Below are 1,153,433 nucleotides of genomic sequence, written 5' to 3' on the forward strand. Positions count from 1 at the left end.
TAGTAAAATAACCCTGAAGTTATAGTATTTACTTAGGGCACCTTTTACCAAGCTGCGGCAAAAGGGGGCCTGCACTGGTGTTGGCATGTGTTTTTGACACGCGAAGAGGCCCCCTTTTACCACAGCAGGTAAAAGGGTAATCTTTCTTTTCTGCAGGAAATGGCCGTGCAGCAAGGTAAGCACTTGCCACATGGCCATTTTGGGCAGATGCCCTTACCGCCACCCATTGAGGTGACGGTAAGGGTTCCCGTGCTAACCCGGCAGTAACTGGGAAGCACACGGCACTGCCTGATTACCGCTGCATACAACCCGGCACTACAAAAATAAATATATTTTAGTACCACTGAATATGATGGTTCACTGGGGGTGGGAAGTACCGCCGGGATGCTGCAGTAGCCCGGTGGTACTTCCTGTTTAGTGAGCATAAGCTTGCGTTGGGGTTACTGCCACTTTGTAAAAGGGGCCCTTAGTAATGAGCCATTTTACTTGCATCTGTGCACCACTGGCTAACCTAAATAATGCTGCATTACATACTGCAACCTGCATTAGTGCTCTGTAACACCCGTTAAAGGGCGTTAAGTTTATTTATTTATTTTTAGAATTTATAACCTGTACATTTGAGAAACCATCATGGTGAGGAACATTATTGAACTAAGCAGGCTTGTAACACACTAACCAACAACAACAAATTAAAGTATTAACAAAAAGAGGAGGGGACAAGGATATGAAACAAAAGAAATAGGACAATAACAAATATTCAAAGACAAATTTAGCGGAACACATAAGGGAATAGTCCATCCAAGGTTTATATCCTATAGATGGAAAATGGGGGGAAAAAAACCCCTTTAGAAAATCTGGCCTTAGGACGGCATACTCAGTAAATAATATAGCTGATATACAGACTGCCTTTACGTGGAAAATATTTCTACAGTGAAATGTTGCAATTAATGTTGATTGAATTAAAGACATGTATTGTACAGAGCCAGTACATGAATGCAAGAAGGGGCAGGTTTCCCCAAGAGACACAGCAGACATCTGCAGCTGCCCCCAACCCCCCCCCTACCAAAAGTCTACCCATGAGGGGAAGTAGTGATTCTGCACGTCCAATGCAGCATTGAGGGGGCCACCCTAGGTCTGTCACAGCTCGTAGTTTTGAAGGGGACCCTCTCCCCTGGCTGAAAAAGGCAGCTGGCTATCCTAATGTTGCCACCGGCAACAAGAAATATTGTAAACGGGTGAAGATGTTCTTGGAGAGTTATAAAAAAACTGATTGCTGTTACAGGGTAGACTCTTACAGCCACCACAAGAGATTGAGCATAGCAGGTTTATTGAAAACAACGCACAGAACACATACACTGATCAACTGTGTGCCATTGGATATTAAGAAAGATTTATGGTGATGATGTTTGCTCATGTATTAAAAGAAAAAAAAAAGGCCAGCCTCTCTACTTAGCTCAGTCTGCAAACTGCAAGGCTTTTAAATTCCAATGAAAATATATCACTTGCCTTACAGAGTACAATAGGGTGAAATCTAGTGAACTGCTTGGTCACATCTTTCTTAAAGAGCATGTCCAGGATTTATTTTCTCAGTTTCATCCTTTAATTAACTTAATGTAAGCTTGCTCTTATTGATTCCCGTTGATGGAGTAATGTTTCAACTTAACCCAGTCTTTGTTTGTTCAGGTTTTGTTAAATCCTATTGCAACCACAATTTAGGACTGATGTTTTCCTTTTCAATAAGAACATTCCAGAAAAATAGAATCTAAGAAGGATATTGACAGAAAGGTCTGCTTGGTTCACACAGTCTGCCTGTTTCTGCTTGCTTATGGTGCAATCACAGACCTTAATCTGTGGTCTTCTGCCTCCCCTCTCTTGTTACTAAGGTCCATTTGTATCTCTCTCATGTATGCTTAATTCTTCTACTGTTTTGACTCCTATCACTTTTGCTGGAAATTTGGTTAAGGTGTCTACCCTGGGAGTGAGCTAGATGGAATGGATCTACTCTTTGTGATCCTACCAGGTGCCTGTGACTGGGATCAATGGACCTTTGGTCTGGTCCAGTATGTTGTTATGTTTTCTGAGTGAAAGGGGATATTTTTTCATATTCCCCCCCCCCTTCCTCATAGGTTCATATGATGACCTTTGTCCCTGAATTTTAAATTCCATAGAAAATACTACTTTTTCTGCCATTTTATTAAAGCTTGTTAGATGTTTAATAAATATTTGTATCATAATGCTCCTGTCTTCATTCTAGATGGTTTGTCTATGTGTGGCTTTTACTTAAGGCTTCTTAGGTGTTTATAAATTGTTTAAATACGTATTATAAATTGTACACTTAGGTGTTCATTTTTCAAGCTAATTATAGGTTTTGTTTGGGGGGGGGGGGCGTAATTCTCTGTATTTATGTTTACTGTATGTGTCCCACCCTGAGTCCATATCCTTTGCCCAGTGCCCATCATTATCCCTCTCACCTGTGTCCAGCATCATCCCTCTGTGTTCCTATTCTCTCTGTATCCAGCATCAGCCCTATGTCACTATCACTCCTATGTCTAGCATAATCCCCATCTGTCCTAACCTACCTCCTGTGTACCCATTCCTCCTGTGTCCAGCATCACCCCTCTGTGTTCCTATCCCAGCTACTCTATATTCAGCATCAACTCTGTGCCCCATCCTTATACTCCTGCCATGTTCAGCATAATCTCTCTCTGTGTCTACATCCCCCATGTACAGCATTGTTCATCTATCTCTATATGCTTCCCCTGTCGAGCATTGCTCTTCTGTCCCTATCCCCTCCCCATCCAGTATCACCCACTCAGAGTTGCAGTCATTTACTGCCCCCCTGATACAAGTCCCCCTCTTCCTTCCTTACTGACTTCGATGCCTGGCTCTCTGTTTTTCTTGAACCCTCATCTCCGTCCCTCATTCTTGGAGACTTTAATATACATGCTGACGACCCATCCGACTCTTACGCTTCTCAGTTCCTCACTCTAACATCCTCCTTCAACCTCCAGCTGAGCTCCACCACCCTTACTCACCAAACTGGCCATTGTCTTGATCTCATCCTCTCCTCTACCTGCTCACCCTCCAATTTCTGCGCCTCTGCTCTTCCTCTCTCATATCATCACCTGATCACCTTCACACTTCATCACCCTCCCCCTCAGTCCCGCCCAACACTAACCACTACTTCCAGGAATCTCCAGGCTGTTGACCCTCCCACCTTATCCTCTAGTATCTCTAATCTCCTCCCGTCCATCATGTCCTCTGAGTCTGTCGACAAGGCTGTCTCTACTTACAATGCCACTCTCTCCTCTGCTCTGGACACCCTTGCACCATCCATCTCCTGTCCCACAAGGCGTACTAATCCCCAGCCCTGGCTGATCCCTTGCATCCGATACCTTCGCTCCTGCACCCGATCTGCTGAACGCCTCTGGAGGAAATCTCGCACCCATAGCGACTTCATTCATTACAAATTCATGCTATCCTTCTTCCAGTCCTCCCTATTCCTTGCCAAACAGGACTATTACACTCAATTGACTAATTCTCTCGGCTCCAACCCTTGTTGTCTCTTCGCCACCCTTAACTCCCTCCTCAAAGTGCCCTCTGCTCCCACCCCCCCCCACTCTCTCCTCAATCACTGGCTGACTACTTCCGCGACAAGGTGCAGAAGATCAACTTCAAATTCACTACCAAGCCACCTCTTACTACTACTACTACTTGACATTTATAGAGCGCTACTAGTGTTACGCAGTGCTGTACATAATAACGAAGAAGGACGGTCCCTGTTCAAAGGAGCTTACAATCTAAAGAACAAATGTCAAGCTGGGGCAGTCTAGATTTCCTGTGTAGAGGTTAGGTGCCGAAGGCGACATTGAAGAGGTGGGCTTTAAGCAGAGATTTGAAGATGGGCAGGGAGGGGGCTTGGCATATGTGCACGGGGAGTTTGTTCCACACGTGGGGTGAGGCAAGGCAGAAAGGGCGGAGCCTGGAATTGGCGGTGGTGGAGAAGGGTTCTGAAAGGAGGGATTTGTCTTGAGAGTGGAGGTTACGGGTAGGAACGTAAGGGGAGATGAGGGTTGAGAGGTAAGGAGGGGCTGCAGATCGAGTACATTTGTAGGTGAGTAGCAGAAGCTTGAATTGAATGTGGTATCTGATCGGAAGCCACTGAAGCGACCTGAGGAGAGGGGTGACATGAGTGTATCAGTTCAGGCGGAAGATAAAATGTGCAGCAGAGTTCTGAACGGATTGAAGGGGGGATAGGTGGCTAAGTGGGAGACCAGTGAGGAGTAGGTTGCAGTAGTCAAGGCGAGAGGTAACGAGAGAGTGGATGAGAGTACGGGTGGTGTGCTCAGAGAGGAAAGGGCGGATTTTGCTAATGTTATAGATGAAGAAGCGACAGGTCTTGGCTATCTGCTGGATATGCGCAGAGAAGGAGAGGGAGGAGTCGAAGATGACTCCAAGGTTGCGGGCAGATGAGACGGGGACGATGAGGGTGTTATCAACCGAAATAGAGAGTGGAGGTAGAGGAGAAGTGGGTTTGGGTGGGAAGACAAGAAGTTCGGTCTTGGCCATGTTCAGTTTCAGGTGGCGGTTGGACATCCAGGCAGCAATGTCGGATAAGCAGGCCGATACTTTGGCCTGGGTTTCCGCAGTGATGTCAGGTGTGGAGAGATAGAGCTGGGTGTCGTCAGCATAAAGATGATACTGGAAGCCATGAGACAAGATCAGGGAGCCCAGGGAAGAGGTGTAAATAGAGAAAAGAAGGGGTCCAAGGACGGAACCCTGAGGGACTCCAACAGAGAGCGGGATAGGGGTGGAGGAAGAACCATGAGAGGACAGAGCCCTGGAACCCAAAAGAGGACAGTGTGTCAAGAAGTAAGTTGTGATTGACAGTGTCAAAAGCGGCGGATAGGTCAAGGAGAATGAGGATGGAGTAATGACCTTTGGATTTGGCGAGGAACAGGTCATTACAGACTTTGGATAGTGCCGTTTCTGTCGAGTGAAGTGGGCGAAAGCCAGATTGAAGCGGTTCGAGGATGGTATGAGAGGCGAGAAAATCAATGCAACGGCTGTGAATGGCGCGTTCAAGTATTTTGGAGAGGAAGGGTAGGAGGGAGATGGGGCGGTAGTTGGAGGGACTGGTAGGGTCAAGTGAGGGTTTTTTTGAGGAGAGGTGTGACAACAGCATGCTTGAAGGTGTCAGGGACAGTTGCGGTGGAGAGAGAGAGGTTGAGGATATGACAGATGGGAGGGGGTGATAGTAGGAGAGATGGTGATAAGTAGGTTGGTGGGGATGGGGTCTGAGAATCAGGTGGTGGATTTCGAGGAGGAGAGAAGATGGGCGGTTTCCTCTTCGGTGATATCAGGAAAAGAGGAGAAGGAGGCCTGGGTTGATTGGTTGAGGGTGTGGGTGATAGGATGAGGAGGAGGAGAAGGTTTAGTGGTGAATTCGAGGTTGATCTTCTGGAGCTTGTAGTGGAAGTAGTCAGCCAGTGATTGAGGAGAGAGTGAGGGGGGTGGGTGGGAGCGGAGGGCACTTTGAGGAGGGAGTTGAGGGTGGCGAAGAGACGACGAGGGTTAGAGCTGAGGGAATTAGTCAAATGAGTGTAGTAATCCTGTTTGGCGAGGAATAGGGAGGACTGGAAGGAGGATAGCATGAATTTGTAGTGAATGAAGTCAGTATGGGTGCGAGATTTCCTCCATAGGCGTTCAGCCAATCGGGAGCAGGAGCGAAGGTAACGGGTGCAGGGGTTAAGCCAGGGCTGGGGATTAGTGCGCCTTGTGGGACGGGAAACAGATGGTGCAAGGGTGTCTAGGGCGGAGGAGAGAGTGGCATTGTAATTGGAAACAGCCTTGTCAACAGACTCAGAAGACGTGATGGATGGGAGGAGAGCAGAGATTGTAGCGGATAAGGTGGGGGGGGGGGGGGGGGTTAACAGCCTGGAGATTCCTGGAGGTAGTGGTTAGTGATGGGCGGGACTGAGGAGGAGGGTGATGAAGTGTGAATGTGATCAGGTGATGGTCAGAGATGGGAAGAGCAGAGACGCAGTGATTAGAGGGCGAGCAGGTAGAAGAGAGGACGAGATCAAGACAGTGACCAGATTTGTGAGTAGGGGTGGTGGAGCTCAGTTGGAGGTTGAAGGAGGAGGTTAGGGTGAGGAATTGAGAAGTGTATGAGTCGGATGGGTTATCAGTGTGTATGTTGAAGTCACCAAGAATGAGGGATGGGGAAGAGGGCTCAAGAAAAACGGAGAGCCAGGCATCGAAGTCAGTCAGGAAGGAAGGGAGGGACTTATCAGGGGGGCGGTAGATGACTGCAACTCGGAGTGGTAGCGGGTAGAATAGACGGATGGAATGGACTTCAAAGGATGAGAAGCAGTGAGACTGTGGTAAGATGAGGGGTTGAAAACTACAGGAGGGCGAAAGTAGTAGGCCAACGCCGCCACCGCGGCTGGCTGTGCGGGGCGAATGGGAGAGAAGGTAGCCTCCGTGGCAGAGGGCTGCGACTGAGGCAGAGTCGTCGGGGGTGAGCCAGGTTTCGGTTAGGGCGAGAAGATGGAGGGAATGGGAGATGAAGAGATCATGGGTGAAGGTAAGTTTGTTGCAGATTGAGTGGGCATTCCACAGGGCACACGAGAAGGGGAGGGAGGAAGGGGGGAGGAGGGGAATGGAGATGAGATTGGAGATATCGCGGGAACGTTTGCATAGATGAGACGAGGACGAGGATGAGGACATGTGTGGTGGACCTGGGTTGGGATTGATGTCTCCCGCAGAAAGCAGGAGAAGGAGCAAGAGTGAGCGGAGAAGGGTGGGGAAGGTAGGGCGACGAAGGCGCCGAAGGCGGGATGCGCTGAGGAGGAATGGGGAAGGGTTCATGGCAGGAAGGAGGTGTTGGAGGTTGAGAGCTAAGAAGGAGGAGGAGGACAGAAGGGATGGTGAGGTGGTGGGGGATGGGGGTAGGTAGGGTATTGCAGTAGTGAGCAGGACGGGGGATGGGTAGTGGGTTTGTGTGGAATACAGCGGAGGGAGGGGGAAGAGATTAGGGAGGGATAGGGCGAGGAATAGAATGTGAATGGGGGCCATAGGTAGTGAGAGAGGTAGGGAGTGAGTGAGCAGGCAGGCTGAATCAGGTGGGCTGGGATAAATTCAATCAAACGGGCTGGAACAGCTGAGGCAGGCAGCAGGCAGGGAGAAGCTGATCAGGCGGGCTGGAACAAGCTGGTGTAGATGGACTGGAACGAGCAAGATAAGCTGGATCAGGTGGGGTGGAGCAAGCTGGTGCAGATGGACTGGAAGCTGGATCAGGCGGGCTGGAACAAGCTGGTGCAGATGGACTGGAATGAGCAAGGGGAAGCTGGAGAAGCTGGATCAGGCTGACTGGAGTGAGCAGGATTAGGCGGACTGGAACAGCAGGAGCAGATGGCTGGAGAGCTGGATCAGGCTAACTGGAGCAAGCTGGATTAGGTGGGCTGGAACGGCAGGAGCAGGAAGAGCTGGATCCGACGGAGGCTGGAGGAGATGAACTGGGACGAGCAGGAAGAGCTGGATCCGACGGAGGCTGGAGCAGATGAACTGGGACGAGCAGGAAGAGCTGGATCCGACGGAGGCTGGAGCAGATGGACTGGGACGAGCAGGGGGAGCTGGATCAGGCGGGCTGGAGCAAGCTGGATTAGGCGGGCTGGAACAGCTGGAGAAGCTGGAACGAGCAGGGAGAAGCTGGATCAGGCTGGATCAGAAAGCAAGGAGGCTGGAGCGGGCGGACTGGAACAAGCTGGAACAAGCAGAAGACAGTGGAGCAGTAGGGTTTGGACACGCTGGAACAGACGGACTGGAACAAGCTGGAACAGATGGACTGGAACAAGCTGGGACAAACCGGAACAGACTGGGACTGGCTGGACAGAGGGTCAGGAACAAGCTGGAACAGATAAGCTGGACGAGTTGGAGCAGAAGACAGCGGAGCAGCAGGACCAGAGCAAGCCGGAACAGACAGATTGAGAGAAGCAGGAGCAGAAGCAGAGGAGCAGAAGAAGAGGAGAGCAGAGCAGTGGACTGGAACAGGCCAGAGCCGAAGGACCAGAGCAAGCTGGCGGCAGGGCAAGGCAAGGATTAGAGCCGGCAGGGATCACGAAGGCAGGAGAACGGGTCTGAGGAGGAGAGGATCAACACCAGGGCCTAGGGATTGGTTGCCTAGGTCGCCTGGCTCCCCAAGTTCCTCTCAGAAGGATCACCATCAGGGCCTGTGGGTCAGTTGCCCCAGGTCGCCTGGCTCCTCACGCCAAAGGGACAGAGCTGCAATCGAGTAGCAGCACTCCAGGCGCCGATCACTCGCTGCCTCGCCCCCACCTCGCCGATCATCCGCCGCCTCGCTCGACCTTGGTCTCCTGGCCCACGCTGCTCCGGTTAGCAGGTAGCAGAGGCGAGGGACGAGCAGCTGCCACGTGGATGCGCGGTCTCGCGGCGCACAGCCTCACATCGATCGCCTCGCCTCCGCTGCTCGCGACCTCACGCCACCTCTTCCTCTTCACCCTTTAACCCACTCCCTCAATCAACCAACCCAGGCCTCCTTCTCCTCTTTTCCTGATATCACCGAGGAGGAAACCGCCCACCTTCTTTCCTCCTCGAAATGCACCACCTGTTCCTCTGATCCCATCCCCACTAACTTACTAAACACCATCCCTCCTACTGTCACCCCCTCATCTGTCATATCCTCAACCTCTCTCGCTCCACTGCAACTGCCCCTGACTCCTTCAAACATGCTGTAGTCACACAACTCCTCAAAAAACCATCACTAGACCCTACCTGCCCTTCCAACTACCGCCCCATCTCCCTCCTACCCTTCCTCTCCAAGATATTTGAACGCGCCGTTCACAGCCGCTGCCTGGATTTTCTCTCCTCTCATGCCATCCTCGATCCGCTTCAATCCGGTTTTCGCCCTCTACACTTGACAGAAACGGCACTCACTAAAGTCTGTAATGGCCTGTTCCTTGCCAAATCCAAAGGTCACTACTCCATCCTCATCCTCCTCGACCTATCCGCCGCTTTTGACACTGTCAATCATAATTTACTTCTTGCTACACTATCCTCATTTGGGTTCCAGGGCCCTGTCCTCTCCTGGTTCTCCTCTTATCTCTCCCACCGTACCTTCAGAGTACATTCTCATTGATCTTCCTCCACCCCCATCCCACTCTCTGTTGGAGTTCCTCAGGGATCTATCCTTGGACCCCTTCTTTTTTCAATCTACACCTCTTCCCTGGGCTCCCTGATCTCATCTCATGGTTTCCAATATCATCTTTATGCTGACGACACCCAGCTTTATCTCTCCACACCAGACATCACTGTGGAAACCCAGGCCAAAGTATCGGCCTGCTTATCCGACATTGCTGCCTGGATGTCCAACCGCCACCTGAAACTGAACATGGCCAAGACCGAGCTCATTGTCTTTCCACTCGAACCCACTTCTCCTCTCCCTCCACTCTCTATTTCAGTCGATAACACCCTCATCCTCCCCGTCTCATCTGCCCGCAACCTCGGAGTCATCTTCGACTCCTCCCTCTCCTTCTCTGCCCATATCCAGCAGACAGCCAAGACCTGTCGCTTCTTTCTCTATAACATCAGCAAAATTCGCCCTTTCCTCTCTGAGCACACCACCCAAACTCTCATCCACTCTCTCATTACCTCTCGCCTTGACTACTACAACCTACTCCACACTGGCCTCCCACTTAACCATCTAGCCCCCTTCAATCCATTCAGAACTCTGCTGTGCGTCTTATCTTCCGCCTAGACCGATATGCTCATATCACCCCTCTCCTCAAGTCACTTCACTGGCTTCCGATCAGGTACCGCATACAGTTCAAGCTTCTCCTACTAACCTACAAATGCACTCAATCTGCAGCCCCTCACTACCTCTCTACCCTCATCTCCCCTTACGCTCCTCCCTGTAACCTCCGCTCACAGGACAAATCCCTCTTTTCAGTACCCTTCTCCACCACCGACAATTCCAGACTCCGCCCTTTCTGCCTCGCCTCACCCTATGCTTGGAATAAATTCCCTGAGCCCATACGCCAAGCCCCGTCCCTACCCATCTTCAAATCCTTGCTCAAAGCCCACCTCTTCAATGTCACTTTCGGCACCTAACCATTGTACCTCTATCCAGGAAATCTAGACTGCCTCAATCTTGATTGACTGCACTTTTTGTCCTTTAGATTGTAAGCTCCTTTGAGCAGGGACTGTCCTTCTTTGTTAATTGTACAGCGCTGCGCAACCCTGTTAGCACTTTAGAAATATTAAATAGTAGTAGTAGTAGTCCATGTACCTAGACACTATGCTCCACCCATGCCAGCGTTTCCCCTCTGTGACTCTATTCCTTCCTGTATCCAACTTCTTCCCTCTCAACCCAATATAATCTGTTCTATCATTTCCCCCATCCCCAATGTAGTCCAGCATCTCTCGCTCTCTCTTCCCTTCCTCCTGCACCACATGGGGCAATCACCTTTCTTTATTTTCCTTCCTTCTTGTTCCCCCTGGGAATATCACCACAGATTGCCCCTGTACTGTCTGGTAAGTGTAAGGGTGGTCTGTGGGCGAAGCTTGGGTGGAGTGCAGGAGGAACCAGGACCTAACCAGTTAGATGTGACAGACTAAAGCTATGACAACAACATTTCAAACATTACTGGGATCTTTGTATGATGTGAGAACTCTTAAACCAAAATAATTCAGGATGTAGCTTTTTGCTTCATACCGAGGTTTGGAAAAGTCATGTTTCACAACAACTTTGGATTATTCTCCGAATCACCAAACAAAAGGTGTCACAGCAAACAAATCTATTTTTTGCAGGACCAGTAGAACTCCACACTGTATAATAGTAAAGTGAAATGATCAATGCAAGTCAATGAAATTAATGAGAAAGAGATACCTTAATATCTCTTTCTCAAAGGTAAACTTCTTTATGTCTGATCCCATAATGATGTGCATAAAATATCTCTACTAGGCTCCAGCTTTGTTACTGTCAGCTTTGGTAACCAGCAACCACACAGCATTTTCCCCTAAAAGTGTCAGTTACTGTATGAATGACCATGCATCCTTTAGCAGCTTGCACACTGCATAGAGGACTAGAAGGAGTAAAGAGAAACGCTATGAATGCTGCCGATTATTATCCAAATAGAATTGCATCTGCTGAAGCACAGAGAGATAAAAGGATTTGCCAGAATAGGGGCAGAGGCAGGATTAGATTTCTCGGTGACTCCGCTTCTTGCATCCCATTTTCCCTCTTCTTTTTTAGGCTTTCAGATCCAGACTAGAAATAAAAATAAATACACAAGAGAAGGGTTGTCAGTACCAGTGCCTTCATGACCCGAAAGGCTCAGAATTAGGAAAAAGAAAATAAGAGGCTTCTGAAAGGTATGACTGAGAAGCACTTTAGGCCTATGAACATTCACCACAGAACAGCATTCATTTTAACTGAGTGTAGGTCAAATAATGCCTTTTTGTTCTGTTTATACAGATTAAAATTCTTAGACTTACATTAGAAAGGCAGGTGATTAGACAGGTATTTTAATGTCATGAAGCTAGCCATGCTCAAATTCCTCTAAAACCTTTCAAAATACCAAAACTAGATTTGATGTTCAGAGAATATTACTTTTATACTTCATTGACTCCTCTCCCATAGCTCTCAAGTTAATTTGTCCCTGAGAACAATGGCTGCTTTGTTTGTTGTATGGCATCCATTAATGCAGTTCATTGAAATGAAAATGTCTAGGTTTTACAGTTGTCAGGTTTCGAAGCCCCAAAATGAATAACTGAGGAAGTCTGAGGATCAGCTGGATACAGTATTTCAGGTACACAACATTTCAGAGCAAGAGGGAAATGCCTTGGGGGGGTGGGGGGGAGGGACACAATGAACAAAAGTCCAGAGAAAAAATTGTAAAACGGGGCAAAATTAATAAATATTTCCATACATTTTCAGCCAGAGTGCTGCAGCAAAAGAGGATGATGAGTCCAAACTTCCAAAATAAGAAACAGAAACATGACATTATTTTACTGCCCTTTTGGAGGGTAATTTATAACAGGTTATCTAGGCTGAAAGGAAAAGAGAACACTTATTGCTAGCCTGCTTTTTGAAAGACATGTCATATTTTCAAAGCGCTTAGATTTACAAAATTCCATAGGTTACTATCAGGCTCATTTTCAAAAGAGAAAAATGTCCAAAAAGTGACGTAAGTCTGCATTTGGACATTTAACTCACAAAAACGTCCAAATCAGTATTTTCAAAACCTATTTTTAGATGTCTTTCTCTGAAGTCCTAATAACCAATCAAATGCAGGGAATCCCAGACACTGAATCCCATCTACTACTACTACTACTTATTTCTATAGCGCTACTAGACGTAAGCAGCGCTGTACACTTGAACATGAAGAGACAGTCCCTGCTCGACAGAGCTTACAATCTAATTAGGACAGACAAACAGGACAAACAAGGGATAAGGGAATATTAAAGTGAGGATGATAAAATAAGGGTTCTGAACAAGTGAATAAGGGTTAGGAGTTAAAAGCAGCATCAAAAAGGTGGGCTTTTAGCTTAGATTTGAAGACAGCCAGAGATGGAGCTTGACGTACCAGCTCAGGAGGTCTATTCCAGGCATAAGGTGCAGTAAGATAAAAGGAACGGATTCTGGAGTTAGCAGTGGAGGAGAAGGGTGCAGATAAGAGAGATTTACCCAGAGAACGGAGTTCCTGGGGAGGAATGTAGGGAGAGATGAGAGTGGAGAGGTACTGAGGAGCTGTAGAATGAATGCACTTATAGGTCAACAAGAGGAGCTTGAACTGTATGCGGAAATGAATAGGAAGCCAATGAAGTGACTTTAGGAGAGGGCTAATATGAGCATAACGACACTGGCGGAATATTAGTTGTGCAGCAGAATTTTGAACAGATTAAAGAGGAGAGAGATGGCTAAGTGGGAGACCTGTGAGAAGCAAGTTGCAATAGTCTAAGCGAGAGGTGATAAGAGTGTGGATGAGGGTTCTGGTAGTGTGCTCAGAAAGGAAAGGGCAAATTTTGGTGATATTATAGAGAAAGAAACGACAGGTTTTAGCAGTCTGTTGAATATGTGCAGAGAAGGAGAGGAAGGAGTCAAAGATGACCCCAAGGTTACGAGCTGATGAGACAGGAAGGATGGGAGTGTTATCCACAGAAATAGAGAATGGGTGAGGAGGAGAGGTTGGTTTAGGGGGAAACATAAGAAGCTCAGTCTTGGTCATGTTAAATCAGGACTACCACTGGCACAACATGGCCGCCGGGAATAGTTCCGCCCCGAACACACCCCATTTCTGGGGGAGAAAGAAACCCCCCGAAATAGGTTACATGGTGGTAACCTGACGGTAATCGGGCATCATCACAAATTACCACTGGGTTACTGCAGGAGCCCTTATCGCCACCTCAGTGGGTGGCAGTAAAGGCTTCCCACCGCATGACCATGCGGTAAAGAGTTCTCTTACCACATGGCCATGTTTGTTTGGGGGATTTTTACCCGTTGTGGTAAAAAGGGCCCTGAAGCATGGAAAAAACGGCCTCTGCTGCTAGCGTAGGGCCCCTTTTCCCGCAGCTCGGTAAAAGGACCCACAAGAGTGTAGTTTTATGAACTTTTCTTGTTCTATAAACCTGTTATATGCACACATAAAGGCTTTAATAAAATTAACCCAAAAAAGTGCACGTAGAGGCCCTATTACTAAAGGGCATTAAGCATTTAACATGCAGCTTAGCGTGTTAACAGCTTTCCACAAGTGCACCAATTTTTATTGTGGTGGGCTTGCAGTTTGTGTGCCAGTAGTTGTCAAATAACAGACTGCAGAAAATATTTAAAAATCACTGTGCTAAATAGTTCCAGCCTCAGTGCAGCAAACCATGGATAAAATATACTTTATAGCAACCCCCCCTAAAAAAAAAACAAAAAAATCTACCTCAAAATAAAAGTGCTGCTCAGAGAAACTGTCCATAAAGGATCAAAAAGCCAAAGTCCCCCTCATAGAAGCCTTCAGAAGGCTAAAAACCCAAAATAGAAAAAACTACACCACTTCCACAACCACCAGAAACAGTTTAAAATAAAGTGAAAGTAAAAATGTCATTGAAAACCTTTAAAATGCTGTATCCCACTTGGGGAGATTTATTTATTTGTTGCATTTGTATCTCACATTTTCCCACCTATTTGCAGGCTCAATGTGATTGACAGCTGACCCCATCATTTGGGGACACACTGCTGTAACCTTCACAAATACATAAAAAAACACATAAAGGACTATACAGTATATGGCACCTGAAAAATTGGCACCAAAAATATTTCTGCCTAGGTGTATTCTGTAAAACCACACCTAGATTTAGGCACAGTTTATAGAATATGACTAGCGGGTTTATAGAATATGCCTAGCGGCAATGCCTTCACCAAACTCTAGGTGCATCCATTTATGCCAAGTAAAACTTGTGGTAATACTGGCACCTAAGTTAGGCATAGAGCAAGTGTATTCTATAACCTTGCATTTAGATTTTTGGAATACTCATGGCCTGCTCACTCCAAGCCCATGGTCACGCCCCTTTTTGGCAGCACACATTAAAATGTATGTGCACTCCTGCGGGAATCCTGTGGCAACTTCTTCCATATCTGCAGGTTCTGCAGGATTCCCACAATCCCCTTTCCTTTGCAGCTCACTAAGGACTAGTCCTTGTTCCGTTCAGGCCAGTTATGATGAAAACTAATTTATGTAGATGCTTCTTCAGATAAAAGGACCAAAAAATCATAAAGGGATAATACAAAATCATGTCTCAAAACCCTTAGAGATGGCCTATCTTTAACTCTTCTCTAACTTCATGGACTGGGGGTATCAATCAGTTTTACCTCTGGAGTTGTTCCTTAGTTCCACAGGTTTCTAGAACTTTTACTTGTTCTCTTCACCATCATTGTCTTTTGGTTCTTTCATCAATTCTGTTCTTTTTGAGTTCGTAAGACACAAACAATCCTATCCCTTCTTTTCACTTGTAACTTTCACTCAGAATGGTCTTGGAATTCACCCATCTAACCCCAACTAAGAAATTATTTCTTTACGGTGGATTTGGGAACATTCACCTCCAATCCCCACAACAGTGAGCCTAGCAAATAACACCTCCAGCCCTCACTTGGATGCAGGGACCTTCTTTGATTCTTCTCCCTGGAAACTGTAGCACAAACCAGCTGCAAAAGCTCTCTTCAAGCTTGCCTAACACCTGAGTGGTAGGGCAAGAAGAACACTTAACTCCTCTAGCTAAGGCTTTTTATACTACATCCTTACACCACTCTGTGGCTATTTCCCCCATGGACATGTCACCACTTACCTCCTAGCATGCAGATCCTGTTGGAGATCAGATGCAACTCAAACAGTTCACTTTAAAACAACAAACAACCAGCCTTCCAGACAACAACTGCATAAGAACGTAAGCCTTGCAATACTGGGACAGACCAGAGGTCCATCAAGCCCAGTATTCTGTTTCCAACAGTGGCCAATCCAAGTCACAAGTGCCTGACAATATACCAGAAGATTAAAACAGATTTTATGCTGCTTATTCCAGAAAAAAGTAGTAGATTTTCCCAAGTTCATCTTAATAATGGCTTATGGACTTTTCCTTTTTAAAACCCTGCTAAGCTAACTGCTTTTACCATAGTCTCAGGCAACGAATTGCAGAGTGTAATTACACATTGAGTGAAGAAATATTTTCTCTGATTTGATCTAAATTTACTATCCAGTTTATAATCGAAAGAGAAAAACGCCTATATTTCGACCCAAATCGGGAGATGGGCGTTTTTCTGCCAAAGGCGCCCAAATCGGTATAATCAAAAACGGATTTTGGGCGTTTCCAACTGCACTACGAATCTGGCCCCTCCCACGACCAAATGGCTCGGATTAGGACGTTTTTGAGCTGGGCGTTTTTTGGTTTCCATTATCGCTAAAAAAAACAAACGCCTAGCTCAAAAACGTCCATTTTTTCAAAAATACGGTTCGGCCCGCCCCTTCACGGACCTGTTCTTGGAGATAAACGCCCATGGAGATAGGTGTTTCTGTTCGATTATGCCCCTCTATGTGATCTCCTAGGGAAAGATGCCTAAAATTTGCTTTGATAAAAATGGGACCATCATACATTAGGATAGTCATTAAGAGCTCCTTTTACTAAGGTGTGATAATGGATTTAGTACACACTAAATGCTAAGAAGCCCATAGGAATAAAATGAACTTCTTAGCATTTAGCATGCGCTAATAGTTAGCATGTGCTAAATCTATTAGCGTACCTTAGTAATAGGAGCCCTAAGACTTTTCTTCATATTAGTTTTTCTTTAAAAAGTAATCATTAGTCAAGACCAATGTGTTTGTCATATTCCAATCAAATCAAATCAAATCAATTCGTTGCCTGAGACTATGGTAAAAGCAGTTAGCTTAGCAGGGTTTTAAAAAGGAAAAGTCCATAAGCCATTATTAAGATGAACTTGGGAAAATCTACTACTTTTTTCTGGAATAAGCAGCATAAAATCTGTTTTAATCAATATATATTTTGCTATTTTTGCATATGCACATAACATTAAAACTAATCTTTGCTGGTAGTTGAAAGGAATCATATACATAAAAATGTACCAACACTGACAGTGTTTCATGCAACCATGTGCTTCAGGGGAACACTTATTCTGAGAGATATTTCTGAGAAGTTCTGAGAGAAGAGGGTATTCCTTTGGGTAAGTGAGCATTGGTTTGCTCTGTGCTTTGGTAACTTAAAGATTGGGGTTTAAAAGAAGAATTGTAGGCTATCGATAAAGATAGAATTTAAAAAAATAATTAACTAGTCTCTATGCCCTTTTCCCCTCAGTTTTAAAACTTGAACTTTCTGCCATAGCCTTAACAGATAGCCTCTAGAAGGCAGAACAAGGCCTAGTTCAGTCTTCATTTGTTGGCATTACCACACTGGGAGCCGCTAGTGCGGCTTGATAAAAGAGGCCTTATATTTCTACATGATTCTTGGTGCACAGTTTTCCTCACTCTATGCATTATCTGCACAACAGCATTGTGAATAAGTGACAGAGCTATCCATCTCATCACTAAGACGACACTAAGCTATAGGCCATCTCTCATTAGGATTGTGCAACATCTGCCCATTGTGCTGATCCCTGGCCCTACACTGAATTTTTGTGGCCTACTGTGCGGTGTCAGGAAGAGGTTTGTGTTCAATGCACTATATTAACCTCCTCAGTGTTACAGTTCTGAGAATCCGCAGCTTGCTTATCTCTTCTCGCAGGACATGCCCATTATTGAAACAACACTACCACAGTAAGATCTCTCTTTCAGTTATGAACTTGCTCACGGGTACTGGAATGGCTATGGATAAGATGTTCCTTTTCAAAGGCCTTATTTAATTTCCTCTTGCTTCCTCAGATAATGTTGGTTTACTTTTCAGGCTGTCATTCACTTTGATACTCTCTTTTCTTGTGCAATTGCCGGCCAAGCTACCTCCACATTATGGTGCTAACTTGATGTTTAAGTCTAGCAGCCCATTTTCTTTTAGTAGCTAATAAGTACCACTGCTGCCAGTTGCACTTTCTGCTCTTTTGTTCTTAAATTGTCTACTGTATGATGATAATGGCTCCCATGTTTGCCTTCAGTGCTTAACATGTTGTTCTTTGTTACTGGAACCAGCTGGTGTGAAATGGCACTGAATAAACTTTGCTAACCATCTTTTGATTCTTGTGCCTTCCTTATATTTATTTGCTGCACTCACTGACATTTCTTTATACTAGATGCCAGATTCCTTCTTAGGGCTGCATTTTTATTAACATTTAATTGTGATTAATCATTAATTATTTCCCCCACTGCAGCTCATTGTAACTCTGGGCAAGTTACTTAACCCTCCATTGCCCAGAGTCACAAGGAGCTGCAGTCGGGGAAAAATTAACCCCCCTGTTTACAAAGCCGTGCGGCAGTGCTGGCACAGCCCATTCACTTTGAATGGACTGTGTCGGCATTGCCGCGCGGCCTTTTAACAGGGGGCAGGTGTGTGTGTGTAAATAAATAACATATCTTTAATTGTGCAATTAATCACGATTACAAATTTTAATCAACATGCAGCCCTGAAAAATTAACTAATGAAAAGGTCCTGTTGTGTCTGGATTTTTACAAGATTGTGTTGTAGGAAAATACAAATATAGATATATAAAAAAAGAAATACAAAATTCAAATTGAAAAATTACAAATTAAAGAATCTAAAACAGCATGCAGAATAGCTATAAGCAGCCTTACAGTTTTCACAGCCTACTTCAGAAAAGTAAGCCTAGTATAACTAAATAATTTAATTAGTAATCCATAAATACAAGAGTATATGGAACCAATGAATAAATATAAATAAATTGGATAAGCAGCACTTTTGCTCATTTTCATCTCTCTTGGTGTCAGGTAAAGCTCTGTCTAGTTCAGGGGTGGGCATCCTAGGCTTTTGAGAGCCACAACCTGGTCAGGTTTTCAGGATTTCCCCAATGAATATGCATGAGATCTATTTGTATACAATGGAGGCTCTCTTGAATTCAGATACTGTTCTCATCCTCACGAATTCACCACCCTTTCCGTGAAGAACTATTTCCTCAGGTTACTTCTGAGTCTATCCCCTTTCACCTTCATGCCTTGCCCCCTTGTTCCAGAGATGCCTTTTAATTGAAAGAGACTCGCCTCTTGTGCATCTATGCCACATAGGTATTTAAATGTCTTTATCATATCTCCCCTTTCCTGCCTTTCTTCCAAAGTATACATATCGAGTTCTTTAAGTCTGTCCCCATACGCTTTATGATGAAGATCACTGACCATTTTAGTAGCTGCCCTCTGGACTGGCTCCATCCTGTTTATATCTTTTTGAAGGAGAGGTCTCCAAAATTGTACTCAATATTGTAAGGGCTCCTTTTACTAAGCCGTAGTAGTGATTCCCGGTGCAGCAAATGCGATGAAGCCCATTCAGTTCCTATGGGCTTTGTTGCATTTGCCACTTGGGAATTACTGCTGCTGCTTAGGAGTCCTAAATGAGCTCTCACCAGAGCCTTATAGAGGGGCATCATCACCTCCTTTTTCCTACTGGCCATTCCTCTCCCTATGCACCCAAGTATCCTTCTAGCTTTCACCATCACCTTTTCTATCTGTTTGGTCACCTCAGTGGCGTTCCTAGGGGGGCTGACACCCGGGGTGAATTGCCGATGCGCCCCACCCTCCGCCCCCCAGGTGCAGCACCCCCCAGATGCAGCACAACCCCCCCCCCCGGCGAAAGGACACCCCCCGTGAAAGAACGCCCCCCCGGGTGCACGTCGCTGGGGGGGGGGGGTGCCACGCGCGCCTGTCCATCGTTCGTTCCATGCTCCCTCTGCCCCGGAACAGGTTAACCTGTTCCAGGGCAGAGGGAGCATGGAACGAACGAAGGACAGGCGCGTGCAGCACCCCCCAGCGGTGTGCACCTGGGGCGGACTGCACCCACCGCCCCCCCTAGGAACGCCACTGGGTCACCTTAAGATCATCACATAGGATCACATCCAAGTCTCGTTCCTTTTTCGTGCACAAAAGTTCTTCACCTCCCAAACTATACCATTTTCTCAGGTTTTGCAGCCCAAATACTCAACCCTGCATTTTTTAGCATTAAATCCAGGATGCCAAATTCCAGACCATTCCTATAGCTTTGCTAAGTCCTTCCTTATGTTACCAATACCATCAGAGGTGTCTACCCTATTGCAGGTTTTGGTATCATCTGCAAAGAGGCAAACCATACCAGACTTCTCTTCAGCAATATCACTGACAAAAATGTTTAAGAATGGCTACTGAGCTTAAATTGAGACAAATTGTCTGTGGCTCATGATACTATGATGGTCCATTATTAATATAATTATTTAAATTACCCTCTGGTGTACTAGTAATATTGAGTGGGTGTTTTTGATTTTTGTCCTGTCTGTTTTTGCGTCATTGTTTTTTTCTGGTAATGAATATTGATTTGCACACCACATTAACCTATTAGTGCCCAATGTTCCCATATAGGCACTTATTATGGGAACATTGGGCACTAATGGGTTAATGCTATTGTGATAATGTGGTCTGTCAAACACTCATAAATAAATAAATAAACTGAAGGGCCAGGGCCAGATTGCTGTGTATTATGACTCCTAAATGATAAGATTTAAGAGGCCCCCCCCCCCCGATTAATAGTTTTACATGCTAGTGAAATGTGAAGCTCCTTGTAATATGAGGCCCTTATACTTAAATCTGACCCTGTATAGGGTATAGGGGGGGGGCTCCCTTTTGAGGGGCATGGAGTCATTTATTTGTCAACCAGACATGATGTCCCAGGAGATATGCTGTCTGTTGGATACCAAGATTTCAGATTTTACAGAGAAATTGGCAAGAATTATCATGTCTATCATCTATTATCTGATGTTGTTCAACCATGTTAGAACAAATGATACTTCTAGATTTCCTCCTGGGACACATCAAATGTGACTTCATGGTTCTTGGAGGAAAGGTGAAGCATTCATTAGTGATCTCACAACTTGATTATTGTAATTCACTATATCGAGGACTTCGGTCCATGAGCTTAAATGTGTTCAAATCATTCAAAATACTGCAATCCACTTGATAACTAATATAAGGAAATATGATCATATCACATCACACCTTAAAAATGTTCTCTAGCTACTGATTAATCATCATATAACTTACAAAATTTTACTTTTAACTCAAGATATTAGCCATCAGAGATCCATTGTCTCTCCAGTGACTTAACTCTCCGGTCTGCTCAGCCAAACCATCTTATAATTCCTACATATTGTATTATAGTTCATGAACATATTAGGTACTCTATTTTTTCTGTCCAAGGACCTCAACTTTGGAATGCTCTTTCAGGCTTTTTAAGATTACAACCACCCTTAACTAAGTTTAAGAGTGATCTTAAGACCTATCTTTTTGATGATGCTTTTTTTCTGACATTTGCTGTTTAGTTTATATCCAGGTTATATACTGAATTTACAGAGCTTCCCCTTCCTTTTGTGTCTTCATGATTCTTTTCTATCATTATTGTAGTTCTTCCCTCTCCCTTAAATTTCTGTTTGTTTATTTGTATTGTACTATTTTATTTTATGTCTTTCTGTACTAGATTGTAAACTGACCTGAAGGCTGCCAATGGGTAGGGTAGTAATTTCTAAATAAACTTGGAAACTTGGCTATTCTCCTCAATCCTTTCAACCAAGGGTAAAGGCCAAGGCAGAGAAATTTGTATTCTGGCGATGAATGTATGATTGAGTATATGTTGGCATTTGACTTCTAGTCTAACTGTTTGGAAGGCATGTGACGTCCATTTTCAAAGGTCCTTTTTCAAGATCAGCTTACCTGATTCATTTTGAAATGTTTCATTTCTGAAGATCTTTTGACATCAATTATTTACAAAACTCCTGCGGCAGGCCTTTCAGGCCGAAACACAGCATTGTATTAAGTCTTTGAACAATAAATTCATTCAAGTATATGATTGTCCTTGTCTCTGGAGTCTGTGGTGTTTGTCCCACTTTCTTCTTCTTCTTCATTGTGATTGAGTATATGGTCTCGAGAAGAGAGCTTCACCTAACTGGACCTTACAATGATATTCTGGGAGCTAATAAGCAGAGATTAGCTCAAGGCTCTAAGTTTTGGTTGAGCTACAACTTTATGGGGTAGGCGTGTGTTTTTATAGGTTATATGATAATGTAGGATTTTAATAGACCCACAAAATAGAGTTCTTATTTGTGCTAGCTGCTGTATTCTACTTTTGAATGACATATTATATAAGTGAGTATGACAGATAAATGTTAGTGTTTAATGATGCAATTATTGTAGCTGCTGTTTATGCATGGGCACATAACTGAGTATCTGAGAACTGACTGTACCAGGAATTAAAGATTTTCTGCTAGTTTAGATGAGGAGAAAACATTTTCTACAATGACTACATCTAGAAAGGTCTCTTTTTAGATGGCTATTCATTGAATATGCTCTTGTCGTATATTTATAATTAATAAGAACAGATGGTATGAGTTGGATTTTAATAGCATAGCAAGTCAGGGGAGTTTCTGAAAACAAAGAGCTCAAATCCTGCACTTTCATTGAACTACTAGGTGAAGTAGAACAAGGTTATTGTATATGGTGTACTTCAGTTTAATTACACTGACTAAAAGTAAAAACAGTAATATTCATTCTTTCTCAGTTCCCTTTGGATGCTATGAGACAGATCAGGCAGCAAAACTGGAATACTTTTCACCTCAGTGGTGGCTCTGTGTAAGTTTTTGAAGTATTAAAATTATTTGGACACTGCCCGCATGCAAAATTCATTACTTAATGGTTCTATTTAAATATTCTCCAAAAAATTCCTTCCAATACCTTGTTCATATATTATCGTTCACATATAGTCCTGCTATTTTATACAAGGGGTTTCTGTTCAATTTCTCAGCTTGGTTGCCACAATTTAATCATAGGTCCCATCTCACCATACCTTTTTTTTTTTTTTTTTTTTTGGTTTTCATATGGGCAATTTAAAAGCATCACTTATCAAAATTGTGATGTATTATCCAAATCACAAGAAGAAGTTGTCACATATCTTAAAATATCCCAGCGCACTTTACCAGATTACCATATTACGTACCCTCCACCTTTCATCCTGTATAAATGATGACATTTGACAGAATTAGTAACTCTTGACTTAGAATCCTGTGGCCTCAAGAATCAGAGGCTTTCCCAGTGAACAGTCCACTTGGTGTTTGACATTTTCCACCATAGTTTATGGTAGATTCAGTCATGTTGCTATAAACAGCATCAGGGACTACAATGCCACACTGTCCAGAATTAGGACTACTTAGAAGTCTCCCCTCTGGAACTAAGTTGGCAGCTCTGAATGAACTTTGAACCCCACACAATATTAGCAACTAAAGAGCCTGGGGGGTGAGCAGCAGAGGATTGGTTATTAACTTATTCTCCTTTTCGTTGCCAACCAGATGTGTGTTCTGGTGCCCCTGTATGTACTCTATGATTAGCAATTCAGGAGTTGACCCTGACTGGTAGGACAGTTTTATAATTTTCAGGTTGGCACTGTAGGCCTGATCTTGTTTCAGCGTTTCCTGATGAACTTATTTCTCTTCTACGTCTATGTTTCGGTTTGTTCTCTGTTCTTAATAGAAAACAAACAAAATAAAACATGGAAAAGAAAATAAGATGATACCTTTTTTATTGGACATAACTTAATACATTTCTCGATTAGCTTTCGAAGGTTGCCCTTCTTCGTCAGATCGGAAATAAGCAAATGTGCTAGCTGACATTTGCTTATTTCCGATCTGACGAAGAAGGGCAACCTTCGAAAGCTAATCGAGAAATGTATTAAGTTATGTCCAATAAAAAAGGTATCATCTTATTTTCTTTTCCATGTTTTATTTTGTTTGATTTCTATTGATAACCTTAAGAGTGGACTAACACGGCTACCACACTTCTCTGTTCTTGTACTTTGCCTTCTAGTTTTTTTTTTTTTCCCCCTTGTTTCTTTGGACTAACTTTCTGATTGCACTTGCTTACCAAAATCTCTTTGGCTGCTTCTCAGGCATCATTCTTTGTTTGCTGGACTATTCTATTCAGTACTGTAGCCTGAACTCATTTTAGGATTCTCTTGCCCATGGCCTTATTTCCCTGGAATGTGCTTCCTATATGTTTGAATTGGATTTACTCACCTTTCCAAATCTGAGCTTAATGGCCTTGATGTAGTAACTCTGCACAAAGCTTCAGCAGTAATAGTGTTTTAATGCAAGTGCTTTGCTGAAAACATTGTTTAGTTCTGCTGCAGTAAACTAATGAAATGCAAATTACATGTGTTGCCAGAAAAAAAAAAAACAGCTCGTGTTGCCCTGGTAATATGCAGCCATTTGCTGCAGTGAGAGGAAAATATCTCCCTTTGTGAGTGGGGATTGGTTCCCGCACTAATATGAATGAAAACATTAAAAATAATAAGCCTGCTATATACTTTGTGGTCCTTGCTCCTCTGCCCCCTACTTTCACCCTGCAAAAGTTTTCTTAGTGGCCCAGTGGACCTCAAATGCCCTGACACCTCTGACTCCCTACCTGTAGCCCGCATCACCCTTCCCAATTCAGAAAAAATAGTCGCTGGTGGCCAAGTGGGAGTCTCCCCACCCAACACCTCAATTAGTCTGACCCCCCATTCTCCCCAAGCCCACACAAATACTTTCTGGTGGTCAAAGTGGTCTCCCCAAGAAATTCCAGAATCCCCCACCCACCTCTAACATTGGAAAGTAGGAGTGATGTCAACCTTCTCCTACCAGTGCTGTAAATTCTCCCCCAAGCAGCCCCCACAGTGCGAGGGGCAGAGGCAAGAAGGTGGCCTACATGGCCCAGTTACCTCACACTGTGGCAAAGGAGACAGAGTGCAGCAAACATAATTTACTTTAAAATAAGCTTGCTGTGCTGCATCACTCTCTTAAAGTGTTTGGGTCGATATTCAAAGCGATTTAACAAGCCAGAAATGGCTCCTGGCCCATTAAATCGCTTGTTTGGGTCAAAAATAGTAAACAACAAAAGGGAATAAATCATAAAAGTGCATCATGCAAAAAATGGCATATATTTCAATTACTTTTATACACTCGAGCCATTTGGCTATATCTACTTTTTTCATATACACTTTTATCAATATGCATGTTTTAATTAATAATTCTACTTTTTTATTGTTAAGATTCATTTACGATTTTATTGGCTTCTTATATTTGTCCTTTTGTAGTTCCAATGTTCTTCTTTAATTTGTGATTATACACCAGTTTCTTTTTCTATTGTTGATTCAGGTTTTATCATTACAAGGTATTATCACTCTGCACCCATACTTTGTGATCTCCAATTGCAAGGTGAGTCCTGTCATTATTTTTTACATGCCCTATTGATTTCTTTGATTGTCTCTGATGATGTTTTGTCTTCCTTCTGGTTTATTTTGACTATTAATATGCCGCTCATGTCCTTTTTATGGTTTTTATGCATGTATATTTATTGATGTATTTTGATTTTAATGCTTTTTATATTTTTATTTGTAGTGTTTGACCCCTTGAAGCAGATGGTTGTTCCGTCGAAACATGGTCCCATGTCAGGTCATATACAGGTGTGGTGCTGAATAAAGTTGCTTCTACTAACTTTTGGCTGATGAGATTTCTTCGTCCACCCTTACTTTCTTGGACTTTCATTCAAGCCATATTGTAGAAAATCTCTAGCATCATACCTTTGTTAGCTGAATGTTCTAATGTATGCTTATAAGGTGTATCATTAGTATTATGCTAATATTGTATTATTTCTCTGGTATTCGAATCCAAGTGCTGTTAAATGTGTATATTTTTTACACTGTTTCACAGTAGTTCTATTATTAGGTTTCAATTTACTGTTTTCAAGTTAACCTCATTTATTGTATTTAGTTTATTCTTGGTTATTCTACTATGTTCCAGTCCGCTTGATCCAGCTTCTCACTGCTTGTTCCACTCCATCGGCCCCAGCCTGTTCCAGTCCGCCAGTTCCAGCTTTTCCCTGCTTCTTCCACTCCATCTGATCCAGCGTGTTCCTGTCCGCCTGATCCAGCTTCTCCCTGCTTGTTCCAGTCCATCTGCTCCAGCTTGTTCCAGTCTGCCTGCTCCACCTTGTTCCAGTCCACCTAAGCGCATCCCGTCTTCGTCGCCACACCACCCCCACCCTCCTCCGCTCTCTCTTGCTCCTCCTCCTGCTTTCCGCAAGAGACATCAATTCCAATCCTGGTCCCCCACACCTGTCCTCGTCTCATCCATGCAAACGTTTCCGCGATGTCTCCAATCTCATCTCTATCCCCCTCCTCCCCCCTCCCCTTCTCGTGCGCCCTGTGGTACGCTCGCTCGGTCTGCAACAAACTTCCATTCACCCATGATCTCTTCATCTCCCATTCCCTTCAACTACTCACCCTAACTGAAACCTGGCTCACCCCCGATGACTCTGCCTCAGTCGCGGCCCTTAGTCATGGAGGTTACCTTTTCTCCCATTCTCCCCGCCCAGCTGGCCGCGGTGGCGTCGTCGGGTTACTACTTTCGCCCTCCTGCAGCTTTCAACCTCTCCCCCTACCGCAGTCTCACTGCTTCTCATCCTTTGAAGTTCACGCCATCCGTCTATTCTACCCACTGCCACTCAGAGTTGCAGTCATTTACCGCCCCCCTGATAAGTCCCTCTCTTCCTTCCTCTCCGACTTCGATGCCCGGCTCTCCATTTTTCTCGAGCCCTCATCCCCATCCCTCATTCTTGGAGACTTCAACATACACACTGATAACCCATCCGACTCCCCAGTTCCTCACCTTAACCTCCTCCTTCAACCTCCAACTGAACTCCACCACCCCTACTCACCAATCTGGCCACTGCCTTGACCTCGTCCTCTCCTCTACCTGCTCACTCTCCAATTTCTGCACCTCAGCTCTTCCCCTCTCTGACCATCACCTGATCACCTTCACACTTCATCACCCTCCCCCTCAGTCCCGCCCAACACTAACCACTACTTCCAGGAATCTCCAGGCTGTCGACCCTCCGACCTTATCCTCTAGTATCTCTAATGTCCTCCCTTCCATCATGTCCTCTGAGTCTGTAGACAAGGCTGTCTCCACTTACAATGACACCCTCTCCTCTGCTCTGGACACCCTTGCACCATCCATCTCCCGTCCCAGAAGGCGCACTAATCCCCAGCCCTGGCTGATCCGTTGCACCCGTTACCTTCGCTCCTGCACCCGATTGGCTGAACGCCTCTGGAGAAAATCTCACACCCATACTGATTTCATTCATTACAAATTCATGCTATCCTCCTTCCAGTCCTCCCTATTCCTCGCCAAACGGGACTATTACACCCAATTGACTAATTCCCTCAGTTCTAACCCTCACCCTCGTCGTCTCTTCGCCACCCTTAACTCCCTCCTCAAAGTGCCCTCCGCTCCCCCCCCCCCTCACTCTCTCCTCAATCACTGGCTGGCTACTTCCGTGACAAGGTGCAGAAAATCAACCTCGAATTCACCACCAAACCTTCTCCTCCTCTTCACCCTATAACCCACTCCCTCAACCAACCAACCCAGGCCTCCTTCTCCTGGTTTCCTGATATCACCGAAGAGGAAACCACCCATCTTCTTTCCTCCTCAAAATGCACCACCTGTTCCTCTGACCCCCATCCCCACCAACTAACTTAACACTATCTCTCCTACTGTCACCCCCCCCCCCCATCTGTCATATCCTCAACCTCTCTCTCTCCACTGCAACTGTCCCTGACTCCTTCAAGCATGCTGTAGTCACACCACTCCTCAAAAAACCATCACTTGACCCTACCTGCCCCTCCAACTACCGCCCCATTTCCCTTCTACCCTTCCTCTCCAAGTTACTTGAATGCGCCGTTCACAGCCGTTGCCTTGATTTTCTCTCCTCTCATGCTATCCTTGATCCGCTTCAATCCGGCTTTCGCCCCTTACACTCTACAGAAACGGCGCTATCTAAAGTCTGCAATGATCTCTTCCTTGCCAAATCCAAAGGCCACTATTCCATCCTCATCCTCCTTGACCTATCTGCCGCTTTTGACACTGTCAATCACAATTTACTTCTTGACACACTGTCCTCATTTGGGTTCCAGGGCTCTGTCCTCTCCTGGTTCTCCTCTTATCTCTCCCACCGTACCTTCCAAGTACATTCTCATGGTTCTTCCTCCACCCCCATCCTGCTCTCTGTTGGAGTTCCTCAGGGATCTGTTCTTGGTCCCCTTCTTTTTTCAATCTACACCTCTTCCTTGGGCTCCCTGATCTCATCCCATGGCTTCCAATATCATCTTTATGCTGACGACACCCAGCTTTATCTCTCCACACCAGACATCACTGCGGAAACCCAGGACAAAGTATCGGCCTGCCTATCCGATATTGCTGCCTGGATGTCCAACCGCCACCTGAAACTGAACATGGCCAAGACCGAGCTTCTTGTCTTCCCACCCAAACCCACTTCTCCTCTCCCTCCACTCTCTATCTCAGTTGACAACACCCTCATCCTCCCCGTCTCATCTGCCCGCAACCTCGGAGTCATCTTCGACTCCTCCCTCTCCTTCTCTGCACATATCCAGCAGATAGCCAAGACATGTCGCTTCTTCCTCTATAACATCAGAAAAATTTGCCCTTTCCTCTCTGAGCACACCACCCGAACTCTCATCCACTCTCTCATTACCTCTCCCCTTGACCACTGCAACCTACTCCTCACTGGCCTCCCACTTAGCCATCTATCTCCCCTTCAATCCGTTCAGAACTCTGCTGCACGTCTTATCTTCCGCCTGGACCGATATACTCATATCACCCCTCTCCTCAAGTCACTTCACTGGCTTCCGATCAGGTACCGCATACAGTTCAAGCTTCTCCTGCTAACCTACAAATGCACCCAATCTGCAGCCCCTCCTTACCTCTCTACCCTCATCTCCCCTTACGTTCCTACCCATAACCTCCGCTCTCAAGACAAATTACTCCTTTCAGTACCCTTCTCCACCACCGCCAACTCCAGGCTCCGCTCCTTCTGCCTCGCCTCACCCTATGCTTGGAATAAACTCCCTGAGCCCATAAGCAAGGCCCCCTCCCTGCCCATCTTCAAATCCTTGCTCAAAGCCCACCTCTTCAATGTTGTCTTTGGCACCTAGCCACTATACCACTATTCAAGAAATCTAGACTGCCCCAACTTGACATTTCGTCCTTTAGATTGTAAGCTCCTTTGAGCAGGGACTGTCCTTTCTTTGTTAAACTGTACAGCGCTGCGTAACCCTAGTAGCGCTCTAGAAATGTTAAGTAGTAGTAGTAGTATTGTTACATTGTTAAAAATATTGTAAATTTTATGTTAAACTGTGCCTGCTGTACACCGCCTTGGGTGAATCTCTTCATATAGGCGGTTAGTAAATCCCAATAAATAAATAAATGAGGCAGTGCATCAAAATCACTTTAAAATAAGTTATATTTGCTGGTTCTTTCATGTTCTTTATTTCACTTTTGAGGGAGGGGAGAGGAAGGGGGGGTCTGTTTTTCATCCTGCTAAATGGGGCCCTTACTAAAATTGTGTTTGGGAGCTCCTCATGTGAATTTATACCACTGCTTCCCATATCTGGTGCCTACATCTTCCAAAACAACATTGCCTGACCCCTAGTGGTACATCAGGATGCAGTGCTAGGAGCCAGTTATCTCTGTTTTGGAAGATGGCAATGCCAGAGGCAGGAGCAAGGGGATACCACCTGTTTGTGTCTTTCGTGCCGCACCTCCAGAGTCTCTAATCACGGTCAGCACTACTTACACAATACAATCCTCTCAACCGATATCTTAAGAGCTGGACAGCGGATAAAACTTATTTAGACTGAAACAAAGAAAAAAGGACCAGAGAAGCGCTTCTCGGGGTTAACACTGGTTTATTTAATTATCCAAAGATTAGGATAAAAAATAAGAAATAGTCATAGAAATAATCTAGAATATGACAGAAATGAGAACATATATAGAAATGGAAATTACAATGGGAAGTGGGAGCAGGACATTCTTTCAAACTCCCTGGCTTGGGAGCCAAAAGAGATGTACACTGCCCACTCTCCTATCTGGCAGAGAGATATTATATAGGATTTCTTTTCCCTTTCAATACCAGAGGAGCACAAGAAGGGGGGAGGGTTTCTTCTTACCCCCTTAATTAGCATCTTACAGTCAGGCAGGATCTCCTGATAATAAAGAAATATATAGCATCTGTTTATATTTCCTTTTGAAGATGCATTTGGTCTATTGTCCAAATGTTTTGGACCTCTTCTATTCATCTTTACAGCCTGCTTCCTTATAGAGTTGTTATAGAGGTGTTAGGTTTCTCTTGTCAATAGAACTATTGCTATTGACTCCAGGGATCAGGGAGATAGTGTTTGAATTGTTCTAGGCAGAGAAGAAAATAAGGTGTTACCTGGTCTTCTGCAAGTGTTATTTCCCTCACTGTTACAAGATAAAGTCAGTCTCATTTGCTTTGAAATAGCCTTATACAAAAGACCTGAGAAAGACTTCTGTCTGTAGTATTCCCTGAGGCCTGATCTTGTTCAATGAGAGAGATATTGTGGGCAATCAGGTTTAATTACCTCACTTGGCAAGAGGGGGAGGTAGAGAGTGAAGTGACTTGCTATTCCAGCAAGCTTTCCCCTGTTTTTGGAAAGAGAAAAACCTCCATTTCTCCTTGTCCAATATGAGGAATTTATTCTGTATATTAAATAATTGGAGGCCTTCCACCTCCTACAACACACCCCTACCATCCAATGTTTAGAGGCTGGTGAAGGAGTTTGAGAGTCCATTTGTAACACCAAGAAGTATTTTTGTTGGGTCCACTTGGGGAGGGGGGTCGGGGCGGTCCAAGGGTTCACATGGGCCTTTTGTTGTCTTTGGTCAACTGAGGTGAAGTGTGACACTTCACCTCAGATGATTCTTTAGCTCATGGCAGTGCTAGAAAAAGAGTAGCATGCTAGATTTTACTGCGGTTTTCTTCATTGGGAGCAATTTCTCTATTTAGTGCAATGGTTTTATGCTGATTTTCCCATGCTAATATTTCTTACTGCATCAGAAGTATGATTTGTACAGATAACTCAAGAATAACCTGCTGCTCTAAAGGGTAGTGGAGCTTACTGCATTTTCTCCAAGGTGAGTTATAATCAATTACATTAGGTAGTGAAGGAGTAGCCTAGTGGTTAGTGCAGTGGACTTTGATCCCATCATCAGCAAAGAAGCAGCTTATCTCTGCTCTGCCTGGCCTCTGCATGTTTCTTCTGCTCTGTGACCCGCCTGTGTGGACACAGGAAGTTGTGTCAGAGAAGGTGGGACAAAGCAGAGGGAACATGACTGAGGCCAGCTGGAGGTAGGTTGCTTTCTTTTTTGATGCTGCCAGTAGCTCAAAGGAGCACTGCCGAGGGGAGGACTATTATGGCTGGGCACCCCTTGGAGGTTGGGCCCGGAAGAATTTTGCCCCCCCCCCCCCCGCCCCCTCCTCTCGGAAGCCTTGCTAAGCCTACACTCATGCCAGCAACCTCACCTAAATGATGTCACTATCACCTAGCAATTATCATCATGATACGCTTAGACGACATTTTGCTTTAAACATAAACAGTTACTATGGTTTTCAGTCAGGAGGATCTGATACTCATTAATTTGTATCTGGAGAAAGGTTATGGTTCTCATAGACTGGTGCAAGAATTTCCAGAAAAGAGGTGGAAGATGGTAAGTTTAGAATTTGTTTTGAAGACATTGTGAGAAACGGGCTCAACTGATTGCCAGTAAGGAAACGTCAGGGCCTGCTCAATTCGCACTGAAGAAAACATCATGAAGAACCAAGTAGTGAAGTGATGTCATTTAGGTGAGGTGGCTGGCGTCAATGTAGGCTTACTGCATGTTTAGTCAGGGTGATACATCTCAAATTGTATTGAAATTGGTGACGTTTTGACAATTTTGCAAAAAACAAGCTTTACATAGTTTTTTTTTTTAAACACAGTGTTCATACACTTCTCATTTCCCGCTGTCTAGGTGGTTACAAACAAAATATCAAAATTATACAATTTAACTCTTAAATTGCTGAAGATACATGTCTATGGACACCACAGGCCTGATATTTAGCCAGATTCCAGCTTTATTCCTGGATATTTGATGCTGGACTGTGACTGGGCACCAGAACTAACTATCCAGGCACATGTGGCCAGATAAAATATAACTGGTTAAGTGCAATATTCAGCACTTAACCCGCTACAATGAATGGCATAAAGATAGGACTGTGTTTTATATGGTCTTATTTATGCAGTTATCCTAGCCGGTTATTTGCTGAATATCTGTACTTAACTGGCTAAGCACGGTTTTGGCATAGGCACTAATCCCCAAATTCTATATAGTGCGACTTGAATTGCATGTGCAAATCTGAGTTCTGATTTGCACGCGCAACTCAATTGGTTAACAAGCCAAATCAGCACTGACAATTGGATGGTAAGCAATTATTGGCACTAATGGGCATTGTATTCAGTAGTCCGCATAAATTCTATCGCACAGATCTCAAAAGGGAGCGTTGCAATGGCAGGAGCATGGTCTGGTCATGGGCATTCCTAAAATTTAGGTGCAGTATTATAGAATAAGCCATTCCATGCCTAAAGTTAGGCATGCAAATAACAAGCTTATATATACATTTGTTCTTTTGATTTTTGCAGACCTTGGTGGAGTTACTGATGGAATGTATTAACATAAGTACATAAGTACATAAGTAGTGCCATACTGGGAAAGACCAAAGGTCCATCTAGCCCAGCATCCTGTCACCGACAGTGGCCAATCCAGGTCAAGGGCACCTGGCACGCTCCCTAAACGTAAAAACATTCCAGACAAGTTATACCTAAAAATGCGGAATTTTTCCAAGTCCATTTAATAGCGGTCTATGGACTTGTCCTTTAGGAATCTATCTAACCCCTTTTTAAACTCCGTCAAGCTAACCGCCCGTACCACGTTCTCCGGCAACGAATTCCAGAGTCTAATTACACGTTGGGTGAAGAAAAGTTTTCTCCGATTCGTTTTAAATTTACCACACTGTAGCTTCAACTCATGCCCTCTAGTCCTAGTATTTTTGGATAGCGTGAACAGTCGCTTCACATCCATCAGACCAAGTTTCTCTAATATCATCATTGGTCCAATTTTTTTTTATTTTTCAAGTATAATGTTTCTAGTTCAAAATCACTATATAAATCTTCAAATTGCATTCAACAATGTAAATTGCTAATAAATTCTAAAGCGATAAACTTAGCTCACAGTGTTGGCTCCGGGGGTTCTTATGGTCCAACATATTTCACCTACTGGCTGTATCAAGGATCAACCCCCTAATCTTTTTACCAAAACCTAAAAGTCTAATGTCGTCAATAGCAAGAAATACTATACTTGAAAAATACAAAAACTGGACCAGTGGCAATATTGGAGAAACTTGGTCTGATGGGTTAAGATACATTCCATCAATAACTCTCCACTGAAGTCTGCCCAAAAAAAGCAAATATATATATATATACAAATATGTATATGTACAAAATGACATATAGTCCCAGACAGTTTTATAGAAAGCCATTTCTGTGCATAAACCACTTTCTCTGAACTCTGTGTATTGCTATTAACCAGTATATAGAATGTACTTATAATCTAAGTTCATATTCATGAGATCTTTGAGCTAGGTTAATTTCTATCAAATATTTTAAGAACATTTTAAAGCTGGATTTAATTTTTACAAAGTTAGTTGTTAGAAATTAAGGTGCCTTTTTGCTAAGTTATGCTAGGCACTAATGCTGGACATGTTGAAGCGCTCTGCATTAGTTTTGCCATCTGTGTGCACCAGTTGTGAGCTGTAGTTTTTTAAATTTATGTTTGTATTTTTTTTTTTGGGGGGGGGGGGGGGGATGTAGGAGGTGGAGAACGGGCATGGATGTGCTGTCACTGACATTACTGTCGTGCTAAGGAAAAGGGGATGGGATTTGATATACTGCCTTTCAGTGGGTACAGCCAAAGCGGTTTATATATTACATATGGGTGCTTGTTTTGTACCTGAAGCAGTGGAAGGTTAAATGACTTGCCCAGAGTCACAAAGAGCTGCAGTGGGAATCGAACACGGTTCCCTGGTTCTTAGACTGCTGCACAAACGATTAGGCTATTCCTCCACTAATTAGTTCATTCATAATGCAGGAGTTCTTAGGGGGAGCTGGTAGGGCTGGTGGTTGGGAGGCGGGGATAGTGCTAGGCAGACTTACACGGTCTGTGCCCTGAAGAGGACAGGTACAAAGCAAGGTAGGGTATACATGAAAAGTAGCACATATGAGTTGATCTTGTTGGGCAGACTAGATGGACCGTGCAGGTCTTTTTCTGCCATCATCTACTATGTTATGTTACTATGTACAGTGGTGGAAATAAGTATTTGATCCCTTGCTGATTTTGTAAGTTTGCCCACTGACAAAGACATGAGCAGCCCATAATTGAAGGGTAGGTTATTGGTAACAGTGAGAGATAGCACATCACAAATTAAATCCGGAAAATCACATTGTGGAAAGTATATGAATTTATTTGCATTCTGCAGAGGGAAATAAGTATTTGATCCCCCACCAACCAGTAAGAGATCTGGCCCCTACAGACCAGGTAGATGCTCCAAATCAACTCGTTACCTGCATGACAGACAGCTGTCGGCAATGGTCACCTGTATGAAAGACACCTGTCCACAGACTCAGTGAATCAGTCAGACTCTAACCTCTACAAAATGGCCAAGAGCAAGGAGCTGTCTAAGGATGTCAGGGACAAGATCATACACCTGCACAAGGCTGGAATGGGCTACAAAACCATCAGTAAGACGCTGGGCGAGAAGGAGACAACTGTTGGTGCCATAGTAAGAAATGGAAGAAGTACAAAATGACTGTCAATCGACAAAGATCTGGGGCTCCACGCAAAATCTCACCTCGTGGGGTATCCTTGATCATGAGGAAGGTTAGAAATCAGCCTACAACTACAAGGGGGGAACTTGTCAATGATCTCAAGGCAGCTGGGACCACTGTCACCACGAAAACCATTGGTAACACATTACGACATAACGGATTGCAATCCTGCAGTGCCCGCAAGGTCCCCCTGCTCCGGAAGGCACATGTGACGGCCCGTCTGAAGTTTGCCAGTGAACACCTGGATGATGCCGAGAGTGATTGGGAGAAGGTGCTGTGGTCAGATGAGACAAAAATTGAGCTCTTTGGCATGAACTCAACTCGCCGTGTTTGGAGGAAGAGAAATGCTGCCTATGACCCAAAGAACACCGTCCCCACTGTCAAGCATGGAGGTGGAAATGTTATGTTTTGGGGGTGTTTCTCTGCTAAGGGCACAGGACTACTTCACCGCATCAATGGGAGAATGGATGGGGCCATGTACCGTACAATTCTGAGTGACAACCTCCTTCCCTCCGCCAGGGCCTTAAAAATGGGTCGTGGCTGGGTCTTCCAGCACGACAATGACCCAAAACATACAGCCAAGGCAACAAAGGAGTGGCTCAGGAAGAAGCACATTAGGGTCATGGAGTGGCCTAGCCAGTCACCAGACCTTAATCCCATTGAAAACTTATGGAGGGAGCTGAAGCTGCGAGTTGCCAAGCGACAGCCCAGAACTCTTAATGATTTAGAGATGATCTGCAAAGAGGAGTGGACCAAAATTTCCTCCTGACATGTGTGCAAACCTCATCATCAACTACAGAAGACGTCTGACCGCTGTGCTTGCCAACAAGGGTTTTGCCACCAAGTATTAGGTCTTGTTTGCCAGAGGGATTAAATACTTATTTCCCTCTGCAGAATGCAAATAAATTCATATACTTTCCACAATGTGATTTTCCGGATTTAATTTGTGATGTGCTATCTCTCACTGTTACCAATAACCTACCCTTCAATTATGGGCTGCTCATGTCTTTGTCAGTGGGCAAACTTACAAAATCAGCAAGGGATCAAATACTTATTTCCACCACTGTATATATATATATTGTCAGCATGCACCTCTCCGTGCTGTCTGCTCTCGACTTGACACCTCTCCGTGCTGTCCGCCTTCACCCACACAATTGGGGCTAATCCACCTCCTAAGAGGAACTGCTTCTGCTCACTTGCAAAAAGTAATTATTCACAGTACTATATTTATTCTGCAGAGTACTTTATTCCACAGCGGTATCAGCGGGAAAACAGTATGCCCACTGTACTACAGCTGCTGGTCTCTGTGCACCTTGCTTCACTTCTCAAACACACAACAATCTACAACAGTTCAGAACAGTTCAGTCTTAGAATTCGCTAACGACTTGGGATAAACATGTGGTTCAGTCTATTCCTCCTCTCCTTTCTTCTACTGCCTAGGAGTTGGAGGCATTTCCACCACCCTCGCTTGTCAGCCACCAGCACTCTGACAACCTCCCACAAAATGTTCAGACTGACCTCCTTCAGGTACTTAATCCTGCTAGTTCCATGAAGTCAGATCTCCACTAGGCATTGTCACTTAGCGGCCCCAAACCTCTGGCTTCTCTCTCTGCAGTCTCACCCATTTCCACCTTCCTTTGTCCAGAGCAAAAGAACTCCATCTGCTCCTCCCCACTCTCCTTCATTACATTTTCACTTTCCTCCCCTAGTTCAATCTCCTCCCACTCCATGGAGTCTTCCCCCACCCTCTCTCCCAGGTGCTGCTCCTCCCCCCTGATTATCCTCCATCTCCCAATCACCCCCTGACTCTACTACCTGCTGGGAGTTGTGATACTGTTTCTCTAGTTCCTTCCTCCCTTGCAAGTGTTGCTGGGCTCTGTAGTTCTCTTCCCTTCTCACCCGTCTCCTACTCCCTTTTCCCCTCTGAGGGTGCTTCTCCTTTCCTCGCTTACTGTCACTATCAGCTCTTCTCTGCCTTCCTTCTACCTCCTCCTTACAATAGATAAAAGCTTGTTATTTGCACTTTGATTATGATGTTAGACATGAGCTTATGAAATATAATTTGATTAGAATTAAGCCTTTTTACTAGTTTATTTAATGTGCAACATGGCACAAAATATAATAAAGTAAGCCTGTGGGCATTTACACCAGCTTTTCATTGGTGTAATTATCGGTGTAATTGCCTTTGCCTAAATTCTAGGTGTGTGGATGGGCTTAGGTGTATTCTTTAAACAGTGCCTAACTGTAGGTGTATTCTATAAACCTAATTTTAGGCATTTATTTATTTAGATTTTGCTCACACCTTTTTCAGTAGGGAAGAAGGTGGTGCTGCATGTTGGAGCTACCTGTAGGATAATGAGCTACTGGATGTAGAATAGGCAGGTTTTCAGAAGTGCTGTGAGAGTGAGTCTTAATTATTGGCAATGATGGATGAGATTTCTTGCTAATGAGCATGGGAGGTAAATTCTTGTTAATTTCATTGGATCTCGCAGCAGCTTTTGATACTGGCTGGGTATTGGTGAAAGTGTATTGCAATGGTTACCATCATTTATGGAGGACAGAAAATGTAAAGTTAGAGTTAACAGTGAATAGCCAGGGTACATACTACAGATTGGTTTGGGGGAGGGTACTACAAGGCTTGCCACTCTCTTCATTGTTAATATTTATATGTGGCCCTTGGGCAGGATTTACAAAATCATGTGTTTTATTTTTATGCATAAGTGATGATGCTCAATTACTATTACCTCTGGATGAGGATGGTAATTGCAGTAGGGGCTGTTCCATAAATGTATGGTGGGGGTTAGAAACTAGTTACTCTGTAATAGGTTGGTGTGCATTGGAAACAAGAACAGCTGCTTTATGTTTTGGAGATACATTATGAGAGGGATTGTGATTAAGGCTAGAGGCTGGGAGAACCCTTTCCTCCGGATGGAGGTGGTGAAAGCTTTTGGAGGGACTGACCAGAAACAAGTAGTGTAAGTCTTAATTGTTTTTTTTTTTTTTTAAAAGCATTTAGCTCAGACTTTTTCCAAGGCGAGTTACATTCCGGTACAACAGGTATTTCCCTGTCCCTAGAGGGCTCACAATCTGTTTGAACCTGAGGCAATGGAGGATTGACTTGCCCAAGGTCAAAGGGGCCACAGTGGCAGGTATATGCAAAATTGAGAATAATACATAGGCTAAGACCTTATTTGGATGTAGGGCCACTGTGGATTGTGACTCAGGCTTCGGTGGGTGGCTTATTGGATTATCACAACACCCTATATGTGGTTCCGCTGGGTAAATAAACCCAGATGGCACAAATGCTGCAAAATAAGGCCACCAGGTTGGTTACTAAGGGGTGGGGGGGGGGGGGGTCGGAGAACGGACCATGCTAGACCACTTTTGAATAGGCTCCACTGGCTTCTGATTTGAAAGCGTTGTCTTTTGAAATTATTGGTGGTGATGATATTTAGGGTGTTAACAAATGATACTCTGAAACAGTTGAGGGAACATCTGGAGGAGTGTGTCCCACTATGACTGTTGCTGTCTTCCCAGAAAAATCTTTTAGTCATGCCCGGGTAGAAAAGTGATGTGTAAAGTGAAATGGAGAAAGAGTATATCAGGTGACTGGGGCAGAAGGGGAATAGGGTCCCTAATGAACACCATGCCAATTTAAGTGCTTACACCCATCTGGTATAGGTGAGTGGTGGACAGCCTGGGTAAATATGGTCTGAAACATTTTTTAAAAGTTTTATTTACCTTTCTTTTTATCTTTTTACACCATCTCAAATGGAATTTTCCAAGGAGAGAGTATAAAACTTTGTATAAACCATCAAATAAAAAGTGGGATCTGGGAGTACAGTGGAGTCTTTAATTTCTGCTCTAAATAAAAGGATTTCTCTGTGGATTTGGAAGCCAATTTAGAACTCTCATTAAATTGCCAGCACCTTAGTTTTAAGGAATCAGGAGAGAGAAAATATCTATTCAGTAAGAAGAGAAACACTGACTCTACACAAACTCTGTTTTTCTATTTATTACAAATAGTTGCAGTAATTATACCTGAAAAATAAATGCAAACAATTGAAATTATTCCCCCCCTACCCCGACCACCCCATCAGCATGTGGCATGTCTTTTTATAGCATTATAATTCTGCTGTCAAGGGTCTACTTTAAGACTCTGAGCAGGACTTATAACCCTCTCTGTTCCTGTAATTAGGACTGTGGGTGGTGACATACTGAAAGGCTAACTGTAATTTGTTTAGTCCCTGGTTTGCAATTCCCAACTATTCCACTCGAAGGAAGAGAAATTCAAGGCCTTCTTCAATAAAGATTAGTCTGTGAGCACAGTTTGTGAGAAATGTTTTCAGAATAAGGCCCTCATTGTTATCATCACCAAAGCAAAGAACATTTTCCAGTTTCTCCCTATTTGAAACTCTTTTATAAAGCATTTTAGTGGAAGATTAAGATATATCCGTTTTATGGCTTTTGGATATTGATAAGTGTGATACTGAGGTATATGTTTGTGTATGATTAATGGTCTGAAAATGAGGAGTTAGTGACAGGAGACGGAGGATGAATGAATCTAAATTGCACCTAACAATTTTGTAGTTGGTAGATATCATATCTCTATCTGTGACTTGCTTTCTGTATGCTTCAGTAAGGTTATATTTTATCATGGGCATATGGCAGACTGCTAAAAAGCTGCAGAGGTCTTACAAGCGATTTGGATGCCTGGAGGGAACTTCTCTGCTTTTTTATTTATTTGTTCCAGTTTAATGACATGGCCCTTCAAGAGCTTGAGGCAAGTCACAAACTCAATCAAATACCAAACATTAGAGTTTTATCAAATAAAGCAATAAAATACAGATACGATTAAAAATTGATTTCCAATCTTCTAATTCAATAACTAACCCCTACTCAGTCACTAAAGGCCTCAGAAAATAATCCAGCCTGAGCTGCTTTTCAAAAGGTCAATTTAGTTTGTTCCTGATGAAGAACCAGAGAGAAAAGAAAATCCAAATTTTGAGGTATTAAAGGCGATAGCCCAGTCTCAGGTACTTTGTGGTCTAACTCAGTGGTTCCCAAATCTGATCCTGGAGGTACCCCAGCCAGTCAGGTTTTCAGGATATCCACAATGAATATTCATGAGAGAGCTTTGCATGCACTGCCTCCACTGCATGCATATCTCTCTCATGAATGTTCATTGTGGATATCCTGAAAACCTGACTGGCTGGGGTGCCCCCAGGACCAGGTTTGGGAACTACTGGTCTAACCCCATCATGGAGCCATTAATGGCTCATCTGCATTTTCTGCTGAAATCTGCCACTGTTTAGTACTCTGCATTGTGAGGGACGATCAAATACAAGAATGTAAAATGAGGGCTTTCCTGGGAGAAAACCAAATCTGATTCTTAATGTTCGTGACAAGAAGTCATCCAATAGCTTTATTGATAAGAGCGTTGAGATTATAAGGGTATACTGCCGGATTCTATATATCATGGCTAGCATTCCGTACCTAAATCTAAGCATATTCCATAACAATCTGTGTAACTTAATTGGCTTAATAAGCCAATCAGTGATGCTAACAGCACATAACAAGAAATAATAATCACTAATTGGCAAAAATTAGAATTTACACGCATAACTCGCTAAGCATATGCTGCAGGGGCGTAGCTAGGTGGGTCCACGGGGGCATGGGCCCCCATAGATTTAGCCCTGGCCCCCTCTACTTTTGACCCCCCCCCCACTGCTGACCCTCCCCCACCACTTTCGATCCCCCCTCCCTCCGCCGACCCTCCCCTGCCGCCGCCAGGTACCTTTGCTGGCTAGGGTCCCCAACTCCCGCCAGCCGAAGTCTTCTTCAGCGCTGGTCTCCAGCGCCTTTGCTTATCTGTTTCTGTCAGTCCTGACACCTGATGTCCTGCATGCACGTCCTGCACAGGGCTACATACAGGATGTGCATGGCAGGACGTCTGGAGTCAGGACTGACAGAAACAGATCAGCAAAGGTGCTGGAGACCGGCGCTGAAGACGACTTCGACTGGTGAGAGTTGGGGACCCCCGCCAGCAAAGGTACCTGGTGGCGGCGACGGGGAAGGGTTGGTGGTGGGGGGGGGGAGGGGGTTGAACGTGGCAGGGGTGTCAGCGGCTGGGGGAGGTGGGCTAAACTGTGCCCTCTCATCTCAGGCTCTGGACCCCCTTCCCACTGAGGTCTGGCTACGCCGCGGTATGCTGTAACTCACTGTGCCTAAATTCTGATGCACACATCCAAAAAGGATACAAACAAAGCAGATCAGTCAGTGGCTCAAATAAAACTGTATTAAAAGGTAAGTGTCTGACACAGGCTGTGTTTCACCCAAAAGGGCTGCGTCAGGGGCTCTAAGATAAGGTCTTCGTACACAACAAATGCACTAGTTGTCACCAAAAGTGGTAACTAGGATAAGCACTGAGGCAAAACAGCAGGAAAAAAACATCATAAAGGCTTCCTCAGAGACAAAGTTGCACTCCAGAGAGTAACAGTGTGTAGACACACTCTTTTTAATCTCGCTGCTGAGGAAGCCTGTATGAATAACTTTGTGTCATCGGCAAATTTAATTACCTCACTAGTTATTCCCATAACTTTTCTTTTAGGAAGTTAGCCAAACCTTTTTTTAAACCCTGCTAACTGCTTTCACCACATTCTCTGGCAGCAAATTCCAAAGTTTGATTACATGAAGAAATATTTTCTCTGATTGGTTTAAATTTACTACTCTGTAGCTTCATTGCATACCCCCTAGTCCTAGTATTTTTGGAAAGAGTAAACAAGCAATTCATGTCTACCTGTTCCACTCTACTCATTATTTCATAGACCTGTATCATATCTTCCCTCAGTCGTCTGTTCTCCAAGCTGAAGAGCCTTAGCTGCTTTAGCCTTTCCTCATAGGGAAGTCATCCCATCCTCTTTATTTTTTATTTTATTATTTTAATTTTTGTTACATTTGTACCCCACGCTTTCCCACTCATGACAGGCTCTATGTGGCAGGCAATAGAGGGTTAAGTGACTTGCCCAGAGTCACAAGGAGCTGCCTGTGCCGGGAATCGAACTCAGTTCCTTAGTTCCCCAGGCCCAAAGTCCACCATTTTCATTGTCGTCCTTCTCTGCACCTTTTCTAATATCTGTTTTGAGATGCAGTGACCAGAATAGTGTATCAAAAAGATCACAGCCACTGCTGAATGGGAAGACGAAGCGCAGTTGATATTTTGTGTCAACTGGCAGTAAATTTAAAAGAGGCACTGCAGTATTTGCCACTTGAAGCTTTGAGGCCCTTTTACTAAGGAGCGTTATAGGTGCGCTAGCGATTTTAGCGCAAATCCTAATAAACATAAACATGGTAATGCTAGAGACACCCATAGGAATAAATGGATGTCTCTAGCATTAGTGCATGCTAATTTTTAGCACATGCTAAAATCGCTAGCACAACTTAGTAAACAGGACCTTGGAAAATATCTACAGCCCAGTATGTGCACTAATTATTTATGTTGTTTCTTTGTTGTTTTTTTTTCTTAAAGAGAAATTTTGGGTATGACTTACTGAACCTCTGAAGTTAAAAGCATTTTATAATTATTAGCATTAGAAAACATTCCAAATTATTTAACCAAATGGTTAATGCTTTTTCACACACAGTTTTACATGTATACATTCTTTTCAGTATTTTTAATTAAAAACCATAACCTACTGATCAGTAATTATGTTAAACTGGTTAGAATGGCAAGGATGGAGCCTCCAGACTGGGGCCCCCAATGCACAAGACTTACTGGGGCAACATGCTTTTTTGACTGGTTGCAGCCCATTTAGCATGCATGATATTCAGCGGGAGATGAACAAAGGGTCTCTGTGGGCTTTTTAACCCTCACAGCAGCAATGAGAATAGCATGGTAATTTATTTAAATGAGCTGATCATTATTCAAAAGTGTTGATGAGGGATGCACAGCCATTTAGGAGCAATGCACAGAAAGGCCCACCTACCATTACCAGGGAAATTTTACAGGAGGTCTGGAGCTGCCGTAGCATGGAACGGCGGTAAAATGTTTGGCTTTTTCCCATCTCTTCCATGGCTTTGGAAATGTGTAATGTGGTGCCAGAGATGAGTTTTAAGAAGTGAAAACATGCCCTTGACTAGTGGGTATACTAGACTAGGAAGCAGTTTAGCAAGCACAACTACTGGATGCATGTTTGTCACTGGCCACCTGAACTTCGGCAGCATTACCTACTGACTCTAGCCTCTCCTGTGTAACGGGGATGAATTGGAGTGGAGGAGTGGCCTAGTGGTTAGAGCACCAGTCTTGTAATCCAGAGGTGGCCGGTTCAAATCCCGCTGCTGTTCCTTGTGATCTTGGGCAAGTCACATAACCTTCCATTGCCTCAGGTACAAACTTAGATTGTGAGCCCTCCTGGGACAGAGAAATATCCAGTGTACCTGAATGTAACTCACCTTGAGCTACTACTGAAAAAGGTGTGAGAAAATCTAAATAAATAAAATATGGAAAGCTGTATGTGTACACGAGAGAAGGGACTGGTCTTTCCAGCTTTGATGTAACAGGGGAGGAAGAAGGATATGGGAAAGGAAAATTCATGCAAACATTCTCTAATGGGAAAGGAAAATGAATTCATGCAAACTCTAACAGGGCCGTTGTGTAATGATCACTCTGCCTGACTTATAGTTGGCATTCTTGGGGCATTGCAGCCTTGGCAATGAGCAGTGGCAGTCCTATTGGGCAGCACAGCTATAGCTTATTTCTGGGTTGTGACAGAGGGCCCTATGCCAGCAAGAAGACGGGATTCCAATAAACCTTCCTTCCTTCCCTTGGAAGCAGAGAATGTCCAAAGCTCAGACCAGAAGAGCACTTTCAAAAACTACTCACCCCCATACCTCCTCTACCCACGGCTTTCATACATGCTGCTTATATGCGTATATGAAAGCTGTGGGTAGCACACGCTGTTCTGAGCATGTGCAGAGCGGTCACACTTAGCAATTGACTGTTCTGCCCATGTGCAGCTGGCTTTCCCCTACTCAAGCTGTTTGAAGTTTTTGTGAACAGCTCATTTGCATGCGATTTCCTTTGCTCAATATTAGAGGAGCTCAAACTCAAGCTCTCACAGAGCTGGATCCTATGGGGATATTAAATAAACCTTCCAACAGTTATAGAAATAGTTAACTGCAGTAGCATTACCCTTAACTCTAGCCATCTCCTTCGGTGGACCACCTAGGGAAGAAGTAATATTGGGTTCATGGACTCATCTCTGATGAAATAAATTCTTTTAGAAAGAAATTTAAAGATAGTGAACATGTACTTTTTTTTAGCTCCCTCGAGTGAGCCTTCCCTCACTGTGTCCTGCCCTCCTCTGATGTAACTTCCTATTTCCGCAAGGGCGGGACACAGTGAGGGAAGGCTCACCCGAGGCGATTTGTTGCTTTAACACAGAATGCGCTGCCGGTTTCAAGATTTTTGTTGTTGTTTTTTTAAATGAAGGCGGTTGGATGGCAGACAGAAAGGAGCTGAGGGTAGGTAGGTGGAGACTGGGGACTATGGCGCTGGCAGCCTGGCAGCAGGAGAGGGAGGCTACAGCAGTAGCGACTGGGGGGAGACGGAGGCAGAGGAGGGGTGAGGAAGGGGCTCGGCTCAGGCTCTCGGCGGCCCTGCAGGAAAGCCAGTGTTGCCTCTTTCAACACACTTTGTCTGACTACTAGGATGGTCTTTGGGGCAAGTCAACTTGTTCCTTTCCAACAAGGTAGCTATGAACACTGCCAATTCAGTATTCTCAAGTCATATTCTGAACTATATTCCATCAAATTGTAAGATCAGCTTCTTAACATTTATCTCCAATTTACTAAAAGACATGAAATGAAACTGCAAGAGGATATGCTGAAAAGCAACATTAGGAAATATGTTTTAACTGAAAGGGTGGTGGATGACTGGAACATCCTCCAGGTACAGGCAGATGGGACAAAAACAGTGACGGAATTCAAAATGACGTGGGATAAACACAGAAGAACACTATTTAGCAAGAGGATGGGATCAAAGTGAAACAAATGACAGAGAGGGGTAGAACTTTCATGGAGTGGCAGGTATAATTACTACTACTACTACTACTACTATTTAGCATTTCTATAGCGCTACAAGGCATACGCAGCGCTGCACAAACATAGAAGAAAGACAGTCCCTGCTCAAAGAGCTTACAATCTAATAGACAAAAAATAAATAAAGTAAGCAAATCAAATCAATTAATGTGAACGGGAAGGAAGAGAGGAGGGTAGGTGGAGGCGAATGGTTACAAGTGGTTACGAGTCAAAAGCAATGTTAAAGAGGTGGGCTTTCAGTCTAGATTTAAAGGTGGCCAAGGATGGGGCAAGACGTAGGGGCTTAGGAAGTTTATTCCAGGCGTAGGGTGCAGCGAGACAGAAGGCGCGAAGTCTGGAGTTGGCAGTAGTGGAGAAGGGAACAGATAAGAAGGATTTATCCATGGAGCGGAGTGCACGGGAAGGGGTGTAGGGAAGGACGAGTGTGGAGAGATACTGGGGAGCAGCAGAGTGAATACATTTATAGGTCAGTAGAAGAAGTTTGAACAGGATGCGAAACGGATAGGGAGCCAGTGAAGGGTCTTGAGGAGAGGGGTAGTATGAGTAAAGCGACCCTGGCGGAAGATGAGACGGGCAGCAGAGTTTTGAACCGACTGGAGAGGGAGAGGTGACTAAGTGGGAGGTCAGCGAGAAGCAGATTGCAGTAGTCTAAACGAGAGGTGACAAGGGTGTGGACGAGGGTTTTGGTAGAGTGCTTGGAAAGAAAGGGGCGGATTTTACGGATGTTGTAAAGAAAGAAACGACAGGTCTTGGCAATCTGCTGGATATGAGCAGAGAAGGAGAGAGAAGAGTCAAAGATGACCCCAAGGTTTCGAGCTGAGGAGACAGGGAGAATGAGAGAGCCATCAACAGAAATAGGAAATGTGGGGAGCGGGGAGGTGGGTTTGGGGGGAAAAATGAGAAGCTCGGTTTTGGTCATATTTAATTTCAGGTGGCGTTGAGACATCCAGACAGCAAGGATAATTGTAAACAAAGGCATATGAACAGATTCTATAAAGAGCACTTTGGGATGAGCATGCCTTATTAAATCATTGGGGTTCTTTTACTAAGGGGTCCTTTTACTAAGGTGTGTTGAAAAATGGGCTGCGCTAGTGTAGGCACATGGTTTGGGCGCATGCAGATCCATTTTTCAGCATGCCTTTAAAAAAGGCCTTTTTATTATTTTTGCCAAAAATGAACATGCGGCAAAATAAAAATTGGCGTGTCCATTTTGGGACTGAGACCTTACCGCCACCCACTGACTTAACAGTAAGGTCTCACGCAGTAATCATCTATCCGTGTAGAATTACGATTACCGGCCAGTTTCTGCCATGCGCCAGAAAATAAAAATTATTTTCCAGTGTGTAAAAAAGAAAATTACCACTTGGCCACACGGTAGCCGGGCAGTAACTCCAAATTGACTCGTGTTGGGCGCTTGTAGGTGCCTACGCGGCTTAGTAAAAGGGCCCCTAATTATTTTGGGCACCAGTCTGGAATCTGTGCCCAATTTTGGGTGACCTTTATAGAATCCAGGGGATAGAGGAGGCAACCTGCATGTTCTGCACAGAGTAGAAGTTATGACTCTAGCCATCTTGCGAGGCAGATTAGACAGACCTTGCTGGTCTTTATCTGCTGTCTGTTACTACAGGTGGCTAAAGATTAAATGTTATTCTGGTCCTTGGAAAACTTGTGGCTAAAGATTAAATGTTATTCTGGTCCTTGGAAATCAGAACAAGGGAACTAGTTTTTACAATCTGATATATTACAAGCAGAGCTTTAAAGTGATACAATTTACCCTATATCTTTAGCTGGTAAACATTAGGAAAAATCCATTTAATCAATTAGGTTGCAGTGACGAATCTGACAGTGGAACTATGGTATAAATATTAACATGAGAAATAAATAAAGGACTGCCAAAAATTCAAGGAAGAGTTTAGCACCTTATTCATTAATGTTTTGACATATGCACAGCAGATGAAAAGGACAAGTCCTAGAGCTTATTAAATCGTGAGGTTCCTAGCAATCCAGGTTGTCATATGAGAGCAGTTAATACATTTAAAGGAAGAGTGGGTTATTTTTCTTGAACTGTGAAACATAACCCTTGCTGAGCTCTGCTCTCACTCTGAGCTAAAAACAAAAGTGCGGGAGAAAAATGGCAGCAAGGGTGAGCAAAGGTCTCCGAGTCACAGGCAGAGACTATGGAAACGTCAGTTTTGCCTCCTGAATGTAGGAATGCTAGCTCTCCTTTTCTTAGAAGGCTTGTCAAAGTTTAGTCCTTAAATGCTGCGAGCAGACCAGGTTTTCAGATTTCCCTAATTTCCATGTATTAGGTCTTATATCCCACATTTTCCAAATCAAGTTTGGTTCAATGTGGCTTATATTGTAGCAAAGAAAAATCAACATACAGTTGCAGTGTAACAGGCAACAGCAGTCAACAGGCTTACACTGTATCAAAGAACAGTTGACATGGTTTGTGGTAGGCGATTAATAGTTTGTTTACATTGGGGCACAGTGATAAGTGTAGCTGTGAGTCTTTTTGGAAGAGCAAGAAGTTCGAAGTCTAACTTAAGGGGAACTATCATTGTCGATTCAGTGGAAAAGTGATGAGGAACAGTATCATGGTGTGTGAGCAGTCATCAGTGGAGATTAACCTGCGTCAGTAAAATTTTTGAAAAGAGATGCAATTTTAGAATATTGCGAAATATAAGGTAGTAAATTATCCTTCTAATGTTTAAGGCTATACATGACAGAGATCTGCATACAACAGATACAGGGGCATGCAAATCTTTCTCATGCATATGCATTAAGGACATCCTGAAAGCCTGGCGTGTTTGCAGCTCTTGAGGGTTGAACTTGGACAAGCCTTTGAAAAATCAGAACAGCAAATGCATGCATGCAACAGAGCAAAACCAAGGCTGGTACAGCCAGTCTCTGGTGATGTGGAACCATCTGGCAATCCTCTTTATTTGGTCCTCAGTGTATCCTCTCTTTTTCCCCCAAACTGATGTGACTTAACCAAAATGAATGTACAAGGGGTACACTTACATAGGTCAAAGTGGTTCTCAAATGTATCTCATGCCTACTTTTTTTTTTGTAACGGTTTCCTCCTGCTCCTTCCAGCACAGTTTGGAAGCAGGCTTGGGACCTGCCATTTGGCCCATGAGCCTTCATTGTCCCCCCCCCCCTCCACTATTTTATACTCATAAGCCCCCCCCCCCACCTCACCATATTTAGTTTGATCGCTGCAGCAATGGTCCTGAGTCACAGGCCATGCCTCAGGGCTCTCAATCCAGCCATCATCCTTCTCATTCTAGAAAGTCGCATGTCTGAATTTGCGACTAGCATGCAAATTTGCTCATGCAAGTGATAGAATAAGGTCAGTTGCATGCATAAATACATTTAAATAATGAACTAATTGATGTTAATGACCAATAAGATTATAATTGGCCTTAATTGGCACCAATTAACAGTTATGTGTGTAACTGCCCTTTGTCACTATTTTATAATTTGTTTCCTCAAATTCCAGAGGATGCAACTTCAAGGGGGCACGTCAGGCAGTTAGGCACACGGGTTGTAGAATACTAGCATTTATGCACCCAACTGCCTACAGTTAGGTATGTAAATGCTAATATTTCTCAACTGCTGTTACAGAATTTGTATTTAGTATGCATCATCCAGGCACCTAAATTTTGGCGACCTTTTGAGAATTTACCCTTGTATGTTCACCATAAACAATAACCATAAATTTCTACCCTCAGGAACTGGTGAACGCTGCTTCTTCAGTAACCTCAGCTCCAGCCAACTCAAGAAGAGGAAGATGTGACAAAGAGATGCAGCACTGGCAGTGAGCCACAAAGCAGGCCCCTCATGCGTACTTCTGAAAGCCCAAAGCAACAGAGGGAAGATGGGAGGTTCCCGCTCCCTGCCCTGGACCAACATTTGTTCAACAGACAAAATGAAAAGGCACATATTGTTCTGAATCATTTCATAATTAGCATGAAAAAGAGATACATTTGTTACAGTGTAATCTGTAAAGAATTTCAAAAATCCAGGCATGGCTGGAGCAGAGGTACAACTGTTTTCACACACAAACTTAAAATCGAAGTTTACAAAACACAGTTATGCCTAATACATAGAAAGCCAGAATCCATGTTAGTTAATGTTAGCAAAGCAAGCAAATTCATCGACTGCAGCTTCTGCTTTCCATTACGAGCAGATTTTAAAGTGCCACAGAAACAAAACGAATACTACAAATCTGCATATTTTTCTCAAAATGAAGCCAAGAGCTGTGTTTGCTCTGAGAAAAAAAAAAGTGTAAACTTAAGACTGGCTTTCACTTCTTGTTGGGGCAAATGTGTCTCTCAAAAACCTGAGTGGAACCCAAGGTGAGGAGAAATGCAATGGAAAGACATGAGTGAACCAGAGTACTGCTCACTTCAAGAGGATAACAATAGCTTCTATTTCATTATTAGCAAATTGTTCCAGTCAAAAACAATTATTTTTAGTTGTATAATATATGGCTTTGAATCAATTTTCATTTTCTTCAGGCACCTGGGGAAATATTTGACAAGGTTTTTGATTCTCTCCAATTTGTGTCTCAAATACATTTTCAAGCCTCTCTCCAACACGGCCTAATAAGTTTGGCTCGTGTGCCTGCATGATGCTCGCATTGCTTGATATTACATTTGCACTGCTCATGCCAGCGTATTCAGATGAGATTTGCCTGGCGTGCATTCAGGCTTCAGTTCATATTTTCCTAATCCGAGGTCTGCGCCATGTGCATTTTCCTCGCCTGCAGCCTGGGAGGGACCTGTGCTGCTCTGCACTAAGGAAGGATGGGAAGCCGATGCCGTCTCTTCATAAGCAATAGTCAGTTCGTCATTGCACACAATACAGTCTGTGTCATCGTCTTTCAGTTGCTCCTGTTTATTTTTGGCAAAAAAAAAAAAAAAGGAAAGAGAAACAATTAAGGTCATTGAAACTACTGCAGGATGCCTCCAAATGGCAGGAAATGTTAGAAATCATAGAAACTAGATTTTAGTCTTAGTTAAGTGGCATTGTTAATGATCAAATAAACACAGAAAAGGCTAAAGGGGGAAATAAATCTAATTTCAATAAGCGTAATGACTTTTTCCAATAGATTTTTCACTGGCGTGGACCACAGCTGATACTCTCTCAATTAATGTTTGTAACATATTTTTTTTGTGCTGAAATGTACTAGTCTGAGTCTAAAATTATGACATAAATACATCCATTGCATTCACAATTGGTTCCAGATACAATATAACCGAGAACATGGCATTCTTTTCTTTATTGGAAGCCAAATAAGCAAAATTACCAGTTGATCTGAAATTTTAAAAGCCTTCACATCGCTTCTCTTTTCGGATGCATCCACTCCTTCTGATACCACCTGCTGTATTATTTTAGTCCCTGCTGACATCATGAAATATTGTTTGTCGAACTTTGTATAATGGAAAGACTTACCTCATACGCCCTAGGGCTAGTGAGCAGTCTGGCAACAGGACTGCACCAGTTGGGCAGTGTTGTTGTTAAGGGTGGTCCAGCATGGGTTAAAATGGGCTTTAGATATCTGATGTCTGTTAAGGCATAAATTACATAGCATAGTCATAAGATACGAGTGTATTAGGGCAGAACTAAAAAAAAACAACTGTGTACAAAGAAGATGCTGTGGTATCACCCATCCATGTGTTGTATCTTCCTGCCATGCAGCTCCTGTGCCATCTTGACTTTGGTGCTTACATTCATTTCCTTGTAAACACAGCTTTTTACAAGATTAGATACTGTGCAATCCAAGCACTGCATACAAAGATGAACAAAGGCTGACTCTAAAGGAGGTTCACTACAGTTTTATCCATTTCTTTGAACAACTATGTAAAATATGCGTAAGAAAACATTCAAAGTCATTTATTTAGGTAAATAGCAATTTACTTGCATAAATTGGTTGTCTGAAAACTGTTCTCTCAATACAGCTAAGGGTATGTGTGTTCCAAACTACACATCCTTTTAGCCACATTCAGGAGACATGCTTTGAGTGGGATTGGAAAAAAATATGTGTAAATTGTATGCTCAAATTTAGCTATGATTATCTTCCTTATAAAAAATACCCCCCCACCACAAAAAAATCCCAAAACAAATAACCCCCCTACCAAAACAGGTGCAATTGTCAGTGGATACACTGTACCCATGACAGGTTTCAAAGGGAAAATATGAGTGTAAAATGGCCTTGCAGGCTTTGTCCTGAAGTGCACATCTTGAAACTTTCCCCCCTCAAGTTATTCTGCTAGCAGACCCAAGAACTGTTTGAGTTTAGGGTTATTTTTTTTTGTTTAGGTAATCAATAGAAATAGAATAAAATAAAACATGGAAAAGAAAATAAGATGATATCTTTTTTTATTGGACTGACTTAATACATTTTTTTATTAGCTTTCGAAGGTAGCACTTCGTCAGATCAGAAATAAGCGAATGTTGATAAATGACAGTATATATAAGTGAAACAGTCTAACAGGATGAGGGTGGGTAAGGTGAGGGATAGGGAGGGCCGGGTGGATGAGGGGCAGGGAGACATGCATAGTGATGAAAGGATGACAAAGCTGTAGAATTTTATGGTTTATAATGGGCTAGAAAACCCAGATCTTTGTTAAGTCCTGTCTTGTGGGTGTCAAAATATTTAATCATTCTGACTTCAAAGGTCTTATGTTCCTGTATTGTTTAAAAGTTCCCTTTTAGTATTCTCACCATAAAATCATTGGTACAGGTGTTCTGGTTTTGTACAGAAATTGGTATTAATCTGAAATAAGCATGTTCATGAAAAATTAGTTGTCTCTGCAAAGAAAGCTATTTTCTACTGCACCATTTAATTTTGCTTATTTTGTTTCTCGTTATGTAGTATTATCACTGAATCAACATCATACATAATCTTGCCATTATGCTTTGCCACATATACTTCTTCCCAGTATTCTTTTGTTTTTATTTGAATAAATAGAAGCTAACATATCTATTATCACATCCCTCAAAGCCCTAAATTTATCGTATCATCTTGGCTGACAGCATAATTTTCAGCACGGTATGGGAAACCAATCACAATCTGTCTGCTTTGATGGTTCACTTCATTAAATGAAACATTTCATCTGATACAGAACATGATGCAGATAAGAGCTATAAGGCCCATTTAGTAAACTCTATTTAATTCCTGTTGTGTCGTCTTCTCTTTATTCCTTGCATGCAGGGAGATCCTCTGTGTTTATTTCTTGCCTTCTTGAATTCTCTGTCTGTTTGCCCCCATCACTTCTCCTGGGAATCAGTTCCAAGCACCCACAGCCAAGGCATGAAGAAATAGAGAGATCTAGCCAACTAAAGACTTAAAGAACTAGATTCTATATATCACGCCTAAAATATTGGCACCGAAATGAAATATGCCTAGGCATATTCTATACTAGTACTACTACTAATAACATTTGTATAGCGCTACCAGGCGTACGCAGCGCTGAACATGAGACACACAGAGACAGTCCCTGCTCAAAGAGCTTACAATCTAGGTAAAAACAGACAGACAAGACATTTACGGGCAAGGGAATTACTGGTGAAGAGGAACAGGAGAGAAGGAGGGCAAATGAGTAGGGTTAGGAGCCAAAGGCAGTAGTGAAAAGGTGGGTTTTCAGCATAGATTTAAAAACAGGTAGAGATGGAGCTAGACGTATGGGCTCAGGAAGTCGGTTCCAGGCATAAGGTGCCGCAAGACAAAAGGGACGAAGTCTGGAGTTAGCGGTGGAGGAGAAGGGGGATGATAAGAGAGATTTGTTCAGAGAGCGGAGTTCACGGGGAGGAATGTAGGGAGCAATGAGAGATGAGAGGTAGTGAGGGGTCATAGAGTGGATGCATTTAAAGGTCAGCAAGAGGAGTTTGAACTGAATACGGAAGCGGACAGGAAGCCAGTGAAGTGACTTGAGGAGTGGGCTAGTGTGGGCATAACGATTCTGGCGGAAAATAAGTAGTTTATAGAATAAGCTGAGCGCCCATCCGCATGACATTTCACGGGCAGTTATGCCAAATAAAACTTGGTGCAAATGCCGATGCCTAACTTAAGTGCGGACTGGGTGTATTCTATAACCACGCACATAGATTTTAGAAATGCCCATGACCTGCCCATTCCACGCCCCCTTTTCAATTATGTGACTTAGAATTTAAGTGCATCACATTATAGAATATGCTTAATTCTGGGCAAAAATTCTAATGCAAATTAGTGTCAATAATTGATTGTTAAGAGGCAATTATTGGCGCTGAGTGGCTTATTAATTAAGTTGTGACTAGATTTACGCACACAATTTATGTCATGCTATGTAGAATCCGGGGAAAAGTGCCTAAATCAAAACCTTTGAAAACTGACTGATGTTAACAGGCTAAATTTAGCCTCCTGAATTTCACCACATCAGGACAAGAAAGCTAAGTGGTTAGTGCTGACTTTCCATTCCAGCCACTTGGCTGGCCAAATTTAGATGCTGCACTAGCAGACTTAAATTTGAAGGGATACCCTTCCTCCCCTCTTTAAAATGAAAAAAAAATAAATCAAAATATGCTTTCATAGCACTCCTTGCCCACTCTAAAATAATGATATAGCAACCCTGGATCCCTTTTTCTTCCTTCCTTCCCTCCCTCTTGACTCCTGAAATTTAAAAATATGGTCCCCTTGGAAGCAGGACCCCTTCTTACAAATGACAAATAAAATACAACTCTTGCAGTACCCTCTTGAGTCTTTATTTCCTCATGGGAGCCAACATTTCAAAATGATTGAGGATACTACAATACAAATTACCCCTCCCTTGACCAGATGAAGAAAACTGCTCAATATCAGGAGTGCTCAGCACCCACTGACACTTTCACAGGGTTGGCAACTATATCCGCCCCCTCCTGACTTATCTTTAAAAATATATATATCTTCCCCTCCTTCCCTCTCTGCTGAACAAAAATGGAGAATGCCATCTTGGGATACCCTCTTTTTCCACTTCTGGCAAAAAAAAGAAGAATCATAATTTTTTTCTACTGGTTTGTCGCTCCCTGTGTATGCTTTCATTCTTTTGGCTCTGTGGTAAATTGTCACACTGGTTTGTGGATTTACATCAGGTTTCAGTTGGTGTAAATCCTTGCACCAGAAAGTTCTGCATGGATCCCAGCACTGCACTCTATTTTATAAAAGAGCAGCCAACTTGGAACCCCGTTTATAGAATGGCGCTTAGCTCTCACTCTTGTTTCTTTTAACACTATCAGACTTATTTTCGAAAGAGAAGGGCGACCATCTTCTGACACAAAACGGGAGATGGGCGTCTTTCTCTCAGGGTCGCCCAAATCAGCATAATCAAAAGTCGATTTTGGGCATCCTCAACTGCTTTCTGTCGCAGGGATGACCAAAGTTCACAGGGGCGTGTCGGCACCGTAGCGAAGGCGGGACTGGGGGCGTGATTAAGAGATGGGCGTCCTCGGCTGATAATGGAAAAAAGAAGTGCGTCCCTGACGAGCACTTGGCCGACTTTACTTGGTCCGTTTTTTCTTACGACCAAGCCTCAAAAGGTGCCCAAACAGACCAGATGACCACTGGAGGGAATCGGGGATGACCTCCCCTTACTCCCCCAGTGGTCACTAACCCCCTCCCACCCTAAAAAATAAAAACTTTAAAAATATTTTTTGCCAGCCTCTATGCCAGCTTCAAATGTCATACCCAACTCCATGACAGCAGTATGCAGGTCCCTGGAGCAGTTTTTAGTGGGTGCAGTGCACTTCAGCCAGGCGGACCCAGGCCCATCCCTCCCTACCTGTTCCACTTGTGGTGATAAATGTGAGCCCTCCAAAACCCAACCGAAATCCACTGTACCTACATGTAGGTGCCCCCCTTCACCCCTTAGGGTTATGGTAGTGGTGTACAGTTGTAGGGAGTGAGTTGGGAGGGGGTTGGGGGGCTCAGCACCCAAGGTAAGGGAGCTGTGCACCTGGGAGCAATCTGTGAAGTCCACTACAGTGCCCCCTAGGGTACCCAGTTGGTGACCTGGCATGTGAGGGGGACCAGTGCACTATGAATTCTGGCTCCTCCCATGACCAAAGGGCTTTGGCTTTGGTCGTTTTTGAGATGGGGGTCCTCGGTTTCCATTATGGCCGAAAACCGGGGATGACTATCTCTAAGGTTGACCATCTCAACACTTAGGTCGACCATCTCTAAGGTTGACCTAAATGTTGAGATTTGGGCATCCCTGACCGTATTAACGAAATGAAAGATGGACGCCCATCTTGTTTCGATTATACGGGTTTCCCCGCCCCTTCACAGGGCCGTCCTGCGAGGACGCCCTCATGAAAACTTGGGTGCCCCATTTGTAAAAGGACCCCATAGAGGGGCATAATCAAAGGTGAGCTGAAAAGTGGCTTGTGGTAGTGTAGGCGTGGCTTTTGGGTGTGCACAGAATCATTTTTCAGCATGCCTGTAAAAAAGGCCTCTTTTTATTGTCCCAAAAATGGACTTGCAGCAAAATCAAAATTGCCGCGCGTCCATTTTGGGTCTCTGACCTTACCGCCATTCATAGACCTAGTGGCAAGGACTTGCGCACGTCCGCTGTGCACGTCCAAAAATAAGAATTATTTTTCAGATGTGCATAGTGGGCGCGCGCCAAAAATGAAATTACTGCAGGACCAATGCGGTAAGTCCATTTTGGCACACGTTAGGCATGCGTACACACCTACGTGGCTTAGCAAAAGGGGCCCTCAGTATAGAATGTGGCCGATTGCGTCTCTTGGGACGACTGCTACTGGCATCACATCATTCCTATTGTGTGGCACTGGATGGAGAAAAACCAAAAGAAGAGGCTCAGAAGAGGAGATGACTGGACAGGGAGAACGCCAGTAAGGATGTAGGAAGGGGATGAAGGAAAAAGGAATCTAAATGCAAAAGGGGATTAGAGAGCAACCTGAAGGAATAAGAGGACAAGAAACTAGAAAGAAAGAAATGCAGAATGGAGAGCAAAGGGGGGCAGATGTGACAAGAGAGAAGGGAGCATTGTGGGAGAAAAAAGAATGATGAAGGAAAAGAAAGAAAAAGGGAGAGGGAGACAATGGAGGAGAATTATACAAGTGTTGGAGAAAAATAAAGAAATGAAAGCTAAAGATATGGGAGGTCAGGGGCAGCAGAACATTTTTGGTTAAAGGGGGCAAACCGGTTTTTAGCTTTACCCCAAAGTTCTTGAGTTGCTGATGCTGTGTTGGCCAAAATATTAGTTGGTCTACAAGAGCAAGTTGATTAATTTTTGGGGATTTCCATTTATCTGTTTGAATGTATGTAAAATTTGAGCATCAGTTTCTGGCTCAAGTACACACCAAGAACTGCGAAGTGTGCACAGATAATTGAGACTTCAATTTAATAAGCGTTTTAACATACCATTCCATACACACAGTGGGAAATGGATAGTGCACAAATCTAAAAACATACTGTGCCCTGCTGGTTGAACGGATTTGCAAAAGCATATTCAAAAAGCAATGCTGATATTCATATGTTCCTGACAGTTCCACACCCAGTATGCATATCCATGTTTAATTTGACATGTCCCTTTGAAGCTGCTATATACCCTTATATCCTCAGTGATGCCAATTTTTAAAAAGGGTTCCAGGGATGATCAAGGAAATTACAGACTGGTAAACCTAACTTCAGTGCCATGGAAAATAGTGGAAACTATTATTATTATTTTTTGTTACATTTGTACCCCGCGCTTTCCCACTCAGGGCAGGCTCAATGCGGCTTACATGGGGCAATGGAGGGTTAAGTGACTTGCCCAGAGTCACAAGGAGCTGCCTGTGCCTGAAGTGGGAATTGAACTCAGTTCCTCAGGACCAGAGTCCACCACCCTAACCACTAGGCCACTCCTCCACTCTTATTTATAAAGAATAAAATTACGGAACACATAGACGAACATGGTTTAATAGGACAGAGTCAGCATGGGTTCAGCCAAGGGAAGTCTTGCCTCACCAATCTGCTTCATTTCTTTGAAGGCGTGAATAAACATGTGGATAAAGGTGAGCCGGTTGATGTAGTGTAGCTACATTTCAGAGAGCTTTTAACAAAGTTCCTCATGAGAGGCTCCTGAGAAAAGTATAAAGTCATGGGATAGGAGGCAATGTCCTTCTGAGGGTTAGGAATTGATTATTGGACAGAAAAGAGAGGGTAGGGTTAAATGGCCATTTTTCTCAGCGGAGGATGGTGAATAGTGGAATGCTGCAAGGATCTGTACTGGGACTGGTGCTATTTAACATGTTTATAAATGATCTAGAAATTGGAACAACAAGTGAGGTGATTAAATTTGCAGATGACACAAAACTATTCAAAGTTGTCAAAACACATGCAGATTGAGAAAAATTGCAGGAAGGCCTTAGGAGTCTGGAAGACTGGACATCCAAATGGCAGATTAAATTTAATGTGGACAAATGCAAAGTGATGCACATTTATTTATTTATTTCACATTTTAAATTTCTATTCTGCACATTGGGAAGAATAATTTGAATCATAGTTACCTGATGCTAGGGTCCATCTTAGGAGTCAGCACTGAAGAAAAAGATCTAGGTGTCACTGTACACTGAAATCTTCTACCCAGTGCGTAGCGGAAGCCAAAAAAGCAAAAAGGATGCTAGGAATTATTAGGAAAGGGATGCAAAATAAGACCAAGAATATTATAATGCCTCTGTATCACTCCATGGTGCAACATCATCTTGAGTATTGCATTCAGTTCTGGTCGCCGTATCTCAAAAAAAGATATAACGGAATTAGAAAAGGTTCAAAGAAGAGCAACCAAAATGATCAAGGGGATGGAACTCCTCCCATATAGGGAAAGGCTAAAGAGGTTAGGGGCTCTTTAGCTTGGAAAAGAAATGGCTGAAGGAAATGTCTACAAAATTCTAAGTGGTATAGAACGGGTAAAAGCGAATTGATTTTTCACTCTTTCAAAAAGTACAAAGATCAGGGGACACTGAATAAAATTACATGGAAATACTTTTAAAACAAATAGGAGGAAATATTTTTTTCACTCAAAAAATAGTTCAGCTTTGGAACTTGTTGCCAGAGGATGTGGTAACAGGAGTTAGCGTATGTCAGTTTAAAAAACGTTTGAACAAGTTCCTGGAGGAAAAGTCCTTAGTCTGCTATCGAGATATTGAGGGAAGTAACTGCTTGACCTCGGATTGGTAGAATGGAATGTTGCTACTAATTGGGATTCTGCCAGGTACTTGTAACCTGGATTGGCCACTGCTGGAAGCCGGATACTGGGCTAGATGGACAGTTGGTCTGACCCAATATGGCTATTCTTATTTTCTTAAAAATAGTAATAGTTTTGAAGCTACTCACATGCCAAGAGGAAAACAAAGTAGGATTATACTTTTAATACAGTTCTTTATATTTAAATCTTTTTATTGAGCGTGCTCCAAATCATATAAACAAACAATATAGGAGCAAACAACAGAGCATATCCATATTTTTTGACACTAGACCCTTCTCCCCTGTTCCCACACCCCCCTTGCCCCTCCCCAGGGGACAGGCCAACCTAAAAAATCTGCTCTACCACTTCAAGGGCAGAGCCAGGAAAGTGGCTTAACAGTTCAGGATCCTGCTTCGGGCAAGTGGTGTCAAAGTGGACCAAAAAGGTTCTCATGTAGCCTGAAATTGACGGCCTTCTGGAGAGGTCAAAGAGGTGATATGACGCCTCTCCATTGAAAAGGTGTGAATCATTGCTGCATGCCAGTGTTGCACTGTGGGTACCTCTCTTGCAAGCCAATCACACAAAATGACTTCTAGAATCATCAAAACTGTCCATTTAATAAAGTGAGACGCACCCCAGCGTCAAGGAGTAACCCTGGGCTGCAGGTCAAAGAGCAGGTCAGGTGTTACTGTTATCAATATGCTCCAAAGGTGGGATATAAAGGCCAAGACTCACTGCCAAAAGTTCTGAATCCACGGGCAGGTCCATAACATGTGCCCTAGAGAGGCCTCTGCATGTCCACATCTAAGACAAGAAGCATTCACACAAATTTTCATTGCACATGCCTGTTTTGGGGAATAATAGAGTTTCATGTTGACTTTACATTGAAGCTCCCAACATAGTAAATGAATGGTCAGGGAGCAGAGGCCCTTGATTTCAGCCTACAGCCTACCCTCAGACATTGCTGTGTCTAAATCCGCAGACCACGCCTGCTTTGCAAAGTTTGGGGGTGCTGCATGATCCTTGAGATGGCAGTGATGAAAGGTCAATGGGACCTTCCACTGTGATTCCAACATCAGAGCCATGTCCAATAATGCAGTTCTTTATTATTTTTTGTATAATTTTATAAATAATTTTCAAGAAAAATGTGGACAAAGATGTCAAAAATCATTTGTGGATTGTACTATTTCAGAAGAGTATTTATTCTTAAAGTTTGACAGTCAGATTAGTGTTCTAATGTTTAGAAACCACCAGCTGTTGACTTGGATACCCTTAATCTATTCCCCAAATTTATTGCAAATATATTCCTGAAGTTTCATCAGCTTTTAATTGCATATTGACTGCCAGAACTGTGTTTTGGCTCAAATTTTTATTTTTGCATGATAATGATTTGATACAACGATTGATGTACCTATTCACACTCTGCTATACTTTAGATTTAGTGTTTGGGACAAGCTGTATGATTAAACTATGATTTGAAATCTGAGGGCACATGTAAGATTTCCTGGTCTGAGCATTCTGTCATTCTTTTTTTTTTTTTTAGATAGGATTAATCTAGAGTTATCTATACGCAGTCAGGCCTTGGGGAAAAAGAACTGGTGATAAGATTGATAGGAGGCATTTTGGGTCACCAATGCCGAGTTGTCGATTGAGTTGTGGGTGGAATCATGACATCCGAGAATTACAACTGTAAAGGATGAGGATTGTCCTTTTTTAACAATGGCTTAATTGAACTATAGCTGGGTTTCCTTGGTTTGCTACCCTTTACTTATTTAAAATATTTAGATCCTGCAACCTCCACCATTCTGAATGCATTATATAAAACCAAACATTTAAAACATTCTAAAATTAACATAAAAACAATAATCATACATCACAATGGACAGACAAGGAACAACAGGAGTCTACAGTATATGATATCCTCTCTCTCTCTATATATATATACACTATATAAATGCCTGTTTCTTCCTTTGGGAGCAAAAGGAAAGACAGAAGATTAGAAAGAATCTGGAGTAGGGCCCCCTACCGCGAGGATCCAAAATGGCATCTGACTAAGGTGTGTGCTCAGAACGCTGTTAGTTTTTCTTTCCAATTTTCCTTCGTTTTCTTTACCTTTAGTATAGCGATGCCAAAATGGAAGGGCAAACTGAAGGGGTCTGTCCACCCATGATCTAGTCCTCATCTGAAGCAGCAGACTACCATCAAAGCATATGCCTCTCCCTCAACCGAACTGGGTGTTTCTATGTTGCTCAGGGCTAGGAAAAGCCCCAATTCAGAGGGTGATTTCTCACAGCTCACAAGGTCCTGTGACTCCTCTGGACCTGCAGAAAGTGTTTGATACTGTGCAGACTTCAGAATTGGGTAATCCCAAAGCTTGGCCTGCAGTGGAGAGGCAGACCTTGACATCTACTGAGAGGGAAGAGATCTCTGCATTGGGTGCAACTCAGATGCTAGTTCTGGAGGCTAACCAAAATCTCCAAGCTAGAACAGAAGCAGTTATAATGGAATCTGAGGAGGAGAGTCCTGAGGAAGAAACTGTATTATGTGCAGACTTTAATTCAACCATCAGAGATAACTCTGGATTCTATTTGGACAGCCCTGGAAGCCCTGCACATTTTGCTACTGTTTTTCTGAACAATGCTGCTCAAGGGAAAGAAGCAGCTTGAGGTTTATAATACTACCCAGCTTGAGGATCAATCAATCTCAGTTTGCTTAGATTACCCTTACATCGAAAGACTGAAAATTTAGAAAATTCCGCAAGAAACTTGAATTTAAGAATATTACATTTTCCATTTACTAAGCATATTTCTTCAAAGGAAATATTTAATAGACTTTTGAAAGAAGTCTTTAAATATTCAGAGAATGGATTACCACCCCATGCAGAGACTTTATTACATTCCATCAATAGTGAAACAATTTCAAATTGAACAACCTGTTACAGAAGTTACATCAGACAGTTTGGATGTCTCAGCTCTTTTGGATCAGACCCAGGAAGAAATTAAGACTAGAACCTCGCATGTCGTAGCTATAATTCGGGTTCCTCTTTCCCACAAGAGCCATGTGGTAGTTGGGCGGTAACTCCATTTTGGAAAGCATTGGGCGCGCGTAGACGCTTACGCGGCTTAGTAAAAGGGGCCCTAAGATCCTCCCAAGGAGTATCCCCTAACCACACCCTTTCTAAAGGAAATCACCACTGACCTCAGACAATGAGCTTTTTCCAGAGCAGCCCCCACATTCTGGTTGCACTCCCTGAAAAACTTTGCTGATGCAAGACTCTCTCTATTCCAAAAAGCAGGTGAAAGCCTGGCTCTTCTCCCATGCCTTTAATCGAAGAAACAACTAATCACCTGGGCTGGCTCAAGGGATAGTGGTGCTCTGAGCCAACTTGCTTTGGTGGCACCCCCCCCCCCCCCTCCCAATCACATCACATCACATCACATCTCTTCTAGCACCCCTCCCTCCCTGCAGGTTTACCAACGCTCCCTCCTCCTTCCCTCGGGCTGGCATCTCTATCCCCCTCCCCGGTCCTCCTCTGTCCCTCTCCCGATGGGTCTGGAACTACTCCCTCACCTCTCTTACTCCATGCAGTTCTGTAAAGTTTGTCAGTCGACAGCAGCAGCATGACAGTTTTCCTTTGGCCAACCCTTGGTTCTTCCCTCTGCCATGTCCAGTCCACAGGAAATTGCATCAGATAGGACACGGCAGATGGAAGACCTAAGGGCTGGTCGTCAAAGGCAGACTTTCATACTGCTACTGCTGCTACTCCCACCAGTGACTGACATAATGGAGGGGAGGAGGAGGAGGAGAGGGAGCAGTGCTGGAGCTATGGAGAGGAAAGGAGAAAGAAAGGAAGAGACCAGACTGGGCAGGGGGGGGGGGGGGGGAATGCTTAACTTGTATGGTGGAGTGGCGGGGGGGGGGGGGGGGATAAAAGGCTTAACCTGTAGACTAGATGAGGTCAGAGGATGGGTATTTTGGCACCCTTAATTGCTGGTGCTCTGGGCCACAGCTTCACCTGGTCCAATGGTTAAGCCGGCCCTGCTAGTCACACACACAAGACTTACACCAGCTGAACATATTGTAGCAGGACTTGCTTAGCACACACACTCTAGTTGATATCATTTTGAAAAAAAATTTCTTACCCCATCTGCTAGTTTTCCTTAAGTTAATCATCCATATCTTCTAACTCCTGTTACTCTTCCTTTCCTATCTGTATGATCCACCTCTGCTACCCCTTATGCTGCTTGTTAAGATATTTTAATGTATATTGTGTTCACATTGTGAATAGCATACTATACTAGGAAGAGGTACTGTTATTTTAATAATTTTTCAGCTATAATTGTTTATTGCCTATGTTCAGATTATACTTGCTGTACACCACTTTGGGCAAATGTTTCAAAACATTCAAAAATTTCTTCTTTAAAATATGCTGAGACAAAGAGAGGGAACCAAGTACAGAAAAAGAAGACCAAGCAAAAAAACAGCACAAAGGGCCTTTAAAAACAAAAGGGAACACAGTTTTTTCATTAAAAAAAATCCTTTAATAGTGAACTTTGATTGAAGAAAGACCCGACACGGGCTGTGTTTCGGTGCTACCGCACCTGCGTCAGGGGTCACACCAATGACAAAGGAGGCTTCAATAGACTAATTTCAGAAGGCTGATGCTTTCCAAAATTTTGTGTGATATATTCCTCCGAATGAAATGTAGTATGAAGCTCACACACAGCAGCCTTCTGAAATTAGTCTATTGAAGCCTCCTTTGTCATTGGTGTGACCCCTGACGCAGGTGCGGTAGCACCGAAACACAGCCCGTGTCGGGTCTTTCTTCAATCAAAGTTCACTATTAAAGGATTTTTTAAATGAAAAAACTGTGTTCCCTTTTGTTTTTAAAGGCCCTTTGTGCTGTTTTTTTGCTTGGTCTTCTTTAAAATATGCGTAACTGTTTACCGCATCATATATGGTTTAGCATCCTCTTACATGCAACAACTAATTGATTTGCCTTCGCGTAATACAGTAAAAACATCTAGAGAATACCTCATGCTCCATTACCCAAACTGCAAAGGTCTTTCTTACAAATCAATCCTTGTCGCAGGCTTCAGATATCAGAGTACCAAACTTTGTAATTCTCTTCCCAAGCAATTAAGGTACTTAGAAGATTATCTGCGATTCCGTAAATTACTAAAGGCTTTTCTATTAAATACATTTCAAAAGATAATAAACTAATGTTGCCGTCTCTTTTATATGTTTCAACATAACCAGTACTCTTGCCTAGCTTCATGACAAACACAATTATTCCTAATATGTTAAAATGTTATAATTTAATTATCTGATTGTATCATATTTTTGATGTTTTTCTTGACTGTAAGCCACATTGAACCTGAGCTTATTCGGGATAATGCGGGATACAAATGTCATAAATAAGTAAATATATATATATACTAGCCGTTAAGCCTGTAACAACAGGCTAGTTTTTTGTTTTCCTATGGCCTTCCCCCGTCCACCAACCCTGCTCTCTCCCCTGCCCTCCCCCCAGCGTCTGTTTCCCTCAGTTCCGCCCCCTCCTTCCCTCCCTGCTCCCTCCTCCTCTGAATTCCATGCCCATGTCCAAGCCCTCCTCCCTATTGGGCTGTACTGCTGGTGGAGGCGGGGCTTGGACTACACTCTCAGCGTTCGGACTCTACTGCGCATTTGCAGGTGAGTCGGTCACTTGCCGTTTATATGTTTGAGATATATATATATATATATATATATATATATATATATACTATAATAAAACTCACCCTCAACGTTCTGAAGACAACATTCTGAAGTCACTCAGTCACTCACTGAACGGTTCATGGATTCATGGTGGTGAAGCCACAACACTGACCATGTCTCTCTGCCCCGCCCTCGCATGACAGACCAATCAGAAAAAACACCCTCAACATTCTGAAACACAAAGGACCATCACAACACCGTTTCCCAGGCAACACTAGGCAACGTAAGACGGACCAATCAGAGGAAACTACGTGACAATAAGGGAGGAGCATTCCCCAGCAGAATGGCTCATTATCTGTGCAGCACGGAGAGCACAGAACTACCGCTGGAACGAGAGAATATTCCTGCTGTGGGTATGTGCAAAAATAAACCGGGGGAGGGGGGGGGAGAAATTTGTAAATGCCTAATGCCAGTACTGAAGAGTGCCAGAGGGCCAATAGCACAGACTATATTTGGGATCGCTTGACATGGAGTCAGAGGAGCCGGAAAACAACGTGCCCGTCACCATCTGGGATGTGGGCGAACAGGACAAGCTGCGGCCCAGCTGGAAGGATTATCCGCGACCCAGCCACATGCTAGCGCCCATTTCATTGGTTTCGGAAATGGGCCTTTTTTACTAGTGTGTATATATATATATATATATATATATATACATATACATATACATACATACAAATTATGAACTCTAAATAGTAAAGCCAGTATGCACGTATTCTCTGAAACCTGTCTAAATGCTCTTGCTAGAAAAATGGATGCTTGTAGTGTGACTTAATTGCATTCCTTCAGCGATATATGTTCTCTGGACCACAAGTGAGGTTATGTTTCACAGCAATTATTTGCCAGTGTGACATTATACAGTGATGCTAAGATCGTAAAATGTAATATATTTCCTAGATCAAATGTTTTCATTTGAATAATAATCAGCAGGTTGCTAGTCATCTTTGAAGGTAAGAATGGTAAACTGCACCATTTTATGCTTCCAAACCAGCCCTTACATCTGTCAGTGTTGTTTATACTGAGTCATCATGTGGCACACAGTATAACAATACGCACTCGTTCTCAAAGGTGATGTAAATGTCACATTGAAGTCTCAGGATGTAATTTTCTTTCCTAACATTAGTTACAAAGTTGAATGTATATTCTGTTAATGCTCAATTAACTGAGAACAGTTCCTTCTTAGCCTTCTGGCTGAGAGTGCGAATTAGTACAAATATGGGAGGGTTAATGCTGTGCTAAAAAATATGTAGAACCAAGTTCTTTTATTCTCTTTGGGGTCCTTTTACTAAGCTGCAACAAAAAGTGGCCTTATAAGTACATAAGTATTGCCATACTGGGAAAGACCAAAGGTCCATCAAGCCCAGCATCCTGTTTCCAACAGTGGTCAATCCAGGACACAAATACCTGGCAAGATCCCAAAAAAGTAAAAAACATTTTATACTGCTTATCCCAGAAATAGTGGATTTTCCCCAAGTCCATTTAATAACGGTCTATGGACTTTTCCTTTAGGAAGTCGTCCAAACCTTCTTTAAACTCCACTAAGCTAACCGCCTTTACCACATTCTCTGGCAACGAATTCCATAGTTTAATTACACGTTGAGTGAAGACAACACAAATAGAGAGGGTATAACAGCATACACAACAAGCATACAGAAAAAAAAAAGCAACACTGGGCCTTTAAGACTGGGACAATTGAAGTTCTTTATTGGTGACCTGACACGGGCCGTGTTTCGGCGTTAAACAACGCCTGCCTCAGGGGTCAAAGAAAAACTCTGTGAACATACACGTGATATAACTTCAATGCCCCAACGTAAGGTAAAAATGTTCACTATTCGCCGCACAGGCGAAAAGTAGAGCTCAATAAAGAGTCGTCTCAATTGCACAGAAAAATCTACTTCTACTATCACCCGCCTAATCACTTCCTCTTTCTTCCCTACTTAATCCCTACACACTACTAACTGTATCTGATATTCTGGAATGACAATGTCATAACAAAACTATGTAAGCCACATTGAGCCTGCAAATAGGTGGGATGATGTGGGATACAAATGCAATAAATAAATATTCTATAACTACACATGTAAATTTCAGTACGCCCATCTCCCTAACCATGCCCCTTTTGCCTGCACACATTAGAATTTAGGCACAGTGCGTTATAGAATACACTTAGGGAGTTGTGCATGTAAATTCTAAGTATTGACAATTAGTGCTATGCTCACTAAGCTCACATTAGCCCTCTCCTTAAGTCACTTCACTGTCTCCCTATCCGTTTCCGCATTCAATTCAAACTTCTCTTATTGACCTACAAGTGCATTCACTCTGCTGCTCCCCAGTACCTCTCCACTCTTGTCTCTCCCTACGCACCCCCTTGGGTACTCCGTTCTGTTGATAAATCTCTCTTATCTGTCCCCTTTTCCTCTACTGCTAATTCCAGACTCCATTCCTTTTATCTTGCTGCACCTCATGCCTGGAATAGACTTCCTGAGCCTGTACATCTAGCCCCCTCTTTTGGCCGTTTTCAAGTCCAAACTTCAAGCCCACCTCTTTACCACTGCTTTTGACTCCTAACCCTCACTTGCCCTGTCCTTTTATCCTCACCTAATTGTTCTGTCTGTCTGCCTGTCTTATCTAGATTGTAAGCTCTTTGAGCAGGGACTGTCTTTTTTGTGTATGGTGTACAGCGCTGTGTATGCCCTGTAGCGCTATAGAAATGAGTAGTAGTAGTAGTGCTCATTATTGCTTGTTAAGTGCTGTTAACAACGCTGATTGGCTTGTTAAGCCAATTGACTTATGCACACTGTTACAGAATACGCTTGGATTCCAGCGCAGATCTCTAGGCGCACTATACAGAATTGTTAAGGCACTGAGTTAATTGTTAGCACGAACATGGTCAGGATCCGGTATATTTGTTATCTCTGCTTGAGTTACTTGGTAAGAATTATGTCTCTAATTTGAGACAGTATTTGAGATTGCAATTTCCTTCTCCCCATAGGGTAGTTTATAAAACTGAATTAGAATTGTCTTTTACCTACCATGTAGCCAAATGGTGGAATAAACTACCGAAATGTATAAGCCATCAATTCAATCATATGATGTTTCGGAAAGCTTTACAAACTTGGTTATTTGAGAAGTTGGTATCATCTTAACTGTAGTATGTGGTGACTTCTATTCCACTGATCTTTTAAGTGGTTGTTATTGTGTAGGGTTAATCTTTTATAATGTTATAATTCTAGAGTTATGTCCTACTTCCTTTTCTGATAGTAAGCCGCATTGATCCATATATTGATACATGTGATATATAAGCATTAAATGTAATGTAATGTACACTTTTAGAATGCAGTAATTTCCATGAATCATGGTTCATCCCTTTAGACTCCTTGTGCAGTCTCACTTCACGGGCTGAGACCTTCCACACAGGCCCACCCTGCCACAATTTAGCATGGCTCAAGTCCCTCTTTCCAGTAGCTTAAACAGCACTGCTAAAAGATGGCCATTGATTCTTCCCTGTAGAAAGTTCTAGCAACATTTGGAGCTTTGTGTAGGGCAGTGATGGGCAACCTTTTGAGCTTGATGTGTCAAAATTCGCCAAAAAACCGAGCATAACTCGGGTGGTGTGTCACTTCGAGAAAAATCACTGCTACTAGGACCGCCCCCGGGCCCCCCCTACCCGAGATTGCTGCCCCCTACCCGAGATCGCTGCCCACCCGAGGTCACTGGGCCCTCCCCTCCACCCGGCCCAGAACTAACCTTAAAGTCTACTTTCACGTCGCAGCAAGCAGCAGCAGGGCAGACCTCTCCTCCTTCCTTCTGTGCTCCGCCCTCGCGGACGTTACGTCAGGCGAGGGCGGGACACGGAAGGAAGGAGTGGCCTGCCCTGCTGCTGCTTGCTGCGACGTGAAAGGAGGCTTTAAGGTTAGTTTCCGGGAGCGAGGAGGGAGGGCGGACCCAGTGCATTTTTTGTAGAAAAAAAGGTGCCGGTACTCATTATGGGTGGGGTCACCACATATGGCTCCACCCCTATGATAGCCACACCCACATTAGCCACACCCCTTATATCAGCCATGGCGCATATAAACAGACATCATTGAAAATATACTAGTATAGGAGAAAAACAATAACTTGTGATTTTTTTTCATTATAAATCATTTCTGTAAGATGTTACAGCTCCAGTATACCCAGTGCAAAATAAGACAACAGATGTAAATTCTGAAATTGGACAAATTCCAAACACTAAAATGAAAATAAAATAATTTTTTTCTACCTTTGTTGTCTGGTGACTGTTTTCTATCCATACTGGTCCAAGTGTCTGATTCTGCTGCTCTCTATCTGTTCTCTTAACTCCGTTTCCAGGGCTTTCTTTCCATTTATTTCTTTACTTTCCTCCTTTCTTCTCCCATGTCCAGCATTTCTCCTCTCTCCCCGCCAACCCCTCCATCCATCCATGTCCAGCAATTCTCCTCTATCTCCTGCTCTCCTCTCCATCCATTTCCAGCATTTCTCCTTCCTCTCCTGCCATCCCATCCATGTGCATCTCCTTCCTATCTTCCCTCCCCTCCATCCATGTCCAGCATGTCTCCTCTCCCCTCCCCTCCCATGTCCAGTGATTCTCCTCTCTCCCCTGCCCTCCTCTCCTATCCAAGTCCAGCAATTCTCTCTTCCCTGCCTTCCCCTTCCATCCATGTCCAGCAATTCTCCATTCTCCTCTCTCCCCTGCCCTACTATCCCATCCCCTCCATGTCCAGCGATTCTCTTTTGCCCCCTATCCTCCCCCTCCCTTCAATGTCCAGTGACTCGCCCCAGCCTCCACCTGCCCCTGAGATCATTCAAACCCCAGCCCCACTTGCCCAGCCCCCCAGCCCCACTTGCCCATACACACATACCCCCAGCCCTACTTGCCCACACACACACCCCAGCCCCACTTGCCCACACACACCCCCAGCTCCACTTGCCCCCACACACACACCCCCAGCCCCACTTGCCCACACACACACACACACACACCCTCAGCCCTATTTGCCCACACACACCCCCAGCCCCACTTGCCCACACACACACACCCCCAGCCCCAATTGGCCACACAGACCCCCAGCCCCAATTGGCCACACAACCCCCTCCCAGCCCCACTTGCTCACCCTCCCCTGCTCGCTCCATGCTGTTTGCACCGATCCCTGCCTCGTAAAACTTATTTTTTTCGCGAACCGGCAGACTGAAGAAATAAAACAAACAGCTGACAGGCTTGCCTCCTTCGATCGCGTCGGCTGCTTCCTTTCCCTGCATTCTGAGCGCGTCCCGCCCTCCTCTGATGTCATTTCCTTTCCTCGAGGGCGGGCCGCGGGACACGCTGAGAATGCAGGGAAAGGAAGCGGCCGATGCGATCGAAGGAGGCAAGCCTGTCAGCTGTTTGTTTTATTTCTTCAGTCTGCCGGTTCGCAAAAAAATAAGTTTTATGAGGCAGGGATCAGTGCAAACAGCAGGGAGCGAGCAGGGGAGCACTGGGCGGACCACACTGCGGCGGCGCCGCGTGTCATCGAAAATGACTACGCGTGTCAGTGCTGACACGCGTGTCATAGGTTCGCCATCAGGGGTGTAGGGGAAGAAGAGGCTGCTGGTGACACAAGAGATTTTACATAGAGAAAAGGATGGGATGGAGGGGGAGGGATGGCTTTACCTAATTGCAGAAAAATATTACTTGGCAGCCCAATTAAAACATTTGCTAGACTTGAAATTAGGAGAAGGTAAGCAGGCAGTTCAAATACAGCAACACTGGTTTTGGAGAGCTCGGGTTGAAACAGCCAATCTGGCTAACAGAAGGGGTACCATTAAAATAGAAACTAAGAAATCCTTTCAGTGACAGTCTTGGTGAGAGTGTGGGAAGAGGTGAAGAAGCAGTCGAGGAAGGAGAAAGAGGCATTATCATTTGGTCTGATACAATAAATCAACATATGTGATAGGAGGAGATAAGGGAGTGTTCAAGAGTTGGGCGGAAAAAAGGACTATTATTTTTAGCAACCTAAGGGAAGATGGTAGAATGCTAACATTCGAGAAGCTCAAATAGAAGCATGGGCTGCCAAGGGGAGATTTTCTACCAGTAATACTGTTATGGTATCAATACAAGTGCAGTATTTTTTGAGAGAGATGGTAATAGGAGGGGGGGATGGATAAAAAGGAAACATTTGAGAACTTATTGGTCTCTCTGTGGAAATTGAAGGGAGCAATCACAGTATATTATAGTTTTTTTTTTGCAAGGGGATAGATTTAAAAGATATTAATTCATGTAAAAGTAGAAAAAAGACTTGAGGGAGTTAAATAAAAAGCAATAGAGGGAAATATTTGGGGACATAGGGAAAACATCCATAAATTTCACAATTAAGGAAAATGGCTACAAGCTATTATATCTGCGATACCACACCCCAACAAGACCTCAGAGTATGTACCCTAATTTGTCAGATCTTTGTTGGAAAGGATGTCAGGAAGTGGGATCATTTATGAATATATGGTGAAAATGCCCAAATATTAAAATATGTTGGGAGGGGGTATTGAGGGTAATAAGGAAACCTGGGGGAGTGCTAAAAGGGAAGACCTAGAGACAGTTTGTTTGGGATGGGGTAGTCAAACAAAAGAAAAAAGTGAGAAAATTGGTGGGGATAACACTGGCAGCAGCCAGATGTTAGATAGCCATGTGCTGGAAGAGGATAGAGTAGTCCACAATACAGGAGTGGGGTAGTAGGCTGGGACAAATTGGAAAAAAGTACCAACAAAGACATGATAGATATGAGGAGGGGGAGGAATGGGGGAAATGTGAAAAGATATTAAAGGAAAGATGTTGGGGGACCACACTTTAGGGCAATATGGGAGAGAGATAAATTGGGAAGGGGGAAGGAAGGGAATATGGGAAGGTTAGGTTTACCAAATGCTATAAAGCCAATATGTGGAAGGAAATATAGTAAGCCAACAAGGGGTAATACTGTAAGAAGTACAAATGGGGGGGGGGGGGGGTAGATATTTCTGCCTGTTGGTTAAAGTGTTAAGTCAGAGACAAACATTGTAGCCTATTTTGTTAAGAGTTTTATTGTTAGCAGAGAGTTACAATTGCTGGTGGTGGTGCATTGTGTTATTCAAAATCAATAAACATTTAAAAAAAGAAAATGAAAAGGACATTCAGATCTATTTCTCACTGTTGAATCAAAAAGAAGTGCAAACTATGGCTCTGATCAAAGAAAACACAGCAGGTAATATTCCAACAGCCCATGCAGTGGGTGGTTTCAGTGCAGGGGTTTTAGACAGATTTTCAAGGATAAACAGTTTGCATTGTTTCTCTATGAAATTAGCTAGTTCAAAATTTCCATGTTCTTAGCACCAGTTATTTGTACTGATGGTGGTGGCGATTGGGGTTGGGAAGGGGGAAAGAGACTAAAATAGTGAATGTACATTTGAAAATGAAATGTATGTACTGTCTTCTACCCCTGACCTTTTTCCTCCTGCTAAAAATGATATAAGGGATGGAAAGGCTTCTTTACGAAGCTGCGTGCTTTTAACCACGTTTGAGGGTAAGTTTCAGTCAGGTCATTAGAACACATGAAAGCCATGCTGAGTCAAGACTGAAGTCCATCGAGCCCAGTATCTTGTCCAGGGCAGTAGCTTTTAAATATACACAGATGACTTAAGGATGTATCACATCAACTGTGGGCAAAGAACCTCAGACTCATTGAAGGGCCCTTTTACAAAGCAGCGGGAAAGCCCAATGCTGGTTTACTGCTCGCTAAAAGGGAAGTACTGCAGGGCTACCGCAGCAGCCTAGCAGTAGTTCCCACCCCCAGGGTGCGCCATTGGTATCATCTTAACCATTTCCAGCGCTACAAAAATATTTTAAATTTTGTAGTGCCAGTGTGTACCCAGCGGTAATCGGGCAGTGCCGTGCACTATCTGGTTACTGCCAGGTTAGCGCGGGAGCCCTTACCGCCACCTCAATGGGTAGTGGTGAGTGCTCCCACCCATAATGGGCACATGACAAGTGCTTCACTTGTCGCATGTCTATTGCTTAAAAAAAACCCTGCGTTTTACTCGCTGTGGTAAAAGGGGGCTTCATCGCTCATCAAAAACATGCAACAATGCCAGAACAGGCCCCCTTTTGCTGCAACTTCGTAAAGTACCCCAAGTGTCACATGTATGATTATCTCCCAGTTGGCAAGAAGTTATGTGTGTGTGCTTAATGCAAAGAGCTCCTAGCTCTCAGAGAATGAGTCCGTTCTCTTGAGGCTAGAGTAGGAGATTTGGAGGAACCAAGGGAGATAGAAAGGTACTTAGAGGAGGCTTATAAGGACATTGAAGAGAAGTCTCACCTCCAGTATGGGAGCTCATGTGCTGCCTTGGAGGAAAGAGGACTCCTAAAAGGAGAGCATAACCCTGTTGAAGTAGGAAGTAATCCAGTAACCAGCACCTATCCACCAGGGGATGCAATATCCTCTCACAGTGAGGATGTGTCTCCAGAAGCTTCTGTCCAGGAGGGAAAGGTTAAGGCAGCTGTTCCAGTCGGTGATTTTATCAGTAGGCATGTAGATAGCTGGGTGGCTGGTGGGCGTGAGGATCGCCTGGTCACTTGCCTGCCTGGTGCGAAGGTGGTGGATCTCATGCGTCACCTAGATAGGATTTTAGATAGTGTTGGGAGGAGCCAGCTGCCTTGGTACATGTGGGTACCAATGACATAGGAAAATGTGGGAAGGAAGTTCTGGAAGCCAAATTTAGGCTCTTAGGTAGAAAGCTGAAATCCAGATCTTCCAGGGTAGCGGTTTTGGAAATTCCATGTTCAGGACCCAAGAGGAAGGCAGAGCTCCAACGTCTCAATGTGTGGTTGAGATGATGGTGCAGGGATGAGGGATTTAGATTTGTTAGGAAATGGGCAACATTCTAGGAAAGGGGGAACCTGTTCCAAAACGATGGACTCCACCTTAACCGGGATGGAACCAGGAAGTGGCGCTAACATTTAAAAAGGAGACAGAGCAGCTTTTAAACTAAAATGAGGTGGAAAGCTGATGGTCACCCAGGAGCGCATGGTTCAGTGTTGAGTATCCCAATAGAGAGGTTTCAATAGTGACGAAAAAAAGTCAGAAGTGTTAAATGGGAGAACAGAGTAAAGGATGCAAACGATCCCCATCAACTTCAAAGCAGCTTGTAGATGCAAGGAAAAAAGACAATTTGAAGTGTCTATATACAAATTCTAGAAGGCTACAAAATAAGAAGGGAGAATTAGAGTATATAGCACAAAACAAAGAGGCAGATATAACAGGTATCTCAGAGACCTGGTGGAAGGAGGATAATCAATAGGACACTGTGTTATCAGGGTACATATTATATGGCAATGATAATGGATCAAATTGAAGGGTTGCGTTAACTCGCGACAGGATTGTGAAAAATTACAGAAGGACCTTACGAGACTGGGAGACTGGGCAGCTAGATGGCAGATGACATTTAATGTGAGCAAATGCAAGGTGATGAATGTGGAAAAAAAGAACCCGAATTATAGCTACGTCATGCAAGGTTCCACGTTAGGAGTTACAGACCAAGAAAGGGATCTGGGTGTCCAGGGCCGTGCCTAGGGTCTCTGGCGCCCCCCTGCAGACTATCAGTTGGCGCCCCCCTGCAGACTATCAGTTGGTGGCGGTGGCGCGCCCCCCCCCCCCCCCGTGAAAATGATCGCTCACCACACTGACAGGAATTGTCAGCAATATTCTTAGAAACAAACTGCTATACATTGCAAAATAAGATAGCAGATGTAAATTCTCAAAGTGGACATATTCCAAACACTAAAATGAAAATAAAATGATTTTTTTCTACCTTTGGTGACTTTCTTTTTCTGATCATGCTGGCCCAGTATCTGATTCTGCTGCTATCTGTCCTCTTAACTCCATTTCCAGGGCTTCCTTTCCATTTATTTCTTTCCTTTCCTCCTTTCGTCTTCATGTCTGGTCCTCAGCTTCTGCCTATTTTCTTCATCCATGTGCAGTTTTTTCTCCTCTCTTCCTTTTCCCTCATTTCATCTCCTTCATCTCTCTTCCCTCCCCTCTATGTCCAGCAATTTCTCCTCTCTCCCTGAGCCCTGCCCTCCCAATCCATGCCCATCCATGCTCCTCTGTCCCCTGCCCCCTCCATTCATCCCTATCCAGCAATTCCCCTCTCTCCCTGAGCCCTGCCCTCCCAATCCATGCCCATCCATGCTCCTCTGTCACCTGCCCCCTCCATTCATCCCTATCCAGCAATTCCCCTCTCTCCCTGAGCCCTGCCCTGCAATCCATATCCATCCATGCCCATCTGTCCCCTCCATTCATCCCTATCCAGCAATTCCCCTCTCTCCCTGAGCCCTGTCCCGCAATCCATATCCATCCATGCCCATCTGTCCCCTCCATTCATCCCTATCCAGCAATTCCCCTCTCTCCCTGAGCTCTGCCCTCCCAATCCATGCCCATCCATGCTCCTCTGTCCCCTGCCCCCTCCATTCATCCCTTTCCAGCAATTCCCCTCTCTCCCTGAGCCCTGCCCTCCCATCCATGCTCCTCTGTCACCCTCCATTAATCCCTATCCAGCAATTCCCCTCTCTCCCTTCCATGACCCCCCCACCTTGCATCCATGCTCCTCTCTCCTCTGTCCTCCCGCTCCCATCATGTCCCAGTTGGCCTGGCCCACCCTCTTCTCCCCTCCCCCTTCGCATCCATGCTCGTCTCTCCCCTGCCCTCCCGCTCCCATTGTTCAACTACTGCCCGCCCTCTTCTCTCCCACCAACATCCCTTTTCTTGTTTTTTCTTTTTAAATTTACCTCCGTGGCGGTCCAGCAGTGCAGCGTCAGTGAAGGAGGCGGCGCTCGCCTCCTGACGTCTCTAGCCTTCCCTTCACTGTGTTCCGCGGAACACAGCGAAGGGAAGGCTAGAGATGTCGGGAGCGCCGCCTCCTTCACTGACGCTGCACTGCTGGACCGCCACGGAGGTAAATTTAAAAAGAAGAAAAAGAAAAGGGATGTTGGGGGGGAGAGAAGAGGGCGGGCAGTAGTTGAACAATGGGAGCGGGAGGGCGAGCAAGGTGAGCATGGTGCGGCGGCGCCCCCCAGAGGGGGGCGCCCCCCTGCCATGCTTAGCTCGCTTACCATGTTGGCACGGCCCTGTGGGTGTCGTCGTCGATAATACACTGAAACCTTCTGCTCAGTGTGCTGCTGCGGCTCGGAAAGCGAATAGAATGTTGGGTATTATTAGGAAAGGTATGGAAAACAGGTGTGAGGATGTTATAATGCTGTTATATCGCTCCGTGGTGCGACCGCACCTTGAGTATTGTGTTCAATTCTGGTCGCCGCATCTCAAGAAAGATATAGTGGAATTGGAAAAGGTGCAGCGAAGGGCGACTAAAATGATAGCGGGGATGGGACGACTTCCCTATGAAGAAAGACTAAGGAGGCTAGGGCTTTTCAGCTTGGAGAAAAGACGGCTGAGGGGAGACATGATAGAGGTATATAAAATAATGAGTGGAGTGGAACAGGTGGATGTGAAGCGTCTGTTCACGCTTTCCAAAAATACTAGGACTAGGGGGCATGCGATGAAACTACAGCGTAGTAAATTTAAAACAAATCGGAGAAAACTTTTCTTCACCCAACGCGTAATTAAACTCTGGAATTCGTTGCCGGAGAACGTGGTGAAGGCGGTTAGCTTGGTAGAGTTTAAAAAGGGGTTAGACAGTTTCCTAAAGTACAAGTCCATAAACCGCTACTAAATGGACTTGGGAAAAATCCACAATTCCAGGAATAACATGTATAGAATGTTTGTACGTTTGGGAAGCTTGCCAGGTGCCCTTGGCCTGGATTGGCTGCTGTCGTGGACAGGATGCTGGGCTCGATGGACCCTTGGTCTTTTCCCAGTGTGGCATTACTTATGTACGTATATATATAGTGAGTTTTACTTACTATCATTTTAGTTGAGTCGCCTTATTTATCAATTCTATATTGAAATTGTCAACTTAGTTCCTTTTATTATTCTATCAATTTTCAATATAGAACTGTGTATTTCAGGATTATTGTTACTGTTGAAATTGCTCATTTTAAATTTCAACCTAGTATTATATGATGTATTATAAGAGTTGATATTTTTAAAAATGTGTACCATTCTACTGATGTTTGTAATGTAAGCCACATTGAACCTGAGCTCTTCCTGGGATAATGTGGGATAAAAATGTAATAAATAGATAAAATAAATAAATAAATATGTTAGAGGGAATTAAGGCAAACAAAATACATGAAACAGAGAGCAGCGTGGAATTCTTGTGGATAGAAATTCCATATATTAAGGGAAAAAATATACCGGTACGCCTGCACTACCATCAAACCAGGACAGGACAGAACAGACAGACAGATGAAGAAATGTTTACAGAAATTAGGAAAGCTGGCAAATTGGGCAACATTATAATAATGGGTGATTTCAACTACCCCAATACTAACTGGATAAATGTTAGATCAGGGAGTGCTAGAGAGGTAAAATTCTTAAATATAATAAATGCCTGCTTCTTGGAGCAACTAGTCCAAGAACCAAAACAAGGCGGAGCTATTTTAGATCTAGTTCTTAGCGGAATTCATGGCATGGTATGAGAGGTAATGGTGTTGGATCCGCTGGGAAACACTGATCACAAGAAGATCAAATGTGAGCTGACATCTGGAGTAAAGTCAACAAGGGGGCCTTTTACTAAGCCACGGTAGCGTTTTTAACTCCTGGTGGAAATCAGCTGGTAGCAAACACTGAGATGCCTATTGAAATATAAAGGGCATCTTGACATTTACCGCCAGCTGATTTTTACCGCAAGCTAAAAATGCTACCACTGCTTAGTAAAAGACCCCCCCCCAAAGAAATCTACTGTTGAAGCATTTAATTTTCGAAAGGGTGACTATGACACAATGAGGAAAATGGTTAAAAAGAAGCTAAAAGGGTTGGCTGCAAAGGTTAGGCCTTTGAAGCAGGCATGAACATTGTTTAAAAATACCATCGTGGAAGTCCAGACCAGATGTATTCTACATATTAACAAAGGTGGAAAGAAGAGCAAATGACAGCTAACATGATTAGAAGGTGAAGTGAAATAGGCTATTACAGCCAAAACAGCATCCCTTCAAAGAATGGAAAAAAAGTATCCAAATGAAAATAAGAAGCAAAACACGTAAGATGCAAAGCATTGATAAAGAAAGTTGAAAGAAAATATGAAGAAAAACTTGCTGCGGAGACAAAAACTCATAGTAACACCTTTTTCAGGTACATCAGAAACAGAAAGCCTGTCAGAGAATCCATGAGACTTGTTAGATTATGAAGGAGCAAAAGGGCACTCAGTGAGATCAAGCCCATAGTGGAGAGATTGAATGAATTCTTTGCTTCGGTCTGGAAGATGTAAGAGCTCTAACTGTACCAGAAATGGTTTTCAAGGGTGATGATGTGGAGGAACTGAAAGAAATCTCTCTGAACCTGGAAGATGTACTGAGACAAATAGAGAAGTTAAAGAGTAATAAATCACCTGGACCGGATGGTATACACCCCAAGTTGGTGCCCTATGAGAAACATGTCTTTGGTATTGGATTTGTTTTACACAAGTCCTAGCGTAGTGGTTGAAGGAGATGCAGGGAAAAGGGGAGCATGGTAGAGAAGGGAAGGCTGGCTTTGAAAATCTGGCTATAGACCAGGAGAAAAGCAATTGATCCCAGGGCCGTGCCGATGCGGTAAGAGGGGTAAGCGCCGCAGGGGGGTGCCCACCTCTGGAGGGCACCGCCGCGGTGCTTACCTTCGGCCCGCGCCGCCGAGGCCTTTAAATCTTTACCTGGTTGCAGCAGCGTCAGTGAAAGCGCTGCCGACGTCTCCCTTCCCTTGCACTCATTGGTTCCCTCAGTGTCCCGCCTTCTTCTGATGTTAGAAGAAGGCGGACACTGAGGGAACCAAGAGCGCGAAGGGAAGGGAGACGTCGGCAGCGCTCCACTTTCACTGACGCTGCTGCGATCGGAAGTAAAAGATTTAAAGGCCCCAGGGCGCGGAGGAAAGAGCAGAGAGGCATGGATGGGAGGGCAGACAGGCATGGATGGGAGGGCAGCAGCAGGGCCCAGGGAGAGGACAAATTGCTGGAAGGGGAGGGGAGAGAGGAGGATTGCTAGCTATGGATGCAGCAGGGAAGGGCAGAGAGGGACAAGGATGGACATGGGGGCCCAGGGAGAGGACAATTTGCTGGAAATGGAGGGGAGGGGAGAGAGGAGGATTGCTGGCTATGGATGGAGGAGGGAAGGACAGAGAGGGACAAGGATGGACATGGGGGCCCAGGGAGAGGACAATTTGCTGGAAATGGAGGGGAGGGGAGAGAGGAGGATTGCTGACTATGGATGGAGGAGGGAAGGGCAGAGTGGGACAAGGATGGACATGGGGGCCCAGGGAGAGGACAAATTGCTGGAAATGGAGGGGAGGGGAGGAGGATTGCTGGCTATGGATGAAGGAGGGAAGGGCAGAGAGGGACAAGGATGGACATGGGGGCCCAGGGAGAGGACAATTTGCTGGAAATGGAGGGGAGGGGAGAGAGGAGGATTGCTGGCTATGGATGAAGGAGGGAAGGGCAGAGAGGGACAAGGATGGACATGGGGCCCAGGGAGAGGACAAATTGCTGGAAATGGAGGGGAGGGGAGAGAGGAGGATTGCTGGCTATGGATGGAGGAGGGAAGGGCAGAGAGGGACAAGGATGGACGTGGATGGGAAGACAGGACCCAGGGAGAGAGAAGAAATTGCTGGAAATGGATATAGAGCAAGAAATGAAGAAGAAAGGAGGAAAGTAAAGAAATAAATGGAAAGGAAGCCCTGGAAATGGAGTTAAGAGGACAGATAGCAGCAGACTCAGATACTGGGCCAGCATGATCGGAAAAAGAAAGTCACCAGACAAGAAAGGTAGAAAAAAATAATTTTATTTTCATTTTAGCGTTTGGAATATGTCCACTTTGCAAAATAAGGTAGCAGATGTAAATTCTCAATGTATAGCAATTTGTTTCTAAGAATATTGCTGACAATTCCTGTCAGTGTAGCAAGTAGTGAGCGATCATTTTCACCGGGGGGGGGGGGGGCCTGATCATTTTCACCGGGGGGGGGGAATGATCATTTTCCACGGGGGGGGGGGGGGGGGGGGAGGCGGGCGCCAACTGATAGTCTGCAGGGGGGCGCCAGAGACCCTAGGCACGGCCCTGATTGATCCTATAGAAGGCTTGAGGCTGACTGCAACTGGTTACTAATAAGTAGGTGCTTCCACAGAAAGAAGAACAACCAAGGGATCCCAGGATTCTTTGATTTTCCACTTCTGAGGTTTGGAGTCTGGGCTCAGTTTGGAAGTCATATACTGAACTGTATGTGGGCAATTCTATATCAACAGCCTATTCTATAAGGGAACTTAGGCATCTATTAACCTTTATAGAATACTAGCTTAACAGTGCCAATGTGTGGTCCATATTGGAAGATTGACTTTTACAATTAAAGGAACTGTGTCTCATTTTTGAAGGCTCTTGGTGCGTTTTATTGTATTTTGTATTCTGTAAGTTGCACACATAAGTAGAAGTCTCACCCATGTCCCATCTATGCTCCGCCCATGTATACAGTCCCTTGCATTTATGCATTATTTAAGTTACGTGAGGCATTAATGAATAGTGTGCAGGTGCCCTGCTGGCATTTTTGTGGGTAAGTGTACACTTACATGTAACTGTTAGCATTCTAAGCATTTATGTGTATAAGGAATGCATACACGCGGGTGTCTAATCTATAGAATTGCCTCTACTTGCCGTTGGACTTGAGATAAAAAAAAATTCATCAGCAAAATCCAACTTTATTTTGATCAGCCAAACCTGACAGGACATTTTGCTTTCTCAGAGTACTTGTAATTGCACATCGAAATGGTGGTGTGAGTTTCAGAAAGCAACATCCTGGAAGAAACCTTCTCCCTTACCCAACACAATCCCAAGGGTATGGGATATGTGATGTCTGCCTCTGCCCCCTCACAGACCATATGTTGAGAGAATAAGGTACCCTAGGGTTACATACATTGGAAGAGAGGATTGTATTGATCATGGCAGATGGCAGGCTGACAACACTGAAAACAAGATTCATTAGAAACTTAACAAGGGAAGCATGCAGAGAAGAACGCTTTCCAGCATATGTCTGTAGACAGGATGTGGGTGTAATGTGGAAGTAGTGCATTTGAAGGGAGGGGGGTATGGGAGTGTAGAAGTATAGATTTATGCGGTGGGGGTGTGAGTACAGAGGAGCACAGGACTGGGGTATGTGGGGGTTGGAGAATGTAGTGAGGATTGAAGGGTGGATGTGTGTGGGTGCTGAATGTGTTGCTGAACTGTATGGAAGACAGTTGTGAAGTAAAGGTAGTTTTGAAGGTGCTTTCGGGCAGCCCTTATTGCCAGCTGCTTCAATTATTTTAATTATTTATTCCACTTATTTTCTCTGCCTGTGTTGCTATGCTTTTACCTGTTATTTTACATTACAAGGACAATAGTTTGTGGACTCCTGATGAAGGCACTTATGCCGAAGTACGGTCCGTGTCGAGTCCGATGTAGATTTTAAACGTCTGCTCCTTGTACATTGTTTGCCAATAAAGAACATATAATACTGGATCACCCAATTTGCTTGTTTGGTCATTCCCACTGTTGTTGCTTTCTATCCTGCTATGGGATAAACCAGGAAAGACTTGAGGGAGATACAAAGGGATGGGGGGCATGTGCACAGGCTCATTCCAGGGCTTCATCTGCATAAGTCAGTAAGGGCTAAAAAGTGGGGCTATATTGCTCAGTGGAAGGACTGGCCCTGGGCTACACTGCTGGAAAGGAGTGAGTGCTTTTGGAATGACTAGTGGTCAATATTCTACACCTCTAACAGTTTCCCATAGAAAGCAAATTTATTTATTAGGTTTTATTAGCCATTGTTTCTGGTTTTCAAATTCCTCCGAGATAGCCACATTTTCTTTCGGTATGCCAAATTTGGTGAATTTCTGCACTCTTTTTAGGAATTTATTGTATTGATAAACAGATATAAATCCCTGTCCAACACTCCAACTGCTTACTTCTTTATGCATACAGAGACAAAACTGAGGCGTAAAATACTGTAGAATTTTTAGAAGGAAAATAATTTGCACCACAATGACAGCATTTAAATGCTAACGTCAACCTGCTAGGGCTTTAAAGGTTATAAATTCTTAAACTGAATATACAAAGGAAACAGTGATCTATATGAACCACTCTAACCCAGTATGAGTTGTATTGTAAAGTTCCACTAAATTAGCACAAATTAGTGTGTAGAAATATACAATCAGTATGGTTTATGGTTTATTAGCTGATATACCGCTTATACCTAAGTATAATAGCTGTGAACCATATACTTCCTGCAGTATTTTCCATTAGTCCTCCTTGTACAGGGAACAAAACCTACTTATCATTTGATTTATTGCTGTCAGTGTCACACGGAGCGCAAATAAAGGCTCTTCTAGAGACAGATAATAATGCACAAGTATGGCATCACAATAAATATCACCACAAAGAGATTACAGGGGCACATGAATTTGGCAGGTTTGGCAAAGAACCTATTAGGGAAGTAAATCACATTTTAAAAAGCAATTTATAAAAAATAAATGCAGTTAGAAATTTATCACTAGCAAGGATTCTTAAAGATAAAGTCACAATACATCTTCCAGCCTCCTACCTAATAAAAGTTGCTTTAAATTCATTGTGCTACAGATCTGTAATATGAGAAAGCAACACTCCACTTGCTTCTTCCTGTTCTCCCCTGATCAACACAATGCATTAAATAAACACTCCCTTCAATAGGAAATTTAGGTCACAGCTTTATTAACAAAGTTAACTTTTCTTAATCCCACCTGAGCCAAGTGCCTATAGATGTGATGTATCGCCCACATTGTTGTAATTATTCCTATAAAAAAAAGGAAACATTAGTTTTAGCCAAATCCCAAGTCTTTAATATATGTGATGACTGACTATCTATCCACTCTGCCCTTAGGCTAGCTTACTGCATACCCTGCAACTTAGTCTAGTTCCTCATATTTTATTCTGCACATATAATTTGCCTTCAGTTTGTACTGTTTATATATACAGTATCTCAGCTGCACTTACCCTCCCATGGCTACCTATTAAGATGCTTCATTGTATTGCATTGAACAAACAGCACTGGCATCATATTTATGTTATCTGAATGTTCTAATGTATGCCTATTAAGATTTTTATTTTATTTTCCCACTCATGGCAGGCTCAATGTGGCTTACATATTATATACAGGTACTTATTTGTACCTGGGGCAATGGAGGGTTAAGTGACTTGCCCAGAGTCACAAGGAGCTGCCTTTGCCTGCAGTGGGAATCGAACCCAATTCCCCAGGACCAAAGTCCACCACTCTAACCACTAGGCCAAAGATGTTTCATTTGTATTGTGCCGACATCGTGAGTACCATATCTGTGTTATAGGAATGTCCTTCCATGATGCCTATTATGGTATCATTCATATTCTGACGACATTTATCACATTTCTGTTATGGGATTGTTTTACTGTGCTGTTAAGTGTATATATTTCTGATACTTTATCAAGCTAGTCCTATGATTAATATTCAATTTGCCATCTCCAGGTTTACTTCATTGATTGTACTTATGCTTATATTTGATCACTTTACTTTGGTTTAAACTGTCGACAAAATTTCAAGCTGTACCTGCTATATACAGCCTTGGGTGAATCTCTTCATAAAATGGTTTAATAATTCCAACACATAAATAAATAAAAGTACTGAATACACCTGCCTCCTACATGTGAGACCCAAAGTCTAGTTTCCCTATTTACTTTCCTGAGATTTCAATTCCGCAATTTCAACTTTTCCCACGTGGTGATGAGGATTAATCTTAGACTATCAGGGGGAATATTTGATGAAGAGGGGATTGATCCCCGTTTGACATTTTAAACTGGGGACTGCCAGTCTGTCAGTACAATTTTTTCTTTTTTAAATGAGTGAGAAAAAGGAGAGATGTTTGTGTTTGATGATGCTGTTGGTGGGGTATTGACTCCTTGTCTTTGCTTATACATGGCCAATGGGAAGAAGGAAGAGCATGTGGCTGGGTGTGTGAATGAGTGCGTTTTAGGTAGCCAGTTTTAGTCAAGGCTGAAATCTAGCTAGGCAAAATTTGGCCGGCTAAATTAGACGCTGATCCTGGCTAAAAATCAGTAGACATGTTGCTGTAATATCAACAATAGCTTGCTTGTTCCGAAATGAAACATAGCTAGCAGTATTTTTGTTGGACTAAAAAGGTAACAAATAATATTCTTGATGAGCCCATGCAGATCTTGCACAATCCAGATATGCCAAGGTAGCAATGTTTCAAAACAGACTAAGCGCCCCGTTTATTAAGCCGCGCTAAACTGTGGGCGCCTAAACAGTTAGCACGCGTAATTTTGTGCAGCGCTAAAAAATGCTAGCGCACCTTAGTAAACAGGGCCCTAAATTTTTTAAAATTAGCTCATTTGGGATTTCTTGTTTCATCGTTCTAGTCTCCTGAAGTGCTCTTGTATGTGAAAGAGACTTCCCCTCCCATACATGAGGGAAAAGTTGACCAGTACCTGAATATAATGAGCTTTACAAATAACATTATTTCTATCTGTAAATTGAGATACACAGAAAAAACAGTTGATCTTTACTTTTAACTTTTATATCTGATTTTGCAAATTGGGATAATGGCAGTGTAATATATAGAGGCGTCCTTGCTTTTGGGGGTACAGGCTGACAGCTTCTGTTCAAAGTTGTACCAGACATAGCTCTTTTGCAGACCTACAGATGGAGACTCCAGGATTCACATAGAAGCTGCTGTGTCCTTTCCCCTCCTTTCTGAGGTGAATCTGCACATTTTGAGAGATGTGCTCTAGATGAAAGGCAAAATAAGAAGGTATCCTAGGCAACGGGATGTGTTCTAGTCAATGGCGAGAGAGAAAACATGGGGAAGAGGAAACTGAGTGGTAAGGAAAATGTACACTGAGTGTATGAGAGCTCACAAAAAATATAACAAATTCAAAAATTTAATGACAAGGTACACTTATATGCACTCACAAGATGTGAGACAACTATTTGATGATCCCTGTGCGGGTGATTGAAGTTATTTTTTTGGTTAAATTTTTTGCTGCAGGTTATTTATAGATGTATTAGAATAATCTGTTATTGTAAAATGTATTGGGGTTATATTCAGCCAGCAGTGGTCAGTGTTTTTCCGTTGCCAAAATTATGCCTGAATATTCAATGTTGGACTATGTATAGGTACCAGCATTAAATAACTGAGTATGTGTGGATGACTGGCATGTAACTGGATAAGTGCCAGTATTCGGCTCGTAACTGGATAAGTTAAACCGGACAAATACAGGATTGCTATTTATTGTATATACTCAACTAAAATTTGAGCCATGGATAAGTCGAGGGCAGTTTTGCAGCTAAAAATAAACAAAAATGCTGTGACCCTAGCATAAGTCAAGGTTCCCCTCCCTCACCTGGGCCAGCATCTCTCTCTCTCTCCCTCCCTCCCTCCTTCTTTTGGGGTCTCAAATTGCTGCCTCCCTGTCCGTATCAGCATTTCAACTCCCCCCTCCCCATGTACCTTCTACAGTATCTTCTTTAGAACAAAGTTGTGCAGCGATCCTCCTAGGCTGCTGGCTTCCTGCCCTGGAGCACTCTCTCTGGTCCATCCTGCCCCCTCTGACTCAACTTCCTGTTTGGTGGGACAAATCAGAGAGTGCTCCAGGGCTGAAAGCAGGCATCAGGCAGCTTAGGAGGATCACTGTACTGCCGATGCTCAAAAGAAAACACTTTAGAAGGTACAAGGTGAGAGGAGGTGGAGGTTTGAAACGCTGAACCCCTGGGCTGGCGGGAACGAGATTGTGCTGCCTTTGGGGTTGGGGGTGTTTAATATTTTTGGCTTCATAGATAAGATGTCCCTGGATCTATATGGAAATATAACAGCTTTCTAAAGTAGCTATTTACAAATACTGGTCATTTACACATGTAAATATTGCTATTTATATGCTACAGAAGCTTTCATAATGGTCTCCAGTATGTTCTGACTGAAATATTTGTGAGAATGACGTGTTTCATTGATGATGGTTCATTAACTATGGGTGGACAACTGGAAAATTATAATTTTGATTAACTGCTTATGTCGTTTATGAGAATTTGTTTTATTTGTGTTTTCATGGCCATTTTGTCATTATAGGAGAAATGTTGTTACAAGCACCCTTTTTGCACACAGTGGACCAGATTCAGTAAATGGCACTCAAATGTAGACACTGGGAATAATCTGCTCTGAGTGGTCTATGTAGAATAGTGCTTACAGCGGATTCCCGTGCCCAACCTTGGGCACAAGGACTTATACCAATTAAATCTGGTGTAACTCTTGGCGCAAATGTTGGGTATATAACTCCGGTATTCTTTAACACTGTGTCTAAATATTTGGAATGCCCCCCAACTCATTCATGCACCTCCAATGGATACGCCTTCTTTCGGGTTGCATGTGAGACACTTTGGGCATAGTGCATAGGCAGAAGCATGCATAAATCCAAATTAGTGCCAATTAATGTCAATAATTAGTTGTTAGCACCCAATTGAATAATTACTTTGTGTATGGATCAGGACTTTGCACCTAACTTTGATCTATATAGAATCCAGAAGAGTGTGTGTGTTCTCTTTGCAAATAGAGCTCATTATTATTGGCAAATGAAAAACTACAAAATGTTTTTTTTCTGCTTGTTTTTGTTTGTTAATGACATGCGACGAAATGGTATATGTCGTTGACATTTCTCACATTGTTACAAATGATAGCCTATCCCTGTCACTGCAAAGAACTCTGAAAAGAAGCTCCTAACTCAACAAAAAAATCTCATCAACTGTCTGATTGGCCTCTGTACTAGGATTCCTGTTAATGGAACATCTCTTGTATTTTCCCCAACAATATCTTTTTTTCTTAGGTGTACAGCCTCACATGGATTTAATTCATCCTTATTTTATGCTTTGCTACCAGTTGCTAATTTATAATAAAATAAAACCAAGCTATATCCCGAAAGGACTAGCAATTTGTCTCCTGAACTATCTCCCATGACTGATAAAATATCTGATCACTGTTATAGGTTAAACAGAGAAAACAAAAATTAACAAAATGCCCAGCTAGAAGGCAATCGTGTGATAGAATTGTGTCGAGAGATGAAAAATCCTAGTGGAGCGATGCTCGAGTCTGAATGAATTACATCGCTTAATTAGGAGCCTATCAATAAACATTTTAACTTCCAAGGTTCCGACACACAAAGGCAGCAGATCAATAAGTGCAATAGTAAGTGGATGAAAGTTCAGTTCCTTGCTGAAATAGTCTGCTAAAAAATATATCAAGAGGATTCAAAGCACTTTCTACCTTTACAAATGAAAGACAGGCAGTTTCTGTAACAGAACATTTGATACTGCTTCACTGAACCTGGGAGGCACATTTTGTTTTAAACTTCATCTGTGAAGAAAGGTAATACGCTTTTAATCATGCAGATTTATCGGAGTGATAATAGACACAAAGATACAACTATACGCCTTTAATTAAGAAACATAAGCAGTATGGTTTTGTGCTCCTAGAAGACAGCATTTGAAATCTTATTATTTAAAATGCATACTTATCACAAGAGCCTGGAGTGCTGAAAAGAATCTGATTTCTTTTCCAGAGGGTTCCTACATTTAACTCATTAGGACACAAAATTCCTATGAGGGACCCAGCATGACTATGTACTCCTCCCTTTTCAGTATTGTCTTCTGATGAATGCTAAGATCAGAGACCAAAACAAAAATGAGAAAAGAGCTTGGAGGATTGTGGAAACTTTCAAAATGAGGAACTAAGAAAAGTTCTTAAGGGTGCCAAATGCTTAAAAGGGTAATTCTATAAACTAGTGCCTCAGTCTAAGTACCCCAATGCTTTGTGCTTAGTGCCAGGATTCTGTTATAGAATGCTAAGATAAGATCAGCATTGGTATACCCATGTGCGGACGTGCCCCCTTATGCCATGTCATAAATATGTATAGCCTAGAGGAAAGAAAGGACAGGGGAGATATGATACGGGCATTTAAATACTTGAAAGGTATTAATATAGAAACAAATCTCTTCCAGAGAAGGGAAAATGGTAAAACTAGAGGACATGAGCTGAGGTTGCAGAGTGGTAGACTTAGGAGTAATGTCAGGAAATTCTTTTTCATGGAGAGGGTGGTTGATGCCTGGAATGCCCTCCTGAGGGAGGTGGTAGAGACAAAACAGTGATGGAATTCAAAAAGGTGTGGGATGAACACAGAGGAACCTTCTTCAGAAAATAGACAGTAGAAAACAGAAATTAAAAAAACAAACAAACCCTTAAATGGCTAAAGGGGGTGTATGTGTGAGTGACACTTGGATGGCTACTCTAGCTGTGAAGAACTAAGGCCGGTGCCAGGCAGACCTTGTAGGTCTGTGTCTATATATGGCAATCCAGTTTAGGATAGGCTGGAAAGGGCTTCAAGGGCAACATCAATAGCTGGAACCAAGGACAGTGCTGGGCAGACTTTTACGGTCTGGGTGCCGCAAATGACACAACGGATTTGGATAGGCTGGAGTGAGCTTTAATGGCAATGCCAGTAGGTGGAACATAAGGACAGAGCCGGACAGACTTCGGTGGTTTATGTCCCAGAAATGCCAAAGAAAGACTCATTTATTGTTGATTTAAACATGAATTGATAATCAGTGTGACTGCTGGGCAGACTGGATGGACCATTCAGGCCTTTATCTGCTGTCATTTACTATGTTACTATGTCAACGGTGGGCATAAGTTGGCAGGCCTAGGTGTGCCAAGTGATATGTAGTTTATAGTATTCTAGAAACTATGGGCGTAACATGGTTCACCCATCAATGGAGTAACTAGAAGGCAATTTTTGGGTGGGCCAACAAGTTGGATGAGTGGGCACTAGAAAACTATATGCCACCTGATGCACCCATGCCCTGCCCCTATCTCTACCGCAGACTGACCCCACTCCCAATAATTTCAACGGGGGTAGCAGTGCTGGCTTAAGTGGCTGCAGGCCACATTGAGAGCTAGGGGAAATACAAGAGGGTGCACTCTTCATCCTCCACTGAACCAGGGTCCTCTAGCACACATAGGCTTCCCCTAAATATTACAGTAGGGCCCTAAAATATCAATACATATATCAAGAAAACTGAACAAGCCAAATTACTAAAGAATTCTACATAGAAAATTCATGCTAACAGAATACTTTGGTCACACACACAGAACACAAATGCCAAATACAGAAAAAGTGACCACAAACCATAAACAAATTAAAATGAAATCCCAAGAGGCTAGAACTTGCATGAAGCACAGCACCACAGAAATACAAAGAGATGCATTTCTCCTACACTGTGCAAAATATAATGATAACACAAGCCAAAGATGGTGTTGGGGGGGGGGGGTACAACTAGGGCAACTGCCCTTGGACCCCTAGCTAGGGAGAACCTAGAAAGATCAACCGGAAACTGGTGCCTGCTAGTAAGCCTGTTAGTAAGCTTTGAAGTCCCCACCAAGATTTCTGCCTTGGGCCCCAGTCATATCTATCACCAGCACTGGCAGGATGTACATTTCAAATCTGACATATTCTAATCACAAAATAAAAAAATTAATTAATTTTTTCTGTATTTTGTTGTCTGGTCACTTTATTTTTCAAATTATGTTGGCCACAGGCTCTGATGTCTACTTCTCTCTGTCTTCTCTTAACTCACTCACCAAGGTCTCCTGTCCATTTGACATTTCAACTCTCTCCATGTCCATTATCCATCTTCTTCCATTTCTGTACCTCTATCTTCCTCCATGTTCAGTATCTCCATTTCTCTGTGTCCCTATATTTCTCTGTCCAACTTCTCCTCTTTCTTCCTCCCCATGCCAATATATCTCTCTCCTCTCTGACCCTACCCCATCTAGCTTCTCTCCCTCTCACTCCTCCCCCTGTCTAGCATCTGGTTTGCTTGCTTAATTGACTGCCCGCCCACCCTCTGTAGGTTCAGTATTTGATCCCCTTTTCCTTCATCTCCTTGGCCTGGCATCTGTTTCCCTTCCCTCCCCCCTTGTGCTGCTCCTCCCTCATCCTCTTCCTCCACAAGTACAGCAGCTCTCTCCCTTCCATCCAGATCCCCTCCTCCTCTTCCTTCCACGCCGAGCAGCTCTATCCCTTCCCTCCAGCCCCCTCCTCCTCTCCCTTCCCTCTAGCCCCCTTCCTCCTACAAGTCCAGCAGTACTGTTCCTTCCCTCCAGTCCCCCTCTCCCTTCCAGCCCCCTCCTCCCCCCAACAAATCCAGCACCTCTTTGCCTTCCCCTGATCCAGCCACCCCCAATTTAACATCCCTTGCTGCCTTTCCTCCTGCAGTTCCAGGTCTGGGTCCAGCCATCCAGGATTGTTGTCTCTTTCTACTTCTCCCCGCCGCTGCCGCAGTGCCTTGCAGCTTTCATTTTCAGGCCGTTGCTGGTGACGATTCACACAGGCGTTTCCCTCTGCTGCATTTCTGACAATCACATAAACAGGAAGTTGCATGAGAGATGGCCGGATGCCACAAAGGGAAATGCCTGTGTGTATCACTGCCAGTGACGGCCCGAAAATTAAAGCTGCAGCAGGCATTGCAGCAGCAGTGGGGTGGAGCTGGAAGAGGCAACAATCCCAAACGGCTGGACCCCGGACCTGCCGGAGAGAAGCCAGCGAGGGATGTTAGATTGGGGGTAGTTAGGGCGGGCCTCGGGCAAACGTGGATGGGCCTGGGCCCACCTATGACTATGCCTCTGCCACCCATGCTCCATCTACATGAATGCCCTTTGCAGTCAGGTGCTATGACACTTAAGCACTACTTTATAGAACAGTGCCTAGTGCACATAGGTGCCTATCAATTTCAAGGCAACTTTGATGCCACTTTATAGAATTGCTCTCATGGAGGGGCATAATCGAACGGGGATGACTATCTCTAAGGACGCCCATCTCTGAGGACGTCCCTGCAAATGGGCGGGGCATCCTGTATTATCAAAACAAGATGGGCGTTCATCTTTCATTTCGATAATACGGCAGGGACGCCCAAATCTCAACATTTAGGTTGACCTTTGAGATGGTCGACCTTAGAGATGGGTGACCTTGTTTTTTCGCCGATAATGGAAACCGAGAATGCCCATCTCAAAAACGACCAAATCCAAGACATTTGGGCATGGGAGGAGCCAGCATTCATAATGCACTGGTCCCCCTCACATGCCAGGACACCAACCGGGCACCCTAGGGGGCACTGCAGTGGACTTCACAAATTGCTCCCAGGTGCATAGCTCCTTTACCTTCGGTGCTGAGCCCCCCCCAAAACCCACTCCCCACAACTGTACACCACTACCATAGCCCTTAGGGATGAAGGGGGGCACCTACATGTGGGTACAGTGGGTTTCGGGTGGGTTTTGGAGGGCTCACATTTGATACCACAAGTGTAACAGGTGGGGGGATGGGCCTGGGTCCACCTGCCCTAAGTGCACTGCACTCACTAAAAACTGCTCCAGGGACCTGCATACTGCTGTGATGGAGCTGGGTATGACATTTGAGGCTGGCAAAAAATGTTTTAAAATTTTTTTGGGGTGGAAGGAGGTTGGTGACCACTGGGGGAGTAAGGGGAGGTCGTCCCCGATTCCCTCTGGTGGTCATCTGCTCAATTCGGGCACCTTTTCAAGGCTTGGTCATGAAAAAAAAAGGGACCAAGTAAAGTCAGCCAAATGCTTGTCAGGGACGCCCTTCTTTTTTCCATTATTGGCCGAGGATGCCCATCTCTTAACCATGCTCCCGTCCCACCTTCGCTATGCTGCCGACACACCCCCATGAACTTTGGTCGTCCCCGCGATGGAAAGCAGTTGAGGACATCCAAAATCAGCCTTCGGTTATGCCGATTTGGGCGACCCTGAGAGAAGGACGCCCATCTCCCGATTTGTGTCGAAAGATGGGCGCCCTTCTCTTTCGAATATGCCCCTGATAGTCTTAAAAAACATGGCAAACCTGGACTCCTGCAGCCTGTAAAATGTTTTATTAGATCGGGTCCAAGCCGAAATGGAAAGGAACACTAGCACGGTGTTTGGACCTAACCTCTGACTGTGTTCACCTGAAGTGCTATTTGCCTCTCTTGTCTTTCTCTGCCATACATTTTATTAGATCCATTCATTATTATTTTTATTGGTATGACACTATCATGAAAGTGAAGAAGAAATATGTTGTATGTGTGCTTTCAGGATCTTTCATGTCCCTTCATCAGATAACTGCAACATATATTTGAACTTCTCATGTTGGTCTGATATAAGATAGAACAGACTATGATGATTCCTGTTTTCTCCAGGACCAGTACAGATGTTGGAACTCTGCTACATTACAGAGCTGAAATGGTGGTTTCTTTTTCTGTTCTATTAATCCCTAAAATAAATCTTGCTAAATCCTTTTATATTGAACTATATCTGGGGTATATTAGACCTCATTGTAAAGGATAGTGGCACTGGAATGAATCCATAATCTTACCTAAGCACACAAAAAAACACATCTAAGTAATTATAGAAAAACTACTACTTACACATGTATCGTTTTGAAGGTGGTGTGTCTTGGACATAGCTTGGGCAAGCCTGACAGTATGCAGATGTAGCAGGCTGCCAAAATGGGTCTTTTTATGCAGCTGCAGGAAGAACATTCTTGGCTCCTGCTCCAGAAAGGTCCAATCAAATCTGAACAGGAGTGTATTCCAGGAACATTACCCAACAGCACTGAGGTGTTAACTTCTGGAGGGAAGTACTGAGTTCATGGAGGAGCCTTGTTTAATCAGCAACAAAGTAGAAGGGGAGACTACGCAAAAAGCTATAAAGATGATGAGGGAATCAATAAAATGTAGCTGGAAAGCAATAAGAACAAATGTTCACAGTCTAAGCAAGCCCTGATGTTAAGAGGCAGACTTAGATATTGTTGCTACCAGACCAGGCTACCTATAATCTTTTTAGGAAGGATAGAAATGACAAAAGGTATTTCTGAATGTGAAAAACAATATTAAAGCAGCTGAAATGCAGGGGGTCTGGGGGAAAGAAGGAAGTGATATAACATTGGAAAGTGAAGATGGAACCTCTATCCATAGGAGGGTCATCTACAGATCTCCAACACAATTGGAGAAGATGAACAAAGATCTGGTCATTCATATTCAAAAGTTGGGAAAGAAAGGGGAGGTCCTGTTACTGGGGGATTTCAACCTGCCAGATGGATTAGAAGTCCCATCTGCAAAATCATACAGAAGGAGAGAGATTGTGGATGCTTTTCAAAGTGCTCTGTTCAGACAAATGGTGACAGAACCCATGAGGGAAGGGGCAATGCTAGATCTAGTACTCACAAATGAAGAAAGTGCATCTAAGATCTGGGTGGGTGCCCACCTGGAGAGTAGTAAGTATTACACAATATGGTTTGATATAAGAGCTAGAGCAGAGTGCAGAAACACACAACTCAAAGGCCTGGATGTCAAGCATGCTGACTTTAATAAAATGGGGGAGTACCTGAAGGGAAAGCTGATGGGAAGCGAGGACATAAGAGAAGTGGAAAGACAGTGGACAAAACTGAATGGAGCTATAAAAATGACCTCCGATCTTTATGAAAGGAAAACAAATGAAAGCAAGAAGAAAAGGAAACTTATATAGTTCTCCAAACAAGTGACTGAATAAATAAAGGCAGAAAAGTGGTGTTTGTGAAATATAGAAGAACGCAAGAAGAGAAACACAGAAAAGAATATGGGATAAAACTCAAAGAAGCAAAGAGAGAAATATGGCTAGCAAAAGCACAGGCAGAAGAAAAACTGACTAGAGATGTACAGAGAGGTGACAAGAGTTTTTTCAGGTATATTGGAAAAAGGAGGAAAGCTGAAAATGGAATTGTAAGATTAAAAGATGCCAAGAACCACTATGTAGAAAATAATGAGGAAAAAGCATATATGCTAAATAAATACTTCTGTTCTGCATTTCCCCAAGAAAATTCTGGAGAAGTACCTTGGTTGGCTGACAAAGGTATTGCAATCCCCCCTGGTGGTGGAGAAATGTAATTATACCTAATACAATATCATTAAAAATGTTACAGTGTGAGTGGTGTTAATGTTTCCCCATTAAAACCCAACACCAGCCCCAGGGAAATGTTACATTAAAAATATTGTTATAATATTAATGATTAGATTTTAAGGGGTCCTTTTACTAAGGTGCACCAAAAAATGGGCTGCGCTAGTGTAGGTGCATGTTTTGGGAACGCACAGATACATTTCTCAGCGTGCCTGTAAAAAGGCCTTTTAAAATTTTTGCCAAAAATGGACATGCGGCAAAATTAAAACTGCGTGCGTCTATTTTGGGCTTGAAACCTTACCGCCAGCCATTGACTCAGTGGTAAGATCTCACGCGCTGACTGTGCGGTAATCATCTACATGCATAAAATGATGATTACCGTCTGGTTTCTGCTGCGCACCATAAAATACAAATTATTTTCCGGCGCACGTAGTGGACGTGTGTAAAAAATGAAATTACTGCAAGGGCCACATGGTAGATGGGCAGTAACTCAAAATTGACGCATGTTGGGCACACGTAGGCACCTATGCGGCTTAGTAAAAGGGCCCCTAAAGTTGTTATTAAGTTTCTGGAATCAATAGTATGTCAACACTATACAATTTTATAATTTAATATCAACTTACATATTACAAAACTGGTCATTTTAATAAAAAAAAACCACAGCTTCGTGCATCCCTTCACAGAACTTTGCACTTAGTTCTACACAACACCAAGACCTTGGATTCACCTTGGAAAGATCAATACTCAGAAAATTTTCTGTGTTAGTAGCAGAGAAACTTTATACTCAGATTTACTTGTATTAATTTAGTCAATTGTTAGAAACTTTCGGTCTGATATTCAAAGTGATTTAGGCAGGCAGGAGAGGATCCAGAGACTGCTTAAAGTTCCTGACTGCCCAACTTTTGATATTCAGCAACACTAAAATGGGCAGGTCAGAGGCTGTACAGGGGTAGCATTGGTCATAGTAGTCATTTTCTTCATGCAGCTGCAAGAGGCAGGAGAAAGTGGGCTTTGCTCCTGCCCTCACTGGACCACCAGGGAACTGAGGTAGGCCTGGGGGGGGGGGGGGCTATCTAGACTGGGTGTTAGGGGGGCCTTCCAGGGGGAGGGGGTTCTGACTGTTATGGGCTGGGGAAGAGAAGGAGGAGGATCAGATAGCTCCAAGAAACTTTTAAATAGTTATGTGGGCCCCAGTCAATACTCAGCTGGTGCCTACATAACTGTCTTATTTGGACCTCGGCTGAATGTTGGCTGAGACATGCATAAGCTCTGGTAACTGGCAGCAGGACAATAAGCCTCAGATATTTAGTGCAAAGGCCCAGGCATGGCCTGACACTGAATATCTGAGGCAAATTTAGCCAGCTACTGTCAGCATTTATAAAAATGCTGACTGCCACTGGCTTAATATTACACCCGTTAAATTTTCTTTTACCCTATTGTTTTACAAATTTCTTAGATTCTATAGGTACAAAGTCCTTAACCAGGTATTACTTTTTTTTCACCTCTATCCTCTCTTTTTCTATTCTCTTTATTTCTCTATTTTCCTCTCTATATGTCTGTCTTTGTCTCTGTCTTTATCTGTACCTTCTCTGTTTCAATATACACACTTAAATTTCTTCAAGAACAGTCTCTTTCTTTACATTTTTCTTCCCAGGTCTCTTCCTTTTAGTGCAACCTCTTTCTTCAAGTTTCTATTTGTCTATGTATCCAAAGTGAAAAAAAAAGATAGTTGTTTTCCCCTTACTATTCCACCCTTCTTTTTTAAGAGGCTATTTTAATAATTGGCTCTTATTCTAGCTGCTAATTTTCTTTTGACACCACTAAAGACAGACACACTGAATGTACTTTCTATAACAATTTCAAGGGCTGCAGACTCTATTTCCAAACTTCTAATTCCACAGCTGACTCAGAACACCTCTCTAATGAGTCCTTTTACTAAAATGCAAAAAAATCTGGGCTTATTATGCTTTAATGTGGGACTTTCCACGTGTTAAACACGGATTTTCCATGGCAGTACTTACGGCTTTTTAAACAATTGCTTTTTTTTTTTTTAGGCCCTGCACAAATATTTTCCATTAATGAGTCATGAATATATGGAACTTGGAAATGCTCCTGCCTTAAGTCCATGTTATCTAGTTAGTGTGCACTAATCAGAATGCGCTAGCTGAATTAGGTTTTTATACCCATTTGCCACTCATGGTATGTTCCCTTCTGAAAAAATTTACAAACAAAAAAAATCCCACATGATTAGCGTGTATTAACAGGGAAATTACCACAAAATACTTTAATATGTTTGTGGTAAGCCGTTTATAGTGCACTGTATGTTAGGGCTTAATGCCCTTTAGTAAAAGGGCTCCAAAACAAAACTCTTGGTCTTACAGGTTTAATTATATTGATATTAGAATCTCTAAGACAAGCGTATGCTTTCACCTTCAACATTGCTTTAAAATGTTACTGTCTTTAAGGCTAAACTGCTCTACTGCTATTCTAAACTGTTATAAATTACAATGGCTCATAAAGGAATTCAAATGACTCTTATTAAAGATACACATTCAATTCCTGCCAAGGTAATACTTTTGTTAAGCTGCAATACTAATCTTCTGGCACGCTTTGCTTTATTCGCAACTCAATTCCACCAAAACAATTCTGATATTTTTTAAAATATCAGCCACAGTTTAAAATCTGTTCAGCATTTTTCTGCACTGCACGAGCACTCTGGAATGCCCTTCTCGTTTTGCTACACTCTGAGCACTGCTATTTAAAAGTTAGAGCTATTTTGAAGACTTATCTTTTCCATAAAGCTTTTGAAATTATTCTTTAGACATAGAAAGTCTCCTTTTTTGTCTTTGACTGCGAGAGTCTTCCCAGATGTTGCAAAAACAACTCAGAATCAATTTTAATGTTCCCCTGAGTTTTAGCTCTGGGGGTATTATTTCTATTAAAATTTCTTTTTAAATGTAATGTAAAATACCAAAATGCTACATATATATTTTTTACAGGGCTGCCGGGAGACAAACCTAGGCCTGGGGCAAACAATCTTTTAAGGACCCTCCCCCCCACACCATCAGTCAAAAGTAAAGTTTGATCATTTTTATAACCTAATATATTGTAATAATTATATAGAACCAACTGACCACACTAGGGTTGCTATCTCAGAAGAATAATCTACCACATATACGTACCCTCTATGATTATTTCACAAACTTTACATAGTAGAAATAGGTGAAATTAGGGTGGCAGGAAAATACATGCTGTTAAGCAAATTTCCATGCAGGCTGACTATATAATTCCAGTCAGAAGCCCTACCCCTGTGCGAAATGCGAGGGATACTTTTCTACCAAATCTAACTGTGAATGCCACCTCTTGCATAAACATGGAGTTACCCCTGTCTAAATGGATCTCATGATAGCACACAGGTAGCTCTTTCAGCTCTTTTATTCAGTGCGGTTTTTCTAGCAAAAAAGGTGCTGGGACTCAAATGCTAGGCCATCATTAAGGGGCGGGTTGATCACTGAGGGACCCACCCCACAATAGCCAGGCCCCCTGCAACCAGTCACAGAAAAGGCGGCTGAGGGGTGATATGATAGAAGTCTACAAGATAATGAGCGGAATAGAGCGGACAGATGTGAAGCGTTTTGTTTACACTTTCAAACAACAACAAAACCAGGGGACACAAGATGAAGCTAGAATATGGTAGATTTAAAACAAATAGGAGAAAGTTTTTCTTTACTCAGCGTGTAGTCAGACTCTGGAACTCGTTGCCGGAAAATGTAGTGACAGCAGCTGGCCTTACAGAATTTAAAGGGCGTTTGGACAGATTCCTGAGGGAAAAGTCCATTGAAAATTATTAAGAATTAAGTTTTTTTTGGAGGGGGGGGGGGGGGTTTGCTGGGTTCTTGAAGCCTGGATTGGCCACTGTCGGAGACAGGATGCTGGGCTTGATGGACCCTTGGTCTTTTCCCCGTATGGCAGTGCTTATGTACTTAATCTATGGCAAGGCAGAATTGGCGTATAGAGCCTGAGCTTTTTCATTAAAACTTGAGTCCATGGGTCAATTTTAGCAGATAATGGAAAAGGTGCCAGTACTCAGTACCCCCAAGTACCCCCTCAAAAAAAGGCCTGATTTTATTCAGTATAAAAGACCAGGAAAAAATACCAAAGTGAAACACCAAAACACATCAGAATTAAAACCATGGTTGTATTGCTGGTGATAGCAGATGGTATTGTAATAGCTGATTTCACAAGGCATAAGATTAGTTCACCCAGGTGGGTGATAACAGTAAAATGAGCATTCAGTGGCAAGTCACATAAAAATAAGAGTCTGTATTGCTAACATAAGGTTCTCATATGACTTATAGACTATGTTCAGTAGTTATTAAAATTCACTTTCTGCTGAACATTCAGTTATTACATTGGTAGACATATACCTGATGTGGAATTATTCTTTCTGAATCCAAGTTTGCTGGATACTGTGGACAGCAATCATCTGGCTGTAGCCAGTTGACATTGGCTCCTGAAATAACTGTCCAGAACTTTATAACCCGTTAAAAAGTAATTTTTTTGCATAAAAAGAAGGATCATTCTGACATAGAGATAAGCAGCTTTGCCACATGTGAGCCCGCTTTGGCAGCAGCCCCAGAAAGGCAGAAGGTCGGTTCAGTCTCTAGCTCCTGTGTGGCTCCCAGCTGCTTCCCTGGGTGTGAACGGAGGCTTTGGTGGCAGGCAGAAGGCTGCTTTGGTTTTTCTGCTCCTGTGCCAGGTCTTCTGCTTCACATTATTGCATTAATTCTACAGCCCTAAATAATTATAATAATTTCATGCCCTGGCAGTGCCTGAGCCTCGAACGATTGAGACTGCTCTGCTGGTCATGAGGCCTTCTTCCTGCCACATTCCACCTATGCAGAAACAGGAGGTTACTTCACAGTAGGTGCATAGGCGTCCCGTATAAGAGGCATGGGGAGGCTAAGCCTCCCCAGCCCAGCTGTGACTTTCCCCGCCTTTCTCCTCCGGCTCCAAATTGTTAATTGTATCTCCGGCCTCCCGCCCCTGGCTAAGTCCGCCCTTAACTCCCCGACATACCTTCCATGCCATTCTGGACACAGCCGCCCTGCATTTAAAGGTCAGTTAGCTGGTATTTTAAGTTGCAGCGGCTGCGGCAGCTCGAGTCCAGTCTTTCCCTTCAGTGTCCCGCCTTCCTCTGATGAGGTATTTCCTGTTTCCGCGAGGGCGGGACATTGAAGGGAAAGGCTGAAGTCGAGCCGCCGCTAGATAGTGAGAGAGCAAGCATGCGCAGGCCCGGACTTCTGCATTTGCCGCTGCTCCGATTTTTTCTCCTGGCGCGTGAGGACCGGGTCCACTCCAGGATAACTTCTGCGCGGGCCTAGCCCCCGTGCATAGGTGCTGTTGGTGGCATGATGTGTCCCTCTTGGGGCTCGGGCAGGCACCTCATGTTCTGTCTGACGGTCGCTCTCCTGCTGGTGCGGGGTGAAGCTTTTATGGGAGGAGAAACTGCGGCTCAGGTAAGTTTTGAAGCGTCAGTATGGGGACGGTGCCTGGTTCCGAGTGGGATTTTATAGTCACTCCGCAGCTGGGTTCCTTTTCTTTGAAAGCCCTCAATAGCACACTGTTCAGTACCTTTTGATGTTTGGCATATGTTTGTGATTTTATTCAAATAGTTCTTGTATTAAACCAAAATTTAATTTGATGTGATCATTCTTATAGAATACTATTCTAGCATTAGTAGACTTCATGTCCAAAACCAAGCAGCACTGATTTATTTTATTTAGAGCACTTGATATACGGGTCAAGCACATGGTGGCACAAGGAGGTCTACAATGTTGGAATGTAATTGTATTTTACATGCATTGCCTGTCACCTATTATTTCTCTGTGATTACTCTGTGACCTCTGATGTGAATTACTTAGAGAGGTCACACTGCTATGCAACTTCCTGTGGGGATTAGATACAGTAGACATAGCAGATGCAGCAGATGCAGCACATGGAGCACATGGAGCTCATGTTCTCTCCTAACCTGAGAGGATCCATGGTGGTGTGAGCATCCATTACCATCTAAGCACATGGAAGGAGCTGATAATACAAATGTATAGTAATATGTATATATAAGCCTGTCTGATTATAATCTAACTACAAACTGTGAGTAAACAGATGTTTTGTTACTTCAACTTTAAAGTGACTCAGCAGTGAATTATTCAGGGGTGAATGAGAGAGAGATGAAGAAAGAAATTAACATTTCTAAAGCTGAAGCTGTGTGTACTAAGATCTGCTGATTATTTACTACAAATAATCCAACAAAAGGGTTATGGGCCCAGGGTCCAGGAATTGAAAAAGAAGAGAAATATTACCAGGCAAAAAAAAAAAAAAAGGCCACATTTTTCTCTTAAGTTTTAAAGGAAAGATTCAGTCTGTCTCTCTCTCTCCCCCCACACAGCAGACAGAAGGCTAAGAAAATGGCTGAGGGAAGAAATTCACCATTTTTCTATTCTCTCAAGGTGCCTAAATTAACTGAGTTTAATTATCAGCAGTGGGAACTAAGATTCATATGTCTCCTTCGAGCAAAAGGATTATATATATGCTTAGATCAAGACAGAACAGCTGAAAATATGGCTGAATGGGACAATGCAAACTATTATGTGAAGTGCATGCTTTTGGAAGCTCTCTCAGAGAAACAAGCCATATTAGTGGAGGGAAAAGATACACCAAAGGACATTTTATATAAACTGAGAACTATGTATGCAACTACATATGCAAAGCAGCAACCAATTTGGTTAGCAGAGTTGAATGAAACCAAATTAAGGGATAAAAGTAAATGTAATGATCACATTATGCATCTTATGTCTTCATTTCAAAAGCTAGAACTTTCTGGAATTCCCATGTGTGATGCATTGAAAAGAGCATTTCTTTTTACCTCACTATCAAAGAAGTTTGATGTTTTTAGGTCTGTAAATGAGGCCATTGAAGGGCAATCTTTTGAACAGGCAACATCAAAACTAAGGCAGGAATGCATAATAAATGATTCTGAGGAGATGTGTTCTCAAAGTCAGTCAGAGAGAAATGAAACAAATTTCTTGGCAAAGAACAGAGGAAGGCGGAGCTATGGGAAAACTCCACCCAAGGGCAAGCTGATTTGCTACTCATGTGGAAAGGAGGGACATGTATCTAAATGGTGTAAGGAAACACAAAACACTCCCTCTAGCTCACCTAAGCCAATGGAACTAAAGAATTTTCAAACCAGGAAATGTATGAAGGACAAAGATAAACACAAGGGCTTTCTAATGGCAGAAAAATCTTTGACTATGGTAAATAATAATTCAAATGAAAGTACTTGGATTTTGGATTCAGGGAGCACATGCCATTTAACCAATTGTAAAGATTTCTTTCAGGAAATGTGTCCAGAGGAAGGTATTCTTAAAACTGCAAACGCAGGGACTGCTAAGATCCAAGCAAAAGGGATTGGATTCTTAAAATGCAAAGTGTCTAATGAAGTTAAAGAAATTCCTGTAAGTGATGTCTTGTATATTCCCCAAGCAGTTTGCAATATGCTTAGTGTATCTACATTAGATAAGAAGGGATTTGCGATTCATTTTGAAAATAGTAAGTGCACAATCTCTAAAAATGATGAAGTGTATGCTGAAGCTTTTATGCATAATGATGTTTATAAGCTGAACATTTCAGGTGAAGCCTCACATATGGCGCAAGTAAGGAAGAATGATGGTAAATGTAGTCTGGAAATCTGGCACAGCCGCCTGGGACATCGTGATTCTAAGGTGATCCAGGATCTTTACAGTAAGCAACTGGCCACTGGCATTCAGATAAGTGCAGATGCTGGTAAAATGGAGAAATGCATAGACTGTGTTACTCAAAAAGGTGTGAGACCCTCATTTCCTGCATACACAGGAAATAGGAGTAATAAAGTGCTGGACTTAATACACAGTGACTTATGTGGACCGTTTAATATCCCATCATTGGGAAATAACAGATTTGTGCTAATATTCTTGGATGATTTCTCTAGATATTGTGTGGCCTATTTGCTGAAAGAGAAAAATCAAGTCACAGACATGCTGAAGAAATACGTAGCCATGGTGAGCAATAAATTTGAAAGAAAACCAAAGGTTCTTCAGACCGACAATGGTGGTGAGTTCACTTCACAAAGCATGCGCACATTTCTAGAACAAGAAGGCATTCAACATATCACAACAGTAGCTTACACACCAGAGCAAAATTCTGTTGCAGAGAGAAAATTTAGGTCACTTGTGGAAATGACCAGATGTATGCTGTCAGATAGCAATCTCCCTAAAAGACTATGGGGGGAAGCCATTCTCACAGCAGTGTACCTACAAAACAGAATGCCAACTAAAGGCGCTCAGCGCACACCACATGAGACATGGCATGGTAGGAAGCCAAACCTGTCACACATAAGAACATTTGGAAGTACAGCATATGCTCATGTACCAAAGCAAAGAAGGCATAAGCTGGATTCCACAACACAAAGGGGCATTTTAGTTGGCTATGCTCCAGGACACAAAGGATATAGAATTTTGAATCTGAAAACTGGCATTGTTGGCATAAGACATGTTACATATTTTGATGAAAACAAAAGGGTTGATAAAGGCTGGATTATCCCAGATGAGCCTTATCATCCAGAATATGAAACTAGAACCATAATAGACATGCCAGTGTATATAAATGCCATACCAAGGCAGATGTCTGAAAGCAACTCACCTGTATCTAACGAGGAACAGGCAGAGGAAACAGACACAGAAAGGATCATTGAAGAAGACAGTACAGTTGGAGAAGGGGAATCAATTGGAGAAGAACTCTCAGATTTAGAGGATGCGGAAAGGTCAGACCAACCTGTTGTCAGACGCTCATCCAGGGAAAACAAAGGTGTTCCACCCCCAAGACTGTCTTACCTAACAAAGTCAGCAGAAGCTCAAGAGCCCTTAACATGGGATGAGATTGAGAAAATGCCAGCAGAAGAAGCTGCTGAATGGCATAAAGCTGCACAAGAAGAAATTGATGCATTGGATAAAAATAATACTTGGATTCTTACAAAATTACCTCCTGGCAAGAAAGCTATAGGATGCAAATGGGTATTCAAGTTAAAAAGGAATGCACAAGGAAAAGTGGAAAGGTATAAAGCCAGATTAGTGGCAAAGGGATATCTTCAAAAATATGGAGAAGATTTTGATGAAGTGTTTGCACCTGTAGTGAAACACACGACAATAAGAACACTTCTGAGCATTGCAGTCTCAAAAGGCATGCAAGTCAACCACATTGATGTGAAAACAGCGTTTCTTCACGGAGATATAACTGAAGACTTGTACATGGAACAGCCAACAGGTTTCATAAATACAAAACAAAGACAGCTAGTGTGTAAATTAAACAAAGGTCTTTATGGATTAAAGCAAAGTGCAAAATGTTGGAATGAAAAATTGCATGAAATATTGACCAATTTAGGTTTTAAGCAAGGTGAAGCAGATAAATGCTTGTACACTAGGTGCACAAATGGACAATATGCATACATTTTAGCTTTTGTTGATGATCTGCTCATTGCAAGCAAAAGTGAGCAAGAGTACAAGGACATTGTAAAGTGTTTAAACCTCAATGTTGAGATAAAAGAACTGGGTAATGTGTCATACTATCTTGGTATAGAAATTGAGAAACAAAATGATGGTTCTTATCTTCTAAGCCAGAAGCAGAAAATAAATGAGCTTATTGAAAGTTTAGGTATGCAAGATGCCCAAGTTGTAAGCACTCCCATGATCACTGATTTTCTGAAGGATGAAACAGTAAGAGAACCTTTACCAGATAACATCCAATATAGATCAGCCATAGGTAAGCTTTTATATCTAGCTACCACATACAGGGCTGATATAGCAAATGCAGTAGGAATTTTGAGCAGAAGGGTCAGCTCACCTACCAAATCAGATTGGACTGCAGTTAAAAGGATGGTAAGGTATTTAAAGGGTACCATTGATTGTAAATTAAAGGTTTCAGCCAATAGTAATCCAAAACTAATATGTTACTGTGATTCAGATTGGGCAGGGGATCATTCTGATTATAAATCCACAAGTGGATATGTGTTTATGTATGGAAATGTACAAATTTCATGGGCCAGTCATAAACAAAGTATTGTGAGTTTGTCTTCTACAGAAGCTGAATATGTGGCTGTATCGGAAGCGTGCAGAGAACTGATGTGGATTGAAAAACTTTTACTGGATTTTGGAATAGCTGAAAAGAGACCAATCCAGATAATGGAAGATAATCAGAGCTGCATCCGACTGTCACAGAATGACAAGGTTCAGTCACGCACCAAGCACATCGCAACGAAATACCACAACGTGCGAGAGTTGGCAAAAGAAGGGGTCATCAGTCTACACTATTGTCACACCAGTGAGATGACAGCTGACATCATGACCAAACCGTTACCCAGAGAACATTTTGTGAATCTGCGTATAAAGCTTGGACTTTGTATGAATAAATAATTGCATGACAGTTATGCATGAGAAGGGGTTTGTTGGAATGTAATTGTATTTTACATGCATTGCCTGTCACCTATTATTTCTCTGTGATTACTCTGTGACCTCTGATGTGAATTACTTAGAGAGGTCACACTGCTATGCAACTTCCTGTGGGGATTAGATACAGTAGACATAGCAGATGCAGCAGATGCAGCACATGGAGCACATGGAGCTCATGTTCTCTCCTAACCTGAGAGGATCCATGGTGGTGTGAGCATCCATTACCATCTAAGCACATGGAAGGAGCTGATAATACAAATGTATAGTAATATGTATATATAAGCCTGTCTGATTATAATCTAACTACAAACTGTGAGTAAACAGATGTTTTGTTACTTCAACTTTAAAGTGACTCAGCAGTGAATTATTCAGGGGTGAATGAGAGAGAGATGAAGAAAGAAATTAACATTTCTAAAGCTGAAGCTGTGTGTACTAAGATCTGCTGATTATTTACTACAAATAATCCAACATACAATACAAACAAATAAATGAGAGACAAAATAACAAAGTTATCATTTCTAAAATTTTGCATAGAGAAATGAAAGATAAAGAAGGCATTATTACATCTTCAAAAGAAACAAACAAAAGAGTGTAGGAGAAGGAAGGGAAAAAGCAAAAGCAAGCATATGCCAGCTTTTGGAAATGTGCATCTGTGATATTTTGCATGTAAGTTTCAATTTTTCTAGTATTGCTGCATGCTGAGTCTGACTTCTTGAGGTAACTTTCCAGTTCAGTATTTTGCCTTCATATCTGTTGTGTCATGTGTTTTTCATGTGTGATCTGGGTGCAGTATTCTGCTAGCGTGTAGTGTTTGCAGCCCTTTTTGTTTTTTTTTTCACTAGGTTGTGTACTGGTATTTTAGAGCCCGGTGTAATTACAGTGCTGCCTTTCCACACATAAGGTTGTAGCTCATCCTGTCCTTGGAATTAGTGCTGTTATGGTTTGATAAGGTTATGAGTGTGTTTTTGCACACGTTTGTGTATAGTGTTTTGCAGTTGAGCGATTGTGGTTAGTATATGCTTTGAGCAACCACTTATTCTTTGTCATATGATACATATCTAATATCTAAATTTAATAAATTTAATAAATGGTATTGTGACTTTTATTTTTACTTATTTTTTTCCTGCGTGTTAGACAATTATGGATGTAAGCTCCACCCCTAACCCCGTCCCCTTTAGCCTCCCCAAACAGTTGGGCCACCGACCGCCTATGAGTAGGTGGTAGAGCAGTCTCTCTTGATCGCTGGTGCCTGCCAGTCAATGATTCTCAGGCAAGTAGAAGATCGGGGGGGGGGGGGGGGGGTTGCCCACCAAAGAGAGGACTGAATTACATGGCACTCCCTATGCCTAGAAGATAGAATATAACTGTGAAGGACTGATAAAGAAGATATAGGTTGGTAATCAGCTGGAACTAACCAACTGGAAAGAGACAAAAGCCACTTACAGTGGAATGAGGGGTGCAACATTCATTCTAGCTATCAAGAGGTATGAAAGATGTAATAGAGAAGAGAACACTGAGCAAGGGAGACCACGAGTCAATTATTTTACGTTGCTCCTAAGGACTATTTGTCTAATTGTTTTTGTATGTCTCCTTTTTTATATTTTTGGAGAACCCAATAAATTAGAATTTTACTATATTTGATAATAGCCTCCTTGTTACAAGTTGAGCGCTATTTATAGACTAGTGCGATGCATGCCCAACTTTGAAGCATGAGGATTTACACCTACTGAACGCTGGTGTAAATCCTCTTTCCTACATTAGTTGCAGAACTCCCAAATTCTATAATAGTGCAAGCTTTAATGAATGCCCCTGAACTGCCCATGCCCCTCCCATGGCCACACCCCCTTTTCAGTTGCATGTTAAAAGATATGCAACTGAAAAACTTTATAGAATAGCGCTTAGCAAGATGCATGCACAAATTCACATTGTTGCCAATTAACACCAATAATTGATTGTTAGCACCGAATAGGCTCATTACTTCTTTACATTGTATGCACTCCCAAATTCCTGCACGCAATTTTGAGCACCGTTTACAGAATTCCCCTGTTAGTTTCTATTTTTGCAACATCAGTATATGCATACTTTAAAAAACTTGCACAACGGCATTTATACCTACTCTGTGCCACACTTAAGTGTCTGCTACTACAACTGTTCGTTTGGAATGAGGCTTCAGAGGAGTGATTGAGAGGGGACAATTGTGGTTATTTACTTGGTGTTTGAAACCACCTCGAAAGGTCAACAACTAGAGTTTATTTATTAGGATTTATTTACCGCCTTTTTGAAGGAATTCACTCAAGGTGTTGGCTCTTTAACTGGGTCTCCTTGGACATCCAGTTTTGTAAAATTGTGTACTTACATGCCTAGGTTGCAAAAACAGCTACTCACTACTTACTAATTCAAAGCACTGAGTGATACCACTTTCTTTTGGACATGTTCCTTTGTAAAATGGTGGTTCCTACTATACCTGCTGCCAACTATGAGCTAGATTCTATATAAGAGACCTGAAAAACCAACACGGAATAAATTTCCACCTAAGTGTATTTAGGCGCGATCCATAGAACACGCTTAGTTGCCATCCTAGTGTCTAGAACTATGTGCATCCATTTACATCACGCAAAACATGGCATAAATGCTGGAGTGTAGATTTAAGCACAGAAGGGCGTATCCTATAACAGTGACATAAATTTTGGAACGCCCATGAAATGCCTATTTCCCGCCCATAACCATGCCCCTTTTATGCTCCGTGCATTAGAACTTAGGCGCATGCATTACAGAATATGCTTAGCGAGTTATGGGTGTAAATTCTAATTATTCCCAATTAGTGCTAATTGCTTGTTAAGAGCTGTTATGTTGATTAGCTTGTTAAGCCAATTAAGTTACGTGCATTATTATATAGTACACTTAGATTTTGGCGCTGAATGCTAGGCGCGATATATAGAATTCGGTGTTATATGTGTACATCCCACTGCCTTATATGTATTTTACATAAAGCTCCACCTATAGCAAGCCTTTTGTAAAATATTCTGCAAACTGCAAATATCCAAAGTTGGATGCCTTCTGCTTAGGGAACTTATTTCACTGTTTAACATTTATTTGATATGCCACAAATTTTAGTAAATCTAAGTGGTTTACAATAATCATTAAAATACTATTTATAAAAATAATTTGGGGAGAAGACCAGACAAGGGAAAACTACATTAAGAGGCCTAGATTACAAGCTGTGGATATAAAAGTAATAAACAAAAGAGACAAGAGGAGGAAAGATGATACAAACAGAAGCTATATTACAAAATAAACCCATGAACCCAATGCTGCCAATGATGATAAGAAGGTTACAAGCTTAATCAGGGGGATATGCCTGACCCAAACAATAGATCTTTAGGAATGATTTACATTTCTTATGTGAACTTTCTATGCACATATCTAGAGACAAAACCATTTCAAAGGGAAGGAGCCTGTACATGAAAGGAGAAATGCCTCATATAGTCAAAGAGAATATGAAGGTGAGATGGGACAACAAGAAAGTTGGGGTCCTTTTACTAAAAGGCGGAAGAGGTAGCAGGGGCTCGCCCAGGAGCCCAGCAGTAGTCCCTTCTTTGCCATGCACCACTTCTGGTGCTAGAAAATATATTTTAAATTTCTACCGCTGGAGCCCTTACCGCCTCCTAAATAGGAGGCGGTAAGGACTCCAGCTGTAAATGTTAATGCGGCAATATTTTGCTTACTGCATGACCATTTACCAGTCCTACTGAAAAAAGGCCCTTTTACCGATGGCGGGAAAAGGTGGCTTCTACAGATCGACGCCACCGCAGGCCACCTTTTACTGTCATTTGGTGAAAAGAGAAGTGACTGTGTAAGTGTATAGCTTATAACCAGATTACATAAGAAAGGAGGTAGACCTGAATAGAGGACTTTTTTTTCACTATATCAATCATTTCTGATCTAAAGAAGAAGAGTTACCTTTGAAAGCTAATCAAAAATGTATTAAGTTAGTCCAATTAAAAAAAAAAGGCATCATTGTATTTTTTTTCTATGTTTTGTTTTATTTCTATTTATTTCCTTTAAAACTGGACTAACATGGCTACCACACCACTTTACTCACAAATTTTCATGGAAACAAAGCTCCCAATAGAGACTGAGAAAGAGAATGGCACACACATCCCTGCAATATATCAAGCTGCAAACTATGCCAACACATATCACAGGACTGTTCAGAAGGAATGGATCCTTAGGAGCTTAACCGAGATTGGATAGCAGAGCCGGTAGTGAGAGGCGGGGCTGGAGGTTGGGAGGCGGGGATTGTGCAGGGCAGACTTATACGGTCTGTGCCAGAGCCAGTGGTGGGAGGCGGGACTGGAGGTTGGGAGGCAGGGATAGTGCTGGGCAGACTTATACGGTCTGTGCCAGAGCCGGTGGTGGGAGGCGGGGATAGTGCTGGGCAAACCTCTACGGTCTGTGCCAGAGCCGGTGGTTGGGAGGCGGGGCTGGTGGTTGGGAGGCGGGGATAGTGCTGGGCAGACTTATACGGTCTGTGCCCTGAAGAGCATAGGTACAAATCAAAGTAGGGTATACACAAAAAGTAGCACACATGAGTTGTCTTGTTGGGCAGACTGGATGGACCATGCAGGTCTTTTTCTGCCGTCATCTACTATGTTACTATGACCCCACAGTCACTCACATAGGAAAAACGTTCAGCATACAGGGATCCTACACATACTCATCTTCAAATGTAGTGTATATTATTCAGTGCAAAAAATGTGAAGAAGGATGCTATATTGAAGAGACAGGCCAAATGCTTAAGACCAGGCTCAATTTACATTGGTACCACAATAAACACTACAGTCCTAACCAGGGTGACACCTCTGTAGGACAGCATTTTGCCAGATCAGAGAACTGCATGAATGACTTTATAGTGAGAATACTAAAAGGAAATTTGAAAACCATCCAGCATTCACAACCATTTTGAATTTCAGATCAGAAAAAGGGGGGTTACCTTCGAAAGCTCATCAAAAAATGTATTTAGTCCAATAAAAAAGGTATCATCTTATTTTCTTTGAAGTTAAAATGATCAAATATTTTGACACCCACCAGACAGGACTTAAAGATCTGGGTTTCCTATCAAATTAGACTGCTTTGTCACTCTCTGCTCACCCATCAATCTCTCCGTTTCTCCCCCCCCCCCCTGCTTGTCCCATCCCCCCACACACTCTTACCTTTCCCCATGAGATTGTCATTGGAATGACATACATTCTGATATGTCATCATTTGCTCATTTCTGATCTGAAGAAAGATTACCTTCAAAAGCTAGTAAAAAATGTATTACATTACAAATAAAGGTATCAGCTTGCCTTCTTTTCTTTGTTTTATTTATATTTATTACCTTAAAAAGTGGATTAACATGGCTACCCTACCAGTTTACCCTGCCTTAACTCAAAACCTCTTGTTTCTTGTACGTCTTGACTAGACTGTAAGGTCCGAGGAGTAGGGACAATTATATCTGTTTGTAAAGTGCTGTGCACATTTGATAGCACTACACAAATGATTTTAATGGTATGCACTATTTGCCTGTTGTCTTGACTCCACCTCCTCCCTCCAAACAAAGACATTTGCCCCGGTATCTCTTAAGTATCTCATTAGTTCTGCCTTTTGCCCAGTTGACAAGATGAATTTGGGGATGTACAGGTGATTTAATTATCCAATTGACTTACCTTGCTGCTATAATCATGTAAGACTTTGGTGCTCATTTTCAAAGCACAGAGACTTACAAAGTTAGATAGTATGAAACTTGGTAAGTCTATGTGCTTTAAAAATGAGCCTCTTTACAACCAAAGGTTATACATTGGATAAATGGCAAACTGCAGCAATGGGGGTGGGGGAAGGCACAGTTCTGGCTGACTGCATTAGAAGCTGATAAACTAGGAAGGCAGAAAGATAAAAAGAAAAGTGAAGTATGCCACTGTAACGAGTGGCTGAAAATCTGGAAAACAGACCCACCTATCTCCTAACCTATCTGAATGATTTTGTGCCATATAAGAAAATGTTCAAAGGGGGTTTGGTATTTTAAGCTTTAAAAGTCAGCAATCACCTTGGCTATGGTAAAGGAGATAGCAATCTTGTTGAGAAGCAGTTTTTTTTTTACTCTTCTACTCTGTTAAACTACCTTAGCAATGCTTGTTACAGACAGTTTGATAGAAAAGGAAGTCAGCAGAAATTGTATACCCTCAAGGTATTAGAATGAGATGAAAATACTCTTTCTTTAGGTATAAAGGACTGGGCAGACCTGGCATCAAACTGGGAAACTTATCCCTGCTAAGCCATAATGTTACCACTGGGAGCACTTTCCAGTTAAAGAAAATCTTCAAAGAGTCTCCTTGTATTACCTTACTAAAAAATTTCAGTAAGCCACTTAAAAGCAAAGAACAGTTACCCAGAAACCATGTACAGCTCTAATTGTTGGTGGGATTCAAATTGCTGTATTCTGATTCGCTACCAACTTGTAGGACAATACAGCAGCCAGACTCATCACAAACTATACAGCAGTTTCTGCAACAGCACAATATACAAATCCTTATATTTTCTCCACTCATGTCCTCAGCACTAATCTTCCTAATCCTATATAATAAAACGCACCTCCAACATTCTGAAGCTGACTGCATGGCTGAGGAATTCCTGCTCTCTGTATCCATCTCCTGAATTGACATCACGTACTTCCGGGTTTGTCACAAGCAGAAGTGACCAACCACACAAGGTTTCTCGGCTTCAGAATGTTGGAGGTGCATTCTATTAAATAGGATTGGTCAGTTCCTTGAAGCACAGCCAGAGCTCAGCGTCCTGCACAGTAACGCTCAGACACCAGAGAGAGGGGGGGGGGGGGGTGACACCTGAGAGGGGGGGGAGTTATCTCTGTCACACACACAGACTCTCTCTCACAATGTCTTTCTCTCTCTCACTCTCACACACTCTATGTCTCACACTGTATCACATTCACTCTCTATGTGTCACACAGTCACACACACTCTCTTGGTCTCATACTCAGTCTCACAGAGAGTCTGTGTCTCACACACACTCTCTCGCACACACTGTGTGTGAAACACACTCTGTCTCACACTGTGAGAGACAGAGTGTGTGTGTGAGAATGAGAGTGTGTGCAAGTACGTGTGAGACACAGACGCACTCGCACCGACTCTCTCTCTCTCTCACACACACTCGCACATTCACTCTCTCTCTCACACACAGTCACTCTCACATACACTCTCTCAAACATACACACTCCGAGGAAAACCTTGCTAGCGCCCGTTTCATTTGTGTCAGAAACGGACCTTTTTTACTAGTGTCATCTATAGACATGGCTTCTTCTGCCTCAAGAAACAGTACCCCAAACACCATCACCATTTCCGCTATAAGCAATCTGAAAACATACTAGCCAACAACCAAAAAGACTCGTAGATGTGAAGGATAATTCTATAAACAGGGCTCTAATATTTATGCATCTATTGTGGGCTAGATTCTATATAAAATCCATGTGGAAAAAAATACGCCTAGGCGTATTCTATAAAATATGCCTAGATTTAGGCATACTTTATAGAATGTACCTAAATTTAAGCGCAGTTTATAGAATACACCCAGCAGCCATCCATGTGACTAAATTTAGTTGTGGGCATTTATGGCAAGTAAAACTTGGTGTAAATTAGGCTCAGACTGGGTGTATTCTATAACAATGCGCATAGATTTTAGAAACACCAATGACCCACCCATTCCATGCCCCCTTTTCACCTATGTACATTAGAATTTACACACATCATTTTACAAAATACAGACAGCTGTGCATGTAAATTCTAATTAATGCCATTTAGTGTCAATAATTGTTTGTTAATTGGCAATTATCGGCGCTGACTGGCTTGTTAACCAATTATGTTGCACGTGCAAATCCAGAATACGACTACATTTATTTATTTATAGCATTTATATCCCACATTTTCCCACCCATGGGCAGGCTCAATGTGGCCTACATCAGTCTGCAAACACATACATCAATTCAGCAAACAATCAAAATCAATGAAGTAAAGAGATTAGCAAGTAACAGCAAAGGAGAGGAAAAGGAGAAAGAGTAATAGAGTTCAATATGTCGTAGCGACTGCAGTTCAGAAGTTAGAGATGCTAGGCGGGTCTGTAGCTTAAGCTTTCCCAAATAATAGGGTCTTTAGAGATTTTCTGAAGGCCAAATGATCTTGAATAGATTTTACATACACAACTTAAGTAATGCTATATAGAATCTGGGGGTGTGCATGTAAATGTTCAGAATACTAGTATTTACACACATAAGTGTGCACTTAGTTGTGTTAAGTGCTAGCATGGCACCTAAGTGCTATTCTGCAAATACCCACTTAATTTACATATTGGTTATTTGTAAGGGGGGTATACATTGGAGTGGAGCAAGGATGGGATATCAATATGGCTCCTATTTACCCCTATATCCCCCAAAATGGATCCAATGTGGTATACAAAAATATATACAATACATAATAAGTTTGCATCAAATTAGCAATAACATCTCAAATGACAATTTAATTTTGGTAGTGATTTAGTTTTGATTTGACTCCATCCAATCAACAATAAAAAAATACCTAAAAATCACAATTTATCAAACAAAAATTTTAAATATCTAACAAAAGATTATAAAATGATTTTATTCAGAAATCATCAAATCAACAGTATATAAATAACTAAAAAAATCAAGATCTGTTAAACAAAAACGTTTTTCATTTCTTATGAAACATTAGATAATTCAACTCAGTTCTAACAGAAACAGGAAGAGAATTCCAATAAGATACTGCAGAGAAGGAATATATACCATCTGATATTCAAACGAAAATGGCTGCTAAAATTACACTTAAGCAGCTGTCTGGCACTGAATATCACCGCTTAGCAGCTTAAAGATAGCTGGTTATATTGGGTGATATAACCGGCTATCTGCCAATTTTTAAAGTGAGAGCGGCCAAGTTTGGTAGCCATATTTGGCTGCCACAATAGGTAGAATAACTTTGACTGATCTTACTTTATGCGGCCAGTGCTGAATTTCAGCATGGTCAGTTAAAATCAAACTAGCCAAAGTTAAACTGGATATTCAATGCCGGTCACTGGAAACGGACCGATATTGAATATCCGGATTTAATGCTGACTGTGGGTGACAGCCCAGCTATCTCCCACTGTCTAAATATCAGGGCCCTAGTATTTACCCTTCTAAAAAAAAAGTACACCTTTAAACAAAGCTAATCTAAGCACCAATTGATTATGCAACTGAGATGAAAATCCAGACACTGGAGCACTTACTAAATTTATCACTAACTCCAAAGTTATTGAAATATTAAGCATGCCGAATTAAACAAAATTCTTTCACATATTGAAAGCCAATGTAATTTTGCTGAATAAGATGAAATACTACTAAATTTATCAAGACTGTAAATTAACCACACCGAGGTATTCCGGATTAACTGAAGCTTTTTCAACAATTTTGAGGGCAGACTCAAATAAAGACCATTGCAGTAATCAAGATGATACAGGTGGGGCTCCTACTTATGAGCATAGCTTACAGCATACTGTAAGTTACATATGTGTCTGCTGCATTTAGGTGCTCACACTTACACCACCTTTAGGGCTGATGTAACTGCGGGTACCTAAATATCAGATATGCCAATGCCGGGTTATGCTAGTCTCCTATAACAGAACCTAGGCATCTAGGTTTCATTATAGAATAGGCTCCGAATCCGACCACATAGCTTCGGGTCACCCAGATTGAGGTGCACACTTACAGAACTGACTCCTTTGTGCCTGCTGCTGAACGTATGTTCCCTATCTGTGGAATTTTCAGCTGCACTACTCAGATAATGCGGCTGAAAATCCAGCTTACCACAGCAAGACTAGCCCCCGGATTCTATATAGAGGGCCAGATTCTACATATGGTGCTTAAAATATCCGCACAGAACACATTTCGGCCTAAACATATAAGATTAAGGCACGGTATACAGAATATGCTTAGTTGATATCAAAGTATCTAAAACTACATGCCCTCATTTACATCAACGAAAACATGGCGTAAATCCTGGTGAGTAGATTTAGGTGCAGAGGGCTACAGTCTATAACAGTGCATGTAAATTTTGGAATGGCCATGAAACGGCCATTTCCCCACCCATAACCATGCCCCTTTTTGCTTGTGCGCATTAAAATTTAGGCACAGTGCACTGAAAAATACATTTAGTGAGATGTGTGTGTAAATTTTAATTATTGCCAATTAGTGCTCATTATTGCTTGTTAAGTGCTGTTAACAATGCTGATTAGCTTGTAATGCCAATTAAGTTACGTACATTATTGTAGAACATGCTTGGATTTCAGCGTGGAATGCTAGGTGCGCTATATAGAATACAGAGAATAGTGCCCAATTTGAGTAATGAGCCGATAACTAGCAATAATTGGGTGCTAACAACCAATTATTGCAGTTAATTGGCTCCAATTAGGATTTGGGCATGCATCTTCTTGCTAAGTGCTATTCTATAAAGATGCACACACAAATCTTTTAGGGCCTCTTTTTCAAAGCCACGTACCGATTTCCAGTGCGGCAAATGAGAGGAAGCCCATTTAATTCCTATGGGCTTCCTTTTATTTGCTGCGTGGGAATCGGTAGTGCGGCTTTGTAAAAGAAGCTCTTAGTGCACAACTTAATAGGGAGCATGGTCATGGGGGGGGGGGGGGGGGTCAGGGGCATTCACTAAAGATGTGCACAGTATTATATAAGTTGGGGGATCCATGACTAATGTATGCATGATTTACACTAGTTGGTGTAAATCTTTGGGCATGGATCCTGGCGCTATGCGCTAGTCTATAAATGGTGACTAACTCGGAGCGCTGTTTCTAGAATAGTGATCTGCATGCATCTGTTTGGCACCCAAATTTGGGTACCATTTATTGAATCTAGTCCTACCCATCTCAGGGGGTGGTACAGCGAGGGGTGCAGTGCCACCCAGGACTGGAGGTTGGCACCACCCAAAGAGATCAGGGGGAGGTGTAAAAAGAATAGGGCCATGGGCTGGCTCTAGACAGAAGTGCCAACTATGGCCTTGGCTTGGCTGGGTCTGGACAGTGGGTAATCAAGTAAGAGTCTGCAGTTAAACAGTATCAGAGACTATTGGTGTTTAACTTGTGATCCATTTTGTACATTATACACAGAGTCAACAGGAACCTACACCACTTATCTCAGTAATAGACTACTCTGTTAGATTCTGCAGTCTCATGTTATTGTTTCAATGATACAAGTAAATTCCAAAAGTCCAGATAGTAACATAGTAGATGGTTCATCCAGTCTGGCCAACAAGATAAACTCATTACATATAGTATGAAGTGATACATCACATGTATACCTGATCTTTTAGAAGTGCAGATTTATTGTAACAAAAAGGGGAACTTAAATATTTCACCTCTTTTAGCTATTTGATTTACTCTGACCGACTTCACAGAGGTCCCACATGTGTTTTGATCTGGTTTGCACCTCTTTCAATTAATAGGACTAAAATGTGCACCTTACCACCTGCACTAACACTGAAAGAAAGGGGAGAAAATTTATTTATTTATTTATTGCATTAGTGTCCTGCATTTTCCCACCTGTTGGTAGGCTCAATGTGGCTGACATGATTTGAGAGTAAAATCGTTACATTTGTTGTCGAACATGGTTACAATTTGAACAAAACAGTGAGAAACTGTGTAGGATTCATAGAGGTTTGAGAACAGCAGGGAAGAATTTGGGTAGGTTTATGAGCAGAGCATGTGTTTTGATAATGACTGGGTAATGGAATTTAATTTTGTTTCCGTTAGGTGTGTTGTGTGTACAGGATAAGTCACTAGCCTTAAATCACTTACAGAAAACCATAGCGACCAGACCTACTGTTGGAAACAAACCCCCCAATGGTCATTATTAACAAATTGACATTAAAGGAGCCATTTCATAACAGGATGATTATACAAAATTTCCCCCCAAAAAGCACCTGCTTTATAACGGCCTATGGGCTGTAAGATCTCACAGCTTTCCCAAATAGCACACAAATACACACCTACTCCGAAGATGGAGTACATAAGTACATAAGTAATGCCACACTGGGAAAAGACCAAGGGTCCATCGAGCCCAGCATCCTGTCCACGACAGCGGCCAATCCAGGTCAAGGGCACCTGGCAAGCTTCCCAAACGTACAAACATTCTATACATGTTATTCCTGGAATTTTGGATTTTTCCCAACTCCATTTAGTAGTGGTTTATGGACTTGTCCTTTAGGAAACCGTCTAACTCCTTTTTAAACTCTGCCAAGCTAACCGCCTTCACCATGTTCTCCGGCAATGAATTCCAGAGTTTAATTATGCGTTGGGTGAAGAAACATTTTCTCCTATTTGTTTTAAATTTACTACACTGTAGTTTCATCGCATGCCCCCTCGTCCTAGTATTTTTGGAAAGTGTGAACAGACGCTTCACATCCACCTGTTCCACTCCACTCATTATTTTATATACCTCTATCGTCTCCCCTCAGCGGTGTCTTCTCCAAGCTGAAAAGTCCTAGCCTCCTTAGTCTTTCTTCATAGGGAAGTCGTCCCATCCCCGCTATCATTTTAGTCGCCCTTCGCTGCACCTTTTCCAATTCCACTATATCTTTCTTGAGATGCGGCGACCAGAATTGAACACAATACTCAAGGTGCGGTCGCACCATGGAGCGATAGAACGGCATTATAACATTCTCACACCTGTTTTCCATACCTTTCCTAATAATACCCAACATTCTATTCGCTTTCCGAGCCGCAGCAGCACACTGAGCAGAAGGTTTCAGTGTATTATTGACGATGACACCCAGATTCCTTTCTTGGTCCGTAGCTCCTAACGTGGAATCTTGCATGACATAGCTACAATTCGGGTTCTTTTTTCCCACATGCATCACCTTGCAACTTGCTCACATTAAACGTCATCTGCCATTTAGCCGCCCAGTCTCCCAGTTTCGTAAGGTCCTTCTGTAATTTTTCACAATCCTGTCGCGAGTTAACGACTTTGAATAACTTTGTGTCATCAGCAAATTTAATTACCTCGCTAGTTACTCCCATCTCTAAATCATTTATAAATATATTAAAAAGCAGCAGTCCTTCCACAGACCACTGAGGAACCCCACTAACTACCCTTCTCCATTGTGAATACTGCCCATTTAACACCACTCTGTTTCCTATCCGTCAACCAGTTTTTAATCCACAATAGGACTTTTCCTCCTATCCCATGACCCTCCAATTTCCTCTGTAGCCTTTCATGAGGTACCTTGTGAAACACCTTTTGAAAATCCAGATACACAATATCAACCGTCTCCCCTTTGTCCACATGTTTGTTTACTCCTTCAAAGAATTGAAGCAAATTGGTCAGGCAAGATTTCCCCACACAAAAGCCATGCTGACTCGGTCTCAGTAATCCATGTCCTTGGATGTGCTCTGAAATTTTGTTTTTAATAATAGCCTCTACCATTTTCCCCGGCACCGACGTCAGACTCACCGGTCTATAATTTCCCGGATCTCCCCTGGAACCTTTTTTAAAAATGGGCGTTACATTGGCCACCCTCCAATCTTCCGGTACACGCTCGATTTTAAGGATAAATTGCATATCACTAGCAGTAGCTCCGCAAGCTCATTTTTCAGTTCTATCAGTACTGTAGGATGAATACCATCTGGTCCAGATTTGCTACTCTTCAGTTTGCTGAACTGCCCCATTACGTCCTCCAGGTTTACCATGAAGTCAGTAAGTTTCTCCGACTCGTCTGCTTGAAATATAATTTCCGGCACCGGTATCCCACCCAAATCTTCCTCGGTGAAGACCGAAGCAAAGAATTCATTCAATCTCTCCGCTCCGTCTTTGTCTTCCTTGATCGCCCCTTTTACCCCTCGGTCATCCAGCGACCCAACCGATTCTTTTGCCAGCTTCCTGCTTTTAATATACCGAAACATTTTTTTACTATGTTTTTTTTGCCTCTAATACTATTTTTTTTTCGTAATCCCTCTTGGCCTTCTTTATCTGTGCCTTGCATTTGCTTTGACACTCCTTATGCTGCTTCTTATTTTCAGATGGTTCCTTCTTCCATTTTCAGAAGGTATTTCTTTTAGCCTTAATAGTGTGTGCGTGTGCTCCAAAAAGATAATTTTATGAAGTATTTTCTGCATATACACCCTAATTCTAAAAAGGTTGCTAAAAAATGTGTCTGTTCAAGTAAATTCAATGAGCTAATTTGCGCCAATAATTGGCTTAACAAGCAATAATTGGCCCTAATTAGATTTAATTGGCATTTACGCACACACATTTAGGTGTGGTATCCGCATCTAAAATTTATATGTGATCTGAAAAAGTGGGCGTGGAAATTGGAGAGTCAGGGACGTAATGGGTGAATTCCTAAAATTAACATCCATTGTGATAGAATAACAGGGATAGGTACCTAACGTAGGTGCAAATGGCCACAACTAAAGTTAGGCGCAATTCCTGGGCATATGTAGTATTATATAAACCATGCCTAACTTTACGCGCGGCTTATAGAACAGCAATTTTTTAGCACCATATATAGAATCTAGCCTACTTTTAAGCAATCATATAATTATCAAACTCCCAATGCAAAATTTGCTCTAAACATATTTTTATGTGTAAATATAAGTTGGACTTTCAGAGAGCATTTGTCCCACTATTTATTAGTCATAATGGAAGGAACTCTTGCCTTGTCATTAGTCCAGTATTCTTCACTGGTCTAATGCGTTGGGAGTTTGATAATTATATGCAAGGATGAGTCCTCAGCATATAAGTATTAGTTTGTCCTGATTTAAAGAGTGAGTTTACTTTTATGCAATCTGCATGTAGGCATTTCCGGGGACATGTCCCTGCCGCATTTACATACTTGAGGTTACATTAGGTCTATGGCATGGTGTGGCAGAGGGAAGACACCAGAGCTGGTACAGGTAGCATTAGGTAGAATGGTGCCAGTGCCTGGGAAGGGACAACCACATTTAAAGGTAGACCAGGGGGAGGGCAGTCTGGGGGGGGGTTACCAGACCCAGGGATGGAGATTTTGGTCTCTGCAGCGGAGCAGAAGAGGCAGGTTTTTGGCACCTTTGAAGCCCCTAAATCCAGTGCTTCACCTGGTCCATGCCTTGAGCCGGTCCTGGGCTGTTCTTACTCTGCATCATTGGGATGCCTGTCTGGAGGCACCCAGTTGTAGAATTACCCTCATAAAGTACAGACATGTATTTACACCTTCTCTGGAGCAGGTACAAATTTGTGTATTGGCATTTGTGGGCAGCTGGGCCTAGATTTGGGAGTTTATTTTATAAAGGCACATAGGCGGTTATGTTGCTTTCATAGAATAGTCTTTAAAAAGCTGCTTCTCTCAAACAGATATCCTATTATCAGCTCCTATGTGTGTACAACTGTATTTTACAAAATACATGCATACTGCATCTCTGCCTCAGCTCCACCCAAATCACACCCCAGAGAACACCAAAGTGCATTGCATGTATCAGTGTATGTGATTTTGTTGGCACATATACTTGTAGATGAGTATTTGGCTATGCAATTTTATAAGAGCCATTTTCTTTGAATGCTTTATTTTAAAAAATCTCATAAGAGGGCAGTGTCTTTCTGTGTAATCAATACCATACCCAAACAGTATAACTCTGCTTGTGGGCTATCTGTATGTGGCTGTGTGGTGGAAAATTTCAGAGCAGTGTATTGTTCCTCTCTTAGAGCTCCTTAATCTGATGGAAATGAGCCACTTGACCTGTTACTGGTGGAGTACTGTGCACTAGTCTGGGCCCAATTTGCATATGTGCATAAGGTGGACATACATCTAAATTTCACAAAGCAGATTATTAGTGGTACACTGAGACCTACCAACATCCTGTGGCTATTGTCCCACTAGACCTTCATTGCTGGACCACCACACCAAGTTTTCTTGTTTGAAACTAAGAAATCCCAGAGTTTCCACTTCACTGTGACATCTATGACCATACTCCAAAACAAAACACCTGTTGAAAAATCTACTCTGGCCTCACTTTCCAAATCCAGACCTGACTGTAGACATTCTGTGGTGCAAGAGATAGCCAGTTATGATCACATGTAACTTTGGACTTGTATAAGCCTTGGCAAGTCAACAACCTGGTTTTGACCTTCCATGTCGATTATGGTCATGAGTCATGACCCATGGGTAAAACTGAATTTGGTGAGGCTGTGGCCAGTGTGCATTTGATGAATAGTACTGGGGCTTAAGAGGTAATCATAGTGCTTCTGCTGGGTCAACCAGACGATGAGCAGATTCTTAACATATGTCCAGACACACATCTATCTGCTGGTCTTGAGGTTTTGTACACTGTATCTGACTGCTATCAATTCGCTTAGTCAAGTGACAAGAACATGCTAAGGAGTAGGACTGTGCATTGTGTTTCTAACATGTTACCCAAATCAATTAAGAAATTGAAGGACTCTGATCATAAACCCATTGCTTTTGTGAACATTTATATGTCCTACTGAAATGCCCTACCTCACATTTCATGTACTGGTGTCTCAGATCTATTATAGTACATATAGAAGTATAGAAACATGATGGTCAATAAAGGCCATATGGCGTAACCAGTATTCCCATCCAAATTATCTACTATCTCTTCCTCACCCTAAGAGATCTCATCTGCTTGCCCCACGCTTTATTGAATTCAGATACAATCTTTGCCTCTACCAGAGACCATTCCATGCATCAACCACACTTTCAGTAAAAAAGTAATGTTCTTAGATTACTCCTTTTAACTTCATCCTATGCATTCTCTTTCCAGAGTTTCCTTTTCAAGTGGAAGAGTCCACCTCCTGTGTATTTATGCCACGTAGATATTTAAATGTCTCTATCATATCTTCCCTCTCCCATCTTTCTTCCAGAGTATACATATTGAGGTCTATAAGCCTGTCCCCACATGCTTTATGACAAAGAATTGTATGAACTGCCACAGATAATGTTATTTGACCTTAAACAAGAGTGAGGGCAGATCATGAACTCTTAAAATTGCTAACGACTGTTATCAAAGTCTTTAGCCAAAAAATTCTCTCTAATGTGATTCATCATGACCTAGTTATAGAATTGATATTCCGCTAATTTTGGAGCAATTCAAAATGAAGGACACTTTTACCAGACCTGATAAATAAATTTGTCAGTTTTACCATTTTCCTTAAGACCCCTCTTGCTTGTTCTTCACATATAAGTGGAATACAATTTAACTGATTCAAATACGTTTTTGAAAACCTTAAATGCACTGAATTTAAAGTTGTGTTAATCAGACATTAATTCCAGCAGATTGTGATATTTTATTCATTTAAGCTTTTGAGAGCTTAGAAGAAAGGTACTTTGATTGCCTGCATTATGTTTCATTATGCTGTAATTCTATGTTAGATATTCCATTTATGTGCATTCCAAAAAAAAAAAGTTTCCACTTTAGCAATGCAAATACAGGAAAATAAACCACAAAGAATTCTAAAGCTTAATGTTTGTGACAAATCTTTGTATAACTAATTAACCTACCCACTCAAGGTAATTCTGTATTTGTTTGAAGGAGAGGTTTCTCAAACCAAAAAGCAGATAATATACCGATTGGTTGTAGATTTCTAAGGTATTATAATAATTTTCTGATATCTCACATGCCAAAAAAAAGTAATTAAAATGCAATGAACGAGAGGTAGGAAAGTGGTCATGTCAATTTCCAAGTTCTTCAAATGCCAAGTAATGATATTACTGGAAAGAGCTGGAAGGAAAAAAAATCCAATTAACATAGGTGGATTTCATTCTGGTTTGATTTCAACACCTATTATTTATTTTTACAATTTATAGACCACCTATCACTACTGGTCCTAAGAAGTTTACGATAAAAATCAGAAATAATATGATTGAAGCATAACAATATAAAACTAGACAGTAAAAAAAACCCCATATGAATGACAATGTTTCATTTTTAAATAACATCCTCTGGATTCTATAAATGGTGCCCAAAGTTGCGCATGCAAATTTGGGCACATGCCCAATTTGCGTATACAATTCAATTGAGTAATGAGCCAAATTATTGGCGCTAATTGGCAACAATTGTGAATGCATTTTGCTAAGTGCTATTCTATAAAGATGCATGCACAAATCTTTTTGTGCATAACTGAAAAGGGTGTGTGGCCAAGAGGGGAATGAGCGGGCCGGGGCATTTACTAAAGATGCACACAGTATTACAGAATTCGGGGGATCTGTACCAGAAACGCCACAAGAACATCCCGCAAATTTCTCAATTTGCACTTCCCCAGTTGTAAAGGACTAAAATACAAGATGATGCATGCCACTACCTTCTCTTACACAAGCACGCAGATATGGAATGCTCTACCCACAGACCTGAAATCAATTGTCGAAACAAATAACTTTCGAAAATCTCTGAAGACATACTTCTTCAAAAAGGCCTACAACGAGAACCAATAGCTTCACTAATCCACTTTCCAAACCCAACCAGCTATGAAAATCCGTTTCTACAATCACCCGCCTAATCACTTCCTCTTTCTTCCCTACTTAATCTCTTTACACTACTAACTGTATCTGATATTCTGGAATGACAATGTCATAACAAAACTATGTAAGCCACATTGAGCCTGCAAATAGGTGGGATAATGTGGGATACAAATGCAATAAATAATAATAATTTATGTGTGAGGATTTTCCCCAAGGTTCAGTAGGTATAAATCCTCATGCCCATAGCTGGGTGCAGATCCCAGCACTATGTGCTATTCTATAAACGGTGCCCAACTCAGACTGCTATTTACACATATTTTTTTGGTGATCAAATTTGGGCACCATTTACTGAATGTAGTCCAATATAATAACCTTGATATCTAACAACCCATCACAATGTGATATTTCCTGAGACTTCTTGAGAAAATTCATCCGATTAGAAAAATGAGAACTTAAGTTGTATATTGCTTAGATCAATAGTTTTCAAACCAACTCTTGAGACACATTCAACCAGTCAAATTTTCAGGATTTCCACAATGAATATGCATGAGCTAGATCTGTGAACTATGGAGGCAGTGCATTGAAATCTCTCTCATGTATATTCATTGTGGATATCCTGAAAGCCAAAGTGGCTGGACATGTGCCATGGACTTGGTTGAGAACCTCTGGATTAGGCTAATAAGTTAGATTCAAACGTTGCTTTAGCCATTGACTGTCAGTATGATCTTTAACAGGTCACCTTCCATTGCAACAGGTACCCATGGAGGGCTAGATTTACTGAAATAAACTACTGTGTTAGCAAGCACTAATGCCATTAATGCTTTCTATTAGTAAATTAGTCCACTGCGTAAAACGGGACCTGGAGTAAATAATGTGCAGGAACATGGTAGAACCTTTTAGTAAATCGAGGGGCCCTTTTATTAAGCCACGTAGGCGCCTAAGCATGTCCTACCCACGTCAATTTTGAACTACTGTCCGGCTACCGCATGGCCCGGGCGCTAATTTCATTTTTTATGCTCATCCGCTACGCGCAACAGAAATTTTCCGGCGCTAACCAGGCAGTAATTGGCATTTTATATGCGTAGACCATTACTGCCCGGTTAATGTGTGAGACCTTACCGCTAGGTCAATGAGTGGCTCTGTTGACAATAATGAGGCTTGCTAATCAGTTAATGTGCATTACTGTGAATATGTACGTTTCTGCTTACTAAAATTTGATATATAGCCCTCCCTGAACAGGTAGGTAGGGGCGGTTCACAAAAAAAATAAAAATAGACATAAAATATAAGACGCAAAGGAGTATGATAGGAAAGCTACAACCATAACAAGAACAGGCATACAATATAAAAAAAAAACCCATAGCCTTGATGATCCTTTCTGGTGCTGGAGTCCGAAAGCTTGATTAAAATAAAAGGTTTTAAGTAATGACTTAAATACTGTAAATGAGAATTCTGTTCTGATAGGAGGGGGAATATCATTCCACAGTTTTGGGCTGAGAAAATAAAATGCAGATTCCAGATAAGCCATTGGGGGGTGGGGGTGTGGGTAGATAGATCTCTCGACTCCGCCTGTCTAGTTCTAAGTAGTCTGGATGGTGTGTACAGGATAGTGAGAGAGGAAAGAAAAGAGGGAAAAACCTGTGTGGTAAGCTCTGTGGACCAGACGGAGGACACAGGAATAAAGGAGTAACATGATCAAAATGGTTAGCAGAGCAAAGGAAGCGGGCTGCAGAATTTTGCAATGTCTAATCTTTTAATCTGAACATTTGAGATACCTGCAAAAAGAAAAGTGCAACAACCTAATTTAGAAATTAAATAAGCATGTATCAACGTATGTAATGAGGCAAATAGTACAGAGTTTGTGCAAGACATAAAAACCTGACTTCACAATATTAGAAATATGTTGAGAAAAGGATAACCTAGGGGCGTGGCAGGATGGCAGTGTGACCCAGGCGGTGTGTGAGACGCTGATCTCTGGATGGTTTTTTTCCTGTTAATTTACCTTCGAAAATGCCTCATACAAAGAGAAAAGGGACAGTGAGGTTTGTTCCCCCGCCTACATCAGCATTGTCCCCAATCCAGCAGAGATTGGATCGCTTCCTCGCCGGAGTCTCTCCAAGTGAGATGAGGGTGGTAAGTCCTGCTGTGGAGGAAATCGGAGGAGTGGAACCTCTGCTGGGACATGAAACATCACTTTCTCCCCCCTCTGCTTCTAACATTCCTCTGTGTCTGGTGTTGGCTGCTTTGCTCGGAGATAGCCTACACGTTTCCGGAAGTGTGGCATGTGAGGTTTCTGGCAAGGGCCCCGCGTTGCAGCATAAGAACCTGGAAAATGAGGCTCAGGGTTTGACCGGAGTCTCAGATACATCAACAGAGGTAAATCTTAGAAAGATTTGGTTAATGCTCAATAAGATGGACTCAACTCTTCAGAAATCCTCAGCTGAGGTAACTGCTTTGTATCTTAAATTTGAAGATTTGGTAAAGGCAATTGAGTCAGTGAAAGAAGATCTCTCCACTCGGGTCAAACAGATCCAAAATGACATGGAACAGCTTCAAGATTTTAAGTCTACAGTGGTTAAAGATAAACTGGCTCTCCATAAAAAGATTGAGCAGATAGAGAACTTTAATAGGCATTTGAATCTTCGCCTCTTGAATTTCCCTAAAGTCCCAGGCACTCTGCTTATGGATTTATTTAGAAGATACTTGGTTGAGAACTTGAAAATACCACAGGACACTATTTCCCCTAGTCACAAGATTTTTTATTTGCCTAAGAGTTCCAAGAAGAAAGAAGGAGAAGGAGGAGGCGGAGAAAATATAAATATTGATGTGAACAATATATCTGCTATCTTGGAACAATCGATAGAAAATGTTACGGAGAGAGCCATCCTCATAGTTTCCTTTGTGTTTGAACAAGATCTTAATGCCGTTTTAAGACTTTACTTTAAATATTCAAACATGTTTTTCGGAGGAGGGAAAAGTTGGATTTATCTGGATGTTACCAAATTGACTCAAGAACGGAGAAAAAGTTTCCTGGTTATGAAACAGGAAACATTGAAACTGGGGGAAACTTTTTTCCTCGCTTACCCATGTAACTGCTTGGTTCAATTTGGAGAGATGAAGTATATTTTCTATTCCCCTGAGCAATTAAAGGCTTTTCTTGATTTAAAAAAGTTAAAATAATGTTGGAAATAGTAATATAGGTGAGGTAATCACACGTAGCCTTTATGTTTTTATTTGAAGTTGCTTACGATAAATCTTCTATGATCCAGCCACATTCCCCAAATAATGGTGGTCTAAGAAAGCTGACTTTATTTTGCGCTATGATGTTTTCCTTTGTCTGCTTATTGTACGCTGTGTTTCTGTTTAACAAGTGTATGGCTTGTAAAAAGTTTGTAAAATTATAATAAATAAATAAATAAAAAAAAGAGAAAAGGACAACCTAGAATCAACTATGACTCCAAAGTATCTAAATGAATCCACAGGAAGAAGGGAACAGTCAAACAGAACAGGAGGGATGGAAGGTTGAGGCAAGGAACCAGTAATCCAACAGGCTGTAGTCTTATGAGAATTAAGGACAAGTCTGTAAACTGTGAGCCAATTTTGAATAGAGTGAAAACAATGTCATGCACAGAACAAGTCAATCTGATAGGATGAAAATGGAAATACCAACAAGATATCATCAGCATTGAAAAAGAAATTAACATTAAGATTCTGAATTAGGGAAGGCAAAAGATTAAAAAAATGTTGAATAGGAGTGGAGACAAAATGGAACCCTGGGGAACTCTGCAGCAAAGAGACATGCTGGTTGGAAAAAAAAAAATCCGCATTGTACTTTCTTGGATCTAATGTGGATTTTACCATGAATTCAGCTTTTTCATTGAAATAAGTTTATCAAGGTGACTCAACCCCAGAGATTTTTAAGGGTCTACAGCACCAGATGGTAAACCTCTTTTTAAAAGATTTTGACATTCTCTAGCTACAGATGCACAATTGTCAACCAGGCTATAGGCAATGCCATATGACTGTTGTGACTTTATAGCCCAGTAGCTATCCAAAAAGGCATAAGAAATGAGTCAATGAATTTGGTCTTACAAAATGCATTTCAGTTCACAGAGCTAATTATTCCTCAGGTCAATCTATTTTTTAGAAAGAGATACACAGGTGGTAGGATATTATGTTTTCCTAACTGGCTTACTTAAATAAAGTTACATTTCATATAGATATGTGCTTCCCTATCTTTCTAAGCTCCTTGTGCTGAACTGCTTGGTATTTTGTTCTTTAGACCTATTAGTAGCTGAAGATGAAATTTCATAGGTGTATGTAGAATGCAGAGATTTATTTGTGATGGGAATGGTCTTCCTTGATGTGTGGTAATGCTCCTAACAGAGTGACTTCAAAGGAAAGAGTGCAGTAGTGATTTGATAGGACTTTTTTACCTTTTGCATTTTTGTAGAATATTTCCCATCACATCATAAACTTATTATCAAGCTTTCCACTTTTCCTTTCCTTCTCCCTCACTGATTATTACAGAGCTGGGCCAAAGAAGTGCTTTCAGCATATTCAAATGATGCAGTATTTAGTGATTAAACCATGATAAACTATTTTTGACTTCTTGCCATTAGCGTGAGTCAAAATAATAGTGGAAACATGTTAATTATAATTTCTCCACACAATCTCATAAGAACTTAAGAATTGCCATACTGGGATAGAGTGAAGGTCCATCAAGCCCAGTATCCTGTTTCCAATAGTGGACAATCAAGGTTACAAGTTACCTAGCAAGATCCCAAAACAGTACAATACATTTTATGCTGCTTAGCTAGAAATAAGAAGTAGATTTTCCACAAGTCTATCTTAAAATTGGCTTAAGGACTTTTCTTTTAGGAAGCTATTCAAACCATTTTTAAAACACATTCTCTGGCAATGAATTCCAGAGTTTTGAGTGAAGAAATGTTTTCTCCAATTTCTTTTAAATTTACTACTTTGTAGATTCATTGCATGCCCCATAGTCCTAGTATTTTTGGAAAGAGTAAACAAGCGATTCACGTCTACCCATTCTACTCCACTCATTAACATTATAGATCTCTATCATATCTTCCCTCAGCTGTCTTTTCTCCAAGCTGAAGAGCCCTAGCTACTTTAGCCTTTCCTCATAGGGAAGTCGTCCCATCCTCTTTATCATTTTTGTCGCCCTTCTCTGTACCTTTTCTAATTCCACTATCCCTTTTTTGAGATGCGGTGACCAGAATTGCACACAGTATTTGAGATGCTGTTGCACAATGTTGCGATACAAAGGCATTATAACGTCCTAATTTTTGTTTTCCATTCCTTTTCTAATAATATCTAACATTCTATTTGCTTTCTTAGTCGCCGCTGCACACTGAGCAGAGGGTTTCAACATTTCATCAACGATGACACCTAGATTTCTTTCCTGGTTGGTGACTCCTAATGTGGAACCTTGTATCATGTAACTATAGTTCGGGTTCCTCTTTCCCACATGCATCACTTTGCACTTGCTCACATTAAACGTCATCTGCCATTTGAATGCCACATCTCCCAGTCTCGTAAGGTCCTCTTGTAATTTTTCACAATCCTCTTGCAATTTAATAACTTTGTGTCGTCATCAAATTTAGGGGCTTATTTACTAAAATATGCAAGGAATTTAATATAGGTAATGTGGATAAGTCGTTGATATGCATTAAAATGATTAAAATGCAGTAATTTCAATTAACATGCATTGAAATTCTATATGAACCACAAAGATCCATTCTACATTGATCATTGAGATTGGCTTTGAGATGTTCAGGTCAGGACTTGCTGAATTCTGGCTATATTTACAAAAAATGTGTTTATTGCCAGTATGCCTAGCACACCTCTGAAGTTATTCATCCTAAAACTGGCAAAGTGTTTCATCTCAAGAGCTGTACGGATTGTAATTCCTCCCGCATTGTCTGTGGCATTGTGTGTCCTTGTACCAAGTGGTACATAGGACACACAAATAGACATATCAAGCAAAGAATTGTGGCGCATTTAAGCAACTTGAGAATTAATAAACATGAAGCACCACTTGTAGAACATTGGCTGGAGATGCAACACAAGATTACAGATTTGAAATTTGTGGTGCTTTTTTAGATTAATTTGCCTCTCGGGGGTGATGCCCCACGACTTCTACTTAGGAAAGAACAGGAATTCATTTTTCGCTGGCAAACAGTGACCCCATAGGGACTTAAATCGAGAAATTGAATGCCAGGTTTTTGTATAGCTGGCGCTTCCCGCACTTGCTAATCAGCTGTTTTCTGATATATATAATGCGCATGTGTGAGCGTTCTTTCACAGGATACAGATCGATTTGGAATGGATTCCTTCCAAAGCTGCTGCACTTTGAGTAATGAAAATTTTGGATTTAAATTAAGACATGACGTGAAATTTTGCAGTATTTAAATGATTTTTACATAAGAAATATGAATGCTGTAGTTTTACTAAGACTCCCCTGAAGACGCTGCTTTGCTGACGAAACATGGCCCATGTAGGGAACTTGGGATTTTGTTTTTTTTTGTTTTGTTTGACGTTTGAATGGAGAGAAGTTTTGCACTTTAAAAGTATTACATTGACCAGGAATTTACACCGAGTGATCTATGTACGTCAAGCTATTGGATTAGATTCTCTGCTCAAGCTAAGTAACAGCTCTACATATATATATATATATATATATAATTTTACATTTTGGAAAAGATTTTTTGAGCAGTATCTTTATTAGGAGGAGACAGGGCGTGCTATGATGTCTGTGAAGGTGTTATTGCATCTCAATCCCTGAGTCTTTGTATATACACCACAAAAACTGAGCACACACTATTTAAATAGTTTATATTTTTGTGGATTTTTCTGTTTTGATTTTATTTTGATTTAATGTGGTTTCTGGTATATTTATATTTACAAAAAGCCAGAAGCCTTCTGTAAAATATGTATAAGAATGTACAGAAGTTTGCCGGCATACACAGCGGGAGCAGCCTTTTTACAAATATACTTGTGGACAAAACGAGCAGCACTAATCCAGCATTTCCACATAGAAACAGTGATTTTGCCACTTCCATGTTTAAGTAGTGCCACTTCCACATGTAGCTGTCCCATTTTACAAATGTGTGAGCATCACCAATTTCGTGAGGCTGGAATCTTTATAAACGTTTTCATTTTGTAAGTGGGTTATATATAGGTACAGTATGTATTTCTGTTTCTGGAGGGCTCACAATAAAAAAAATAATAAAAAAAATAATAGTTAAAATAGGATTTGAACCTGGGTCCCTTGGCTTAAAGTCCACTGCATTAACCACTAGGTAACTCCTCAGGCTTGCTTCCTCCTTTGCTAAGAAGGCTCATAATACCTGACGCTGTTAGAGCCTGGTATCCCCTTTCAGTTTCATTTTCAAGGGAGAGGGAGGTGGACAGCAACCACTGGGGCATTAAGGAGATGTCATGCCTTAATCCCTCCAGTGGTCAGATGCTCAGAGTACCTTTTTGTACCCTGGATATGAGTGAAACAGGCAGAGGCGTAGCCAGACACCCAATTTTGGGTGGGCCTGGGCCCAAGATGGGTGGGCAGAAGAACTCCGCCTTGTCCCACAAGTAATTTGGTCTTTCGCCTGCATGCCATATGGTCTCTCAAACATTCCCCTCCCCCGCATATCTTTTAAATAGCAGATTTTCACTGGCAACGAGCAGTAACTAATACACAGTGCTCATGTTGGCCCCACAGCCTTCCCTCTGATGCAACTTCCTGTTTCTACATAAGCAGGAATACATCAGAGGGAAGGCTGCAGGGCCAGTGCAAACAGTATGTATCAGTCGCTGCTTGTAGCAGGCAAAGATCTGCTATTTAAAAGGTATGCAGGAGGGACATTTGGGAGTTTTTGCCTGCTGGGGCTTGGGAATCCCTGCCAGCCACATTAGAGATGTGCTGCTATTGGGTGGGCCTGAACCCAAAGTGGATGGGCCTGGGCCCACCCCTGGCTACACCACTGGAAACAGGTCTAACTTAGGACATCTTTCTTTTTAGGCTTGGACATTTTCATCCTGTTTGGTAATCCCTTTGGACATCCTGATTTTTCTCTCACAAAGACGTCCAAACCAGTATTTTCAAAACCTATTTTTAGATGTCTTTCTTTGAAGTCCGTCAGAAGGACGTCTAAATCTCAAGGTGGCGTGCCAGAGGTGTGTTCAAGGCGGGACTTGGGCGTTTCTAAGACTTAGACATCCTTCAGTCATAATGGAACAAAACAAAAACATCCAAGACTAAAACTTAGACGTTTTTATAACAAACAGCTGCACTGGGAATTGAACCCACTCCCCCAGGATCAAAGTCTGCTGCACTAACCACTAGGCTACTCCTCTACTTCATACAAGAGGTGCCCCAAATGACCAGATGACCACTGGAAGGAATCGGGGATCACCTCCCCTTATTCCCCAAATCACAAAACATTTTTCCAAACAGCATTTTCAAAAGGAAAAGACAGACATTTCTTTTGGTAGAAAATGACCTTTCCTGTTCTGATTTTGGATGTTTTATATAAAAAAGTCCAAATTCAGACTTAGATGTCATATCCAAAAATGCCCCTTGTGCATTTGACTTACCCAAAGTCACAAGGAGCAGCAGTGGGAATTGAACCCATGTTCCCAGGATCAAAGCCCGCTGCACTAACCATTAAGCCACTCCTCCTCTGTTTTAGATGTCTTGCATTTGGACATCTTTTGTTCAAAAATGGACCAAAAAAAAAAAGGATGTCCAAATCACAAGACGTCCATAGCACACAAAAGATAGACGTCTATCTTTTTCGAAAATGACCTTCTTTCCCGTTCAGAATATTTTTACTGCTGTAATTGTCTATTTCTTATGTTTGATTTATTCTTACTGTACACCACCTTGACTGAATTCCTTCAAAAGGCAGTAAATAAATCCAATATTTGCAGTTGTAACCTGTTCCTGGCTCTATTTGGAGTTCTGGATAATATCGAAATAAATAAATACAGGGGTGGGCAATGTTTACACAGAGGGCCACACGGTGGGCAATGTTTACACAGAGGGTCACATGAATATCAATGTGTCCCTTGAGGGCTGCAACATTACATAATGTTGGAACTCAAAATGCACAGAGCCCCACAGACCTTCTATGATAAATAACAAGTAAAAATTTAACTAAATAAAGATGGAAAACTGCTAGAACGGCTATTCTGAAAATATTTGCAAAATACAGTATTTCAAATTGCCAAAACTGATGTTTTCTGTGCATACTTCCCATAGTCTCATGGGCCACATAAAATTCAATGGTGGGCTGCATTTGGGTCCATGTGCTGCAGGTTGCCCACCCCTGATCTACTATGTATATGGTGACATTGCAAAATCCATTACACAATCCAACAAATGCAATTCATGTAAGGACTAGTTGATCTATGGAGGAGAATGCACATATCTCATTTTTGGGAGGAGGTTAATTAAGTAGGATTGACCAATGCAAATAACTTTTTTTTGTGGTTGCTGTTCACAGCTGGCATGTTTTTGAGATGTAGAAAACATCCTGTAACCTGAAAACAAAATTCCTGTCATCATGGTCTCACAGGTCACACTGCTTTGCGTAATCATGTACCATGTCAGTTCCAGTGAAGTTTTTGGGCATATGCTTGGTTAACTGACAACTTCTGTATTAACTAAAATGATTGCTCAAAGATTGTTTAATTGCTTGGCTAAGAATTTAATTAAACAACTTACTGTTAAAGGCAATAAAAAGCCTAAAAACCCATCAAAAAAGAGAAAGATTGCTACGCTGCAAAGCTAATCATAAAATGGGATGGACGTCAGGAGACAGTTTTAACATTTTTAGCCTCTTGTCTATCTATGATTGACTATCTTCCAAACCTCATAACTTCGCTGAATATTGCTTGATTTTGTAAATATTTCTTAATTTTCTTTAACATGTCAAAAAATGTCATTTATTTCACACTATCAGTGTTACTAAACTCATACTGTCCTTTATGTTTGTTAATAAATGTATTATTTTATTGCTCTTGAGTTAATTATAATGGGATTGGCAGTGTAACTACTTTTGGTGAGTCAGTCTACAAAAGGTATTGGTTGATTTATACCTTCCCTTCCAGCTGCTCTCTGTAGAATTCCAAGACTTGGTCATATGTACTACAATTTCTCTCTTCCTATTCTGAAATTTTGTATTACTATATATCAGGTTTATAAAAGCCTTATCTCTTACATGGCCCAAATATGCTTTAACCCTGCATTTACTCACATATATCACATACATGTGTAAAACCTGATGTTAGAAAGCCAGCATTTACATGTGTATATTTGCACTATGTGATAATTACAAAGGGGTGTGGTTTGGGTGGAATTAAAATCTACACATATGTTCCCCATTTCAGAAAGAGAGTGCATATGTATGTTGCAATATATCATGGCTGGGATTTACAGCTGCTCCCCGCATGTGTAAGTGTGTAAAAAGTGCTGGTTTGTGCTGGCATTTAACATGAGGGATTAAATGAGATCCCCCCCCCCAATACTTGTTTCCTCCTACAATCTGAAAATAAAATAAGGATTGAGGCCCTGTTGATAATAGCAGACTGCAAAAGTATAGTTTTGCTACATGGCAGGCATACATGCATAAGGAGAGGAGTAGCCTAATGATTAGAATGGTAGGCTGAGAACCAGGGGAGGGAAGTTCAAATCCCACTGTGGCTCCTTGTGATAAGTCACTTGGGGGTCCTTTTACTAAGCCGCGTAAGCGTCTACGCGTGCCCAAAGCGTGCCAAAATGGAGTTACTGCGTGGCTCTTGCGCTAATTTCATTTTTGGCATGCATCCGATATGCACATCTGAAAAATATTTTTTATTTTCAGACGCACGTAATGGATGCGCACCAAGTGGCATTTGACACGCATAGCTCATTACCGCCTGGATTCTTTACCGCTAGGTCAATGGCTGGTGGTAAGGTCTCAAACCCAAAATGGATATGCGGCAATTTTGATTTTGCCGCACGTCCATTTTTGGCAAAAAAAGGCCTTTTCACAGGCGCGCTGAAAAATGGATGGGCGCACGCCCAAAACACGTGCTTACACTACTGCAAGCCTTTTTTCAGCGTGCCTTTGTAAAAGGACCCCTTAACTCTCCATTGCCTCAAGTACAAAACTTAGGGGCCAATTTACTAAGCTGACCCTCATTTTGTAGGCAGTAGAGGATCTCGTGCTAATCCTGCGCTAATAAGAGCATGGTAATGTAGATGTGCTTACTGATTAGCGCAGAAACGTGCACTCTTTGCCCCCGACATGCCCTCATCATGGAAAAAAAATTCTTCTGCATGCGGTTTGTGTGTGCCTGAGCATAAGACCTTTTAAGCTGCGTCAGGCGCTCATTCATGCCTAACGCAGCTTGTAGAAGGGCCCCTTAGATTGTAAGATCTCTGGGGACCGAAAATACCTATGGTAACTGAATACAACAATAAAAACTGTGTAGACACCTGTAGATTGTGGAATACCAACTTGCACAAGTAAATTGCTGTGCTTTCTCTATTCAGATTTTCAAAATACCTGTGCATTTCTGCATGTGTTTTAGAAAAAAACTCTATGTTGGCACATCCTTTTCTAATTGAGGTTGCAGGAGGGCTAACTCAGGAATAATGTCAGGAAGTACTTTCATCAGGTGGAGATGAAAACAGTAATGGAATTCAAAAATGCACGGGTAAACACAAAGGAATCCTGTATAGAAGACATGGAATAGACAAACTTAGAGGTAATTAGTTGGCAACACCAGTAACTGGGAAGCAAAGCCATTGCTGGGCAGATTTCTACAGTTTGTGCCCTGAAAATGGCAAGGACAAATCAAGATCAAGTATACATATGTATGTAGTATCACATCATACCTTATACTGAGTTTATCTTTTTGGGCAGACTGGATGGGCTGTACAGGTCTTTATCTACCATCAAGTACTATGTTACTATGTAAAATAATACAGTAATTGTACACACCCTGGCCTGGACATATCAAGTCTGATTTCTGATTTCAGAAGGAATGGATCCTAAGGAGCTTAGCCGAGAGTGGGTGGCAGAGCCGGTGGCGGGAGGCGGGGATAGTGCTGGGCAGACTTATACGGTCTGTGCCAGAGCCGGTGGTGGGAGACGGGGCTGGTGGTTGGGAGGCGGGGATAGTGCTGGGCAGACTTACACGGTCTGTGCCCTGAAAAGGACAGGTACAAATCAAGGTAAGGTATACACAAAAAGTAGCACATATGAGTTTATCTTGTTGGGCAGACTGAATGGACCATGCAGGTCTTTTTCTGCCGTCATTTACTATGTATCCACAATGGCGATGTTTGTATCATTCTGTTAATTTCTTGAAATTTGCGTCCACTCACCAAGAAATAACAGATGCTGTATAATTGCATAATCTGCAAGTGATGCTATATAGAGAAAGTAAGCACATACTGATTAAAGCACTTCAAATTATGGCTAAGAACACGTAGAGTAGAAAAAAAACACTAAGCGAGGATAAACAAAATGAAGTATTCTTTTACACCGATAGATTATAAATGAAACTAGTGGCTTGGAAGAAGTTCCTCAGGCATGGCTGATTAAGCCCCTGTTTCAATACTGATGTACCATATCTAAGTCTCGTGGGTGCTGTTAAGGACTGTCAGCCAAGAAACTGTAATTTTGTGCTTGAGTGGATTAATATAAACCATAGTCATCTGCTTCTTTGAATGTACAAACCAATATACCACAACAATATAGTGTAACAATAAAATTACTGGAAAGAAGAAATTTGTTTCTTTTAAATAAAATTAAGAAAACTGCTCCTGGAAGTATGGGAGAAGCTCTAAAACGCGTACTTGGCATTGTCTCTCTCCTTCAAGGCAAAAAGAGGAGGAGGAGGAGGAGGAGGACTTGAAAGATTGATAAGTACATAAGTACATAAGTAATGCCATACTGGGAAAAGACCAAGGGTCCATCGAGCCCAGCATCCTGTCCACGACAGCGGCCAATCCAGGCCAAGGGCACCTGGCAAGCTTCCCAAACGTACAAACATACATGTTATTCCTGGAATTTTGGATTTTTCCAAGTCCGTTTAGTAGCGGTTTATGGACTTGTCCTTTAGGAAACCGTCCAACCCCTTTTTAAACTCTGCTAAGCTAACCGCCTTCACCACTTTCTCCGGCAACGAATTCCAGAGTTTAATTACACGTTGGGTGAAGAAAAATTTTCTCCGATTTGTTTTAAATTTACTACACTGTAGTTTCATCGCATGCCCCCTAGTCCTAGTATTTTTGGAAAGCGTGAACAGAAGCTTCACATCCACCTGTTCCACTCCACTCATTATTTTATATACCTCTATCATGTCTCCCCTCAGCCGTCTCTTCTCCAAGCTGTATAGCCCTAGCCTCCTTAGTCTTTCTTCATAGGGAAGTCGTCCCATCCCCGCTATCATTTTAGTCGCCCTTCGCTGCACCTTTTCCAATTCTACTATATCTTTCTTGAGATGCGGCGACCAGAATTGAACACAATACTCAAGGTGCGGTCGCACCATGGAGCGATACAACGGCATTATAACATCCTCACACCTGTTTTCCATACCTTTCCTAATAATACCCAACATTCTATTCACTTTCTTAGCCGCAGCAGCACACTGAGCAGAAGGTTTCAGTGTGTTATCGACGACGACACCCAGATCCCTTTCTTGGTCCGTAACTCCTAACGTGGAACCTTGCATGACGTAGCTATAATTCGGGTTCTTTTTTTCCCACATGCATCACCTTGCACTTGCTCACATTAAACATCATCTGCCATTTAGCCGCCCAGTCTCCCAGTCTCGTAAGGTCCTCTTGTAATTTTTCACAATCCTGTCGCGATTTAACGACTTTGAATAACTTTGTGTCATCAGCAAATTTAATTACCTCGCTAGTTACTCCCATCTCTAAATCATTTATAAATATATTAAAAAGCAGCGGTCCTAGCACAGACCCCTGAGGAACCCCACTAACTACCCTTCTCCATTGTGAATACTGCCCATTTAACCCCACTCTCTGTTTCCTATCCTTCAACCAGTTTTTAATCCACAATAGGACATTTCCTCCTATCCCATGACCCTCCAATTTCCTCTGTAGCCTTTCATGAGGTACCTTGTCAAACGCCTTTTGAAAATCCAGATACACAATATCAACCGACTCCCCTTTGTCCACATGTTTGTTCACTCCTTCAAAGAATTGAAGTAAATTGGTCAGGCAAGATTTCCCCACACAAAAGCCATGCTGACTCGGTCTCAGTAATCCATGTCCTCGGATGTGCTCTGTAATTTTGTTTTTAATAGCCTCTACCATTTTCCCAGGCACTGACGTCAGACTCACCGGTCAATAATTTCCCGGATCTCCCCTGGAGCCTTTTTTAAAAATGGGCGTTACATTGGCCACCCTCCAATCTTCCGGTACCACGCTCGATTTTAAGGATAAGTTGCATATCACTAGCAGTAGCTCCGCAAGCTCGTTTTTCAGTTCTATCAGTACTCTAGGATGAATACCATCCGGTCCAGGAGATTTGCTACTCTTCAGTTTGCCGAACTGCCCCATTACGTCCTCCAGGTTTACCGTGAAGTCAGTAAGTTTCTCCGACTCGTCCGCTTGAAATACCATTTCCGACACCGGTATCCCACCCAAATCTTCCTCGGTGAAGACCGAAGCAAAGAATTCATTCAGTCTCTCCGCTACGTCTTTGTCTTCCTTGATCGCCCCTTTTACCCCTCGGTCATCCAGCGGCCCAACCGATTCTTTTGCCGGCTTCCTGCTTTTAATATACCGAAAAATTTTTTTACTATGTTTTTTTGCCTCTAATGCTATCTTTTTTTCATACTCCCTCTTGGCCTTCTTAATCTGCGCTTTGCATTTGCTTTGACACTCCTTATGCTGTTTCTTGTTATTTTCAGATGGATTATGAAAATCTGAGGGTTTGGTCTCTGTATTTTTTTACAGAATATAACGAGAGGAAAAGGTTAACTATTAGTATGGCTATACTGAAATAATCAATACATATGAGTACATGATTAGAATGTTAAAATGCCATGTGTGAAAGAGTGAACCCCAGTCCTCCTTTAAAACATTCCCATGCCAGGCCACCTTCCTTCCACTACCTGTGTTTGAGAAGCCTTTTGTTGCTCAGCTCTTACCTTTGCCTGGAAGGTAGGACAGATTCTCTGTTTTGTGTTTTACATTACTGTCCTGTATAAAGGTATCACGAAATGCCTAGCCACCCGCCTGGGGTTGCTCCATGGCCACTTAGAGGGTCTATCTCATAATGCTGAGGGCCGCCTGCACCTACTGCTTGTGCTCTACACTAACACCCTACTCCCACCGACTGTCTAACAACCGCCTCTGGGTGAGTCTCCCACTCAAATTATCCCCAGTGATTATCCCTAGGTTACTAGGGCCACACTTCCAGTGGTTCCACAGTTCCCAGAAAGAACTCACAGACCCAACACACAAACCACCAGAATTCTTTATCAGTCCAGACAGAGAGGTAATAAACTAAACAGGTTTATTGTCACACTGGAACAATGAACAAAACAAAATGTGCAAACAGCAAACAATAACAGGTAACTAAATTATGGATCAATTATAACGCTAACTAAACATTTGCATGCTTCCTAGAAAGTACCTGGGGAGATCAGGACATATATCTGTTCGCAGAGCCTTAGCAAAGAGATCTGCCTCTCTCTTTTCCTGGGCTAAGACCGAAGCAACAGCCAGTAATAATGGATAATTTTTCAAACTCCAGGCCAATCAGAGCCCAGTCAACAAGTTTTAAAAGTATACTGCTGCTTGCTTCCTGCTTGTGTTAAAGAACATTCAGAAACACCACCTGCTGGCCAAATAGGAGAAATTCACTTCAGGACATAACTAAGGGGGTCTTTTACTAAAGATTAGCTTGCGTTATCTGCAGCAGGGCCCATAGGAATAAAACGGGCCCTGCTATAGATAACTCAAGCTAATCTTTAGCAAAAGACCCCCTAAAACAAGAAAATATCTAATACATTTTACAGGCCTAAAACACACTATTTCTTCACAAAAGGTTTTTTAAATTGTTTCTTTACAAGCCTCCCAGAGGCCCAGCCTCACACACCCATTCTCAGTTTCACACCATGATATAGTTTTCTACAGTTGGGAGACAAACTTTGGTTCAGATGATGATGTAGGGATGAGGGAATTAGATTTTTTTAGGAACTGGGCACCATTTTGGGAAAGAGGGAACCTTTCTGAAAGGATGGGTCCACCTTAACCGGAATGGAACCGAGCTGCTGGTGCTAAATATAAAAAGAAAACTAAAATGGGGGGAGGGAGGGGGGAAAAGCTGACAGATGCCCAGGAGCACATGGTTCAGTGAAGAGTATTCTCGAAGGATACTATTGACATAGGATCATTAGGGAATCCCAATAGAGATGTTTCAATAATGGTGAAAGAGAGCCAGGAGTGTTTAATGGGAGAACAGAGTAAAGAATGCAAACTATCACCATCAATTTCAAAGCAGCTTGTAGATGCAAAGGAAAAACACAATTTGAAGTGTCTATATACAAATGCTAGAAGCCTAAAAAATAAGATGGGAGAGTTGGAGTATATAAGCACTAAATGAAGAGGTAGATATAATAGGCATCTCAGAGACCTGGTGGAAGGAAGACAATCAATATAGGACACTATATTACAGTTATCAGGGTACAAATTATATGGCAATGGTAGTGGATCAAATTGAAGGAGGGGTTGCGCTCTATATTTTTACAGCTCCTCCTGTCCATACCCATCCCTTCTGGGTGAAACAATCTAAGGCTGTGCCTGCAGCACTGGTGCAACAAGCAGATCTTCCTTTGGATCAGACTTCCCTGACTGTCCACTCCTCTCCTCGAAAGAAGCACCTCTCCGGGCTACCACTTTTGGCTCTAAACAGCTCTTCGCTGTTCCTGCTCCCACTCCCAGGCTTGGATCTCCTGTTTCCCACCTGGAGCACTCTTCCTTCTCCATGGTTAATGCTGTAATTAGCAGAAACCACCTCTTTGGTCAGCCTTATTTTCTTGAACCCATCCAGGACTCTTCCTCTCCTCCAAGGGTCGTGGCGGAGATATAGGCAACCAAAGACCTCGTGAACTCCCATCAACTTCATTTTTTAACTCACTGTCACTCAATAACAAGAAACATCTCCCTCTGCAACTTACCTAGAAACCCACTCCCTTGGGTTGGATCTTTTACCACTCACAATCTCAGGACCCTCCCCTCAGAGATTCTGGAGAGTTCTCTCATGGTCTTTGGTAACCCCCATTATAATGGGAGATTACACATGGATCCAAGATCTACATACAAAGTAACTATAAGCGAAGATGCAACTTTTTGTGATGACATTTTTTGATGTGTTGATATGACAATGCCCTGTTGTTCTGAGTAGTTATTTATTGAAGAGTGGTGTTAACGTTTATTTGTATTTTGTTTTAAATATGTTTTTGCTATATATGTTCATATAGAAACCACCTAGGTTGTAGGTGGTATATAAAGATTTAAAATAAATAAATAATTTGCTTAACTAGTGATAATCAATAATTGGCATTAACAAGGGCAATTGGCAGCCATTAGGAGTTACATATGGCTCTGCCTTACACCCAATTCTATAACACATGTGCCTAATTTTCATAGCACACAACTCCATTGGGGACATGGCCATGAGGGGGGGGGGGGGGGGACATGGGCAGGTAAGAGGCATTTCCAGAATTTAGGCATGGTGTTATAGAAGACCTTCATTTCAACACACTTTGAATGGGCTGTCGGCAATGCTGTGTGGCTTTGTGAACAGGGGAGTTAGTTGCTAATAACTAGGTTTAACATTGAAATAACACATCTTAGGTGCAGCCCACACTGATAACTTTTTTTTTGTTACATTTGTACCCCGCGCTTTCCCACTCAAGGTAGCTTACATGGGACAATGGAGGGTTAAGTGACTTGCCCAGAGTCACAAGGAGCTGCCTGTGCCTGAAGTGGGAATCAAACTCAGTTCCTCAGGACCAAAGTCCACCACCCTAACCACTAGGGCACTCCTCCACTTCCCTCTTTATATTGCTAAACAGCCAGATATTATTTGAAGATTGCGGGCCATGATAGGGGAAGAGTGAGGCAAGACAGAAAAGTATTAAGCATTATGTGTATTTTTATGTTTTTATAATTTTTGTATTTTTAATTTTGATTTTTATGATTAATTTATATGATGCATTTGTAGTCATACCCCTGAAGCAGCCCAATAGTGGACAAAATGTGGACCCCATCAAGTATTTTCATCAGTAAAGGACTTTTAAACTGCATATTGGGATCTGCTCTGTCTTCATCTGCACAGTCTGCGGATATGTAAAGCTTTTATTGTTCTGCTGTAAGCCAGAAAATTATCCTGAGATCAGCAACACACAGTCTCTTTCTGGATAACATATGTTTAAACCTACTAATTAGTAAGCCTAAACTAAAGGGACAATGTGGTGACTGGGGAGGAACTATCCATACATTCAGAACTATGTCTGCTACAGATAGAGGTGCAGAACCTACAGATTAAGTTAAATAGCAGTGCTGGCATTTAACATTGGCTCCTGTTTGTATGGCTCATACCACAAGACTGGTACCAAGACAGGGCTGAAGAAGTTAGTTCAAGGTGCCACAACACTGAGCTGGCCCTGTTTCTAATGGTCCACCACTCAAAGAAAAACACGGAGGATAGTGACCACATGACATTTCATCAAGGACCACTGCAGTATTAAGTTGTGCAAAGACAGTCCCAATTCTGCTTATTACAGAGAAGAATAGGGAAATGCTACCTAAATGATTACATAGCCACATATTTGACTTAAAAAAATTTGTACGTTTCTCTTTTTAATTTATAGCTTTGTGCTTGAGGCATATTTTAAACAGCACATATATCATTTGATAATTACCATGAACTAGCTTAAGGGCCCATCAGAAACGACAGAAATAAAGACAGGCACTGTATAATTGTAGATTCACTCCCCTGCTCTTTCTACCTGCCGCCTGGGAATGCTCCTTTCACAGTGTCTGGGAAAGCATGCACATTGTGCACTTTCACTGGTGGATAGACTAGGGGTATCCATATGTATATGGGCTGCACAAATATTTCAGGGGTAGTGACGGGTATCAGCTACTCAAAGATATGGATCTGTAGCTGTAATTCAAAAGCTGTTAGTCTTGCTCCACAAACTGTTCTCCTCTGCTCTCAACCCATCACCAGACACTCCCCTCCTGCCTCCACCCTCCCCCTCTTTGTACTCCAACTTTTGCCCTTAGGCTCTGTATTTTGATCCCTTTGACCTCTGCCCCATTTCTCTGCTATTGTTCCTTACATATTCCCCTCTTGGCTCCAAATTAACATATCTCCACTCCAGCCCCTTACCACACTCTCTAGTCTTTTCTCTCCCTGTCCCACCTTCTACCTATGTCCCAGCACCAGATTGCTCATCTGACCTACTCTGTCTTTCTCTCCTTCCAAGGTGTAACAACAGCTAAACCCAAGACAAAGCCTCAGGGAATTTTCTCATTGTACCATAGTTCTGTACATATTTAACCTGTGTATGGAGTGGTTAATGGAGATTAAACTTCCTTTAGGCTAAGGGGGCCAATCCCTTGCTGTTGCCCATACCCTGGCCTGTTCCCCCTCACATGTTCTAAAAGACAGCACAAATATGGCATTTGGAGCATGGCTGATTCATGATCAACACATGCACACACAACATTAAAAAAGCCATACTGAGTCAGACCAAGGTCCATTGAGTCCAGCATCCTGTCCCCAAAGTGACCAGTCTGGATCATAAATATTCAGCAGATCCCAATAAGTAGATCTATTTCCCATAGATCTTTTTCCAGGGATGAGCAATGGCTCTCTCAAGTCTACCTGCCTAATAGTTTTCTTATGGACCTTTCCTCCACAAACCTGTCTAATCTTCTTTTGAAACCCACTATGTTGGTCATCTTGACCACATCCGCTGGCAACAGATTCCACAACTTTAATTATGCACTGTGTTAAAAAAAAGAACTTTCTGTGATTTGTTTTCAATCTGGTGGTCATTAATTTCATGGAGTATCCTCTTGTTTTTGTGTTGTTTAACAGGACTATTCCTTATTTCATATCAACAGGAACAGCAGTAAACAAACTGTGTGGAAGTTAGGCAATCACCAAAGTAATACCAAGTTACCTGTTTTTGGCTTCTATCTATCTATCTATCTATCTATCTATCTATCTATCTATCTATCTATCTATCTATCTATCTATCTATCTATACACACATACATATATATACATACATACATACGTATATACATACATTATATATATACATATGTACATATTATATATATACGTACGTATATATATATATATATATATATATATATATATATATATATATACACACACACACACACACAAGCATTGTAGTACTATGTTATTAGTGCAGTAGCCTATTTTAACAGTTGCCTAGGCATATATTCCTGTGCATTATATTATTTTAGTTAACATTAGTATAATAGTATGAAGTTAATTTCCTTTTTACATTGCATATTTTTTTAAAAACCTGAACAGCATTCTGAGTCAGATCAGAGTAAAACCCAAATTCCTCACATTCTTTCTCAACTGATAAGGAGAGAGAGAGGCCCCAGTGCTTAAAGTGCTATGTGCCTGAAAACAGGCTTTCACTTGTTCCCCTAAGGGACATGGATATCCCTACCCTTAAGATGAAAGCAGTTTTTTTCTCTCTTTTCCATAAATGGGCACGGATTTCCCTATTGGCTGATAGCCAATATGGGCTGTCAGAATGGTATATCCTTCAGTGCTTTTGTCATTTTTGTCACTTCAGCTCCTATTTTCTAGATTTCTGCCTTTCTATGTTATTGCACTTTATGTCTTTTACCTCCTTTTCCCCTGGTTTTCTGCTTTATTGCACTTTAAAGTACTCTGCACTAAGCAGAGCTCCAACAACAGAAAGGAGTTTGGAGTTTGCTGGTCATGTATGACGTACCCCTGAATCCTGGCAGCTGAGGTTACAAGAAACCTGTATGCAGAGCTACAATGATCTCTAGTAAAGCTAAGTGGTACTATTTACCTATGATAAGTGTTTGAGTGTTGTCTGCACATATCTTTGGGAAACCAAGAGAACTATAATAGCCATGACTAGCAGTATAGACTGCAAGCTAACAGTGAAGAGCTTACAGTGGGTTGCCTAATAACCTGGATGGGCAGGCAGGATAGGCTGTAGGCCAGTGGCAAAGAGCTTATAGTAAAGGTGGTCTATAGTGACCTGGCCGACTACAGGGGCTGCAAGTTAGTTTCACACAGTGCTCATAGTATAGGTGGCTGCCTGGCAGTTCATATCACATAAAATTCTATCATATTCCTTCTCAGTTGTCTTTTCTCCAAGCTGAAAAATCCTAAACTGTTTAGCCTCTCTTCATATGGGACATTTTCCATTCCCTTTATCATTTTGTTTTCAATGTTATATTTATTCAAATTTCATCTAATATGCAATAAAAAATAAAGTATACACTCATACTGAGTTGACAACCAAGTCACAGAAGTAGCTGTCAGCCACATCAAAACATAAGTAATTTTAAAGAAACAATTACTCGACCAATTCCCTCAAAAGAATAAATATGAAAGTTACAAATATGAAATGAAAAACAAAAACCAAGTGTCTGTACACAAAAATCCTGTTATAACTAATATGCATCATATATTTTCAGCTACCAGAAGGCACAGACCTAAACTTCTCATTACCTTGAGCTTTCACCCTCTCTTCCTATGCTAAAATAAATTCCTTCAAGTGCAATGGATTAAATACACATAATGTTTCCGTAGATATTATATCAACTATTTATGAGGAATGTTTAAAAAAAAAAAAAAGAGAGACATCCCTAGAAACATGACCGCCCATAAGGGAAAGGGAAATGGGACTTCATATACCACCTTTCTGTGGTATTTTGCAACTACATTCAAAGCGGTTTATATATATACAGGTAATTATTTTGTACCTGGGGCAATGGAGGGTTAAGTGACTTGCCCACAGTCACAAGGCGCTGCAGTGGGAATCGAACTCAGTTCCCCAGGATCAAAGTCTGCTGCACTAACCACTAGGCTACTCCGCCAAATGGCCATCCAGTCTGCCCTTCCTCAGTAACCACTAAGTTTTCCTTTTCCTAAGGGATCCCATATGCCTGTCCCACACTTCCTTAAATTCTGACACAGTCTTTGTCTCCCCAACCTCCACCGGGAGGCCTTTCCACACATTCACTACCCTTTCTGTGAAAGAGTATTTTCTTAGATTCCTCCTATGCCTATTTCCTCTTAGCTTCATCCTATGCCCAGAGTTTTCCTTCATTTGAAAAATGCCCATGCCCCTTCCATGGTTGCACCCCCCTTTCAGGTCTGCATCTTAGAATTTATGTATATCTATAGAATATGCTTAGACAGTTATGTGCATAAATTTAATTAAAGCCAATTTATTTTAGCCACCACTCTTCATATTTCTAAATTAGTTACCTTCCTAGGGGAAATCATTGGGTAATGGACTTTCCAGACCCACAGAACCTGGAAAAACCACCAGACGTAAAGATGATTTTGGGGAAGATGTAATGATCTCTTCACTATCCAAATCCAAAGGGGTTTAGCTCCAAAGACAGCTACTGACAAATTCACAGAGGGTAGTCTCAAGCCTATATATAGCTAGTGGAAGAGATGGTGAGCAAGAGTCTGGATTTAAAGGAGGATCTTCAGGACTACACCCAAGCACTCCAGATGATTTAATTTGCCCAGAATCATTAGAGAGATCCTTATGAAAAACAACACAAGTATCCATAAATGCCTGTGCTACTCATGATAATGTGGGTTTAGTAACTTGAGTCTGTTTCCCTTTTACCCATACCAGCAGTGGGGCAACAAACAACATACGGTAACTTGTATAACTCATCAAGACTGTATAATTGCTGGGAAAGTATTCAGAAATCCTCCAATGTATCTTCAATCAACTCCTCAGTTGGCTCTGAAGGGGATCCAAAGGGGCATATCATAGCTCCTCAGGCATGCAACTGTGGGCCACATACCACAGTGTAGGTGTTCCTAAATAGGTCTACCTGATGTTCCAGTTATGTTACTCCTGGCAACCAGGCAGTAAAGTTGTGTTCCCAAGCAATGAGCATACTAGTGTCTCCTCCTCCACAACTCTCCCCACTCAAATAGTACCAAAACTTCTCCGCTCTAAAGTTCTATTACAGTATAGGAGTTCTTAAATAGGTCTCACCAGTGCTTCAATGATGTCTGTGCTGACAACCAGGTAGTGAAGCTCTGCCCCTCACAGTGATGACCAAACTGGTGGCTCCTCTTCCAAAACTTCTCCATGCTCCTTCTTTATCATTTATGCCACCCTCCTCTGAACCTTTTCTAGTTGGAATATATCTTTTTTAAGATGGGGTTACCAGAACAGTATGCAGTACTCAAGGTGTGGATGTACGAGGGCCCTATGGAGAGGTGTTCCCTATCCCTTTTCAGACAAATGCAAACAGAATGTACATGGATTTTAGCAGACTCTATACTCTGGGTGGAAAATAACAGTGTATTATCTAGAGACTTGTGATTGCCATGTTAGTCCACTTGGATACATGGAAATGAGGGACAATGACTAAGTTGTAGGTGATGCTATTACGTTAGTCCAATAAAAATGTTATCTGACAAGTTTTTGAGAGTTATCCTCTTATCAAATCAGTCAGAAATGACCTGATGAAGAGAGGATACCTCATGAAAACTTGTCAAAGGTAATTTAACTTGGTTGTTGACCCTTATTTCAATGTATTACCTACAACTAGTAAAAAAGGCCCGTTTCTGACACAAATGAAACGGGCGCTAGCAAGGTTTTCCTCGGCTCCCCTGCGCCCACCCATGTCCAGTGAACCTCCTTCTCTCCCCTGCCCCCCTCCTGCCACCCATGTCCAACAACCCTCCTCTCTCCCCTGCCCCCCCTGCAGCCACCCATGTCCAGTGACCCCCTGCCCCCTCTGCAGCCACCCGTGTCCAGCGACCCTCCTCTCTCTCCTGCCCCTCCCCACAGCCACCCATGTCCAGCGACCCTCCTCTGGACATGGATCAGCTGTGAGGCATGTTTCCCCACCCCCCCGGGTTCTGAAGTTGACATCATAATGGCTACTGTGATGTCAGCCTAATCTATGGAGCCTAGCAGACCAACTCGGAATGAGCCACGAACCCAGGCAGCAAGTCAGAACGTTTGAGGTGAGAATTATTATATAGGATGACTCCAAGATCAATTTCTTGGGTAATGACTCCTGAACTCAGAACCCCACGTTTTGTACCTGTAGTTGGGATTATTTTTCACTAGGTGCATCACTTTGCACTTGTCCACATTAAATTTCAAGTGCCATTTAGATACCTAGTCTCGCATCATTCTTCAACAATTACTCACAATGCTCAGCTGCAGCAAATTACACAGAGATTTTTCAATGTTTATTGTCAGCACAATTATTCATAGGTTATAATATTGAAAGGATACTTGTGGTCAAAACCATACCATATCCTGAAGAGCCAGGCACTTTCATTCTTTGTAGTGCTTTTATTTAGCTGATCTGTTCTCTATAAATAAACAAACAAACAAACAAATTAGAGAGAGATTGTTTTCCATGAAATGTATTGTCTAACAGGGTAAATAAAATATATTTTTGTATATTACTCTTAAGATCATTAACATTGTTAATCCAAGAGAAATAGTTGTTTCCTACACTCATGCAGTTGGGACCTGTTGAGTAAGAGCAGAGGAAGCCAGCTCTGGTCCTCAAAAGCCACAAATTAATTGTTTTTTTTCAGGATCTCTCCAATGAATAAGTATCGCCAATAATATTCAATGGGATTAAATGCTAAATAACACACTGAAAAAAAAAATTCCAGGATAATAAAAGTACTGATACACAAACTCAACTTCCCAGGTAAACAGAAAACAACATAAAAATGTTTTGTGAAAGTGCTCAGAAAACCACTGTGACTGAAAGTGAAAATTCACACAGTCACCATTATCTATCAGTTCCTCATTATTTTAAGGCAGTAGATCATTAAATTTTTCAAGTAGCGATTGTTTGCAGTGGCACAGTCCTAAAGAATTCCAGTTCAAAAGTATAAATTTCACCACTAATAATATCAAAAATAAAGCCACTTATCTTGCTGATTCATCAAACAACCATTCCAACATTCAATTTACAGCACATTATGATGTCAAGTCCATTGCTTTTTTAGATTAATTTTAGAAATGGGTATTTTGAGACTAAAAGTTTTTGCAAGCCACCAGATTGTAATTCTTTGCTACATTTATTTATTTAGATTTTGCTCACACCTTTTTCAGTCAGGTACTCTGGATATTTCTCTGTCCCAGGAGGGCTCACAATCTAAGTTTGTACCTGAGGCAATGGAGGGTTGAGTGATTTGCCCAAGATCACAAGGAGCAGCAGTGGGATTTGAACCAACCACCTCTGGATTGCAAGACCGGTGCTCTAACCACTGGGCCACTTATCACAGTTATCATCCACGCCATTTACGTGATAATGTTCCGGTGGGAGAATTTTTGAGGCTAAGAAGATGATGTTCTTCTGTGATGGAATATAAAAACCAAGCAGTTTTGTTGTCTAAGAAGTTTATGTACCAGGGTTATCCTGCTAATGTCGTAAGAGAACCTATAAGACAGCGATTTATGCACAACGTCAGTGGGCATTGTGCGATAATCAGGAATCAGATCTATCACATGTTACATGTGCTTTACCATATTCAACAAAAGTACAGAAACACTGGGGGATGTTACAATATTTTCCTATTTTACAGAGACCAATTTATTTATTGCAGGAATAAGAATTTAGCAGATATTCTAATGAGGTCTCATTTGATAAAGGATGAACAGTGTTTATTGAAAGATGCATGTGGACGTTATATATATTACGCTTATGTATGACAAATTACTTCAGTTCCTATACCTAATAGTGCTAAAATATACTATTTAAAATATAGAACTACCTGTGAGACAGCTCAAGTGGTATACTGTGTTAAACGCCCATGTCAGAAGTACTATATAGGACAAACTAAGAGGAAGATTACATTTCGGATTTCTCAGCATCTCAGCAATATTCATGTAGATAAAATAGACACTCCTCTAGTGCAACATCGGATTGCTATGGGACACATGAGAATGGATTTTAAATGTGTTATATTGCAACAAATACTGCAGCAAAGTGGCAATGTTTCTTATATTTTGATCTAAAAAGAGAGCAGTTTATTTACAAATGGGAAACAGTTCAGCCCAATGGTCTGAATAAGGAAGTTGACTGAACATTGATCATGTGACTATTAATCTCTCCAGACACCAATTTGAGGCATTCATTCCTACTTCCTATTTTTGAGCTTGATCAGTTTGTTAGCTTGTAAGTTTATTTTGTTTTTTGAATTTTGAATTGTTGTGAAGTTATTTATTTAATATTTTATTTGTTATGGAGGTACCCCCTGATGAAGCTTGTGAAAGCAAAATCTGGATCCAAGAAGGGGTGAATTGTCTACACCACATCTATCATCATTGGCTGTTTTCCTGTAGCAGTATTGAGAAGATGGTTGTTTGATGGATCAACAAGATATGCGGCTTTATTTTTAATATTATTAATGGTGAATTATGTACTTATGAACTGGAATTCTTAAGGATTGTGCCACTGCAAACAATCGCTACTTGAAAACTTTTACAATCTACGGTCTTAAAATAATGAAGAAGTGCGATGATAGATAACAGTGATATTTGTGTGAATTTTCAGTTTCAGTCACAGTGGTTTTCAGAGCACCTTCAGAAAATTTTTTTATGTTATTTTCTATTTACCTGGGAAGTTGAGTTTTTGTATCAGTGAATAAGTATGAGATAGATATACATGCACTGGCTCTAATAAATGCAAATTTCTCTCTTGCATATTCTTTAAGATTGTCCTGAAAACCTAATGAATATGTATGAGATAGTGTCACGGTTGTGCCCAGGTTCCTTGCTCTCAGTCACCTCGCCCCCCGGTGGTTAGACCTGGTGGCTGCTGTGAACTGATGACTTTCCGTTTTCCATATTCCAAAAGATATGCTGGTCTGGTCCGGATCTTCCAGCCTTCCAGATTGTTTTGGGACTTTTTTGGAACTAAGCAGTACCCGTACCTGGTGAACTCCCTGGTATGCTGCCTTTATTAATCACCTGGGAAGTTCTCTAGTTTGCCTTCCAACAGAGGTCCTCAGAGGAGTTTCCTTTGGTGAGAGTTGTTACAGTGCTGCTGTGCTCTTTGCTGTTTGTGGCTTTGACCCTACTTTTCCCCTGGTTTATTCTTCTGTCTGCTGCCTGCCCAGACCCGGCTTGTTTTCTGGTTTTTTCTGCTGCTTGCTGACTGCCTGGAACCCCGGTGTGTTTCTGGACGTGTCCTGCAGTTCTGGCTTCCTGCCCTGTCCAGTAAGTCCTGTCGGCCGCCTGCATCCAGGGGCTCAACTCCTGAGGAATGGCGGTCAAGGGCTGATTTCCTGTCCTGCTTGCTCCAGCTTGAGTTGCTTTGGCTGCAGTCTTCGCCTGGTAGTTCCGGTCCTGGGTTTGCTGGTACGTCTGTTCTGCCTTGTCTGTGTTTGGGTGATTCTCCTGCCACTGCCGCCCCTCGGCAGTGGCCCAAGGGCTCACTACCCCTGAGATTCCAGGCGATACATGAAAGATAGGTATGCCTGCACTGGTTCTAATCTATGCAAATTTCTCTCATCTATATTCTTTAAGATCTATCCTGAAAACCTGACTAGTTTGTGGCCCTGGAGGACCAAAGTTGCCCACTACCAAGTAGGAGGTCTTTTGTACTATGGTAGCCTGTGAATGCATAGAAAGGATGTCACTTGGCATGTCTTCCAAGATTGATCAGTTTAATGGGACATTATGGGGATAATTTTATAACAGGGCACCTGGTTTATGAGGTCAAGTGGGTGCATATGTAAATGCTATTTTAGAAAGACACATAAGTGCCTAAGTGCCCTTATAAAATACTAGTATAAGCAGGAGAAATCACACCATCTTGCAGGCCTGGACAGTTACATCTGCTTTTGAGCAAGTGCAAATGTCCATACCTAGATTATTCACTTACACACAATCTTTGCCTACTTGAGTGCAATTTGCATGTAGGCATTCGCGCAGGCCTAGTTTGGGTGGAGCAGAATTGGAGGTGCAATATACACAGATATTTTCTAAATTACACATACACACATTTAGAGTATTTGTACTCATTTACACCAACTTCAAAACAGGCATACATGTTGTGTGTCGGTATTTGTGCTCTACAGTGGCTGGATCTGGAGACCTATTTTATGAAGGCACATAAGCGCCTATATTGTCTTCATAACGGATGACTTTTTGGACTTCTCACTTAAGTGTCTTGCTATAAAATCATGTCCTAAGAGCCTTAAGGCAACATGAGGATAATTTGTTCTCAACATTTGATCATATTTTTAGTGAGACTTACAAGAGACTGTATTCTGTACTTCCTGAATCTGAATGCAATCATCTTTCTATTTCTCTGTTCATGTTTCCTGCCCCTCACTGAAAAATGACTTAGTGATAGCCCAGACTCTTAGGGGATCAGTTCACTAGAGTGTGTTAAGACTACATCAGCATTACTACTACTACTATTTGACATTTCTATAGCGCTACTAGGGTTACGCAGCACTGTACAATTTAACATAGAAGGACAGTCCCTGCTCAAAGAGCTTACAATCTAAAGGACAAATGTACAAACAGTCAAGTAGGGGTCATCAGATTGGGGCAGTCTAGATTTCCTGAAAGGTATAAAGGTTAGGTGCCGAAAGCAACATTGAAGAGGTGGGCTTTGAGTAAGGATTTGAAGATGGGTAGGGAGGGGGCTTGGCGTAAGGGCTCGGGAAGTTTATTCCAAGCATAAGGTGAGGCGAGGCAGAATGGGCGGAGCCTGGAGTTGGCGGTGGTGGAGAAGGGTACTGAGAGGAGGGATTTGTCCTGTGAGCAGAGGTTTCGGGCGGATTAGCATGTGTTTATGCCACTATAGCCTTAACACACTTGTTAGTAGACATTAATATTAATTTTGATTTATGTGGACTAACATGATACAAATATTAATGAACAGATACATGCAACACCCATATATTCTATCCAAACAGCCTCTGCAGTGCAGGTGGGCCCGTGAAGGAAAAGTCTCATTTACAGACACTCACAAATCTTTGGGTAGACCTCCGTGCTCTGGAGTTCCTTTCCATTATTTTGCTTGGGGGCCCTTAATACAAAATTCTGCCACTATGCCCATTACTACATCAGCCATTTTAAAAAGAGATTCGTGGATAACACTGTTAAAATCACATGCTAATGTGGCTTAATATGTTGGCCTCTTAATTAGACATTTCATAAACCGAAAAAGGCAATAGAAAAATTATATTTCACTTAAACAAGAGGGCTGGGATTACTTCTGAACTCTTCTTTCAAGCTTAGAGAGCAAAGTACATGTTTATGACTGACACAAATGTTAAAGCTCCCTGAGGATGCATATTAATCCAGTAATATGCTAATATTAGTTTCCCTGAAAAACATTTCTTCAGGAAAAATATATTAAAGAAATATGGATAGTGTTTATGTTTTCATGTGTACCTGCTTCACACTTGACTTGGTATGATAAATGAGTGATAGTTTTGCAAAAGAAATAAAGATGGTGGAAGAGGCAAGGGGAAGCTCACAAGATTTAAGAACAGGACAGAGCCTGTAGTATTGACTAGAAAAGAGTGTATTAGAACAGTGTTTCCCAAGTCCTAGGGTACCCCTTGCCATTCAGGTTTCCAGGATATCCACAATGAATATGCATGAAAGAGATTTGCATATAATGGAGGCAGTGTATGCAAATCAAACTCATGCATATTCATTGTGGATATCCTGAAAGCCTGACTGGCAAGGGGTACCCCAGGACTGGACTTGGGAAACACTGTATTAGAAGGGCATGTTTTAAAATAGGAATGCTTTAATGGCTTTTCATTTGAACTTTTAAATACAAAATAAATGTCAAGACCTGGCAAAAAAAAAAAAAATCACCGAATCAAATTCAAATCTATTCAATGTGTTTCAAGAAAGAGAAACGCTTCCTTGATCTAAAGACAGAATCTTGTATATGGTGTCACAGAGGAATCCGAACAAACTTCACCAAGGATACATTGTCACAGGAGTATTGGTTATGCTCTGCCAAGAAGACTGAGAGTAGAGATTTTTAGATTGCAGAATGACTCACAAAGAGGCTGTCCTGCAGCATACAGAAGAAGACCTAAGCAGATGGGCATCCCTGTGCTTTTCTCTGGAGCTGGCATGAAAGAAACCTTGAAAGAGGGACATGGATTTTGTGAAATTGGTACAACTGCAGTGCTAGTCAATTCTACCATGGCAGCCAATTAAACCAATGATTAAAACTAATACTGAAGGCAATCTCCTTCCAATACTTCTATCTGAAAAACCATATATAATGAAGGAGATAGGTGGAGACTCAACTGGCTTTCACTCTGATAATAAATTCATTAAATAAAGAGGTGAAGCCTCAAGAAGCCCCCGGCTCAATGATTAAAGAGCTCTCGGGAGGCTGGACTGCTTCATCATCGGCAAACACCCCAATGATCTGCTGCAAATATTTTGTCTCTATTTTTACTTAATTTTTCTTTTAAATCTCTTTTCTTTACTCTTAGAAGTCAAATATATAAATTACTTAGCTTGTATCCCATCCAGGCTCTCGAGACGCTAAATGCGACCATGACCAACGGTGGCCAACGTTTCGTCACCTGCCTCAGGGTCAAATGGTCTGCGTCAATCTTAGCCTAAAGAATACTCATTGAGCCGGGGGCTTCTTGAGGCTTCACCTCTTTATTTAATGAATTTATTATCAGAGTGAAAGCCAGTTGAGTCTCCACCTATCTCCTTCATTATATATGGTTTTTCAGCCAATTAAACCAGCCATATCAGCTTGTGGTATTGCTAGCAATGTAATATTTTATATTAATCTCTTTGCCAATCAATTCGACAACTTCCACAATTTACTACAGAAGTCACTTCAGGACTTCCATGGTAATTTTTTTTTCTTGCAGTTATAGTTGGCCTCACTATCTTTTAAAAGCCTGGTATTCCTAAATCCTCCTGAACAGGCACCCCCAGACAGACCCACTCCCCAAGCTGACATCTTCCTGACTCCCCCACCTCACAATTTCCTTATTCGGTAGCTTGACTCCCTAGCAGTAGAACTGCAAGACCACTGCTAGAAGTTGAAAGGCATCATTTTAAAGCTGACAGCCTATGAGGCCAGAGAAATTAAGGACCCTGTTTAATAAGGTGTGCTAGTGTTTTTAGCGTGTGCTAAAAATTAGCACGTGCTAATGTTAGAGACACCCTTATATTCCTATGGGAGTCTCTAGTGTTAGTGCATGCTAATATTTATCACATGCTAAAAACGTTTACAGCAAGGCTTAGAAAACAGGGTCCTAAGAATCACAGCTGCTCCATCTTCCCCCTCCCTGACACCAGAGAGATCCTTGGTAATTTCTGGGGTGTGTGTGTGTGTGGGGGGGGGGGGGGGGGGACAGGTCAAAATTGATGATAAACAGGTTTTTTTTTACTAGACCCCCCCTAACCTATTTAAGAGGTCCCAAGTACTGGGGAGTGCTGAACAGTAGGTTAGGATCCTTGATGTCCCAAGGAGGAAAGATAATGAAAGCTGGCATTCTTTTTACAAATTATGCAGCTTGCAAAGTTGATAATAATGAGGTGCTTTGAATACTGTTCATCTCATCATTATTTAGCTCACTTTGTTCTATTAAGACATGCTTTAAAGGCAAATAATACATGTCAAATGGCAATATCATAATGTTATTTGGACAAAATTGTGTGCTATTTTCTTAATACATATTAGCATGAATTTACACCAACACCTTGCAATTAATGTTTTGGCACTATTTAGGGTGCATGGACTGATACAAGTGTTCAGCAAATTGACCCAACAGCAACAAAATACAAATCTAACTAGGCATTAGGACACGCAACAAAGCTTGACGCAATATTGACTGAAAGGCTGCTCTGTTCTATGCACTGATGTAAGGTAGTTAAGGTCAACTGGCTAAACCCAAATAATTATGCTTTTAGTTGCTTAAATCCATATGCACTGACAGCGTGGGAAGGAAGACTTATTGAATGGTGATATGGGAACATTCTACCATGACACTGTCAGATTACATTTACAACAGTACAACCTCTGTGAAGATTTTCCTTGCTTACTTGCATGCTTTCTGGACTTGCCTGATTTGAAGTTACTGCTTTCAGGTCCTCATCTGGATCTACGCCTACCCTGTCAATAAAAACAAAGAACAGTAAATTGTCTAGCACAGGCCATTATGTACTCTTTTAACCAGGAATCTATGTGAGATTATGCAAGAGAGGTGGGAAATGAGGAGATAGAATTAGAAAGAAAATACGCACTTAGAATGGAGGAGGTTTTTTTTTTTGGTCAAAATTCTAACTGTTTCCAGCTTCCCAAACAAAAACAGTTATTGCTCACACCTATTTCTAATCCCACAGTTCTATCAGATCTCTCCCCATCTTTCACGGTTTGTACTGGAATCAGGCCAGCAATTTAGGCAAAAGTTAAGAACTGAATAATGACAGCTGACATGCCTATCATGTATTGTAATACAGGAATGAACTGCATACCTAAAAATGCTGTAATGAAATCTAAAAATAAAAGAATGGTGTTGACTTCTTATTTGACTGACAAATGAAACCAATCAAATCCTTTATTAAGGATGCCTTGCTATCTGTGGAACATCAAATGAACCCTCTTTACACTGCCTTTTAGACTAGACTTACTTTGAATCCCGTGTAACAGTAATAGCCTGGCCTCATTATAATATGCACGGCCTCATTATTCCATTCTCCATATGCAGGGTGGCCCTTCTGGTATCACCAACATTGAAAAATGAGAAGTTCAAGTACACAGTGTGTTCTGACTAGGATATGAGCTTGAAAGAAGGCAAGTGGTTAAAAACACATATGGGTGCAGACAAGATGGAGTATACTTACACATGTGCCATGTGTAGGCATTCCCAAAAGCGTAGTTGCAATATACACATGTATGTTATCAAACATGCATGTAAATGCATAGAATATTTGCACATGTCCACACCTTCAAAGAAGTGTAAAATTGTGTGCTATTGGGGGGGGGGGGGGGGGGAAGACATCTTTTTAGATGTTATGTTATGCAAAGGATTTGTATCCCACCAAATCCCTAATCAATCAGGTTCAAAGCGGGTAACAACATCATCAAATGTACTATATTAGTGACAGAAGGAAGTGCAAAAGTGGCATTCTGAGGCTCAAGGATGAAGGGGAGGAATTGAAGGAACTTAAGGATGTTCTGCTGGTTCTGCTGTCTAACCTTTTCAATGCTTCTTTAGATTTTGAAGTGGTCCAGGAGAACTGGAGAAGGGCAGATGTGGTTCCTCTCCACAAAAGCCGAAGTAAGGAGGAGGTTGGGAACTACAAGCCAATTAGTCTCACCTCTGTGGTAAGTATATTATTGGAAATGTTTCTCTGGCTAGAGAGGTTTCTGAATTCAATGAACCTGCGGATTTACTAGAGTTAGGTCTTGTCATATAAATTAATTTCTTTGGGTGATCAGACAGTTAGATCAAGAGAAGGCACTAGATATGGTGTACTTAGATTTTAGCAAACTCTTTGACACAGTTCCACATAGGCAACTTAAAAATGGTGTGTCCTCAGTATGGACCCTAGGGTGACTGACTGAGTTAGAAACCGGTTGAGTGGAAGGTGACATAGTGGTAAATGGAGTTTATTCTGAGGAAAGGGGTGTTGACAATAATGTGCCACAGGGAGCGATTCATGGTCCAATTTCTTTTTAATGTTTTTGTAAGCGCTATTGTGGAAGGGCTATCTGGTAAGGGTTGCCTCTTAGAGGATTATACCAAAATCATCAATGGGCTAGACACCCTTGATGGTGTGGGTAACATGAGGAGGGATCTAGTGAAGCTTGAAGAATTGTGTAGAATTTGGCAGCTAAGATTTAGGGCTAAAAAAATGCAAGGTTATGCATTTGGGCTACAAAAACCCAAGGGAGAAGTGCAGTATAGTGTATGAAGTACTTCTGTGCATAAAAGAAGAGGTGGGACACAAGGGTGATTATATCTGATCATCTTAAGGTAACCAAACAAGTAGAGAAAGTGACAGTAAAAACCAGAATGATGCTTAGGGAGAAGAATGGCCAACAGGAAAAAGTCTCTGGTGAGCCCCCATTTAGAGTACTGTGTACAATTGTGGAGACCACACCTTCAAAAAGATATAAACAGGATGGAGGGAAGCTACTAAAATGGTAAGTGGTTTCTGTCATAAAGCATATGGGTGAACAAAACAGAAGAGAGGTAATATCTAATTGCAGTACTGGATACTTGAAACAGAAGAGCAGCGGGGAATCCAGCTGGCTCAACAAAATATCTAGTAAAAATACATTTATAAAAAGTTTACTAGTATGTCTAGACTTCTTTTAGCACTTGTCCACTCACCCTGACATGTTTCAGCATGAAACTGTGTGCATAAATCTTTCTTACTATGTCAGACCAGATATGAATAGAGGCAAACTGCAGGAAGCAGAAGTCACCAGAAAAGAGCAGTGAGTCCACAAAGAATAAAGTCCAGGAGACAAATTAAGGGGCCCTTTTACTAAGCTGTGTCAAAAGGGGCCTTGCACTACGATTAGCGCTTGGGTTTTCCTGCGCACTGAGGCCACTTTCAGTGTGGCTGGCTGCAAAAAGGATGCATTTTCCATTTTTTCTATTAATGACCAGGTGCTAAAATACCTACATGATAGACTTCAAAAGCAAAAATAAAAAAAATAATTAAAAATTGTACACGTAGGGGTGCGCTCAGGCCACTTTTTACCACAACTTAGTAAAAGGACCCTTAAATAAAATGCGTATTACCTTCATTAATATTAGCACGGTTAACATGTTTCAGGAAATTGGTTTCTTAATAACCTAAGATCTTTGTGGAATGCAGGACATATGCATATGCTCGTAGCTTTTTTTGACATATACATTTTTAAAATTCATGTTTTTTTTTAATTTTTCAAAATTATACAAAACAATTACAAGAAACATCTTGTTTTGGAAAAGACAGAGGTAATCCAAAAAAGAACTATTTAGGAAATTTACATTACAACAAAGAAAAGAAAAACTGTATTATTACCTCCCCCGTCTATAGTCCACAGAAAGGAGGAGGGGGACAACAAGGCACAATTCCCAGAATTTACTATCATGAGCATAAAGAAAAAAAGGAAGAAAAGATGTTATGATCTATAAATTGTGTATGTGAAGGGGAGGAATATGTATACGCTGATTAGGATAAAGTGGAATTGTTTAACAAATACTTCTGCTTTGTGTGCACAGGTGAAGGGCCAGGAATAGGGCAGTTTAGAAAAACAAAACAAATAGCAATGAAATTGTGATAGACCTTGGATGATTTTCAGAAGACTGTGTTCATGAGGAGCTAGCTAAACTAAACTAAAGGGTAATGAAGGAACTTAAGGATGTTCGGCTGGTTCTGCTGTCTAACCTTTTCAATGGTTCTTTAGATTTTGAAGTGGTCCAGGAGAACTGGAGAAGGGCAGATGTGGTTCCTCTCCACAAAAGCCGAAGTAAGGAGGAGGTTGGGAACTACAAGCCAGTTAGTCTCACCTCTGTGGTAAGTATATTATTGGAAATGTTTCTCTGGCTAGAGAGGTTTCTGAATTCAATGAACCTGCGGATTTACTAGAGTTAGGTCTTGTCATATAAATTAATTTCTTTGGGTGATCAGACAGTTAGATCAAGAGAAGGCACTAGATATGGTGTACTTAGATTTTAGCAAACTCTTTGACACAGTTCCACATAGGCAACTTAAAAATGGTGTGCCCTCAGTATGGACCCTAGGGTGACTGACTGAGTTAGAAACCGGTTGAGTGGAAGGTGACATAGTGGTAAATGGAGTTTATTCTGAGGAAAGGGGTGTTGACAATAGTGTGCCACAGGGAGCAATTCATGGTCCAATTTCTTTTTAATGTTTTTGTAAGCGCTATTGTGGAAGGGCTATCTGGTAAGGGTTGCCTCTTAGAGGATTATACCAAAATCATCAATGGGCTAGACACCCTTGATGGTGTGGGTAACATGAGGAGGGATCTAGTGAAGCTTGAAGAATTGTGTAGAATTTGGCAGCTAAGATTTAATGCTAAAAAATGCAAGGTTATGCATTTGGCCTACAAAAGCCTAGGGAGAAGTGCAGTATAGTGGATGAAGTACTTCTGTGCATAAAAGAAGAGGTGGGACACAAGGGTGATTATATCTGATGATCTTAAGGTAACCAAACAAGTAGAAAAGACCTCACGAATCATATAAACCACAGGCTTCAAAATGGTCTCTTTCCCATGGAGAAAGGAAACATCTTACTTACTCTGCTGCCAAAAGATACTAAGAAAAGCACAATGGATCTAACCAACTATCGCCCAGTAGCATCTATCCCACTCATTACCAAACTCATGGAGGGAATAGTGATGAAACAAACTCTCTGAATACCTAAATAAACACTCAATCCTGCATGAGTCCCAATCAGGATTTCGGTCAAATCACAGCACCGAAACGGTACTAGTATCTGCAATGAACTCATTCAAACAAGCAATTGCAACTGGTAACAAAATACTCCTCCTACAATTCGACATGTCCAGCGCCTTTGACATGGTTAATCATGAAATACTACTACATATACTAGAATACTTCGGAGTAGGAGGTACAGTTCTCAAATGGTTCAAAGGATTCCTGACCACAAGATCGTAGCAAGTAACAACGAATGCGGACATATCACCCCCATGGATACCTGAATGTGGAGTTCCCCAAGGATCCCCACTATCACCAACTCTCTTCAACCTAATGATGATACCTTTAGCCAAACTTCTAGCCAATCAAAACCTTAATCCCTATATATATATATATATGCAGACGACGTCACGATTTACATCCCATGCAAACATGATCTAAACGAAATCACCAACGAGATCAACCATAGCCTCCAAATCATGCACTCCTGGGTGGATGCATTTCAGCTGAAACTTAACGCAGAGAAAACACAATGTCTCATACTCACCTCACAAAAAAACCAACTACTCCACAATAACCACACCATACTGTTCTCTCCTCGTCGCACAAAATCTAAAAATTCTTGGAGTCACCATCGACCGAAATCTTACACTCGATACTCCCGTGAAGAACACAACGGAAAAGATGTTCCATGCCATGCGGAAACTCAAAAGAGTAAAACCTTTCTTCCCGAGATATATCTTCCGTACCTTGGTACAGTCAATGGTAATAAGTTATCTGGACTACTGTAATGCACTGTACGCTGGCTGCAAAGAACAGACTATCAAAAAACTCCAAACAGCCCAGAATACCGCAGCTAGACTCATATTTGGAAAAACCAAATATGAAAATGCAAAACCCCTAAGAGAGAAACTTCACTGGCTCCCAACTCAAGGAACGAGTTGCATTCAAGATCTGCACGATTGTACACAAAATCATTTACGCAGATGCCCCAATCTACATGCTAAACCTTGTGGACCTGCCTCCCAGAAACGCCATAAGATCATCCCGCAAATTTCTCAATCTGCACTTCCCCAGCTGTAAAGGATTAAAACACAAGCTGATACATGCCACCAACTTCTCTTACATGAGCACGTAATTGTGGAATGCATTACCTACAGCCCTGAAAGCTATTGATGAAATAACTAACTTCTGTAAATCTCTGAAGACACATCTATTCAACAAGGCCTACAAACAGAACCCATAGCCTTACAAAATTACCTCACCAACTCACCCAATTATTACAGTCCACCTTATATCTTGCCTAACACCAGTGGTGTGCTGGTAAATGTTTAAAAACAGGCTCTCTTCCCGGTCCACCTCTGCGCCCCCCCCCCCCCAAATTGCAGAGCTGGCTATAGCCGGGGAGAGAGCCTGGGGGGGGGGGCAATCTAATTCATGTTTAATGTGGGATAAAATGCCATAAATAAGTAAATAAAAATAAACTTTTAATGTTGAGCACCTGATTCTTAAAGTGGACATATTCCAAACACTATAATGAAAATAAAATGATTTTTTCTACCTTTGTTGTCTGGTGACTTTGTTTTTCTGATCATGCCGGCCCAGTATCCGATTCTGCTGCTATCTGTCCTCTTAACTCCATTTCCTGGGCTTCCTTTCCATTTATTTCTTTACTTTCTGCCTTTCTTCTTCATTTCTTGCCCTATATCTGTAAGTAAAAGCTGGGTCCTCCGCAGACTTGACTGTCCAGTGGATCCAGCTTCTGCCTATTTTCTCCATCCATGTGCAATTATTCTACTCTCTTCTTTTTCCCTCTTCTCATCTCCTTCCTCACTCTTCCCTCCCCTCCATCCATGTCCAGCATTTCTTCTCTCTCCCTTCCCTCTCCTCCATCCATGTCCAGCAACCCTCCTCTCCCCCCTGCCCTCCATGCACCCATGTCCAGCAGCAACCCTCCTCTCCCCTGCCCTCCATGCACCCATGTCCAGCAACCCTCCTCTCCCCTCCATCCACCAATGTCCAGCGACCCTCCTCTCCCGCCCTGCCCTGCATCCACCCATGTCCAGGAATCCTCCTCTCCCCTCCTTCCATCCATGTCCAGCAACCCTCCTCTCCCCCTGCCCTCCATCCACCCATGTCCAACGACCCTCCTCTCCCCTCCCCTCTATCCACCCATGTCCAGCAACCCTCCTCTCCCCCTGCCATCCACCCATGTCCAGCAACCCTCCTCTCCCCCCTGCCCTCCATCCACCCATGTCCAGCAACCCTCCTCTCCCCCCTGCCCTTCATCCACCCATGTACAGCAACCCTCCTCTCCCCTGCCCTCCATCCACCCATGTCCAGTGACCCTCCTCTCCCCTGCCCTCCATCCACCCATGTCCAGCGACCCTCCTCTCCCCCCTGCCCTCCATCCAACCATGTCCAGCGACCCTCCTCTCCCCCCTGCCCTGCATCCACCCATGTCCAGCAACCCTCCCTTCTCCTGCCCTCCATCCACCCACCCATGTCCAGCAACCCTCCTCTCCCCTGCCCTCCATCCATCCACCCATGTCCAGCAACCCTGGTCTCCCCCCTGCCCTGCTCCTCACCTCCATCTGCCTTCTTCCAGCCCTCCCCGCTCCCCCGGTCGTCCATCATCCGTCTGCCCTCTGCAGTTCTGCTCCCCGATAGCCCTGGTTTCCTTCCTGTGCTGCCGCCTTGCCTTTAAAAATTTATTTTCCCTCGAGGCGCGCCAGCGTTGAAGCGAAGGCTGCAGGCTCAGCTCGGTTCCAGCCTTCGTTCCGTTCCTTCGCATCATGGCTCCGCCCTCGCGTAAACAGGAAATACGTCAGGCGAGGGCGGAGCCATGATGCGAAGGAACGGAACGAAGGCTGGAACCGAGCTGAGCCTGCTGCCTTCGCTTCAACGCTGGCGCGCCTCAAGGGAAAATAAAATTTTTAAAGGCAGGGCTGCGGCGCAAGAAGGAAACCAGGGCTATCGGGGACTCGCAGAGCTGCAGAAGGCAGACGGAAGATGGACAAGCGGGGGAGCAGAGGAAAGCCAGCTCGCATGCGCCAACAACTGGCTCGCAAGATGCCAATAAATTTAACAACCGGCTCTTGTGAGCCGGTGCGAGCCGGCTCCAGCACACCACTGCCTAACACTTTCCTTCTCTCTTCCCTCACCTAATCTTTGTACATTACTAATTGTATCTGATATCATGGAATGATTATGTCACAACCAAACTCTGTAAGCTACATTGAGCCTGCAAATAGGTGGGAAAATGTGGGATACAAATGCAATAAATAAATAAATAGTAAAAGCCAGAAGGATGCTTAGGGAGAAGAATGGCCAATGGGAAAAAGTCTCTGGTGAGCCCCCATTTAGAGTACTGTGTACAATTGTGGAGACCACACCTTCAAAAAGATATAAACAGAATGGAGGGAAGCTACTAAAATGGTAAGTGGTTTCTGTCATAAAGCATATGGGTGAACAAAACAGAAGAGAGGTAATATCTAATTGCAGTACTGGATACAAGAAACAGAAGAGCAGCGGGGAATTTAGCTGGCTCAACGAAACATCTAGTAAAAATACGTTTATAAAACATTTACGAGTATATCTAGACTTCTTTCAACACTTGTCCATTCACCCTGACATGTTTCAGCATGAAACTATGTGCATAAATCTTTCTTACTACAACAGACCAGATATGAATAGAGGCAAACTCAATTGCAGGAAGCACAAATTACCAGTAAAGAGCAGCGAGTCCACAAAGAGTACAGTCCAGGAGACAAATTAAGGGGCCCTTTTACTAAGCTGTGTCAAAAGGGGCCTTGCACTATGATAAGCGCTTGGGTTTCCCTGCGCACTGAGGCCACTTTCAATGTGGCTGGCTGTAAAAAGGATGCATTTCCATTTTTTCTATTAATGACCAGGTGCTAAAATACCTACATGATAGACTTCAAAAGCAAAAATAAAAAAAATAATTAAAAATTGTACACGTAGGGGTGTGCTCAGGCCACTTTTACCACAACTTAGTAAAAGGACCCTTAATCAAATGCGTATTACCTTCATTAATATTAGCATGGTTACCATGTTTCAGGAAATTGGTTTCTTAATAACCTAAGATCTTTGTGGGATTCAGGACATATGCATATGCTCATCACTTTTTTTTGACATATACATTTTTAAAATTCATGTTTTTTTTTTTAATTTTTAAAGACTATACAAAACAATTACATCTTGTTTTGGAAAAGACAGAGGTAATCCAAAAAAAGAACTATTAGGAAATTTACAACAAAGAAAAGAAAAACTATATTATTACCCCGTCTATAGTCCACAGAAAGGAGGAGCGGGACAACAAGGCACAATTCCCAGAATTTACTATCACGAGCATAAAGAAAAAAGGAAGAAAAGATGTTATGACCTATAAATTCCAATTCAAAATTCACGGGGTCGATGGGGAAGAAGTAGGAGCAACTATCTTCTTTGAATCCAAGAAAGAAATCAGGGGCCCTGTTTACTTAGCCGCAGTAGAGGCGCATTAGCGTTTTTAGCGCGCGCTGTGTAGGTGCCCACAATATTGCTATGGACGCCTACACAGCGCACGCTAATTTTGTGTATGTGCTAAAAATGTTAGCGCACCTTAGTAAATAGGGCCCCAGGTGTTCAGGTTCAAAGAAAACCTTTTTTTTTCTTGGATTTTAAAATTCATGTTTCATACACATACCAGATCTGTGCTTTTGGCAGTGGCTTAATCGAGAAAGTTCCAGCACTTAATATAAAATCCATGATACCTTAATGTCTGTGACTGTAACAGAACTAGTAATAACAGTGTATGATTTTTTTTATATAACTTGGAAGGGCAGAGAATAAGAAATGTATGCCTGCTATAACTCTGAGCTTCACAAATCTGTGTCACCTTAGGCACACATATTCCTATATTTTTATTAAAACTCTGATCTTTGCAGTAGCTCAGGGAAATGAAAGAATAACTATTAATGGAACAGTCATACTTTTCCCCCCCTTTAACTGGAAGAAAGTTCTGAAGATATTAACTTGTTGATTAGTTTAGAGCTGCACCGTCTTCACCATTTCATGAGAGATATGGGTAGTTATGACTGTGATTGAAGTTTCACCCTCAGGCTTCTAAAAGTATTCATTTGTCTGCCAGAAGAGACAAACAGTGGTTAAAGAACCTTGAAATGTTAGAAGAGAATTCTGTGTAGTCCAGTAGCTCATTAGAAACAGGGCAAGAGGCTGCAGCACAAACATTTGTATACCTTTCTGCTAATGGACACACAAAACAGACCTCGAGGGATTGCCTCCTGGTGCAGAAACAATTTAGTTTTCAGACAGCTGGGACCATATCTGTACTGTAGGATAGTTACTTGGGACTTGTGAGTTGGGTTTGTAGTATATTTATCAGAAATGTAACTTGAAGAAAGTCCAATTTCTAGTGATACTTTTAAGACATGTACTAGAAATTGTGAAAATCTAGAGGCAAAAGTGCTTTGTACTTCACAATGTGAAAAGAAATAATCATGTGTGAAAATTTCATGTGTGAATTTTGCACGTTATTTGCAGGTTTTCATTTATTATTAAGGTGTTACCAACTGAAACACATTCACCATATGGATAGTGTCAGGCTAGTTAGAGGGACTTTTGGCTGAACACTATCCCCCACATTCTATTGCACGTGCAATTTGAGTAGCTAGCCAATTATCACTGATAATTGGTCACTAACAATCTGTTATTGGTGTTAATTGGCAACAATTTGGATTTGCATGCACACCTTGCTATGCACTAATCTATATAGACGCTTATGCAAATCTTTTAGTGTGTAACTGAAAAGGGGGTGTGGCCATGGGAGGGGCATAGGCGTGTCAAAGGCATTCACTAAAGATGTGCATAGTATTATAGAATTCAGAGGATCCACACCTAATTTACATGCAAGGATTTACACCAGGTTTCAGATGGTGTAAATTCTCATGCCCAACTTTTGGGTGCGGATCCCAGCACTCAGTGGTATTCTATAACTGGCATCCAACTCTTGGGTCTTTTTACAAATTGGTGGTAAGCCCAATGTGGGCTTACCGCTTGCTAAAAGGGAAGTACTACCGGGCTACTGCAGCCCGGCAGTAGTTCCCAACCCCAGTGAACATCCTATCTAGTGTTACAAAAGTATTTTTATATTTGTAGCGCTTGTGTGTACCTGGCGGTAATTGGGCAGTGCCGCATGCTGTCCGGTCACCGTCGGGTTAGCATGGGAGCCCTTACTGCCACCTCAATGAGTAGCGGTAAGGGCTCCCCCCTGAAATAGCCACACGGCAAGTGCTACATGGTCATTTCCTGAACCCCCCCCCCCCCCAGAGACCTGCCTTTTACTCACTGCGGTAAAAGGGGGACCTCGGCACTCATCAAAAACATGTGCTGACACCAGTGCAGGCCCCCTTTTGCCGCAGCTTTGTAAAAGGGGCTCTCAGAGCGCTGTTTATAGAATAGTGTCAGTGTGCATTTTTTTCAGCACCCAAATTTGGGTGCCATTTATACAATCTAGTCTTATCTGTATAGTGTTTAAAAGTCTTAAAAAAATACCGTTCCTAGTATATTTATCTGTCTATGCTCAACATTAATAAATAGGTCCAAAAGCAATGGAGGTCGCCAACTGCCAGTTCCTACATCACACAGCTTTTAAGATTTCTAAGCCTGTCTAAGACAGAAATATGAGTCTCTGCCTCAAAGCGAGAAATCAGCCATTATATAATTTTTCTCTCTAATGATTTATATCCTGGTTTTTAAAGATGATTCCAGACCATAGCCTGTAAGTGGATTTGTGAATGTGTTTGCATGAGTGAATCTGTAGCTTGTGGCTATCCATCACCACCTTAGTGCAGTCAGCACAAAATTATGAACAGGAACTACCAAAATCAGAAACAAAATAAACTGTGGAGATCACTTCATATACACCTTATGATTCATTATAATTGAAATTTAACACTCCCCCGCAAATCCTGAACAAATCATAGATACGATACCTATTATTTTTCTGCACAATTTAATCTATGGTCTGTTATCTTAATGAGATTATAAATTGCCCTGCATGCCTCTAATCCCTGATATCAATCTGTGAGATATTTTTAAGAAATAATAATCTTTCTTCAGCATTATGTTTTTAGTTTGTAAACTGAGGAGGTAGTTATTAAGGTGCACAAAGGACATAAAGCTTATTTGCCATTTAGCATGCATTAAGGGGTAAATAACATGGATCAAAGTAGCTTAACACGCTAATTTAAGTTACCGTGGGACATACAGTGATGTTCCTCATTACTATGTAAATCAAATAACACATCTTGCAGTGAACACTGCAATTTTCCTAGTCTGGGTTGCTAAGCCATAGCCCAAAGCTCTCAGGATGCCCACCCAGCAAAAACACTCCCCTCCTGAAGCCCACCATCAAAACTTCCCTAAAAGATATCACATATCCTCCCTCCCAAGGGCCCCCCTTTCCCCAAATCATCCCCCACCAGGCCTACCTGGTAAAATTCCTTGGGATCTAGTGCGAAGAGCACAGGAGCAATCCCCAGTCTACCAGTGCCAGGTTTAAAATGGGCCAATGGTATTACCACTAGGGTAAAGCTGTCTTATACTGCTAGTGGTCCCTGGTGCCATTTTGAATCTGGCTCCAGCAGGGGCAGGAGCAAAATGGGGATCACTCAGGCCCTGTACCTACTAGATCCCAGGGAATTTCACTAGGCAGGCCCATAGAAGGGCCAGTAAAAACACTTGATCTAAATCTGTAGTCACCCAATCAAAGTAATCAGATTTGTTTAACATGATCTGCCTCAGGAAGCCTTGCTAGCTTGGGTCCTGCATCACCTAGACTGTATAAATCATGATCCTTCTCTTTAGTAGTCTCCATTAATTTTCCCACCAATGAAGTAAAACTAACCACTCTGTATTTTCCAGCTTTCTATTTGTTAATGATTTAATGAAGGGAGGACATATCTGTTCTCCAGTTCTGTGGAATTATTCACATATCGAAACCTCTATTGAACAGATCCTCTAGCGAGCCATCCAGAATCCTTGAGCTCCTTTAGCATTATGGGATGCATCATATCTGATCTACTGGTTTTGTCCACTTTCAGTTTAGCTACACTCCCATATTAACTCTTGCCAAAAGTCAATGGTCCTTCTCTAAACATGTATTATTTTCTTTGCCATCCTGATGACTTTTCTCTTTCAACTTTAACAGATATTGTTCCCTAAGTTGTTTCAAGATCCCTTGAATCGCAAGAATCATAGAGGAAGATAACAAGACTTGAAGAAACAGGTGATGGGGTGCTTGGGACAGATATGGAGGGCAATGATGGGGGAAAGTGTTAAAAGGTCAGATTAAGGACAAGGTGGGTGGGTGGAGTTGGCATTGGGCTGCATCTACCCTAGTAGAAGATTCTCAACTGGATCAACTGGATTGTTCATAAGTACATAAGTATTGCCATACTGGGAAAGACCAAAGGTCCATCAAGCCCAGCATCCTGTTTCCAACAGTGGCCAATCCAGGTCACAAAGGCAAGATCCCAAAAAAGTACAAAACATTCTATACTGCGAATCCCAGAAATAGTGGATTCTCCCCAAGTCCATTTAATAATGGTTTGTGGACTTTTTCTTTAGGAAGCCATCCAAACCTTTTAAAAACTCCGCTAAGCTAACCGCTGCCTTCACCACATTCTCTGGCAACGAATTCCAGGGTTTAATTACACGTTGAGTGAAGAAATATTTCTCCGATTCGTTTAAATTTACTACATGTAGCTTCATCGCATGCCCCCTAGTCCTAGTATTTCTGGAAAGTGTAAACAGACAGCGTCACATCTGCCCGTTCCACTCCACTCATTATTTATAGACCTCTATCATATCTCCCCTCAGCTGCCTTTTCTCCAAGCTGAAGAGCCCTAGTCGCTTTAGCGTTTCCTCATAGGTAAGTCGTACCATTCCACACTATCATTTTCGTCGACCTTCTCTGCACCTTTTCAAATTCCACTATATCTTTTTTGAGATATGGCGACCAGAATTGAACACAATATTCGAGATGCGGTCGCACCATGGTGTGATACAAAGGCATTATAACATCCTCATTTTTGTTTTCCATTCCTTTCCTAATAATACCTAACATTCTATTTGCTTTCTTAGCCGCAGCAGCACACTGAGCAGACGGTTTCAACATATCATCAACACCACCACCTGGATCCCTTTCTTGGTCCGTGACTCCTAACGCGGAACCTTGCATGATGTAGCTATAATTCGGGTTCCTCTTTCCCACATGCATCACTTTGCACTTGCTCACATTAAATGTCACCTGCCATTTAGACACCCAGTCTCCCAGTCTCGTAAGGTCCTCTTGTAATTTTTCACAACCCTCCCGTGATTTAACGACTTTGAATAACTTTGTGTCATCAGCAAATTTAATTATCTCACTAGTTACTCCCATCTCTAGATCATTTATAAATATGTTAAAAAGCAGCGGTCCCAGCACAGACCCCTGGGGAACCCCACTAACTACCCTTCTCCATTGAGAATACTGACCATTTAACCCTACTCTCTGTTTTCTATCCCATGACTCTCCAATTTCCTCTGGAGTCTTTCATGAAGCACTTTGTCAAACGCCTTCTGAAAAATCCAGATACACAATAACAATCGTCTCACCTTATCCACATGTTTATTCACCCCCTTGAAGAAATGTAGTAGACTGGTGAGGCAAGATTTCCCTTTACTAAATCCATGTTAACTTGTCTCATTAATCCATGCTTTTAAATAGGCTCTGTAATTTTGTTCTTTATAATAGTCTCTACCATTTTGCCCAGCACCGACGTCAGACTCACCGGTCTATATTTCCCGGATCTCCTCTGGAACCTTTTTAAAAAATCGGCGTTACATTGGCCACTCTCCAATCTACTGGTAGATAAATTACATATTACTAACAATAAATCCGCAAGTTCATTTTCAGATCTATCAGTACTCTGGGATGAATACCATCCGGCCTAGGAGGTTTGCTACTCTTCAGTTTGTAGAACTGCCACCATTACATCCTCCAGGGTGTACAGAGAATCATTGTCTCTCCGACTTGTCAGCTTCTAATACCATTTCTGGCACCGGTATCCCACCCCAAATCTTCCTTGGTGAAAGACCGAAGTGAAGAATTCATTTAATCTCCTCCGCTATGGCTTTGTCTTCCTTGATCGCCCCTTTTACACCTCGGTCATCTAGTGGTCCAACTGATTCTTTTGCCGGCTTCCTGATTTAATATACCTAAAAAAATTTTTTTACTATGTGTTTTGGCCTCCAACGCAATCTTTTTTCGAAGTCCCTCTTAACCTTCCTCATCAGCGCTTTGCATTTAACTTGACATTCCTTATGCTGTTTCTTATTATTTTCACTCGGTTCCTTCTTCCATTTTCTGAAGGATTTTCTTTTAGCTCTAATAGCCTCCTTCACCTCACTTTTTAACCATGCTGGCTGTCGTTTGGGGCCTTCCGTCCTCCTTTTTTATACACGAATGTATTTGGCCTGGGCTTCCAGGATGGTGTTTTTGAACACCATCCACGCCTGATGTAAATTTTGAACCCTCGTAGCCGCTCCTCTAAGTTTTTTTTACCGTTCTTCTCATTTTATCATAGTCTCCTTTTTTAAAGTTAAACACTAAGGTATTTTATTTCCTATGTATACTTACTTCAAAGCTAATATCAAATCCGATCATATTATGATCACTGTTACAAGCGGTCCCAGCACCATTACCTCTCGCACCAGATCATGCGCTCCCACTAAGGACTAGGTCTAGAAGTTTTCCTTCTTTCGTCGGCTCCTGTACCAGCTGCTCCGTAAAGCAGTTCTTGATTTCAATCGAGGAATTTTACCTCCCTAGCGTGCCCCGATGTTACATTCTGTTCATATCTGGCCTTTGCCTGCTGTCATTTAGTATATCACGCAACTTAAATGAAAGAGTGGTCCTTGAAAAACTTATGCCTCAGTAAACTGATTAGTCTATATGATGCCATTATTGTTACAGCAGACTAAAATGGCTACCCTTTTTAATACTTTTAAAAGAAAGAGCATGTAACTCACATCAAATGAAGTTAGTTTACAACTGAATTAATCTGTATAGTGCTCATAGATAGCTGCTTAATTTCACTACCCTATAAATATGTAGCTGAAATTCAAATTATTAATGCAGAGTCTGGAAACTCACATACTTATTGGAATGAGGGAAGAAAACATTTCAGAAGCTCAGTCAGATTTTTCAATTTTTAAAAATAGAAATCTTACTGCTGAGCAGTTTTGTCATAAGTCAGAAAAAACCTCTCTACCTTTATTTATATTAGTGATAACTTTATCAATGTTCGAGTTATAAACACATAGGGGTCCTTTACAATGGCGCAGCCCCTTAGTAAAAGGCACCCATAATTTCCCCATGCCTGGTTTTTAGTTTGGGGGGATTTTGCACCTGTCATGCATAGCAGAATACTTTCCCCCACTCGTGTTTTATTTTGGATGGGGTTGTACTTGCCATGTAGTGCAGGATATTTATACCTGATATGTTGGGGGAGAGGGGTTGTACCTGCTGCACAGTGCAGGGTTACTTTAGCCATGGTTTCTGAGGATAAGCAGCAGGACATACAAGAAAGCAGAATTGCCACCAGTATCTAAACAGACAAAAAAAATCAGGGCCCCTTTTAAAAAGGAACGCCAGCATTTAGTGTGCACTAAAAATTAGAATGTGCTAATCGTGTAGATGCCCATGAATATTCCTATGGGCGTCTACATGGTTAACGTAACACTATTTTTAGCACACGCTAAAATATGCTAGCGTGCCTTTATAAACATGGCCATCAGTTTGTTGGTCTGTTGAAGAATATGGCTGCTTATGGTTTTCTTTTCAAGTAATAATTTTGAATTATGTTTGTCAAATCTTATTTATCAATGATAGATCTCTTTTATTTTGGAGTAATCTTAGACAGGGACTTTTGCTATTGATCCTAGTGCTTGGTTCCACATGGGAGCTATCAAATTAGATTTCTATAGCTAAGTCTTAGAGAGTAATCTTACTGTGCTTTTTTAGGTTGTCATGGCTGAGAAAATGTGTGATCTTTACAGCTTAGCAGTCTTCGTTTTTTTTCCACTACATGTGGGTTTAAATCACTAGCAGATCTAATCCAGATATTATTGTCAGCCCATGACAGTTCCTTTATTGATGTTATTATTAGTCAGTTGCAAACCATATTTTTAATAGTATGCTCAGAACTTATCACTTGATTATTAATTCCCTTCCAGGACAGGTGCCAGACAGAAACTTGATGAGTTTTCATTTCTGCTTTTTTTTGTGTGTGCAAAGTCGATTAACCAGTGTGCATAGCAACTCATTTAGAGAGAAAAAAAAAAAGCATTTGCAAAATTGCTATTGTAAGGTCTGTCTGCATTGCAGCATCTATGGACAATTACAGGAAATCCCATTATTTCACAGTTAACTAACAGTGCTGCAAAAACAATCAGAGACTTGAAGATAATTACAAAAACACCACCTAAAATCAATGGTTTCCCAACCTGACCTGGGGACCACCCCAAAGCTTGTCAGGTTTTAAGGATAGCCAAAATGAATATTCATGACAGAAAATCTGCATACACTGCATACACATTTCTCTTATGTATAATTGAGGATATCCTTAAATTAAAAAAAAAACCAAACCTGGTTAGGGGTTCCTCAGGACCGGTTGGAGGACCCCACAGTCTTACACCTTTCTCACAACATTTACATAGCTTGCCAGTAGAATAGTTAAGTTTACACAGAATATTCAATACCTCCAATGTATTTTGCTAACAATTACTCTGAATTGTAAAGCAGCTGTTCTCAAACCTGTCTTGGGGTTCATGCCTGGCTAGTTGGGTTTTCAGATATTCTCAATAAAATAGCATAAGATAGACTTGCATACAATGAGGCAGTGCATGCAAGTCTCTCATGCATATTGATTGTGAACATCCTCAGACCCAAAACTGGCCAGCAGTCCCTAAAACATGGCTTGAGTACCTTGGTTTTAATGCCAATATGTATTTCACCAACACAAAATTTTATAACAATTTGATTTAACTTGATTTTAATGGAAAAATCCAGCAAGGTCCTATTACAAATTGTTCCACTGTCTGAGCCTTGGATATGTATACCATAATTAAGAAAACATTTTTCCAATGTTTAAATCTTGTTGTTACTATACCAAGATTTACCGGTGAGGAATTGTGCTTTCAATTATTAAAATTATTTGCAGAAAGATTTTCCATGTTGCTTAAGGAGGACTTTTGTCCCCTTGAAAGCTCACATTGCTAAGTAACTGTGAGCTTTGGCAAGTCAACCCATGCAACATGACATGACTTGGAGCCACAGATCAGCACAGGTTTTATAAAAACAAGGACTTTGTTTCAGTAACTCAATATCCTGCAGCACATTCTGCAGTTCAGATATTATATGAATGATCATCCAACACCACAAGCCACATGCAGCTTGCTCAAGGTGAAAATGTAACTCTCTGAACCAGTCCTTGAAGGCAGCATCATAAGACCACATGGGCCAGAGGCATTATTGGACCAAAGGGAAATGGTGACTGTGTCATCAAATTATGTGGGTTGAAAGCAGCATTGGAGAGCTGAGTGTCAGCAAGTTTGGGAAGGAAGGGAAGGGCAAAGAGAATGAGCCAGAGGAGTTGAGGGTGGGGGGGAGAGAGAGAGACTGATTATAGCCTGGTCTGCAGTTTGCTACCAGGTAAATAATAGAGGAAGCAGATAAAGGGAACATGGGGAGTTTTGTTGGATTTACTCATTTTTCCTCATGCTCATAGGGGCCCTTTTACTAAGCCGCATAGACGGGTACGCCAATTTGGAACTGCTGCCCAGCTACTGTGTGGCCCGGGTGGTAATCTCATTTTTTACGCACATCCACTACACGTGCCGGAAAATATAATTTATTTTCCAGCACGTGGTGCTAACCAGGCGGTAATCAGCACTGTACATGCGCTGACGATTACCGCCTGGTTAACGTGCAAGACCTTACTGCTAAATGAATGGGTTGTGGTAAGGTCTCAGGCCTAAAATGGAAGCGCCAATTTTCATTTTGCCGCACGTCCATTTTCGTCCCCCCCCAAAAAAGGTCTTTTTTACAGGCGCGCTGAAAATTGGATCTGTGCACGTCCAAAACACATGCCTACATTACTTAAGGCCATTTTTCAGTGCACCTTAGTAAAAGGACCCCAGAGTAAGTTGCATTCATATAGTTTGATTTAAGATAGACCCAAACATACCTGCAATGCTCCCTCATTCATGCTGTGCTCTTTCACTTCAGCATGTTCTTTGGGAAGAAAATGCCAAGTCTGACCTACTTTTCTCAAGAAGCACAAAAGCTTACAGAATTTTTAACTGCAAAGAATAAAAACTGTCACGAGTCTCAATAAGGCCACATCCTGCCTGTGGTAAGAAGGCAAGGAAGCACCACTATTATAACTATGCTTATTACGGAGTCACATTTAAACTAAGTATTACAAAATGTGTGACTATTTTTTTTCTTTCCTTTTGGTCTATGAAAGGGTTACAAAAGGCAGGATTGGCCAACCTTATTACTGACAACCTTCAAGTCCCCCTTCTGAAAACACAACACTCTTAAAAGGGGATTTTTACAGGGGTGACTTTCAACTAAATAGTAAAAGGTACCAGGTAAAGGTGGGGGTGAGAGTTGGAGGTGGAGAAAAGAGGTGCACTTTGCTCTGACCTTCTCCTCCAGAAGGGGGGGGGGGTGTTGGAGGTGGAGAAAAGAGGTGCACTTTGCTCTGACCTTCTCCTCCGAAGGGGGAGGGGGTGTTGGAGGTGGAGAAAAGAGGTGCACTTTGCTCTGACCTTCTCCTCCAGACCTTATTTCTTCTCTCTCTAACCTGCTCTCAAGTAGTGATTGGGCACTCGTTTGCAGCTGGAAGATGAGCACTGCTGGCCATCATCACTATAAGTCTCCTTTTCAGCAGCTGAAAGATGAGCCCAAGCAACTGCTGTCGTACATTGCCAGTTTTTTTTTCAGTAGTTGGCAGAATGAGCTTTGTCAGCCACCACAGACCACCTCTTCATTCTTTTAGTGGCTAAGGGGAAGCGCTTACAGCCTGTCAGCTGTTGCCTCAACCCTTCATCTGTATTTTTGGTTGAAATTTCTTTATTAGGAAACAACTCATGCTAGTACAAATATCCTTAATATAAACCAGCACAAAAATATGACTTTCATTAGATTCAGAATTTTAACCTTTTAAATTCCTCCACCCTCCCTTCCCTTTAACCCCCTTTAGTTTACCAAGGAGAAATCTACTATCAAAGAAACCTGTATTATAATGAACCAAGACTTCCAACATCTTTTTTAAAAATTATTTTATTTTAAATTTACAAATAACTTCAAGATACTACTTGAAATCAGTAAAGATGATTTACAAAAAAATGGCTCAAATATTTTACATCCTATATTGCTTATCAATAAGTCTATACTTTAACAAAAGAAAAATCAAAAAATATATTCAATTTTACAATAGAATATAAGCATTTTAAATTTGTACATCTATAGTCCACAACAGTGAAGGCATATCTCAACCCGTTATTTATATTTGAAAACCTTTAGGAATTTTAGGGACAGGGGAGGAAGTTCCAGGAATTCCTAATATTACGGAGTAGATGTTACTATTGTCTTGGCTGACTTGAGGGTAGCAAGGCTATTGAGTCCAAAAAGAATTCAGTTTGGGGTCAAAGAAAACATATCTAATGGAATTCAATTTAACACCATTTTACATGGGAAGTTTAACCAAAAAGTGCCCCAAGTTGAAAGGCCTTAGGTCGTAACTTAAGAAATTCTTTACGCCTTCTCTGGGTTGCCTTAGAAATGTCTGGAAACATTCTTATCTTAAAGTTCATAAAAAGTTGGTCTCTATGAAGAAAAATTGCTTTAGAATCCAATCTCTATCTGGCTGCAGCACAAAGGAGACTATTAAAGTCATTGGCACCAAACCTAGTTGTCATCTTCTAGTGTCTGTGTTAGATTCAAATCCAAAACATCAAAAGACGTTTCGGGTCTTTGACCCTCCACTTGTTCTTGTTCCCTTCTTTATATGGTAATAAGTAGTAGATTTTGATATAGGAGGAAATGCAGTCTCAGGAATTTCCAGAACTTCACACATGTATTTTTTAAAAGTTAATGCAGGTGCTACCATAAGTTGTTTTGGAAAATTTATCAATCTTAATGTATTAGCTCGCTGAGCATTTTCCAAATTTTCTATCTTGTTCTGGAGATATGAATTTTCTTTTATCAAATTAACTTGTAATTGTTGAATAGTTTGTATCTCTTTTGAATTATTCTCCATTAGTGTTTCCAGATTTTGCAACTTTGTCTCCATTACAGGTATTTTATTTAGGAAAATTTGAGATTGTTCACATATAGAGGAAATTTTTTAGATAAAGAGTTTTCCAAACTCTTCAAAGCTTCCCAGATAGCTTCCAAGGTGATATTATCTGGCTTTTCCCCTAAAGCAGACTTACTTGGTAACTCCCTTTGTGAGATTTCCACTATCAAACCTGCTTCCCTCATCGATGATCCTCAGTCAAGGCTTCTCCTCCACTCGATTCCCGCACTGCCTGTGCGGTTAAATCGGCAGGCTAACTTCCGGGTTGGGTCCCGTTCTGGGAGACCCCGCCACCACTTGGGAACTTGGGGCTTCCGGTCCCTCCTCGCATGTCTGCCGGCATGGGAGGAGCCGACCTCTGCTCGGGGCTCAACGTTGTCTCCATCTCTGGACGGAATGCGGCTCTCCTCTCCCCGCAGTCACCGTCTGCAGAGCTCCCACTCCGACATCGTTCCCGGAACCAAGAAGCGCTCAATCAAACCAGGTACCGGCGAAGCAGAGACCGCAGGTCCGGTTCTCTGTCTTCCCCTCCTCTTAGGCATATTGGCGTAAAAGGGATAAACTGTTTTCAGGAAATTAGAGGTGCGTGATTCGGAGCGCTTCTCAACACTTCCTTCCCGTCGCCATCTTGCCTCCCAAAGAGGATTTCCAACATCTTATATGTTTAACAATTACTTTTCACCCTATGGGAAAGAACTTCTATTTTATAAGTTAAGCTTCACCCTCAATACCTTCCTAGGCAGTCCGCTCAGATCTACTAATATCAAAACAGTACCATCTGTGAAAGTGAGACATTTAATTTGCTGCTGCTCCACCTCAACATCCCTTATTCAGTTGGTTTGCAAGCAACCATACAATAGAGTTCCAGAAATAATGCAATAGTCTCATAAGCTGCTTTGGGTTGAATATACAGTACCCAAATACTATTTAGAAAGGGGACCTCTAAGCACACTTCCTCAACACTGCAAATAAAATAGCCAATCCATATGATCAAATGCTTTGTCTGCATCAAGGCTGACCAGCATAGTGGCCTATATTGTACCATCTAGAGCACTTTAGGCCATATGTTCTGGACGTGTATGCCAGTTCAATACTTGGAAGCAATAAGAGATTTTCTTACCAACGTACACAATTTGATCTTGCTTGTAAGCTGGCATGTGTTGTTTCAGGGAGGGACACTCTTGCGACTCTGTCAGAGGGGTAAGGTATATTTTTACAGAAGGCATGATGATGGGAAAGAAATCTACTTTGTTTCATTGGAAGGATCTCCACTGTCTACATTCTGATCATTGGCAGTACCTCCTTTTTGATATGGCTTTGATGGAAAGAAGGGGTGCAGGGCTATGGGGATGATGATTAGGTGGCGTAAATCTGAGCGATATGGGAGCCATTTTGGCTCTTCCCTATCTCACAGGGCCTGCAGCTTATTGCTTAATAAAAGTGCTATATTTATGTCCATTAATGTATATTTTAGCTCTCTTTCTCTGTGAGCTGTAGCAGCACATGGCATTGCTTTGTACGATTATGCCTCATCTTTTTTGGGATGTTCTTGTTACTTGATTGCAATATATCATTACTACTTCATACTGCCTGGTTGTCAGGGGAAGGGAAGGAAGGGATGGGTTATTTATTTAATGCAATTACCGGGGTCCCAACACACAGGAGCAAGAGAGAGACAGTCCGAGGGAGCAGATCCTTCTGCCTGCCTCCAGAAGCCTTGTCAGCACCGGGCTCCCCTTGGAGGGCAGGCCTGGAAATCTTACCCCCTGCCCCCCCCCCCTCTGGCGGCCCTGTACAGAACTATCGCCGGCATAATGTGGATGCTGGTGGTAGTTTTGCCTTCAGTGCGCACCATTTCTGGTGGGCCCAGAAGTTTTCTCATTTTTTTTTACCCCGGGGGTTACCCGGTGGTAATTGGGCAGCACCACACACACTGCCCAGTTACTGCCAAGTTAGCATGGGAACCCTTACTGCCACCTGAATGGGTGCAGTAAGTTTCCACTAAACAGTCATTTCTTTTTTTTTTTTTGCCCTTTTACGCGCTGCGGTGAAACAGCCTCGGTGTGCAGCAAAAATGGGCACCGATGCTAGCGCAGGGCCCTCTTTACCACAGCTTAGTAGTAGAGGCCCTAAATATCCAGGGCACAGTCAACGAATCATAAACAACCTACATTTCAGACTACACTGTGCTATTACAGCTTTAATAGAATAAAAAAAGTGCTGGGAAATTGGCTGCTCACGGACATCTTGCTTAAATACTAAAGCATATCATCAGCAAGAAAGAAAAAAAAAAAAGGCCTGACTTTACAAAAAATTTACATGAGACTGAGAAACTGTGGTCAGATAGTTTGAAGATCTGGGTGTACCATGGGAATCCAAGACTAACGCCTGCATTTTTTACCCACCTCATCCTTCTTGTATTGGTTCTTAAACTCACAGAAAATCACAACTGCAATAATAATGTTCTTTGTCTTGCCCTCAGATACAATAAACACCTTTTGCTGTAATTGACAAACACCAAATGTTCTCTGCATTCAGACAAAAACACTTGTTTTCTCACTCACTCACACAAAGCAGCTAGATTCCCTCTCTCTCTCATTTACACATGAACCAATGAAGAAACACACATAGAAACCAAGAGATCCACATGCACAGCATAAGGAAAATAAAATACACAGGCCATACCATGGACCTCTGTGTACAGGGGTGGCTTTTACCAGGTACAACCAAACCGTAAGACAATCAATCTATTTTATTGCAGTAAGGAAACTGTACAATCCATCTCAACTATTTTTATTATTTATTTATTAGGATTTATTTACCGCCTTTTTGAAGGAATTCACTCAAGGTGGTGTACAGTAAGAATAGATCAAACATCAGGAGACAATTAGAGCAGTAAAATATTCGAACAACAATACAAAGTATGTCCCTACCAACCGACCTGTTCCCATTTCAATTTAGAGTGGATTTTGAAAATTTTTAAGAGCATACAGTTGAAATTATTCTTCCATAATAGTCAAGATTCTAAGGGATCATATTCAGATTGTTTGGCAAGAAGTACTTGGATCCCTCCTGGTCCACTGAATTCTGCCTTGGTGATATTTAAACAATTGGTTCTGCAGGATATACAAAGACTTGAGGATACTCAGTCTATGGTAGAGGTAATATGTCACCGTCAAGAATTTTGTGCTTTGCACAAACTGAAGACGTGAACAATCAATTGTGATACGTTAAGCAGACAAAGGGGTGCGATTAGTAGTTCAAGATAATGATGGACTATTTGGTAGAAATTCAGCAACAACTATCAGATGGCAATATTTACAATAAGCTTATGGAGGACCCCTACTTATGGTTAATAAAGAACATACAGACAATAACTAAGGAAGCTGTACAACAAGGTTTCCTTACCTAAGAGAGAAAGTCTATTTTTGTGTCCTGTTCATCCGGTTATTCCTATTTTCTACACAGTTCCAAAGATCCACAAAAGGTTGCAAGCTCCTCTGGAAGACCTATTGTATCCTCTAGAAATTCTTTACTTGAACGTGCCTGCAAGTATGTGGACTACTTTTTGCGGCCTCTTGTGCAAAATATACCGGCATATATCAGAGATACCTATCATTTTCTACAAGTGGTGAGTGGATTGAACATCAATCATGATAGTCTGTTGGTGACTCTTGATGTTTGCTCTTTGTATACTTCTATACCGCAAAGGGAAGCCCTGGAGGCAGTAAGGAAAGCACTTGAAGAATGCTCTCGTCCGCATGTGGTTCCCACGGATTTTCTGATCCATCTCACTCAACTGGCTCTTTACAATAATCATTTTATTTTTGAAAATGAGTTGTATCTACAAACATCCGGGATAGCCATGGGAGCGTCGTTTGCCCCCTCTGTTGCTAACATCTTTATGGGGCAGTAGTTTGAAGATCAGTATATATATTTCCAATCCAGGGTTTGCTCTGGTACAATATTGGGGGCGATATATTGATGATGTGTGTTTAATATGGCAGGGCTCTGAACAACAATTGCAAAATTTTGTTACTAATCTTAATACATGCCATGCTACCATCAAGTTTGAAAGTAATTTTCATGTTAAAAGTATTAACTTCTTGGATGTTCTAGTCAAGAAAGATGGTGGCATGTTGAAGACAGATGTCTTTGTAAAACCAACAGACAGGAACTCTCTATTAAGATTTGACAGTATGCACCCCTACCATTTAAAACGCAGTTTACCTTATTCGCAGTTTTTGCGGTATCGCAGAATTTGCGACACTACACCAAACATTTAGAGAATCAGCAGAGAAACTTCGTGGCAGGTTTCAGGAGAGAGGATACCCAAGTAAACTTGTTAAACAATCATATAAAAGAGCCTTATGTCAGCACAGGGATCTCTTAATTCAAGATGACCGGCCAGGTGGATCTAAGAACAATGACAAGATCATGTCGTGTGTTTTGAAATTCACAGACAGATCTTCTCAAATTTCAGCCATACTTAGAAAACATTGGAATGTTATGCTTACCAGGAAGCGTTGCAGGATCATCATCTTAGACTCACTTACGCTCGCAATCAAAATCTACAAGACCAACTGAGTTTTGCAGATGTATGGTCTGATACCAGACAAATGGAGGGTCAACATAAAAAATGTGGGCATTGTTCTATCTGCTCCATTACATTTGAATGTTCAGAATTTAAATCTACAAATGGAAAGTCTTTTAAGTTAAGACATACAACTTCGTGTGAATCTAAAAAATGTGGTGTATCTCTTAGATGCCCATGTAACCTGCTGTATGTGGGACATACTACTCGTCAATTTAAAACCAGGGTTATTGAACATAGACATTGCATCACCAACTTTAAAATGGAAGCTCCCATGACCAGACACTGTGAGCAGGCTCAACATCAGTTCAATCAGCTTCAATGCATGATCATTGATCAAATATATATGGGTAAGAGAGGGGGGGATTTAAAAACAATTCTGTGGCGTAGAGAACAACACTGGATCTATACACTTGATACAGTAGCCCCTTGTGGGTTAATAGAATATTGAATGGAATGCCTTTTATTGATATCGAGTGTATTTTTACGGGGGGTGTGGATTCTCTTCGTTATTTGAGCATTATGATTGGTTACGTCGTGACGTCATGACGTATCCTATGTATGTACGCTGTGACGTCATTACGTTTAGATACGTCACGTTGTGACGTCACCCCGTTTTTACTCGCGGGGTGTATTAAAAGCATCATTCCTCTCAGAGTTCTCGTTCCTGCACCATCTTTGAGGTTCCATACAGCTGACGATTTAGTTTTCAGTGTTAATTTGGTTTATCCAGATGGTTTTGTAGCGCTCTTCCTGAGGCAGCCACGAGGTTGGCGAAACAGGCGCTTTTGTCGAGGGGCTGGCGTTTTTTTCGCCGCTGCAGCAACTTTATAGGACTCCGGAGTCCCTTAGTGTGGGATATTGGGTCACAGTCTTTTTTCTGAGGGTGTTTCACCTGGTTTAAGCTAAGTATTTCACACTTGTTATATCTGGGGTTAAGCCTGAGTGGGTTTCTGATTGTTGCAAAATGTATAAACAAAGTTTCATGAAGGTTTAAAACGTTAAAGAGTGTGCAACAGATAGTACCTCAGTATATTCCAGGGTGTATCCTTGTTTTGAGGGTTCTCCTTAGATAGTCCTTTTACTGGCTATTGTCAGTCTTTTAGGGTGGTTTGATGATGGGTGTCCATTTGTAAGATTGATATAGAATTTTTGAGAGAGGAATTGAGTTTTTCATCCCATCGGTTTTCTCATGTTTTGTGAGTTTTTACGTTGGGATTTTTCTCTCTTGACTCTCTTAAATAGAACCCATGATAGTACTCTACTCCTATTGAAGCAGAGGTTTAGCAATAACTTTGTATGATTCCCTGCTAGGAGGTTTGAGGTTCATTTTGTTAACACTATTTATCAATCCAAAGGACACCTCCACACCATCTCTATATATTACTTTATAAGTAAACTCCTTTTGATAGGTTGATATGGTATACTACTTGCAATGACAACACAATATGTACTACTAGCAAGATCCTTCCTACCAGTAGGAAAAGAACAGCATTTCTAACCTATGTCTACCTTCTCCTCCACTGGTTTCACTCTGAAGTTTGAACTGCATGGGATCTGTGGGTCCTGGGAGACTATGAGGGCCATTTTCGATATGACGTCTAAGTCCAACTTTGGACACTTCGCACAAGGTCATTTTCGAAAAAAAAAGGAAAACGTCTATCTTTTTCCCCCCGAAAATACCAATTCGAACAAGGTTTTGTGCTAATGTTTACATTAGTGCACAGCCTGTTTAGGATGCATTAAGGGCTCCAGTATGATGGATGCACTGACCTGTCAGTATATTGCTAATGTCAGCGCACTACCTGAATAGAGCTTCAATTCTTTGCCCCTGACACACTACCGCCCCCCAAATAAATAAACATAGCACACTTAGAATGTGCAAATGACAAAAACACAGAATGCTTTAGTGCACCCTAGATTGGATAGTTTTTCTGTGTTCAACGCACATTAGCATGTAACACAGCTTAGTAAAAGTGCCCCTAGAGTCCTTAATCCAAGCCCTATTGTTTTTCTTCTTTTCCAGGCAGCATGAAGGGAAGAGGAAAGAAGGGGGCAGCCCCCTCCAGATTTTCCAGGTGTATGCATGCATACCTTCTCATGAGTATTAAAAAAAAATCAATCATTGGGGATGCTGATGCCTGGGAGACAAAAGTTTGGTATTATGGTAGTAGACAAGGCATATCCATCCCCTCCCATCCTAGGTATGCAGATGAAGTTACATAATTCTTCACTTTGGAATGTATGTTTTCCCCTTCCCTTCACTCAAATAAATTATGGCAGGAGTCATAGAACAGCAAGGTATTTGTTCATGGAATGACTTCAGGGCTCTATTGCTTTATATTTCTAGAACAGTCCTGGAAGGAATTCCAATAAACTCCTTGAAGATATATTGGCAATACGGCTAATTTGTTCAAGAAATGTTTACTGTAATTATTACATGCTTATGATATATTAACGTAGGAAATAAAATTATTCATCTAGACTTTGTAGTCTCTACTGGGCAAAGAAAACATAATTATATGACCATTTTATGAGCAAATAGAACTTGATAAACATCTTCACATAAGACAATGTAAGAAATTTAAGCATATAATAATACAATCAAGTAGGCATAATGTCTCATGCAAGAATGCTAGCAAATAAGAAAATGTTAAATATATAAGGTAAAGACAGGCTTTGTTGAGCACTGCCTGAATGCCAATTCATCCTACATATAATATACTAAAATTTAATTCAGTCCCTGCACAATCTCTTTGTACACAGCTGATTGGAATGTGCTGCTTATGGTTAATTTAGAATGAGATGGTTGTAGTGGTAAGAATGAGCTGTACAAAAAAAAGAAACGGGGCCTGGAAGTCATAGCAAATAGAAGCAACATCACTAAAATAAAGTTTGTGGAAGTAAAAGTGCCCCACAACAGTAAATTGAGGGACCCTTTTACTAAGCCGCACAAGCATCTACGTGTGTCTAAAATGGAGTTACTGCACGGCTACCATGTGGCTCTTGCGGTAAATTAATTTTTGACGTGCATCCAATACAAGCGGTTGAAAAAGAATTTATATTTTCTGCTGCGCGTATCGGACATGCACCAAGTGGCATTTGGCGCACATAGGTCATTACTGCCTGGTTACCGAGTGAGACTTTACTGCTAGGTCAATGGCTGGCGGTAAGGTCTCAGACCCAAAATGATGTGCGGCAATTTTCATTTTGCCACACGTCCATTTTGGGCAAAAATTTTAAAAGGCCTTTTTTACAGGTGCGCTGAAAAATGATTCTATGCGCACCCAAAACCCGTGCCTACACTACTGCAAGCCATTTTTCAGCGCACCTTAGTAAAAGGACCCCTGAAATGTGAGGTCACAGTAAGGGTGCTGCTTAGTTCCAAAAATCCCAAGCAAGTCTGGAAGGCTGGAAGATCCGAACCGGAATGGAATGACTTCTGCCCCTCCGAAGGGACACCACCTTGTAAGTGGTGGAGGGGCTTCCGTGTTTCAATGACTCAGAGGGCTATGCTGAAGGGTTACCCATATCAGACAGGCCTCTGAGGAGAAACCAGACAAAGAGTGTCCCAAATTAGGGAGAGGGGAAAGATGGTGACCTGAAGCTCGTACACTCAACGGCCCAGCTGTCCTCTGAAGTTCAGTTTTTGTTCACTTGAAATTTCCTCTCTGCATTGCAGTTGCCTTAACAGAGGAAGGGGACAATGGGGGGTCAGCCGCCGATGACCAGTGTTTTGTCCCCTGTGCAGCAAGTGTGGGACCGCTGTATGACGAGCTGCCCATAGATGACTGGGTTGATGAGTCCTTTGATTAGCGCCGACGAAGGAGCGTCGATGCTCTTGGACCTGGAAACAACTTCATCGCTCAAAATCATTTAACCACCATGCCCAAAGGGGTGGAGGAGTGAGTCAGGAGTGTATGCTGAAACGGAAGTCGTTTACAGCTGAACCCGTGTCGGCGGTGCTACTCCTAAACCCTTAAGAGTTATCAGCTTGGAGTTTTTGGCTCCCGTGGAGGTTGCATTGAATGTCATCTGGAGGGTGCTCCAGGACCTGACGGTGGTAGAGAATGACTTTGCTTCAGATATAGTCTTGTTAATGAGCCACATGGATAATCTAATCGAATCATTTGAGAATATACAGCAAATGAAGTTCTACTGAAGTAGGAAACGGTTAAGATTTGAAAATGATAATAAGACCAGAAAAAATTTGAACAAAATGAATATTGTTGTAGATGATTAATATCGAGATTGTTGTTTTCCCAGAGTTCCAGGTATGACTCCTAATGTTTTTTTTCCTCTGAAATGATTCCTCTTAATATATTAATTCAAAAGGAGTGAAGCCTGTGAAACTGGGATTACTTTAATCAGCGGGAATTGGATTGAAGATTCAAGGGTTTGTATTGTTAAACAATTTCTGGTTTTAAAAGGGAAAAAAAATGAAATCAGGTGTATTACTTTCACTAATATTGGACAATAAGTATGTTTCCAATGAAATTGATGGACTATGCACCGTTATGGTCTTGAAGAAACCAACCAGATGATCAATGTGGAAAAATGATTTAGATAAATAATAACTGGGGATAATCGGGTTAATACCACGTTTTCTTTGTTTGCTGTTGCTTAAATTGATCTCCTTGTCTTGTTTCACTCTCCCTATTTATTTTGTGGTCTAAGAAAGAGAAAGATTGTACAAAATCCATTTATCTTGTTGAGATTGTTTTCTTCAAATATTGTTTTAATGTACAATCATCTCTGTTTTACTGTTTTGCAAGTGATCCTTGTAAAATGAAAAAATTATAAATAAATGATTAAAAAAAAAAAAAAAAAAAAAAGGAATGACTTCTGGAACATGCTTGAGAAACAGGAACAAGACAGTCCATAGCAACCACAGGGTCTGGCCACCAGAGGGCAAAGTGAGCACAAACATGGAAAATAGTCACAATCGTGACACTTTCCAAACCTGTTCTGGGTAATCTGCAGCCAGTCATGTTATCAGGATATCCACCATGAATTTGAATGAGGTATATTTCCATACACTGGAAACCATCATACAGGCATAGTCATGGTGGATACCCAAAAAAATCCAACCAGCTATGGAGCCCCCAGGGCAAGTTTCTTGATTGATTGAAAATTCTACTGACCCCTGGACCCCCCTGCCGCTACCCTCTTGACCTCCCCCTTTCCGCCGAAAACCCTTCCCTGCCGCTGTCGTATACCTGTGTTGACGGGGGACCCCAACCCCCGACCGCTGAAGTCCTCTTCTCATCTGCGCCGGCGTTGCTTGCTGAAAGGTCTGATCAAGTTTCTGTGCATGCATCTGATGTCAGACGCACGCACAGAAACTTGATCAGATCATTCAGCAAGCAACGCCGCGGCAGCCGAGAAGAGGACTTTGGCTGTCGGGGGTTGGGGTCCCCTGTCAGCACAGGTATGTGACGGAGTTGGCTCGCGCTGCTATGTTGTGATTGGGCACTGTCGCTGCTGACGCACCCGGAAGTGGGAGACGTCATCATTTCAGGAGATGGATACAGAAGCATGAATGCCTCAAGGCTTATGTCCACGCAGTCAGCTTCAGAATGTTGGAGGTGCGTTTTATTATATAGGATTTTTTATCTGCTGCAAATACCATGTGCTATAACACAGTATAGATACTCTAGTTGGGATTCCAAGAAATCTTGAAAGAGAAAACTGCTCTCTGATCTGGAAAAGCTAAACCATATTTCTCTTTAGGTTGTGATATCTTTCACTGACATACCAAAAAACACAACTACTGAATTACTACCTATGTCCAGTGCACAAGAACTGAAAAGCAAAAGTACATTCTAGAAGAATAACTGAGCTCATGATGACAGGGCACAGAGATACAAGGTACTATTGTTTTCATGCTGCAGCCACCTTTTAGTACGAGCCTGTAATATCCTTTCAAAGATGTCAAGCACAATTACAGTACTTAGAGTAGCTATATTCCCTTATTCTCCCCAGTCACTTTTTCTAGATAGGTATGTAACATCATTATTTTACAAGCTACAAACCTGAAAGGGTGACAGCCCCACCAGACTGACACAACCAGTGATATTAGATCAGGAGACCGTATTTATTTTAAATCATGCTGTATCTAGTATCTAAGGGTCCATTTCTACTAAAGTTGAGTGCGCGCTCACGGACATTAGTGCATGCGAACCCCCAGAGTCTATAAAGGCTGGCCAATAAAAATTTATAGAATTGAGTTGAGCATCAAATTTTCGGAGCCATTTATAGAATCTGACCCTAAATGCTGTGCATCTTATTTTATACCTATGGACCACGTTGCAATTAGCACACACTAATGTCTGTTAGCATGCGAAAAGCTTTAGCAAAAAGGGCCCTAAATACATTCAAAAATTACAGTTTAGTTTCCATGATAAGTACTGGAAGGTTGCTGTGCTTCTTCATTCTAGGGTAAACTTACTCTTCAGCATCCACAGGTTGAACAATAACAGGGCTACAGAGGACCACTGTAGATTAGAAGATTGAGGGTCCCTTTTACATAGGCACAGGAGGGCCTACATGCATACAGCTCACGTCTAATTGAAACTACTGCCTGGCTAGCGCATGAGCCAGGCGGTAATTCTGAATTTGGCACGTACCAAATCCTGCGGCGGTAAACAGCAGCTGGCGTGAGCTGCATGCTTACCACGTGGGTAGCACTTGAGACCTTACCACTATGTCAATGGGTGGTGGTAAGGTCTCAGGCCGAAGATGGATGCATGCTGGTTTCAATTTTAGCGCACGTCCATTTTCTGGCCCCTTAAAAAAAGGCCCTTTATTCCTAGATGCAGTAAAAAATGGCTCAATGCGAGCTCACAAGACGAACTCGTAGGCCACGTTTTCCAGTGGCTTAGTAAAAGGACCCCTGAACTTGCTCATTAGACCATATTTATTTAATGTTCTGATTAAAAGGAAGTCTAAAGACTTTTGTCAGAGCTGTTTGTTTTCCTATCCCATGCTGAGCCATCCTTAAGGAACCTCACTCAGATGAGATACTGAATTCTCTGCCAGGCATTTTTAAAAGCTGTAGTCTGTATCATTTGTTTAAACCCCATCATCAGTAATTAAAATTGGTTTCCTTTCATTACCCTGAATTACTTTCCCAATACCCTAAACTGACAGGAATGACAGATGAGCCGTTGACAAAGGCTGCTCTGCCCTCTGTTCTGACAGTTTTAAAACATGAGTTTAAAATGAGAGAGAACTGAATGGGGATCTTTTAAAAGTGGAAAGATCTAGCACCAGCTCAGACTGTAACTTAAACCCAGGGTCATTTTTCACCTTTAGTGGATGCACTTCCATTTCTATATTCCAATTTCTATTAGGAAGTGCCAAGCTTTTGTGAAAAGATGAAGAATTTAAGATGCATGCTGTTGAGATACCATTTATAATAGTGACATAATGGTGTCAAGTCTTTAAAAGAGGGAGAAAAGAAAAGCAACAGTTTGGTCACATGTTGCAGACGGTATTATGTTTTCCCATGTACTGAAATCAATTACATTTTCATGGAGAGAAGAGAATTTTTTAGGCTTAAATATCATGCCCGATACTGTTTCTTTGTTGCACCTGTGGCAGTGGGGAAATTCTATATATGGCACGGAAATCAATGTCAACTAAGCGTATTCTATAAGTGGTACCTAGATTTAGGTGCGATATATAGAATACACTTAGTTGATACCTCAGTGCCTAAAGCACTGCAAAACCACTTCTAGAAATTCTGCACTGGCTCCCCATTAAAGAACGAGTAGCCTTTAAAATATATACACTAATCCACAGGATAATCTTCGGTGAAGTCCCAGAAGATATGCTTGAATTGATTGACTTACCACCCAGAAACAGATTCAGTACCTCACGATCATACCTGAACTTGCACTACCCAGACTGTAATGGCCTTAAATACAAGTCAATTTATGCCTCCAACTTTGCATACATAGGCACTCAACTGTGGAATGCTCTACCCAAATCAGTAAAATCTACCCAGAACTACCTAAACTTCAGAAAATTATTGAAATCAGTATTGTTTAAGAAGGCTTATTCCCCAGGTTCAACTTAATTTGAATTAACTCTTACCATTAATAAGATCCAAGGACACTAATTACCTGTTATTATCTCTTGTCTATTGCGGTTTAATTATTATATCTTATTCTCAATTTGTATAATTGTTTTTTCTTGCAATGTAGCCTTACTACAGATCTATGTAAGCCACTTTGAGTCTGCAATCAGTGGGAAAATAATAATAATAAAGCTACATGCCTCCATTTACACCAACTACAACATGGCGTAAATCCTGGCGCACAGATTTAGGTGCACTGGGCCATATTCTATACAAGTATACATTTCGGTAAGCCCACGAAACACCCATTTTTACACCCATAACCACGCCCATTTTTGCCTGCACACATTAGAAGTTGGGCACACGGCATTACAGAATGCGCTTAGCGAGCTGTGCATGTAATTCCTAATTATTGCCAATTTGTGCTCATTATTGCTTGTTAAGAGCTGTTATCAGTGCTGATTAGCTTGTTAAGCCATTTAAGTTATGCATGTTGTTATAGAATACGCTTTGATTTCAGCTCGGATCGCTAGATGCACTCTATAGAATCCATGGGGAGTATGTCTAATTGATCTAGCTCCAGTGAATGATATTAGGCTAGACAAGCTTTTTCTAGTTTCAAGTTTAGTAAAAGCTTGATATACCACCTATGAGTAAAACTTTCAAAGTAGTGTACAATATTAATTCTCAATAGGCTAAAAATGAAAGGAGGAAAGAAGGACAACAAAATTTAAGTAATAACAAAATTGGGGATAAAACCATAGCATAAGGCTAGATTAATAAAATGATATCAAATCAAAACAAAATTACATAAAAATAAAACAAAGCAAAAGCCAGAGCTGGCATTGTCATCATCCAGTTTGTTCTATGTGGGCTAACTGGGGGAAAAGCATTGATAAATAGAAAGGTTTTTAGGTTTGCCTTAAAATTTACTAGGGATTGTTCCATTCTAAGGTGGATGGGAAGGGCATTCCATAGAGCTGGACCAATAACATTAAATATCCTTGCATGGATACAATAACAGAGTTGTTGGAATGAGATGACAACTAGTATTTGCTCGGGAGGACAGCAGAGTTCTAGACGGACAATACAGAAGGAGAACTAGGAAGAGATAGAGTGGTGATTCTGTGTGATGAACTTTGTGTACTTTATGGGCCCTGTTTACTAAGCCATGCTAAGGGCGTGCTAGCATTTTTAGTGTGTGCTAAACACTGTCACCCATAGGAACATATGGGCGACTCTAGCATTTAGCGTGTGCTAAAAACGCTAGCACGCCTTAGTAAACAGGGCCCTATGTTTGTTAACATTATCATTATTTATATATTTTTTTATTTTTTGAGATTTGTAATATTTTATTTAATATGCATGCTTTATTATGGATTGTTTTGGGCAGTTTTCTCAGGAAGGCGGTTTAGAAATTGAATGAACACCAATATACGTCCTATAGGTGCATTGGTGTTTATATGCTATTTTTTTAGCTGGACATAGTGGTAAAAAAGAAAAGCACCAGAATAGCATTGATCATAGAGGTGTCAGTCCCAAGCAATTATTCTGTGAATTGTGTGGGGAGAGAGAAGATCCTCAATTACCAACAAATGCAGTCTGAGGCCAAGAAAATATGGCAGAAAGAAATATTTTCCATCATCTTGGGTGCTACAGGCTTTACTGAAAAGAATTTCCAAGCACACCTGGATAGGTTGCCTATACATGTAAACTGCTTAGAACTAGAGAGAAGCTGTCTTTAACACACTGCAAGTACCACAATGAGCAGCAGCAGTAAATTTGAGGTTCCTTACTCTGATGGTATGTGTAAAAGTAACCCATTTGAAGAAATTGCCCCCAGGGAAAACAGAATAAGTCAGACTGTTACAGACCCCTACTCAAACTATACAGCAGAATACCTCACCTCAGTTACACACATAGCATACAGAGAGACCCTAACCCAATAAAGAATAAAGGGCTACAAATTACAAAATGGGTCATTTTTGAGCTTTCCCTTAGCTCTGTGGGGAAGATTCACCAGCTTTCCATACTTCCCTTCATGGTGAAATGGGATTTTGTTGGGATGGAAGCTAGTGAGTCTGGGGTTCATAACTCTTTAGCTCAGTGGCGTAGCCAGACAGCCAATTTTGGGTGGGCCTGAGCCTAAAGTGGGTGGGCACAAAATTATCTCTGCCCCGCCAAATCTCCACCTCAAAATATAAATACTTTAGCTAATGAGGATCCTCAAGCTCTGTTAGCTGAAGACTTTCTCCGAAGGCAATTAATACCAATCGGTCCACCATTTTTCTCTCTTCCCCGCCTCCAGTCCCCCGGTCTGGCACCTCTCCCTAGCTCCACCCCATTGACAATTAATACCTTTAATTAAATTTAGATATTAGATATGTATCAAATGTCAAAGAATTTTAGATATTAGATACAGTGGGGGAAATAAGTATTTGATCCCTTGCTGATTTTGTAAGTTTGCCCACTGACAAAGACATGAGCAGCCCATAATTGAAGGGTAGGTTATTGGTAACAGTGAGAGATAGCACATCACAAATTAAATCCGGAAAATCACATTGTGGAAAGTATATGAATTTATTTGCATTCTGCAGAGGGAAATAAGTATTTAATCCCTCTGGCAAACAAGACCTAATACTTGGTGGCAAAACCCTTGTTGGCAAGCACAGCGGTCAGACGTCTTCTGTAGTTGATGATGAGGTTTGCACACATGTCAGGAGGAATTTTGGTCCACTCCTCTTTGCAGATCATCTCTAAATCATTAAGAGTTCTGGGCTGTCGCTTGGCAACTCGCAGCTTCAGCTCCCTCCATAAGTTTTCAATGGGATTAAGGTCTGGTGACTGGCTAGGCCACTCCATGACCCTAATGTGCTTCTTCCTGAGCCACTCCTTTGTTGCCTTGGCTGTATGTTTTGGGTCATTGTCGTGCTGGAAGACCCAGCCATGACCCATTTTTAAGGCCCTGGCGGAGGGAAGGAGGTTGTCACTCAGAATTGTACGGTACATGGCCACATCCATTCTCCCATTGATGCGGTGAAGTAGTCCTGTGCCCTTAGCAGAGAAACACCCCCAAAACATAACATTTCCACCTCCATGCTTGACAGTGGGGACGGTGTTCTTTGGGTCATAGGCAGCATTTCTCTTCCTCCAAACACGGCGAGTTGAGTTCATGCCAAAGAGCTCAATTTTTGTCTCATCTGACCACAGCACCTTCTCCCAATCACTCTCGGCATCATCCAGGTGTTCACTGGCAAACTTCAGACGGGCCGTCACATGTGCCTTCCGGAGCAGGGGGACCTTGCGGGCACTGCAGGATTGCAATCCGTTATGTCGTAATGTGTTACCAATGGTTTTCGTGGTGACAGTGGTCCCAGCTGCCTTGAGATCATTGACAAGTTCCCCCCTTGTAGTTGTAGGCTGATTTCTAACCTTCCTCATGATCAAGGATACCCCACGAGGTGAGATTTTGCGTGGAGCCCCAGATCTTTGTCGATTGACAGTCATTTTGTACTTCTTCCATTTTCTTACTATGGCACCAACAGTTGTCTCCTTCTCGCCCAGCGTCTTACTGATGGTTTTGTAGCCCATTCCAGCCTTGTGCAGGTGTATGATCTTGTCCCTGACATCCTTAGACAGCTCCTTGCTCTTGGCCATTTTGTAGAGGTTAGAGTCTGACTGATTCACTGAGTCTGTGGACAGGTGTCTTTCATACAGGTGACCATTGCCGACAGCTGTCTGTCATGCAGGTAACGAGTTGATTTGGAGCATCTACCTGGTCTGTAGGGGCCAGATCTCTTACTGGTTGGTGGGGGATCAAATACTTATTTCCCTCTGCAGAATGCAAATAAATTCATATACTTTCCACAATGTGATTTTCCGGATTTAATTTGTGATGTGCTATCTCTCACTGTTACCAATAACCTACCCTTCAATTATGGGCTGCTCATGTCTTTGTCAGTGGGCAAACTTACAAAATCAGCAAGGGATCAAATACTTATTTCCCCCACTGTATGTGTCATATGTCAAAGAATAAAGTGGTTGCTCAAAGCATATACTAACCACAATCGCTCAACGCAAAACACTATGCACAATTTGTGCAAAAACACACTCTGAACCTTACTGTATCATAAATATTACACTGGGCAAACCCTAATACACCAATATACCGATACGGAAAATGCAGACCGTCAACAATATGAAACAAGGGATCATATCACAATTCTCATGTCGAGCCACTAAACACCTTTTTAGGGTGGATAGTGTTCACAATGAGCTCCTTTTATTAACGACCATAATGTTTTGGTGCCACCTCAGTAAGGCCAACACACAATCTCTCCACTGCAAAACACTATACACAATCTTGTGCAAAAACACACTCATAACCTTACCAAACCATAACAGCACTAATTCCAAGGGCAGGACGAGCTACAACCTTATGCGTGGAAAGGCAGCACTATAATTACACCGGGCTCTAAAACACCAGTACACAACCTAGTGAAACAAAAAACAAAACAAAACAAAAAAGGCTGCAAATACTACACGCTAGCAGAATACTGCACCTTGATCACACATGAAAAACACATGACACAACAGTGTAGCGCTCTAGAAATGTTAAATAGTAGTAGTAGTAGTAATATGAAGGCAAATTTCTGAACTGGAAAGTTACCTCAAGAAGTCAGACTCAGCATGCAGCAATACTAGAAAAATTGAAACTTACATGCAAAATATCACAGATGCACATTTCCAAAAGCTGACATATTCCAATTAATAAATTCTGAATTAAAAAAATGTTTTCTACCTTTGCTGTCTGATCATTTAGTTTTTCTATTCGCTTTGGTCCCAGTGTCTTCTGTTTTATGGAGTGTCTTCTTTCTATTTGATATTTTTTCACTCACCATGTCCACCATCCTCCTGTGTCCTTATGTTCTCTCCCCCTGCCCTCCCCTCTCCTCATCCATGTCCAGCAATTTCCTCTCTCCCCTCCATCCATCCATCCATGTCCTGATGTCCAGCAATTTCCTGTTTCCCCTCCAGCGATCCGTTCTCTCCCCACCCCCGCCCTCCTCTTCATGTCCAGCGATCTGTTCTCTCCCTCTTCCTCCCCCTGCCATGATGGCCAGCGATTCTCCCTGCCCTCCCATCCATGGCCAGTGATTCTCCCTCCCATCCCATCCATGACCAGCCATTCTCCCTGCCCTCCCTCAGCCCCCCAACAGCCCTCCAAGTCCTCTCCATTCCCCCTCCCCTCCCATCCATGGCCAGCGATTCTCCCTGTCCTCCCTCAGCACCCCAACAGCCCTCCGAGTCCTCTCCGTTCCCCCCTCCCCTCCCATCCATGGCCAGTGATTCTCCCTGCCCTCCCTCAGCTCCCCAACAGCCCTCCGAGTCCTTTCCGTTCCCCCCTCCCCTCCCATCCATGGCCAGTGATTCTCCCTGCCCTCCCTCGGCTCCCCAACAGCCCTCCGAGTCCTCTCCATTCCCTCCTCCCCTCCCATCCATGGCCAGTGATTCTCCCTGCCCTCCCTCAGCTCCCCAACAGCCCTCCGAGTCCTCTCCGTTCCCCCCTCCCCTCCCATCCATGGCCAGTGATTCTTCCTGCCCTCCCTCAGCTCCCCAACAGCCCTCCGAGTCCTCTCCGTTCCCCCCTCCCCTCCCATCCATGGCCAGTGATTCTCCCTGCCCTCCCTCAGCTCCCCAACAGCCCTCCGAGTCCTCTCCGTTCCCCCCTCCCCTCCCATCCATGGCCAGTGATTCTCCCTGCCCTCCCTCAGCTCCCCAACAGCCCGAATCCTCTCCATCCACCCCCCCCCCGCGTGCACATGAGTGTGTTGAACCTGTCCTTTTTCTTTCAGTAGCAGCGAGCGACGTGAAGGAACTGCAAGTTCACCAGCTTCAAGTTCTCCCTTCCCTGTCTTCACACACTGTCGGACCCGCCTTCGCGGAAACAGGAAATACGTCATCATAAAGGCGGGACCGACACTGTGTGAAGAGGAAAGGGAGAACTTGAAGCAGTGTCTTGACGTCGCTCGCTGCTACTGAAAAGAAAAAGGACAGGTTCAATGCTCTTGCGTGGGGGGGGGGATGGAATGGAGGAGGGCTGCCGGTCGGGCTGAGGGAGGGAAGGAGGTGCACCACGCAGGGCCTCTTAGAGTGCGAGGCCCTGTCACCCGCACTGCCCTAAGACCGGCTCGACTCGGGGTGCACCATTCCTGGGTAGGCCCTGGGCTTAAGTGGGTGGGCCTGGGCCCACCCAGGCCCACCCGTGGTTACGCCCCTGCTTTAGCTACTACTCCTGCTTCTCCACCAGCTCCTCCCAAGGTGATGCAACAGCTTTCTCCTGTGTGGCTTCCTGTTGGCTTTTCACATTGAGAGGGGGAGTGTTTCTGGTGACAAAAGGCATTTTTGGTCTAAGGCTGTTAGTCTATGATGTGACGTTTCATTTTTCTGTGAATGAAGTTGAGTCAGATAGGTAGGTCATCAATTGATTCTGTCTGCAGACTAGTGTAGAAGGGGCAGGGTGAAAATATTTTATTTTATTTATTTCAGCATATTTGATATACCACTATGGCCTATAAAAAGGCATGAAGTGGTTAACAATGCATAAAAACAAAGATACAGGTAAAGGGAAGAAATAATCCAGAGATCAGGGAGAAAAAGGGCAACAGAAACAGTTGAGGCATAGCCTAATGGTTAGTACAGCAGCCTGGGGGACAGGGTTCGATCCCCCTGCAGCTCCTTATGACTCTGGACAAGTCACTTAACCCTCCAAGAAACATGAAATCAAGAAGAGGCAGGAAATGAGGACTGATTACTTACAGTGAGTGGGAGGTTGTTCCATAGTTTGGGGACTAGATACCTGAAAGCTGAACTATGGGTGATGGCAAAACGGATCTACGAGGGAGTGGGACGGGTCAGAAGGTTGTGGTCTGCAGAGCGAAGGGAATGTAAGGGCGTGTAAGGCATGAGAAGGTTGTGAGATTCTGAGTATTCAAAGGAGCACTGAGCCCATGTAGTGTTAAGAAGCAAAGCAGAAGACATTCTCCTAAAATAGGGAATTGTTTGAATAATATGTCTTGTATTTTTAATTCAATGGCACTCAGGAGGAAGGACAGACCTTCAGCCTGTCCCAGAATGGCAATGCCGAAACTTCTGAGGTTAGTTTAATGGCATGGATAAATAAAGTGTTCAGTATTAGACCTCTATGGGTAGATTCTGAGTTTCAGTTGATCAGAATGATGAACCTGTTGTTGCGACTGAACTGGACTTGGGAAAAAATTGTTATTGATGTGGATGGATCTGACTCAGAGGGTTCTTGAACTGAAGTGATATTGCAAACGTGAGCAATTTTAGAAAAAGTAGTGCTTGCTAAAATTGAATTGCAACATAATGTTGTCGTAAAGTTTTAACATCATGTACAAAACTTGAAAACAAAGTGGATAAATGTGTGGAAACTATTCTAATATGGATATTAAACTTGAAGTTCAGGGTATCAATGAATCTTGTGAAGACTAACACTAGTCTTCACAAGAGCGGAGGAGTAACCTGGTGGTTAGTACAATGGGCTGAGAACCTAGGGAACTAGGTTTGATTCTCCCTGCAGCTCCTTGTGACCTTGGGCAAGTCCATTAACCCTTAACTTAGGGGCCCTTTTACTGAGCCAAGTAAGCGTCTATGCACACCCAACGTGAGCCAAAATGGAGTTACTGCATGGCTACCCCGTGGCTCTTGCGGTAATTTCATTTTTGGCATGTCCCTGATATGTGCGGCCGAAAAATAATTTTTACTTTCTGCCGCGTGTATCGGACATGTGCCAAGTGGCATTTGGTGTGTGTAGGTCATTACCGCCAAGACAGGTCAGGATGGACTGGAATGGATTTCAATGGCAACTTCAGTAACTGGGAAGTGGGGCCAGTACAAGGCAGACCTTTTTTATGGTCTGAGCCCTGGAAATGGCAAGGATGGGTCAGGATCAAGTATGTGTATTTTATACCAAATTCATATTGTATGCTATGAGTGTGGGTGCTGTATATTCTAGTGGGAGGAAGAAAGGAGAAGACATCGTAAGGTGGAACTTAGCAAATCAAATGTTCTAATAATACTATTGGATGTTGGTTCAATAATGATTTGATAATGAATGTGACTGTTTGGAAGATTGGATGGACCATGCAGTTCTTTATCTGCCTTCATTTACTATGTACTACAATTCTCCTCTAAGGAGTACAGAGGCATCCATCTGCTGACCAGACAAGATGTTCTAGGAGGTGTGTGTCTGCCTGGTGCCAAGATTTGAGACACTAGACAGCGTTTGCCAAGACTCATCAAGCCTATTGACCATTGTTCAATGCTGCTCATCCATACTGGAATAAATGATATTAATAGTTATCTCAGCGGATGTATCCAAAGTGACTTCATGGCTCTGGGTGAGGATGAAGCAGATAGGTGTGCAGGAGGTGTTCTCATAAATCCTCCCTGTCGAGGGTACAGGCCAAAGTAGAGAAGCTGAAATCCTGGACATGAATGCATGGCTGCACAGATGGTGCCGAGAGTGTTATAGCTTTCTGGATTATGGAATGATTTTCCAAATGCTACTGAGCAGAGATGGTGTCCATCTATCAAAGAAGAGATGAAGGGCCCTGTTTACTAAGGTGCGCTAGCATTATTAGCGTGCACTAAACGCTAAAGATACCCATATATTCCTATGGGCATCTCTAGCATTAGTGCATGATAACTTTTAGAACGCGCTAAAGACACGTGCCTCTAGCGCGGCTTAGTAAACAGGGCTCGAAGTGTTTCAGCAGCAGAATGGTTAACCTACTGGAGGGCTTTAGACCAGAGTCACTGGGGATGTGTGAACAAAGCCTCAGGTAAATAAAAGCCCTCAGGAAAGTAAAACATTAAATGCCTCTACAGAAATGAGGAAAAAGGGCAATATGTAGAAAGCTATATACTAATTCCTGCAATATAGGAAATAACGTTATAGATCTACAGGCTGTGATGGAAGAGGCTGACTTGGATTTATAGTGGTGGTCATGGAGATGAGTTCACAGTAATCCTGACTGGGATATAATTATACCTGGCTAAAATCTATTGAGAAAGGACAGGTTAGGAAAAAAAAAAGGAGTAGGAGTGGTATGATTACAGGATTTAGAGGGTAAGGAAGAGGCAATGTGGGTTACTCTGGAAAGAGGGAATGGAAAATTGTACCCTGCTTAAGACTGAGGACATACAAGCTATCGATGATTTAAAATAAATAAATCTATTTACATTGGTGTCCAGACATCCTCTTTCAGTACAGCATCTTCCCCTTTGCTGGAAATCCCTCCAACCAATACCAAAACATTTCCATCTAGTCCAAATCAACTAGTTGGGGAATGAGTCTCTATAGCAAAATTTTGGAAGATGGGGTAGGCGGAAGGGAACTACCAGCACTTTACTCTTTGTTCAGCTTATCTCCCTTCAGCAGATCCCCACACTCACAGTAAAGGGAAGAAATAGGCATGAATGAAAACTCAGTGTGTGTGTGTTGGGGGACCTGATCCCAAATTGGGTGGGTCCTATTTGAGACAACTCATGGCTATAGCACTGCTGTGGATGGACTAGATTTGCTGCTGTTAATGTGTATAATTAGTAAATATATCCCATTGCATAAAATGGGACCTGCAGTAAATAGTACATGGGTAGTGCATTTTAGTAAATCAAACTAAAAATGTTTGAAGCCCTTTTTATTCTACTTTCCAAAGGAAGGTGGCTTATGATATTGCCATATCTGTGTATCCTAATAAACTTTCTCAGCCACAGCAAAGCTTCAAGATGATCCTTATGGGGTATTATTTTTTGGGATACACTTATGTGGATATATAGAGGTAGGCATTTCAGAAAGTAGGTAGGATCTGTTAGTTCTGCTCGGAATTTCTTGTTAAACAGTAATATTGCTATGGACATAGCATATGAGATGCCATTTTGGAGAAGTTGCCTCCAGTGATTACTGAGAAACTCTACAGAATTTCAAATCATACAGACAGGATTTTAAAAACTTTCAGTCTATCTGCTAGAAAGTTTGTTTTCAACTGAGTGCATTCTAGGTGAAAGGGAACTCTATAGGTAAGGTCAGAATGTCTGAGATTGGATTCCCAGCAGGAAAGCTAAACCTTAATATATAAGACTTCAGGGCTCTACGTGTGAAAGTTAGACACAGTTCTGTTACCCTCAATTCATAACTAACTAGATTCTTTACAAAAAAAATGCAGCTATGAGAATGATGAATTACCAAAATGTTATAAATAACCAAAATGAAGTTGCACAAGAAAATGATGCTATTTAACAGCCTAGGTTTGTTTTGAATAGCCATCAGAAACACCGAAGTCTCTCATAGCAGTATTAATCAGAACATCTCTCATTTTTTTAAACACTGTTTTTCTGCCTCTTGAGAAAAATTTGACATGGTTAAACATTAATGTAAGAATAGAATAGATAGTCGCGGACAGAACAAAACATTTTATTAAATTCTTGTCTTAAACTGATGTATACACTTATTGGAGAATACCAATTACCTAAAGGCTCCTACTCAAGATGAGGATTTTGCCATGCATGCAAAAAGTACAGAAGCACTGTGATGCCCTGCCTAATGATTTTCTGAATCGACCTGAATCAGTGGGGTCAATATGCAAGATAAGCAGATGATCTATATTACTAAGTAGCACTTTTAAAACAAATCAGAGAAATTTTTGTAACCCGGGTCTCATTTTTGCTCACCAGCATCCTGGGCACAGACTAACTCTCAGGGTCAGACACTCTGAACCTGGGTCACAAAACAAAATACACAACAGTTTCTTTCTCCAAGCTTTATCACTCCATATACTGAGCTGGATGCAGGCCATAGCTGGATAAAAATCCAGAAGGCTGTAGGGTTTGAGCTAGTTTTTTTTTTTTACTCTGGTTTATCTTTTTTAAATAAAGAGTCAATCACTCTTTCTCACACTTATAAAACAACCCCAGTCCAGGTCTTTATGCAATCAACAAGAACTTAACCAAACTTCTGCAACAGCAATCCAAAGTTCAAATGGAACAGTTAATTTGTAATCCAACTTGATATCTTGTAACAATAAATCTAGAGCCAAGCTCAGGGATATGGTGTAAACCTCTAGTTCAAGTTGTAATTCTCACAAAATGTACATATTTACAACTCTTTTTGTCCTTTACCCATCCCTTCTGGTTGGAAGAATTTCAGGCTGTGCTTGCAGCGCTGATGTAACAAGCGATCTTTCTGGACCAGTCTCCTTTGTCCATCTGCTACTTCCCCCAGGGTGTACCTCTCTGGGCTACTACCTTGAGCTCCAATAGAATCTTCCCTGCTCCTGCTCCCAGACTAGGATCCCCTACTTCCCACCTGGAGCACTCCTCCACTTCACGGTTAATGCTTTGACTGGCAGAAGCCTCTCCTTTTTGGTCAGCCTTACTTTCTTGAACCCATCTTTGATTCCCCCTCTCCTCAAGGATCCCAGTGGGGGTAGAGGCAACCAAAGGTCTCATTCATTCCCCAACATAATTACTTATAACCTACAAACCCCATCCCTACTGTCATTAAACAACCAGGAACATTTCCCTCAACAGTTTCCCATAAACACTCCCCTTGGGGCTGGGCTTCTCATTCTTCCATTACCAACCAATTTCCCCTCCTCTACGGAAAAAGGTTACTACCACTTAGTAATCACCATTATAATGGGGGAATACATGGGCATAGTTTGACTGTTTCATTTGGGGGGGGGGCAAATAATGGGTCGGGGCATATTAGCATATTCATTTGTGTATATATGCAAATGAATATGCTAATATGGAGGAAGGAAGGAAGGAAGGAAGGAAGGGAGAAAGAGCTGTTTTTTGGGGGGAATAACCCAGCTTTCTCCCTTCCTTCTTTCTTTCCTTCTTTCCTCCTTACCCAGCACTCCCTCTTCCTCTCCAGTGGTGTTTCCCCACCCCCCTTTCCCATACCATGCCAGTGTAGACCTTAGAGATGCATAAGCTCTATATGTAGATTCTTCAAGAGGTAGTGTGCCTTGATTTAGGCTCTAAACCCCTTTCTGATGTTTTGGTGCCACCTCAGTAAGACCAACACACAATCTCTCCACTGCAAAACACTATACACAAACTTGTGCAAAAACACACATATAACCTTACCAAACCATAACAGCACTAATTCCAAGGACAGGGCGAGCTACAACCTTATGCATGGAAAGGCAGCACCGTAATTACACCGGGCTCTAAAACACCAGTACAGTACCTAATAAAAAAACAAAACAAAAAGGACTGCAAATACTACACACTAGCAGAATACTGCACCTTGATCACATGTGAAAAACACATGACAACAGATATGACATAAGGAACTAGAAATAAAAAAAATATGAAGGCAAAATACCGAACTGGAAAGTTAGCTCAAGAAGTTAGACTCGGCATGCAGCAATACTAGAAAAATTGAAACTTACATGCAAAATATCACAGATGCACATTTCCAAAAGCTGACATATTCGAATTAATGAATTCTGAATAAAATACTTTTTTTCTAACTTTGTTGTCTGATCATTTAGTTTTTCTCTTCGCTTTGGTCCCAGTGTCTTCTGTTTTATGCAGTGTCTTCTTTCCATTTGATATTTTTTCACTCACCATGTCCATCCTCCTCCTGTGTCCTTATGCGTCCTGTCTACCATCTATAGCCCTGTTCCTATCCTTCCTCGAGTTACAGTATCTTGCCCGCTTGCTGTTCTGTTTTCTTCACTGTCATCACTGCTGAAAATAAAAGGTTTAAACGCACGGGGGTGGGGGGGGGGGGAGCTGAGGGCAGGAAGGAGGGACCAAAAGCGCGTTGTACTGGTCCTGCATTTGGTGGGGGCAATGCCCCCCTCACCCCCCCAAACTGCACCCATGGGGGGAATACACTTTATTTCTACTCAACTCACAATTAGGTTCTGGAATTTGTTGCTAGAGGATGTGGTAAAAAAAACCAGTTAGCATAGCTGGATTTAAACATGGTTTTGGCAAATTCTTGGAGGAAGAAAAAGTCCATAAACAGTTATTAAGGTAGACTTTGGAAAGTCACTGGTTATCCCTGGAAGGGATCCTACTGAGTACTTATGACCTGGATTGGCCACTGTTGGAAACAAGGCACTGGGCTTGATGGACTCTTTGTTCTGGACATGGTAACTTGCTGTAGAGCTCTTCAGAGGCTTGACCCTCTATGTGCAGATCCCAGGGATATCTGCTGTGTCCTCTCCTTTGCTAGGATCAGTATCTCTTGTTTCTTTCCTCTGTTCCAAACTGCTTAACTCTTCTCTCCTTGTGCTTAGAAGCTGCAGTGTGCTGGTATTCAGCTCCAGATCACATATTTGACTTCAGATCACACCTTTGACAAAATGCAGAAGCCCTAAGCAACTCCTGTCACCTCTCAGTACTTCTTTACTTCTCCTGGCACAATGGCTGACCTAGGGAACAGCAAAATGGGAAAAACCTCTATGGGAATCCAAAATGAACCAGGAGAGAGTAGAGATTGACCAATGATGAACCAATGAGGAGATGTTGCTTGAAAACGTTTTCTGGTGCTTCTATTAAAGGCGTTTTCAAGCAACATCTCCATGTTGGGTCATCATTTGGTCAACCTCTACTCTCTCCTGGTTCGTTCACAATGGTTGAGATAGCCAAAGATCTTGATCCCCTCACTGAACTGGTGCTGTGGCTGGAAAATCAGAGCCAAAGACATAAAAACATTCTAATGGGCTGGGGTTTTATATCAGTCCCAGTTTACCTCCAAAAGGGGTATTCTCATATTAGCTGACTAGTCAGGAGAACTCACCTTTTCTTCTGGAAACTGGGAGAGTATTCATAGTTTATACTACAATGTTTCCGTAAAGCTACTAGAGGTCTCCATCATTCACCTAGAGCTGAACCTTAAAGATCTCTACTTTAGCATTCATTATTATGCTTGAATGCTTATCAGATATATTTTGTAGAACAGGCATAATGACCAGTATATGTTCTGCATCCAAAACATTTTAAGTGTTTTTCTGATAATACATTAAGTAAAAAGCCATGTGGCAAAGAAGCCAGACAAGGACGGGGGAAGGGAGACAAAAGTATGTAGCGGTAGAATGTCACACCCTTATGAATATTTATTTATGCCACTTGCCAGCTTATAATCGAAAGAGAAAAACGCCTATATTGTGACCCAAATCGGGAGATAGACGTTTATCTCCCAAAAACGAATAAAGCGGTATAATCAAAAGCCGAATTTGGACGTTTTCAACTGCACTCCATCGCGGATGCGGACAACGTTGATGGGGGCGTGTCGAAGGCGTGGTGAAGGCGGAACTGGGGCGTGGTTATATGCCGATCAGAGATGGGCGCCTTTCGCCGATAATGGAAAAAAAATATGCGTTTTTAGCGAGAATTTAGGGCACTTTTCCTGGACCCTGTTTTTCCACGAATAAGGCCCCAAAAAGTGCCCTAAATGACCAGATGACCACTGGAGGGAATCGGGGATGACCTCCCCTGACTCCCCCAGTGGTCACGAACCCCCTCCCACCACAAAATATGCCGTTTCACAACTTTTTATTTTCACCCTCAAATGTCATACCCACCTCCCTGGCAGCAGTATGCAGGTCACTGGAGCAGTGGACTTCAGGCAGGTGGACCCAGGCTCATCCCCCCCCCCACCTGTTACACTTGTGCTGGTAAATGGGAGCCCTCCAAACCGCCCCCCAAACCCACTGTACCCACGTGTAGGTGCCCCCCTTCACCCCTTAGGGCTATAGTAATGGTGTAGACTTGTGGGTAGTGGGTTTTGAGGGGGATTTTGGGGGCTCAACACCCAAGGGAAGGGTGCTATGCACCTGGGAGCTGTTTTACCTTTTTTTTTTTTTTTGTAAAAGTGCCCCCTAGGGTGCCCGGTTGGTGTCCTGGCATGTGAGGTGGACCGGTGCAGTACGAATCCTGGCCCCTCCCACGAATATATGTCTTGGAGTTATTCGTTTTTGAGCTGGGCGTTTTCGGTTTCCATTATCGCTGAAAAACAAAAACGCCCAGCTCAAAAAAAGATAAACGTCCATGTTTTTTCGAAAATACGATTCGGTCCGCCCCTTCACGGACCCGTTCTCGGAGATAAATGCCCATGGAGATAGACGTTTCTGTTCGATTATGCCCCTCTTGATGTACCACATGTTGACCTCAGGTGTAAAAAAAAAAAAGGAGTTAAGAGAAAAGCAAATACTAGACTGAATATAGTCGAGCAGAGACCTAGGTAATGGAGAAGGGGAAGGACTCTAGGAAAAGGTAGGTCTTAAGTAGTTTCGTAAAACAGGTAAGGATTGGTATCATAGAAAACCAAGTACATCTCTGTTAAGAAAGAACACACCTTTTCTTAAGCATGGTCAAGTCTCCATTGATAACTCTAGAAATTTAGTTAAATCTAGCAAATTTAGCAAATATAGTGTTTCTCAACCCTGTCCTTGAAGCACATCTAGCCCATTGAGTTTTCAGGATTGCCAAAAAGAATGTGTACAAGATAGATTTCATACAGTGAGTTTCCAATATATGTAACTCTTTCTCATGAATATTCAGAAGGGGCAACCTGAAAGCCAAATTGGTTAGATGTACCTCCATGACAGGGCTGGAAAACACTGGAATATTATAACAGGTGTGAGAGTCTGCACCAGCCACATCACATTCTTCCAGTTTCTTTATTATTCATTGCAAACTGGAACACTTTCATAGTACTTCCACAGGTTTCAGAAACTCAGATATGGAAATCTCTTTAGAGGACACAGAGGGGCATTTTCGAAAGGGATGTCCAAGTTGCGATTTGGACGTCCTTGCAAAATGGCGAAATCCAGGGACGAGGAAACCCGTATTTTCGAAACAAGATGGATGTCCATCTTTCGTTTCGAAAATACCGTCAGAGATGTCCAAATCCTTAAATTTGGACGCCCCTAGATTTGCTCGTCCCTAGACATAGACGTTTCTGACTTTTGGCGATTTTCGAAACCAAAGACGTCCATGTCAAAAATGGCCAAATGAAAGCCCTTTGGTCATGGGAGGAGCCAGCATTTGTAGTGCACTGGTCCCCCTGACATGCCAGGACACCAACCGGGCACTCTAGGGGGCACTGCACTGGACTTCATAAATTGTTCCCTGGAACATAGCTCCCTTACCTTGTGTGCTGAGCCCCCCAACCCCCCCAAAACCCACTACCCACAACTGTACACCACTACCATAGTCCTTACGGGTGAAGGGGGGCACCTATATATGGGTACAGTGGGTTTGTGGTGGGTTTTGGAGAGCTCACTGTTCCCTCCAAAAATGTAACAGGTAGGGGGGTATGGGCCTGGGTCTGCCTGTCTGAAGTGCACTGCAGTACCTACTAAAACTGCTCCTGGGACCTGCATGCGCTGTCACAGACCTGAGTATGACATCTGAGCCTGGCACGACATATTTTGAAAGATGTTTTTTGAGGGTGGGAGGGGGTTAGTGACCACTGGGGGAGTAACTGGAGGTCATCCCCGATTCTCTCTGGTGGTCATCTGGTCATTTCGGGCACCTTTTTGTGCCTTAGTCATAAGAAAAACAGGTCCGGGTGAAAACATCCAAGGATTCGTCAGGGATGTCCTTGATTTTTTCGATTATGGGTCAAGGACGTCCAAGTGTTAGGCACGCCCGACTTCTCTACACCTCCTACACACCTCCTTGAACTTTGGCCGTCCTTGCGACGGAGTGCAGTTGGAGACGTCCTAAGTCAGGTTTCGATTATACCGATTTGGGCGTCCCTGGGAGAAGGATGTCCATCTTCCAATTTATGTCGAAAGATGGATGTCCTTCTCTTTTGAAAATGTGCCCAACAGAGAACACTTCTCAGGAAGTCATGGACCCAGACGGGATATATTGTGCTGCACCTCCTTGTGGGTGTGTGTTTTTGTGGCCTCCTCCATCCCCTACAGCCACTCCCACTCCCAAGCCTCCAGATCTTACCAATCCACCCTCACCTCCCCCCTAGGTACCCTTTACCTTGGGGGGTAGGTGAGCAAAGTGCTTTTGCTAGTGTTGGCCCCCTTGACGGGCTTCTGGAACACGGCCTCTGGAACCTCCAAGGACACCTCCATCTCTTCAGTGGGGATACACCGACTGCCTGGATCTACACCCATCCTCAGCTCTCCCTTGGCTTCACCTTCCACCAGTAATCTTCCACTGCCAAGGGTAGTAGGGATCCTCTGACATCCTTATCATCCGGTGGTTGTTCAACAGTCAAGTCCCATCTGGGAAAGTGCCATTTGTGATATCTCCCAGCTCTCTGCTTCAACTGCTAGCTCTCCTCTCTCCCTCCCACTCAGGTGGGGTATTAAGTGGTTAATGGCTAAACAGGACCCAGCCCATAACCTGCTGCACCTGTTTCCTCCTCCAGGACTCTCCTCGGTCCTAGCGACCTCCTGCTATACATCCCCTTACTGGCTCCCTTTAGTGACTCACCCAGCCCTTCTCCATGGACATTTTAGGGGAACAGAGCCCTCTAGGGGCCTAACCAGGGTAGGACAGCCTCATAATTATCACAATATGTCATTGGCATTTGGAGCTTCTCATAACCATTTTGAAGATTTCTGTGCCAGCCTCCCCTGATGATGCCATTTAGTGAAACAGGGATCGCCTATTGGGATGTTTATTCTACTCAGCTTTAAGATAAGTACTATGGAAGTGTTCCAATTTGTAATGTGTAACCTTTGATGCTGCGATTTGAAGTTGACTGCTGAGCAAATATTTATAATAACTGGATTTTATTGCCTACTTTTGCAGAAGTCATGACTATGTTTTGCTTATAGTGGAGTTTTTATATTATCGATGATTGAGTGCAAGCTCTGACTTTGATTAGCTTTGTGCTGTTGTTTGATGCTCTGAGGTCTTTTTTTCTCCACTTTTTATCATTGTCGGGACTTCTCCTAAGTAGAAGAGATGTTTTTTTGATTATTTTTGATTTCAATTAGCCCACTATTGACTGGACAAATTTAACATCAAGGCATGCTAGGGAAGTGAAGTTCCTAGATAGAATCAAGGACTGCTTCGTGGATCAGCTTATCAAGGAACCAAGAAGAGGGGGGAAAATTCTAGATCTAGACCTTAGTGGACCGCATGATCTGGTGCAAGAGATAACGGTACTGGGGTCATTTGACAACAATGATTATAACATGATCAGATTTGATTTAATATCTGGCTTAAGTACACACAGGAGATCTAATAAGTTGGTATTTAACTTTCAAAAAGTGGATTATGGTAAAATATGGAAAATGGTAAAAAAAAAAAACAAAAAACTTAGAGAAGCAGCTGTAAAGGTCAAAAATTTACATCAGGCATGGATGTTGTTCAAAAATACCCTCCTGGAAACCCAGACCAGATATTTTCCACATATTAAAAAAGGTGGAAGGAAGGCCAAATGATGGCCAGTATGGTTAAAAAGTGAGGTAAAGGAGGTTATTAGAGCTAAAGAACATCCTTCAGAAAATGGAAGAAGAATCTGTCTGAAGATGATAGGAAACAGTATAAGGAATAGCAAGTCAAATGCAAAGGGCTGATATGGAAGGCAAAGAGAGACCTTTCAAAAAAAGATTGCCTTGGAGGCAAAAGCACACAAAAAGAACTTTTTCAGCTATACTAGAAGCAAGAAACCAGTAAAAGAATCAGTTGGCTCGCTGGATGACTGAGGGGGTAACAGGAGCACTCAGGGAGGACAAGGCCATAGTAAAGAGAGTAAATGAATTCTTTGTTTGTCTTTACTGAGGAAGATGAGGAGGAGATACCCATGCCAGAAAAGGAATTTAATACCGATGAGTCGGGAGAACAAACAAATCTTTGTAAACCTGGAAGATGTAAAGGGACAATATGACAAAGTAAAGAGTAGCACAATGCAACTGTGCTACAGTTGAATTAATTTGGAGCTTAACCTGGCTTGATGTTTTGTAGATGCCAATCGCTGCGGCGACCACCTGGGTGGTAAAGCTAAGTGGAAATTTTTTTTTTCTCTGTGCACATGTAGTAGTGTATACATTTTTCAGTATAGGATTTGACATTAACCCTGTAGATTATTGTTAAGTATTTTCCACTGTTTGGCTGCAGAGGTTTTTTTTTCTCTGTATAAGAGTTGTTTTCCATTGCAGTTTGTTTCAGAGGATAATGGAAACCTATGGTAAGGGCCATTTAAAGTGGAAGACCATCTCTGTATGTGCCCCCTTTCTTTAAGATTTATATTATAGATAATCTCTTGGGTTAAAGTCATAATTTAGAGCAAACTATTTAGTATTTGGTTTCATGTTATTTTTGCTCTCCAGTACATTTTTTTAAAAATTTTTGAGTATTCAAACTAAAGAGTAGCAAATCACGTAGACTGGATGGTATATATACTAGAGTACTGACAGAACTGAAAAATGAACTTGCAGAGCGATTATTAGTAACAGCTATCTTTAAAAACTAGCATGGTTCTGGAAAATTGGAGGGTGGCCAATATAATGCCAATTTTTATAAAGGGTTCCAGAGGTGACCTGGGAAATTATAGACTGGTGAGACTAATGTCGGGTGCAGAGGATAATGTTGGAGACTGCTATAAAGGACACAATTACTGAACTTATACATAGGCATGGATTAATGGGACAAAGCTAACATGGATTTAGCCAAAGGAGTGAATAAATTTGTGAACACAGGTGAACGGGCTGATACTGTGATTTATATTTTGAAAAGGCATTTGACAAAATAGCTCATGAATGACTCCTGAGGAAATTAGAAAGTCATGGGATTTATTTATTTATTACATTTGTACCCCGCGCTTTCCCACACAATGCAGGGATAGGAGATAGTGTCCAATTGTGGATTAAGAACTGGTTAAAAGATAGAAAACAGAGAGAAGGGTTGAATGGTCGATATTCTGATGAAGAAGGGTAAATAGTGGGGTTCCCCAGGAATCTGTGTTGGGAGTGCTGCTTTTTAACATATTTATAAATGGGAATAACAAGTGAAATGATTAAATTTGCTGATGACACAAAGCTTTTCAAAGTTGTTAAACACAAGAAGATTGTGAAAAATTACAAGAGGACCTTACGCGATTAGAAGACTGGGTATCCAGATTACAATTAATGTAAGCTAGTGCAAAGTGATGCATGTAAGGAAAAGGAACCCAAACTATAGCTACGTGATAATAGGCTCTGTATTAGGAGTCACCACCTAGAAAAAGGATTTAGGTATTGCCATTGATGATACGTTGAAACCCTCTGCTCAGTGTGCAGAGGTGGCTATGAAAGCAAATAGAATGTTAGGAATTATTTAGAAAGGAATGGAGAACAAAACTGAGTTTATTATAATGCCTTTGTATCACTCTATTATGTGCAATTTTGGTCACCACATCTAAAAAAAAAAAAAAAAAGATATACTGAAGTTAGAAAAGGTATAGAGGGGAGATATGCTAGAAGTCTATAAAAAACTGAGTGGAATGGGTAGACATGAATCAATTGTGTACTCTTTCCAAAAATACAAGTGCTAGGGGGCATGGAATGAAGTTACTAAGTAGTAAATTTAAAACAAATCTTGACATTGTAGGAATAAGTGAAACCTGGCTAGATGAAAGTGGATATTTTTTCCCTCAACACATAATTAAACTCTGGAATGCGTTCCAGAGAATGAGATAAAAGCAGTTAGCTTAACAGGGTTTAAAAAAGGTTTTGACAAGTTCCTACAAGAAAAGTCCATAAGCCATTATTAAAATGGACTTGGGAAAATCCACGCCTTATTCCTGGGATAAGCAGCATAAAATCTGTTTTTACTCTTTTAGGATCTTGCTGTTACTTGTTTCCTGGATTGGTCACTTGGAAACAGGATACTGGGCTTGATGGACTTTTAAGTCTGATCAAGAATTGCAATGTTTATATTCTTATGTTCAGGAATGACCCACTAATGGCAGTGCTTATGTACAGGAATAAGCAATGGCTTTCCCCAGGTGTACCATAACATCGATTTATGGACTTTAGTTCAAGGAATTTGTCTAATCCTTTTTAAAACCCAGCATCATTAACTGCTTTTACAATTTACTCAGCAATGATCTCCAGGACTATATAAAGTATTTTCTCCTATTGTTTTAAATTGCTACTGAGTAACTTCATGGAGTATCCCCTGGTCTTTGTACTTCATCAATGTCTTCTCTTCATCCATGAACCAATTTAGAAAGGGTTACTTGCGCACTTATGGGGTTTTTATTCACCTCTCAGACCACTGAAATTCAATGATTAAATAATACACTGTTTGCTTATTTACAACCTAAACCTTTACTGACTTCTGCTCAGTCTGTGTTGAGGCACCAGTCCTCAATTTTACTTTGAACTTCTTTAATTTATTTTGGCTGGAGAAAGAAAACTTATCTTCTCTTCATATTACAAAACTCTCCTCATGCCCTGTGACCAGAGCTTTATCTATATGTACATCTAACCCTCCTCATGGACAACAAACAGAAAAAGCCTACTGCAACCTGCATCAGTTGGACCATCCAAGGATATCAGAACCCAAAACTACAATGTGCATACCTACAATCAGTGAATTAAAGTTTTAACTACATAAATATTTCTAAAATTCTTTAAAGATCACCTCATTGCCACACCAAAGCTACCCAAGACCACCCTTGAGAATTATAGGACTGGTGAATACCACATGAACCACAAAGAAATCCTCAGTGATCCATGATGTCACACATGAACAGCATCTTGACATCGCTGGAATAGGTGAAACCTGGCTAGATGAAAGTGGGGGTTTACCACAGGCTGAACTATGCCCAACAGATTTCAACATGCAACTTCAACCAAGACCAGGAAGATGGGGTGGAGGGGTAGCAGTCTTGAGTCGGGGTACAATCAAACTTTGCAGAATCTCCATCCCCCAGAACCATCATCTATACTTCATCAATGTCTTCTTTGGAGTAGCCCCCCCCCCCCCCCCCCCCCGCACTTTGGAATGCTAGGGTAAGAGTGGATAAACATGTCCTGCTGCAGTATGTGCGGCCTGTGTCACTCCTTGTGTGTGTGAGTGAGACTAACAAGTTAGTTACTTCTTCCATTAAAGACTTGGTTGAACAGCCAAGATTTCATCTGTTTCCTGAAGCTTTGCTCTTCAACCAAGACTTTAAGGGAAGAAGTAACTAACTTGTTTGTCTCACTCACACACACAAGGAGTGACACAGGCTGCACATACTGCAGCAAGACATGTTTATCCACTCCTACCCTAGCTGAGATAATATTTAACCATCTCTGACCTTTTTTTTTTAATTAGTCACCTTATTTTCTAACTCCTCTTACTCTCTTACCTATCTCTATGTTCCATCTTTGCTTATACCGTACACTGCCAATTAAAATGTTCTATTAGGTATTGTGTTGACATTGTAAGTAAATACTATGTCATACTTTGTATTGTTATTTGAATATTTTTACTGCTGCTATTGCTCATGTTTGATTTATTCTTACTGTACACCACCTTAAGTGAATTCTTTCAAAAAGGCAGTAAATAAATCCTAATAAATAAAAATAAAGAAATGTAGTTGCCCTTGCTTGAAACTGAAATATCTCAGAAAGATCCCTCACTGCAGCAGTGCTGCTTTTTTCAGTGTCTTTGTAAGAAATTGCTTTACTTCTCTTCCTCTCATGATAAAAACAGGAAACCATAAAAAATGACTGACAATAAAAACATAGACTACGATGGCAGATAAGGACAGTAAGGCCCATCTAGTCTGCACTAAATTACTTCCTGTTGCAGTAGCCACAAACACCAGTTGATGTCTGGCTTTCCCATCATTTCTTTGTAGCTAGGGATCATTTATGTCTAGCCTACACTTGCTTGAATTTTGTTACTGTTTTTGCCTTCACAACCTTTTTCTGGAAGACTGTTTCATGCATCTCCCATTCTTTCTGTGAAGAAATAGTTTTTTTTAATGTTCCTTTTGAATCTACCCCCATGGAGCCCTAAAATCATGACCTCTTGTAACTAAACTTCCTTTCCACTGGAAAATGTTTGCTTTCTGTGAGTTAGTTATAACTTTCAGGTGTCTGAATGTCTCTTTTATTCTGCTTTCTCTTCTCCTATACGGTATTCATATTTAGATCTTTTAGTCTGACTGTAGCACGAACCATTTTGGCAGCTCGTTTCTGGACTGCTTCCGTTTTGTCTACATACCAAGCCAGTGGCTCAGATATTTTCTTTTAATTTATTTCTTCCCTAAGAGGGCAGAAACGTTTTTAAGAACCAGACCACAACTTCAGGTTAGGAGGCTCAAGTCAACGCTACATTGGGTAACAAGAAAGCAGGGCTATTTCAGGAAGTGTTTGAAGCTTTGTGCTATATTGAAGAAGGCACTTGAGGTATTGTTGGTGGCCGAAGGAGCTCTGGTACAGTTCAATGAAGAGACACAGAGCTCCCGAGCTTCCCAGTTGCAGGAGTGAGATTTCAAGCCCATCTTGATACATTATTGGATCTACAGCACTGTTTTCAGTGGGTAGAATTAGGGATTACAAAAATGCTAGAATGCTTTGGGATGTTAGTTCAAATCTAGGACTGGCCAACAAGTCTCAAGGTTTGAAATAGGTGAACTGATATCTCTGGAGACAAACCTTGCGAGTTAGCAGCAGTAGAGGCTTCAATATTAGCGGATTAATAACGAAGTCCGTGCCACTGTGAAAGGTACTCGCTTAGTGAGTTGTGCACGTAAATTCTAATTAGTGCTCATTATTGCTTAAGTGTTGTTATCAGCACTCATTAGTTTGTTAAGCTTGTTAAGTTACATGCATTGTTATAGAATCCGATTGAATTTCGGTGCAATTCTCTAGGCACACCAGGGGCGTAGCCAGACATCCAATTTTGGGTGGGCCTGGGCACAGGATGGGTGGGCAGAACTCTGCCCTGCCCCACAAGTGATTTGGTCTTTCTGTCTCTCGCCTGCATGCCATATGGTCACTCAAACATCCCCCCTCCTCCGCATACCTTTTAAATAGATTTTCACTGGCAGCGAGAAGCAACTAATACACACTGCTCATGTTGGCCCCACAGCCTTCCCTGATGCAACTTCTTGTTTCCACATAGGTGGGAATACATCAGAGAGAAAGCTGTGGGGCCGGTGCAAGCAGTATGTATCAGTTGCTTCTCGCTGCTGTTTACAAGGTACGCAGGAGGGACAGCTGTTGGGAGTTTTTAGCTGGTGGGGCTTGGGGATCCCTGCCAACCACATCATAGGTGTGCTGCAACTGGGTGGGCCTGAGCCCAAAGTGGGTGGGCCTGGGCCCACCCAGGCCCAACCTTGGCTACGCCACTGAGGCACACTATATAGAATCTGGGGGGGGGGGGGGGGGTTTAATGCTTTCTGACTTGGCCTTCCCTATTATTTTGCCTGCCTCACTATCCCTTACTCTCCCCCTCTCGACTTCTTCATTCCTCAAATGACCATAGTTTGGTCCTTCCTAATCCCAAAACAGCACATTATGAAACCTACTAGACAAAGTGCATTTTTCTTTCTCGCCCCTCACATTTGGAATAACCTTCCCCTCTCTCTCTTCTCTCAATCCTCCTTTAAAAATTGTAAGCCTTCTTTAAAGACTTGGCTTTTTAAACAAGCATTCAAGGGACCAGACCGATCAGCTGTTTTGGATTCCTCAGTCGGAGGCTTCCCCACCATAGAAGCCAACTTTTCAAAATGATTGGGGGTGCACAACTCGGCATAAATTACCTAGTCCATATAAAGAAAATGAAAGCATTGTGGGTTGTGAACACAACTGGTCAGGCTGTCTTTAAATGAATAGCACAGCAGCAGTGGCGTAGCCATAGGTGGGCTTGGGTGGGCCAGGGCCCACCCATTTATGGCTCAAGCCCACCCAACAGTAGCACATGTTTAGTGGTAACTGGTGGGAATCCCAAGCTCCACCAGCTGAAGATTTCCCCCTGATGGTAACGAAAATGCTACTCTCCACAACACCGGCACCTGCGCATGCTCAGTTTTCAGTGCATTCCTGCTGCCAAGGTGGAAAGAAGCGTTTTCCCACCAGCTGAGATTTTTTTTTTTTTGGGGGGGGGGGGGGGGAGAACACTTGGTGCCCACCCAATTCTTGCCTAGGCCCACCCAAAATCTGTTGTCTGGCTACGCCCCTGCACAGCAGGTAGTGCAAACAGGGAGAACTTGTGTGTAAAAGAAAGGGGTAGCACAGCAAGTCTCACTAGTTTCTCTTCCTCCTCAACCTCAACTTATAGCTACAGTTTACCATTCTACTGCAAACCCATCTCCATCACACACACACACACACACACACACACACGCAATGCCTTCCAGTCTACCCTGGCTCTTAAACAACTCATATTCTCCTGCTTCCAGTCAGTCCTCAATGGTTCCTCTTCCCTACCTAACCTGTGCACACCATACAATTTCTTTTCTCTCAAACCATGCTCACTTACTTTTTCAGTCCCTCCCCATAATGTCTACTTCCTCCTCTCATCATCTTAATTTTGTTTTTCCCTCATTTCCTTCTCCCAGTGCAGTTTGACTTTTGCTTTGGGGTAGGATGTTTAACATCCCCTTCCTTCGATAACTACACCACTCCCCCATCCTATACTTCTCTGTTCTTTACTTCTGGCCTGCAGGGGTTTGTGTAATTTTTCAAAGTGTCTAGACTGTTAAACATACTCAGGACTAGCGGAGTGGTTGCCACTCCTGGTAAAGCAGTGCTGAGCACACCAAGTCACTTGGGTTTTCAGGATATCCACAATGCAGATGCCTAAGAGAGATTCTCATACGATGCCCCATTGGTATACACACGTGCATCTTAACTGTACATATCCTGAAAACAGACATTATAAGATTGCTAATGTAAAAGTGGAGGGGGGGGAGGGGGTTATTATGGCAATTTTAGTATGTATTTGTGGTTCACGGTTAGCTAATCTTTTTGTCTTTATGTTTACCACAGTTTATTTACTGATTGTGTGCTACTAGCCATCTGGAAAGTGGGCACTGTAGGGTAAAAAGTACTGCAAGACAGTGGCGTAGCCACAGGTGGGCTGGGGTGGGCCAGGGCCCACCCACATAGGGCTCAGGCCCACCCAACAGTAATACACATTTAGCAGTAGCTGGTGGGGGATCCCAATCTCTGCTAGCTGAAGACTTCCCCCTGATAGTTATGAAAATGCTACTTTCCACGATACCGGCACCTGCACATTCTCAGTTTTCAGCGCCTGCCTGCTGCAGACTGCCAAGGTGGAGAGAAACATTTTTCCTCCAGCTATTTTTTTGGTGGGGTGGAGAACACTTGGTGCCCACCCACTTCTTGCCTAGGCCCACCCAAAATCTGCTGTCTGGCTACGCCCCTGCTGCAAGAACTGGGAAAAAGAGGCGGGCTTAAGGGACTGGAAATGGAGTGTGCCTGGTGACGATACAAAAGTTTTGCAAGGCTGAGATCCATGCACATCATGCTGATTTGGTTAGCCATGCTATTACAGCCAAACATAAGAGGAGTGACGCACCTTTTTCAAGTGCTCGAACTTTATTTGATGCAGCTGTCATTCAAGGACCATTGGCAACTCTGTCAAGTCAGCAGAACTGAAGTTGGCAGCACATGTTGCATTTATTTAACCTTCGGGGTAAATATTACCTAATAGAGTACAAATATTCTTACCCAACTCACAAAGTACTCACTATTTGCTTTTATAATAATACCATTACTTATAACCTTTATTCAGTTATAATCAGTGGATACATACAAACTTCACATATAACACAAAGCAACCCCATTCGCACATAGCCTTCACCTAAAGCAGTATGTTCTTGATTGCTACATACCCAAAAACATCATTTCATGACATGCCGTATAACCTTTACTATACATTAAAGATAAATTTCAACATGTTGCATGCCATTCCAGTATTGCAACGATTGATCACCTAGGCGAGGTCGTCAAGGACATTTCAGGGAAAGATATAGCTATATACCAGAGGAAATGTTCTGCAGTGATCACGAATATCCTTGGCACTGCAGTCCATGAAAAACTAATCTCAGACCTGTTTGAAAAGGAGATGTTGTACTCATTGATTATTGATGAAAGCACAGATATAGGCCCAGAGAAGCAACTCTGTGTGATAGTGCGCTACTAGAGTCGTTCCTTGAAGTGTATTACCACCACATTCCTAGGAATATTAGCGCTTGAGTCTGGTACAGCTGAAGGAATATTCAGTGCCATTACCAATTTTCTTGAAGCAAATCGTCTTCCAATAGACAAATGTTTAGGCTTAGCAACCGATGGCTATAGTACCATGCGTGGCTGAAATAATTCAGTAATATCAAGGTTTTGCGAATTGCACCTAACATCGTACAGATAACATTTGTCATTCAATTCAACTGAGTTCTTCACATTCGCTGATGGTGATGACAAGGAACTTTTAATTCATGGTTGCAGAGACCTATAACTGGTTCTGCCACAGTACTGTTTTCCAGCAGAAATACAAACAATTAAATGAATGCATTAATGTTGGTAAAGAATCAGTAAAGATCCTGAAGTTATCAGACACTCGCTGGCTGTCCATAGCTGCTTGTGCTTCAACAATATGATGAACTAAAGCTTTACTTCCAGATAGTAAGGGATGAGGCAAACAGCTACACTGCTAATACCAGAAAATAAGCTGTACTTGGTATTTTTGAGGCCCATACTACAAGAACTCAACCGAATAAACAAGCTATTTAAGTTTGATAAAGTGAGCGCTGTCCATCTGCTCACCGAACTGATAACATTGTATCACAACATGCTGCAGTGAATGGTGAGATCAACCACATTCACATCATGGGAGCAACTCTGGTATATGATTTGGAAGACCATACCGTACTATAGCATACCTACCATACTTGTATTTATATCCCGCCTGTATCTACATAAGGATCAAAGCAGGTCACAAATAATTAATAAAACAAATCTAAAATATGACAAAAATCATTCTAAATATTTGTTAAACAAATAAGTTTTCAATGATTTTCGAAACAACAAATAAGTAGTCCGTATAGATACTGGGATAGTGTTCCATAAACTACTAGCTTGGTAACTGAAAGACCCATCATGAAATTTTTTAAGTAGCACATTCTGAACTGTAGGAAAACCTAAACTTAATGTTGAACAAAATCGAGAAAAGGATCTGAAAGAAGGTATGGATAATAATTGTATATGAGAACTTGAGCATAATCCATAAATAATCTTAAAAACCATGTGTGCAACTTTGAATTCAATACGTGTGACAAACGGCAGCCAATGCAAATCAATCAACAATGGTGTAACATGATCATACCTTTTTACACCATAAATCAGTTCTGCAGCTGTGCTTCGCATTAACTGCAATGTATTCCGTAATTTACTTTGTATTCTTGAATACAGTACACTACAAAAATCCAGATGGGACAAAATAATCGCCTGAACTAAAACTCGATAATTTTTAGGAAAGAACAGTTTTCTAATAGCTCTTAACTGACAAAGTTTAAAGTAAATCTTTTTACTCAAACTTTTCACTTGGTTTTCCATTGTTAACTGAGAATCCAATATAATTCCCAAGACCCTACTGGAGGTCTCAAAATTTAATTTTTCCCCAGTTGATAAAACAATGCTATTAGGAGCTTCCAATGGATTTGTAGTAAAATATAACAATTTTGTTTTGGTTGTATTTAATTTCAATAAATTCGTGGTAGTCCAATTGTGAGTCTTTACTATACAATCTGAAATCAACTTACAACTATCCTCAAAGCCTGATACTAATGGTATTAAAATAAAAATATCATCTACATAAGATGAAACATAAAATTCAGGATTTGAAAAACAAGCCCAAAGTACTCAAAAAAATGTTAAACAGTATTGGGGACAATGGTGACCCCTGAGGAACTCCAAAACAAGAAGACCAACGTTTACTTTATACCTTCTCTTTTGTAGAAAACCTTTAGAACTACCCCCATAAAACCTAGATCACGTAATTGATCCAATAATAATACACGATCAGCAGTATTGAACGCCCCTGAAATGTCAAATTGTAAAAAGGACAGATGGAATGTTTTGATTCAATAATTGTTTTTACTTTTGTAACCAAAGTTAAAAGTAGCGATTCAGTACTGTGCATTAGTCAATAACCATATTGACTACTATTTAATCCTTGAAAATTATCCAGAAAATCCATTGTTTGAAAGACCTCTAAGGATTCAATTATTTTAGTCATCTATGGTATACTTGCCACTGGGCAGAAATTAGATGGTAACAACAAGTCAACTCCTGCAGATTTGGGTATAGGTCTAAGCATCTACCATTGGTGGCTATTAACTTTGGGATTGAATCCAGGTGTTGTTGCATGAGTCTCAAATCGAACACGTCTACTGAACACATAAAACAGCACTGTAGGGATTACCTAAATGAACTTCTGAAGGAAATGCGTCAGAGGCTATTATTAAAAATAAAATTACAGAGCACATCCGAGGACATGGATTACTGAGACTGAGTCAGCACGGCTTTTGTGTGGGGAAATCTTGCCTGACCAATTTACTTCAATTCTTTGAAGGAGTAAACAAACATGTGGACAAAGGGGAGCCGGTTGATATTGTGTATCTGGATTTTCAAAAGGCATTTGACAAGGTACCTCATGAAAGGCTACAGAGGAAATTGGAGGGTCATGGGATAGGAGGAAATGTCCTATTGTGGATTAAAAACTGGTTGAAGGATAGGAAACAGAGAGTGGGGTTAAATGGGAAGTATTCACAATGGAGAAGGGTAGTTAGTGGGGTTCCTCAGGGGTCTGTGCTAGGACCGCTGCTTTTTAATATATTTATAAATGATTTAGAGATGGGAGTAACTAGCGAGGTAATTAAATTTGCTGATGACACAAAGTTATTCAAAGTCGTTAACTCGCGACAGGATTGTGAAAAATTACAGAAGGACCTTACGAGACTGGGAGACTGGGCAGCTAAATGGCAGATGACGTTTAATGTGAGCAAGTGCAAGGTGATGCATGTGGGAAAAAAGAACCTGAATTATAGCTACGTTATGCAAGGTTCTACGTTAGGAGTTACGGACCAAGAAAGGGATCTGGGTGTCGTCGTCGATAACACACTGAAACCTTCTGCTCAGTGTGCTGCTGCGGCTAGGAAAGCGAATAGAATGTTGGGTATTATTAGGAAAGGTATGGAAAACAGGTGTGAGGATATTATAATGCCGTTGTATCGCTCCATGGTGCGACCGCACCTTGAGTATTGTGTTCAATTCTGGTCGCCGCATCTCAAGAAAGATATAGTAGAATTGGAAAAGGTGCAGCGAAGGGCGACTAAAATGATAGCGGGGATGGGACGACTTCCCTATGAAGAAAGACTAAGGAGGCTAGGGTTATTCAGCTTGGAGAAGAGACGGCTGAGGGGAGACATGATAGAGGTATATAAAATAATGAGTGGAGTGGAACAGGTGGATGTGAAGCGTCTGTTCACGCTTTCCAAAAATACTAGGACTAGGGGCATGCGATTAAACTACAGTGTAGTAAATTTAAAACAAATCGGAGAAACTTTTTCTTCACCCAACGTGTAATTAAACTCTGGAATTCATTGCCGGAAAATGTGGTGAAGGCGGTTAGCTTAGCAGAGTTTAAAAAGGGGTTGGACGGTTTCCTAAAGGACAAGTCCATAAACCGCTACTAAACGGACTTGGAAAAATCCAAAATTCCAGGAATAACATGTATAGAATGTTTGTACATTTGGGAAGCTTGCCAGGTGCCCTTGGCCTGGATTGGCCGCTGTCGTGGACAAGATGCTGGGCTTGATGGACCCTTGGTCTTTTCCCAGTATGGCATTACTTATGTACTTATGTACTTAAATGTACAGCAGCTAGAGTCTCTGGCAGATCTTTCTCCATCTGTTGTCCTTGGAGCCCAGAAATCTCTATTTTTACCTCTGTATAAGGGTATCTTGGAGATCTGGAGCAACTGTGGATGCAGATCAGCACATTGCTGTGGCCAACCTTCAGTGACAACGAAATCACATAGATGCTACAACATTTTGCCCTATGTATGTAGGCTTTACCTTTCAGCCATGTGATGTGGAAAGAACCTTTGCTCAGATGAACCTTATCAAGACAAAACTGAGAAAGAGGATGCAACAAGGCACTCTGGAAGCCTTGTTGGGTATTCACAGCTACATGAGGTGCAAAGGCATATGATGCAGTTTATTCTAACATTTGCGATGCTGAGTAGATTCAACTCAGATATTTATGCGAGCATAAGCAATGAGGACGACTTGATACCTGAGAAGTATTTTGCACTGTCCTGAAACAGACGTTGGAATTCTATTGCGTTCTGAAAAGTGACAATATAATGCGTTACTGTTTGCACACTGACTCGGCGTCAGCATTACTGTTTGCACACTGACTCAGTGTTCCTGTGCTATAATACCTAAAGCTGTCATAGCCTGGTGAGTACTTTTTTCTTCACATTTTTGGGGAGTGGGACTGGGAGGGGAGTGTCATCCCTGATTCCCTTCTGTTCCTGCCTCAGCATTCCTATGCCTGCCTGTGTCAGAGAGTCTAGCGTTTCTGCATCAGAGAATCCAGCATTCCTGCATCTGAGAGTCCAGTGTTCTTGCAGTATAATGTCCAAGGCTGTCATAGCCTGGTGAGTACTATCACATTTTTGGGGGGTGGGGGGTGGGTCTGGGGAATCAGTGTGACTACTGGGGGAGTAAGGGAGAGTAATCCCCGATTCCCTCCTGTTCCCGCCTCAGAGTTCCTGTGTCTGGCTGCGTCAAAGAGTCAGAGTTCATGTGCCTGGCTGTGCCAAAGAGTCAGAGGGTTCCTGTCACTAAGCCAGGTTGCATCAAACAGTCAGAGAGTTCCTATCAATGTGTTTGGCTGTGTTTCAAAGAGTCAGAGGGTTCCTGTGCTTGACTGCGCCTCAAAGAATGTTCCTGTGCTATAACATCTAAGGCTGTTATAGGCTGGTGAGTACTATTTTTTTTTCACATTTTTGGGCAATGGAAGGGGGGTCTTTGATTGCTGTGAGGAGGGGGGGTCACCCCCCGATTCCCTCCTGTTTCTGTCTCAGCATTCCTGTGCCTGCCTGCATCGGAGAGTCCAATGTCCCTGCGCTTTAACACCTGAGGCTGTCATCCAGGCTGGTGAGTACTATCTTCTTCACTTTTTGGGGTGGGGGAGTGGGGGGGGGGGGGGGGGGGTGAGAGGGGGATTTAATGGACAGTAAACTCAGATTCCTTCCTCAGAGTCAGTGTGTTCCTGTGCCTGGCTGCAAATCAGAGTCAGTGTGTTCCTGTGCCTGGCTGGCTGCACCTTAGAGTCAGTGTGTTTTTTGTGCCTGGCATCCTCAGTGTTCTTGTGTTATAACATCTAAGGCTGTAATAGAGGCTGGTCAGTACTATTTTTCTTCACATTTATGGGCATGGGGGGGGGGGGGGGGGGTTCAGTGACCAATGGGAGTAAGGGAGGGGAGTCATCCCTGATTCCATCCTGCTCCTGCCTCAACGTTCATGTGCCTGCCTCTGCCTTGGAGTTCAGATTCTTGTGTCTGCCTGCCTCGGAGTTCATCCTGCCTCTGAGATCAGCGTTCCTGTGCCCGTTCCATTCTGATCTATTTCTGTTTCAGCGTTCCTGTGCCTGCTCCATCCTCATCTGTTTCATTGTTCCTGTGCCTGTTCCTGCCTTGGTGATGGCGTTCTTGTTCCTGTCCCTGGGCCTGCCTTGGCATTCCTGTTCCTATTCCTGGGCAGGAACAGGAATGCTGTGGTAGGCCTCAGTGTGTGCCTGTTCCTGCCTTAGTCAGCGTTCCTGTTTCAGTGTTCCTGTTCCTTGGCCTGCCTCAATCAGTGTTTCTGTTTCTCTTTCAGGCATTCTGTTCCTGAACCTGCCTCAGTCAGCATTTTCTGTTCCTGAGCCTGATTCAGTCAGTGTCAGTGTGTTTTTTCTAGCAAAAAAGGTCCAGTACTCAAATGCCAGGCCACCCTTGAGGGGTGGGGTGATCACTGAGGGACACACCCCACAATAGCCAAGCCCCCTTCAACCAGTCACAGAATCTATGACAAGTCAGAATTGGTGTGTAGAGCCTGAGCTCTTTCATGAAAACTTGGGGTCCATGGGTCAATTTTAGCAGACAGTGGAAAAGGTGCCGGTACTCAGTACCCCCAAGTACCCCCTCCATAAAAGCCCTGGTGTTTCCTATCGGGATCTTGACACTTAAGCTGAGTGTTTGCTTACACAAATTAAGTTTAAATCTACTTATTATGAAAAAGAAAAATGAAGATAGTTTGAAAATATATTAATAATATAAATATCAACCTTATTAATGTTCTTATTGATCTTATTAATATTAATCATCTTAATATTGGGCTATTTTTTGGGCTACATTTGGCGACAAATTGGGCTGGAAAAGTTTTTGCCAGATGGCAACACTTTTTGTGTAGCTCTGCATAGTATAGAGCTTGCTGCCCCAGATCTACAGACTTACAGGGAAAAATATTGGGGGTGCTCAGGCAACAGCACTCACAGAGCTGGAGCCTATTCTGTTCCCCCCCCCCCCCCCCCCCCTCTTTTATCTATCTTGGTCTGACTGTTAAACTTTCCTGTCTGAAATGGAGTTCTTTTTCCTTTTAGATTTTAGTCTGTACACCGCTCTGTACTGTCTTACAAGTCATAATAAACTATAAACTTAGTAGAATAGGCTCCGAATAGGTGCACTCTCTGTGACAAAAAGTAGGTACCCTCTTATAGAGCTTCCCTCGTGGTGCCAGATCCCAGTCCCACTTTAAAAGGGTATTGTTACTAAGCTGCACTAACAGATTTAGTGTGTGCTAATGAATTAGTGTATTGCCATGCAGCCTACAGGTATACAATGGGTTTCATGGCATTTAGCATGCACTAAATCTGTTAGTACATCTTAGTAAAAGGACCCCTAAATAAGCTGCAAGCCAAACGAAACAGGAAGGAATTTCCCCACCAAAAAGCTGAAAGTCAGAACACCAAAAAGACCTCAATTTTTTTCTTGAAAGGAAAAAGCAGCAGGATTTGAAAATTGGATACTTCGCTTCCTTTTTCATTGTGGAGGTTTTGTTTGTATAGACAATTCTGAAAAACTGAAACCACTGTAATCCTTGTACACATTTTGACCTTCTGAAAGATAATTTTCAGAACAAGTTGTGCTGAGCTGTAGCTCCACAAGGAATCTGACAAACAATGCTACAGAATTATCCACTCAACAACAAACTTCTTCAATTAGGGAAAGATCAGCAGGAAAGAGGACTGGGAGAGGAAAATGTCAGAGACATTTTATTCAGTATCCGCCACTGAGGCCAACCCAGTTTTGCACAGCTTAGCACATATGCTATTTGCAGAATAGCATGTACTATTTTTCTACTGTAACTTATAGGCAAGAAAGCCCAGTAGAGAAACAGTGGACATTGTTTTGCTATGGGAAATTTTGCAACAAAAAATAACTTTATTGGCCACAAACTGGGGGCTCCTTTTACAATGCAATGTTACCGATTAGCAGTGCACTGTATGTGTTGAAGTTTATTCAATTCCCACTGTCTTCTTCACATTCAGTGCACTCTAATCGGCAACAACACTTTGTAAAAAGGAGCCCCCAGTTTGTGAAGCAAATTTCATATGTCATTTTACTATGCTCAGTAGCTAATGCTCTGCTTTCTATAATCTTATCATCACCGTCACACATTAACCGTTAATTTTTGCAAACATAAAATTATTTGCAAAGGTGAGTCATTTTGCAAAGTCTGCTTCTCATGCAAAATGGCAAATAGTGTATGCTATCAAAAATAAACTGTACTATTTGCCATTTCTGTGCAGGAAGTGGGAAATTACATTTCAACAGTTTCTAAAATCAGCCTCCTCACTGTATGAACAGAGAATACACAGCACATAAAGAGACCTAACTACTAAAATGCATTAAGGTCCCAATGATCAGAACCCCCGCACTGTTCCGAAAAGTGCAGTAAAAATACTGTCAGAACAGAACGAGGAATGAACTCCCTACTGATCAGTGCTAATGACATGCAAATTTAAGTGCAGTCATAGGGAGATTTTGGAGCATTAAGAGGAGGATTGTGCCTGGGCATGCGCTCAAGAGAATGCCCAGGCACAATCTTCCCGCAGAAGAGGTTTGACAGGTCTGGGCTTTTCTCCTGCAGCCCGGACCTGTGGTCACGAAACGCCTAGTTACCCGCCTGGGTTTACCCTGTTGCCACTTAGAGGGTCTATCCCTAGCACAGCTCAGGTCCGCCTGCACTGCCGCTTGTGCTCTACACCAGCACCCTCCTCCTACCGACTGGGTCACAACCGCCTCTGGGTGAGTCTCTCGCTCTCCAATTATCCCCAGTGATTTATAGGTTACTGGAGCCACACTTCCAGTGGTCCTACAGTTCCCAGAAAGCAATCACAGACCCAACACACAAACCACCAGGATTCTTTATCAGTCCAGACAGGCAGAGTAAACAAACTAAACAGGTTTATTGTCACATTGGAACAATGAACAAAAAAATGTGCAATCAGCAAACAATAACAGGTAACTAAAATATGGATCAATTGTAACACTAACTAAACATCTATATACAGTCTAAACAGTACCTGGGAAGGTAAGGACATATAATTCACCGAGCCTCAGCAAAAAGATCTGTCTCTTTCCTCCTGGGCTAAGACTGAAGCAACAGCCAGCATCTGCTGGGTAATTTCAAATTCCAGGCCAATCAGAGCCCAGAACAGTCAAGTTTCAAATAAAAACTAGTTACATCACTACAGGCACTTCCTATTATCTATGTGCTGACTAAAAGAAAGAGAAGTCAGTCCTCTGTAACAGCTTTAAGCATAAACATGCACCATCTGCAGGTCAAACTAGAGAAATACTATTCAAAATTAATTTTGGCAGGAAAATATCCAATACAATTTACCGGCTTAAAACACACTCCTTCCCTCCTCCTGCTGGGTGCTTCCTCAAAATGGCAGTGCCCTGGAATGGACTGGGTAGGGCTTAACTACCATATAAGGGAGTGCCACTTTGCAGACCCACTTTATAAGAGAAACTTTCTTATATGGAAGTTAAGCTCTGCCCAGCACTTCCCGGGATGCACTTGGCAGGATGCCACCATTTTGAAGAGGAGCCCGGTAGGAGGAGTGAGGGAGTCCTAATCCCTTCTCCTTTATTTGAGATAGGGGAGGTCACTGCTAGACCACTAGGGCCAGCCTTTGGTGGTGGTGGTGGTGGGTGGGGGCTGGGTCCTGGTTAAGTTTCTCACTGGAGTACCAGGGTTTTTATTTTGGGGGGGGGAGGTTATGTGTTTGGGGGGCTAGGGGTCTGGGATTCCACTGGGCCTCCAGACCCTTACGTGTTTCAGGGGGTGAGGGGTCTGGGGATCCACCGGACTTTCAGGCCCTTAAATGTTTGGGGGTGGGGGGGGGTCCACCAGACCTCCTGGGCTGTGACATCTGGTCTCCCCTATTCCTTCCCTGCTTGGCATAACTAACGGCAGCTCTGAGCTGGCATAGGGTTTGCTGCAAGAGGAGCACTCTTGTTTGGCAAGCTGCCCACTGAGCAATGGGGAGGAATGCGGGAGACACTATTATGCATGTATTTGCATGCTTGTTGTATTCAGAGCTGGCAAGGTCATCATTTCATGCGCTCGCTAGCTCTGAACATTCAGCGGTAGCAAATGCAGTCATGGCCTCTAGTACCCACATTTGCTTCTGAGCATCGAGGTCTAAGGTTTTACACTTTGCATGCATTAATTGCAGAAGTTAACTTGTGAGTGTGTTCCTAAACACTTTAGATAGAGTTAACTATTCCATATAATCTGCCATGTTAGTACTTATTCAAGTTAACAATACTCCCCACCCCTTCTCCATCCCCTAATATAAATTTCAATGTTTCATGCAGCAAAGCGCACTGTTAATGTGATATATTAACAACTTCTTGAGCATTACATTAATAGTTGACATGCATTAAAATCTGCATTAAACAACTAGCAAGCTAATTGTAGAAATTCCATAAATAAATAATAATAATAATAATAAATAGCTCCTAAAATGCATTACATGTCCTTTCCATGGCCTATATTGTAGGCTTATGGAGCACCTGTACTTAATCTGGTGAAATATATATATCTTAAAAAACATATGGTACATTTTAGTGTGTTAAATATTAACATTGGAAGTTAAATAAGCATTTGCACTACACTTAAAATAATGAAAATGATAAAATATTTGTCTAGCTAATAGAAGCAATTTTGTAGAGCAGCCTTTGTGAGTGAAATATACTGTAAACACTATAAAATGAAACAGGATTGCAGGTTTCCAAGTGAAAAAATCCTATGCTTGGGAGAAAAGAATCAGTAAAAACTTTATATCGAGCACATGAAGCTTTTATAGAACATGGTAACCAGGACCATTTCTTTATTTCTCCCTTTCCCAGGAAAACTCCATTAACCATTCCTGTCTAGACTTATTGTAAAATGTAAATAGCATGCCATACTGTGTGTGCTGTCTGCTTCTAATTAGTTACAGGGGAAAAAAAAGCTGGCTGCTAGTTATAAATACAGAACTTAGGATGGATTCATTATGAGTAGTTTCAGTTTGGCTGTAAACCACTATGAACAACTGTCAGAAACTAAAACTGATAATGTTCATAGCTATTTATCTTTGGCTGATGTCACTGCATTATTATCCATTAAAATCTACGCCACACCAAAGTGCAAGCCATAACATAATTAAATTCAGCAAAAAAGGAAAGAAAAGTACTTTTCTCTCCTAGTCTAGTCTTCATAGGGTTAAATTTCTTAAACTTCCTGCCCCTCCCCTTTCGAGATTCTTTTGGATACTAGCTTCCTGCTAGATACTGAATTTGATTTCAGTGCTTCAAACCTGGGCTGTGTGGTCAGCAGTTCTTGAATAAACCCCAAATGAGGCACATATGCCTAGTTCAATCATTAATTTTCATCGTTATTGAACTCATTTTCACCAAGGATGACTGAACACTCAGTTATTTTAATCTAAAAATGAAAATGTGTTGCATGCCAATGCATTTTACTTGGGCTATTTACTGGGCACTGGGCTATTATTTATTATACAAAACAGTTATTTTTTTATCCTGCTGCTTCAGCACACTAATCTCCTGTGTAGAACACTTGGCTTATTTTCAATTGCCCTGATGACAGAACTTTTGAGCATTTCATTAAAATGTTTTATGGATAAAATGTTAAACCTGAGACTATAAAAATGCAACTAAATGGTATGAACAGAGAGGATTTAAGTGCAGCATCTCATCCTATAGCAAGTTTATCCAGATCCTTAATTGAGACACTCCCCAGTGGCTGAACACTCAATGAAAGATCTAATGCCTAGATGTCCAAAAGCAAATGCCGGTGCTAGTGGCTGTTAGCGCCATACTAGCGCCGGCGTTTGCTATCGCTTCATGATTAGAGCCCTCGAGCGCATGAAACAACGCGCTCGAGGGCTCTTTGTGCAAGTAGCATGCAAATGCATGCTAAACAGGGCATTAGGTATTCCTCCCCAATGATCAGTGGCCAGTGCGCCAAAATTTGGGTCGCTGGCCGCGGCAAACCCTACACCAGTTCCGAGCTGGCGTTAGGGTTTGCCAATCATTGGGGAGGAATGATGAGCCCTGTCCAGCATGCAGTTGCATGCTGGCAGGCCCCCGTTCCCCCCCAAGGCAAACGCCAACAGGTGGCTGGAGGTCCGGTGGACCTCCGGTCCCCCCGATGATCCCACCCCCCCAAGGTTCACGGAGGCCTGGAGATCCGGTGGGTCTCCAGCCCCCCCAACCCCCAGAAAATGTCAAGTGGCAGCTGGCCAAAGCCCTCTCCCACCCTCCCAGCCAGCGAGCGATGGGGTGGGGGGGCTGGAGGTTCAGTGGACCTCCAGCCCCCCCCATCGCTCGCTGGCTGGGAGAGGGTTTGGCCGGCGGCCACTTGACATTTTCTGGGGGTTTGGGGGGCTGGAGACTCACCGGATCTCCTGGCCTCCCTGAACCTGGGGGGGTGGGGGGGGATCGTCGGGGGGACCGGAGGTCCACTGGACCTCCAGCCCCCGTTGCTCAGGGCAGGGGTAGACAGGGCCTGGTGGTCCCATGGACCTCCAGCCCTGTTGATCATGAGGGTTTGACAGGTTTGGGCTTTTGACAGCCCCGACCTGTCAAACAAGTCTCAGAAGCTTAGCTGAAATTGGGTGGCGGAGCAGGTGGGGGGAAGAGGGGGTGGTGTTTGGGAGGCAAGGATAGGGGAGGGCAGACTTATAAGGTCTGTACCAGAGCCGGTGATGGGAGGCGGGACTGGTGGTTGGGAGGCAGGAAATACTGCTGGGCAGACTTATATGGTCTGTGCCCTGAAAAGGACAGGTACAAATTCAAGGTAAGGTATACACATTTGAGTTTGTCTTGGGCAGACTGGATGGACCATGCAGGTCTTTTTCTGCCGTCATCTACTATGTTACTATGTAAGTGCGGGAGGATTGTGTTGAGCGCCCGCACTTCTACCCCATGATCAGAGATAATTGTTCTGCTTAAATTTGCATTCATTATCTCTGATCATCGGTGCGGTAAAGCCCCGCGCTGTTCCACCGCTATTTTCAGAGCGCTGTTTGGAACAGCGCGGGGCTTTTGATCATGACCACCTAAGAGTGTAGAGACCAGACACATGGATACAACAAACTCCTGCTAGGATAGCTTTGCTGTCACATTAAGGGGAGGGGGGGGGGGGAAGGGATTTTTGGATTCAGCTCATGCCTGTCTCAGTTGTAGCTCAAGGCAAGTTACATTTGGGCAAAGTAGACCTTTTTCTATCACCAGAGGAGCAGCATAAATGTTAATGCAGTGGGCTGAGAACTAGGTGAAGTGGGTTCAGTTCCCACTGCAGCTCCCACTGCATTTCACTTAGGGTTTTTTTTTACTAAAGCTTAGCTCAAGTTATCTGCAGCGGGGCCCATAGGAATAAAACGGGCCCTACTGCAGATAACTCCAGCTAAGCTTTAGTAAAAGACTCCCTTAACCATCCACTGCCCCAGATCAGTGGTGTAGCTAGGTGGGACTACAGGGGCCTGGGCCGCCCAAATTTGCTCTGGGTCCCTGGTTGGCTGGCAGGGGTCCCCAACCACCGCCAGCTGAAGACTTTGTCTAGCGCTGATCTGCGGCGGTGCCGCCGCCGCATTGCCTGCCCTGCTCTCTCTTCCCCTTATGTTGGGCACGCTCCTTTTAGTGAAATTGAGCACACAAGACTACCTCTATTTCAGGAAGCAGGTGAAAAGGAACAGAAGGGCACACTTCCCTGTAATTTATCTAGTTGCAAACTATGCCAAAATATTTCACAGGACCCCAAAGTCATCCACAAAGGAAAGATATTCAACATAAAGGGATCTTTCACTTGCTCATCTTCCAATGTGGTATATATCATTCAGTGTAAAGAATGTAACGAAGGATGCTATATTGGAGAAACAGGCCAGATGCTTAAGACAAGATTCAATTTACATAGACATCATATGAACAATACTGGTGCCAGCAGGGTTCCCACGCCTGTTGGTCAACATTTTACAGGACCAGGACACTGTACCAGTGACTTCACAGTGAGAATCCTCAAAGGTAACTTTAAAACCATACAAGAACGTAAGACCTTTGAAGTCAGAATGATTGAATATTTTAACACCCAACAGCAAGGACTTAACAAGGATCTGGGGTTCCTAGCCCATTATAAACCATAAAGCTGTATGTCTCTGTTGATCACCCTCCCCTCACCTATCCACACCCACCCTGTTAGAATATCAATGATATGCTTTGATGTCCCCATGCATACTTCCTACCCACCCCCCTCCTCCCACCCTGTCAGACTGTCATAGTAATGCTTGAATGTTTTCACTTATATACACTGTCAGCTAGCACATTTGCTTATTTCCGATCTGAGGAAGAAGGGCAACCTTCGAAAGCTAATCAAGGAAGCAGGTGAAAGCTTGGCTCTTCAACCAAGCCTTTAATGGAAGAAGTAACTAACTTGTTAGTCTCACTAACACACACAAGGATTGACTCGGGCTGCACACACTGCAGCGGGACATGTTTACCCACTTCTACCCTAGCTGAGATAATATTTAACCATCTCTCTGTCCTGATGTGCAACTTTTTTCATATCAATCACCTTACTTTCTTATTCTTCCAAAGCATCACCTGCTCCTGCACCATCTTTGGGATCCATACGATTGAGTTCTAGTTTCCAGCGTTGTTTTGGCTTTACATTACCAGATGGATTTTAAGCGCCCTTCCTGAAGCAGCCACGAGGTTGGCGAAACAAGGCGCTCTTGTTGAAGGGTCGGCGTATTTTTCGCCGGTTGCAGAATTTTTACAAGGCTCCGGAGTCTTTGGGGGGAGTTTTTGATTGAAACTGTCCTGAAGCTGTTCCGCCTGAATTAAGCTAAGTAAACCTTTAGCCATCGTTTTTGGCATTCCTGTTGTATACTTTAGTAGGGCAGAGTGGATATATAAGTGTTTGCCTTGGCTATTTTAGGCTTTATGTTATCCTTCATTAAACTTCAGGTTCTTTCCTCCCAGGGGGGCTCTTTTAGGTAGTCTTTTTTTGGGCTGGGGTTAGTTTTGGGTAGTTTGGTTTTTGGTGTCCGTTTAATTTCTATCTATAAGAGGGTAAGAGAGTTTTTCATCCCATACGTTTTTCTCATGTAGTATGAGTTTTTGCGTTTGGGTTTTTTTCTCTTTTTCCTTCTTAATAGGAACCTATGATATTAACCTACTCCTGTTTACACAAGACATTGTGAATACTTTGGTATTGTTCCTTGTTAGGAGGTTTGAGGTTCCATTTGTGAGATATATATTTCATACACGGGTTGGAAATTTTTTCCATCAGTTTAAAGGGACACCTCCAAACTAACTTTACATATATAAATCAAACTCCTTTTACCAGGTTGGAATATTTTCTATAGAGTTTGTATTCTCCTGTAGTTGAAGCAGTATACCATGCCATACTTTGTATTGTTGTTCAAATATTTTACTGCTCTAATTGTCTCCTGCTCATGTTTGATCTATTCTTACTGTACACCGCCTTGAGTGAATTCCTTCAAAAAAGGTGGTAAATAAATCCTAATAAATAAATAAATAAATAATAAATAAAAAGTTACAGTGGCAGCAGTGGGTGTCGGTGAGGCGGCGGAGGAGGAGGGGGGTTGGCAGTGGGGCGGTGACTGAAATGCCCCCCCCCCCCATTTTGGGCTCTGGCCCATTCCTACCTCGAGGTCTGGCTACGCCCCTGCCCCAGATACAAAGCAAACTGCTTTGGTTGTACTACAGAAAGCTGGTATATCAATGCATTAGCCTATTAGGCTAGTCCTCCAGAAATATATGTACTGCCAATTTATATATGAGAAAGGATAGCTGGAAGGTTTTTCTCTCAGTTTATGCACTTCCAGAAACCGGTTTTCTGAAGAGGTTATTTGAATCAGTCAATTTATGTAAACACAGCTGCCCTGGATGGTGAGAAAAGAAGAAATGGTAACTGAAATATTACTACTACTACTACTTATCATTTCTATAGTGCTACCGGATGTACGCAGCGCTTCACACTTGAACATGGAGAGACAGTCTCTGCTCAATAGAGCTTACAATCTAATTATGACACACAGACAGGACAAGTAAGGGATAAGGGTTAGGACAGACAGGACATATGAGGGATAGGGGACAGTCGAAGGTTTAGGTTTAGGAGTTAAAAGCAGCATCGAAGAGGTGGGTTTTTAGCCTAGATTTGCAGATGGCCAGAGATGAGGCTTGGCGTACCGGCTCAGGAAGTTTATTCCAGGCATACGGTGCAGCAAGATAGAAGGAACGGAGTCTGGAGTTAGCGGTGGAGGAGAAGGGTGCAGATAAGAGAGATCTGCCCAGTGAGCGGAGTTCCCGGGGAGGAGTGTAGGGAGAGATGAGAGTGGAGAGGTATTGAGGAGCTACAGAGTGAATGCATTTGTAAGTCAGTAAGAGGAGTTTGAACTGAATGCGGAAACGAATAGGGAGCCAATGAAGTGACTTGAGGAGAGGGCTAATATTGGACATATTGACCATAAGGGAAAGGAGGATAAATATCAGCAGGAGGGATAGATTCCCTTCAAACATTCAACATTTTCACTTCTTATTTTAAGAAAAGGGAGGCCAATAAAAAGGGACTGTTGATGCAGAATTCTAACAGCCATTTTGGACTTAGAAAAATGTCGTATTCTTTGCAGATTATGAGAACTTTTATTTAATGAACTAGGACTGAGAAGTGAGGATAATGTAATCTTTAACCTTCACTTGTCTATGATAGAGAAGGTCCAAAACATCTACAATTTGTATATACAGTAGCAAGAATTCAAAATGCTAAGCTTGCTGTCTGAGTTGGTCTTTGCCTGTGAGCTGAGGAATAGAAGGAGCTATCCTTTTGTGACTCTGCTGTCCACTGGAAAATCCTTGTTAAACCAAACATTCTTAAGCCTTTGGGACCTTACTGTTTTCAATGTCAGTTATCCGGTATCAATAAGCATTACAATCAACGTTCCTTCAGAAAAATAAGATTCAGATATTATTTGATATTCGTCCTTCTACCTAAAGAAATCTTGGACTAAACAAGTTTGTAGAAAGATCCCATTTTCAAAATGTAGTTGGTAGGGACTAGGATAACTATCAAGCATTTCTCTCTTAGCTATCTCTCTTAGCTACATTTTAAAACTGCCCATTTGCATAATCACAATAACAAAAAGTCAGCAAAATTATATGATCCCAAGGACAAATTTCAAAGGTTCCATGACTCAGGGGCGTAGCCAGACCTCGAAGGGAGGGGGAGCTAGAGCCCAAGGTGGGGGGGGGGCACATTTTGGCCCGCCTCCCTGCTGTCGCTCTCCCGCCGCCACTTCCGCCCCCTCCGGCCACTACTGCCTCCCCACTGCCGCCCTCCTGCCGCTGCTTCTGCCCCCTCACCACCGCTCCCCCTCACCGCCACTGCAAAGGTGCCTTGGCTGGTGGGTGTCTGTCAAGTCTGTGGCCGTGACCACCCTCGGCCTTGCCTTCTTTCTGGGGGTCGGCAGCTCTGCTGGCTTCTGTCTGTGTTTGTGTTTGTCTTGACTCTAGTCTCTGGGCTGATTGCTTCACTAGACGTCACCTGTATGGGCTATGCCTCTCTAGGGAGCCAGCATCTAAGATGGCTGCCACCGGCTCTGTGCCAGCTTCCAAGATGGCTCCTGCTTGTCTTTCCTGTGGGCTCACTTCCTATGTGTGTCAAGCCTCTCTTTTGGGTCTGTGTACTTCCTGCTTCTGCCTTACTGCTAGTGACTCATCAATGAGAGCCTTCATAAGGAAGTGCTGTGCTTGAAGTCAGGGCCTTTGCATAAGTGTTATGCTCTTAGGCCAGGTCAGGTTAGTAAGTGTCTGCTGCTCTACTGCTTAGCCACTCTCTGGGTTCCAGCCCAGCTTCTTTCTGTGTCTGTGTCTCTGTTGTCCTTCCATGGGGGGTCTTCCCTGCCACTGTCTGTCTGTGGACTGTGGGTCCTTCCTGGCTTACCCTGTGTTTGGGGTGAAGCCTCTGCTCCTGGCTTACCCTGTGTTTGGGGTGAAGCCTCTGCTCCAGGCTTATCCTGTGTTGGGGTGAAGCCTCTGCTCCAGGCTTATCCTGTGTTGGGGTGAAGCCTCTGTTCCTGGCTTACCCTGGGTTGGGGTGAAGCCTTTGTCCGGGTTTATTCTCTGTCTGTATGCGAAGCCTCAGCCTTTGTGAGTTCCCCAGTCAGTGTGTGGAATGGCTGTGGCTTCAGACCCTTGGCCTGTTCTTCCAGGTTACTCTGTTTGCTGTGCTGCCTGCCCAAGACCCTTGGCCTGTTATTCCTGGTTTGCTCTCTTTACCCTGAACCCTGCCTTGCCTAGCCTGTGTGCCTACCCTGCTTGTATATCCTGAGGGTATATCCTGTATCCTGTATCTGTCTGGCTAGTGTATTTTCCTGGGTGATTATTCCTGTATCCTGTCTCCACCTAGCTAGAGGGTTTACCCTGTGGGTATTCCCAGATCCCCGTTCTGCCTAGTGTGTTGCTGCCCTAGTCCTTGCTCCTGCTAGCTTCTGTACGCCTTGTGTTCCTTGGTCTGTCTTCTGGGTCTTGCTAGTGGCTGTGCAGCAGTACACTGTCTGAGTCTAGTTCCGTGCCCTGTCACCCTCGTGTATCCCAGACCCAGGGTGGGTCCTCTAGATCTTCATTTCCTGCCTTATCCTGCAAGTCCTGCCGGCCGCCTGCACTTCGGAGCTCAACTCCTGAGGAACGGTGGCTAGGTGCAGGTGAAGCTGTTCCTGTCTCATCTGTTCTAGTTGCCTGCCTTGTACTACTCCAGTCCAGAGTTCCAGTACTACTCTTCTGTGTTTCCAGTCCCGAGGTGGTCTTGCCTGCCGCTGCCGCTCCTCGGCAGTGGCCCAAGTGCTCACGAACTCCAGTCCTGCCTCGAGGACCTGACAGAATACCTAGGCCCTCAAGAACGCAACAGTGTCCCCAACCCCCACCAGCTAAAACATTTGTCCCACGTTGGTCTCACATTGCCTGCCGCTCTGTTCTGTTCTCAGTCACTGTGCATGCTTATTTTAATGAAACTGAGCATGCTCATGTGAAACTGCCCGGTTACCGCCGGGTTAGAGTGGGAGCCTTAATCGCCACCTCAATGGATGGCAGTAAGGGCTCCCAATCGCATGGCCATGCGGTAAGAGTTCTCTTACCGCATGATCATGTGTGCTGTGGGCTTTTTTACCCACTGCGGTAAAAAGGGCCCTGGCACATGGGAAAAATGGCTCCCGCCGCAAGGCCATTTTTCCTGCAGTTTGGTAAAAGGGACCCTAGATTCTATATATCATGCCTAAAAAAAATCAGTGCTGAAAAAAAATACACCTAGGCATATATTCTATAAAGTACAACTAAATTTAGGCGCCGCTTATAGAATATGCCTTGCGCCCATCTACGTGACTAAATTTAGTCACGAGCAGTTATGCCAAGCAAAACTTGGTGTGGATGCTGACGCTTAACTAGGTGCAAACCAAGTATATTCTATATCAACGCACATTGTTTTCAGAAATGCCCATGACCTGTCCATTTCACGCCCATGGAAACGCCCCGTTTTCAACTATGCACCTTAGAATTTACGTGCATTGCCTTACAGAATACGCTTAGACAGTTCTGCATGTAAATTTTATTTAATGCCAATTTGTGTCAATAATTGCTAAATTTGCAATTATCAGCACTGATTGGCTTGTTAGCTAATTAAGGTGTATTTGCAAATACACATACCAACCTCTTCAAAAAGGCCTACCCCAACGACCCCACGTAACCCTCTTCACCTACCAACACAGCATGACTATGATCACACAGGACAACATGCAATCTTCATCCATTTTGACCCTCCACTTCTACCTCATACGATCACTATACAACTTTGTATTTGTTATCCACCGACTTGGCAAACGCCTTTGATGGTACTATGTAAGCCACATTGAGCCTGCAAATAGGTGGGAAAATGTGGGGTACAAATGCAATAAATAAATAAATCCAGAATAAGACCAGATTTAGGGGGTACTATCCAAACAGTGCCAGTGAATATCATTCAGTAGTGGAAGCTAAAACATTTATCTGGATGATAGATATGTTATCCAATTAAATCCATTTAAATGTGGGGTCCTCTGTTTAAGAAGAAAGCTGTCTGTCTTCTGATTTAACTATTCTACAATACATTTCATGCACTGTATCACCCATTATTAGTTCCTGTGAACCAAAGTCCTGAATAGTTGAAACTTTCTTTTACTGGCTCTTATCTCGGATTTCTGCCTTTGAGAGATCTTAAATTACCAAAGTAGTCAGTCGGCAAAATCAAAAGAGCGCAATGGAAGGGCTTACCTTATTTCTGGTGGCTGGCAACTGTGGGGGGAGGAAGGTGGTGGGGTATTGGCTGTCTGCTGGCATCAGACATTGTGATAACAAATCTTCAAAATGTTTTACTTTTCTTTTACTTTTTAATTGGATGGTGTCCAGATTGTCCTTGTTTCTTGGTACATTGCCCACAACAGGAGCTATTAGTGGGTGATTTTAGAAAGTATTCATCACACAAGCATTAACTGGTTTCACAATGCATTGCTTTTCCACTTGTGTCCCTTGGCACCGAGTTTGCCATTTGGAAAATCCCAGCAATGCAACTGATCTGCCTTTGTCAGGTAGGAAGTAGAAAATTAGCTTCCAATTACTCTCAAGGTCTACTAAAGGCTGAGAAAAAGCTGCATAAATTGTTTTTGCCTCTCACTAGCCCTAGTCCTTAAGGTTCCTGAGAAGGTTAGCAGACAAGAGCTGTACACTGTCAGTACATTTCAAAAAGGTATATGCCAGAATAAATGAGGTCTCAGAGGAAAAACATCTCTGTACAATAGAACTCTTCACTGTCAAAGCTAGAAGGTAGGTGACTGGGCTCAACAAGAAGTTTTCAGTCTGAAACTTGATCCCTGAATTAGCTCTCTATGTCTTACTTCGTACTACCAAATGAAGTACAGAGGGAGAGAAGAGGAAGCAGGGTACACTAGATGTAGCTCTGTCCTAACATTGTGATCCTCAATATATGATCTTCAAGGCCCTTAAAGGAAATGGACCAAAGTACTTGACGAACAGGATCTCTCTCTACACACCTCCAAGGTCACTAAGGTCCTCCCAAGGAGTATCCTTAACCATACCCTCTCCAAAGGGCATCAGATGATGTAATACTCGCTAGTGAGCCTTCTCCGTAGTAGCTCCCATACTCTGGAATGCACTCCTTGAAAGGCTTCAATTAATACAAGACTATCGCTACTTCAGAATCAGGTGACAGCTTGGCTCTTCATCCAGGCCTTTAATGAAAGAAAGAACTAACTAACTAACTAACTAACTAACTAACTAACTAACTAACTAACTAACGTGCTAGTCATTCACAAGGAGTAACACTGGCTGCATTATACTGTAGCAGGACTTGCTTATCCACTCCTTCCCTAGCTGAGATTTTATTCAAGTACCTTTCTGACTTTGTGTGCAACTTTCTTTAGTGTAACACCCCTTTGCCTGGCAGCTTCTGGGTCCAGGGTTCGAGAGGGCTGGAGCCCCCATGAAGGGCAGACTCAGTCAGACCCTCATTCAGCACGCGGTGCCTCCACCTGGAGAAAGAAGTGTTAACAGGTGGGATTACCCTCTTCTTCCCCTGGAACTAGAAATTCAAGTTTCAACTCTCCCTGGGAAACAAGGCTGGCAGTTAAGATAGGCTGTCTATGGGAAGACAACTGTTCACCTTTTAATCCAAACGACCACTCTGCATTCAGCAGCAGCTTAAAATTCAAATCACAGGAACATCCAACTCTTCATCAAACAGTACAGTCCTTAAATAGATCTGCCTCTGGTATTCCCCAAGCAGAACTCCTGTATTCTTCTCCCTTATGGGTACATTTTACAAGCAGGAGCGTAGCCAGACTTCGGCGGGAGGGGGGTCCAGAGCCCGAGGTGAGGTGGCACATTTTAGCATCCCCTGGTGCCGCTGACCCCCCGCCACGTTTGACCCCCTCCCGGCGCTGCCGCCCCTCCCCCATCCCTTTCGACTCCCCTACCGCCGCCACGTACCTTTGCTGGTGGGGGTCCCCAACCCCCGCCAACCAAAGTCCCCTTCAACGCCGGTCTCAGAGTCCGGCGTGTTCGCTGATCTGGATTCTGTTTCTGTGAGTCCTGACGTCCTGCACGTTCCTAAGTGCAGGACGTCAGGACTCATGTCAGAAACAGAATCCAGATCAGCAACACGCCAGAGACCAGCGCTGAAGAGGACTTCAGCTGGTGGGGGTTGGGGACCCGCGCCAGCAAAGGTACCTGACCGCGGCGGCGGCGGGGGAGGTTTGGCAGCAGCGGGAGGGGGGTTGAATGTGGCAGGGGGTGAAAGCATGGGGGCCAGGGCTAAATCTGCGAGGGCCCATGCCCCCGTGGCCCCACCTAGCTACACCCCTGCTTACAAGGCACTCTCAAATGGGGCTATTTACACTTTGTACAGCTCTAGTCCGTGCCTATCCCCAAAGATAATGTTCTAAAGGCTGTGCTCCTCTCTCTGTTTCAGGTTCAGACCCTCCTGATCTCAGCTCCACCCAGGGTGACCTTTTGCGTTGGCTCACCCTGGCTACGGGATAGGCAATCCTTGGCTCCTATCCTGCACTCCTGAGCTGGGTATCTCCCACTGCCCACTCAGAGCTCTCCTTCACAGTTACTGTTTGTCTTAGCAGCAACTCTCCTTGTACCTAAGACAATGGATTCACTCCTTTTAAATGGGGTCTCCCTTCTCCTCCGTTGGGTCACTTGGCAGGTGCTTGTAGGCAACCAAAGATCCACAGCACAAACAGAAAACCAAATAGAAAGGGCCCTTAAAAGAACCCCCCTAAAAGGGCAACTCTTTTATTAACAGCTAAATCAACCTCCTCGTCACTCTTTCAGTGCACTTTCTCTCTTTAGTTTATTCCAAAGCTCCTCCCCTTGGGCTGGGCTTCCTCCTACCCAGGGACCTCCCAATCACTCCCTCCAGTGACTCTCTACAGGGATTTACTCTTCTAGTAATCCCCAATTTAACATGGGATTACAGTTTCTAACTCCTGTTACTCTATCATATCTATCTATAAGTTCTATCTTTGCTTACACCCTATGCTGTCTATTAAAATGTTTTATTGCGTATTGTGTTGATATTGTAATGTACCAGTCATAATAGGTCCAATTAATTGTCTCAAACAGGGGATCAAAGCATTATAACAAACTTATGTATATATCTCTTATAAACTTTAACCAAACACAATATGGATTTTAAAAAAAATAATATTTTTTATTTTCGGACGCACGTATCAGACACGCGCCAAGTGGCATTTGACGCACGTAGGTCATTACCGCCTGGTTACCACATGAGTCTTTACCGCTAGGTCAATGGCTGGCAGTAAGGTCTCAGACCCCAAATGGATGCGTGGCAATTTTCATTTTGCCGTATGTCTATTTTTGCCAAAAAATTTGAAAGAGGCATTTTTTACAGGTGCACTGAAAAATGATTCTGTGCATGCCCAAAATACGTGTCTACACTACCGCAGGCCATTTTTCAGCACGCCTTTGTAAAAGAACCCCTAAATCTTTATAGAGAAACAGCACTTATATTTTAGAAATGTAGCATGGTAGGAGGTTAGCTATGTTTTGTCACCTGCATCAGGGCTTATCATCTCCACCAGCTCATACTTCACTTCCCCCATTAAAGGGTGAAGTGAAGTATGAGCTGGTTGAGCGGAGATGATATACTCTGATGCAGTTGACGAAATGTAGCTATGTCAGCAGCTATTCTCCTACAAAGTTACATTTTAAAAGATAAGTGGTGTTTTTCTAAAAAGATTTAAAGTTTTTATATGCAAAGTTATGGTGAAAAAAAATGGACCGATGAAGAATTTACGTGGAAATTGTTACCCTTTGAACAATTTATGTAAGGATATATCCACTGCTGATTGGTCCATAAATATTATTTCAATAAAATCCAGACTGTGTTTGATTAAAGATTATAAAAGATATATATAAGTTTATAATGCTGGGACATTTTTTGTGTGGATATTGTAATGTAGAATATTATGCCATACCTTGTATTATTATTTGAATTCTTTTACTGCTGTAACTGTCTATTGCCTATGTTTGACTTATTCTTGCTGTACACCACTTTGAATGAGAAAAAAATAAACAAAAACACTATATTATAAGTAAGATATACATTGTGCCTTTAACGTCCCAAGGCTTCATCAGTGGCAATTGTGGAGTATACATTGTAAAAATTGCAGTATGATAAGAAATTCTAAAGTGGAGCCTTTACCAAGAGTGTTCTCAGAAAGAGGTCTCTAGTACTGGCGAGGGGATGGACTGTTTTCTGTAGCGTGTCATATCTCAAGAGATCTACTATGGAGCCTGTAGTTTTGGATTTGGTATATGCACTTTACTTTTTAAAACTTTGGCCTTGGAAATAAATTAGCAATTTTTGCAACTACCACCAATCTGTTGGACCAAACTCATTCTTTCTTGGGTTTCCAGCGAGATGAAGGTTGCTAGAAGAGGATCCTGGTCCCTGCCTGGGAGCTAGCAACTAAGATTTCTTCCCATACAATAGAAAATTACCTTGGGCCTGGTCCACTACTAGAACTATTCGACTACTTTCCTAAGAACCTTGTAATCAAAGAGAACTATAGGGCCTACTAACCAGACACCAGTTTCACATAACTACTGTGTATTAAACTGTACATACCTGATATGGAGCCTGGCCAGCATTGGAGTGGTGCCCCCACCAAGAACCCAGACTGTAAAGAACACAATGAGTAGTGTTGAAGTAAACATCATCTGCTTGGGTTCAGAATCTGTGTCTCGTATTGCCAATGCAAATGCTATTGCACCACGTAAACCTTAGAGAAAATAAGGCATATGGAAATAAGGCAATAGCACACTACCAGACAGACATATAACACTACAGCACACTTTCTATGGGGTCATCCTAAAGTGTGAAGCCACTTCACAGGCATTTGCACCTTTTCTTCCATTAAGCAAAACTACCAAAAATACGTAAGAGCCCCTCAAATATTGGCATCTGATGCTTTATTGGTGTAAAGCAGCTTTGCAAAAAAAGTGCACTTTGCATGAAAGTTTATAAAAAATCCACGTTAATGAGTAGTACAGCAATTGAATGAATGAATGAAATCAAATCAATTTGACCAGCCCAAGATTTTAAATATCAGGGACAATATTTAAAGTGTGGTGACTTGAATCTTTGGTGGCTTAGTGGCTCTTACCCTCCCCCTGCCCATGTTAAAGGGTCTATTTGGAGGAGGTACAATACTTTGGTGGTCCAGTGGTTTTTTCCCCCGAGACTCTTCCTTCCAATTCTCCTCCTCCCAGAAGGCCACTGGGCTCATTTTCAAAAGAGAAGGACGTCCATCTTTCGACATAAATTGGAACATGGACGTCCATCTCCCAGAGACATCCAAATCGGTATAATCGAAACCCGATTTAGGATGTCTCCAACTGCACTCCATCGCAAGGACGGCCAAAGTTCAAGGGGGCGTGTCAGAGGCGTAGTGAAGGTGGGACTTGGGCGTGCCTAACACTTGGATGTCCTTGACCCATAATCAAAAAAACCCAGGACGCCCCTGACGAATACTTGGATGTTTTCACCTGGACCTCTTTTTCTTACAACTAAGGCACAAACAGTTGCCAGAAATGACCAGATGACCACCGAAGAGAATCGGGGATGACCTCCAGTTACTCCCCCAGTGGTCACTAACCCCCTCTCACCCTCAAAAAACATATTTAAAAATATGTCATGCCAGCCTCAGATGTCATACTCAGGTCCATGACAGCGCATGCAGGTACCAGGAGCAATTTTAGTGGGTACTGCAGTGCACTTCAGACAGGTGGACCCAGGCCCATACCCCCCCCCCCCCCACCTGTTACATTTGTGGAGGAAACAGCGAGCTCTCCAAAACCCACCACAAACCCACTGTACCCAACATCTAGGTGCCCCCCTTCACCCGTAAGGGCTATGGTAGTGGTGTACTGTTGTGGGTATTGAGTTTGGGGGGGGGGGGGTTGGGGGGCTCAGCACAGAAGGTAAGGGAGCTATGTACCTGGGAGCAATTTATGAAGTCAACTGCAGTGCCCCCTAGGGTGCCCGGTTGGTGTCCTGGCATGTCAGGGGGACCAGGGCACTACAAATGCTGGCTCCTCCCATGCCCAAATGGTTTGCATTAGGACGTTTTTGACATGGACGTCCTTGGTTTTGAAAATCGCCGAAAGTCAGAAATGTCCATGTCTAGGGATGACCAAATCTAGGGACGTCCAAATTTAAGGATTTGGACATCTCGGACGGAATTTTCTAAACGAAAGATGGACGTCCATCTTGTTTTAAAAAAAAGGGTTTCCCTGCCCCTGGATTTCACCGTTTTGCAAGGACGTCCAAATCACAACTTGGACGTCCCTTTCGAAAATGCCCCTTCACGTAAGCCCTGGTGAACAACTGATTCTAGCACCTTCCTTCTCCTCAACTGTAGTACAGGGCTTAAAACGTTCAAAGGGTGGTACTCTCTATACTCTAAAGGAAAAGTGGAGTTGATCCAACACCTTTGCTGGTCACCTCCACTGTTCCTTTTTGCTCAATACTTATGGGGGTTATGTTTTTTCTGCTATTCTCTATACTCTCTACCCTATCAAAAAAGTTCTACTACAGACTGCTGTGAGACCTACTTAAATTTACTAGAACATTATGATACCTTTGTCTGTTTACTGATCACATAAATAAAATATATGGAGATTTGGGATGGTATATTTCAACACTGTTCCATGAAACTCAATTAAAATCCTAAAACACTTTAGTAAAGTAAACTACTTTAAACCACAATTTAGCAAACTTACCTGAGAACATCATCATATGTTGAAAATTCCAAGGAATCCTCTGTTTTCGACCCAGATTTAAGATGAAGGACAGAGGATATATATTGCAAGCTCTTGCTATAAATATTGCTATCTATAATTTTACAGAAGTCAAGGAAGATGGCTAATGGTGATGCAACTGATTTGCCTTTAACATTTGCAGCTCAAAAGAAAAGTGAAAATTCTGCAATAAATCTATTAGTATAATCCACTTTTAACTTTAGTACGTATCGATTTGTTGGATCAACATGAGAATACAAAATATCCCAGGCTAGTTCAGTGGCTCAGTTTCAGTGCGGCATACTGACATGTTTAAGGTCCTTGATTTAATCTCCCTGATGGTTCTTCTTCTCTGTGTTGGTTGGGGTTGAAATGAGGCAGAAGCACTGTTCATAGCTTTCACTGAGGGGAGCTGTGGTTACTGCTTAAATGTGACATTGATTGGTCAGATTCAGGGACCATGATTGCATGACTTTGGAAGGATTACACTATCCCCCAAATTCTACAAAAGTCACTAAAAATTACGCATGCAAATTTAGGCATACGCCCAATTTGTGCTCAATTATTGGTGCTAACTGGATTTAATTAAAATTTATGTGATCCAAGCATAAATTTTAAGTGCAGGTCTAAAAAGGAGGCATAGACATGGGAGGGACATGGGTGGATCAGGGCATTCCCACAATGTATACTCGCTGTTAAAGAATAATGGGGATCAAGGGTTTTACACCATTCAATGGTACAAATGGTTGCACCTATAAGTAGCCACGGTTCCCAGCGTTAAGCACTATTCTATAAACGGTGCCCGACTTTGGGTGTCTTTTAGTAAGATGCGCTAGCAGTTTTAGCTCACGTTAAAAATCAGCTGGTGCTAAACGCTGAGATGTCCGTTATATTATTGCAGGCTATAAATGCTAACGCACCTTAGTAAAAGATGCCTTTTAAGTGCTGTTTATAGAACAGCGTGAAGCTTTATTTTCAGTGCCAATTTTTTAGGCACCATTTATAGAATTTAGTTTTATATATCTAGGTATCTAGGGGATAGGGAAATACAAAACAGAGGTGACAAAATCTCCAGATAGTTGTAAAGAAAGGTCAATTGTGCCAGATCCCAAGCCCTGCTTCTGACTGAACTGGAAATAGAAAGAAATTGAAGAAAACTGCAGAGTCACGAAACCCCATTATTTAACTGGTAACAGAACTGGTGACTCACTAGCAATATTTTTTTCTTAAATAGTTATAACCTGTCCATTTCTAAAGTTTTAGGTGGTTACTTTTTGCTGCAGTTTACTTTTGGACCCTAATCCAAGAAGGTTTACTTTAAGAAAATTATTTTAATCATTTGGGAACTTGAATAAAATGAAAATGGTGTCATTCTGTGGATTTACATTGTCCAGACTAGAAAGAGGGGGGGGGGGGGGGGGGGGGGGGGAGGTAGAACAAATGTTCTGTTTCAAAAGATTTTTATTTTTTGCTTTCTGTCCCGAATAGAGTTAAATGTGGGCAAAGCTGACTTAGATGAATTGAGGGGGTCTTTTACTAAGGCGCGCTCACGTTTTTAACATGCGCTAAAAACAGGCATGCGCTAAATGTTAGAGACACCCATAGAAATACACTGGCATTTCTAATGTTTAGCCTGCGCCTATTTTTAGCGCGTGCTAAAACATGAATGCGCCTTAGTAAAAGACCCCTTGAATCTCTAAAGGAAAATTATTCTTCTAATTTTCTAACACTTTTCTTAAACCAAAAATTAACTCAAAGCGGTTTACAGAGTAAATACACATATGATATATAATAATCTAAAAATTTAGCAATTTGGTGAAACATTATCTAAAAGTCACTCATAATTCATTCATACTATGTATTTGTTCAGACCGGAATCGGCTAACACCATTAACGGTTATATATAAGCCAAATTGAGCCTGCAAAAAGGTGGGAAAATGTGGGATACAAATGTAACAAATACTACTACTACTACTACTAATAATAATTCAATACAAAAATACAAACATGATAAATACCCTAATTCCTAATACTTCTTACTGTATATACTTGACAAGTTGATCCCATGTATAAGTTGAAGGCAGTTTTAGAACTAAAAATGGTAAAAAAAAGTCTGTCACCCGTGTATAAGTCAAGGCACCCCTCCAGCCCTCACCTGAGCCAGTACCTCTCTCTCCCTCTCTTCCACCTCTGGGGTCCAAAATTGCTGTCTTTCTCCCTCCACTGCTTCTGTAAACCTTGGGGTTCAGCGTGTCAATCCCCACCGCCATGACTGTGTCTCTTTAAAAGTAGCTGCTATAGAGCTGTGGCAGAGCAGCGATCCTCCAGGCTGCTTACTTGCTGCCCTGGAGCACTCTCTGATTCATCACGCCGCCTCTGACTCAACTTCCTGTTTGGCAGGATGAATCAGAAAGAGTGCTCTGGGGCAGGAAGCAGGCAGCCTAGGAGGAACGTTGCACTGCCACAGCTCCTTTTGAAAGTACATAGCTGGGGCAGTAGGGATTGACATGGTAATCCCCTGGGTTGGAAGAAGGAGGGGAGGGAGCGAGAGAGAGAGAGAGAGAGAGAGGTGCTGCTCAGGATCATGTTGCTGACAGGATATGGGATGGGGGTGCTAAATTGACAGCCTCATAGAGAAATGATCCTGTTTAAGTGATTTTTTTAGTCAAAATTTCTCAACTTATAGCCAAGTATATATAGTACTTCTTACTGTCACTAAGGAATGGACTGAGGTGAATTCATCAAGAAGATAAAGTATAATAGACAAATATAAAACAACACGGAGGTAATTTACTAACAGGACATACAATCTGTCGAAGGCCCACAGGAATAAAATGGGCTTTGTGGCAGACAGCACGTTTCAACTATTAGTAAATTACCTCCCAAAAGTGCTAAACATATCTGAGGAGAAAAACTGAATCTCTTCAATATATTTCCATTCTCCGCCTAGCAGGCTTTTAATCATACAATGAGGTATTATGTTGGAGAGGCCTTAAACAAAGGTTACATCTAATTTGCCCTATTAGAAATGTATACTTCCGTGTATGTCGGAAATTTATACTTCTATGTATGCTGGATTTCTAAGGAATCAATATTGTCAAAGGACCTCTACAGACTTCATACATCAAAGAAATCATATAGTACACATAGCAATAACCTAGATACTTTACTGTGCAAGTACCATTCGTCAAACCTTTATAATGTGGTAGCAGGCACCATACAAAGAAAGATAATGTCCTTTTTAGTGATGGTAAAAATAATGATTCTTTTAGTGGACTGAGATGCCTCTCTTGGTGCATGATGGAATGCATGGTTAACAAAAGCCTTAATGGAAGGATACAAATGCCCCAAATATGAAGAGAACATTAAAGATATGATTCTGGAATGTAAACATTGCAAGCCCCATGTAGCAGAAGATAAAATTCTCTGCCAAAAAATTCATGAACTCGAACAACTGAAATAAAGCAGAAACAAATAAATTTTTCAGTATGTTTGGAATCAGTTTGCAGAAATGTTTCAAATCATACCTTGCAAACAATTGACCGTGCTTTGACTATTGTAATAGTCTATTGATTGGAATATCTAAATCACAATTAAAGGCTTTACAAATTGCACAAAACTCGATAGCTAGAGTTTTAGTGGGTGCCAATAGATATGAACATATTTCACCACTACTGAAAGTTTTGCATTGGCTACACACTGAATTGTTTAAAATCTTATATCTTGTATTCAAGATTAAGTAGTCCAATATCGGAAGCGTTATCAGCAAATCTGCATGTATACCAACCTTCAAGACTTTTGAGGTCTGCAGAACAATTATGCTTAGGCATACCATCACATCGAGTTATAAAGCTGAATGAGTACTGATCAACTATTTTCTATGTAGCAGGTCCCACCAAATGAAACAGTTTGCCTTTAAGGTTTAAAAAATGTAAGGTGGTAAAACAGTTTAAACCTCTCTCTTTATACAAGCGTATGGGGCAGTAGAACAACATGAGTAAATTAGCAGAAGCAATTATATTGGAATTATTGGACTGAAGTCTTGGATCTGATAATAATCTTTGTTTTGTGTATGCTTTAGTATAATTGATGTTTTACGTTTCAAAGTACTGCTTTTACATATGTATATTTTGTTAACTGCTGAGAAATTTTGGACTATGTGGTATAAAAATGTTTAAATAAACAGACTCCTGGATTTTCAGCTGAAAATGAAGGATCCTAAATTTGGTTGCAAACAGGTGACAAATTTAGGGGCCCTTTTATAAGTTGTGGCAAAAAGTGGCCTTACCTTGCAACTGCAGCCATAAAAATAGCCTTTTTCTATTTTTTGTATTAATGGTCATCCCCTGGATTCTATATATGGTGCCACCGATCCAAGATCAGAACCTAACTAAAGTGGCTAACAAGCTAATTAGTGCCAATAATTGGGTGCTAAGTGGTATCACGACACCAATTTGAATTTGCGTGCACATCTTGCTATGCGCTATTCTATAACACTATGCATCCAAATCCCGTAGGTCCCTTTTACAAAGGCATAGCAAAAAGTGGCCTGTGGTAGTGTGGGTATGTGTTTTGGACACGCGCTGGACCATTTCTCCACTATGCCTGGAAAAAAGGTAGGTTTTTGGGGCCGGGAAATGGATGTGTGGCAAAATTAAACCAGCGCACATCTATTTATGGCCTAAGCCCTTAATGCCACCCATTGACCGCGGTAAAGGCTCATGCATTACCGTCCAGTGCGCGCCAAGTGCCAATTACCGCCGGAAACGCCCCTGCGGTAGAAAATTATTTTCTACCATGAGTTTTTGTCACATGCCAAACTCTGAATTACCATCAGGCACACACTCTAGAAAGACGGTACTACTGATTTGACATGTACTGCATGCATGTAGGCCTGTATGTGCCTTTGTAAAGGACCCTTTAGTGCAGAATTCAAAAGGGGCTGTGGCCATGGAGATCCAGAGGCAGGTCAGAGGCATTCCTAAAATTTGCACATAGTGTTATAGAATACCTGGGATGTGCACTGGGAATTACATAAGTCTGGTGCCCAAATTGGCACTCAATCCTATTCTATAATGGACGTTCAACTTTGAGCACCCATTTTATAAGTCTCTGGTGAGGCCTTATTTGGAGTACTGCATGCAGTTCTGGAGAATGCACCTACGGAAAGATAAACAGGATGGAGTCGGTCCAGAGGGCGGCTATGAAATTAGTAAGCGGTCTTGAATGCAAAAATTACAGGGACAGGCTTAGGAACCTCAACATGTATAAGCTGGAAGAGAGGAGGGAGAGAGGAGACATGATAGCAATGTTTAAATATCTCAAGGGCATTTATGTACAGGAAGAGAGCCTTTTTCAAATGAAGGAGAGCTCTGGAATGAGGGGGCATATGACAAAGTTAAGAGGGAATAGGCTTAGGAGTAACCTAAGGAAGTATTATTTCACAGAAAGGGTGGTGGAGGCGTGGAATGGCCTCCCGGTGGAGGTGGTGGAGTTGAGGACTGTTCCAGAATTTAAAAAGGCATGGGATAAGCATGTGGGATCACTTAGGAACAGGAAGAATTAGGGGTTACAGAGGATGGGCAGACTGGATGGGTCATATGGCCTTTATCTGCTGTCATGTTTCTATGTTTCTAATTAAGAATGCCACTAAGAGCCGACTTTTTTCGGAACTGATTTTTGAGCGCCATTTACTGAATCTAGCCCTTGCGCTAATATTACCATTAGTGCATGGCCATTAATAAAAAAATTAGCATGTATGAACTTCCACCCATTTTGGAGATAGTAAAGGCTCATGCGCCATATCTGCACTAACCAGCTAGCACACGGTAATGTAGCTACACTAACTGATTACAGCAGGAATGCCCAATCTCTTCCCTCAGAAATACTTCCTCAAAAAAATGTAAACATGTTTTAGCGTGTGCATATTTGCCCCAGATTCTGTATAGTGCGCCTAGCGTTCCATACTGAAATCCAAGCGTATTCTGTAACAACACGTGTAACCTAATTGACCTAACAAGCCAATCAGCATTGTGAACAGCACTTAACAAGCAATAATTGGCAACGATTAGAATTTATGCACACAACTCGCTAAGGAGGAATTCTATATATGGCGCCTAAAAAAAATCACTCGGAACACATTTCTGCCTAAGTGTATTCTGTAAGCAGTGCCTAGATTTAGGAACAGTATATAGAATACGTTTACTTGATATCCCAGTGCCTAAAACTATGTGTGTCCATTTACAACAAAACATGGTGTAAATATTGGCATGTAGATTTAGACGCACTGGGCTATATTCTATAACTATACGCATAAATTTCAGAACACCCATGGAATGCCAATTTCCTGGCCCATAACCAGGCCCTTTTTGCCTGCGCACGTTAGAACTTAGGTGCACTACATTACAGAATACGCTTAGCGAGTTGTGTATGTAAATTCTAATTATTGCCCAGTAGTGCTCATTATTGCTTGTTACGTGCTGTTAACAATGCTGATTGGCTTGTTAGGTCAATTAAGTTACGCTTGTTGTTATAGAATACGCTTGGATCTCAGCAAGGATCTCTAGGTGCACTATATAGAATCTGGGGATAAGTGCATTCTGTAATGCACAGCGCCTAAATTCTAATGTGTGGAGCAAAAAAAGGAGCATGGTTATGTGCAGGGAAATGGGTGTTTCATGGATGTTCCAAATTTTACGTGCGCTGTTATAGAACGTGGCTCTCTGTACCTAAATCTATGCGCAGGGATTTATGCCACATTCTCGGTGTTGTAAATGGAGGTGCGTAGTTCAAGGCGTTAGAATATCCACTAAGCGTATTCTATTTACTGCGCCTAAATATAGACGCCGCTTATAGAATAGGCTTAGGTGGAAATGTTTTCCGCGGAATCCGCATGGATTTTCTAGGCTTCATATAGAGAATCTGGCCCTCGACACTTACTGCAAGATGCCCAAGCTCATCCCACAGTACACCATTTTAAGCTGTGTTAGGTGAATACGAACACCTAACACAGTTTAGTAAAAGGGCCCCTGAGGCTCCTAACTTAGGTGTCCAAATTTAGGAGATGAGCTTCTTTGAATATCAGACCTTTGTATATTCATTTATTTAGTTATAAGACAGAATGAAAACTTGACTTGGTTTGCTGCAGTTGAAGACTACAGTTTGGTTGTACAACATGAGCTTGCAAACCACTCTGTTGCCACACATGGTCAATCACAAGCAATGACTGGCTATTAATTTCCAGTTCTGAAGCTTATTAATCCCATCTGATGATGCACATTGTAAAATCACAATATTAGTAAACAGCAACATTTCTATAGAGCTAGTTCTGATGATTTCTCTTAAAAGTTGGAGTTCTGTAATATATTAATGGTTTAAGCATATTTGCATAGACAAATGCACCAACAGACTCTCTGAAAAATAGTTTACTTGGACTGAAATTCGATCTGCAAGGGATTAACGATATATTAAGTCAAAGAAGTTGTGCAGTAATATCTTAGTTCAAGAGGTGGTAGTCTTAGAAAGAGGTTACCAAGCCAGGGCTATTTAGGAGGTGGTAAATGCAGCCATACTATGCTCAATAATAAGAATGCATGACAAATGACCAGATGCTAATGGCAATGTGAAGTTCATGCCCATTCCCTGCCCTGTAACAGGCTATGCAGTTAGTAGGGGCTGAATTCATGATATGGTGCCGAACAAAATCTGAGCTCAACGGTATTCTATAAAGGGTTCTCCGGGATGGGTGCCCTTCATAGAATAGCGCGTAGCACCAAAATCCACGCCCAACTATGGGTGCAAGCATTTACACCAACTGAAACCAGATGTAAATCCCGGTGCAGAAGTTGGGTGCGGATTCCCCTGAATTCTATAACACTGTGAGCATTGCGTCCCTGACCCACCCATATCCCTCCTATCATTACGCCCCCTTTTCAGATCCACGCAGAAGCACTTAAATGCTATTCTATAGCGGGCCACGTAAGTGCCGTTCTGCACCAATGTGCCATTTTTGGGCCACTTCGGAGCCTTGCATCAATAACGCTAGGCGCCATATACAGAATTATCTAGTATATGAATTAAAACGTGCTGTGATGCCAGTGTGGTAATAGTTACCACAGTTGTGTACCAACATTTGCTATGTGCTAATCCACATGTTAACTGCTTAGCACACTTTAGTATAAGAGCCCCTTAGTTTATACATTCCTATAAAGACTTTCAACTGCAAGTATTTTTAATAATATCCTTTGTTAAAATAGCTTAGAGAACAGATACTTGGCAATTCCATCATTCTGTAGCATTTGATAGTGTCTGATCCATGCCAGTGTGGACAGTCTAAATGGATATCCTTTTCCCGCCATCTACATGCACAGCAAAGACCACAATTATGGCAGAACTTCCTCAAAACCAAGAAAAGCTAACGTTCTTGGAATGGAACTTTAACCAACCAACTACAAGCAACAGGGAATCAATGACCATGGCTGCTTCTGCTGTCAGATATGCCAGATCACAGGCCACACACAATTTAAGGATATCCCAAGATCTCAGGCAGAGAGCTTCCTTTCACACATCTTGGAGTCAAGCAGAGAGAGTGAAGCACATGGAGAGAGATGACTCATGGTTACAGAGATGCAGCAACTAACTAATAAAAGAGAAGAAGAAAGATTCACTGAAAAGCAGCAGAGAGGAGAAAGTATTGTCATTGCTGGAATTTGATCTTACCAAACTGAGGAAAAGAGTAGTAGAGGGCTGTGGCTGCCCAGCACTGCATCATCAGGGGTGTTGGGGAAAGATGTGTGTGTGTGTTTGTTTATGTACACATGCACACACACACTTACAGATGTTTCTTTAATTCTTTCCTTAGGCCTTGACACAGAAAGCTGTGTTAGAACACGGCATTATTCTCCAGCATACAGCATTTAAAAAATATATATTTTTAATACCAATGCAGTAAACTAATGGTATGCAAATTACTGCTGCATCATAAAGTGTATGCTGTTAGAATAAGTAATCAACTATTTATTAATGCTACTACAACACTAGGAACAATTAAAAACCAATGCCTAACATGGCCATGTTTTGCTTCAGGGGTAAAAGAACTGTTTGAACAAATGACCAATTGTTAGTAAAATCATAACAAAACACGAATGAATCAATCAATAAATAAAATTACCTTACGACATACATATTAGTTGGGAGGCTATTCTATAAAGGTTGTTTAGCACTAAACGAGCTTCATAGAATTGGTGGTTAGTAAAAATCCTAACGATGCCTAACGAGTGCCATTTACTGAATCTGGCCCTAAATGACATTCTTTTAACAATGATTAAAAGGAAACTTTAAGACAATCCAGGAACATAAGACCTTTGAAGTTAAAATGATTAAATACTTTGACACTAACCAAATAGGACTTAAAGATCTGGGTTTTCTTGCCCATTATAAACAATAAAATTCTACTGCTTTGTTACCCTCTTATCTACCACACATCTCTTCCTGTCTCTCATCCACCCAGCTCCCCGCTTCTCACCTTACCCACCCCAGCCTCTTCCTTTGAAACTGTCATTTGAATGCTTTGGTGTTTCACTTATATATACTGTTATTTATCAACATTTGATTATTTCTGATCTGAAGAAGGGGTTACCTTCGAAAGCTAATCAAAAAATGTATTGTTAGTCCAATAAAAAAAAGGTATCATTATTTTCTTTTCTCTGTTTTGTTTTATTTCTATTTATTACCTAACAATGATTAAAAAAGAGCATGAAAATTGTTTGGGGTGTACATATGCAAAAAATGCAGCACTGACTTTAATGTGATATGTACTTACGATGTCCCTGATGGGGAGGAGGGGGAGGAGCAGGGGAGGGGAAGAATAGTGGTGCAGGGGTGTGATTGGCACTTATATGTATTTTATAAAACCCAGGATATGTCTCTCTTCTTACTCGCACCTACATGTGCTCTGGAGCAGGTGAAAATGTGTGTACCTACTTTCCATGGCATAAGGCATAGAGGTGACTATGAATGACAATTATAGAGAACAGGGCCGGTCTTAGGCCGAGGCGACCGAGGCAGCCGCATAGGGCATCACGCTTAAGGGGGCCCAGTGCGGTGCGCCTCAACTCTGCCTCCTCTGCTCCATCCCACTCCCGCACCGGCACTCACAGTCCACTGCCAACCATGGGCATAGATTGGGGGGCGAGGAGGGCATTGCCCCCTCCCCAAACGACTTAGTCTTCTTACCCGAAGTTGCAGTGGTGAACTGGCGGGCGGGGCACCAGTAGTAAAAGTAGCAAGCAGGCAGGCTCGACTCCGTCCTTCGCTTCCCTGCCCTCTCTGCGTCCCGCCTTCCTCTGATGTCATTTCCTTTCGGGCAGGGGGGATGCTGAGAGGGCAGGGAAGTGAAGGACGGAGTCGAGCCTGCCTGCTTGCTGCTTTTTACTATGGCCACCCGCCAGTTCGCCGCTACAACTTTGGTCAGAGTGGAGTGGAAGTGAGCCAGCCTATCTAGTCCACTGTAAGGAAGGATGCCATTTGGTAAATCTCTGTTTCCACTCCCCCGTGCAGCCGTTGCCGTTCACTCAAAACATAGCAAGGAAACCTGTGAGCTGCTGCATCCACATTGTCATTCTTTATTGGAGAGAGAGATGGGAGATGCTGTGAAGGGGGAGGGGGGGGAGACGCTGGATAGAATGGGGAAGGGGATGGAAAGAAACAGGATGGGCAGGGGAGTGAGGAGAATTGCTGGACAACAGGGATTGATGGAGGAGACAGGGGAGAGAGGAAATTTGCTGGAGATGGATGGAGGAGAAGGCAGGGGAGAAAGGAGAGTTGCTGGACATGGATGGATGGAGAGGAGGGTAGGGGAGAGAATAGAAATTGCTGGACATGGAGTGGAGGACAGGGGAAGAAGGAGAATTGCTGGACATGGATGTATGAAGGGGAAGAGGAGAGAGGAAATTTGCTGGATATGGATGGATGGTGGAGAGGGCAGGGGAGAGAGGAGAATTGCTGAACATGGATGGATGAATGGAGGGGGCAGGGGACAGAGGACATTTGCTGGATATGGGTGGATGCAGGAGAGGGAAGGGGAGAATGGAGAATTGCTGGACGGATGGATGGAGGGGAGAGAAGTCAGGAAGGAGATGCACATGGATGGAGGGGAGGGAAGAGAGGAGAAATGCTGGACATGGATGGAGTGGAGGGCAGGGAAGAGAGGAGAAATGTTGGACAACGATGGAGGGAAGGAAAGACAAAGGAAGGAGATGCACCTGGATGGAGGGGAAGGGAGATAGGAGAAATGATGGACATGTATGGAGGGCAGGAAAGACAGGAAGTAGATGAACATGGATGGAGGGGAGTGAGGAGAAATGCTGGATATGGATGGAGGGCAAACTGCTGAGTTTAAGGGCTGGTTTGGAAAACGTTGAGGGCAGATACTGAAACTCGAGGAAGGATAGGGACAGGGCTACAGATGGTAGGACACATAAGGACACAGGAGGATGGTGGACATGGTGAGAGAAAAAATATCAAATGGAAAGAAGACACTGCATAAAACAGAAGACACTGGGACCAAAGCGAATAGAAAAACTAAATGATCAGACAACAAAGGTAGAAAAATTTATTTTATTCAGAATTTATTAATTGGAATATGTCCGCTTTTTGAAATGTGCCTCTGTGATATTTTGCACTATTTTTGCTTATCAATGGGATGGAGCTAGGGTGGGGGTGGGGCTATGGCAGGCCAGGGGCTGGGGCAGAGCTAGGATGGGGCCCCACCAAATTGGTCTGCACAGGGCCTCGCACTTGCTAAGACCGACCCTGATAGAGAACAATTCTGGATACATTCTCTACAAATGGTGCACCCTAATGGTTTGAATGCTGAATAGAATGGTTTTCCTTAATTTGAAATGATTGGACGTTTCATTTTCAATGTGTTGTTGCTATTGGCTGCTGTTGATTTATAAACCTCCTTAACCGGTCTGAAGTGTCAGCAAAGATAACTTTAATTGTAAGAAATCGTCAACCCAGCTGTATTGTCATTAATGGTAGTTTTGCTCCTCTTTAAATTCAAATGCCAACTTCAATTAATTCTTGACCAACTTCTTGAGTTTTTCATTATTGACACAATATGGCAGGCATCGATGCAGTACGAGATAGTTTCTCTGTGTTTAAGTTGAACGAACCATACCCTGAGAGGTAGCAGCTTACGAAACATGCCACATATAGGTGAAGGTGTCCGTGCACTACTAATTAAGATACACATATATAGCAAAAGATGTGAAAGGATTGCACTGAATTTGAAGGATTTTAAAGCAATATTGTAGACATTTGTGATAAGGACAATTATTAAATGATAAATGCCATGAGTGGGAAAGCGCAAATGTAACAAAAAAAAAAATAAAGAAGATTTTCTAATGAAACAACTCAAGAAGATGAAGTTGGCATTTGAATTGAAAGAGGAGCAAAACTACCATTAATGACAGTACAGCTGGGTTGATGATTTCTTATAATTAAAGTTGACTTATAAACAACAGGTGTGGGAATCTGCTGTTAGTGCTACTTTATGAAGGTTGCTTAACATTAAGCAACATTGGTACCCCCGGATTCTATATAGAATGCCTTGAGATCTGTGCTGAAATGCAAGCATATTCTATAATACCTGTTCGTAACTTAATTGGCATAACAAGCTAATTAGCATTGATAATAGTACTTAAGCAATGAGCACCAATTGGCAATAATTAGAATTTACACGCACAACTCAGTGTGTATTCTGTAACGCACTGTTCCTAACTTCTAATGCATGAAGGCAAAAAGGGGCATGGCTATAGGTGGGGAAATGGGCGTTTTGTGGGCATTTCTGAAATTTATGCATGTAGTTATAGAATATGGCCTTCTGAGCCTAAATCTACACGCTGGGATTTACGCCATGTTTTCGTTGGTGTAAATGGAGGCATGTAGTTTTAGGAGGTGGAATATCAACTGTTTTCTATATAGCGCATCTAAATCTAGGCGCCGCTTACAGAATACGCTTAGGTGGAAATGTTTTCTGTGCAGATTTTTTTTTAGGTGCCATATATAGAATCTGCCCCTTAGTGCGGATCTTAATGTTGCCTAACTTGGGTACCATTTACTGAATCTGGGCCTTGGTGCCTATTTTTAGGTACCAGTTTATTAAACTGCCAGAGCTTTGGTTGTTTTCTTGTAAAACAGCTGAAATAATATGCACTATACACAGAGGGTTGGGATTCAGTAAATGGCACTCAAAATTCGGCACGCAATTCTATAAAGGATGTGCACCCTTTATAGAATTGCACTTAATGCCAATTCCCACATCTAACTTTAGGTGCCAGACTTACACCTGATATAAATGTTGGCGCCCAAATTAGGCATCCTGAGGCTATCTATAATTTTGTGTGCAACTTTTCAGAACGCCCCTCACAAGCCCATGGCCACACCCCCTTTTGAATTATGCACTAGTACAGTCAGGCACCATGAGTTATACAATAGTGTGCAACCAGATGTGCATGCAAACTCTACTGAGTGCCAATTAACATCAATAACGGTTTGCTAACTGGCTTGTTATTTAACTTGCATGCACATCTTGGGCGCATTTACAAATCTGGGTGTGCAATTGTGCCATATATAGAATTTGGGAGAGAATGGCTCCAATTTTATTACGCACTTATATAGCAGCTGATGCTGATGCCAAAATGCATAAGTGCTTTTGAATATTGTCCTGCTGCAACTAGGGTAAATTATGTGAGATAGCAAATAACTACTTTAAAAACGATGCTACTATTACTTTACTAGTATTTCATTATTTTGCATCACTAAGTACTGATCTGTTATTAATTTAAAAACAGTTAAAAGTGAGTTGCAAAGCCATGGACAATATAGGCATTCCAGATTTTTATTATTTATTTATATTCAAACTTGATATTCTGTTTAACAAAAATGTTCTAGGCAGATTACATAGTTCACACAATAAGAACAAAGTAAAGCATAAATGTACATAATTTATTCAGGGGATTACCCAAATTACTTTGAAATATGGCCATTTACTCCACTACAGCTTTCACTTGAGGACCTCCATCTTCTCTTTGTGTCCCTAAAAGTGCTTTAAAGGCGTTCTTTAATAAACCTGTTTACTATTGTGTTGTAATTTGTCTCAGTTCCTACTATGAAGTAACAGTATAACTTGGAAAAAGGAGGGGGATGTGAACAATATGGAGTTATTTCCTGTTATTTCTATACAATTTTAGCCTCCGCTTGCTCCCCTAGGGCCAAATATCCTTCCACCAGTGGGTTATAAACAAACCTGTTGCCAAAAGCCATGACAAACTTTAAAAAAATGGGAAAAAAATAAACCTTTTTCTTTGCAATAAGTTGGTCATTAGATCTTTGCATAGAGAATGACACGGGGACAAAGTTTGTTCCCATCCCTGTGGCTCTGTCCCCATCTGTGCATGCCTCGAACACTTATGATTTTATATTTAAATCTTTTTATTAAAGTATAAAAAGGAACAATATTATGTACAACTATTCATAAATCACAAACAGAAAACAATAATGAGCAACTGAAATAACACCCCCCCGCCGCCCTCTACCCTTCCAACCCCAATAATATCTGACTTCTACTACCCTAAGAAACCCTAATCCACCCTGTTAAAATGTCCAGAGGGACAAAATACAACCTACTCTGTATGCCCTAGCAGGGGAGCAATATGCCCTATGAAGCACTGTTATGATTTTTTAATCTGTGTATAAATAATACTTAACATCTCAGGATTTAGTCTAGCTCTCCTGTCTTCCACAGTCCTTCCCACAATAGAAAATGTCCCTTCAGAAGATGTGCTGGAGGCAGGAATGCACAGGATCCCCTATGCAAGTTTTGTCAGTTTGGGCCAGCACTTTTGCTTGTTTTTTCAAAACAAAATCAAAGCATCATTGTCTGCATCACTCAAACTTAAATAACTGTCCAATTCATTAACAGCAGCCTTCAAAGGAGGTATTATCTCATAAAAGTTACTCATTTTATTTTAGTTACATTTGTACCCCGCGCTTTCCCACTTATGGCAGGCTCAATGCGGCAGGCAATGGAGGGTTAAGTGACTTGCCCAGAGTCACAAGGAGCTGCCTGTGCCGGGAATCGAACTCAGTTCCTCAGTTCCCCAGGACCAAAGTCCACCACCCTAACCACTAGGCCACTCCTCCTCAACATAAAATTGCTAACATCTATTTTCAATCTTTTGGAGGGAGGCTCTTCCACAGATGTGATGCTTTTTTAGAACGTGGATTGTGGAGGATCCTAAGTTGTTGATGCGGTGGATTCTAGCCTTCCATTTTGATCTGGTTTTGGTACACCCTTCTCAAAGATTCAGTTGCCTGTGTTTTTACATCATCTGGAAAGATAATTGAATTGTCTTTCAGATGTGTAGAAGAGAACCTACACTGTGTAAGTGTTGGAAATGCTCCTTGATGCCAGCAACAATGGATGAATCTGTTGCAGTAACAGGTGCTTGAACGACTGGGCACATAATGGAAGAACACTGCAGATGGCAGGAGTCTGATAAGCAGACAAGACTCTTGCTGCCACATCAAAGGCAGACAAGACACAAATGATGTCATTTAACAGTGTTTCATTTAAATCCAAAAGCACCTTCTGTAAGTTTTTATCACTGAATTCAGTTTCCAGTTGTCTAAGATGCGTTGTTTTCACATATTGATACTAGAATTTTATAGATGGTATTCCATCTAAGTGGAACAGCCTGTTTAAGGCTAGTCTCAAGCTTGTCCCCATCTCCATGGGCTCTGTCCCTGCCCTGGTGATTGATCACATGGCTCCATCCATGTGTCATTCTCTACCTCTGGAAGAGGATGCAGCCATGACCACTCTCCCAGTTTCCTAAGTTTTTCGAGTTGATAGCAACTGGATGTTTAAATCATAGATATATCACACAGAGGAACTTTTTATGGGACACAAAGGACCAGATTCTATATATGGTGCCTAAAATATCCATGCAGTATACATTTCCACCTATTCTATAAGCAGCACCTAGATTTACGCACAGTATATAGAATATGCTTAGTTGATATTCCAGCGCCTAAAACTCTGAGCATCCATTTACACCAATGAAAACATGGTGTAAATCACTGTGTGTAGATTTACACTCACTGGGCCATATTCTGTAACTACGCAGGTAAATTTTGGAATGTCCACAAAATGCCCATTTCCCCCTCCCATAGTCGCACCCTTTTTGAACTGTGTGCAAGAGAAGTTAGGTGCAGTTCATTACAGAATACGCTTAGTGAGTTGTGCACGTAAATTCTAATTATTGCCAATTAGTGCTCATTATTGCTTAAGTGCTGTTAAAAATGCTGATTAGCGTGTTATGCCAATTAAGTTATACACATAGTTATAGAATATACCTGGATTTTGGTGCGGATCTCTAGGTATGCTATATAGAATCCGGCAGAATGTTTGGAGTTTCTGCAAATGTTTCCAGAGTTACCCAATGGGGGAACAAAAGTTTGTTTTGTTGTTTTACTGTTGCCCTTGGTGTGCAATTTACTCTTAGTCTCTATATAAATGTTTCAGCATGATCAAGATGTTAGATACAGTGGTGGAAATAAGTATTTGATCCCTTGCTGATTTTGTAAGTTTGCCCACTGACAAAGACATGAGCAGCCCATAATTGAAGGGTAGGTTATTGGTAACAGTGAGAGATAGCACATCACAAATTAAATCCGGAAAATCACATTGTGGAAAGTATATGAATTTATTTGCATTCTGCAGAGGGAAATAAGTATTTGATCCCCCACCAACCAGTAAGAGATCTGGCCCCTACAGACCAGGTAGATGCTCCAAATCAACTCGTTACCTGCATGACAGACAGCTGTCGGCAATGGTCACCTGTATGAAAGACACCTGTCCACAGACTCAGTGAATCAGTCAGACTCTAACCTCTACAAAATGGCCAAGAGCAAGGAGCTGTCTAAGGATGTCAGGGACAAGATCATACACCTGCACAAGGCTGGAATGGGCTACAAAACCATCAGTAAGACGCTGGGCGAGAAGGAGACAACTGTTGGTGCCATAGTAAGAAAATGGAAGAAGTACAAAATGACTGTCAATCGACAAAGATCTGGGGCTCCACGCAAAATCTCACCTCGTGGGGTATCCTTGATCATGAGGAAGGTTAGAAATCAGCCTACAACTACAAGGGGGGAACTTGTCAATGATCTCAAGGCAGCTGGGACCACTGTCACCACGAAAACCATTGGTAACACATTACGACATAACGGATTGCAATCCTGCAGTGCCCGCAAGGTCCCCCTGCTCCGGAAGGCACATGTGACGGCCCGTCTGAAGTTTGCCAGTGAACACCTGGATGATGCCGAGAGTGATTGGGAGAAGGTGCTGTGGTCAGATGAGACAAAAATTGAGCTCTTTGGCATGAACTCAACTCGCCGTGTTTGGAGGAAGAGAAATGCTGCCTATGACCCAAAGAACACCATCCCCACTGTCAAGCATGGAGGTGGAAATGTTATGTTTTGGGGGTGTTTCTCTGCTAAGGGCACAGGACTACTTCACCGCATCAATGGGAGAATGGATGGGGCCATGTACCGTACAATTCTGAGTGACAACCTCCTTCCCTCCGCCAGGGCCTTAAAAATGGGTCGTGGCTGGGTCTTCCAGCAGGACAATGACCCAAAACATACAGCCAAGGCAACAAAGGAGTGGCTCAGGAAGAAGCACATTAGGGTCATGGAGTGGCCTAGCCAGTCACCAGACCTTAATCCCATTGAAAACTTATGGAGGGAGCTGAAGCTGCGAGTTGCCAAGCGACAGCCCAGAACTCTTAATGATTTAGAGATGATCTGCAAAGAGGAGTGGACCAAAATTCCTCCTGACATGTGTGCAAACCTCATCATCAACTACAGAAGACGTCTGACCGCTGTGCTTGCCAACAAGGGTTTTGCCACCAAGTATTAGGTCTTGTTTGCCAGAGGGATTAAATACTTATTTCCCTCTGCAGAATGCAAATAAATTCATATACTTTCCACAATGTGATTTTCCGGATTTAATTTGTGATGTGCTATCTCTCACTGTTACTAATAACCTACCCTTCAATTATGGGCTGCTCATGTCTTTGTCAGTGGGCAAACTTACAAAATCAGCAAGGGATCAAATACTTATTTCCACCACTGTATGTATTTTATGATCCCTCTCATATACCAGGCACAGCAAATAGAAGGAACCTCTACGTATACAGTACAAGGATAAAGAAGTAGAGGTTGACTGAAGGACAATCCAACATAGAAAATGGTGCTTAAAAAGATGCTTTATTTGCTACTTGGACACAAAGGACCCAACACGGTCTCAGTGGCTTAGCGAGGGCGGCTGACACCCGGGGCAGGTCGCCGCTGCGCACCCCCCCCCCCGGGTGCAGCATGGTGCACCCCCCCTCAGCGCGCGCACCTCCCCCAGAGTGCATTATTACCACTGGCGTTCCGCCCCGCCGAGTGCACATCGTCGCTGGGAGCTGCGTCGGCTCCGTTGGTTCCCTGCTCTCTCTGCCCCGGAACAGGAAGTAACCTGTTCCGGGGCAGAGAGAGCAGATAACCAGCGGCGCCGACACCCCCCAGCGGCGTGCACCCGGGGTTGACCGCCCCACCGCCCCCCTTCCTACACCACTGCACGGTCTGTGTTCTGGCGTTGAGAAACGCCTGCCTCAGGGGTCACAATATGATTCAAAAAAGAAAAACGGGAAAAACAAAGCAATCAGCTTGGATAAAATGCTAAAAACCAGCATTGCTCAGGAGAGTTCACATATATCTCCTGAGAAATAAGGCTGCAGCCTCCTTAGCAGCATCTTTTACTCTTAATCTTTCTCTCTTTGAGTCTTAGTATTTGTTGGTTGGATTTGTAACTTTCACATTGTCCTACTTAGAATGACACCAAGAATCACCTGCTTATCAAGAGTATACATTCTCTTAGATTTGTAAGTTAATTTAGTAAACAGCTAAAGTCGAAGTCAGTGGTTCCCAAACCTGGTCCTGGAGGCACCCCAGCTAGTCAGGTTTTCTGGATATCCACAATAAATTATTCATGAGAAAGATCTGCATGCAGTGGAGGTAGTGCATGCAAATCTATCTCGTGAATATTCATTGCGGATATACTGAAAACCTGACTGGCTGGGGTAAATCCAGGACCAGGTGTGGGAACCACCAGTCTAAGCAACTTGTACAAAATCCTAAGGGCCCTGTTTACAAATGCACACTAGAGTTCTTTAGCGAACGCTAACAATTAGTGTGTTCTGTGTAGACACCACAATATTCCTATAAGCGCCTACATAGAGTGCACTAAAAATTAGCACATACTGTGTAGGCACTCATAGGAATATTGTGGGCACCTACATAGCACGTGTTAAAGAAAGCTAGCGCACCTTTGTAAACAGGGCCCTAAAACTCCAGTGGTACATTATTTATCCTTCTATTTATAGGGTGTAAGTATCTATAAAGTTAATAAATGTTATTAAGCATAAATACCAAAGCGCTTAAAAACGCAGGTATATATTTTGATAAAAGGCACAAATACTGGTTACAATAATTTTTCTAATTTTGTCCTCTGTAATTCTTTTCCGTAATAGTGTCCAGAAAATGACATCTTTTGTACCTGCCATTTTCTCCTGTTCATTTGAGGGCCCTTTTACTAACCTACGCTAGCATCAGTGTGTGTTTTTGACATGCTCTGAGGCCCCCTGTTACTGCACTGGATAAAAGGATCTTTTTTTATTAAAAAGAAATGGCCATGTGGTAAATAAACCACTTATCGCATGGCCATTTCAGAGGGGAGCCCTCACCACCTCCCATTGAGGTGGCGGTAAGGGCTCCTGCGCTAACCCGACAGTAACTGAAAATGGCGCACACTGGGGGTGCGAACTTTCGCCGGGGAGCTGTGGTAGCCTGGCAGTAGTTCCTGTTTGGTGTGTTTAGTAAAAAGGCTCCTCAGTTTTCACTTCAATGGTAACTAGTCTTTCATTCATAACTAGCAGGTTATTTTAGAAGCAATGCCTGCAAATGGGTTGATTTTGTGCACACTATGACAGTGATGAACCTCAATTCTAAACCAAGGTATCTAGAGTGTGATCCCAGTCCCTCGAATTTACTGCTAACAGTCGCCTCAGTACTTGCATTATGCCAAAGAGAGCTTCCTTGTGGTGTTCACAAGATGTTATGGGATGGGTTCAATAAATGGCACCTAAAAAATCGGCACCAAAAAAAAGATTGCTTAAGTGCTATTCAATATTATAGAATAGCGCTTAGGTGTAAGGGTCACACATAAGTGTAGGCACCGCCATTTGTGCCAACGCAAACATGGTGCAAGCGCCCATGCCTAAATTTACACATGGGGCCTGATTTTCGAAAGAGATCGCCAGCCATATCGGTATAATCGAAAGCCGATTTTGGCCGGCTTCAACTGTGTTCCGTCGCGGGGCCAGCAAAAAGTTCAAGGGGGCGTGTCGGCATGGTAGCGAAGGCGGGACGAGGGCGTGCGTTGAGATGGCCAGCTTCGCCCGATAATGGAAAAAAGAAAGCCGGCCTTCATGAGAATTTGGTCTGCTTTATTTGGACCCTTTTTTTTTCAGGTCCAAGTCCCAAAAAAGTGCCCGAACTGACCAGATGACCACCGGAGGGAATCAGGGATCACCTCCCCTGACTCCCCCAGTGGTCACTAACCCCCTCCCACCCTCAAAAAAACAACTTTCAAAATTTTTTTTGCCAGCCTCTATGCCAGCCTAAAATGTCATACTCAGGTCCATCGCAGCAGTATATGGGTCCCTGGAGCAATTTTAGTGGGTGCAGTGGACTTCAGGCAGGCGGACCCAGGCCCATCCCCCCCTACCTTTTACACTTGTGGTGGTAAATGGGTGCCCTCCAACCCCCCCCCCCCTAAAACCCACTGTACCCACATGTAGTTGCCCCCCTTCACCCCTTAGGGCTATGGTAGTGGTGTATAGTTGTGAGGGGCTCAGCATCCAAGGTAAGGGAGCTATGCACCTGGGAGCTATTTTTATTTTTTTACTTTTTAGAAGTGCCCCCTAGGGTGCCCGGTTGGTGTCCTGGCATGTGAGGGGGACCAGTGCACTACGAATCCTGGCCCCTTCCATGACCAAATGCCTTGGATTGGTCGGGTTTGAGATCGCTGGCTTCGGTTTCCATTATGGGCAAAAACAGAGGCCGACCATCTAAAACTCGGCCATCTCTGACATTTGGGCGGCCCCAACTGTATTATCGAAAAAAAAGATGGCCGGTCATCTTTTTTGAAAATACGGTTGGCTCTGCCCCTTCGCGGTGCCGTCCTCGGAGATGGCCGGCACCGTTCAATTATCCCCCTCATGGTGCCCAATTTATGCATATAACTCAAAATCATGTCTACGTTCTGCTTCAAAATGCCCATGGCTCTCCCATTTCCTTGCCCTCTTTTTGAACTGCATATAAATTGTTGGCGCCAACACTGCGCCTAACTTTACATACGTTAGTCCCATTAGTGCCAATAATTGCTTGTTAAAAAGCCAATTACTGGCACTAATTGGCTCAAAATTCTATTAACTTGTGTGTGCAAATCAGAACCGCATCAAAAACTGCATGCACAATTTTCAGTGACCTATATAGAATCAGGGAGTATATGCATAGGCAGCTCATCAAGGTGTGCTTGGAAATTGCTTTTAATCAAACCAGTGGCACCTAGCATGATAGGAAATACCTCTGTATCTTCTGCCACATTTTCTTGGTCTCTGACTATATTTCCAGGTATTTGAGGATCTTCTCTTTCTCCACACAATGCACAGAATAATCACTTGGCAATGATACTTCTATTATCAATGTTGTTCTCATGTTTTTTCTCCTTTACTACTTATCATCAGATGGAATGAGAATGTACCAGTTCTTCACGACATCTTCATTCTCTACAGTTCTTCTAGGGTCATGATCTCAGTGCTTTTCCAGTACAGCTATAATGTTATAACATTCTACTAAGTTTCCAATGAATGAGGAATGCATCTTAGTGTATTTTTCTGTATACAATATTCCTCCCATCAGAACTTTGCATCTAGTTATGAGATGAGTAATCATTTCTAGCTTTACCCTAGAGAATCTACATTTGGCAGTTTCTTTCTATACTTGATGTGAACCTTCTTATCTAATTTAGTGTCCTGGGATACAAACCGTCAGTCTTTCATGCTTAGGCTTCAGTTCACCTCTCCTTAACCATTCATGTGTCAGATTCTGATTGATATATAGTTTCTGGAGTAGAGTTTAGCATTTCTCACTGTATTTGTGCATTTACCACTTGCTTTCCTCAGTTACTGATTTAATTCTTTATATAGCTTTTCTCTTGTTTTGCCAATTCTGTTGCCTCCTTCCTGTTCTTAAGTGTGAATTATGAAATGGCTTAGACCTGGATTTAAAGCTTTGTTTCCTCTCAACACTGTAGAATATATTCTGTCCTCCATTTATTTGTCCTGACTCACTATGAAAATATGTTTTATATTTTAATAGTTATTTATATCTTTTGAGTTAAATTATACTGTATTTATTCATATTGTTTTTTATGTATAGTTTTATCAGTATTGTATTTATTCAAATTAGTATTTTGCCATGTCATTTTATTTATTTATTTATTTATATTTATATCTATTTTAAACACGACTTGTGTTGAGTCTTGTGTTTCAATAACTTTTGCTTCTGGGAACCGTCTAATCTTCAGTCTTTTGTCACCTTTGTATTTGAGTGGTGTGGCTTCCTTACATATTCATGACCGTGGATTCTTACTCGTTGCTTCTATTTGTCAAAGTGCTTGTCTAAGTTTAAGGATGGAGGACTGATACTTCAGCACTTTTTGCATGTTTGAGTCTGCTGAAACTATTAAGTAAGCCTGGAGGCTTATGATAATAGCTCTGTATTAATAATATATTTCTGTAAGGCCCATTCCTCTTTAGGCTCTAAGAATGTACAGTCTCAACATACATTGATTCTTATAAATTACTTCATGGGCAGAGAGGGGTTTTCTTGTTCATATATCCAATTTTTCAAGATCTTTAGGAGGCCAGTCTGCAGTTCCAAAGCTGTATGGGAATTGCAGTCTGATTAATGGCTTGTAGCTTATTCCATGCTGTTAAAGCACTGTTCAATATCAATTTTAATCTCCTGTAACATTCTTTATTGATCTTTTCTCTCAATAATTTATTATATTGTTCCTTCCTCTACTCCTAGATATTTATATACACCTGCATGTTCAAGTTCATTTATATTATAGTCGGAGATATGTTTTCAGTTTTGTTCAATTTTTTTTTAAAAGAAGGGTGTCTTAGCATATTTGTCCAGGCTAAAAGTCATCCTGACGTCATTTTGAAAGCTTACTACATTGAGGTGTTCCACTAAGTGTTCATCACTGAATTATAAATTTTCAAGTTAATTACAAACAATAATTGTGATATTACCTGTGGATCATCAAATGACAAAGAAGCAAACAGAGCAAAGACCTCTACGGAAAAGTCAGTCAGAACAAAGTAAATTATGGCCGATACAAAACTGAGGTTGAGTTTCTGTTCAGCGTTCCTTTGGCATCCATTGTTCTGATTATTTTGCTGTGTTTAAACATCTTTTTTGTATCAGCCATAAGGGCAATCTTGGCTTACAAAGAACTTTGGTGACCCCTGAGGTAGACAGTTTGGGTTCGCCGAAACATGGCCCACGTTGGGTCAAGTGTCTGGTGCCTTTAATAAAGTTTCCTAAGCAACATTTCCTACAATGGTTTGTCATTGGGTCAACCTCTACTTTACCTGTAGATCACCAGCATCTTTCAGATCAAGGCTAAATCTGTTGGAATGGGAATTAATAGAACATTCAGTCAATGGGGTGCCATAAAAAACAAGTGGTGACAGAAGTCTCCCTGAAATATTCCTCAATGGAACTTGATATTAGGAATGACAAACTGTTCATCTTTATATAGCAGTTGGGGTTTGCCACATTTTCATGGTGAACTTAATGTACTTGACCAATCCAGGGTTTATTTTGAACATTTCAAGGCAATGTATTATCCAAGAGTGTGGGATGCTATCAAGGATTTTCATATAGTCAATCTATGCTATGCTGAGATTTCTGCCTTTCTTACCTAATGACTGCAATTGTTTTATTCAGAATTAACTAGCCTTTGATTCTATTTTCTTCCCTCATACTGCCCTTCTGCTCTATTGCCATGTTATTACTGGAATTTTATGATTATATGTCCTGTCAGCATCTATTGCTGTGGACAGCTTAAAAATTGTAGAAAGACAAATTACTGGTATGTAATTTTTTAGAAATTACTTGGATCTCCCTTTTGAAGCAGTTAAAAAAAATAATAAAAAAAATATATACTTGATTTGCCAGGTCTTGGTGGAGAGATGCTGTTTGAGGCCAAAATTGGGGACTCCATCTGCACCAGGGCTCTTCCCGTTTAGGGCTCCTTTTCATCCTGATTTCCAATTTTTTTAAATTGATATTTTGTGCCATTCCAGCAGATAAAGACCAGCCTAGTGAATCTAGTCTGCCCAGGAGATGGCTAGAGTCGTATTTCCTGCTCTGAACCGAACATGCAGGTTACCTGCGCTAGACTTTTGTTTAGGATTGTACCTCCCTCTCCATGCAGGTTACACCCCTCTATGCTATTTATTTTTCCATTGTTCACATCCTCTTTCTAAATAGGGATACTTTTTGATATTTTGATATCTGCATTTTCCAAATTCTCCTGCATGCTGGGTAGCCATTCTGTTTCTGGTTGTGCTCTACAGGATCCTTGCATGTATTTCTTCAGTGGGGGTTCTCTATCAGCTTCACTTGGGGTATTTTCACTGTACTAATGTTCTTTCCCAGTTGCCTATAAAACCTATATTTTATTTTGATATCTCCTTTCTGTGTTCTATTTCTATTACTGCAGCATATGAATTGAAGGTCTTCTTCTGTTAGTGCAACACATTTCAGTCTGATATCTTGGATCTTTCTCATTATCTTTGGTTATCAGAATTCCTTAGGGTTCCCATCTATCAGTGACACTTCTGCATACAGCGATTTAATTTGTATTTTTCCAAGGAGGAACTGCTATCTTTCTCCTTTTATTCTGGCCCTGTGTCCTTGTCGGTAGAATTCTCTCAGTAATAATTTGTGCTGCATAGAACTGCATCTAATTTATCTCTGTAATATCAATAGATGATCCTCTTTTGCAAATTATGGCCTTGTTGATTTTACTTATCATGCTTCTTACTTTAGGTGAGAGAGATTTAACATAGGCAGTACTTTCCTTTTTGGAACCCCCAACACACATATCAAACTCCATGTTGGAGGCCAGAAGATCGTCTCTCCTGACTTATTCGAAATTATTTGAATTCTCTTGCATCACTTCCCCTTCACTTACTAGCTGATCCCACATTTTTTTCTCACTCTGCTGCCTACTCTGTTGCTTATCACTCACTCTTTCCTTCTCCATATCCTCATCTATCACAGACAGCTCTATTGTTACCCTATCCAAGTGTTCTAGTTATTGTGGTACCTCTCTTTTCACTTCTCGAAATCCTTTTTTTCTCTCTCTTTCTTTTCATTTATTATTCTTTGTTTTAGTTGCTTTTGCAATTTCCCCTTCAATATCTTTCCTCTTTTTTCCATTTTTTGGTGAGCTCTCTTAGCATACACTGTGTAATCAAATACAAGGTTTTTAGTAGAGCTGTACCGAATAGCATATTTTACTATTTGACCAAATATGAATAATGGGCATTGAATTTTAACATAACAAATAATAAAAAAAGCAACATGAAATCAGAGATCAAGAGGGGCATAATCGAACAGGGCGGCCATCTTTCATTTTGATAATACGGTCGGGGATGCCCAAATCTCAACATTTAGGTCGACCTTAGAGATGGTCGTTCCCGGTTTTCTGCGATAATGGAAACCGAGGATGCCCATCTCAAAAACGACCAAATCCAACTCATTTGGTCGTGGGAGGAGCCAGCATTCGTAGTGCACTGGTCCCCCTGACATGCCAGGACACAACCGGGCACCCTTGGGGGCACTGCAGTGGACTGATGCACTAACTGAACGGAAAAAGCCCTTCCCTTACCGATCCCATAGCGATTCGGAAAGGAACGTGCATGCATGAAGGAAATCGCATGCAAATGAGCTGCTCGCTGTTAGCTCATTTGCACATGATTTCCTTCCTAAGGAGGGGAAGCCAGTGCAGAGCAGCCAGGCATTATGCGTGGCTGCTCTGCGCATGCCAAATACGGCTTCATAGATGCAGACAAGCTGCGTGTATAATAGCCGTCTACAACCTTAAAAAAACACAAATCCAGGTGAAAATGTCCAAGGGCTCCTCAGGAACGTCTTATTTTTTTTTTTTTGAGTATGGGTGAAGGACGTCCAAGTGTTAGGCGCATTCGCTATGCCTCCGTCCCTGCGATGGGCAGTTGAGGACGTTCAAAATGTGGATGTTTCTGTGAGAAGGATGTCCATGCCTTTGCTATGCCTCCGACATGCCCTTTATTTATTTATTTGGATTTTGGATTACAAGTAGCAGCAGTGGGATTTGAACCAGCCACCTCTGGATTGCAAGACCAGTGCTCTAACCACTAGGCCACTCCTCCACTAAACTCCCTTGAAATTTGGCTGCCCCTGGGGGGGGGGGGGCTGTTCAGGATGTCCAAAATGTTTGAAAGGACGTCCACGCCTTCGCTATGCCTCCGCTGACACACACACATCTCCTCCCTCCCCCCCCAGGGACCTGCATACTGCTGCGATGGACCCGAGTATGATATTTGAGGCTGGCAAAAAAAGTTTAAAAATTGTTTTCTTCAGGGTGGGAGGGGGTTAGTCACCACTGAGGGAGTCAGGGGAGGTCATCCCCGATTCCCTCCGGTGGTCATCTGGTCAGTTCGGGCACCATTTTGAGGCTTGGTCGTAAGAAAAAATGGACCAAGTCGGCCAATTGCTCGTCAGGGACGCCCTTCTTTTTTCCATCATCGCTCGAGGACGTCCATCTGTTAGGCACGCCCCACTCCCGCCTTTGCTACACCTCTGACACGCCCCTGGGAACTTTGGTCATTCCCGCAACAGGAAGCAGTTGGGGATGCCCAAAATCTGCTTTCGATTATGCTGATTTGGGCGACCCTGAGAGAAGGACGCCCAGCTCCCGATTTGTGTCGAAAGATGGGCGTCCTTCTCTTTCGAAAATAAGCCTGCAAGTGTTTATTTCAGTAGGATTTAGCAGAGTAGAGCCCCAGATTATTTGTATTTGAATTTAATGAATAATGAATTTGAGGCTGAATCAAATTTAAAATGAATAGTCGATACAGCCCAAGTTTGTAGCATAATAGCAGCAATGTTTATCTTCAGGAGTTCTCCTAACAGTTTAGTCCTATTAACTTTCTCATTAGTCCCTGTGGTTTATCTCCTCCTGCAGTGGATCCATGATCAAGTTCACCATGGCCATACCAGGGATGCAATCTTCTTTGGAAGGTTTTGCACCATGGCCTCAACCATCTTTAACCCTAGTGTGTAAGCTAAAGGTGGGCTCTTTTTATTTATTTCAGGTATTTGGTATACCACCATTCACTAATAAAACAGACATCAAAGCAGTTTGGTCAATCACAAAGAATACATATCAACCTATCTGGACAATTATATTATTAAACTCATAAAAGTACAATGAGGCTGCCGCTAGAGGTCACAGCAGCCATTTTAAGGAGCCAGCCACCATGGGCAGGAGCAAGTGGGCATCACTCCTGCCCTTTGGAGCCCACTGGATCACCAGGAAATGTCCAGGGAGGACTACAGGGGTGGACCCAGTCGGCTCTTCTATCCCTTGTGGGAGAGAAAGAGAGGGGGTAAGGAGGGGGGTTTCTTTTGAGGGGCTGCTGCTCTGCTTCTGGGGGATGGGAGGGAAGAAGGGAAGGGGAATCAAAATGGGGGCTGTGATTCTCTGCTTCTAGGAGGGTGGAAGTGGGAATCGGAATGGAGGCTAATTCTCTGCTTCCAGGAGAGCAGAAGGAAGGAGGAAATCAGGGATGAAGAGAGTACTTGCATTCTTTATGCGAGTCCAGGGTCGATATTCAGTCATGGCCCACCTAAGCCCCAGTGGAGCCCCAGTGGTCAGCACCTGAGGGATTAGCCCCAGATATTTGACTTTGGTGCCCGGCCATGGCTCAGCTAATTTAGCCAGTGACAGACAATATTTTTAAAAAAGATGACCACTGGTGGATTCCAAGATGGCCGCATGCTAACACGACTAGCTGCTGCATTATCGATCACTGCTTACCGCATTGATGCCAAAGCGGCAGGGAAAGACGTCTGCTCGAGTTCCCCAGACCTCTCCCCAGATTCCTGGGCCGATAGAACGGTTCCTCATGCAGCGGGGGGATGGTGTTGAACCCGGGACCATTGCGAGGCAGGACGCTGGTGGGAATGAGGAATTATCAGCGTCTCTTGCATTTGAAACATCTTTGAGCCCCGAGCAGTGGATTCCACCCCCGCAGCTGATGGCGGTGAGTTCCCCACTTCCTGGTTCATCAGCGTCCGCCCAGAGAGGTGAGGTAGCGACGGCGAAGGGGACTCAGATACAATCTTTAGTAGTGGGAGAAGGGAGGTTATTACCTCCAGTAGTGACTCACCAGCCTATAGAATCGGCGGGGGATTTACAAGCAGTTGAGGAGAGGACAGCTGATGTAGAATTGATATTTCCTGCTGAACTTACTATCAAGCCTAAGGAGGTGACACTGGATTCATTGTGGGATCTTATGTCTCGATTGGGACAAATGTTTCTAACTGCTACAACTAAGCATTCTGTATTAATAAATGAGTTGGATCAAAAGTCTGAAAAACAAAAAAATGAGGTTGAAAAAATGACTTCTAGAGTGGATACAATTGAACAATCTGTAAAGAAATTGGAGAATATTCAATTCTCCCTTATAAAAGATGTATCCAGTCTAAGACTTAAATCTGAAAACTTTGAAAATTATACCAGGAATCAAAATCTACGTTTTATTAATTTTCCCTATATAGCTATGATAAAACCTGGAGATATGCTGAAGAGATACTTAATGGAGAATTTATGCATACCTGAGAACAATTTACCACCATTTTCAAAGGTCTTTTATCTTCCTCAAAAAATTTCAGAAAAAAATGTACAACAGACTTTGGATATCTCAGCCTTTCTTGAGACTTCGGATACTCAGCAGGCCACACCAGCAACTTTGGTCGCGACTGTGGCCTTAATTCCTGATAAGCAATGGCTTTTTCAGATGTTTTTTAAGCATCGAGAGAAACCATTACTTGGTCTGAAGATTTCCTTTTCCAGACTTCCCAAGAGAGACACAAAAGAAAGGAAACAATTTCTCATAATGAAATCGGCTGTTGTTCAAGCAGGGGGATCCTTTTTTCTGAGGTACCGCTGCAAGTGTATTGTTAAATATTCCTTCACCGATCCACCTCAGCTGTCCAAACTAATTGCTTCTAAGTCAACAGCTGGACCAACATAATATATTTCACCAGAATCCTTCGCGATTAGCAATTTTCCTTTGATTTTTTGCCTTAAATAGATTCCTCTAGTTTAAGTTTTGGAATCCCAATGAGGACTTGAGTGAATTTCCTATTTTGATGATAGAATCATGATTTTTCCTTTTTCTTTTAAGATATATGTATATCACTTTCTTTCAAGATTGTATGCTTGAAAAATTATTGTAAAATTATTAAAAAAAAAAAAAAAAAAAAAAAAAAAAGATAACCACTACCGGCTGTCTACCCATTTATTTTTAAAAGGGCCAATCTTAGACACACCTTTCCCCACCTAGACAGGATGCAAAACTGTTTATATGGTGCTCCAATATCTAATTAAAGCTTTGTATATGTATTCCCTGCCTCTTTATTTGCCATTGTTTTGGCTCATAACAATATTGAAAATGCTTAGGAGATTATTTTTACCCTAAAGTAACATATGCTAGTTGAAAACCAATATTGCTGTTCCTAAATTTGCCCTCAGGCAAAATTATTTCATGCTGTGCTACACTGGACAGCGAAGATTGCATGATAGATTTGTCCTGAAGGGACACTTGTGCCTTAATTATGTGTTAGACATCTGCATCCAACTAAGTAATTCTGTTTAAACTCAGCAGTTGTGCTCTTCAGCCTTTATTTTCCTCCTCGTATGTTTATATCAAGAAGGCAAAATGATGGATGGTCTTATCAGTTGTCTTTATAAGGCTCTGTGCCTGATTCAGCAGCACAGCATTATTTAACACGGCCATGAAGCCATTATTTTAAAAAACACATTTAAAATAGGATTTCAAGACCACCTTGAGGGAAATAAACATACAAGAAAAATACAATTAATCATTAGAAAAGGACAAAAGTAGGAAATAATTTACTTTAGGGGCCCTTTTACCAAGCTGTTTTTCCCCGCGCACCAGGGTCCTTTTTACTGCAGCGGGTAGAAAAGCCCCCAGCACACATGGTCATGCGGTAAGAGAACTCTTGCTGCTTGGCCAGGAGACAGGGAGCCCTCACCCATTGAGGTAGCAATAAGGGCATCCACTCTAACCCCGCAGTAACCGGGGAGCGCGTGGTGATGTCCGATAACCACCAGGATACCGCTATGCAAGCCGTTTCTGGGGGCCTTCCCCTGGAAATGGCGTGCGCTCAGGGCTGGACTACTGCCATGGCCGCGTTGGGCCAGCGGCAGTCCCGAAAGAGCGAGCGGTAAGCCCGCGTTGGGCTTACTGCTGCTCTGTAAAAGGGCCCCATACTTTTGAACTAGCCTTCAAATAAAGGGGGAAAATCTTGTTCAGTATAATGGAGCTAAATGGAAACACATGGAAGGTAATTTTAAAAAGCAGATTATGCTAAATTTTCCCCCATGCGGATATGTAAAAGTATACACGGGGAGTAATCCTACATATGCTTTTAGAAATGTGTAAATTAGGGGAAGGAGTGGGTTTCCACACAGAGGGAGGAATTCAGTAAACAGCACGTCTATCTCAATATGGCTATGACGTCTGCAGTGTATCCTCTTTCTAAACATTTTTTTGTGTATTTAAAGTTTATTTATTTCTTCCATTATAGACTTACATTTTTAAACAATTTCTGGTAAATGGGTTTTTTTTTCACCATTTGAACGTCATATCAAAAATGCCCCCCTAAACCACTTAGCTGTATGAGCAGTGGCTGAATATCACCTTCACCTGTTTACATGAGTCTTTTGCCTTAGCTCCAACCCAGCATTATCTGTATAGTGCTGCAGTGGTTGGACGGATTTTTAGTTGCACTATCTGGATATAGCCACAGCTCCCAGTCTGTCATACTTTCGCAGCTGCTCAATCTGTCACTTACTATGGCATCATGGCAACTGTCTCTATCAACCACTATGACTCAACCGTTATCTGCTATTGCCACACTGATTTGCTGTACCCCACTTCTTCATATTCATCCGATTCCCTCAGGCAGATACAGTGCTGGATTTATCCCCACCACATGCATGGGTTTGAATTGCTTTCGTTTGATAAATCAATTTTTAAAACAACATGGAATGGGGTAAAACCAGAACTGGACCAGCCTGTCTTGACAGAATAGAGTCAATGTACAAATATACTCATAACTCCATACTTTCCTTATAGCTGCCAAGTTACCCTGTTCTAGGAGTAAGACTCTTTGTCTGTCCTGATTTTGGTTCTGTCTCAAATCGGTGTACCTCAAAATGACTTGGACCGAACTACTGAGAAAAACATAAGATGAATCTAGTCCCAAACTGCACCCATTAAAATTAAAGTTACATGTCCATAACATCAGGAGTGAGGTTGCCAGAAATCCAACAGTGGCTCAAAATCTCACTCCTGTAGTTGGGTAACCTGGCAGCTCTGGTTCTCAAGTGATGACAAAAATAATTTGGCATTTTAAAGCATTTTAGTCTGATTTCTGTTTCTATCAAATGGCTGTTTCTTTCAGATTTCAAATGCACATGCCTGCTTGGTATGAGATAAATAAAAGGATGAAAGATATCTAAATTCACTTCTCTTGTATGTTACTTTGAAAACTAAGGCCCTTAATTTTTTATGTAGCAATTATCTTAGACTGAAGGAAACAGATGGCCCCCAGTCTTAATTGCAAAGAAATAATTAATTCTATTTCTAATGCTCCCTTGCACAAATTTCCCTGTGGTTTGTCAATGGAGCTGAGATCTGCAAAATGTTGATATAAGCGGAAAAACTACCAAAAACATATTTCAGCAAAAAAAGCATTACAAACTGTAAACTCAAAACAAATTGTCATAACAGCATAAAAACTAATTCATCTGCATTCAATAGAAGCAGATGAAGGCAATTTTCAAGAAGCAGTTTTTAGAAATTCTTGCTGCTGTAGCAAAGAAAGTGAATAGGAGCAGAATACTGGATTCTCCTACAAAATGGAGGCTATTTTAAAAGCATTCCCATCAGTGAATAGCAGCATTTACATGTGAGAATGGCCTATAACTGTACATCATATACCAACAATATCAAATTGTGCTTAATATGGCAGCTAAGGGGACATCATGCCTAATCCATGCACAAAATATATTAAAAAAGAAAGAAACCTCAATCGCCCAGGGACAAATCGCAGAATTTAACAAACCCTTCAATGGGCTAAACTATGGCAGGTATCAATTTGAAACAAGAAAAAAGAGCAATGGAAAACAACTCCCCTCATGTGGGACAAAAACATTACTCTAAAACACTGGAATCTATATAAATGAATAAAATAATCTCAGCATGATGTGTCCTTAAGCTGGTGACTAAAAATAGGCACTTCACAATATATGTTCCAAAAAAAAACTGTACACAGAAAAAGTAAAAAAAAAAAAAAAGCTTACCACCACTTATCTGAATAGCAAGACAAAAACAGATTCCAAGATGTAGATAGTTCTCATGAATTCCAAGCCTGTTGAAGGGTTTGTTAGAAAGTTTGTGACGTGTCGCTGGGTGATTGAAAATTCTTTCTTTTTTAAATATATTTCATGCATAGATTTGGTATTATGTCCCCTTAGTTTCCATATTAAGCAAAATTTGATAGTTATTGACTTCTAAAAATTACTTCTTGAATGTGTAATTTACACAGGTGCCTAACCCTTCTAAAAAGACCTTTTGTCACTTTGTACTGGGTCAACATTTTAAGTAACTGTGTCTATGTTTTATAATAACCCCCTATCATACAGCAATATAGAAACCATTGAAATCCTTCTGTCAACTGAGTACAGAGGGGAGAACCTGTTATTAATAGAGATGCAGTATCCCCACAAATTAGCCATGATGCAAGGGTGAAGGTAGCAGTTATGAAGATGCAGATAATTCTCATGAATTCCAAGCCTGTTGAAGGGTTTGTTAAAAAGTCTGCAACTTGTCCCTGGGCGATTGAGGTTTCTTTCCTTTTTAACATATTTTGTGCACAGAATTGGCATGATGTCCCCTTAGCTGCCGTATTAAGCAAAATTTAATATTGTTGGTATATGATTTGATTTTTTGCTCTCCATATTATAATAGTTCCTATAACTGTAAATGTCTAAACATAGGGATGCTAAGCATGTTTAGATTTCCAGGAGGGTAGTGGTTGGGGCAGGCTGACAACATCAATGTGGATTTATGGGGTCCGATTTGTTCAGTTACCTTATCCAGTTCAGGGCAGAATATTGGCCCTTAACTGCATAAGTACCAACTCTGCCCATATCTGCCCTGGACCATCCACAATATAGCTGGCTTCAGCTTAGGTGGTTAGAGGGGCTATTCAGCGGCACCATCTGATTTAGTGCTGCTGAATATCCCTGGATAGCCCCACATAGACAATTTAACTGGGAAGGAATCTCTCCTGCCCAGTTAAATTGCTTTGAATATCGACCCCATAATTTTTAAGACCAGAGAGGTAAGCATAATGGCAGCCTCAATCACTCCTCCAAAACCCAGGTCCAGATGGGCACTTCACTTAGGTGCAGTTATGAAGTAAAACAGAAATTAAACTGCTTTACTTTTCTTCTTCAACTTATTGTGCAATCATACACGATTAAAGAAAGATTTCTTAATAATGAGAGGCAAATAGCAAACTGTTAAGAAACACTGAATACAGAATATAAGCATTGCCATACCAGTGGCGTAGCCAGACCTGACATTTTGGGTGGGCCTGGAGCTATTATGGGTGGGCACTGTGTATATAGGTATGATGGATTTCTAAGTAGTCTGCCCAACAGCTGCCCTGCATCAGTATAAACCACATATATACTTAATAGAAAAACAGATATTTGTAATACAGTTACATTATCCCATATCTTAAACTTGACCAGACATAAGTCTGCAATAATGGCAAACATCTCAATACACATGACAAGATCCTGCAATATAATTACAGCAATAGCATAGATCCTTCAAACTTTGCTTTCTAACAAATGCCTGATTAAGAAAACGTTGAAGTCTTTTTCACTTCCTCTAGCTCTACTCTATCTCCCTTCTGATGCTGACAAAATAAAATGACCACGGTTTGGTACATATCCTTTAACTTTACATTATAATAAATATATATGCCTTATTAAGCTGTATTAATCAAACATTTAAAATTTGGTAAATATACCTTTTGAAGACTTCTTCCTTTTCTACCTACTATGGAATTTGTCACATATAGAGGACATAGCTAGAATGTTTCCTCTTATAGCTTTCCATAGGAAAAATGTATTTAAATTCGGGTAGCACCTCAATAATCGCAGCACAAAATCCCTTCACCTCCAGGTACTTTGTGAAGTAAAAGAAAATCTTGCAAAGAAACTTCTTAGAGTCTATGCTGCAAACCTTAACCAATTCTGAATATAAATGCCAATAACAGTACCTTTAAAAAGGCAGCAGTGAATACACACAACAGCAATACGCATCTCATTGGAAAGGCCAGACAAGTCAGACTCCTAGATCCCCCACACAAACTACATGCCAGCAAAATCTCTCACCTGCTGGATCACATGCAGAACACAGACCAACCCTCATCAATTATAGAATTAAGGACCAAAAATCAGAAATTGTCTTGTAGCCTGGCATCGGCCTTTCCCTTCCCTTCCCTATCCCACCAACTGAACCCTGGTGTAAATCCTATCGCCTAAATTAGGCATGTATCCCCTTTATTTATAACAGTGCGTGTAAATTGCAGGAACGCCCCTGATCGGTCTATGCCCCTCCTATGGCTACGCCCCCTTTTTAGAGCCATGCGTAAAATTTCTGGTGCCTAAATATATGTGCGTAAATTTAAATTAATCCCAATTAGCACCAATAATTATTAGGATCCGCCTAGCAGCACTAATTGGCTCATTATTCAATTAAATTGCAAGAACTTCTGAGGACTATATATAGAATTCGGTGGTAAGTGCCTAACACAGACCCTTTAGTCTGTCCAATTTCTATTCCTATTAAAAATGTACAGTGCCTTGTTAAAGGCTTCACGGCTTTGTATATTTGTCATATTCTATCTAAAAAACAGAATTTAAAATGGATATGCAACAGGAATTTGTTTCACTGATCTACATGATGTTCAATGTGAAAGAACAAGTCCATAAGTCTTTCCACCCTTTCGCTCAGCACTTAGTAAAAGGCCGTTTTGCAGGAATAACAGCCATGAGTCTTTAGGATAAGCACTGTATCTATCAGCTTTGCATACCAAATAGGGCAGGTTTTGCTCATTCTTCTTTACAGGATAGCTTAAATTCTTTTAAGCTGGTTGAGGATCATATGTGGACAGCAGTCGTCAAGTCTTATCACATATTTTCTATTGGATACAAAGCCTGGGCCATGCAAGGGCATTTCATTTTCTTCTTGCTGAGCCTCTGTCTTTGTTTCATGCCACAGATCACTATCCAGCTAAAAGGTGAATATTCTCTATGTCCCAGGTCTACAGCAAAACAGGTTTTCCTCTAGAATCTGCCTGTACTTTGTATCATCCATCTTTCCCTTGATCTGTACATTAGCCTCCTTGTCCCCACTGCTATAAAGCATCTTCACAACATAATGCTGTTACCACCCTATTTTATCGTAGGGATGGTGACATGCTGTATTTGCTTTATGCCACATTGGTGGGGGGGGGGGGGGGGGTAATTCTATAAAGAAGACACTAACATTTATACATCAAATATGTGTATAACAGGCTAGAATATGGACATCTATGTTAATACCAAAATCCAGCTATGTGCTCTTCTGTAAATATGCACATATCTTTGATGGTATGTGTTTTACAGGTGGGCATTCACATGGGCAGAGTCTGGATAGAATGTGGGTGTAACCTACAAATCTAACTTACTGAATATTATAAGCTACACATATATCTCCTGAGTCCAGGCATCAGCATATGCACCAGTCCTAGAATATACCTAGTTACACTAGTATTATAGATGCCTACTTTCCATTATAGAATTGCTCTTGTATTGCTTAACATTGAGATGATTGGCACTTGATGCTTTCTCCTGAGGAAGAAGGATCCTAACAGATGGTATTTCTCTCCCTTCCCTCCAAGAAAAAATCCCAAACCAGTGTGACTGAACAAGGCTGGCTAAAAATACAAGTTTAATCAATTTATACAAATAAATATTGAAAATATCAGTTCTATGAAACATACCTGTTATAAAGACAGACAAGCATCTCTTGTGCAAGTCGGTCCTGTAACACATCAGTTAATCATAGAGATAAGTTGAGGGTACTAATTCCACATTGCATCACTAAATGTCCTTTCCATTTCTCCTTCCCCACTATGTCCCAAGTCTCATTCATTGGTTGGAGTACAGCTGGAACACTGGCTGCTGAAAGTCCCAGGAGGACCCGTGTTACCTGACCTGCTCTCTCTCTCTCTCTTCTGTTGGCTAACCCCAGAGCTCCACCTCCAATGTCTCATCAGTTGCCGGTCCTCCTTCCTGCCTGGAGGGGGTTTTGTTCCACCATACCAGTGTCAAGCCTCCCTCCCACTTGGAGAGGACACTTCGCTAATGCCTCTCCTGCTGGACCCCACAGATTCACCCGAGCCGCCTGGGGCTATCCCCTGACACTTGAAACTCCACCTCTGCCCACACTGCCAGGAGCCTTTCAGTGCCTCTGCCACTGCAATAACTTTCGTACATTTTTTTGTTTTCCAATAGTATACTTCAGTAGAGCTAAGAATAAGAGCTAATGAAAACTACAAATGCTTTTGAGTGGTTGAAGGAACCTCTGCCCTGATGCAGCTAAGTGAAACGTGATCATGTCAAGAGGTTGTCTCAACACCACATATTTCTTTAGATAAGTGTTTGTTACTAACTGCTGAAGTATATTATTGGAAAACAAAAAAAAATATGAACTTTATTGCGAAGAACAAGAAAAAAATATATGAAAAAAGACCTATAAAGAGTGTGGTGTATATTCAGTATTGAAGCTGATTACTGGGATCACCATCTGATGGTCCATTTATGCCTGGCCCTGAGCTGCTGTAAATGGCTGCGGCGTCAATCTAGCCATGATTTTTACCATTTCACCCTGGTATTTTATAAACATCTTGTAAAATAGGCAGGAAATTGGTATCGAGTTTGCCTTCACACACATGTGACCCATTATAAAACTACCCTCAACTTATAAAAAGTATGTTTTCATGCAGTGCATGATTAAGTTGTGGAATCTGTTGCCAGAGGACATGATCAAAGCCCCTCCAAAGAGGGGTTCAAAAGAGGTTTGGACAAATTCCTGGAAATAAAGTTCATTAAAAAATTATCAGCCAGGTAGACTTGGAAAAGCCATTGCCCACCTTTTGAAATGAGCTATGAGAAATTTGGGGATCTACCTGGTACTTGTGTCCCATACTGACACTCTTGGAGATAGACCCCAGATTCTATACAGTGTGCTTAGAGATCCGTGCCAAAATCCAAGCAGATTCTATAACAATGTGCATAACTTAAAAATCTTAACAAGCTAATAAGCTCCAATAACAGCATTTAACAAGTAATAATGAATAATTGGCACTAATTAGAATTTTACATACACAACTTGTTATGCATATTCTGTACGAAAGTGTGCCAAACTTTTAATGAGTGCAGGCACAAAGAGGCATGGTTATGGGTGGGGAAATGGGTGTTTTTCATGTGCATTACAAAATTTACATACATAGTTATAGAATATGGCCCAGCGCATGAAAATCTGTGCTGGGATTTACACCATATTTTCATTGGTGTAAATGAATGCGCATAGTTTTAGGCACCGAGGTATCAACTAAGCATATTCTATAATACCTAAATTTAGGCGCTTAGTCGGCACTGATTTCAGCGCCAATTTTTTAGGCGCCATATATAGAATCTCCCCCAGGGGATAGAGACACAGAGACTCACATCGGGAGGTGGAGCACTCTTGTCATCTGCTCCCTTCTGATTGGTGCTGAGGTTCCTGGCATCTGACATCATCTTTGAGGCGCTGGTTTGTCTCTGCCTTTAAAAGAACTGTTGTTGCTGTGGCATGGCACAGTCGCAGGGCATGGCCAAAGTGGCATGGCCAAAGGGGCACGCCAGGCTCTTTGGGAGCCCCTTGGAGCCCTAAGAAGCCTTGAGAGGGGTAACAGACAGACCAATCATGGACACTGCTGAGGTGAGCCTCTTCTTTTTTTTTGGTTTTTTGAGGTTACCATTATTTGCTTAATAATGGGTGAAAAGAAGAAGATTGTTGGGACTTCAGCTCCAGATCTTAAGGGACCCCAAGGATAAGCATGTTGATCCAGGAATTAGAGCCGAGTAACCATCTGAAACATCTCCACTTGAAGAACTCCTCCTTCACAGCCGGGTCGGACATCTTCCCCATCTAGCCACAAAGATCAAACCCTGGAGGTTAAAAGATCTGAAGTGTCTTGCGCGTCTTTTCCCAAGGAGGTATCTTATCCATCTGATTTGGACTCGGTTGCTCCTGTTGCCTCAAAAGATGCAATGTTAAAAGATATTTGGGCGGTAGTTACTTGTACTGAGACACTGCTGAAAAATGTAGTGCCTGTTATGTGAGTTTAATTCTCTAAATCTACTGCTAAAACTATAGAAATGGATGCTAAATTAGAAATTGCTACTTCTCAGGTTAAAAGTTTGGAGGGGAAGGTTTCTTCCTTGCAAAATACTAGTATCTCTGCTATTAAAGATAACCTCTTATTGCATCAGAAGATAGAATTAATGAAAAATTTTGCAAGGAATAGGAACCTGCGGTTCCTTAATTTCCCAGTAACTCATTACCTCTAAGCAGAGATACTTGCAAGGAAATATTTTTTTTTCCAAATCCTTTTTATTTCAAGGCAATTCAACATATTCAAACAGCTCAAAAGAAAGTTATAACACGTTTGGCTTCCCTGAAAATTTTTAACATTTTCCGAACTCAACCCTTCCCCCCCTTTCCCCCTTCTATCCTCTAACCCTATCCCCCCCCCCCCCCAAAAAAAAAAACCCAAAACCAACTTCAAAAGTTCAATATCTTGCTTCTTGCCATTGGAGTGAAAGTGTCCCAGAATGGAGACCAGGTGTGCAAGGAAATATTTTAAAGAAATACTGGAATTACCATATGCAGATTCCTTGGTTCTGGTTAAATGTTATTATATACCTACTAAGAAGATAGCCTTGGAAGATCAGCAGGGTGAATTACTACTACTACTACTACTTAGCATTTCTATAGCGCTGCTAGGGTTACGCAGCGCTGTACAAGTTTAGCATGGGGAAGGACAGTCCCTGCTCAAGAGAGCTTACAATCTAAAGGTTACAAACTATGTAGTCAGTGTAGGTAACTTACAACTTAGGTAGTCAATGTAGGTAGCTTACAATCTAAAGGTTATAAACTATGTAGTCAGTGGAGGGGACATGGATGGGGAAGGTGGTTAGGCGCCAAAAGCAAGGGAGAAGAGATGGGCTTTGAGTAAGGACTTGAAGATGGGCAGGGAGGGCGCATGGCGTATGGGCTCGGGAAGTCTGTTCCAGGCATAAGGTGATGCGAGGCAGAAGGGGCGGAGTCTGGAGTTAGAGGTGGTAGAGAAGGGTACAGATAGTAGTGATTTGTCCTGAGAGCGGAGGTTACGGGTGGGAACATACGGGGAGAGGAGGGTAGAGAGGTAAAGAGTAGGGTCCAGTAAAGAGGGCAGATTTAACTGCTTTTCTGGAGGATTCCACTGATTTAATCACTGCAAGATCTACCATTCTGATTACAATCTTACAAGAAGGGGATAAAGTTTGTATTCTAAAAACTTATTTTAAGAAGAAATCTATGTTGTTCTGCAGTAAAACTATTCAGCTATTCCCACTCAACTTCAGAGAAAGGCTTTTTTAGCCCTAAAAAGTCAGGTTTTGGCCCTAGACGCTTCTTTTTTCTTGTGATTTCCATGTAGGTGGTTGTATCACTCACAGGGGAGTCCAGTATGTATTTTTTGATACGTCACATCTTGAGAAGTTCTTGCAGGAATGTAGTTCTAAATAATTAATCAGATATGGAGGTATGAAGAGTTTATATAGTTTACTAGTCTCATTGGTTAAAAGTGTATTCTTGATTTTCCTATTCTTGCACCCATATCTTTAATCTAATTTGCTCTTTATCCCCTCCCCCCCTTTTGATGTGGGCTAAAATTATTTCTTTGTATTCTTATTGCCTACCTCAATTAGAGGATTTTCTTTGTTTTTTCTTTGTAATTGCTTAATGCTTGTAATTTGAACATGTATATTTTAAAACTTCAATTAAAAAAAAAAAGAAAAAAAAAGAATCTCCCCCAGAATGTTTAATTCGATGGACCTTGGTCTGACTCAGCATGCTTTTCTCTGAGCAAAGGGAATTTTTATTAAATGAATCATACTGCATAGTCTGTTTATGTGTCTGCATATATTTTTGTGTATGAAACTTGCTTTGTTTCAATAAGCAACATTCATTTGCAGTTTCCTTTGAAAACCTCCATTTATCTGCACGGACTAGTCCAGACTTTGGGCCAAATTCTATACACGGCACCTTAAAAATCAGTGCTCAAAAAACCATGCAATTAGTGCGATTCTATATACTACGCCTAAAGTTAGGCATAGTTTATAGAATATGCTTAGAGGCCGCTCTTGTGACTAAAATTTAGGTGCACCCATTTAAGCCACCTAAAACCAGGCCTAAATACCTGTGCCTAACTTAGGCGCAGATCAGGTGTATTCCACAACAGTGCGCAAAGTTTTTTGTGAAACGCCCACAACCTGCCCATTCCATGCTCATGGCGATGCCCCCTTTTCAGCCGCACACATTAGAATTTACATTCACCACATTATAGAATACACCTAGAAAGTTGTGCATGAAAATTCTAATTAAAGCCAATTAGTGCTGCTAATTGGTTAAGTACCAATCGGTGCTGACTGGCTTGTTAATAGAGTTGTGAACACAATTTGACCATGAGGCCAAATTAGCAAGCACAACTTAGGGTGACATTTATAGAATTTGGGGGTTTGGGAATTAACACATTCCATCTATAGCAATCACAGTCTCACAGCTACATTCCAGACTGCATTTTGTTAGTTAGTCAAAACACATTAGCACCAAGGTTCTTGGTTTGCTATTACAGCAAACTTCAACAGCTATCAATTCCATTTCAAAGACAGACTGTGTGCAATTTATTCTATTTCATTTTGCTGAGCGGCCAATCTCCATCCTCTAATATTATCTTTGAAACAGGTTCAGAAACAAATGTTTCATTCCAGGCTGGACATCTGCAGGATCAGAAAGATATTCATTGGAACCATCCTCCGCAATATTTGGCTTGGCATCCGATGTAACAATTGTGATGCTATTCAAAGAAGTATTCATGGCATTTTTTTGTCTTTTCTTTCATGCGTGCTCATATTTTGTTACGGACTTCACAAAAATACTTTAATCTATTTTCCTTTTAGTGCCACTAACTCGTTTGGGAGGGTATTATTGCAGTATTGTACAGCGCTTTAATATCTGCTGCTTGCTGAATTTTCATTTTGGTTTTCAGAAAAGGAAGTGAAATTGTTAACTTGCTGTGAAATGCACTTTTTTCAATAAAGTAGTCTGTCTGTGCCAGGCTCCTTTGCAATGCAGCACTGTTTTCCAGAGTACAACTGTATTCATGAGAAGGAAAATGAGCACTGGAGGAAAAAGCTTATTGTATAATTGTTGATAGAAGTGTCACCTGCATCTAAAGTAGCCTTGCTGGTTCTCCCCTTAAGTTAATTTCAACTGGAGTGTGAAGGGACACCTGCATATTTCTGAAATATTTACATTTTTGTTAAATTAACATTTTACTCTTTAATTGGTTATATAAAATGTTTAAGCCTCTGCCTCTCAGTTGGAGAGTAGTGTGATGCAAGATAGATTGAAGAACTCGGGCATCGGCACACACTCAGACCATCTCATATCCCATGGACCATGCTACAACAGATATTCTGAAAGTTGGATTTATTTTGGCCGCAGCCAGGAACATCAAACATTACAATTTCAACAATAGCATAATCAACAGAGTACAATAACCCTTATGCTACTATTTAAACTTGGATACACAGCTTCCAACATAGTGTGATATCTCCTCTTGTAAGGAGAGGCTCCAACCTCTAGATCCCACGTCTCTCTTTCACTCAGGGTGAGCTGGATTTTAGTATGCAGATTATATGCAAATTAGTCTCATACCCCTTTCGGCTCGGGGTGACCTGCTTCTCAAAAGGCAAACACAGTCAGGTCTCACCAACAGAATATTATTCATACACAACTTTATTTCAGCCCCTACGGCACACTTCCTTTAGCTCCACTATACTTTGGGGACTTCTATCCCCAGGTTTTGCAGCCTGCTTCTCTCAGTACAGCAATACTTTGGGGACCTCCAACCCCAGGCTTTGCAGCCTGCCTCTCTCTGTACTTGGACATACAGTTCTTATACTTAAAGCTCAAGGGCCTTCTTACCCCAGCCAGTTTCCTTTCTTTATACACACAGTTCACCACCAGTCCATAGGGCTCCACCAGTACTTTCCATGGGGATCTTTCTGCCTCAGCTCCCAGCTCTCTGCTTCAGCTGCTAGCTCTCCTCTCTCCCTCCCCCTCAGGTGGGGTATAAGTGGTTAATATAACAAAACAGTTAATGGCTAAACAGGACCCAGCCCATAACCTGCTGCACCTGTTTCCTCCTCCAGGACTCTCCTCGGTCCTAGCGACCTCCTGCTATACATCCCCTTACTGGCTCCCTTTAGTGACTCACCCAGCCCTTCTCCCTGGACATTTTAGGGGAACCGCGCCCTCTAGGGGCCTAACCAGGGTAGGACAGCCTCATACTTATCACAGTAGATGCCCAATCCGCGCCACAGGTGGTGCCGTTCCAAGCCCCTGTGGCTCCACTGTGCTCATAGCACCCGTTGAAGGAGGCACTTACCATCATTTACAAACCGACATTCTAGGCCTCCCGGCCGTCGAAACCAGGAGACAAGCTGTGTAATTATAAGGCTAACTTTGCATAAACTTGTGACTTGTTATATTTCAACAATGTTATTGATGGAACATTTCACAGTACATAGTCAGTATCCATAATATACAGGACAATAAATGTGATATCTTACATACATGTATATAGTTACTACGTGCCATCAAGCGTTTTTATAATTCCCCCCCCCCCCCCCCAGGCCCCTTTCCCCAAACCCTCTCCAACCTAACTCACCCCCCGAATCCTAACCCCCCCTTCCCCACCATAAGAATCCCATCTCCTCAACAAAGGGAGTCAACCGTCACCTGCATTTGGTAAGCGCCTCTCTCGCACATGCAGAAGGGGGTCACCCAATTGATTAAGAATGGCACTACGGGCCCGCGCTGCAAGGGCATGTAAGTAGCATTGCCAGGTTAAGTAAAACTCTCTCTGTCGCTTAAATTTCAGACGAACATCTCTTAATTCCAATAGTAAGAACGCATGTAGCTTGTTACGCCATTGCCAGTATGTAGGAGCCTCTTGTTTTACCCAGTTAATTAAGATGCATTTTTTACCTATTAGAAGCGCTTTATAGAGCAGCGTGTTATAATGGACAGCACCAGACTTGTTAAACAACTGCTTTTGCACACGCAATTACCCCAGCACTTGTAAGTGTTAGGTGCTAAGCTGCTGTGTACCCATTGCTGTCCCTGCATAAAATAGTAGCCTGACGCCACTGCCCACGGTAACGACACCTCGTTTGCCGTGGGCCCCCATTAATCCTGGCTGCGGCCTTGCCCTAACATTAAGGCCTCTATGAAGTCCTGAAGGTCAGAATTAAATATGTCCAATCCAATATCCAACAGGTGTACCCCATCAGCTCGGTACAGGCCTGCACAGGATTCGGTTAGCAAAGCATGTGTAATAGTATACCCTTTTAAAGTGGTCATGAACCTGGTCATCCACCTATTAATTTTCTTTCGCGTGTTATCCACTGCCCTATGTGATCTCTCCCCTCTCCATACTCGCCTTGGAATGATGTTGGACCACACCAAACACTCCCGTGACAGTAAACAAGCCATCTTTAGGAGGTTGTGCTGCATATTCTTGACCAATAGAACGCTGTTAACTGAAGCCAAATCATTCCCGCCCAAATGCACAACTATCGCGTGTGGCGCCGGGTTGGACTGTAATGTCCACAGCACCGTCAGCATAAGCTGTGCCCAATTCATCTCTCTCTTACCCAACCATGTTATGGCCACCTTATCGGGTCGAAAACCCAGGTTCTCCCCTGCCGGTCTTGCGGATGCCCTTCTTTGTGCCCAGTGTACGTAAGAGTGACCACATATCCAAATCCGCAGTTGCTCAGTGTGGATACTTGAAATATATGTAGGAAGCGAGAAGTTAGAATAGGGTGCACACCACAATGAAATTGAACATACCGTTATAAATGGCTGTCCGACATGCCAGCTGCCGATGAGGATCTGATGTACCGCTTGTACACATCAGATCCCCATCAACCCAGGTATTTTATGTCTTCTGCGCGTACTCCTTGTGCTGCAGCCACTGTAGCTGCACCGATCCTAAATGAATGGGTGCTGTACCCCTTGGACGTCATGCCCGCTCTGTGTAGACAACGTTGGAGCACCCTTGTGAATTGGTAACGAGTAAGTGGGGTGCTATCCGCATGAATCAACAGCCATCCAGCATATTGAGGTCTATGTTTTAAATATGATTGTAGGTTCAGGACCAGGCATGTCTGGTCCTGGTCCAGTCGGTTAAGCTGTAGGTGTGTGCCTTTTGCCAGTTGATCCGTTTTAGATTTACGAATGAGCACGTTAATAGTGGAACCGCACATGGTTTCGTCCCGCAGTAAGAAACCCATGTCAGGGTGGGCCAATTTGGATTGAGAAACTAATTCACTGACACGTAGCGCACCGTGAAAGGCTAGGGAAAACGAGCATTTGAATAGGCGGACCTCGAACTCACTGAGACACACTTCCCCTAATGCGGCAAATAGGCTGATGAGCTCCCTATGCATAATTTTACTATATAATGGGTCGTCTTCTGTCTGCATGGGGCACCAACACCCTGCTCCACCCTTTCATAATTCTTTTTACCACGAATGACTTAACTGGGTTCTCGACCCCTACTGCTTTGGCGAAAAAGCTTATGCTAGCTAGCGTGCCTGCTACTTGTGTTCTGCTATGTCCCTCCCTCCATGCCGCTATAATGAAGTGCACTAGGGCCGGGGCAGTAAATATGTCGACTTGTCCCTGTTCTTCCATATGATGTATGTAAAACTGAAGTGCAGCCATGTATCTTCTCCAAGTGGCTTCTGACAGTGATTGTAGCATCAGGTCCCAAACTTCGGCGGGCCAAATCTCCATACGCTGGCTGGTACTGTGGTCTGCACCTCTTCTGCCATTGGGGCCCGGGATCTGAAGTCTGCGAACTTGAAACGAGAGAGAGCATCTGCAATGATATTGTCCTTTCCTGGAATGTGCTGTGCCTTAATCGCTATATTATATAAAAGACATCTCAATACTATCTCTCTGAGCAGGTTAATCGTGGAGAATGTATGGGCGGATAATCGGTTCAGGGATTCTACTACTGCCATGTTGTCTGAGTGAAATACTATTGCTTTGTTAGCTAAACCGGGGCCCCATATATGTAACGCTGCCATGATAGGGAACAGCTCTAAGAATGTTATATCCCGCTTGATCCCAGCTGTATGCCATGCTGGCGGCCATCTAGCTGTGCACCAGGCCCCTTGAAAATAAATGCCAAATCCCTCACTCCCCGCCACATCTGTAAATAGCTGGAGGGCGTCTGAAGGAGTAGGTGACCTGTGCCAGAATGATATGCCATTGAATTGTGTTAAGAAAGTGCGCCATACCTCTAGATCTAGCTTTATGGCTTTTGTAATTCTGATATGATAATGCGTCTTCGCCACCCCGGATGTTGCTAACACTAGCTTCCTGGCAAAGACGTGACCCATGGGAATCACCCTAGTGGCAAAGCATAACAACCCTAACAGTTCCTGAACTTGCTTGAGTGTAGCTTTTTTAACCTGCATATTTGCATTGACCGCCATGGTCAGCTTCTGAATTTTGTCGTCTGGCAATCTAGAACATTGGTTTATAACATCTAGTTCAATACCCAAAAATGTAATGATCGGCTTAGGCCCTACCGTTTTATCACCTGCTAATGGTATGCCAAATGCTTCTGCAACTTGGATAAACACCTGTAGCATGGCTTCGCACTCATGTGCGTCGTGTCCTATGAACAGGAAATCATCCAAATAATGCACTATGGCTCCTGAAGGGGCAATTTGCTCGACTACCCAACGCACAAAAGAGCTAACTGCTCAAAATACGCGCATGAGATAGCACAGCCCATAGGTACGCATTTGTCAAAATAGAACTGATCCTGAAACCTAAAACCCAGTAGAGGAAATGAGTCTGGGTGCACAGGCAGCAGGCGAAACGCTGACTCTACATCTGCCTTTGCCAAATGTGCCCGACTACCATGCCGCCTGATTACTTGAATGGCACAGTCAACCGAAGCATATTGTACCGAGCATCTACTTGGGTCAATATAATCATTCACTGACTTTCCTGTAGGGTATGACAAGTTATGAATGAGCCTGAACTTCCCCGGCTCCTTCTTTGGTATAACGCTTATGGGGGACACTATCATTGCAGAGAACGGCGGATTCCAAAATGGCCCTGCTATTCTACCTAGCTGTAGTTCCTTGGTTATCTTATCCTTTGCTACTTGGTGATGCTTGTGAATGGAGGTTGCATTCCTGGGGTATTGAAGCGACCTGGGCAACGGACCTGTATATGGTATCACGCAACCTGATTGGAAACCTGTGGTTATGGCCTCCGCACCCTTTCTGTCCGGGTACCGGGCTAACCAGAAATGCATGGCCTCAAGCTTGATTGGGGTGGGAGCTATTCCCCTCAGGACCGTGTCCCGCTTGGGTTGTTTGCTGCCTCCTATCTCTGGGGAGCCAGCACTGTACGGCACTATGTCCGCCCCCACACGCTAAGCATGCGTGCCGGTACTTCCACGGGTGCCAAGTGCAATGTCCGTTGTTATATTGCCTGCAAATCCTCTTTCCTGCCTGTACTCCGTACTGCCTCTGCCCTGACTGTGCTGCCTGAAAAGGCTGCCAGTGTCATTGTACCATGCTATCTGGCTGGTTAAAGCCTCTGTCCTGCAGAAAAGGTCTATGCGCAGACATTTCATCCAACCATAAGTCTATGACTCTATGATTCCATGAAATTGAGGGGTTATCTGCCATGCTTTTCCGGAATTTGATGTCATAGTTAAGCCAAGCCAAGCCCATCCCCCGTATCTCCTGTGCGCTCTAATAATAGAGTCCATATACCTAACCATGTAAGGGTCCATATCTTGCTCTTTCTCCATGACAACCGTCATGAAAATGTGAAAAGCTGATATCCAGTTCGTGAGGGACCTAAATATCTTGGGCTTCCTATCCCGTTCTAATGGGGAATTTACTCTGTCTGTGACCGTGCTACCCTCCTCATCCAACTCCCGTATAAGGAGGGAGAATAAGTCAATGTACTCCTTCTTCCAAATTTTTCCTTCATCGCCTTGGAGACGCATGTGGACAGGGTGAAAACGCCGCACAGTGCATCACTCCTGGGGTGAAATACTCCTTCCTGCCCAATCTGAATGGAACCCCTGCTAGGTACCAACACCGTGCAGTCTGGGGGGCTAACTGCTGTCTCCGCCACCGGCTGTCCTGTGGCAATGGGGCCTAGTCGCATAGCCTCATATTCCTGCACGGCAGTTGCAATGACCTTGCTAGTGAAGTTGCACCACCTTGTGCTGGTGTGAGAGAGGTGTCATCTGTGGATTTACCACATGCGGGCACTGGTGTTGTGGCTGTTACTGCGCGGGTCTGCGTCTGTGATGCTGCTGCACCCGCCGTGGATGGCCCCCCTCCCATCGACTGCAGCTGGTGCGTGACCGAGGAAACACCGTGCTGATCTGCTTCCTCAGCTGTACCATCAGAGCGTCGCGATCAGACGCTGGCTGACCCTGGGCCGTCACGAGTCGCGGCTCCCCTGGTGCTTCTGCATACTGGGGCTGCCTTAGTCGTCTGCTTGCCTGTCTTTGCTGCCGCCGGCCGCTTTGCCGCCGTGGCTGAGGCTGTAGTCTTCTTGGTGCGCTGTGACGGCATTGCTGTAACAGAGAGACTAAAATAATAGACCATTAAGACACACATATGTTGCATACGTCATACTGCCATGCCCTTCTAAAATGCAACTTCCTGTTCCCAGAAAATAACAGAATTTTTTTTTTTTTTAAGTGAGAAATGAACCTGTGGTCCGCAAAATGTTCAACATGAGTGAAACTATTTCTTCAGAAAAGGAAGAAAAAACGTTGGGAGAAGCCATGTAGCATAGGTGTGGCCAGTTTTAAAATGGCTGGCTCTCGTGTTATGCATGGTAAAATGGCCACTGGTCAACGGTTTTTACATTTATTGTATTCTCTGGGATGGCCAGCCATGTTAGCCATCCATCGAAATACAGTAATCTAGTGTGCCACCCGGACGCAGAAGTTAGCCGTCCTCACACACTTCGCAAAGGATGGCCGACCATTTCTTAATATCTCCGCTCACTAGTGTGTATACACCCTTGTGCTAATACCGCACGTACAAGGAAAATCGCCGTAAACCGCCGGGTTACAAATGTCAAGCGGTCTGCCCCGGCATGTAGCAAGAGGACGCCCAACTGCTGGACCGCCTCGAAGCGCACCACAAACGGGCAAAACATGCTGCCATGCCCCGCTGCTCCCTAACGTGAGTACATGCGCTTAGGAGCTAAACTATAGATGCTCTTGCTCATGGCCGGCCACACCGCGAACATGCGGATCCGGAGTTGGGCGGCCATTACTGCGTTGTTTCTTAAATCCCTAGGAGAGAGACATTATGGACGGGAATATATATAGGTATATAGGCGCCCCTACTGAAAGACGGCCAGAATCATGGACGGCCACTTGGAGTTAGGCGCCCACCATCGCCTTTCACCGCGTAAACACGTTCAGACAGAAAGTGCTCTGAGGATGGCAGGAGAAAGCCAAACGGGGTTAAAAATTCCCCACGCCTTACAGGCACACCAAGGTTTAACAAATCCACGTACCATAAGACGATTTTCTAAATCTCTGGAGTATCGTGCTCTGTTAGCTGGCTTCGTTGCCTGTATTGTAACAGCGCTCTGCCGAAATCAATCAAGGTTACCCGAGCGTATATAAAACACGCTAGCCTGTAAAATTCCGGAGCTGCTGCCCAGCGTTGCTCTTCTCCTGCCTCCTAATTCGAAAATTATTTCCCTGTGTCCTTCCTATCTTTTGCTCCTCCTCCCTCCCCCTCCCTTCCTATTCCTCCCATACCTTGTTAACCCTTTGCTGCCTTCCCTTCTCTCTCCTCCTCTCCCTAGCTGGCCCAGCCCCCACCCCCCCCAGGCATCCTCCTTTTCTGCCCAGTCTTCCCCGGCCTTCAGCCCGGTTGTGTGCGGGCCCCCCTTACCGGGTGTGCCTATTTCTTAACTTCTACAAAAGCCTTTCTACTTGCTGCCAGATCATTCCCTATGTTTCTGGGGCTGTTCTCCCACTCACTCTGTTTCCTGTTGTTCTAATATGGATTGGTTTGTGGCTCAAAAATTCTATTCTTACAGTTTTACCCAATTAGATAACATGGTCCCTGTTTTCTATTAAACTGGAGCTATTAATCCACCTTTGAGACTTCAAGTCTACAAACAGTTAATGTGTTGACTCCCTATCTATATGCTTTATTTCTCCTTCCATATTGTGCAATTTCTGCTGCCTGAGCTTATTCTTTCCAGCACTCTCCTAAAAGTGGCTTTAAAAGTAACTCAGTCCTTTTATTAAAGGGAATCAAGCCCTAACACAAGCTTAGCACCTGAAAAAGGCTACTATTAAAACGTGTCTAAGCTTGATAGGAGTTACAAATACAGGTACAGTAGGTGTTTCCCTGTACCCAGAAGACATATAATCTAAATTAATGTGCATTAATACGATTTAACACAAGCCATATTACTGCCAAGGGGGACTATCAAACATTTAAATGGCAAGTGACTGACTCACCTGCAAATGCGCAGTAGAGACTTCCCTCTCTGTCCCACCCTTGCGTCAAGACGCGATGACATCAGAGGGCGGAACAGAGAGGGAAACTGAGTCGGACTGTCGGACGCTGCCACTGGAGCCTGGAAACGAACATCGAGCGCACCAACCTCCACCCTCCCCCCATCCCTGCCGCCGCTCCCGCCCCCTCCATATCGGGCCCCCTGCACTGACCTGACAGCGTATCTCACCTCCGTGTGGAAGCGCTGCAGGCAGCAGCAGAGCGATCTGCTGCTGCCTGCAGCGCTTTCATATGGAGGTGAGAGGCACTGTCAGGTCAGTGCAGGAGGCCCGGCAAGGAGGAGGGAGGGAGCGGCGGCGAGGAGGGTAGCTGGATATGGGGGGAGGGCAGGGGGGTGAGGGCGAGGCCAAGGGAAAGAGGAGGGTTGCTGGGAGGGGGGGGGGGAGGCTAGAAAATACAGGGTTGCTGGACATGGATCGGGGGAGGGCAGGAGAGAGAGGAGGTTTGCTGCACACAAATGGATGGAGGTGAGAATTATTACATTTTGCAAAACACAAATCTTGCCCGTTTTAATGGGCTTAACGGCTAGTTTATTAATAACTCACAGCTATGGCATGCTCTCCCTCCTACCATTCATATGGTATGTGACCTTTTGGATTTTTGGAGAGAAATTAAGAATACATTTCTGTAAGGTACCTTTCCAGAAGGGCCGTTGCTTGAACTTTCTGTTCATTGCATTTGATTATTATTGTAAAGATAGATGGGTTACAAATGCATAAATGAAATTCAGGGCCCTGTTTACAAAGGCGCACTAGCGTTTTTAGCGTTTTTTTTTTGCCGAAAATGGACATGTGGCAAAATCAAAATTGCAGCGCGTCCATTTTGGGTCTGAGACCTTACCACCAGCCATAGACCTAGCGGTAAAGAATCTGGGTGGTAATAACCTACTTGCGTCAAATAGAACACAATGTTGAAGAGCCTAGTAATACTATAAAGACATATATTACTTCTTTTTCTTAAAACGAGGAAAAGACCGTTAAGCACCAGAAAATAAAAATATATTTTCGGATGCACGCCAAAATTGAAATTACCGCAAGGGCCACGTGGTAAGCGGGCAGTAACTTCAATTTGGCGCACATTTGGTACGCATAGGCGCCCATACGGCTTAGTAAAAGGGGCCCTTAGCTTTCTTCCACTTCATAAAATAATGCTCTGTATCATTAAAAAAAAAAAAAGTATAATTGACACTGCTATTATATAAAAGCAGAAGGTACTACCAGTTTTCACAGTTTATTTTTTGACATGTATATATAGTATTATCATGTTCTTATTTTTCTTAATAATTTAGTAAAAAGTGCAGGTGTAAATTAATTTGCTAGTAACGCATGGCTGGTATCACCAATGGGGGAAAAAATTAACATTTTTTCATGCTGATTAAATTCAAAGATCTTTAATGCCTGCTCAAATACTGCTGCTTCTTTCTCTGACCACTAGACATTTTGAAAGAAAGATTGTTATCCTACTAAAGTGCACATTCTCTGCTTCAAAGTGTCACAGAATGGTTACAGTGATAACAGCTCTTAAACTGCCATCAGAACATTCGCCAAATCATTAACACAATGAGGGCTGTTAAATTAAATGCCATTATCTCCATTAGCACTTTGAATTTCGTTTTAGAGTATTTGAAGCCCTGTTCACCCATCACTCACTCTTGTGATGATGAGCAGAAGATTGCTCTTCTCATTTCAAAGCTTCTTTTTGGCCAAGATCCAAGGACAAGGTCTGAAGCAGGAGCTGAGGATGGTCTTTTCTTGGCCTTTGGGCTAGCAACCTGCACACTACAGGGGATTTAGAGCCCTGTCACCTGACCCTGATGGGGATAGAATGATACTAAGATCATCCTCAAAGCAAAAGGATTAAACTTCCTGATTTTAATGAAAACAAATAGCCTGCCATCAGGTAGTACAAGCGGGCTGCACACAATCTCTAGCACTGAAATATCTTGGTGCTCACGGTACTGCTCTTGTGATTACAAAAGACTTTCTAAACAAGTTCTGGGATGTGTGCCCATGTTGTCCACAGTTCATACATTTGCATAAATAAAAAAAAAATCATATCCCATCAGAATCCTCACGTTCCTCCCAACATGTCCTGAAAATTGTGTTATTAGAGTTATTAGCGCAGCATTTGAGTTATGACTTGGAATAAGTACAGAAGTATTGCCACACTGGGACAGACCAAAGGTTCATCAAGCCCAGCATCCTGTTTCCAACAGTGGCCAATCCAGGTCACAAATACCTGGCAAGATCCCGAAAAAATTCAATATATTTTATGCTGCTAATCCTAGAAATAAGCAGTGAATTTTCCCCAAGTCCATTTTAATAATTGTCTATGGACTTTTCCTTTAGGAAGCCGTCCAAACCTTTTTAAAATCCCGCTAAGCTAACCGCCTTTACCACGTTCTCTGGCAACGAATTCCAGAGCTTAATTACACATTCAGTGAAGAAAAAATGTTTCAGATTCGTTTTAAATTTACTTCTTTGTAGCTTTGTTGCATGCCCCATAGTCCTAGTATTTTTGGAAAGAGTAAACAACCGATTCACGTCTACCCGTTCCACTCCACTCATTATTTTACAGACCTCTATCATATCTTCCCTCAGCCGTCTTTTCTCCAAGCTGAAGAGCCCTAGATGCTTCAGCCTTTCCTCATAGGGAAGTTGTCCCATCCCCTCTATCATTTTTGTCGCCCTTCTCTGTACCTTTTCTAATGCCACTATATTTTTTTTGAGATGTGCTGACCAGAATTGGACACAATACTCGAGGTGCAGTCGCGACGAAAATGATAAAGGGAATGGAACGACTTCCCTAGGAGGAATGGCTGAGAAGGTTAGGGCTCTTCAGCTTGGAGAAAAGGCGGCTGAGGGGTGATATGATAGAAGTCTACAAGATAATGAGCGGAGTAGAGCGGACAGATGTGAAGCGTTTGCTTACACTTTCAAACAACAACAAAACCAGGGGACACAAGATGAAGCTAGAATATGGTAGATTTAAAACAAATAGGAGAAAGTTTTTCTTTACTCAGCGTGTAGTTAGACTCTGGAACTCGTTGCTGGAGAATGTAGTGACAGCAGCTGGCCTTACGGATTTTAAAGGGGGTTTGGACAGATTCCTGAGGGAAAAGTCCATTGAACATTATTAATTTTTTTTTTTTTTTTTGGGGGGGGGGGGGGGGGGGGTTTGCCGGGTTCTTGAAGCCTGGATTGGCCACTGTCGGAGACAGGATGCTGGGCTTGATGGACCCTTGGTCTTTTCCCAGTATGGTGGTACTTATGTATTTATGTACCCTGTTAGTACCCTACTGCATAAAATGGTCCTGCAGTTAATAATACATATTAAAGCATGTTAGCACGCAGTAGGAATTTTTAGTAAATCTAACTCTACGTAAGAATAAATGACAGCCTTAATGAGTAGAAAAAGTATTACCCAAAGGCATAAATACACCTTAGGGGTCCTTTTACTAACCTTTGGTAAAAACAGGTCTTAGCATGACCTTACACGGGCCTTTCCCACAAGCTAAGGCCATTTTACTGCAGCCATAAAAATGCTTTTTTTTTTGTATTTTTTGCATTCATGACCATGTGCTAATGTTGCCATATGTGTTTTTAATTATTGCAGGGATACTTACTGCCTCCTATTTTGTAGGTGGAAAGGGCTCCTGCATTACCCATGTGCTAACTAGTTAGCATGCGGTAATGTAGACACGCTAATGGGTTAGCACAGGAATACCCACTCTCCCTCAACAAAAAAACAAGGGTAATTTTTAAGCGCATTGTTAGTATATGCACATTTCAACGCCACTGTAAGTTGCTGTAGTGTGTCCTGCGTTGTTGTTGTTGTTTTGTTTTTGCTGCATTAGGCACACGTTAGCATTCTCTGATCCTACTCTATCCCCACCTCTATCTCCCTCTACCTCTGAAGTCCAAATTCAGCACTCTCTAATGCCCTATCTTGATCACTATACTCTCTCCTTCCTCCTCAGTCTGACCCCCACAACTGCTAGGTGTAGAGCCCTCTAAGGTTCTGCCTTGCTTAAATGACAGAGACCTCTAATGGTTCTATTAAAGTATTGCAGTGTGACTTGTTAATCCCTTGCAGTTTCCAGAACAGGGGAGGGCTCTTCTGACCAGTGAGGACATGGGAGGAGGCATCTGTCGGAGGGAATTTAGAACTGATATAAATGCCTGTCTTTGGCTGTCAAGACATTGTACCACAAAGGAGCATAGATTTATAAGAATATACAAATTGTTGTACTGGGTCAGACCAAAGGTCCATCTATCCCAGTATCCTCTTTCCAACAGTGGCCACAAACAAACAAACAAACAAACAAAAAAAAAAAACAGCCACTGTGAGGGTCCCCACACTTGCAGGAGCTATATATACTTGTTACAGTGTATGTCATGTGGGATCTGAGTGTATTCTGGCCGTTTCTATATGTGCTGGCATTTCCTTGTCACTTACTGGCTGTGTGACAGGTATTTCGGGGGGGGGGGGGGGGGGGGGGGGGGGGGGTCAGTTGCACACGTAGCCAGCAATTCAGGGAAGGAGACCAGAGAAAGGAGAGACATTCGAGGAGTACACTGAGGTTTGAGGAGAGTTTCATCAGAGCTCTAGTTCATATGAACTTAATTCCCCACTGGAGAGCCTGCAAAGGGGGAGGGGTTTGTTTGTTTTTTTTGCTGCAATTTAAATGTTTGGTTCAAAATAGCTATTGGAATACTGTGATGTGAGGTGAGGGAAGAGAGAAGAGCCACCAGAAATTTTCAGGTGAGTTTTTAAGCATGACTGATGGATTGAAAGGAAAACCAATAGTAAATTATATATTTAGGAAAATAGCACTGTACATGATGACAAAATTTATGTAAAGGTAAATCATGCCGATTCATTATAGATATCCTGAAAACTAGCGGGTCCTTTTACAGAACCGTGGTAAAAAGTGGCCTGTGGTAGTGTTGGCGCATGGGATTTCGGCACAACAAGGTAACTTTTTACCGCAGTCAAATAAATCCCTTTTTGAATTGGATTATTTTTAATCTGCCCTTGTCCAGAGCGGCTTACAAAAATACATATATAAAATAACATAATTCAAATTCTTCACAATACAGATCAAGAAAAAGGAACAACAAATTATCTCCATGGTTTTTAAATAGACAAAGAAGCAACATTGGCAGGTATGTAATATGCCAGGCATAAGCATGCTTTGAACTGATGCTTAAATGCTTGTACCAGTCGCTCATTTTTAAAATGGTTAGGCAATTTAGTCCACATCAGTGGTCCCGCTATAGAAACAGTTCCTCTTTTAGTCTGCTCCAAGTGCACTCGATTTAAAGCAGGCCTCCTAAATGGCCATGTGCTAATTTCACAATTAGCGTGTGACCATCACTGTTTCAGCCCTTACCACCACCTATTTACTTAGCGTAAGGCCTTATGCACTAATCTCGTGGTAACTGGACAGCGCATGGCAATGGCTGTGTGATGTCTGATTACCTCGGGCACGCCTACTCCCTGCCCCCACGCTAGAAAATAATTTCTATTTTTTAGTGTGGGAAACGGTGCACGGCAAGAGCAGAAATACCGCAGGGGGCCTGCGAATGTCTGGCAGTAGTAGTGTTTTGCCTCACGCTACCCGCACGGTAACCCTACCACCCTTTAGGAAAAGGGCCCCTAGATCCGTTAGGGATTCATGAAGCACTGAAGTGACTGGCAATTTAGGAATGATGATCTGATAAACCAATCAGGAGTCAATTAGGATTTAGTTTATGAATAAAAACTGGATTTTCCTCAAATTTAGGGCCTGAATTACATGAATAGGGTTCAACCTTAAGCAGAAAATTGACTTTTATAGATCAGGTGCTGTTCACAAAATTTGAGCAATGAATGCGAAAGCTGAACGTATACTGTGCTTTTTCACTTTTCCTCTCTCTTTCTATTGCAAATGCAGAGTCCCTAACAAATCTTGGCAGCAGCTGTTAGAGTGCTTAGAATGGGATCTCAAATCTCATTTCAACTGTATTAATTTTCACAAAGAGGATGCAAATTTCAATATAAACCAATGTTTCAAAGAGTTTCATGAAAGCATTACTGGATGGAGCCCAATTAGATAAGGATTCTGAAGGAAAGCAATTTTGACAAAGGAGTGAATAAAAGCTGCCTTCCAGTGAAAGAGAGCTATGGAATGAAGGGGAAGTGTAAGAGCTTAAATAATTATGTGCTGAAAATGTAAACGGGAGGCATTTTCAGTATAGAAGCACAAACTAGACTCTTATTACCAACAGCTCTATTTCTACAATCAGAGTAACTAACTTCAAGTCTGGATCTGTACTCTGGGTCTGGAAAGAGCCTTTACTTTTTTTTTAAAAACTTGTGATCTAAAGGTCTTCTGATCGATATTATGATTGCTTCAAAATATTGATTCTTCTTCATTTTCTACAGCAAATACTTCCAACAGTTTATCAGAATAATAAAGAAATGTTATCCCTCTGTGAAAAATATCAAGCTTTAATCTGCATATTGCAAGAGGTGTGTAGGGCAAAAATGTTTTGTTTAGTTTCGCACGACAAAAAAACAGAGAGGGTTCAAAGCACAAGACGCAGTCCAAACAGCAAAAGAAGTACCAGAAGCCTTCACAAGTCTTTAACTGTACGTCATATATCATTGACCCGACACGGGCCGTGTTTTGGCGCAAAGCGCCTGCGCCAGGGGTCATTTGCTCTTAATCCTCTAAGATGGAGAGAATGGCTGAAAGCTGAGTTGACATCAATCGTGATGCACCAAATACAAATGTAAGATGCCTGTGTCACGTACTCAAGGCAGGAATTAGGAATTGTGAGCCCTTGGGCCACTGCCGAGGAGCAGCAGCGGCAGGCAAATCACCCAAGCAGAAAGCAGTGCTGAACACAACAGGCAGGAACCACAGAATATAACTAGAAGAGGCTTTAATAGTAGACAGTAAACATTATCCAGTAGCACAGCAAGGTCAAAGGGCAGGCAGCAAACACGGGTAATCCATAAACTAACCAGAGTCTTTAGGCAGGCAGACATCAAAGCCAAAGTCCAGATCCAGGAACAGGCAGGGTCAAACACACAAGAAACTTTCAGAACAGGAACTCCAACAAACCAACAGGAACTCATGGATGACCTTTGATACCAAGGCAAGGCAAGCAAGGCTCACAGAAGCTAATAAGCCCATCAGCAGCTGACCCACAGCTGCAATCATCACCAGCCATGTAAGGTTGCTGTTCAAGGACAAACCAGCAGAGCAAGTCTGGCAACCCGGAAAATCCGGACCGGACTCACTGAAGTCTGGAACATGGAAGACAGCCGAAAACAGTCCATAGCAGCCACCAGTTCTGGCCACCAGAAGGCAAGGAGAGCACCCACATGGAAAGCAGTCACAAAACGTGGTAGCCTGCTTGCCCTGCATGGGATCGCAGCTTTCCTCTTGCTTCAGGTTTTGATTGTTTCTGAAGCAAGAGGAACGCTGCAATCCCATGAGGAGCAAGTAACGATCTTACTTTTGTATTTGGTGTTGTCACGTTGATGTCAACTCAGCTTTCAGCCATTCTCTCCATCTTAGAGGATTAAGAGCAAACGACCCCTGATGCAGGCGCTTTGTGCTGAAACACGGCCCATGTCGGGTCAATGATATATGATGTACAATTAAAGATTCTGCCCCACTTGTTTAGCTTCCCATGTCATTTCTAAGATTGTTTATTTTCATTTTAGCATTGTTTTTCTTTTGTGGTAATGTCATCGCTTCACAACGAGCACTGTAGTATCGCGAAATAGTGTGTCCTTTTGCGCAAATAGGGCCAAATTCAATATATGGTGCTGCGAGTTACACATGTTAAGAACATAAGAGTAGCCATACTGGGTCAGACCAATGGTCCATCTAGCCCAGTATCCTGTTTTCCAAACAGTGGCCAAGCCAGGTCACAAGTGCCTGGCAGAAACCCAAATCATGGCAACACTCCATACTACAAATCCCAGCGCAAGCAGTTGCTTCCCATGTCTGTCTCAATAGCAGACAATGGACTTTTCCTCCAGGAATTTGTCCAAACCTTTTTTAAACCCAGATATGCTAACCACTGTTAACACATCCTCCAGCAAAGAGTCCCAGAGCTTAACTATTCGTTGAGTAAAAAAATATTTCCTTCTATTTGTTTTAAAAGTATTTCCAATGTAACTTCCTCGAGTGTCCCCTAGTCTTTGTGCAGCGCTGCTTATGCCTTGTAGCGCTATAGAAATGCTAAATAGTAGTAGTAGTAGTAGTAGTAGTCTTTGTATTTTTGGAACGAGTAAAAAATCGATTTACTTCTATTCGTTCTACATCACTCAGGATTTTGTAGACCTCAATCATATCTCCCCTCATCTGTCTCTTTTCCAAGGAGAAGAGCCCTTACCACTTTAGCCTTTCCTCATACGAGAGGAGTTCCATCCCCTTTATAATTTTGGTTGCTCTTCTTTGAACCTTTTCTAATTCCGCTACATCTTTTTTGAGATACTGCGACTAGAACTGAACGCAATACTCAAGGTGTGGATGCACCATGGAGCAATACAAAGGCATTATAGTTTTTTCAGTCATATTCATCGTCCCTTTTCTAATAATTCCTAGCATCCTGTTTTCTTTTTTGGCCGCCGCTGCACACTGAGCAGAAGATTTCAGCGTATTATCTACAACACCCAGATCTTTTTCTTGAGTAAGTGCCCAATTTAACATGTGTAACTTAATTGAGTAATGAGCCAATAACTGTTGATAATTAGGTGATAATCACTAATTGGCAATAATTAGGATTTACATGCCTACCGTATTCTATAGCAATGTGCACGTAAATCCTAATCTGCTTACATATTCGAGGCATGGATAGTGCGCCTAACTGTAGGTGCCAGCATTTAAAAATCTGCTCATAGAAGGCCTAATTACAGGTGCCTACAGTTAGGTGCAGTTTATGCCTAAGCGTGATTCCATAAAAGGATGCATACTCTTTATAGAATCGCGTTAAGGGGGTCTTTTACAAAGGCGCGTTAGTGTTTTTAGCGCACGCTAATGATTAGCACTCACTAAACGCTAGAGACACCCACAGGAATATATGGGCGTCTCTAACATTTAGTGCATGCTAACTTTTAGCATGTGCTAAAAACACTAGCCCACCTTTGCAAAAGGACCCCCAAGTGCATTAAATTTTTGGCGCCGATTTTTAGGCTCTACTTATAGATTATTCCCCATAGTGCACATCATTACAAAATAATGTGCAATATTGACAACAGAAAAGTTTGTGTCCCCCTCCCCATTGTTTCAGGTTAAAAATAACATGAAATGCCATTGTTCCAAACAAATACCCTACACATTGGTATGCTGGATGCATATAATGAGAGGAGGTTCTGTTATGATCCTATGTACCCACATTCTGCTAAAGCATATTTTATCTGGAAAATTGTAATAAGGAAATGTGTTGGGCATCAGCTTTAAGAAGCCAAGGGAATTTCTTTTCAAAGGAACCAAACACCAGCACCAGGTCCATATATAGCATTAGTGAAACTTTTGTCTTCAATGGTGAATGCAGCAGAAGCTACATCATAATTCAGGATAAAAAGATGAGAAAAGGCAGGATAAGCTTACAATCTAGTCAAGGGAGACAAAAACAAATGAGGTGGTTTGGGTTTAACGAGCGAGGCCATGATTGAAAGAATTAAATTAGATGGGCTGTAGATGGAGTTAGTTGAAGGTAAAGCATTATTTGAGCCAAACTACTATTCAAGAATTGCTAGTAAGACAAGTAGGAGGTTTGAGTAACACTATACTGAGAGAATCTAACCAGACTGCTTGCTTGATTAAAAATGTAGAGTTTAATACAGTTCTCAGTAAATCTTCTAGTGAGAACTAAGGATACAATGTACAAGCTTTTGAGTAAATGGGGTTTGAAAGGCAGTGAATATTTCAATTGATTGGGCAAACCTGGAATAATTTTGGTTATACATAAAGAAACCTGGATTCAGAAGATACCTTAGCCATTGCACAACCATCTGGTACTAAGAAGGGACATATGCTAGTCTGATTCAAGATGACACCGGCACCCGGTCAGACTCTCTTTACAAGCACAGTCTAGTGTTGGGACATGAAAAGTATGGTGGCAGCTGATGGTGCTGAAGCCCGAGAATGCCTATAGATTGAGGGACAGGATTGACTACCACCATAGCCAACAAAGCAAGTTCAGGGGAACTGCATCATCACTCTTTGTGCCAGTGTTCAGATAATGTACAACAGCACTGAAACCATGCTCACCTCTTGTGTGACATCCATTCTACATCAAGCATAAAGGGTGATTTAAAAGGACTATAGACCAGAAGTGGAAAGGATGAGGAGGGGCATCTAACCATAGTTGGGAAGAACATCAGCCATGCTGACTTAGATGAAGATCCAAAGAACCCAGTAACCTGATAGTGGCCAGTCCAGGTTACACGTACCCATGAATATCTTTCCTAGTTCCTATACGATACCTTCCATGAGGTACACACAGTTCAAGTGCTTCAGTCTTCTTTCCTTTGTTTTTGTTTTTTTAAACTTTTCTTTATTGAATTTTTAAATAATATATCCCAACAAAGAACATACTTGAGATAAACCAGAAATATACAAATATACAAATCATACTTTCAAATCAAGGGAAGTAATTATAAATCCAATCATCCACCATATAAATAGAAAAAGGACCCAAAATATAAGAAATAAAATATTAATAAAAAGAAGAAAAAGGTATTCTAATAGGCTATCGCCAGTGGTGTGCTGGAGCCGGTTCGCACCGGCTCTGCAGAGCTGCTTGTTAAATGTAGAACAATTTTGCGAGCCGGTTGTTGTGCTGTGAGCCGGGACTTTTTTTTTTCTTTTTCATAAATTGCAGCTGGGACACCTGGGAGGCATGCATGCCCAAAGAACACAATAACAGGTGACTTCTGATATTCATGCGTGCATGCGTGGCGTCTGGCAAACTTACCCTGCCTCGTGCTGCACGTGCACTGCAGGCAGGAGGTTCAGTGTGCTTCACCTCCTCAGCTTAGCTGCCCAGCTGCTGTCCTGATACTGCTGTGCTGATAGATTTCAGCTGCCTGCAATCCTCCTCACGATCTGAGAGGTTGAGAGGAGAGCCCTGGGCTGGCACAAGCCAGAGACCTTGCTGAAGAAGAGGTGCACTACCGGTAAGACTAAAAGAAGCAGTTAATAAAAGGCTTTGGGGCTGGGCCCGAGGGGAAGGACGAGTGAATGGTTTGGAGGGTGAAGGGGAGCATTGCCTCCCCAAACACTGCAGCACGGAGTGCCTGATTCTCTCTCCCCTGCCGTTCCAGTATCATTCTGATCTCTCTGTCTCCTCCTTCTTCCCTGTTGAACTTTGTCGTTGCTTGTCCTCCCTGCATCTGTTCCCTCCCCCTCCCCCAGACTTTGGGCGTCAGGGCAAGGAGGTTTAATAGACAGGAATGGAAGTGAGCCTATCTCGTCCACACACACTGTAAACCAGGAAGCCAGTTAGGTTAATCTCTGTTTGTACTCCGTGCAGTCGTCATCCAGTATACTCAAAACAAGGCAAGCAAACCTTTGACCTGCTGTGAGGAGGTTTAATAGACAGGAGTGAAAGGGAGCCTATGTAGTCCACTGTAAGCAAGGAAGCCAATTTGCTTAATCTCTGTTTCCACTCCCCCGCGCAGCCATCATTGCCATTCACTCAAAACTAAGCAATCAAACCTATGAGCTGCTGCAAGGAGGTTTAATAGGACAGCAAGTGAGCCTATCCAGTCCACTGTAAGCAAGGAAGCCAATTTGCTTAATATGTTTCCACTCCCCTGCGCAGCCGTCATTGCCATTCACTCAAAACAAAGAAAGTAAACCTATGAGCTGCTACAAGGAGGTTTAATAGACAGGAGCGGAAGTGATCCTATCTAGTCCACTGTAAGCAAGGAAGTCAATTTGCTCAATCTCTGTTTCCACACCCCCGTGCAGCCATCATCCAGTACACTTAAAACAAACCAAGCAAATCTGTTGTCGTTTTTTCATTGTTGGTCCATCTGTAACAAGTCTAAAGCTGTTTTAGTTGGATAGACAGTGCCTTAAAAGGTGGAGGACAAAAGATTTTTTTTAACTTATTGGACAGCTTTTTAATTTTATTTGAAAACTTCCCATATGTAGATATAATAAATATCATTCTAAACCTGAGGGATCAAACCCAGAAAAACTAAAGCAAAAAAGCTGGGTTTGAAGAATTATTTTGTACATAATATACAGTTTTTTGTTTTTGCCAAGTCCCGCCACCCAAATAAATAGACTTCTGCTACTCCCTGCTGCTTGTTTCCTTCTCAGAGAAGCATGCCGGGACTTCTTGTGCACGCTCTGAGAATGCGCAAAAAGTCCTGGCATGCTGCATAGAGCCAGAAACAAGCAGTGGGGAGCAGCGGCAGTCCATTTATCAGTTTGCAGGGTTCAGCATCCCTGCCAGCAAATGAATGCCTAGCGTGCTTGCACGGGGGAGGGGGGAGAGAAGTGTGTTGGTCTCCCCACACTCAAACTGCAGGGCTGGCTATGCCCGGAGAGAGAGCCTGTTAAAAATTTACCAGCACACCACTGGCTATCGCTCACATATGATGCTCACCCCTGCCCTTCACCACAGCGTACACATGAGACTATACAATAACATTTAACACTTCCTTAGCTAAAAGGAATTCCTCCAGCTGCAAAAAATTGAAATTGTTTGCCCTGGAACATTACAACACACAAACAAGGAAATTTAAGCACAAAGTTGATGCCTAAAGCTTGAACCCTCTGCCTTAAGGCCAGGAAAGGTTTGTGCCTCGTCTGTGTCACTCTTAAAAGATCTAGAAACACATAAACTTTGGAACCCAAAAACTGAGTGTCCAAATGTCTGAAGGAAAGTTTCAAAACTGCATTGCGGTCAGGCTCCAAAACAAAAGAAACCAAAGTAGCTCTTTGAGTAATTACTTCCAAAGAGGGCTCCAGGAAGGATGTAAGATTCATAATATCCCCTTCAGTCTTATCTTAATTGTAAGACTTATCTTGTAGGGATGTGCACTGATTGCTTTTTTTCCACATTGGTTTTCATATAGGTTTTCAACAAGGAAGAGGTAACTGTGTGTGACCAATGTGATTGCTGTCATGGCCTCAAGCTATTTAAACCACAAACAAAACCATAACAGGAAAAAGAACAAACCCTATGAAAATGTAAGCAAAAATCACAGAGTAGGGATTATTTATTTATTTAGGGGTCCTTTTACTAAGATGCGCTGAAAAATGGCGGGCAGTAACTCCATTTCGGCACGCATTGGGCGTGCGTAGATGCTTATGCGGCTTAGTAAAAGGGCCCCTTATTCTAAACTTTCTATACTGCTTGAACTGTCAAGCAGGTCTAAGTGGTTAACAAAACTAGGGAAAGGGAAATGGGACTTGATAAACCACCTTTCTGAGGTTTTTGCAACTACATTCAAAGCGGCTTACATATATTCAGGTACTTATTTTGTACCAGGGGCAATGGAGGGTTAAGTGACTTGCCCAGAGTCACAAAGAGCTGCAGTGGGAATTGAACTCAGTTCCGCAGGATCAAAGTCCACTGCACTAACCACTAGGCTACTCCTCCAGCAACTAGTAATACATAAAAGGAAAAGTACAAAAAAAAAATTGGAAAGAAACACAGCATTCAAAGGTACAACTTAATCAGAGTAAAAATAAACCCTCCAGGTAATTGGTGCCAGACCAGCGCTGCCAATACTGAGACAAAGGGGGGTAGAACTGCTCAAAAAGCCAAATCTTTAGCAAGGATTTACATTTTTTCAAGGAAATTTCACTGCACAGAGATAATGGCATAGAGTTCCACAGAGATGGGGGCCACAAAAAAGAAAGGACTATTATTTATTTAGATTTTGCTCACACCTTTTCAGTAGTAGCTCAAGGTGTATGTCGTGTGCTCTCCATCTGGGATAACTGTGGACCAGGCAGGCTAATACGATGGTAATTTAAGGATCTTAAGACTCGTGCTGGTGAATAGGGAATGCTCAAGGTAGACAGATAACATGGGGTACCTTGGCGAAAAGCTCAAAAAGGCCAGTAAGATGATTTTAAACTGAATACGGAATTGGATCGGCAACCAATGATGTGTCTATAACGTAAGTGTGACAGTATTTAAGATTATGTAATGACTGCATCATAACATTCTGTAAGCCACATTGAGCCTGCAAAAAGGTGGGATAACGTGGGGTACAAATGCAATAAATAATAATAAATAATAATATCCAACTTATGAACATGGCCAAGGAGATGAATAGCCAGATTCTGTAGTGTCTGAAGCCGTTTAAGCAAAGTTTTAGACACAACTAAGTAAACACAATTGCAATAGTCAATAAACAGTACTAAGATCAAGGCATGAAAGGTGTTATGATCAAAGAACGAGCGAACAGTACGTAACTGTCGCATAAGTAATAAGCTGGTTTTACATAATGAAGAATCTGAGGCTCAAACGTAAGACTAGTCAACGGTCATCCAAAAAAAAAAAAGACTAGTGTCAGCGAAATGTAGCAGTCTCTGTAATTACTGAAGAGGAGTTCAGTAATTTGACTGATGACCACCTGCCTCAGGAGTCAGAAGCTGTGGCAAAAGGGTACCTGCGCTGGCATCGGCAAGTGTTTTTGATGCGCACCGAGGTCCCCTTTTACTGCAGCATATAAAAGGCAGGTCTTCATTTTTTTTTTCAAGAAATGGCCATGCGGCAAATGAAGCACTTGCCGAATGGCCATTTCCATATCATCAAGCTGATCAATCCATAGACTGGTGGGTTGTGTCCATCTACCAGCAGGTGGAGATAGAGAGCAAACTTTTGCCTCCCTATATGTGGTCATGTGCTGCCGGAAACTCCTCAGTATGTTCTCTATCTCAGCAGGTGGTGGTCACACACAGCAGCAGCTCTGGCTAGGCCTCCAAGCCTAATCCTTAGGTTTTGTTGAGGCCTGGGGTTGAGGGCTCTTTTGAGCAAGTGCAAACCTGGTGGTGCCAGGTCCCTCCTTTTCTCCCCCCTCCCGCTGGCTCCGTTTAAAAAAAAAAAAAAATTTTAAACGTCCTTAAAGGCGTTTATTTCGACGTTTATTTAAACGTTCATTGCAGCTACTCACTGGGACACCAGTTCGTTACAGCTCGGAGCGGCAAGCAGGTAATTTTTACCTTTTTATAGCGGGCAGGGGGTTCCCCGATTCTTCTCCTCGTGGCATATGGCGTCGGAGGGCGAGGGCGCAAAGGGTCGCTCCCCGGATCGCTTGAGCGCTTCTAGAGGGGATGCGGGGGTCTTACAGCCTGATTCGCCCTTGTTGGGTGACAGTTTCGTGACCGATGAATGTCCCGGTCCTTCCTCCGGCGTGGCGGTTTTTCCCGCCATAAACGCCCATCCCCCGCTCCTCGCCTCCGCCATCTTGGCCGGCCACACGGCTCGGACGGCTTCTTCGGGGCCGCCCTTGAGGTTGGAGACATTAATGCCATGAACGCCCTTAATTTGGGCGAGGGCACAAAGCGGCTAAAGTAAGCGCCGCTCTTCCCGCGCGGCTCCTTCGCGGAGTGTCGCGCCGGACGCCATTTTGGATGCGCAGCATGTTTCTCCCCCGCTCTTGCGAGCGCCGGTTGAGGGTGCGTCTAGGGCTGTTGCCCAGGCTGCAGAAGTGCACAGTCTGGGGGGTTTCTCCCCCGAGTTTGTTTTGCTGCTGCATCAGGCTTTCCTCATGCACAACGCTGCCCCTGCTCCCTCTTCTGATAAAGAGGTTGAGGTTCCCAGAGGTAAACGCCCGCGGGTTGATTTCCAGGCCTTGGAGGACTGTGTCTCCTCCGATGTAGATGAGGGCAGCGTGTCTGAGGTCTCCCAACGGTCCTTTGCGGATTCCTTGGAGGAGACGGATCCCCGCTCGGATGGAGCGGATGACCCCTCTGCAGCGCGTTTAGCCCAGAGGATTTGCCCAACCTGTTAGTGCAGGCCATGGGCATTTTGAAGATTTCCTCTCCGGAGGACGTCTCTCCCTCAGCCCCTGTTGGCTCTGCCATTATGCTGGGGACGAAGCGCCCGCCTAGAACCTTCCACGTGCATGATGCCATGCACACCTTAATTTCGGCTCAATGGGATGTCCCGAAAGCGAGCCTCAAGGTGGCTAGGGCTATGTCCCGCCTCTATCCTTTACCTGAAAGTGAACGTGAGGCCTATCTGTGGCCTACTGTGGATTCTTTAATCACTGCGGTGACTAAGAAAACGGCTTTGCCGGTGGAAGGTGGCACGGCCCTAAAGGACGCCCAAGACAGAAGATTGGAGGCGGCCTTAAGGTCGTCCTTTGAGGCAACTGCTTTAAGTTTGCAGGCCTCGGTTTGCGGTTCCTATGTGGCCAGGGCGTGCCTGACTATGGTGCAGCGGGCTTCCCCCTCGGATCATTCCTTGAGGGTTGATTGGCCGGCCCTGGAATCGGGCCTAGCCTATTTGGCAGACTTGCTGTATGATGTCTTGAGAGCCTCAGCTAAAGGCATGGCTCAGACAGTCTCTGCGCGGCGGTGGCTTTGGCTGAAACATTGGTCTGCTGACCACGCCTCTAAATCCCGCCTGGCTAGATTGCCTTTTAAAGGCAAGCTGCTCTTTGGGGTCGAGCTGGACAAAATCGTGACCGATCTCGGCACGTCTAAGGGCAGAAGTTACCAGAGGTCAGGGCTCGGGCTAGTACTCGTCCCGGTACCTCCAGAGGACGGTTTCAGGAAGCCCGTCGGTACCGCCCGGGCAGGTCGGGCTCCTCTGCCCCCTCTTCCTTCAAGAGGTTTTTCTCCCCCAAGCAGCATTCATTTCGCAGAGACCGCCGTCCCGGAGGTGCTCCCTCCGGTCCTCCCCAAGGGTCTCGTACCCAGTGACGGGGCCTTGGTCCACGCCCCAGTGCAGATTGGAGGACGGCTGTCCTCGTTTCTGGGTGAGCGGACCACAGTAACTTCACAAGCTTGGGTGCTGGAAGTCATCAGAGACGGCTACAAGCTAGAGTTCTGCCGACCCTTAAGAGACGGGTTTGTACTCTCTCCCTGCAAGTCTCCGGTCAAAGCTGTGGCAGTGCAGCAGACCTTGGACAACCTGATCCGCCTGGGTGCGGTCGTTCCGGTGCCAAAAAATCAGATTGGCAAGGGACGTTACTCCATTTACTTTGTGGTACCAAAGAAAGGAGATTCTGTCCGGCCTATCCTCGACCTCAAAGGGGTCAATCGGGCCTTGAAAGTGGAGACTCTCCGCTCTGTTATAGCGGCAGTGAAGGCAGGAGAGTTCTTGGCTTCCTTGGGCACCTAGGAAGCGTACCTGCATATTCCCATCTGGCCTCCTCTCCAACGCTTTCTGCGTTTTACAGTCCTGAGACGACACTTCCAGTTCAGAGCCCTCCCTTTCGGGTTGGCTACTGCTCCGCGGACCTTTTCCAAAGTAATGGGGGTCATAGCGGCCTTCCTGCTAAAGGAAGAAGTACAAGTCCATCCTTATCTGGACGACTGGTTGATCCGAGCCCCCTCTTATGCAGAGTGCGGCAAGCTATGGACCGGGTAGTTGCTCTTTTGAGCTCCCTAGGATGGATCATCAACTGGAAGAAGAGCCAGCTGCGCCCGACTCAGTCCCTGGAGTATCTGGGAGTTCGATTCGACACCCAAGTGGGCAGAGTGTTCCTGCCAGACAATCGGATTGTCAAGCTTCAGGCTCAGGTGGACTAGTTCCTAGTAGCCTCTCCTATTCGGGCTTCGGACTACGTGCAGCTGTTGGGCTCTATGACGGCCACGATGGAAGTAGTGCCCTGAGCCAGGGCTCATATGAGACCACTACAGCTATCTCTGCTGTTGCGCTGGACTCCGATGTCGGAGGATTATGCTGTGCGCCTTCCCTTGGACCCAGCAGTGCGCAAGGCGCTGAGCTGGTGGACGCAGACAGTCAAGTTGTCTGCAGGAATGCCTCTGGTGACCCCGGAGTGGATTGTCGTCACGACAGACGCCTCTTTGATGGGCTGGGGAGCCCAATGCTTGGGAAGGACAGCGCAGGGGCTCTGGTCTCCTGCAGAGGCAAGTGGTCTATCAACCTCCTGGAACTCAGAGCCAGTCGGTTGGTGTTTTTGGAGTTCATCCCGGTACTGGTGTTGAAGCCTGTACGGGTCCTGTCGGACAATGCCACGGCTGTGGCTTATATCAACCGCCAGGGAGGTACCAAGAGCGCCCCTCTAGCCAAGGAGGCTATGAGTCTATGCCAGTGGGCGGAAGCGAACCTGGAGCAGCTTTCAGCGGCCCACATTGCCGGAGTCATGAATGTCAAGGCGGACTTTCTCAGTCGCCATACCTTGGAGCCCGGAGAGTGGCAACTATCTGCTCAGGCGTTCTTGGACATCACGAAGCGCTGGGGCCAGCCGAGCCTAGATCTGTTGGCGTCATCGGCCAATTGCCAAGTGCCGCGCTTTTTCAGCAGAGGACGGGACCCTCGATCCCTGGGAGTAGATGCTCTTCTCCAACAGTGGCCGACACAAGAGCTTCTCTATGTGTTCCCGCCCTGGCCCATGTTGGGCAGGGTGCTAGACCAGGTGGCAAAGCATCCCGGCAGGGTAATCCTGGTGGGTCCGGATTGGCCCAGACGTCCCTGGTATGCGGACTTGATCAGGCTCTCAGTCGACGATCCTCTGCGGCTCTCAGTGGAGCAGGGCCTGTTACATCAGGGTCCCGTGGTGATGGAGGATCCCTCCCCCTTTGGTCTTACGGCCTGGCTATTGAGCGGCAGCGTCTGAGGAAGAAGGGCTTCTCAGACAAGGTCATTGCCACTATGCTAAGAGCGAGGAAGCGCTCTACTTCTACTGCTTACGCCAGGGTTTGGCGTATCTTTGCAGCGTGGTGTGAAGCAGGCTCACTTTCTCCCTTCACTGCTCCAATTTCTTCAGTGTTGGCGTTCCTGCAAGAAGGTCTGGAGAAAGGCCTGTCGCTCAGTTCCCTTAAAGTCCAGGTAGCGGCTCTGGCTTGCTTCAGGGGCCGCCTGAAGGGTGCTTCCCTGGCTTCGCAGCCAGATGTGGTGCGCTTTCTCAAGGGAGTTAATCACCTGCGCCCTCCTCTGCACTCAGTGGTGCCTGCGTGGAATCTGAACCTGGTGTTAAGAGCCTTGCAGAAGCCGCCTTTTGAACCCTTGTCGAGGGCATCTCTGAAAGACCTGACGTTGAAAGCAGTCTTTTTGGTGGCTATCACTTCAGCCAGAAGAGTTTCCGAGCTCCAGGCGCTCTCATGTCGAGAGCCTTTTCTGCAGTTCACTGAGCAGGAGTGACTATTCGCACAGTGCCTTCCTTCCTGCCCAAGATTGTTTCTCGCTTCCATGTGAATCAGCAGCTCTGTCTCCCTTCCTTTCGGAGGGAGGACTACCCAGAGGAGTACTCTGCTCTTAAATATCTGGATGTGAGACGAGTCATCATCAGATACTTGGAAGTGACCAATGATTTCCGGAAATCGGATCATCTGTTTGTCCTGTTTACAGGTCCTCGTAAGGGTCTGCAGGCTGCTAAGCCTACAGTGGCAAGATGGGTCAAGGAAGCCATTGCAGCGGCTTATGTGGCCGCAGGGAAGGTGCCGCCTATCCAGCTGAAGGCTCACTCCACGAGAGCTCAGGCGACCTCGATGGCAGAGGCCGGGTCCGTCTCCTTGGAAGAGATATGCAAGGCGGCAACTTGGGCTTCGGCTCATACATTCTCCAAGCATTACCGTTTGACTGTGGCTGCACGGGCGGAGGCCCGGTTTGGAGCTTCAGTGTTGAGGTCAGGGATTTCAATGTCCCGCCCTGGGTGAGTACTGCTTCGGTACATCCCACCAGTCTATGGATTGATCAGCTTGATGATATGGAAGGTAAAATTATGTATAATCATACCTGATAATTTTCTTTCCATTAATCATAGCTGATCAATCCATAGCCCCTCCCAGATATCTGTACTGTTTTTATTCTGGTTGCATTTCAGGTTCAAGTTTAGTCTTCAGTTTCTTCAGAAAGACTTCGTGTTCAAGTTTTTTCACTTGGATTCTTCAAGAGTTGAGACGAGTTTGTGTTACAGTGAGCTGCTGCATTCCTCTCCCCTCCGTTTTACGGGGCTGGATTGAGACATAAATTCTGCCGGCACTCCCTCCCGCTTCGTGCGGCTGTAGGGCAGCTTTGTACCCTTCCCGCTTCGGCGGTGTTAGGGTCAGTCAGCTCCTCCCGCGGTTGCGGTTGCAGGATAAGCCAGATCCCCCCGCATCGGCGGGTGTGGTGTCCCTCCCCCGCTCCGCGGGGATGAGCTGGACGGATTCCCCTCCCCCACTTGTGTGGGGATGAGCTGGGTTAATTCCCCTCCCCCGTTTCGGCGGTGGTGAGCTGGGCAGAGTGTCCCTTCGTGGGTGTAATTCTCTAAGTGCTGAGTCCTGCGGATGGAGCTTTGATATCGACATACTGAGGAGTTTCCGGCAGCACATGACCACATATAGGGAGGCAAAAGTTTGCTCTCTATCTCCACCTGCTGGTAGATGGACACAACCCACCAGTCTATGGATTGATCAGCTATGATTAATGGAAAGAAAATTATCAGGTATGATTATACATAATTTTACCTTCAGGGGAGGGAGCACTTACCATCACCCATTGAGGTGGCGGTAAGGGCTCCGGTGGTAACCCGGCGGTAACTGGGCAGAGCGTTGCACTGCCTGATTACCGCTGGGTAGACACTGGCGCTACAAAAATTGAAATATTTTTGCAGTGCTGGAAATGGGGCGTACTGGGGGAGGGAACTACCGCTGGGCTGCTGTGGTAGCCTGGCAGTACTTCCCTTTTAGCAAGCGGTATGCCCATTTTGGTGAGAAAAACATCCAATTGCTGCTTTATGCAATTTAGACCTTTTTCTCTTTCGAAAATGAACCCCAAAGCCTACTGGAATTGCCCACTTTCAGGGCCAGATTTATTTTGGCGGTCGTAGGCAACACCAGACAGCAGATCACGGGGAGGTGGGGGGGGGGGGGGGGGGGTTCAGAGATTCAAAAGACTGGACAGCTGGGTAGAGAGCAGAGGAAGGCCCAAGTGGTGCCCCTTTGAAGCTCCTCTGTGGCCTTAAAAATATTGAACCCTAGGCAGCTGGCACCCATGCAGCCTAAATTTGTACGTTGTCAACGAGTTCTTTCAGTGCTGAATTAAAAATAAAAACTGATTTGTCTATTTTAGGTTGGGGAAGCTACTGATGAGTTTTCCTGTCTAACCATAATGTTATTGGCATTTAATAAATCATTTTTAATGAAAAAATTTATTTTACATATTTAATAAGACAGTGTTTTTAAAGCCATGATTTGTTAAGTAAGGAGAAAAAGAACACAGCTGCTCTCATGCTGTAGTGAATCAATATTCCGCTCCTGTATGCAACATCAGGCAATGCTTATGTTCTACATCAAAGCTAAAAGTAAATTTAAGTAAAAGAGTTATCACCCTGAATCAAGTATACTACCATTGATGCATATAAAATTATCATCAATACAAACTAATTAAAATCTTATCTACAGAACAAAATATCTTGGCAGGAATTGAATTCTCAGATACACACACTTATTCTCTATTTCTCCTTGCCAAATACAGCTAATATGTCTACAGGAAAATGTTCTAAATTTCTGTTTGGATAAATTAAGTTCTTGTTGATTAGCAAATATGGGCCAGTCCCTTCACCACCCTCCCCTAATCTACAATCATGATTTGCAATCCTAATCACCTTCTGATTGCTGAAAACAATGATATGGGACATTGTATATATTTCCCCCCTCTTTTTGCTATTGCTTTGATCTGAGATCATCTGATGAATCAATTTGTGCCCGTCTCCTACCTGGCAGGCACCCAAAACTATTTGGGTTGTATTTTTGTCAACTAAAATAAAATCATTTTAAGCTAAACAGCTGATCCTGAGAAAGAGTCTGTATGATTCACATGTACTGTCAATTGCTGGCACTGGGGATTTGGGCTTTTATGATCACAGCTGTAACTAAGCATTTTGGCACCCAGATCAGGCTGCTCTCTCTCTTCCCTCCACCCTTTTCCCCCAATTTTCCCCCTTTCTTCCCCAATCTGAATGCTAAGAGGAGAGCATCACACTTCCTGGCTGACACATGACGAAAATGATAGTGGGGATGGGACGACTTTCCTATGAAGAGAGGCTGAGAAGGCTAGGGCTTTTCAGCTTGGAGAAGAGACGGCTGAGGAGAGATATGATAGAAGTGTATAAAATAATGAGTGGAATGGATCGGGTGGATGTGAAGCGACTGTTCACGCTATCCAAAAATACTAGGACTAGAGGGCATGAGTTGAAGCTACAGTGTGGTAAATTTAAAACGAATCGGAGAAAATTTTTCTTCACCCAACGTGTAATTAGACTCTGGAATTCGTTGCCGGAGAACGTGGTACGGGCGGTTAGCTTGACGGAGTTTAAAAAGGGGTTAGATAGATTCCTAAAGGACAAGTCCATAGACCGCTATTAAATGGACTTGGAAAAATTCCGCATTTTTAGGTATAACTTGTCTGGAATGTTTTTACGTTTGGGGAGCGTGCCAGGTGCCCTTGACCTGGATTGGCCACTGTCGGTGACAGGATGCTGGGCTAGATGGACCTTTGGTCTTTCCCAGTATGGCACTACTTATGTACTTATGTACTTATGATGCATTTCAGTCCCATGATCACTGCCCCTCTAGTTCACCCCAGTTATGGTTCTGAATATGGTAGGTAGATTCAGATACATCATATAAATAAGATGTGAAACTGTACACAGTGTTCTGTCTGGAGTGTAGCCTTTGTTTAATCAGATGATCTACTAAATATTGAAACACAAAAGGTTAAGTTCACACACAGCCCTGCATGCCCAAGATTAAAGTTCTGGGATGTAGGGATCAATACTTCCATTAGTGAGCAGAAATGAATTCCAGTACAGTGCACATTCTCTATCTCTGTTCTAAAATTCAGGTCAAGGAAGATTTTATCTGAGAAGCACCTCAGGCTACAAACTCTGACTTTCTTGCCCATACTACACTGTTTACCATCAAGGTCCAGCTTGAGTGCTTTATCAGATTTCTAGCAGGCATTACTTTAGTGCAGTGGTTCCCAAACCTGGTCCTGGAGGCACCTCAGCCAGTCAGGTTTTCAGTATATCCACAGTTAATATTCATGAGAGAGACTGGTATGCAGTGGAGGCAGTGCATGCAGATCTCTCTCACGAATATTCATTGTGGATATCCTGAAAACCTGACTGGCTGGGGCACCTCCAGGACCAGGTTTGAGAAACAATGCTTTAGTGTGCGTGCCGTTTCGCTGTGCTCAAATACATGGCTAATTGCAGTGGCGTTCCTAGGGGGGCTGACACCCGGGGCGGATCGCCGATGTGCCCCACCCCCCGGGTGTAGCGCCCCCCCGGCGAAAGAACCCACCCCCGGTGCACGCCGCTGGGGGGGGGTGCCGCGCGCCTGTCCGCTTAGTTCGTTTCCATGCACCCTCTGCCCCGGAATAGGAAGTAACCTGTTCTGGGGCAGAGGGAGCACAGAACGAATGTAGCAGACAGGCGCGCGGCACCCCCCCAGCGGCGTGCACCCGGGGCGGACCGCACCCACCGCCCCCCCCTTGGTACGCCACTGGCTAATTGTCTGGCTGTAAAACTACAAGGCCAGATTAAAGCTTGGGCAAAAGCTGTACAACATAATTTGAGTGTTTCATCTCAACTTTTGCCTTGTGTCAAATCTAATTCTTGGGCAAAGGAAGCACTATTTAAAAGTTGGGAAGGTTATATGAACCACAGCTTGTTTACAACACAATACACTAATGCATATTCATTTTAAGAAAGATCTTGTGATAGATCAGTGTTCTTTTCTGGCTCAGTTTATAGGGCAGAAAGTGGAAAAACATGGATTTTCCCAGCTTTCAGCATTTTACGAGAAGAAAGGATGGTGCAATCTGACAGCTCAATGGGTAAATCAATAAATATTTCACTTAGATAAGAACTGGTTAGATACGTTTTCACCATGACAACATCCCAGCCAGTGACAGCATGGCACAGATATGTGCAAACTTACTTTTTTTAAAAGACAGAAATAAAGGTCAATAGGCAAAATAATATTGCTGCTACTTTTTCTTCTTCTTTTGTTATCATTATTTATTACGGAGGTAATTTTCAGCAGCAGTCATCATTTTAATTTAGAAAGCCGCCTTCACTTTCCATTTACTCAAATTTTTGCCTGTTACTCAGCAGGCTAGCAACATAAAAGCTTATGTGAGTTGTGGCTTAATGTCTGCTCTATACCCTGGATTCTATATAGCACGCCTACAGATCCATGCCAAAATGTATTCAGTAACAATGTGCACAACTTAATTGGCTTAACAATCTAATCAGCATTGATAACAGCTCTTAACAAGCAATAATGAACACTAATTGGTAATTAGAATTTAGGCGCAAAACTTGCTAAGCATATTTTATACATCATCTCCCAAGTTGGTTTAGACTATGGTCAGCATCTACTCCCTTTGCATTGTGCGATTCGTTGTAGAGGTTTTTCCTGTTCCTGATTTTTTTTTTAGGCGCCATATATATAGAATATCCCCTATATGGATAGTCCAATTGTGGCCTTGGCTTTGCCCCTTTACAGATGGAATCGAGGTGGCCAGACATATATTCAGCTTAATACTATCCACATTGAAGGCAATTTTATAAGGGGGTGTCTAGTTTAAGAGGGAAAAGATGCTTATTTCATTTAAAAAAGTGCCTATGTGTCTTTATAAAATACTAACTAAGCAGCAGAAATCACACCTACCCTGCAGGATTGGCAATTTATACCTGCACAAGAGTAGGTATATAGCAATTTTATAACTTAGACACTAACATTTATCTGCATATTAATAGGGGTAAAATTATATATATAGCACTGAAAATAAGCGCTATTCTATAAGCTGCACTTAAAGTTAGGCACGGTTTAAAGAATAGCGCTTATAAGGGCCCTTTTACTAAGCTGCGTAGGCATGTACGTGAATCCTACATGCACCAATTTTGAACTACCACCCAGCTACCACGTGGCCTGGGCGGTAATTTTATTTTTTATGAGAGTTCACTAAGTGCGCCAGAAATTTTCTGGCGCACGTTCTAACTGGGCGGTAATTGGCTTTGTACACGTGTAGACCATTACTGCCCGGTTAACGCATGAGACTTTACCGCTAGGTCAGTAGGTGGTGGTAAGGTCTCAGCCCCAAATGGACGTGTGCAAATTATTATTTTGCTGCACATCCATTTTTGGCCATGCTGAAAAATTGACCTGTGCACGTCCAGTACAAGTGTCTACACCAGTACAGGACATTTTTCGGCGCACCTTAGAAAAGGACCCCTCACTTGGGAATTTCACCTAAGTTTACGTGTGGCCATTTGCACCAAGTGAAATGTGATGCAAATGTACGCGCCTACATTAGACAAGTATCCCCCTCATTCTATACAAAACACACACAGATGTTAGGAATGCTCCCGTTCTGCCCTTGACCCTCCAATTTCCCTGTATGAACTCACACCTGAATTTATGAGCATATATTCCAATTAAATCTAATTAGTGCCTATAACTTCTTGTTTAAAAACCAATTCCCTCATTACTCAATTAAATTGCATGCACAAATTCGGTACTTGCCTAAATTTGTGCATGCAATTTTTAGTGACTTTTATAGAATTTTCAGGTACGTATGAAAATGGTGAAAATACTAGCATATATGCACTTAAATGATAGCAGATTGCCTATGCGCTCTTCTGCAAATACATACTTAAATTCCAAAGCATATATTTGCAAATGGGGGGGGGGGGGGCATACAGAGGAAGCGGGGCATGGGTGGGACATAAGCATGGCTCCCACTTACAGTACAATACAATCGATGCATATATGCTGAACGTACTAGAATATGGATCAGTACGGTTCACAATCACTAAGGAAAGACAGTGGTAATTTCTCATGAATTACAGCTTAATACTATTAAAACTAACAGCAATTAATTAAAAAAAAATTGTGAAAAAGTCCTGTTGGATTGATAATGAACATTTAAGGGAAGCATATTCCACCATTTGGTTCTAATTCAGATTTGTAGACCACTTTATAAGGGGAGGGCAACTGAAACATCAGGAAATGTCTAAAATCAACTGCATAATATTTTCATGAATAATAATTAATGAGATCATATATTGTGGGGCCATACCATAAAGAATTAAATAGGCTAAGCAACATAGTTGAAAGATGGAAAGGGCCAGTTAGGCCCTTACAGTATTCTGTAAGGGTCTAACGGTCCTTACAGAATACTGTAAGTTATGCACACTTAACTTAGGTGCTTGCACCTGCAGCAGATCTATGGCCGGCATAAGGGCAAGAGCCCAAATGTTAAGCAGGTTGATTCTAAGTTAAACTAGTTCTAGAACAGAACCCAAGAGTCTAGGTTTACATATATATAGTAGATGACTGAAGATAAAGACTTCTACAGTCCATCCAGTCTGCCCAACAAGATAAACTCATTACACATGGTATATGATACTTCATATGTATACCTGACCTTGATTTGTCCTTGTCATTTTCAGGGAACAGGCTGTAGAAGTCTGTTTAGCACTGGCTTTGCTTCCCAATTACGGGTGTTGCCACCCAATCTCCACTAAGCTTCTGTGGATCTATTCCTTCTAAACAGGATTCGTTTGTGTTTATCCCATGCATTTTTGAATTCCATTACTGTTTTTATTTCCACCACCTTCCGCGAGAGGGCATTCCAAGTATCTACCACCCTCTCTGTGAAAAAATACTTCCTGATATTATTCCTGAGTCTGCCCCCCCTTTAACCTCAATTCATGTCCTCTACTTCTACCACCTTTCCGTCTCTGGAAAAGGTTTGTTTGTGGATTAATACCTTTCAAATATCTGAATGTCTGTATCATATCACCCCTGTTTCTCCTTTCCTTCAGGGTATACATGTTCATGTCAGCAAGTCTCTCCTCGTTCATCTTATAATGCAAATCCCATACCATTTTTGTAGATTTTCTTTGCACCACTTCGTCTTTTTACATCCTTAACAAGATATGGCCTCCCAAACTGAACACAATACTTCAAGTGGGGGCCTTACTAATGACTTGTAGAGGGGCATCAACACCTCCTTTCTTCTGCTGCTTATGCCCCTCTCTATGCAGCCTAACATCCTTCTGGCCATGGCCTTGTCGCATTGTTTCTTCACGTTCAGGTCCTAGGACACCATCACCCAAGGTCCCTTAGTCGAGCTTAACAATCTTTCCCCTCCTATCAGGTATCTTTCTTTTGGGTTTCTGCACCCCGGGAGGGGCAATTTCAAAAAGGATGTCCTCGTTTTGATTTGGACGCCCAGATCCAGGGGTGGGGAAACCTGTATTTTTGAAACAAGATGGACGTCCATCTTTCATTTCGATAATACGGTCAGGGACGTCCAAATCCTGAAATTTGGTCGTCCTTAGACATGGTCGTTTCTTATTTTCAACGATTTTTGAAAACAAGGACGTCCAACTCAGAAACAACCAAATGCAAGCCATTTGGTCATGGGAGGAGCTAGCATTTGTAGTGCACTGGTCCCCCTGACATGCCAGGATACCAACCGGGCACCCTAGGGGGCACTGCAGTGGACTTCATAAATTGCTCCCAGGTACATAGCCCCCTTACCTTGTGTGCTGAGCCCCCCAACCCCGCCCCCCCCTAAAACCCACTACTCACAGCTGTACACCACTACCATAGCCTTACCGGTGAAGAGGGGCACCTAGATGTGGGTACAGTGGGTTTGTGGTGGGTTTTGGAGGGCTCGCTGTTTCCTCCACAAATGTAACAGGTGGGGGGTATGGGCTTGGGTCTGACTGCCTGAAGTGCACTGCACCCACTAAAACTGCTCCAGGGACCTGCATGTGATGGACCTGAGAATGACATCTGAGGATGGCATAAAGGCTGGCAATCAATATTTTGAAAGATGGTTTTTGAGGGTGGGGGTTAGTGACCACTGGGTGAGTAAGGAGAGGTCATCCCCAATTCTCTCTGGTGGTCATCTGGTCATTTCGGGCACCTTTTTGTAACTCGGTCGTAAGAAAAACATGACCAGGTAAAGTTGTCCAAGTGTTCATCAGGGACGTCCTTGTTTCTTTCGATTATTGGTCAAGAACGTCTAAGTGTTAGGCACGCCCAAGTCCCGCCTTTGCTGCGCCTCCGATATGCCCCCTTGAACTTTGTCCGTCCCTGCGACGGAAAGCAGCTGGGGACGTCCAAACTCGGCTTTCGATTATACCGATTTGGAAGACCCTGTGAGAAGGATGCCCATCTTCCAATTTAAATCGAAAGATGGGCGTCCTTCTCTTTCGAAAATGAGCCCACAAGTGCATCACTCTGCACTTCTTGGCATTAAATTTTAACTAGTATAATATCTTTTTTAATTTTTTGGTGCTCAGAGTGATAGTGTTAATTATGACTCACACTGAAGCATTCACTTGCTTACATAAATCAGAACAACTAAGCTTGGCATCATCGTACCAATCCCTCTCTTCCTACCTAACTGGTAGTCCTCTATACAGACCATCCAATCACAAAGTTAATTTAAACATTTGAGTTTTGATACAGAAGAAAAACACTTATCTTGATGGAATAACTGATGCTTGAACTGATTGAAAAGATAAACACTGGCTAGTGGCGAATGACTTCAGTGGAGCGTGCTGCGTCAAAGTGAATCCAGGAGAACAGATCTAGAATAACAATAGTTCAACTGTTCACTACAAAACATTGTCTTCAATAATAATTATAAGTTCAAACATTACATATATAAACAATTAACACTATCACTCTGAGCACAAAAAAAATTAAAAAGATATTATACTAGGAAATAAAGACGGCTTTTTTCTATATATGTAGAACTTGAAGTGATTTATACCCTGGTTAGAAATATATTAAATTTTAACTGCCAGACCCTTAACCTTCTTCTAACATTTGGAGATCCCTTCTCATGGTTTCTACTCTCTCTAGGGTATTCATTGTATTGGCTATCTTTGTATCATCTGCAAAAAAAGTAAACCTTTCCTTCTAACCCTTCAGCAATATCTCTCACAAATATATTAAACAAAATTGGCCCCAGCACCAACCCCTGAGGCACTCCACTATTCACCTTCCTTTCCTTCGAGTGGATTCCATTTACCACCACTACCCCCTGTTGCCAGTCGGTCAACCAGTTCACCACTTTGGGTCCTAAGTTCAGCCCTCTCAGCTTATTCACGAGTCTTCTATGAGGGACCATGAAAAGGCTTTGCTGAAATCCAAGTAGATTACATCTAGCACACATCCTTCATCCAGTTCTTTGGTCAGCCAGTCAAAGAAGTCAATAAGATTCATTTCGCAGGGTTTTCCTTTGGTAAAGCCATATTGCCATGGATCCTGTAACCCGTTGGTATCTAGAAAGTTAACTATCCTTTCTTTCAGCAGTGACTCCATTATTTTTCCCACCACCGACGTGAGACATACCAGCCTGTAGTTTCCCACTTCTTCCCTGTCCCTGCTTTTGTGAAGAGGGACTACATCCACTTGTCTCCAATCCCACGGGACTTCTCCCGTCTCTAAAGATCTATGAAAAAAATCTTTAAGAGGTTCCGCCAGGACTCCTCTGAACTCCCTCAGTGTCCCTGGATGTATCCCATCCAGCCCCATAGCTTTGTCCACCTTCAAATTCTCAAGCTGTTTATAAGCACTATTTTCCATGAATGGCGCAGTATCCAATCCATTCCCAGATATTCCCTCGGCAGCCGACTGCGGTCCTTCTCCAGGATTTTCTTCTGTGAACACTGAAGAGAAATAATTGCTTAGAAAATTCGCTTTATCCTTATCACTCTCCACATAGCCATTCTCAGTATCCTTCAGTCTTGCAATTCCATTCCTATCTATTCTCCTTTCCCCAATATATCTGAAAAAGGTTTTGTCACCTCTCTTAATATCTTTAGCCATTTTTCTTCCACCTGTGCTTTTGCTAGCCATATTTCCCTCTTCACTTCTTTGAGTTTAATCCGATAATCTTTTCCTTGATCATCTTGTTGCGTTCTTCTGTATTTCTAGAACAAAGTCTCTTTTGCCCTTATTTTTTTCAGCCACTTGTTTGGAGAATCATATAGGCTTCATGTTTCTCTTATTTTTGTTTAGTTTCCTTGCATAAATATCAGTTTCCATATTTATAACAGCTTTCCACTTGGACCACTGATTTTCCACTTCACATATGCCATCAGTTCCTTCTTTAGGTATTTTACCACAGTCAGTATCTCTGAAATCTAGTACTTTAAGTTTTGTGCATCCGCACTCTGCCTTTGCTCTAATATCAAACCATATTGTGTGATGATTACTATTACATAGGTGGGCACCCACCTGAATATTGGAAACACTGCCTCCATTAATGAGCACTAGATCTAGCGTTGACCCTTCCCTAGTGGGTTTCATCACCATTTGTCTGAGCAAGGCACATTGATAGGTAACCTTGACTTCCTTACTTCTTTCCAATTGTGCTGACGGGACGTTCCAATCCACATCAGGCAAGTTGAAATTTCCCTACAGTAGCACCTCCCCTTTCATACCAAACTTTTGAATGTCTTACATCACATCCTTGTCCAGCTTCTCCATTTGTGCTGGAGGTCTGTAGATAACACTCATATGGATACAGATTCCATCTTCTATTTCCAGGATGATCTATAAAGCTTCTTGCTTTCTCCAGGTACCCACATTTCAGCCGCTCTGATAATATTTCTCACATACAACTCCATTCCTCCACTTCTTTGGTCCTCCCTATCCTTCCTAAAAAGACTATAGCCCAGTATGCTCACATCCCATTCATGGGAATCATTGAACCAAGTCTCTATAATAACAACAATATCCAAGTTTTCTTCAAACATGTTTTGTAAATCTTGAACTTTTTTTTACTTAGACTACGAGCATTTGTACTCATTGCTTTCCAAGTGCTGTGAGTTTGGGTGGGTTTCTATATTTAGATGACCTTTCCCTCTGCCATCATATTTATTTTGTGGGTGACTTTCTGAATTCCCTTGTTTCCTTTTGTCACCCCCACCCTCTAGTTTAAATGTTTAGAAACATACCCTCTGAATTTGACACTAAGGATCCTTTTTCCTTCACAGAAAGATATAGTCCATTACAATACAGCCTGTTATTTTTCCATGTATTAACCCCATCCTCCTATGTATCTAAAACCCTTTTCTTTACACCAAGATTTAAGTCACTTATTGAATTCCACTGTTTTACGTAGTCTTTCTTCTCCCTTCCCACATGTAGGAATAACTTCAGAAAAAAAGCTGTGATCTAAACCAAAGACTTCAGTCCCACCACAAGCTTCTGTAACGCTCTCTGTGCTGTAAACTTGCTATTGTTGGCCAGCCCAGGTCATTTGTCCCCAGGTGGATTACAACACCAGTATTAGATTCCTTGCTCTCTTCTCAGATCACGTTCAGTATTTGGTCTGGTAGCTGAGGATCCTGGAAGGCATTTCACTAGGTTAGAACCCTTGAACTGTGTTCCTAGGTTAATGCCTCTGATAATGGAGTCTCCTAGCAGTAAGAAATTTCTGCTTTGCACCAATCTATCATTGTTTGGAGGATATTTCTTGGATTCTGCTACCTTCCTTGCCCCTGGTTCCACTTGAGTACTTGTTTTCTTTGCATCATGATGACGTAATGCAGCAAAGGATGTATACAGGGGCAAAGGTTGGAAGGGTGAATGCTTCTCTGTAACCGGAGTGGCTTGTCCAGATCACAAGTATCTTAAAAGTAGCAAGGTTCCATGCTGCTTAACCTCAGAAATCAGCAGTGGCATTTTCCAGGTCTACCTTCCTAGTGGTTTATGGACTTTTCCTCTAGGAATTTGTTCAAACCTTTTTTAAACCCTAGTACATTAGCTACTTTTACCACTCGCTCCAGCAATGATTTCCAAAGCTCAATTGATACCCGGATAGGGTTTGGCATGAAATATCCAAGCCTAACTTATCCACAGTGGTTAGAACTGTCAAAAACGCTGATTGATACAGGCTGAATATTGAAGAATGGTTGCCTAGATTTGCCATAACAAAAAAATAAATCACCTGCCATGGAGTCTTTGAATGTAGGAACCTAAATTTACAAGGTATTAAAGTGGGCTATGAAAACAGAGTGTTATGTTAGAAATAGCTCTTTTCCAGTTATACATGTGAAATCTTTCTACCAGTATCTCGTAAATATGCTTTAAAGATTGGGCTATTGATCTCCTACTGTCTGAGATACCCACTTAGATTTTAAGCGCCTGAGGCAAGGACTCATTTTACCAGTGTGCAACTTATTATAGAAGTACACGGGTTTAGGGCAAGGCTGCATTAACCACCTAAGGGGTCCTACCTAGGGTTACCATATGGCTCCAGAAAAAGGAGGACGGATTGAGCCAGCTGGGTTTTACTTCCATTGCTTTCCATTGAAAGCAATGGAAGTAAAACCCGGCTGGCGCAATTGCTTTCCATTGAAAGCAATGGAAGTAAAACCCGGCTGGCTCAATCCGTCCTCCTTTTTCTGGAGCCATATGGTAACCCTAGCCCTACCACACCTTTGTGGATGTCCCCCCAGTCCAGTGCAGTTTACCTCCCTACCATCCAAGTCACTACTCAGGTAAAAAGAGCAGCAAATGGCAAAGAGCCATTGTGAGTCCGTGTTGCTGATGGCTCTGTCAGTCCTAACGCTTCTGATGTGACTTCCTGTTTCTGAGGGGCGAGAGCAGCAGAGCTATCAGTGGAGCAAAGCAACAGTGGCTCCGTACTTTTATGCTGCATAAATCAGGAAATAGATAACTGTGCTCTCATTTGTCTAGTACAGATCCAATGCATAATTCATCAGTATAGCATTATGTTCCAGGGTAGCACAGTGAGATTCTATCATGAAGATAACTGTATCCTGCATAAATTTTATCCAAGCTAATGGTCACAGTGTAATGGCTGAGTGGGAGCAGAGTTGTAAAACACTTATTATGTGCTTCTCAAAATTAATACACGCCTGTTGGCAAAGGACAAATTTGTATGAGCTCTCTAATCCTAAATTTATATGGTACCTTGCATTTTTGATATAACAGTTAAACTAAGGCTGCTTATACAACATGTGAAGGAAGGGAACCTGGGCATTGTCAATCAGAATCCACACCTACTCAAACAGCATTGTCTTCATCATAGGTAGGGGCAAAAGCGAGTGTCGACATCTTGTGTGGAGAGGGTCTATAGGTGGATATATAAGGAAAGCCCATGCCCCTGCTGAAACCCTTTACAGAGAAGTGGGTGGGTCCATGCACATGAGAATCAGAGACTATTTCCAGAGGTAAAACTTCTATCCACTCTTATCTGAAAAGGCACAGGCTCATCAGAGGAGTGGCGCTGAGCTGGGGGGGGAGGGGGAGAGCACTGGTGGCTTGCCAAACTTGGGCCGCATCTGCTCTCTGCCGCGTCTCCGTCTGGCTGTTCGGCGCTGCCAGTTGTTGGCAGTGGTGTGATTTTCTGGTGCTCCTGATTGGCAGTGTAGAAGGCTCTCTGGGTGGCTGTTGGGCTTCTGTGTAGGCGGGCCTGCCCTTTCCCGGCTGACACTTGGACCTCCCGTGACGTCAGACACCTTCACTGCAGTGGGGCGGATCTTTCCTGCTACCAGCTGATTACTAGACTCCTGGAGGCGGGGCTTCCATTTCCAGCTTCCCGTGATGTCAGACGCCTTCACTTCAAAAGCAGAGCTGGGTCTTGTCTCCAGTGCCTCAGCTACAACTCCGGCTGTACTTCTGGCGCGTTTGTGTGAACCTGACTTTGGATAGCCGTCTGCCCGAACCTGATGTTGCCTTCTTCCAGCCTCCTGCCTGAATCTGACGTTGCCTTCTGCCAGCCGCCTGCCTGAACCAGTAAGCCTGAACCCGACGTTGCCTTCTGCCAGCCGCCTGCCTAATCCAGTAAACTTGAACCTGATGTTGCCTTCTGCCATCAGCCTGCCTCTGACTCCTGTCCTTGCTGCAGTCAAGTCTGGTCCGGGTTCCTGTTCCCACCCAAGTCTGTTCCGACTCCTGTTCCAGCTACGACCAAGTCTGTTTCTGACTCCTGTTCCTGATACTGCCAAGTCCCTTCTTGACTTGGGCCCCAGCTACGCTAAGTCCTGATGGCCTCCAGCACCCAGGGGTTCAACTGCTGGGGAACGGCGGTCCTCCCAGGTGAAGAACCGGGTTTTTCAAAAGCTTCTCCTGGAACAGAGGCCACGCCTGTTGGCCTAGACTTCTGCTCTCGGAACAGCACGAGGGCTCACCTTACCTGAAATCACGACAACTGGTGTATGGCGCTATATTATACAGAGGGTATATGGATGAGAGGAAGGCAATAATCAAACTACCCATATCAATGCAAACTCTGTGGATAACTCCTGCTTTGATTACTGGCTCCATAAAAATTACCCACAGAAATGTGTTTTTACTGTTTCTGAAGGTATGTCTTATGTACATTTGATGGTATAAAGCTGCACATGCTATTGCTTAAATTTAATCATTTTACCAGTAACTGGCCAAAAATCAAAGCTCCTATTTTTCTGGGTAAAACAGTACCTTATCCATGGAAATGGGAGCTTTGATTATTGCCATTTCTGAAGAAGTAATGTTGATATTTACCGTACGAGGGTTCTTAAAAAAGATGTACCTGTAAGTCAATATTTCCATTTAAAACTATGTTCTACTGTTCAAGAATAAATCATGCAGTCAAAAATAATGTGAAAAAGACATGACTAGCCCTAAAAATGTGTCAAGTCAGCTTTTAAGAGGCTTTTGACAGATGCAAATGACTTTGGAAACATATTTCACACGGAGAAATATTGCACATTAGTTTTCTTCTTCTATACAACTGAGACATATTATTCATAAACATTGAATGGTTTGCAGATAAAGTTATTTATTAACATTCAAAGACAGTGTTCACTAGAGGACATATTATATTAAATCAGTTGCCTTCAGGCATGTCACAAATAAAATATTCTAGGAAGTGGCCTAGTGGTTAGAGCACTGAAGCAAAGAAGATAGAATTCAAATTCCCTGACTTCTTGTGACCTTGGACAAGTAACTCTATCCCGTTTCCTTAGGTATCCTTATGATCTTTGGGGAAGGGGATTTATAAGCACATTAGTACACAAGCATCGTCATACTGGGGCAGATCGAAGGTCCATAGAGCCCAGTATCTTGTTTCCAACATTGGCCATTTCAGGTCACAAGAATCTGCCAAGATCCCAAGAGTAAAATAGATTTATTGCTGCTTATCCCAGGAACAAGTGGATTTTCCCAAGTCCAGCTTAATCGTTTATGGACTTTTCTTTTAGGAATATTTCCAACTCTTTTTTAAACCCTGCTACACTAACCACTTTTACCATGTTCTCTGGCAACAAATTCCAGAGCTTAATTATATGTTGAGTAAAGAAATATTTTCTACAATTTGTTTACTACTTAATTGTACTTTTGTAAAGAGTAAACAAGTGATTCACATCCACCCATTCCATGTCACTCATTATTTTACAGAGCTCTATCATATCTCCCCTTAGCAATCTCTTCTCCAAGTTGAAGAGCCCTGGCCTCTTTAGCCTTTCATAATAGGGAAGAAGTCCCATCCTCTGTATCATTTTGGTTACCCTTCTCCATTCCTCTTCTAATTCTGCTATATCATGACTTACTACCACTGTACAATATTAAATATATCCAATAATGTTATAAAATTAAGTAGTATCAAATGCACAAATTTCAAAAATATACAAGCCAAACTGACTGATCATTATGTCTATATTAGTCTAGTTTTCAAAACAGAAAAACGTCTAAAAAGTGGCACAAAGCGGCAGAAAAACATTTTTTTTTTGCCAAAATGTTCAAATCGCTATTTTCGAAACCCATTTTAAGACTGTTTTCTATGCAGTTCATATGCAGTATGTCCAAATCACAAGGAGTTGTGTTGGGGGCAGGATTTGGGCATTACCAAACTTGTACATTTTTCTGCCATAATGGAACAAAGCAAAAATGTTCGGGGCTAAAATTCAGATGGTTTGATCTAGACATGTTTCAATCATAGCTAAGTCACAAAAAGGTGCCCTAAATGACCACTGGAGGGATTAAGGCATGACCCCCCCCCCCCATTATTCCTCCAAAGATATGAAAGAACCAGTACATACCAGCCTCTATGACCGCTTCAGATGTTATGGCCAGTCCTATTAGAGCAGCCTGGAGTAGCCTAGTGGTCGGTGTAGGCCCATATCCCACTCTAACTAGTACACTTGCGGTGGAAGTGTGAACCTTCCAAAACTCACAAACACCTACACAGAGGTGACACCTGCAGGCTAGTGTAGTGGTGTACAGTAAGTTTTTGGTGGGTTTTGGAGGGTTCACCATACAATATAAAGGGTTAATGGTGAGATGTGTGCCTAGAACCTTTTATGTGTAGTCCACTGCAGTGCCCTACTGCACTGCTAGGATGTCTGTGTGGCCATTCTACTAAGAATGCTGCCCCCCTTACACCTAATACATCCCAATGGCTTGTTTTTGTGAGTGTTTCTTGTGTGTGTGTGGTTTTTTTTTCTGAAAATGGTTCAAAAAAGTTAGACACACTAAGCACAAAGCATCTAGCAAATGGCCGTTTTGAAAACAAATCGGGGTTTTTTTTGGTTTGAAAATGCCCATGAAAATGTCACTACTAGATTTTTGGATGTTTTCCACGACACGTCCAAAACTGGATTTAGTCGTCATATCAAAAATGCCCCTCTGTGCGTTATCAAAATGTTAAAAGTGTCAAATCTCTTGTCCCCTCCCTGCAAAAATCCTTATTAATTCTGGTCAGAACCTCTGAAAAAAAAATCTTCTCCCACTGCTGGGTTTCTGTGCAGAAGACAGACCCTGTGAATGCAGGCTAGAGTATAGGTCCAGGGAAGGAAGCAAGGGATGAGAAAGAACAGCTTGATGTTTTGGGATGTGGGGGCATCATGGCACCTGCACTGTCAGCAAGTAGGGATGATGTCAACTGAAATCTGTCACTGATGCTCGGTGTCTTATGATAAAAGAATTTCAATAACTGTAGAATGGTGGTATATTTTGAAGATAACACACATTATTCCACATGTAATATTGAATATGTTATTCGAACTACCATTTGTTCATGGAGATCACTGTGTTAAGGTAAAATCAAAGGGCTGTTGAAATGAGGATGACTGAACATCATCATTGCCTTTGGACATGCAAACTAGAAACCCCACTGGAGGAACATTATCATAGGGACAGATGAAAATGTGAAGCTCTAAGGTTTCTTATTTTGGATGCTATTGAACGTAGTGATGGAGGGAGAGATCAAGATAAGGAATTATCATGCTGGACACGGCATTGACTTTTCTGATTAAAGATAATGGCAGAAGCTTTGAACATGGATATTAATGATATTTTTATCTCTATATGATACATTAGTGATTCTTTTCCCAGCATGATTTGTGAACTCCTGATCATTAATATTTATTTCAGCTCTTGCTCATATTTTCATGATGATATAACTGTCCGATGAGGTGATTTTGAGACATGAACTGCCAGTATGGGTGGAAATGTGTTTTTGACAGACAGCTGCCCTTCGAACCATGTTTACGTCTCTGTGAGGTTTGTGAAGTGAAGGCACATTAATCCCAGCTGCGGCATGGATTTCAGCACTGATATGTAATCAGGGACTGTGAAACTGACTTGCCCAGTGAGTAAGTGCTAGATACAGTGCTCGACAGACAGCCGTTCCCTAATTTCTGCTGACTTGAAATGATTTTTTTACTATTGCCCAGTTTATTGAAGATTTGTTCAACATTCAGCTTATACCTGAGCTTCACAAGGTCACTGATGTTATGCACGCTCTGTGACCTGACTGAGGATTAACTCTAAGATTCTTTATAAGTTGTGACAAATAGCGTACATTAAATTGGGCACATGCCCAGTTTATGCATGCATCTTAATTAATGAGCCAATCAGTGATGTTAACTTGGCAATAACAACCAGTTATCACTAACTGGCAATAATTGGAATTTACACATACTTCTTCTTCAAAAACGAGGCGCAAGTAAATTCCTGAATGCATAGCTGAAAGGGGGGCACGGCCATGGGAGGAATGTGGGCATGTCAGGGGGGTAAGGAATCTACATTTAGGTGCAGGTATTTACACCAGGTTTTCAGAGGCATAAATGACCACTCCTAAACGTAGGTGCATTCCCCGATCCTATGCGCTATTCTATAAATTTAGGCACAGCTTCAAGAAAACTGCTAAGCGCTTTTTTGGACATGTCTAGATTTTAGATGCCATTTTGGTAAGTGGGCAATTTTAGAACAGGGCACTTAATTTGTGTGGTAAGTATGTACATAAGCTACACAAATTACCTGAAGAAAAACATGCATATACTTCACAGAGAGTACATGCATGCATATCACCTGTTATTTAGCATACACAAATTTCCCAAATAATTTTATATGGGCATTTCATAAAGTAGTGTGTAAATGCTGACCAGAGTGGAGGAGTAGCCCAATGGTTCGAGCAATGGGCTGAGAATCAGATAAGCTTACTGTAAGTAGTAAAAACAATGAGCTTAACTGTGTATGAAAAGGTTTTGGACATGATTCTACAAGAAAAGCCCACTAAGCAGCTTGAGGATGGGACCCAAGGTGGTAAACTAGATCAGAAATTGATGAACTAACAGGAAATAGAAGTTGGTGACAAATGGAATTCACTCAGAAAAAGGAAAGATGAATAGTGGACTGCTTCAGAGATCTATCCTGGGGCCAATTCTGTTCAATACCTTTATGAGCAATATTGCCTAAGAGGTAGAAAGAAAAGTATGCCTTTTTGTTTATGATGTGAAGATTAGCAATAGTGTGGACACCCAGAGAGAGTGGAAGGCATGAGAATTAAGAGCTTGGTCTAATGCTTGGCAGTTAAGCTTTAATATGATGAAATGTAGACATAGGCGTAGACTGGGGGGGGGGGGCAAGGGGGGCAATGCCCCCCCAAACGACGCGAGGTGCCGCCGCGCCATTAGTTAAAAAAAAACAAACCACATGCAGGCACGCGCTCCTCTCCGTCCGCTTGGCTTCCCTGCCCTCTCTATCTGCGTCCCGCCTTCCTCTGACGTCATTGCCTTTCGGGCGGGACGCAGACAGAGAGGGCAGGGAAGCCAAGCGGACAGAGAGGAGCGTGTCCGTCTACCCCTCTCTCTTCCTCCCTCCCTCCCTCCGGCGCAGGCAGCAGTCTTTTCCAGCATTCCTGGCAGCGGTAGCGTTGTACACGCTGCCTTTGGCTCTGCCCCGAAGCCTTCTCTTCAAGTTCCTGTTCCCGCATAGGTGGGAACAGGAACTTGAAGAGAAGGCTTCCGGGGCAGACCGAAGGCAGCATGTACATCGCTACCGCTGCCAGGAACGCTGGAAAAGACTGCTGCCTGCGCCGGAGGGAGGGAGGGAGGGAGGAAGAGAGGGGGTAAACGGAGTCACCATCTTGGACCTCGCGGGGGGGGGGAGCAAAGGGAAGATGGATGGGACGAAGGGATGGTGAGCAGAGGGAAGGAACAGAAGATGGATGGGACTGGGAGGGGTGGGGAGCAGAGGGAAGGAGCAAGAGATGGTTGGGACTGGGAGGGGTGGGGAGCAGAGGGAAGGAACAGAAGATGGATGGGACTGGGAGGGGTGGGGAGCAGAGGGAAGGAGCAAGAGATGGTTGGGACTGGGAGGGGTGGGGAGCAGAGGGAAGGAGCAAGAGATGGATGGGACTGCGAGGGGTGGGGAGCAGAGGGATGGACCAGGAGATGGATGGGATTGGGAGAGGTCAGGCACAGCAGAGGGAAGGAGCAGAAGATGGATGGGACGGAAGGATGGTGAGCAGAGGGAAGGAACAGAAGATGGATGGGACTGGGAGGGGTGGGGAGCAGAGGGAAGGAGCAAGAGATGGATGGGACTGGGAGGGTGGGGAGCAGAGGGAAGCCTACTGGAAAGAAGACACTGCATAAAACAGAAGAGACTGGGACCAAAGCGAATAGAAAAACTAAATGATCAGACAACAAAGGTAGATAAAAGTATTTTATTCATAATTTATTAATTGAAATGTGTCAGCTTTTTGAAATGTGCATCTGTGATATTTTGCCTGTAAATTTCAATTCCTTCCTCCATATTAGCATATTCATTTGCATATGTATATATGCAAATGATATGCTAATATGCTCCGCCCATTCTTTGCCCCCCCAAATGAAACAGTCAAACTACGCCTATGAATGTAGAGCAATGCATTTGGGGTGCAGAAATCCAAAGGAAATGTATGCAATACAAGGTGAGAGAATCATGTGTATGGCTGGGATAGAGACCTCACAGTGGTAGTGTCTGAGGATCTCACAGTGGAGAAACGTGGCAAAGCAGTGGCCAAGGCAGAGGCGTATGTAAATTCCTATGTGTGTAGCTAAGTGGGCGTGGTCATGGGAGGAGTGTGGGCGTGTCAGGGGTGTAAGGAGTCTACATTTAGGTTCGGGTATTTACACTAGGTTTTCAGTGGCATAAATGGCCACTCCTAAATGTAGGTGTATTTCCCGGTCCAGCGGAGAGATTAAATGAATTCTTTGCTTCGGTTTTCACCGAGGAAGATTTGGGAGATATACCAGTACCAGAAAAGATATTCAAAGCTGACGAGTCAGAGAAACAGAATGAAATCTCCATAAACCTGAAGATGTAATGGCGCAATTTGACAAACTGAAGTGTAGCAAATTTCCTGGACCAGATGGAATTCATCCTGAGTACTTATAGAATTGAAAAATGAACTCGCGGAACTATTGTTAGTAATATGTAATTTACCTTGAAAATCAAGCGCATTCATGACTTTCCAATATGTTCCAGAATTTATAAATAATCACCAACTAAGGGCCCTGTTTACTAAGTCATGCTGTAGGTGTGCTAACATTTTAGCACATGCTAACGCTAAAGACACCCAGTGGGTGTCTCTACCATTAGCACGCACTAACATTTAGCGTGTGCTAAAATGTTAGTGAGCCTATAGCGCGGCTTAGTAGGTCAGACAGGGCAAGTCCAGCCATTGTTTGTACATCAAGATATTCACATTTAGGGCCCTGTTTACTGTTTCCGGTCACTGATTTTAACCTTATGATAGCCCTCATATATAAATTTGTTCAGATTGCCTCTACTAGTGCATTTTGATGTCATCAAAGATGCCTGTCTATCAAAATCATCATAATTACTACAAAGTCTGCATAATCTTAGAAAATGGCATAAAGGAAGATTCTTTTTAAGATTCTTATCATGAAAAATAGTGTAGTGAAAGTATGTGTTCCTGTCTGTGGGGATTTTTTTTAATGGATGTATTAAAAAAAAATTACTATCTTTTTTGATCAAAATGTCAAGAAAATTAATCTCTTCATGATGGAAATGCATGTTAAATTTGAGATTGACATCCTGTGTTAAGCCATGAGTAAAATTGAAAAAGCTGATCTGAAGTACCTCTCCACAGCACAAAAATGTCAATGATGTGACGTTTATATAAACTATTTCCTCTTTAAAGGGATGATCTTGTAAAAAGGTGTTTTCAAAAGAGGCAACATATAAATTTTCAATATTTGGTGCCATAGTCACATTTTCCCATTACAATCATCAGTAGACGCAAAGGCTCTTATTTACCTTTGAAAGTACAATAAAATCTAAGTGGATGCCAACCCATTTTAAAAATATTTAAGTAGTGCCAGCCAAATGACCACTGATGGTGTTACTTTCTATCTTGCAAGAGAGCTCAATTTAGTCATCAGGGATTACGATAGCTGATGGGAAAATTAATTATTGTCTATCAAAAGGCCCATCACAATCCCCAAAGGAATTTCGGCCTTGCCTTCTCATTCACATGAAGGCATAGTTATATATATATATATATATATATATATATATATATGATGATTTATTTATGTGTACTTACGTGATTATAAATTATACTTGAGGGATGCTGTGTAACTGTACAAATGATTTATTAATTTAATAAAATGAAATAGTGTTGACTGAGAGAGTGCATTTAGGCATAGTAAGAAAAGTGCCATACTATAAAGTTAGCTCTGTTGTGCTGTTTCTGCGCCGATTTTTCAGGCGGAAAGGCGCTTTAATTAAAGCAAGGCACCGAAATGGCCCAAAAATGGAAGATTCACGTGAACTACACTTATGCACCCTGTTATAGAATGAGGGGGACCCGACATGACTCGTGTTTCGGTCTTGATGGTCTGCATCAGGATTCTAGGAATGATATATTTTGATTATTTACTCAACATGTATTTTGAACAATAAGTATCTTAGTGTGAAAAAGCATGTGAATTCATCATGCCATAACTGGTGGCACTTTCTTGAGCAGCAATAACTTCACCTAAATGTTTTCTGAAACTGTTAATCAGTCTCCACATCACCCTTGAGAAATTTTAGCTCACTCTTCCATGCAGAATTGTTTCAACTCTGTAATATTGAGGACTTCCTTGAAAAATAGCTCATTTTAGGTTTTCCTGCAAACATTTCAGTGGGCTTTAAATTAGGCCTTTGATTTGGCCAATTCAAAATATCTTTTTCAGTTATCCTGTACATTAATCGTCATTGTCTTGCCATATGACCTAGAATTTTCTGATATAAAGTAGAATCTATGCTTCCATCAATCAGTTGCGTAGCCAGACCTTCAATTTTTTTGGGGGGGAGGGGGAATTTGCCCTACTCCCCCATTCTGAACCCATCCTGGTGGGGATCCTCAAGCCTTTCCAGTGGAACAGATCCTCCACCGACAGCCTGGAAGTAGACAGCTCTTTCCATGGGCCACCACTGTGTTGGTCTCCCTACTCACAAGTTGAGTTTTCACACATCTGGAAAACCAAAGCATGCATGGGGGGGGGGGGGCATCATGACAGTGGTCCATGGAAAGCGCTGCCATCTGCCAGGCCACCAATGGAGCACCTGTTCCGCTGGTGGAGCTTGGGGATCACCACCAGACATAGCAGCAGACTGTGTCTCAATTTGGGGGGGGGGGGGAGTTGGGGTGCCTATTGGTAATGGCAAACGTCCACACTGTGATGCAGCAAGGCAGCCCCACTCCATGCTTGACTGTCAGGCTAAGGTATTTACTTTCAATAGCAACAAATATATTACTAAGTGATTACTGGGCTGCTTTTGGATTCCTGCAAACTTCCTTTTGAGTGAAATTGTTCAAGCGTGCAGCACGAGGTGATAAAGATAGCTGGGTTTTTGACATTTAAGAACTCCGTTTATGTCAAATGTTTTGATTTAGCAAGCGAAAAAGATAATATATATGTTAGGGGTAAGTTGTGTCCGGTAAGCCACAAACCTGAGAGTGATGAAGTGGTGTCAATGCCAGCAAAGAAAATCTTGTTCAATCAACTGTTGATTTTAACCATCAAAAAAAAGAAGGCTCTGCCTGGTGCTGCCACACTGAGGACTGATCAATATTTATTTATTTAGATTTTGCTCACACCTTTTTCAGTAGTAGCTCAAGGTGAGTTACATTCAGGTACCCTGGATATTTCTCTGTCCCAGGAGGGCTCACAATCTAAGTTTGTACCTGAGGCAATGGAGGGTTGAGTGATTTGCCCAAGATCACAAGGAGCAGCAGTGGGATTTGAACCAGCCACCTCTGGATTGCAAGACTGGTGCTCTAACAACTAGGCCACTCCTCCTCCATATAGATAATGATTGATTGATTTCTGAACTGCTCATATGCTAGCTATTGTCATGTTTTTTTCCCCGTATCTCTCTAATTGAATTGGATCCCTATATTTGAGGACTTGAGCATTTTCTGTTTAGATGTTTTCTTTGATAATAGATAGATTTCCAATTGCTAGAATTAATTTTATATAATTTCAAAACAACTGTTTATTATTAAGAATTAAGTTACTGTGAAAATAATATGTGACTTTTAGTTACTTTTTAACATATTACTTTCATTAAACAAGTAACTAGTAACTGTAATATAGTACTTTTCCCTTAGTAACTTTAATATATTATTTGTACAATGTAATTGCCCAACACTGGTTCTGGATATAAATTGTTTTTAAATACAGACCCCCCCCCCCCCCCCCCCCCCCCCCTTAAGGTCTCAGCATTATAAGTGAATCATGAAATGCATTTCAATGGGAATGGGAAGGAGGGTGATTGATGAATTAGGATAAACAGAGACCTGAAAATTTCTTCCACTTGGGTCTGTGTTGCCCTGGAGAAATTAGGGAAAATGTGAACCGTTCAACCTGGAAAGACAGCACTGTAATAAGGAATAAATAGTTTAAAGGGCCCCTTTACCATACAGCAGTAAAAAGTGGCCTTAGTGTGCCCTTACGCGGGTCTTTCCCATGCACTAAGGCCATTTTTACCGCCGAGGTAAAATGGCCATGGGGCTAATTTTCCCCATTACCATGTGACTATTAGTGTGTGATCTCCTATCACTACTTATTTTGTACATGGTAGAGATTCATGTGCTACACCTTCACTAATCAGTTAGCATGCAGCAATGCCCACGTACTAACAGAATGCAGTACATGCCCACTTTCCACTCCCAGACCCGCCCTCAGCTCTAAAATACAAATTTCACTTTTAGCTCATAGTTAGTACACGTACATCCCCAAATTACCACATGACCCCTGAGTACACCCCAGGGTAAGACATTTTTTGCTGCGGTAAACACAAGTTCGTGCTTACCGCAGCTTGGTAAAAGGGCCCCTAAGACTTTTTCATATATGAGAGCAAAGCAAAGGCACTATGACAGTTGCCTTCAGAACCCGATCAGCCTGGGACTGCACACAAATTCAAACAATGTCCAGACTCTCTGTATCCAGTTCCCCAACTAATGAGACCATCATCCTCAAAATGCCAAGAAATATGTAACAGAGACTACTATCAATTTCATGGAAATATCCTGTCAACATGTCCAGAGATACAGCATGAAGATTAGCCTGGCTAGGGAAATTAATAAATTAATGTTGCTCATAGTTTTCATTAAAAAATTCAATTGCATCATGCAGCGTCAATATATATTTAAGAAATGAATAATTGTTGGTTCTAGGTTTCAAACATTTGGTTTATCCCCATTAAAGGCTTTGAACTCAGTTTCTTTAGTAACCTGCAGAAGCTGTGAAATTTGACACAACAATGACAGTGACAAATTGGCTAATATCTTCAAAACAACCTCTGACATAGAAGACATGTTTCACTGCACATGGAGACACCTTGTAGGCCTGGCCTACTGCAGTGGCTGGTTGACAGGTCTCTGTTTTGTAGCAGCCACCCCAGGCTCCAACTCCAGTTAAAACAGAGAAGCCCAAGAATGTGAAGGCCAGTCTTATAATAAAGGAGCCTGCATTTACATGCCCCTTGCATGTGTAAATTCTGCAGTGCTTATGCAGATGTGTGTGCATTTACTCGCAAAGTGCTATTCTGGAAATACACACGCAACTTACCTAGCATGTATTTGCAAGGGGAGGTACTCATGTGTGGGGCTTCCACTGATTGTGGGTGTCTAAATGTCAGGTGTGCCAATACTATGATTTTATCAGGGCCGTGCCAACGCGGTAAGCGAGGTAAGCATGGCAGGGGGGTGCCCCACCGCGCCATGTTTGCCTCGCCCTTCCATGTCCCAACTGCCCACCCTCTTCTCCCCCCAACAAAATCTCTTTTAAATTTACCTCCGTCCGGCTGGCAGGGCAGCGAACGGCGCAGCGTCAGTGAAGGAGGTGGCGCTCTCGACGTCTCTACTAGTCTTCCCTTCGCTCAATGTCCCGCCTTCTTCTGACATCATCCTTGATGTCAGAAGAAGGCGGGACATTGAGCAAAGGGAAGACTAGTAGAGAAGTCGGGAGCGCCGTCTCCTTCACTGACGCTGCGCCGTTCGCTGCCCTGCCAGCCGGACGGAGGTAAATTTAAAAGAGATTTTGTTGGGGGGAGAAGAGGGCGGGCAGTTGGGACATGGGAGCGGGAGGGCAGGGGAGAGAGGACAGCGATCATCTTCATGGGGGGGGGGGGCGGTACAGACCCTTGGCACGGCCCTGGATTTTATAATGGAACCTGGACATCCAGTTTCTATTATAGAATAGGCTTTTACTGCTTCTGGGTATCTAAATGGAGATGTCCAGTCACAGAATTGGTTTCATAGTTCTCAATGTTAAACTGATAAAACTAGTTCAACAAGCAACTTCAGCTGCGGCTCTTGCTACATTTTACCGTCAGTGCTGCTACGATAGCTTCACACTGTTCTTCTGTGATGCCGGTTTAGGAGACGCTAAGCTCAGTTGACCTATGAGAAAACACCAAACTCCCTATTACATTATATTACCTGCCACTTGCATCCCACATTAACCACAAAAGTTCAATGTGGTTTACAACTTATAAATAAGAACTAACTATAGATGAAAAAACTTTATAAAAAAAAAACAAAAAAAATCCAACAACATCTCAATATCACATTATGAATCCAAAAGTTTTCCAAATTAAATTTGAATGCTTTTCAAAACAAGCCATAAGATCCCAAGGACCTAATTTCTAATGGTAGAACATTCCACCATTGGGATGCTAAATAAGAAAAGCTAGCTAAGTGTGATAATTAATAAATAATACTCCTACAACTAGGAAAAGGGAGAGTAAAAAAAAAAATCCTACACCGGGAATTAATATTGCTTTCTGACAAATAGATAAGTCCTTGCATGTAACTCACTGCAATTCCATATATAACTTGAAAAATTAAACTTTCACAGCTTAAAATGTGAGCGAGCCTCCACAGGTAACCAATGCAACCTCACCAGTAACAGAAATGCCCTTTCAAACTTTGGTACTCTGCAAATCAAGCGGGCAGCGGTATTCTGCACCATCTGAAGTTTAGTTAAGAACGTTTTTTTTTTACAGCTAATATATACCATGTTGCAGTAATCCAAATTAGTAAGTACAAAGATTATCGCTTGACAGACTTCTGAGGAAAAGCAATTTCGTACACGCTGCAACTTCCAAAGCATTCTAAATGCTTTGGATACCACCACAGATATATGTGTTTCAAGTGTCAGACAACACCCAGAACTTTCAAACTATTCTCCAAGTTATAAGTCACATCATCCAGTGTAAAGTTAGTTTCTGTGACAGGTTGAAATGGACTGCTATCAAAAATTTTGTCTTACCCTTTTTTCAATTTGGGTTTTAACAACAGAGCCCATGATTCCAGTGCATCTAAACTACATGCTATATTGGTTAAAATCTCCTTAATAGAATGTTGAAATGGAATATAAATGGTAACATCAGCAGCATATATGAAAGGATGTAATCCAAAAGAAGCCAGCTTTCTTCCAGAGGAGCCATAATGATATTAAACAAAACTGGGGAGATAGGTGAGCCCAGTGGTACACCACATTCTGATCTCCACTCAGGAGACAAAGACCCAGACATCTTCACTGTATAGGATCTACAGCCCAAAAAACCATGGAACCATTTATAGACCTTTCCTGTGATACCAATATACTCAAGAAAATGCAGTAATATGTTATAATCCACTATATCAAAAGCACTTGACATATCAAGCTCACTAGTCCCCCTCAATTCCAAAATTAAAGTAGCTAGAATAGTCTCCGTACTATATTTTAGTCTAAAACCAGAAAGTAATTCATGAGCATATTGCAATCATCCCAAAACTTCATTAATTGTTGAATAACCAAAACCTCCATTATCATATTTAAAAGGGAGATGGAGGCAACTGGTTGATAATTAGACACCTCATTGCGCTTCAAGTTTAAATTCTTTGGTATTGGTGTTAATAAGATCGCCCCTTTCTCACCTGGATATAAGCCTTGGGCCAACATAAAATTCAAATACTGTGTTAAAAGGCCAATAAATTCTAGCAGAGCAGCTCTTAGCAAGTAACTAGGCCAAATGCCCAACAGATAAGGTGAAGATGAATATTTCAGCAAGTATAGTTTAGCCAGATGACAAGAGCAGGTGAAAAGTACTAAATATTTATGTGGGACAACTTGCTTCAATTTAATTTTGGCACTTGTATTTTATATTGTTTTTCATTCAGAACAAAATATTGATCAGACATATACAGACATGACTTTTTTTTTGTTACATTTGTACCCTGTGCTTTCCCACTCATGGCAGGCTCAATGCGGCTTACATTGGGCAATGGAGGGTTAAGTGACTTGCCCAGGGTCACAAGGAGCTGCCTGTGCCTGAAGTGGGAATCGAACTCAGTTCCTCAGGTCCCCAGGACCAAAGTCCACCACCCTAACCACTAGGCCACTCCTCTACTCATTGGTGAACCACTGCATTTTTATATACTTGTTCAAACATAGGGAACCCTCATCATTTTGTGCAAGGCTCCAACTGTGTAAGTTTAAAGAACAGCTTTCAAAAGAATAAGCAAGCGTTAAAAAAAAAAACACTTCTACATGCTAACACAAGAAATGTAGCATGCCTGCATTGCACTAATTATTTATTTAAAAATATTTCTTGAACATCTATAATCCTATGAAACACATAAGAGAAAGGACCTGTTGGTCATGTACAATTGCATCCCGTGAACCCCAACTCTATCCTCACTCCCAATGAAGCTTCAATCTTTGCACTAAATAAGGCCTAAGTTCTTATTAAGGAAATCTCCTCACACCGTGGGTGTTGCCTTGATGGGTGTATGGCTCATCAATGCAATGTCCATTAACATCAAGATAGCTCATCCCCCAATATCCAGACCCCTACTACCCACTACATCTGGAAACCTTCCTGCACCATCCACCTTTATCCTACCTTCAACAATATCCAGACTCCCAATATATATACCTCCTTATCATAACAGCAAACACTAGATCCCTCTGGAATGCAACCCTTCTGTTCTGGAAGGTCAAGATCTTCATCCTTCTGGCAGTGAAAAGTGGAACCCCAGGAACAGGAAGAATGCATTGCTATGGCTCAGAGAAGGACCTCTGGTATAGGTCATTAAGTAACTGACTGGATTTGAAACCGGTTGAGTGAGAACAAAAAAAAAAGAATATTAGAGTATACTCTGAGAAAAGGAACATTATCTGTAGTGGGCTGCAAGGATCTCAGTCCAACCAGTTCTTTTCAATATTAGTCTGAGGGTTGTGGGAAGGCTATTGGAAGAAGCCTGCCTTTTTGCAGAAACTATAACAATTGTAAACAGGAGAGACAGCCTAGAAGATATGGAAAACCTGAGGATCGATCTAGCAAAGCTTGAGGAAAGGTCTAGATTTTGGCAGCTAAGATTTGGGGTGCGAAAAAACCAGAGCTGGAGTGGTGATCATATCTGATGATCTTAAAGTGGCCAAAAAGGTGACAGGAAAAGCCAGAAAGATGTTTAGACACAAAGGGAGAGGAATGTCCATTAGGAAAAATGAACAGCAAGTTCACATAATGAGTTTTCTAATTCAAAAATAATTCAACTAATGGGAGTCTTTAAAGATAATAAATCATATAAAGCCTACCAATTTTTAGGTAATGATAAAGCAGTAGGATTTGGAGATTATGATTTTTTTTCAGGATAAGAGCTTCCAGTTAAGGGATCTTGAAATAAAGAATTTCTACTGTAGTATTGCCGACGTAGCTGTAAAATATCAATTTTATTCTTTCTTCATTTTCTTGCCTCCTTTATTGTCCTTTTATAATTTGCTCCTGTATAATTTGTTCCCAGTTGATCAAGTTAGTATAATAACCAAAAAACATAAGACACTCCTTTATGAATTATGCAATTAATTTCTTCTACTTTTACCTTTTTAAGGGGGGAAAAAAACATGTACCTTGGTTGGTCAAGCGTCCTGATTTTAAAAAGATCTTCCTAAATTCACTCTTCAGATCTTAATGCTGTAGCGATTCTTTACAGAGAATAGAGTGAGGTGTTCAGGGGATTTTCATAAGGATCAGCAAAGCAGAACCCTGAGGGGTCCTTTTACTAAGCTGTAGCAAAAAGTGGTCTTGGTGTGCCCTTATGCGGGTCTTTCCCGTGCACTAAGGCCATTTTACCACAGCCATAAAATGGCAGATTTTCTATTTTTTTGTGTCTCCACTTAGGCACCCCAAAGCCATGCAATAGAAGTCCATTCTCTAACAGAACCTGGACACCCAAGTTCTATTATAGAATACTAGTATAATCTGGTATCGGGGTGCCTAACAAATTAGACACCAGGAGTTACATCAGCCATAGAGCCGTCGGTCATGCGGGTATCTAAATGTGGCATGGATACATGTAACTTACAGTATTCTGCCCATGTGTCCACTCCCCTTTTTCCCAGTACAGGGAGGTTTGAGTGGATTGACTGAACAATTGAGTAGCTGTATGAGGGTTGTTAAAAGATGGATGTGCTCAGACAGGTTAGTTTTAAATTTTTGTAAAACTGAATTGACGTTTGTTGGGAAGGATAAAGATTTACCTCAATGTGGGTCTGTGAATTTGGGCAATTCTGTGTTTCCCATGCAGGAGAAAATGCATATATTGGGTGTAAGTTTGGATCCTTTATCTAATATAATAATTTGCTCCTTCAACGTTCCAATGTGTCTCACTGGGTTTGTAACCATCTCCTGACGTCACTCTCCTGCAGTAGAAGCCTGCGTGCCTGATGTCAGGAGATGTTGCTGTCTTCGGACTCTGCATCGCTGTCGCTCTCCTCCGCAACCCCACGTCCCTCTCGCTTCCCGCTCAGGTATCGGTGCCGGTCGTTCCATCTTCACTTACCAAGTCAGGGTTACGGCGGCCGCCAGCAACTGTAAAAGGCGTGTAGCCTAGACCCTTTTCTCTCTCTCAGCTGTGGTCCTGCCCTCATTTCCTGTTTCCACAAGGGCGGGACCACAGCTGAGAGAGAGAAAAGGGACGAGCCTGCACGCCTTTTACCGCTGCTGGCGGCCGCCGTAACCCCAACAAGGTAAGTCAAGATGACTCTCAAACTTCGTAGGGATGGGGCCTGGAACTGGAAGGGAGGGGGAGGGACGGTGGATGGAGGGAGGTGATGACCCTGGAACTCGAAGGGAGGGAGGGAGGGGGTGGCACACACTCTCAATCTCACACACACACACTCTCTTTCTCACAGACACACTCGCACCCAGTCTCACTCTCTCTCTGTCACACACACACACTCGCACATTCACTCCGTCGATCTCTCACACAGTCACTCTCTCAAACATACACACTCCGAGGAAAACCTTGCTAGCGCCCGTTTCATTTCTTTCAGAAACAGGCCTTTTTTTACTAGTTGTCTATAAAAGACCAAGTATTGCATGTTGTTAAGACAGCTTTTTACCACCTACCTCTATTGGCAAAGTTAAGACCTATGTTGCTACAATGTGAATTTTGGTCTGTAGTACAAAGTTCAGTGATTTCTCATATTGATTTCTGCAATTCCTTGCACTTGGGTTTGCCAACATCTAAGATAAATGCATTGCAGGAGATACAGAATGCTTCTGCCCAAATGTTGACAGGTGTGTCTTGATCTGAACATGTATCCCCGATTCTTTGTTTGCTGCACTGGTTGCCAGTCCACTCTCGAGTGCAGTACAAAGTGATACGTTTAAACCATCAAGCATTGTACTCTGATTGTGTTCCTTGGTACCTTAGAGGCCCTTTTACTAAGGTGAACCTAAAAGTGGCCTGAGCTGGTGTAGGTGCATATTTTGGACTGCAGAGGTCAATTTTTCAGCGCGCCTGGAAAAAAGCATTTTTTTTGTGTGTGGCCGAAATTGGATGTGCGGCAAAATTAAAACCGGCGCGTGTCCATTTTCGGCCTGAGACCTTACTGCCACCCACTGACTTAGTGGTAAGGTCTCATGTGCTAACTGGGCGTAAGCAGCTAGCATGCATAAGCTGCCAATTACCACCAGGTAAGCGCCACGCGGTAGAAAACAGAAAATATTACCGCCCAGGGCGCACAGTAGCCGGGTGGTAGTTTCAATTTGGCGCATGTTGGACGTGCGTAGGCACTCACACGCCTTAGTGAAAGGGACCCTCAAAGAGGTGATTCAAGAGTATCAGCCAGTAAGATCTTTACGATCAGAGAATTTGAAGTTATTGACAAATGTTAAGATGCAATCTGTACCATTTGCCAACACTCGGAATTCGGCTTTTTAAATAGTGGGTCCACAAATTTGGAACAAACCACCAGGTTATTTGAGATTGTGCAGCAGTAGGGTTCAATTTGGTAAATTATTGAAGACCTATTTGTTCGAACATGCTTGGAGCTGATGCCTCTGTTTTTAATTTGAGTAATATATTGTTTTTTTTTTCTGATAATGTGTTTGTTAGTAGCTGTTATTGTGTATGTTGACTTGTTGATCTGCCTAGTTGTAGACGGAATAAAAATTGTTAAATAAATAAATAAATAATACATGCTAAGCTAGATGGGTGTTTGTCAAATGACACTCAGGTGCCCTGCTACCATTTAGGTGGTAAGTGCACATATATCTGCATAACTGCTAGTATTCTAGACATATACCCGTGCAAGGAGCACATAAATGCAGGTGCCTAGATTACAGAATTGTCCTTTACATGATTAACCTGAACCCTGCAACACTATGAAACCAAAGCACGTAATGGACATAATGCAAGTCTTCCTCTATACGATTCCCAAATATATTTGTTCCATATGAACCTTATTCTACCACAACATCACTGTGTAACTGTTTATACCGGAATTGGCGAACGCCTTTACGGTACTATGTAAGCCACCTTGAGCCTGCAAATAGGTGGGAAAATGTGGGATACAAACGTAACAAAATAAATAAATAAATAAAATAAACCTTCAAAAAATTTGCTGAAGAGGAATTTTGATAGGACTGTAACTGTACATAGGGGTCTTTTTACTAACCTGCCTACAAAATGGGTGACAGTAAAATGGCTGCACACTAATGGCAACATTAGTGCATGGCCATTAAATTAGAACACGGAAAATAGGCCATTTTCTGGCCACGGCACAAAGTGGCCTTAGTACGCCCTTAGATGGGTTTTTTCTGTGTGCTAAGGGCTAAGGCCACTTTGTGCCGTGGCCAGAAAATGGCCTATTTTCCGTGTTCTGATTTAATGGCCATGCAGTAATGTTGCCATTAGCGAGCAGCCATTTTACTGTCACCCATTTTGTAGGCAGTAAGTGCTCATGTGCTAATCCTGTGCTAATCGGTCAGCGTGCGGTAACGTAGCTGCGTTGATTAGCTCAGACACGCCCACTCTCTGTCCCAAGATATGCCCCTGCAGTAAAAAAAAAAAATAACCACCACATGTCCAAAGTACTACAGGACACCTCAGCGCGCCTCACAGGGCGCCATTTTAAGCTGCAGTAAGCACGTTTTAGTGCTGACCGCAGCTTGGTAAAAAGACTCCATAGGTTGGTACGACGTTCAGAGAACTAATGAGAAAATAAAAATGCATATTCCTAATAAAATCTTGTTTTCTCATCTACATCTTACGTGGGTAGTAAAACATACCCCCATGGCCTATTGCTGAGGCTTGTTCCCAATGATGTCAAACCATTGGGAGGCATGAATAGGAAAACATGACATTACCATCTTTCCAAGAGGCCCATCTGTTCTCCCAATTCTCTCTTTGGTTCTTGGTTTTCACAAATGTTTTGATGCTTTCAGATGACAGCTCAGTCATTACCAGCTGCAGCGCTTTCATCTTTCTTACTGCTACTGCATGGTTCTCTGTGTTTCAAGTTTCTCAAAATAGAGAGAACAAGTATTTATAGATATATATATATTTTTTTTGCTTACCAGGAGAATTGTTATTGTTTTCTTTCAAATGATGCCAGGTAACATGCTTCTCTTAATGAAGAGACTGGTTCCATACAGCTGTGGTTACAATGTGTTTAATCATAATGCCAGACATGTCATATGTCAGTTACCCTCTGGTCCTACCTGTTTAGTTCTCATCTTTGAATCTGGTGACAGGTTGTTATAGGTATAATGGGCTTGTGTGACTGCACAGAACAGAACAGCAACAATTCCTGGAATTTAAAGAAACAATTAACGTCATATTTTGCATGCCATCTTTCAATCAAAAGCTGTAGCACTTAAAGAAGGATGAGCTTTGCATTGTGTGTTCTGCTCTAACAACAACAAAAAAACATGTTTCATCTTCCCACATCTATTCCTAAATGTATAATAAAGAGAACGTTAAAAACATCAAAAGGCACTTAGAAAATGTGTGGAATTTTATGGCAATGTGGGTAAGGGGCAGGGAGTGCTCACTGCAGTTAACTGCCAAACTGTCAGATAAGATACAACCAAATTAACTATACCCTGAAAGGTGTATTTAACTGCACCCACTTTATCTCGCGTGACATTAATTTGATTTGATTATATTTCATATTCCACCTTCAGTAAATCAAACAAAACACACCACAAATCAAAGCAGATTACACTACAAAATTCATAATAAAATACCAATAAAATAAATCATAAATTGCAGTAAAGAACATAGCTTTCAATTTTTTCCAAAAGCAATGATAGTTTGATTCTTCCTGAATCTTCCATGAGATGGAATTCCAAAAGGAAGGAACAATGTATCCAAAAGCAAGGCATCTGGCCAATGCTAGACTGATCTCAGACAAAGATTGAAATTGCAACAGATCCATTAGGGAAGAACTCGACACCTGTATAAAGTTAGTATGAAACTGTGAACCCCCCCCCCCCCCCATGAAAATGCCTATGCATAGTGGGTGAAAGGAAGGATTTCAGGGAGGTCACTAGATTGTGAGAGAGCTGAAATTAATAGCTAAGGGAGAAAAATCAGAGTAAAGCCCAGCCCTAGGGCCTGGACTAGAGAAACAACATTAGTGTTTGCTTAGAGAAAATTCTAGTCTTTGGTAGCCCACCCCGCCAAGACCTGTAGCTCTGAGGGGGAAGTCCTGGGTACCAAGTGTTTGGAAGCCTCTGCACAAGGTAGAAGGTATCTGCAGCAGTGCTCCCAATGAGGGAGCAAAGTAGGCATGCCTGAGGGAAAAACCCCTGGTAGAAATTGGAGCGGGTGTGCCTGAGTTTTGGCAGGACTTGCATTGCACTTGGTAAACTGATCTAGTTCCAGGATGGGATGGAGGACTGTAGAAATCTTGTGAGTGAAATACAGACTGCAAGAGATTAGTGCGGCTCACTCATGTGCTATTCTCTATGCTGTAAGCCATAGCTGTAATGTGTTGAAGCTGAATGACTGACAAGACTTAGAGTGGCTGGTTACCCCGTGCTACTTACCTGACAGTGGACCAGAGGAGTTTGAGATAAAATTAAAAAGACTTCAACCAGTTATGCATGTGGAGATTACCATAGACTATAAATGTAATCATGAAGAGAATATCAAGTACCTTGTTCTGGTGGCAGATAGAAGAGATTTTGAAATAGAACCGAACTATGATTTTATGTGCTCCGACTGTATGGGAGAACCTGTTTGAGCTGTGCTGATCACCCTGAATGACCCTGCATTCCATTGTTCAGACCAACTTATCAAGTTTATCAATTGCTTTTCAAGTTGTGTTAGTAAAGCAAGTTGAAGTTTATTGCAACTGAAATTACTAATTACTGAGTAAATGCCAGAGTGAATGCCCAGAGAAAGAGTATCCTTGGCTTACTGGAGTATGTCTGGCCCAAGCCGGAGCCCAACTCATGTGAACCTGCCAGTGAGAGCTCTGTGTGTGGCACAGAAGAGAAATATCTGTTTGTGGCCCAGTAAGGAGTGAAGCTACTCCGAAGTGAGGAGCTGAGCCAAAGGAGCATGACTAGGGTTACAAAACCATATACTTTGTCATTTACTGTAACAACTGTAATGCCAACTCAGGCATAGGAGCCAACGTTTCAAAATGATTGGGGGTGCTGAAAATTTTTTTTTTGTTTACAGGTGGTGCATTCCCCCTCCCCCTCCCCCCGTCCCCTTCCCTCCCTCTCCCAAATTCCAGGCCCCCTCCCTCTCCTCTGAGTTCCAGGTCCACCTCTCTCCCTCCTTCCGAGTTTCAGGCCCCCCTCCCTCCGAGTGCCAGTCTCAACCCCAGCCCGACCTCTTCTCCCACAACAGTCCTCTCCACTGGTCCACCCTCACCTTCCCTTCTCTCTCAGCTCTGGTCAGAGCGAGAAGGGAAGGTTGAAGCGCCGAGCCTGCTCGCCTTTCACTGCTGCCGCCAGGACCCCGAGGTAAGATGACTTTTAAAATTCTGGGTGGCACACAGGAAGGCAAGGGCGGACCAGCGGAGGGTTGTTGAGGGAGAAGAGGGCGGGCACCGGGCACGTTGGGCTGGCGAAGGGAACTTCCGGTTCCAACTTCCGGCTGGTGAAAATATTGGGGGTGCTCGAGCACCCACAGCACCCATGGAGTCAGCGCCTATGGCCTCAGAAGCAACCCTGGGTTTGGGGCCTGACCTGGCCGGAGCCGGCTCCTTCAGTCCCGTGTATGTGTGGTGTCTGGTTCCTCCACCTGAGGTAGAAGGGTTTTAGTGAGGGAGATTTCCCTCCCTTCACCCCAGGATAATTCCAACACTTCTGTGAATTTAACTCTTATGACTTTTTTCAGTTTTCTTATCTGTGACCTACACTACTCTCATTTTTCCACAGCAGAAAAATCACTACAGCACTGAAGGAAACCTCTCCCCCTCCCCTCAAGTACAGATTTCCCTTCTATTTTAGCTCCTTTAGAATCCCAGTCCTCTATGGGCTAAACTCTGCTACTGCAGCCTTTCAGCAAACCCTTTATCCTATACAATTCAATTTACATTCTACTTTCATGGTTTTTATCTCCCACACCCTATCCTTGACACTCACAAAGCTTTCCTAAGGCCACTTTTGCTTGACTATCAAATACACTTATACTGCACAGTTTGTGCCTTTAAACATAATCTATATTTACTTTTAGCAGTTGCATTCATTTTACATGATTTGATCACAGCTAATGATCCCTTTTCACACAGTAAGTTCAGTAATTTGCATAAGTCTGTGACCCTTCCCCTACAGCACATACCGAGATCAGAGTGAGGTCGCTAGGGACAACGACAAAAGATATATTTCAACTGACAGCTTGTCTCTAGCACACAAATAAGTCTCATTAAAACTGCTTTAAAGAGTGGTCATACAAACCAAATGGCAATCCGTTCTCCAACACAAAAACCATGTCCCACTGAAAACCTCTCTATCAAGGGCCTTTCACAGCAAATATTTGGAACCATATTCTGTCTTCAGAAGGAGTCCAGTGAAGTTGCTTCCACAGCGGTTACATGATCTGACTGCTGCTTCCTCATTAACAGCTTAGCAGCAACATTTTTAAGCTTGTCGAGCAACTGTCACATTTTTAAACTTGTCAAAGCTAAACCATGATCAGTGGCGTACACCAAGGGGGGGGGGCGGTGGGGGCGGTCCACCCTGGGTGCACACCGCTGGGGGGTGCCGCGGCACGCGCCTGCTCCGAGTTCGCTAAACTTCTTTGCTCGTTCGCTGCAGCTCCCTCTGCCCCGGAACAGGTTACTTCCTGTTCCGGGGTAGAGGGAGCTGCAGTGAACGAGTAAAGAAGTTTAGCGAAGTCGGAGCAGGCGCGCGCTGCGGCATGCCCCCAGCGGCGTGCACCCGGGGGGGGGTGTAATTTAGTGGGGGGGGGCGCTGCACCCGGGGGGGGGGGCACATCGGCACTCTGCCACGGGTGCCATCCAGGCAAGGTACGCCACTGACCATGATATAACAAAATTACAGTAATTAATTCTCAGGGCCAATCTGACCACCAGATAGACTCGGTTTCAACCTAGGGAGGCACAACTTGGAGTGCCAGTCAGTTTTCTAAACACAAAGGAATCCTGTATAGAAAACATGGAACCAAACAAGATTAGTGGTGATTAGATGGCAACACCAATAATTGGGAAGCAAAGCCAATGCTGGACAGACATCTACGGTCTGTGCTCTGATCATGGCTGGACAGATTCAGCTTCAGCAGCTGGAAAACAAGGCCAGTGCCTGCCAGACAGACAGACTTCTACTGTCTGTGCCCTGGTTGTGGCTGGACAGATTTGGATGGGCTTGAGTGGGGCTTTGATGACAACTTCAGGTGTTGGAAAGCAAGACCAGTGCAAGGCAAACTTCTATGGTCTGTGTCCTAAAAATAGCAAGGACAAATCATATCACACTTTATAATATGGGTTTATCTTGTTGGGCAGACTGGAAGGACCGTACAGGTCTTTATCTGCCATCCTCTACTATGTTACTACATTACAAACATTACTGCAGAGGCTAATGCATGTTAAGTGCAAAACCTTACTGCACATTTTAGTTTATAGACCCCCAAAGTGTCACAAGTTGGTATCATTTTCACTGTCTGTACTGGTTGCATATACTTACATGAAGATATATATATATATATATATATATATATATATATATATATATACAGAAACTGGCTCTAAATGGTATTTTATAAATGGAGTATAATAGTTTTTTTGACACTATTTTTTTGGATGCCACTCATAGAATTTAGTCCTTAGCATGTGTATGTGTGTGGGGGGGAGGGGTGTAAATATGGGTCCTGGGCATGTCTCTGAGATACACACACTTCAGGGCACAATTATAGAATTGTCACCACAATGTTTTGATGTTCAAAGACGTTATTTATTTCAATTTAGCTCGCACCCAGGGGCGGCCCAAGACAATATGCTGCCTGAAGTGAGGAATAAGCTGCCGCCCCAGCTCCTCTTTTGCTGCCCCCAATCATGACCTGAGATCTCTCCCCTTCTGTTCCTTCCCCAACCCCCTTCCTTGAACTTAACTTTTTTTTTTTGTTTATTTTTTCAAAAGGAGGCAGCGACAATGGCAGCAGCGATTCCCATGGGCTGCCCTGCCGCTGGTCCCTTCTCTCTATTGCAGCCCACCTCTCTGAAGTAACTTCCTGTTTCCTCGGACGCAGGCCGTAGTAGAGAGAAGGGTCCAGGACCGGCAGCAGGGCAGCCTATAGGAATCGCTGCGGCCACTGTAGCCACTGCCATAAAGAAAAAAAAGGTAAAATTCAAGGAAGAATGTGGGGGAAGGAATGAAAGGGATGAGATGCCTCCTCAGAAGAGTGCCACCTGAGGCTCCTGCCTCAGGTAGCCTAATGGTAGGGCCACCACTGCTCACACCCTACAACATATTGCTTCTTTAGCCACAAATCTTTGCCTTCTACCTGCATCAACATTGTGCTAAACAGTCCACATCATCAGCAGGGACATTTTCTGGAGTTAGAAGAATAAATCTGGTCTCTATAGATGTGTGAGAAATGGGAGGTAGAGCTTGAGCCAGGTGCATTTCAGACCATTTTGACTTTGCCAAAAAATTTTGGATTTCTTTCAGATTGGTTGTCCAAGCTGCATTCTTCTTTAAGTGTATCCATGAGATGAAGGCATAGGATTTGGATGCCATAACATATTTAGATTTACAATGGAAAAGGCTGATAGGTGAAAAGCTTCCAGGTACTTTAAGAGGAATTTTCAGAGGCCATTTATTTGCATAAGTGGAAAGTTGCTCATGTAAGCTGGTCACCTAAAATCAAAAAGGTCCAAAGGAGGAGAATTCTTGCACAATGGGCAGGATTCTATATAAGGCACCTAAAAAATCCACATGGTGAACATTTCAACCTAAGCATATTCTATAAGTGGTGCCTAGATTTAGGTGCAGTATATAAGAACTTGAATGAATATTCTGTAGGACTTTCTTGATTTTACAGGTATGTTTTGAGTTTATGTAACCCGCTTAAATTCAGTATAAATATTAGCAGGATATAAATATCTTGTATATAATATAATAGAATAGAATAGTTGATGTCCCAGCGCCTAAAACTATGTGCATCCATTTACACCAACAAAAACGTGGCGTAAATCCCTGTGTGTAGATTTACGTGCACTGGGCCATATTCTATAAGAATGTAAATTTGAGCTTTGTTCGGTTTTCTTTTTAAGCCACTTTTGAAAAAAAAAAAGAAAAAACATACAAGTTAAAAATGCGCAAAATCAAGCCACTGGGATGTAGGAGGGGTCAGCATTTTTAGCAGACTGGTCCCCCAGACATCCCAAGAGAGCAATGGGGCACTGCTGTGGACTTCATATAAATGCTCCCAGGAACACATCTTACCATTGCTCCCTTATCTTGTCTTCTGAGCCCTCTAATACCCATCCAATGACCATTGTCCCTAACTGTACACAACTACAATAGCCCTTACTGGTGAAGGGGGCATCTATATGTGGGTACAGTGGTTTCTGGAGAGTTTTGGAGGGCTCACAGTTTCCACCACAAGTGTAACAGGTAGGGAGAGGTATGGGCATTTCTAATACGCTGCTTCTGAATACTATCTTAGCACTGTTGGAGAACAGAATATTAGGCCATATAGACCAATGGTGTAACTCAGTTTTGCTATTCTTATGTTTTCACTATTCATTATTCTTTGAAGCCCAGATGTTTACACACAAAGCACCACTGAGTCAACTTAATTAGATGTAGTAGTCTGCTCTAGATAGTATGATTTCCTAGTATTATGAAAATTAAAAAAGAAAAGAAAAGAAATCCAAGAGACGCTACCTGTAAAACAAGGAATTACTATGGAGTTTAAAGAGTGGGATCTGAACAGTGACAGAGAGTGAAAGCGTTCCTTTACAGTACCTTCAGAAACTGGATTCCCTAGATTGGAAAACCCACTTTCAGTACAACCACCTCCAGGCTAAGTCCTATTTATATCTCTTAGGCCTAGATGCACAAAACTCTAACGACCCTTTAATGACCCTCTAACGACAAAATTTGCGGCCGTTGCATGCATTATAGGCCTTTTTCTGAAGCCACTAGCAGATAACGAAAACGGAATGCAAACCAGAAACTACCATTGAAATATGGACAATTCGCTATGCACTAACCATACCGACGATTCTAACGAATCATTTAACGTGACAAATTTAGCGAGCTCTCAGACCTGTCATTCAGGCCTGAGCTGTCATCTCCCCGCTCCCTCCTGCACCTTAAAAATGCAAGCTGGCATGTAAAAAAAAAAAACGTAGGTAACTTACGTCAATGGAGGGCGGGCCCAGGAACAACGTCGGAGAAGGGAGAAGCAATTGGCGATCAGATGTTCTATCCCATGCAGCACCTTCGCATATAGGTGAGAGGCGCTGCACGGGACGGTAATGTGGAGGGGGGGGGTCCGGTGGAGGGTGGGAGCGGCGGCGATGATCCCAGGGGGCGGGGCCCTGGAGCAAGGGACAGGAAACACAGGAAGGGAGGGGGACCGGGGATGAGAAAATTTGGAGATTTGTTTTTATTAAAACCGGCTGAAGCGGGGAACAGCGGCGATCTTGGGGGGGGGGGGCAAGGGTGCCCATACAGGACGCTCCTGATGAGCGCCTTTGCCCCCTCCCGATCTATTTGGATTTTTTTAATGTTTTGGTTAGTGCAGGGGGAAATGGGGAGCCACATGTTTGTGTTGTGGTTTTTTTTGGACGTTTGTGGCATGCGCAGAGCAGCCAGCATAACGCTTGGCTGCTCTGCGCATGATTTAGGGGCTGATTACGACGGGGATTACGATTCAGTGATACATTGTTTGACCTGTTTTTTTGGTGCATGCTTCGGTTTTTCAAAATCGTTAAGGACTTTAACGATTTAGATTTTGTTACGTTTGTTTGATGCATCTGGGCCTTAGTGACAACCAAGTAAGCTGAAGTCCCACCTCCATCTTCTGTAGCCCATTAACTGTGTTTTCTTATAACCACATAACACTTACCTGTGAGGCCAGCAGCCTCCGCTGACAGGAAAGCACTCCAAGACAAGAGGAAAAAGAGCCCCGTCTCCAGCATAGGGAACTCGCATAGCTTTGTAAATTTTGTCAAGTGATAAAAGAATGTTAAGGAAAAATATTACAATTCCATCCAAGATATGCTCCCGGCTGAGTGCCTGGTACTCAGCAGTAGCAGGACAATGTCCTTACATGTAATCAGTAAGGCGCAATCCTGTAAGTTGACACCTCAGTCTAGACGCCTCAATGCTGTGTGCTTAGTGCCAATTCTACAACAGCATCTTGGTGCCAAGATTCCATTATAGAATACTAGTGTAAAGTTGGCATTGGTGCACCCATGTGTAGGTGTACCCTAATATCAATGGTGGGTGTAGGTTGGTGTGCCTAGGCATGCCAAGTGATGCATGTACCTGAAAGACACACCCATAGCCTACCCCGCTCCACCCATGCAGTTAGGCACCATGGCACTTAGGCACTTCCTTATAGAATAAAGCCTAGTGCATATGTGCCTGTCAATTAGTGGCACCTTTGATGTATCTACCTTTAGGTACTACTTTAAAGAATTGCCTCCTAACGGGCCCTTTTATTAAGCAGCGGTAAGCCCACTGCGGGCTTACCGTGTGCCAATCCAGAACTACCGCTGCGCTACCGCAGGAGCACAGCAGTAGTCTCCACCCCTAGCACGCACCATTTTCAGTGCTACAAAAACCGGTAATTGGGCAATGGTGACCATTGGGTTAGTGTGGGAGCTGCCATCTCAATGGGTGGCGGTAAGGGCTCCCTACTGAAATATCAATGCGATAAGTGCTTCACTTACCACATGGCCATTTCTTTTTTCCTGCTGCGGTAAAAGGGGGCCTCAGTGCACATCATAAACATGCGCTAACGCTAGCGCAGACCCCCTTTTAGCGTAAGCTTGTAATGGTATGAGTTTAATTATCAGAATTAAATGTGTAGCAGAATTATTGATTGTGCTGGATCAGATACAAATATATACCAATATAAAAATACAGCTTGGAAACTGGTCTGGATCTCAAGTCCCTCTTTCCCCCTCCCCCTGGGAAACTTCTGATAACAAAGACTATTCAAATACAAACAAGAGACTGCTTCAAAGAGTTTTAAACTTCCTCTGTTCAAAAGCCTGCCTGAGTGTAAATATCAACACATCTCCAAAGAGCCAAGAGACAGAAAGGTGGGAGAGGTGTGACCCTAGCTAGTAAAGACAAAAGGACTCAGAGGAAATTATAAACAAGAGGCCATTTGCTTGCTAAACCATCTGCTGGCTACCTCAGACAGCAGAACCCAGCACATCTACAGAATAAAGACTTATAACATGTGATCATGCTACAACTATATTTCCCAGTGCACCTAGGACCATAATGCTTTGCAATTTACCCAGGAGTCAGTGCATATAGACCATAATGCTTTGCAAATTACCCACAAATTAATGCAACCAGGAAGCAAATGCCCACAGGACATGTGATCATGCTTCTCTGCTAACTAACAATATAAAAAGCCAGAGCTGCTTCCGTAAAAGACAGGCTCTCTTCTCTCCTGCTGCACTTCTCTTCCATCACTGACTGCAGAATGCCTGGGCTCCTCTTACCTCATGCTGCTCATCAATCAGCTGGACCACAACATGCTTTGTAACAAAAGGATTTGTAAGTTAACTTGATTTAAACCTGTTACCTTGTTTTTAAAGCACAAATTCTCTGTTCTAAGATTCTTAAGACTACCTCTTGTTTGCAACATTATTTACATTACCTGTACTGTAAATAAACCCTTTTCTGCAGCTAAATATATATGGTCTTTTTGTGTTCTGAGTACATGCTTTTAAATCTTGCAGTACAGGCTAGTGCAATTCAACAGAGATAACATTTAATTCTTCTTATTCTTGCAATTGTGAATCTTATTACCTTAATAGGTAATTGGTGGAGAATTAATTAAAATATATATATATATATATCTTAAAACTTAGAAATACAGCAAATGCCTGAGCAATTCCCCTGTTTTAAATCTTTCTTGTAACAAGCTTAATAAAAAGACCCCTAAGTGCATTATCCAATACAGAATAGCTCATCTTTATTTATTCCTAGGTAGTAAATTATATTTAAAAAAAATCACAACTGATTAATCTGCTTCAGTAGATGTAATCTTACAGACAAAATCACTATTCCTTTCAAAATTATACATTAGATCAGAGATGAATGATATAGTACTTTGGAGTCCCTAGTGACCTCTTGAAAAACTGTCAGAAGCAGAAGGAAGTTTAAAACTAGGCCATACACCAGTATCATCCATGTTCAGTCCTTGTGAGCCACAGACAGGTCAGATTTTCAGGCTATTCCTAAGAAATATGGATGAGATAGATTAGCATGCCAACTACCTCCACTGTAGGCAAATCTTTCTCATGCACATTCATTAGGAATAGCGTGAAAAATCTGGTCTGTTGTGGCCTTCAATGACTGAACCAGGACAAACCTGCTACATACAATAGAAAACCAGAAAGGATCTTGCATAGGCAAAAGTAATATAAATCTTAATAAAATGTCTCTATCTATTTGAATGCTTTGTCAGAACTCTACAGAAAGGAAGAACATTCTCTTTAGAAACAGCACGTGCCTGCTTTTTTTCTACTCTGAAGAATCATTTTCCATTCTATCCCTCCAAGGATATGATGACCCAAGATCTCACAGGTGCAAAGTAGAAAACTTAACCTGGCAGAAGGGTAGGGAGTATGAAGCAAGAGATGTTCACATGCCTCATATAACTTCATGAACCAAGGCAGTTATATTTGAGAAGCATCATATAAAAAACATTGACGTTTTCTGGGCTACATTTCTGTCACTTCCTTTCAATGCAGCAGTTTGAAATTATATCTGTAGTCAAGTGAAGAAGAAAATTTGAGAAATGCCTGAGGACCTATATTGTCTCTCACCAACAGAAGCCACTGTGGACCCCCAGGACTAGCTACTACCGTAGTCCTAAGCTCTGTGATCTGCATTTCCTACTGGTGGCCATCTTGCTTCCTGGTAAGGAGATATGTCCACAGCTCCTCAGTCTATTTATTAATTGTCAGAACTTGGTCACTGTCTGTATCCTAAATGAAAAGCTTCTGCTTGTTGATCACTTCAGTTGATTCCAGTTCCTACATTCATTTGTTCTATGAAAATATCCTGCTGGAATCCTTGCACCTTTGTCTTTCCAAGTTAGTTTGCTATGAAGTCCTTCTGGTCACCAGCATCTGAAGTCCAAAACCTGAGAGGAAAGCAGCCTGCACAGGCTGAAGACCTGCACAGTTCTTACAGTGCAGGGGTTCACTCTCTACTGGCTGAATACCAGTATTAGGAGTAAGATCAGAAAAGAATCAGTAATAAAGCTGTAAAAAAAAACACTAAAGATGCTTGGGAGATAGGGGAGAAGAGAAATAGTTAAAAATTAGGGCCCACTGAGCTCCTAAATTTTTAGCCAAATTTAGGAGCATAACTTTTCAGCTGAAGATAAAATTTATGAGCTTAAAATGTATGCTCATAAATTTAGGTGCATCATTCATTTGCCTAGATTTGTGAGCCTAATTTATGAGCCTACTGCTGAACATCAGCGTTAAGCCCTAGCTTCTTTTCCCTATCCTAAATCTGCCCGTTACCACCCACTTTTTATGATCCTAAATTTAAGAGTTTGGTAAAATTTTGAGTAAAAACTTATGCACTCAGCCCTAGTAAATTTTGAAAGAGGCCAATTTGTGAGCATAACTCTCAAAGTTGGGAGCATAAATATTTTGAATATCAGGCTCTTAGAGAAGAATCCAAGAAATGCAGTGGCTTGAATGAATAATGTTGAAATACTGACCTACTTTACAGAGCAAACATAATGAAGGAAATGCAGATTATTTTATTTTACTAAAGGCATTTCAAAGAGTTTCTGCTATTTTGTTTTCTTATGTTAGCCTGTGGCGATATAAAATGTCTTTTGACCCACCGACCTAGATGATGATGTAATACCATTTGCCAACAATACAGATTTCAAAACAGCAGAATTTTCCGTATGTGGAGAAGCAGCATGAGTAGATCACTCTGAGGTTGTTCTTTCAGGCTTTAACAAAAATCTAGCCAGTTCCATAGAATACTCATTGATACATATGTATTAAACCAACATTAAGATTTTCTACTTTAGAACCAAACTGAGATAATGGTCGTTATGTGGGGGGATTACAAGAGAACTCCATGTGACCTTTCAGTACATAAGCCAAATACTGATCATATGCCTTGAGACACCTACTTGCACTAGCGCTGTAAATTCAATGTGAGTCATGCAAATCTATCTAAGGTCTTTGCAGTTAAAACAAGGTAACTGCTTTGTCAATACATATGACCTCATTTTTCTCCTTACTTTAAAATACGTTGTGTAATTCATCAACATTTTCTGATAATGTCATCAAGGTTTTCTCCGCAGTTCATCTAAATCACAAGGGGGCATGCTATGGGGGGGGGGGGTGTTTTGAGTGGGATTTGGGTGGTCCCAGAATTTAGACATTTTTCAGGAATAATGGAACAAGATAAAATGGTCAAGGGCAAAAATTGGGACATTTTTATTTGGACCTGTTTCAATCAAGACTAAGTCACAAAAATGTGTCCTAACTGACCAGCTGACCATTGGAGAGATTAAGGCATGACTCCCCCCACCTTAATCCCCCAGTGGTTACTGACCCACCTGCCGATAGTAATAGTACAAACCAAGTTCTGTGACGGCTTCAGATATTATGGCCATTCCTATTAAAGCAGCAAGCTGGTCTCAGGAGAGACTTGTGGCTGTTCTCAGGAGAGACTTGTGGCTGGTCTCAGGAGAGACTTGTGGTGAGTGCAGTGGATTAAAGAGAAAGGGACCCTGGTCCATATCCCACTCTAACTAGTACATTTGTGGTAGAAACTGTGAGACTTCCAAAACCCACAAAATACCAACTGTATCTATAGATAGGAGACACCTGTAGACCTGAGGGCATTTGTAGAGGTGTACAGTTAGGTTTTTAGATGTTCCTAAAGGGCTCACAACACAAAATAAGGCTCATGAGGTGGGATTTGTACTTGGGTCCCTTTATGTGAAGTCTCACTCACCACTAGGCTGCTCCTCTGCTCTGCTGAGATGTCTGTGGGCCAGTTTACTAGGTATGGTGCCACAAAGCCATCCTTATGGATTCTTTTTGTGCATTTTTCTCTAGGATTTTTTTTTTTTTTTAGAACAGTACCTTAAGAAATATGTACCGCGCACAAAAATGTCTGGAAAATAGCAATTTTTGAAACAGATGTATTTCTGGTTCAAAAATTGATATGTTCTGGATGAGAATTATAGATGTTTTCAGCAAAATGTCTATAATTGGACTTGGATGTCATAATGAAAATGCCCCTCTCTAAGTCCAATGCAACTAATATAGACTCAGTGGGCTTTGGAAATAAGCCCTTCAGTTCTTATTAATTACACTCAAGAAAATACTTGAATGAATCAAAGTATCAAATCAAATGAAGAAACCACAGGAAATACCATGAACAAAACTTTAGCCCACAATATTCCAGGACCAGGAAAAGGAAATATACCCCAGGTGATTAACAAAAATCACAAGGAAATATGAGGATTCTCTAGCAGTTGGTGAAATCAATCCCTTGGAGTTACCTGTATTTTTCTGTAGTATTACTTCTTTTGTTCAGTTTAAAAAAGAACTTAAAACATGGCTGTTTCAACAGGCATTATGGTATTGAGATCCATTAGTTAGTGTATCTAACCAGATCATTATGAGATTTTAAATACTGCTTTTTTATTTGTCTATTATGTTATCGTATGTGGTTCTTGTGTTAACTATTATGAATGTTTTTTGTAACCCGCCCAGAACTTTGGATGGAGCGGCATATAAAAATTTGTTAAATAAATAAATACATAAATATACTCCCAGTACTTCTGGTTATTCCCTTGCTCTATGAAAATCAATGACCGTCTTAGATCAAAGAAAAGAACATTTTTCCCATCTAACTCATAAAACTCATGGCTAAAATGCTGAGGAGCAGGTGTAAATGTATGTGACTGAAGTATGCAGGTAGTTATAAATTTTATAATATGTGGGCTCGATATTTACAAGTGTTTAACAGGGCAGGAGAGTCTCCTACCCCATTAAATCCCACTGAGCTGGCCATCCAGCAATATTCTGTGGCACTTGAGTGGTTAATGTCATAGAATATTGTCTGTGACCGCCCAGGACCTGTCTGGTTAATGCCAGGTTGGTCCAGGGCGCTGTTCCTTCTAAGTTGAGTGACAGTCTTCCATCTACTTACTTTACTTTATTAGATTTATATCCCACATTCGTCCGAGTTGAGGACTCCATTCTGTGCGGCTTACATCAAAATTAATGTGGTTTACATCGAAATTAATCAGAGGATGAGGTTACAGTTAGTGATTTCTTGTATTGTTAGATTACACAGATATACATGATCAGAATAGGGATGTGCGAGTTAAAATATTCTAGGGAGGATATGTCATAACATGGGCTGGTTGTGTCTTGTCGTTGTCTGTCATTTGATACTAGGTTGCATCGATCAGTAGGAATTTCTTGTACAGATATGTTTTTATTTTTTGCGAAAGCCTTCATAAGTGATGCCGTGCTGCGTATTTTTGCTTGAGGGCTGGTTGCAGTATTTCTACTAGTGACATACAATCTGGTATACAAAAGTGCAGATTTTGAAGATTATTCTTGTTCTTATCCGTAGCCAGTGTAGGGATTGTTACAGTGATGTTGCGCCTTCGTATTTGGATGCCCTGCAGATTACTCTTGCAGAGGTGTTTTGTACTGTTTGTAATTACAGTTCTACCAGTGGGGGGTGCTGTTTCACTATCACATATTCAATATTGAGGGAGCAGGCAAGCTCTGCAGGATTCCAGAGAACCTGCCTGTCCCTAGCAATTGAAAATACAATATTGAAGCACCCCTCCCCCTGCTAATAGCAATGCAGTTGGAGGACACCCACTCAGCTTAGAGGGAACAGAGCTCCAAGCTAAGTAAGTAGATAAAGCAAGGACAGCAAAAAGGCTGGCCTAACATTATCTGTGAAGCTACCAGGCACCAGTCTGAATATCAGCCAGTGTCCAGTCAACTTCCAGGTGACCACACTTACCCAGATATTCAATGCCACACCCCAGACACAGCCTGACATTGAATATCTGGGTTTAATTCAGCACACAGCCATAAGCAGCTTAAAAGCCACGGACTGCCACAGGCTGAATATCTACCCTGTGTGTTTAACGTGTGACTCCACCTAACTCTGTTCGAGTCAGGGGCGTAGCCAGACAACAGATTTTGGGTGGGCCTAAGCAAGAAGTGGGTGGGCACCAAGTGTTCTCCCCCTCCCAATCACCACCACCAAAATAATATCTCAACTGATGGGAAAATGCTTCTTTCCACCTTGGCTGGCTGCAGCAGGCATGTGCTGAAAAATTAGCATGCTCAGGTGCCGGTATCGTGGAGAGTAGCACTTTTGTTACCATCAGGGGGTAAGTCTTCAGCTGGCCAAGCTTGGGATCTCCACCAGCTACCGCTAAACATGTGCTACTGCTGGGTGGGCCTGAGCCCTAATGGGTGGGCCACGGCCCACCTGTGGCTACGCCACTGGTTCGAGCTATGCCCCTGATCACACCTACAAATAAGTTGTGCAAAATGTGTTTGGCTTCTTGTAAATTAAGTATTTTTATGCACATAGCTAGCTCATGGGGATAATTTTACAAGAGAGCTTTTACATGTGACAAATCCTTTATAAATGACCTCCTAAGCATGCAATTAAATGGATTAACATGGCTTTACACAACCTAAAAATATGACCCTACCATTTGTAGCAATGAAAAAGTGGCGTTTCTTGTAATTTTAGGAGCACCAAAGCATGCATACCACAGCAAAAAATGGAGTACCATGGGGCACGCTAAGACATCCCGTGGCAATCTCATGTGCACATGTTACCCACGTGCTAAAAAATAAAGGGGGTCTTTTACTAAAGCTTAGCTCGAGTTATCTGCAGCAGGACCCATTTTATTCCTATGGGCCCTGCTGCAGATAACTCGAGCTAAGCTTTAGTAAAAGACCCCCCCAAATATGTTGATTGACACAGGGAGGTGTATTTTGTGCTAACTGGTTAGAGCAGCTGCATTGCTGTGTATCAACCAATCAGCATGTACTTAGCACACGCTAATCTGTTTTAATGGCCACCATTAATACAAAAATAGGACATTCGGCCATTTTACTAAAGCAGTAAAAATGGCCTTAACGTGTGGGAAAGAGCCATGCAAGGGCACGCTGAGACCACTTTTACTGTTTGATAAAAAGTCCTTTAATATCTTTGTAAATGAGAAGATGATGATTAAACTAACACAACCCAGAAACTGTTACCTTATTATGAATCTTCCCACCATAATCAAATCACTGTATAAAAAATGCTTTACTGTTTTATCTTTTCCCAAAAGCACCATTATTTTGATAATTCCCTTATGTGTTTACAAAAGCAAAAGTAATAATATGCTTTCCTATAGGCCTGATAACTCAATTAAGATATGCAAGTTCTCCCTTGGAATTCTAGTCACACTTCTCCAGGTTTACCGAGTTTATGATAAGCCATAAAACATGATACTGTCTGCATATACCAAATAAAAAATGATAACAATTGAATATACTTGAAGGCCTGAAACTCAAGAAAGCTATTATCTTCACAGTATAATGGCCAGTTATGGTGGGTTTTACTGCAATTATAAAACTCTCTTGGGGTTTTTTTCTTACTGTTGTAATGTTAAGAAAAGAAAAATATCATCTTTTGATGTGCAAACACTTGCATTGCAAAAACATAAAGCCAAGATATCATGGACAGGTACAGCCCCCTCCCTGCCCATCTTCAAATCTCTGCTTAAAGCCCACCTCTTCGATGTCGCTTTCGGCAACTAACCTCTACACCTCTACCCAGGAAAGCTAGACTGCCCCAACTTGACATTTCGTTCTTAGATTGTAAGCTCCTTTGAGCAGGGACCGTCCTTCTTTGTTTATTTTGTACAGCGCTGCGTAACCCTAGTAGCGCTCTAGAAATGTTAAGTAGTAGTATTCAGTGCTGCTACCCTGCCCTCAATCATGCCTCTCACTAGTTGACAACTGGTCCTCTCCACCATGTATTGCTGATCGTAGCTAAAAAGCTAAGTACTCTTTTGAATTAAAGAGATATTATGTCATTTCTTTATAAATGCAAAATACAAAGAAAGACAAGGATGTTTTCGAAAAATACTACTACAATTTTTTTTTAGAATAAAACAAGGACTAATATTAAATGGGTTTAAAATTGGATTGATGAGGATTGCGGTACTGCCCCTAATTGTATGCTTGGCTCATTGAATTATTCAGCCAAAGAGGCGGCGAGTACGCTTATCTGGTAGATCCTATTATGACGCCCTTATTCTACTGACCTTTGTAATATAAGGTTGAGAATTATCTGAGAAGCAGAGCATATTGTGGTTGAGGTCTCACTAGTTAGTGGCATTTTTATCCTCCTCATTTGTTTTATCATTTTATTGTGATGATTTTATCAGCATAGTCAGTAGCCAGGCAGCTCATATTTTCAGAACCGTAGGATTGCAATAGGTACAACCACTTAGAAAGTAGAAAACAAAGTCTTGCTTCCAGCAATATCCTAAGAGCACATGATCCATGCAAAGCTTTTCCATGTCAAATAAAGCATAAAGGATATTAAAGCTGTGACAACAGCATACGCAGACCCCATGGCAAATGATCCAGCAAAGATCCACAGGAAATTCCCAACGGACTGGAAGAAAGCAGCAGCATCAAACGCATTGGGATTCTCCTTAGGACTGTAAATTGATATTGAACTGGAAGGAAAACAAAGAAGAGAAAACAATGAAAGCAAATCACACTCTTGTAATACTCTTGTCCAAAGTATAAAAACCCTTTTGCTCAGATGGATAGTACCAAAAGATGCTCCTCTGAGCTTTAAGCAAAATTAAAAAGAAAAAAAAAACGTTTTAAATAAAACAAGGGAAAGACAGTAGGAAAACACTGTTGTACTAGAAATATTGTAAGAGTATTGTTTCCACATGAACCTGAAAGTAAAACATGGGAAATGTAATAGAAATATGTAGTGAAGAAAGATCACATTGAATTATTTATTGGACAGATGTTGCCTCTGCTCGTCTGCATTCACAAGTGCTTTTGACAAAGTGTTGCACTTCTATGACTGTGATTTGTATAAGGAATTTCTCTGCAGCAGTCTGTACAGAGTCATCACCAATGGCCTTGTTGAAAACTACTGAGCAAATCCCATCCCACAATGTAACCTTTTCATTAACAGTGTTCAGAATATCAACAGCAGCAAATTAGTAGTCATTTGGGGGGGGGGGGGGGGGGGGGGGGGGGAAGCACAATGAATTGGTTCTGCATAGCAATAAGAAAGACCAGCAATTTTCCTTTCTATCCAGTGCTAAAAGCAACCAGAAATATGTATTTCCAAACAGGAAATGGTGGCAGGCACCAGTGGGAAATCCATATAATCTTGATCTTTAAAGGTCAAGTAGACTGGTTGTAGGCTGTAATGTAATAGCAGATATATAATGATATAGTAGGTTACAGCAAATAGAGACCAATTGGCCTGTCTGTCTGCCTACTTATTGTCCACTCTGCTAAGGATGTATTCCCCATCCCACTTGTAGACGATAGACCAGTGGTTCCCAAACCTGGTCCTGGAGACACCCCAGCTAGTCAGGTTTTCAGGATACCCACAATGAATATTCATGAGAGAGATCTGCATGCACTGCCTCCACTGCATGCAAATCTCTCTCTTGACTATTCATCGTGGATTATCATGAAAACCTAACTGGCAGGGGGTGCCTTCAGGACCAGGTTTGGGAACCACTGCCCTAGACCATTTCGAAGACATCAGTCTCTATTTAATTCAATTTTTGGCTCTCTCCTATCCTGAGTAGATAAACTTACAAGTTCCCATATCCTATGTAATAAAACACACCTCCAACATTCTGAAGCCGAGAAAGTGAAGCCTTCAAGCTTTGAAGCATTCCTGCAACGTTCCAGAACTACGTGTCTTCAATTGAGGAGATGGAGCCTTACAGAGCGCACTAATGCTTCAAGGCTTGTCGGCTTCACTTTCTCACACACACACACACACACTCACTCTCTATTTCTCACATATACTCTCTCTCACACACAGACTCACACACACACTCTGTCTCTCACACACACTCTCTCTCTCTGACACAAACACACACTCTGTCTGTCTCTCTCTCACTCATTCTCTCTCACATACACACTCCATCTCTCACCCACACACTCTCTCTCAAACATACACACTGGGGAAGAGAGGGAGGGGGCATGGAACTTGGAGGGAAGGGGGGCCAAGAACTTGGAGGAGAGGAGAGGGAGGGAGAGAGGGAGGGGGGCCTGCACCTCAGATGGAAGGAGGGCCTGGAACTCGGAGGGGAGGAGAGAGAGGGAGGGAGGGGGGGTTCATGGAACACACACTCACTCTCTCTCACACACACACACACACACACTCTCTCTCTCTCTCTCTCTCTCTCACACACACACTCAATCTCACACACACATACACTCTGTCTCACACACTCTCTCTCTCTGACACAAACACACACACACTCTGTTTCTCTCTCACTCATTCTCTCTCTCTCACTCACACACACACTCCATCTCTCACACACACTTTCTCTCTCACACACACACTCCGAGGAAAACCTTGCTAGCACTCGTTTCATTTGTGTCAGAAACGGGCCTGTTTTACTAGTTTTATATAAAACCTAGCCTCTCCTCAACCTCATGTCTTACAAAGTTTTAACATATCTTTTATTGGTACAATATAATAATCAAAATATGATGTAATGCATGAGCTTTTGGGACTACACAGGTCCCTTCCTTATTCTGTAGTCTATTGTCGTTTTTGTGTTACAACATCTTTTGATTATTTATATGTTGGCCCTAAAGAAAGTATCACTTTGTAAAAAGATCCCAGTGTTTGTAGGCCCAGTATGTCTGTAAGAATTCCACCTTATGGAAGACAATTAGCAACTAGTTCCTGAATCCTTTGAATGCTTATATCATAGATTGTACATTATTACAAAGTTAGTTGCATAGGGATTTTGGACTTTGAAACAAAAATGTGTAAGGTTTTGTAGTGACCTGTGTGGCTGGGGGGCTTCACGCCAGGTGTACAGTGCAGGGATAAAAACCCCTGTATGTCATTTGGAGGGGGAAGGATAAAACCCCAATAGCCATTTGGGGGGGGGGGGGGGGGGGGAGGGCAAACCATCAAGGGAGCTGCCTCTCTCTTGTGCTACACTGATCCTCACTGCTGACATTCCATGAAGTCTACTGTGCCAGTCAATCAACGAATAACACAATTTAATAAAGCATATTCTTCTGTGATTGATTACTTGATTTGTTCTTACCAGTGATAGTGGAGTTTAAAAAAAGGTTTGGACGGCTTCCTAAAGGAAAAGTCCATTGACCATTATTAAATGGACTTGCGGAAAATCCACTATTTCTGGGATAAGCAGTATAAAATGATTTGTACTTTTTTGGGGATCTTGCCAGGTATTTGTGATCTGGATTGGCCACTGTTGGAAACATAATGCTGGATTTGATGGACCTTTGGTCTTTCCCAGTATGGCAATACTTATGTACTAAGTGATAGCCACACATAACACTCTACCACTGCACGAAGTGGTAGCCACACATAACACTCTACTTCTGCATGGTCAAGGCGTTCCTTCTTGAGTGCTGGCTGCTTGCCCATCTGAGTCTGCTCCTGAAACTCAATTCAGCCCTTGTGGCATACAACTCTACTTCAATGATAGCCAAATAAAGAAAAGGCCCCAGCTGCCTACCAACCAAACTGTGGCAACAGAAAGATGCTAAACCCTTCCCTTCAACCTATCTACATACCGTAACAGGATACACAACAGGGAAATCTGGGGGGGGGGGGGGGGGGGGGGGGGAGGAGCATGGCAGCCAGCGTTACACTTGTTTTTCCCACTCCAGTTTGAAGCAGAATGAGACATACATCCTCAGTAATAGGAATATGGCAGCTCTTTATATCTTCCAGGGATGCCAAGGGTGACCCATCCCAAAGCTGGAGATCTACCACTGTTGTGCTAAATACTGAAGGTCAACCAGTGAGGTTTATCTCACAGGCCCAGCCATATCTAACACCAGTCCTGCAGACAATGCAGACACACAGAACTAGCAACAAAAAAAATGTGGTATCTTAATTAAGGGAGGGCCTCATCTGTTTTCTTGATTTCTCACTGTAAATACAAAGACCCCAATAGTCACAGAGGGTTCCTGAAATGATTAACCTAAATTGCATGCTGCCGCTAGTATTCCTTCTACAGAATGGGTGCACTTTCATCACCTTATTTATCCATGCATTGTTATCTTCAGTAAACAACAACCTGGACCTAAATGTTGTCACTATTTTATACCTGCCCAACGTTTATTTTTCAAAAAGTTATTGGAAGAGCTTTACTTTTTTTTCTGCATTACCACACAGGAACCATATTCATGTGCACTCAGTTTTCATTTATTATTGGAAATTGATGTGTAGAATTACTAGTGGGCTTTCAATCTCTCTAGGAGATGCTCGGATTGAGACAGAGAAGCAGGCAGGCACATCTCTACCTCAGACCACTACTGTGCGTTAGCCTTTGTTTTAAGATGGTACAGCATCTGAGATGAAGGGGTAATTCAGTCCCTGAAATAAGTTTACTCAAGAATTTCTTGAGCAGGGATTGCCAATTGGGGAAGATTGAAATAAACAGCACAGTAGGCAGCTATGTGATCCACTTATCCAGCGACACACTGAACTGAAACCATCAAATCGATTTAACCCCGTACAATCAATTCTATTCACATGTGGTCCCACAGGCAAAAGACTGAACCTTGTTGGAGCACCTAATCTTTTAGCTGGCTTGAGCTGATCCTCTGAGTAAATGTATTTTGATGGACTCCAGAATTCTTTTATTTTATTATTATTATTATTTTTTAAACTAGAGGGCATTTGTGAAATGCAATGAATTTGTTACAAACAGTGCCAGCTTCAATGAATCTTTCTTTTATCAAACCCAAGGCAAATGCAGTGATGCAGCCAATAAAAGAGTTCATTTGTTCCAGGGCTTTGTTGTCAGTTTGTTGGCCTGTCATTTTTCTGTAACCCATATGGAGCAATGTTTTAAAACAGTGGTTCCCAAACTTTTTTGGCTCACGGCACCCTTAGTGTCTGAGCAAATTTTTGGCACCCCCCCTAACCTGTCACACAGCACCCTTAGAGGGGCATAATCAAACGGGGCGCCCAAGTTTTCCTGAGGGCGTCCCTGCAGGACGGCCCCGTGAAGGGGTGTGGAAACTGCTATTATCGAAACAAGATGGGCGTTCATCTTTCGTTTCGGTAATACAGTCGGGGATGCCCAAATCTCAACATTTAGGTCGACCGTAGAGATGGTCATCCTAAATGTTGAGATGGTTGATCTTAGAGATGGTCGTCCCTGGTTTTCGGTGATAATGGAAACCGAGGACGCCCATCTCAAAAACAACCAAATCCAAGGCTTTTGGTCATGGGAGGAGCCAGCATTCATAGTGCACTAGTCCCCCTCACATGCCAGGACACCAAGCGGTCACCCTAGGGGGCACTGCAGTGGATTTCACAAATTGCTCCCTTACCTTCAGTGCTGAGCCCCCCAACCCCCCCCAACCCCACTCCCTACAACTGTACACCACTACCATAGCCCTAAGGGGTGAAGGAGGGCACCTACATGTAGGTACAGTCGGTTTCGGGTGGGTTTGGAAGGGCTCACATTTACCTCCACAAGTGTAACAGGTAGGTGAGGATGGGCCTGGGTCCACCTGCCTGAAGTGCACTGCACCCACTAAAACTGCTCCAGGGACCTGCATACTGCTGTGATGGAGCTGGGTATGACATTTGAGGCTGGCATAGCGGCTGGCAAAAAATTGTTTACATTTTTTTAGGGTGGGAGGGGGTTGGTGACCACTGGGGGAGTAAGGGGAGGTCATCCCCGATTCCCTCCGGTGGTCATCTGGTCAGTTTAGGCACCTTTTTGAGGCTTGGTCATGAAAAAAATGGACCAAGTAAAGTCAACCAAATGCTCGTCAGGGACGCCCTTCTTTTTTCCATTATCGGCCGAGGACGCACATCTCTTAAGCATGCCCCAGTTCCACCTTTGCTACACCTCCAACACGCCCCCGTGAACTTTGGTCGTCCCCGCAATGGAAAGCAGTTGAGGACGCCCAAAATCGGCTTTCGATTATGCCAATTTGGGCGACCCTGAGAGAAGGATGCCCATCTCCCGATTTGTGTCGGAAGATGGGCGCCCTTCTCTTTCAAAAATGCCCATTAGTGTCTGAGCAATTTTTTGCACCACGTCGCCCCCTGGCCACACAGGTCTCCACCCCGCCACACATCATGTCCAATATTTCTCCCTCTCTCCCCCATGCACCATCTCCCCCCTCCAACCCATGCCCCCTTTTAATCCATTTTTTACCTGAGGAGAAGATGAAGAAGAGCCTGAAGCTAAGTACAAGAGGGAGGCAACATAGCCCTAGCCTCCCTCCCCCATTGCTGAGTTATGAGCATCCAGGATCCCAGGGCGGGAGCAGGCCTCCAAATTTCCAGGCTGTCGGCATCAGCAGCGATCTGTAAGTGCTGCCTTCAGCCTGCCCCGGAAGCTTTCTTTGTACAAGCACTTCCTGTTCCCATGTAGGCGGAATGCTGTACAAAGGCGGCTTCGGGGGCAGGCCAAAGGCAGCGCTTACATCGCTGCTGGCAGCCTGCAGTGGGCGGACGGGCAGTGGAGAGAGGAAGGTGAACAACACTGCAGCAATCTTTGTTCCGGTGCTTGGCGTGAGAACTCCCATCTGTACCGCGGCACCCCTGTGAGTTCGCCACAGCACACTGGGGTGCCATGGTGCAGTTTGGGAAATACTGTTTTAAACCATTTTAGGGGTCCCTTTACTAAACTACATTAGGTGCTAATGTATGCCTAATGCAGTTTAAAATGGTATACCATGGGATGTGCTCAGGCATCCTGATTACACCAGTGGCATAGCTACGTGGGGCCAGGGGGGGCCTGGGCCAGCATAGATTTGGCCCTGGACCCCCCTGACGGCCAGCATAGATTTGGCCCTGGACCCCCTGACCCCCCCTCCTGCCGCCAACCCGCCGTCGCCTGCCTTTGCTGGCGGAGGACCCCAACCCCCACCAGCCGAGGTCCTCTTCTTCTCGCAAAAGGCTTCCGTCTGTTTCTGACATCCTGCATGCTGATCTGCAAGGCTTCGTTCTGTGAATCTGATGTCCTGCACTTACAACGTGCAGGACATCAGAAACAGAAGAAGAGGACCTCTGCTGGCGGGGGTTGGGGTCCCCCGCCAACAAAGGTAGGCGACGGCAGATTGGTGGCGGCAGGGGGGGGCAAAGTCAGCAATGGTAATGGGGGGAGCAATGGCAGGGGGGCGGCGGCACCAGGGAGGGTAGGCTAAAATTTGCCCCCTCACGCTGTAGTCTGGCTATGCCCCTGATTAGCATACACTAATTCGGGCACTAAAAAAATATTTTTTGGGGGAGCAGAGAGTGGACATTGCAGCATTAAACAGTTAACATGCGCTAATGTAGATGCACTAAGTGGTTAGTGCAGGATTACCACATGAGCCCTTTCAAAATGTGTGGCAGTAAATGCTCCACTGGTATTTTTTTTAAAAGGTAACATTAGCATGTGGTCATTAATACAAAAAACAGAAAACTGGCCATTTTAAGGTTGCAATAAAAATGGCCTTAGCATGCGGTAAAGACCCATGCGAAGGGTGTGTGAAGGCCACTTTTTTCCACAGCTTAGTAAAGGGACACCTTAAAGACAACAGGCTATTATTGCAATACCTGAAGCTGAATACATAGGCAGAATAAATCTAGTGGAAAGTATCTGCAATGAAAAAAGGTTTACATTTCTTGGAATGAAGAAGAGTCTGCTTTTGTCACTGTACATATAAAACAGAATTATAGATATGGCATTAAAACTACTATATCAAATAATTAAGGAACATCAACAAACAGTGGTGTTCCTTGGAGGGGCATAATCGAAAGAGGCTCCCAAGGACGTCCTCACAGGACGTCCCGGCAAAGGGGCGGGGAAACCCGTATTATTGAAACAAGATGGGCATCTATCTTTTGTTTCGATAATACGGGTAGAAACTTGGGAGACGGGCCCCAAATCCTACCAGCAGTCTGTGCTACCTTCAGTTTTGGGCAGGCTTGGGGGGTCCCTTGTAGAGGCCCAGAGCAATTGCCTTGCTTACTCCCTTTCTCCACTACCCCTCCCATCCCCCATAAGATCTTACAGCATGAGGCTTAGTAGAGGAGAGTAGAAGCACTGTGGGTTCGTCAAAACAGGAGGAACAGCTCTAGCACCTACCACTCACTATAGAGGAACTCACAGACACCTAATTTACAAAAGTACCAATCCTGAAGCTATAGAGCAGATCAATAGGATTCATGGACCTCTGAGACTGGTATTCAGAGGTACTACGCCTCCTTCAATCTCCAAAGAAAATTTGCAATCCTCATTCTGCTTGTGGGAGAGGAGAGGGGAACACTGCACAAATTTTCATTTGCCTAAAGTCAGGTAAAACTTTGTGCCAGTACAGTACACACTTTTTCTGTGATGAAATATGTTCTAAGAGATTTAGAGGCTCATTTTCAAAGCACGTTGACTTACAAAGTTAATATGGAGTTCATTTTTGAAAGAGAAAAATGTCCAAAAAGTGTCAAAGCACCATTTGGATGGATTTCTTCTCAAAATGTCCAAATTGGTAATTTCAAAACCTGTTTGCAGATGTCTATCTATGCATTGAATCTGCAGTGCATCCAAAATCACAAGGGGGTGTGTTGAGGGTGTTTTAAAAGTGGGATTAGAGCATGCCTAACACTTGGATATTTTACAGCCATAATGGAACAAAACCAAAATGACTAGGGCAAAAACTTCAATGTTTTGATCTAGATCTGTTTTTCTAACAAATAAGACACAAAAAAGTGCAACAAATGATCAGGTGACCACTGGAGGGATTCAGGGATGATCCCCCTTTACTCTCCCAGAGGTCACCGACCCCCTCCCATCCCCCAAAAATGTGAATAAAAACAGTACTCACCAGCCTCTGATAGCCTCAGATGTTATAGTCAGGTCACTGGAGTAGTGTTGGGGTGGGTGCAGTGCACTGTAGACAGGTGGACCCAGGCCCATACCTCCTCCTACCTGTTTCACTATAGTGGTGTAGCCAAGGGTGGGCCCGGATGGGCCCAGGCCCAACCATTTTGAGCTCAGGCCCACCCAGTAGCAGCACACCTATGATGTGACTGGTAGGGATCCCCAAGCCCCACCAGTCGAAAACTCCCAGCAACTGTCCCTCCTGCATACCTTGTAAATAGTAGATCTTTGCCTGCTGTGAGCAGCAACTGATACATACTGCTCGCACCAGCCCCACAGGCTTCCCTCTGATGTATTCCTGCCTATGCGGAAACATGAAGTTGCATCAGAGGGAAGGCTGTGGGACCAACATGAGCAGTGTGTATTAGTTGCTGCTCGCTGCTGGTGAAAATCTGCTATTTAAAAGGTATGCGGGGAAGGGGAGGTGTTTGAGAGACTATATGGCATGCAGACGAGAAAGGGCAAGACCATATCACTTGTGGAACAAGGCGGAATTCTTCTGCCCACCCATCTTGGGCCCAGGCCCACCCAAAACTGGGTGTCTGGCTACGCCCCTGTTTCACTTGTGGTGGAAAATGAGAGCCCCCCCCCCCCCCCCAAAACTCACAAACAAAAAAAGCAACACTGGGCCTTCAAGACTGAGACAACAGGAGTATTTTATTATCAAATGACCCGACATGGGCCGTGTTTCGGTGTAAAACAACGCCTGCCTCAGAGGTCTAACAACAAAACACATAAAAACATATAAATAATCATAATGAATGATTAAACAATTTAAAAAAAATTTAAAATCGAAAAAAACAATGTAATATTAATAGAAAACATTTATAAAATATAAAATATAATAAAAAGTGTAATAAGACATCACTTTGAATTGTGTATACATAAAGGTATTGTTGTGACTTAATCTTAATAATTGATGATTAAAAGTAAGCTTTTGTATATAAAAGTCCATATGGCAAAAATGCTACCAGAATAATAAAATCAACATTTAAGACAAAGAACATGAACAGATGCATGTATATCAAAGATGTTCAATAATTAACATTCATATGTGAATTTTAAAAAATAATAGTAATGATAAAAACACATATATATTTTCATATTTTATATTTTATGTACGTATTCAAAGTTCTCAATCAGAATTAGATTACTTACAAATATAACATCCAGATGTGTATATGTGTCACATTTAGGAGCCCCCCAAAACTCACCAGAAACCCACTGTACCCACATATAGGTGCCCCCTTCATTCATAAGGGCTATTGTAGTGGTGAACAGTTGAGGGTAGTGGGTTTTCGAAGCCTCCGCAAACAAGATAATGGAGCAATGGTGAGATGTGTACCTGGAAGCATTTATATGAAGTCCACATCAGTGCCCCCTAGGGTGCCCCACTGCTCTCCTGGGATGCCTGTGGGTCCAGTCTACTAAAAGTGCTGGCCCCACCAACATCCCAATGGCTTGATTTTGTGCATTTTTAACTTGTGCATTTTTTCCCCCAAAAATGGGATGGATAAATGCACAAAGCACAAATGCACAAAGCTCAAAAATCTTGGTTGATACAATATTTTCAAATAAAAACATAGATGTTTATCTTTTTTCAAAATTTGGCATATTTCCTATTTGGATGGGGTACGTTTGGCACAAAATGTCCAAAGTCCAGACACACTATTGAAAATGCCCCTCCACGTAGCTTTGAGAAGATAAAATTAAAAGAATTCACTTAAGATATTCAAAATGTAAGTAACTACAATTTTATTGTTAATTTACCTCCATTTTAACTTTTGATGTTTCATTTACTTTGAAAATGAGGAGCTATATCTGCTCTAAACTATTTTAACAAGCTCCCTTGCTACCCTCAGGGAAATATTGAGTGGAGGAGTGGCCTAGTGGTTAGGGTGGTGGACTTTGGTCCTAGGGAACTGAGGAACTGAGTTCGATTCCCGGCATAGGCAGCTCCTTGTGATTCTGGGCAAGTCACTTAACCCTCCATTGCCTGCCGCATTGAGCCTGCCATGAGTGGGAAAGCGCGGGGTACAAATGTAACAAAAATAAAATATTTAAAAGCAGATGTGAAAGGAATTCAGGTGCTTCAAGATAAACTGCATTTGTTTATTCAAAATTGCCAACCAGTTCAAAATACTATTCTAGTACCAGCACTAAACAGTCTGAAAGTAGCACAGAATCTAGTCTGAACCGAGTTCTTGTCCCAAAATATGCCTTTAAAAAAGGTAATGCTTATACCAGGGGCATAGCCAGCCCTCCAATTTGCTCTCCCCCCCCCACCCCCACATGATAAACACATCTTTGCCGGCAGGGATGCCAAAGCCCACCAGCCAAAGAAATCTGGTGCCTGAGCTGCTCCTTGCCTCCTTGTGCTGCTGCTGCAATGCCGCAGACACTGGGACTCCACAAGCAGGATCAGTTCTTGTGCAAAATGAGCACGTACGAGAAGTCCTGTCATTGGCAGCTGGAGGCATGCTGACAACTTCTGCATTACAGCAGCAGTACAAAGAGAAGGGGAGCAACTTTGGCACTTCTTTGGCTTCTGGGGCTTCAGCATCCCTGCCAGTCATTTAACAGGGTGCTGCGAGTTTGGAGAGGGCCTGGGTCTAAAGTGGGAGCCACTGCTGCTACCCCTTGCTCCCCCACTCTCAGCCGCCACTGCCTCTTGCCCCCCCGAAACTCGGGGCGCCACTGCACATCGCCCCCCTTACCTTCCTACATTTGCTCCTCCCTCGGTCTGTCTCTCTCCTGGTCTCGTGTACCAAGGCCCAGGTGATTGCTTTAATGCAATCACCCGGGTCTTGGCACACAAAAGCAGGAAAGAGACAGACCGAGGGAGCAGAACCTTCCATGGATGTCAGGCCCAGGGAATCTTGCCCCCCCCACCCCCTTTCTTGGTGGCCCTGTTCTCTCGTTTAGGGAATCCCTGTGCCAGGGACCCACAGTTGGGGGTGCTCTGTCTCAGGAGGCCTTTATGCATAGGGTCCCTGTCTTGGACAGGGTTTGAGGAGAAAGGTCCCTGGATTACAGATGCTCTGTGGTTAAAAATGAGGAGATAATTTTAAAAGAATTCACTTAACATATTTAAGATGGAAGTAACTACAATTTTATTGTTAATTTACCTCCATTTTAACTTTTGTTGTTTTATTAGCTGCCTTTTGCAAATAATTAGCACAGAAGTAAGAAACCGTTAAAAATCCAATGTTGTTTTTTCATGTAGTTTTATTACATGTTGCATTGGAAATCATAATGAAGAACACTTTATCTTGCTCTCTTGCCTGGAGGAAGCTGCTGTGCTATTGAGGTTATTACATATAGGAAGGGATGTGAGAAAGCATAAATAGAGAAGACCTTGCATAACGGCTGTCAGCTGACAGCCGGATGCAAAGCAATAAGGAGAAGCCCTGCAGAGATAAATTTTAAAAAAACATTTATGGCCTTTGAGGAGATGAAGTCAGAATATAATGGATCTAGAATATTAAACTTGGAAAACAAAAGCATCATTCAAGTTAGAGTAACAACTTGCTTCCCAAACGGACAATATGGAGTTAAGTAAACCAAAGAATTCCATAAATCAGCCTGCTTGCCCCTTTGGGTGATGATGAGAGGGTGCTGGCATACACTGCATGGCAGGTTCAGATGTTTAATACACGTGACTATTTCTGTTATCTGAAGCCAAAGGCAGACTTTCTTGAACCCTACAGTGAAAAGCACAGGATTAGCAGACATGTTGAAACCAAGTTCTGAGTGAAAGGAACAGCTAGTCCTTCAGCTGCACAGTACTAGGGTAGTTGTATGATTTACACATAATTGGCAGTTGTCCCAGTAAGCTATGTTTTTTTTACTGTGTTTTGTTAGTTCTATGAAAACCCATTTTTCTGTGAACAGACATGTATCTGTAATCACATAGGTCACCAAATGCAATATATAATTCTAGCTCACTGCCAATGCAGTTCAATAGGTGATGTTCAATTATTTCTTCCTGGACCCCAAGATTGCATCTGTGTCTTATTCACCTGAAGTGCTTTTCTTTATTGGATTTTTTTCTTCTTAGATGTCTAAATGCAAGAGTCAGCTGAAGATTCCTGCTGCCCCCTAAAGTGGGGACCCCTTTGTTGTTGGACCACATAACCCTGGATCCTCATGTATAGCAGTTACCCCACAGTGCTTGTGTGATGTTCATTCGGGTACTTGGATATGGCTCAGGCAGTGAGACTTCATTAAGCCCACTGGGTCCTAATACGCCCCCTGCAGACTGCTGCACATGCTGGAGGTTAGTTACCAGGATCCCCTAAGGAGACATGAGAGGAGGTACCTGCAGGTGGAGAGAGTGCTCCCGAGTTGGGCATGGCTTAGTCCCTGAAGGTAATAGATGACATTGAGGGGAATAATCGAACGGCGCCGGCGAAATACATGGCCGGCGATGTATTTTGGTGGCGCCGCAAACAGCTGGCCAGACCCGTATTTTCGAAAAAGATGGCCGGCCATCTTTTGTTTTGATAATACGGTTCCGGCCAGCCAAATGCATTGGATTTGGCCGGGGTTTGAGATGGCCGGCTTCGTTTTTTAGCGATAATGGAAAGTTATGTCGGCCATCTCAAACCCCGGCCAAATTCAAGGCATTTGGCCGTGGGAGGAGCCAGCATTTTTAGTGCACTGGCCCCCCTGACATGCCAGGACACCAACCGGGCTCCCCAGGGGTCACTGCGGTGGACTTCAGAAAAGCTCCCACGTGCATAGCTCCTTTACTTTGGGAGCTGAGCCCCCCAACCCCCCCCCCCAAAACCCACTACCCACAAATGTACTGCACCCACTAAAACTGCTCCAGGGACCTGCATACAGCCTCTAGGACTTATTGCTGCTGTATAACTTTGGCACACCAGTTCACACCTGAAGACTAATCTCTCTGAAAAAGTCCTTTCTTGAAATAACCACGTTTACTCACAGTTAACTGCAGATGAGGTTGTGCCTCACTGGCAAAGAGTCCCCTGGTACTAAGATTACCAGTAGGTCAGAGCTGGCACAATGGTGTACAATGCCCTCTTTCAGCACCATTCAAGGTAAGAACTACGTTCTCTGACGTGGGTAACACAGGAAAGGGATCTAAAACTGTCTTACAAAAATGGCCACTACCATATGGACTACAATAGGAAACAAAACAGGGCACACTGACCCAGTAAGCAGGTGGAAAAGCAGAGCCTACCAACTACCAATACCTATACCCACCACAATGCATTGCTGATGTGACTCTGCAGTGCAAATAACAGAAAAGGTGCCACACTCACCCCAGAGCCACATCACAAGCAGGCAAAGGCTGTCGGAGGACAGAACACCTTCTGCTGTCATGGAGGTGAGTACGGCACTTGAGGCTGGCAAAGAAGTATTTGTAACCTATTTTTTATGCTGGGAGGGGGTTGGTGACCACTGGGGGAGTACGGGGAGGTCATCCCCGATTCCTTCCGGTGGTCATGTGGTCAGTTCGGCCACCTTTTTAAAGCTTGCACCTGAAAAAAAAGGGGCCAAGTAAAAGCGGCCAAATGCTCTTCATTGCCGGGTTTTTTTTCCATTATGGGCTAAAGCCGGCCATTTCATAACCCCGCCCATGCCCCGTCTTCGTGTCACTGCCAACACGCCCCCTTGAACTTTCGCCGGCTCTACGACGGGAAAGCGGCGATGGTGTCAAAATAGCGGCTTTCGATTATACCGATTTGTCAGAAGATGGCTGGCGATCACTTTCAAAAATGAGCTGGATTGTAAGCCCCTGGGGTCTAGATTTACAGGAGTATCAAAGAAAGAAGGATAAGGCAAATGGAGTGGAGGGCTCTGGAGGAAGGGAGCATGAGGCAACGTCTCTACTGGCTGCTCTCTCAGTTCTTGTGAAAATGGCAGTGGGAACACTGGATTCAATACGGAGCTTCCTGACATCTGCAAATCAGTCTTACCATTCTTTTGTAATAACTTTGTTTCAGAATATGGATAAAATACTATAAAATACAATATTGTGAGAGACTGAGAATCCAAACGGGAGTTACAGCAGTTCAGACCTCTTTGATTCAGGATCAGATGTTGGTTTTCAGGAAACTTGACAATTTTGCAAATGTGATGATGCATTCTAATTTAAGGCTGTTGAATTTTCCTCAAAGTAGGCACTCGCCCCCCCCCCCCCCCCTCCAACCAGGGATATATTTCAGCAATTTCTGAAGAAGAATTTGGGTAAAGTGGTGTAGTAGCCATGTTAGTCCAATTTTAAGGTTAAGAAATAGAAATAAAAAAAAGACAAAAAAAGAAAATAAGATACCTTTTTTGAAAATGGACTAACAATACATTTTTGGATGACTTTTTCTTCTTCGGATCAGAAATGAGCAAATGATGACATATATCAGAATATATCTGTGAAACATAAAAGCAGTCTCATGCAGAAGGTAGGGGTGGGGTGGGGCGGGGGTGAGAAACAGGGAGCGATGGATGGGTGATCAGAGGGTGACAGCAGTATAATTTTGTGATTTATAATGTGACTAGCTGTTAAGCCTGTTAAAACGGGCGAGATTTCCATCTACCCTCCTCGCTGCTGCTCCCTCCCCCCTCCGTGCCAGGCCCCCTGCAGTGACCTGACAGCGCCTCTCACCTCCGTGTGAAAGCGCTGCAGGCAGCAGCAGATCGCTCTGCTGCTGCCTGCAGCGCTTCCACATGGAGGTGAGAGGCGCTGTCAGGTCAGTGCAGGGGGCCCGATACGGAGGGGGGCGGGAATAGGGGGGAGGGTGGAGGTTGGTGTGTGCGATGTTCGTTTCCAGGCTCCAGCGGCAGCAGCAGCAGGGTCCGACTCCGTTTCCCTCTCTGTTCCGCCCTCTGACGTCATCACGTCTTGACGCGAGGGCGAGACAGAGAGGGAAGTCTCTACTGCGCGTCTTGACGCGAGGGCGGGACAGAGAGGGAAGTCTCTACTGCGCATTTGCAGGTGAGTCGGTCACTTGCCATTTATATGTTTGATAGGAAACCCAGATCTTTAAGTCAAGTCCTGTCTGGTGGGTGCCAAAATATATCATCATGTTAACTTCAAATGTTTTATATTCCTGGATGTTTTTGAAATTTCCTTTTAGCATTCTTACCATGAAGTCATTTAGTGCAGTGCTCTAGTCTGGCAAAATGCTGTCCTACATATATACATATAACATAGAATTAGGAAAGGTACAGAGAAGAGCAACCAAAATGATAAATGGGACAAAACAACTTCCCTATGAAGAAAGACTAAAGAGACTAGGGCCCCTCAGCATGGAGAAGCAATAGCTGAGGGGAGAGGTGCTAGAGGTTTTTAATATCATGAGTAGAAGGGTAATGGGTGGATATAAATCAATAGTTTACTCTTTCCAAAAGTACAAGGACTAGAGGGTATGAAATGAAGTTACTGAGTAGTGTATTTAGAAGAAGTCAGAGAAAATATTTCTTCACTTAATGTGCAATTAAGCTCCAGAACTCATTTATTTATTTATTAGGATTTATTTACCGCCTTTTTGAAGGAAATCACTCAAGGCGGTGTACAATAAGAATAGATCAAACTTGAGCAATAAGCAATTACAGCAGTAAAAATATACAAATAACAATACAAAGTATGGCTTGGTATACTACTTGCAATGTTAACACAATACATAATAGAACATTATAATTGGTAGTGAAGGGTAAGGCAAAGTTGTAACATATAGACAGGTAAGAAAGCAGGAAAAATTAGAAAGTAAGGTGACTGATTTGAAGAAAGTTGAACATGAGGTCAGAGAGATGGTTAAATATTATCTCAGCTAGGGTAGGAGTAGATAAACATGTACCGCTGCAGTGTGTGCAGCCCGAGTCAATCCTTGTGTGTGTGAGTGAGACTAACAAGTTAGTTACTTCTTCCATTAAAGGCTTGGTTGAACAGCCAAGCTTTCATCTGCTTCCTGAAGTAGAGATAGTCTTGTGTTAACTGGAGCCTTTCAGGCAATGCATTCCAGAGTGTAGGGGCTACTCCGGAGAAGGCTCGCTTGCGGGTATCACATCGTTTAATGTCTTTTGGAGAGGATGCAGTTAGTGAAAGTCCTTGGGAGGACCTTAGTGTCCTTGGCGGTGTGTGGAGGATCATCCTGTTCTTCAGATACTCAGATCCATTTCCTTTCAGGGCCTTGAAGATCAACAGTGTTTTAAATTTAGCCCTGTATTCTACTGATAGCCAATGAAGTTTTTGCAGAAATGGTGTGATGTGGTCACGTCGCTTGCAACCTTCTATGAGTCTTGCTGCAGCATTCTGAATCAACTGGAGCTGGTGCAGGCCCTTTGTAGTCAGACCATTGTATAGTGCATTGCCAGAGCATGTTGTAAAAACAGTTAGCGTAACAAGGTTTTTAAAAAGGTTCGGATAAGTTCCTAGAAGAAAAGTCCATAAACCCTTAAGTGGTGGATCTTCCCAAGGCCATCTTAAGATCTACTTACTCCTTTGGGATCACCAGGTACTTGTGACCTGGAATGCCAACTGCTGGAAAACAGGATGTTGGGCTTCATAGACCTTTGGTCTGTCCCAACAGAGTGATGCTTATGTACATAAGGTTCTCTGCCCACTGCTCTAACCATTAGGCTACTCCTCAACTCCAATTGAGATTTCTAATGGTGTGCTGGGCCATCATATTTGTATTCCAAGCAATTTGACAGCATGGAGATCAACCCCTTATGGTCCTGATCAAGACCCATGCATTAAGCCCGTTTTCTAAATGTTGAAAAATGAGAAGTATTAACACTGTAACCAGTGCTATATTTAAGTACTCTGCAAGCATGTGCTGCATATTTATGAATAAATCAGAATTACTGTGCACTAGGGGGTCTTTTACTAAGTGGTGCTTATCACTCGCTAAACAGGAAGTACCACCGGACTAACGCAGCAGCCCAGCGGTAGTTCCCACCCGCAGTGTGCGCCATTTACGACGCTACAAAAATATTTTTTATTTTTGTAGTGCCGATGTGCTGTGCACTCAGCTGGTGGTGGTTAAGTGCTCCCACCCCTGAAATGGCCAAGCAGTAAGGGCTTCACTTGCCACAAGGCTCATTTCTTTAAAAAACAAAACAGCCTTTTACCTTCAGTCTGTCCTAGTATGGCAAAGCTTATGCTCTTATGGTCATAAGAGGTCAGGGGTGTGCCTATGAGTTAAGTGCACATATTATAGAACTCTAGGAGCTACACACCTAACCACCAAGTGCAAAGTGTGAGCAAGTGCAAAGTGATACATGTGGGAAAGAGGAACCCGAATTATAGCTACGTCATGCAAGGTTCCACGTTAGGAGTCATGGACCAAGAAAGGGATCTGGGTGTCGTCATTGATGATACGTTGAAACCTTCTGCTCAGTGTGCTGCTGCGGCTAAAAAAGCAAATAGAATTTAGGTATTATTAGGAAAGGAATGGAAAACAAAAATGAGGATGTTATATAATGCCTTTGTATCGCTCCATGGTGCAACCGCATCTAGAATATTGTGTTCAATTCTGGTTGCCGGAGCTCAAAAAAGATATAGTGGAATTAGAAAAGGTGCAGAGAAGGGCGATGAAAATGATAAAGGGGATGGGACAACTTCCCTATGAGGAAAGGCTAAAGCGGCTAGGGCTCTTCAGCTTGGAGAAAAGGCGGCTGAGGGGAGATATGATAGAGGTCTATAAAATAATGAGTTGAACGGGTAGATGTGAAGCGTCTGTTCATGCTTCCCAAAAATGCTAGGACTAGGGGGCATGCGATGAAGCTACAATGTAGTAAATTTAAAACAAATCGGAGAAAATTTTTCTTCACTCAACGTGTAATTAAACTCTGGAATTTGTAGCCAGGGAATGTGGTAAAGGCGATTAGCTTAGCGGAGTTTTAAAAAGGTTTGGACGGCTTCCTAAAGGAAAAGTCCATAGGCCGTTATTAAATGGACTTGGGGAAAATCCACTATTTCTGGGATAAGCAGTATAAAACGTTTTGTACTTTTTGGGGATCTTGCCAGGTATTTGTGACCTGGATTGGCCACTGTTGGAAACAGGATGCTGGGCTTGATGGACCTTTGGTCTTTCCCAGTATGGCAATACTTATGTACTTATGTAACAATAGGTATGAGCACTTACACCAGCCTTTGACATGGCACATGTGTTCACATCTGCAGTTAGGCACAAAACTGTAGATTTACACTAGTATTCTGTAACGGAAGTTCTACAAGGTACTGCCATTATAGAATTCGCAATTAGCATGCAATATTCCAGTGCCTAAATTCTGGTGCTCTTTCTTGAATCTACCCCCAAGTGCTTGTAATGGAAATCAGAACTGTATATTCTACATGCCTGCAGTGTGTAAGTTAGGTCTTCTGCTCTTGCTTGTATATAAATAACTTATGGAAACTATGCTCTAAATAATTCTTTGTATTACTTGTGTATATAGAAAAGGTTACTTCTTATATATATATCTAAATAAAGGCCTCACAAGCCAAGGGTACCAACTCAGTGGACACACCTATAATGGCTTTCATCACAGGCCACCAACCACCTCCGAAAAACCTGCAGAGTGAAACAACTCTAAAACAGAGAAAAAAAACCAATCTGCAGTAAAAAAACAGAGAGTGGTATAGTAACAAATCAATTATCACAATGCACAAGCAATACTGTTGAACTAAATCAACATCTTGTGTATATTTTCAGAAGAATGATTATCAAACAAAAAGACTATATTAAGGGGAGACCATGTAGAACAGTATCAAAACTACAAAAGGAAAAAAAGAACTTAGCTTCAGCCATAGAAAAAACGATGTTTTCCATGAAGCACATCCTGTGTTCATATAGTATCAAAGAGATCAAAAAGGTCCCACAAATTATAGTTATACTCAGTCTCTCTCGATAGTCATAGAATTCTCACTGCTTCGTTGCTTCATCAGGAGAGGATATGCAAAAAGCTCATCTTCCACGTTGCATACCATTATAGCCATTATAGGTGTGTCCACTGAGTTGGTACCCTTGGCTTGTGAGGCCTTTATTTAGATATGCATAAGTAGCCTTTTCTATATGCACAAGTAATACAAAGAATTATTTAGAGCATAGTTTCCATAAGTTTCTTAGTTTATTGCTCTAAGCAGATTTGTTAATTTTTGTATATAAATAAACCATTGAGCTACTACTATGACTTATCACTACATGAGCATCCAACCTGACAAGTGCGTACTCCCACAAACTCTGCTTTCTAATGTGACTCAGCATGCTGGAGCGATAATATCCAAAAGAGAGCAGTTATCATTCCTAGTCAATTATTTTGGCTTCATTTCTTTTCCAAAATGGTAACCTGAAGAATATTTGATTTGTTTGTGCACCCACTAAGAAACCCAGTGCCCTGCTGGTTAGAATAATGGAGAGAGAACCATGAGACGGTTTCAGATCCTGCTTCTATCACTGAATCTCTTTAAAAGCTCGAGCAAGAAACTAATTTCTTAAGGTGTCCACCGACTGTAAGCTCTTTTGGGAAGAGCGTCATTGTGTCTACATGTAATTTGCCTTAAAGTGCACTATATTTAGGGGTACCACCAATGATGGAATAGAGATTCTTTTTTTGAGATTGCCATGTCCCGTAGCATCAAATTCTACCAACTGATACTCAATTCAACTGGATAAGGTGGAGATTAGGGGTGAACAGCAAAGAGAAAAGTGTTGATCGAAACTGAATCTGTAGCTGGGAAAACAGACCATGGTAGTGTGGCAGTTCATCAATTACTGACATGTTTCTATTAAAAGAAAAATCCTTCAAGGTCCTTTTAAACACCGCTCTCCGTGTCTGTTCCAGGGTTGTTTGTTTTCCATTTTCACTGTAATTAGTACATCAGGGGCTTCCAAATTATAGCTCTTAAAATGTTATAGTCAGCACAAACTGTCTTTCGAAATACATTTTGAAACATGCAGGAAAATATGACGGCTGGCTTGGCAATCTCTACATGATAGGCTATCTAGGACCAGTATAGCAGATCAGGGGAAGAAGCATTAACATAGTAACATAGTAACATAGTAGATGATGGCAGAAAAGGACCTGCATGGTCCATCTAGTCTGCCCAACAAGATAAACTCATATGTGCTAATTCTTGTGTATACCTTACCTTGATTTGTATCTGCCATTTTCAGGACACAGACCGTAGAAGTCTTGCCCAGAGCTAGTCCCACCACCCAAACACCAGCCCCGCCTCCCAATCTCGGCTAAGCTTCTGAGGATCCATTCCTTCTGCACAGGATTCCTTTATGTTTATCCCATGCATGCTTGAATTCCGCTACCGTTTTCATCTCCACCACCTCCCACGGGAGGGCATTCCAAGTATCTACCACTCTCTCCGTGAAAAAATACTTCCTGACATTTTTCTTGAGTCTGCCCCCCTTCACTCTCATATCATGTCCTCTCGTTCTACCGCCCTCCCATCTCCGGAAAAGGTTCATTTGCGGATTAATACCTTTCAAATATTTGAAAGTCTGTATCATATCACCCCTGTTTCTCCTTTCCTCCAGGGTATACATGTTCAGGTCCGCAAGTCTCTCCTCATACGTCTTGTAACGCAAATCCCATACCATTCTCATAGCTTTTCTTTGCACTGCTTCCATTTTTTTTACATCCTTAGCAAGGTACGGCCTCCAGAACAGAACACAATACTCCAGGTGGGGACTCACCAATGACTTATACAGGGGCATCAACACCTCTTTTCTTCTGCTGGTCACATCTCTCTCTATACAGCCTAGCAACCTTCTGGCTATGGCCACCGCCTTGTCACACTGTTTCGTCGCCTTCAGATCCTCCGATACTATCACCCCAAGATCCCTCTCCCCATCCGTAACTATCAGACTCTCCCTGCCTAACACATACTTCTCCCGTGGATTTCTACTCCATGAGTATGTTTGCATCTAGAAGCTCCGAAAGATGCAATGCAGCCAAGCTTTAGAGGAGACACTTTGATCAGTCCTTGGATGTTTTGGAGCCCTTTCACTAAAGAGCATTAAGCTTAACACGTGACAGACAGGCTACTGCAAAATGTGTTAAAGCATTTTGTGGTATGTTGCCTGTCTGTGCACACTGAATGCATGTTAACTTTTTTAAAAATTTTATTATTTCTTGAACATAAATTGATCAAACAAGCAAACGAGTAGCATGAGGAAAATAACACTAAATAAGCCTCAACAAAAATCATCTTTCTGTATCAGATAACAACATAAGAACCCAACCCACTCACCCCTCCCCAAGGATAACAGCCCTTATTAACAGCCTCAAAAGAGAAAGCCTAACAGTGCAGTTTCAAGGAGAAGAACCTCTACTGTTCATAACTTCCCCCAAACTTGTAACTTTGTTTTTGCTCAGAGCAGTAAGTTTATCCATCCGATAAACATAATAGATCTTAACCAGAAAAAGGTCCCACTCGTAGGGCCGCTGAGAGGGGGGCAAAATTCCCCGGGCCCAGGCTTCCAAGGGGGGCCTGGTGCTTGGGTCTCTCTTTTTCTCCTGACGGGACCTGAGTGATCATGTCCTGACAGGAGCAGGAGAGAGAACTCGGGCACCGCGGTCGGGCCCCCTTTGGAGGCTGGGGAGGACCCAGAGGAACACCTTCAGCGCTGCTCTTCTACCAAGCTGAGAGGCTGCTTTTCCTCTCAGGCGTGTATGTTCGGTTTTGAAACCGAGCACGCCCCAAGAGAAAAAGCAGCCGCAGGGGCAGGCAATCGGCAGAAGAGCAGCGCTGGAGGAAGACGTCTTCTGCTGGCGGGGCCACGTGACCCCCGCCAGCCAAAAAGGTATTTCAATTGCAGCAGCAATCTGGAGGAAGTGGTGGCTGCGATTCGGGGTGGGGGGAGCGGCCCTCTGCTCAGTTTCTCGGGGGCCATGCCCACTTGAGTGTCATATTTTGTTTTCCTTGCAGCTGCAGCCACTAGATGAGGAAACTGATTGTGACATTTAAGAAAATCCAGGGAGGGCCCATCAAGAAGCCAAAGCACTATGTTATATTTAAGTGAAATCTTCAAGCCCTGACCCACCCATCTGAAGACCTTTCTCCAGAACTTTTACACTTTGGTACAGGTCCACCACATGTGCTTAAAAGTCCCCTCAATAGCACACCCCCTCCAACAACCATCATCCACAACCTTGCTCATCTTCAACTGTTTATTTGGAGTATAATACCAGTGATAACAGCATTTTGTACCCATTTTCAATCATTGAACTAGCTAGAGAGCCTTTCAGCAAAGCCAGGTATATCAGTCTCCAATCAAATTGACCCTCTCCCCCAAATCTTGCTCACAAGGATCTATAAATCTCAGAGGAGGTCCCGTGTTAACAGGCAGAGCTCTAGATATTTGAGAAAGTGCTCCCTTAAGCAGTCCAATAGCAACAATGTTTTCGATGGGAAACTGTACTTTGGTTAAATCTGGTAGTTTCTGTTTTTTCAGATAATTAACCACTTGCAGATAGGTATAACAATCCCAATCCTCCAAGTCATATCTTGCAACGTAGTAAAGGGCATAATTCTACCCAATTCAACAAGCTGACCTAGGGTACACAGAACCATACAGTCCCACTGCTGAAACTAGGAGTGTAATAAAAATATCCCTTCTGTACCGGAAAAGTGCACCTAACTTGAGTTCAGATTTTTAAAGTGTGAGAAATACACAGAGTCCCTCTCATTCTTCCCAACAGGAGAACCCGGGAGCCAGGGCAACAAATCTAGGGCATCTCCTACAAAATGCTGTTCAATAGCTACTCAAGGCTTTACATGAGAAGAGCCCCAATCTAATATAAGCCCTCAGTTGAACCGCTACATAGTAGTAGTAGAAATTTGGGACTCCCATGCCCACTTCTGCTCTAGAGTGAAACATAATTATACTCGAAGGGGTTTCCCTTTCCAAATATATCGAAAAATCTTACGATGTATCATTCGAAAAGCAGCAGCCGGCATAGCAATGGGTAAAGCCATAAATAAAATAAACATAAGAGTTTAGGCAACACAATCATTTTGACAGCATTGACCTGATCAAGCCAGAAGGGGCTGTGCCAGTTGTTGATTTCTAGTGTGCAAAATATATCATGCAATAGTCTAATCAAAATTCTTACTATACAACCGCATTCTCTGAGGGGTAAGGTGAATTCCCAGATATTTAACACTCTTAACCGCCCAACGAAAAGGGAAAGTTGCTTGTAAAGCTTGGAAAGCCCCACTCACAGATGCCCTACAGCTATGAGTTAGGAGAAGGGAATGGAAAGCGAAACTGCAGTCATGTGTGCTTCCCCCCCCCCCCCCCCCCCCCGCGAAACCTGGTAGCAGCTTCCATATACTGGAGGCATGGCATAATAGTTTGGGGTGTGCTATGGGATCCTGGAGGGGCAGGTTCGAATTCCACTGGGCCTTCTTGTGATACAGGGCACATTAGATCCCTCTCCATTGGACAGCCCTCTGGTAGAGCCCTTGACATTAAGGAGGAGCTGCTCTGAATGTGTCCACTGAGGACCCTTTGGTCATCTCCCTCCTCCACCCCTCGTTCTTCAGTCTGCCCTTCCCAGGGCTTGCCTAGGAGTGTGTAAACCACAGCAGTTGTCAGCCTTGCAGATCAGGGAATGTACACATATTTGAGAAAGTGGAGGCAGAGATCTTTGCATGTAAGTAACTGAACATTGTATTTATAAAAAAAATTAAAATGCAAACAATATTAACAAAAATTCGTCTATGGCCTTCATTCAGGCTGCTTCCGCTCTTCATGGATCATCCTCAGCTCGGTGAGGATTTGCCCTGTATGTTTTGTAGGGCTCCCAGCTCTGCTGCACATCTCTGTGCAGACCTGTGTCCTGCAGCAAGAGTTGGCCTAGGGTGGCTGTGAGGGTGGATTTGGCCACAGGTGTGGCGGCTGTTTCTGAGTGGGGGGGAGCTAAGCTGCAGTAAGGTACTGCATTGCTGCCTGGGGAGGAGAACTCTTCCTCTGCTCATTCTTCCCCCTCCAGTGGGGGGCATCTCCCTCTAGGGGTCCTCCTCCTCCTCAACATCCCCCTGCTGAGTATGGCCCTGTTGTGGGGTGAGGGGCACCTCCTAGGAGCCGGGGTCTATGACCACTTTCTCCAGGCCCTCTCAGCTGCAAGCTGGTAGCTGGAATGTGATCTGTGTGTTTAAAAGATTTGCAATTGAGATCAACACGTCCTACATAGCTTCCATAGTTGTGCAGCTGGCTCTTGGTAGGCAGGGGCAGGAACAGAGACAGCTGGGGTTGCCCAGGGTATATCTATGATCTGTGGCACCAATGCAATAAAATAGTAGGGAACCCCAGAGCAACGGAGCTGTTTGTCCCCTGAGAGGGTTGTCTCCCTACAGGCATGCAAGATAGCTCTTGGCCCTGCTGGAGGACCATGGGTGACCAGGCACTGACAGAGTTAGTATGGTATTGTGCTGTTGCACAGTTGGGGTCATTGTTACAGCTCTTGTCAGGGATATGGATGTAGCCAGGAGATGGCAGGGGACCCAGTTTGATGCTCCCATCCTTCTGGCCACCTCTGCCTCTGAGAAAGGCAGTTTACATACTGCAAGGTGGGAAACCTAGGTTTGGGGGAGTCTATCAGTGATCTAATCAGGATAGCTGGCTTAGGGCCCTAACAGATGGCGGGAACTACACATCACCCCATGACTCATGGGCATGCTCCTGGGGTGAGTGGGGAGGGGTACACATGAGTGATGGTTTCCCTAAGGAGAGGTTTGTGTGCCACTATCATGTAGAGGTTTGAAGGGCCCCAGCTTGGGCCTTGAGGGAGTTTCACAGGGTAGCATACCTCACGAGACCTCACAATGTTATATACAAAGTATCAACGGTCTGGGTCATGAGAGGCCATCCATTTGGGTGGCAACTTGTGCTCTCACAGCTCTGTGTGTCAGTGTATTGTCCTCCTTGCACACTCCTTTGTCAGGTACTTATGAGGTGTAGGGGTTAGGGTTGTGGCCCCTCAATGCAGGGGACGTGGGCTTGATTCCTACTGTAGGTCTTTGTGGTCACTGTCGTGTGTGTGTGTGTATTTACACAATGTATAGCCCGCACATCCAATGTGCTGGGTAGGTGTGTGTGACATGCTGGCCATTTTTGTTTGGGTCACAGGAGGGTGCTGTCCAACATCGCTTCCCCCTCCCCCTTCCTTTCCATGTCATCTCATAGGTTTGAGTTTCACTGCAATAGTGGCTATGGGGGTTGTGGTCACACTGCATCCTCTTTCTAAATGTTTTCATTGTGTATTTTGCGAATATCGCAACAAGTTTATTTCTTCCATTATAGTCTCACGTTTTTAGAAGTTTTCTGGAAAAAGTTTATTTCACCATTTGGGCTTCATATCGAAAATGCCCCTGAGATAATTTTATGAAAGGCATATAAATGTGAAAAATCCTTTACAAAATTACCCCAAGATGTACTCCCTCTCCCCCAAGAAAATGACATTTGCGACTGTGATACTTGGAGAAAAGTTAGCAGAGGTCAATGAGATGTGCTACTCGGATGCATCTCATTCTTTTTAAACAAATTTTTCCCTTTCCAAATGAAAATCACAAATAAGGGACTTTTATTTTATATGAATGGCATATTACTCTGACAGTGAACTTCCCTCATGGAGATCACTTACATTTCCATTGCTCTGTAATAAATAGCAGCAGTTTCCATAGCGATTTTTTTTACTTGCAATGTGTCTATGAAGACTTGAAATGCAGCTGCTAGCCTGAGACAATGCAAGATAACACCAGATGTTACTTGGCTGAATTTGGCAACGTTAGAGGATTAATGTGCATTCACAAGTACGTACTCTAAATTGGTCTCCAATGCTTCAGATTATTTTAGAAACTATTCTTGTTTATTTTAAGAGCTAGGAAATATAATGAGGAAACAAATCACATACCAAAGAGTCTTAGAGGAAATTTTGCAAGAGCTAGTTTTTGAATGCAGTTTTTGTCATGTTGCCCAGTTATCTAACTGCCTTTTGAAACCTCCTACCAGACCTCATATTCTGTTCTACAAACAAATAAGAACACTCTGAAACAGGAGTGGACACATGGACAGGGCCAATGAAAGCATCATTGTTGCCATGGGCAGCTTCAAAATCGGATTCCCCCAGCCAATACCCTCCACTGCCCTGGAAATTTTGCAAGAGCTAGTTTTTGAATGCGGTTTTGTCATGTTGCCCAGTTATCTAACTGCCTTTTGAAACCTCCTACCATACCTCATATTCTGTTCTACAAACAAATAAGAACACCCTGAAACAGGAGTGGACACATGGACAGGGCCAATGAAAGCATTATTGTTGCCATGGGCAGCTTCAAAATCGGATTCCCCCAGCCAATACACTCCACTGCCCAGGTACAAATAAGTACCTATATATAATATGTAAACTGTTTTGATTGTAACCACAGAAATGCGGCATTTCAAATCCCATCCCCTTTCATGTTGATGAAGGTATCCAGCATACCTACTCTACCTTCCCAGGTACTGGTGCCTCCCATCAGGCCTACAGCACTGGCAACACATCTGCTCAGTGCCTCACTGGCACAGTGAGTAGTCAAACAGGTGCCTGAATGCAGGCGAACTAAGCTGCTCCATGACAATAGCCCCTATAGCAATATGGCCTTGTCTCTTCTCCTAACTTTGGGAACATATCAAGGAGGAAGAGTAGGCATGGGGTGGTGGCATTACAGAGATTGTGAGGATGCTGTAGCCACAGCCCACTCCATGGCTGCTCAGGATGGCAGTGAGGAATAAGGGAGTGGATTGGAATGGGTAGATGTGAATCATTTGTTTACTTTTCACAAAACTACTAGGACTAGGGGGCATGCAATGAAGCTATAAAGTAGTAAATTTAATACAAATCGGAGAAAATGTTTCTTCACTCAATGTGTAATTAAACTCTGGAATTCATTGCCAGGGAATGTGGTAAAGGCGGTTAGCTTAGAGGGGTTTTAAAAAGGTCTGGATGGCTTCCTAAAGGAAAAGTCCATACACCATTATTAAATTGACTTGGGGAAAATCCACTGCTTATTTCTGGGATGAGCAGCATAAAATGTATTGAACTTTTTCTGGATCTTGCCAGGTATTTGTGAGTGTGGCAATACTTTTGTACTTCTGATGGCAACCCTGAGAAGCTTAGGGGATCTCACAGAACATATGCAGGAATGAGAAAAGGGTGGCTACAGAAGGTGTACCTTGATCTCCGAATCGTATCTGCCCTGAGAAGACACTATATAAGGAGAATTCGACAGCCCAAGACTTGGGGAAGATGCAAGTACACACTTCACATCACCCCCCAGCTAAAATTATAGGACATAGCACTAGCTAGAAGAGACCATCTCAAATGTCTGATACCAAGTTCTTGCAGCTAGAATTTTAAAACTACATTTAATTAAAATCATCCTGAAGTCACACAATCAGATATTTATACTGAAAACAAACCATTTCTATCTTTTGCCTTCCTCCTTTCCTCTTCTGGCTTCTGAGTCTTTCACTACTTTTTTCTTCATATATACTTTTCTTTATATATATATAACTCTGCTTCTTTCTCTAGTTCTCTTTCTACAGTGCCAACATTTCAAAATGATTGGGGGGTGTGAAACGATACAAACTATCCCCCCTTGGACACAATGAATAATTTTGGGGATGCTCAGCACACAAGAACTGGATGCTATGACTGCTCTTCTTCTCCTCTTAGTTTTTCTCCTCCCTCGTTCATCACTTCTTGATCTCCCACCCAGAGTGAATTACAAAAATTGAATTAACCCCCCCCCCCCCAAACAATGCAAAACAAGTTTCAAAAATTTTAACACAATGTATCATTTTACTAACTAGTTTTCACACCTTTCATTCTTTTGTCTCTCCTCTTTAAACAGGGTCGCGGGGGGGGGGGGGCACCAGAAATTGTTGATGCTTATCCGTTACTCTGACCCTGGATCATGGCACTCCATTGGCTTTAGGCCTCCCCAGCTGCCCTGCCTTTGGAGTCCTTAGTAGAGCGATGGGAACGTCTCGTTCACTGCTGCTGATCTGCCTCTAGACAAATGGTCCTGGTGTGCTGGCATCATGTGCTCCCCCCCCCCCCCCACCCGAGTCACAGCTTAACTACTTCCGGGAAGGTAAAAAGGGAAATGGGAGCGTGAATGTGGGAGTAAGACGCAAAGGGGCTGAAGCTGTAGAGGGAATGAGTGACAGGGAAGTAATGGATTGGTAAGGGGATGAGAGGCAGACCCAGATAAGCTGGGGAGACAATAATAATGTTTTGCTTATTGATGTGACTCAGTAAAAACTAAAATCCTGGTGGTGTTCATTAGTGTTTCTTTTTAATGTATCTACAAGGTCAGTGACAAAGAACCCCCCCCCCCCCCTCCCAAAATCACATTAGTTCACAGCCCAAAGCACAGCAGAAATAGTCATAGGTAGTTTGGACTATTTTGGTCTTTCTCCCCTTTGCCCTTCATGCTCTGTCTTCTCTTCTCCTTTCTACAATTGTGCCTGGCCTGCCAAGAACTTTTTTGCTAGCTCTTGTGTTTGAGAGCTACCTGTTCTTCAGTAGCAGCAATTATCTTCCTCCTTGAGCACATAACTGCAGCGTTCCTGGGGATCTGAACTCAAAGCCCTTCTGAACTATGAGGCTGGTACACCAGAGGCAGGTTATTTGTTTTTCTTTGATTTGGCTTAGCTTGTTCCTCTGGGGTTCCAACTCACTGAGAACTATCTACTAAAAAGTTGTGGTGTCATTAGCCTTTGCATGACATATCTAAACTTTCCCCTGTACTCATTAGATCTACACTAATCAAGTCACCATCAGTGACTGAGTAGAAACTGCAAATGAAAAAGAAAAAAACCTCCTCAGTCCATCCCTGTTATATACATCTTCAGCTAGGATTTGAGCATTGAAAGTATACAGTGCAACATGTACACAGGTGCTGCACTGTCTGAAATTTGTTATGTTACAACACCTCTTTTAGCCCGCCAGATACCTTAGCAGTTCAAGGCAGATTACAGAAACAAAAAGAAGCCAGAAACATCCATTCTGGGAATTACAGAAAACAATCAATTAGAAAGCCATAGGTTAAAATGTTAAAATAAATTAAAAATTTAAAAGCACAGAAACAAAAAAGTTTTCAGATTTTTCCTAAATAAAAAATAGTTGAAACAACTCCATAGAGCTAAGGAGAGAGAATTCCATCATGCAGCTATTTGGTTATTGGACATTGTAAAAAGAATTGATTTTGTATCTGAGATTTATGTAAAAAAAAAAGTCACTAAATCTAGCATATACCGTGGAGCCAGGTCCGATATGATCTTATACGTCATTATACAGCCTTTAAAGTGGAAGCATTCTTTAATAGGTAACCAGTGTAATTTTCAGATAATATTCCTTCACCGAGTCATGATGTGTCAGGCCATAAATTAATCTGCCATGTTCTGCATGACTTGCATTTCGTCCAGCAGCTCATAGCCAAATTACAGTAGTTGAATCTGGCCATTACGAGTGCCCGAACAGTCTGAAGGTGTCTCTTATAAGTATCTCTTAAAAACTAAGCTTCCTTAAGGTAAGAGAGATTTTCCTAAGAGTCATAGAAACATAAGGTTGCATTGTTAATTAGGGCCCTGTTTACTAAGGCGTGTTAGTATTTTTAACGCGTCTACAATTAGCGTGCATGCTAACCATTTAGGTGCCTATAGAAATATCATAGGTGCGTACATGGTTAACACGCATTAAAAACATTAACACGCCTATAACGCAGCTTAGTAAACAGAGCCCTATGTTATCTAATTCAACCCCTAGAATTTTGGATTGAAGATCTAATAAAAACTGAATTCCATCGATACAAACTTAGGGGGTCTTTTACTCAGGCGCGCTAACATTTTTAGCACACGCTAATGATTAGGATGCGCTAAACGCTACATATGCCCATATGGGCATCTCTATCATTTAGCTCATCCTAATTATTAGCTTGCGCTGAAAATGCTAGCGCGCGCCTTAGTAAAAGACCTCCCCCCCCCTTAGGTGTAAATCTTTCATCATTTATTTTTTTAGATTTACATAAGCTGTTGATCTGGAAATATATTGTTTTTTACTGAAAGCGGGCCCAATTTGAAAGGATTTATTTGTTGCTTATAACACATGTAAACAGAATGAGTTGAGTCACAGTTACAATGCTAATACAAAACATGCCCAGTTGCCATTTGTGCATGCAGTAGTTTTTTTTTCCATCAGTGGTGTATACCTGGTTGCCTGCCACCTTTCCGGCAGACTGCACTCTTGACTTGATTAGGAATCAGATTGAAAGAAACAAGCTCACTTAACAAGATTAGAAGAATCTGTTTGTTGCACAGTGTCAGTACTTTTGTGCTACTGCCTAGCTCCAGGTTAAAAAGTGGCAAACAGCCTTGGGACTATCTTTTTAGCAGAGTAAATGATGGCAGGTAAAGACCCGCACAGTCCCTCTGCTCTGAACAACAAGGTGCCCAGAGCAGCACCCACCATTCCATGCAGGTTTTTTTTAATTACATTTGTACCCCGCGCTTTCCCACTCATAGCAGGTTCAATGCGGCTTACATATTATATGCAGGTACTTATTTGTACCTGGGGCAATGGAGGGTTAAGTGACTTGCCCAGAGTTACAGTCCTTCATGATTAAATACTGGTATGGCATACAAGGCAGTCGGCAATTTTCCACCAGGCCAACCACATATACTGTAGGCAGTTATATATAATGCTATCTTTGGAACACAATGCCACAACAGCATGCCAATAGCCTGAAGAGTGCTTTTGCATTGTATGCATTGTGCAGAGTCTTTTCAAGGTTTGATCTGCTTTCTCTCTGCAATCACTTTCTTTTACTTCACATCTAGAAGATATAACATCCTAGGAGCCTACTGTATGTACTTGAACGGTAGAGTGTTCAAAACCATTTATCTAGGTAATGGCCACCATTATCCAGCTAAGTGGCTTAGTCAGGCCTATCCAAAGATGTTAAGTAGCACTATCAGGGTAGAGACGGATGTTATCCAGTTAGCAGTGATTTTCAGTCCACTACTACTATTACTACTACTACTCATTTCTATAGCACCACTATACGTATGCAGCGCTGTACACATTATATGCAGGTACTTCCTCCGTCCCTAGAGGGCTTAATATCACATGAATAGCTTATTTACTCTTTCCAAAAATACTAGGCCTTGGTGTCACACAATAAAGCTACTAAGTAAATTCAAAACAAACTGGAGAAAATATTTCTTCATTCAAAGTGTACTTAAACTGTGGTGTATTAGTTTCAAAATTATTACATTGGTTCACAAGGCCTTTAATAATGAAGCACCTGCATCTGCATTGTTGAAGGTTTACCATTCACCATGAAAATGTAAGATCAGAAGATCAGCATCGATTAGATGTTCTCTCGCATCACTATGTTCAGTTGCCTGAGACTCAGGTAAGGTATTTTTGGTTGCTGTATCATTTTATGGAATTCTTTGTTGAGTCTTATAACAAACTAGTAAAAAAGGCCCGTTTCTGACAGAAATGAAATGGGCGCTAGCAAGATTTTCCTCGGAGTGTGTGTGTGAGAGAAAGAATGAGAGAGAGAGAGAGAGAGAGAGAGAGAGAGACAGAGATAGAGTGTGTGTGTGTTAGACAGAGTGTCTGTGTGTGTGAGACTGTGTGTGTGTGACAGAGAGAGTGTGAAAGTCAGAGAGTGTGTCAGAGAGAGTGTATGTGAGAAACGGTGAGTGAGTGAGTGTGTGCCCCCCTCTCGCAGGTCCTCCACCCCCTCTCGCAGGGCCCCCTCCCCACCCCCACCTCTCTGGTCTCAGGACCCCCTCCCCACCTCCCTCTCCCCTGCCCCCCCTGCAGTCATCCATGTCCAGCGACCCTCCTCTCCCCCTGCCCCCCCTGCAGCCATCCATGTCCAGCGACCCTCCTCTCCCCCTGCCCCCCCTGCAGCCACCCATGTCCAGCGACCCTCCCCTCCTCCTTCCCCCCTGCCCCCCCTCCAGCCACCCATGTCCAGCGACCCTCCCCTCCCTCCCCGCGCATCAAACCCCCTCACCACCCGCAGCTGCTATTGGTAACGCTGTCCGGCCGCTGCTGCTTCTCCTGTTGAGCAGCAGCGGCCACTACAAAAATAGAAAAAGCAATAAATGTTTTTAAACATGAAGCACGGCACCGCAGCCAGCCATCAGGCATTGGCTGTCGGTTCTGCAGCTGCTCCTCCTCTCGCCTCTCATGTCGCTGTACTCCTCTGGGGTCTTACTCCAGGGGCAGTGATGTGGAGGTGAGAAGAGGAGCAGCTGCAGAGCTGACAGCCAATGCCTGATGGCTGTCTGCGGTGCCGTGCTTGATGTTTAAAAACATTTATGGCTTTTTTTCTTTTTGTAGCGGCTGCTGCTGCTCAACAGGAGAAGCAGCAGCGGCCGGACAGCGTTACCAGTGGCAGCTGCGGGTGGTGAGGGGGTTGATGTGCTTCGGGGGGGGGGGGGTGTTTGATATGCTGGGGGGACTTGGGTGATGCGCCGAGGGGGGGGGGTTGATGCACCGAGGGGGGGGGGGGGTTGTCTGATGGCTGTCTGCGGTGCCACGCTTGTCATTTTTTGATAGCGGTGCACTCACAGCTGATTCCCAGGCAGGGGGAGGAGTAGGGAAACACACGGAGCAAGTTGCTCCATGTTTCCCTATTCCTCCCCCTGCCTAGGAATCAGCTGTGAATGACATCAGCCTGGCTACGGAGCCTAGCTCAGCAACTCCAGGAGCCACGAACACAGGCAGTCACACATTAGAAAGTTGGTAGTGAGAATTATTATATAGGATAGCCTTACCTCCAAAAGCAAATTAGACAGGCTTTTCCATTCATCTCTTGACTGCAAACAGGGGCGTAGCTATGGGTGGGCCGGGGTGGGCCTGGGCCCACCCAATTTTGCCTCGGGCCCACCCAGAAACACACATCCATTTCTCATCCTCTCCCACCCCTGCCGTGGCGCTTACTATTGGCGCTGCCTGGCAGCAACTCACAGACGTGGCGTCCTGCTCCAGGGCCTTCTCTCTGCCATGTCCCTGTGTAAACAGAAGTTGCATCAGTGCGGCGGAGGGCGGGCTCCGGAGTGGGATGCCATGTCTACAAAGTGCAAGGCAGGGGTGGGAGAGAGGATCGCTGCCAAAACGCCGCCGCCGCCGGTATCCATGTAGCGGTAATGATGAAGTAACGACGGTAGGGCTCGCAGCAATGATGTAGTCTGTGGAAGGCGGCACGGGACCTCTCAGCCACGTCACACTGATGACTCTGCGGTGTCTCACCCCTAAGACACGGACTTCCTGTTTCTGAGAGGGCAGGAGGGGCGGGACTCCCGCCCCTCCCGCCCTCACAGAAACAGGAAATCTGTGTCTTAGGGGTGAGACACCGCAGAGTCATCAGTGTGATGTGGCTGGGAGGTCCCGCGCTGCCTTCCAAGGACTGCATCGTTGGGTTTAGTGGTGAGGAGCTGTTGGTGGTTGAAGGGGAGAGAGCTGCTGTAGGGGCAGGAAGATTTGAGAGTGCCAGAGAACAAGAAGGGGAAAATTGGGATAAGGAAGGACACTGAGGAGGACTGAAAAATAGAAGACATGCTGGATTGGGGGTGAGGAAAAAGGACACAGAGGAGGACAGAAAATAGAGGAGATGCAGAATTGGGGGTCGGGGATATAGGGAAGGAATGCTACTCATAAGAGAAGGAATGGGGGGGGGGGGGACACAGGGAGAAACAGGACATAGAGAGGGCATGCTGGTTATGAAGGAAGAATGGTGGACGATTTTGGATACCCAGAATGAATGCTCACAAGGGTTGCTGGATAAGTGAAGGAATGAGGGAAGGAACGGCGGAGGGGGGAAGAATGGATGCCGGGAAGGACTGGACACAGAGAGGGGTTGATGGACATGAGTCAAAGAATGGGAGAAGAATCTGAACACAAGGAAGGACAGGATACAGGACATGTTGGACATGAGATAAGGAATAGGGGGAGATTATGGCTACAGGGAAATATAAGAGCAGGGTCACAAAGGTGAGGTGCTTGACTAGGGGGAGGATAAAAGCAAAAACACAGAGGGAGGATAAAGACATGGACACAGAAGGGAGATGGATGGTGGACATGGAGAGAGAAGAAAGGTCAAATGGACTGAGGCTATTGGAAAAAAGTTAAGAGAAGAGAAGACAGAGGAATGCAGAAACCAGAGACTGGGACAACATGATTAGAAAAATAACATGACCAGACAACAAAGGTAGAAAAAAAATGTTATTTTCTGTTTAATGATTGGAATATGTCATGCATGAGAACTGAGCATGCCTATGGTGCCGAAGCCAGTGTCACATGGAGCAGTGCCTTTGACTGCAGTGCTTTTCTAAACAGGGGTCTGTGGGCTAGAGATCTTCACCAGCTAAAGTATTTCATTTTTGTAAGTTCATGGTTGGGGGGGGGGGGGGGGGGGGGAAGGGAAGAGGAAAAGCATGCCCACCCAACCTGCTCACTGGTCCACCCAAAAACTGCCTTCTGGCTACGCCACTGACTGCAAATAATGGGTCAATTTTAGTAGCACTTTTAATCTGCACTGTTTGACTTACATAGAGGTTCTGGGGAAACAAATGTTATTTTTTCTATATTGTTTTATATTTTTATTTTTTTGTTTTATATTTATTTTATGAGTTTTAATATTTAAGTTTGATTTTCGGTTTTGGATTTTAAGTTTGGTTGTAACTGCTAGAAATTTTTAGAATATATAAACATTTTGTATAGACAGATTTACCATATATCATGGGATAAAAGAGAAAAATGTGCTTAAGATCTGTTTTCAAACAGACTTCTCCCATCCTCCTGTTATGGTATAACCCTTGAAAGTAGGGCCCTTTATCCTTCAATATCCTTTCATAGGCCTCTCTGTTCTATTGAACCATGGTTAAAAATGACATTTTCAAGCCAAATTGAAGATGTTCAAGCATTACCAGCCAACGTGAGCTTGTAACATACAGTCTATGACCCATGGGTGCAGCTTTTTCTTCTGAAATATTGAGACTAACAAGCATTCTTACTGTATTTGATCCAGTGAGGCATTTGCCATTTTCACTTTGTAATAACTCTATACAGAAAGAGACACCTGTATCAAGATTGCTTCTTTTTTTTTTTTTTTGTCTAAGGATCATTACTGCCAGTGGGAGGTCTTACGTTTCCAGCATCTTGGAAAATGACTGAACCTAGTGGCATGTGTAGCTGTTCTAAAAAGTGCATCAAACCAATTCAAGAAAAGTGTTAAAAACTGAAGGAGATCAGGAAAAAAAACAATTTGTTTTATCGGACACTAATTTCATCCCAAAGTGCTTTTTGGATAATATTCTAGAATAATTAAAAGCATTCATTTACAACAGTGGTTCTCAACACTGTACTCAGGACACACCTTGGCAGTCAGGATTTCAGGATACCCACAATGAATATACATGAGATAGATTTGCATACAATAGAAGTAATGCATGCAAATCTAACTCATGCATATTCATTGTGGATATCTAGAAAACCGACTGGCTGGGCGTATCCTGAGGGCTGGGTTGAGAACTTCTGATCTACAACATTTTCCTATAAAAACATTTTGTTATGTGATCAGTACAGTCCACATGATTTCTAATTGTTTAAGCCATTTAGTTACTGTACCATTTACAAAATACTGTGCTCTGGCTGTTTGCTAAACTTGAAGCCGGCTATTTTCTGGGCAGTCCGGGGTTGGAGCCAGCACTTAATTGCCTGAGTTGGTTTGACAAATTACTATGTGGCCCTTTTACTTAGTTGTGCTAAAAAGTGGCCTGTCCTATTACTAATGCGTGGGTTTCCCACACACTGAGGCCACTTTTAGCATGGCTGTTAAATGGCCGCATTTTCTACTACAACTAATCATTTCTGTAGTGCTACTAGACATACGCAGCACTGTACCCTAGAGGGCTCACAATCTGAGTTTTTGCACCTGGGGCAATGGAGGGTTAAGTGACTTGCCCAAGGTCACAAGAGCTGAAGGGAATTGAACCCAGTTCACCAGGATCAAAGCCCGCTACACTAACTATTACCATTTGTTCAATTAATAACCACGCCCTGATTTCTTAATTAACACTTGGCCATCAGCATGGAAACCCTTACCAACACCTATTTACTAGGTGGTAAGGGCTCCTGCCCTAACCATGCGCTAATTGGTTAGCGTGAAACGATGCAGCTGCACTAGCCAGATAGCAATGGGTATGCCTACTCTCTGTCCCCAGTACTAAAACATATTTTCAATTTTTAGCACACCAATTTCCAACCTACTACAGGATGCTTCAGGTGCCCTGGAGTAGGCATTTTAACCTGTGGTAAACACAAAATAGTGCTTACCGTAGCTTAGTAAAAGGACCCCTATGTATTCAACCAAAGAATAAATTTTAAAAGGTCCAAGCAGAACTCTGTTTAAAGATTAATGGGTTACTAATTACTAGTTCACTTTGCGAAACAGCTGAATGGTAAGAGCTTTAAAACCTGGCAACCATCAGTTCAAATACTGCCTCCACTACCTATGACCTGATTTATCAATATCATTTCCCATAGACAGAATGGGAGAAAAGCTCTACTCAACTAGGTCCTTAATTTCCAGTAGTCAGTCACAAGATTGAATAGTCACCTTCACGGGTGCTGAGACCATGAGATATTTTTTGTACAGTTCTTATCTATGCTGGTTGTGTTGGAGAAATAATCAGTCTTATTGATATTGGCCAATATTGATATGCCTTATATCACACTTTTTAAATATTTTAAGTTTATGTTTATGTCTCAATGCAAAAATCTTATGCTCTATTGATATCTTCGTACTGCTGGTACTTTTCCATTCTTGCATCTAGTATTACTATACAAGTACGGAAAGCATGTGAAGCATTGATCATAAAATTCCTTCCAGTCTCTCTGCGTACATTTACCTTTATGTGCCTGCCCTTGAGGAAGTGAGGTGGTCCAGACCTTCCACTGTTTTGGGGGCTGATGTGGAAAGCTTTACTACTACTACTACTACTTATAATTTCTGTAGCGCTACCAGACGTACGCAGCGCTGTACACTTGAACATGAAGAGACAGTCCCTGCTCAACAGAGCTTACATTCTAATTAGGACAAACAGGACAAATAAGAAATAAGGGAATTACTAAGGTGGGGATGATAAAATAAGGGTACTGAACAAGTGAGTAAGGGTTAGGAGTTAAAAGAAGAATCAAAAAGGTGGGCTTTTAGCTTAGATTTGAAGACGGCCAGAGATGGAGCTTGACGTACCAGCTCAGGAAGTCTATTCCAGGCATATGGTAAAAGGAATGGAGTCTGGAGTTAGAGGTGGAGGAGAAGGGTGCAGATAAGAGAGGCTTACCCAATGAACGGAGTTCCCGGGGAGGAGTGTAGGGAGAAAGAGTGGAGAGGTACTGAGGAGCTGCATAGTGAATGCACTTGTAAGTCAATAAAAGGAGTTTGAACTGTATGCAGAAATGGATAGGGAGCCAATGAAGTGACTTGAGGAGAGGGCTAATTTGAGCATGACACTGGCAGAATATAAGTTGTGCAGGAGAATTTTGAACAGATTGAAGAGGAGAGAGATGGCTAAGTGGGAGACTTTTCCATTAAAGCTGTGTGCTGATGGCTTGGGACACAGCTTCTAATGCAAGCTAAACACATAGTTATTGCTCCTCAATTCAATAACTAATGGCATGCAAATTACCACCATGTTAAAAAGTATGTGCTGTCACAATAAAACCGTGCACACTGCTGCATAGTAAGCAGTCATTTGCTGCACTGAACAACAAAATGTCTCCCTTCTGGTGAATGCTTCACACAGACAGGAAAAGAGACATTTAATAAAAATTTAAAAAAGCCTGCTGCCTCTCTCCAGGTCACCACCCCCCTAAAACAAAGCTCATTCTGTCACAGAGCTGGATGGTGAGCCCTTGGGCTGTTGTTGGGTTCCCAACCAGGAGATGCTGTTATTGGGTTCCCAACCAGGAGATCAGGAGGATTCTGATAGACAGCAGACAAGTCACTCAGGAGTAGAGGAATTGAACGGATGCTGGAACTGAAGACTGGAAGAGTGGAGCTGGGAATGGGAACACTGGAACTGGATCGGGACACAGAAGCTGGAGACAGGATACTGGAACCAGAGGCAGGAACTGCAGAGCTGAAGACTGGATGCTGGAACTGGTGACAGAACAGAGCTGGAAGCAGGAGATGAGGTGGGTCTAGGGTCAGAGACAGGGCAGAGCTGGAAGCTGGAGACGAGGCAGGACTAGGAGCTGGAGGCCAGACTGGGCACAAGAGTAGCAGCTGTGAAGTTGCCAGGAAAAGGGACAGACCGCCCTAAATGGCCTGGAAAGCCTGACATCATCAGAGGGCAATCCACTGCCCTCCCCAAAGGGGGGCCTCAAAAGTGCTTCTGGCGTGCACCCTAGAAAACCAGCATTTACCAGCACTGTGAGCTGGAAGGAAGCACCCCCTGCAGTGGAGCACTGGAATGCCACCAGACCGATGCTTTGACCAAGAGCTCACCCTGACATCCTGCATGTCCACAGGTGGATCAGGGAGAGGAGCGTCATGACCCTGGGTCGTGACACATGGTGGTCTAGTGCAATGCTCCTCAAACCATTCCTGGGCTCCACCAGGTGTTCAGGATTACCACTGTTATAGATACTTTGAGCGAAACAAGGACTGTGTTGGGTTATTTACAAATGGAGACTATGTGGCGTTAACAGACATTAAAAAAGTGACTGGAAACTGAATTTGAAGAGGAATTTATGCAATATGATGATTGATCGTATGGAAGATTTGAATTGCACAGAGAGTGATGTGAAACAATGCACCTATACCAGCGGTACTTTTTAGATGATATTGGATTGGTTCACATGGAAGAAGAGTGGATGATACAGTATTATTCTGGTGGATTTGGACTGATATACAAGTTGGAAGAACTGTGAATGTTGTAAGAAGGAAGAAGCTGTCCTACCCTGGTTAGGCCCCTAGAGGGCGTAGTTCCCCTAAAATGTCCAGGGAAAAGGGCTGGGTGAGTTGCTGAAGGGAGCCAGAAAGGGAGGTATAGCTGGAGGTCGCTAGGACCGGGGCGAGTCCTGGAGGATAGCTGGAGGTCGCTAGGACCGGGGCGAGTCCTGGAGGATAGCTGGAGGTCGTTAGGACCGGGGAGAGTCCTGGGGATAGAAACAGGTGCAGCAGGTTATGGGCTGGGTCCTGTTTGGCTATTAACTACTTATACTCCTCCTGAGTTGTGAAGGGAGGAAGGAGAGCTGGCAGCTGAAGAAGGGGCTGGTAATTGAAGCAGAGGAATCCCCATGAGAAGTACTGGCTGTGCCCTGTGGACTGGTGGTAGAACTGGGTGTTCCCAAGAAGGAAGCTGGCTGGGGTAAGAAGGACCTAGAGTGTCTAGAACAGTGAAGAGGTACTGTGTGTCCCAGCTGCAAAGACTGTGTGTCTAGGGCAGTGAAGAGGTACTGTGTGTCCCAGAGGAAAAGGCTGTGTGTCTAGAACAGTGAAGAGGGACTGTGGGTCCAAGATGAAAAGACTGTGTCTAGAGCTGTGTGCTACAAGGAGGGACTGTGTGTCCAGGGACTGAGTTAGTACTGAGCCCAAAGGCCTATGTGAGAGGGCTCAGAGTAGGAAGAAATGAAATGGTTAAGCTGGAAGAACTGTTGAAGCTTGTAGCTTGTGAAAGTGTTTTAAGCTAAAAGAAGTGTGCCCCAGAGGCTGGAATAAAGTTGTGTATGAAAATAGCCTGATTGGTGAAACCTGACTGTGTTTGCTTTTTGAGAAGCAGGTCACCCTGAGCAGAAAAGGGTGGTAGATTAATTTGCATAAATCTGCATACTGAGAACCAGCTCACCCTGAGTGAAAGAGGGACCTGGGATCCTGAGGTGGGAGCTTCACCATCTGCACATTAGCCTCATCGTTTTCACAATGTACATATTATTTGGTGGCGTTAGAAGGTTTAATATATGGTATTAAAGTAGGAGTAACACATGTTTTCAAGATGGAAAGAAAAAAAATGCATGTAACCTTTTATAGATAAAGTACATACAGTGGTGGAAATAAGTATTTGATCCCTTGCTGATTTTGTAAGTTTGCCCACTGACAAAGACATGAGCAGCCCATAATTGAAGGGTAGGTTATTGGTAACAGTGAGAGATAGCACATCACAAATTAAATCCGGAAAATCACATTGTGGAAAGTATATGAATTTATTTGCATTCTGCAGAGGGAAATAAGTATTTGATCCCCCACCAACCAGTAAGAGATCTGGCTCCTACAGACCAGGTAGATGCTCCAAATCAACTCGTTACCTGCATGACAGACAGCTGTCGGCAATGGTCACCTGTATGAAAGACACCTGTCCACAGACTCAGTGAATCAGTCAGACTCTAACCTCTACAAAATGGCCAAGAGCAAGGAGCTGTCTAAGGATGTCAGGGACAAGATCATACACCTGCACAAGGCTGGAATGGGCTACAAAACCATCAGTAAGACGCTGGGCGAGAAGGAGACAACTGTTGGTGCCATAGTAAGAAAATGGAAGAAGTACAAAATGACTGTCAATCGACAAAGATCTGGGGCTCCACGCAAAATCTCACCTCGTGGGGTATCCTTGATCATGAGGAAGGTTAGAAATCAGCCTACAACTACAAGGGGGGAACTTGTCAATGATCTCAAGGCAGCTGGGACCACTGTCACCACGAAAACCATTGGTAACACATTACGACATAACGGATTGCAATCCTGCAGTGCCCGCAAGGTCCCCCTGCTCCGGAAGGCACATGTGACGGCCCGTCTGAAGTTTGCCAGTGAACACCTGGATGATGCCGAGAGTGATTGGGAGAAGGTGCTGTGGTCAGATGAGACAAAAATTGAGCTCTTTGGCATGAACTCAACTCGCCGTGTTTGGAGGAAGAGAAATGCTGCCTATGACCCAAAGAACACCGTCCCCACTGTCAAGCATGGAGGTGGAAATGTTATGTTTTGGGGGTGTTTCTCTGCTAAGGGCACAGGACTACTTCACCGCATCAATGGGAGAATGGATGGGGCCATGTACCGTACAATTCTGAGTGACAACCTCCTTCCCTCCGCCAGGGCCTTAAAAATGGGTCGTGGCTGGGTCTTCCAGCACGACAATGACCCAAAACATACAGCCAAGGCAACAAAGGAGTGGCTCAGGAAGAAGCACATTAGGGTCATGGAGTGGCCTAGCCAGTCACCAGACCTTAATCCCATTGAAAACTTATGGAGGGAGCTGAAGCTGCGAGTTGCCAAGCGACAGCCCAGAACTCTTAATGATTTAGAGATGATCTGCAAAGAGGAGTGGACCAAAATTCCTCCTGACATGTGTGCAAACCTCATCATCAACTACAGAAGACGTCTGACCGCTGTGCTTGCCAACAAGGGTTTTGCCACCAAGTATTAGGTCTTGTTTGCCAGAGGGATTAAATACTTATTTCCCTCTTCAGAATGCAAATAAATTCATATACTTTCCACAATGTGATTTTCCGGATTTAATTTGTGATGTGCTATCTCTCACTGTTACCAATAACCTACCCTTCAATTATGGGCTGCTCATGTCTTTGTCAGTGGGCAAACTTACAAAATCAGCAAGGGATCAAATACTTATTTCCACCACTGTAGCTTTGTGGAAATATTGTGAATATGTATAGAGAGAATGATAGATGGAATGAGTGGTTTAGATAGGAAAAATGTACGATTGTGTAAGTGTTGAGAAAAGGATTTAAGTGATTATTTAAGAAATTGGTAAGAATAAAGATTATTATATTGAGGAACAATTATTTATGGTTTGTATATGAAGGTGAGTATAATTATTTTGAAATTTAGGAACCCATTTTAGAAATATTGTATGCATATTCATTACAGATATCCTGAACTGGTGGTCACCCTAAAGAAGGTTTGAGAACCACTGAATCATGGACCCTGACCCCTATTATGGCACCTGCCCCCCAAATCCCCCCAAAACAAAAGGCAAAAACAGTGACTTTCCTGCCTCTGCACCACCATCTTCCAAAATGTTAGGCATGTAAGCCTGTGTGGTTCACCTTGAGATGCACCATGTTAGGTCAGCCTGCTAAATAGGATCATTTCCCCCTTATTTTGTTGTCTGCACCCAGACTATCAAATAATGGAGAAATTCCCTTATTTGGAAGGCTGATCCTCAGAGATGTGTTGCATGATGCACCGCACAGATTCAGGCGCTGCCATTTTGGAAGATGGTGGTTTGAAGGCAGGAGCAAGAGGCATCACTCGCACCTGCTATTGAAGCTATAAGGGAGGGAGGGGTCTGTGCCTGCTAGACTATGAGCAATTTTTTGGAACATCGATATGTCAGCAGGAGAAGGGGATTCACTAGATCACCATACATTTTTTGGGTGATGTTGGGTAGGGAATGGGGTTCCAGCTGGGGGCTGAAATTGCAGCAGTAAAAAAATAATTAGCATTAAAAGAAACCTTACAGACACTGCTGCAAAAAAAAAAAAAAAAAACAAGAACTAATCCTTCTATATCTCCTCAGACCTGGCATTCAAGTTCCCACTTTGGATTCACCTGAAAGTCTACAGCAGTTCTCTGCATTGGGGCAGAATAGCTAATAGCCTCATTACCATCAGTTTTCATATGTTGTATGCTAATAACTAACACAAAGTTTTGCTTCTACGCAAAACCCTTTTCTGCAGTGTGCCCAAAAAAACTGAGCATAGATGACATACTAACCACACTTTTTCATCTGCACTAGCTTTCTGCATCAGCCCCTTGGAAATAATAAAACAAAAAAAGTGTCATAACATACAAAACCATTAGATGTCACTGTCAACCCATTTCAAACAAGAGATTTTTATATCTGTCTGCAGATGTCACCCATGGTGACTCCATTCACGTACATCCCCCCCCCCTTTTTTTTTTTTTTACTCTTCACTACCTTTACTGTCATGTACCCATAATTTATTGTCGTAAACCATTTTGATAGTCCTGTATGGTTGAGAAGAGAGGTCTAGCAAGGTTCTGTAAATATAAAACATGCTTAGTTACCACTACTTGAAATTAGTAATAGCAACTGGGAGCAAATTACACTGTTCAGACAAGAAGTTGCCATACATGGCAACCACTAAGAGCGATATACAGCTGAGTCACTAGGTGTCAGGTTCTCAGGTTCAGAACCCGCGGGGCCGGGCTCTGGAGCAAACGTGAGCAACAGCAGCAGGCAAAACCCACCAACCAATGTTGGGCAAGCACACCGGCACCGGCAGGGACTGCAGGCCCCGCCCAGCGAGCCAGAACACACGGACTGGAATCCCCTAGACTGGAGGACACAGGACTGGAACACACACCGGACCAGAACACACTGGACTGGTCCGTACAGCTTCACCTGCGCTTGGCCACTACCCCCCCAAGGGTTGAGCCCTTGGGTTTGAGTGGCCGGCAGGACTTACCGGATACCGGTTGCACAGGGACCAGGACTGGAAACAGAAGTACTCCTAACCTAAACTGATCTAAGTGTTCCCAAGCCCTAAACCAGCAGGAGTGTTCCTAACAGTAAACTGACAAAAGGACTTCCTAAGCCCTATACTAAACAGGAGCTCCTAAGCCCTGCTCAACAAAGGGACTTCCTAAGCCCTAAACTAACAGAGCAGGGAACTAAATACACAAGCTAGCAAAGGAGCTTCCTAAGCCCCCACGCTACAGCAGAGCACCACCGCACTAACCTAACCCAGGTGCCACTAAGCACCAAGCTCCAGGAGTACTTCTCACAGCGAACTGAAGTGCCTCTAACAGCACCAAACCCAGAAGTACTTCTAACAGCAAACTGAAGTGCTTTCTACAGCACCCAAAACCAGAAGTACTTCTAACAGCAAACTAGCAGTGCTTCTAACCACACCCAAAGGGAAAGCAGGGGAGCTACAAGGGAAAGGCAGGGAAGCTAAACACTTAAACACAGGACAAATGTGCACACTGCACCTACACTAACCTGGACCTTAGCAAAAGCAAGCAGGGAAACTAGACACAAAGTCAGAAGTGCACACTGCACCACCCTACCTAAAGCAAACACAACCGTTGCAAAGGCTCTGAAGGAAAGAACACCACTTCCTTATCAAGGCCCTCCATGATGATGTCACACTCCCTAGACCCAGGCAGCACACTGAAACACAGAGAGCACACTGAAACCCATAGAGGCCCAACCCACACCAATGCAGCACCGTGAAGCATTTGAAGCCAGTACACCCAAAGAGAGGTAGAGCTAACTCAGTCCACACACACAGCTGTAGTAAAGTGAAACAATTAGAGTCATGCTGCTGGAAGCTGCCAGCACAGAGAGAGAGAGAGCCAGCTCAGAAAGGACAGACAAAAGAAACAGAAGCCAGCTAAGCTGACCACCAGGAAAAAAGGTAAGTTTGAGAGGGGTTATGACCACAATCATAACACTAGGTTTCACAATAAATTTTACAACTGAGAAAATACAACACATATCTGACTCATTAAGGACTCCTTTTACCAAGCTGCAAGAAAAGGGCATGTTTTTCACATGCGTCAAGGCCACCTTTACTGCAGTGGGTAAAAAGGGAAGTCTGTCTTTTCTGCAGGAAATGGCCATGTGGCAAGTAAAGTACTTGCCGCACGGCCAATTCGGGAGGGAGCCCTTACCGGCACCCATCGGGCAGCGTGCGGCACTGACCAATTACCACTGGGTACACCCCAGTGCTACAAAAATAAATATATTTTTTAGCACCAGATATGATGGTGCGCTAGGGGTGGGAAGTACCGCCCGCCTGCTGCGGTAGCCCCGCGGTACTTCCTGTTTAGCGAGCAGAAAATTCCGTGTTGGTCTTACTGCCACTTAGTAAAAGGGGCCCTGAGACAGCCTAACACACAGAGGGGTGTGGCAAGTGGGGGGGGGGGGGGGGGGGGGCGGAGGGGGAGGGAGAAGGGGAGAGTGAGTGGGTATGAGTGAGAGTGGACAGAACAGAATATGAGGAGAGGTGGTATGAAAGGATGAATTCCCTAACTGACCTCTTTCTCCCACAAAAATTCACTGGGCCATTTTTAGGGACTATTTCTCTGACACCTCAGTCCAATTTGGTCCTGTTTTTTTCACCATTCCAATTTTGGTCCAGTTCCACTACATTTTCAAAAGAATTATTTTGCCTCCAGACATATAGAGAGAGACAAGTCAGACCTTCTCACTTCCTTATGTGCAATTTCTTTTCAACACTATAAGGGGTAGGAAAAAATTAAAAAAGAAAAAAAAAAGCTGTTGAATAGACACAGGACTAAAATCAGTGAATCAGTCAGCCTGCTGATACAATCCCTTCATGGATACTAATTGTAGCAGGTACACAGTTCTGCATCAATGTGCTGCCTATGGTCTGCATCAGAACTGATAAAATCTAACCCACAGCTTCCATGACATTTCAGCTGAAACTACCATGGCTCGTACTGTACATCCTCCCAATTAAATTCATGTGGTAATACACTTTCATACTACAAAAGGAAACATTTGTTCACATGCACAGAATAAATATTCAATACTGGACTGCTCGAGACAGTTATTTTCATTCCTCCACTGAAAACAAGGGTCACAGCTGCAAACACAATACTTTCCTAATGAACTCTCAAATATTTCCCCACAGAAAGACGACATTACTGCTCTCGATAATGAAAACCTTTAAAATCAGTTTGGTCATGTTAACGCATTATTTAACACAGATTGGAGCTGCTCCTATAAACAGAACAAGACAATATGTAATTAGCTATTCTGTCTGGCTCATTCACTGGAATTCTGTGCTGAGAAAGTTATTTTGTCAACTAAGATGAATAAGAATAAGCATATCCTAAGAAGCACAGTTGAGAGGCTCTGGGCATTGGAATGGAGGCGTAACCTAATGGTTAGTGTAGCGGGCTTTGATCCTGGCAACCTGGGTTTGATTCCCACTGCAGCTCCCTGTGACCTTGAGCAAGTCACTTAACCCTCCATTGCCTCAGGTACAAAAACTTAGATTGTGAGTCCTCTAGGGACAGAGACAGTACCTGCATATAAAGTGTACAGCGCTGCATACATCTAGTAGTGCTATAGAAATGATTATTAGTAGTATCTCAAGAACAAACTACCAAAATCCACTCAATGAAAAATAAGTGTTGTATCATAAGGAAGGAAAAAAACCTCAAAGAGCTCAAATCTAAGCAGACTGACAAAGCTGCAAGGATCTAAATGATCTCTTTCATCATTAGCAAAAGACCTTCCAATTTCTGATTTATGGCTATTATGTATATACTCTTTACATATGCAATTTTTTCTCTTTGTTTTATTTTTATATACTTTTTTTTACATCTGTAGATACGTTGACTCCTCAGGCAGGCATACCATCTGCCAAAACACGGAACCGCGTCGAGCCTTTTATATCTGGTCATTGGCAATAAAGAATTTATCTACTCAGCTTTTGGTGTCCCTTCCATACTCCTTGGACAGCATCTTCCTTCATAGGGAACACTTCTTGATGTGTTTGGCATTTCTTATATATATTTTATGCAGGCATGTGCTTTAATGTTTTTTTCTGTATAATGGAAGCTCATTTTCCCATTGTTGCCCATTATAAACCTGAAGATGAATCCCTATGAAGAAACAAGCAGTAATAAAAACAAATACATTTATATTTATTTTACAAATGTATCTTGTCCTAATCTGGGATCATCATCTTCCCTCTTCTGTCTCATCCTTGAGATCAATTAATCATCAGCCTGTAGATCGTCATATTTTCTTAGTTCTTTTCCTGCACATATAAAACACTCTGTCATGCTGGCCTTCTTATTATATCCAAATGACAGGAAAATTTGGTTTTGCACAGTCTTTTATGGTCTGTGGATTTTCAGACTGGTACACCCAACATGAGCTTCCACTTAAAATCACTGGTAACATTACCTCCCAGGAGACATGTCAAACAAACCATGGCACCTTTAAAACATGGTGCACACTTTTCTTTATTAGCAATAAAGGTCTTGCCCAGTGGAGTGGAGGAGTGGCCTAGTGGTTAGGGTGGTGGACTTTGGTCTTGGGGAACTGAGGAACTGAGTTCGATTCCCACTTCAGGCACAGGCAGCTCCTTGTGACTCTGGGCAAGTCACTTAACCCTCCATTGTCCCATGTAAGCCGCATTGAGCCTGCCATGAGTGGGAAAGCGTGGGGTACAAATGTAACAAAAATAAAAATAAATTTGTGTCCAGAAAAGGTCTGTTTTACCAATGCAGAAAAAGCTTTTCTTCAGATGCTCAGGATACTCATGGACAGCATCTACATCAGCTCCGGTTCCAGGGCTGTCAGACAGGGCAGTGGAGATGGGAAAACCATTCAATATGCCACCTGAGTGAAGTCCAGCCCTCCACCAGGTGGACTTGGTATGTGCGCAGGAGAGCAGAACCTGGGGGGGGGGGGGGGGGCTGTGATATAGAATGAGAACAACATCTTAATGATGCTTTCTGCATGGCTGAGGGCCTGTAAGCATAGGCCCAAGTTCAAGCCCTTCCACTTCCCACCAAAGCTTCACCTCCGTACCAGCCCTAATTTAGCTGGTTAGCGGTGATAATCATTGGCACTAGCTGGTTAAGGACTGCTGCATATCGGTGGCCGGCCAGCTCAGTGAGGTTTAGTCAAGTAGGAGCCTCTCCTGCCCAGTTAAACCTTTTTGAATACTAACCCCCCCCCCAAGTTTCTATATAACAAATAGCTATAATTAGGAAAGGTTTAAACATGTGTTATATGGCAACAACATAAGCAATAGAAGGGAAACAGAGGCTCCCCTGGACAGCCTCATCGGCCAGAAGAAAAAAATGTATTAGAGTTTAAAGGCTGTTAAACAGAAATGTAAGGCAAGACCACATTTGGATGACCAGGTTAAGAACATAATAGCCATACTGGGTCAGACCAATGGTCCATCTAGTCCAGTATTCTGCTTCCAGCAGTGGCCAATCCAGGTCACAAGTAACTGACAATCTCAAATAGCAGCAAGATTCATGCTACTGATTCCAGGGACAAGAAGTGGCTTCCTCCATGTCTATATCAATAGCAGACTATGGATTTTTCCTCCAGGAACTTGTCCAAATCTATTTTAAACCCAGATATTCTAACCGCTGATACAACATCCTTTGGGAATGAGCTCCAGAGCTAACTATTCGTTGAGTGAAAAAATATTTTCTCCAGTTCATTTAAAAGTAGTACCATGTAACTTCCTTAAGTGTCCCCTAGTTTTTGTACTTTTTGAAAGAGTAAAAAAATGAATTTATATTTACCATTTTGGGTGCACTTCATGGACACATGAAGATAGAATGGAAAGAAGTAATGGTTCATCCATAAAGGCTCCCTTTTCCATGTGGTCCAAATATATTTTTTTTCAGGCTGTGACCAAAATTCTCCCTTTTGCTTAATATCTGCTTTATACAGCAGCTATTAAGTTTTTCTGTAATTCGCATTCCTCTAGTGTGAATAAAGAAGATTCTGTCAATGAAGTGCTAAAATGCTTATTTGGAGAAATAAACCATCTGGTACGATGCAAAACATGCTGATGCATGACAGCTTATGCTCCTATTTCAACCTACTCCCAGCAAAAATCTCAGAGCTGAAGAAGCTTTAATGCCAATACTGTCACTTGTAGGGAAAACGCAGCTTTATAACTGTCTTTTATAAATGATTAGATAACATCTCAACTGAAAATGCCCAATTCCTTGACCCGTGGTTCATTCATATCATTTTCTTTGTGGTTAAGTGGAGAGAATCCTCTGCAACAGGTTCTATTTGAAATGACAAGTACAGATATTCCCAAATGATTGCCCCAAGCCACACTTCGGTAGATCTCTGAAAGTAAACCTTGTGCTACAGCCATTTACCGGAACCCATCTCAACTCAACCCAAATAATGGAATCCAAGGATCACTGCTTCAAACAAGCTACCCAGAACCACATCATCATGCTGATTGTTACTACCATATTTATGAAATGATTGCTCAAAATCAAATCCAGGAACACAATAAAAAATATGCCATCCTGTAACTAACATTTTAATAACCAGATAGCACTGATATTTTTCAGGCTATGGAGTCCTTTCACTAAAGCTTAGCATGTGCTGAATGCTGCACATCCTTTTTTATACCTATGGGCCATTTGCTAGGCTAGGTGAGGTAATAAAGCTTCAACAGCCACCTAAACCATTCCCAAGTCAAAACTTTACCAGTAGACTCTCAGTTCTTAATCCAACTCTTCTTTAATGTACCAATCATAGCAAATAAAGAAAATCAACTTACAATTCAGTTGCTTGAACATAATTGTTGGCTTCTGCACACAGAGTCAGTATCTAGCCACCCCAGAGGCAAGGAGATGGCTAGAGAGAAGTAAAGCTGTAATACTCAAAGGAGAAAATGCCCTGAGAAATGTAGACTTGGGCAAATGGAGAAGAATTTTGATGAAATCACAGTAGATTCAGGAGGGATCAGCCCCTAGAGCAGCTGCTGGTCACAAAGGCATGCTAGGAAGACTGGGACTTTCTCACATAGCCCCCAGATACAGAGGGGGGAGAGCTGGCTCTAGCTCAGAGCTATCAGCCAATAGGAAAGGCTCACAAGGAGTCAATCACAGAATACTGCAAACTATAGGGGGGGGGGGGCAGAACATAGTGCTATCCATCATACAGACAATGCAATTGAATACAAATAATACTCATACAAAATATACATAACAATGCACTTGTGCCTCCATGAATATGGGGGCAGTCCAGGCCATGTGGCACTTAATGCATGTTAACGTCCAATAGTGTATGCTAAGCTTTAGTAAAAGGGCCCCAATGTCATTATTTGCAGTACTTGCAGATAATACAACCTGAAAATTGTGGCACGCTGCTTACCTTCTCACCAGGGGCATAGCCAGACACTCAATTTTGGGTGGGCCTGAGCGTAAAGTGGGTTGGCATGAGAACCCCGCCCCCACCCAACATCTCTCCCTCCCCTCCCACTGTTCCTTTTAAAGCCTTCATTTCCTATCTGGCAGCGAGCAGCAACTCATACCTCTTTCCACTGATACATGGTGGCTGCTTGGACACTTTGCATTTTACAGGCATCTTTTATCCTGCTGATACTACTGTTCCTACCAGCACCTTTGCACCAGCCACACAACTAGTTGCTCCAGCTCACAGAAAGTATTGGTGTCACACCTGCGGCGCTACAGCCACCAAAGCACGGCCCACATAGGGTCTTGTCCTGGTAGCGCCCAATAATTCAGGAATACAAGGAACAGACCTTTGACTTTATAAGTCAGCTAGTAAAGAGGAAAGTACCTATGTAGCATGATACGAGTTTAATTGTCAGAATTATTGAAATATGTAGCATGATATTACTACTTAACATCAGTTTATTTTGCTGGATAAGATACCAATATAAAGATACAGCTTTAAAGATTTATTGAGACAGAAGCAAATCAACTGGTCTGGCTTTCCCCCTCCCCCTGGAAAACTACCGAGACCCTTAACAAAAAGACTATTCAGAAACAAATAAGTTAAAACTGCTTCAAAGAAATCCCAAGTTTCTCTCCCCCTCCCACCTGAAAGACTGATCAAAAGATCCTGGCTGAGTGAATATCAACACAACAAAAAATCAAAGACACCAGAAGACACAGTCTGGAGATGTGTGAAACTTCCACCTATTAAAGACAAAAGACTCAATAAACAGGAAGGCAAATCCAGACCTAGGATTTGCTACAGTAAATCATTTGTCAGCAGACCATGATTCTTTGCAAATTACCCAGGATTCAGTGCACCCTAAGAACATGATTCTTTGCAATTACCCAGGATTCAGTACATCCAGGACAATGATTCTTTGCAAACCACTCAAGACGGAGTGCTCCTAGAGACATGATAAAAGCAGGAGCTGCTCCCCTCTTAGACAGGCAGACTCTCCTCTTCTGCTGCTCTCCTCTTCCCCCTCCCCCACTGCTGACTGCTGTAAGAATTCTTGGGCTCCTATTACTACATGTTGCTCATCACTCAACTGGATGACAAACAAAGACTTGTAAGTTAATTCATGATTCAAACCTGTTATCTTGTTTAAGCAAATTTCTCCTGTACCAAGATCCTTTTAAAACTACCTCTCGCTTACAACATTATTACATTACCTGTATTGTAAATAAACCTTTTTAAAGTTTAATATATGGTCTTTTCTATTCTGAGCACATGCTTTTAAGTCTGGCAGTGCAGGTTAATGTAATTTAACAAATATGATATTTAATTCCCCCTTTATTCTTGCAATTGTAAATCTTATTACCTTATAGGTAATTGGTGGAGAATAAATTATATATATATATATATATATATATATATATATATATATATATATATATATATATATATATATAAACTTATAAATACAGCACATGCTGCGACCACATGCTCTGGGTAATTTCCCCTATTCTTAAATATCATATTAGAATTGTAACATTAATTGTAACACCTAGGAGAATGGAAGTGGCATTATTGAATTTGAAGACACTGTGCATCAAGGAACTTACAAGATAAGTTAATGGTTTAGGGCATGAGAGCAGCATGGATGGTGCTCACGGAAAACTGCAATCAACTGAAGGCCCCGACATTCCAAGTTTAATATAACTTGATATATCGCACCTGCGAATCCTTCTGAGAGGTTTACAATAATAATAATAATCAAAGGAAAAATGAAAAGATCTACAAAATCAATAGGAAAGGCAGAAGAAAAGTTAGAATAGGAATGAAAAATAACAAGACAAAGACATACACAACCGAGAATCATATACATACACATATATAACAGAGTGCTGGCGAGGTCTCAGCCTCAATATAGTAAGCAGTTAATCAATCTCGATAAAGCTGTGGTGAATAAATGAGTTTTTAATCTTGCTTTAAACTTATCCAGTGATGATTCCAAATGGAGGGATAATGGTAGCTCATTCCAGAGTCGCGGTCCCACTACTACTCCAAAAAAACATGGCTGCAAGAAAGTTAGGGGGTCCTTTTACTAAGCTACATTAGGTGCTAATGCAGGAAAAAGATGTGAGTGCAATAGGACACGCTCAGACATCTTGCAGTAACTTTACAATCTACACATGCTAACCGTGAACTAATTTTCTTTTTGAGGATGCATGTCACGGGTGGAGAGTAGGCATTTCTGCACTAATCAGTTAGCGCATCTACATTACTGTACGCTAACTGGTTAGCACACAGATAATGCAGGAGGCCTTTACCATCTACAAAACTGGAGATGGCAAGTGCTCCCATGGCAATTTTTTATAATGGCCATGTGCCAATGGCAACATTAGCACATGGCCACTAATGCAAAAAAAATTAGAAAATCAGGATTTTTATGGCTGCGGTAAAAGTAGCCTTAGAATACAGGAAAGAACTGAGTAAGGGCGCGTTAAGGGCCTATTTTTACTGCTGCTTAGTACAAATACAAGCAATTTGAGGAGCTGTGGTCATATTTTCTGGAGTGGGCCAAGCTATACACTGCTTTGATCTGCATAGTCAGAAATGGCAGTATATCAAGACTAAATAAGCACGAACACAAGATGGTGAAGGGGGGGGGGGGGGGGGTTAAAAGCTGGGGGAGGAAGTGGATATGAGATGCGACAAGGGAGTTGATGTTGTCAAGATGATGTATCCACAACATTGGATGCAATTTGTCATGCTTAGCTAGATGCGGGAAGTAGTTACTGAGTGGATGAGTGATGAGGGAAGAGGTCGCAGTCAGCCATTTTTTCACAGGAAAGTCTTCTGCATGAAGGAGATTATGCTGATAGATGCAACATGTTGATACAGAGGTGGCAGAATGGATGGGGACAAGGCTGACACAGACAGTTATTCAGCTGGGAAATACATGAATATAAAATTGCTTTGAGCTTCCACAAAAATGTATAAGCTACATTCAAATAAATAGAGGCCTCATTTTACAAGCCCTATTCGCATCTGATATGTGCAGAAACCAATTTTGCAAAGCTGGGATATGCAAATATTAATCCCAAGTGCAAGCAAATGGCAAGGGAGCATGGTCTGGGCACATCTTGAGTGGGACAAGGGCTTGGGAAGTTCATAGACATTTTTTCCCCATTTAAGAAGGGGATTAAACATCTCTGTCTTAAAAGACCAACATTGGGCATTACACCTGCTACCAAGCACGTTTAGGATTTGGTAAACAGTTGCTATTGAGCAGTTCTCCACTGGAGGGATGGGGGTGTTGCCTCATTAATCCCCCAGTGGTTTTTATTCCCCTCCCCCAAATGTCAAAGTGGCAAGAGAAACCAATAACTGTGACAGTGTTGGGATAGTACCTAGTTGTTTCTCAGGTTGCAAAGATAACCAGTTACGTGCTGGCTATGAACCCCTCAATATTCTGCTTGCAGTCGGTGCATAAACGTCTATTTCTCCATGCTCTATGTTGGCAGATTCACGTGTCTCAATTCCTGCTTCTATGGCCAGTTTAAAATGGAGCTAAAGTAACATATATGCTCATTTTCAAAGCACTTAGCCTTCCAAAGTTCCATAGAAACCTATGGAACTTTGGAAGGCTAAGTGCTTTGAAAATATGCACGATAGTTAACAGCAGGAGTAGACTGATAGGGATCTGAGCCCCTGGGCAATAAGGGAGTCCTGGGTCCCATATCCCTCCCCTTCCCCAGAACCAACATCTTTCTCCCCCTCCCCCCCAGATGCAACATCTGTCCCTCTCATTTTTCTCCCTCCCCTTGATGCACCATCTCTGCCCCCTCTTTCCCTTGTTCCCCAGGTCCAACATCCAAATTATACATATATGTAGATGATATCATGGTGCTTATGAGTACATAAGTAATGCCACACTGGGAAAAGACCAAGGGTCCATCGAGCCCAGCATCCTGTCCACGACAGCGGCCAATCCAGGCCAAGGGCACCTGGCAAGCTTCCCAAACGTACAAACATTCTATACATGTTATTCCTGGAATTGTGGATTTTTCCCAAGTCCATTTAGTAGTGGTTTATGGACTTGTCCTTTAGGAAACCGTCTAACCCCTTTTTAAACTCTACCAAGCTAACCGCCTTCACCACGTTCTCTGGCAACGAATTCCAGAGTTTAATTATGCGTTGGGTGAAGAAATATTTTCTCAGATTTGCTTTAAAATTACTACCCTGTAATTTCATCGCATGCCCCCTAGTCCTAGTATTTTTGGAAAGCATGAGCAGACGCTTCACATTCACCTGTTCCACTCCACTCATTATTTTATAAACCTCTATCATGTCTCCCCTCAGCCGTCTCTTCTCCAAGCTGAAAAGCCCTAGCCTCATTAGTCTTTCTTCATAGGGAAGTCGTTCCATCCCTGCTATCATTTAGTCGCCCTTCGCTGCACCTTTTCCAATTCTACTGTTCCAAGCTGTTCATAAGAAACAGATATTTCAAATAAGATTGCACAATGTATCTGTCTTTTGGAGGAATGGATTTCTTCTCATCTTCTAAAATTGAACAAAGATAAAACTAAATTTATTTTAATTGGTCAAACTTCAGAAATATGGAATGATGGTATTTTAAGAGTAACTAATCCCCAATTCAAATTTGAACCTAGTTTGAAAATATTAGGAGTGATCCTGACCACCACCTTAAGTCCAGATTTATAGGTTCAAGCATTGGTTTAAAAAAACTTTTTATATGAAGAAAAGTTAAGAGTAACGGGGCCGGTCTTAGGCAGGGGCAAAAGGGGTGGTCACACAGGGCCTCGTGCTCCCAGGGGCTCCGCGGTGGCATTGGCATCTCCCTCCCACTCCCTGCTATTGCCGTCTCCTCTCCTGTTTAGAAAGCTGCACAGGAGCGGCGGGAAAGCACGGCAATCTAAGCTTTGCCTCTCCTCCCCCGACCCGCAGTGTGTCCTCCCGGCACATACCTCAAGCCACCCTGGTGGTCTAGTGGATTCTTTGGGGCAGGAAAGATCCCCAGTATTTCTTGCCCACTGCTGCAGATTCTCTTGCTGCTGCATCGCTTTTTAAAAATGGCGGTTGAAATTTCCATTGAAGTCTTGCAAGGCCGCTGTTGGAAGTCTCAGCAGCCATTTTAAAGTAGATGTGGGGGCCCCACCGAACTGGTCTGCACAGGGCCCTGCAATTGCTAAGACTGGCCCTGAGAATAAGAAATTACTTTGATTTGGATGCTTTTAATCTAATTGCGCCAAGTTTTATAATAGGTCAGATAGACTACTGTAATAGCGTCTATCTAGGATGTTTTAGGTCTTTGTTGAAAAGGATTCAGATGATCCAGAATACAGCTGCTCGCCTTATATTCTTGGCTCATAAATTTGATACAAAACAAAAAACTTAAATGACAACATGTGTGTACATGAATCAAGTGATGGACAGACGTCAGAGGGAGTGCTGTGTTCAGTTTTGGGGGTTGGAAATTCAAGCTGGAAAGTCAAGCGATACTTACATGGTGACTCTGACTGTGATGATCTAAGTGCCGGGCAGACTTGAACGGTCTGTGTCCTATATATGGCAATCCGGTTTAAGATAGGCTATAAAAGGCTTCAGCAATTCCTAGTAGCTGGAACCTGAGAACAGTGCTGGGCAAACGTTTACGGTCTGTGTCCCACAAATGACAAGACTGATTCGGACAGACTGGACTGGGCTTCGATGGCAATTCCAAGAGTTGGAAAGTAAGGACAGGGCCGGGTGGACTTCTATGGTCTATGTCCCAGAAACACCAAAGATAGACCATGATCAAGTATCATGTTCATTGTTGATTTAATTATGAATTGATAATGAGTTTGAGTATTGGGCAACTGGATGAACTGTTCAGGTCTTTATCATTTACTATGTTACTAGGAGGCTCATTTTCAAAGCACTTAGAGGCGTATGATAGGGCTTCACCATTGCTGATTAGGCTTCACTAGTTGCCAGTGGAAGCTCGATTTTAAACTGTGTACCTTTGTTTTTAAAAATACTTTATGGTAAGGCTCCCCTATATATATATCAGCCTTTGGTCGCACTCAAGGAATACCACTACCTTATTTGTTGCAATTCCTAGTCCCAAAAGGATTGCGCTCAAAGCATGTTTTTTTTCAACTACTTTTCATGTCACATGGTGTTTGCTGATCGGTTGGCTGTTCTTTTGTTCTCTCTGTGTTAGGATCCAAAATGGTGCTGGTGACCCCTAATGGTACTACTGGTAGATGTCATGTTTTATATAAGGTGTTGCCAGCGCCATTTTGGATCCTAACACCAGTGAGGGCAAGCAGCAACTGGGTTTCTCTCCTACTCAGTCCCCCTAGACCCCAGGGAATCTTAAAGGTAGGCCCAGGGAGACCTATGGGTGGGGTGGGGGATACATCTTTATGGTAGATTCTGGGGCGAAAGGGGCATGTGCCTGCCATTGGGAGAGAATTCTCCTGGGGGTCGGGCATGTCAAGAGAGGGCTTAACTTGTGAGGTGGGGGGGGGGGGGGATGAGGCCCTCGGAGGAACCTTTGGGGAACTGAGGCTGGTTCTTTTATGAGGTATCTGGTGCACCAGGCTTCGGTTTTGTGGCCCAGTGCGACTGAATAGTGGAATAACACTGCTTGCAAGTTGGCTCCCAAGCATGTTCATTTTACACAGGAATCAGCAACATGTAATACTGAGATACAGCAGGGTTGGTGATTTCCATGGTAAAAACCTGCCTTTCACCAGACCATGATAACTACCCCCATAGAAAGCTTATTTACCTGGAGAAAATGACCTAGATGAAACTGCCATCCTTGGCCCCAGTAAAAAAAGTGTGTGTATGTTTCCATCTCTGCATACTTTGAGCTGAGCTGCAAGGACATGTTCTTATAAGCATATTTAGGTCACAGAGAAGAATGTCCTGTTATGTGCAAGATTATCACAAGTATACAGATGACTTTACTCTTCTAGGCTACCTGCACAAAGCAGCAGGTGCAAAGGACACAGGTGCTTTTCATGTGCATGGAGTGGAGGAGCAGAGGAGTGGAAGAGTTGCTTAGTGGTTAGAGCATCAGTCTTGACATCCAGAGGTGGCTGACTCAAATCCCACTGCTGCTCCTTGTAATCTTGGGCAAGTCTCTAAACCCTCTATTGCCTCGGGTACAAACTTAGATTGTGAGCTCTCCAGGGACAGGGAAATACCCACTGTAACTCACTTTGATTTACTACTGAAAAGGTATGAACAAAAATCCAAAGAAATAAAAAAAAATTCTGTACAGTAATTTTTTAAAATCAGACCAGCTCTGTTGCCTCTACTTGCAAATTAGTGTAAAAATATATGTGCCAAAAAAGCACCTGTGTACTTTACAACCCTACAAGTGATAATTGTCCTCTTGGAAAAAAGGGACAGAGACTAACCCACACCACACACCCACTGGCACAGACACATTAGAAGACTTCAACAAGACTAAAGACATCAAGCACCTATCTGCACTTTTTAAGCAAACCCTCCACCTCTCTTCATACGGACCCAGTGGTGTGCTGGAGCAGGCTCTCACAGGCTTGCAAGAGCCGGTTGTTAAGTTTTTAAGAATTTTGGGAGCCGGTTGTTAGAGCCCTCCATGGCTACTTTAACAACTGGCTCCCAAAATGTGGGCTTGGGCCCCCTGCTGAATTCTCTTTTACTTTGCTGGTGGGGATGCTGAGCCCTGCCAGCCAAGTAAATAGACTACTGCTGCTCCCCGCTCCTTGTTTCCAGCTCTTAGCAGCAGGCTGGGACTTCTCCAGCATGTGTGAGAAGTTTCAGCATGCTGCTCAGAGCAAGACCTTGGGAGTGGTGGCAGTCCATTTATTGGCTGCAAGCAAAGGTATGCCTAGTGTGCCCGCATGAAGGGAGGGAGGAGAGAGAGGCAAGTGTTGCTCCCCCCCCTCACCGGCCATCCCTGGCCCTTCCAACTGCAGAGCTGGCTACGTCCGAAGAAAGAGCCTGTTGTTAAAAATTTACCAGCACACCCCTGTACGGACCCAAAGGGTACCTGTAAAACTGCAAAGTATTAGAATGCTGAGGCCCTAGATGGAAATTTGGGAGAGGGCCCCAAAGCCCACTAGGTGGCCTGGGGGCTAGGGCAATTGCCATGGTTGCACCCATTCTAACTCTGGCTCTGCTCCCAAAGATGGGAGTTGATGGTACTCAAAGCTATGTACACATGTCTGCGAGGATCAGATTTAAGATTCTTACCCTTACTTTCAGCATTTATTACACTGGTTTGTTTGTTTTTTTATCTGGCCGCAGTAGTGGAGCCTTATCAACTGCCACAAGCACCGAGCTCTTTGCAGATACCTAGGAAAGCATATTTTCCTTATATGGCTCCAAAATTAAGGAATTCCTTACTGCTAGATCTGAGAAAGAAAAATTACTTTCAGAGGTTTAAGAAAGGCCTCAAAACATGGCTGTTTGCACAATCCTTTGACTGATTTTAACTTTGGCCAAGTGATTGATACTGCTCCTGTTATTTATTTATTATTTTTTGTTTCCCCTCCTTGGTGTGTCTTTTGTTGTCTTTGGAAATTATATAATTCCCTCACTTTGAGTGGTATTTATGTCTCTTATAGTGGTCTATGTTTACTTCTAGTTTTAATCTCTCTATTGTCTTTTTGTGCATTACTCTGATAATGATTGCATTGAAGGTGGTCTTTTAAATGCTTTTAAAGAAAAAAAAAAGTCCCTCTTGAACCCGACTCTGTAGATTCACATTTGCTCGGATGCGCACAGTTTTAGTGAAATGTGCATATACATGCAGTTTTACACCCATGTACGTCTCTTGCATCATCATCCTATATAATAAAAAGCACCTCCAACATTCTGAAGTCAGCAGCCTTGCAGTGAAGCCTGAGGTGTTCGTAGGCATCATAATAGCTCCGCCCACATTCTCAGCTGATTCCATAAAAAGCACCTCCAACGTTCTGAAGCCAGCAGCCTTGCAGTGAAGCCTGAAGCCTGAGGTGTTCATAGGCATCATAATAGCTCCGCCCACATTCTCAGCTGATTCCAAGGCAAGGGGAGGAGTAGGGAAACACGCTCCACTCCTCCCCCTGCCTGGGAAACAGCTGTCACTGTGCTGCTCCCTGCCACTTTCAGAGCAAGTGGCAGGGAGTGGCACAACAACCTCCCCCCCCCTTGCTCGGCGCATCAACAAAGCCGTTGCATACCTCTGCTGAGCTGACGGATTGGAAGTTCTTGGCTGCGGGGCGTGGCTTCATGATTGAGCATAAGTGGAAGTTTATGTGCGTGTGTCTGATGTCAGACGCACGCACATAGACTTCAGCAGATGCACAATCATGAAGCCACGCCCCGCAGCTGAGAAAGAACAGAACTTGATCCGCCAGCTCAGCAGAGGTACGCGACGGCTTCGGGGAGGTATTTCACAGGAAAGGGTGGTGTACAAAGGGTCGTGGTAGGGGGGTGCAGGGGACATTAAAGCAGAGGGGGGGTTTGAATATGAGGGGGGTAGTCTGGAACGCGGTGGGAGGGGCTTGATGGCCCTTGAACTGGGAGGGAGGGACATATGTGTGGGTGGGTGTGTGGATGTGCTTCGGGTGGGGCCCTTGAACTGGGAGGGAGTGGGGTCTGCAACTCGGGAGGGAAGGAGTTCTGCAACTCAGCAAGGAAGGAAGGAAGGGAGGGAGGGAGAGGGGTATGGAACTCGGGAGGGAAGGAAGGGAGGATGGGTGGGAATTCACCTTGCTAGTGCCCATTTCATAGCGTTTCGAAACGGGCCTTTTTTACTAGTAATAATAATTAAAAAAAACATTTTGCACAGACTCCTGTAGATTTAGTAAATTTGCTGTAAAGCAGCAGCAGAACACTTCCACATTATTGCTCAACAAATAGAAGAAGGGCTTTCTAAATCACATATCTATAAATCACTTCTTACAAGACAAAAGTCAATGGCCTTGCTGAGCACAAGACAGAGTCAGGAAGATAGACTGAAACAGGGACAGTAAATTTAGCAACCCAACATGGCTTAGTTTTGAAAGCAATAATGTTTTATTAAGCGAGTAATGAAAAGCAAGTGGTTGCCCAGTAAATTTTGACATGTGGGACTAATCTGGGGCCCGAGTGTCTCTGCTGCTACCACTCTGTAAGAATAAACTTTAATATTACCATCAAGACACAATCTTGCCAATGAATAGCTGCAAGAAATACAGCATGTGGAGTTAGCTATTTCAATGCCTTTTGGAGACAAACTGATCTAATGTGTTTGTTTCAACAGAAGTGGGTCAGGTCTTGGTAACAGCATTCCTCAAATACAAAAGCAGACTTTTATCTGGTAGGATAACAGTGGAAACAAACAAGCACAGATATCTGTCTGCAGGACAACTTGCACACAGATGTTGGCTTTAGAAAGAAGGTGGGATAAGTACACAGAAATCTGGAGGCCTCATAATACCTGATGTTTGCAATCAGCAAATGTTAGAAGTTAGTATCACAAGGTCTAAGTCTAGCCCCGAAAAATGAAGTGGGCTCTGCTCAGTCACCTAAATATTCACAGCTCTATAATTTAGCAACATGTTTTAGGCACACAGTTGGCTACAGTCACTGGCCTACTGCCTTATCAATTCATTAGTAGACCTTAAGTATAGACACCTGTCAGTCTCTGGATTCAAAATGTGAATGTGATCCAGGTGTCACTTTTGGTGGAGATTCTCTTTATGCCTTTGCCAGGGTAGAGCTGCCCTGTAAGCAGCATAGAGGGATAGACACCTAGGATTTTTCTAGATGGGTCCTAATTGAGATTTATCTAGGGGAGGAGTTAGATGGGTCCTTATTGTATTTACAGCTCCAGTTTTGCAGGGAAGGTTTCTTTTTCTGCATTTCTTTTCTGCCTCCCAGTAGCAAGTGCCCCACCTGCACTAAGTAGGCCAAAGCTTTGTATGGCTGGGTGCTGAGGAAACAGTCAGGTCACGAGTCAATAAGAAGGGAGGTCAGCTCCCGAATTCCTGTTGCCAAAAGAGACTGAGCTGTGACTAGGGAAGAGAACTTCAGATCCTGTGAGGGATGGTACCCATAGAACTGCAGAGATAGATGGCCATGGAAACAACAGGAATAAACCATACGTCATGAACAAAGTGCTAGAGAGATTCACGTCCAGAGGAAATCACTGGGGACAAAGAAAAGCTTTATTAAAGGAGTGAGCCTAAGTACTCTTGTCTGTTTTACCTAGATTGTAAGCTCTTTGAGCAGGGACTGTCTCTCTATGTCAATTGTTCAGCGCTGCGTGCGTCTGGTAGCGCTATATAAATGCTAATAGTAGTAGTACCCTGCAGAGAAACCAGAGAGAAGGTGGTATGGAGCTGTGTGTTTAACCTACAATTGACGGAACCATAAATGCATTTGAGGAGTCTTCCAAGAAGGCACTTACCAAGCTGAGCTGCTTTACCATATGTTGTGGATTAATTTCCAAACTACCCCCTCACTGAGGAGGAGAAAACAGGAAAAAAGGCAGGTGGGCCTAGGAGGAGAAGAATCTCAACCCCACATTTCAAGACACCCAAAATACAAAAGTTTGTTCTGTAAACTTGATGTTTAATACATAAGAATTAGATTTTCCTCATACCATGCTTAATTTCTAACCTGTGAATGCAGGCTACAAGCAGCACAACATTTGAAGAAAGGTATGTTAAACTAGATTGGATTGGGTTGTGAAAACTAAAGGCACATTCTACAAAACTAATCCTAATGCATTTCATATAGAATATTATCAACTTGAATGTGATCAGTATTTGCATATCTGCCAAAATACCCAGTTCCGAGAAGAATATTTTAGACCAGTCAGGTTCTGCTATTTTTAGTCTTTTTACCACCACCCCAAATTATTATGTACCAGCCACCCACAATTAGTTTGAATTTATCTGATTGTTATGTTTGCTCCTCCTCACGCCCCGAGCCCTTAGCTGCTCCTTTTCCTTTGAACTTTGTAAATGATTATAAGGGAACCATGTGTATGCTAAAATTGCTCCAAAGAAAAGAAATGATGCAATTTGTATTTCCCTCAGTTTACTGTTTCCTGACCTGCCTAAAGGTGCGAAGGTGCCACCGGTATTTAGGACCCCTACTCAGGGAACGGTATTTGAGACATGCTTGACCAGAGAAAAGATTAAGAATCCCTATGTTGTAGGACAACTATCCTTATGTAAATCAGTGGCGTTCCTAGGGGGGGGCGGTGGGTGCGGTCCGCCCCGGGTGCACGCTGCTGGGGGGGTCCCCGCGCGCGCCTGTCCTCCGTTCGTTCCATGTTTCTTCTCTGCCCTGGAACAGGTCCTGTTCCGGGGCAGAGAAGAAGCATGGAACGAACGGAGGACAGGCGCGCACGGCACCCCCCCAGCGGCATGAACCCGGGGGGGGGGGGGGTGTCGCGCTGCACCCAGGGGGCGTGGCGCATCGGCGATCCGCCCCGGGTGTCAGCCCCCCTAGGAACGCCACTGATGTAAATCAAATATGTCCTACATCGACTCCCTTGATTTTTCAGACTTCTCTCGTCCACGAGCGGATGTGTGGTGGTACTGTGGGACTAGAACTCTGTATCCGACCTTGCCCTCTAACTGGCAGGGACAATGTGCTCTTGTTCAGTTAGTAATTCCAATCACCATAGCTTCCCAACACCATGATAAATCAGTTTCAGATTTATTAAAATATGATATACCGCCCTAGAGAAAAATTCTATCAGAGTGGTTCACATAGCATAAAAACAGTCCTGGATTTTAGGTAACCTCTATCCTGATGCATTATGGGATTTGCAGAATTGATTTCAGTGGGTAGAACCAGGGAGTACAACTACTACAATCCTTTTGGGATGTAAGTTCAAAACCAAGAATAGCCCAAGAGTCTCCTCCCTCCTGGAACTGGGTAACTTGGCAGCTCTGTATATGAAAATCTTGACAATTGAGCATTAGTACCTAATTAGCATTTAGGGGGTAATTTTATAACAGTGCCCCTGGGTTTATTAGGTAGGAAGGTACCTAGGGGGCTCATTTTCAAAGCACTTAGGAGGGGCTTTTACTAAGGCGCGCGCACGTTTTTGGCGCACATTAAAATTGTGAGTGCGCTAAACATTAGAGATGCCAATGCATTCCTATGGGCGTCTCTAACATTTAGCACACCCACAATTTTAGCGCGCCTTAGTAAAAGACGCTCTTAGACTTACAATGTTCCATAGGTTACTATCAGGCTTATTTTCGAAAGAGAAAGACACCCATATTTCGACCCAAATCAGGAGATGGGCGCCTTTCTCCCCCGGTATAATCAAAAGCCGATTTTGGTGCCTCCAACTGCAGTCTGTCGCGGGAACGACCAAAGTTAACGGAGGCGTATCGGAGGCGTGGTGAAGGTGGGACTGGGGCGTGTTTATCGGCCGAGGAGAGATGGGTGCCCTCGGCCGATAATGGAAAAAAGAAGGACGGCAGTAACGAGAATTTGGGCTGGTTTTTTTTTACCCTTTTGTTTCACGAACAAGTCCCCAAAAAGTGCCCCAACTGCCCAGATGACCACCCGAGGGAATCGGGGATGACCTCCCCTGACTCCCCCAGTTGTCACTAACCCCCTCCCAATAAAAAAAAAAGAACTTTAAAAACTTTTTTTTTCCAGCCTGTATGCCAGCCAAAAATGTCATACCAAGCTCCATGACAGCAGTATGCAGGTCCTTGGAGCAGTTGTAGTGGGTGCAGTGCACTTCAGGCAGGCAGACCCAGACCCACCCCCCCTACCTGTTAACACTTGTGGTGGTAAATGAGTGCCCTCCAACCCCCCCCCCAAAACAAAACCCCCTGTACCCACATGTAGGTGCCCCCCTTCAGCCATAAGTGCTATGGTACTGGTGTAGAGTTGTGGGGAGTGGGTTTGGGGGGGGATTTGGGGGGGGGGCTCAGCACCCAAGGGAAGGGAGCTATGGAGTTGGGAGGTATTTTACTGTTTTGTTTTTTTTAACTTTTTACAAGTGCCCCCTAGGGTGCCCGGTTGGTGTCCTGGCATGTGAGGGGGAAAAGTGCACTACAAATCCTGGCTCCTCCCATGACCAAATGCCTTGGATGTGTTCGTTTTTGAGCTGGGCAGCTTCGGTTTCCATTATCGCTGAAAACCGATACCGCCCATCTCAAATCCACCTAAATCCGAAGCATTTGCCCGGCACCAACCGTATTATCGAAACAAAAGATGGACACCCATCTTTTTCGAAAATACGGTCTGTCCCGCCCCTTTGCGTACCCGTCCTCAGAGATAGTCGCCCATGGAGATGGGCGTCCGCGTTCGATTATGCCCCATTATGGAATTTTGTAAGTTTAAGTGCTTTGAAAATATACCTCACCACGTGTATTTATAAAACAGCAGAACAAATCCTGAAGAAATCATGGTTAGACTGAAGGTATGGATATTGTGTCTACTCAATAGCAGGTGTAAAACACAGAGTATGTGCAATAATGCATATTTTATAAAGTATGTGCATAAATTGCGACTCTACTCATACTCTGCCCCTGAACATGTGTACTGTACTAGTACATGCTGATTTGCACTGCCCATACTTTTAGGAGTGACCTAATTTTATAAACAGCCTATTAGCATATATAAATCAGCGTTTTTCTCATGAAAATGGTTTTATAAAATTACCCTCCACATGCTCATTTTGGAGCCTAAAATCCTGCTACCAAGCACATTTGGGATTTCAGAAACAGCTCCTATTGAGCAGCTCTGCCCTGGAGGGATTGGGAGAGAGGGGAGTAGCCCCCTTAATCCCCCCAGTGGTTTTTCCCTCAAAAGCCAAAAGAAACCAGTCACTGTGATAATGTTGAGATAACAACTGGTTATGGGGTCCATGGCCTGCGTTGTTGTAGGCACATGTATTGAACATGCGCAGGTCCATTTTTCAGTGCGCCTGCAAAAATGGCCTTTTTTTGGCCAAAAATGGACTTGTTGCAAAATAAAAATCAGTGTGCGTCCATTTTGGGCCTGAGACCTTACTGCCACCCGGTAAGGTCTCACGTGTTAACTGGGCGATAATCTTCAGCGTGCGTACACTGCCAATTACCACCTGGTTAGTGCCATGCGGTAGAAAATAAAAAATATTTTCTGTCACACGTATTGGACGGGCATAAAAAAAATGGAATTACCATCCGGGCATGCGGTAGCCGGTCGACAGTTCCAAATTGACGCACGCTGGGCGCGCGTAGTTTCCTACGCGCCTTAGTAAAAGGGCCCCTATGCTTCCAAGGTTGCAAAGATAACCAGGCTTTAAACCCATCAATTTTTTATACATTTATTTTTGTAAAATGGATGTTTACGCTGCATAGACCTGGAGTAGAAATATCCTTTTCTCCTGTATTTTAGAACATGTTCTATGTTAGAGGATTCTGTTCTAAAACACTGATGAAACCTGACCTGCAAGTCTCAATAACTACTTCCTACTTTCTTACTCATCTATATGCTATAACTTTGCCTTACCCTTCACTACCAATTATAATGTTGTAATATGTATTGTGTTGTCATAGCAAGTAGTATACCATGCCATATTTTGTATTGTTACTTGAATATTTTTACTGCTGTAATTGCCTATTGTTTGATCTATTCTTACTGTACACCGCAGGGGCGTAGCTACGTGGGGCCACAGGGGCATGGGCCCCCACAGATTACACCCTGGCCCCCTCTACATTTCACGCTGCCTGCCCCGCCACCGCATCAGGTACCTTGTTTGCTGGCGGGGGTCCCCAATCCCCACCAGCCGAAGAGTCTTCTTCAGCGCTGGTCAACTCCGGCGCCTTCATGGTGTGATCATCTGTTTCTGATGCTTTAGGTCCTGCACGGGGCTGCATGCACGGTGCAGGATGTAAGGCATCAGAAACAGATGATCACACCACGAAGGCGCCGGAGTTGACCGGCGCTGAAGACTCTTCGGCTGGCGGGGATTGGGGACCCCCTCCAGCAAACAAGATACCTGATGCGGCGGCGGTTGCGGCGGGGGGGAGGTCCAAAGTGGCGGGGGCTGGGGTCGGCGGCTAAACAGTGCCCCCCACCCCACCGAGTTCTGGCTACGCCTCTGGTACACCGCCTTGAGTGAATTCCTTCAAAAAGGCGGTAAATAAATCCTAATAAATAAATAAATTCTAAAATGGGGCTGTTAATGAGTACTTCAGTCTTAACAGTTTGGTGAGCTGGTGACACTTAATGCCTCCCTAACAATTTTTACTTTTGCTTTAAATGTCTACAGTAACAGTCAATGCATCAACACATTTATCATTCCAGCTCTGAAACAGCCCACAGTACTTACTATGTGAGGACTATAGCCACAGCATCATTTAGGACACTCTCTCCAAAAAGCAATGCATAAAGGTCTGTGTCAACATGCAGCTCATGGAAGATAGCCAGGACTGTCACTGGAAAGAAATAGAGTAATTGTGTAAATAGGTAATGTAGCACGCTCATTATTGTCATCTTATTGCAATAATTCATAAGATAATACAAAAGAAAAAATATGCATCTGATAACATATATGCCTGAAAAGACATTGTAACTGGATTCAACTAAGTGATATATATATAAAAAAAAGGATTTTCTCATTGGTTGCACTGTATTGTGGAGCACTTTATTACAATAAGGGCAGCTACTTGAATTCTTATCAGAGACCCTGGGCACATGAAATTAAAAAAGCTGAGAAAATGTTTTAAAAATATCACACAGAGAGAAAGTCTGTCTGAAGGGTTTCTGCAGTATCGCCTGCAAAACTCTCAAGACATGTTAATGGCCAAAGAGCTAAAAACTAGAACATTCTTTGATGCTTACAGTTTACCCTTGTCCACGGATCAATGTCATGGATAAATGTAAGAGATGGGGAGTAATAATCTCTCTTCTGTTTGTAGCCTGACATAAGATTTCTTTCTACTATTGAAGCATATTTATGTATTATTGACACATCTAGAATTCAGGGCTGTCAATAATGAAAGTCTGTTGTTTTAAAGATTTGATTCTACCAGTCTACGCTGGATGCCATCAATCCAGTCTATTTTGTAATCTCAACCTGACAGCTTACTTAAAGTTAACCATTTTATTTTGTGTGCATTCAATCACAGACCCAGCATATACATGTATAAATCTCACTTATAGTATACGTGTTTCAAATAGCTACTCCCACCACCAATTTATATTGCATTTAGAGGTAAATCTCAATATAGCCTGAATACTTAAAAAAATGTTTTCGGGAAGTTGGCTTGGAGTTATTAATATGGTGCCACCAGTCCTTCTCACCCCAAGAGTCTCTCCTCTTTGCCCTGAACCCTATGCCACTGAGTGGCAAAGGGTCTGGCAGGTAAAAACTTCAAGTGGAATTTAAAGTGGAATGGAGGAGTAGCTCAATGGTTAGTGCAGCAGTCCAAGAACCAGGGGAACTGGGTTCAATTCCCACTGCAGTTCCTTGCGCTTCTGGGTAGCTCACCTAACCCTCCAGTCCCAGGTACAAAATAAGTACCTGTATATAATGAGGCTCATTTTCAACAAGTCAGATCCCATCCACAGGCAAAAATGGAATGAGAAGACCCTGCAACTATGGCTTAACAAGAAATCCCAGGTATGCCTGTAAAAAGCTTTCTAGGTTTTTCACAGCTACCTTGGAAAATTTCCACATTGACATGGTTGGATATCACCCACTTACGAGGCTGATTCATCCTACACTCCTCCCCCTTTTTTCAGCTGCATAAACAGAGGCATACAGAGCTCAATTCAGCAAAGGGTGCTGTGGCGAAATGGTAAATTTTCCAGTATATGAACTAAAAGAACATTTCATGAAGTGTAGTTCCCTAGTTTGGCCAGCAGGTGGTGCATGTTTTATATTTAAAGCTGTTACAAAGAAATGACTGTTCCCTCTTTAGTTTAACACAAAGAGAAAGTAACCTGCAGTGATGTGACCAGCTACTTAAAAAAAAAATATGTTGTTCTGGGCTCCGATTGGCCCAGGAGCTCAAATTCAATCTGGGAATACTGGATTTTTCTCCAGTCTTGGTTTGGAAGTAGAGTGAGAAAGACCTCTTTACCGAGACCCTGTGAGTAGTTATATTTAGTTATCTGTGACCAGCTATATTTCCTGTACTTCCCAGGCACTATCCAGGTAGTGATAAAACGTTTAGATAGTTTTATAATTGATTCATATTCAGTTACCTGTTACTGTTTGCCGATTGCATCTTTTCTGTTTCACTGTTCTAATTTTTTATGACAATAAACCTTCTTTAGTTTATTGCCTCTGCTTGTCTAGACTGACTAAGAATCTTGGTGGTTTGTGTTTTGGGGTCTGTGGATGCTTTCTAGGAAATGTGGGACCATTGGGAGTGTGGCCCCAGTGTCCTAGAAATCACTGGGGAATACTTTGAGAGCGGAAGATTCACCCAGAGGCGATTGGGACCCAGTCATTGGGAGGAGGGTGCTAGTGTAGAGCACATGCCCAGGTGCAGTTGGATCTGAGCTGTGCTGGGGATAGACCCTCTAAGTGGCCGCAGAGTTAGCCCCAGGCAGGTGGCTAGGTGTTTCGTTACAGGCGCTAACACTTAGGTGCCAATATTTAGACGCTATGCGCCAATTCTATAATGTCAATATTGTGCATAGTTGCACTTACAAAATAGCAAATGTCTGCATTTTGGCACCTAAATCTAGGCTTAAGCACTTATGCCATGTCAAAATATTTGCACCTAAACACTCAAATCTTGGCACTTACACGCATAACTGACAGTATTCTATAACTTACTGCCTAATTGGTTGGCACATCCCTGACCTGACCATGACCATCCAATATCCATGCCCCTCCCCCCTTGAAGTTGCACGCCACAGAAATTAGGCACTAAGGACCAGATTCTATTTAAGGCGCCTGAAAAATCAGCACTAAAAAAATTTCCACTTAAGCATATTCTATAAATTGCACCTAGATTTAGATGCACGGTCTGATATGGAGGGCAGTGGGAGGAAAACATTCAAACGTTAAGCTAAAAGGTGCTGGTGTTGAACTGAGTATTAGACTCTGCTTCTCCAAGTGGAAGAACTGTAACTGAACAGACTGACAGGACCAATTTAACCTTTTTCTGCCACTGTGTACTATGTTGCTATGAAAATTACTTTGAAAATAGCTGTCTCCAAATTTCTGTTGCTTAGAATTTTCATCAAACTATCATTGAAAACAAGCAGACTTACAATCTATAGCTAGGAACTCAGTGAAGATTAGAAGCAATTAAATTCAGCATTGAGAAAATGACTTGTATGAGCAAAAAGCCTATACAATTGAACAAGTTATTGGATTGTCTAACACTGGATACATGTATGCATTTTCAGCAAGAGCATTCTATCCTTACACCTGCATAAAGCCGTTACCCATCTGTATGCAATTGTAAACCTTAGAAGTATTTTATGAGCTATTTCTAGTACGTTGGTGTAACTCCTTTAACATCTTCACCTGGTGCAGCTGAAAATGCGACAGCTGTGCCATTTCATTCTTCTTGTAAAGAAATAATCAAATGAAAAAGATCCATTTAACCTGTTTTTCACCAGGCACTAAGAGTCTGTGTGATGACAAGCAAGGCAAACATATGAAGGAAATGGAACTGCTATCTTCCCAGCAAAGAAATCCTAACAATCGGAAAAAGATCAAATTAAGGGCTCTCATGTGACAATGTTGGAAATGGTCCCAAGAGCAGCGCCATCCACCTCAGAACTGGGACCAACTGCAAGTGCACGGCCTTCTTTTTTGCCTTCCTCCCCACGCCCCCTTACACAAGAAGGAGTCTGAGTGGAATTTTTGCCACCAAGGCTGCTTTTACCAGTGGGTAAAAGGGGTACCTATCCCAGGCACTGCATAACAGGGTGACTCTTTTCCCCCTTACCAAAAAAAAAAGCCTTGCAACCCTTTTGGATTAAGCCCTCGGTAACCCAGAAACCTACTTAATCTGAACTAGTAAATTACAGTGCAGCTTACTGTATCCTCCCTCCTCCAGAGCGGACATCAGAAGCCATGCTTAACTGCACACCATCCCTGCTGCTGTGGAGCCAGTCTTGCAATCTGTGAAATTTGGGGCACATCCCATGAAACTGACTCCATGGCAGCAGATGATGTGTAATGAAGCAAGTCTCCTGCTGTCAGCTGGATGGAGTTTGTGACAAGGCCAGCGCCTCTGAGTGGATGGTAGATCTTGGGGTGGCAAATAGCATCTGGAAGGAGGAAGAGGGTGAGAAGGGCTCAGAGTGGCGAGAGGGGAAGAAAAGGGGGAAAGAGATTGAGAATGAATCAGAGTAGAAGGAAGGATAGAGACAAGTGATAAGGAGTCAGAGAAGTGGGAGGGAAGGGATGAAAAGGGGGTCATAGAGAGAGAGTGAAGTGGGAAGAGTGGAGGGAGAGAGGGAAGAAGTGTAAAGAGAGGAAAGAAGTGACAAGGATAAAGAGTGTCTGGAGGGAGAGAGAAGGGAAGAAAGAGGGGGTAAGAAGTGAAGGGAAGTGTATATAGAGGGAGGAAGAGATAAGAAGAGGAAAGATTAGAAAGGGGAAGAGAATCAAAAGGAGAAAAAAAAGTGTCTGGAGGGAGAGGTGGAGAGATGGTGTGAAGAATCTGGATGGGCTGGAAAAGGGCTGAAAGACAGTGTAAAGGAAGAGACAAAAAGCAAAGGTAGTCCCATGCACTCAAGTACCAAGTCATAAATGACTTATAGGAGCTGCCACTTGAATGACAGTTTGACTATTAGCAGGATGATTTTTCATTGCTTTTCCCAGTCATCTTTACCTCAGGCTAAGGTCAAGTGTTCACTTAACAAATGAAAGTGGATGGATTCTGGATTTGGCCAGAGGCTGGTTACCTGACAGAAATCTCAGCATGGGATTCAAACTCAGATATTAGGTGCAGTAGGCAAGCGACCTACTAACGGTACAATGAGACCTCAATATCTGTGAACTCCTAGTCAGTTGTTCAGTATCCATGTCTGTTTTATCATTTCCACCATAAGTAATTCCCTAATCCCTTATTTGTCCTATTTGTCTGTCTTGATTAGATTGTAATCTCTGTCGAGCAGGGACTGTCTTACACGTTTAGTGTACAGTGCTGAGTACATCTAGTAGCACTATAGAAATAGGTTGTAGTAGTAGTAATGAAGGAGTTAGATAGGGAAGTGGTAAACTGAGGTAGTAAAAGTTGGAAGAGGGTTGGATGCCAGGTAAGCTGAGTGACACAAAGAGCTGGGGCTGGTGAGAGAGTGAGACTTGGCAGAGTTGGCATGGGAGTGTGTATTGCAAACAGGACAATAACTTGGGCCTCCAGGCCACAGGGGGCCCCCCTAAGTCTGCTCACAACTGAAGATACAGCCTGCTAGTGTGCTTTGAGGCCCCCTCCCAAATTTCTGCCCTGGGTCCCATTATGTATAACACTGGTCTTGAGACTTGGAGAAAGATAAATGATTGGGGAAGACGTGAGAGTGGCAGATAGATGAAATGTGAAAAGAGGGAGACTGAGAACTGGACAGTAAGAGAAGGGAAGAATAAAGGGTAAAATCTAGCTGCGAGGGGAGATGCAGCGAAAAGGGAAATGGAGAAAAAATGAAGGGGAATAATCGATGAAGGCGAAGGATGAAGCGAGGAAAACAAGTTAGGAGAAGAAGAAATCAAATCAAGACCCTGAAAAAGAACTTAGATGAAGATCAATACAAGGAAAGTGTAAAGGAGAGAATGCAATCAACCCCATTAGTAAAATGAAATGCCTAGATATGGGGAGAAAAGAGTAAAAATGAAATATCAGTTTTAAGAGATTGGAATGTGTCGGGTTTGGGAAATCTGCATCTCTCACTCTCTTTCAGTCTCTCTCTCTTATTTTGCATTTTGTGACGTAGTGAAGGAAATGTATGTCTATTTCTCTTTTTCCAGTACATGGCTCCTAATCCAACCTCATGTGATTACCATTTCAGTTTTGACTGAATGTTTTCATTTCAAATTTGTCGTCCCTTATTTATTATATGAGGGGTTGTCCTTATTTAGCATGTGACCAAGTGAAAGGGATCTGCTAAATTTTGAAAAGGACCTGCAGCAGTCTAGCTTTTTCTAATGGCAGGTATGCCTATGTTCTGGTACCTGTCATAGGTTAGTTTGTTGCAGTCGGAGTCCTGCCAAACAGTGCTGTTTTGGTATAGAAGGTTTGCTATATAAGTTCTGAATGTCTTAGCTTGTGTTGCTGTTGCTAAGATGGCATCAGAAATAGAACTGTTTTTTCCGGCATGCTAAGTAGTTAAGGGGAAACAAGGACTGTGGGACACCCTTTGGCTAGAGGGACAAAACAAACTCCATCCTTGATCCCCCAAGCTCCCTAGTTGCCCACCCCATTCCGCTGCCTATAAAGGGAAATATTCTAGTTCTGCTCTGCACCCACTACTGGGGAATTTCTATAAATGCAAAATGTGTTTACAGCAGTGGCATAGCCATGGGTGGGCTTGGGTGGGCCCATGCCCACCCACTTTGGGTTCAGGCCCACCCAGTAGCAGCATACCTATGATGTGGCTGGCAGGGATCCCCAAGCCCCACCAGCCAAAAACTCCCAACAAGTGTTCCTCCTGCATACCTTGTAAGTAGCCGATCTTCGCCTGCAGTGAGCAGTGACATACATACTGCTTGCACCGGCCCCACAGCCTTCCATCTGATGTATTTCTGCCTAGGCGGAAACAGGAATCTGCATCAGAGGGAAGGGTGTGGGGCCAACATGAGCAGTGTGTATTAGTTGCTGCTAGCTGCTGGTGAAAATCTGCTATTTAAAAGGTATGCGGGGAGGGGGGATGTTTGAGAAACCATATGGCATGCAGATGAGAGAGGGAGAGACCAAGTCACCTGTGGGATGGGGCGAGGTTCTTCTGCCCACCCATCTTGGGCCCAGGCCCACCCAAAATTGGGTGTCTGGCTACGCCCCTGGTTTACAGAGCTAGATCTGCAGGGTTTATACCAAGGTTGTGTCCCAATCTACATAGACCCCAGACCACACTTCTGTAGATAGGAAGGTGAAATATTTAAAAGCTCTATGGTATGTCTTAGCTGCTTGATACCATTAGATAGAGTTCCTCTGTATCTCAAGATGTTTGATATGTTAAAAGCAAAATGTTTAACAATGATTGTGCCTTGGGAGGTGATTCAGCCTTTACTGGATGCATTTTTTTTTCCAGAAGGGAGCAATCTGAAAAATAAATAAACAAAAGCAGAGTCCCTTATATGGTTAAAGTGGGCCTGTTTGCTACTAAATGGGGTGGTTACAGAGAAAACAGGACAAAGTTGTCTTTTTTTCTTCATTTTTTGATGGGGAACCTGTCCCTGATGTCAGCTGAATCATTCCTTCATGGAGTGCCTGAAACTTTGTTTACTGTTTCAGGAGCCTATCATCTCACTAAACAAAGTTCTCTCTCTCTCCTCTTTGCAGTCTGAATCTTGGAGACAAAATCATTTATCATTTCAGGAGAGCTTGCGACTGGCACAAGGGTTCCTGTGGGGAAATGAAACTCATATCTGTAGCCTGTGGATGTTAAAAAAAATATTGAAGATACAGGCATTTAAAGCAGAACTAAAAGATTTCATACTGGGGCCAGTTCAACAGCCCAGTGTTAGTGTATGCAAAGGGGCCTGGGTCCAATTTCCAGTTCAAGTATGTCTCTCCTTAGATCGCCTGTGAATGCTGAGGAGGAAGCCATAGATAATAAATGTGGAGGAAACCTAACTGGAATCAAGCTCCATGACTGTAGACTGTGGAAGCAGCCCTAGTGCAGGAACCCCTACCAAGGGCTGTCACTGAAATAAACTGAAGTAAGCAGGAAGGGCAGAGGGAGAAATTCCCTACTCCAATTCTGGTTCCCACTGATGTGGAAGCAAAAAGGAGAACAAAAAACGATTGTCGTCTCTCATGTCTCAATTCATATCTATGCTATTCTGTGCAATCAAGATACCCCTCAGTCCTTACAGCTGCATTATTTAATGGGATCCAATCAGTAGACTAAACTTTAAACATCACTTCAAAATGGCATCAACCAAATTCAGTTTTTAATATTACATCCAATATATAAGACTGGGGATAACTGGTAGAGAAGTTCATGATTTAATGTACCTTATACTATAACTAGTAAAAATATTAATTAATTAGGAATTTAGCAACATAAATAACCCACCAATAGAATATTAATGCATTTTCTTTCCAAGGATCTCTTAGTATAAAAGAAGTTTAAACACGTAAAGTTCACAGATGTAACTGCACCAGCACTAAGTCCAGATGTGTGAAGTTGTGCCATTGTTTCCATAAGCAAGATGGAGTGATTCCACATGTAAGGTGAGGAAAGGTAGCTATGAACTGCTACCTTCTATGATTAGTAAGAATGGTCTTTGTATTAAGGTCAAACAGACATGAAAATAGGATGTCAATTGACAAAAGAAAGAAGGCTTGAGAGTCATTCATACTGCTCAAGGATAACAGTGACAGTCAGAATGAAAACATCTCAGTGTGGAAAAGGATTAGGGGCTTTCCTGTTACTTTATTTACTCACATAAAAGATTTCTAGCCTATTTTCAATGTTCAAAGCAGATAACCGACTCTTCACAACTTTTGTCCCTCAGCTACAAAATTCAACATCTTTCTGGAAACAACAAAGAAGGAGGTGGAGTAGCCATTATATATAAATCCTTCTTTAATGTCAATCCAATCGAGAGACTGCAATCGTCCAATCTAGAAGCAATCTCACGTAACATTTCATTCAAATTATTATCCAAGCATATCAATCTACTACTACTACTATATCCTCTACCAGGAAACTGGAATAAAGCGGAAGAGGAGATCACTGAATTTATATCCAACACTTGTGTAAATTCAGACAATACCATATTAGTGGGTGGCATTAACTTATATCTGGACAAACGGAATGATCCCAAAACCAGAAGCTTCTTAAATTTCCTTAATACCTGGAATTTCTACATTCCTTACGTACCAACTCCCAATCACATAACGAAGGCCATCAACTTGATATTCTAGCTCACAAATAGACCTACCAACTAGAAACAACAGGATCAACATTAACATACCTAAATCTCCACTACCTAAGCTGCAAAGGACTCAAATACAAATCAACTTATGCATCCAGCTTTTCCTATATAAGCACACAACTATGGAACGCATTACCAAACGCTGTGAAAACAACGTATGGCCACCTAAACTTCCGGAAATCACTAAAAACTAACCTGTTCAAAAAGGCATACCCTACCGATCCAACTTATACGCCTGAACCCTGCAACACAATGAAACCAAACCTCATAATGGACATAACTTAACGCTTCCTCCCTACGATCTCCTAATGTGTCTGTTACACTTGATCTTCATTCTACCACAACATCACTTTGTATTTGTTCATACCGGAATTGGCGAACGCCTTTACGGTACTAATGAAGCCACATTGAGCCTGCAAATAGGTGGGAAAATGTTGTAACAAAATAAACAAATAAATAAATAAACAACAAATAACATAACGTAATAAACATACAAATACTTAAATCATAAATCATACAGCACTTCAGAAATTATAAAACCAACACAGAGCCAAACAGTTATTCTCTATGTCATAACTGTTTAATACTTCAATAATACACTAGATTTACGGAAATGCTTGATGAAAACTAAGCTGCTGCGTAAATATTTAATCAGATCAATTATAGTTCAGCAGGCCCTTATGAGATCATCTTCAAACAACATATGACACATAAGCAACTGTGTTTTTGTTCATTCTTCTCTTTTCAATTCTGCACTGACATATGCAAATAAGGTCCCCATCCCCCAAAGGCAACTCCTGATCCAAAGTATAGAGGTATATTTACTGTGTGTATTTTAGAACATAAGAATAGCCATACTGGGTCAGACCAATGGTCCATCCAGCCCAGTATCCTGTTTCCAAACAGTGGTCAAGCTAAGTCACAGTACCTGGCAGAAGCCCAATTAGTAGCAACATTCCATGCTACCAATCAATCCTAGGGCAAGCAGTGCTTCCCTATGTCTGTCTCAATAGGAAACTATGGCCTTATGCTCCAGGAACTTGTCCAAATCTTTTTTAAACCCAGATACGCTAACCACTGTTACCACATCCTCCGGCAAAGAGTTCCAGAGCTTAACTATTCTTTGAGTGAAAAAATATTTCCTCCTATTTGTTTTAAAAGTTTTTCCATGCAATTTCCTTGAGTGTCCCCTAGTCTTTGTACATTTGGAATGAGTAAAAATTGATCTACTTCTACTCGTTCTACACCACTCTGGATTTTGTAGACTTCAATCATATCTCCCCTCATCTGTCTCTTTTCCAAGCAGAAGAGCCCTTACCACTTTAGCCTTTCCTTATACAAGAGGAGTTCCATCCCCTTTATCATTTTGGTTTATCTTCTTTGAACCTTTTCTAATTCCGCTATATCTTTTTTGAGATACAGCAACCAGAACTGAACGCAATACTCAAGGTGCGGTTGCACCATGGAGTGATACACAGGCATTATAGTATTTTCGGTCTTATTCACCATCCCTTTCCTAATAATTCCTAGCATCCTGTTTGCTTTTTTGGCTGCTGCTGCACACTGAGCAAAAGATTTCAGCATATTATCTATAATGACATCAGATCTTTTTCTTGAGTGCTGACTCCCAAGGTGGGCCCTAGCATCAGGAAACTATGATTTGGATTATTCTTTCCAATGTGCATCACCTTGCATTTGTCCACATTAAATTTCACCTGCTATGTGGATGCCCAGTCTTCCAATTTCCTAAGGTCTTCCTGCAATATTTCACAGTCTGTACGTGTTTTAACAACCTTAGTTTTGTGTCGTCTGTAAAATTTAATTACCTCTTCATTCCGATTTCCATATCATTTATAAATATGTTCAATAGCACCGGTCCCAGTACTGATCCCTGCGGCACTCCACTGTTCACCCTCCTCTAATGAGAGAAATAACCATTTAATCGTACCCTCTGTTTTCTGTCCAATAACCAATTCCTAATCCACACCAGAACCTTTCCTCCTATCCTATGACTCGTTAATTTTCTCAAGAGTCTCTCATAAGGAACTTTATCAAAAGTTTTCTGAAAATCTAGATACACTAAATCAACGGGCTCACCTTTATCCACATGTTTATTCATCCCTTCAAAGAAATGAAGCAAATTGGTGAGGCAAGACTTCCTTTGGCTAACTCTGTCCCATTAAACCATATTTGTAACATAGTAACATAGTAGATGACGGCAGAAAAAAAGACCTACACGGTCCATCCAGTCTGCCCAAAAAGACAACTCATGTGTGCTACTTTTTGTGTATACCCTACTTTGATTTGTACCTGTGCTCTTCAGGGCACAGACCGTATAAGTCTGCCCAGCACTGTCCCCGCCTCCCAACCACCAGCCCCGCCTCCCAACCACCAGCTCTGGCACAGACCGTATAAGTCTGCCCAGCACTATCCCATATTTGTGTATGTGTATGTGTTCTGTAATTTTATTCTTTATAATAGCTTCCATTATTTTGCCCAGCACGGACATCAGGCTTACTGTTCTGTAATTTTCCGGATCACCCCTAAAACCCTTTTTAAACAGCGGCGTCACACTGTAACTGCCCAGGTAGATTCTCTTTAAAAATGAGCTGCCATAATACAGTGCATGTACTAAAAGCACCTGCTACTCATGCAGACAGCAAAGGGGAATACAATAACACATATACTTTTCAAAATCTCATATACGAGTGCTATGCTCCTCCTCCAACTTAAGCATCCCCTGGAATGCCTCTATCCCTGTTACAGCTGCACAGATGGAAGCCCATGAAGTCTTTAGCTGAACTAAATAAGGGCAATTTTCAGAAGGCCAAATTACCTTGGTAACAACTTTGAAAATTATCCGTTCAGTTTTTATTTACGCCGTGTCTTGATTGAGTTGCAGTCACCCAGACACAGGGCTTTCATTTCATTCTCAAGGACAAATTTTAAAGACAACCAAGACATGACAGCTAATAGTCATTGTTACCAACACAGCAGTAAAACAGTCTTCTCTGTAAGAGTAGCCATGTCAGCTCCAAATCTCTATACCTGACCTGGTATGCTTCCATAAACTAACAATTAACTTTTTGCTCTTGTGCTTTTAAAAGTAGACCAAAAATATACTCCAGAGTGGAAAGGGGTTCCATACTGAACCAGCTGTATGCTACTTCTTACCAAGAAACTGGCTGTCATAAAATTTATTTATTTATTGCATTTGTATCCCACCTATTTGCAGGCTCAAAGTGGCTTACATAGTATTGATAACAATAATACAAGAAGCCTTCCTGCACATCACAGTTTTTTTTTTAATTACAGTTACTACATCATTTATGATTTATCCAACAACTCTTCCATGCCAAACACAAACACTCAAAATCTAAACTTTGTTTTTTTCTGCTCATTATTGTGATCAGCCTAGCTAGAATACACTTTTTAAAGTGAATGGTAGCCAAAATGTAGGTCAACCTGAGGGCATTTATGAGAATAGGACCCCCAACCCCCAATCCAGAGAGGAGAATCAGGGGTTAAAAATATGAGTACGAAAATAGAAAAGAGTGAATTAAGCTGTTTTGCAGTTTCCAGTATGTGGCAAGTGTTTCTTGTGCAGATGTTGGAAATTTTCTGAAATCTGTAAATATCTGTTGTGCAAATAGAACAGGAACAAGGAACAAAGTTGAACTTATATTTTTAGCTTTGCTCATCCTTAAACTACTAGAACATTTAATAGATAATCAAAATTCAACGTATATATGTAATCACTATGGGGCCCTTTTACTGAGCCACTTAAGCGTCTGTGCGCGCCCAATGCACACCAAAATGGAGTTACTGCCTGGCTACCACGTGGATCTTGTGGTAATTTCATTTTTGGTGCTCGTCCAAAAATTATTTTTATTTTCGGACACACGTATTGGGCACATGCCAAGTGGCATTTAATGCGCGTAGGTCATCACCGTTTCCGCGTGAGACTTTACTGCTAGGTCAGTGGCTGGTGTTAGGGTCTCAGACCCAAAATGAATGCGTGTCAATTTTTATTTTGCCGCACGTCCATTTTCATCTGTTTACTGATTACAATACTGGGACTTTGCCACTTAACTGCTCACTCTTATGGCTTTATTGTTTACAATAACTGAAGAAGCTCCTCAATAAAAGGGGCAGGAGTAACAAGGTGGGTTCAGCCAGTTAGGTATCAATTCACTGCTGTTAAGTGGACGCTGAGACTGTTGCTCCCTGAAGCTTTTGCCAATTAACCAACAGTTGTCTCTGTGTGATATTCTCTCTTGGCCTCTCCCAAGGACGAGAGATGAGGGCCGAGCTAGTGTTCTGCCCGAGCAGATATCCAGACAAACAGCCCCACATGGAATCTGATTATATTCTGTGATGACTGACCCATGAGAAGTTGCAGGTCCAGTGACAGATATGTATTAAAAGGTGGGTTATTCACAGTTTAAATGTAATCGTCATCACCTTTTAGGGGTAGCCGGAAAATAAAAATTGCACAGGTGTAGTGAGAGAGGAAAGAACCCTACAAAATTGCAAATTTACAAGGCCCACTATACCATCAATAGTCTGAACAAGTGTTTTAAACATTATATGATTCTATATAGTTAGAACTGACAGCCTTGAATGATAGACCAGTTTTAACCATGTAAGAAAATAAATAAGCCACCATGTCGTATTTGGGAAAAAGGGGCGATCAAGGAAGACAAAGATGTAGCGGAGAGACTGAATGAATTATTTTCTTCGGTCTTCACCGAGGAAGATTTGGGTGGGATACTGGTGTCGGAAATAGTATTTCAAGCGGACGAGTCGGAGAAACTTACTGACTTCACGGTAAACCTGGAGGACGTAATGGGGCAGTTCGGCAAACTGAAGAGTAGCAAATCTCCTGGACCAGATGGTATTCACCCTAGAGTACTGATAGAACTGAAAAATGAGCTTGCGGAGCTACTGCTACTAGTGATATGCAACTTATCCTTAAAATCGAGCGTGGTACCGGAAGATTGGAGGGTGGCCAATGTAACGCCCATTTTTTAAAAAGGCTCCAGGGGAGATCCGGGAAATTATAGACCAGTGAGTCTGACGTCGGTGCCGGGGAAAATGGTAGAGGCTATTATTAAAAACAAAATTACAGAGCACATCCGAGGACATGGATTACTGAGACCGAGTCAGCACGGCTTTGGTGTGGGGAAATCTTGCCTGACCAATTTACTTCAATTCTTTGAAGGAGTAAACAAACATGTGGACAAAGGGGAGCCGGTTGATATTGTGTATCTGGATTTTCAAAAGGCGTTTGACAAGGTACCTCATGAAAGGCTACAGAGGAAATTGGAGGGTCATGGGATAGGAGGAAATGTCCTATTGTGGATTAAAAACTGGTTAAAGGATAGGAAACAGAGAGTGGGGTTAAATGGGCAGTATTCACAATGGAGAAGGGTAGTTAGTGGGGTTCCTCAGGGGTCTGTGCTAGGACCGCGGCTTTTTAATATATTTATAAATGATTTAGAGATGGGAGTAACTAGCGAAGTAATTAAATTTGCTGATGACACAAAGTTATTCAAAGTCGTTAACTCGCGACAGGATTGTGAAAAATTACAAGAGGACCTTACGAGACTGGGCGGCTAAATGGCAGATGAGGTTTAATGTGAGCAAGTGCAAGGTGATGCATGTGGGAAAAAAGAACCCGAATTATAGCTACGTCATGCAAGGTTCCACGTTAGGAGTTACGGACCAAGAAAGGGATCTGGGTGTCGTCGATAACACACTGAAACCTTCTGCTCAGTGTGCTGCTGCGGCTAGGAAAGCGAATAGAATGTTGGGTATTATTAGGAAAGGTATGGAAAACAGGTGTGAGGATGTTATAATGCCGTTGTATTGCTCCATGGTGCGACCGCACCTTGAGTATTGTGTTCAATTCTGGTCGCCGCATCTCAAGAAAGATATAGTAGAATTGGAAAAGGTGCAGCGAAGGGCGACTAAAATGATAGCGGGGATGGGACGACTTCCCTATGAAGAAAGACTAAGGAGGCTAGGGCTATTCAGCTTGGAGAAGAGACGGCTGAGGGGAGACATGATAGAGGTATATAAAATAATGAGTGGAGTGGAACAGGTGGATGTGAAGCGTCTGTTCATGCTTTCCAAAAATACTAGGACTAGGGGGCATGCGATTAAACTACAGTGTAGTAAATTTAAAACAAATCGGAGAAAATTTTTCTTCACCCAACGTGTAATTAAACTCTGGAATTCATTGCCGGAAAATGTGGTGAAGGCGGCTAGCTTAGCAGAGTTTAAAAAGGGGTTGGACGGTTTCCTAAAGGACACGTCCATAAACCGCTACTAAACGGACTTGGAAAAATCCAAAATTCCAGGAATAACATGTATAGAATGTTTGTACGTTTGGGAAGCTTGCCAGGTGCCCTTGGCCTGGATTGGCCGCTGTCGTGGACAAGATGCTGGGCTTGATGGACCTTTGGTCTTTTCCCAGTATGGCATTACTTATGTACTTATGTACTTATTATCTTCTGAGGTTATATGTACATTAGACTGGAATGTCACAGATTGGCTGTTCTATATTTCTTTGTTTACTTCTTTTTTTCCTTGCTGATTTAATATGTATTAACTGCCTTACAAGATTTAGCCAAGGTAGTATACAATATAGTTTTAAAAACAATTTATAATGTATTAACAGTCTTACAATAGCAAAAATGACCAAATGTCAGTGTAATAAACGATTCGAACAAGGCAATCTTGGAGGTAGTAATAATATGATACACTGTCATTAATGTACACACTACAAACAGCACAGTACAACATTCAAATCAACAAAAAATGATTAATGTAATCAGAATACAAATGATACACAATTACAGGCAGCATGGTACAACATTATGATGCTTACAATGTCAACACAATGCAATGAAACATAATAGGCAGCAAAGGTAACAAGTGCAGTTGGGACAAACAGAGAAGGTACTAAGTTGCAAGATCCGAGACAACATGGTTTTACCAAAGGGAAATCGTGCCAAACGAACCTCATTGAATTCTTTGATTGGGTGACAGGAGAATTGAATCAGGTACGAGCTATGGACGTAATCTACTTAGATTTCAGCAAAGCTTTTGACATGGTTCCCCACAGGAGGCTCTTAAATAAACTGGATGGGCTGAAGATAGGACTCGAAGTGGTGAACTGGATTAGGAACTGGTTGACGGACAGACGCCAGAGGGGGGTGGTGAATGGAATTTGCTAGGAGGAGCTAAAGGTGAGTAGTGGAGTGCCTCAAGGATCGGTGCTGGGGCCGATTCTGTTCAATATATTTGTGAGTGACATTGCCGAAGAGTTAGAAGGTAAAGTTTGCCTATTTGCGGATGATACTAAGAACTGTAACAGAGTGGACACCCCGGAGGGAGTGGAAAACATGAAAAAGGACCTACGGAAGCTAGAAGAATGGTCTAAGGTTTGGCAATTAAAATTCAATGCGAAGAAATGCAAAGTGATGCACTTAGGGAGTAGAAATCCACAGGAGACGTATGTGTTAGGCGGAGAGAGTCTGATAGGTACGGATGGGGAAAGGGATCTTGGGGTGATAGTATCTGAGGATTTGAAGGCGACGAAACAGTGTGACAAGGCGGTGGCCCTAGCTAGAAGGTTGTTAGGCTGTATAGAGAGAGGTGTGACCAGCAGAAGAAAGGGGTGTTGATGCCCCTGTATAAGTCGTTGGTGAGGCCCCACCTGGAGTACTGTGTTCAGTTCTGGAGGCCGTATCTTGTTAAGGATGTAAAAAGAATTGAAGCGGTGCAAAGAAAAGCTACGAGAATGGTATGGGATTTGCGTTACAAGACGTATGAGGAGAGACTTGCGGACCTGAACATGTACACTCTGGAGGAAAGGAGAAACAGGGGTGATATGATACAGACGTTCAAATATTTGAAAGGTATTAATCTGCAAACGAACCTTTTCCGGAGATGTGAAGGCAGTAGAACGAGAGGACATGAAATGAGATTGAAGGGGGGCAGACTCAAGAAAAATGTCAGGAAGTATTTTTTCACGGAGAGAGTAGTGGATGCTTGGAATGCCCTCCCGCGGGAGGTGGTGGAAACGAAAATGGTAACGGAATTCAAACATGCGTGGGTAAACATAAAGGAATCCTGCTCAGAAGGAATGGATCCTAAGGAGCTTAGACGAGATTGGGTGGCAAAGCCGGTGGCGGGAGACGGAGATGGTGCTGGGCAGACTTATATGATCTGTGCCAGAACCGGTGGTGGGAGGCGGGGCTGGTGGTTGGGAGGCGGGGATAGTGCTGGGCAGACTTATACGGTCTGTGCCCGGAAAAGGACAGGTACAAATCAAGGTAAGGTATACACAAAAAGTAGCACATGTGAGTTTATCTTGTTGGGCAGACTGGATGGACCGCGCAGGTCTTTTTCTGCCGTCATCTACTATGTTACTATGTTACTCAACAAAATAAAAATAAAATAAGGATAAGTTAAGTGGGTGGGTAGATTGAGAGCAAGTTATACATGTACAGTTGAGTAAGGTATGTGAAACTGGTCTCAGCAGTCACAGAGTGTGCAGATGTGAGCAGATGGTCAATTGAGCCTGCAAAAAGGTGGGATAATGTGGGGTACAAATGCAATAAATAAATAAATAAATTGCCACTACCGTTATAGGCTTGGGAGAAGAGCCAGGCTTTCACTTGCTTCCTGAAGTAGCCCCTATGGGATTGACTGGCAAAAATTGGTGACGAGTGGTTCCTTTCACTCTCTGTCTGCATTTTTCCAGACTTAGCCAAACAGATTAACTTTGTATAAGCTGCATTTTAACAAAACAAGAGGGGAAAGCATGCAGAGCATGGGTCATGGAATTTTTCTGACTATTCCACATGCACATGTGTGTAGCAGTGTTATCTGTGTGTCTTTCACTTATAGGAAGGAAGAAAAGAGGCGAGTCGAAGACTGTTCATGGGGGTAGGGTGCTGAGGGGAGCCATTGTGGCGAGTGCTATATTTCATTGTAACTAAGCTTCTATGCGGCAGAAGCTGGATTTTTCAAATTCAATGTCTTTCAACTGTTTCCCCCTCCCCCACCCTCATGCTGAATTTCATCCCATTCCATGAAGTCTTTGGTGAGTTATTCTGCCTCCCCACAGATAGACACCCATTATGTATAATTCTTTCTAACTTCCATTGGGTTGGGAAGATTACAAAACAGCAAACCAACATCTAAGGCACTACAATACATCTGGTGAGTAATTACAAAAGACAGTTTTATGAGGGATTTGAAGAGAGTGACTATCTATAAAATTACAGTCAAAAATAAAATGCACTAAAGTGAATCATGGAAAATAGAAAGAAAATGAAAGAGGACAGCAGCATTCCCCGTTCCCAAAGATGAAACTCAGTTAATAAAAAAGCGAAACAGAAGCTCTGAATTAGTTCTTTATTATTATTATTATTATTATTATTAAATTCTTGATATAACACTTTTCGGTGGTACAACCAAAGAAGTTTACATATTACATACAAGTACTTAGATTGTGAGTCCTCTAGGTACAAAGAAAGTACTTCCTTTGTACCTAGAGGACTCACGATCTAAATTTTGTATCTGGGGCACTGGAGGGTTAAGTGACTTTGCACCAGGGCAGCCGAGAGGGGGGGACAGGGGGGACAAAAGTCCCCAGGGACGGGCCTCCGGGGGGGGGGGGGCCCGGCGCCGCTGCAGTCCGGTCCGCCCGCCGTCGCTCCTGGAACTAACCTGAAGCGCTTTCACCTTCGGAGCAACCAGCAGCAGCAGGGCAGAGACCTTTCCTTCCTTCCGTGTCCCGCCCTTGCCTGACGTAACGTCCGCGAGGGCGGGGCACGGAAGGAAGGAGAGGTCTGCGCTGCTGCTGGTTGCTCCGAAGGTGAAAGCGCTTCAGGTTAGTTCAGAGAGGGCCCGGAAGCTGGTGGAGGGGGGGCGCGACGCAATCTCGGGTGGGGGGGCCCGGGGGCGGTCTTGTCCTGGCCCCTGCTCTCGGCGGCCCTGCTTTGCACAGGGTGACTGCACTGTGAATCAAGCCAAAAGATCCCCAGATTCTCAGCCCACTGAACTAACCATTAGGCTACTCCGAATGCTGGAAGGTTGGTGGGATATATGGGAACGTCCAAAGGCCATTAGTTCTAACTAGGAACCACACACTGGAGCTCATTTTCAAAGCACTTAGGCTTACAAAGTTCCACAGTTTACAAGGTTACTATGCAACTTTATAAGTCTAAGTGCTTTGAAAATATGCCTCGCTGTAATGTAATCTTCCTAGTATTATGTCAACTGCATAATTTAACAGAGGGCTCTTCTAAGAGGGCTACCTGAGATAAGTGGTATAGAGGCTCTGGAATATAAGAGGGCTAGCTGGTTTCCAAGCCAAAGCCTTATTGTAGTACTAGTACAGTTTAAGAAGTTTATTCATTAAAATGTGACAAGGTTTTGTAATTAATTAATCAACAGCCATAAACCATAAAGTATAGTTTATGAATGTTAAGGGGAAAAAACCTTTGTGGTAATTGTAGGGAGAATTCCTGGCACTTAGGAAAAGCAGCTATCACTCTTATCATTAGGCAACGACCACTAAAATTCAGTAATGGAATTATTGCTAAAACAGAAAGTAGTTAATTACATCTCTGTTATTTATCACACTAGCAGTTAATGCATATTAATGGCCAAGTACATTCCCCACCCCATCATCATTCCTTCTCTGACCTCTAACATTATATAGAGAAAGCAGTGTATCTACCTGATGTGCAATACGTAAACCGCTTTTGGTTGGACCACAGAAAGGCAGTATATCAAGAACTTAATAAACATATTCCGCACTAAATATTTAACACAGCTTTAATATGCATTATGCTGGTAATTCTATAATACAGAAGCTTACATTAAATGTGCCAGTTATATATAGAAATGTTTGGAATAATGACATTTATGCATATACTAGTAAAAAAGGCCTGTTTCTGTTTTAAAGGAAACGGGCGCTAGCAAGTTTTTCCTCGGAGTGTGTATGTTTGAGAGAGTGTGTGTGAGAGTGACTGTGTGAGAGAGAGAGTGAATGTGCGAGTGTGTGTGACAGAGAGAGAGTGAGACTGGGTGTGAATGTGTGTGTGAGAATGAGAGTATGTGCCAGGGTCCCCCCTCCCTGTATCCACCCAGCGATGCTTTTCTCTCCCCCTGCCCCCCTCCCGCCACCCAGCGATGCTTTTCTCTCCCCCTGCCCCCCTCCAGCCACCCAGCGATTCCCCTCTCTCCCCATCCCCCCCCCCCTCCAGGCACCGAGCGATTCCCCTTTCTCTACGCCCCCCCCCCCCCCCTTTTCGGTACTGTCTATCTAGTTAAAACATCTTTTGCAGCAGCTCCTAGGTTTGCTTGCATTGTTTTGAGTGTATGGCAATGATGGCTGCGTGGGGGAGTGGAAACAGAGATTAACCAACGGGCTTCCTTGCTCACAGTGGACTTGATTGGTTCACTTCCACTCCTATCTCACACGTCTGCCTGCACGGCTGGGGGCGGCGACCTGGGGGGCGTGGCATTGCGGCGAGGGCTCCTCCACCTCTTAAGGCACTGTCTATGCGGCGGTTCGAAAATGAACTCCTTCCCCGCTGAGGTAAAAAAAAAAAAGGCTTAAGTGCACTGGCGGAGGCCGCCCGACCGCCCGCTCTCCCTCCCTACTGCTAGCGCCGGTTTGACGATCCCATCAGGAGAGGAGAGGGAGAGAGGAGAGGGAGGGAGGGAGGGAGGGGGGTGCTGAAGGCAGTTATTGTGCGCGGGTGTTTCAGGAGGTTGGCAGGCAGTCTGGAGCGATTCCTAGGCAGGGGGAGGAGTAGGGAACCTAGGTCGCTGTTTGTTGCTGTGCGTCGGGCTGGTGACCTCACCGGAGGCGCAGCCAATCAGTGGGATGATCTACAGCAGGAATCAGGCCACCTCCGACTCTGAGAGCCATGGTTCCAGGCCACTGTAGAACGTTGGAGGTGAGAATTATTATATAGGATGTCTTAACTGCCAAACTTCCGCCAGTACTATTCTATAAATACCCACTTAGGAGGAGATTCTATATATGGCGGCTAAAAAATGTCAGTGCTGAAATCAGTGCTAAGTGTATTCTATAATCGGCACCTAGATTTAGGTGCACTGGGCCATAATCTATAACTAGGCGCCTAAATTTCGGAACATCTATGAAACGTCCATTTCTCCACCTATAACCACGCCCCTTTTGCCTCCACGCACTAGAAGTTCAGCACACATCGTTACAGAATATGCTTAGCAAGTTATGCACCTACATTCTAATCAATGCCAATTAGTGCTCATTATTGCTTGTTAAGTGCTGTTATCAGCGCTCATTAGCGTGTTAAGCCAATTAAGTTACATGCGAGGTTACAGAATCCGTGCCGATTTCTGTGCCTAAATCCAAGGTCAAAGAACAGTGACCAAAATGATAAAGGGGATGGAACTCCTCCCATATGAGCAAAGGCTAAAGAAGTTAGGGCTCTTCAATGTGGAAAATAAACCAGTGATACTCAGACGGTGATAGCCAGTTATCCCCCACCAATATTCAGTGGGGGATAACTGGCTATCACCTGCTGAATATCGCTGGTTAGCAGCTAGACAGTTATACTGCCCAATATAACCTACTATCTGCTGATTTTTAAAGCCAGTTTAGCAGGCCATATTTGGCCGTGTGAAAATGTGGTATATCTTTTGCCAGTTTAAAGATAGCCAGTTAAGTTTGAATATTGACTTAGCCGTTTATCTTTAAACCGGTCAAAAATAAACCGGATATTCAATGCCGGTCACCAGAAATGGCCTAGCACTGAATATCCGGTTTTAGCACCGACCTCGAGATTCAGCCGGTCTGACTCTTGCAGCGTGAATATCAGCCTCCGAGTGTCTGGTGGATTCAAGACGAGAACAGTGAAAGGGTGGAATAGATAATTAGTTAGAATAGGCAGAGCGGAGTAACCGAGCTGGGGTATAGGGAGTAATAACAGAAGAGAGATAGGTCAGGGTACCTGAATAAATGACCTTATGCGCCATGGTTAAAATTTTGTGCAGAATCCCAAACTGAATAGGCAGCCAGTGAAACTAAGCAAGAAGAGGGGATGGTTGATCAAAATGGTGGGCACATACTAAAAGTCCGATAGTAGTATTTTGAACTGTCTAATTAGTGCTAATTAGCACCAATTATAATCAACCGGTAGTTAATACCAATTAGCAGCTAATTATATTAAGTTGCACACAACTTTGCATGTGAATTGTAAAACTGTGTGTGCAAGTTTATTGAATTAAAACTGTCTTTGTATCTTTGAGCTTCTTGGATTCCAGTGTTCCTCCACTTTGGTGGACTTCTTTTTTTTAATCCTTGTTAAACACACAACGTTCCATCACAGGTGTATATCTAACATATAGCTTTATTTTTATAGCAAGAAACAGTAACATATTGATCATAGCTGCATTTAAATTTTTCTAAAATAGTATTTATTATTCATGATTTAGCATAACAATCTTATAAGTGAGCAATCCTAAATATCTCATGTAATCTAGTCCAGACTCCTTTCCAATAGGACTGAAGATTGCATTATATGTTCTACTATTGTCCCAAAGCAACAATATCACCGACACAGGATCAACAAATGAATTTTGCAACCTTAACTGGGGTCCAAAGAGCATGGTGTGCTAACCAAAAACGTCAGCTGATTGCTGAATGCAGAACATGATGCTCTGACCAGAATTTATCCCATTCTTTTGTAGTAAGGGTAACTTCTGCTTAATGCTCGCAGACTTTTGACATCTTGAAACTGGGTCTTTTCTATCTATTTACTTATCATTTCTATAGCGCTACAAGGCATACGCAGCACTGTACACCATACACGAAAAGACAGTCCCTACTCAAAGAGCTTACAATCTAAATAAGACAGGTAAACAGACAGAACAACTAAGAGGCAAGGGAATAAAGAAGTGGGGATAAAAGGACCAGGTCTTTTACCTGTATAAAAAAAAGCTGCCTTAGGTAAAGCAGATATGCATCACCAGAGTCCATTACTCATTTAAGACAGCTAGGTCTAGTTGTGTGGACCTACTGTTGGAGTTTTTTTTTCTTATACTATAAACCGCTATGAATCCTTTTGGAAAACTAGCAGTATATAAAACTCCGATAGTATAGTATTAGTATAGTATATATCTGCATCCAGGCAAAATGCTGATACTATGGGAGGTCAAATTCATACTGTAATTCTGGAAATGATTTGACATTCACCCCACTAAGAAATTGACCTAGGGTGGAAGGTCAAATTCATGCTGCAATTCTGGAAATGATTTTGACGTTCACCCCACTAAGAAACTGACCTAGGGTGGAAGGCCAAATTCATGCTGTTATTCTGGAAATGATTTGACGTTCACCCCACTAAGAAACTGATTTTTCTTCACTCAACATGTAATTAAACTCTGGAATTCATTGCCAGAGAATGTGGTAAAGGCAGTTAGCTTAGTAGAGTTTAAAAAAGGTTTGGATGGCTTCCTTAAGGAAAAGTCCATAGACCATTATTAAATGGACTTGGGGAAAATCCACTATTTCTGGGATAAGCAGTATAAAATGTTTTGTAGGGATCTTGCCAGGTATTTGTGACTTGGATTGGCCACTGTTGGAAACAGGATACTGGGCTTGATGGACCTTTGGTCTTTCCCAGTATGGCAATACTTATGTACTTATGACCTAGGGTGGAAGGTCAAATTCATGCTGTAATTCTGGCAATGATTTGACGTTCACCCCACTAAGAAATTGACCTAGGGATCGATGCAGCACAGTTGCCAGGTTCTCCATTTTACTTGTTTACTACATCTCATATCTTGGGGTTATACCAAATGAGTACAAACCAACACATCTGTGTCCAATAGCTCTGCAAATGTTTTAATCACTTGGATGATCCATAAAATAAAATATATTATTTATTTTATCCAAATAAGAAAGAATAAAAAAATTGTTGGTGTATCTTTATATTTGAGAAAAATCGGGAGCCTTAAAAATCGGGACACAGTTTCTTTATTTGTACACCTTGAATACCAATTCCTTCCTAAATGACCAGACACAGTCAAAGTTCAAGGGGACAGCTCTGACTTCAGTCTTACCGGACAATCCAGCGTACTAGTTTTGTAAGAAGTGGGACAATCATCTAATTTGTCAGGATCACAGAAGAAAGCTTTAGCTTTTTTCTAGACATCACCACTTCACTGATAGACCCCTGACACAGGCGCTGTGTGCCGAAACACGGCCCATGGGTCGTTTAGGAAGGAATTGGTGTTCAAGGTGTACAAATAAAGAAATTGTGTCCCGATTTTGAAAGCTCCTGGTGCTTTTCTTTGATATTTAGACTTGTTCTGTACTACAGACCCTCTCTGTATTTGTATTTATATTTATAAATTTCATAAATAACCGTAATCAGGATTAGTTGGGAGCATATCATAGGCATGTTTTAAATGCAGCCTGCGCCCCTTTCTTCTAGATTTTAATAAGGGGAGTAGCGTGTCCTGAGAACTGGGTTGAGAACCACTGCTCTATGCATTCCAAAAGTAAATAAAACTGAAATAGGCAAAATGCATTTCAAATAGTTACCTGGGTCAGTAGCAGACATCAAAGAGCCAAAAAACAAACAGTCTGTGAAGTGAAAGTCACCACTTTTTATCTGGCCGAACTGCATCATGACTTTTACAAAGCCGTACATTATCAACCTGCCAAAGAAAAGTCAAGATAGTCAAACATATTACCCCTCATCTCTTTTGTTTCACAACAGTTTTTCTGGCTGCTCTTTGTTAACTAGACCTTCTTAAAGTCATCCCACATGTATTTGCTCTACAATGATGAGGAAAGACTGGTGCTCTCTCAAAATGTTATTTTGGCCTCAGCTACATTATAACCTGTTACTGTATGGTAATTTCCACATTAAACAGCAACACAGAAAACATCATTTGAGTGATAATGGGCTTCATGGTTAATGCGGGGTCACAACCCACAAATTAACTGTTGATGTTGCAGGTAATGCAAAACAGCCTCAAGAAATGTGGCTAATTGTATCTTGTGTTATCTGCTGTGCAGCTAACCTTTGGTGGCAATATCTTCTCTCTGTTAACCGCACAACAGCCCTCTCAAAAAATACTACCAATGCATATCCAACAGTCAAAGCAGAGGTTCTGCATTTACCACATGTTATGTTTGCCGATTACTGCACAGTTACCACAGTTTAATAAATAAGGGTCCCTTTCACTAACGTGCACCAAGCTGCGCTAGTGTAGGCGCATGTTTTGGGTGTGCGGAGATCCATTTTTCAGTGCGCCTGTAAAAAAGGCCTTTTAAATTTTTTTCCAAAAATGGACGTGCGGCAAAATAAAAATTGGTGCGCGTACATTTTAGGTCCGAGACCTTTCCACCAGCCATTGACTTAGCGGTAAGGTATGAGGTAATCGTCTACATGCGTAGAATGACGATTACTGCCTGGTTTCTGCCACGCGCCAGAAAATAAAAATTACTTTCCGGCGCGTGTAGCAGACACATGTCAAAAATGAAATTACCGCAAGGGCCACGTGATATCCAGGTGGTAACTCCAAACTGATGCATGTTGGGTGCGCATAGACGCCTACGCAGCTTAGTAAAAGGGCCTCTAAGAGCCTTGGTGACAGCAACAGTGTTGACATTGGGCATGTTTATAATGAATAGGCAAAAACTGACAAAGCAAGATATAACAATTTCTTCTAGACAGGTTCGAATGTGTAACGATTAAGGTGTTTTATTTTGTATTTATATAATATGAATGTTCTTTCTATGGTATCATTTGTACTCTACAGACATTTAATATATTTTTATTATATGACTGTTCCACTATGCTGTTTAATTTGTATATTTCTGATACTGTATCGTTACTCATATTTCTAAGATTCAAATTACCATATCCAAGTTTATGATTATGTTTGATCATTTCACAATTGTTCTGCTGTTAACAAATTATAAGTTTTACATCAACTGATTCCTGTTGGACACCACCTTGGGTGAATCACCTCATAAATCCAAATCCTACATAATAATTATCACCTCCAATGTTCTGACGCTGCCTGGAACCGTGGGTCACTCGGAGGTGGTCTGCTAAGTGCGGTAGATAACACTGACGTCATACATCCCACACTGGTGATCGAATCCAATGAAGTGGCACGCGCTGGGTTCGTAACAGGCCCCGTCCTCGCGTCAAAACGTCATTACGTCAGAGGGCGGGGCCTGTAACGAACCCTCTCTCTCTCTCACACTAAGCCTAACGAAAGACACTTCCCCTGAGGTCGCTGCCCCCGCAACCCCCCCTCTCGGTCGCAGCCTGCAGGCGCTCAGTCAAACAGTCGGTTGTCAGTCCTGAGCAACGTGGGGGTCGACGGCGCTGGGGAGCGCACAAGCTGGCTGGCAGGCAGAGCTTGCATACATCGCATTGGTGAATAGGGAAAGAGTGTGGGCTCCCGTTAGGATGAGGTACGCGGAGGACAGCTGGGAGATGCAGGGGCAGCAGCGGGGAGGGTGCTGCGAAGTTGAAGCGCAAACCTCTCTCTTACACACGCACACACAAACTCACTCTCTCTCTCTGACACACACAATCTCTCTCTCTCTCAGCCCCCCACCCCCCACAGCATGTTAGCAGCAAATACACATCGGAGCATCGCTCAGCCCCATACAGAGGAAACCCACAAACCTCTGTCATTCACTCCCCCCCCCCCCCCCACTCTCTCAACCAAACACTCCCACAAACAGCATATTAGCAGCAAAGAGACATCAGAGCATCACTCAGCCCCATACAGAGGAAACCCACAAACCTCTCTCATTCTCATTCTCACACACACACACACACACACACACACACACACACACACACACTCTCTCTCTCTCTCTCTCTCTCTCTCTCTATCAACCAACCCCCCCCCCCCCACCCACACACACACACACACAGAGCATATTAGCAGCAAAGAGACATCAGAGCATCACTCAGCCCCATACAGAGGAAACCCACAAACCTCTCTCATTCACACACACACACTCTCTCTCAACCAAACAACTCCCCTCCCCCCACCACACACAATATTAGCAGCAAAGAAGAGGCGTCGGAGCATCACTCAGCCCCATACAGAGGACACCTGCAAACCTCTCTCTTTCACACACACACACACTCTCTCTCTCTCTCTGTGACATACACACACACTCTCTCTCTATTACGCAACCTCTCCCCCACCTCAACAGCACATTAGCAGTAAAGCAGAGGCATTGGAGCATCGCTCAGCCCCATACAGAGGACACCCACAAACCTTTCACAGAAACACACTCTTTCTGTCTCTCTCTCAAACACACACACTCTCTCTCTCTCTCTCTCTCTCTCTCTCTCTCTCTCTCTCTCTCTCAGCCAACCCCCCCCCCCTTCTCATTATACACTCTTCCCAATTATTCCTTAACATCACAGCACACTTCTCCTAACAATTCCCTTAAAAACATACTCGCCATTAGATGATAACCTTGCTAGCACCCGTTTCATTTGTTTGTTTGACAGAGTGTGGCTGGGGGGGGGGGCAGGGGAGAGAGGAGAATTGCTGGGTGGCTACGGGGGGGGGGGGGCAGAGGACAGAGGAGAATCACTGGGTGCCTGGAGGGGGAGCAAGGGAGAGAGAAGAATCGCTGAGTGGCTGGAGGGGAGGCAGGGGACAGAGGAGACAGTATCACTCTCTCTCTGTCACACACACACACACTCGCACATTCACTCTCTCTCTCACACACACAGTCATTGTCAAACACACTCTGTCAAACATACACACTCAGAGGAAAACCTTGCTAGCGCCCGTTTCCTGTCAGAAATGGGCCTTTTTTACTAGAAAATAAATAAATCTGTGCTCTACTGTTCTGAAGACAAGGATGCATACTTCTGTCATGCTTAAGAAACTGACAAAGCTTTAGCAGGGTGCCATTTATGCTAATTTATATGCATATTAGCCACAAACATACTGTACATGAAGATTCAGCCACGGTGGTGTATGTTTAAATTGAGTGGCTGAATATTCACATATAACTTTATATGTACAACTTATCTGTTATTTACCCGTTCATGTTAAAATGAATGAGTTATACAGAGAGAGGCCAGCTTTCACTGTTCCCCTATAAAAACATTAGGCCCTACCCCTGGAAAGCCTCCTAATCACATTTACACCTAGATATATATATGTAAACCGTTCTGTTTTGCAGATGCAATAAGACACGGTATATAAATTAACAAATAAATAAAAATAAAAATAGATGTAGAAACGTTAGCCATATACTCATACAGGCAGTTTCTCCATTCCATGGCAGGAAATATTTTTTTTAGAAAAGAACTTAGGTTAGTGGTTCCCAAACCTGGTCCTGGAGGTAACCCTGCCAGTCAGATTTTCAGGATATCCACAATGAATATTCACAAGAGAGATTTGCTGCATGCTGTGGAGACATTTCAAACTTGTGTGTGTTATTTTTTTAACAGAAAGCATTCCCATAGAGTAAATAAGTATACTTTTTCCAAAATAAAGTATTTTCCTTGAAGAATTGTTGCAAAGTCCACAAGTAAAAAGTATTAGTAGATTTTGCACCTGCCTGCAGAGGTTTAAAAATCATCTAAAATATTTAGTTCATAGTATCATGGCCTTCCTAGTTGAACAGTTCCCCTTATTCCCTACAATGCTTTCTTTCCAACAACAACGCATCAAGTATCTTTGCTTTATCTTTGGTTATACAAAAGGAAGGATACCATTAGTTAACCGTACACTAGAGAAAACACACACACACAAATTATCCCCCTACATGATAGTACAGCAAATCAAAGAAAAATGTCTATCAAGCATCACATCCGTCTTGTGAGTAAAAGTAAACTTAATCTCTGCTATTCAGGTCAAGTCCCTGCTCTTGTTCAATTATTGACAGCGTCATACTGTCTTCCACTCAATTATTCACCAAGTACATCCATGAACCTTTATGGAATATCAGACAGATGTAGTTGATTAGCTATATTGACCATGTAACAATACATAACTCTTCTTAATGTACACAAAGGGGATGAAATAGCACAAACTCCATGTTTTGTGAACAGCAATATCTGTCTTTTTGATTTCTTTAATTTTTATTGAATTTTAAACCTTGATCATACATTTCTCAAATAAGTCAACAAACCACTTTTCTCAAAGCAACAAATAACCATTTCCCTTGCTTCCATACAGATATACTTAACCCTCTTTCCCCTCCCCTCAACACCCCCTTTATGTCCCCATCTTGCTCTCTATTCATCAGCTTGCTGCCAATTTTTTAAAATTTTTTATTTATTTAGATTTTGCTCACACCTTTTTAGTAGTAGATCAAGGTGAGTTACATTCAGGTACACTGGGTATTTCCCTGTCACTCACAATCCAAGTTTGTACCTGAGGCAATGGAGGGTTAAGTGACTTGCCCAAGATCACAAGCAGCAGCAGTGGGATTTGAATCGGCCACCTCTGGATGTCAAAACCAGTGCTCTAACTACTAGGCTACTCCTCCACTCCAACTGTTCTTTCTGGCTGCCAACTCAAGCAACTTCTTGTTCCCCCACCTCCTTCTCTCTCCTTTCCATCCCCCACCCACCACACTGTTTTCTCCCTCGGATCCTACTAGAAATTGTCACTCCTCTCCCTCCTTCCCCTGCCCCACTGACCATAATCCCCAACAACCTTCACAGGCTAACCCACTACTCTCCCTCATTATCTATTTCTCTAATCATGCACTGTGGGGCTCTCTTTACTCTTCCATTTTGTTGCAATGCCACACTTAGCACCAGTCGTTATGCATAATGTGGTGGCACAATGGTTATAAGCAAGGACTGCACTAACAGTCTTCAAATAATGGGCTCATCATTTAGTGCTTCTGATTCAATTTCTTTCAACTTTATGAGAAAGTGACTGCCATTCCAGTCTGTGGGGTAAATGGGTATGCAAGAACACTGGGGGAAAATGGAAACAACACCTCAACAAATTGTTTTAAAGACATTAGTTAAAAAACAATGTAAAGGTTCCCAAACCTGTTCTACAGAACCCTCAACCATTATATTTACTGGATATCCATAATGGATATTTGTGAGATGGCAGTGCATGTGCTGCCTCTATTGCATGCAAATTTTCTCTCATGCATATTCATTGCAGACATCCTAAAACCCCACTGATCAAGGGTCCTACCCAGGACAGGTTTGAGAACCACTGCCTCTAAAATTTCATGCCAAGCCACAGAATTCTCCACAACAAGAACAGCAATTGTTGACACTGGCCAGGAGTTTATCTTGTTGGGCAGATTGGATTGCCAGTACAGGCCTTTATCTGCCGCCATCCATTATATCGCTGAAAAATAGCCTTGGAATCACCAGGAATAATTTATGGAGAGTTTATTCACATTCAGGGTTTAGATGAAAAATTTTGCTAAACCCTGTTCTATTGTTTCGAACAATGGTGTACCATAGGTTGCTTAAGTCTCCTCCTGAGGGAACCCTAGAACAGCTAAGAAATAAGCTGAATCAAACAGCGAATAATCACCAATGATGTATCAAATATCAATATCAAATAGTGCCACTCAAATGAGCCATATAACAATATTCTACTGAAATACATCATAATTGGATTATTTCCATTAAAGAATGCCTGACACAGCCTGGGAGTGATATGTGGCTAAGTCAGAATTTTATCATGCAATAAACCTCGAGTTTTATCTCATTGGCCTAAGCTCATTTTCTGCTTTGTCTGACCTCTCTGTGTGCTCTCATACTTTGTGCTTTATACAATAAAATATATTCACAGCTGTGAAACCGAATTACTGTCGGTCATTAATTTCTTAAAAAGGCTAGAGGGCCTCTTTCCTTCCAAATGCTCAACAGTTGTTTTAATGTATATTAGTTAAGGATCATATGCATTAAACTTAGACAACTCCACGACTCCTTTTGTTAACCTCTCCTGACCGTAGGGTCTCGACAAATTTCATGATCCGGGGCAGCACAGTTCCTTGAGATCGAGATGAGTTTTGGAGTTTTTAATTCATAAATGAATTGCTTATACACATGAAATATTTATAAGCTTAAGCTAGCTAAAGCAAAATGAAATGCTAAGGAAGCCAATGTTTACATTTGTGCCTCTCCCCCTCCCAAAAAATACCATTCACAAAGACCTCATGTTCTGACCTTCCACCTCCCCATCCAGCACTCCCTTCAGGCTGGTGCCTGGGGCTATGACCCCTCCCAACTCCTTTGTTGGTACACCACTGGTTACTACTATTACTATTATTAAACATTTCTATAGCGCTACTAGACTTACACAGCGCTGTACAAATTAACATGAAAAGACAGTCCCTGCTCAACAGAGCTTACAATCTAAATTGGACAGACGAACAGACAGCTAGGGGTGGGGAAATTGCAGTGGTAGGGGTGATAAGTGAGGGTGTTGAGTAAGAGAGTCATGGTTAGGAGTCGAAAGCAGTAGCAAAGAGGTGGGCTTTAAGCCTAGACTTGAAGACAGCCAGAGACTGAGCCTGACGTACTGGCTCAGGGAGTCTATTCCAGGCATAGGGAGCAGCGAGATAGAAGGAACGGAGCCGTGAGTTAGCAGTGGGGGAGAAGGGGGATGACAGGAGACATTTACCCAGCGAACGGAGTTCAAGGAGAGGAGTGTAGGGAGAGATGAGAGCGGAAAGGTACTGAGGAACTGCGGAGTGGATGCACTTGTAGGTCAAAAGGAGAAGTTTGAACTGTATGCGGAAGCGGATAGGGAGCCAGTGAAGCGACTTGAGGAACTCTGGCGGAATATAAGATGCGCAGCAGAGTTTTGGACAGATTGAAGAGGAGATAGATGGCTGATCGGGAGACCAGCAAGAAGCAAATTGCAGTAGTCTAGGCGAGAGGTGATAAGGGTGTGGGTAAGGGTTTTGGTAGCGTCCTCGGAGAGGAAAGGGCGAATTTTGTTAATATTATAGAGAAAGAAATGACAGGTTTTGGCAATCTGCTGAATATAAGCAGAGAAGGAGAGAGCGGAGTCAAAGATGACTCCAAGGTTGCGCGCAGACGGGACACTGGTTACTAATGAATTACCAAATACATGATGGGCAAAGGGAATAAACAGTGCCTCTCTCCAGTGTAGGGCCTCATTTTTCTTTACATTTTTTATGGAAAAAGAGGGCCCCGTAATTAGAGTTGCCACCGGACTTCATACATGTGTCAAAGGTGCCTATGTACAATAGGTGCTATTCTATAAGGTGGTGCCTAAGTATTATAGCGATTAACTGCAAGGGGGGGTGTATGTGTGGTCAGAGAATGGGTGGGCCACAGGCATGTCTCTCAGTTACATGCCTATTTTATAGAATAAGTATGTCACTCAGGCCCAGCTTCCAAGGGGGTCCTAGCAAGGCTGATTGGTCTCCTGCTCCTGTGTGCTGCAGTACCAGGTTATCATGTTATCATGTTAACTCTGCTTTGCCATCCACAGGTCTTTCTTCCTGCCTCATCCCACCTCCTGTGTGAAGTACTTCCTGTTTTCACATAGACAAGAGGGAACACGGCAGGAAGGAGGACCTTTGGTGGCAGAGCGGGCCCCGGGAAATAGGAGCAGGAGACAAGTATTAAGAAGGCCAGGAGGTGTTTGCCCCGGGCCCGGCTTTGTCTCTCAGCTGTCCTGATGTCACTTGGCATACTTAGGTGAGCCAGCTTTCGCCTTCTGTTGACATGGTTTAAGAGTGCATGCCTAAACATAGCTGCACTAATGCAGAAATACGCCAGAATTCTATAACAGAATCTTTGTGCCAAGATACCGTTATAGAATTGGTGCTAAACACACGGAATGGGGGCACCTAAACTGGGGCACCAATTTACAGAATTGCCCCTTTAGTGTTTTGTTTTTTTGTGAGGGTGGGGGGGATATCAAAACTATAAGTCCATGCATGCCATAAGGTAAAAAGCAGTACTGAATTAGCCTATTCCTTATGACATGGAGTCTGATAACAACTCAACTTATACTGATGAGAGCCATTTATCCGCAGAGAATCCCTTTGAAAATCTGACCTTTCAAACATGACTACCAAAGGATTTTCATAGAGAAATTTAATGGCCAATTTACCTTAGAAACTCAGCTTGCATATTGTGTGGGTACTTAGCACCAGCGGGCCCAAGAGCTCCACAGAAAGATTAAAAATTGGTATCATATTGTTTTGTGCCTTTGATATCACCTTTGGAAGAAGGAAATAAGTTATCGTGAGCCTGTCTCTAGAAAAAAAAAGTACTTACTAATCAGATACCGAACAGTGAATGCCACAAAAATGCTTCAGGAAACAATAACCTCTTTAATTGAAACATGCACTTTAGCTATGATAACTTAAACCTTTGAGACTTGTGTCTCATTTATAAGAAGTCAGCCTAAATCTAACAGGAAGAAAACAAAATAAATACTGCAATAGACTTTTTGTCAGCTGGCCTAGTGACTCAGATAGTAAATGATGTGCACCTCCATGTGAAACGTTTCCTGGTTCAGACCAAGTGAAAGGATGTCCGCTCTGAGTTGGCCAGGGCTGGAGTTAATGTAAAGGCAGCATTCACAGCCCCAGAGGATGGAGGGCAGAACTGACAAAGGTAGGGCTATAACTGTCGAGTTAGTAATATTTAGGTGGATTTGCTGATGGAACTAAGAGGAGTCTCACAAATGTTCCCCCCACCACCACCATCAAAAAATGCTGATATCACATTTTCAGCACAAGTAGCAGCTTTCTGGTGAACAACTGGAAAAAAAATCCTTGAAGTGCGTAAATTTTTATGAAAATGTTCTTACAATCAAAATGCCATCACACTAAGGACCCTGTTTACTAAGGTGCGCCAGCGTGAGATGCCTATATATTCCCATAGGCGTCTCTAGCATTAGCGCACACTAAAAACACTACCGTACCTATAGCACAACTTAGTAAATGGGGCCCTAAGAATCCTCCAACCGAATTGCAAAACAAATATTTTGCAATTCAGTAAAAAAGGGCAATCATCTTGCCCTTTGTATGTATCCTCACCCTGTCAAAGAGCTTTCTTTTCTCTCTATATTTACCTCAAATGATGCATTGAAATACTTAGAACACTTGACTTTTACATTCAAAATTAAAATAAATAAATGAGGATAATTTCAAAATGGAATTTGCATATGTTCGTATGGAGTCACTCAGGTAAATTCCACAGGCTTCATGATGTGTATAATTTTTTTTTTATTTAATTTTTTTTTAAATACACTTCAAGCAATAACACTTGAGAATAAACTAGGAATTGCAGAGAAAAAAAATACATCCACCAAATTAACTCACATATTCCCAATGTAGTCCTCAGTATAAGGTGGTATCAAGTACAAAAACTCAAGGAAAAACAGGCAGACATGCCTAAACAAAAAAGGTAAATAACCACATGGGAGACAAAATAAAATCCTAGAGTGGGCACATTTCAGGGACCCTTTCCAACAGAGTCCACTTTCTGACCTTCTTGGACAATCATAAATGTCAGCGAAAAGGAAACACAGAAAATGTGTGTTCCTGCTTCTGATTTTAGTATTGCTAAAGTTAGTTCTCAAACTCACTTTCAAACGGGTCTAGGCTGTCAATTAGGTGGACTAGGCACCTGCATAGGGCAGCACAATTTAAGCACAGCATGAATGTGGCAGTTATGACATCTGTAGAAGATTCATCATGGCCAACGTGAGGCCCTGGGAATATATGCTTACTTAAGGACTGTTCAGTCCTGTCTCCTCTGAACTTCCCATTTCAGAGAGGGGCAGGACCCAAGAGACACAGATGCACACATAAGTTCAAAGCCAGATGCCAACCATGATGAATCTTCTATAAATGTCATAACTGCAACATTGGCGCTGCGCCCAAATTGTGCTGCCCTAAGCAGCTGCCTAGGCCACCTAATACATGACCAGGTCCTGTTTGGAAATGAGTTTGAGAACCAACTTTAGCAATATTAAACTCAGAATAAGAAGGGGCACAAATAACCTTGGGCAAAAAGGCTCATCTACTGTGCACATGTTCATTTACTACAGTAATACTGGAAACCCTACTTATTCAAATCTTCAGTATTACCCTTTCTTTCCCACAAGAGAGGACATCTTGTGCTTAGCCCATGCCTTCACCATGTGTTCAAACATGCCACTGTCTGAAGGAATACTTCCCTCATTTGCTAACAATGGCTAGACCTTTAGAACTGGCAAATAAACTTCCAAAATCATAAAATATTAAGAAGGCAGTTCGATATAATGGAGATCCTAACAGTATAAAAGAGGTCAGAGACAAAAGGTTCTGTATGGCCTATATTGTCTGTCAGTTTCCATGAATAAATCACCAACATTTATGGGCCATTTTACTAAGCTGCGTATGCGCATCCTAAACGCATCAATTTTGAACTACCGCCCGGCCCAGGTGGTAATTTCATTTTCTACGTGTGTCCACTAGGCGCGCCAGAAAATATTTTTTATTTTCCAGCGTGTCGCATTAATTGGGCAGTAATTGGCATTCTACGCGCATAGACCATTACAGCCTGTATAACGCAAGAGACCTTAACACTAGGTCAATGGGTGGCAATAAGGTCTCATGCCCAAAATGGATGTGTGTCAATTTTCATTTAGCTGCACGTCCATTTTTGCCCCCCCCCCCCCAAAAAAAAAAAGCGTGCTGAAAATGGACCTGCATGTGCCCAATACACATGTCTACACCAGTGCAGGCCATTTTTTGGCACACCTTAGTAAAAGGTCCCCCCCCTATGTGGGGAATTCTATAGATGGCATCCAAAGTTTAGCATGGATTTGCCCAGTGACTAACTAGAATTCTGTAAAGGGCACTCTGTGCAAAGCACCCTTTGCAGAATACTAGCTGAGGGGACCTTTCACAAAGCGGCAGAAGGGCTACCACACGTGTAGCGTGCGCCAAATTGACACTACCGCCCAGTTAGCCTGCCCACCTGGTGGTAATGTCTAAGTTGGCGTGCGCCGTTTCCCATGGTAGAAAATATTTTTCTATTTTCTACCACGGGGTGCATTCCCAGCAGTAAATCGTCAGCATGACCACATTGGGGCACACTGCATAAGTACTGCGCGTGAGCCCTTACCGCTAGGTCAACTGGTGGCAGTAAGGGATCAGGTAGTAAATAGACATGCACTACTTTTAATTCTAATGCATGGCCGTTTACTGCCCCCACTGAAAAAAGCTTTTTTTCCCCAGCTGCAGTAAAAAATGGCCCAGATCCCATCCTACCTCAGGACACTTTTTACCACAGCTTAGTACAACTACCCTTAGTGCATATCTTGCACCTAACTTTGGGTGCGAGCACTTACACCTGCTGACACCCGATATAAATGCTGGCACACAATATCAGTTGGGCACATCCATTATTCTATAACATCGCACCTAAATTCTAGAAATGCTCCTGATCCGCCCATGCCCCTCCAATGTCCACGCCTCCTTTAGAGTTGCGCACCATAAAAATTTAAGCATGCATGTTATATGGCAGGGCCTCTTGGGGGGGGGGGGGCAGGAGGATCAAAATTCCCCAGCCTAGCTTCCAAGGAGGGGGGGCCTGGTACCAGCAAGCTCCTTCCTGCCTGCCTGCGTCCAGGTCTGTCTCTCTCCTGCTCTTGTGCGCTGGGTCCTGGATGATTGTATTAATAACCCAGGAGATGACAGACCGAGGGAGAAGCAGTCAGACACAGGAAGGTAAGAGGGTGGAAGCAGCCCAAGTGTGGGGGGTGGCCCGAGTGTGGGGATGGTTGTGGCACAGTGGCCCAGGTGGCCCCGGGCCCAGCTGTGTCTTTCAACGGTCTTATGTTATAGAATAGCATGAAGGGGAGATCAGCATGTAACTCCAAATGAGTGCCTTAACTAATTAGTTTGTGCGCAGACCTGGGATCCACACCCAACTTCAGGTGACCTACATAGAATCCAGGGGTTAATTCCTCCTGCTCTTGATGTCTGTGCTTGCAGTTCTTGGAAAAAATGTTTTTTTCTTGGTTTGTATCAGCGGTTAAAGATTTTGTCACCCTTCTAAATAAATCTCCACTTTTTTCTATAGTGTAGTGGTGGGGCCATAGGAGCTAACTTTTCAAAATGATTGGGGGTGCTGAATTTTTTTTTTTTTAACAGGTGGTGCATTACTCCCTCCCCCTCATCCCTCGTCCCCCCCCCTCCAAGTTCCAGAGTCTTCCCCCCCTCCCAGTTCCACAGGATCCCCCCTCCCTCTGAGTTCCAGGGTTGTCATCGTCCCTCCCTTCGAGTTCCAGGCTCCCTCCCTCCGAATTTTAAAAGTCATCTTTACTTACCTCGTCGGGGTTATGGCAGCCGGCAGCAGCGGTAAAAAGCGTGCAGTTTTCCCTTCTCTCTCTCTCAGCTCTGGTCCCGCCCTTGTGGAAACAGGAAATAAGGGTGGGACCAGAGCTGAGAGAGAGAAGGGAAAACTGCACGCTTTTTACTGCTGCTGCCGGCCACCATAACTCCGACGAGGTAAGTAAAGATGACTTTTAAAATTCGGAGGGAGGGGGCCTGGAACTCGAAGGGAGAGAGGGAGGGAGGGACGACGACGACCCTGGAACTCGGAGGGAGGGACGATGACCCTGGAACTCGGAGGGAGGGAGGGAACCAACTTCCGGTGGGTGAAATATTGGGGGTGCTCGAGCACCCACCGCATCCATGGAGTCGGCGCCTATGGGTGGGGCAGTTTTCTGCATGTACCCCGAAGCCTGTTGCTGGTATCTGTGTACTCACTTTGACATTTTCCATGATCTAAGCAAAGGTACCATTGAATCAAAAAGCACAGGCATTAGACAAACTTAATAAGGTAGGTATTTCAATACTGGAATTATATGTCCCACTTCAGAAATATGGGGCTATGCTATATTTATGGTTTTGTACTCAGTGCCTCACAGACAACCCACTGAATGATTCTGAGCCTGCAAATGACTTCAGTATTTTGGTGCTAGACTTGTCCATCAGAGAACAAAGGGTTTAAACAGAAAGACATCAACAATTTTAATCTCTCACTGGAAAAACTTTTTAAATACATTTCATGTCAGGTGCAGTTTGGAGATAAATGGTAATGTACTAGGAAATTGAAACAGAACAGTATTTTATACAATGCTTTACCAGAACAAAGTGAAATTCATTTCTAATAATCTGCTAGGATTTTTGGCAGAGGAAATAAGAGAAGCTTCTCACTTTGCCCTTGCTTCGTGACAAATTACTCACATATTTCAAGGGATAGAGACCTAACTCTCTCATATCTTGAGCACATTACTTAGATGGACTTTGGACAACTGCAGATACATTTCAGTTACTGTATTTTAAAAGTAGACATTAACTCTTCAGCGCCTTAAAAAAAATCTCTATGCATTTCATGGACAAGAGAAAACCAGCAGATCGTTTTACACTGTCCAGCAATTTGTACCTTTCTGCCTTTGCCTAGATTAAAACAAACAAAACAGTCATGCAATCATACAACACTAACTGATGTTCACAGTAAAGGTTTTTAAAAAAATGTTTTGCTGCTAATATATGCAATTTTATTTTATTTGTTTTGCACAGATTTATTCTTAATAGCCACCGTTTTTGTCCGTGTGTCTACCTTAACTAGATTGCAAGCTCCAAGGAGATTAAATTAGGTTATATATTACTTGTTATTGTACTGTTTACAAATCTAGGGAAAGAGATTCAAGAGGATGGACAGAAGATGAGAACAGAAAGCAAAAGTACACTCATAGCAACTGATGTAAGAAGACAGCAGTGTGTGTCTATTACGGGGTCAACTTTAGTACAGGACACCTATGAGGAATGCCAAAAAGAAGCATCTGTTTCAACATCCAACATCAACCAAGACCAGGAAGGCGGGGTGGAAGGGAAGCAGTCCTGCGAAATCGCCATTTCCCAGCTAAATGAATCAGACTCTTCCCCCCCCCCCCTTTTTAAATTAATTTCCAATATGATTTAACAAAGAAAAACTTGGAGAAGAGACGGCTGAGGGGAGACATGATAGAGGTATATAAAATAATGAGTGGAGTGGAACAGGTGGATGTGAAGCATCTGTTCACGCTTTCCAAAAATACTAGGACTAGGGGGCATGCGATGAAACTACAGTGTAGCAAATTTAAAACAAATCAGAGAAACTTTTTCTTCACCCAACGCATAATTAAACTCTGGAATTCGTTGCCGGAGAACGTGGTGAAGGCGGTTAGCTTGGCAGAGTTTAAAAAGGGGTTAGACAGTTTCCTAAAGGACAAGTCCATAAACCACTACTAAATGGACTTGGGAAAAATCCACAATTCCAGGAATAACATGTATAGAATGTTTGTACGTTTGGGAAGCTTACCAGGTGCCCTTGGCCTGGATTCGCCGCTGTCGTGGACAGGATGCTGGGCTCGATGGACCCTTGGTCTTTTCCCAGTGTGGCATTACTTATGTACTTATTGTTAATATGGATTAGAGCTTGAGTATCCACTGGAATGGTGGTAAGCCAGGTTACAGGACTTTGGTCAGCAGAGAAGCCTTGACCAGGCCTGATAACCCACTAATGGCATAACAGTTGAGAACCTGCAAACGCTGGACTATATGATAAAGTCTTAATAAAACCTGAAACTAATTACAAATTGAATATAGCATATATGATGATAGAATAATAGATAAAAATGGTTTGTAAAATCTGGCTTGTATTTCTATAACATGGCACACAGGTCATAAGATTATATAAAAATAGATTGTGAAACTGGTATACTAGTATTAAGACAGTTTGGAAACAATAAAAAAATAAAAATAAGATGTTCAGGGTAGCGGAAATGGTACAAGGTTTTGAAATAGCAAGAGCAAGAGATGTTTACCGGAAAAGACAGTTGGGTGCAGATGGACACCTGGGCGGAAAAGAAATGTTTCAAAATAACTAGAACAGGAAAGAGTTGGTACAAGATGATACAAAGAGTACAAATCAACATCTGCCGGAAAAGGGAAAAAAATTGGTACAGAGATATTGGCCAATAAGACGAAAAAAATAGGTACTGCCATAAGCATCTATTGAGATCTATGCCTATAAAAGAGCAAACATTCAGACAGAAAAGTTAGAAGCTTCTTCAACACTTGACCGGCAGCATAGCTCTGTGCATTTGAACCCAGATGTATGTATTAAACTGAAGACTTTATCTTGGTAAGAATAAACAAGATCTTATTCCTGAAAACTATCTTTGTCTTTATTCCTACATACTGTATTATATGTGCTCTTTCCTTATTATCTGCTTTACGCAAATAAGACACACTCACTGAATCACAAAGAGTAGATTAAAAATATATATATATGTGGGAACATAAATGGCCCAGGATACACCTAGATCCAGAAAGGCAGAAAGCAGTGGTTATGGGAATTAGTTTCGAACTGCGGCTACTAATGCCTCCCCAGAATAGACCCCCCTGGGATTGGAGGGAGACTGTAAAGAACCTTTTGGATGAACTTAAGATGTTTCCTCCCCCATGCGGAAAAGTCCAGAAAGGGGCTAAAAGAGGGGCATTTAAACAGTGGTGACCACCGATCTCTGACTGTTCTCGCTGCCCTTCTTGTCCGCCTTTTGAACGCAAGAGGGGATAGATTAATCTGTGCGTTCAATGCTTTCTTTCTGCCACTCTATTTTCCTTTCTCTTTTTCTTTCATCCCTTCCCCCCCCCAATCTCCCTGCCGCCACTTCTCTGTCCTTCTGCCTTATACGGACATTGTCCACTTGAGGGGTATTGGGCACTATTATTCTGTCCGTTCTTTTTTTCACCCCTACCTTAAATACTCTCCTATTTTTCTGCCTTCTTACTTTGTTCCCTGAAAGTCTTATTGTCCTGCGCTGGACTAACACATCTGTTTCTTTGTCCTTTTCTAATTCTGTCCATCTGATACCTGTCCTTATATCTCTTCACCTATATACTATCCCTTTTGAGTGCTTGCTGTATGAAAGAGAATGAATGCCATCTCGATTCTAGGCTCTGGGAGACCACGCTTAGCAGATGGTGACTGTTTTTTCTTATTTCATCACGATTGTCATTAGCGGTCTTATGCTGGCTATTCTTAGCCTAACGCCTTGACATTTCGTGCCTTAAGTCTCTGTCTTTCTAGCCTATCTAGTATATGTTGAAGTTTCTGTTCCTTTAATTCTTTGCCATCCCTATTTGTCAATCATTTGTCCTTAATTTTGCCTGGACCCTTGTGCACTGCACTTCCCTGTAACCTTATATGTCTCCCTACAAATCATCCTGTTCTTTGAGTCCTCAGAACTATGCTTGTGTTCTAACAGCCCACTGCCCCCCTTCTTCCTGTTCACACATTTCAGTTTCTCTGTTTTTTTTTTTTTCTTCTCTCTGGCCCTTCCCTAATCGCTAAATATACTTCGGCTCCTTTTCTTAGCGCTGTACTGAAACCTCGGATTTGGGTTTCTCCTCATGCCTGTTTGAAACTGTATTGCTGTGCTTCTATGACAGATTTATAGTTTCAATCTTATGATTCTTTGCAATCTTTGCAGCTGTTACACATATTTCCTGGTCTGAAAAAAAAAAAAAAAACTGCGTAGCAACTCATAATTCCCCTTTTCACTTCAGGGACAGTATATGGCCGTCTTGTTGTCCGTAGGCGTGTCCGCTCCCTAGTGCATCTGTTTATATGTCTCTTGCCTCCGTCTTTAGTGAGACAACTGTTCCACCTCTGCTTTTCTTAGTTCTCATCTTAGCTCTCCATAACTGTAGGAAACACCTGCTTCCTCTCATACAGATGCTGCCAGTATTACTGTGATTTCTCATTTTCTATATTCTATGCAGAGACTAAAATAATACCCCATTTGCCTTGCCGTAGCAATGCTTTCTGAATTTCTAAGGGCTTACTTTTTTCTCCTCTCCGGTGCCATAGTTATATTATGACGTTGTCTCTCACTCCCCTATTTTCAGCTCGTACTGCTTTGACTTTTAGGCGCTGCCCTCTATTTCATTTCATTTCCCCAAAACAGTAGACCGTCTGATATTTTAATGCTTTCTCACTTTGTTTCCGAGGCAAGCTTTAAACCCCGAGACAGGTTTTTCTTTATTTCTACGCTGCCACTGACAGCTTGATAGACCTTATCGTGTTCCACAATGTGGTTACAAAGTTTTAGAAGTGTATTTTCCCTTCAAACATAAATTACTGTACTTTCCCTTCAGGAACCGGCTTTTTCCTTCTTTCCTCTGCCTTGGTTTCCTGCGATTACATTCACCCCTCATATGCCCGATGATGTTTCTTTAATTTATTTTTGGTATAATGGATACAGTTTATTTGCATGGCCTCCTCATACCTCACTATTTTAATATTTTGATTTAATACTTCATGATTTCAGTTTTGAACTATAATGGTATGAGTCTATTTTTGGATGTGCAACATTTCTTTTGCCCTGTACAGATATTTGTCTTAATAATTCACAATCATGTCACATTTACCTTGGTATGATTGATACGCATTCATTTCCTGCTGAACGATTAATTAGTAGTATTTCAGGAAGGCCGGTGCATATTAAACCACAGAATTTTGCCGTAAAAAAAAAAAGCAGGTGTTTTTGTCCCTTTTAACTATTATCGTATTATGCCACTGTTTTATGAAACAGCATCGTTCCCAAAGCATGCGTTCACATAACTTTGTAGAACCTTGTTTCCTGCTTTTGCTATATTTCTTTATATGCATTGTGTTCTTCGTTTTTGTATAGATATAGATTCTTTCTTGCAAAAATATTTGTGCTCGAACCCTCTTAAGTTATACTTTCATGATGACAGTGCTGGTTCGCTGCTCATCTATAATCTTTACACTTTTTTATCACTAATCCACAACTCGTTTGGCTGTAATAAAATCAGTCTATACATTTATCCTTTATTTTTCTCCTCCGATATAAAGAATATATTATGCTGCTTGTTTAATGTTCTACAATGTCAAGTATTTCTCATACCTTTTCTGCTTAGCTCGTTTTGGATGATTGATTTCGTACTGCTTGCCCTATCTCCCTTCCTGTCAGCTGTTCCGCTCTATTACTTTTGAGTTTCCCTTTCATTATTTGTTGTGTGGCAATCTTATTATATACTGTATAGTGAATGTACCTTACCCGAAGAGCTTACATGTATTTTTTTTTATTTTACTTTTTTCTAAGTTTGCTTGCTACCTCTGGATTAGGTTTCAGGGATTCTTTCTAGGTACATGCCATATGTTTTTTTTATTTTACTTCTTTCTGTTTCCCTTTCCTTAAAGAAAAAAAAAATTAATTAAAATTATTTCTTCTACTAGTGTCATGCTATAACTATTGGGTTTGATACCGATGCCTGGGGCTCACACCCTTTGAGGGTCACAACACACCCTTCAATGGATGACGGTATCTCAATTATTAGATTTTGAGCAGAATTCCATTCCATTTTCGGAGTGGTCTGCGCATTCGGCATTATTGCCCACATAGGGGTTACCTGTATAGATGATCGCCGTGACAATAAAGGGACGCCTAAGGCATTGGTTGAGATTGTGTACAAGGTGACTCGGGCGTATCTAAAATCTTGAATGTATTTTGGTTGTTTGAATAGAGTAGAATCTTCAGTTGAATTGAGCAGAATCTTCATTCTAAATTTTTAGTTGTATATTAAAAATATCCTGTGGAGGTTAGTTGAATTGAGCGCAATCTTCATTTGAATAGAGCAGAATCTTCCTAACCAGCGGAAATCCATAGGATATCTGTTTTCCGAGTTCAGGGAACTAGTTTTGCAGCTTCCTGAACACTTTCAGGGGTAGTAGTCTCCCCTCCTTTGAGGGTTCTACCATTGGAGTGAATCATGGCCAATGGAGCTGAATCTTGGCAGCTAATAGAGCAGAATCCTAGTTGTAGAAGCCTACCCTGGGAAACAGTTTTCTTGATTATATAGTAAGATACATACACAAGCAGACACTAGGTTTTTATTCATTTATACACTGACTCTCTAGGTACGTTTCTGGAACATACCCTGGGGAAACAGTTTTCTTTTATTAGGATAGAATATACACATGATAGCTAACACCACTCGCTCATGCCAAATTTTCTTACATACTCCTTTCACCTTTGCTACTATTGTTTGTCTGTGATTCTAATATGCGGCAAAAGCATTGGGCTTTCCGCCAATTAGTAATTTATGTTTTAGGTTCCGCCAATGGAACGCTCTTGAAGACGCGTGAGTATAAAGGTGTTTTGTGTACGCATGCTGCATGTTTTTGTTTAAATAATATCCCTTTGCACGTTTATTCTACATATATTTTATAGGTGCCCTTGCTATAAAAATTTGAGTTAGGATCCAGATTGAGATTTATTTTTGCATCACCTGTGAATCTTAAATACCGCTTTACATTGCACACATACACATATCCCTATGAGGATTGTTTTCCCTTTATTCCTGATCCCACTATGTCCACTCCCTCATCCCCTACTCCCTTGGAAAGAGTCCTTAACTTTTTCCCTGCAGATAGAAAAGAACTTACCCGCTTATGTCAAACTTGGCATACCGTTTGGTCTGCTAGAGACCCAGGACTGGAATGGCCAACAAAGGGCTCATTTGAACAGGGTAAGCTCCAAGCCTTGGTCTGCTACAATGAATCCAACAAAACAGGAAAATCTAGGGATAAACATTTAGCTGCTATTAATAAGTTCATACTTATTGCACGAAACCAGCATGATAGGAGTTTAGGTAAGTCCGATACCGATCAAGCCCCTTACCAAGATCCAGTGACACCTACTGCCCCACCACCTTATGATGCTGCTACCGCTGCAGGCACTACTAAGCTGCTACCATGTGCAGTGGGATATACTCCAATACCCCCAGGATATTGTGATAAACCTGTCGCAAATCCTCACCTACAGAATTCTCAGGGATCCCAGACAGAGACCTCTTCATCACAGACGGTGAAACCCCCCCTGCCTGTAGTATCTCCTGCCCCTATGATATTTGACCCACCCACCACCGTGCACATCGCCGGTGTTGTTGATATATCTCCCGCTTCATCTCAAAAGAACCCTATTCCTATGTCCCAGGGGTCGGCACTAACTCAGCCGTCCATAACCCCTTCAATACCTGTGGCACAGACTATCGCTCAGTCGCCCACTGTCACAGCTGCTCCAACGATGCAAGCAACTACCCAGACCCAGACTCTTACTCCACAGACACGTCATGTGTATCGTACTATCGACGGTTATGAGATTGAAATAACCCCTCCCATTATTGAGCAATATCCTTGTGTCCCGGATCCATTGGTTCCGGTCACCATTCACCACCCGGCTACCAGTCAGATTGATGCGGCTGCCCAGACCTCCACCTGTCCTGTGCCAGGATCAGGATTGACCTCACACATGACCACCCAAACGACTACTTACCCATATATGGGACATTCAACTCAGACATCACCTCCACCGCCACATTTGGACTCCTCTGTCCAAACTGGTTCCTTGCCTCCCGCATCCCTACATTACCCTATCCTGTCTCAGTTACGACAGATGGGCTTCATTCCATGTAGTCCCGCTACACAGACACGGGCTATTTGTCAGGAACTCTATGATCGGGGTTTCATTAAAGCACCCCCTGTTCAAGTGAACCCTTCCATGCCCACTCTAGAATCCGAGTGTTCTACTCCTCCTAGATGGGATCAATTGGGTGCGCGACCAAAGGTTAGACCCTCCCCATTAGAAGAAGCATGGGAAGTTTTAAAACAACAACTCCCAACCAAAACTGACTTGGAGGATATTCGAAACGAACCTCCCCCAGTGCTAAGTTTCTCCTCCTCGATGGAAGGAGATTCATCCCACCTTGACCTACCTAAGACCCTCCCCCTTGACACTCTGACTCCTTCAGGGGCATGCCGTCTACCGCTACAGGGCCTCACATTGGCCAGTATGGGAGATGACCTCGCATTCGTTTCAGAAGGACTTCGTTCTTTACGTAAGTCCATTTCAGCACTCCCGGACACTATTGCATCGGCTGCATCAAAATCCGAAAGACCCCTACCCCAACAACATGATGTTATTTCTCATCATACCAGACAGCGCCACCCTCAAAGTTATCTTACTGATGAGGGATCTAGCCGCTGCCTTGCAGTTATTGACAGTCCCCGTCACCCTACAGGTCTGGATATCAGTACAGAACCTACCTTATCTGGTCCGCCTAGTACACCTGCCCAATATGTGGCATTACATGAGAATTCATGGCACTATGTTCAACCATGGATTGATAACCTTGCAGGATGGTCTGAGGCGCTCCAGCCCCAGTCCGCCCTCTTCCCACGTGAAGGATCCTTGCGGTCTGACAAACTCTCACTAGTGAGAGATCTTATTTATGACCACCCTGACCCCCATTGGGATCAGAAAACAACCCTCTACCTAATCCAAGGTCTCCAGGTTTGGAAAAAGTATGAGAATCTATTTCCCCCAACTGCCGCGATCGATCTTCTTACTTCTTCATTGGTTAAACCCTTTGAGAAAGTAAAACTCTTTCCCCTGCTGAATAAAATGTCAGGTGGGGTCCCTCATACGGAGTACACCCCACTTTCAGCTGTTTACAAAGAATAAATACAGAATAAACACATCCTTACTAAGAAAAACTGTCAGTTATGGTCTATTGTCCCCAGAAGTCAGATGTCAGCTTCGGCTCTCTTCTGGGTTAGGGTTCCTTGCTCTGGTGCTGAATCCACTTCTTAGGGGAAGAGGGTTTTGTAACACAATATTACAACACACAGGTGTGGCTTGAAAAAATGTATTTATGTACAGTGGTGGAAATAAGTATTTGATCCCTTGCTGATTTTGTAAGTTTGCCCACTGACAAAGACATGAGCAGCCCATAATTGAAGGGTAGGTTATTGGTAACAGTGAGAGATAGCACATCACAAATTAAATCCGGAAAATCACATTGTGGAACGTATATGAATTTATTTGCATTCTGCAGAGGGAAATAAGTATTTAATCCCTCTGGCAAACAAGACCTAATACTTGGTGGCAAAACCCTTGTTGGCAAGCACAGCGGTCAGACGTCTTCTGTAGTTGATGATGAGGTTTGCACACATGTCAGGAGGAATTTTGGTCCACTCCTCTTTGCAGATCATCTCTAAATCATTAAGAGTTCTGGGCTGTCGCTTGGCAACTCGCAGCTTCAGCTCCCTCCATAAGTTTTCAATGGGATTAAGGTCTGGTGACTGGCTAGGCCACTCCATGACCCTAATGTGCTTCTTCCTGAGCCACTCCTTTGTTGCCTTGGCTGTATGTTTTGGGTCATTGTCGTGCTGGAAGACCCAGCCACGACCCATTTTTAAGGCCCTGGCGGAGGGAAGGAGGTTGTCACTCAGAATTGTACGGTACATGGCCCCATCCATTCTCCCATTGATGCGGTGAAGTAGTCCTGTGCCCTTAGCAGAGAAACACCCCCAAAACATAACATTTCCACCTCCATGCTTGACAGTGGGGACGGTGTTCTTTGGGTCATAGGCAGCATTGCTCTTCCTCCAAACACGGCGAGTTGAGTTCATGCCAAAGAGCTCAATTTTTGTCTCATCTGACCACAGCACCTTCTCCCAATCACTCTCGGCATCATCCAGGTGTTCACTGGCAAACTTCAGACGGGCCATCACATGTGCCTTCCGGAGCAGGGGGACCTTGCGGGCACTGCAGGATTGCAATCCGTTATGTCGTAATGTGTTACCAATGGTTTTCGTGGTGACAGTGGTCCCAGCTGCCTTGAGATCATTGACAAGTTCCCCCTTGTAGTTGTAGGCTGATTTCTAACCTTCCTCATGATCAAGGATACCCCACGAGGTGAGATTTTGCGTGGAGCCCCAGATCTTTGTCGATTGACAGTCATTTTGTACTTCTTCCATTTTCTTACTATGGCACCAACAGTTGTCTCCTTCTCGCCCAGCGTCTTACTGATGGTTTTGTAGCCCATTCCAGCCTTGTGCAGGTGTATGATCTTGTCCCTGACATCCTTAGACAGCTCCTTGCTCTTGGCCATTTTGTAGAGGTTAGAGTCTGACTGATTCACTGAGTCTGTGGACAGGTGTCTTTCATACAGGTGACCATTGCCGACAGCTGTCTGTCATGCAGGTAACGAGTTGATTTGGAGCATCTACCTGGTCTGTAGGGGCCAGATCTCTTACTGGTTGGTGGGGGATCAAATACTTATTTCCCTCTGCAGAATGCAAATAAATTCATATACTTTCCACAATGTGATTTTCCGGATTTAATTTGTGATGTGCTATCTCTCACTGTTACCAATAACCTACCCTTCAATTATGGGCTGCTCATGTCTTTGTCAGTGGGCAAACTTACAAAATCAGCAAGGGATCAAATACTTATTTCCACCACTGTAGGTTTACAGCACTTAGGGCAGGAAGGTATTACAGTTCTGCTTCTGTGTGTCTGAGTCTGCCTGTTTCTCTGATTCTGTCTGTCTGTGAGTGAATGAGAGTCTCTCCTTCTGTTGAGGTCTGAAGGAAGGAGGATGTGTGTATGGAATGACTTTCTCAGAAAGAAGATCTGCAGGAATGAGTGTATGTGTGTGTGCTTTTGTCCTGGATATGAATGTGACTTTTTATATCCCTGAGCTCCCTTTTTCTAGCATATTCCTGTGTAATAATTTAGTTAGTTTGAGCTGATGCCTCTTGATTACCAAGAGGTGTGGATTCCTTTGAAGGTCCACTAGCTCATCTGGCCTCCTTTTGTTGTGCTGAGCATTAGTTTTGCTATCTTTTGTTGCTCTAAAGAACCGGTGTTTAAGACATATAAACTACCGGTATACCCAAAGGGGTAGGAGACATCCTGTCTACCTTTATTCATATCACCAGAGATCAGACTAGTGAGGGGGTGGGGGAGAGGTCAGGGTAGGGTTACCATATGTCCGGTTTTACCCGGACATGTCCTCTTTTTGAGGACATGGCCGGGCAACCGGGCGGGTTTTGCCAGCCTGCCCGTTTGTCCGGATTTCCAGACAAACGGGCAGGCTGGCGGGCCTAATGGTGTCCTCTCCTAGCCTCCCCTTACTTACTCTACTGCCCTGGTGATCTAGTGATCTCTTCGAGGCAGGAAAGAGCCCCCTCTTTCCTGCCCGGAGCGCTGCCCTGCATCCTGCTCCCCTTGTAATGCTGAGTGCTGACGGTCCCGGCGCAGATTCTCCTTAGGTGTAGCTGTTAATATCGGAGGAAAACTCAACAATCTCACGTTCAAACTTCCTATATAATAATTCTCACCACCAATGTTCTAAAGTAGCTGCCTGTGTCCGTGGCTCCTGGAGTTGCTGAGCTAGGCTCTGTAGCCAGGCTGACGTCACTCACAGCTGATTCCCAGGCGGGGGGAGGAGTAGGGAAACACGCGGAGCAACTTGCTCCACGTGTTTCCCTACTCCTCCCCCTGCCTGGGAATCAACTGAGTGCGCCGCTCAAACACCCCCTCGGCGCATCACCCAAGCCCCCCCCCCCCCGGCACATCAAACACCCCCTCCCCCCCGAAGCACATCAACCCCCCCCCCCCAAGCACATCAACCCCCTCGCCACCCATAGCTGCCACTGATAACTTCGCCTGTTGAGCAGCAGCGGCCGCTACAAAAAGAAAAAAAAAAGCCATAAATATTTTACCCCCTCGGCGCATCACCCAAGCCCCTCCCAAGCACATCAACCCCCTCGCCACCTGTAGCTGCCACTGGTAACGCTGTCCGGCCGCTGTTGCTTCTCCTGTTGAGCAGCAGCGGCTGCTACAAAAAGAAAAAAAAGCCATAAATGTTTTTAAACATCAAGCACGGCACCGCACACAGCCATCAGACATTGGCTGTCGGCTCTGCAGCCGCTCCTCCTCTCGCCTTCACGTCACTGCCCCTGGAGTAAGACCCCAGAGGAGTGCAGCGATGTGAGAGGCGAGAGTAGGAGCGGCTGCAGAGCCGACAGCCAATGCCTGATGGCTGTGTGTGGTGCAGCGCTTGATGTTTTAAAACATTTATTGCTTTTTTTCTTTTTGTAGCGGCCGCTGCTGCTCAACAGGAGAAGCAGCAGCAGCAGCCGGACTGCGTTACCAGTGGCGAGGGGGTTTGATGTGTGTGTGTGGGGGGGGGGGGGAGGGGAGGGTCGCTGGACATGGGTAGCTGGAGGAGGGCAGGGGGGCCCTGCAAGAGGGGGGGGGGGCACACACTCACTGTCTCTCACATACACTCTATCTGACACACTCTCTGTCACACACACACACACACACACACAGTCTCACACACACTCTCTCTCACACAAATACACACTATCTCTCTCTCATTCTCTCTCTGACACACACACTCCATCTCTCACACACTCTCTCTCTCTCAAACATACACACTCCGAGGAAAACCTTGCTAGCGCCCATTTCATTTCTGTCAGAAACGGGCCTTTTTTTTACTAGTTTATTATAATTTTCAAAATTCTTTGCCCTTCTATATAATATAATTTTATCCTGTAATAACAAACTTTGTGTGAATTTCACCTGTTGAATTTGAGTCTCCAAGAACTCTACCTTCCTTTCAGTTCCGCATCACTCTTTTCCAAAGCCTACTACTACTAATATTTAACATTTCTAAAGCGCTACCAGGGTTACGCAGCGCTGTGCAATCTAACAAAGAAGGACAGTCCTGCTTTGTTAGATTGTACAGTGCTGCGTAACCCTGGTAGTGCTTTAGAAATGTTAAATAGTAGTAGAACCTGAATTCAGATTGGGACACTACAGGCAGGGTTTTAGAAGCCAAAGAATATGCCAAATGGCCTCAAAGGTGATGTGGTGACAGGATCAACTCCAACCCCATCACCGGTTTTTCCAGACGGTCTCCCACCGGCATCTCACCTGAAGGTGCAGCCCAAGATGACACAATCAGGAGAAGCTTCGGTGATCTCTGCTTGGCAAAGAGAAGGAAACACCACCGTCAAGTGGGTTGGGCAGGCTTCCTACTGTGTTTCGGCATATTAAGTTCGCGAAACACAGAGAGACCTCACTCACATGCTCAAATCAAGATAGCCATCTTGGACCGAATCAGAATCTCTTTTAATCCAGATCGCAGAGGAGAAACCAATGTGGCTGCTTATGGTATACTGAGCACCTTGTAATAACATCATCTGTACAAGAACTCCTTGATCTGATTACACAAGTGACCCTGAATTACCCTAGGATGGCTATCATGGGAGATTTCAATTTATACACTGAAACCCCACATACCACCAGCTGTCTGGACATGACGACAGCATTATGATTCTCACAAGTGGTCAAATCTCCAACCCATGAAAAGGGTTACATACTAGACTTGGTATTCTACAAAGGGGTTGACATCCCAGTATAGCAGTATTGAAATACCACCCCTATCGTGGGCAGACCATTTTCTAATTACGTTTTCCCTAAGTGATCACCTGAAACGAATGGCACCTCCCAGAGTTTGGAAGGATATCAGAGACAAGAAAAGGCTGACTTCTGAGAATTTTCTAGTGGCCTTGGACTATCCACATGTGAATGAAAAGACAACTACAGTGTCAGAACAGGATGAAATTTGGAATACACACACTTAGCTAAGACCTAAGAGAAACTACTCACAAATATTCAGCTTGGTTTTCTGCAGAACTTTAGACCCTGAGGCGTAAAGGACAGAAACTGGAAAGGAGACGGCACAAATCTTGCCTCGATAAGGACAGGCTAAACTGTACGAAACAGATGACAAAGTACCGCCAAGGCTTAACAGCAACCAAAAAAACCCCAACATTTCTCTCAATGTATTGAACAGGCTGCCAATTCAAATAAGCACCTGTTCAGCATAGTAAACAGCCTACTGCAACCCCCACAACAGAACCAGCCTGTCTAGTCAAAACTGAACTGCAATTGCATAATTTGCCAAAAAAAATTAAAAGTCTCCACCAGGATTTACAGGCAGTCCCACCCAATCTCCAATCAGCTAACCAAGAGCACACAAACTCCCCCCCCCCCCCCCCCACCAGACATAAAGGACTCTTTACCCAATAACATAACAGAGGAGGGCATTGACAAAATCCTAAGATCTTCAACCAACTACCTGCTCCCTCAACCCCTGCCCATCAAAGATCTTGCCTGCTGTACCCGGGGCCTCATAAAAGGTGCCACAAAAGTCATTAACTCTCCTCTCTTTCTAATGGGCAACTACGAACAACATTAAAAAGGGCAGCAGTGTGTCCTTTGTTAAAGGAGAGCAACCTTGACTAAGACAAACTTGAATGTTATCGGCCAGTATCTAACATCCCATTTCTAGGAAAACTTATAGAACAAGCTGTCTGTGTTCAACTCAAGTGATTGGCTAGAAGAGAGAAGCTGGCTAGATCCATGTCAATCTGGATTCAGACCCGGTTATGGAACAGAAATGGTCTTTATATCCCTAGTAGATGATCTTCACAGAAACTGAGACATGGGCTTTGCATCTGTGTTAATATTGCTTGGATTTCTCAGCAGGTTTTGACACAGTGGTCACAATATCATACTAGCATGACAGGCAGAAACACGTATCAATGGAACAGTACTTGTTCAGTTCCTATCTATCAGACAAGCAACAGTCCATACTTTTGGCAATACCTCATCACCACCACAGGCACAGACCTATGGGGTACCACAAGGTTCGATACTGTCACCTATTCTGTTCAATATCTACCTTAAGCTACTAGCCAAGCTGATTCGGTTGATGGGAACTCAGTTCTACATCTACACAGATGATGTGCAGGTACTCATACCCACTGAACCTGATTTACCCACAGCCCTGAATAAACTAACTACCTCTAACATCAGTTCAAGAATGGGCTAAAAACAACAAGTTTTGCCTAAACCCATTCTCAGGAAGCTTCTGCTAGAGACGTCGGGACTCGGGGTGGGGGGGGGGGGAGTGCTTTCAGTGACGCTGCTGCCCATGCGGTCGGACTTGGTCAGGTAAATTTAAAATAAAAGAAAAAGGATCCTTGGGGGGAGAAGAGGGTGCCAGGGCGGGCAGGCAGGCAGTTGGACATGGGAGCGGGAGGGCAAGGGAGAGAGGACCATCTGGACATGGATGGCAGGGCTCAGGGAGAGAGGAGAATTGCTGGATATGGATGAATGGAGGGGGCAGGGGACAGAGGAGCATGGATGGGAGGGGAGGGCAGGGCTCAGGGACAGAGGGGAATTGCTGGATAGGAATGAATGGAGGGGGCAGGGGACAGAGGAGCATGGATGGGAGGGCAGGGCTCAGGGAGAGAGGAGAAATTGCTGGACCTAGAGGGGAGGGAAGAGAGATGAAGGAGATGAAATGAGGGAAAAGGAAGAGAGGAGAAAAACTGCACATGGATGGAGAAAATAGGCAGAAGCTGGATCCAATGGACAGTCAAGTCTGCGGAGGACCCAGCTTTTACTTATGGATATAGGGCAAGAAATGAAGAAGAAAGGGAACGTAAAGAAAAGGAAAGTAAAGAAATAAATGGAAAGGAAGCCCTGGAAACGGAGTTAAGAGGACAGATAGCAGCAGCAGACTTAGATACTCAGCCAGCATGATCAGAAAAGTCACCAGATAATAAAGGTAGAAAAAAAATCATTTTATTTTCATTTTAGTGTTTGAAATATGTCCAATTTGAGAACTTACATCTGTTGTCTTATTTTGCACTGGGTATACTGGAGCTGTAACAGCTTACAGAAATTATTTATGATGAAAAACAATCACGTTATTTTGTTCTCCTATACTAGTATAATATTTTCAATGATGTCTGTTGATATGCGCCATAGCTGGTATAAGGGGTGTGGTTAATGTGGATTTGGCTATCATAGGGGTGGGGCCATATGTGGTGACCCCGCCCATAATGAGTACCGGACCTTTTTTTCTACAAAAAAAGCACTGATCCTATTCTACATAAAGATTAAAGTGGTAGTGCTTGTTCATTAATGGCAAAGAGGTTAATCAGTTCAGTGAAATATTTCAGTTATGTCTAGGTCGTGTAAAGTCTTATTATTTAGTATTTAAGAAAGCTTTGCTGGAATTTTGAGGCTTTTTCTTTTAATTTCAGTGTTTTCTCATGGTAACTAGTGGAGTTAATATTTTTTTTTAGATTTAGAGCCCTGTTTACTAAGCCACGTTATAGGCACATTAGCGTCTTTAATGCACATTAATCGTGTGTGCGCCTACAATACCCCTATAGGCGTCTACAAGGTTAGCGTGAACGCTAATTGTAGGCACATTAAAAACACTAATGTGCCTTAGTAAACAGGGCCCTTAGTTTTCTAAGGTGACTGATAAGCGCTACACAAATGATAACTAAAAAAATACATTTAGGCCATTTACAATACAAATTGCTTAAAAAAAAATCATATAACAAATAATCATTAAATCAGTTGTCATCCGATAGAAAAAAGTAAATGGAAACACTCACATTTTCAAGGAACGAAGGAATACCTTCACGGACCACCAGCTTACAACTACATGGTTGTTCCTGCTAAACCGGAAGTATTTATATTACTTCCCGTGCATACTACTTCCCAATCAGTAGGGCAAAGATTTAAAGGGCAGTACTCTCGCTGTGATCATATGAGCCTTAAAGAAACGCTTTCCACTCTACTCTGTTATTTAAACCTTCTGGTATTAAGGATTTTAATCTATAGATCCAACGTTGTTCTCTTTGTATTAGCTGGCGATTACGATCCCCTCCTCTAATGTTTATTGGAATGTGATCCAATATTAAACATTTCAGATCTTCAAATTTATGAGCATGCTGTTTACAGTGTTGAACTAGGGGGGCGTCCAAGCGTGAATGTTTCAGATTATGTTTGTGATCACTTAATCTAATCTTCAAGGATCGTGTCGTCTTACCCACATATATTTTACGACATGGGCATATCACTATATATACCACATGATTAGACTCGCAGTCTGTAGCATGCTGTAGGTGATACTCTCGTCCATCGACTGGATTTTGGAACGTTCGTGTCCTTATCATCAGAGGACAAAATATACATTTCATACATGGTTGATGCCCTGAGTTCCTTTCACTCAGAACTCGTGGTCTATCTTGTAACATTTCTTTCAAATTTAATCCTCTAGAATATGCCACTCTGAGTTCTTTTTTCTTAAATACAGGATGCAGTTGTAAAATCTTCCAATGTTTTTTCATAATTCGAACTGTATTTACTGTACCTTGCATAAATTTTAATACACAAGTTAGTAAATGACTAGTGTCTTCTTTGTCTCGTTTATGAAATAAATGTTCCCTATGATTATATTTTGCCCTAGAATAAGCCCGTTTAACTAACTGATGAGGATAGTCTCTGGCTGCAAATTTCTGTTTCATTTGTTTGGCATGAATTTTAAATTCAGACAAATCGGAACAAATTCTGCGTGCTCTTAAAAATTGTGCAAACGGAAGACTTTCCCTGGTGCTCTGTGGATGATGACTTGTAAAATGTAACAACGTGTTACGATCTGTAGATTTCACATATAAAGAAGTACTTAATATGCCTTGCTGTTGTTTAACCAAAACATCCAAAAAATTAATTTGAGTGGCCGATTGTTGTTTAGTAAAGCTGATATTTTGATCTCTAGTATTCAACCAATTGTGAAATTGATCTAACTCATCTTGATTTCCACTCCATGCAACAAAAATATCATCAATATATCTATGCCAGCTGATGACATGATTTGCCCAAGGATTACGATGTAGCCATTGATCTTCAAAATCCATCATGTATAAACATGCTGTGGAAGGGGCACAAGTAGCTCCCATCGCAACTCCTTTCTTTTGCAGATAAAATTGATCTTTAAACAGGAAGAAATTTTTTGTTAAAGCGATTTTTGCTAGACTCATCAAGAATGAAGTTGGAACTTGATGGGGGCGCTGCCTACTCGCTAAACGTTCTTCTAAAATCTTTAAACATTTTAATAGTGGTAATGATGTATAAAGAGATACAATATCAAATGTCACCAGTGTTATTGTATGATTCTTTATCTCAATGGTTTCTAGAATCTTCAAAAAGTGTGTACTGTCTCTAATATATGTTTTACCTTGTTGTACTAGAGGCTGTAGATGCCAATCTATAAATTGTGATAATGGTTCTAGTATCGAATCTACTGACGCCACAATGGGTCTGCCCGGTGGAGTTATAAGGTTTTTATGTATCTTCGGGACAGTATAAAAATAAGGAACTAATGGATATTTTTTATTCAAAAACGCAAACTCGTGCTGAGTCAAAAATCCTCTCTCTACACCTATTTTACTGGTGTTGAAGATTAACTCTTGTAAGGCTATTGTTGGATCTTGAGGTAACAACTCATAAGTGGATACATCTGCTAATTGAGTTAATATTTCAGTTTCATAGTATATTCTATCTAACACTACCACCGCTCCACCTTTGTCTGCTCTTCTGATGATAATATTATCATCTAATTGTAGTGCTTGAAGCGCAAACTTTTGACACTTCGTTAGATTATGAGGAGATCTATGCAAATTTGTATATTTTAATACATCCTCTAAAACTAATTGTTTATAAGCAGCTAGCAAAGGGTCTAATGATCCCGGTGGGGACCACATGGACTTATTCTTCAGAATAGATCTATCTACTTGTGATTCTTTATCGCTGAAAAACAACTTCAAATTCAACGTTCTTATAAATCTTTCTATATCAATCCGAAATTGGAAGAAATCAAAGTTTTTTGTTGGAACAAATGTCAATCCTTTGCTTAATACCTCTTTTTCCATATCTGTTAAACATCTAGACGATAAGTTGAAAATTATATTATCCATTGATCTTGAGAACGTGTTTGAGGTCTGTACTGTTGAAATCCCCTGCGTGTCCTCCCTCTTTGACGCCTCCTTTGGCTTCGTCCTCGCTCTAAAAAATCTTGGCGTGCTCTGGATTCTTCAGTTGATCCTATAGAGGAGGAAGAGCACGACTCTGACTGTGCCATTCTTGTCTCTATCGATCTTCCCGATGTATCTATATCTTTTATAAACATCCATCTATAAACTGTATTGTTTTTATAGTCTTTTTCATCCCGTGAGAATTTTTTTACTTTCACTTTTAATAATTGCTGTTTAAATTTTTCAATATTATCTTTGAGTTCAGAGTGCTGCTGTTCAAAAAGGTCTTCTCCTAATTTTGTTTTTACAGCTCTTATCGCTTCTTCAATTTTTATTTTCTGTTCTTGTAGTTCTCGTTTGCTTCGTTCGATAATAAGTAGCATTAGGTCTAAAGAACATCTATTTAAGATTTTATTCCATTTCTCAACAAATTCTACATCGGTTTTGAAGATCTGTGGACCCACGTTCATTCTTAAACCTCGTGGAATCCACTCCTGTTGGCAATAGTCAATTAAAGTTGCTCCATTAACCTCCAATTTGATAATCTCTTTATGTATTGAGTCTAGCAAAAATCGCTTTAACAAAAAATTTCTTCCTGTTTAAAGATCAATTTTATCTGCAAAAGAAAGGAGTTGCGATGGGAGCTACTTGTGCCCCTTCCACAGCATGTTTATACATGATGGATTTTGAAGATCAATGGCTACATCGTAATCCTTGGGCAAATCATGTCATCAGCTGGCATAGATATATTGATGATATTTTTGTTGCATGGAGTGGAAATCAAGATGAGTTAGATCAATTTCACAATTGGTTGAATACTAGAGATCAAAATATCAGCTTTACTAAACAACAATCGGCCACTCAAATTAATTTTTTGGATGTTTTGGTTAAACAACAGCAAGGCATATTAAGTACTTCTTTATATGTGAAATCTACAGATCGTAACACGTTGTTACATTTTACAAGTCATCATCCACAGAGCACCAGGGAAAGTCTTCCGTTTGCACAATTTTTAAGAGCACGCAGAATTTGTTCCGATTTGTCTGAATTTAAAATTCATGCCAAACAAATGAAACAGAAATTTGCAGCCAGAGACTATCCTCATCAGTTAGTTAAACGGGCTTATTCTAGGGCAAAATATAATCATAGGGAACATTTATTTCATAAACGAGACAAAGAAGACACTAGTCATTTACTAACTTGTGTATTAAAATTTATGCAAGGTACAGTAAATACAGTTCGAATTATGAAAAAACATTGGAAGATTTTACAACTGCATCCTGTATTTAAGAAAAAAGAACTCAGAGTGGCATATTCTAGAGGATTAAATTTGAAAGAAATGTTACAAGATAGACCACGAGTTCTGAGTGAAAGGAACTCAGGGCATCAACCATGTATGAAATGTATATTTTGTCCTCTGATGATAAGGACACGAACGTTCCAAAATCCAGTCGATGGACGAGAGTATCACCTACAGCATGCTACAGACTGCGAGTCTAATCATGTGGTATATATAGTGATATGCCCATGTCGTAAAATATATGTGGGTAAGACGACACGATCCTTGAAGATTAGATTAAGTGATCACAAACATAATCTGAAACATTCACGCTTGGACGCCCCCCTAGTTCAACACTGTAAACAGCATGCTCATAAATTTGAAGATCTGAAATGTTTAATATTGGATCACATTCCAATAAACATTAGAGGAGGGGATCGTAATCGCCAGCTAATACAAAGAGAACAACGTTGGATCTATAGATTAAGATCCTTAATACCAGAAGGTTTAAATAACAGAGTAGAGTGGAAAGCGTTTCTTTAAGGCTCATATGATCACAGCGAGAGTACTGCCCTTTAAATCTTTGCCCTACTGATTGGGAAGTAGTATGCACGGGAAGTAATATAAATACTTCCGGTTTAGCAGGAACAACCATGTAGTTGTAAGCTGGTGGTCCGTGAAGTTATTCCTTCGTTCCTTGAAAATGTGAGTTTTTCCATTTACTTTTTTCTATCGGATGACAACTGATTTAATGATTATTTGTTATATGGTTGTAGGTGCGGAGAAGGGCCAGTTTGTCCGGCTCCTTAAGAAGCTACGAGCTAAGCGGGAGCTCGCCGTTGGGCTTGGACTAGTTGAATTTGCCCTAGCACAAACCACAGCTAAGTACTATTTGAGCAATAGTTGCATAACAAATGAATGTATTAAAATGAGCTAGAGGTTTTTATGACTGATGAGGATTCTCGCCAGCGTGTACTGAACGCCAGACACGCAGAGCAGAGCGGTCAGCTAGTTTAATATTGAATGTAAACAGCTGTGACCGGGAGTCTGAAGTCTTTTCCTCTATTACTGATTGCAGTTGCCATACTGGAGTAAACACTTGTTCCCATTCGTATATTGTAGCAGTGCATCGTAAGAACAAGTACCAAAGAGATTGTTAAAAAAAAATCACCAATTTTAACAAGCACCTGAATGAAACAGCAATGCTTTATACAGTCACTTCAAGATGGCTCGCATAAAACTGGAATTTAGCAGTGTTTATGGTTATGTATCAAACAATATACGGGGGCGGGGGGGGGGGGCATGTGTGCATGCTCCAGCATTACAGTTAATACAAATTTCTTTCCTAATTGAAGAAAAAACATTAACTATCCCATATGTATACTACAGAGCTCTGCAAACTTGTTAATCATCTAGTCAACTATTATACAAACTGAGCAGTACAAAGACACTTCAGTGCACTGTATTTGCTCCCCTCGAGACAGCTGCTTTCAATAGCAACCCATCCCATATTCTGAGATCCAATTATTTACTATCCAGCTTTGCAGCAATTCCTCTCCCAGCAGGCAGCCCACAGAACTAGGCTTCAGTTCTCCACTTTCTTTTTAACATGAGCAAATGCTTAAAAATAATGCAATCCTTTTCCTCCCCCCCCAACAAAATCGGTCCTTGGTTGTTATTCCAGTTAGTTTCGTATACCATCATTTCTCAAATTAAAGAGATGCAGTGTGTTTTTTCCAAGTGCTTCAGTGTGAATGAAAAATATATTTAAAGCTTCCAGTCCAACGTATCAAGCAACACTAAATTTAATTGGATAAAAGATAACGCTCCCAAAACAGCACAGTTTTAGAGCTTGATTCAATCACATATTGTTTTAAAAAAAATTCTCAGCAGTGGAGGATAGAAAATCCACTCTTGTGGCTGATGACTGCATCTCATAATTACTTAGGCAAATGAGATAGAAAGAGCGTCAAATATGTAGTGTGAAATAGATGGTGTGGTGGCACTGAATACGTTATTTTTTGAGCCAATCTGCTATTACAGGATAAACATTAAATCAAGCACTACCATCTGCAGGAATTATTCCTGGAGAATGTGCTGCACAGAGACCTCAAAGCCAATCAAGAAACTATTCATGGAAACGGCAAACAATCTTAACCTTTACAAAAATAAGAGCTTATACAATCTTCAAGCTTGAGAAAGCAAAGAAAGACACAATCCAGTAGAGATGGATTGAGAACAAGGTCTATGGAGGGTCTCTGCTGCAATCCACAGGGTCATTACCCAAGTGATATACAGTCAGCACCTTTTGAAAGGCTGCCACTGCTTTTCTTAGATCCAGCAGCCTATGCAAGGCTGCCCCTGCTCCTTCCTCTCAGATTAGCACACAGGACTCTTATTCCAGATACCACTAGGCCTTGAACCTAGAAGAGTCTAGAACAACTCTGGGCACGTGCAAGTGCTCCCTTCCTCTGTGACAATTGCTCCTCCCCCTCAGTTCATACCATAGCTTAGTTAACGTTAACCGTAAATGGAGGTGGGAGGGACTATGTGGATGATTTATTCTCTCAGATCTGCTATTATGCTAAGTCATGCACAAAATTTCACAGGCCAGATCTATATGCTTCATTGATGCTCTGACCTTAAGAAGTTTAAAAATCTTTTCAAAACAAAACTGTTTGTTTATGCATTTTGGTAATTATACATGAATCTGCTGTTTGGTGCTGATTAATGTTTTTGTATTGTGGTTGATTATGAATGTTTTTATGTGGTATATAAGTTATAGTTATAGGTGCTATATAAGTTTTTAAAATAAATAACTAATAAATAAATAACAATGTGCAAAAGCCAAAAACACTGGCATTTTTGTGCATTTTTGGCTATTCTGCATGTTTTTACACATGTGGGCCCCCATCATAGGCACCTGTATAGGAGGTTTGTGAAAGAACCCAGAATGGCAGACAGGAGTAGGAGCTATCAATATAGATAATAAGGCTAATATTGGTAGGCACTAGGATGGTAACCAAGGCAGGAAGCTGTAGAGAGCTCTCCGTTTGCTACAGTTGGTAATTCCCTACCCACTGTCTTTGATAAGTTGAAACAATAATCAAACCAAGGTTTTTTTCAAATCAAGAAGGGCATGGAGAAGGGCCAACCACACAAAATAACAGGAAAATAAATTTAAAAAAAATTTTGTGAGTAGGAGAAATTCTCAGAGTAATAACTCACCCAAGCAGAGTGTCACTGTGAGGTCAAAGACACTTTCTAGAGGGTGGATACATTTTCTCAATCACTGAAAATCTCCAAATGTGCTTACAAGCACACCCTGTGCTCCCAATATAATACCAAAACCTGGTGTGAATAACCAGATCTCACTTGTATCCTAATGCAAAACTAAACAAAATAATCAGACCAAATACATTTCCTTCTTGATAAAAAAAACATACTCACTCTCAAACCACCCAATAACCATTACACTCTATCATGCTATTACCTCTAAACAATTATAGATCTATAACAAGGATATAAAAATATATATCACTTTCATTCAGAATCATGCTAGAACTTAAGCATTAAAATGTGTCTCTAAATTAAACTAAGAAAGGAGAGGAGTAAACTGCTCTCATAAGTACATAAATAATGCCACACTGGGAAAAGACCAAGGGTCCATCGAGCCCAGCATCCTGTCCACGACAGAAGCCAATCCAATAAAGTTCACTCAATGTTCAATGCGCAATATTCAATGTTGAATACTAATCCTGCATTAGAGGTAATAGCATGATAGAGTGTAAGTTTGATCATGTGACACCCCCCCCCCCCTCATGATAGCAGCACACTGGCTCCCTCTACCTCACTACATTGTCTACAAATCCACTCCTGGTATTCAAAACCCAACTGTCTGGGGACCCCCATATCTCTTTTATTAACCCCTTACTCTACATCAAGAGTTCTTAAGTCCTCATTTCAAAACCAGTTAAGAGTGCCCACATTCCTAAAGATTGTTCATGAACACACTAGATAAACAATCTTTTTAATTCAAAGTCCAGAACAATGGAGCCACCTACCATAGTATCTTTGCCAATTGATGCCCCTACAAAACTAAGTCTGATCTTAAAACCTTCCTATTCACAAATGCTTATGCTTAAATTCTCTATTCAACCTGGAATGAGCCTGAATAACTTAGCTCCCTTCCCTTTTTGTACTGTCCATTTATTGGAATTGTAGTTTGACCCTCCTTGCCTGCCATTTGTGTCCTGTCCTTCTCTTAGTGGTGTAGGGTGGGGTGGGGGAGAGACTAGCAAATAAGATCTGAATACTCCTAATGTGTAACATAAAACCTCAACCAAAGGTTCTCAAGACGGCCATGGTCTGCCTAAAAAAAAAAAAAAAGTCTAATCTGATCCTGAGGATCTACTATCTGAAAAATCATCATCTTCGTCTTCAAAAGGGGTATGAATGTTGGACTACTCTTTAATGAGCAATGGATAAATTGTCCCACTGGCATAATCCTTTTCATCACATTGGAATTTCTTAACCTTAGATTCCTGCAAAGTTTGTCGAAACTGGTCAAATTGTTTGTTACATTTGTACCCCGCATTTTCCCACTCATGGTAGGCTCAATGCAGCTTACATATTGTCTATAGGTACTTATTTGTACCTGGGGCAATGGAGGGTTAACTGACTTGCCCAGAGTCACAAGGAGCTGCCTGTGCCTGAAGTGGGAATTGAACTCAGTTCCTCAGTTCCCCAGGACCAAAGTCCACCACCCTAACCACTAGGCCACTCCTCCACTCCATCAATTTCCATCAATTTCTCCATCAGTGAAGAACTGTCTCATCAGGTAACAGTGAATGTCATGAAAAATGAGTTTAATAAAATCTTGGAAACTCTACATCAACAGGAGACAGTGGATCTGTTCAGTAAACAACAAGAGGAATTGAAGAAGAAAATTGACCAGTTTCAACAAGCTTTACAGGAATCTAAGATTAAGAAATTCGAATGTGATGAAAAGGATTATGCCAGTGGGACAATTTATTTATGGCTTTTTATTTGTCCCCCTTTTGAAGAGTCATCTGGATTAATGCAATGCACTGTACGCCAGGTGTAAAGAACAGACAATCAAAAAACTCCAAACTGCCCAGAATACAGCCGCCAGACTCATATTTAGAAAACCTAAATATGAAAGTTCAAAACCACTAAGAGAGAAACTTCACTGGCTTCCACTGAAGGAACGCATTGCGTTCAAGATCTGCACAATTGTACACAAAATCATTCAGGCAGATGCCCCAATCTACATGCTAAACCTCGTGGACCTACCGCCCAGAAACGCCACAAGATCATCTCGCAAATTTCTTAACCTGCACTACCCCAGCTGCAAAGGACTGAAGTACAAACTGATGCATGCCACTACCTTCTTGTACATGATCACACAGTTATGGAATGCATTACCCACAGACTTGAAAGCAATCAACGAAACAATATCTTTCGAAAATTGCTGAAAACATTCCTCTTCAACAAGGCCTACAATGAGCACCCACAACCTCATTAACACACCTCACCAACCCTCTCAACTATGAAAGCTTACCTTATACAGCTATCCAATTCACTCCCTCTCTTCTTCCCTCTTCCCTTCTTGATCGCTACACACTACTAACTGTATCTGATATCCTGATATGACAATGTCAACAAATCTATGTAAGCCACATTGAGCCTGCAAATAGGTGGGGGAATGTGGGATACAAATGTAAAAAAAAAAAAAAAAAAAAATTAAATAAATAAATAAATAAATAAGATAATGATTTTTCAGATAGTTCCTCAGGATCAGATGGGCCTTGAAATCAGAAATTGCTCATGGCTAGAGTGAGGCTTCTCCACAATATGTTTTCTCCAAATGACGACCATAATTTATCAATAGTGGTCTGCATAGCACTGAAAAACTGAGCTATACATCCGCTTTAAGACTGCTTTTCATTTTTCTGGCCATTTCTTATGGCGAAGGTCTCTTAGAATTCATTGCAGGGTCTGATGTGATCATTTATATAAACTATTTTAAGCCATAGCCGAATGCTCTATTTGGTTCCATCTTCAAAATCTAAAATACTTTTCTTGAGCAAAAAATAATTATGTAGAAAATTGCCTTAAGTGTTTCCTGGTTAAAAGTAATAAATAATTATTAAAGTTGCTTGAATTAATTTTCAACATGCAGTTCCCTTTCCACATAAGTGTTTACCAAGCAAATCAATGAAAATATATTTAATAAAGGCAGAAATTACATGATGCTTGCACATACAAATGCAGAGCTAAAGCTTCACAGTGGGTTACACTGAAAATTTTGTCACCATTTGGTATGGGTGGCAAGATGATTTGACTACACTGCTTGGCTATAGCAAAGTGACCTCAGGAAGAAAGTCAAACTGTTGGGCAATCTCCTTTAGTCCAAAGTGTGGTGATAGGAGCTAGCAAGAGTGAATACCAGAACTAGAGTACTATTGACAGAGTCAACAAAATAGACAAGCCAGGCCAAATGGTTCATACTTACCAATGCCAATACTGCAGGGAACCAAAGTTTTTCTAATTATATCTAGGCATCCATGTCCGATTCTCCTTCCATCCATGTCCAGCGAATCACTCTTTGCTGACCTCCCCTCTCATCCATGTCCAGTATGTCTCCTCTCTCCCCTACCCTCCCCTCTCATCCATGTCCAGCGATTCTCCTCTGCCCCCTGTCCTCCCCTGCCCTCCTCTCCCATCCATGTCCAACAATTCTCTCTTCACTGCCCTCCCTTCCCATCTATGTCCAGCATGTCTCCTCTCTTCTCTGCCCTCCCCTCCCATCCATGTCCAGCGATTCTCCTCTCTCCCCCTGTCCTCCCCTCCCCTCCATGTCCAGTGATTCTCTTTTGGCCCCTATCCTCCCCCTCCCTTCCATGTCCACTGACTCACCCCAGCCTCCACCTGCCCCCGAGATTGTTCAAATCCCAGCCCCACCTGCCCGCTCTCAGCTCCCTGACTTTCTGTTCGTGCACCCGTGCTCCCCTTAACTCTCTACTGCCTCAGGTACAACTTAGGGGCCCTTTTACTAAAATGTGTCAAATAATGGGGTTAGCACATTTCAATTCAAGACTGTCTTGCACGCTAAACCCATAATTAATACATCAGTAAAATAAGGCTTTCATTTTTTATTTGCAGGTTATGCACTAATGATGTCATTAGTGAGTGGTACCTGCAAATAATTAATATGGAAGCTAAGTACTACCGCATTATGTCTGCATTATTCAGGTAGTATGCGCTAATAATAATGCACTGATTTACTACTACTACTACTTAACATTTCTATTTATTTATGTATATACTGCCTAGACCTAAGCGGTTTACAAGTTTCTGTTTCAGGTACTGGTACTGTCCCCCTAATGGAAGACTGGGGTAATGGAAGGCTAAGTGACTTGACCAGGGTCACACAGAGCTGCAGAGGGAATTGAACCCGGTTCCCCAGGATCTCAATCCACTGCTGACCTTTAGGCAGCAGCAGGAACTGAACCCAATTCCCCAGGTCCGCAACCCGTCGCAGTAACCATTAGGCCACTCCTCCACTCCATAATTTAATGCTTCTATGTCCATTCCCTGCCCATGGAACACCCCCTCTGAAAAAATACTTAAATCAAAAATAATGTGCACTTAGCACACGGGAAATGGCAAGTTACTACAAAATGTTTTCAGGCTTAATGCCCTTAAAGGGCCCCATAGATTGTAAGCCCTCTAGGGACAGGGAAATATCTATTGTACCAGAATGTAATTCACCTTGAGCTACTCCTCAAGACATGAACTAAATGTAAAATTCCTTCCCTTTAATTTGTTTAAGGAAAGCCAGCAAAGTACTTGAACAGAAAAGAGACCATATTTTAAAGCTGGAAACTGCTCTCTGTGCTCCAGGAAATACAACACCATCTTAAAAGGGACGCTAATGGCCATCAAAACTTGCATTTTAAAATATTTATTAGCCCAGTGAAAATTATCATCTCTTCTTGTCTTGTTGATTTTCTTTTATCAAATGATTTTTTTTTTTTGGGGGGGGGGGGGGGTCAGCTAACATAATATTCTCTGTTTTCTAGATATTAAAAATTTCAAATACTCTATCGATTCTGCTAAAAGTTAGATTGCTGCTCGATTGTCTCATTAAAATCACCAGCTACAGCAAGAACACAAACTGAATATATCACGTTCCATTTGTTTTGTATAGTATCTATATAAAATAGGTAATTTAACAAATGAGCAGAACAATTCATGCCTGTAAGTCTGAAATTAGCCTCAAGGAGGCAATCCAAAGATCTGTTTTTCACAGCGAGTTAACACGAGGGATATTCTGTTTCTCTTGTTATATCTTTTGATGTCTGCAATACATTCCCTTTTGTCTCAGGCTTTGCAACAGGATACTTATTCATCCGAATTCACAGTTCAGTCAGACAATTATCTTACAACAAAATTCTCAACCACAAACACTGCCATTACTTAAATATTAGCCTGCATTCCTTCTGAAGACAAAGACAGAGGTTAGAAAGGAATAGAGTTGCAGCTATTGAGAAATTTCATCTGAATTTGTGGTCTTAAGCGACTACAGACTGTGAGCACCACCTAGTGGAAATCTCCAGATAATCATCATTTTTCCCCAAGAGGACTGGGGGAAGGACTAGAGGAGAAGCTTTAAAAAAAATACAATACAAATATCAATTAAAAAGGAAAGAAAATCAACAAAATGTTTCAGGAACCCAGTTTTCATCATAACTGTGTGAATTATCCGACGATTTTGATCTATTCTCAGACTGCACTACATTTTCTAGGAACAGCGTCAGATACAACCAATCACGGTGACAGACTGACAAGACCACTAAGAGAATTACAGTACTTCCCCCCACCCCCCTTACAGCCTTTCCTTGTTGGAAGGAAGGGATGGGAAACTTTCCTTTTGGTTTATTCACCAAAACCCTGAATCCCTCTAGTCCTTTAATGTATGGATAGACTTAGCTCTAAAGCTCATTTCAGAATTGCTTAAGGTTATAAGTAGGGACCCTGACTACTGTGACACAATTCACTAGTAAAGGACATTTTGTTCTTCTCATTCACTGCCACCGATGAATAAAAATAAATGTCTTCCCTCTGACTGCTCTTTCAAACACATCATCAGCACAGCAGGTCATTAGAATGACCTAAAGTTGAAGCATGCATCCATCACTAGCCTACTGACCAAAAATAAAAATATCTATAAAAATTGTTTAAAAAAAAGAAAATTTTTTCCTGTAAATCAGAATTCTAGCCACCTTCATAATTAAACATGCATGTTATTGCCTCCCCCCCCCCCCCCCCCGAAACACACCTTGTTCTCTATTTACAGTAATTTTAAGCCGAGGTGTTCCTGTATTTCAGTGTTGTGCATGTTCAGGGTTTATGTACAGTGGGGGAAATAAGTATTTGATCCCTTGCTGATTTTGTAAGTGTGCCCACTGACAAAGACATGAGCAGCCCATAATTGAAGGGTAGGTTATTGGTAACAGTGAGAGATAGCACATCACAAATTAAATCCGGAAAATCACATTGTGGAAAGTATATGAATTTATTTGCATTCTGCAGAGGGAAATAAGTATTTGATCCCTCTGGCAAACAAGACCTAATACTTGGTGGCAAAACCCTTGTTGGCAAGCACAGCGGTCAGACGTCTTCTGTAGTTGATGATGAGGTTTGCACACATGTCAGGAGGAATTTTGGTCCACTCCTCTTTGCAGATCATCTCTAAATCATTAAGAGTTCTGGGCTGTCGCTTGGCAACTCGTAGCTTCAGCTCCCTCCATAAGTTTTCAATGGGATTAAGGTCTGGTGACTGGCTAGGCCACTCCATGACCCTAATGTGCTTCTTCCTGAGCCACTCCTTTGTTGCCTTGGCTGTATGTTTTGGGTCATTGTCGTGCTGGAAGACCCAGCCACGACCCATTTTTAAGGCCCTGGCGGAGGGAAGGAGGTTGTCACTCAGAATTGTACGGTACATGGCCCCATCCATTCTCCCATTGATGCGGTGAAGTAGTCCTGTGCCCTTAGCAGAGAAACACCCCCAAAACATAACATTTCCACCTCCATGCTTGACAGTGGGGACGGTGTTCTTTGGGTCATAGGCAGCATTTCTCTTCCTCCAAACACGGCGAGTTGAGTTCATGCCAAAGAGCTCAATTTTTGTCTCATCTGACCACAGCACCTTCTGCCAATCACTCTCGGCATCATCCAGGTGTTCACTGGCAAACTTCAGACGGGCCGTCACATGTGCCTTCCGGAGCAGGGGGACCTTGCGGGCACTGCAGGATTGCAATCCGTTATGTCGTAATGTGTTACCAATGGTTTTCGTGGTGACAGTGGTCCCAGCTGCCTTGAGATCATTGACAAGTTCCCCCCTTGTAGTTGTAGGCTGATTTCTAACCTTCCTCATGATCAAGGATACCCCACGAGGTGAGATTTTGCGTGGAGCCCCAGATCTTTGTCGATTGACAGTCATTTTGTACTTCTTCCATTTTCTTACTATGGCACCAACAGTTGTCTCCTTCTCGCCCAGCGTCTTACTGATGGTTTTGTAGCCCATTCCAGCCTTGTGCAGGTGTATGATCTTGTCCCTGACATCCTTAGACAGCTCCTTGCTCTTGGCCATTTTGTAGAGGTTAGAGTCTGACTGATTCACTGAGTCTGTGGACAGGTGTCTTTCATACAGGTGACCATTGCCGACAGCTGTCTGTCATGCAGGTAACGAGTTGATTTGGAGCATCTACCTGGTCTGTAGGGGCCAGATCTCTTACTGGTTGGTGGGGGATCAAATACTTATTTCCCTCTGCAGAATGCAAATAAATTCATATACTTTCCACAATGTGATTTTCCGGATTTAATTTGTGATGTGCTATCTCTCACTGTTACCAATAACCTACCCTTCAATTATGGGCTGCTCATGTCTTTGTCAGTGGGCACACTTACAAAATCAGCAAGGGATCAAATACTTATTTCCCCCACTGTATTATACTGGTCCCTCCCCTTCGTGGGCGTAGAGGTAAATTGCATTAACATATATTATGAAGGCGATATTCAGAGCTCTTTCTGCAGTTAAAACAAGCAATTTACTCATGAAAGCTGAGCTTTAAGCTCTGCTTTCTGCATGACAGAGTACCCACAATTCTCAACAATGGGTACACACCCACCCAAGCACACTGTGGAGGCATTGCTTAGAGTGGAAAACGATGGGTGTTTGAGATTATCAAAACAAGTGTTGTTTCAGATGGAAAAGCTACACACAGAGATAGCACCCCACCAAAAGAGAGGCCAACCCACCACAATATAAAGAGAAATGCACCCGTGAGTGGGTATAGGAGCCAAGACTAATGCAATTTATGTCTAACATACAAATAATTTAATTCAAATTAAATCAGAACAATGGCAGTGTCAATACAGGGGTCTGTAAATCAATTTGCCAAACCAGTATGCTTGAAACAGCTTCCCAGAGGGATAAGACTGCCAGTCCCTCTGGGAAGCTGTTTCAAGTATATTGTGCTGTGACATTTTTGAAGATGTTGATTGATGGCTGAATTGCTACTGAAGAGTCTTTTCATCTCTAAGTATGTTTCTTTTCATTTGGATTTGTGATCTAGTTTTGGCAAATTGATTTACAGACTCCTGATGCAAGCCATATCACTGAAACATGTCAGTTTGTTTGTAAACTTAATTTCGCTGGATCCTCTTGTGGACATCGGTACTTACAGGGCCAGTCTTAGGCAGTGGCAACAGGGGCAGATGCACAGGGCCCTGCACTCCTAGGGGCCCTACAGCCCCAGCACACCCCCCTCTCAGAATCCCCCCCACCCCATACCTTAACACAGGTCCATGTTTCTGCATATTAAGCAGCAGGTAGCAGCAGCAGCAGCGATTTGCATAGCCTGCCAGTCACCGAGCCCAGAGCCTGCTCTCTGCTGCACTCCATCCTTGTGGAAACAGGAAGTGACATCAAGTTGACAGCCTATGCAAATTGCTACTGCTGCCTGCTGCTTTCTATGTGGAAATACGGATGCATATTAAGATATGGGGAGGGGTGGTGTTTCTGAGACAGGAAGGACATGCCGGGGTGATGGAGGCGGGGACAACTGCTAAGGCCAACCCTGGGTACTTACATTGCCATTGTTCTAATTTTAATTTTTTAAACTATTGAAATAAATTGCATTTATCTTCACTCCTGCGAGTATTCTTTGCATCCACTCTGGTATGTCACACATAGATAACAAGTTTAACATGTGCCCTTTCGGCCAGATTAGGGAGGCTTTGTTACATCCCGATGATCAGTTCCCCCGCGCTGTTCTGAACAGTGGCGTAAAAATGCTGCTGGAACAGCGCAGGGAATTATCTCCATAATGATCAACACTAATACATGCAAATATAGGCGCATTATCAATGTTGACCTTAGGGGGAAAGTGCGGGCGGAAGTACCTGGGCATATGCTTATGGCAAAATCCTCCCGCAAAGAGGTTTTGACAGATCCGGGCTAAAGCCTGGACCTCTCAAACCTAAAGCCCTGGTAGTCCGGTGGACCTTCAGACCCCCATCCCCTCCCTCCACAAGGACCTGGAGGTCGAGTGGACCCCTAGACCCCTCCCCTTCTCACACACATAACCCCCACCCCACCAAATACATAGAAACATGGTGGTCCACTGAGACCCTTACCAGGACCCCCACCCATGGGCTAGCCTTTTGGTCTAGCAGTAGGCTCGTTCTCCCCACAAAAACCCCTCATACCTTAAAGCAGGCGGGATTAGCACGCCCTCCCCACCTCCTCCTGAGGGTGCCTCCTCAAAATGGTGGAGCCCTGCCCTGCCCGGTGCATCCTCGGATGTGCTGGTGGCCCAGCCCAACGCATCCTAGGATGCACTAGGCAGGGCGCCGTCATTTTGAGGAGGTACCCTTAGGAGGAGGGAGGGAGTGTTAGTCCCTCCTCCTGCTTTAAGCTAAGAGGGGGTTTGGGGGCAGCAGACCCACCGCTAGACCATCAGGCAAGCCTATGGGTGGGGGGAGGTCCTGGTAAGCATCCCACTGGACCACCAGGTTTCTATGTATTCAGTGGGGGGGAGGGGTTATGTGTTTGGGGTCCACCGGACCTCCAGGCCTTTGTGTTTGAGGGGGGTCAGGAGGTCCAACGGACCTCATGTTTGGGGGTGTGGGACGCCTGGAGGTACTGCAAAGCATGCTAAACAGGGTCTCCCCATTCCTCCCCAGCGCCCAGCTCTGAGCTGGTGTAGATTTTGCCTCAGGAACAGCACCTTTATTTGGTGAGCTGCCCGCTGAGCATTGAGAAGGAATACTGATGACCCTGTTTAGCATGCATTTGCATGCTCATTGTGTTCAGAGTTGACGACCTCATTATTTCACGCACTCACCAGCTCTGAACATTCGGCAATAGCAAATGCGGGCGCCAGTGCGGAGTTATGGCGCCCGCATCTGCTTCTGAGTTCAGGCAGTAAAACAGAATGTGTCCATTTGATTTTCAAAATTTACCCAGGGCATTTAGTCAACACATGGCTACCTGTATTTACTGGGTGCAATATTCACACACACACTTTGCAGATTTTTAAAGGAAACAACCTGGGTAGGTTCCCTTTTAACATGGATCATAACATACATGAGCCAAAGGCGCCCAAATATATTGCTAACAAGATGAGCTATTCAAAACTGCCCCATATGAGTCAATTTTCAAAAGGAATCTAGCAAGGTAAATAGTTATTTTCTCAGAAAAGCCAGAGGTACACATATGTTTTCACAGTATGTGCATTTTTAGCACATAGGAGACTCTAGGGCCAGCCCAGTAGTAAATGCTTTGCTGCCTTATTTGAATCTTCTGCTTTACACAAGTCAGCTAGGGCTATACATTCTACAGAGGCAGTGCTAACTGGCCTGGAGAAGGGAAAGAGTCAGTCAATGCCCAAGAGACAGATGTTTTGTATACAGTATTTGATCTTGTGCTGCAAGCTTGCACGATAAGTACTGCATTATACTTAACCAGCCTTACTGTATTTGGATATATGCCAACTTTAATAGTCATGTAATGATTATAAACAGAAACAGTAAGTGATTAGCCGATGTGAGAACAGGAGCGACGTTAATACAGTCTAGCACTGAGCATGTCCTACACTTCACGTTATTCTATTATAAGCATCTATTCTTCTGAACAAGAGATGTTACTTCTGAGTTATAGAAGATCTTGTTGCATTTTGAGCTCCATTTGGACTGAGGCATTAGACTCTGGTTCAAACACTGCTCAACAGTGCCACCTTGTGGTTGGATTCAGGTCTATAATTGCACTACTCCAGAAGGCGCTCCCCCAGCTGAGGGTTGTTATTAGGTTTCCAATGAGCAGATTACCGGGTCAATATATTAACTCTTGGAATTTCCTACAAGTTAGTGGCCTCTTCAGGGTAAGGTTTGCTACATGTGCCAATTAGCTCTATTTTTTTATTGGGATTAACTACCTTTATGAAGAGATTTACCAAAGGCAGTGTACAGAAGGTACAGTTTATCATTTATCTTTTATGTATTTATTTAGATTTATTTACTGAGTTTTTGATGAAATTTCACCCAAGGCATTGTAAGTAGACATAGGTAGCAAACGATTTCAGCAGCAAAGAGACATTTATATACCAGTACATGCTATGACATAGTATGCTACTTCCAACATCAACACAAAACATTTGTAGACAGCACAGGGGGTAAGAGTTGAAATATGTAAGAGCACAGGTACAAATCAAAGTAGGATATACACAAAAAGTAGCACATATGAGTTGTTTTGTTGGGCAGACTGGATGGACAGTGCAGGTCTTTTTCTGCCATCATCTATTATGTTACTATGTAATAACAGTGTAAACAGATAAGCTTGACTAATTTAAGGAAAATTGTGCATTGGATCATAAGACAGTCCTGCTGCAATAAGTGCAGCTGATGTTACTCCTTGTGTGTGTGATTAGCTAGTTAGTTGCTTCTTCCATTGAAGACTTAAAAGAAGAAACAGGCTCTCACCTGCTTCATAAAATAGAAGTATGCTTGTGCCTAATGCAAGCCTTTCTGGGACTGGGTGCTATTTCAGAGAAGGCTCATTGGCAGGTGTCACATTGCATGATTTCCTTTGGAGATAGCATGGTTAGTGATACTGCTTGGGAGGACTTCAGCAATCTCGGAGGTGCATAGGGGTAGATCCTGGTCTTCAAATACTCTAGCCTTTAAGTCCCTTTAAGATCAGAGATCGTTTTTTTTTTTTTTTAATTTAGCCCTATATTATACTGGTAGCCAGTGGGGTTTTTGTATAAGTAGTGTGATGTGATTACATCACGACTTTCTATCAGTCACGCTGCAGTATGCTGAATCTGTTGGAACAGGTGCAAGTCCTTCATAGTCACACCGATGCAGGGCAGATTACAGTAGTCATGATAGCCTACATGTGTATGGTACAATTAGTTCCCCAGATGATCCATGAAGCAGCCATTTACGGCATCTAGAAGTTTTATCTTTGCAGCATGTCACAATGAGATATTTAGCCAAACAATTACGGAGTAACTGAAATCTCCCATTATCGGTATGCTAACGAATTTGTTAAATGTTAACAGCAATTAGGAAGGCTGTGTCCTTTCACCCTTTCCAGACGGATGTAGTATACCTCCCTCCACCACCACCAAACAATGCTCCTTCCACTTCACACATACAATTTCTATCCATATTGATTCCACATCATATGTTGTTTCCTGAAAAACTTTTATCCTGTTGGAATCTATGCTATCCTTAAAATGTAAACCCATCCACCTATCAATTTGATCCACACAGACAATTTGATATAATCTGTACCATGTTGTCCCATTGGTTGTCCTTCTAGAATGTTTGGCAGTAACTGAAGAGTTAAGAGTTAGACATACTATAACTCTCTCATATTATTTTTTTAAACTTCTAGCAATGCAGTTGATGGAGGCAATTTATTGTCATTTCTCTCTGTTAGTCATTTGAACACGCCTGAGCTATATAGAACCTTTTGATTTATGACCTCACAGGTTGCCACTTTGAACCTCCAGTTTGCTTCCCAAACATTATTATACTTGGAGCTATCTGTCCTTAGGGCTTGGTACACATTTGACAGTATACTATAATGTACACAGCTATGGCCGATGCAAGAGTGAGAGCCTTAGGTAAACTTTCAGCCATATGTTCCCCCCCCCCCCCCCCCCCACCGCCCACATTCTTCAGTTTAGAAACAGAGAAAAATGAAGGCAGATTAAAACCATATGGCCTATCCAGTCTGCTCATGCATACCATCCACTATCCTTTCTTCTTCCTTAGAGATCCTATATACGTGTCTCAAGCTTTCTTGAATTCAGATACAGTCTGTGTCTCAACCGCTTTCACCAGGAGGCTGTTTCACATATTCAACACCCTTTCCATGAAGAACTATTTCTTTATGTTACTTCCGCCTCTTTCACCTTTATCCTTATGTCCCCTCATTTCAGAGCTTCCTTTTAACTGAAAGTATCTTGCCAACTGGCATTTATGACACAGAGGTATTTAAATGTCTCTATATTTCCCTTCTCTTGCCTTTCTTCCAAAGTATACATATTGAGATCTTTGAGGCCCCTAACCTTCCCCTCCCCCAAATACATCAACTTTGATATATATATATATGTGTGTGTGTGTGGTGGTGTGGGGGGGGGAGTATATATAATCACACACGCACACACATGTAATAAGGACAATTTCCAACAGTCATTTGCCCAGGTAAATGGGATGTTGGAAAATTATTCCCCCTTTTTGCAGGTAACAGTACACTTTAATAATTCTTTGAGTTTGTGAGGCTGTCAGGGTCTGTTTTATTCTGAATACATCTGCTCTTTGCTGCCCCCTGGAGCAACTGCCCTAGGTGGCTGCCTAGTCTTGCCGAATGGTGAGCCAGCCCTGTATACATCACCAGTCCCTTAGATATAGCCTTTGTTGTCCTGTTGCACATTACACAGCAAATTCCCAAGTGCAACGTCATTATTGTTAGTACTCTGACCCAAGTCAAACTGACTATACTAAAGCCCAAGGAGTTAAAGTGAACTTGGGAGATCTCCAGTAACTACTGACTGACACCTCCTCTCTGGAACACATGGCAAAAAGTACACCAATTGTTTTCCCAGAAATATCAGGAACTTGGATCAGTTTCTTCTATTTGGAAGCAAGAGTTTTTTTAATGCTCATGCAAATACATGATCTATTTTGTTTGGCAAGCTGAAATGTTAAAATTCTTTGTACTAATATGTTAGGCTTTCTTATTTGGCAATTAGAAGACAGTCCAAACAAAATGTTAATTCTTGGTTTTAAATTAATTCTGGCCTTTATGCAGCACAGACGTTGAACACATCTTTACAATGTAACACAGTAAATGATGGCAAATAAAAGACCCACACGGTTCATTCTGTATGCTCACAAGGCGGCCAGAGCTGCACCCACCACTCCATACAGGTTATAGTCATTAATGCTTAAAACACTGCTTGGCAAGTTTCCATCAAGCCAACCACATATAGGCAATTATACAATGTAGTCTTGGTTAAAACCATATATTAATCCCAAGTATTGTGAATAGTATTTAACCTGCTAAGATGTCTTCCTCTCCCCCTTGAATTCACAGCACCCTCACTCGTTGCATGTGATAATAAGTGATACACAATATTGGAGTTGCCCAATCTTCATCTGTCTTTTGCCATTTGCGGGACACAGATCTCAAAATAGTCTGTCCAGCATCGGCCTTAGTTCCCCCTAGTCTTGCCCAATTAACACCTCAACAGCCATGTTGAGGTGTTTTGCTGGGCAAAAGTAATGGGAATAACATCCTCTTTCTATTTAGGCATCCTACATGCTACTGTCACTTTGCATCTGGACTATTGCAACGTAGTTTATGCAGGCCTTCCACAATCATCCCTAAAACATCATCAGTCAGTCCAGAATATGGCTATTAGGCTCCTCTGTAGGGCCAGGAAGTATGACCAAAGTGTCACCTCTATTATATCAACATCATTGGCTTCCAATTCAATATCATTTCAAGTATGAGATTCTTACACTTGTCTATAATGCACTTCACATTGGTTCCCTACCATACTTGGCCTCACTTTTGGTTCCGTACCATCCTGCTTATTATCTCTGTTCTTCATCTGAACTACTACCTACTGCCTTTGTCCAAGGTGTATCTAGACTTTACTAGTTTCATGGCTTTCTTCTGCTTCTCCTTCTCTCTCTCTCTCCTTTTCTCTAGTATATACATATTCAAGTCCTCCAGTCTCTTTTCATGTGATTTTAGCACAAACCTTGTACCTTTTTCGACGTCTTCCTCTGAACTGCATCAAGTCATTTTATGTCTTTGAAGAGCCTCAGTGCATACTGCTCTTTTGGATTTCTATACCCTAAGTGCATCACCTTGCACTTCTTTGCATTAAATTTTAACTGCCAAACATTTGATCAGTCTTCTCATTTTTTAGATCACTTATCATGTTGTCTATTCCCTCTGGGGTGTCCACTCTATTGCAAATCTTGGTGTTATCCACAAAAAGGCAAACTTTTTCTAACCTTCAGCAATATTGCGTCAAATATGTTGAACAGAGTCAGTCCCAGTACCAATCCATGAGGAACGCCATTACTTTTTTTTTGTTACATTTGTACCCCGCGCTTTCCCACCCATGGCAGGCTCAATGCGGCTTACATGAGGCAATGGAGGGTTAAGTGACTTGCCCAGAGTCACAAGGAGCTGCCTGTGCCTTGAGTGGGAATCGAACTTACCTTTATATCCTCTGATTAAACTCCATCTACCATCACCCTCTGCTGTCTGTCAGACAAACAGTTTTCAATCCAAATCACCACTGTTTTCTAACTTTAGCCCACTGAGTTTATTTATGAGCCTCTTAATACAAAATGTGTCAAAGACCTTATTGAAATCCAAGCAGACTACATCCAGCATGTGTCCACTTTCCAATTCTCTGGTCACCAAAGAAAAATCAGACTAGTTTGGCGTGCTTTTCTTTTGGTGAAACCATGCTTCCTCAGATCTTGTAGCCCACTAGATTCCAGGAAACTCACTATCCTTTCCTTGCGCAGGTCCTCCATTACTTTTCCAATTATACAAGTAAGACATCTTCTCTGTCTCTGCTTTTGTGAAGAGGGACCACATCCACTCTTCTCCAATTACACGGAACCTCCCCATCTCTACGGATTTATTAAACAAATCTTTTAGAAAAGCTGCCATAACTTTTCTGAACTCCCTCAAGATTCTGGGATGGATCCCATCCAGCTCCATGGCTTTGTCTACTTTCAGTTTTTCAAGTTGATTATAAATGCTTTCTTTTGTAACCGGTATAATATCAACTTCATTTTCATATGTACCTTTATCAGCTGACTGAGGATTTTCTTCAATGAAGGCAGAACAAAAGTTAAGCACATCTGCTTTATCCTCATGATTCTCCCCACATAGCGCTTCATAGCATTTTTCAGTCTTACAATTCCATTTTTACCCTTCCTCCATTCACTAATATACCTGAAAAAGTCTAGTCACCAATCCTTATGTTTATTATAATCATGTTTCATCAAACTCCTTCTTCATAACTATTAATTATTCTCAAATGCCTGAGTCAATAAAAAGGTTTTTAAATTTGTTTTGAATTTTCATGGGTCTGCTTCACCTCACCCCAAATTATTTTAAGGTAAGCTATTCTACAGACAGTGCATTAATCTGTAAAGTGGGTGCTAATGTAATTGACCACATAACTGACCAGAATATCGGGATGTATGAGTGCACATATACATGTGAATGCACAGAAATGATCCTTTTCGAGTCCAATCTCCAGAGGCCCTACTTACGTGTGGCATCAACATCCTATGGTTGTCAAAGGACCTTAAAGCTCTATTTGGTGTACAAGGTGAATAAGAATGTATTATAAACTATCTTCAGGAGCTTAAAATTTATCCTGGAGGAAACTGGGGGCCAGTGGTAGTACTTATATAAAAGGTATGATATCACCATATTTGTGAGCATTGTCTAATATTCCAATTGACACATTTTGTAATGTTTGTAATTGCTTTATATTTAACACCTGCATAACATTACCATAATCTGACATCAACAATGCATATATTAATGTGGCATATATTAATGCGTATAAGGAAGCATCATCAAAGCAATGTTTCACTGACCTTAACTGTAGCAGAGTTTAAGCTTGGTTTAAAAAAAAAAGTTTGGACAAGTTCCTGGAGGAAAAGTCCATAATCTGCTACTGAGATAGACATGGGGAAGCCACTGCTTGCCCTGGGATTGGTAGCATGGAATGCTGCTACTATTTGAGTTTCTGCCAGGTACTCGTGACCTGGATTGACCACTGTTGGAAACAGGATACTGGGCTAGATGGGCCACTGGTCTGACATAGTATGGCTATTCTTATGTCCTTATGTAGAAACCTTTTTTTTTTTAAATTAAATTTGAAACTCATTTTGATTCTTTTAGTTTTATCCAGTGCCCCTTCTATGTTTCTCTTCCTGCATCCTTTCTTATTTTATGACTGCCACATATTTTGCATTTATTTTGTTGGCCACTCATTGGTGAACCATCCTGGTTTCCTTTTTGTTCCCTCTTGTTCTTGTTTACCTTCCTTACATAAAGATTTGATGACAGTGTCTAAATAGAAAACTGTTCTGCAAAATGATGACATAGTTCATACTCTTTTTTTATTCCTACTTATTCTCCACCTGGAATGCAGCCAAAGGAACAATGTTACATTTTGACTGCACATATCAACAGCTGGATACCAGCTCAGCCTTCCTAAAGTTTACAAGCTACAGTTCATCTCCAAGTTGTGGTTCAGTCTAAAAAACTACTTCCACTTTCACCTGAACTCAACAAAAAGGGTGCCAAATTAAATTAAAATAGACAGACATGACTAAAAATCACCAGGTCCAGGAGTGATGTTCTCCCAACTGCTTTTATAGGAAGTGCCAAACTGATTCATCCACCTGTAGTACACCAGAGTTGCATTTTTCACTTTTTACTACTTTTTCAAGAAAAAATAAAATAAAATGAAGCACATACATAAATTATACTATCATATAATTTACATAGAAAACTGTGTGCCCTGCCTATACTTAGACTCCATCCAGGGGGACTAATCCACTCCTACTGGAATTGAAATCCTTTTCATGCACCTCTCTGACTCCACTTACAAGTTATTCCCCTTATCCTGTAACTTCTGTTACTCTACATTATCTATCTATATGCTCTCGCTTTCACCCTATGCCGTCTATTAAGATGTTTTCTTGTGTATTATGTCAATGTTGTAAGTAGTATACTGTGCCATAATGAGCTACATTCTATATATGGTGCCAAAAAAAGCACTATTTTATAAACCACGCTTGAAGTTAGGCATGGTTTATAGAACAGTGCTTATGACTGGGAGTCACCTAACTTTAGGCATGGCCATTTGCACCAACTGAAAAATGTGCATGCCTAAGGGGTCCTTTTACTAAGCTGTGGTAAAAAGTGGCCTGCAGTAGTGTAGGAGCATGTATTGGGCATGCGCCGGGCCAGTTTTGACCATATCTCCAAACATTTTTTTTTAATGGGAAGGGAAAAGGGCCTGCAGTAAAAATGAAACCAGCGCGTGCCCAAAACCGGCCTGAGCCCTTAATGCTACTCATTGATCTAGCAGTAGAGGCTCACATGCTACACGTGCGGTGACCGGTTGGTGTGCCCCAAGTATCGATTACTGCCAGAACCAGTGTGCATAGGAGGAAATAAATAATTAATCCAGGTGTTATAGGTGTGTGCCAAATCTGAAATTACCACCAGAAGGGTGTACTGGCCTGGCAGTAGTCTCATTTTGGCACGGGCGTAGAGCCCACCGTGCCTTAGTAAAAGGGCCCCTAAATTAGGTTCATATCCCCCCCTTCTTTTAGAACACGCTTAAATGCTAGGATCACCCCTGTTCCATCCAGGACCTTCCCATTTCCACATCCCTTTTTTCAGATCACCTGTAAAATTTAGACACAGATCCCACGCTTAAATTTACGTGCGTAAAGTCCAATTAAATTTAATTAGTGCCAATAATTGCCCAGTTAAATTTCCCAATTTTTGGTAACTTTTATGGAATTAGAGGGAATATGTACTGTTATTTGAATATATTTTTCTGTTGATATTGTCTATTGCCTATGTCCAGATTGATCTTGATGTACATCGCATTGGGTGAATTTCTTCGAAAAGGTGGTAAATAAATCCTAATAGATGAAAATAAAATAACTGTGCTATTGCATTTAGGTACCTTTTTATAGAATAGTGTGTTGCCAGAATATTGGTATTTACATGTATATGTGCACTCACACATCCTAATATTCTGGCCATTTATGTGCTCAATTACATTAGCGCCCACTTTACAGATTTACCCCCTATCTCCTAGATTCTATATAGCATGCCTAGAGATCTGCATTGTAATCTAAGCGGATTCAACAACACGTGTAACTTAATTGGCTTAAGCTAATTAGCACTGATAACAGCACTTAAGCAATAATTGGCAATAATTAGAATTTACTTGCAAAATTCGCTAAGCGTGTTTTGCAACGTACTGCGCCTAACTTCTACCACACGCAGACAAAAAGGGGCATGGATATGGGTGGGAAAATGGGAATTCCATAGGCATTCTGAAATTTACGTGCATAGTTATAGAATATGGCCTTCTGCACCGAAATCTAAGTGCTAGAATTAACACCATGTTTTCATTGGTATAAATGGATGCGCATAATTTTAGGCACTGGGATATCAACTAAGCATATTCTATATACTATGCCTAAATCTAGGCGCCGCTTATAGAATACACGCATGCGGAAATGTTTTCTGCGTGGAATTTTTAGACGCCAAATATAAAATCCCCCCCCCCCCCCCCCAATATGCCTAGCCCACACCAGTCAATCCAGAGTGGAAAACATAGGTCATTTTACGGCTGCAAAAACTCTTATCCTTTAAGTAAGCAAGTATGAGAGCTATAAATTGCTTTCCAAACTATTCTCCAGGGACCTAATCTTATGAAAGATTATATAGTCCAATTTGCTTCCCAAGAATAATGCATATGTATCACAGCAAGTGAGAGAGAGACTGTAGAAACCAGGGGTCTGAGAACAGTCTCACCATAAACAGCTTTGGTTAATTTGTAGGAGGAATTTAATTAGTTCCACATTGTTATTCTTCAGCCACAAATTAGTAACCCAGCATAAGGTAAAAACCTCACTGTGATGTAAATGGGTGAACAAGATAAAAATAAAATAACTAGAGTTAAAAAGAGAGAGAGAGAGAGAGAGAGAGAGAGAGAGAGAGAGAGAGAGAGAGAGAGAGAGAGAGAGAGAGAGAGAGAGAGAGAGGTGTATTTTCAAAGCACAAAGCTATATAGTAATCTATGGAACCTTGTAATTCTAAGTGCTTTGAAACTAAGCCCTATAGTGACTGAGAAGAGGAAATAAGTTTTCACAGTGGTATCACTGTAAAAATCAGGTTATTCAGAGCAGGTTGAAAGCAGCATTCTAGCAGTTTCCTTTACTCTCTACCTGTTGGAATTACCTGGTTCCAAGAACTCTGACACAGAATTTATCATTGCAGCATAGTTATAATTCTCCTTGTAGTTGTAGGATTAAGTCCACATACAAGCATGAACAGCCGGAACTAGAAGTTGAGGACAGCACCCTGATGCAGCCAAAGGCGAAGCATGGCCCATGTTGCCAGCGGGTCCATTATAAAATTAAGATAAATGGCGTTGAGCTTATATATGAAATGTATAAGAAAATTTTTTAAAGAGGATTTGACACCCCCCCCCCCCCCCGCCCCAACTACTGAACTTAAGTTGAACTGGTGTATTTGATTTTAAGAAGAGCAGAATATCTATCCTGCATCACATTTACGTGACATCACACAGGAAGCAACCAAGCCCCAGTGTATCCTTCTATGCGTTCAATTGCCCAGGGCAAGAAAATTAAATGTTCAGCTTCATTTTATTGACAGTTTTATGTTTTTATTTGTACAGTTTTGAGTTACACACTATAGACTTGACCTAATGCAACACTTTACATTTTCCAATACCACTTTATCCCCATTAGAATTTGGCTTAAATTAATTTTGATAATATAGCTCATTCTAATTGTTAAATGTGCTAACATCATGTCAGTTACATTATAGCTATTAAAACTGAATATGAAGCCTCAAAAAAATAATAAAATCAAACAGCTAAACAAGCTAATATGCTAACAGTTCATTATCATGCATTTCTAAAAGTAAAATAAGTCATTTAATTAGAACAGGTCCCTTTAGTAGGAAAAGAAAATAATATAAACCTATTTGAGGGTTTTTTGTTTTTTTTAATATAAGGACTCAAACAGCTGTGTTTTTTTATAAAAGTGCTCCACAAAAGCTGCAGAAAATCACAGCTAAAATGAAGCTACTTGGGAGCAGGTATAAAATGTCCATGCATCAAGTACATATGAAAAATTATATCGCTGTCTGTGCTGAACCCCAAATTTACCCTAGAACATACCTACACCTGAGTTGGGTTTATGCATGAAGAACACCTGGGCTTTGGTTTTTTTATTTTTTATTTTGAGGGTGGGGGAGCTCCACCCCAACTCTACTTCCAGCATCTCTCCTTTTCTTCCCTTCTCTACCATTCCATAGTCCAGCATCCCCCCCCCCTCCCCCCCATATCCTTCCATGGCATCCAGCATCACTCTATTCCTTATTCCTCAATCCCCTTTCTGTGATGTCCAGCATCTCTTTCTTTCTCTACTTCTCAACCCTTACTCCCACCCTGTGGTCTCCAGCATCTCTCCCCTTCTTTTTAACAAAGTGTTCAGCATCTTACCTCCCTTTCCCCAGGGCAACAATGCTACAATCAGCATTATACAAGACATATTGAAACTGGCTGGCACAGAGACTTGAGCATCCACACATGTTCAAGGCCTGCTGGTCCACTCTCCCTAGGTTTAACATTAGAATCTAAGAAAAACCATACAGAGTCAAATCAAGCCCTATTGAGCTCAGCATCCTCTCTCTCTCTGACAGTGGCCAGTTCAGGTCGAAAGTACCTAGCAGATTCTAAAAACTAGATCTATTTTTTCATAACTAATTTCCAATTAAAAATGGCTTTCCCAAGTCTACCTGGCTAATAATTAATTATGAACTTTTCCTCCAAGCCTCTTGATCCCCACTATGTTGGTCACCTAAGTTTATTTATTTATTTACTCACCCAATGACAAAGCAAGAGATGGCCGTTCCCAAGAAGGCATACATTAAGATCGACCCCAAGTTGCGAAAAAAATGTCGCTGAGGAATAAAATGAGTTATAGATTTCAAAATCATAAATCTTACATTTAAACTATCAAATTTATGTCATTAGCAAGCAAATAAGGCTGCCGTATTTTGAGATGTTGCACACTTTTCAGAAGTTTTTCATCATATCCCACATAGAGCACATTGCAAAAGTCAAAACACTCTTAATATAACTAAGTAACCTCATTTTCTAAAATAATTACTTACTAATGCTGCAACCTGTTTTTCCATGGAGTCCAACAGGACTCCTAATACCTTGAAATAAGATTCCACTACAAATTCTCTTCCCTGCATAAACAATTTACCATTAAATTTTCAGGCACAGGGGTGCCAAGCCAGAGAATTTTACTCTTTTCCTTGTTCAATCTGAAATGATATAATGAGGCTCAAGTCTCAACATTAATAAGATGTTAAAACAATCAGCAAAAAAGGGATTCTCCATATACCACCTTTCTGTACACTTTGCATGCAGGGTACTGGATTCTTTGAGTACAATCTGAAACCAATGTCCTGCGCATATGTGTGGCTACCACTTCTGCTGCCTTCATGTTTTTGTTAAGAGTGGAGAATTGATAAGAGAAGGGAGAGGAATGGGGATCTGCCATTTCCTTATCTGGTCACATGAATTTCTAACACTTTTTAACCCATTGTACTTAGAGTTATTCTCAGGGCCGGCCCAAAGGTATCCAATGCCCTAGGTAAACTTTCCGTTGTATACCCATACCCTCCCATCTCTACCAAGGTTTGGTTCATAGCTCAAGCCTCCCAGCCCCTGTGGTCCAGCATTTTTTTCTTTACTTCTCTCCCCCTTGGCCCCTATCATCTGTCTCTTCCACCCCCAACACCCCCTCCACCATGATCCCTCCACCCTGAAGTATTCAGGCCTCACCTTCCTTCCTCTGAGGACGTGACACAGCAGTTGGGAGTTACAGAAGATGTAAAAGTGGCCAGTGTGGGGCTTTGAGCATCTGAACATGCTCGTTCCTGCCACCTCCTATCTTCCTGTCTCAGAGAGGAGGTGGGAGTTAGCAGGCTTTCAGCAAGAATGGAAGCTCAATGCTCAAGATGTATAGGGTTGTACACTATACATCTTCTATAGCTGCCAATTGCTGCATCACTGCCCCCAAGGAAGAGAGGCGAGGCCTGAACACCTTGGGATAAAGGATAAAGAGTAAAGGGTCACATATTTGATATATCGCCTTTCCGTGGGACAGTAGAGGAAGGGAGGGTGGGCGGGAAAGAAAGAGAGAGAACCTGGAAACTAAGTTAAGATGCTGTATAAAAGTTTGGGAAGCACTGAGCTAGAGGCTAGCGGGGACAGGCCTAGAGACAAGAAAATGGAGGGTGTGTGTGTTTTGAGGAATGTTTGAGGACAGGAAGAGAAAACTGTTAGCCCATGTCCTGCTTTGCTTCCCCCTCAACCCTCCCAGCTAATCCACAACAATCTCAATGGGATCAGAACTCAAACTTTCCAGATAAGTACACTGGGTCCTATAGGAGTATGTGACATAACTGGAAGGTCCTCCCACCCCCTTTATTTATTTATTTTATATGTAGATTTAAATCCGGCATTTTTTTTTAAAGGAGCAATACATCAGTCTCGGATTATCCTAATTAATCAGCATAAAGGCAATAAAATTCTTTCATAGGTTTTCCTTTACAGGAACATTATCTTACCTTTTTTAAGCTATACCCAGCATGAAATATGACGGGAGGCAGTAATACATTGAAGAAGACTTCAGAGTCAAATGTCATCTGTCAGGAAAAATAGAGATGGTAAAAATCAAGAACTGGTATTTCATTTATTAATAGGATTTATTTACCACTTCTTTGAAGAAGTTCATTCAAGGTGATGTACAGCAAGAAGAAATCAAACACAGGCAATAGACAATTACAACTACAACAGCACAATTATTCAAACAACAATACAAGGTATAGCATAGTATGTCACATTACAACATCAACACAGTACACAATAAAACATTATAACAGACAGCATATCATATAAGCAAAGTTAGATAAGACAGACTAAAAGGAGTTAGAAAAATAAGTGGACAAATGATGCAATACACTATTCTACAGTGGAAAGGGGTTATGCATTCACAATTGGACCATCCTAGAGAGCAGTAAAAGCAACCCAGAAAAAGAGAAAAATACTTAAATAACAATTTTTTTAAAAACCCACATTGTAATCTTGTACAGTTTGTACTTCTAGAGCTGGTTATCTCTGAAGGTACTAAAATTAAAGCAAACTAGAGCTCATCTACCCACAAACATCAGAACTTATGCATGAAGAACATGTACATGAGATAACGCTGTAAAAATTTACCCATAGGCCTTTCAGCTGAAACATTTCTTCCCACACTTCTCTATGGAAAAGACATTAATACTTATATGCCCTAATTCTCCACTGTATGCAAATATCTCATGCATATTCATTGTGGGAATCATGAAATCCTGACTGGCTATGTGTGTCCCGAGGACTGGGTTGAGAACCTCTGCTCTGTAACAAGGCTTGTTTTACCCAAATTACCAAAATGAGGCTTGGCTTCTTTGCAATGTGAAAACAAGGTTTTGCTTCTCCGTCACACTTTGCACGTGCAGCATTTCAGCTGTTCCTGCGTTTTCACTAGAGACAGTTTTCATTACGTATGCAGACTAAATGATTTTCTCCCGGTAAGTTTATCTTTACTTCTATTTTCACTTTTCAGATAAGGTCTTCAGTATACATTTCCCAATGTGGCCTTTAGTGTTCTGCCTTCATATGTGGTTAAGAACAACAATACGATTTCTTACAGTTCAGGCACGGTCAGATCCTGAGCTTTTGTCTTTTTGTGTTTTGTTTTTTTTTAGCACTACAGAATACCATTTATCACTGAGGGCCCCTTTTACAAAATGGTGGTACCCGTACCACCACTTTGCTATACATCATTTTGGCACTACCACTGGGCTACCTCAGGAGCCTGGTGGTAGTGCCTGCCCCCAGCGCGCATTTCTGGCACTTAAAAAATATTTTTTTTATTTTTAGCACCAAGGGCTTACCCGACGGTAATCAAGCATCCTCATGCACTGCCTGGTTACTGCCAGAATAGCACTGGAGCCCTTACTGCCTCCTAAATAGGTGGGGGTAAGGGCTCCCCCAGGAAATGGCCAAGCAGCAAGACCATTTTTAAATCCTTGTCTGCACATTTCTCATTCATGACTTGAGTTCTCTTCATCACGTCACTTGATGATCATATTTTATCATCGTCATTAGCCACAAGACTCCTGATGTAGGCCATCCGGCCAAAACACAACGTTGTGTCGAGTCATTTTTAATGTGGAATTGTGTTATTATTATTTGTTTGAATATTATTAAATTTTATTTTAAACTTAACTTCAGGTCCAATTATTGGATAGCCTGGCTCATATTCCCACCTTTTTGTTACACAAGCAGCAAGTGGTTCATTTACCGCACGGCTGTTTCCTTTTTTTTTTTTAAATAAAAAGCCTTTTACCCGCTGTAAAAATATGGTACAAGCTGAGGCCTACAACCAAGCCAAGGGGTTGCTGGAAAAGCTTGGCCCGGCCTAACTGGTAAAAGGAGGCCTCTGTGCACGACAAATCAAAGCGCTGATGCTACCACAGGGCCCCTCTTACCGCAGCTTTGTAAAAAGGGGCCCTTAGTATTCCCCTCATTAATTTAGGCTTAGAAATCACACAGTCATCTTTTCCAGTGTGCACTTTGTTTTGCAGCCACAATTACTAGCTTTTATTTTTTACGACAATCGATTTTTATTTTACGCCGTTGATATTTTAGGTGGATACTTCCCCCCACCCCACCCCATTTTTTTTTTTTTGCTCAACATTCTAACTCAAAACTTTCTTTTCATCAGTGCTCAAATTTAAGGTCTATTGCAAATGTCGATTTTCCAATGGTTTGTTTGTTTTATGACTACTGCATTCATTAATACGCATTGTTGATGTCTTTACTAAGAACCAACCATGAATTCATTAGCTCCCCTTTGATAACATCAACAAGCAGAATCATATTTATGTGGCTTTAAACAGCATTTCATATGTTCCATCGGATGGCTGTCCTAACAACAAGTAAAGTATTTCTTGTTGATGCATTGTATCTCGGGATTGCTAAAACGTAGTGCAAAGCATTGCAGGTTGTACAGAATTCTGCAGTAGAGATGATTTTGGGGATTACACCGGTTGCTAGTGGAGTACAGGATTGCTCACAACATTTTGACATTGGTGTATAAGGCAATTTTTGATGTACCATTATATTTGAAGCAGGTTATTCGGTTGTATAAACCATCGAGAATGTTAAGATCTGATGGAGTGATACAGCTGGTTGCGCCATCTTTGAAGGGTATTCACTATGCAGATACAAAGTGGGGGGCTGCTTTTTTTCAGTACAAGGGCCCATGTTATTGAACAAAATTGCCAGGCTTTCTGCATCTGAATTCGTCAATGCAGGAGTTCAAAAGGGCGCCATTTCCTGAGTGATATTTTATGTAGTATGATGTCCTTGGTTTTACTGAGCAGATTAAGAAACCAGAGAAGTATTTTACTGCAGTAGTTTAAAATTGTGTTGTATGTTATATTTGTTGATAATTATGTATGTCTTTAAATTGTTGAACTGCTTAGGTTGAAGTGGGTTTAAACGGAGATAAACACCTACCGGCAGAATTATATTTACAGAATCCTGCTGGTAGAATTTATTTTTTTTCTGACTAGTAATCAATTTTTTCTTCCCTTAAGATGCCTGTTTGGTGGAACTATTATCTTTATTTTGATATGGTCACACAGCAGTTAAGGCCACACTAATGCATATACACTTTTCATGTTATATTTGCATTTCTGTATAAATGCCAAAAATATACAGTTATTTTTGCTTTTGATTTCTGTACCATTGCTAAAAATATGCAGTTCCCTGCTTTTTAACAATAGTTTTCAAGTTGTATTTAAAATCACAATTGTTATTTTATTGCTTATTGTAGAATGTTTCCTGTTTTTATTTTGAAGAATGCTCTTTAGATCTTGTCAGCAAGAAGGTCAGCTATGTGGGATTATTTATATATATATATATTCATTTATTTGTTTGTTACATTTGTATCCCACATTTTCCCACCTATTTGCAGGCTCAATGTGGCTTACATAATACCGTAGAGGCAATTGCCATTTCCGGTACTGAAACAAATACAGAGAGTTGTAGTAGACGAATAAGGTTCATGTGTTATAGGCACATTGGGGAATCGTAGATTGGAAGAATTGCATAGAATCTATTATGAGCTTTGGTTTCGCTGTATTGCGAGGTTAGGCACTTGGGTTGGGTCGGATGGGTATGCCTTTTTGAACAGGTTGGTTTTTAGTGCTTTCCAGAAGGTCAGGTGGTCATACATGGTTTTCATAGCTTTTGGTAGTGTGCTCCACAGTTGTGTGCTTATGTAGGAGAAGCTGGATGCATAGGTTGATTTGTATTTGAGTTCTTTACAGCTTGGGTAGTGGAGGTTTAGGCATGTTCGTGTTGATCTGATTGTATTTCTTATTGGTAGGTCTATGAGGTCTGTCATGTATCCCGGGGTTGCACCGTAGATGATTTTATGGACCAAGGTGCAGATTTTGAAAGCGATACATTCTTTGATTGGTAGCCAGTGTAGTTTTTCTCTGAGTGGTTTGGCGCTTTCATATCGTGCTTTGCCAAATATAAGCCTGTCTGCTGTATTTTGAGCGGTCTGAAGTTTCTTTATGAGTTGTTCTTTGCATATATATATATATATATAGATAGATATAGATAGATATAAATAGATAGATATACACATACACACTCATATTTTCTGTGCATGTGCAGTCTATTTATTCCTGTGGATTCCTTAGCTTCAAACACCAGTATGAAACATATATTTTTACTCATTATCCATCCCTCCATTCATGTGAACAGATGAACACATGTGCACATGAATGTATACGTTCAAATGTGGTGTTATGTGCACACAAATTGACACATATATATTTTTCGTATGCTGTTTTGGCTTACTTTGTTTTTTTTAGCCATATAACTGTTATATTCAAGAGAAAGATGTGTAAAGCAAATCACAGGCAATTGTGAATAGTCTTTTTAATTAATATATTTTAATTATCCATAATGGGGGGATTCTATATATGGTGCCTAAAAAAAATCTGTGCAGAAAACATTTCCACCTAAGTGTATTCTATAAGCGGCACCTAGATTTAGATGCTTTGAAGAAACAGTGTGTTTTAAGAATGTAAAATGTATTGGATATTTTCCTGCATTGTTCTGAAGTGTATTTATATTTATTTATTGCATTTGTATCCCACATTCCCCCCACCTATTTGCAGGCTCAATGTGGCTTACACAGATTTGTTAACATTGTCATTTCAGGATATCAGATACAGTTAGTAACGTGTAGCGATCCTGTTTGGCCAGCAGATGGTGCATGTTTATGCTTAAAGCTGTTACAGAGGACTGTCTTCTCTTTCTTTTTTTGGCACACAGATACTAGGAAGTGTCTGTAGTGATGTAACCAGTTTTATTTGAATCTTGATTGTTCTAGGCACGGATTGGCCTGGAGTTTGAAATTACCCAGTAGTGCTGACTGCTGCTTCAGTCTTAGCCTGGAAGAAAAGGGAGACCGATCTCTTTGCTAGGGATCTGTGAACAATTATATGTCCTGATCTTCCCAGGTACTGTTTAGCCAGTATACAAATGTCTGGTTAGTGTTATAATTGATCCATATTTCAGTTACCCATTACTGTATCCTAATTGCACATTTATTTTGTTCATTGCTCCAGTGTGAGAATAAACACATTTGTTTGTTCGTTCTGCCTGGACTGATAAAGAATCCTGGTGGTTTGTGTGTTGGGTCTATGAGTGCTTTCTGGGAAATGTGGGGCCACTAGGAATGTGGCTCCAGTAACCTATAAGTCACTGGGGATAATTTGAGAGTGTGAGACTCACGCAGAGGCGATTGTGACCCAGTCAGTGGGAGGAAGGTACTAGTGTAGAGCACAAGCAGCACATGCAGGCTGACCTGAGCTGTGCTGTGGATAGACCCTCTAAGTGGCCACAGGGTAACCCCAGGTGGGTGATTTAGGCGTTTTGTGACAGGCGTGGTATATAGAATATGCTTAACTGATATCCCAGCACCTAAAACTACGTGTGTCCATTTACACCAACAAAACATGACGTAAATTCCGGTGCACTGGGCCATAATCTATAACTACATGCATAAATTTTGGAACACCCATGAAAATCCCATTTCCCCGTCCATAACCATACCCCTTTTTGCTTGTGCATGTTAGAAGTTAGGCGCACTACATTACAGAATACGCTTAGTGAGCTGTGTGCATAAATTCTATTTCTTGCCAAATACTGCTCATTATTGCTTGTTAAATGCTATTAACGCTGATTGGCTTGTTAAGCCAATTAAGTCATGCGCTTTGTTATAAAATACGCTTGGATTTCATTGCGGAACGCTAGGTGCACTGTATAGAATCCGAGGGAATGTTTTTCATATTTATGTATTTCATGTACAATTTTAATTTTTTTTTATATATATATATTTTGTTTGTTTGACTTGGCATATTTATGCACTTTTTACAGACCCGAGACAGGCTTTTTCAGGCCAAAATATAGTCCCGTGTCGGGTTTACTTTGCTCTTCAATAAACTATATATCCCTGAGAATGCTCCCGTTGTATATGTGATTGAATGTTGGAAGACTCATCCATTTGCTTTACTGTGTGACTGTTCCTATGGGTCATGGGCAGGTTATACACTTACACGTTAAACTTACAGAATACTGCAAGTAGTGAATGTGGTAAAAGCTTTACTGAGAAGAATACACTGACCAAGCATCAGAAAATCCACACAGGAGAAAAGCCATTTAAATGTAGTTAGTTAAATCTAGATTGAAAGCCCACCTGTTTAACATTGCTTTTGACTTGTAACCACTCGCCTCCACCTACCCTCCTCTCCTCTTTCCTCTACACATTAATTGATTTGCTTGCTTTATTTTTGTCTATTAGATTGTAAGCTCTTTGAGCAGGGACTGTCTGTCTTCTATGTTTGTGCAGCGCTGCGTACGCTTTGTAGCGCTATAAAAATGCTAAATAGTAGTAGTAGTAGTAGTAGTAGTAGTAGTAATACTCAGGTACATCTCCTGATTAGATCTTAACTGGCAAATAGGCTGGTACTAAGACATTCTCTCCCCTGTTTATTAAGCTGTGAGGCAATGCCGACACAGCCCATTCAAAGTGAATGGGCTGTGTTGGCATTAGTGCATGTCAGCCACTAACATGGCTTAGTAAACTGGGGGGGGGGGGGGGGTCTGTCTTTTAATGTATTCAGCCTTTTGAAAGACCACCCTTCAGGCCTAAAAGAGAAGCAAAACAATTTACAAATGCATTACCTCTCATAACTATAGAAGTCAAAAAGTTTAACCTTACTCTTTGTATACAAACTACAAAATTTCTTGTTAATTTGTCTGCTAAGCAGGTATAAAATACATTGTAGTAGTCTAAATGTTCTAAAGTATGTGTTTAATTTCAAAGCTCATCCCAATTCCGCCACTGGTAATGCCTTTTCAAATGTATGCCTCTACAGGCTGTGCGCATAACCTTTCGTACATATAACAATTTTGCAGAGACCATTTCTGCAGAAATGCTTTAGCCAATTATCTTACCCATATGAAGGCATGGAACTACATCTAGGGATGTGCATTTCATTTTTTTAAATGAAAACAGGAAAAAAAAATCTGACCATTTCTTTTATTTCCTTGCAAAACAGCAAAAGTAGAGGCTGACAAATGCACAAACCAATAGGGAGATAATATCAAAAACCAGTTTATTCAGAATATTCATATCAAGGACCCGATTAACTTGCATACATAAAGGAATTATTCAAGCCTATCAGCTTCTTCTCAGAGAAAGTTGATTGTGACCCCTGAGGCAGGCGCTTTGGCGCCGAAACACGGACCGTGTCGGGTCCTTGATATGAGATATTATCTCCCTATTGGTTTGCGCATTTGTCAGCCCCTACTTTTGCTGTTTTGCTTTGACTTTCCGTGGAGGCTCCTCCTGTCTTCTTTTATTTCCTTGCATCATCAATAGTACAAGCTATTGTTGACATCGCCCCCAAAATGACAATTTTTTTAAAACCCCCAAATGAATGGTCAAATCTCATGACCTGCTCACTCCTAATACAGGGGTTCTTTTTCGAAGCTGTGGCAAAAGGGGGCCTGCGCTGGCGTCGGTGCACGTTTTTGATGCGCACCGAGACCCTTTTTACCGTAACGGGTAAAAGGGAGGTCTTTATTTTTTTTAAAGAAATGGTCGTGTGGCAAGTGAAGCACTTGCCGCGCTGCTATTTCGGGAGGAAGCACTTTTGGGGGGGGGGCATTTCGGTGGGGAGCACTCATTGAGGTAGCGGTAAGGGCTCTCACGCTAACCTAGAGGTAACTGGATTACTGCTGTGTACACACCGGCGCTACAAAAATATTTTTGTAGCCCCGTGAAATGGCACACTCTCAACCGCTTTGTAAAAGGACCCCATAGATAATTAACGGATGTACATTTAATTAAAGTTGCAGAATTTACTGTGAGAGGCAGTACTCAAAGACATAGAATAACTGTGTTCAAAATTTTAAAAAAGAAAAAGATTGGATATTTCAGAAAGAACTTGTCTATTAATAACTATTAGCTAAGTAGGCATGGGAATGCCACCCCTTGCTGCAAGGACCTGGGTGTGAATAACAGATGATGATAGACCTACATAGAGGGACCTGGTGGGTATTTCTTCCAAACAACCTGGACTGGCAGAGCCAGGAGTGGCCTGTTCCAGTATGGCATTTCTCATATTCTTATGATCAGGCACAAATGATAGATAAATGCAGATAAGAAATAGGATGCTTTGAGTACTTTTACCTTTTGCAACATCACATCACTGTGGTGACTGTTGACATTTTGCTGGCTGATCTCCCTCTGGTACTGGTACTCGTAGACATGGTCTGTGATATTCACAAGTAGTGTTGATGGGTTGCTTTGTAGTCTCTCACAGCTATAGGCAGTCCCATTGTCAAGATCCAACGGTATTGTAGCATATCGTATAATTAACCCCATTACAAGACCTGGAGATTTCAGAATATGGAAGAAGAGAGACAAGTACATGGAATACAAATCTCTATAATGATCTGGTATACAGAATTCATTTGACTCAAATGATATGTGTAGAGTTCTGTCCATTACCACCAACTTCTATACAGCTGGACAACCAACTTTTTCCACTTAGGTGAAAGTCTATATATGGCGCTGAAAAAAAATTGCACTTAGTACTATTCTTTGATCCTTGCCTAGAGTTAGGGAAGGAGCAAAAACAGGGCTTTGGGGTCTCTGGTTTGGCTGGTGGGGCCACGGGGATCCCCAAGCCCTGCCAGCAGAAACCTTCCTCCGGCACTGTTCTCTGCTGCATTGCCTGACTTGTGGCTGCTTTGCCCCTCACTTTGCGCGTGCTCACCAGGCAATGCGGTGAACAGCCCTGGAGGAAGGCTTTTGCTGGTGGGACTTGGGGACCCCTGCCAGCCAAGGTATGTGGAGTTGTAGCAGGAGGCAGGGAAGTGGGGCAAAATGTGCCCAGTTTTTGTGGTCTAGCTATGCGGCGGTCTGGGGGAGGCGGCGGCAGCAGTGGTCCTGGGGGAGGGGCCTGGCAGCAGCAGCCCTGCCCCGGCTCAGTCTCTCGGCCAGGGGCATAGCCAGACACCCAATTTTGGGTGGGCCTGGGCCCAAGATGGGTAGGCAGAAGAACTTCACCCTGTCCCACAAGTGATCTGGCCTCTCCCTCTCTCGCCTGCATGCCATATGGTCTCTCAAACATCCCCCTCCCCTATACCTTTTAAATAGCAGATTTTCACTGTCAGCAAGCAGCAAATAATACACACTGCTCATGTTGGCTCCACAGCCTTCCCTCTGATGCAACTTTCTGCTTTCGCATAGGCGGGAATACATCAAAGGGAAGGCTGGTATGCAGGAAGGACAGGAATTTTTGGCTGGTGGGGCTTGGGAATCCCTACCAGACACTTCATAGATGTGCTGCTACTGGGTGGGCCTGAGCCCAAAGTAGGTGGGTCTGGGCCCATCCGGGCCCACCCTTGGCTATGCCACTGCTCTCAGCAGCCCTGGGTAGGTCAGAGGCATGCCCAGGACTTGCATGCACATGTTATAGATACATGTAGTTATGCACCTAACTGCTACAGTTAGGCACAAACACTTACAACAGCCTTTGAGCTGACCTAAGTGCTTGAGCCTAAAGCTAGGCATATCAACGCGGACTTACACTAGTACTTTGTAATGGAAATTCCATGTGGAACTTCCATTACAGAACCAACGCTTAGCACTCAAATGTTTGGTGCCTAGCTTTTGGTGACTTTTCTTGAATCTACCCCATGTGCCTCTGGTACGAGCTATAGGAATGATGCTAAGAAAAACAATTCTAGCTGGTCCTGAACACATTTTCTTATGGATTCCACGTCAGATGTGCTAAATTGCAGCGGTCTCAGCCAGTTGGGTTTTCAGGATATCCACAACGAATATGCAAGATATAGATTTGAACATGGTGGAGGTAGCACACGCAAATATCATGCATATTTGCTGCGAATACAAGAAAACAAACAAATAAAAAGGCAGGTGATCCACAAGACCTAAGATAGGTAACAAAACAGCAGATCAATGAGAATTGTCCAAATTCCTAATTTATTTACCACACCAAAGCATAAAACACATGAATAATTAAAAGCCCAACATGGCCATGTTTCGCCCTCTCAAGGGCTTCATCAGGGGCTATTAAAAACTGTTAATAAATACATTTAAAAATGCTGGTATAAATCATAAGAATATTTAAAAACAAATAAACCACAAGACTTGTCTGAACTAAAACAGGCAACTATGAGACATCGGTATAATACACAAAAGCATAATATAAATAACTAATAAATAACATGGTCATGTTGAGCTTTTACTTATGTGTTTTATGCTTTGGTGTGGTGAATAAATTTGAAATTTGGACAATTCTCATCGATCTGCTCTTTTGTTGCCTATTCACTGTGGATATCCTGAAACTTGACCATGGGCTCCCCAGGACAGGTTTGGGCCTCCAGCTATACTGAATTATACATGCAATAAGGATGTAAAGAATAACTGACATGTTATGACACATTATAATTCTGTAATTCCATCAAAAACATCTGTAAATAGCATTGTAAATCTTTTGTAATGCCATCAGAAAAACACTACATCATATGCAATCTGTTTACTTGTTTCTTTTTTTCTATTCAAGTCTCATTCAGTACACAGCTGTGCTGATATAATGTCAGAATAATATGGAAGCAATATTCAAAGTATTTTACAAGAGAAAACATGTTTACTCATATAAAATAATGTTCTATTTACTGCCCCCTACCTGCAAGTAAAAGAAGGTTAAATCAGGTCAGAGAGGCAAAATATATGGACAGACTGCATTTTTCAGTCTCCTGACTTTTTCTAGTGCATATCATCAGCCTCATTCAATGCAGGAGCAAAGTAGGCTAGTACTTGGTTCATGGCACATGGCCTGTGTGTTCAGTTGGGATTTTCAAAAAAAGGGAAACTCTAAGGAATTTCCCTTTGAAAATAAGTGTGTAAACGTACCCCAGGGTTATAAGTTTCTACAGAGAGACTCATTATATTGTCTTCTATATGACTTTAAGATGTTATATTGGTAGTTTATCAGAACTGGAGAATTTGAGTAGCCAGAAGTTAAAAATCATTATGAAAAAGCTTTATAGAACTGAATCTTTTTTCCTGGATACAAATTTTCATGGGTACTTTAAGGACCTGATGTACAAAGTAATTTTTTTTTCCAATTTCATCTATGAAAATTATGACCCGTTTTCTGGTTTAAACTTACTATACACTGTCTTTGGCAGAAAGATCGTTAATAAATCAAAATAAGTCAGTCAGGCCCTATAAGTGATCATTTTTTAAAAATATTAAAAAACTGTACAGAAAAGTAGCAAATGTTATCTAGTTAGAATGTAAAATGTGCTTTATTGTGCAAATTTTATGAAGAATAATTTTTTTTTTAAGGATAGGCTTTCAGTGGTAGAATTGTAATGTGTTTTGAGACAAGGGGCAGTTAAAGTGTCATTTCCCCGTGTGTTCTGTCATTGCTTCCCTTCTATCAGATAAAATGAAAAGAATTCTCAATGATCTGCAAGATGTTGCCTATTGGAGAACTTCTCACTACCCTTGGGAAGCATTAAGAGTTGTTTCCAGTTAAGGCTGCCTAGAGACACAGAGCCAGGCCTGCCCCCTCCACCCTCCCCCCCCCCCCCACCCATTGGCCACCAACACCCTTCCACCCCTTACCTTCCTGCGTCTGCTCATCATTCAGTCTGTCACTCTCCTGTTCCTTGTGCCGGGACCCGGGTTATCGCATTAACGCAATCACCTGGGTCCCAACATACAATAGCAGGAGAGAGACAAATCGAGGGAGCAGAACCTTCTGCCTGCCTCCGGAAGCCTTGCCAGCGCCTGGCCCGGGGAATCTTGCCCCTTCCCCCGCTCAGTGGCCCTGTTTCCAGATCTGCCTTGTGGTTTGACTGCTAACAGGCTTCTAGCTAGGTCTTACAGAACTCCAGCTTTCACTTTTGAGGAAATTTGTATGCAAAGACACTTCTGTGCACCAGCATTATGGCCATCTGAGCTGGCTGTGCATTTGTACTGCCTTGTAATCCTGAATAACCTTCTCTATTCATCACTTGTCTGGTAACAACTGCTAGACCAAGGCCACTTCCTGGAGCTATACAGTATATCTATCAAATCAGAGGCCAGGGTCAAAGAAAAGGCAACAAACAGATTTCCTGCAAAATCTTGAGAAGAAAGCAAAAATCAGGAATGCAAGACACATTTGGTTTGCATAATTTTCACTCTTCTTTCTGTGCTCCAGATGTGAAAGATTTCTAATAAGCACACAGAGATCTCAATTTTGAGCATATACTAAAAACATTACATGTTATTTTTATAGCATATTAATCCCCCTGGCAATATCCTGGCATATTGTTCCACTGGGGCATTGATGCTCCTTGGTGATACTTGGAAAAAAGTTTCAGCAAAATAGTATGTTGTCAAAAATCTTCATGTTATCAGAAAGAAATAAAGCAGAAAGCGGTGCTAGATTAAAGTATGTTTTGAATGCATTTATGTTGCTCCTGCTGCACACTTGAGTATATTTTGTTCAGCCAGAAATTCAGTGGATGTTTCATGTCAGGAGGCACCACTGAACCAGGATAGTTCTCACAGAGATGAAAACAAGCTCTGGTTAAACATTCTTGAGGAATTTAGGGCAATTATAAGGCAAAACAACTGACCTAATGGTTATCCCAATGGTTTTCAACCCAGTCCTCAAGACACACCCAGAGCATCATCAGGTTTTTAGGATACATACAATGAATTTGCATACATGTTGTTGTTTTAATCCTACTTACCCCACTTTAAAAGTGAGATTGTAAACCGCTAAGATGCTTTATAATGATACTGCAGTAAATCAAATAAACTTGATGACCTGAAAACCTGAGTACTGGGTTGTGAACCCCTGGGGTAGAGTACTGGACTGGGAAGGTGATCCTGTTGCTAAGACTGCCACTCACTGTGACCCAAGACAAACTGTCGGCCTCCCACAGCCACAGAGAGCATTTAGGGTAAGGGTATGGGTAATGGGATTTGTTGTACCACAGTTCTGTGTACAATCAAGGTGGTTTACTTTTACTATACACAGGTACTTCCTTTGTCCCTGGTGGGCTCAGAAGCTAAGTATCGTACCTAGGGCAATGGAGGGTTACGTGACTTGCCCAGAGTCACATGGAGGGCTACTAGGCTCATAGGAGCCAACTTTTCAAAATGATTGGGGATGCTGAAATTTATTTTATTTACAGTTGGTGCATACCCTCCTCCTCCATCCCCCTCCCTCTCCTCTGAGTTCCAGGCCCCCCTCCCTCCGAGTTCCAGGCCCCCTCCCTCTCCTCATATATCCTTGCAATATATCCAGCTGCAAACTATGCCAAAACATTTCACAGGAATCTTTCACGTGCTCATCTTCCAATGTGGTATACAGGGGCGTATCTGCGTGGGGCCACAGGGGCCTGGGCCCCCGCAGATTTCGCCCTGGACCCCCCTACCACAGACCCTCTCCACCTCCCCCTCCCGCCCGCCCGCCACCAACCCGTCGCCGATCTTTGCTGGCGGGGGACCCCAAGCCCCTGCCAGCCGAAGTCCTCTCTTCCGTGCAGGATGCAAGTTTCAACGCTTCCTGTTCTTCTGAGTCTGACGTCCTGCACGTACAACGTGCAGAACGTCAGACTCAGAATTTGGAATTCAGTCTGACGTCCTGCGCGTTGTACGTGCAGGACGTCAGACTCAGAAGAACAGGAAGCGTTGAAACTTGCAGCGGCGCAGCCTGCATGGAAGAGAGGACCTCGGCTGGCGGGGGGTTGGGGTCCCCCGCCAGCAAAGGTAAGTGACAGCAGCGGGGGAGGGTGTCATTGGTGGCGAGGGGGGGTTAAAATGTGCCCCCTCCCTCTGGCTCTGGCCCCCCCTACCGCCCGAGTCCAGATACGCCCCTGGTGGTATATATCATGCAGTGTAAAAAATGCAACGAAGGCTGCAACATTGGAGAAACAAGTCAGATGCTAAAGAAGAGATTTAATTTACATAGACACCATATGAAAAATGCTAGTACCAATAAAGATGTCTCGCCTGTGGGGCAGCACTTTTCAAAACCAGAACACTGTACCAGTGATTTCATGATAAGAATCCTTAAAGGGAACTTTAAAACAATACAGGAATGTAAGACCTTTGAAGTCAGAATGATTAAATATTTTGACACCCACCAGGCAGGACTTAAAGATCTGGGTTTTCTAGCCCATTATAAACCATAAAATTGTACTGCTTTGAAAATCGTACTGCTTTGTCACCCTCCTGTCTCCATGCATATCTCACAAGCAACCACACGAAGAGCGGAAGAAACCAAAAGGACCAGACTGGAGACCGCAAATAGTAAGAGCACCAAAATAGTTTTATTTTGGGTACTAATAAAACTATTTTGGTGCTCTTACTATTTGCGGTCTCCAGTCTGGTCCTTTTGGTTTCTTCCACTCTTCTTGTGGTTGCTTGTGTGCTTTGCGGAGGATTTGGACCCTCTTTTGGTTTGTCCATGCATATCTCACCTGTCCCTCTTCCTGTCTCTCATCTATCCACCCCCATCCTGTTAGACTGTCACTGGAATGCTTTGATATTTCACTTATATATACTGTCATCTACCAACATTTGCTTATTTCCGATCTGACAAAGAAATGTATCAATCAATAAAAAAGGTATCATCTTATTTTCTTTTCCATGTTTTATTTTGTTTTATTTCTATTGCTATTCAGAGCAATTCACAGCTCACTAGTAATGCCAGCTACCGAGAGTGTTCATTCCGGGTCCTACGATGAGCTTATTGCTCTAAGTTCATGTGCGTGTGTGTGTGTGGGGGGGGGGGGGGGGGGGTTGCCATTGCCTATCTGTCCTAAGTGTAAGGTGTTGGAAAATACCTTATATCACGCTTTTTGGGACTGTGTGGCAGGAAAACGTTTTTGGGTCACTTTTTTTGGACCCTTTATTTCACGAACAAGTCCCAAAAAAGTGCCCTAAATGACTAGATGACCACCGGAGGGAATCGGGGATGACCACCCCTGACTCCCCCAGTGGTCGCTAACCCCCTCCCACCAAAACCCCCCCAACTTTAACAACTTTTTTTTCTAGCCTGTATGCCAGCCTCAAATGCCATACCCAGCTCCATGACAGCAGTATGCAGGTCCCTGGAGCAGTTGTTAGTGGGTGCAGTGGACTTCAGCCAGGTGGCCCAGGCCCATCCCCCCCTACCTGTTACACTTGTGGTAGTAAATGGGAACGCTCCAAACTGCCCCAAATCCCACTGTACCCACATCTAGGTGCCCCCCTTCAGCCATAAGGGCTATGGTAATGGTGTAGAGTTGTGGGCAGTGGGTTTTGGGGGGGGGGGGGTTTGGGGGGCTCAGCACCCAAGGGAAGGGAGCTATAGACTTGGGAGGTATTTAATTTTTTTTTTTTACTTGTTACATGTGCTCCCTAGGGTGCCTGGTTGGTGTCCTGGCATGTGAGGGGGACCAGTGCACTATGAATCCTGGCCCCTCCCATGACCAAATGCCTTGGATTTGTTCGTCTTTGAGCTGGGCGCCTTCGCTTTCCATTATCGCTGAAAAATGAAACCGCCCAGCTCAAATCCGCACAAATCTGATGCATTTGCCCGGCACAAACCTTATTATAAAAAAAAAAAAAAAAGCCCATTTTTTTCGAAAATACGGTCTGTCCCGCCCCTTCATGTACCCGTTCTTGGAGATAGACTCCTGGTTTGTTTTGTTTGCATTTTTGTGGAAGGTGTGGATCTCCTTTTCTCTCAGTTCCACAAGCTGATGGAAACACCATCAGGGGAGGCACATGCTCCCTACCCTCAGCAGTCACTACATGTTTATCCATAGAGCCACTCATAGGCATACTCATAATTACAGAGCTTTAAACTGAGTTTTCCTTTTCATTCCCATCATCATCAAAGATCTTGCTGCTCCTCCTTGCTCCTTGGAGCTCAAAGGGGCTCCCAAGGGGCCTTGCATGCCCCTTAAGGCATGCCCCTTTGACCACGCCATGTGGCCACCACAAGCACTGCTGGCATTTTAAGATGTTCTAGGACTCTTTCTGATGACCTGGCTTGGCCACTGTTGGAAACAGGATACTGGACTAGATGTACCATTGGTCTGACCCAGTATGGCTACTCTTCTGTTCTTATGTACTCTGATGTTCTTATGTACATCAGTCCCAAGCACTGCCTCTCCAGAATCAGCTTTAATCCTTTGGGAGGAAATCCCTAGCACACTCCAGCTCTTCAGCACAGCCACCTGCTCCTCTTGTGAGTACATAGCCCCCCAGGGCTTTTCAAACAAAAGGAAAATTACGTCTACGTTGGAGATAAGTAAGACGTGGCAGGACCTTTGAAAATGATAGGTACAGAAACTAATCTCCAAACTCACCTATGCCTTGAGGCTACAAAAAGCTGTAAAAGCTTGTCTCATAAAAAGAGCTTGATAAACATAAATTCTGTTATAGTTTGTCGCTTCACCCTAATTCTATGAACTTGCCGTCCAATTTTACACTTAGGACTAAATTCAATAAATGGTACCTAAACAATTGGTGCCAAAAAATAGCGCTTAACTCTATTCTATAGATGGCGCTCAAAGTTAGGCGACGTTTATAAAATAGCGCATAGTGCTGGAAACTGCAAGTACTTCTAGGCACAACCATGTATACCAACAAAACCCTGGTGCAAATCCTTGTGTCTAAATTAGGTGTGGATTCCCCTTTATTCTATAACAGCGTTCATAAATTGTGGAATGCCCCCGATCTGCTCATGGCCCTTCCATGGCCATGCCCCCTCTTTGGATCTGCGCATAAAATTTACATGCACAAATTTAAAATGCCAACACACACCGATGACTAGTAGGGTCCAATTATTGGCACTAATTGGTTCATTATTTAATTCAATTGCGCACGCCCAAATTTGGATGTGCAATTTTTAGAACCATTTATAGAATGAGAGTTTCTGTGCGAATTTGTGCACACAAGTTTCAGAATACTGTCAGTTCTGCACATAACAATAATAGTTAGCTACTAATTGACGATCAGTTATTGGCTATAATTGGTGCTAAGTGGCACTAATTAGTAGTTATATACATAACTGCTCTTAGGAGTCTGCAAATTGCGCACTGAGCAACTGCTGTTATATGAGTGCACATCATCCCAGCACCTAACTTTAGGTGATCTATAGAGGATCACCCCCTACATGTGCTGCCTTACCAGCAATTTGGATGCGTGAGCTCATCTCATCAGGATATGGGATTTTAAGATGTTTGGCATTTGAAGTCACTACTCTTTTTGGAATCAAAGACCTGATCCACAAGTGTTGCTTTAATACCTAGGTAATTCTACTGCTGATTCTACATGTTGGGTTGAAAAAAAAAAGTGTTGCGTGCTCAATGCCACTAGAAGAGACTCTTGTATCTTTAATCTGAGTCTGCATAGACCATTTTCACTCTTTCCCCCCCTGATTTATTATAAATGTTTTCACCATTAAACAACCATAAAATGTTAACAGTAAGTAGCAGCACTGTGAGGACTCGTGTCAAGAATTTTATGACTTTTCATGTGACATCATGTGTGCCCCAAGGCTTCATTTTACAGTTCCGATTGTTTTATTTGTGTACTGTAAACCATTTTGGTTTGATTACAAGAGAAATGAACTGGCATTCAAGTGAAATAAAACAATAAATGAAACTTTCATTCTTTAGGGCCTCTTATCAAGTCATACTAGCGGTTCCTCTGCAGCAATGCTGACAAAGTCCATTCAATGAAGTTCTGAAAAGAGCCAGGAAACAAAAGGCTTGCTCTCTGATACCCCCTAGACACAGAAGTCTCAAACTTGGACCTTTACAAGAAGAAATTATTTCAGAACACTGCTTACTGCCTGCTAAGCATTTACAAACAAACCTTTTCCAGAAGAGGAACGCTGGTAGAACTAGAGGACATGAATTTAGTTTGCAGGGGGCCGACACATAAATAACATCAGGAAGTACTTTTTCACGGAGAGGGTCGCAGATGCCTAGAATGCCCTCCCGCGAGAGGTGGTGGAGATGAAATCAGGAACAGAATTCAAAAATGTGTGAGATAAGCATAAAAGAATCCTATATGGAGATAATGCTCTCCAATTTGTCCAGTGTGCTGCGGCAGCCAAAAAAGTAAACTGGATGATAGGAATTATTAGGAAAGGGATGGTTAAGACAAAGAATACTATAATGCCTCTGTATCGCTCCATGATGCGACCTCACCTTGAGTGTTCTGTTCAGTGCTGGTCACCGTATCTCAAAAAAGATATAGCGGAGTTAAAAAAGCTTCAAAGAAGAGGAGTGACCAAAATGATTAAAAAAAAAAAAAAAAGAGATGGAACTTCTCTCATATGAGGAAAGGCTAAAGAGGTTTGGGCTCTCCAGCTTAGAAAAGAGATGGCTGAGGGGAGATATGACCGAGGTTTACAAAATCCTGTGTGGTATAGAATGAGTAGAAGTGAATTGATTTTTTTACTTGTTCCAAAAGGACAAAGACTAGGGGACACTCAAAGAAGTTACATGGAAATACTTTAAAAACAAATAGGAGGAAATATTTTTTTACTCAACGAATAGTTAAGCTGTGGAAGTTTTTGTCAGAGGATGTAGTAACAGTGGTTAGCTTATCTGGGTTTAAAAAAAGGTTTGGACAAGTTCCTGGAGGAAAAGTCCATAGTCTGCTGTTGAGACAGACATGGGGGAAGCTACTACTTGCCCTGGAATTGGCAGCATGGAATGTTACCACCATCTGGGTTTCTGCCAGGTACTTGTGACCTGGCTTGGCCACTGTTGGAAACAGGATACTGGGTAGATAGACCATTGGTCTGACCCAGTATAGCTATTCTTATGATCTTATGTTCTTAACACCAGTAATTGAGAAGCAAAGCCAGTGCTGGACAGACTTCTATAGTCTGTGCCCTTTAAAATGGCTGGACAGATTCAGCTTCAGTAGTTGGAGAACAAGGCCAGTGCCCCTATCATGGCTGGAAAGATTTGAATGGGCTAAAGTGGGCTTTGATGACAGCTTCATTAGTTGGAGAATAAGGCTAGTGTCAGGCATACTTCTACGATCTTTCCATTTTCAGGGCAAAGGACAAATGAAGATCAAGTATGCATATGTAGTATCACATCATACCTTATGCTATGAGTTTTATTTTGCTGTGCAGACTAGATGGAACATACAGGTCTCTCTATCTGTCATCATCTACTATGTTATTATATTTACATTAAAATACCTGGCAGCAACTCTAGCAGGAGAAAATCAGACATGCAGAGTTGTTAACTTTATTGCCAGTTTAAACATGTACATGGCAGGGGCGTAGCTACGGGTGGGCCTGGGTGGGCCCAGGCCCACCCAATCTTAGCTCAGGCCCGCCCAAGCAACGACGACTGGAACGGCGACTTTTACCTGAAGTCGCAACGACGAACGGGCAGGCAGCGCTGCGGTAGTAAAAGCAACAAGGAGACTGGTTTGACTCTCCGTCATTCACTTCCCTCTCTCTGCGTCCCGCCCGAAAGGAAATGACGTCAGAGGAAGGCGGGACGCAGAGGGAGGGAAGTGAAGGACGGAGAGTCGAACCAGTCTCCTTGTTGCTTTTACTACCGCAGCGCTGCATGCCTGTTCGTCGCTGCGACTTCGGGAGTAGACTGAAACGGAAGTTGGCTTGGAGATGCTGTGAAGGGGGAGGGGGGACACGCTGGATGGAGGGGATGGACAGAAACAGGATGGGCAGGGGAGAGAGGTGAATTGCTGGACAACAGGGATGGATGGAGGGGAAAGGGGAGAGGAAATTTGCTGGAGATGGATGGCTAGAGGAGAGGGCAGGGGAGAATGGAGAGTTGCTGGACATGGAGCGGAGGGCAGGGGAAAGAAGAAAATTGCTGGACATGAATGGATGGTAAGGGGAGAGTGGAAATTTGCTGGAGCTGGATGGCTGGAGGAGAGGGCAGGGGAGAATGGAGAGTTGCTGGACATGGAGCGGAGGGCAGGGGAAAGAAGAAAATTGCTGGACATGAATGGATGGAGCGGAAAGGGGAGAGAGGAAATTTGCTGGAGATGGATGGCTGGAGGAGAGGGCAGGGGAGAATGGAGAGTTGCTGGACATGGAGCGGAGGGCAGGGGAAAGAAGAAAATTGCTGGACATGAATGGATGGAGTGGAAAGGGGAGAGTGGAAATTTGCTGGAGCTGGATGGCTGGAGGAGAGGGCAGGGGAGAATGGAGAGTTGCTGGACAAGGAGCGGAGGGCAGGGGAAAGAAGAAAATTGCTAGACATGAATGGATGGAGCGGAAAGGGGAGAGAGGAAATTTGCTGGAGATGGATGGCTGGAGGAGAGGGCAGGGGAGAATGGAGAGTTGCTGGACATGGAGCGGAGGGCAGGGGAAAGAAGAAAATTGCTGGACATGAATGGATGGAGCGGAAAGGGGAGAGAGGAAATTTGCTGGAGGAGAGGGCAGGGGAGAATGGAGAGTTGCTGGACATGGAGCGGAGGGCAGGGGAAAGAAGAAAATTGCTGGACATGAATGGATGGAGCGGAAAGGGGAGAGTGGAAATTTGCTGGAGATGCATGGCTGGAGGAGAGGGCAGGGGAGAATGGAGAGTTGCTGGACATGGAGCGGAGGGCAGGGGAAAGAAGAAAATTGCTGGACATGAATGGATGGAGCGGAAAGGGGAGAGAGGAAATTTGCTGAAGATGGATGGCTGGAGGAGAGGGCAGGGGAGAATGGAGAGTTGCTGGACATGGAGCGGAGGGCAGGGGAAAGAAGAAAATTGCTGGACATGAATGGATGGAGCGGAAAGGGGAGAGAGGAAATTTGCTGGAGATGGATGGCTGGAGGAGAGGGCAGGGGAGAATGGAGAGTTGCTGGACGAATGGATGGAGGGAGGGGAGAGAAGTCAGGAAGGAGGTGCACATGGATAGAGGGGATGGAAGAGAGGAGAAATGCTGGACATGGATGGAGTGGAGGGCAGGGAAGAGAGGAGAAATGTTGGACAAGGATGGAGGTAAGGAAAGACAAAGGAAGGAGATGCACATGGATGGAGGGGAAGGGAGAGAGGAGAAATGCTGGACATGGATGGAGGGAAGGGAAGACAGTGGAAGTAGATGCACATGGATGGAGGGGAGTGAGGAGAAATGCTGGATATGGATGGAGGGAAAACTGCTGAGTTTAAGGGCTGGTTTGGAACACGTTGAGGGCAGATACTGAAACTCGAGGAAGGATAGGGGCAGGGCTACAGATGGTAGACAGGACGCATAAGGACACAGGAGTATGGTGGACAAGGTGAGTGAAAAAATATCAAATGGAAAGAAGACACTGCGTAAAACAGAAGACACTGGGACCAAAGTGAATAGATCAGACAACAAAGGTAGAAAAAAGTATTTTATTCAAAATTTATTAATTTGAATATGTCATCTTTTGGAAATGTGCATCTGTGATATTTTGCATGTAAGTTTCAATTTTTCTGGTATTGCTGCATGCTGAGTCTGACTTCTTGAGTTAACTTTCCAGTTCAGTATTTTGCCTTCATATTTTTTGATCCTTAGTTCCTTGTGTCATGTCTGTTGTGTCATGTGTTTTTCAAGTGTGATCAAAGTGCAGTATTCTGCTAGCATGTAGTATTCGCAGCCCTTTTTGTTTTGCTTTTTTTCACGAGGTAGTGTATTGGTGTTTTAGAGCCTAGTGTAATTACAGTTCTGCCTTTTCAAGCATAATGTTGTAGCTCATCCTGTCCTTGGAATTAGTGCTGTTATGGTTTTAAAGATATGAGTGTGTTTTTGCACAAGTTTGTGTATAGCATTTTGCAGTGGAGAGATTGTGGGATAATGTAATTATATTTAAAAATATCAATTTTTCCATTAAGTATGTATGTGGTTATACTGATGCAGGGCAGCTGTTGGGCAGACTACTTAGAAATCCATCATCAAGTGAATTCTTAGGCATTATTTTGTAGGATCCCAAGAGACACTACTCATACTTATATAGACAGTGCGTGCCCACCCATATTAGCTCTGGGCCCACCCAAAATCTCAGGTCTGGCTACGCCACTGGTACATGGGTAGGCTAATGCACATCCTTTATACCAGGGTTGTCTAACCTTGGTCCTTGAGGGCTGCAATCCAGTCAGGTTTTTAGGATTTCCTAAAGATCTATTTGCATCCACGACTTCCATTGTATGCAAACAGGTCTCATGCATATTCATTGGGGAAATCTCGAGAACCCGACCTGGCAAGGGCCAAAGTTGGACACCCCTGTTTTATACCATCATTTTAGATGTATGTACATGTTTTTTAAAATCCTGTCTTGCCCCCATACTCTGCATTCAGGCCACATGCACATACCCTGTCCTTGCCATTCAAATTTTTTCATCTATGTTAGCCTATTGACCTGTCAAGTCTTCATGGTCAAATACATGTATTCCATCCTGAAGAAGTTAAAAGTGTCCATAGAATGTTCTTTCATCACTCAACCTATCCTTTTTAGAAAGTATCAAGAACCTCTACAATGAAACTAAACACCTGCAGGCTCGCTTGTTTGCAGGCCTTGGGTCTTGCGGACATGTGACGCTGGAGAGGATCATCTGAGGATCAAGTCAAAATAGTGGTAGATCATTATTCAATGCTGAACACATGCTCTGGTGCCACCTCTAAGGTACCCGCTATCACAAGAATGGACTTTTAAGAAAATAAGTTTCCTAAAAAGAGATGATATTTTTGTCTACCTCCCTGTCAAACTCATGTGACAGAGTAGCTAAAACTTCATATAGCAACCTAGTCAACCCCAATATTTGACTGAATTCAGGACACACAACCAGTATCCCAGTCTCCAGATAGTATACTGTAGAGCTGCCCTCCCTATCCTTCCTAAAACAAAGGCAAAGGAAATCAGAGAGCACGTAACTCGAGAAAAGTATCATGAACCTATAACAAAAATGAAAGGATGGATAATGAAATCAATATGAGTGAAAGGAAATCTGGTATTAAAAGAGCTGACATCCTTGCTTCAATATATAAATACGAGGTCAAAAGTGAAACCCATATTTATACCAATATTATGTTATCAGTACCAAACGTGGACTAACATCAATGCATGATATTAGGAGTGCAACCCAAAGGAAGGGTGTCTAAAATGAAGAGATACAGTACAGAACAGGTTTGCATTGCAATCTACAGTATCTTGGACCACATCAGCTTACACAGGGCTCCTTTTACTAAGCTACGTAGGCGCCTATGCATGCCCAACGTGCTCCAAAATGGATTTACCGCCCGACTACCGCGTGGCTGTTGCGGTAATTTCATTTTTGGTGCAAGTCCACTACACGTGTCTGAAAAATAATTTTTATTTACGGACGCATAGGTCCTTACTGCCCAAATTCTTTAGGTCTATGGCTGGCGGTAAGGTCAGAGACCCAAAATGGACGTGCGGCAATTTTGATTTTGTCGCACGTCCATTTTTTTTGGTTGGGGGGGGGGAAGCCTTTTTTACAGGTGCGCTGAAAAATTATTCAGCAAGCCCAAAACCCGCTGAAAAATTATTCAGCAAGCCCAAAACCCGCGCCACCACCACCGCAGGCCATTTTTCAGCACGACTTTGTAAAAGGACCCCCCAGTTTGGCATCCCATAAGAGTGCCTTGGAATAAATATCCTTTGAGATTTTAAATGCAGTGTCAGAATGATAAGAAAGCCAGGAAGATTGATATCTTTTACATAAATGTATATATTTTTATTTTAAGATTTATTTACCACCTTAAAATCTAGGTAGTTTCCAAAATTACACACATAATAAAAAAAAAAAAAAAAAAGACACAGAAGATACAAAATAATCCAATTATTACCCACCAAATTAATATCAGATATTGTGGAATCAACATCTAGATCATATAACCATTCCTTGAAACCTACTAGGAAGTGGGTGGGAAAAGAAGTGACTTGTAATAAAGATGTATTATCTTTTGTTTTGGCTAGAATGTGCAAAGACTGCACCTACTGTCTGAAGTATATTGATCATCTGCTTTAAGCTATCAGTAAAGAAATGAAAGACTCTGTGGGGACTGGTCTTCAGATTAGCAGAATAGAATTGCCCTGTTCCCCACCAATAAACTCTTCAAACGTGTGCTCCTCCCTACAGATAAGAACACTCTAGCCTGTCTCAAGACCTTGTACAATAAAACTGCCATTAGGTTCTGAAAATGTGCCACAGATTTTCAGAAACTTTGCCACAGGATCTCTCCCTCTGTTAAACTGTGTGCTGCATAAAATTATTCCCCTAAAGGCAAAGACATTTTTACAAGTACATGACAATATACGTGTGTAAAATGACTCATAAATTACTCCATGTGATAAATTCTGCACAATGATAAGAACATGCACACTTTTGTACAACATTGGTGTAGGTGTGTTCAGGACAAAGTCTGGGCGTAGCACAGGCAACACCTGCCATTTATGCCCACATTTAACATGAAGAAAAGAAAGACCCTGCTCAAAAGAGCTTAGAATCTAAATCAGGACAGACAGACAGGACAAATAAGGGATAAGGGTAGGACAGACAGATAGGACACATAGGGAAGGGACTATTGAAGAGAGGAAGACAAGATAAAGGTTACGAGCAGGTGACAAGTTAGGAATTAAAAGCAGCATCAAACAGGTAGGCCTTTAGCCCGGATTTGAAGGCGGCTCAGGGAGTCTATTCCAGGCATAAGGTGCGGAAAGATAAAGAGAACGGAGTCTGGAGTTAGCGATGGAGGAGAAGGGTACAATTAGGAGAGATTTGCCTAGTGAACGGAGTTCCTGGGAAGGAGTGTAGGGAGAGATGAAGGTGGAGAGGTAGTGAGGGGCAGCAGAGTGCATACACGTATAGGTTAATAAGAGGAGCTTGAACTGTATAGGGAAACGGATAGGGAGCCAGTGAAATGACTTCAGAAGAGGGCTGATTTAAAACAGGAACATTTACGCCTGCTCTTAAACAGGGGGCGATGTCTGTAGCTTCATTTTAGCTGTGACTTCAGATGTTTTTTTTTTTGTTTTTTTGGGAGGGGGCATAGGCGCCTGTGCCTTTTTACAAAATAGGTGCCTCCTTGACTTCCAAACCAAGGCAAACTGTTATAAAACTACCTTCACAGTATAGCACTAGCCGAGTATAGCAGGCTAACAAGTATCTAGGTCGGTGCTTGACAATCTTTCTGCAGCTGTGACCCCTATGATTGTGGCCAAATAAAATTAAGGGCAGAATAGTGATGCACCAATGGTAAGCCCAACAGGTGGTGACCCCAAATACAGGTTTTGTGAACCTTTTGGGGCCCCAACCCACAGTATGGGAAGCTCTGGTCTAAGTCATTTCCAATTCTTACCAACCATAAAAGAATGGAAAGCTCAGATCTACACTATGGGCCCTGTTTACTAAGCTCACTAAGGAGCTCATTTTCAAAAAGATAAAAAAAAAGTCCAAAAAGTGTCATAAATCTGCATTTGGATGTTTTTCTCACAAAATGTCCAAACTGGTATTTTTAAAACCAATTTTAGATGCTTTTCTATGAAGTCCATCAGAAGTGCGTTCAAATCACAAGGGGGCATGTCAGGGGTGTGTTAAAGGCGGGATCTGGGCTTTCCAAACACTTGGACGTTTTTCAGCCATAATGGAACAAAACAAAACCGTCCAGGACTAAAACTAAGATGTTCTGAGCTACACCTGTTTTTATAACAAATAAGGCACAAAAGGGTGCCCTAAATGACCAGATGACCACTGGAGGCAATCAGGGGGTGACCTCCCCAATACCCCACCCCCAGTGGTCACTAACCCCATCTCACCCTACAAAAACGAGAATACAAATATGATTTAGCAAACTCTATGACAGCCTCAGATGTTAGAGCCAGGTCCATTAGAGCAGCATGCAGGCCCTGGAGTATGTAGTGGTCAGTGCAGTGTAGGGCACCATGGCATGGGGGACTCTGGTCCCCATCTCCCTGTACCTGTCACATTTGTGGTGGAAACTGTGAACCCTCCAAAACTCACCAGAACCCCCACTGTACCCACATATAGATGCCCCCTTCAACCATAAGGGGTGTGGGCAGTGGGTTTTGGGGGGCTCAGAAGGCAAGATAAGTAACAACGAGATGTGTACCTGGGAGCATGTTTTTGAAGCCCACTGCAGTGCCCCCTAGAGTGCTTCATTTATCCCCTAGAATATCTGGGAGACCAGTCTACTAAAAATGCTGGCCCCTCCTACATCCCAATGGCTTGATTTTCTACCTTTTTCACTTGGACTTTTTTTTTTTTTTTTTTTAATGGACCAAAAAACAAAACATCCAAAGCACAAAACCAGTATTTTCAAAAACAAAAAAGATAGATGTTTTTCTTTTTGGAAAATGAATTTCTCTCTCTTATTCAGATTTTGGATGTTTTTGGGTTTTTTTTTCAAAACTTCTAAAGTCGGGCTTATTGAAAATGCCCCTCCACGTCACTTGAAGCTTGTTAGATGAACTGGCAGTGCTTTGGCAGTGACTGCATTCCTTTTCTATTGTAAACGATTGTAAAAAAAAAACCAAAAACCTTTATTGATGGCATAGTTAGGGCTTCTGTTGTTTTCTTTGAGCATTTCAGGTAGCACAAAATGCTGCTACTCGTCTACTCACAGGTTTTTCAAGTTTTTGCATATATTTCATCCAATTCTAATTAAACTTCTTTGTCTTCTATTTTCTGGTAGGTGCAATATAAAATCATAACCTCTCATAAGGCTTTGCATGGTGGCATTCCATTAACACTAGTGACTTCATTATATGTTTATTATCTGAGACCATTACGTTCAAAATTGAAGTTTCATCGTTCAGATATCTTTTTCTTTAGAATTACAGTTGACATCCAGTCATGCCTCTAACATTTTTGAAGGCCTTTTTAGGCAGGCCTTTAGCCAGTTAAAATAGTAACAAAAGTAAGATAGTCTGATAAATGATCCATACTTGCCAGTATGTTATAGATGGATTGCTGCATAGTGGTATGTATTTATCCTCGAGCATATCTAAATCTCTTTACTTAATTGTACATATATTTTAATCATATGTTTTTAATTGTAACCTGCATAGGACTGTAAGATAGTGCGGAATATAAATTCTTCCCGGATTTGATAAATAGTCTGCAACATATTAACAACAACATCAGAATACCACATTCTATTCTCCACACTGCCCTTCACTTTTAAATACTGTTGAAAAATAAAATAAGAAGCTACAATTTCATGTTGGCTCCCTGTAGCTTGATACATTGCTGGTGATAAGGATGAAAGCACTACAATGTGTTCAGCCTCTCAGTTCTCTCCTTGGCAAAAAAAAAAAAAAAAAAGGAAATAGAGTCTACATACACAACAACCACATTCAGTATTTTCTGTCAGCTAAAGATAAAGTTGTTATTCTGTTCTGTGCTAGATTATGGGACCTTCAACAGCAGCCACATAAAGCTCACCTATAGCGGCTTTCTGTTCTAAACTAGATAATATTCAGAAACTGGGCACTTCCAGAGTTTCCTTTCAATATTTGAACACAGTGGCATCAATTAAGACGAGCAGGCTCTGAAAAATTAATCCTTCCTACACCGGCTCAGTAACAACGTGGCACACTGCCACGCAGAACACTGGTGGTCAATTCTCAGGCTCAGTTTCTATTCTTTAGTTTGGCCGGGACCAGGGATATTGTGAAGGCAGCATTCCTGGCTCCAGGGGGTAAGAAAGTCTCTGCCATGGAAGACCCCTACAGGCTGGAACTAGGATGCATTTGTACCAGATCCTGGATGAAATCGTAGTCTGCAGGGCCTGGCCAAGGACCATCATTGCAATAGCTGAGCTAGGTGTGGGTTATAAAGAGGGGAGCCAGTCAGTCCTGTGGTTCAGTAGTAGTACTATGGAAAGTCCCTAGTTCGGTTCCAAGGTTGGCCGGGGCTGGGGGTTTGTAGAGACGGCATTCAGAACCCTGGAAAAGGGAAGTCATAGTTATCACTCGGCTGTGACAGCGGTTGGATTCAGGGCCCATGATTGCAGGTTTTCAGAAGGAATCTTGGTACATGGTCCCCAGCCTAGGACTGTCATTGCAAAGACCAGACTAATGCATTGTTTGAGGGAAAGAGTATTAAGGAACTAGTAAAAAAAGCCCCGTTTCTGATGCAAATGAAACGGGGGCTAGCAAGGTTTTCTTCAGAGTGTGCATGTGGGAGTGTGTGTCCCTGCCCTCTGCCCTCTCTCCCTCCCTCTCCCCCCTTGGAGTCCAGTCCTTCAGTGTTAAGTTTCCTGCTGTTCTGTGTTACAGAGAGAGTGAGGGCATCTCTCTCCCCTCCCCCTCTGAGTCCTTCACTGTTACAGAGAGAGGGATTTCGTGCTGTGCTGTTTTCCTTCACTCATGGGAAAACCGGATATCTCTGGCGCTTCACACTTCCGGCTGGAGGCTTCATAGAACGTTGGTCTTGCCTTTTATATATATAGATATGAACTGGGGGGGGGGGGGAATCCTCCGATAGCTGTGAATGAAGGTTCATCACATCCCAGCCACAGTTCTAACTGAGGTGGAAATACAGAGCAGCAGGAAAAAGAGCAAATTAAAGAGAAATATGGTGAAAACCTGGGCAGTTGCAAATGGAAGCTTACAGCACTATAATCCAAGAGATAACTCAATAAGGGGCAGAATAAGCTTTCCAGGTCAAATGAAAAAAAAAAAAACAACCCAAAACAATTCTTCCTGAATTAGTCCTAAAAGAAATATTTTTAAATTGTTTTTTATTCTTTAGGGTTTATTCTTTGGAGCATTCTATTGTATTACAGTCCACTACATGACAGTCAAAATTCTTCATCACGCATGATTGTTTCTTCCATCATTAAGACAAAAATTAAAAAAAAAACTTCAGAATGGATCATGGTGCGTCTCCTCCAATTTTTTAAAACTAATTTACTAATCTGCCACAGAAGTATGCATTTTCAGTCTTAATGGGATCAATGATAATGTTAAAATACAAGACGTACATACAGTTTTGTGTGTGTGAGCCCACCAGATACTGACAATCAATATTTCCAGGGCAGTAGTGGAGCATTGAAACATTGAGAATCTCAGAGAATGTTAAGATGTCCACTAGCCTAATGATTTAGAAAACAGAAGGATGATTTTATAGGTCTCTAAAGACAAAAACTCTTCTAGTGTTAGAGCACGCTTCTAAAAATATTTATGGGCCAGTCATGCTAATGAACCATTGTGACAGAAGGAGAAGAAAAATGATAAACAAATAAAATGGTTGAATTGTAAACTACGATGGCTTCCATTCTTACCATTTTTGCTTGGACTGTTTGTTACAGGTATGCATCAATTTTTTATTTTGTTTTTATTTGAAGGGGGTGGGGGAAGAGCCAAAAAGTTTTAAAATAAACAAAAGTAACAAAACATATCAGGTATCAGCTGGTCCTTGTTGAGCACTCCCCAAAAACTTCTAAATTTAACCCTCCACCCCAAGCTTGTGGCCATCTTCCTATCCTTATCCCATCTGAGGGCCTTCAAGAAGCAGGAGCGATCACCAATCACTGTTGCCCCAAATAATTTCTGGTTTTTAAAAGAGAGAGAATGTAATCAGATGTATTATTTCTAACTAAAATCTGGACAATAAGTATGTTCTCAATGAAATGAATTGACTATACACCGTATTTGGTCTTGATAAAGCCAACCAGATGATCAATGAGGAATAATGAATTAGATGAGTAATATCTGGGAATAATCAGGTTAATACCATGTTTTCTTTTTTGTTTACTGTTTAATTGATCTCCTTGTCTTATCTCACTCTCCCTATTGTTCTTCACTTTGTGGTCTAAGAGAGAGAAAGATTGTTTATAATCTATATATCTAGTTGGGATTGTTTTCTTCTTATCTTGTATTAATGTGCAGTCATCTCTGTATTACTGTTTGCAAGTGACCCTTGTAAAATGAAAAATTATAAATAAATGATTTAAAAAAAAAATTAAAAACAAAAAACCAATCACTGTTGCCCTGCCGGTGCTCTCTCTATAATGGTGTGATCCTCAATATATCCTTAAAACAGATCTTTGCTACTTTTAGGGAATTCATGAATAGCAGCAAAATTGTAAAAATGTGCAATACATTTGTCCAACGGGCTAGATTTACTAAACATTTTTCTCACAGATGCTTAGTGCCTAATTCAAGGTCTTTGCTATACACATAAAATAGGAAAATCTTTATTTCATCTCAGAGTTCCACACTTCCCCTTCCCTAAGCCATTTTACTTATTGCAATATCCCTACACACACCCATACCTGTACATATTCTCCTACATACTTTTCTATCCATAACCTTTAGAGAACCTTAATTCAGTGGTTCCCAAACTTTTTCGGGTCAAGGCACCCCCTAGGTGCCACATTTCCTCGATGCTGTTGGGGGTGGGGAGGTCTCCCCTCTCCACCCTCAACAGCATCGAGTCCTACCTTTGTTCACAGGGATGCTCGAACTCCGCCAGCTGAAGAAGTCTACTGCCCGAGGCCTGAGCTCCATGCTGCTTGCACAGCAAGCAAATCAATGGCATGCTTCAGCCACCAACATCAGAATTCCCACACACATGCCCTCCTCTTCCCCCTTTTCCCCGCCCATTTCTAACATCTCCCCTCTCTTCTCTTTCCATCAATGCCAGGCATCTCTCCCGTCTTCCCTTCCTTCTTGCCTAGCATGTCTCCCAGGTTTTCCCTTCACTTTCCTTCCTCTCCAGCATCTCCCCCAATCTCTCATTCCACCTTCCCTCCTCTCCAGCATCTCCCCCAATCTCTCATTCCACCTTCCCTCCTCTCCAGCATCTCCCCCTGCTTTCCTTTCACCTTCACTTCTCTGTGCCCAGCATGTAACCCCAATCTTTTTACACCCTCCTCCATGCCCAGCATGACCCACCATTTTCCCTCCATGCCCAGCATGTCCCCAATCTCCCCTTCCACCATATCCAGAATGTTGCCCTCAATCTCCCCTTCCCACCTTCCTTTGTGCCCAGCATGTTTCCTCAATCTCCTCTCCCACATTCCTCCATGTCCATAATGACACCCTGATCTCCCTTCCCACCTTCCTCCATGCCCTGCATGTCCTCTAATCTCCCCTTGTATGTGCCTCATGCCCAGTATGCCCCTCCTATCTCCCTTTCCCACCTTCCTCTGTGCTCAGTGTGATCCCCCCTCCCCCAATCTCCCTATGCATCTTGATCTTTTGTGCAGCATGTCCCCCCAGTCTTCCCTTGTCTGATTGAAAATGACAGTATGGGGCCTCAGAGCTCCGGTGCATGCTAGGCCTCTTTCAGTCCTGCCCCCTCTGACACAGCTTCGGAAGTCAGAGGGAGGTGGGACTGACAGACACTGAGTAAGCATATGAATGAGTTCCAACTCATTGACTCTGATTGCCTCGGGCTGCACATACTGTAGCGGGACATGTTTATCCACTCCTACCCTAGCTGAGATATTTAACCATCTCTCTGACCTCAACTTTATTCAAATCAATCACCTTACTTTCTAATGCTTCCTACTTTCTTACTCATCTATATGTTACAACTTTGCCTTACCCTTCACTATAAATTATAATGTTCTAGTACATATTGTGTTGTCATTGCAAGTAGTATACCATGCGATACTTTGTATTGTTGTTCGAATATTTTTACTGCTCTAATTGCCTCCTGCTCATGTTTGATCTATTCTAACTGTACATCGCCTTGAGTGAATTCCTTCAAAAAGGCAGTAAATAAATCCTAATAAATAAATAAAACTAGACTGTGTGATGCTATTTTCTTTGCGCAACTTCCATCCCGGTCTCTGGGGGTGGGGTTGGGGATGAGGATGGTGTTCTTTTCCTAAGCTGGGGGGGGGGGGAATATGCCGCAGCACCCCTGAGAGTTTTCAGAGGCACACTGGGGGGCCGCGGCACACAGTTTGGAAACCACTGCCTTAATTCATTCTTCTTTAGTTTTACTTACTGTATAAAATGACTACTGATAGACAATCCAAGTTTGCAATGATGTTTTCAGCGAAAGAGTAAGGATGGTACTGTAGCAAGCAGCTTCCCTCTCTCTTCCCCCCAATCCCGTCTCCTCAAATAAAAAATGCCAAAATTTGCATGTGGTGCATTTAAGTTGTAAAATACCAAATAGAGAAGCTAACAAGGGTAAAACAGCACAGCAGCACTTGTCAATTCTTAAGAAATGATGCATAATATTGCAAAGAAAGTCACATACTCCAATAGAACACTGAATAAAAGTTTTTCTACTTTTTGCACTCTGCGCTTTTATTTCTCAGTCATGCATATTTTAGCCTCTTCTTTTAATCTGTTCTTCTGTTTTCATACCATCTTCTTCCTCATGTGCATCCCCCTCTCTTATCTACTATCTTCTCTGCCTTGGTATCTCACCCTCCAACAGGTCTTCACTTATCTCCTCCTTTCTCCTCTTTTCAATTCCACACCTCTTCTTGTCTCTTGCTTTTCAACATCTCCCCACCCCTCATTTTCTGACTCCTCCTTTCTCACTATCCAAACTCTCTCTCACCAATACTCCCCCCAGCTCTCCATCTTCCCATTCACTAGATTTACCAAGTCTTCTCTCAGTCCCATTTCTTGGCTTCCCCAACCTGCCACTGTTGCAATAACACTTACTTCTGGCAACGAAATGAGGACAGTAAAAGTGCTCTGCTCACTGCCACCCCTATTCCCTCCAACCCCTCCCTGACATGTGTTTCTTATCTTAAGGAAACAAGTGACTTTTAAGGGAGGAATCTGGACAATGAACACTACTATCTCACTGTCCCCTTGCTCTGCCGGTTCTGCTCTCGCGCTCATCCTGCTGTCGATATCACTTCCACGAACTAGAAGCTGGGAGGGAAAGCAAGGGGCCAGGGATCGGCGCTGTCTGTTCAAATATTCAGTTCCACAGGAACCTAAACTTAATTTTAGTACTATAGTTTCTGCCACCCTAGATCATAAAACTGTACAGTGATCTTTATCAGAATAATGATATACTACTACTACTACTATTTAGCATTTCTATAGCGCTACAAGGGATACGCAGCGCTGCACAAACATAGACGAAAGACAGTCCCTGCTCAAAGAGCTTACAATCTAATAGACAAAAAATAAAGTAAGCAAATCAAATCAATTAATGTGTACAGGAAGGAGGAGAGGAGGGTAGGTGGAGGCGAGTGGTTACAAGTGGTTACGAGTCAAAAGCAATGTTAAAGAGGTGGGCTTTCAGTCTAGATTTAAAGGTGGCCAAGGATGGGGCAAGACGTAGGGGCTCAGGAAGTTTATTCCAGGCGTAGGGTGCAGCGAGACAGAAGGCGCGAAGTCTGGAGTTGGCAGCAGTGGAGAAGGGAACAGATAAGAAGGGTTTATCCATGGAGCGGAGTGCACGGGAAGGAGTGTAGGGAAGGACGAGTGTGGAGAGATACTGGGGAGCAGCAGAGTGAGTACATTTATAGGTTAGTAGAAGAAGTTTGACAGGATGCGAAAACGGATAGGGAGCCAGTGAAGCGACTTGAGGAGAGGGGTAGTATGAGTAAAGCGACCCTTGCGGAAGACGAGACGGGCAGCAGAGTTTTGAACCGACTGGAGAGGGGAGAGGTGACTAAGTGGGAGGCCAGCAAGAAGCAGATTGCAGTAGTCTAAACGAGAGGTGACAAGGGTGTGGATGAGGGTTTTGAATTCTAACATATCATTGGCAGCGATCATGGAGAGCAGTGGCAGGAAAGGGGTTCAAAGTTCAGGTGAAATACATGGACTATGGGAATCTATATGCTCATCTACCTAAATCTGTAAAAATCACAAATGGGCAGACTGGAAGGCCATTATGGCCTTTTTCTGCCATTATTTACTACTAGAGCTGCATTTCTGAAGTAGGCTATGAAAACTGGAAGGCTGTTTATAGCTGTTCTTCATGCTGTTTTAAATGCTTTAATTTGTAATTTTTCCAAAGAAACCTGTTTATTGTCCTTGCCTCTAGTAGGTCATCTCTCCTTTGCCCAGGGGTTCTCAACCCAGTGCTCTGGACACACCCAGTCTGGTTTTCAAGATATCCACACTGAATATTATGTAAGTATTGCCATACTGTGAAAGACCAAAGGTCCATCAAGCCCAGTATCCTGTTTCCAACAGTGGCCAATCCAGGTCACAAATACCTGGCAAGATCCCAAAAGAGTACAAAACATTTTATACTGCTTATCCCAGAAATAGTGGATTTTCCCCAAGTCCATTTAATAATGGTCTATGGACTTTTCCTTTTTTAAACCTTTTTAAAACTCTGCTAAGCTAACCGCCTTTACCACATTCTCTGGCAACGAATTCCAGAGTTTAATTACACATTGAATGAAGAACGAATTTCTCAGATTCGTTTTAAATTTACTACATTGTAGCTTCATCGCATGCCCCCTAGTCCTAGTATTTTTGGAAAGCATAAACAGATGCTTCACATCTACCCATTCAACTCCACTCATTATTTTATAGACCTCTATCACATCTCCCCTCAGCCGCCTTTTCTCCAAGCTGAAGAGCCCTAACCGCTTTGGCCTTTCCTCATAGGGAAGTCGTCCCATCCCCTTTACCATTTTCGTCGCCTTTCTCTGCACCTTTTCTAATTCCACTATATCTTTTTTGAGATGCGGTGACCAGAATTCAACGTAATATTTGAGGTGCGGTTGCACCATGGAGTGATACAAAGGCATTATAACATCCTCATTTTTGTTTTCCATTCTTTCCTAATAATACCTAACATTCTATTTGCTTTCTTAGCCGCAGCAGCACACTGAGCAGAAGGTTTCAACGTGACGACACCTAGATCCCTTTCTTGGTCCGTGACTCCTAACATGGAACCTTGCATGATGTAACTATAATTCGGGTTCCTCTTTCCCACATGCCTCACTTTGCACTTGCTCATATTAAACGTCATCTGCCATTTAGACACCCAGTCTCCCAGTCTTGTAAGGTCCTCTTGTAATTTTTCACAATCCTCCCGCAATTTAACGACTTTGAATAACTTTGTGTCATCTGCAAATTAAATTACCTCACTAGTTACTCCCATCTCTAGGTCATTTATAAATATGTTAAAAAGCAACGGTCTCAGCACAGACCCCTGGGGAACCCCACTAACTACCCTTCTCCATTGAGAATACTAATCATTTAACCCTACTCTCTGTTTTCTATCTTTTAACCAGTTTTTAATCCACAATAGAACACTACCTCCTATTCCATGACTCTCCAATTTCCTCTTGAGTCTTTCATGAGGTACTTTGTCAAACGCCTTCTGAAAATCCAGATACACAATATCAACCGGCTCCTCTTTATCCACGTTTGTTCACCCCTTCAAAAAAATGTAGTAGATTGGTGAGGCAAGATTTCCCTTCACTAAATCCATGTTGACTTTGTCTCATTAATTCATGCTTTTGAATATGCATAATTTTGTCTATAATTTCCTGGATCTCCTCTGGAACCTTTTTAAAAATTGGCATTACATTGGCCACCCTCCAATCTTCCGGTACCACGCTCAATTTTAAGGATAAATTACATATTACTAACAATAGCTCCGCAAGCTCATTTTTCAGTTCTATCAGTACTCTGGGATGAATACCATCCGGTCCAGGAGATTTGCTACTCTTCAGTTTGTAGAACTGCCCCATTACATCCTCCAGGTTTACAGAGAATTCATTATGCACTGCATCCATTGTATGCAAGTTTACCTCATGTACATTCACTGTGGGTATCCTGAAAACCTGATTGGACTGGGTTGAGAATCCCTGTCCTAGTCTAACCTCATCACCTCTGTTTTTGACGCCCCACCACACTATCTCAGACTCAGCTTTAGTTTCATCATTCTCCCTTTCAATTCCCCGTCCTTACCCCGAAGGCACACTGGGCCAGATTCAACAAATAGCACTCAAATTTAGACACTGGGAAAAATCCACGCTAAGTGCTATTCTATAAAAAGTGCTCCAGGTTGAGCACCCTTAACAGAATAATGCTCCGAACGGATTCCTGCACCCAACTTTAGGCATGAGGGCTTATGCCAGCTGCATCCTGGCATATATTCTTGACATGTCCAAGTTGGGCGCATAACCCCAGTATTCTATAACTTTGCACCTAAATATTTGGAATGCTCTTGACCCACCCATGCCCCTCTTATGGCCACACCCCCTTTCATATTGCAAAAAAGACTTCCAGCACACAGCATTATAGAATAGCACATAGGCAGATGACAGTGTAAATCCAAGTTAGTGCCAATTAACATCAACTGGTTGTTAGTACCCAATTGACTAATTAATTTACGCACACATCTGGGCTCTGTGCCCAAATTTGGGCAACCTATATGAATTCCAGAGATCTGTCTGTCAACCACCAAAGCACCATCCTCTCTTACTCTCTCTCCTAATATCTAGCAAGCAGCAACTCTCATACCCATGGGGCTTCAAGCATCCATTACTGGCTCCTCTTGCCACTGTAGTATGTCATTTATGGCCATAATGGACCCAAGTACATTATATAAATAGATCAGAAGCGTGAACTACTAACTCCCATTGCCTTTGTTCTGTCAATTGCTGTTTGGTGACAGTCTTGTCTATATTGCGCATCTTACAGGGACTCATTTCTTTCCTCTGACTTGTGTTTTAATGACTGTCTAGTAACTTGCACACAACCCAATCATATTAGCACACCGAGAGGGGCATTTTCACTATGACATCTAAGTCAGACTTTGGACGTTTTGCGCTAAACATCCCAAAATCTGAATAGGAAATATAGCCATTTTCAAAAGAGCAAAAACATCTATTTTTTTTTCAATAATGGCCACATGATTTTTCAGCCTTCCCTCCACCCCAGGTCCATTCTCTTTCTCCCTCTCTACTGCCCTCCCTCCATCCTTCTCTCCCTATTTCCCCTTCCTCTCTGCACCCACCAACTCTTCCTTCACTTTTAGCCCCAACTGTGGTTCTCTCTCAACCCCCTCCCCAAGGTTTCTCCCTTCCCCTCCCCCATAGCGCTCTCAAGCCCCTTGCAACTCTCTGAAGGCCCCCCCTCCCTTGTGGCTCTCTCAAGGCCCCATCCCCCCACTGTGGCTCTCTCAGACCCCCTCCTCCCCCTGCAGCACTCTCGGGCCCCCCATGGCTCTCCCAAGCCCCCTCCCCATTGTACACCCCTGTGGCTCACACTCCTCCCGCACACCCGCATCAACATCTTCTGCTTTTCTTCCCTCCCCTCCCTGACCTCATTGCGGGTCCCCTTCCTCCCCCCCTCTTGGACCTGACCACAGGTCTCCCTCCTCCTTCCCCCACCACACCACACCTGCACCCTCCCCAGTACCTTTTGAAAATGCAAGCCTTTGACCCTGCAGGCCAGTGGCAGCCATACTGAAAGGCTGCCTGAGGCCTACACGGGCCTCTCTCTCTGACCTGGCCCGCCCCTTCCGCGAACAAGAAGTTTGCAGAAGGGGCGTAAACACGATTAATATACAGCCCTAATATATATAATCATATATTTAGCGTTGCTGAATATCTGTATTTAGTGCACTGCCAGCTATACATATACAGGGTAATTCTATGTGGAGGGACATTTTTGATATGCCAACTAAGTCCGAATTGAGACATTTTGCCAAAAATGTTTCAAATAAACGTACAGCTCACAGACATAATCAAACCAGAAAAATGTCTACATTTCTGGTTCAATTATGGCATTGAGCTAGATGTTTTTATGTCCAACATGTCCATCTGTAAGTACCATTGTCAAAAAAATGTTCCAGGGAAAAATGTTGAAAAAAACAAGCTATAGGGATGCTTGTCTGGCAGCACTCCTAGTAAACTGGCCAGACAGATATCCCAGCAGTGCAGAGGAGCAGCCTAATGGTCAGTGCAGTAATTTCACATAAAGGGACCCAGGTTCAAATCCCACCTAAACCCTTTGTATTTTATGGTGAGCCCTCCAGGAACAGAGAAAGCCTACTGTACCTAAAGGTCCACCACTACAATAGCTCTCCATCTTGAAGGTCACATATATTTAGGAACAGGAGGTATTTCTATGTTCTAGGAGGGCTCACATGTCCACTGCACTGACCACAAGTTCACTCTTCACTTTCTTGCTGCTTTTTTTTAGAAATGGTCATAATATATGGAGCTGTCATAGCCTAGTATCTACTGTTGCAGCTTGGGGGGGGGGGGGGGGGGGGGGGAAGGTGTCATTGACCACTGGCCAGCTAGTCAGGGTACCTTTTGTGACTTAGTCATTGACTGAAATAGATCTAGGTTTAGATTTTAAAAAATGTATTTTTCTTTTTTTTTTTTTGCACTGGACCTTTTTTTCTGTTCCATTATCACTGAAAAATGCCTAACAGGCTTATTTTCGAAATCGGAAAATGGGCATTCTTCTCCTAAGGTCACCCAAATCGGCATAATCGAAAGCCGATTTTGGGCATCCCCAACTGCTTTCTGTCGTGGGGACGACCAAAGTTCCCGGAGGCATAGCGAAGGCGGGACTTGGGCGTGCCTAACACACGGGCGTCCTCGACCCATAATCGAAAAAAGAAGGGCGTCCCTGACAAGCACTTGGATGACTTTACTTGGCCCTTTTTTTGTTACAACCAAGCCACGAAAAGGTGCCTGAACTGACCAGATGACCACCGGAGGGAAAAGGGGATGACCTCCCCTTACTCCCCCAGTGGTCACTAACCCCCTCCCACCCTCAAAAAAACTTTTTAAAATATTTTTTGCCAGTTTCTATACCAGCCTCAAATGTCATACTCAGGTCCATCGCAGCAGTATGCAGGTCCCTGGAGCAGTTTTAGTGGGTGCAGTGCACTTCAGACAGGCTGACCCAGGCCCATCCCCCCCTACCTTTACACTTGTGGTGGTAAATGCGAGCCCTCCAAAACCCACTGTACCCACATCTAGGTGCCCCCTTCACCCATAAGGGATATGGTAGTGGTGTACAGTTGTGGGTAGTGGGTTGGGGGGGTTGGGGGGCTCAGCACACACGGTAAGGGAACTATGCACCTGGGAGCAATTTATGAAGTCCACTGCAGTGCCCCCTAGGGTGCCCGGTTGGTGTCCTGGCATGTCAGGGGGACCAGTGCACTATGAATGCTGGCTCCTCCCACGACCAAAGGGCTTGGATTTGGTCATTTCCGAGATGGGCATCCTGTCCTCAGCTTCCATTATTGCCAAAAATCAGAAACGACCATCTCTAAGGTCGACCTAAATTTCCAGATTTGGGCGTCCCCGACCGTATTATCGAAATGAAAGATGAACGCCCATCTTGTTTCCCTGCCCCTTCACGGGGATATCCTGTGAGGCGTCCTCAGAAAAACTTGGGTGTTCCTTTTGATTATGCCCCTCTAAGTGTTCTAGTGTGTAAAAGCAAAGGGCCATTCAAACGGGTGGGTCATGCCCATTCCGACTATTTCAGTGTGCACTTCATTGAATACCTTAAGATGCTCACATTTACACCTGCCATACATCCAACGTAAACGGTGATGCCTAAATTTAGGTGCCTAATTGCCGACTTATGCTACTATTCTATGACACATTGGGCACACAGATTTGCTGGTACAGAATAATAGCTTGGCACCTAGATTTGGGGTGCCTTTTACTGCCCTTTATAAAATTGCCATGATAGTTTGCATCTCCAGCCACTATACATATAGTCAGTGGCGTACCAAGGGGGGGGGGGGGCGGTGGGGCGGTCCGCCCCGGGTGCCAGTGGGTGGGGGGTGCTCCGCTCCCGCCGCCTCCCGTGGCCGTTCCCGCGGCGCCGCACATTTAAAAAACCGGCGAAGCAGCGTCGCAGGCAGCGCCTCGTGCCCTGCTTGTAAAAAAAAATCAAATCTCCTTCCTCCTTCTCCTCCTCCTCGTCTTGACGTCTTGACATCGACTCGGGCTTTCCAATCAATTTGGAAGGCCCGAGTCGACGTCAAGACGAGGAGAAGGAAGGAGATTTGATTTTTTTTTACAAGCAGGGCACGAGGCACTGCCTGCGACGCTGCTTCGCCGATTTTAATGGGACTGAGGTGGGGAAGGAGAGGGGTGAAAGGGACTCGGATGGGGGTGTTCAGAGGGGAGAATGGGACTGGGGTGGGGGTCTCAGACAGGGGATCTCAGAGGGGAGAAGGGAAGGGGAGGGGAGAAGGGGACTGGGGTGGGGGTCTCAGAGGGGAAAAACGGAAGGGGAGAAGGGGACAAGGGAAGGGGAGGGGAGAAGGGAACTGGGGTGGGGGTCTCAGAGGGGAAATGAGGAGGGGAGAAGGGGACTGGGGTGGGGATCTCAGACAGGGGAGGGGAGAAGGGGACAAGGGGACTGGGGTGGGGATCTCAGAGGGGAGAAGGGGACTGGGGTGGGGTCTCAGACAGAAGGGGAGGGGAGAAGGGGGCTGGAACTGGGGACTGAAAAAAGGGGCAGAGAGAGGGGACAGATCCTAGATGGAAGGGGGAGCGAGAGGGAGGGCAGACCCTGGATGGATGGGAGAGGGAGGGCAAATGGTGGATTGAAGGGGCAGAGAGAAAGGGCAGGCAGTGGATGGAAGGGACGGCAGAGAGGGCAGACACTGGATGGCAGAGAGAGAGAGAGAGAGAGAGAGAGAGAGAGAGAGAGAGAGAGAATGAAGACAGATGCTGGATGGAAGGAAGATGGTGAAAAGAAGATGAGGAAAGCAGAAACCAGAGACAACAAACTGTAAATAAAATATTTTTTTTTATTTTTTTTTGCTTTAGGATAAAGTATTGTAGATGTGTTAAATGTTTATAATAGAACATGTAAATAAGGTAATCTTTTTATTGGACTAATTTTAATACATTTTGACTAACTTTCGGAGAACAAAACCCCCTTCCTCAGGTCAGGATAGGATACTGTAACAGCACTATACTGTACTGACCCGAGGACGGAGGTTTTGGCCTCTGAAAGCTAAATGTATTAGTCCAATAAAATGGTATTATTTTACTTTCTATATTTGTTTTATTTCTATTTGTTAATTTGTAAAGTGGTGATTGGTACTTGTTAGGTTTTTTTTTCAAATTTACATCTGCTGTCTTTATATTTTGCACAGTACTAGGGGACAGTTTTTGTTTCTGTGGTGTTGCATTGTATGCAGAGTCTGGCATTGGGGGTTCAGTTTAATTTTTGTCTAAATAGAAAGTTTATGATTACTTATTCTATAGTGGATTAGGGTGTATTGGTGTTTGTGAAAAAGACATGGCTTTCAGTTGGCATTGACTGTGCAGGATCTACGATCTGTACTATTCTGTCTGGTTTCGTTTTACAATAGGTGAATTGATGTTCTAGTGCTCACTGTAGTGTTTAAGATGCTTTCCTTTTCCTTGTGTGACTCGTAGAAATGACTGCTTATGGTATGGTAGAATTGCTCTATAGGTCCTGAGTGTTTTGTATTCTCGGCATGCCTAGTACTGGATTTGGGGGGGGGGGGGTGTTAAAAAATGACCGGCCCCGGATGTCAACTACCCTAGGTACGCCACTGCATATAGTCTATGCCAGTGGTTCCCAAACCTGGTCCTGGAGGCACCCCAGCTACTCAGGTTTTCAAGATATCCGCAATGAATATTCATGAGAGAGATTTGCATGCAGTGGAGGCAGTACATGCAAATCGCTCTCATGAATATTCATTGTGCTTATCTTGAAAACCTGACTGGCTGGGGTGCCTCCAGTACCAGGTCTGGGAACCACTGGTCTAGATAATTACTCTAGGACTGCTAGTTACAGTGATTTTCACTGGCACTATCTGTATAGTGCCTCTTAAACAAATTAGTGGTTTAAGGAGTTATATATATCTATCAGCTGCTGGTAAATGTACAACTTATTTTAAGCACGGACCCAGATATTTCCTCTACTGAGTTATGTCTTGTAACAGGCCTCAGCTATCATTTTATTTGTGTGGGTTTGCTTTATTTTGATCTCTTAGAGCACATAAAAATTCTAAATTGATTTTAAACAAGTGTGACTGTAGCATTTGCTTTCTCTGCAGGTATAGTCACACATCTCCTCTAGTTTAATGAACACCACCATTACGCAAGAAAAAAAACAGTTAATGTGACTGGACTGTGTACAACAGGGATGGACTGACCATTCGGGCAACCGGGCAGTGTCCGAGGGCCCAGAGGCTCTGCCCGGATACCCGCCGCATACTACATCCCTCCCTGATCCTACCTTTAAAGGCACGCCGCTGATGATCTAGTGGTCTCTGCCGGGGGGGGGGGGGGGGGGGGACATCTTCTTTCCTGCCCGGCATCGCTGTACTCTAAAAATGGCAGCCGAGATTCCCTGTGGAAATTTCACGAGACTGTCGAGACCACGGGAAGTCTTGGTCGCCATTTTGAAAACACGGAAGCGTCGCAGGCAGGGGACTAGCGGCAACGCAGCGGGCAGGAAAGAACCTGCTCCCCCCCTGCAGAGACCACTAGACCACCAGGGCCCTTCAGGTAGGACTGGGGCAGCAGGCCCATCGGCTGCAGCGGTAGGGGGGTAGTAGCGCAGTGGTGGGGGGGGGGGGTGTCAAGGCAGTGGGCCCAGACCATCCTCAGTCTGCCCCTGGTGTACAAGTTCCTGGAAAAAGTCATCAAGACTCATGTCAGAGGAAGGAAATGAGTCCCTATAAGAGGCTTAATAGAGACAAGACCATAGGCATAGTTTGACTGTTTCATTTGGGGGGGCAAAGAATGGGCGGAGCATATTAGCATATCATTTGCATATATACATATGCAAATGAATATGCTAATATGGAGGAAGGAAATGAAATTTACAGGCAAAATATCACAGATGCACATTTCAAAAAGCTGACACATTTCAATTAATAAATTATGAATAAAATACTTTTATTTACCTTTGTTGTCTGATCATTTAGTTTTTCTATTCACTTTGATCCCAGTGTCTTCTGTTTTATGCAGTGTCTTCTTTCCAGTAGGCTTCCCTCTGCTCCCCACCCTCCCAGTCCCATCCATCTTCTGTTCCTTCCCTCTGCTCCCCACCCCTCCCAGTCCAATCCATCTCCTGGTCCTTCCCTCTGCTCCCAACGCTCCCAGTCCCATCCATTTTCTGTTCCTTCCCTCTGCTCCCCACCCCTCCCAGTCCAATCCATCTCCTGGTCCTTCCCTCTGCTCCCAACGCTCCCAGTCCCATCCATCTTCTGTTCCTTCCCTCTGCTCCCCACCCCTCCCAGTCCAATCCATCTCCTGGTCCTTCCCTCTGCTCCCAACGCTCCCAGTCCCATCCATCTTCTGTTCCTTCCCTCTGCTCACCATCCCTCCGTCCCATCCATCTTCCCTCTGCTCCCCCCCCCCCCCCGCGAGGTCCAAGATGGTGACTCCGTCTACCCCTCTCTCTTCCTCCCTCCCTCCGGCGCAGGCAGCAGTTTTTTCCAGCGTTCCTGGCAGCGGTAGCGATGTACACGCTGCCTTCGGTCTGCCCCGGAAACCTTCTCTTAAAGTTCCTGTTCCCACCTATGCGGGAACAGGAACTTGAAGAGAAGGCTTCGGGGCAGAGCCAGAGGCAGCGTGTACAACGCTACCGCTGCCAGGAACGCTGGAAAAAACTGCTGCCTGCGCCGGAGGGAGGAAGAGAGAGGGGTAGACGGACACGCTCCTCTCCGTCCGCTTGGCTTCCCTGCCCTCTCTGTCTGCGTCCCGCCCGAAAGGAAATGACGTCAGAGGAAGGCGGGACCCAGACAGAGAGGGCAGGGAAGCCAAGCAGATGGAGAGGAGCGCGTGCCTGCATGTGTTTTTTTTTTTTTTTTAACTAATGGCGCGGCGGCGCCTCGCATCGTTTGGGGGGGCATTGCCCCCCCTCGCCCCCCCCCCAGTCTACGCCTAGACTGTTACCAAACAGCTCCCTAGGCAGTTGATGAGGTAATGTGAGCAAGACCCCATCAAAAATTGTGGTTGGCTTGGGAGCACAGGTCCCCCTCAATGACACAAATGCAAAAGATCTTACATTTTGCCACTATACTGACAGTTGTTAAACCCCCACCAGTCTAGCACTCCAGGAAAGTGCGGTGTTCCCCATTCCTTTCAACTTTCCTGACAGCAGATGAATGAGTGTTGTGATATATTGATGGTCTTCACTATTTTTGTTCTGAACTGCAACACAGCAGGTCTAATACTTGGATTACAGTTTTTTCTCAATACAAGTTTTACAGACTATAGAATATAAATTATACAAGGCCGTGTTTGAAGCCTGAACACAACTGTCTTCAGTTAAATTATAGACAGTGTGAGCTGCCTAGTCTGAAAGCACAGGAAATGCATGGTAACCCCACCCTCAGCAAGGGCATCCAACCCAAAAAGGACCCAAGGACCACTGAGACTGAGCTGCCCTACAAACGTCTAACCACTCAAAACATATTACAACAGCATGCTGCTGTTTTGAGTCTGGCCTGCCAATGTGTGTTCTTCTCATCATCTCAGGCTCCTATATGAGCTAATAAATTATTCAGTGATTATCCTTACCAAGAATTGATCTATGTAAGTGCAAGTCTAGTACATTTTCAAATCTCATATACTGTAAAATGCCAAGTTCATATTTCCAAATGCTGGGAAAGGTCATTTTAAATTATTTTCATGTGTTTATTATACACATAAGACCTTAATCCTGGTCATAGAGAACAACTGTGGGGCTAATTCATTAAGTCCATTTATAGCGTGCATGCTAAACCATTCAACATGGTACAATTTTAAGTAGCCCACAGAGACTTTCCCCACACATCACTTTTAGCTAATTTTCAAAGGACAACTGTACTGGCAGTTTCCTTTGAAAAACAACTAATGGTAAAATGTGTGTTTGAGTGTCTCTAGACACCTGGAAATTGCTATTTCGTGCATGTGGCTTGGGGAGGGGGAGAGTGGAGGGGGAGGAGGAAGAGGGTCAGAAGGGAGCAGGGACAAGGAAAGATATGCTAAACAGTGACTGTGCTAATGCAGTAGTTCCCAAATCTGGTCCTGGAGGCACCTCAGCAAGTCAGGTTTTCAGGATATCAGCAAAGAATATTCATGAGTGAGATTTGCATGCAGTGGAAGCAGTGTATGCAAATCTCTCTCATGAATATTCATTGTGGATATCCTGAAAACCTGACCTGGCTGGGGTGCCTCTAGGACCAGGTTTGGGAACCATTGTGCTAATGAAAATGTCAAGTACATGCATAGCTCTATTTTTCTGACCCAACACACACCCAAAGAAACACTCTTTCAATGTAACTTTCAGACAGGCCTATTAACCTATATAGTGCAAATTTCAAAGCCATTTTCAAAGACAAAGTGAGCAAATACATGTAAAATGTGCAATCAGGATGATCATAGACTGATTAGCTATTATGATCTTATTCAGGAAGAGTTACTAATTTACAAGGGCAATTGGATCTCAGTAAATTTATCATCCATTTGAGAGGTAGTAGGGCCTACCAAGGAGGTATGATAACAGGAGATGGCATGAGCCTATCTGGCCCATTATGTGAGCTGAAGCCAGTAGGCGGAGCTTGTCATCCTATCAATTTCATTGTTTGGGGTGTACCCAAGATGACAGCAGCTGCATGAGGGAGAATTAAAATTTCCTTGGGTGGCGTGGCTGGAGACCAGCTTCAGCCATGTGAAATCATGCCGTCTCCTGTTTTCAAATCTCCTTGGTGTCTACACACTAAGCTTAACTGCTACTTTCTCCTCAACAGCAGCAATTGCTGGCTTCTTGTTCCTGTTGCTTTACCACCATTCCCACTACTGCATCCTTAATATAAAAATTTTAGGCACAAAATGGTCAAGCCAGAGGCTTTTAAACCAAAGAAGTCTCTCTCAAACAAGTTGCTTTTCTTGCCCCTTTCTGTTCTCTAGTAATTAAAGCATGCAGCCACATTCTTGAAGATGGCCCCTAGATGAACTAGCTGCCTAGTGCCAACTATTATCAAAATTATATAAATTCAACATTTACCAAAACCACAATCTCCAGCAAACTGTCTAATGTGTTTTGAGTCGAAGGAGCTAAAAGTCTGCCAAAAAGATATCATTTTGTCAGACTTTTAGCTCCTTCAACTCAAAACACATTAGACAATTTGCTGGATAGATAGATAGATATAGATATATTTGCACATCTCCAGTTGTAAAGGGGAGAGAGCAAGCAAGCCATGTGAGGCGGAGGGGATGAGGAGCTAGTGGAATACTAAAAGAAATGCAGGAAGAATGAAAGTTTTGAGCTCAACGTTTTATGTAAGTATGGTCCCTTGAATTTTGGTAAGCACATGATCACGTTTAGATGAAGACTGCAGCCATATCCTTGCATAAAAATAACAAAAACATCAGACAACTGATTCAAGCTATTATAAGCTCACGGTACTATAGGACCTCAAGGAAGTAACCGAGATCCAGCCTCCTCCCACAAAACAAATTATGAGTTGTTGTTTAAAACGTTGAGCAAGTTCCGGACAGCAGTTTGTATAATATAAATTAGCTCCCTTTGAGCCACACTGCTAAGTCTCCCCCCCCCCCCCCCCCCGAAAATGGAAAACATAATTTAGTACATCTGGCCTTTTGTCATCATACAGTAGATATGTGCTTCCTTTCCCTCAGTGTACTTTATTAATGCTGACATCGGCAGATCTGTCAATACCCTGAGTCTGCGTAAGAGCAGACTTAAACCATTTCCGCCTGCCCTACTTCACATTACAAAGGATGCACTATGTTTACTGCTTCTTTTAAATGACTGCATCACTTGCTCACCAAGGGCTCCTCCAGCCCTGGCACTGCGTTTGCAGAGGCTGCAACGTGCTAGAAGCACTTGCCGTTTCCAAACTCACCGTAGACCATTGCTCCGCCAGTTTCGTGCAGGAACCGAAACCGATGATTTTTGAACAGCCAAATTGTTAGAATCGTAAGAATGAGCAAAAAGTTGAAAACAAGCAGTTCCAGAGCCCCCTGGTGATAAAACTGCTTCGCATCTTTCACACTCCTGTGCTTCATGGGGCCAAATCCAGTTCAAAACTCCCTTTAAAATGACCAGCAAAACTCGTCCTGCAAGAAGAGATTGGAGTTTAATATTTATCTGGCATCGGATACCGACTCCCTAAATCCCATACAGTGGATCTACACACGCATGGTGAAACGCCCACTCTCCCTTCAGCCCCACCTTACCATAGCCGCTCGGAACTCTGGGAGCTGTAGTCCAACCGGAGAAAGCTCGTGGCTGACTCCCACAGCGTTCTTCAGCCCTGGGAACTACAGTAACCGCAACAGCTTCATTAGCTCAGGTGACAGGTAAAGCGTATTGTCAGGGAGACCAGGTAGAGCAAGAGAAGCTGTAGGGGGAAATAATAAAAGCCGGATTCTTCGGATCCTCCCGGTTTTGGGCAATATCTCAGAAATACTATCTTAAAATAGCATGTAGGACCATCCATGTAGACCTAGTGCCTACAGGCTCTCAGCCAACAGCGACTATGTTCCAATTACTAAGGAAAGAGGAGAAAAAAACAAACAAACAAAAGCGCTGCAATAGTTGGAGCTTGCTTTAAAGTACAGGGCAGCAGAGCCTTTCCCAGCCCGAGCCAGAAAAAAGGGTCCGATTTCAAAGGAAAATAAAACAAAAACAAAAGTACTGCAGCAACTAGAGCTCTTAACTCTGAAGAATACAGGGCAGCAGAGTCTTTCCCAGCCCGAGTTGGATAGTAAAAATATGCACTAATCATTCTGGAACAACAATACACAACACAACCTCCAACTGTAATGCTTGTTTTTCATTTTAAAGAAATAAACTAAGACATATCCAAGAAACTCAATGACTATTCCAGTTAACTTGCCAACCACTGTAAAACACAGTATCATACAACCTTGTAAATGTAATAGAATCAAAGTAATCTCTAACCACTGTTAAATGTAAGGCACCTTGAACGAAACTCGTTTTTGGATAATTGTGGAATACAAGTATGAATAAACAAACAAAAACAAATAAAATACAACCCAGAAAAAACAAATCTCAATTTCAAATGAAAGGGGGAGGGAGAGTGCAGCAACTGGAGCTCCTTGTTTTGAACAGTAGAGGGCAGTAGAGCCTTCCCCAGCCCTAGCAAGGGAAGAGGGTCAGATAAATTGATTTCCTGTGAGCATTGTTCTCCAATACAAGGCAGGGGGGGCAATGGCAGCCCCTGGAGACCTCTAGGATGCCCCCCCCCCCATTGTCATTCAAGGGTTTGTTTATTTTTTTGCTACTTTCAGCCTTCTACCCAAGTTGGGGGGGGGGGAGGTGGCTGAATGTCTCTTGCTGGGATGGGGCTGGGGGGGGGGAGGTGGCTGAATGTCAGAAATGGGGAAGTGGATTGGGGATGATAAGGCATTTTTCAATAGAAGACAAGAATGAATTTAGAAATGCCCATCTCCTGGAGTATACCCCCAATGAAAAAGTTCAAAAGTGGGCAGAAGTGATAGGTATCATCCGTACATGCTGGTAAGCAGTGTCATGGACTGGGTGACAAAAGAACTGGATGAAGGACGTGCGCTAGATGTAATCTACTTGGACTTCAGCAAAGCCTTTGATACGGTCCCCCACAGAAGACTCGTGAATAAGCTGAAAGGGTTGAACTTAGGACCGAAAGTGGTGAACTGGATAAGAAACTGGTTGACCGACAGGTGGCAGAGGGCGGTGGTAAATGGAATCCACTTGGAGGAAAAAAAGGTGAGCAGTGGAGTTCCTCAGGGGTTGGTGCTGGGGCCTATTCTGTTCAATATATTTGTGGGAGATATTGCTGAAGGGTTGGAAGGAAAGGTATGCCTTTTTGCGGATGACACGAAAATAGCCAATAGAGTGGATACCCTGGAGGCAGTAGGAACAATGAGAAGGGATCTCTGAACCTTAGAAGAATGGTCGAGGGTCTGGCAGTTAAAATTTAATCTTCACACCAGTATATAATGCCACACCTTCTAGTATTATCCAAATGTTCTTTAGATCTGATGTTGTTGACAGTTGATAAATTAAATGGACTAATTAAAGAACAACAAGAAGAGTTATCAGCAGCACAGACATCTCTAAAATCCTCATTATCAACACAGGAATTCGACCAACAATTCCAACAGCATGAGAACCAAATTTAAAAATATGCACAAGAGATCCGGGCTCAAAAAGTGGCCAAGTTCAAGCGTGACAAAATGGACTATACAAAGGGATATGTGTTCCCATGGATGGATATGGGAAGAAAACCAAGATGCCCCAGAAGAAATAAAAAGGTAGCTTTCAACACCTCTAGTGGGTCATCGAGTGAAGACAATGGATCCTCGGGACCAGATGAGTTAGTACCAACTGAAACGAATGCCCCACAGCAACCTTTTTTTTACCGTCCAATCATCCTCCCATTCAGTCACTACCCGAGCAAGTCCCTTTCAAGCAACTCAGAGCCAGACGTCAAAAGACCAACAGACAGTAGGTTTTAACCTGTCTTCGAAACAACTCACGCGTGCTTAACAACAAGTATTAAGTTTGGGTTTATCTTTTGTACCTACCCATCGATACGATTGATATCAGACCAGGCGACACTTACATCGCTTCTTCAGAACTTTAAAATTACGCCTTTATTTTGATGACTTTCAACACAACGAGGAACTACAGAGCGGTGGTGACACATCATTCATGAGTAAACACCAATTACCTTCAATATGGTTACCCCTGGGACCCTCGGATCACACAATAGAGATGTTTTCCCAATTAGTATTGAGAGATGTAGCAGCCTTAGAACATGTCAGGCATAACCCTGTAGACAACTTGACAAAAGAACAGTGGCGAGCTTTAGTGGATCTCCAACAGGATCCTTCAATAGTAATTCTAAGAGCTGATAAGGGGGGTGCAATAGTGGTACAGGACAAGCAGCAATATACACGGGAAGCCCAGTGCCAACTTTCAGACACCCTTTACTATAGGCCCTTATCAACTAACCCGACTAAGCGGTTTCAATTAGAACTACGTAGCCTACTTCTATCCGCCAATCAAAAAGAGGTCATTACTTTGAGGGAATTCAAATATCTCTATAAATCTTTCCCAGTAGTACCACAGATATATTTTATACCTAAAATCCACAGATCGTTGAAGGACCCCCCCCCCAGGGAGACCTGTGGTGTCTGTCAGGCAATCTTTATATGAACCATTATCGCAATATTTAGATCATTTTTGGCAACCAAGTCTTCAGGAAATACCTCATATTTAAGGGATTCCACACATTTACTTCAAGTTTTGAACAAACCCAGTACCAACTCGGAACAAATTACATCTTGGTAACACTGGATATTCAAGCCCTATACTCTAACATCCCCCAACAAGGAGCTTTAGATACTTTAGAATTCTACATTCATAGGCTGGAAATATCTGCAGATAAAAAGTGATTTTTGATGGAAATAGGACAGTTGGTTCGACAAAGAAATTATTTTTGTTTTGAAGAATCTTTCTACCTGCAGACAAAAGGGGTTGCCATGGGGGCCACGGTGGCCCCCACGGTGGCATGCCTATATATCGTAGAGTTTGAAAAGGCATATGTATACCCCACGAGATACAATTCACACATCAAAATATGATGCCGCTTTATAGATAAGATATTACTGGTCTGGAGTGGTACCATTATAGAAATGGAAGAGTTTTTGCAGTTTCACAACATTTGCGACCCCAATATAAAATTTACGTCGCACATTGGGCATCATAGCATGGACTTCCTAGATGTACATATAACATTACAAAGAGCAATTATCAACTAACCTGACTAAGCGGTTTCAATTAGAACTACGTAGCCTACTTCTATCCGCCAATCAAAAAGGGGTCATTACTTTGAGGGAATTCAAATATCTCTATAAATCTTTCCCAGTAGTACCACGGATATGTTTTATACATAAAATCCACAAATCATTGAAGATGTACATATAACATTCCAAAGAGCAGTTCAGCCAAGTACCGTACCACCCTACTATTGTCTTGCAAGTACCTTCCCCTGATTAAGAGCAACCTCCCCCCTCTGGGCCAACCTACCAACAATCAAAGACAGCCAGTTGCATATGCGACACCTCCCTGTTAACTACCTTGAAAGTGCGCCGAAATTCCCCCTCCCTCTACCTCCCCTCTGTCTCTAGCCAAAACCAGAAAAAGGAGCCTGATGATATTTTGGGCAAGGAGGGTGAGAAGCAATTAGTTGCTATGAGACAGATTAAAGGAGGATCCTGATTCATCTCCTCTGCTCTCTAACTTATCATCGAAACCGGACCCAATACTGATCTCAACAGCTGAAAGGCAAGCTAAATTAACACAAAAGACTAGAACACCAGATTTCACACCAAGGAACAAAGTCCTATCACACATCCAATCATCAGAACACGGTCTTATTAGTAGCCACAGGGAATATATACCATAATGAATACCTTCAAACTACTCCTAATAATCTACTCATTAACACTGATCCACTTAACACTAACCACCCCACTTGCAGAAAGCAACATCATACCCATACTACACAATCATCATAGATTGATCAAATACACCACACCTAATCAAACTGACAACAACGTAAACAAAGGAAGAACACTAACATGCGAACAACCACAACAGAAGGGAAAGAAGGGCCCAAACAAACTCACCTTAACATAGAAATGACAACTAATAAAAGTCCACACACCACCAAATATAGAAGACCCATTCCAAACAATCTAAGTGGGCTACGTCAACGCCAGATCCGCTGTAAATAAAACAGCAATACTAACAGACTGGATCATGTCAGAAAACCTTGACCTACTCTTCATCAATGAAACCATTACCAAAAGGACCCTATAATCCTAGATCTGTGCCCTCCAGGATACAAAATCACACACTGGACCAGAAAAGAAAAGAGAGGCAGAGGCATAGCACTAATCTATTGATCCCACTTTACCACCGAAACCACTGCCGAGTCCATAACACCTCAACTTGAAATTGCCTCAATCAGAATCCACAATAAAAGCCTATGCGATCATTTGAATTGTGTCTTGTTTTACAGACCTCCAGGTAATTGGAATGAAGGCCAGGCTAACTTCATGGACTTCATTTCAAACACATGTGTAACCAACTCCAATATACTAGTATCAGGAGATATCAACCTTCACTTAGAAGACCCGAACTCTATCAACGCACGAGAATGCAAGGAATTCCTCTGTTTATGGGATCTCAAATGGCCACAAATGCAAGCAACCCACGTCAAAGGGCACACATTCGATCTCATCTCACACAAGCTTTCAACAGACCAGGACCTAACAATAAAAGATACTAAATGGACAGAAACACCCTGGACCGACCACTACAAACTAAACGTATCCCTACATTGGTGGAAGAAGGGCTTACAATGAATACAAGAACACACATCCTACAGCACAAGAGGTCAAGTAGACACGAAAACATTCTGGCAACTGATATACAATAACGAATGGACAGCACAAACAGACTCCATATACTACCTCATAGAATGGGATAAAAGATGCAAAAGCATACTAGATGAAATTGCACCCTTATGAACAAGAACCTCACGCAAGCATAACTCGACACCATGGTTCAACAATGAACTGAAAAAGCTAAAAACACAATCCAGGAAACTCGAACTAGCACAGAGTAAAACAAAAGATGAACATACACTCAACACATGGAAACAAATACAAAGAAAATACAAATACAAAATAAGACAGACCAAAAGATCATACTATAAAACTAAAATAGGGACAGATTACAAAGACACGAAGAAATTATACCAACTCGTGAACAAACTCCTAGACACCAATTTGGTCACTACCATGAACACAGACATCCCATCTGCAGATAAACTTGCAAAGTATTTCAATGAAAAAATTGTAAATCTATGCAACACGCTACCTCAGAACAACAGCGACATTGAAAACTTCCTTAATGAGTTGGACCGAACCATTGGAGAATATCCGGCAGACCAGACCTGGTTAAACTTCGCCCTCCTTACCGTCAAAACAGTTACCCAGGCGATTAGTAGGTTCTCCAACACTCACTGTAAACTAGACACCTGTCCCAGCTACCTAATGAAATCCACCCCTGACCGTTTCATAGCAGACCTCACATCCCACCTAAATTACATGCTTCAGCAAGGCCTCTTCCCTAAGTAAAATGGCAATATCCTACTCACCCTGATACCAAAAGATACCAAGAAAAAAACAAATGAAATCACTAACTACCGTCCAGTAGCATCTATCCCGTTGGTGGTCAAACTGATGGAAAGCATAGTAACCAAACAACATACAGATGATATAAACAAATTCTCAATATTACACGAATAACAGTCAGGTTTTCACCCCTCCACAGCACTGAAACAGTATTACTCACTCTTCTAGCCAAATTCAAGCAGGAAATAGCAATAGGCAAAAATATCCTTCTCCTCCAATTCGACATGTCTAGTGCATTCAACATGGTAAACCATAATATATTAATAAGATTACTAGATAAATTCGGGATTGGTGGAAACATACTTAGCTGGATCAAGGGATTCCTAACCACAAGAACATATCAAGTAAAATCAAATTCAAACATATCATCACCGTGGAAAGCAGACTGTGGAGTACCACAAGGATCACCGTTATCACCGATCCTATTCAACCTAATGATGACCCAACTTGCCAAGTCCTTATCCAACCAAGGCCTTAACCCTTTCATATATGCAGACGATGTCCCAATATACATTCCTTACAAAACCAAACTGACAGAAATCACCAATGAAATCAAGCTCAGCTTGAACATCATGGATTCATGGGCAAATGCATTTCAACTAAAACTCAAAAAGAAAAAACACACTGAGGGGCATAATCGAACGGCGCCGGCCAAATAGATGGCCGGCCATCTATTTGGCCAGCACTGCAAAGAGCAGTACCGAACCGTATTATCGAAAAAGATGGCCGGCCATCTTTCGTTTCGATAATACGGTTGGGGCCAGCCAAATGTCAGAGATGGCCGGGTTTGAGATGGCCGGCATCGGTTTTCGCCGATAATGGAAACTGAGGCCGGCGATTTCAACCCCGGCCAAATCCAAGGCATTTGGTCATGGGAGGGGCCAGCATTTGTAGTGCACTGGTCCCCCTGACATGCCAGGACACCAACCGGGCACCCTAGGGGGCACTGCATTGGACTTCAAAAATTGCTCCCAGATGCATACCTCCCTTACCTTAGGTGCTGAGCCCCCCAAATCCCCCCCAAAACCCACTCCCTACAATTGTACACCACTACCATACCCCTTATGGGTGAAGGGGGGCACCTAGATGTGGGTACAGTGGGTTTTGGGGGGGGAGGTTTGGAGGGCTCACATTTACCACCACAAGTGGAACAGGTAGGGGGGGGATGGGCCTGGGTCCACCTGCCTGAAGTGCACTGCACCCACAAAACAACTGCTCCAGGGACCTGCATACTGCTGTCACAGAGATGGGTATGACATTTGAGGCTGGCATAGAGGCTGGCAAAAATATATATATTTTTTGGGGTGGGAAGGGGTTGGTGAACATTGGGGGAGTAAGGGGAGGTCATCCCCGATTCCCTCCGGTGGTCATTTGGGGTACCTTTTTGCAGCTTGGTCCTGAAAAAAAAGGGACCAAGTGAAGCCGGCGAAATGCTCGTCAAGGCCGGCTTTCTTTTTTCCATTATCGGGCGAAGCTGGCCATCTCAAAGCACGCCCCCATCCCACCCCTGTCCTGCCTTCGCTGCCCTACTGAAACGCCCCCTTGAAGTTTGGCCGGCTCCGCGACAGAAAGCAGTTGGCGCCGGCCAAAATCGGCTTTCGATTATATCGATTTGGCCGGCTTTAGGAGATTGCCGGCCATCTCCCGATTTGTGTCGGAAGATGGCCGGTGATCTCCTTCGAAAATAAGCTGGATTGTCTCATCCTCTCATCCCAACACAGCGCGGACAACCCCACAAGTATCAACACCCCAGACCACACCCTCCCTATCTCAGAGAGCCTGAAAATCCTCGGCGTTACAATGGACTGTAACTTAACACTAGAGAGCCAAGTGGCATCCACAACAAAGAAAATGTTCCACGCAATGTGGAAACTCAAACGCGTGACACAATTCTTCCCGAGGGAAACATTTTGCAACCTGATACAATCAATGGTACTAAGCCACGTAGACTACTGCAATGGAATTTATGCAGGATGCAAAGAACAAACCTTAAAGAAACTTCAGACTGCTCAAAACACGGAAGCTAGGATTATATTTGGAAAAACGCGATTTGAAAGTGCAAAACCCCTCCGCGAAAAACTATACTGGCTCCCAATCAAAGAATATATCGCCTTCAAAATCTGCACCCTGGTTCACATAATCATCTATGGTGAAGCCCCGAGATACATGACATACTTGATCGACTTACCAATTAGAAACACATCAGAATCAACACGAACATACCTAAATCTGCACTACCCAAGCTGCAGTTAAATACAAATCAACTTACGCATCCAGTTTTTCCCATATAAAGCACACAACTGTGGAACGCATTACCAAAAGCCTTGAAAATGACATACAACCAACTAAACTTCTGGAAATCACTAAAAACTAACCTGTTTAAAAAGGCATACCCTATCGATCCAACTTAAATGCCTGATCTCTGCAACACAACCAAACTAAAGCACGTAATAGACATAACACAACTCTTCCGCTCTACGATTCCCTAATGTGGCTGTGCCACATGAACGTTATCTTACCACAACATCACTTTGTATTTGTTCTCACCGGAGTCTGCAAACACCTCTCCGGTACTACGTAAGCCACATTGAGCCTACAAATAGGTGGGAAAATGTGGGATACAAATGTAACAAATAAATAAAATAAATAAATAAAGACAAGATAGCTACATCCCTATTCAGAAAACCCACGGATTGGAATACCATATTACACTACTCCAGTTGTCACCCTCTACCGTTGAAGAATGGGATCCCAATGGGGCAATTTCTTCGTATTAAACGTTTGTGCAGTGAAGAGGATTCTTTCAAACAACATGCCCATCAGATGGTCAACAAATTTAAACAATGTGGCTACCTTCATAGAGTGATCAAGAATTCCCACAAAAGAGCACAGAATTCCCACAGGCAATGGTTATTGGCGCCTCGACCCACTGATGCGAGCACAAACCATAGTGCATTACAGTGCATCTTACCCTATTCCTCCAAAGATACTAAAATCACGAAAATCATCCACAAATACTGGCCAATATTACAGCTTCATCCCCAGTTTAGGGATAGACCGCAGGTCGCATATAGAAGGGCTAGGAACATGGGGGAGGTACTGTCTATTTTTAGGTATATTAGTTCCAAGTTTGATCAAGAGGAATGGGGGCATAAGCGCTGTCTAAACTGTATTTACTGCACACATGCTATGGAAGTAAATTTTGTCATCAGTCCTGCCAATGGAAAATGATTTTATTTAAGAACAAAAACTGATTGTAACACGGCACAAGTAGTGTATGCCATCCAATGCCCTTACCAGAAATTGTACATAGGGCAAACCAAATGTAAAGTCAAACAACGTATGGGAGAACATCTTAGTAACTTACGTTTGAAAAAAATGGAAGCACCATTAGTAGCACACTGGACTTCCCAAGGTCTTCTATAATCAGACGTAAAATATGTCATTTTGGCCCAAGTGCAGATGTGATGGGGTGGGGGGAGAGATATAACTGCATCATTAATCCAGCTAGAACAAAAATTCATTCATCGATGGGACACGGTACAACCAAAAGGACTCAACAAGGTAATAGAGTGGTTAACACCCTGACAAAAGCAACACAATTGATGTAATTAAAAGGACTATTGTCAGCTGAGTTTCTATATATAAATAGCTGTCTTCAGAGCATGCGCTAGGCTCCTGAAAGCAGGGAGGAACTTGATATGGTTTCGCTCCTGGTAAGACCGTAAAAGACATAATTCAAAAAAATATAATTCAAGAAAAGTTTGGACACATTGTAGTTTAGAATGTATTTAGGACTGAGCAAGCTGTACTAGGAGAAAAGAGAGCAATTATGTGCCATTTTTCTGTGTTCTGCAGTTTTGTAGATACGTTCCCTTGAAGACGCCGCCACGGTGAAATGTGGCCCTACGTCGGGAATAACAATGGGAAATTGATTTTAAACACTTTGAGCACCAACACGTGGGTGTGTATTGATCAGCAACAGCACAACAAGACCCTGCTCCGGACAGAATACACCTAAGAGGTAAGTGCTACTCCTACTTATAATATTCTAAGGACTGTGATTTCCAGCTATACGTTCTTTTAAAAGAGGTAGGCAGGCAGGCTGGAACAGTGCTGTGATGGTTTAGGGTTGTTGTGCTGCATGCTGTTACCATATACCACGGTAATTTAGCACAATAGCAAACACTGAGCACTGCATATTAAAAAATCTTGGATTAACCAATCCCTATTAGCATACTTTGCTCGTTTGTATGCCTTACTGATCACTTTTCTAGGATAATGTCTCGCGCAAATCACTGCATCATTGTTTTAGCATGTTGCTGAAAGTTTTGGTGTTCCGAACAGAGTCTCTTCACCCTGAGGAACTGCCCTGTGGGAATACTTTCTCATAATTTTTTAGGATGATAACTTGCAAAGTGTAATAAGGAATTTCTGTCTGTATCCTTCCTATATAGAGATGTTTTGAATTCACCATCCTGTATATATATGGAAATATCTAAAAATGTATTGTCTGTGAATCACTCTCCATATGAAATATAATATTTTCATCACAATTATTGATATATTGTAGAAATTCCCTTAACTGTAATTCAGTGCCTGTCCAAATGAGATGGAGATCATCAATGAATCGCTTCCAGCTTACAATGTATTGTGCATACCAGGAACAGAATATGAACTTGGTCTCATATTGAGCCATGTACAAGCAGGCTATAGTAGGGGCTACCGTGGCCCCCATTGCCATAGGCACCGACTCCGTGGGTGCTGTGGGTGCTCAAGCACCCCCAATAATTTGGCAGTGGCACGTGACGACAGTGACATGACCGCTCCCTCCCTGCACTGTCCGTTCCGACTCCTGACTCCTTGCCCTGCTGGCTGCACCATTGTCTGTGCTGTCCGTCCACCCACTCGCTCCGCCTCCTACCTGGCTCCTTCCTTCAATGCTCCGGACTGACTCTCCGTGTGCAGACACTGCCTTCGTTCGCCATCGGAAGCTTTCCCTCTGGCTCTGCATAGGCGGGATGATCAATCAATCATCACCATGCTGCAACAGAGAGGCAGAGCACAGAGGAGCTTCCGGTCCCGAAGCGGAGCCACCATCGCGAAGCCGAAGAAGCCCGAACTTAGGCAGTGATGGGGTGGGCCGGTGGCACCACGCGTGACGGCGTGATAATGTCCTCGGTCCTCCTGTCCTGTCTCTCCCGAGTCCCGGGCCAGCTCCCGCTCCAGTCCCTGATGCTCCCTGCCATGGCCCACCCTGCACAGATTCATTGTTCAACTTCCTGTCCCGCATAGGCGGGAATCGTGGGATGCTGCAGCCTGCAGACAGCAGAGGGAGAGCTCGGGAGCATGAAGGCAGCTGCTGTGTGGTCAGTGGTGTGCTTACTAGCGGTCCGGATTGAAGGGCAGAGACTGAGAGTGAGCCAGAGAGGACGAGGTACAGGGAAAGGTGCCAGCCCAGCCCCAGATGACGTAGGTAAGGTTATTTATTTAGGTGTGTAGACATATAAATCTGCATTACAGTGTGTTAAGCCTAAAGCTTAATGTAGTTCAGTAGAAGGGCCCCCTAGTCTAAATAGCTTGTACGAAGGTGGTTATTGGTGAATTTATTATAAAAGAATAATAGTATGTTTGCTGATTCATAATCCAGTGTGAGCATTTGAACCCAATAATTTCACAGAACCCATATCCCTGTGGTGCTGGTGAGGCTGGAAATCGCAGTGCTTTCTCAGGAGGGAGCCTGGAACTGGGAGGGATGGAGGGGGGGCTGGAATGTGGGGGGAGGGGGGAGAAGAGGGTGCGGGGGTGCGGTGGGGAATGCACCACCTGTAAAAAAAAAAATTTCAGCACCCCCAATCATTTTGAAAAGTTGGCTCCTATGCCCATTGCTACTCCTTTCACTTGTAAATAATGCGATTTGTTATATTTAAAGAAATTGTTTTTAATAATCAGAGTAGTCATGTCCATTATCAATTGTTTATGGGACGTGGTTAATGATATACATTCTATATATTTTGCTACCACGCTTATAGCTCTCTGTTGGAGTATGCTGGTGTTTCTTTGGGAACTTTAATTTGATTTAATATACGTATTAGGTGTGTAATGAATCATTGATTATAAAACTGTGTGCAGTAACAGATGTTTAATACAGTGTACCATACTTTTACAAAAATATTAATACCTACACAGGTCTCACTACAGTAACTTGAAGGTTTCTTGCAAGTGTAGTGCAGTGATTTCAAACCTTTTCATCTCTTGGCACATTTAGAAGACAAAAAAATTGTCAAGGCACACCACTGGAATTTAACCCATCCCTACCCATCCCCGCTAAGATCCATTCCATCCCCACCCATCCCCGCAAGTAATCTCCTCCATCCTAACCCGTACATGTAACATTCAGAAGTAGCTATTTCATTTAATTATGCTAATGAAATAAATTATAGCACCAATATACCTGCTACTAGGAAACTGGGACATGATGAACTGTTACAGATTCCTACACAGACACCACATGCCAGCAGAATCCTTCATCTCAGTTGCAGATGCTGAACATGATTCGCACCTGAAACAAAATAGGGAACCACAAAAAACATGCAGACAAAAACTGAAAGCAGAGATATTAGACTCTGCATATTGTGCAACACCAGAGAAATAGAAAGAAATGCATGTCCTCCTATACAGTGCAAAATAAAGCCGCCAGATGTAAATTCTTAACACCGATATAATTCAGTCACTAAACTGAAAATACAATCATTTTTCCTACCTTTGAAGTCTGGTGATTTTATTATTCCAATCTGGTGATTTTATTATTCAAATCATCTTGTTCCCAATCTTTAGTTTTGCTTTCCACTGTCTCTGCTCTTAACTCTGTTTCAAGGGCCTATTTTCCATTTGCTATTTCTTTTCTCACCTCCTGCCCTATGTCTGGCATTGATCTTTTATGTTCAGCTTTCTTCAATTTCTCTGCCTCCTTCTCAAACCCATCTTGTTTTCCCTCTCTCTTCTGTATAGCATAAAGGCCTTGAAAAGGTGCAAACCATACATATTTCTAGTTTTTATTATAAGCTGTTTTGCCCTCCTTGAGCTGAGAACAGACTTAAGAGAGTTATAAATGTGATTTTTCTGGTAAATACCTTTCTGAGGCTGTAGAAATTTGTGGTTTGACATTTTGGCCTGTGCTAACTTGCAATAAGTTGCTGGTCAGAAGCTAAGAGCCAGAGACTCCTATGACTAAGGACACCTGCTGTATCCAGATAAACAATCAGAGGGAGAAGTAAGGGGTGTGGGTAACACTGTAGGTTAAACTAAAGGGTGGAGGGGGCTGGTATGATGACTGGGCATACCAAGGACATTAGGGGGCTCATTTTCAAAACAGTTGCCTTCCAAAGTTCCATAGAAAAGTTAGCCTTCCAAAGTTCAATAGAAACCTATGGAACTTTGGAAGGCTAAGTGCTTTGAAAATATGCCTCTAGGTCAACTCATATTGTGACAAAGTCACGTCCAGGATAGTTGGGTTAAGGCAGTTTCAGTCTGAACTACAAGTCCCAGAAGGCATTGCAGGCAAGGAGCCAGGGGGTGAGATGAGGAACCCGGACTGGACTTCTAGCTGCAATAGGGGAAGACAAGGGAATAAGCTGACAGGATGTGTAGATTGGCTGCCCCTAGGGGGAAAGAGAGCTAGGAAACCCTGTGTGCAGGAGCTCCTCATTAGGCTAATGCTCAACTCAGCTGGTATGGGGGAAAGAGAGCTAGGAAACCCTGTGTGCAGGAGCTCCTCATTAGGCTCATGCTCAACTCAGCTGGTATGGGGGTGTAGAGAAGCTAATGAGTGGAGAATGATGGGTTGTGAAGGCAGAAGCCAGGGATTGATTAGGCAGGTGGGAAGGAGTCTCAGCAGTTCAGTTCAGGGAGAGCAGCAAGGAAGGCGAGAGGCAGTTGCAGGCTGAAAACCCTTGGGCAGGGAGGTCCCTAAAGTGCTGAAGTCTGAGAAGTATTTGCAGGCTGAAAACCCTTGGGCAGGGAGGTCCCTAAAGTACTGAACTCTTGGAAGTATTTGCAGGCTGAAAATCCTTGGGTAAGAAGGGGTCCCTAAAGTATTGACCTTACTAGTGAAGCTGTTGCAGGGGGAATCCCTTGGGTGTGAGAAGTCCCTAAAATATGGAACTCATTATGAGGGTGAAGAGAATAGAAAGTATAACTGCTGCTTGGTGATTTACTTATGATGATGAATTGAAGGGGCTGCTGCTGGCTGGAATTGAACTAATGTTTATGGTGCACTGGATAAAGAGCCTAGACTGAAGCTGACTGTAGCCTATATTGAATCCTGACATGTGCTAAGAGCCTTTGGCTTAAAGGGGACTACTGGCCACACACTTTCAGGTGGCTTATGTGTGTTTAAGAGTGACGGTGAATGCTGCTGTTGGGCTGTGTACTAGAAACCTGCATGGAATAAAGTCCTTGAGTTTGAAGTTACTGGTGGATATCTGTTTCTTCATTGTACCGGGAGCCGGGTGGTTAGAGGAGATTGTTCTATCCCTGGCTGCACAAGAGAGGCGCCTGGTTACAATATCAAATAAAAACGTATGCTTATATGCATGAGAGGCCCTAACTGCCAAATATAATAAGGGAATAAATGATATAATTTGATACATGTTGGAACATGATATGTCATAACAGGAAACAGAATATTCTGTGAAGGTGCATATTCATTAGGTAGGAAGGGAAGAAAGGAAGAAAAAAGTATTTAACAGGAAACAGAATGGAGGATGACGAGCCTCAATGTGCCTACACTAGCAGGTGGACATATTGACAGCTCCCAGGGAAAACTCTGTTTTTATTTGCTACATATTATACTGTATTGGGAGTTTATTTGTTACTATTCAATAATTACTGATTGGCTTCTTTGACAATTTGAATAAACATTTACTATGTCTAATAGTTATTTAGTAGCCAGAATTTTTCTTGCCTGGAGTTCTGCCTGGGGGAGTAATGATTTACTTGAGGATCCAACCCCCCCCCCACCCAGGAGACCTTCAGAAGGTTACTTCTGTCCCAGAGGCAAGTCAGAAGTATACACTTCCCTTCATGTGCAGCCTGTTTCCCCTCTTCCCTTCCCTTTATGTGCAGCATTTCACACATTTTCCACTGTGGTATTGTCTCTCCACCTCCACACCCTCATTCCCTCCCACGGATTCAATACCTTTTCCTACTTTCCTCCTCCCACTCCCGTTCCCTCCCACAGGTCCAATATCTTTTGCTACCTTCTTCCTATCACCCCTCAGGCCTCTCTCTCCTCTCTGCCATGATTCTACGAACTTCGTGGTTGCCAGCAGCTATTGGAACAGGCCTTCCTCTGGCTGTCCTGAGGCTTTCCTTCTGCCGTGTCCCTCTCATGCAGCAAAAGGAAGTCACATCAGAAGGAAGGAACCTGGGGCTGGCCAGAGGAAAGCTTGTTCTAATAGCCCGCCAGCAACTGTGAAGTTTGTAGAATTGCAGCGGAGAGTGGGGTGAGAGGAGGAAGATAGTGAGGTGACGCCGATGATCTGGAAAGGATTCCTGCGGGATCCCCGCAGACCTGGAAGGGATTCTTGCGGCCTCCACAACACCCCTGTGGAGCAGCCACCGCACACTGGTTGAAAAACGCTAGTGTAGTGTGTGAGATATTCAGTCCTACTTTGCTTTCTTATTTGAAAGATTGTCCACTAGGGGGCTCTATTGACCCATCAAAAATATATCTCCTGTATTGTGTTAATTTTATTTTCCATTTCTTATTTGAACATTTTGACCAAAATAAAGGAAACTGACCACAGAGTCAGCAGCAGATAGAAATATGTGTTGTCACATACCCAAGAATTTTAAGAGAGAGGCAAAACAAGTCTTATCTGTCTTATGATAAGAAAGGATCTTGCAGTAAACAAAAAAGGAAAATGAGGATTAACAATTATATCAAGTAATTTCCTATATTTTAATTAGAACAGAATTCTTCTACAGTACAGTAAAGACTTCTACAATATGATTTTTTAAGAAATATCTAACTGGTGAGTTGGAATGTACCCCTAATAATAGAATAGCACGCAGCAAGATGTGCGCAAATTCTAATTGTTGTCAATTAATGCCAATACTTGATTGTTAGGGCCCAATTGGCATTAATCATCTTGATACTCAATTAAATTATGTAAACAAATTGAATGCATGCCCAAATTTGTGCATGAAACTGTGGGCGCCATATATAGAATCTGGGGGAGTAACTGCAGAACGAACATTAACTGCCAAACGCTTTCCATGCCCACTCTCTGCCCATGCAATGTCCCTGACATTCAAAGCACTTATCACCCAGTTTACTGCGCATTAACTGTGAAAATACCACAACTCCTCTTCATATGGCTCTGCGCTAACAGTTAATACTGCGTAAACTGGGCTCTAACCCCCGGATTCTATAAAGCGTGCCTAGAGATTCGTGCTGAAATCCAGGTGGATTCTATAACAATACACATAACTTAATTGGCTTAACAAGCTAATTAGCATTGATAACAAGCAATAATGAGCACTAATTGGTAATAGTTAGAATTTATATGCACAACTCCTTAAGTGTATTCTGTAATGCACCACGCCTAACTTCTAACGCGTGTAGACAAAAAGGGGGCATGGTTATGGGCAGGGAGATGGACGTTTTATGGGTGTTCTGAAATTTACACATGTATTTATAGAATATGGCCCTCTGTGCCTAAATCTACGTGCTGGGATTTGCGCCATGTTTTTGTTGGTGTAAATGGATGTGCATAGTTTTAGGTGCTGGGATATTAACTAAGCATATTCTATATACCGTGCCTAAATCTAGGTGCCACTTATAGAACACACTTAGGAGAAAATGTTTTCCATGTGGATTTTTTTAGATGCCATATATAGAATCCTCCTCTAAGGGCTCAATTAAAGTGTCAGACTTGTGAGTTCTTGTACCAAGTAGAGCGCTGCTTAACCCGGTACTCGGACTAAGTTCTGCTTGGCAGCTGGACAACCCGGGGATTCACCTGTGCTGACCGCCGTTCCCCAGAGGTTGAGCCCTTAGGTGCGGGTGGCCTGCAGGACTTACGGGACAGAGCTGGAAACGGGGTGATGAATGTATCGACCAGGCAGGCAGCAGGTCAAGAGAGTAATCCAGGTACAAGCGGCAGTCAGTAGGCAGGCGGCAGGTCAAGAGAGTAATCCAGGTACTAGCGGCAGTCAGTAGGCAGGCGGCAGGCAAGAGAGTAATCCAGGTACAGGTGAAAGTCAGTAGGCAGGTGGCAGGCAAGAGAGTAATCCAGATGCAGGCAAAAGTCAGTAGGCAGGCGGCAGGCAGAAGGGTAATCCAGGTACAGGTGAAAGTCAGTAGGCAGGCGGCAGGCAAGAGAGTAATCCAGATGCAGGCAAAAGTCAGTAGGCAGGCGGCAGGCAGAAGGGTAATCCAGGTACAGGCAAAAGTCAACAGGCAGGCGGCAGGCAAGAGAGTAAGCCAGATGCAGGCGAAAGTCAGTAGGCAGGCAGCAGGCAGAAGGGTAATCCAGGTACAGGCAAAGTCAGCAACGAGGGACCAGTAGATAAGAAGCAGACTACAGAGTTAGAAACACCTACCAAAGTAGAAGCTGAAGCATGGAGTCCAGGGAGAGCTCAGCTGATAAAGTGCTGGCATCTGACATCAGCAGGGAGAAGGGGCACATCCATAGGACAAGAGCAGGGGAAGGAGGAACCAGAAGACCAATAGGAGAGAAGCAAGGGAAGCCAGGCAGAGGAAGAGCAGACCCAGGTGGGTGGAAACAAAGCAATTAAGGAGACTGCAGCCACCGCTCTCTGAACAAACCCAGAGAGGACTACACATACATGGCTTAGGCAGTGCCAGTCACGTGTGCATGTCGACGGGACCCCGCGCAGCCTGAGGACTCCGCTTGCATTGAGGTAGGGGACATGACATAAAGATCACTAAAAGTTAGGCAGCAAAACACTGAGCTCTAAGAACGTATTCCATAATGGCACATTTGCACGCCAAATCTGTTCTACAAATACTAGTGTAAGTCCACAGTAATGCACCCAACTCTAGCTGCGACCATTTATGCCATGTCTAAGGTTGGTGTAAATGGTGGTCCTAAGGGGCCCTTTTACTAAGACACGAAGGTCCTACATGTGTTCAATGTGCATCAAATTAGAACTACTGCCCGGCTACCGCATGCCCCGGGCAGCAATTCTAATTTTAACGTGTATCCAAAACATGCGGCAGAAAATAATTTCTATTTTCTACTGCATGGCGCTAACCGGGTGGTAATCCCACGCTGACAATTACCGCCCGGTTAACGTGTGAGACCTTACCGCTAAGTCAACGGGTGGCGGTACGGTCTCAGACCCAAATTGGACGTGCGTTGATTTTTATTTTGTCGCATGTCCATTTTTGGCCAAAAAATGCCTTTTTTGCAGGCACACTGAAAATGGATCTGCACGCATCCAATACACATGCCTACACCAGTGCAGGCCATTTTTTGGTGTGCCAAAGTAAAAAGGCCCCTAAATATGGCAGCTGAATACTTGAACGGTATTAATATAGAAACAAATATTTTCCAGAGAAGGGATAATGGTAAAACTAAAGGACATGAATCGAGGTTGTGGGGTGGTAGACTTAGGAGTATTGTCAGAAAATTCTTTTTCATGGAGAGGGTGGTTGATGCCTGGAATACCCTCCCGAGGGAAGTGGTGGGAAAAAAAAGCTGTGGTGAAATTCAAAAAGGCGTGGGATGAACACAGAGGATCTCTAATTAGAAAATGAATGATATAAAAAACAAAACTTAAAGGGTTGCATATGTGTTTGTATGTCAAGTAGTGCTTAGATGGTGACTCTGGCTGTATCAACTAAGGCCGGTGGTGGGCTGGCTTGTACGGTCTGCGTCCTGCATATAGCAATCCAATTTAGGATATGCTGGAGAAAGCTTCAGAGGAAACTCCAGTAATTTGGAATGTGAGGGCCGTGCTGGGCAGATTTTTACAGTCTATGTCCCACAAATGACATGACCAGGGGGACTTCTATGGTCTAAGTCCCAGAAACACCAAAGAAAGACCACGATCAAGTATATAATATCACATTCATTGTTGATTTAATCTTGAATTGAGAACGAATGTGACTGTTGGGCAGACTGGATGGACCATTCAGGTCTTTATCTGCCGACACTTACTATGTTACTATGATACATAAAAGCAAGTGCTCTACAAAACACATGCAAGGTTAGTCGGAACACCCATGATGCGCCCATTCCCCTCCCACATTAATGCCCCCTTTGCGGTTGTGCATGAGAGACATTAGCCATTCAGTTTACAGAATCGGGATGAAAGTCAGTTATGCACACAACTGCTAATTAGTGCATATTAGCACTAAGTATTGGTAATGTCCAATTAAGTGCCAATTTAGCACTAATTAGCTAATTATGTTACACGCGTAACTGACCCTAGTCTATAGTGCCCAAGTTGAAATAGAGTGTCAGTGGGGAAAGGGAGATCTGAATCTTGGTTTTCCTGGTTTTCAGTGTTGACAACTCTTTTTCAACATGGGCACCTCACTTTGGGGCCCGTTTCCTAAAGCACATTAAGTACTTACCCCCAAATTCTAGCTACATCTGACTGAACATAAGAGCACCATTAATACCAAGAAGAAATTGTCGCCATTAGCAATGCATTGTGATTTGGGACAATATGTATTTGATTCTTTGTGCTGTGTTGTATTGCAGAGAGTAGAACCGATACAGAGGGGAGGAGATAGAAGACGTATCTTACTATAATTAGAGCAAAAGTGGATTTTCCATTTGAAGACACTAGAACCTGAAGGTTTAAATTCAAAGATAGAATGGTGTCATTTTTATTAAGAATTTCTCTGATGTAGCTGTGCGCGGAGCTTTCTGTGAAAGGCTGCCCGGCATTAAAAGCGTCTGACGTCATTTGATATATCTGGGCGCTATTTTTTGACACTGAGAAGAGCCAAGTTTAACAGCCATGGAGTGGAGTAAGGTATATGATTACGGTGATTATGGAAGTATTACTAGCGGAATGATGTTCTGATCCCTTCTTTCTTTTTATATGTTTAAAACAGCCTGTGTTCCACGAACCCTGACGAAGCTATCAAAACTTTGGCCACTGTTGGCCATGGAATGGTGATAGGAGTCTGTTCATCTTTAAAGCTAAGTAAAAAGTTTATTTGGACTATATTTAAAGAAAACTTTTTGAGAGGTTTTTTAGCCTATGATGACAGTGAGAACTCCTAATCAATCAGCTTTTTTTGCCAAGAAGGAGTCTGTTGAGGCTTTTCCTCTCTATTTTTAGAACAACTGAAAAAAAAAAATTAAATAGTACTCAGTTGAAGAGGATTACCTCTAAGTTGCCTGTGATATAAGCTATCCTCGGAGGTTCCCTAAATACTTTTTGTAGAGGCCACTTGCTAATGGTGCCATTAGCGCACAGCCATTAAAACAAATTAGTGTGTGAGCACTTACCAACACCTATTTTGTAGGCGGTAAAGGCTCATGTGCTAATCACATGTTAATCACTGCACGGTGCGCTAATTAATCAGTGCTGGCACTCCCGCTCTCTGCCCCCAACATGCCCCCTGTGCAATAAATTGGAAATATAAACCACACGCTAAAATCAGACTTACCACAGGGCCTCCCGTGATAAGCCCTTTTAAGCTGCAGTAAGCACACACTAGTATTTACCAAAGCTTAGTAAACTATTTTATCTGTAGATAAGTTACACCTTTGCTTATAACAAAGTCAGACAAAAAAAGAGGACAAAGTCCTCCCGTAAAACAATACAGAGAAAAGAAGAAACGGGAGGAGCCAAGCCCACAACTTAGGATGGTACAAAATGGCTCAATTTATTTGACTGAAGGTAAGAACAATAAGCACTAAACAATAAACAGTCTTCTAGGAACAATATCCGATATGAGTGTGCAATAAAAGTGGTGTACAGAAAGTACTTCATAATTAAAAAAAAAACATTGCAGTATTTCAGCAAAAATTGTCTTTGTTAAGGATCGTAATATGAAGAACTCTAACAACATGTACTCTACCACACGACACTGCGGATTTATCACTAGAGAGCTGAAAAATGATGAGAAAAACTACTAAGCATTGATGGCATCTGTAGACTGTTTATTGCTTATTGCTTTTACCTTCAGTCAAATAAATTGAGCCATTTCGCATCATCCTGACTTATGGGCTTGACTCCTTCAGTTCCTTTTTTTCTTCTGCCTTTGCTTATAGCCTATGTTGTGTATTAAAATGCTTTAATGAATATTTATTTATTTACTAGTAAAAAAGGCCAGTTTCTGACACAAATGAAATGGGCGCTAGCAAGGTTTTCCTCGGAGTGTGTGTGTTTGAGAGAGTGTATGTGAGAGTGACTGTGTGTGTGAGAGAGAGTGACTGTGTGAGTGTGTATATGTGTGAGAGAGAGAGAGAGTGAGTCTGGGTGCGAGTGTGTCTGTGAGAGAGAGTGTGTGTGTGTGAGAATGAGAGTGTGTGCAAGTGCGTATGTGAGACACAGTGTGAGAGAGAGTGTGTTTCACACAGATACAGTGTGTGCGAGAGAGAGAGAGTGTGTGTGAGACACAGACTCTCTGTGAGACTCAGTGTATGAGACCAAGAGAGTGTGTGAGTGACTGTGTGACACATAGAGAGTGAATGTGATACAGTGTGAGACATAGAGTGTGTGAGAGACAGTGTGTGAGAGTGAGAGAGAGAAAGAAAGACATTGACTGTGAGAGAGAGAGAGTGTGTGTGTGACAGAGATACCTCCACCCCCCTCTCTGGTGTCAGGCCCCCCTCCCTCCCTCTCTCTGGTGTCTGAGCATTACTGTGCTGGACGCTGAGCTCTGGCTGTGCTTCAAGGAACTGAATCCTATTTAATAGAATGCACCTCCAACATTCTGAAGCCGAGAAACTTCGTGTGGTTGGTCACTTCTGCTTGTGACGAACCCGGAAGTACGTGATGTCAATTCAGGAGATGGATACAGAGAGCAGGAATGCCTCAGCCATGCAGTCAGCTTCAGAATGTTGGAGGTGCGTTTTATTATATAGGATTTGTTTAACATATATCTAAGCATCTGGGCAGAATACAATAAAACATGCAGAACAAAAACATCACAAACAATAAAACAGTCCCCCACAATACCTTACAAGCATAGGCGTAGACTGGAGGGAGCGAGGGGGGGCAATGCCCCCCCCAAACGATGACAAGGCGCCACCGCGCCATTAGTTAAAAAAAAAAACACATGCAGGCACGCGCTCCTCTCCATCCGCTTGGCTTCCCTGCCCTCTCTGTCTGCGTCCCGCCTTCCTCTGACGTCAGAGGAAGGCAGGACGCAGACAGAGAGGGCAGGGAAGCCAAGCGGACGGAGAGGAGCGTCTCCGTCTACCCCTCTCTCTTCCTCCCTCCCTCCGGCGCAGGCAGCAGTCTTTTTCAGCGTTCCTGGCAGCGGTAGCGATGTACACGCTGCCTTCGGCTCTGCCCCAAAGCCTTCTCTTCAAGTTCCTGTTCCCGCATAGGTGGGAACAGGAACTTGAAGAGAAGGCTTCCGGGGCAGAGCCGAAGGCAGCGTGTACATCGCTACCGCTGCCAGGAATGCTGAAAAAGCTGAAGACTGTTGCCTGCGCCAGAGGGAGGGAGGAAGAGAGGGGGTAAACGGAGTCACGATCTTGGACCTCGCTGGGGGGGGGGGCAGTAGAAGGAAGATGGATGGAACTGGGAGGGGTGGGGAGCAGAGGGAAGATGGATGGTACTGGGAGGGGTGGGGAGCAGAGGGAAGGAGCAAGAGATGGATGGGACTGGGAGGGGTGGGGAGCAGAGGGATGGACCAGGAGATGGATGGGATTGGGAGAGGTCAGGCACAGCAGAGGGAAGGAGCAGAAGATGGATGGGACGGAGGGATGGTGAGCAGAGGGAAGGAACAGAAGATGGATGGGACTGGGAGGGGTGGGGAGCAGAGGGAAGGAGCAAGAGATGGTTGGGACTGGGAGGGGTGGGGAGCAGAGGGAAGGAGCAAGAGATGGATGGGACTGGGAGGGGTGGGGAGCAGAGGGATGGACCAGGAGATGGATGGGATTGGGAGAGGTCAGGCACAGCAGAGGGAAGGAGCAGAAGATGGATGGGACGGAGGAATGGTGAGCATAAGGAAGGAACAGAAGATGGATGGGACTGGGAGGGGTGGGGAGCAGAGGGAAGGAGCAAGAGATGGATGGGACTGGGAGGGTGGGGAGCAGAGGGAAGGAGCAAGAGATGGATGGGACTGGGAGGGGTGGGGAGCAGAGGGAAGGAGCAAGAGATGGATGGGACTGGGAGGGTGGGGAGCAGAGGGAAGGAGCAAGAGATGGATGGGACTGGGAGGGGTGGGGAGCAGAGGGAAGGAGCAAGAGATGGATGGGACTGGGAGGGTGGGGAGCAGAGGGAAGCCTACTGGAAAGAAGACACTGCATAAAACAGAAGACACTGGGACCAAAGCGAATAGAAAAACTAAATGATCAGACAACAAAGGTAGATAAAAGTATTTTATTCATAATTTATTAATTGAAATGTGTCAGCTTTTTGAAATGTGCATCTGTGATATTTTGCCTGTAAATTTCAATTCCTTCCTCCATATTAGCATATTCATTTGCATATGTATATATGCAAATGATATGCTAATATGCTCCGCCCATTCTTTGCCCCCCCCAAATGAAACAGTCAAACTACGCCTATGCTTACAAGCATTCAAAAGCACCCCAAACATCTTCAAGTAAAGGCCTTGCAAAATAGAAAAGTTTTCAACTGCTTTTTAAACAAAGATGATGAGATCTGATACAAAGCAAAAGGAAGAGCATTCCACAAACAAGGTCCAACAACAAAAACACGCATGAGCGGACCTGAAGAAGCAACCCCTGACCCTGAGATCTCAAAACCCTGTTGGGAAAATACACCTGCAAACCTTGGACCAAAGCCAAGGGAACACAAACATGAAGCACTTTAAAGACCAACAAAAGGATCTTAAATTCAATATGTTGCACACTGGGCAGCCAATGTAACATCTCTAACTGAGGTGTAATGTGCTCCACCTTGCTAACATCTATGAGCAACCATGCTGCAGAACTTTGTGCAACTTGTAAAGCCCGCAAAGTTGTATGTGGAAGACTACACAAAAGGGCATTACAGTAATCAAAATGGGACAATACATAACTGTACAGCTTAGAAAGCACAGCCTTAACCACTGCCTAAAAGATAAATGTTGCCTAAATATGGTATTAACAATGGAAGTAGCATATTGAGTCTTATTTTCAAAGCACTTAGCCTCCCAAAGTTCCATAGAAACCTATGGAACTTAGCCTCCCAAAGTGCTTTGAAAATATGCCTCATTATGTTATACTAGTAAAAAAGGCCCGTTTCTGACACAAATGAAACAGGTGCTAGCAAGGTTTTCCTCGGAGTGTGTATGTTTGAGAGAGCGTATGTGAGAGTGACTGTGTGAGAGAGAGAGAGTGAATGTGCGAGTGTGTGTGTGTGAGAGAGAGAGAGAGTGAGTCTGGGTGTGAGTGTGTCTCTTAGAGAGAGAGAGTGTGTGTGTGAGAATGAGAGTGTGTGCAAGTGCGTATGTGTCACGTCTGTGGCCGTGACCACCCACAGACTTACCTTGTTCCTGGGGGTCAGCTTCCTAGCTGGCTCCTGTTTCTTCTGTCTGTCCTTTCTGAGCTAGCTCTGGCTCTCTGTGCTGGCTGCATCCAGCAGCATCACACTAATTGCCTCACTATACTGCACCTGTGGGTGATGCCTGGGTTAGCTCTCTCTCTCTCTCTCTGTGTGCTGGCTGCTTCCAGCATGACGCTAATTGCTTCACTACTCTACACCTGGGTGTGGGAAGCCTCTCTGTGTTTCACTGTGCTTTCTGCCTGCTCTGTGGTTTGTGCCTGAACAGCCTCCGTAGTTACTTAGAGATTGCTGCAGCTGTGTCTCTGGTGTTGAAGGGCTTTATTAATCACTTAGAGACTGCAGCCTCTGCCTTTGCATCGTATATGGTCCCTGGTATGCTAGAGTGCTCTGTGCACTGCTACATTGTCCAGTTCTGTGTGATTGCCTAGTGTTTGACTAGTTAGCTTGGGCACAGCCTTGCTTGGTAGCCTGTGTACAGCTTACTAGTTCTGTGTTTGCTCTGTGTGAGTTCCTAGTGTTTGCCTAGTTAGCTTGGGCACTGCTCTGCTTGTTAGCTTGTGTACAGCTTCTAGGTCTCCTGAGTTTAGCCTCTGGTTTTCCCCGGTGGGGTTTCCTTGGTTTCTGGAGCTCCAGCCCTAGTCTTGCTATTGGTTCTGACTCTTGCCTGTACCTATCTACTGCTCTGCTAGCCGCCTGCCCAGAGAATCCTGCTTTGAACCTGACCACGCCTGTCTCTGCCTATTGCCTAAAATCAGATATTCTCTGCCAGCCACCTGTCTCTGCCTATTGCCTGTACTCAGATCTTCTCTGCCAGCCACCTGTCTCGGACTATTGCCTGAACCCGGACATTCCCTGCCTGCCTGTCTCACGTTAGCCTAGGTACCTGGGAGCACGGCTGGATCCTGACTCCGGTTGTTCCTGTTGCTGGTTCCAGTTCTGGTTTTCCTGCAAGCCCTACCGGCTGCTTGAACCTGAGGGCTCAACCCTTGGGGAAAGGCAGCTAAGCGTAGGTGAAGCCTACTCCAGTGTGTTCCGGTCTGGTGCGTTCCAGTCCCAAGTGTTCCAGTGTAGGACTCCAGTCCGGGGTTCCAGTCCAGCCTTGTCTCTTCTTTGCTCCGAAGGTGATCTTGCCTGCCACTGCCGCTCCTCGGCCGTGGTCCAAGGACTCAGGTACCCAGGGTTCCCGGGGAAGAAGCCTGACAGAATGCCAAGGTCCTCGAGAACACGACAGAATGTGAGACACAGTGAGAGAGAGAGAGTGTGTTTCACACAGATACAGTGTGTGCGAGAGAGAGAGAGTGTGTGTGAGACTCAGACTCTCTGTGAGACTAAGTGTATGAGACCAAGAGAGTGTGTGACACATAGAGAGTAAATGTGATACAGTGTGAGACATAGAGTGTGTGAGAGACAGTGTGTGAGAGTGAGAGAGAGAGAGAGAAAGACATTGACTGTGTGAGAGAGAGAGTGTGTGTGTGTGAGAGAGAGAGTGTGTGTATGTGTGTGTAACAGAGATACCCCCCTCTCTCTCTGGTGTCTGAGCGTTACTGTGGAGGACGCTGAGCTCTGGCTGTGCTTCAAGGAACTGATCAATCCTATTTAATAGAATGCACCTCCAACATTCTGAAGCCGAGAAACCTCGTGTGGTTGGTCACGAACCCGGAAGAACGTGATGTCAATTCAGGAGATGGATACAGAGAGCAGGAATGCCTCAGCCATACAGTCAGCTTCAGAATGTTGGAGGTGCGTTTTATTATATAGGATGAATTTTTTATTGTTATTTAAATATGTTTACTGCTGTAATTGTCTATTATTTATGTACTTATTTATTGGGATTTATTAACTGCCTTTATAAAGATATTCACTATGCCCACCTTAATTAGGGGGAATGTGTACTTTTAGTTATATTGAGGAAGGGCAGTTTTCAGACGGCAAATTTATGTACATATAGGGGTGAATTCTATAAGTGGTGCCTAATAAAATCAGCGCCAAAAAACCCTGCGTAAGTGCTATTCGATAAGCAACGCCTAAAGTTAGACATGGTTTATAGAACAGCGCTTAAGTGCAGGGGTCACACGTAAATTTAGGTGCATCCATTTGCGTCAACAAAAATGTGGAGCAAATGCCTGCACCTAAATTTACATGTGGAACCCCCTTATTCTATAATTACACGGGTAACTGGAATCCACGCTCATGCTCTGCCCCGAAACACCCATGACGCTCCCATTTTCATGCCCTCTTTTCCTGAACTTGCATAAAATTTAGGCATGAATCATGCACTTAAATTTACATGCATACATGTTAATTGAGTTCAATTAGTGCCAATAATTGCTTTGCTAAAAAGCCATTGGCTTATTATTCAATTAAATTGCACACACAATTTTGGTATGTGCCCAAATTTGCACGCTCAATTGTTAGCGCTTTTTATAGAATTAGGGTGATAATACTATTTGCCCATCTAAACAGCTCTTAAGCTTGGTTTCCTCATAATCTTGAACACCTTCACATTTCTCACAATAGATGCCACAGTGATGACACCAAAGCTCTTGAAATGTTAAGTCTTAAAAAGCCACTCTTTCCAGGAGGTTAAACCTAAAGTATGCTTCACCTCTGTTGTCTAGATCTATGTGCTCATTAAAATGTTTCTGTCAAAGCCTGAGAAAGCTTAATTACTATTGTTGAGGGTACTTATATCCACCAGTTTATTCAGTTTCTTGTACTAGTGAACAGTCTACTGAACACTAATGATAGCTTTGCTGTCCTTCAGCTTTGTATTTAAATTCTGCAGAAGACTAAGGTTAGCTTTCACAATCACAAGCTCTCAGTAGTGATCAAAGGGATAACATTTTCATGTCTAAAGAATAACTTTGATGGGTTGAATATCCATCTTCTAATGGTTTGAAAGAATTTTTTTCAGTGCTTTTGGATATGATGTTCATTAGGCAGATAGTCACAGTGGAACCTTTATCATATATAATAAAATATTTGCAGACCTCTTTATACTAATGTAACAATAAGAAAGCAAAGATGGAAAATATTACTATTACTACTACTACTTAGCATTTCTATAGCGCTGCCAGGGTTACGCAGCGCTGTTGTTTTAAGGGATATTTATTAGGGATGAACGCCCAGAAAATTTTGTTTTTGTGTTCATTTTTTTAAAACACTTTTAAGCAAATATTGTTAAGAAAGCACATTATGAGCATATACTGTACCACCCGATAATAAAAGTGATTTAAATCACTTTGGGGGCTGCTCAAATACCGATAGTCATCATCAATTAACCAGGCAGTGCCGCTGAATATCAGCTCTGACTGACCATATTTGAAGTGGTCAAATCAAGAACGGTACTGGGGGAGGCCCAGTTAGCTATGTGTGTCCTGGCTGAATATCAGCCAAGACCATCATAAGTTTTGAAATTGTGTTCAGCCCCTCTGATCCCACAAAGTACCATGAGGCTGCCACTAGAAGTCATGGCAACTATTTTGCTGTGGCAGCTGCTAGGGGCAGGAGTGAGTGGGATTCACTCCTGTCCCCACTGGACCACCAGGGATCTTAGGTAGGCTCGGGGGAACCTATCATGACTGAAGAATGGGAGGGGGGTTTCTATCCTTGCTGGGGAGAGGGGAATTGGAGACACTGAACACAATTTCAAAAGTTAGATGGGTCCCAGACCAGAAGCGTAAGCAGACCATGATTTTTTTTTTTTGGGGGGGGGGGCCTGGGCACATTTTGTCCCACCTCCCCACCGGTCTCCGCTCTCTGCCCTCACTACAACCCCACATACCTGGGCTGCTGGAGGTCCCCAAGACATGCCAGCAGAAGCTTTCCTGTGGCAATACTTGGCACCGCGCTGCCTGCTCTGCTTTCCTGGTCTGGTGCACATGCTTAGTTTTAGTGAAGGTTTAGAGGGAAGCAGGGCAGGCTTCATGGTGGTGAATATTTTCACAGGAAATCTTTGGGGGCCCAAATCCAAATTGGGGGGGGGGGGGCCAGGCCCACAAGGCCCCCTATGGCTACACCATTGTCACAGACGATATTCAACTGGGGTCTGCAAAACTGTCTGCTGACCGCCACTGGCTAAATATTGGCGAGATAGCACACAATTTTCTTAGAGTGTGCACTATCCATTGGATTCTGTACAGATCATCCAAAGTTGGGTAAACAAGTTTGGGTGCAGATCCGCGTGTAAACTAATTAGCCAATTAGGCAATAATTATCAATTACTGGTGTTGAGCACTTAATTGGCAGTAATTAGGACCTATGTGTGGATCTACCCTCCACCCTATTTTATAACATGCATGCCTAAATTTTATAGTGCACAACTCCAAAGGGGGCATGGCCGTGGGAGGGGCATGGATGGATCAGGGGTGTTCCCAGAAATTAGACGCGATGTTATAGAATAGCTGCATTTGCGTGCCTAAGTGCCATCAGTTAGATGAAAGCATTTAGACCAGATTTTGGCAGATGTAAATGCTCGCAATCAAAGTTAGGTGTGAAATGTGAACTATGCTAATATTTTGTAAAGGTCATTCAGCGCAGAACATTCTTTACAGAATACGGGTTTACAGTGGATCATCCTGGAGCCTAACTTTGGGTGTCATTTATTGAATTTTCCCCTATATGACATAGTGCACACTCTTTCCTAATAAGCATACATGTGCAAACCAGTCTGTATATGCACATCTTTGAACATTGCAAAACAATATGCATATCCACACCTTTGCACATGTGCAAACCAGTTTGCCTATTGTGGTAAGCACAGTACATGCTCTGCCCTGAGAAGGCCACCAGAGCGAGCTCTCCTAGTAAAAGGCTGGTGTAATGACCAGAAAGGGCCACTAGAGGGAGCTCCATCTTACAGGTGCCAGCCAAAGACCAGAAAGTTTGCGGGGAATGATCTGCCCTTTTTTAGGATTAAGGACAGGAGGGCCCATTACAGAGGTGAAAGAGGCATTTCCATTTTAACTGGTGGACCTAGTTAAGAAGATTCTAGGCCCTTTTAGAAGTAGGAGGAGGGTCCCAGAAATAAGTGGACAAGCTATTAAAAGCCCCATAAAAAGGCACTTTTCAGGTGGAGGAGGTGAGAAGGGAAGGGGACCTTGAAGAAGAAGGAAACCTGCTGAATGACTGGTGAGCAGAGACCAGCAGGATAGACCAAACCAGGCTGGAAATCCTGGGACATGGATTCCAAAGAAAAGCATCCATAAAGACCTAAGGAACAAGGTACTTACCTAAATGCCAAGAAGATAGGAAGGATAAAGGACTATGATATGGACCACAGTGTGGAGATAACACTGTATCCTTTGAACTAAGACTGGGATATTAACAGCTGAAGGTGGAGGACAGAACTGTAAAGTTATGGAGAATGTTAAAATCCTGTCTAGGGGTGGAGGCTGTTTAACTGAGACTACTACTACTACTACTACTACTATTTAGCATTTCTATAGCGCTACAAGGCATACGCAGCGCTGCACAAACATCTTCCCAAGGAGGGCTCATTTGGAAGAGTGTTTTATGACTTATCTGTGTAAAGAAGTCCCCCCCACAGAGTGGTAAGAAAAGCTAAAGGAAGCTAACTTGAATAATGGAATCTGAAAGCCGCCTAATTTGCATATTATCCTCAGCCTGATAACCAGTGTGTTGAACTGTATGAAATGAGCCAGATGACTGAGGAGAAGTACCAGAACTGTTGTATAACCTTTGAAAGACCTTCCCACATGTGTTAGGAGTGAATAACTGGGGGTATACAGAAGTCACCTTAAGGTTAAAGAGGAGCCCTAACCTTGACACTTATTGTATTAGCTGCTACAGAGATAAGTTGTCTTTGAATAATTTCATAGAAGAAAACTCTAGTTAGCACTGGAGAAGTTGGTGGAGTGAGCCAGTGGTTGCAGAGGTGTTATCACAGTATGCACACTTTTGCACATGTGCAAAACAATATGCATATGCACATGTTTGCACATGTGTGTACTATGGGGCCCTTTTGTTAAAGGGCAGTAGGGCTACCATGTGGGTAGTATATGCTAAAACAGCACAACTGTGGGTTGCGCTGAGGAAACTTGTGGTATTGCTGTGATCAGCACATGCTGATCCCCATGGTAGAAAATAGAAATTATTTTCTTGAACAGGGGGCGGGGAGTAGGCATGCCCTGTGCTAATTGGGTAGCATAAGCACATTACCACGTGCTACCCGATTTGTGCAGGAGTACTAGCATGGGAGCCCTTACTGCTTCCTAAATAGGTGACTGTAAGGGCTCCGGGCAGTAATGGCCACACCCCAATGTGGCTAATCGCAGAGCTGGACTCTTTCTAATGCAGCTTAGTAAAAGGACCCCTATGTACAAAAGGCAGTCCATCCCTAATATTTTTCAACATCTACTAGGTAGATATAGAAGTTTCATATGTAACTTGATTGCATTAGATGAATTTTGAAATATGTATTACATTCTTAGTATAAGCTAATAGTTAGAAAAGGCCTAGGGTAACTGAATGGACAGGTTATATTTGACTTATCTCATAGATTGTGATATACTCTAGGACAGGGGTAGGCAACTCCGGTCCTCGAGAGCTACAGGCAGGTCAGGTTTTCAGGATATCTACAATGAATATGCAGGAGATAGATTTGCAAGCACTGCCTCCATGGTATGCAAATCTATCTCCTGCATATTCATTGTGGATATCCTGAAAACCTGACCTGCCTGCGGCTCTCGAGGACCGGAGTTGCCTACCCCTGCTCTAGGAGGAACTGTGTGGCTTTCTAGGAAAACAAATCATTAGGGCCTCTGTTGGCTTGATATGATGCATCTGGGTTCTGATTTACCTCACTGGGGCCAGCTCAGAGGGCTTAGAGTGTAACTGCCTTGTATCTGGACTGGTTCTTTGCTAGATCAATGTTTAGTGTCTTGTGTCTTATATTCCTGAGCCTTGTTCCTGATTCAAGATTCCTTGTCATAATGTTCCTGGATTCCAGTCCTGTTCTGATTTAACTTGTTTGATTGCCCTCCATAGACTATTGCAAGGTATAGTACCATTTAACTTGGTACATTAAAGCTGAAGTGTCATTAACCTTACTTTTGAGTTACTGTAGGCTTTGTACTCTTTTGCTTATCCCTTGAAGCCGCATATATCACATCTGGGGCCCTGACATATACGTAGTTCTGGTTAGCTCAGCTCAACTCAGACTGATTCAGACGTTTCCATGTTTCTCATATGTTTATTGTAAGCCTATTTTTGTAGCGTTGTGCTGTTGTCCTTTGCCTGAATTGTCTTAGGGGCAGATAAAATATCAGTTATTAGGCATCAAGCAAATACCTTGATAAAATTGCAGAACGAACTAGGCTCTCAGCTGTGAATTTGAATGTGCCACTTCTCTAGGCGTTACTCCACGTCTGGCAACTGCTAAGGTGTAAAATATAGGGCTTCCTATTACAAGCATGTAATTTAATCACAAAATTAAAAAGAGAAACAGTAAACTTTCATCCCATCTCCTGAGAACATTTTTGCCTGTATAGAAATTAATGCTTTGTGCTTAGACATAATTTAAAAGATATGCATATGTGTCATTTGGTTTTCCTGTCCCTTTATAGGCAAGCATAGGAAAGGAACTCAAAATATACATGTGGAGGCTAATTCTGTATAGGCTTGGTAGTTTATTTTTCTCTTACATTTTACCCTGCACTTTCCCACTCATAGCAGGTTCAATGTGGCTTACATATTATATACAGGTACTTATTTGTACCTGGGGCAATGGAGGGTTAAGTGACTTGCCCAGAGTCACAAGGAGCTGCCTGTGCCTGCAGTGGGAATTGAACCCAGTTCCCCAGGACCAAAGTCCACCACTCTAACCACTAGGCCACACCTCCTTTGGGTCTGAAAACCTGACTGATTAAATTTATTTACTACATTTATATCCCGCCTTTATCTAAGGCAAGTAACAATATTCACATACATAGTCTTGAACATGTAACAGTTGCTAAGTATGTTAAGCTAACACATGATCTCTAGGCTGGTCCTAACCAAGAAAAAAAAACAAAGAAAGAGAGAGGGGTCAATCAGCTAATTCTTCATGTAGCCAAAAGGGCTTTCACAAACAGATGTGTTTTTAGCAGCCGAATGTCTTCATATGATCTCAGGTATCCGGGTAGAGCATTCCACGTGGATGAAGCAGCAATAGAGAAGGCCCGCAGTTTTGTCTCAATGTAATTATATAGTTTAGCGGGAGGTAAACAGGCTTATGGGATGTCTTGGATCTTAGTGTTCATTTTGGTTTATATGATTGCAGGGTATTTCAAAAATAGGCTGGAACGTTCCCAAATAAGCGTTGATGAGGCAATACAAGAGTCTTGAATTGAACTCTGTATGCTACCGGAAGCCAGTGTAATTTTTTTTAATGTTGGAGTAATGTGTTCGGACCTTGAGATTCCAGTGATCAGTCGTTCAGCTGCATTTTGGATGACTTGCAAAGCTTGGATTCGGGATGATGATATTCCCAGAAATACAGAGTTACAGTAATCAATCTTTGTCAGTACCAAGCTCTGTACAATCGTCGGAAAATCAGATGGTGTTACCATACCTTTCAGCTGAAAGGGAAAAAAGGAGGCTGAAATCACATGGTCTGTGTTTGTGCATTGTCAGATTGGTATCCAGGAAGACTCCCAAACTATAGACAAAGGGCTTCATAATTACTTTTTTGCCCTGATATTCAAACATTGCTGGTGGTGATGAGTCCAGAGTCCTACGTACATACATTATTTCTGTCTTTGCAACATTTAAAGACATCTTAGCCTGTCTCATCCAATCCACAATTTCGTCAAACACATTCTTCAGTTGTACAGTTAGATCCTGATCATGTTTGTTAACAGGGATAATGAATTGTACATCATCTGCATATATTCTATACGATATGTGTTGATCTTGGAAGACAGCCCCTAAAGACACCATAAATAAGTTAAACAGTACTGCCAAGAAGGTTGAACCTTGCGGTACACCAGGCATGATTCAGAACCTAGTGGAAACTATGTCCTGTACTTTGACATGAAATCTTCTTCTCTGCAAGTACGAGAGAAACCAGGATAGGACCTGTCCACCAATACCAAAATCTGACAACTTGTTGAGTAGGAGCTGATGGTCAATAGTGTCAAATGCTGATGCAATATCGAGTGTGACAATGCAGAAATTAATCTTCCGGTCCATTCCAATCCTTAATTCATCCAGCATTGATAGTAGCAAAAGTTTCATACTATGGTTTGGTCGAAAGCCATATTGAGAGTCGTTTAATAAGTGATTTTCATCTACAAACTTCATTAGTTGGTGCAACACAGATTTCTCAATAATTTTTGCTAAGAACAGTATGACTGAAATTGGTCTGTAGTTGTTCATTATGCTTACATCAAGTGATGATTTTTTTTAGTAATGGTTTAACAGTCGCCTCTTTAAGCGAGTCCACCAGTATACCTTCTTGCAATGATTTATTCTCTAGATTTTTCAAAAGGGAACAATTATCTCCGGCATTGATCTAAATATTATCAAAGAGCAGGGATGTATATGAGCTCTGGTGGTCGATAGGCTCTTCACCAGTTTCTCTATCATGTTGTCATCCACCATGTGGAACGAATTCCAAGTATTCTCCATTACTTATTCATAACTAGATGGTAATGTGCCTCTGTATTTTATAAACTATGAGGAAAGGGCTGCACAGCTTATTAAATATGTATATCTTCATCCCCAAGGTACAAGTGTACCGGCCAAAAGTATGTAGGTTTGAGTGCATCCACTTTATATGATGTGGGCGTTGATGGGCAGGCATGGTGATACAACAAAATAGCATGCAGGGCAGATAACTTCAGCTGAACCAGCTGATGGTGAACTAATGTTTCTGCATCCAGCCCAGGGAAGGGATGAGCTGTCCATGTGCCAGGCTTGAGCCCTGCTCCAAAATTGTCACAAATCAATGGGTTTCTTTCCTGAAAGATGGAAGAGTCTACCAGGGACTGCATGCAGAAGCTACAGGAAAGTGATGAGGTAGGAGGGGGAAGGGATAGTGGAAAAGGATAAAAGCTACATCTGATTTGAGACCCTGGGATGCTGAACTATTGAGGTCCTACACAAAACTATAGTAACATAGTAAGGCCCTGCTTACTAAGCCGTGTTATAGGCACGCTAATATTTTTAACATGCGTTAACTATGTATGTGTATTAACCATGTACGTGCCTACAATATCCCTATAGGTGCCTACATGATTAGCCTGCGCGCTAAGTGTAGGTGTGCTAAAAAAAATAACACACCTTAGTAAACAGGGCCCTAAGTGACGGCAAACAAAGATCTGAATGGTCCATCTAGTCTGCCCAACAGTCACATTCATTCTCAATTCACGGTTAAATCAACAATGAACATGATATTATATACTAAACCAAGGTCTTTCTTTGTTGTTTCTGGGACATAGACAGTAGAAGTCCACCCAGCTTTGTACTTATATTCCAACTACTGGAGTTGCCATCAAAACCCACTCCAGTCTATCCGAATCCATCTTGTCATTTGCGGGACACAGACCATAAAAATCTGCCTAGCATGGTCCTCGCATTCCAAATTACTGGAATTTCAGTCAAAGCTCTCTATAACCCATCCTAAACTGGATTGCTACATGCAGGACACAGACTGTATAAGCCAGCCCAGCACTGGCCTTAGTTGATACAGTATGTGTATCTGAAGATGAGCCTGCCCGTCACAGGAACCTGGACTGGATTCTAATATAAATAAAATACATTATTTTTTTTCTCTGTCTGAGTTCCTGACTTATTCTAATAACTTTTTAGTTCCTAACCCTAACTATGAGAGAGAGCAGTTCCTCTTCCAGGAATTGGCTGAATTTGAGGATCACAGCTGGTCAAACCACTCACACACACAATCACACTGGATTCACACAGTCCTATGAGGTTTTGTTTAAATTAAATCTTTACTTTACTTTTCTAATGTCAGATAATTTATTTATCTGTCTAGGTCAGAATTTAAATATTAAACTATTTGATTTCAATAAATTATTTCTAAAATATCTTTATAACTCAGAAGATATCCTTTAGAAACAATATCATATCAGTTCCTACTTCAGTTACTTCAACTCACCAAAGGGTTATTAAAATTAAATGCTTTCCAGCACTTTTCAGAATAAAATATTTCTTTTCAAATAATATTCTAATTATTATTTACCTTAACTACTATCAATAAATTCAACATAAACTTGTGGAGCATAGCTTTTCTTTCTCAGGAGCAAAATCAGAACCTCTTAAATACAGAACAAACCTCTTTATAAACTTAGTATTCTCAGTTAAAGTATTGTCAATCACTCTTTCATTATTTCACTCAAGCTTTATCAATTATTCCTTCCTTTCAGACCTCACAAACAGACACATTAGGATGCAGGTCTTCTCTTATCAAGATCTTCCGTTGCTCTCTCCCTAACTGTCACTAGTTAGGTCCCTAACTTTAGTAGTGCAGCCAATCAGAAAGCTGCATTTGAGAACAGATTTCCATATTGTCATTCCATTGTACATTTTAGGTTAAAAACAGTATATAAAACCTTCGTTTTTGGATTTAAATTACACAACACAGATCAGAGCAATGCACTAACATTTGTTCTATAAAAAATTCCATTCAAATTGACCCCAAATAGCCAAACTAGAATATCATAAAATTGGACTAATTTGCATAAAATGTAAGCATATCTAACCACATAGCAAGCAAGTATAAGCTCCCAGGACCTGAATTCCAGCATTAAAATGCATGCAAACACTTTTAAAATGTATTTTTATTACTTTTAAAACTTTCAGGTGTCAGCGCAGGTCTCCTTTAATGGTACTGTGCTGCGTGCGTCTGGTAGCACTATACAAATGCTAATAATAATAATGTGCCAGAATTTGCGCTGTTTCAATGTTACCTTGGCAACCAGGACACTTCCAAACACCCCCTGTACTTCCCATCAAACTATGGGGCAAAATTAATTATAAATGCGCCATAGGCACGTGCCTCGCGCATGCGCAATTGCGCATAACCCCTGATTTCGCCAACATCTTTATTTTTATAATTTGACCCTTCCATGGGTCACAACAAGTCCCCTTTTAATATTTTTAATATTTAATTGGTGGCACAGTGTTCCCCTATGCTCTGTTTCAATAACAGAGTCATCGGATTGGAACGGAGCGTCGCTGATGACGTCAGCGCATTTTCTAATGTTGCACCCCCATCTACAGCGTTCCCCGGTCTCCTATAGGCCACAGGGAGCCCGGGGCTTTTCCTGCTAGGTCCGCCCTGCCTCCTTTCATCCTGCGGCGGTCCAGAAACAACGTGGATCAAGGCGGACCTGCCCCCTGGCACCAAATGCATCCTGGAGACTCCCCACAGCTCCCAGGGGTCAGGTAAATAACAAAAATATAATTTTATATACTGGTTACATTATGTATATAGAGGATGACGGGCAGAGGAAGTGTGGTTTGTGTGTATATATATCAGTGGTATGTTGAAAACATGATTATTAAAACATGGGCATCTTATGATTCCAAATCACTTTAAACTTTGGTTATCTGGACCTCAGGAAGCATAGATAAAATTTCAGTGTTGAGCTTAAGGAGCAGTTTATAAACACTGTATCTCCAATTATCTTGCTTTTAAGCTATCTCTTTCTTACTCTGAATATCATTTCCCAGTTTGTGAAAATAGTTATTTACTCTGTCATGAAATGCTTGCAACCTTTGGCCAACCCCAAATAAAATGTTAGCAATCACTTCAATTATTTTGTGTTTTAGAGCAGTTATTGACCCTGCCATGAGACATTGCTTGTAGCCAACCTCAAACAAAGTGGCAGTAATCGCTTCCATTTAGTTATTAACTCTGACATGAGATGCAGTTTGTGGCCAATTCCAAACACTTGTGGAATTGCCACAAAAACAAAAATAACCTGATCAAGCACTTTCAGCTTTATTTTCTTTTCAACGTCTATTTTTTCACAACCACAGCACTGTTTCATACCTGAGTCACTTCAGGTAAGAACATAAGAATTGCCATACTGGGTCACACTAAAGCACTGTAGAAACTACAGTAGCAATCTCTTCATACGGAAATTTAATATACATGAACCAAATAATAGACTCAGAGAAGACAATAATTCTGGGATGCTAAGGACAAATTGCTGCAGTGAACTTAAACACTGTTCCATGTTTCAGCCTGAAAATGAAAGAATGCAGACCTTCTTGGTTCAGTGACTCTGAAAAAATATGTCATATCAGATAAGAGGGGCCCAGCCCGGTTAGATATAACCCTTACATGTCCTTGCCCTGCCATCTGCTGACTGTTTCTATATGAAGGATTGGTCACCAAAAGGACATATTCTGATTTGTCAGTATGTGACAGGGAACTTTGACAAAGCCAATCACTGTGAGACGTTACAATCCTTTGCTTTGCATACTGAGTTATCAGGCGCCAACAGTGACTTGAAAAAGATGAGACAAGACAAAGGAGCAGTGCTGTCCTGAAGGTTCCTGAAATTCATGTTGCTACCTGACTCCCCACCTTTGATTTCTCTCCTTGTTCACTGTTAAGAAAGTTTTCTCTCTGCGTGCTCATTGATGTCAGCTCTATGAGTAAAGGGGGCATGGAGCACCTCTAATATTGAAGAAGCTCCTTCATTATATCCAGGGAGGGTTAATTTATGTTGTGTTTAGTTCCCCCAATCGTGTTGAAAAGTTGTCTATGGCTGACACATAATATTCCCTGCACACATTCCTAAAGGCTGGTGTGTCTCTCAGAGGAGAAAACGCTAGACCCATGCCCTGGGCAATTCTCCAGTGATGCTGTGCCAGGAACATATGAGATGGGTTTAATCCATGTAAAAGGGAATGGTTAGAGAGAGAGCATATTTTCTTTTAAGTTTCAATTTCAAATAATATCTTTGTGCTGCCTCCATTTGTAATATGAATAGAGTATATTGTCTGTATATATATTAAGTGCTGTCATGCAGTGGACAACAAGTTCCTATAGTTTTGTAGTTCTCCTGTAATTGGACCTTCCTGAGCACATGTGCTCTGTTCCCAGTGCCTTGTGGTCTTTCTCTATTGACTTGCCCCAAGGAGGTTTAATTGACAGGAGTGGAAGTGAACCTATCTAGTCTACTGTAAGCAAGGAAGCCAATTAGGTTAATCTTTGTTTCCACTCCCCCCCCCCCTTCACGCAGCCATCATCTCTAGTACATTCAAAACAAAGCAAGCAAACCTAGGAGCTGCTGCATCTATGCTGTCGATCTTTATTGTTGGTCCATCTGTAACAAGTCAAGCTGTTTCAGTTGGATAGGCAATGCCTTAAAAGGTGGAGGACAATAGATTTCTTTCTTTCTTTCTTTCGTTCTTTCTTTTTACTTATTGGACAGCTTTTTAATTTGTTTGAAAGCTTCCCATATGTAGATATAGATATCATGAAATAACAATTGAATATCACTAAAATAGTTTAAAAAATTATTATAGCTAGTAGAAACAGCTATTTTAAACTCTGTATTTTGTGCTCATTTTTCTATGCAAAAAAATAAATACACTGCATACAATACAGATGGCCAAATTTCAGTGAGGATATCCTGTTTCCTGATGGGTTCGTATTAACTGTTGTTGTAATCTGCCTTGGGAAGCCTGGTGTTATAAAAATGATGGAATATATTGAAATTAAATGGAAGTAGAATTAAACTCTCCTTTCATTGGGGCATATAGAATCACATCTTCATCTGTTTTGTAGAAGTTTATCTTTTAGATACACAAATGGATTATTCTGTTTTGAACATGTTTCAGAGGCAAGTGGTTTTAGAAGTCAAAATAAAAAGAAATATTTTGTTTTATGCAGATCTCTTTTGTTTAAACATAAATGGGCTATAAGCCCCTAATGCAGCCCATTGGTTTTCTTATATTTTGTTCTTGTGATAACCTATACTGTGCCAAAACTGAAAACTCCTATCTCTAGCTGGTCGATAATAAAAGGAACACTATCCACCCTAAAAAGTTGTTTTGTGGCTGTACACGAGGAATTGTGATATTGAATAAATAAGTGTATGTTTGTGTCCCTAGTCATGCATCCTAAATTTATATAATCCTTTCAAGAAATCCAGTTAATCTTTTAACTTATTAGTGGAGCATAACCACAGAGGCATGGAATAGTCGCATTTTCAATATGGTAATACGAGGGCCCAGCTAAGGAACAGATTATTTTGAGTTAGTCTTCACTGGACCAAACTTGCTTTCCTTGCACCATCACTATCCAGCAGGTAGGCAGTGTCTTAAAAGGTGGAGGATAAAGGATTTTTTTACATTTATATTACACATTATCCCAAGCAAAGTCAGGTTCAATGTGGCTTACATTTGAAAATACAGTGAGACAGAATAATAGAATTCAGTTATATCATAGGAACAAATGGATGGATATGTCTGAAACATTTAACAAAGTTGAGACTAGCATATATACCCAACCGGGCATTTAAAATTTTGTTCTTTTATGATACCACTTGTTCAGAAATCCAGAACCATTAGTATAGGCTCACATTCACACGCCAGAACAGGCATCCATCACATTGCAAAAGTAGACAACTTCTACAGAGTACAGCCAAAATTTAAATTTTATTTCATTTCTATCTTCCATTTCTATCTACTGTTATTTACCAATATTTGCTTATTTCTGATATGACGAAGAAGGGCTACCTTCGAAAGCTAATCCAAAAATGTATTATTAGTCCAATAATAAAGGTATCATCTTATTTTCTTTTCTATGTTTTATTTTAATCTATTTCTATTGATTACCTTTAAAAGTGGACTAACACAGATACCACATTTCTATCTTCCAAAATTCCAGACACTAGATGTATAGATCCATATGCTGCACAAGCTGGCATGTTTGAAAATATAGTGAGATTAATAAAAATGCTACCAGCAATAAATAATGACAACTTGGATGCAGCAGCTCATAGGTTTACTTGTTTTATTTTGAGTGTACAGGGATGACAACTGCGTGGAGCAGGGGAAACTTAAATTGACCTAATTGGCTTCAACGTTCTGACGTCACTTGGAGGGGCATAATGGAACAGAAACGCCTATCTCCATGGGCGTTAATCTCCGAGAACGGGTCCGTGAAGGGGCGGACCGAACCGTATTATCGATAAAAAATAGACGCCCATGTTTTATTCGCCAATGTGTGAGCTGGGCGTTTTTGCTTTTCAGCGATAATGGAAAGGGAAAGTGCCCAGCTCAAAAACGAATAAATCCAAGGCATTTGTTCGTGGGAGGGGCCAGGATTCGTAGTGCACTGGTCCCCCTCACATGCCAGGACACCAACCGGGCACCCTAGGGGGCACTTTTACAAAAACAAATAAACAGGTAAAAGAGCTCCCAGGTGCATAGCACCCTTCCATTGTGTGTTGAGCTCCCCAAATCCCCCTCAAAACCCACTGCCCACAAGTCTACACCATTACTATAGCCCTAAGGGGTGAAGAGGGGCACCTACATGTGGGTACAGTGGGTTTGGGGGGGTTGGACGACTAATAAGCATTAAGCAGCACAATTGTAACAGGTAGGGGGGATGGGCCTGGGTCCACCTGCCTGACGTCCACTGCACCCCCTAACAACTGCTCCAGGGACCTGCATACTGCTGCCTGGGAGGAGGGTATGACATTTGAGGGTGAAAATAAAAAGTTGTGAAACATCATTTTTTTGTGGTGGGAGGGGGTTAGTGACCACTGGGGGAGTCAGGGGAGGTCATCCCCGATTCCCTCTGGGGGTAATCTGGTCATTTAGGGCACTTTTGGGGGGCCTTATTCGTGAAAAAACAGGGTCCAGGAAAAGTGCCCTAAATTCTAGAAACAAACGCATCCATTATCGGCGAAGGGCGCCCATCTCTGTTCGGGTGATAACCACGCCCCAGTTCCGCCTTCGACACGCCTTCGACACGCCCCCGTCCACTTTGTCCGCATCCGCGACGGAGTGCAGTTGAAAGCGTCCCAAATTTGGCTTTTGATTATACCGCGTTATTCGTTTTTGTGAGATAAACGCCCATCTCCCGATTTAGGTCGGAACTTGGGCGTTTTTCTCGTTCGATTATAAGCTGGTTGGTCTCCTGTCTATTAAACCTCTTTGGCTTGTCCTGTCTCCAAGTATGCTGGGTAAGGAGCCTACTTTCGCCTCCCTCATCATGTCTGAGAAAAAGCAGAATGTTGATTTAAGTAGGAGCTGCCTTTGCTGTGATCTGACTGCCCAGCTTTTCAAGTTCCATGTAAATTCATTGTGTTTTTACAAAAAAAACATATTTACAACATTACCAGTCAGCTGTGTAGTTGAATCCCCAGCTTCTCTTGCCTGGGAAGACTGGTTAAGAATGGACTCAGGGGCCCTTTTACTAAGCTGCATAGGTGCCTATGCATGCCCAATGCATGCCAAATTGGAGTTACCGCATGACCCTTGTGGTAATTTCAATTTTGGCACGCGTCCACTACACAAGTCTGAGAAATATATTTTTATCTACATGCGTCAAGTGGCATTTGATGTGTTTAGACCATTATCGCCCAGTTACTGCATGAGACCTTACTGCTAGGTCAATGACTTGCGGTAAGATCTTAGACCCAAAATGGACGCGCGGCAATTTCCATTTTGCCGCATGTCTGTTTTCAGCAAAAAAATTTTTTAAGGCATTTTTTTTGTAGGTGCGCTAAAAAAATCATTCTGTACGTGCCCAAAACATGCGTCTACACTACCGCAGGCCATTTTTCAGCGCACCTTAGTATAAGGACCCCTCAGTTTGCAGAAGGCAACAACTCTTATTCGACTACATCTTGATAGTAAGTCTTGTTTTTCATTGTCCTTTGATTAATTGCATTAAAGAATAATTAGATCAAGAGTTTGAGTCTACCTGGTGATGTTCAAAACTGGTTTAACTGCTCTGTTGATGACAGAGACATAACAAGTATCAAACTTGTTTAAAAAATACCATTCAAAGACTGGAAAAATAACAACTCAATAATGGAAAAAAATGAAAAAGAAAAAAACATCTAATTGTCCTTCCAAGGATGCATGAGACCACAATATTTAGGTAAATGAGAGGAAAGGAAACAAGTGAAGTTATACACAAAATGACAGGGGTGGATGGGGGTGGAGAAGAAATACAATGGCAATAGCGTAAGTCCAGGCTATTATATTAATGCATTATTGCAGTCTGATTGTTTCCTATAAAGAGTGGTGCCCATTCCCTCCAAGGTCTTGCAAACTGCCATCAAGAAAATCGATCCTCTTTTATTATAGGTCATCACAAACTGTAAATTATTGTCCAAGTTATTCAATCAAGTTATGAAACTTGGTAGAGCTTCCTCTGCGCTCTTCCAGATGAAAAAGAAATCCTTCAAAAATCGTTTCCAATGAGAATATATTGAACCATATAGATGGATATAACTTTTCTTCCTCCAACAAAGCTACATAGAGGGTTGCGCTTCTATAGTAGACTTCAAATATCAAGCCTTATTACTGAAACAGAGACTTTTTTTTGACATTCAAAGCAGGACATCCCAATTCTGACTTGGATGTTCTTCGAAAATGCCCTCCACTCTCCCCTGAATAATGTGTATTATTTTGAAACATCTAAGTTGAATCAAGAGAAGCAAACCATCCTGTAGAATCAACTTTAGGTGTTACTGTATTTTTAGAAACATCTGGAAACAGGAGTATTGCTTGTTTTTCGCTCAAGTTTAGGACTCCATCATGGGTTTATATTTCTGATATCAAAACTCTGAATTTTGATACTAAAGTTAGAATAATTCCTGACGTTTGTAAGATAATTCCAAACCATAGGAAATTGCTTCTTGCTTTGAACCAAGAAGCCTTGGTGGCTAGGATGTGAAAGTTTTTCTTAGATTTCCATGTAAATGCATAATTCAGTTGCGAGAAGCCTCCTTTATATTTTATGAGTATCTAATTTTTGAACATTCATTCAGAGTAGAAATCAAACATGACAACTCCTACCTCTACAGATTGAGTTTAGGAAATTTAAATACATGGTCTAGTGATAGTATGTAGTTTTCTTTTTTTTTTTGTTTTGTGTTCTTATGGAATATTTCTGATTTTATTTTTTTTTCTTGAATCTTGGATCCTTCTTGTTATGGCTTACAATTTTCATTTTCTGATGTAAGAGCTTATGTTACTTGCTATACACTTTATATCTCCTGTTTATAATATTATTAAATTTGGAAAATTGCTCTCTCAAGATTGTATTGTCTTGATGTAATTGAAAATTTAACAACGATAAAGTAAAAATAAAAAATGACAATATTTCAGAATGAATTCAAATTATAATCAATTTATGTTTTAATATGATAATAACCAACTATTTCATATTTGAAGGAGAAATGTATACTTCTGCTATGATTACTGATATATTAATTTTAATATACATTACAGCAACAGGTGGAAATGGGAAAAAATGAAATGGCTGTGTGGTAAGTGCTCCTTCCGAAATGGTCATGTGGCAAGTTTGCCACATGACCATTTCGGAGGGAGCACTTACCACCACCCATTGAGGTGGTGGTAATGGTTCCCGATCTAACCCAGCAGTAACTGGCCAGCATGTGGCACTTCCCAATTTACTGCTGGATAACCTTGAATTATCTAATTACCGCTGGCACAGAAAATGGCGCACGCTGGGGGCAGAACTACTGTCGACATCCACGTTGGGCTGCCGTGTGCTAACCCTTTAGTAAAAGGGCCCCAAAGTGAATGGGCTGTGTCAGCATTAGCACACAGCAGTCTCTAGCGCAAGCTTAGCAAACAGGGGGTAAACTAATAGAGACACTGCTAGTCATATAAATTGCATCAGTCACTGTTTTTAGGGCAGGCATGTTATAATTTATCCTTTAACTATTGAACGATACAACACAAAACTTGCAGTTACTTTTGGAGGCCCATTCATCTATATTATCATCAATTCATGCTTCTGAAAATTAAATTGAGTTGTGCCATTTTATTTATAGATATAATTAGGATAATGAATCAACTGATGTACTGGTGAAGGTTTTTTAAGCTCAATTATTTTTTTCAAATTCATCTAGAGCAGGGAAACTCTGAAGCTTTACAAGTTAAGATGGTGAATCAATTTATTAGAACATATATTTATAACAATTTGATTTCAATGTATTATATATATCTTTCAGACATGGTGAATTATTGTTATTTCAGTCATGAAACCACACACAGCACTTAGCTGTCAGTTAAGAAAAAACATGGGAAAGATTTCTTTAAAATGGCTGCGACGCTTGCTAACAGCTTTGGCTGATCACAGCAAGCTTAGCATTGCAATTCTCCTGATTAACATACATCAGTAAGCACAAATAATGCTTGCTACATTCTAAAGCTATTAACAAGAGAAACTAAGTACTGATGGCATGTCTATCAGATTAAATGCGTTTGTTGATTCCATGTATAATATGGCTTTAGAATCCTGACAGTGCCTACAAGAAGAGTGCTGGGCAGACTTCTACAGTCTGTGCCCTGAGAATGGCAAGGACAATTCAAACTCGGGTACACATATGAAGTATCACATACCATGTAAAATGAGTTTGTTTTGTTGGGCAGACTGGATGGACCATACAGGTCTTTATCTACCGTCATTTACTATAGTAACAAAAGCCCACACAATGATATTTTCTTTAATTAAAGCAAATGTCAGTGGCATATTTATTTCTGAGAAAAGAGGACATTTCTCTGGAAAACGTGAACATTATTTTGCTTGTGCTTTGGTGATTTAAAGCTTGGGATAAAAGAGAAATTGTATGTTCATTGATATAAGACAGTTTACATTTAAAAAAGAGCCGGAATTAAGGTGAGCGGTTGAGTAGTGTATTCCCAAACTTTTCAGAAAGCTTTTAACCTACAGTGGTGGAAATAAGTATTTGATCCCCTGCTGAATTTGTAACGTTTGCCCACTGACAAGACATGAGCAGCCCATAATTGAAGGGTAGGTTATTGGTAACAGTGAGCAGATAAGCACATCACAAATTAAATCCGGAAATACATTGTGGAAGTATATGAATTTATTTTGCATTCTGCAGAGGAAATAAGTATTTTGAATTCCCCCCACCAACCCAGTAAGAGATCTGGCCCCTACAGACAGCGTAGATGCTCCAAATCACATCTCGTTACCTGCATGACAGACAGCTGTCGGCAATGGTCACCTGTATGAAAGACACCTGTCCACCAGGACTCAGTGAATCAGTCCAGACTCTAACCTCTACAAATGGCCAAGAGCAAGGAGCTGTCTAAGGATGTCAGGGACAAGATTCACACCTGCACAAGGCTGGAATGGGCTACAAAACCATCAGTAAGACGCTGGGCGAGAAGGAGACAACTGTTGGTGCCATAGTAAGAAAATGGAAGAAGTACAAAATGACTGTCAATCGACAAAGATCTTGGGCTCCACGCAAAAATCTCACCTCGTGGGGTATCCTTGATCATGAGGAAGGTTAGAAATCAGCCTACAACTACAAGGGGGAACTTGTCAATGATCTCAAGGCAGCTGGGACCACTGTCACCACGAAAACCATTGGTAACACATACGACATAACGGATTGCATACCTGCAGTGCCCGCAAGGTCCCCCTGCTCCGGAAGGCAACATGTGACGGCCCGTCTGAAGTTTGCAGTGAACACTGGATGATGCCGAGAGTGATTGGGAGAAGGTGCTGTGGTCAGATGAGACAAAAATTGAGCTCTTTGCATGAACTCAACTCGCCGTGTTTGGAGGAAGAGAAATGCTGCCTATGACCCAAAGAACACCGTCCCCACTGTCAAGCATGGAGGTGGAAATGTTATGTTTTGGGGGTGTTTCTCTGCTAAGGGCACAGGACTACTTCACCGCATCAATGGGAGAATGGATGGTCCATGTACCGTACAATTCTGAGTGACAACCTCCTTCCCTCCGCCAGGGCCTTAAAAATGGGTCGTGGCTGGGTCTTCCAGCACGACAATGACCCAAAACATACAGCCAAGGCAACAAAGGAGTGGCTCAGGAAGAAGCACATTAGGGTCATGGACTGGCCTAGCCAGTCACCAGACCTTAATCCCATTGAAAACTTATGGAGGGAGCTGAAGCTGCGAGTTGCCAAGCGACAGCCCAGAACTCTTAATGATTTAGAGATGATCTGCAAAGAGGAGTGGACCAAAATTCCTCCTGACATGTGTGCAAACCTCATCATCAACTACAGAAGACGTCTGACCGCTGTGCTTGCCAACAAGGGTTTCTGCCACAAGATTAGGTCTTGTTTGGCCAGAGGGATTAAATACTTATTTCCATATCATCAAGCTGATCAATCCATAGACTGGTGGGTTGGTCCATTACCAGCAGGTGGAGATAGAGAGCAAACTTTTGCCTCCCTATATGTGGTCATGTGCTGCCGGAAACTCCTCAGTATGTTCTCTAGCGCAGCAGGTGGTGGTCACACACAGCAGCAGCTCTGGCTAGGCCTCCAAGCCTAATTTTTAGGTTTTGTTGAGTGCCTGGGGTTGAGGGCTCTTTTGAGCAAGTGCAAACCTGGTGGTGCCAGGTCCCTCCTTTTCTCCCCCCTCCCGCTGGCTCCGTTTAAAAAAAAAAAAAAAAAAAATTTTGAACGTCCTTAAAGGCGTTTATTTTTGACGTTATTTAAGCGTCTATTGCAGCTACTCACTGGGAACCAGGTCGTTACAACTCGGAGCGGACAGCAGGTAATTTTTACTTTCTATATGCGGGCAGGGGGTTCCCCGATTCTTCTCTCCGTGGCATATGGCGTCGGAGGGCGATGGGCGCAAAGGGTCGCTCCCCGGGCGCTTGAGCGCTTCTAGAGGGGATGCGGGGGTCTTCAAGCCTGATTCGCCCTTGTTGGGTGACAGTTTCGTGAACGATGAATATGTTACCGGTCCTTCCTCCGGGTTGCTGGCGGTTTTTCCCGCCATAAACGCCCATCCCCCGCTACCTCGCCCTCCGCCTCTTGGCCGGCCACGCGGCTCGGACGGCTTCTTCTTGGGCCGCCCTTGAGGTTGGAGACATTGCATGCCTATGAACGCCCTTAATTTGGGCGACGGCACAGAAGCGGCTAAGTTAAGAGCCGTTCTTCCCGCGCGGCTCCTTCGCGGAGTTTCGCGCCGGACGCCATTTGGATGCGCAGCATGTCTCTCCCCACGCTATTGCGAGCGCCGGTTGAGGGTCGTCTAGGGCTGTTGCCCAGACTGCGGAAGTGCACAGTTCTGGGGGTATTCCCCCGAGTTGTGTTTTGCTGCTGCATCAGGCCTTCCTCATGCACAACGCTGCCCCTGCTCCCTCGTCTGGCTAAGAGGTTGAGGTTCCCAGAGCGTAAACAGCCTCGGGTTGATTCCCAGGGCCTTGGAGGAATTTGTCTCCTCCGATGTAGATGAGGGCAGCGTGTCTGAGTCTTCCCAACGGTCCTTTGCGGATTCCTTGGAGGAGAGGACTCCGCTTCGGATGGAGCGGATGACCCCTCTGCAGCGCGGCTTTTTAGCCCAGAGGATTTGCCCAACCTGTTGTTACAGGCCATGGACACTTTGAAGATTTCCTCTCCGGAGGACGTCTCTCCCTCAGCCCCTGTTGGCTCTGCCATTATGCTGGGGACGAAGCGCCCGCCTAGAACCTTCCACGTGCATGATGCCATGCACACCTTAATTTCGGCTCAATGGGATGTCCCAGAAGCGAGCCTTAAAGTGGCTAGGGCTATGTCCCGCCTCTATCCTTTGGCTGTGAGTGAACGTGAGGCCTATCTGTGGCCTACCGTGGATTCTTTAATCACTGCGGTGACTAAGAAAACGGCGTTGCCGGTGGAAGGTGGCACGGCCCTAAAGGACGCCCAAGACAGAAGATTGGAGGCGGCCTTAAGGTCGTCCTTTGAGGCGGCTGCTTTAAGTTTGCAGGCCTCAGTTTGCGGCTCCTATGTGGCCAGGGCGTGCCTGACTATGGTGCAGCGGGCTTCCCCCTCGGATCATTCCTTGAGGGCTGATTGGCCGGCCCTGGAATCGGGCTTAGCCTATATGGCAGACTTGCTGTATGATGTCTTGAGGGCCTCAGCGAAAGGCATGGCTCAGACAATCTCTGCGCGGCGGTGGCTTTGGCTGAAACATTGGTCTGCTGACCACGCCTCTAAATCCCGCCTGGCTAGATTGCCTTTTAAAGGCAAGCTGCTCTTTGGGGTCGAGCTGGACAAAATCGTGACCGATCTCGGCACGTCTAAGGGCAAGAAATTACCAGAGGTCAGGGCTCGGGCTAGTACTCGTCCCGGTACCTCCAGAGGACGGTTGCAGGAAGCCCGTCGGTACCGCCCGGGCAAGTCGGGCTCTGCCCCCTCTTCCTTCAAGAGGAATTTCTCCCCCAAGCAGCATTCCTTTCGCAGAGACCGCCGTCCCGGAGGTGCTCCCTCTGGTCCTCCCCCAGGGTCTCGTACCCAATGACGGGGTCTTGGTCCACGCCCCAGTGCAGATTGGAGGACGGCTGTCCTCGTTTCTGGGCGAGTGGACCACAATAACTTCAGACGCGTGGGTGCTGGAAGTCATCAGAGACGGCTACAAACTAGAGTTCTGCCGACCCTTAAAAGACGGGTTTGTACTCTCTCCCTGCAAGTCTCCGGTCAAAGCTGTGGCAGTGCAGCAGACCTTGGACAATCTGATCCGCCTGGGCGCGGTCGTTCCGGTGCCAGAAAGTCAGCTTGGCAAGGGACGTTACTCCATTTACTTTGTGGTACCAAAGAAAGGAGGTTCTGTCCGGCCTATCCTCGACCTCAAAGGGGTCAATCGGGCCTTGAAAGTGCGGCACTTTCGCATGGAGACTCTCCGCTCTGTTATAGCGGCAGTGAAGGCAGGAGAGTTCCTGGCATCCTTGGACATCAAGGAAGCGTACCTGCATATTCCCATCTGGCCTCCTCATCAACGCTTTCTGCGTTTTGCAGTCCTGGGACGACACTTCCAGTTCTGAGCCCTCCCTTTCGGGTTGGCTACTGCTCCGCGGACCTTTTCCAAAGTAATGGTGGTCATCGCGGCCTTCCTACGAAAGGAAGGGGTACAAGTCCATCCTTATCTGGACGACTGGTTGATCCGAGCCCCCTCTTATGCAGAGTGCGGCAAAGCTGTGGACCGGGTAGTTACTCTTTTGAGCTCCCTGGGATGGATCATCAACTGGGAGAAGAGCCAGCTGCGCCCGACTCAGTCCCTGGAGTACCTGGGAGTTCGATTCGACACCCAAGTGGGCAGAGTGTTCCTGCCAGACAATCGGATTGTCAAACTTCAGGCTCAGGTGGACCAGTTCCTAGTAGCCTCTCCCCTTCGGGCTTGGGACTATGTGCAGCTGTTGGGCTCTATGACGGCCACGATGGAAGTTGTGCCCTGGGCCAGGGCTCATATGAGACCGCTTCAACTCTCTTTGCTGCAGCGCTGGACTCCGATGTCGGAGGATTATGCTGTGCGCCTTCCCTTGGACCCAGCAGTGCGCAAGGCGCTGAGCTGGTGGATGCAGACGGACAAGTTGTCTGCGGGAATGCCTCTGGTGACCCCAGAGTGGATTGTCGTCACGACGGACGCCTCGTTGTCGGGCTGGGGAGCCCACTGCTTGGGAAGGACAGCGCAGGGGCTCTGGTCTCCTGCAGAGGCAAAGTGGTCTATCAACCTCCTGGAACTCAGAGCCATTCGGTTGGCGCTTTTGGAGTTCATCCCGGTACTGGTGTTGAAGCCTGTACGGGTCCTGTCGGACAATGCCACGGCTGTGGCCTATGTCAACCGCCAGGGAGGTACCAAGAGCACCCCTCTAGCCAAGGAGGCTATGAATCTTTGCCAGTGGGCGGAAGTGAACCTGGAGCAGCTTTCAGCAGCCCACATTGCCGGAGTCATGAATGTCAAGGCGGACTTTCTCAGTCGCCATACCTTGGAGCCCGGAGAGTGGCAGCTATCTGCTCAGGCGTTCTTGGACATCACGAAGCGCTGGGGCCAGCCGAGCCTAGATCTGATGGCGTCATCGGCCAATTGCCAAGTGCCGCGCTTTTTCAGCAGAGGACGGGACCCTCGATCCCTGGGAGTAGATGCTCTTCTCCAACAGTGGCCGACACAAGAGCTTCTCTATGTGTTCCCGCCCTGGCCCATGTTGGGCAGGGTGCTAGACCGGGTGGCAAAGCATCCCGGCAGGGTAATCCTGGTGGGTCCGGATTGGCCCCAGGCGTCCCTGGTATGCGGATTTGATCAGGCTCTCAGTCGACGATCCTCTGCGGCTGTCAGTGGAGCAGGGCCTGTTACATCAGGGTCCCGTGGTGATGGAGGATCCCTCCCCCTTTGGTCTTACGGCCTGGCTATTGAGCGGCAGCGTCTGAGGAAGAAGGGCTTCTCAGACAAGGTCATCGCCACTATGCTGAGAGCGAGGAAGCGCTCTACTTCTACTGCTTACGCCAGGGTTTGGCGTATCTTTGCAGCGTGGTGTGAAGCAGGCTCACTTTCTCCCTTCACTGCTCCAATTTCTTCAGTGTTGGCGTTCCTGCAAGAAGGTCTGGAGAAAGGCCTGTCGCTCAGTTCCCTTAAAGTCCAGGTAGCGGCTCTAGCTTGCTTCAGGGGCCGCCTGAAGGGTGCTTCCCTGGCTTCGCAGCCAGATGTGGTGCGCTTTCTCAAGGGAGTTAATCACCTGCGCCCTCCTCTGCACTCAGTGGTGCCTGCGTGGAATCTCAACCTGGTACTAAGAGCATTGCAGAAGCCGCCTTTTGAACCCTTGTCGAGGGCATCTCTGAAAGACCTGACGTTGAAAGCAGTCTTTTTGGTGGCTATCACTTCAGCCAGAAGAGTTTCCGAGCTCCAGGCGCTCTCATGTCGAGAGCCTTTTCTGCAGTTCACTGAGGCAGGAGTGACTATTCGCACAGTGCCTTCCTTCCTGCCCAAGATTGTTTCTCGCTTCCATGTGAATCAGCAGCTCTGTCTCCCTTCCTTTCGTAGGGAGGACTACCCAGAGGAGTACTCTGCTCTTAAATATCTGGATGTGAGACGAGTCATCATCAGATACTTGGAAGTGACCAATGATTTCCGGAAATCGGATCATCTGTTTGTCCTGTTTGCAGGTCCTCGTAAGGGTCTGCAGGCTGCTAAGCCTACAGTGGCAAGATGAGTCAAGGAAGCCATTGCAGCGGCTTATGTGGCCGCGGGGAAGGTGCCGCCTATCCAGCTGAAGGCTCACTCCACGAGAGCTCAGGCGGCCTCGATGGCAGAGGCCGGATCCGTCTCCTTGGAAGAGATATGCAAGGCGGCAACTTGGGCTTCGGCTCATACATTCTCCAAGCATTACCGTTTGACTGTGGCTGCACGGGCGGAGGCCCGGTTTTGGAGCTTCAGTGTTGAGGTCAGGGATTTCAATGTCCCGCCCTGGGTGAGTACTGCTTCGGTACATCCCACCAGTCTATGGATTGATCAGCTTGATGATATGGAAGGTAAAATTATGTATAATCATACCTGATAATTTTCTTTCCATTAATCATAGCTGATCAATCCATAGCCCCTCCCAGATATCTGTACTGTTTTTATTCTGGTTGCATTTCAGGTTCAAGTTTAGTCTTCAGTTACTTCAGAAAGACTTCGTGTTCAAGTTTTTTCACTGGATTCTTCAAGAGTTAAGACGAGTTTGTGTTACAGTGAGCTGCTGCATTCCTCTCCCCTCCGTTTTACGGGGCTGGATTGAGACTTAAAATTCTGCCGGCACTCCCTCCCGCTTCGTGCGGCTGTAGGGCAGCTTTGTACCCCTCCCGCTTCGGCGGTGTTAGGGTCAGTCAGCTCCTCCCGCGGTTGCGGTTGCAGGATAAGCCAGATCCCCCCGCATCGGCGGGTGTGGTGTCCCTCCCCCGCTCCGCGGGGATGAGCTGGACGGATTCCCCTCCCCCACTTGTGTGGGGATGAGCTGGGTTAATTCCCCTCCCCCGTTTCGGCGGGTGGTGAGCTGGGCAGAGTGTCCCTTCGTGGGTGTAATTCTCTAAGTGCTGAGTCCTGCGGATGGAGCTTTGATATCGACATACTGAGGAGTTTCCGGCAGCACATGACCACATATAGGGAGGCAAAAGTTTGCTCTCTATCTCCACCTGCTGGTAGATGGACACAACCCACCAGTCTATGGATTGATCAGCTATGATTAATGGAAAGAAAATTATCAGGTATGATTATACATAATTTTACCTTCCCTCTGCAGAATGCAAATAAATTCATATACTTTCCACAATGTGATTTTCCGGATTTAATTTGTGATGTGCTATCTCTCACTGTTACCAATAACCTACCCTTCAATTATGGGCTGCTCATGTCTTTGTCAGTGGGCAAACTTACAAAATCAGCAAGGGATCAAATACTTATTTCCACCACTGTAGTTCCTCATGAGAGATTCCTGAGAAAATGAAAAAGTAATGAAATAGGAGGCAATGAGGGGCATAATCGAACGAAAACGTCTATCTCCATGGGCGTTTATCTCCGAGAACGGGTCCGTGAAGGGGCGGACCGAACCGTATTTTCGAAAAAAATAGACGTCCATGTTTTATTCGACAATTTGTGAGCTGGGCGTTTTTTGTTTTTCAGCGATAATGGAAAATGAAAGCGCCCAGCTCAAAAACGAATAAATCCAAGGCATTTGTTTGTGGGAGGGGCCAGGATTCGTAGTGCACTGGTCCCCCTCACATGCCAGGACACCAACCGGGCACCCTAGGGGGCACTTTTACAAAAACAAAAAAAAAAGGTAAAAGAGCTCCCAGGTGCATAGCACCCTTCCCTTGTGTGTTGAGCCCCCAAATCCCCCTCAAAACCCACTGCCCACAAGTCTACACCATTACTATAGCCCTAAGGGGTGAAGGGGGGCACCTACATGTGGGTACAGTGGGTTTGGGGGGGTTGGATGACTAAGCATTAAGCAGCACAATTGTAACAGGTAGGGGGGGATGGGCCTGGGTCCACCTGCCTGAAGTCCACTGCACCCCCTAACAACTGCTCCAGGGACCTGCATACTGCTGCCAGGGAGGTGGATATGACATTTGAGGGTGAAAATAAAAAGTTGTGAAACATCATTTTTTGTGGTGGAAAGGGGTTAGTGACCACTGGGGGAGTCAGGGGAGGTCATCCCCAATTCCCTCTGGTGTAATCTGGTCATTTAGGGCACTTTTTGGGGCCTTATTTGTGAAAAAAACAGGGTCCAGGAAAAGTGCCCTAAATTCTAGCTACAAACGCATACTTTTTTTCCATTATCGGCGAAAGGCGCCCATCTCTGTTTGGGTGATAACCATGCCACAGTCCCGCCTTCACCATGCCTCCGACATGCTCCCGTCAACTTTGTACGCTTCCGCGATGGAGTGCAGTTGAAAAACGTCCAAGTTCGGCTTTCGATTATACCGCGTTATTCGTTTTTGTGAGATAAACGTCCATCTCCCGATTAGGTCGGAACTTGGGCGTTTTTCTCGTTCGATTATAAGCAGGAATGTTCTGCTGTGGATTAGTAATTGATTATTGGACAGAAAACAGAGGGTAGAGTTAAATGGCCATTTTTCTCAATGGAGGAGGGTGAATAGTGGAGTGCCACAGGGAACAGTATTCTCAATGGAGAAGGGTAGATAGTGGGGTTCCCTAGGGGCCTTTGCTGGGACTGCTACTTTTTAACAAATTTATAAATGATCTAGAGATGGAAGTAGTAACTAGTGAGGTTATTAAATTTGCTGACGAGAGATCCAAGATGGCGCCTAAAACAAGATGTTCTGAGCTCCTGAGAAATTCAGAAGAAGCCAAACACTAAAGAGCATTCCCCATATGGTATGATGGGAAAACAAAAAGGGAAAGCCAGGGGTCTTACCTCCTCCAACCTGGCTTTGACTCCCTGTGGGCACCAGGCAACTTTAGAAAATTTGGGGGTGACAGCGCTTGAAGAGCGGAGGCTTGCCTCGATGGGGTCCGCGTCAGAAGATGCGGACCATAGCATAGAGGGAGTCTCATTGAGCCCTCCCTCGAACATAGCTCCCCTGCGACCTGGAAGAGAACTGGCACCGTCGGAGATACAGCAAGCGGAGATGAATGTTGTATCATGCTTGCTGAAGGAGGACCTCACGACGCCTTGACCCTGAGTGGATTGACAATGGAGACGATGCAGGGAACGCTGCTCTCCTCTTCTTCTGCTCAAGGCTTAACTTCTAGTGGGAATGGAGGTTCGTTAAGGCCAGCTGTGGTAACAATGGAGTCGTTGTGGGACGCTATACAAGCTTTGAGGTTCACTTTTACATCAATTTCTAACTCCTATAAAGGAGAAATTATGGAACTGAAACAGACTAGCCAAATCTGTCCAAAAATATTCAAGATCAAGTTAATCAAATAATAGCTTTAAGGTAGAAGTGTTCAATTACATAATGTTACCTCAACACTTATAAAAGAGAAGGATATTCAAGCTCGAAAACTTGAATTCCTGGAAAATCAAGGTGCAGGAATAATTTGAGGTTTATAAACTTCCCAAAAATCACTCTTAATACCAGCCTTGGATATGTTAAAAATATTTTGGAGAAATATTAGGAATACATATCTAATATCTAAATTTAATAAAAGGTATTGTGACCAGGGGCGTATCTGCGTGGGGCCACAGGGGCCTGGGCCCCCCCCCGCATATTTTGCCCCGGACCCCCCTACCGCCGTCACCTACCCCCGAGGTCCGCTTCCTCCTGCCGGCTTTTTAAAATATTGCTTCAGCTGGCGGGGGACCCCCAACCCCCCCGCCAGCCCAGCCGCGGTCTTCTTTAACTTCTTCATCCTTGTCGTGCTGAAAGCTGCATGCATCCTTAGTTCTAGTTGGACCACCCCACACCTATTGGTTTTGGCACAGTATAACGCATCACAAGAATAAATATAAGAAACTAAAGGATTGCATTAGGGGCTTATAGCCCATTAGTTATATTTAAACAGGGCCGTGCTGACACGGTAAGCGAGGTAAGCAATGCAGGGGGGCGCCGACCTCTAGAGGGCGCCACTCACTTGCAAAACCTTTTACCTGAAGTTGTGATTCTCCTCTCTCCCCTGCACTGAAGTGAAGGTAGCCCAGCAATGCTGAGAGAGACACGCTGCTCTGCTAAAGCTGCTTCAAAGAGTACAACCAGCAGCTATTTATGGCTTTGGTGTGTGAACAACTTTCATTCAGGGTGAGCTGGAACAACATTCATATTAAAGAGAACAGGTTTGGAGGCAGGTGTGCAAGTGAGACTGGGGAGAAATAAAAAATAAATAGTGTAATTGTTATCTGTAAGTGGTTCAAAGTTTTTGTTTTTTGAGCATGTACACTGAAAGGAGGGCATGACTGCAATGATGTGTACATAATTATCATAGCTACAGCTAAAATCCATTTAATTGGCTGAGGAAGTTTAGCTGACGTATAGTGTAGAATAGCTGGTAAGTAAAAATCTGATTGCTTTTTTTGTGTGTTTGTTTTTATATAAAACATTCTGCTTGGATAGGGAGAGTTTGTGATATTTGAAAATACATTTTGCTTTAATGAAATTGCTAAACTTTAGAGTCAGAGACTTATCAATGAGGGATACATACAGTGGAAAGGAAGCCCTGGAAACACAGTTAAGAGGACAGATACCAACTGATAGTCTGCAGGGGGGCACCAGAGACCCTTGGCACGGCCCTGTATTTAAACAAAAGAGATCTACGTGAAACAAAATATTTATTTTTATTTTGACTTCTAAACCACTTGCCCCTGAAACATGTTCAAAAACAGAATCCATTTGTGCATCTAAAAGGTAAACTTCTACAGAACAGAAGAAGATGTGATTCCATGTGCTCCAATGAGACTTTAATTTTACTTCCAATCTTTATAACACCAGGCTTCCCAATTACAACGGTTAAAATGAACCCATCAGGAAACAGGGCATTTGAAATTTCACGATCTGTATTGTATTGAACAGTGTAGAAAAATGGCACAAAGTGCAGAGTTTATAACTGCTGTTTCTACCAGCTACAATAATTTTTGAAGCTCTTTTAGTGATATATGAGAAGATTTCATGTAAATAAGTAAAAAAAAAAAAAATATATATATATATAGTTTTTTGTCCGCCACCTTTAAGGCATTGCCTGTCTAAATGGAACCACTTTAGATTTTTTTACAGATGGACCAGGCATATGCAGTCTGTCTTTATTTCTAATTATCTTTTGCTACCATTTACTTTTATTTTTGTGTACTAAACCCGCGCCGCGACAAGCTCTGCCTACTGGCTTCAATTCATACAATAGACTGGATAGGCTCAATCACGTCGTCTGTCTCCTGTTTTATCCAACCTCCTTTGCAGAAAGCACTCATTATAACATATCAGCCTTCTTTTCATTGGTTGTTAAGGGCGGTCCGCTCTTTAAACCCTTCCCCATCAATCTCGTACATTCTCTCAATGGGCGAAGACAGGGATTTGGGGTTTACCAATCACAATGTGGCAAAAAGGTGGAGTTTGACATAGAATGCCATCAACGCGGGCATGCGCTTCTGAGATGCGTTGATGCCGTTTCCATGGGCTGACGTCATCAAAAGGCGACTAAAAGCACTGGGCGACCTGCTTTTCGGTTGACTTGTTAGCGGTATATTGGGGGAATAATAGAAAATCGTATGGCCGCGTCTAATGGGTGCAACGTGCCGGCGCTGGTAAGCCAAAAGGAGAACTGAACCGCTGTAATTACTACTTTGTTTAATCAAACATGGCGGAAAGCTTGGCTACAATGGCGCCCAGCCGCGAGTTCTTTTGTCACGTTACCCACTTGCTCCGCCCCGTTGCCCCTCCCCCAAATCCCCTGCAAGTTCTTCCCCTCTGCTGCCAAATAATAGCCGCTGAACTCTGCTGGAGAGAATTAGAACGAAGCGAGTCCTTTTCATTCCTTCACAAGTATTGGTTGGCTGTTTGGACTTCGTGTGGTTGCGTCGCGCGCCAGCACTTACCCGGTTTATCTCATGTCTCAGAATCTCGAGCGAAGCCTGCACGTTTGCGGCGAAAGCGTGGGGGATTCCCAGCGAAGCGGGAGAGCATGTTGGCTTAACTGGGCCAGAGGACTTTCAGCCTAGAAGTGGCCCCCGTAGTGGCTTCAGTGGCCTCTGGCCACCAGGTCACTCGTTGCTGTATGAGGAAAAGGAGGCGGCCCCCAGCCAACACCTGAAGAGAAACTGCGCGTCGTTGTTAAGCCCCCCCCCCCCCCCTTCACCCAGAGAAGACGAAAGTGGTGGAGACCATGCTGCGGTTTGTTTCTTTGAAGTTAGGTCGTTTGTACCGCTACGTAAAGTTGGTCTTTCTGGTTAGCCTGCTGGTAGTTATGCTCATCAACACCCATTCCCTGTTCGCCTCCTTCCAGAAGAACGAGCTGCTGGACCGTCGCTTCATTAGCCTCAATAAGTGCCCGGCTTGCTTCGGGACCAGTTGGTGTCGGAAGTTCATGAACGGGCAGCTGTCTTTCGAGACCTGGGGCCGGCTGCGCGTCCTGGACTTCTTTAATGTGAAGAACGTGTATTTCGCGCAATATGGCGAGCCCAGGGAAGGCAGCCGGCGCGTTGTCCTGAAACGCCTGGGCTCGAACCAGGAGTTGGCGGACATAGACCAGAAGATCTGCAAGCGGGCGACGGGGAGGCCACGCTGCGATCTCATTCAGGCGATGTACAAGACTGAATTTGCCCGCTTGAACGGGGACGTGCGGCTGCTCACGCCGGAGGTGGTGGAGGGGTGGTCGGACTTGGTACACTGCCCTTCACAAAGGCTGCTGGACAGGGTGGTCCGTAGGTATGCGGAGACCAAGGACTCGGGTAGCTTCCTTCTTAAAAACCTGAAGGACACGGAGCGTATGCAGCTCTTAATGACACTGGCTTTTAACCCAGAGCCCTTAGTCTTACAGGTATGTACAGAGTAATAAAAAGTATACCCGTTCGTAGATTGTATTTCTTGTTTGGATTGAAAAAGGGCGCTCTTGAAATGAAGTAGCTTGTACTCCTCTTTTAAGCTGCAGGTTCTTCGTCAGTTTTTCTTTTAACATTTTCTTAGTAGAAGGAGAAAAAAAGGCTTTTTTTTTTTAAAGTTCGGATACTTGAAACTGCTATATAGAAACCTGTTAGAGCACAATACTGAAGTCGTACATAAAGGGCTATTCCGATTGTTCTATACACAGTTTTGATGCAGCTATATATGTGTTCTGTACCTAGCAATACTTGATTTTACATAAGAACCAGATGTATAAAATGTAAGGCCAGGCTTTGTATACTTATTTCCAAAAAGTAAGTGTTTGTTCATCCAGGAATAGGATCAAATTCCTTTTTTTTTCTTTGTCATTTTCTTGAACTCTATTGTTTGAAAGCTTTTGCTGTTTGTCTTCGTTCCTAAAATATTAATGCTTTCTCTGTCATATATTTAACATGCTGGAATTTAAGTTGAAATACAAATAGTCAAATAGTAATTGATGTCTAAAATACTGTTCAGTGTAACTTTTCAAATTCTCCAATCTAATCTATGGCTTTTATTAATGACCTGAATGCTTATTATAACAGCTGACCAGAGAACTGAATGGTACAAAAGTCAAAGAATTGGTGGGTGAATTTATTTGCAGTGGAGGCTAGGACTTCTTTTCAAAGCCTGTCTGCTTGATCTTTAACTTTGTACCTTGTTTGAACTTTTTTTTTTTTAGCTGGTAGAATAAGCTATAATGCAGAACAAATTGAGTTTATGGCAGGTTAACCCAGGTTTCTAGATTGAAGATAAATCTTAGAGCAAAGCATCAAAGTTTTGAATTGATGGTCGTAAGTATTTTTGTCTCAGCCGAAAAGCTTTTTCCAACTGAAAGACAGAAGGGATTGTATACTTCTATGCCTGCATGCTCCCATGCTTTGGTTGCTTTTGACTGTAGCTGGTGTATATCTTGTTGCCTCTGTATCATGCATTTTCCCTGTGTGCCTGTTCTTCACTTTATAAGGATTAAGTCCAAGTTTCATAATGTGTTTCTGGTTTTCACTTTATGACGCTTGGACTTAATCTTTATAATGTCATGTATGTCTGAACTACCAACAATCAGCTGAGGTTTATAGGCTTTTAAATCTTTTTCTAAAGCTTTCTTTTGTCTCAGATTTGTTTTAAAATTTTCACTAGTACCTTTATTTTATGATGTGTTTTTATAGTTTTGTTTCCACCATTTTGTGTCTTTGCACTCCTTGAAAGATGAGGCTAAATGACGATCTCTTGACACTATAGTAGAATCATAAGTCTTATCTTCACTTGAAAATGCTATGACACATTTATTGGAAACTACTATACTTATTTTAAAGTTGTTTTTTTTTTGTTTTTTTAAACATAGCTACATTTGACATCTACTTGGCAGGTGTCTAAAAGCCCTTTCATAACAATTTCAATAACTTTTATTGCTGTATTTTCAAATGATAAGGACATTTTAACCAACTGCCTATTTTAGCCAGCCTTACTAGTATATATTTTTTAAATAAACTAGTTATATTTATGTTGTAACAGGAATGAGCCACCAGTATGTAGTATATACTGTGGCACTTGACCTGACACTCTACATTTATCATCACTGTACTTAAGACATATGAAAGCCACCTGCATTTGGAGGGCTTCCAAGAAATCATATTAGGGCTCTTTCACAAGTCTGTTCTGCAAAAATGCCCAGAGGTGAATAAACACTTTTAGTACTGGAAGATATTTGGGCCAACTTATGGGAGGTTTTTGTTTGCCAGATTTTAGTCCTGTGTGGGCTTTTGCATATGAGTGGGGAGTATAAGCCATAGGCTCCCAAATTGAGTCCTGATTTTGAGGTACATCAGGGCTTGACAAATTCCAGGCACCAGGTTTATTTATATGAAACCTAAATAGTGAATACTAGTATGTGGGGATTTTATGTTGCTGCTGTCGCCATCACAAAAGAGAGAGGCTATATCTAACTTTCATCCATTGCTGCTCTCACTGGGTCTAAGCCTCATGGTGCAGATCTTAAATCTCATGAGATAGCTTCATATGTTCTACCTCACACACACAGCTTAAACCTAACGAGCAGTGATGGATGAAAGCTAGATGCAGTATGTCTTTGGTGGCATAGTGATAAGCTGAGTTGGGATAGACTTGTGGGGACCTGACCATGGTGATACATGAAACAAAACCATATTCATCTCAAGCACTGCTATCAGGTGACATCAGCATTGGAGCTGGAGAGATGCCATTGGCTTTGCTAACCTGATGCATTGTAATATTGAAGGTCTGGGAAAGCAGTAACTCAGACTCTAAAAGAGCTAAGTTAGACCATGGTAGGTCGAGGTACTGTGAAAGATGTCTTGGCATTTAGAATGGCTTCTAAATTCAAAGAAAATTTGTCAAGGCCTAACCTAAGCTGTTATGGATTATAGCCATTTTGGTGGATGCCATATCAAAATATGCTTTGCAGGTCACCTATCCACCCCCATCCTGTTACAGTCACTGAAATGCTTTGATGTTTCACTTATATATACTGTCATCTACCAACATTTGTTTATTTCCGATCTGACAAAGAAAGACAACCTTCGAAAGCTAATCAAGAAATGTATTGTGTCCAATAAAAAAGGTATCTTATTTTCTTTTCCATGTTTTGTTTTTGTTTTATTTCTATTGATTACAGGTCTAATAAGAAATTTAATATGCTTTTTTAATTTGACAAAATATAAGGTGGGTTACAATAAGAAATGTAAAAACATACACACAATTGTGTTTTGTTTATGCTTGTAAATCTTTTACATTTTGTTGTTTACTGTTTTTATTGAATGTCTCTAGTGGAGAGTCATCTGGGGACCATCCTGAAAGTTCAGTTATGACTTAAGCAACTTTCTAAACATTATAGTGAGTACTGTGTTGGAGAATCAAACTGAGATCTTCAGGGTTTCCCAGCTCAGTGCTTCAGACACTGTGTATTCTTCCAGAGGGCTGAAATTTGCACACTGACTAACATCTTTTGCAGGTGTGAAGGTGAAACATTCAGTTCTAGTTGAATAAATTGTAGCATAACACCAAAAGTTTCTTCAATTAATTTGACTGTTTTAATGAAAATAACTATTACACACGCTATGTTACTGTTGGTCATCCTGTTACTGTTGCTTTTATGTGCTTTGTATGTACTCCAGTGCATGGCAAAATAGTACAGCATATTAAACAGAATAGTATTTGCAGTATTCTGGAAGTGTAAGTAAGAACTTTAACACTTGGCTCAGGCACTCCTAGCTCTCTAGTCCAGCATCTTCCTGCTTGGCCATGTGAACAATGGTGATTAGCACTGTAATAGAAATCATGAGATTACTAGCAAATATAAAATAATTTGCTAGCCATGTTTTAGTAGGTTGTTAAATGGCCACCAGGCTTCAGCTCTGCTGTTGAGATACCAAATACTAGATACAGCTGATAGAGAGATAATATACATTATCTCTAGGCTGAAAGAGAAAGTGGATAGACTCAGAAGTAACCTGAGGAAATACAGTACTTTTTCATAGAAAAGGTGGTGAAATTGTAGAATTTGTGGAAGTGGTAGAGACAAAAATAGTGTCAAACAGTATCTGAATTCAAGAGTACTTGGGACAAGTACATAGGATCTCTAAGGGAGTGATAGGGAGAATAGATGGTATGGATGGGTGGATAGGCCATATGGTCTTTATCTGCTACATTTTTCCTGTTTCTCTAATGGTTAGAACAGCAAGTTGAGAATCAGGGAAACCAGGATTCAAATCCCACTGCCACTCCTTGAGATTTTAAAAATGTCATTTAGTCTCCACAGCCTCAGGTACAAAACTTAAATTGTAAGCCTTCCAAGTACAAGGAAATACCTAGTGTAGCTGAATGTAACTTGCCTTGAGCTAGAGCTAATCAAAAATCCAGTGTTGGGCATACAGAACACTATAAATGTCACTCAGGACCTTGTAGAATAGTAGGAGACGTCCCTATTATGTGAACTATAGGATAGGATGAACCTCTTTTCTGTAGGATAAGGTACTTGGGCTGGCAGAAAATTACTAAATAGCAATTACTCTGGAGACATTTTTAGGGGATGAGTTTCTGCCAGACTGACTACCAATGAGAGGAAAAATACCACAAATGGGAATAAATTTTCTATCTATAGATCTATATTTTTGTAACATGGCAGTCTGCCATGTGTTGCGGGTATGTGGAGAGAGCTGTTACAGTTGCTGGAATCCAGGATGGCATTCCTGGCTAATGTTCTTTATGATCTACAGTCTAGTGTGCGTTACATCATGTTCTGGGTTCCATGGTGGTTTTCTGGAGGCAGCTCTGGCAGGCTGGATGGGCCATATAGTCTTTATCTTCCTTTATTTTTCTGTGTTTCTAGCTCATGAGCACATGACTGGATATTCTCCTTAAAAATGTTCTAGTTTATTTATTCCAGTGGCTTGATATACCGCACGGGGTCCAAACAGTCTACTTCGCAGTTTACAGTATGTAATAAAGTTTGGTGTAGAAATTATGGTTCCTTCAGTAATGGCAAGTTTTCCAGGTCCTGAGGCAGCAAAGCATTCCCATACCATAACACTGCCACCACTGTTTGACTGTGGAATGCTGTATTTGCTTTATACCAGACAGAATGGGACCCATGGGCCCCATCCCATATTTGGCACTTGACCGGTTATGATGAACCGTATAAAGATAGAACTGCATTTTATATGGCTATCTTAACTGGTTAAGTGCCCATTCACCCTCAGAATGTCCCCAAAATAGTTGGTTATGACTAGAACACTAACTGGGCATTTTCAGCGGCAGTATCCGGTTAACTGCTGAAAATGCTCATTTAGCCCCAGACAAGCAATTTTAAACGGCCAGGAGCCTCCCCTCTACCTTTCTTACAGTTTATACTTCATTATCAAACATTTACTCAGTTGTGAATGTGCCTCTGGGAGTGAGAAGATTTTATAATTTCATACCAAAAAGTACAAATATTCTATATTCTGCTACATGCCATAAAGTTCAGGGTGGATAATGTACAAAGAAGCCAGACATCTCTGGGAATCAAAAATTAAAACCTAAAATAATTTCCCTAAATATTTCTTAAAAAGGAATACTCTTAAAGCTTTTTGTAACCCTTTAGGGTCCAGAAAGCATAGCAACATAAAATTCCTCGTCAGACTACTTCCCTTTAAGAGCAGAATCAAATCCTTCAAATATATTTGTGTATTTCCATGAAATGTATTGTAAATCATGGTGCCCATATTAAACTGTAATCTAGCCTCAGTTGGTAGCCAATGTAATTGTACAAATAACTATAACAGAGTTAACTCCGTTATGTGGAGAGTAAATTAAGTGGGTTGCTGTATTTTGAATGGTCAAGAGTTTTTTTTTAAGCAAATATTTATGGCAGTTGTACATATAGAACATTACAATAATCAAGCTGGGACAGAAGCAAACTTTGCACCACCAGTTGGAAAGCTGTAAAATCCAGAAAGCCATTAAAATAGTGGTTTGCTAGAATTTAGATTAATATTGAGAATACATTTTTCCTATATATGAATGTGGACTCTTTAAGGGGTATAGACTGGTGAAAAGTTCTGTGTCAATAAATACATGGGTGGTATTTGAGCCACAAGAAAAGGCAGCAGAAGACCAGCCAAATCGGTCAGTGAGTTTTGTTTCTTGCTGTAAACTAAATGGGAGTATTCAGAGCTTGTCAAGTACTCTGGAGAAAAATCGGATGGTAGAGCTATTGCATAAGGCCTTTAATAGATAGAATGTTATTGCGGAAAGAATATAGGTTTTTACTAAGCTGCATTAGCTGTTAGTAGGACAGTTGGTGCGCTTTAATGTGTAATAGGGGGCAGAGAATGTCGAGGACTGCACCTTTTAGTTTACTCCTATTTAGGTGAAGGAAGCTACACTGTTAACTGAATCACATTTTCTTCATTAACTGTATGGGAAGATGCTGGGAATCTCTCCCAACAGTCAACATTCAGCTTTGCAGTTAGCACATAGTAATCTGGATTTGAGGTTTGACTTTCCTTTCCGAGTCTGAGCTCAATGGGAGTTGCAGGTACTCAAGTTGTCTCCCTAAGTGGACTTATAACTTTTATATCAGAAACAGTGGAAGGTAACATAACTTCCTCAAGGTTACAAGGAATATTGAAATAAATAAGATTTGAAACTTATATTTCTTGGTTATCAGCCCATAGCTCTAAGCACTAGGCAGCTAGGTAGTTCCTGCAAATTGTTAGTGAACTTTTAGTAAATAAGTCCTATAATGTGTTAAAGTAGGTATTAAGGTGCGGCCATTGTATCCTGTGGGCAAGGCATGCAAATACTTTTTTTGGTTTAAGGAGAATCAAAGAAAAAAATGTGGAGAAACCCACAAGCCACAAAACTAGTCCTCCAGTACCAACTCTCCTCTCATGTGGACCCCTGTACAAAAACATAGATGAAATGGATGTCTTCTTTCCCTTAGAGATCCTATGTGCTTGTCCCAAGCTTTTGTGAATTCGTTCCTCGATGTCGAGACAGGCTCGGGTTCGGGCTGCTCTTGGAGAACTTTTGTCCGATTACCGATGATGAGTGCTCATGGGAGGAAGAGGAACATGCCAGATACTTTTCTGAAGAAGAGTCCTATGGGGTCCCCTCTGATCCTACTCCGCTGATTGAAAGAATGTCTCCCCCTGAGAGTCTTTCTTTTTCCTCCTTCGGGAAATGTCTAAGGATATTCCCTTCCCTATGGAGGTTGTGAATGAGCCCAGGGCCAAGATGCTCGAGGTCTTGAACTATCCTTCTTCACCCACAGAGGTTGCAACAGCCCCTTGCATAACACACTCAGGGAAGTTCTTATGTGAAACTGGTCATTCCCTTTATCTAATCCAGTGGTCCCCAAAAAAGCTGAGTCCCAGTACAGAGTCCATGGAGAGCCAGTAATAGTGAAGGCCCAACTACCTCATGATTCCATGGTGGTGGACTCTGCTCTCAGAAGAGCCAATACTAGATACTATGCCTCGGTGCCCCCAGACAGAGAGTCTAGGACCTTGAATTCTTTTGGGAGAAAGACGTATTAGGCTGCTATGCTCGCAGCCAAGATCCAAACATACCAGCTCTACACGAGCATCCACTTGCGGAACCTTTTCACCAGGTGGTCAGGCAGCAGAAGGCGTGTCGCAAATTCCTGGCCAGGGGTACTTATTACACTTGATGTGGCATCCTGAGTAGCTGTTCAAGGTATAGTGATGCGCAGACTTTCATGGCTGCATGTCTCTGACCTGGATCATAAGACCCAGCAGCGAATGGCGGGTGTTCCTTGCCGGGGGGATAATCTTTTTGGCGAAAAAATAGAGGATATGGTCGATCAGATCAAGAAGCACCATGATGCTATGGATTCTCTCTCCCACCGGGCGTCTTCTGGTACCGCTTCCTCATCTAGGGGATTTTTTGGAGGGAAGAAGAGTGCTCCCTATTCCTATAATAGTCATAGGTACACTCCTGCTTCTCGGCAGCCTGTCCAGGCTCAGTCCCAGCACGCTCGTTCCTGTCAACGGCGTGCGATTAAGGCCCCTGCGGCTCCCCAGCAAAAGCAAGGGACAGGCTTTTGAGTGGCTCCAGTGCAGCATAGCCTCAGAAAAAGTGTCCGTGCCGGATGACTTGCCGGTCGGAGGGAGGTTGATATTTTTTCACCAAAGGTGGCCTCTTATAACCTCCAACAGGTGGGTTCTTCCAAATAGTCTGGTTAGGATACACTCTCAATCTGGAATCCATGCCCCAAATTGTCCACCGGGAGCTCAGTCCTTCAGCTCCCAGCACAAGCAGGCACTTGCAGAGGAACTCTCCGCCCTTCTAAAGGCCAATGCGGTCGAACCCGTTCCACCAGGGGAAGAAGGGCTGGGATTCTATTCCAGGTACTTCCTTGTTTAAAAGAAAACAGGGGGGATGCGTCCCATCCTAGACCTAAGGGCCCTGAACAAATTCCTAATCCGAGAAAAGTTCAGGATGGTTTCCCTGGGCACCCTTCTTCCCATGATTCAAGAAAACGATTGGCTATGCTCTCTGGACTTGAAGGATGCCTATACACACATCTCTACTCCCAGCTCACAGGAAGTATCTTCGATTTTGGTTGGGAACTCGGCACTTTCAGTACTGTGTCCTGCTCTTTGGCCTCGCGTCTGCGCCCAGGGTCTTCACAAAGTGCTTGGCAGTTGTCGCAGCATCGCTACGCAGACTGGGAGTGCACGTCTTCCCTTATCTCAACGATTGGCTGGTGAAGAGCACCTCGGAAGCAGGCGCTCTACAGTCCATGTGGATGACTATTCGAGTTCTAGAGCTACTGGGGTTCGTGATCAATTATCCCAAGTCCCACCTTGTCTCGGTTCAGAAATTGGAGTTCATTGGAGCTCTGTTGGACACACGGATGCTTCAAGCTTATCTTCCCCAGGCAAGGGCAGACAATCTCCTGGCCCTAATGTCCTTCACTCGAGCGTCTCAACAGATCGCAGCTTGGCAGATGTTGAGACTCTTTAGGGCACATGGCTTCCACAGTTCATGTAACTCCCATGGCACGCCTACATATGAGATCAGCTCAATGGACCCTAGCTTCCCAGTGGTGCCAGGCCACAGGGGATCTAGAGGATGTGATCCATCTCTCCACCGACTTTTGCAGTTCCCTTCAGAGGTGGGCCATTTGATCCAATTTGACCTTGGGACGTCCATTCCAAATTCCTCAGCCACAAAAGTGCTGATGACGGCTGCATCCTTCCTGGGGTGGGGAGCTCATGTAGATGGACTTCACACTCAAGGAGCTTGGCCCTTTCAGGAAAAGGATCTTCAGATCAACCTCCTGGAATTATGATAGATCTGGAATGCTCTCAAGGCTTTCAGAGATCGGCTGTCCAACCAAATCATTCTAATTCAGACAGACAATCAGTTTGCTATGTATTACACCAGCAAGCAGGGGGGCACCGGATCTCGCCCTCTGTGTCAGGAAGCCGTTCGGATGTGGCTTTGGGTGCACCATCACGGCATGTAACAAAAATAAAATGTTTCTCCAGGCCACGTATCTGGCAGGCGTAAACAACAGTTTGGCCGACAGGTTGAGCAGGATCATGCAACCTCACGAGTGGTCGCTAAACATGGCCGTTGTCTACAAGATCTTCTGAGAGTGGGGCACCCCCTCGGTGAATCTTTTTGCCACTCAGATCAATCACAGTCCCTCAATTCTGTTCCAGATTTCAGGCCCACGACAGACTAGTGTCAGATGCCTTTTTTCTACATTGGGGGACAGGCCTTCTGTATGCGTATCCTCCCATACCTCTAGTAGGGAAGACTTTGCTGAAACTCAAGCAAGACCATGGAACCATGATTTTGGCCCCGTCAGATCTGGTTCCTCTTCTTCTGGAGTTATCCTCCGAAGAACCGTGGAGATTGGAGTGTTTTCTGAACATCACCCAGAACAAGGGGTCGCTTCTACATCCCAATCTCCAGTCTCTGACTCTCACGGCCTGGATGTTGAGAGCTTAGAAATTGCCTCCTTCGATCTTTCAGAGGGTGTCTCCAGAGTCTTGCTTCCAGGAATGATTCCACGAAAAAGTGTTGTTCTTTCAAATGGAGGAGTTTTGCTGTCTGGTGTGACAGCAAGGCCCTAGATCCTTTTTGCTTGTCCTACACGGACCCTGCTTGAATACCTTCTACACTTACCAGAGTCTGGTCTCAAGACCAACTCCGTAAGAGTTCACCTTAGTGCAATTAGTGCTTATCAACGTGTAGAGGGTAAGCCTATCTCTGGATAGCCTTTAGTAGTTCGCTTTATGAGAGGTTTGCTTTTGTTAAAGCCCCCTGTCAAACCTCCACCAGTGTCATGGGATCTCAACGTCGTTCTCACCCAGCTGATGAAAGCTTCATTTGAGCCACTGAATTCCTGCCATCTGAAGTACTTGACCTGGAAGGTCATTTTCTTGGTGGCTGTTCTTCAGCTCGTAGAGTCAGTGAGCTCCAAGCCCTGGTAGTGCATGCACCTTTATATCAAGTTTCATCATAGGGTGAGTGCGGAGGACTAAGAGTAGTTCTTGCCAAAGGTGGTGTCGGAGTTTCATCTGAACCAGTCAATTGTCTTGCCAACATTCTTTCCCCATCTTCATACCTGCCCTGGTGAGGACAAGTTGCACACTTTGGACTGTAAGAGAGCATTGGCCTTTTATGTGGCGCGGACAAAGCCCTATAGACAGTCCGCCCAGTTTTTTTTTTTTTTTTTATCCCAACAGGAGGGGGAGTCTCCATCGGAAAACGCACAATCTCTAATTGGCTAGCGGATTGCATATCTTTTACTTATGCCCAAGCTGGGCTGACTCTGGAGCGCCATGTCACGGTTCATAATGTCAGAGCCATGGCTGCGTCAGTGGCTCACTTAGCTTCTGTTGAAGAGATTTGCAAGGCTGCAACGTGGTCATCAGTCCACACATTCACATCTCACTACTGTCTTCAGCAGGATACCTGACGCGACAGTCTGTTTGGGCAGTCGGTGCTGCAGAATCTGTTTGGGGTTTAGAATCCAGCTCCATCCTCCTAGGCCCATTTCTGTTCTGTTCCAGGCTGCACTCTCACTTAGTTCTGTTTCTTTTCAGGTCAATCTTTATTATGTTCTCGCCGTTGTGAGGCCCAATTGACCAATGTTTCTTGTTTTGAGTGAGCCTGGGGGCTAGAAATACCACAATCGTGAGAACAAGCAGCCTGCTTGTCCTCGGAGAAAGTGTAGATACATACCTGTAGCAGGTATTCTCTGAGGACAGCAGGCTGATTGTTCTCACAAACCCACCCTCCTCCCCTTTGAAGTTGTTCTAATTATCTTTTGCTTTTTATTAAACTGAGGAGGGCACACTCGCGCCGTGGGCGGGAAGCCATTTGCACATGCGCAGTTCGCTCTGCCCGCGCACTGGTGCATTTTAGAAATTTTTTTTCTTAGGGACTTACCAGTCTCCTGGTTTGTCGCGGACGATGATCCAATCGTGAGAACAATCAGCCTGCTGTCCTGAGAATACCTGCTACAGGTATGTATCTACACTTTTTCCACTCTATTGCTTCTACTCAACCAGTTCCTAAAGCAGTCTGTCATTTTAAGACCCATTCTGAGGGTACTCAGATTTTAGCAAAGTCTTTGACCCAGGTCCACACAAACAACTTATAAACTAAGTATGCCACATCTAGCACTCTCCCTCGATCCAACTTTTGGTCACCCAGTCAAATTAATTATGCTGTCTCTGGAGTTCATTGGATTCCATAAACCTCACTGTTTTCTGTTTTTAGAAGCATTTCCATTACTTTACTTACCATAGACATCAGACTAAGCAGCCTCTTCTGCTTTTCTCTAGATGGACATGATCCCCCGCTCTAGTAAACTATTAAAAAGATCAGCTGACAGAGCTGCCAGAACTTTCTTTAGTCTTGGATGCATACCATCAGGCCCCTTAACTTTATCCATCTTCTAGCTAGCTCCTCATGAACAGTCCTCTGAAAATTGTTCAGGGTCTACCACACTTCCTATTTGTGTTTCTTTTGCCATTCTACTCCCAGCCCTTCTTCATCTGTGAAAACGAAACATATTTAAGCAATTCTGTAATATCCTTATCAGCTTCTACATATTCCTCCCTTTGAACCTTGAGTCTCACAGTGCCACTTCTGCACTTCTGTTGCTAATGTTTCTTTAAACAAGAAGTCTTGTCCCCTCATTTTGTCATTGTCCCTCCTTAGTGTTTTTGGAGAGAAATGTGAGAGACTATTTTTGGCAGCCATCATTGACAGTTTAAAGACAGGCAGGCCCTATCTGTTTTACCTCGCATTGCAGGTAGGGAAAGATTGGGTGTCCTGTCACAATTATTGTTGATCTGTGTATGTTAGTCGGGCGCCCTTATGTAGCTTAGGTTTGCAGAACACTGCCTTTTTTTTTTTTTTTTTTTTTTAAATCAATGTTGTTTTATTGCATTGTTTCTTGGGAAATTGATTCCTGTAGTCATTTGACTTGTTTTTGTTTCGCTCTTTTTTTTTTTTTCTATATATACATTGTTCCCCTGTTAATATGCGTGTGAGACTTCAAAAATTGTCCACATTCCTGTTTTGGATAGTATTCATGAGGGCTTGCCATTATCTGAAATGAACGGTTCATCTGGCATTTGTAGTTTTAGATAAACAGTCATCATTTTGTATTCTGTAGTTGCGGAGCTTAGCTGGTGTATGAGGTCCTTTGTCTTTTTATGTGTCAGCTTGGTTCATTTATGCTAAGTTTTGAACACTTGGAATTTTTAAGGTTGCTGCTCTAGTATTGGCTTTGTTTTTTAGATCCCACTTTAATGAAACACATCTGATTTTGAAAATGACCTTTTCAATCTCTCATTCATCCCACTGCATTATGGGCTTATAGGATTTCATTACTAAAAACATTAATCGCTATCTAAACATTTACAGTAATATTAACTTCAAGCCTGAACTTAGAGGTATAATGGAAAAAGTGACTATTCCATTGGATAGACCTAGTAACCACTGGCTTATTGACAAGTGAAAGCTTAAACTCCCACTTCTGTGTTTTAGTGTAAGCATGTGTCCTTTTTCAAAGTCCTAATGAATTTTCAGCCTTTTCTTCTGCTGTATTCGGAATTGTTCTGGTCTAGCTCATTTTACATGCAATTCTGCTGCATTTATTTCATGACTGGCAGCATCACAATGCCTGTTACAGCCTTGGCACTAGACTGCTTCATATTTAAGACCATATTTCTAACTGAAGTACCTTGAACTATTCATTTAGGAACTGTAATATGAATACATTCTTTGGTTTTCCACTAACTCATAGGTTAGATTCACTGGGATCTGTTTATATCATTATAGGAAGTTTATTATCTTTTCTAGCTCCTCTTTCATTGCCTGTTATTGCCTGTGTTTAAACACTTTGAGGAGATTTGCATGGTTTGCAAATGTTCAGCATTAAATAAATCTACAGTATGTAGCAGAATGGTGTACATCTTGGAATGTTTCATAAGCTGTGTTGAAGATTTTGATTGAACTGTTTGTTCCCAGGTTAGAATCGTAGATCTATTGTATGAAAAATGGGTATATGTAACATTCTACATCTTGAATAGAAAGTTATTTTTAAAAACTGGACCAAAAAAGTATTGTAGGAAACTTTTTTTTTAATTATTTTTTATTGTAGAAGCATACTTTCCTTTACAGTCTTTGATTTTTGGAAGGCACTACTTATTTAGGCAGCAGCAAGGATAAAGGTATTGCTTTTGATTTTTGACCTGTTTTAATTCTCACAGCTAGATGTAGCATTAAATGGAATTTAAACAATTGCTTTCTGAGCCAGTCAAGTATTTGGCCTATACCCTTCTATGGTCATCGGAGTGCAAGGTAACCTTCATAGGAAACGCTAGACTTGCTGAAGAGGTTCCATACCATAATGAAAATATATTAGCCTTGAAGCTGATGGGGCTTAACCTGTCAGATAATGAAAAAAGTAGCTTACAATATGATAAATTTGATTTTTACTGTGCAGCTATATTTTTAAGAATCATAATTTAAAGTACATCAGAGATGTAATAAAACAAAGTGTTAACTTGAAAAACGTTTAAAACCCATATCCATAATTAAAACTGAAAAAAATGGGTATTTGCTAAGCTGCTGTAGCTGTTATTGCAGCAGTTATGCTAATGGAGAAACTGGGCTTGGAATGGACAGGAAATGCTGGGAGCCGTGCCTCATGGTGAATACAGAAGTGCTGATGCAGAAAATTTCCCATGAGCTAAACTGCGGGATTTACATGAAAGTTAATGGCCAAAGCAATGACGAAAGTGTGTGTTAACTTACATGGTTAAACGTCCACACACTGCATTAAAATGAATGCAAATGCAGTTCTTATCCCATTCTGAAAGAAAAAATAGATTTTGAGAATGCAAGAAGGTGCATATCTTTTATTTATTGTGTGTGTGAGGTCAGGGGCAGCATAAAAGAGTTGGTTGAGAGGAATGGATGTCTAGCAGCAACCTCTTTCTCTTCCCCCAACCCAATCCTAATGTCCTCAATAGCTTTCTGTATTAGTTCCCGGTAGTCTAGATGCCCCCTGCCTTCCAAAAAGAATGTCTTGGCATCTAGTGGCTTCCCTTCCCTGACTTAAAAAAAAAAGTGAAGCCCTTCTTTCTCCTCCCCCCCCCCCCCCCCCCCCCCAACAAGGTGTAACTTAGCAGAAGACAGGCGCATTTGCTTCTGCCTCTGGTGCCACCAACCCCATGCAGAGACTACCAAATAAGGGAAAATTCCCCTTGTATGGTAGACTGGCCCCACCCAACGCATTCTAGGATGCACTGCACGAGATTGGGTGCCACCATTTTTCAAGATATTAGCATCAGGGGCAGGAGCAAATGGGTATTGTTCCTGTCTTCTATTAAGACTTGCTTTGAGAGGTGGAAGGGTAAGTTAGACACCAGGTATTTGATTTAAAATGTCTGGAAGGGGAGGTTGGGTTTCGCACTAGACACTATAGAATACTATTTATCTAGTTGGAGGGGGTCATCTTGGGGTGGGAGGGCATCAGCATGGGGTGTCAAATGGGGTCGGGGGGTTGGATACATTGCCAGTGCAGAAAACGGGGTCAAGTTAAGGTACTCCCAATTTTGCCGGTGGCTTATTTACATTTTTTTTAAATATCTGATTTTAATGCTGCAGTAATTTGCATGCTCATTACTTACAGCATGCCAGTCCTCCATCAGCTCCCACAAATAGTTATTGTGCACTGGTGACAGTGTTATCAGACACTTAAGAGGTAGTGAGGGTAGTGGTTGATTCTTCGAAAAGACTTAAAAATTCTGGTCTACACCATATATACATAGGTTTAAGGATCTTCATTTTCCATTTATTTTCCTTGGGAATTCATTAGTGCTGGAGCAAAAATGCACCCCCCCCCCCCCCCCATATCAGTTTGTTACACAAGAGCTAGGACTTTAGAAATATGTATTAAGCAGATTAGAATTCCTATAACATGAATCTTTCAGACTTTAAAAGCCATCTAACTTCCAAAATTATTGGCAGGGCTAGATGGAAATCACAAATCTGCCCCAAGCCCCTGGCCTTTTCTTTCTGTTCTCTCCTTCCACTCTTAAGCAGTGGCTTACATCATCAATACATGGCTCCAAGCGCTGCTGAAAGAAGCGTAAAGCATAAACCTCCTGCTGTGATGCGGGCATGAAGTCAAGGCTACAGCATGAATATGTTTTTGCTACATATCTGACTTCGCTTGTGGATGCCCCAGTGTTGTTGGTGTTATGGTGGCAATGCTTATTCACAGATTTGCAGGATGAAAATATTTTTGGGGGGTGAAAAACTAATGATGATATATTAAGCCAGAGCATTGAGGAGAGGATTACAACCACTGCCTGTGCTCAGTCCCAGGTGGAGACATGACTGTGGGCCCTGGAAAGAAAACAAAGCATCAGTAGTAGTCCTGCCAGCTGAGGCTCATCCCTGCCACTGCACAACCTAGAAAGAGAAAAACCAGATGAGGGTAAGTATCAAGAGGCTGGGAAGGAGGTGGAATGTGAGCTGTGGGGAAGCAAAGTAGGAGATGGAAGTGCTGGGAAGGATGCAGAAAACAGAAGTGGGGAGCAAAATGTTAAAAAGGGGAGGAAACAATTTAAAATAAAACTTAGGAAAAATGTCCTTGAATCGTACCATTTTGGCTGAAATCCAGATTCCCAAGGTGCGTTATCCTTAGTGTGAAAAAGGAAAAAAAAAAAAAACAGGCAAACCTCACACAGCTTGGTATTTCTTGTCATTCTTTATTGTACATTATGAACTGTTTGCTTGTAACAAGTTTATAAAAGCAACAGTGAAATATAAACTTTGAAATTTAAAAGCCGTTTTCATTCAAAGTGAGTTTGTCCAGAATATAAATTTGTTGCAACTACTCAGTTTTAGACAACAAATGTATATTTCGGCCTTTAACAGTTAAAAATACTAGGCAAAAAATGTCATGTAAGTGGTGGTGGAAAATCTATAGAAACTTTGGGCAAAACCAAAGTTTTTGGTAGAGGGCCTGTTTTTCTACATTTTTAATGGTATTTTTTTCTTGTCATTTTTGTGTTTATGGATTATTTTAAATAATTCCTAGTTAGTATTATTGGCAACCCCTCCCAACAGGCACGGGCTAGTTGCAGTGACGAGTCCAAGTAGTAGGTTTGGTGTACCAGTTCCACAGCTCTAACTTTCTATTTTTCTACTGTTCAACTTCTATTACTTTGAGTAAGTATAAGAGAAATTTGATTAATTACAGAAACAGGATATTTTCTTTTTGTAGAAAATTAAGACAACCCCCTTTCCCCGTTTACTAAGCCGTGCTAGCAGCTGCCGTTTACTAATGTAGACAAGCCCATTCGCTAGCGTGGCTTAGTAAATTGGGAGGTAATAGACTACAGAATAATTTGTAAGTTTTAACTTTGTTTTTTTATTAAAACTTGATATACCGCTCTTATAGCAGCCATCAGAGTGGTTTACAATGTATATAATTGTAAATCTTAAATAGAGAAGAACTACAAATCTCATTGGATAGAAGAGAAGGAAGGGAAATGGGACTTGATATACCGCCTTTCTGAGGGTTTTGCAACTACATTCAAAGCGGTTTACATATATTCAGATACCAGGGAGGGGAGCTCAAGACTAGGATGCTTGCCCTCTGATCTGGCAACCAGGGGACTGATCCACATTTAATCATGACCTAAATGCATCAGTAAATGTGTTTTAAGGTCCTGTTTAAATTTACCAAAGTATCTTTCCAAATAAAGAGATGTGGGTAGGGCGTTCCAAAAGGAGGAGCCAATCACACTGAATATGCAGGAGTGGATGATAACGGCATTTTGAAGTTGGAGTTGGTATGTTTTTTTTCGGATTCTGACTCTACCCAAAACCTTTTCCAGTTCCACGCCTTCAACTCCACATCTCTGGTGACAGTAACTATTTTTAGGCAACTGGAGCATGGGAATCTTCTATTCCTAATACCATGAAATAGCTTCTTGTAACAGGCATGTTTCAAGAGTGTTAGGTTATGGTGGCAGTCATACATACACCAGTGTTTATCAGTCTTTGTGGCTGTGATCCCTAAATATACCAGAGGTATGGAATAATGTTGCGCTTATAGAAAGTCCACCCAAATCATGAACTCAAACATGGATTTTCTGACCCCATTTGGATACTCGACTTAGTGTGGAAAGCTCAACCATATGTTTTTTTTTTGTGTGTGTGTTTTTTAAATGTATGTATAAACAATTTGGCAAACATATCTGTGTCTGAGAAAATTAGTGATAATATATATGAGAATTGACTCAACAGTGGTCTTTATAATTTCTGCAAAAGTTTAGTATTAACCCATAAGGATGAGGGAAAGGTCTTCCAAAAGGAAGACTGGGGAGAAAATTTAGCTGCATTTTGTGAAAGTGAGACCACCAATTCACATCTATCTGTATTTGAATGTGTACATATCACTGCAATATTTTAACATGCTAGGCTGAAGCAATTCCTGAGAACATTGCTGCAATCCAAATCTCAGCCAGCCCACTTATGTAGAGTGGGCAGTAGGTTGTGGATAGCCCTATATTTCCTGAACACTTTTTTTTTTTTTTTTTTTTTTTTTTTGCTTTTGCTCATAGCTGATTGTGGAAGGGGGGATAAGGCAGTTGGCATAGCTCAAAAGGGCCACTAGTAGCTGAGTTTGTGAAGTGTGTGCACTTGGGCAGTTTTGGAGGTGGGGAGACGGGGACAGATGAGAGATGCCTGTTGCACACACTTTTTTGAACCAGTTTTCTATAATGTGGGTCTCTTGGTTTAAACCAGGGGTTCTCGGCCCAGTCTGAGACACACCCAGCCACTCAGGTTTTCAGGATATCAACAATGAATATGCAAGAGAGAGGTTTTGCATCACTACTTCCATTGTATGAAAACCTATCTGATGCATGCGCATTATGGATATTCTGTTTGGCTGGGTGTGTCTCAAGAATTGGGATGAGAACTCCTGGTTTGAACTGAAAAAATGGTTGCTGATGTGCTTTGTCTTATTTATTTAGATTTTTGCTCACACATTTTTCAGTAGTAGCTCAAGGTGAGTTACATTCAGGTACTCTGGATATTTCTCTGCCCCAGGAGGGCTCACAATCTAAGTTTGTACCTGAGGCAATGGAGGGTTAAGTGACTTGCCCAAGATCACAAGGAGTAGCAGTGGGATTTGAACCAGCCACCTCTGGATTGCAAGACCGGTGCTCTAACCACTAGGCCACTCCTCCACTCCACAAGGCTTGTTCTTCCTGTCACCAATTTGTGCCTGGAGTATCAGATCTTGCAGATCATTTACTCTATTCTTCCATATATAATTTAAACTAAAACCAGATTGATTTTACTACAAAATATAGAAAAGCCATAACACTGCTGTTTTAAGTCCATTTGCATATCTAGAAGTCTTTGTAATTTGTGTCTTTGAGGAACAGATTTTTATTTTATTCAAATCACTAAGTTTTTAGTCATGAAGCCTAATTTCTTGTGTGCAGAAAAAGCAGCCCTATATATATATATATATATATATATATATATATATCTCGAAGTATAGAAAATAAATTTAGCAGGTTAGGTGGTGGGTTTTTTTTTTAATAAAAACATTTTTGCCATAATATACCATGGAGCTTATTGATCACTCAGCTCTTTTGCTTGTAGCATGGAAAAGAGTGATCCTGCCATTATTGCTAATTCTCAGATATTTCACATTTGCTATTTGAGAAACTATGAGGCATATTTTCAAAGCACTTTGGGAGGCTAAGTTCCATAGGTTTCTATGGAACTTTGGGAGGCTAAGTGCTTTGAAAATGAGCCTCTATGTATTTTGGAGAGATTTGTTTTAGGTATAAGTATTTTATTTTCAGGGTGACTGACAAATTATTACAAAGCTTGCAATTATCTCTGGAAACTTGGGCCATATTTCTATATTGATGAGGCATAGTTGGGAGACAGTTTTTTTTTTTTTGTTAACACTAAGGCCCCAATGATTAAAATTAGTACAGAGATTTACACTTATATTCCTGTGCTAATCTTAATCGATAAGAACAAATCTAGCATTTGAAAACTGGCAGTAAAATTGCCCTTTTTTAAAATGTAAAAATCTAGTGTGTGTTTTATTCTTCTAGTGCTGAATCTTTTTATACCAGCTCAGAGTTGCAGTGTTGGTGCAAAAGTGTGATCTGAAATGAGGTGCAGCACTTCAGGGATCCTAGGTAATCTGAACAGGCTCAGTTGAACCCCAGGACTCTTTTTAAAAAAAAAAAAAAAAAAAAAAAAAAGGCCTCTAAATATTGGGAGGCAGGTGGGGGTTGGTGGTCCTCCCTGCTGGAGGGCTTCCCTTGATTGGGGTGCCCTAGAAGGGAGAATCTAGGGCCAGCATATCTTTTAGGTTGGGAGTGGCAGGGGTTAGTCTGGTATGCCGGCTTTTTAATATCCTTTCAGTGCACAAGACAATCCTCTCTTGTCACTGACAGAAAAGGAAGCATTTACTTGTGATGCAGCAGATGGCTGCATGTTACTGAGGCAGTTTTTGCTGTTTCTGAGAGCACACACTTAAATGCCATGCTGATTTGCATGCAATTAGTTTACTGTATATGCTAAACTTTTTTTTTAACTCAATGTGCTAAAGCTTAATACAGTTTTCCAGTGCACCACTTGTACCATAAACTCAGACCTTGATGCCATATAGGTGAAGAGGAGAGAGAACAATACATTAAATACCATCGCCATGTCCCTCCACCCCCCCCCCCCCCCCACCAATGCTAGTAAAGGTCTACCACATGTGGTCTGGAGAGTACCCAAAGCAGCGTTATCACTTAATGTCATTTAATTCCTGTGAACTAATTTGGAGAGGATTACCGGTTTTAAATAATATTTCCATGCTGGGTTATCTTTGCAGCTGCAATAAACTACACAAGTGGTGGGCTGAAAATGCATAAAACATAACATGTCTGGGGAACAAAAGCTTTCTGCAGGATGAAAAGCAAGAAATGTGGAGAGAGATTGTTTGTAGTTATGGAAACCATTTTTAGTATTTTTTGGCTTGGCAGTTGCCACTTCTGCTGCCTACTTTTCCTTTGGTGTCCTAGTTTAATTGCAAACAGCCCCTATAGTGGCAGCAGCTATAAGGACCTTTTTCACAGATCTCCAGGACTTTTACTAGTTTTAATCTACCCTTCTATTTTCTTTTTTAAAAACTTTTTCTACCTCTTCCATCTAGGCCAGTCATTCCCATGATAGTCCTTAACCATGGTCCAAACATTGCAGTTCCCTGCAGAACCTGGTAAGTGTGCATCATAAATCTACTAGCAATTATAACATGATAGAGGAGACCCCCCCTCCCCCGGCCCCCTTTGTGGAGCTATGAGCACTGCCTTTGTAATATCCTGAGCCAAAGTCAGTCTTTGGTGCACAAATTGTATTTGAGGGCTGAAATGATTTATAGTAGTAGTAAGCCTAGGTTTCTTGCCATGTGCACTGCCACAGACCTGCCCTCACTGAGTGATATGAAGAGTAGTGACAGAGGAGACTCATCTGTGGTGGGACAGGGTTGAGGATCCATTAACTTTTCTTGTTTTCAAGGGCTGCTTAATAGATGGTCCCTCACAAGCATTCCAGTGGCCACTGCCCATTCAAATTAGTTTTGCTAATGCTTAGGAGGCATGTCCTGTAAAAAGGCACTTAAAACACCGAATGCAAACAATTGTTTGCTTTCTAAAGTTGGCTAGTGCTGAAGTGTTTTTACTAATTATTTTAAGGGTAGTATACACCAGAAAGTTTCCTCCTTGCTCCTTTATAATTGCAAAGCTTGTTAAAGCAGCTAAAAGCATCTGGAAAGGCTGTTAGACGACAGCCAGGTGCATTATGTTGGTTATACTGCCTTTCCTGAACAAAGGAACAATATAAAGTGGTTTACAGCAAGAAAATACAATAAATCAAATACATCATAAGCAAAAAGCCCATGGCAGCTAGTGTCAGCTTAGTTCTGTCATCTTTTTGAGGATTTGCAGCTCTCTAATATTGTATATCCTCTAGGAGCATTTCAATCTAGCAGATTTTTTTTTTCTATTTTTTTTTTGTCAGCTGGGTTGAAATGTTTCTTTAATGACTAGTAATGAAGTCTTATTGTTGATTCAATAGCATTATATTGTCTATCTTGTATTTCTTGGTAGGGCTGCAGCAAGGTCTCATTCACGTAACATCTAAGGCCAAACTGACTCTCCCCCTCCTCAAAAAAAAAAAAAAAAAAAAATTCAGTGGCATTAGGTTTCTGTGGATATATAGTATTACCCAATTGTCTAGCCAGCATTGTGAAAGCTTGTCGGTACAGTTCTTTAGCCAAGTCTTCCAAAGCTATCTGAATTGTATTTTGAGGATTACTTAAATCTGTTTGTCCTTTTTCTAATGGTCTTTAGACAAAAAGTGTTTTGTTACTAAGTTTCTTTACAGAGGTGAGATTTAAATACAACTGCCAGATATATTTTAAAGAATGCTTTTTTTTTTTCCTTTGTGAAGTCTGCAAATGAAAACCCCTCTCCGATAACATCAGAAGGCATTCTCACAGTTTTGCATGGAAAATTGTTTTAGGATGAATAATTAGCATATCTGTTTACACGCCTCTCTTAATCTTTCATGTGGTTAGGTTTGTTACATAGGGAATGACAATGACATGCGGTTAATGATGGGGGACAAACTTTTTGTCCCCGTGTCATTCTATAAAAAGACTAGCTATAAACAGGTTGTTCCAACTAGATAGAACAGCATCTATAAAATGCTTGTGTTAATAAATAAAAACTTTAACGCATCTTACACAACTGACAACTGAATTCAGTGATTAAAAAAACAGCTGAAGCTGCTTCTGGATTTAAATGAAGCACTATTAAATGACATCATTTGTGTCTTGTGGCAACAAGAGTTTTGTCTGCTGATCGGATTCCTAGCATCTGCAATAATGTCCTTCTATCATGTTGCTCAAGCATCTGTTGCTTTAAACAGATTCATCCATTGTTGCTGACGTCAAGGAGCATTTCCAATACTAATTGACACTTATGTCAACAGTGTTGGCTCTCTTCTACAACAATGTCTGAAAGACAATCCAGTCATCTTTCCAGACGTAAAAACACAGGCAACTGATTCTTTGAAAAGGTTGTACCAAAACCAGATAGAAATGGAAGGCTGGAGTCCATCCCGAACAGAACTCCACACGTCACACCAGAATGCAAGAAACAATGGAGGCAACAGGAAATCTGGTGCACTTGTGTCCTTTTTAATAAAATTCTTCAAAGCGATATGAAAGACTACTACTACTTACCATTTCCCCCGTGTCGTTATCTATTGTTACTTTCTTTGACTTCAGGGCAGTTACTGTAGTTCCAACTTTTTCATGTCCTAGCAATCCTCCATTTGTTTAACTTTTTGTAGCACAAAATCATCGCTCCTTCTTCCCTTAGGACTGCCTCTGGCCAGCAGGAGAAGTTAGATGAGCAGTGTTTTTAATCTCCTATTTTTAGCTGCTGCCGCCTCTGGCTTTCCTGTGAAGTTGGTTGTATTGCTGGCCTCATACAGTTTTAGCTTCATTGGGACCTTGGCAGAGCAGGGGCAGCAGTAGACGACAGCTCCTATTGGTGGATGGGGGAGACGTGGGGGTGAGGGGTATGTAAAAAGAGGAGTATTTTGCTGCATGTTGTAGCTGCTGCTCTGAGCATTTCTGAAGCTCCATGATACTGGGACCCATGAGATCTGAATTGGCATATTGGTTGAGAACCTCTGATTCTAGAGGCCATTTTTCAGTCTCCCTATACTTCTACCTGTAAAGCTGTAAACTCATTGTCAAAAGGGGAGCTCCTGCAGAAACAGCATGCACATGCATCTCTGCACTGTGCAAGTGCATTCAGTATTTCACTTTCCCTGAGCCACCCTGACCCTTTCTCCACAGGTAAAAGTTTACAAATTTATAAGTGTGCATATTTTTGCCTGCCCTGGAAAAGAGGTGGGGGCACTTTTCAGAGGGCTTGTTTGTGCAGGTAAACCTAAATGTACCTGTGTAAAAGGTTTTGGGGGGTCAATATTCAAAAGGGTTTAACCAGGCAGGAGAAACTTCTGCCTGGTTAAACCCTGCTGAGCTTGGTTATGCCTGGCTAGTCAATGGCATTTAACCAGCTGGTATTGCTGATTGTGTCCTCTGCGAAAGCACTAACTGGCTAGGTTAGGGGTGGTCTGGGGGCGGAGAATGAGTGGAGCCAGCATTTAACCAGTTAGTGGCAATATTTAGTCCAACCATTCTTGTCCCATTGCCTCAATTGCATGCAAATCTAACTCATGAATATTCATTGTGTATATCCTGAAAACCTGATGGGACTAGGTGTGCGCCCTGAGGACTGGGTTGGGAATGGCTAATTTAGTTTAACTGGTTAAATGAGCCAATAATGATAGGACAGCTAAAAAAAAATCTGTCAGCTTTATCTGTCAAGTTAACTATGCACTGGTCCCAATATTGGCCGGTGCCTGGTTAACTTCCAGGTTGCCACACTAATACAGATATTCAGAGTTAGATCTCCATGTCCTGGCATTGAATATCTGGGGTTAACTCAGCCCATTACTGTGAGCAACTTACCAGCTGCCTACTGCTATGAACTGAATATTGACTTCTTTGGAAAATCATTTTTTTTATATACTTCAGTTATTTCTGGGATGTATGAACTGATAGCAGAGGTCTTACAGATGTTTTGCTGAACACAGACATTGGGCAGTTTAATAATCTCATTTATTTCATACCCTGCCTCCTAAAATATTGGCAAAACTGAAAGATCTTTCATGAAAACAGGAACGTTTCCAATGCTTTTCCATATCTGTGAAACATTTCATGCCTAGGGTTTTTTTTTTTAATTCAATAATGCTAAGGTCTTGGTGTAAATGAGGATATAAATGAAAATGTGAGATTTTCTTGTCATATATGTGGCAGTATTTTTAATTTTAATTTATTTGTTAGGATTTATTTAGACTTTTACCTACATTCAACTTATTCTTGCTCTACATCACCTTGGATGAAAGAGACACAACAGAAAAATAATCAAATAATGGAATAGTATGGTATTTCACCTGCCAACACGATGTGCAATAAAACATCTACAGCATAATGTGTATGCAAAGGTGGAACACATAGTAACATAGTAGGTGATGGCAGAAAAAGACCTGTACGGTCCATCTAGTTTCCCCAACAAGATAAACTCATATTTGCTACTTTATATGTATTCCTGACCTTGATTTGTATCTGCCATTTTCAGGGCAGAGACCGTAGAAGTCTGCCCAGCACTAGCCCTGCCTTCCAATCACTGGTGCTGCCACCCAATCTCAGCTACGGTTCTGAGGATCCATTCCTTCTGAACAGGGTTCCTTTATGTTTATCCCATGCATTTTTGAATTCCGTTACCGTTTTCATTTCCACCATCTCCTGCGGGAAGGCATTCCAAGTATCCACCACTTGCTCTGTGAAAAAATACTTCCTGACATTTTTCTTGTCTGCCCCCCCCCCCCCTCAACCTCATTTCATATCCTCTAGTTCTACTGCCTTCTCATCTCCAGAAAAGGTTCGTTTGCGGATTAATACCACATAGAGTAATAGGCAGGGGCATAGATATCAGTGAGCAAGCCCAGCAAAACACTTGAAGCCTAATAGGGGTTGCTTGAATTTGGAGCCCCTTCCTCTGCGCCAGGTCTGGCATCTTTCCCCCATCCCATACACTCGTGTGGGTCCAGCATCTGCCTACCTCTATTCCTTCTCCTCTGGTCCTCCAAACGGCAGGCCATCAGAGGCAGCCCTGCCGGACAGAGAACAGCCTTTAGTGCTGTGACCAGCCACAGCCCGGAGAGTGACCGGGTTGGGGGGGAGAGCCTGGATCAAAGGAGAAAGGGAAGAGGGAGAGAAATGCTGCACTAGGGTGGAGGGGGCTGAGGAAAGAGAGAGAGAGACCTGGAGAGAGGGGACAGATGCTGGACTACGGGGAGGGAGCAGAGAGAAGATAGAGAGGCAGAGACTGGATTGTGAGAGAGACACTGGCCCAACTGGATTGAGTGGGAGAGAGATGCCAGACTACAGAAGGTGGGTTGTGGGTCAGGGAGGTAAACGGGTGCAGGAGGAAAGGGAGAGAGAAGCCAGACATGAAGGAGGGTCAGGGACATGAGAGATGCTAGCTATAGAGGGAGCATAGGGACACAGATACAGAGGGGAGACAGTGGACAGGACCAATAGACACATAAAGTTAAATGGTGGACATAGAGAAGAAATGTCAAAAGGACAGGAGACACTGGAGAGAGTTACATTAAAAAAAAAAAAAAAAAAAAAAAAAAAAAAAAGTCAGGAGATACACTAGGACCAAACCAATGCTCAGACAACAAAGGTAGAAAGTATTTTTTTTCTGAATTGTGTAATATGTCAGCTTTAGGAAATGGGCATCCTCCCCCTTCCTCTCCTGGTCCCCCACTACCTTGGGAGCAAAGTGCTGTTTTGGAATGTCTTGAAATGTTACTTTTACAAATCTGTTATGAGTAGACAAATATTTCAGAGTAAATGAAAATAACCTTAAACTGAAGAGAAGTGGAATGAAGTGTTAAATATTTCAATCCTTTTAGTCCTTTGGCTTCTGTTTGCTTCCAAACTCCTGTTCTTCCGACACCCCTCCTCCCCTCTCTAGTTTTGATCTGGCTGTGTACAGCTGCAGCTAAGCAATTAAAGATTCAGACTGTTATCTTTTGAGGGGCAGAAGACAGCCTGGACCTAGAGGAACTCTCTTCAGAAAAGAATGTTTTGTGCTCACATGTTTCTGGGTTGACATGAATATCACTTATATATGTAAGGTGTTGTGTCTCTTAAAAAGCAAATTGACTATAACTCCAAAAAAATGTGGGAATATCTGAGAACTGCTGACTTTTGGGGAAAGTGGTTGCTTCACACAGTCCTACTTCTGGCAGATGATGTAAAGTATACTCAGGAGTGCTCAAATGTATTTTTCTACTCTAGCATTTTTAAGGATGTAATATATTGACTATAATATGTTTATGATTACTCAACACAACTCTTGCTAAAGCATTAATAGGCAGTGCAGCTTTCTCATTCTGTTCAAGAATCTGTTAGAGAAGTAATTTTAAAGTCTGTACATGCCTAGTCATTTTTTCCTAAACATAAAATGTTTGCTTTTTAAAAGATAACGAATACCTTTTTATAGACTAGATCAGTACACACGTTTGAAGTGTAGGTTGGTGGAATACACGAACACAGGTAACCACCTCACAATAGACATATCAGTTTTTAGTATTCCCTCTTCAAGCTTTCTGCTGTGACTTAAGTAAACTGGAAATTCATCCGAGCTTCGGGTGATTTCTCCAATCAGAAGTCAGGACCTCCCCTTGGCAGGACTGTAGATTTTTATTTTTTTAATTAATAATTTGAAATATCACACTATCACAATAGTATCAAGGTGGTGTATGGACCGGAAATCTTAATTACTGAAACAGCCAAACAAAATAGCATGAATGAGTGTGTGTGTGTGTGTTTTGGGGTGGGGGGGGGGGGGGGAATCTTAATGTCTGCCAGGGTTAACAATCACAGAACACAAGAAGAGCAGGAAAAGACAGAGGTTTGGGTAGACAGTGTACAAAGATAAGTAGTCAATAAAATGTGTTATTTGGGAAAACAGTCATTAAAATTTATGAATTGGGTCTGTTGATATTACAAAATTAGTGACAAATTAGTAGCATGAGAATTTTATAAGGGGCTTTAAATATAAATCAATTTTTCACATTAACATGAATTGATAAGTTTGTTGTATGTTTTTAAGTTATATTATGGAGTTGGAACAGCTTCAAAATAATTCAAATTTCTTGCTGCTGAACTGAATTTCATTTGAAAACTGCAATCTGAGATATAATTTAGAATTAAATTTTAATACTGGATAAAGTTAAATATGTGCCTTATATAGTGGTTTGATATAAGAAAAAATAAATTGTGATATATTAATTTGAATAGTCTGTTGAAAAATGAGCGACATTTAAAAAAACATTTGTGGAGATTCATTTAGATTAATGTATTAAAGGTGATATTATAGTTGACTTTTTAAATGAATAGATTAATTCAGTACTGTGATATATGAATTGCTCAAGTTTAATTGTATGTAAAAACCTTAAAGAATGAATCCCTTTGATTCTTAAATTGATTCGCAGTAACTGTACTTATGAATTTTAATTTAATAGATATGACTTTTCAGTTTTAATGATACTGTATTTAAAATTGTTTAGTAAGTATAATGGTATTCCAGTCAGATGTATAGACACAAATATAGCTGTATATTTTTGTTGTACCCCTGATGCAGCTTCAGGGTAAAAACCTGGACATATTCAAGTGACTGACATATTCAACTTTGTGTTAATGCTAGTGATATTTTGCTCATGATATCTGTATTACCTAACCTCCAGTGGTGTTTGACAAAAAACAACCAGGGGTGAGTTAAGCTAATCAAGACCCAAACGAATGAGTCCAATCATAAAGCCATCTAACCACTAGGCTGTTTCAGCTGTGCTGTTTCTTCCCTCATTTACCTCTGGAAGCTGTTGGTGTTGTGCTATTATCCATTCCTTGACTGCCGCTCATGTCATCGAGAACACCTATCCAAATGATCCAGATTAATCTTATGAACCATCTACCTAACACATACACCCATGATAACGACATTGACCCAGACTTAATCTCCCACCTTACTCCCCTCTCCATTGTCTTTTTCTACCTACTCATCTCGTGTATTATTCTGGTATAATTAATTTTTACCCTCTAACAATATTCTGTATTCCTTTTACTATGTAAGCCGCATTGAACCTGCTTTGAGTGGGAAAGCGCGGAATACAAATGTAATAATAAATGAAATGTCTTTGAAGCAGATTTAAATCTCATAAGGGAGGAGTCCAAACACACATTCTCTGGCAGTTGATTGCACAAAGTTGGGCTTAGGCCGCTAAGTGTCACTTCTCAATAAGTATGAGACAGAACCCTTAAAAGAAGGGGTTACTAAGATATTGTTCCTCTTTGGCTAAAGGGATGAAATGACTAGGCTTAAGCAGGATAGTGCAGGAACTAGGTGCAAGCCCAGTAGGGTAGAATTTTCTACTAGGCAGTAAAGAGGAGATGAGTAGTAGTAAATGCAAGGCAAGCCCACCAAGGACTGTTGTACCATCAAGTTTGTCTGCCTGGCTCTCTTTGTTCAATACATATACTTTGAAAGAAAGGCAGGCAAGAGGAGATATACCTATGTTGCATAAATGCACAGGAAGTAAGTCTTTTTCAATTGAAAGGAAACTCTGGAATGAGGGGGCATATGAAGGTGAAAGGGTAACCTGAGGAAATACTACTTTGTGGAAAGGGTGGTTCATTCTTGGAACACTACCATTATCTGAATTCAAGAAAACTTGAGACAAGTACAGTGGATCTCTAAGGGAGTGATTGGAAGAGTAGATGAGATGGATGGGCAGACTGGATAGTCCATATGGTCTTTTATCTGCCTTCCTTTTTTTTTTAATGTTTGTTTGTTAGATGCATCTTTTGCCAGTTTGGTGGGCTCCTCCAGGAGGCAGGCATTTTTCTGTCTCTGGAGTTTGGGTTTCTTTGAACTTGAACTGCAGCTAAGCGTGTGGCCCCTGTGGCACAGCTGCAAGTCTCTGGTACGTATGTTTTGAATCCCAGAAAACCTCACAGGAGGCTTGAAAATTACCATTAATAACATTCTTAATCTACTTGTGTGACACACTTATCTGGAAGTTAACTTTACAATATCACAATTCAGCTGGTACCCAGTCAGTCTTTGTCAAGCAGAAACCTATGCATATCCAAGACTTATAGGAATCCTTGGTTAATATAAGTGCAATATACTTCTAAGCATAGCTGTGGGTTTGATGGTAAGTTCTTTAACCCACAACACTGTGCATTCTAGTCTTGTTAAAATTATAGTATGATGTTGGCAGAAATGGAGGAATAACCTGTAATCAGGGGTTTGGGATTTAGTTCTGAAACTATGGGGACTCTGAAAAGAATGTTTGTGCTAACATGTAAATGGGTTGTAATGAAAATCATTTGTATATGTTGGGTAGTAGATTTCTCTTAAAAAGCAGGACTGTTCAGTGTATTTAACACATTATTTTAAAGCAAAAACTGGAGATGCACAGTTGTCCTTTCTCATTCTGTTGATGCGTAGGAAGTCATTTTGGTTTTATTTCATGTGTAACCCACATGGACAGAACTAGTGTTTTTATAAAAGTTGTAGATAGTATGTTGCCTTCTTACTCGTTTGTCCTGTCTTCTCTTCCTCTCAATACCCAGTTCATTTTTCTCTCTTAGATACCTCTTCTTAAATTCCTTTCCTTTGTAGTTCCTTTGCACCCCCTCTCTTCCCCCCCCCCCCCCAACACACACACACAACAGGACCCTTCTCTCTTCCTGGACTTATTTTCTCTTGATCACTTCCTTTCCCTTTCCTTTGTGGTGTTCAGTTCCTTAGTGCATGGGTAGAGGAGTACGGTCAGCCTTGTATAGGTAGTGATATTTTAGAGCCAGATGCACTAAACCTAACGAGCTAGCAACGTGGTTTTTAAACTAGTTCTAGCTGGCTTAGCGAGCAAGTAGTCAAACGAGACATGCACAAAAGGGTTCTCCGAGCCATTTTTCTGTCACGGTAGCAGCTAACGAAAACAGAATGCAAAGCTATTATAATGAGCTAATTACTATTATGTGCATGCAAGGCCACATCTGTTTTCGACCCCATGCACAAAAGCAATCCCTACCTTTACATCTGCATGTATGAGAGCCGTCTGTAGCATGTGCAGACCAGCCACGCATAGTGATTGACCGCATGCTCAGCTCACCGACTGGCTTCCCTTATATCGCATGCAAATGAGCTGGGTCGCAAAAGCAACGAGCAGCTCATTTGCATGCGATTCTCTTTGTGAATCCCTCTGTGTTTCCGAATCGGTAAATTACCGATTTGGAAGTACAGACGGATTTTTAACAGGACCTTTTGTGCATCTGGGCCTTAGTGTGGCTTTAATGAGGGAGATGCCTTTATTCTGATGAAGTTTGTTGTATACTGTTTTTTTTTTTTTTGCTTTAATTGTGTCTAGAGATGGACATCAGTGGGCCACTTTTATGTATCTGTCAAACTCATTTAACAATTTACATTTAACATTTCTTTCTAAATAGTCACTTTTATTGTACCATACCAAGGGCAATCGTATTTAGGTTCTTAAACTATTTTTAAGAATTTTTGGAACTATAAAATATTGCAAAGAATAATACTGAGGACCCGTTTGAAATCTGAAGTTATCTTGTTCATTTTATGTTGTATTTGTCCCCAAGTGTTTCAAGTCAGTAAGTTAAAAGTGCAAAATGAGGGGATTAGTTGAAAGGTAGTGACACATTGATGTAAACAAGCTACAGCTCTATTTGTAAAGTGGTTTCATTTTTTTAAATGCCTGTGGGAAACTTAATAGTAAATAGATGTACATAAATTGAGAAAGATGTTATAGTACTTTCAAAATGTTTGTGCTTTTTAAACTGTCAGCGGGACTACCCAAACAAACCCAAAATTGACAAACCATTGGCTGTTCTTGCTGTTTAATACTTAACGTGTTAAATATCCACCTATAATTTTAACGTAATAAACATTAAAATGTTAACATAAACCTTTTAAACATCTTTTTACGTACTCAATATTTTTAACGCAGTGACATGGGATGCGCCCTGATCCCAATGTGGGTGGGCATGAGAACCTTGCCCCCCCCCCATCTGATCCTTCTCTTACCCCTTCCCCACTGCCCCCATACTTTTTCAAACATTTTAGTTCTTTGCTGGCGGCAAGCAGCAACTCTCACTGCTTGTGACTGACCCAAGCTTGCCTTCTGTCCTGGTCCTGCCTATTTGAAAATAAGAAGTTGCCTTAGAGGGAAGGTTCGGGGCTGGTGTGAGTAGTGGACATGAATGTCTGCTCACTGCCAGTGAAGAACTAAAAGGTTTGGAAAAGTATGGAGGGGAGGGAGAGTTGAGCTCCTGATCGCTCGGGGAGGGGGGGGGGGGAGTAGAAGGAGAGATGCTGGATGGGGGGGGGGGATGCTGTTAGTATTCAGCTGGTGGGGCTTGGGAAGCCCTGCCAGCCACATCAAAGCTACTCCACTGCTGGGTGGACCTGAGCCCAGAGCGGGTAGGGTTGTCTCCTCCCAGGCCCACCTGTGGTTGTCATTGCTTTATTATCACATGGTTTTAGTTATATTTTTTTTTGTTTTATCTGTGTCATTATATTCATTTTAAGTTTGAATTCTATTTTATTATGGATGGAGTCGGAAAAGTATTTCATGGACAATATCTGTTGACAGCATGGCTGTCTACTGTAAGAGAATTAAAATATTACAGCCTCATGACATTTCAATACCATCTAAAGTCAAAGCACACAGTATCAAGTAAAACTAGTGAAAATGCTTTGTCATGATCCTCTTCACAGCCAACTCTTATCAGCTTGTATAAATAAGCTGATCAGCAAAGCTCAAAACAATGCGATTATGGATGCTATAGGTGCTGGATTGCAAAAGACTGCAGGCCATACAGTGTGGTCACTAATGTGGGACTGAGACATACTGAAGGTAGCAACATTGGATATCTACGAATGTCTTTCAGGAAGAACAACTTCAAGAAAAACATTATCATCGTTGGAAAAAAATTAAAGCTCAAAGTAATGATTTTAGCAGATGCTGTTCACATTGCCATTTATTTATTTATTTTGGATTTTGCTCACACCTTTTTCAGTAGTAGCTCAAGGTGAGTTACATTCAGTACACTGGGAATTTCCCTGTCCCAGGAGTGCTCACAATCTAAGTTTGTACCTGAGGCAATAGAGGGTTAAGTGATTTGTCCAAGATCAGAAGGAAAAGTAGTGGGATTTTACTGGGCACCTCTGATGTCACGAGAAGTGCTCTAACCACTAGGCCACTCCTCCACTCCTTACTCTAGGTTACTGAAGCTCCATCGCAGATGAGTTACTTAGTTTACTCCATTGTATTGTTAAGAATTACTTCAACCTTTGTGGTGCTAGGAATTTTTTAGTTTGTGAGTGACAAGCATTTTTGTGCACATTATCTCTGTGCTAGATTGGAACCTGTGAAACAAAATAACATCATTTGGAACAGGCAATGACCGAAATATGACACAGGCTGCACCTATGTTGCCGTACCAGCTTGTTCTGTGTATGGCACATTCGCTTCAGCTTTCCATAAATGCTGCAATTAAAGCAGGGGAAGTACTGGACCTTCAGGAGGGGAAGTAGGGAGCAATGCGCTGCGGCACCCCTGAGATTTTGCTGCGGTGCACAGCTTGGGAACCACTGGGTTAGTATGTCCCAACGGTGTGTTGGAGGCGGAGAATGGGTTTGGATGTGCTAACTGTTTAGCGTGTCCATAACATGAGGGCCTTTAGCACCTTTTACTTATAGGAGAACTTACCGTCTCTGTTTAACTTCGTTGAATGGCCACACGCTAAGATTAGCATCCAGACAGTAATAAAATAGGAAAAAGCCCCTTTTGATGGTCATGCTAGAAATTGACTTAGCATGCAGGAAAAACCTGCGTAAGGATGCACTAAGCCCATTTACTAGCACAGCTTAGTAAAAGAGCCCTAAAGTGGCTTCCACCAGCTTACTGGTGTAGCTTTCTGTGCCCACCTCATCAGCATGCATTTTGTTTTTATTAAATGTGACATAATTAATCTTTAAATGTATTATGTTGGTATTAAGGAAGATACTGGATGCCCAGTCATTTTGCCATCTTTTCTTTAGTAGGTGTTTGACTCTGGTACTGAGCACTAAGAAAATTGGTAAAGTAAGCTGGAGATGATACTTGTTCCATTTGTTACTAGGCCATTCCCTGTTTCTCTCTTTCGAGGTCTCATTCAGTTCCTTCCAAATGTCAATAACATCAAATTTTAAAATAGCAGTTTTTCTGCATTTTATTCAAGGATACACAAACAGGCTTTTAGTATTGTCGGCGCGTGTTCAACATTTCTTTTAGCTCAGTGTTGAGAGACATTTTGACACTGACAATTCCATTGATTTCTTTACAACTTCAGAAATTGCTATCAAATTATGCCAACTATTGCTAGAACATCTTATATCCTTTGATTCCTTTCATTTTTTCAGAGCAGCTTTTGCAAAATGTTATAAATATTTTGCCATTTCAGCATTGACCTTTATTTCTTGATCATGCCATTTAGGACCAAATTCTGTATATGGTGATTTGGGGGGGGGGGGGGGGGGGTGATATATAATTAACTCTAACCACTATTCTACAAACAGTGCTGAGCTGGGCTCAGTTTGTAGAATAATATTTGGTGCGAGGATTTACACCAAGTAGAACCTAGTGTAAATTCTCAAACCTAAATTAGGTATGGATCTCTCTTCTATAAACCTGTATGTAAGTTCCAAGAACGCCTAGATCCTCCCTTTCCCCTCTAGCCATGTCCCCGCTTTGGTTCCACACATAATTTACGCACGGATCCTGGGGCCTAAAAATGACTATTAGTGTGCAATTGGCACTAATTGGTGTAATTGTATGTGCATATTGGGCACAAGCCTACATTTGTACATTGTTATTGGCACTGTATATAGAATTAGGGCATTAGTGTATGACTTCATTCCAGCCTGAAGTGACTACGTTCAAGGACTTGACACACATTCCAAGTGTCTGTCTAATGTGCTTGGATACAGACAGCAACCAAAGCAAATGCAGGCATTGTCTCTTTGACCTTGCCAGGATGGTCTTAATTACCTTTGCAACCGCCACAAAGTTGCAAAAAGGTGGTTGCAGGTTCTGAAGGATCCAAGTGGTTCTCTGTGTGGGTGTCAGTTGGCTTGCACATATCAGATGAATCTCTTCCATGAAATAACTGTTGACGAAAGGGATAGTTCATGTCCGGTATCAAAATGAATTGAGGGACCACCTTTATGATTAAACAGCAACAAGAGGTAAAGATTTATGTGTGAGGCTATCTCACTTTGTTCTTTGATTAACTCATCTTCCTTGAGCTTGCTACCACTTCCCTGCACAGTGGCTTCCAAGGTCCAGCCACACAGGAGTAAAATTTTAGTACCATTTCAGTAGTGGCCTAACTTCTTGAAGTTTCCAGACCTGAATTGCTTTCATTGTCTTGATTGCTGTAGCCTGAGACTGAGGCATCTTAGATTAAGAAACTGGTAGCTCAGAATACACAGAATACATTTATGGCAGAGACAGTCAATGCTGAACACATTGGTGTGAACAGATTCCTGTGTAAAGTGCATTCAAATCATGTGTAGACCATTCTTGATCTTTGTAGCAACTTTCATCTGATTCAGAGTGGTCAGAAGCTACTCAAACCTTTCTTGCTTGTGTCTTTTAAAGCATGATAGAGCACTTTGGTAAAGGTGGGCTTAGGTAATAATAGCATCTTCAGGACATTCCTTCTTAAACTAGTTATACCTCTTCATAATACATCCATAGGGGTAAAAAAAAGGAATCCTGACCTAGTTTTATTGTATAGAACGGGGGGGGGGGGGGGGGGGGGGGGGGGGAGGGGAGCATTTCAGGGTAAGGAATCAATACCTGGGCTCCATAGGATTTATTCTAGGCCTCGATTAGGTAGTGAATTTTGCTCAGAATCAGCTGGTCCTCTTGGAGGTATGGAGTACCTTGGGATTCGGTTCAATACTGGGAAGGGGATGGTTTTCCTGCCAGAGGACTAGATACACAACTTCAGTCCCAGTTGAGGGCTTTTTGCTTGCAGCCCACCCTGAGAGCATGGGATTTCCTATGGCTCCTGGAGTTGGTGGCAATGACCCTTAAGGTGGTGCTATGGACGAGGGCGCACGGATTGTTGCAGAAAGCACCACTGTCAGTTGGGCTCCCTGCTCACAGGACTGAAATTCAGCTCCCACTTCATCAGTGATCCCTCCTGAGGGAACTGGTTTGGGATCCAACCACTGCATTTGCTGTGGTGGTGGTGGTGGGGCAGTTTGGACCTTCCTAATTTGGATAGTGGTGACCATGAATACCAGTATCAGTATCAGTTGGGGGGGTGCTTTCTGTGTGGATGGTCTGGTACAGGGTGGTGGTTCAGCTCTGAAGGTATCCTGGTCCATCAACTGGTTTAAAATGAGGGCCATCTTGCTGGCTCTTCAGCATTTCTGTCCCTGGCTGATAGGAAATGCATTTTGAGTGATGTCGGACAGTGCCACAGCAGATGCGACACTCCCGTCAAGAACCATGAAACATCTGGTTGTGTAGCCAGAGAAAGGCTATCTGTTTTCCCTCTGAAACATGCGAGTGCAGCCACCTGAACCTTTAGGAAACCGAGAGCCAACCCTTGCTTAAACCCCCTCCTGCAAGAAACTTGAGTGCCCTCAGTATGGGCCCTAAAGTGACTCACTGGGTTAGGAACTGGTTGAGTGGAAGGTGACTGAGGATAATGGTAAATGGAGCTCACTCTGAGGAAAGGGATATTACCAGTGGTATGCCACAATGTTTGGCTCTTGGGCTGGTTCTTAACATTTTTATAAGCAATATTGCTGAAGTGCTGTCTGGTAAGGTTTACCAAACGCTGTAATAGGGTAGATACCCCTGTGGTGTAGATAACATGAGGAGGGACCTAGCTAAGCTTGAAGAATGGTCTAGAATTTGGCAGATAAAACAATGCTAAAAAATGCAGGGTCATGCATTTGGGCTGCAAAAACTGAAGGGAATGGTATATTTTAAGTGGCAAAGAAAAAGGAGCCAGACTTGAGTGTGACATTACTATGTGATCAAAGTGGCCAAACAGGTAGAAAAGGCGAAGATGAAAGCTAGAAGGATGCTTGGGGGCATAGTGAGAAGAGTGGCCAGTAGGAAAAAAGTGATGATGATGATGCCCCTGTTTAGACTCTGAGGAGACCTCACTTAAAATATTGTGTACAATTCTGGAGACCGCACCTCCAACAGGATAGAGTCAGTCCAGAGGGCGGCTACTAAAATGGTCAGTGGTCTTCATCATAAAGCATATGGGGACAGACCTAAAGATCTCAATATGTACACTTTAGAATAAAGGCAGAGAGGGGAGATATGATAAGAGACAGACATTTTAATATCTGTGTGGTATAAATGCACAGGAGGGGAGTCTCAATTGAAAGGAAGCTCTAGAATGAGGGGGCATAGGATGAAGGTGAAAGGGGATAAACTCAGAAGAAACCTGAGGAAATACTTCACTGAAAGGGTGGTAGATTTGTGGAACAGCCTCCCAGTTGAGGTGGTGGAGGTGAAAACTGTATCTGAATTCAAGAAAATTTGGGATTGGTAGCATAGAATATTGCTACTAATTGGGTTTCTACCAGGTACTTGTGAGCTGGATTGGCCACTGTTGGAAGCAGGATATTGGGTTGGTCTGACCCAGTATGGGTAGTTTTGTGCTAAGTATATAGTATCTCTAAGGGAGTGAAAGAAAGAGTAGATGGTATGATGGACAGACTGGATAGGCCATATGTCTGTCCATTCTTCATTTTTCTATGTTTCTGTTGTCTGCATATCGAGGAAAGAGGAAACATGCCATTATATACCACACTAAATATATACTTTTCATCTCTTTTAAAGTCATCCTATTGACCTTATCCACAAGCAGGGATATTTTTCCCTTCTTGCCCTTGTACAATTTCACTTACAAGGAGACTTAACAGAATTGGGCTTAGGACTGATACCTGTTGATTACATTTCCTTCAGAATAGACTCTGTGAACCCAGAGTTCTGTTGCTTAACCAGCTTCTTACTCACTTCATACCTTTTTACCGTTCAGACAGCCTAACTTGCTCACCGGTTTTATCAAATGTGTAACCAAAGGCCCCACTATTTACTAGATGATATAGTTTAAAAAAAAGGGGGGGGGGTAGAGACGGCTTTTCTTGATATTTAGTATGATATCCAGTGGATGCAATGGTGGAAGCACAATGCAATTGTCTATCTAGCCTGTTGAAATATTCTTATGTTAATCTTTCAAATGTCTATTCCAGTTTTAGTATTTAGCATAAAACAGAATTGAGCATTATAAGCAACAATAAAATACCTCTCTCCTGTATTTAAACATACATCCAAAATATTTGTATATTAGAGTCATAAAACACATATGGCACAATTCAATTTTCAGCATTTGCTCTGATTTCTCTCTAGTCAAATCTCACTCAATCTTGCCCTGTTCTCAAAATGTTCAGTCTTCGCCACCATTGTGTTACTTAGTACTTTAGTTGGTCTGGGAGATTTTTCTTCTATTTTGATGATTAGATTATCAAAAAAAAAAAAAACTTTTGAAGCACTTCATGCTTTTTTTTTTTTTTTTAACCCAAGGAGAATAACCTTTAGACTTTAAGTTAAACTAACTTCATTCACCTTTCAGGAATGGAAATCTGTTCCTTGAAATATGCTGCTCCTGCTTTTTTTACCCAAGTACAAAAAAAATTAGCCATGACATACACAGCAAAATACTTGAAATATGCTCCTTAAATTTGAATGAATTAAAATCCGTAGTGGATCTCATTGTTGCCCTTTGGCTAACAAAACTTGCCAAATTGTTCAGAACATACGATACTGTCATTCCTTTTTAATAATTCATATAAGTAAGAACTTTTAGAAATTCAGTTTGCTTGCTACCAAATCAGTTTTAACAGCTCATTTTCTTCTTGATCCCACAATGTCTCATAAAACATAAGCCACAACATGCCACTGGTTGTGTGCGCTTACAGAAAGAATGGAATGTTTTTGAATGTGTTTCTTTGAGTTTGGGACCACACAGTCTGTGTGGTTTACATCATGTCACTCAACTTCCAAATGGCAGTGTCTACTTTCTTCTCTCGTTTTCCATCTATGTGTTCAAATATATTTACAATTACTTTAAATTGGTAGCAGTTGGTGAATAAAATTGATTTTTAAAAATAAAATCTTTTTTAAAAATTAGGCTGTAAATGTTTTGGAAGAAATGAACCTTGCTCAAAAGAGATCAGGAATAGCAATCACAGCTTCTTAATTATATTCTGTAATGATGAGACATTTGTGAATCCCCTAGGATGGTCTGTATTTTAGCATAAATTATATTCACACATGATTTTATCCTGATTGGGGGGGGGGGGGGGCAGGAACTTCAATTTCTTGTGACTAATATTAGCATCTTTTCTGTTCTATATTTGTATTGCCTTATGATCCCCAAGTAAAAGTATGGCCCAGACAGATGTTTCATAGAAAGTGAAAGTCAGGATGTTAGATAACCAGGCTGTTAAAGGGGAAAGGTGTTGCCCCTTACACTATTTCTCAAAAAGCTTCCACACCATCATGTATGCCAGGGATATGAACTTCTGTTAGACCTGAAGTAAGGTGGAGATGACCCAAGGAGAATAACCTTTAGGCTTCAAGTGGTGCTTCCTTGTCATCAAGCAGATGAAGCCATTACATATGGGTTGTGTCCATCAACCAGCAGGGGGAGATAGCACTCAACTTTTCTCGGTGCCTCATGACCAGCTAGCTCCACTGCCTCTTCAGTATTCTCTATCTCCCCAAGCAGGGTGGCTGCAGTTTCTTCGAGCTCCATCAAAATCTGCCTGTGGGTGGCTCCTGGCTTGCCAGTTGTTAGCCAGGGTGTTAGAGGCTATAGCAGCTTCGCTTTGAAGGCACATAGGTCAGCCCTTTCCCTGCCTTACCCATGCCCCCATGGATGTGGACATATTAGCTTGCTTTTCCCTGTCCTTTCCCACTCAGTGGATGCAGGCACATTGGTTCGCCTTTCCCTACCTTTCCCACTTATCTGAGCCTCCGGAGTGTTTTTATTTACCTCTTTTGCCTCTGTTTTCCTCACAGCGTTAAAAATAAATGAATAGATAAATAAAGTCTCGTCGCGCTTTAGCGCAGCGATCTTGGAAAAGAGGTTTTTTTCTTGAGATTCTTCTGCAGGACCGGAGCTGTGATACTTGGTCCAGTGAGGTAAGTGTTTTCTGACTCCGGGGTGGGCCCGCGATTGGGACGTTTTTTGGCACGAACTGCCATTTTTTAATTTTTCCGCCGTTTTCGGCGATGGCTGTGGAGACTGTAAAGCGCTGTCCTAAATGTGGCAAGCGCAAATCAGCAGCGGGGCTCTGTAATTTGTGCTGTACAGACGGTAGAGCCGAGCCAAGCATGGCGAGCGGCGATCTTTCGCGCTCTGAGCTGGCAGCAGACGCCATTTTGGATTTTCCACATGGCGCGGCCTCCGTTGCAACGGAGAGCCCTGAATCCGGGGGGGGGGGGGGGGTCCTCTGAGTGAGGCTAGTAATAGAGCTGATAGCCCTGGGCAGAATCCGGGCGGTCAGGGAGCGGTTTTCTCCCCTGATTTTGTTTTAATGCTGCATAGGGCATACATGCTTAAAAGAGCTCTTCCACAGGGATCTTCGGACCCTCTGCCTGCCCCCCCCCCCCCCCCCCCCCCCCGGTGGATCATGGCCTTTTGGAGTTGGCTTTGCCTGTTTCTTATCCTCCTGATAAACGCAGAAGGGCTATGAGGATTCTGAGGGGTCTGGCAGAACTTCTTGGGCTGAGGAGCCAGAGTCGGGTGCAGAATTGCCACAGGAGCTTGATGATCCGTCTGCGGTGAGGATTTTCTACCGCGAGGAGCTGCCAGCGCTTATTTCAGATGCCTTACAAGCCCTCTCAATTGAAGATCCTGGGAGTGGCACAGCCTCCTTGGTTAATCCAAGGATAGCTAGTACCAGAGAGCCTGCTCGAGCCTTTCCTTTGCATGACTCCATCCAAGAGCTTATTTCGGCTCAATGGGCTGACCCCAAGGGACCTTTGAAGGTTGCCAGGGCTATGGGGCAATTATACCCTCTGAGTGAGGAACATTTAGCTCGCTTTGCACTGCCTAAAGTGGATGCCCTGGTCACGGCTGTGACAGAGTCTGCATGCAGTTGTTATGCTGCTAGAGCCTGCCTGGCTTGGTTACAGGAGGCAGTGGAACAGCCCGGTGATGGAGCAGAGACCTTATCTGAAGTGGCTCCACGGATGGAGTCGGCCTTGTCCTTTTTGGCTGACGCCCTTTATGATATGGTCAGAGCTTCGGCTAAGCAAATGGCTGTAGCAGTGGCGGCTCGCCGCACTCTTTGGCTACGACATTGGGCGGCGGACATGGCTTCTAAGCAAAGGTTGGTAAAGTTGCCCTTTCAAGGCCTTTTCCTGTTTGGTGAGGAGCTGGAAAACATTGTTAAAGGCCTGGGGGATTCCAAACCTCAGCGCTTGCCCGAAGATAGGCCGAAGCCTTCCTCTAAGGGTCAGGCGGTCCGCTCCTCTTACAGACCTCGCTTCCATGAAGCTAGAAGGTACCGCCCGGGGCGTGCTGCTGGGTTCACTTCGTGTGCCCGCTTTCAGCAGAGAAACTCCTTTCGCTCGGACAAACGTTCCGCAGCTGCCGGTTCAAGGCCTGGAGTTCAGGGGCGACCCTCTCAATGATGGTGCGCCGGCCCTCTCCTCATTTCCTGTCATCGGAGGAAGACTTCCCTCTTTTTCGAGGAGTGGGCCAAAATCTCCGCAGATCAGTGGGTCTTGGACCTGATCAGAGACGGATACCGAATAGAATTCGATGCCCCGGTGAGAGACTTGTTTGTGGCGTCCCGATGCGGTTCTGCCGCCAAACGGGTGGCGGTAGAGGAGACTCTGCACAGTCTGTGCCAGATAGAGGCTGTGACCCCGGTGCCTTCCGCCGAACAAGGTCTGGCAGCTATATAGGTGGGGCTTAGTGGACCTGACTCAGAAGCACCTGGATGGGAGCCCAGGTAGACAGCAGGAGGAAGAGCCAGAGCAGCAGTCAGGTACAGTATACTGTACTTGCACATATAGTCTTACTATACTTACTACAGGGAATTAGGGAGGGAAGGGGATGCAGAGGGCTGCACAGGGAGGGGGGAGGGGAGGGGATGCAGAGGGCTGCACAGGGAGGGGGGAGGGATTGGGAGTGCAGAGGACTGCACAGGGAGGGGGCAGGGGAGGGATTGGGAATGCAGAGGGCTGCATAGGGAGGAGGCAGGGGAGCGGAATGCAGAGGGAGGGCAGGAGGAAGTACCAAGTACTGTAATACTATATATGCAAACCAAATGTTTTCTATTTCCAGCAGTGAGAAACCTGGAGGAACAGCACGGAGAGGAAGCCAGGAACACTACAGAGAATCCAGGAGCTGCAGCCAGGATGTCCTAACAGCTGGCAGACTTATCAAGGAGGAAACCACTTACCTGCGAGGAAAAATACAAAGTAAAAACATTATTATACCTCATCCTTGGAACCTGTGTTTTATTTGTCATACTTGTGACATAACATTAAAGAATGTCTATTTCTAAGTTGGGGGGGGGGGGGGGGGCGGGGTTGAGCATGCCTTTGCTTAGCGCAGTAATGGCCCAGCTCTGCACCCTCCGCTCGCACCACCGTGTTCTCCTTCTGGCTGTTGCCCTTTACTATTCTGGCTCTGAGCCGGAGAGCCATTCCAGCAGCACGAAAAGGATCAAGGAGGACCAGGCGGCACAGAGCCCAAGCCTTAAACAAAAGGCCACACACTGATCAAAATGCAAACCACCTCCAGTGAGTTTTAATTTTTTTCTGAAGACGAAGCAATTTGTGCTGTGAATTCCGGTTGTTTCAATAATGCTTAAATTCAGCATCTTGTTTTCCTTTTGAAGAAAAAATATTTCAGCATATTCAGATTTGTTCTGTAAGCTAAAAATATTTCTTCCTTATCCTTCTACTTTAGCCCAGATGGGTTAATGTCACCCTGCTAGCAGATGGAAACTGGATTGTAATTTTTATGACATACTTAACCAACATCTCTGGCGCCAGCAGACAGACCTCAAAAGTAGGATATCAAAGGAAACATAGTTTATTTCAAGGAAAACTAATTTGTGTAGGAAGACTAGTATACTTTTCCTCTTGTTAATAAGGGAAAGTCAGCTGCCATATTATCCTTCTATATGCCTTTCACCCAGCCAATCTCAATCTATTTGTTAAGTTCACGAGGCCCTGTCATTCATTTAATAAAGATGCAGACTTCCTTTGGTTCAGAGAGAACCGTTCTCCAGAAAATATTTGTAAGGTAGCCACTGTATTCTCCTTATCATCCTTTGCTAAGCACCACAGATTACAGGTGCAGGCCAGGGAGGAGGCTGCCATCAGGGTAGTTCTTATGTTTGATGTTCTGTTAATATCAGTTTTGGAGACATGTCTTCAGGTTAGATTCTGCACTCAAAAGCTTTACAGCGTACCAGTGACGGGGGGGCTCCGCAATTTGGATTTACCTCCCCAATGTCTGCTGAGTTGGCTAGCAGCTATCCCCAAGCCCCACCGGCAGAAGCTGTGACAATATTCACCACCATGCTGCCTACCCTGCTTCCCCCTCCTTCGTGCACATGCTCAATTTCACTAAAACCGCGAATGCACACCGGGGCAGGAAAGCAGGGCACTGAATATCTCTACAAGAAGGCTTCTGGCGGGATTGGGAGACCCCCCACTGGCCCAGGTATGTGGGGTTGTTGCGGGGGTGGGGGGAGGAGGGACTATGGCAGGGAAGCATTTTAATAGGAAAAAAAGGTGCTAACAGTCTGCATGGGTTCCAATCTTCCCCCCTCCCCAGTTTTAAAAAGAAAAATTTCCCATGGCTGTGAAGTAGCTCTTCTCCCATGACTAGCTTCCACCAGACTTTTTCCCTTATGTGGATGTACTGCATCGGAGGCCACAGCAAGTGAGTATCACTCTTGCCTTTTCAGGTATAGGGGAAGGTGGCCCAGTAGAAACAAAGGCGGTGCAAGCTTCAGAATCAGGTCCGCCTGCTCCTGAGGATGCCCCGCCTGAGAGCTTGGGACATTGTCCAGCTGCTTGGATCGATGACTGCCACCTTGGAAGTGGTGCCATGGGCGAGAGCGCACCGGAGACCAGTATTCTCTACTTCAACGATGGTCTCCAGTATCTCAGGATTATCAGTGCAGACTTTCTTGGCTCCCTGCGGCCTGCCTCAGTATGGAGTGGTGGCTCTCGGACAGCATGTTGCGGCGGGGAATGCCACTGGCACTCCCCGATTGGTGTCTAGTGGTGACAGATGCCAGCCTGAAGGACTGGGGCGCACATTGCCAGGGGAAGCATGCCCAGGGTCTGTGGACGCCCGACGAGTCGGAGTGGTCTATCAACCGCCTGGAGTTGAAAGCGGTGTTTCTGGCTCTTCTGGCCTTTCAAGTGACCCTGGAAGGATTGGCTGTCTGAGTGATGTCGGACAACACGACAGCAGTGGCCTACATAAATCGACAAGGTGGCACTCAGTGCAGAGCTCTAGCCGCGCAGGCTGAACTAATTTGCTACTGGGCCGAGCTGCATCTCTATAGTCCCTGTCAGCAGCTCACATTGCAGGTCAGAGCAATGTGCAAGCCGACTATCTAAGCAGGCATCAGATCGATCCAGCGGAGTGGGAACTAGCAGACGATGTATTCCTGCAGATATGTGCCAAATGGGGCAAGCCAGGGATGGATCTTATGGAGACCAGTTACAATGCCAAAGTCCCGTGCTTCTTCAGCAGACGGAAGGATCCTCGCGCTGCCGGGTTGGATGCCTTGGCTCAACCCTGGCCCCTGGGCTTGCTGTATGTCTTCCCTCCGTGACCCTTGATAGGGCGAGTGCTCCTGCGGATTCAGCTGCATCCAGGAGAAGTGGTGCTCATCGCCCTGGATTGGCCCAGGAGGCCTTGGTATGCGGACCTCCGACAGATGCTGTTGGAGGCTCCCTTTCTGTTACCTCTGGTTCCGCACCTGTTGTCACAGGGTCCGGTGGCCATGGAGGATGCCTGCCGCTTTGGTCTTATGGTATGGCGATTGAGAGGGCACAATTGAGAGATAAAGGCTACTCAAATAAGGTAATTTCCACTCTCCTGCAGGCCCGTAAGTGCTCCACTTCCGTGGCTTATGCCAGGATTTGGCGCCAGTTTGAAGTCTGGTGTGTTTCAAGAGCGCTTTCTCCGTTGCGGGCTCCTGTCTCGCCGATTCTGGACTTTTTGCAGGATGGTGTACACAAAGGCTTGGCTTATAATTCCCTGTGGGTGCAAGTGGCAGCATTGGCCTCCTACGTGGCAAGGTTGAAGGCATGTCCTTAGCTGCTCATCCAGATGTGGCACGGTTTCTTAGGGGGTGCTTCGGCTCCGTCCTCCCCTGCGGGCACCTTGTCCAGCTTGGAACCTGGGGTTAGTATTGAAGGCCCTTCAGGTGGCTCCCTTTGAACCACTTCGGCGTGCTTCAGAGAGAGATTTGACACTGAAGGCCGTCTTTTTAGTGGCCATTACCTCGGCGAGACGGGTGTCAGGGCTCCAGGCGCTGTCCTGTAGAGACCCTTTTCTGCAATTCTCAGAGTCAGGGGTCACAGTTCGGACCGTGCCTTCCTTCATGCCTAAGGTGGTTTCAGCGTTTCACCTAAACCAGCCTGTTTTTCTTCCCTCCTTTGTTGAGGAGGAGTTTCCAGGTTCATTTGGGCAGTTGCACCTTTTGGATGTGCGCCGGACTCTGTTGCAGTATCTGCGAATTACAAATTCTTTCAGGACCTCTGATCATCTCTTTGTGCTGTTTGCAGGTCCTCGCAGAGGGTCTTCAACGTCTAAAGCCACTATTGCCCGTTGGCTCAAAGAAGCTATCTTTTCAGCATGTCTGCTGTCTGGCCGGGCTCCACCTGAAGCCTTTAAGGCACATTCCACAAGAGCGATTTCCTCTTCCTGGGCGGAAACTGGAGCACTCTCTCGTCAAGAGATATGCAGTGCAGCAACATGGGCTTCTAAGCTCTCTTTTGCCTGACATTACAGGTTGGATGTGGCTGCTAGGAGGGATGCGCGTTTTGGAGTACAGGTGCTAGCGCGTGGTGTGGCTTGTTCCCACCCTATTTAGGGATTGCTTTGTTACAGCCCATACATAATGGCTTCATCTGCTTGATGACAAGGAAGAGAAAATTAGGTTCTTACCATGATAATTTTCTTTCCTTTAGTCATAGCAGATGAAGCCATGAGCCCTCCCTGTATGATTGTCTGTATTGCAGTGATTCTGATTTTAGGTGCTGTTCTTGTTTCCTGAAGTTAAATTCCTTCCTTGGGGAGTCTGAAAACAGTCTTCAGGATTCTTGTTACAGTTATAGGAGGATGAGTTCATTCCCTCCAGTTCATGTTTTGGGAGGATGAGTTTATACCCTCCAGGAGGATGCAAGTATTCCCTCCGTTTATACAAAGTGGAGGACGAGTTTATTCCCTCAGGAGGATGAGTTCATTTTTGAGTTCATGCCCTTGTTAAGGGGCCATTGTTCGCTGTGAGGAAAGTTCATGTTATTCCCATTGCGGTTTGCCATACTGCTTTGGAAGCTTCAAATACTGAAGAGGCAGTGGAGCTAGCTGGCCATGAGGCACTGAGCAAAGTTGAGTGCTCTCTATCTCCCCCTGCTGGTTGATGGACACAACCCATACGTAATGGCTTCATCTGCTATGACTAAAGGAAAGAAAATTGTCATGGTAAGAACCTAATTTTCCCTTTTCAAGGGTTGGGCAATAAGCCAGAATGGATCCAGATCTTCCATTAGGACTAGGCCGTGTTGAACAACCTTGCAGAACAAAGTGGTTGGTCTTCCTGGAGGTGTAATGTGCCAGTATATGGGAGGCAAGGTCAATCTAGTGCCACCAGGATAATTTAGAAATGGATTGCTGGATAGTTGTCTGAGGACTCTGCTGAGCAACGGCCAAGAAGGCAACACATGCTGTCCTTGTATGGACCAAAGCTGCCCAGTGCAATGCTGTCTAAGCTGGGTTTTCTGTACTGGATTAGAAATGGGCAAAGTTTGCATTTTGCATTGAGGCCATTAGTTTGAAGTAGGGGAGACCCCAGTGATCATCACTTTCTAAAACATCTCCAGACTCTGCTCTTGTTACCCATAGAATTCCTGCTCAAGAAGTCTGCCTGAATGTTGTTGGTCCCAGCCTAAGAGAGCTGCCAGGAGGCACATCACCCACCTTCTGCCTCCTGTGCCACCGCTACACTCCTGGTTCTTTCTTGATTGTGCATGTACACTGTTACGGTTGACAAAACCAGATTAAACATAGGTAAACTTTTATTTTTGTTCCCTGTTTTGTGTGTGGAGGAGGGGAAGGAAGGGCTGCAACATCAGGACTCTGGTTAGGATTGCCAGCAGTCTCAGAATTTTCATTGCATACTTATCTTTCCACCTTCCAGAAGTTATGTGGACATTTGTCTTGAGTTGAAAATTTTTATCTGCTGATCTATAGTCGTTTCTTCCCCCCCCACAATGTGAGTGAACCTGCCCTGCCTGCATCCATTGTAACTAGTAGCAGAGACGGTAGGTAGGATCCAGTCAGTGGGAGCGGAGGACTGGAAGGCAGCTCTAGTCACCCAAAGGGAGGAGGTGATCTGGAGAGAAGCAGCTCCAATAGCTACAGTACACATACACTGACTGCAATTAAAGAATTACACCTTACAAACTGCCGCCTTCCCTCCTAATCAAACACATACAAACACGTTACCCCTCACCCCCCCAACATACACACTCATGCAGAGGAGTTGGAAAGGATTCCATGAGCCATGCTATGTATGCTTTCCCCATTTGTTTCTCTACAGGATAAGATCTTTGACTTATTTATTTATGGTTCATTTCTACCCCACATTTTCCCACAAATGCAGGCGCAATGTGGCTTACACGAATTATAAAAGAAGAAAAGTACAATACATGAATGCTATTGAAGAATAAGGATGTAACGCTAACAACTATGATGCTATTAAAAAAAATTGTAAGAACTTTGTTTCATGAATGTTTTATCTAAGAATTCGTAATTCTTTTACCCTTGCATTTATCGGTTATGATCCTAAACACTCTGTTAATTCTTAGATGTATGTTCTAGTTCTCTGACTGTAATCTGTTTCAAACGTTATGGACTTAGCAGAATATAAGAGAGGGGAATGTAAAAGAGGAATGTAAATGCATATACTAGTGATATATCTTTTTATATCGGTATATAGGTCTGTGTAACGAAATGCCATCTTTACTGTGATCAGTTCTGGAGATTCTGAGCGAAAGGAGAGACATGCCTCTGTATTGCTCTGTAATGCATCTTGAGCACTGCATTCAGTTCTGGTTGCTGTATCTCAAAGATATAGCGGAATTAGAAAAGGTTCAAAGAAGAGCAACCAAAATGATAAAGGAGATGGAACTCCTCTCGTATAAGGAAAGGCTAAAGAGGTTAGGGCTCTTCAGCTTGGAAAAAGAGACTGATGAGGGGAAATATGATTGAGGTCTACGAAATCCTGAATGGTGTAGAACAAGTAGAAGTGAATCGATTTTACCTGTTCCAGAAGTACAAAGGTTAGGGGGACACTCAAGGAAGTTGCATGGAAATACTTTTAAAACAAATTGGATAAAATATTTTTCGCTCAACGAATAGTTAAGCTCTGAAACTCTTTGCCGGACTATATAAACACATGCCTAGACTATATAAACAGTAAGTTACACACTTACAGGGATAACTCTCTACTTGATAGAAGAAGGGAAAGAAAGGTAACTAAAGTTAGTAGAAAAACTAAAGTACAGTGCTCTTCCTTTGAAACCAAAGGATCACCATATGAAGCTGGAGAATGGAAGGATTACAATACCTTGTCCACTGAAGGTAGTGGCCATATGGAGCAGAATAGAAACCAAACAGAATACATTGAACCACCAAGAGAATCATAGCAGCAGAGGAAAGGAGGACCAGATAGGCAGAGTGGGTGGTCCAAGTTGTCTTTATTTTTCAATGTTTCTACAATATTGAATGCTCATTACTTTTGATGCCCTGTTTTATTTGATGCTAATACATTTCTTTACCTTGAGCTTAAATCCTTGTTGTATGAAAAAGAAATTCAAATGTTTCTATGTTCTGTGTAAGAATCATTTCATTATAAAGTGTTCTGTTCATTACATTGGCTCTTTAGTTTTCTGTGCACTTTATTTTCGTTGCTCTGTTGCCATAAGGCGCAGCAAATTCTTTGTATGTTTGTGAATATGTAGGAGCATGTGAGTGATGGATGCATAGCTTTGGAGGGACACGTCTTGAGTATGTTAGCTTTTGAGCTGGCGATTGTGGTGTTTATCATTTGTAAAGATGGTAATCTTGACAATCTCATACCTGACTTTCTCTTAAGTATTCAATATCAACTCATAATGAAAATAAAAGAAAATAAAGCAGTACAGCCTAGCTGCCATGATTTTCTGTAGTAGAAAAAGAAAATTATAACGTGACAAAAGAAATTGAGAGCTGCACTTGTTCTGAACAAGAGTAAGTTTATGGTTAGAGTGAAGGACTTCAGAAGACTAATAAATGCCAGATAGGTTTGACAAACTGGCCTGTTATGGCTTTCGCATCACAAACCCTCTGTGTTGGAAGTCAAAGGCGAATACTTCCTTCTCTTCAAGCTGACCTCCGACTGATGCCAATGACCTCTGTTGATTTTCTCAGTTTCAAGGGTGAACAGTGCACTCTTGATACCAGTGGCGATCCAGGATCCATGAAGATTGATGCTTCTGATGCTGAAGTCAATGCACCAGACTTCAGTTGCCAAGTCTATTTGCAGTGCTTGTCACGACCATGAAGATCTCTTGGCCATCTGTGAACAGTTTGCAAAAGAAATCATGATTAGGCCACAGGTATCACTTATTAGTATCCATGATTTTATTTATTCATTCAAGACTTAGTATACTGCTTTAGCTGACTAGCAGGACAAAACAGTATAGAGACTAATAAATATAATGAAAGGAATTACAAATGGGGGGGGGGGGGACTTTTTTGTGGGATATTCTGGAAAATATTAGCTGCAGCATCAAAACAACTCCATTTTGACCAGATGCGCCTTGATTGAGAGCCTGAGGTCCTCAACTGAAGCCTACACAGGACTGAGTGTGTGGTTGGGGAAGGAGGGAAAATTGAAAAATGGCTGCTTACGGAGCTATTTCAGCATATCGAGCATCATGGGTTCAATTCCCACTGCAGCTTCTTGTGACCCTGGGCAAGTCACCTAACCTGCCATTGCCTCAGGTACAAAATACCAAGATTGTGAGCTCTCTAGGGATAGAGATAGTATCTGCTTATAGTTGGATTGTAAGCCACATTGAACCTGAACTCTGGGATAATGCCAGATACAAATGTCATAATATTACCCATAATGAACCCAAGATTCTTTTTCTGGTGACACTGGCATTGTATACTTATAGTTGGGATGATTCTGATCTCCATCACTTTTACACTGCCATTTAGACACCAGTTCTAATTATCATCTTGCTGTTCCCCACAATTGAGTCATGATAAAATAACTATGAATAAATTAGTCTCATCTGCAGATTTGAACACTTCACTTGCTGCTCCTTGTTTGACATCAGCTATGAATATATTTTAAAAAAGCAATGGTCTGAGAATAACACTTGACTTTCTGTTCTGGAAGATAAGACTTCTTGTCTTCTTGCAAGTTGCAGATTCACAAAGACATTGCACCCAAAAAAGACTTTTTTTTTCTTTCTGCATAATTATTCATCTTATCAAAATAACTTATAAATAAACCCTTTTATAAGGGGCGATAGGAAAACCTGCACTAACTAATCAAGTGGCATCCAAAAGCAATGGGGTGTTGAGTACATTGTGTACAAATTCCATGGAGTTCATTTGTTTGTAGTCCTAAAGGGCAGTTTTTAAAGCCATTTTTACCCATATAAATGGTGGTTTAGTCAAACTGGTATGTTTTGTCAGGTTTCCTCGGTCTAGTATAAAGTTACCCATTGTTCCACGACACAGTATTTTAAGAATACATTTTTTTTTTTTTTTGTAATCTGGTGAGATCACTAATGATCAGACTAGATATGTTTAAAGAAGTCATTCCTGGGAAATGAAGTTTAGGTCTGTGACTTTATTTATGCATAGCAAGTATCAAAGCAAGAGAGTGCATTTGATAATTTGATGTAAGGTCCACAACTAAAAATAAACATTGCCTGTGCACTTTGTCACCTATCAGTATTGAGAAACTCTAACAATGTATGTGAATTTGTTTAATATAAATCAAATGTGTGCACCTATATTTTTGTGCTCTTATTTAAGAGTCTAAGGGGTCCTTTTACTAAGGCACACTAGTGTTTGGGTTTTTTTTTAGCGCATGCTAAAAACTAGCACACACTAGAGACGCCGATAGGAATATATGGGTATCTCTAGTGTTTAGCGCACGCTAAAAATGCTAGTGCGCCTTTGTAAAAGACCCCCTAAATGAATATGTTTAAAAGAAAAGATCTTGCCATTAAACACAACTTTGAAATGGTATGCCTCTGCATGAAGTACTACTCAGTTTCTCTCAGTCACTAATAATTTAACTGTTACATTAGAAAATGGAATTACTTAACAGTTTTACAGGGTTGCATCTGTTATACTGACACAGCTTTGATAGGTTGCTTCAATTGTATAATTATCTGCAGAGTAAGGGTTTTTGTTTTTCTTTTAACAAGAAAAATATTTAAACCAAATAGGAGGAAATATTTTTTCACTCAGCGAATTGTAAAGTTCTTGAACTCTTTTCCGGAGGGTGTGGTAATTGCGGTTAGTGTATCTGGGTTAAAATTTTTTTGGACGAATTACTGGAGAAAAAGTCAATAGTCTGGTATTGAGACAGACATGGGCAGCAACTGCTTGCCCTGGGATTTGTAGCATGGAGTGTTTCTCCAATTTGGATTTCTGCCAGGTACTTGTGGCCTGGCTTGGCTACTTTGTGGAAAACAGGATACTGGACTAGATGGACCATTGGTCTGACCCAGTAACATAGTAACATAGTAACATAGTAGATGACGGCAGATAAAGACCTGCATGGTCCATCCAGTCTGCCCATGACAAACTCATATGTGTATACCTTATCTTGAATTTGTACCTGTCCTTTTCAGGGCACAGACCATATAAGTCTGCCCAGCAGTATTTCCCGCCTCCCAACCACCAGTCCCGCCTCCCATCACCGGCTCTGGTACAGACCGTATAAGTCTGCCCTCCCCTATCCTCGCCTCCCAACCACCACCCCCTCTTCCCCCCAACTGCTCCGCCACCCAATTTCAGCTAAGCTTCTGAGGATCCATTCCCTCTGCACAGGATTCCTCTATGCATATCCCACGCATGTTTGAACTCCGTTACCGTTTTCATCTCCACCACCTCCCGCGGGAGGGCATTCCAAGCGTCCACCACCCTCTCCGTGAAAAAATACTTCCTGACATCTTTCCTGAGTCTGCCCCCCTTCAATCTCATTTCATGTCCTCTCGTTCTACCGCCTTCCCATCTCCGGAAAAGGTGCGTTTGCGGATTAATACCTTTCAAATATTTGAACGTCTGTATCATATCACCCCTGTTCCTCCTTTCCTCCAGGGTGTACATGTTCAGGTCAGCAAGCCTTTCTTTATACGTCTTGGAACGTAATTCCCATACCATCCTCGTAGCTTTTCTTTGCACCGCTTCCATTTTTTTTACATCCTTCGCAAGATACGGCCTCCAAAACTGAACACAATACTCCAGGTGGGGCCTCACCAACGTCTTATACAGGGGCATTAAAACCTCCTTTCTTCTGCTGGTCACTCCTCTCTCTATACAGCCTAGCAATCTTCTAGCTACTGCCACTGCCTTGTCGCACTGTTTCGTCGCCTTCAGGTCCTCGGATACTATCACCCCAAGATCCCTCTCCCCGTCCGTGCCTATCAGACTCTCCCCGCCTAACACATACGTCTCCCTTGGATTTCTACTCCCCAAGTGCATCACTTTGCATTTCTTCGCATTGAATTTTAATTGCCAAACGTTAGACCATTCTTCTAGCTTCTTCAGATCTTTTTTCATGGTTTCCACACCCTCCGGGGTGTCCACTCTGTTGGAAATCTTGGTGTCATCCGCAAAAAGGCAAACCTTACCTTGTAACCCCTCGGCAATGTCACTCACAAATATATTGAACAGAATGGGCCCCAGCACCGATCCCTGAGGCACTCCACTACTCACCTTTCCCTCCTCCGAGCGAACTCCATTCACCACCACCCTCTGGCGTCTGTCCGTCAACCAGTTCCTAATCCAGTTCACCACTTCGGGTCCTATCTTCAGGCCGTCTAGTTTATTTAAGAGCCTCCTGTGGGGAACCGTGTCAAAAGCCTTGCTGAAATCTAAGTATATGACGTCCATAGCACGTCCATAGCAGTATGGCTACTCTTATGTTCTTATATAGGTTATATTTAAGTGGAAACTCATTATTGTATTCCTTTTGCTAATATGTCTTTCCTTGTCATCAAGCAGATGCAGCCATTACAGATGGGTTGTGTCCATCAACCAGCAGAGGGAGATAGAGAGCACACTTTTTTCAGTGCCTCATACCAGCTTGCTCCACTGCCTCTCTTCAGTATTCTCTATCTCCCCTAGCAGAGTGGCTGCAGCTTCTTCGAGCTCCATCTAAAATCTGCCTGGAGGTTGCTCCTGTGCTTTTGCCAGTTGTTAGCAGGGGTGTTGGAGGCTATAGCAGCTTCACTTTAAAGGCACATAGGTTCGCCCTTTCCCTGCCTTACCCATACCTCCGTGGATGTGGACACATTGCTTAGCTTTCCCTGTCCTTCCCCACCAACAGTGGATGCAGGCACATAGGTTCGCCCTTTCCCTGCCTTTCCCACTCACCTGAGCCTCCGGAATTCTAGTTACCTCTGCTTTCCTCACAGCGTTAAAAAAAAAAAAAAGTTGTCGCGCTTTGGCGTTTAGACGCTGGAACAGAGGTTTTTCCTTGCCTTTTTTTTGTGGGACCGGAGCTGTGATACTCTGTCCAGTGAGGTAAGAGTGTTTTCTGACTCCTCCGGGGTGGGCCCGTGATCGGGGCGATTTTGGCGCGAACCGCCATTTTTAATTTTACCTCCGTTTTCGGCAATGGCTGCGGAGACAGTAAAGCGCTGTTCCAAGTGTGGCAAGCGCAGATCAGCAGCGGGGCTCTGTAAATCGTGCTGTACAGACGTTAGAGCCGACCCGACCATGGCGAGCAACGATTCTTCGCGCTCTGAGCTGGCAGCGGGCGCCATTTTGAATTTACCACATGGAGTGACCTCCGCTGAGTCGGAGAGTCCTGAGCCTGGGGGGAGGCCTCGGAGCGAGGCTGATATGGGAGATACTAGCCCCGACAGAGATCCGGGTGCCCAGGGTGAGTTTTTCTCCCCTGATTTTGTCTTATTAATGCATAAAGCATACATGCTTAAAAGAGCTCTCCCACAAAACCCGGCACGGGCCTCTTCTAATGCCCCCCCCCCCCCCCGGTGGATTCTAGCCTGGGTATGCCCTCTGAGGCGTTATTCCCTGATAATTGGCAGAATATGAAGCGCAGAAGGGCTCATTCCCCTTCAGAGAGTGCTGCACCTCCATTCCCCCCCCCCCCCCCCCCCGTGGTCGGGCTGAGAGGATTCGGAGGACTCTGGCAGGCCTTCATGGTCTGAGGAGCCAGAGTCCGGTGCAGAAGTGACTCAGGATCTGGACGATCCCTCCACGTTGAGGATTTTCCACCGCGATGAGCTGCCAGCGCTTATTTCTGATGCCCTGCAGGCTCTCTCTATTGAGGACCTTTGCTAGTGGCATAGCCTCCTCTGTGAATCCTAGGATGGCTAGTACCAAAAAGCCTAATCGAGCCTTTCCTTTGCATGACTCCATCCAAGAGCTTATTTCGGCTCAATGGGCTGACCCCGAGGGACCTTTGAAAGTTTCCAGGGCTATGGGGCAATTATACTCTCTGAGTGAGGAGCATATGGCTCGCTTTTTGCTATGCCTAAAGTGGATGCCCTAGTCACAGCTGTGACAGAGAACTACCCTCCCTGTTGAAGGAGGTGTTGCCCTGAAGGATATTCAAGACCGTAGACTCAAATCAGCACTTAAACGGTCATTTGAAATTGCAGATCTCACTATTCGAGCGTCTGCATGCAGTTGTTATGCTGCTAGAGCCTGCCTGGCATGGTTGCAACAGGCAGTGGAATAGCCCGGTGATGGAGCGGAGCCCTTTTCAGATGTGGCTCCGCGGATGGAGTCGGCCTTGTCCTTTCTTGCTGACGCCCTTTATGATATTGTCAGAGCTTCGGCTAAACACATGGCAGTAGCAGTGGCGGCTCGCCATTTCTTTGGCTACGGCATTGGGCGGCGGACATGGCCTCTATGCAAAGGTTGGTGAAGTTGCCCTTTCAAGGCCTTCTCCTGTTTGGTGAGGAGTTGGAGAAAATTGTGAAGGGCCTGGGTGAGGCTAAACCCCAGCACTTGCCCGAAGATAGGCCTCAGCCTTCCTCTAAGGGTGCAGCGGTCCACTCCTCTTACAGACCTCGCTTCCGTGACGCTCGAAGGTACCGCCCGGGGCGTTCTGCTGGGTTCACTTCTCGTGCCCGTTTTCAGCAGAGGAACTCTTTTCGCTCGGACAAACGTTCCACAGCCACTGGCTCAAGGCCTGGAGTTCAGGGGCGACCCTCTCAATGATGGTGCGCCGGCCCTCTCCTCGAGTCCTGTCATCGGAGGACGTCTTTCCCTCTTTGCTGAGGAGTGGGCCAACATTTCCTCAGATCAGTGGGTCTTGGACCTGATCAGAGACGGTTACAGAATAGAATTCAACGCCCCTGTAAGAGAAGTGTTTGTGGAATCCCGATGCGATTCTGCTGCCAAACGGGCGGCAGTAGAGGAGTCTTTACAAGGTCTGATTCAGATAGGGGCCGTGTCCCCGGTACCTCCCGCCGAACACGGCTGCGGCCGCTACTCCATCTACTTTGTGGTGCCGTGAAAAGGAGGGTCTTTTCGTCCTATTCTGGACTTAAAAGAATTAAACAAGTCCCCGAGAGTGCGGCATTTTCACATGGAAACCCTGTGCTCCGTCATTGCGGCGGTACAGCCAGGAGAGTTTCTCACGTTTCTGGACCTGAAAGAAGCTTACTTGCACATACCATTTTGGCCCCCGCACCAGAAGTTTCTGAGGTTTGCGGTGATGGGAAAGCATTTCCAGTTCCGGGCCTTGCCTTTTGGCCTCGCCACAGCTCCCCGCACCTTTTCGAAGGTTATGGTGGTAGTAGCTGCCTTTCTAAGGCAAGAGGGTATTCGGGTTCACCCATACCTGGACGACTGGCTCATTCGAGCAAACTCTGCTGCAGAGAGTCAGCATGTAACAGCCAGAGTGGTCTCAGTACTTCAGTCTCTGGGCTGGGTCGTCAATTTGGCCAAAAGTCACCTGACCCCCTCGCAGTCTCTAGAATATTTGGGGGCCAGGTTTGACACAGCCTCGGGGTATGTGTACCTACCCGAGCAAAGGCGGTGCAAGCTTCAGAATCAGGTCCGTCTGCTCCTGAGGATGCCCCGCCCGCGAGCTTGGGACATTATCCAGCTGCTTGGATCGATGACGGCCGCCATGGAACTGGTGCCCTGGGCGAGAGCGCACCTGAGACCTCTATAGTATGCTGTACTCCAAAGATGGTCTCCAGTATCTCAGGATTACCAATGCAGACTCTCTTGGCTCCCTGCGGCCTGACTCAGCATGGAGTGGTGGATCTCAGACAGCATGCTGTGGCGCGGAATGCCGCTGGTGCTCCCCGATTGGTGCCTAGTGGTGACAGATGCCAGTCTGAAAGGCTGGGGCGCACATTGCAAGGGGAAGCATGCCCAGGGTCTATGGACACCCGAGGAGTCGGAGTGGTCCATCAACCGCCTAGAGTTGAAAGCGGTGTTTCAGGCCTTCTGGCCTTTCAAGTGACCCTGGAAGGATTGGCTGTCAGAGTGATGTCGGACAACACGACAGCAATGGCCTACATAAATCGACAAGGCGGCACTCAGTGCAGAGCTCTAGCCGCGCAGGCCGAACAAATTTGTCACTGGGCCGAGCTGCATCTACAGTTTCTGTCGGCAGCTCACATTGCAGGTCAGAGCAACGTGCAAGCCGATTATCTAAGCAGGCATCAGATCGATCCAGCGGAGTGGGAACTTGCAGACTAAGTGTTCCTGCAGATATGTGCCAAGTGGGGCAAGCCCGTGATGGATCTTATGGCGACAAGCTCCAATGCCAAAGTCCCGTGCTTCTTCAGCAGACTGAGAGATCCTTGCGCGGCGGGGTTGGATGCCTTGGCTCAACCCTGGCCTCCGGGCCTACTGTATGTGTTCTCTCCGTGGCCCTTGATAGGGCGAGTGCTCCTGCGGATTCGTCTGCATTCAGGAGAAGTGGTTCTCGTCGCCCCGGATTGGCCCAGGAGGCCTTGGTATGCGGACCTCCGACAGATGCTCGTAGAGGATCCCCTTCAGTTACCTCTGGTTCCCAACCTGTTGTCACAGGGTCCGGTGACCATGGAGGACGCCGGCTGATTTGGTCTTATGGCCTGGCAATTGAGAGGCAGAGGCTATTCCAATAAAGTAATTACCACTCTCCTACAAGCCCGCAAGCGTTCCACTTCCGTGGCTTATGCCAGGATTTGGCACCAATTTGAAGTCGGTGTGCTTCCAGAGAGATTACACCCCTGCGGGCTCCTGTCTCGCCGATTCTGGACTTTTTGCAGGATGGTGTACAAAAAGGCTTGGCCTATAATTCCCTGCGGGTGCAAGTGGCAGCATTGGCCTCCCTGCGTGGCAAGGTTGAAGGTGTGTCTTTAGCTGCTCATCCGGATGTGGCACGGTTTCTTAGAGGGGTGCTTCGGCTCCGGCCTCCCGTGTGGGCACCTTGTCCAGCTTGGAACCTGGGGCTAGTGCTGAAGGCCCTTCAGGGTGCTCCCTTTGAACCGCTTCGGCGTGCTTCAGAGAAAGATTTGACACTGAAGGCCGTCTTGTTAGTGGCCATTACTTCGGCGAGACGGGTGTCAGAGCTCCAGGCGCTGTCCTGTAGAGACCCTTTTCTGCAGTTTTCAGAGTCCGGGGTCACGGTTCGGAACGTGCCTTCCTTCTTGCCTAAGGTGGTTTCAGCGTTTCACCTAAACCAACCTATTTTCTTGCCCTTATTTGTCGAGGAGGAGTTTCCAGAATCTTTTGGGCAATTGCACCTGTTGGACGTGCGCAGGACTGTGCTGCAGTATCTGCGAGTTACTAACTCTTTCAGGACCTCTGATCATCTTTTTGTTTTGCTATCAGGTCCTCGCAGAGGGTCTCCAGCGTCTAAAGCCACTATTGCCTGCTGGCTTAAAGAATCTATCTTTTCAGCTTATTTGCTTGCCGGCCGGCCTCCGCCTGATGCCTTTAAGGCGCATTCCACTAGAGGAATTTCCTCTTCTTGGGCTGAAACTGGAGCACTCTCTCTTCAAGAGATTTGTAGTGCAGCAACATGGGCCTCTCAGCTCTCTTTTGCCCGACATTACAGGCTGGATGTGGCTGCCAGGAGGGACGCACATTTTGGAGTGCAAGTGCTGGCATGTGGTGTGGCTTGTTCCCACCCTATCTAGGGATTGCTTTGATACATCCCATCTGTAATGGCTGCATCTGCTTGATGACAAGGAAGGGAAAATTAGGTTCTTACCGTGATAATTTTCTTTCCTTTAGTCATAGCAGATGCAGCCATGATCCCTCCCTGTCTGATGCTATCTGCTGTAAATCTATTTCAGGTTCTGTTCGTGTTTCCTGGCGATTCCGTCCTTGGGAGAAAGTCGGAAAACAGTCTTCAGGATTCTTTTTCAATTAAAGGAGGATGACTTAATTCCCTCCAGTTTCATGTTTTGGAGGATGAGTTTATTCCCTCCGGGAGGATGTTTATTCCATCCATTCTGAGTTAATGCCCTTTGTTGTAGGGCCATCGTTTGCTGTGAGGAAAGCTCATGTTATTCCCATTGCGGTTTGCCATACTGCTTTGGAAGCTTCAAATACTGGAGAGGCAGTGGAGCAAGCTGGTATGAGGCACTGAAAAAAGTGTGCTCTCTATCTCCCTCTGCTGGTTGATGGACACAACCCATCTGTAATGGCTGCATCTGCTATGACTAAAGGAATAGAAAATTATCACGGTAAGAACCTAATTTTCCCTTTAAATCTGATTCATGGCACTCCCACACTTCACAGCATGGATCACTTAACTTTTCTTTCCCCCCTAAAACCCAAAAGGATAACTCTATGCAGAATCAGCCCAAAATCCATTAAGTCCAGCATCCTGTCTCAAACAATGATCAGTTTGGATTACAAGGACCCAAGAGATTCTAAAAAGTAGATTAATTCTCATAGCTGATTTCCAGGGATAAGCAGTGACTCTCCCAAGTCTACCTGGCTAATAACTTTTATTTGCACTTCCCTCTAGAAACTTGCCCAAACTTCTTATGCTAAATACCTTGACTGTGTCCTCCTTCAGTGGATTCCACAGCTTTAATTTGCTGGTTTGAAAAATATTCTTTTAATTTGTCTCCAGTCTGTTGGTCATTAAAACAAGAGAACACTCCATGTAACTAGTTTGACAGATTAAACAACTATTCCAGCCCAGTCTGTGATTTTATACATTTTTACCATATCCAATCCCCCCAACCCCCGGGACAGGTTTGGGAATCACTTTCATAGATGAGTCCTTATTGGAAGCTAAGCAAGAAATGAAGTTAACTGGTGACATTATACATTAACTAATGGTAAAGCAACTTTGAAACTGTTCAGTAAACATTAGCAGAGGGGAGTAGCAGCCAACATCTAGAAGATTAGCAGCACAATACATAACCAGAGCATGCACTCTGTCACCAGTGGTTGTAACCTTCTGCACTTGGGGTGTGAATGGGAAAGAACCCTGGAGAGCCTGTGCTGTGTGTTTACACTGCTAGCATGCTGAATCTTCCTGCCACTGTTTTGGAAGAGATGGAAATGAAGTAGAGAATGCAGAGGGAAAGTAGAAACCTTGGTGAGGGCAACATATTGAGATAAAGAAACATAGGATGTGTTCTGCCTACATAGTTAGGCATGTTTATATTTGTTGCTCTGAGCTGTGCTGTGCAGAGCAAAGCAGTTAATTTGCCAGGTTTATGTAGCTTTCAGTCTGCCCAGTAGGGTTGCCAGGGGAGGAGTATTGCATGGTTCAGGTTCTTCCCCATTGTTTTTGTGTGTGTGTGTGTGTTTGGTGGAGGAGTCTCAGCTGTTTGAGTTGAGGTGCCATATTTTCCACTCCTTTGGAATTCCCGCACCCTTTTTTGTCTACTGCCTCCTTCAGGAGGGCATTCCAAGCATCCATCCATCACTTTCTATGAAGAAATATTTCCTAAGGTTGCTTTTGATTCCACCTTGTAGCCTCACTTTGTCCTGCAGCTACAGAGTACTCCTTCATTTGAAAAAAGGCTTGTTTTTATTTCTGTAATACAGACCTTTAAATGCTTGAGATCACATCCCTAGTATGCATGTATTGTCAGGGGGACACGGACATGATGGCAGTCAATCCCCGGACTCCCCGCCTCAGACTTGCACGCATGTCTTTTCTCCACCCAGCCCAAGCTCAGTCACCTGCCTGAACAGAATAAGCCTCTGTGAACTACATAAGTACATAAGTACATAAGTAGTGCCATACTGGGAAAGACCAAAGGTCCATCTAGCCCAGCATCCTGTCACCGACAGTGGCCAATCCAGGTCAAGGGCACCTGGCACGCTCCCCAAACGTAAAAACATTCCAGACAAGTTATACCTAAAAATGCGGAATTTTTCCAAGTCCATTTAATAGCGGTCTATGGACTTGTCCTTTAGGAATCTATCTAACCCCTTTTTAAACTCCGTCAAGCTAACCGCCCGTACCACGTTCTCCGGCAACGAATTCCAGAGTCTAATTACACGTTGGGTGAAGAAAAATTTTCTCCGATTCGTTTTAAATTTACCACACTGTAGCTTCAACTCATGCCCTCTAGTCCTAGTATTTTTGGATAGCGTGAACAGTCGCTTCACATCCACCCGATCCATTCCACTCATTATTTTATACACTTCTATCATATCTCCCCTCAGCCGTCTCTTCTCCAAGCTGAAAAGCCCTAGCCTTCTCAGCCTCTCTTCATAGGAAAGTCGTCCCATCCCCACTATCATTTTCGTCGCCCTTCGCTGTACCTTTTCCAATTCTACTATATCTTTTTTGAGATACGGAGACCAGTACTGAACACAATACTCCAGGTGCGGTCGCACCATGGAGCGATACAACGGCATTATAACATCCGCACACCTGGACTCCATACCCTTCCTAATAACACCCAACATTCTATTCGCTTTCCTAGCCGCAGCAGCACACTGAGCAGAAGGTTTCAGCGTATCATCGACGACGACACCCAGATCCCTTTCTTGATCCGTAACTCCTAACGCGGAACCTTGCAAGACGTAGCTATAATTCGGGTTCCTCTTACCCACATGCATCACTTTGCACTTGTCAACATTGAACTTCATCTGCCACTTGCACGCCCATTCTCCCAGTCTCGCAAGGTCCTCCTGTAATCGTTCACATTCCTCCTGCGACTTGACGACCCTGAATAATTTTGTGTCATCGGCGAATTTAATTACCTCACTAGTTATTCCCATCTCTAGGTCATTTATAAATACATTAAAAAGCAACGGACCCAGCACAGACCCCTGCGGGACCCCACTAACTACCCTCCTCCACTGAGAATACTGGCCACGCAATCCTACTCTCTGCTTCCTATCTTTCAACCAGTTCTTAATCCATAATAATACCCTACCTCCGATTCCATGACTCAGCAATTTCTTCAGGAGTCTTTCGTGCGGCACTTTGTCAAACGCCTTCTGAAAATCCAGATATACAATATCAACCGGCTCCCCATTGTCCACATGTTTGCTTACCCCCTCAAAAAAATGCATTAGATTGGTGAGGCAAGACTTCCCTTCACTAAATCCGTGCTGACTTTGTCTCATCAGTCCATGTTTTTGTATATGCTCTGCAATTTTATTCTTAATAATAGCCTCCACCATCTTGCCCGGCACCGACGTCAGACTCACCGGTCTATAATTTCCCGGATCTCCTCTGGAACCCTTCTTAAAAATCGGAGTAACATTGGCTACCCTCCAGTCTTCCGGTACTACACTCGATTTTAGGGACAGATTGCATATTTCTAACAGTAGCTCCGCAAGTTCATTTTTTAGTTCTATTAATACTCTGGGATGAATACCATCAGGTCCCGGTGATTTACTACTCTTCAGCTTGCTGAACTGACCCATTACATCCTCCAAGGTTACAGAGAATTTGTTTAGTTTCTCCGACTCCCCCGCTTCAAATATTCTTTCCGGCACCGGTGTCCCCCCCAAATCCTCCTTTTGGCAATAGTATGACTTATAAAGAGGGTGCTCTGTCTACCTGGCCCTCTTTCTCCCAAGTAACAGGCCTCCCCACCCCCTCTTCAGCACAAGCCACCAAGCCTACTAGGGGCTACTTCCCTATTTACCAAGCACCAGACTCCGGACTACACGCGTGCTGTAAATCCATTTATTGAATGCTCCAAACTGCCTCCTTTTCACCCAGGATGCTGATTACAATATCTAAGGTTTTTACTTTTACTACTCCAACCATAAACAGGCTAACCCTGGCACTTTATCCATAGCTTCCATGCTCCTCTCACAGCCTTCATTCCCCTGGGGTCTCAGCAATGTAGAAATAGAGCAGACCTTACTAAGCAGCAGTTGCTAAAGTGCACCTTCCTATGGCTTCCTTTTACTTCAGCCTAATACCAAATTCCTAGAGGGTGGCGAACATCCCTTCCCATCTTCCTTCACAGTCTCGGGGGCTGATGCACAAAACTGACTGGGTCAGCAATATGCAATTTTGACAGGAGCGCTCTGGCAACAATTGTAAAAGATTTTTTTTACGTACTCTGTGTAGCAAGGATTAAATGGATTGGATGACTAGACCCCTTCCAGGAAAGGTTTTTCATAGTTCCAAGAAGCCAGCAGATGGTTCGGTTTGTCACAAGAGTGGAGATTTTTGGTGAATTTGCAGCTGGGAAAAAGATCATAATGGTGGAAAACACCAATAGAGCATCAGCTTAAGATAAGCAGTATATATATTTTCATAGGAAAAATGTTTGGCTTTACTGGTGCGGTGATTTTCATCTGAGACTTTAATTTCCCAGCAGGGCAATATGGCAATATACTGAGCACCATAATATAAAATTTAAAATGAATGCTTTAGATAAAAGCAATAGGATTAAGAAATAGAATCAACAGAATCATTTGTATATTGAAATGTATTTGTTAAAGTATACAATTGTGAATTAGCCTAGTTAGAGAGATTACATTGAATTCAATGGGGATATCCTGAAAACCCTAACTGGCTAAGTGTGCTCAGGGGACTGGGTTGAAAACCCCTGCCTTACTTAGCAAGACCTGACCTCTAAAACTGTTTTGTAAAGCGGCATTATCCTTCTGATCTTTTCTGCTAGTTATTCTCTTCTATGCAGCCTAACATCGTTCTGGCTTTGGCAACTACCTTGTTTCACCACCTTGATTGTTAGACACTAACACCTTCAAGGTCTGTCTCTCCTGGTCTGTGCATATCAACGTATTCTCTTCTGCACCCCAGATGTATCACTTGGCAATTAACTGTGAGGTGCAAGTCTTTAAATTTTTGTAGCTCAGGTCTTAGATTGTCTGCTCCTCCTGGGGTGCCAGTCTGGTGCAGATATTCGTGTCCTCTGCAAAAAGGCAATTTTTTTTCCTCTCTGGCAATATCACTCGCAAAGATATAGAAGAATTTGCCCTGGGACTGAGCCCTTAGGTATCCCATTGCTCTGAGTACCATTTACTACTACCGTCTGTCTCAGTCAATTTGTAATCTGGTTGATAACCCTGGAACCTACCCTCGGCCACTTTTGTAATCCTCCTATGAGGAGCTGTTTCAGACTTTTCCGAAATCAAAATATACCATATCGGCGCATGTTCTCTATTTCTGTAGTCACACAGTTGAAGAAATTAATCAGCTTCATTTGGCATGATCTGTCTCGGGTAAAGTCCTGTTGCTTTGGATCTTGCACTGGACTGTAAAATGCTTGCTGTTCTTTCCTTCAGCAGCATCTCCATTTAAGGCTTCAGATAAAGGGTTTTCTGGCCTTGACGGGGGTGGGGGGGGGGGGGGGGGGGCAATTATTAGAAACAGTATGGTATATCTGTGTTATGAGTATGGTTGTCCTGAGCATGTGTTTGTGGGAGGTAGTTGGAGGTGGTTGTTGGATGGCAATTTTGAGGGGGAGGGGTAATTTGGACTTTATGGATTTAGTTGTAAGGAACTAGTTTAGGATGGGGGCAGTTTGTGGGGTGGAGGGATAGATTTGGGAATAGGGCAGTTTGCAGAAGGTAGTGTTAGGGGTGAGGCAGTTAAGAGATAGTATAGCAGTTGCCCCCACATCCAAGAAAAATGCCCCCTGCAATTGCAAGGAGCTAGTTTTCGGAGAGAACAGTTTTCAGGGTGTTGTGGTTAGGTGCGTGTGTGTGTTGGGGGGGGGGGGGGTTTGGGGGAAGGGGTACTTTTTGAGCTGTGGGGGCAGTTTGGGAGTTTGGAAGAGTGAGAATTCTATCTTTTAAACTGTCCTGTTCTCTACTGCTGCATTTCACTGTTATAAAAGTTTCTATGCTACTAAAGCTGGAACTTCTTTTCCCATAGAAATGCATTTGGGGTTTGTTTGTTTTTTTTTTGTGTGGGAGAGCATTGTTTCTCTGGAATCCCCAGTCTGATTTGATCCATTTTCAAATTCACTCCTCCTGATATTCAAAGTGGCTCCTGCCCGCTTAAATCTTGGTGAGCCACCTAACCCCTAATATTCAGCGGCGCTAAACTGGGGAGTACTGCTGAATATCATCTCTGACCACCCATGTTGAAAGTAGGCAGGTCAGGAGCAACACTGTGGAGGAGCCAGCAGTAACTCAGGTCCTTGTACTGAATATTGGCTGATACCTTTTAATTCCCTGAGCTCTGCTCAGCGCCCCCCCCCCCCCCCCCCCCTGCTTTGTATCTCTGGTGTTCCAAGTGGCGATGATGGAGGCAGGAGCGAAGCCCACTTGCTCTTTTCTCTTGCATCTGTTTAAGAAAATGGTTACCATGAGAGGTCCTGCCCCTATTGCCTCCATTTGACCACTGGAGATAGAGTGGTTTGTGAGTTTTGTAGGCTAGAGAGGTGAATAGGAAGGAGAGGGGCTGCTTCAAGGGTGGGAAGAACCTTGGAAATTGTCCTGCATAAGCTATGACAGCTAGTGCAGCTCCATTTAGCCCTAGATTTTCAGTGCTAGGGCCTGCACATGGTCTGGCCCTGAATATCTAGAGCTAATTTAGCTGGTCACAATCAGAACCCGCACCCCCCCCCCCCCCCCAAAAAAAAAAAAAAACCCCTATGATCAGCCATTGGCTGAATATCAACCAGAATGTGTCCTACCAGTCTTTCCCATTCCATTACATTTTTGGAGAGTTATTTTGATGATACTTTTTCTATCCCTTTTTGTATGCAGCTTCCATTGGGTTAGAAAGAATAAAAAGTGTATTTTTGATGTTTAAATATTTTGTTATCAACCTTTTCTATATATTCTTCATTCCTCCTTCATGGAGTTCTGTTTTTAAACTATTCCAGTTTTGTAAGAGTATGCAAGTTTTATTTTGATAAATAGGATTTCAAAAATCCACACACCCATTCATATAGGGTACCTGGTGGCATGCCTGGGAGGTGATGTTACTGCGCTAGTAGAGAAAAGCATCTTTTTGGTCCAGAAAGGTAAAGCAGTGCTATGGGAAGGGCTGCAGAATCAATGAGGGGTGAGGGAAGATTGTGTTGCAGCAAGTCCCTAGTGCAGGGATTCCCAAACTTTTTTTTTTTTTTGGTTCGCGGCCCACACCTCTGCCTCCCTGTAGCCCCCTCCTCTGACACCAGCACACCTCTGCCTCCCTGTAGCCCCCTCTGCCTTCCCTAAATCCAGCATTGCTCACTACTTTCCTTCCTGCAGGTCCAGGATCGCTGCCGCTTCCTTATCCTTCCATCACCGCCGCTGCAGTACTTGCAGCTTACATTTTCAGGCCGTCCACAATTCACACAACCACTCCGGGGCCATCCCAGTCTGCTACCTCCGGCCCTCTCTGATGCAACTTCCTGTTGCAAGGGCCGGATGTGACAGAGGAAAGTTCTCGCAGTGCCTGTGTGAATTGCGAATGGCCCGAAAATGTAAGCTGGAAGCGGCAGATGCTGGACCTGCGGGAGGGGAAGGTAGGGAGCGATGCGCTGCGGTGCACAGTTTGGGACCCGCTGCCCTAGTGTCTTTGAGGAGGGGATTGGTGGTGGTAAAACTGTACTGTAGTGGGATAATGGAAGGGGGCATCGTACATTCACAGCTGAAGAAAAACATTTGCTGAGTATTCCCCTTCCAGTCATTAAGAGGAAATGGGATAGATTACAGGGCAAGAAAATTTTGTCCCTGGAAGTCCTGTAGGAATTGTTGAAGCATATATATATATATATATATATATATATATATATATATATATATATAATATATATTTTTTTTCTTATAACAGTTGTAAAGCATTGCTTATAATGACATGATCTGAATCTTAACTATGCTGTCAGAATTATATGAATATAAAATTGTTGAATGTGACACTTGTTTTTCCCTCCTCCTCCGTACTGGAGACTTGGGTAATGAAATGTAGATGTGACTTTTGTATGCCATTTGGAAGGAAGCCAAAGATGAGGAGATGTTTGTACATGTGCAGATGTTGGCAGAATTCCCTTAACTCTTGTAATCAAAGACCTTTTTATTACCACAAAGACTTTTTTGTATCTGTTAGTGTATATACGACAATACATTATAACTTCATATTATTTAATTAAGAATTTTAACACTTCAGTTGACCAGTTCTAACCATGGAGGCAGAACATTTTACAGCTTCTTTCAAAACATCTTGTGTGCAGTAAATATTTTTTCGCTACCCTTTAACTTCCAAGAAATACGTTCTTGCAGGCAAGACATTTTTCTAGTAAAATTGTCCCATACTGAACTGTGAAGTTTTGACACTGTTCTGTTTTTAAATAAGAAATTAACAGACCATGGATCATTCCAGAAATCCCCAAATTTTCTGAATTCTGATCCATTAAAAGTTTCCTTAATAGGTTTGCTAAACCCAGTATCCAAAATGAATTGGGGTGGCCTGGATGGGTTCATGAAGATGATCAGTGTTGGATGTCTTTAGTTTTATGTTCCTTTGGGAAAACCAATTTACAGAAATGGCATTATTTTAAACTTGGTCAGATGAGTGAGAGATGCAAGAACTTTGTCTCCTATTCACCATATCTACAGTTCCATCCGGCGCTCTATTGTTCTTTAAAATACAGGCCTCTTGCCTCTGAAATCAACTACTGTTTGCCCTCAAACTCATTTCCTCTTTGTCTCAATTTTAAGGCCGACCTCAAGACCTTTTTTTGTGGGCACTTATGGTTGACTGCTGGGTATGGGTTGTGCACTGGACTGCATTGTGATTACCTTACTATGTTTTCCTTCCTTCCCTCCCCCCCCCCCCTTTTTTTAATGTAGTTCTTCCCCAATTTCATTGCCAGTCTTGTATGTCTGATCTTTTTCACTCTGTCCTTTTTTTTCTTTTTAGATTGTAAGCCGCTCAGACATTCGTTTGATGGGTGGGATAGTAAATTTTCTTAAACTTGAAACTTCTTGCACAATAGGCTAGTTCTTTGAACGTTCTCTAAATATTTTTGTAACCAAAGGTGAAAGACTGGTTATCACATCAGATGTTCAGCTGTTGATCCAAAATCAACCTTACCACCACCAGTGGATCCCCAAGCAAAAAGGCTTTGCTTCTGAATCAGAGCAGACACTGAAAAGGATTACCAGGAACTTTGAGAACAGAGCAGATTTGCCCTTTGAGGTTGGCCATATAACAGCCACAGTTCACATGACTCCAGAGGAAGCTAAAGAAGTTAATAGGTTGTATATACTGCTGTCCAGAGACACAAAGTACAGGCACTACTTACAGGAGCTTAGTCTAGGCAAGACACAAGGCCTTTAGTAATAAAATAGACATTGGGTAAGATATCAAGGCCATAAATGAGAACACTTATGCAAATCAGCTTAAATTAAGTGGTGTCACCTAGTGCCTCATTGGATATGGATATGGCATTTTGGATCTGAAAATGTTTTATGGCAGGTGCTGGTTCTTTAATTTGCTATTAACTAACCTTTTTTTTATTTTTGTAAAGTGGGACATGACTTTGGCTTGTCTGAGTCCCAGCTTAGTGTGAGAAACCGAAGCGTTTGAAGTACGAAAGACCCAGTTGTGTCTAAGGAACAGACAGTATAACATAAGGAGTGCCTATCATTCTAGTTTTCTTTAGAATGAAGATGCACACCCCAATATAGTCCAGTTTGGGAACATCTGAATCTTATGTGACAAAAACGGCTCTAGTGGTAGGATTTTATGTTGCATTTTTGTATGTTACTGGTGTATACATAGTATGATTCAAGAAATACTTTCCAACCTCTCTGCGAGTAAATTGTGTGTGGGAGGAAGGGGAATGTGCATGTTTGTTTTTCTGTGTGTGCATCAGGGGATGAGATGAGGAGAAGGCAGTTTTGAAATGTGTAGTTCCTTATTTCAGCTGTTGGAGCGCTTCTCCCCTAGAAATATATTGTCATTTATTGGAGTTCATTAATCTTTAGCCTCCCACCTGATGAAGAAACTTCACTTGTATAGCATAGATACTTTCCCCATATCATCTCCTTCTCTGTGACTACAGGTACTTTCTAGTCCTCTGCTCCCACTTCCTTCCCTATGGCTATACACTACCTATGCAGACAGGGTTGGCTCACGTCTACAGAGAAAGAAAGCTGCAGATTATATTTTTAATATTGGGTAATATGTCTGAATGTTTTCTATCATTCTGCCTTCTGGACACCAATGCAAAATTCAGCTGAATTCTGAAAACAGCCAGACTGTTGGCATTCCTGACCATCTGAGTCCTGAGCACATCCTGGGCCCCTCTAAACGTGTGAATGCAAAGTATGTGCAAAGCTTGCCAACCGCATAATCTGACCTTTCCCACAGAAACAGATGTTACTTGGCAATATACATGGCAACCAATAAGAAAAGTAATTCCCTGTATGTGCTTTTGTGGGGTTTGTATGTGTTTGTGTGTCAGGATGACATCCAAAATTGAAGTTTCAGATACCATACATAGTACACCTCCATTTTATTATCCTGCATCTCATGACCAACGATGACATTTTATGAAAATCAGACAATACTTAGAGGTCGCTAATGACACCTGTACTTCCTAGAAATACTAGTGATAAAGCAGTCAGTGATCTAGTAGTAGTACTTCCCCTTTCACAGTTATATTTTTAATGTTTTCAATTAAATCTGTGTCCACTTTTTCTGACTGTAAAGTAGGCATGTATTTCACACACACGTATCTGGATTTTCAAAGAGCTTTGGACAAAGTATCTCATGAAAGACTCTAGAGAAAATTGGAGAGTCATGTGATAGGAGGTAGTGTTCTATTGTGGATTAAAAACTGGTTAAAAGATAGGAGAGTAGGGTTAAATGGCCAGTATTCTCGATAACATATTTATAAATGATCTAGAGATGGGAGTAACCAGTGAGGTAATTAAATTTGCTGACAACAGTTATTCAAAGTTGTTAAATCGCAAGAGGATTGTGAAACATTACAAGAGGACCTTACGAGACCGGGAGACTAGGCATCCAAATGACAGATGACGTTTAATGTGAGCAAGTGCAAAGTGTGATGCATGTGGGAAAGAGGAACCTAAACTTATAGTTATGTGATGCTAGGTTCCCCATTATTTATTTTTTTTATTACATTTGTACCCCACACTGTTCCCACTCATAGCAGGTTCAATGCGGCTTACATATTATATACAGGTACTTATTTGTACCTGGGGCAATGGAGGGTTAAGTGACTTGCCCAGAGTCACAAGGAGCTGCCTGTGCCTGCAGTGGGAATCAAACCCAGTTCCCCAGGACCAAAGTCCACCACTCTAACCACAAGGCCACTCCTCCACAACATTAGGAGTCACTGACCAGGAACGGGATCTAGGTGTCATCGTTGATACGTTGAAACCCTTTGCTCAGTGTGCGGCAGCAGCTAAACAAATAGAATATTGGGCATTATTAGAAAAGAAATGGAAAACAAAAATGAGAAAGTTATGCCTTTGTATTTCTCCATGGTGCGACTGCACGTCGAATACAGTGTGCAGTTCTGGTCACTGCATCTCAAAAAAGATATAGTGGAATTAGAAAAGGTACAGAGAAGGGTGACGAAAATGATAAATTATTAAAGTAGGTGCTTTCCATATGTCAACAATTGCCAAAGGATTAATATTTTATGTAACAATAACCTTTTGTGCAACTAGCTACAAGTCACAAAAGTTATGTGATTTTGTTTATAAGCATTAGACACACTGGTAGGCACAACTCCAATTTTTAATGAACTGTTGTATTAGAATACAAATAGTAATAAAATTGCTAGGTAACTTTACTGACCTTAATATCTAATTTTACTCCTACTTGGCACCAACAGTTAACCACATATAACAAATTGAAGGGGTACTACATTGAAGAAATGAAGTTGAATTTTTTTTCAGTACATTTGGAGACCACCTTTTTGTATGTGTGTGTCTATACATTTGTCTGTCTAACCAGCCTCTGCCACTGGGCATGGGTTGTCTGGAGAGGTGGCTAGAGTTTTTGAACATTTGTGGGGCAGCAAGGTGGGGTAGTTAGGACAATATAAGGGATTAGTTTTGCTGGTGGGGCAGTTATAGAGGATAATTTTTGGAGGTTGAGGCAGATGTGGGTGGGGAGGGGTGGGTGTGGTTGGAACTGTGGGGACAGTTTGGAAGAGTAGAGAATTCTATCTTTTAAACTGCTTTGCCCTATTGAATAACCGCTACATTTTCACTCTGTCCAAAGTGTGTGTTGCTGAAGTGGGAACTCCTTGTCCCATAGAAATGCAGAGAGAGGAGAATCGTTGGACATGGATGGCAGGGGAGGACAAATTCCACTGCAGAGCCATACAGGTTGTGCAAAACTGCTGTCCCCATACAAGAGTGTTGCACAACCTGTGGTCCTCCAGCAGATCTCCGCCACACTTTTTGCTTCAAAATTTTTTTTTCCTATTTTCCTCCTTTAAAACCTAGGTGCATCTTATGGTCCGGTGCATCTTATGGTCCAAAAAATACGGTAATTCCCATATCATATCAGATTTACTACCTAATGGCTTATTAATCACATCTGCCATATAAAGCGGAGCATATTAAAAAAACATAATACCTAATTTAAATTTCACCCGTGCTTCAATCGGGAGCCACTGCAGTTCTAACATATAAGGAATTATAGAAATAAACTTACCCAGAGAAAAGATTAATCTTATCACTGTGGTTTGCACAAACTTCCATTGTCTCAAGGAAGCCTTGGAGCAACCTGAAAGGACTAAGTTGCAATACTCATGTCTCAACAAAATCAGGGACCAGACCACTAAATACAGTAAGGTCAAAAAATGCCTTTACTAAACAGTGTTTTTTAGAAGAAAGAAGGCGGACCTCATGCGTTACCTAGATAAGATTTTAGATAGTGCTGGGGAGGAGCCTGCTGTCTTGGTACACATGGGTACCAATCACAGGAAAATGTGGGAGGGAGGTTCTTGAAGCCAAATTTAGGCTCTTGGGTAGAGGAGTGTGGTAGCCATGTTAGTCCACTCTTAAGGTTATCAATAGAAATCAAACAAAATAAAACATGGAAAAGAAAATAAGATGATACCTTTTTTTATTGGACATAACTTAATACATTTCTTGATTAGCTTTCGAAGGTTGCCCTTCGTCAGATCGGAAATAAGTAAATGTGCTAGCTGACAGTGTATATAAGTGAAAACATTCAAGCATTACTATGACAGTCTGACAGGGTGGGAGGATGGGGGTGGGTAGGAGGTATGCATGGGGACATCCAGATCCTCCAGGGTAGCATTTTCAGAAATGCTCCCCGATCCACGTGCTGGACCCAAGAGGCAAAAAATGCTTCATTGTCTCATATGTTTAGCTGCCATTCTTAAATATATTATACTTTTTACAGAGTACCCTCAGATTTACCCACTCTCTTAAGCAGACAAAAAACAAAAAACCTTAAAAGAGTAACCCAATGAAAGAAGTGCTATACCACCAGTTAGCAGTACTATTGTTTCCAAAACCACAAAGTGTTATTAGTATAGTGCATTCACGATACTTAGTAGTGTTTCAACCTGCACCAAGAATCATTAAATATAACAAGAATGGCATAGTTATTCCAATTGCAATACACTTATCTTTCTTTGTGTTGGCTCGCTGAAATAAAGGGCAGAATTATAAATGTCCAACCGCTTTCCCCTGAAACCGTGCAGTTATTCATTTATACAATCAAAGAGCGAGAACGGCCTTAACCCTAGTTCCTGAAGAAAGCACTTGAAACCTGCGGAGTCGCGCGGTTTCAGGGGAAGGCGGTTGGACATTTATAATTCTGGAAGGAGGACAATTGATGGGACACTGTTATCAGGGTACAAATTATATTGCAATGATAGTGGATGAAATTGGAGGAGGGGTTGTGCTATACGTTAGAGGGAATTGAGGCAAACAAAATAAATATTCTAAATGAAACAGCAATGTGGAATCCTTGTGGATAGAAATTCCATGTATGAAGGGAAAGAGTATACTGGTTGAGCTGTACTACCATCCACCAGGACAGAATGAACAGAGAGATGAACAAATGTTTACAGAAATTAGGAAAGCTGACAAATTGGGCAACCTTATAATAGGTGATTTCAATTACCCCAATATTGACAGAATAAATGCTACATCAGGGAGCGCTAGGGAGGTAAAATTCTTAGATGTAATAAATGACTGCTTCTTGGATCAATTGAATTCCAATGCTACTTAGCATATATAACAGTATCTCATAGTCAACCAAGTAGAATTCACAGGAAAGATCGAATTCTATTAAAGTAGCACAATTTCTGTGACTCAGCTCTTCCCCCATCCATTTGGAACACTATTAACCATCTGTGATATAAAAGCGGGGGCCTTGTTTTGGTTGGCCTCTAATTTAGTTGATATTTAGTAATGATTTATTAGAATAAAAATACAATCCATCACAGGCATTAAAGTATGTGACTTGTTACTAACTTTGATCAGACAACTGTTGGTTACGTGATGAGTAGCACTGCTCAAAATCTCAAGGGAGATAAGAGAATGATCAATGTTGCTATCAAATGTTTTGTTTGTGCCACTTCTTTTGTTTGCAAATCATTTAAAGCTTAGTACTGAAAATGGGTTTTGAGGTCGGGCAAAACATTCACAAATGGAGACTTGCAGGGAACAAAGACATCGGTGTAATACAAACCAACAATGCAAAATAAAAAATAAAAATCTAGTGGTTTCATAGCCAATATTTTGTTTCTTCTTAAATACACAAGAAATACACATTCCAAGGCTATGGTGGCATGTTTGAATGAGGTATATATGGTATGGTATATATGACTCATTTTAAGAAATTCAGACTAATTTTCTAAATCACCTATACATTGAAGGCCAGCATGTTATGCATCTGTTCACCTTATCTACACTGAAATGAATATGCTTTTTTGATGCCTCAGAATTCTTTGAGAAGAATAGCACTGCAGGAACAAAAACATGCTACTTGGCAACAGTCTTGCTTGAAATTACAATCAGTACAGGAAAAAAAATTATATATATAGGTCTGCAGCTAGTTCAGTGATTAAATGCACAAGGACACTGATCAAAAAATGAAGGCCATCTTTTGAGTTTTCTCTTTGGAAAGATTCTGGATTTTTCAAAGCACATCTGAGTCAGACAATATGGTCTAATCAATAGGAGCCCCTTGTCCTCAGGACGGATTTCAGTACCACTGTTTTTAAAGTTATTTTGATTCCGAATTTCATAATACAGTTCTTACTATCCATATAGTGTACTTTTGCTTAAAAGTAATTCTCATGATGCTTTGGGAATTCATACTACTAGATGTTATTGCTCAGTGTCTCAGCCTGCATAATTATCACCAATCTTACATATTGTAAAGCAATGTTCCAGCAATAGGATTATATATATATATATATATATATATAGCATCCAGTAAACTGCAATTGCTCTAACTGCTGATCTTTAAAAGAAGGTTATCTCTGTGCCAGAAATAGGATTTCAAAAATACTTACCTCATCTTCATGTATGAAACGTACAAAGTATAAACTGCTTCAGGTTTGATCTTCTGACTGTGGCCTTGGCACTGGGTAGTAGTAGTTCTGGCCTCCAAATCTTGGTTGAGCAAGCTTCTCTTGTGGCGGCTTGGAGAAGATCATTAAAGGTGCAAAAAAAATCTTATTTTAAAATAAATCCCTTATGACATATCTTCATTTTTTCCCACTGGACCCCTGTTACCTCAGTCTGTGGGTATGAGTGGATGATTCTCAGTTGCTGCCGCCCACCAGGGCTCTATTCTCATGAGACTGCTGATTTAGGTCTGGGCAGTGTGGCAGAAGCAATGGGAATTGCTAAGTCTCATGAGACTGCTGATTTAGGTCTGGGCAGTGTGGCAGAAGCAATGGGAAAATACAATGGTGTGTGTTTTGGCCCTCTGAATGTTAAAATATAAAAAGTGGCCCCTGAGAGCAAAAGGTTAGACAAGCCTGGTCTATACTTCCCTACTATTTAATCTTTATTCACAGCTGGTAAGAAAATCTTCAGCATCTGATAATTTGCCTCATCAATTCTAAGATGATTTGCAAATCTACTTAAATTTAGGAAAAGACAGACTGATCAAGTATAGTTTGTTGCTAGTCTTTAAGGACACTTAAGTATATGTGTCCTTACTGAACAGACTCACTACCCTTAGTAATATGGCCTCTGTGGCACCCTGTTACAGAATTGCTTCCTGAGGGGTCCCTTTACTAAACTGCAGCAAAAAGTGGTTGATTTTTCATTTTCTGATGTAATGGCTATGCAACCACACCCCTCTGGCAAGGCCCTACAGGACCGAGCCATTGCATCACACTAAGGCCCAGATGATCAAAAGCCCTGCGCTGTTCCAAACAGCGCCCTAAAAATAGCGCCGGGACAGCGCAGGGCTTTTCTGCATCGATGATCAAAGATAATGTATGCAAATCTAAGCAGCGCTATTATCTTTGATCATCATGTTTAAAGTGCGGGAGAATTGTGCCGAGCATGCGCTCAGCACAATCCTCCCGCACTTGGACAGGTCTGGGCTGTCAAAAGCCCAAACCTGTCAAACAGCCTGCCCCGAGGCCCGAACGAGGCCCCCCCCCCCCCCAAACCCCCAGAAAATGTCGTGGCCGCCGCCGGCCAAACCCTCTCCCACCCTCCCACCCAGCGACGGGGGTGGGGGCTGGAGGATCTGTGGGTCTCCAGCCCCCGAAACCCCCAGAAATAGTTGCTCCATCGACCGGGTGGGGGGGCGGGGGCTGGAGGTCCGGTGGACCTCCAGCCCACCCCAAATCCTCTCCCCAGCGTTGTCCCTAGATTCCCTGGTGGTCTGTGGTGTCGTGACACCCCTGTCCCGGCCCCCCTACCTTGTGTTGGAGGAGGGACACAGCCTGCCTGCCTCCCTCCTCTTCCAGTCAGTCGACGCCCAAAATGGCGGCGCCCAGTGCATCCCAGGATGCAGTGGGCGGTACTGGGCGCCGCCATTTTGGGCGTCGACTGACTGGAAGAGGAGGGATGCAGGCTGCGTCCCTCCTCCAACACAAAGTAGGGGGGCCGGGACGGGGCCAAGGGGGTGTCACGACACCACAGACCACCTGGGAATCTAGGGACAACGCTTTTACCTATCCTCTTTGCTGATTCCTTACCAGCTGTCTTGAACCCTATGTTAATCTAATACTGTTCATCTGGTTATTCACCCTGTCAAAAAAAAAAAAAAAAAAAAAGCTTGGATTCATCCCAAGCCACGACACTGGCTGCTTGACCTACTTACAGATCTTCACTGTAAACTCTCTGTGCAAAAGATCAAATCTTCTTTCAAAGCCTGGATCTTTCACTGTACCTACTGTGATTTAAAACTGACAAAACGTTCCTTCTCTGAATGTTCTCCACACTCAGCACCCCCTTTTCCTTAATGTTGTATCAGGATGATGATATGCTATGCCACTGTTCCCTTCAACCTTTTGTTGCCAGATATCCTTTTTTGGTATGTTATATGTTATATATTGCAGTTTATTGTAATACTAGTAAAAAAAAGGCCCGTTTCTGGAACAAATGAAACGGGCGCTAGCAAGGTTTTCCTGGGAGTGTGTATGTTTGAGAGAGAGAGCCACAGTGAATGTGCGGGTGTGTGACAGAGTGAGACTGTCTGTGTGACAGGGCCCCCTCCCCTGTTCCTAATGCCCCTCACCCCGTTCCCTCCCCTCCTTTTCCTCCTCCTTCCCACACTTTGGGTTCCTTAAGGCTTTCAAAAGTGTATGTACCCCCGTGGCCCTAATGCCCAGTATCCGGATACCCCACCGCTTTCCTCCTCACCCCTCCCCCAAGATGTAATACTTTCACGTCCTTCATTTTTTTTTTAAAGTGTTCTATCTACCCTGTGTACAAATGCCCGGCATTCAGATTGTGTTCCTCTCGTAAATTTTCATTTCTTTCATTCATTCAGAACTTGCCCCCCCCCCCCCCCCCCCTTTTGGTTCCTTCAGTCTTTTAAAACTGTCCTATGTACCCTGTGTGCTAATGGCCAGCATTGAGATTGTACCTGTGTGCTAATGGCCAGCATTGAGATTGTTTTCCTGTCCCAAATTTGCATGTCTTTCAGTCCCAAATTTGCATGTCTTTGTCATTCAGAACTCCCCCCTCCCCCCCATTTAACACTTTCGGTTCCTTCAGTCTTTTAAAACTCTCCTATCAACCCTGTGTCCTAATGGCCAGCACTCAGATTGTTTTGCTTTGCCAAATTGTCACTGAGGTCAGTGCGTGGCTGCCTAGCAGACCACTTCCGGCAGGCACGGTCCCAAGCACATCCTGTTGGAGGTGAGAATTATTATATAGGAGGGTATATGCTTAACTGATTGTGTGGGTTGCTAAATACTTGAATATAATTTACATATATATATATATAATATATATATATATATAAACTGAAAAATATAGAATACAATATATATATAATAGCAAGCTGCACATAAAAGCAAAATGCAGTCAACAAAAGCAGAAAAATATCAAATTTAAATATAGGGGAGTATATATAAAGAATAGGGGAAATGATGAGTTTATCTTGTTGGGCAGACTGGATGGACCGTGCAGGTCTTTTTCTGCCATCATCTACTATGTTACTATGTATGATGGTTCTGTGCACAGATCTAAGCAGAAAACAAATCTGTGCACAAACCAACATTGCAAAAACTTTGCACAGAAATTGTGATGCCTAAGTTTGTCCTTGGTGCATAACTTTGTGCACATGTCCAGTGTGATCTCCCTGATTAGTAAACAAGTTCTGTATGCATCAGATTTGCATATAATTAGCTTACTGCATCATTGAGCAAAAATTGGTTGTTAATGTTTGTGTTAAAAAGTATGCATTCAACCATCAGCACCTCTGACACAACCTTTCAGTATTGGCCTACTTGAGATCATCTCTCAGACTTTTTATATTAAGAGAAGGATCTTAAATTTTGTCCTTGCATGAACAGGTAACCAAATCAGGCCTTGTAAGACAGGACAAATACGATCAATTCATTTAAGGCCTAAAACAGTCCATGTTGCTGTGTTCTGTACTAATCTTTTCAACTGAGTCTTAGAAACTCCTCATGACAGGGAGTTGAAGTAATACAATCTCCTGTAATTAAAGCATGAACCACTGCTAAGTGATCTTGATCTAAGTATAGGTGCAAATTCTGGATAATCTTCAGTTTCCCAAAACAACCTCACACTGAATTCTCAATCTGTGCCTGTGTACTCAAAACTGAATATTTACTCACAATGTTTACTTGAGGCTGTACCAGGAGCAGCTGATCTCCCAACTCAGTAGTAAATTCATATGGTATGTACAGACCTAAAAAATCTTTCTTTTGTGGGTTCACCGTAAAAGTAAAGATCTCTTCTAAAGGTGTTTTTAATGTATGCAACTATACTTGATCAGTCTGTCTTTTCCTAAATTTAAGTAGGTTTGCAAATCATCTTAGAATTGATGAGGCAAATTATCAGATGCTGAAGATTTTCTTACCAGCTGTGAATAAAGATTAAATAGTAGGGAAAGTATAGACCAGGCTTGTCTAACCTTTTGCTCTCAGGGGCCACTTTTTATATTTTAACATTCAGAGGGCCAAAACACACACCATTGTATTTTGCCGCATGTTTTGTCAAATAGTGGCAAAATGACAGTGCATCATCCTGTCCTCAGCTTTCACCCAGTCTCACTCGTGTAACCTCCCCATCCTTCACCCAGTTTCTTTTCCCATGCCTGGTTTCAGGTGCAGAAGAAACAGTGGGATTCCTGGTTCCCCACCACAACTTGGCTCTCTGCAAGCAGTGCCAAGTTCAATTGTTGCGAGATTGAAACTGCAAGATCAACTGAAACCTCCGACACTGCATAACTCATGTTTAAAGAGAGCCGAGTTGCATTGGGGAAGCAGAATCCCGCTGTAAGGACCACAATAATTGCTAAGCTACTTAGGGCCAGAAAAAAGCACTTGGGTCAGATTCTGGCTATAGGTTGGACAAACCTGGTATAGACTAGTTGCATTTTGGGCTGCTGAACTTCAGGGCCCAAAGGCATCAAAATGCAGTTCTGCTTCCTGTAGCAAGAAGGGAATCTCCTTGATTGTGTGCTGAACAAATCTCAGGTAGATGATGATGCTCTTAAAAAGTGATTTTGTGTAAGAGGAGGAAATGGTTTGAAGGGAAATCTTGCAGAGTACTCCTGCCTCTAAAGAGGATTCTTTAGGAAGAAAATCCAGATCTGAGTAGTCTTTAGGGCACATGAGAGAGCTCCAAGCAAGGTTAGGAGGGGTGTGCAGCATGGCCCCCTTTGTTGGTAGGAGACTGATGGATCTTTCAATGAATATGTCTGTGCAGGAATAATGCCCCATCAATTTGAGGTAGTGTTGCGCTAGACTATTGATATTCCTTACAAAGAACATTTTTTTTCTTTGAATGAACAAATGAGGCAGCAAGATAGGTGGAAAAGACTTGGCTACTTTAACTAGGACCAGAATTGATGCCATATGAAACTCTATGGCCAATTATTACACAGGGACCAACTGTGTCTCAGGACATCTGTGCTTGATCTGCTCTATTGGTAAGAAATTAAAATTGTACTAAGACAATCCATTCACTTGTTCTCCAGTTCATGCATCGTGCAGGAGAGTAGTGTGAAGGCCTTTGCTAATGAGAAGCACTTTGATGTTTGTGTTGAGGGTCACTTCTCCGATGCTATGAAAAGAACCTTCAAACATGTGTTTTCCTCGGATCTGTATGAATGTTCAGAAGACTGTGTTTTGAGCCTGTAAGCCTCCAAGGAGTTTGATGCCAATTTGAAGGATACCCGGCTGTATTCCTTTGCAAGAGGACTTGCTGCACAGTGGCTTCAAGAGGTAGAAGTATCTACTGCTGAAGAGGATCTACTAGGGTGTGCAGTTTGTGTCAGTCTCTGCAGATAATGGCCTCCTTTCATTGTACTTGCCATTGCCCTTTGATAGTGATTCTGCAGCCATTTCAGGTGGTCCTTCAGGGTGTGCAGAAAAATCCTTCCCTAATATCTGGTTGCAGTTGGCCTGATCACAAATTTGAACCCAAACAAATTAGGCCTTTTGGAGCGAGTCAGATTTTTGGATCTTTCTCCCACACTGCAGGTAAAGGGCAAACTGTCTGGGGCATTTTCACAGAAGAAAATTAAAAACCACTAAAGTTAAGCTGAGCCTTTTCCCTTTTTTTTTTTTTTTTTTTTTTTTTAAGGAAAAAAGAAACATGGTAAGACTTTGTTGACTATGGGATTTGTATTTTCTCATTTGTTTTGCAAAGAAAATAAAATTGAAGGATGGAAGAGACCACTGCATATGGGAAGGGCCCATGAGTCCTCAGAACTTTACACTTAATTCTGAGCTCTGTGAGAGCTATTCTGTTAGCTGTGTGCCTGAGTCTGTTCTGCTTGCCAGTGTAAAGTAAGGAATCTGTGTGACAGAACAGTAGGTGTTTGTTAATATCCTATTAAGCCAGTAAGATGTTACAATATGAAATTTGCAGCCAGTTAACTTAGGTGCCAAATATCATCTGTAATTGATTCAAAGACAAACTTAACTGAGCTGTTAAAACACTACAGTACATAATGTCTGTATCCTCTGAGTAACATGTAGAATTTCTCTCTGGCAGAGTAGCTTTTAAAATAGCCTTTTTAATTGAACCAACTTTCTTTTGCTGATCCAACAAGCTATGTGCATACATAATTAACTTTTTTTTTTTCATTTACCATATGGAAATTCTTCTGATCACTTTTTTAGGCATGCTTTTCAAACTCCTTCTCTTTGAATTGTTCCTGATGTTTCCAGAGAAACTCAAAGGAAAAAGAAACAATTTGTGCTGCTGTAATCAGGAGTTTTGAAGCTTGAGGGGGTGGGGGTCTTTCTTTCTTAAATATCCCTGTAAGTGCATGGTCAGTCTAGATTCATATAGGTATTTTCCCCCCTTTTGGAATATAGGGAAGTCTGAGACTTGGACTTCTCAGTTACTTTTTATTGATGTATTTTCAGCTGTTTCTGTTATACTTGAATGCTATGTAAAAAAAAAGAAATCATGAATTAGAAAAAACAAAAACTTACTTTTGCAACAGGCTAGGGTCCCCTAAAGCAGTCCCACTGGCAGCTTTCAGCTGTGCATTGCAACAGCCAGCAAGTGGCAGCTTGATCCTCTCACATCATGTGAATGTGTCCCCAGGATGATCACAGTTGCCACTGGCATAGAAATCTAAGCACCCCAGTGACCATCGCCACTACCGAGACCTCTTGCCCCACTGCTGAAGTAATAAAGCATGCCCGCTGTACAGAGGCACCAGAACCAGCCATGAACACTGTGTACCAGCTCTAGTTCGCTGGCTTCTGCACACAGTGCTTGCTCTCATCTGTAGGAATCCCTTCCTGGGGGTGGGGATGGAGAGTTATCCAGTTTTTCCTTGCTTTATTAGTTCCCCCATTCTGGGCCTCAACAGTCCACATGAGTATTACTTTGTCTCTCTTTATCCCCTTTTTAATGAAACTGACAGCAGCCCAGTTAAACTCCTAAGCAGGCTGATGCACATCTCTGTGGTTACAAAGACTAGCGGGAAGGGGGAGAGAAGAATTAGGCACCCCAACCCTAGTAGAAGAGGCCCTGTGGGAACACTGCCAGATCAGACACACAAAACCAGATCCCATAGATTCAGGCTCAGGGCTTTAGAAGGGGCATGACCCCTCTTCCTCCCCCCCCTCCCCGGTCAGAGGAATATCTATGGAGCCAGATTGGTTTACTGCAGTTTAGTTACCCTTGCTGTGGTGGCCCAGAGGAACCATGCCAGCCAGTCGTCTGGTCTGTACCAGAGAAAGGACCATGGCCTTATTCCTGGGATATTTCCGTAGTACAGACTCAGCCACAGGACCACAAGCTTCCATGTCAAATCTTGTTATACCAGTCCATCCTTCACAATCTGCTAGAGGCAGAGAAATACTGGCAAGTTCTAGGGCTGCACCAAGCCTTATACTGTTGATGAGGTCACTGACTTGTCTGTTCTTTGCCTCCATCTACTGGTTGGAGGGGGAGGTTATAAGCCACTTGTCTGGTTTGGTCTAGCAGGATTGTAAGGAAACCTGTTTTACAAAAGGCTACACTTTTCAGCATTCCTTATTTTAAAGTATGTTGCAAATCTGAGCGTCCTGACTTGGACATTCTTTTTCCAACTTAGATACTCTATGTAAAATTGGCTTCTAGGTTGTATATTTAACTCTACTCCTATTTTTCATTGAAAATCTAATATCACAAAAAGCAAGAGCAAAGGGTCTATGGATATATTGTACCCACTGGTAAGTTTCAAGGGGGTTGTTCTCTTTATAAATTGATGCCAAGTCCAGGTAAAAAGTACTTGTGGACTTTGTCCCAAAAAGTAAGTGATTTTGAAATTTTCCTCCATACTGCTAAAATGTTGTTCAGAAACCCATGTTCTCATTAGTTATATAAATCTTCATAAACTGGTCATCTTAAGAACAAATTTTAAATCAGTTTAGAAAAATCATATTGACTGGTTTTAAGGGAGTATTTTCTACAATGGAAAATATCAGCCCATTATGTTTTCAGCTTCCTTGCCTGATGAGGTACCCTGCTTTTGTTGGGAGCATCCGTTTGTATGGCACACTATGTGTTGTACTCTTCCTAAGTGAAGTAAGGTGTACTTCATTCATTCATTCATTCATCTTATGTTGTTCAGTATACTGCATTTAACTTGGTTATCAAATGTATTGTCCCAGGTAAGGGTATTTTCTCTTGGGATGAACTTGCATTATGAAAGTTCTCTAGCTGCAGTGCCTAAAGGCTGCACAGTATCCTTTTTTGGCACCATCAAGTCTATTCAAATTTACTGTGTTTTTAGTATCCATCTTCAAAATGAAACTTTGTATAATGGTTTGGTATTTGATACATTGGTTTTGATTTGTGCTTACCTTGTGCTTGTGGTATAAATTAAAAAAAAACTATTTTATTATAATTATTCTTGATAGTATATTGTCGTTTTTTGTTTTTTCAAATGTTGGCTTTTAATTAAAACTGAGTATATAACCCACACATGTTCATCTGCAGAGCTTCCCATCGGATGAGGGCTGGCCTTTTGCAAAGTACCTGGGAGCATGTGGAAGAATGGTGGCTGTAAATTATGTTGGAGAAGAGCTATGGAGTTATTTCAGTGCACCATGGGAAAAAAGAATGGACCTGGCTTGGCAGCTAATGGAAATAGCAGAGCAACTTACTAACAATGACTTTGAATTTGCACTCTACCTCCTGGATGTCAGCTTTGATAACTTTGCTGTTGGTCCTCGAGATGGAAAAGTTATCATCGTGGATGCTGAAAATGTACTAGTGGCAGATAAAAAGCTAATCAAGCAAAGTAAGTTTATTTTTATGTGTCTGACTTTTTGCTGCATATATGTAGAGCAGGGGTTCTTAACCCATTTTGGATCATGGACCCCTTTGAGAGTCTGATAAGATATGGTGTGCCTCACAGATGCACATAAACATACTCGGGCCTGTTGGCAGATAAGAGCCCATACAAATCTGCCCCTTCTCCAACATGGTCTTCCGTTACTAAGATAATTGGCACAAGTTGTGGAAATGTGCTGCAAGGCTTGTTGAGCTTGGTGATTTCTAAAAGGGCCCATTTTGATTTCTCTTTTTTTGTGTCTATTTATGCTGCATTGCAGCTAGCAGTCACATACCAGATTAGATTTTTTTTAAATATTAATAAATACATGCTATACTCTTGACCCAACTAATATCAAGTATCCAAGTATAAAACAATTGTTAGTATGGAACGAAAAAAAAAGTAAACAATTCAAGAGACTAAAATTCACCTTAATCCAACAAAACTGACATGTTGATGATCATAATGACAGGATACATTTGCTTTAAATTCCTAAACAAACTGGAAACTAGTTTCAGACTTTGAGGGGGATAATCGAACGGGGGCGCCAGTCTCTAAGGACAGCCCTGTAAAGGGGCGGGGCAACCCGTATTATCGAAACAAGATGGACGTCCATCTTTAGTTTCGATAATAAGGTCAGGGGCGCCCAAATCATGAAATTTAGGTCGACATTAGAGATGATCGTCCCCAGTTTTCGGCGATAATGGAAAGCAAGGACACCCATCTCAGAAATAACCAATTCCAAGCCATTTGGTCGTGGGAGGAGCCAGCATTCATAGTGCACTGGTCCCACTAACTGAATGGAAAAAGCCCGTCCTGATCCGGAAAGGAACGGGCATGCATGAAGAAAATTGCATGCAAATGAGCTGCTTGCTATTAGCTCATTTGCACACTATTTCCTTCCTAAGGAGGGGAGGCGACGGCAGTTGAGGACGTCCTTCCCTGTGACGGCAGTTGAGGACGTCCAAAATGTGGATGTTTCTGTGAGAAGGACGTCCATGCCTTTGCTGTGCCTCTGACACTCTATTTGGATTTTGGATCCAAATAGCAGCAGTGGGATTTGAACTGGCCTCCTCTAGATTGCAAGACCAGTGCTCTAACCACTAGGCCACTCTGCCATTCCTCCATTCTACTCCACTCCCTTGAAACTTGACCGCCCCTGTGGGGGGCAGTTGAGGACGTCCAAAATGTTTGAAAGGAGGACGTCCACGCCTTCGTTATGCCTCCGCTGACACACACATACCCCCCTCCCCCCAGGGACCTGCATACTGCCCCCCCTAGGGATGGCCAAATTTCAAGGGAGTGGAGAGGAGTGGCGGACTGGCCTAGTGGTTAGAGCACTGGTCTTGCAATCCAGAGGTGACCAGTTCAATTCCCACTGCTGCTACTTGTGATCCAAAATACAAATAAATAAAGAGGGTGTCAGAGGCATAGCAAAGGCATGGATGTCTTTCTCACAGAAACATCCACATTTTGGACGTCCTCAACTGCCGTTGCAGGGAAGGAGGCATAGCAATACTCTTTTTAAAGTTGTTGTTTTTTTTTTTTTGGGGTGGGAGGTGGGTAGTGACCACTGGGGAAGTCAGGGGAGGTCATCCCCGATTCCCTCCGGTGGTCATCTGGTCAGTTTGTGCACTTTTTTGATGCTTGGTCGTGAACAAAAATGGACAAAGTAAAGTCGGCCAAATGCTCGTTAGGGACGCCCTTCTTTTTTCTATTATCGGCAGAGGACGCCCATCTGTTAACCACACCCCCATCCCGCCTTCGGTACACTGCCGACATGCTCCCTTAAACTTTGGTCGTTCCCGTGACGGAAAGCAGTTCAGGACGCTCAAAATCGGCTTTCGATTATGCCGATTTGGGTGCCCTTCTCCTTCAAAAATAAGCAGGTTTGTGTACTGGTCTTGCCTCTATACTGTTGTGCAGCTTCCAGTAGTCTTTTTTTTTTTTTTTTTTTTTTTTTTGTGTGGTGGTGGTGTTTCCTGTAGTGCTTTCTGGAAAGTAGTGACTGCACCATGACAGTTCTTGCATATTGCATCCCTGTCTGTTCACAGACAAGCATAGAATGTATTTTATTTAACCATTTTGAATCCAGTAGCAACCAACTTTACCACAAAGCTATGGTAATAGTCTAGTTTATTAGACCTTTGCATTTCAGTAAACGCAACCCTTTGTGCCTCTTATTTTTTTTAAATGCAGGCTAGAAACTTTTTTTTAATAAAATATATAAATAAGAAAAAATTAGTTAAATCTCTGAAGAATTATGAGAACTGGATTAAAAAGGTAAACATCAATCCATACATTTTTTTTTAAATATAATACATGTAATACATTGATTGTGGACAGTGAACATATCTTTGATTCATGTGTAATGGCTTCAAAATGCAGCTATGTTCTTTGAGAACTTGTAGTACATCAGAAGACTTCTTAAATTACTGTAACCTGGTACAATTACTCATTCATTTTGTGTAAAGTTTTGTTGCCATGTTAGTCCACTTGAACAGATAGGGTTATGAAGGTTGTAGCATAGCTCTTGAAAGCTAGTCACAGACGTATTATGCCATTAGAAAAGTATCACAAATTGCCAGTTTTGTAGTATTCAATTAAATATGATGCTGCATTAAAGATTTATTTTATGTATTTTTTTTTTACCTTGTTCATGGGAGATAAAAAATTGTGGAGTAAAATCAAGCTTTGGATATGAGCAATGTATTGTGTGCATTGTACATTTTTTTTTGTCAAAAGTGTAGGCTAGTTTTGTTTAAAGTGTAGTAATTTTTCATTTGCTTCATTTTTTTGCCTTTAATGGTTGATTTTTACTATTACTAAACTTTTTTGTCAAGTAGACATATGCATTTGATATACATATAAAAATGTTTCTTTCCAGTGTCACAAACAAAAAGAAGGGAGTAGACCAATGTGATTCCAACACGTGTTATTAACTGTTAATAACTATATCAATGACTTAAAACAAGCGCCTTCTTCAGGAGCCTGTATTCACAGTCGATAAATTACGAACTGATGGATGACAACTGATGAATATAAATGTTCAGAACAGCATCATCAAACTGCAATTGGGAAGAAAAACATTAGAAACAATGTGAAATTGCAAGTTACACAGGCGCTTGTCGCCTAAACGCAGGACTGGGTCAAGTCATTGATATAGTTATAGAAAAATAATTAACTATAACCGTGTTGGAACCACATTGGTCTACCATCTTTTCCTTTTTGTTTGTGCTGCTGTATTTTATTATTAGGGGGATACTTTTGACTTCTTTTATTTTTTTTGTTTATCTTTCCAGTGTGCCAGTCCTGCAGCTTTCTTAGGATGGTGACTGGGATATTGGTGTAATACCTATTAGCTATGTAAAAATTTGTTTTGGTGGTCAAACATCGCCGTCTTCCCCCCCCCCCCCCCCCCCCCCCAACCTCCAACTTCTTAGTTTTTACATATCGATCTGAGCAGAATTATTTGCACAAATTTTGTTTGTGGCTTATTTACGGTAATACAGAGAGAAATTCACTAATTTCTATTTTTTTTTCTTTTGTTCTGTAGATAAACCTGAAAATTGGGATGCTTGGTATGAAAGCAAATTTGATGACTGTGATAAGGAAGCATGCCTTTCCTTTTCAAAAGAAATTCTCTGTTCACGTACAACTGTGGACCACAATTACTATGCTATCTGTCAGAATCTGTTATCGAAACATGCCACCTGGCGTGGCACATCTGGAGGACTTCTGCATGACCCTCCAGCAGAAATTGCCAAAGATGGCCGACTCGAGGCCTTGCTGGATGAATGTGCCAACCCAAAGAAACGATATGGCCGATTCCAGGCTGCTAAAGAGCTGCGTGAATATCTTGCACAATTGAATAATAATAATGTGAGGTAGTCTGCACAACATTTTTTATAATGCACCTGATGACAAATTATCACAAGTGCAAAGGAGCTGTTTTTTTTGTAACTTGCTGTAAAGTAGTACATCGGTTCTATTGATCTCTATTAAAACTGAGGTTCAAGATGTTGTACAGAAAGTGACCTACCTTGTAGGTTTACAGAGAAGGTTACATGTACGTATCTAAAATTTGAGCTGCTGTTGACAGTTTTCCTTGATTGCCTGAAGGGTAGATCTTCAGGTTACTGAAGATGAGACTGACAGCTTAACTGAGGCTCTGGTGTCAAAATACATGACACAGTGCCACTTTAGATCACAGTTTGTGAAGCTGATGCCTTTACTTGGAATGTCAAGTTTGACTAATGGCCTGTTTTCAAAGGCTTTTTTTCTGTTATGCTTTTCATTTCTTGTTAAAACACTTTACTAAAGTGAGGTCTGTGTACATCAAGAAACTTGAATGTTTCTCCATTTGGTTTGAAACATTTTAATGTCTGTACTGTATTTTTTATTGTAAGGGCAGGATTTCCCAATTTACCGTCTCTAATCTGAATTTATCATCTACTTTCCTTCATATATTCTTGATGGCCGTTTTATTCACTTATGTAAAACAATGCACATGACTTTTCTCTTTCCATTGTGAAATTTTACCATTCCATGATGTAAGTTTTTCTAAAAGTCTAACTCCTGTATGCCAATAAATACGTCTGTTGAGCAGAAAGTCACTAAATGTTGTTACAAGCTATCATTTAGCAAATATAATTGGAAGCTTTTGAGGGAGTGTGCAGGGACATGAAATGAGAATTTTTTTAAGGGTAGGTGCCTGATTAAAATGAAAAGTCCATTGTAGTATGGCATGTACCAAAGATGATGATTGTGTATATTGGTCCTTAGGTTCAAAAGGAAAACTCAGTAGCCTTGCACTGTAGCAACATTATATCCATAATTCTTTTTTTTTTTTTTTTTTTGCTGCTTATAAGTAGCTATCAATGAAAATACTAAACAAAGACATTATTAATACATGCACACAGTATAGCAGCTGGCTACCAGAAAATGAATTGCAGTAATAAACATATCCCCTAGATTATTAGGAAGAACAATATTTTGTCCACTTCTGATAGATGATGGCTAGTCCTGGAGTGTAAGCTGTTTGATATAGCTCACAATACCCAGTATCTCAGTTCTGAACTAAGATCTTATATAGAATTCTCATGCAGGTGTTTAACAGGTAACCTGAAGGAAAGTGTGGGGATACTTTTGTTTACTGAAAATTATTTTCTGTTTTGTTTTTGCAGATATAGAACCTTTTAAATATTAAGATTTAGCTTTTTGAAGTAAAATTTGCATAACAGTTCAAAATAGTTTTTTATGAACCTTACCAAGGGAACTATAAGAATATTTTCTCCATAGGTACAAAATGAGAGAGAAACTTTGTTATATAGGTCCCTTAGTCTTTTGCACATATAAAGTACTGTATGAAAACAACCAGGAAATTAGATTCAGGGAACTCACCACCTATTTCTGCTTGCTGACTGCAAAAATTCAAGTGATTTATCATTGACTTTAGGCCATGATTATTGGGGGAGAGGTTACGTTTTCAGCAGAAGTCCATCATATTTTAAAGTAATGCTTTTTCTCGAGTACTGAAAGTTAAGATTATGGTTGGTTACATCAAATAACCACCCATTGCATAGAATAAAATCTCTTTTAGAGCTAGTTCATCTCCCATTCAGGAAGCCTCAAAAAAACTCCCTTAGGGAAGGGTGTTCAGTTCTAGCATCTAGCACAATAATAAGTAACTTGTGAATGTGTAATGGCTTGCTTTTTGTTTTTTTACGAGTTCTGTTTTGGCACAACTAGCTGCAATTCAAGTGTCCATGCTTGCTGCATCTCTATGATCACCTTAGTAAGAGGTTAAAGGTAATTTGGATACAAGCCCCAGAGTCAAAAAACATAATTTAGGGCCTCTTTTTCCAAACCATTCTAGCGATTCCTGTGTGGCAATGCCAATGAAGCCCATTCAAAATGAATGAGCTTTGTCGGCATTGCTGTTCTGGGAATCGCTAATGCGGTTTGGTAAAGACCACAGAGCAGATCACAAAATAAAAAAAAAAAATAACAAAACACAAACTAAAAACAAATACACTTGGATCCATTTTATCTTTGAGTGGATTCTATTTTTTTTTTTTTTTTTTGGGGGGGGGGGGGTTAATATTTTAGTGTGCCCCAAAGAAATGTTTTGAGTACATGCTTACTGAGATTTTAATGTTGCAAATTGATGTTTAGTCTGTGTTTTTCAACTTGATTAGTCATTTCATGTAGCTGTGTTCCTACGTGATTGAAAATGTAAAAAATATGACCATGAGAAATGGGGTTTTTTTTTTTTTAAATCATGACCACCATATCTCTTTAGTTCTGTGTATTTGTGCCAGCTTTATTAACTTTTCCTACAAGAAATTAAAATGCTCTTATAAAAGCATTTTGATAGTGTATTTACTGCATAGTCTTTAGTCTCTCTCCTCCAGGACTACCTAAGGGGCCCTTTTATGAAGTGGTGGTTAAGCCCAATGTGGGCTAACCACACACTATTCCAGGACTACCACTGGCCAGACATGGTGCCGGTGGTAGTTCCTGGTCGAGCGTGTGCCATTTCCAGGGAAAAAGTAAGAACCTCAAGTGGTTAGCACGGCGGTAATCAGGCGGTTACTGCCACCTCAGTGGGTGGTGGTAAGTGCTCCCTGCCGCATGGCCACATGGTAAGACTTACCTTACAGTGTGGCCATTTTTTTTGGGTGTTTGGGGGGGGGGGGTGCTTTTTACCCTCTATGGTAACTTTCCTGCAGCTTGGTAAAAGGACCCCTAAGTCTCTGCCTCACGGCCCCCTCTCCAAATGCTCATTTCTAGGAGGCCCAGTGCCTTTTGGTGACCCCAGGCTTAGTGGGGTGCTTTCTCCAGGGTAAACTCTGCTTCTGTGTGGCCACCACTGTAGGAGCAGCCATCTTTATTTTATTCCTTGTACCTGTTATTCTCTTAGGCATACTGAGTTCCTCCTGGCTTTGTCAGTCAGGTTGATTTCCCTGTATTACAGCCTGAACCATTGTATGAGCCTGGAAGGTCTTGTTATGTTGAATTTTCTTTAAAATTTAAGTGTACACATTCCTTTGTGAATGAGATAATAGTGTTGCATGATTCCTGAACTGTAGAGAGAGAACATTGCAAGCTCCAATTACTATATTAAGGTAGTTTTGTAATTGCCAAATGTTCCCTTGCTAGGTTTGATATAGATTTTGTATTTCCCTTTTGAAATGTGCTGATCAAGCTGATCCTGAAAGCAATTTGGAATAATGATGAAAAACTGCAAGATAGGGAGAAAAAAACGCATTTAGGTAACAAGCAATAAGTCCTTTGCTCAGTTTTCACTGCTCTAATATTTGTTGTACAATGAAAGTTTATATTTTTAGTCTTTGCCCATTAATATTGACAGACTTGGTGAAATATTTTTGGATGAGACATTTGGGATTTGTATGTGCATTAAGATAGTCTTTTGTACTGTAAAGTTACTGTTTAATTTTAACACTTTATCAAATTCGTTTCCTTGTGCCTTTATACTATAAAAGTTGTTTATACAGCTTTTAATTATATTGATTAATAAAGAATACTTTGAGTTGCTTCTTTTTCAGAACTGTTCAGTTTTGTAAACAATTCTGATATGCTCTGTGAATGCAATTTTAAAGTTTTGTATTGTCCAAAGATCAGATAATGAAGCTCAAGGCTCATTAGGGCCTAGCATCCTGTACTCTGCATGTGTGTGCCTTGCTGCAAGAGCTGGCTTAACTATTACAAAATCAGATGGTTACCTAGGGTGGCAACATCTTGGAGGTAGCAAAGAGCAGCTGCCATCAAGGCAAAATAAAGATCTGTACACTTTCACCCTCTGGGAGGGTGATTTTCAAATTATTTATCCAGGTAAATGGTTTTTAGAAATTATCTTCATTATATATAAGCAAATGTTAATATTTTAAAGTGTGATGCCCATATAATATTTTTACAGGATTATTTCAAGATCTCTGATATTGGAGTAATCATGGTTGTTTAATTTCAAAATATAAGCATTGGGGGGCAGCAAGGCTGAAGACTCGGCTAGGGCATGAAATAACCTTACACCAGCCCTGCTGCTTGCTGGTCTTAAGGTGCCATTTTTAGGGATGGAAGGGTAATTATCATTTATGTCCATTTGATCTTTGTTCCCTCTGCTATAGGTACTCCTGGGGGAGGTCTGTGCAAACGTTTTGAGAATTCTGCACACAAAATGTAATTTTCCCTATAGCCCTGCGGTTTACCTAAACAGCCAGGTCTAAGCTGGCAGGGGAGGAGAAAGTGGCCCGGTGTGAAGTGATTCCCCCTCCCTGGCAGAGATCACACAGCAGGAGGAGGAAGTGAGAGACTGAGGACAGACCCAATGGCAGTTTCTTCACAGAATTCTGTGGGGTGGGGAATTCTACACTGCATGGAATTCTTTTGGGCGTATATAGGACACCAGTTGTGCTGATTTTTCAGTAGGGCTTTATGAAATAACCACTGTAGCTATGCTGCTGAGTAGCAATTAGCTCAGTATTTAACAAAATGCTGAATAGTGCAATATCTGCTAGCTCTTTAAAATTTGGTAAATCAGCTATAAAAGAGGGTGAAAAGGCCTGGGTAAAACAAGATTGTAGTTATGTTAATATAGCAATGGAAAGCTACAGAATTGGAATGGACTTTCTTTTCTTATACTAGACTCCTACACCCACCACCTTCAATTCTAGTTAACTTTAAAATCACTTAGGACCCTGTTTACTAAGCCGCATTATAGGTGCGTTAACATCTTTAACTCGCGTTAACCACGTACATGCCTACATTATCCCTATAGGCATCTACACAGCATGCTCGCTAATTGTAGGCACTTTAAAAATGCTAACACACCTTAGTAAACAGGGGCCCTTACTGTTTAACACATACCTCAGAATTTTCATAATATGGTATGACTAAAAGTTCTTGTTCATTTTGTTAAATAATGTAAACTGAAGAACAATTGACTCAGCCAATTGGAAGTAAACTTTATTAGCTTTTATTTACTAGTAGAAGTAGGGTACAGCTTAAAGCCAGTTAAGTGAAGAAGGTAGGAACAGGTATGCAAATAATGGGCAGAAGGTGCTAGGAGAAAAAAATCTCTCACCCATTGTTTTGGTAGATAAAAGAAGCATTGCTATAGAATGTCAAATGATCATCGGTATTAGTTCACTATTATTTCATTACTTTGGGTAAATTTTGGTGTTACTGTAACTTTAAAAATGAAAAAAACCCTGTATTCATTAAATACTCTGTTTTGCAGTTCAGGTTTATCGTCTTGCCCTTTTTAAAAGCAATGTTTAGCATATAATCTAATTCCTTAGATTCCTTGTCTTGTCACTGTGAATATTGAGCTCCCAACATTGGGGCATTAATTTATTTGAAACACTTGACAAAAAAAAAAGTTAGTGGTGAATACTTCAAAGGAAAGCAAATGCAACAGGAAACTTATAAAGTGCCCCCAGTATGGGCCCTAAAGTGACTGGGTTAGAAACTGGTTGAGTGCAAGGCGACAAAGGGTGTAGTGGTAAATGGGAGTTCATTCTGAGGAAAGGGATGTTTCCAGTGAGGTGCAGAAAGGATCAGTTCTTAGTCGGTTCTTTTTAACATTTTTGTGAGCAGTATTATGGAAGGACCGTCTGAGGCTTCCATCTGTGCAGATGATACCAAAATCTTCAATAGGGTACTCACTCCTGATGTGGATAACAGGAGGAGGGATCTAACAAAGCTTGAAGAATTATCCAGAATTTGGCATCTAAGATTAGTGCTAAAAAAAAATGCAGCTATGCATTTGGGCTGTAGAAACCTGAGGGAGCGGTACAGTTTAGGAGGTAAAATTAGTTCTGTGTATGAAAGAAGAGCGAAGCTTGGGCATGATATCTGATAATCTTTAAATGGCCAAACAAGTATAAGAGACAATGGAAAACACCAGCGGAATGCTTGAGTTCATACAGCGAGGAATGGCCAACAGGGAAAAAGAGGGATAGTATATCTGTATGTCTTTGATACACCATTTAAAGTACTGGGTACAAGTCTGGAGACCACATCTTCAAGAAGATATAAGCAGGAATGGAGTCTGTTCAGACGGTAGCTACCAAAATGGTCATTGGTGGTTAAATCTGTCCCCGTATGCTTTACAACAAAAATTTCAATATGTTTACTTTGCAAGAAAGGCAGGAGAGGGTAAGATATGAAAGAAATATTTAAATACTTTCATGGCATAAATACAAAGAAGGCAAGTCTTTCAATTGAAAGGAAACTCTGGAATGAGGGGATGAAGGTGAAAGGGGAAGTGGCAGTGAATGCAGGAAAAATGGCCTCCTGGTGGCAGTGGCGTAGCTAGGTTAGTTGACACCCAAGGCTGGTCATTTTTTAAACCCCCCCCCCCCCCCCCCCCCCCCCCGAAATCCAGTACTAGGCATACTGAGAATACAAAACACTCAGGACCTGTTGAGCAATTCTACCATACCATAAGCAGTAATTTGTACGAGTCACACAAGGAAAAGGAAAGCATCTTAAACACTACAGTGAGCACTAGAACATCAATTCACCTATTGTAAAACGAAAAACAGACAGATTAGTACAGATCGTCGATCCTGCACAGTCAATGCCAACCGAAAGCCATGTCTTTTTCACAAATACAGATACACCCTAATCCACTATAGAATAAGTAATCATAAACTTTCTATTTAGACAAAAATTAAACTGAACCCCCGATGCCAGACTCTGCATACAATGCAACACCACAGAAACAGAAAATGTCCTCTAGTACTGTGCAAAATATAAAGACAGCAGATGTAAATTTGAAAAAACTAACAAATACCAATCACCACTTTACAAATTAACAAATAGAAATAAAACAATATCATTTTATTGGACTAATACATTTCGCTTTCAGAGGCCAAAACCTCCTTCCTCAGGTCAATTCAGTATAGTACTGTTACAGTGTCCTATCCTGACCTGAGGAAGGGGGTTTTGTTCTCCGAAAGTAAAATGTATTAAAATTAGTCCAACTAAAAGATTACCTTATTTACATGTTCTATTATAAACATTTATTAACACAGCTACAATACTACTTTATCCTAAAGCAAAAAAATAAAAATATATATTTACAGTTCGTTGTCTCTGGTTTCTGCTTTCCTCATCTTTTCACTGCCTTCTATCCAGCATCTGCCTTCACTCTCTCTCTGCCATCCAGTGTCTGCCCTCTCTCCCTTCCATCCACTTCTGCCCCTTCCATGCACCATCTGCCCCAGTCTGCCATCTCTCTCCCCTTCCATCAACATGTGCCCTCTATCTCTGCCCCTTCCATCCACCATTTGCTCCAGTCTGCCCTCTTTCTCTCTCCCCTTCCACCCACCATCTGCCCCTTCAATCCGTCTGCCCTCCCTCTACCATCCATCCAGGATCTGCCCTCCCTCATGCTCCCCCCTTCTATCCCCTCTCTGCCCCCTCTTTTCAGCCCCCAGTTCCAGCCTCCTTATTCCACCTGCCCCTAGTTCCAGCCCCCGCCCACATCTCCTACCTGCCCCCCTTTTCAGCCCCACTATCCCACCAGTCCCCAGCCCTTTTCTCCCATCAGTCCCGAGCTTCGGCCCCCAGCCACTTCTCCCTGTCCTCTTTTCAGCACCTAGTTTCAACCCCAGCCCTTTTCTCTCACCAGTCCCGTGCTTCAGCCCCACCCAGTTCTCCCTGTCCCCTTTAAAGCCCCTAGTCCCCACAGTTTCAGCCCCCTTCATCCACCACATGCCTTGCATCCCCCCTTTTCAGCCCCAGACCCACTCTCCCACCTGCCCCAGGCATGGACCCATTTTCCCTCCTGCCCCCTTGTCAGACCCCAGTTCCAGCTTCAGACCCCTTCTTCCCATCTGAGCACCCCCACCCTCCCCAACCCCCTTCTCACTTCCTTGATGCTCTCCCACCCTCCCTAATCCCCTTAAGCACCCCTCTGAGTTCCCCACCCCTCCCCAATCCCCTTCCTCCCCTCTCTGCGCTCCCCCACCTTTCCCCAATCCCCTTCTCCCCTCTCTGAGCTCCCCCACCCCTCCCCAATCCCCTTCTTCCCTCTGAGTCCCCTGACCCGACAGCTGAAATCCGTTCTGCTGCTCCTACCCTGTCCTGCCTTTAAAAAAATTTTTTCGAAGCGCCGGAGAGTGGCAGGCAGCGCACCTCGCGTCTGCCCTGCTAGTAAAGAAGATCACGTCGTCGTCCTTCCCACACTGAGTCCCGCCCGCCCTCGCGGTAATAGGAGGTTGCCTCAGAGGGGGGCGGGACTCAATGTGGGAAGGGCGACTATGTCAGTGAGATCTTCTTTACTAGCAAGGCAGACGCGAGGCGTGCTGCCTGCCACTCTCCGGCGCTTTGGAAAAAAAAAATTTAAAGGCGGAGCAGCGGGAGTGGAGCACCCCCCACCCGATGACACCCAGGGCGGACCGCCCCCACCACCCCACCCTTGCTACGGCACTGCCTGGTGGAGGTAGCGGTAACAAATTAAAGAGAGCATAGGACAAGCACATAGGATCTGTATGGGAGAGGAAGGGATAGTGGATGGAATGAGGGTTGAATTCAGTATATGGTGCTGAAAAATAGGCACCAGGTCTATAAAGGGCACCCCAGGATGAGTGGGGATTCCTGTACCCAGCTTTGAGCGTGAGCACTTATGCCAGCTGAAACCTGGTGTAAGTTGTGGCATACAAGTTGGGTGTGGATTCCTGGACTTGCATCTTTTGAGAACACCCTTGACTTGTCCATGCCCTTCCTATGGCCACACCCCCTTTTGGGTTGCATCTTATATGATTTAGGTGCCTGGGCTTAGACTAGCACTCAGCCAGATGTGCGCAACCACTAATTGGTGCCAATTAATGTCAAATGATAGCATCCAATTATTGATGCCAATTGGCTTGTTAATCATGTTGCACACATTTGTCTGGATCATACCCAAATTTCGGCTTGTATTTAGGCACCCTTCATAGAATCTGAGGGAGACTGGATAGGCCATATGGTCTATATTTGCCATTACTTTCTATGATTCTATGTAAATGTGTGTTTTCTCACATCTGCCCTAAATTACTCAACTTTCAGAATATAGAAATAAGTTGACAGCTTTGTTTTCTTTCCACTGGAATAATTTGGCACAATTTTTGACAAGCTTTTGAGAGCAAAAGAGGCTCATTTTCAAAGAACATAAAAATTACGTCGTTTATTGTATAACTTTGTAAGTCTATGCTTTGAAAATGACCACCGCAATTTCCTTCCTCAGGGAATTATATTTGTAGAAAAGAAGCTGCTTAACTTTTTGGGTAAGTAGAGTGTTCCTGTGAATAACTTAAACTTTTTTTTCTCTGTATTCCTTGGAAAGTTCTGCACAAAAATAAAATTGAGAATTCTGCACACAGTATCCCTAGTATTGGCGACAGATGAATCCAGAAACCTGTGGGTTATGTCCGTCTACCAGCAGGTGGAGCTAGAGTACAAACTTATACAGTGAATAGTAGGATGTCATGCTCACTGGCCAGTCAGTATTCTCTATCTCCAGCAGGTGGACGGATGTGCTCCACAGGCTCCTGGTTTCTTTGGCTGCTCCTGTTCTGGCTTGGCTAGTTCAGTGGAGCTGGGGGTGACTGTATGGCGCCAGCTTTGGGGGGCACACCTGATCACCCCAGGTCCCTACCCCGCCCCTTGTCCCCCTCCTTTCTGCCTATCACCGTTCTTTTTCTCACAGATTGCCTGCCTTCTCATTTGAAAAAAACCCCAAAATAATAAAAACTAAGACAAATGAGCAGGGACGAGCAGTGCATCTTTTTTTGAAAAAGAAAAAAAAAAAGACTGAAGAGTTTAAGAAGAATGGGACATTTGCTCACAGGCTCCATTGGTGGACGCTGGCAATCTTTGTTTGTGGGCAGTGAGAGGTGAGCCTTACTGTGTAGCATTCTTTCTCTGGAGCTGTGACGCTTGTTTCCCTCTGGGTGAGCGGGCACAGGAACTGTTTCGTTCTTCAAGCTGACGGGACTTGGCCTTCAGAGTTTTTTTCTGCCAGCCTCCGTGGTTTTCATTGTTTTATGCTGCGGCTATTTCCACTTGCAACGGGAAGCTCTGGGGACATGTTTGGAGTGTCCTCTGTGTGTGTGTGTGTGGGGGGGGGGGGGGGTGTGGATGGATTTGTTCCCTGAATTTATTCTTTTGCTGCATAGGACTCACCTGCTAGGGCTGGTATTGGTCCTGAGACCTCTGGGGTTTTACAGGGCCCTGTAGTAGACCATGTGGTCCCTGATCCCAAACAAGGACGCTGGAGATCCAGGTTGGGAGATGAATTGTAGGTGCCTGCTTCTCCTGGGCCTTCTGAGTTGGGCCAGGCTTCCACGTTACTGGCTGCAACAGGACTAGCAGATTTAGAGGATGTGGAGCCACAGCTTGAGGCAGATGACCCCATGGCTCTGCTGGTTTTTCATAAGGAAGAGCTATTTTTATTACCTGGGTGCTCCAAGCTGTGCATATTGATTTCTTCGGATGTGCATTCTGTGGCTGCAGTGAACCCCAAGATGGCGAGCACCAGGAAGCCGCTTAAGGCTTTTCTGGTCCAAGAGGCCATACAAGAGCTAATTTCTAGTCAGTGGGTTACTCCTGATGCGTGTCTCAGAATGGCTAAGGCAATGTCTTGACTCTACCCTTTAGCGCAGGATGAGCTTCATCTGTATTGCCTCGGGGCAGATGCTTTTGTGGCAGTGGTGACAAGACAACTTTACCCATCGAGGATGGTGGTGTGCTTAAGGATGTACAGGACTGTAAGTTGGAGGCAGTGCGGAAGATATATTTTGAGGTTTCTACACTGGCATTACAGACTGCTATTTGCAGTTCTTATGCTGTGTGTGCGTGTGTGTTTCTTCGGTACAGCATGCTGCTGATTCCTTTTCTTCTTCCTTGGTGCCTTCCCCTTCAGAGTTTCCAGATGTGGAGTGTGGCCTGCCTTATTTGGCAGATGCCCTGTATGATTTGGTTTGGGCATCTGCTAAGCAGGCTGCCTTGGCCATGACAGGTCAGCACCTGTTGTGGTTGCAGCATTGGGCCGCAGATGCATCCAAGCAACATTTGTTAAACTTCCCTTTAAGGATAAGCTCTTTGGTGAGGATTTGGAGAATTTGGTTAAGGACTTGGGGACTCCAAGACCCCAACGCTTACCAGAGGACAAGCCGCCTGTCCACTAAACCTAGATAACAAGGCACGCTTTTGCGATATTAAACTGTATTATCTGGGTCGCCCCTCTTTTCTGGCTAAGTCCCAGTATCAGCAGAGACAGTCCTTTTGGGCGGATAAGCGTACCTCTGGAACCTCGGGCAGGTCTTCTTGATAGGACTTTAGTCCATTCCTCAGTGTCTGTAGGGGGACATTTTGTTTCAGTATTATGAGATGTGGGCCACATTGACTTCAGATCAGTATGCCTCTTCTGAGTCGTTATTAGAACCGTCTGCAGATATGCTGTAGCTTGTTATCGTGGCCTTGTTGCCCGTGTTCCTCTAGCGTTGCATCTGGGTGTGGCTCAATTTCTTAAGAGGGTGATGAGGCTTCATCCTCCTTCTTCTTGCCTGTTTAGATACTGCTTTTCTACATTCCACAGGTTTCTGGATTCATCTGCTGCCATTCTAAGGAATATAAAATTGTCTTACCCAATAATTTTCTTTCCTTCAGTCTCAGCAGATGAATCCAGATTCCCATCCTTATCTCTGTGGGGTTTGTTTGTTTCTGTGAAGTTTGCTGCATGGTTCTAGGGGGGTTTCAGAGTTTGTCTATTGTGAGTTTGTTTCCTTTTCAGGTTGATGTTGTTACCCATTACACATGCTATAGTTCTGTGAGAAAGGGAGTTGGTTTGTTCTTTCTTTCTGCTTTGTTATGAGATATACTGACTGGTCAGTGAGCATTATGTCCTACTACTCACTGTAAAAGTTTGTACTCTCTATTGCCACCTGCTGGTAGATGGACATAACCCACAGATTTCTGGATTCATCTCCTGCAACTAAAGGAAAGAAAATTATCGGGTAAGACATAATTTTACATTCTGTGTATTTATTATTTTGAAAATCTTTTGAGTAATAACTTAAAATGCAATACAGGAAATATTATTTGGAGATTAGAATTTTGTTTTGTATAGAATTTACTGCAGTACTGTCAAAGGACAAGTCCTGGCCTCCCTCCCCACTAGGCTTATAGTGCCCCAAACTATCCTTCAGCTCCCTAGGTATGACTCCTCCCCCCTTCAATTTGCCACTGCTCATGCTGTTTGTTATAATTGCTCTGTCTCCACACCTCTCTTGTTCCTCTTGTCTTGCACCCCCCCCCCCCCCAATTGTTCATCAGGGCACAACCCCCTTTTCTTTCAGCTCTTCCCTTTTCTCCCTACTCGGTGCTTTTTAGTCCTAGGTTCACTTCCCAACTCTTCTCCCATCTTTGGCCATCCAGGCTGGTTTCACCACTTAAAATACAGGCAGAAATTATATAGTGTATTAATGTCAAAAAATTAACCAATTTTTACTTTTTTTTTCTCATGAGAGCGGATATTTTGGCGGAGTTTTATGTTTGTTTCCTTCAAATACTAATGTGCTGAGTCTTCCTTTCCCTTCCTTCTTACATATGTAAGTTTACTATTAGCTCATAAAACAAAACAATTCCTTTCAGAAAGGCAACCTTGTTGGGGTTCTCTGTGTCTTCATTATTTTTGAAAAAATCTTGCCAGTGTAAACACTCAAGCTCTTTTATTAATACCCAAATCCAAAAATTGTTGTGATTTATTAACCGCCTTTATGAAGATTCACCCAACTTGCTGGTACAAAAATTTAAATGGTGGCAACTGTCCTGGGGATCTCACTTGTCCTACATTGGGGAGAGTGCAGGGGACCGTAAGGGCTTCCTATTTTACATTTTAAAAAAAGAGGTTTGGAAACTACAGGAACTTCAGATCCAGGTTTCAAGCTAAGTATTTTGGTTTTTTTCCCTCATTTATGTGGTGCACCCATATTTTGCTAAGAATTGAGGTTTCCCAGGTTAGATTTGTAGATTCTTTAGCTAGGAATTTTCCATTGTATAAAATATCCTCCGTTTTTTGCCGCAGTGTTTTTTTCTCCGTACAGGAGTTTTTCACACTGTGGTTGTTTTCGGAGGTTGGTAGGGGTACCTTTGATGAGTCCAATAAGGGTTAGACCATCATTGTAGGTCACCTTGACTTGTGATGTTCCATTTATTAAAATTGATTTTGATATTGGAAATTTTCCTATTTGAACTACATGAGAGCTTTTCTACATTTAGTTTCTATTGTATGGGCTCTGATGCTTATTATTTTTATATATTTTGAATTAACATACATCAAGAAATATAGGGGTTAATATTCAAAAACAGGAGAGGCTCCTCCCTGATTAAACCCCACTGAGCTGGCCAGCTGTCAATACTCAGCGGCACTTAACTAGTTAAATACCAATATTTCTGGTGATGGGCTGTTCCTTAACTGGATAGGATAGGGGTAGAGCCAGTACTTAAATATGGTTAGCAGGGATATTCAGTCTACTAATTGGCTAAGTGAGTGCATAAAACTAGGACAGAAAAGGCTGTGTTCTGTGCCAAGCTAATCAAGTTCCGATCTGAATATCGGCCAGTACCTGGTTAACTCCAGTTTAGTGTAGGTACCCGGATATTCAATAGTGGGAGCTCTGCATGCCCAGCATTGAATGTCGGGGGTTAATTCAGCCTACAACTGGAAGTGACTCATAGGCAACTTACTGCCATGGGCTGAATTTTAACCCTGTGGTTAGCCTAAACTGCTGCACAGAGCTAAGTGGTTTACATTAAAAATATTAAATATCAGAGGATGAGAAAAGAACGCCAATAAAAGATAAAGAGGGGAAAATAGACAACACTCAAGCATTCAAAAAACAAGACAGGCAAAAAACAATAGGGTAATCAGGGAAGAGAGGTAAAAGGAGAAAAGAGTCCTGCTGCCCTTTTTCCTATCACCCCACCATCACAGTCCAAACGCCTGCCTGAACAACCAGCTCTTCATTGCAGTCTTAAATTTGTGAAGAGAAAGTTCACTACGGATATCTAATGGAACATTATTCCAAGATGCAGGGGCCAAAAAGTAAAAAGCACTATGACATGTTTGTTTATATTTAGCAGCTTTAGGTTCTGGGAGTACCATATGATTAATTGAGCATAGCAAATGTATAGGGGTAAAAGGGATAGTAAGAGGAAAGGTAAGGTGGTGAACCCATTCTAAAAGCTTTAAATGCCAGAAGTATTTTATATTGAATTTGATAAGAAACGGGAAGCCAGTGAGGCTTCTGAAAAGAGGTGAAACTGAATCATCTTTACTGGCACAGCAGATAAGACGAGCAGCAATGTTCTATAAAGTTTGAAGCTTCTTCAAGCAAAAGTTAGGTGATTCTGCAAAGACAGTATCTATTTTTGTAACCAGTATGGATGGGGCTAGGGAATGAAAGGAATCATGCTCCAGAAATCTCCTTATACAATGTAGTTGTCTAAGCACAAAGAAGCCAGACCAAAGCAGAGCCATGGGGAGCAAAACAATGTTGTGAGTCTAGGGTTACTCCTAGCTTGTGAAATGATTGTACCGATGTGGTAGAAGTGCTTAAAAGAGAGTTTTTGAACCGGACCAAGAAAATGTCTGGTAATTCAGCAGGTAACTTTTTTTTAGCATGAAGAACCATTTTGTGTGACAGTAACCAATGGGCTACTTCACTGAGTGAGGCAGGATTGGCATTAGGAAATACTAGAGGTAACAGAATCTGCATAGAATAAGAGGAGGATGTCATCAGCATGTATATAAGCAGAGATTGAGAAATTCTGAATGAGAATCACTAATCGACTGAGGAACAAATTGAACAGGAAGGAGGAAGGCAGTGAGAGAAATGAGGAAAACTATTTTAACACTGTTTCAGAGAGGACTATGGATTGAAGATGAGCCAAAAGAAAGGAGTGGTCAATTAAGTCGAAGGCCACCAAAAGGTCTAAGGAAATGACTAATGCACAACGGTTATTGTCATGATGAGTGAATTTCACTAATGGTATTAGCCAGAACTGTCTCTGTACTATAAAAATTATGGTAGCCTGATTGATGGGGATGAAGCGCTAGTTTTCTCCACAAAATCAGAAAGTCAATGGAACACAGCTCTCCTGAACTTTTGACAGAAAGCAAAGATAAATGAGGCGATAATTAGTAGAGTTAGCTGGATCTAGGGTAGGTTGTTTCAAAATGGGACGTACAATGGTTTTTTAAAAAAAAGACTTGGAAAACCAGTAGAGAGACTAAGATTAAATATAGGCAGAACTAAAGGGAGAAGACCAAGAGTAGGACAGGAAAGCCAGGAGGAATGTAGTGGATCCAACTTGCAAGCAGATAGCTTCAGATGCTTAACTAATTGGGTAATGGAAGATATAGAGTAAGTGGTTCAAATGAATCCCACCTGGCTGAACCTGTGAGCACAGTTGGCGAAGAAAAGGGTAATGGGGAATGTTGAGAATGTAAAGAGTCCTGCCAGGTGATTTTGGAAACAAATCCAGCATATCTGCAGATGGTTGTAATAATGACTCAGAGGAATGAGGCATACTGGTAAGAGAATACTAAACAGTTTTTGGAAGGATAGGGAGCCGTCATAATGCGATGGTGGTAATAGTGATTTAGCTTTGTTCAAATGGAAATTGAATTCTCGGCGACAAAGATAACATTTCTGAAGTTTCTGTAGTTTCCAAACCTCTTTTTTTTTTTTTTTTTTAAATGTAAAATAGGAAGCCCTTAAGTTCCCCTGCACTCTCTCCTATGTAGGACAAGTGAGATCCCCAGGACAGTTGCCACCATTTACATTTTTTGTACCAGCAAGCTGGGTACAATCAGGTATCACTCCTTCTGAATGGCAACGTTACCCTGGGATAAAGTGGGATCAAGAGTCTCGTGGGGCTTGAATTTAATTAGCTGGTAAAATGAGTTTGGGACTGGAATAATGGGGCTTAGAAATTACTCTTTGAAAAGGTATGGTCACAAGTTTAGTAAATCCAGTGGGATCTAATTTTACAGTGAAACTGCAGAAAAGTGCCATTCTGTCATGTCTTTAGTAATTAGGCCTCTAACTGTATATGATAATTGTTATGACACTTCAAAAGAGGTTTATTTCTACCAGTTGCTCAACATTGCTCTCACTCCCCCCCCCCCCAAACCAGGCCTCTAAATGTCATGTTAATCTAACATCTGTGTCCTCTCATGTCCAGTTTATAGTTAATCCTTGCTAGCTGGTAGCGGAACATAAGGGAGGTGCTATGCCTGCATGCCACTTCTGCTGCTACACCACTCTTGTTGCTAGAAAAGATGAAGTCTGAGGTCTACTGTTTTCTTTGGGGGAAGACTGAAGAGCCTATGCTTCTACTATGCAAATGTGAATTTAGGGCCAGTGTCCATGGGTAACGCAAGGGTTACTTTGTGAAAAATAGCCTCTATCCTAAAGCTAAAAGTAATAGCCTACAAGGCCACTGAATCTATTAAATGAAAAGAATAGTCTGTCAGTGTTTCCCAAGTCGGTCCTGGAATAGCCTCTTGCCAGTCAGGTTTTCAGGATATCTACACTAAGTACATATGAAAGAGATTGATTTGCACAGACTGCTTCCATTGTTTCATGCATATTCATTGTGGATATCTTACTGGTAAGGGGGGTACTCCAGGACCAACTTGGGAAACAGTGGTCAGTGTGACAAAGGTGCTTTGAAGAGAACGAACTTGATAAGAGTAACATTTCTTCTTTAGTTAAAATTCAGATGTTCCTTTGTAAACCATATTAATATGCAGAGAGCCTGATGGAATGTTGAAGACAGAATTGCAGTGCCATGCTGTGTGCTGTATGTACTGTATTGGCTGCTTTTTGCTGGTCTAAATGAAAACTTACAACTGACAACAGTGTGTTTTAAATTTATTTCTTAATGGCTGCTAGAAAAAAAATGGAGTTGGAATGCTACTACTACTACTACTACTTAACATTTCTAGAGCGCTACTAGGGTTACGCAGCGCTGTACAATTTAACAAAGAGAGACAGTCCCTGCTCAAAGAGCTTACAATCTAATAGACAAGTGAACGGTCGGTCCGATCGGGGCAGTCAAATTGGGGCAGTCTGGATTCACTGAACGGTAAGGGTTAGGTGCCGAACGCAGCATTGAAGAGGTGGGCTTTAAGCAAAGACTTGAAGATGGGCAGGGAGGGGGCTTGGCGTAAGGGTTCAGGAAGGTTGTTCCAAGCATAGGGTGAGGCGAGGCAGAATGAGCGGAGCCTGGAGTTGGCGGTGGTGGAGAAGGGTACTGAGAGGAGGGATTTCTCCTGTGAACGGAGGTTACGGGCGGGAACGTAAGGGGAGATGAGGGTAGAGAGGTAGTGAGGGGCAGCAGACTGAGTGCATTTGTAGGTAAGAAGGAGAAGCTTGAATTGAATGCGGTATCTGATCGGAAGCCAGTGAAGTGACCTGAGGAGAGGGGTGATATGAGTATATCGGTTCTGGCGGAATATGAGACGTGCAGCAGAGTTCTGAACAGACTGAAGGGGGGATAGATGGCTAAGTGGGAGGCCGGTGAGGAGTAAGTTGCAGTAGTCCAGGCGAGAGGTAATGAGAGCGTGGACGAGAGTTCGGGTGGTGTGTTCAGAGAGGAAAGGGCGAATTTTGCTGATGTTAAAGAGGAAGAAGCGACAGGTCTTGGCTATCTGCTGGATATGCGCAGAGAAGGAAAGAGAGGAGTCAAAGATGACTCCGAGGTTGCGGGCAGATGAGACGGGGAGGATGAGGGTGTTATCAACTGAGATAGAAGTGGAGGAAGAGGAGAAGTGGGTTTTGGTGGAAAGACGATAAGCTCGGTCTTGGACATGTTCAGTTTCAGGTGGCGGTTGGACATCCAGGCAGCAATGTCGGATAAGCAGGCCGATACCTTTGCCTGGGTCTCCGCGGTGATGTCTGGTGTGGAGAGATACAGTTGGGTGTCATCAGCATAGAGATGATACTGGAAACCATGAGATGAGATCAGGGAGCCCAGGGAAGAGGTGTAGATTGAGAAGAGAAGGGGTCCAAGGACCGATCCCTGGGGAACACCAACAGATAAGGGGATGGGGGTGGAGGAAGATCCATGAGAGTGAACTTTGAAGGTGCGGTGGGAGAGATAGGAGGAGAACCAGGAGAGGACAGAGCCCTGGAACCCAAATGAGGACAGTGTGGCAAGAAGTAAGTCATGATTGACAGTGTCAAAAGCAGCGGATAGATCCAGGAGGATGAGGATGGAGTAGTGGCCTCTGGATTTGGCAAGGAACAGGTCATTACAGACTTTAGAAAGTGCTGTTTCTGTCGAGTGAAGAGGGCGAAAACCGGATTGAAGCGGATCAAGGATGGCATGAGAGGAGAGAAAATCAAGGCAGCGGCTGTGGACTGCGCGCTCAAGTGTCTTGGAGAGGAAGGGTAGGAGGGAGATGGGGCGGTAGTTGGAGGGACAGGTAGGGTCTAGTGATGGTTTTTTGAGGAGTGGCGTGACTACAGCATGCTTGAAGGTGTCGGGGACAGTTGCAGTGGAGAGAGAGAGGTTGAGGATATGACAGATGGAGGGGGGTGATAGTAGGAGATATGGTGTTAAGTAAGTTGGTGGGGATGGGATCAGAGGAACAAGTGGTGCATTTTGAGGAGGAAAGAAGGCGGGCGGTTTCCTCCTCGGAGATATCAGGAAAGGAGGAGAAAGAGGTCTGGGTTGGTTGGTTGAGGGAGAGGGTTGAAGGGTGAAGAGGAGGAGGTGGCTTGGTAGTGAACTCAAGGTTGATCTTTTGCACCTTGTCGCGGAAGTAGTCAGCCAGTGATTGAGGAGAGAGTGACGGGGGGGTGGGAGCGGAGGGCACTTTGAGGAGGGAGTTAAGGGTGGCGAAGAGACGACGAGGGTTAGAGCTGAGAGAATTAGTCAATTGGGTGTAATAGTCCTGTTTGGCAAGGAATAGTGAGGACTGGAAGGAGGATAGCATGAATTTGTAGTGAAGGAAATCTGAATGGGTGCGAGATTTCCTCCAGAGGCGTTCAGCAGATCGGGCGCAGGAGCGAAGGTAACGGATGCAAGGGGTCAGCCAGGGCTGGGGATTAGTACGCCTTGTGGGACGGGAGGTGGATGGTGCAAGGGTGTCCAGAGCAGAGGAGAGAGTGGCATTGTAAGCGGAGACAGCCTCGTCAACAGACTCGGAGGACATGATGGAGGGGAGGAGATTAGAAATACTAGATGAATGCTCCCCCCCCCCCCCCCCCCCCCCCCAATACTGTTACCTGGATGGAGAATGAGCAACCTTTACTGGGTCCCTCCTACCACATTGCAGTAAAAGCTGCTCATTCTCCCTCCAGGAGACCAAGAGGATGGCAGTGCTTTCCCCCTTTCTCTATAACTGTGGATGTGGAGAGGTGGGTTTAGGGTAGGGGTTCTCAACCCAGTCCTCAGGACACACCCAGACAGGGTTTCAGGTTACCGACAAAGAATATTCATTGTGCGTAATTGGATAATCACAAAAACAGATCAGATGCAGCCACGTTTGGCAATCTTGCGTTGGGGGTTTAATTTCATAAAATGAAATACCATATACGCTCGGCTATAAGTCAAGAAATTTGAGCAAAAAATGCTTTCCAAAAAACTGGTGTTATGTTATCTACAGGTAACACCATGAGTGCTTAAAAAAAATACTGGCAATCCCCCACCCCCCTCCCTAATTACCGGTACAAGAAACTCTCTAGCAGCTCAATCCTACTCCCCATCCCCACACCACACATCCACACGCTGCTGTGTAGCTATCTCTTGACCAGGGGTCACAAACTCATGTTAAAACTTTGTATTGTGAACATCCTGACCCAGGCTAGCAACTACAAGTCTTGTATAATGGTTAGGACTTAATCTTCAGGGACTGTGAATGCTATTTTACTGTGAAATATTTTTTTTATATATTTTGGATCCAAGCAATGATGTACTGGGATATTACTATAAGTTAAACTTGACAGCCAGTCATACAGCAGGAGTCTTTTGCCCTATATTTTATAATATTTTTTAAGGTTAACACAATTATCACCTGATATCTGCTTGTGTGAATCTGAAAGCAAAATGTTCATGTGCATGCTGGTGGAAAATCAAGGCCCCATACAAAGAGTTAACATATTTAAGCACAGGCACTCCTAGGGCTGCCATCTGTCTGGTTTCAGTGTGAAAGTACCTACTTTTAATTATGGGAAGCTCTTGTTTTTCATCCCTCTGACTGTGTCTATCTAGAACAATTTCCAGGAGTCGGAGAACTGCCAAAGCCAGTAATTTAAAAATAGCTTATAACCTTCTGGGTAGATTTCAAATACTTTTTTTTTTTCCATTTGAAAGACTTTCTGCCTTTTGTCTGTTGAGAATCAAAATGTAGGATATTTTCTAAAGTATTGCTGCTCTCTGGGTTGGGTTGGGGGGGGGGGGGGGGAATGATGATCTTTCCTATTTGATATTGTACTGCTTTTCAGTTTTCTTTGATTTTTGTCTAAGTTGTTACCACCTAATCAGAGAACTCTATAGGTGATTATGTCGAACCAGAAATAAACTAGAAACATTAATGTGGTAGCTTCTCTTGAAACAGCGTCCTAACTTGACATCACACTGCTTTGGGTTCTTGATCTGCATAGCGTTTGTACACTATTCCCTTTAACCTATTTTACAAGTGTGTGACAGGAACAACTACTATGATGAAAAGCTGGGACTTAATCATAAACCATCTGTCAAGGGGGGGGTGTTTTAATATACCTGTCAGTTAATGCAGCAAGGTGATGTACAAGTCAACTCAGGAGAACTAGAAAGGAATGATACAGAGCTGCCAAGGGGTCCCAATTTTTGAGAGGGAGATTGTAGTACACGCCCCCTGGCACACCTCAAACCCATGGCCATTTCAGAAAATATTTTATTTAATAGCCTAATACCCTTTTCAATTAGCTTTCATAGGCCAAAACCTCCTACCTCAGGTCAGTATAATGCTGTTATGGTATCCTCTCCTGACCTGAGGAGGGAAGTGTTGGCCTCTGAAAGCTAATCAAAAATGTTTTAAAATCAGTGAAGGTATCATTTTCTATTTTGTGTTTTATTTGCATTTATTAAACTCTATTAACACAGCTACCACATTACTTTATCCTAAATTAAAGATAAAATTATTTTCTTTACCTTTGTTGTCTGGCCATTTACTTTTTCTAATTGTGTTGCTCCTAGTCTTTTTCATTCTGTTTTTCTTTGTCTTCTCTTAATTCTTTTGCCAGGGTTTCCTGTCCATTTGTCATTTTCTCTCCTTTTTCTTTGTTTTCTTCAATATTTTTCTGCCTCTCTGTCCAGATTTAATTCATTCTTACTATCCATTCTTTAATTTCCTTCTTTTTCCTTCATCTACCTATGGCTTTTCATCTTTTCCTCACCCTTGTTCTCCCCATGCTCCCCTTCCTCTTATTCTCCAGTCTTTCACTACTCTGTCCTCTCCCCTTTTCCATCCCGCGTCTTCCCTCTTTCTCTCCCCATCCTTCCACCCATCTACCCTCTCTCCTGATCCTTCCATCTAGTGTCTCTCTACCCTTTTCTGTTCAGTGTCCCCTCTCTCTCCACATCCTTCCAGTCTCTCCCCTTTCTCTCTGAATCCTTTCATCCATTTCCCCTCATTCTCTCCCTATCCTTCCATCCAGCGGCTTCCTCTCACCATACCTTCATCCATCTTCCCTCTTTCTTTCCCCATCCTTCCTTCCGTCTACCCCCTCTCCAGATCCTTCCATCCAGTGTCTCTCTGTATATCCCCTTCTTTCCATCCAGCGACTCTCTACCCTTTTACATTCATCATGTCCCCCCTCTTTCTCCCCATCCTTCAATGTATCTCCTATTTCCCTGCCCTTCCTTCCAGCATCTTCCCGCTTTCTGCTCTCAGCCAGGATCCCCCCTTTCTCCCCATCCTTATCTCCAGCCCTTCTCCATCTCCCCTCCTTCTCTCCCCATCTCACTCTCTCTATTTTACCTCCTGCTCCTCCTTCCACCCGATATTCGCTTCCTGGCCACTGCTGCTTCTCCTGTTGAGCTGCAGTGGCTGTGACAAAAAAAAAAAAAAAAGAGCTAACAAAAAAAATGTTAAAAGCAAGCACGGCGCCGCAGGCAGCCTTTAGACATTGGCTGTTGGCTCTACAGCTGCTCCACTCTCTGTCCCCGGAGGAGCGTAGGAGGAAGTCAATCTCAACTTCCTGCTCCAGGGACAGAGAGAGGAGCAGCTGCAGAGCCAACAGCCAATGCCTGAAGGCTGCTGTGGCCTCGCACTTGCTTTAAAAAAAAAAATTTTTTTTGGTTGCGGCCGCTGCTCCTCAACAGGAGAAGCATAATACCAGGTGGAAGAGGGAGTTACCGCCGCGTGTCTCGGCGGGATACTTTCCCACTTTGACGGGCGTGCGGGAGATAACCCGCCAAAGTGGTAGTCTCCCGCTACATTTGTCTCTTAGATTGTAAGGTCCTTGAGCAGGGACTGTCCTTCCATGTTAAATTGTACAGCGCTGCGTAACCCTAGTAGCGCTTTAGAAATGTTAAATAGTAGTAAATGCCGGAGACTTGGCAGGTCTGAATGATATAATCGTAATAAAAGAGAGACAATCAAGAGATAGATAGAGAAGAGTAGAATTGCAGGAATATGTTAGTTGTAGGTGTTCTGCTTAGAAGGCCTCTCCATATGCCTTGGAGAATAGAAAAGTCTTTAGAACTTGAGTTGGAGCTGGATGTGAAAAAAATTCCACGTAATGGGCTGATGAAAAAAAAAAATGTTCCATCTCTAGTAGATTCGATCTGTGCTGAACTGGGGGGAGAGATTACAAGATGGAATCAAAGTGAAGAAAGAAGGAAGTGAGAAGAGAAAAAAAGGACTTATTAGAGCTACTGAGTGAGGTGGGCTTCCTGATTAGAGAGCTATAAATGGAAAACATATAGTTTAAATTGAATCCTATGGATTGTGAGCCTGTGCTGACATAAGATCTGGATGGTTGTATCTGAATTGATTGTAAGCCGGGACAGTTGAAGGATTGTGGTGCTCTGAGCCAGCTTGCGTTGGCAGTGTGCCTCACCCCCTCCCTGCATCATTTCTGCTCCTTCCCCTGCTGGACCAGCATTTCTCCTCTCAATATGCCTGTGCCTTCTCTCTACTCCCCCCCCCCCTTGTAAACTGTGTATGAGTTGTCGGTGGCAGCAGCAGTCTGCAAACTGACTGCCTTCACCCAGGCCCTGTGTCTCCCTTCTGCTGCATCCCACTTCCTTTGGTGGGCCTGCCTTAGGCTACTGCTGCTGGCACTTTGCACATAGTTTACAGGACCACAGATGGTGGGGGAGGAGAAAAGGCGTTATGCTGGACCTGTGGGAGGGAGTGAGGAATGGGAGGGAGAGAAGGGATGAAGTGCTGGACTGAAGGAGGTGGAGGGAGAGATACTGGACCTGTGGTGAAGTGAGAACTTAACTATGAGACCAGGTGACATCAAAGACTGGGGCTTTTGGCACCCTCAGCCAGTGCCTCACCTGGTCCAGTGGTTAAGCCAGCCATGATTGTAAGTGTTGGATGGGATAGATAAGCAGGCCTGTATAACCCATATTGGAGGAGTCAAAACAAATAGTAACAGTTGTATATAAAAAAGAGACGGTAGTGAGTTAATCTGAACTTCCACAATACCCCAAAACACTGACTAGTAGGATGTGCAAGCTGTGAAAGACATTTGTAGATCAAGCAGAACCCCCAGGATCAATGAGCCTGAGACTTAGGGCTCACAGAAATCTTATCTTGGCCAGTGATTCAGCATGCACTATGGTAGCTTTTGAGGAATTGAGCACTAGTTGATTAAGAGGAGGACATAGCACCAAGACACAGTTGAAATTTGAAGAGATCAAGTGCCTCAAAAGGAGATGGAGTAACCATCAAGATGTCCTGGGTATGGAGTGGTCCATCAACAGAATCATACTTCAGAGCCCCACCAAATGTTGTTTCTCCTAGTTCTCTCCCATCTTCACGCGATGCATGTGCAGTCTTCTTCAAGGGAGAATGTTCTTTGGAGGGGGGGGGGGGGTGGTTGGAAGAGATTTCCTTTCAATATCCTGGCATAGAAATTCGTCCAACAATCACTGGGGGGTAGATATAGGGTGCTCCAACTTACTGTTTTGAGGTAGTCTTTCAGTTCTAAGATTGTACAGCATTAAATAACCATTGTAATGTTCTACCATCTTCTTTTATCTGTATCTGTGATCCTCTTCGTTAATAGTTGGTCTTTTGGGGGTAAAGGGTTTCTTCTTGCCAGGGCAAGCCTACTTCCTTCTATCTCCATGCAGTCTATCCTTTTTGGGATCCACTTCCACCCAGATTCTTCCCAATTATGGAGAGGTATCTTAGAAAACAGTTTACTCTTATATAGTCTCACATTTCATGTGCTACCCAGCAGGGGTGCCAAGAGGGGGGGGGCGGGCAGGGGGTGGCAAAATTACCCAGGCCCGGCCTCCAAGGGAGGCCTGGTGCCAGGCTCTCTCTCTCCTGCTTCTGACTTGACCCAAGTGATCGTGTCCCAACAGGAACAGGAGAGAGAAAACTCCGGCACCGGGCCCCCCTTGGAGGCTGGGGAGGACCCAGAGCTTCCTCCAATGTTGCTGTTCTGCCCAATTGCTGGGGCAGGAAGTCAGTGCTGGAGGATGGTTTCTTCTGCTGGCAGGGCCTTGGGATCCCCACCAGGCAAGGTATATATAGGCAGCGGCAGTGATGGGGGGGGGGGGGGGGTGGTGAGCGGCAGCAGCCATGCCCTGGGCCCAGTGATGGTGGTCCTGCCCCAGGCCTGGTTCAGTCTCGTGGCAGCCCTGCTACCCAGTGGGGATGCATAGGTATCTAGCAAGGGAAATAAGGATCTACTTATACCCACAAATAATTATGGGAGGTTGGTATTGAAAATGACTGATTAATGTTGTGAGTTAGTGTAAATTAATCATTTTGAAATTTGGGGTCTTTTGGTCAGACAGCTTGATGCCTGACCAAAAGTGACTGGCTGAAAAGAGAGATGGGCTGGGGTGTGTGTTTTCCACTGGATAGTGCCAATTTTCAACTAAAATGACTATTTTTATTTTGAAGGTAAAATGTTTTATGCGAAGCTTGAGAGCAATATTCAGTAAAGATTTTGCTGCTAACAAAAAATAGGACACACCCATTATGGATCATGACCCTGGTGGTAAAAACTAAGCAAGCTTTGCATTTTCTACCATTCTTTGCTCTTTGTTTTACTTTGCTCCGATGATTTGTGATAGTTACACCAGCAATGTACTTCTTCCTCTAGCAAGTCATCAAAAATATGCCAAAATTGAATTGAACTGATGGGGAATGTAGGCTGTGAAGAAAAATAGAGGATCTGAGGAGGGTGGGGCAAGGAGATAGAAAATGTGACTCTGGAGTGGGTTGAAAGGAGTAAATGAGGTTTCCATGGTAGGAACCCACAGAATTATTTTGGGCCCAATACTATTAATCCAGTGTTGATGCCCAGAATTTGAGTGACTAAATCTATCTTGTGAAACTATGCAGCTAAAATGTAGTCAATTGGCAGAGGTAAATTTTCACAAGGGCAAAATTTACCTCTGCCAGTTGGCTACATTTTAGCTGCATAGTTTCACAAGATGGTTAGATTTCTAGCTTTACCTGTGCCAAAGTTAGATGAGTAGATTTTCATTACTGGTTCTAAAGTGGCTTGTCGAGAGTCACACAAGGCTAGTAACAGCAGAGCCTTTAACTCATAAAACAGGAGTTTTAATGAATCACAGGCTAATTCTCTAACACAAGGCCTTTCCTTTGGAGTTATACTGGCAAACTCAACGTGCATCAACGATCTTGCTCAACAGCTGTGGATTTTCTAAACAGAGTGTTTATATCATAGTACTGGCAAATTAACAGATTGCATGTCCTCTTTGAATTGTGTATTTAAGAAGTGTGGGCTGTGCAAGAAGATCATGCAGCATATATGCATATATTACTAAGTCCACTTGTGGATGATGCCAGTTGGCGCTTGCTTACTCTTGTTGCAAGTTGAGAGCAGGCAATAAAATCTTCCTTGAATATAATTCAATGTCATTGAATAGAAAGTGTAGAGAATGAGAAGCAGTTAAGTCATTTTGAGTGGGCAGCAAGTCATGTTACTGATAGTTCATGTAAAGCTGCAAAGCAAATCCTGGCTTAAGAAAATGGAATAATACTTATTAAAAAAAAAAAAATAGGAAATATGAGTAAATACAGAATTGCAAATCTGATATATATTCCTGTCTATAATAAAATATAGATAGAAAAACAATCTACAATGTACATTTGCTGTGTATTGTGATGTTTTCAGTTTCACATGTACATACAGGCATTTGCTTTCGGTAATTAGCTGGTTTGAGAGGGAGATGTCCAGAGAAATAACAAGAGTGGTACCATCCAGCACCTAGTGTGCTGAAAGATGTGACTAAGCACAGAAATTTACCTTGAAAATTACTGATGCTCACATTGAAGAATTCAATGCATTTCGTCCATTTTGGCTGATGCACCTTGACTATGAATATGCAGTCCTGAGATGGCGTATATATTATATTGTAACCTGTTTTTCAATAACTCCTGATTAGAAGACAAAGGAATAAATAAATAAAAAATTCAGAACTTTTTCATGGTGGGGTATGCATGTGTGTGTCTGCACTTTCAGGACTTTTCCTTGTCTTTTTAATTCCTTCCCCATCCCCAGTGCTGATCAAGATTAACCCATTCCCGCTATGAAATGCCTTCTGTATATCTGTTCAGACTATTATCAATTCATAAGCCCATGCAATAGAATTTTCTCTTTGGCAAATGTGTGCCACCGCTGTTTCTCTCATGGAGTTTAAATCCCTATTCAAAGGCCTAGCTATTTAATATTGCATAGGGCAGGTGGTTTAGATTCTGTGTGAGAACCTGCTACTCTCACATCACTTTGATAAACTCACATGAAAGGGTCTACATCAGCTGAGCTGTTACATTTATACTGAGAGAGCTTTAATTTATTCTTTCTGCCAAGTGAAAATTAATCTTCGTTTCCTAGCTGGACATCATTTGCCAAGAGGCTATAGAGAACGTGCTGATGGTCCTGACATTGGTATTTTAGGTTTTTAGGTATAGTTCAGAGCCCTAGCTTATGGGTTCTGTTAACATAACTCCTGCTGTTTTTCCAATTAGCTTAAAATTGCAGAGATGGTTTTCAATGTATTATGTGGAAGTATATGAAATAATTTGCCAGAGCTATATATATATATATATATATATATATATATATATATTTGGGGGAAGGGGGGAGAAATTACCAATTTTTACAAATTAAAAAAAAATAACCATTTCTACTATAAAATTTTGTAAGTTCAGCTTGCTTCACTGCTGCCTTTTATTCCCCATGGACTAAAGTCAGTCAGTGAGAAAAAAAAAATGCCGAAAACACTTGAGCCTTAAAAAGAGAGGTGTTAACCAAGGCAGATTCATATGCCACATTTTTGCATAATCCCCATACTTCAGCATTTCACCTATAGGGGCTATTCAAGTTTAACAAATGTGATATACTGCCCTTAGAGCACTCTTAAGTACATAAGTATTGCCATACTGGGACAGACCAAAGGTCCATCAAGCCCAGCTTCCTGTCCAGATCACAAATACCTGGCAAGATCCCAAAATAGTAAAAAAACATTTTATGCTGCTTATCCCAGAAATAGTGGATTTTCCCCCAAGTCCAATTTAATAATGGTCTATGGATTTTTCCTTTAGGAAGCTGTCCAAACCTTTTTTAAACTCTGCTATGCTAACTGCATTTACCACATTCTCTGGCAACAAATTCCAGAGTTTAATTACATGTTGAATGAAGAAAACGTTTCTCCGATATGTTTTAAATTTACTACTTTCGTAGCATCATCGCATGCCCCCTAGTCCTAGTATTTTTGGAAAGCGTAAACAGATGCTTCACATCTACCCGTTCCACTCCACTCATTATTTTATAGACCTCTATCATATCTCCCTCAGCCATCTTTTCTCCAATCTGAATAGCCCTAGCCGCTTTACCCTTTCCTCATAGGGAAGTCGTCCCATCCCCTCTTCAGAGTGGTTTACAATTTTAAAGACATAGTAGGAATAGAAATACATCAAAATATAGGAAAGATAAAAGATAGCACTGGCCATGCCCCTTCAATGCTCCACCCATATGAATGCCTCCTTGTATTTACACGCTATTCTCCAAATTCTGTATATGGTGCCCAAACTTGGGCGTACTGGTGAGATGTGTGTGACAATTAATTGATGTTAACTGGCACTCATTAAAATGTGTGCACTATTTTATAAGGCATGGTGCCTAACTACTAGGTGTAACTCAAAAGGGGGTGTGGTCATGGGTGTGTCGGGGGGGGGGATTTCTGAAAAGTTGCATGCATAGTTATAGAATGCTGCCTCAACACACTTAACTTTGGGCGCCAGCCTTTACACCAGGTGTCAGCAGGCATAAGTCTGGCACCTAAGGTTAGATGCGAGAACCAGCACTATGCATTTTTCTATAAAGGGTATATGGCCTTTATAGAATAGTGCTTAATTCATATTTTTGAATGCTATTTATAGAATTCCCCCTGTGCCATGTATGCACACCCTTACAGAACAGTGCTTAGTCACTTTGCTGCTGTGTACATTACATAAGTACATAAGTAGTGCCATACTGGGAAAGACCAAAGGTCCATCTAGCCCAGCATCCTGTCACCGACAGTGGCCAATCCAGGTCAAGGGCACCTGGCACGCTCCCCAAACGTAAAAACATTCCAGACAAGTTATACCTAAAAATGCGGAATTTTTCCAAGTCCATTTAATAGCGGTCTATGGACTTGTCCTTTAGGAATCTATCTAACCCCTTTTTAAACTCCGTCAAGCTAACCGCCCGTACCACGTTCTCCGGCAACGAATTCCAGAGTCTAATTACACGTTGGGTGAAGAAAAATTTTCTCCGATTCGTTTTAAATTTACCACACTGTAGCTTCAACTCATGCCCTCTAGTCCTAGTATTTTTGGATAGCGTGAACAGTCGCTTCACATCCACCCGATCCATTCCACTCATTATTTTATACACTTCTATCATATCTCCCCTCAGCCGTCTCTTCTCCAAGCTGAAAAGCCCTAGCCTTCTCAGCCTCTCTTCATAGGAAAGTCGTCCCATCCCCACTATCATTTTCGTCGCCCTTCGCTGTACCTTTTCCAATTCTACTATATCTTTTTTGAGATACGGAGACCAGTACTGAACACAATACTCCAGGTGCGGTCGCACCATGGAGCGATACAACGGCATTATAACATCCGCACACCTGGACTCCATACCCTTCCTAATAACACCCAACATTCTATTCGCTTTCCTAGCCGCAGCAGCACACTGAGCAGAAGGTTTCAGCGTATCATCGACGACGACACCCAGATCCCTTTCTTGATCCGTAACTCCTAACGCGGAACCTTGCAAGACGTAGCTATAATTCGGGTTCCTCTTACCCACATGCATCACTTTGCACTTGTCAACATTGAACTTCATCTGCCACTTGCACGCCCATTCTCCCAGTCTCGCAAGGTCCTCCTGTAATCGTTCACATTCCTCCTGCGACTTGACGACCCTGAATAATTTTGTGTCATCGGCGAATTTAATTACCTCACTAGTTATTCCCATCTCTAGGTCATTTATAAATACATTAAAAAGCAACGGACCCAGCACAGACCCCTGCGGGACCCCACTAACTACCCTCCTCCACTGAGAATACTGGCCACGCAATCCTACTCTCTGCTTCCTATCTTTCAACCAGTTCTTAATCCATAATAATACCCTACCTCCGATTCCATGACTCTGCAATTTCTTCAGGAGTCTTTCGTGCGGCACTTTGTCAAACGCCTTCTGAAAATCCAGATATACAATATCAACCGGCTCCCCATTGTCCACATGTTTGCTTACCCCCTCAAAAAAATGCATTAGATTGGTGAGGCAAGACTTCCCTTCACTAAATCCGTGCTGACTTTGTCTCATCAGTCCATGTTTTTGTATATGCTCTGCAATTTTATTCTTAATAATAGCCTCCACCATCTTGCCCGGCACCGACGTCAGACTCACCGGTCTATAATTTCCCGGATCTCCTCTGGAACCCTTCTTAAAATCGGAGTAACATTGGCTACCCTCCAGTCTTCCGGTACTACACTCGATTTTAGGGACAGATTGCATATTTCTAACAGTAGCTCCGCAAGTTCATTTTTTAGTTCTATTAATACTCTGGGATGAATACCATCAGGTCCCGGTGATTTACTACTCTTCAGCTTGCTGAACTGACCCATTACATCCTCCAAGGTTACAGAGAATTTGTTTAGTTTCTCCGACTCCCCCGCTTCAAATATTCTTTCCGGCACCGGTGTCCCCCCCAAATCCTCCTCGGTGAAGACCGAAGCAAAGAATTCATTTAATTTCTCCGCTACGGCTTTGTCCTCCTTGATCGCCCCTTTAACACCATTTTCGTCCAGCGGCCCAACCGACTCTTTGGCCGGTTTCCTGCTTTTAATGTATCTAAAAAAATTTTTACTATGTATTTTTGCTTCCAACGCTAATTTCTTCTCAAAGTCCTTTTTTGCCCTCCTTATCTCCGCTTTGCATTTGGCTTGGCATTCCTTATGATCTATCCTGTTACTTTCAGTTGGTTCTCTTCTCCACTTTCTGAAGGATTGTTTTTTGGCTCTAATGATTTCCTTTATCTTACTGTTTAGCCACGCCGGCTGACGTTTAGTCTTTTTTCCCTTTTTTCTAATACGTGGAATATATTTGTCCTGAACCTCCAGGATGGTGTTTTTAAACAGCATCCACGCCTGATGCAAGTTTTTTACTCTGCGAGCTGCTCCTTTCAGTCTTTTTTTCACCATTTTTCTCATTTTGTCGTAATCACCTTTTCTATAGTTAAACGCTAGCGTACTTGATTTCCTAGTTTCACTTCCTTCAATGCCAATATCAAAACCGATCATATTATGATCACTGTTATCAAGCGGCCCTAGTATCGTTACCCCATGCACTAGATCATGAGCACCACTAAGGACTAAGTCTAGTATTTTTCCTTCTCTTGTCGGCTCCTGAACTAGCTGTTCCATGAAGCTGTCCTTGATTTCATCAAGAAATCTTATGTCCCTTGCGTGTACAGATGTTACATTAACCCAGTCTATATGCGGGTAATTGAAATCCCCCATTATTATTGTGTTGCCCAGTTTGTTTGCGTCCCTGATTTCCTTTAACATTTCCGCATCCGTCTGTTCGTCCTGGCCAGGCGGACGGTAGTACACTCCTATCACTATCCTTTTCCCCTTTGCACATGGAATTTCTGTACATTTACATGCCTAGGCGGTGTAAGTCATTATTAAACAAATATAAACATTCATTTAAAAATAAATGCTAATGTCCTGCTGCATAAGATGTGTAGGCAACTGGCCACAACAGTCTTGATCTTTTCCATACATGGAATAATATATTAAAGTCCTCTTCCTCCAGCTCAGGGGATAGTGTGTGGCTTGTATCTAGCTTATTTTGCTGTATATCCTCTTTTTAGTATTTCATAGTCTCAAGAGAGTTAGAACTCAGGAACATTTAAGAGAGGCTGTAGATTATCTAATGTTTGTTTTGCCAGATATTACTTATTCACGAGCCTGCTGCTTCCAGTACTCTAGAAGTCAGAGATTGCTAACGAATTCCATACTCCTCATGCTTAAAGAAAATCGAGTTATGCATCAGTTCATTCAGAAACGATCTTCATGCTTAAGCATATTAGAGCAGGCAGAAAAATGTGTATGTGCTTTTGAATGGCTTCTTGAACAGCCCTGACATCAGAAACATTAGCATCGTCTACTGAGAGTCTAGTAGACTTTCTGCCGAGATCTTTGCTGTGAATTATTACACCATGACTGATTCGAGGTGAGTTCGTTCAAAGAATAGCAAATCCTAAATGTCAAATCGGTATTTACAGTACAGCAACTCGGGGTAAATCGAGACTTCAGCTGCACTTGAGCCATCTATCACAGGGTTGTTTTTGGTGTCTTTACAAACGTTATTCATAGCCTCATAAAAGGGTACTTTTGCCAAGCTACGCTAAGCACTAACGTGCTTACTACAGATTAAAACAGCATATCACGGGGCATGCTGAGGTGTCCTATGGTACTTTTTACATGTGTCTGTGCTACTGTGCTAAAAAATAAAATGTGGTTTTTTTCTCCTTGGGGTGTGTCTACAGTAATCAGCACAGCTACATTACTGCATGCTGATTATTTTCAGTGCTTGATATACCACAAGTGATCCCTCAGGCAACTATGTGGTTTACAATTTCTATTACAATCTAAGGGCCCTGTTTACTAAGCCATGGTGCAGGCACGCTAGCATTTTTAGCATGTGCTAACGCTAGAGACACCCATATATTCCTATGGTTGTCTCTAGTATTAGCACACGCTAAAAACGCTAGCGCACCTTAGTAAACAGGGCCTTAAGTTATATTTTGTGTCTGGGGCAATATATAGACAGCGTGCACTCTTTACACAGGATTAGCGTGTGAGCACTTAACCACCTACAAAATAGGTGGTTATAAGGGGTCACACACCATTTTTTCTTAATGGCAATGCACTAAAGGCAGCATTAGCACATGTCAAAAACTTTAATGATGAAAAAGATCACTAACAATTAGTTTCCACTCAAAATAGAAGAACAGTGATCAAAAGAAACCTGCTAGCGTGTTCAGGAAATAAGAATCAACATGAAATATCTTTTGAGGCAGATGAAAAAGAGCCTCAGTTAATGCCGAAACCAAGACAGTGTTCCAAACGAACTATACACAGTAAACTTCCTTGGATCTGCTAAGTGAGATCATCAGCTCACCCAAAAATCCTTCAAATCCCAACTGTTTAGTTGTATAAGTCTTCTTTTGTAATTTCTTCTTCTTATTTTTTATTTTCACTTTTTCTCCTGTCAACCTGAGCAAAACTAGCAGGTATGGTTAGCATCTGCACAATTAAGAATGGGTTTTTTAGACTGAGTCAACTCCAGTGTATTTGATGAGTAAAATTCATTTTCAGGTGCTCTTTCAGGAAATGGTGTTGTCTCAGCTTGACTATTGTAAAGTACTTTATTCTGGATGTTCCCAGAAATGAGTACAGATATTACAGAATGCTACATTGATTAGCCCGGGGTGTAAGTTTGATCATGTTTCTCCCATCTTGCGATCTCTGCATTGGCTTCCTATTGAAGCAAGATGTAAATTTAAACTTTGTGTTCTTATTCACAAATTGTTTTATGGTTATCTCCCAGATTACATAATAGAACTATTTGCTGCAGAAATAGCTTGTTCTCTTAGTTCTAAAGGTCGCTGATTATTAAAGTTACCCTCTTTAAGAAATTTGTGGTACAAGACTTATCATAGCTCTAGGTTTGTATATTGCTCAGTACATTGCTAGAACTCTTACTGTGGAGCTAAGAGTGATAAAAGCTTATTTAAGGTTTCGCAGATTGTTGAAGGCTCACTTATTCTCGATCTATTTAAAATAGGGCCCCTTTTACTAAGTGGCAGTAAGCCCAATACGGGCTTACTGCTCGCTAAACAGGACGTACCGCCAGGCTACCACAGCAGCCTGGCGGTACTTCCCACCGCTGGTGCACTGCCATATCCAGCGCTACAAAAATATATTTATTTTTGTAGTGCCAGGGTATACCTGGCGGTAATCACTGCCTAGTTACCGCTGGGTTAGTGCGGGAGCCCTTACCACCACCTCAATGGGTGGTGGTAAAGCCCCCCCCCCCCCCCCGAAATGGCTGTGTGACCATTTCCTGCAGAAAAGAGAGATTTACCTTATACTCACTGCAGTAAAAGGAGACCTCGGCTGACGCCAGCACAGGCCCCCTTTTTCCGCAGCTTGGTAAAAGGGGCCCATAGGTTTTTTATGTATGGATATAGGGTCCTGTTTACTAAGGTGTGTTAGCATTTTCAATACACCTACAATTAGCATGCACGCTAACTGTGTAGGCACCTATATGGATATTGTAGGCGTGTACATGGTTAACGTGCGTTAAAAATGCTAATGCACCTATAACATAGCTTAGTAAACAGGACCCATAGTCTGGTAGCTTATATTTGACTGTGTAATTATTGTAATTTTATCTAGTGATGTTCTAGTTTTATCAGATTGTAATCCGTATTGATCCTTTTTAGATAAATAGTATAAATTTTATTTATTGGTCTCATTTTTATCAGCATTAATATAAGGTAATTGCACAAGACAATAGGTGTTCTTTGATCAGTGTTATTTGCTTCACCTGTATTTGGAATATTATTTTATATTTATTGTAAATAAAGCAAAAGAGAATTCAAACCTATCAACAGATGTTTGAAATGATCAAAGCAAAATATCTTGCTTCTTTATTGAACAATGTGTTATTCGCATCTTACAATATGGCATTCCTGTTTGACTTAGCATGTGCTTCTTCAGGAATCTGTTTCATAAATGCTATTAAAAGCACGGATAATACACATAAAACCCCACTCTTTAGTACTGTAATGCAAACCCTATTGACTATGGCCTTTATTTTAGAAGCACTGTTCATGTTTTGGATGCTGAAAACCTGCATTTATACATCCATATTTTATGGATGTCCAAATACCAATTTTATAAATCCAGAATATGAATGTCTAAAACTGCTGTACTGTATATCGATATGCCAAATGGGGCATTGTATGGGTGTGTTTTGGGTGGGACTAAGAAGGGTTCAAAATGTGAACCTCCGATTGCAGAAGGGAAGGTATTTTCAAACAGATGAATGTCCATATTTAGGCTTGGTACTTGTCACGTGCAGTTTACAGAAAGGTACTTTGAGCAGGTCTCCACCGAATGGAACAGGCGAAGTCACAGTAGCTATTTTCCTATTCCCGGAGGGAGTTCACAAACACACAAAAAAGCTGCAGCAGGTCTTAAACCAGCAACCTTTGGAACTCTGCCCTGGTTCTTAGCAGACTGCACTAACCATTAGGGGATCCTTTTACTAAGGTGCGCTGAAAATGGCTTGCGGTTGTAACGTTCAGTGTTCAAAGTTTGCACCCTGGTTCATAAAATCATCCATGGAAATGCTCCAGCTTACATGTCAGACCTTATCGACTTGCCACCCAAGAACGCTAAAAGATCAGCACGCACATTCTTGGGACTTCACTTTCCTAGCTGTAAAGGTTTAAAATACAAACTATTGCATGCGTTCTACTTTTCCTATATTGGCACGCAGATGTGGAATGCACTACCACTTGATTTGAAAAATATTCACGACCTTATTAACTTTCAAAACTCACCAAAGACCTTCCTTTTTAACAAGACTTACCATAATAATCAATAATAGGAACTTCAACACATCACTTCTTACTTGATAATCTGTCTGTTTTCTGATTTATTGACTTGATAATATCCATTGTTACACTTGTTCTTTTTTGTAACCAATTGTCTATCTACTTCTGAATGGCGCTTGCCATGTTGAAATATTGTAAGCCACGTTGAGTCTGCAAACAGGTGGAAAAAATGTGGGATACAAATACAACAAATAGGCACGGGTTTTGGGTGTGTGCCAATCCATTTTTCAGTGCACCTGTAAAAAAGCCCTTTTTTTAAAAATTTATGCTGAAAATGGACATGTGGCAGAATCAAAATTGCTGTTCGTTCATTTTAGGCCTGAGACCTCATCGCCACTCATTGACCTAGTGGTAAAGTCTCACGCGGTAACTGGGCGGTAATGACCTACATGTGCCAAATGCCACTTGGCCTGTGTAGCTGATGCACGCCAGAAAATAAAATATATTTTCAGGTGCGCATAGTGGGCACGCGCCAAAAATGAAAGTACTGCAAGGGCCACGTGGTAAATCCATTTTGGTGCATGTTGGGCATGTGTAGACACTTACGTGGCTTAGTAAAAGGGCCCCTAGGCTACTCCTTCATCTGGATGTCTGTGTTTCCATTTCATCATATGGACATTCCTCTGCTACCACACCTATGTCCATATTCCTTGTTTTGCCCTGTTCATAGTTTGGATGTTTCAGTTTGTAAAATGGAGGTTCATGCTAGATGTAGCTAGAACTTGGATGCCCATTTTCTTGTGTTTTAGAACAGGCTGTATGTCGGCAGATCCTGTTCTAAAATGCGTGAGACATGGACATTTCTATCTGACGTACAGCTTTGGACGTCCATGTTCTGAGTTGAATGTCCTTTCTAAAATTCTGCCTAATTTATCTAGACATGTACTTAATGCCATTGCTAACATGAACACTTATCACTCATTTGGGCAGTATTGTGGCTCACAATACATTTAAATGCATAAAGTAGTCTAATATTCTACATTAATTTGCCAATTCAAATTTTAAATGCAAAATCCCTGGGTTAATGGGAGAACATCCCTGTTATTAAAGTAAATAAGTTAACACTCAATTCATATTAATACCAGTTTATAAATAGGCCTCATAGTGATGTTTTCCTTGTGTTAAATTGTTTTATGGTTTATATTCAGTGATAAAAACATTTTCAAAAATTTTTTTTTTATAACAGTGTCTTCAGACTCAGTTCACCTCTTGCTGCCTGATCCAATTCTCACTTATCTCGGGGCTCTGCTTGAGCAGCATAATTGAGAAGTTAAAATAAAATAGTGTGACGTAGTGATACTATTGTTCCCTCTGGTGACCGAGAATTGGAAATCATTCAAGTTTCCAGGATAGCCAAGATGCTGAAAATGATACCAGCTACTGCTTAGGGGCCATGAAGTGCCTGACTTTTCATCTAAATAATGTAAAATGTTCTCACTACACAGGAAGCAGGAGCCTTGGTGCAAGACTGAAGAATTCAGAGTAAGAGCCCAGAAAGAGAGAGCATTGCATCTGGCTGACCACTGTATAACTGGAACACTTTTATTGTAATCAGTTGAGAGATTAGCAATCTCACCAGAAGAGAGGAAATTGAACATGGACAAAGGCATTCTGGACTGAATGGGTTAGGACTGGTGCCCCTTTAAAAAGTTCCATCCGCTAGAAGTACATACAGTAAGTATGTAAGTAAATACATAGAGAAGAGTACTTTTAAATCACGTAGACTTACAAAGTTACGTGGAGGGGCATTTTTAATATGACGTCTGAGACCGACTTTAGACGTCTTGCAAAAAAACATCCAAAATCTGAATAGGAAAGAAGTTCATTTTCATAAAAGAAAAACGCCTATCTTTTGTTTTTGAAAATACTGTTTCTAACAAGGTCTTGTGCTTTGGACATTTTGGTTTTTTTTGGTCCATTAAAAAAAAAATGTCCAAGTGAAAAACGTAGAAAATCAAGCCATTGGGATGTAGGAGGGGGCCAGCAGTTTTAGTAGACTGATCTCCTAGCCATCCCAGGAGATAAATGGGGCATCTTAGGGACACTGCAGTGGATTTCAAAAAACATATTCCCAGATACCCATTTCAGTGTTGCTCCCTTATTTTTTCTGCTGAGCCTCCTAAAACCCACCCAAAACCCATTACTCATAACTGTACACCACTACAATAGCCCTTATGGGTGAATGGGGGCACCTATACGTGGGTATAGTGGGTTTCTGGTGAGTTTTGTAGGGTTCACAGTTTCCCCCACAAATGTGACAGGTAGAGGGAGATAGGGACCAGAGTCCCGCACTGCACTGACCACTACACTACTCCAGAGATCTGCATGCTTCTCTAATAGACCTGGCTGTAACATCTGAGGCTGTCCTAGAGGCTGCTAAATCATATTTGTATTCACATTTGTGTGTGTGTGTGGGGGGGGGGGGGGTCACCTCTGATTCCCTTCAGTGGTCATCTGGTCATTTAGGGCACCCTTTTGTGCCTTATTCGTTATAAAAATAGGTCTAGCTCTAAACGTCTATGTTTTAAAACATCTAAGTGTTAGGAACGCCCGGCTCACACCCTTAACATGCCCCTGACATGCCTCCTTGTGATTTGAATACACTTCTGATGGACTTCATGGGAAAATTGTCTAAAATTGGTTTTGAAAATGGATGTTTTTGTGAGAAAAATGTCCAAATGCAGATTTATGCCACTTTTTTGACATTTTTCTCTTTTGAAAATGAGCTCCATAGTACCCTATGAAACTTAGAAGTTGGCAGATCTGTGCCTGATTTAGGCAGATGGATTTACATCAGGATTCATTGGTGTAAATGCTCGCGCCCATAATTGGATGTGGATCCTGGCACTAAGCGCTATTCTATGAATGGCGCCCAACTGGAAATGCCTTTTATTGAATATCATTTGCCACCAATTTTTTTCAGCGCCATATACTGAATCTAGCCATATTTATGCAAATATTTACAGTATTTTGATCTGTCACAGTATCGTTGTACTGTGACAGACCGAATATCTATCAAGTCTAGTAGCCTGTTTCCAGCAGTGGCCAATCCAGGTCACAAGAACCTGACAGATCCCAAAGAATAACATAGATTTCTTGCTGCTTACCCCAGGAATAAGCAGAGGATTTTTCCAAATCCTCCTCAATAATGGTTTATGGACTTTTCTTTTTGGAACTTGTCCAAACTTTTTTTTTTTTAAACCTTGCTACAGTAACTGTCTGTACCACATTTTCAGCAGTGAATTCCACAACTTAATTATGCATTGAATGAAGAAATATTTCCCTGATTTGTGTCAAATGTACTATATCGTAGCTTTATGGCATGCCCCCTAGTCCTTGTACTTTATGAAAAAGTAAACAAGTGATTCATGTCTACCCATTCCATGCCACTCATGATTTTATAGATCTTTATCATATCTCCTCTCAGCCTTTTTAGCCTTCCATATAGGAGATTTGTCCCATTGCCTTTATCATTTTAGTCACCCTTCTCTGTGCTTTTTCTAAATTTGCTATATCTTTTTTGAGATACAGCAAACAGAATTGCGCACAGTATTTGAGGTGCAGTGGCATCATGGAGTGATACAAATGTATTATAATATTTTCTGTTTATTCTCTACTCCATTCCTAATAATTCCTAACACACTATTTGCTTTTTTAGCTGTCATTACACACTGTGAAAAGCTATTGGTTGGTGTCAGGACCTCATGTACCCCATCATCTTCGACTAAGTCTCATATCGGTCAGTAAGTACAAACTGCAAATAATCCAGGTTTTCAAAGTTTGTTGTCTAGAATTTTTAAAACGTATACAAAGCCATTATCTTATAGTTATTACATATTATTCAGTACTCTGCTCTGTTTATAAAAAAATTACTATACCCAGCATGTCTATAAACACAGGGCTTTATATGCCTGAACTTATAGAAACATTTACTATGTGTTATACAAATGAACATCAAATAATAGACTTTCCAGTCTTTTATAATATAAGGGCAGTGTTATTGGAATATTGATCTGTTTCCAGTCCTTTATAGCAGTGTTTCCTAAGTCAGTCCTGGAATACCCCTTTGCCAATCAGGTTTTTAGGATATGCAGAATGAATATGCATGAAAGAGATGTGCATATAATGGATATGTCCTGCCAGCTATCTGATAGCATCCATTTTAAACATCAGAGAAGATCAAATGGATGCTATCAGATAGCTGGCAGTTTTCTATTAGGGGACATATCCTTGATACAGCACTTAGCAAAACATGTCAGATGGTTAAGTCCCCGACCCAACACTTTCTATTATTCAAATGAGTATATACTGGAAATGCTTTAAGGACATTACCTAAATACTTAAAAAGTTTAAATATTTGAACGTTACTGTGAGTGAACTTATGAAAATAGAACTTTTGGATCTTTTGGTCACTGAAGAGTGAAGTGCTGTAAGTCTTTCGGTATGAATACACGATACTGAAAGCCGCACTACTGAGACCATCTTGATCTAAATTTATTTTATGCTGATGAACACCGGTTTTTCCATGATTGTCGATTTAAGTTCTCAGTAAAATATATATTAAGCCGGTAGTTAGGGTATACCTTTATGAAATAGACACTTTTTTTTGTAAATTTTACTTTGATGCTGTGTTTTACGTAGGCACCCCCTCCCCCTTCCCCAGGTCTAGGCGGTCAGTAACACAGTACCATAGCAGTGTATAAATCTCCTCCATGTTATTTGAATTCATGTCTCAGCTCATCTCCTGCAGCTCATAAGAAAGATGAGATGATCCAGTTACTCATGTGATGAGATAAAGGAGACACTTCACACAGGATGCTTCTTTCATCAGAAAGGCAGGGATGAAGGCCTCGGAGCAAAGTACTTTGTTTCACTTCCTTCATGAAAAGTCTTCTGCCTCCTCCCTCGTGTACACTAACAAATGAAAAGCACAAAAACAAAAAATAAAAAGGGGAAAAAGACAGAAACCACTGTAAATATCATCATCTCTATCCACTAGATGCCCCTCCTAACATCACCATTCTATAAAGATACGGTGGACTTATTCACAGCTTGCTGCTTACCAAAGTAACTAATAACCAGAATACGTAGAATTTCAGAATCAGATATTGGGACCAAGGTCATATCTAATTAATAATATGAAGCACATTTTAGTTCATTTAAAGAGTCACATTTATTAAACAAATATGAATAAAAGAATGACACCTTTCCAATATAAATTGCACAATGTTGTTTACCAAGACAAATAAAACTGTAATCCTGAGCCTGTATTTGACAGGGTTTCGGCAATTATAATCTAGTATTGCTAAAAAGGCTGTGTAATAAGTTAACTTTTAGGGGTATTCTCTGTTTTAACCCCTTTTAGGTATGTATCCATGGCAATTCATTAAGCAGTATGTTTCTGCTGAAGCACTGTGCACCAGAAACACATTTTTGTATTCACCATATGTTTCAGTGGTTATCTTTTATTAGTGTTGAAATGCAGGGAACACTGATTCACTTACTGGTTCTATAGGTTCAGTATTCTATTTTCCAACACCGCATTGTCACATGGCATATACATGTCCTTTGTATGTATTGATTTTGATTTTAAGTTAATTTGGTCTGGTTTTTTTTTTTAGTTATTATGTTTTAATGATTATGTTTGTAAGAATTTTTATGCATGTTTTTATTTTTAACGTGGCCATGTCAGGTAACTGTTTTTTTAATTTTATTTATAACAACTTAATTTTACAAGCACTAAAATAACTTGCCAGAAATACAGAGAAAATAACACACAAGAATTATTTCAATCAGGTAATTCTATACTTTTCCTTAGACCACAAAATAGGGAGAGTGAAACAAGACAAGGAGATCAATTAAACAACAGTAAACAAAGAAAACGTGGTATTAACCTGATTATCCCCAGTTATCATTTATCTGAATCATTATTCCACATTGATCATCTGGTTGGCTTCTTCAAACCCAAAATGGTGTATAGTCAATTTATTTCATTGGAAACATACTTATTGTCCAATATTAGTGGAAATAATACACCTGATTTCATTTTTTTCTCTTTTAAAACCAGAAATTATTTAACAATACAAACACTTGAATTAATATACTAAGAGGAATCATTTCAGAGGAATAAACTTTAGGAGTCATACCCGGAACTCTGGGAAAACAACAATCTCAATATTAATCATCTGTAATAATCATTTTGCTCAAAGTTTTCTGGTCTATTATCATTTTCAAAATCTTAACCATTTCCTACTCCTGTAGAACTTCATTTGCTGTATCAATTTTTCATGCTCAAAGGATTCGATTAGATTATCCATGTGGCTCACTAATAAGATTATATCTGAAACAAAATTATTTACTACCACCGTTAGGTCCTGGAGCGCCTTCCAAATGATATTCAATGTAACCTCCACTGGAGCCAAAAACTCCAAGCTGATAGCTCTTACGGGTTTAGGAGTGGCACCGCCAAAACGGGTTCAGCTGTAAATGACTTCCATTTCAGTACACACTCCTAACTCACTCCTCAACTCCTTTGGACATGGTGGTTAAATGATTCGGGAGCGATGAAGTTGTTTCCAGGTCCAAGAGCATCGACGCTCCTTCGCCGGCGCTAATCAAGGGACTTACCAACCTAGTCATCTGTGGTCAGCTCGTCACACAGCGGTCCCACACTTGCTGCACAGGGGACAAAACCCTGGCCATCGGCGGTTGACCCCCCATTGTCCCCTTCCTCTCAGTTAAGGTATGTGCAAATGCAGAGAGGAAATTTCAAGTAAACAAAGACAGAACTTCAGAGGACTGCTGGGCCGTTGAGCGTACGAGCTTCAGGTCGCCATCTTTCCACTCTCCTTAGTTTGGTCAGGTAACTGTTTTAATAAATCACTTCTCATTTTTTTATTCTGATCTGCCTTGTTGTTTTAGATATAGTTCTCAGGCAGATCTGTGCTCTAACCTGGCCAGATGTTAAGACAGCCATTCAAAGGTCACATGGTTATTTCCACTTGACATCAATTTGCTTTCTGTCTTTGTTGCTTTAGTGAAAAATGTTCCATGTCTTTATTTGGGGTTTTGGCAGGTAGGCTACATTATCTTTGATATCTGAAGTCACTATAGGGCCCTTTTACAAAAGTGAAGTAAAATCTGGGCTTAGCACATTTTAACGCGGGACTGTCTTGTGCGTTAAGCCCAGATTTAACACAATATTTTTTAGGGCTTTTTAAAAATATAGAGGTCATGCGCTAATGTTGCTATTAGCTTGTGAGACCCGCAAAAATGAACTTGGGGAACCCTTACTGCCTCCAATTTAGAAAGTACTAAGTGCTCCCACATTAAATCTGTATTATCTTGTTAGCCTACGCTAATCAGAATGCACTAGCTGAATAGCACAGGAATACCCACTCTCCACTCTTAACACACTTTCTATACGTACATAAACATTTTTTAAAAATAGTTAACACACGTTTAGAGCATGAAAACAGGCAAAATACCTCAAAACGCTTTAATGTGTTTTGCGGTAGCCTGTTTTCCTGTGGTAATGGAATGTTATGGTCTTCACACTTTTTAGTAAAAGGGCCCTTATATTTTCTGTTTGTTCAGAACAGTTCTCTAATAACAGCTCTTGTTGGTCTCTGGCTAGAGACATATTACCTTTTGCATAGAGCAGCTGGTAATCTAGCAGTTTGGGTGCCTGCTTAGATTCTCAGTGTCACATAGCTTTGAGGTTCGAAGAAGCTGACTTTCCAATTATTTGTGCTTCACAGACAGCATCACTGAATATTGCTTCATATTATGTCCATACACTGCGTTTCATAGTGGTATAACCTACTCAAACTCCTGAAGCAGTTGCAACCAGCACCGAAACACGGCACCATGTCGGATCTACAAGTTGAGTGAACAGGTTGAATAAGTTGTGTGTATGACATCTTCGACTACCTCATGTCCTTGGAAGTGTCATTTGTCTCCACTACTCCTTTGACTGTTCTTTCTAGAGGCATATTGCCTCTTACTTAGGGCAGCTGGTAATCTAGCAGTTTGAGTGCTTGCTTAGTGTCACTATTTTAACCAATATGATTTGACCTCTCATCTGACCTCACTGATAGCCAGACCGAGAAAAATCTGACCACTGCACATTCTGGCTTCTTCCAGAAAGAGGGAGAAACTTGAAGGGAAGTGTTATAATCAGAGGGAGGGAGCAGATTTGGAAGGAAATTCCCCTGCCTATAAAACCCTGATTCATCTTTGTAGTATTGTCTTGGGTTCTGTATCCTCCCCAGCCTTTGACCTTAACTCTAGGGGGGTTAAGTCTAAGCCTTAACCATTTAGACCCTGAAGCATACAACTAGAGGGCCATAATCGGGGCGCCCAAGTTTTCATGAGGGTGTCCTCGCAGGACGGCCTCGCAAAGGGGCGGGGAAACTTATATTATTGAAACAAGATGGGCGTCCATCTTTCAATTCGATAATATGGCCGGGGGACATCCAAATCTCAACATTTAGGTTGACCTTAGAGATGGTCGACCTAAATGTTGAGATGGTCGACCTTAGAGATGGTCATCCCCGGTTTTCAACTGTAATGGAAACCGAGGACGCCCATCTCAAAAATGACCAATTCCAAGCCCTTTGGTCGTGGGAGGAGCCAGAATTTGTAGTGCACTGGTCCCCCTGACATGCCAGGACACCAACTGGGCACCCTAGGGAGCACTGCAGTGGACTTCACAAATTGTTCCAAGGTGCATAGCTCCCTTACCTTGGGTGCTGAGCCCCCCCAAACCTCCCCAAAACCCACTACCCAGAACTGTACACCACTACCATAGCCCTTATGGGTGAAGGGGGCACCTACATGTGGATACAGTGGATTTCTGGTGGGTTTTGGAGGGCTCACATTTACCACCACAAGTGTAACAGGTAGGGGAGGGGATGGGCCTGGGTCTGCCTGGCTGAAGTGCACTACACCCACTAAAAGTGCTCCAGGGACCTGCATACTGCTGTGATGGAGCTGGGTATGACATTTGAGGCTGGCATAGAGGCTGGCAAAAAATATTTTTAAAGTTTATGTTTTAGGGTGGGAGGGGGTTGGTGACCACTGGGGGCGTAAGGGGAGGTCATCTGGTCAGTTCTGGCACCTTTTCACGGCTTGGTCGCAAGAAAAAATGGACCAAGTAAAGTCAGCCAAGTGCTCATCAGGGACACCCTTCTTTTTTCCATTATTGGCCGAAGACGCCCATCTCTTAATCACGCCCCAGTCCTGCCTTTGGTACGGTGCCGGCATGCCCCATGAACATTGGTCGTCCCCGCGATGGGAAGCAGTTGAGGATGCCCAAAATCGGCTTTCAATTATGCTGATTTGGGCTACCCTGAGAGAAAGACGCCCATCTCCCGATTTGTGTCAGAAGATGGGCGCCCTTCTCTTTTGAAAATAAGCCTGCTAGTGTACTATGCTACTCTTGCTGGTTTATTAAGGGTAAGGGGAAGGAGTGAACCAGGAGCAGGTAGGTGACAGAGAGCCACTTAAGCATGTACCCTATTAGATGCTAGGAGGAAGAAGGAACCCTCTTTATCCCTCCTGCTAAGTTGAGGAGGAAGGAGAGACTGGTGCTATGTGGGTATTTACAATAAGGGGACCTGGATTGGCTGGAGATCTAGGAAAATCTATTGGGCTGAAGAAAATATATATCATCCACTTTAACTACAGGGCTCCTAGGCATCCAAGACAAGACCACCTCAGCTGATCCCAATTGCAAAGAACCTGTTTCTGGAATCTCATGGTCTCTGGGCCTCATTGCAACAGTAATTAAGAAATGTAAGTGGAACATATTGAACTACACTGTTACCCACAATAGTAGTCATTTGGTTAAAGGAACTGTGTTGTGAACCTATTACCTTCAGCAGTACTAAGGATATAAAGGGAGTTGGACTTCCTCTGAGATTGGGGTACGGAGTGAGTAGCTTCAGAGCCATTGAAAATAATTATTGTTGCCTTTTGCATTACTGTTGTCTCTGCCACTTTGTATCTTGATTGTTCCAAGAAATGACTTTAGTATACAGTTAGATCAGAACACAGCCTTGCACTCGCCTGACTTATTGTGAGAGTGGTGAAAGAGAGTTGGAAAGCTATTTATACTGAGAAATAGTGCAGGCAGACAAGATCTCAAACAGTCATACACAAACAAAAACCAAGTCATGCACTAATCTCATGCACACACACATATATAACCCCACCAGTTCATCACGGTCTTACCTGAATCTCCACTACCCAAATTGCAAAGAACTAAAATACAAGACAACCCATGTGTCCAATTTCACTTACATAAGCACGCGCCTGTGGAAAGCATTGCCACAAGTGGTGAAAACAACTTATGATCACCTAAAATTCAGAAAATTCAGAAAGGCTTATCCAAATGACCCAACCTAAGTGACTCAACCCTGCAACACTTCACTATCATAGATCATATTGGACATTGACAAACCCTTTTACCTCACCCCAACTTGATTGAATCTTATCTTCCATATCCCAATACAACATTTTGTACTTATCCCGTACCAGAATGGTGAATGCCTTCACAGTAAAATGTAAGCCACATTGAGCCTGCAAATATGTGGGAAAATGTGGGATACAAATGTAACAAATAAAAAACTAAAGACTAAGCCTGAAATAATACCAGAACACCAGACCCCACATCAAAGAAAAAAAGTCTTATCACGCATCCAGTCATCAGAACTCGGTCTTATTAGTAGTCCAAAGCAAAAAGAAACCAAAATGAATACCTTCAAACTACTCCTAATAATCTACTCCTTAACACTGATCCACTTAACACTAACCACCCCTCTTGCAGAAAGTAACATTATACGCATACTATACAATCATCAAAGATTGATCAGATGCACCACACCTCATCAAATTGACAACAACTTAAACAAAGGAAGAACACCAACATGCCGACAACTACTACAGAATGCAAAGAAGGGTCTAAACAAACTCACCTCAACAAAGAAACGACAACTAATAAAAGTCCACACAACACCAGATGCAGAAGACCCATTCCAAACAATCCAAGTGGGCTACATCAATGCCAGATCCGCGGTAAACAAAACAGCAATACTAACAAACTGGATCATGGCAAAAGACCTTGACCTACTCTTCATCAATGAAACCTAGATGCACGACCAAAAGGACCCTATAATCCTAGACCTGTGCCCTCCAGGATACAAAATCACACAATGGACCAGAAAGGAAAAGAGGCGGAGGCATAGCACTAATCTATTGATCCCACTTTACCACCAAAACCACTGCCAAGTCCATGACACCTCAACTTGAAATTGCCGCAATCAGAATCCACAACAAAACCCTACATGATCATTTGAATTGTGTCTTGTTTTAAAGACCTCCAGGTAATTGGAACAAAGGCCAGACTAACTTCATGGACTTAATTTCAAACACATGTGTAACCAACTCCAATGTACTAGTATTAGGAGACATCATTTTTCACTTAGAAAACCCAAACTCAATCAATGCACAAGAATGTAAGGAATTCCTCCACCTATGGGATCTCAAATGGCCACAAATGTAAGCAGCCCATGTCAAAGGGCACACACTTGATCTTATCTCACATAAACTTTCAACAGACCAGAACCTAATAATAACAGATATTAAATGGACAGAAACACCCTGGACTGATCACTACAAATTAAATTTATCCCTACACTGGCGGAAGAAGGGATTACACCAAATACAAGAACACACATCCTACAGCACAAGTAGACACAAAAACATTCTGGCAACAGATATACAACAATGAATGGGCAGCACAGACTCCATATATTACCTCGTGGAATGGGGTAAAAGATGCAAATGCATACTAGATGAAATAGCACCCTTACGAACAAGAACTTCACGTAAGCATAACTCGATACCATGGTTCAATGATGAACTGAAAAAGCTAAAATCACAATCCAGGAAACTCGAACGAGCATGGAGAAAAACAAAAGACAAACATACACTCAACACATGGAAACAATCACAAAGAAAATACAAATATGCAATAAAACAGACCAAAAGATCATACTATAAAACTAAAATAGGGACAGATTACAAAGACACAAAGAAATTATACCAACTCCTGAACAAACTCCTAGACACCAACTTGGTCACTACATCGAATACAGACATCCCATCTGCAGACAAACTTGCTAAGTATTTCAATAAAAAAATTGCAAACCTACGCAACACGCTACCTCAGGACAACACTGACATTGAAATCTTCCTTAATGAGTTGGACCCAACCACTGGAGAATACCCGGCTGACCGAACCTGGTTAAACTTTGCCCTCCTTACCGTCGATGCAGTTGCACAGGCGATCAGCAGGTTCTCCAACACTCACTGTAAACTAGATACCTGTCCCAACTACCTAATGAAATCCGCCCCTGACCGCTTCATAGCAGACCTCACATCCCACCTAAACTACCGTATTTTTCGGACTATAAGACGCACCGGACCATAAGACGCACCTAGGTTTTGGAGGAGGGAAATAGGAAAAAAAATTTTCCTCCTCTAAAACCTAGGTGCTCCGGTGCGTCTTGTCCGAGTTCAGGATCGCCCTCCCCTACTCACATCAGCGATGTTCCCTGGTGGTCTAGCGACATCGGGGCAGGAAAGAGCCCCCTCTTTCCTGCCCAGCGCGCTGCTCTCCGTCCTCCTCCGTCCTCCTGTATCCTGCCTGACGGCGGCCATTTTGAATCTCGCCGAGACCGTCAGGCAGGATACAGGAGGACGGAGGAGGACGGAGGAGGACGGAGAGCAGCGCGCTGGGCAGGAAAGAGGGGGCTCTTTCCTGCCCCGACGTCGCTAGACCACCAGGGAACATCGCTGATGTGAGGGGGGGAGGGCGATTCGGGGGGAGGGCGATCCGGAATCGCTACCTTCGGACTATAAGACGCACCCCCCATTTTCCTCCCAAATTTTGGGGGAAAAAAGTGCGTCTTATAGTCCGAAAAATACAAGGTCTCTTCCCTAAGGAAAATGGCAATAACCTACTCACTCCGAAACCAAAAGACACCAAGAAAAAAACAAATGAAATAACTAAATACCGTCCAGTAGCATCCATTCCGTTGTCAGTCAAACTGATGGAAAGCATGGTAGCCAAACAACTTACAGATTATATAAACAAATTCTCAATATTACACAAATCACAGTCAGGTTTTCGCCCCCTCCACAGCACAGAAACAGTACTACTCACTCTCCTAGTGGAGGAGGAGTGGCCTAGTGGTTAGGGTGGTGGACTCTGGTCCTGGGGAACTGAGTTCAATTCCCACTTCAGGCACAGGCAGCTCCTTGTGACTCTGGGCAAGTCACTTAACCCTCCATTGCCCCAGGTACAAATAAGTACCTGTATATAATATGTAAGCCGCATTGAGCCTGCCATGAGTGGGAAAGCGCGGGGTACAAATGTAACAAAAATAAAAAAAAATAAAAAATTCAAGCAGGAAATTGCAATAGGCAAAAACATCCTCCTCCTCCAATTCGACATGTCTAGTGCATTCGACATGGTAAACCATAATATATTAATAAGATTACTAGGTAAGTTCAGGATTGGTGGAAACATACTTAGCTGGAGCAAGGGTTTCCTAACCACAAGAACATATCAAGTAAAATCAAACTCAAACATATCATCACCGTGGAAAGCAGACTGTGGAGTACCACAAGGATCACCGCTATCACTGATCCTCTTCAACCTAATGATGACCCCACTAGCCAAGTCCTTATCCAACCAAGGCCTTAACCCTTTCATCTATGCAGACAATGTCACAATATTCATTCCTTACAAATCTAAACTGACAGAAATCACCAACGAAATCAAGATCAGCTTGTCATGGACTCTTGGGCAAATGCATTTCAACTAAAACTAAACAAAGAAAAAACACACTGTCTCATCCTCTCATCCCTACACAGCGCGGATAACCCCATAATTATCAACACCCCAGATTACACCCTCCCTATCTCAGACAGCCTGAAACTCCTCGGCGTTACAATGGACTACAACTTAACACTAGAGCGCCAAGTGACATCCACAACAAAGAAAATGTTCCACTCAATGTGGAAACTCAATCGCGTGAAACAATTCTTCCCGAGGGAAACATTTCGCAACCTGATACAATCAATGGTACTAAGCCATGTAGACTACTGCAATGGAATTTATGTAAGATGCAAAGAACAAACATTAAAGAAACTTCAGACTGCTGAAAACACCGCAGCTAGGCTTGTCTTTGGAAAAACGCAATTTGAAAGTGCAAAACCCCTTTGCGAAAAACTACACTGGGCTCCCAATCCAAGAACACATTGCTTTCAAAATCTGCACTCTGGTTCACAAAATTATGTACGGTGAAGCTCTGGAATACATGGCAGACTTGATCGACCTACCAACTAGAAACACATCCGAATCAACACGAACATACCTAAATCTGCACTACCCAAGCTGCAAAAGACTCAAATACAAATCAACTTACGCATCCAGTTTTTCCTACATAAGCACACAACTGTGGAACGCATTACCAAAGCCTTGAAAACTACGAACGACCACCTAAACTTCTTGAAAACACTAAAAACTAACCTGTTTAAAAAGGCATACCCTACCGATCCAACATTAATGCCTGATCTCTGCAACACAACAGAACTAAAGAACGTAATGGACATAACACAACTCTTGTACAATTCCCTAGTGTGGCTTTGCCACATGAACTTTAGCTTACCACAACATCACTTTGTATTTGTTTACACCGGAGTCTGTAACGCCTCTCCGGTACTATGTAAGCCACATTGAGCCTACAAATAGGTGGGAAAATGTGGGATATAAATGTAACAAATAAATAAAATAAATAAATTTATCAGCCTGCTGGAGTATTCCAGTCTCGGCCTTGATCCCAGCTAATAAATACTGCTTATGTTGCTCACATTCCGTGTGCATACTAGGCAGCCACCTAGGTGAACACCAACCCCAGGTTACAGATGTATAAGAGAGTTTCTGTCCTTAACACCAGACCTGTTCCCATTGGGTATAAGGTATGGATTTGAAAGACTACTGGAGAGGATGTAATGAGAGGGGGCAAAAAGGAGTTTTATAGACCTGCAGCCTTCTGTTTTGGTACTTATTTATTTACAGCATTTCTATCCCACATTTTCCAACTAGCATTGTTTCAATGTGGCTTACATGGAACTAATTAATACAATAAGATAGGGGATACATAGAATCGAAGTAGGATAGGGGTAGAAGTGAGGCAGGAGGAAATATGCAGGGGGAAGGGCAGCAGGGTAGTGAAGTGAATATATTAGCGGAAGCTAATGTGGGGTTGTGACCAGGCAAGGGATGGAGGGGACATTGCTGAGTAAGAGTGATGACTATTCATAGCTGATACACAGTGGAGCTTCGTGGAAGGATTTTTTGAAGAAGTGGGTCTTGAGTTGTTTACGAAAGATCAGGTAAGTATCTAGGTTCCTCAATGGTTTAGGGGTGTGCTTTCCAGCTCTTAGTGCATAGGTAAGTGAAGCCTGATGATTACACTGTCTTGTATCATACACCTTTGCATTTGGGGAAGTGGAGTGTGAGATAGCTTTGTGCTTCCATGCATATATTGCATTTTCTAATTTATCATCAGAGTGTGGGGGAGGGGAACATAACCTTGATGCACTGGGACAGATATGTTCTGTGTATGTAAAGCATAATGTTGCAGCTTTGTTTTAGCAAATTTTTACCAGGTGTGAAAAGTGCCTGGGTGGAAGCCAGGGGGACAGATACCACAATGCAGGCCTGACTGGTTTGATTCCAAGCGTGATTACCACAAATGAAGGATAAATGGAACTGACACCAGCACTTGAGGCATAATTTAAGCTTTATGCTTACAAATATATCATGGGTGAGGGGAAGAATGATAATTATAGTCTTCATGAAGGCTGCTATGTAAAATTGCAGCTCAAGCAACTGATGGCAAAAAGATTTCATCCCGACAGTACTCATGTGTACACTAGAAGTATCCTCTCCAGTTTTCATTATCACTTCCTTTCAGGCCAGAAGGCCAAAGAGGGGACTTGGGAACAAGTCTGCCTTCATCAGAGCTAAAGGTCATTTTGAAAAGAGCAGCAGATAGCCTGTTTTAGATAATTATGTCAGGGAACATTTCGCTGGTGGTGACTTTAGCAGAATAAGAATTCTTCATTTGAAATTACTCTCTCCTCAAACAGCAGACTGTTTTGAACCTAGCTTAGAGTAATGTCTTGGAGGGGAAAGCCTTAGTTAAAATATTTCAAAGTACTACAACTTTGTGTATTGTGTGTAAGAGAACACTCTTGACTTAGAAGAGTTTACTGCTGTAGGGGTGTAGCTATCACTGTGGGCTGACATGCTAGTTTACCACTAACTACTAAGGGCCCGATATTCAACCAGCAGCAATCAGCTTTTTGCTGACCACTGTCACTGTTATACCCAGAAATTCATTGCTGGGCCATGTCCAGGATCTTGCACTGAATTTATGGGTATACAGAGCCAGTGAAAATATAGCTGGTTAAGTGTGATAGTCGACACTTAACCGGCTATGAAGAACTGCGGTTATCTTAGCCAGTTAAGTGCTAAAAATCGACACTTAACGGAGTAAGGGGCCCTTTCTATAAGGTTCGCTGAAAAATGGCCTGCACTGGTGTAGACATGTGTATTGGACGTGCGCAGGTCCATTTTTCAGTGCACCTGCAAAAAGGCCCTTTTTTGGGGCCGAAAATGAACGTGCAGCAAAATAAAAATCGGCGCATGTCCATTTTGGGCCTGGGACCTTGCTGCCACCCATTTACTTATGGTAAGGTCTCACGCGTTAACCGGGCGATAATTGTCAGCGTGTGTACACTGCTGATTACCGCCGGGTTAGCACCACATGGTACAAAATGGAAATTATTTTGTGCTGTGCATTTTGGACGCACATAGAAATTCGAATTACTGGTGTACGTTCATAGGTGTCTACGTGTCTTAGTAAAGGGGCCCCTATATGTCAACTCTGCCCAAGAACGCCCCCCCCCCCCCCCCCAAGTAGCTGGCTTTTGCTTGGGCGCTAACTAGGCATTTTCAGCTGCATTATCTGGTTAAGTGCCACTGTAAATGCCCGGTTAACCCCAGACAGGTGATTTAAATGGCCAGAAGCCTCTCTTGGATGTTTAAATCACTTTGAATATCAGGCTCTACTATTTTAGCACAGGTCCCATTTTATGCAGCGAGACCTAGTTACTAATAACTGGATTGACAGTAAAATAACACATCTTAAACAGTAGCCCATATTGATAACTTTCCCCCTTAATATGAAAAACTAAAAATTGGCTTTCGATTTTGGGTGTCCCCAACTGCTTTCTATCGCAGGGATGACCAAAGTTCACAGGGGAGTGTTGGAGGCGTAGCAAAGGCGGGACTTGGGTGTGCCTAACACATGGACGTCCTCGACCCATAATGGAAAAAAAAGGGCGTCCCTGACAAGCACTTGGATGACTTTATCTGGTCCTGTTTTTCTTATAAACGCGGGGTACAAATGTAACAAAAATAAAAATAAATAAAATTATGACCAAGGCACAAAAAGGTGCCCGAACTGACCAGATGACCACCGGAGAGAATCAGGGATGATCTCCCCTTACTCCCCCAGTAGTCACTAACCCCATCCCACCCTCAAAAAAAATCTTTAAAAATATTTTGTGCCAGCCTCTATGCGAGCCTCAAATGTCATACTCAGGTCCATGACAGCAGTATGCAGGTCCCTGGAGCAGATTTAGAGCAGTGCACTTCAGGCAGGCAGACCCAGGCCCACCCCCTCCCCACCTGTTACACTTGTAGTGGTAAATGTGAGCCCTCCAAAACCCACCAGAAACCCTGTGAACCCACATCTAGTTGCCCCCCTTCACCCATAAGGGCTATGGTAGTGGTGTACAGTTGTGGGTAGTGGGTTTTGGAGGGGCTCAGCAAACAAGGTAAGGGAGCTATGTACCTGGGAGCAATTTATGAAGTCCACTGCCGTGCCCCCTAGGGTGCCCAGTTGGTGTCCTGGCATGTCAAGGGGACCAGTGCACTACGAATGCTGGCTCCTTCCATGACCAAAGGGCTTGCATTTGGTTGTTTCTGACATGGGCGTCCTTGGTTTCCTTTATCGCTGAAAATCAGAAACGACCAAGTCTAGGGACGACCATCTCTAAGGACGATCTACATTTCAAGATTTGGGCGTCCCCGACCGTACTATCGAAACGAAAGATGGACGTCCATCTTGTTTCGATAATACAGGTTTTCCCGCCCCTCCATCGGAACATTTTGCGAGTACGTCATCAACAAAACTTGGGCGTCCCTTTCGATTGTGCCCCTCTAATTGTCTAAAATATTTTCTGCTGTCTATTAATGCAAACCAAATTATGAGTATTATCACTTTTCATCATTTCATTTCCTCATTACCACCTTGTACTTAGTCATGCCTGCTGTGTCAATTGTCAGAATGCTCTACATATTCATGTTTGTGTGTACTTGTGGTTTGCAGGAGAAGTCACTGGAGTAGGGTAAAGGGAATGTCACCTCCAAGAACAGAGGGGAACAGAATGATTTGCAGACACAGTGTTTATTTCAAAGAATACACCTTGTAGACTCAACACAAAGCCAAGTTTCGGTACAGAGCACCTGCCTCAGGAGTCTGGAATGAGATGTATTATGAATATGAATAGTTGTGTGGAAAAAAATCTTCGGTTGTGAAGTATAACTCGCAGTCAAATTTCAACAAAGTTCTTCATGAAAAATAGCTTGAGTTATACTCAGTGCTTTTTTTGTAGAAAAAAAGGTGCCGGTACTCATTATGGACGGGGTCACCACATATGGCTCCACCCCTATGATAGCCACACCCACATTAACCACACCCCCTATACCAGCCATGGCGCATATAAACAGACATCACTGAAAATATTATAGTACTATAGGAGAAAAAAATAATGTGATTTTTTTTCATTATAAATAATCTCTGTAAGCTCTTACAGCTCCAGTATACCCAGTGCAAAATAAGACAGCCAATGTAAATTCTCAAATTGGACATATTACAAACACTAAAATGAAAATAAAATGATTTTTGTCTACCTTTGTTGTCTGGTGACTGTTTTTCTTTCCATATTGGTCCCAGTCTGTGATTCTGCTTTCCTTTGTTTTCGCTTAACTCTTCTGTGCCATTTGTCATTTTTGTCTCCTTTTTCTTTGCTTTCTTCAATATTTTTCAGGCTCTCTCTGTCCAGATTTAATTCATTCTTACTATCCATTCTTTAATTTCCTTCATCTACCTGTGGCTTTTCATCTTTTCCTCACCCTTGTTCTCCCCATGCCCCTTCCTCTTATTCTCCAGTCTTTCTCTATTCCCCTTTTCCATCCAGCAGCTCTGCTTTCTCTCCCCATCCTTCCAGTGTCTCCCCTATTTCTTTCTGCATTCTTCCATCCAGCGTCTTCCCTCTTTCTCTCCCTATCCTTCCGTTTTCCCTCTCTCTCTCCCCATCCTTCCATCTGCGTACCGGCACAAAAAAAGCACTGGTTATACTGCACAACCGAAGATTTTTCCCATACAGCTGTTCATATTCATAATGCATCTCATTCCAAACTCCTGAGGTAGGTGTTTTGCACCGAAACATGGTTCCGTGTCAAGTCTACAAGGTGTATTCTTCAACCTGTTTTTGGAAGTGCCAGTCCCATTACCCTACTCCATTGACTTCTCCTGCTGCGTTTGTAGAGGCTGGGGTTTCTCCTCTTTCTGTGGTTGTTTCCTCCTTGTGGTTTCCTCCAGTGCATTGTTCCAGAACAAAGGTGCCAATAGTCACATGGATGATGTAGGGTGCAGCCTTGCCTTTAGAGGAAGCCTCCCCCTAGAGCACAATCCACCTCTTATTGGAAAAATAAGCTACAGCACCCTGTGCGAAATTTCACACTAGCAAGAAATCCTTTACTTCAGTCACACATGCAGAAGACAGACTGATTCATCAAATGCATAATAGGAGACCACAAACTTGAAATAGAAGTGTGCTGACAAAAACTGAACTGAAAACCTCAGGAGGCCAGACTCTTCACATGCAGTGCGTCATCAGAGAATTAGAAGCAGAACTATGTTTCCTCTTGTATCATACAAAATATAAAGATATCAAATATGCACATTTACATTCCAAAGCTGATATATTCAAATAAAAAAAAATTTTTTTTTTCTATGTTATCATTTGGACATTTTGGGTACTACATAAGACTCTTCTACAACAATGGTGCTCCCAAAATAAGGCCTTCCCCACATCAGCAGTTTTTGTAGCATCCTCCCCCCCCCCACACCCCCACCAAATGCTCCAGATGCTGATCTTGAATTAGTCCCCTCCTCCCCCATATAATCGCCCTACCCTTTCTCCCCATAAACAAAGCAGAGATATTACTACTACTACTACTTACTACCACTTAACATTTCTAAAGCGCTACCAGGGTTACGCAGCGCTGTACAATTTAACTCGCCCTGCCCCCACACAAAAGAGCAGTGATAGGAGCTCAGCATTGGTTCCCCCAGCATAACAGCTTTCCCTCATCCCACAAAAATAGCAATGACAAGGACTTGCCAGCCTTAATTTAATACCATTCATTCCTTCCCACTAATTTGCCCAGGGCTGCTGTTAGACATTCAGGGGCCCAGGGCAGGAAACTAGGGAGTTGGCCCAAAAGCTGGTCTTCAGCCTTGTTTGAGGCAGGTTTGGAGCCTCCTATGATATTGGGGGGAGGGGGGCAGGGCAACTGCCCTGTTTGCCACCCCCTAATGCTGGTCCTGAATTTGTCCCATCTATTTTCCCCTACATTCTGCACAGTAGCAGTATTCCCCCTGACCACAACTTGCCTTTCTCAGAGCTCATCACTATCCCTTTGCTTCCCCTTTCTGCTGCTTAGCCAGCAGCATCTCATTCTCTGTATCTCCTGTTTTTCAAAGAGAAGTAATGCTAGGGTTTTAGAGAAAAGAGTGGATTCAGCTTGTCTTGAGCCTGGTTGAATCCCCTGTTTCCTTGGGCTCAGCAATACCTCTTTTTTTCTCACCCACTTCTCTGTCTGGGCAGCAGTCTCTTCTCCAAGACCACCCCCTTAGTGCAGTAGGATTATTTTTCTCTCTGCTGGACCACTCCCACTCTTGCAGCATTGCCTACACCAATGTTTTCCAAGTCGGTCCTGGAGTACTCCCTTACCTGCACATAATGGAGACAGTGTATGCAAATCAATTTCATGCATGTTGATTTTAATGTTTGTATATTTGATCAACAGTGTATTGAAAACCCCTGACGCAGTCTTTTGAAGCGAAATATGGCCATGTCGGGTAACTGAAAATAAACCCATACAGCTATTCATTCTTTAGTCTCATTTTTTTTTTGTTTTACATTATATTTGTACGCAGATTACTGCCTCTCCTGTTTGTTTATTCTGAAAACCTGACTGGAAAGGGGGCACTCCAGGACTGACTTGGGAAATACTGGCCTACACAGACTACAGTCCTAATTTCTCAACTGTAAGAGGAGGGGAAAGGTGGTAGTGATAGGGATGGAAGAACAGTATTCCCATGTTTTTCTGTAGCTAAGTGGACACATCCTTGTTCTCTTGTTGGACAGTATTAATTCCCTGCAGATGAGGGGATGCGGTGGGAAGGGAGGTGGTGGGGGAAGGGTCATACAAGTTACAGCAAAAACGAGAGAAGCACAGATTTCCTCCCTATGCCTTAACACAGTGTGGGCAACCTTTATACACAAAAGGTGGCATGAATGTCAGTAAAATGAGCTTAGTGTGCGGAAAAAGAAAACACGTGTAAGGGCATGCTTTTTACCACAGCTTAGTAAAAAGAGCCTTAAATAAGCCCAGTATATAGGCAACATTTTGTTTCCATGGAATGCCAAAGTCATTTTTCCCTAGAATGTTTACATCCTTTTACTTTCCTTAAACTTAAAATCATGCCATAATTTTAATAAATGTTATGTTGTGAATGGGAAAGGAATGGGCTTCTGTGGTTTATTCAGATATATTTGCATTTCTGGGGGATAGAAGACAAATTCACAGATGTCATATACACAATCATAAGTTTGTTTGGCAGTTCCCACTGCCTCCCGGTTGTATTTACAAGCTATTTATGTGGGGAAGGAGAGCAGAAGGCCTCTCAGATTTTATGTGTTACAGTGCCTGATAACTTGCCTCTAAATCCTTGACTATAATTGGGCACATTGTCTACAAAGCGTAGTGTAGTTGATACTCTGTATTTTCACAGGAGATGAACTAGCAGCTCACTTTTGTGAAAGAAAACATCAAGATTTATTTACAGTAAGGCTCTATGTCTTGGCTAGAAAGGAATGTGTGGCTCTGCCCAGAAGACTCTTGGAATCGAACGCTGGTCTGGCTGCTAATGAAGTGTGGCTGGCTTCATTCCCATAGGGAGAATGGCTAGCAGTATAATGGAAGTACAGTTTGATCACGATCTTGTTAACTGTCCCTAAGTCTGCTGTCAAAAAATAATATTCTGCTTTTCCAACCAAAAGTTTGTTTTTACATTTTAATTCACACAGTGGGAGGTAACTGGTATGCTCTGCATTAATGATTGCTTGCCAAGGTATTTTTATGTTTTGCGTTTGGATCCTAAATTAAAATGCTCCTGAGAACAACTGATCTGGGCACCAGGATGCATATTCTGAGTTTCTCATGGGTCCCGGTCCAGTTCGGCGGTGTCACTGATGTTCTCTGTAGCTCTGTATGCATCATATGAGCAGATGCACATCTCAGGTAGCATAAGGTGCTAACATTTCAAAATGACTGAGAGTGCCAAACATAATACAAATTACCCCTCCTTGGGGACAATGAAGGAGCTTGCTCAATATTGGAGGTCGTCAGTACTCACTGGCACTCACAGATCTGGCTCCTATGTCAACAGCACCTTATCACGCACTGTGGGACCCCTTTACTAAGCAGCGGCAAGCCCACCAATCTGAGCTACTGCCGACCCAATACGGGCGCCGGCAGTTCCACCCCCCAGCGCACAGCATTTCCCGCAGCTTGGTAAAAGGACCCTTTAATACATAGGAGCCAACGTTTCAAAATTATTGGGGGGGGGGGGGGGGGTGCTAAGCCCAGTGGAAATAACCCTTCCTTGGACACATACAAGGAAATTTCTCAATATTGGGGGTGCTCAAGCACCCACAGCACCCACAGAGTCTGCTCCTATGCTTTAATAGAGCTGAAGAAAATTTCAAAACGTTTAGGGGTCCTTTTAGTAAGCCATGAGTAGCACGCACCAAATCGATCCTACCGCCGTATTTCTGAAGTTGGCGTGTGCAGTTTCCCATGGTAGAAAATAATTTTCTATTGTCTACCACAGGGGGCGTTCCCAGCAGTAATTGGCAGTTTGGCCTGATTACCGCATGGATAACACGTGAGCCCTTACCGCTTTCTAAATAGGTGGCAGTAAGGGCTCAGGCAATAAATAGCCATGCGCTAATTTTAATATTAGCGCATAGCCATTTACCGCCCCATTAAAAAAAGGCCTTTATCCCGCCACGGTACAAAAAAAACGGGCCCATGGATCTTCCCTCCCTCACTTCCTTCTCCCACAAAAACACCACCAGAAGAGCTGGAATTAGATAGTCTGGTGCTTGGTGCTCTGCATCAAAGTTGTAATGGCAGCAACACAGGCAGCATCTTCTCCTTATCCTTCTCCCAGTGGTGTTCCTAGGGGGGCTGACACCCGGGGCGGATTGCCGATGTGCCCCGCCCCCGTGTGCAGTGCCCCCCCTTGATGCAGCGTGACCCCCCCCCAGTGAAAGGACCCCCCCCCCCCGTGAACGAACCCCCCCCCGGGTGCACGCGCCTGTCCTTCCTTTGTTCCATGCTCCCTCTGCCCCGGAACAACCTGTTCCGGGGCAGAGAGAGCATGGAACGAAGGAAGGACAGGCGCGTGTGGCACCCCCCCCAGTGGCGTGCACCCGGGGCGGACCGCACCCCCCCCTAGGAACACCACTGCCTTCTCCTCTTCCACCTGGGCCAATGCTATCTGTTTTGCTGCCCTGTGCAAACAAATATTGTGCTGCCTCTATCCCTTTCAACCTTTAGTGCCTCTGGCTTGGTTTTCTCATTCAATGTATCTTTTTCCTAATTCCCTCTGCTCCTTTTTCATTTTCTTTCTGGTGTCCTTTCCATTTGTTTTAATTCTCTCTCTCTCTCTCTCTTTGTTTCTTTATTTCAAAATGGATGTGATCAATATTTAAACCCTGCATATCAACCATGTTTTAAACACCAGCTGCGGCGTTTAAATATTATACATACATTTAGTGCTGCTCAGAGGTGTAGCCCCCACAGATTTAGCCCAGGCCCCCTCTACTTTCGACCTCCCCCCACCCGTAGCTTTCTACCCCCTCCCGCCACCGCCCCTCCCCCATCAGATACCTTTGCTGGTGGGGGTCCCAAATCCCCACCAGCGTCAGTCTTCTTCAGCGCCGGTCTCTGGCGTGTTTGCTGATTTGTGCTGTGAGTCCTGACTGACGTCCTGCAGGACGTCAGTCAAGACTCACAGCACAGATCAGTGAACATGCCAGAGACCGGCGCTGAAGAAGACTAAGGCTGGCGGGGGTTGGGGTTCCCCACCAGCAAAGGTACCTGGCAGTGGCGGCGGCGGCAGCAAGCAGGGGGTTGAAAGTGGCAGGGGAGGGACGACGGCAGTGGCGTCGTCGTCCGAAAATGGCGGGTGAGGGGTGGGGGGGTCAGCGGCTGAGGGAGGCAGGCTAAAATGTGCCCCCCCCCACCTTGGGCTCTGGAACCCCCTCCTGCTGAGGTCTGGCTATACTGGAACAGGCTGAAGGTCCATCAAGCCCAGCATCCTATTTCCAACAGTGGCCAATCCAGGTTACAAGTACTTGACAAGATCCCAAAACAGTACAATACATTTTATGCTGCTTATTCTAGAAATAAGCAGTGAATTTTCCCCAAGTCCATCTTAATAATGGCTTATGGACTTTTCAGAAGCTATCCAAACCTTTTTTAAAACCCACTAAGCTACTTGTAACTGCTTTTGCCACATTCTCTGGCAACAGATTCCAGTGCTCCTGAATAGCGGTTCTAACCTCCATAGCAGTCTGGTAAGTGCTGGGGTGGCCTATGAGTGGAGCTTGGATGGAGCTGGTACTTAACTGGTTAGAGGTGATATCCAGTCCACTAACCAGTTCCATAAGTGGATAAAGTTAGGACAGTAAAAAGGTTGTCCTAACTTTATCTGCCAAGCTAACAGCTCACTGGTCCAAATATTGACTATGTGGTTACCTTCCAAGTGATCAATGTAACCCAGATATTCAATGCTGATGCTTGGACCATGGCCCAGCAGTGACTATCTGGGCTTAGTTCGGCAGCTTAAATATCACTGACCACTGCGGGCTGTCTTAGACAGTGGAGGGTTAAATGACTTGCCCAAGATCATAAGGAGGAGCAGCATCAGGATTTGAATCGGTCTTCCCTTGTTGTCAACCTGGTGCTCTGACCACTAGGCTGCTTCTTCATTCTATGCCCAAGAAACAACAACTGTTTTTAAAATGGAAAAGCCATTTTAGGACTTGAAGTAGCAACATGAGGCTCAAAGGAGTCAACTCAGGATTAACACAAGGAAATATTTCTTCACAGAAAGGATACATGATATGTTGAAAGGTTACCAATGCCTATAGTAGAGGCCAAAACAGTAATAACTGAAGAAAGCATGGCATAAGGACAGACAGCCTTAGATATGAGGATGTAGGGATAAAGCCTGAGCTCTGTGGGACTGCATCAAAGATGGGCCTTGTGTTTCTTATCTGTCATCACTTTCTCTGCTCTTATATTTCTGTTTCTATGGAGTGATAATAAATAGTAGTATTATCTAATAACATCTCAGTGTTAACAATATGCAATTGCCATGTGAGCAAAATGAATTTCCCCTCTGATGCTTCGGATGTGTGATTCTGAGGAAAGAGCAGCTAGTTGCACAGTTCAGCCTTTCAACATTCAATAAGGAATCAATTTTCTCATTTACAGTAAATAGGAAACATACTATAAATAGTTTCACAAAGGTGATGTTTATGGCTTACTTCATTTTGTAAGGACTACCAACAAATCCAATATTTCTCAGAGATTAAATATTAAGGAAGAGCTGCTGTTTGAAATCAATTCTATCCACAGATAATAGTGTACCCTCTTCTTAAAGAGTGCACACGGCACTTAATTTCTAAGCATATGAACATCTCAAAGGGTCAAAATAGACGTCCTTGTGCTTGAAACATCCAAGTACTGAGTTTTCAGAGGTAGAAAAGAGAGGTCCAACAGATTAGATTAGAAGAGTATAGATCCTCTATGTTGTTGGATCTAAACTTTGGGATAATCTCCTGGTTACATTGAAGTGTACATAATCTTGCTCACAATTTAAGTGTGATCTGAAAACTTTGTTATTCCAGCTAGTGGTTAGTATATATGGAGATGCTTTCAAGCTAGTATCTGTGATTTCACTGATTTTTTTTTTTCATATTTCTGTTCATTTTTTAGTTATATTTTATATATTTTCATTTGAAAAGTTTTTATTGTTATTTTGCTTTGTATGTTTATTTGTACACTGCCAAGTACTGTAGAATTGTGCGGTCTATAAATATTTTAAATAAATAAATAAACTCTAGTATGTCCAAATAGCAAGGGAACAAGCATGTTGTGGACATGATTGGGGAGGGTCTGAAATCTGGACATCCAAGAGCGATTACTGAAGTAGAAAAAATGTCCATATCTAAAAAGAAGGACGTCCTTATTGAGACATGTTTCAGGCACATAGTCCACTGCCCTGTGCTTCAATTATCATACTCAATCATCTTTAGGTTCAAATTCTCTTCTCCTTAACCGTTCCTGTGCCAGTTTCTGACCTGTTTGTGATTTCTGAAGTACCTCTCTGCATTTCTGCTTTAGCCAGCTGATTTCCTTGGCTTCCTTTGCTTCATTTCTTTGAAGATGTGAATAAACATGTGGATAAAGGTGAGCCTGTTGATGAGTGTATCTAGATTTTCAGAAAGCTTTTGACAAAGTTCCTCATGAGAGACTCCTGAGAAAATTAAAGAGTCATGGGATAGGAGGCAATGTTCTGTTGTGGATTAGGAATTGGTTATTGGACAGAAAACAGAGGATAGGATTAAATGGCCACTTCTCTCATTGGAGAAGGGTGAAAAGTGGAGTGCCGATAGGATCTGCAATTGGCCCCAGTGCTATTTAACATATTTATAAATGATCTGGAAATGGGAATGACAAGTGAGGTGATTACATTTGCAGATGACATAACGCTATTCAAGGTTGTTAAAACACATGTGGACTGTGAAAAGTTGCAAGACGTCCTTAGGAAATTGGAAGACTGTGCATCCATATGGCAGATAACGTGAAGGGGCATAATCGAACGGAAACGTCTAGCTCCATGGGCGTTTATCTCTGAGAACGGGTCCGTGAAGGGGCGTACCGAAGGGTATTTTCGAAAAACATGGACGTTTACCTTTTTTTGAGCTGGGCGTTTTTGTGTTTCAGCGATAATGGAAACCGAAAGCGCCCAGCTCAAAAACGAATAACTCCAAGACATTTATTCATAGGAGGGGCCAGGATTCGTAGTGCACTGGTCCCCCTCACATGCCAGGACACCAACCGGGCACCCTAGGGGGCACTTTTACAAAAAAAAAAAAACAAGGTAAAACAGCTCCCAGGTGCATAGCACCCTTCCCTTGGGTGTTGAGCCCCCCAAATCCCCCTCAAAACCCACTGCCCACAAGTCTACACCATTACTATAGCCCTAAGGGGTGAAGGGGGGCACCTACATGTGGGTACAGTGGGTTTGGGGGGCGATTTGGAGGGCTCCCATTTACCAGCACAAGTGTAACAGGTGGGGGGGGGGATGGGCCTGGGTCCACCTGCCTGAAGTCCACTGCACCCCCTAATAACTGCTCCAGTGACCTGCATAATGCTGCCAGGGAGGTGGGTATGACATTTGAGGGTGAAAATAAAAAGTTGTGAAACGGCATATTTTGTGGAAGGGAGGGGGTTTGTGACCACTGGGGGAGTCAGGGGAGGTCATCCCCGATTCCCTCCAGTGGTCATCTGGTCATTTAGGGCACTTTTTGGGGCCTTATTCGTGGAAAAACAGGGTCCAGGAAAAGTGCCCTAAATTCTCGCTAAAAATGCATATTTTTTTTCCATTATCGGCGAAAGGCGCCCATCTCTGATTGGCCGATAACCACGCCCCAGTTCCGCCTTCACCACGCCTTCAACACGCCCCCATCAACTTTGTCTGCATCCGCGAAGGAGTGCAGTTGAAAACGTCCAAATTCGGCTTTCGATTATACCGCTTTATTCGTTTTTGTGAGATAAACGTCTATCTCCCGATTTGGGTCACAATATAGGTGTTTTTCTATTTCGATTATAAGCAGGATAGTAACATAGTAGACGACGGCAGCAAAAGACCTGCAAGGTCCATCCAGTCTGCTCAACAAGATAAACTCATATGTGCTACTTTTTGTGTATACCCTACCTTGATTTGTACCTGTCCTCTTCTGGGCACAGACCGTATAAGTCTGCCCAGCACTATCCCCGCCTCCCAACCACCAGCCCCGCCTCCCACCACCAGCTCTGGCACAGACCGTATAAGTCTGCCCAGTATTATTCCGCCTCCCAACCACCAGCCCCGCCTCCCACCACTGGCTCTGCCACCCAATCTCGGCTAAGCTCCTAAGGATCCATTCCTTCTGAACAGGATTCCTTTATGTTTATCCCACGCATGTTTGAATTCTGTTACCATTTTCATTTCCACCACCTCCCGTGGGAGGGCATTCCAAGCATCCACCACTCTCTCCGTGAAGAAATACTTCCTGAAATTTTCCTTGAGTCTGCCCCCCTTCAATCTCATTTCATGCCCTCTCGTTCTACCGCCTTCCCCTCTCTGGAAAAGGTTCGTTTGCCAATTAATACCTTTCAAATATTTGAACGTTTGTATCATATCACCCCTGTTTCTACTTTTCTTCAAGGTTATACATGTTCAGGTCAACAAGTCTCTCCTCATACGTCTTGTAACACAAATCCCATACCATTCTCGTAGCTTTTCTTTGCACCGCTTCCATTTTTTTAACATCCTTCACAAGATACGGCCTCCAAAACTGAACACAATACTCCAGGTGGGGCCTCACCAACGTCTTATACAGGGATATTAAAACCTCTTTTCTTCTGCTGGTCACACCTCTCTCTATACAGCCTAGCAATCTTCTAGCTACGGCCACCACTTTGTCACACTGTTTCATCGCCTTCAGGTCCTCAGATACTATCACCCCAAGATCCCTCTCCTCGTCCGTACCTATCAGACTCTCCCCGCCTAACACATATGTCTCCCTTGGATTTCTACTCCCGAAATGCATCACTTTGCATTTCTTCGCATTGAATTTTAATTGCCAAACGTTAGACGTTAGATGAAATTTAATATAGACAAATGCAAAGTGATTCACATTTGAAAGAATATATCGAATCATAGTTACCTAATGCAAGGTCTACCTTGGGGGTCAGCACCCAAGAAAAGGTCTAGGTGTCATGGACAAAAGAGCAAACAGGATGCTAGGAATTATTATGAAAGGGATGGTAAATAAGACCAAGGATATCATAATGTCTCTGAATTGCTCCATGGTGTGATCTCACCTTGAGTATTGCGTTCAGTTCAGGTTACCATATCTGAAAAAGATATAACGGAATTAGAAAAGGTCCAAAGAAGAGCGACCAAAATGTAAAGGGGATGGAACTCCTCTCATATGAGGAAAGGCTAAAGAGGTTAGGGCTCATCAGTTTGGAAAAGAGATGGCGGAGGGAAGATATGATTGAGGTCTACAAAATCCTGAATGATGTAGAACGAGTAGAAGTGAATCAATTTTTTACTCTTTCAAAAAGTACATGAACTAGGGGACACTCAATTAAGTTACAAGGAAATACTTTAAAAACAAATAGGAAGAAATATTTTTTTTTCACTCAGTGAATAGTTAAGCTCTGGAACTTGTTGCTGCAGGATGTGGTAACAGCAGTTAGTGTATCTGGGTTTAAATGAGATTTGGACAAGTTCCTGGAGAAAAAGTCCATAGTCTGCTATTGAGACAGACATGGGAAAGTCACTGCTTGCCCTGGGATTGGTAGCATGGAATGTTGCTACTATTTGGGGTTTTAGCCAGTTACTTGTGACCCAGATTGGCCACTACTGGAAGCAGGATACTGGGCTAGATGGACCATTGGTCTGATCCATTATGGCTATTCTTACGTTCTATACTGCATATACAGGTAAAAATATTCATTCAAAGATATATTCTCTCATTTTTTTTCTCTCTCAGCTCACATCAATATCTCACCCACACCATTTTCTGCTCCCTCTGCACCCAAATACATGGACTACAGTTTTTTTTTCCATTGAATCTTACTTGCCGAACCCTTATCCACTCCTCAGAGGAGTCTACTCTTGCAGATCTCATCATCTACAAAAAAGCAAACTTTTCCTTCTAACACTTTTGCAATATCGCTCAGAAAGATATTGAATAGAACTGTCCCCAGGGTAGATCCCTGAAGCACTCCCATAACCACCCTTTTTTCTGCCATTGATTAGCACTCAGTGACCTTCCAATCTAGGCCACCTCCTTGGGGCTCATTACCACACTGCTTAGTTTCAAAATCTTTGCTGAAATCCAAGTATATCTCATCCAAGAAGTAGAAGGACTGATAAAGGAGAAAGCCTGGGTTCAAATCCCAATTTTTCCACCGACTCTGCATATGACAATCGGTTTGAGTAACAATTTAGATGTTCATATTAACGCATGGTACCTGCAAGAACTTAACATGGGAGCACTTGCTACCTCCTATTTAGGAAGCGATAAGTGTTCCCATATTAAGCTTGCATCATCCAGCTAATGCGTGCTAATCCTAATGCAATAGCTGGATAATGAGGGAATGCCCATTTTCTACTCATGACACACCCCCTCCTAAAAATATATTTAAAAAAAATAGGTAATATGCGGTTTACCATGCACAAACAGGCAAAATACTACAAAACACATTCTGTGATAGCATGTTAGGGTGTGCTAACTGCCCATTAACAGCTTAAGGCTCATTAGCTAAAGGGCCCCTTAGATTGTAAACATACTGAAAAAACTGTGAACTAAATCCAAAAAGATCATTCAAGTATACACTGGTGATTCTTTGCAACTGCTTTTTTGCTGCTTTCTAGAAGCTGCTGCCCTAGGTGACTGCCTAGTCTACCTAATAGTTTATTAATATTTGCTAGACTGCTGTAACTGATTTGGCAGGGCAGAGGGATGTACAATCTACAATAAGTTCTGTAGAAAAGGAAAGGAAACACAATTAAGATAGTACAGGAATGCAAACACACAGAAAGGTAAAGTGAGTCAGGCAAGGTAGTAGAACAGGAGGGTGAGGTAAAAGGAATAAAGCCCCCTCTGGCGCTCCTGGTCAGTCTGCCCCTCCATAGGCCTGTTTAAAAAGCCACTCTTTAGCTCAGCCTAAAAGCTTTTAAACAGGGGGATTGCTGTGGATAGGGAGGGGAAGGTTATTCCAAGTGTGAGGTGAAAGAAAGAAGGTGACACAATGCCTAGCTGATTCCAGATGTGCGTATTTAGGGCTGAATAGAACAAGACGGTGGTCATTAAGAGTTAAAAGCCGTAGCAGGCAAATAGGGAATTGTGAGAGCAGAAAGATAATCGGGTGAACCTAATCTAAAGGCTTTAAATGTTAATGTCACTATTTTGTTGTTCTATGGGTAACCAGTAACAGAATTATATGATCAGTACAATGAGCATGACAAAGCAACCAGATGGCTGTGTTCTGGAGGGTTTGCAATTTCTTCAGTGAAGAACGTGGTAAGCCAGCATAAACAATGCTACAATAATCGAGTCACACCGACCCTGCTTACTGGTATCCTTTTACTCTTATTTTTCTTATATAATTGTAGTCCTTTTATAGCTTCTTTTAGTTTCACTGATTCTTTTTTTTCCACTACACAAAGATATTTTGTACCCTGCCAGTATCTTCTTAAAATATATCCCATTTTAACAAAGTCAGCACTCTCAAAGTCCAAGATCATGACTTTTTGTGTTCCCTTTCTGTAGCTGCTCTTACACGAATCATAACTGTCCAGTGATCCCTGCAGTTCAGGAGGCCACCTACTGGAACTGTAAAAACACTCCTCCTATTTGTAAATACCAGGTCCAATATTTCCCTGTTTCTCAAGAGTTCTAATACTATTTATCTGAGCAGCACCTCTGGAATGAATTCCAGGATCTCTTTATTTCATTAACTAATTCTGCAGATAAGATGCCCTAATTCAGCGATCAAAATCTCCTACCAATAACATCTCTCCTTTCACTCCAATGTGTCATTGATTATATCTATATACAGCTTTTCTGCTGATGCCAGAAGGCTGTAGATCATATCAGTGTCTGTAAACATACCATTGCTCAGAACCCGCCCCCCCCCCCCTGTCCTTTGAATTTCAGTTGCTTTAACACTATTTATTTATACACAAGTGCTATCCCTCCCTCTCTTCTGCCTTCTCTATCTTTCCTGAACAGATTACAGCCCTGTGTGGTTTTCTCCCAGTCATGGAACAAAATAAACTAGATCTCTGAGATAGCAACAATATCTAAATCTGCCTCAGTCCTCAGAGCCTATGTCTGGAATTTTGTTTCTTAGATTGAGCATCTGTGCTCATTGCCTTCCATTCATCTTCCATTGCCTTGTTCCTCTTTATAGAAGCATACATGCTCCCCTTGCTTCTTCACTGTTATGTACCGGTAGTCTTGGGAGATTTTTGCTTTTTTGTTTTTCTTCACAGGGGTGAAAGCCTGATGTAATTGATTTGGGTCCTGTAGTGGTGCTTGTTTAATAAAGATTGTTTGAACATCAAGTTTGCCCACTGGAAGTCATTGTGTCATCCCCTACTTTCTCCTTGGTTCCTTGGACACGTTGTAGGGTTTCTTTTCCTCCCTTCTGTTGTGCATCTGATTGACTTCCATCTGCCATCACTCAGTCTAAATGTCTGTCTATACATGATGCGATTTTATTTAACAGTCTGCTTAACTAGCAAGCCAGTCCAAGGTGGATTATAAACCAAAGCAAAAAATAACACAATAAATAATTTTAACCAAGATAAAAAATATTGTACATACAATAAAAATACTATAATCGTGATAAAAATGTAGAAACAAAAAACATAATAGAGAACACAGGTAATCCATACATAGCTAATATCTTCAAAGCTAAATACTGTTTAAAGCCATAATATACCTCTGAATTAAGGGGGATTAAACAAAATCACTCTTCCCCAACACTATTTAATAATTGCCTTAAAAAAACAGGACTTTAAGGGCCCCGTTTACTAAGCCGTGCTGTAGGTGCGCTAACTTTGTAGCACACACTAACGATAGAGACACCCACTATATTCCTATGGGTGTCTCTAGTGTTAGCACATGCTAAAAAGTTTGTGCGCCTACAGCACGGTTTAGTAAACAGGGCCCTAAGTTTCCTCCGAAAAGTCAGGTAATTTGCTTCCACTTTAGGGATTTTACCACAGGTTAGTTTACCATGGAAATCATTAACCTGTAGCAACTTAGTACCACAGGTTAGTAACTTATAGGGTATCACAACTTGATATCAGCATTTTAAGCTGTGTTATCATGGTCCCCAAAGAGCAGGGGTGTGCTGGTAAATTTTTAACAACAGGCTCTTTCTCCGGAAGTAGCCAGCTCTGCAGTTGGAAGGGCCAAGGGTGGCCGGGGGTGGGGAGGAACACTTGCCTCTCTCTCCTTCCTCCATTCGTGCAGGCACACTAGGCATACCTTTGCTGGCAGCCAATAAACGGACTGCCCGACTCCCAACGTCTTGCTCTGAGCAGCATGCTGAAACTTCTCACACATGCTGGAGAAGTCCCAGCCTGCTGCTCAGAGCTGGAAACAAGGAGCTGGGAACAGCAGCAGTCTATTTACTTGGCTGGCAGGGCTCAACATCCCCACCAGCAAAGTAAAAGAGAATTCAGCAGGGGGCCCAAGCCCACATTTTGGGAGCCAGTTGTTAAAGTAGCCATGGAGGGCCCTACTTTAACAACCGGCTCCCAAAATTCTTAAAAACTTAACAACCGGCTCTTGCGAGCCTGTGAGAGCCTGCTCCAGCACACCACTGCCAAAGAGCCATCATAAAGGGGATGAAGTATTATTCAAATTCAGCAGGAACCAATTACCCTCTTTCAACAGACCTCCCATACCCCCCAATTATTGACCTCTCCAGGAGACCCCCAAACCTGTAGGGGGGATAGGACTTGATATTCCTGTGCTTACAATCAAAGTGGTTTACACATTATATACAAGTACTTATTTGTACCTGGGGCAATGGAGGGTTAAGTGACTTGCCCAGAGTTACAAGGAGCTGTAGTGGGAATCAAGCCCAGTTCACCAGGATCAAAGTCTGCTGCACTAACCACTAGGCTACTCTTCCACTCCCCTTGGGCCTACCTTTCCAATTCCTGGTGGTCTAGAGGGTATGAGGCAGATGTGATCCCCACTCTTGGTTCCTTTTTCTGATAGACACAGACCAGCAGTGCACTATAGCCTTGAATTGTTCAACAAGCTCAGACACCAACATATTAAACAGTTCTTGTGGGAAAAATATAAACAGAGATTAGGGAAGTACAGGGGGTTGTCTCCATTTCATTTTGATATTGTTTATTGATGGGAGTTTTCATTTTGCTTTTAGTTTAGTACGTGGTATTTGTTGAAGCATTCTGCATTACAATAAAACAAGCTTAGCTGTACCTGGACTTCTCTTCACGGTATTTTTGAGAAGCAGACATCTCAGTGTTTGTCATCCCTAATGAACCTGTGATCAAGCTCCAATAGGAAGGGAGTGAAAAGGGAGTGACAAATGCTGATTTGGGATGATGATCAGACATTACTTTACATTACATTTTGGCTTAAATCCCACTAACACCGTTTCAGTTCTAAGTGGGTTCCAATCATCAAAAAAATACCAAGAACATACTTCTGGGACACTATAAATGTAAACAAGAAGAAGCCAACTAAATTACAGACTTTTTGAATAAATAAGTTTTTATGTCCTTCCTAGATGAAAGGTATGACTGTGAGAATATTCTAGCAACATTTTTCCATAATCATGTTCCTTGAACAGCCAAAGATTTGCCAAAGAAAGTTAATCTTTTTTTCCCCTTAGCTGATGGAAATGTAAAATAATTATCAGCATCACATTTCCTACCTCTTTGAAAAGACACAAAACAAAAATGAGCAAGCATATAACTAGAAATCTGCCCTTGTGGCACTTTAAAAAGAAAGCAAGCTAACTTGAAAAGAACGTGAGCTTCAATGGGCAACCAATGAAGCTTAATATAAAAAGAAGAGACACTGTCAAATTTTGATAAACCAAAAATCAGTCTTACTGCTGTGTTTTGTACTGTTTGAAGCTTTTTCAGTGGCCCCTTTGAATAGTCCAAATAAATCAGGTTACAGTAATCTAAAGATAATAATAATGAATGTACCAATTGCTCACATTGGTTAAGTTCAAAGAATTTATGAAAAATACAAAGCTTCTTCATCAAGAAGAAACACTTAACTAGGGAATTTACTTGTGGTTCCAATGAGATAGCACTATCAATATGAACCCCCAAAATTTTAATAGTTGGAGAAAGTATGAAATCAGCCTTGTTAATAGTAATCGTCTGTTGAATTTGTTCAGGTCTTGAATTAAAGATAACAATTTAGTTTTCTCCGTATTGAGTTTTATCTTGTGATCATACATCCATTTTTCTAATAATTCTATACAAAGCTAAACTCTCATAACATAAATGTTAAAAATAGATTGAATAGGAATTAATACTGAAATGTCATCTGTGTAAATGAAGAAAACCATTCTTTCCAACAATAAACTTTAGGGATCGCAAAAAAAAAAAAACACATTAAACAGTACTGGAGAAAGAGGAGAACCTTGCAATAATCCATAAGGATTAGTCCAACTAAAAGATAAATCTGTATGTAGTTTAACCCTGTATGATCTACTGCCCAAGAAACCTCCAAACCACTTCAAAATATTACCTATAATTCCCAGTTCTTCCAGACTCTGCAGTAACAAGATATGATCCACCAAATCAAAATCAAAGGCAGGTGACGGATCAAATTGAAGTAGTAAAGCACTTTTTCCTTCACTCAATAATGTCCTAGCAAAGAACACAATACCGTCTCTGTGCTAAAAGATGCATGGAACCCAGATTGAGATTCAGAAAGAATATCATGCAGATCCAGATATTGATTAAGATGTGTAGTAACTAACCCCTCCATTAATTTCACAAAAGAAAGGAATTGAGGCCACAGGTCTATAATTAGAGGTCAGTTGCTTAGATTGATTTAAATCTTTAGGTATAGGTGTAATTATAATTTCTGCCAAGCTATTAGGAAAAAATTCCTTGGCATAGTTGACAGTTAATCCAAGAGTATACATTAGCACAAAATAATGGTGGGGCTGCTTCCATCAAATAAGGAGGACAACTGTTCAATATACAAAAGAAGAAACTTATTTTTAAAAAATAATTTGGAAAAAAACTGGCCACTGAACAACATCAAACTCCTTGCACATTCTATCCTGAAAATATAAAGCTGATTCACAGAAGGGTATTCTTTCTTATCAAAGCTTACAGAATCTTCAGGTTTAGAGAGTGAATTAGCAATAGAAAACAGTTGTTTTATGTTATAACTATTTTTTTGAATCAACTCAGAATAATATTTTTTTCCTAGCTAAAGTTCATGCATTTTTGTAGCTATGAACCACAACCCTCCAATTATTCCTTGCTAAATTAGATTTTTCTTTAATCCATTTGCGCTCAAGTTTCCTACATTCACGTTTTAATTTTAACAAATCTGGGGAAAACCACTTATCACTTTTCCATAGTTGTTTAATTTTAGAGTGAAGAGGAGCTACCTTATTTAAAACCTCACCTCCAATCTTTGTCCAGTCATTTTCCAAATCCAAATTATTTTCTTCTGACATTTCTAGCAATATGGCTTCCCGAAAAACATTGGATTTTATTTTCCCTCTTGTCATAAAATATTGTAGGTGTATATTTTCCACTTTCTGAAGCTCATACAAATTCAATATGAAAGAACATCAATAATGGTCAGACCATTGAGATTCTTCCCATAAAACATCATTTCAAGTAATGCTAGGAATAGACAATCCACTATCATTATATACTGTTATTTATCAACATTTGCTTATTTTGGATCTGATGAAGAAGGGTTACCTTCGAAAGCTAATCAAATAATGTACTAAGTTAGTCCAACAAAAGGGTATCAACTTCTTTTTTATGTTTTATTTTAAGTACATAAGTACATAAGTAGTGCCATACTGGGAAAGACCAAAGGTCCATCTAGCCCAGCATCCTGTCACCGACAGTGGCCAATCCAGGTCAAGGGCACCTGGCACGCTCCCCAAACGTAAAAACATTCCAGACAAGTTATACCTAAAAATGCGGAATTTTTCCAAGTCCATTTAATAGCGGTCTATGGACTTGTCCTTTAGGAATCTATCTAACCCCTTTTTAAACTCCGTCAAGCTAACCGCCCGTACCACGTTCTCCGGCAACGAATTCCAGAGTCTAATTACACGTTGGGTGAAGAAAAATTTTCTCCGATTCGTTTTAAATTTACCACACTGTAGCTTCAACTCATGCCCTCTAGTCCTAGTATTTTTGGATAGCGTGAACAGTCGCTTCACATCCACCCGATCCATTCCACTCATTATTTTATACACTTCTATCATATCTCCCCTCAGCCGTCTCTTCTCCAAGCTAAAAAGCCCTAGCCTTCTCAGCCTCTCTTCATAGGAAAGTCGTCCCATCCCCACTATCATTTTCGTCGCCCTTCGCTGTACCTTTTCCAATTCTACTATATCTTTTTTGAGATACGGAGACCAGTACTGAACACAATACTCCAGGTGCGGTCGCACCATGGAGCAATACAACGGCTTTATAACATCCGCACACCTGGACTCCATACCCTTCCTAATAACACCCAACATTCTATTCGCTTTCCTAGCCGCAGCAGCACACTGAGCAGAAGGTTTCAGCGTATCATCGACGACGACACCCAGATCCCTTTCTTGATCCGTAACTCCTAACGCGGAACCTTGCAAGACGTAGCTATAATTCGGGTTCCTCTTACCCACATGCATCACTTTGCACTTGTCAACATTGAACTTCATCTGCCACTTGCACGCCCAATCTCCCAGTCTCGCAAGGTCCTCCTGTAATCGTTCACATTCCTCCTGCGACTTGACGACCCTGAATAATTTTGTGTCATCGGCGAATTTAATTACCTCACTAGTTATTCCCATCTCTAGGTCATTTATAAATACATTAAAAAGCAACGGACCCAGCACAGACCCCTGCGGGACCCCACTAACTACCCTCCTCCACTGAGAATACTGGCCACGCAATCCTACTCTCTGCTTCCTATCTTTCAACCAGTTCTTAATCCATAATAATACCCTACCTCCGATTCCATGACTCTGCAATTTCTTCAGGAGTCTTTCGTGCGGCACTTTGTCAAACGCCTTCTGAAAATCCAGATATACAATATCAACCGGCTCCCCATTGTCCACATGTTTGCTTACCCCCTCAAAAAAATGCATTAGATTGGTGAGGCAAGACTTCCCTTCACTAAATCCGTGCTGACTTTGTCTCATCAGTCCATGTTTTTGTATATGCTCTGCAATTTTATTCTTAATAATAGCCTCCACCATCTTGCCCGGCACCGACGTCAGACTCACCGGTCTATAATTTCCCGGATCTCCTCTGGAACCCTTCTTAAAAATCGGAGTAACATTGGCTACCCTCCAGTCTTCCGGTACTACACTCGATTTTAGGGACAGATTGCATATTTCTAACAGTAGCTCCGCAAGTTCATTTTTTAGTTCTATTAATACTCTGGGATGAATACCATCAGGTCCCGGTGATTTACTACTCTTCAGCTTGCTGAACTGACCCATTACATCCTCCAAGGTTACAGAGAATTCGTTTAGTTTCTCCGACTCCCCCGCTTCAAATATTCTTTCCGGCACCGGTGTCCCCCCCAAATCCTCCTCGGTGAAGACCGAAGCAAAGAATTCATTTAATTTCTCCGCTACGGCTTTGTCCTCCCTGATCGCCCCTTTAACACCATTTTCGTCCAGCGGCCCAACCGACTCTTTGGCCGGTTTCCTGCTTTTAATGTATCTAAAAAAATTTTTACTATGTATTTTTGCTTCCAACGCTAATTTCTTCTCAAAGTCCTTTTTTGCCCTCCTTATCTCCGCTTTGCATTTGGCTTGGCATTCCTTATGATCTATCCTGTTACTTTCAGTTTATTTCTATTGATCACAACTAAAAGTAACCATATCCAGTTGGTGACCCTTACTATGAGTTGTAGAAGAAGGAGGTATCACATAATTTAAAGAAGACAAAAAAGAACAAAGAAGGATGAGGGCAGGAGCCTCTCCTGCCTTCTTAAATAGCTTCCCGGCGCCTAACCGGGGATAGTCAGTGGCATTTAACCGGAAACTGACGATGAATGTCCCCTGAGAGAGACCACCCAAACAAAAATTGGACAGGTTAGGGGCTGCGCTGGGGGTGGCACTGGGGAGGAGCCCATGGTTATGCGAGTGCCGGCAATATTCAGTGCCAGCACCTGCATAGCTAAGTGGCTTCATTTAGGATAGCTTAAGAGCTGTCCTAAATAAGGCCACTTAGCTATGTGGGTGCCGGTTCTGAATATCAGGCTGGCATCTGCAAAACTTTTGTTTTGTGTTGAAAAATAAAGCCCCCAAACTCCCTCCTGCTAATGTCCCCTCTTTCCCTCCTTCCCTCCCCCCAGCTTGCATTAAGAACCCCCCTGCAAGACCCCCTTACCCCTCGCCTCCCCCTAACCATGAAGGTAAGTCCCCTGGGTTTACCTACATTCCTGGTGGTCCAGTGTGGTTGTTGGGGGCAGGAGTGCAGCTCCCTCGCTTCTGTCCCTTGCGGCGCCTCGGTAAAATAGCTGCCGTGACCTCTCGTGGCAGCTTGCGGTAAGTACTGTGCTCCTGTCCCCAATGATGGTTGGGGGGAGGCGGGGGTGAAGGTCTTGGGAGGTCTTAATGCATGCTGGGGGAAGGGAAAGAGGAGACATTGGTAGGAGGGAGCTCAAGGGCTTGTTTAAAAAAAAAGAAAAAGAAATGCAGGGCCGGAAAGGTCCAATACTCAGCTGGGGCCGCATAACTCTTATGCAGCCCTTGTTGAATATCAGCTAGACCCGCATAACCTCCGGCAGCCTGCCCACCCCAATTTATCCACTAATATTCAGTACCGATGCCTGGCTATGGCACTGCACTAAATATTGGGGGATAATTTAGCCAGTGACGATCAGCATTTTAAAAAAACACTGACCTCCACCGGCTAAATATTGGTGGGAAAGTTCTGTCCTCCTGATACCTTGTAAATCATCCAAATGTACATTATTTGTCCCTCAATATCAAACTATAAGGGCTTTCAATGGAATTCTTAAGAACAAATTCACAAAATTGAGAATAAGCTTTGGGCTGCTCATTAGGAGGACAATAACATAATATACATGTTAAATGATCTTGGAGAGTAGAATCTTTAAACTGACAGGCAAAAACCTCTAAATCTGAGGATGTAAAATAGTCAACAAGTGAAACATCAAATATAGCCTTATATATAAGGGCAACCCTCCCTCCTCTTTTATCGTTCTGGGACAAAGAAATAACCCTATAACCTAAGTAATGCCACACTGGGAAAAGACCAAAGGTCCATCGAGCCCAGCATCCTGTCCATGACAGCGGCCAATCCAGGCCAAGGGCACCTGGCGAGCTTCCCAAACGTACAAACATTCTATATATGTTATTCCTGAAATTGTGTATTTTTCCCAAGTCCATTTAGTAGTGGTTTATGGACTTGTCCTTTAGGAAACCGTCTAACCCCTTTTTAAACTCTGCTAAGCTAACTGCCTTCACCATGTTCTCCGGCAACAAATTCCAGAGTTTAATTACGCGTTGGGTGAAGAAACATTTTTTCCGATTTGTATTAAATTTACTACACTGTAATTTCATCGCATGCCCCCTAGTCCTAGTATTTTTGTAAAGCGTGAACAGATGCTTCACATCCACCTGTTCCACTCCACTCATTATTTTATAAACCTCTATCATGTCTCCCCTCGGCCATCTCTTCTCCAAGCCGAAAAGCCCTAGCCTCCTTAGTCTTTCTTCATAGGGAAGTCGTCCCATCCCCGCTATCAAAGTTCTTTAATACGAGGATCATTCTCTGAAAATAACCAAGTTTCTGTAAAATAAAAGGCAATCTGGCTGATTATCCATAAGCCAATCCTTAACTAATGTTATTTTGTTGCCTTCTGAACATATATTTATTTAGATTTTGCTCACACCTTTTTCAGTAGTAGCTCAAGGTGAGTTACATTCATGGGATATTTCTCTGTCCCAGGAGGGCTCACAATGTAAGTTTGTACCTGAGGCAATGGAGGGTTAAGTGACTTGCCCAAGATTACAAGGAGCAACAGTGGGATTTGAACCGGCCACCTCTGGATTATATGACCAGTGCTCTAACCACTAGGCCACTCTTCCATATATTAATGTAATAACATGGAATAGGAATATATCATGAATTATAACTCCTTTGACACTATTTAGGTCTAAGTAAAAGCCATTTTCGAGCCTTTTCATCCCAAGGAAGACTTTTTCTTGTACCATTTAGAATGTTTACAAGAGAAAGTAATGGGTTGTAACACCTCAATTGGGTGTATTACAGTTTGAGATAGCAAACCTGCATTAGCTGGATGTGGATATACTGGGTAAGCAACATAATTATATGCTAAATAAGTAGTTTGTGTAAAACACAAATAGCAACTTAAAACAATACAAAGGTAAAAGCATAATACTGGCGCCATTTTGAATATCAATAATAAAGATAAAAATCAACAGTAATAACCACACTTAACTCTGCTTCAGGCGCTGTGCAAAGGCACACTATTGGCCTCCGTGCTTAAATTCCCCGCAGTGTCTGACATAGCTGCTAGTAGGCGGAGCTTGCTCCCTTGCCCTAAATTAAGATGACACCAAGTGAGTGCAGAGCATGCTCCCACGCCACGAGATGGAACAGCAGGGATTTTTGTCACAAAAACAGTCTCTCAGAAACAGTAGAATAAAATCAATCAGCCTTTCTGACCAACCAGGACCTCTATATCTAACCATATGGGCTGAACGATACTAGAATTGATTTAGTACAATTCATGTACTTGTTAAGAAGGTTCTTGGGAGCATTGGTGCTCATGTGGACTCCATTTTGTAACAAACAATGCTATGTTCCTCCCTCCCTCAACACACTGAAGGTCTGATTCTCCATCTTTTTGACCTACCAGAAAAAAAAGAAAAGAAGGAAAACATGTCCCTGTTTTAAGGCGTAACTTTAATCAATGCCTACATAAACATACCCAGTAGTCTTTCTGGTATCTGTATTATTAAACTGGAGCAAGAAAGGATGGATTGAAAAAGTTGCCAGAAAAGCCATGCATAGTGTGAGAAAATAAAAAGATGAAAAAGCAAATAAAATTAACTGAGATTTTTCTCTATAGTTTTTTTTTTAAGCCATTTTGGTTAATGGATAAAGTTTGGTAGGAAAGACAGTCATGGATGTAAATTTATTCATAATGTGCTCTGTAAAACCTTTTTATAAATTATTGCACAGGATAGAAGTAATAGTCCTTGGAAGCTTGATCAACAAGGGAAAATGGTAATTATAGGGCTGATGTTATGGTACAATGCACAGATGTATTCAGCCAAAAGAGCCTTTCATATCTCAAGGGTCCTTGAGTTTCTGTGGGTGTAAACATTAATCAGGAAAAGCAGGGCAGCTTTTTTATTACTAGAGAATGAACTTGGTCACTTCTTTCATCTAAAATTTCATGGGATAAATTTAATAGGTTTTTTTTGTTTGGTAGAAATTACTTAATAAGCTAATCAAGATTAAGAAACTTGATGATCATTATACTACAGAATAATTGTGATGCATTTTGCTGTATCCAAATTTTTGATTCAGGCTTTTAAGTATATGCAAAGTGACAAAATGATAAATAATTATATTCATTATTTTGTGGTAATGAAGGGCTTCAGAAGAAACAGCAATGCTTAAATGGCTGAGCTGAATTAATGTATTTTTAATGCATATTTCATTTTCCTACATAGTTAATGCAGCAATATAAGCTAAATTTATCAAAATGCCAAATGTGCCTGCTTCTTGGCACTCTGGTTTCCTTGTTCGTTCATCTTTCTGGCCTTTCTTTGTTATTCTAAGATGTTGTTAGGGTCCAGGTAGCAGTAGGGCTGTGCTCTGAACCACTCATCCTCAGGTACCTGCCTCTTTTCAAATCACAGGGGCTCTTTAATTTAACAGCATTAGGCACTTACCCCTGGATTCTATATAAGGCGCGGTGAGTAGTGTTCATTAAATTGTGCGTGCTATTTAATTAGCATAAAGTTTGCATACTCAAAATCATCTGGGTACTTTGCAACTATGTGGTCTATCTGAAAATTGTGCCCAGAATGTATAATGCAACATTTAATCCAGGCCTGGCTCTTAAGCAGTGTGCTTTTCCTAGCGAAAAAGGTGCCAGTACTCAAATGCCAGGCCTCCCTTCAGGGTTGGGGTGATCACTGACAGACCCTCAATAGCCAGGCCCCCTGCAACCAGTCACAGAATCTATGACAAGGCAGAATTGGTATGTAGTTCCTGAAATCTTTCATTACAATTTAGGGACCATGGGTCAATTTCAGTAGACAATGGAAAAGGTGCCGGTACTCAGTACCCCCAAGTACCCCCTCAAAAAAAGCCCTGCTCTTAAGACTATAATGAGTTCATTTTCAGCTGGCAGTGATCAGTGTTTTAGCCCCAAATATTCAGTGCCAGGTCATGACTGGGCACTGGCACTAAAAATTCAATGCTAAGTGAAACTGCACAGCCGCCACAACCTTTGTGGGTCCTAATCAATATTCAGCTAGGACCCACATAAGACACTTATGCAGGCCCCTGCTGAATATTGGCTGGGACCTGCATAAGTACAAAGTACTTCACTCCCCCTGATCCCAATCTCCATCCTTCCTTCCTCCCTCCCCAAAGGCAATATACCTCCGACCAGGCTCCTTCACCTCCCTCCCATCCATAAACCTGCCCCCCAGGCCTACCCTTTAATCATTGGTGGTGTAATGAGGCCTTATGGCAGGAGCGATACCCACTCATTCCTGTCTACTGTGGCTCCTTGCACAAAATAGCTGTTGTGACCTCTAGTGGTACTGTCTTGGTACTGCAAGGTTGCATTTTAAGGAGGCAGCCACATGAGGCAGGAGTGAGTGGGCATTGTCCCTGCCCATAGGATCTCACTATACCACCAGTGATAAAAAAAAAGGCAGGCCTGGGGAGGTCTATGGGGATGGGAGAGGGTGGGGGGGACATGGTCAGGGGTGTACTGCCTTTAGGGGGAGGGGGAGGGGGACTTGATGTGCTTCAGAGGAGTGGGAGGGGGCTTGATTGCTTGGGGGGGGGGCTTGATCTGCTTCAAGGGATGGGTGGGAGGGATGGGGCTTGATGTGCTTTGAGGGGGTGGGGGGCTTAATTTGCTTTGGAGGGTGAGAGGGAGGCAAGGGCTTGATGTTCTTTGATGGGGTGGGAGGGAGGTAGGGGGCTTGAGGTGCTTCAGGGTGGAGGAAGGGAGGAAAGGGGGATTGGCACACTTAGTCTTGGACCCAGCAGTTATATAGATGCTGGCCAATATTCAGTAACAGGAACCGTATAGCTAAGCAGGCACATTTTAGGAATGCTTAAAAACTTGATTTGTTTGCTACAGAAAACAGGACAACATAAAGATGAAATATATCTGTATGCATAACATGGGAATGTGACAGTGTTTGCTGTAAGAACACTCAGGCACTAGGTTTACAAAACTGGCCTTTATGACTCAGTTCTTTTTATGATATGCATGTTTGTACGTTTTTATGTTACTTATTTGGCAGCTTAACCCCTAGCAGTAGTATCTGTGTACTGATGGAGGAGAGTAACCAAGGATCACTCCTGTTCTTCCCAGCAGCCACTGAAGCAAACCCCAGGAGGGAGGTGAAGTGGATGGAAGGGTTCAAATGAGGGGGGGGGGGGGGCTATTTGTTTGGGGAGAAATGGGAGTTGGGTTGGCAATGTGATCAAGGGGATTTAGGGGGGGGGGTTTGAATGGGGATCAGATTGTTAACAATCATCAGGGGTTGGAAGTGCAAGTCTTCCAACACTGGCCTCTTAAGAAGTTGCCCAGGGGGCATCAGATCATATATTATTGGCCTGATATTCTCAAGGAGGAAAGATAATGCCAGCTAAAATGAGCTCAAATATAAGTTATTTTGGGGCCATTTTCAAAGCACTTAGACTTATTAAGTTCCATAGGTTACTATGAGGCCCTTTTACTAAGCTGCGTGTCTACGCGCGCCCAACGTGTGCCAAAATGGAGTTACTGCCTGACTACCAAGTGGCTTTTGCGGTAATTTCACTTTTGCCGTGCGTCCGATATGTGCATCTGAAAAATATTTTTTTATTTTCAGGCTCGCGTGATGGATGCGCACCAAGTGCCATTTGTTGCGGTAGGTCATTACTGCCCGGTTCCCGCTTGAGTCTTTACTGCTAAGCCAATGGCTGGTGGTAAGGTCTCAGACCCAAAATGGACACACGGCAATTTTCATTTTGCCACATGTCCATTTTCTGCAAAAATTTTAAAAAAGGTCTCTTTTAGAGGTCTGCTAAAAAATGGATTGGCATGCACCCAAAATCCCACGCCTACACTACCGCAAGCCATTTTTCAGCACACCTTTGTAAAACGACCCCTATATAACTTAGTAAGTCTAAGTGCTTTGAAAATATGCCTCATAAATAATAACAAATGTTTTGCATGCATTTGCATAGTTGGTCTCTCACAATTTCTTGATCTGTGCTGTGCTACAAAAAGTGTATTAAGGACACACATAATCTGGCAAAAAATGTGCATTATTCCCTTCACACGTTAGTAATTATGGCCCATAGACATACCATTGTAACCATTGTTGTATACAGCTTACCCCAAGGTTTCATTACCATATAATTAAAAAATTTCAGTCGCATCATCCAATATTACCTTCTTGTTCAATAACCTGCATTTGTACCCACTAAAAGCTTACTGAAGCAGGCTAAGATACAATTCAATTTGTTTGTGGATGATGTATTGGTCTACATCACTTTAGGGAAGGAGAGGAAAACAGATAACTGGGAATAATCAAGACAGGGATGATAGGGAATAAATTGTCATTGAAGTCAGCTAAAATGGAAGTCTTGTTGGTAGGGATGGTAACTCCAGATAGTTTACTGCTTGCCTTGAAGCTGGATAAGGTGTTCCCATCTGTGAGCAGAAAGGTGGAAAGCTTACAAATAATTCTTGACTTCATCATTGAGGGAAGAGATTTCTGCTTTAGTCAAGAATGTTTTTTTTTTCTGTAGTGAGTAATTTTTCCACTGAATGGTCTATTATAGCAATTACATTTGGCAACTGGCTATAATTATGTCAAGGTTAGATTATACTAGTATCTTATATCTGGACCTGCCACAGAAATTATAGTGGAGATCAAAATTGGCTCAAAATATGGCAGCTCATCTTCCCTCAGCTTCTAAGTATCAGGTCCACATTATGTTGGTCCTGAGTTTCTGTAACTAGGACGTGATGTTTAAGTCTGTAGTTCTAGCATTTAAGTCTGTTCATTGCAATTATTTCAGATACTTTAGGAAGTGCTATTTTTTAGTTGTACCCTAAGGCTTGCTGAAATGCTCCAAAATGGCTGTGATCCTGGGTACTTCAGGGAGTGTCTCTTTCCATACCTATCATAAAGTTTATCAAGTTTATTTATTAGTTTACTATCTCACCCTTTGGAGCACCTTCAAGGCGGCTTACAGTCTAACAGATATAGAGAGAGGGGTGAACAAGTAGACAAATGAAGAACCAGACATGACTATGTAGGGAAGTGGGGAGAACTACAATAATTGATAGGATAGAAGGGGGAGGGAGAGGACAAGAGGGAGGGTTACAAGTATCTTCCAAAGTATCTTCTGGCATATCTACAGTTGATAGGTGAAAACTCATTTATATGCATCTTTAAAAAGAAACGTATTAAATTCAGTTTTGAATTGGGTAATTGATGTTTGAAGGCGAAGAGAAACAGGGGGTGAGTTCCAAAGGTATGGTCCCTGTACATTACATATAACGTCTCGTGTGCTCATGGGTTACTTTGTGATGGCTTGGTATCACTAATTGATTTTGCTGTGCAGATCTAAGGGCACGTGCAGGACTAAAAGGAATAAGATGACGGAAAAGATAATCTATTCAGCTTGCAAAATTTTAAAAACAAGCAAAACAAGTTTATACTTAATATGGTGACTAAGGGGGAGCCTGATTGTCAGTGCTCTGTGGGCCAGATTCAGTAAATGGTGCCCCTAGTTAGGTGCTGTTGTCATCTGTGCTAAGCTAGTATCCTGTAAAGGACACTCTTTGCAGTGTAACCTTTATAGAATACTAGCTTAGCACGCATTTTGGGCTAGATTCTGTATATGGCGCCTGAAAATTCTGCATGGAAAAAAATTATGCCTAGGTATATTCCCTAAAGTATGCCTAAATAGGATAGAATAGGTTTAATTTCCGTGCACTATATAGAATACGCTGAGCACCTCTCCATGCGACCAAATTTAGTCGCGGCCATTTATGCCATATTTTACTTGGCGTAAATCCCAGCAACTAATTTAGGTTCAGAATGGGTGATTCTATAATGACGCGCATAGATTTTAGAAACACCCATGCTCCGCTCATGGCCATGCTTCCCTTTTCAACTATGTGACTTAGAATTTATAGCACCACGTTGCAGAATATACTTAGCGAGTTGTGTGCATTAATCTTAATGCCAGTTAGTGCTGATAATTACTTGCTAACATCCAGTTGACAGCACTGATTAGCTGGTTAACCAATTAAGTTATGTGCATTGTTATAGAATACACTTTGATTTCCGCATATAAATTAAGGCGCAATTTATAGAATCCAGCAGTTCGCGCCTGTGGGCGTGAGGACTTACGCTTGCCAAAAGGTATTCTGTAACACGGTGCCTAATTTCTGGGAATAACCTTGACCAACCTCTGCCCTTCCCATGGCCACACCCACTTTTGAGTTGTGCACAATGAAATTTAGGTGTGCATGTATGTTATAAAATAAAGAGTAGGGCAGATCCGTGCATTAGTCCTTATTACTGCCAATTAACACCAATTAATTGGCTAATCAGTTTATGCATTGATCTGGGATCTGTGCTCAAATTTGGGCATCCAATTATGGGCAAAATATACAGAATCCAGGGGTGTGTCCCTTCAGTGAGATATGCTAAGCTGACAAGGGCCAGACAGAAAGCAATCTCATGTTGATTTGGAATATTCTGCAGAAGAATGATTGATTTTTTTTTTTTTTTAGTACACTACAACCATGGCTGTTGATTTAAGCCTCTGATAGTAAGGCAGGATAGGATGGAAGTGTATGATGATAGGACAGTCCTTCATATTTATAGGGATTCTTATAGCAAATAGGATTTCTATAATATGTCATGTTTTTATGTTGCTGTTCTGATCACATGTGAAGTATGATTTTATGACATCTATGAAGCAGCTTGTGTGATCATCCTTGATCTGCTGTGTTTGGAATATGCAGGCCAAAATAAAAAATTGTTTTGTTTAGTTTCTTCTTTCGTTTGCATTTTTTTAAGGGTACAATTGTACTAGAAGAACACCGAAGCAATAGGAAACAAGACCAGAGGCAGGGTAAAAATACTCAAGCCTGCCCTCAGCTGGTTCCGGCTGAGCCAAAATTACCAGAAATACACATATGTACATTTATGCATTATTCTAATGAATTACATGTGTAATGGGTGTATAACAATAAACATTTACTTGATTGAATTGCCCTGCACAGGATAATTCTATAAGGAGCTGCTAGTTTTAGGTGGCAGGAATTCAGGTAAATGGTCGTATTTTAGTCATATTTTGATGATGATGCCGGAATTCTGTGTGACTGCGGAGCGCAGAAATCCAAAGCTGCACAGTATTAAACATTTTTGCATAGAATCTGGCTGGCTGCTTCCCGCTGCCAACCCAGAGCTTCAGTGGGCACTCCGCAGCCCATGGTAAAGGCTGGCTGCTCCCCCACTGCCTCCACCCCTGCCCCTGAGCCTTGGTGATCCCTCTCTGGACCTATTTCAGCATGCCCTGGTGGTCTAGTTGCCTTTTTGGGTGCAGCAAAGAATGCCACTCTTTTCTGCCCGCTAGCATTCAAGACTCTTCATCGCAGTTATTTCAGATACTTTAGGAAGTGCTGGTGCTCTCTAGCTGGTGCTGCTGCTTCTTCAAAATGATCAGCGAGACTTCAAGCGGTAATATCGTGAGACTGTCACAGAAAGTCTCAGCCGCCATTTGGAAAAAGTGGTGGCATTGGCCCAGAGCAGCAGCAACGGGCAGGAAAGAGTAGGATTCTTTCCTGCCATGAATGAGCTAAAACACATGCTATCATACTTCTCTTTTGAAAAAAAACAACATCAGCAGCACACCCTTGTTTTATAGCTTAACAACACATTTATTTACAGCACAGAAATGCCTTTTCAACTCTTAGGTTAACATGCGATAACCAGTTTTCAATAATTGCTAAACACTTCACATTACTAGATTGTGTAGAACTGTCTTGTACCAAGTAGAGCGCTGCCGAGCCCGGTACTCGGACTAGGTTCTGCTTGGTGGCTGGACATCCCCGGGTTTCACCTGCGCTGACCGCCGTTCCCCGGAGGTTGAGCCCCTAGGTGCGGGCAGCCTGCAGGGCTTACGAGATGCAGCAGGAAGCGGGGTGATGATGGTCAGACAGGCAACAGGCTAGAGAGTAATCCAGGTACAGGCAGAGTCAGTAGGCAGGCAGCAGGTACGAGAGTAATCCAGGTACAGGCAAGGTCAGTAGGCAGGCAGCAGAGAAGAGTAATCCACGTACAGGCAGAGTCAGTAGGCAGGCAGCAGACATGAGAATAATCCAGGTATAGGCAAGGTCAGTAGGCAGGCAGCAGACACAAGAGTAATCCAGGTACAGGCAGAGTGAGCAATGAAGAAGCACATTACTGAGCAAGTAACACCTACCAAAGTAGATGCCAAAGAAAGGAGTCTAGGGAGAGCTCAGCTGATAAAGTGCTGGCGTCTGACATCAGCAGGGAGAAGGGGCACAGCCATAGGAAAAGAGCAGGGGAAGGAGGAACCAGAAGACCAATAGGAGAGAAGCAAGGGAAGCCAGGCAGAGGAAGAGCAGGCCCAGGTGGGTGGAAGCAAAGCAATCAAGGAGCCAGAGAAGAACTACTCATGGCTCAGGGCTGTGCCAGTCAAGTGTGCGTGTCGACGGGACCCTGTGCAGCCTGAGGACGCCACTTGCGTAGGGGACATGACAGTAGGTGCTCAATTTAGAACATATGCCCTAATTTATATAGGGCTAAATTCAGTAAAAGGCACCCAAAATGGGGCGCTGAAAAAACTCGGCACTCAATGCTCTTCTATAATAGGCACTGAAAGTTGGGCGCCCATTATAGAATACAAATGAGTGCTGATTTTGACCCCAATTTTAGGCTGAAACCAGCTGTAATTCCTGGTGCCTAATTTGGGTGCACATCCCCAATATTCTATAATACTGCGCGTAAACACACCTCCTATGGCCACACCCACTTTTGGGGTGCATGATATGAGATTTGGGTGCACATTGTTATAGAATAGCACATAGCAAGATGTGTGCCCACATGCAAATTGGTGGCAATTAGTGCCAATTAGCATCCAATTATTGGCACTGATTGACTTGTTAGAGAATTTAATTGGGCACCCATATTGGACTGGCACCCAAAAATTGACACCTAATTGTGAGTGTCATATATAGAATCCGGGGGATAGTGTCTACACTCTGTTGAGAGCTTGGACCCTATACTTTTTAGATTATCCTGTCTGTAAACAGCATGTATGCTCTACTGAGACTATTTTTTATTTTATGTGCTATAAAAATGGAAGAATTATCCAACTGAAAATAAAACAGCATAAGGAATGGCAAGCGAAATGCAAAGTGCTGATAAGGAAGGCAAAGAGAGACTTAAAAAAAAAGATTGCATTGGAGGCAAAAACATGTAGTAAAAACTTTTTAATGTATATTAGAAGCAAGAAGCTGTCAAAAGAATCAGTTGGACCACTAAATGACCAAGGGGTAAAAGGGGCACTCAGGGAAGACAAAGCCAGAGCGGAGAGATTAAATGAATTCTTTGCTTCGGTATTCACTGAGGAAGATTTGTAAGAGATACCAGTGCCAGAAATGGTATTCAAAGCTGACGAGTCAGAGAAACTGAATAAAATCTCTGTAAACCTGGAAGATGTAATGTGGCAATTTGACAAATTGAAGAGTAGTAAATCATCTGGACCGGATGGCATTCATCCCAGAGTAATGATAGAATTGAAAAATGAACTTGAATGTGGTAAAAGCAGTTAGCTTAGTGGGGTTTTAAAAAGGTTTGGATAATTCCCTAAAAAAAAGGACCATATGTCATTATTAAGATGGGCTTGGGGAAAATCCACTGCTTATTTCTAGGATAAGCAGCATAAAATGTATTGTACTGTTTTGGTATCTTGCCAGGTACTTGTAACCTGGATTGGCCACTGTTGGAAACAGGATACTGTGCTTGATGGATCTTCAGCCTGTCCCATAATCCAGCTTATTTTCGAAAGAGAAGGACGCCCATATTTCGACCCAAATCAAGAGATGGGCGCCTTTCTCCCGTGGGCGCCCAAATCGGTATAATCAAAAGCCAATTTTGGGCGTCTCCAACTGCAATCTGTCACGGGAACGGACAAAGTTGACGGGGCCGTGTTGGAGGTGTGGTGCAGGCGGGACTGGGGTGTGTTTATCGGCTGAGGAGAGATGGGCGCGCTTGGCCGATAATGGAAAAAAGAAGGGAGCCAGAAGCGAGAATTTGGGTCACTTTTTTGGACCCTTTTTTTTCCACTAACAAGTCCCCCAAAAGTGCCCCAACTGCCCAGATGACCACCGGAGGGAATCGGGGATGACCTCCCCTGACTCCCCAGTGGTCACTAACCCCCTCCCACCCAAAAAATAGAACTTTAAAAACTTTTTTTCCAGCCTGTATGCCAGCCTCAAATGTCATACCCAGCTCCATGACAGCAGTATGCAGGTCCCTGGAGCAGTTGTTAGTGGGTGCAGTGCACTTCAGGCAGGTGGACCCAAGCCCACCCCCTCCCCACCTGTTACACTTGTGGTGGTAAATGGGAGTGCTCCAAACCGCCCCCAAAACCCACTGTACCCACATCTAGGTGCCCCCCTTCAGCCACAAGTGCTGTGGTAATGGTGTAGAGTTGTGGGCAGTGGGTTTTGGGGGGGGATTTGGGGGGCTCAGCACCCTAGGGAAGGGAGCTATGGACTTGGGAGGTATTTTAAATTTTTTTTAATTGTTACAAGTGCCCCTAGGGTGCCCGGTTGGTGTCCTGGCATGTGAGGGGGACCAGTGCACTACGAATCCTGGCCTCTCCCATGACCAAATGCCTTGGATTTGTTCGTTTTTGAGCTGGGTGCCTTTGGTTTCCGTTATCGCTGAAAAACAATACTGCCCGACTGAAATCCGCCCAAATATGATGCATTTGCCCGACATAAACCGTATTCTCGAAAAAAAAGATGGACGCCCATCTTTTTTGAAAATACGGTCTGGCCCGCTCCTTCACGTACTAGTTCTCGGAGATAGATGCCCATGGAGATGGATGTTTGCGTTTGATTATGCCCCTCTATGGCAATCTACTATGACTGCTACTAAATGGACTGGGAAAAATCCACAATTTGGGGATTAACATGTATAAAATGTTTGTATGTTTGGGTAGCTTGCTAGGTGCCCTTGACCTGGATTGGCTGCTGTTGGGGACAGGATGCTGTGCTCGATGGACCTTTGGTCTTTTCCCGTATGGCATTACTAAAAAAAAAAAAAAATCCTTATGTTCTTAAACTAACATATCGCACATGAAGAGAGTAATCTTATAATAGAGTGGTTGTTTTAAGAGGGAAGCTAGGTACCCACTTAGTTGCCATTTTATAGACATGTAGAGGGCATTTTAAAAAGGATGTGTAGAGGGAAGTCAAACATTCAAGTCAGGACATGTGGAGTTCCCCCACTATTTTACAAGAGGCTCTGCAGACGTGCAGCCTCTTATAACCCTTATTTTAGAAGCTCTATTCAAGTTTTGGATGTGTAAAAACCAGCATTTAAACACCCATATTACATGGATGGCCAAATCCCAGTTTTATATTTAAATCATATTTATGAAACAGTCAAATAAAGCACTATACAAAACCATTCAGGCAATGAATCCAAGTGTGAGCCCAATTTCCCCCCCATCCCACTACCCCTTTCCCTTCCGCCACCCAAAAATTCTGACCCATGGAAATAACTAACCGAAATGTACAACAGCCAAATTCATCCTTAAGCTAACAATTGAAAAAACTACTGAGAGCCTGGTGGGTTAACGTTAACCGAAAGGGCTCTCACATGTTTTGGAAGCGACGACCCATCACAATTTTATAAAGTTGGGATGTGGTTGTCTAGAACTGCAGTACATCCTTATGGCAATGGGGTGTGATCTTGGCAAATTTTAGGAGGGACTAGAGAGGGGCCAAAATATGGATGTCCAGCTCCGATTTCAGAAGGGAAAGGGATTCTATGTTCAAAAACACAGACATTGGAATTTAGACCCTGGTACCCAGCTCGTCCAGGTGCTCCAACTGAGCAGTTCTCCACTGTAAGGATTAAGGGACTTCAGAGGAGGTATTTTTCTATCCCTGGAGGGTTCACAATTAAAAAAAATAACAAAGAGCCACACTAGGATTTGAACTAGAGTCCAATGTGTGTTAGTCCAGTACTCTAAACCATCAGACTATTTGTTCATATAGATATCCATATGGCTATTTTGTAATATGGATGTTCCTATGCTGCCACATGGAAGTCCATGTCCCCGGTTGTGCTCCATTCTTAGTTTGGATGTTTTAGGGCATCTTTTAGGTAAAGGGAAATGGGACTTGATATACTGCCTTTCTGAGGTTTTTGCAACTACATTCAAAGCGGTTTACATATATTCAGGTACTTATTTTGTACCAGGGGCAATGGAGGGTTAAGTGACTTGCCCAGAGTCACAAGGAGCTGCAGTGGGAATTGAACTCAGTTCCCCAGGATCAAAGTCCACTGCACTAACCACTAGGCTACTCCTCCACTAGCAACATGCCATGTAGAAGCCTGCAACATTCCATGCAGAAGCCTGCCCTTGCAGATCAGCAGCGCAGCCGCGCAGGCTTCTGTTTCTGTGAGTTTGATGTCCTGCACGTACGTTCGTGCAGGACGTCAGACTCACAGAAACAAAAGCCTGCGAAGCCACCTTGCTGATCTGCAAGGGCAGGCTTCTACATGGAATGTTGCTAGTGGAATAGCAACATTCCATATAGAATCTCAAATAGTAGCAACGTTCCATGTAGAATCTCAAATAGGTAAACGGGACTTGATATACCGCCTCTCTGAGGTTTTTGCAACTACATTCAAAGTGGTTTACATATAGTCAGGTACTTATTTTGTACCAGGGGCAATGGAGGGTTAAGTGACTTGCCCAGCGTCACAAGGAGCTGCAGTGGGAATCGAACTCAGTTCCCCAGGATCAAAGTCCACTGCACTAACCACTAGGTTACTCCTCCACTACTAAGACGTGCTCATGTTGTTAGCGTGTGCTAAAATTGTGGGTGCGCTAAACGTTAGAGACACTCATAGGAATGCACTGGCATCTCTAACATTTAGCGCTCCCGCAATTTTAGTGCTCACTGAAAACATGAGCGCGCCTTAGTAAAAGACGCCCTCAGTTTGTAAAATTCATGTTCATGCTGGATATAAGCAGTACATGGATGTCTGTTCTGAAATACATGAGAAATGGACCGCCATATTTGATGTAGCAGCTTGGATGTCCTAATTCTAAGTTGTCTAAAGAGGAAAAAAGTAAATGCTAACAAAATATATTTATCTATACATATTTCCCCTATAAAACATAAAATAAACATTTACTAGTGGAAATATATTGATATCTACTGTATATCTCTCTATATCTTTTATTCTAGTTGGACATCCTTTCTAAAATGCTGTTCCACATCTTCTTATCCTGAATGTAGGAGTTGTTGCCACTCATGTGTTTCCTACAAGGGAAACAGATTTATTTCTTTGATATTTTAAATTTTACTTTCACGGCATTTGGTGTAGGAATAGGATCAGTGTTTTTCTCGACTGTGACAGCCATCTGCTTCTCTGGGTCAAGATTAATAACACTTGACCATCCGTGAAAGTATGCTGAGGCCATCTGCCTGTCCCATTTCAACTGCTTCCCAGTGCTATCATTGATTAGTGCATATTTCAACCAATAACACATGTTGCTAGCGGTAATCATACAAAGCTGGATGACCGAGGTCATTGTGTGCATCTATATAAGTCTGCCGGCTAGTTGTTCTTTTGGTAAGACTAACCAGATAACTTGGTTGATGAACCTGGCCTTTGCCTAAGTGGCTAGCACATGTGTTAATAATATTTGCCCTGATTTTCTAAAACTAGCTAAAATTGTACTATCAAATGAACGGCAATGACTAAGAAAAATGTGCTTAGTTGAATGCAACCTACCAAAAAGAAACACAATTGGATCATCACGATCATACCTAAATCTTCACCACCCCAGCTGCAAAGGACTCAAGTATAAATCAATCTACGGATCCAGCTTCTCCTACATAAGCACGCAACTATGGAACGCATTACCAAAAGCCATAAAGACAATGCACGACCACCTCAACTTCCGGAAATCACTAAAGACCGATCTGTTCGAGAAGGCATACCTTACTGATCCAACTTAAGTGCCTGGACTCAGCAACACAACGAAACCAACGAACATTATATAACTCTTCTTCTCTCGATTCTATTATGTGTTTGTAACACATACATCTCATTCTCTACCACATCACTCTGTATTTGTTTCATCACCGGAGGCGGCTTACGCCTCACAGTAATATGTAAGCCACATTGAGCCTGCAAATAGGTGGGAAAATGTAGGGTACAAATGCAACAAATAAATAAATTAATTAATTTTAAAAATATGCTGTATTTATATTCCAGATCTTAACATTTGTAGTTGGATTTGTCCTTTTCACTGGTAACTCAAGGTGAGTTACATTCAGGTACAATAGGTATTTTACTGTTGCCAGAGGGCCTTCAGCCTAAGCAGTACCTGAGGCAATGGAGGGTTAAGAGACTTGCCCAAGATCACAAGGTGCCACACTGAGATGTGAAAACCCGCTGCTGCTCTAATCATTAGGTTATTCCTCCATTCTGAGTTGAAGTATTCGTCTGCTTATAATAATAAAGGCTCTGTAGTATGTACAGTACATGATCACATCAAAACTAGAAATGGGTAGAGTAGCTCCCTGTTCCTGTTGTACATGCTAACGTAAGTAGATAAAGCTTCTCTACTTTCACTTAAAAGATTATTCTTAAAATAAAACACTTCCCATCAAAACTAATCCCTAAAGAAATGTAATATAGAAACCAGGCTCATAATGAAAAGTATCACAATGCTTTGACTGAGTATAAATATATAATTTATGTTTCACTGCTGAGAAGTTCTGAACTAGATTGTAAACCCCCTGGTGGGAGGGAAAGGTCTACTGTGCCTGAATGTAACTTGCCTTGAGCTACTAGGCTTGAGCTAAATCCAAAGCAAAATTCTATTTCTGAACAAAAATATAAGGTCTCAGGCTTTTGCTTGGTTAGTAGAGATCTTAAGCTTCAGGTTATGTTGTAACAAAGTAATTAAAAAGTGAATTTTCAAAAGATTCAGTTGGCTTAATTTTGTCAGTTAACCAGTTAAATCTACACAATTGTCTGTGTAGAAGAATGAGTTAAAACCCATGATCTCCAGTTTCTTCCCGAGTGGTGCCATCACTACGTTGAATAGTGTCGGTGATACCGGAGAGCCCTGTCGTACCCTGCATTCAGAGATCCAGGATGTTGACAGCTGGTTGAACATTTTTACAATGTAGGATCTGGTTTTTAGGAATTGCATTAGGTATTCGTATTTGGCTGAATAATATTTTTCATTATTCATATTTGGATGAATAGTAAAATATGTTATTCGATACATCTCTATTGTTTCTGTCCTCAGGATCCTGCTCCAATGTAGGTCAGTCCTTAGAGAGTGGTGTGCTGTAGTAATGACTATGGTTTTTTTTTTTTTTACTAAGCAGCGGACAGCACTAATGCCTACTTACCACAGCAAAAAAAGTGCTTAACATAGGACAAGCTAGGGTGTCCCTCCATAATGTTTGCATGTGTGCACGCTGGGGGCAGGTTGCGGGCAGACAGTAGGCATGTTCTATGATAATCGGTTGGGCCGCCGAGGGGTGGGAGGCAAGATTCCCCTGGGCCCAGCTTCCAAGGAGGGCCCAGTGCCAGGGTCAGTCTCTCTCCTGCTCCTGATGGGACCCAGTTGATCGCATCCTGACAGGAGCAGGAGAGAGAAAACTCCGGCTCTGGGCCCGCCCTTAGAGGCTGGGGAGGAGCAGACCCAGGGCTTTGGGGCTTCTGGTTTGGCTGGTGGGAGGTCCCCAAGCCCCGCAAGCAGAAGCTTTCCTCCAGCACTGTTCTGAGTTCTCCGCTGCATTGCCTGGCCTGCAGCTGCTTTTCCCCTCATGTCGCTCATGCTTGATTTTGATGAAATTGAGCATGTGCGACTTGAGGGGAAATGCAGCCACAGGCCAGGCAATGCGACGGAAAGCTCAGAACAGCGCTGGAGGAAGGCTTCTGCTGGCGGAGCTTGGGGTCCCCCGCCAGCCAAAGTATGTGGAGTTGCGGCGGGGGCAGTGAAGTGGGGCAAAATGTGCCCCAGACAGCTGTGGCCCTGCCTCGGTCCCAGCTTAGTCTCTCGGCGGCCCTGCTAATCGGTTAGCACAGCTCCGTCACCACATGCTAACTGTGCGTGAGCTCTTATCGCCTACAAAATAGGTGGCAGTAGTGGCTCATAATGGCCACGTGTTATTGGGAAATTTAGTGTGTGGCCATGAGTACCAATTATTGGTACTGACTGGCTAGTTAATTAAGTTGTGTGTTCAATTTGGCCATACGGCCAAATTAGTGCACACAACTTTAAGGCACCATATATAGAATTTGTGTGTGTGTATTTGTCTTTATGTGCATTGGGAGCAGCCATTTTTCAAAGATACACACTGAAAAACTATAGAGGAACTTAGCAATTTACACAACTAAGTTGGTAATGCACAAGTTAACGTTATGCATGTATGCCTGCTGTTTTGCAAAATCATACGTATACATGCCAGTAATTAAAAGCAGAGGCTAATATCCTTATTTATCTTTATTTTGGAGGGGGATATAAGCAATAGGGAATTAAGAGGAAGAACTCCTTTAAAGGGCTGGCTCAAATGAGCACTGTTTACAGATCTACACATGCAAAGGAGCAGCTGTAAATCCTGATGTCGATATATCAGAACATGCACATGAATTCTCTTTCTGAAATGGGGAATTCTCAAGTCGATTTTAGTTCTTCCCAAACCCTTCCCAAGCCACCCCCCCCCCCCCTCTGCAATCTACACAGATTGCAGATTTGCACATGTTAAGTACCTGCTTTCTGAAACTGGGTTTTAAACATGTATGTAATGTTCATGTGTAAATGCTGGTAATTTACAATCCCCCAAATTCTATAAATATCACCTTATGTTGTGTGCGCTAGTTTGACCGCATGGCCAAATTGCGCACACAATTTAATTGATTAACGAGCCAATCAGTGCCAATAATTAGAATTTTCACACACAATTTTCTAGGCATATTCTACAATGTGGTATGTGTAAATTCTAATGCATGCAGTCCAAAAAGGGGTGTGAATATGGGCATGGAATGGGGAGGTTGCGGGCATTTCAAAAAGCTATGCACACTGTTATGGAATCCCCAATCTGTTCTTAATTTAGGCACAGGTATTTAGGCCTGGTTTTAGGTGTCCTAAATGCCTAACTAGGCATAGTTTATAGAATCACGCTAAGCATGTGTTTTTTTGGCGCTAATTTTCTCGGCAACATTTACAGAATTTGGCCCAATGTGAATCAGAAATTGGACTTCTTAAAAAAGGGTTAATATCTTCTACTATTACAATCTAAGGCTGATTATAGTGTATGAACTACACATACAGGGTAAGATGTTACTAAATGTAAAGATTACAGAACAGAATATAACATTTTTTATGACCAGTAAAATCATGCTTGTGGTCATAAAAACAAAAACTACCCAACTTTTTCATGGGTACGGTTTGTTTACCAGGAAATAAATATTCTTACTGCTATTTTTACTAGGAACAAAAAGTTCGTAGCATGAAGTAGAAGCACTATTGAAAGTATTGTGACTACAAGTAAAAAGGGGGGTTTTGTTCATCTTATAAAGGCTGCATTGAAACAGCCGGTATCACATAAGGTTAATAGAATTCTTCAAAATATATAGTTGAATAAATACAGAGTTATTTTTCTCTCCTTGTCCTGTATTTTTTAAACATTTGCAGTAGGCCTGGGAATAAAAAGTTGGAAAATAAAGGGGATATGTTTTTGTTCATGGAAAGATTACTTTTATGCCAGAATAACTGTAAAAAAAATATTTGAAGGTGCATCCTGTACATGCTCCAGATGTATTTTTACAATTTTGGTCAGTCTTGGCAGCATGTTCACAACATCTGAGAGAAGCTGGTGGAAAATAAAAAGTTTCCCCCCTGACAGCTGGGTTTTTTCCTGCCACTGATGAAATGACTCATTAGGAACAGAGATCTGATTCTATTATGGGAGGAGGAGAATAACCAACATTTTTGAATGTCCCTTCCTTATTTATTCAGTGGAGGAGTGGCCTAGTGGTTAGAGCACCAGTGTTGCAATCCAGAGGTGGTTGGTTCAAATCCCACTGCTACTCCTTGTAATCTTGGGCAAGTCACTTAACCCTTCATTGCCTCAGGTACAAACTTAGATTGTGAGCCCTCCTGGGACAGAGAAATATCCAGTGTACCTAAATGTAACTCACCTCGAGCTGTTATTACTGAAAAAGGGGTGAGCAAAATCTAAATAAAATAAATATTCCCCCTTTAATCAAGGCAGATCACAACTTTACATAATAAAATGCTAAAGCAAACAATAAAAACATCACATATAAAATATGCCTTGCCTGAATTATATTCTTACAATTTATTTGTGGACATTCTTGATTTCTTATTCATAATCATCTATAATAAGTTGGAGCCTTTTTGCTGCCTTTCCAAAATATGCTCAAGGCATATTACAGAATTATTAGCATTCAGGTAAAAAGTAGCAGGAGAAACTACATATTTATTTATGTTATTAATTTTGAGAAAGTTCATATGCAGTCTATGGTATTGTATTTGCTGATGGTACAGTGCTATCATACAGCCTGATATACCAAGGTCTTTCATCATAGGCACAGAATTGAAGAAAAGTCTTAGTGATATCAAAATCTGCAATAGGGTAGATACCCTCGAAAGCCTGGAAATATGCATAGGGAAAGGGGAGCACGGAGAGCGGGGAGGAGGGGGAGGTTGAGGGCAAAGTTGGAGGTAGAAAGGGGGTAGGACAAAATTTTGTTTCCACTTCCATTTTTGGCTGAGGCCCTCCAAAATTGACAGTCTGGCTGCACCACTGCCCACATCAAAGTACATGCCATTACATTTAGGTGCCATGTTATAGAACACCGTGTAGACTGAATTTCACCATTTACATGAACATGTGCATACATACATGCGTGCAGATAATGCCAGTACTCTGGTCATTTATATGCATTCTTGTTGCATAAATATTGACATACTATTTACAGAATTATCCTCTAATGCTCAAATTCTATACATGGTGTTTAGAATTACGCACATTAAATTGGGTGCGTGCCCAATTTAATGCTCATAGCTTAATTGAATAACGAGCCAATCAGCACTGATAGTTATAACAACCAATTATCAGTACTAATTGGATTTACATGCATATCATATTCTATAACGATCTTCGCATAAATCCCCAACACATGTAGATATTTGGGGGCGTGGCTAGGGGCAGTTTTGGGGCATTCCCAAATTTTATGCGCATACATATAGAATCGCACCTAACTGCTCACAGCAGGCCTAATTGCAGATGCCTAAAGTTTAACACAGTTATGCGCCAAGCATGATTCTATAAAAGATGCATACCTCTTATAGAATCATGCTAAGGGCCAGATTCTATGTATGATGCCTAGAAAATCTGCATGGAAAACATTTCTGCCTAAATGTATTCTATAAGTGGAGCCTAGATTTAGGCACGGCATATAGAATACACTTAGTTGATATCCCAGTGCCTATAATTCCCTTACCTCTTAGTTGTTCTGTCTGTTTGCCTGTCCTATTTAGATTGTGAGATCTTTGAGCAGGGACTGTCTTTTCATGTATGGTGTACAGCGCTGCGTATGCCTTATAGTGCTATAGAAGTGATAAGTAATAGTAGTAGTAGTAGAACTATGTGCCTCCATTTACACCAACAAAAATGTGGCATAAACCCTGGCACATAGATTTAGGCATAGAGGGCAATATTCTATAACAATATGCATAAATTTTGAAGTGCCCATGAAACGTCCATTTCCCCACCCATAACCATGCCCCTTTTTGCCTGCATACATTAAAATTAAGACACATTGCGTTACAGAATATGCTTATGGAGCTGATCGTGTACATTTGAATTATTACCAATTATTGCTCATTATTGCTTGTTAAGTGCTGTTAATGATGCTGCTTGGCTTGTTGAGCCAATTAAATTGCACACATTGTTACAGAATATTCTTGGATTTCGGCACAAATCTCTAGGCGTTCTATATAGAATCTGGGGGTAAACGTGTTAAATTTTGAGCACTGATTTTTAGGCACTGCTTATAGAATTTGGCCCAAACAGTTCTGGCTCCTATCCATTATAAGGATTTAAGTAGAACGTTAATTCTACTTACAGGTGGTATATCAAATAAATTATCCACAAAGTCTACTTGTTCATTGCCACTGGAACACACATATTTTATCCACCATTGTAGTAATTGCTCCCTTCCTCTCCGAGCTGAAGACCTAAAAAACAGGGTGTGGTTCTGTGATTCAGCATTTTTCATAGGATGATTTATGAGGTTTGATTAGATCACATATTTCAAAGTTTCTGTTTCTGTCTGAGTTACCTGGTGGAGCACATATATATATTCTTTGTCATTGCAAAATGTACTAAGTTAACATTCTTTAGGAGAAGGCTAAGTAAAACTGAAAACATCATTCTAAACGAAGATTGTAGTATAAAAGAACTTGATCAAAAAGCTTTATTTAAATATCAAGAAGTAGATAGAGCTGCAACAGTCCTGCACAAATCACAGAGAAAAACTGTAGTACAGGAGATTGATACTATTACTGAAAAGTACTTTAACAGCACAGAATAAGATAAAAGCTATCAATCAACTCTGAAGACCCACCTCTTCAACAAGGCATACCACAAAGACCAACAACTGTAAATGGAACACATCTCCACCTTACCTACAAACAGAACTGTTTTCTTTCTTATATCTGCTAGTTTACCTGCCACTATCCAGCTCATTTTCGAAAGTGATCGCCGGCCATTTCCCGACATATATCGGGAGATGGCCGGCGATTTCTTAAAAGTGGCGAAATCGGTATAATCGAAAGCGGCATTTTTGACAACATCGCCGCTTTCCCATCGCTTCACTGGCGAAAGTTCAAGGGGGCATGTCTGTAGCTTAGCGAAGGCGGGACATGGGTGGGCATGGGCGTGGCTACCAGATGGCCGGCTTTCGCCGATAATGAAAAAAAAAAGCGGCATTCAGCAGTATTTCGCCGGGTTTACTTGGTCCTTTTATTTTCACGACCAAGCCTCAAAAAAGTGTCCCAACTGACCAGATGACCACCGGAAGGAATCGGGGATGACCTCCCCGTACTCCCCCAGTGGTCACCAACCCCCTCCCACACTAAAACAATAAAACTAAAAACCTTTTTTGCCAAATGCCGTACCCACCTCCATGACAGCAGAATGTGTTCTATCCTCTGAGAGCCTTTCCCTGGTTGTGATGTGGCTCTCGGGTGAGTGTGACACCTTTTCTGTTAGGTGCACTGCAGAGTCACATCAGAAATGCATTGTGGTGGGTGTAGGGTAGTGGGCTATACTCCCATGGTGCTTTTCCCCCTGCTAACTGGGTCAGAGTGTGTCCAGTGTTGTTTCCAGTAGTCCATGAGGTAGTGGCCATTTTTGTAAGCCAGTTTTAGATGCCTTTTATGTGTTACCTACATTAGAGAACTTAGTTATTACCTTGAATGTTGCTGAAAGAGGGCATTGTACACCATTCTGCCAGCTCTGAACTGCTAATCTCAGTACCAGGGAGACTCTTTGCCAGTGGGGCACAACTTCTGATCTGCAGTTAACTGTGAGTAAACGTGCTTATTCAAATAAAGGACTTTTTCAAAGAGATTAGTCTTCAGGTGTCAACTGGTGTGCCAAGGTTATACAGCAGCAACAAGTCCTAGAGGCCAGTGTGTATGCAGGTCCCTGGAGCACTTTTAGTGGGTACCACAGGCCCATCCACCCCTACCTGTAACACTTGTGCTGGTAAATGGGAGCCCTCCAAAACCCACTGTACCCACATGTAGTTGCCCCCTTCACCCCTAAGTACATTTGTGGGTAGTGGGTTAAGGGGGGGGGGGGGTTGGGGGGCTCAGCACCCAAGGTAAGGGAGCTATGCATGTGGCAGCTTTTTCTTAAGTCCACCGCACTGACCCCTAGGGTGCCCAGTTGGTGTCCTGGCATATCAGGGGGGCCAGTGCATTACGAATGCTGGCTCCTCCCATGACCAAATGCCTTGGATTTCGCCGGGTTTGAGATGGCTGGCAGTTTTTTCCATTAAAAACAAAACCAGTGATCTCAACCCCGGCGAACTCTGGCATTTGGCTGGGCTAAACCGTATTATTGAAAAAAAAGATGGCCGGCCATCTTTTTCGAAAATACGGTTCCAGCCAGCTGTTGCGCCGCCGTTCGATTATGCCCCTCCACGTTACTCAAATTCTTCTCTATGTAACACCATTTGTTATTTTCCAATCTATTATCTACCACTAACGATACATTGTAAGCCACATTGAGCCTGCAAATAGGTGGGAAAATGTGGGATATAAATGCAATAAATAAATACAGTCACTGTACTCACAAAGTTTTGGAAGCACAGAATGGCTCCCAAAAGATCACAACTAATTGGATGTAAGAATGAGAAAACTCTATGCCCACCAGCTAATTTGGAAGAATCAATGTATGTGAAGATTAAAATCCTAAAAGGGCAATGCTACAACTTGGCACCCACACATGGCATCAGAGGTGCCAAAATTGGAAGTTACATGCACTCTGGAATTCGTTGCCAGAGAATGTGGTGAAAGAAGTTAGCTTAGCAGGGTTTAAAAAAGGTTTGGATAATTTCCTATAAGAAAGGTCCATAAAACAGTATTAAGATGGGCTTGGGAAAATCCACTGCTGATTTCTAGGATAAGCAGCATAAAATCTGCTTTACTGTTACTACTACTACTACTACTATTTAGCATTTCTATAGCGCTACAAGGCATACGCAGCGCTGCACAAACATAGAAGAAAGACAGTCCCTGCTCAAAGAGCTTACAATCTAATAGACAAAAAATAAATAAAGTAAGCAAATCAAATCAATTAATGTGAACGGGAAGGAAGAGAGGAGGGTAGGTGGAGGCGAGTGGTTACGAGTCAAAAGCAATGTTAAAGAGGTGGGCTTTCAGTCTAGATTTAAAGGTGGCCAAGGATGGGGCAAGACGTAGGGGCTCAGGAAGTTTATTCCAGGCGTAGGGTGCAGCGAGACAGAAGGCGCGAAGTCTGGAGTTGGCAGTAGTGGAGAAGGGAACAGATAAGAAGGATTTATCCATGGAGCGGAGTGCACGGGAAGGGGTGTAGGGAAGGACGAGTGTGGAGAGATACTGGGGAGCAGCTGAGTGAATACATTTATAGGTTAGTAGAAGAAGTTTGAACAGGATGCGAAAACGGATAGGGAGCCAGTGAAGGGTCTTGAGGAGAGGGGTAGTATGAGTAAAGCGACCCTGGCGGAAGATGAGACGGGCAGCAGAGTTTTGAACCGACTGGAGAGGGGAGAGGTGACTAAGTGGGAGGCCAGCAAGAAGCAGATTGCAGTAGTCTAAACGAGAGGTGACAAGGGTGTGGACGAGGGTTTTGGTAGAGTGCTCGGAAAGAAAGGGGCGGATTTTACGAATGTTGTAAAGAAAGAAACGACAGGTCTTGGCGGTCTGCTGGATATGAGCAGAGAAGGAGAGAGAAGAGTCAAAGATGACCCCAAGGTTTTGAGCTGAGGAGACAGGGAGAATGAGAGAGCCATCAACAGAAATAGAAAACGGGGGGAGCGGGGAGGTGGGTTTGGGGGGGAAAATGAGAAGCTCGGTTTTGGTCATATTTAATTTCAGGTGGCGTTGAGACATCCAGGCAGCAATGTCAGACAAGCACGCTGAAACTTTGGTTTGGATGCAAGGTGAGATATCAGGGGTAGAAAGGTAGATTTGGGAATCATCAGCATAGAGATGGTAGGAAAAGCCATGGGATGAGATTAATGAACCAAGGGAAGAAGTGTAGATAGAAAAGAGGAGGGGACCAAGAACAGAACCCTGAGGTACGCCGACAGGCAGAGGGATAGAAGTAGAAGAGGATCCACCAGAGTGAACACTAAAGGTGCGGAGGGAGAGGTAGGAAGAGAACCAGGAAAGGACAGAGCCCTGGAATCCAAGTGAGGACAGGGTATCGAGAAGTATGCTGTGATCGACAGTGTCAAAAGCAGCGGAAAGATCAAGAAGAATGAGGATGGAATATTGACCTCTGGATTTAGCCAGTAATAGGTCATTGGAGACTTTAGTAAGCGCAGTTTCGGTTGAGTGGAGAGGGCGAAAACCAGATTGTAATGGGTCAAGAATAGCATGTGAGGAGAGAAAATCAAGGCAGCGGCGGTGAACAGCACGCTCAAGTAATTTGGAGAGAAAGGAAGGAGGGAGATGGGTCGGTAATTAGAGGGACAAGTAGGGTCAAGTGAAGGCTTCTTAAGGAGAGGTGTGACCACAGCATGTTCTGGGATCTTGCCAGGTACTTGTGAACTGAATTGGCCACTGTTGGAAACAGGATACTGGGCTTAATGGACCTTTGGTCTGTTCCAATACGGTAATGTTTATGTTATGTAAGCGCTATTCTATAAAGTCACACCTAAGTGCTATAATGTGTGACTGCAAGGGGGGGATAACTTATAAATCATGGCCCATGGACTATGGGCATATCTTCAATTTTTGCATATGGGGATCAATATTCAGCCGGCAGCACTCAGTATTATGCTGATCATCACCAGATTTACTTTTGGATATTCAATTCCAGACCCTGTCTGGTTTTGTGGAGCTGGTTATCGCATAGCTGGTTAAGCCCAACATTCAGCACTTAACCGACTATTAGTCCCATTTATGCAACTCCTACTGGCATTCTGTCTCTGTGCAGATTATTGGTCAGGGCTAGGGGAAAATGTTTCTGTTTATTTTCTATTTTGTTCAGTTTTCTTTCATTTTTTTTTTCATTCTGTTCAGTTTCATTCTTGTGTATTGTTGTGTTATCATGCACCAAACAAAATCATGAATCCTAAACCTGACAAAATGAAATTACACATCCCATTTGAAGGCAGCATCCTACAGAGCAGCCTGGACCACATTTGTTTCTCTCCTGAATCATGATTCATTGTGATGCCCTCTGTACTTGATTTACTGTATTCTTTCAGTACATACTCCCAGCATGGCAAGGATCTATCCACTCAGGATAGAATTGACCTGAGTGACATGTTTGGCTTATTAATCTTTTTACATATAGGCCATATGATGAAATTATATGCCTATACTAATCCCAGGACTGTTCTAATGACCTAGGAATTTCTCTGGTTAAATATATTTTAAAATACGGTATATTTGTAGAATCAACATTGTGTATCTCTTTTGACTTGAATGATAAAAAGTGAGCTAATGAAACACACATTAAAAGTAGTAATGAGATGTTTCTACATTCCTTCAGGGGAACTGGAACAGTAACTATATTTTCCTTGTCTAATTAACATATCTCAGTGGAGAAAGACAAAGTACCTAGAAATAAAATGTCTCTTAATATTACTTCAGGATAGACACTAAAGTCCAATGTATTGTACACTTATGTCCAATTCAATGAATTAATCACTCAAACGCCCATAACAGTCTAAAATTGTGATGCCATAAATTCAGCTTAAGTGGTATATGGACTTTGTCATGCATGAAGGGATGTTGAGTAAAGGTAAAAATTGTAGACTTGACAGTTTACAGATGAAAGAGTCCACTAAGTGCTTTGTTGGCTACTCACTGACCTCTGAATTGTAGCCAACAATTATTTCAACATCATTTGAAATGATCTATAAGTAAATCAGATTGATGACACTTTCTAGCTTATTTTCGAGAGATGGGCATCCTTCTCTCAGGGTCGCCCAAATCGGCATAATCGAATGCGCATTTTGGGCGTCCCCAGCTGCTTCCCGTCGCGGGGACGACCAAAGTTCCCAGGGGCGTTTTGGAGGCATAGTGAAGGCGGGACTGGGGCGTGCCTAACAGAGGGGCACAGTGATAATGAAAAAAAGAAGGGTGTCCCTAATGAACACTTGGCCGACTTTACTTGGTCCTTTTTTTTTACGACCAAGCCACAAAAATGTGCCCTAAATGACCAGATGACCACCGGAGCGAATCGGGGATGACCTCTCCTGACTCCCCCAGTGGTTACGAATCACCTCCCACCCTGAAAAAAACAACTTTAAAAAGTTTTGTCTTTTTTTTAGAGTATGAGTGAAGGACCTCCTTACTGAATCTAGTCCATAGAGCCTGATATTCAGCTGGTGGTACTTAGCATTTTGCTGACCACTGCCAGCATTAAACCTGAAAATTCAATGCCAGACCATGTCTGTGTTTCAGCATTGAATTTCTGGGTTTGTGGAGCTGCCTACCGTACAGCCACTTAAGTGCAATATTCACCACTTAACCGGCTGTGGGTTACCGTGTAAAGACTGGGCTGACTTTTATTTGGTCCTAATTATGCAGTTAATTTGGCTGGTTAAGTGGTAAATATTGGCCAACTGCCGACTTTGCCCTGGAATGCTCCCAAAATATGCAGTTTTCGGTTCAGCGCTAACCGCTAATTTTCCGCAGCAGTAACCAGTTAAGTGCTGCTGAAAAGGTGATTTCACAGGCCAGGAGCCGTTTCTGGCCAGACCTGCTGCATTTTTGGCCCACTAAAGCCACACCCCCTTGAAATTGCTGCTTCCCATTACATCTACACGCGGAAATAACGGCTTTCCGAGCTCGCTTTTTCACATGTATGCACTCCACTTGTGTAATGCTGCTATTTCCACATGTAGATGCTTCTAAGGTGACCTCCTAAGTCTCCAGTAGTGAGTTAACTACAGAGGGTATTGAACCCATGTCTCTTTTTGAACATCCCTGCTAAGGTAGAAGATAAACATACCACTGCTTAAAATGAAACCTACCAATTTTTATATCTGTAACAGCTCTGAATCATACTTTCCACCTTATTCCTTTTTCAATACATTCTTTTTTTTGGCTTAGTAAAACCCCACAATTTTCCATAGTTATTTCTTCCGTAAATTATGATCATTACTTCAGCCAGCAGACTGTTCATAACTCCAGTGCTTTACTAGCATCAGTTTTACTTTTCAGATCTGCTTGTCTCTCTTTTCCAGGAGAAAGCCTTTATCGAAACACTTGCCATAGATGACACAAGCCTATTGGTGTAGGATAGTTCTGTGTTTTTTGTCTTGCCTGACTTAACCCTTCTTCTGGAGATAATATAGGAAAACACTAGGATTTAGCAGCCACGTTGCAAGTAAGGAATAGGGACATGGGTGGGAGGAAGGGTCTGCCTGCTCCCTCAACCCTGGTGGTACAGTATGGCCATAATGGGGTATGCAAGGCTTTAAACCCTACCAAATGGATGTCCTTTTAACAAAAGTGCCTAGGCCATGGTGGGGAAACAATCTCCCATCCCAACTCAATTCATTAAAAAAAAAGTATATCTTGTATATAAAAAACTTAAAAACATAAAACAAAACAAATCCAATGCCAAGAGACAGGAGAAGGGGATGGGGACGAATTCATGGTGCCATGTTAAAGGTGGTTCCATGCACCCGGGCACTCTATTTCTAACATAGGCATCAGTAATAGCCCTTTGTAAATAGGAAAATAAATTGAAACCCATGTGCAAAGTCCTTATTTTATTTTCTCTTCCTGGATGCTTGCTCTGTATTAGCAAAGTAGCTCAAATGATCCACTGCTTAACCTTTCTGTGTATTATAATTTACAAAATGAGAAATAAATTACCTCAATACTTGCGATTCTGCTGAAATGCTCTACAGTTTAAAAAGTATTGAAGGCACATCTTGTTGTTCAAGCTTTTTCTGTGATTTGGACATTCTCTGTTTATGAGGAGGAATTAGGTGCAGCAGAAGTTTTGTGACCAGCAGAGAATTATTTGTATTATACAGTGTTTCTATGGCTTGATTTTTGCCTATGTTTTTATTTTTGTAATTTGCTCAGTTGTAGATGGAATATAAGGGCAATCAATCAATAAATGCAAAACCTCTCTGTTAACTGTTGGGAGCATGCCCAGGATTTTTGACAGTGTTGCTGTGCAGTTAATGCAAACAAACTCCCTGCTTACAAAGCAGCGCTAATGCTGACACAGCCCATTCAAAGTGAATGGGCTGTGTCGACATTGCTGCGTGGCTTTGTAATTGGGGTGAAAGTTTGTTACTATGAGTAAAGTGCGTGGCAGATAAAGCACAATTCATTGGTCCTTTTACTAAACTGTGGTAAAAAGTGGCATTAGATTGCCCTTACATGGGTCTTTCTTGCGTGCTAAGGCCATTTTTACCGCAGTCGTAAAAATGGCTTTTGCCTATTTTTGTATTCGTGGCTGTGCGCTAATGTTGATGTAAACACAGAAGAACACCAGTCTTCGCACACTCAAAATAACAAAGAACACAGTGAAGATGACACAAGAATATGGTCTCAAGATGATGTTGAAAAGTCTAAATTTATTGTGTAGCTCTAAAGACTTGACATGGCCATGTTTCGGCCAACTGGCCTGCCTCAGGAGTCTTTGAAGTCTTAAAATATTGTGTATGAAAAAAAAAAATCACGTGTCTGTCGACATATTACCCAATAAAAATCTTGTGCTTGAAACTCAATGCTCTGAGAACTCTGCTCCGCAGAATTGACAGTGAAAAGTCGCCTCCTCCAACGTGTTAAAAACTCCCCAAAACTCATTTTTTCAGCAGTAAAGGCTCATGCACTATCCATGGAGTAATCAGGTAGCGCACAGTAATGTAACTGTGCTAATTAGTTAGCTCAGGAATGTCTACTTTCCGTCCCCTGACACACCCTCTCAAAAATAAAAAAAAGAAAACATATTTTGTAGTGCATGGTTAGCATGCACATATTTGGTAGTTACTGCAGGATGCCTGAGTGTGTTCCATGATAATATTGCCATGTGCGTGTGCTACCCATGTGCCCAAAAATAAAATGCTAGCACTTCTAAAATAAGCACCATAATATAACAGCAAATTTCTTGCTAATTTTTTAAAATTGACATTTCAGCAATTTACATTACAAGGAAAACTGAAAGAAAATACCAGAAGCATAAAACATCTTTTATTGGAAACAAGAATTAGAAAAACTTATTAATAATGATCTTTGGTATACTTAGCCCCTATCACAAAAGAAGAGAGATTCAGACCCAACCAAGACAAAATAATATTTATACACTCCATAGATTGATACCTCCCCCAACTCTAAATGAAAAACATTATTAAAATGAAGATTTCTCCATCAAAAAGTTTCAAGTCGTGTTCGATTCTTGGAAGACAAAATTAGTTCTGTGATACTTAATTAAGCATTTGCAGGGGAAATGAAGAACAAAAGTTTCTCTAGTAACCAATACAATAGGCTTTAGTTGAAGAAAAGCTCTCCTACTTGCCTATGTAGCCTTGGAGACCTCAGGAAATATAAATAGCATTTGACCACAACATTTCTCCTGCTTATTAGCAAAGTAGGCTTTCAACATTTAACTTTGTCACCTTTTGAAAGAAAAGTAACAAGCAATGTAACCCTAGTATTAATAATATCTACAGAAGATTCAAGGAAATTTGTCAAATCCAATGAGTCATCACCCTCTACTATATCAACTCCCCTTTCCCTTCAGACTGTGCATTCGTAACTTCAGCTTGAGGAGAAAACAAAAATGGAGCACACAATCAACTGGTGGAACCAGAAAGAACTTTATTTCCAGTGTTAGCAAAATCTTCAAGACGACCTACGCAGCTGTATTTCGGCATACACAGTGCCTGTTTCAGGGGTCAAATAGACACTCACTATGAGGCTTATTTTCGAAAGAGAAAAACGCCCAAATTCTGACCTAAATCGGGAGATGGACGTCTTTCTCTTGTGGGTGCCCAAATCGGTATAATCGAAAGCCGATTTTGGGTGTTTCCAACTGCACTCCGTCGCGGGAACGCATAAAGTTGACGGGGTGTGTCGGAGGCGTGGTGAAGGCGGGACTGAGGCGTGGTTATCGGCTGAGCAGAGATGTGCGTGCTCGGCCGATAATGGAAAAAAGAAAGGCGTTTTCAGAGAGAATTTAGGTCACTTTTGTTGGACCCGTTCAGGTCCCAAAAAAGTGCCCTAAATGACCAGATGACCACCGGAGGGAACCGGGGATGACCTCCCCTGACTCCCCCAGTGGTCACTAACCCCCTCCCACCAAAAAAAACCGAATGTTAAACACTTTTTTCCCAACTTGTAAGCCAGCCTCAAATGTCATCCCCAGCTCCATGACAGCTTGCTTGTTTTTTTTTTCTTCCGATTTTTCCTCTCTGCATGGGTCCCGCGCAGCACCAACTAAAGTAAAATTGTTCTGGGGACCTGCATACTACTGTCATGGAGCTAGGTATGATATTTGAGGCTGGCATAGAGGCATCTCAGGGGGACCAGTGCACTACGAATGCTGGCCCCTCCCATGACCAAATGCCTTGGATTTGGTCATTTTTGAGCTGGGACGCTTCGGTTTCGATTATCGCTAAAAAACAAAAACGCCCAGCTCAAAAAACGCCCTAATCCAATGTATTTTCGAAAAAAAAGATGGACGTCCATTTTTTTCGAAAATACAGTTCGGCCCGCACCTTCACGGACCCGTTCTCGGAGATGGACGTTTTTACAAATGGGCGTTCGCGTTCGATTATGCCCCTCTATGCGGTCAATGTTGACTATTGGAGAGCGAACACTGGGTAAGACGCCTCAGTCCACTGATGGATGTAAGTTCAGTCAGTGTTGGAAAATCAGTGCAAATGCAAATCAAGCTAAAAGCAAGTGCTGAATAAGAATCACGGAATACCCTCCACGGGCCCAATTAAAAAGCAAGGCAAATTACATGAAAGTAGCAACTAAGGCATGCTACACATTGATTTCACATTGCTTGTCCTATGGCAAAGAAATCAGGCACAATGCAAGTTAAAAATAATGAGATACATTCAATACAAATGCATGGAAAGCAGTTTATTATATGCAAATTGAGTAGCATGGCGGCTTGTGCTGAAACTACACAAACCAGACTACTACTGAAAGTTAGTTACATCTCAAGAGGTGTTAAATTTCCCTCAGGAGCATTGTTAAGCTAATGTGCCTGGTGATGTCCTGGGGTGCTGATTTAAAGAGGTCCCTGGAGCGCTGCTGAGCAATTGACGAAGATGGATGCTTGAAGTTTTTCTCTCCCTGCTTCAGTCAGAATATCGGTCTCAATCATAGTATTTCGGACTCTCCTTCTTGAAAAAATAACTAAATCGCTAGCTCAGTCATGTCCTTATCTAAAACATTGAAAGTGGACTCAGCTAGTATACCTCTGACTGGTTCTTAGAGGTCGAAAACAGATCCACTCATGCTGGAAAAGGCCCTGCAAACGAGGCTGCTGCCCTCTATGGTGGAAATCATAATGGAGGATATAAAATCGCTAAAAGATCTCACCACAAAACACTTTCAAGTGACGTGTGATCTTAAAGAAGATCTGCAATCCCTTTCTTCTACCCTAACAGCTTTCACCCTCCGAGTGGAATCGTTAGAGAAACAGGCAGATCAAACTGTGCTTTCAATGGCGCAGCAACTGGAAAAGTCCGAACAATGCTTTCGTAAGCTGGAATTAGAAATCAAAGATCTTTTAAACAGGAATAGAAGAAATAACATACGGATTATCGGACTCAAGGAAGGCGTAGAAGGAGCCGGTATCATTCAGTTTCTTTCTACCGGGCTTCCAAAAGCTCTACAACTAAAATCCGATTTTCCTTTAGAATTTGAAAGCGCTCACTGGTCGCCATCTCACTATACACAAGGCATGCAAAATCCCAGGCCGATCATTGCTAAACTTCTCCGGTTTCATCAAGCCCTATCCATACTTACAACAGCTCGCACGATAAAAGATCTTCAGTATGAGGGGAAATCATAGGCGTAGTTTGACTGTTTCATTTGGGGGGGGGGGTGAAGGAAGGGGCGGGGCATATTAGCATATTCATTTGCATATATTTATATGCAAATTATGCTAATATGCTAAATAAATAAAATAAATAAATGGAGGAAGGAAGGAAGGGAGCAAGAGCTGGCTTTTTTGGGGGGATATTATTTGGATATTACCTCATGCTTTTTTCAGTAATAATTCAAGGTGAGCTATAGTCAGGTACACTAGCTATTTCCCTGTCACTGCAGGGTTTATAATCTAAGAGGACAAGTCTGTAACTGGGCACCACAATTGGGCACACTGAGCACCAGTTTGATAAAGGCACCTGTGCACTTGCTTATGCCAGGTCAGTTTTATAGAATAGCATGTAGTACACACACACACCTATTATCTCAGCACTTATTTTCACCTGAGACAAAGGAAGGTTAAGTTACTTACCCAAGACTACAAGGAGCAGCAGTGGGATCTGAACCAGGCTTTTTTGGTTGTCAACCTGGTGGTCTAACTACTAGGTTGCTCCCCCACAGGTTGGCTTTTTCTGCACTGAGACTTGCCTCTTATGATGGTGGCTTGGGGGAGCCTGGTACACAGTTCCTTCCTTCACTTCTTTTCAGACTCCAGAGGAGCAGGGGCATTGTGTTCCAGCCCCCCCACCCCCCTTCCAACCAGCTTGTAGGGGAGAAAGGATTATCCTAGGGCACAGAACAGACACCCTGATTCCTAATTCAACCCTATTTTCCTGTTGCTCCTACCCCTGGCCCGTCCACCCGCCCCTCCTCCACTTCTACAATTCCCCTTGTCTACAAATTGAGCCCTGGACACATTCCTAATGAGTGAGACATGGGATCTCCCAGTCCTCCCCTTGGCTGTCTTCCACCATTTCCCCAGCTTGGTAACTCCTAAATCAAACTAAAAAGTGCTGGTCCTTATTTAAAATTACCTCCGGGCTCCAGAAACCCACTTCCTATAACAGTTCCCCTACCTCAGAGTACCTTCTTCAGCCTTGATTCTGAACTCTTCCACGAACCTACCCCATCAACACCCCCCCCCCCAATCACCCCTCTAACTCCTCCAGTCCCACCTTTAAGTTATCCATTGCTCCGCCCACTGGTTCAAGCTCCGCCCCTCCCAACCTCCCAAATCACCCCTCTAACACCTCCAGTCCCGCCTTTAAGTTATCTATTGCTCCACCCACTGGTCCAAGCTCCGCCCCCTCCCAGCATCCGGAGCGAAAACAGGAAGTTGCAATCAGTGTTGCCAGGTGGGCGGTTTTACCGCCCAATTGGGCGGTTTTCCGCGACTCGCCGCGGGAAATTTTTGCCCGTGGCGGGTTGCGGTTTTTTGGGCTTTTTTTTTTATTTTGGGCGGTTTTCAGGCGGGTTTTTCGGCCGCGGGGGGCAGGGTTAGTGACTTTTAGGCAGGGTTAGTGACATTCTGGGCGGGGCCGATGACATGGGAGGCGGGGCCGATGATGAGAGAGGCGGGGCCGGTGACGGGGAGGCGGGGCCGATGACGGCGGGGGCGGGGTTGATGACGGCGGGGCGGGGGTTGATGACGGCGGGGGCGGGGGTGTCAGGGGCGGGGTTTGAGTTTGGGCGGGTTTTGGGCTATTTTTAGGCTGGATTGGGTGGGAAAAAAATTTTCCACCTGGCAACCCTGGTTGCAATACAGTAGGCGGGACGCCTGACGCTGCCAGAAGGCTGACTGAATCGCCGGTGCTGCAGGAGGGAGACGGAGAAGGCAGGCTTCAGGTCAGTGAGTGCCCACGTGGACAGGAGAGATAGGCACATGAGGACTCGGGAGGGAGGGAGCAGCGTTGTGCCGGCTCTCTGGCCCTGCGTTTGGGGAGGCAATGCCCCCCTCGCCCCCCCAAACTACGCCCATGGGGGAAATGTCTCCTGGTGGTTCCTGACCTAGCAAAAACTACTGCTAGAAAACAGAAAGCCTTTTTGGATCTCAGGGTCCGCCTTAAGTCTCTCGGAGCTCGTTACGGCTTGCAGTATCCAGCGCGCATGCAAGTAACCCTCCACAAATCCACAAAGTTTTTCGATTCTCCCGACCAGTTACAAGCATATTTAGACCAAGTGCAATCTCATGGCATGTCTTCATAATTTCTAATACTATCCTGCTTATAATCGAAAGAGAAAAACGCCTATATTGAGACCCAAATCGGGAGATGGGCGTCTTTCTCCCGTGGGCGCCCAAATTGGTATAATCGAAAGCAGATTTTGGGCGTTTCCAATTGCAATCCGTCGTGGAAACGGATAAAGTTGACGGGGCGTGTCAGAGGCGTGGTGAAGGAGGAACTGGGGCGTGGTTATCGGCCGAGGAGAGATGGGCGTCTTTAGCTGATAATCGAAAAAAAGGCGTTTTTACCGCGATTTTGGGTAACTTTTTTGGACCCTTTTTTTTCACGTACAAGTCCCAAAAAAGTGCCCCAACTGCCCAGATGACCACCGGAGGGAAATGGGGATGACCTCCCCGGACTCCCCCAGTGGTCACTAACCCCCTCCCACCAAAAAAAAACAAAACACTTTAATAACTTTTTTCCAGCCTCTATGCCAGCCTCAAATGCCGTACCCACCTCTATGACAGTAGAATGTGTTCTATCCTGTGACAGCCTTTCCCTGGTTCTGATGTGGCTCTCGGGTGAGTGTGACAACTTTTCTGTTATGCGCACTTTAGAGTCACATCAGCAATGCATTGTGGTGGGTGTAGGGTATTGGGCTCCATGATTCCACTAGCTTGTGGCAAATGCTCACGATGTTGGTAGTTGGTAGGCTCTACTCCCATGGTGCTTTTCCCCCTGCTTACTGGGTCAGAGTGTGTCCAGTTTTGTTTCCGGTAGTCCATGAGGTAGTGGCCATTTTTGTAAGCCAGTTTTAGATCCCTTTCACGTGTTAGCCACATTAGAGAACTTAGTTCTTACCTTGAATGTGGCTGAAAGAGGGCATTGTACAGCATTCTGCCAGCTCTGACCTACTGCTAATCTCAGTACCAGGGAGACTCGTTGCCAGTGGGGCACAACCTCTGATCTGCAGTTAACTGTGAGTAAGCATGCTTATTCCAATAAAGGACGTTTTCGGAGAGATTAGTCTTCAGGTGTCAACTGGTGTGCCAATGTTATATAGCAGCAACAAGTCCTAGAGGCCAGCATGTATGCAGGTCCCTGGAGCACTTTTAGTGGGTTCCGCAGTGCACTTCAGCCAGGTGGACCAAGGCCCATCCCCCCTACCTGTAACACTTGTGCTGGTAAATGGGAGGTCTCCAAAACCCACTGTACCCACATGTAGGTGCCCCCTTCACCCCTAAGAGCTATGGTAGTGTTGTACATTTGTGGGTAGTGGGTTTTGGGGGAGAGGGTTGGGTGCTCAGCACCCGTGGTAAGGGAGCTATGCATGTGGGAGTGTTGTCTGAAGTCCACCGCACTGACCTCTAGGGTGCACAGTTGGTGTCCTGGCATGTCAGGGGGGCGAGTGTACTACGAATCGTGGCCCATCCCACGACCAAATGGCTCAGATTAGGACGTTTTTGAGCTGGGCGTTTTTAGTTTCCATTATCGCTAAAAAAAAACAAACGCCCAGCTGAAAAACGTCCATTTTTTCGAAAATACGGTCTGTCCTGCCTCTTCACGTACCCGTTTTTGGACATAGACGCCCATGGAGATAGGCGTTCGCATTCGATTATGCCCCTCCACATGGACTACGCCCAAATCTCTTTTTTACAGCGATGGTGTTTTCTATGCTGTGTGAATGCATAGTTCTGTTCAATTTCTGTTACATGACAGCCTTTATATTGATCTTGCATTCTTCTATTACTGTATTTGTTATCATCAATGGTTGTTCTTACTCAGCTGGTGAATAATTCCTGTATCATTCTCCTGCTATGTGTAAATCGCCGGTATTGCTGAATTGCTCTCATAAGTGGTTGTCTTTCTTTCTAATGTGATTACATATATTTGGTATATGTTAAGTGATTCTTGTCTCGCATATTTGTGATGTATGCAGGGTCACTCTTTGAGTGTCTCAGGGCACGTTTTCATAACTTTTACTCACATATGGAACATGCCAGAGTGTCTTTTTTACAGCAAAGGCATTTTTCTGTACAGTGTAAATGCACAGTTTTGTTCCAACTCGGTTACATGATTGCCTTTCATACTGAATTTGCAATCTTATATTACTGTATTTGATATTATTAATGTTTGTTCATACCCAGTTGATGAATAACTCCGTTTGAGCCACTGAAATCTCATTGCATTCTCAGAAGTGTATTCATTTCTCTTATTCTTACTTGAATATAACTGAATTTTCTTTCTCTAAATGAAAATGTTTAATATTCCTGTTTAATACAATTATTATGTTTAAAATGCTAGTTTGTGATAGCTCTTCATATTGAGCTCACAGCTTTGTATTGTTGAACTTGCTCCCATAAGTGGCTGTCTTTCTTTTCATTAAGATACATACAGTAGGTATATGTTAAGTCTTTCTTGTCTCACATATTATTGAAGTATGCAGGGTTTCTCTTTGAGTGTTACCTCGTCTCTCCTCACAGTCTCTCTTAATATATTGCATTTTCTTGGCTGAACTAATTGTTAGTTCTTTAAAGCCGCCATTCTGTTTTGCTACCCAACTATCCCTTTCCTTTTTATGTTATGTCTCTGGGTGTCTATCTCATAAAGGGCAACATATTTATCTATATATCTTTTTTTATAATCTCTAATGGCACAATCCAATCTAGTTTCTACCTTAAATATAGTGACTTGGAATGTTAATGGTTTAAGTCATTCTATAAAGAGGAAACAAATTTTGATTTACCTTAAAAAACTTAAACCTAAGATAATTTTCTTGCAAGAGACCCATTGTGCATCTACTTTACCATTTATCAAGCAGTATAATTGGATTTCATCATCCATAGACTCTCCTTCAGTAGGAAGCAAACACGGTGTCTCAATACTGTTTCATAAAGACCTTAATCCAACTGTCTTGGATCAAAATGTTGATTTACAAGGTAGATGGATAATTGTCAAAGCATCTATTCATAATGTATCTATTATCCTGACTAATATTTATGCTCTAAACACAGATACTCCTGAATTTTTCAAGAACTTTTTTCAAGTACTACAAACATTAGAACCTCTACCCAAAAATTTGTCAGGGGACTTTAATATACCTCTAGATTATCACCTAGATAGACATTCCCAAGCCAGGGTAACACCTTCAAAGTCATCTATTATTTTGCGATCCTTTATTGATCACATGCATCTTATTGACCCATGGAGACTGTGTAATCCGACAGCTAAAGAATTTGCATTCTATTCTTCTCCTCATAAAAGTTTCTCCAGATTGGACTATTTATTAATCTCTAATACTCTGAGTTAGTACTCACTTCTAATATTTCTCCAATCATTGTCTCCGATCACGCGCCGGTCTCATTAGTTCTGAATTAGTCTACTGTCCCCATTATGGAGACTTCCTCTAAATTTCCTTGCTGAAGAAGATATTTCTTCCAAATTAAAAGTTTTCATTAAAGATTTCTTCAATAATAATTCCTCTCCTACTCTTAGTATGATCACAATATGGGAAGCTGTTAAAGTGGCACTAAGGGGTGAGCTCATCTCTCTTTCTGCTTACAAAACTAAAAGAGATCGTGTCTCCATTTTGAAGCTTGAATCTCAAATTAAGGAAACAGAAAGCACATACTTTCAAACAGATAGTCCCACTCTTCTTACTACTTTATGTAAGTTAGAGATAAATAAATTGCTAAGCATGAAGGCCGGTCAACAGATCTTTGAATTTCACTTCAAGCACTATGCTGAAAAAGATAAATCTAGTAAGTTATTAGCCAACTATTTCAAAAGGAAAAGATCTAAAATACAGATTTCTGCAATAAGAACATCCAACCACAACACTGCCACTTCTCAGACAGATATCTCTAGGGCCTTTCATCATTTTTACTCTGTATTATATAAATCAGAAGCTCCTCAATCACAGCAATTAATGACAAAATTTCTCACCTCATTAGAACGTCCTAAATGGACAGAGAATGATGTTATTTCTTTACAAGTGCCAATAACTGAGAAGGAACTTCAGGTGGCCATTAAAAACTCCCCTCTTGGGAAAGCCCCAGGCCCAGATGGGATCCCCACAGAGTTTTATAAAGTTTTCAAACAAGACCTTTCTCCTTTTCTATTAAACCTATTTAACGACTTGACCCCTGAAAACATCACTCTTAGTCGCTTCTCTGAAGCGGTTATTACTGTTATTCCTAAACCAAACAGAGACCCTCTCTCGGTATCAAATTACCGACCTATCTCGCTACTAAATGTAGATTACAAACTATATGCTAAAATTCTAGCTAATCGACTTAAAAAAATTTATCTTTAAGATTATTCATCCTAGCCAAGTAGGTTTTATGCCTGGAAGACTTATTAGTGACAACACAAGACTTTTTTTTTCATTTATCTCACACAGCCTCTTCAGTGTCTCAGCCAATTGTGACTTTATCACTGGATGCGGAAAAAGCCTTTGACAGGGTGGAATGGAACTATCTCTTTGAGACGTTATCATGGTTTGGGTGTCCTTTAGAATTTTTGCTTAAAATTAAGTCGCTTTATGTAAACCCAATAGGCAAAGTAATTACCAATAACTTTCTATCAGACAATATCATCTTACATCATGGCACTAGGCAAGGCTGCCCTCTTTCCCCATATTTATTTAATATAGCACTTGAACCACGCCTGATTGCGATTCGGTCTCATACTTACATTAAAGGAATTGTCTATAAGGATTTCGAGATTAAATGATCTGCATATGCAGATGATGTTTTACTTTATATATCAGATCCATATAAATCAATCCCTACATTGATGGAGTTAATATCTCGCTTCTCACAATTTTCAGGCTATAAAATCAATCAGCAAAAGACAGAATTGCTACCTCTCAATAAATTCGCATTTCCACACATCGCTGAATCTTTTAAATTAGTATGGGCCATGCCAAAAATTAAATATTTGGGGGTGGACCTTTATACTGCAATTACAGACACTATCCAACATAATGCTGATTTAATTCTCAAAACTCTTAAATCACTTCTGCACACATGGCATCCATTAAATCTGTCTTGGTGGGGCCGACTCAAAACTATCAAAATGATGATGAGGGGCATAATTGAACGAAAACGCCTATCTCTATGGGCGTTTATCTCCGAGAACGGGTCCGTGAAGGGGTGGACCGAACCGTATTTTGGGAAAAAATAGTCGCCCATGTTTTATTCAACAATGTGTGAGCTAGGCGTTTTTGTTTTTCAGCGATAATGGAAAATGAAAGCGCCCAGCTCAAAAACGAATAAATCCAAGACATTTATTCGTGGGAGGGGCCAGGATTCGTAGTGCACTGGTCCCCCTCACATGCCAGAACATCAACCGGGCACCCTAGAGGGCACTTTTACAAAACCAAAAAAACAGGTAAAAGAGCTCCCAGGTGCATAGCACCCTTCCCTTGTGTGTTGAGCCCCCCCAAATCCCCCTCAAAACCCACTGCCCACAAGTCTACACCATTACTATAGCCCTAAGGGGTGAAGGGGGGCACCTACATGTGGGTACAGTGGGTTTGGGGGGGTTGGACGACTAATAAGCATTAAGCAGCACAATTGTAACAGGTAGGGGGGATGGGCCTGGGTCCACCTGCCTGAAGTCCACTGCACCCCCTAACAACTCCTCCAATGACCTGCATACTGCTGCCAGGGAGCTGGGTATGACATTTGAGGGTGAAAATAAAAAGTTGTGAAGCATCATTTTTTTGTGGTGGGAGGGGGTTAGTGACCACTGGGAGAGTCAGGGGAGGTCATCCCCGATTCCCTCCAGTGGTCATCTGGTCATTTAGGGCACTTTTTGGGGCCTTATTCGTGAAAAAACAGGGTCCAGGAAAAGTGTCCTAAATTCTAGCTAAAAACGCATACTTTTTTCTCATTATCGGTGAAATGCGCCCATCTTTGTTCGGCAGATAACCACGCCCCAGTTCCGCCTTCGCCACACCTCTGACACGCTCCCATCAACTTTGTCCGCAACCGCGACGGAGTGCAGTTGAAAACGTCCAAAAATCGGCTTTCGATTATACCGCTTTATTCGTTTTTGTGAGATAAATGTCCATCTCCCGATTTAGGTCGGAACTTGGGCGTTTTTCTCGTTCGATTATAAGCAGGGATATCTCCTAAAATCAATTATATTCTAAGCATGTTTCCGATTCTCTTTTCTTCCTCATTTTAACTACAGATTGACAAACTGTTATTGTCCTTTCTATGGTTGTACAAACATCCAAAAATTGCTTTGAGGAAACTTAAATGCACTAGGGGGACAGGCGGTGTATTGCTTCCTGATTTTGTTACTTACCATAAGTCCTATATTTCTCAGCAAGGTTGCAGATGGTTCTTTCACAACTCTGAATATAAGCCTATATGGCTACAATTAGAAGAGGCTCCTTTTACTCTACTGCTTCTCCTTACGTCTACCGCATTTCCTTCAAATAGAATGGATCAAACCATAGTCTCCATGGTAAAATGCCTTTCAGATCTAGACAAACTTCAAAATGTTCCCCTCAGTTTGTCTCTTCATGTGTCAATTTGGTATAATCCACACATTTTAATAAATAAGGCTCCATTCTTTTGGAAAGAATGGATAGATAAGGGAATATTCTGTGTTTCGGACATTGTTAATGTGGATAATAGACTTTGGTCTTTTTCAGAACTGGCATCTAAATTTTCTCTGCCTCACTCCAAGTATTTTCAGTGGTTACAACTTTCTCACAGCGTTAAGACATTCACCAAGACAACAATATTGTCACCTCAACGGCCATCTCTATATTCTAGTGCACAAGCATTGGTAATAAAGGGGCATACGACTTCTTCTACTTATAAAATATTTGTCACTAAAACATATAAATTCAATACTGTCTTTCAAAATAATTGGCAACTTGATACAGGTTGTGTTTTAAGCAGAGAAATGTGGTTTCGATTTTGGTCCAAGGTAATGAAACCCCTTTCTTCCGCATCAGTTTTACAATCAATGTTTTTTTCTGTATCATAAAACAAACTGGACTCCCAGGAAACTTGCTGCTGCTGGTCTGAACTCAACAGGCAAGTGTTGGCACTGTTCACAGCATGTGGGCACTTTCCTTCATATGATGTATGAATGTCAAATGGTCCACAACTTCTGGAAAGAAGTTTGGAGCATCATACAAAAAAATTCTACTTACAGTGGTGGAAATAAGTATTTGATCCCTTGCTGATTTTGTAAGTTTGCCCACTGACAAAGACATGAGCAGCCCATAATTGAAGGGTAGGTTATTGGTAACAGTGAGAGATAGCACATCACAAATTAAATCCGGAAAATCACATTGTGGAAAGTATATGAATTTATTTGCATTCTGCAGAGGGAAATAAGTATTTAATCCCTCTGGCAAACAAGACCTAATACTTGGTGGCAAAACCCTTGTTGGCAAGCACAGCGGTCAGACGTCTTCTGTAGTTGATGATGAGGTTTGCACACATGTCAGGAGGAATTTTGGTCCACTCCTCTTTGCAGATCATCTCTAAATCATTAAGAGTTCTGGGCTGTCGCTTGGCAACTCGCAGCTTCAGCTCCCTCCATAAGTTTTCAATGGGATTAAGGTCTGGTGACTGGCTAGGCCACTCCATGACCCTAATGTGCTTCTTCCTGAGCCACTCCTTTGTTGCCTTGGCTGTATGTTTTGGGTCATTGTCGTGCTGGAAGACCCAGCCACGACCCATTTTTAAGGCCCTGGCGGAGGGAAGGAGGTTGTCACTCAGAATTGTACGGTACATGGCCCCATCCATTCTCCCATTGATGCGGTGAAGTAGTCCTGTGCCCTTAGCAGAGAAACACCCCCAAAACATAACATTTCCACCTCCATGCTTGACAGTGGGGACGGTGTTCTTTGGGTCATAGGCAGCATTTCTCTTCCTCCAAACACGGCGAGTTGAGTTCATGCCAAAGAGCTCAATTTTTGTCTCATCTGACCACAGCACCTTCTCCCAATCACTCTCGGCATCATCCAGGTGTTCACTGGCAAACTTCAGACGGGCCGTCACATGTGCCTTCCGGAGCAGGGGGACCTTGCGGGCACTGCAGGATTGCAATCCGTTATGTCGTAATGTGTTACCAATGGTTTTCGTGGTGACAGTGGTCCCAGCTGCCTTGAGATCATTGACAAGTTCCCCCCTTGTAGTTGTAGGCTGATTTCTAACCTTCCTCATAATCAAGGATACCCCACGAGGTGAGATTTTGCGTGGAGCCCCAGATCTTTGTCGATTGACAGTCATTTTGTACTTCTTCCATTTTCTTACTATGGCACCAACAGTTGTCTCCTTCTCGCCCAGCGTCTTACTGATGGTTTTGTAGCCCATTCCAGCCTTGTGCAGGTGTATGATCTTGTCCCTGACATCCTTAGACAGCTCCTGACTCTTGGCCATTTTGTAGAGGTTAGAGTCTGACTGATTCACTGAGTCTGTGGACAGGTGTCTTTCATACAGGTGACCATTGCCGACAGCTGTCTGTCATGCAGGTAACGAGTTGATTTGGAGCATCTACCTGGTCTGTAGGGGCCAGATCTCTTACTGGTTGGTGGGGGATCAAATACTTATTTCCCTCTGCAGAATGCAAATAAATTCATATACTTTCCACAATGTGATTTTCCGGATTTAATTTGTGATGTGCTATCTCTCACTGTTACCAATAACCTACCCTTCAATTATGGGCTGCTCATGTCTTTGTCAGTGGGCAAACTTACAAAATCAGCAAGGGATCAAATACTTATTTCCACCACTGTATAGTTGATGACCTGTCTTATTCTATTACAATTTTCAAGTCTGCATCTAAATCTTTTGATTTGTCAAGGTCACAAGCAAAGTTACTAGACATTCTCCTTGCCATTGCTCAAAGACATATCTTGCAAAACTGGAAGTCTGCACATTTACTGAATGTTCATTTTTGGTGGAATACAGTTCTGCAATATCAGAAACTTGAGTTTGCTGTGGCAGAAAAGACTCTCCATACAAAAAGTCTGGTCTTCTCTGGAAAAGTACCTCCTACCTACTCGGAGCTTATATATCAGACACCTGGACATATTTTCCTATTTTCTTTTCCTATTTCCTTTTGTTCCCCATCCCTTTCCTTTATTGTTCCTTGTTATACTTTGAAAACTAATACGATATTTTGGGAAAAAAAAGAGGTCCCTGACAATTGGTCTAATGACAGTTTGTCTAACGGACAATTGGTCTAAAATACACAACGGCTAATGGGTCAATTGGTTTAAACCAAAGAAGAGACAGGGTAGTGATGCAAAAATCAGTGTAATTTTGTAAGAAAAAACTACAGCAAGATACAGAAATTAAAGATCAGCACACACATTTTATGACAGAAGGTAATTTTATGTTAATATGAGAAAATTAAAAAGCACGAAAGGTTCTTAATATTGTTCTAAAAGTGCAGATTGTGGGCAATGCCACATAGAAAATCCAAAATATTTTAAGAGCCTTGCTGTGCAAAAATGAACATAATAAGATCTTCGCGGCTTCTTTCATCATTTTTGTGTTTCTTTCATTGCTACTACTACTACTGCTATTTCACATTTCTAAAGTGCTGCCAGGGTTACGCAGTGCTGTACAATCTAACAAAGAAGGACAGTCCCTGCTCAAAGGAGCTTACAATCTAAAGGACAAAAATGCACTGCTCACCTTGTACTATGCATTTCATCTGACCTTCAACATCTTTCTGTAATTTGGCAATCAATTTATAAACTCCAACATGTGCTCTTCCAACCAACACTTCTTCTGTGCCATGATTCCACTATGTTCTGTGTTCTTGGTGTACCCAGGTCAACACAAGCACTGACCGACCACAGAGATGGTGGAAACAATGGAGGTTATCTAATTTGCTGGTTGTGAAGAGTCCTGTGAACCCGTCCACAAACATAATTTTCATCTAACTATTGGGCGAGGTCGGCTGCTTCGTTAGGAAGGGCTCCCATCCATACAAGCCATGCCAGTTGAATTTCAGTATGAGGAACAAAATGCTAGTGTTGTGATTTGGCAAATCTTTATACTGAAGTCCTCACCTGTTGCAAGAGTCCTAAGCCTTGTATCTTCCTATATATATTTTGCCCAAGATGGAAAAAGCAAACATTTTGAATGGAGTCGGGAAATTCTTCTGCAGAGGCTCATATGGCTGCCTATTCAAAGTCAGAAATAATAATGGGAAGTTTCAGGGAGATATTGTTGTCAGCTGAAAAGTCCACCAAGTCCTGAAATAATAGCTCCAGGCCTCCAGTGAATTTTGCATATTTCCTAAAGAAAGCTGTTATATCACATATGTTAGCCCAGTGGCGTAGCTTCGGGGGGGGGGGGGGGGGCACAGGGGCCTTGGCCCCACAAATTGGCTCTGGGGCCCCCGGTTTGTCTGGCGGGGGGTCCCCATCCCACACCAGCTAAAGTGTCGGTCCTGCACTGTTCTCATATTGCCTGGCGCCCTGTCCTGTTTTCAGTCGCTGCGCGTGCTCGTTTTAATGAAGCTGAGCATGCACAACGACTGAAAACAGAACAGGGCACCAGGCAATGTGAGACCAGCACGGAAGAAACGCTTTAGTTGGCGGGGGTTGGGGACCCCTGCCAGCCAAGGTACCATCGCAGTGGCGGGGAGCAGAATTGGTGGCAGGATGGTGGCGGTGTCAGGAAAGTGGTGGTGGCGGGAGAGTGGCAGCGGGGAGGTGAGCCAAAATGTGCCCCCCCATCTTGGGCTCTGGTCCCCCCTCCCATCGAAGTCTGGCTGCACCCCTGCGTTAGCCTATCACAGCAGTACAGAATCCCCCTTCAAGGATGCCATAAGCAGTACAGCTAGTCTCTCACTCTGCAAGATTATCACGCTTATTTTATTTTATTTTCTTATATTTCATAGCATGTCATTTCTAATATGTGTGTGTGTAGTTTTTTAACAGACAGGAAGAGTGAAAACCAAAGCTGTAGGTGTCATAATTTGAGTGAAAGTCTGAATTAGGTAAATTGCAGTCTGCCGAGTTTTAATAGTAAGCTACAATCCTTAGGACTCCAAGGGCTACACTTCAGAAGTCTACGTTCATTCCAAGCTGCTCGTTTGATCGCACACCCATCAAATGAATGGGTGCATACATAGTTTGGAATTTTCTCTAAACAGAGTTGCCAAGTTACCAAGTTCCAGGCTTTGTCAGTCCTGGCTTTGAGCTTACATCTCAAAGCAGTGTGGGATTTGTAGTGCCTTACCCTGTCCAATGAAATTAACACTACAGGTCCTGTAACGCACCAGGATGGGGTGCTCAGAAATCCAGGAATATCTCAAAATCGCAAGCCTGGAACTGGGTAACTCGGCAGCTCTGTCTTAGGTTGTTTACAAATATGTATGTGTTTATGTGCCATATGGATAAACTGCATAAGGCTTCAAGGCATTGCTCCTTTTTAGTATATTTTAAACACTGAAAGGTTGATTTTTCAAGAACAGCTGAGTATCTAAATATAACTAATTTTACTAACATGTACTGAAATCTGGGCTTAACATAGATGTGCGGCTGTGATTCTCTGTGCCATAGGACAGAGGGGCAGTGCCTGAAGAAAGGTGGTTGGCATGGCATATGCCATGAAGGGCTGAAGAAAGGTGGTTGGGTTGGTTTGTATAATGAGGGAGCTGGGGAAAAGTGGATGGGGTGGTGTGTGTGCCTTGAGGGTGGGGGCTGGAATAAGGTGTATGGAATGGTGATGCAGGCTGAAGAAATGTGGATGGGATGGTGCATGTAATGGGGGGTGGAGGGCTAAGAGAGAGCTGGAGAAATTCGACCCTGAGAGGGGGGGTGGTGGCGGTGGGGGTAGTTTATGTCTGGGGAAGGAATCAGCCCTTATAGTGTGGGAATTCTGCACAAGAAAATTACAAATTAATTGTACAGAATTTTGTAGAATTTTCAATTATTTTATTTTTTGTACAGAATTCCTCCAGGAATAATTTCACCTTTTGCATTATACTTGGTGGTAGAATAGTCACTAACCAGCTCATTTTCGAAAGAGATCCCCAGCCATCTTCCGACACAAATTGGGAGATGGCCGGCGATCTCCTGAACCCGGCCAAATCGGTATAATCGAAAGTCAATTTTGGCCGGCGCCAACTGCTTTCCATCATGGAGCCGGCAAAACTTTAAGGGGGCGTGTTGGTAGGGTAGTGAAGACAGGACGGGGGCGGGACAGGGGCGTGCTCATGAGATGGCTGGCTTCGCCCGATAATGAAAAAAAAGCCAGGTTTGGCAAGCATTTCACCGTCTTTACTTGGTCCCTTTTTTTTCACGACCAAGCTTCACAAAGGAGCCCTAACTGACCAAATGACCACTGGAGGGAATCGGGGATCACCTCTCCTTACTCCCCCAGTGGTCACCAACCCCCTCCCATCAAAAAAAAAAAACAAAAAAACTTTTTTGCCAGCCTCTATGCCAGCCTGAAATGTTATACCCAGCTCCCTGACAGCAGTATGCAAGTCCCTGGAGCAGTTTTTAGTGGGTGCTGTGCACTTCAGGCAGGTGGACCCAGGTCCAGCCCCCCCCCTACCTGTTACACTTGTGGTGTTAAATGGGAGCCCTCCAACCCCCCCCAAAACCCACTGTACCCACATGTAGGTGCCCCCCTTCACCCCTTAGGGCTATGGTAGTGTTGTAAAGTTGTGGGTAGTGGGTTTTAGGGGGAATTTGGGGGGGCTCAGCACACAAGGTAAGGGAGCTATGTACCTGGGAGCTATTGCTATTTTTTATTTTTTATTTTTAGACATGCCCCCTAGGGTGCCCAGTTGGTGTCCTGGCATGTGAGGGGGCCAGTGCATTACAAATGATGGCTCCTCCCACGACCACCCGGCGATCGATTTAGCCGGCTCTAACCGTATTTCGAAAATACGGTTGGCTTCGTCCCCTTGCGGTACCGGCCTCGAAGATGGCCGGCCATCAATTTCGCCGGCACCGTTCAATTATTCCCCTCTAAGTGATCCTTTTGCCAAGCTGTGGTAAAAGGGGCCCTGCGGTGGCATTGGCATGTAGATTTGCTGCCCCCCAAGGCCCCCTTTTAGCGCAGTGGGTAAAAGACGTTAAAAAAAAAAGGAAACAGATGTGCGGTAAGTTAAGCACTTGCTGCATGGCCATTTCCTGGGGGAGCCCTTATCACCTCCTATTTAGGAGGCAGTAAGGGCTCCCGTGCAAACCCGTGGTAATCGAGCAGCACTTGGCACTACCTGATTACCACCGGTAAGCCCCTGGTGATTAAAAAAATATTTTCGAGTGCTGGAAATGGTGCGTGGCTCCTCCCATGACCAAAGGGCTTGCATTTGGTTGTTTTTGAGATGGGCGTCCTTGGTTTCCATTATCGGCGAAAACCGAGGTCGTCCATCTCTAAGGTCGACCATCTCAACATTTAGGTCGACCATCTCTTAGGTCGACCTAAATGTTGAGATTTGGGCATCCCTGACCATATTATCAAAATGAAAGATGGACACCCATCTTGTTTCACTAATACGGGATGCCCTGCCCCTTCACAGGGATGTCCTCAGAGATGGGCACCCTTAGAGATGGGCGTCCGCATTCGAAAATGCCCCTCTTAGTAGCCCCTGATGCAGCCCTGCTGGGCGAAACACGGCCTTTGTCGGGCAACATATTTTGTGTGCAACTCTACTTTGTGTGCAACTCTATTTTGTGTATATCAACCATTGTTCTGTTATGTTGTTTTCCACTTCAGAGTTTGCGGATTGTCTGCCTTGCTGTTTCTTGGGACCCCATTAAAATTTAGGCACAGCCATTTATACCAACTAAAACCTGGTGTAAGTGCCCACGCCTAAGCTAGGCTTGGATTGGGCATATTCTATAACACTGTGTGTAATTTTTAGGAACGCCCATGGTCCACGCATTCCCCTTTCATGGCCACGCCCCCTTTTGAGATCTGTGCTTTATAATATATGTGCACCACTTTACAGAATACACTTAGTTGCATGCGTAAATTCTAATTAGTGCCAATTAGAGCCAATAATTGCTTTGTATTGCCAGATTATCAGCGCCGATTGGCTTGCTAATCAATTAAGTTGCGTGCGCAATTTGGCTGCACTGCCAAATTTGCGTGCGCCACATTAGTCGCCATATATTTAAAAAATCCCTAACCTCTAAAGCCACAGCCATCAATTTTTGGGCGATCCAGAGGTGGAGTCAGGACTAATGCAGTTAAGTGTTGATATTCAGCACTTAACCGCCTAAGTTAACTGGACAAATCAAACCATATAAAACACAGTCCTACCCTGTCTAATTTTACTTAGGTGGTTAAGTGCTGAATATCACACTTAACTGGATAAGGGATAGCTGGCTGTACAAACCTGGCTGTTCAATGTTGGTGCCCAGACAAGGTCTGGTATTGGAGATCTGGGCCTAATGCCAGTGGCGGCCAAAAGAATGCTGATTGCCGCTAGCTGAATATTAACCTTTCTGAATTTAAATTTAACAAAATTATGGGGCCCTTTTACTAAGCTGCAGTAAAAAGAGCCCTGCGCTAGCGGCGGTGGCTTGTTTTTGCCATGCACCAGGGCCCCTTTTACCGCAGCGGGTGAAAAAGCTGAAAAAAGGAACGGCAGCGTAGTAAGTTCGCACTTGCCATCCAGCCATTTAAGGGGGGAGCACTTACTGCCACCCATTGAGGGGCTCCTGCGCTAACCTGATGGTAGCCTGGCAGTGTGTGATGCCACATGATTAGCGCCGACTAAACTCTTGCAGAAATATTTTTGCAATATTTCCACTAGAGCCAGAAATGGTGTGCACTGGGTGTGGAACTATTGCCAGCACCCGTGTTGGACCGGCGGTAGTTCCGGGTTGCCACCTGGCAACCCTTTAGTAAAAAGGCCCCTAAATGTGAGTTCCCTAGGGCCTCTCGAAGCAGATGTGGTATAATTTGCCAGCCAGTTAGGGAAGCTGGTTACAAAATGAAATGGCTTGTGAGGGGAAAAGGAATCCTCTGCTACATGCTGGAAACCCACTGACACTTTTACTGGAGCAAGCTAAGGCTAGAATAATGCTGGGGCCCTTTTACAAAGTAGTGGTAAGTCCATCATGGGCTTACCGTGCCGCAATCTGGAAGTACCACTGGCTCAACGTGGGCACCGGCAGTATTTCCACCCTCAGCGCGTGGCAGATAAGTGCTCCCCCCAAAGACCACATGGTAAGTGCAATCTTACTGTATGGCCATTTCTTTTTTCAGCCTTTTAACCCACTGCAGTAAAAAGGGCCTCAGCATGTGGCAAAAATGGCCTCCGCAGCTAGCGCAGGGCAGGGGCGTAGCCAGACTTTGGTGGGAGGGGGGTCCAGAGCCGATGTGAGTGGGCACATTTTAGCCCCACCCCTGGTGCAGCTGACCCCCCCCCGGCGCCACTGCCGACACCCCTGCCCCACCATTGCCGACACCAACAACTTTGACCCCCCTGCCAACGACCCTCTCAACCCCCCCTCCCACCTCCAATCCGCCGTCAACCCGCTGTTGCCGTCTGCTACCTTTGCTAGCCGGGGACCCCAACCCCCGCCAGCCAAAGTCTTCTTTCTTCGTTTTGTTTCTGAGTCTGACATCCTGCACGTTGTACATGCAGGACGTCCGACTCAGAAACAAAACGAAGAAAGAAGACTTCAGCTGGCGGGGGTTGGGGTCCCCCACCAGCAAAGGTAGCAGACAGCGACGGCGGGTTGGTGGCGGGAGGTGGAGTTGAGAGAGTCATCGACAGGGGGGTCCAGGGCCAAATCTACGAGGGCCCAGGCCCCCGTGGCCCCATAGTAGCTACGCCCCTGGCGCAGGGCCCCTTTTACCACAGCTTAGTGAAAAGGGTCCTCTGTCTAATGAGATTCTATTGAATTCTGGTATCATAGTTTAAACTGCTCTTTACCGAGAGTTCTTATTTTGTGTGGTAAGCAATCTATTTATTTACTGCCTTGTAAATAAATTTAGTTCAGTTTGAAGCACTTTGAATGATTTATGCTTGTGTGGAGTAAGCTCACAGTTTGCACCAGTAGTCAGAGAGAGGAATATATCTTTACAGTAAGTTCACATATAAGATCCATTAGCACAATTGGATTTACCTATTAAATTGAAAACCAAATTGCCTTTCCAGTATCTCTCCTAAACTAACCAGCTGTACAATACTTATCAGATGCGGATGTGCCTGGGAAAAAAAGTTCTGGTTTGTTTTTGGATTTATCAGACTTTTTTTTATGATTTTCGCTAACAATTAATTGTTGATGCTAACTGGCAAGAATGAGAATTTACACATGCCTCTTACCAGGCGTATTATATGAAGATGTGTGCGTAAATTCTAGTGCGTGGATCTGAAAAGTGGATGTGGACATAGGAGAGGCATGGGCAGATCATGGGTGTTCCAATAATTTGCGCGCACTTTTATAGAATACACCGTAGGCACGGGAATTTACACCAGGTTTTCAGTTGCTGTAAATTCTCACGTCTAAAAGACGTGGATCATAAGTACATAAGTATTGCCATACTGGGAAAGACCAAAGGTCCATCAAGCCCAGCATCCTGTTTCCAACAGTGGCCAATCCAGGTCACAATATACCTGGCAAGATCCCCAAAAAGTACAAAACATTTTATACTGCTTATCCCAGAAATAGTGTATTTTCCCCAAGTCCATTCAATAACGGTCTATGGACTTTTCCTTTAGGAAGCCGTCCAAACCGTTTTAAAACTCCACTAAGCTAACTGCCTTTACCACATTCTCTGGCAACAAATTCCAGAGTTTAATTACATGAGTGAAGAAAAATTTTCCCTGATTCGTTTTAAATTTACTACATTGTAGCTTCATCACATGCCCCCTAGTCCTAGTATTTTTGGAAAGCTTGAACAGACGCTTCACATCTACCCGTTCAACTCCACTCATTATTTTATAGACCTCTATCATATCTCCCCTCAGCCGCCTTTTCTGCAAGCTGAAGAGCCCTAGCCGCTTTAGCCTTTCCTCATAGGGAAGTCGTCCCATCCCCTTTATCATTTTCATCGCCCTTCCCTGCACCTTTTCTAATTCCACTATATCGTTTTTGAGATGCGGCGACCAGACTTGAATACAATATTCGAGGTGCAGTCGCACCATGGAGCGATACAAAGGCATTATAACATCCTATACTATAAACAGCACCCAAATCAGGGGCCCTTTTATTAAGGCATGCCAAAAAATGGCCTGGACTGGTGTAGGCATGTGTTTTGGGTGTGCGCAGGTCCATTTTTTAGCGTGCCTCGAAAAAAGGCCTTCTTTTCTATGGCTGAAAATGGACGTGTGTCAAAATTAAAACCAGCGTGCGTCCATTTTTGGTCTGAGACCTTACCACCACCCATTGACTTAGCGGTAAGGTCTCATGCGCTAACCGGGCAGGAATCATCAGCACATGTAAACTGCCAGTTACCGCTGAGTAAGTGCCATGAGATAGAAAATAGAAAATATTTTCTACCGCGTGTTTTGGCCATGCATCTAAAATGGAATTACTGCCCGGGGCATGCAGTAACTAGGTGGTAGTTCCAATTTGATGCGTGTTGGATGCATGTAGGTGCCTCTCAGAGCACCATTTATAGAATAGTGCTTAGCACTTATTTGTTTCAGTGCTATATATGTAATTTTCACCTTAATGTGTTATAATACAGGACGTTATCACACGCTAAATCCAGATATGGCGCTTTTTTAGGACTTTTTCTTTTTTTAAATTTGCAGTTCATGTACTAATGTTCCCATTAGTGCAGAGTATGAGCAGGAGCATTTTGGGCCAGATTCTATATATGGTGCTTTAAAAATCCACGCAGAAAACATTTCCACCTAAGCATATTCTATAAGATTTAGGTGCAGTATATAGAATGCACTTAGTTGATATCCCAGCACCTAAAACTACACATCTCCGTTTACACCAATGAAAATGTGTTGTAAATCTCTGTACGTAGATTTACACGCACTGGGCCATATTCTATAACAGCATGCCCACGAAACACCCTTTTCTCTACCCGTGACCACATTCCTTTTGAACTGCGTGCGTTAGAATTTAGGCGCAGTCCATTACAGAATACGCTTAGTGAGTTGTGCGTGTAAATTCTAATTATTGCCAATTAGTGTTCATTATTGCTTGTTAGGTTCAATTAACAACACTGATTAGCTTGTTAAGCCAATTAGGTTAGACACATTGTTATAGAATATGCTTAAATTACAGCATGGAACGCTAGGTGCGCTATATGGAATCCGGCCCTTTAGTGGCTCCTATTTAGAAGGTGCTAAGTGCTTCTGCCTTTAACTGTGTGTTACAAGAAACAGCAAGGCAAACGATCCGTAAATTCCAACGTGAAAAACAAGACCAGCCCCACCCCCAAGACCATCACCCCCCCCCCCCCGACAATCTTTATTAATATATCTGCAACTATATTAATAAAGATTGTGGTTCTCTAATACTAATCTGCTTGGTTGTTTTCCAGTGTAATTGTGTGCTAGCCAGTTAGCTCACACTAATCATGTTTTCAAGTATTTTCCCCCCAGAAATTTGGTGCAAACTCTAGAGGAACTGCTAAAAATTATCCCCAAAGTATTTTGTTACTTCAGAATGTGCTGGTCGCTTTTATTTAAAGCTTGCTTGTTAATGTGATAAAACATGATCAGTGATTTTCTGTTGCAAGAAGTGGACAAATAACTCACATGAGCTAAACCCCTAATTCGTAAACTTCAAATACTTTTGATTATATAAAAATAGGTTGATGTCAAACAGGCTCAGACACAAGCCAGGTATAGATATCCCATCTATTGATATATGCTTTGGACCACTGGTTTGTGGGTGTTGGCGGATACAGACCCATATTAAATTACATTACATTATAGTACTTGTAATTTTTGTTTAGTCTTTAAAGTCCTCCTCCTTCCAACTTTACAAACAGATTACAATTAATTAGGTCTACAGTAAGTACTTGTTAGAAACTTGTTCACTAGTATGAATCATTGATTGTAGTCCAGGCTTTAGCTCCAATATGGTGTATGAGATCTGTGAGGCACTGTCTATGATTCTTGAGATCAGAGGGTTTAGCATGCATTTTCTGTAGCATAGCCCAGACCTTGTCTTTTTGGAAGGCTGTAACATGCAGCTTGCACAGCTTGGTCTATAGGGAGTGTTTTTCCAGAGATAGAGCTCAATCCAAGCAGCAGATGTATGGATTGAGGAACAAATGGTGCAGATCTCAAAACACTAGATTTAATGTGCAGCTGCAAAATGACTGGTCTCAGAAGTACACATTGATAGTTCAGTTAAACGTTACTGAAGGCAGATATTATCCTTTGCTTGCTCGTCATATCATTTCTTCTTTTCTGTTTCAGTCACTAGTAGATCATATCATTCTTGTTCTAGGCAGAAAATGTACTTTACATATAAAATGATGCTTTGTCTCTCTTTCTTGTTGAACTACTTCTTTGTCCTCTAGAAACAGCTGTCAGTGGGGGCAGACTTAAAGACCTCAAAATGTATAGTTTGGAAGAAAGGTGGAAGAGGGAAGATATGATAAAGACATTAGCACACCTTAGTAAAAGGACCCCTTAGAAAGTCGCATGTGTAAATTCTAATTAGTGCCAGGGTCACTTTACTCATACTACCCCTCTCCTAAAATCGCTTCACTGGCTCCCTATCCGTTTGCGCATCCTGTTCAAACTTCTTCTACTAACCTATAAATGTACTCACTCTGCTGCTCCCCAGTATCTCTCCACACTCGTCCTTCCCTACACCCCTTCCCGTGCACTCCGTTCCATGGATAAATCCTTCTTATCTGTTCTCTTCTCCACTACAGCCAACTCCAGACTTTGCGCCTTCTGTCTCGCTGCACCCTATGCCTGGAATAAACTTCCTGAACCCCTACGTCTTGCCCCATCCATGGCCACCTTTAAATCTAGACTGAAAGCCCACCTCTTTAACATTGCTTTTGACTCGTAACCAGTGGTGTGCTGGTAAATTTTTAACAACAGGCTCTCTCCCCGGCCCACCTCGGTGCCCCCCCCATCCACCTCGGCGCCCCCCCATCCACCACTGCACCCCCCCCACCTCTGCACACCCCCCCAAAAAACATTTTGCAGAGCTGGCTATACCCGGGGGGGGGGGGGGGGGGGGGGGGCGGCGCCCAACACATTACTCTCTCCAGGAAAAAAAAATTTAATGATCCCAGGTTCCAGTCTAATTCATGTTTAATATGGGATAAAATGCCATAAATAAGTAAATAAACATAAACTTTTAACGTTCAGCACCTGATTCTCAAAGTGGACATATTCCAAACACTATAATGAAAATAAAATAATTTTTTTTCTACCTTTGTTGTCTGGTGACTTTGTTTCTCTGATCATGCTGGTCCAGTATCTGATTCTGCTGCTTTCTATCTGTTCCCTTGACTCCGTTTCTAGGGCTTCCTTTCCATTTATTTCTTTTCTTTCCTCCTTTCTTCTTCATTTCTGGTCCTCCGCATACTTGACTGTACAGTGGATCCAGCTTTTGCCTATTTTCTCCATCCATGTGCAGTTTCTCTCCTCACTTCCTTTTCCCTCATCTAATATCCTTCCTCTATCTTCCCTCCATGTCCAGCATTTCTTCTCTCTCCCTTCCCTCCCCTCCATCCATGTCCAGAATTTCTCTTGCTCTCCCCGCCATCCATGTCCTGAAACTCTCCTCTCTCCCCTGCCCCTCTCTATCCATCCATACCCAGCAATTCTATTCTCTCCCCTGCCCCCTCTGCCCATCCATGCCCAGCAATTCTCTCCTCTGCCCATCCATGCCCAGCAATTCTCTCCCCTGCCCCCCTCTGCCCATCCATGCCCAGCAGTTCTCTCCCCTGCCCCCCTCTGCCCATCCATGCTCAGTAATTCTCTCCCCTGCCCCCTCTGCCCGTCCATGCCCAGTAATTCTCTCCCCTGCCCCCTCTGCCCGTCCATGCCCAGCAATTCTCTCCCCTGCTCCCCTCTGCCCGTCCTTGCCCAGCAGTTCTCTCCCCTGCCTCCCTCTGCCCATCCATGCCCAGCAATTCTCTCCCCTGCCCCCCTCTGCCCATCCATGCCCAGCAGTTCTCTCCCCTGCCCCCCTCTGCCCGTCCATGCCCAGCAATTCTCGCCCCTGCCCCCTCTGCCCATCCATGCCCAGCAGTTCTCCTCCCTCCCCTGCCCTCCCGCTCCCATCCATGTGTAGCGATGTCCTTCGCCCCCCCATCCTCCCCTGCCGCTCCCATCCGTTAGTTTCAAATACCTGCCTGGAAGCGCCGCCTTATTTAAAGCCCTGCTGCCCGTCTCCAGCTGCCTTTCCTGATTGCTTCTCAGGAGTTCGGTTCTTCGCGCCGTTAGTCCCGCCGCGGGAAAAGGAAATGACGTCAGAATGACGTCAGAAGGCGGGACTAAGGGCGCGAACCGAACTCCTGAGAAGCAATCAGGAAAGGCAGCTGGAGACGGGCAGCAGGGCTTTAAATAAGGCGGTGCTTCCAGGCAGGTATTTGAAACTAACGGATGGGAGCGGCAGGGGAGGATGGGGGGGCGAAGGACATCGCTACAAATGGATGGGAGCGGGAGGGGAGGTAAGCATGGCGCCCTCCTGCCATGCTTACCTCGTGCAATGGAGCCGGCTCGCCCCTTACAACAACCGGCTCGCAAGAGCTGTCAAAATTTAACAAGCGGCTCTTGCGAGCCGGTGCGAGCCGGCTCCAGCACACCACTGCTCGTAACCACTTGTAACCACTTGCCTCCACCTACCCTCCTCTCCTCTTTCCTCTACACATTAATTAATTTGCTTGCTTTATTTTTTGTCTATTTTTTGTCTCTTTGAGCAGGGACTGTCTTTCTTCTCTGTTTCTGCAGCGCTGCGTACGCTTTGTAGCGCTATAGAAATGCTAAATAGTAATAGTAGTAGTAGTAGTTAGTGGCCAATTATTGGTGCCGATTGGCTTGTTGACCAGTTAAGTTGCGCACGCAATTTGACCGCACTGCCAAATGTGCACACCTAACTTTAGGCACCTTCCACCGGATTCTGTATAGTGTGCTGAAATCTAAGCGTATTCCAAAACAATGCATATAACTTAATTGGCGCCAATCAGTGTTGTTAACAGCACTTAACAAGCAACAGTGAGAACTAATTGGCAATAATTAGAATTTATGCACTAAGCGTATTCTGTTAATGAACTGCACATAAATTCTAAAACACACATTTCAAAAGGGCATGGCCATGGGCGGTACAATGGCATTTTGTGGGTGTTCCCACATCTATGTATGCTGTTATAGAATATGGCCCAATCTGCATAAATCTACATGCGGGGATTTAAGCCACATTTTCATTGGTGTAAATGGATGCACGTATTTTTAGGCGCTGGGATATAGCTAAGTGTATATTCTATATATCGCGCCTAAATCTTATAGAATACGTGTAGGCGAGAATGATTTCCACGCAGATTTTCCAGGCACCATATATAGAATCTTTCCCCATATATAGAATCTTCCCCCATATATAGAATCTGTGGGTTAATGTCTTTATCTGCGAGATGTTCTCTGTTTCTATGTGGATGCTTATCATTTTCTACCAATAGGATAGGTAGTATCTGTGCATCACCATGGAGACAGATTTAAGACATGAATGATCCATGAAGTTTAATGATTACTATAAACCTGAGGATTAATGTCTAGCAGTACTTGTTACATCCAGGCACTTGTTATTTTTGTATATAAATGAGCTTGAACTCATTGCATTTACTCTTCATCCAGGCTCTGTAAGTTAGTAGCATTCAGGAAATAGGCCTTTAATTCCTCTAAGGGGGTATTAGTGCTGTTCAAAATTGATGGTTATTGGACGGTATCACACTATGAAAGATGTGTTTGTTGGACATATTTAAGGTAATAAAAAATTACTGAAGAGATCATTGACTGACATTACACATGCATGACAGCTTAAGCAAACCTTGCACAGGGTTTAATAAGTCTGAAGAAATGCCTCAGCCAGGTGCTAACCACTGAAAATGTTGACAGAAACCAGCTGCTGTATGTTAATATATCCTGGAGGTGGACTGCTAAAAGGAGGGAGGGCCTAGTGCTCCAATCCCTTTGAAAGGAATCTACAAATTAGACCAGTTCAAAAGGAGTTAGCTAGGAACTAAAAATGTGCAGGCAATTTTTTTTTTGTTTTGTTTAGTTTCCTATGTTGTTTGCAGGTTTTTTTCATTTGGTTTCATATGTTTTTATGACTTTTTTTGCTTTGCTTTTATAAATTTTTGTTTTGCTAATTAAGGGGTCCTTTTATTAAGGCACACTAGAATCTTGGTTTATTGCATCTTAACACAAGACTTTCCCACATGACACTTTTAAAAAATATTTTCTAATTTTTTTTTTCACAGGCCATGTGTTAATGTTGTCAGCACACAGTACCTGCAAAAAATGAATATGAGAGAACCAGTGCCCTAATAGAGAGGATGAGCGAGCTAGGAAGGGGATGAGGGGAAAAAAAACATGGTTAGGAGAAGTATTTATTTCATTCCAGAAGCAATATACAGCTGAGGCTCTTGTCCATTTAAATCATGCTCAGCAGGCTGGCTGACGATATTCAGTGGCTTTTAACTAGGCAGTGCCGCTGAATATCAGCACTAACTGGCCATTTACAAAGTGAGCTGGAGAGGGACATTCCAAGGACAGATTTGGGAAAGAGCTGGCATCAATGCGAGTGCCAGCAATATTCAGTGCCCTTGCCCTCATAGGTAAATGACCAAATAGGAACACATAAATAGTTGTCCTAACTTGATTGCTTATCTGTGCAGGTGCCGGCACTGAATATTACCTGGCACCCACATAGCTTCTGGGTAGTGGCCGAAGTTATTGGACGTGCTTCCTTCCCTCCTGCCCCTTGTGAACAGACCCCCTCTCATGAACCACTTCCCCTAATCAGACTCTCCTCTCAAACCCTCCCCCTGAGGTCATCTTCCCCCCAAGATCAACCCCCCCCCCCCCAACTGAGATCAGACCCCTTAAGACCAGCCCCACTGCCCAAGACCAGGCCCCCCTGACACCAAGACCTCCAAGGTCTTACCTATATCACTGGTGGTCCAGCAAAGGTATCCCAGGCAGAAGCAATACCCACTCGCTCCTGCCCGTAGTGACTCCATGTGCTGAAATGGCTGCTGTGAGCTCTATCAGTAGTCTCGTAGTACTACTGCTAGAGGTTGGTTTTCCATAAGAGGTTGGTCTTGTGGGGAGCTAGTCTCGGGGGAGGCTTTATCTTTGGAGGGGGTCTCATCTTGGTAAGTGGTCTCGAGGAGGGGCCTGGTCTCAGGAGGAGGGTCTGAGTTGGTGAGGGGGTTTGGGAAGGAGGTGTGAATTGATGGGGGGGGGGGGGGGGGGGTTCCAGGGACTCTGAATCAATGGGGGAAGGGGGAGCAGAAAAAACTAACAGAGACACTTATGCGGGTCTCAGCCGATATTCACTCTAGTGTTATTCTATTCAATGCCGGTGCCTTGACATGGCCTAGCATTGAATATCTGGGTTTAATTTAGCTGACAAGGCCAGCGTTTAAAAATATGCTGACCACTGTTGGCTGAATATCAACCGACTTACGTATATGTGGTGGATGGATAAAGGTGCACAAGACTGAAGGTTTGCCTAAGTTACTAGTACTCTCACATCGTCACTGGTGGCAAGCAGGAGACGGCAATTCAGATGGCGAGGTCGAACTGGGGGTGGGGGGGAGAGACAAAATAATGAGAACCCACTTCCTAAAGGAGGACAGCAGGAATGGGGGGGGGGGGGGGGGGGGGAAAGGAGAGAATGAATGGGAGAGAATGAGGGAGGGCGGCACTGATTTCTAGGCTGTAGAGAGTGCCAAAACCCTAATACTGGTCTTGTTTGGATTTCAGCACTTCTAGTTGCTCTGAGACAGGCATAAGTGTCACGTAACTGTTCATTAATACCTGGGGTTTGCATAAACTTATTTGTTTAGTAAAGCCTACCCCGACATCCACAGTGCTCTTTAAACCCCCTTTTTTCCCGGTTTGGTTGTTTTCCCGCTTTTTCCCTTCTGTCTGCTTCCCTTTTGTTGCTCCTGTGTTCCCATCTGTATTCTCTTTTTCCGCTGCTTCTGAACTTGTATTTGTCACTTTTTTCTAGAACAGTTTTATCCTGTTGTATTATGTAATTTTCTAGTAACTTTGTTAGCCACATTGAGCCCGCATAAGCTGGGAAAATGTGGGATACATGTGAACTAACTAACTAAATAAATAAGTGATTGAGGGGGAAATTGTGCTTACCTGTTTGGGGTCTAAACCCCCCTCACATAGGACTAGGTTCTATATATCATGCCAAAAATTCAGCACCAAAATGATTTTTGCCTAAGCGCATTCTAAAAAGTATGCCTTAATGTAGGAGAATTTTATAGAATAAGCCTAAAGTTCTGCTCAGTTTATAGAATACACCGAGCGCCGGTCTGTGCAACTAAATTTAGTCACAGGCAGTTATGCCAAGTGAAACCTGTAAATGCTAACACCTAAATTACGTGCAGACCGGATATATTCTATAACCATGTGCATAGATTTTAGAAATGCTCATGACCTGCCTATTCCACACCCATGGCCACACCCCCTTGTCAACTATGCGACTTAGAAGTTACACACAGCACGTTATAGAATACACATAGACAGTTCTGCGTGTAAATTCTAATTAATGCCAATTAGTGTCAATAATTGCTTGTTAATTGGCAATTATCAGCACTGATTGGCTTGATAACTAATTAGGTTATGCACATTGTTACGGAATACATTTTGATTTCCATGCAGAAATCTAGGTATGATATATAAACTCCGTGGGATAGTACATAAAATGATGTCACCCAGCTGCTTAACTGGCTTTTCCTGTATGTCCAGTTTTATAAAATTGTGTTCTTAACATTTGTATGTACTGACATTTACCTGTGTAGATTACAATATCGGCCCTTACACATGTGTTAGCACTTAGAGTAGTGAAATTTTGAGCGATGCTGTGGTTTATACGGACATATTCTTTGTAAACTGGCTCTTCTTGCTAGCCGTTGTGTAACCTACACATACATTCCCAGACATCCTTTAACATATTTTACATAAGGCTCTAAAATAAATGGGGAAAATGTAACGACACATTTCTCACAAAATCAAGCGCCACAGCTCCCAAGTTTGACTGAAAATAGGGGCACATTTAGACGACTAATTTAAGGGCCCCTTTTACTAAAAAGTGTTAAGCCCTAATAGGCTTAAAGTGTTTGCAGTCTTTTGCCTGAGAATCATGAGACATCCTCTCTTCCAACACCCTAACGCCTGCTCCGACCTGGCGTTATTTTTTGCAGCAGTAAGGCAGTTTTGTTTCGAACCCTCTTTTCTGAGCATTGGGGAGGAATACAAAATGACCTCATTAAAATGAGCTGGTCTACATTAGCATGCTACTTGCACTGTTTGTGCGCTCATTTGTTCTTGCGCTCTGGGCCGCTGAACATTTTATGCAGGTAAATGAGGGTGCTATTCTGGTTCCAATGGCCTCTAGCGCCCACATTTAATTTTGTGCATCGGGGCCTTGGGAAGAATATTCATGTGTTGAAATATGATTTTGTCTTAGTGTTTTAGCTTTGTAATGAAAAGTAAATGTACATGACAGAAAAAGATAATGCACTAAAGACAGACCTGTTCAGAAGAGCATATCCCACCGTCTCAACATAAAATACCTGGACACCTACATCATAATGAAACCAAAGACCTTAATGAACATTACCTGACACCTACGTCATAATGAAACCAAAGACCTTAATGATCATTACCTGACACCTACGTCATAATGAAACCAAAGACCTTAATAATCATTACCTGACACCTACGTCATAATGAAACCAAAGACCTTAATGAACATTACCTGACACCTACATCATAATGAAACCAAAGACCTTAATGATCATTACCTGACTCTTCCTCCCCTCTCCCTCTCTAAGACCCCCAATCCAAACTACCATACATGTACTTCACCCCACCACAATATCACTTTGTATTATTCACACCATGTATTGGTTCATACCATAATCGGCTTTTGCCGTTAATGGTAACATGTAAGCCACATTGAGCCTGCAAATAGGTGGGAAATTGTGGGATACAAATGTAACAAATAAAAAAAAAAATTAAACGGTATTACTACATTCTGCAGCACAGGTCTCCATGCATATGGCGCATTGGATACATTAAAAGCAACATTCGTGCTCATCTGTCATTTCTTTTAGGTCTGAATAAATTCAAGCAGTTCATGTTATTTGCTGTTATTTTATTTATTACTCTCCTCAGCCATCTTTAAATGGAAAGCAAAGGGTAAAGGAAACAGATTTCATGAAGCTCGTAGCCACCCATACTGGGCTGCTAAATTTTTGTCTGGGCTATATCTAGTGGATTAAAGGGTATTTAGTTCATTTTCAGCTGACATTTCTACTCTGAGATATGATGTGGATACGCAGAATGATTGTATGTATGTATGTGTACTGTACAAGTGAACATGTAGATAGCAAAATTATGAAGATATGACTTTAGATGAGTCTAATTCTACTATGCAATAATATATGTCCCTTGGCTGCTGTTATTACCAAGTACGAGATATTGAGTCCTGATTCATCAAGTGATTCCTCTCTAAGAAAACTAAAGAAAATTGTTAAAGTTTCTGATCATCCATACATCTTTGACATCTATGCTAATATATGTGGAGGAGTGGCCTAGTGGTTAGGGTGGTGGACTTTAGTCCTGGGGAACTGAGGAACTGAGTTCAATTCCCACTTCAGGCACAGGCAGCTCCTTGTGACTCTGGGCAAGTCACTTAACCCTCCATTGCCCCATGTAAGCCGCATTGAGCCTGCCATGAGTGGGAAAGCGTGGGGTACAAATGTAACAAAAAATAAATATGCACGCTGCTAATCTGATTAGGACATTGTACTTGCCCTATAATCAGTAGCATAGCCATGGAAGGGGCCTTGGGGGCTTGGCCCACTCCCTACTTTGGGCTCAGGTTGGTGGGGATGCTCAAGCCCTACCAGCTGAAGAGATTCACTGCTGGAGCCCCCTCCTGTGTTGCCTGAGCAGCAGGAACCTAGTGGGTTGCTCCAGCCACCGATGCTGGCACTTCCATGCATGCTCAGCTCATACTTTAAAGTGAGCATGGGTAGAAGTGTTGGCACCGGAGGTTTCCTCGTTGCTTAGGCAGCACTGACGAGGGCTCCAGCGGCAAATCTCTTCAGCTGGCAGGGCTTGAGCATCCCTGCCAGCAAAGGTATGATGTAGTGGCGGTGGCTGGGCCCCCTCCAAATCAAGTTCTGGATATGCCCCTGCCTATAACAATGAGCATATTACTTATTTATTTTGTGTCTGGTATAGGTCTTGGTGGGTTTATTTGCCTTTGGAAATAGCTGAGATTTTTGCAAAGCAGGCCACCTAGAAAGTTTATTTACCCTACTGATCCTTCTGCTGACTGATTGGTGACAAATAAACCAATTGCACTTTCTGTATCTTATTCTGGTTCCCTCTTCCCATTTCTGAATTTTCATTCGGTGAAAATGTCTCTGTTGCATTTCATATTTCTCTCAGCCTGAACAATATAAAACATCATTGAATTATTTTGAAGAGACCACCGTATTATTCCGAGGCAGTAAACAGCTCTGAAGACTAATGATCACATTGCACTTATAAAATGAAGATTGATGTTGACGTTTCTGAAGGTAAGATCTGTTTTTTTTTCCTGCCTGCCTGCTTCTCTCTAGTGTCTCTGTGATTTCAGTCAGGCATTATATGGCACCTCATTATATTATGAACCTCTGTATCGAAAGCCCGAAAAGACATATCAATTGGACATTTTGTTTACCAGAACACGTGGGATAGATTTGACACTACAGTTTATGGTTATGCCATAAGATGGTTATCCATTAGATTAAAGAAAAACACACCTTGAAAGTGTAGGATGCCCTAGTTAGAAAGTGGACCTGTCAGAAGCATCCTGCAGGATGCTGACGAGGCCCGAAGTGACAGGTGTACCGGATGATGTTGTATACATATTGTCTAATCATGTGGACAGCAGGAAGATAGAAACAGTGGGAGTAAGACTTAGCTTATAGTGAGAGTCTCTGCTTTTTGCTGAGCAGGAACCTCGAGGACTTTTTTAATCTACTGGGAGAATTGCGTAAAGATAAATCTGACAAGACAAATAAAGGAATAACTGTAAAATGTTACTAGAATTCTGAACAGAATAGGCTAGAGAAGTACTCCATAGACCCAATTTTGTTATTTTCTTTTTAATGATTGAAAAAAGTCTTGGTTTGCAGGTATGATACTAAATATTATATGAAAGGCTTGTGCATTGAAACTTGTGCTGCAGAAGGTTTAGCACGAAAAAGCAGAAAATTTTACCACGTCCACTAAAACAAATTAAAAGTGACCTTTTCAGTGGGTGTGCAAAAGGAGCATGCCTGCTGTGTATTAAAACCCCTCATGCTAATTGGCCTAAAGAGAGAGGGGCTGCTTAACATGGGGGATCTCATCCTTCCTAAACTCCTTCTTTGGTGAATATCGAACAGAAGTATTTGTGTAGTATTTCTGTTCTTTCTTTGTTTCTTTGCCACCTGTCAGTCTTACAATCCCACCTCTGGGCTTGCTCCTTTTACTGACATACCTCACTCTACCTCTTTAGTTGTTGTTTTTTTTTTCACTTATGCTTTTGGCATCCTGCCCTTTCCCCTGCCTCTTTCAGCTTTACCAGATGTTCTTCTGTTTCACATCTTATGTGTGTTTTTCAATATCATTCTTTTTCTGTCCCTGTTTGGAAAACTACGTCAGTTTCCTGTTTCTTGTATTTTTATTTACTTTCTTGGCATAAAAATCTGTTGCTCTTCCTCACTATAGCTCCTTTTAGATAGGGTCATTGTTTCTTCAGTTTATCTGTCCCATCCCATCCTGTCAACTCCACTTTAAGGTACATAAGTATTGCCACACAGGGACAGACCAAAGGTCCATCAAGCCCAGCATCCTGTTTCCAACAGTGGCCAATCCAGGTCACAAATACCTGGCAAGATCCAGAAAAAGTTCAATACATTTTATGCTGCTTATCCCAGAAATAAGCAGTGAATTTTCTCCAAGTCCATTTAATAATGGTCTAAGGACTTTTCCTTTAGGAAGCCTTCCAGACCTTTTTTAAACCCCACTAAGCTAACTGCTTTTACCACATTCTCTGCAACGAATTCCGGAGTTTAATTGCACATTGCATTAAGAAACATTTTCTAAGATTTGTATTAAATTTTCTACTTTGTAGCTTCATCGCATGCCCCCTAGTCCTAGCATTTTTGGAAACAGTAAACAAATGATTCATGTCTACCCATTCCATTCCACTCATTATTTTATAGACCTCTATCATATCTCCCCTCAGCTGTCTTTTCTCCAAGCTGAAAAACCCTAAATGCTTCAGCCTTTCCTCATAAGGAAGTCGTCCCATTCCCTTTATCATTTTCGTTGCTCTTCTCTGTACCTTTTCTAATTCCAACATATCTTGGATTTTTTTGAGGGCCATAATTGAACGGCGCCGGCCAAATAGATGGCCGGCCATCTATTTGGCCGGCGCCACAAAGAGCAGTCCCAAACCGTATTATTGAAAAAGATGGCCGGCCATCTTTCGTTTCGATAAAACGGTTGGGGCCTGCCAATTGTCAGAGATGGCTGGGTTTGAGATGGCCAGCATGGGTTTTCGCTGATAATGGAAACCGAGGCCGGTGATCTCAAACGTGGCCAAATCCAAGGCATTTGGTCATGGGAGGGGCCAGCATTTATAGTGCACTGGTCCCCCTGACATGCAGGACATGAACCGGGCACCTTAGGGGGCTCTGCAGTGGACTTCAAAAATTGCTCCCAGGTGCATATCTCCCTTACCTTGGGTGCTAAGCCCCCCAAATCCCCGCCAAACCTACTCCCCACAATTGTATACCATTACCATAGCCCTTATGGGTGAAGGGGGCACCTACATGTGGGTACAGTGGGTTTGGGGGGTTTTGGAGGGCTTAACATTTACCACCACAAGTGTAACAGGTAGGGGGGGTATGGGCCTGGGTCCACCTGCCTGAAGTGCACTGCACCCACTAAATACTGCTCCAGGGACCTGCATACTGCTGTCAGGGAGCTGGGTATGACATTTGAGGCTGGCAAAAAATATATATATTTTTTTATTTCTTTTTGGGTGGGGGGGGGGGGGGGGTTGGTGACCACTGGGGGAGTAAGGTGAGGTCATCCTCGATTCCCTCCGGTGGCCATTTGGTCAGTTGGGGCACTTTTTTGAAGCTTGGTCGTGAAAAAAAAGGGACCAAGTGAAGCCGGCGAAATGCTCGTCAAGGCCAGCTTTCTTTTTTCCATTATCGGGCAAAGCCAGCCATCTCAAAGCATTCCCCCGTCCTGCCTTCGCTACCCTACCAAAACGCCCCCTTGAAGTTTGGCCGGCTCTGTGACGGAAAGCAGTTGGCGCCAGCCAAAATCGGCTTTCGATTATACCGATTTGGCCGTCTTTAGGAGATCACCGGCCATCTCCCGATTTGTGTCGGAAAATGGCCAGCGATCTCCTTCGAAAATAAACTGGTTTGTGACCTTTTTATTTTTGTGTGATTTGACTGTCATATCAAATCATACAGTCTGATAATCACTGTCTCTCTGGTGAGTACCTACCTGGACTTATGAAACACTTTCTCCATTTGTATCAGATTCAGTACTGCCTCTTCCCTCTATACTCTAAAGTTGCCCATAGAAACATATGGATGACTCTAGCATTTAGCATGCACTAAAAACGCTAGTGCACCTTAGTATACAGGGCCACAAATCTACTGATAAAACATCAAATTGTCACATTGCTGCTCAAAACTGTCTTAGTCAAGGTTAAAAAAAGACATCAACAAATTATTGTAATGCCACTCATAACTCTATCAAGCAAAAATCACATAAAAGCCTCAACAAATAAGGAGGTCTTTAAGAGTCGTTTAAACTGCAAAGGCTGTATACACAGACGTAAGCACCCTTTTCAATGAATTCCACATGGAATTCCCAGATATAGAAAAAGCTGAAAGCTTTGTGTCACAAAATCTCACGCCATCAGATGAATCAAATTGCATGTGGCCATTTTCTGAAGTTGTGGCAGCATTTAAATCCCTGAGGAAGCCGAGCGGTGAAACGGATCCCTGTTTGGATTATTCAAGACCATCCAACTGCCTCAGACTGCCCTAAAGCTAAGTTTAGCTTTTCAGCTCTATAATCATGTTCTAGGAAGCAGAAAATTAAAATACATCACAATATTATTTAATGATAAGATTTATTTTTCATAAGAAGAATTTTTTTCTACAAAATTGATCAACGGTTTTGGTTGGGGTTTTTTCTGACCGATGATAGAAGCTGTGAACTGTGGTTTGAATGCTGTGATATTTTACTATAGAGACATTCTATTGAGACCAGTCATCTGAGGTCTTTCCCCCCACCATTCCATTGTGATGTTAAATTGTAGTGAGTTGGCTTCTCACTCTGTATCTTTGATTGAGTTTGGGCATTTTCTTAAATGGCCACATGCTAATGGTAACATTAGTACATGCAAATCTAAACAAGGTTCTAAATAAATATCATATGCACACTCTTTTTATGAAAAGGAGGAAAAAGCCTCAAGCAAACTCCTGGACTCAACAAACAGTCTTCAAGGAGTTGGACTTCCTCATCATTGGCAAAAAACCCTCCTTGGGCTCTTAATAATTATTTTCTATATTTAAAACTCTCAAACTAGGTATAAATTCAAACTTAGCTTTGTAGTATTGATCTTAGTACGTTTCTCCAAGAGTTGACTGTGATCAACGATGGCCAGCATTTCGAATTGCCCTTTCTTCTTCAGGATCACAGGCCAATAAATCTGGAATCAAAGCAAAAATACTTAAGTATTGAGTAGTGGAATAGTTCCCCATCTTATTCCTCATATTGCTTTAGTGTGCTTACCTCCGCTCAACCTAGCCGGCAGAAGCTACTAAGACACTCTTCCTTGAAAATGGCGGGTTCTTAAAGAATTAAAGACATCACACGTCATTCTTACGTTGTGTTTCAGATAACTACCATAGATCTTCAAGTGCGACTCTTAAATTTTTAATTATTTAATGGACCTTTAAACAAATTACTCCAATGTTAATAAATTGAATGTTTGTGTTCCAATCAGTCTTAATTCAAAAATTGAATGGATCCATTTTCTTTGATTTATTAACATTGGAGTTAAGAGCCCCAGGAGGTTTTTTTGCCAATGATGAGGAAGTCCAACTCCTTGAAGACTGTTGAGTCCAGGAGTTTGCTCGAGGCTTTTTCTCCTTTTCATAAAAAGAGTGTGCATACGATATTTATTTAGAACCTTGTTTAGATTTGAGTTTGGATATAATCAATAAGAAGGCTCAGTCCCCTATAAAATTGTAGAGCTGAGTTTGAGAATACTAATTAATGGGACCATGACCACCCAGTCCTGGAAAACTGGCCATAGTTTTAGCTTTGAGCATGTTTCAGACACATTAAAAGGACCATCTCTGATGCAAATAGATCTCATAGCAACCCTCATACTCTCTTGGACATCGGTAGCCACTTTAATGAAACGGTTAGTTCGGGCAGAGCTCCATGGAGCTACTCTCATTGAATATTGTGGTAAGGAACTGATTCCGAGAGGTTTAAGGATAGTGAAACCACCCAAGATGTTTCAAGAAGATGAGGAATTTTTAACCCAGTGGGCAGGGATATTGAACAAATGTTCTTTGGATCTGATGGTTTTGATCATCGATAAAACAAAAGCAACGGCCATTTCAATATATGAAGAGATGCAAAAAGCGTTAGACCCTTTCAGACAACAGAGTGGATTGGAAGCTTTTGAGAAAGCACATACAGAATTGAAGCAGAAGATTGAACTATTTAAACATTCCTTACAGGAATCTAAGATTTAAAAATTTCAAAGAGATCAGAAAGACTATGAGAAAAAGAGCGTGTATCCTTGGTTGAATAGAGAGCTGACCCCGCAACGTCTACCGTTTGAAGGAGATGAAGGTGAACTCTCCGGTACGAGTTCTTCAGGCTCTGATTTTTTTTTAGAGGATGGCAGGGGACAACGAGGGCGCGGCCGCGGAGGTCGATCCAGACGGGGTCGGAGAGGCCAACAAAGATCAGACCAACAAGAAATGCAGGTCCCTCCACAAACCCGGTCACAACGATGATCGGTTCCAGGGTTATGAACCTGTCTAAACACCATTTGACTGATCAAGAAATACAAGTTCTTAACAAAGGTCTGTCATTTGTACCTACACAGAAGCACGATGCGTTTCAAACCCGGATAGATTTAGAAAGGCTTGTACGCAAGCTCCGATTGAGGCTGTTTTTTTCACAAAATGAAAGTACGACAACAGACATGTCATGGGTTAAGCTTAAATCAACATGGCAGCCCCCTGGGACCGTTGGAACCCACTTTGGCAATGTTTAAACAACTGGTTTTGAGAGACGTTGATAAGTTGGAACAAATGAAGTTTAGGTCACATAGCAATTTGTCTAGATCGGGAAATAGAGCATTAGGCCACTTAAAAAGAAATTCTCAAATAGTGATTCAGAAAGCAGACAAAGGAGAGGCTGTGGTTATTCAAGATCAACAAACTTACAACAAAGAAGTTTTAAGGCAGCTGACAAATGAGGATGATTATCAAGAATTGGAGATGGATCCAATGCCAGCATTATATAAGAGTATACTGAATATTTGTGGTGAAGCTTATTCTAACGCAGTGGCGTACCAAGGGGGGGATGGTGGGGGCGGTCTGCCCCGGGTGCACGCCACTGGGGGGGTGTGCCGTGGTGCGCGCCTGTGGGCTCCGACATTGCTAACTTTGCTCATTCGCTGCAGCTCCCTCTGCCCCAGAACAGGTTACTTCCTGTTCCGGGGCAGAGGGAGCTGCAGCGAACGAGGGAAGTTAGCGAAATCGGAGCCCACAGGCGTGCACCGCGGCACCCCCCCAGCGGCGTGCACCCGGGGGGGGTGTCATTTCGCTGGGGGGGGGGGGAGGTGTAATTTCACAGGGGTGGGCGCATCAGCGATCTGCCCCGGGTGCAATCCAAGCAAGGAACGCCACTGTTCTAACGGTTTAACTACACAAAAAGAATTTAATTATTTAACTAACATCACGAATAAGATTCCGCTGTTTTATACACTTCCAAAAGTGCACACGTCTTTGTCTCAACCTCCGGGGCGTCCCATTGTTTCCAGCAGAGGGTCTCTGGAATTCTATACCACTATAGTATTCTTAATTTGAACTAATCCTACTTTATTCAAAATCAGATATTAAAAATGGAGAAAGAGGACCTCAAACACTCACAATGACACTATTTTGCAGTATTGTTTCAGGTTTACAATTGGTCATTCATAGGTCCAGAAGAACCTTATGGAGACATTTGACTTGAATGAAGCACACTGCAATAAGAAAAAAAAAAGAAAAATGTAAAAACGTAGCAAATACGTTATGGCACCACTTCACACACAAAACATTATGCATTGAATTTATGACAGGTTGTTGCAAGGTTAAAGCTGCAATCTGTGTGGGAAGACCCTTGAAGAAGCCTTAAGTAAAACAGATGTACCTCCATCTGGTCCAGATAAGCAATCCCTTTCTCGGCTTATTTAGTTATGTGCATTGCATATTCTTTGCATATTACTGCACCTTTTCAATTATAATGCTTTCAGGACAATATGGATTGGACCACAACTTTTCATGGAATTTTTTCTGGACCAACGAATGACTAGTTGTAAGTTGTAATAGAATACTGCAAAATAGTGTCATTGTGGGTATCTGAGGTCCTCTTTCTCCATTTTTAATATTTATTTTTGAATAAAGTATGATTAGTTAATATTAAGAATACTATAGTGGTATATAATTCCGAACCATTATTGATTTTGTTTTTGTACACAAAAATGTATTTAATTGCACATACATAAAAGACCAAGAAAACCTGTCTAAAAGCTTATTTGCATCTAATGAAATTGTAAGTATGGAAAAGAAACATGTTGTTAGGTAGGTATGTGATATTGAAAAGTTTTCTAGTATTAATAGATAATCTATTTTTATTAAAACATACATCTGAATTTTTCAAAATGGGAATGATACATTTCAGCTGAGTTTGCAAGAATCAAACATATAAACAGCGAGTGACCGTACTCACTCGCAAATGTGCAGTAGACTTCTCTCTGTCCCGCCCCTGCGTCAATACGTGATGACGGGGGTGGGGGTGGGACAGAGAGGGAAACTGCGCAAAGGGGAGGGAACCGCCAAGGTTGCCACCACACCCCCTCCCCCCCGAGGTTGCCGCCACTGGTACACCCCCCCCCCGGAGTCGCCGCCGCGGTCACCCCTCCACCCGGCCTGTCTCTTTGCTATTCAACTTACATCTCTGGAGCAGGCAGATCAGCTGAGCTGCCGTTGGCCTTCCTTCCCTGCCTGTGTCCCGCCCTCGCCGATGTTACGTCACATGAGGGCGGGACACAGGCAGAGAAGGAAGGCCGACAGGAGCTCAGCTGATCTGCCTGCTCCGGAGATGTAAGTTGAATAGCGAAGAGACGGGCCGGCGTCGGCGGCGACTCGGGGGGGGGGGGGAGGTACCGCCAGTGGCGAACTCGGGGGGGAAGGGCCAGCAGCAACCTCGGGGGGAGGGGCAGCGGCGACCCAATAGCCTGTTTTAACGGGCTCAACGGCTAGTGTTAATATAAATGTTGATATGTGAAATTGGTCTGTATGAGCTACAATAAACTCCATTCTTGGTTTTTTTTTGTTTTTTTTTCTCTTGACAATGAGCCCCGTAGTATGCTATTCCACAAGAGAGACTGCTGTTGTAGTTCCTACATCTGGATTTTCTAAAGTTTGTGAGTTGATTTGTTGAAAAAAGTATTCACCTAGAAAGAAGGTGTGTTTAGGGTGCTATTTTCTTAGAAAATGTTCCAAGTAAAAGTACGCATTTATATACATCTATTTTGAAAATTCATAGGTAGAAATTACCTGCAGTAAATGCGCATGAGATCGATTTGCACAGAATGGAAGGCAGTGCATTCAAATTTATCTCATGCATATTCAATGCAGATATCTTGAAAACCAGACTGGTTGAGTGTGTTGCAAGGACTAGGATGAGAGTTACTGTTCTATATTATAAAATATTTGTAAAATGTGTTATTTATATCAGTAGGAAAGCAATGCTAGAAGAGATGTAACTCACCTTGGATAATCCTAGATAGATATGAGGAAAATTACATGTGACTGATTAATTTCAGAAATACTTGAACTTTCAATTATTTTTCCTTCCAGCTTGCATCCAAAACAACACCTGATTTATTCCTGCGTTCATGTTGCTTTTGTCTTGAATATCTCAGAGACATTCAGTTTGTGATGTTTTTAGAGCTTTTAGCTATGTTTGTCTAGCATAAGTACTAATGTAGAGTTGGAACAATTTATTTTATTTTCTGCCTTGGGTTCCAAAATTTCCCCTGTAAAGCATTTTGCTGCCTCAGATGTGCAGTTTGTAAGTTGCCGAAATACACTATAATTTTTTTCCCTTAAGTACCATGGCTTCACATTATAACATAGGGTTGTATTAGTGTGGAGGATGAAAGTCATTTAAACTCTCTAATGGTGTTTTCAACAAGCCTATGGAGGTCATCATAAGTTTAGTCTCCAGGCAGTACTGATTTTCTGCCACATCATGTTGCTAACTTAGAACCTTTTTGAAATCTCTTCCCCCCCCCCCCCCCCCCATTGCAGTTGTGGAAGGTGGAGGCATTTTTTCTTTTTGGAAAACTACCTTCAAGGTCTTCTTGGAGCTTATTATGTAGAAAACATAGAGATTAGAGAGATTGCCAGATGATCAGAAATATAAAAAGTGGAAGAATTGCAACCGTTCATGACAGCTGTAATCTCTGGGGTATATAGAATTTACTTTCAAAACATAAATGTGGTCACAAAATACTGTGGTGATAAACTACATCTTCTTCATGTAGCTATCTAAAGCACTAAAAGAGGAAGCCGTTTTTATATTTCTGTATCCAGCACAATAATAACTTTGTAAATTCTCAGTCAGACTTCCGTGCAGGACACAGCACTGAAACAGCACTGCTCACTCTACTTACAAAACTAAGGCAGGAACTTGCTACCGGCAAGAACATACTACTCCTCCAATTTGATATATCAAGTGCATTTGATATGGTCAATCACAATTTTCTTTTAAGTCTGCTGGACAAATTGGGAGTAGGAGGCAATGTACTCCAGTGGTTGAGGGGTTTTCTCACACTTTGATCGTACAAAGTCAAAGTGCATTCGCAATTCTCATCGGCATAAAGTGCAGACTGTGGTGTGCCTCAGGGTTCTCCTCTGTCGCCTATCCTTTTCAACCTTATGATGACCCCACTGGCAATCACATTAGCTAAATTGGGACTCAATCCGAATATCTATGCTGATGATGTTGTAGTATATATACCATTCTATTCTAAAGTATCTGAGATTATTAAGTCCATCGAACACGTCCTGCATGTTATGGGCTCTTGGGCAAACACTTTTCAACTAAAGCTTAATACAGAAAACACACTCTGCCTTGTACTGTCTTCCCAGTGCAAGTTAATTCATCCAACTTCTATTGCTGTTAACAATCTCATTCTTCCTATCTCTGATGAATTGAAGATTTTGGGTGTTATCTTTGACCATTTTTTAACATTTGAAAGTCAAGAAACGGCGCAAACAAAGAAGATGTTCATCATGATGTGGAAGCTGAAATGGGTATGCCACCTCTTCGCGAGGCATCTCTATAGAAATATGATACAATCATTAGTGCTTTCTCATACTGACTACTGCAATGGTACATTAGCAGGGTGTAAAGACTTTGTTTTGAGGAAATTACAGACTGCCCAAAATACAGCGGCAAGACATCTTCAATAAAGCCCGGTTCTATAGCGCAAAGCCTCTTCTTGCTAAACTTCACTGGCTTCCAATCAAGGAGTGAATTGTATTCAAGGTTTGCACCATGGTACACAAAATCATCAATGGGACTGTACCAAGTTACATGCTGAACATGATCGACTTGCCTGCCAGAAATGCTGACCCAACATCTCGATTATATCTCACCTTGCATTACCCAAGCTGGAAAGGGTGTAAGAATGGCTATATTCAGGTTTCAGGCTTTCCCTTCATCAGTGCACACAACTGGAATGCACTTTCCAGAGCCATAACCAGTCTGAGTGACTATCTTCTCTTTCGCAAGGCACTAAAAACGCATCTGTTTTGAAAAAACATTTTCTACAGGAACTATAACCCCCGCAAGCATGCAAACATGGATTCTGGTTGGACCCATTCTTTTGTAATGTTCTATGTAAAGTGTCTTTTCTTTCTTGCACTTTTGCTCTTCAATTCTAATTTGTATCTGATATCACCCAGAGATCTCTCTCTCTCTCTCTGGTTTTGTAAGCCACAATGAGCCTGCATGTTTGTGGGGATAATGTGGGGTATAAATACATTGATAAATAAATAAATAAACGTATCATATGCTACAATCTAATAGAATTTACAATATAAGAACATACACATTGCCATACTGGGACAGACCAAAGGTCCGTCAAGCCCAGTATCCTGTTTCCAACAGTGACCAATCCAGTTCACAAGTACCTGGCAAGATCCCAGAACAGTAAAACAGATTTTAAGCTGCTTATCTAGAAATAAACAATGGAGTTTCCCAAGTCCATCTTAATATGGCTTATGGACTTTTCTTTTAGGAAATTATCCAAACCTTTTTTAAACCTTGAATTAGAATATAACCTTGTAATTTTTCTGTCATGCAGGGTTTGGCTGAAATGTGTACTTCACCGCCAAAGTCATTTAATTCAAATTGAGTTATTAAATGAGGTTGGTTTGATTGTGATGGCTGAAAATCTGGATCATTTTCACTGCCGAAGTCCAGTGTCTCATCTGCTGCTTTGTCATCATTAATGTCTAAGATGTACTTTTCTGGTGGCTTTGGCACAAGAAGACTGTCGTCATGTGGCACTGGTTTCAAAGCCAATGGTAAATTAGGATATGAAATTGATGTTTTGTTTTTGGAAGAAAAGCTTGAAACATTTGTCAAACAGAAATAACAGTCTATAGCATGATCTTTCTAGTCTCTCCATCTCATTGGGACAACAAATGGCATGATTGATCATGAACCTTTGATCCAAGCTCTCAGATTAACTGCACATGGTGGACAACAGTTTATGGGAATCCCAGCTGTTGTCTTGATCACCTACTTTACATCCAAAGTACAGTTCATAGGCCTTCTTCACCAGTCATAGTTCTTCTTTGCACCGTCAGACAACTCAGAAATGTAGCAGGAAGTGTCAGCATTATTAATATATTTCCGCAACATTTTCATTTTAATTAACCATCAGGTCATGCAATAACTAGCTATCTATCAACTTATCATAGAGGCAATACATAAAAATAGGGCTAAATTATATCATTATGTATTTAAACTGAATGGCGTTCATTTACTAGTGCTATGTTCAGACACATGCGTCATTACAAATGTAAGTTTCTAGAAAAACATATGGAAAGTTTTTGATGCCATTTTTGTGATCAGCATCCAAAAATCTATAAGAAACACTCAATCTCATTATGAAAACAAAAATCATGTTCTGTGTAATTTCTTTTTGAAAATTAGCTTACAATCCTCATGCAAAAAATGCCCACCTACTTTGCTCTGCTTTTTTGTGCAGGAGACCAAGGAGGGTAGAAACATTTTTGAAAATCATGTTTACACACTATTTTCCTTCTATGATCATTTTAATCCAAGCACAAAAACTCAAAAATTTAAAAATTAATTGTATGGAATGCTTGATTCCTTCAATTTATATTCAAAAGGCAAAACCAGCACTTCTCTGCACTTCTCTGCACTCATATTCTCGATCCTGACAGGACCCGTCACAAACGTTTCATCAGCATATCATACATGCAGTGCCTGATAATACAGAGATGGTTTAAAAAAGAATCCACACAGCAAACGACATTGTAACAAAAAATGTTAAAATAATTGGAAAGACTGGACTTACTGTGTATCAATATACCAAAGTATATAGCTTAACGATTCCATTACAGACTTGCTGACCTCACTCAGCTGAAAAACGTTGAGCACTCACCTACATAGCCAATCACCAAGTACTGATGCTAACGTGTATGACATCATCACAGAAACACGGTCCATTCAATAACATAGTAACATAATAGATGACAGCAGATAAAGAAATGTACGGTCCATCCAGTCTGCCTGAGAAGATAAACTCATTACATAAGTTATGAGGTGATACAATATATGAATAATTGATCTTGATTTGTTCATGCCATTTTCAGGGTATAGACCATAGAAGTCCAGTACTGTCCTTGTTCTAAAACTTCTGAAGCTGTCATTGAAGCCCCTGAAAAGCTCCATTCCAGCCCATCCAAATCTATCCAGCCACAATCAGGGCACAGACCGTAGAAGTCCACCCAGTACTAGCTTTATTTCCCAATTACCAGTGTTTCCACCTAGTCTCCACTAAGCTGCTTTGGATCGATTCCTTCTAAACAGGATTCCTATGTGTTTATCCCACGCATGTTTGAATTCCGTTATGCTTTTTATCTCCACCACCTGCCACAGAAGGGCATTCCAAGTATTCAAGACCCTCTCGGTGAAAAAAATACTTCCTGACATTTTTCCTGAGTCAGCTTCCCTTCAACCTCAATTCATATCTTCTAGTTCTACCACCTTCCCATTTCTGGAAAAGGTTTGTTTGTGGATTAATACCTTTCAAAGATTTGAATGTCTGTATCATATCATCCCTGGTTCTTCTTTCCTCCAGGGTATACATGTTCAGGTCATCAAGTCTCTCCTTGTACATCTTGCTTAGCAAACCACATACCATTTTCGTTGCGTTTCTTTGTGCTATTAAGACCCGAGGGTTCCAAACTTTTCAAGCAGTGGATCCAGCGTTATTCCTCCTGAATCAAAAGTTTACCATGATCTCCTCCCTGACTACTCAGGGCTACCCAAGCAATAGCCCAACAAGTAAATGCTGAAAAATTGTGACCAACAGCGTTGCAGTGTGACACAAGCAATGCACCTAGCTTTGCAGAGCAATGGTCATTGATGCTGACATGTAATGGTCTTGCCCACATAAAGTTTTGCATCTACAGCACAGGCTATAGACCACATGATCTGATTTGCAATTGGTGGAACAGAAAAGACCATGCTTCTTGTCATCTACTGGAATAATAAAAGTCGTGATTTCCTCAGTAATATTACATGCTTCCACATTTTTTGTGACCAGGAGGTTTTTGCTGATGCTCCAATATAAGACTATTGATAGGAGTCAACAAGGAAGGACTAACTAGTTTCTTAAGATTCTTCCCCTTGGAAAAGGCAATATGTAGTGACTGGCTAGAAAAAATAGGGTGTGTGTCCATAATGTCCCAATGTTTATGTATAATTTGCACCACCTCTTCCCCTCCCATCATGTATTTCAACACAAAGTGGAGCAGGTGGGGGGGGGGGGGGGGGATGGGCCTGGGTCCACCTGCTTGAAGTGCACTGCACCCACTAAAAATTGCTCCAGGGACTTGCATACTGTTGTCAGGGAGCTGGGTATGACATTTGAGGCTGGCATACAGGCTGGCAAAAAAGGTTTTTTTTTGGGTGGGAGGGGGTTGGTGACCACTGGGGGAGTAAGGGGAGGTCATCCCCGATTCCCTCCGGTGGTCATTTGGTCAGTTGGGACCCCTTTTTGAAGCTTGGTCATGAAAAAAAAGGGAGCAAGTAAAGCCAGCGAAATGCTCGTCAAGCCTGGCTTTTTTTTCCATTATCAGGCGAAGCCAGCCATCTCGTGAGCATGCCCCCGTCCCACCTCCGTCCCGCCTTCACTACCCTGCTGACATGCCCCCTTGATGTTTCACCGGCTCCGCGACAGAAAGCAGTTGAACCCGGCCAAAATTGGCTTTCAATTATACCGATTTGGCTGGGTTCAGGAGATCGCCGTCCATCTCCCGATTTGTGTCGGAAGATGGCCGGCGATCACGTTCGAAAATAAGCATGTTAATCACACTGTGTTTCAATACCCATCTCATGTGTCAAGACTACCAAAAATGTGAAGAATCTTAATTTAATGTCACAATGACTTAATCGTTTGTTTAAATTTTTGTATGAATGGTTTATATATATTTCGTATAAATATTTATACATTAATTTTGATAGTGGGATAAAGATCTCAGATACTCAGCAGTGTACAAATGCCACAAAACTTCTAGTTGGCTCAAACCACTGCAAATTTAAGGGTAAGTATAATCACTGAATAGAAAAACCACCACCACCAATATAAATAAAACTCAAGAATTTAAACATTCATTGTGTGAAATGCTTGATTCCTTCAATTTCTATTCAAAAGGTAAAAACAGCACTTATTTGCACTTCCCTGCACTCATCATCTTGATCCCAACAGGACCTGCTTCACAAAAGCTTAATTGGGGGATCATACATGCAGCGCCTGAAAATATAGAAATGATGCCATTACAGACTCGTTGACCTCTCTCAGCTGAAAAATGCTGAGGGAGGAGTTCGTGGTAAACCTTTGATTCAGAAGGAGCAACATGGGATCCACCGTTTGAAACGTTTGGAACCCTTAATAGAACTATTGAATGGACTGCTTTTTTTATGGTGATGTCATATGCCTTAGTATCAGTAGCTGATGATTAGCTGCTTATGTGGGTACTCAGCGTTTTTTAGCTGAGTGAGGTCAGCGAATCAGTAATGGCATCGTTAAGCTGTATGCTTTGGCACATCGATACACAGTTAAGTCCAGTTACAATGTCTTTTGTTGTGTGGATTTTTTTAAAACCATCTCTGTATTTTCAGGCACTGCACTTATGATCCCCTGATGAAACTTTTGCGAAACGGGTCCTGTCGGGATTGAGAAGATGCATGCAGATAAATGCTTTTTTTGTCTTTTGAATATAAATTGAAGGAATCAAGCATTCCACTCAATGGATTTTTAAACTCTTCAGTTTTTGTGCATAGATTAAAATATTGATGGTGGTGGTTTTTCTGACCTGTGGTTATACTTACCCTTAAATTTGCAGTGGTTTGAGCCAACTAAGAGTTTTGTGGCGTTTGTACACTGCTGGGTATCTGAGGTCTTTCCCCCACCATCGAAATAAATGTAGAAATAGGTATAAGAAATATATATGTAAAACTATACATCAAAAATTTAATCAAATGATTAAGCCATTGTGACATTAAATAAAGGTTCTTCACAATCTTCTAAAAAAAACCACACACGAATAGAAATGTGCATTAAAATTGCCTAGATGTTTGAAAAGACTTGGTTGCCGCATCTTAAAAAAGATATAGTGGAATTAGAAAAGGTGCAGAGAAGGGTGACAAAAATAATAAAGGGGATGTGGCGACTTCCCTATGAGGAAAGGCAAAAGCGGCTAGAGATCTTCAGCTTGGAGAAAAGGCGGCTGAGGGGAGATATGATAGAGGTCTATAAAATAATGAGTGGAGTTGAACAGGTAGATGTGAAGCGTCTGTTTACGCTTTCCAAAAATACTAGGACTAGGGGGCATGCGATGAAGCTACAATGTAGTAAATTTAAAACAAAGCAGAGAAAATGTTTCTTCACTCAACGTGTAATTAAACTCTGGAATTCGTTGCCAGAGAATGTGGTAAAGGCGGTTAGCTTAGCGGAGTTTTAAAAAGGTTTGGACGGCCTCCTAAAGGAAAAGTCCATAGACCATTATTAAATGGACTTGGGGAAAAATCCACTATTTCTGTGATAAGCAGTATAAAATGTTTTGTACTTTTTTGGGATCTTGTCAGGTATTTGTGACCTGGATTGGCGACTGTTGGAAACAGGATGCTGGACTTGATGGACCTTTGGTCTTTCCCATTATGGCAATACTTATGTACTATGTTTACTAAGCCACGATATACTACTACTACTTATCATTTCTATAGCGCTACCGGACGTAAGCAGCGCTTCACACTTGAACATGGAGAGACAGTCCCTGCTCAGTAGAGCTTATAATCTAATTATGACAGATAGACAGGACAAGTAAGGGATAAGGGTTAGGACAGACAGGACATATCAGGGATAGGGGACAGTCAAAGGTTTAGGTTTAGGAGTTAAAAGCAGCATCGAAGAAGTGTGTTTTTAGCCTAGATTTGAAGATAGCCAGAGATGAGGCTTGGTGTACCGGCTCAGGAAGTTTATTCCAGGCATACGGTGCAGCAAGATAGAAGGAACGGAGTCTGGAGTTAGCGGTGGAGAAGAAGGGTGCAGATAAGAGAGATTTGCCCAGTGAGCGGAGTTCCTGGGGAGGAGTGTAGGGAGAGATGAGAGTGGAGAGGTATTGAGGAGCTGCAGAGTGAATGCATTTGTAAGTCAGTAAGAGGAGTTTGAACTGAATGCAGAAACGGATAGGGAGCCAATGAAGTGACTTGAGGAGAGGGCTAATATGAGCATAACGACAGGTATTTGTGACCTGGATTGGTGACTGTTGGAAACAGGATGCTGGACTTGATGGACCTTTGGTCTTTCCCAGTATGGCAATACTTATGTACCATGTTTACTAAGCCACGATATAGGTGCACTAGAGTTTTTACCACGTGCTAATGCTAGAGACACCCATAGAAATACATGGGTGTCTCTAGCGTTTAGTGCACGCTAATTTTAGTGCACACTAAAAATGCTAGTGTATCTAGCCATCTTTGAGGTATACCTGAAATGGAAGATTTCATTCACCAAGGGCCCTGTTTACTAAGCAGCGTAATAGGTGTGTTAATGTTTTTAACATGCGTTAACCCATGTACGTGCATAACCATGTACGTGCCTACAATATCCCTATAGGCGCCTACGTGGTTAGCATGCGTGCTAAGTGTAGGTGCGCTAAAAACACTAATGCACCTCAGTAAACAGGGCCCTCATGTGTTCTATTAGTTATTATGAAAGATTTTTGCTATAGGCAAAACATTTTCAAAATCTCTAACTGAATAGAGTCCCAAAATGGCCTCTGCTCATCATTGCCTAGGCTCTCGGGGCAATAATACATGGTGTAGCATTTTCCCAATTACGCTTCAGTTTATTTATTTATTATTTATTTATTTTGTTGTATTTGTATCCCACGTTTTCCCACCTCTTTGCAGGCTCAATGTGGCTTACAAATACATCATGAGTAACAGAAATACATGAGAAAGTATACATGTAGTGATAACTTCAGGATTTTGGGTAGTATGATAATGATTAAACATGATATTGTTTCAACAACTAACATATTAAGAAGTATCTAAGAAATATATAAAACTTGTATAAGAAAGTATACATTTAGTAGTAGTTACAGGGTCTTGGGTATTCATGATAGTGAAAAACATGGTACTGTTTCGGCAATTTGATATAGTAAAGGTAATTTTGGATGTGCGTATAGGAGTTTATATTTGTTGATCATTGTTGTAAGCCTTGTTAAAGAGATGAGTCTTCAGTAGAATTCGGAAGTCAGATAGTTCATAGATCGTTTTTAATTTGCGCGACAGCGCATTCCAAAGTTGTGTGCTCAGGTAAGAAAAGGTTGACGCATGCGTTAGTTTGTATTTGAGACCCTTGCAATTTGGGAAGTGAAGAGTGAGGAATGTGCGGGATGATTTTTTTAGCATTCCTGGGTGGTAGGTCTATCAGGTCTGACATGTAGGTTGGTGCGTCACCATGAATAATTTTATGAACTAGGGTGCATACTTTGAACGTGATATGTTCTTTAAGTGGAAGCCAGTGCATCTTTTTTCGCAGGGGTTTGGCACTTTCGTATTTTGCCTTGCCGAATATAAGTCTGGCTGCAGTGTTCTGAGCTGTTTAAGTTTCTTGATTATTTGCTCTTTGCAGCCAGCGTAGAGTGCATTGCAATAATCTAGGTGGCTGATTACCATTGATTGTACCAGGTTGCGAAAGACGGTTCTTGGGAAGAAAGGTCTTACTCTTTTCAGTTTCCACACTGAGTGGAACATCTTCTTGGTTGTGTTTTTCGCGTGACTCTCAAGTGTTAGGTGTCGATTGATGGTAACTCCAAGAATTTTTAGGGTGTCCGAGATTGGAAGCTTCAGTTTTGGTGTGTCAATGGTGGTGAATTTGTTCGTGTTATATTGTGAGGTGAGTATTAGACATTGGGTTTTTTCTGCGTTGAGTTTCAGCTTGAACGCGTCCGCCCATGTATGCATGATATGTAGGTTTTGGTTGATGTCATTGGAAATTTCCTTTAGATCATGCTTAAATGGAATGTAGATCATTACGTCATCTGCGTATATGTATGGGTTCAGGTTCTGGTTTGATAGTAGTTTCACCAAGGGTATCATCATTAAGTTGAATAGAGTCGGTGAGAGGGGGGATCCCTGTGAAACTCCGCATTCAGGTGTCCATGTGGATGATGTAGTCGAATTAGATGGAACAAATGAAAAGGACATGAATGGAGTGCTGCATTTTTACAGTTGTACGGAGGGAGCTTATGATCTGCTCTTGTGCATTGACAATAACCTGTAGGCTTTCATTTTATTTGGAAGATGAGGCAATAAACTATATCTGTATAGATTTTGGTGGTGATCATTTAGTTACATCCTTTCTGTGACTAATTAAACACATACACAGATACCATATCTGAATTGGTTTATTTTGATTTAGCCTTTTAGAAGTTCATTATCATTTTTTAAAGAAAATGTTTCTCTGATGATCGCAGTGTTACTTTCCATATGTTTACTTAAGGAAAATGTTAGATAAAAGCAGTTTGTAGAATAATTAAGCAGCAAAATAACATTGATCTGAGCAGAGGATTATTCAGTCCCTAAGCACACATAAAACTGATGCATACATTATATATTTGTGGTTCTGCAGTGCTCAGTTGTGCATGCCAAATGATAAAGGGGGGCCCTTTTACAGAACGGCGGTAAGCCCAACACGGGCTTACTGCTCGCTCTTCCAGGACTACCGCCGGCCCAACGCAGCTGCCAACAGTAGCCCTGCCCCAAGCGCGCACCATTTCTGGAGGAAAAGAAAACCCCCAGAAATGGCTTGCATGGTGGTAACCCAGTGGTAATCGGGCATCACCACGCATTGCCCGATTACCGCCGGGTTAGCGCGGGAGCCCTTATCACCATATGGCCATGAGTGTCTGGGTCCTTTTCCCCACAGCTTGGTAAAAGGACCCCAGAGTACATAAAGAATGGTCAGTTTTATAGCAATGTGATTTGTATCAAATTTTATTCCAAATCTTAATGTAAAATTGTGTTTCATTTTCTTTTTCAGGTGCATCTCCTCTGGAAGTCTCGCCTAGAGTGGACGACTGTTGCTGATTCTCTCTGCTCACTCTGCATTGGTTGGATAAACAGGAAAGGTGACTAGACAGTTAATAGTGACTGATCACACTGAATGTAAACTTCAGTCCTAGAGCACCCTTGTGACCAGTTATGGCATGAAGAGATAGGAGCTTCTGTTGGGCTGAGTATGGGAATTTATATTCTTATTAGGGCTGCATTTCTGAAGTAGGCCGCAATAACTGTTAGGCTGCTTATAGCTGTTCTGCAAGCTGTTTAGATTCTTTAATATGTAATTTGTCAATTTGTATTTCTTATCTTTTCATTACTTTTTATTCTTTAATTTATTTAGGGCTGCATTTTGATTAAAATTGTAATAAAAATGCAGCCCTAATTCTTATCTATCCAAAGTAGAACTGTTACTATTAGATCTGCTATGAAGAAAATGACCATGTTCCACATAAAAAATGAGTTAATTTACATAAATATCTGCTGGAACCTGTAATGCAACAGTTTGATACCTTTTTGGAGACGTTTGATTCTTTATCCACATCAGTTTGGCTTTCACATGGGATGTAGCACGGAAACTTTGTAATTTATATCTATCTATCTATCTATCTACCTATGGACTCAGGATTTTTTTTGTTCTTCATGATCCCATCTCACATTCCAGTTTATTGAATGGATTCACTTCCTATGGATTTGGCTCTAAAGGCCCAATGCAGGAGAAATAAAATGAAGTGGGCCCAGATGAGTGGATCCTCAGAACCAAAGGAAGCAAAAGTTTATTGAAAGACCCAACATGGTCTTTTATATGGCATGTGTCAGGGGTCTGTACATAGATAGCAAAAGATATAATAATAATACATAAAGTTTAATAAGACTCAAAAAATGAAAAGTATATATGTAATAGTCATGTTGCCATTTACACACGGTAGAAACATGGTTAAAAGTAGCCTATGCGAAAAAAACAACAACAACAAAAACAAAAACAAAAAAACAAAGGCAAAAACAAAACCATAAGGGCCCTTTTTACTAAGGTGTGCTAGTGTTTTTAATGTATGCTAAAGATTAGCATGTGCTAATGCTACATAAGATCTTTCTTTTTACCCAAACTTTGGGTGATCATTTGGAGTACCCATAGGTTGACATGCCAGTGAGGCACAGAGCCTACTAATTGCCTTCTAGTTGCTTTGAGCTTTGCTGTTTGATTTCTTTTCCTATGATTTCTCAGTCCTATATGTTATTTTGTAAACTGCTTTCTTGCAAAGTCACAAAAAGGTATTATCAGCTCAAATAAACATAAACATTGTTATAGTTTACCCTCTCCCTACTCCCCAAGATCACATGGGTGTTCCTTGGTAGTCTAGAAGCACAGAATGGGAGCAGTCCCTCTCCATTTCCACCCCATTTTCTATTGTTAGATCTTTGATGTGGAACCAATTACCATTAAATATAAGGATAACAGAGGACAATTAAAAAAGTTCCTAGAAAGTCATCTGCTTGTCAAAGCTTATGGAGCTGATTACTTGTCTGGAGTTATTGAATTATTTGTTACTATATTTTATGTACTGTTACTGTAAAATTTTGTTAAAAACTGTTATTGTATGTTATTATTGTACTGTTTTATTTTGTAATTTTAAATTTAACATTGCATACATTTTTATACATTTTATGTATGCAAATTTGTAAACCACTTAGATATAGGTGGTATGAAAGTCAATAAACCATAATCCTAACCATAGCCATCTGCCTCCAGGTTTCAAAATGGCACCAGTTTCCCCTAGCGGACCACTCAGGGTCATACTTGAATAGAAGGGCAATCCATATATGGTTGTGCACCACATAGATGTTTTTATTTCTTTTTTTCCTTTGGGCTGCACCACATTACAGGCATTGGCAGATATCTGTGCATTATCTCCCGGATTCTATATAGCATGCCTAGAGTTACGTGTAATTACGTGCGTAAATCTAGGCGCATTCGATAACTACATGTGTACATTAATTGTTTTAACAAGCTGTTAAGCGTTATTAACAACTCTTAACAAGCAATAACGAGCACTAATTGGCAACAATTAGAATTTATGTGCGTACATTACTAAGCGTATTCTGTAATGTACTATGCATAAATTCTAACCTACGTAGGCAAAAATAGGCGTGGTTAGGGGGCATGGAAATGGGCATTTTGTGGGCATTCCAAAATCTACCTGCATTGTTATAAAATATGGGCCAATGAACATAAATCTACGTGCAGGGATTTTCACCAGCTATTTGTTGACGTAAATGAGCATAGATTTAGTTGCATGAGCTATGCCTAAGCGTATTCTAAATACATCTATGCATGGTATTTAGAATACACTTAGGTGTGATTGCTTATCGCACATTCATTTTAGGCGCCATATATAGAATTGGGCCCAATATGCCGGGCAGAAGCTGAGCATGCCCCCTGCCTTTGCCATACAGGCTTTGCACTTACCGTATCTTACATTTTACAGTTAAGGTGCAGTAAGTGCAAAAACCTACTGCCCTTTAGTAAAACAGCCTTTTAGTATATAGGCTTCTTAATGAAGATCTATGAAATGAAATATTTTCCTCAGCGGTTAAGTCTGAAACTTTCACCACTATTCACAAACTATACTCACAGCAGAGCAGAACAAAACTCATTCAAAATGTATTTTTTCTTTTGGACAGCTCTAAGATGGTCCATTAACTGATTTAGCACTTCCAGAAAGACATTTCCCTGAAGGCAAAGGCTTTCTCCTTTATAGACAAGCTGAGCTGTTAATTTATCTTGTTTTGGCGTCTGGTACATTTTCATGCACCTTGAATGCCAATAAATACTCTAGAAATGCTGTCCTGTGTTGAGCTCCTTGGTAGAACAGAAGTTGATAGAATACTAAATATTTTGTCACTGGACGAGGCACTTTGAACAGCTTAGAAGGAATAAATAGCTTGAGCAACAAAGATCACTCTACTAAGCTTAGTGCAGCTTATTACTTGCGCTATAGGGCAGATTTTCATGTGCTAAAATAACTTTCAAGGTGATAAAAGTTTTAGGGGTCCTTTTACTAAGATGTGCTAATAGATTTAGGGAGTCTTTGACAAAGCGGGGCTTACCGCATGCTAAATTGGAACTACCACCGGGCCAATGCAGCCACTGGCCATAGCTCCAGCTGGAGCACTCACCATTTCCGTCACTCCATAAATTCTTTTTTTCTCTAGTATGGTGCTAACTTGGCAGCAATCGGGCACCACTGCATGCTGCCCGGTTACCGCCAGGTTACAGTGGGAGCCCTTACCGCCGTCTCAAAGGATGGCGGTAAGTGCTCCCCCTGCATGGCCACACAGTAAGGGTTATGTTACCGCATTGTTTATTTGGGAGGCTTTTTACCCACTGTGGTAAAAAGGGCCTTGGCACATGAGAAAGGGGGCCTGGGCTGGCATTGGTGCTTTTTTTTCATGCACGCCGAGGCCCGCTTTTACTGCAGTGGGTAAAAGGGAAGTCTCTCTTTCTTGCAGGAAATGGCCACGTGGCATGTAAAGCACTTGCTGCGTGCCCATTTCTGGGGGGATCCCTTACCACCACCCATTGAGGTGGCAGTAAGGGCTCCCGCACTAACCCATGTACTGCCTGATAACCGTTGAGTACACTCCGGCGCTACAAAAATAAATATATTTTTGTAGTGCCAGATATAATGGTGCACCAGGGATGGGAAGTACTGCTAGCCCGGCAGTACTTCCTGTTTAGTGAGTGGTAAGCCCACATTGGGCTTACTGCCGCTTAGTAAAAGGGGCTGTGTACAAATCATTATATGGGTGGGTGCCACTCTGTCTAACTGATCGTTTGATATTGACAGCTTCAGTTTGAGCCTCCACGAATACTGATTTGTTCGCTTTCCCCCCTGTAAGGGATAAGAAGAGAATCAGACTGCTGGATAATTTATTAGCATATTAGGCAGCAAAGTTAGGTAAGGATATTTTTCCTATGTTATTAAATTCTAATGGATATTTAGACTTTAGGCATCAGATTAAAACTTATCTGTTTGAAAAATGTGTATGTAATTGGTTGTAGAATAGCTCTTTCTACTTTGCTGTAGGTTTGCCTGTTTTAGAATGCTCTGTATGGTTAGGTAAAGTTGTCAAATGACTGTACTTCCTGGTTACAACCAGCTTTTAAGATTGTGATCCACATTGAACAGTAAGGCTATTGTGGAATACAAAGGGGCCTTTCAATGCTGTTTGTAGTGCGTGGGTTTCCCGCATGCTGTGGCCACTTTTAGCGTGGCAGTAAAATGGCTGAATTTGTATACTTTCCTGAAATGGCCACTTGCTAATTTCCCAATTAGCGGGTGGCCATTAGTGTGGGATCCCTTACCACCACCTATTTATTAGATGGTAAGGGCTCCTGTGCTAATCAGGGAGGCGTGTCTATGGTCAGTGAGTAGATGTGCAATTAGCGCAGGGCACGCCTACTCATTGACCATAGACATGCCTCTCATGCCAAAAGATAAATAGTTTTTTTAGCATGGGATTAGTGCACACTGATTGGCTATTACCATAAGAAGTCTCGGTGCATCCCGTGGCAGTGCTTTATGGCACGCAGTAGGCACAAACTAGTGTCTACCGTGGCTAAAGTGAAAAGGCCCCAAAATAAATTATGTTATATTATGTTGAAGCTAAATTGAAGATAAAGCTAGCTTCAAAGTTAACTTCCATTTTATTGCACTTTTTTTTCCTTTATTTCAAATTTAGAGCATCGTTTTAACTTTTGCATATATTCCTACATCCAAATTAAAGTAAACAATTAACATGGAATTAAAAAAAAAAGAGCAGCATTAGAAATTTAACAAAGATTTTCAGTGTAATCACATCAGCCCTTTGAATGAACAAAAAGAAATTCCTTATATCCAGAAGCAGCCTAGAAATATGATAGAGAGCAATTTGGAGGGGCGGGGGGAGGCCTAGTGGTAATATTTCAAGAAGGAAAAAGCTAGTTAATAATGTAGTCCCAGAGGGACTGATCTGAGGAGCTAGGTGAGGCTAACCAGGGTGTGGCAATGGACAGAAAATAAGTTTCCAGGAGAGAATGGGAGACAAATATCAGTGAGCCAGAAGGATGCCAGGGGAGACAGTTGCCTCACTGAATGAGGCCTGGATAAGCCTAGAACTACCACTTAGGTAGGGATATCATTATATGATCTGCAGCTGATCTTATCAATTTGAACAAGATACAGAGCAAAGGATATTTGGTTCCTACTAACAGCATAAATTAACCATAGATGAGACATCTGTTATACTGTCTAGAAGGCCCAAGTATTAAAGGGAATGAAACTGCTGTTACCCATGGAAGAACAAGCAATATGAAAATATATATATATTTATTTTGTGCTCTTGTTTAACTGTGTAGTTGCTTTTAGCAATCTAATTGTATTCTGGACAAGGATAATACCCTCTTAAATTCATTGTTCCCCTATTTCCAGATCTCTGCAATAAGCTTCTCCTTCATTCATTTGATTTACTCCTAAAACTCAATTCTGTTATCTTAATGGAATGGAGGACAATCAACTTCCTTATATGAGTACTGAGAAGGCCACCATTAATGAAAGCATTCATATTTGTGGAGCAAATGTGAATGTAAGTTTGTGCAATACTACAAATAATGTTTCACTGGTGGCGGGGGCGAATGTTCCTTTTAATATTCATTTGTAAATTTCAGACATGGTTCTTCTGGGTGACAATGGGGCCCTTTACCAACCTGCGGTAAGCACTAAAGTATACTTACTGCAGGTTAAAATACACCACCACGGGGAGCATTCAGTCACCTTGCGGTAGTTTTGGAGTTGGCGTACACTACCCATGTTTGGGGGGAGGAGAGTGGATGTGGCTATGCTAATTGGTTAGCATGGGGGCATTGCCATGTGCTGATTAGCCCAGGATTAGCGCATGAGCCCTTACCGCCTATAAAATAGATGGCGGTAAAGGCTCACAGACTAATGGCCACATGCAAATGGAGAAATTAACGTGTGGGCATTATCAGAAAAATCTGCCTTTTACCAACAGCACTAAAAGTGGCCTTAGCGGGCAGTAAAGACACACATTTGGGCTACCATAGGCCACTTTCTAGCATTGCTTGGTAAAGCGCCCCCAATGCAATCTGAAATCCAAAGTACTATTTAATGATTGTACAAAAGGACTTTGGCTAATTATTATGTTGCTTCACTGAAAGCAACAATATGTAAAGAATACTAATTATCGGAGTAACACTTACATGGCAAAAGGAGACCTTTCACTCCTTCTTAATTGTCCTTTATACTGATAGAAGTATTTGTTGTTGAAATACTCTTCATTAGGCTTTCCTATGCAGTGCTAAAGTTTTTTATGTTGTGAATTAGTGTCCACCTAGCACAACAGCGGTAATACCTTATAATAATATTTTCCGGTACATTAGGTATGGATGTAATACCATTCTCTGTAAGTAATGTTGTAAAGCTACTAGTTATTTGCAAATAGTTATTTTCCATAGCAATTTATTAACTAAACAGATTACTTTCCCCTTTTAATAGCTAGTGCAAAAACTGTGACTAGTTTCGTTAGTTTAATAAGAGCCAATTAGGAACGCGATGAAAACTTTCAGATCATGCTATATAGGTCTGTCTCAGCCTGGGAAGATTTAATTGCTTCTGTGATATTCAAACCATTTTCATAAGGAACCAGAACTTTTATAACCTGACCCGTTTTGAGGTTCATAGGAAATTTTATATGTGATCTTTTTTTTCATGTAATTTTTTTCCCAAATGCACACATTTTAGAAAAGGAACATTCAGTGCCTGCAGGTGCTCTCCACCTAAAGGCTGTGAATCATGTATAATTTATTTTAAAATATTCAGTTCTTAATGTCTGCCAACCACGTTATGTTTGAGAGGTGCTTTAGGAACTAGTCTATTATTTTGGAAAATGCGCAATTAAAATAAATTCACATCAGCAGTGGAAATGTGAAGAGACTAAATGTTTGCAATCTACTTTGTATTCATGGCCAGAGCTGAAATACCTGATAGTTGTCCCATCTTTTCTTTGCAGCTTCCTTCCATTTTTCTTGTTTTCGGCACTTCCTGCTCTGTCATGGAAGCTGAGGATACAGAAAGTAACAAAAGCTTCTTTCGGGTGTCAATGATAAAAGTGTGTCTTTAAATTAAGGAACATAAAAGCTTTTAGTTCTAGCCCAGAGTTACAGGGAGAAACAACGCCTTGCACAGGATGTTGAATCCCTGCTCTCAGAACTAGCCCAACCATTGGGCAAGATTAGGTGACTGTCTAGGGCAGCAGCTCCGAGGAGGCAGCTGCAGTCAAAGTACAATAATTCTAGTCCTAGCAGCCAGACAGACTCAAAAGAACCATCACCTTGTACTTCTATGCACAAGGAGAGTAGGTAAATCGCTTTTAGAAATTGTCCTCATTAGATAGATATATTTATTTATTTATTCAGGACTTCTTATACCGCTTAAACTAACAGGTAGGGCTAAGCAGTTTACAGTCTAAAAACACAGAGGGGAAAAGAACTCCATTAATCATAGCATAGAGTAAAGAGAAAAAAAAAAAAGAGAGAGAGGAAAAAACATTTTACACGCAAACCATCCCAGGTAATGCACTGAATCCCACCTGACCCTGCTCAAGGCTCAAAGGCTTGTGAAAAAAGCCATGTTTTCATTTTGGATTTAAAGGCTTTCAAAAAAGGTTCACTACGAATGACTAAAGGAAGCGGATTCCAGAGTGCCATGGCAGTGAAAAAGAAAGCACTGTGTCTGGTGGGTTTGAAATGCGCAGCTCGTGGCCCAGGTAGGACCATCCTGTGATCATTCAGGGACCTAAGAACATGGGCTGGGGAATAAGGAATAGTTAAAGATGCAAGATATTCAATTCAATCCAATTCAATTCAAATCAATTCTTGTATATCGCTAATATCCCCTTTTCCAGTGTGTATTGCGGTTTACATTCTAGGTGAGACAAAAGCAAATAGTGTTAGTGTGAGGTATGAGAAATATTAGAGACCATTGGAAAGGTAATGAATAAATACTAGGAGGTAAACGTCATGATGGATTGTTATGAAGCAGTCTTTGGGAAAAGAGAGGATTTTAGCCTCTTCTTGAAGTTGAGGTAGCTGTTAGGAGGAATTCCTATCCTAAAAGCCCGAAATGCTAACAATAAGATTTTACATTTGATTCCATAGGCAAGTGGCAGCCAGTGATGACTTTTAAGTAAAGGGGTCACATGATCAGATCTACGTAAATGACAGGGAAGATGGATAACTGAATTTTGTAAGGATTGAAGATGTTTAAGAGAGGATAGAGGTGATATTGCAATAATTAAGTCTGGACACAAATAAGGCCAACAAGACTAAGCTCTAGTAAAAAGTGGACTTAGTACTCTTGCATGGGTTTTTCTTGTGTACTAAGGCCATTTTTACCGTAGCCATAAAATGGCCGATCTATTTTTTTTTCATTAATGGCCATGCACTAATGTTAAACCAAAAGGTAAGGGCAAGAACCCTAAAGATCAATTCAAATATACACAAATATACAGTAAGAGTTCTCTTATAGTCTGACTTTCAAATCCAGTAATTTTTACAGGAGGAAAAAGCCTCAGGAAGCTCACAGGTGCAATAGGCAACAAGAACAGGGCTGCTTCATCATTGGCACAAAAAAACCTCCTTGCATTAGACACTAGAATGCAGGCACAAAAGCGTCAGATTTTGTTGCTTTGTGATAATTGTGCTGCACACAGTGGTGATGTCAGACTGTCTAACATCAAGGTGGTCTTCCTGCCACCAAACACTACCTCTCTGATCCAACCTATGGATCAGGGCATAATAGCCAATTTCAAACAACATTATCGGGCTCTTCTGCTACGTTGTCTGATGAGCGTTATGGATGACCAGACTGGCAATGATAAACGTGCTGTTGAACTGGCTTGTAATCTATCACTGTTGGATTCCCTACATATGCAGAAAGAAGCCTGGAATCATGTTACATAGGCAACCATTGTGAACTGCTACAAGCGAGCAACATTTGTTAGGGATGTGTAGAGGGACGCAACAGATGCAGCTGTTGCAAACGCGTCAGATGAACAGGCTATTGACATCCCAGCCGGTGTTACTGAAGAGGAGTTTCATCACTACGTAGATGTTGATTACGATCTACAAACAGCTGATGACAGCACTGATGTCCAGATATGCGCCTACACGCAGGCAACGGCTGATGATCAAACACATGATGAAATGAGCAGCAAGGCACATGCTGACGAAATTCAACAACCTCCTGTCACTTTGCAAGAGCGCTGGAGAGTCTCAACACCGTGCTGGCCTATCTGGAAGCCACTGGATGTCAGTGCTATGACAGTTTTTACCGTCTGGCAGACGTAGTCTATGGAACTCACAGACACAAGAGTGTATAGAGGACTATGACTGAATACTTCAAGTAAGCCTAACATCAGTTAACGGAGACTGTATACTGTATGTATAATAAACAGTACTGTACATATGTTTATCAGATGTCAAGCTTCTTTTTTGGGTCACAACGGTTAAGTGCACGCTCCGGTTAACTGCATGCATTTCTTTGGTCCCAGACCCTTGAATTAAGCGGATTGCACTGTACTTGGAAATTTTAAATTGAAAAGACATAACCCTTTGGAAGAAATTACACTATGTGGAGCACTATGCATTTTCACCAGTATCTTTATGATTCCGAAGTTCTTGGGTAGGACCTGAAATAATGGAATTAAAACCAGACAACACTAGCTGAGATGTGCCACACATACTACTAATTCTACTACTACCACTAATACTACTACTAATCATATATATAATCACAAAATGAAAATGAAGGGTCTAACCCCCATTGTTTACTTTGCTTTGTCCTAATTGCTTTATCTGCAAGTGCAAAGATGGATCTCTGTGTATATAGGAGGGCCTTTGCATTGGTGGGAAGGACTTGGAGGATACTATTCCCTCTAAGCTACTACTACTACTACTATTTAGCATTTCTATAGCGCTACAAGGCGTACGCAGCACTGCACAAACATAGAAGAAAGACAGTCCCTGCTCAAAGAGCTTACAATCTAAGCTGTGGGATTCCTCCATCTACAGTCCTGCCATGGGGGGGGGGGGGGGGGGGTGCTGTTTCACTATCACATTTTTGATAATGAGGGATAGGCAAGTTCTGCATGGCCCTGCAATTGAAAACACAATATTGAAGCACTGTCACCCACTGGCAGCAGTGAAGTTGGAGGACTCCTGCTCAGCTTAGAGGGAACAATGTTGGAGGGGGATTTGGGGGGAGTACTCAGATTGAGGGGTGATGATCTGGAGTATGCTCTGATCAAGGGGGATCAGGGACGCTCAATAGCTTCTGCAGTATTATCTGTATATCTCTGTATGGTTGTGCAGCCTCTCAGCAAATTATTCTCCTGCAGCATTAGGTTCCCATTTGCTGCCTACAGCTGAGATGCTGGGCACGTTATTACTGGACTTTAGATGTTACATGACCCCTGACACAAGCGCTGTGCGCCAAAACATGGCTCGTGTCGGGTCATTGATGTACAAGATTGATCTATGCTGTGGAATAAAGGATGTGTTCTGTTTTTGAAGGCTCCTGGTGCTTTTTTGTTTTGGATGCTGTTCTGTCAGATGGGGGGGAGGGGGGTGGACATGCAAGGTATATCTGTCAGATGGGGGGGGGGGGGTGGACATGCAAGGTATACTGATCATAGGGCTGGAGGCTCAAGGGGTAGTCAGATGAGTGGGGGGGGGGGGGGGTATCCAGGGGGTATGCTGTGATCATGGAGGTGAGGGATCAGGGAGATGCTTCAGATCTGGTGGATGGAGATCTAAGGGATGCTCTGATTAGGGGTGAGGAGATTTGGGGAGGGGGTTCAGTGGACTTCTTTGATAGGAACTTTCCCATGCTATTGCACTGCCAGTAGTGCAGCTGCATTTACTGATACCTGGTTAAATGCAGCTGCAGTAATGGCAGTTAGGACCGTTAGGGTATGGTACTGAGTATGCCCCCATATGCCAGCTGTCAGAACTGTCAACAGCACTTATATGCACACCAGGAGCAGATGTAAATCCCAAAATTGATATCAGAAGTCATAGATGTGCACTCCCCTTCTGAAATGGGGAATCCACGTTTGTTTTAGTATGCTCTGGTCCTACTCATACCGTAGCCCCTTGCCATATACAGTACATGTATTGGGGATTTAGGGGCTCTTTTACTAAGAACCTGGTAAAAGGGACTCTGTTCTAGAGGCAGCAGCTGTTTTTGCTGCGCGCTGAGGCCCTATTTACTGCAGCAGGTAAAAAGCCCTCCAAAAGAAATAGCCATGCGGTAAGATTACACTTACCGTGCAGCCATTGTAGCTGGGTCACCCATCCAGGACCCAGCCAGGCTTGACCCTGCTCAGCTGCCTCTTCCTCCACACAACTGTTGCCTCCACTCCACAGCAATCTGGCTTCTCTGAGCCTTGGCTCCAGGCCCTGCGAACTCCCAGGACTTCCTCCTCCCTCCGTTCCTTTCACAGAGGCACATTCAAAGCCCAATGTTTATAAGTAAGAGCTTTTATTTTCTTGCTTCAAATCAAACAAAACAGCCTTCACTCCAGGTTGTTTAGGCCAGCAGCCCAGAGCTCAACTCAGGTTCAACACAGTCAAATTCAGGCCCAAAACAGTCCATATAACTTCAAATTCAGGCTCAAAAACAGTCCATATAACTTCACTTTAGCTCAGATTACATCACTTAGGGAACAGTACATTATCAGAGGGAAAAACCCAATAGCTTAGTAGGCTGCAGCCCAGACCTTTTTAGTATGCAACAGTCTACACAGTCTTTCTTGCACCTTCTTACAGCATGATTACACAGCTTTATTCCCACCTGGTTCAGGCTGGGGTTTCAATTGTGCCCAGCTCTCTTTCTCTCCCACAGACTGCACCTGTTTCCTCTTTAGTAGAGAGTTCCCCCAGTGCCTCAGCCTCTCTCCTCCGGTCTTCCACCAGTCTCTCCAAGGTACAGCTAGCCACCCTCTTACAGCAGCTTTTTGGGTTTGAGCCAGGGCTCCAATCTCCATCTGTTCCTCCCCTAGCCCTTCAGTAATCTCCATTTTATCCTCCTCTCCAACTTCCCCCGCCCCCAATCTCTCCAGCTGGCCCTCATCACCTTCCTCAGAGACCATTTCTCAATCTTCTATCTCCTCCCCTAACTGTTGCACAGCCGGGTGGGGAAGAGAAGGATTCTGGGACTGGTAGTTCCTCCCCTTCTTCCTTAACCCAGCCAACCTATCTGCCTCCGGTAGCCCAGCTTTCTGAATGTGGGTGTTGTGCACATGAAATCTGCCCCGTTGGGATTCCCCGGCTCCCTGTACCCCCTTTCTTCGCGCCTTCCCGGATCCCCTTTCACCTGCACTCTCACACCATTCAAGAGGGAGCACTTACTGCCATCCAATGAGGTAGTGGTAAGGGCTTCCACGTTAACCCAGCGGTAATCCCTTGTGGAAATATTTCCACTAGCGCCGGAAATACTGTGCGCTGGGGATGGAAGTACCGCTGGCAGCCACGTTGGGTTGGCAGTAGATCCAGATTGCCATGCAGCAAGCCCACAGTGGGCTTATCACTGCTTAGTAATAGGGCCCCATAGACATTTGAAATTCCAGCTTCTGGTTTTCACTGTTTATGATAGATATTGTTGTGCATGGATTTAAATCACAAATAGGGTTTGTAAAATAAGGACCAGAGTATTGTACACCATGCATAATTTTAGCAGCATTTAGAGGAGAAAATTCTAAGGGCGCAATTTAAGCTAAGGAACAATTTCAGATCTGATATTTTCCATTAAAGTTCCTGCATAAAATATAGGTACACAAGTACTATTACGTTGAAAATTGGTACCATGTCTGTGGGTTAAAAATACCTGCAAACTTTATCCTGGTATGATTTGTTCCTCCTTGATGCATAGCCCTTAAGTCCTCCACAGATCTACAACTGCACATCAAAGACCCCTTAATTCAGGAATAAGTATTTTTCAGCATCTGGTACCATAGAACAAATCGTTAGCTAACAATTTCCACTTGTAGTGGTAAGATGTACATTACTGTGAATATTTTTAAGGTGGACCTCTATAAGTTCTTGATTTTCTATGTACATATTATGAAATGAAGTCATAGGATTACTCTGTTACCTTTCCTCTTTCACTCAGCATTCTGAGGGGTCCTTTTACAGAATGGCAGTAAGCCCAACTCGGGCTTACTACTCGCTCGCTCGGGACTGCCGCTGGCCCAACGTGGCCACCAGCGGTAGTCCCACCCTGAATGTGCACCATTTCCAGGTGGAAAAGTAAAACTCCCAGAAATGGCTTGTGCGGCAGTAAACCGGCAGTAATCGGGCATTGCCGTGCACTGCTGGGTTATCGCCGGGTTAGTCAGGGAGCCCTTATCGCCACCTGAATGGGTGGTGATAAGGGATCCCCATCGCATGGCCATGAGGTAAGAGTTCTCTTACTGCATGGCCATGTGTGCTGGGGGCTGGCCCATTGAAAAAAAATGGCCCCCACCAGCAGCGCAGTTGCCTTTTCCCCCAGTTTGTTAAAAGGGCCCCTGAATTTGATGCATGAGAGCCCACAGTCGCTCCAAAGAACTTTAAAACCATGAGTCTATAAAATTTTGAAGGTGATACCTTTTTATTGGACTGACTAAATACTTTTCTGATTAATTTATGGAGCTACACACTTTTCTTTAGGTCTAAGCATAGCAAGCAGGCTAATGCAAATGTTGCCTTTGTGTTCAAGGGTTCCTGAAATGACTATGCAAGTTCTCAGTGTATTTGGTTGAACAGATGGTGCAGTGCACCACAGGTGGCAAATAAAAATAAATTTGTAGAATCCTCAGGGCAAAGCTGTAGAGCTTTCTGTTATTTTCTTCCATAAATGCAGACTACACAGTTGTGTTCCCAGCTCGGCTGCTTTATTAACAGTATTCATCAGACAGGGTATAAACAGGCTTCACTGCTTTCACCATTCTTCAAACAGGAAATCCATTCAAACACTCTACAGATCAGAATTCCAGTATCTAAAACCACTTCAGGAACACTTTCCCAATCTCTTTTTCTTGAAATAACAGTTAGGGTCAGTGTTAGGGGGTAGCAACCAGGGCAGTTTCCCTGGGACCCATGCCATAGTAGGCCACACAGCTGCCTCAAACTGAAGAAGGCATAGCCTGCAGGCGGACCATGGGACCACAGTTTCTAACTTGAGCCCCTGTACATCTAACATTGGCCCTGGTAATGCGCTTTCCTTAGGCTTTTTGTTCAGATCTTGGCTTCTTGATATCCTAACGGCAGTATTAGAGTTAACATAAGAACATAAGGATAGCCATACTGGGTCAGAACAATGGTCTATATAGCCCAGTATCCTGCTTCCACCAGTGGCCAATCCAGATCACAAGTACCTGGCAGAAACCCAATTAGTAGCACAATTCCAAGCTACCAACCCCAGGGCAAGCAGTGGCTTCCTCCATGTCCATCTCAAGAACAGACTCTGAACTTTTCCTCCAGGAACTTGTCCAGACCTTTTTTTAAACCCAGACACGCTAACCACTGTTACCACATCCTCCGACAATGAGCTCCAGAGCTTAACTATTCTTTGAGTGACAAAATATTTCCTCCTATTTGTTTTAAAAGTATTTCCATCCAATTTCATTGAGCGTCCCCTGCAAGTTCTCCTTAGGCCTTTTGACTGGACCTTTGTTTATTTGCCTGCAATAATATATTTCAGCTCTTTAGGTCCTTTTCTGGTATTTTGCCCTGAACTATAAAACGGATCCCAAAATGCAATGGAGCATAGTTTGAAGGTGGGTATACATAAGGGTAAGGTGCACAGTTAGGCACAGATATTAACAGATTACTAATCTTTAAGTATGAGTTTCAGCTATCTCAGTGCAAATTGTCTTGCAAACATGTGTATTTCCTTGGTGAAACAGAGAATACATGTGTAGATTTTAGTCCCCCCAAGCCTCACCCACATCACACCTGAACCACACCTCCTTGCAATCTACACAGCAGTGCAGTTAAACATGTGAAAATAATGGCTTTCTACATTTAGGTTTTGAACCTGTTTGCAAAATATAATTGTAAATTCCATTATTTCTATGTGCAAATCACAAATAGGACTTCTAAAATACGGGCTTTAATGAAAAGCTTTTCAGATGATATCAGGATGATTTTTGGTCTGGATAAATATGCTAAGGCAATCGTCCTTGGAGGAAAATTGAGCACAACTGAAACTATTATGCTGATTGGTGATTGTTCCATCAAGGAACTTGAACAGGAAGGTGTATATAAATATCTAGGAGTAGAGGAAGGAATAACAATTCAGTATAAAATAAGGAGAAAAAAGACCAGCAAAGAGTATTATTGGAGATTAAGACTTATATTGAAAAATGCTCTAACATAAAAGCCATTAACCAGCTTGCAATTCCTGTACTGTCACATAACTTTAACTGGCCCAGGGGTTCCCAAACTTTATCAGTTCACGACACCCGTAGAATCTGAGCAATTTTTCATGGCACTCCCCAGCATATGGGTCTCAACATCCCCCCCAGACAGATGGGTCTCCACCCCCCCCCCCCAGCCATATAGGTCTCCCTTTCCCTGCAGCCCCTTCTTCCAGAAAGTCCAGCACACCATTCCCTGATGCCCCTCTCCTCCCATAAATCCAGCACACCCTTTGCCCTCCCCAAATCCAGCATCGCTAGCTACCTTCCTTCCTGCAGGTCCAGGATCACTGCTGCTTCCTTCTCCTTCCCCCGCCGCCGCTGCAGTGCTTGCAGCTTACATTTTTGGCCCGTCTGTGATTCACACAGGAAGGCACTCCGGGGCCTGCCCAGTCTGCCATGTCTAGCCCTCTCTGATGCAACTTCCTGTTGGGAGGGCCGGACGTGGCAGATGGAAATCCCCGCAGTGCCTGTGTGAATCACAAACGGCCCGAAAATGTAAGCTACAAGATTGCAGTGGTGGCGGGGGAAGAAACAGGAAGTGGCAGATTCTGGATCTGCAGGAGGGGAAAGTAGGGAGTGATGCTGGATTGTGGGCAGAGGCAAGATGTGCCATGGCACCCCTGAGAGTTCACTGCGGTGCATCAGGGTGCCGCAGTGCACAGTTTGGGAAACGCTGGACTGAACTCTTAATGTAAATATCTTTACATTCAATTTTTCAAAATGTTTGTACATATAGGGGTAGATATTCAGTCAGTGAGTGTTTTTTAGCCACCGCTTGCTTTATGCCCCAATATTTAATGCCAGGCTATGTCCAACCACTGGTGTTGAATATCTGGGTTTATGTAGCCGGATATCTCTTATGTGGATAAGTGGGGTATTCATCAATTAACCGCCTAATAGGCTTATTTTCAAAAGGGAAGGTCACCCATCTTCCAACACAAATCGGGAGATGGGCGTCCTTCTCTCAGGGTTGCCCAAATCGGCATAATCGAAAGCTGATTTTGGGCGCCCTCAACTGCTTTCCGTCATGGGGACGACCAAAGTTCATGGGGACGACCAAATATGTGCCGACTTTGCCCTGGACCTCCCACAATATAGCCAGTGGTCAGTGCTCATATTCAGTAGCATTATGTCGGCAGCATAGCAAAGGCAGGACTGGGGATGCTTAAGAGATGGGTGTCCTCGGCCCATAATGGAAAAAAGAAGGGCATCCCTGACGAGTACTTGGCCGACTTTACTTGGTCCATTTTTTCTTGCGACCAAGCCTCAAAAAGGTGCCTGAACTGACCAGATGACCACCGGAGGGAATTGGGGATGACCTCCCCTGACTCCCCCAGTGGTCACTATCCCCCCTCCCATCCTAAAAAAAACTTAAATTTTTTTTTGCCAGCCTCTATGCCAATCTCAAATGTCATACCCAGCTCCATGACAGCAGTATGCAGGTCCCTGGAACAGTTTTAGTGGGTGCAGTGCACTTCAGGCAGACAGATCCAGGCCCATCCCCCCCCTACCTGTTACACTTGTGATGGTAAATGTGAGCCCTTCAAAACCCACCCGAAACCCACTGTACCCACATGTAGGTGCCCCCTTCACCCGTAAGGGCTATGGTAGTGGTGTACAGTTGTGGAGAGTGGGGTTTTCGTGGGGTTTGGGGGGCTCAGCTCACAAGGTAAGGGAGCTATGTTCCTGGGAGCAATTTCTGAAGTCCACTGCAGGGCCCCCTAGGGTACCCGGTTGGTGTCCTGGCATGTCAGGGGGACAAGTGCACTAGAAATGCTAGCTCCTCCCATGACCAAATGACTTGGATTTGGTCTTTTCTGAGGTGGGCGTCCTCGGTTTCCGTTATCAACGAAAACTGTGGACGACCATCTCAAAGGATAACCTAAGGATGACCATCTCTAAGGTCAACCTAAATGTTGAGATTTGGGCGTCCCCGACCGTATTATCGAAACAAAAGATGGACACCCATCTTGTTTCAATAATATGGGTTTCCCTGTCCCTTCACAGAGCCGTCCTGCGAGGACGGCCCCAGGAAAACTTGGGCACCCCGTTCGATTATGCCCCTCCACATGACAATGCATTAAGATAGGACCGAGTTTTACATGGTCCAATTTGGCTGCTCAACTTAGGCAGTTAAGTGCTAAATATTGACACTCAACCAAATATGTGCCAACTTTGCCCTGGACCTCCCACAATATAGCCAGTGGTCAGTGCTCATATTCAGTAGCATTAATCGGTTAGGTGCCACTCAATATCAGTGGATAACCCTAGAAAGGCAATTTAAGTGGCCAGAGCCCTCTCTTGCTGTTTAAATTGCTTTGAATTTGGACCGGCTAAGAAAACTTCTCCATGCTCACAAAGTATTTTATAAGAATCAGTGTATGCCAAGGCTGTACATCACTAGAAGTGAAGGAGGAATGGGCTTCATAGAAACAGAATATATATTTAGAGTTACTTAAAAACACTGACAGACCCAAATGCATAAAAAGTGTTGAGGTGTGAATGTAAGCGTCGCAAATACAGGGCCATCATTAAACTTGGATAGGCATTCTAATATGCAGATATAATTGTTATTTATTTTAAAAACATATAGCTCACTCTACTCCTTGATCCAGCCTCCTCAACAAGCACCGCCAAAGAGATCTTCCAATACAAGCCCTAGGCTCTGATGCAGAAATTCATCAAGATGGCAGACTGTCAGGATTGCCTCTAGTGGTAGTACATGAAAATACTTCTAAGGTCCCTAGGCACCATTTTGAACCACAGCAGCTCCAGGGTGGGAGCATAGAGGGGACCACTCCTGGCCTGGTCCACTAGACTACCAGAGAGACCTCTGGGAGAGTCCTGGGGGTGGGGGGAGGTAAATGAAGGGTCAGAGTGCCTGTTAGGGAGAATGAATTTCGGAGAGGGGGGTGCCTGTTGGGGTTGGGTTGTGCCATGGTCCCTGAGTTTACTAGATGGGATTTGCTCTTTAGTAAACATGCCCCTTTGTTTTGCTGTTAGTTTATGTCATTTCTTTTCTTTTTGTAATCATGTATTTATCTGTTTATTAAAATTTGTATATGCCATCTCTTTGACACAATTTATGACAACTGAAGCAGTTAACACCATATTCACATAAAACAACAACAACATTAAACAGTGGGGTAGATATTCAGCCGGTGGTGGTCAGTGTTTTTAAAAATGCTGACCATAGCCTGCTAAATTAGCCCTGGATATTCAGTGCCAGGCCATGTGTGGGCCCTGGAATTCCGTGGTTAAATGGTGCTTTGCTGGCTGTCAGAGCTTATGTGGGCCCTGGCAGAATATTGGCCGGGACCCACATAACATTTTAAAAACACTCTTCGAGCCCCCCCAAAGCAGCCCTCCTCATTCCCTTCCCCCTCCACATCCCATGCCAGTATGCACCCCCTTCCCCCTGAAATGTCCGCCCAACTCTCAACTCCCCTGAGTCTAGATAGGCCTCCCCGGGCTAACCTGTACCCTTGGTGGTCCAGTGGGCACCTTCAGAACCACTACACATGGATTGCATAAAAATACGTGCACCTTGATGTTTGTACGGAAGGCGGTATATCAAGATTAATAAACCATAAACCATATGGATATTGCTACACGTGTTTACAGCTGCGCGTGTTTACAGCTACAATTTTATGAGCCATTTTCTAGTTTTCGAGCAAAGAATTTTTTTTTGAAATTCCATTTTGCTGGTATTATACAAGCCCTCTTGTTTACTAAGCCGCAATAGCGGCTGTCGTGCGCTTATGCCGACACAGCCCATTCACTTTGAATAGGCTGTGTCGGCATTGCCATGCAGCTTAGTAAACGGGGGTGGGGGGGGAGGGAATATTTTACAGCTTTCCTTTATTTTTTTCCATAAACTGGTTTTCTTTTGGAAAAGTGGGTATCTACTGAATATTTTAAAGTTAATAGAATGATTGCCCTTTTAGTCTACTTAACAACATCTAAATAAAGTTCAACCCCCCCCCCAAAAAAAGACAAAAATGGGGTTCCCCTTTTACTGACAAAACTAAATATATTGGGACTGATAATTCAGCCACTGGCAGGCAGCGCGGTTAAAGCCTGCTGCAGGTACGGAACCTGGAAATTCAATGCCATGCCATATCTGGCAATTGGCATTGAATTTCAGTTTTCATTTTTGGCCTCCGGAACTTAACCAGTTAAACTGATATTCAGCATTAATCAGTTAAGAAGCCCCATTTACTAAGACACGTAAGACAACGCGCGTCAAATTAGAACTACTACCTAGCTACCGTGTGCCCTAGGTGGTAATTCTAATTTTGACACAGGTCGAAAATGCACGACAAAAATAATTTCTAATTTCTACCACGTGGCGCTAATCGGGCGGTAATCGGCAGTGTATATGCGCTGATAATTACCGCCCAGTTAACGCGTGAGACCTTACCGCTATGTCAATGGGTGGCGGTAAGGTCTCAGGCCCAAAATGGACACGCACAGATTTTTATTTTGCCGCATGTCCGTTTTCGGCAAAAAAAGACCTTTCTTGAAGGCGTGCTGAAAAATGGACCTGCACGCATCCAATACATACGCCTACACCAGCGCAGGCCATTTTTCAGCGTGCCTTAGTAAAAGGGCCCCTAAGTGAACGATTGGACTGCTTTTTACGCAGTCCTATTTGGCCACTAAACCCAACGCTACATATCAGCACAAACTGCAAATATTCACTGACATAACAGGTTATCTCCCACTGAATATTCGCAGTTAGCCAATTAAACGCTATTTAAGAGGCCAGCAGCCATTGGTAACCGGTTAAATAGCACTGAATTTTTTTTTTTGGGGGGGGGGGGGGTGTTATTCTTTTCACCCGGGTAAGAAGGGCTAATTCTAAGAAACACGCCACCTGATTTCCCTTTTGTGGACCCTGTTTCTGATTTGGGCTGCAGAATACATTGTGTTTAGTGAAAAAGGATTTTTCTAAGCACAAGCTTTCCATACAATTTAAACCCACTGCTGGTGCCAATCAGTTTTAGTCTGCTTTATCCTGGTTGCAGACAGAGCTGACAGTAAGCAAAATGTTTGTTTACTGACAGCAAAATCAAGTAAGTGGAAAAAGCTGATGCGGCACAAACTGGAGCACACACGCTGCTCAGGTTTATTCTGGGATAAGCAAACTATCACTTTGCCGTGGCAGAGAAAAATAATCATGAACGGCTTGTACCTTCAAAATGTGTTAATTCTTTTGGCTTCTAACAGAGAATGTTTTATTAGATGCGAAGGACAAGATGATCGTTTTCAGTGATTGCACAAATACCTGAAAGCAGTACAAGTGTTTGCAAGGCCATCATAAGCAGATGTCAGTCTAAACTGGTACACGTTACATGTTTCAAAGACTCTTCTCAAAATGACGCAGGCAAAATCATACTTTACTGGTAAATAATTAATTGTGGGGTCCTTTTACTAAGGTGCGCTAATGAATTTAGTGCATGCTAATGATTAGCGTGCACTAAATACTAAGTAGCCCGTAGGAATAAAATAGGTTTCTTAGCATTTAGCACACACCAATCATTAGTGTGCGCTAACCCCTAGATTCTATATATGGCGCCTGAAAATGCACGCAGAAACCGAACCGTGTTCTATAATAATGTGCATGACCTAATTGGTTAACTTAGCTAATTAGCTCTGTTAATTGGATGTTAACAAGCAGTTATCAGCACTAATTGGCATTAATTGAGATTTATGTGCACAAGTCACCAAGGGGCCCTTTTACAAAGGTGTGGAAGGGCCTATGCGCATGCAGTGTGCGTCAAATTGGCATTACCACCCGGCTAGCGCGTGCACCTGGTGGTAATTCTGAGTCTGTCGTGCACCAAAAACCTGCAGTAGAAAATAGGCGTTCCCGGCAGTAAGGCAGTTGGCGCTCACTGGATGGTTACCGCACGAGTAACATGTGAGTCCTTACCACTAAGCCAATGGGTGGTGTTAAAGGCTCAGGCTGTAAATAAATACACGCTGGTTTTAATTTTGCAACACGTCCATTTTCTGGCTCAACCCCCCCCCCCCTTTTTTTCCAGATGCGGTGGAGAAATGGTCCAGGATGTGTCCAATACACATGCCCACACTACTGCAGGCCAACAGCACAAGGATTGGTGAAACCTGCATTGTGTGGCAGGCATAACATCAACAGCACAAGCATCGGTGAAACCTAACCTCAACAGCACAAGCATTGGTGAAACCTGCACTGCGTGGCAGGTATAAACTCAACAGCACAGGCATGGGGAAAACCTGCACTATGTGGCAGGTACAACCCCAACAGCAGAAGTATGGGGGAAAGAAACCTATACTATCCAGCTTATAATCGAAAGTGATCGCCGGCCATCTTCCGACACAAATTGGGAGATGGCCGGCGATTTCTTAAAAGCGGCAAAATCGGTATAATCGAAAGCGGCATTTTTGAAATCGCTGCTTTCCCGTCGCTTCGCCGGCGAAAGTTAAAGGGGGCGTGTTGGTAGATTAGCAAAGGCAGACATGGGCGGGCATGGGCGGGGCTACCAGATGGCCGGCTTTCGCCGATAATGGAAAAAAAACAGTGGCGTTAAGCAGCATTTCGCCGGGTTTACTTGGTCCTTTTATTTTCACGACCAAGCCTCAAAAATGTGCCCCAACTGACCAGATGACCACTGAAGGGAATGGGGGATGACCTCCCCATACTCCCCCAGTGGTCACCAACCCCCTTTCATACTAAAAAAAATAAAACTAAAAACCTTTTTTGCCAGCCTGTATGCCAGCCTCAAATGCCGTACCCACCTCCATGACAGCAGAATGTGTTGTATCCTCCGACAGCCTTTCTCTGGTTGCGATGTGGCTCTCAGGTGAGTGTGACACCTTTTCTGTTAGGTGCCCTGCAGAGTCACATTAGCAATGCACTGTGGTGGGTGTAGGGTACTGGGCTCTACTCCCATGGTGCTTTCCCCCCCTGCTAACTGGGTCAGAGTGTGCCCTGTTTTGTTTCCTGTCGTAGTCCATGCGGTAGTGGCCATTTTTGTACGCCAGTTTTAGTTCCCTTTCCTGTGTTACCCACATTAGAGAACGTAGTTCTTACCTTGAATTGTGCTGAAAGAGGGCATTGTACACCATTGTGCCAGCTCTGACCTACTGCTAATCTTAGTACCAGGGGACTCTTTGCTAGTGGGGCACAACCTCTGATCTGCAGTTAACTGTGAGTAAACGTGGTTATTTCAAGAAAGGACTTTTTCAGAGAGATTAGTCTTCAGGTGTGAACAGGTGTGCCAAAGTTATACAGCAGCAACAAGTCCTAGAGGCTGTATGCAGGTCCTTGGAGCAATTTTAGTGGGTGCAGTACATTTGTGGGTAGTGGGTTTGAGGGGGGGTTGGGGGGCTTAGCTCCCAAAGTAAGGGAACTATGCACGTGGGAGCTTTTCTGAAGTCCACCGCAGTGACCCCTAGGGTGGCTGGTTGGTGTCCTGGCATGTCAGGGGGGCCAGTGCACTAAAAATGCTGGCTCCTCCCATGGCCAATTGCCTACCATCTCAATGCTGATGACTCCCAAATCTACCTTTCTACCCCTGATATCTCACCTTGCATCCAAACCAAAGTTTCAGTGTGCTTGTCTGACATTGCTGTCTGGATGTCTCAACGCCACCTGAAATTAAATATGACCAAAACCGAGCTTCTCATTTCCCCCCCCCAAACCCACATCCCCGCTCCCCCCGTTTTCTATTTCTGTTGATGGCTCTCTCATTCTCCCTGTCTCCTCAGCTCGAAACCTTGGGGTCATCTTTGACTCTTCTCTCTCCTTCTCTGCTCATATCCAGCAGATTGCCAAGACCTGTCGTTTCTTTCTTTACAACATCCGAGCACTCTACCAAAACCCTCATCCACACCCTTGTCACCTCTCATTTAGACTACTGGAATCTGCTTCTTGCTGGCCTCCCACTTAGTCACCTCTCCCCTCTCTAGTCGGTTCAAAACTCTGCTGCCCGTCTCATCTTCCGCCAGAGTCGCTTTACTCATACTACCCCTCTCCTCAAGACCCTTCACTGGCTCCCTATCCGTTTTTGCATCCTGTTCAAACTTCTTCTACTAACCTATAAATGTACTCACTCTGCTGCTCCCCAGTATCTCTCCACACTTGTCCTTCCCTACACCTCTTCCCGTGCACTCCACTCCAAGGATAAATCCTTCTTATCTGTTCCCTTCTCCACTACTGCCAACTCCAGACTTCGCGCCTTTTGTCTCGCTGCACCCTACACCTGGAATAAACTTCCTGAGCCCCTACGTCTTGCCCCATCCTTGGCCACCTTTAAATCTAGACTGAAAGCCCACCTCTTTAACATTGCTTTTGACTCGTAACCACTTGTAAGCACTCGCCTCCACCTACCCTCCTCTCTTCCTTCCCGTTCACATTAATTGATTTGATTTGCTTACTTTATTTATTTTTTGTCTATTAGATTGTAAGCTCTTTGAGCAGGGACTGTCTTTCTTCTATGTTTGTGCAGCTCTGCATATGCCTTGTAGTGCTATAGAAATGCTAAATAGTAGTAGTAGTAGTAGTAGTAGTAATTTGGCCGGGGTTTGAGATGGCCGACATAACTTTCCATTATCGCTGAAAAACAAACCCGGCCATCTCAAACCCGGCGAACTCCACGGCATTTGGCCGGGCTAAACCATATTATCGACAAAAAAGATGGCCATCCATCTTTTTCGATAATACGGTTCCGGCCAGCTGTAGCGCTGCCGCCAACATAGATCGCCGGTGATCTATTTGGCCGGCGACGTTCGATTATGCCCCTCCACATGACATTTACAACCTCAACAGCACAAGCATGGGGAAAACTTGCACTGTTTGGCAGGTACCTCAACAACACAATCATGGGTGAAACCTGCATTATGTGGTAGGTACAACACCAACAACAGAACATGAGGAAAGTAACCTGCACTGTGTAGCAGGTACAATCCCAACAACCTTTCTGAAATGGATTCGGTGGGCCATGATGGTTTTTATTTACTATGCTACTACATTACCATGTTAAACAGAGCAGCCTCCACAGGCTTGATGTTCACTGCCCTCTAATTCACTGCCATCATTTATCCTAATTCCCTACAGAACAGCATAAGAAGGATTTTGAAAACAGCAGTATTTGAGATATTATCTGAGGTGATGTTTAATACTGCTGCCAAGCTCAGCCGATCCTTCGGTCATCTGGGAGCATGGCTTTACTGCTAGTCATTAGTGTCTTTGGCAGAGAATCAGCATATATCTACGGAGCATAAACGGAGTGATTTCCATAGGGTTGAGAATGTTTTGCAACAGAGAATATGGCTTTTCTGAACCACTGCACAGCAGTGTTTGCTATTCATTCTCTCAACAGGGACCATCATTATATATATAGTAAAGACTGGTAAATCATGCATTTAGAGAAATTGACCTACCTTGGTATCAAAACTGGTTTGATCTGCCTTCCTCTACATAGCTTCCCTTAACCAGAAAAGTCAGAAAACCTTTGAAAAGTTCTTAGTAAGTATACAGAAAGGGAATCTGATAAACTACCCAAATCCTCCCAGAGATGTAAGGTCAACTGTTATTACTTTTGCTTTATGGGTATGCACTTATTTAATATTCTGTAATGTGCGTGTTTTGCAATTCTCAAGGGTCTGTCTGTCATCTTACACTCGGTAGGATTTGATGCAAGTAGATCATTTGTTTTGATACTGGTGCTTCTTCCATATTCACATAATTACCTCCATTTTCTCTAATGTTCTCAAATGCCATCTGTGAATGCTTTTAGAAATAATTATACTTCTAGAAAGAATGTCTGACTAGTATTTTGAAACTTAGGGAATGCTACTGTCTAAAAATTTGGCACATCTAAGAATCATGCTTAGTGCTGATCAGGAAAGTACTTCAAACTATTTTTGTCTGGTAAAAAAAAAAAAGAAAATAATAATTTTAATATCTAATTAAAAATATGGCAGACTGAAAAGATCTCACAGACCCAAGAGGTGTAATCATTGGTTTCTTTACATAAATCAAAATGGATAATTGTTGTAATTTTAAAATGCAATTAAAACATAAATATGCAAATAAACAAGGCTCAAAAACTTTCACTTCCAAGGGCTGTGAACCACAGCTTCTTGTAGCTTAAAGTCAGAATAATAGATCTGAAGGAGTTGCTACAACTCTTATATGACGAAGTGGAACGTTTTCCAGATCCATTAGTACATAAGTAAATAAGTATTGCCATACTGGGACAGACCAAAGGTCCATCAAGCCCAGCATCTTGTTTCCAACAGTGGCCAATCCAGGTCACAAGAACAAGGCAAGATCTCAAAACAGTACAATACATTTTAAGCTTCTTATTCTAGAAATTAGCAGTGGATTTTCCCCAAGTCCATTTTAATAATGGTTTATGGACTTTTCCTTTAGTAAGCCATCCAAACCTTTTTTAAACCCCGCTAAGCTACCCGCTTTTACTACATTCTCTGGCAACAAATTCCAGAGTTTAATTACACGTTGAGTGAAGAAATATTTTCTCTGATTTGTTTTAAATTTACTACATTGTAGCTTCATTGCGTGCCCCCTAGTCAGTGGTGTGCTGGTAAATATTTAACAACAGGTTCTCTCCCCGGTCCACCTCGGCGCCCCACCCTGTCCACCACTGCACCCCCCCCCTATCCACCTCTGCACCCCCTGTCCACCACTGCGCCCCCCATCCACCTCTGCGCCCCCCCCCCAAAATTGCAGAGCTGGCTATAGCCGGGGGGGGGGGGGGGGCAATGCATTACTCTCTCCAGAAAAAAAAATTAAATGATCCCAAGTTCCAATCTAATTCATGTTTAAAATGGGATAAAATGCCATAAATAAGTAAATAAATATAAACTTTTAACGTTCAGCACCTGATTCTCAAAGTGGACATATTCCAAACACTATAATGAAAATAAAATTAATTTTTTCTACCTTTCTTGTCTGGTGACTTTGTTTCTCTGATCATGCTGGCCCAGTATCTGATTCTGCTGCTCTCTATCTGTTCCCTTGACTCCGTTTCCAGGGCTTCCTTTCCATTTATTTCTTTTCTTTCCTCCTTTCTTCTTCATTTCCGGTCCTCCGCAGACTTGACTGTACAGTGGATCCAGCTTCTGCCTATTTTCTCCATCCATGTGCAGTTTCTCTCCTCACTTCCTTTTCCCTCATCTAATCTCCTTCCTCTAGCTTCCCTTCATGTCCAGCATTTCTTCTCTCTCCCTTCCCTTACCTCCATCCATGTCCAGAATTTCTCTTGCCCTCCCCTCCATCCATGTCCTGAAACACTCCTCTCTCCCCTGTCCCCCTCTATCCATCCATACCCAGCAATTCTCTTCTCTCCCCTGCAACCCTACCCATCCATGCCCAGCAATTGTCTTCTCTCCTCTGCCCCCTCTATCCATCCATGCCCAGCAATTGTTTTCTCTCCCCTGCCCCCCCCCTCTACACATCCATGCCCAGCAATTCTCCTCCCTTCCCTGCCCTCCCCTCCCGCTCCCATCCATGCCCAACGATTTTCCTCCCTCCCCTGCCCTCCCCTCCCACTCCCATCCATGTCCAGCGATTTTTCTCCCTCCCCTGCCCTCCCCTCCCGCTCCCATCCATGTACAACGATTTTCCTCCCTCCCCTGCCCTCCCCTCCCGCTCCCAAACATGCCCAGCGATTGTCCTTCGCCCTCACCGTGCCCTCCCGCTCCCATCCATCTTTTTTAAATACCTCCTCCGTTGAAGCGCCGTGTTAAAGCCCTACTGCCCGTCTCTAGCTTTCCCTCCCTGTTTGCTTCAGTTTGTGAACTTCGTGCCCTTAGTCCCGCCTTCTGACGTATGTCTAGGGACGTCCAAATATAGGGACGTCTAAATTTAAGGATTTGGACATCTCTGATGGTATTTTCAAAATAAAAGATGCATGTCCATCTTGTTTCGAAAATACGGGTTTCCCTGGATTTTGCGATTTTGCAAGGACATCCAAATCGCAACTTGGACGTTTCTTTCGAAAATGCCCCTCTACATTTCCTGAAGGTGTCACAAAATCCTTTATTGTAGAATACATTAGACTTGACATGGGCCATGTTTTGGCCTTCAGGCCCGCATCAGGAGTTTTAGTGTTTCACAATAGAGCCAATTAGTACAGTAGAGTCTCAAAAGTAAGGAATACTAAAAAAAAACTCCACCAAAGTATAATGACAAAGAAATCACAATCAAAGGTATGGACGCCAAGCAATGCAGATGACCGTTAGAATAAGATCACTCTTCAACCGTATGCAAAACTGCAGATCCACCTTCAGTGTATATAGTGTGTTTTGTTTTACCTCTACTGTTTTTGTTCTTCTGACTTGAGAAGTGTGGGAGTTTCTTCTTATGTTTTTCTTATGTACATAATATTTAGGTACCCACAGTTACACCAACTCTAGAGACCTAAGTGCAGCAAGTACCTAAGTGCTGTAAGTTACACTCATAAGTGGGAACCCTGCTTAAGTCTTACTCACTTACCCATGCTTCCCCTCAGTGGCTTATTTAGGGTTGGTGGGTCATGGCGTATGCACCCCCTGTCAAACCCGGTCCCCTCTTACAATCCTCTCAGCTGCACCCAGGCAATGACATTGGCGGTCATAGGCTGCCTGAAGTCTGCTCTGGGACTTCCTCCCTGAATCGTCCCATCCCTTCTAAGGTCAGGACGATTCAGGGAGGAATTCCTGGAGCAGGCAGCTGACAGCCAATGAGTGCTGCTGCTGCCGCCTGGGTGAAGACTAGGCCGAGAGAATTTTAAGGTAAAGGTGGGGGGGGGGGGGGGCGGCACTGGGGGGGGGGCACAGGAGGGCAGAGGGAGATGCACCCCCTGTAAAAATTTCTTGCTATGGTACTGCTTCCCCTTTGTATGCCCCTATGCAAATATGTATTATGTAAGTTACACGGGTATTTGCAGAAAGCACTTAGGCACCCTGCTAGCACTTATTTATTTATTTATTGGGATTTATTAACCGCCTTTACGAAGAGATTCACTCAAGGTGGTGTACAGCAGGTACGGTTTAACATAGAACTTACAATTTTGTTAACAGCATAACAATAGTAACATAACCTAGAGTAGGACATAAATACAAAAAATGAGGTAAACTTGAAAACAGTAAACTGAAACCTAATAAAAGAACTACCATGAAACAGTATCAAAAATATACACATTTAACAGCACTGGAATTCAAATACCAAAGACATAATACAATGTTAGCATAATACTAAGGATACACCTAATACGCACGTATTAGAACATTCAACTAACATAGATATGATGCTAAAGATTTTCTACTACTACTACTACTACTTAGCATTTCTATAGCGCTGCCAGGGTTACGCAGCGCTGTACAAGTTTAGACAAGGGGAAGGACAGTCCCTGCTCAAGAGAGCTTACAATCTAAAGGTAATAAGCTATGTAGTCAGTGTATGTATCTGGAATGGGGAAGGTGGTTAGGCGCCAAAAGCAAGGGAGAAGAGATGGGCCTTGAGTAAGGACTTGAAAATGGGCAGGGAGGGCGCACGGCGTATGGGCTCAGGAAGTCTGTTCCAGGCATAAGGTGAGGCGAAGCAGAAGGGGCGGAGTCTGGAGTTAGCGGTGGTGGAGAAGGGTACAGATAGGAGTGATTTGTCCTGAGAGCGGAGGTTACGGGTGGGAACATATGGGGAGAGGAGGGTAGAGAGGTAGTGGGGAGCTGCAGATTGAGTGCACTTGAAGGTCAATAAGAGAAGCTTGAATTGTATACGGTAGTGGATCGGGAGCCAGTGAAGCGACTTGAGGAGAGGGGTGATATGAGAGTATCGGTTCACGCGGTAGATAAGACGTGCGGTGGAGTTTTGGACAGATTGAAGGGGGGATAGGTGGCTAAGCGGGAGGCCAGCGAGGAGAAGGTTGCAATAGTCAAGACGAGAGGTAACGACACAGTTTACCATATAGCCGAGGGACCAAGAGAATATATGTGATGGGAACAAGATGCGTGTTACAGAGTCAGTTATATGGGAAAGAATGAACATACATGGGCTGCTACTATTCTAAACATTTAGCTGTGTGACACACAGGTAAATGAATGTGCCTAGGTTATAGAATTACCCTTAAATGGCTGAGGGGCCCTTTTATAGAGCAGCGGTAGCCCAACGCGGGACTACCGCTGGCCCAACATGACCACAGGCAGTAGTCACGCCCTGAGCATGCGCCATTTCCAGGGAAAAAAGAAAACCCCAGAAATGGCTTGCACAGCGATAACCTGGCGGTAATAGGGCATCACCGTGCACTGCCGGGTTACTGCCAGGTTAGCGCAGCATCCATTATTGCCACCTCAATGGATGGTGGTAAGGGATCCCTGCCACATGGCCGTGAGGTAAGAGTTCTCTTACCCCATGGCAATGTGTGTCTGGGGGCTTTTTACCTGTTGCGGTAAAAGTACCCCTAAGTGAGTACTTTGGATTAAGTGGTGTATTTTTACTGAGACAATAAAGATCCTGGGTGTCGCATATGATGCCAAACTCACTTTGAGATCTCAAGTAGATTGTATTGCCAATGCTTCTTTCTTTGTGCTTCATCACATTTGGCCATACCCACCCACTTTGCTCATTAGAACACTTCTCCTCAATCTTATCATGCAGTGCTTAGACTACAGTAATGCCCTCTTTTCTGGTCTCCCCTTATGCATTCTCAAACGTCTGCAATAAATCCAGTCCAGTGTTGCTAAGCCACATCACAAATCCACTTGATCAGTCAGAATAAAACTCAAAAGAGTGGGAGCCACAAATATCCATAAACTTCAAATGCTCAACACTCGTCAGCTACAAACATCACGGACCTCAGCAGCGACTCATTTCACATGGGCAAACTACCATGATTCGCCTGCCTCCTCATCGGTCCAAATGCTTTATTCACTCTACAAAATCTTATTATAAATATTGTTTTACACATTAAACATCATTCGATAAAATGAATTTACATGAAATTTTTCAACTTAGCTTGTTTTTATGTAGATCCGCCACCTACACGGACCATGTTTCGCTAGGCAATAAGCCTGAGCTTCGTCAGGGTGCAGACCTCATACGCAAATTGCTGGCCCTATCATGTAACATCTTTTAAAATGCCCATTCCTAATTCCTTAGAACCCTGATTGTTTGCTCCTCTCCTTCTTTTATCCCTTCCATCCTTTCTGTGTTTAGACATTTCTCAAGACACAGGGGCCCTTTTACTAAGGCTCATAGGCGCGTCCAACCTGCATCAATCTGGAACTACCACCTGGCTACCACGTACCCCGGGTGGTAATTCCATTTTCTACATGCGTCTGATACAAGCGCCTGAAAATATTTTTTTATTTTCTACCGTGTGGCGCTAACCGAGCAGTAATGGACAGTGCACGCGCGCTGACAATTACCGCCTGGTTAACGTGTGAGACCTTACCGCTAAGTCAATGGGTGGCGGTAAGGTCTCAGGCCCAAAATGGACATGTGCCAATTTTTATTTTGCTGCGTGTCCATTTTCTGCCATAAAAAAGGTCTTTTTTGAAGGCGCGCTGAAAAATGAACCTGCGTGCATCCAATACACGCGTCTACAACAGCGCAGTCCATTTTTCAGCGCACCTTAGTAAAAGACCCCACAGTGTTCAGTTTGCTGGTCCTAAACTTTGGAACTTCCTCCCAGTAGAAATTAGAAAAGAACCCTCATATGTAAAGTTCAAACACTTGACAAAACCTGGCTGTTACACCTTTCAGGCTGGTCACCTAACTGACATTCTCTCCTTGTCTTTTGTCCGCCTTCCCTAGTCCACTTCCCCTCCCTTCTTTGTTCTCTCTCCTTTTACTGAATTCTGTGAACTGCTTAGCAGCGGTGTTATTTGGCAATTGGCAGTATATCAGGAGTTGTGAGTAGAGGAGTAGCCCAGTGGGTTACTGAGAACAGTATTAGACTTTTTAAGTTCAATGCTGGACCAGCCAACTCTGCAGCCATGTTGGATTTTGCAGCATGTATCTCAGAATTGATCAAAACCATGTGTACTAACTGTAGAAACACAGAAAAAAAAGCCTCTTACAACACCCTTTTTACTAAATAGGACCAAAATTATGGTCACTTTTTTTTACTTTACAGTAATCTCCAGAGATATGAGGCAGAAAAAAAGCAAAGACAGATGGGAAGTTAAGTGATATTTTGAACCCCCTTGAAAATCCTTTCAGCACGCAGGGAGTAGCAATAAGCTATTATGTAGGGCACTAAATCCTAGCTACAGCAAACTGCCTGTTTCATGGGAACAAGCTGCACTCTGAGAAAACTCACCTTGGTGATTTAAGAAGGATCTGTTGACATGAGCTCTTAAAAAATATATGGTGAGTGGCTCAAATAGTCAAAGGAGAACAAATAAAGATTAAACAAGGATGATACAAACCTTTTTGGAAAGACCTCTGTTTCAAGCTGATATAATCTATGACTGCTTCAGTTAAAGCAAACATCTGTACCTTTAGGTTACCACGCAATATTTCAAAATTATATACATTAAGTAATAATGGAGGCATTTTTGGAAAGTTTAGCTGGTTTAAGCAAGTAAATGATAGTTCACATTACCTAAAATATCTGTATTACACAAACCCAATGAATAAGGGGAGGTAAATAATGAATTTCTTCAAAAACCCACTCACAATGTGAGCTGGAAAGAATCAACTCAAATTATATAAAAAAATATTTAGCAAATTTTTAAAGGATAGTAAATGGAAGACAATCAAAAATGGGACCACCCACTGCTCTCCATAAGAGACTGTTATGAATTTGCCAACTAAGGGCCCATTTTACTGAGCTGCGGCAAAAAAGGGGGCCTGTGCTGGTGTTGGCGCGTGTTTTTCAAGCGCTGAGGCCCCCTTTTACCACAGCGGGTAAAAGGGATCCTGCAGGAAATGGCCATGTGGCAAATAAAGCACTTGCCACATGGCCATTTAGGGGGCAGCTCTTACTGCCACACATTGAGGTGGCAGTAAGGGCTCCTGCGCTAACCCGGCAGTAACCATGCGGTGAGCGGCACTGCCTGATTGCTGCTGGGTACACTCTGGCACTACAGAAATAAATCTATTTTTGTAGCGCCGAATATGATAGCGCGCTAGGGGCGGGGAGTACCGCAGGGTTGCTGCAGTAGCCCTGCAGTACTTCCTGTTTAGTGTGCGCATTGGGTTTATCACCACTTAGTAAAAGGGGCCCTAAGTCAGCTTTTCATTTCATGCTTAACATCATCATTAATTGGAGTAGAGGAGTAGCCTAGTGGTTAGTGCAGCAGACTTTGATCCTGGGGCACTGGGTTCAGTTTCCACTGTAGATCCTTGTGACTCTGGGCAAGTCACCTAACCCTCCATTGCTCCAGGTGCAAATAAGTACCTGTATATACTATGCAAACCACTTTGAATATAGTTGCAAAAACCACAGAAAGGCAGTATATCAAGTCCCATTAACCTTCCCCTAATGTCCTCCACAAGTTAATTCCAATCCAAAACACATCAATATTCACTCCATTAGTTCAATGTTCAATATTTTATTTGTGTGAGTGGAAACCAAAAACTTCAGGGGCCCTTTTACTAAAGGCACGCCCAAAGGTGGCCTTGCGCTGGTGTAGGTGCCTGTTTTGGACGCGCGTTGGTCTATTTCCTGAGTGAGCCTGGAAAAAAGGATTGCTTTATTGTGCTGGAAAATGGACGCGCAGTAAAATGAAAACCAGCGCATGTCCATATTTGACCTGAGACCTTAATGCCACCCATTGACTTAGTGGTAAGGTCTCATGCACTAACCGGGCGGTAAATGTCGAGCGCGCAGCAAATGCTGATTACCCCCGGGTAAGTGCCTTGCTGTAGAAAAGAGAAAATATTTTCTTCCACTTGTTTTGGGCACACACCAAAAATAGAATTACTGCCTGGGGCATGTGGTAGCCAGGCGGTAGTTCCAATTTCACGTGCGTTGGATGTGCGTAGGCACCTACGCACCTTAGTAAAAGGGCCCCTCCATGTCTTAACTCATAATAGAGATTAAATATCCACACATAATTCACTTAACTTTTGTGAAACTGCAGTATGTGGTCATGAATCTAAATATTCTGCATCCGTCCCTTCCTCTCTGAGCACTCTACCAGAACCCTTATCCACACTCATATCACCTCTCGCCTAGATTATTGCAACCTGCTTCTCACCAGCCTCCCACTTAGCCATCTCTCTCCTCTTCAATCAGTCCAAACTCTGCTGCGTGACTCATTTTCCAGCAGAGTCGCTATGCTCACATTAGTCCTCTCCTCAAGCCACTTCACTGGCTCCCTATCCGTTTCTACATTCAATTCAAACTTCTCTTACTGACCTATAAGTGCATTCACTCTACCGCTCCCCAGTACCTCTCCACTCTTGTCTCTCCCTACGCCCCCCCCCCCTTCGGGTACTCCGTTCTGTGGATAAATCTCTCTTGTCTGTCCCCTTCTCCTCTACTGCTAATTCCAGATTCCGTTCCTTTTATCTCGCTGCACCTCATGCCTGGAATAGACTTCTCGAGCCTGTATGTCTAGCCCCATCTTTGGCTGTTTTCAAATCCAGGCTAAAAGCCCACCTCTTTAACGCTGCTTTTGACTCCTAACCACTACTCACTTGCCCTGTACCCTTTTATCCCCACCTCTTTAATTCCTTACCTCTTAGTTGTTCTGTCTGTTTGCCTGTCCTATTTAGATTGTGAGCTCTTTGAGCAGGGACTGTCTTTTCATGTATAGTGTACAGCGCTGCGTATGCCTTGTAGCGCTATAGAAGTGATAAGTAGTAGTAGTGATTGAGGCTTAGGAGATTTTTTTAGTGTATTGTAAATGTGCTTACCATATATCAGTGGTTCCCGAACCTGATCCCGGAGGCACCCCAGCCAGTCAGGTTTTCAAGATATCCTCAAAGAATATTCATGAGTGAGATTTGCATGCTGTGAAAGCAGTGCATGCAAACCTTTCTCATGAATATTCATTGTGAATATCCTAAAAACCTGTCTTGATGGGAGGCCTCCAGGACCAGTTTGGGAACCACTGCCATATATAATAAAAATAATGTACCTATAGAAATATGTCTTAAAAGTTGCAAATGGACAGGAAATTTGAAAGAGAATCTAAGGTGATGGAGGTTGACGGTTTTTGCAAACCAAGGTCCACAGTCCCTCATTATGTATTCTCTAACTTGTTAACTAAGTCCTCTGGAAAAGCTCCAGTAGGGATGTGTATAGGGTAAAGATTTTCTATTCTTTTTTTCTGAAAATGTGGCTTTTCTCCTGATTTGGGGGAATTTTTCAGTTCATTTCACATATTCATGTAAATAAAAATGCTTTAACTCTCAGAACTTTTTAATATACAGAAATAGATTATATGTACACTAATTTATAGGTTAAAGAACATTAAATCAATTTTTCTTGCACTAAAAGTTTTAAGGTGTTTCAGTGAACTGAATGCACTCTAATAAATGCACATCCCTAAGTCCTATTATTCATTCTGTCAATCAAGACAGTCTTGTTAGTTGAAACTCATTTTAAGGCTTTTTCTACTGCAGCACCCATTCTTTGGAATAATCTGCAAGGCAGTTTAAAAATCTAATCTATGGCAAAAGACACAAAGCAAAAAACAAGGAGGATACACTCCGTAGTGCAGCAAAACCAAACAAAAACAATGAAGCGGACGAAGGATGGCAGAGAATTCTTTATTGAACATACAAATGACTTGATATGGACCATGTTTCGGCCTGAAGGCCTGCCTCAGGAGTCACAAGCTATCTGGACTAGTAGTACAATGTATTATTGAGATTACAAAAGTTACAAGAACATCCAAGCACATGCAGAAGTATCAGTCTTCAGTTTCCAAACGTGCTGTAAAGACAGACAATTTCACGTGCTAAAATATCATCTAGCAAAATGTTACCAAACAATTGTCCTGCCAGACTGAAAACAGGCCTGAAGCAGGCCTTTGGGACGAAACACGGCCCATGTCGAATCATTTTTATGTTCAATATGCAGCGAAACATGGATTTACGTTGAGATTGGAGAACACTTAGGGGCCCTTTTTACAGAGCGGCGGTAAGCACACTAAACTCAGAATTACAGCCCGACGGATTTAAACTTATTTTCCAGGATATCTAGGTGGCAGAAAAGTGTACTTTTTGTGTGGTGCTCCACTGGAAGGATTAGGGGGGGATCACCCCCTTAATCTCCCAGTGCGCCATGTCCCCCTGAAAGTTTTCTCACTGTTAAAAAAAACCTCTGAGGTTAAGGTTCATTCTCATATCTTTCAGATAATAACTATCATTCTTCTGTTCTTAGTGACTTTCATGGATTAAAGCCCCTTGGTTCCCGCCATCAATGCACCTTCTCCCCAACTATCATTTCTCTGGAAAGAAGATGATAGAATGTGTTTGACCAAGCTCCATTCACGTCTGCTTCAAAAGCTGGGCCAAGCAAAGCCTTTAGAATCTTACAGAATGGGTTTGATTTAAGCCCAGTACCATATGGTTGAAAATTAGTTAGTGCCATTACTACAAGAAAGTGAGTAATTTATTTAAACTAATGGAAGCAAAAAAAAAAAAAGTATAGGTCAGGAAAGTGATAGAAGTACAAGGGTCAGGACTAGTTTGGATAATCTTGTCACTAAAGATATTTATAAGGATTGCAGTAATTTGTAAATGGTTCCCTGTGGTAAGAGGTGAGAAGAATTCAATAGAACTCTAGTCCCTTTATTATCTTTAGTTTTTTTTATGTTGCCGTTATCATTGCTATTCAGAAATCAGTCAGTTCTTACTGCTGCTTAATGTCTTCTGTTTTGGGTGATTACGAACTATACAAGTAATATGAAAATGTCAAGTGGAGTTATTAAATTTTGTAATAGGTAGCTAAATGTACATGATCAGAACATTTTACCTATTGCTAGTGTTTTGCTGACAGGTAGACATTTTGAACTTTTCCAATACACTGTAGAATCCTTGTGGTATCATAGAAAATGTAAATTCAGTCTCTTAAAAAGAGATGGTATTTTACTACATTTGTACCCCATGCTTTCCCACTCATAGCAGGTTCAATGTGGCTTACATATTATATACAGGTACTTATTTGTACCTGGGACAATGGAGGGTTAAGTGACTTGCCCAGAGTCACAAGAAGCTGCCTGTGCCTGCAGAGGGAATGGAACCCAGTTCCCCAGGACCAAAGGCCACCACTCTAACCACTAGGCCACTCCTAGTGTAATTCTACACATCCCTGCGTATATATACATTGGTGGTATATGCCATTTGGGAGGTAGAGAGAAATAGACTTGCTTCTAGGCTAAGAAGGCAGGAGGGGCTCTCTAATAGAGTTGGCTCTAGTCAGAAATATGAGTGCTTCTTAGAGTCACCTGAAGGGTGACAGATAGTAAAGAATTATTTATTTATTAGGATTTATTTACCGCCTTTTTGAAGGAATTCACTCATGGTGGTGTACAGTAAGAATAGATCAAACATGAGCAGGAGTCAATTAGAGCAGCAAAAAAAAATATTTGAACAACAATACAAAGTATGGCATGGTATACTACTTGCAATGACAACACAATATGTACTAGAACATTATAATTGGCAGTGAAGGGTAAGGCAAAGTTGTAACATATAGATGAGTAAGAGAGTACGAAGAATTAGAAAGTAAGGTGACTGATTTGAAGAAAGTTGCACGTGTTTTATTTATTTATTACATCTATATCCCACAAAATCTCAAATATGATTCAAATTCACTAATATATAGGATAGAATGTGAATATGGATAGAGTTGTTGTTAGAGGGTTAGTTTATTCTATTGTTAGAGGTCGATCTTATCAAGTGAATATGAGATAGAGTAGGGTTAAATGGTAGGCATTCCCAATGGAGAAGGGTAGATGGTGGGGCTCCGCAGGGGCCTGTGCTGGGACCACTGCCTCCCAACATATCCATAAATGATCTAGAGATGGGAGCAACCAGCGAGCAAATCAAATTCGCTGATGACACAAAGCCACTCAAAGCTGTCAAGTCACAAGAGGACTGCGAAAAACCACAAGATGACCCCACGAGACTGGAAGACCAGGCACCCTTTTGTTTACTTGCTGTCCTGGTCATTTTTTTTTCTCTGTCCTGGTCAGCTGGGTATGACCTTTGCCTCCAATTGAAGACTGCCCCCCGGGACCACCCTTGCGGTATACCTGATGGCAGGTTCCTTCCCTATGTTAGTTATCATACCCCAGAAGAGATTTTGAGGTTAATTAATTTATTGCAACAATTGTGGAAATTTACTTGTCATTTGGAAGCAATGGTCTATTGTTCCAAATGATCAAAAGACATTGCTCTAAGAGCATCCCAAGGACTGCATCAAAGTATCTTGGTTTTGTTTAGAACCATTGGTGACAGGGAGGGACTGGAAATGGTGGATTCTACCATTTTGTCAGGGAATTAGCAACTCTGACTTATTTATGTTTGTTTCTTCCCTACAAACCATAAAAAGGAATTTAATTGGAAGATTACACATATAGAGGAAAATATTCAGCCAGAGATGGCTTACCTCTCAGTCATGGCCGCCGGCTAAGCTCCCTGGGTCATGTACCCGGGACCAAGGTTCACGCAACAGTTTATATTTAAGATGATCTGGGCACAGACCGGGGCTGGAGTATCTCTGGCAGGCCAAAGGGAGATTCTTTCTTGGGGCATGCCATAGTCCACTTCCACACCAACAAAAATAACCCAAATGACTCCGGGGATCGACTCCAACTTCTTTACTGAAAAACAACTTGAAAAAAAAACACAGTTCATAACTGTTTCAGTATGTACAGTTTCAGGGCATATCACAATCACAGGTCAGCTTCAGACATTATCTTCTGCAGTACAGTTCCAAGCTTACAAAGGTGTGAATCAGTTTCAGTCATGTGTCTCTTATCCTCTCTGTCCCATCCCGGATCAGGGTTCCTCTAAGCACTAGCAAATGCCCACCAGAATTGAGGCTCCTTTGTTCCCATCCACCAGGCACTACAAATTCCTCCATCTTTATCCCCAGAATTCCCCCTCGGTACTTGGGGGTCTTAGCAGGAGTGAGCAACCAAAGACCACATTTTCACAAAACCCAGTTCTTTTATCAACTCCTGGTCCTGCCCACTAGGGCTGGCCCCTCCTATATCTACCCACCAGGCTAGTAATATCAGCCCTTGTTGTCTTAGTGACCCCTTGAAGATCATCCCACCTCCATCCCCACGCCAGAGAAATTCTTCTGTGGGGGGTCACATAATAATCACTGGCCACCATCAGGTGAATTTTGCCAAGATGTTCAGTGTTGGGCCCTATCTGTGTATCATTTTTTAATATCCGGGCACAAAGCAGTCACTGTCACTGGATACTGCCAATATTCAATGGCGATACCGGGATAGCTATTCTGTTAACTTAGGTCAGCTTTGTTACTATCCCAAGTTAACCAAATAGTTATCTAGGCCCCCATCTCTGAATTTTGGTAGTGCCTGGGTAAGACCTGGCTCCGCCCCTGGATCAACTCTGCAATAACAAATGGTGCCACAGTGGTTTGCCCTGATTTTCAGTGGCACTGTTCAGTTATGGTCCACTGAAAATCCAGGTATGGCCCAGTGAGCACTAGTTGACCAGGTGGAAGACTCTCCTACCTGGTTAGATAGTGCTGAGCATTGGGCCCATAGTGGAAGAGCATGGTTAATATAATGACTGTATATTTCTACCCCAAGGTAATTGTTGTTGAGTTAATTGTGCAGTGAATAATTCCTTGGAACACCTAGCATTGTACTGTTTTGTTTTGCATGAGGTTATTCTACAAAGTAGGCACAAATATTTATGTGCTAGTTGCGTGCATACATATTCAGAATAGCAGCATGTATGCATGTTTACATCGACCTATTGATGCCCACCATTTGCAGGACCGCTAAGAGACAGAGTCGGGGCAGGGCCGCAGATCCACCCCCTCACTACTACTATCAGTCATTTCTATGATGCTACTAGATGTACACAGTGATGTACACATTAAATGCAGGCACTTTCTCTGTCCCTAGAAGGCTCACAATTTAAGCTTTTTGCCAATTTGAGTAACTTGCCCAAGGTCACAAGGAGCTGCAGTGGGACTTGAACCCAGGTTGTAAGGAGCAAACCCTGCTGCACTAACCGTTATGCTACTTCTCCGACACTTATGTTCTTATGGAGTACATCAAGGATCAGTACTGAGGCTAATTCTATTGAATAGGGACATTGCTGAAGAGTTAGAAGGTAAGGTTTGCCTTTTTGCATATGATACCAAGATTTGCAACAGAATAGACATCCTGGAGGGAGTGGTCAATATGAAAATGGAACTGCAAATGTTAAAATAATGGTCTACAATAATATTTGGCAGTCAAAAGTTAATGAGAAGAAGTGCAGAGTGATGCACTTGGAGAGCAGAAATCCAAGGGAGCCTTATATGGTAAGAGGTGAGAGGCTGATATGCACAGACAGGTTGAGGGAACTTGAGATGATAGTGTCTGAGTATCTGAAGGTGATGCAACAAAGTGGTGGCCATAGCCAGAAGAATGCTAGGCTGCTTAGAGAGAGACATAACCAGCAGAAGAAAGGAGGTGTTGATGCCCCCGTGCGAATCATTGACTTGGAGTGTTGTGTTCAGATTTGGAGGCCGAATTTTGCTAAAGATATAAGAAGACTTAAAGTAGTTCACAGGAAGGTGACAAAAATGGTATGGAGCTTGTGCCAAAAGATGCATGAAAAGAGATGGAAGACCTGAGATACCTATACCCTAGAGGAAAGGAGGGATAGGAGAGTCATGATAGAGACATTTAAATACTTGAAAAGTATTGATATAGAAACAAATGTTTTCCAGAGAAGGGGAAATTGTAAAACTAGAGGACATGAATTGAGATTACAGGGTTGTAGACTTCATATAATGTCAGGAAATTCTTTTTCACGAAGACGGTGGTCGATGCCTGGACTACCCTCCAGAGGGAGGTGGTGGAGACAAAAATGGTGACGGAATTCAAAAAGGTGTAGGATGAACACAGAAGATCTCTGGTTGGAACCCCACCCTCCAGACTAAGCTCTCTTGCACACCTTAAGGTACCCTGGTGGGAGAAAGTCAGAGAGGCCCAGAGGGAAGAGGAAGAAACATCTATGACAGACCCTGGGACTACTAAGGACTGTCAAGTAAAAGCTTGACGCTTTGCAGCTTGCAATGCAGGACAAGCTTTATATGATGCTAAAGACTGCTTTGAGGACCTGAGATTGACGTGGCAAGCCTGTTAGGAAACCACGCCTCTGTTGTGTTTCTATTGAATAATCTTTATGCTAAACTTGAACTGATAGCCTGAGAAAGACAGGCTTTATCTTATGTTTGAACCTAAACCATTCTATTTTTTGCTTCTGACCTGTTGTTTGGTTGCTTATTATCTATAGCCCCTAGGCTTAAATGCCTGCCCACGGTACCACAGGGGAGAATATTTGAGAGGAGTTGTGATAAGGTAAGCTGAGAAGAGAATTTGTGGAAGGAGATGAGCTGAGAGAGAGAGTTTATATATATATATATTTAATTAATTTTTAACAAGTAGTGTTGCAGGAATGGATGCATGAATTTGTGGTACTTCAGGAGTCAAACAGCACACCAGAATGAGAGAGAAATCTTCTTTATTTGCCAGCAAACAAAGTAGAACATCAGCATTAAGTCTCTTCTTCTCTTTCTCAGCTCTCTGTGTCTTTGTCTCAGCTCTCTGGATGTTATGGCTTCTGTCTGTCCTCTTCAGCTCTCTTCTCTTCTCTTCTGAGCTCCTTCTTCTGTCTGTTCCTTCTGTCCTTCTTTCTGACGTAAGCTGCTTCTGCTCCCACTTAAATACAGTTCTATCTAGCCTAGCCTAGCCCCCTTACTCTCCAATTGGTTAAGGAATAGATTGATTACCTTGCCTCAACCAATCAGCTCTATACAAATATCAGTTACATAGGTTTGATATTTCTCAAACTGACCTATGACCTGGGGGCCCCTCAAGCTAGACAATTGGGCTCCAGAACTCCTGCATGTTATTATGATTGATTTCTCATCTATAGCTTAACCTGGGTTCACTTAGAGGATAATGGATATTCTTACATTTATTATTCTCATATTCCTAGTACTAACTGCTAACTAAACTCTGGCATTCATTAAAGGGGTCAAGGGCCAATCTTACTTAATGGCATAGCTTGTTATTACTTCCAGGACCATTCCTACATTTTACCTATAATTAATCAAGGAGAAGAGAGCTGACTAGTCCTGACCTCTTTTCACCTATCAGCTCCATACATCAAATCAGCCAGAACTATGGCTAAGTCAAACCATATGTTGATCTCTTCAACTACAGTTTTGCTTAGAAAGTCAGACAAAGAGTAATACAGAATTTAGAAAGACATTCTACACATTAACTACCAGAATAAAACATATTCTAAAATAAGCAGAATCAGTATTCCTTATAAGCCATATCTACATATTAAGAACTTCTAAAATCTAACTCATTTATATCTAGAATTATTTAGAATCTAACTAAACAGCATTTCAGTCTAATCCCTTTAAATTGCCTGCAATATACCTTGTTCATAATAGGATACATATGTGTTTGCATTAGCAATCCATCAATCACAAGGGACAGAGTTTCATTTCTCACTGACCTTTCTAACCTTTAGCTCGGCAAGCTAGACTTTCAAAATAATCTGAACCATCTGGCATTCCTTCTCTTTACTTGCAGAGTAAAAAATTGAACTTTTTAAACACCAGACTTTTAATATCATTTCTTTGTCCACTGCCTCATTCCCCCCTTTGAGACTAAAATCAGCTTATGCAGAGATAAGTCTCACTACTCAAACTCTGGGGATTATAGTGGTCCTAACTAGGAATAGACTTATGAACCACCATTACCCTACTTGTTAACCAAAGGTTGGAGCGAGTTGGGGTTTTAGGAACAAGGAGGCAAGGAGTAGAAAACAACAAAAGCATCCAAACTACTAACATTTTCTTTCTTCCTAATCTAAAACAAATACAGCAAACTAATTAAGCAATAATATTTCAACAGTCTGTGCTAATCACAGATTACTCTAATATAATGTTCTCAGTCTTTGAGTTCTTATACCAGTTGGGATAGACCCTCAACTGACAAGGATCAAGCTCTCAAATTCCAAGAAAGCCAGAATCTGGACAGAAAGAGTCTCAGTGTGAAGCCGAAGTTCAGCAGCTCCTGCAGTATGCAGTTGACCCTTCTTTTCAGCTAGTAGATTCTTTGGTTCGGGTCAAGCGCAACTTCAATGGCTCCGCTGGATCACTTTCTGCTCTCCACTGTTTAGGCTCCGTCTGATCCGTGCTGGGCTCAGTCTGATCAGCAGACTTAATTCGAGACCAATGGACCCATGGAGTTATCCCTGCGACCTTCACAGCTGTAGGGGTAGAAAGCAAAACAGTAAAAGGTCCTTTCCATCGGGGCCCCAAAGGCTGGAGCCTCCAGTCTTTCACCCAAACTCTATCCCCTGGCAGGAAGGAATGTACCTGAGCCTGGAAGGGGACAGGGTTTATTTCTCTCACATAAGACTGAAGCTCAGAAATTATCCTGCCCAAGAGGGCTACCTGCTCCTGCACCTGGGCAGACCCTAAAATCCCTATGTCTCCCTTAATTCCCTGCAAAATGGCTGGGGGCTTCCCATACACAATTTCAAAGGGAGAGAGGGCTGTTCCTTTAGTTGGGGTGCATCGGAGGCGGAAGAGGGCTAGTGGCAGTGCCTGTGGCCATTTCAGTTGGGTTTCCTGACAAATCTTTGCTAGGCTATTTTTCAAGGTTCTGTTTGCCCGCTCAACCTGCCCTGAACTCTGGGGACGATAGGCACAATGCAATTTCCAGGTAATGCGCAATGCGCGGGACAGGGCCTGAAGTGTGGCTTCAACAAAGGCGGGACCATTATCTGAACCTATGACAAGGGGCAGTCCATACCTGGGGATGACATCCCTAAGGAGGGCTCGAGCTACTTCTGTGGCTTTCTCAGTAACTGTAGGATATGCTTCCACCCACCCAGAAAAGGTACAGACCATGACCAAGAGGTATCGGAGCCTACCGCTCCTGGGCATTTCTGTGAAGTCTATAACTAGAGACTCAAAGGGTGTTAGTCCTCTAGACTGAACTCCTGGTGGAATACGGGGTCCCTGACGAGCATTATTCTGGGCACAGAGAGTACATCGGGCAGAGGCAGTGGCAACCAGACTATCCAATCCTTCCAGCACCACTACTCGACTGAGTAGGCGGGCTAGTGCTGTTTTCCCTAAGTGTGATAGGTCATGAGCTTGAGACACTACAGGCCAAGCTAGGTGGCGTGGCACCAGAACTCTGGTATCAGGGAGATGTAACCAGCCATCAGGTCTCCTTACTGCACCTTCCTCTTGAGCCCATTTCTCTTCCATTTGGGTATACATAGGCGTCCATTCTTGCAGTCGAATTTGGAACAGGGGAGTCACAGTACTTGCTGGGGGTCCTCGAGCAGCTTCCTTGGCCACCCGATCAGCATGGCGATTCCCTCGGGCCACTGGAGTATCTATCCTTTGGTGTCCCCTGCAGTGAATGACAGCTACCTTCTTAGGGGCCCAAACAGCCTCTAGCAGCTGAAGTATTTCAGGTCCATACTTAACAGGTTGGCCTGCAGCATTTATGAGTCCCTTTTCCTTATACAAAGCTCCATGAGCATGTAGAGTTGTGAAGGCATACTTGGAATCAGTATAAATGTTGGTCACCAGTCCTGCTGCTAACTCCAGAGCTCGTATGAGGGCCACAAGTTCTGCTTTCTGGGCTGAAGTTCCTTGGGGCAGGGCCCTTGCTTCTATCACCTTGTCCTCTGTCACCACAGCATAGCCTGCCAATCGCTTGGAGTTCTCCACGTAACTGCTTCCATCTGTGAAATAAATTACATCTGGGTCCCTCCACGGAACATCTTTAAGATCTGGTCGACTGGAGTACACTTCATCCATGGTTTGGATACAGTCATGATCCGGTGGTCCCTCAGATGCTGGCAAAAGAGTGGCGGGATTGAATGTAGCCACTGTTTCCAGGTGTATCCGTGGATTCTCACACAAGCTAGCTTGGTACTTAACCATACAGTTATTTGTAAACCAGTGGTTGCCCTTATATTCCATGAGGGTAAGAACTGCGTGGGGGACTTTAACAACCAGTTCTTGCCCCAAGGTCAGCTTATCAGCTTCCTGGACCAGTAAGGCTGTTGCTGCAATGGCCCTCATGCAGGCTGGCCATCCTTTAGCCACTCCATCCAGCTGTTTAGACAGGTATGCAACAGGCCTCTGCCAGGATCCCATCATCTGGGTCAGCACACCCAGAGCAACCCCCTGTCGCTCATGGACATACAGTGAGAAAGGTTTCTCCACATCAGGAAGGCCTAACGCAGGGGCTTGGAGTAGGGCTTTCTTTATGGCAATGAAGGATTGTTGAGCTGTAGGTCCCCATTCAAACGGTTCCTTTTCACCCCCCTTTGTGGCCTGATAAAGGGGTTTCGCCATCAATGCAAAATTTGGAATCCAAATTCTGCAGAATCCGGCTGCTCCCAGAAATTCCCTAACTTCCCTTCTGGACTTGGGTTGGGGAATTGCAGCAACTGCTTGCTTCCTACTGACATCCAGTCTCCGACTTCCCTGGGAAATGCAAAAGCCCAGATACTTCACTTCTGACTGACAAAGTTGGGCCTTTGAGCGTGAGACCTTATAGCCTGCATCCAAGAGTAACTCCAGCAATTCTCTGGTAGCCTCAAAACACTCTTCCTGAGTCACTGCTGCAATCAGGAGGTCATCTACATACTGGAGTAAAACTCGCCTGGAAGGCTCAGATTTAAAAGTCTTAAGGTCTTGCCCTAGGGCTGTCCCAAAAATGGTGGGGGAGTTCTTGAACCCCTGTGGCAGGCGGGTCCATGTATACTGAAGCTTCCTTCCTGTTACTGGGTTTTCCCATTGAAAGGCGAAAAGCAGTTGACTGGCGGGGGCCACCCGAATACAAAAGAAGGCATCTTTTAGGTCTAGTGTCGTGAAATGGGTAGCTCCAGAAGGTATCAATCCTAGCAAAACATATGGATTAGGCACTACAGGGTGTAATGAGATAGTGGATTTGTTGACCACTCGTAAGTCTTGGACTGGCCGGTAGTCCTCAGTCCCTGGCTTCTGAACTGGCAATAGTGGCGTATTCCATGGAGACTGACAAGGACGAATAATTCCATGGGATAACAGACGATTCAAATGTGCTTGAATCCCTTCCAGAGCCTTTCTGGGAATTGGGTATTGGCGAAGATGGATTGGCCGGGCACTTGGAAGTAAGTCTACATGGACAGGAGGAATATTTCGGGCCAACCCTGGGGGATTATCTTCTGCCCATACCCCACTGACCTGAAAGCTGTCCGCCAGGGGTAGGTCAACTTGGCCATGTGACTGATGCAGCCGCCATTCTTCTTCAAGAGGGCAGCAGAAACTCAATATACCCTTAGGGCTAGATGTCGGGGGCCGAAAGGAGACTGAAGTCTGGCCATCAAAGTCAAAGGAAATTTGGGCCCTAAGCTTGGACAGCAGGTCTCGGCCTAACAAAGGGATTGGACAGTCTGGCATATACAGGAATTCATGAGTGACTGTGTGTGAGCCTAATTGGCATCTACGGGTCGTCAGAAAGGGCCTCCAGTTCTGCACCCCCGTGGCTCCCACCACTCGGACAGTTTTTCCAGACACAGGCGCTAATCGCTCCGTCACAACAGAATGTTCAGCTCCTGTATCAATCATGAATGGAATTGAGCGGCTCCCTATAGTTAACTTGACCATAGGTTCCTGGGAGCCCAATTTGTAGGAACCCGGTCTGTCCTATTCGTCCCATTCTGCCATCTCGGCTATCCCAATGATGTCAGATTCAGGAGGCTCATATCTTCCCTCTCGAACTCGGCCTCGGCTTCCTCGATCTCCTGGTCCCCTTCTCAGTCCCTGGCGCCTCTGGGGGCATTCATCTTTCCAGTGCCCTCTTTCCTTACAGTAGGCACACTGATCCCTCTCCAATCTTGGTCTGGGATTCTCCCCCCTTGGCCGGGATTGATTGAAGGAATCTCGGGGCCTGGCTGGTGGTCCGGGGTCCCACTTTGGCTTCCCATTAGCTAGAGGTCGACCTCGGTTAAGGGTGGAATTAGTAATGGCTGCCGCTAAAAGGTCGGCCTTCTTCTGCATCTTCCGGTCAGCCTCTCGGCGCACCTCCTGATCTCTATTAATGAAAACCTTGGTTGCGATCTCAATTAGCTGGGTGGTATTCATCCCTGCGAATCCCTCCTGACGCTGCAACTTCTTCCGGATATCTGGCATACTCTGGGCCACCAATGCACTATTCACCATTCTCTGGTTTTCTAGTGCCTCAGGGTCAAATGGGGTGTATGTTCTGTAGGCTTCAATTAGTCGCTCTAAAAAGGCCCCAGGGGATTCAGTTGCCCCTTGGAGAATTTCAGAAACCTTTGCCAGATTAATGGGCCTCTTTATGCCTTTCCTCATACCTTCCAGCAAGTCCCGGCAATAGCCAGACAACAGTTCATAGTGCTGCCCATCATTTGGATCCCAAACTGGAGCTGCGCGAGGAAACCGAGCTCTAACCCATCCCTCTGGGTCCTGTGTCCCCCCTGGGACACGCTCTCGCGTGATGGCCTCAGCATTTTGCAAAATCTTCCGCCTCTCCTCAGTTGTGAAGAGGGTCAGGAGAAGTTGTTGACAATTAGTCCAGGTTGGGTTATGGGTGGCCATAATGCTAGCCACTAGGTCCACCACTGCCTGAGGCTTTTCAGTATAAGAGGGGTAATGCGTCTTCCAATTCAGGAGATCGGTGGTTGTGAAGGGTACATACTGGTAGGCCTGTGCCTGCATAACCTGACCCTCATTATTAGGATCCGGTCGAGTGATGGTTACCTGTCGGAGTGGCAGAACTCTCGAGGAGGTGGGAATGGAATCTGAGGTAGAGCTAGGAGCTACCCTCCTATCATGCTCAAAAGTGATTGCAGCGGGTCTAACCCATTCAGTGGAGGTATGTTGAACCCCTGAGGGATGGGGAGGGGTACTCATAGACTGAGAGGTGGTCACAGGTGATTCAGTCCATTGAAAGGGATGCCAGGCCCCTAATGAGTGGGGAGGGGTATTAGAAGGAGAGGCTGGGCTGTCAGGAGTTGAGGAGTCAGGGGGTGCAGCCCAAAGCGGGTCTTGGGAGGTTAACAGGGAAGGATGTGGCAGAGGAGGGTAGAGACTGGCTGAAAAGTCCAACCTAGGATGTGGTGGGGTTCGCACAGTGGGGGAGGAACTATCCGGAGAAGCCTGTGCTGGAGAAGCTTGGGCTGGGCGGCGTGGATCTCTAGGGGCGGCACGGAACCCCAACAATGGGCCATAAGGTGGTGGCTCAAGATCTGAGGGGTCATCAGAGAGTATGGGTTTCTCAGGCAGGGTAGGGGCGGAAGCCACCGATTGGGTGGTAGGCTTCCTGGGGCTCTTTCCCTCTTCCAGTTTAGATTTTCTAATCTTTCTTTGAGCACGGCCTAACATGAATTTTACTGGGGAACCCATATAAATTTTCAACCAAGAGGGAGGGTCAGTCACAAGGCTGTCCCAGGAATCTATATAGGGGAGTTGTTCAGAATATTCTGGTTCTCCTACAATTATGCTGTAGACCTTCCGGATTACTTCAATATCTAAGCTGCCACTAGGGGGCCACCCCACTCCCATAGATGGCCACTCAACTTCACACAAGGTTCTTAGAGTACTTGAGCTTAAAGTCTGTCCATAGTCATTAATTAAAAATCCTTTTTTGAAGTTCTTAAGCATACAATCTAGGGGGGTATCAATTTGTCTAGACGATTTCCCTCCCATAATGCTTACAGTTACAACACACAAAAGGGAGGGAGTTTTTGGATTTGTGGTAAGGGGTCCACAGATCCGAGACACAAGGTAGACAGACAACAATCGCTTCCTTCGGTCACTGGCCAATTGAACTCGCGTTAATTGGAAACGCAGTTATAAGAAGTCCGCACTCATTTAACATTCACGCATCACACATTCATTCAGTACAGAAAATCCCACCCAACAATTTCAGATTTCTCAGATACAGATAAGCTTAAGTGGTTTCGCTTCTAATCTCCACTAGACTAGAAGGTACTAGGGCCTTCGCTGAGAGTTGATCAGACTCTCCTTCCCCCAATTTTTGAGGGGCTGGTTTACAATTTCCTAGCTAGGACTACAATACAGAATACAAAATACATACCCGGCGAATGTTCCTCAGTCAGTTGGGTGCTGGGATTAATGCAGGATTCAGGATCCCACCGCTGCCACCAACAATTGTTGCAGGAATGGATGCATGAATTTGTGGTACTTCAGGAGTCAAACAGCACACCAGAATGAGAGAGAAATCTTCTTTATTTGCCAGCAAACAAAGTAGAACATCAGCATTAAGTCTCTTCTTCTCTTTCTCAGCTCTCTGTGTCTTTGTCTCAGCTCTCTGGATGTTATGGCTTCTGTCTGTCCTCTTCAGCTCTCTTCTCTTCTCTTCTGAGCTCCTTCTTCTGTCTGTTCCTTCTGTCCTTCTTTCTGACGTAAGCTGCTTCTGCTCCCACTTAAATACAGTTCTATCTAGCCTAGCCTAGCCCCCTTACTCTCCAATTGGTTAAGGAATAGATTGATTACCTTGCCTCAACCAATCAGCTCTATACAAATATCAGTTACATAGGTTTGATATTTCTCAAACTGACCTATGACCTGGGGGCCCCTCAAGCTAGACAATTGGGCTCCAGAACTCCTGCATGTTATTATGATTGATTTCTCATCTATAGCTTAACCTGGGTTCACTTAGAGGATAATGGATATTCTTACATTTATTATTCTCATATTCCTAGTACTAACTGCTAACTAAACTCTGGCATTCATTAAAGGGGTCAAGGGCCAATCTTACTTAATGGCATAGCTTGTTATTACTTCCAGGACCATTCCTACATTTTACCTATAATTAATCAAGGAGAAGAGAGCTGACTAGTCCTGACCTCTTTTCACCTATCAGCTCCATACATCAAATCAGCCAGAACTATGGCTAAGTCAAACCATATGTTGATCTCTTCAACTACAGTTTTGCTTAGAAAGTCAGACAAAGAGTAATACAGAATTTAGAAAGACATTCTACACATTAACTACCAGAATAAAACATATTCTAAAATAAGCAGAATCAGTATTCCTTATAAGCCATATCTACATATTAAGAACTTCTAAAATCTAACTCATTTATATCTAGAATTATTTAGAATCTAACTAAACAGCATTTCAGCCTAATCCCTTTAAATTGCCTGCAATATACCTTGTTCATAATAGGATACATATGTGTTTGCATTAGCAATCCATCAATCACAAGGGACAGAGTTTCATTTCTCACTGACCTTTCTAACCTTTAGCTCGGCAAGCTAGACTTTCAAAATAATCTGAACCATCTGGCATTCCTTCTCTTTACTTGCAGAGTAAAAAATTGAACTTTTTAAACACCAGACTTTTAATATCATTTCTTTGTCCACTGCCTCAGTAGAAAACAATGACAATCATCCAAAAGCCAAACACAAAATATGCAAAGCACCCACCCCACCCGCCCCCTATTAAACAACAATAATATGAATCCAGACACCCCCCCCCAAAAAAACAACAGACATGGCAATTGCACTACAATATAAAACTCAATAATTAAGGATCCAACTTCTCGCTGTAAGTGGCATTGCAGTCCAAAGAGGTTCCCACTCTTTCAAGCAGACTTTGTTTAATTTTACATGTGTCACATGGAAAGCACCTCAGCGACTAGTCTGTTTGCATTACAGGAGAGAGATCCTGTTAGGCAGACCATGTTATTGTAAGGGGCCTTCCTTCTGCCAGTGATCCTGGTAGTTTTGTTTGGCAATGGTTCTAGATCTTGTTATGATTCTGCCGGCTTGGCTTGGCAGGGAGAGAGGGGAGATGTCTCTTCTGATTGGCTGCCAGGGTTGGTGCTGACGTCTGTGAGTCTACTTAAGCCTGCGTGTTACTCCCTGCCTTGCTTTGGCGTTACTCACACTCTTGTGGTGACTTGAAAGCCGCAGTTCTTGGTCAGAACGTGCTCTGTGCTCTGACTTTGATCTGAGTTCCCTGTTCAGGGATTTCTTTCCTTTCCATTTGTTTTTGTTAGCTGGGGGCAACGTGTGTGTGTTTAATTAGTTCTCTTGCCTCCAGCTGGGCTTCTCTTCGCTGGCTGCTGCTCTTTGTGGGAAGCCAGCTGCTTGTTCCTCAGTGGGGGCTGGGCTTTGTTCAGCTTTCGTCTCAGCTAGGCTGCTTGTCTGAGAGCGTCCTCTCTGGTTGTTTGTTTACTCTAAGGATTTCTCTTTCCAGTGTCCCGGCCTGCTGGCTCAGTGAGTTTAACCCTTTGTGTACTGTGTGTTTTGTGTCCGTGCCTCTGACAGTGTGTTTGTTCTACTGGCCCTGCTTCCCCTCGGGGGAAGCGTTCTCTCTGTTTGTTTGTTGATTTAGGGAGCTCTCTCTCTCTCTGGTGTGCCTGCTGGCTCTACAAGCTTAACCCTTTGTGTTCTGGTTGCCTCTGTCTGCTGTGGGTTTGAGGCAACAACCTTTCCACCAAAGAACACTGGCTTTCTGCCTTCCTTTTGTGTCTGGCTCCTCTGGCTTCTGCCTGGGGCTTCCCAACCCTTTTGGGGGTTGCTGTGTTAGTTCCCCTGCCTGCACTAGTCCCCAGGGTGGGCGTGGCCCGCTCTGGTTCTTTTGTTTCTCCCTCTGCCCTATCGCTGGTGTTCAGCGCGTGTCTGACATTTTGGGGTCCCGGGGCCCTCTGGGTTCTCTCACCCCCCCCTGTGTGTGTCTGGGTTCCTGTTCAGCCGTGAGGCCCGCACGAGTGGCTCTGTGTGCATGGGTTCCGGTTCGGCCGCGAGGCCCACCTGTTTGCCTATTTCCCTTCTTCCCGAGGAACTGCGGGAAGGGGTAGCTTAGGGGTATTGTGTAGCTGGGGTGTGTGGTGGTGGGTCGGTCTCCCCTTGGCCGGGGTCTGCGCCCCGCTGGCCTCGGCCAGGGCCCAAGGGCTCACGACCAACTCAATAGATTACAGATCTTATGCAGAAGATTTTCTATCAAAGTGACCCCCCACTTGAAAAATGGTGAAACCCACTGATCTAGAACAGTGGTTCTCAGCCAGAGTGTCAGGACACACTGGTTTGTCTCCAAGAAATGGGAAGTGTGTCACAAAAAATTTGGGGTAGACAGCAAGCCCACGTTTCCTTTACAACTATCACTACCTGCAAGCTGGAAATACCAGCAATCTTGATAGTCAAGTTCTTCAAATCCCCGTAACTGGTACCTATTTCTGCTTTCCCACTACCTCCAATAATAACTGCTGCCTCCATCCAAACTGAACATGTTGCAGGTTTGCTGTTTGCTATACAGTTTCTGAGTAGCATATTTGTAGGTTTCTGTGTGGTGTCACAGTATCTGGCATTAGAGGGATTTTGTGTTGCTGTTACTGAAGTGACACCAGAATTTTATGTGTTACATACAGCTTTTTCATATGGGATAGGCAAATTCATTCTAAACTTATAATTAAACAATGAAATATTTAGTCATGCTTTGTTCAGCTGTGAATTTTAGTGTTCAGTGTGTCACATACATGAACATTGTCAGGTGTGTCACAACAAAAGAAAGGTTGAGATTCACTGATCTAGAACATAGAGAGAGAGAGAAGAAAAGCCGAAGCTTGTTTACTGTTAATTAACATGGGATGAATCATTTCAAAGAGATGAATCCTAAATACAGATATTCATCTGGTAAAAATAATCAAATTAGACAAGGTGACTGAAGAATATATTTCACAAATTTAAACACAGAAGCTCATTTGTTCTCTCAGGTGGATGCTCTTCTAGGATTGTAGAGCAACACGTTGACATTTTCCTTCCCCTTGTTAACTGCCAAACAATTGGTGAATTAGAGTGCTTACCCTGTTTGTTAGATGTTAATCACAGCACAGACACTGGGGATATAGGGCGGCATTTCCTCTTACTAAGGAGCAGAGAGCATGAATACACATAGTATATAATAATTCATTAGTAGGCAGCATGCCCCATGCTAAGATTTTTAATGGAAAATATAATTACAAACTGTAGGAACACCAGAACTACAGTAGGAATAATGCACTGTTTTTTAATTTTAGACTTATTAGATTTTCAAATTAATCAAGGTATAAGTAACAGTTTTGATCACAGGCTCAAGACAGTACACACTGGTCATTGCACAGTCATTTCTGTCATGGTATGAGCAAAACTAACCCATTTGGAGAAATTGCTCCCGAAAGTGGGGAGCTTTTCCTATATCGTGATGCCATTCAAGTGAAATCTGACTCCTGAAGCATCATCTTCTGAATCAGGGGCCTCATTGGGGATTTAAATTTGAGAGTACTACAGCTTTATAGTGGTACGTATTGCAGTGGATTTGAGGTAAGTACTCTGTGAAACCATTGCGGTGGTCAGCAGTTTTTAAAGCCTAGACCCTGGATGAATTGGAGGGGGAAGGGGAGATGCTAGACTCCTTTAATAATAGAGTTTCCCAGCTGTACTAGCTTCTTGTTTTGAGCTCTTTTGATATTTTCTAAGAAATACTGTATCTGTTAAATTGGGTATATTGGGTGTCAATTATTGTTACTGAACTCACTTCAGATTTTATTTCAGGAGCATCCTCCTTTTCCAAGGTAGAGAAGGCATTATTCAGTGTTCTTTGGTGGAAAGGATGTTTCTTTGTAACAGGTTGTACCCGGCCAGAACCCACATTAATCCATTTATTCCTGGGTTGATTGATTCTTTCTGGAAGTTGGGGTGAATAGGCTTTATACTGAATCCTGGTGGAGGCTGCTTTTGGTACAGCTTATTCTTCTCTCAGTTGGGTCAATTCTTCCCAGAGCGGAGAAATGGAGACAGATGGAGCAAGCTTTAAGTCTCTAAATTGATTCCCTTAGAATTAAGGCCCAGTAGCTATTGCAGTGATAGTCATTTTGATTTGTTTTTTTACTGGATATAGTTATATAATAATGAGAAAATTTAATAAAAAGACTGTTAATTGAAGGTGATAGGCTATGAATTAGGTAGAATGTATAGGAAGAGCTACCCTGGGCTGGGTGGGTGGGTTTAGGGGAAGGGAAGGGTGGGTGGGGGTTTTAAGTGAGCTACCCTAGGGTGGGTGGGTTGAGGGGCATGGTGGGTGGGGGTTAAGTGTCTAGGACCTGCAAACATTGTCTGAACTGGAAATGATCGCAAATCTTTTATTTATTAAAAGCCAGTAGAGAATATAGAGAAGCCAAAGACCTTCTACAGTTCAGTATCCAAAATATTGCAGTTTATCAATAGATTGGAATAGATGATAATAATAACAAGAAGAGGGGCTTGGCAGTCCCTATAGAGTACTTCCCACCCTCAGACGTAGAGAGGTGTGGTAGCCGTGTTAGTCCACTTTTAAAGGTAATCAATAGAAATAAAACAAAATAAAACATGGAAAAGAAAATAAGATGATACCTTTTTTATTGGACATAACTTAATATATTTCTTGATTAGCTTTCGAAGGTTGCCCTTCTTCGTCAAATTGGAAATAAGCAACTGTTGGTAGATGACAGTATATAAAAGTGAAACATCAAAGCATTTCAGTGACAGTCTAACAGGGTGGGGTGGATAGTGAGAGACCAGGAGATATGCATGGGAACATCAAAGCATTTCAGTGATAGTCTAACAGGATGGGGGTGGATAGGTGAAATATGCATGGAGACAGGAGGGTGACAAACAGAGCAGTATAACTTTGTGGTTTATAATGGGCTAGAAAGCCCAGATCTTTGTTATGTCCTGTCTGGTGGGTGTCAAAATATTCAATCATTTTGACTTCAAAGGTCTTACGTTCCTGTATTGTTTTAAAGTTACCTTTCAGGATTCTTACTATGAACTCACTGGTACAGTGTTCTGGTTTTGTAAAGTGCTGCCCCACAGGGGTGGAATCCTGTCTGGCACTGGCATTTTTCATGTGATGTCTATGTAAATTAAATCTTGTCTTTAGCATCTGGCTTGTTTCTCCAATATAGCATCCTTCGTTACATTTTTTACACTGAATGATGTATACCACATTGGAAGATGAGCATGTAAAGGATTCCTTTATGTTGAATATTTTTCCTTTGTGAATGACTGTGGGGTCTTGTGAAATGTTTTGGCATAGCTTGCAGCAGGATATATTGCAAGGATGTGTGCCATTCTTTTCTTTTTGAGTTTGTGTTGGGAGTTTACTTCTGATTAGCTTATGTTTTAAGTTGGGTGGCTGTCGGAAAGCAAGCACTGGTGGGGATGGGAATATCTCTTTCAGTAATTCATCCTCCTGGAGTAGAGGCTGAAGATCTTTTATGATTTTTCTTCATTTTTCCAGCTATGGGTTGTATGACACCCTCAGAAGAAAAGCTCCACAGCTCCAACACAACATCACTTACTCCAACCAAACCAAGAGGGGATTGTGGCCCTATGACAATACCTCTCACTCTAGCAAAAACACCAACAAAGGCTTGGTGTCCCCAACTTAACACCTCCCACCCCAACAGAGACAAATGGGTCTCCACAATTTTCCCCTCCCCTCACCCCAGTAATAGCAATATAAACTGTCTCCAGTACCAAGCATATAGTGAACTAATACAAAACCCTAGAATAGTCACTAACTTATACAGCAAATCTAGTATTCCATAATGGCACCAGCTTCCAAAAGTCATACAATAAGGAGCCTACCCAGAAAAAAGCATCATCATAAATATTGCTCTATGCCCTACAACATTCATACATATTTTTCTCTTTCTGTCCACTCATATTTCACTTCTCTTTCTTACTAAGCAATTCTCAATCCCCCTTTTTTACATCATCTACCTATAGCTTTTAATTTCAATTCCAATTTCTCTCTCCCCTCAGCTAACATCTGCCATTCTCTTCCCTATTCCATCCAATGTCTCTTCCATCCTTCTGTCCCTCCTTAATCCCACCCTGTCCAGCATCTTCACATGCGTTTATGTCCGATATTTTTCTCCCCCACCATTCTTTTGCATTAAAAGGCCTTTATTTATGGAAAAGTAGTTTATAAAACTACCTCCATAAGTGTAATTCTATAACAATGCACCTATATATAGGTACCTAGAGGATGCCTGATAGAAGCATATTCTATAATGGAATGTAGGCTCCTACTTTCCTGTGTAGAAACATACGAATGTATACGGTTAAGCCCAGTTCTGCCAGTTAAAGAGCTGGTGTAAATGCTTGCATGTACTTGCTGGAGATGCAAGTCCCACCCAAATTTCAGCTTTGCCTACCTGTCAAATACATGCTATGGAGCTCATTTTCAAAAGAGAAAAACATCCAAAAAAGTGGCATAAATCTGCATTTGGACATTTTTCTCAGAAAAACGTCCAAATTGGTATTTTCAAAAACAATTTTTAGATGTTTTTCTATGAAGTCCATCAGAAGTGCGTTCAAATGACAAGGGGGCGTGTCAGGGGCATGTTAAGGGCGGGATCTGGGCGTTTTCAGCCATATTGGAACAAAACAAAAGTGTCCAGGACTAAAACTAAGACTTTTTGAGCTAGACTTGTTTTTAGAATGAATAAGGCACAAAAAGGTGCCTTAAATGACCAGATGACCACTGGAGAGAATCAGGGGTGACCCCCCAATATCCCCCAGTGGTCACTGACCCCCTCTCACCCCCCACAAATGTGAATATAAATATGATTTAGCAGCCTCTATGACAGCCTCAGATGTTAGAGCCAGGTCTATTAGAGCAACATGCAGGCCCCTGGAGTAGTGTAGTGGTAAGTGCAGTGCACCATGGCATGGGGAATTCCAGTCCCTATCTCCCTCTACCTGTCACATTTGTGGGGGAAACTGTGAGCTCTCCAAAACTCACCAGGAACCCACTGTTACCACATATAAGTGCCCTGTTCACCCATAAGGGCTATTGTAGTGGTGTACAGTTGTGGGTAGTGGGTTTTGGGGGGCTCAGTAGACAAGATAAGGGAGCAATGGTGAGATGTGTACCTGGGTGCATGTTTTTGAAGTCCACTGCAGTGTCCCCTAGTGTGCCCCATTTATCTCCTGGGATTTGTTGCATTTGTATCCCACATTCCCCCACCTATTTGCAGGCTCAATGTGGCTTACATAGGTTTGTTAATATTTTCATATCCGGATGTTAGATACAGTTAGTAATGTGTAGTGATAGGGAAGGGAAGAAAGAAGAAGGAGATTAGGGTAGTTGTAGAGTTGCACGTTTATAATTGAGTGGGTTGGTGAGGTGACTTAGTAAGGCTATTGGTTTTCATTGTAGGCCTTGTTGAAGAAGAATGTCTTCAGAGATTTGTCTGGGAGACTAGACTACTTAAAATGCTGTCCCCGCCTACATCCCAATGGCTTGATTTTCTCTGTTTTTCACTTGGATGTTTTTTTGTTTTTTTTTGGAAAATGGACCAAAACACAAAACGTTCAACGTACAAAACCTTGATAGAAACAGTATTTTCAAAAACAAAAGATAGACGTTTTTCTTTTTCGAAAATGAACTTCTTTCCTATTTAGATTTTGCAAAATGTCTAAAGTCGGACTTAGATGACATATCAAAAATACCTCTCCACGTAAGATATGTGCATATTTACAGAATAGTGCTTAGGCAAATGTTTAACTTTTACATATGTACATGCACTTATATGCAAACACATGATGGTATTCTAAACATTAATGCATGTATAAGTTAGTACCTTCTTTACAGAGTTACCGCCCATGTGGCTACTTGCCTAATTTGTAGAGAAATTCCATAAGAGCTCATCTGAGTGCATAAAGGAGTGAATTCTACAAATCGAACCTCAAAAATCGATGTGGAAAAAAACACTTAAGTGCTGTTCTATAAGCCATGCCTTATGTTAGCCCTTAATCCCCGGATTCTATATAGCACACCTAGAGATCCGCGCTGAAATCCAGGCTGATTCTATAACAACACGTTAACTTAATTGGTTTAACAAGCTAATTAACGTAACATGAAATAATGAGCACTAATGGGCAATAATTAGAATTTACGCATGCAACTCATTAAGCATGTTCTGTAATACACTGCACCTAACCTCTAATACAGGCAGAGAAAAAGGGGCATGGTTATGAGTGACAACATGGCCGTTTCGTGGGCATTCTAAAATTTACGCACATAGTTATAGAATATGGCCCTTTGTGTTTTCATTGGTGTAAATGGATGTGCGTTGTTTTAGGTGCCGGTATATCAACTAAGCATATTCTATATACCACGCCTAAATCTAGGTGTCACTTATAGAATACGCTTAGGTGAAAATGTTTTCTGTGTGGATTTTTTAGGCGCCATACATAGAATCCCCCCTAAGCACAGTGTTCATGTGTAAATTTAAGTGTATCCATTTGCATGAATGAAAACGTGGTGCAAATGCTTGACGCCTGGAACCCCCTTATTCTATAACTGCACACATAACTGGAATCCACACCAATGCTCCATTCCAAAATGACCATGACCCTCCCATTTCTACACTCCCTTTTCCAGGAAGCATGTAAAATTTAGGTGTGGATCATGCGCCTAAATTTTTTATTTATTTGTTTGTGTTACATTTGTACCCCGCGCTTTCCCACTCATGGCAGGCTCAATGCAGCAGGCAATGGAGGGTTAAGTGACTTGCCCAGAGTCACAAGGAGCTGCCTGTGCCGGGAATCAAACTCAGTTCCTCAGTTCCCCAGGACCAAAGTCCACCACCCTAACCACTAGGCCACTCCTCCACTCCACTCTATAGGAGTACATGTTAATTGATATCAATTAGCACCAATAACGAACTTGAGCATGTCACTAACTGGCTCATTATTCAATTAAGTTGTGCACACAAATTGGGCTCATGCCTAAACTTGTGTGCACAATTTTTGGTGACTTTGATAGAATTAGGGGAAAAATGTTCTTCTGCATGCTCAAGTCCATTATAAATGATTTCTTACATGTGTACCAATGAGTCACGCTTCAGACTGCTTGACTGCGGCATTAGTGAATACAGTTCATTTCCATGGAAATGATTTGCCCTAGTAGGCAACTATCATTCCTTTAAAATTGGCCATAGCCTTGACATCTGATTTATGCTGTCTAATTATGACTTCACCTACTTTAGGAAAATGTTATGTATTTTTAGCATGGCTTTGAAAGTGTTAAACCCAGGGGGAATGTTGCTTTGTCTGCAAAGTGAATTGAATCTGAAATGAAAGTTCTTCGACAGTACACTCTCCTTTTTATTGTCCCTCTGCACTATTGGCCTAAAGCTTTCCATAATCACAGTGCTGTAAAACAAAAGGGTGTTTTAATATTTATATTCATTTTCATCCATGCGGCATAATTTCCTTTAGTAGGTTGCTATAAATACAGCACATGACCCTTAAAATTGTTCTCTATTTTTGCATAGGGATGGATGATATCACTTTACAAGATGATTTATATATGATAGGTTATTACATTTCACAGTGATTTGCACAGGTCTCATTGAATGCACATCAATAATGAGTGCATTAGATTAAAATTTGAGCATGCATTTATTCAAAAGGCAATTTTAAATGCATTACTAGATGTACCAATGATAACAGATTGCTTTGATGACCTTCTACAGATTATTTTGTACTGTAAAGTGAATACATATTGTCTAGAATATCCAGATTACTCTTTTTTGCCATTGCTTCTCACTATTTTGGTTTTTTTTTTTGTACTGGTGGTTCTTCCTTTCTCCTTTTTCTACCTGCTTAATCAGAATGGTGCTGGAATCCTGATCCTTGGAACATTCACTTGTAGGGATTTTTTTCCTCTTATTTTAATAATTTTCCCTCTCAATGTTCCTAGACAATATAATTGCATCCCACAAAGATAATTGTCCTCACCTTGCCAGATGGTGTAGTGTTTTTTTAAAGAGTTATATATAGAAGATTTTTAAATAAGGGAAGGGGAAAGGGAACTTGATAAACTGCCTTTCTATGGTTTTTGCAACAACATTCAAAGTGGTTTACGTGGTATATACGGGTACTTATTTGTACCTGGGGCAATAGAGGGTTAAGTGACTTGCCCAGAGTCACAAGGTGCTACAGCGCAAATCAAACCCAGTTCCCCAGGATCAAAGTCTGCTGCACTAATCACTAGACTATTCCTCCACTCTCTGCTTAACATAAAACCTGAGATTATACACGTGCAGACTCCTGAAGCAGGTGGTTGTGCTGAAACACAGCTCTCTGTTGAGTCTAAGTGGTGTGTGGGAAAGAGGAACCCGAACTATAGCTATGTAATGCAAGGTTTCATATTAGGAGTCACCGACCAGGAAAGGGATCCAGGTGTCTTCGTTGATGATACGCTGAAAAACCCTCTGGTCAGTGTGTGGAGGTGGCTAAGAAAGCAAATGGAATGTTATGTATAATTAGGAAAGGAAAAGTTACAGAGAAGGCCTACAAAAATGATAAAAGGGATAGAACAACTTCCCAGAGAGGAAAGACTAAAGCGGCTAGGGCTCTTCAGCTCAGAAAGAGATGGCTGAGGGGAGATATGATAGAGGTCTATAAAATAATGAGTGGAATGGAACGGGTAGGTGGGAATCGCTTGTTTAGTCTTTCCAAAAATACTAGGACTAGGGGGCACGCAATGAAGCTACAAAATAGTAAATTTAAAATGAATCAGAGAACTTTTCTTCATTCAACGTGTAATTAAACTCTGGAATTTGTTGTCAGAGAATGTAGTAAAAGCAGTTAGCTAAGCAGGGTTTAAAAAAAGGTTTGGCTAGCTTCCTAAAAGAAAAGCCCTTAAGCCATTATTAAAATGACTTGGGGAAAGTCCACTGCTTATTTCTAGGATAAGCAGCATAAAATGTATCGTACTGTTTTGGGATCTTGCTAGGTACTTGTGACCTGGATTGGCCAGTGTTGGAAACAGAATGTTGGGCTTGATGGACCTTCGGTCTGTCCCAGTATGGTAATACTTATGTACTTAAAAGTGTGGTGGGGTGCGGGGTGGAAATGGGAGGGTCATGGGCATAATGGGGCATTCCTAAGACCCATGCCTAATATAGGCACATACATTTGCACCACATTTTAGTTGGTACAAATGGATGAGCCTAAACTTAAGCTGAAATATACTTTGCCTAGAACAACACATCCCTTAAATATACCTATTTTGTAGGCAGTAAGGGCTCACATGCTAACCACTTGCTAATCGGCTATGTAGCTGCATTAACTGATTAGTGCTGGGTACACCCATTCTCCGCTCCCAAACATGTTCCCAGCGCTAAAAAATAAAAAGTATTTTTTAGTGCATGGGAAGCGCACACAGATGGCAAAACTACCTCTGGATGACTGAGGGCGCCTCGTGGTAGTGATTTTAACCTGCAGTAACCATTTGTTAGTGCTTACCACAGCTTAGCAAAAAGGGTCCCTTAGAAACAACGTTCCTCATTTTTGCAAGATATTCTTCTGGTTCCTCACAAACAACTCATGAATTAACTACTTTGAGTATTTTTGAGTCATTAGCAAATTTGGGGATCCTTTTACTAAGCTGCAGTATAAATAGGCCTTGGTGTACCCTTACATAGGTCTTTCCCACATGCTAAGGCCCATTTTTACTGCAGCCCTAAACCCCCCCAATTTTCTATTTTTACATTAATGGCCATGTACTAATGCTGAGAGAAACAAAAGGAGCAGTAGGGCAGCTTAAAAAGGTTCAAATAAAAATGTTATTTAAAGTCTTTCAAGATAAAGGTGGTTTCAGATGTATAGTTTGGTCTTTGTTTTAGCAGGCCATTGAATTATCTACAAAAACTGTTGCTAACACTGTTGCTTTGAATTCTTTCTTTGTATTAAAATTACTTAAGGAATATTGTGCCATTGTTTTAACAATTCTTTCTCAGAAAAGTTTTGAATCAAAGCTGAGTGATGAGTGTTAATTTTCTACAATATAACTGCAATTTACATAAATTATGTCTGAAAAAGAAAACTTGAGTGGCTGCATTTTTGTCAGTCATTAAAGCTAAAGCAAAATTGTCATACTAGTGTGCAGCAAAAGTCAGAGAATCCTACCAATAATAACGCAGGGCCAGAAGGGAAAAGAGAGAAATTTCTCCTTGGAAAAAAATATAAAAGTAAAATAGTTGCAGGTAGAGGTACCACCGATAGATGAACACCTCCAAGGACCAACATCTCCAAAGATATTGAGAGAGATCGAAAACATCAGCCTGCTGCATTAAGGGAAGACCTTAAGTCATATGCCTCCATCACACATTAGAAGAGACTGTGATACTGAAGGTTGGAAATCAACTCAAATTGGAAACTGCTTAGGGCAGTGTTACTCACTACCAGTCCTTGAGGGCAACAGACAGGTCAGGTTTTCAGAATACCCTTAATGAATATGCATACCTTCTCTACTTAATCAGTAAATTATTTTCAATCTAGTTACAAACATTAACACCACATTTAAAAAGTAACTTCAAAACCTATTCTCTATACAACTTTATTTGCTTTCAATATATATATATATATATATATATATATATATATATATATATATATATATATATATATTTAAAAAAATCCTTTATATATTGTAATGGGAAACTGTATTGGATTTAATATATAAAGGATTTTTAAAAAATATTTTGAAAGCAAATAAAGTTGTATAGAAAAGAGGTTTTGTAGTTACTTTTTTAGGGTGGTAATGAATATGCATAAGATTTGCATACAGTGGAGGTAGTAGGTACTGTATACAGATCTCTCATGCATACTCATTTAGATAGGGGTTCTCAATCCAGTTCTTGGGTCACACTTAGCAAGACAGGTTTTCAGGATGCTCACAATGAATATGTATGAGATAAATTTGCATGTACTACCTCCATGGCATTCAAATTTATCTCTTGTATATTCATTGTGGGTATTTTGAAAACCTGACAGGCTGTGTTCCAAGGACTGGTCTTCTTGGGGAAGGGTACCTCTCCCCTTTAGATCAAAAGTTTATTATCTAGGTCAGTGGTTCCCAACCCTTGTCCTGGAGGCACCCCAGCCAATCAGGCTTTCAGGATATCCGCAATAAATATTCATGAGAGAGACCAGCATGCAGTAGAGGTAGCATGCAAATATCTCTCATGAATATTCATTGTTGATACCCTTAAAACCTGACTGGATGGGGTCCCTCCAGGATCAGGTTTGAGAATCACTGGCCTGGATGTTTTATGGAATACCAAGTAAATAATCTAGAGGAAACTGTCTTTTGTAACCTATGACTGGTCATACAGATTTACCCTTTTCTCTAAACATAAGAACAGCCATACTGGGTCAGACCAATAGTCCATGTAGCCCAGTATCCTGTTTCCAACAGTGGCTAAACCAGGTCACAACAAGTATCTGGCAGAAACCCAAATAGTGGCAACATTCCATGCTACCAATCCCAGGGCAAGCAGTAGCTTCCCCATGTCTGTCTCAATAGCAGACTATGGACTTTTCCTCCAGGAGCATGTCCAAACCTTTTTTAAACCTAGATACGCTAACAGCTATTACTACATTCTCCAGCAAAGAGTTCCAGAGCTTAACTATTCATTGAGTGAAAAAAATATTTCCTCCTATTTGTTTTAAAAGTATTTCCATGTAACTTCTTTGTGTCCCCTAGTCTTTGTACTTTTCGAACGAGTAAAAAATCGATTTACTTCTACTCGTTCTACATCACTCAGGATTTTGTACACCTTATCCATATCTCCCCTCATTCATCTCTTTTCCAAAGTGAAGAGCCCTAACGTCTTTAGCCTTTCCTCATATGAGAGGAGTTCCATCCCATTTATCATTTTGGGCTGATCTACTGCAGGTAATGCAGGAAACAGTGCTCTCCCAGGTGTTTACTGTCATGCTTTCCCCATTTCTTGTGGGGTACCACAAGGATCGGTTCTTTCACCAATATTATTTAATTTATATGTTAGTCCACTTTCACTACTTTTTCAGTCTTTGGGTATTAGTGTGTATTCTTATGCTGATGATTTCCTTCTGATTCATTACGTCCAGCCACTAAATACTGATTTAACACCAATTCAAAATTGCCTTGATAAAGTGGCAAAATGGCTTTTACAACATCGTTTAGTATTAAATCTAGATAAGACAATAACAGCCTGGATAACAGGTCATGGATCAATACCATCTTTAATACCTTTTTTGTTTCATAGGCAGATACCTATGGTACAATCTTTTAAATACTTAGGTGTCATCATTGATTCTGCTCTATCTTTTAAAGAACAAATATCTGAGGTGTTAAAAAAAATCTTTTTATCATTTGCGGAAATTACGTTCAATTAGGAATTCCACTGATAAAGACGCCCTGTGTACTTTGATATATGCATATATCACAACACGTCTTGGCTATTGTAATATTATCTATGCCGGCCTTACAAAGGTAAATTTGAGGCGCTTACAAATGATATAAAATACAGCTGCTCATATTATTTGCCGAGTCACAAAATATGATAGGATAACACCCCTCCTATACCATCTAGTACATTGGCTCCCGATCAAAGTTAGAAGAAAATGTAAGATTCTTAATCTTACTTTTAAAGCATTATATTCATCAAGCCCAGTATATCTATCTAATCTTACCATACCATACTTACCGACTCATACGCTTCGGTCTCTCACTGATACTAGATTAGTAATTCTGTCACCTCAGAGAGCTGGATGGGAAACTACACGAGCATCAGCTTTCTTTTTCTTATCTCCTACACTCTGGAATTGTCTTCCAAAAGAATTTAGACTAGAGGAATCTTATACTTGCTTTCGTAAGATTTTAAAACCACACCTTTTTTTATAATACATTTGAAAATAATGTAGGATAAAGGCATAAACTAAGTTGAACCTCTTTTGTTTTTAATATGCAGAATTATATGCTTGGTTATATGAATGTTATTTAATTCTTAGAATGGATGATTGTTTGCTGTGCTTTTCTGTTGACAAATGGATTTCTTTGTATATTTGTGTTTTTAATTGTATTTTACAATGTAAACTGTTCTGCTTTGCAAAGTGCAATAAGTAACGGTATAGTAAATAAATAAATGATAAACGATGCTATTTACCTGGGCCTGTCAAATAAATCATTAGCTAGTCTTCACTTAATACAGTGTACTATAGCCAAACTCATTACATGTTTCCACAGATTCTATTCACCCTTTAGGTTACACTGGCTTCCTGTCAGGTTCAGCATCCTGTTTAAGATCCTCATTACTACTTCTGGAGTTCTTTGGGACTCAGCTCCATTGTACCTGTCTAAGGGTATTTATCAGTATGCACCCACTCGCTATTTAATGATCAAGCAAGTAATATAAGGCTGACTATTCCCTAGGCCTATAGATTAAATTTATCTTCTGTCATGGAGAAGACTTTAAAGCACAAGCATCCTTTTCTTTGAAATGTCCTTGCCCTGGAAATTAGGCTTGAGACCAGTAATATATGGTTGTTCGTAAGAAATTAAAAAATGTTTTTGTTTTGTTTTTTTTGTTTTAATGTAGTGACTTGTAGTCTTGATTTTCTTAGGGAATGCAATGGTGAATTCAGAACTCAAAGTCTTTGCATACAATAGGGTAAACCTGAGACTGGATCAGTCCTGTCAGGTGAACGTGGATCCAGATGACAACACTAGATTACATCTCTCTGTATAATAATTTGTCCATCTGCGTCCCTAGATGGCTGGCTGTCTAGGTTCGTAACCATATGGAAATGAGCTTACGTCAGCTCGCCTCCAGCGTCCCCTTCCCTCTCAGTGTCCCGCCCTCGCGGAAAGATGAAATGACATCAGAGGAGGATGGGACACTGAGAGGGAAGGCAAGGGAAGGCTGGAGGTGACGCGAGCCGAGCCAAGTCTGCCGCCGCTGCAACCTCAGGTATGGAGGGGAGGGGAGAATCACTGGACATGGATGAGATGGGATGGGAGGGCAGAGGAGGGGAGGGGAGAATCGCTGGACATGGAGGGGAGGGGAGGGCAGGGGAGAGATGAGAACATGCTTAGACGATACCCTTGCTAGCACCCATTTCATTTTTTCACGAAACGGGCTTTTTTCCTTGTATTAGAATTTGATTTTTGTTTTTGCTTTAAGATAGACTCGGTTTTTTTGTGTTTTATTATCAGTTCACTATTATACTTTAATTATTTGTGTATTTTTTTTTATCATAGCTATTGATGCATGATAGATTAATGTATTTTGATGCATAGTGCTATCTGTTTCGATTCCAATGTCTAGATGGGTAAAGGTGGAATTTAAATATCCTTAAATTAAAATAAACTAACAATAGAAAGACAGAATAAGACAGTATTGCTCATCAGATGGAAACCATGTAATCACTGTAACATCATAGTTCCAGAAAACCTTGGAATTATGACTTTAAGAAAATTGTGGAAAATGAAGAAGTTGTGCTCATCTCAGTCATTCTGGTTCCAAGTGATAAAACCTTTATATATAAAGAAACAGATATAGTTAAAGGAGAAAAACATAAGAATGGCATTACCAATAGAAATATCAGTGCCTGCCTAGAAACTATTCTGTACAATTGTAGAAGCACAATGAAATGCAATCAGAGACAAAGAAAAGGGAGAAGAAAGATACATAACTAGTCTCAATTGTGCTGGGCTCCACTCTCCTGATTAAAATGAGCTTCCAAATACACCTTGATATATTGCCTGTGTATATTACATTCTCTGAATTCCAGAAGGCTGTCTTATTTGGCATAATGCAGGTATTAAAGCAAGCACTAGCAATAAATTTTAGCAGACTGAGATCATATTCAACATATCCTGGCTTAGGAGTGAGGTTCACCGCTAACATAATATGAGTGTAAAACCAAAACCATTTCGAGATAGTGCCCCTAGTGAATGGTTCAAGCATATGAACTAAATTCTTGCCCATTATTTCTGGACTTTTTTTTTCTTTTTTTACATTTTCATCCATGTTTACTAAGCAGTGCTAGTGGCTGCTGTGCAGCAATGCCGACACAGCCCATTCAAAGTGAATGGACTGTGTCGGCATTAGCGCATCGACAGCTGCTAGCGTGGCTTAGAAAATGATGGTTTTATCTTTTGAAAGATCCTGGTTCTTCTTCAGAAATGTTGGATGTCCATTCCTTGTCTTTCCTCAGAGTTCTGACATTGAGCAGTGTTCCTTGACATTCCTGCTGCTTCTTCTTTCTTTTTCTTTCCATGTCATAAGTATACCAACTAGGGATATGGATTCATTAGCACACACTTTGTTTGATATTGCACCTTACGAATGCTAGTGTGTGTGAAACCTATTTACGACACGCTGGGGCCAATATTCAGACCATGGCTGTCTGCAGGGGTCAGCACTGAGCCCAGATACTCAATGATAGGCTGTTTCCAGTGACTGGCATTGAATATCCGGTTTATTTTTGGCTGGTTTGAACTTTACTGGCCAAGTCGATATTCAGCGCTGGCCGGTCAAGTTCAAACTGGAGAAAGATATACCATGCATTCACGCGGCCAAATTTGGCTGCTTCACTGGTGCTGAGTATTCCTGGCTAGCTGGCTATATTGTGTGATTTAACCAGCTAGCCACTGTCCACTGACTGGGGATCTTCAGTAGTTATGTACCATTTAATTGGCCAAGTGCCATTCCTGGCTGGTTAAATGGTTTTGAATATCGGGGGGAGAGGGGATTAACTTTATGTGGAAGGCTGACCCCTAGTTGTAATACTGAGAAACTACTGCTAGGGGTCATTGCTGCCATTTTTGAACTTGGGGCGCTGCGTATGCCTTGTAGCGCTATAGAAATGCTAAATAGTAGTAGTAGTAGATGAGTTGGGAGCAGAAGGGGACAACTCCTGCCCTATACCACTACAGCTTGGAAGAGAAATTAGGGGGACTGGAACTGGGGGGGCTTTGAACATAGATTAAGGGGGATCAGAACCAGGGTTGGGATCTTGGAAGAGAGAATGGGAGGGATCAGAACCAGGAGGGATTGGAACTGGGAGGAGGGACTTGGAAGATGGATCGCAGGGAAGCAGAATTGTCAGAAGACATTTGTAGAGCAGTGACTTGGTTGTCAATTCATTTTTTGTGAAGAATTGTACATTGCATGTGGGAGCCAGAGGTGATTTGGCCTTTAGCAGACAAGTGATTCAGGAGTGAGGTTCTACTTTGATAAATGGACTTGTATAGCAGGACTTAAGGAAAGGACGTTAACAGGTGAGACTAAATTTCACCTTATAGTATGATGCTATATATGTTTCAAAGTTTTTATTATGAAATAGTGATGCTTATTTTTACGTTGTCATACAAACCAGAGTACTAATTTGAAGAGAAGTGTGAGAAGACTGACCTCGATGAATATACACAAAATATAAAAGAAATGTAAAGAAATGTTTGAGAAAAGGAGAGGTTCTCAGAGTGTTAACTCACCCAAGCGAAGCAGTACACAATGGTAAATTCTGCTTCTAAGGGTGGACAAGTTTCTCGATCATAGAACGTCTCCAAGAAAATTTTTTACATTTATAACGTGAGCAATCAAAAACCAGTGCTCCCAAATATTAACGTGATATGCTCTAACCTAAAGAGAAAATGGTTATTCAAATAATAATAAACTTCAAAGTCTATCCTCTCACACTCTCAATACACCTCATACATTCCACTCAGTTCACACTAAATATATGATTTTACAAATTGTTAACTTCAGGGTCTATCCTTATTTACGCTACTCACTGCTCACTATTTAAAGGAATGTGTAGCCTCCCCCTTATATCACACATTGTGCTATCATCAGTCCTGAGAGTATATTGCTAGACTAAACTGTCTATGAATCTTTGAATTTAAGAACTTAAAGAGTCACAACATAAATCCCCACACCCAGCAACACAACATAATCAAAGATCGTACTGGACAACATACTATCCTCTCCCCTTGACCCCTAACGTCTGACTCACTTCTACCTCATCTGACCACAACACAATCTTGTATTTTTTATCAACCGAAATGGCAAACGCCTTTACGGTACTTTGTAAGCCACATTGAGCCTGCAAATAGGTGGGAAAATGTGGGATATAAATATAACAAAACAAATAAATAAATACACCTTCAACTGTTCTTAAGTCATAATAGGCATTAACAGCTGCTACAAATGTGTACCTGTCCAAATGAAACACACATCTGCCTACCAATACGCATATGCGTTATTCATAGCAAATCAAATTCTCTCATATATAATTATAGATCTTAAGCTTCTTTCCATACAGGTGACTAACCTCTCCTTTTCTCAAAAATTTCCTTACATTTATTTTATATTTTGTGTATATTCTTTGAGATCAGACTTCTCACAATTCTCTTCAAATTAGTACTCTGGTTTGTATGGTATTGTATAATTGTTACCAGAGAGATAGTTGGGAATTATATTAAGTTGTTTTTACGTTGTTGCTTTGTGTGTATGGTAGAGTCTAGCTTCTTGAGCCTTAAGGTTTAATTGACATTTGATATACTGCTTTTTCTGTAAAGAGATCCACACAGTTTACAATTACCATAACAATAAAAATAATACAACAAAAGAAAAGAACTCCAGTTTATGACAGGAAAGACACATTGGACAAGTATCCAGTCATACTATGTAAACATTACAATTAAAAATAACAGGTAAAATTGCTGTGCTTGTACTGTGTTACAGGAAAAGGAGGGAGAAGACCATCAATCCAGAGAGCTGTTAAAAGCTAACTAAAAAACAAAGTCTTTAATAAGGCTATAAACCGAAAGAGTGAGGGTTTGGTTCCAAGCTCTGAGGGTAGATTATTCCATAAATAAGGTGCTTGAAAATAATAGACTGCTTTCCCGGTGGATTCATGGCGTGTAACCCTAGGAGAAGGTAGGACCAAACGATTGGAATGTAAAGAATGGAGGGCTCGGGCTGAGGTGTAAGGAATGCCCATAGTAGATAAATAAGGTGGTTTATATATGGGTAAACCACCTTATTTATTTAGAAATTTTATGGGGAGCCAATGAAGTTGTTTTAAAAAGGGGGTGATATGGCCAAATTTCTTTACATTATTATTTGCAATGATCTTTGAGGTCTTTTCCTCCATGTTCTTGGATATTATTTGATGATGTGATTTTCCTCATTTTTTCCCACAATTCATCGTTATTCTTTTTAGAAAGATAAAGGCCAACATGGAAAGGGACCATTGAAAAGAATGTGAAAAACTGAAAGACTAAGGCCAGCACAATTAAGAAAATGCCAACAAAGGTAGAAAGAAAAAGCCTTTTTATTTTCAGTTTTTAGAGACTGTAATATGCCAGCTTTAGGAATGTTCACTTCTGTCTTAAGCACATTTCTGCCAGTACTGAACAACATGAACATTTTGTGGTGTTGTTCAGCTCATTCTGATTTCTCAGTTTCTATGTAGCTGATGCTGTCTGCATGCAGGCCTTTATTTTTTAATAGGTGAAGGTGAAGGCAAGTAAGGAGTTCAGTGGCAGTCTTATTCATCACTTTCCTGCCCACCTTTGATGCAACTTCCTGTTTCCAGCAGGGCAGGACACAGCAGAGGGAAGGCTCTGCGCTAGGCACAGGCAGTATGTATGGATCACTGCTGCTGCTGACACTCTCCAGCGTGTGAAGGTAGTCCGGGGGAGGGGGAGAGAAGAGGAGATACAGAATCATGGTGGGGAGGGAGGAAGTAGAAAGAACGGTACTGGATCGTGGGCTGGGGAGGGGGGTGCCGATACAAAAGTTGGTTAAGGCGTTACAGGCCCTTGAGCCACCCTGGCAGTAACGGCTTACGTTATAATTCTGCATTAATCAGTTAGGACCCCTTTTACTAAGCGGCTTACTGCTTGCTAAATAGGAAATACTGCTGAGCTACTGTAGCAGCCCGGCGGTACTTCCCACCCCTAGCACGCCGTCATATACGGCTCTGTAGTGCCGGAGCATACCCCGCGGTAATCAGGCAATGCCGTTCATTGCCCGGTTATCGCCAGGTTATCACGGGAACCCTTACCGCCATCTCAATGGGTGGTGGTAAGGGCTCCCCCCCCCCCGAAATGGCCATGCGGTAAGTGCTTTACTTGCCACACGACCATTTTCTGCAGGAAAGAGAGACTTCCCTTTTACCCGCTGTGGTAAAAGGGGGCCTCGGGGTGCATGAAAAACACACTCCGATGGCAGCACAGACCCCCTTTTGCTGCAGCTTGGTAAAAGGGGCCTCTGGTGTGTGGCAATGTAACTGCACTAACTGATTAGCACAAAAATGCCCAGTCTCTGCCCCTTCCACATAAAAATAATATATTTCCAAGTTCTTCCCTGACAGCCATATCTATATGTCTCTTTAACAAAAATGATCAATGGTGGCAATACATAGCGGGGGGTAATTTATAAGCCCTTTCTGTGTGTAGAGGTCAAAACTTAAGCTTAAATATGTCTTTTGTGATCTGTGGAAGAACTTTCTGACTTGGCAATGCAAACAGCAAACCTTAAATCATCCCCATCACTTTTATTGTATTCAAGGTTTTTTGTTGCTATAATTTGTTATAAAAACAATAGCATCTGGTTTTCACAAACAGGTGTGACACAGCATGCAAAATTGTACTCTGCGATCCCACAATAGAGGAAATAATGTCTTTTGCCATTAGATAGGGAATGGAATGCTAGTTGTTGAGATGAGCAGAAATGTACTGGTACACAATTATTTTATCTTTTATATCTATAATGCTTTGTGTTTTTGCTTGATTATTGTTATGTTTCAAGTGGAATACTAATGTAGTTGTTGAGAAGATCAAAACAGAAATTCAATCATACACAATTATTTTACATTTTTTATCTATAATGCTTTGTGTTTTTGCTTGATTTTTGCTATGATTATATGTAATGGCGATTATTATGCATGTTACTTTGTTCTTTGCCTAGAACTATAAACATTCAAAATATAGCTATGAAAGGGGAAGTACATGTGATTTGAACATGCCAGATGTGTAAGGGCAATAAACATTTTTGTAAGGAAAGTAAATAAAAGAACAAAAGGAGGCTGCTTTTGTTCTCAAAAGTAGTATTTGAAAAGGTGAGGAAAAAGAGATTAGCCTTTATAAACTACAAGAGATTACAGAAAAAAGGAAGACAGGCTACAATATCTGGAAAAGCTAAGAGAAGCAAGTAGAGTAGTCAGTAAAGCAAAGATGCAAATGGAAGAAAAAATAGCCAATATGGTAAAAAGGGGGAACAAGACATTTTTAGGTATGTTAGAGGCCCTTTAATGAAGCAACGGTAATCCCAATGCGGGCTTACTGCTCGTTAAAAGGGAAGTACCACCAGGCTACCTCAGCAGTCCAGCTGTAGTTCCCTCCCCCAGCATGCACCATTTCCGGCTGCAAAAATATTTCAATTTTTATAGCGCCAGTGTGTACCCGGTGGTAATCGGACAGTGCCACGTGCTGCCCGGTTACTGCCAGGTTAACGCGGAAGCCCTTACCGCCACCTCAATGGGTGGCAGTAGGTGCTAACCCCTGAAATGGCCATGCGGCAAGGGGTTCATTTGCCGCATGGCCATTTCTTTAAGAAAAGGGGAACCTGTCTGGGAATGCCCCGCCCATTCCCCTCCCACAGCCACACCCCTTTGGAGTTGATTACTATGAAATTTAGGTGCAGATGTTATAGAATAGGGCGCAGGGCAGATTCTTCTAAATATTGCCAATAAAGTGCTTGTTAACTCCAATACAGAATCCAGGGATAAGTGTAAATTCAAAAATAGCAATTAAGCATGTATGCCATTCTATTTATGGCAACTAAAGTTGAGTGTGCAAAGCAGCGTGCATAGCCAATTTGCACGTGCAACTTAATTGATTAATGAGCCAATCAGCAACAAAAAAATGGCTGCTCATAATTGGCCTTAATTGGGAGTTACGCCCACATCGTATTCTGTAATGATGTGCACGTAACTCCTACAGCGTATAGTTTCAAGGGAGTGTGTTTAGAGGGCGTTCCTATGAGTTATGTGCCTTTTTATAGAATATTCCTGATCCACACCGGCATTTACACCTGGTTTCAGCAGACGTAAGTGCAGGTGTCTTAAGTTAGGCACAGCTTAGGTGCTATTCTATAAGGGGTCCTTTAACAAAGTGGCAGCAAGCCCAATGTGGACTTACCATATGCCAATCTGGAGCTACCACTGGCCCAACGCAGGCACTGGCGGTAGGTCCAGCCCCAACACGCGCCATTTCCCACACTGGGGGAAATAGGGCCCGATTGTTTTGCATGGTAATTGGGCAGCGCCGCACGCTACCTGGTTACCACTGGGTTAGTGCATCAGCCCTTATCGCCACCTCAGTGGCTGGCAGTAAGTGCTCCCCCCACATGGCTATGCGGTAAGAGGTATCTTACTGTATGGCCATGTATTTTTGCAGCCTTTTTACCCAATGCGGTAAAAAGAGCCCCTGCTGCTACTGCAGGACCCTTTTTACCGCAGCTTGGTAAAAGGGCCCCTAAGTACGGATATCCTTTATAGAATAGTGCTCGATACATAATTTTTTCTGTGCCAATTTTTTGGTGCAATTTTCTGAATCTAGTGTCTGCTCTGTGTAGTAAAGGCAGGACAGATGCTTGCCGCGACCCTGACTTTTTCCACTCAGACTTTGTGCTTATCACACTTTAAGGTTTGCATGTAAGGTATAAGAAGTGCCAAAGCCAGTTGGTAGGGGTTGTTAGTCAAAACAAAGTCTTCAGGTCCCCCAACACTGTTGGCTTGATTAGTTTGGAAAAGGAATGGAAGATTTGTTACAGGTTTGTACTTATCCTCCAAACTGAAGTCCAGGGTAAAGGCTTAATTAGCGTATGTTTGAACACATCAGGGAGCACTGCTTCAGACCAAGAACATTAATAATGGATGTTAACAAAGAACTAAAAGTCACTAGAAGCCTTTACTAAGCTCAAGGGACATGGGCCAAGGCACGGGGAGAAGGCTGTGCAAACTTCAGCAAAGTAAGAACAACCCCTACTTCTAAAAAATCAAAGTGCATCCAGTAATTAGAGAAATAAGAGACTAAAAAAATCATTATTTGAACGGATTCCAGTGAGAAATAGTTTTGATGAATCAGCTGAATTTTCTTCACAAAATGTTCCTGAGAGAAAAATTTTGTTTAGAAATACACAGAACTGTCTGCTCAGCCTTTGTAAAATTCATCCCTTTCTTGCCTCTGTTATATGTCATTCCCTTTAGCACAGTTTCTCCACTTCCTTAATAGACTATTGTAATGCAGTCCTTGCTGGTATACCAACCTCCTCTCCCACTCACTTTAGGTTTTCTAAACCAGCTTCCTGACCCTGTCCTGAAGACACACCCATGTAATCAGGTTTATAGGACTGCCACAGTGTATATGCATTAGAACGATTTGTATACAATGAGTTTCCATTATACACAGATTTCTCATACATATTCATTAAGGCAATCCTAAAAACAGAACAGGCTAGGTGTGCCTCCAGAATAAAGTTGGAAAACACTTGTCAACCCCCTTTCGCCTCCCCACTTGTTGTTTTTTTTTTTTTTTTTACTGTATAGGTACACTAATGCATGCCAGTCACTGCATCTTTACACTGGTTAACTGGCTACCAGTTAAATTTGCAAAAACCAGGCAAGATCCTTGCACTCAGTTTAAATGCCCACATCTTGCTTCCTCATGCCTCTCTACTCTGATGTCACTATTACACTTTTCATGATCCTCCAGCTGCATTGTCTTTTTTGCACCTTTGATCTCCTAGTTTCCTACATGTGAATAAATCATTTCATAACAACTAGGAAATCATACAGTTGTCTACTTTCAAATCAAGTCTCAAAGAAGACAATTATCTACCTTCAAATCAAGTCTCAAAACTCATCTTTTTAAAATTGGACTTGCCTTAACAGCTTTTCCTTACCATTATATTTTTTCCTGGTGCCCAATTGCTCTCCTGGGATATCTGGGGGAGCAGTCTTCTAAAAATGCTGACCCCCCTTCTACATCCCAATGGCTTAATTTTGTGCATTTTGATGTGTGCATTTTTTTTTTAAATGGCCTAAAAAGATAAATGCACAAAGCATATAACCTTGTTCAAAATGGTATTTTCCAAAAAAAAGACATATGTCTTTCTTTTTTTTTTTTTTTTTGAAAGTGGTTACACTTGGTATTCGGATTTGGGACGTTTAGAGCAAAACGTCCAAAGTCCGACTTAGATTTCATATCGAAAATGTCCCTCCACGTAACTTTGTAAATCTAAGTGCTTTGAAAATATGCCTCTATAGTTAACATTTTATGCTAAATCAGATATTAAAATTATGTTAAAATGGAAGTTAACTTTGAATTAGCTTTACTTTCATTTTAACTTTAATGGTTAGATGTGAAAACTAAGTCTAAACACTGAATTTAATAATGCAGACTTTTTGTACCTGTTCTGAGTTGTAACCCAGAGTCCTAAGCAGAAGTGGAGCCAGGTTGACAGCGCGGGGGGGGGGGGGGGGGGGGGGGGGGAGCAAAACCGGCATGAGAGCAGACTTCCGCCGGCGCTAGCGCACATTTTCTATGGAACACGATAGGTGCCAGCAGAACTTCATTTGGGGGAGCAGCCGCTCCCCTGGCGTCCCACCTAGCTATGCCACTGGTCCTAAGGCAGATAGATTTTTACCTCAGACCAAAGAGCCTCATGCACCTCAGGCCCCTTACACCACCTACCTACATCTGCCTCCCCTACTACTATCCATCCCCCACAATATGCCTTCCAGTCTAGCTACCCCAAAAAACTTTCATATAATTACATTTCCTATAGAACTGCCCTTCTTCCTTCTCTGCAGACCATTTTAAATCTGATTCCAGTTCAACTCAGGAGAATGACATCAGCTTGAACCAGAGTCATTTTCAAAATGTCCCTAAAGCAAAAATGACAAAGTCTTTCTTCAGGACAAAGCAAACACCCACAGAAGGTGAGCTCTCCACAAAGAAACCGACGATAGGAAAAAACACACAGTGGATCCAAGAAAAAGTCCTCTCACAGTGGGTGTCTTCCCGAACAAGGTCTTTATTAGCAGTATGACTAAGCTGTACAGCGTAACCATACCGTTTTGAGCAGTTTTAGTGCTGTTTCTTGACTTGACCCATGAGGTATTTTTCTCTACAGATATACTAGACCCCTGACGCAGGCCTTACGGCCGAAACACGTCACGTGTCGGGTCAATTCTGTTACTGCTAATAAAGACCTTGTTCGGGAAGACACCCACTGTGAGAGGACTTTTTCTTGGATCCACTGTGTGTTTCTTCAGGACAAGTCATTGAATATCTGATCTGACCGCTGTGGCAATCTTCAGTTATTTCAACAAAAAACTCCCCCACAAACTGCAAAAGCAGAAAAACCAAACACAGTGGGAATGACCAGTCAAAGAGAAGGGAATTCAGCACAAAAAATGTTCCTTACTGTGACCTAGGCCATTGCTCTCCAAGGGGCCCTTTTACTAAGCCGCGTAAGCGTCTACGTGCACCCAACACGTGACAAAATGGAGTTACTGCCCGGCTACCGCATGGCTATGGTAATTTCATTTTTGGTGTGCGTCCGAAAAAATTTTTTTCAGACACGCACCAAGTGGCACTTGATGTGCATAGGTCATTACCGCCCGGTTACCGCATGAGTATTTACCGCTAGGTCCATGGCTGGCGGTAAGGTCTAAGACCCAAAATGGATGCACGGCAATTTTGGTTTTGCCGCACTTCCATTTTCGTCAAAAATTTTAAAAAGGCCTTTTTTTACAAGTGCACTGAAAAATGGATTGGCGCACACCCAAAACCAGTGCCTACGCTACCGCAAGCCATTTTTCAGCGTACCTTTGTAAAAAGACCCCTTATTTTATTGAATTTGTATTTGATGTTATGTACTGAAGGGGTCTTTTACTAAGGTACACTAGCATTTTTAGGACGCGCTAATAAATTAGGATGTGCTAAATGCTAGAGACACCCATATATTCCTATCGGCATCTCTAGCATTTAGCACATCCTAATCATTAGCGTGCGCAAAAAACACTAGCACACCTTAGTAAAAGAGCCCCTGAACTTGTATATGCTGAGAGGCTCTTTTCTCATCGACCTTTTGTAAACCGTGGTGAACCCTTCTGGGGATACAGCAGTATATAAACAATAAGTTGACATTGATATTGATGTTGATGATGGATGATGATGAAGTACATATGTTTCACTTCACCATAGGCAATACAGGACCTCCAAACTCCAGAGAGGTCTCTGTCTGACAGTATCAGATGTGAAAGATTCTCACCACTCCTGATGCAGGCATTAGTACTGAAACACGGCCCGTGTCGAGTCCTGTTAGTGCTCATTATTACTTGTTAAGTATTGTTATCAGTGCTCATAGATTGTTAAGCCTGTCCAGTTATGCACATTGCTATAGAATCTGCTTGGATTTTGGCACGGATCTCTAGGCACGCTATATAGAATCCCCAGTTAAGTATCACATACCCATATAGCGCCATAGAATATCTGGGCAGATAGTTTCATCTGGGTGATCTGGAGGCAGAATCTGGGAGAAGCAAGGAGTTATCCGGACATCACCGCTATTCAGCGACTTACCCGGCTAGCCACCTGGTTAACTTAGGAGAGATAAAATGCTGGCCTCAGTTAACCGGGTAGCTCTCTGGGTACCACCTCTAAATATCAGTGGAACTCATTGCCAGAGGTTGGGGTAAGCGGTTAGCATATCTGGGTTTAAAAAAAAAGTTTGGGCAAGTTCCTGGAGGAAAAGTGCATAGTCTGCTATTGAGATAGACATGGAGGAAGCCACTGCTTGCCCCAAGATTGGTGACATGGAAAGTTGCTACTAATTGGGTTTCTGCCAGGTACTTGTGACCTGGATTGGCCACTATTGGAGGCAGGATACTGGGCTAGGTGGACCATTGGTCTGACCCAGTATGGCTATTCTTATGTTCTTAGCTCCTGGTGGCTCCATGGATATTCAATGCTGGTATAAAGAGTGCACCTTCTCACCTGCTACTGCATGAATGCATCATGGGTTTGCAGTTGTGTTTACTCTTTCCAAAAGTATGCCCTCATTTGCAAATAGTGCATGCTATTATTGGTAAACAAAAAAAACACGTGGAGTCCTATTTTAAATAGGTCACAGAAGCTGGAATTGAGATGTACAGGTCAGTGTGTCTCAATTTTCACCTGTGTTTTAGAACAGAATCTGCCGACGCACAGCCTGTTGTAAAAAAAACAGGAAATGGATGTTTATGCAGTGAGTGCAGTGTAAAAATCTATTTTCTTTAAATTTGTTTTTAAAGTATATAATGTAGAGGTTTTGAAAACCAGCATATAACAGGTTATATTTCTAAGATTGCAAAGAAAACCTTTTATCTTCCCGACATTGTCATGTTGACCTGTTTATTTTGCCAGTTTAGGCATGGGGGGGGGGGGGGGGGGACAAAAACCACTGAGGGATTAAGGGGGCAACTCCCCCCAATTCCTCCAGTGGAGTGCTGCTCAATAGCAGCTGTTTAACAAATCCTACATTGACCTTTTAGGACATAGACATTTAGACAACTTCTGAAATGGGGAATAAATGTCTACAAACTTGCCACATCCTTGTTCCACCCAACACTGTTCCCTTTAAGCTAAACAAGGGTCCAACTGCATTGCTGCCAGTGTGGTGTGGTGCTTCAATATTGTGTTTTCAATTGCTAGGGACAGGAAGGTTCCCTGGAGTCCTGCAGAGCTTGTCTGTCCCTCAATATTGAAAAAGTGATAGTAAAACAGCACCTCCCTCTGGCGGGGCTGTAGGTGGAGGACTCCTGCCCAGCTTGGTGGGAACAGTACCACCTAAGTATGCCCAGACCACACCCCCTTGCCATTTGTATACACTTTGGTCTAATATGTGCATATCCCAAGCTTTGTAAAATGGGGACTCAGATGTTTGTGCAAGATAAACTTTTAACTGCTAGTTTATGCATGTATTATACCTGAATAAGATTTGTAAAATAAGGGCCAAAATGCCATATTTTTTCTACTCATTTTCATTTTCTTAATGACAAACAAAATACTTATGTCACTGGTTCCCAAATCTATATTAATGAGAGAGATTTGCATGCAGTGGAGGAGAACCACTGACATACGTTGAAATTTCCTATGTTGTTGCAAATGACAGCCCATCTCTGGAAATAACTGTTCTCTGCAAAGGTCATTCACAAATATATACAATGTCAAATTTAGCACATAATTGGAAATCTAATCATAAGAATTCTTAACCTTATCAGTTTTTTACATTTTGTAATCTACAAATCCGTGTCCATAAAAACAGGAGCAGTGAAATACATTTTTGCTTGGGAGGGACAAACCAGTTTCTGTCCCTGTCTGCCTCTCTCCCCCTCCCCCACATCCATTACTGTGTGAAGAGAAAAAATAGTAGGACCGTGTTCCTATGACCCACCCCCATTCTAATGCCTATGCGTAAAAATATTGCTTTTTTTTTTCATAAACACAGTGTTTTAGGTCATCTGTTCATCTCTTTCAGCCTTGTGCACACAATAAGTCATTTCCACAGGTAAAACAATGCTTTACCTGCATAATGGTCTTTCACAAACTTGTCCACCCTGTGGGCAGGAAAAGATATATATTTCCTGTATATAAAGAAGTTTACCCGCAGTTTGAAGAGAGGATCCTGGGGGTGGGGTTGGGAACGAATTTGCATTGACATGCTTACTTTTGGAATTCCAGAAGTATGTATTTAGGAGGTCATTTGGGTATTCCTGGCATAGCATAGCTTGATGCATTCACTGCTACCTGTATAGATGAGTAGGTGTAGGGTGAGCATGGAAGAGACAGAATAGAGCAGTGAAAAATGACTCTGTTCCCTGATCTAGCTCTTGTATTTTCAAGAAGCTGATGCACAGCAGAAACAAAAGGTGCCAGGACTTTTATTATTATTTGGATTTTGCTCATACCCGTTTCAGTAGTAGTTCAAGGTGAGCTACATTCAGGTACACTAGGAGGGGGATAATCGAATGGAGACGCCCATCTCCATGGCCGGCCATCTCCGAGGACAGGGGCGCGAAGGGGCGGGACAGACCGCATTATCGAAAAAGGTGGCCGGCCATCTTTTCTTTCGATAATACGGTTGGTGCCAGCCAAATGCCTAGGATTTGGGCAGATTTGAGATGGTCGGCATCAGTTTTCAGCGATAATGGAAACCGAAGCCGGCCATCTCAAAAACAACCAAATCCAAGCCCTTTGGTCATGGGAGGGGCCAGGATTCGTAGTGCACTGGTCCCTCTCACATGCCAGGACACCAACCGGGGACCCTAGGGGGCAATTTTAAAAATTAAAAAAAAAACCATTAAAATACCTCCCAGGTGCATAGCTCCCTTACCTTGGGTGCTGGCCCCCCCCTAAATCCCCCCAAACCCACTCCCCACAACTCTACACCATTACCATAGCACTTATGGGTGAAGGGGAACCTAGATGTGGGTGCAGTGGGTTTTGGGGGGGGGGGGGGTTGGAGGGCTCCCATTTACCGGCACAAGTGTAACAGGTAGGGGGTGGGGATGTGCCTGGGTCCACCTGCCTGAAGTGCACTGCACCCACTAAAAGCTGCTCCAGGGACCTGCATACTGCTGTCATGGAGCTGGGTATGACATTTGAGGCTGGCATAGAGGCTGGCAAAAAAATGTTTTTAAAGTTCATTTTTTTTGGTGGGAGGGGGTTAGTGACCACTGGGGGAGTCAGGGGAGGTCATCCCCGATTCCCTCCGGTGGTCATCTGGGCAGTTTGGGCACTTTTTTGGGACTTGGACCTAAAAAAAAGGGTCCCAAAAAAGCGGATCAAATTCTCGCTAGGGCCGCCCTTCTTTTTTCCATTATTGGCCGAGGGCGCCCATCTCTTAAGCACGCCCCGGCACACTCCTGTCCCGCCTTCGCTACCCTTCCGACATGCCCCCGGGAACTTTGTTCATCCTCACGATGGACTGCAGTTGGGTGCGCCCAAAATCGGCTTTCGATTATACCGATTTGGGCGCCCGCGAGAGAAGGGCGGCCATCTCCCGATTTGGGTCGGAAGATAGACGTCCTTCTCGTTCAAAATGAGCCTGTAGGTATTTTCCTGGTCTGGGGGACTCACAATCTAATTTTATACCTGAGGCAATGGAAGGGTAGCGTTTTTAATCAGCTGGTGGTAAACACCGAAACGCCCATAGAAATATAATGGGCGTATTTACCAACAGCTGATTTCTACTGTGAGCTAAAAATGCTACTGCAGCTTAGTAAAAGACCCCCTAAGTGAGTTGGCCAAGATCACAAGGAGCAGGGGTGGCAGTGGGATTTCAACTAGGCAACTCTGAATGCTGAGGCCAGTACTCTCACCACTAGGAGGCTCCTCCTCCTCTTTATCATTGAGAACCAGCAGAAAAGCAGCCCTGGAAGTGCATAATTTAAACTATCAGGCTCATTTCGAAAGAGAAGGGCATCCAAAAGCGACACAAAAGGCACATGGGCATCTCTGTGAAAGAAGGTAGTCCAAATCCAATAATCGAAACAGGGCCGTAAGAATGTCCTCAGCGCGAAGACGCCCATCTAAGGACGTCCCCCAGGGGGCGTGTTAGGGGTGTGTTATGGGCGGCATTATGAGATGGGCGCCTCCAACGTATAATGGCTAGCGAAATGGTTTTGCATGGGTGGGAATATGGGTGTCCTTATTTAGACCTGAAATAAAAGCGACCAGGGTAAGGGGGAAGTCATCTTTAGACCCATTAGCAATTTTGTGGAGTTGGAGAGTGGTGAGATCATTGTTGGGAGAGAAAGTTAAGAGTTGTTCAGTGCCTTGTTACCTTTGTCTGTGTCCCTGGTTTGCTGCTCTATCTGCCCTTCAGTATGCTGGGGCTTGTGCCCACTAAGATCAGCTTCTGTGTCTGACTGGTGTCATCACCTGCATAGCAAAAGGAGCGGAAGTGTGTTGGTCAAAATAACCCAGTTTTGTTTTGCAGCATTCATATACATAGGCCCACATGTGAAGACCCAGGAAACAGATGGTGAAGAATGGCATTAGCAGGTAATCACAGATCTGATTGTAGATGGTACAGAGCTGGAAAAGAGAAGTACAGTGCATTTTAGAGAGTGTTGTGCAAGAGAGCCACACAGGCAGGTGGGTACACATAGAACTGTAGAAGGAGTGCAGAGGACACAGTGAAATTACCTTTGCAGGTGGGTGCCTGTTTTGGTGCCATTTTGACAATGGGATACAAAACTTCGAAAATACTGAGGATGTCCCAAGGACACCCATGTAAGAGCGGCATGGGTGTCCCCAAGATGGTCATCCTAATTTCGATTATGGGCAAAATCCCTAAACGTCCCCAGATGCTTCCTCCGATTTGGTCGTCCTCATTCACTAGTGCTAGACAACATACCTATTATTCATACAACTTTGTGCTGTGGGGCTCTATGGTAAGGGGGGAGAGGCTGGAACAGAAATGCCCACCCAGCCTCCCTCCCCTTACCATACAGCCATGCAGTTTGGAAGAAACAGGTGGCCTTCTATATGGCCACACTTATAACACATATGTACCAAAGTTTCTTTGTCACAGTTGACCTGCCATGCCACCCAGATTGCTGCCTCCTCGCACATCAACCCCAGTATTTGATAATACCACATATGTAGTGCACAAAGTACAGACACAGACCCTGGTAGTTGAAAAAAGTGTAAAATTGTATTATATATTAACAAAACAAAACTATGTACAACAATTCAATGCGGCCTGTGCTCTCCCTCCATGACCCTTCTAACAACTTCTATCAGCACCAGCACAAGACAGCTGTGCGTATCTTGACGCAGAGCGTCGCAGTGCTGCACTGTTTTCCATTGGGGCTGGTGGTGGTGTTGTTGGGGCTGGTGGGTGCTGCTGCTCCTGTCCTCCTCCTCCTCCCCCTCCAGAGGAGGCATATCAGCCCATTGGTCAGGCGTCACCTCCCATTCCGCACCTTCCACAACCTCCTCCTCCTCCTGATGCTGCTGCACAGCCTCTTCTTGCTCCTCCTCTGCCTCTGGGGCTGCGGCCGCCACCTCCTCCTCCTGCTGCTGCCCTGTGTATGTAAAAGGATTGTCCTTGAGATCAACACATCCAACATGGCTTGCATAGTGCAGGAGCTGGCTGGCATGAGGTGGGGGATGGGGAAAGGTGTGGTCAGTGATGAGTCCTGAGATGACATGACAGGGAACCCTGGAAGTTGGTCTGACACAGAGTACACAGGATGTGTTGGCAGGGCACACTCATTCCTCAGCAGCATGTTTGCATTTTGAGTTGTGTCTACGGTTGGGTGACCAGTTTTATTTTGCTTTTTTTTTTGGGGGGGGGGGAGGGGGGAAAGCACTATTTCTCTACATTACTTTAATATCATGCTATGACATCCAATAAGAGTAGGACCTCATGCAGGAATACCATGAAACAGTATCCACCCCAGAAAGGGGGGATACAGAAGTGAGGCATGTCACCTCATTCATCTCAGAGGAGCTTAGTTGGAAGATGTAGCCACACTCATGGGAGGGTACCTACAACCTCAGGCCTTGATCTGGGACAGAAGTGTTATGACTTACTATTTGCCTATTAGCCACATGGAAACTGATATTGTACACGACATTTGCATTATTAATAAATACATTTACAAATGAGCACAGGTGCCCTGTTTACAATACTTACGTTGAGTCTTGAGGCACCATTGCACGCTCCAGAATGTGGTGCTACAGGAGGGGGACCTGATAGCCCAGGAACAGTGGGGGGTGGGTGAAAAAAAGCAGCTACCTTTCCAGCCTCTGTCTTATCTGTGTCCATGTTCTAATAGACACAGTCCTGGGGGGGCAGGTGGTGCATAAACAGCCTGCGCCAGTACCTCAGGCACAGCTGCACTAGGAGCAGACTCTCAGCGACGCTGAAGTTCGGCTCGTGTCTGAGAGACATGTTTCTCAGTGAATAACCGTTGGAAAACATGCATCGCCTTATATGGACGCCCATGCGTGATGGCCGTCCTTACATGCACAGTTCCATATATAGACGACGGTCACAAACATGGACGGGTCCACACGTGGACCTCCTGGCTCATATGATGGGTCCGCATGTGGACGACCATGATGCATGAACGTCCATGACATGCATGGGCTGTCATCACACATGCGGGGCCTTATATGAATGAGTACGTGTTCTTATGTGCAGAGCCTTCCTTATATGAATCATTATCAAGTGTGCAAACCTCTTCATATATACAATTAAAAAAATATGAATATTCCTTATATTTCTCGATGTTCCGCAAGTACAGTGGATGTAGTTATGGAACATCCAGGTACAGGAAATATTAATTTACATTCATATTGCAAAGTACAGTAAAAAGGATGTATTTCTTGGAGAACTGCCCAAGGATGGCGGTTCTATAAGATGGACGTCCTTATACAATTCTGCGAGAAATGTCCTTTTTACCACACTTTGGACGTCCTTGATTTGGTCGTTTCGCACTGTGATTTTGGATTGTCTAAGGACGTCCATACTATTTTTTTGATTATGCCTACCTGATTTTGATAAACCACTACTAAACGGACTTGGAAAAATCCAAAATCCCAGGAATAACATGTATAAAATGTTTGTACTTTTGGGAAGCTTTCCAGGTGCCCTTGGCCTGGATTGGCCGCTGTCGTGGACAAGATGCTGGGCTCGATGGAACCTTGGTCTTTTCCCAGTATGGCATTACTTATGTACTTATTTCATGAGGGCGTCCCAATTCTGACTTGGATGACCTTTCGAAAATGCCCTCCATGTGGATTTTCAACATAAAAGCACACACAGTTCACCCTGGAAAACTGCTTGTACACAAGTTATGCCTACTAGCTTCTGCAGATTATTTACCCAAGAAAAATATCTAGCATACTTCCAGAAATCCAAAAGTAGGCGTGGCAATGCAAATTCCTTCCCAACCCCGTTCCCCAGGATTGTCTCTTCAAGCTACATGCAAACTTGTGTATATACAAGCCGTACGCATATTTTCCTGCACATAGGATGGACCCTTTTATGAAAAGCCATTTCTGCAGATAACGTATAGTTTTACCCGTGGAAATGGCTTAGAAAATTATGTGCATAAGGCTGAAAAAAATGAGCAAACATTTCCAAGCTAGCTACTGCCAATATTTACACCTTGACATGAAAATGTTATTGCAATCATAAATATGTATACAATAGCAAGGGATAATCGATGAGTTACAAATAAGTAGCTCAGTTAATAGCAGCTCCCTATTCTAGTTCTAATTAAACTTTATTTATTCACACACTGGTACTATATAAAACATAATGGCCTGTATTCTATGACAGTTTGAAGTTTGCAAAGAACTACACAGAGGTGTAAATTTCCACCGGGGAAAAAAATGTATCACCCAAGCCAGTCTGGATATCTTCATTGCATCATGAGAAAAATATACTGCAAGTTGAATATTTACATATATTTTAGAATTTATTATTTCTAAACTGCCCTTATCCGGGGTGGAACACAATAAAACATATATAAAAATAAACCAATATTCCACAGCAACAATTGTACAACAGTAACATACTGGACAAAAAGAGGCAACCAGAACCGTTCCAAATAAATTCAACTACAATCCTCTCCCCCTCAGTCAAATACAAGACAATCCTTTTCAAGCAAATACATGATATGCCAGGCACAGTAAGTACTCCCTCAACTGTCTTTTAAACACTGGCAGCTGCGACTCATTTTTTCAGTTAGAGTCAGTTTATGCATTCCACTCTTCAGGTTGTGACAAAGCTAGCACTCGGGGCCCCACAGAGAAGCAGCGAATCCCTGAACTACGGTTCCCAGAAGCCCTTGCAAGCAGGAGAGAGGAGGGTAGCCCCAAAAGGGTGGACCGGATTTCCAACCCCAGCAGGGGGAGCAGTGGCTCAGTGCTAGGGGAGCCAGTTACTCCCTTCCCCACTAGAGGGAGAAGGGGAGATGAAGCTCAGCCCCTTAGCTGCATCCCGGGTATATAATTCCCTCCAGCTGTGAGAGGGGGAGAGATTTCCGGGTGCCTCCCAGCCACCAGAGGAAACTGATTGAGAGAGAAGCTGCCATGGAGTGGGAGAATGTAAATGTAGCTCTGTCCAGCATATGAAGGCAGTATGAGAGGCCACAGGGGTGTGGTGCTGTGAGGTAGGAGGAATGCGGCCAGCCCTGTTTGGTACAGGGTCCTCCTGGGTGCTGTGAAGAGGACAGGCCATGAAGTAGTGGTTTCCTTTGAAGAGACTGTTTGTGAAAGGGTTGAATTGTTGGGATGTATAGAACAGCAGGCTGAACTTTGACTGAGCCCTTCTCAGGGAGAGGGGAGGTAGTGCAAAGGAAGTGGGCCTGAACTGTTAAGGAACTGAATGTTGGCTGGAATTGTGAACCCGGCCTGAACCCTGTTTGTGAACTGCATTTCAATTTTGAGAGTGGAACTGAATTGAGAATAAAGCACTTTGGTCTTAAGTCCGTATGGCAATCTGGTTCTTTGCTGGAAACCTGTGAGCCTAACAAGGCTGCCGGCCCCAACTCAGAGTGGAGGAGGCAGACCCCTTTACAAGGTACTGAATAAATAAGATTTTCTTCGCTAGTTGAGATAATTAATAGTTTGCTATCATAATATAGATACATGCTTCCGTAGGGCTCCTTTTACTAAACGGGCTTACTGCTCGCTATACAGGAAGTACCTCTGGGCTACCGCAGCACCTCGGCGGTACTTCTCACCCCTAGCGCGCCGTTATTCCAGTGCAACAAAATGTATTATTTTTTGTAGTGTCGGAGTGTACCCGGTGTACCGAGTGTACCCGGTGGTAATTGGGTACCCTCACGTGCTTCCCGGTTACTGCCGGGTTAACGTGGGAGCCCTTACCTTAAGGGCTGCCCCCCAAAATGGCCACGCGGCAAGTGCTTTACTTGCCGCATAGCCATTTCCTGCAGGAAGGTGAGACTTCCCTTTTACCAGCTGCAGTAAAAGGGGGCCTCGGCACGCATATAAAACATGCGCCCTTGCCAGTGACAGCTCCTTTTTGCCGCAGCTTGGTAAAAGGGGCCCTTAATTTTTCCCCTCACTGGTCAATCAATTTGAAGAAGGTCTTTGATATGCAAACACCATCATTGTGGTTGTTTATATTGTGAACCTTATAATGGGAAAGTTTAAAATTTACTATCAGCCCGGTTTACTAAGCCACACTGTAGGCGCGCAAACTTTTTTAGCAGGCGCTAAAATTAGCACATGCTAATGCTAGAGACATCCATAGGAATATAATGGCTGCTTCTATTGTTAGCGTGTGCTAAAAGGTTTGCGCACCTACAGCGTGGCTTAGTAAACAGGGCTCTATATATCTCGTGGATGGGTATATTCACATCTACAGTAGCTAGCATACAACTAGGCTCTACAAAATGTTTGTTCTAATTTAGTTTAATATATTGTTTATATGCCATTAATAATAAACTAGTTCGTACTTGATGAAAATCACAAAAAATATGTTTCCCTATACTGTCTCCCAGCTCAGCCCATCAGCTCTGTTACTGCCACCTACCATGGAGGGGGAGGGGAGCTGTGCATGTTTAGGCCTCCAGGCCCTCTGCCTTGTCCATTCATTTTTGATAAAACACCTCATGCATAAAGACCAGACGCGGCCATGCTTCAGCAAACACCTGTATCAGGGGAATGTCAGGATCTGCTGATGTTGACATTGACATTGCATATTTACTGTATTCCAGTATGCATAGATAAATATCATCTTATTCTCAGCGATTCTGACATTCCCCTGATGCAGGTGTCAGCTGAAATGTGGCCATGTTGGCTGTTTAGCAAGCATCAAAGAGGCTCTTCAAATCTGCACCAAAGAAAATATACTAACAAAAAGTATATCCCAAATTCATCAGGTCTTTATGTATGAGATGTTTTATCAATAATGAAGACTTCCACCATACTAGTATGTGATTCCACTCCTTGGACCTACTGTCCTATATTCTGCTCACCTTCAGTAGCATTTTCCTCCTCCCTTTTATTTACCTCTGCCTTGTCAGGCTGTGATGTCCATGTAAAGGAACATTTCTGCATACTGGCAGTCCAGTAGTACGGCTGCAGTCAAAGCTAGTTCCAAAGCTGCACTTCCCCTGCACATCTGATGTCCCTTTGACCCACCTTGATCCTGTTCCTTTCCACAATGAAATCTATCATCCTCCTGACCCCTCCTCCAACCCACTTCCTCTGAATGCAAAAGTCATGCCCCTGGTGATAAGCTCCTCCCCTATAGCCTGACCATCCCCCTTCCTCACTGACCCCCCCAGGTAATTCTAGTGGGCCTGGGTGGGAGCAGCCCCCCTCTGCTCTTGCATGTAAACTTAGGCATGTACAAGCTCCTACATGTGTGTGGCTTGTACATGCATAAGTTTACATGCTGCTTGAAGAGACAATCCTGGGGGAATGGTGCTGGGAAGGAATTTGCATTGACATGCTTACTTTTGGATTTCTGGAAGTATGCTAGATTTTTTTTCTTGCCATTACTGCACACTAAACCACGTGTTAATAGCTTTTTTTTAGCTAAGAGGCATAGCTTGGTATCAGGGGCGTAGCCAGACTTCGGCGGGAGGGGGGGTCCAGAGCCCGAGGTGAGGGGGCACATTTTAGCCCCCCCCTCGCCGCCGCCGACTCCCCGCCATTGCCGACCGCCGCCACCACCACCACCACCACCAACTTTGACCCCCTCCCTGACGACGACCCTCTCGACCCCCCTCCCGCCGCCAACCATCCCCCGTCACCGCCGTTGCCTACCTTTGCTGGCGGGGGACCCTAACCCCCGCCAGCTGAGGTCCTCTTCTTCCGGTGCAAGGCTTCGTTCTGTTTCTGAGTCTGACGTCCTGCACATTGTACATGCAGGATGTCAGACTCAGAAACAGAACGAAGCCTTGCGCCGGAAGAAGAGGACCTCAGCTGGCGGGGGTTGGGGTCCCCTGCCAGCAAATGTAGGCGATGGCAATGGTGGGTTGGCAGTGGGGGGGGGGGGGGGGTCGAGAGGGTCATTGGCAGGGGGGTCCAGGGCCAAATCTACGGGGGCCCAGGCCCCCATGCCCCCACATAGCTACGCCACTGCTTGGCATGGCATGAGCAGAAAGTGGGCATGGAGAGGTTTCAGCAGCTAACACGTTGCACTTAGGAGTCCTTTTGCTATGTTGCAGGAAAAAGGGCCCTGCAGTAAAGGCGGAGGCCATTTTTTCCATGGGCCAGGACCCATTTTACCGCAGCAGGTAAAAGCCCCCCTCCTAAAATGGTTATGCAGTAAGAGTACTCTTACCACGTGGATATGCAGTGGGGAGCACTAACCGCCACCCATTGAGGTAATAGTAAGGGATCCTGTGGTAACCTGGCAGTAACCAGCAGAATGCGGCAATGCCAGATTACCACCGGGTTAGCCCTATGCTGGTTTGGGGATAGAAAAAAACAATTTTTTCCAGTGTGCCAGAAATGGCGCGCGCTTGAGCCAGAACTACCTTTGGCGGCCATGTTGGGCCAGCGGTAGTTCAGATTTAGCATGCGGCAAGCCCTCGTTGGTTTACCGATGCTTTGTTAAAGCACTGAGTAATGCACAGGTTCACACACTTACCACCACCTAAGTATGGCTGTGGAGGAGTGGCCTAGTGGTTAGGGTGGTGGACTTTGGTCCTGAGGAACTGAGTTTGATTCTCACTTCAGGCACAGGCAGCTCCTTGTGACTCTGGGTAAGTTACTTAACCCTTCCATTGCCCCATGTAAGCTGCATTGAGCCTGCCATGGTGTGGGGTACAAATGTAACAAATAAATATAAAAGTTGCCAAAATTACAAATGCAAATTACAGACGTCCCCAATATGCACGTGCAATTTAATAGATTAACAAGCAATAATTGGCTTTTTAACAAACTATTATTGGCAATAATAAGATTTAATTAGAAATGGGAAGGTCAGGGGCATTCAGGGCAGATCGGTGGCAGGTTTTTTACTTACACCCTAATTATAGAATATGGGTGCTCCACGCATATATATATAGGTGCAGACATTTGTATAGGGCTTTTTTTGTGGGGTACTTGGGGGTACTGAGTACTGGCACCTTTTCCATTGTCTGTTAAAATTGACCCATGGACCCCAAGTTTTAATGAAGGAGCTTAGGCTCTACACAACAATTCTGCCTTGTCATAGATTCTCTGACTGATTGCAGGGAGCCTGGCTATTGTGGAGTGGGTCTCTCAGTGATCACTCCATCCCTGAAGGGTGGCCTGGCATTTGAGTACCGGCACCTTTTTTGCTAGAAAAAATGCACTGTATTTGCACCACATTTTCATTGGTACAAATGGTGGAGTCAAAATTTATGCATAACCTCTTTGCTTAAGCGTTATTCTATAATCTGTGCTGAACTTTAGGTGTGGCTTACAGAATACCCCTTAAGCGTTTTTTTTTTGTTGGCGCCTTTTATAGAATTCACCCCTAAATGCTTTTGCATTAATTACTATTTCAGTACTGCACACTAAAGTGCCCTCTTACTAAGCCTCATAAGGCTCTACGTGTGACCAACGTGCGCCAAAATGGAGTTACTGCTCGTCTACCGCATGGCTCTTGCGGTAATTTCAATTTTGGTGCATGGCCGATATGCGTGGCCGAAAAATGTTATTCTCGGATGTGCGTATTGGATGAGTGCCAAGTGGCATTTGGTGTGTGTAGGCCATTACCACCTGGTTACCACGTGAGACTTTACCACTAGGTCAATGGCTGGTCTCAGATCCAACATGGACGTGCGGCAATTTTGATTTTGCTGCACGTCCATTTTCGGCAAAATTTTAAAAAGGGCTTTTTTACAGAAAAAAATGAAAAATGAATCAATGCACTTTCAAAACCCACGCCTACACTACCGTAAGCAATTTTTCAGCACACCTTAGTAAAGGACCCCTAAGAGAACTTTTAATGTGAGACCTGTAAAATGAAAGGACATACAACAGAAAGGGTCAACGTACATAGTACAAAACAGTCCCCCAAAAAAAGCACAAAGGGCTCTCACGAATGGAACAAATATTCTTTTATCGATGACCTCTGAAGTAAGTTTCCTAAGTAGGTAACTTACATCAGAGGAGGGCGGGCACAGAAGAAGGAGAGAGACGCGGTAGAGGCAGAAGCGATCGACGATCCGTGTTCATCCCGTGCAGCGCTTCATACACGGTGAGAGGCGCTGCAGGCTGGGTAAAGCGGAGGGGGAGTCCGTTGGAGGGGGGAACGGCGGCGACGAACTCAGGGGGCGGGCAAAGGGGCGGAGGATGGTGGGAGGGGGAGCAGTGTTGGAAAAGAAGATCGAGACAGGAAGGGAGGGGGGCCCGGCGCTGCAAAATTTAGATTTTTTATTTTCAGTTTTTAATTTAGTAAAGGGCGGAGCAGGGAACAGCGGCAATCTTGGAGGGGGGGGCAAGGCTGTCCATACAGGACGCTTCTGACGAGCGCCTTGCCCCTCCGATTCCTTTTTTTGAGGTATGTTTACTTTTGTAGTGATGCAGGGGGAAGCGGGGAACCAGTGTTTGTGGGTTTTTTTAATTGCTGTTGTTTGATGTTTGTGGCATGCGCAGAGCAGCAGCATAGACGCTTGGCTGCTATGCGCATGATTTAGGTGCCGATTTCCGACGGGATTACGAATTCCCTTTTGATAATTGTACTTTTTCAATACCGCACCGAAAACGTGCGACTTGTTTTTTTGGTGCAGCTTCGTTTTTTCAAATCATTAGGGAGTTTAACGTTTTGAATTTTTACGTTTGGTTGATGCATCTAGCCTGAATGTCTTGTTTTTCATTTCTGTGGTTGTGTTTTCTAGACCCTAGGTCTCTTTATTCTCTATCCTATCCTATCAATTCTTTGAGTTCTTTTTAACTTTCCATTGTTACTGAGTTTATAAACACTTTTACATGCTGTCATGAAAGGTGGTATAGTAAATCTAAATAAATAGAAAGATATCAGACCATTTATTATTTAAATGGCCTGATACTTAAAAAAAATACACAGCTAAGGCATAAGCTAAATCTGAATCCCCTTATGCAATTGTATTTTTGTTTTACATCAGTGGGTAATGTCTAGTTATTCAACAATACTTTAAATGATAAAAGTAGCTATTTTTTCTATCATGAAACATTCATATGTTTGCTAATCCGAAGGCTCTCTGGGATTACAGCTCACTGAATATAGTTCATAAATATTCTTGTCCAATACATGCTGATAACTCTTACTGTGCGCAAAATGACTCCATCATCCCACTGCTAAATGAAAAGTCAAGCTTATTCTGCAGCTAGTAATTCTTCCAATTATTCTATCACAATGAAGGAAAAAAAGTCTCAGTTTATTGGTACCACTGTAGACTATTCAATTTAGCAGGTCATTTATATGAACTTGTACATGAAACTGAAGAGCTAAATGTAATACAACTTTAGAAAATATAATGTCAACTGTTTGCTGATATTATTTGAACTAGGAAGAAAAGATGTATAAGACTGGAAAATGTAAGAAATGCATTTACCAATATTCTGCTCACTCCATTGATGATCACTGACACTTTATTTTCATTCTGCAGACTCACCATTTATCCATAGGATCCCTATCAACAATTCTGCTGTCTAGTCTGACTAACCTGCCCCCTTAAGTTTTCCCCAATTTTGATTCATCACTTTCTACTGATTTATTCCCACAAACATGCTGTTCTACTTGCTAGTCTGAAGAGACCTTCATTAGATACCCAAGGTGCTAAATTCACCTCACTGCTATTTTCTATTTCTCTGGCCTTGGTTTTCTCATTTCAAATTTCATGTGTGTTGAGCTTTATTTTGCTGAAAACACTTAGCTCTTCTTCTTCTCTCCATCCCACACCCTGTTTTTCAGTAATTGTTCAGATGCAGAGTTTCTTTCCTTAGCTGCCTCTACGGCTCTACCACAGAGGTCCTTCATGGTTCTCTCTGTCTCTGACATTTTCTGACTTGGTATCTTCCCCCTCCCCCCTAGGTCATGTTTGATATCTCTCTCTCTCTGTCTCTCTCTCTCTGTCTCTCTCTCTTTTTTTTTCTTCAGTTTATTTACTTATTCATATTTATAACCTAACATAATCTGAGTAATTTACAAAATAATCAGGAACCTTCAATGCATACATTAAATCCATAATAAACCAACAACAAAAGTTAAAAACGTTTTCTTTCCCCAATACTGGGGAGCCCAAAAGTGTCATTGAAACCAGTCAACCCATGACATTTTGGATTAGTGGCAGAAAGTGAAGAATTTTCTTTGGCAATCCCAAAATAGAGAATTGCAATCAGTTTTTGAAAATACTAGAGCTTGTAGAACCCTTGTAATTTGACAGGAGGTAAGAAATGGATTAATATGACAACTAAGAAACCTTACAAACATAAAAAGAGGATTAATCCACTAAGGGGCCCTTTTACTAATCCGCATAGAGGGGCATAATCGAACAGCGCCGGCGAAATCGATGGCTGACCATCTTCGGGGCTGGCGCTATAAGCGGGCGGAGACATGTGTATTTTCAAAATACGCTTGGCGCCGGCCAAATTGGCCGCCGGTTTAAAATAGGATCGCCGGGTTTAGATGAGATGGCTGGCTCCGTTTTCCAGCCATAATGGAAACCGGACCCGGCCATCTCAAACCCGGTGAAATGCAAGGCATTTGGGCATGGGAGGAGCCAGCATTTGTAGTGTACTGGCCCCCCTCACATGCCAGGACACCAACCGGGCACCCTAGGGGGCACTTCTAAAAAATTACACAATTAGCTTCCAGGTGCATAGCACCCTTCCCTTGGGTGCTGAGCCCCCCAAATCTGCCCCAAAACCCACTGGCCACAACTCTACAGCATTACCATAGCCCTAAGGGGTGAAGGGGTGCACCTACATGTGGGTACAGTGGGTTTTAGGGGTTTTGGAGGGCTCCCATTTACCACCACAAGTGTAACAGGTAGGGGGGATGGGCCTGGGCCTGGGTCCACCTGCCTGAAGTGCACTTCACCTACTACAAACTGCTCCAGGGACCTGCATACTGCTGTCAGGGAGTATGACATTTGAGGCTGGCAAAAAATGTTTTAAATTTTTTTTGTGTGTGTGTGGGAGGGGGTTGGTGACCACTAGGGGAATAATGGGAGGTGATCCCCTCATCCCTCCAGTGGTCATCTGGTTAGTTGGAGCTCTTTTTGGGGACTTGGTCCTAAAAATAAATGGACCAAGTCAGCCAGCGAAATGCTCGTTTGAGCCGGCCTTTTTTTTCCATTATAGGAGAAGCCAGCCATCTCATAACCATGCCCTGCCCCGCCCCCTTCCCACCTTTGCTACCCTACCAACACGCCCCCTTGAAGGTTGGCTGGCGCCACAACGAAAAGCAATTGGGGCCGGCCAAAATCGGCTTTCGATAATACCGATTTGGCCGGGATCAAGAGATCGCCGGTGATCTCCCGATTTGTGTCGGAAGATCGCCGGCGATCCCTTTCGAAAATAAGCCTGATAGGCGCCTACGCATGCCCAACACACACCAAATTGGAGTTAGCACATGGCCCTTGCGGTAATTTCAATTTTGTTGTGTGTCCGCTATGTACATCTGAAAAATATTTTTTATTTTCTGCTGCACAGCAGCTACGCACATCAAGTGGCATTTGACGTGCATAGACCATTATCGCCCGGTTACCGCGTGAGACCTTACTGCTAGGTCAATGGCTTGCGGTAAGGTCTCAGACCCAAAATGGATTCACGCCAATTTTCATTTTGCCGCATGTCCGTTTTCAGCCAAAAAAGGCATTTTTTTGTAGGTGCGCTAAAAAATAATTCTGCGTGTGCCCAAAACACACGTCTACACTACCGCAGGCCATTTTTCAGTGCACCTTAGTACATAAGCACCGCCATCCTGGGAAAAGACCAAGGGTTCATCAAGCCCAGCATCCTGTCTCTGACAGCGGCCAATTCAGGCTTCAAGAACCAGCAACCCCCCCCCCCCCCCCCCAAAAAAAAAAAAAAAAATTAATAATGTTCAATGGACTTTTCCCTCAGGAATCTGTCCAAACCCCCTTTAAATTCCGTAAGGCCAGCTGCTGTCACTACATTATCCGGCAACGAATTCCAGAGTCTAACTACATGCTGAGTAAAGAAAAACTTTCTCCTATTTGTTTTAAATCTACCATATTCTAGCTTCATCTTGTGTCCCCTGGTTTTGTTGTTGTTTGAAAGTGTAAACAAACGCTTCACATCTGTCTGCTCTACTCCGCGCATTATCTTGTAGACTTCTATGATATCACCCCTCAGCCGCCTTTTCTCCAAGCTGAAGAGCCCTAACCTTCTCAGCCTTTCCTCATAGGGAAGTCGTTCCATTCCCTTTATCATTTTTGTCGCCCTTCTCTGCACCTTTTCTAATTCCTTTATATCTTTTTTGAGATGCGGCGACCAGAATTGGACACAATACTCGAGGTGCGGTCGCACCATGGAGCGATACAACGGCATTATAACATCCTCGTGTTTGTTTTCCATCCCCTTCCTAATAATACTCAACATTCTGTGCGCTTTCTTAGCCACCGCAGCACACTGAGCAGAAGTTTTTAACATCTTATCCACGATGACTCCCAGATCCCTTTCTAGGTCCGTAACTCCTAACGTGGAACCTTGCATGACATAGCTGTAATTTGGGTTCCTCTTACCCACATGCATCACTTTGCACTTGTCAACATTGAACTTCATCTGCCACTTGCACGCCCAATCCCCCAGTCTCGTGAGTTCCTTCTGTAATCTTTCACACTCCTCCTGCGACTTGACGACCCTGAATAATTTTGTGTTGTCTGCGAATTTAATTACCTCACTAGTTACTCCCATCTCTAGGTCATTTATAAATATGTTAAAAAGCAGTGGTCCCAACACAGACCCCTGTGGGACCCCACTAACTATTCTTCTCCACTGAGAATACTGACCATTCAACCCTACTCTTTGCTTCCTATCTTTCCTAGTAAAAGGACCCCTAAGTATCAGAGTGCAAATCTAAAGCAATTCTGGATTTCTTATACACCATATAAATATTAATTTACTTATAATAAGAGAGGAAACAATGTCCTCAGAAGTCTGTGGTTCGCAACAAGCATACAGCACCCTGCAGACAGTCTTCAATCATTGGACAAAAAGACCCTCTTCCTCCCTACCTAACTTGTTTATATATTTATTATTCAAGTTCACAGGAGCAAAAAAACTTAAAACAAAAATCTTAGTGAACAGTGGTCATGAGGGTATTGGGGGACTCACTGGTTGTAGATATGAAGACATGCAGTTTGAAGACAGTGTGAGATAAGTGGATTGGAATCCTTCACCTGTTTGGGATTAAAGTGACTGTGATTTGATTTTTCTAACATGTGGTTTTTACTCTGGTAATTGAATAGATCGATGTACACTGTAGTAAGTGGAGTTTTTTTCTTACCTGTGATAGTGTGCTCAGCTCATCACCTTAAACCTTTGGTGGCTTGAGTGGTAATGCTGAGGTCTTTTTTTCTCCACTTTTTGGGTATGTGCAGGCCAAATGGTCCCCTTTTCAGAGTTAATCCACGTGTTGACTATTTAGTGTTTTGGTGCAGATTTTCTTGTTATATATTTATTATTCTCAAATTTATTTTTTTCTATTAACTCAAAGCACGCTTATCTTAAACACAAGGAGCTGCAATGGGAATTGAACCCAGTTCCCCAGGTTCTCAGGCCACAGCACTAACAATTAAGCTGCTCCTCCTCTAACTATTAGGCTACTCCTAATGCATTCATGCTATCCCAAGATGTACATGCAACTGAACTGGCTAATAAGCCAATTAGTGCCAGTAATTAGGTGCTAACAATCAATTATTGGTGTTAATTGGCAAAATTTTGGATTTGTACGCATCTTGCTAAGTGCTATTCTATAAAGATTATTATTATCTGCACGCAACTCAAAAGGGGGTGTGGAGTTGAGTCAGGGACATTCACTAAAGATGTTTGCAGTATTATTGAATACCGGGGATCTGCGCTTCACTCACGCACCAGGATTTACACCAGGTTTTAGTTGGAAATCGACTCTACGCACTATTCTATAAATGGCATGCAACTCAAGTGCGATTTATAGAATAGTGCTTTGCGTGGATTTTTTTTTGGCACCTTTTTTTTGAGTCTCATTTACTGAATCTAGTCCATAAAGAAAATCCCTACCATGATGACAAATCCACTTCTACTCTAGTTGAAATCACTTTCCTGCATCTTTTTTTACTTCATGTGCAAATTTTCCTTGTTAGTTACCAATTAGTAGCATATTCTATAACAATGCTTGTAACTTAATTAGTTAACTTGCTAATCAGCACTGTTATTTGGATGTTAACAAACAATTATCAGCACTAATTGGCATTAATTGAGATTTACATACATAATCCGCTAAATGTATTCTATAACATGTGTCAGCAGGCCACCACCTTCAGGCCTTCCTGTAGGTATGAACTCGACTGACCCTGGAAGGGCCCTTCCCTGGACACAGACTTCCCAGAAGCAGACTCCAGAAATATGCTTAAAACCGTTTTATTCCATCAGCAAGGCCAAGACATTTCCTCTTCCAGACACAGTCCTTGGTTACAGCACATATCACCCCTTGTTCCTCCCCCCCCCCCCCCCCCCCCCCCCCCCCCTGCCGGCCAGTTTCTGGATACAGTTTAAATCATTCACTGCTTCCCCAGCATGGCCTGATTCCTGGACACAGTTTTAAATCACTCACTGTTTCACCAGCATGGCAGTGCTCTGAACACAGTTCAAGTCACTCACTGTTTCCCCAGCATGGCACCACTTCTGGACAGAGTTTAAATTACTCACTGCTTCCTAGCATGGCATGACATCTGGACACAGTTTAAATCACTCACTTCTTCCCCAGCATGGTATGACCTGAACACAGTTCAAATCACTCACTGCTTCCCCAGCATGGCTTGACTTCTGGACACAGTTTAAATCACTTACTGCCTCCCCAGCATGGCATGACTTCTGTACATAGTTCAAATCACTCACTGCTTTCCCAGCATGGCCAGGTTCCTGGACACAGTTCAAGTCACTACCTGTTTCTCCAGCTGGGTCTGACTTCTGGCCACAGCTGAAATCATTCACTACTTTACAGCATGGCACCTCTCTCCCCCTTGAGCGGAACAGCTGCTTAACGTTTCCTCCAAGCTTTCCCCAGCCATGAAGAAGGTTTGTTATGAAGCCTTTCCACTTCTTTCCTTGTACCTGAGCAAGAGCAGCAATCTCTATGGGCTCACTTCTCCAGTCATCTTGGGCTTGGATCTCCTCTCTGACCTTTTTCTCCACCTCCCATTCCATGGGCTCCTCTTCCTTTATGGTCCACAGCTGGTCCTCTCCCTCCTGATTATTCCTCCTCAGCCAATCCCCCTCCTCTCCCTCGGGATCCTGGGACTTGTAGTTCACTTGCTGCTCCCTTTGCTTGCCCCCAGGGCTTTGCAGGGGTTCTTGGGAACTGTAGTCCTCCTCCCTTCTCTGGCTCTTGGGAAACGTATGCCTCCGTGGGGGCTTGGCTTCCCAGCCCCTAGGATCCTGGGACTTTTGGTTGGAATCCCAGGTATGAAATCTACCCATCTTGCTCCTCGCCCAGATCCCTTCTTCCCTGACCCTCAGGGGTTCCTCACATATGGCATGCCAAAATTGTAAGTCACATAGTTGAAAAGGGGGCGTGGCCATGGGTGAGGTATGGGTGTTTCTAAAATTTTTTATTTGTACCCCGCGCTTTCCCACTCATGGCAGGCTCAATGTGCATTATTATAAAATACACTTGCTCTCTCCTGGATTCTATATAGCATGCCTAGAGATCTGTGGCAAAATCCAGGCAGATTCTATAACAGCGTGCGTAATTTAATTGGCTTAACAAGCTAATTAGCATTGATAACAGCACTTAACAAGCAATAATGAGCACTACTTGGCAATAATTAGAATTTGCGCGCACAACTCGCTAAGCGCATTCTATAATGCACTGCATCTAACTTCTAAGGCTTGCAGACAAAAAGGGGCATGGTTGGGGTGTGGAAATGAGTGTTTCATGGGCGTTCCCAAATTTACGAGCGTAGTTATAGAATATGGTCCAGTGTGCCTAAATCTACGCACCGGGATGTATACCATGTGTTCATTGGTGTAAATGGACATGTGTAGTTTTAGGCACTGGAATATCGTCTAAGCGTATTCTATATACTGCGCCTAAATCTAAGTGCTGCTTATAGAATACACTTAGGCGGGAATGTTTTCTGCGTGGATTGTTTGGGTACCATATATAGAATCCCCCCCCCCCCCCCCCGTGCCTAATTTAGCCATCAGGATTTATGCCAAGTAAAATGTGGCCTAAATAAATGTGGAGCGAGGAGATAGAGAAATCTTATTATCGCCGGATGACCTGGAAGGGGTGCCAGTAGCTCAATTCTTGCTGCGTCAAGCCGTTCTGAGTCCAGTTGATCATTTAAGCAATAAATGAGGTGCAGATGAAACAAGATAGCGGCGGGTTTATCTTGCCTGAAATTAATTTCAGAGTCAACCATTGGACACTGCGAGCGAAGCCAGCATTTATTTGCTTTATATGAACTATGCATGATCTATAATAAGGACTGGAATTTTTTCATTAGTGATACAGATTTGTACTTTAGTTTTCAGTTAAGTATATATTTGTATTAAGTGTATGATTGAATGGTGATATGAATGGCGAAATGAATGGCATGATTGAGAGAGTTCTGGGCTTTTCAGGGTAACCAGTGATGTATGGGTAGTTGGGATTATATGTAATAACTTCAAATATTTTTTTAAAATCTAATTGGGAGTACAGTTGTATGTGTTTATAGTGATGGTACTCTAGTTGTAATTGTATATTCCCTATTTTCTGTTATTGCTAAATAAATGTGACCAAATTTGGTCATGTGGAGAAGCACTTGGCGTATTCGTATGCTGCACAGAAATTTAAGCCTATTCTTTAAATTGTAGGCGTATTTTAGAGAATACAGCTAGGCGTATTTTTTTACTGCGTGGATGTTTCAGGTGCTATATATAGAAACTAGCAGTAAGCACTAATGCGTGATTACCACAGCGTAAAATGGCATACCACGGGGTACACTGAGCATTGCACAGCTATTTTTGAATGTGTGCAGACTAAAATATTTAAAATATTTTTTCATGGGAGAGGACATGTCTTGGGGTGGAGAGTGGGTTCATCTATGCATGATGGTTAGCGTGTCGATTTACCACGTGAGCTCCTACTGCCTACAAAATAGGCACCGTTGGTGGCTCATACACTAATGGGAAAATTAGCACATGACTATTAATGGGAAAATAGGAAATTTGTCCATTTTATCCCTGTGGTAAAAATGGCCTTAGCATTCAGGAAAGACCCACACAAGGGCACGCTAATACTGCTTTTTACCACAGTTTAGTAAAAGGGCCCTAAAACATTGAAGGCCCCTTTACCAAGCTGCAGCAAAAGGGGACCTGCTCTGGCAACGGCATGTGTTTTTCATGCACGCTGAGGCCCCCTTTTACCGCAGCTGGTAAAAGGGTAGTCTTTCTTTCCTGCAGGAAATGGCCATGAGGCAAGTAAAGCACTTGCCTCGTGGCCATTTTGGGGGAAGCCCTTAATGCCACCCATTGAGGTGGCAGTAAGGGCTCCTGCTCTAACCTGGCAGTAAGCGGGCAGCGTGTGGCACTGTCTCATTACCGCCAGGTGCACCATGACTACCAAAAATATATGGAACGCCGGATATGACGGCGTGCTGGGGGTGGGAAGTACTGCTGGGCTGCTGCGGTAGCCCGGTAGTACTTCCTGTTTAGCGAGCAGTAAGCCTGCATTGGGCTTACCGCCGCTTTATAAAAGGGTAACTGAAATAGCGTAGGGTGTAGGAAGAGCTGGATCTTTTTAAAGGTTGGTGATTTGAACATAAAAGAGTGTTTTTACATTCATTCTGCTGGAAGAAACGTTTTTACATTCACTTTGCTGGAAGTTCTTTGGCCCTCCCCTACTCTGGCTCCTGGTAGGCAGGGGGTGGAACATATAGACAGGTGGTATAGAATTACAGGAGTTAGACAGAAGATAAGGGTGACTAAAGGAAAAATTACAGAAATCAGAAAAGGTGCGTGAAAATGATCTCAGCTAGATATTATATGTATCTTAAATATCTAATTTATATTGGCAAATCAATAAAAGGCATTCTCACTATTTGCACATTCACAATTTGTTGTTTTGCGCATTCATGGAGATGTATATGTAATGAACAAATTGTCGCACTGTGTTTCTGACTGTTTGTGGACATGAGCATTTTAAAACAAGTTCTTTCTTTCGCTTTCACTTGCTTTATTGGTGTTTATATATCAGTCAACCTCTTCAAAGCTAATCAAGAGCTTCTGATTGCTTCAAATGTGTGACCAGAACTGAAAGCTGGTGAAGTGGTCAGCATTGAAAATGTCACGAGGTGCAAACTCGTTCAAAATGGTAGGAAGAACTGAAACAACCCAATTTTCAGCACCAAAGTCATCAGCGTCTTGTTTTTCACCATGCTGTTTCTTCAATTTTATGTTGTTCCTCTCCTTCCATCTTTCCAACCATCCAACAGTGGCTTTGAATTCAGTTAGTCTTTCAGCTAGCTGATTAGCTTTTTCCATAAGCAGTGGACCACTGACAGGAAACTGTCTGCTCTTGACTTGAGAAAACCACCGAAGAAGAAGACCATCTTCTACATCCTCAGCTTTTCCTGCCCGTTTACGTTTTCGGTGTGGATTTGTATTGTTTTGCCAGTCTTCCAGAAGCTGGTCTTTCTGCTTCAAGATGCTTGAAATTTGACTGGGATTGACACCATATTCTTTAGCAATAGATGCTTTTTTTTCCTAATTTTTAAAGAACTTCTATTCGTTCAGCCAGTGTTAAAGTCTTACAGTTGCGCGACAACGACGACTCCAGTGTACACTCTAACAACATTTTTTCGCTTATTCTGCCTGTGGCAGTTAACCAATGAGATTTCAAATGTACCGCCCCTTTGTCACGCGCCAATCGGCTTCCATATTCCGTGCACGCGCTTATGCGGAGTCATTCCTGCAGAGGAGCGATCTTAAACCATGCATATAAGCGAATCTTGCACTTATCAGTGGTGTGCTAAACCGAAGTTTGTCTCCATAGAAATTGATGGTGCCAAAAACGGGATCGAAGTACGGCATGCAGTTAAACAGAGAAAGCGCTTATCCGACGTGCACTTAAATGGAGTGCACTGTACTGATATTCAATGCCTCTCATATCCAGATAGTGATGCTGAATATCCAGATGTTATTTTGGCCAGTGCAGCTGGCATAAAAAAAAAAACACTGACTGTGATAGCTCAATATTAACTTATATATTAAAAAAGAAAAACAATCCATTGCATATTTTGTAAATCTACACTGGGGTTAGAGGAGATTCCTCATTTCTGGAATCCACAGCCGGATTTGCACAGCTTTAACTGTAACCCGTTTTGTCAGTGATTTCTGTAAGAATTTGGTGTGAAAACCACAAAATGTGCTATAGACAAAGGTTTTTTTGTAAAGAGCAGAATCCAGTAAATAGCCCACTTATGGATTTCACAAAGCACAATAGTCTGAGAAGTGTTTAAGGCCTGATAGATATACAATGACATAATAGAAATGTAGATTAACCTCTGCAGAAATGCCATAAACACAACTTTGACCTTTAGTTCTCTGTTTTTCTGTTTTATCATGAAGTTTATTTGCTAGTTGAAATGTGGTGACTTACTGAGCTGTTTAATTTTTCCCTAACAGTAACATTTACATACAAAATGAGAATGTGTCTTTCCCATGTGCTTCAGATGTCAGTAGCTGTGCACCTACTGAATTGCACAAATAAATCAATTTTCCCGTATCTTATTGTTCATGTAATGGTTTTTGCATTTTCTTGATGGCAATATTTAATTAAATTTTTTTCTTAAATTAATGATTTCCTTTTTGCATATCAACAGTTTTTTTTTTTTCAAAACTTTTTTTTTACTATTATTACATTACTTTTGGTGCAATAAATCACCAGCCTATCTAAGTTTTGCATTTTCTCTCAATATACAGCTTTCCCATTTTGTGACATTCACTTTGGGCCTCTATAATTAAAGTAGTGATGTATTTAGCTGTCATCCACCTATATTGTTTGTTCCATAACCCATGCCCAAACTGCTGCCACCTACCTCTCCACACCTGCAATTACATTCCATCCAGATCTCGGAGTGTTTTCTCTGACTGTGAGTGCCATACTTAACCTCCAGTTTCTGCCTACCACCCACCCTCAATTTTTCTCTTTCTCTCCCCCCTCCTCCATCATATCCCTTTAGTGTTCTCTCATACCCTTCCTACCTCAAATCATGGCTCATGATGGTAGCAGGTGCTAGACCTTTGATTTTGTAATAATTGAAAGCAGGCGGCTATTTGGCCCACAAGCTGCCAGGGAGACAGGAACAGTTTCAGAGGGAAATGTCTTTGGCCCCCTGGGTTGATGAGAAGCTAGAAAAAAAAACCATAGAAGATGAATCTCCTTTACCCTGCTGGAAACCAGAAAGACTGCAGCAGGCAGTTGTCTTCACTGAAAACCAGCAAAATCCAGAATGTCTTGTCCTCTTGAGCCTCCAAGCAACTATTTGCCAGTACCAGACATAGGTCTGAATTTTTGCACAAACCTATTAACCCCAAAAGTCTATATAGATGGATGCCCAACATTTTCCTTAGGAACAGATTCTGTATATGGTGCCTAAAAAATCTGTGCGGTAAAGATTTCTGCCTAAGTGTATTCTATAAGCGGTGCCTAGATTTAGGTGCAGTATTCTACATATTGCACCTAAATCTATGCACCTAAGCTTAGGTGGAAATCCTAGCACCTAAAACAATGCGTGTCCATTTAGGCTAATAAAAACATGGCCTAAATCCCTATGTTTAGATTTACGTGCACTGGGCCATATTCTATAACTGTGCACATACATTTTGCATGCAGGCAGCCCCCCCCTCCCCCCGTCGCTCGCTGGGGGGAGGGGGTGGGGGTTGACCAGCGGCCACTGGACCACCAGGGAGTCATTTTTCTGGGGGTTTGGGGGGGGCCTGGCTGGAGACCCACCGGATCTCCGGTCCTCCCTGAACCTGGGGGGATGGGATCGTCGGGGGGACCGGAGGCCCGCCGGACCTCCAGCCCCCTTTGCTCGGGGCAGGGGTAGTCAGGGCCTGGTGGTCCCATGGACCTCCAGCCCCTGTGTTTGACAGGCTTGGGCTTTTGACAGCCCAGACCTGTCAAGTGCGGGAGGATTGTGCTGAGCACATGCTCGGCACGATTCGCCCGCACTTCTACCCCATGATCAGAGATAATTGCGCTGCTTAAATTTGCATGCATTATCTCTGATCATCGGTGTGGTAAAGCTCCACGCTGTTCCAGCACTATTTTAGAGCGCTGTTTGGAACAGTGCGGGGCTTTTGATCATCTGCCTGTAGGTGCGCTATATAGAATCAGGGCTTAGTGTACAATTTACAGAATAAGGTCAGTTGAGTATGTAACAATATAATAATGAGCTGGTAATTGATACTAACTAGCAATAATTAGCACTGAATAATGTTAATTGGTGCTAGTTGGCATCTATTTGCAGTTACACATACAATTGACCATAGTTGGTATTCTATAACATGTGGGCACAAAATCCGTAGCATGCAATTGCAAGGGGGTGTGGACTGAGGAGATGCATGGGCAGGTCAGGGGTGCACCCAGGGTTGAGTGCCTTTTATAAAATAGTGCATAGCACCAATTCTCACACCCAAATTTGGGTGCCAGGACTTACTCCTGCTGAAACCAGATATAACTTCTGGTGCCCAATTTAGGTGCACATCTGTGGTATTCCATAACACCATGAACAAAATTCCAGAATGTCCCTGACCCGCCCATGTTCCTCCCATGACCATGCCCCCTTTTGGGTTGAATACCATGGAATTTGGACACTCAGTTTTATAGAATGACGCATAGCAAGATGCATGCACGGATCCAAATTTGTGCTAATTAACATTACTAATTAAGTATTAGCACCCAATTATTGATAATTGGCTCATTACCCAATTTAGTAGCACATGCATCTCGGGCTTGTGTCCAAATTTGGATATGCAAATTTGAGCGCCTTTTATAGAATCCAGGGATAAGTGCCCAAATGTTTGGGGGTAGATTCTATATTGGTGCCTGAATCCACTCGGTAAAACAATATGCCTAGACGTGTTCTCTAAAGAACTCCTAAATTGTACAGAATCAGCTTAAATTTCCACTCCACAAGACCAAATTTGGTCCCATCCATTTAGGCCATGTGTTATTTGGCATAAATCCAGACGCCTAAATTTATTTATTTATTTATTTAAGGTTCATTTATATCCCACAATTTCCCACTCATGCAGGCACAATGTGGCTTACAGTAAGTAAAAAAAAAAAAAAAGTCAGGTGCAGATCGGGCATATTCTCTAATAATGCATATAGATTGCAGAAATATCCATGCTCATAGAAGCCAACTTTTCAAAATTATTGGGGGTGATAAGCCCAGTGGAAATAACCCTTCCCTGGACACATACAAGGAAATTCTCAATATTGGGGTGTGCTTAAGCACCCACAGCACCCACAGAGTTGGTTCCTATCTCCATACTGAACCCATGGTCATGTCCCCTTTTCAACTACATGATTTAGAATTTAGGTGCAGCAAGTTACAGAATACACTTAGGGCCCTGTTTACTAAGGTGCATTAGTGTTTTTAGTGTGCCTACACTTAGCATGCGCGCTAGCCATGGTTAATGAGCGTACATGGTTAATGCGTGCTAAAAACATTAACACGCCTATAACACTGCTTAGTAAACAGGGCCCTTAGAGATTTGTGTGTTTAAATCTCAATAAATGCCAATTAGTGCTGATAATTGCTTGTTAACATCCAATTAACAGTGCTGATTAGCTAGTTAAACAATCAAGTTACGTGCCTTGTTATAGAATACTCTTCAATTTCTGCGCATAAATCAAAACATGATATATAGAATTTGTGGGGGTTAGTGCCTAACTTTTGGCAACCATTCTTGAACCCACCCCTAAAAGATAAATTGCTGCAGGTGGCCTGTGGATCAGTAGACATGCAGCCCCCTCATTGTTAGTTATTTGTGTGTAAAAGGTATTATCAGAACACAATTTCCATTTCTGTTATGTGAAATGACTGCATTCCAGCTTTAAAATACATCAATCATTCTTACAATCAAATTCTTTCTTCTAAAGTATTTAAACCATTTTCTTGAATGCACTTAGGACCGGCGTCACAAAAGCTTTTCTTCCGTTCTGTGCCTACTTGGAGATTGGGCTTAGTGAATCAAACCCTAGACTGCTTTGCTCCATTTTTTATTTCGTCTGCTTCAACAGAATTGTATATTCAAAGTAAAAAGATAACTAAACAATATGAACATACTCTATAATTTCTATTGATTTTTCCAGCTTTGAAGTCTTCAGGGACCTTGCACCATCAGAAATTGCAAGTTAAGAAAATGTACAGCCAAAAGACAGTTTTAGCAAGTTTTAGAGAATTAAAATAATCCTAGCATATGTTTTTATAAAAATGGAATTTAGAAGTCCTGAGTATTTTGGGAAAAACTGAGCAAATCCTCCCTATTTACATTTTTGGGCCAGATTCTGTACATGGCGCCTAAAAAATCCGTGTGGTACACATTTCCACCTAAGCGTATTCTATAAGCAGCACCTAGATTTAGGTGTGGTATATAGAATATGCTTAGTTGATATTCCAGTGCCTAAAACTATGCACAAACAAAAATATGGCATAAATCCCTGCGTGTAGATTTACATGCACTGGGCCACATTCTATAACTACATGCATAAATTTTGGAACGACCATGAAACGCCCATAGCCCCCTATTGAACTGCACACATTAGAATTTCGGTGCAGTTCGTTAGAGAACACGCTTAACGGGTTGTGTGCGTAAATTCAAATTATTGCTAAGTATTGCTCATGATTGCTTGTTAAGTACTGTTATCAACACTGATTAGCTTGTTAAGCCAATTAAGTTACACACATTGTTATAGAATGTGCCTGAAATTTGGCATGGATTTCTAGGTGCACTATATAGAATCCAGCAGACTGGTCCTTGCCCTGCACTGTAGTTCAGAAGGTATTGAATTCAAATCATTTTTTTTACTTACATCAGTAAATAAGTCAAAAACCTTCAGCGTGGAGGGGCATAATCAAACGGGGGCGCCCATCTATAAGGGTGCCCATCTCTAAGGACGGCACTGCGAAAGGGCAGGGCAACCCATCTTTTGTTTTGATAATATGGTCAGGGATGGCCAAATCTCAACATTTAGGTCGACCTTAGAGATGGCTGGCCTCGGTTTTCGCCTATAATGGAAACCGAGGACGGCCATCTCAGAAACGACCAAATCCAAGCCATTTGGTCGTGGGAGGAGCCAGCATTAGTAGTGCACTGGTACCCTCTCACATGCCAGGACACCAACCGGGCACCCTAGGGGGCACTACAGTGGACTTCACAAATTGATCTCAGGTGCATAGCTCCCTTACCTTGGGTGCTGAGCCCCCTAAAACCCACTACCCACAACTGTACACTACCATAGCCCTTGAAGGGTGAAGGGGGCACCTAGATGTGGGTACAGTGGGTTTTGGAGGGCTCCCATTTACCACCACAAGTGTAACAGGTAGGGGGGATGGGCCTGGGTCCGCCTGCCTGAAGTGCACTGCAGTACCCACTAAAAACTGCTCCAGAGACCTGCATACTGCTGTGATGGAGCTGGGGATGATATTTGCGGCTGGCATAGAGGCTGGAAAATTTTTTTTAATTAGTTTTTTTGGGTGGGAGGGGGTTGGCGACCACTGGGGGAGTAAGGGGAGGTCATCCCCGATTCCCTCGGGTGGTCATCTGGTCAGTGCGGGCACATTTTTGAGGCTTGGTCGTGAACAAAAAGGGACCAAGTGAAGTCGGCCAAATGCTCGTCAGGGACGTCCTTCTTTTTTCCATTATCGGCTGAGGATGGCCATCTGTTAACCACGCCCCTGTCCCGCCTTCGGTACATTGCCGACACGCCACCTTGAACTTTGGCTGTCCCTGCGACGAAAAGCAGTTGAGACCGGCCAAAATCGGCTTTTGATTATGCCGATTTGGCCGGCCCTGAGAGAAGGCCGCCCATCTCCCGATTTGTGTGAGAAGATGGGCGCCCTTCTCTTTCGAAAATGAGCTGGATAGTCAATTAACACCATTTCAAGCATCATGGTCTTTCTGAAGTGAGAAAATTGCAAATGTAGAGTCTGGGAATATTGCAGTGCTATACAGTGGAAGTTCCTCAATATATATATTTTTTAAGTCCATGTTTATTTACTCACAAAGTTCAATAAACTACGAGATAAAATATCATTAAACAGTTGGTGCCTAATGCAGAAAAATGACTATGGCAATAAGATATGATTAATGACAGAATTTTTGGTTTTAAGTTGAAAATGGCAGGAGGAGCTAAGAATAATAACCAATTTGCAGCAGGATCTAGTCACTCTGGTTCCACCTCTAGGCCATTAATGTCACCTCCATGACCAGACTAGTCATAAGCCCTCTAATTTTGTAAATTTGGGCACCCAACTTTTCAATTACTAGGAAATTCTGTATATGGCATCTAGCGTTATGTGCTATTTTTGCATCAATCTTTCACTGCGGAAAAGTGCTACAGTATAACAGAAGCAAGGTGCCAAAATGGCCCAAAAATAGCAGATTGGCAAAGACCTACACTTATGTGTCCTCTTAAAGAATAGCGCCTAAGTGTTTCTGTGTGGATCTGAAAATGGGACGTAATGATAAGAGGGACATAAGCGGGTCAGGGTGTTTCCTTATAAAATTCAGGGGATCCATGCCCAGCTTGAGCACCTGGATTTATACCTGGTTTCAGTTGGTGCACATATTCGCCCCCAAAGTTGGATGCAGATTCCAGCACTACGTGCTATGCTATAAACCTGCTTATTTTCGAAGGAGATCGCCGGCCATCTTCTGACACAAATCGGGAGATGGCCGGCCATTTCCTGAACCCGGCCAAATCAGTATAATCAAAAACCGATTTTGGCCGGCTCCAACTGCTTTCCGTCGCAGAGTCGGCCAAAGTTAAAGCGGGCATTTCCATAGGGTATGGAAGGCGGGACGGGGGCGTGGTTATGAGATGGCTGGCTTCGGCCAATAATGGAAAAAAGAAGGCCGGCTCTGACGAGCATTTCACCAGCTTCACTTGTTCCATTTATTTTTAGGACGAAGCCTCAAAAAAGTGCCCCAACTGAGCAGATGACCACCGGAGGGAATCGGGGATCACCTCCCCTTACTCCCCCAGTGGTCGCCAACCCCCTCCCACCCAAAAAAAAAATTTAAAAATCATTTTTTTGCCAGCTTCTATGCCAGCCTGAAATGTTATACTCAGCTCCCTGACAGCAGTATGCAGGTCCCTGGAGCAGTTTTTAGTGGGTGCAGTGCACTTCAGGCAGGTGGACCCAGGCCCATCCAACCCCTACCTGTTAGTCCAAACAGGTAGGGGTTGGGGTAGGGGTGCGCAAAGGCACCCACGCGGCTTAGTAAAATGGACCCTTGGTTGATTTCCCAGTTGCAAAAACTATGCGCATTCATTTACACCAACAAAAATGTGGTGTAAATTTCAGCACTTAGATTTAGGCGCACTGGGCCATATTCTATAACTACATACGTAAATTGTGGAACACCCATGAAATGCTCATTTCCCCACCCATAATCACACCCCTTTTTGGCTACACATGTTAGAAGTTAGGCGCACCGCATTATAGAATATGTTTAGCGAGTTGTACATGTAAATTCTAATTATTGCCAATTAGTGTTCATTATTGCTTTTTAAGTGCTGTTATCAATGCTGATTGGCTTGTTAAGCCAATTAAGTTATGCACTTTGTTACAGAATATGCTTGGATTTCAGCGTGAATCTCTAGGCGCACTATATAGAATCTGGGGGTTAGTGTGCAAAGTTGGACACCCAGTTTATAGAATAAGGTCAGTTGTGCACAATTTAATTTAATAATTGGCTGTGAACTGGAGTTAACAGCTAATTATTGTTTCAGGGGACCTTTTGCTAAGCTGCACTAAAAAGTGAGCTATGGCATCAGTAGCGCAGGGTTTTCCCCACACACTGAGGCCACTTTTAACATGGCTGTAAAATGATAGCAATTTCTATTTCCCCATTGATGGCTACGTATTCATTTCCCAATTAGTGTGCAGTCAGTAGCACATTAGCCCTTATAGTCACTTGTTTACTAGTGGTAAGGGCTAATTAATAAACCCCATGCTAATCAGACAGTGTGCGCAGATTTACCCACACTACCCAATTAGCGCAAGCCACACTTACTCTCTTCCTCCAAACATACATCCTACGCTAAAAATAAACTTTAAGTTTTAGTGCGTGGGTAGCACATATTGATCCCAGAACTACCACGGGATGCCTGAGTGTGCCCCACTGTAGTGACTTTTAGCATGCATTAGTGCTTACCGCTACTTCAGATAAAGGCCCCTTAAATTGGTGTTAATTGGTACCAGTTGGCACTTGTGCATGCAACTGATCTTTGTCGCTATTCTAGAAGCTGTCGCACGTAACCAGGGCTGCCGAGAGGGGGGAGAAAGGGAGGCAAAATTCCATGAGCCCGGCCTCCAGAGGGGGGCCTGGGTTCAGGCTCGGTGCTGGCAAGCTTCTTCCTGCTTGCTTCCGGGTCTGTCCTCTCCTGCTTGCCGCCCAGGACCAGAATGATTGCATTAACGCAATATTGCATTAATGCAATCATCTGGGTCTGTATTCTAAGACACACTGCACCTAAACAAATAAAGAGCATAAGCACGAGGTTCTCCTTGAGAAAGCCGACACGGCGAAATGGGACACCGTGGGATGGATAACAAAGATAAGTGCTACTTGCTAAATTAATAATAATATCAAGGATACACACATAAAATGAAGTATATGAAGTGAATAATTTGATAAAAGTATAAAAATTAAAGAGTAAAACAAACAGAGGTTTTTAAGCCAATGAAGAGTACAAACCCAGAGAGTCACATAAAACACTGAAACAGTGACCGGGGACATACAGAAGCTTTTTCCTCCATTAATTATAAAAATCAGTGAGCACCATGGTATAGCAACCACATAAAAGGTGTTTTGAAGCAATCTTCTTAATTTTGTGGTTAAGTCCTTTCAATTTAAAGGGATCTTTGATTTTTAGTAAATACATCCATAATTCACCATGAGCAGGTGGTAAACTAGTTTCAAAGAAAACATGTCTTTGATTTATATTTTAAACCTTAGAGTCGAAATGGAACAGAGAATTAAGAATTTTGCTCCATTTTTGCAATAAGCTCCCATTATTACAATTATTGATGTTAGTAATACCTTTGCTTTGTTAGTCCACTTGAATGTGTAGAAATGAAGGTCAATAAAATGATTGGCTGAGGAGCTAATAAAAGGAGGTTAAGGGTGCTGTTGAAGCTCTGGTTGGGATAACATTTCTTTTTTTTTTAATTTATCTTTGTAATTGAGAGGTAAAACAGTGAAGAGATGGATATTTAAATGATGTCAGTTCTGAGCTATTTCACCCTCAGACTTTGAAAGCAGACTGGTTAGTCACTTAACAGGCAGTTTTGGCAGAGAGGGGAGGGCAGCAAATTTGAGTTTGTGTGGTGTCTAATAATATAATTTTATAGGATTGATCTGGGAGGGGTGATGTTTGGATGATTATGATTGAGTGTAATTATCAAAATCTTGGAGTCAGGAGAGCTACAATTGAGGCAATCCTCCTCAACTGCCACCCAGGTCAGTGTTGGGATCCAAAACGATACCGGTTATCCCCTAGTGGTAGTCTGACAGTACTATTGCTAAGGGGCAGCATTCATTAAGAACATAAGAGCATTCCGTGAGACTGAAGGCTTAAATCAAGCTGCAAGGCTGAAGGTTTGAATAAGGTACTTAACAGCATTCCACCAGCCTTGGCTAGGCCAGATCAAGGCCCATCAGGGCCAATATCCTGTTTCAGACATTGGCTAATAGTGCTCAAATGTATCTGGCAGAATCCAAAGAGTATATCATTTCCTTGTTGCTCACTCTCAGTTTTTCCAGACTACCTGGCAAATTATAGTTTATGAATTTTTCTTTCAGGAAGTTGTCTAAACCCCTTTAACTCAGTTATGTGAGATGAATTGACTACATCATCTGGCAACAAATCCTATGTCTTTATTGTGTATTCAACAGAAAAACACTTTCTCTGATAAGAATTAAATCTGCTTCTTGTTAGTTTTGTGGATTATCTGCTAGTCTAAGTATTATTTAAAAGGATAAATAATGCTTCCATGGAAGACTTTAGCATTCAAAAAGAGGAGAAGTATTATCTTTTAGGTACAAGAAGTGCTGTTTTTCTCAGCAAGCTTTTCTATTTTTCTGCAAGCATATAAAAGTTTTTTAAATGTAAAAAAAATTTGCTACAATAGGAACTCTTATAAGCTGCACTGTAATGCACCAGCCCCAAACAGGAGTAAAATATCAGAAGGGTTTGAGAGGCAAATATAAGGGAAGGGAAATGAGACTTGATATACTGCCTTTCTGAGGTTTTTGCAACTACATTCAAAGTGGTTTGCATATATTCAGGTACTTATTTTGTACCAGGGGCAATGGAGGGTTAAGTGACTTGCCCAGAGTCACAAGGAGCTGCAGTGGGAATCAAACTCAGTTCCCCAGGATCAAAGTCCACTGCACTAACCACTAGGCTACTTCACGGAGAGTGTGGTGGATACATGGAATACCCTCCTGTGGGAGATGGTGGAGATGAAAATGGTAATGGAATTCAAACATGCGTGGGATAAGCACAAAGGAATCCTGTTTAGAAGGAATGGATCCACAGAATCTTAGCGGGGATTGGGTGGCAACACCAGTAATTAGGAAGCAATACCAGTGCTGGGTAGACCTCTACGGTCTGTGCCCTGATCGTGACTGAATATATATGGATGGACTGGAGTGAAAACTTTTAAGGGGCTGCGACGTTTGCTTCAGAACTTTTAGTATAAGAACAGTGCTAGGCAGACTTCTACGGTCTCTGCCCTGAAAATGGCAAGGACAAATCAAACTCGGGTTTAGATATAAAGTATCGCATACGCATACCATGTATAATGAGTTTACCTTGTTGGGCAAACTGGATGGACTGTACAGGTCTTTATCTGCCATCATCTAATATGTTACTCACGTTACTATGGGTAAATGAGTGTTTGTGAACATGGTCGTGGAAGGAATCAACTATAAAGGCTTTTCCTCTACCTTTGAATACCTTTTTTTTTTTAAAGTTTTTTTAAGGCAATATTTGGAACATACTTGTGGTCTGCCAAATAGCAAATGTCATACAACGAGATGTGCACATTTAGCACAGAAAAATCTATTAGTCACTGCCTTAAAATATTTATCTTTAAAGAGGCCAAAAAGAATTCCTCTAGGATGAGTCCTGTCAGTTACGGTAAGACTCTAAAAGCAACATAGTAAATTTTATAAAGTTACACAATAGCTCAAGGAATAGCAAAGCAGGAACATTTCCAGCTGTCACCTTTAACTGCTGCAAAGTTTATTTATGAGAATGTATCATTGTGATGTCACTATAAAACAATAGAAGCACTACTTTTTCTGCTTTAAGTGCTAGGGCTTTAATACAGTGATTTAACCTGTGTGCTCAGGTGATCTGCTTTCCCCCAAAGAATTTGTGAAAAAAGGAGAGAGGAAAATAAAAAAAATAAACGACACATATATGGATCTACTACTACTACTACTTATCATTTCTATAGCGCTACAAGGCATACGCAGCGCTGTGCATCATTTGCAAAAAGACAGTCCCTGCTCAAAGAGCTTACAATCTAGATAAGACAGGTAAACAGACAGAACAATAAGGGTAAGGGAATAAAGAGGTGAAGATAAAAGGACAGGGCAAGTTGAGTAGTGGTTAGGAGTCAAAAGCAGTGGTAAAGAGGTGGGCTTAAGTTTGGACTTGAAAATGGCCAAAGATGGGGCTAGACGTATAGGCTCGGGTAGTCTATTCCATGCGAGGGGTGCAGCAAGATAAAAGGAATGGAGTCTGGAATTAGCAGTACAGTAGAAGGGGACAGATAAGAGAGATTTATCTACAGAACGGAGTACCCGAGAGGGGGCGTAGGGAGAGACAAGAGCGGAGAGGTACTGGGGAGCGGCAGAGTGAATGCACTTATAGGTCAATAACAGAAGTTTGAATTGAATGCAGAAATGGATAGGGAGCCAGTGAAGTGACTTAAGGAGAAGGCTAATGTGAGCATAGCGACTTTGGCGGAAAATGAGTCGTGCAGCAGAGTTTTGGACTGATTGAAGAGGAGAGAGATGGCTAAGATGGAGGCCGGTGAGAAGCAGGTTACAATAATCAAGATGAGAGGTGATAAGAGTGTTGGATAAGGGTTCTGGTAGAGTGCTCAGAGATGAAGGGACAACAGGTTTCTGTTCTAGTTCCTCTTAGAAAAGCAGTGTGGTAAAGTCTGGACAGGGTAAGTCTGCCATAATAATAATAATAATAATAATAATAATAATAATAATAATAATAATACATATGGTCTCCTGAGTGAGGCAAAATAAAGGAAGGTTGCCAAGCATATAAACTGTAGCACTGGAAAACAGTAATTCCAAGATGCCCACAAATATTTGAGTTATTTGGGGTTACTTGTTGTACAACAAGGCACCCAGGCTATAGCATCTTGTAATAATGTGAGTAAGAGTGAGCCAAGAAGCCTTCACAAATACAGCCAGACCATGGTTTAAAAGTAGATCCAAGAAGTCTTTAATAGTGTGATTCAAATGGAAAACATATAGGAACATATTCCTTTTACAGGCCGGTAACTCAGTGTTGCTTATAAGCCACTGAAATGACGGTAACAACCAAACAAATGGAGCCTGGTTCTTAGCAGACCACAGAAAAGTTTCATTTTGCACAGCTACAAAATAAAAAGCTTTCTTACCTCACAGTTACTCCTTTGATCTTTCAAAGGTACATTATATAAGCATACTCTGGAGATCTACTTCTTCCTGCTCTGGGCATCCCTAGCATTTTTTTCTCCCTCTGGGGTTTTATCTGCCCTGACTGCTAAGCATTCTAGGACCCAGCCTCTTAAGGTGTACCTGTGAGAGCTTGTATTTAAGATGGACTAGTAGGTTCTTATGTAGTCCACCACCTGCCTGAATTCAAGGTGCAGACATTATGCTGCTCTAGGGCAGGTGTAAATGCTAGGGTGTACTTTCCCCACTAATTCTAGACAGTTACATGCCCAAATTTGCGATTAACACACAAATTTGCACACACAGGTTATGGTCGGTTGTGTATGTAACTTAATTTAATAATGAACTGATAATTGGTGTTTATGAGCAATAATAGGCCATAGAGGCCATAATTGGCACTAATTAGCGCCAATTATCAGTCACACATCACTGCCCTTAATTGGTATTCTTTAAGTTGCATGCTCAAATTCCAGAGCACACAACTTTGAGGGGTCATGGAGCATGCCAGGTAGTTCTGTACACAGGTTACAGTTAGGTATGAACATTGAGGTAGTGTAAGTTTGGTGTGTAAATACGGAATTACACTAATATTCTATCATGACAGTTGCACACACAACTGCTGTTATAGAATTCATGGTTAGCAGACATCATGCTGGCTCCTAACTTTAGGCAAACGTTTGAGAATCGCCCCCTTTATGTGTATATTTTATAAAATACACACACACACACACACACACACACACACACACACACACACACATATATATATATATATATATATATATATATATATATATATATATATATATATACTATAGCTGTGCCCTTACTCTGGCCAAACTTGGTCCTTGTGCTGCACTAAATGCTTTTTTACATGCAAAAACAGTTCCTAAAATGAACTTCTGCACACAAGGTCAGCTTAAACATTATGCAAATTAGGTAGTTGCCTAGGGCAGCAAAGTCCAGCTGCAGTCAAAGCAAAATAGATACTGACAGCTACATGAACTCAGAAAACCATCACCCTGTGCTTTTCACTGTTTAATATTTGAAAGTATGATATTCAATTACATGTTTTTACAAGATCATTTGGGGAGGAATGATACTGGGGTAACATGATTGTTGAGTTTAAACATTAGGGGCCTTATTTTATAAAAGGTTATGCTCCTAAATTACGAGCATAATCTGTGCTCCTAAATTTATTCTCCTAATTTAGGGCCCCTTTTACAAAGCAGCGGTAAGCCCAATGCGGGCTTACTGCTCACTAAACAGGAAGTATCGCCGGGCTACTGCAGTAGCCCTGCAGTACTTCCCACCCCCAGCATGCCGTCACATCCGTCGCTACATAAATATATTTATTTTTGTAGCGCCGAGGTGTAGCAGGCCCAGGGCCACTGAGAGACTGAGCCAGGCCCAGGGCAGGGCCACTGCTGCAGCCGCTGCCCCCCATGGTCGCTGCCACACCAGTGGCATAGCCAAGGGTGGGCCCAGGCCCACCCACTTTGGGCTCAGGCCCATCCAGTAGCAGCACACCTATGATGTGTGGCTGGCAGGGATCCCAAAGCTCCACTAGCCAAAAACTCCCAACAACTGTTCTTCCTGCATACCTTTTAAATAGCAGATCTTCACTTGCTGTGAGCAGCGACTGATACATACTGCTCACACTGACCCCACAGCCTTCCCTCTGATGTATTCCCACCTATGCGGAAACAGGAAGTTGCATCTAAGGGAAGGCTGTGGGGCCAACATGAGCAGTGTGTATTAGTTGCTGCTCACTGCCAGTAAAAATCTGCTATTTAAAATGCATGCGGGGGAGGGGGATGTTTGAGAGATCATATGGCATGCAGGTGAGAGAGGGAGATACCAAATCACTTATGGGACAAGGCGAAGTTCTGCCCACCCAAAATTGGGTGGCTACGCTCCTGCGCCGCACCCCCTGGATTGCGGCTGCTCCCCACCGCAGTTCCACATACCTTGGCTGACACGGGTCTACGGCTCTGCCAGCAGAAGCCTTTCTCTCAGCGCTGTTCTTCACTCTGCCACATTGCCTGCCCTCCCCTGTGGCTGCTTTTCCTCTCAGGTCACACATGCTCAATTTCATCAAAACTGAGCATGTGCGATGTGAGGGAAAAAGCAGTTGAAGGGCAGGCAATGAGGCGGAGTGAAGAATAGTGCTGGAGGAAGGCTTCTTCTGCTGGTGAGACCTGGGGACCCTCGCCAGCCAAAAAAGAGACCCTGAAGCCCTGTCTTCACTCCTCCCCAGCATAGGAGCCAACTTTTCAAAATTATTGGGGGTGCTAAGCCGAATGGAAATAACCCCTCCCTGGACACATACAAGGAATTTTCTCAATATTGGGGGTGCTCAAGCACCCACAGCACCGGCTCCAATGCTCCCCAGCCTCTAAGGGTAGCCTAGCCATGGAGTTTTCTCTCTCTTGCTTCTGTCGGGATGCAATCACCTGGGTCGCATCAGGAGCAGGAGAAAGAGAAAGAGAGAGTGACCCCAGCATCAGGTCCCCCTTGTAGGCCGGGCCTGGGGGAATCTTGTCCTTCTGCCCCCCCTCTCGGTGGCCCTGGCAGAGTCTGAGAGGTTAGCAGTGATTTTCAATACACTAATTGGTAAGTGCCTGGATAAAAAGCTGTCCTAAGTTTCTCCATGCAGTTATCCAGGTGCCAGTCTGAATATCAGCTAGGTTAGCAGGGTTTAAAAAAGGTTTGGATAATTTCCTAAAAGAATAATCCATAAGCCATTATTAAGATGGATTTGGGAAAATACACTGCTTACTCTTTGATCTTGCCAGATGCTTGTGACCTGGATTGGCCACTGTTGGAAAAAGGATACCGGGCTTGATGGACCTTTGGTGTGTCCCAGTATGGCAACGCTTGTGTTCTTATGTAAATTCTAGTAGCCAGCCAATTCCCAGATATTCAAAGCCAGTGCCCAGAGTAGATCTGACATTGCTGCTACCTCTACTACTTATCATTTCTATGCCTTTAAGATCACTGACCACATAGCAGGCTCTGAACTCTTAGGTGAAGGATGCAACACTGAAGGTTTCCAAGACTCCCTGCTGTCCTTGCACTGACCCTGTCTGCACAATTTCTTGCAATTGCTTTCCTTTTAAAATATATGTTTTTTGCTGGAAACGCAGCTGAAATTTCTGGGCATAATTCTATAAGATGTGTGTTGGTAACATAGCATTCTACACACAGAAAGAGATATTATCAAAATTGGCCAGGGTATACATGTGTAACATGTGTAACCTAATGCTAAATGCTAAATAGTAGTAGTAGTAACCTGCATACAGTAAATTCTATAAATGGCATAAAAAAATAGGTGCCAAAAACCCCACTTAAATGGTATTCTATAAGCTGTGCCTAAAGTTCGGCATGGTTTATAGAATACACGCTTAAGCGGAAAGTTGCGTGTAAATGTAGGCGTGGCCATTTGCGCCAAAGAAAACGTGGTGCAAATGCCCGTGTCTAAATTAAGTGTGGAACACTATTATTTTGTAATTATGTGTGTAACTCAAAGCCACGCCCTCGTTCTAGCCTGAACCACCCATGACCCTCTCATTTCTGAACCCCCTTTTTTGAAATGCATGTAAATTTTATGAACAGAATCCACACAGGACCCAATTAAATCTAATTAATGCCAATGATTGCATATTAAAAAGCCAATTATTGGCACTAATTGATTTGTTATTCAATTAAATTGTGCACACAATTTGGGGATGCGCCTAAGTTTGAACACACAATTTTTGGCGACCTTTACAGAATCAGGGGGCATATAAGTTTCTCCAACCTGAGCAAGGATGTAACTGGAGTTTGTGCTTATGTGTTTTTTTTTCTTATGAAATATGCACAAGTGAGCTTTATAAAACAAGAAAAATGTGTGTGCTTCAGAGTACGTAAAACTTTATGGGAGCTTTCTGGGGGAGAAGAGATAATTTTATGATGACACATGTGCATATGTTCCATTTATGTTCCACTTAAAAGCAGGACTTCCTGTCAGCCAATACGTGAGACAGTGGTGCATATCTTTTTCTGAGGAAGAGTTTGGGAGATGTACAAAGGTCTCCGGAAAAAAACACCTGGTATTTTCACCTCGGTAAAAATTACTGAGTTGGAAATACCAAGCGATTCATAAAGCAAATCACATGCAAATGAGCTGCTCACAAAATCGGTCAGCTGAGCATGTGCAGAGCAGCGAATTGCTAAGCGTGGCTGCTCTGCACATGCTTAGAGCAGTACCTGCTATGGCTTTCATACATGCATACAAGCTGCGTGTATGAAAGTTTTTTTTTTTTTTTTTCCAAACATCAGCGGCAGAAGCGGGGACGGGGAGAGGCACAGCAATAGTTCTGGGCAGGATATCACAGGAGACCACAGAAAAAGGGAGGAGGTTGGCCAATGGTTCCATTTAAAAAAAAATATACTTTTGATAAAGGCTAATTTTATGAGGAGCTTAAATCTGGGGAGGTACTGACAGACTTCAGCAAGAGCTGCAGTTGATCCAGAAATAGCATGAGAGCTGGCTGTGCTGTGTGGAGCTGCAAGATAGAGCCCATCTACACAAAAGTGAAGAACACTGCTTACAGCTGCTCCAGACCTCTCGGTAAATGTTGCTTACTAAAGGTTAGCAGTTCTTCCTGTGTGTGCATCGCTCGTAAACAACTGTGCATCCCACAGAATGCACATCTAAATACTAATCAGCTTATTTGCATGCATTTGCATGTGATTCCCATTGGCTGCCACCACAGATGGAAAACAGCCCGCGTAGAACCCCTTTATTTATTTATTTATTGTATTTGTACCCCACATTTTCCCACCTTTTTGCAGGCTCAATGTGGCTTACAGAGTATAGATATGATAACGTCGTTACATGATTTAAAAACAGTCGATCATAAGCAGAGGTGAAAGAGGATTTAGATGGAAGGTGTTAGGTTATGCATTGCCTGTTGAATACCATGGTCGGTAAACTGGCTGAAGCCGGTCAAAAACACACAGTGCTGACCCGGTAATTATTTTGCATCTGCCCCTTACAGACAAGTGCAGAATCTCATAGAGAGATTTTTACAACAAGGTTATCCAAATTCCACCTTGAAGAGAGCTTACAGAAGAACAAAGGATGTACAAAAGAATCTTTTGCTAGAATATCTCTATTTTGAACTCTTAAATGGAATGGTTTTTGTTTTTCCATTCATGACAAGGATTATCAACATTGTATATTAATTGTGAAAATACTAGTCTGTTTTTGTCTTTTCACCCTAATTTTCATGATGCCTCTATAGTGGCTTTCTAGAGAGGAAAGAAATTGGCTGCACTTTTAACACTTAAATTTGATAAGGATTTAAATAATCAGTCTGTGTAAAGTTGTGGAAGCTGTAATTGGTATGGATCTACCATTGAGGGAACTCATTGGATATCATCTTCAAATGGTTATATAATACCAGTTAGACATACTGCTACATGTGGATCTTATGTTATTTATGTCATCTATTGCCATCACCCAAAGGAGTAAGTGAGTTGTACCAAGTACATCATCCAGCCATGACTAAATTAACACAAGAATAGATTGGTTTCCCTGGTGTCTGACTAGAGAGAAAAGAATCATATGATTGACAAGTTAAAGTGGAGAATTATTGACACAATTGTGTTAAATGAATTGGGTGGTGATAGAGATCGACTTTTAAACCTACAGGAATACTTTTGGATCTTCACTTTAACTACTACACCTGTTTTTATAATGAATAAGGCACAAAAATGTGCCCTAAATGACCATATAGCCACTGGAGGGAGTCAGGGGTGACACCTAATACCCCCCTCCCAGTGGTCACTGCCCCCCTCTCATCCCCGAATATGTGAAGAAAAATATGAATTGTCAGCCTTTATGACAACCTCAGATGTTAAAGTCAGGTCTATTAGAGCAGCATGCAGGTCCCTGGAGTAGTATAGTGGTCAGTGCAGTGCACTATGGCGTGGGGGACTCAGGTTCCTATCTCTCTCTACCTGTCACACTTGTGGTGGAAGCTTTGACCCCTCCGAAAGTCACCAAAATCCTAATGTACCACATATAGGTGTCCCCCTTCACCCCTAAGGGCTATTGTAGTGGTGTACAGTGGGGGAGTAATGGGTTTTGGGTGGGTTTTGGAGGGTTTGGGGAAAAGATAAGGGAGCAATGGTGAAATGTGTACCTGGTAGCTTTTTTATGACGTGCACAGAAGTGCCCTCTAGGATGCCCCATTGCTCTCCTGGGATGTATGGGGGATCAGTCTACTAAAAATGCTGGCTCCACCTACATCACAGTGGCATGAATCTTTACATTTGGCACATATATTTTTTTTGAAACTGGACCAAAAAACAAAATGTCCAAAGCACAAAACCTTGTTTGAAAGAATATTTTTTTTAAAACAATTGATGTTTCTCTTTTTTGAAAATGACCTTCTTTCCTATTCGGATTCTGGACATTTTGTTAAAAATGTCCCAAGTCGGACGTAGACATCATATCGAAAATGGCCCGCCACATTTTCGTTACAGGGAATTTTCAGAAGACAGAGAGAGCAGAGATGTTGATATTCGATTTCCCCTGAAGCAGAGCACGGATAGCTCAAAACAGTGGCGTTCCTAGAGGGGCTGACACCTGGGGCGGATTGCCGATGCGCCCCGCCCCTCGGGAGCAGCGCCCCCCCCCCCCGGTACAGCGTGCCACCCCGGCGAAAGGACACCCCCCACCCCAGCGAAGGAACACCCCTGGGGGCACGCCGCTGGGGGGGGGGGTGCCGGGCGCTGGTCAGCGTCGTTCGTTTCCATGCTCCCTCTGCCACGGAACAGATTACTTCCTGTTTTGGGGCAGAGGAAGCATGGAAACGAATGATGCTGACCAGCGCGTGGCACTCCCCCAGCGGCGTGCACCCGGGGCTGACCGCCCCCACCACCCCCCACTTCCTTGGTACACCACTGGCTCAAAACATGATTGTGTCAGGTTATTTTGGAGCTTTTGGACATTATGGGCTAGATTCAATACAAGGTGCCTGAAAGTTCCATGCAGAAAATAAGAATATGCCTAGGCATATTCTGTAAAGTATGCCTAATTTTTATAGAAAAGGGTTAAATTTCTGCATGGTATATATAGAATAACGCTGAGCACCTCACCACGTGACCAAGTGTAGTCAGGCCATTTACACCATGTTTTACTTGGTGTAAATCCTGATGCCTAAATTAGGTGCAGAGCAGGTGTATTCCAGAACAATGCGCATAGATTTTAGAAATGCCACGCTCGTAACCATGCCCCCCCTTTTCAACTATGCAACTTAGAATTTAGGCGCATCACATTACAGAATGTGTTTAGCGAGTTGTGCACATAAAACTAATGCAAATTAGTGCTGATAATTGCTTGTTAACATCCAATTAACAGCGTTGATTAGCTAGTTAACCTATTAAGTTACATGCATTGTGATAGAATACACTTTGATTTCTGCAAGGAAATTAAGGCGCCATATATAGAATCTTGGGGAATGTGGGAGACAATCCTTGACCTTTCTTCAAATCATAATTGGCTGCTAAGTATTTTTACTATTTTGAGAATTTTTCTAAATGTGTTTCCAAATGAACTTATTAATTCACGTGGAGGGGCATAATCGAAAGGGACTCCCAAGTTTTTCTGAGGACGTCCTCACAGGACATCCCCGTGAAGGGGCGGGGAAACCCGTATTATCAAAACAAGATGGACATCCATCTTCCGTTTCAATAATACAGTCGGGGATGCCCAAATCTGGAAATTTAGGTCGACCTTAGAGATGGTCGTCCTTAGACTTGGTCGTTTCTCATTTTCGGCGATAATGGAAACCAAGAAGGCCCAACTCAGAAACGACCAAATGCAAGCCCTTTGCTCATGGGAGGAGTCAGCATTCATAGTGCACTGGTCCCCCTGACATGCCAGGACACCAACCGGGCACCCTAGGGGCACTGCAGTGGACATCAGAAATTGCTCCCAGGTGCATAACTCCCTTACCGTATGTGCTGAGCCCCCCAACCCACTATCCACAACTGTACACCACTACCATAGTCCTTATGGGTGAAGGAGGCACCTAGATGTGGGTACAGTGGGTTTGTGGTGGGTTTTGGAGGGCTCACATTTACCACCACAAGTGTAACACGTAGAGGGGGGGGGGATGGGCCTGGGCCGCCTGTCTGAAGTACAGTGCACCCACTAAAACTGCTCCAGGGACCTGCATACTACTGTGATGGACCAGAGTATGACATTTGAGGCTGGCATAGAGGCTGGGGGAGTAAGGGGAGGTCATCCCCGATTCCCTCCGGTGGTCATCTGGTCAGTTCGGGCACCTTTTCGTGGCTTGGGTGTAAGAAAAAAAGGACCAGTAAAGTCGTCCAAGTGCTTGTCAGGGACACCCTTCTTTTTTCGATTATGGGTCGAGGACACCCATGTGTTAGGCACGCCCAAGTCCCGCCTTCGCTACACCGCCGACACGCCCCCGGGAACTTTGGTCGTCTCCGCGATGGAAAGCAGTTAGGGATGCCCAAAATTGGCTTTCGATTATGCTGATTTGGGTGACCCCGTGAGAAGGACGCCCATCTTCCGATTTGTGTCAAAAGATGGGCGTCCTTCTCTTTTGAAAATAAGCCTGATAGGAATGCTCTTTAAGGGTCCCTTTTACCAAGATACAGCAAAAGGAGACTGGCGCTGGCGTCAGCACGTGTTTTACACCACACTTGCCACATAGCCATTTTGGGGGGGAGCCCTTATCACCTACCCATTGAGGTGGCGGTAAGGGCACCCGTGTTAATCCAGCGGTAACCGGGCAGCACATGGCACTGCCTGATTACTGCTGGGTACACTCCCGCACTACAAAAATAAATAAATTTTTGTAGCGCTGGAAATGATGGCGTGCTAGGGGTGGGAAGTACCGCTGGGCTGCTGCGATTGCTTGGCAGTACTTCCTGTATAGCAAGCGGTAAACCCATATTGGGTTACCGCTGCTTAGTAAAAGGAGCCCTTAATGAGTTATACGCAATGGTCTAGATTTTATATATGGCACGAGCCAGTTCAACAGCATGTTTATCCTTGCCAGTCTGGTCATCCATAACGTTCATCAGACGACATAGTACAACAGCCCGATAATGTTGTTTGAAATTGGCTATTATGCCCTGATCCATAGGTTGGATCAGAGAGGTAGTGTTTGGTGGCAGGAAGACCACCTTGACGTTAGACAGCCTGACATCATCACTGTGTGCAGCACAATTATCACAAAGCAACAAAATCTGATGCTTTTGTGCCCGCATTCTAGTGTCTAACTTCTTTAGCCACTGCTTTCAAATTTCCCCAGTCATCCATGAATTTGCGTTAGTCTCGTATGACACGGGAAGTTGCTTAACATTCATGAAGCAACGGGGCTGTTTGCTCTTTCCAGTGACGAGTGGTTCCAACTTCTCACTCCCATCCATATTGTAGCAAAGGAGGATCGTCAGTTGGTCCTTCGATGTTTTACTTCCTGTAGTTTCGGCTTGTTTGAATGCAAGTGTTCCATCAGGAATCGCTCACCAGTGGAGACCATTTTCGTCAGCATTGAAAATGTCATGAGGTGCAAACTCGTTCAAGATGGTAGGAAGAACTGAAACAACCCAATTTTCAGCACCAAAGTCATCAGCGTCTTGTTTTTCACCATGCTGTTTCTTCAATTTTATGTTGTTCCTCTCCTTCCATCTTTCCAACCATCCAACAGTGGCTTTGAATTCAGTTAGTCCAAGACTTTCAGCTAGCTGATTAGCTTTCTCCATAAGCAGTGGACCACTGACAGGAAACTGTCTGCTCCTGACTTGAGAAAACCACCGAAGAAGACCATCTTCTACATCCTCAGCTTTTCCCGCCCGTTTACGTTTCCGGTGTGGATTTGTATTGTTTTGCCAGTCTTCCAGAAGCTGGTCTTTCTGCTTCAAGATACGTGAAATTTGACTGGGATTGACACCATATTCTTTAGCAATAGATGCTTGACTTTGTTTGTTTTCTAATTTTTTAAGAACTTCTATTCGTTCAGCCAGTGTTAAAGTCTTACAGTTGCGTGATGACGACGACTCCAGTGTACACTCTAACAACATTTTTTCGCTTATTCTGCCTGTGGCAGTTAACCAATGAGATTTCAAATTTACCGCCCCTTTGTCACGCGCCAATCGGCTTCCATATTCCGTGCGTGTGCTTATGCGGAGTTTTTCCTGCAGAGGAGCGGTCTTAAACCATGCATATAAGCGAATCTTGCACTTATCAGTGGTGCGCTAAACCGAAGTTTGTCCCCATAGAAATAGATGGCGCCAAAAAAGGGACCGAAGTACGGCATGCAGTTAAACAGCGCATGCGCTTATCCGACGTGCACTTAAATGGAGTGCACTGTAATGCACAGTAATTGCAATTTTTTTTAATCCTACTTTAGTAAATAGGCCCTTAAAGGTTGATATTAAAGGGGTTTGGCTAACTTTTGGTTCGTTGGAGAAATCCTGTTGTTTTAAGTCCCCTCTCCTCACCCCACTAACCAAATCAATGTTATCTGAGCAAATCATTGTCCACACAAAATGTATTTGGAGGTGGGACGAGAGGAAGAGCGTCCCTGGGGTGTCATTAAACTTTAGTCCGAAATACTGACCAACTATTGTTACCCAAATAACTGGTTGGAATAAAGCTGTCCTAAACTTTATCCAGAAATGTTTGGTGGTATGTTTATCCGTATAAGTTTCACTGAATATTCAGATAAAGTTATCTGAACAACTTTCCCATTCCATGAGTTTTTAAATAAAGACCAATCTTTTGACGTGTGAAGGTAGGGTAATTGACTTCTTGTCTGTGGACAGTCATCTGATTAATTGGTAATTTTAGGACACCTCAGTATGACAAATGCTTCTTTGGTAACATCCCATGCAATCAGCCATGAATTTATTTGAATATATTTGAGTCACATCCAATAGTCCTACCTCAATCAATAATGATTCATGTCCCCCATAATAACATCTTCCCCTGCATGAAGATGATTTTCCACTGTATCATCTGTTGTGCTATACAGTACTGCAAAATTACTTCTTGAATATCAATTTCAAGTTCATAACAAAATCCTCCTCTGTAATATGATAGGATAATTGTATCTAGAGAGCATTTTGAAAGTGCTGTTATTGAAAGGATGTTGGCACTATAACACCATTAATGCAATAGCAAAGTCTCTGCTTAAGGACATTGCACAGCTGTATCTATAGCCACTATGATTAGCATTGTTCATTAGGACAATTAATACCTTTAGTTTGAATTCAATGTGATTTGCAAACTATCCTATCAATATACCAATAGCAATATATTTCCACAATCAAAAAGACATCTAAGCTAGTGGCCAAGGTGAAGGATAGGCATGTGCCTCTGAAGGAGAAATGTTTTAATCTGTGCCTGCTTTGCCAAAGTTCTCTAGTTTATTATGAAGGGTTTTGATAAAGAGATAATTCATAGGAGAAAGGGTAGAAATTGAAAGAGATCACAGTGTCATACAATTTATATAAATTTAATTTCTACTTATATACACAACTGCAAAATAATCTAGATGTGTTATATGAAGAGACAGATACTAACAGTTTGTAGCATATCGTCAACCATGGTACACAGTCTTTTCTGAAGATGATGACAAGAAATACAGTGAAATCTGTGGCTATTTATCTTTGTAGAATTTAGGGCCCCTTTTACAAAGTGGCAGTAAGCCCAATGCCATTTGTAAAATGTCCAAATTCTGATTTACACGTTTCTTTTGAAAATGCCCCTCCAGGTCTATAGAATATTGCTGCTGCATTACTTCCTTTTTAGCGAGCAGTAAGCCAGCATTGGGCTTACCGTCGCTTTGTAAAGGGGCCCTATATTTCTACAAAGATAAATAGCCATAGATTTCACTGTATTTCTTGTCATCATCTTCAGAAAAGACTGTGTACCATGGTTGATGATATGCAGGGCCGTGCCGATGCGGTAAGCGAGGTAAGCGCCGCAGGGGGGCGCCCACCTCTGGAGGGCGCCGCCGCGGTGCTTACCCTCGCCCCGGCGCCCCAGCCCAATCGTGGACTTCCCTGCTGCCCTCACAAGCGTAGCGCTTTTGTGAGGCAGCTCGGGCTCTCCCTCCTTCCTTACTTGGTTCCCGCTCTGGCTCCCCGATCGGCAGCCCCCCCCCCCCCCCCGCGTGTTTTAACCTTTACTCTCCGACGTGGGAGCGATGTCAATCAATGAAGAACGTAGAACAGACTCGCTTCCAGCTTCTCTCTCTTCACAGTGGCCCGCCTTCAGCGTCAGCGATGATGCACTTCCTGTTCCCGCGAGGGCGGGACACTGTGTGAAGAGAGAAGCTGGAAGCGAGTCTGTTCTACGTTCTTCATTGATTGACATCGCTCCCACGTCGGCGAGTAAAGGTTAAAACACGCGGGGGGGGGGGGCTGCCGATCGGGGAGCCAGAGCGGGAACCAAGGAAGGAAGGAGGGAGAGCCAGAGCTGCCTCGCAAAAACGCTGCAGCCTGCCACATGTAGGGGGGAGGGCAGGGGAGAGGAGAATTGTTGGCCATGTATGGATGCAGGGCAGGGAGAGAGAAGAAATCACTGGACAGGAGGGGAGAGGGGAGAGCAGGGGAGAGAATTGCTGACATGGATGGATGGAGGGGAGGGCAGGGAAGAGAGGAGAATTGCTGGGCATAGATCGAGGGGACAGGGGAGAGAGGAAATTATCTGGAGATAGATGGAGGAGAGGGCAGGGGAGAACAGAGAGTTCCTGGACATGGATGGATGGAGGGGAGGGCAAGGGAGAGAGGAGAATTCTGGACATGGATGATGGGAGATGGGAAGATGGGATCCTGAGATGGGAAGGCGGTAGAACAAGAGGACATGAAATGAGATTGAAGGGGGGCAGACTCAAAAAAGATGTCAGGAACCAAGTGTTCTTGTAATAATTTGTTAAAACTTATAAATAAAATAATTAAAAAAAAAAAAAAAAGATGTCAGGAAGTATTTTTTCACGGAGAGGGTGGTGGACGCTTGGAATGCCCTCCCGTGGGAGGTGGTGGAGATGAAAACGGTAACGGAATTCAAACATGCGTGGGATATGCATAAAGGAATCCTGTGCAGCAGGAATGGATCCTCAGAAGCTTAGCTGAAATTGGGTTGCGGAGCAGGTGGGGGGAAGAGGGGTTGGTGGTTGGGAGGCTAGGATAGGGGAGGGCAGACTTATACGGTCTGTACCAGAGCCGGTGATGGGAGACGGGACTGGTGGTTGGGAGGCGGGAAATACTGCTGGGCAGACTTATACGGTCTGTGCCCTGAAAAAGACAGGTACAAATTCAAGATAAACTCATATCTTGGGCAGACTAGATGGACCATGCAGGTCTTTTTCTGCCGTCATCTACTATGTTACTATGGATGGATGAATGGGGACAGGGGAGAGAGGAAATTTTCTGGAGATGGATGGAGGAGAGGGCAGGGGAGAACAGAGTTCCTGGACATGGATGGATGGATGGAGGGGAGGGCAAGGGAGAGAGGAGAATTCTGGACATGGATGGATGAATGGGGACAGGGGAGAGAGAAAATTTGCAGGATATGGGTGGATGGATGGAGGAGAGGGAAGGGGAGAATGGAGAGTTGTTGGACATGGATGGATGGAGGGGAGGGATGTCAGGAAGGAGATGCACATGGATGGAGGGGAGGGAAGAGAGGAGAAATGCTGGACATGGATGGAGTGGAGGGCAGGGAAGAGAGGAGAAATGTTGGACAAGGATGGAGGGAAGGAAAGATAAAGGAAGGAGATGCACACGGATGGAGTGGAAGGGAGAGAGGAGAAATGCTGGACATGGATGGAGGGAAGAGAAGACAAAGGTTGTAGATGCACATGGATGGAGGGGAGTGAGGAGAAATGCTTTATATGGATGGAGGGGAAATTGCTGAATTTAAAGGCTGGATTGGAACACTTTGAGGGCAGATGTTGAAACTGGAGAAAGGATAGGGTGGTAGACAGGACGCATAAGGACACAGAAAGATGGTGGACATGATGAGAGAAAAAAATATTAAATGGAAAGAAGACACTGGGACCAAAGCTAATAGAAAAACTAAATGCTCTGACAGCAAAGGTAGAAAACATTTTTTATTCAAAATTTATTAATTGGAATATGTCAGCTTTTGGAAATGTACATCTGTGATATTTTGCATGTAAGTTTCAATGTTTCTAGTATTGCTGCATGCTGAGTCTGACTTCTTGTATTTTGCCTTCATATCTGTTAAGCCATGTGTTTTTCATGTGTGATCAAGATGCAGTATTCTGCTAGCGTGAAGTATTTGCAGCCCTTTTTGTTTATTTTGGTTTCACTAGGTTGTGTACTGGTGTTTTAGAGCCCGGTGTAATTATAGTGCTGCCTTTCCACACATAAAGGTTGTAGCTCGTTCTGTCCTTGGAATTAGTGCTGTTATGGTTTGGTAAGGCTATGAGTGTGTTTTGCACAAGTTTGTATATAGTGTTTTGCAGTGGAGAGATTGTGTGTTGGCCTTACTAAGTTGGCACCAAAACACCAGAAAGGGTATACAGCGTAAATCATGACACACTACCTCTTGAAGGATCTACATATGGTCGTTAATAAAAGGAGCTCATTGTGAACACTAGCTACCCTAAAAGGGTGTTTTTTGGCTCTACACGTATCATGATATTATGATCCCTTGTTTCATATTGTTGACGGTCTGCATGTTCCGTATGGTGGTATATTGGTGTATTAGGGTCTTCCCAGTGTAATATTTATGGTACAGTAAGGTTCTGAGTGTGTTTTTGCACAAAGTTGTGCATAGTGTTTTGCAGTTGAGCGATTGTGTTTAGTATATGCTTTGAGCAACCACTTTATTCTTTGACATATGATACATATCTAATATCTAAATTTAATAAAAGGTATTAACTGTGACTTTTATTTTTACTTATTTTTTTTCTGTGTGTTGTCAAACACTTATGGAGGTAAGCTCCGCCCCTGGCCCACCCCTAACCCCGCCCCCTTTAGCCTCCCCAAACAGTTGGGCCACCGACCGCCTATGCCAGGCATGGATGGGAGGGCAGCAGCAGGGCCCAGGGAGAGGACAAATTGCTGGAAGTGGAGGGGAGAGAGGAGGATTGCTAGCTATGGATGCAGCAGGGAAGGGCAGAGAGGGACAAGGATGGACATGGGGGCCCAGGGAGAGGACAATTTGCTGGAAATGGAGGGGAGGGGAGAGAGGAGGATTGCTAGCTATGGATGGAGGAGGGAAGGGCAGAGAGGGACAAGAATGGACATGGATGGGAGGGCAGGACCCAGGGAGAGAGAAGAAATTGCTGGAAATGGATATAGAGCAAGAAATGAAGAAGAAAGGAGGAAAGTAAAGAAATAAATTAGCCCTGGAAATGGAGTTAAGAGGACAGATAGCAGCAGACTCAGATACTGGGCCAGCATGATCGGAAAAAGAAAGTCACCAGACAACAAAGGTAGAAAAAAATCATTTTATTTTCATTTTAGCGTTTGGAATATGTCCACTTTGAGAATTTACATCTGCTATCTTATTTTGCAATGTATAGCAATTTGTTTCTAAGAATATTGCTGACAATTCCTGTCAGTGTGGCAAGTGGTGAGCGATCATTTTCACCGGGGGGGGGGGGGGGGGGGGGGGGGGCGCCAACTGATAGTCTGCAGGGGGGCGCCAGAGACCCTAGGCACGGCCCTGATGATATGCTACAAACTGTTAGTATCTGTCTCTTCATATAACACATCTAGATTATTTTGCAGTTGTGTATAAAAGTAGAAATTAAATTTATATAAATTGCAAGATGCTGTGATCTCTTTCATTTTCCACCCTTTCTCCTATGAATTATCTCTTTATCAAAACCCTTCATTATATATTACAGAACTTTGGCAAAACAGGCACAGATTAAAACATTTCTCCTTCAAAGGCGCATGCCTATCCTTCACCTTGGCCACTAGCTTAGTTGTCTCCACAGACCAGTCCGTAGGGTGCTGTATTACCATGGACTTCTGAGGCCTTTACCCCTTTTTTATATAATTGCATATGTGTGGCATTTTTATGTAAATAGAAGCTTGGTATCTATATTAATATCCACTTTGGGTTGGAGTTTTGATCACATTATATGTGGATTAAGATTCAATTTTGTTACTAAAATGCCAGTATCAGATTTTTCCTTTTATGTGGCAAATTTATGGAAAATGTCCTTGTTCTGCACAATACCCATTGATTGCTCTGTTCACATTTAACATCGTAACAGTCCAGTGTACAGGGTCAGAATTGAATATTTTTTTATATTAGAGTCCTAGGCTATATACATTAACTGCTAATAGAGTTGATGAGTATAACCAAAGATTACAGAGTTTTCCTTTTTTTTCTATTATATATCCTCGGAATAAAAGTTGTGTTCTTTTTTTCTTGTGTTCAGAAGTGGGATGAGGCTCTTTCCACCTTGCTTCCTGACAATGTTCGCCCTTTTGAATGTCTTGGGGGTCCTTTTACTAAGGTGCGCTGAAAAATGGCCTGTGCTAGTGTAGACATATGTATTGGATGTACGCAGGTCCATTTTTAAGTGCACCTGCAAAAAAGGCCTTTTAGTTTTTTTGAGGCCAAAAATGGACGTGTGGCAAAATAAAAAATTGGCGCATGTCTATTTTGGGCCTGAGACCTTACTGTTACCCATTGACCTAGCAGTAAGGTCTCATGATTAAGCGAACACATACACTGCCAATTACCACCCGGTTAGCGCCACGTGGTGGAAAATTTCTGGTGTGCTTAATGGATGCACGTAAAAAATGAAATTACTTCCCGTGCCACGTGGTAGCCGGGCGGTAGTTCAAAATTGATGCATGTACAACACGTGTAGACACCTACATGGCTTAGTAAAAGGGCCCTTAGTGATAGCACCATCTTATACCTTACCTCAGGCAGCAGATTGCCTTGAGCCTTCCATGATATTGCCACTACCCAGAGAGCCAACAGGGGTCAACAAGCAGTTATATTCAGCACTGCTTGCTACACAGAGAGTACTATTGAATATAAGGAATATACTTAAAGGTGTGTGTGTGGGGGGGGGGGGGGGGGGGGAATTATCAACATGGCTACCATTAACATGTGCTGTTTTACCACAAGTTGTGCTATTTTAGCAAAGGGTCGCGAGAGGATTGTGACAAATTACAGAAGGACCTTACGAGACTGGGAGACTGGGCGGCTAAATAGCAGATGACGTTTATTGTGAACAAGTGCAAGGTGATGCATGTGGGAAAAAAGAACCCAAATTATTGCTACGTCATGCAAGGTTCCACGTTAGGAGTTACGGACCAAGAAAGGGATCTGGGTGTCGTCATCGATAATACACTGAAATCTTCTGCGCAGTGTGCTGCTTCGGCTAGGAAAGCGAATAGAATGCTGGGTATTATTAGGAAAGGTATGGAGAACAGATGTGATGATGATATAATGCCGTTGTATCGCTCCATGGTGCGACCGCACCTTGAGTATTGTGTTCAATTCTGGTCGCCACATCTCAAGAAAGATATAGTAGAATTGGAAAAGGTGCAGCGAAGGGTGACAAAAATGATAGCGGGGATGGAACGACTTCCCTATGAAAGAAGACTAAGGAGGCTAGGGCTTTTCAGCTTGCAGAAGAGACGCCTGAGGGGAGACATGATAGAGCTATATAAAATAATGAGTGGAGTGGAACAGGTGGATGTGAAGCGTCTGTTCACGCTTTCAAAAAATACTAGGACTAGGGGGCATGTGATGAAACTACAGTGTAGTAAATTTAAAACAAATAGGAGAAAATGTTTCGTCACCCAACGCATAATTAAACTCTGGAATTCGTTGCCGGAGAACATAGTGAAGGCGGTTAGCTTGGCAGAGTTTAAAAAGGGGTTGGACGGTTTCCTAAAGGACAAGTCCATAGACTGCTACTAAATGGACTTGGGAAAAATCCACAATTTCGGGAATAACTTGTATAAAATGTTTGTACGTTTTGGTAGCTTGCCAGGTGCCCTTGACCTGGATTGGCCGCTGTCGTGGACAGGATGCTGGGCTCGATGGACCTTTGGTCTTTTCCCAGTATGGCATTACTTATGTACTTATGCAGTGAGAACCTTTGCTAAAATAGCATGACTTGTGGTAAAATAACCCATCTTAACGGTAGCCCGCATTGATAACTATCCCTCTAAATGCCACTGACTGCGGTATTTGAATATTGACCCGTATGTATGTGTATTTCCCATTTTACAATTTCAATACATGTATATTTTTAATAATCTTCCCTCTGGTATTTACATGTGCTCGGAGACACACATCATTGTCAGCTACCTGCTTGTTTGGGCCTGGGGTCTGCATCAGTGATTGAGGGGGCAATTTGCTTACCTCAGTAGTGTCTAAAATGACCAAAGTTCCATAAAAAATAGACTCAGCTCCTCTTATATCGAAGTCTTGTGAAATTCAGCACTTGCATATGTAAATATTGACAAATACAGGTTTATATTGCTAGATCAGCAGTTACAAGTGTAGTTATCATTGCTTATATGCATAAAGCCCCGAATGGGACACTTTTTTGTACATGATTTTTTGTGAAATGGATGCTCACTTTTATGTGCTACCAAATACGTGTGTATATATGCTTTCATATATGTACAAAAGGCTCTTTGTTCTGCAGAGTTTCTGTAAAATATTCGGGCAATTGACAAAGCCCTGAGCTGGACATTTCAATTCCTACTTAGATGTCATGTGCAAAATAGAGCTTTCATTCTCTTTAAATACTCCATTAAAACACTAACTAAAAGAAATCTTTGAATTATTTAATGTGCTTTTCATTTAGCTCCTAACCACTAACAGGAAGGCTTGAGGAAGTCTGCTTTTCTGCTGCGAACTACTATGTTGCACATAATCACATGGTTGTTTCTAAGAACCTTGCAACAGTTTTCTTGGATAAACAGTGAATTTTATTCATTTCCATTAGTAAAATGAACATTTGCTTCCTGGAATCTTCTTACTTGAGTAACTGTTCAAAGAATAAAACTAGAGTTAAAACAATGTAGACTTAGGGGCCCTTTTACTAAGCCGTGTAGGTGCCTATGAGTGCCCAACGTGCATCGATTTGGAATTTCATTTTTTGTGTGCCGGGAAATATTTTTTATTTTCCAGCGTGGGGCGCTAACCAGGCGGTAAAAGGCATTGTATGCGCATAGACCATTACCACCTGGTTAATGCGCGAGTCCTTACTGCTGTGTGAATGGGTGGCGGTAAGGTCTCAGACCCAAAATGGACGCACATCAATTTTCATTTTGATGCATGTCCATTTTCAGCCCCCCCCAAAGGCATTTTTTTACAGATGCGCTGAAAAATAGATCTACGCCTGTCCAAATGATGTGACTACACTAGTGCAGGCCATTTTTCAGCGCACCTTAGTAAAAGGACCCCTTAGTGTGGACTGTTTATGTGCTGAATGATCTGCAACCAAATGAACCCCAATGGAAGCATCTTCTCATTCCTATAATGAACTTATTGCAACAATCATAGTCATTTTTTTTACTCAGTCTTGGATGCAAACCTAGAGAAACTAGGAACTTCTAGGTACTCTTCCATGGAATGGCTGTACCAGTCATTATCCTGTGATAGAGGTCTATAAAAATAATGAGTGGAGTGGAATGGGTAGATGTAAATAGCTTGTTTACTCTTTTAAAAAATACTAGCACTAGGGAGCACGAAATGAAGCTACAAAGTAGTAAATTTAAAACAAATTGGAGAAAACGTTTTCTTCACTCAACGTGTAATTAAGCTCTGGAATTTGTTGCCAGAGAATGTAGCAAAAGCAGTTAGCTTAGCGGGGTTTAAAAAAGGTTTGGATGGCTTCCTAAAGGAAAAGTCCATAAACCATTATTAAAATGGACTTGGGAAAAAATCTACTTCTTATTTCTAGGATAAGCAACATAAAATGTATTGTACTTTTTTTTGGATCTTGCCAGGTATTTGTGACTGTTGGAAACAGGATGCTGGGCTTGATGGACTTAAGGTGAGTATGTAGCACCCCCTGTCAAACCAGCTCCCCCCCCCCCCCCCCCCCCCGCTCACCTGCCCATGCCTTAAAATCATCTCTGCTCCAGCATTCATGGGCTGCCTGCGGCCTGCACTGGGACTTTCTGTCTGAACTGTCCTGTCTCTTCTGATATAACTTCCTGTTTTGTGACGAGTGGGATGGTTCAGAGAGAAAAACTCAGTGCAGGCAGCAGGTAGCCTATGAATGCTACCCCTGCTGTCTGAGCAAAGACTGGAGCGGAGGTGATTTTAAGGTAAGAAGGAGCTCATAAAGTAACTAATGACAATGATGAAGCAGCCTGGCTCCAAGTGTTCTTAATGCTAGCAAGCTTCTTGAGGCTTTTTCCTTCTGTAGAGACAGTGACTCGTTGTCGTCAGTTACTTTATGAGCTCCCTCTAGTATGTTTATATTTGATATTGGTTTTTGGGAAGTTCTGACTCCGCATTTGGTTTGATTTATTATGTAAAAGGTAAGAAGGAGGACAGTAGACACACCCCTTGTTAAAAATTTCTGGCTACACCACTGGACTGTACAGAGAATTATGAACAAGAGTTGCAGAACAGCATGTGCTTGACCCCATGTTTGAATTAAATATTAGCGAGTCATATTAATGAATTAGCAGGAAAGTTATACATCCATCATATCCTGCAAGATTCCAGATAAAGGAATTCAGTCACTGAACTGAAGAAACAATTTCAGGAAATAAAGCAGGAAACCCTTGACACCATCTTGTTTGTTTTTGTTAATTGAGTATGAAATTCACAATATTTAAAGTGATTGGTCCTCAGTTATGGAATGAGCTACCACTGAGTCTGAGAACAATGAAGAATACTGATCTGATTAACAGAGAATTGAAAACTGTTTTATTTTGGCAAGCCTTTGATGGTGTATATTCCTTCCTATGTTAGGTCTATTACTAAGGGCTAAGATCTGTACTAAAGCCTCAGTTTGGTTCTCACAAGATGGCCTAACAAGTTAGCATCTTTGCAACATACAGTGCTTTTCTCAGGAGCTGAGACCATGCCTTTCATATAAGGTAACTTTGGCAGTTGCTGACAGGCTGGGGACACAGTGTGAGCCTAACATGTCCAGAATGTTTTATTTGGGGAGATAGACAGAGAGAGGACACAAGGGTATTGTTCTGGTTGTGCACGCTATACAGATAAGTAATTAGCCAATGGCCTCCAAGTGTGCATGTGCCCACAACATCAGGAGAGACTGATATACCTATATATGGCATAGGCTACTTTCTGATTCTAGTTTAGGGGAAATCACATGATTTGGGAGAAGCGAAACTTATGACAGTATTTATGTGATAGCAGGGAGAGGTGTGAGGGGAGCAGACCTTGTTTTTCAGGATGCGCGCTGCTGACTGACAACCTGCTCCAGGGAGAGAACTATTATTTGTATTTGGCTCTGTGAGATACCAATAAAGGTAATTACTGGTTGCGTCTAATGGAGTCTAAGTTCTCTTTCTTCTTATTTTTTTCCTGTAATGGATAGAATGTTATGATTTTCTGCTAATAGAAGTCTATGGATTGGATGAGAATATTGTAAACATTTGCATTTTGCTTTATCTTGTTGATATATTTTACTGTGATTATTTTGCTGTAAATCGCTGAGTATATTGGGATTGTACGGGTTATAAATATTTTAAATAAAGAAATAAAATGTTAGCCAGAATGCACAACCCCCCCAGATTCTATATATGGCACCTAGATTTACATGCCCAAATTTGGGCATGCTCCTGGGATGTGTGCTCAAATTAATTGAATAGCAAGCTCTGAAACATCAATAATTAGGTGTTAACAACCAGTTATTGAGGTTAATTGGCACCCATTAGAATTTTTATATAAGTGAAAACATTCAAGCATTACTATGACAGTCTGACAGGGTGGGAGGATGGGGGTGGGTAGGAGGTATGCAAGGGGACATCAAAGCATATCATTGATATTCTAACCTATCCACCTATCCACACCCATCTGTTAGAATATCAATGATATGCTTTGATGTCCCCATGCATACCTCCTACCCACCCCCATCCTCCCACCCTGTCAGACTGTCATAGTAATGCTTGAATGTTTTCACTTATATACACTGTCAGCTAGCACATTTGCTTATTTCCGATCTGATGAAGAAGGGCAACCTTCGAAAGCTAATCAAGAAATGTATGTCCAATAAAAAAGGTATCATCTTATTTTCTTTTCCATGTTTTATTTTGTTTGATTTCTATTGATAACCTTAAGAGTGGACTAACACGGCTACCACACTCCTCTACTTAAAATAATCAGACACTTCCCCACCTACTCTACCCATCTGCATGTCCACCTGCAAAGTACACACCATCAATCTGTGCTGTGTACCTTTCCACTAGAGGACATTTATATATGTATGTAAGTAGTCAATTATGCACATATATGAATAGAACATCACCATCCACTCACTTTCCTGACACCCTGACCTAAGCAGATCCTCATAAAATCACCCCCACACTGACCACAGGAACCCAAACAATAGATAACCCACAGTCAACTAAAAGCTCGCAAAAGACCACACCCAACCCTAAGGAACACTGGTTTATACAGACTCAGTCAAAACCATTGTAACAAGTCTAGTAGGGGATGCTATAGTGCAATGATTTATACCTCACATTACACTAGGTTAGCACGGTCCTGCTGCAAGGAGCATACTGGGATATTGAGGGTCCTGGAGGGTCACTTTAATTTGCAAATCACAATGTAGGTCGAGTTAGAATCTTCTCTCCCATGTTCTCTATTCTTTGAGAGGCTTCTATGCGCTGACATTCTACCTTTTTCAAGGTAGCCAATGTTAAAAGCTGAGGTTGCAGAACACTGTGATTCTTCATACTTGATGGCATAGCTGACATTTTAATCTGCATTAAACTGTATTAAACTTTGGAAAAGTGAAGTGATTTACATCCACTTTTTAAGAACATGAATCCAAAAGGAAAAAGATAAAGAATGTTGTTTTCAATTAAGCAATTCATCAGATACTAACAGAACTTGCTCTGTTGTCCTTTACTTTGGACTTGAGCTGAGTTACATCCAAGCTGATTTAAATTGTGTTTAATTTAAAAAAGCTGCTATGATCACATTGCAGAATAATAGGATATGTGTGGTCAGGCTTGCCAGCGATATGCACCATTATCAAATTAAATACATCAAAATCATTGATTTGGGTCTCTGATCATTATTCAAGCACTAAAACATAGCAGAAAATATTAATGAGGATGTTTTACATGGCCAGCCCAAGGATATCTGACACCCTAGGTGAATGTTCACTGCCCCCTCCCCACTCAGTGTGCATCCCCCATGATAAACCCCCACCCACCCCTGCCTTCCTCCGATAATATTTTTGGAAACTAATATGAAAAACAGTGTCTTCCCCAGGACCTCATGAATGAGCACACCACCCAGCTGATTTTACTGACCATCCGGCTAACATAACAGAAAATTTTATAATACTGTGTAGTACACCTTGGTCCCTACCTGGCTACTCCTTCATGCCACCTGGCTAGCAAACATTTCTGGGGTGAACACTGAAGTCTGGATTTATAACAAAAGGCATACTGTCCTGACCTGAGGAAGGAGGTTTTAGCCTCTGAAAACTATTCAAAGAATTATTAAGGGGTCCTTTTTAGTAAGCTGCGGTAAAAGGGGCCTATGCTTGCATCAGCACATGCTTTTGATGCATGCTGAGGCCTCCTTTTACCGCAGCGGGTAAAAGGCTATCTGTTGTTCTGGAAAAGAAATGACCATGTGGTAACTGAACCACTTGCCATGCGGCCATTTTTGTTTTGGGGGGGGGGAGCACTTACCACCACCCATTGAGGTGATGGTAAGGGCTTCCGCGCTAACCCGGCGGTAACCACTGCACAAGCACCGGCGCTACAAAAATATAAACTTTTTATAGCACCAGAAATGGCGCATGCTGGGGTAGGAACTACTGCTGGGCTCTTGCGGTAACCCGGCAATAGTTCCAGATTGGCACATGGCAAGCCTGTTACCGTGCACCAACCCTTTAGTAAAAGGACCCGTAAGTCAGTTCAATTAAAAGGTATCACAATGTTTTCTACTTTTGTTGTTTGTTTTTTTAGGGGCCCTTTTATTAAGCTGCATTAGGCGCTTATGCATGCCTAACGCAGTTTAAAATGGTGAACTGTTGGATGGACTCAGCCATCCTGCGCTAAATACCAAATCATCACGTGATAACCATGTGCTAAATAATATATCTTTTAGGGGGCATTTCAGGGAAGGCGAGTGGGCGTTCATGTGTTAAACAGTTTTTGCAGCTATATTACTGAGTACTAACTGGTTAGCACAGAAATACCGCGTGAGCCCTTACAGCCTACAAAATGTGTGGCAGTAAGTGTACGTGCAGTATTTTTTAAAAAAATGACCAAAAGCATAACCATTAATATGAAAAATAGAAAAAGGCCATTGTTTTGGCTGTGGTAAAAATGGCCTTAGCAGAAAAAAAACCTGCATAAGGATGCACTAAAGCCACTTTTTGCTGCAGCTTAGTAAAAGGATCCTTTAATTTTTCTAATTGTGTTGGTCTCAGTCTCTGGTTTCTGCTTTCCTCTGTCTTCTCTTAACTCTATTGTAAGACTTTCCTGTCTATTTGTCATTTTTCTCTCTCCTCCACTCTTCTTCACTTTCTCTACTACATCCCTCTCCAATATTGATCTCTTGCTTTCAGTTTTCTTTCTTTTATTTTTTCTGCTTCGCAGTCCATATTTCATTCATTTTTACTATCTAGTCTTTAATTTCTCTCTTTTTATTGCATCTCCATCTCTTTCCCTCTCTCAAGCCCTCTCCCATTCCCCTTTCTCTTCTTCCCCAGTCTTTCACTAACTCTGTCCCTCACCCTAGCTCTTCCATTCCCCTTCCTCTTTTCTCCCACTCTTTAATTCTATCCTCTTCCTCCTTTCAACTGGCCATATCCCCTCCTCCCTTCTTTCACTCAGAGTGCCCTCCCCCCTTTCCTCTCCACAGCCATCTGCACTCTCTCTCCCCTCTTCCATACAGCTGTGTCAGAACTGCCCCCTTCCAAACAGGAAGTCAATGTCGGGCCAGGGGGGAGAAGAGTTGGCAGCCATGCCACCTTTTGAGTTACATGCTAGTAAAGGTAGTTGCCATGCCTTATAGAATAGAATGCAGTAATTGTCTGTTAGCACCCAATTATTGATAGCTAAGGGCTTGTTACTCAATTAATTTGCATGTGCATCTTGGGCTTGCAAATCTGGGTGCCATATATAGAATCCAGGGATTAATGCCTATTAGTAGATGCCAAGTTATAGAATGAGGGAGTTAATATTCTTAGGTGTCACCCAAGTGCTTTATCCTAATAAAGACTTTGAATATCAAGCATGTTGGTTTATGATTTGTGCAAACTTATTTTAGAAAAAATATATAACAATACACTAAGGCCCTCTGTTATCATGCCATGCTAGCGGTTCCCATGCGGAAATGCTGATGGAGCCCATTCAAAGTGAATGGGCTTTGTCAGCATTACCGTACCAGGAGCCACTAGTGTGGCTTGATAATAGAGGCCCTAATATAGATATAGCACTAAGGGACCCTTTTACTAAGGCGCATAGGCGCCTATGCATGTCATAATGGAACTACCGCCCACCTACCGTGTGCCCTGGGCAGTAATTCCATTTTTGATGCACGTCCAAAAAACGAGGTGGGAATTTTCTACCGCATGGTGCTTATACAGTGGTTATCAGCAGTGTACGCATGCTGATGATTACTGCCTAGTTAACACGTGAGACTTTACCGCTAAATCAGTGGGTGGTGGTGGTAAGGTCTCAGGTTGAATATGGACGCGCGCTGGTTTTAATTTTGCCACACGTCCATTTTTGTCCACAAATCAAAAATGGACCTGCGCGCATCCAAATCATGTGCCTACACCAGTGCAGGCCATTTTTGGCGCACCTTAGTAAAAGGGCCCCTAATATAGTTACAGAAGATAATGCCAGCGTAATTCGTATACGAGAACTCAGTAGCTCTTTATGAAAAATAATGCCTTAAAAGTTGAATGAAGAACTCTCTTTTTTGACCTCAAAATGAATGACATATGCATGGATGTGCTATAGAATTTTTTTCTTAATGAAAAGGTTACTTTAAAATTAGGTTAAAGGAAAGGAAAATAAATATAATTTCCTCTAACACAATTAATCTGTCATTTAAATTTAAATGATGCACAGGATTGTCAAACTTTAATAAAATCAAAATAGATTTTTTTTTTCAGTTTTCAAGTACTATTTTCAAGCCAAGTGTTTTTAAACTGTATCTGATTAGATTTCCTGCTGCAATTCTACTTGCTTCCTCAGTCAGATTCTGAGATGGGGCTAAATTTCAAAATAGCCCCATTAATGTGAAGTCTATGGGTACTTTTTACCCATGGGATTTGCAGAGATTCTCAAAGGGAAAGCACATGTTAGGGAGTCACCCCATGTCATTGTATGTCATTAAATGAATACAATTGACATTTTGGACTAGATTCAGTAAATGATGCTGAAATAATGGCACCAAAAAAATCTGCATGGAGTGCTATTCTATAAATGTTGTTCTGCATTGCGTGTCATTTATAGAACAGTGCTTAGAACCAATTTATGTGCCAAACTTTGGGCGTGAGAATTTACACCAACTGAAACCTGGCCTACATCCTGGTATTTAAGTTAGGCTCGGATCCCCGATATTCAGTAACACTGCATGCATGTTTACTGATTACCAGCGACCTGCCTATGCCCCCCATGGCCACAACCCCTTTTGAGTTTTTCCCTTATATGGTATTGAAGCCTCACCCAGTCATCCCAGGGTGCATCGGGCAGGGTAGGACACCACCATTCTGAAGGCAGTACCCCAGGAGGAGGGAGTGCTACTCCCTCCTCCACTTCTAAAGGTATGGGGGGGGGAGTTTTGGGGGGCACTAGACCACCAGGGTGGGTGGAAGTAGGGTTGCCCACTAGGCCACCAGGGAAAGTTTTTTTAGTATGGGGGGGGGGGGTTAGGGGAGATGGAGGTCCTCCAGACCTCCAGGCCCCTGTGCCCAGGGTTGGGGGTAGTAGCCCACTGGCCACCAGGGAAACTTGCATACTATGGTTAATTTTAGATATCTCACCTTGATTCGTATGGAGGGGCATAATCGAACGCGAACGCCCATCTCCATGGGCATCTATCTCCGAGAACGGTTACATGAAGGGGCGGGGCAAACAGTATTAAAAAAAAAAAAAAAATGGGCGTCCATCTTTTTTTCGATAATACGGTTTGTGCCAGCCAAATGCATCGGATTTGTGCGGATTTGAGCTGGGTGGTATCGTTTTTCAGCGATAATGGAAACCAAAGGTGCCCAGCTCAAAAACAACCAAATCCAAGGCATTGGGTTGTGGGAGGGGCCAGGATTCATAGTGCACTGGTCCCCCTGACATGCAAGGACACCAACCGGGCACTCTAGGGGGCACTTGTAACAATTAAAAAAACAAAGCAAACTACCTCTGAAGTCCATAGTTCTCTTCCCTTGGGTGCTGAGCCCCCCAAATCCCCCCCAAAACCCACTCCCCACAACTCTACACCATTACCATAGCACTTATGGCTGAAGGAGGGCACCTAGATGTGGGTACAGTGGGTTTTGGGGGTGGTTTGGAGCACTCCCATTTACCACCACAAGTGTAACAGGTAGGGGACTAACAACTAACAACTGCTCCAGGGACCTGCATACTGCTGTGATAGAGCTGGGTATGACATTTGAGGCTGGCATACAGGCTGGAAAAAAAGTTTTTAAAGTTGTTTTTTTTGGGTGGGAGGGGATTAGTGACCACTGGGGGAGTCAGGGGTGGTCATCCCCAATTCCCTCCTGTGGTCATCGGTCATTTAGGGCACTTTTTTGGGATTTGTTTGTGACAGATTTGCGCTAAAAACGCCTTTCTTTTTTCGAGGACGCCCATCTCTCCTCGGCCGATAAACACGCCCCAGTCCCGCCTTCACCACGCCTCCGACATGCCCCCGTCAACTTTGTCCGTTTCCGCAACAGATTGCAGTTGAAGACGCCCAAAATTGGCTTTCGATTGTACCGATTTGGATGCCCATCTCCCGATTTGGGTCGAAATATGGGTGTCTTTCTCTTTCGAAAATAAGCTGGATGTTATGCTATAGATATTCCTAACCATTTGATATAAAGTCACTCATATGACTTCATTGTTCCGTATAATTACATTAAACGTAATGTCTTTCCATAACATATAGGAGTTTTCTTTCTAGCATGGTTGATTCATTTCATTTCATCACACTCATTTATAGATTCATATCACTTATCTTGATCTTGATGTGGTTTTCTCTCCAAGTTACCATGATCACATATTTTGAAGTATTTTATTATTACATATTTAAACTCACATTTTTCACATTTTAGTACACTCTGATATTGGTACTGTTTTTATTATGCACATTCTATATTCTCTATACACTCTGCATTTCATTTTTATTTTTATCTTGTGGTTCCTTTTGTTTTTCATCTTATTACACACTCAAATGTCTCTCACACCAATAACACTATTTGCACTATCACCTTTAGATATTTATCTATTTATTTATTATTTTTACCCCTTGCATAACTTTCTTGATTACTTTCATATCACATAGTCTTGATATGTACATTTGCACATTTTTATATGCTTATATATTTATATTTTTAAATATATATGTGATATAGTTGCAGGGCTTTTTTTGAGGGGGTACTGAGTACTGGCACCTTTTCCATTGTCTGCTAAAATTGACCCATGGTCCCCAAGTTTTAATGAAAGAGCTCAGCCTCTACACACCAATTCTGCCTTGTCATAGATTCTGTGACTGGTTGCAGTGGGCCTGGCTATTGTGGGGTGAGTCCCTCAGTGATCACCCCACCCTTGCAGGGTGGCTTAGCATTTGAGTACCGATACCTTTTTTGCTAGAAAAAGTGCACTGTATAGTTGTGACCCCTGAGGAAGGCATTACAGCTGAAACACGGACCGTGTCAGGTCCATGTGATTCATATGACTATTTAAGGAGAATAAATCTTTTGGAAAATAATTAACTTCTGTTTGTTTGTTTCCTTTGGAATAATCCTCCACCCTATTTGCTGTTTGTTCCCCTGAATTTCTAACACCACCCCTGAGTCTGAATTGTAGGCTTCTTGCACTAATATGTGAATGAAACTCACAATCAGTCATTCATCTGGTCATAGGTTCACATTTTCACAAACTCATATCCTTGTGAGATGGACAGAGAAGAGTGGAAAAAAGAACTTTGCAGCAAGAATTTCATTTTTTGCTGTTACTGCAGTTCTGATAGTTCAGGTATATAATTAAAGACTTTAATGTCAGCTAAAAAGCCCTGCTTAGCAGGTTTATAACACTGATTGAAGTTATCAATTGAAAGTACTTCAGAGAGCACCAACTTTTATATCTGGTGCAAAATTGCCAATATAAGCAAAAACAAAATACGTATTAAGCATACAGCTATTGCTTACAAAATGCTAATAAATGAACTGAAAATTCCTAAAGGGACAATAAATAAAATGAATGTGAAGGACAATTCTATAAAGGGTGCCTAAATTTAGATGTCAATTGCATACACTAATCTATAGAAGAGGCAGATTTACGCACATGAATGACATCAGTAATTGGCATTTATGCTATTATATTAATTTATTGTTTATGTTTATTTAGATTTGATAAACCACTCTAACTGCATGGGCAGAGCATAGCAGTGTACAAAGTAAAAATATATAAATACAGAAAGGAAATCTAAAAAATGATAGGTAAGGGGTACAGTCATGCAGAAGAAAGTACACATCTTACTCAGTTAAAGACCAGAGCTGATTCAAGTGGCAGCAGCCCTCAGCCAACCCTAGCCTCCAAATGCGTGTCTGAAAAGCTATTTTCAGATTTGCCTTAAAGCTTGTAAGAGACATGTCACTATGAAGGGTGAGGGGTAGAGAGTTCCAAATATGAGGGAAGACAAAAAAAGAGCGCGGTGCCTGGTTGTTTCTAGTTGGACAAGTTTAGGGCTTGGCAGAACAAGACGGTGGTCATTTAAGGAGCGGATTATCCTCACAAGTGAATAAGGGATAGTAAAACAGGAGAGATAGTCTAAAAGCCTCAGAAGTGAGTAGTCTGACTTTGGAGATGATCCTGTACTCCATGGGTAACCAATAATACTGTTTAAGTAAGGGGGCGTGTGATCAAAAAGGTAGGTGTGACAAAGGGAAGGGAAAGGGAAATGGGACTTGATATACTGCCTTTCTGTGGTATTTTGCAACTACAGTCAAAGCAGTTTACATATATACAGGTACTTATTTTGTACCTGGGGCAATGGAGGGTTAAGTCACAAGGAGCTGCAGTGGGAATTGAACCCAGTTCCCCAGGATCAAAGTCTGCTGCACTGACCACTAGGCTACTCCTCCACTTGATAGCTATAAATTTGGCACTTGTTGCAGGGTGCATAATAACAAATGGGTTGTACCAGTAGGTGGGTCATGGATGCATCATGGGAGTTCCACCTAACGTTGCACGCATTGTATAGAATAGTATCAGATGCATGAGATTACAATGTGCACTTAAACATTTCAGCTTATACCTGGCAATGACCTAGCTAAGCTGTCACGCCTCAGTTTTGGCATGCCAAAATGGCTTTGTAAGACTATTCTATAATGAGTTAGTTAGGCATGCCTTAATGCCATTATGGAATTGGTGGTAAGGGCTCACGTGCTAATCCTGCGTTAATCAGCACGCAGTAATGCAAATGTGCTGATTAGCATAGAAATGCTTACTCTCTGCCCCCAGACATGCCACCTCTGTGAAAAAAAATAACATTTGTTTTTTAGCACGTGGTATGCACGTGCACATCACAAGATTACTGTGGGATGTTTCAGCATGTCGTGCAGTAAGACCTTTTAAACTGCGGTAAGCACATGCTAGTGCTTATCATAGCTTAGTAAAAAAAGCCCTTAGGGGCCCCTTTACTAAGCTGCATAAGCGCCTACGTGCTCCCAACGTGCGGCAATTCTGAGTTACCGCCTGGCTACCGCATGGCCCGTATAGTAATTCCATGTTTTATGTGTGCCCACTATGTGCGCCAGAATATATTTTTATTTTCTGGCGTGCTGGCGTAATCAGGCAGTAATTGGCATTTTATGCACGTAGACCATTACCACCTGGTTACCACGTGAGACCTTACCGCTAGGTCAATGGCTGGCTGCATGTCCATTTTTCGGGGGTAGGAAAGAGGATGAAATGCTGGTCGACTTGGGTTGGGGGAGGGGGAGATGCTGGCAACCTTGGGAGTGGGTTTGAGGAAAAGGAGAGATGCTAGCAATTTTGGGGGTAGCAGTAGAGGGCAGAGGAGATGCTGCCAATCTTGAAGGGGAGTAGAGAGGGGAAGGGAAGATGCTGGCAGCCTGAGTGGCATAGAGAGGGGAAATGGAGATGCTGAAATATGGGAGAAAGGGGAGTGGTAGAGCCTTGAACTGCCCCTGGGAGTGCATTGCTGATGGATTACCTAGGGCATCCAATACCCTTGGGCAGGTCCTGGGCATAAGTTGAGTCACAATTTACATTTGTACTTTATAAAATAAGTGTGCTTGCACATACTTAATCTGTGAATACTTACACCTGCTCCAGAGCAGTTGAAAAAGGTCTGTATCTTCATTTTAGCATGATTTCTGCAGCTTTGCTGGAACAGTTTTATGGCCACGTCTTAATAAAATAGGGCAGGGCGTAGCCAGACACCCAACTTTGGGTGGGCCTGGACTCAAGATGGGTGGGCAGAAGAACCCCTCCCTGTTCCATAGGTGATTTGGTCTCTCCTTGTCTCACCTGAATGCCATCTGCTATTTACAAGGTATGCAGGAGGGACAGTTGTTGGGAGTTTTCAGCTGGTGGGGCTAGGGAATCAGCATAGGTGTGCTGCTACTGGGTGGGCCTGGCCCACCCAGGCCCACCTTTGGCTACACCACTGAAATAGGCTAAAATAGGTGTATTTTTATCCTAACAGTCCTGTTATAATATTACCTGATCAAATGTGCTGATATTTCTTAACATAGGGGTCCTTTTACTAAGGTGCGCTGAAAAATGGCTTGTGGCAGTGTAGGCACGGGTTTTGGGTGAGCACCGATCCATTTTTCAGCGCGCCTGTAAAAAAGCACTTTTTAAAACGTTTTGACAAATATGAAAATTGCCACACGTCCATTTTAGGTCTGCGACCTTACTGCCATCCATTAACCTAGCTCTAAAGTCTCACACAGTAATCAGGCAGTAATGACTTATGCGTGTCAAATGCCACTTGGTGCGCGTACAAAATAAAAATTATTTTTTGGACGCGCGTATTGGATGTGTGCCAAAAAACTGAAATTACCACAAGAACCACGCGGTAGTCGAGCGGTAACTCCATTTTGGCGCACGGTGTGTACGTAGACGCTTACGTGGCTTAGCAAAAGGGCCCCATAGTCTTTAAAAAGTGCAGTCTTCTTATCCCTCTCACACAGTATGCACTCTGTCCAGGCAGTCACAAGATTCCTGTGAATCTGGTGAATAAATCTGCATTGGTTTCTGTCACTGTATTTTAAACACTCATACCCCCAGGGAAAGCTGTGGTGGAAGCAAAGGTTTATTTTTCTTTCTTGCTGAACTGTTTTCAGAGCAGTCTGTCACTCTGAGATATCTTTTATTTATATTTTATTTCTCTGATAGCTACTACGCTGTTCCAGTCTCACAGTGTTCTTTCTCTTCTAACCCTGTTTTTCTGCTAAACAGCCATTGACACAGGCCAGACTCTGTTTACATTCACTATTTTTGACATGCTCATTTAATCCCTTTTGGACTAAACTCTATATATGGTGTCAAAAGAATCAGTGATGAAAAAAGTGCTGGTACAAAAAAATGTGCTTAAAGTTAGGCGTGGTTTATAGAATAGCGCTTACACCCGGGAATCGTGCCTAATTTCAGGAGCAGCCATTTGCACCAATGAAAACGTGGTACAAATGCCCGCACGTAAATTTAGGCATGGATGCCCTTATTCTATAACTACATGTGTAACTTAAAGGACTGCCCCTAATCCACCTATGACCCGCTCATGACCCTCCCATTTCCAAACTTCCTTTTTTAAAAACTCAAATGTAAAATTTAGGCACGCATTTTAATTAATTCTAATTAGTGCCAATAATTGCTTGTTAAAAAGCCAATTATCAGCACTAATTAGCTCATTATTCAGTTAAATGGCATGTGTAAATGGGCTCGCGGAGGCCTTCTGAATCTTGTGGGGGGGGGGGGGGGGGGGGCAAGAGGGATAATGAGAGAATTGAAAGTGTTCCAGGGGTCTGGAAGGGGGATCAAAGGTGCTCTGGGGGGGTGGGAAGAGGTATCGAAACATGAATATGCTTGAACCAAACTACAATGTTTTCTGTAATTATTTGGAAGAGAGTATAGGGTGACTCGATGACTTCCAGTGGATGAATGGATACCAAAAATGATCTTTTATTGAACAAGGCACCAGCTCGACACGTGATCCTATTTCGGCGGACAAACCCACCTGCCTCAGGGGTCACGAAACACTGTATCCAAGGTGCATAACAAAAGAAGCGTCACAGTGTGTGCCTTGTTCAACAAAGATCGTTTTTTTTGTATTCATTCATCCACTGGAAGTCATTGAGTCACCCCGTACTCTCTTCTTCTTCTTCTTGCCTTGGATACGGTTCCAGAATCATTCAGCATACTGTCAATGTTTACAGAGACGGAAGGGGGTAAAGTGTGGGTAAAGGTTTTTTTTTTAATTTTATACTAACTTGGCACAATTCTTGTGCCTAACTTTGGGCACGAGCACTTACCCCTGCCAAAAGCTGGTGTCAATGCTTGTGCCCAACTGATGGAAATTCGGCATGCAAATCAAGGTATTCTATAAAACTGTGCCTAATTTCTGGAAACGCCCCTGACCCACCCACACCCTCCCATGGCTACACCCCCTTCTGAGTGCACACTGTGAAATTTAGGTGCACATGTTATAGAATAGGGACATAGGGCAGATCTGTGTATAACTCCTAATTACTGCTGATTAAGTGCATGTTAATGCCAATAATTGAATGTCGGTGCTTAATTCACTAATTAGTTTAGAGGTGGATCTGGGATCCACACCCAAATTTGGGTGATCTGTACAGAACCTGGGGGATAATGTTATTCAAATCCTGTTCAAGCACAAAACTAACTGAGAGTAGCTCTAGCCTGGATTTCATCAGCTGAACTATCCAATATTGCTGAGTTATCCAGAGTCTCATTTCCTCTCTCATTTTGCATTAGTCTCTGAGGAATAAAATAAACTTTATTAAACGGTGGTATTATTGAGGAAGATAATCCCAAAGGCAAAGGGTTTAAAGGACTATATGAAACCTTCACAATGGATTGCTTTTTGAAGCAAATTATTGCAGAATGTTTGCAAACTTCAGAGAAGGCAGTCTAGGCTCTCATTTAAAAAAAATCTCCAAAACAGCAAGATAATAAATGTTTTGTGCCACAAAGATAGGGGCATTCTTCTACTATATGGGGTCCTTTTACCAAGCTGCAGTAAAAAGGGCCCTGCGGCAATGGCGAGGGCTGTTTTTCCCACACACCAGGGCCCTTTTTACCACAGCAGGTAAAAAGCCCTCCCAAAAAATGTCCATGCAGTAATATTATTCTTACCAAGTGGCCATATGGAAGGGAGCACATACCGCCACCCATTGAGGTGGTGGTAAGGGCTCCTGCAGTAATACAGTAGTGTCCTATTGTGGATTAAAACTGGTTAAAAGCTAGAAAACAGAGAGTAGGGTTAAATGGTCAGTATTCTCAATGGAGAAGGGTAGTTAGTGGGGTTCCCCAGGGATCTGTGCTGGGACCGCTGCTTTTTAACATATTTCTAAATGACCTAGAGATGGGAGTAGCTACTAGGTAATTAAATTTGCTGATGACACAAAGTTATTCAAAGTTTCCACATAGGTGGGAATACATCAGAGGGAAGGCTGTGGGGCCGGTGCGAGCAGTATATATCAGTCACTTTTTGCTGCAGGTGAAGATCTGCTATTTACAACGTATGCAGGAGGGACAGTTGTTGGGAGTTTTCGGCTGGTGGGGCTTGGGGATCCCTGCCAGCCATATCATGAGTGTGCTGCTACTGGGTGGGCCTGAGCCCAAAGTGGGTGGGCCTGGGCCCACCCGAGCCCACCCTTGTCTGCGTCACTGTTGTATCATGGTAGTGGTTGTTCTGTCCTCCGACAGCCTTACACTAGTTTATAGTGTGACCCTAAAATATGTTTAATGCCCTTACTGTTATTCTCACATCTAAGGATTTTTACTGCTGCACTCTTCACTGCAAAGATATATCAGCAATGCATAGTGTGTAATGTGTCAGGTTCTCAGGTTCAGAGCCCACGGGGCCGGGCTCTGGAGCAAACGTGAGCCCTTGGGCTGCTGACGAGGAGCAACAGCAGCAGGCAAAACCCACCAACCAACGCTGGGCAAGCACACCGGCACCGGCAGGGACTGCAGGCACCACCCAGCGAGCCGGAACACACGGACTGGAATCCCCCGGACTGGAGGACACAGGACTGGAACACTGGACTGGAATCCCCCGGACTGGAGGACACAGGACTGGAGCACCCTGGACTGGTCCGTACAGCTTCACCTGCACTTAGCCACTGCCCCCAAGGGTTGAGCCCCTGGGTTCGAGTGGCCGGCAGGACTGGAAACAGAAGCACTCCTAAACCCTAAACTGACCTAACTGCTCCCAAGCCCTAAACCAACAGAAGTGTTGCTAACAGTAAACTAACAAAAGGACTTCCTAAGCCCTATACTAACAGGAGTGCCCCTAGGCACTGACCTAACAGGAATGCTTCTCACAGCACCAAAAGGAAAAGCAGGGGAGCCACAAGGAAGAACAGGGAAGCTAAACACATTAGCCAAAAGTGCTTCCAAAGCACCAAACCCAACCGTGCTTCTAAAGTACCAAACACAGCAGAGCTTCCAAAGCCCTAGACACAGAAGTGCTTCTAAAGCACCAAGAGGGAAAAGCAGGGGAGCTACAAGGGAAAAGCAGGGAAGATAAACACATAAGCCAAAAGTGCTTCCAAAGCACCAGACCCAACCGTGCTTCTAAAGCACCAAACCCAACCGTGCTTCTAAAGCACCAAACACAGCAGAGCTTCCAAAGCCCTAGACACAGAAGTGCTTCTAAAGCACCAAGAGGGAAAAGCGGGGGAACCACAAGGGAAAAGCAGGAAAGCTAAACACACAGTCACAAGTGCACACTGCACTAACACTAACCTGGACCTAAAGCAAGTAGCAAAAGCAAACGTTGCAAAGGCCCTGAAGGGAAGAACACCACTTCCTTATCAAGGCCCTCCCAGATGATGTCACACTCCCTAGAGCCAGGCAGACAGCACACTGAAACCCAGAGAGGCCCAACCCACACCAATGCAGCACCGTGAAGCACTTGAAGCCAGTACACCCAAAGAGAGGTAGAGCTAACTCAGTCCACCCACACAGCTGTAGTAAAGTGAAACAATTAGAGTCATGCTGCTGGAAGCTGCCAGCATAGAGAGAGAGAGAGCTAGCTCAGAAAGGACAGACAAAAGAAACAGAAGCCAGCTAAGAAGCTGACCCCCAGGAACAAGGTAAGTTTGAGAGGGGTTCTGACCACGATCATAACATAATGTCTCACATGCAATGCAGTCAACCTTACTTGTCTGTATAAAGTCTGTCAATATTGATCTATTCTCCTGCAAAGACCTCTGTTTCTCAGCCAAGCTTGGCTCTTTTTGTCTACCTGCTATCATTTCCTGGTCATTCTTACTGTCTCTGTCCTGAGAGGTCGGCTGGGTATGACTTTTCCCTCCAATCAAGGACTGCCCTCTTGGACCACCCCTGCTACCTGATGGCAGGCTCCGTCCATATTGGTCCCTTTACCTCTTCCTCCCTAGGCCTGTGTGAGTCCCTTCTTGGCCTCTCCTTCTCCATGAGGCATACTCCATCTTGCTTCAGACAGCACTTGTCCTGCTAAAACCCCTTGTAATGAACTCATTTTTTTTTTATCTTGGTCATTCTTTCTAATAAGATATTGCACATTCCAGCCACCCAGCTCTGAACTACTTGCATCTGTTTTTTTCCCACCTCTGCAATAAAACTGCTTTTCTTTAGATTTCTAACTCCAACCACTGATACAACTCTTAGAATTACGGAGTGTCTATTGCCTTGGGGCAATACTTCTGAACATCTGACTGTGAGTAAACTATCTATATTTATTCAATAAAGGACATTTCAGAAAATAAAGAGGCTTCAGGTGTGTGCTGGTGTGCTGAGGTTATACTTCAGGATATTAAGGCTCTACAGTGGTATCAACCTAAACAAGTGAAAGTTATGTCATTTCTTTTTTTTTCTAAAATATATAATTTAGACATGGCAATATTTATTTATTTATGACATTTATACCCCACATTTTCCCGCACAAATTCAAGTTCAATGTGGCTAATGTATGATAAAGGACTCCATTTTTCTAGCATACAATATAAATATGTTATGACTGAAAATAAAATAAAATTCTGAGACATAAGCTTGTGGCATAAGAGGTAATAAATTCTGCAATCTGAGTTCTAGTAGTTTACTGTGATTCATTTGTAGTTGAATCTCATAAATAGAAGGCTAATAATTCAGAGTCCTTGTGTTTTCACTATAATTGAAGATGAGAAAAACACTGTAATTAGATTTTCAACCAAACAGATGAAATCCCACTACTCATTGTCTAAAATACTTGTCTTTATTGATTTAAGACATCCAAAACACAAAGAGTAAAATGCCATTAACAATCCATTTACCTCAACTATAACTTCAAATTGAATTGACATTATTCATTACCACTTTCATTTCCCCTGAGAATGTAATCTAAGCTTAAGCTTGAAAGTATACCATCCTCTGTACTCTTAACCATGGAAGGAAATAATTAATTAATTTAAATCTAGAGTGCCATGACTATGGCTGAACTTAACCACAATGTTTGTTTTCCACTCCCGTTCAGAGAACAAAGTGAACATTCAGAATACAACAGGGCCAATATTCAGATGCTTGGCTGCTGCATAAAGATATGTGGATAATCTATTTCACGTATCCTTAAATCTGATATCAGGTTAGACAAGACCACTGAATAACATGGATAGTTATATTCCCCTGGATTTTATATATGGTGCCCAAATTTGGGCGCACGTCTGAGACACATGCACAACTTAAATGGCTAATGAGCTGTTAACCATCAATAATTGGATGCTAACCACCAATTGTCAAAGTTAATTAGCACCAATTAGAATATGCGCACTATTCTATAACATTGGTCGCCTAAATCCCTAGTGCCCAAACCGAAAGGGGTGTGTGGCCATGGGAGGGGCATAGGCAGGTCATAGGCATTCCAAACAGTTGTGTGCAGTGTTATAGAATATCGGGTTTCAGCGCCCAACTTGGGTGCCCGGATTTATACCAGGTTTCAGTAGGCGTAAGTCTGGCATCCAGAGTTGGGAACTGGCACTAAGCACTATTCTATAAAGGGTGCACCGCCCTCTACAGAATAGCATTTAGTGCCGCTATTTTCCAGAGCGCAATTTATAGAATTCCCTTCATTGTGTATATGAAAAAAATCATATATTGTAGGCATGGATTTACTGTGGAAAACTATATTGCATTCTTCCTTAGGGTTAATCTAGATTGGGTTTATTAATGAAATCGTTATTTTATTTAAGTCTTGCTGTCGGGTAGCATTGTCAGTGCACACTTTCTTCTCCCCACATTCCCCTTAAACTAGGGGTCCTCAACCCAGTCCTTGGTACACACTCAGCCAGTTAGGTTTTCAGGACCCCTAGAATGAATATGCATGAGATAAATTTGCATGCACTACTTTTACCAGGGAGTTTACAATAGCTATATATGTAGGGGCCTGCCCCCAGATTCTATAAAGGCCCAAATGTGGGCATAGATCCCAGATTCATGCACAAACTAATTAGTTAATTATTGATATTAAGTGGCACTAATTAGGACTAACGCATGAATCTGCCTATGAAATATTCTATAACACTAAGCGCCTAAATTGTCTCACATACAACTCAAAAGAGGACTTGGTCATGGGAGGGGCATGGGAGAGTCAGTGGCATTCCCAAAATGTAGGCGCAGTATTATAGAATAGGGTCATTTATGCATCCAACAGCTATTGGTTGCTCGCCAGCATTTATGCCATAGTGGGCCAGACCAATGTTCTCTTTAGCCCAGTATCCTACTTCCAGCATCTAAACTTTGGCATGTTTTTCCTTTATATTTGAAACAAATTTCCTCTTATCTGAGCTTTTGTCGAGCTATGAAAACTTTTTGTTTTATTAAGTATTTTCCTAATGATAATTCAATTTTATTTTATTTTTGACTTTGTTTTTATCTTGTAGTTCCTGGCATATCTTGTAGTTCTTGGCGTATACTTTTTGTATGTCACTTGGAAACTAAATATAAAGAACAGAATAGAATGGGATATTGGGGATTGAGGGCTATGCAGAGGATGTTGTGGTTCTCAGGAGCTGGGGGCCTATTGGGGTAGGGGCTATAATAACATAGTAGATGACGGCAGAAAAAGACCTGCACGGTCCATCCAGTCTGCCCAACAAGACAACTCATGTGTGCTACTTTTTGTGTATACCCTACTTTGATTTGTACCTATGCTCTTCAGGGCACAGACCGTATAAGTCTGCCCAGCACTATCCCCGTCTCCCAACCACCAGCCCCGCCTCCCAACCACCGGCTCTGGCACAGACCGTATAAGTCTGCCCAGCACTATCCCCGCCTCCCACCACCGACTCTGGCACAGACCGTATAAGTCTGCCCAGCACTATCTCTGCCTCCCAACCTCCAGTCCCGCCTCCCACCACTGGCTCTGGCACAGACCATATATTTTTTTATTTTTTTATTTTTTGTTACATTTGTACCCCAAGCTTTCCCACTCATGGCAGGCTCTATGTGGCAGGCAATGGAGGGTTAAGTGACTTGCCCAGAGTCACAAGGAGCTGCCTGTGCCGGGAATCGAACTCAGTTCCTCAGTTCCCCAGGACCAAAGTCCACCACCCTAACCACTAGGCCACTCCTCCACTATCCCCGCCTCCCAACCTCCAGCCCCGCCTCCCACTACCGGCTCTGCTATCCAATCTCTGTTAAGCTCCTGAGGATCCATTCCTTCTGAACAGGATTCCTTTATGTTTATCCCACGCATGTTTGAATTCTGTTACCGGGGCTATGTAAAGTATATCAGAAAGTGTTGGGAGTAGAAGAGTGTATGAAAAGTATATTGAGGGCACCAAGATGGTTTAGGGGAGCAGGAGGTGTTGCACTTCATGTATCCAGTACAGTAGCAATTGAAATAACTGTGGATTCACTTAACACCTCCTCCTGGTCAGGCCTTAAATGTACCTGTGCAGTTCATACCCATTCTTCACCCATAAGCTATCCCGGTGATTCCCAAACCTGTCCTGGAGGAACCCCAGCCACTCAGGTTTTCACACATTGGTGTAGTCTGGGTGGAGTGTGGGCATGGCTCACACTTACATGTGTAACTTATATAATACAATAAGTTACATACGTATCTCTGGCATTTATGTATGAGCACTTACACCAGCTCTAAGGATGGCATAAAAACTCATGCCAAAATTAAAAGTATGTATTTCACCTGTTATGTTAGTATTGTACTTTCCTTTATGGTATAGGCATCACATAACTGCCCTCTGGGTGCCTATAGATACGCACAGTGTTACAGAGTTACTCCTCCCAATGACCACATTATAGAGTCCTTTTACCAGGCCATGCTAAAAAGCGGCTAGTACTGTTGTCAGCGCGTGGGTTTTCCGCATGCTGCAGCCACGTTTAGCCATATTTTTAAATAATGGCCACATGCTAATTTCCACATTAGCCCGTGGTCATTCCCTTAGGATCTCTTACCACCACCGATTTAGGAGGCAGTAAGGGGTCCCGTGCTACTACCACGCTAATCGGGTAGTGCGCAGTAATGTGCCCATGCTACCCAATTAGCACGGCATGTCTACGCTCCGCCCATAGGCACACCTCCCGTTCTGAAAAACATTTTCCATTGCTGGATTAGTGCTCACTAAGCAGAAAACTACTGCGGGACACCTCAGTATGTCCCATGGTAGTGCTGTCTTAGCGTTTGGTAGGCCCACGTTAGGCCTACCAAGTCTTAGTAAAAGGGCCCCTATATCTATATATTCTGTGCTGTCATCTATCAGACAGTGGCACCGAATACATGTATGTTTTAAATGCCGCAGTAGGTGTTTAAAAAAAAATTAAATCACTGCCATTGCTGCTGAATATCGACCTGTGTATGTTCAGTGACATAGGACAAAAAGTAGAGCTCAGCTAAGCTAGCTCCTAGGAAGAGACATTACCAAAGCACACTAATTACTCTTAACAATAACAGGCCATAACAATTTCATGGCAGTTCAATGTCTCTGCCTCTGTCTCAGGAGTTTCTTCTTTTCTGTTCCTGCTTTCTGCATTAGGTTTGAAAAGACAGTTAGTCTCACTCACAGGCAATAAGGGAGGGGGGAAGCCTTCTAATTTCTACCATCACTAAGGGCTCCTTTTACTAAGCAGCGGTAAGCCCAACGCGGGCTTACTACTCACTATGCCGCCGGGCTACCGCAATAGCCTGGTGGTACTTCCCACCCCTAGTGCGCTGTCATTTCCAGCGCTACAAAAAAGTATTTATTTTTGTAGCGCCGGAGTGTACCCGGCGGTAATCGGGCAATGCGGCATGCTGCCCGGTTACCAACAGGTTAACGTGGGAGCCCTTACAGCCACCTCAATGTGTGGAGCTAAGGGCTCCCTCCCCCGAAATGGCCGCACGGCAAGTGCTTTATTTGCCGCCCGGCCATTTCCTGTTGGAAAGTGAGACTTCCCTTTTACCAGCTGCAGCAAAAGTGGGTCTTGGCGTGCGTGTAAAACACGTGCTGACGCCAGCACCGGCCCCCTTTTGCTGCAGCTTGGTAAAAGGGGCCCTAAGGGAACAGACCACTTTGCAGTCTGCAGTTGCCTCTTACCTCTTCTGTGCCCTTGTGGAAGGTTTACTGGTTTTCAGATCTCAGACAGGGCTGATGTCAGTTGAGCGTTTTGGCGAACTATCTTTTTCTTAGAGAGTAAATGCACACTGTGTGCAGGTACAGGTAACTGAATGACATCTCCACTGAACAACTCAATTGGCACATTAATTACTATTCCAAATACTCACCTACAGCACTCTCCTTGATACTTTCCCTATGATGAAATGTCTAGTCTGCAAGCAAATAAGATGTTGTACAACATCCCCTAGAAAAATGCCAAGCTAGTTTGACAAGAAAAAGTTCTAGCTTTCCTGTGCTGTTCACAAAATACCTACACAGTCAAATTTTTTTGAAATCAGCTCTGGTTAAAGTAGAAGAGCTCTGTCCCCTGGATTCTAAAAATGGTGTTCAAAGTTACGTGTGATCCTGAGATCTGCATGCAAATAAATTAGATAACAAACCATTAGCAATCAATAATTGGCTGTTAATAATCAGTTATTGATGTTAATTGGCATTAATTTGAATTTGTGCATGCACGGATCTGGCGGTGCATGATTCTAGAAAGATTGGTACCCAAATCCTTTCATGCGCAATCTAAAAGGGAGCTTGAGCATGGGAGGAGCATGGGCGGGCCAGGGGCATTCACAAAAGTTGTGCACAGTGTTACAGAATTCCGGGGATCCGTGCCCAACTTGCATGCCAGGATTTACACCAGGTTTCACTAGATGCTATTTTATAAAGAGCACTCAGCCCAGAGCACCCTTTTAGAATGGTGCTGAGCATGGATTTTTCCCGTTGCTTAAGTTTTGGCTCCATTTACTGAATCTGGCCCTGTATGTCTTCAACTGAGGCCATAGGACCCAGCTCTATGGGTGCTTGAGCACCCCTAATATTGAACAAACTCTGTGACTGTCTCCAAAGAGAGGTCATTTCTGTTGGGTTTAGCACCCCCAATAATTTCGAAAAGTTGGTTACAATGACTGAGGGACTGAGGCCACTCAAAAATAGCAGACAACAGGCAGAGGCTGGTTTTAAATGAAAGAAATTCAGAGGAAATCCACAGTGTTCAGAAAGCTTTGAAAATACTTGGCAGATATCTGAGGAACTATTAGTTGGTTTTCATTAGAGATGTGCAGGGCCAACATGTTTTTGTATGATTTGAATTCTTCAGTTTATTTCACATATTTCTTTAAAATTTCTTTTTAAACTGTGCAGATCAATTGTGCGTGCATTAATTCATAGTTTGTATGTGCATAGGGTAACCATATGTCTGGATTTCCCTGGACATGTCCTCCTTTTCAGGAGACTGTTGGGGGGTCTGGACAGTTATTTTTCCAGTCAGCCTGCTTGTCTGGGTTTCTGGACTGGCCAGCTGGCTGGCTGATGGGTTGGTTGGCAGGCGAGTGAGTGGATGGACAGGCTTGCCTTCTCCCCGCCCAGCCTACCATAGCGCACCCTGGTGGTCTAGTGACCTCCCTGCTCCTACTGCTTTTTGAAAATGGCAGCGGGCAGTAAAGAACAGGGTTATTTCCTGCCCTGAAGAGGCCACTAGATCACAAAGGGGCATACTGCTCGTGGATGGGAGGGAGAGGAAGGGGTACACGCAGGGCTTGCTGAGGGAGGGGGCAGGGAGGGCAAAATTCCCCAGGCTTGGCCTCCAAGTGGGGCTCGGCACTGGGTCCCAGGGTCTGTCTCTCTCCTGGCCCTGCTCACTTTCTGTCCTATTCTGCGTTATGCAGTTAACAAGTTTATGATTTTTACCTACTAACAATTTGTCTTGGAGTAATTTCCATGTTAACTGCATAATGCAGAATAGGGCAGAGATAGGGTCATGCATACATACATACATACATACATGTAGAGCAGTTCATCCCACCTCAATAGGTGACTGAGTGTGTTATCTGCAGTGCAGTTTACACATAAGTGTATTTTCTCTTTGTTAACTGCATGGATAGATACTGGGAATGCTGCCAACATTTAACAGAGAGGCTTTGCAGTTGCTGTGTAGTAATTTTGGCAATTACCAGGTGCCGATCTGCCACACTTTAGTAAAAGACCCCCCCCCCCCCCCCCCCCCAAAGTCTAGTAGAATGTATATTAACTCCATCAACTATATTCACATCACTTCATTATTAATCTAGTTCCGGCTAATATTAAGAATGCATATTTTTGCCAATAGTTTTATTCATCTGGTACATCTAGCTGTGCTTTCAAAAGCAGGTTTTTTTGTTTGTTAGGGTTCCCATAATCCAGGAAGAACAGTCCCTCTAAGCAGATCTGTGCTCTGCAGGAGTCATCTGCTGGCATTCCTGCCTACTTCAATATCACTCTTTCAATAGCGAGAGACAGGCAGGCAGGTCCCACCTAGTCTATCCCACTCACCCAGCCTTCTGATACTAGGCTTTAAAAGCAATGGGTTAATGTTGTATATACCATAACGATAATGAAGCTCACTCTTCAGCCAAGGTATGCGGAGTAAGATCTCAGTCTCTCAGATGTAATCAATGCTTGCCAAAGACAGCCTCCTTCTGGGGTTCATAAGATATAATTTGTATAGGTAATTTGTCAACATGGGCTTGGAAATTGCTTTTTAATCAGGCGTGTGACATCCAGCATGGTGAGAAATATTTCTGTACTTTTCTGTCACATTTTCTTGAACTCTGATTGCATTTCCTGGTATTTGAGAATGTTATATTTCTCCACACAATGTACAAATAATTGCTTGGCATTGGCACTTCTATTATCATTGCTGTTTTATGTTATTTCCTTTACTGCTGTGTCTCATTTTCTTGAATCAAGCTTCTTATTTGTTGGAATAGGAATGTATCAGGGGATCACAACCTCCTCATTCTTCATGATGCCTAGTGCTTTTCTGGTACTGCGATGTTACAGTGTTTACACAGTTTCCAGTGGGTGAGATGTTCCATTTACTCTGCCTTTCTATACAGACATTTTCTCCAATCAGAACTTCTCAGCTGGCAAAGATGAACATGAATGTAGGTGTGATCTACTATTATAAATGCCTACCCCTACCCCTTTTACAAAGCCCCACAGCAATGTATGGAAATTACTGCACTAGCAGCCGCTAGAGCGGCTTTATAAAAAGGATGGGTGTGGGTGGATAAGTTGTAGAAAACAAAGCTAAGTCAGTATATTGACAACAGGCTTGTCCTCTGAATTTGGTGATGCCTGGTTCCACCAAAGGACAATTTTTTAAAACTTTTCTTGTAAATACTATCAGTTAAGATAAATATGGTCATAAGTGCTTTCATTGGTGTAACAGGTGAATTTCTAAAATTTACATGTGTTATTATCAAATAATGGGGATCCATGCCTAATTTAGGTGCATTCACTTGCATCGTTTCAGTTGGTGCAAATGGCCATGCCTAAATTTAGGTGCAATTTCCAGACATAAACACTATTCTATAAACCACGCTAAACTTTAAGCGCAGCTTATAGAATAGCACTTTTTTGGTGCCAGTTTTATATGTGTGCCTTACATACAATCTATCCCTACATGGATGATTAAAGGGATATAAGGACTGCCCTGTGAGGAAAGGCTAAAGAGGTTAGGGCTCTCTTCCACTCAGAAAAGAGAAGACTGAGGGGAGATATGATAGCGGTCTATAATGACTGCAGTGGAATGGTTTGTTTACTCTTTCCCAAAATTGAAGGACTAGGGATCATACAATGAAGTTACTAATTACTACTTTAAAAAATGGAGAAAATATTTCTTCATACAATGCCAAGAATATGGTAAAAGCTGTTAGCATAGCAGGGATTAAAAAAAAGGTTTGACAAGTTCCTGGAAGAGAAGAACATAAAACACTATTAAGGTGGACTTGGAGTAAATCCACTGCTCATTCAAGGGATAAGCAGCATGGAATCTTGTTACTCTTTCAGGATCTTGCCAGATACTTGTGACCTACATTGGCCATTGTTGGAAACAGAAGACTGGGTTTCATGGACCTTCAGTATGTCCCAGTACAGCAATGCTTATTATGTACTTATGCTTATGTGCTTTTGAATATCCAGCCCACAGTTTATACTGTGTAAACTTGCACTCTCTATTTAGGTCTTACCAAAATGTTCTGCTATTCTTGAAATACCTAATTTGCTTTGGTCATGCTCATGAGACTTTCATTGTCCTAGCATGTTTTTTGTCATTATTTGCAGCTGAAATGTTAATTATAAAGACTATTAATAGCAAACGACTCAGAACTTTGCCTATTTATCTGGATGAATAGGAAATTTTTGCTTCCTAAACCCCTCTACTGAGTACATCACTGGTTTTTAATATGTAAACACCAAATGCTGGCTGGAAGCAATTGCTCAGAAGACATGTTGTTAAGCTTAAACAACCCCATGACTCAGAAGAACCAGTAAAGTAAGCTACTACTCCCTGCTGGACTCTGCCCTGTCAATTAGCACTCACTGTGGCGGACATTGCCAGTGAAACAACTAATGCACTGTGTCATGATTATTACACTTCTCTGAGCAGAAATTGAATAAGAGAATAGCTAGTAATTAGCTCAAGTCAAACAGGTCCAAGACTTGTCTTCCTTTGTCACTTAAAGACCAGGCTGATAATGAGAGAAGTTCCAATAATTAGCACTAGAGCAGGCTGGAAGTCTGTGCTTAAGGAATTCTTTTGCAAATGCCAGTCTGTTCACATGAAAGGTTTACTTAAAAAAAGGCAATAGATGACAATTACAAAAGTTATGCACTGGAATTACTTAAGGATAAAACACATGCCATAAAGTATTTATGGTTTCTCCTGTTCTGCATTTTCACGAAAACAATTTATTAATTCAGAATCTTGCTGTGATAGTGAAGTATTGCTCTGGTAGGTGTTGCATTGCATATCCTATTGAAAAGTTGTGAGTTGTTTTATGCTTTACCTGGTGATATATATTTGAAAGAATGCTGTGTACCTGAGAACATTAAACTGGAATATACCATGTTGGTTAAACTCCTTGACCCAGCTCCTCTTACCTATCCAATCTATTATGGCACACTTGTATCTAAGGTGACAAAAGAGAGGGTCCAAGAGTACATGCTAGAGAATGACACGAGGACGGGGACCCACAGTAAACGTGGGAATGGGGACGGGGACAGAGCCCATGGGGACAGGACGGGGACAGATCCCACAGGGACGGGGCGGGGATGGGGACAGAGCCCGTGAGGACTGGGACAAACTTTGTCCCATGTCACTTTCTACTTTGAAGCCCTGTTAATCAACTGGACTGTTATTTATGTTTGATTGATGCAGATGACAATATTTTTTCTATTTGTAATTTAAACACAACAGTTACACAGCATATTGTTCCTTTTTATACTTTAATAAAAAGATTTAAATATAAAATCATAAGTATTCGAGGCTTCTGCAGATGAGAACAGAGCCCATGGGGATGGGGACAGAACCTGTGGGGACGGGGCGGGGATGGATATGGGGCCTGTGGGGACTGGGCGGGGATGGAGATGGGGCCTGTGGGGACAGGGTGGGGATGGAAACAGAAGCCAAGGGGACGGGGGACAAATTTTATCCCTGTGTCATTCTCTAGTACACATACACAAACAGCAAAAGAAAAAAAGCACAACATGGCTTTCGAGACTGGAACAATCAAGAGTCCTTTATTCATAAAGACCCAACATAGGCCGTGTTTCAGCATAACAACATCTGCTTTAATCAAAAATCAATCAAAAAACTTCAAACTGCCCAGAATACAGCCGCTAGACTCATATTTGGAAAAGCCAAATATGAAAGCGCAAAACCACTAAGAGAGAAACTTCACTGGCTTCCACTAAAGGAACGCATTGCGTTCAAGATCTGCACGATGGTACACAAAATTATTCATGCAGACTCCCCAATCTACATGCTAAACCTCGTAGACCTACCTCCCAGAAATGCCACAAGATCATCCCGTAAATTCCTCAACCTGCACTACCCCAGCTGCAAAGGACTTAAATACAAGATGCTGCACGCCACTACCTTCTCTTACAAGAGCACGCAGATAACCTGAAAGCAATCAAAGAAACATCTATCTTTCGAAAATCTCTGAAAACATTCTTCTTCAACAAGGCCTACAATGAGAACTTATAACCCCACTAAGTCCACTCAACTATGAGCACACACCTCCATTTACCCTAACAACTCTCTTCCCTCTTCCCTCACCCCTTCCTAAGCGCTACACACTACTAATATTATCCGATATCCTGTTATGACAATGTTATCAAATCTATGTAAGCCACATTGAGCCTGCAAATAGGTGGGGGAATGTGGGATACAAATGCAATAAATAATAATAATAATAATAATAATAATAATAATATTAATAATAATAATAAATGCTCTTGAAGGCAAATACAAAGAAGGAAGGGTAAACTCCCTTTCTTCTTGCACTTGTATCTAAGACAACTTTCTACAAAAACCTTCCACAAATATTCATTCAGAGAAAAAAACAGGAGTAATACACAAAATCCCCCGGATTCTATATATGGTGCCCAAAGTTGCGTGCTGAAATTTGAACATACGCCCAAGTTTCATTTAAGTTGCACAACTTAATTGATTAACAAACCCTTAACCAGCAATAATTGAGTGCAAACAACCAATTATTGCAGTTAAGTGGCATCAATTAGGAATGGCATGAGCAACTGGATGCACACTATTCTGTAAGGCTTGGCACCTAACTCTCATAACTTGTATCTGAAAAGGGAGCACGGTCAGGGGCGTAGCAGGGGTGTTCAGAAAACTTATGCATTGAATAACAAAACACTACCTTACTGCGTCTAACTTGGGAGCGAGCATTTACACCAGGTTTTAGCAGGCGTAAGTCTGGCACCCAAAGGTTGAGCTCAGGATCCACGCTAAATGCTGTTCTATATAAAACATGCATCCTTTATAGAATAGCACTTGGCACTGAATTTTCATAGAATCTAGAATCTAAACACCCAAAGGTCGGAACCGTTTATGGAATTCTATATGAATAGACTAATTAAAGCAAAACCTTGAGCTCTGATTCAGTGTGAGCTGTAGCTACAGATTCATGAGCAGTTATTTCACTTTCAAGGACTAGGCTAAACCTATCAGCCCCTCAGAACCGCAGCATAATCCAAAACATTTTTTTTCAATCCCTACCGAGGGCTTTTACCTTTCAGCCTGTCCTCTGATCCGTTCATCTAATTTCCTGATTTGCCTCTTATAATTGGGTCCTCTGGAAGGGGATAGTGACTCAGCCAGTCTGCAATCACTAGTGAGTTCCCTAGTGTCCTTTTATAGTCTCAGGGACCAGATTCTCTGGTGGAGGATACTTACACCCTCATACATTCACATCATAGTTTCATGCCCGTGACCTTGACTTGGTATGTGGCAGGATTCACAGATGTGTAAAAATCCAATAGGGGTTGCCAGGTGAATGTTTCTCCTATGTGCACTGCAACTGGATAAAAATCACCAACTCATTTCACAAAGTCACCCTGAGCTGAACTTAATCCACTTGGCTTGAGGTGAAAAGCTATAGTTATTACTTTACCATGAACAGATCAGACATCTCAGCTTTGCTTGAATTGAAGAAGGTCATACAGTATTTAGATTCTATTAAAAAAGTGAAGGGCAATTCTATAACAAGGAGCATATAGGTACCAGAGGCATAGCTAGGTGGGTTGCCAGGGGAGCAGCTGCTCCCCCAAACAGACTTATGATGGTGCTGGTGCTTATTTTAATGTAATCTGTCACATTTCAAATATGTTCCAGTGCCATCATCAGTCTGCTCCTCCCATGCCCTCAACCTGGCTACGCTACTTCCTTGCATGTGTAATTGCACAGAAATATTTTATTTATTTAGATTTTGCTCACACCTTTTTCAGTAGTAGCTCAAGGTGAGTCACATTCAGGTACACTGGATATTTCTGTGTCCCAGGAGGGCTCACAATCTAAGTTTGTACTTGAGGCAATGGAGGGTTAAGTGACTTGCCCAAGATGCAGTGGGATTTGAACCAGCCACCTCTGGATTTCAAGACCGGTGCTCTAACCACTAGGCCACTCCTCCACTCACAAATATGGCAAGTAAGTGCACCATGCACTATGCTATAATGGAACATGCAAGTGCTATACCCCTGAATTCTATAAGGTTTGCCCAAATGTGGCACCCAAAATTGAACGCAGATTCCAGATAGGATGACCAAAAGAATGAGTTAATGGGCTCCAATGATTTAATTATTGGAGCTAACAAGCATTCATTGGCACTAATTATGATTTGGGCATCAATCTGGCTAAGCACTGTTCTATAATAATAATGAACGCCTATGTTAGATCATGCACAGCTCAAAAGGGGACATGGCCATGGGTGGGGCATGGGCAGGTTGGGGTGTTCACAAAAGATGGCGCACTGTTACAGAATACCGAGGATCTAAGCCCAATGAGCGCTCCAGTACTTACACAGGCTTCAGCTGGAATAAGTTCTTGTGCCCAAAGTTGAGCGCCGCATTTGGCACTCAACGCTATTTTATAAAGAGTGTTCATCTCAAAGCGCACTGTACAGAATAGCGTTGAGAGCTGAATTTTATCAGTGCCCAATTTTTGGCACCATTTATAGAATCTGGCCTGTAGTGTATAACTGAACATACATGGGCAGAACATAGGCAGGGCTCCATGTTATGTCCCGGATTCTATATAGCATGACTTATGTTGCGTGCAAATACAGTTGTATTCTGTATTTGCTCATGCAACTTAATTAGTTTACAAGCTAATCGGACCTGATAATTACCAATTAACAAGCAATTATTAATACTAATTGGCAGTAATTAGAATTTACGTACAGAACTGTCTAAGCATATTCTGTAACGTACTGCACATAAATTCTAAGTTGCATAGTTGAAAAGTGGGCATGGCTATGGGTGGGTCGTGTGAATTTCTAAAATCTTATCACATTGTTATAGAATACACCCGGTATGTGCCTAATTTAAGTGTTGGAATTTACACCAAGTTTTACTTGGCATAACTGCCCATGACTAAATTTAGTCGCACAGACCGGCTCAGCATATTCTATATATCATGCGGAAATTAGGCTTACTCAAGTATGCCTAAATTAAGGTGTATTTTACAGAATATTGTATGTTAAGAGTGCTCTTACTGCATTTATATGTCAGCAGTTACACCAGGTCAAGACTAGTGTGTAAATTTTAGGCACGCTAACGGATTACATTTTCAAACAGAACACTTTCAATTTATTTTCCTCTGATTAAAATATTTGACTCTTTATCAGGCAAATTTATATTTTGAGAGAGATCCAAAGTCCAGCTCATCACCTGACATTACATAGAAATCACCATATTTTTGACCTACTGCACAGAACCCATTTGATCATATCCCTATCCTACAAGTGAAGAAAATGTCAGTGACTTTGACACACACACGAACACACATGCTGCATAGGCATTGGCTTTCTCTTAGTGAGCTAGTAGACACCTGTTTTTCAGAGGTGATCTAGTACTCCCAGGTGATTCTGGGTTATCCTGTCGACATCAGAACAGAAAATCAACTGTTTGTATCTCCTATCAGTTGGTCTTACTATAAATCTCACGCCTCTTTCTGCATCAGGAAAAGGTCCTACACATGCCCTGAAATTTCATGTGTACTTGTAACTGGCAAAGTATCCATTTCTTAAAGTCATATGTGAATGCACACCTGCACCGCAGGAAAATCTCTATTCTGTTAGTCAGAACCAAGAAATGACAATCACATTAAAAAAAAAATCAGTCCAATGAACTCCTATTCACTCAGATCTAGAGGACAAGCTGTGTTAAGCAGTAGCACCCTATTGGGCTCATTTTCAAAACAGAAAAACATCTAAAAAGTGGCATAAAGCAGCTTTTGGACATTTCTCTCACAAAACGTCCAAATCAGTATTTTCGAAACCTATTTTTAGACGTTTTTCTATGAGGTCTGTCAGAAGTACGTCCAAATCTCAATGGGGCGTTTCAGGGGCATGTTCAGGGTGGGACATGGGCATTCCTAAGACTTAAATGTTTTTCAGCCATAATGGAATGAAACAAAAACGTCCAGGACTAAAACTAAGATGTTTTGAACTTGACCTGTTTTTATAACGAATAAGGCACAAAAAGGTGCCCTAAATAACCAGATGACCACTGGAGGGAATCAGGGGTGACCTCCCCTTATTCTCCCGGTGGTCACTAACCCCCTTATTCTCCCAGTGGTCACTAACCCCCTCCCACCCCCCAAAAAATGTCATGAAAAACATTACCTGCCAGCCTCTATGCCAACCTCAGATGTTATACTCAGGTCCATTAGAATAGCATGCAGGTTTCTGGTGTAGTCTAGTAGTGGTGCAGTGCACTGCAGATGGGTGGACCCAGGCTCCTACCTCCCCGTACCTGTTACACTTGTGGAGGAAACTGTGAGCTCTCCAAAACTCACCAGAAACCCACTGTACCCACATATTGGTGCCCTCCTCACCTGTAAGGGCTATGGTAGTGGTGTACAGTTGGGGTAGGGAGTAGTGTGCTTTGGGTGGGTTTGGGGATGGCTCGGAAGACAAGGTAAGGGAGCAATGGTGAGATGTGTACCTGGTAGCTTTTTATGAAGTCCACTGCAGTGCCCCCTAGGGTGCCCTATTGCTGTCTTGGGATGTCAAGGGGACCAGTCTACTAAAAATGCTGGCTCTTCCTACATCCCAATGACTTGATTTTGTGCGTCTTGCACTTGGACGTGTTTTGTTTTTTCAAAACGTCCAAAGCCGGACTTAGACGTCATATTGAAAATGCCCCTCCACATCTATTCAACAATCAAAAATTATGCCATTTTATATGAGCATTTTAAATTTATTTTCCCTCTTTTAAACCAGCTTATGTGTTTTATATCTCCCTCTCCTCAAACTGCATGTCCAGGCATCTCTAGGAATTCTTGATGGCTCTAGAGCTGGAGAGCTTCCTCCTCCAGGGTACAGTGCTGTGGCTGAAGACACAGAACGCCTCTGGACATTTTTAACATTTATACTCTGCCTTCTTTAATGAAAGGTGATCACAATTCTGAACTTACCATGTATACACATTTTTGGTTCTGTTTCCATCTATTGCCGAGGATAACATGCAAGGGTATAAGTGGTGGTATTCAGGTAGCTCAGTAGGGAAAGCGCGTAGCAGATGCGCAGAACATGGACACTTTGCGAGAAAATGTTCTGCACATGTGCTAGACATTTCCAGGGGCCAACGCACAAAGGTCACCACTAAATTTCTGTACTTCTCATTTCCATTCCACTCCCTTTGTGTATCAATTGCTGTTAGCAAATTGGTAAATTCACCCATGGCTGCCGTATTTAACAACAACCTCTGTGCATCGGCCCCTAAGTTCCTAGGGATCCACCTTATATGTCTCGATTTTATATTTGGATATCTTAGAGAATTTATCTAAGAGGGTGAATATTCAGGCTGGGAAACATATAGCAATACGTCATTAGTATATGCTGACAGTTTAACTCTTTTGCTTGCAAAACTAACACCCTGGATACCCACATTTGCCTGATAGCACATAGGCCCAGATGCACTAAACGTTTTTGCTTGTTAAATGAGCCTTTAACGAAGAATTTTCTACCCGTTGGATGCACTAAAGCCCATTTTCCTACGTAGGTTATTTACGTCAGAAGGAGGCGGGTCTAGGCCAGGGAAGAAGAGACGTCATGAAGACTCTGCGACCAACAACAGATCTTCTTCCTGCCCGTGCAGCGCCTTCAGAAAGAAGTGAGAGGCGCTGCTCGGGCCGGTAATATGGAGGGGGGTCTCGGTGGAGGGGGAAGTGGCATAGTCGACCTCAGGGGGGGCGGCGGGGGCGGGGCATGGGGGCGGAGGAATGACAGGAGGCGGAGCTTTGGCAAAACAGAGGAACAGGAAGGGAGGGGGACCGGGGCTGCTAAAATTTTGCTTTTTCGTGCGGGGGGGGGGGGGGAAGCGGCGGAAAGCGGGGAGCAGCGGGGGGGCAAGGCCGTCCATACAGGACACTCCGGACGAGCGCCCTTGCCCCCCTCCCGATCCTTTTTTTTTGTACTTTTATATTGGTGCAGACCGGGTAGCCACGTGTATGTGTTGTGGCTTTTTTTTTGTTTTGACGTTTGCGGCATGCGCAGAGCAGCCAGCATAACGCTTGGCGGCTCTGCGCATGCTTTAGGGGCCGATTAACAACGGGGATTGCGAATGTGTGATACATCCTACTTTTCAATACCGCACCGAACATTTCTGACGGGTTTTTTTGAGCATTCTTCGTTTTTTCATATTCTATAAGCACTTTTACGATTTTGAGTTTTTAACGTTTGGTTGATGCATCTGGGCCATAAAAGGAACTATAAATGCTAGACTGAATAGAAAGGGTGACAAGGGGCATCCCTGCCGAGTGCCCCTATTTAAGAATAATAGACTGAGACCTTGTTATTAACAGCTATCTGTCCCTGCTTGAATGTATTCAATAAACTGTGGTGGGAAACCAAAACACTGCAGGGGGTAGAACAAATAGTCCTATTTGATCCTGTTGGATGCTTTTTCAGCATCTGTGAGGACAGCAATTGCAGACAGGTGTGTTTGTTGAATGACATGGCAGAACAATCTAATGCTATAGCAGTCCTAGAGAAGCCCCAACGGATCCTTATAGATTAATTGAGTCCTGATAGATTCTATGCAAATTGTAAGAACTTTAGCAAAGATTTTATAATCTGTTTTCAAGAGGGAAATGTGACAATTATTTTTGACCAGGGTATGACCCCTTCCCAGTCTACAAAATTATGAGAACTTGTAGCAAGAATTAAGAGCTGCAGGGATTTGGTTAAATCTTCCCTGTAATTTAGGGACTAGTTGGTTGTTAAACATCCCATACAACTCAGCAGGCATCTCATCAGAGCCAGGAACCATGTCAAGGAGCAGACCCCCAGCAGGATGGTTCAACCCTTTCCTGTTCAAATAAACAATATGGAACCTAGGTAAGCTTGTGGTCATTGATGTTAACAGTATATATTACAACTGTCTGCAGCAATAGATCCCCAAATATCAAATAATGAGAAAGGGGTCTCAGGTCATTCTGCATATCCCTTCAAAACTAACATATAATTCAACTGAATAAGCTTCTAAATGGGAAAGAGAAGACAAATTCATTTAGGTCTTCATGAAATGGGGAACAGGATGCTGAACGCCAAGACCCAAAGGAACGTTGTCCATGGCTGCATCTACAATTAAAAAAGGGATCAGATGAAATTAGAAAAAACAACTAGACAAGGTTGCGTTCAAATTTTTATGTAGGAAAAAGACAAACATGTATGGAGATATAGCTCTGCAGTGATGATGTACACTCAAGCCATGGTGTCCTAGGCCATTCCATCATCTGGTCTGTTTTATTCAAAGAAGTATTGAAGATCTGAGGAGTTGCTGATCTTTTGTTCAGTGTGGCCCTTAATCTCACCATGGCTTTGAGTTATCCACTGTGGCTTTCACAGGGTCCAGTATGATTATAATCCTCTGCTGATCAGTGGTGATTTAATTGTGGCAGTACCTTAGCAATTATAGGCCCAGATGCTCCTGATTTGGCAGTGTGTGCGAAGGAGATTGATGTGTGCGAAGGAGATTGATGTGTGCTCTAGCTGAAATGCATTATCAAATTGAAAGTCCAGTCACTGATGTATATTACACTTCAGGTACCTTAGAATGTCTAGTTCTTTGCAGCTCTCCAGCAGACCTACAATTCTTACATTGCTTTACTGGCTGCATTTGGAAAGGTCCACCAGATCTCTCTGTAAGGTGTTTTGCTTCTGCATTTCCACTCCATGCTCAAGACTCGATGCTCCATAACATTAATCTGCTGCTCTACTGTATACAGATGTGTTTTATATGACCAAAGTTGTGATGCCACTGTGGAAAGTTCTGTTTTCATCTTAATAGTGTTTTCTAGATTGGTCTATTAGGATGGCATCATCCACTGCCAGGTCTATTGAGTGGGCATAATTTTTTTTTTTTTTGAGATGGAGGTCCGTGTTTGAGGCACTTGGTGGCTGAGGCCAGTTGAAAGAGGTCTCGTATTTAGCAGTTTTGTTTGCTTCCATTTCTTTATCCTCCAGCAGGTACAGGGAAGAAAAATCAGGATCCTAACAGGCATACACTGTCGGAATCTGTATATCCTGTGGAGAGCCAGTGCTTCAGGCTATTGTTTTCTCAGTGCTCATGAGCATACCTCTGCCTGTCCCAGAGGACCTGTTGTAGAATTAAATGGAAATGTTTGGGGGGGTGGTTTCTGTGTTAGGGGGATTGGTTATTCAGGGGTGGGGTTTGGATGCTGGGGAGATCTAACCTTCAGAACATATGTTGTATTGTGCAATACAGTAGCAGTATGCTTTGCAAGCCTCATTTCCTTTTCAGGTATAAGCTAAAGCTACACTGCAGAAATCTTGACTTTTATGCTTCAATATAATATTTTATATTCAAACATAGCTTTCTGTAAGACTTTCTAAATCCAACCTGAATCTGAGGCTTGGTTTCCATGGAGGCAGTGATTTTTGGTAAAGTCGGCCATAACACAGAAAAACTCATCAATTTTGCAACCTTAATTCACATCTCATTGTTTGTGGCCTTCTGGTCACACTTTCAGTCTTCTTTGATCTCATACCAGGAAGCTTTCATAACCAAAGGGGGTTACAGCAGTCACACAATTTAATGCACTTTTTATCCTGTAATAGGCAAATCTGTGTGTGGCTCACGCTTTCATTTCTAGTAGGGGCTTTAGAGATATCAAGCCTTTATTCCTTTACAGTATGCAGGACTCAGTTTGTTCATTTGATTTTTCTTGGTAATCTGTTGTCTATCTGCAGCATGGGGAAATTACCTTGTGTAGATATAAACTAAACTATAAATCGGGGTCGAGATACCCAGAACTGCTAATAGGCACAACCAATTAATGAGGTTCTCTTAGACAATGAATACACACTCTGTGTTATTAGAGGAAAAGCGTCGAGAGGCTCCCAGACCTTTATCCTGTCTTATGGGAGCGAGACTCACTCATCATCGGCAAAAACCTCTAGGGAATAACTAAGCTGCTCACTAGGCATAGATTTAGTTAAAGTGAAAGAACTTAGTTTAGTTTAACTGGTCTCCGTGTTCTTCCTAAGGCCCCAACTGTGATCGACGATGGCCAGCATTTCGCTTCTTGTTCAGGATCACAGGCCAGCAGGGATCTATAACAGGAACACAGGAGTATTAATCACAGTGCTTCTCCGTCCTTCTTTATTTACATCCTTTCCGCACATCAGAAGTGTGCTTACATCCGTTCAGTAAAGCTGATGGAAGCATAGGAGACACTCATCCCAGAAACAGGGCTATTCTTATAAAGAAATTGTGACGTTAACCGCTGTCCGGGTCTCGATCAATCCCTGTTCTTCAGGGGAAAAGGTTGTATGTCTCCTAAGAACAAGGGGCCGTAAACCTTCTAAGAAAACATCAGACAGTTACAGTCATTTCACTCGCTCTCTATCTCGCTTACAAAAAATGGATCCACTTGACCTTAGAATTAAGTCCAGCCGGGACAGAAGCATTCAATCGAAATATCCATCTTTGTTCGTTCTGCAGTAAGATTCGACGTCTGTCTACTCCTCTCTGCCCAAACGTTGCGATCTGCTGTAAAACCAGACAGCGGAGAGAACCAAAATCATGTTCAAGATCATTGCAGTGAAGAGCCAAAGGAGAGGTGCTCTTCATCATTCTTATTGCGGTCTTATGTTCAATTAGTCTAATGTAAAGACTTTGTGACATTTGTCCAACATATATTTTTTTGCAAGGACAAATAATGCAGTAAATAACATAATCAGATGTTGCACTTTATATTGAACTAGTAAAAGAGGCCCGTCTGAGCAAATGAAACGGGCGCTAGCAAGGTTTTCGTTGCCAACACCCCCCCCCTCCCTGGCCAACCCCTTCGTTGTTCTGCCATTGCTCCGCCCTCAATGTCATGATGTTTGATGCGAGGGCGTGGCCCGGAGCGATTTCCCACCCCCACCCTGCCTCCCTCCTTGCCAACCCCTTTGTTGTTCTGCCATTGCTCTGCCCTTGAGGGCGGGGCCCGGAGCGATTTTGGTGGCTTCACCACCAGAACCTGCAAACCTTTTTGAAGGAAGTCAGAGCTTGGCTTCACTGACGTCTGTGTCCTCAGAACGTTGAGGGTGAGTTTTATTATAGTAGATTAGGGGCCATGGAAGAATTCTATAAATAGTGACCAAAGTTAGGCACCGGGAAGATCTATGCTAAACTAGTATTCTGCAAAGAGTACTGTGAGCGGAGTGCCTTTTACAGAATGCTAGCTTAGCGCAGATTTTGCGCCTAATTTTCGGTGTGGTACTTATATCTATGGAAACCTAGTGTAAATCCTGTTATGCTGTTGGGCATATAAATGACCATATTCTGTAACATTGTACCTAATTACTGGGAACACCCCTGACCCGCCCATGCCCCTCCCATGGCCACACCCTCTTTTGAGTTACATGCTATAACATTCAGATGCACATTTTATAGAAGAAGACGCAGGGCAGAGCCACATGAAATTCCAAATGACTGATAATTAACAGCAATTATTCATTGTTAAAGACTCATTAATTTTCTCACAGATCTGGGATCCGTGTCTAACCTTGGGCAACCTATATAGAATCCGGAGGTCTATGTATACTCAATATACTTTAAAATTATACACATGCTTCATCAAGAGTAACCCCCAGGAGCTCTTACATATGGCACACTTTTTCATAGCAGCACAATTAATAAAAAATCCTTTTCACATATAAAACAGACTTTACACACGGTAAAACCTTTTTACAAAGAAAGACCTCTTTTTATACATGTAAAATGGCTTTTATAACATTATTAACATAGGGATTACATGGATAAAAGTGTGTGTGGTGCTAAGGAGGGTGTGTACTTTTACACAATACAGCAGCCCATTTAATATGTTAGGTACTGAAATTTGATGGTGGATGCGAAAGGTGTTTTTTGAGAAATGGGTTCTTAGTCATCATTGTAGTCGTGGAGGGGCATAATCGAACGGAAACGCCTATCTTCATGGGCGTTTATCTCCGAGAACGGGTCCGTGAAGGGGCGGACCGAACCGTATTTTCGAAAAAAATAGACGTCCATGTTTTATTCGACAATTTGTGAGCTGGGCGTTTTTGTTTTTCAGTGATAATGGAAAATGAAAGCGCCCAGCTCAAAAACGAATAAATCCAAGGCATTTGTTCGTGGGAGGGGCCAGGATTCGTAGTGCACTGGTCCCCCTCACATGCCAGGACACCCTAGGGGGCACTTTTACAAAAACAAAAAAAAAAGATCAAAGAGCTCCCAGGTGCATAGCACCCTTCCCTTGTGTGTTGAGCCCCCCAAATCCCCCTCAAAACCCACTGCCCACAAGTCTAAACCATTATTATAGCCCTAAGGGGTGAAGGGGGGCACCTACATGTGGGTACAGTGGGTTTGGGGGGTTGGACGACTAATAAGCATTAAGCAGCACAATTGTAACAGGTAGGGGGGGATGGGCCTGGGTCCACCTGCCTGAAGTCCACTGCACCCCCTAACAACTGCTCCAGGGACCTGCATACTGCTGCCAGGGAGGTGGGTATGACATTTGATGGTGAAAATAAAAAGTTGTGAAACATCATTTTTTGTGGTGGGAGGGGGTTAGTGACCACTGGGGGAGTCAGGGGAGGTCATCCCCGATTCCCTCTGGTGGTAATCTGGTCATTTAGGGCACTTTTTGGGGCCTTATTCGTGAAAAAACAGGGTCCAGGAAAAGTGCCCTAAATTCTAGCTACAAACGCATACTTTTTTTCCATTATCGGCGAAAGGCGCCCATCTCTCCTCGGCCGATAACCACGCCCCAGTTCCACCTTCGCCACGCCTCTGACATGCCCCCGTCAACTGTGTACGCTTCCGCAATGGAGTGCAGTTGAAAACGTCCAAAATCGCCTTTCCATTATACCGATTTATTCGTTTTTGTGAGATAAACGTCTATCTCCCGATTTGGGTCGAAATCTAGGTGTTTTTCTCTTTCAATTATAAGGTGGATAGCGATGTTGGTTAAGGTGCTCATTTTCAAAGCACATAGACTTACAAAGTTACATAGGGGTCCTTTTATTAAGGTGAGGTAATGGATTTAGCGTGCACTAAATGATAAGATGTCCATTATACTCCTATGGGCGTCTTATCATTTGGCATTAGCGCATACTAAATCTGTTAGCACACATCAGTAAAAGGACCCCGTGGAGGGGCATAATCGAACGAAAACGTCTATCTCCATGGGCATTTATCTCCGAGAACGGGTCCGTGAAGGGGCGGACCGAACCGTATTTTCGAAAAAAATAGACGTCCATGTTTTATTCGACAATTTGTGAGCTAGGCGTTTTTGTTTTTCAGTGATAATAGAAAATGAAAGCGCCCAGCTCAAAAACGAATAAATCCAAGGCATTTGTTCATGGGAGGGGCCAGGATTCGTAGTGCACTGGTCCCCCTCACATGCCAGGACACCAACCGGGCACCCTAGGGGGCACTTTTACAAAAACAAAAAAAAGGTAAAAGAGCTCCCAGGTGCATAGCACCCTTCCCTTGTGTGTTGAGCCCCCCAAATCCCCTCAAAACCCACTGCCCACAAGTCTACACCATTACTATAGCCCTAAGGGGTGAAGGGGGGCACCTACATGTGGGTACAGTGGGTTTGGGGGGGGGGGTTGGACGACTAAGCATTAAGCAGCACAATTGTAACAGGTAGGGGGGGGGATGGGCCTGGGTCCACCTGCCTGAAGTCCACTGCACCCCCTAAGAACTGCTCCAGGGACCTGCATACTGTTGCCAGGGAGGTGGGTATGACAATTGAGGGTGAAAATAAAAAGTTGTGAAACATCATTTTTTGTGGTGGGAGGGGGTTAGTGACCACTGGGGGAGTCAGGGGAGATCATCCCCGATTCCCTCTGGTGGTAATCTGGTCATTTAGGGCACTTTTTGGGGCCTTATTTGTGAAAAAACCGGGTCCAGGAAAAGTGCCCTAAATTCTAGCTACAAACGCATACCTTTTTTCAATTATCGGCGAAAGGCGCCCATCTCTGTTCGGGTTTAAACCACGCCCCAGTCCCGCCTTCACCAAGCCTCCGACACGCCCCCGTCAACTTTGTACGCTTCCGCGATGGAGTGCAGTTGAAAACGTCCAAGTTCGGCTTTCGATTATACCACGTTATTCGTTTTTGGGAGATAAACGCCTATCTCCCGATTTAGGTCGCAATATAGGCGTTTTTGTCTTTCGATTATAAGCTGGATAGTAACCCACGTAACTTTGTAAGTCTATGTGCTTTGAAAATGATCCTCTCAACTAACTGTATACAATTTCATAAATTGTTGAAGACTTTTGTGTTTCAGAAATTTGTACTTTCTGACTGACAAAGATAGAATGTAGAATTGTCATTGTGATTTGAATTTTTCCACTTTGTGATACATACTGAGAATGCTTATTTTTTTCTTAAAGTGAACCGCTTTGAACACTTGAGATAATGGTGGGTTAGAAATATTAAAATGTAATGTAATATAATATAATTTAATGACCCATGCATAGGTGTGTTCAGGTTGGCATTAGGTATATCAGGTATTTTCTCTTAATTGAAGTGCTGCCGACGGTATTTAACATAGTAGCACACTAATTGTATTTAATGGAAAAATTAACACGAGAACACCACTGAGCACTGGTAACCATCTGATGTTTAATCCGGACAAGTCTGAAAAACCGATGGCAAGGAATCCGAGATGATCCTGCTTCATTTAGATCTATAGAGATTAGAGTGACTGAAGCAGGAGAAGTTTTCAAAAGCGTCTATCTCATTTTGCCTCAGGAATGAATTTAAGCTTCAAGAGAAAAATAGGTGTCTGAATGATTTTGTTTGTTCTAACTTACTAATGGAATTATTCAAAGCCTGTTTTCAGAAGTATTGTTGTTTTAATTGCTTGTCAGAATATTTTCATAGTTTGTAGAAAACCGTCAAAGAGCTTGAATGCCCTTACAACAGCTGTTTTATATTACCTGACAGCTGATGACTAACACCAGTGGTCTTTCTTAATGTGCACCATGTCTAGAATGACATGTTTTCTGCCCTGAGAGGAATAGATTTCCTATCAACAAGAAACTGTAGATTGTGGTGAAAGTATGAGCTAATCACGTCTTCACACACTGGGGCCAATGCAATACGAGCGTGGTGAAAATCTGCATTAAGCTATTGGCACAGATTTCTTTTCTTTCTATGTTAAATGTTAACGTAACTTTGGATATAATAAAATAATTGAGATGCATATTTACTGAAGTACAAAAAAATCAGAGCTAAATTGAAACTGTGTGTTAAAACCAAAGCAAACTTTGGGGCCCTTTACGCTGTGCTAAGAAACAGATTTAGGGCCAAATGCTATATAAGGCGCCTAAAAAATCAGTATGGTAAACATTTCCACCTAAACGTATTCTATAAGCAGAATAGATTTAGGCACGGTATATAGAATACGCTTAGGCAAAAATCCCAGCACCTAAAACTACGCACCTCCATTTACACCAATGGAAAAGGACAAGGCCAAACCATATAGGGAGGCCGGACACAACTGGGCTGCAGGCCAGTGGGAAGGAAAGGGTTAAGGAAAACGGGGGAGGAAAGGGGGGGGGCGGGAGGGGGGAAGGGAGGGATGAAAGAGGGACAGCAGGTGAGGGAGGGTCTTTCCGGTGGGGATTCTGCAAGCAGAGGAAATGTGGCATAAATCCCCAGCTGAAGATTTACACATCAGGGGTGTAGCCACGAGTGGGCCTGGACAGGCCCAGGCCCAACCACTTTTGCTCCAGGCCCGCCCAGCCTCTTCTGCCCACTCTCTCCGTCTGCGTGGTCTGCTCACTTTTACTGCCCTGAAGTGCCGTTCTCCCTCCAGCACCGGCGATTCCCATAGCCAGCCTTCTGCCAGCGTGCGCCGTCGTGGCCTCTTTTCAGGCACGTCCCGCCTACTATGCAACTTCCTGCGTCCCACCTTTGCGGAAAACAGGAAGTTGCAGAGTCGGCGGGACGCACCTGAGAAGAGGCTCCGACGACGCTCGCTGGCAGAAGGCTGGTTATGGGAATCGCTGGTGCTGGAGGGAGAACGGTGCTTCAGGTCAGTAAAAATGACCAGAACTGACCATGTGCAGGGGGCTGTTACGGGGGGGGGGGGGGGTAGCGAATGGAGAAAAAATGCGGCGGCGGCGGGCGGATGGAGAGGAAATGCGGCGGCGGCGGCAGCGGGAAGGGAGGGGGTGGTAGCGGGTGGAGAGGAAATGCGAGGGATGTGCACTTGTTTGAAATAGCATATGGAATGTGAACATTTTCTATGTTGTTTCATGTCGTTGGCAAACAAAACAAGAAGAAAAAGCAAGAAATTTGCCACCCAATATTCAGTCTGCGGAAGCAAATGGCATCTTATATGATCATTATAATATTATCTTTTATGGATTATTGTAATGTGTTGCATATGGGGTGTTCTGACTTGTTATTGAGGAGACTGTAAACATTGCATAATACGGCCTTAAGATTGGTATATGCTGCTAGGAAATTTGATAATTAGCTAGTCACACACATACCGCAGCAGGACTCTCTTTCCACATGAACTCCAGCTGAGATCAATCGCATTACCTTTTGCAACTCCACTTGCAATTTTTTCTTAAGTTAGAGTAACGGAAGTTAGATAAGGGTGGCTATCTTATCTGCATATATGCTCCACTTCCTTTTTTCACCTATGCTCTTTTAAGATGTTTTAATGTGCATTGAGTTGACACTGTAAGTTGCATACTATGCCTTGTGTATTGTTTAAATATTTTTACTGCTGTTGATTGTGTATTGCCTATGTCCAGTTTATACTTGCCATACACTGCCTAGGCGAATTTCTTCAGAAAGGTGGTAAATAAATCTTAATATGTAAAGAATAAATAAAATAAATTCTGAGATCTATGATACTTTATGGTCACCATTTATTCATTGCATTTTAATTACTTTCCCAAAGGAAAAACTAACCAACAAGAAGGTATTAAATAACATTATCAATTTATTATCAGTCAGTGGTGCAGCAGTAATTTGAATAAGTTTTATCATCCCCTGTTGCAAACTTAACACTCTTATAATGTGAGCCAGCAGTTTTATGTTTGCAGGTGTTAAATCCTCACCACGTTGCCCTTTCTATGCCTTTCAGTTTAAAAGGCAGAATAGTAAGATCTGAACTGCTTGAAACTATTTTTTCAATTGCTTCCTTGATATATTTCTTGCCTTTGCCCTTCCCCTTCCTCATTTTTCATCAAGGCAAAAATGCCCTGAACACTTGATGACAGAGTGTTACTACAATGCCGTTATCCTTTTCCTGATAATCTTTACTGAGAACATCGCTTTAAGTCAAGAATGAAATAACTGACTCCCATCTACTAATTGTGACTCCAGTCATGAATTATCTCAGTAATTACAGCATGAGCATAGTATGTTCTCAATATTGTTGACTCTATTCTATGTGATTAAGTAAAAACATCCGTTGCTTTTGAATATGCAGTGTAATAGGGAAGGGAATGATTTTTGTACCTGAATCAACTCATTGAAATTACCCAGGGAAGAGGTGATGAGAGGGAAACTTTGCTTCCTCTCAACCTGAGGCTGCTGGAGTCTTGAGAAGTGACCACAGACCAAAAGTAAGGGGAATTGGTTTTTGACCGGGGAGAGAATAAGCAGTTGGTAAAGAGCGGGGTACACTAGGGAAAAGGCGCATCAATCAGTGATTTTTCCCATTGGAGGAGACATTTTTGGATATTTTCCAGGTTGTAGTCCCTTTCAGTTCACTGAACCCATTGTGAATAAGAGTTTTGAGAAGTGGAAATTTTACATGGATGAAGAGGAGTAACGTGCAAAATATATGAGTTGGAGAACTGAAGAAGAGTCCTGAACGAGGAGTTCACCGAGCTTCAAGAGGATGAAGGAAGTGAAGAGCCCAAGAAATAAGAGTATAGAGGAAGTAACTTAGTCTCTGTTCAGTTTTTTTGTAGTTTACTTTTTCATTTTCCTATGTCTATGAAGCTTAACAAATGAATTGATTGACTTATTGATTCATCCAGTAAATTATCATCCCAATATTCAGTGGTACTTATCAGGGTAACAGGTGCTATTATCCAGATACTGTCACTGGAAATTTCTACAGATCTCTACAGCGCTATCCAGATAGCAGTGGGGCAATCCAATGAAGAGCCGGGTCTTATCAAGAGACTGGCAATATTTAGCACCAGTATCTGAATAACTAAAGGCCACAAAAAAGTTGTCCTAAGATATCTGGATGGTTATTCAGGAGTGGAGGACTGGCCTAGTAATTAGAGTGGTGGACTTTGGTCCTGGGGAACTGGGCTCGATTCCCACTGCAGGCAGAGGCAGCTCCTTGTGACTCTGGGCAAGTCACTTAACCCTCCATTGCCCCATGTAAGCCGCATTGAGCCTGCCATGAGTGGGAAAGCGCGGGGTACAAAAAAAAAATAAAAAAATAAAGTGCTGAATATAGCCATTTACCTTTATCCTAATGATGATACCATTAGCCAAAAGCCTAGCCAACCAAAACCTTAACCCCTACATATATGCCGATGACGTTACGATCCATATCCCGTTCAAAAGTGACTTAAACGAAATAACCAACGAGATCAACCAGAGCTTCCAGATCATGCACTCTTGGGCGGACTCATTCAAGTTAAAACTCAATGCAGAAAAAACTCAATGTCTAGTTCTCACCTCCCAATACAACACAAACAACTTCCCTACAATAACCACCCCCTACTGCACACTTCCTATCTCAGAAAACCTGAAAATTCTTGGAGTCACCATTGATCGAAACCTCACTCTCGACACCCACGCGAAGAATACAACGAAAAAAATGTTCCAATCGATGTGGAAATTCAAAAGAATAAAACCTTTCTTCCCAAGAAACATCTTCCGCACCCTAGTACAATCATTAGTACTAAGCCACTTGGACTACTGTAACGCTCTGTACGCAGGCTGTAAAGAACAGACCATCAAAAAACTCCAAACTGCCCAGAACACCGCAGCCAGACTCATTTTTGGAACTCCTAAATACGAAAGTGCAAAACCCCTAAGAGAAAAATTGCACTGGCTCCCGCTCAAGGAACGAATTGAGTTCAAGATCTGCACGACTGTATACAAAATCATTCACGCAGATGCCCCACTCTATATGTTAAACCTAGTGGACTTACCGCCCAGAAATGCCAAAAGATCGGCCCGCAAATTCCTCAATCTGAACTTCCCCAGCTGTAAAGGAATGAAATACAAACAGGCTTATGCTACTACCTTTGCGTACAAAAGCACAAAGTCTTGGAACGCACTACCCATGGCCTTGAAAACCATGACCAATCTAACCAGCTTTCGCAAAGCTCTGAAAACACATCTCTTCAACAAAGCCTACAAAAGTCACCCTCAATGAAACAAATCATTCCTTAAACTACCCAAGTACACCAAAAAACACCTCTCACACGAACTTACCTAACACCTTCCATCTAAATCTTCTTTCACTGCTGCTTGTGATCGACTGTTTTTTAAATCATGTAACGACATTATCATATCTATACTCTGTAAGCCACATTGAGCCTGCAAAAAGGTGGGAAAATGTGGGGTACAAATACAATAAATAAATAAATAAATCCAGTACCTGGATATTGGCACTGAATATCCAGGTATTACTTAACCACAGTGGCCAGCTTTTGGCAAATACTCCCTGCTGTAGTGAATATCAGGCTGTATATTTTTACCTGGGCAGCCCCGTTTAGAAAGGACATAGAAGTTGGAGTTCAGATGTTCAGGTCGAGATGTCTCAAGTTTCACAATTATGTTAGAATCTGCTGACATAGAGGCTGTTCTAAAACAGAGAAGAAATGGACATTTATTTGCCAAGTGCGTGAGGCAGAGAAACATCCATTTTAGGAAAATAAAATAGAACATTTCAACAGATTGAAAACCAGCAAATCAACATGTATGTGTCGGCACATGCCTGTTTATCTTAGCCAGTTTAAAAATATGGACATGTATTTTCCTGACATTGTCACAGAGAATGGTATCCCTTGACAGTTTGGCTTTTTGTGGAGGTCAAAAACCTTACCACTGAGGGATTAAGAGGGCAGCCTCCCCTAATTCCTCCAGTGGAGTCCTGCTAGTAGTTTGCCAAAACCTAAATGCGCTGGGTAGCAGGTGTAAATCCTGAAGGTGGTCTTTTAGGACATCAATGTTTATTCCCCTTCTAAAATAGGGAATAAATGTGTATCTTCTAGGCATGCCCAGACCATGCTCCCTTGCCATTTGCATGCACTTGAATTTTGGCGTACTTATTTCGGCTTTGTAAAATGGGAACTTGGGGCCTTTTTTACCAAACCGCACCCATGGCTTTGTCGACATTGCCCTGTGGGAATCGCTAGCACAATTTGGTAAAAGAGGCCCTTAGATTTTTATGCACATTAGGGCCTTTGGTGGCTGAGAACTGCAAGAATCTTGTGCTCTTTTCTCTTTTAATGCATCATTAGCATCTCAGATGGGGCATACTGCTCATTTGTAGAACTCCAACTGCAATCACCGCATAAACATCCATTTCTCCTGTATTTTAGGCTCCAAGTCAGCAGATTCTGTTCTGAAATACTTCAGAATACTTGTGATATTGAGATATCCTAACCCAGATGTCTTACAAAAATGGCCACTACCTCATGGACTACCGGAAACAAAACAGGGCACACTCTGACCCAGTAAGCAGGGGGGGAAAGCACCATGGGAGTAGAACCTACCAACTACCAACATTGTGAGCATTTGCCACAAGCTACTGGAATCACGGAGCCCAATACCCTACACCCACCACAATGCATTGCTGATGTGACTCTGCAGTGCGCATAGCAGAAAATGTGTCGCACTCACCCGAGAGCCACATCAGAACCAGGAAAAGGCTGTCACAGGATAGAACACATTCTGCTGTCATGGAGATGGGTACGGCATTTGAGGCTGGCATAGGGGCTGAAAAAAAGTTTTTAAAGTGGGGTTTTTTGGTGGGAGGGGGTTAGTGACCACTGGGGGAGTCCGGGGAGGTCATCCCCGATTCCCTCCAGTGGTCATCTGGTTGGTTGGGGCACTTTTTGGGACTTGTTCGTGAAAAAAAGGGTCCACAAAAAGTGACCCAAAATCGCGGTAAAAATGCCTTTTTTTCGATTATCAGCTAAAGATGCCCATCTCTCCTCGGCCGATAACCACGCCCCAGTTCTGCCTTCACCACGCCTCCAACATGCCCCCGTCAACTTTACACGTTTCCACAACGGATTGCAGTTGGAAACGCCCAAAATCGGCTTTCGATTATACCGATTTGGGCGCCCACGGGAGAAAGACGCCCATCTCCCAATTTGGGTCGCAATATAGGTGTTTTTCTCTTTCGATTATAAGCAGGACAGTGCCCAGAAAAAATTGAGTCCACTAAACGTTTTGCAATAACAACTGCAAACCTGCACTGAATTAATTAAAATTTTGCATGCACAAAGTGAAATTGATTTCAAACAATGTTGTGTGGTTCGTAGAAATCCACCTTAATGTATTACTGAGATGCCAAATTTTAAATAACACTACCTGACAGTTAGAGTTTCCAACACAGTTAATGTCAACCTGAACAGTCCAATGTTTAAATTTTAGCTTTTATCACCGTATCTTTTTTACTCTGAGCATTTTAATTGAAACTCGATCTTCTTTTGACAACATTTTGTTTGCTTATCAACGCACAATGATATCACAGATGATGTCAGTGAGTAAGTAAGTAAGTCATGTTGGAAAATGAGATTTGTGACAGCAGTTTGTAAAAATGGGACAAGGGATTCCTATGTAATTTGGTGTCAGTGACGCAAATAGACATCACTTTGTGCACATAAATTTTTAATTCGGTGCAGGTTCAAGGTTGTTATTGCAAAATGTTTAGGGGGCTCACATTTTTCTGGACACAGTGTAGTTAAGAAGCATTAACACAATAACTGGCTGCTAACAATCAATTATTGGCATTGAGATTAATTTGGAGTTGCACATGCAATGGTGTGTACGCAATTCTATGAAGATCCAAGTCTAAATTCTTTCGCTGTAACCCAAAAGGGGATATAGCCATGGGAGGGGCATGGGCAGATCATGGGCATTCCCAAAAGTTACACACAGAGAGGCATAATCGAATGGGGATGGCCAACTCTAAGGGTGCCCATCTCTAAGGACATCCCGGCGAAGGGGCGGGGAAACCGCTATTATTGATACAAGATGGGCGTCCATCTTTCATTTCGATAATATGGTTGGGGACGCCCAAATCTCAACATTTAGGTCGACCTTAGAGATGGTTGACCTTAGAGATGGTTGACCTTAGAGATGGTCATCCCCAGTTTTTGGTGATAATGGAAACCAAGGACGCCAGTCTCAAAAACGACCAAATCCAAGGCATTTGGTCATGGGAGGAGCCAGCATTCGTAGTGCACTGGTCCCCCTGACATGCCAGGACACCAACCGGGCACCCTAGGGGGCACTGCAGTGGACTTCAGAAAAAGCTCCCAGATGCATAGCTCCCTTACCGTGTGTGCTGAGCCCCCCAACCCCCCCCAACCCCACTCCCCACAACTGTACACCACTACCGTAGCCCTAAGGGGTGAAGGGGGGTGCCTAGATGTGGGTACAGTGGGTTTCTGGTGGGTTTTGAAGGGCTCACATTTACCAGCACAAATGTAACAGGTAGGGGGGGATGGGCCTGGGCCCGCCTGCCTGAAGTGCACTGCACCCACTAAAACTGCTCCAAGGATCTGCATACTGCTGTCATGGAGCTGGGTATGACATTTGAGGCTGGCATAGAGGCTGGCAAAAAAAAATTTAATTTTGTTTTTTAGGGTACACTGGGGGAGTAAGGGGAGGTCATCCCCTGATTCCCTCCAGTGGACATCTGGTCAGTTTGGGCACCTTTTTGAGGCTTGGTCGTGAAACAAAAAGGACCAAGTTGACCAAATGCTCATCAGGGATGCCCTTCTTTTTTCCATTATTGGCCGAGGACGCCTATCTCTTAAGCACGCCCCAGTTCCGCCTTCTCTATGCCTCCGACATGCCCCCAGGAACTTTGGTCATCCTCGCGACGGACTGCAGTTGAGGATGCCCAAAATCGGCTTTCAATTATGCCGATTTGGGCGACCCTGAGAGAAGGACGCCCATCTCCATATGTGTCGGAAGATGGGCGCCTTTCTTTTTCGAAAATGACCCTGACAGTGTAACAAGTTGGGGGGAATGTAAGTCCAACTTGCACCCCATGAATTACACCTGGTTTTGGCAGGCATAAGTCCTGATGCCTAATTTTAGGCACGGGAAATGGTGCAACACGCTATTCTATAAAGGGCACTCATCCCAGAGTGTCCTTTATACAATAGCACTGAGTGCAATTTTTCCCAGCACCCAAAACCTGCCTCTGAACATACCTACACTCAAGCTACATAACATCTGTGCATTCTTGTCATTGAGTATTTTTATATGTTTGGAATTTTGTGAGAGGCTTTTAATTTATTTAGTTACTGGTATTTATAAACAGCTTTTATGAAGAGATTCCATTAACATGGTGTACAGCAGATACAGCTTGATAGAAATTTTTACAATTTTGTTAATAACATAACAATAGTAAAATGATGAAATATAAGCATAAATGCAATCAACAAGATAAATTTGGAGATGGCAAATTGAATCCTAGTAATAGGACTAATGTGATAATCATTTAATAGCAATCCCACAATAGAGATATAATGTCAGCAGAATATGAGTGATACCATAATAGGCAGCATGGAAGAGCATTCATAGATCGATTTTATGTATGTATACATAGTAACATGGAGGGACATTTCTGATATGACATCTAAGTCCAATTTTGGACGTTTTACACAAAACACCCAAAATCCAAATAGGAAAGAAGGTCATTTTCAAAAAAGAAAAATGTCTATTTTTTTTTTTTTTTAAATACTATTTTGAACAAGGTTTTGTGATTTGGAAGTTTTGTTTTTTGGTTCAGTTTCGAAAAAAAAGCCCCAAAAACAGAATAGGTGCAAAACGTAGAGATTCATGCCATTGGGATGTAGGAGGTGCCAACATTTTTAGTAGACTGGTCCCTCAGACATCCCAGGGAAGTAATAGGGCACCCTGCTCACTTCTGTGCACTTCATAAAAATGCTCCCAGGTACACATCTCACCTTTACTCCCTTATCTTGGCCACTAAGTCCTCCAAAACCCACTGTGCACCACTACATTAGCCCTTATGGATGAAGGGGGCACCTTGGGAGGGGTCACAGTTTCCACCACAAGTGTGACAAGTAGAGAGAGATAGGGACCTAGATTCCCCACTGTTCACTGCACCAACCACTACACTATTCCAGGGACCTGCATGCTGCTCTAATAGACATCTTCAGTGTCACAGAGGCCGGTAAATCATATTTTTATTCCCATTTTCTTGGGGGGGTGGGGGGGGGTGAAAGGGGGTCAGTGACCACTGGAGGGGGTATTGGGGGGATCACCCCTGATTCCATCCAGTGGTCATCTGGTCATATAGGGAACCTTTCTGTGCCTTTTTTTTTTTTTTTTTTTAAACAGGTCTAGACCAAAACTTCTTGGTTTTAGTCCTGGATGTTTTTTGTTTTGTTCCTTTATGGTTGTAAAACATCCAAGTGTTCAGCACGGCCTAATCCCACCTTCGAAATGCCCCCGACACATCCCCTTGTGATTTGAATGCACTTCTAAGGGACTTCATAGAAAAACGTCTAAAAATAGGTTTCAAAAATACTGATTAGGACGTTTTTATGAGAAAAACCTCCAAAAGCTGCTTTATGCCACTTTTTAGACATTTTTCTCTTTTGAAAATGAGCCACGTGGTAACATAGTAGATGATGGCAGATAAAGACCTGCATGGTCCATCCAGTCTGCCCAACAAGATGAACTCATAGCATAAGGTATGATGTGATACTACATATGCATACTTGATCTTGATTTGTCCCTGTCACTTTCAGGGCACAGACCGTAGAAGTCTGCCTGTCATTGGCCTATCTATCCAGCCATGATCAGGGCACAGACCGTAGATATCTACCCTGCACTGGCCTATCTGGCCAGCCATGGTTAGGGCACAGACCGTAGACGTCTGCTTGTCCTCTGGCCTTGTTCTCTATCTAATATAGATGAATCTGTCCAGCCATGCTCAGGGCACAGACAGATCATAGAAGTCTGCCCATCTCTGGTTTTGCTGCTGAATTACTGGTGTTGCCATTTAATCACTACTAAGCTTGTTTGGTTCCATGCATTCCGTACAGAATTCCTTTGTGTTTATCCTATGCATTTTGAATTCTGTTACTGTTATATATGTTTGAAATTGACTTTATAAAATTTCACTGAATATGTGTGCCTGATTTGTTTATTTATTTAAAACATTTATATTCCGCACAATCTCAAAATTTGCAGGGGTATACAATTATCAACAGTGGTGGGACTGTTGAAAGGATGTCAGACAAATCAAACTGTCACCCTCACAACAGCTATGCCAATGGACAAGGAAGTTCCATTGTGATTGCACATCGCTGGGAAAATAAACAAGCTTCAGTATGTCTCCATGCCATATAAATGGAAGAAAACCAGTTGACTTTTGGGCTCATTTTCGAAAGAGATGGACATCCAAGAAGTGACATAAATCAGCATTTGGACATCCATCTCACAGAAACGTCCAAATCGGTATAATCGAAAACCTCATTTTAGACGGCTTTCTCCGAAGTCCATCAGAAGGACGTCCAAATCTCAAGGGGGCATAACAGGGGCATGTTCAAGGCGGGACTTGGGCATCTTTCAGCCATAATGGAACAAAGCAAAAATGTCCAGGACTAAAACTTAGACTTTTTGAGCTAGACCTGTTTTTCTTACGAATAAGGCACAAAAACGTGCCCCAAATGACCACTGGAGTGAATCAGGGATGATCTCCCCTTACTCCCCCAGTGGTCACTAACCCCCTCTCACCCCCAAAAAGTGTGTTGAAGAACATTACTCGCCAGCCTCTATGCCAGCCTCAGATGTCATATTCAGGTCCATGACAGCAGCATGCAGGTCCCTAGAGTAGTTTAGTAGTAGATGCAGTGCACTTCAGACAGGTGGACCCAGGCCTATACCCCCACTACCTGTTATACTTGTGAAGGAAACTCTGAGCCGTCCAAAACTCACTACAAACCCACTGTACCCACATATAGGTGCCCCCTTCACCCGTAAGGGCTATGGTAGTGGTGTACAGTTGGGGGTAGTGGGTTTTGGGGGGGTTGGGGGCTCAGTACACAAGGTAAGGGAGCAATGGTCAGATATGTACCTGGGATTATTTTTTGAAATCCACTGCAGTGCTCCCTAGGGTGCCCAATTGCTGTCCTGGGATGTCAGGGGGACCAGTCTACTAAAAATGCTGGCTTCTCCTATGTCCCAATGGCTTGATTTTGGAAGTTTTACAGTTGGACGTTTTTTTTTTTCCGAAAATGACCAAAAATCAAAGACATCCAAATCGCAAAATGTCCAAATCACAGGACGTCCATGGTATTTTCAAACACAAAAAATGGACGTGCATCTTTTTTCGAAAATGACCTTCGCGGTTTGGAATTTGGACGTCTTTGTAAAACATCCAAATTCTGACTTAGACATTTTTTTTCGAAAATGCCCTTCCACGTCTTCTGAAGGGGATCCCCCTCCCAACCATGTCAACAGAGAAGCATCTTCTGACCACCTGGTCAGGAGAATCAAATCCGAAATTCATGATCTTCACTCTAAATCTGATCTTCTCCATAATAAAAAAATAAAAGATACCAAGAAAAAAACAAATGAAATCACTAACTACCGCCCAGTAGCATCTATCCCGCTGGTAGTCAAACTGATGGAAAGCATGGTAACCAAACAACTTACAGATTATATAAGCAAATTCTCAATATTACATGAATCACATTCAGGATTTCGCCCCCTCCATAGCACCAAAACAGTACTACTCAATCTCCTAGCCAAATTCAAACAAGAAATAGCAACAGGTAAAAACATCCTCCTCCTCCTCCAATTCGACATGTCGGGCACATTCGACATGGTAAACCACAATATATTAATAAGACTACTAGACAAGTTCGGGATCGGTGGAAACATACTCAGCTGGATCAAGGGTTTCCTAACTACAAGAACATATCAAGGAAAATCAAACTCAAATATATAATCACCGTGGAAAGCAGACTGTGGAGTACCACAAGGATCACCACTATCAGCGACCCTCTTCAACTTAATGATGACCCCACTAGCCAAGTCCTTATCCAACCAAGGCCTCAACCCTTTCATATACGCAGAAGATGTCATAATATACATTCCCTACAAAACTAAACTGACAAAAATCACCAACAAAATCAAGCTAAGCTTAAACATCATGGACACATGGGCAAATGCGTTTCAACTAAAACTCAATAAAGAAAAAACACATTGTCTCATCCTCTCATCCCAATACAGCAAGGACAACCCCACAAATATTGACAACCCAGATTACACCCTCCCTATCTCAGACAGTCTGAAAATCCTCGGTGTTATAAAGGACCGTAACCTAACACTGGAGAGCCAAGTGAAATCCACTACAAAGAAAATGTTCCACTCAATGTGGAAACTCAAACGCGTAAAACAATTTTCCGCAACCTGATACAATCAATGGTAATAAGCCACTTACACTACTGCAATGGAATCTATGCAGGATGCAAAGAACAAACCTTAAAGAAACTTCAGACCACTCAAAACATGGCAGCTAGGCTTATATTTGGAAAAACGCGTTTTGAAAGTGCAAAACCCTGCCGCGAAAAATTACACTGGCTCCCAATCAAAGAACGCATTGCCTTCAAAATCTGCACCCTAGTTCACAAAATTTTCTATGGCGAAGCCCCTGGATACATGACAGATTTAATCGACTTAACAACCATCCGAATCAACGCGAACATATCTAAATCTACATTACCTGAGCTGTAAAGGACTTAAATACAAATCTACCTATGCATCCAGCTTTTCCTACTTAAGCACACAACTGTGGAACGCGCTACCAAAATCCTTGAAGATGACGTGCGACCACCTAAACTGGTGTGGCATTTGCTTTGTAATCCTATTACTATGTGAGCCGCATTGAACCTGCTATGAGTGGGAAAGTGCGGGGTACAAATGTAACAAATAAAATAAAACTTCCGGAAAATACTAAGAACCACCCTGTTTAAAAAGGCATACCCTACCGATCCAACCTAAATGCCTGAACTTGGCTACATAAGAAAACTAAAGCATGTAACGAACATAACACAAATCTTCCACTCTAAGATTCCTAATGTGCCTCTGCCACATGAACTTTATCCTACCACGACACCACATTGTATTTGTTCTCACCGGAGTCTGCAAACGCCCTCCGGTAATATGTAAGCCACATTGAGCCTACAAATAGGTGGGAAAATGTGGGATACAAATGTAATAACTACTACTACTACTACTATTTAGCATTTCTATAGCGCTACAAGGCGTACGCAGCGCTGCACAAACATAAATAAATAAATAAAAATTATGTCAATAGTCTATAATTGAGTGGAGATAAATAAGATGCATTGTGTGCAGATAAATAAGTTGAATATTCATTGGAAATATCCTAGAAACAGGTCTATTTGTGGTCTTTGAGAACCCTGCTGTTTGTTCTCACTGCATACATGTCAAGTACTTGTTTTATCTTCAGTAATACAGTATTTGAGACAGGAGATTCACCTATGAATTATTGAAGGAGTCTGTGCAAAACACACACTGGGGATCCATCACATCACTCTCTTTCACCACAATTTGGGCACTCCTAGCAAACTTTTTAAATAGTGTGTGCAATAAAGTCTTAGATTTATGGTTTCCTCTAAGGAGCATACTGATTCTGTCTATGTGACTTTCAAGAAATGCTCTTCATATATCCTGCTGTGAGTTTTTAAATTAGAAATCTCAGCTTTTCCTGATTACAGTTTTGGTTTCTCCTGAAACATCTGCAACAAAGATTAGGCTGGTTTTCCATCTGTTTTTCAAACAAGAATATATTGGAATAAACAGAATGCTCCTGACCACGATCATGGGAGCTGGGCAGTCGTAAACCATAGAGTTTCTAGAAAGGGGCAGAGGAGGAATGAGAAAAACTGCAGATAATATTCAACCACTGAGGCATGAGGGGATCCATGACTGGACATGAATAATTAAGCAAATCTCACAGACAGCAATATGGAGAGCAGATGTTCCATGGTGATTTATTGTACTCCACAATTACAGTTGCAGATGGGAAATGGTACAATGCTCCTTCACTGTTGCTAGTATATTCGTAGCTCCCAATCTCCTGTCATTCTTCAGCCATGGGTAAGGTCATATAATTATCATGTCACTGCAGACAAAGGAAGTCAATGCAGAAAGTACATATCAACTGGCTCCCTACTGCAGAAAGGGTTAAATTGTCTACTAGAATTATACTAAAAACCCACTGCTTCCTCTCTCCTATACTTCAAGATGACTGGCTTTCACCTTTATTGAACCAGATATTCATCATCAAGAAAGAGAGATAACCAGAATAGCATGAAGATTGTATTCAAAGTAGGGAATGGTAATTAAAGAGGAATTTAATCTCTAGGAAACACTATTGTTATTACTGCTGACATCTAATGATCAGTAGAGAGAACTGCAGGCTTTCTTTTATGCAGAGGCAGAGAGGTATGTTCTCTCTCTCTCTCTCTCTCTCTCTCTCTCTGTCTTTTATGCTGCATATTATTTTTGCCACTATTTTGTTTTATATATTGTTAACAATTTGCGTTTTCCGGAGTAGCCCCCACACTCTGGAATGCACTCCTTGAAAGGCTTTGCTTAACGCAAGACTATCTATATTTCAGGAAGCAGGTGAAACTTTGGCTCTTCAACCAGGGCTTTAATGGAAGAAGTAAATAACACAGGCTGCACATATTATAGCAGGACATATTTATCCACTCCTACCCTAGCTAAGATAATGTTCAAGCACCTTTCTGACCTCAACTTTCTTTAAATTAATCCCCTTATTTTCTTACTCCTGTTACTCTATCTTATCTATGTGTATGTCCCATCTTTGCTTATACTTTAGGCTGTCTATGATAATGTTTTATTACGTATTGCATTCCACCAAACACCAAAGTACAAAGGGCATTCAGGGTTAGGGTGTCGACTCAGTAGTTTATTGATCAGACCTGACACCGTCCGTGTTTTGGTGAAACCATCAGCGTCAGGGGTGTTACAGAGTAGAACTGGTTCAAATCAAGCAACCATTCAAAAAAAGGTCAAATCTTAAGTCATCAAAAAACGCCCCAAAGAAGACACGAAAACAAAAAAATTCACACGTGATGCACACTGACTCTGGAAATACAGAGCACTGCTATGCTATCCCACTGTGTATAATTGGAGCACCTAAATGAAGATGTTCATTTAGGGGGAAATTCTATATATGATGCCTTAATAATTAGCACTGTAAAACTATGCAGTTAGTGTGATTCTATAAACTATCCAGCTTATTTTCGAAGGAGATCGCTGGCCATCTTCCGACACAAATCGGGAGATGACCGGTGATCTCCTGAACCCGGCCAAATCGGTATAATCGAAAGCCGATTTTGGCCGGTGCCAACTGATTTCCGTCGTGGAGCCGGCCAAACTTCAAGGGGGCGTGTTGGTAGGGTAGCGAAGGTGGGACGTGGGCGTGCTCATGAGATGGCCGGCTTCACCCGATAATGGAAAAAAGAAAGCCGGCCCTGACGAGCATTTCACCAGCTTCACTTGGTCCCTTTTTTTTCAGGACCAAGCTTCAAAAAGGTGCCCCAACTGACCAAATGACCACTGGAGGGAATCGTGGATGACCTCCCCTTATTCCAACCCCCCTCACCAACCCCCTCCCACCCAAAAAATATATATTTTTTTGCCAGCCTCTATGCCAGCCTCAAATGTCAAACCCAGCTCCCTGACAGCAGTATGCAGGTCCCTGGAGCAGTATTTAGTGGGTGCAGTGCACTTCAGGCAGGTGGACCCAGGCCCATCCCTCCCATCTGTTACACTTGTGGTGGTAAATAGGAGCCCTCCAAAAACCCACCCAAAACCCACTGTACCCACATGTAGGTGCCCCCATTCATCCCTAAGGGCTATGGTAGTGGTGTACAGTTGTGGGAAGTGGGATTTGGGGGGCTCAGCACACAAGGTAAGGGAGCTATGCACCTGGGAGCTATTTTTGAAGTCCACTGTAGTGCCCACTAGGGTGCCCGGTTGGTGTCCTGGCATGTCAGGGGGACCAGTGCACTACAAATGCTGGCTCCTCCCACGACCAAATGCCTTGGATTTGGCCGGGTTTGAGATCACCAGCATTAGTTTCCATTATCGGCGAAAACCGATGCTGGCCATCTCAAACCTGGCTATCTCTGACATTTGGCCGGCCCCAACCGTATTATCGAAATGAAAAATGGCTCTGTGCGTTTGTCTTTTTATTCCATTTTCGAAAAAAAAAAAAAAAGTCCAAGTGAACAATGCACAAAATCAAGCCATTGGGATGTAGGAGGAGCCCACATTCTTAGTAGACTGGCCGCACGGGTATTCCAGAAGAGCAATGAGGCACCCTAGGGGGCATTGCTGTGGATTTCAAATAAATGCTCCCAGGTACACATCTCATCGTTTCTCCTTTATCTTGTCTGCTGAGCCCCCGAAAACTCACTACCCCCAACTGTACACCACTACAATAGCCCTTTTGGGTGAAGGAGGCACCTATATGTGGGTAGAGTGGGTTTCTGGTGAGTTTTGGAGGGCTCACATTTTCCACCACAAGTGTAACAGGTAGGGGGGAGGTATGGTCCTGGACCCACCTGTCTGTAGTGCACTGCACCCACCACTAGACTACTCCAAGGGACCTGCATGCTGCTCTATTGGACCTTTATATAACATCTGAGGCTGGCTTAGAGGCTGATAAGTAATGTTTTGAATCACATTTTTGGGAGAGTGGGAAAGAGTTAGTGACCACTGGGGGAGTAAGGGGAGGTCATCTCTGATTCCCTCAAGTGGTCAGCTGGCCATTTAGGGCACTTTTTTGTGGCTTATTCATTAATAAAACAGGTCTAACCAAAATGTCCAACTTATAGCCTGGATGTTTTTGTGTTGTTCTATTATGGCAGAAAAATGTCCAAGTGTTAGGAATGCCCAGATCCCACCCTTAACATGCCCCTGACATGCCCCCTTGTGATTTGAATACACTTCTGACGGACTTCATAGAAAAACGTCTAAAACTTAGTTTCAAAAATACCAATTTGTAAGTTTTTGTGAGAAAAAAAGTCCAAATGCAGTTTTATGCCACTTTTTGGACATTTTTCTCATTTGAAAATGAGCCCCATGGTAAATTTTGAACTTTTTACATACAGTTAAATATTGTGTAAAAATTGTGAATAAAACAGTTTTGTGTATATTCGGTCAAGCGGGAGCAAATTCACCACAATTACCATATAATTAATTGTTAGCACATGGTGTACAACCTACCTGAGATTGTCATAGTAAACAGAAAACCTTGCTTACTATTGTAGCTAGAAATAAGTTTGCTAACTGGCTCCTGAGTTGCCTGTCAGGATTGATATAGTCTCGGGTTTACCTTGCTGCACAGAGGGATATCCAGTCTTGTTTTTCTTAGGAAATGTAAGTGGTAGATCCCAACTACACTTCCTGCATGCAGGGGTTAAACCCAACATTGGATCAACTCTGACAGGCAAATTTGAAGCCTGTTTACAGCCCTTGCTATACATACGTGCAGGATACAGGATGAGCCTATCTGCATTGATTAGTTATGAGCAAGCAAGATTTCTCAAATGAGGGTTTAACATTACAACATAAAGAAATTTTTATCAACTATGTTGTTTTTATTTCAGCTATCGTATTAATGCAAAAAATATATGCTGGTTTGACATGCTACTTCCAGTGTTACAAATCTGATAGGTCTTCTGTACCCTAGTATAATAGGCCTTAAGGATGTGCAAACTAAAACTTTCAGTTATGTTCATTTTCGAGCCTATATCCCAATCAAGTAAAATAAGTGTGATCTTGCATTGTGCCTTTGTTTTACATGCTGTATAATGTTGTTACATCATGCTTTAACTGTTATTTGATTCATTTGTTTTCATTGCAGTCAATCGGGGAAACAGCTATAAAGTGGGGGTTTCCATCCAATTTTTATGACACTTGTTTGAATCTTACTGGAAAGCGTCAGTAACAGCACCCCAAGACATCAAGAATGATGAATAGACGTCCCTGACCCTTCAACCAGACATTCCTGGCCTAGCATGGGGAGGCCATCAAAAAGAGAGCCCCCCAAATCAGCTGCCCCCCCAATAGGCCAATAAATTACCTAATCTCAGTGAAGTGTCCTCACTCTGCTCGATGTGCTGCAATTCTGAAAATGGCCGCATTCTAGCTGATATTAATGAAGTTAGGCTTACAGGTCTACTGGCAATATATTAAATTGTGAAAGATTGGTTCTTAAAAGTGTCATGTTATACATCACTTGGAATTATACATCTGTGCATTGTGTTCATTAAGCATATTTACATGTTCACAGATTCTGTCAAGTTCATCCTGCCTGGCAGCTTCTCTAGTGGAAGGTAAAAAAACACAATGCTTGTCTATGCAGTATGGTGAAACAATCCCTTCCTCATCCCAGATTTCAATTAAATCTCTTTCTAAAACTTCTCTGATTTTTATGGCATCATTTACCGACGTGTGTTAATGTATTAACGCTTGCTGATGTGATTTAAACAACATGCCCCATTATTTTCAATGGAGTCTATTTGCTGACTATGAACTTAATTTGAATTAATGTGTGTTACTGTACACATTAACCCATGAACACACATTAGTGGTCCTTAATTTGAAATTATGTAGCATGAACAGTGTACAACAGAAGAGAGAGAGTGGAACAGTGTCATCACCTCAGTGGGGTGGCGGAATAGTGCACTACTTAGAAAAGTGGGATGTGGACAAGGTTCAGTTCCTACTTCTCCCTGAATGCTTTTTGTAACCTTGAGCAAGTCACTTCACCTTCCATTTCCTCAGGTACAACTTAGATTATGGGCCCGTTTGGGCAGAGAAATAACTTGTTTAACTGACTGTAACTTGCCCTGAGTATGGATTTGGAAAAGGCAAGAATATGTGGTATGAATACTAAGCTTGCAAAAGGGAGAGTGTACAATGAGATGATACATTTCATTGTGGCAGCAGTTTTCCATTAGTGCAAAATCGCCTAATTCAGTATTACACCGGACAGTTTTTTTGCTCTCATTATCTTTCCAGGTGATGAATAATGATGTTTCTGGCTCTCGTGTCCTACTCAAAGGTGCTAATTCAAACCACAGTGACCTCTATGCACTGGATTGGCTAATTAGCCCTTTTCAGTACATAATTCTCTTCTGTGTAAGAGATGTGCACAGATCAGGAAGCTTTCAACCTAAATCTTTAAACTGTTGGTAAGATCAGCTATGACATCACCTGGAATAGAATCTTTAGTGTCACTGGTCCCACTCTCTGAAATTCACTGCCCATGATCCTTTATCTAAAACATTCCCATGATAAGTTCAAAGCTTAGCCCCCTAATACCTTCCACCCATCCAAGGGCATTAGTTTGCATGCTCATTATTCTGAGCATGCTGAGCTACTTTTTTCTGCATTAGATTCATGGTAGAGGAATGAATCTTGAGCTTCAGGTCTTCAACCCGTTCAAGTTTTCAGGATTTCCCCCAATGAATATTCATGAGATCTATTTGCATGCTTCAGGAATTTGAAAGTTCCCTGTAAGAGGATCACATCCTGAAGCAGCATTAGGTGAAACAGTGGGCCTTTGTTGGGGTTTGAAGTAACCAAGGGTCTGTGCTTTTGTGAGCTTAATGAAGTCTTCTTTCCTGTGAATGAGACAGCATTTTCTTCTTGTGAGTGGTGTTCAGCGGGACTGGCAGGAAGTGAGTTCAGAGACAAACCCTATGCATAAAGCGGGGTGAGGACGCAATGAGAATTAATCAGCAGAGACTACAGATTTAAGATAAGTTCTCTGTTTTCAATGTTTTAAATATTTGCTCAGACTTTTTGGTATCATTTATTTAGAATGGAACAGTTCTATTTTGAAGACCCTTTCAATGTTTTTTATTATTTTGCATTGGATTTTGGACTCAGTAGGGGATTTTTTGGATACAGTCATTTTTCTTCCAATGGGAGTTTTTTTCACTGTTTCTACCTTCCCCCCACTGATTAGGAAACTGGTGATTCTATATACAGTATGCTCCTTATGTCACATGAAAGTCCTTTGTGGATAAGACACCAGTAGGAGCTTTTTGAGCTTTATGCTTTTTGAGGTTTCATTTATTTAATATTTAAATATAATATCCAGGAAAACCACTGTTGGTGCTGTCTATATTTACAGCAAACATTTAGATTTGTTCTAACATCACCATTTCCAGAACAGGGGCTGTGCCTTCATTCCTGACATGGGGAGGGGATACATACCTTGGAGGTGAAACCAGAGCTGGTATAAATACCCAGCCCAGGAGGAGGTCTTTTGTTCCAGATCGCTGACCATTGTACCTTAATGCAAGGGGACCAGGGTTCTGTCTCAGTGCCTCCTTTGCCATTTGCTTACTATTAATGCAAGAGAACATAACCTAGCTTTTAACCCTCTGGCTGTATCATACACATTTTTTTTCTACTAAAAGAAAAGGTCTCTGACTAGCACAATCTCTAACTCAAAGTACCAGGAGTGGGGACCAGCCTCAGAGCAGTGAAAGCTGTTGGACTATTTCAAGGGAAGACAAGTATAGCGACCCTGTCTTTCATTACTACTTGCTGTGGAGCAGAAAGAGGAAAGATAGAAGAGGTGCCACATAACTCAGCCTTAGAAGGAGAAAGCAGGAACTAAGGGATTCCCAAGAAGTTCAAACAATGAAAAACCTCCAACATCAGATAGGCATGATATATTGATATGCACTGACCAGGAGAGAGAGATAGGGGTGATAGCATTTGATGATCTCAAACTATTGAAAGAATATGATAATAAGATGGTTGCCAGAGTCAGAGGGCAATAGGTAACCATCGCAAGTGATTCGAGTGGCAGAGAATGGAAAGGAAAGCAGAGGATCAAGAGAAAGGTCTTGGTTGGTCAGGTCTACATGGTTGGGGATTCAGTTCAGGATGTTGGGAAATAGGTTAGGGTGTATTGATGTCTTGAGCTTAGTTTGTTTGAAGGGGATTAGGATTCATGTTATCCGTGGAGATAGTTTGTTTTTGTTACCTGTGAGTAGGAACGTTTTGAACATGTAGGTCTTGAAGTGTTTCCTAAAGGTATTGTAGGGTGTTAAGGACCTTAGAGATTTTGGCAGGGCATCCCACATCTTGAAGCTTAGGTAGGGGAAGTTCGCAGAGTGAAGGGACTTCCATTTGAGTTTGTGACATCTGGGGTAGTGAAGGGTCAAGCAGTTCCTCACCTCTTTCAGTGTGTTCTTAAGGGGTAGGATAATCATGTCTGAGAGGTAAGCAGGAGCTTTGCCGTGGATTATAAGCTAGACCATGGTACAGGGGATCTGTGCTAGCGGTGGCAGAAATTTTTGCTGTGCACCAGGGCCCCCTTTATCGCGGGTGGGTGAAAATAGCCGAAAAATGAAATGGCCGTGTGATAAGTTCGCACTTGCTGCATGATCATTTCAGGGGGAAGCACTTACCGCCACCCATTGAGGTGCCCGATTACTGCTGAGTAACCCCCTGTGAAAATATTTTTTCAATAATTCTGCTAGCGCTGTAAATAATGCGCGCTGGGGGTGGAACTACTGCTGGCACTTGCATTGGGCCAGTGGTAGTTTCAGGTTGCCACACGGCAACCCTTTAGTAAAAGGGTCCCTATATTCGCAATCTGTGAAGCACCTTTTGTACAGCCCTTGTTATATGCTGATGTATTGTGCAGGATACAGAGGAGATTCACCAAAGTGGAGGAACACTGAAATTCCATGAAGGACGCAAAGCAGTAAGAACAGTGGGAAGTGGACCAGGCTCTCAAAGGACAAATCGCAAAGACTTTTGAGTTCTAAATAACATAATTTTATTGACAGAAGACTCGACACAGCACTGTGTTTTGGGCAAAGGCCTGCCTCAGGCGTCTTTCTATGTTATTTCTGGAAGGTAAGACCATGCAATGGTGAATGTGCCAATCAGCATAGACCTTTAGGAAAACTGCAGCAGAGTAATAGCCGTGCTTTCAAAGTAGGTAGAAAACTGATGTACGACATCATGACTAAGTCTATGTTATGAAAACTTTAAATAGAAACAGTATAGCATAAGTACAAAAAAAGCTGAGAATGAAAAAAATCAAAAGTATAATTCGAGTAGCTAGCTCTTGAATGATCCCCATAAAAAAGATGCTTTAATAAGTATTGCCCTTTTGTCAGAATCCAACACTTCTGGAAATGCTTGCAAACACCTGCAAGTTCCATTTTTAATTACACTTTTAATGCTACTATTTCAGCCTTTATATCTCCATTTTTCTTGCCTGCATCTGTTAGCCCAAAAGTTTACCACAGCCAATATTTTTGTCTCATTTAAAATTGAGTGAATTCACAGTTTTATCGTTTTTATCTGGAAACATTTTGGATATATAAATCTTCTTGTACCCTAGATAGTAAGAAGTGGCAGAACTCCATCCTGCATCACAGAAAACCTACAATTATCTTTGAACACCAGATCAGAGTACATAGGAGTGCAAGATTTTCTCTCTGTAATTCCTCAGTTCTGATGACAGTCAGTGATAATATTTCAATTCTTGGCAAACTTTTATAGTTTATATCAGGTACACAAAGTTATTTGGATCATTCAAGGATAGGATTAACTTGCAAAAAAAAAAAATCCATATAAAAGATGGATGTAGCTTGCCTACTAGAAAACAGTCATGTCAGAATTCAATGATATTTTGAATTAATAACTGAATCATTGCAGACAATAAATGTATCCTCTAATGTTTGTAATAAAGTGACTTACTATAGGATTGGTTAGACAACAGTATGGCTGTGTTCCAATAGATTTAGGGGTCCTTTTACAAAGGCACGCTGAAAAATGGCCTGCGGTAGTGTAGGCGCAGGTTTTGGGTGCACGCAGAATCGTTTTTCAGCGCACCTGTAAAAAAAGCGCATTTTTTGCTGAAAATGGACATATGGCAAAATCAAAATTGCCATGCACCCATTTTAGGTCTGATACCCTACCGTCAGCCATAGACCTAGCGGTAAAGAATTTGGGCGGTAATGACCTATGTGCGTCAGATGCCACTTGGCATGCGTCCACTACGCTCGCCAGAAAATAAAAAATATTTTTCAGATGCACGTAGTGGATGCACGCCAAAATTTAAATTACCACAAAAGCCATACGGTAATCGGGCAGTAACTCCAATTTGGTGCACATTGGGCACGCATAGGCATCTACATACTGATGTCTATTGATTTATCTAATCGCTCTTCTCCTTTCTTACTTGTTCTTTGCCTTCTCTTTGCTTTCGTTCTCTCAGGTGCTGAAAGGGAAACCTATGAGTGTCACTTTTCGATGAAGAAAGGTTGGATTTGCAGGGGCAGTCATCTGTCATTCCCACTCCCCTCCCCCCCCCACACACACTCCAGAGCCTCACACTATAACATGCCATACTTAAACAGTCTTTTTTTATCATTTTTAATCAAATTAAACAGGTTATTAAATTTGAACAGGTAATACAGACAAGAAAAATTTTGAAGAACATAATTTTCTCCCATAAAGGGAGCAAAATTAACAAAAAGAAGAAAACGCATTTTACTCTTCTTTAGACCACAATATAGAGGGGGGAGGTCTACCAAATAAAGAAGACTAAAATTTCCAAGTAATACGTAAACAGCGGTAATATGCATAGCATGCAACCTAACTCAAATTATATTTCTATTATCTTCAAGTGGGTCAACGGCTGGCCAATTTCTTTGCACTTATAAATGCCTTTAACTGCTCTGGTTGATGGAAAATATACTTTAAACCCAAATACTTTACAACGCATTTACAGGGGTAATTAAGGTAAAAGGAGGCCCCTATAGATATAACCTCTGTTCTCAATAATAAGAACAACGTTCTCCTTTCTTGAGTTTGTTTGGTTATATCGGGATATATCCATACTTTTTTAACCCTGAACAGTGCCTGCATTTTTTAAAAAATATAAACGTAGGACAGCATCTAAATCTTGCTGAAAAACAAAAGACACAATCAGTGTTGATCTTTCAGAGTTCGCACTTAAAGTTGTCTCCAATATCTCAGTAATATTTAAAGAGTCCTCTTGATTTTCCTTTGGGATAGCTGGAAGAGAAGTTGCAGATGGTTTTTTTTTGAGGAATATAATATACTTTATTAACTGGTGGAATGGATTCCGGGGAAAAGTTTAGTACTTCCAACAGGTACAATTTAAAGGCATCAATAGGATTAATCCCCAGTTCTTTTGGGAAATTCAGGAGTCTCAAATTAAGTCTCCGATTGAAATTTTCTACTTGTTCTAGTCTATGTTGTGTAGACAAATTGTCTTTTATCAATGATATGGAGACTTCATTTAATTTAGTAACATCTTGTTTTAAACCATCCAGTTGTTCCTTAGTTTCTTGCTGCGCTGTAGTAAATGTTTGGGATAAAGTCGCTACAGTACTTACAAGGTCTTTAATTTATTTTGCCGAAGTGGCCACCGTTGACTCCACTCTCTGGAGAGCAGTCCAAATGCTCTCCAGAGTCACTGCCGATTTGTCCCCCGGCGTCCGGACTTGATGTTCAGCCCTCGACATCGGGCCTCCCTCAGCCTGCGCCGCTCCTGTTCCTCGCACCGAGACCACCGCATCGACCTCTTCCGGGTCATGCGGGTCATGCCAGGAAGGGCGCGCTTCTGGGTTCGGCGGTGGTTGAAGCTCCGGAGGGGAGAGTGTAACTTCAAGCCCCAAGTCAGCTAGGGAGTCTTCACCCACGGAGACAGCATGGCCCCTCTCGGACAATAAGGTAGGTGGCTGCGTGGCATATCTCTTGATAGACTGCTGAACAGGAGAGGACGTCCTAGTAGCTGAGGCTGCTACTTTGACTGTCCCCTTGCGCTTAGTATGAGGCATCAGGATAGAGGAAAATCGCTAATTACAGCAGAAAAACGGAGAGCTCCAACGCAAGCTCTCAGCATGCCGCCATCTTTGGACACACCCCTAAATGGTTTCATACTTAAACAGTCTTGACAGACCAGAAAACGTAACACAGATCTCATGTACATTAATGATGTCTTTTCTTATGTTTTACCACCAAACTATTTCTGTAAGCATAACATGGACTCAACCACTCTTCTTTTCTATTCTATTCTGTTCTATTCACATCATTTGTAGTCCACCTTTAACCACAGCTGCAAATAGAGATCTGTTTCTTACTAGCAACTCAAAGAAGGTTGACATAAATGATGTTCTCACTGTGGTTATTAACAAAAATTGTTCCTAGTATATGCAAACAAATCCTAAACTCTTAAAATAAAAAATAAATTTTATTCCAAAGCTATACTAAAATATAATACTTATCCCACACAAAATATATCTCCCTGTTCTTTAATAGCACAAGAAATAAGTGTTTTGCAATGTGGTTTAACGTTTGTTCCATCTGCACCATATGATCCCTTTGGGACTCGTCAGGCAGTATGTAGATTTTTTCGATCACTAAAGCTTAATGTATTTTTTCAGCACCAGGGTGACTGTGAGCCAGGGTTAGGGTGTTCATTGGTAAACAGAGTTATATCATCTTGGGTACCTCCGGGTCAGCCAGATGCCTCTATTCAGGCTTTTCAAGAATTGAACTTGATCGCTTTGGATAGTTTAGAATGGCAGGGCCCTAACTGATTTGACTATGGATACCTCTTGTCATGATCTCGGGGCCTTTGCAAACTGTCACAGACTCAGGGAAAACATGAGCTCTTGGGCCGCTGCCGAAGAATGGCAGCAGCAGGCAAACCTTCCAACCAGGACTGGACTAAACAGGCAGGACTGGAACAGACTAAAAGTGCAATAAGCACCCAAGCAAGACAAAGAAACAGCATTTGGCTCAGCAGAACAGAGTACACAGGAACTGAGCTTGGCTAGGCAGGAACAGAATACACAGGAGCAGAGCTTGACTAGGCAGGAACAGGGTACACAGGAGCAGAGCCAAGTAAAGCCTCATCCTGTTAGACTGTGACTGAAATGCTTTGATGTTTCACATATATATACTGTTATCAACATTTGCTTATTTCTGATCTGACGAAGAAGGGCTACCTTCAAAAGCTAATCAAAAAATGTATTTAGTCTAATAAAAAAAAGGTATCATCTTATTTTCTATTGATTACCATATTATGTACAGGTACTTATTTTGTACCTGTGGCAATAGAGGGTTAAGTGACTCACCCAGAGTCATAAGGAGCTCTAGTGGGAATCAAACCCAGTTTCACAGGATTAAAGCCTGCTGCACTAACCATGAGGCCATTCCTCAACCACTGCTTGCCCTGAGATTGGTAGCATGGAATGCTGCTATTATTTAGGTTTCTGCCAGGTATTTGTGACCTGGATTGGCCACTGTTGGAAGCAGGATACTGGGCTAGATGGACCATTTGACTGACCCAGTAGGGCTATTCTTATGTTAAGCATGCATTTATTAAGCACACTTTGCAACCTGAGGTCCCTAGTGAGTAGGTGAACAATTGTGCTATTTGAAAGCCTGGTGCTATCAGCTCACAGACAGGCAGGCTTTACTGCTCAATCACTGCATTCTTCTGATATTTTTGGTCCAACAGTACTTAAGGTATTGACTAAGCATACATTTAATTGGTTCCTCAAGGTCAAGGTTTGATGTAAATAGAAAGAAAGTCTGCATGCTACCAAGTCTAGTAATCTGTGATCTTTCAAATACGTCATTCTTTCATTCTCCTGTAGAAGGGAATATTCATTTCTATACTCAGAACAAATGTTTAATTCCTTCCTCAAAATGCTTTGCAAGGTTCTTTCATACACATTGCATTTGCGTAAATTATTGATTAGATTTCAATGATCCTTTTACTAAGCCATGTTAAAAGTGGCCTGCAGTTGTATAGACGCCTGTATTGCGCGTGCGCCAGGCCAGTTTTTACCGCATCTACAAAAAAACTATTTTTTTTAATGGGACGTGAAAAGGGCCTGTGATAAAAAAGAAACTAGTGCACACCCAAAACCGGCCTGAGCTCTTAATGCCACACATTGATCTAGCAGTAAAGGCTCACGTGCTACATGTACGGTGACCGGCTGGCGTGCGCCAAGTGCCAATTACCGTGCATAGGAAGAAATAAATAATTCATCCAGGCATTATGGGCGCACGCTAAATCTGAAATTACCGCCAGGAAGACGTGCTGACCTGGCGGTGGTCTCATTTTGGCACATGCTGCACGTGCATAGAACCTACCACGGCTTAGTAAAAGGGCCTCTCATTGGTTTACATGCATATGTTTCTTAAATCATATTTTAGTGGTTGAGTAATCTTTTTAGTAACAGACTACAAGCTTGTATAACTAAGGTTTTTTTTTACTATGGTACATTAGTGTTTTTAGCTTGCACTAAAACCAGCTAAACGCTGAGATGCCCATAGGAATATAATGAGTGTCTCTGCATTTAGCGCCAACTGATTTTTAGTGTGAGCTAAAAATGTTAGCGCACCTTAGTAAAACGCCCCCTAAGAGATTTATTTAAGTGTATAGAGAATTTAGGGCCCTGTTTACCAATCTGCGTTATAGGTGTGTTACCATTTTAAATGCGCATTTGTGTACACACGTTAACCGTGTACGTGCCTACAATATCCCTATAGGCGCCTACACAGCGTGCGAGTTAATTGTAGGCATGTTAAAATGCTAACGCTCCTTAGTAAGCAGGACCCTTAGTGTTAAAACTTTCTGTTACTGTAGTTTTTAATAAAATCTTTATGAGATTTTCTGATGAAAGACGCAGCAGGAAATTTTTGCATCATTAGAAAATGTTAAGACACTTGAGGGAGTGGAATATATGGCACTCTTTTTTTTTTTTTAATTCTCAATACTTTGTGTTGCATTTGGCAAGTGGGAGTTTGTACATAGGGAAGTAAGATTATTATTCATCTGAAGATAATCTAGATTTTAGTATGATAAGCCTCACTTTACTCATTTGATGTTTTAAAAACATTATGCATCTCTTGATAATTTTTTGCAACATTGACCATATTAAGCTCCTGTTCAGTTCAAAGTGGGAGTAACACACAAATAATAATGGAATATTTTATCTAAATTGCTTTTGCACTGATTGCATTTCATTCTGCTGTAGTTGATGGAAAATGTGAACTGCTTGCAGTTTATTTTGTCTGGCAACCAGCTCTGGCTTGCCTCTTTAAAGGATTCATTACATTTGCTTTTAATCTGCACAAATTCAGAAATTATCTGGAATATTGAGAAGGAATACATTTTTATGTAAATCAAACCTTTCACTTTCTGAATAGCAAATAAAGACACAAGACACAGTTAAAATTCTGGATTCCAATAGGTCATTTATTACTACATTTTGGACAAAATCATAAGGAAAAGCAGAAAGGAATAAGAGGCCCTTTTACTAAGCAGTGCTAAAAAGTGGCCTGCGCTATCCCCAGATTGGGTCTTTTTCACATGCTAAGGCCACTTTTAGCACTACTGGGAAATGGATGATTTTTCTACTTTACCAACAATGGTCATGCATTAATTTTCCCATTAGCACATAGCCATTAGCATATGAGTACTGCTGACACCTATTTTCTAAGTGGTAAGAGTTCACTCAATAACCACTCACTAATAGGTTAGCACACAGCAATGTTGCCGCACTAACCGATTAGTGCAGAACATGCCTCCTCTCCACCTCCAAACCCGCCCTAGCACTAAAAAATAAAAACTATTTTTTAGCACATGGGTAGCGCGTGCACATGCAGAAACTACCAAAGGACACCTGAGCACGCTCCCACAGTAGTGCTTTTTAACCAGAGGTTAGCACTCTAAGTATGAGACTAAGAAAATGTGGCAGAAAATACGGAAATATTTCCCATCATTTTGGGTGCCATAGGGTTGATCAAATAGAACTTCCAAGTGCACCTAGATAAGCTGCCGATACATCTTATGAACTAATGAAGGAAGCTCTCTTTGGCATAATGCCAAATTCGCCCTTTCCTTTCTGAGCACGCTACCAGAACCCTCATCGACACTCTCATCACTTCTTGCTTAGACTACTGCAATTTGCTTCTCACAGGTCTTCCACTCAGCCATCTCTCTCCTCTTTAATCTATTCAAAATTTTGCTGCACGGCTAATATTTCGCCAAAGTCGCTTTGCCCATATCAGCCCTCTCCTGAAGTCACTTCACTGGCTCCCTATCCATTTCCGTATTCAATTCAAGCTCCTCTTATTGACCTATAAGTGCATTCACTCTGCAGCCCCTCACTACCTCTCCACCCTCATCTCTCCTTACACTCCTTCCCAGGAACTCCGTTCACTAGGCAAATCTCTCCTAACTGTACCCTTCTCCTCCATCGCTAACTCCAGACTTAGTTCCTTTTATCTCGCCGCACCCTTATGCCTGCAATAGACTTCCTGAGCCATTACGTCAAGCTCCATCCCTGGCCGCCTTCAAATCCGGGCTAAAGGCCTACCTGTTTGATGCTGCTTTTAACTCCTAACTTGTCACATGCTCGTAACCTTTATCTTGTCTTCCTCTCTTCAATAGTCCCCTTTTCCCTATGTGTCCTATCTGTCTGTCCTACCCTTATCCCTTATTTGTCCTGTCTGTCTGTCTGTCCTGATTTAGATTTTAAGCTCTTTTGAGCAGGGACTTTCTTCATGTTCAATTGTGAAGCGCTGCGTACGACTGGTAACGCTATAGAAATGATTTGTAGTTAACAGTAAATTTGAGAGAGTGAGATCATGCTCCACATGTCTTGGCTTAGGAGTGAGGTTCATTCCTGTCATGATAAGCACAAAACTAACCCCCTTGGAGAAATTGCCCCTGAGACTACATAGAAATGCTTACTCATCTCGTAGCTGACTGCAAAGTGCTGATGGCAGCAAATTTTTATAGAGTAAGGCATAACAAAGTGGCACATTTCATTCATTGGTAACTCTTTTTTTTTGGACTAACAATACATTTTTTGATTAGCTTTCGAAGATAACCATCAGATCAGAAATAAGCAAATGTTGATAAATAACAGTATATATAAGTGAAACATCAAAACATTCCAGTGACAGTCTCATAGGATAAGGGAGGGGTGGGTTAGGTGAGAGGCAGGGAGAGCTGGTGGATGAGGGACAGGGAGATATGCATGGTGATAAGAGGGTGACAAAGCAGTAGAATTTTATGGTTTATAATGGGCTAGAAAACCCAGATCTTTAAGTCCTGTCACCCTCTATATATGGCACCTAAAAAGTCCACGTGGGGACCATTTACCACCACCCATTGAGGTGGCGGTAAGGGCTCCTGCTGTAACCTGGCACTAACCAGGCACTGTGTGGCGATGCCTGATTACTGCAGGGTTACCACCATGCTAGAAAAAAATAAAAAATTTCCGGAGTGCCAAAAGTGGTGTGTGCTCAACCCGGAACTACTGCTGGTGGCCGCGTTGGGCCGGCAGTAGTTCAGATTTAGCGTGTTGTAAGCCCATGTTGGGCTTACTGACGCTTTGTAAAAGACCCTCTTTGAGTGCTAGGGTTTTGGTTATGATCCCTGAGGCAGGCAGCAGCATCCACCGAAACACAGACTGTGTTGGGTCCATTGTTCTGGTGCTTTCATTAAAGAACTTTCAAAATTCAACTTCCTAGTTGGTCATCATTAGTGTCATCCTCTACTCCTCCTTGATTCCTGCTGGATTTCTGTGGAGATTTTCCCTGTATGTGTTTTTTGACCCTCACAAAGGATTGTGACCAGGTAACCTTGCTGGTATTCACAAAGTAGCTCAGATTCCCTGAGTCCTACATTGTTAAGGTTGGGCATGAAAGTTCTCCCCAGTGAATGGGCTGGTCAGAGGTGGGAAGCAGAATCCTAAGACATGATTTCAAAAGGAAGTCTCAGTTTTATAGCCGGAGGAGGATTCTGCTGCCACCAGAACCTCCCACTGGTTATACTGGACACTCCTACAAGCTTCCTACAACTTCTATCCCTTTCTGGAAAGTCAAGAAGTTAGAAGGTTCACCTGAAGGACACCAGTCTGCCTGCCTATAAATGAGGTCAGCCAGAGGGTTTTATTCTATTCGTGGGTTAAGATAGAAGCACGGACCAGCTCCATGGCTGTTGTGTTCACGCCTTGAATCTAGGCACATTTTTGGTGTGTATCTTTCTTTATAGAATAGATCTTCAAATAGGTGCTTTCCTAGTACATAAATCTAGGTGTTACATTCTAAGTATATTCACAGTTAGCATGGATGCACTTATTACTTTTTATTTACAAAGTGGTAAGTCTGTGCTAACTATAACAGTGACAGCATGTGGTAAAGTACCAAGTGCTAACTGCAATGTTCAAGCTATACTCATTCTCTACCCATAACCTAATCATTCCTGCTCCATAGCAGGCTATGCAATTAACTTGTTAATTAGTGCCAGTGCAATGATGTTATCACACTTGTGCAATAACAGGACACACTAATTCATGCACTAGCTGCTTAGCACACTTTTATAGAAGGTTCCTTTGTTTATATACATTCAAGTGGACTAACACAGAAGCACACACTGCTTTATCCAAGAACTTATTTATCAGGTTTCCTCTATTTATCTACTTTTATCATTTAGCAGTGGTGGGTGGGATGGAAATCCATGCAAATGATGAAATCAAGCAAAGGAACCAAGGGGAAAATTTTCAGTCTTAGATGTGCGGCATAACAATAGCAGCAAATGACAGTGCAGTATAAAAGATTTAATTCAACAAAGCTTTCATTGAACTGGTGAGAAAGCAGAAAAATCAATTTTCCATATCTTTTCCCAGCTCTCTTTTAATTCATTCCCATGTTAATTAAGTGCTGTAAATGCACTCTTTGTTGAGACACGGTCATCTGCAAAAATAGAACAGTACTGCCAAAAAGTGGTCAAATACTACTTCAGTGACAAAAAGCATGGACACTAATAGCTACGGTGAGGAGAGAGAGGATACTACCCATACTCTCTGTGTCTGTGTATTTCAAACCAAATGGCTGCAGTTCAATTGAGTTTCTGTATAGGTAAGAATGGTAGTTAAATCTGCTGAAATGAAGGAATTAAAAGAGGATCAGACAGCAGAAATCTAAACAGATGACATTTCTAGTGCTATTAAAGTACTTTGGGTTCTCATGTACCAGTGGCGTAGCTATGTGGGGCCACGGGGGCCTGGGCCCCCATAGATTTGGCCCTGGACCCCCCTGCTGACAACCCTCTTGACCCCCCCTCCCGCCGCCAACCCGCCACCACCGTCGCCTACCTTTGCTGGTGGGGGACCCCAAGGTCCTGTTCTTCCGGCATAAGTCTTCATTCTGTTTCTGTGAGTCTGTCGTCCTAGAAGACAACTAAGCACTATTCTGTAATGCACATATATGTCATAGTACGTAAATGCAAGGAGGATGTTCATTTGGATACAGCATCAGAGAAGCATGCGTGGGGCCGTTGTGCACCTACCTTTCTTGGTACCCGGGGCGGAGCACCCTTTCTCCAGGCAGAGCACCCCCTCCCAGCAAGGGAATGCACTGAGCAGTTGCATAGCTGTCGGCCCAGCTGTTCTCCTGCCCCGGAACAGAAAGTTGACATCAGAGGTGGGAGGGGACCACCAGAGCCAAGAACCACTTAACTGCTCAGCATACACCCTTGTTACCTGCACCCATTGCAGACCGCCCCCACTGCCCCCACTTTAGAGGGTGGGGCTGCCACTTGCACATGCAACCTACAGAATACTGTAAGTTATATGCAGCCTTGCCACATTTGGATGCCTGCAGTTGTATGAGGTCCATTGCTGATGTAACTGAGGGTGCCTAAATTAAAGTATGCCGATACTGGGTTTCTCTAGTATTTGATAATCGAATCTGACTGCCCAGGAGGGGCATAGTTGAAAGGGACGTCCAAGTTTTCATGAGGACGTCCTCGCAGAACGTTCCCAACCAGGGCCAGGGAAACATGTATTTTCGAAAAACAAGATGGACGTCCATCTTTTATTTCAATAATACGATCAGGGATGTCCAAATCCTGAAATTTGGTCGTCCCTAGACTTGGTCGTTTCTGATTTCGGCGATAATGGAAACCAAGGACGTCCATCTCAGAAACGACCAAATGCAAGCCATTTGGTCATGGGAGGAGCCAGCATTCGTAGTGCACTGGTCCCCCTGACATGCCAGGACACCAACCGGGGGGGCATTGCAGTGGACTTCATAAATTGCTCCCAGGTACATAGCTCCCTTACCTTGTGTGCTGAGCCCCCCAAACCCCACTACCCAGAACTGTACACCACTACCATAGCCCTTACGGGTGAAGGGGGCACCTAGATGTGGGTACAGTGGGTTTATGGTGGGTTTTGGAGGGCTCGCTGTTTCCTCCACAAGCATAACTGGTAGGGGGGGATGAGGCTGGGTCCGCCTACCTGAAGTGCACTGTACCCACTAAAACTGCTCCAGGGACCTGCATACTACTGTCATGGAGCTGAGTATGACATCTGAGGCTGGCATGACATATTTTTAAAGATGTTTTTTGAGGGTGGGAGGGGGTTAGTGACCACTGGGGGGGGGTAACGGGAGGTCATCCCCGATTCCCTCCGGTGGTCATCTGGTCAGTTCAGGCACCTTTTTGTGCCTTGGTCGTAAGAAAAACACGACCAGGTAAAGTCATCCACGTGTTCATCAGGGATGTCCTTGTTTTTTCCATTATGGGTCGAGGACGTCCATGTGTTAGTCCTGCCTTCGCTATGCCTTCAACACGCCCCCGTGAACTTTGGCTGTCCCTGCGACGGAAAGCAGTTGGGGACATCCAAAATCGGCTTTCGATTATACAAATTTGGACAACTCTATGAGAAGGGCGCCCATCTTCCGATTTGTGTCAAAATATGGGCGTCTTTCTCTTTCGAAAATAAGCCTGCAGGTGTTATATAAAATAGGATCTCACTCCTGCTTCTTCCTCTTCTCACTTCTTCAGTGTTTCTGCGCTTTCCCTACCCTCACCTTCTCACTATGCATGGACTCCTTTTGAATCTATGCAATCAGATTCTTATAATCAGAATAATAGTAAACAGTAATCTTATTCACACACAGCCATGAGCTCAGTATGGTTTATAGTAAGACTAAGAATAAACCAATCATTCTAGTCATAATAACATAACATACGATCACAATGTAACTTAATAGCATTCATAACTAGAGCTGTACCACATATTCGTGTTTGATGTGAGTTGTCCCAGAATAATCCTGGGCTCCACTGTGCTAAATCCTACTGAAATAAATACTTGATCTCTGATTTCAAGTTGCATCTTTTATTATTCATTATGTTAAAGCACAATGCCCATTAAGTATTCGCATTCGGCAGAATAATATTTTTCATTATTGGTATACGGCCAAATAGTAAAATACGCTATTTGGTACAGCTCTAATTTTTTCTTCCCAGTTAGTCCCATTATGGTGCAGGAACACTATGCTTTTATGTGTTCAGCTGGTTGCATATGTAGATCTTCCTTTTTTGCTGTTCCTTGTGTTTGTTAACAGGAACTCAGACTTCATGAAGTAGAAGGCAGAGTATGAGTTATACATTTGAAATACCTGAGATGTGTTCTAGGGCCATATCTGACATGGTTCTTAAAAGGACTCCGACATCAGGATTTCTCAGAAGCTGCCTTAGTGACTTCATAGCCAGTCAGGTTTTCAGGATATTCATGGATTTGCACAAAATGGAACTTCTATGCATGCAAATATATCTCATGCATATTGATTTGGATATCCTAAAAAGACAACTGGCTCAGGGATCTGTAAAGCAGGTTGAGGAAAGCCTGTAATAAATGCCTATAATTGTGAAATACACAGGGATAGAAGAAGTTGTAAGACTGGTTAGCCAGGGAAATCAAACATCACTGTAAATATGGCTTAAATTTGGCCAGGCTACAGAAAGTATGTGACACTGCTGCTTTAAGTAAGAATTATCTCTGTGTTCTATGGAGAACCATAAACAGGTCTACTTTATCAGGTTAAGTCTGTGATAAAAAGAAGTTATTTAATTATTATGGAGCTACTGTTAGCAGCCTGTCAATAGTATATTGATCCACAAGCAAACTGGAAGGAATTGGCTTGTTTAGACTCTAAATGCAATGTACAGAATAGCTGAACCTAATGCAATTTAATATTGATCAACTGAAATTGTTCCACAAATATTTGCTTTCATGGCATATTTTCTTCCTAGCCAAAGTTTTATGCTGCATATCTGCTAACACTTTGTTTGCTAGAATAGTTAATGTGTCTGTGAGTGAGTTAGATGGGGAAGGAGAAAATGGTGCCTTTATGAAAATGAAAGTTTCTCTTCTGCCATTTCCTTGTCTTCATCCCTTTGTACTCCTTCTTTGCATTTTTTCCCTATTTGTCTTATCAGAAGCTGAAATATTATTCAGTATAGGGCTGGCCCTTCCACTGGGTAGACTAGGCATCCACCTAGGGTAGCAGAATTTAGGGGTGGTGATGCAGCTCCAGTGTGCTCTAGAACCTTCCACTTGCTGGGTCACTGCTTTGCTTTTGCAATATACAGCAATATATATATATTTTTTTTTTAATTTGATGTACTCTCACAACTCTTTACTACTTTTATAGCTAATAAGAACTAGTATGAAAAATCTGGGTATCTCCAACCAATTATATATATGTAGGTATGTATCAGGCAGTAATTTGCAGCTACTCATTTAACATTATTTTCACAAAGTTTTAACGTTATTTTCACAAAGTTCTCACTCTTATTTTTTCAAATGCAATCCTCCCATAGTTCTCATTTTTCAGAGCTGCCCCAAGGTATCTAACTCTCCAGGTGAACCTTCAGCCATAGGCATGCTCCCTTCTCATGTCCAGCATCTTTCCTTCCCTACAACTTCCACTGTATCCAGCATTTCCCTTTCCTTCTGCCCCCCAGTGTCTAGTTTCTCCTTTTCCCCCTATCTTACCTATGTATCCAGCATTTCCTTTTCTCTTTCCCTTCCCTACCCCCCAGTTTCCACTATCTCCCATTTCCTTCCCTACTGTGTCCAGCAGTGAAGTAGGGTGGTGATGACAGGCCTAGGGGGTGGGGATGCTGGCAAATAGTTGCTGGTAGGGGTGGGGGTGCTGACAACCCTAGCTCCATCCCTAGTCTCAATTTTTCAAAGTGTGAGTGCATAGCATGGGACCTTGAGTACATTCTGCTACTCAGAGACCTGCTGTGTTCCACCCCCGCTAATGCAAACTCCCTGTCCGAAGGGGCAGAACATAGCAGACCATAGGTGGATGCCTGATCTAAACCATAGAGCTGTTATGTGATTTTTAAGGGCCTGATATTCAGCCCACAGCAGTATGCAGCTTGTAAAATGCTCACAGCTGTGGGCTGAAATAACCCTGGATGTTCAATGCTAGGCCATGTCTAGTCTCCGGCATTGATTATCTGGGTTAGTGCGGCAGTCTGGGAGTTAACTGGGTACTGAACTGAGCAGATCAGAGGAAAACAGCAAGTCAGAAAAATGTGGAGCAATAATAATATAGAAGGCCACAGGTAGAACATGGAGGTGGAGCCAGGATATAAAGGACACAGCTTTATTCAAGGACCTGACATGGCTCATGATTCGGCAAATGTCTACACCAGGGATCAACATAATCAACTCTCATAAATAAGGAAACAAAGCTGCTCTCCTGAAAGCCAGACAAATGATCTGAAGCTATACAGCCCTGGTAGCATTTGCTGAAACATGGGCTGTATCTGTTCCTTCAATAAAGTTGCTTCTCTGTATCTTGGCTCCTTCTTGTTGTTCTATCTGTGACCCTCTACATTATTATTGTTCCAATATTCAAACCAGTGCCAGCGCATAAAGTTAGGATAGTGTTCTTGCTATCCTAACTTTATCCACATACTTAGCCACGTAGGGCCAGATTCTATATACGGCACCTAAAAAATCCACATGGAACTAAGCGTATTCTATAAAATTTAGGTGCAGTATATAGAATACGCTTAGTCGGTAACGTAGCACCTAAATCTACGCGTGTTCATTTATGCCAATAAAAACCTGGTATAAATCCATGCACTGACCCTTATTCTGTAATTATGAGCGTAAATTTTGTAACACCCATGAAACGCCCATAAACATGCCCCTTTTAAGCTACATGCATTTATTTTGAACCGTGCAGTTCTTTATAGAATACACTTAGCGATTTCCACACATAAATTGTAGTTATTGCCAATTAGTGCTCATTATTGCTTGTTAATTGCTGTTAAGAATGCTGATTACCTTGTTCTGGCAATTAAGATACACGCATATCTCCACGCAGAGTCTAGGCACCATATATAGAATCCGAGGGTTAGCGGACAGAATATCACCACTAACAAGTTAAGTAGTGGATCTGTCCAAACTTCACCCCCAGACCACCTCTAACATATCCCATTAGCGAATGGCTGCTTAGAATTAATATTCAGTGACACTACCTTGTTAAGTGCCGCTGAATATTGTCAGCCAGACTGCTCAGCGGGTTAACTGGGCAGTAGCCTCGCCTGCCCAATTAAACCCCTGTGAATACTGACTCCTAATTTACTAGTGATTCTTGCTTACAAAACTATATACAGTGCAGTCTTAATTATCCAACCTTTGCTAATCTGACTATCCAGCATATTCAACAGACCTCCCCATTGATGTCATTGCATTTATTTCTATTAAAAATCTATTAAAAACTCTATGCCTTTGTTTATGCAGTGCTTTCTGTATTATCCGACGTTTCCCTTATCCGACAACAGATCGGTTCCGTTTATGTCAGACAATCGAGACTGTACTGTAAATTTGGAGAAATGTGTGAAAGAACATTTACATGAGCTGGCTCCAGTAATAAATATAAGATTTGGAAACTATTGTATTTATCCTCACAGAAGCTTCTGACATAGTCCAGTGTTTGTATAATTAAGTATTTCAGAGCAGACTGTATTTGCATTTTTATGGAAATATTGCAGTCACTGCCAATTGCTTCTTCGTAGATAGTTGTGGCAGCACAGAAAAGCTTTTCATCATTTTAATGTACCCATGCTTGCAATATTCATAATAGTATTCTGTTTCAATGGTATTTTGTCAGGCAAGGGGTGAGTATGTGAAATTACATTATAGGAAGATCCAACTGACACTGTGGGAAAGCTCGCTTATAATGGAGATTCCTGGTTGTTTTAGAGCCTTATTCTCTGTAGGTCGTTCATTGTAACAATTTTGAAACAACAAAAGGATATATAAAGCTGTGCATATTTGCAAAGTGCCCTTTTGATATTATGAAACATAAAATAATGTTTTTTTAAAATATTTTTGAAACAATTTTTGAAAATATATATAGTCTCTAGGCCAGGGGTGTTCAAACTCAATGCCAGATAAACAAAGGTCCCGTTAAGGATCCGTCTGCGTTTCCAAATCGGTAAACATTTACCGATTTAGAAACACAGAGGGATTCACAAAGCAAATTTCATGCAAATGAGCTGCTCGTTGCTTTTGCAACCCAGCTCATTTGCATGCGATATGGGGGAAGCAAGACGGTGAGCTGAGCATGTGCAGAACAGTCAATCGCTATGTGTGGCTGCTCTGCGCATGCTACAGACGACTCTCATACACGCAGACAAACTGTGTGTATGATAGCAGTAGATTTACCTTTTTTTTTTTGGCAAACACAAAAGCGCTTTTTTTTGGATAGGCATACCTGTATTGCAGCTCCCTGCCTCCCGCTGCTGGGAAAAAGTAGGAAAAACCTCTCTGCTGTCTCTGCTCTTCTGTGAGGAATCAGCAGCATCAGGGCTTGGTTCCACCCCCCAGATTGGCTGGCTGACATCCTAGAATGCCCATCTCCCTGAAGATGAACTCTCATTGGCTGGCTGCTGTCCCAACTCCTCCTCCCTGTAGGACTTCCCTGATGACATCACTTTAGAGCTGTGAACTGATTGGATCCAAACTTCCTGGTGTTATGTCATTGATAGAATAGATTCATCACACAGAGGAGGTAACCGCAAGTTAAAATTACAAAGAAAAGAGGCGGAGTGGATTTTCAATTTGAACTCTGTTGAACCTAATGGTCTCAACAGTTCCATTGATTGGCACGTTTTTTACTAGTCCATTACGTCAATTGATTCAGATTCCTATATATGTCAGCTGATCCATCAAGGACGCCGAGACGCCATTTTGAAATGATTGGTGCTCCGCTTTAGCTGTAAGCCGATACAAGAGTCCTAGCCTTGGTGCGTTTTATAGACTTTATGTCTCCTTTTGTTTCAAACAATTTTTCTGACTTTTACAGAATCACAGCATCGCCATTTAACACTCAGTTCCTGAGGAAGCCTTGTTGAAAAGGAGAAACGGCAGTGGCCCCCGTCGGACATTAAGATAAGAGTGTTTTTTCTATTATTGCATTAGCAATGCTGTAAGTGGATATTAAGACAAAATGAAATAGTCACTCAGTTAATTGAGACATTACAAATAAATGGACACATAAGTTTTATTAATTCAACAAATATTTAAGTGGAGTTTTTTCCCGATGATAGAATCCAAGCGAGAGTCACTTTGACTATCAGTAACTCCGCTCTAAACCTGAGACAATTTAGTTTCAGGTTTCTGAGGGTTTTTCTCCACAATTAAGCACATTATCAGTGTTATGTTTACTCTAGAGTCTTGACTTTTTGGTATTTCAACCCTGGCTGTTTCTTTGATGGACTCTTGTCTTCCTTGCATTTTTGGTAAATCACCATTACTTTTATGCTTTACATTTCGGTACTGCCCCCACCCCCCAATTTCTTGCCAGTAAAATGTCATTTGAAAAAGAAACATATGGCACGGCTTTCATACAAGCAAAGAAGCTGCATGTAAGCTGGTATACTTTTTTTTTGTGCTCCATCTTCCCTGCCTTTTTTCTTCCCTTCTTCTACTTGCGATAATGAAGAACCGGCAGGTCCGCACCTCCCGTTAAAATTTCCTTGGTAAAGTTAGGGACTGCTTTTGTGCATGGGGTCGGAAATGGTAGTGCATCGCATCGCATTCACATTATAATAGTAATTAGCTCATTATAATAATTTTGCATTCTGTTTTCGTTAGCTGCTACTGTGACAGGAAAATGGCTTGGAGAACCCTTTTGTGCATTTTCCCGTTTACTACTTGCGCGCTAAACTGGCTAGAAGTAGTTTAAAAATCACGTTGTTGGCTCATTAAGTTTAGTGCATCTGGCCCTCAGTCCTCAAGGTCTGCAATCCAGTCAGGTTTTTAGGATTTCCACAATGAATATGCATGAGATCTATTTGTTGTTGGTGTAGTAATGAATCTTGGTGGATCACTATACTGATGTCTTTGTGACATACACATTTGCATAAGAGCTTGTAGACCCCTTGTATGTGGAGGCCCATAAATGCTTATAAATAAACTGAGCACTGTGAGTACAGGTCCCAAAGTTATTGACTAGCTTAGGGCCCCTTTTACTAAGCCACGTGATAGGCACCTATGTGTGCCGAACGTGCACCAAATTGGAGCTACCGCCCGGTTACCACGTGGCCCTTGCAGTAATTTCAATTTTGGCGTGCGTCTGAAAAAATATATTTTATTTTCTGGTACGCGTAATGAACGCATGCCAAGTGGCATCTGATGCACATAGGTCATTACCGCCCAGATTGTTTACCGTATGTCTATGGCTGGCGGTAAGATCTCAGACCCAAAATGGACGTGTGGCAATTTTGTCACATGTCCATTTTTGGCAAAAATAAAAAGAGGCCTTTTTTACAGGTGTGCTAAACAATGGATCAGCGTGCGCCCAAAACCTGTGCCTACACTACCGCAAGCCATTTTTCAGCGCGCCAGACCCCTTACAGATTAATTGAATCAAGAGGTAACAAAGAATAACAGTAAATAGAGTTCTTGCCAAGGAAAGGGGCATTGTCAATAAGGATGGGCAGTTGTTTAAAATGAATCCTATTGATATTCAAACTTCGGGGGATAGCCAGGCTATCTCCTACGGTCCGCGTTAAACCTGGATATTCAATGCTGGGCCATTTCCGGTGACCAGCATTGAATTTTCAGGTTAACTTTGGCCGGTCTGACTTTAACCGGCCAAGCTGATATTCAGCACTGAACGGTTAAAGTCAGACCGGCCAAAGTTATTCTACCTATTGTGGCGGCCAAACATGGCCACCAAACTTGGCTGGGCTGCCTTTGAAAATCGGTGATATAACCAGCTATCTTTAAGTCGCTAACTGGTGATATCCAGTGTAGGATAGCTGGCTATCCGGTGCTGAGTATCGCCAGATAGTTGCCTAAGTGCTGTTTTAGTGGCTATTTTGAAAAAAAAATGTTGAGCTGGATATCCTTCATGATTAAGAGTGTGCAGTTTTCTTAAAGGTGGTGCACTATTTGCACATAGTGCATACTCTTTCCTAGTGCTCCTGCCGATTTCTACTGGACCACCAGGGATATAACTTGTACATCCTTTTGGGGGGTAGGGAGCCCTTTGGGGGGTTGCGGGCTTGGATCAACAGTGGGGGTTTGATCAGGGGAGAGAGTGGGAGGCTTGGATCAGGGGGAGGGGAAGATCTGACAACTCCTGTAAAATGCGGCCCAGTGTCATCGGGCTACAGCTTTGCAGCCTGATGCTCCCAGGCCACTGGAAAATGTTGCTTGCAAGGTGGCTTGCAAGCAGCATTATTCATTTACCATGGGATTCATCAACCTGTGAGACTGTTAAACCTCAGGTTACTGACTCCTGTAGTAAACTAAGATGCAGTAAAAGCTCACCTTTAACTGTGGCTTGATAACTTTCTCCCTTCGACATCTTGCTCTGATCTAGTATTTAAGCCTCAGGAGTCTCTGCTAGGGAAGAACCAAAGTATAAAACAAAAAAGATGATAGAAAAACTCAGCTAAATTTGAGTATAACCTGAAAGGACAGGAAAATAAATACTTGAAAATATCAGGTTTTTTCCAGTGTCATTAAATTTCAGCTGTGTTTCTAGTGTTAATAACTGTCAAGCACAAGACAGTCTTGAACTAGGGGAACACTGTCTTCCAGAAAGATCTACTCTGGCTCATAAGACACATCACTACCTAGCCTATACCTAACTGTATTTTGCATTTCTGGTAATCTGAGTTCCTGTTTCTTGTCTGGCCCAGCAGGAATCAGGTCTGGATAGGCTTGAGTATTTCTGCCCTGCCTATGGGCTTCTTTCATCTTGCTTCAGTATTGTTCTTGCCCAATTGTGCCCTAAAACCAATTTTATAAAAACAAAACACTACAGAAACAACAAAACAACCTGAAAACAACACAGGAAACTAAACAAAATGAGCTTTTTTTTTGTATTTTTATCTTTTGCCTGCCCATTCCTAATACACAAAACAAACACATTTGAAAATATTGCCTCCCAGAAAGCTCCTGAAAAACCCAGGTACAGTACACACATACTGATCTTCTGTCACAATGCTAAATGTTTACCAACCATAAAAGGCTATTTTAATGTCTTACACACAATGGACTTTTTAAAATAGTGTCAAGCACAGAGGGTTCAATGTGGCTATTCACAACTTGCTATTGATTAAAAAAATTAAGCAATTAGAAAAAAAAAGTCCTACTTGCTGCATGCTTTGCCAAAAACAGACAATTTTTCTTTTTCTTTTTTTTAATTGACACATTGACTCAGAGTATCGGCCCTCATTTGTACTGAGTTTCTTCTTTCTAAGAAAGTTTGACATACTTATTGGTAGCATTGGAGCCGACTCTGTGGGTGCCGTGGGTGCTTGAGCACCCCCAATATTGAGAAAATTCCTTGTATGTATCCAGGGAGGGGTTATTTTCATTGGGCTTAGCACCCCAATAATTTTGAAAGGTTGGCTCCTATGATTGGTAGCACATACACTCTTATTGATTAAATAAGCACAAACACTTTTAAGGCAAACTAACCAGTTATACAACAGATTTTCATTCAAAAACATTTTCAATGAGAGCATAATCCTTGTTGGCTAAATCCAATAAACATTCAGCTTAACTAGAAAAGACCATGCTTTTGGGAAATACAACCCAGAGGTAATGAAGATATAATAAAGATGTTGCATAACTTACAATTTCCTTTGCAAGGTTGAAATGTGTGATGAAGCCATTTGGGTAGCATGAATAAAATTTACAGTGGTAGCTATTTGCACAAAGATCAGAAGATTTATAAATATACACCAATTTAATTTAAGCACTATATAATTTTTCCAATAAGCAAACAATTTATAATTTTCATTTGTATTGATCTTACAGTTTATTGCAGCTGATGCACAGAGATAGGAATTTTTCTGGGAGGGGACAACACACAAGGGAGCAAAAAAGAGAACAAAAATGGATTAAACGGTCGTAGAAATGTGGGCAGAGAAGAGGAAGAGGACAAAGCTCATAGACTGGAGATCTTTCCTCAGGGTTCAGTCATAAAAAAACCTGTTTTATTTTTTATTTTCTTGTTTACTTTCTCAGTCTGAGGGATCCTTTTACTAAGGTGCGCTGAAAAATGGCCTGCGCTAGTGTAGGCGCATGTTTTGGATGCACACACATCCATTTTTCAGCGCTCCTGCAAACAATGCCTCTTTTTTTGGCCGAAAATGGACATGCGGCAAAATAAAAATTGGCACACGTCCATTTTGGATCTGAGATCTTACCGCCAACCCATTCACTTAGTGGTAAGGTCTCACATGTGAGCTGGGCGGTAATCGTCTACACATGTACACTGCTGATTACCGCCCAGTTAGCATTGCACATCCGAAAATAAAAAATATTTTCGGACACGCGTAGCGGATGCGCATAAAAATGGAATTACCACCTGGGCCACGTGGTAGTCGGTCCGGTAGTTCCAAATTGACACACGTTGTGCGTGCATAGGCGCCTACGTGGCTTAGTAAAAGGGCCCCTGACTGATTATACGCTCTCCCAACTATATAGGTGGGATGAGGATGAATAGTGAACCAAATATACAAATTATTTATTTATTTATTACATTTGTATCCCACATTTTCCCGCATAGCAGTAGGCTCAATGTGGCTTACAGATTCCGGAGAGGAGATTACCAACTCCGAGAATATATACAGAGTGGGAAATAGAGTAACAGTAGGTGCAAGGAAGCTGATAAGGTTCCGGAAAAGAGAATACAACTCTGGGACGAATATATAGTAGCATATAGAGAAAAGTAATCCCAATGAGGCTGATAAGTCTCAGGGGATGGGACTACGGCTTCTAGTGTGCAATATAGAGTAGGATAAGGTTAGAAGTACACTTAATTATAATTGGAGTAGTAAAATGCGTAACCCTAGTAGCACTCTAGAAATGTTAAGTAGTAGTAGTAGTTTGAAGTAATAGGATTATTTGAAAGGGCTATTGTTCATTTCTTAGATCGAAAGATATGATGCATTGTTCATGAATTAGTTCGGGTCTGCTGGGTAGGCTTTCCGGAAGATGTGAGTCTTGAGGTCTTTTCGAAATTTTAGATGGGTGTTCACAGTTCTAATGTTTCTAGGTAAAGCGTTCCAGAGCTGGGTGCAAATGTAGGAAAATACAAAACTATCCTCAATTTTCTAGAAGTCACTTGGTGGTCTATTTACTAATTCTCGCTAGTGGCTACCGCACAGCATTGCCGACACAGCCCATTCAAAATGCACCGCCAGCCGCGCTAGCTGCTTAGTAAACCCCAGCATTGATGTATATCATCAGCACTCAAACTAATGGGCTGGTGGAAGGAAAAAGCCTCAGGGCCTCTTTTACAAAGCCACGCTACCGATTTTTGGTGTGGCAAATGAGAGGAAGGCCATTCAATTCCTCTGGGCTTTCTCTCATTTGCCACATGGGTATTGCCAGCACGGCTTTGTAAAAGAAGCCCTCAAAGAGCTCCAGGTACAATAGCCTATGCTGAAAACCCACCTTTTCACTGCTGCTTTTGGCTCCTAACCACTACTCATTTGCGTCCCCCTTGTTCCTTCTCACCCAGTACTTCCCTCGCCCTTAATTGTCTTGTCTGTCTGTGTTATTTTAGATTGTAAGCTCTATTGAGCAGGGACTCTCTATGTCAGGTGTTTAGCGCTGCGTGTGTCTGGTAGCGCTATACAAATGCTAATAATAATAATAGCCTATAGAGCTATAACTTGTCATCATTGGCTGAAAAAAACATTCCCACTGCATTATTTTATTAATACCCAATGGCCAAAAGTGCTGTAAAAATGTTTTAAGTTCAACTTTCTTTAACAAATTATTTAGTGCACTTATCTCTTGACTATCCAAATATCCCAATGAAATTTAGACATTCCTGGGGACTTCTACATTTCATTGGAAGAGGCTTGAGGATATTTGGATAGTCGAGAGATACGTGCACTACATAATTTCTTAAAGTTGAACTTAAAACATTCTTTGATAGCACTATTGGACATTGGGTTTTAATAAAATAGTGCAGTGGGAAGATTTTTTCTACTAATACTATTACTAATTATTTCTACAGTGCTACTAGATGCATGCAGTGCTGTACACATCATATATAGGCACTTTCTCTGTCCCTATTTTTTGTATCTGGGGCAATAGAGGGTTAAGTGACTTACAAGGAGCTGCAGTGAGAATTGAACCCAGGTCTCCAGGATCTCAGTCTACTGCACTAACCATTAGGCGGCTACTCCATGCCAATGATGACACGTTATAGTTCTATACGTTATTGTACCCCATCCTACCCAATGTCAAAAAGTCTGTGGGTGGGGCCTAACTACCATATAAAGAGAAACTCTCAAATTGCCGCGCGCCAAGCCCATGGTCGCCCTACCACAGCTTGGTAAAAGGCCTCTAAGTCTCCCATGTAGTTATTTTTTCTTATGTGACATGATTTGTACACTGCTTTTGGTTCATGAGTCCATGAGTATAAGCTGTACAAACTACATAGGACAATTTTAAAAGGGTTCAGGAACTCTAGACATCTTATGCAAAATGGGACTTTTAGTTTCCTAACGTTCCTTAAACTCCCTTATATGGTAGTTAGGCCCTGCCCAGTGCATCCCAGGATACATTGGGCAGGGTGCTGCCATTTTGAGGACCACCCAGCAGGAGGAAGGAATAAGTCCTAGTCCCTCTTCCTTCTTCAAGGTAGGAGGTGGTTGAGTTGGGCTGGTGGTCCACCGCTAGACCATTCGGGCTAGACTACAGGGAGTCCTGGCAGGGCTCCCACTGGGCTACCAGGGTTTTATTTATTTTGGGAGGTCTGGAGTCTACTGAACCACCAGGCCCTCATGTCTTGGGAGGGTCTGGGGTCCACCAGTCTCCAGGCCTTTGCATCTTTGGGGGGTGGGGGGGTCTGGGGTCCACCAGACCACCAAGCCCTTACATCTTTAGGGGGTGGGGATTCTGGGGTCCACAGGACCACCAGAGCTTTAATTTGACAGGAGGTCATCATCTCCCCACAGCTCAGTATAACCCTAAAGCCAGCTCTGAGCTGGCGTAGATTTTGTCACAGGAGGAACACCCTTGTTTGGCACGCTGCCCGCTGAGCATTGGGGAGGAATAAGGGATAACCTGTTTTGCATGCATTTGCATTTTCATTGTGCTCAGAGCCCGCAAGCTTTTTTGTTTCACACGCTCATCGGCTCTGAGCATTCGGCCTCTAGCGGCCGCATTTGCTTTTGAGTATCAGGGCCTTAGTGAATAGGATTTGCTAAAAAGTGGGCACTGCAGTAAATAATGCATGTCTTGACATTTTAACTCTTAACATACCTTCATTAAAAGAGGCTATAAGCTGTGGTGTACATTAAAAAGATACAAAATAAGACACTGTAAAGAGCACAGATAAGATACCACACTCCAAGATAACTGGATACAAAGAGGGGCATAATCGAATGGGGATGACCATCTCTAAAGGTGCCCATCTCTAAGGACGTCCCGGCGAAGGGGCGGGGAAACTGCTATTATCAAAACAAGATGGGCGTCCATCTTTTGTTTTGATAATACGGTTGGGGACGCCCAAATCTCAACATTTTGGTCGACGTTAGAGATGGTCGTCCCTGGTTTTCGGCGATAATGGAAACCGAGGACGCCCATCTTAAAAACGATCAAATCCAAGGCATTTGGTCGTGGGAGGAGCCAGCATTCGTAGTGCACTGGTCCACCTCACATGCCAGGACACCAACCGGGCACCCTAGGGGGAACTGCTGTGGACTTCAGAAATTGCTCCCAGGTGCATAGCTCCCTTACATTTGGTGCTGAGCCTCCCAACCCCCCCCAAAACCCACTCCCCACAACTGTACACCACTACCATAGCCCTAAGGGGTGAAGGGGGGCACCTACATGTGGGTACAGTAGGTTTCGGGTGGGTTTTGAAGGGCTCACATTTACCAGCACAGGAGGAACAGGTGGGGGGGATGGACCTGGGTCCACCTGCCTGAAGTGCACTGCACCCACTAAAACTGCTCCAGGGACCTGCGTACTGCTGTGATGGAGCTGGGTGTGACATTTGAGTCTGGCATAGAGGCTGGCAAAAAAATGAATTTCTTTTTAGGGTGGGAGGGTGTTGATGACCACTGGGGGAGTAAGAGGAGGTCATCCCTGATTCCCTCCGGTGGCCATCTGGTCAGTTTGGGCACCTTTTTGAAGCTTGGTCGTGAAAAAAAATGGACCAAGTAAAGTCGACCAAATGCTCGTCAGGGACGCCCTTCTTTTTTCCATTATCGGCCGAGGACGCCCATCTCGTAACCACGCCCCAGTCCCACCTTTGCTACGCCTCCGACACACCACCGTGAACTTTGGTCATCCCCGCGACGGACTGCAGTTGAGGACGCCCAAAAATCGGCTTTTGATTATGCCGATTTGGGCGACCCTGAGAGAAGGACACCCATCTCCCGATTTGTGTCGGAAGATGGGCGCCCTTCTTTTTCGAAAATGCCCCTGTAAGGGATCTACAGGCTAAAGTGTGTTAAAAAGTTCATCTCTCACATTTAGCTGCCTTTTTATAGAACAGTGCATAGCCATAATATTGCATTTATGTGAACACATATGTGCATATATGCCAGTATTCTAATCAATTGTGCACATATTTGGCACATAAATGTTAATGCTTGCTTTATCGAATTACCCCCTAACCCCCGGATTCTATATAAGGTGCTGCGAGTAGCGTGCATTAAGTTGTGCATGCGGCCAGTTTACGTGCCCTACTCAATTGAGTAATAAGCTAATTAGTGATGATAATTGGCCGATAAATTATCATCACTAATTGGCAATAATAGGTCTCAATGAAGTTACATGGGAATACTTTTAAAACAAATATGAGGAAATAATTTTTCACTCAATGAATAGTTAAGGTCTGGAACTCATTGCCAGAGGATGTGGTAACAGCGGTTAGTGTGTCTGGGTTTAAAAAAGGTTTGAGCAAGTACCTGGAGGATAAGTCCATAGTCTGTTAATGAGACAGACATGGGGAAGCAACTGGTTGCCCTGGGATTGGTAGCATGGAATCTTGCTACTATTTGGGTTTCTGCCAGGTATTTGTGACCTGGATTGGAAACAGGATACTGGGCTAGATGGACAATTGGTATGACCCAGTATGGCTAGTCTTATGTTTTTATACCTGGTACTAATCAAGGAGGCTTAGATATAAAATCTTATCATTACCGTAATATAAGAACATAAGCGTTGCCATACTGGGACAGACTGACAGTCCTTCAAGCCCAGTATTCTGTTTACAACAGTGGCTAATCCATGTCACAAGTACCTGGCAAGATCCCAAAAGAGTAAAACAGATTTTATGCTGCTTCTCCCAATGGTCCCCAAACCTGTCCTGGATGCACTCCAGCCAGTCAGGTTTTCAAGATACCCACAATGAATATTCATGAGATAGATTTACATGCAGTGGAGGCAGTGCATGCAAATCTCTATCATGAATGTTCATTGTGGGTATCCTGAAAACCTAACTGGCTGGGATGCCACCAAGAGCAGGTTTGGGAACCACTGAACTAACCCATCCCCATAAAAAAATAGAAAAGAAAATACTGACATACCAAAGCCTATTAGGAGAAATTTACACGGTAATGTTCTAATATAACAAGTTCTGAATTTACAATGAGAAAAAAACCCTGCTCTGTCTTATTGGCTGGTGATTAAGGGAACAGGCTGTGATCTGTTTTTCTGTTTGAATTTGCCTATGCTGTATGCTGAATTGATGTAGACATTTTTCTTCTTTTCTTGGGCCTCTGGCCTGCTTCCAGATGACAGACAAGCTGGAGTTAATATATATTTCTCTTCCTTTCCCTGCATTCTGTCTTATTCACTGGCATGGCATGCAACAATCTATTTCTTACTGGTTCTCTCTCTCCATATTCTTGTACTGTATCCTATCTGCTGTGTTCCTATTGTTAAGGGAGACAGGGACTTTCTTCATCTTATTCCTGCTGTTCGCAGAACACAGATGGTAGTGGTAAAAATATTCAGGCAGGGTCTGTAGGCCCAAAAGAGCAAAGAAAGTATCCAAATATGTGCAGAAAACATTGAGAAAGAGAGACCCGATTGAGAGGTTATATTATTTTTTATTAGAAATAGTTAACCTAGGATTGGATTTAAGATGCTTGTACCAATAGGCAGTACTAGAGAACACTGGAATGTGGAGGTTTTCCTCCCAGAGGCCAGAGAACATGATCTCAAAGTGTAATTAAACTCTGGAATATGTTGCCAGAGAATGTGGTAAAAGCAGTTAGCTTAGCGGGGTTTAAAAAGGTTTGGACAAGTTCCTAAAAGTCCATAAACCATTATTAAGATAGACTTAGGAAAATCCACTGCTTAGTCTGGATAAGCAGCATAAAATCTGTTTACTCTTTTGGTATCTTGCGAGGTACTTTGAGATCTGAATTGGCCACAATTGGAAATAGGATACTGGGCTTGATGGACCTTCGGTCTGTCCCAGTATGGCAATGCTTATGTACTTATGATCCTAAAGCAAATGAAATCACATTACTGTTTAGGTCAATTATTTGGTGCCTTCAACATTTGGCAGCCTAGGCAGTTGCCAATGTTGCCCAGTGGCGTTCCTAGGGTGGCTGACACCCGGGGCGGAGCGCCGATGCGCCCCCCCGGGTGCAGCGCGACCCCCCCGGCGAAACGAAGGACACCCCCCCCGGGTGCATCTTTACCTGCTGGGGGGGTGCCGCGCGTCTGTTGGCAACACTCGTTCCCTGCTCCCTCTGCCCCGGAATGGGTTACTTCCTGTTCCGGGGCAGAGGGAGCACGGAACGAGTGTTGCCGACAGATGCGCGGCACCCCCCCCAGCGGCGAAACGACGGACATGACCTCCCCCCAGCGAAACGACCCCCCCAGGTGCATCTTTACCTGCTGGGGGGGTGCCGCGCGTCTGTCGACTTCGTTCGTTCCCTGCTCCCTCTGCCCCGGAACAGGAAGTAACCCGTTCTGGGGCAGAGGGAGCAGGGAACGAACGTTGCCGACAGACGCGCGGCACCCCCCCAGCGGCGTGCACCCGGGGTGGACCGCCCCCACTGCCCCCCCTTGGTACGCCACTGATGTTGCCTATGTCTTATCAGCATGTAGAAGGTAAGCCTCTCTGATCGGCCTTTAGTTGTTTCTTCATGAGAGGTTTTCTGTTGTCAAAGGCCCCTGTCAGACCTCCACCAGTGTCATGGGATCTCAACGTCATTCTCACCAAGCTGATGAAAGCTCCTTTTGAGCCGCTGAATTCCTGCAATCTGAAGTACTTGACCTAGAAGGTCCTTTTCTTGGTGGCTTTTACTTCAGCTCGTAGGGTCAGTGAGGTTCAGGCCCTAGTTGTGGATGCACTTTATACTAAGTTTCACTTCAACAGAGTAGTCCTCCGCACGCACCCTAAGTTCCTGCTGAAGGTGGTGTCTGAGTTCCATCTAAACCAGTCAATTGTCTTTCCAACATTTTTCCCCGTTCTCATGCCCGTCCTGCTGAAAGCAGCTTGCACACCTTGGACTGTAAGAGAGCGTTCGCCTTTTACATGTAGCGGACAAAGCCCTTCAGACCGCCCAGTTGTTTGTTTCTTTTGTTCCCAACAGGAGGGAAGTCTCCATCGGAAAACACACAGTCTCCAGTTGGCTAGCAGATTACATTTCCTTTGCTTATACCCAAGCTGAACTGACTCTGGAGGGCCATGTCATATCTCATAATGTCAGAGCCATGGCTGCGTCGGTGGCTCACTTAAAGTCAGCCTCCATAGAAGAGATTTGCAAGGCTGCAATGTGGTCTTCAGTCCACACATTCACGTCACACTACTGCCTTGAGCAGGACACCCGGCGCGACAGTCAGTTTGGGCAGTCGGTGCTGCAGAATCTGTTCAGGGTTTAGAATCCAACTGCAGCCCCCTAGACACTTTTTTTTTGTTCTGTTCCAGGCCTACACCCCTTCCCGTGCACTCCGCTCCATGGATAAATCCTTCTTATCTGTTCCCTTCTCCACTACTGCCAACTCCAGACTTCGCGCCTTCTGTCTCGCTGCACCCTACGCCTGGAATAAACTTCCTGAGCCCCTACGTCTTGCCCCATCCTTGGCCACCTTTAAATCTAGACTGAAAGCCCACCTCTTTAACATTGCTTTTGACTCGTAACCACTCGCCTCCACCTACCCTCCTCTCTTCCTTCCCGTCCACATTAATTGATTTGATTTGCTTACTTTATTTATTTTTTGTCTATTAGATTGTAAGCTCTTTGAGCAGGGACTGTCTTTCTTCTATGTTTGTGCAGCGCTGCGTATGCCTTGTAGCGCTATAGAAATGCTAAATAGTAGTAGTAGTAGTAGTAGTCTAAATCCGGGCCTGAGTAATAAAAGTCTGGGGAACTGGTAATCTAGAATGATCTAAAGCAGTCCAAACACACAAGCCACAAGATGTTAAATTTGCAAGTAGGCATAAACGAGGTTTCAGTCTAGTTGCATTTACTGTCAGTTTAGCCCTAGTAATTTATCAAGACTCATAGGAGGCCTTTTACAAAGCCTTGCTAGCATATTTTAGCTCGTGATACAAATCAGTTGGCGGTAAACACTGAGACATCCATAGGAATATAATGGGCATCTCAGCATTTACCGCCAGCTGATTTTTACAGTGAGCTAAAAACATTAGCACGGCTTTGTAAAAGATCCCCATAGGCTAAAAAGACCTGTCTTTTCCACCTCCAAACTTCAGTGGCCTGTTATAAAATGACTTTCTATATGTGGGAGCTGCAAAAGCACTTCTTCCTTATATAGTGTCATTGAAATGTGGAAGCTGTTGAGTGATATTGCTCGGTTTGCTAGATATACTTTTGCATCATTGATGCTTCCTTTTTTATGCCACCAAATGCATGTGCATTTGACAGCATTAGCAGAGCCTTTTGTAAAATACTGGGGAAACTGTGAATGTCCCAATGCGCTAAGCAAAATGGGGCTTTAAATGTGCACTGCAATTCATTTCTCTAGAGTTACCATAGGATCATAAGTAAGGTGTCTAGTGCTGAAAATCAGTGCTAAACTGCTAATTTCCCTGTCCCCAACTTTAGCATCCTACGTTTAAGCAAAGTTAGGAAACTAAGGGGGGGGGGGGGACTTTTTCTAAGGCGCACTAGTATTTTTAATGCGCTAATGATTGGGACGCGCTAAATGCTAGAGATGCCCATAGGTATATATTGGTGTCTCCAGCATTTAGCGTATACTAATTATTAGCGCACACTAAAAACGCTAGTGTGCCTTAGTAAAAGACCCCCTAAAAGCCCCATTTTGTATATTATGTCTAGGGGTTCCTGAACCCTTTGAAAATTGACCTATGTAGTTTGTACAGCTTATTCTTATGGACCTCCTACTCATAGATCAGCTCATAATGGGAGATTTAATTATACTACAGAAATACGTCAGGGGATTTTAGAAATGATCATAATCCATTTTACTGAACTATAAACAAAACAAGGGGAATCCTCCAAAAGGGGGAATTATGTTTCCCCCTCTTTAAAAGAAGGGAGATTTTGGTTCATAGTTCTAGTTTAGTCTCATGTAGTCACATTTCCTGAACCATCGTTTGACATTCATGACCAGGTGGTGTACAAGTAAAATAATAATAATGAAAGGGACAGAAATATCCAAATCACACATCAAACAGCAGCAACAAAATAAAAAAAAAAAACAATGGTCAGTGTAAATAGATTAAAGTATGAATAAACACAGGCTCAAACACAGGAGCAAACAGAAGTTGCAGAATCTTGCCAGCACTGGTAATTATGAAAACTCCACAAAATCAAAAGTAAATTTATGATGTCAGTAGAAAATCTCTGGATTGGAGTTCAGGAATTGGCTCCAGATGCATAGTATTTGCTGTTTTTTACTGTACTATCACATAATGAGAGCTGTTACGTAATCAGAAAAATGTTGGACAAGATGAAGCTCCTGTCTTCTTTCAACCTAACGAGCCACACACAGCTTCTCTCTCTAGCACACAAGGAGCCATCCATTATTTCCACCACACACATGTAAAAGATGGTCCCTTCTCCACACAGGGGTCCTTTTACAAAGGCGCGCTGAAAAATGACCTGCGGTAGTATAGATGCGTGTTTTGGGCACGTGTAGAATCATTTGTCAGTGCCCCTGTAAAAAATGCCATTTTAAAATTTTTGCCAAAAATGGATGTGTGGCAAAATGAAAATTGCCATGCGTTCATCATGGGCCTAGCAGTAAAGACTCACTCAGTAACCGGGCAGTAATGACCTACACGTGTCAAATGCCACTTGGCCTGTGTCTGATACGAGCGTCTGAAAAGAAAATTATTTTTCGGACATGCGTATCGGACACACACCAAAAATGAAATTACCACAAGAGCCACACGGTAGCCAGGTGGTAACTCCATTTTGATGCGCGTTGGGCATGTGTAGATGCTTACACAGTTTAGTAAAAGGGCCCCTCATTATACTAAACCAGGGTTATGTCCCACACAGAAAAACTGTATCTAAACACACCACGATGTGTGGAAACAATAAATTCACCAAAATGACTGAGAGGTGATATGATAGAAGTTTAGGAAAGCATGAATAGGGTGGACTGGGTAAATAGGGAATGGTTGTTTAACCTCTTAAATAATCCTAAAGTAAGAGGACATAGCATTCAACAACCAACCAAGAATAATTGTGAAAAGATTTTTTATAACATTTATATCCTTCTTATATATAAAAGGAGGAAAAAGACCTCACTCTGGAAACTTCATATGCCATGAATTTCACTGAGTTTCTTAGTTGCCATAATATTGACTCATATAATCACTGGTGTAAAAAAAAACAACAAAAATAATCCTTCTTCTTACATTCACTTCCCTTTTGTGGCAGTGCTCTCAACACCAGGAGGTGAGAGGCCTTCCACTACTGCAGATTCATTTTCAATTCTTGCTGTGAAGAAACTGAAGCTAGGTCCAGCCATATTCATAGGCTATTAGACACATTCCACTCTGCTCATTACTGACCACCAAGAAGGACAATTCTATAAATTGGTACTTTAGTCTAGGCGTCAATTCAATAACAGCATCTTGGCCCCAAGGTTCTGTGATTGAATACTAGAGTGTAAGATCAACATCGGCATGCCCATGTATAGGCATGCCCTCTGTCAATGGCAGGTATAAGTTGGCACTCCTAAGTATATCAAGTGATGCGTGTAGTTTATAATATTCTATAAACTACCCAACTGATATTCAAAGCAAGTTAACTGGCCAGGAATGGCTGCCGACCAGTTAACTCACATCACGGCAGATAACCGGTCATTATCAATGGCATTTAACCATTTATTGCTGCCGAAAATGACTGGTTATCAATGAAAGAATAGCCAGCAATGTTGGCGGCATTCCAGGGGTGTGACCGGTTAAGTCCCAATATTCAGAACTTAACCATCCAAGCTTAATGGGCAAATAAGGCCACTTAAAAAGCAGGTCTGAATGTCAACTTAACTGGTCATGTGCTAGCCAGTGTTGAAAAACTCAGATATTCAATGCCGGTTGCCGGAAACAGCTCGGTATTATGACTTGGAATTGAAGCCAGCTGAATATCAGGCGGTACCTAACTGGGAGACATGATCATGGCCCTCCCATGTGTAAACCCACCTTAAAATTAGGTGCTAAGGCACTTAGGCGCTACCTTAAGAAATAAGCGCCTAGTACACGTAAGTGCCTAACTGTTACATTACGACAACTTTGACGCATGCAAGCGGCGCCAACCTTTAGAGCCACTTTATAGAATTGCCCCCAAGACATTCAGTGTTGAGAACCTTATCCCAGAACTCCTAACTTTTCTTACCCACTCAAAATATATTGCATAACCACCCACTTTATAGGTTCCTAAATTGAAATTTGGACACTCAGTCAGTTTTCAAAAGCACCAATTTAGACATTTGACTTCTAAAGTTAGGCTGTTATACTCTTTTAAACCAGCCTAAGAATATTTATTCAAAAAGTATGATCCAAGAAAGAGTTGGAAAAATTGATAATACACCTTTACAATTAGTCAGCCCTCTGCTCTCCTGGTTGTTTTCATGGTACTTGTATCTGTTCAATAAGATTTGTAGATTTACTCCTTCTAGAATTCCTCCAGATTGGCAAGTACAAAATCTTGCTGTGTCTACACTCAGTGCCAACTATCCACTGACCGCTTCAGACACTCAGACAGCAATGTGAGAACCCATATGCTCAATCCAATACTCCATGCACCCCCATGTGCTTCCCATACATTTCCCTCACACAACCTTACGCTCACCACCTTTCCCCAAATACACATACCCATAGTGTTCATTCAGCTTCCTTTGAATTTACTCAGCTGCCCCCACAACCATAAGCCTTTTTGCCATTTTTCATCTATGCATCCACACATTCATTCAGCCTTCATTTCATTCAAAACACCTCCATCCGCTCATTTGATTTCACACATCATCACAAACCATGCACTGCCTCAGAAAAACACACCTTTCTACCCCACTAGACCCCAGTAGATTAATTGTTACCCAGTGTTGACAATGACTCATAAGATAGGCCACACTGAATCAGACCACAGTCCATAAAGCCCAGCATCTTATCTCTAACAGTGGCTAAGTTAGGCCATAAGTACCTGCCACAAAACTAGATCAAATTTCTCATAGCTTGTTTCAGGGTCTTTTTACTAAGGAGTGCTAAAAGATTTAGGGCATGCTAAATGATAAGATTCAATAAGAATATAAACTACTACTACTACTACTTAACATTTCTAGAGCGCTACTAGGGTTACGCAGCGCTGTACAATTTAACAAAGAGAGACAGTCCCTGCTCAAAGAGCTTACAATCTAATAGACAAGTGAACGGTCGGTCCGATAGGGGCAGTCAAATTGGGGCAGTTTGGATTCACTGAACGGTAAGGGTTAGGTGCCGAACGCAGCATTGAAGAGGTGGGCTTTAAGCAAAGACTTGAAGACGGGCAGGGAGGGGGCTTGGCGTAAGGGTTCAGGAAGGTTGTTCCAAGCATAGGGTGAGGCGAGGCAGAATGAGCGGAGCCTGGAGTTGGCGGTGGTGGAGAAGGGTACTGAGAGGAGGGATTTATCCTGTGAACGGAGGTTACGGGCGGGAACGTAAGGGGAGATGAGGGTAGAGAGGTAGTGAGGGGCAGCAGACTGAGTGCATTTGTAGGTAAGAAGGAGAAGCTTGAATTGAATGCGGTATCTGATCGGAAGCCAGTGAAGTGACCTGAGGAGAGGGGTGATATGAGTATATCGGTTCTGGCGGAATATGAGACGTGCAGCAGAGTTCTGAACAGACTGAAGGGGGGATAGATGGCTAAGTGGGAGGCCGGTGAGGAGTAAGTTGCAGTAGTCCAGGCGAGAGGTAATGAGAGCGTGGACAAGAGTTCGGGTGGTGTGTTCAGAGAGGAAAGGGCGAATTTTGCTGATGTTAAAGAGGAAGAAGCGACAGGTCTTGGCTATCTGCTGGATATGCGCAGAGAAGGAGAGAGAGGAGTCAAAGATGACTCTGAGGTTGCGGGCAGATGAGACGGGGAGGATGAGGGTGTTATCAACTGAGATAGAAAGTGGAGGAAGAGGAGAAGTGGGTTTTGGTGGAAAGACGATAAGCTCGGTCTTGGACATGTTCAGTTTCAGGTGGCGGTTGGACATCCAGGCAGCAATGTCGGATAAGCAGGCCGATACCTTTGCCTGGGTCTCCGCGGTGATGTCTGGTGTGGAGAGATACAGTTGGGTGTCATCAGCATAGAGATGATACTGGAAACCATGAGATGAGATCAGGGAGCCCAGGGAAGAGGTGTAGATTGAGAAGAGAAGGGGTCCAAGGACCGATCCCTGGGGAACACCAACAGATAAGGGGATGGGGGTGGAGGAAGATCCATGAGAGTGAACTTTGAAGGTGCGGTGGGAGAGATAGGAGGAGAACCAGGAGAGGACAGAGCCCTGGAACCCAAATGAGGACAGTGTGGCAAGAAGTAAGTCATGATTGACAGTGTCAAAAGCGGCGGATAGATCCAGGAGGATGAGGATGGAGTAGTGGCCTCTGGATTTGGCAAGGAACAGGTCATTACAGACTTTAGAAAGTGCTGTTTCTGTCGAGTGAAGAGGGCGAAAACCGGATTGAAGCGGATCAAGGATGGCATGAGAGGAGAGAAAATCAAGGCAGCGGCTGTGGACTGCGCGCTCAAGTGTCTTGGAGAGGAAGGGTAGGAGGGAGATGGGGCGGTAGTTGGAGGGACAGGTAGGGTCTAGTGATGGTTTTTTGAGGAGTGGCGTGACTACAGCATGCTTGAAGGTGTCGGGGACAGTTGCAGTGGAGAGAGAGAGGTTGAGGATATGACAGATGGAGGGGGTGATAGTAGGAGAGATGGTGTTAAGTAAGTTGGTGGGGATGGGATCAGAGGAACAAGTGGTGCATTTTGAGGAGGAAAGAAGGCAGGCGGTTTCCTCCTCGGAGATATCAGGAAAGGAGGAGAAGGAGGTCTGGGTTGGTTGGTTGAGGGAGAGGGTTGAAGGGTGAAGAGGAGGAGGTGGCTTGGTAGTGAACTCAAGGTTGATCTTTTGCACCTTGTCGCGGAAGTAGTCAGCCAGTGATTGAGGAGAGAGTGACGGGGGGGTGGGAGCGGAGGGCACTTTGAGGAGGGAGTTAAGGGTGGCGAAGAGACGACGAGGGTTAGAGCTGAGAGAATTAGTCAATTGGGTGTAATAGTCCTGTTTGGCAAGGAATAGTGAGGACTGGAAGGAGGATAGCATGAATTTGTAGTGAAGGAAATCTGAATGGGTGCAAGATTTCCTCCAGAGGCGTTCAGCAGATCGGGCGCAGGAGCGAAGGTAACGGATGCAAGGGGTCAGCCAGGGCTGGGGATTAGTACGCCTCGTGGGACAGGAGGTGGATGGTGCAAGGGTGTCCAGAGCAGAGGAGAGAGTGGCATTGTAAGCGGAGACAGCCTCGTCAACAGACTCGGAGGACATGATGGAGGGGAGGAGATTAGAAATACTAGATGATAAGGTGGGAGGGTCAATAATCTGGAGATTCCTGGAAGTAGTGGTTAATGTTGGGCGGAGCTGAGGGGGAGGGTGAAGAAGTGTGAAGGTGATCAGGTGATGATCAGAGACAGGAAGAGCTGAGGTGTGGAAATTGGAGGGTGAGCCGGAAGAGGAGAGGACGAGGTCAAGGCAATGGCCATCACGGTGAGTAGGGGTGGTGGAACATAGCTGGAGGTTGAGTGAGGAACTGAGAAGCGTGAGAGTTGGACAGGTCATCAACGTGTATGTTGAAGTCTCCGAGAATGAGGGATGGAGATGAGGGTTCAAGAAAAACAGAAAGCCAGGCATCAAAGTCGGTGAGGAAGGAAGGGAGGGATTTATCAGGGGGGCGGTAAATGACTGCCACTCTGAGTGGCAACGGGTAGAATAGACGGATGGAGTGGACTTCAAAGGATGAGAAGCAGTGAGACTGTGCATCTTATCATTTAGCATGCATTAATTGTTAGTTTGCACTAAATCTGTTAGCACACCTTCGTAAAATGACCCCTTCATGAGATAAATGATGGCTTTCCTAAGTCTTCCTGGTTAGGAATTTTTATGCACTTTTCCTCCAAGAACTTGTCCAAATCTCTTTTTATCCAAACTGTTACTTACCTTGACCACATTGTCCAGCAACAGATTCCACAGCTTAATTGTGCTCTGATTGAAAAAAAATATAAATTTCTTATATACCACCTGCAAGCTGTCAAAGTGGTGTACATTCAGGTACAGTAGGCATTTTAATGTCTCAAGAGGATTCACAATCTGAACTTGAACCTTACACAATGGAGGGTTTAGGGCTTCTTTTACAAAGCCACACTAGCGATTCCCACGTGGCATATGAGAGGAAGCCTATAGGAATTGAATGGGCGTCCTCTCATTTGCCACACTGGGAATCGGTAGCATGGCTTTGTAAAAGAGGCCCTAAGTGACTTGCCCAAGATAACATGGAGCTGCAGTGGGATTTGAACCAGCACCCCTGGATCTCAGCCCATTGTGCTAACCATTAGGCTATTCCTCCACTCCAATAGGCCAATGCTTTCTCTGGTTGATTTTCAATTTGCTGGTTGGTTGTTGAATGCTATGTCCCCTTACTTTAGGATTATTTAAGAGGTTAAACAACCATTCCCTATTTACCCAGTCCACCCTATTCATGCTTTCCTAAACTTCTATCATATCACCTCTCAGTCATTTGTTTTCCAAGCTGAACATCCAGGGAACAAATTGCATCTATGGATATATATATATATATATATATATATATATATATATATATTCGTGCTGATAAACTGGTCTCTGGAGACAGGGTAGCAGCGCAAGATCACTACCATGGTAAAGAAGGGTATTGGTAATAGTGCTAAAATATGGATGCTATGAAAGAAACAGAGGGGTGGGGAGGGCTGATGGGACAGGGTTTACTGTAATGCCAGCATGAGCATCCAGTGAACTTTTATTTTCATGTTCTGAATATAACATCCTAACAAGGTAGAAAACTGAAAGGGCAATATTCGGCCAGTGGTAATCAGAGTTTCTTTAAATCAGCACACCTAGTCCCGTTGGGTTTTCAGGATATCCACAATGAATGTTCATGAGTTAGATTTGCATGCAATTGTATGTGTCGGCATCTCAAGGAAGGTAGAGCTGGCTCTATGCCAGGAAGCGTTTCTGTGGGAGCAGCAGTTACTTGATGTCTTTGCGGTATATTATGAGTGTATCAGACTCAACCCTTGATGATGCGCAAAGTGAAACATGGACCATGTTGGGTTTTGAGCTTTGGGTTTTGAACTTTTGCGATTGGTAAACATCAAGTGTCTATCATGCAAAACCTACAATGTCTCACGTTTATGGATTTTTGTTCTTTTGTAGGGACAACTTTGCTGAGTGATCGAGTCGGTACTTGGTACAGCAACAACAGAGCTTAAAGGCTCTGCAAGAAATATTTTCAAGGTGGGTGGCAACGGCTTCAAGATAAGTGCAGTTTTCAGACTCTCATGTTAAACTTAAACATCTATGAACAATTTGGGTGAACAAACTGTGTGTAACATAATTATCATGAAGAACTTGGGACAATTTTAGGTTGTGTTCAAGCATCATAGAACTTTGGTGTGAGTTATTATTAATTGGTTTGCTTTCTCAGACAAAGTTAATCTTATAAAACTATAAGGAGTTTTTATGTGAAAACAATTTCAGAAACACTTTGATAAGTGTATTGGTGGGGAAAATTTGGTAAATGTATTGTTGGGGAATAATTTATTTATTTATTTATTTATTATATTTGTATCTCGCACTTTCCCACTAAAAGCAGGCTCAATGCGGCTTACATAGTAAAAGGTAACACAGAATTTTGTTATGTAAAGTAGGAAATTAAGTATAACATAATAGAAGGATGGATGGGTAGTAAATGGATGGGTAGGTAGGTAGAGACAGGTGATAGAGAGAGGAGGGTAAGGTGGGAGATAGATTCTGGCTCAATGTCATTTTCTCTTTAGTATATGTAAGGTAGATGGGTTCATGAGATTAATCTGGGTCTTTTGGGTAGGCTTGTTTGAATAGATGGGTTTTTGTGCTTTTCTGAATGGTAGGTGGTCATGGATTGCTCGGATAGGTCTAGGGAGAGCGTTCCATAGACGGCTGCCCAGGAAGGAGAAATTGGATCCATAATAAGTTTTGTACTTGAGACCTTTACAGTTGGGGTAGTGCAGGTTGAGGTACTTTCGTGAGGATACAGACATGTTTCTTGCTGGAAGGTTGACCAGATTTATCATATAGTTCTGAGATTCTCCGTGTATTATCTTGTGGATTAAAGTCTGGGCTTTGAAACTGATACGTTCTTTGATTGGGAGCCAGTGCAGTCTTGTATATAGTTTGGTTAGTATGTTGTGATCTACCATGTCAAATGCACTGGATACGTCGAATTGTAGAATCTTTTGTACAAATAGTTTTGTACAAATAGTTTTAATAATAAATGATGCAATATGGACATTTTCTAATGATTATAGTTATTGAAGATGATATTTATATTCATTGTGGATATCCTGTAAACACGATGGGACTAGGTGTACCTCAAGGACTGGATTGGGAATGGCTGCTTTAAATGGTGACTGCTGCTAGCTAAATTAGACCTGAATATTCAATTTTGGCCCATTCCAGGCACAGAACTGAATATCCGGGTGTTTGGCAGCGCCCAGAGTTTACCCAGATCCTGTTGATATTCAGTGCCATAGCTAGATAGCTAACCAGGCATATTTAGGACTGCTTTTTGTGTGGTCCAACATGCCCAGTTCACTATCTGGGCAGTGCACTGAATATCTGCAGTGTCTAGGTAACTCCTGGCTCCACTCCAATTCCACTCCCATACCACCCTGACACTCGTAAGTGCCTCTGAATATCTGCTCTAGTGCTGACCAATGTGATTTAACCGGGCTTCTCTTTCCTGGTTAAATCATTTAAAATATTGATGACTGAGATTGTTGGTAAATTTAACTCTAAACCAGCATTTAATCTGATGTCAACAGCTATTGGTAGGATTAGGTAATGGGGGACAACAGGGAGTACTAGTGATAATTTAAACCTAGTGTCATATTCATTAAATCTAATACCCATTTCGCTTAATGTATCAGCAAAGATTTACTGCATTCTCTATCTTCTCCACGTGCAATTAGCATTGTTCATGTGTTCAACTCATCTTCAAAGCTCAGAAGTAGCAGTAAACTGTTCAGCTAAGTAACATAACATCAATCCTATTTGTTTGTTTTTTAAGTAATTCCAGAAGTGAATAGTATGGATTTGTTACCACTTAGAGTAGACTAAGGTTGACTGAGAATTTTGATCCTAGATTAGGGCTTCCTAAACCTCTCCTAGGGACCCCATAGCAGTCAGATTTTCAGGATATCCACTATGATTTTGTATGAGACAAATGACCATATATGGAAAACCCAGTAAATATCTATTTTTAGGAATGTGCACCCCCTTTTCCAATTTTCTGGTATTTTTGGTTCATTTCAGACACTCATTTTGATACAATGTTTTTAACACCAATTAGACCTTTGTAGCACACATAAATCAATTTTACATGTGTTCATTTGTGGGTTAATGAAGGATGACAGAAATAGAATTAACACTGAATATACATGGAGAAAAACAGACGAGGAAACAGAATAATGTTCTTGCAAGTGGAAGTAAAATGATTCGACAGACTGGTGCAGTAGCACACAAATCAATGAGATTTCAACAAAGCTTTTTTTGTTGTCTCTAGCAGAGCTGTGACAAGATATGAGTAACTGACATCACCATCAATATATGATTGTTCACGGCATTTTGAGACTGTTTAAAAACTCCTGATATATGATAATTTTGCTATTATAAGTGACCTTATATGAGCAGTTTACAGGAGGCCACAGTAGAGAGATGTGGTAGCTGTTTTAGTCCACTTTTAAAGGTAATCAATAGAAATAGAATAAAATAAGACGTAGAAAAGAAAATAAGATGATACCTTTTTTATTGGACTAAATACATTTTTGATTAGCTTTCGAAGGTAGCCCTTCTTCATCAGATCAGAAATAAGCAAATTTTGATAAGTAACAGCATATATAAGTGAAACATCAAAGTATTTCAGTGACAGTCTGAAGGGATGAGGGAGGGGTGGGTTAGGTGAGAAACAGAGAGGGCTGAGAGGATGAGGGACAGGGAGATATGCATGGTGATCAGAGGGTGACAAAGCAGTGAAATTTCATGGTTTATAAATGGGATAGAAAACCCATATCTTTGTTAAGTCCTGGCTGGTGGGTGTCAAAATATTTATGAGGCCACAGATTATCAAATAGCCAAAAACTTCTTTCTGCTTGAAAGGGCATTGCAAAAGCAATACTAAGCTGCTGTGGGATGGTTTCCCCCCTCTCCCCAAAAAACAAACAAACAAAAAAACTTCATTATGTTAGCACCCAGAGCCCTCGGGGACACCCAGTATATGAAGCTTGATCCTCCAATTGTGATTACATAAGTCCTCTAGATTTATCTGTACTTTCTGAGTAGCTGTGGTGTACTGCACATGGTGTTGTAACTTCCCAGGTCACTTCTCCAGTGAAATAAGATGATAGAAGGAAAAATTGAGACAAAAGACTTTGGCTTGGCAACAGTGACCTGCTGTCTCATTGCTATTTTGTCTATGGTTAGAGGATTGGTTTTGCCATTCAGTTCTATTGGACTTAGTGGCAGACATTTTGTTTAGGCTTCAAAGGTACCAGTATCAAAAATCAGACTCCAAGGAGAACGATAATTCTCTGGGGAGCTCAGCTCATGGATCTACTCAGGACAAGCCCCACAGGACTTTCCGATTCATAGGTTACTGTACATTAAATTGATTTTATAAGTATTAAATTTATTAATGGCATGCTAATGAACCAAATGCATGCTCACAAATGTATATTCCTAGTAATTGTATTTCATGCAAATTAATTGTGGCTATGTGGTCCCTAGGTCAGGTTTGAGAAACCTTGATCTAGATATAAAATGCTTCCAGGAAATACAGTGCAATCTGCTTAAGTGCAAGGGTCTGGGACCAAAGAAATACGTGCAGTTAACCGGAGCATGCACTTAACTGTTGTGACCCAAAGAAACTTGACATCTAATAAACATATGTACAGTACTGTTTATTATAAGTACAGTATACAGTCTCCATTAACTGACGTTATACAGTCTCCGTTAACTGACGTTAGGCTTACTTGAAGTAATCAGTCATAGTCCTCTGTACACTCTTATGTCTGTGAGTTCCATAGACTACGTCTGCCAGACGGTAAAAACTGTCATAGCACTGACATCCAGTGGCCTCCAGATAGGCCTGCATGGTGTTGAGACTCTCCAGCGCTCTTGCAAAAGTGACAGGAGGTTGTTGAATTTCGTCAGCATGTGCCTCGCTGCTCATTTCATCATCTGTTTCATCATCAGTCATTGCCTGCGTGTAGGCGCATATCTGGACATCAGTGCTGTCGTCAGCTGTTTGTAGATCGTAATCAACAGCTACGTAGTGATGAAACTCCTCTTCAGTAACACCGGCTGGGATGTCAATAGCCTGTTCATCTGACGCGTTTGCAACAGCTGCATCTGTTTCGTCCCTCTCCACATCCTTAACAAAGCTTGCCTGCTTGTAGCAGTTCACAATGGTTGCCTATGTAACATGATTCTAGAATTCTTTCTGCATATGTAGGGAATCCTACAGTGATAGATTACAAGCCAGTTCAACAGTACGTTTATCCTTGCCAGACTGGTTATCTATATCAGACGACATAGCACAAGAGCCCGATAATGTTGTTTGAAATTGGCTATTATGCCCTGATCCATAGGTTGGAGCAGAGAGGTAGTGTTTGGTGGCAGGAAGACCACCTTGATGTTAGACAGCCTGACATCATCACTGTGTGCAACACAATTATCACAAAGCAACAAAATCTGACGCTTTTATGCCCGCATTCTAGTGTCTAACTTCTTTAGCTACTGCTTCTAAATTTCTCCAGTCATCCATGAATTTGCGTTAGCTTCATATGACACAGAAAGTCGCTTAACATTCTTGAAGCAACGGGGCTGTTTGCTCTTTCCAATGACGAGTGGTTCCAACTTCTCACTTCCATCCATATTGCAGCAAAGGAGGATCGTCAGTTGGTCCTTCGACGTTTTACTTCCTGTAGTTTTGGCTTGTTTGAATGCAAGTGTTCCATCAGGAATCGCTTGCCAGTAGAGACCGTTTTCGTCAGCAATGAAAATGTCACGAGGTACAAACTCATTCAAGATGGTAGGAAGAACTGAAACAACCCAATTTTCAGCACCAAAGTCATCAGTGTCTTGTTTTTCACCATGCTGTTTCTTGAATTTTATGTTGTTCCTCTCCTTCCATTTATTTATTGCATTTGTATCCCACGTTTTCCCACCTCTTTGCAGGCTCAATGTGGCTTACAATACATCATGAATAGTGGAATGACATTAAAAAATAGATATTTAGTGTTACAGCAAGATCATTGGTAAAATGATAAAGAAGAAACATGAGAGTAGTATAACAATCAGATATTATAAGACAGTGCTGAATATATGTGGAGGAGTTGTGTATGTTCACATTGGTTGATCTTTGTGGTATGTCTTATTAAAGAGATAGGTCTTCATTAGTTTGCGGAAGTTCATTAGTTCAACACCATCTTTCCAACCATCCAACAGTGGCTTTGAATTCAGTTAGTCCAAGACTTTCAGCTAGCTGATTAACTTTCTCCATAAGCAGTGGACCACTGACAGGAAACTGTCTGCTCCTGACTTGAGAAAACCACCGAAGAAGAGCATCTTCTACATCCTCAGCTTTTCCCAGCTCGTTTTCATTTCCAGTGTGGATTTGTATTGTTTTCCCAGTCTTCCAGGAGCTGATCTTTCTGCTTCAAGATATGTGAAATTTGACTGGGATTGACACCATATTCTTTAGCAATAGATGCTTGACTTTGTTTGTTTTCTAATTTTTTAAGAACTTCTATTCATTCAGCCAGTGTTAAAGTCTTACAGTTGCGCGACAACGACAACAACAACGACGACGACGACGATGACTCCAGTGTACACTCTAACAACATTCTTTTGCTTATTCTGCCTGTGGCAGTTAACCAACGAGATTTCAAATTTACCGCCCCTTTGTCATGCGCCAATCGGCTTCCATATTCCATGAGTGCTTATACGGAGTCTTTCCTGCGGAGGAGCGGTCTTAAACCATGCATGTAAGCGAATCTTGCACTTATCAGTGGTGTGCTAAACCAAAGTTTGTCCCCATAGAAATTGATGGCGCCAAAAAGGGACCAAAATACGGCATGCAGTTAAACAGAGCATGTGCTTATCTGACGTGCACTTAAATGGAGTACACTGTATTTCCTAAACATTAGCATTTTTGCTATTATCAGCACGTAAAACCCTCTCTAAGCCCCTCCCCTCAACATGCTGGCAAAATATGCAAGCTGAAATCCTTTGAGTTGTGCTTTGAATGTGTGAGGATGTTTATAATTCATGGCACTTCTGATTTCATCAAGTTATGTGTATCTTTATGATATTCATCAAGAATGGAGAACCTGCATTAAATGAAATATCTCCAGCTTTTGAATGGTAGTGAATTTAAACTGCAAGCTACAGTAGGTTTTCTTATTAAATGCATAGCTTTAGTTCAGACAAAAACAGTTCTAAGTGCCTGATTAAGCCCTGCACTATAATTGACGTTTTTGAGATGCCTAAAAATATTCTTTGTGAAGAAATGAGCCTTTGGGGAGGATAGACTGTAGAATAAGAACTCAATAAACATGCAGAACCTGTGCCTTCAAATTTTATAGATAATTTACATTTATAATTTAAATACTTTGACACATTAATACTATTCTAGTCCTATTTTTTGACAACTGATGATCTTGTTGCTGTGGTAGTATCGCATGTATAAGAAGTGTTAAAATATTCCCAGGGTTTGAAGGCATACAGAATTTTTACAACTTATTTGATTCGAAGGGGGGTAGCTACTAAGGTGTGTTCAGGCATCCCTGGTGGTCTAGGACAGGCCAGGCAGGAATGATCTCAAGTTGCTCCTGCCCTTGTAGGTGCCAGGTTCAAAATGGCACCCATGACTAAATTACTGCTAGGGATCTTGGGCACCATTTTTAACCAGGTGTCATAAGAGACACGAATAGGGATCTCTCCTGCCTGGCCTACCACAGACAAGTCAAACTGCCTCGAAGCAGTGACTTTGCAGGTAAAACAGAGATCTTCATTGGACATTGACACAACTCTTTTAGATGATAAATGTTGCAGTGTTTTGCATATTTGGCATTACTGGATTACAAGACTTTCAATGTTAATGTTTTTGAGGAGCTTTTTTGTGACCATGCTGCCGATTACCACTGGGAATGCACTCCGTGGTAGAAAATAGAAAATTATTTTCTACTATGGGAAACTGAGCATGCCAACTTTGGAACTATCACTGGGTGCCTTGCTCTACCCTGGTGGTAGGGTCGATTTGACGTGCGCTACCCATGCGATAGCCCTACCGCGGCTTAGTAAAAGGGCCCCTTAGAATCCTATTAGAGCAAGCAAGTCTGAAGTCCTTTTCTCCTCTATATTAGAAATTTATAATCTGCATTACTAGAGTTAATCCATTAGAAGTATATATTTTGATCTTTCATTTGGAAAACTTTGACAAAGAATGTTTTTCTTGAAGGTAATTTTATAAACCATTTTTATGGGTAAAACCCTGATTTGCATGTATGAATGGAATTTTATAAAACACTGATTGGTGTAAAAGTATGCACCATGACATAATGGTGCAAGATGCGTACAGAGATGAAGTTTGGGCAGATCCTACTTTTTAAAATATAACAAGCTAGCACAAGTGGCTGAAACGTGCTGTAATTTAAGGCACAATCACCTATTCTAGCCCTAGAGCTGGTGAAAATGCTTATGCCGACTGCAGTTGTTAGCAAGGATGTATGCCACTTATAGCATTTTATAATTTATGTGCATATTTATGTAGTTTATCTATGCTCCACATAAATATGTCATACACAACCAGGAGAATGTACCAAATGTATAGAAGAGAGAGGAGCGCCCTCAGAAATTTAAATACCCACGTGGTAGTCACTAAAGATCACTAACGGGTTAAACATTGCACTTAATTCATTGGGCTGCTCACTCACAGTGGTAGTTTGTGTACAATAATGTGCAGTTTTGTGCAATTGTGTGCCCCAATTGTGCTAATAATACAAATGCATTGCAAATAACCAACTAAGCCAGCATCAAAATGAACAAAACTTTTACTTATCTTGTGAGCCCTTTGCCTGTCAAAAAACCAAATGCTAAGGGCTCCAATGAGAAAATCGCTCAATAGTCATGGAGAAAAAAAATGTGCATTGTTACATTTTAGGGTAGTCTTTTCTCCATGACTATTGGAGCGATTATCTCATCGGAGCCCTTAGCGTTTGGTTTTTTGACCGGTGCAGGGCTCATAGGATAAGTAAAATTTTCTTTCATTTTGATGTCATTTATGTTGGCTTAGTTGGTTATTTGCAGTGCATTTGTATTATCAGCACAAATGGGGCACACTGTTGCACAAAATAGCACATTATTGCACATAAACAACCACTGTGAGTGAGTAGCCCAATGAATGAAGTGCAATGTTTAACCCATTAGTGGTCTTTAGTGGGTGTTTAAATTTCTGAGGGTGCTCCTCTCCTATACATTCTCCTGGTTGTGTATGTTCTATTTGATTTGTTCTAGCAGTGAGGTAGGGAATTTTTGGTTTTACTACTTAAATATGTATCATCATGTGTACATCTGCCATCAACGTATACACCTTTGAACAACATGCATACTTTTATCCTGGTCACAATTTTATAAGAGCCATTTACCCATGACTGTTACAACATATTCACCTTAATGACTAAGGGGGTCTTTTGCTAGCGGTTTTAGCATGCACTAAAAATAGGCATGTGCTCAATGCTAGAGACGCCCATAGAAATACATTGGCATCTCTAGTGTTTAGCGCATACCTATTTTTAGCGCACACTAAAAACGCTAGCGCGCCTTAGTAAAAAGACCCCCTAAAAGGTAGGTGCACACTTTTGCCCTGATTCTATAAAGGTTGCCACAAATTACATGTGCAAATTTAGGTGCGTTCCTGATTTGTGCACACAATTTAATAGAATAACGAGCCAATCAGTGCCAATAATTGGCTTTTTAACAAGCAAGTATTGGAACTAATTAGATTTTGGAATTTATGTGCATAAATTTAGGTGTGGGATCCATGCCTAAAGTTTTGAGAATAGCCTGAAAAAAGGGGCACGGAAATGGGAGGGTCATGGACATTTTAGGTGGATCAGGGGTGTGGTTTTTAGTTATGTGCATAATTATAGAATATGGGAGGGGGGGGTTCGTGTGAAAATTTAGGCATGGGCATTTGCAACACGTTTTTGTTCATGCAAATGACAGCACCTAAATATACACATGACCTCTCCACTTAAGTGTTTTTCAATAAAGTGCACCAAACTTTAGGTGCGGCTTATAGAATACTGTTTAAACAGGGGTTTTTGGCGCTGATTTTTAGGCACGATTTATAGAATCCATCCCTTTGTGCTTCAATATATGCACCCTCTTACACAATCATCCCCATAGGGCCCAGTATTTAACTGGGCACGGACTGTTTTAACTGGACATGAGAAGCTCCTGCCTAGTTGAATCGCAGCGAGCAGGCCATCCCTGGATTTTCAGCAGCACTTTAGCATAGTACTGCTGAAAATCCAGTGTGACCACTGTAGCATTATCCAGTTAATGCCGGGGTGGTCTGGGTCTGGAGTTAGGGCAGCACTGGGATTTACCTGGTTAGCAAAGATATTCAGTCTGCTAACTGAGTAAGAGCCTGAACAAATTGAAGACAGCAAAAAGCATGTTCTATCTTCAGTAGTGTACCTATCATAATTGCCACCCAGGGTGGAGCCCCCCTCCTCTGAGCAAGGGAAGTGCATGATCAGTCGTGCAGCTGTCGGCTCTGCTGGTCCCCTGCCCTGAAACAGGAAGTTGATGACAGAGAGGGCAGAGGACCAGCAGAGCTGACAGCTGCGCAACTGCTCGGTGCACCCCCTTACTGCCTGCACCTACCGCTCCGCCTTTGGTATGCTAGAGCCTATCTTTATCCAGGCTGTTATCAGGCACTGGTCTGAATGTTGGCCAACACAGATAAGTTCAAGTGGCCGTCCAGACCCAGATATTAAATACAGGTGCTCAGATTAGGCCTGGCACCGAATTTCCAGAGCTCTGGAACATTTTACCTCAATATTTGTGACTACACTCCTGTTGAGAGCTTTAACACTGACTTAAAAACCTTTCTTTTTGCTGATGCTTTTCTTAAGCCCTCTTGTTTATCCTAGTCTTTTGAATGCACTGGATCTGAGTCTCAGCCATACAGCTTCCCTCCTCTTATGTGTTCCTCCTGTCTGTCCTATCTAAAATTTTGTAGTTCCTCTATCCTCCTTTCTGTGTCATTTGTTGAACGAGTCTCCCCTTTAATAGTCTGTAAGCTGCTCGATAGCTTGTTTGATGGGTGGGGTAGAAAGCACTAAATAAACTTGTAAACTTGGATTTACTGCCCACAGCAGTCAGTGCTTTTAAATTCATTGATTGCCACGGGCTGAATACCGGGCTCATAGAGCCAGATTCAGAAAGAGGTGCCCAAAATAATCCATCTGACTGCCCACGTGTCACATATGGCGAGCAATATTGTTGAATTTATGATCAGGGAGCACCATCCTCCCTTTCCCTTGCCGATATATCATAACTCTGGAACACATTCTGGGGTTTTTCCCCTGCCAAAGAAACTTCCTCATACTCTTATTGATAAATGCCAGGTCCTTGTGATTTATGTACAGAAGTAACATTTGCAATGTGTGCAACCACTTGGGTACAATTATCATTTTATATAGGAAAATCCTTCTAAAAAGTGAGAGAGGAAGTGGCTATCATCCTTGCAGTAATCTCCAAAACTCTAGAAGTGGTGGTAAAAGCAAAATATAAAGCTTACACAGCTTTCCCATGTCATATGGTAGCCATATCCCCACTGTAAGGAGGCTCATGGAGGGCAGCATAAGGGGATCTCGGGAGTAGTGAACTATAAAAAACAGAAACCTCGGGGAAAGGGAGAGGCGCCCTCTGGGGGATGGGCGACCAATTGAAATACTTAATAGGAGAATCATAGGCGCCCCTTATAAAAGGCTTGGGGAGGCTAAGCCTCCCCAGCCCAATGGTCGACTTCCGGGTGTTGCGCCCGCCCTACCCGCTCCCCTCGCGCTTGCGGTTTAATTGTTTTAGTTCCGTGGCAGCGATGTCATTGACGTCGCTTCCACGGAGAATACGGAGGTCAGCTCCGCCCTCTTGGCAGCGATGTGACATCATTGACGTCACTACGGAGGTAAGCTCCGCCCCTCCGCCCCCTTGGCAGTGACACAACTTGATTGACGTCGCCACGGAGGTAAGCTCCGCCCCCTTTAGCCTCCCCAAAACAGTTGGCTACCGACCGTCTATGAGGAGAACTTTAAGACCCAGCACCGCATGAAGGAGGATGGGGAGCACGGGAAACAGGAATACATCTCCCAGGAGGAAGTAGGGTTAGAGGGGGATTGGGAGATGGAAGATAATCAAGAGAATGAGCAGCACCTGGAGGTGGGGGAGTGGGGTGACTCAATGGATTGGGAGACGTTGGCTCAAAAGGGAGAGAGAAAGAGAGATGGAGGAAGGTGGTGAGGAGCAAATGGAGTTTTATTTTTGCTCAGGGCAAGGAACTGACTGCTAAAGGAAAGAGGCTTAATAGGGAAGCCTGAGTCTGCTGGCAGGAGGTTGCAGTTTATATATGGGAGTACTTGGTTTCCTGGACTGTGAGAGCTATTTAATGAGATCAGGTCAGTCTGAAAATTGTGGGTGGTTGTCAGAGTATTGGTGGCTGACAAATGAGGGAGGTGAAAATGTCTCTTACTCCTGTATGGAATTGAGTAGGAGTGAAGTTATAGACTGAACCCGACAGAGAATATCAGAGACATTTCTGAGTAATAAAAGCGAACTTTGAACTTTCACTTTGGGGGGGGGGGAGAGGGAAAAGGGTAACTGAACACTGAAAGGGCTGGACACTAAAGTATAGCTGCCAAACTGCTTGCTGGGGCAGCTGTTTGGGGAAACACCCTGCGATATAGATAAAGTCCCTGTGTTCTGATTACTTCCACAAGCGAAAGAAGGTCTGTTTAAAGTGGTCCCAACAATGATGTTGGGGAGCCCAGTTGAACGGGGCTGGGAACTGTGAGATCTGAAGTTGAAAGTAGAAAGGTTGACTATAGCAGACTGCATGGACGAGTGTGAAGTCAAATGCAGACTGCACTAGCGAGGTGAACTGAGGACCTGTGGAGTTGGGAGCAGACAGCACGGACAAGTGTGGAATTGAGAGCATACAGCACTGGCGGAGTGAACGGCTGACACCACATACTGGATCAATATGGCTATCCAACAAACAGGGCTAGCTGGGCCCTGTATATTATTCATACCCTTTATAAGTGCAAGAGCCTCTGTATTTTCATAATTAATTTCAGGCTGGAGAGCAAGCCAAATATATCAATTTCTTTTAAGATGACAGCAAAATACATTTTGGGATTTGTAAGATGCATGAAAATGCCATCAGCAAAGGCTGCCAATTTGAATGTTACACCACCTATTTCCAATCCTGGCATCATGTCCTCCTCTCCTCTTCCCCTCAACCGAAACTACACAAGTAAGGGTTCCAGAAAAAGCCAGAATAAGGAGGGGGGGGGGGGATGGAGAGGGAAGTCTTACCACGTGCCTCTCATTGAGGGAAACTTTACCCATACAATACCACTACTGCAACTTTCAGCTTACTATGGAGTTCTTGTATAGATTATAAAAAATCACCCTCTATTTCATATTATTTTAATACAGCAGCTGATGCCAAAACTTAGGCACTGAGAAAATTCAGCTAAGCGCTATTCTATAAATGGTGCACGCCTTAGATAGAATGGCATTTAGGGGCCTTTTATAAAGGAACATTAGACTTTTTAGTGCACACTAAAAATAAGGACATGCTATACATTTGAGATGTCCATGTGTTTTTATGGACATCTCTAGCATTTAGTGCGCACTAAAAATGCTAGCACATCTTTGTAAAAGACCTCCTTAGTGCGGATCCCACTCCTTTCAGAGATATATAACAAAAAAAAAAAAAAAAAAGTGATGAATAGAGACATTTAAGATTAAGGATATAGCACAGAACACAATTGTGGAGTATGATTTGTGCACTATCGGAAGCTGGGGGCAGTCAATGATTATAAATTGTCACAAAGCATAGGCTCACCATTTGTGTGATATACAGTGCCTGAGTGACTTTATGAGATGTCCCCTTACAAATTAACAAATTATCAGCACTGAGCACCATTTGCTCCACCAGTAGAGTGTTGTGTATGATTCATATTATATAGGTGGAACATTGCCATTAGAATTTTTTGACTATTTCTAGGAGAAGCAGCATAAAATGTATTGTACTTTTTTGGGATCTTGCCAGGTAGTTGTGACCTGGATTGGCCACTGTTGGAAACAGGATGCTGGGCTTGATGGACCTTCAGTCTGTCCCAGTATGGCAATACTTATGTACTTATATGTTTATTTCACTTTTAATACACCTTTGCTGGGGGGTGGAGATATGTCAATTTTACTTGGTAACATACACACACACATTCCTGGTCTTGTAAAATATGTCCCATATTTCTGGACTTTTTTGCAAACATAATATTCACACATCTTCAACCTATCTAAATGGTGCTGATTATGTGCAGAAGAGATTTTAGCATTAAAGATAATTTTAGGGTGCCCTGTATGCAGTGAGGGAGAGAAAGCAAAAGAGGCAGAACTTCATTTTCCCTCGATATCGCAAAAAAAACATTACATGATATTTTTCAATTATTATTCAGCTGGTAACTTAAAATTACAAATGTGGGTGGCTGCCAGCCAGTGACAGAAACCATGAGCTCAAAAGAATATTCTGCTATATTTTGCCTTGGCTGACTGCTCCCTTTGATTTCATGCTCTGGCAGACCTTAAAGGGCAATTGTGGTAGCACAATAATGTTTCATTCACAGTTTACCATATGCATATAACGTACTATAATAACTTTGTACATTTCTCCAATGTAAGCCTTTAATAGACAAACGTTTTTAAGGAAGAACAATTTATTAAAGTTAAATTAAGGGTCTAAGATTATGCTTAAAGTCTAGCGTGAAACTCAGAAAACACAGCTCATTATTTCTGACTTAAATAACAATGATATTCAAAAAAGAAGCACAAAGTTTATGGGTTCTTAAATATGATAACATGCTCTTTGTACTTCAATTTTTTATTCTGATTCTGCTATATTTTCTTTTTCTGAGATTTTTCTTTTATTTAGGAAAGCTTTTATTTACATGATTATTTCTAATTTCAGCCTTTATGGCAATACTAGTAAAAAAGGCCTGTTTCTGGCAGATATGAAACGGGCGCTAGCAAGGTTTTCCTGGGAGTGTAGGTTCAGGACCCCCTTACCCGCCGGTGTTGGTGTTGATCCCCCCTTTCCTCACCGTCATTTCAGGTCCCCACTCCCCACCTTTCTGGTCGTCCCCTTCATAAGATACGTCCCCTACTCCTTCCCCACCTCCCCTCCTTCCTCCCTCCCCCCTCCCTCGTCCCCTTCTTCCTCCGGCCTCCTCCCCTAATGTCGTATCGGGACCCACCCCTTTTGTTTGTGTAACTTGTAGTGATCAATTAGCAGGAGAAAAAAATATGTGTGCAGCAATATAACAGGTGGTAGGGTGTCCCTGTAACCAGGCGTTCCAACTGACCACAGATGAAGAGTTAGAACAAATTAGTATAGTGATCCCATTTTTATGCCTTCTCTGTGTACATCCGTATGCTGTAGAAGCTGGCATGTTTGAAAATATAAGCGAGATTAAATAAAAATGGTACCAACAATAAAGAACAATGTAGATGCAGGAGCTCCTAGGTTTGCTTGCTTTATTTGAGTAGACGGGGATGACAGCTGTGCGGGGAAAGGGAAACTGAAACTGACCTGATTGGTTTTAGTGTTTGAACAAATTAGTATAGTGATCTCATTTTTATGCCTTCTCTGTGTACATCCATATGCTGTAGAAGCTGGCATGTTTGAAAATATAAGCGAGATTAAATAAAAATGGTACCAACAGTCAGGGCCGCCGAGAGGGGGGGACAGAGGGCCTCCAGGGGGGCCCGGCACCGCTGCCGCCTGGCCCGCCCTCTGTCGCCACCTGGCTCGCCCTCCGTCACTCCCAGAACTAACCTTAAGCCTCCTTTCACTTTGCAGCAAGCAGCAGCAGGGCAGGCCACTCCTTCCTTCTGTGTCCCGCCCTCGCCTGACGTAATGTCCGCGAGGGCGGGGCACGGAAGGAAGGAGGAGAGGTCTGTCCTGCCGCTGCTTGCTGCGAAGTGAAAGGAGGCTTAAGGTTAGTTCCGAGAGCCCGGCCCGATAGCGGGTGGAGGGGGCCTGGGACCTCGGGTGGGTGGGCGGCGGGGGGGCCCGGCGATCTCGGGTGGGCGGCGACGTCGGGTGGGGGGGCCCCGGGGGCGGCCTTGTCCCGGGCCCGGCTCCGGCTCTCGGTGGCCCTGCCAACAGTAAATAACAATGTAGATGCAGGAGCTCCTAGGTTTGCTTGCTTTGTTTTGAGTAGACGGGGATGACAGCTGCGTGGGGGAAAGGGAAACTGAAACAGACCTGATTGGTTTTAGCGTTTTGGCGTGACGGAGCTGTGAGGAACTTGCCTGGTGTGAGCGGCCTGAGTCTGTGTGTTTAGATTCGCTGGGTGCTGAGCCTTGGTGGGAGGTGGGTGGCCGGGGTTCGGAGGTGTATCTTGGAAGGCGGTGGGGCAGCTCATAGGTTTCCTTGGTTTGTTTTGAGTAGACGGGGATGACGGCTGTGCGGGGAAAGTGAACAGAGGGTCACAGCAGGGGGGTCCAGGGTTCAGTAACGCGGAGGGGGGGTGTTCAAATCGGAGGGAGGGGGTAGTGTTGAACTCAGTGGGAGGGGCATGAGGGGCTTTGAACTGGGAGGGATGGAGGGAGGGAGTGATGTGTGTGGGTGGGAAGTGACATGTGTGTGGGTGGGGCGGGTGTGTGGATCTGGTGGGAGGGGGTGTTTGGCGTTGGGGGGGGGGTTGCTTTGGTGATGCGCCGAGGAGGAGGAGGGGTGTGGTTTTTCTTTTGGTTCGGGAGGGTGGCAGCAGTGTTGAGCGAGTCCCAGGCAAGGGGAGGGAGGAGTACTCCTCCCCCTGCCTGGTTCGCTGTTTGTTTTGGGAAGGGGGGTGCAGGGTGGTACCGGTGGCTACCTGGGGTGGGTGTAGGGGCTAGGTTCGCTGACATTTGGGGGGGGGGCGTTTGGAAGGGCGGATCCTGCACTTCCGACCTTCCAATGGGACTTCATCTCTCTGTTGAAAACGCACCTCCAACGTGTGAAACAGGGTGAGTGTTGCGATTGGGTGAGTGTCATAGCTCTGCCCTTGACGTCATCACGTTGTGACGCGTGGGCGGGGCAGAAGCTCATGGATCAAAAGTGGTTTCTGCAGCTTCACTTTTAGAACGTTGGGAAAGTGAGGCTTCATTAGAACGTTGGAGGTGTGTTTTATATAGAGAGATTGTGGAATAATGTTGCATACCATTGAGGCAGTGTCCCTGCAAATCTATCGCCATACTAATGATACTCTGAAAATTTGACCTGTTGGTGGATTGGAGTTTTCCACCTTGATCTGGAACAAGGTTTTCAACTATGTTCTGGTGTGGTCATTAGCCCAGGGGTGTTCAACTGCAATCATGAAAGGCTCTGAAACATCTGCTTTTCAGGATATTCCTAATGAATATGTATTTTTTTATACACTATAATCACTATATGTTTTTCAAAAATTTTTTATTATTTTCAATTAAACAATAGACTCCAATTTCAAATTTTTACATATATCTTATAAAAAATTTCTACCTTACCTTCATACATACCTACACTCACTCATTACTCAAGCCTTGTGTATTGACAGTACTATATTTCTAACAAAATTATTCCCTTGCACAGTTCCTTATGCTTCAATATCTATGCACAATAAAATTCTTTTGTTTTACATTCATCATCATCATCTTGTTGTCATTTAACTCAATAACATATGCTGATATTTCGCCCACCCAGCTTGCCCAGTGGCCCATCCAAAATTTGAGATATGACTACACCTCTGCCCTTTGCACTTGAATATGAGAACACTTAAGTGCCCATTTATAGTCTTTGTCCCTTGTTGCACCGCCAGTAAAAGATAACCACTCTCCCTTGATTTTTTGTGCCCTATTAATGAGAATGCACTCAAAGGGAATACGTGGGCTGGAAAACGATTTTGCTAGTCAGAGTAGATCTTTAGTGGTTAGGCAACTTTATGACAGCATTTACAAGGAACTGTACCAACTTAAGAAACCATTTGCTAATTGAATGTTTTTCATATATACAAAAGAGTAAACTCAGCAAACCATGGGCAGATATAAAGCAATGTAGAGTGTTTCATCAGCCATCAGTCATTCTTGAAATGACTGGCAACAAAACAATACTTACTCAATTTGGGCTTTGCCATACCTGTTTATCAAATTTCTGACAAGTAAATGATCCAGTAAAAATGTCAGCATATTCTGTACCTGGATTTCTTGTTAATAATAAACCCTGAACACACTGCACCTTTAATGAAAAGCAAAGTTATTTTACCACAGAAAGCCACAGTAATAGCTGGAGGACAGGAGTGAGGCCTGTTACTGTGGCTGGTTCACAGTGGCTCAAGACTCTAGCATCATCATAAAACAAAATAATTTTTCTCCCTTTAGCTGTTCCTCTCTTCTTTCAGTCTATCACCACAGGGGCCCTTTTACTAAGCCACGTAAGCACCTACGTGCGCCCGATACTGGGAAAGACCAAAAGTCCATCAAGCCCAGCATCCTGTTTCCAACAGTGGCCAATCCAGGTCAAAAATACCTGGCAAGATCCCAAAAAGTACAGAACATTTTATACAGCAGCACACTGAGCAGAAGGTTTCAACGTATCATCAACGACAACACCTAGATCCCTTTCTTGGTCTGTGACTCCTAACGTGGAACCTTGCATGATATAGCTATAATTCGGTTTCCTCTTTCCCACATGCATCAGTTTGCACTTGCTCACATTAAACGTCATCTGCCATTTAGACTCCCAGTCTCCCAGTCTCATAAGTTCCTCTTGTAATTTTTCACAATCCTCCCGCGATTTAACGACTTTGAATAACTTTGAGGGGGATAATCGAACTGGGGCGCCCATCTCTAAGGATGGCCCCGTAAATGGGCGGGGCAACCCGTATTATCGAAAAAAGATGGACATTCATCTTTTGTTTCAATAATATGGTCGGGGACACCCAAATCATGAAATTTAGGTCGACCTTAGAGATGGTCGTCCTTAGGTCGTTTTCGAGATGGTCATCCGCGGTTTTCAGTGATAATGGAAAGCGAGGACGCCCATCTCAGAAATGACCAAATCCAAGCCATTTGGTCATGGGAGGAGCCAGCATTTGTAGTGTACTGGTCCCACTAATTGAATGGAAAAAGCCCTTCCCTTACCGATCCGGAAAGGAACGGGCATGCATGAAGGAAATTGCATGCAAATGAGCTACTTGCTGTTAGCTTATTTGCACATGATTTCCTTCCTAAGGAGGGGAAGCAACGGCAGTTGAGGACGTCTTTCCCATGCCTCCGTCCCTGCGATGGCAGTTCAGGACGTCCTTCCCTGTGATGGCAGAGGACGTCCAAAATGTGGATGTTTCTGTGAGAAGGGCGTCCATGCCTTTGCTATGCCTCCGACACCCTTTTTATTTATTTGGATTTTGGATCACAAGTAGCAGCAGTGTGATTTGAACCAGCCACCTTTGCAAGACCAGTGCTCTAACCACTAAGCCACTCTGCCACTCCTCCACTCCATGCCCTTGAAATTTGCTGGTCCCTGTGGGGGGCAGTTGAGGATGTCCAAAATGTTTGAAAGAAGGACGTCCACGCCTTCGTTATGCCTCAGCTGACACACACATACCTCCCCCCCCAGGGACCTGCATACTGCCCCCCCCCCCCCCACAGGGATGGCCAAATTTCAAGGGAGTGGAATGGCATGAAGAAGAGGCAGAGTGGCCTAGTGGTTAGAGTACTGGTCTTGCAATCCAGAGGTGACCAGTTCAAATCCCACTGCTGCTACTTGTGATCCAAAATATAAATAAAGAGGGTGTTGGAGGCATAGCAAAGGCACAGACATCCTTCTCACAGAAACATCCACATTTTGGATCGCAGGGACAGAGGCATAGCAAAGGACATCCTTCACCCATACTCTAAAAAAAAAAAAGTTTTTGAAGTTTTTTTTTTTTCCGGGGTGGGAGGTGGTTAGTGACCACTGGGGAAGTCAAAGGAGGTCATCCTCAATTCCCTCCGGTGAACATCTGGTCAGTTCAGGCACCTTTTTGATGCTTGGTTGTGAAAAAAAATGGACCAAGTAAAGTCATCCAAATGCTCGTGAGGGATGCCCATCTTTTTTCCATTATAGACCGAGGACGCCCATCTGTTAAGCACGCCCCCATCCCGCCTTCAGTACACTGCCGACACACCCCCTTGAACTTTGGTCATCCCCGTGACGGAAAGCAGTTGAGGACGCCCAAAATCAGCTTTCGATTATGCCGATTTGGGCGACCTTGCGAGAAGGACGCCCATCTCCCTATTTGTGTCAGAAGATGGGCGCCCTTCTCTTTTGAAAATAAGCGTGTTTGTATCATCAGCAAATTTAATTACCTCACTATTTACTCCCATCTCTAGGTCATTTATAAACATGTTAAAAAGCAGCGGTCCCAGCACAGGCCCCTGGGGAACCCCACTAACTACCCTTCTCCATTGAGAATGCTGACCATTTAACCCTATGAATTTTCAGATGGAAATGAGGCTTCTAAGTTTGGCTGAAAATAGGATTTCAGCTTTTTTTTTTTTAATATAAAAATATAATATAGAGAAGTGGGACATTACAGGGTCACTGTCTACAGCTACACAATGTTTCCAGTATGGTAGATCCTACCTACAATATCACAAGCAGTAGACAAACTGTTAAATGTAATGTCCTAAAATCTTCACTGAGAATTTTTGATGCTATTTCATCCTTATCAACCACTGTGCTTTGAAAATTCTGGGAAGAAAATATTTAAATAAAAAGCTTTGTTTTCATCAAGTGAAAGTGAGATAACACATCTCACAGGCCATTGCATGGTAGAAAGGAAGCTAATTAAAATTTGATTGCTTCTTTAGTCTTAGTAGGAAATAATGATCCCTCCAGGATTTAACTAGAAATGGCCTAGCCTCCCACTGATTGGTTAATGAACCAAGAAAGGGATTTTTATTAGCTCATTCATAGCAAAGTTTCTTTTTCAATGGTAGTTCACAACTAATGCTTAGAAACTGATCAAAACTGTATGACTGGGTATTAGCATAGAAGCAATCTTACACTGATTTAACTATGAGCACAAAATACTCATATATTAAGTCCAATGTACTAAACCAGGAACTTCCCATGAGTATGTAGCCTTGTTCATATGAAAGTTGGTTAAGATGTAAACTAGCTCTGTAGCAAACTTATGCCCCAATTTTGCTAGGGAGACTTGCTTGTACTGCATCGTGGGGTTCTTTTACTAAACTACGGGAAAAAGGGCCCTGCAGTAGCGACGGGGGCCATTTTTTCTGCCCACCAGGGCCCTTTTTACTACAGCGGGTAAAAAGCCCCTTAAAAATGGCCATGCGGTATGATTGCTCTTACTGCATGACCATGTGGAGGGGAGCAGTTACCACATAAAGAGAAAAAAAGTCTCACCTTTAATATTAAATGAGAGGTGTTTTTTTAGACCAAGGATGCTTCAGTTGTGAAGCTATTTGTCAATTATTGTCATAAGCCAATTCAGTCACTGAAATCTTTTCCTCCTCCTATGTGGTGTGTCAATGTGAGTGGATAAGAGTGTATTTGAAATGGAGTTCCACATAAGAAGATTGTTTTTTTAAGCATGGGGGGGGGGGTTCATAAGCCTTTTTTGGGGTTGTGGGTGCTACAATGTTACCATACACTACCATTTTCAATACTTTTATTATTAACTAGGGGGTCCTTTTACTAAGGTGCGCTGAAAAATGGCCTGCAGTAGTGTAGACACGTGTTTTGGGTGTGCGTAGAATTATTTTTTAGCGCATCTACAAAAAATGCCTTTTCTTTTGCCGAAAATGGATGTGCAGCAAAATGAAAATTGCCGCGCGTCCATTTTGGATATGACACCTTACCGCAAGCCATTGACCTAGCGGTAAGGTCTCATGCGGTAACTGGGCAGTAATGGTCTATGCACGTCAAATTCCACTTGACACACGTAGCTGGCATGCGTCAGAAAATGTAAAAATATTTTTCAGACGCGTATATCGGATGCACTCCAAAATTGAAATTACCGCAAAGGCCACATGGTAACCGAGCGGTAACTCCAATTTGGCGCAAGTTGGGCACATGTAGGCACCTATCCAGCTTATTTTCAAAGGAGATCGCCGGCCATCTTCCGACACAAATCGGGTGATGGCTGGCGATCTCCTGAACCCGGCCAAATCAGTATAATCGAAAGATGATTTTGGCCGGTGCCAACTGCTTTCCATCACAGAGCTGGCCAAACTTCAAGGGGGCATGTCAGTAGGGTAGCGAATGAACTATAAAAACCAAAGATCTGAACTCAATGCCTGCAAATAGCAGTACCTTTTACCTTCTCTCTTCAAGCATGGTTTATATATCTAACTTCTTGCTGTTATGTTTTCTTTATTTATATGAGAGAGCCCTTGGAAGGCACCACTTGTAAAGACAATATCATTTGTTATTTTGCCTAGTGGCATAGCATCTCTTCATCGGGCTTTTCCTTAATTATGAATTTTTTAGAAGTGCTATTGCAAACACACAAAAGTGCTCCAACTGAATGTGCTCAATAAATAAACTTATCTATAAATCATGTCCATGTCTCTGAAATCTGTAATCCACCTAGGCTTCCCCTGGTGTACGCCCGACGCCGCGGGTTTCAATACTTTCCTCAGGGACTCGGGTTAATTGCCCACGCAAGGTCCACAACGACCTGTTAGATGAGACACCGACGCTGAATGCTTTTACTGCACTCACAAGTTCTTTAATGGCGCTATTTAAAGGCTGTCAACAGCTGTCGCTTTGTCATGATGTCACTGTGAAAACAAAAAATCTTGAGCCAATAAAACAGTCCAACGGGAACGATAATTACAATCCTTACAACCGTATAAAAATAATAATGACCCCACTGGAGAAATAATAACGTCCCGATATTTGAAATTTGAAAATGGCATGATTTTACTCCTTTTAAATACATCTTCATTAAACAAGAAGGATTAGGTCAAATCATAGAATTCCATTCCACAGTTTCATTTTTGCAATGGTTGAACAACATCGATAGCAATTTAAAATTTACAATGACTAGCAGCAGCACCAATATCTCATTTTTAGACACTTGGATACATAAGGCACACGGTCAACTGCAGGTAACGGTGTATCACAAACCCACTGATCGTAACACTCTACTTTTATGGAATAGTCATCATCCATACAAATTAAAATGGTCACTTCCGGTGGGACAGTTCTTACGCCTTCATAGGATTTGTTCCACGGATGAAGCATTCAAAGTTCAAGCTGCGATACTTACGTTAAAATTGCAAGTGAGAGGTTATTCTCATAAATGTATTCAACAAGCATACAAAAGAGCCTGGTATGCCCAGCGCTCGTTACTATTATTAGATAAGCAAAAAGAACAAATGGTATGCGTATTGGGCTTTTCCACGTTGGCTCCTGAGGTGGCACGTCTAATATACAAGCACTGGCAGGTGCTTACATTCCATCCAGTTTTTCGCCAACACCCCTGTATTGCATATACTCGGGGCAGGAACCTCAGCGATCAATTGGTTCATACAAATTTTCCCCCAATATCAAGGCTGAGAGATCAAGGTTGCCATCAACCATGTGGTAAATGTCAGTTTTGTACACAAACCATGACATTGTTCCAATGGACTTATGCAGCTACTCGATGTACATATAAGATGGAACATCGTACCACTTGTCTTTCATCGTATGTTGTGTATATTATTTTTTGTCCATGTTCTCTATATTACGTGAGACGTACAATTAGAACCATGAGAATACGTTTGGTGGAACATAAAAGTCGTTTCACAACAAAGACTTTGACTGCTCCATTAGTCTCCCATTGTTTACAATACCATCACGCTTTTACAGATCTTCGATGGTTCATTATAGAGCAGGTATCAGAGTCATATGGGAGTCGGGATCGGACTTCAAGTTTAATTAGGAGAGAGCAGTGGTGGATACACAAGTTACAAACTATCAGCCCCCAGGGATTAAATGAAACTGTGGAATGGAATTCTATGATTTGACCTAATCCTTCTTTTTTAATGAAGATGTATTTAAAAGGAGTAAAATCATACCATTTTCAAATTTCAAATATCGGGACGTTATTATTTCTCCAGTGGGGTCATTATTATTTTTATACGGTTGTAAGGATTGTAATTATCGTTCCCGTTGGACTGTTTTATTGGCTCAAGATTTTTTGTTTTCACAGTGACGTCATGACAAAGCGACAGCTGTTGACAGCCTTTAAATAGTGCCATTAAAGAACTCGTGAGTGCAGTAAAAGCATTCAGCGTCGGTGTCTCATCTAACAGGTCGTTGTGGACCTTGCGTGGGCAATTAACCCGAGTCCCTGAGGAAAATATTGAAACCCGCGGCGTCGGGCGTACACCAGGGGAAGCCTAGGTGGATTACAGATTTCAGAGACATGGACATGATTTAAAGATAAGTTTATTTATTGAGCACATTCAGTTGGAGCACTTTTGTGTGTTTGCAATAGCACTTCTAAAAAATTCATAATTAAGGGAAAGCCCGATGAAGAGATGCTATGCCACTAGGCAAAATAACAAATGATATTGTCTTTACAAGTGGTGTCTTCCGAGGTCTCTCTCATATAAATAAAGAAAACATAACAACAAGAAGTTAGATATATAAACCATGCTTGAAGAGAGAAGGTAAAAGGTACTGCTATTTGCAGGCATTGAGTTCAGATCTTTGGTTTTTGTAGTTCATTTGTTTGTTTTTACCAAAGAGTATTTTTTTGAGGAGATTTTGTGTTGTTTCATAGTAGGGTAGCGAAGGCAGGATGGGGCGGGACGGGGGCATGGTACGAGATGGCTGGCTTCGCCCGATAATGGAAAAAAGATAGCCGGCCTTGACGAGCATTTTGCCGGCTTCACTTGGTCCCTTTTTTTTTCAGGACCAAACTTCAAAAAGGTGCCCTAACTGACCAAATGACCACTGGAAGGAATCGTGGATGACCTCCCCTTACTCCCCCAGTGGTCACCGACCCCCTCCCACCCAAAAAAAACCAAAACTTTTTTGACAGCCTCTATGCCAGCCTCAAATGTCATACCCAGCTCCCTGATAGCAGTATGCAAGTCCCTGGAGCAGTTTTTAGTGGGTGCAGTGCACTTCAGACAGGTGGACCCAGGCCCCCCCCCCCCCACCTGTTATACTTGTGGTGGTAAATGGGAGCCCTCCAAAACCCACACAAAACCCACTGTACCCACATGTAGGTGCCCCCCTTCACCCATACGGGCTATGTTAATGGTGTAGAGTTGTGGGGAGTGGGTTTGGGGGGGGGGATTTGGGGGGTTCAGCACCCAAGAGAAGGGAGCTATGCAGCTGGGAGCTATTTTTTTTTATTTTTAGAAGTGCCCTCTAGGGTGCCTGGTTGGTGTCCTGGCATGTCAGGGGGGGCCAGTGCACTACAAATGCTGGCTCCTCCCACGACCAAATGCCTTGGATTTTGCCGGGTTTGAGATCACCGGCATTATTTTCCATTATGGCTGAAAACTGATGCCGGCCATCTCAAACCCGGCGAACTCTGACATTTGGCCGGGCCCAACCGTATTAGCGAAAAAAAAAGATGGCTGGCCATCTTTTTCGAAAATATGGTTGGCTCCGCCCACTTATGGCGCCGGCCCCGAAGATGGCCGGCCAGCTATTTGGCTGGCGCCATTCGATTATGCCCTTCCATGTGGCTTAGTAAAAGGGCCCCTTTATTTGGTGGAACTGGCCATGCTTAAAGTTAGGCGTGATTCCCAAGAAGTTTAAGGCCTTACTTAAAAAGACATATTTTTCAGTTAGTTTTCACCAATTAAACTTGTTTTTCCTAACTGTGGGTGTGCATTAACCTTTGGAGTCTTGTGAGATACAGCTGGTTTGCTTATTTGTAGACTGTTTGGTCTTGCTCTCTATTCCTTCTATTGTTTTATTTTTACTGTTTTTTGCTTATTTTGCTTTTAGTGTAAAATTGTAAAAACTTTTTTAGGTATATTAAAAGCAAGAAACTAGCAAAAGAATCATTTGGACTGCTAGATGACCGAGAGGTAAAAGGGGCACTCAGGGAAGACAAAGCCATAGCGGAGAGATTAAATGAATTCTTTGCTTCTGTCTTCACCAAGGAAGATTTGGGAGAGATACCGGTGCAAGAAATGGTATTCAAAGCTGACGAGTCAGAGAACCTGAATGAAATCTCTATAAACCTGGAAGATGTAATGGCTCAATTTGACAAATTGAAGAGAAGCAAATTGCCTGGACTGGATGGTATTCATCACAGAATACTGATAGAATTGAAAAAGGAATTTGCAGATCTATTGTTAGTAATATGTAATTTATCTTTAAAATCAAGCATGGTACCGGAAGATTGGAGGGTGGCCAATATAATGCCGATTTTTTAAAAAGGTGCCAGAGATGATCAGGGAAATTATAGACCGGTATGCCTGACGTTTATGCTTATTATAAAGAACAAAATTACAGAGCATGTTCAGAAGCATGGATTAATGAGACAAAGCCAACATGGATTTAGTGAAGGGTATGCTTACCTCACCAATCATTTCTTTGAAGGGGTGAACAAACACGTGGATAAAGGTGAGTCGGTTGATATAGAGGGACAAAATGGAAAGATCGTCCAAGTACAAATTAGGGCGTTCTTACGATAACGTCCAAAAATAGACCTGTATAATGGAAAAATAGTGTGGGCGTTTTTCGATAATCGATTATCCCTGTAAGAAAACAATCAAATGACGAGCGCATAAGCGTGACTAAATTGGGCGCCCTAACACGGTCGACTATTGCAGGTGCAAACGACCAAATCACGTGGTGTGTAAAATAATGTACATAGGTGTATCGCAAGTACAGTACATGTTGTTCAGGCCATCCAGGTACGGAAATATATGACGAACGCATATATGTGTCAACTACAGACATATCATGCTGCTCCACCCATACATTCATCATATGTGCCCATCTGAATGTGCGGATCTGCATGCACTGTACACCTACTGAACATGCAGTAAATGTATATTGTGTATATGTGAAAAGGGTCGGGTGGGGTGCGTCATACTCATCTATAGAAGCCACGTTTCACACTCCTGCAGGCATGTGCACGTCAAAGACGTCTATGCTTACGAGGGCGTCCACGTGCTGATAGGGGCCATATATGGAATGGTCATCCATATATGGAGCTGTGCGTGAAACGACGTCCCTCACGCAAGGTCGTCTATATAAGGCACTTCTTTTCCAACACGTGGAAAAATGGCACACTGGCGAGAGCCCAATTTTGGCGAGGAGGAGAGCTTGCTGCTCGTCCGGCTGTGCCTAAGGCACCGGCATCGCCTATTTATCCAGCACCACCACCTGCCCCCCAGGCTGCAGGCCATGCGAGCCTGGTCCCGCATCCGGGAAAGGCTAGAAAGGTAAGGTTATGGCCCAACTCCCCTCCCCTCCTGTACCTACACATATAACAGCTCTGTCATCAATGTTACCAGCAGTAACTGGAGTGTCCATGCAAGGATCATGAGTAATATAGGAACATGCACAATCACTAATAATTTGTATGTTATTGAAACGACCACCATTCCCACATCCCTACAAGAATGTATTTCGTTAGGTTAGGTATGTGACTATGCTATTAGTGTTATGTGACAATTTCGTTAGCTATGTGAAGGCCACATTTTCCAACCCCTCTTTGCAGCCAGTGGGTTACAACGCCTCCGAATAGTGGAAGCATGAGACCAATGAAACCTATACCATACTTTATAACATGGTCATGATAACACATATTAAAGTAGTTTAACAAGCATACATTATAATGTATACAAACGGTACTGTCTGGCCTCATGGCCACCTCTCTGGCATCATCTGCATAGGAACCAACTCGGTGGCTGCTGTGGGTGCTTCACCACCCCACCCCCAATATCAAATATGTATGGAGGGAGGGGTCATCTCCACTGGGGGTTCCACCCCCCAAAATGGAAAAAAGGTGGCTCCTATGATTCACTACCAATGGAGGTGGCCCCCCCCCCAACACTGTAGACCCTCTCTCTCTGGTATGTGAATAGCAAATGAATGTGTGCAGAGGACAAAAAGGACCAACACCCCTGACCCCTGCTCTCCAAACTTATATCTTACAGACGCTTTGGAGTCCACCGGGACCTCGAGTCCCTGCGGAGGCGGTTCCGCAGGGTGAGGCGGGAGAGGCCCGACGTCATCCGGGCGGTGCGAAGGCACCTCAGGGCTCGCCGTAAGTATTCAAAAACAGGACACCTGTACAGATTACTACATACATTTCATGAATAAAGCAAATGTGTTGTACAATATCACTTCCCATGTGCCTAATAGCCACCTAGTAATACCATATCTGTCCCAGATCAAGGATGCAGGTTGCAGGGGTTCTCCCATGAGCGTGCCTGCAACGTCCGACCATCCCCCCGAGATGAATGAGATGATATGCCACACTTTACTATTCCCCTTACTGTGGTGGCTGATTAGTGTGTCCTGGTACAGTTGCCTGAGGCCCTACTTTTACTGCATGTTATGGCCTAACTTACATAAAAGAATTGTGCTCAACACCCTTCCCACTGCCCCCCCCCCCCAATAACTCCTACAACAACTGCCCATCAACCCCTCGTTGCATCTCACAATGCAAACATGCTGGTCGGTCAGCAATGAATTTGGTATGGCAACATGTCCTGCGTGGTGTGTATCAGAGGAGGGTCCAGGGTTCTGTGTCATGTCATCTGATGCAGCTCATTCCCCATGGGCATAGGCTACGCCTTACCACACCCTGCCCCATCCCCTGCCTCACGCCACCCAGCTACTGCACTATGCAAGCCATGTTGTATGCACTGATCTCAATCACACTCCTTTTACATACACAGGGCTCCACCAGCAGGAAGCCGAGCGGGAAGATGAGGAGGGCCACCACCTCCAGGAGGAGGAGGAGGAGCAGGAGGAGGAGGAGGAGCAGGAGGAGGAGGAGGAGCAGGAGGAGCAGGAGGAGCAGGAGGAGGGGCACATGGAGGAGGAGGAGGAGCAGCAGCCAGGCCAGGAGGCGGCCCACCAGGGAGAAGAGGAGGAGGAGGACTCGGAGGAGGGAGTCCTCATCATAGACATTCGTGAGGACCCCTCCCCACCTGCAGCTCCTTATGAGGGCTCTCCCTCCCCACCTGCAGCGCCATCGCCTGGCCCACCTCCATCCCCTGGGCCAGCTTCTGTGTCCCCTGGCCCACCTCCATCCCCTGGGCCAGCTTCTGTGTCCCCTGGCCCACCTCCATCCCCTGGGCCATCTTCCCTGTCCCCTGGGCCACCTCCAGCCTTTGGGCCGGCTACGGTAGTGCGCCTCCTGCAGCAGCTGGTAGATGGCCAGCACCAACTTATAGTTGGCCACCAACAGCTGCTGCAGGAGGTGACAGCCCTACGGCAGGGCAATGAGCAGCTCCAGGGCCCACTAAGGGTACTGCTGGGGCTGCTCATTGCCCTGCTACAGAGGGCCTTACTAAGAGGGCGTGGCCGCCCTTAATTTAAATAGGGGGGGCCTGTTGGGGTTGTGTGTGGGGGGGGAGGGAGGGAAATGTTGGGGTTGTGTGTGTGGGTGGAGGGAGGGAAATGTTGGGGTTGTGTGTGTGGGTGGAGGGAGGGAATTGTTGGGGTTGTGTGTGTGGGGGGAGGGAGGGAATTGTTGGGGTTGTGTGTGTGGGGGGAGGGAAATGTTGGGGTGTGTGGGGAGTTGTGGGGGGAGGAGGGCATTGTTGGGGTTATTTTGTAGGGGTGGGGGTGGGGGGGGGGAAATAAATGTTTGTTATAATATAACTATCAGGGTGTGTGTGTGTGTGTTTGTCTCCCTTGTGCATTACATATCACCAAATGGTGCTGTTGAGTTGAGAGGAAGGAGGCAGCAATATGCATAGCATTAAATGTGCTGTGTGAATGAGAAGGTGATGTATGTCTGAGAATGTTGGCCAGACAGAACGCCACCTGTTCATTCCAACCTGCATGGCTATATATGTGCAGGGGGGTTGGGCCGGGGAGGCTGGCTGGATATTTGTGTTCATGAATAAAAATGGCCAGCCAGCATCTCTCTCTCCCTTCCTCCCTCCCCTCCACCATACTGACCCACAATACAGAGTGCCATCAATAAGAGATGAATATTGTACCACGTGTGATCTGCCAGGTACACACTTCCACATAACTCCAGGTACCACATACACAGTGTTTGCTGTCTGATGGACACATATCTTTACCCACAAGCCACATTGGTGGGGTGGGGGGGGGGGGGCCCAAGAAGGACCTACAAACAGCTGGCTCATATTTTCACATTGAATACATCAGCTATGGTATATAATGCTGAGGAGCAAAAGGGAAACAATGGGAAACCCAATAGATGGATGGTTACTTCATCACAGTTGCAATGTAATACTTGTGTTAGGGAAGGGCACAAATAAAAATGGTGCTCATTATTTGCAGGTGTGATCACACTTTCTCCAGTAGTGAACCAAGGTGTGTTACATTCAAGTATTCTGGGTTTGTGTCCAACTTTGTCTCTGAAGTGACTTGCCTTAGGTGGGATTTGAACCAGCAACCTTATGATTATAAGGCTGGTGCTCTAACCACTAGGCCACAGCAGCCACCAGGCTTTATCCACCACCAGTTACTTTGGGTTGGTACCTGTACACACACCCCTTTCCCTCACCACCACGTCATAGGCCTCAGTGGCACTACCTGTAGCCACCTCGATCATTTTGTCCAGGCTACCGATTAAAAACAATGTAATGTGCATGTTCCCTACCCTACTACCTATGGAGCAATTTAGGAAGGTGTTGCATAAAGTGCTATACACATCCATTGCATTAATCATTCTCCCCTCCCCCGCCTATGGACCTTGAGAATGGGTGGCCACTTCATAAATGGGGACTGGGGTACACCACATAAACAAGGAAGATGGAAGCTACCGGGAACCAATACAGCACCTCCAACAGCTGGCCCACACCACTGAGGACCTGCCAACCCCACAGTACAGTGCACAGGAACCTGGTGAAAACAGAGCTACCTAACATCTGACTCCAGACTACATACATACAGTGAATGCACACTCCTTGACTATGAGCACAAAGAGAAGAGGTGGCAGACAAACGAGAGCTTACCATGAACGTCTGTTTCAAGACTGTGTAGTGCGCCTTTTATCTTCTGGAACATTAGCTGCACATCTCCCTGATTGAAATGACCCTTACCGAGGGGTGCTTGATTTGGGGTGAGTGTAGCAAATTCGTGGCCCCCACACACTGTCTGCTACAACCAGGCAGAGAGAATGGGAGAAAGGAAGGGAGCATCAGGCGATGTGGAAGAGAGGAAACGGAAGGCTTGGTGGCTGAGGGCCAACAATTATTTCCCCCCCCCCCCCCCTAAATACACAGGTGTACCTAAGCATGCTAAGTGAGGGTAAAACCCTGTAAATGATTATTACGAACAACCGGCAAGGTCTCAGTGCAGGAAATGGCAGGTAAAATGGCAATGAAGAAAGGGAAGGCAGGTGGAGACGCCCATACTTATCTACTCATAATCGAAACCATGTGTTCCTAATCGCTATCTGAGCTGGGCACGCTTAGGAATTATGTGTATAATTGAAAAAGTAGCGCCCAAATCAGAAACGCCTATTCCCCCGTCTCAATGGGCGTTCTTGGCGCCTATATAAACGCCCACTCCGTATTTTCGAAAACCCCATTGGTACAATGCCACCACGCATGCCGCCGACCCGGAAGGGTAATTTTCTCGAGGCAGAGGTGGAGCTCCTGGTACAAGAAATTGTACAGCGGCACCGGAGTCTGTTTGCTCCCACAGGGCAGAGGCTGGCAGCAACAGTAAAGCAGCGGTAATGGGAGGCAGTACGGGACAGCCTGAATGCTGTCTTCCATGCTGGGAGAGACGTGGAGGACTGCAAGAGGAAGTGGCGGAAGCTGAGGAGGGATGTTCGGAGGAAGGCAGGGGCCAATCCCCCAGGCAATGACACTGCCAACCTTACACCAATGGAGCTGATGGTGTACTCCCTCCTACCCCAGGAGGGCATCCACGGGATTGGCTCCATGGACACCTCGGGCCAGGCTGAGGACTCGGGTAGGTGTTTCATTATGCAGTTGGGGTATCTGTTGTGCTGCAGTACACTTGTGTTATAGAAGTTGGGGTCAGGGGGAGGGAGGTGAGGAGTGGGGGGCAGGAGGAGGGAGGGAGATAGGTGGTGGGGGGGGGGGAGTATCTCTGGCTGTCTTTATGTATATTAACAGGCCACCTTTATGATGCTGTTGTGACCTGGTAACCCCTACTCACTAGCTGTCTACTCTTACTCCCTATCCCTACCGTTGTCATTGGGTTTCCTCTTACTTTTCCTGTGTGCCCATATTTATAGAATTAATTGTAAGCTCTATTTGAGTAGTGGTAGTGGTCATGTGTGTTATAGGAGCAAGCAGACAGGGTGGGTGCTGTGTGTGTGTGTGAGCACCCCCAATATTGAGGAAAGATCATGTAGCTGTGCAGGGAGGAGTGTTGGTCACTGGGCTTAGCACCCCCAATACTACTTTCCATTTGGCTCCTATGGGTGTGTGTAGGTTACTACTGTGCGGAACTCTGGGGGCCTTCCTTCCCTACTACTCCCTCCTATTTTCCCATTACCAAACTGTGCCTAGTTCCTCCTGTGACCTCTGTGCTCTACTGAGTGTGGGCCACATGCATTCAACTGAAGGAGCCTGTAATGGGGGTCATAAAGCAGTTCTATGCAGTTTAGCAAGTCATTAGTAACACAACACATGCTGCAATGTTGTTCAATTTAACAATTATACAACTAACAGCTTGTGCACAACGTTGTGAGTGGTGTCCTTCTCTTGGCTGCTCATCCACCACCTCTACCCAGCTGCCTGCGGGCGTCTCTCTTTTGTACCCGTGTCAATTCCATTTCTCCTCACCATCTCTTTGCTGGGTCATCAGGTTGGGGGACATACCAATGTATATGAATGCTGAAAGACAAAAGTGGGTTATTTGCACCAACACTATTCCTCACTCTTGTGCTATACAGGTGAAGACTCAGAGGAGGCTGGCCCTAGTGGCCTGCAAGGCCAACGCCCTACACCATCCGTCCAGCCTCAACCTCCACAGCCTGCAGCACCAGCAGTCCAGCCTCCACCACCTGCACCAGCTGTGCATCCTCCACGTCCACCACCACCTGCACCAGCTGTCCAGCCTCTGCCAGCACCACCACCACCTGCACCGGCTGTCCAGCCTCTGCCAGCACCACCACCACCACCTGCATCGGCTGTCCAGCCTCTGCCAGCACCACCACCACCACCTGCACCAGCTCTCCAGCCTCTGCCACCACCACCACCACCTGCACCAGCTGTCCAGGCTCTGCCACCACCACCACCACCTGCACCAGCAGAGGCCGCACCTCCAGCACCGGAGGACTTTGGTGAGGAGGAGGAGGGCCCAGCTCCCCGCCAGAGGCCATCCGCCCAAAGGAGGCAACTCCTGCGGCTGGCCACGGAACTACTCCGCCACAACGTGCGCTTGGAGGAGTACCGCCAGCAGAAACTGGAGCTGCAGCGCCAAGCACTGGAGGCACAGCAGCGAGCACACCAAGAACTCCTCCAGGCGCAACGTGAAGGCCACCAGGAGGTGCTCCAGCAACTGAGACGGCTGGAGCAGAGCATCCAACACCTGCACCCTCAGGGCACCGCGCCTACTCCAGCCCCCGTGCTGCTGGAGCAGCCCCTGCCATCAACCTCCTCCTCCACTGACCACCAGCAACCACCAGCTAAGAGGTGGGCATTGCGCTCCTCAGCCTCCGCACCCACTCCTGCTGCTCCCATTCTGGGTCCTGTGGCCAGACCACTACAACCAAGAAGGTGGCCCGATTTCCACGGTGCAGCCGAAGCCGCAGGCTGCCGTGGGGATAGGGAGGAGGACACTGGGAGCAGCAGCTCCGAAGAGGGGGAAGAGACTTCCCGTGCAGCACCAGCTGCAAAGGAAGGGCGTGGGAGGGGTAGGAGGGGACGGGGGAAGGGAAGGGGAAAATGATGGGACATGCTGTAGGGTGAGGGTTGGTGGGAGGGGGGTGGGTGTGGGAGGGGGGTGGTGGTGGTGGGGTTGACCAAACACATATGCACTGTATGTAAAAAATAAATGCTCACTTACATTCACCTAAAACTTGTTTCAATGAGTCTTTGTCTTGCTCTTACGCCAAGCTGGTAGGCATTGAGCTCTGCTCTGTGGGCTGGGGGTGGAGGGGGCTCCTCTTCCAGCTCATCTGGGGCCTCTTCTGGTGGTGGCTGTGGCTCCTCTGGGAGAGGCTGTCCTCTGCGCTGGGCCAAATTGTGTAACATACAGCACGCCACAAAGATCTTGGCCACCTTTTCTGGACTGTAGAGCAGCTCTCCTCCAGACCGGTCCAGACAGCGGAAGCGGTTTTTCAATAAACCAAAGGTGCGCTCAATGATCCCCCGGGTGCTGCGATGTTTCCTGTTGTAGGTTTCTTCTGGCCCTGGTTGTGGGTGGATCAGGGGGGTCATGAGCCATGTCCTCTGCGGGTAGCCTCGGTCACCTTTGCAGAAAAGCAGAATGAGATAGATGAGTGTGTATCGCTTGGAGCAGGTACAGGGGGGGCGGGGGGATTTGGATAGTGGGTTGTGGTGGAGGAAGCCAGGGCGGAGGGTTGCCCAGTGGAGGAGGTCTAGTATGGGTGGTACATGCATGTTGCACTTACCTAGTAGCCATCCACCAATGAACTCCCCTTGCTCGAACCTGCGGAAGATGCCCGAGTGCTGTAGGATGTAGGCATCGTGGCTGGAGCCGGGGTACCTGGCACACACGTCTAATATCTCCCCCTGGGCATCACATACAACTTGCATGTTCATAGAATGAAATGCCTTCCTATTTCTGTAGGTGGCTTCGTGTGCCCGGGGGGGTCTGAGGGCTACGTGTGTGCAGTCTATCACACCGATGACCGAGGGGAATCTAGCAACAGCATAGAAGGCGGCCATGTTGTTGTGCAGAGCCTGGGGGGTGGTGGGGAAAGTGATGTAGTGTGAGGTGTGAGTTATGAAGGCATCCAGGAACTGGGTGAGACAGTGTGAAATAGAAGCCTGGGTGAGGCCTGTGTTAGCAGCTAATACGGATTGAAAACTGCCAGTGGCCAGGACAGAGAGAGCGGAAGTGATTTTGAGGTGGGCAGGGATGGGGTTATTCCTACGTGTCTGGGGCTGAAGGAGGGGTTTCAGCTGCTCACACAGCTGACGAATGGTGGCCCTATCAAACCTGAACCTTGTTAGACACTGCTGGTCAGTGAGTTGTAGGAAGGTGATGCGGGGCCTAAACACTCGGGGCCGTGAATACCTCCTGCGGTGGGTGGCCTCTTCGTGTAGCATGAATGCCACAAGTGCATTAAGTGCATCCATATCCCCACCACCAGTGCAAGTATTAGGACTAGTAGTCAAAAAGCAACACACACAGATCTGTCACTTCCAGCCACCACGCCCCTCTGGCCACTCACTCGCCAAACAGTACAGGCACACAGAGACAAACGGAGGTCAGGGAATACAGTATACACGTGGGAAGAGTGAATGGGGAGGGATAGGGGGAGGGGGAGGGGAAGGGGCGATAGAGCAAAGGAGTAGGAGTAAGGAACGGTGAAAGGGTATGACACAAAAAGAGGCAGGGCACACAGACGACCGTCACAGGTACTCAACACGCTCGGCTTTCTCTCTGCAACCACCACTTCAGCTCTTCCACCAACAATATCGCCACTCTCCAACTACACACAATCGCTAATGAGTCTAAAGACGCTTTCCCCCTTGCTCTGGTCGCTTTTATTTCGGGTCCATCATATTACGCCCATCTTCCCGCTCAACCAGAGCCATTTCGCTATTCGTTATACGTTGTACCCGTCCACGTCGTATCACCGCCCCTAACACGCCCCCGACACGCCTCTTATTTGGGCGTTTTTACGTCCATGTACGAGTGACACGGACGCACTGAAACATTGCTTTCGATTATATGGATTTACTCGTTTTTGTGAGATTAACGTCCATCTCCCGATTTAGGTCGGCTCTTGGGCGTTTTTCTCGTTCGATTATAAGCAGGATTGTATATTTGGATTTTCAAAAGGCATTTCACAAAGTACCTCATGACAGACTCCAGAGGAAATTGGAGAGTCATGGGATAGGAAGTAGTGTTCTATTATGGATTAAAAACTGGTCAAAAGATAGAAAACACAGAGTAAGGTTAAATGGTCAGTATTCTCAATGGAAAAGGGTAGATAGTGGGGTTCCCCAGGGGCCTGTGAGCAAGTGCAAAGTGATGCATGTTGGAAAGATGAACTCAAGATATAGCTACCTGATGCAAGGTTCCACATTAGGAGTCACCAACCAGGAAAGGGATCTAGGTGTCATCATTGATGATACGTTGAACCCTCTGCTCAGTGTGTGGCAACAGCTCAGAAAGCAAATAGAATCTTGGGTACTATTATTAGGAAAGGAATGGAAAACAAAAACAAGGACATTATAATGCCTTTGTATAGCTCCATGGTGTGATGCACCTCAAATACTTTGTGCAATTCTGGTCACCACCTCTCAAAAAAGATATAGTGGAATTAGAAAAGGTACAGAGAATGACAATGAAAATGATAAAGGGGATAGGACAACTTCTCTCTGAGGAAAGGCTAAAGCGGCTAGGGCTCTTCAGCTTGGAGAAAAGACGGCTGAAGGGAGATATGATAGAGGTCTATAAAATAATAAGTGGAGTGGAATGGGTAGACATGAATCACTCGTTTACTCTTTCTAAAAATACTAGGACTAGGTGGCACACGAAGTAGTAAATTTAAAACAAATTGGAGAAAATACTTCTTCACTCAACGTGTAATTAAACTCTGGAATTCATTGCCAGAGAATGTGGTAAAAGCAGTTAGTCCATAAGCCATTATTAAGATGGACTTGGGGAAAATCCACTACTTATTTCTAGGATAAGCAGCATAAAATGTATTGTACCGTTTCAGATCTTGCCAGGTACTTGTAACCTGGATTGGCCACTGTAGGAAACAGGATGCTGGTGTTGATGGACCTTCGGTCTGTCCCAGTATGGCAATACTTATGTAATTATGTAAGAGATAATGTATTGCGCTGTGTGATACTGCTTTTATTATATTTAAATCACTTTGATGGCATTGCCTTAGGCGATCCATCAAATAAGCATAACCTTGAACCTTCAACGTTATTATATAAACTGCGCCTAACTTTAAGTACATTTTATAGAATAGTGTTTTTTGTGGTGCCAACTTTTTGGGCACCATATATAGAATTTACCCCAATGTGTGCTTTGCATGTGAAAAACAGGCTACTGCAAAACACATTAAAGCATTGTATGGTATTTGTATGCTAACAATCTAAAAAAATATATTTGTTTAGAAGGGGCATGTCATGGATGGAGAATGGGTGTGGAAGCATTAACCAGCTAACTAAATAGGAGGTGATAAGTATTCTCACATTCATTTTTTGCAAGTGCCGTGCACTAATGGAAAAATTAGCACAGGACCTGTAAAATAAATAAGATAATAAAGCCGTAAATACTGCCATGTTAAATCTGGACTTAACAAGCAAGCAAACACAGCAAAGGTGACACAAAGGATGATGTAAAAAAAACGTCCAATGGACCCAGAGAGCTCACATCAGAAGTTTTAAAATATATGCAATGGACTTTACACGAATCATGTTTCGGCCGCGAGGGCCCGCTTCAGGGCTCCCTGTATAGTGCACAAATGGAACTTCTCTGCATGCTATGGCGCCTCAAAGAAATAACCTAATATCTAGTAAACCGATCACCAAAACAGACACTGTTGCGCACACTTCGGTTATGGAGCAAAAATGTCCTTTAGTAATAGGGTCCCAAAATGTTTTAATGCATCTTAGAACATGTGGAGAGACATTTTCGATATGACATCCAAATCCAATTTTGCAGTTTTACTAGATGGGCCTCATAGACATTTCAGCAGAGTAATGGGGCAGCCTAGGGGGCAAGGCAATGAACTTCACATAAAAGGTCCCAGGTACACATCACATTATAACCCCCTTACATTGTATAGTGAGCATTCCAGGAATAGCAAAAATGTACAGTACTCAATTGTATGCTACTACAATAGCCCTTGTGGCTGCAGGTGTCACCTATATGTGGGTACAGTAGGTTTTTTGGTGGGTTTTGGATGGCTCACATTTTCCACCACAAGTGTACCAGTTAGGGTGGATCCCCTTCTCTGCAGTCCACTGCACCAACCACTAGGCTACTCCAGGGACCTGCTTGCTGCTCTAATAGACCTGGCCATAACATCTGAAGCTGTCATAGAGGCTGGTATGTACTGTTTCTTTCACATCTTTGGGGAGTGGGAGGGGGTCAGTGTCCATTGGAAGAGTAAGGCGGGGTCATGCTTTTATCGCTCCAGTGGTCATCTGGTTAGTTTAGGCACCTTTTTGGCACTTAGTCGTTATTGAAACAGATCTAGCCAAAAGGTTCTATTTTTTTTGCCCTGGACGTTTTTACAATATTCCATTATAACAGAAAAACATCCAAATCATAAACCCACCCTAGTCCCACTCAAAATATGCCTCTAACATGTCCCCCCCCCCTTGAGATTTAGACAAGCTGCATTAAAAAAACGTCTTAAAGGTGAGTTTCAAAAATTGTGATTTGGATATTTTTGCAAAAAAAAGTCCATCTGCTGCTTTATGCAAAATGAGCCCCCTAGTCATGTACAAATCAACTTTACGTGTGTTAATTCATAGCTTAATATGGGGTAAACTGATTTTATGTGCACTTTTTTTTTTTAGCTCACCTTTGGTTTATTTGCATGCTTTACAAAAATGAGTGATATAAGTGCTTTTATTTGAATGTTCCAGGACTCTGAAAGGAAACATTTTGGCCATATAAGTCAAGATCATAATGTATTCTTATACCATGTATGTACGCACTGACTGTAAAACCATGTGTAACTCTGTAGACCGGAAATGGCAAACACCAGTATGGCAAATGTAAGCCACATTGAGCCTGCAAATAGGTGGGAAAATGTGGGATACAAATGCTACAAAATAAATAAAAATAAATAAATATATGCTGATATTTTTTCCATATAACTAGAGGAGGAAGCAAGGGATGGTTCTAAATGTGTACAGCCCAAAATCCACACAAAAGTTATTTGGAGAACTTATGTGATCACAGGTCTGCTGAATATTACTCCTTTGATATTCAATTGCATGCAAGCTATTTTGCCACTGTTTGGTCACCCACAAAAAACAGCACATACAAATGTACCTGGAGGCTTTTACCATGCATAGGGGTCCTTTTACCAAGCCACACTAAAAAGTGTCTAGCACTGTTGTCAGCACATGGGTTTTCCACGTGCTGTAACCACTTTTAGTATGATGGTAAAATGGCCACCCTTCCATATTTTTTTTTGTAATGGCTATGTGCTAATTACATAGCACATAGCCATTACAAATGTGCTAATTTCCCTATTAGCACATAGCCATTACTATGAAAGTCCTGACCGCCACCTATTTAGGAGGAAGTAAGGGTTCCTGCACTTCTCCCGTGCTAATTGGGTAGCTCGCTGTAATGCATCCACACTACCTGATTAGTGCTGGCACGCCTATTTTCTGCCCATGGGCACCACTCCTGTGCTGAAAATAACAAATATTTTCCAGCACAGGATTAGCACTTGCTAAGCAGAACACTACTGTGCAAAGCCTCAGCACATCCAGTGGTAGTGATCTTTTAGCATACACATAGGCGGTCGGTGGCCCAACTGTTTGGGGAGGGTAAATGGGGCGGGGTTAGGGGTGGGGCCAGGGGTGGAGCTTAAATCCATAATTGTCTGATCACACACAGAAAAAAAAAAATAAATGTCACAATTAATACCTTTTATTAAATTTAGATATTAGCTATGTATCATATGTCAAAGAATAAAGTGGTTGCTCAAAGCATATACTAACCACAATCGCTCAACTGCAAAACACTATGCACAACTTTGTGCAAAAACATACTCTGAACCTTACTGTACCATAAATATTACACTGGGCAGAACCTAATACACCAATATACCACCCATACGGAAAATGCAGACCGTCAACAATATTGAAACAAGGGATCATAATATCACAATTCTCATGTAGAGCCACAAAACATCCTAATTCATGTTTAATGTGGGATAAAATGTCATAAATAAGTAAATAAACTTTTAATGTTGAACACCTAATTCTCAAAGTGGACATATTCCAAACACTATAATGAAAATAAAATGATCTTTTCTACCTTTGTTGTCTGGTGACTTTGTTTTTCTGATTGTGCTGGCCCAGTATCCAATTCTGCTGCTATCTGTCCTCTTAACTCCGTTTCCAGGGCTTCCTTTCCATTTATTTGTTTACTTTCCGCCTTTCTTCTTCATTTCTTGTCCTACATCCGTAAGTAAAAGCTGGGTCCTCCGCAAACTTGACTGTCCAGTGGATCCAGCTTTTGCCTATTTTCTTCATCCATGTGCAGTTTTTCTACTCTCTTCCTTTTCTGTTATCTCATCTCCTTCCTCACTCCTCCCTCCCCCTCCATGTCCAGCAACCCTCCTCTCCCCCTACCCTCCCCTCCATCCAACCATGTCCAGCAACTCTCCTCTCCCCTGCCCTCTCCTCTTCCCTTCTTACACCATGTCCAGCAACCCTCCTCTCCCCTTCCCTCCATCCAGCAACCCTCCTCTCCCCTTCTTCCACCATGTCCAGCAACCCTCCTCTCCCCTTCCCTCCATCCAGCAACCCTCCTCTCCCCTGCCCTCTCCTCTCCCCTTCTTCCACCATGTCCAGCAACCCTCCTCTCCCCTCCATCCAGCAACCCTCCTCTCCCCTTCTTCCACCATGTGCAGCAACCCTCCTCTCCTCTCCCGTCTGCCCTGTTTCCTTCCTGCCCCCCCCCCCGCCATACCTTTAAATATGATAGTTTTGCTGGAGTCGCGGGCAGCCGGCATTGAAGACATCGGCAGGCTTACGCCAGTTCCAGCAGCCTTCCCTTCCCTCGTTGCAAGCAGGGTTGCCAGGTGGAAAATTTTTTTCCCACCCAAACCAGCCTAAATCCAGCCCAAAACCCGCCCAAACTCAAACCCCGCCCCTGACACCCCCACCCCGCGTCATCACCCCGCCCTCGCCGTCATCAACCCCGCCCCCGCCGTCATCAACCCCGCCCCTGCCGTCATCGGCCCCGCCTCCCCTGTCACCGGCCCCGCCTCCCCGTCACCGGCCCCGCCTCCCTTGTCATTGGCCCCGCCTCCCCCGCCATCGGCCCCGCCCAGAACGTCACTAACCCCGCCCAAAACGTCACTAACCCCACCCCCGCGGCCGAAAAAAACGCCTGAAAACCGCCCAAAAGAAAAAAAAGAAGCCCAAAAAACCGCAACCCGCCACGGGCAAAAATTTCCCGCGGCTGGTCGCGGAAAACCGCCCACCTAGCAACACTGGTTGCAAGTCGGATGATGGCTCCGCCCTCGTAGAAACAGGAAATACGTCAGAAGAGGGCGGAGCCATCATCCGACTTGCAACGAGGGAAGGGAAGGCTGCTGGAACCGGCGTAAGCCTGCCGATGTCTTCAATGCCGGCTGCCCGCGACTCCAGCAAAACTATCATATTTAAAGGTGCGGCAGCGGCGGGGGGCGGGCTGGGGAGGCTTAGCCTCCCCAAGCCTCTTATACGGGGCGCCTATGAACAGTAGGCCCGTGTTAGACGTACCACACCTTAGTAAAAGGGCCTTATACTTGACAGTTTGAAGCTAGAAACATTTTGTGTAGTTTTTGCATATGTGTATAAAAGAGAAGCATTAAAAATGCTTGTATAGTTTGCCATTCCATGAGGTAATTGAAAATTGTCCCCTTCCTGCTTTGAAAATGAATCTTATCACAAACCAACCAATCTTAATTACTGTAAATAATTTCTCCTCATATTTCTCCACAGCTGTCATTAGCAGGAATGCTTTATCTCAAGCTCCAAGCAACATCATTTATTCTCACCACCATTTCATCAAAACATCATTTGACATTTATGATTTCTTATTTTAGTTCTGTCAGACTTGTTCCAAGTAAGCCTGTATAATATTGTTGCTTACTCTGAAAATAATCTCTGTTTATATTTAGACACATTAACATCAGTTCTGAGAAGTTTATGACTTGTGATTCCCAGGGAACCAGATAAATCTAGGCTGAAATACAGGTGATATTTAAACACCAAAGTGATGGTGATATGAAACATTAGGTCTAACAAACAACACTGTAATTCAGGCAAGACAGCAGATCTTAAATTAAATTTTTTTCTGCTTTCTTTGTTACATATTAGCAAACTATGCATAATATTTTGAATGACTACATTATTTTGAGAGTTCTTTCATTACAAGTGTACATGCTAAAATTCAGATTAAACAATATACTGAGAACATAACCTGTAATCAAAAGACGCAGTCTGCATAGTGCATGTACTGATATAGTCCCCTAAAACATTAGCATAATCTAGATATTGATTGGTACTTTTATGGTTTATGTTAGGATTGATTTTGTGTTGACCCAGACATCATTTCCATATAAAGTATGCGAGAAAGTCTCTGCTGAAGGGTTTCTAGATACAAGAAGAGAAATCAATTCACAGCTTGGAAAACTCTATAGTACATATTATAGGTCAGTATTGCTCCAGATTTTGAGAAGGTAGTACTGTCATAACTAGGCAGCCTGGATGGGTTTCCACCATCATCTACCCTGTTGCTATGTTACTTTGTTAGTTTAAATTAGATCTTAAATGAGACATTTACAGTTGGAGGTAAAAAAAAGGCCCTGAAGCAGTTTGCATTAATGATTTTAGTACATGGAGTGAATTCTACAAATCGTACCTAAAAGGTCAGTGCAAAACCCCCCGCTTAAATGCTGTTCTATAAGCCATGGCTAAGGTTAGGCCTGCTTTATAGAATAGCGCTTAAGCGCAGGGACACATGTAAATTTAGGTGCATCCTGCCTAAATTTACACATGGAACCTCCTTATTGTATAATTGCATGCGTAACTCATATCCATTCCCATGCTCCACCCCAAAATGCCCCAACCCTCCCATTTCCACACCTCCTTTTCCAGGACATGCATAAAATGAAGGCATGGCTCACACATCTAAATTTACAAATGTGAACAATAATTGATTTAAATTAACTCCAGTAATTGTTTGTTAAAAGGCCAATTATTGGTGCTAATTGGTCCGTTATTCAATTGAATTGCACTTACAAATTGGGCACATGCAATTTTGTTGAGCCCTCTTTCTCAGTAAGCCTAGGGCTCAACGGCTGGCAGACCCAACCCTTTACTCACACTACAGAAGGCTTAGACTGCAAGGTGACCCACTCCAATTCTGCCAGTAACAGGGACTTCACATAATCAAGGAAAAAGAAGGGTATCCATTTCTTCATAGGTTAATAATTTACTTCCTGTTTAGAGACACTGCTGACTGCTACATTTCACTAGTTGTTAAAGGTACTGAACCTCCATCTCTTCCTCGGGATCTCTAGGGACGGATGTGTCATCATTATGAGTTCTGGTTTCCTCAATTTGTGGATACTCCACCTCCATGGGATCCTCTAAGTCTAACTCACTGGGAGATTTTATGCCATCTAGCTCCTCCCTTGGGTGCCTCTCCCCTTTGAACTGGTCTCAGCCGATCCTCGCTATATCTCCCCTCCTCCTCCAGTAATCTACATCCTCCCTCAGCTAACATGCATTCCATTGCCCTCTACTGGTAAAGTCCTTCAATACACTGAATTTCTCCCTTTTGTTTTTCTGCCTTGAAATAAGAGGGAAAACTGGTGGAGCTATGGGTATTTCTTCCTTAGTTCCAGGTTCTCTCTTACAAGAGCAATAAAGGAAGTGCTGGGTTTCCAGGAAATAAACAGATCCTTCTTGGCATGGAAAGCTGCTGGAGACCACAAAGAACAGGTGAGTGGTGTGACACATATATTTAAGTTTTGCAGCTACATCCAACTTGTTCCAAATGCGTGCTTTCTCTTTATTCCCTTAATATTGAAATAAATGTCTTCCCAGCTTTCCTCTATAGAAAGACAGAAGATTTCTCAAATGTTTTTTTACTACATACTTAAGGAATAATTCATATGGGAGAAATTAAAAATATGGCAATACCAGTTAAGAAGGGAATGTAATTATGAATGTTTCTCATTTTATTATTGCTATTCATGCATATTTTAATGATACAGTAATTAGAGTATGGATTGAGTAAGAGCTTCTCATTTATATCAGAAAATTAATTTTAAGCATGCATCCCCCAATCTCTTTTTTTCTCCATTTTCACAATATACTTCATATCTCACTTTGCCATGTGGCCTGAAACTATCAAAGATCTAATTAAATTGTCTAGATTCCAGTTCAGTTCCAGGACTTAAAGCATTCAGAGATTTCAAACAGCTATCGATAGAAATCAAACAAAATAAAACATGGAAAAGAAAATAAGTTGATACCTTTTTTATTGGACATAACTTAATACATTTCTTGATTAGCTTTCGAAGGTTGCCCTTCTTCCTGAGATCGGAAATAAGCAAATGTGCTAGCTGACAGTGTATATAAGTGAAAACATTCAAGCATTACTATGACAGTCTGACAGGGTGGAAGGATGGGGGTGGGTAGGAGGTATGCATGGGGACATCAAAGCATATCATTGATATTCTAACAGGATGGGTGTGGATAGGTGAGGGGTGGGGTGATCAACAGAGACATACAGTTTTATGGTTTATAATGGGCTAGGAACCCCAGATCCTTGTTAAGTCCTTTCTGTTGGGTGTTAAAATATTCAATCATTCTGACTTCAAAGGTCTTACGTTCTTGTATGGTTTTAAAGTTACCTTTCAGGATTCTCACTGTGAAGTCACTGGTACAGTGTCCTGGTCCTGTAAAATGCTGACCAACAGGCGTGGGAGCCCTACTGGCACCAGTATTGTTCATGTGATGTCTATGTTAAATTGAATCTTGTCTTAAGCATCTGGCCTGTTTCTCCAATATAGCATCCTTCGTTACATTTTTTACACTGAATGATATATACCACATTGGAAGATGAGCAAGTGAAAGATACCTTTATGTTGAATATCTTTCCTTTGTGGATGACTGTGGGTCCTGTGAAATATTTTGGCATAGTTTGCAACTGGATAAATTACAGGGAAGTGTGCCCTTCTGTTCCTTTTCAGTCTGTGATGGAAGTTTACTTCTGATTAGCTTGTGTTTTAAGTTGGGTGGCTGTCGGAAGGCCAGTACTGGTGGGGATGGGAATATCTCTTTCAGTAATTCATCCTCCTGGAGTATAGGTTGTAGATCTCTTATGATTTTCCTCAGTTTTTCCAGCTCTGGATTGTATGTCACTACAAGGGGGATTCTGTCTGTGGATTTTTTCTCCTTGTACTGTAGCAGATTCTCCCTGGGTGTTTTGAGGGAGGAGGCAATGTTCTTGGAGATTATTTTGGGGTTGTAGCCTTTCTGTTTGAAGGATGCAGTCAGGCTTTTAAGGTGTCTGTCTCTGTCCCCTGGGTCAGAGCAGATACGTTGGTATATTGTGGCTTGGCTGTAAATGATGGATCTTTTTGTATGTGAAGGATGGAAGCTGGAGTTGTGGAGGTAGCTGCATCTGTCTGTGGGTTTCTTGTATATAGATGTTTGTATACAGATTTCAATCAAAACAGACATTTCTCTAAGTTAATCAAATCCTTAATCAAGATACAGGGAGATATTTCCGTCATTAGGGACCTATGCAGTACATTTTAACAGGCACATTATGGCCCTCATATAAACATTAAAAAGTCATGGGCTATGCAGGAAGTCTTTGCTATCAACACACAACAACAAAAAGGACAATTTTCCTATGAAACCAAATCCACAGTAAACAGAGGAGCAGGAAGGGGACGTAGGCCAATCAAATAACCAATGTAATGCATAGGTGAGTTGCAACTAATTTATTAAGCAGATAGCAAAGCACATAAAGACTCGACACGGAACCATGTTTTGGCAACAAATTGCTTCAAGAGTCAGTACATCTGATGTTAGATATCTGTATCATGTATAAACATCAACCCCTTGATAGTCAAAAACATTTAACCAGCCAGGATTGGCACCTGGCTGGTTAAAAGCATCATAACCGGCTATCTGCAAATTTTCCGGCTATCCGCAAATTTTCCGCCTATCTGCAAATTTTCAGTGGGACAGCCATGACCCACTGAAAATTTGTGGTTAGCCGATAGCTGGTTATATCATACAATATAACCAGCTATCTGCCGATTTTCAGCAACAGTGTGTCAGCCATATTTTTCTGTGTGAATACCAGACTATTTTGGCCAGTTCAAACTTAACTGGCCAGCATTGAATATCGGCTTGGCCAGTTAAGTTTGAACTGGCCAAAAATAAACTGCATATTGAATGCTGGTCTATGGAAATGGTCCAGCATTGAATATCTGAACTCTGCGCCAACCGCGGAGGTTAGCTGGACTAAGACTATAAAAGCAAAAGTGAGTTTCTTGGTAAACCCAAAAAACTGTCGCTTAGTACACATCACATACTGACTCCTGAAGCAGGCAATTTGTTGTCAAAACACAGTTCCGTATTAAGAACATAAGAACATAAGTATTGCCATACTGGGACAGACCGAAGGTCAATCAGGCCCAGCATCCTGTTTCCAACAGTGGCCAATCCAGGTTACAAATACCTGGCAAGATCCCAAAACAGTACAATACATTTTATGATGCTTATCCTAGAAATAAGCAGTGGATTTTCCCCAGGTAAATTTTAATAATGGCTTATGGACTTTTAGGAAGCTAGCCAAACCTTTTTTAAGCCCCGCTAAGCTAACTGCTTTTACTACATTCTCTGGCAAAGAATTCCACAGTTTAATTACATTTTAAGTGAAGAAATATTTTCTCAGATTCATTTTAAATTTACTACTTTGTAGCTTCATTGCATGCCCCTGAGTCCTGGTATTTTTGGTAAGAGTTAACAAGTGATTCACGTTTACCCATTCCACTCCACTCATTATTTTATAGATCTCTATCATATCTCCCCTCAGCTGTCTTTTCTCCAAGCTGAAGAGCCCTAGCTGCCGCAGCCGTCCCATCCTCTTTATCATTTTCTTCACCCTTCTCGGAACCTTTTCTAATTCCTTTATATCTTTATTGAGATGCGGTGACCAGAATTACACACAGTATTTGGGGTGCGGTCACACCATCGAGCAATACAAAGGCATTATAACATCCTCATTTTTCTTTTCCATTCCTTTCCTAATAATGCCTAACATTCAATTTGCTTTCTTAGCCACCATCGCACACTGAGCAGAGAGTTTCAACTTATTGTCAACGATGACACCTAGATCCCTTTCCTGGTCGGTGACTCCTAATGAAGAACCTTGCATTCTATAGCTATAGTTCAGGTTCCTCTTTCCCACATGCATCATTTTGCACTTGCTTACATTAAACGTCATCTGCCATTTCGATGCCCAGCCTCCCAATCTTGTAAGGTCCTCTTGTAGTTTTTCACAATCCTCTTGTGATTTATCAACTTTGAATAACTTTGTTTCATTAGCAAATTTAATTGCCTCACTAGTTACTCCCATCTCTAGATCATTTATAAATATGTTAAAAAGCAGCAGTCCCAGCACAGACCCCTGGGGAACCCCACTATCAACCCTTCTCCATTGAGAATACTGACCATTTAACCCTACTCTCTATTTTCTATCTTTTAACCAGCTTTTAATCCACAACAGGACACTACCTCCTTTCCCATGACTCTCCAATTTTCTTGCCTTTTGAAATTCCAGATACACAATATCAACCAGCTCACCTTTATCCACATGTTTGTTCAACCCTTCAAAGAAACGTAATAGATTGGTGAGGCAAGATTTCCCTTCACTAAATCCAAGTAGGCCCATCTTTCGACACAAATCAGAAGATGGGCATCCTTCTCACAGGGTCGCCCAAATCGGTATAATCGAAAGCCAATTTTGGGCGTCCCCAACTGTTTTCCATTGCAGTGACGACCAAAGTTCACGGGAGCGTGTCGGAGGCATAGCGAAGGTGGGACTTGGGCATGCCTAACACATGGACGTCCTCGACCCATAATGGAAAAAAAGGGTGTCCCTGATGAGCACTTGGATGACTTTACCTGGTCCTGTTTTTCTTACGACCAAGGCACAAAAAGGTGCCCAAACTGACCAGATGGCCACCAGAGAGGATCGGGGATGACCTCCCCTTACTCCCCCTCAAAAAACATCTTTAAAAATATTTTGTGCCAGCCTCTATGCCAGCCTCAAATGGCATACTCATGTCCATTACAGCAGTATGCAGGTCCCTGGAGCAGTTTTAGTGGGTGCAGTGCACTTGAGGCAGGTGGACCAGGCCCATCCCCCCCCCCTACCTGTTACACTTGTGGTGGTAAATGTGAGCCCTCCAAAACCCACCAGAAACCCACTGTACCCACATCTAGGTGCTCCCTTCACCCGTAAGGGCTATGGTAGTGCTGTACAGTGGTGGGTAGTGGGTTTTGGGGGGCTCAGCACACAAGGTAAGGGAGCTATGTACCTGGGAGCATTTTATGAAGTCTACTGCAGTGCCCCCTGAGGTGCCCGTTTGGTGTCCTGACATGTCAGGAGGACCACTGCACTACGAATGCTGGCTCCTCCTATGACCAAAGGGCTTACGTTTGGTTGTTTCTGAGATGGGCGTCCTTGGTTTCCATTTTCGCCGAAAACAAGTC

General features: G+C 42.9%; 2 protein-coding genes and 2 long non-coding RNA genes across 6 annotated transcripts; 3 read left to right on the forward strand and 1 right to left on the reverse strand.

The window, feature by feature from the left end:
* Nucleotides 1–1,224: 1,224 nt before the first annotated feature.
* Nucleotides 1,225–19,157, forward strand: LOC115479350. The gene is made up of 3 exons (XR_003943663.1): nt 1,225–1,235; nt 4,295–4,296; nt 19,055–19,157. It is a non-coding gene; the product is annotated as an uncharacterized LOC115479350 (long non-coding RNA).
* Nucleotides 19,158–48,421: 29,264 nt separating this feature from the next.
* SLC9A9 (solute carrier family 9 member A9) lies at nt 48,422–562,601 on the reverse strand. 2 transcript variants are annotated; one of them, XM_030216056.1, is made up of 16 exons: nt 562,316–562,601; nt 523,686–523,888; nt 515,428–515,505; nt 513,668–513,744; nt 454,792–454,907; nt 430,425–430,530; nt 363,551–363,689; nt 353,787–353,892; nt 345,950–346,038; nt 244,633–244,746; nt 241,275–241,386; nt 239,119–239,272; nt 154,266–154,335; nt 146,475–146,554; nt 50,077–50,182; nt 48,422–49,514 (listed from the first exon to the last, which is right to left on the reverse strand). In XM_030216056.1, exons 1-16 carry the CDS (start codon nt 562,476–562,478, stop codon nt 49,287–49,289), a joined length of 1,941 nt encoding a protein of 646 aa, XP_030071916.1. In that variant the 5' UTR covers nt 562,479–562,601; the 3' UTR covers nt 48,422–49,286. The 2 variants fall into 2 exon arrangements, with proteins under 2 accessions (XP_030071916.1, XP_030071917.1); XM_030216057.1 differs by having other exon boundaries at nt 48,424–49,514; nt 154,287–154,335.
* On the forward strand, nt 72,878–95,089 carry LOC115478586. The gene is made up of 3 exons (XR_003943548.1): nt 72,878–72,959; nt 90,316–90,320; nt 95,076–95,089. It is a non-coding gene; the product is annotated as an uncharacterized LOC115478586 (long non-coding RNA).
* Nucleotides 562,602–619,923: 57,322 nt separating the features above from the next.
* DIPK2A (divergent protein kinase domain 2A) lies at nt 619,924–709,650 on the forward strand. 2 transcript variants are annotated; one of them, XM_030216817.1, is made up of 3 exons: nt 619,924–620,057; nt 703,328–703,631; nt 707,221–709,650. In XM_030216817.1, exons 1-3 carry the CDS (start codon nt 620,022–620,024, stop codon nt 707,553–707,555), a joined length of 675 nt encoding a protein of 224 aa, XP_030072677.1. In that variant the 5' UTR covers nt 619,924–620,021; the 3' UTR covers nt 707,556–709,650. The 2 variants fall into 2 exon arrangements, with proteins under 2 accessions (XP_030072677.1, XP_030072676.1); XM_030216816.1 differs by lacking the exon at nt 619,924–620,057 and adding an exon at nt 620,127–621,289 and having other exon boundaries at nt 707,221–709,646.
* The last annotated feature ends 443,783 nt before the right edge of the window (nt 709,651–1,153,433 follow it).

The sequence above is a fragment of the Microcaecilia unicolor genome, chromosome 10 (assembly GCF_901765095.1).
Source record: "Microcaecilia unicolor chromosome 10, aMicUni1.1, whole genome shotgun sequence".
NCBI classification, from domain to species: Eukaryota; Metazoa; Chordata; class Amphibia; order Gymnophiona; family Siphonopidae; genus Microcaecilia; species Microcaecilia unicolor.

Excerpts from the sequence above, each read along its gene's own strand:
- SLC9A9 (XM_030216056.1), bottom strand. The coding sequence starts at position 562,478 with ATGAAGCACAGGAGTGTGAAAGATGCGAAGCAGTTTTATCACCAGGGG. Across the intron at positions 515,506-523,685 it reads GTGATGTGATGTTGCAAAAG|ATGACATTTGACTCTGAAGT; the intron begins GTAAAAGTACTC and ends TTTTCCTGACAG. Across the intron at positions 363,690-430,424 it reads GTGGCTATAGTCCTCACATA|TTCAATATCAATTTACAGTC; the intron begins GTAAGTACTGTG and ends TTTTCCTTCCAG.
- DIPK2A (XM_030216816.1), top strand. The coding sequence starts at position 620,636 with ATGCTGCGGTTTGTTTCTTTGAAGTTAGGTCGTTTGTACCGCTACGTA. Across the intron at positions 621,290-703,327 it reads CAGAGCCCTTAGTCTTACAG|AGCTTCCCATCGGATGAGGG; the intron begins GTATGTACAGAG and ends GTTCATCTGCAG. Across the intron at positions 703,632-707,220 it reads TAAAAAGCTAATCAAGCAAA|ATAAACCTGAAAATTGGGAT; the intron begins GTAAGTTTATTT and ends TTTGTTCTGTAG.